The sequence below is a fragment of the Pelobates fuscus genome, chromosome 10, assembly GCF_036172605.1.
Source record: "Pelobates fuscus isolate aPelFus1 chromosome 10, aPelFus1.pri, whole genome shotgun sequence".
Classification (NCBI taxonomy): Eukaryota; Metazoa; Chordata; class Amphibia; order Anura; family Pelobatidae; genus Pelobates; species Pelobates fuscus.
In genome coordinates this window covers 132,461,841-133,615,273 of record NC_086326.1, presented here as the reverse complement: position 1 = coordinate 133,615,273, position 1,153,433 = coordinate 132,461,841, and positions in this window count along the sequence as shown.

The following is a 1,153,433-nucleotide window of genomic DNA, read 5'->3' as shown; positions in this document are numbered from 1 at the left end:
CTCAGGAATCCCACAGACCTGATGGACTTACGGGACATTAGCATGCCAGTGATACAACCCTGCTCTTACATACCCCTCAGGTGCCAGATTCATGACGCTCTCTACTTGCAGTTCAGAGACGTTCCTTGTTATGTTTATACCTCTCTTTAGGCTAGATTCCACGCAAGTACCATTTCAAATGACACTAAGCCTATCACGCGCACTGGTAGTTCCCAGCGCATTGATTTAACATATTGTTTTTTGGTTGCTTCTTTTTTGCAAACAGTGTTCCAGCTTTTAGCTTAATGTATCAGATAACTCCACACACTCTATTCCAACAACCAGCCTATTAGTAAGCCTGAATAACGTGGTCTTATAATGTGTTCACGATCAACTGACAACCTAGCACCCTTAGTACATTTCATGCTATCTTGTTAAATATTGCATACACAGGATCACCCAAGTCGATTATGAAGTCAATGTTAATCACTCATGTTTATTCCATTTAAGGATGTGGGCAAGTGAAAAAGTCTGAATTGTGATATAGTTGGTGATCTGATTTCTCTTTCTTTATGCTTAAAGTAATTAAAATGTCTGAGCTAGCATGTATGTCCGACGCTCTGCTGCCCCCTGGTGGTTAACCCTAATTAAGCTTATAGAAATCTGTTCTTGATGATGACCTTAGCTCCTGTTTTAACGGCAAAAATAAGCTCACTGTTTTGTTTGCTGTTGTGGCGTCTGTTGATTCCTTGTACCCACCTGCACAGCAAAAATAAAGAATAAAAAAAAAACAGATACTTCTTGTCCCCTTGTGTTATTTGCCATACTGGATACCCACTCTGAACAAACACCTCATACAGACCTCATTATTTAAAAAAAAAAAACTGGTTATATAATACATTCAACATTACGTTAAATAATCAATTAAATACTAATACAAGTAGGCATATGTGGTTGTAAGATATAGTATATGAATTTATTTTCTCTAAACCATAAGTGTTCTGTGATAAAATCCACTTCGCCACTGTTTTTTGGAGGGGCCTGTTTGCCTCCCTCCTACCCTGGGACTATGGACCCTGTGATAACCTATGTTTAAAAGTACTGTTTCTGCCCCTTGGACTTTTAACTGGAACAGATTCAAACATCTCAAATTGTCCAGCAGTGTTTTGTCGTCGAGTGTATGGAACTGTTTTGGGCATGGGACCATGTGCACGGTGGGGCAAAAATAAGACTTCCAGGAAATTCCTGAACCCCTGAACCGATCTGGGTGATTTTTGGATATGTCAGGGAATATGTTGGGGATATGTTGTATTTTGGGGTACTTTTGGGGGTTTGTAAAAATTTATGTTTTTTCTGTTTAGAGTTCATTGAGTTAGCCCATTGTCTTTAATTGTATCACAGGCAGAGGGTAGGGATTGTGGTGGTATGGTGTCTAGTGGAGTGCTTGGAGCCCTCGGGAAGCACTAGGAGCATCAGTCAAACTGAGGTACCCAGTCGGGGTGCCAGGTGATCCGTTACAGTGCTGGCAGCAGTGGGATTGTATCCTAGTGCGAGGAGAAGCAGCTCGGAGACACCGGCAGGGGTCAAGTCCTGGGGAATAAAGTGTGGGAACTCACTCGAGTTCCACCCTCACCCCACCACCAGAAAAAAACAAAACTTGCATGCATATATAAACACGTACACACACACACTCAGGTGCACACACACACACACACACACAGACTCACAGACACACAGGTACACACACACACACACACACACACATACACTCAGACACACACACACACACACACACACTCACAGACACACACACACACACTCACAGACACACACACACACACACACACACTCCCAGACACATACACACACACACTCCCAGACACACACACACACATACACTCACACACTCCCAGACACATACACTCCCAGACACACACCCACATACACAAACATATCCACTCACAGACACACACACACCCAGACACACACGCACACTCACAGACACACACACTCCCAGACACACACACACATACACTCACAGACACACACACACATACACTCACAGACACACACACACTCACAGACACACACACACTCCCAGACACACACACACTCACAGACACACACACACTCCCAGACACACACATACACACATACACTCACAGACACACACACACTCCCAGACACACACACACACTCCCAGACACACACATACACACATACACTCACAGACACACACACACATACACACAGACACACTCCCAGACATATACACACACATACACTCACAGACACATACACACACACACTCCCAGACACACACACACACATACACTCACACACTCCCAGACACATACACTCCCAGACACACACCCACATACACAAACATATCCACTCACAGACACACACACACCCAGACACACACGCACACTCACAGACACACACACATACACACATACACTCACAGACACATACACAGACACACATACACTCACAGAAACATACACACTCACAGACACATACACACACACACTCCCAGACACACACACACACATACACTCACAGACACACACACACACATACACACACGCACAGACACAAACACACTCACACTCCCAGACACACACACACATACACTCACACACTCACAGACACATACACTCCCAGACACACACACACATACACTCACAGACACATACACACACACACACTCCCAGACACACACACACATACACTCACAGACACACACACACACACTCACAGACACACACACACTCACACTCCCAGACACACACACACATACACTCACACACTCCCAGACACATACACTCCCAGACACACACACACATACACTCACAGACACACACACACACACACACATACACTCACAGACACATACACACATACACTCACAGACACACACACACACACACTCCCAGACACACACACACATACACTCACAGACACACACACACATACACTCACAGACACACACACACTCACAGACACACACACACTCCCAGACACACACACACTCACAGACACACACACACTCCCAGACACACACATACACACATACACTCACAGACACACACACACTCCCAGACACACACACACACACTCCCAGACACACACATACACACATACACTCACAGACACACACACACATACACACAGACACACTCCCAGACATATACACACACATACACTCACAGACACATACACACACACACTCCCAGACACACACACACATACACACACACACACACATACACACACACAAAAATTATTTGTATTTTTTTTTTTTTATTTAAAAATGTCCACCCAGCCTCCCTACCTGGAGAGCTGGCGTGGACCTGTCCCTGGGGTCCAGTGGGGCTTCAGTGCGGCCGGCTCTTGTCTCTCTCTGTCAGACGCGGCGAGGGAGCTGTGTCCTCTCTGCTCCCTCTCGCCGCGCGGGCTGTCTGCTGATGCCGGGAGCCGGAAATTACGTCATATTCCGGCTCCCAGCATCAGCAAACGGCGCGGCGAGAGGGAGCAGAGAGGACACAGCTCCCTCGCCGCGTCTGACAGAGAGAGACAAGAGCCGGCCGGGGAGGTCCATCAGGTGGCCATTAGGCCACCTCTTGGGCCCCCCATGACAGGGGAAACACAGGGGCCATTTTTTGCCGCCCCCTGAGTGCCTGCAGGACCATAAATGGGAACGGCGTTCCTGCACTAAAAAAAGTGCAGGAACGCCGTTCCCACACGTTCCTGCAGGACTCGAGCCCTGGAGACCGGTATTGTACGAACTCTAAGTGAGGGCAACGTTAGTATCCGTACAGCACCCCTAGCTACAGCAGTATGGAATCGGCTAGTTTTCGGACATCATTCCATGACGAGGATGAGAAGGCGGCCGCGGACTACAGGGATGCAGACAGGAAGGAAGTCTTGTATGACACCCTGGAAGATGCCCAGTGGTGGCGAGGTGAAAGTCTCCCCAGTGATGAGCAGCGGCTACAGAAGCGTGTGATGATGCAGATGTATCTATTGGGAGAGGAGCCCCTGGGTGGGGGACAAGACTAGAGACCCTGGTATGGTGAGAGATTTGGCTAGACAATGCATACTAGGCCCTATGGTGGCATACTGTTCAACATACCCCCTGGACAGCCGAGCACAACTTACCCGAAGGTGATGATTATGATGGCCCTGGTTTATTATGGGATGCCTTGGAGGAGGACATTGATCTCAGCAGCTCGGAGGAGTCTAGGTTTTGGGACATCTATGACTACCAGATGGGCATGTATGTTTGGTCTGAGGGTGCTGTTAGTGTGAGTGTGCTGTGTATGTGTCTAATGGTGCTGTGTGTGTGAGTGTGCTGTGTGTCTAATGGTGCTGTGTGGGTAAGTGTGCGTGTCTGAGGGTGCTTTGTGTGTGTGTGTGTGTGTGTGTAAGAATATGTCTGGAGGGATTGTGTGTTTGTGGTGGGGGGGCAATGTTTACTTTTTATATTATTAAAAAAAATAAAATTCATACCCGCACTCCCTTCTGACCTTTAGCCTGGGGGAGGGGAGGAGGGTGTGCTTCCATGGAGGAGTCCCTGGTGGTTCTGTCCCATGCTGCTGTCCCTGGTGGTCCAAGTGGTGAGTGAACTCTAACCTGCAGTTCCTGGGGTAGGGTTCACTCTCGCGAGATCTGAGCATTGCTGCGGTAGCCGCGGCAAAGCTCAGACCTCGCAAGAGGAACCCGACTAAGCTGCAGGGTAGAGCTTCACTGGGTCCTCCTCTCCCTCTCTTCCCAGCCAGCGGCAGTGTTACATTGCATGTGGGCTGGTGAGGAAGATCTTTGATCTCCCCACCAGCCCAGAAAGGCACACAGCAGGGCCGGCGCTCAGATAGCGCGGGCCCTCAATGGGCTGACCAGGGAGATCCTGTGTTCTCCCCTGCCGGCCTTGGCCCCTTGCCATCGCAGCCCACCGGGCATTTGCCCGGTATGCCCGATGGCCAGTCCGGGCCTGACTGGAACAGATTCAAACATGTGGTGGTGGCCATCTTAAATTGTCCAGCGGTGACAGGCTAAGTGACAGGCAATAGAGGGTTGTAGTCAATGGAGTATATTCGAAGCTTGGGCTTGTCACCAGTGGGGTACCTCAGGGATCTGTACTTGGACCCATTCTCTTTAATATTTTTATTAGTGATATTGCAGAAGGTCTTGATGGAAAGGTATGTCTTTTTGCTGATGATACTCAGATATATGTAACAGGGTTGATGTTCCAGGAAGGATAAGCCAAATGGCAAATGATTTAGGTAAACTAGAAAAATGGTCCGAGTTGTGGCAACTGACATTTAATGTGGATAAGTGCAAGATAATGCATCTTGGGCGTGAAAACCCAAGGGCAGAGTACAGAATATTTGATAGAGTCCTAACCTCAACATCTGTTTATGTTGCATTATAATTCTGAATATTAATGAATGATTCATAGTGTTTGTTTGTTATAGCAAATATGCCCAACATGCAAAACAAACTACAACTGTCAGGCTATTGTTCAATATAATTACTTTCCTGCCAATCTGATGTTTCCAATGGAGATTCATCTATCAACTCAGGGCTAACCCACTAGCCATTGGCAAGAACAAATTCAGCCCTGATGGGTAGATATTTACCCCTAGAGAGTGTGCCATGGACCCTCTGGGTGTACCGTGGCTAGTAACTTTTAGGCCTGTCTAGTAGAGTAGGACTTTTATGTACTTTCTAATATTTTATTTATTTACTTGTATTTATTTTATTCATCAAATTTGATCAAAATACATATTTTCTCTTTTGGAGAATGTGATACGTATAAAACAATGACATATTGACCATACTATTACATATACATGAGCATTCACTACTACATTCAAATACATACTCTTTCATACATAACTTAACATAACACAACTTTCTATATATATTTATTGCTTTTCTTTACTTAATTTGCCCCTTATATCTTCCCACTTTCATATTTATAGAGGCTTTATACTGAGACATGTATCGGTCACTTTCTTTTCCCCCTATTATACTTGTAGGGTATCTATAAGTGTTTTCCATTTATTTATTTTTGTCAAATTGTAGGAATTATTTCTATTTATACCCATTTCCATTTTACATTGATATAGCACCTGAGCCGTAACTACATTCCATTCTGGGATCTTATTACTTCAATTTCGTGCTGGTACCAATTTTGAGGCCATCAGAATATGTGTTATCATCATATTGCACTCTTTAGGCATTTTAGGCCAGGCTTAATGTACTTACTGATATTAGTGTACAAGAGAACCTCACAACCTAAAGAACTGCATTAGGCCAGCAAATGAGTAAGGGGTGACTTTGTGCACGTTATAGGGTTCAATAACAGCACACAATTGTGCACGTTGCAGGGTTCAATAACAGCACACAATGCCCTGTACAGTACATATTAGAAAGAAAAAAGAGATTAATGCTACTTTAATGACATTAGTTGTTTTTAACCCCTTAAGGACACAGCTTCAGAAGTAAAAGGCCAGTATAACGGAAAATGGCTATCATGTGTCCTTAAGGGGTTGAGAAAGGTTATTAAGGGATAATATTCAAGAATTCCTTGAGAAAAACATGGTTATCAGCAAAAATCTGCATGGTTTTATGAAGCACAGGTCATGTCAAACTAACTTGATTGCGTTTTACGAAGAAGTAAGTAGAAGTATTGATGAGGGTGTTGCAGTGGATGTGATCTATTTGGATTTTGCCAGGGCATTTGATACAGTTCCACAGAATAGATTAGCATTCAAACTCAAGGAAATCGGTCTAGATGAAAATGCTTGTTCTTGGGTAGAACATTGGCTTAAAAATAGAGTACAAAGAGTTGTCGTTAATGGTAAATTTTCAAGCTGGACAGAGGTGGCAAGTGGTGTCCCTCAGGGGTCTGTTCTGGGACCCCTTCTATTTAACATTTTTATAAATGATCTTGAAGAAAGCATTGAAAGTCATGTTTCAGTGTTTGCAGATGACACAAAACTCTGTAAAATAATACAATGTAAGCAAGATATTACTTTGCTGCAGAGGGATTTAGATAGACTGGGGGACTGGGCACTCAAATGGCAGATGAAATTTAATGTTGAAAAATGCACTTAGTTATGCACTTCGGTGTAAAGAATACACAAGCAACGTATACCCTTAATGAAAGCGAATTAGGGATAACAACACACGAAAAGGACTTGGGAATTGTTATAGACAACAAACTATGCAACAATGTGCAATGTCAATCAGCAGTGGCCAAGGCCAGTAAGGTATTGTCATGCATGAAAAAGGGCATTCATTCTCGAGACGAGAATATAATCGTGCCTCTTTATAAATCACTGGAAAGACCACATATTGAATATGCTGTGCAATTTTGGGCACCTGTTCTAAAGAAGGATATTATGGCACTAGAAAAAGTGCAGAGGCGGGCTACAAAATTAATAAAAGGAATGGAACATATCAGCTATGAAGAAAGGTTAACAAATTTAAACCTATTTAGTTTAGAAAAACGTTGCCTGAGAGGGGATATGATAACATTATACAAATATATTCAGGGCCAATACAAACCATTGTGTGGAAATCTATTCACAAACCGGACTTTACATAGGACACGAGCTCATGCATTTAGACTGGAAGAAAGAAGATTTTGTGTAAGGCAAAGGAAAGGTTTTTTTACTGTAAGAACATTAAGGATGTGGAATTCTCTGCCTGAAGAAGTGGTTTTATCAGAGTCCATACAGATGTTCAAACAGCTACTAGATGCATACTTGCAAAAACAGAATATTCAAGGATATAATCTTTCAATGTAGGGTAATAACTGCTTGATCCAAGGATAAGGATATACAAAGAACATATGGGATACGGCTGTACCAAATAAGATTGAGACGTGTAAAAACGCTCAAGGGTGCCTCCCCCGATGTTGTTGGGTGGCTAGAATCCTTCGCTTCACACTGGTATTTCAAGCGGACCGAATGTAAAATGAGACTCCCACAGGTATAGGTAGGAAAATATATCAGCAATTTATTTTAAAAAGAGCATATAACAATAGCTCAAAAATATAAAATTAGAGGAACATAGGTCTTGCGCGTTTCGTTCCTTTAGAATGGAACTTCCTCAGGGACCAAATCCCACTAATATAACAATAAAAACAACAGTCACAAGAAAAATTCTAGGATCTAAGGATCCAAGTATAAATCTGACTGCTATTTTGGGGTCAAGAAGGAATTTTTTCCTAGTTTGTTGCAAAATTGAAAGTGCTTCAAACTGGGTTTTTTGCCTTCTTTTGGATCAACAGCAAAAACATATGTGAGGAAGGCTGAACTTGATGGACGCAAGTCTCTTTTCAGCTATGTAACTATATATAACTGCTAAGTAAGGAAAGGGTTAACCACAGGAAAGTTAACACGGCCGATGGATATATAAATCCATCAGTCCACGATAGATGCATCTCCTCTGATGAAGTGACAGGACGTCACGAAACGCGTAAGGCTGCATCTATTCATTCAATCACGGTGGAACGCATACGAGAGTGAAGTGGAACGCACGCGGTGAATCTCCCGGACAAGCTGCAAACAACAAGGACTCGGAGGCTGCCTCTGAAGCCGGCTCTGACGAGGCGGCATTTCCAGAGCATTCAGGCTGGAAGGTTCCCCTCTTTATATGCCATCTGTGAACTACTGATTATATTTTTTAACCGTTTTTTAATACCAATATTTTTTGCACAATAAAATCTACCCATAAGAAGATCCTGCTGCTTTTGCACTTGATATTGCACAGCTCAATTATCAGCATTAAGAGTTCATTTTCAGGACTTATTGTTATTAGATGTGGAATTGTTTAACTCACATTTCTACAGACTCTCTTTCATGTTATTTTATTTCTTTTTTTTCTCTCAAAGTATCACACTTCTAACAAGGTTATTTAGTCTGATACTAGAGCATATTCAGCTCATATTGGCAAGTCCCCCTGCTGTTTGTGCAGAGGATCTGCTAGCCAGGATTTTATCTATATGAGCTTACAAAATAAGGACTCTTTTGGATTTAATGAGTTAACATTTAAATCAGGACTGTGACCTATTTTTATTTGCATTTCCCCGGTATTAATAGAGGCACTGTTATTTCAGAAGTAATTGAGGCACTGACATTTCAGCAACTGTTGCAAAGATTTCCTCTCATTTAAAGTGTTATTTCATACTGCTACAATCTGTTTTCCCTATGTTTGGCACATATCTAGTATCCTTTGGGTGTTGATATCCACTCCTGATCTGAGCAATTAGTTTTTTCTATTTGCTTCTTTTCTTTTATATATGAAAGGAAAACTGTAAAATTATCCAATCAAAAAAATGGCCAGTGTAAATGGATGATTTTTCCCAGTTGAGAACACTGGGTTAGACATAACAGCATGAGCACAGTAAGAATGCATGTGGCAGAATGTGCCTCTCTACCATTTGCGCTTTCCCCGCCAGGGGCTTTTTTAGTGTGAAAAAAAAAAAAAAAAAGATCATACATGTACACAACACTCCATTTTGTAGAGGGAGATAAATAATGCAGAATTACCTTCATTTTGTATGTGATCTAAGAATGGCTCCCCAGGTCCACAAGGAAGACAAGAAAATCAATATTTATTGATTTCTCAATTACATCCTTTAAGATTAAAAATGAACTTGTATTCCGCTCTGATGTACTGCACATGTTCACGGCAGTGGTACAATGCTGATACAGTAAACGGACTGAGTGTTGCAATGTTGCTCCTTATACATACTTTTAAGAGGGAATAACTTGAAAAGTTGTTTTAACCCCTTAAGGACCGGACTGTTTTTGCGATGTTGTACATTTGCGACCAGGCATCTTTTTACACTTTTGTGGTGTTTGTGTTTAGCTGTAATTTACCACTCTCTCATTTACTGTTCCCATACAAATTATATATTGTTTTTTTCAGGACAAAAGGGGCTTTCTTTACATACCATTATTTATATAATCTCATGTAATTTAATTTTAAAAAAATGAAAATATATGATGAAAAATTGAAAAAAATACATGTTTTTTGACTTTTATGTGAAAAATCTTTTACTCATCTACAAAAGCGAATGAAAAAAACTGCTAAATAGATTCAAAATTTTGTCCTGAGTTTAAAAATACCCAGTGTTTACATGCTTTTTGCTACTTTTTTGCATGTTATAGGGCTATAAGTACAAGTAGGATATTGCGGTTTTCAAAACATACATTTTTAAAATGTATCAATAGTGACGCTGTAACACTATTATCTGTCATAAATCGCTGAATTACACCCCACATGTACATATTTTTTTTAAAGTAGACAACCCAGGGTATTCAATATGGGGTATGTCCAGACTTTTTTAGTAGCCACTTAGTCGCAAACACTGGCCAAAGTTAGCGTTCATATTTGTTTGTGTGTGAAAAAAGTAAAAAACTAAATTGAACGCTAATTTTGGCCAGTGTTTGTGACTAAGTGGTTACTAAAAAAGACTGGACATACCCCATTTGCAATACCTTGGGTTGTCTTCTTTTGCAAATGGTATGCCATCATGGGGGTAATTCTCATTCCTGGGCTACCATACGCTCTCAAAGGCAACGTAACCAACCTGGCCATTTTCAATGTAAAAATATTTGACCCATATATTTGAACCGGTAACTTTCAAAAACGCTATAAAACCTGTACATGGGGGGTACTTTTATACTCAGGAGACTTTGCTGAACACAAATATTAGTGTTTCAAAACTGGAAAATGTATCACAACAATTATATCATCAGTAAAAGTGCTGTTTGTGTGCAAAAAAAGTCACTTTCACTGACAATATCATCGCTGTGATATGTTTTACTGTTTTGAATCACTAATATTTGTGTTCAGCGAAGTCTCCCGAGTAAAACAGTACCCCCCATGTACAGGTTTTAGGGTGTCGTAGAACGTTAAAGGGTAAAATACAGTGATAGCAAATTACATTCTCTGGACTTTCGGCCTGGGTTGGCAGGCAGGTCCCTTAAATTGCAATCAATAAAATAACTTAATTATGTAAAAATATTACATAAATACGCACGTAGAATTTAAATATATATGCATATTTATATATTTGAAGTCTACGTGTATATTTATATAATTATTTATGTAATTTTGTATATGGACATATGAATAGTTCGTATTCTTTTAATTTATTTATATATACATAGATATATATACAATTTCAAAGTGTATTTTGATATAAATATATATATATATTAATATCAAAATACAGTTAGAATAAAATTTCGTATAGATATATAATTTTTTTTTAAAATGTATTATTATTTTTACATGTTTAATTTAATTTAAATTACTTTTTATTTGTATTTTATAATAATATATATATATACAATATATATAGTTATTATATATATTATATATATACGTGTGTAATTTAATGATAAGTGTATTTTTATATTAATATATGTACATATTAATATAAAAATACACTTAGTATGACATTATATATATGATATATAGACATATATTATATAGGTATAATATATGTCTATATATCATATATATATACACATATATAATAATCATTTTTTTTATTAACTATAACTTTAATTTTTTTTTTATTTTACACTTGCAGGGAGACTGCCTGTCAGCACAGACAGTCCCCCTGCAGGCAGACACATGGACACCTGTTGGGCGATCACATGGCCACAGGGGTCCTAATCCGCCATGGGGAGACTGTCTGGGCTGCAGGCAGTCTCCCCACACCGGGAGCACCGCCGATCGCCGCCGATCGCCGCCGGGGGAACGACGGCGATCGGGTAAGCACCTCTTAAATTTAGGACGGTTCAGGACCGTCGTCGGTCAGCAAGGGAAAAATGCCGATGACGGTCCTGAACCGTCCTGCTTCGTTAATGGGTTAAAAGGGATAGAAAGTCCAACTACTCACTGACTGGTGACCAAATCCTATTATATTTATTTATTTTGCCAGGAAGGATACATTGAGATTTCTCTAGTTTTCAAGTTTTGTCCTGGGTCCACACACACACTGCGTTGCTAAGGTACAATATAATATATAAAAAAATAAAAATAAAAAAAATAAATAGAAATATATATATATATATATATATACCGTATATACTCGAGTATAAGCCGACCCGAATATAAGCCGAGGCCCCTAATTTTTCCCCAAAAAACTGGGAAAACTTATTGACTCGAGTATAAGACTAGGGTGGGAAATGCAGCAGCTACTGGTAAATTTCTAAATAAAATTAGATCCTAAAAAAAATATATTAATTGAATATTTATTTACAGTGTGTGTATAAAGAATGCAGTGTGTGCGTATGAGTGCAGCGTGTGTGCGTATGAGTGCAGCGTGTGTGTGTATGAGTGCAGCGTGTGTATGAGTGCAGCGTGTGTATGAGTGCAGCGTGTGTATGAGTGCAGTGTGTGTATGAGTGCAGTGTGTGTGTGTATGAATGCAGTGTGTGTGTGTATGAATGCAGTGTGTGTGAGTGCAGTGTGTGTGTATGAGTGCAGTGTGTGTGTGTATGAGTGCAGTGTGTGTATGAATGCAGTGTGTGTATGAATGCAGTGTATGAATGCAGTGTGTGCAGGGCCGGTGCAAGGATATTTGCCCCCCCCCATATGCCCTGACCTCCCCTCCCCCTCCCCTAGTGGTCCTTATCCCCCCCTCCCTCCCATAGTGGTCCTTATCCCCCCCTCCCTCCCATAGTGGTCCTTATCCCCCTCCCTCCAATAGTGGTCCTTATCCCCCTCCCTCCCTCCCTCCCTCCCTCCCATAGTGGTCCTTATCCCCCCCTCCCTCCCATAGTGTTCCTTTTCTCCCCCCCTTCCTCCCATAGTGGTCCTTATCCCACCCCCTCCCTCCGATAGTGGTCCTTATCCCCCCCTCCCTTCCATAGTGGTCCTTATCCCCCCCCTCCCTCCCATAGTGGTCCTTATCCCCCCCCTCCCATAGCGGTCCTTATCCCCCCCTCCCTCCCATAGCGGTCCTTATACCCCCCCTCCCTCCCATAGTGGTCCTTATCCCCCCCTCCCTCCCATAGTGGTCCTTATCCCCCCCCTCCCTCCCATAGCGGTCCTTATACCCCCCCTCCCTCCCATAGATGTCCTTATCCCCCCCTCCCTCCCATAGTGGTCCATATACCCCCCCTCCCTCCCATAGCGGTCCTTATACCCCCCCTCCCTCCCATAGTGGTCCTTATCCCACCCCCTCCCTCCCATAGTGGTCCTTATACCCCCCCCCCCCCACAGTGATCCTTATATCCCCTTTTTTTATTATTATTTTTTATTATTATTTATTTTATTTATATTTTTATTTATTTTTCGTCCCCCCTCCCTGCTTGATACATGGCAGGGAGGGGGGCTCTCCTTCCCTGGTGGTCCAGTGGCAGTTCAGTGGGGGGGAGAGGGGGGCTGGCAGAGAGCATTACTTACCTGTTCTGCAGCTCCTGTCAGCTCTCTCCTCCTCTGCGCCGTCCGTGCAGCTCCTTCTATCAGCTCACACTGTAAATTTACACTGGGAGCTGACCGAGGTGCTGAACGGACGGCGCGGAGGAGGAGAGAGCTGACAGGAGCTGCAGAACAGGTAAGTAATGCTCTCTGCCAGCCCCCCTCTCCCCCAGTCTGTATTATGGCAATGCAAATTGCCATAATACAGACCTTGACTCGAGTATAAGCCGAGTTGGGGTTTTTCAGCCCAAAAAATGGGCTGAAAAACTCGGCTTATACTCGAGTATATACGGTATATGTTAAAAGGCCTGAACTTGTGGAGGCCTGAATTTGTGGGAGGAGTAAGTCCCCTACTTAAACTCCCAGCCCCTACTCACCTCTGCCGTTCAGCTGATTGTTTGGTCCCCATAGCAACCAGCACTTCCGGTTCCCGCCAGAATTTTCTCGTGTTCCAGCAGACAGACGTTCAGAACAAGTCCTCCGTCCGTTCGAAGCCTCCAAGCCATTTCCGGTCGAGGTACCCGGCTTCCAGTCTCAACACCGGCACGTACTCGTGAGTTAGGCGAAGGAAATAGCGTTCCGCTATTTTCCCGCCGTTCGGGCCTAAACACGTGGGGGTAGGCTCCCTTTAAACTTAATCACACTATTACATGCTCGTTTAAACTAATCAACGCTCGCACCTGTACTTTTTCTCATCGTTTACATATCGTTTACATATCGTTTACATATTCATACGTTATTTACGACTTAGCTTCTGATTCCATATACACAATAATATTACCGGTATGCCCTTATTACGTGCGGTCACCCAGGACCACCTTATTTCGTTTGTTTTAAGTACAAACACGATGCTCCTACACATATTCGATTAGATCTTATTTAAATAGGCTACTGTATGCACTTAGGTCTATTTTAAAGAATTCTACAAACTTTATGTTATACCATGTTCAGGTTACTATTTAATACCTACTCGTCTGTTTGGTGTTATATTTAACTCGTTTAAATACCAGCCTTTTGATTTTCTATCAATGTTAGCCAGCAATATTCATTTTACTAACCTTAAATACGCCCACTACTATTATAAAACATACGGTTCGCTACATATCTCCTAATTTTCTGCAATACGTCACATATACTAATAAATGCTTTGTCTAAACATAAACACCCGGAACTTTAAACACATGTACTAAAGCATTTCTCATATAATCACGCCGCCACATATTTTTGACTTTACAGAGTACTTCGGTTTCTCACTTTCTGAGCTAAAGTTGATAGTTTCAAGGCCTTTTATTACAGGAACAGGTACGGTATTTCATCACTCTTTGTCTTCACGGTCTAAGTAAAAAATTCATTTAAAAATAAATAAATAAATAAATAAATATAAAATTCATTACATACCATCGCACCTGTTGTTAACTATGTATATTTTGTTCGGTTAATCCTTAAGCTCCTGAATTAACCTAGGCTTCCACCGGTCTACACTGGTAACCTTCTACGTCCAAACGAAATTTCTGTACGTCTAACCAAGGTATAGTCCTCTATTTTCTACTTACAACTCTTCATACAAGACCTCACGTGGTCTCATTATCTCTTTTCTGCTTTTTCAAAGGCTTACGCCCACGATACGTTAACTCGTTATTTTATTTTTCTATCCAGACATACGGTCATACGGCCTTCAGGCTCTGGAACATACACCAAATCCTGACCCGGTACTCAGCCATACCTTCAGGTACTTACGCCCTTCCCAAATACGTAAATTTTCCAACCCTAGGCCTCATTCAGCCTTCTCTAAAAAAATAGCTAAAATCATCCCAATCAAACACCATAAACATTCCAGATCCCTCAACGCAGGATCACACGTGCCGCCCCTATCAAAAAAAAAAAAAATACAAATCATACGCCACCACGATACGCATAAATACATCAACATCTTTCTTAAATTCCCAGGATTCTTCCTCGAGGACAACAAGACGACAAGACTCACTACATTTAATCTGCCTAAAAGGTTCCAGAGACCATTTGCGTCCAGTCAAGGTTGGTATCCACACACCACTCCAGGCCACGCATTATACCCTTAGTATACAATCAAACTGGCTACAGGGTCTAGGCCTTATGCCTTAAGCTCACCCTATTAGTCCTAATCCTATCCTGCGAGGCCATCCATCCCCGCCCCACCTCAACACGGAGGTACGGCCCCACGCCCAAATCATAGTTAGAAGCCTCGCATGCCCTACTATAGGGCTCTAGTCAGGGCCTCACCCGTCACGGCCACACGTTTTGATCTCTCTTTACTGTCACCGAGAGGCCAACACCCCGCCACCACGTCTGTGGCAATCACGTCATAAGCCAAATCATAGGTAGAGCCTCTCACCACCACTTGGCATTAGCAGGGCCAGGGGCGGACTGACCGGTCGGGCACTTCGGACGTGGTCCGAGGGCCCGGCCGGGAGGGGGGCCCGCCGCAGCCGTGCACATAATGTGCACGGCTGCAAAGTTATTCAGTGTGGAGATTGGGGCCCCGGCGCTGTAATATACTTACTGCTGTATCAGGAGGAGGAGGAGGAGGAGGAGGAGGGGCCCGGTCCTGTGCGCGGAGGCGCGTCGACGTCACTACGTGACGCGATGACGTCGACGGGCGCCGCCTGCACGGGACCGGAATCCACATGGGTCGGCCATCTTCACATCACAGGCCCAGCAACCAGCCAGGTCAGCCAAATACCCCCCGGCCAGCCACAGACCCCCAGGCCTCCGGCCAGCCACAGACCCACAGGGCCCCAGGCCCCCGGCCAGCCACAGACCCACAGGGCCCCAGGCCAGCCACAGGGCCCCAGGCCAGCCACAGGGCCCCCGGCCAGCCACAGTGCCCCCGGCCAGCCACAGGGCCCCCGGCCAGTCACAGGGCCCCCGGCCCCAGCCACAGGGCCCCAGCCACAGGGCCCCCGGCCCCAGCCACAGGGCCCCCGGCCCCAGCCACAGGGCCCCAGGCCCCAGCCACAGGGCCCCAGCCACAGGGCCCCAGCCACAGGCCCCAGGCCAGCCAGCCACAGGGCCCCAGCCACAGGCCCCAGGCCAGCCAGCAAGCCACAGGCCCCAGGCCAGCCAGCAAGCCACAGGCCCCAGGCCCCAGCCAGCAGGCCCCAGGCCCCAGCCACAGGGCCCCAGGCCCCAGCCAGCAAGCCACAGGGCCCCAGGGCCCAGCCAGCAAGCCACAGGGCCCCAGCCACCAAGCCACAGGGCCCCAGGCCCCAGCCAGCAAGCCACAGGGCCCCAGGCCCCAGCCAGCAAGCCACAGGGCCCCAGGCCCCAGCCAGCAAGCCACAGGGCCCCATGCCCCAGCCAGCAAGCCACAGGGCCCCAGGCCCCAGCCAGCAAGCCACAGGGCCCCAGGCCCCAGCCAGCAAGCCACAGGGCCCCAGGCCCCAGCCAGCAAGCCACAGGGCCCCAGGCCCCAGCCAGCAAGCCACAGGGCCCCAGGCCCCAGCCAGCAAGCCACAGGGCCCCAGGCCCCAGCCAGCAAGCCACAGGGCCCCAGGCCCCAGCCAGCAAGCCACAGGGCCCCAGCCAGCAAGCCACAGGGCCCCAGCCAGCAAGCCACAGGGCCCCAGCCAGCAAGCCACAGGGCCCCAGCCCCAGCCAGCAAGCCACAGGGCCCCAGCCAGCAAGCCACAGGCCCCAGCCAGCAAGCCACAGGCCCCAGCCAGCAAGCTACAGGCCCCAGCCAGCAGGCCCCAGGCCAGCCAGCCACAGGCCCCAGGCCAACTAGCCAGCCAGCCACAGGCCCCAGGCCAACTAGCCAGCCAGCCAGCCACAGGCCCCAGGCCAACTAGCCAGCCACAGGCCCCAGGCCAACTAGCCAGCCAGCCACAGGCCCCAGGCCAACTACCCAGCCGCCGACAGGCCAGCAGCCGGCAACAGGTCGGCCACAGCAGCCAGCCACAACCCAGCAGCCGGCCACAGGCACCCACAGCCCTGCAGCTGGCCACCACAGGCCGCCAGCCGGCCACCACAAGCCGCCAACCTGCCACCACAAGCCAGCCGGTCACCACAAGCCAGCCGGCCCAAAGGCCAGCAGCCGCCCATAGGTCAGCAGCCGAGCCGCCCACAGGCCAGCAGCCGCCCACAGGCCAGCAGCCGCCCACAGGCCAGCAGCCAGCCACAGGCACCCACAGCCCAGCAGCCGGCCACTACAGGCTGCCAGCCAGCCTGCCTATAGCAAGCCCACAGCCTGCCAGCAAGCCACAGGCCTACAGCCAGCAACAACACAGCCTGCCAGCCAAAGCGAGTAGGCACACAGCATGCCAGGTGCAGCCTGCCAGTCGGAGCCAGCAAGCCCACAGCCTGCCAGCCGGAGCCAGCAAGCCCACAGCCTGCCAGCCGGAGCCAGCAAGCCCACAGCCTGCCAGCCGGAGCCAGCAAGCCCACAGCCTGCCAGCCGCAGCCACTAAGCCCACACCCTGCCAACCAGCAACCGTAATTGAGGTAAGAGGAGCCAACTTGGCCTAGGTATCAGCGAGCTATGTTGTGTTGCTATATTGTGAATAGGAACCAGAGTGTTGGAGAGACCCCTCCAGGCTCCATTAGACTCCATTGTAGTCTCTAATGGGGCCTGGAGGGGATTCTTTCGAACACACTCTCTGAAGGACACTGAGATAGCATCTGCTAGAAAGACCCCCTTCCAAGCCTATTAGACTCCATTGTAGTCTCTAATGGGGCCTGGAGGAGATTCTTTCTAACACACTCTCTAAAGGACACTGAGAGGGTCTCTGTTAGATATACCCCTCTCCAGGTCCCTGTAGATCAGTCTACTTCACTTCCTGCTGTTTGTCCATTGTTGTGGGATCGAGGAATTTCAGGGATAAGAATCTCCTTAGGGGAGCTTCTCTGTGCTTCAGTGCATTTATACACTTAATGTATTTTTCTATTAGAGCAGGGCTCGACAAATCCCAGGTCACCATGTGTTTTTACTCACCTTTTTTCTTACGCTTTGCCTGTTTTGCCGCAGCTGGTCCTGACCCTATGGCTGGTCCTTCCTCCATGGCGGATATCATCAATCTTTAAGTCAATGCTTTCCCATAGGCTTTAGGAGGATATTGCGCATGTGCAGAAAAGGCTGTTCCGCGCCAATCAGCATCAATGCATCTCTATTGGGAACATTCAGCGCCTCCATGCAGAGGCTGAAACTAAGCGTGAGTGACTGCCACAAGAGGCGTCCCAAGACAGCAATGTAAACACGGTCTTTTCTCTGAAAAGGTAGTCTTTACATTAAAAATCCTGCAAGGACATGCTACAGATACCAGAACAACTACATTAAGTTGCAGTGGTTCTGATGACTATAGCGTCCCCTTAAGAATTGTGTTTTTCATGTTCAAAATGAAGCTTTCTTCGTTTAAAAAAGACTGGCTCCTAACTTTTAGTTGACTCCTAGATTCCAAACAAATTTATAAAGCCATGCATTACAGTAACTTTTGTTAGAAACATATAAAATAAAAAAAATATAAAATCACCTATAACATTCACGGAGCACATATATATGAAACCTGGAATCTGCAGTCTCTTAAATGAGCTTACATTATGGGACACATTGACTTTGTGACAAGCTGAGGCAGATGATCGTATACTGTAGCTAGAGTGCATCTATTTTTGCTTCATTCCTGTGTTTTTTAAAAAAACTATTATATTTTTAAAAACTTTTAAGCTTCTGGGTGAGTGTACATTCCTGTGTTTTTTTTTTTTTTTTTAAATTATATTTTTACAAACTTTTAAGCTTCTGGGTGAGTGTACTGGATTTTGTATAGTTTATAGCAGGGGTGCCCACAAGGTAGATACCCAGATGTTGTAGAACTACAACTCCCATGATGCTTTGCATGCCTTTAGAATGGCAAAGCATTGTAGAAGCTGTAGTTTAAAAACATCTTGGGATCTACCTTTTGGGCACCCTTTTTTAAATAAAATATATATATATATATGTGTGTGTGTGTGTGTTCTAAAAATATTTTAGATGACACTTGTTTAGAACATATTGCACTTTTGTTCCTTGTGTCTAAAGATTGTGTAGGGTGTGGCTAGAGGCGGGGCATGGAGGCGGGACAAGGGTGGGGCTTGCGGCAACGCGGGTGGGGCTTGCGGCAACGCGGGTGGGGCATGTAAGGGGGCCCTTGATTTATTTTGCCCGGGGGCCCTGAGGGTTCTCAGTCCGCCCCTGAGCAGGGCCTCACCTACCAAAACATTCAACAGTTAAACTCTTCGCTTCGGCATCTAGCATTACAGTCCAGTTCTTCCATTTACTCCACCCCCCACACACCCCAACTTCCGTACTCCCTCACTAATGTGCTTTTTAGAATGTCCCAAGAACCTATGCCAACTGAAGAACTGACTGAAGATATACCATTCACGCCAACCAGACCCGAGTCTCCAGGCGATTCTCTCACCCTTTCAACTCCCACGTCCTTGAGAGCATGGACTATTCCCAAAATTACGGCCGAACTTAGGCTCAGGGGAATCCCCTTTCCGGCCACAGCCAGAAAGGCTGAACTTTATAGGCTACTGACCCACCAAGCCCCCGAGCCTAGGCCAGGCACTAGCTCTCAAGGACTACCACCAAGCTACAGCACGGCCAACCAGGATACCCTGGCAGAGATCTTGGCCAATCTACAGGCCCTCAATAACAGACTATCCAAGGTGGAGAGCGCCATCTCCTCCCCAGGTACTACCCCGGTAGTCCCAGCCCCTATCACGATAGTCCCAGCCCCTATCACGATAGTCCCAGCCCCTATCACGGCTGTACCCGTCATACCTACATGCCCTCCCATACCCCCCCCCCCCAGCACCAGGCACAGCCATTACACCATTTGAGTCACCAGCACACTCCGTCCCTGACTCTATCAAGAAATATATCTTAGACGGGAAGGACGTGTGTCTGGTGTCTCTGCTCATAGCCTCTCAGGATGTTCTTGAGAACAAGGCCTTCAACTATGGCGACATTTCTGTGGTGCTCAAGACAAGGGATCCCAGGCTTAATAAGAAATTGTCAATCCCACAGTTTGTGATAGCCTTCGGGATATATAGAGATGTTATTTGCACAGTGTACCCCAACAGGAGAGAGGAGTTAGACCTTTATCTGCACAAGGTGGTGGATCTAGGCATCAAGTACGGGGGCTCCTCTTTCTATGACTACCACAAGTCAGTGTCAGCAAAGGCGGCGACCCATCTGAAACAGTTCAATATCAAAATTAACTGGGGTCAGATGGACACTGAATTGTTCTGTCGCCACTTCGCTGGACTCAGGCCCCCGGATTGTGCCATATGCAACTCGACATCCCACATGGCGTACTTATGTCCAGTCGAAGCAGATCCCACCACCTCCACACCCACCTCTCACTCTTTCACACCTCACTCCACTTTCACCCCCTACAGCAAGTCATCAGGTGGTCTTCGGGATAAGCTAGGTAGGCCCATCTCCTTTCTAGGGAAGGCGCAGGTGTGCAATAACTTTAACGCAGGCTCCTGCAGTTTCAGCGCCTGTAGATTATTGCACATCTGCTCCATATGTTTCAGGGCACATACAAAGACCATGTGTCCAGCCAGGTTGTCACCAAACAAATGACTAACCGACATAAACATCGACAACCTGTTTTTTTATCTAAGGTCTCACCCTAGCAGGCATCTGGTAGATTATCTCACCACAGGGTTCACTAAAGGGTTTCTCACGGGTATAGTTGCCATTCCCCCAGGTACATTAGAATGCCCTAATCTACAGTCTGCACGTTTAGACCCAGTCTCCACAGACTCCCTCATTGCCTCAGAAATCACCAACGGGTTCATGATAGGCCCCTTCACCTCTTCACCATTTTCCTCCTGGCGCACTAACCCCATTGGCATCGCTACTCACAAATATTCTAATAAAAAACGTTTAATTATTGATTTATCGGCACCGCACTCCTCTTTTGTTCCTAGCATAAACGCACTCATTCCAGCAGACGAATTTTCACTTCAATACGTAACCATCGACAACGCCATACATTCCATAATATCATCTGGTAACCGACCCTGGCTTAGCAAAACGGACATTACTAACGCTTTTAAATTACTACCCATGCACCCCTCATTCTGGCACTTACACGGTATTAAATGGCGTGATCAATACTACTTCTCTACACGACTCACTTTCGGTTCTCGTAGCAGCCCCAAACTGTTCGACATTTTCGCAGAGTCGTTATGCTGGCTGCTCCTGAACATCACCAGGTGTCACTCCGTTATCCACTACCTCGACGACTTTTTACTTATAGAGCCAGGGTCACCATCACCCACATCAATCAAAAGCACTACTGCACTATTTGCCACACTTGGAGTCCCTTTGTCCCCAGCCAAAACTATAGGCCCCACAACTAAATTGACCTTTCTGGGGATAGAACTGGACTCGGTTAACCTCAGAGCTAGCCTCCCTCACGACAAACTGGCACGTTTGAGAGGGGAAATAGACTTGTTCCTGCGGAATGATGTTTGCACTAGGAAGGAACTTCAGTCCCTTCTCGGATCCCTGAACTTTGCCATGCGCATCATTCCGCAGGGAAGATCTTTCATATCCAGACTTCTTTGCCTGATGCACGGAGTTCCGGACTCTGGCACAGTTTCTTTGGACCCCCACGCCAAGGCTGACTTAGCTATGTGGGGGAAGTTTTTGAAAGACTGGAATGGAATCTCCATGTTTATTCCCCCTCTCTCCACCTCTTCACCCATCATCCACACAGACGCAGCAGCCAATACCGGTTTTGCAGCCATTTTCAGGAACCACTGGTTCAGGGGCCATTGGCCCACTGATACGGATGCCTTGCCAGGATTCAGAGAGACCTCAGCTTTATTTGAAATCTATCCCATTGTGGCGGCCGCACACACCTGGGGTCATCTCTGGTCTGGCAAGGCAGTCAAATGCTACTCTGATAACTCGGCAGCTTGCAAAATCGTGAACAAAGGGCGATCATCTTCCCTGACCATCATGCGGCTGATTCGCAAGCTGACCTGGTTGGCAGCATCCGGCCAGTTTCACTTAGTTTGTTTTCACATCCCAGGTATTCACAACACGGCCGCTGACGCTCTTTCTCGTTCTCAATTTCAGGCATTTTCTCAGGCACTCCCAACGGCTCACCTACAACCATCCAGGACACCACGGTTCCACGATCTAATCCTGGATTAAACACACTCTTGAACCACGCTAGAGCACTCACTCACCAAGCATTATCACCAAACACGGCTATCACTTACAATAGGGCTCTTAATATATTTAATAAATTCACTGCAGAGTTCGGTCTACAAGGTGACTTCTCTATTCAAACCATGGTGGCTTTTGCCTCTTTTTGCCACCTACACCTAAAACTATCTCACAACACCATTAAACTCTCACGGGGGTCCAGCACCACAGCCTCACCCTTTTTCCTAACAACACGCCTTTCCTTTCTTCATATCCCGTCAAAAAGGTTTTGAAAGGTATAACAAAGGTTTCACCTCCACTCTCTACCATTAGATTACCTATAGATGGGCCTATCTTCAGGTCACTTAGCAATCTCCTTGACACAGCCCCATTCGACATCGGCACAAATACGGTGATTAAATCTGCTATATATCTCGCTTTCTACGGTTTTCTCAGACCTAGAGAGTTCACCGTAATTTGCCAAGGAGATATAAAGCTAAGTCTTAAAATATCACACCTCACTAAAATAGAGGATCACTACCAACTTTCGATCCCTACAACTAAAACCAACCGATCACTACACCCTACTATAATTCCTCTCTTCCCTACTGATAATGCCTGGTGTCCGGTAAAAGTACTAGATCACCTACGGTCATCTCTGCACGGTCACCCACAGGACTCTCCGCTCTTAACACTACAAGGGCACCCGTTAACCACAGCAAAATTGATGGTTCATATCCGAATTCTGTTAGCTAAGCTCGGACACAACCCGACGGCATTCTCTGGGCACTCCTTCCGTATAGGAGCCGCCTCTGCAGCCTCTAGCACTAACACACCGGTCCATATCATCAAGAGACTGGGACGGTGGAAATCCTCCATATATACTGCATATATTCCACAGCCAGAGAAAGAGCTTCGCCAAGCTTTCAGGAACTTGGTTTTGTAAAAAATGCAATAAAGTGTGTAATTTCTCGAATTTATCTTTTTGCCCTCTTTTATTTACAGGCCCACTCGTACGTTGGTTTCGGCACACCACAACCAACTTTGCTCACAGTTACTATCCATTACGTATTTAAATTCCCAGCCCCTACTCACCTCTGCCGTTCAGCTGATTGTTCCCACCCACCTACACCCTGTTATAATTACATTCTCCTTGGTGGGCCCTCTTTTATTTACAGGCCCACTCGTACGTTGGTTTCGGCACACCACAACCAACTTTGCTCACAGTTACTATCCATTACGTATTTAAATTCCGAGCACAAATATATATATATATATATATATATATATATATATATCTACACACATATATAAATTTCACACAGAACAGGTGTGAACAGAAATATAGTCATTCGTAATTGCAGGTGCATTCCTTGTTGAGGTATGTTGCCATAGATCTCATAAAGGATTTTAGATTGAATTAAGATTTGACTGTGTCTGTTAGCTTATTCCATAATTGTGGTGCTCTGTTGAAAAATGAGGATCAAGCTACTTTATTTTTGTATTGAGGTAGACTAAACAAAGTGTTGGTACTGGATCGGAGGTTATAGGAGGTGGGAACAGCTGGATAGAGCATTCTATTTAGATAGAGTTTGAACTTCCCAGAAAAAGCTCTTAAAGCTTGTTGCTAAATTATTGCCATAGCAATGAAAATGACTGTGCACCAGATATCTTGCCCAGTCTAGAGCAGGCATAGACAACCTTCGGCACTCCAGGTGTTTTAGACTACACCTCCCATGATGCTTTGTCAACATTATGGGTTTAAGAGCATTACGGGGGATGTAACCAGGAGGAGCGAAGGACAGTCTGGAGGTAGGTGTTACACAAAGAGTAACACCCCTGAAGTGGAGCTAAAACTGAGGAAAAGTTAGATTTTTTTTAATAATATTAATATAAATATTAATAATTTTAATTATTAGACTCATCTACTGGTTTATTTATTTTGCGTATTTTAATAACTGTACCTGAGAGGCTCCAAGTGCTGGTAACCCACAACAGTTCAATTAGATTACAAAATAGACAAATAGGCCCAAAAAGGGCACAATAGTCCAAAAATAGAGATCACACCAATAGATAAAATAATGGTACAACAACTTTATTAGAATATGCAACGATTAGAAAAATTAGAATAATAGAAAATACACGTGCACATTAAAAAGCCATGAGGCTGTGGTGCATGAAGGGGGTTAAGCACTGTGGGTTTAAATTGGAGAAGATACAAATAAACCAACCATTTGACAGAAGGAGCAATTCACCAGGGTCTTAGACAGGGATAGCCCCTGATGCCACAAAGAGCCAGACAAAAGGTCTCACAAAAATAGATTTTAAACTTATCTGAAAAAACTACCACTAGAGGTCGCTCTTCTGGTGATATACCAGGTGGAAATGGTGGAGTGAAAAAATATAAAATAACAACCCACTTGTGTGCAATGTATAACAACAATAATATTAGAATAGCAGATTCGCCATTAGAGAGATAGAAACCGGGTCCCAATTGACGTATTTAGATAACATGCCCCCAAAGTTGTTTGAAGTAAATCTCACCCAATATAAGACTAGATGTACTAAAAGATTATTAGGCGTAATATCGAAAGACCCCTTTAAAAAATCTGCCACAACAATATTTGACTAACTAATACTCCAAATGTACGCACAACTTAGAGGGACTAAAAAGTTGCTTAGTTGGTCTGCCCCAGCAAGTTCAATTCACTCTTTCTGATTATTAATAGGGGTGACCCTCCAACCTCTTAATTTTTTACAAAGGAATTATCCCCATCAGCAACCAATCTAGTGAATCAAAAAAGTACTTAAATCACAAGTAAAATACATGTTTCTAATTGCTCCATATTCTGATAAAGTTGTTCTACCATTATTTCATGCATTGGAGAGATATCCATTTTTGGACTAATATGCATTTTTTGGGACTCTTTTGGAATCTATTATCTGCAGAGGCAGTTAAAACGACTGTTTTTACCAGCCTTCCAAATAGTACAGGAAGTTCCAGTGGGTCATACCATCCATACTCACCAGTCGAGGTGAGTGAACAAGGTCTCTGATTTCACTGTTAGCATTACATCTGCATTCCAGAGAATTATACTGTTTTCTATATCACATTTTAAATACATTTATTTTCTAAATAAATGATTTAACTATATTTACTGTATGTGGGCATTATGCTCCGATGCCTACATTAGTTACCATCTTTAGTCAGGTGTATTGCTAGTAATGGCTTCAAGGTCCTTTCGAATACTGATAACTCGGCTACTTGACCATTTTTAATTAGCGATTTTTGTCACACCGACTTCATGTGGGGGAAAAAAATAACTTTCTTTTATGCTAATATGTTAGACACTGGGTGAAACATTGCAAGATAAGTGATACTGTATACCGTCTTAAGCTATTCATTATTCCAATATTTCCATACGGGATGAACAAAAAAAATGAAAAAATAAAAATGGTGTCAATTAACATCATTTCATTTTTCTAAGTTTTTCTGAAGAGCAGTGTATGCTGTGCATCTCACGTTTGAAATAAATGTTTTGCTTTTTTTTTTGTCTTCCAAAGAAAACGTGCTTGGTAATGAAGGGGTTAATGGCCTGCTGTAGAAAGACACTGTAAAAAAAACAAAAAAAAACGAATTGAGATTTACCAATAGTAAATATGCTACGAGTGGACACACAGCTTGTGTATATTAGAAAGCAAATCCATCTTTTCCTTCTTTAAAACTAATTTAACAATCACTTTCGAAGTTCTGTCACTGAGCGTGGCAAGAGAGGGTGGCACGGGGTCAATTGTCTACTCCAAGACAATGCTAATTTTATTGATTCGGGGAGACAGAGACGTTAATCTTTTTGAGAGTTTCTGTTAAGAGGTTTTTGAGAGGTGAAGCTGAAACTTCGACATTTTCTCTTGACATACTGATTGATTGGACTAGCCCTGTTGTCTTCTTCTGCAATTACACCAAACAGAGCATCAACAAAATTTTACTCCCTTTGAATCTTTGCTTTGTCTTGAGTTCTATTCTGTAAAAATGGATGTCAGACCCACCATTTTGTAGTGGACACATTCCTTCTATATGCTGATGGGCAGTACATGGGAACTGACCTGTGGTATGTAGAATTCATACGACGCAGGAAGGAAATCCATTAAATAATACAGGCAGGTCATTTCGGTATATTAGTTGTACATGCTGCAAGGCAAAGCTTTTCATGCACAACCCAACAGAACAAAATGTTGCTATTTGTCTCGGTACATGATGGATTGGGCAACTCTAACTGTGTCTCAGATTCAGAGTGACACCCCTTCAGGATTAGAATTAGTATCTAAATACCAAGCAGGTATTTGAAACAGCTTCCTTAATCCTTGCAGCTCACTCACATCAAGTCACAACCGTTTTAAAATCTAACATGGTGCTCAGTAAATACCTTGTGCCAGCTGTGAATAATTTAAGGGGATAACACATCATGTTCACGGTGTGTCCCCGGATTAGTCTGCCACATTTCCAGATTATTAAATAATGATTATATTACAGCTTCCATATGGTTATTTTCTCAAAAGTTAAACACGCATTAATAAAATACCAATTGACTGTCAACTCTGTCAGCTTTTTAAATCACGATTGCAACAATATCAACAACAACAAAATAATGTGTGGGTTGATTTTCTGGTATAGTGGCACAATGCTGGTCTATTTTCAGTATCAAAAAAAGTATTTGTTCAAAAACTAAACAAAACCAAAATGTCTGTTGTTCACAATCGTTCTTACTACAGTGAGAATTCAAAGTGAATTTCACATTTAAGGCCAGAGTAGTCGAACTTAAAGCATAGCTGCCTTAGAGAACTTTTCCAGGTCGGCTATTTTGACCTTAAATTTAAAATTCACTTAAACTTTTTCTCAGAATTCTCACTTTAGTGAATAACCGTGTATGAGGAAGAATATGGGAGTTAGTGAAAGAGAAGGTAGTGAGGCACCAATACGCCTAATTTCTAGTTACTCCATTCCAAAAAAGGGCATTCCATACCAAACACGAGAGGCCGAGAAGCCTAAATTGAGCTTTACTTCTCAACTTCTAGACCAGGGGTTCCCGACCCAGTCCTCAAGTACCCGTAACAGTCCAGTTTCTATAAACACCTTAGACACAGCTGAGTGTCAATCCTGGACTGGTAAAGGGGTACTTGAGGACTTGGTTGGGAACCACTGTTCTAGACAATAGCAGAGAAAATGTATATACCTTAGCAAGTTCTCCATATTTATGTGATTATATGTAATATTGCAAAAAACTGCCCAGTGACATAATGCCAATGGTAATATTAGTTTTGTTAAAGTGGAACTTTAAAGTGCAGAGTTATAAAAATCAGAACCGATTACTGTTTTTCTTTAAGAATGAGATATGAGTTAAATTGCCCGAGGGTCAGGCAGCAGGAGCTCTGACATGGTGTATATAGCTCTGTTCAGAGTTAGCCTTCTGCGTATGCAGACATTTAAAAAAAATTGTATTTACCTACATAATGAAATATTTTTAAAATAAAAGGCTATAGGAACAGGATATTAGCACCATAAGCACTTCAGTAAAATTAAGTGGTTATGGTGCTTAGATTATCCCTTGTTTTATGTCTGTGTATATATTGCCATTATTGCAGATTATATAGTTTATTTTATCCTGAGGAACAATCTGATAGTAGAACTGATACATCACCCTTTTATATATATTCTTATCCTAAATGATTTACAGGTTATCATTGTTTCCAATCAACAGTGAACATGATCTTAATTTAAAGGGACACTATAGTCACCCAAACAGCATTAGCTTAATGAAGCAGTTTTGGTAGGGGTGTTTCACTGCTCAATTATCTACCATTTAGGAGTTAAATCACTTTAGGCTCAAGGGAGAGTGCTCAGCTTAGCGGACAAGGGCACATGTATGAATGTGGGAATGGAAGAAACATGATTGGCTGTTTGATATGTGTGGGAGTGTTGGATGTGAGGAAGGGGGTGGTGACAAATTAAGCTGACCTCAGTGCCACTTAGGACCCGGGCCAGCAACAGTTTCCCGCCCACCCTCCCCTTTTAATTAAGGCCCGGGGTGTTGTCACAGCTAGGCATGTCCTTGCCAAATAGGGTGGGAGATGGTTGTAAAGTAGATAAATAAGGGGATAACGACCGGGACTCATCCTCCCCTGTCTCTTATGGTAAACAATAAGGGGAACCAGGTTGGACGTGTCCCCACCGAGCTAAAAGCTGGCTGTTGGGAAGCATTATAGATGGGCCCCCACCGAGCTAAAAGCCGGCTGGTGGTGAGTCAAAAAGGGAAGAGGAATGTATTATGCCGAGGGGGAAAGTGAGAGCCTTTGGGAAGGGGTGAGCTAGATTGGCAAGGATGTTTTGGTTACATTTACGGCATACTGTATGATGGATGCGTTATACAGTATTTGTATGTTTTAATAAATGATGTGGCCTATTATATCCAAAGATTTAGTGTCTGTCGTTATTTGGGGGGTTTATGGTTGGTTTAAGGAGAATATCTCATCCAATGCCTACTACGTACATACATGTTTTTGTCCATACAGCCCTAGCAATACCTCCCCTGGCTGTGACTGACACAGCATGCATTAAAAATGATTTAATTTTCAATCAGATGTAACTTACTTTAGAAGTTTTTATGTCCTCCACTGTAAATTGAACTTTAATCACACGTAGCAGGCTCCTGCAGGGTTTAGAAGGCTACTAACAGAGGAGGAAATAAGAAATTCAAACTTGAACAAAATTTGCAATAAATGTAGTGTAAACATTAGTTGACTCTTTACAGCAATTGTTTAGGAAGGCTGTGTAAGTCACATGCAGAGATGTGTGACTAGGTGCTGCATAAACAAAGTGATTTAAATTCTAAATGGGAGAAAATTGAGCAGTGAGACTGCAGGGGCATGATCTATACCCCAAAACTGCTTCATTAAGCTAAAGTTGTTTTGGTTACTATAGTGTCCCTTTAAGTTGTCATTGGACATACGTTACATTATTTCTCAATGAGTTTTCACCATTTTTGGAGTTGGCTTCAGATAGTTTCATCACCCTGCTTATACATTGCTTTCTCTCTCAGATAATTTGTTAAACTTATCCACCTCTATGGAGTGATACTGCTTGCTATCCTTCGCCACATTCTATCTCGTCCGTAGAATTGGCCTACTTCACGCAAGTTGGGATGTTACCACCCAACCACCAACACCCCCTACAATCCGTGTTCTGAGCTTCCTACCAGTTGTAAAGTTTACCACATTAAAGGACCACTATAGGCACCCAGACCACTTCAGCTCAATGAAGTGGTCTGGGTGCCAGGTCGCTCTAGGGTTAACCCTTTCTGCTGTAAACATAGCAGTTTCACAGAAACTGCTATGTTTACATTAGGGTTAATCCAGCCTCTAGTGGCTGTCTCCAGGGCCGGATTAACATAGGGGCTGATGGAGCTGCAGCTCCAGGCCCAGGCCCATGGAATAGGCCCATTTAAAAAAAAAAAAAATAATAATAATAATTACTTTTTTTTTTTTTTTTTACACACTACTCTTAGGTTTGCCACCAGACTGGTATTTTACTGGCACAGCCGGTATTTGAAGCTGCCTGGCCATGCCGGTATTGCAGTAATAACGGCAATACAAATGCAGGTATTTTTCTCAGAATAAATGGAGATTACTCTGCAATACCAGCACCAGCCAGTAGGGGTCACTGTGTGTGGAGAGAGGCAGGGATAGGAAGTTACAGCATATCCCTGCCTTTCTCTACTACTCACTGATCCGTGGGGGAGCAGCAACACAGCACAGAGTCCAGACAGCAGCTCTACAGCTCAGGTAAGTGAGAGAGGGGGGAAAGGCAGCAGGGACACATGGGGACACTGAGACACTAGGGGACACTGAAACACTAGGGGACATTGAGACACTAGCAGATGTATGGGGACACTGAGACCCTAGGGGACACAGACCCTAGGGGACACATGGGGACACAGACACTAGGGGACACTGAGACACTAGGACACATGGGGACACATACACTGGGAGACCTGGGAACACAGACACTTGGGGACACTGGAAAACATGGGGACACTGGAAAACATGGGGACACTGGAAAACATGGGGACACTGAGACACTAGGGGACATATGGGGACACTGAGACACTAGAGGACACAGACACTAGGGGACACAGACACTAGGACACATGGGGACACAGACACTGGGAGACCTGGGAACACTGAGACACTTGGGGACACTGGAAAACATGGGGACACTGAAACACATGGAGACGCTGGGACACATGGGGATGCTGAGACACATGGGGAGGCTGAGACACATGGGGAGGCTGAGACACATGGGGATGCTGAGACACATGGGGATGCTGTGAGACATAGGGACATTGGGAGACACTGAGACATTGGGACACGGAGACACTATGTCCTCATGTCTCCCAGTGTCCCCATGTCCCCCAGCCAGTGTCCCTAGTGTCCCCAAGTCTCCCAGTGCCTGTGTCCCATGTCTCTCAGTGTGCCTAGTGTCCCCATGTCTCCCAGTGTCCCTATATGTCCCAGTGTCCCCATGTCTATGTCCACAACTGTCCCCGTGTCTACCAGTGTCCCCAAGTGTATGTCTCCCAGCCAGTGTCCCCAGTGTCCCCTAGTCTCCCAGTGTCTGTGTTCCCATGTCTCTGTGTCCCTAGTGTCTTAGTGTCCTAAAATGTTTCAGTGTCCCCATGTCTCCTAGTTTCCCTAAATTTCTCAGTATCCCCATGTCTCAGTGTCCCCATGTCTCACTGTGTTCCCAGTATCCTAGTGACATGGGGACACACTGAGATATTAGGACACTGGGAGAAATGGGGACACTGAGACACTGGGAGACTAGGGGACTGGGCGACATGGGGACAATGACACTGTGATACATAGGGACACTGAGACACTGGGTGACTTGCGAGACTGAGACACTGGGAGCAATCCATCTATACAGCAGAATCAAACTGTGAGTAGTTTGTTGGTGATTTTACAGAATTTTCTCTGATGTCACTCCTTGTGATTTACATCATGTGATGTCACGCATAACTAATTAATTATACAAATGATTAAGGCTGGTATTTTTTTCCAAGAAAGGTCGTAACCTTAACTACTCTTCACATACTCTTGCTTAAATGAGCACTAAAGGGTCAGGAACACAATCATGTATTTCTGACCCTAATTTGTTAAAACCACCACCCTGGCCCCTTCTTGCCTCCCTAAATATAGCAAAATATTACTTGTATTCAAGTCTACAGCTGCTGGCTCTGCCTCTGAACTGACTGTCTGCTGACATAATCAGAAGTGGTGGTCTGAGCAAATTACAATACTTCCCCATAGGATTGTCTGAGACTCAACTAGGCAGATCAGGGGCAGAGCCAGCACAAGTCCAACATAGCCCTGGCCAATCAACATCTCCTCATAAAGATACATTGAATCAATGCATCTCTATGAGGAAAGTTCAGTGTCTGCATGCAGAGGGTGGAGACACTGAATGGCAGTGCTGCACACTAGGCAGTACTGCCCCAGGAAGCACCTCTAGCAGCCATCTAAGGAGCGGCCAGTGGAGTTATTTTCTCTGAAAAGCGACAGTGTTTACTGCAAAAAGCCTGAATGGAATGATTCTACTTACCAGAACAAATACAATAAGCTGTAGTTGTTCTGGTGACTATAGTGTCCCTTTACGTTTGGAAGCTTAAGAGGGATGTATGGGAACAAAACTTGTGCAGGGGCGGACTGACAGGTCGGGCAGATCGGTCACTGACCGAGGGCCCGAGTCAGTCAGGGGGCCCGGCAGCACAGCCATGCTTCTGCTGTGGAGATCAAAGATCTCCACAGCAGAAGGAAGTTAAAGAAAGTGCTGTAAGAAGGTTGCAGGGGCCCATAATGAGTCGAAGGGCCCCTTCAACCCATCAATCTGCTAATACCTCCCTCCCATCATTCAGTGAGAGACCTGGCAGCATACCTCTCACTGTCACTCTGCCAGGTCTCCTCTATCTCTGCCTGCTCAGTGCTCCGTGTGAGGATGGGAGGGGGGCAGGAAGTGACATCATCCGCTGCTTCCCTCTCACACGGAGCACTCACAGCATGGATGGAGGGTGAGAAGAGGAGCCTGGCCTGACAAGTGCTGCTTCAGGAGATGGAGGGAGAAAACCATCACATTGTACAGGTAAGCAGGCCCACACTGCCCCCCCCCCATACACACACTGCCCCCCCCCCCATACACACACTGCCCCCCACACACACTGCCCCCCACACACACACACACACTGCCCCCCCCCATACACACACACACACTGCCCCCCCCTACACACACTGCCCCCCCCTTACACACACACACTGCGCCCCCCCCATACACACACTGCGCCCCCCCCATACACACACTGCGCCCCCCCCATACACACACTGCCCCCCATACACACACTGCCCCCCCATACACACACTGCCCCCCCATACACACACTGCCCCCCTCATACACACACTGCCCCCCCCATATACACACACTGACCTCCCCCCCATACAAACACTGCCCTCCACCCATACAAACACTGCCCTCCCCCCCATACACACACTGCCCCCCCCCATACACACACTGCCCCCCCATACACACACACACTGCCCCCCCCATACACACACTGCCCCCCCCCATACACACACTACCCCCCCATACACACACTGCCCCCCCCATACACACACTGCCCCCCCATACACACACTGCCCCCCCCATACACACACTGCGCCCCCCCCCCCATACACACACTGCCCCCCCCATACACACACTGCGCCCCCCCCCATACACACACTGCCCCCCATACACACACTGCCCCCCATACACACACTGCCCCCATACACACACTGCGCCCCCCCATACACACACTGCCCCCCCATACACACACTGCCCCCCCATACACACACTGCCCCCCTCATACACACACTGCCCCCCCCATATACACACACTGCCCCCCCATACACACACACTGCCCCCCCATACACACACACTGCCCTCCCCCCCATACACACACTGCCCTCCCCCCCATACACACACTGCCCTCCCCCCCATACACACACTGCCCTCCCCCCCATACAAACACTGCCCCCCCATACACACACTGCCCCCCCATACACACACTGCCCCCCCATACACACACTTCCCCCCATACACACACCGCCCCCGCATACACACACTGCCCCCCATACACACACTGCCCCCCCCCATACACACACTGCCCCCCCATACACACACTGCCCACCCATATACATATACTGCCCACCCATATACACACACTGTCCACCCATACACACACTGCCCACCCATATACATATACTGCCCACCCATATACACACACTGCCCACCCATATATACATATATACTGCCCACCCATATACATACACTGCCCACCCATGTACATACACTGCCCACCCATATATACACACTGCCCACCCATATACATATACACTGCCCACCCATATACATATACACTGCCCACCCATATACACTGCCCAACCATATATACACACACTGCCCCCACATACACACACTGCCCCCCATACACACACTGCCCCCCATACACATACACTGCCCCCCATACACATACACTGCCCACCCATACACATACACTGCCCACCCATATACATATATACTGCCCACCCATATACATACACTGCCCACCCATATACATACACTGCCCACCCATATACATACACTGCCCACCCATGTACATACACTGCCCACCCATATATACACACTGCCCACCCATATACATATACACTGCCCACCCATATACATATACACTGCCCACCTATATAGATTTATATATATATATATATATATATATATATATATACACTGCCCACCCATATATATATATATATATATATATATATATATATATATATACACTACCCCCCATACACACACTGCCCCCCCATACACACACTGCCCCCCCATACACACACTGCCCCCCTCATACACACACTGCCCCCCCCATATACACACACTGACCTCCCCCCCATACAAACACTGCCCTCCCCCCCATACAAACACTGCCCTCCCCCCCATACACACACTGCCCCCCCCATACACACACTGCCCCCCCCCATACACACACACACTGCCCCCCCCCCATACACACACTACCCCCCCATACACACACTGCCCCCCCCATACACACACTGCCCCCCCATACACACACTGCCCCCCCCATACACACACTGCGCCCCCCCCCCATACACACACTGCCCCCCCCCCATACACACACTGCGCCCCCCCCCATACACACACTGCCCCCCATACACACACTGCCCCCCATACACACCCCCATACACACACTGCGCCCCCCCATACACACACTGCCCCCCCATACACACACTGCCCCCCCATACACACACTGCCCCCCTCATACACACACTGCCCCCCCCATATACACACACTGCCCCCCCATACACACACACTGCCCCCCCATACACACACACTGCCCTCCCCCCCATACACACACTGCGCCCCCCCCCCATACACACACTGCCCCCCCCCATACACACACTGCGCCCCCCCCCATACACACACTGCCCCCCATACACACACTGCCCCCCATACACACACTGCCCCCCATACACACACTGCGCCCCCCCATACACACACTGCCCCCCCATACACACACTGCCCCCCCATACACACACTGCCCCCCTCATACACACACTGCCCCCCCCATATACACACACTGCCCCCCCATACACACACACTGCCCCCCCATACACACACACTGCCCTCCCCCCCATACACACACTGCCCTCCCCCCCATACACACACTGCCCTCCCCCCCATACACACACTGCCCTCCCCCCCATACAAACACTGCCCCCCCATACACACACTGCCCCCCCATACACACACTGCCCCCCCATACACACACTTCCCCCCATACACACACCGCCCCCGCATACACACACTGCCCCCCCATACACACACTGCCCCCCCCCCCCATACACACACTGCCCCCCCATACACACACTGCCCACCCATATACATATACTGCCCACCCATATACACACACTGCCCACCCATACACACACTGCCCACCCATATACATATACTGCCCACCCATATACACACACTGCCCACCCATATATACATATATACTGCCCACCCATATACATACACTGCCCACCCATGTACATACACTGCCCACCCATATATACACACTGCCCACCCATATACATATACACTGCCCACCCATATACATATACACTGCCCACCCATATACACTGCCCAACCATATATACACACACTGCCCCCACATACACACACTGCCCCCCATACACACACTGCCCCCCATACACATACACTGCCCCCCATACACATACACTGCCCACCCATACACATACACTGCCCACCCATATACATATATACTGCCCACCCATATACATACACTGCCCACCCATATACATACACTGCCCACCCATATACATACACTGCCCACCCATGTACATACACTGCCCACCCATGTACATACACTGCCCACCCATATATACACACTGCCCACCCATATACATATACACTGCCCACCCATATACATATACACTGCCCACCCATATATATATATATATATATATATATATATATATATATATATATATACACTGCCCACCCATATATATATATATATATATATATATATATATATACACTGCCCACCCATATATATATATATATATATATATATATATATATATATACACTGCCCACCCATATATATATATATATATATATATATATATATATATATATATATATATATATACACTGCCCACCCATATATATATATATACACTGCCCACATATATATACACTGCCCACCCATATATATATATACACTGCCCACCTATATATACATTGCCCACCCATATATATATATACACTGCCCACCCATATATATATATATATACACTGCCCACCCATATATATATATATATATATATATATATATATACACTGCCCACCTATATATACACTGCCCATCCATATACATACACTGCCCACCCATTGATATACACACACTACATACACTGCCCACCAATATATACACACACACACACACACACACACACACACACTACATACACTGCCCACCGTTATATACACACCGACTGCATACGCTGCCCACACATATACACACACTGCATACACTACCCACCCATATATGCACACACACTGCATACACTGCCCACCCATATATACACACACATTGCCCACCCATATATACACACACATATCCCACCCATATATACACACACATTGCCCACCCATATATACACATACACTGCCCACCCATATATACACATACACTGCCCACCCATATATACACATACACTGCCCACCCATATACACACACACACACTGCCCAACCATATACACACACACACACTGCCCAACCATATATACACACACACACACACTGCCCACCCATATATATATATATATATGCACACACACACACTGCTAACACTGCCCACCTATATATACACCATACACACACACGGCCCCCACACACATACACTGCCCCCACACACACCATACACATACATACATTGCCCCCACACACTACCCTCCCCATACACACACTGCCCCCACACCATACACATTCACACACTGCCCCCCATACACACATACACTGCCAAAACACACACACACCCTACACATTCACTCACTACACCCCCCCCCCCCCCCACACACACTGAACCTTTCACACACACTGCACCACTCACACACACCACTGCTCCTATGCCCTACTACAGCCTCATGTCCCAGCAGACCCCAGGTAAGTTGTCAAACTGTTCTCAAACGGTTTGACTACTTACTTTAAAATTATTTTTAACATTTACTTAGTCCTTAAAGGACCACTATAGGCACCCAGACCACTTCCCTGAAGAAGTCCAGCATTTTATAACGGACGAAACGCGTTGGATTTTATTCCTTGTGGACTTTTATTTCATATATGGTTATATTTACTTAGGTGGCTGTGGAGTACACCTGGGATCACTTCCAGTAATACGTTTCCTCACCTTTAGTGTATATACTTCCTTTTGTTTTTAAATATACCAGGAACGTCTGCCTGCTAGTAAGAAGGTAAGGAGACAAGTGGACCAGCAAGTGCTAGGGTACAGTCCTTAGAAAGCATGGAGTGAGTGCATCATTAGACGCATTTATGTCAAGCTCAGGGTGCTGCCTGCATAGTATGCCCTTAGTTGGACAGCCTGCAGGATTGGCAGGCAGCCTGACATGCATTCATGCCAGGCTGACCTTCCAATTCTTTGGACAAACATGCCCCCTTTTTGGGCATGTTCACCCCCTTTTGGCGGGTCTGGTAACGTGATTCGCGCCAGTGGCACACCCTTTTACCCCACCCATTGACTTCCTGCTTCACTGGACACTGCTGTTAGGGGTTATGGATTTACTTGAAAGATGAAAGCATAAGTTAGAGAGAGATTAGCATAGAGTATGTCTTTTCTTATAGCTGCATCCTATGAGTTTCCCTCCAGCACCATCTCCATCAGATACATGACGCTTGGGAGGTATGACTGTTTTAGTGTTTTTGGTCGGTAAGGTTACGTAAATAGGCCCATCATAATTGTCAGCACCAGGTCCACTGTGCTCTTAATCCGGCCCTGGCTGTCTCATTGAAAGCCGCTAGAGGCGCTTCCGCGCTTCTCACTGTGATTTCCACAGTGAGAAGACGCCAGCATCCATAGGAAAGCATTGAGAATGCTTTCCTTTGGACTGGCAGAATGCGCGCGCGGCTCTTGCCGCGCATACACATTCAGCCGATGACGACCGAAGGAGGAGGAGAGTCCCCAGCGGCGAAGGAGCCCGGCGCTGGAGAAAGGTGAGTGTTTAACCCCCTTCCTCCCCCTTCAGCCTGGCGAGAGTGGGACCCACTGGCGAGTTTGTTTTCCTGACACTATAGTGGTCCTTTAAGGATGTTCTTGGTGTGTTCCTCCCTCTGTAATTTGCCTCTATGTTAGCACATATGATTAAAAGCAATAAAAAGTATAACTACAAAGCAGGAAATAAAATGGTCATTGTGGGGGATGTGGGGGAATATAATAAAAAGTGCAGGAAAAATTTTTAAGTGTAAAGTGTATTGGCTAATGGATGGGGAGACCAATCGAGCATTACATCATCTACATTGATTGTAAAGAATGGCGTACAAGGGCAATATTTCTTGGGTGTTAAAAAATGCTATTACGAATGCAAGGGGAAGGTGATATGGACATTAAACAAGAATGTAAAGCCATGGCAAAATAAACAACATATTCAAAACAAAAAAACAAAACATTTTATACATTTATGGTGAATTTACAAGACAATTTTGTGAGCACCAATCTCAGCCAATTTACTTTGTTATTACACAATATCAATTACTAAATGAATGCAAGCAAAATTAATTTTCAATAAAATGAAATCACAAAAACATGATTGATTATTTACCAGTTTGTATGTTGTTTTTTTTTTTTTTTAATAGATAAAACAAAATCTACCTGGAAATATTAGATTAGATTCAACAATACCAATAATTCATCAATCTAGCTCTCTCCGATTTCTTTGCTAAATGTATTGATTTATATATTTTCTTAGCCTGTGCATTTCCGCTGACTGGTCCATCCACTGGGAAAGTCATTGATCAGATACTTCATCTGTTAAAAGCCTTGCTGTGATTGAACTTGGATCGGTTCTCTCTATTTTTCATTGGGATATCATCGTGACGATGACATTGTATTAGTGAGAAGAATGAAAGGCTGAAGGTTGAGAGAGGAAGCAAGGGGAAGAAATGGGATTTAGCTTTAAATTGGAAAAATACAAATATATATATATATATATATATATATATATATAAGCCTTAAAAAGACACTTTATGTTTAACGACTCCCCCATTTTAATGCATTGTAGAGATAAAACATGCAATAATAAGGCAAAACGAGTTAATAAAACCTGCCTACGGGCTGAGCAACGCTTGGTAGAACAATGAAGTGGTTGACTGATATCAGCTCAGTATACATACCGGTCGGTATATACGGTAGTGCTGTGCATGCAAAAAATAAACATCATGAGCATGCAACATATGGACAAAATATTCAAACGGGGATCAGGTCCCATTTTATTCATAGTCTTTGATTTGTATGGAGCGAGCAGTGGGGTTTGTGAATTGTTTTGGCGTCTGTTTCCTATATTTTCAGGGCTCATGTTTGGCCAATACATTCTTTGCTATAGCTTGCCAGTTCCTGAGTCCCGTTATCGTCACAAGTCTGAGTGTTTTTGAATATGCGCAGTGAGACACATCCTGGTGACATTTCTTCACTTTTTTGATGTTTGATATCTGTTACCCTACACTATTTTATCTTATCATATCATATTTTAACTACTGTTTCATTTGTGTCACAATATTTTGTTATGTTGTTGGAATCTAGCCATTGGGTTCAATAAAAAAAACTCCCCAACTGAGGCATTTTGTCTGTGTAATTCACGAGGCACAGTGACAGAGTCTGTTGCCTTGAGAAAGGCTCTGACTGGGGTTGAAACGTTGCCTCTGTTTCAATAAAAAGCTTCTTTTGGATTTAACCCTCTGAGTGCCCTGACAGCTTTCAATTCTATACATTGATCTCTGAATAAAACCAACATTAAGGGACTGTCCCATAGCCAGAAATCATCTTTTTCCGCCCCGTCAACCATCTGTTTTTTTGAATTTAGACACAGATACAGACACGTCGGCCATTATGTTAATTTTTGAGCCGGATAGATTTTGACTCGGAGGTCGGGAATTTGACTGACCACCCAATCAGCCCAAATTAAGAAAAATCTGCAAGTCTTATAAACGTTTGCATAGAGTACACATGGGCTTCTTTGCACAGTAACATTTGGTGTTTGAATTGTCTTTTTAATATCTCCATTTGGAATTATTCAGACAGTGAGAGGTTAAACTAAGTCTTCTTTTCATTGTAACAATGGGAAAGTGCATAGATTAATAGTCGAAAGGGGTCTGGGATTTTCCTCCCTTGACAGAAACTTGATAAATGCACTCAGTGCAGATCTCAATGGAGCAATTGAATTATTATAAATATATTAAAGAGTAAAACGCCTCTACCTTCATTTATCATTAAACGTGCAGGAGACACATACACCTGTCGACCTTTCAAATGCCATAAAAAGAAAGAGGTTCTGTTTGTGGAATCGGGTATGCACATGTAACTGATAGTGCTATGTCATCATTCTGTCCTATCTATCCATCACCTTTTTTTAGAGGTAATCGTGCTGCAAGGGGATTTAGATGACAGGTGCCTCAAACAGGGCTGACTAGCCGATGGCTATTTAGCTTTACTACAACTCTCATCATTTTCATGTATTTTTTTTTTTCTCTTAAAGGTTCAACCTGTCATTTAAAGTAAAAACTTAATTTTGTAAAAAGTGCACATTACAATAGAAATTGACACTTTTATAAATCAATCTTGTTACACCCCCATGGTTGTCAATCGGACAACCCATCCTGTTACTTCCTGAATGTATAGAGAAACATAGAATATGATGGCAGATAAGAACCATTCGGCCCATCTAGTCTGCCCAATTTTCTAAATACTTTCATTAGTCCCTGGCCTTATCTTATAGTTAGGATAGCCTTATGCCTATCCCACGCATGCTTAAACTCCTTTACTGTGTTAACCTCTACCACTTCAGCTGCAAGGCTATTCCATGCATCCACTACCCTCTCGGTAAAGTAATACTTCCTGATATTTTTAAACCTTTGTCCCTCTAATTTAAGACTATGTCCTCTTGTTGTGGTAGTTTTTCTATATTTTTCTTTTAAATATAGTCTCCTCCTTTACTGTGTTGATTCCCTTTATGTATTTAAATGTTTCTATCATATCCCCCCTGTCTCATCTCTCCTCCAAGCTATACATGTTAAGATCCTTTAACCTTTCCTGGTAAGTTTTTTCCTGCAATCCATGAACCAGTTTAGTAGCCCTTCTCTGAACTCTCTCTAAGGTATTGTGACAAACTGCCATTTGCCACTGGGCATTGGAGCTAGCCTCCTGCCCTGCGACTATGGCCCTGGAAGGTATTGCCCTTTGAGACTTACATTTGGGCATAAAGGATTTTTGAGTGCTGTTACTGGCCCTTTAAATGCTTTGAGCAGGGTTACAACTTTTAAACTGGCACTTCGAATGCAGTCGAAGTGCCGAAGCCGTCGAAGTGCCGAAGTCGTTGAAGTGGCCACCATTCGACAAACTAACACGTGGCGGCGGCCGTTTTAACTTGTTCTAACGCGGTCAGCGGTGTGTGCAGCCAAATCTATGGAACTGTTTGTGGCTACCCAAATGCACGAACACCGTTGACCCGTACCTACTTCGACACTGCGGTTCGAAGATTCGAACGCTCGTTCTCTCGTTTTCTCGGTGTAAAGTAGACCGACCGCACAGCCCACATCCATGGAACTGTTTTGGGCATGAAAATGTGCTTGCGGTCGGTCATAAAAGACTTATACCTATCTCCCGAACGGCTGGACGGATTCAAATGATTTTTGGGTATGTTTGTATTTGGAATGTGCTGATTAATAATATGTAACTGTTATTAATATTGGATGTATGGTTTTAGAGTTCTGAAAGTTGGGTAAAATGTATGTTTAAATTGTACGTTATAATTGGGTTACCTCTCAGGCTAAGGGGAGGGAATCTGTGGGATGTAACCATTGTATAATTGGGTAATGTTTAATTGGATGTGGGCGTCTCCCTTGCAGGGGAGAATTGCATAAAAGAAGAGTGTGTGTAATTAAACCAGAGTTCTTCTTGACCCTCAACACGTAGTCTTGTCTCGTGCTTGGAGGGTACAGCTATATTCACACTGGGGACTGCTATGCGCTGCATATTCCCTTGAGCTTTAATCACTTAGTGTCACGATTCGGGGAACCCAACACGCTAACACACACACACACACACAGAAAGTGTGCAGTACCGGTCCTTAGAGTGGCTGGGCTAAGCACACACAGAATAGTCAGGAGACAAGCCGAGTAAGGGGAACCAGAAAACAGAATAACGAGAAACAAGCCGAGGTCAAAGGGTAGGAGAAAGTCACAAAGTCAGATTAACAAGCCAGAGAGTACGTAACCAGAAACACAAGTTCAGAATCAATACTATAAAGCAAAGACCACAACAGGGCAGGGAGGAACAGGAAAGGTAAGTATTTAAACCAGAAGGTTAATTCTGATTGGATAACTTCCAATCAGAATTAACAATCACACGTGGGAGATATCTAAACCTCCCACTGTGATTGAGGCACTGTGCCTTTAACGCCGGGTCAGGTGACTGAACCCGGCGTGTTACAAATTGGGCCGTCTCCCAGCGTGCAGCGTCATGCATGCTGCCGCTGGGGGACTTGGAGGAAGACGCGGGCGGCATCCGTGGCTGGGAGGATGCCGCCCGCCGAACACATGGCAGGAAGGGGACCGCGGACGGCTGGAGGGTGAGTGCCGCGAGCGGACTGCAGCCTCCCCTCGCAGCCGCCCGCGTGATCCTGACACTTAGCTCTTTTGAGAGCTTGATCCTGTTACGCTCTCCTTGGAGGAGAGGTCTTTCCCACATGGTCCTGAATGCTGGAGGTTCATTCAGGGTGGAAGGAAGACGGCGGGGCTCCAGTTAAGCTACGGCGGTTGTGGAGTCTGCGGTGGTTGTGGTGTCATCTGCAGTGCGTGGAGTCCTCAGGAAGTGCTAGGAGCATCCGTCAACGGAAGGCGTCCGTTACAGGTATCAATATCCTTCTGGAGATACGGTCTCCAGTACTGCGTACAATACTCCAAGTGAGGTCTCACCAGTGTTCTGTACAATGGCATGAGCACTTCCCTCTTTCTACTGCTAATACCTCTCCCTATACAAGCAAGCATTCTGCTAGCATTTCCTGCTGCTCTATTACATTGTCTGCCTACATTTAAGTCATCAGAAATTATCACCCCTAAATCCCTTTCCTCAGATGTTGAGGTTAAGACTATCAAATATTCTGTAAAACAAACAAGAAATGAGTGTCCTATCAATAAAATATAACTTTTAATAATTCTATTAAAATTAGTGAATTGACAAGGATAAAATATCCAATTATCAAATATATATAAACACGTATTCAATATGGTGATGTAACAATGTGCGAATGCCAACTATTTAGTAGCGGTAAAAATAGATCCCATTGTGAGATATTTGTAATAATTTTCAAATAACTCAAAAGCATGCATCCAAATTTCCTCTAAGGTCAGGTTTAGAATCCTGAACCTTCTGATGCAATGATTCAGACGCAAAAAAGATAGAGAATTCTTAAATAAGAAGGTTAAATAACCATAAATCCGATCTGAAAAGGTTAAATATTACAAAATTGGGAGGTTCTGTTCTAAAGTTTTCAGAAACCTATTCCCAAATACATGTACAAAACATAGTTTTGCAATCCACAGTGGTCGAATTAAATATCTATTGCTAAATGATTCGTGCAGGAATAGTCTCAATATTGCATTGTTACCCGTCGGCAAACCAATGCAATGTTACTGTTCTGTAACCTCTAAGTAGAAACTAACATCCCTTCATTATTGTATCAGATAGGGGTGTACAAAGATAAAATGTTTCAAAGCACAAAAATAAAGTTATCTACCTAAAGAGGTACAGTGATGCTGCCTCTGTGGATAGAAAAACCGTGATTGCTGTGGGGACAATAAAAGGGCTTTCTGTTTTAAATAAATATCGAGAATAGCAAGATGGCTAAAAGTATAACGAGAAAGCCCTAATCGTCTGGAGATAGCAATGACGGTTAAACAATGTGTACTCAGGGCACGAGCTTGGTATAAATAAGATTCAAATAATAAATGTCTAAATAGTTATAAGTCCCCGAGTGCCCCTTACGTGCGTTTCGCCCACAACTCATCAGAGGTGAACTGATGTGTGGGAAATGACCGGGATTTTAAAGGAGGGTAACCATTCAGATTGGTGAATTCAAAAATCGTCATCCTTCTGTTTTCCAATTCACATCAGGAAGATTAAAGTCACCCATGATGATAACTTCCCCCTTCATTGTCATTTTAGCTATTTCCTCAACTAGTAGATTATCTAACTCTATTTGTCCTGAGGGCCTATAAATCACACCTACACGAATTACTGTGTGATTACCAAATTCTAACGTAACCCAAATGTTCACCTCATTAACTTTTATTAGGCTAGATTTTATGCTATCCTTCACATACAGGGCCACCCCTCCCCCTTTCTTGCCTTCCCTGTCTTTTCTATATAAAGAGTAGCCTGGTATTGCTATGTTCCAGTCGTTTTTCTCATTATACCATGTCTCAGTAACAGCGACTAAATTTACACTATCAGTTGCCATTATTGCCACAAGTTCATGGATCTTATTCCCTAAACTGCGAGCATTTGTAGACAATACTCTAAGCTTATCATTTTTTAACACACTTGCTACAGGCACCTTCTGTCCTTGTTTTGGGGGACAATTGCCTCTCAAGCTAAACTCGAGAGGCAGAAAATGCCCAGAGTACCTGCCTTGCAAAAACTTCTCATTGAACTGCTTTGGGAAGTCTATGGTTGGACAGCCACAGAAGGTCTGGGTTAGAAGGGAGGGGAGGGGGGATTACAAAGGCTGCAGACAAGTTATCTGCAGCTGTTGCAAACAGTTTTTAGATATATCCTCAATTAAAAAATACATAATTAAATGCATGCAGGTTTTCATTGGGGGTGTATCTACTAAATAGTGATTTAAAAATAAACATTTGGTACAGTGGACAGTAGGGGCAGGGGTTTGGAAGCTACAAAGTTAGTTTTGAATGTAGGAATCCACTAGAAATAGTATTGCTACCTATACGTAGAATTGATCATTAGTCTTGTATTGATATGTAATTATAATCTCACAGATGACATGCGAGCCCACCTACCTCGTGAAATACTGGAAGCTGAAAGTGAAGGTTAATGATGACCAACCATTAGACTGACGTGTAGAGCATGCAAAGGTAAGGGTGCGGAACTGTTCAAACTACTGAGTTATACTATGTGTATAGGGACTGAGCTTTATTTTAATTCTATCTCGATTACTCTGTCATAGCCTCCTATGTCTAAGCACTTGATGTGTGTTTCATTGGGGTGCATAGCATAATTTTGCTTATCTGATTAGCTAATTGCTAATGGAGGACAGGAAGTGACCCAGTCATTCGCAATGCTCACCTAACTTTCCATAACACTGAGCTCATCGCCAAAGCAGTTTTTATTGAGCACAGGAAGTAAGCTTCAAATTTCATTTTAAGTGATAAACGAAACACCGCAAGTTTGAAGAGAAATGGATGGGCTTAAAGAGCACCCTCATCATTTCCTATATTCATATGGACCTACAACCAGTCTAACTGTGATTTATGTGCAATATGCTTGTTAGACTTTCGCACAGCAGAAACATTTTGTTTGTTCGAATCAATTCGTCAAAAACAACCAAATCTGTGTGCTGCATACATATATATATATATATATATATATATATATATATATATAATGCAGTACAATGATAGGTACAACAAATTATCCCTTTACACCACACCAGTGTATAACAAGGATAAAGATACTTAGCTTGAAATTGCAGCTTTCCAAGGTCCCTTCCCTGTTGGTGACCTCATACAAATATGATACAATATAGAAACTGGGATACAGCTGAGTATCTAAGAAAAAAAGATAACACACAATAGTGCAACACTGTTGGTAATCAAAGAGTGGTGCCCCCACTTAGTGTGGAACTCACAGACTCCAAATGTTTAAGGCGTCTTAAGGTGGCCTTCCCTCTGTGGGAGGTCAGGATCCTCTGTATGTTGATCGTACTCCGAGCAGCAATCAGGAACCAGGTAGTAGGTATAAAGAATTTATTAACTCCAAATGTGTTAAAAAGATATAAAAACAAATAAAAGGTCACTGGTCTTTGGCGTTTTGTTTAAAAGAAACTTCCTCAGGGATAGTGATGTCGCGAACGTCGAACGCGAAGTTCCGCAAATGTTCGAGAACGGGTGAACCGCCATAGACTTCAATAGGCAGGCGAATTTTAAAACCCACATGGACTCTTTCTGGCCACAATAGTGATGGAAAAGTTGTTTCAAGGGGACTAACACCTGGACTGTGGCATGCCGGAGGGGGACCCATGGCAAAACTCCCATGGAAAATTACATAGTTGATGCAGAATCTGGTTTTAATCCATAAAGGGCATAAATCACCTAACATTCCTAAATTGTTTGGAATAACATGCTTTAGGTATGATGTTGTATCGATCAGGTAGTGTAAGAGTTATGCCCGCTTCACAGTGACAGACCAAACTCCCCGTTTAACGCACCGCAAACAGTCCATTTGCACAACCGCAAACTCCCCATTTGCACCAGGTTGGATACCAAGCTAGCCATGTCCCGTTCCTTGTCCTCATTGATGTCATTGAAGGTCTCTTCCTCTACCCAGCCAAGTAACAACACCAAGGGTCCCCAAAAGGTGACAACAAGCCCCCTGTATTTTTTTTTAAATGTACACTACTGTTACACCAGATATGAGTTGCACTGGTGTGACACTGTGCCCTGGCAGGCCCTGAAACGCACACGTGTGAAGGAAACTGACTGCTATTATTTCACAGTCAAATTTCTAGTTTTTTTTTAATGTACACTACTGTTACACCAGATATGAGTTGCACTGGTGTGACGCTGTGCCCTGGCAGGCCCTGAAACGCACACGTGTGAAGGAAACTGACTGCTATTATATTACAGTCAAAAACGTTTTTTTTTTTAAATGCAAGCTATTGTGACACCAGATATGAGTGGTGGCTCTGGGCAAGTGGGCACAGTATACGCTGTGAGCCTGACACACACGCTGGCAGGCAGGCAACTGCAATTAGATTACACAGAAAAAAAGCAGACTGATGTTCTAGCCCTAAAAAGGGCTTTTTGGGGTGCTGTCCTTACAGCAGAGATCAGATGAGTCCTTCAGGACTGTAGTGGACACTGAATACAATAGCCTAGCTATCGATTTCCCTATTTAATCAGCAGCAGCTACACTGTCCCTCCTCTCACTAAGAATGCATCTTCTGGGGGGCGAGGCCTAGCTGTCATGGAGGAAAGATGCACTTCGTGTGAGCACCCTCAATATCTCACTTTAAGCAGCTATCAACAAGCGAATTTCACCCCAGAAGGGGATTACCCAGCAATATTGCTCCTACCTGACCGACCCGACATGCTTAATAGCGGTCAGCAACTCGACAGAGTCTTACTTACCTCTGTGTGGCAAGTGTGGCCTGGTGCTCACCGGGCGGGAGAGGCGGCCGATCTCCCGATCCTGGGATGCCCAGGAGCAGCTACTTCCCGGCAGGAGCTCCGTTACCCCCTGCCCTCGGACCGGTGGGGGTTATCCCGGTCCACCCCTGAGAGGCTGTCTGGAGCTAATGGGCGCACAGAGCACAGCCGCCCAGGCTGACATACTCATCTGCGACTCTCCCAATATGGCTGCAGCCGCGTGTCCTCCTGGTACCAGCAAAGCATGGCAGGATATTGAGTCTAAGCTGGACAGACTCTTTAATCAATTTTGGAAGCAAATAACAAGCAGGAAGCCCCAACAAGCTCCACCACAGCCAAGCGAAGCAGTCCCCATTAAAATCCACCAACGCAAAAGGCGTCGAGGACGGGACCGGTGGCACAAACAGAAATGCAGAGCCTGCCCCACGTCAAGCACTCGCCTCCACCTTAAGCCACCACAATCCCACACCGGACGTGAAGCACCACCAGGACAGATCCGACCACGTGACAAATCAAGCTTCCACCACCTCAAGCAGCGAACACGGCACTCAGCCAGAGACTTGCCTTTGTTGTTCCAGGTATCAGGGACTCCCAGGGTCTGCACCTGGCTCCCAGAAGGGATCGGATGAGCACAAGCATTAAACAGCAGCCTGCCAAGCATGTCCCACTATAGCCGATCCTTCACACACCATGCCTTTGATCACATGAACTGCTCTCTGCACATTAACTAATCGTAAAGTAGCAAGCGTTTAAACATGTCATTATTTCACCTCCTAAAGAGTTTATTGTCATAGTTCCTTATATGCCTTTACCTTAACTGTTCATGTATTATGTTATTCACTAGTCTCATCTCATGGGGCGACACACTTGATTTATAACTAGTGGTGGAGCTGCTGATATAAATACACAGTTGATAACGTGCAAGCTACACCCTAAACATGACAGCCATCTTTCACAACAATGTACTGCTATATACTTATACCCTCAGTGCAACTAGCCATGATATACGCACGTTCAGCCTAGCATGCTCAAATATAACACACTTCTGTCTAAAAAAAAAAAAAGAAAAGAAAAAAAATACAAAAAAAAATAAAGAATGCAGCTTCAGAATTAATCTAAATTGTATGCTGTCTAGGAGGTGGGAGGGTCTGGGAGGGAGGGTCTGCTGCTGATTGGCTGGAATGTGTCTCCTGACTGTGAGGTACAGGGTCAAAGTTTACTCAATGATGACGAATAGGGGGCGAAACAAACATCGTATATGTTCGCCATCCGTGGCGAACGCGAACATGCTATGTTCGCCAGGAACTATTCGCCAGCGAACCGTTCGGGACATCACTACTCAGGGACCATAGTAAAAACAATTACAAATAAAACACTCCTAGTAACAATCAAATGTACATTGATAGGTGCATTTTCCCATCATCTGGTGGACTTTAGTCTTTTTTTCAACTCTCCCTAAGAGTTAGAAAGCAGAGATAAAATATATATATTTGCAATGACAATGTACAGATGGATTCATAAGATCCAGTGAAATATCTATTTAGCTATGGCAATAACCTGCAATAGTTTAAAAGACACATTAATTATGCACTGACCAATACTCATGGTATGAAATATAGTTCTCATTACAATTAACCCTAATTGTAGATTATGCTAGCTTTAGTGTACCTATAATCTTAATTTTATTAATGACAGGAGGCGAGTATTTGCTTAAGTCTCTCTTTACTAGAACTCCACAGCAGCACAGAAAAACAACCAATCAGAAAAAAGTTAGATACTATAAAACTCCCCTCCCCATGCATCATTTCCTCTTTCAAGCTGCGACAAAAACAGAATAAAAGGCAGAGAACATCATGGGGAAGAAACGAAGTCCTAGACACGATGAATATAATGACGTCCACCATCCGAGAGTAACCGTCAAACTAGATAGTGTTGATGGACTGTAAGCTGAAACGAGAGAAAGACAGAATCGAACAGGTTGATTATCCAATGAAATGTACTCTGAATAAACATGTAGGTACCCAATGTAGCAACCAAAATTACCTTAAATTCTAAATATCCCAACCCTACTTATGAAAGAAAGGACATAAGAGCATGCAACAGGTAGCAGAGACAACAAGCAGAGTTGCATACGTACCTGATCAAACCAAACTATAAACATAGAACAAGGGAGGGATAAAAATGGGTGGGAAATACTCGCCTCCTGTCATTAATAAAATTAAGATTATAGGTACACTAAAGCTAGCATAATCTACAATTTTATAACATGACAGGAGGCTTCGTATTTGCTGTTTCAACGCTCAGATCACCAATCCAACGCTGGTTGTGTCGCTGGTACCTATTCCAGGAGATAGCGGAGTAATCCAAATTATACTTACCAACTGCGAAAAACGACAGTAGACGAATCAATGAAGATGGCAGCCGATGAAGCATCTCAAAACACAGAAAAAACACCATCTGCTGATAGATCCAACAAACTTGTTGTTGTCACCCGCTTCCTAGCGGTTGGGACCTGAGCTTGCAAACTGACCTATCAGCTATATTCCTGTAATTGTAAAATAACGAAGGCCTTTTTCGGATGCAAGGCCGCGAGAAGAAATTGCCACCTTGTCTCAACTCTTGATCTGTAGGGTGGTTCCTTCGATCGTGTCAGGGTCATCCGGCGACGCGATCTTGCAGGTAGATCCCCAATCACAAGGAATGTGTCTAAGTCCACCACCAAGACGCAATATAACCGAGTATGATCCTTCGTTCACTCCTGGTCTACCTGGTGAGATGTCTCATCCGAGAATAAAACTGTAGTGTTGTCAATTAGCCGTATCCTAAGTGATTCCGACATTCCAAATGGACTGTGTAATCCTCGGACTCTGTAGAGAAAAGATTCCAAAAGGACGTCCAGTCATGGTTCCGAACTGAACTCGTGTGGAGGAACAGTGGTCGACTAATTTCTGGAATAGAGAATCCCAGAAATATTCAAAGGGATGGAGAGTGCAAACCGGAGTGCAGATTTCCATCCAGGTATGTCCTCGCCTAAGAGAGAAAGGCGTCTGTGTAGGAGTCGGGGTACCCCAGGTACTCTCCCAAGGTCACGTAGGTCTCCTCGACGGTAGTTGAAGAGTAGGTTAGCGTGAATCAAAAAGCAGAATGGCTCCCGCGAGGGGTAAATAGCTAATAGACGGAGAACCCACCTGTAACGGAGCTCCGTGTACTCCGACCGAGTACCCTCCGTTGATGGATGCTCCTAGCGCTCTCAGAGGACTCCAAGCACTGCAGACGACACCACAACCACCGCAGGCTCCACAACCGCCGTAGCTTAACTGGAGCCGCGCCGTCTTCCTTCCACCCTGGATCGGCTTCTGTCCTCCAGGACCGTGTGGGGAAGACCTCTCCTCCAGGAGAGCGTATCCGGAACAAGCTCTTACAAGAGCTAAGTGATTAAGAGCTCAGGGGAATATGCAGCGCATAGCAATCCCCAGTGTGATATAGCAGTTCCCTCCAATAACGAGACACGGCTACGTATTGAGGGTCAGAAGAGGTCTGAGGACTGGAACACCCAGCCTGCTTTTTATTAGGATCAGGTACATACAGGACACTCCCAGGGGGAGGATGAAATTGACCAATCACATGCATGGTAACACCCCCACGTCTCCTCCCCTCAGATAAACACATAACCCAATTAAAACATACATTATTTTACCCAAGTTCTGGATGTACCCCAAAAACAGGGGGTACAGCTTTAAATCTGGTATCCTCAAATAGCCCTTGTTCAGGGGAACAGTCTGTCCAAAAATCAGCCCATTCGGATGGATGGTTCGGGAGATACAGAGCTCCAAAGTTTTGACCGACCGCACAGACCAACTAGCCGAAAATAGTTCCATGAGTTTTGGCCTTGCGGTCGGTCTCCGTTCGCACGGTAAAATAGACGAAATTCTTGCCATCCATTCGCATCTTTGTGGTCGCTAGAATCCCCATACTAAGTTAAGTATAACTACCGAACGGCCGGTCGTTCGGTAGTTTCCGTACGTAGTTCTGGATGTCTGGAGGTCTTAGCGGTATTCGCCTGTTTGCGCTTCCGATTTCAGTTCCATGCGTTCACAGGCAAACACCGCTGTTCGCACGCAAGATGGCCGCGAACACGTGGAAAAGTCCCGAAATGGCGGCCACCTATTCAGAGCACAAAGAATTTGCATGAAATCATACGAACGGCTGTATTCTCCAGTAATGGTATTCTCATGCAATATATTCGCCTAAATCCCCTGGCTGTTAGGTTATATTAGCAGTCCAAACCTACAGCATAGATAAAGGGAAAAAGACAGTCTAATACAAGTCCATATGCCTGAATACAGGGTTTACAGTGCAATATAGTCCAGGACCATAGTCGCAGGGGAGGAGGCAGGCAAGCAGGCCTCTCCAGGACAAAGTGGCGAAGGGCACTTCGTCACACATCTCCCCTTTGGGGGGAAGACTAACCAGGCACCTGACCTTCTGTCGGTCAGTGCCTCCGTTAGTCGATCCACCAACCCACAATAAACAGATGTCCGAGTGGCCCCCCCACAACATCAAAGTACAGGAACAGCCCACCCACAACACACAGTTACTGCACCTGGGTATTTGGCTGTGGTAATGAGGCCACATGCCGAGGGTACTTGAAGGGCAGAGACCAACTGCACTCTGCCCAGATGCCAGCTCTTCTGCTGGGGTAGCCTGCAGGACATCGGGCTCTGGACCAGGGACAAAGGTAGGGCAGAGGCCGACTGCGCTCTGTCCAGCTGCCAGCTCTTCCGCTGGGGTAGCCTGCAGGACATCAGGCTCTGGACCAGGGACAAAGGTAGGACAGAGGCCGACTGCGCTCTGTCCAGCTGCCAGCTCTTCCGCTGGGGTACTGAGACCATAGTCCGGCTCAGTAGTCAAGGGAACATGGATGTCAGGAGGGGTTAGCATCGCCTCCGTTAACCCTGGTGCCACGCTAGGAGTTAGCTGGGGAGGGGAATTTGTACTTACCCCCTCCTCTGGGTGTCCCGGTGAGGGTAGTTGGGGATCTGGAAAGGCTGTCCAGCATCCCTGTAGGTCAGGCACAGAGACCACGGTCCCATCTGCGCCGTCTGGAGGATTGGTGTCTCCCCTTGTTAGGGGAGGCTGCCGCTGGGGAGAGGGGGTGCTGTGCTCCTTTCCCGGAAACACAGGCTGCCGCTGGAGAGGGAGACCGCCTGTCTCCACTCCCTTACCAGTGTCCTGATGCTGTAGAGAGGGACCAACTGTCTCTGCTCTCTGTAGGACACACTGCTGCTGGGGGGGAAGGACGGCACCTTCGGCCCCCTGGGGTACACACTGCCGCTGGAGAGGGAGACCGCCTGTCTCCACTCCCTTACCATGGTCCTGTTGCTGTAGAGAGGGACCAACTGTCTCTGCTCTCTGTAGGACACACGGCTGCTGGGGGGGAAGGACGGCCCCTTCGGCCCCCTGTAACTCACGCTGTTGTTGGGGCGCAGGGACGGAATACTTTGCCCTCACTGCCCGATATTCTGCTTCCATCTGCAGATACTCCGCCAGTTCTCTCCTCACTCTTGGTACCATTTCCTCTGTTAGGAGGGGCCCGTAGACAGCCAACCGCCGCTTTAGCATAGCGTCAAACTGTACGTGACTATACCAATAGTCCAGTTTTGCTGGGTGTTCCCAGGATGCTGTTCCTCGCCCTAGGGAAGCCATCCTGTTGTAGCCAGGGGCGCTGCCCAATGGCTAGCGTTGCCCTCAATTGTAACTCCAAACGTTACCAGTGTCTCTGAGCTGCTTCTCCTCGCACTAGGACGCCATCCCACCGTTGCCACCAATGTAACGGAGCTCCGTGTACCCCGACCGAGTACCCTCCGTTGATGGATGCTCCTAGCGCTCTCAGAGGACTCCAAGCACTGCAGACGACACCACAACCACCGCAGGCTCCACAACCGCCGTAGCTTAACTGGAGCCGCGCCGTCTTCCTTCCACCCTGGATCGGCTTCTGTCCTCCAGGACCGTGTGGGGAAGACCTCTCCTCCAGGAGAGCGTATCCGGAACAAGCTCTTACAAGAGCTAAGTGATTAAGAGCTCAGGGGAATATGCAGCGCATAGCAATCCCCAGTGTGATATAGCAGTTCCCTCCAATAACGAGACACGGCTACGTATTGAGGGTCAGAAGAGGTCTGAGGACTGGAACACCCAGCCTGCTTTTTATTAGGATCAGGTACATACAGGACACTCCCAGGGGGAGGATGAAATTGACCAATCACATGCATGGTAACACCCCCACGTCTCCTCCCCTCAGATAAACACATAACCCAATTAAAACATACATTATTTTACCCAAGTTCTGGATGTACCCCAAAAACAGGGGGTACAGCTTTAAATCTGGTATCCTCAAATAGCCCTTGTTCAGGGGAACAGTCTGTCCAAAAATCAGCCCATTCGGATGGATGGTTCGGGAGATACAGAGCTCCAAAGTTTTGACCGACCGCACAGACCAACTAGCCGAAAATAGTTCCATGAGTTTTGGCCTTGCGGTCGGTCTCCGTTCGCACGGTAAAATAGACGAAATTCTTGCCATCCATTCGCATCTTTGTGGTCGCTAGAATCCCCATACTAAGTTAAGTATAACTACCGAACGGCCGGTCGTTCGGTAGTTTCCGTACGTAGTTCTGGATGTCTGGAGGTCTTAGCGGTATTCGCCTGTTTGCGCTTCCGATTTCAGTTCCATGCGTTCACAGGCAAACACCGCTGTTCGCACGCAAGATGGCCGCGAACACGTGGAAAAGTCCCGAAATGGCGGCCACCTATTCAGAGCACAAAGAATTCGCATGAAATCATACGAACGGCTGTATTCTCCAGTAATGGTATTCTCATGCAATATATTCGCCTAAATCCCCTGGCTGTTAGGTTATATTAGCAGTCCAAACCTACAGCATAGATAAAGGGAAAAAGACAGTCTAATACAAGTCCATATGCCTGAATACAGGGTTTACAGTGCAATATAGTCCAGGACCATAGTCGCAGGGGAGGAGGCAGGCAAGCAGGCCTCTCCAGGACAAAGTGGCGAAGGGCACTTCGTCACACCACCAACTCCGAATCCTGTTCGCCAGGTATGCGTTCCGAGGAGATGGGGCCGACCTGCCCCCTTCTCCCAAGATTGTATGAGCAGGGAACTCAAGCCAACCGGGATGTCCGGTCTTACCATGTGAACCATGTGTGCGGTTACCTAGGGACCGGATAACTGTCCTTCCTTAATCTTGGTACCCGAGCAAGGCAGTGTCCTTTCGCTCCATGAAGGTTTCCGTAGCTCCTGTCATCTTGACATGGGAGAACGGTCTGTGCGGATGGTCCGCAATAGCCTGGATATCCAAAAACAGAAAGCAGGTTTCCGATTTGTAAGGTGCAGAAAATACCAAAAACCCGCACTCTCGTAATACCTGAGGCCATCCGTTAGCCGTACTATCTCCAGTAGTGTGTGTACCTAAGTGATCCGGACCCAGTAGAGCCCTCACAGTAGATAGAATAGAGGGATCCAGACTAAATATATATCTTGTATGACTAGGCAGTCCTCTATAACGAAATCAGTAGTACGGGCGTCAGTGTCAGGGTACCTGAGGTCTCTACCTTTGAGAAGGGTAGAGACTTAGTTGTTTATCCGTCTAGACACGCCATATCTCCCGTTCCTCGCGGTCCATCCAGTCATTCTAACGCTGGCCGCAAGGGATCCGCTTCCTTTTCTAACATGACGCTCGATACGTGACGTCTTGACGCTATCCCGAGCGACCTGCCACTCTATTGGCTTTATCCAATCAGCACCCAGCTGAGGCGTGTCTACTCTCCGGACTCTGGGTATTTAAGCTTGCTTCTCTCATCAGCTCATTGCCCTGTCGTGGTTCTAGCTTGTCTAGTCACTCAGTGCTCTTGTATTCTAGTATTCTCTTTGGTTCTGACCCGGCTTGTTGTACTATTCTGCTTATCTCTGTTATCCCTCTGACCCGGCTTGTCTCTCGCTTACCTGTCTTCTCGTTCCCTCGACCTCGGCTTGTCTCTGACTATTCTCTGTTATTCTCTGTACGTTAGTCCGGCCATTCTAAGGCCCGGTATACGTACCTTTCTACTGTTTGTACTCTGCGTGTTGGATCCCTGTCCCGATCCTGACATTACGACAGGGCCAATGGATCCTGCAGGTACAAACAGTCAGCTTGGTTCTTCCGACCCCAGGTTTGATGCCATGGAACACAGGATGGATCAGATGGCCCTAGCACTACAGGCACTATTATCTCGTGCTAGTAACCCACCAGAGGAGACACGTACTCCTTCGATCTCTCCTGTAAGTTCAGGTCTAGAAGTAGCTACTGTTGGTGCTTCTTCTCGTATTACTCCACCAGTACGTTATGGCGGTTCTCCTGAGAAGTGTCGTGGCTTTTTGAACCAGATCAGCATCCATTTCGAATTACAACCCCGCTCCTATCCTACAGATAGAGCGAAGGTTGGATTTATTGTTACGTTACTCATTGAGAAGGCTCTGCGATGGGCTAATCCTTTATGGGAGAATGATAACCCGTTAGTCTATAACTATAATGCCTTTGTAGCTGCTTTTAAAAGAACTTTTGACCCCCCTGGTAGGAAGGTCAATGCAGCTAGATTACTGTTGCGCCTTAGACAGGATAATCGAACACTTGTGGATTATGCACTAGAGTTCAGATCCTTGGCGGCAGAGGTTAAGTGGAACGAACAGGCTTATATAGATGTATTTTTAAATGGGTTATCAGATGTAATCCTTGACGAAGTCGCTACTAGAGAGCTCCCTGAGAATTTGGAGGATTTAATTTCTTTTATCTCTCGCATTGATGAACGCTTAAGAGAGAGGCAGAACACTCGAGATAGGACTCGTAGACCCTCCTTTAAACTAGCTCCTGCATTTCGAGATTCTGAAATCGAAACCTCACGTTTCCCTGAGCCTATGCAGATAGGTAATACTCACCTCACAGAGGAGGAGAGACAGTACAGGAGAAGGGAGGGTTTATGTATGTACTGTGGAGACAGAGGTCATCTACGCCTAAATTGTCCCAATCGTTCGGGAAACGCTCGCACCTAAGTTTCTCCAGAGGACAGGCCTTGGGTGTATCTATTTTGTCCTCTGTTCACAATTATAAAGATCACAGGCTTCTGCTACCCGTTTCTTTGACTTGGGAGAAGGGAGTAGTAAAAACCATGGCTTTGATTGATTCTGGAGCTGCTGAGAGCTTTATCGATCAAGTTTTTGTTAACAAGCATACTATCCCATCCTAGTTAAGGGAGACACCTCTGGCCGTTGAGGCCATAGATGGTAGACCTTTACTTGAGCCTGTTATTTTCCGTGAGGCCATACCTATTAATTTAACTGTTGGTATCTTGCATGAGGAAGACCTATCCCTGTTGATCATTTCCTCTCCTTCTATTCCCATAGTCCTGGGGTACTCCTGGTTAAAGAGACATAACCCTATCATTAATTGGGAGTTAGGGGAAATAATTTCATGGGGTCAGAATTGTCAAGAGAAATGTTTGCGGAAGGTCTCGCCCCTTTGCCTGGCGAACACGTCGGCTAACTCCTCTAATCCTACAGAGACACAAATACCGCCTCAGTACCTGGATTTAAAGGCAGTATTTGATAAAAGGAGAGCCGATACCTTACCTCCACACAGATCCTTTGATTGCAAGATTAACCTACTCCCTGGTACCATGCCTCCCAGGGGTCATGTATACCCGTTATCTACTAAAGAGAATTCAGTTCTAGAGGAGTATATTCACGAGAATTTAGACAAGGGATTCATTAGGAGATCCTCCTCCCTTGCCGGGGCTGGATTTTTTTTTGTTAAAAAGAAGGATGGTTCGCTTAGGCCTTGTATTGATTATCGAGGTTTGAACAAGATAACCATTAGGAATGCTTATCCCATTCCTTTGATTACCGAACTCTTTGATCGTTTAAAGGGTTCTACCATTTTCACCAAGTTAGATCTCAGAGGGGCATATAACTTGGTGAGAGTCCAGCAGGGACACGAGTGGATGACGGCGTTCAATACTCGTTACGGCCACTATGAGTATACAGTTATGCCTTTTGGGTTATGTAATGCTCCGGCTGTATTCCAGGATCTGATTAATGAGGTTCTTAGGGAATTTCAGCAGGAGTGTGTTATTGTATACCTGGACGATATACTCATACATTCTAGAGAGATTGAGACTCACCACGAACAGGTCAGAAGGGTTTTGCACAAACTTCTTCAACATGGTCTGTACTGCAAATTGGAGAAATGTAGCTTCGATCAATCCCAAGTAAATTTCCTCGGTTATGTGATCTCTGGGGAGGGATTTAAGATGGACCCGGATAAACTCCAGTCCATTCTGGATTGGCCTCTACCCAAGGGTCTCAAGGCCGTTCAGAGATTTATTGGGTTCTCCAATTACTATAGGCGCTTTATTAAGGGTTATTCTTCTATTATTGCGCCCATCACCAATATGACCAAACAGGGGGTTGATACTAAGAATTGGTCTACGGAAGCTCTCCTTGCTTTCAAAACTCTCAAGGAGCTTTTTGCTTCCGCCCCAATTTTAGTTCACCCTAATACCACTCTTCCTTTCCTACTTGAGGTAGACGCCTCGGAGACTGGCGTAGGTGCTATCCTATCCCAAAGGCTAGGTGTGGATAAACCATTACATCCATGTGGATTTTTTTCTAAAAAATTGTCTGGTGCTGAGAGCAGATATGACATTGGTGACAGAGAACTACTAGCTGTTATCAAGGCTTTAAAAGAATGGAGACATTTATTGGAATGGACATTACATCCTGTTACTATTTTAACGGATCACAAGAACTTGTCCTATATTGGAGAGGCCAAGCGATTGTCTTCCAGGCAAGCTCGTTGGTCGTTATTCCTCACCCATTTCAATTACGTTCTTACTTATAGGCCTGGTTCAAAGAATTCTAAAGCCGATGCTCTATCTCGCCAATATGAACCTTTGGCTTCTTCTGAACCGGTTCTGTCCTCTATAGTACCCCAATGCAATATTATTGCTAACACAAGTCTCAAAATCCATTCTCCGTTACTTGACCAGATCTTGAACTTACAGCATCTGGCACCTGGACAGACTCCTGACGGAAGAAAATTTGTCCCCCCTGAACTCCAACTGGAGCTCTTACAGTGTTTCCACGAAAGCAAGGTGGCTGGTCATCCTGGCATTCGCAAGACTTATTCCCTGATCAACAAGGATTTCTGGTGGCCTTCCTGTCAGGGTACCTGTGGTCTCTACCTTCGAAAGAGGTAGAGACTTAGCTGTTCCTCCATCCAGACGGTCTGATGGCTCCCTTCCCCGCGGTCTATCCGGTCATGCTAGGCCGGCCGCGAGGGAGTGACTGCCTTTTACAGCATCTAGGCAGGAAGTAGTCATCAGGACACTCCCCCGGAACAACCTGTCAGTCAATGGCTGCAGGACCAATCAGGACGCCTTGGAGGCATGGTTACTGCTCTGAACAGGGTATTTAACAGAGCTTCTTTCATTAGCTCATTGCCCTGTCGTGGTTCTAGCTTGTTCTAGTCACTCAGTGCTTGTGTTTTCTATTATCCCTTTTGGTTTTGACCCGGCTTGTTTACCTTACTCTGCTTATCTCTGTTACCCTTGATTCGGCTTGTCTCTCGCTTACCTGTCTTCTGTTACCCTCGACCTCGGCTTGTCTTTGACCATTCTATACTGTACTACTTACGTTAGTCCGGCCATTCTAAGGTCCGGTATACGTATCTGGCTACTGTTTGTACTCTGCGTGTTGGATCCCTGTCCCGATCCTGACATTACGACAGGGCCAATGGATCCTGCAAGTACAAACAGTCAGCTGGCTGCTCCTGATCCTAGGTTTGAAGCCATGGATCACAGAATGGATCAGATGGCGCTTGCGCTACAGGCTCTATTAGCTTGTGCCAATAACCCACCAGAGGAGATACGTAATACCCCTGTTTCTCCTGTCGGTTCAGGTCTAGAGGTAGCCACAGTGGGTGCTTCTTCTCACATTACCCCCCCAGTACGCTATGGTGGGGCTCCTGAGAAGTGTCGTGGTTTTTTAAACCAAATTAGTATCCACTTTGAATTGCAACCTCGCTCTTATCCTACAGATAGGGCAAAAGTAGGATTTATTATCACCCTACTCATTGAGAAAGCTCTGAGATGGGCCAACCCACTATGGGAGAACGATAATCCATTAGTTTATAACTATAACGCATTTGTAGCTGCTTTTAGAAGAACATTTGACCCTCCAGGTAGAAAGGTTAATGCAGCCAGATTACTGTTGCGCCTGAGACAGGAGAACCAAACACTGGTGGATTATGCACTAGAGTTCAGGTCTCTGGCGGCAGAAATCAAGTGGAATGAGCAGGCGTATATGGATGTATTTTTGAATGGCCTATCTGATGTAATCCTTGATGAGGTTGCTACCAGAGAACTCCCTGAGAATTTAGAGGATTTAATTTCGTTCATCTCTCGTATAGATGAACGTCTAAGAGAGAGACAGAACACTCGAGAGAGGAACCAGAGACCTTCTTTTAGGTTAGCTCCCGCTGTTCCAAGTCCTGACTCCACGATATCTTTGCTTACTGAACCTATGCAGATAGGGTATACCCGCCTCTCTGAGGAGGAAAGACAGTACAGGAGAAGAGAGGGTTTGTGTATGTATTGTGGAGCCAAGGGTCATTTACTCTCGAACTGTTCTAACCGCCCGGGAAACGCTCGCACCTAAGTCTCTCTAGAGGACAGGCCTTGGGTGTTTCTATTTTGTCCTCTACTCCTGATTATAAAGATCACAGGCTTCTGCTACCAGTTTCCTTAACTTGGGGGAAGGAAGTAGTAAGGGCTATGGCATTGATAGATTCCGGTGCTGCTGAGAATTTTATCGACCAAGCCTTTGCTAGTAAGAACAATTTCCCATCCCAGCTAAGGGAGACACCTTTGGCCGTTGAGGCCATAGATGGTAGACCACTACTAGACCCTGTTATCTTTCGTGAGACCATACCCATTAATTTAAATGTGGGTATCCTACACGTGGAGAATTTATCTCTTCTGCTCATTTCGTCTCCTTCCGTTCCCATAGTTCTGGGGTACCCATGGTTGAAAAAACATAACCCTATTATCGATTGGGAGTTAGGAGAGATACTCTCGTGGGGCCAGGGCTGCCAGGATCGGTGTTTGTGCAAGGTTTCTCCATTAGCTAATATTAACATACCGGAGAATCCTACTCAGTCCACAGAAAGACAAATACCAGACCTTTACCTAGACTTAAGGGCAGTGTTTGACAAGAATAATGCAGATTCTTTGCCTCCACACAGGTCATTTGACTGTAAGATTAAGCTTCTACCCGGCACTATGCCTCCGAGGGGCCATGTATATCCTTTGTCTGTTCAGGAAAACTCGGTTCTAGAGGAGTATATTCGGGAGAATTTAGAAAAGGGATTCATCAGGAGGTCTTCTTCTCCGGCCGGGGCTGGGTTCTTTTTCATTAAGAAGAAGGATGGCACGCTGAGACCTTGTATCGATTACCGAGGCTTGAATAAAATAACTGTCAGAAATGCCTATCCTATCCCACTGATTACCGAGTTATTTGATCGTCTTAAGGGCTCCAAAATCTTCACCAAGTTAGATCTCAGAGGGGCTTACAATTTGGTGAGAATCCAGCAAGGTCACGAGTGGATGACGGCATTCAATACCCGGTATGGCCATTACGAATACACTGTTATGCCATTTGGACTATGCAATGCTCCTGCAGTATTTCAAGATTTGATTAATGAGGTACTTAGGGAGTTTCAGCATGATTGTGTTATTGTTTACCTGGACGACATACTAATACACTCTAAGGAGATTGAGACTCACCATAGACAGGTCAGAAAGGTATTACACAAGCTGCTGCAACATGGTCTATATTGCAAATTGGAGAAGTGCAGTTTTGATCAGTCTCAGGTAGACTTTCTTGGATACGTGATTTCTGGGGAGGGTTTTAAAATGGATCCTGTAAAACTTCAATCTATTTTAGACTGGCCCTTGCCCAAAGGACTCAAGGCTATCCAAAGGTTTATTGGTTTTTCCAACTACTATAGGCGCTTCATTAAAGGATACTCCTCTATCATTGCGCCTATTACCAATATGACCAAACAAGGGGCTGATACTAAGTTCTGGTCTAAGGAAGCTCTGGGTGCTTTCAAGACTCTCAAGGAACTTTTTGCCTCGGCTCCCATTCTAGTCCATCCTGATACGACTCTGCCTTTCTTGCTCGAGGTCGATGCCTCTGAGACAGCAGTTGGGGCTGTTCTGTCTCAAAGGTTAGGGGTGGATAAACCGTTACACCCTTGTGGTTTCTTCTCTAAGAAATTTTCTGGGCCTGAGAGCAGATATGACATCGGGGAAAGGGAACTGTTAGCAGTCATTAAAGCCTTAAAGGAGTGGAGACATTTGTTGGAGGGGACCCTACACCCTATTACGATTTTGACGGACCACAAAAACTTGTCCTATATTGGGGAGGCTAAGCGCTTATCCTCTAGACAAGCTCGTTGGTCCTTATTCCTGACTCACTTCAATTATGTACTGACTTATAGACCTGGTTCTAAAAACTCTAAAGCCGATGCATTATCTCGCCAATATGAACCTTCTACTGTACCTGAACCAGTTCTTTCTTCTATAGTTCCGAAATGCAATATCATTGCTAATACGAATCTCAGGATTCATTCTCCATTACTGGCCGAGATCATTAAGTTGCAACATCTAGCACCTAAACAGACTCCTGCGGGCCGTCATTTCGTTCCTCCTGCTCTTCAACTGGAACTTTTACAGTGTTTACATAATAGCAAGATGGCGGGACATCCTGGTATTCGCAAAACTTACGCGTTGATCTCTAAGGACTTCTGGTGGCCTGCTTTACGGAGGGATATTGAGGAGTTCATCGCTGCATGTGAAGTTTGTACTAAAACCAAACAACCCCATACGCTTCCATGTGGATTCCTGCAACCCTTGGAGGTCCCAGAAAAACCATGGTCCTGTTTGGCCATGGACTTTATTGTCGATCTACCCATCTCTAAAAGACAGACTGTTATCCTCACCGTGGTTGACAGGTTTACTAAGATGGCACACTTCATTCCCCTGCCTAAACTCCCGTCTTCTCCCGAATTGGCAGAGATATTCGCTAAGGAGATTTTTCGCCTACATGGGATACCCTCTCAAATTGTATCGGACAGAGGCTCCCAATTTGTTTCCCGCTTTTGGAGGTCCTTCTGCTCTCAACTTGGTATTAAATTAAACTTTTCTTCTGCCTATCATCCTCAGTCTAACGGAGCTGCTGAACGTACCAACCAGAAAATTGAACAATATTTACGATGCTTTGTTTCTGAACACCAGGATGATTGGGTCGGTTTGATTCCTTGGGCGGAGTTTGCACACAACAATCTCGTTTGCGATTCTACTCATTCAAGCCCCTTCTTCATGAATTATGGTTTTCATCCGTCTATTCTTCCTTCGGATTCCCCTTCCCAGGGGGTGCCGTCGGTTGATGTTCATGTTGCCAATTTGAGGAAGTTGTGGGATCAAACTCGACAAATCCTTGTGCACAACTCTATGTTGGTCAAGAAACACGCTGATAAACGTAGAAGGGCGGCTCCGGTCTTTGTTCCAGGTGATAGGGTATGGCTGAGCACGAGGAACATCCGTTTAAAAGTGCCCTCCATGAAGTTCGCTCCTCGTTATATTGGACCCTACAGGGTGCTGACCCGTATCAATCCAGTTGCGTATCGTTTAGCTCTTCCTAATACCTTACGCATCCCGAACTCGTTTCACGTTTCATTGCTGAAACCACTCATATGTAACAGATTTTCCTCCACAATAGCCCCTCCTCGCCCCGTTCAGGTGGAGGGTCAGGAGGAGTATGAGGTTAACTCTATTATTGATTCTCGAATCTCCCGGGGGAGAGTACAATATCTGGTTGATTGGAAGGGATATGGTCCTGAGGAGAGGAGTTGGGTACCTCAGGAGGATGTTCATGCTCCCCGTCTCCGCAGGGCGTATCACTCTCGCTTCCCATCTCGTCCCGGTTCATTCCGCCCGGTGGGCGTATCTGAGAGGGGGGGTACTGTCAGGGTACCTGTGGTCTCTACCTTCGAAAGAGGTAGAGACTTAGCTGTTCCTCCATCCAGACGGTCTGATGGCTCCCTTCCCCGCGGTCTATCCGGTCATGCTAGGCCGGCCGCGAGGGAGTGACTGCCTTTTACAGCATCTAGGCAGGAAGTAGTCATCAGGACACTCCCCCGGAACAACCTGTCAGTCAATGGCTGCAGGACCAATCAGGACGCCTTGGAGGCGTGGTTACTGCTCTGAACAGGGTATTTAACAGAGCTTCTTTCATTAGCTCATTGCCCTGTCGTGGTTCTAGCTTGTTCTAGTCACTCAGTGCTTGTGTTTTCTATTATCCCTTTTGGTTTTGACCCGGCTTGTTTACCTTACTCTGCTTATCTCTGTTACCCTTGATTCGGCTTGTCTCTCGCTTACCTGTCTTCTGTTACCCTCGACCTCGGCTTGTCTTTGACCATTCTATACTGTACTACTTACGTTAGTCCGGCCATTCTAAGGTCCGGTATACGTATCTGGCTACTGTTTGTACTCTGCGTGTTGGATCCCTGTCCCGATCCTGACACTTCCTTACGAAAGGATATTAAGGAGTTCGTCGGTGCTTGCGAGACTTGTACCAGGACTAAACAGCCTCACGCATCTCCTTGTGGTTTGTTGCTCCCCTTGGACATTCCTGAGAAACCATGGTCCTGTTTGGCCATGGACTTTATTGTGGATTTACCTGCTTCCAAGAGACAGACTGTTATTCTCACGGTGGTGGATAGATTCACTAAGATGGCTCATTTTGTGCCGTTGCCTAAACTCCCCACGTCTCCTGAATTGGCGGAGATTTTTGCGAGAGAAGTTTTTCGCTTACATGGGATACCTTCGGAAATCGTTTCTGATAGAGGCTCTCAATTTGTCTCACGATTCTGGAGATCCTTCTGTTCTCAATTAGGTATCAAATTGAACTTTTCCTCTGCATATCACCCTCAGTCTAACGGAGCCGCTGAGCGTACTAATCAAAAGATTGAACAATATCTGCGCTGCTTTGTTTCCGAACACCAGGATGATTGGGTCGGTTTGATTCCTTGGGCAGAGTTCGCACACAATAATCTCGTTTGTGATTCTACTCGTTCCAGCCCCTTCTTCATGAACTATGGCTTTCATCCCTCCATTTTTCCTTCGGTCTCTTCTTCCCAAGGAGTACCGTCGGTTGATGATCATGTCGCCAATCTGAAGAAGTTGTGGGATCAGACTCGTCAAATTCTCCTGCATAATTCTATGTTGTTCAAAAAACACGCTGATAAACACAGAAGGGCGGCTCCAGTTTTTGTTCCTGGGGATAGAGTATGGCTGAGTACTAAGAACATTCGTTTAAAAGTTCCCTCTATGAAATTTGCGCCTCGGTACATAGGTCCTTACAGGGTTGTGTCTCGTATCAACCCGGTTGCGTATCGCCTAGCTCTGCCGTCGGCCTTACGCATTCCCAACTCCTTTCATGTGTCTTTGCTGAAACCACTGATTTGCAACAGATTCTCCTCTACGGTTTCCTCACCTCGTTCGGTTCAGGTGGACGGTCAGGAGGAGTACGAGGTCAACTCCATCATCAATTCCCGATTCTCCCGGGGAAGACTACAGTATCTGGTCAACTGGAAGGGATATGGTCCCGAGGAGAGGAGTTGGGTACCTCAGGAGGACGTTCATGCTCCTCGTCTCCGCAGGGCGTTTCACTCCCGCTTCCCATCTCGTCCCGGTTCCTTCCGCCTGGTGGGCGTATCTGAGAGGGGGGGTACTGTCAGGGTACCTGAGGTCTCTACCTTTGAGAAGGGTAGAGACTTAGTTGTTTATCCGTCTAGACACGCCATATCTCCCGTTCCTCGCGGTCCATCCAGTCATTCTAACGCTGGCCGCAAGGGATCCGCTTCCTTTTCTAACATGACGCTCGATACGTGACGTCTTGACGCTATCCCGAGCGACCTGCCACTCTATTGGCTTTATCCAATCAGCACCCAGCTGAGGCGTGTCTACTCTCCGGACTCTGGGTATTTAAGCTTGCTTCTCTCATCAGCTCATTGCCCTGTCGTGGTTCTAGCTTGTCTAGTCACTCAGTGCTCTTGTATTCTAGTATTCTCTTTGGTTCTGACCCGGCTTGTTGTACTATTCTGCTTATCTCTGTTATCCCTCTGACCCGGCTTGTCTCTCGCTTACCTGTCTTCTCGTTCCCTCGACCTCGGCTTGTCTCTGACTATTCTCTGTTATTCTCTGTACGTTAGTCCGGCCATTCTAAGGCCCGGTATACGTACCTTTCTACTGTTTGTACTCTGCGTGTTGGATCCCTGTCCCGATCCTGACAGTCAGATCTAATCGAATGCAGGAGGGACGCCCCGCTATGCAGTCACCGATGTCTTGCACAGGTACAAGCCTGTGTAGAGTGTCGAGTGTACGAGAGAGCCGCGTTCTCATCTAATGAGATCGACTAACGTGATAGCGTCCGGCCGATAGCCTGAGCGGCCGCGCCTGTTAACAACCAAAACAGTAGGGTTTACATCCGTGACCGGTTCCTTCTATGAGAACGTGTCCTCCGAACATGTACTCTGTATCCAGCCCAGTATTCGGCCGAGGTTGAGGGAGGGCTGCGCCCTCCAATAACAAATCAGTGTCCGTCCTGTATCTGAGAGGGTACGCTCTCTGTTCCTGAAAATAAAGTATTCTTGAATCGGGATGATGGAGGGCCGCACCCTCCTGTGGTCCAAACTAGAGTCCCTAGAGAATCAGGGTGACCAATTGCAGGGTACACCCAATACCAATATCAGTATAAGGCTGATGGCAATCCACGGAAGAAAACAACAATGGAAAAGAAAAAACTGCCAACTGTCCGCCCGGATCCCGTGCGCGCGCGCGGGGTCCAGGACGACCGTTGGTAGCCGGAGGAAAGCTGGAGACGTTCTCCGCAATCCACAAGCACCCGGGAGGTCGGGGGAGGTCAAGTCAGGCCTCTCGACGACCCGAGCGAAAGGAAAAAGAAGTTACGAAAACGAAAAAATTAACGCAGATAAGAGAAAAATACATAAATTCTTGAGCACCGATCCTTGCCCGTGCGAAGTCTTCCTTGGAGATGTATGACCGGGTACCTTATAAAAAACCCTGCCCTTCAGGCATGAGGTTTAGGGCCTTCACCCTAACCACCGTATTCAGATGGCCGTATACTGGTTTCCTCTTGGATAGGTTGGCAAAGATGCCAGTCTGGACACCTGCCTATTTCCATGTCACTGGTGGGCACCGGCATTTCCCCAGTGATATTCCCCCAGATCTGTGGTCTAGCAGGGGTACGGCACCCAGACATAACAGGCCGTCTTAATAGGTACCGACATTCTTAATAGGCACAGACATAGCAGGTCGTACTTATGGGCACAGACATAGCAGTCCGATCTTATGGGCACAGACACAGCAGGCCGATCTTATGGGCACAGACACAGCAGGCCGATCTTATGGGCACAGACATAGCAGGCCGTTCTTATGGACACAGACATTGCAGGCCAATCTTATGGGCACAGACATAGCAGGCCAATCTTATGGGCACAGACATAGCAGGCCGATCTTATGGGCACAGACATAGCAGGCCAATCTTATGGGCACAGATAAAGCAGGCCAATCTTATGGGCACAGACATAGCAGGCCAATTTAATGGGCACAGACATAGCAGGCCAATCTTATGGGCACAGACATAGCAGGCCGTTCTTATGGGCACAGACACAGCAGGCCGATCTTATGGGCACAGACCTAGCAGGTCTATCCTATGGTCACCGACATAGCGGGCTGTTCTTATGGCACAGACATAGCAGGCCGTTCTTATAGGCGCAGACATAGCAGGCCGGTCTTATGGACACAGACATAGTAGGCCGGTCTTATGGGCACAGACATAGCAGGCCATTCTTATGGGCACAGACATAACAGGCCGTTCTTATGGGCACAGACATAGCAGGCCGTTCTTATGGGCACAGACATAGCAGGCCAGTCTTATGGGCACAGACATAGCAGGCCATTCTTATGGGCACCGACATAGCAGGCCGTTCTTATGGGCACAGACATAGCAGGCCAATCCTGAGTTGTGTATTATTGTTATATATGATAACCTGTTATTCAAATAGCGCTCTCCGATTCCGTAGCGCGTTACCATGGGTATGGAGTGAGCAATGGGGACCTCCGAGTTTCAGCAGAGGTCCCTAAAAAAAGCAGATCCTCAGAGCATCCTGTGACATAGGACCTCTAGACGCCAACCCATAGGCAGCGTAACGCCGTATGAATAACCTGAACCGGGACTCGCAGTCCCTCAATGCCCAGCGGGCAAATAGTGGTATTCCATCCGTATAGGGTATAAGCGGAAGTTGTTCCAGTGACTACCATGTCCATGAATGTAAGATGCACTGAGCAATACTCTCCGTAAACTGCGAATTGGTATGCCCATGTTCACACAGATCTGTGGAAATTTCTTATCATATTATAGATTACCCTCATCATACCACCGGAAGGGTATTGAAACCATGGGCACGTCCAGGAGTAGGGCTAACGATAGCCAACTCAACGAATTCCCCCGGGAAACTGGTAAAAAATTATGGTATCAGCATAGACTCTCTTACCAGTTTGAGTCAGAGCCAGGTCTGTAAGCGAGAAAAATATGCCAGGGACAGAGAAGTCATACCAGAGAAGTCTCACAGAGACTCCCAGCTGGGCAGAAAAAATATATACTGAGACGGAGATGAATCCTAGAGCTAACTGGCACTGTAAACACCCTGTACAGAGTCTGTGTAACTGAGTTCATATATATCTGCAACTCACAATAACCTGTGACGTATCCCATCAGGCACTCACAGAAACCTGTAGATATACAGTGACAGTAAACTCACAGCGATCCGTGACATACACCGTCAGCAAAACTCACATCAATCTGCGATGTACGCAATCAACAGAAACACTCAGCAATCCGCGCTATACACCGATAACAAACCCACAGTAAACCGTGATACACACTGTCGGTAAAACTCACAGAATCTGTGATATACACTGTCCGCAGAGCAAACTAACATGTGATATCCACTGTCAGTAAAACTAACGTGTGATCTACACTGTCAGTAAACCAATATGTGATATACACTGTCAGAAAACTAATATGTGATATACGCTGTCCGTAAACTAATATGTGATATACGACGTCGGTAAAACTAATATGTGATATACATAGACAGCAAAGCAAAGCTAAAATGTGAGCTCCACTGTCAGAAAAAACTAAATGTGATATACACTGTCAGTGAGACTAATGTGACATACACTGTCGGAAAGACAAATGTGATATACACCGTCAGAAAACTAAAATGTGATATACACTATCAGAAAACTAAAATGTGATATACCCTGTCGGTAAAACTAATGTGTGACGTACACTGTCAGTAAAAACTAATGTGACATACACTGACAGCAAAACTAATATGTGAAAAACACTGTCAGAAAATTATGTGATATATGCTGTCAGTAAAAACTAATATGTGGTTGTCAGAGAAAAACCAGAGCAAGACAGAATATCCAATAAAAACTCACAATAAACAATATATCTGAAGAAGTGAAAAAAGCCCTTAGACACACAGTAATCTGTGAGCTATATGCTGCAAATACATAGTACATGGGAGGAAGGCATGGGATGCAGCACAGAGCCCTCCGTTCCACACAAAACGGAAGGGAATCCGCCGGGGAAAAAGCAGGGCAGCGATAGCCGAGATCCGACCACCGTGGGCGGAGGAGAGGCCGCGGGTAGGTGCACACTCCTCCACCCGGTCGGCCGCCTGCGGCTCTGTGAAGAAGTTGAGCGCGGCGGTCGGCCATGTGGTGGACGGGGCGGCCACGTGTGTGAGTGGAACGGCCGGCGGGTACTCGCGTCCGACCGCGAGCACCTCGGTCGCCGGAATGGAACTAGGGGAACGGGGAAATCAGGAGGCAGCCAGAGGCTAGTCTCCTGAAACCCCTATACCGCGCAGGCAGCCCGCGGAAAATGGCGGGCAAAGAGAGAGGGCAGTGAGGGGAGGGAGGGAAGACATGCGAAACAGGGAAGACCCCCAAGAACTCCCCTAAAACTACCACATGGAAGGGAAGGAATCCCTAAGACGACAGGGGAAGCAAATGCAAGGGAAGAAGAAATATATGTAAGCAGACAATGATACAAAAAAATAACATAATATATAGAAGTACAGACACCTGGTACTAAATAAAGGTACAGATAACAAATAAGTAAATATACTAAGAAATCAAATATAAATCCTAATAAATCATAATACAACCCAAAGCCACCCACATAAGCAGGAGGCAGTGGTACTCTGACCTGTACTGATGCGGAGCAGCAAAGAAAGAGGAAATGATGCATGGGGAGGGGAGTTTTATAGTATCTAACTTTTTTCTGATTGGTTGTTTTTCTGTGCTGCTGTGGAGTTCTAGTAAAGAGAGACTTAAGCAAATACGAAGCCTCCTGTCATGTTATAAAATTCCACAGACCGGTATGCTGTTGGTTTTCCAGGCACATAGATGTAAAACTAAGATTCTATTTTGTGGAAATCCACTAGAGGGCGCCATTGATTTTTAAATTTTGTTAGTTTGCACATAAAAAACAGATCCTTATATATAAATGTTTTACAATTCTCACTGTAGCAAAACACACCTCTCAATTTTTCTGTGAAAATTAACAATCACTGGTGTTCTATTTAAAAATTACACTCTCGTAGTTTTTTTTGTAAAATTATTACTTTTTTCCCCTTGGCTTTCTGCAAAGTTGTAATTATTACTTTGTAAGATGATTACCAAACTCCGAATTTTTTTTATTCTTTTACTTTTTAAAGGGATATCAGTATAAACCATATCAACATAAAAACACATTTTAGTTTATTTAGATTGCTGCTTACACAACACAAAAAAACGATTACTGGTACAGGTATCTTAAATGGAGGTCAGAAGAAGCCCAGGAGGCGGGCGAAATGCGTCATGTGTGACATCAGAGAGAGCCGGTCTCAGCGGTCACGTGACCAGAACCAGGAAGTGTTTAAGCTGTATCATTTTCTGTGTGTAAATTCCTGCTTATCTAGTTATGGGTTTATTGCTGGCAAACCCACTACTTCAAGTAAGAGTTTTTAACCTTTTGTTTAAATAAATACTGTGTTTGATACTATTCAATTTGGGCTCCTGCCTCTCTATTTGTTTGTACTGCCTGGATATTACATCTTATTCAGAAGAGTATTCTGTTTTGCTATACTGTGGGTTTATCCCTCTCGATTGGAGCAATTCAAACCCAGAGCCAGGGGTGATAGGGCTCTGGTCCATGTGAGTTGATGCCCAGATATACTTTTAATCTTGCATACCCTGTATATACAGATAGTCTGCACTATATACTGTATATTTTTTCAGAGTACTCAGAGAAGATCCTGACTCCAGTGCAGTTGCTAGCGCACTCCAACTTTCTGATATTGATACCGGAGAAACTGACGGAAGCCAAGCACAGAGAGATGGACACAGGTTTCTTCAGGAAGGAAGAGATTCTTTATTCGATTCACCGACCGGGTGTCAGGGTACCTGTGGTCTCTACCTCCAAAAGAGGTAGAGACTTAGCTGTTCCACCATCCAGACGGTCTGATGACTCCCTTCCCCGCGGTCTATCCGGTCATGCAAGGCCGGCCGCGAGGGAGTGACTGCCTTTTACACCATCTAGGCAGGAAGTCATCATCAGGACACTCCCCCGGATCGACCTGTCAGTCAATTGCTGCAGGACCAATCAGGACGTCTCGGAGGTGTGGTTACTGCTCTGAACAGGGTATTTAACAGAGCTTCTTTCATTAGCTCATTGCCCTGTTGTGGTTCTAGCTTGTTCTAGTCACTCAGTGCTTGTGTATTCTATTATCCCTTTTGATTTTGACCCGGCTTGTTTACCTTACTCTGCTTATCTCTGTTACCCTTGATTTGGCTTGTCTCTCGCTTACCTGTCTTCTGTTACCCTCGACCTCGGCTTGTCTTTGACCATTCTATACTGTACTACTTACGTTAGTCCGGCCATTCTAAGGTCCGGTATACGTATCTGGCTACTGTTTGTACTCTGCGTGTTGGATCCCTGTCCCGATCCTGACATTACGACAGGGCCAATGGATCCTGCAAGTACAAACAGTCAGCTGGCTTCTCCTGATCCTAGGTTTGAAGCCATGGATCACAGAATGGATCAGATGGCGCTTGCACTACAGGCTCTATTATCTCATGCCAATAACCCACCAGAGGAGATACGTAATACCCCTGTTTCTCCTGTCAGTTTAGGTCTAGAGGTAGCCACAGTGGGTGCTTCTTCTCGCATTACCCCCCCAGTACGCTATGGTGGGGCTCCTGAGAAGTGTCGTGGTTTTTTAAACCAAATTAGTATCCACTTTGAATTGCAACCCCGCTCTTATCCTACAGATAGGGCAAAGGTAGGATTTATTATCACCCTACTTATTGAGAAAGCTCTGAGATGGGCCAACCCACTATGGGAGAACGATAACCCATTAGTGTATAACTATAACGCATTTGTAGCTGCTTTTAGAAGAACATTTGATCCTCCAGGTAGAAAGGTTAATGCAGCCAGATTACTGTTGCGCCTGAGACAGGAGAACCGAACACTGGTGGATTATGCACTAGAGTTCAGGTCTCTGGCGTCAGAAGTCAAGTGGAATGAGCAGGCGTATATGGATGTATTTTTGAATGGCCTATCTGAAGTAATCCTTGATGAGGTTGCTACCAGAGAACTCCCTGAGAATTTATAAGATTTAATTTCCTTCATCCCTTCATCTCTCGTATAGATGAACGTTTAAGAGAGAGACAGAACACTCGAGAGATGAACCGGAGACCTTCTTTTAGGTTAGCCCCCGCTTTTCCAAGTCCTGACTCCACGGTATCTTTGCTTCCTGAACCTATGCAGATAGGTTATACCCGCCTCTCTGAGGAGGAAAGACAGTACAGGAGAAGAGAGGGTTTGTGTATGTATTGTGGAGCCAAGGGTCATTTACTATCGAACTGTCCTAACCGTCCGGGAAACGCTCGCACCTAAGTCTCTCTAGAGGACAAGCCTTGGGTGTTTCTATTTTGTCCTCTACTCCTAATTATAAAGATCACAGGCTTCTGCTACCAGTTTCCTTAACTTGGGAGAAGGAAGTAGTAAGGGCTATGGCATTGATAGATTCCAGTGCTGCTGAGAATTTTATCGACCAAGCCTTTGCTATTAAGAACAATTTCCCATCCCAGCTAAGGGAGACACCCTTGGCCGTTGAGGCCATAGATGGTAGACCACTACTAGACCCTGTTATCTTTCGTGAAACCATACCCATTAGTTTAAATGTTGGTATCCTACACGTGGAGAATTTATCTCTTTTGCTCATTTCATCCCCTTCCGTTCCCATAGTTCTGGGGTACCCATGGTTGAAGAAACATAACCCTATTATCGATTGGGAGTTAGGGGAGATACTCTCGTGGGGCCAGGGTTGCCAGGATAGGTGTTTATGCAAGGTTTCTCCATTAGCTAATGTTAACATACCTGAGACTCCTATTCAGTCCACAGAAAGACAGATACCAGACCTTTACCTAGACTTAAAGGCAGTATTTGACAAGAAGAATGCCGATTCTTTGCCGCCACACAGGCCATTTGATTGTAAAATTAAGCTTCTACCTGGGACTATGCCTCCGAGGGGCCATGTATATCCTTTGTCTGTTCAGGAAAACTTGGTTCTAGAGGAGTATATTCGGGAGAATTTAGAAAAGGGATTCATTAGGAGGTCTTCTTCCCCGGCCGGGGCTGGGTTCTTTTTCGTTAAGAAAAAGGATGGCACGCTGAGACCTTGTATCGATTACCGAGGCTTGAATAAAATAACTGTCAGAAATGCCTATCCTATTCCACTCATTACCGAGTTATTTGATTGTCTTAAGGGCTCCAAAATCTTCACCAAGTTAGATCTCAGAGGGGCATATAATTTGGTGAGAGTCCAGCAGGGACACGAGTGGATGACGGCGTTCAATACTCGGTACGGTCACTATGAATACACAGTTATGCCGTTTGGACTTTGCAATGCTCCTGCAGTATTTCAGGATCTGATTAATGAGGTACTTAGGGAGTTTCAACATGATTGTGTCATTGTCTACCTAGACGACATACTGATACACTCTAGGGAGATTGAAACTCACCATAGACAGGTCAGAGCGGTATTACAGAAACTTCTGCAACATGGTCTATACTGTAAATTGGAAAAATGCAGCTTTGATCAGTCTCAGATAGATTTTCTTGGTTACGTGATTTCTGGGGAAGGTTTTAAGATGGACCCTGACAAACTCCAGTCTATTTTAGATTGGCCATTACCTAAGGGACTCAAGGCTATTCAGAGGTTTATTGGTTTCTCCAATTATTATAGGCGCTTCATTAAGGGTTACTCGTCTATTATTGCGCCCATTACCAATATGACCAAACAGGGGGCAGAAACTAAGACGTGGTCTCCTGAAGCTCTCGCTGCTTACAAGAGGCTCAAAGAACTTTTTGCTTCTGCTCCAATATTAGTCCATCCTGATACGACTTTGCCATTTCTACTCGAGGTCGATGCCTCTGAGACAGGAGTAGGTGCGGTTCTGTCACAAAGATTAGCGGTAGATAAACCATTACACCCGTGTGGTTTTTTTTCCAGGAAACTTTCTGGGGCTGAGAGCAGATATGACATCGGAGACAGGGAACTGTTAGCAGTCATTAAAGCCTTAAAGGAGTGGAGACATTTGTTGGAGGGGACCCTACACCCTATTACGATTTTGACAGACCACAAAAACTTGTCATATATTGGGGAGGCTAAGCGCTTATCCTCTAGACAAGCTCGTTTGTCCTTATTCCTGACTCACTTCAATTATGTACTGACTTACAGACCTGGTTCTAAAAACTCTAAAGCCGATGCATTATCTCGCCAATATGAACCTTCTACTGTACCTGAACCAGTTCTTTCTTCTATAGTTCCGAAGTGCAATATCATTGCTAATACGAATCTCAGGATTCATTCTCCATTACTGGCCGAGATCATTAAGTTGCAACATCTCGCACCTAAACAGACCCCTGCGGGTCGTCATGTCGTTCCTCCTGCTTTTCAACTGGAACTTTTACAGTGTTTACATAATAGCAAGATGGCGGGACATCCTGGTATTCGCAAAACTTACGCCTTGATCTCTAAGGACTTCTGGTGGTCTACTTTACGGAGGGATGTTGAGGAGTTCATCGCTGCATGTGAAGTTTGTACTAAAACCAAACAACCCCATACACTTCCATGTGGACTCCTGCAACCCTTGGAGGTTCCAGAGAAACCATGGTCCTGTTTGGCCATGGACTTTATTGTCGATCTACCTATCTCTAAAAGACAGACTGTTATCCTCACCGTGGTTGACAGGTTTACTAGGATGGCACACTTCATTCCCCTGCCTAAACTTCCGTCTTCTCCCGAATTGGCAGAGATATTCGCCAAGGAGATTTTTCGCCTACATGGGATACCCTCTCAAATTGTATCGGACAGAGGCTCCCAATTTGTTTCCCGCTTTTGGAGGTCCTTCTGCTCTCAACTTGGTATTAAATTAAACTTTTCTTCTGCCTATCATCCTCAGTCTAACGGAGCTGCTGAACGTACCAACCAGAAAATTGAACAATATTTACGATGCTTTGTTTCTGAACACCAGGATGATTGGGTCGGTTTGATTCCTTGGGTGGAGTTTGCACACAACAATCTCGTTTGCGATTCTACTCATTCAAGCCCCTTCTTCATGAATTATGGTTTTCATCCGTCTATTCTTCCTTCGGATTCTCCTTCCCAGGGGGTGCCGTCGGTTGATGTTCATGTTGCCAATTTGAGGAAGTTGTGGGATCAAACTCAACAAATCCTTGTGCACAACTCTATGTTGGTCAAGAAACACGCTGATAAACGTAGAAGGGCGGCTCCGGTCTTTGTTCCAGGTGATAGGGTATGGCTGAGCACGAGGAACATCCGTTTAAAAGTGCCCTCCATGAAGTTCGCTCCTCGTTATATTGGACCCTACAGGGTGCTGACCCGTATCAATCCGGTTGCGTATCGTTTAGCTCTTCCTAATACCTTACGCATTCCGAACTCGTTTCACGTTTCATTGCTGAAACCACTCATATGTAACAGATTTTCCTCCACAATAGCCCCTCCTCGCTCCGTTCAGGTGGAGGGTCAGGAGGAGTATGAGGTCAACTCTATTATTGATTCTCGAATCTCCCGGGGGAGAGTACAATATCTGGTTGATTGGAAGGGATATGGTCCTGAGGAGAGGAGTTGGGTACCTCAGGAGGATGTTCATGCTCCCCGTCTCCGCAGGGTGTATCACTCTCGCTTCCCATCTCGTCCTGGTTCATTCCGCCCGGTGGGCGTATCTGAGAGGGGGGGTACTGTCAGGGTACCTGTGGTCTCTACCTCCAAAAGAGGTAGAGACTTAGCTGTTCCACCATCCAGACGGTCTGATGACTCCCTTCCCCGCGGTCTATCCGGTCATGCAAGGCCGGCCGCGAGGGAGTGACTGCCTTTTACACCATCTAGGCAGGAAGTCATCATCAGGACACTCCCCCGGATCGACCTGTCAGTCAATTGCTGCAGGACCAATCAGGACGTCTCGGAGGTGTGGTTACTGCTCTGAACAGGGTATTTAACAGAGCTTCTTTCATTAGCTCATTGCCCTGTCGTGGTTCTAGCTTGTTCTAGTCACTCAGTGCTTGTGTATTCTATTATCCCTTTTGGTTTTGACCCGGCTTGTTTACCTTACTCTGCTTATCTCTGTTACCCTTGATTCGGCTTGTCTCTCGCTTACCTGTCTTCTGTTACCCTCGACCTCGGCTTGTCTTTGACCATTCTATACTGTACTACTTACGTTAGTCCGGCCATTCTAAGGTCCGGTATACGTATCTGGCTACTGTTTGTACTCTGCGTGTTGGATCCCTGTCCCGATCCTGACACCGGGACTCAGAGGGACTAATGTCACCAAAATACAACAAGATCTGAGCCCCGAACAATAGTGTAGGCTCCTTATATAGGCATGTAACTCCACCCATAATCAGCTCCACCCACACATACTCTTACCCAATCAATCGAACAAGAACTAACTTCCTGTTTGACCACATGGCTTGCCCAGCACAATGGAGGAGGGGAATACTACATCCTGTATTCTCGCACATGCTCCGTACACTACTGATTGTATCTTTGCCACGTGCAACCAACCGACCGATACACCAGTATATGCACGTACACATGCCACATGGTAATCTCTGCCTACTAAATTTATTTTTACCGAGATTCCACCACATTCCCCCCTTTGATGCTTCTGATATTTTCACAATTCCAGAGGCATCACTTAACCATAGTTTGCATATACCTCAGGTTGCCATGAACCAGACCAGACCTTGCGACTCCCTAAAGACATGAATCCCTCAACATTCCTCTTCCTGTACTGGTTCTCCCTGATTTAGAGCCTCATATCTATATATAGCCATTATCTGTGCAGCAGCCGTTCTCTCTGCTATATTATCTATAATGCTCTGCACAGACCTAACTACCAAAGGAATAAGACATGGCAGGAGAAGACACAGCATTAAGATTAGCATGACTCCACCTACCAATGCCTTAGGTCATCCAAACTGCTCATACCAGTTACCAAACCAACTACTTGGATTATACCCTTTCCATACCTGAGTAGGCACATGCGCTAGTTTAACCATATGGCTAGTAAGCTCAGCTATTGCTTGCCCTTCATCATCTATTTGAAGACAGCAATTGCTTAGGTTAAACTTCCCACATACACCTCCCTCTACTGCCAATAGGTAATCCAAAGCTAATCTATTTTGGTAAACGGCTGTCCTCATCCTAGTATTATGCTTCGCTAGGAGATTGAGCGCTTGCGATGTCTCATTGGTAATTATCTCAACCACTGCCTGTAACCTTATAATACGATTGAGCATATATATTGGGGTTCTATATCCAAAAGTACCATCCTCTGCCCATGTAGCTGGCCCATAATAATCTATAATACGCTGGGGAGGCCACTCATTATCTTCCCAGGTACCTATCTCTAGGGGTCCCCTTTTCTTCCTATGATTCACATCATATACCTTAACTCCCAAAGTCTCTCCTGTTTCAATAGGCAACAAGAAGAAGGATGGTTTGAGCATACCTAACACACATGCCCCTTCCCAGTCCTGTGGTAACTCCGAATAGGCTTTCTTACCACAGATCCAGTACAAATTTGCTGGGGCTTTCCAACTAGATGTAATAGATAGATCAAACCACACGTCCTTTAAATTGGTATAACTTGCAAACGGGTTAGGTGGTTCTGAGACATTTGAAGCCGACCACCAAGTTGTATTCTTTGTATTATCATCATAAGCTTTTTGCCCTAGACAAGTCAATTCTCCTACAGATGTATTAAACATTATTCCTTTCCTTTCTATGCAAACATAACCTATAATGGAGGCCTTTAATCGCCACTCAGATTTACCTCTAACACTCATTTGATAATCGGCTTGAGAAGATATTATTTGTTCAATTGTCTCAGAACCAGAATACATTACCTCCTTTGCTTCCCAAGGCCATTGGTCTCCCATATTAGTACCTCCACACACATAGCAGTTGGTCACATTAAGACTACCAGCAATACTCTCAGCTAGATCAATAAACAGGTTCTTAGCATTATGGGGGATTTTATTTTCTACACTCATCTCTTCATAAAAAGAATGGAAAACCTGATGAGTTTGGGATGCTACGGTATCGGTCTCTATCCCTATAAATAATATTGTCCCAGGATCCAAACCCGTCCCATATATCTGGAACCCAAATAAGTTTCCGAACCTATCTATAAATTGTTCAGGATTATTGATAAGTATATGGACTGGGTTGCCTTCCATAGACTTACAATATGGTTTGGTAGGAAACTTAGTTACAATCATATCCTTATCTACTGTCTGTCCCCAAGTTGCCCACCCTACACAAGACCAATTTGGACAATAATTATAATCCTTATTTGGGCATTTTGGATTTACATACTTGTTTTTACTACTGGGGCAAATATACTTATCATTAGACCCATACGCTCTTTCCCATACATTCCACGGTTTTCTACCACTTGATATCGCCTTACATGCATCAAATAGCAGAACACCCGAAGAATGTACGGTTTCTAATACTGTCTTATTTATTAGGGTCCCCTGTGAGTCTCCATTCCGGAGGGTCAACCAAATTGTACGGGGTTGATACTCTGGATTGAAGCACTTAGGTTCTCCTACTCCTAAATGGCATACACTATAATCTATACCTAAGTATCTACAACTAGATACATATCCTTTACACTCATATTGTGAATGCCAAATAAGGGTCTGGGAAATATGATTACCTGTTTTAGTAGTCTTAATGCAAACCTCACAGCCAGGTGTGTCGGTACCTCTACCTTCCTGAATAATTAAAAACACAAATATATACATTATCAAGTGCATTTCTCTTGACGTCTTCATCCTGACTTCATCCAGTCAGTTGTTGTAGGCACTGGTGAACAAAGGCTGGACCATTATCTGATCCTATAGAACATGGTAGTCCATATCGGGGTATTATTTCTCGCAACAGGAATCGCACAACTTCTCCTGCTTTCTCTGTACGAGTAGGACATGCTTCTACCCAACCTGAGTAGGTACACACAACTACTAGTAGGTAGCGATGTCCACCGGATTTAGGCATTACCGTATAGTCTATTTGAAGATCGGACATAGGGAGTCCCCCCATATACTGGACTCCCGGTGGTTTCACTGGTCCTTGCCTTGCGTTATTCTTGGCACATATCACACATCTTCGTACAATGGCTTGAGTCAAGTTGGACAATCTTGGTATGTAGAAATGTTTCCTGAGAGATTCTTCCATACTATCTCTTCCAGAATGTGTCCCGTTATGATAATTCTGGACAATTTCTACAGCTAGTGATGCTGGAATGACTATTCTTCCATCTTCTAACTGATACCAATTGTTCTCCAGGTACTTCCCAGCTTCAGTCTTTAACCACTCTTCTTCTTGAGCTGTATAAACTGGAGTCCATTGAGACAGTGGGGTCGGTATAAGAGCAGCTATATGTTCCAGATACTCCTGTTTTCCTGATTCAGCGGCACGCTTAGCTGCATTATCTGCCATCCGATTTCCTTTGGTTACATCACCTTTCAGATGCGCCCGACAATGTATGATACCAACTTCTTTCGGTTCCCATACGGCTTCCAGTAGTTGTAATATCTCAGCTGCGTACTTGATTTCTTTACTCTCTGAATTCAGTAGTCCTCTTTCTTTATACAAAGCTCCGTGGGCATGAGTGGTTAAAAACGCATACTTGGAGTCCGTGTAGATGTTCACTCTTAGACCTTCAGCCAATTGTAACGTTCGTGTGAGTGCAATTAGTTCTGCCTTCTGTGCCGATGTTCCTTTTGACAATGGCCGAGCTTCTATCACCTTGTCTATGGTTGTCACTGCATATCCTGCATAGCGAATCCCTTCTTTCACATAACTACTGCCATCCGTATAATACTGGACATCAGGGTTCTGGATGGGGAAATCACGAAGGTCCGGTCTACTTGAGAACACTTCATCCATCACCTCCATGCAATCATGTTGACTCTCAGTAGGTTGTGGCAAAAGGATAGCTGGATTCAAGGTATTAACAGTCTCTAGATGCACTCTTGGGTTTTCACACAACATAGCTTGATACTTAGTCATGCGGCTGTTACTAAACCAATGATTGCCTTTATAGTCTAGCAACGTTTGTACTGCGTGCGGGACTCGCACATAAAGTTCCTGACCCAGAGTGAGTTTATCAGCTTCAGCTACCAGCAGGGCGGCAGCAGCTACGGCTCTTAGACAAGGTGGAAGACCACTGGCCACTGCATCCAGTTGTTTGGACATATATGCAACAGGTCGTTGCCATGATCCCAAGTCCTGTGTCAATACTCCCACAGCCATTCTTCTTTGCTCGTGTACATATAAGTAGAATAGGCGTGTATGATCAGGTAGACCTAATGCTGGGGCACTCATCAAAGCCTTCTTCACATCTTCAAATGCCTTTTGCTGTTCAGGGGTCCACAGGAAGGGATCATGTTCTGTACCTTTTATAGCTGCATAAAGAGGTTTCGCCAATATCGCATAACTGGGAATCCATATCCTACAGAAGCCTGCTGCCCCCATGAATTCCCGCACTTGTCTTCTATTCTTGGGTATTGGTATTTGGCATACAGCTTCTTTTCTCTCTGGCCCCATTATCCTTTGACCTTCAGAGATATGGAATCCCAGATACTTGACAGTTGGCTGACACAACTGAACTTTCTTCCTGGACACCTTGTATCCTGCCTTCCAAAGAATGTGCAGTAAATCATGTGTTGCTTGCTGACATATTTCTCTTGTAACTGCCGCTATCAACAAATCATCTACGTATTGTAATAGTACACACTCTCCTGGGATGGACTTTAAATCCAGTAAGTCTTGACTTAAAGCTGATCCAAATAGGGTAGGTGAATTTTTAAACCCTTGGGGCAGTCTTGTCCAAGTCATCTGGCGTTTCGAGCCCGTTACAGCATTTTCCCATTGGAATGCAAAGATACACTGGCTTTCCACAGCAATTCGAAGGCAAAAGAAGGCATCTTTGAGATCTAGGACAGTAAAATAGGTAGCCCCGCCCGGAATTAAAGCAAGCAGGTTATATGGATTGGGCACAACTGGGTGTATACTTACGACCGCATCATTGACTGCTCTCAAGTCCTGCACAGGGCGATACTCATCTGTACCGGGCTTTTGAACAGGCAACAATGGGGTGTTCCAGGGGGAAGTACAGAATTTTAGGATACCATACCTTATGAACTTATTGTCAGGGTACCTGAGGTCTCTACCTTTGAGAAGGGTAGAGACTTGGCTGTTTATCCGTCTAGACACGCCATATCTCCCGTTCCTCGCGGTCCATTCAGTCATTCTAACGCTGGCCGCAAGGGATCCGCTTCCTTTTCTAACATGACGCTCGATACGTGACGTCTTGACGCTATCCCGAGCGACTTGTCACTCTATTGGCTTTATCCAATCAGCACCCAGCTGAGGCGTGTCTACTCTCCGGACTCAGGGTATTTAAGCTTGCTTCTCTCGTCAGCTCATTGCCCTGTCGTGGTTCTAGCTTGTCTAGTCACTCAGTGCTCTTGTATTCTAGTATTCTCTTTGGTTCGACCCGGCTTGTTGTACTATTCTGCTTATCTCTGTTATCCCTCTGACCCGGCTTGTCTCTCGCTTACCTGTCTTCTCGTTCCCTCGACCTCGGCTTGTCTCTGACCATTCTCTGTTATTCTCTGTACGTTAGTCCGGCCATTCTAAGGCCCGGTATACGTACCTTTCTACTGTTTGTACTCTGCGTGTTGGATCCCTGTCCCGATCCTGACATTACGACAGGGCCAATGGATCCTGCAGGTACAAACAGTCAGCTTGGTTCTTCCGACCCCAGGTTTGATGCCATGGAACACAGGATGGATCAGATGGCCCTAGCACTACAGGCGCTATTGTCTCGTGCTAGTAACCCACCAGAGGAGACACGTACTCCTTCGATCTCTCCTGTAAGTTCAGGTCTAGAAGTAGCTACTGTTGGTGCTTCTTCTCGTATTACTCCACCAGTACGTTATGGCGGTTCTCCTGAGAAGTGTCGTGGCTTTTTGAACCAGATCAGCATCCATTTCGAATTACAACCCCGCTCCTATCCTACAGATAGAGCGAAGGTTGGATTTATTGTTACGTTACTCATTGAGAAGGCTCTGAGATGGGCTAATCCTTTATGGGAGAATGATAACCCGTTAGTCTATAACTATAATGCCTTTGTAGCTGCTTTTAAAAGAACTTTTGACCCCCCTGGTAGGAAGGTCAATGCAGCTAGATTACTGTTGCGCCTTAGATAGGAAAATCGAACACTTGTGGATTATGCACTAGAGTTCAGATCCTTGGCGGCAGAAGTTAAGTGGAACGAACAGGCTTATATAGATGTATTTTTAGATGGGTTATCAGATGTAATCCTTGACGAGGTCGCTACTAGAGAGCTCCCTGAGAATTTGGAGGATTTAATTTCTTTTATCTCTCGCATTGATGAACGCTTAAGAGAGAGGCAGAACACTCGAGATAGGACTCGTAGACCCTCCTTTAAACTAGCTCCTGCATTTCGAAATTCTGAGATCGAAACCTCACGTTTCCCTGAGCCTATGCAGATAGGTAATACTCACCTCACAGAGGAGGAGAGACAGTACAGGAGAAGGGAGGGTTTATGTATGTACTGTGGAGACAGAGGTCATCTACGCCTAAATTGTCCCAATCGTTCGGGAAACGCTCGCACCTAAGTTTCTCTAGAGGACAGGCCTTGGGTGTATCTATTTTGTCCTCTGTTCACAATTATAAAGATCACAGGCTTCTGCTACCCGTTTCTTTGACTTGGGAGAAGGGAGTAGTAAAAACCATGGCTTTGATTGATTCTGGAGCCGCTGAGAGCTTTATCGATCAAGTTTTTGTTAACAAGCATACTATCCCATCCCAGTTAAGGGAGACACCTCTGGCCGTTGAGGCCATAGATGGTAGACCTTTACTTGAGCCTGTTATTTTCCGTGAGACCATACCTATTAATTTAACTGTGGGTATCTTGCATGAGGAAGACCTATCCCTGTTGATCATTTCCTCTCCTTCTATTCCCATAGTCCTGGGGTACTCCTGGTTAAAGAGACATAACCCTATCATTAATTGGGAGTTAGGGGAGATAGTTTCATGGGGTCAGAATTGTCAAGAGAAATGTTTGCGGAAGGTCTCGCCTCTTTGCCTGGCGAACACGTCGGCTAACTCTTCTAATCCTACAGAGACACAAATACCACCTCAGTACCTGGATTTAAAGGCAGTATTTGATAAAAAGAGAGCCGATACCTTACCTCCACACAGATCCTTTGATTGCAAGATTAACCTACTCCCTGGTCATCCAGTCAGTTGTTGTAGGCACTGGTGAACAAAGGCTGGACCATTATCTGATCCTATAGAACATGGTAGTCCATATCGGGGTATTATTTCTCGCAACAGGAATCGCACAACTTCTCCTGCTTTCTCTGTACGAGTAGGACATGCTTCTACCCAACCTGAGTAGGTACACACAACTACTAGTAGGTAGCGATGTCCACCGGATTTAGGCATTACCGTATAGTCTATTTGAAGATCGGACATAGGGAGTCCCCCCATATACTGGACTCCCGGTGGTTTCACTGGTCCTTGCCTTGCGTTATTCTTGGCACATATCACACATCTTCGTACAATGGCTTGAGTCAAGTTGGACAATCTTGGTATGTAGAAATGTTTCCTGAGAGATTCTTCCATACTATCTCTTCCAGAATGTGTCCCGTTATGATAATTCTGGACAATTTCTACAGCTAGTGATGCTGGAATGACTATTCTTCCATCTTCTAACTGATACCAATTGTTCTCCATTTACTTCCCAGCTTCAGTCTTTAACCACTCTTCTTCTTGAGCTGTATAAACTGGAGTCCATTGAGACAGTGGGGTCGGTATAAGAGCAGCTATATGTTCCAGATACTCCTGTTTTCCTGATTCAGCGGCACGCTTAGCTGCATTATCTGCCATCCGATTTCCTTTGGTTACATCACCTTTCAGATGCGCCCGACAATGTATGATACCAACTTCTTTCGGTTCCCATACGGCTTCCAGTAGTTGTAATATCTCAGCTGCGTACTTGATTTCTTTACTCTCTGAATTCAGTAGTCCTCTTTCTTTATACAAAGCTCCGTGGGCATGAGTGGTTAAAAACGCATACTTGGAGTCCGTGTAGATGTTCACTCTTAGACCTTCAGCCAATTGTAACGTTCGTGTGAGTGCAATTAGTTCTGCCTTCTGTGCCGATGTTCCTTTTGACAATGGCCGAGCTTCTATCACCTTGTCTATGGTTGTCACTGCATATCCTGCATAGCGAATCCCTTCTTTCACATAACTACTGCCATCCGTATAATACTGGACATCAGGGTTCTGGATGGGGAAATCACGAAGGTCCGGTCTACTTGAGAACACTTCATCCATCACCTCCATGCAATCATGTTGACTCTCAGTAGGTTGTGGCAAAAGGATAGCTGGATTCAAGGTATTAACAGTCTCTAGATGCACTCTTGGGTTTTCACACAACATAGCTTGATACTTAGTCATGCGGCTGTTACTAAACCAATGATTGCCTTTATAGTCTAGCAACGTTTGTACTGCGTGCGGGACTCGCACATAAAGTTCCTGACCCAGAGTGAGTTTATCAGCTTCAGCTACCAGCAGGGCGGCAGCAGCTACGGCTCTTAGACAAGGTGGAAGACCACTGGCCACTGCATCCAGTTGTTTGGACATATATGCAACAGGTCGTTGCCATGATCCCAAGTCCTGTGTCAATACTCCCACAGCCATTCTTCTTTGCTCGTGTACATATAAGTAGAATGGGCGTGTATGATCAGGTAGACCTAATGCTGGGGCACTCATCAAAGCCTTCTTCACATCTTCAAATGCCTTTTGCTGTTCAGGGGTCCACAGGAAGGGATCATGTTCTGTACCTTTTATAGCTGCATAAAGAGGTTTCGCCAATATCGCATAACTGGGAATCCATATCCTACAGAAGCCTGCTGCCCCCATGAATTCCCGCACTTGTCTTCTATTCTTGGGTATTGGTATTTGGCATACAGCTTCTTTTCTCTCTGGCCCCATTATCCTTTGACCTTCAGAGATATGGAATCCCAGATACTTGACAGTTGGCTGACACAACTGAACTTTCTTCCTGGACACCTTGTATCCTGCCTTCCAAAGAATGTGCAGTAAATCATGTGTTGCTTGCTGACATATTTCTCTTGTAACTGCCGCTATCAACAAATCATCTACGTATTGTAATAGTACACACTCTCCTGGGATGGACTTTAAATCCAGTAAGTCTTGACTTAAAGCTGATCCAAATAGGGTAGGTGAATTTTTAAACCCTTGGGGCAGTCTTGTCCAAGTCATCTGGCGTTTCGAGCCCGTTACAGCATTTTCCCATTGGAATGCAAAGATACACTGGCTTTCCACAGCAATTCGAAGGCAAAAGAAGGCATCTTTGAGATCTAGGACAGTAAAATAGGTAGCCCCGCCCGGAATTAAAGCAAGCAGGTTATATGGATTGGGCACAACTGGGTGTATACTTACGACCGCATCATTGACTGCTCTCAAGTCCTGCACAGGGCGATACTCATCTGTACCGGGCTTTTGAACAGGCAACAATGGGGTGTTCCAGGGGGAAGTACAGAATTTTAGGATACCATACCTTATGAACTTATTGTCAGGGTACCTGAGGTCTCTACCTTTGAGAAGGGTAGAGACTTGGCTGTTTATCCGTCTAGACACGCCATATCTCCCGTTCCTCGCGGTCCATCCAGTCATTCTAACGCTGGCCGCAAGGGATCCGCTTCCTTTTCTAACATGACGCTCGATACGTGACGTCTTGACGCTATCCCGAGCGACTTGTCACTCTATTGGCTTTATCCAATCAGCACCCAGCTGAGGCGTGTCTACTCTCCGGACTCAGGGTATTTAAGCTTGCTTCTCTCGTCAGCTCATTGCCCTGTCGTGGTTCTAGCTTGTCTAGTCACTCAGTGCTCTTGTATTCTAGTATTCTCTTTGGTTCGACCCGGCTTGTTGTACTATTCTGCTTATCTCTGTTATCCCTCTGACCCGGCTTGTCTCTCGCTTACCTGTCTTCTCGTTCCCTCGACCTCGGCTTGTCTCTGACCATTCTCTGTTATTCTCTGTACGTTAGTCCGGCCATTCTAAGGCCCGGTATACGTACCTTTCTACTGTTTGTACTCTGCGTGTTGGATCCCTGTCCCGATCCTGACATTACGACAGGGCCAATGGATCCTGCAGGTACAAACAGTCAGCTTGGTTCTTCCGACCCCAGGTTTGATGCCATGGAACACAGGATGGATCAGATGGCCCTAGCACTACAGGCGCTATTGTCTCGTGCTAGTAACCCACCAGAGGAGACACGTACTCCTTCGATCTCTCCTGTAAGTTCAGGTCTAGAAGTAGCTACTGTTGGTGCTTCTTCTCGTATTACTCCACCAGTACGTTATGGCGGTTCTCCTGAGAAGTGTCGTGGCTTTTTGAACCAGATCAGCATCCATTTCGAATTACAACCCCGCTCCTATCCTACAGATAGAGCGAAGGTTGGATTTATTGTTACGTTACTCATTGAGAAGGCTCTGAGATGGGCTAATCCTTTATGGGAGAATGATAACCCGTTAGTCTATAACTATAATGCCTTTGTAGCTGCTTTTAAAAGAACTTTTGACCCCCCTGGTAGGAAGGTCAATGCAGCTAGATTACTGTTGCGCCTTAGATAGGAAAATCGAACACTTGTGGATTATGCACTAGAGTTCAGATCCTTGGCGGCAGAAGTTAAGTGGAACGAACAGGCTTATATAGATGTATTTTTAGATGGGTTATCAGATGTAATCCTTGACGAGGTCGCTACTAGAGAGCTCCCTGAGAATTTGGAGGATTTAATTTCTTTTATCTCTCGCATTGATGAACGCTTAAGAGAGAGGCAGAACACTCGAGATAGGACTCGTAGACCCTCCTTTAAACTAGCTCCTGCATTTCGAAATTCTGAGATCGAAACCTCACGTTTCCCTGAGCCTATGCAGATAGGTAATACTCACCTCACAGAGGAGGAGAGACAGTACAGGAGAAGGGAGGGTTTATGTATGTACTGTGGAGACAGAGGTCATCTACGCCTAAATTGTCCCAATCGTTCGGGAAACGCTCGCACCTAAGTTTCTCTAGAGGACAGGCCTTGGGTGTATCTATTTTGTCCTCTGTTCACAATTATAAAGATCACAGGCTTCTGCTACCCGTTTCTTTGACTTGGGAGAAGGGAGTAGTAAAAACCATGGCTTTGATTGATTCTGGAGCCGCTGAGAGCTTTATCGATCAAGTTTTTGTTAACAAGCATACTATCCCATCCCAGTTAAGGGAGACACCTCTGGCCGTTGAGGCCATAGATGGTAGACCTTTACTTGAGCCTGTTATTTTCCGTGAGACCATACCTATTAATTTAACTGTGGGTATCTTGCATGAGGAAGACCTATCCCTGTTGATCATTTCCTCTCCTTCTATTCCCATAGTCCTGGGGTACTCCTGGTTAAAGAGACATAACCCTATCATTAATTGGGAGTTAGGGGAGATAGTTTCATGGGGTCAGAATTGTCAAGAGAAATGTTTGCGGAAGGTCTCGCCTCTTTGCCTGGCGAACACGTCGGCTAACTCTTCTAATCCTACAGAGACACAAATACCACCTCAGTACCTGGATTTAAAGGCAGTATTTGATAAAAAGAGAGCCGATACCTTACCTCCACACAGATCCTTTGATTGCAAGATTAACCTACTCCCTGGTACCATGCCTCCCAGGGGTCATGTATACCCGTTATCTACTAAAGAGAATTCAGTTCTTGAGGAGTATATTCACGAGAATTTAGACAAGGGATTCATTAGGAGATCCTCCTCCCCTGCCGGGGCTGGATTTTTTTTTTGTTAAAAAGAAGGATGGTTCACTTAGGCCTTGTATTGATTATCGAGGTTTGAACAAGATAACCATTAGGAATGCTTATCCCATTCCTTTGATTACCGAACTCTTTGATCGTTTAAAGGGTTCTAACATTTTCACCAAGTTAGATCTCAGAGGGGCATACAACTTGGTGAGAGTCCAGCAGGGACACGAGTGGATGACGGCGTTTAATACTCGTTACGGTCACTATGAATATACAGTTATGCCTTTTGGGTTATGTAATGCACCGGCTGTATTCCAGGATCTGATAAATGAGGTTCTTAGGGAATTTCAGCAGGAGTGTGTTATTGTATACCTGGACGATATACTCATACATTCTAGAGAAATTGAGACTCACCACGAACAGGTCAGAAGGGTTTTGCACAAACTTCTTCAACATGGTCTGTACTGCAAATTGGAGAAATGTAGTTTCGATCAATCCCAAGTAAATTTCCTCGGTTATGTGATCTCTGGGGAGGGATTTAAGATGGACCCGGATAAACTCCAGTCCATTCTAGATTGGCCTCTACCCAAGGGTCTCAAGGCCGTTCAGAGATTTATTGGGTTCTCCAATTATTATAGGCGCTTTATTAAGGGTTATTCTTCTATTATTGCGCCCATCACCAATATGACCAAACAGGGGGTTGATACTAAGAATTGGTCTACGGAAGCTCTCCTTGCTTTCAAAACTCTCAAGGAGCTTTTTGCTTCCGCCCCAATTTTAGTTCACCCTAATACCACTCTTCCTTTCCTACTTGAGGTAGACGCCTCGGAGACTGGCGTAGGTGCTATCCTATCCCAAAGGCTAGGTGTGGATAAACCATTACATCCATGTGGATTTTTTTCTAAAAAATTGTCTAGTGCTGAGAGCAGATATGACATTGGTGACAGAGAACTACTAGCTGTTATCAAGGCTTTAAAAGAATGGAGACATTTATTGGAAGGGACATTACATCCTGTTACTATTTTAACGGATCACAAGAACTTGTCCTATATTGGAGAGGCCAAGCGATTGTCTTCCAGGCAAGCTCGTTAGTCGTTATTCCTTACCCATTTCAATTACGTTCTTACTTATAGGCCTGGTTCAAAGAATTCTAAAGCCGATGCTCTATCTCGCCAATATGAACCTTTGGCTTCTTCTGAACCGGTTCTGTCCTCTATAGTACCCCAATGCAATATTATTGCTAACACGAGTCTCAAAATCCATTCTCCGTTGCTTGCCCAGATCTTGAACTTACAGCATCTGGCACCTGGACAGACTCCTGAGGGAAGAAAATTTGTCCCCCCTGAACTCCAACTGGAGCTCTTACAGTGTTTCCACGAAAGCAAGGTGGCTGGTCATCCTGGCATTCGCAAGACTTATTCCCTGATCTCCAAGGACTTCTGGTGGCCTTCCTTACGAAAGGATATTAAGGAGTTCGTCGGAGCTTGCGAGACTTGTACCAGGACTAAACAGCCTCACGCATCTCCTTGTGGTTTGTTGCTCCCCTTGGACATTCCTGAGAAACCATGGTCCTGTTTGGCCATGGACTTTATTGTGGATTTACCTGCTTCCAAGAGACAGACTGTTATTCTCACGGTGGTGGATAGATTCACTAAGATGGCTCATTTTGTGCTGTTGCCTAAACTCCCCACGTCTCCTGAATTGGCGGAGATTTTTGCGAGAGAAGTTTTCGCTTACATGGGATACCTTCTGAAATCGTTTCTGATAGAGGCTCTCAATTTGTCTCACGATTCTGGAGATCCTTCTGTTCTCAATTAGGTATCAAATTGAACTTTTCCTCTGCATATCACCCTCAGTCTAACGGAGCCGCTGAGCGTACTAATCAAAAGATTGAACAATATCTGCGCTGCTTTGTTTCCGAACACCAGGATGATTGGGTCGGTTTGATTCCTTGGGCAGAGTTCGCACACAATAATCTCGTTTGTGATTCTACTCGTTCCAGCCCCTTCTTCATGAACTATGGCTTTCATCCCTCCATTTTTCCTTCGGTCTCTTCTTCCCAAGGAGTACCGTCGGTTGATGATCATGTCGCCAATCTGAAGAGGTTGTGGGATCAGACTCGTCAAATTCTCCTGCATAATTCTATGTTGTTCAAAAAACACGCTGATAAACACAGAAGGGCGGCTCCAGTTTTTGTCCCTGGGGATAGAGTATGGCTGAGTACTAAGAACATTCGTTTAAAAGTTCCCTCTATGAAATTTGCGCCTCGGTACATAGGTCCTTACAGGGTTTTGTCTCGTATCAACCCGGTTGCGTATCGCCTAGCCCTGCCATCGGCCTTACGTATTCCCAACTCCTTTCATGTGTCTTTGCTGAAACCACTGATTTGCAACAGATTCTCCTCTACGGTTTCCTCACCCCGTTCGGTTCAGGTGGACGGTCAGGAGGAGTACGAGGTCAACTCCATTATCAATTCCCGATTCTCCCGGGGAGGATTACAGTATCTGGTCAACTGGAAGGGATATGGTCCTGAGGAGAGGAGTTGGGTACCTCAGGAGGACGTTCATGCTCCTCGTCTCCGCAGGGCGTTTCACTCCCGCTTCCCATCTCGTCCCGGTTCCTTCCGCCCGGTGGGCGTATCTGAGAGGGGGGGTACTGTCAGGGTACCTGAGGTCTCTACCTTTGAGAAGGGTAGAGACTTGGCTGTTTATCCGTCTAGACACGCCATATCTCCCGTTCCTCGCGGTCCATCCAGTCATTCTAACGCTGGCCGCAAGGGATCCGCTTCCTTTTCTAACATGACGCTCGATACGTGACGTCTTGACGCTATCCCGAGCGACTTGTCACTCTATTGGCTTTATCCAATCAGCACCCAGCTGAGGCGTGTCTACTCTCCGGACTCAGGGTATTTAAGCTTGCTTCTCTCGTCAGCTCATTGCCCTGTCGTGGTTCTAGCTTGTCTAGTCACTCAGTGCTCTTGTATTCTAGTATTCTCTTTGGTTCTGACCCGGCTTGTTGTACTATTCTGCTTATCTCTGTTATCCCTCTGACCCGGCTTGTCTCTCGCTTACCTGTCTTCTCGTTCCCTCGACCTCGGCTTGTCTCTGACCATTCTCTGTTATTCTCTGTACGTTAGTCCGGCCATTCTAAGGCCCGGTATACGTACCTTTCTACTGTTTGTACTCTGCGTGTTGGATCCCTGTCCCGATCCTGACACTTATCCAGATAGGATTGTATATTTTTCTTGGCCTTTTGTGGGATGTGATATTGTCTTAAGCTCACTGGATAGACCCCAAGTTTTTGTTCAATTCGAATCGGTGGAATATTGTGAGCAAGTCCTGGTGGGTTGTTCTCTGCCCACACTCCTTGTATATTGAACAAGGATTCATCACTCTTAGGGTTTTGGCTAGTCAACACTGTATAAAGTCACCACTCTTCTTCCTTTGGTACAGATATTGTCATTATACCTGAAGGTCCATTGAACTTTAAAGATGTTGTTCCATTAGGTAGAAACGTTATCTGTGCTTGTAATTTTGACAACAAATCACGTCCTAGCAGTTGGACTGGACATTCAGGCATATAAAGGAATTGATGTTTCACTACGTGGCCTCCCAATGTACAGAGTCGACTTTTAAGAACCGGTTTAGCAGCACTCCTTCCAGTTGCTCCTATTACGATGATAGTTCTTCCAGATGGAGGAGCAACTAGGTCAGTCACCACCGAATGTTCAGCACCAGTATCAATCATGAAAGCACTCCTTTTCCCCCCTATTGCTACATCGACCATACGCTAGGCCAAGGGGGATGGAGCCCGGTCGGTATCAATATTCCTCCATGACTGTGTCAGCCAACCCCACAAAGTCCCTATCCTCTCTATCGCGGGGTCTCTGCACTGCTGGATAGTACTTGTCTCCACTAACACTTCCTCTATTATTACCACTATTCCCTCTAGGACCTCCTCTACCTCTCGCTCTGCCTCTATAATTACTATATCCTGCCCTAGGTCTGTCTCTCTCATACTGTTCCCTTCGCGGACACTCACTTCTCCAATGCCCTTCTTCCCTACAATACGCGCATTGATTCCTACTCAAAGGTTCCCCATTCCATTTACTCTCGCCTTTATCCGTTCCCCTATACACTTCCTTTTCCCTTCTATCTATGCCTGCGATAGCTACCGCTAGCATATCTGCTTTCCTACGCATTTTACGCTCTTCCTCCTTCTTTGTCTCTGTCTCCCTATTCATGTATACTTTATTGGCTATTTCCATTAGTTTGGTTATAGACATCCCTACAAACCCTTCTAACTTTTGTAGCTTGCGCTTTATATCTCCGTAGGCTTGGCCGACAAAGGCAGAGTTAACCATTCGGGAATTCTCAGGAGCCTCTGGATTAAAGGGGGTATACAAACGGTATGCCTCCAATAATTGGTCATAAAAGACACTGGGCGATTCATCACATTTCTGTAATACCTCAGCCGTCTTAGACATATTAATCGCCTTCTTCCCTCCGGCTTTCATGCCAGCAATAATAGCGTCCCTGTAAGCTTTTAAATGGACCATGTCTGCGCCATTGACATTCTAATTCAGATCAGTGTTTGTGCTGCGGCCCATGCTGCCGGGTTGGCCTGATTTTGTGTACGGGCCACTTCTTCCAGCGCTTTAATTGCCGCTTGATTTATCCTTGTCTTCCTCGTTATTAAACAATGTAATCAATAGTTGCTGGCAATCAGCCCAAGTGGGATTATGTGTCTGGACTATGGAGGTAAACAAATCTGTCATGGCTTGAGGCTTTTCGGTGTAAGAGGAGTTATGGGTCTTCCAATTAAATAGATCAGTGGTTGTAAAAGGGACATAGACGAAGACTGGATCAGCATACTGTATCTGGCCATCACCTTTAATGTGTGTCGGGCCAGGAGTCAGTCGAAGAGGCATTTGATAATGTCGGGGTTGTAGGGTACCAGTCATTTGTCGGGTTAGTATGGGGCTTCGTTTAGATACGTCAGTTAGGGGTTCCGGTCGAGGGGTAGTAAGACAAGGGGATGGGGACGCTTTACTAAGGGGGAGGTCGGTGAGTAAAATATTCCGGGCCGGGCTAGGAGGAGCCTGACCGGAAACTAGATATGGCGCCAAATCTGGCTAGTTGGAGTTAACGGAGGTAGGTATCGGAAGGGGAGGGTTCAGAACAAGAGGACTGGGCTCTGAACTAGAGGAGGGGGTAGGTGGGGACAACGGGGAAAGGGGAGGAGCGTTTCCAACAGCACCTCCTCTTCCTCTTCTGGTGGAGGAGGAGTAAGGGGGCGGCATGGGGATCTCAGACTCAGGAGGCGTGTCCAAAATGGGCGTGATTAAGCCTTAGTGGACAGGCGAGTTCTGGCCACCATGAGGCGACATTGTTCCTCGTGGCATACTCGGATCCATTTTGGCGAGTCATTTACGGCCTGCTACCAAAAGTCAATATACGGAAACTGGCCGTAAAGTTTAGGCCTACCCGATACAGCCACGTGTACACGCTGTACCAGATTAGGATCCAAACTGCCACGTGGTGGCCATGCGGCAACCAAAGTAGACCATTACCTACTACACAAAGTAGTCAGGCGTGTTGGAGACATCTTTACCCCAAAATCATATACAGTATATCCCTTTTTAAAGTTTTTCAACATACATCCTAAGGGATCCAAAACCGTTGAATCTGACGCACCCATACTAACAATGAAGCGTCGTCTCCAACAGAAACTAAACAAACACTCTTCCAACGGTCACACCCGTTCCCTTGGCAACAGCACCACGTGGTACAGTTACTAAGCGAAACGCACACAACAAAACACTCAGGGAATTCCCGTACACACACAGCTGTTACACCAGTCACTAAATAACTAACACTGTGCCCTTTGGCGAAACTATATAGTCACCCACGCTATAATTCCCTATATCTGAACTACCCGTCTATAACATACCCCAGTAACATCGTCTTTACAAACAGTAGTTATAGTACGGTTAGCATTGGTTAGAGTACAACATAAAGTCACAGTTCAGTTAGTAGTGGTTATGGTGTTAAACATACAACATAGACGACAGTTATTAGTACTTATTTACAATATCAGTAATTATACATGGTTATGGTACTGTGCGCTATAATACAGTTACACACTATTCACACTCTCGCTAGACGGCAGAGCTCACGCTATCTAGCAAGATATACACGCTATCTACAACAATCTTTAACACATTTACAATTCCCAACTAATCTATTGGCCAGTACCTTGATGGGCTACCTAAAACTATCTACATACGTTTTGGTTAGCCACACTGCCCAAGCACCACATATAGCGAACTAGAGGGCGGAATTTACAACAGCACCCTTTTAGTCTATCTACTCTATCAAAAATCTAGTGGGTTCCAAATTTACACGCCTTCCCACTTAGCCAAGATAGGTTGAGATCTAGCGGACCGAATTTACACAGACGCCGCTTAGTCTCCCGGTCCCTCCGACCTAGCGAACAAAATATACACCCTAGAACGCTAGTCTAGACAAGACACCGGTGTCCGGCTTGGGCTATTTACACCAGAACCCCGCCTGACTCCAAACCAAAATTAAACGGGCTGGAGGTTGTGTGAATCACAGCCAGGGGAGGTGTGGCCATGGTTGCATAAACTGCAGAGGACTGAGCACTGAGACTGCAGGGGTAAGATCTATACACCAAAACTGCTTCATTAACCTAAGATGTTTTGGTGCTTAGATTATCTCTTTAAATATAAATTATATGTTGCAAGGGTCCTTTGGCCTGCTGAAACCCATGGGATTTATCATTTAATAACAGCTGGAGATACACCTTTTGGAACTCTCTGTTTCCTGGTTATAATAAACAAGCTGCCCCTTTAATTAGGGATGCTTATAAATCATGCATTCTGCGGGGCAGTTATTTTAATGTTCTCCTGCTGTATGACTCACTGGAATTATTCCCTAAATTCTGTTAACCCCTTACAATGGACAATGGATGTCCCTATACTCATACTAATATCTTTCTCCTATTAAATATCCATGCGCCTATTATCTTAATATGTTGTTAGATGAGCATGGACTGCAGGAGGGTGACAGAGCTGGGATAAGGGTTCGTGTGAGGATCTACAAGAAGTTGTTAAACAGCCGTATCTTGCAGCATGTGATTCCAGTAAATGTCCCCAGATAAAGGTAAAATAAGCTTGTCCTTGGTAACTCTGCACTTAATAACTGGACCCGTCAGTTGCACTCACAGCTGAGTCCTGTAGGCCTACAGGAACATGATCACATAGATTGTGGAGGACACCTTGAAGAACAGACACTCATATTCATTTAAAGTACAGCTAAAGTTTAATAACAGTCACTTTCATAGAAGTTAAAGTAATATTTACAATGCCCTTAGTGAAACAACCTCTGGCGTGTTATGTTACATAAATAACTTCTGGCCCCAGCAGATCTACATCGAATTCTGTATGTAATTCAACCACAGCAAAATGGGACAAAAATATGTGAGATAATTACAGGATTTTGCTATTTCATGACGAAAAGTCATGATTTTATGAAAGACACGGAGGCGAATATTGCTTAACCCTTTCTTTACTGTCCACCAATAGCAGCAAAGAATACAACAGTAAGAAATGGTAACCATAGTGATAGACCACACCCATACCAAGTCCCAGTATAATAGCCAGCACATCCCCACACATTTCCTCTTTCTTTGGAGATGCGACACAATAACAACAAAACCGGAACGATGAAACAGTCCAAACCAAATAGAACAGGCGACCCGAAATCCAACCGGACTCTGATCAGGAACCATAACAAAACTGGGACCGATCCATCAGTCAACAGGATTCCAACAGTGAGGGGCCCATCACAGCACTGTCCATAAACTTCCTGGCCACTTGGTGAAGCCGAGAGAGAAGTGATGAAGACCCTTGATCAACATCGAATCAACCTGTAAAAACACAAAAGACAGGAGTTAAATCGGTACTTGAACCAAAGTGCGCATGCCAAGACATAATTGTATAACTAGACAGAAGCAACACAGTGTGCATAATTCATCATAGGCATATCGGATAATCATGTAACATGAACAGGTTAATAAACGGCTGAAACTATACAAAACCCAGAGCGCATAATGAACACCTACCAACCCTGGAAAACCTGCAGGAGAAAATAAACAACCGGGTGGGGTAAATCAGTGAAATAACAATGAAGGGTGGGACAATACTCGCCTCCGTGTCTTTCATAAATCATGACTTTTCGTCATGAAATAGCAAAATCATGTAATTTTATGTCAAGACACGGAGGCTCATATTGCAAGTTTAAAGCTGATCAATAACCGGAGAAAAAACGTGAGGCAAAGGTTGAAACTAAAACTCATGAAAAGTGGATTCGCGGGACCAGTCGACCATTCTCATCAGGTCTTCCAGACGTGCACCTGAATTCACCATGGACGTGGCCAATGCCCCTCAGGCTGAGTGGGCACCAAAGATGGACGTATCCACGCCGGCCAGAGACATCACCCATTTTACCCAGCGAGTCAATGTAGTACTGGACACAGGGGAAAAAGGGTCGACGAAGCGAGAGAAAGAGCTGGGGAGACGACTTGGCACGTTGTGCGCTCATCTGAAGTTCATATTCCCGTAAGCAGGTCACCAGACATAGGGCAGGAGTACCAGGGAAGCTCGGATAAGAAACCGATCGAATAGCGGTCTTGGTGCGTCTGGAGATGTTAAACGTCACCTGTCCGGAGTGAAAGACCTAGCATCATAGTCCAGGGCACGAACATTCGATACCCATTTGCATGAAATGAGACAGAACAGGGAGACCAACTTGTCCGACAGCTGTCACAGGGAGAGCTCCGCATTAGGCGGCCAGGAGGAGAACAGCGACAAAACGCAGGAAACGTCCCATGTAGATGAGTAACGAGGTCTAGGGGGGTGTGACAGGCGTAAGCCCCTAAGTAAGCGGCACACTAACGGATGTTGGCCTGCTGGGCAGCTGTCAAATCCTTGGTGAGCCAAGGAGATGGACGATCTATACGAATTAATCGTGCGATATGCCCGACCAGCTTCAAACAACGAAGTCAGGAATAGGAGGATCGCAGTCACAGGTGCTGAAACGGGATCCCAGTTCCGAGCCAGGCACCAGCCAGTCCAAGCTCTCCAAGCGGTCTCATATGCTTGTCTAGTCCCAGGAGCCCATGCGTCAGCCAGGAGGCGTCGAGTTGCGTCCAAAACACCTTGGATTTCACAGGGACTCCCAAAATCCTCCATGCGAGCAGCAGTAACGACCCGTCTGCTAGGAGGGGATGCTGGAGGCCCGATGGGTCCAGGAGGAGTTTCGGTAGAGATGGCAACAGTCTGGGCAAGTCTACCGCCAGTTCCAGGAGTTGTGGGAACCAGGATTGGGTCCCCCAGAATGGGGTTAGTAGGATCAGGTCGGCCATTTGGCGGCAAACTTGGAGCAGGACCCGAGGGATCATGGCAAACGGGGGAAGGCGTAGAGGAGTGAGCTAGTCCAGTCCTGTCGGAAGGCGTCCACTGCCTCCGCGGTTGGATCCGGGCGCCAGCTGTAGAAACAGGGCAATTGGGTATTAAGCCTGGACGCGAAGAGGTCGATGGCAAAAGGACCCCATATGAACGATATAGTGGAGAATACTCCCACATCCAATTCACAATCGCTGTTGTCCGACAGATAGCGTGAACTCAGGTCCGTGTGAGTGTTGTGGAGCCCGGGAAGGTATTCTGCCTGGACCACCAGTGTCCTGTCCAAGCAATAGGCCCAGAAGTCCTTCGCCAAGTGGGACAGGATTACAGATTGAGTGCCATCCATGTGGTTGACATAGCGGACCGCTGAGATGTTGTCCATGTGCAGGCGGATGCATGAGCTGGCAGCCCGTTCGCAAAACTCTGGATCGCGAATGAACCCGCTAGGAGTTCTAGAGCATTGATGTGGAGGAGGGATTCGTCTGCTGACCAGCGACCCCCGGTAGTCACCCCGTTGGGAGCCGAAGATGGCCTTGCCATTCCAAGCCAAGAGGTTGTGGATCCACTAGGTCAATTCGTCTCGAGTCTCACAGTCCAGGGAGATCATGTCCGCATAGGACGCCCCGCCGCGAAGGTGTGCGATCTTCAGGCGCTGGAGGGCACGGTAATGGAGTGGGGCTGGGAACACCGCTTGAATTGATGCTGCCAGAAGGCCAATGATCCATGCCAGGTGGCGTAGAGATAGCTGGGTGCGCGTTAGAGCGCAGTGCAGCTCCTTGCGGATTGTCCGTATCTTGGACGTAGGGAGGCTCAGTGACTCCGCTTTGGAATCTACCGTAAATCCTAGGAACTCCATGCGATGCGAAGGAGAGACAGGATTTTTCCCAGTTGAGGAGAAAACCCAGGTGGGAGAGGAGGTCCAACATCCATTGAAGATGTTTCCGAAGGACTGAATGATCCTGTGCCATGATGAGTTTGTCGTCCAAGTAGACGATTAGTTGGACTCCCCGACTGTGCAACTAAGCCATGGTGGGGCGCATCAGTTTCGTGAAGCATCCAAGGGGCTGACGACAGTCCAAAGGGGAGGCACGTGAAGCGCCAGGTGTCTCCTTTCCAGAGGAAACGTAACAGGTCCCTGGATGACTCTGCCACTGGGACCGTCAGGTAGGCATCCTTCAAATCCAACTTTGCCATCCAGTCTCCCTGAAGGAGTAAGTCTCGCAGGAGGTGGATGCCCTCCATTTTGAAGTGACGATAGCGCACCAGGGTGTTCAGGGCACGGATGATAACTGGGCGCATTTGTCCGCCTTTCTTTTCCACTAGGAAAATATCGCTGATCACCCCTGTGGAGGACACCAGGGCTAGCTCTATCGCCCCTTTTGCGTGGAGGGCCGTTAGTTCTGCGTCTATCAAGGCGGGGTCGGTTGTTGAAAGCAAAATAGAGCGAGGCGGGGGAACGTGACATGGAGTGTCGACCAGTTCGATGTGAAACCCCTGAACTGTGGTCAGAACCCAGACATCTGAGGTGATGGCTGACCAGGTGTGGAAAAAATGACGGAGTCTGCCCCCTACACACATATTGGAAGAAACATGAGGTAGATGCAAGCTTACCGTAAGGGCGTCTGGAACCGGGGTTCCCTCCATGGTCTTCCGTGCCATGGTCTTCCGTGAGAGGGGAAGAAAGGAGACTGCTGTCTCATCTCCTGGTAGGGTGTTCTCTGAGTGTAGGAGCCTTGTCCCGATCCACGTGCATGGTAATTGGAATGGCCGGACAGACGACCCCTGAATCTGCCGGCCCTGGTAGAGACCCGCCCCTGAAACACCCTCTTCATGGACGATTGGACCTTATCTAGGGCTGTGAATGCACCCACAAAGATTGGGTTCAAGATTGAACCCAAACTGGCCAACCTTGCCCTCTGTGAGGGCAAGGTTGGCCAGTTTGGGTTCAATCTTGAACAGAATAGCTTTACGCCTTTCAATGGACCAGGGAGTGTTTAGGCTGCCCGCAATGCAGATAGCCCTCTGCACCCAGCCACGGAGTTCCTCCGGGTTAACTTGCCGGTTCTCGGCTCTGGCGATTACAGCTAGGTCAAACAGCTTGGCCAAAGGGCCAAATATGTTGAGATGTTTATCTTGGCACGATTTAAGTGCAGAATCTAGACCCTTGCGGGGATTCCAACCCATTTTGGAGAGGAATTGGGTCATCTTTGGGTCCACTACAGGGGTCTCACAGACTTTGTCAGGTACCAATGGTCTTGGGCATTCCGGCCTATGTTTATTACGTGCCACCTTACTGAGGGGGCATCGTACCCAGTTTTCAAGGTACCGTGCCACATGGTCTGCCGGGAGCCATTCCGCCGACCTCGGATGATGGAGAGCATCCAGGTCAAACATGGGTTCCCCAGATGGATCCATGAGGGTGGAGCCCGCAGTAGCGGGGGAGTCACTCCTAGGGCCACTCGCAACCACCGCGGAGTGAGCAGGGCCAAAAGAGTCAGATTTCTGCCCACAAAATTCGTCATCGGAGTCATCCAGAGACTCAGCGTCAGCCTGCTCACTAGACCCGATTTCTGAGTCGGAGTCGCTCTCTTTTTGTGCTCTAGCACATTTCCATTGCTGCGCCCATTCTACCTGGCGCGGAAAGGCTCTTTTGCGTGACATAGGCACGCTGTCATGGGTGGCTATAGTCACACCATTCGTGTTTGTTCTGGAGGCAGGGAAAATTGAGTGCCTGGATTTGGCAGTAGCCTTTTTTGGTGCCTCCCCTATAGGGTCAGTAGCCAGGCGCGCTAAGCGTGTTGGCGTGGCTGAGCCTTCTGTGGCCAAAGGGCATGCAAGTATGGCCTGTGAGAGGACAGAGGACATGGAGCCCATAGCAACCATTATGGCATCAGAGACTGAGCGCTGTAGCGCCAGGGACTGGGTCTCACCAGACAGGGGCATAGGGTCCCCAACAGAAGAAGGGGAAGCAGAATTGGAAGATGGGTTATTCAAAACCTGGGGCATGTCCATCTCCCTAGGGGAGGAGGGGCTGGCAGGCACTTTGAATCGGGGCATGGTAGTGCTGTGAGATTATTATTATTATTATTGCCATTTATATAGCGCCAACAGATTCCGTAGCGCTTTACAATATTATGAGAGGGGATTTAACTATAAATAGGACAATTACAAATAAACTTCCAGGAACAATAGGTTGAAGAGGACCCTGCTCAATCGAGCTTACATTCTATAGGAGGTGGGGTGTAAAACACATTAGGACAGGAATTTGCAATCAAATAAGGTGAGAGAGGGCAAGAGACAGGTATGTGAGGTAGGGGTTAGTCTTGGAGGCCATAAGCTAAAGCCATTTCCTAAAGAGATGGGTTTTAAGGCACTTCTTAAAAGATGCAAGACTAGGGGAGAGTCTGATGGCGGTAGGCAGGCTATTCCATAGGAAGGGAGCCGCCCGCGAGAAGTCCTGCAAGCGCGAGTTGGCCATACGGGTGCGGACAACGGACAGGAGGTGGTCACGGGCAGAGCGGAGAGACCGAGAAGGGACATATCTATGGATCTGTGAGGAGATATAAGAGGGGCTAGAGTTGTTCAGTGCTTTATAGGTGTGAGTTAGTACCTTGAATTGACTCCTATAGCATACAGGAAGCCAATGTAAGGACTGGCAGAGGGGTGAGGTGTGAGAGAAACGACTAGATAGGAAAATCAGTCTAGCAGCAGTGTTCATTACGGACTGTAGGGGTGCAGTACGGCTTTTGGGAAGACCAATCAGGAGAGGGTTACAATATTCCCCAACAAAAGAATAACAACTATATAATCAGTATAATTGCATGGGATAAAGCTAAAATCAGAGTAGAGGAGACTAGCAAGAGTTAATCAGCCCAAACTAGTATAACCTAGGAGGGTATAGTTAGGGAGCTCACCAGGGTCCAGATCGGCACATAGGAAGAGAACACGCACAAAGTCAGAGAGACAGGAAGTCAGGAAATGGCCCCGGCAATCTCGCGAGATTCGCGGACAAAATACAGTCAATTCGTCAAGTTAAAGAGCCGAACATTCGGCAAAAAAGAAACAAATTCAATTGGATAAATAGATGAAAATAATGAATAGGAAACAGGCGAATGCACTGACCATTCGAATAAAAAATAGCCGAATGCGGCAAAACAGTCGAATGAAGCGGTTAGAAAAAACAAACAAACGGCATGTGTTCGTGAAGAATTTGCCGAACTAGTTCGAATTCTTTCACGAAAACAGCCGAACAGAACGGAAAACAGGCGCAAAAGGGTGCAAAATAAACATTGAGAGGGAGAAAATGGAGCCAAACGGTAGTGAGGAACATATAAGGAGATAAGTTAGTAATCAGAAGAAGCAAGTGAGCATGGATAACACACAGAATAAAACATAAGGAAGGTCTGGAACCCTGGGCTCAAAGGTAACCAACATAATATATAGTATTAAACAAGCATGTAATAATACACAGACAAATTCCTTAACAACTGGATAAATTAAAGCAAAAAGGAATTATTAACAAAAGGAGCAATAGAAGCTCAAATAACAATAAATAAATAACGCATATAAATAACCAGAAATCAATAAGAGAATATTAGTATGTATGAGATAAATTTTGTCATGTACTTATCTTTGGTCGGAGCAGCAAAGAAAGAGGAAATGTGTGGGGATGTGCTGGCTATTATACTGTGACTTGGTATGGGTGTGGTCTATCACTATGGTTACCATTTTTTCTTACTGTTGTATTCTTTGCTGCTATTGGTGGACAGTAAAGAAAGGGTTAAGCAATATGAGCCTCCGTGTCTTGACATAAAATTATGCTTAACGACAGTGTTCAATGTAAAGACAATAAATACAATATATCAATAGGCAGTTTAAAAGTTTTCAGAAACAGCTTATCACCATTACATTTTAAGCCGCCTGATTGGACCAGTCCTTTAGTTGTGAACGAGGATCAACAAAGGGAACACCATCAAAAGATAATAAAATTCTCCATTTTTTTTTTATTCAACACATACACCTAGTTTAAGGAATACGAATAACATACCAATTGTACCACAATTATATATACAGGTGATACTTGAAAAAATTAGAATATCGTGCAAAAGTTAATTTATTTCAGTAATGCAACGTAAAAGGGGAAACTAATATATGAGATAGACGCATTACATGCAAAGCAAGATAGTTCAAGCCGTGATTTGTCAGAAGTGCGATGATTATGGCTTACAGCTCATGAAAACCCCAAATCCACAATCTCGGTAAATTAGAATATTGTGAAAAGGTGCAATATTCTTGGCTCACAGTGTCCCTCTCTAATCAGCTGAGTAAGCCATAATACCTGCAAAGGGTTTCTGAGCCTTTAAATGGTCTCTCAGTCTGGTTCACTAGGAATCACAATCATGGGGAAGACTGCTGACCTGACAGTTGTGCAGAAAACCATCATTGACACCCTCCAAAAGGAGGGGAAGCCTCAAAAGGTAATTGCGAAGGAAGTTGGATGTTCCCAAAGTGCTGTATCAAAGCACATTAATAGAAAGTTATGTGGAAGGGAAAAGTGTGGAAGAAAAAGGTGCACAAGCAGCAGGGATGACCGCAGCATGGAGAGGATTGTCAGGAAAAGGCCATTCAAAAGTATTGGGGACTTTCACAAGGAGTGGACTGAGGCTGGAGTCAGTGCATCAAGAGCCACCACACAGATGGATCCTGGAAATGGGCTTCAGATGTCGTATTCCTCTTGTCAAGCCGTTCCTGAACAACAAACAACGTCAGAAGCGTGTTACCTGGGCTAAAGAAAAACAGACCTGGTCTGTTGCTCAGTGGTCCAAAGTCCTCTTTTCTGATGAGAGCAACTTTTGCATCTCATTTGGAAACCAAGGACCCAGAGTCTGGAGGAAGAATGGAGAGGCACACACAGCAATATGCTTGAAGTCCAGTGTGAAGTTTCCGCAGTCTGTGTTGATTTGGGGAGCCATGTCATCTGCTTCATTAATGGACCACTATAGACACCCAGACCACTTCAGCTCAATGGGTTCCATCTAGGGTTCCATCTAGGGTTAACCCTGCCTGCTGTAAACATAGCAGTTTCAGAGAAACTGCTATGTTTACATTTGGGTTAATCCAGCCGCTAGAGGCGCTTCCGTGCTTCTCACTGTGATTTTCACAGTGAGAAGACGCCAGCATCCAAAGGAAAGCATTGAGAATGCTTTCCTATGGACTGACTGAATGTGCGCGCACGCGCGGCTCTTGCACGCATGCACATTCGGCGGAAGAGGGAGGAGATAGATAAAGAACTCACATTTCTTTATCTATCTCTATTTACTGCACACTGAACTCCATCTCAATTGAGAGCACTATTGTTGCTTTCTGTTTTCTTTCCCGAGTTTTAGACTACCAGACAGTGCTGTCAGAGACCCCCTCCCTACATATCCCATAAGCGGGGATTAAACCGCTGTACGCGATTCACACCAGAGCTGGCCATAGCTCTCCCGAATGTGAGTTCTCTACTTTTGTTATTTATTGCACCTTGAATTTTACATACTGCACCATTGGTCGCCTCTACCTCTCTTGTATTTTCATATACTGAACGGTCATCATCAGACGCACCTACCTCCACCAAGAAACCTAATCAAGTATTCCCGACTATCTACTGGTATCCTAGTGATATTTTACTGGACTACCTTCCTCCTTTTGGCGCAGCCCTTATATATCTCTTTTTTTTATCTCTGGGTTTATCCACTGAAGGACTTGAGGCACTGAATTCTTTCCCTTTCTATGTCTGTTCGTCCACCCATTGAAAAGCACTGCGGAATTTGACGGCGCTCTATAAATATCATAATAATAACGCATCCATCTACTAGGAGATTTTGGAGCACTTCATGCTTTCTTCCGCAGACGAGCTTTATGGGGATGCTGACTTCATTTTCCAGTAGGCCACACTGCCAAAAGCACCAAAGCCTGGTTCAATGACCGTTGGATTACTGTACTTGATTAGCCAGCAAACTCGCCTGACCTGAACCCCATAGAGAATCTACGGGGCATTGCCAAGAGAAAGATGAGAGACATGAGACCGAACAATGCAAAAGAGCTGAAGGCCGCAATTGAAGCATCCTGGTCTTCCATAACACCTCAGCAGTGCCACAGGCTCATAGCTTCCATGCCACGCCACATTGAGGCAGTAATTGCTGCAAAAGGGGCCCAAACCAAGTACTGAGTCCATATGCATGCTTATACTTTTCAGAGGTCCGGTATTGTTCTATGTACACTCCTTTTTTTTTGATTGCATGTAATATTCTAATTTACTGAGATTGTGGATTTGGGGTTTTCATGAGCTGTAAGCCATAATCATCGCACTTATGACAAATCACGGCGTGAACTATCTTGAGTCTATCTCATATATTAGTTACCCTTTTACGTTGCATTACTGAAATAAATGAAGTTTTGCACGATATTCTAATTTTTTGAGTATCACCTGTGCATATGTACAGCAAATGACTTACAACATAGCAGACCAATTTCTCTCCAGACTTAATCCAGTGTCATTTAACGTTAGCATCTTTGAGATCCAATGTATTCTCTATATAAAGATCTATTTAACCAATTTTGATCACAACCTGTAATAATTTTGATTCTAAAAAATCATAATGAAGGTGCAGAGCCATGATAGCTCCGTTCCTTGTTTTATAAACTGAACCCCTCACCGATGTCCTGTATGTTACTGACGACTCAGCAGCGACTCCAGTTGCACGTTTTTATTTTTTACATCGCTGCTCGCTGTATTGCAAACATGTCCCTACTCACAGGGGTCACATTGACTCCACAGGCTTGCCTGCTAGGACTGCCAGTGGACACATAGTCAAAACATAATTTTTTTTGTCATTTATTGGCTGTAATTATTATCAAGGTCATTTATCAAGGACTATGTCATTGATGGTATCGATTAACCACATTCGCTAATTGACATTGAAAGTATATGATCAATTTTCGATATTTTACAGAAATCATAGTCACTGTGATAAACCTTTTCTGGCAGTAATGTTATAGATTCAAACTGATAAAAGGATTACTGGGATGACCATTGGATGACAGGGGAAATCAGACACTCTCCGCTGCTGGCCAATGCAGAGTTAGTGCTATCTCAGCGTTGGCCTTGCTGTGTGCCTTCACGGGCTGGTAGGGAAACCCAAAGATACTTCATTGACACAGAGAAAAGGAGAAGGGATAGGAGGACCTGGGGATCCTCTTGTGAGCTTGGAGCATTGCTGTGGTTATCACAGCAAAGCTCAGACAGACCGGAACTTGAGAGAGTGAACTCTAGCTAGAAGAGCTGCAGGCTAGAGTTCATTTACCATCACTCAATCACCAGGTCTCGCAATGTGCCCCCTCCCATGCCAGAGGTAAGAAGAAGGGTGGGGAGCTATGAAGTTTATTAATCTTATTTAATTAAAAATAAATGAATATATATATATATGTATATATATATATACAATAAACAATACACAAGATCCAGCGCACTCTCCTATCCACTAAACAGCAACTTCAATGTTGACAGATTTTATTAGTTTGTAAAAGTTTTTTTTTTTTTTTAAAAACACCTAATCTAGGCAAAAAAATGGGGATTTAGTTACATTATATGATCATACATTGCATAAGCCTGCCACAACGTCAATGTACCCCATCTTTGGCAGGTCCTACTCTCACAGTCTAATGTCTGCTCTTATGAGATTAACCACTTACTTGGGAAAAAATTCCATCTGAGGCTCTATGCAATACATATATATATATATATATACACACACACACACACATCTGCCCCCCCCCCACCCACACACAATAAGGCCTTCTACCTCCAACACATTCACACACACACTGCACCCTCACACACATTGTACTACTTATACACATTGCATTCCTCACACACTGCACTGTTCACACACAAACAAACACACATTGCACCCCTCACACTTACACCACCCATCACATAAACACATTGCACCCTTCCTGGTATACATATAGCTATGATAGTTGAGCTTTGGTACCACTGAACCCCTCTCACACACTGTACCCCCACAAACACTGTACACCCACCTCACACACACTGTAACCTCCCCCACACAAAATCCCTCACACCCACACTGTACCCCTCACACGCACATTGCACCCCTCACATACACTACATTCCTACACACAAGATACCTATAGACATTACATCCCTCATACACACTCTAGCATACACTACATTCCCAACACACAATAAATGCCTTATACACTTTGGATCCCCTATTGACACACACTGCACAATCTACACACATGCTACATCCCTGACATACACACTCTGGATCCTCTATGCACACTAGATCATCTGTACGCAAACACACACACACACACACACACACACACTACATTCCCAAAACTGATGGGATGAACAATGTTCAGTCACTGTGGTTGGGGCACAGCGCACAAGAGCAGCATGGCCTGCAATGTAGACATTTTGAGAATCCATCATTTTTGTTCTTTTTTTCTATTTTTTCAATCCACTATCAAGAACCTGCATTAGAAATGCAAGGCTGGGCTGGAGAATTCTTTTAAGAAGTGGAGCATGGAATGATCACCTCTGCTACATGAAGCAACAAAGCAAGGGAGGTCATGTCACCTCTGTCCAGTGCGTACATACGTGTTCAAGAATACACAATAAATAAAATAAATCTTGACTAGAGCAAACAAGACCTAAAAAAAAAAAAATAGAAGAAAATGACACAAAAACTTGTACAGAAGACGTGATTTAAACACAGACAGATCTGGACCTGTATCTCTCTACCCGAAGTGATGCCATCATGAATTATTTCACACTGAACCGATACATGCCAACTGTGCACTCTTCATACAGACACAGTATAGGAGAACCTGAATACTAAACAAGACATGCTTAGAGTTGGTTATAAAGAAGATTAAGACGATGAAATATGTCCTGCAGTTTTTGTGCTGGAATGGAAAGAAACTAATTTCAAAATCAGCATGTGCCGGGTCCTGGATTTCGAGAAATGTGTACAAATTGTGAGGCTCCTGTGTACTGTAACTCTTTTGTGTCTGTACGATCATTCCAAAATAACATGATAAAAGGATAATATTGTAGAACTATAATATGGAATACAATGAAGTACACAGGTGCTAACTGTAGTGGGGCATCTTACTGGTATGCCATCAATATCAATGGACTAAATTAAACCGTGCGCCCAAACTCCCACTACACTTGGGCAGCAGCAATGGCTCATATATGTAAAATACCTGCAACACTATCCCAAACACTTGAGCACAAAACAAATGTTTAATATAATAACCCTTTCACTCAAGTCTTGAAAGGATATTTTTATTTTTATTTCAATGAAGTATATGCAAAACAAATGAGAAAAACCTGTCCGCACCTTTAGTATATGACTGGATCCTTCAGCCATATACATGATCCTTGGGCCAAATTAAAGGTACTAAAAGGTAGGTATCCATCATTTAAAAGAATCTATTTCCTTTCAAAACCTGATGAAAGAATAACTATATTGAAAAATCATTTTGAGGTGACAGTTGTGCTTTAAATCACTGGAGATTTTTAGTATAACTCCAGTGGCCATTAAAGTGGACTCACCTAAGTAGTTTTGCTTTGTTGTGGCAGTTGAGAGTACACTTTATTGTGCAATGGAGTGATATTAAAAACTTCCAATAATTGAAAAGTGCACAATGATTTGGGATGGAGCACAAGTAACTTTTTTGTGTGTGTTTGTGTTTGGGGGTCGTTATCAATTGCTTAGTTAATCCGAGTTGCTGTGCATGACCAGGCCCGTCGCTACCAGGCAAGCAAACCAAGCAATTGCTTGGGGCCTCGAGCTGGCCTGGGGCCCCAAGCAGGGCCGCCACTTACTATAAGGCTGCAGCCGCCTGAGCGCTCTATAGAGCACTGCCTCTCTCGTCACCTCCCCTTCCCTGTAGCGTGGCTGAGCTACTCTTCCTCCTGTCAGTCCGGCAGGGTACCGTGCGGTCCAGGAGATTCAGTTTCCTGTTCCCGGCCGGACTGACAGGAGGAAGAGGAGCTCGGCCTCGCTACAGGGAAGGGGAGGTGAGAAGAACATGGGGGGGAGGGGGGGTTCAATCTAAGCGCTATCCTAACAGAGCCGAGAAGCGAAGTTTAGTCACGGATGCCAGAAAACAGAGTAAATGAGACAAGCTGGGTCAGAACAATGGAGAGCGCTATTGGAATTACCAGAAACAGCGTGGTGGGACAGTACCCTATGCTAGAAATGTTGATGGAATGACAAGCTTTGCCAGTGGACCTCAAAGAGTGAACGACACTTGAACAACACTTGACATAGCTCAGGTCCATGGACAATGTTTGTGGCAATATAAGGACAGGCTCCCCCATGATATAATTGTATCACCACATGGACGCTACGAATGCTGAACATGTACGCAGAGTCCTGTCACTAAAACAGAAGAAAAGTAACCACAGTTATTATCTATTGATAATCAGGTGTAAACAGAAAAACTATAACCATTTCAATGAAGTAAAGCAGATACAGTACTTACACAATCACTTTAAATCTGTATGGGAAATGGGGACTCATTTAAAGGTGATTCAATGTATCAAATGGAACAACTTTTACATTGCCATGATCTATTCCTAGCCAGAAGGCCTATTCTGAAACCATTTTGTTTCCATGCAGGCTGTGTCAGTCACAGCCAGGGGAGGGGTGGCTAGGGCAGCATAAACAGAAACAAAAGTGATTTAACGCCTAAATGACAGAGAATTGATCAATACACAAAAACAGCTTCATTAAGCTAAAGTTGTTGTGTGCTGTTCACCTGCTGTAAAACTAATGCTACAAACATGTACACTGTCTTCTATATATCATACATCATTTAAAAAGTAGATTCTAATGCACTCATTTCTGCAATGACAAACAGTACAAGGACAATGTCACACAAATGACACACGTGTCTATGTGTCAAAACTGACAGAGGGAACTGCAGAACCATAACATGACGTGTGTTCCCAGCAACCAGTCTCCAAAAGAACGCCAAAATGATGCGAGTCGCAGGAATACGTGGCTAAATGACGGAAGGTTAGAGGAGTTGTAATAGGTTCCGTGACAATATGTGACTTCTAGAACATTCTGTGCATTTGTAACCCAGGCTGTCGGTGCACCACAAATAATGCACATACTTTATAGCTTTTCCAGTGGTATGTCCGACACATCTAACTTTTATATTTCCCAATGCTGGGAGCTATACTACTGGTATGAACATAAAAAAAAGTTTAAATAATTAATATATATATATATAATCATAGATATTAATATATAAATATAAAACCAATAACATCTAAATACAACTGCTAGAAATGTGGCAATCACATTATTAAATATGTAGATGACACAACACTTCTCTTTCTTTCCTGTCAGATATACATTAAATTCAGAAAGATTCATTTTTCGGCTTAATAATATACTGGAAGAAAAAAAATTACCCGCAACACTAAGACTTAATTTACTAAAGTTCTCAAATGCATATATGCAGCACCTGCTAGTTTTTTAAATACTGAAGTCTAAAATATGTATGTATTTGGATTTCACAGATTTGGTAGGTGACCTCCTTCCAGCAATTCCGTTCCATCTATGTCAGGGTTGAGGAATGAATGAATTTTAAAAAGTTGTCAATTAGAAGATAAGTTTGTAGGAATATCTGGATCCGCAGTCGCCAAGCTTCCCGTCACTACTGCGGGGATGTTTACTGCGCATTCCATTCATATTAGATCATTATTTTTAAACTCTGGTTCACGAGGGCAGCTGTCAAACGTCAATACACCCGTGCTAGTTACAGGTAAGTTACATCCACTAATCAGTAATTGGGGATTCACCAAAACCGTGCAGACTTGTGTATGATAATGCTCATTTACAGAATGCCAAACTGTGCATGGACAATTAGCAATCACATTTCGAAATTTTATAACTATAAACCACAGCTCACGGTGAGATTTCAATTTACTGTTAAGATAAGGGTAGCTTCCTTTTACATTAATATTGATAGCTGATGGTGAGACTGAGGAACGGTACATCTTCAGTCCACTTGTATCAGTATTATGTACATTATAAGGGTTAAAATTTTATTATGGCTAAAAAATACAACTACTTAAATATTGCCTATTACCCTTTAAATTGTTAGTAAATGCTTGGTTCAAGATTTAAGGGAAATTGGCAGCTGATTAATAATTGTTAATTGAACCCAACATAATGGCACTTGTTTAATTAACCTCGGAAGGATGAAAGGCTAAGTCGACCTTGTCAGTAATCAAACCAGTGACCCAGAAGATACATCTTATCTTGTCCTTAAAAACTTTTATGTTTATCTGAAAAATTCAATACAATTTAAACACTGAAAATATATATATATATATATTGCACTGCTGAATTGAGCACCTGTTTCTGGTTTAATTATATTGATGGAGCCTGAAGAGGTAGAATTCTGTAAGACTGGACAATTTGTGATGAGCCAAGAGCCAGTATATTGCTAACTTTCTGCCCATTGTTATGACCCCGATTCTAAGCATAATTTGGACTTTAAGCGCAGTTTCGAGACAGTCCCCTATCTCCAAGGTACATTCCAGTCTGATCCGTTCTCTTTTTTTAATGCATTATAGATCATGTTTTATATACATGCAAAAACAATAAATGAAATATAGCAAAGAATAAAATACACTTTTGAAATCTTTGCACTTGCGTTAAATTAACAGGCTGTGCAGCGTCTGCAGTAAGCCCTCATCAAACCAGGATGACTCAACGCAGTACAACATTCTATAGCAGTGCTAACCTTTCCATAAGCAGTAATTTATGGTTAAATAAAAAACAGAGATAAAGGATGGCGCTGACAGTTAGTTATAATGTATTAAAATATCATATATAAAACCAGTGCAGCACACATAAAAAACCACCCAAGTGTATAGTCACTGTATAACACTTACATACAAAGATAAAAGAAGAAAGGGCGGTGGTTGCGCACACAGTAAATGATATCCTTAGTCTTAAGTGTAGACCCCTAGGTTCTGTAAATATAAAAAAACAACATAGGGCAATACATCTTAGACACAATAAAAGTATAAAAAACTTGGAAAACTCACAATATTTAGAGCCTTTCTGAGTTGGCTCTAAACTTTTAAAGCAGTATGGTCAATCTGGTGCAGGTAATGCAGTATTGGTCCCTTGGAAAAAACGCCAACCGCCTTCTTTATATAGAAATCAGGAACCAGGATCACCAGGTGAGTAAAAGGTAAATACTTTAATTTAGAACATAAAAAGTATATATAAAGCACAACGCAATTATCTGAACTCGAACACTTGGGGAATAAAATTGACCAAAAATGTGAGCCCTAACACTATTGATTTTTTAGATTTGAACATTTTTATCTCTGATAAACAACTCAAAACACGCACTTTCTTCAAACAAGTGGATGTGAACAGTTTTATCGAAACAAGTAGTTGCCACTATGATCCATGGATTAAAAATATTCCAAAAGGCCAGTTCCTACGTATGAGAAGAAATTGTACAGATAAAAAGGATTTTAATTCCCAATCTTTATTTTAAAAAAAACAATTTGTACAAAAAGGATATTGTGAAAAAGATCTCCAACAGGATATTAACAATATTTGTGATTTAAATAGGCCACAGCTATTGAATAATAAGAACAATGATAAAAAAGAACCAAAAAAAAGAACCAAACAAACAAATCCCTCTTATCTTTAATTATTGCAGCAACGTGGGCACTTTAAAAAGGATTGTAAACAAAAACTGGCACATTCTACAACAGGATCATGAAATGCGAGATTTTTTACAGCAATTTACAGCAATTTACTGCAATTTACAGCAATCCATAAAATAGAAAATAATTGGAGAGGTGGCAATGGTGCTATGAATTTAAATAGAAAAGAATCAAACTGGATATTTGAGCTCCAAACATTATGCCCAAAGGGCTTAAACATTGACTTTGGAATAGGCTCAATTTTATAAATTTCCCCTTATGTGTGTGATATTATTAATTAATTTATTATAGTTAAATCTGATATGTAGGTTTTTATTATACCACTTTTACTTATCTAAATGCTTTTATTATATTTATTAAGATGTATGACACTTATTTCTTTTAATGACACTATTGTTGGATACCTCTACCTGATGTTACTCTCTCTCTCTTTTAATTTTTATGTAATATGGACTAATAATACGGACTTGGAGTGATAGGGTTTACTATCCTCCTTATTTACGATCTGTCCGTATGTGCAATCACCTATCCACGCCCCCCTCCGGCGTCACGTAATTGGAAGCTGTATCACGTGACCGGAGCAAAGCGAAACCGGAAATGAAATGGAAACGCATATTCTCTTGGTAATGACGCGCGGCCATCTTGGGAAGGTCGCACGCACTCCTATAGACACTAATAGACGGCAGCCATCTTGGAGGAGGCACAAGTATTACTATCTTCGCCGGAAACACTCCTTATATGGATGTAAGGACGGACTTCACACAGCTGCTAATGTTTTATCAATAATTGTATGTATTATGTATGGTATATAAGAAAGTTGTCAGTCCGTTTTTGTTATGCACCTGAGGAAGACCTATTGGACTAGGTCGAAACGCGTTGTGCTTTATATATACTTTTTATGTTCTAAATTAAAGTATTTACCTTTTACTCACCTGGTGATCCTGGTTCCTGATTTCTATATAAAGAAGGCGGTTGGCGTTTTTCCCAAGGGACCAATACTGCATTACCTGCACCAGATTGACCATACTGCTTTAAAAGTTTAGAGCCAACTCAGAAAGGCTCTAAATATTGTGAGTTTTCCAAGTTTTTTATACTTTTATTGTGTCTAAGATGTACTGCCCTATGTTGGTTTTTTATATTTACAGAACCTAGGGGTCTACACTTAAGACTAAGGATATCATTTACTGTGTGCGCAACCACCGCCCTTTCTTCTTTTATCTTAGTAATTTATGGTTAACAGCCAGTGTTCCTGGAATTGGTGGATTAGTTGTCAGGTTTATTTCCAGAAATCATGCAGACTGACATCATGTACAGTATTTCTGAAGCAGAAAGGAAATGATTAGGGTTGTGAAGGAGAATTAGAAAGGGCAGGTTATAGAGCAAAATGGATCATTATTAAAAACAAAATCCACCCAGCATAAAAAAATCTAACCATAAATTAAGGATTAATAAATAATCAAAGTGTTCTGTTCTAAAACTGCTTTATGTGTGAAGAGTGTGAACTGTTTTTTTTCCTTTCTCTTTCATTTTAGTGCAATAGAAATTGATACTTTTATAAATTAACCTTGTTACACCCCCCTGGCTGTCAGACAACTAGTCAGATTACTTCCTAGTTAGGTTAACGCAATGGAGCTAAACTAAAGATGCTAACGTTTAAAAAGTACACATATGTATATCTTCGATGTTCAGTTTAGGACCTCCCTTAACTTGGCAAAGATACAAGGCCATAACTGAAATGTAAGGGTGCACACGTCATGGGAAATTCCCTGACCTGGGGAATTTCCATTATCCAAGGACAAAATGGCGTAAGTCAGGATGACGCAGCATAGCCTTGAAGATATTAAGCATTACTTGTTTTTGGATTAAGCTAAGACAAATTGGCGGAAACATATTTCTAGGACAAAATGGCGTAAGTCAGGATGATGTAGCATAGCCTTGAAGATGTTATACATTTCTTGTTTTTGTATTAAGCTAAGACAAATTGGTGTAAACATATTATGCACTGAAAGTAGGTAAGAGGTTATTGCTTAAAGAAACATGTATGAAAAAGAATATGTTTTATTTCTAACACCTTGTCAGTTTACAATATCTTAAAGACAAAATACACAGTTTAAAAAAAAATACAAGTTTGCATTCTAAAACTTGTAATATTTGCATTTGCCCATAACAAATGCATACAAGTTTTCATTGGGGATTATATCTACGACATAGTAATTTTTTGGGGACTTGGGCAGTATCTCTTTTATCTCTATGGATATCTTATTTTATATAATAATGCCAAAGGAATGATTGAACACATATATGTTACTAATATTTAAGAAATATTTGTTGGGTAATTATATAAATTATTTTGAAATGTTTTTAATAGTTAATATCTATGAATATAATTCAACAACATTCATTGATAGGAAGCATTTTTCATAGACAAGAGATAATGTCAAAATTAATTTCTATAAACAAAAAAAATATAGATCAGAGTGTTGTAGTGGATTTTAACTTAGATTTATCAAAATCATTTTGCAACTTTCCATCCAGAAAGTCATTATTCATGCTGAAAGCAATTTAGGGATTCAAAAGTGACTCAAAGACAGAGTGCAGAGAGCTGATATTAAAGGAAAAATGTCACAGTGGGCAAAAGAGGTATGTGAACTGTCATATATATGAAGTATTAACTATCCTGAGTCCGTTTAACCCCTTAAGGACACATGCCATGTGTGACATGTCATGATTCCCTTTTATTCCAGAAGTTTGGTTCTTAAGGGGTTAAAGGAACACCCCAAGCATCAAAGCCACCACTAGTTCCCCCTCAACTCAATGTAAGTATTAAAACTATTAGCAAATGGTTTGATAAATTACCTGGGATTTCCTCCACTGTGACATATGGAGCTTTCATTAGCTCTTCTGAGCTAAACCCTGCTGTGCAGGGCCACCTCATTGACTAAAAGTATCAGCAACTCTGTTAACCCCTTAGTGACCAGACCGTTTTTCAATTTTCTTACCGTTAAGGACCAGGGCTGTTTTCACATTTCTGCGGTGTTTGTGTTTAGCTGTAATTTTCCTCTTTCTCATGTTCTGTACCCACACATATTATATACCGTTTTTCTCGCCATTGAATGGTCTTTCTAAAGATGCCATTATTTTCATCACATCATATAATTTATTATTAAAAAAAAAAAAAAAAAATATTATGAAAACATTTAAAAAAAAAAAACCTTACACTTTTTCTAACTTTGACCCCCAAAATCTGATACCATCTAAAACCGCCAAAAAACACCCATGCTAAATAGTTTCTAAATTTTTTTGTTCTGAGTTTATTAATTCCCAATGTTAACATGTTCTTTTCAGGTTATGGGACTTTAAATACAAGTAGGACATTGCTGTTTCAAAATATATATTTTTAACTCCTTAAGGACCGGACTGTTTTTGCGATGTTGTACATTTGCGACCAGGCATCTTTTTACACTTTTGTTGCTTTTGTGTTTAGCTGTAATTTTCCGCTCTCTCATTTACTGTTCCCATACAAATTATATATTGTTTTTTTCAGGACAAAAGGGGCTTTCTTTACATACCATTATTTATATAATCTCATGTTATTTAATTTTAAAAAAATGAAAACATATGATGAAAAATTGAAAAAAATACATGTTTTTTGACTTTTATGTGAAAAAGCTTTTACTCATCTACAAAAGCAAATGAAAAAAACTGCTAAATAGATTCAAAATTTTGTCCTGAGTTTAAAAATACCCAGTGTTTACATGCTTTTTGCTATTTTTTTGCATGTTATAGGGCTATAAGTACAAGTAGGATATTGCGGTTTCAAAACATACATTTTTAAAATGTATCAATAGTGACATTGTAACACTATTATCTGTCATAAATCGCTGAATAACACCCCACATGTACATATTTTTTTTAAAGTAGACAACCCAGGGTATTCAATATGGGGTATGTCCAGACTTTTTTAGTAGCCACTTAGTCGCAAACACTGGCCAAAGTTAGCGTTCATATTTGTTTGTGTGTGAAAAAAGTAAAAAACTAAATTGAACGCTAATTTTGGCCAGTGTTTTTGACTAAGTGGTTACTAAAAAAGACTGGACATACCCCATTTGCAATACCTTGGGTTGTCTTCTTTTGCAAATGGTATGCCATCATGGGGGTAATTCTCATTCCTGGGCTACCATACGCTCTCAAAGGCAACGTAACCAACCTGGCCATTTTCAATGTAAAAATATTTGACCCATATATTTGACCCTGTAACTTTCAAAAACGCTATAAAACCTGTACATGGGGGGTACTGTTATACTCAGGAGACTTTGCTGAACACAAATATTAGTGTTTCAAACTGGAAAATGTATCACAACAATTATATCATCAGTAAAAGTGCTGTTTGTGTGTGAAAAATGCAAAAAAAGTCACTTTCACTGACAATATCATCGCTGTGATATGTTTTACTGTTTTGAATCACTAATATTTGTGTTCAGCGAAGTCTTCCAAGTAAAACAGTACCCCCCATGTACAGGTTTTAGGGTGTCATAGAACATTACAGGGTAAAATACAGTGATAGCAAATTAAATTCTCTGGACTTTCGACCTGGGTTGGCAGGCAGGTCCCTTAAATTGCAATCAATAAAATAACTTAATTATGTCAAAATATTACATAAATACGCACGTAGAATTTAAATATATATGCATATTTATATATTTGAAGTCTACGTGTATATTTATATAATTATTTATGTAATTTTGTATATGGACATATGAATAGTTCGCATTCTTTTTATTTATTTATATATACATAGATATATATACAATTTAATTCTAAGTGTATTTTGATATAAATATATATATATATTAATATCAAAATACAGTTAGAATAAAATTTCGTATAGATATATAATTTTTATTAAAATTGTTATTATTATTTTTTTTAATTACTTATTATTTGTATTTTATAATAATATATATATACAATATATATAGTTATTATATATATCATATATATACGTGTGTAATTTAATTATAAGTGTATTTTTATATTAATATATGTACTATTTATTAATATAAAAATACACTTAGCATGACATTATATATATGATATATAGACATATATTATATACATATAATATATGTCTATATATCATATATATACACATATATAATTTTTTTTATTAACATTTATTTTATTTTATTTTTATGATTTTACAGTAGCAGGGAGACTGCCTGTCAGCACATACAGTCCCCCTGCAGGCAGACACATGGACACCTATTGTGACCATGTGGTCGCCCTGTTGAGCGATCACATGGCCACAGGGGTCCTAATCTGCCATGGGGAGACTGTCTGGGCTGCAGGCAGTCTCCCCACAACGGGAGCACTGCCGATCGCCGCCGGGGGAACGACGGCGATCGGGTAAGTACATCTTAAAGTTAGGACGGTTCAGGACCGTCAGCGGTCGGCAATGGAAAAATGCCGATGACGGTCCTGAACCGTCCTCCATCCTTAAGGGGTTAAAATGTATCAATAGTGACATTGTAACACTGTTATCTGTCATAAATCTCGGAACCACACCGTGTACATTTTTTTTTTAAAGTAGGCAACCCAGGGTATTCAATATGGGAAATGTCCAGTCTTTTTTAGTAGCCACTTAGTCACAAACACTGGGCAAAGTTAGCATTTATAGTTGTTTGTGTGTTAAAAATGCAAAAAACAATTATGAATGCTAACTTTGGTCAGTGTTTGTGACTAAGTGGCTACTAAAAAAGACTGGACATACCCCATTTGAAATATCTTGGGTTGTCTTCTTTTGCAAATGGTATGCCATCATGGGGGTAATTCTCATTCCTGGGCTACCATACGCTCTCAAAAACAACATAACCAATCTGGCAAATTTCAAAAAAAGCCGCCCTCAATCGCCCTAGCAAATGCCTTGCCAGCCTCTTGTCTGGGGGGGCCCAGGAGTTGTCCGGCTGGCTACCTCAGGGCCCCCCCAAGGCTGGCATGCACTGATGTTGCGGGCGGCGAGGGAGCACTCTACCCTGAGCTCTTCCCTGCTCAGCTCCCTTGTACGCACCGCAGTGATGCCAAAGCCAGAATATGACGTCACTTCAGCCCCCGCATCACTAAGAGGTGTGCAAGGGAGCTGAGCAGGAGCACTGCTCACCTGTCTACCAGACCTCCCAACCACCCGCCAAGCTGCAGTCAGCCACCTTGGACCACAGGGAAAAATCCTCTCCAGCACTCCCAAAGGTAGGAGGCTGGGTGGACTGAAACTTAAGTTCATAATTAAATTATGAGTGTGTGTGTCTGTTGGTGAGTGTGTGTCTGTTGGTGAGTTTGTGTCTGTTGGTGTTTGTTACTGTGTCTGATAGTGAAAGTGTGTGTATGTCTGAGTTTCAGTCTGTCTGTTAGTGAGTGTGTGTGTGTGTGTGTGTGTGTGTCTGTTAGTGAGTGTTAGTGTGTCAGTGAGTGTCTATTAGTGAGTGTTAGTGTGTGTCTGTTAGGAAGTGTTAGTGTGTCTGTTAGTGTGTCTGTTAGAGTGTGTATGTGTTAGTGAGTGTGTGTGTCACTGAGAGTGTATATGTGTTTGTCAGTGAGTGTGTATGTCTGTTTGTCAGTGAGAGTGTATACATGTTTGTCAGCGAGTGTGTATGTGTCTGTCGGTGAATACGTATCTGTCAGTTAGTGTATATGTGTGTCTGTCGGTGAATGTGAGTGTGTGTGTAACTGAGTGTAACTGTGAATGAGTCAGTGTGTATGTCTGGGCATGTGTATGTTTCAGTGAAAGTGTGTGTTGGTGTGACAATGACTGTGTGTCTGTGAGTGTATGTCAGTGCATACATCGGTGAGGGCGTGTGTCTGTCAGGAAGAGAAATTTGGAAGGGGGTGGGTGCCTGAGTTTTTGTCATGCCTAGGGCAGCACAAAACCAGAATACACCACTGCGCTGAACACAAATATTAGTGTTTCACAACAATGATCTCATCAGTGAAAGTGCAGTTTGTCTGTGAAAAATGCAAATAACGTCACTTTCACTGACAATATCATCGCTATGATATGTTTTACCCTAATTCTTGTGTTCAGCGAAGACTCCCGAGAAAAAACAGTACCACCCATGCCAAGTGACCCCATGTACAGGTTTTTGGGTGTCATGGAATGTTACAGGGTTAAAAACAGTGCTATCAAATTAAATTCTCTGGACTTTCGGCCTGGGTTGTCAGGCAGGTCCCTCAAATTGCAATCAATAAAATTACTTAATTATGTAAAAATATTACATAACTATGCACGTAGAATTTAAATATATATATTTGAAGTCTATGTATATATTTATGAAATTATTTATGTAATTATGTATATGGATATAGATATCCATATAGATATCCATAATTTAATTTTAAGTGTATTTTGATATAAATATATATATTATTATTTAAATTATGTAATATATATATATATATATATATTCAATATCTATAGTTATTATATATATGTGTGTAATTTAATTATAAGTGCATTTTTCTATTAATATATTTCAGAGCAATCACATGGCCCGCGGGCCTAATTTGCAGAGGGGGGACTGTCTGGGCTGTTATGCAGTCCCCCAGACCGGGAGCAACACCAGTCGCCGGTGGGGGAATGGCGGCGATCAGGTAAGTAATATATTACGTCCGCAGTCCTTAAGGAGTTAAACTAGTGAAATTCTGGTCGTTTTTACACTAAGTCATTAATACTGACCATTTACCTGCGTAAAACTCACCATTCGGTCATCAGTGGCAATTTGTTTGTGTATAAAAATTATAATGAAAATAAACCCACAAAAAACGTTTTAGACCAGAATCAATTACTTGCCACCTCCGAACCAGTGTATTTCATTTACAAGGCAATAATAAAGATGATATATTTGAAAATATGATATTTTTTTATTATTTTCATGAAATTCTCCTCTTTAATAACACGCTCAGCAAATTTCTCTTTCTTGTTTATGCAATACATCATTGCACATACACGGATCAGCCACAACATTAAAACCACCTGCCTAATATCGTGTATATCCCCCTTGGATTGTCAAAACAGCTCTGATGCATCAAGTCATGGACTCCACAAGACCTCTAAACATGGCATATGGTATCTGGCATCAAGACATTAGCAGCAGACCCCTAAGACCTTCAAGATGGACCACCATGGATAGGATTTGATGTTCCAACACATATCACAGGTGCTCAAACGGATTGATATCTGGGGTATTTGGAGGTCAAGGCAATGTATGTACGTAGTGGGGAATCGCGATGTAGCATAATACATAAACTAACCCCATTCAACCCTCCAAAATTATGACAGACAACTTAATATGGGTGAAACAGGCCACAGCATTTATTATAACATATGATAAAATACTGTATAACACATCCATAATTTATTTAATAATTTCTCTTCTTTTCTGTAACCGAAACGATAAACATAAATAACCATAACATAACATATATGTATAACTTAACACATAGTGTCATACAGTGAACCCAACCGTCCTTGCCAATAAATGGACTATGCACCTATATACCACTTCCTCTCACCTCCCCCCTCGGCATAAACTCATTTCCATCCAGTGCCTGCCACCAGCCGACCTTATCCACGCTCGGTGGGCACGACATCCCAGGTAACCTAAGGTTAACCCTTTTAAGCAGGGGAGGTTAAGACCTTAAAACTTGTTCATCTCATTCCATACACTTAAACGTAATCCCTCAAACTCAATTGGCAAGGACATACCCCCGGCTAGCTGTGACTAAATATACTAATATGGTGGCGGGAGGGAAGCTGTTTGCTGGTCCAAATCCCAAGTGGCACCGAGGTAAGACCTCCCCCACCCTAACTTACACAGAACATAATTTTCCAGAACTTAAGCCCACAGATTCTTTCCCAACCAATCCCATGCATCTATCCCCACACTCATACATGTGCCCTTGTCCGCTTAGCTGCGCTATCTCCCCAGGGCCTCATCTTTAACTCTTTGTTATGTTCCTTAATCCATGCCTGAGTGTGTTTTGCTGTGTGGCAGGGTGCCATTGCCAACAAGGAACATCATTACCATAGCCACAAAATAATATAAATATAAAGTATGTGTGAGTATTTTAATCTTTAGCGGTAATTACGGGTGCGCTTTGTCTGAAGGCATTCATTGTGAGATATACCTTTAGCTAAACAGCCCAGAAACATAACAGAGAAACACACAACCTATCTCAATGCTCAATTGAAGAAATTAGCTCTCATCAACAATCAAGACACTATTCAAGTTGGACTGCCACTACCGAGATTTAGGCACGGCTAAATACAAATTAGCTATAGGTTGTGCTTTTATTCGCGTAATATTCTTTCTGAAATAACAAGAGTTTATACAATATACACAATAGGAATCAGCACACAATGTTTTAAACAAAACCATTTCAAACTATTTATAGTCTATTAGGTCTCCACCCACTGTTGGACGAATAAAGGGTTAAAATACATATTTAACTAACTTTTTTCCAGCATTGTCGTCTCATCCTCTCACCGCGTCACGGCAATGGTGGGACCTAAGGTTCATGCGCGATGAGCACTGTACACTCATTTAAGTTTCCCCATAGCAAAGCTTTGAATCAATCCCTTTAAGACTTTAAAATGACTCATGTACGAAGGATTAAGTCATAGCATGTGGGGATGATTTACATCTTACACAATATTTTTCAACATGTTGACAATGTTAAAGTGATCACAACCCCTCTGTTGTGATTCTATATAACTTTGAAAAAGGGTCCTATAATATACATCTGTCATCAGTGCACACTGCATGCTGGTGACAGATGTAATGTGATTAGGTCCCTGTAGGTGGAGCCTGCAAGGAGAGTCTTGTGTGTCCCCTCCCACCTCTGCATACCATTGTTGCCATTTTTTTGTCTCTCTCCCTTCACATTCCCTCTCCCCTCCCTTTTCCCCTCTTCTTGCTGCTCAGGGCACGCACTTTGAGACAGCTAATAGTCCAATCAAAGCCTTCTCTACGAGAAGCCTTTGATTGGACGTGCGTCACCTGTCGTAACAGACAGAGTGTGTGGAGAGCAGCGACAGGAGTTTCACCAGGCGTTGGATTTCAGTTACGTAAAACTTGCTTGTAATCTATTTTTAAAGCAAATGGGACATAAAGTGTAATGCGCAATTTAAAAATATATTCATAAGGGTTGGCATAACCATTGAAGGGACAAACAAACATGTAGCAAATTCAACAGCTAAAAAGGCTTGAAATATTTTTCTAACAATTAACCAATACCACAAAATATTATAATCATTATTATTATTCTTATAATATAATTTAAGTGTTTGCGCATGAACAGAATAAAAGTAATGCAACCATTTACACTGATTTGAAGACATGCACATCCAGCATTAACGTTCCCTCGTAGATCAGTTAGACCAGGCATGTCCAACCTACGGCCCCCCAGATGTTGCTGAACTACAACTCCCATGATTCTTTCAATGAAACAGATAGCCAGGGAATCATGGGAGTTGTAGTTCAGCAACAACTGGGGGGCCACAGGTTGGACAGCCCTGAGTTAGACTAATTAAAGGTCAAATAAGTAACATAGCAAAATTGTTAACAGAACAAATACACATGCACAAAAAAAATCAGATATGAAAACCACTGGATTATAATTTACCCCACTGTGTCTAAGCCCACAACTGCAACAAATTACCCCAATATCAGTGGGTCTTGACCTATTTATTTAATTATAATATGATGGGATAACAAAAGGCAAATATGCAATTTAAATACATATTAGTATATTTTTACTGAGTAGCTATGAGCACCGAGGTCAGCACTGAACATCATCAGAGATTCAGATAAAATTATCTTGGTACCAAAGGTATTTGTCTTTTGCAATGAGCTGATGCAGAATTACAAAGATGATTTAAAGAGAGGAGCAAAGGCTCTGGTTTTCAATTTCGTTATCACGGAAATCTTCGTGCAAATGATTGGAAAGAAGAAAAATTCGGTACTGAACCTCATCACAGAAAACAATTGTCAATTGCCCCATAAATTAACCTAAATGATTTATTCACAAAAAACATCAAATTGTGGTGAAATGAAAACTAAATCTCAAAATGTAATCACAGCATGACTATTTTACTCTATCTAGCATCGTAACTCGATTTTCATTATACTTCTATAAACCGCTACCAAAGAAACAGTCTGCTCTGCGTCCTTTGGTGCTAACGTTCCTTTAATTTGAAACATGCTGCCTATCTTGTCTACTGGAAAAATCTAACTAGATTGTTCCTGGAATGGCAATTTTCCCTGAAAAGAAATATAAACAACTTATTTCGACTTTTTTTTTTTTTTTTAAAGGTGGTTTGACGTATCATGTAGTGGCTACAAAAGTAAAAGCTTTCATGTAACATTAGCTGAGTCATTAATACAGAATATTGAATAATTACTCACATTTATAATCTGATAACATCTAATTGTAGAAGCATAGAAAAGGTGATATTAGAAAATGTACATCTGAAATCAATTAATGGTGGTTTATGTTTAAGATGTGTTCGGGATAGATATAGGGTTGCCACCTTTATCGGAGAAAGGTGCGGAACATCCAATCACTGGCATATTCTCACTGAATATCTTGTACAATCTTAGAGTATAATATCGTCTCTATGGCGTAACCCTATATGTATATTCATTTGCAAAACCTTAGTCAAATGTCTCCTACCTGTGAGATGTCAATGAAACGTAAACATTTAAGGAGCACTGTGATCAAAGTGCTAGATTTTCATCAATTTCACATTATTTCCAGTATACAGCGTGGTGTTCTGCGAGAAATACTATATATAGTCATGGTTATTAACTCTTAATAACATTGATCGGTGGCGGCATTGTAACTTGCTATGCACTATCTGCAGAGGATGCTATAGAAGAACACGGACCTATGCGGGAGATATTGGGGAACATGTCTGGTCCTTAAAATTAGAATGTTCACATGATGTGTTTAAATAGTAATATATGTCTTAGAAATGTACGCTTTCGGGTTGGATTCAGTCAAAATGTTTAAAACTCGTTTTACCTAATGTAAGCTAGGTTGCTGCATCCTCTAGTTACTTCAATGGACAAATCGAATGTCTACATCTAGATGATCTATATACAGAAACTTGTTAAATGCCTAATTTTATAATTGTAAAGTCCTGCGTTATATAAATAAATAATAAATAATAAAATCTGTTCAATAAATTGGCCTCTAGTCGTATCAGTATCTGATGTAATTATCTATCTAAATATGGCTCTGGAGGTCCTAGCAAACCAGAGAACAAGCTTGCGGGTGAGCTAACAGAGCACATTCTTGCTCAAATGAAATGTCTCATGAGTGAGCTCAAGAGATGTTGCGGCAGTGTAGTTGAAATTAAAAGTACACTCCACTTTTCGGGCTCCGAAACTTACTTGCATTTGAGATTTTGTGATTGTATTCATATTTAATGGCTCTATATGCCATACCTCCCATATTTCAAATGGATAAAGTGGGACACATTCATTAGGGATTTGACGGGTGTGTGGGTGTGACCGTGGGCAGGACTGTATTTCTAATTGTATGGATATATACATATATTGCTCGTCACATTCTAAAGCTATTTAGTAAAAAAACAAAAAAACAAAAACAGTATCCTATGATTTAAACATATTCTGCCCAAAGTTCCAGAATCTTCCAAACAAGGCGCAGATGTTTTATCGCCTGACTCGGACACTCTCTGGGCGTCTAGCGCTCCGGGGTGGGCTAATGTCTTGTATATTTTTTTGAATATCTGCACTCTTGCATTTATGAAATGTGCATGTCACTTGCATGAACTATTTAGGCAAACCCCTTCTTGTATGATTATAATAGCTGGAATTTTTTGAAGTTCTATCAGAAGCCTCGGGTGTGGGTGGACGCACTGCGCAATGATTTTCACGATTAACCTGAGACTCCAGTGGCAAGGCTGAAACGAGGCTACCTTGCCATGGTAGTTGCCTAGAGATAGTTCTACAACAGATTAATTAGTGATGTATTCCTTTGTTCTTGTAAAATTCTTTTAATTATACTATATTATCCTTAATAACTTGTAATTATAAAAATTATACTAAAAAACAAAGTGCTCTGTGCTATAAAGGCACTCTAAGCGTGATATAATCAAATACAAATAAATGTTATAGCAGCTACCACACAGATGTCAACCCTTACAAAATAACACACTTGAATAAAATAGAAACTAAGTGATAAAGACACCACCACTAGTTCCAAACGTGGAGCGCTCAAGGAAATTATAATCACTACATTTACCCCTAAGGGTTGCATACAACATAAGCTGTAAAAGGTAAACACATCTAGTGTATTACAGATATAAGGGATAAATGTGGTATATCTACAATATGGGCACACTCATATAGACAAGAGCCAATTTGGATAGGCTCAAAGCACATCTTTTGTGTACTCCGGTAACACAGGGACCTTTTCTTTCTTTCAATGTGGATCACCTCATAAGGTATGAAAGAGAAATGAGGGAGGGAGACGGAAGCAGAGATACAGATAAAACAATTAAAATGTCTTCTCACTCAAGCCTGGCTCTAGGTGTAATGGCAAGTAAGCAGCACTATCATGCCAAACTTCCCTTCCCCCAATCGCTTCCTTCTCTCTCCCTCTCTCAGGATCTGTTCTTCTCTTTTCCTCTCTCATCTAGTTTTCTTTAAAACATAAGACAAAGTAGGGACTGTTTTTTATACGCTTGACCAGGTTTGACCCACTTCCTGTTTGTAAAAAAATATTTCCCACAATTCTCACCTTTCTTCCGTGATCTTGCGATGCCTGCTTTCACTATTCCCGAAAGTCCTGTCATTTAGACAGAACGCCGGTATTCCCACGGTATTAGGGAGCGATCTACCAAAAGGCTGGAAGACAACTTTTCTAATACAAAGAAAAGATTACTTAGTATTAGTAAATAAGGGAGACTGCCCCTACTCACTATGCCACAAGTAGGGTCATGTCTACTAAACAGTGAGCAGCCAGTGGCTGCTAACTGTTGTAAAAAAAAAAAAAAAAGCTTCCACCCCTTCTAATAAATGGCCCTATGGTGGGGCATCTATTAACTAATTAACTAGCACTAACACTATGTCTCCCCCCAGCACCCTGCAATTTTGGGCTATGTAATTAAATGGGAGGACATAGGGTCCCCCAAGGCCCCCACCCATGAGTGGCGGGTGTAAACCCTAAATGACAAAAGGGGGTAGGACCAATTGTTCCTTAAAAGACAAAGATGGGAAGTACCTATTGTCTTCCCCTCTGGCCCCCACTCATGAGAAGCGGGTGGGGGCCCTAAATTACAACAGGGGGGACCTATTGTTCCCCCTGGCCCACACCCATGAGCGGCGGTTTGGGGCCCTAAAAGACAATGGAGGGGACCTATTGACCCCTACCCATTGTCTTTTAGGGCCCCCACCCACCGCTAATGGATGGGGCCGGAGGAACAATAGGTCCCCCGGCCCCATCCTCACCTGCCGCTCATGGGTGTGGGCCAGAGGGGGGCACTAGGTCCCCCCCCCTTATTGTCACTTAGGGCCCCTACCTGCCGCTCATGGGTGGGGGCCAAGTGGGACCCTTTGTCCCCTGTTTTGTTGAATTGCCCCCAACAGGTGGGGGCTCTGGGGGGACACTATGTCCCACCCGCTAGTTAATAGATGCCCCCCCCATGGGGCCATTTATTAGAAGGGAGGGGCTTTTTAGAAGGGAGGCCACTGCTCACTTCTATTTTTACATATTACAATGAGGGAGCTGCGAGCTGGTAGCTTCCTCCTTGTAATAAACAGAACTAAATTTCTATTCATTAATTTGTCTTTCTGACGAATAAATGAATTGACAAAATTTCCGTCCGAATATTGGACAATAGCGAAGCCCAAGTGTTTAACTGGGCATGCGTGGAAATTTCCCAGTGCTATCTATTGTGGGCAGATGAAGTTATTCTGGGCAAAGGCAAATTTTACAAGTTTTAGAATTAAAAGTTGTATTTCCAAGACTGTGTACTTTGTCTTTAGGAGATTTTACAAACTGACACGTTGTTAGAAATGGAACATATTGTTTTTCATACAATGTTTCTTTAATAAATTACCTCTTACCCATATTCAGTGAATATGGTGTTCAGACTTTAGGACGCCATCTTGTCCTAGGTTAGTGTAATTCCCCAAGTCAGGGAATTTCCCATGTTGTGTGCACCCTTATGTTGTAGTCTAAACATAGATAAGATGTTCCCATGTGAAATTACCAAGTTATGTCCTTGTATCTTTGCCAAGTTAAGGTAGGTCCTAAAATGACCTAATTGAACATCTAAGGTATACATATGTGTACTTATTAAAATAAGGACACAGAGGAGAGATTTTGGAGACAGAGACGCTGCTCCATTTTATTATGACTCAGAGAGGTTGACATGTTCAGGAGGGTATGTTATTCTATTTTACTGATATTGCAAGCATATAAGGTAATTTAATTTTATAAACTCTGCTCTAAATTATTGTAATGGATTATTAAGGTTTTATATGTCTATACTTATATTTTTATTTAATAAAATATTTAAACAGACAAAACGTTATTGCTTCCAAGACAATCCCTATTTTAGATTGTATTCTCAATTATTTATATATATATATTTTTTTTTTTTGGAATTCTTTATTTTTGGTGTGCAGGTGATTACATCTGAATTACATACGCCACAACAGCGTGCATTTATATTGAAACGTATATGGGTAAAACAGTGGCATAGAGAAATTGCACATAATTTTTTTTTTTTTGACGAACATAGTGATACGTTAGGCATTAATGAATGAACTACGATAAACATATTGCTAAATAACTCGTCTGCTTCAGCGTACCTTAGAGGTACCGACAGGTAATTCCGTTACTTGGTCGAAAGGTATTTTCGCTGATATGTCTGGACAACTATATTTGGGTAACTTAGGGTGTCCCCAGCGTAGACTAACTAATCGTGTATTTAAACCGTTATTTTTCAAGAGAGGCTTGGATAAAAATAATAAACATACATGCTAAACTTTTTAAAACATTTTAACCTCGTTATATCGCTTGTTTTAGTATGGGCGTAAAGTAAGCTAGCGTGTCAAAATACATTCTAGTATAACTCCTGCCCTATTCTAGGCGTTAAACCCGGTATACTACATAGCTTGGGTTATATTTGTTAGAGTGTAGTTACATTTAATTCTCCGTTTACGTTGAGGCCGTTCTTAGTGAAAGGCATGCCTAAAAGAAGGAAAGAAAAGAAAAGAAAAACAGGGAAGGTCGGTCTCGGGTATCATATATGCTGCAGTTTTTCTGACTCTATATGATGCAGGCTATACTGAGAGGCTAAACATTCAAACATTTAAACATTGAGAATAGAAAAAGCAAGGGTAGATTTAGAGAGGGTTATGTGTCCGCGAATCAGTCTCATTCAGCCCATGCCCGTTCGGGGTAGGCAGACCTCAAGGGCACGCAGGCAGAGTGGGTCAAGGCATCGCCGTGGGATCAGTCTGTGTGGACAAGGGGGTGAGATGATAGCAGTTCAGAGGGTGGTACGTTACGGTTGGCCGGTAAGCAGGGAGCAGTGCTTGTGTCGAGTGGTAAGGTGGGAAAGTCCAGCTCTAACAACGTGTGCCTGACTGATCCAGAGCTATTGCCAATGCTTAACCAATCCCTTCTGGGTGCTGCCCGTTATCCTGGGGAGCCCTTGGCGGTATGTCGCAGTCCCGTTTAGGATCTTCTGCCTCATTTCCACTGCTTGGGTATAGGCTTGGTAGGTGAGCTCGGCCCTTGGGACCATTTGAAGCAGCAGTGTTGCTCCCCTCCCGTTGTGGCCCCGGCATTGTGCTGGCGTGACGGACCCCTGATCTTCTTATCTGGGACGGGTGCCGGTACTTGTAGGGGGTCATATGGCGTTGTGGTGATGGGTGGTCCCCTCTGCCCCGGGACTGTATTGGAGCTAGCGCCCTCTTGCCACTGACCTGGGATCCGTAGTGGCCCATAGTCGTCCCTGTCGGGAAATGGCGGAGAGTTGTGGTATCTTTCCGCCGGTTTGGTCGGCGCTTGCGGGGTATACCCCTGCTTGCTCCCAGCCCGGGAGGGTCTCTTTTGTGGAGTATCGCTTTTGTCCATTCCTTTGTGCCCTGAGGTGGAGGCCCCATTTTCCTCCCGCCATATACTTTCTCCTGTGGGGACGGTGTGGATTGAACCGACCCTGCTTGCAACCGTGGTAGCCATTTCGCCCAGAAGCGGTCGAATAGCACATCGATGGGGTCATCAGCAGTGTCATTGGTGCTTGGGGTTGGATCTGGTCATCGTTGGTCTCGAATATTTGGTGCTGGCAGTGCCGCCATCTTGGGGGCCCTCACCACCGCGTTGCTTGGAAGGCTGACAGGAACCACTGTTTGGTGCGGCGCGTGGGGTCTCCCTTCAGGCGGGGACCGGGATGACCCCCACCGGTCCATGGGGGGGGGGGGGAAGCGAATTTCGTACGCTTGGGGGCCTTTGAGTCAGGCGGGAAGGCGGCCGTCCTTCCCCCTCACCTCCTCCGGTAGGCCCAAGCCAGCTGTAGCGTTTCCCGGACATGCCGGGGTTCGATACGGGTATCATTGGATGCACCGGCACTGTGTGAGTCCAATAGTTTCGGTTGCCCGCCTCTCTCATCGCTGTGTCCCGATTTGGCAACGTTATTGAGCACAGAATGCCGGAGCCCATACGAAATGCGACCAGCCGGCCTGCTTGCTCGGCTCCGCCCCCATTTATATATTTTAAATACGGGAACTCTTACTAACTATATAATATTATGGCTAAGATATCTGTATGGTTAGCCTTGCAAAATTTTATGCTTTAAGACGTTATAGTGGTAAATAGGGGAACCAGCTGCGGTTACAACGTGTCACTTCATCTGCCGACACAAAAATGAGGCGCCCAGGACCTAGGTCCGAGCGCGAAATAAAGATTAAAAATAGGTAATATGAGGGAGAGGGGGGGCGGAGAATTACATGTAGTTGAGTCGCGGTGGGGGGGGGTTAAAAAACAACAAAAAAAAACGACAAATGCGGCCAAAATTTACACAATTAAAATGTACCTCAAAACAAAAACAATGTATCTCATTTACACAGACTGAGTTCTAAACACATTGATTGGAGTATTATTGCTGTGGAGCTCTGTTGTACACTCAGACACACTAACAATATGGAGCTAGGGACATTAGGGACAGAGGGATTTAGGCCCAAAATATGGACTGCTCCTTCTAAACAGGGACACTTTGCATGGCACTCTTTAATTTTACTATTAAAAAAAAAAGCTTTGCATCTCTCTGCAGTGTAACATTTTGAGTACAATTTCAGCTCTCGGCCAATGAGAGATCAGTGTGAATTGAGCTGCCGACATGACTCCACAGCCAGTCATTGTCCTCTTATTAACCGTCCCTGTCCTATTGGCATGAATTTGAAATACTGCACACATGATAAGAGGGCAGTGATTGGTTATGGGGTGGAGTCATGTCAGCAGCTCTGCTCACATTGCCCTCCACCCCTCTGTTCCTGTGCGTCAAACTTGTCTGGTTACAATTACATGTTTGTTAGTCCACCCATTGTACAGCGCTACGGAATTTGTTGGCGCTAAATAATAATAATATTTGAACGAGGTCTAGATCTTTCAAACACATTAAAACTGTCTTGGTGTCCAAAGTGTCCCTTCAATTACTTTATCATCTACAAAAAAAATAGGTTTTAATTCCTCTCTGCTTTTGTGATTAATGCAATTGTTTGTGGGTCTGTGTATCACAAAGGTCTTTGTAGACACAGATCTATAACTATCGCGTTATACCTGTCAGGTATGTGGAAAATGTACATCAAACATAATTATTTGTTCCATAGCGATACACACCATCCAAGGCCTAATCTATTGCTTAGAGATAATAATGCATTTCATATTTTGTGATAGCTTCATGGCTGAAGATGATGCTGGGTTAGGTGATATATCTGCATAAAATAAAAGGCATTCATTCTCACAGATGTGCCCTGTTCTGATCCTTGATAATGTATGCACAATTTAAAGAATACTCCTGATTGTCCCATTTGATTTCCCTTTCTGGAAGAATGTTGTACGTTTTTCTATATCCTTCTGCGAGAGAATTACAAGCTGACCCACCATTTAAGGGAAATGTCTTATTTGTTGGTAAAAGCTAAAGAGTGACCTTTATCTCGTCTCTTCGTGTTGAGTTGATTGCATTGCTATTCATATGTCTTATTATAGATGTAAAATACAACACTGCTGATTGGCAATGAATGAATATATTACAATAACATATAGAAGATCTGCAATAAAGCACTGCTTAGCATAGCCCGCAGTATAAATACCATTTTACTGGAGAAGGGATACGCCAGGGAACATTTCGTTTTCCACTTTCTTCCATCTCAAACAGACGAGAAAGCCATTAAACTTGTCAAATAACTCTTTGACCTATGATGATTACTGGCCAAAAATGGACAGCATTGTTCAAATGCAAATAAGACATATACAGGGCTATTTACTAAAGTAAGGATTTAAAGTAAATTTCAAATTTAAGGCCAGAGTAGCCAATCTGAAAGCATAGCTGACTTAGAGAATGTTTCTAATTTTGCGATTTTGACCTTAAATGTGAGTTCTGATTTTATTAAATAGGCCTGGTGATGTAACATGCAATCATGAAGCTAATTACAGAGAGTGCAGAATTATTAGGCAAATGAGTATTTTGACCACATCATCCTCTTTATGCATGTTGTCTTACTCCAAGCTGTATAGGCTTGAAAGCCTACTACCAATTAAGCATATGAGGTGATGTGCATCTCTGTAATGAGAAGGGGTGTGGTCTAATGACATAAACACCCTATATCAGGTGTGCATAATTATTAGGCAACTTCCTTTCCTTTGGCAAAATGGGTCAAAAGAAGGACTTGACAGGCTCAGAAAAGTCAAAAATAGTGAGATATCTTGCAGAGGGATGCAGCACTCTTAAAATTGCAAAGCTTCTGAAGCGTGATCATCGAACAATCAAGCGTTTCATTCAAAATAGTCAACAGGGTCGCAAGAAGCGTGTGGAGAAACCAAGGCGCAAAATAACTGCCCATGAACTGAGAAAAGTCAAGCGTGCAGCTGCCAAGATGCCACTTGCCACCAGTTTGGCCATATTTCAGAGCTGCAACATCACTGGAATGCCCAAAAGCACAAGGTGTGCAATACTCAGAGACATGGCCAAGGTAAGAAAGGCTGAAAGATGACCACCACTGAACAAGACACACAAGCTGAAACGTCAAGACTGGGCCAAGAAATATCTCAAGACTGATTTTTCTAAGGTTTTATGGACTGATGAAATGAGAGTGAGTCTTGATGGGCCAGATGGATGGGCCCGTGGCTGGATTGGTAAAGGGCAGAGAGCTCCAGTCCGACTCAGACGCCAGCAAGGTGGAGGTGGAGTACTGGTTTGGGCTGGTATCATCAAAGATGAGCTTGTGGGACCTTTTCGGGTTGAGGATGGAGTCAAGCTCAACTCCCAGTCCTACTGCCAGTTTCTGGAAGACACCTTTTTCAAGCAGTGGTACAGGAAGAAGTCTGCATCCTTCAAGAAAAACATGATTTTCATGCAGGACAATGCTCCATCACATGCGTCCAAGTACTCCACAGCGTGGCTGGCAAGAAAGGGTATAAAAGAAGAAAATCTAATGACATGGCCTCCTTGTTCACCTGATCTGAACCCCATTGAGAACCTGTGGTCCATCATCAAATGTGAGATTTACAAGGAGGGAAAACAGTACACCTCTCTGAACAGTGTCTGGGAGGCTGTGGTTGCTGCTGCACGCAATGTTGATGGTGAACAGATCAAAACACTGACAGAATCCATGGATGGCAGGCTTTTGAGTGTCCTTGCAAAGAAAGGTGGCTATATTGGTCACTGATTTGTTTTTGTTATGTTTTTGAATGTCAGAAATGTATATTTGTGAATGTTGAGATGTTATATTGGTTTCACTGGTAAAAATAAATAATTGAAATGGGTATATATTTGTTTTTTGTTAAGTTGCCTAATAATTATGCACAGTAATAGTCACCTGCACACACAGATATCCCCCTAAAATAGCTATAACTAAAAACAAACTAAAAACTACTTCCAAAAATATTCAGCTTTGATATTAATGAGTTTTTTGGGTTCATTGAGAACATGGTTGTTGTTCAATAATAAAATTAATCCTCAAAAATACAACTTGCCTAATAATTCTGCACTCCCTGTATGATAAACCTGCAATACAGGGTATTGGTGATCTTCAGACAACCATGGAACATGCACTGCTAGAATGTCTCCTGTATGGGGTCGTGCTGAATGGTTTATTTATGTATTAAACCTCTGTGGAAATTGAGGCTACAAACCATCCTCTTGATATCCTATTTACATAGAATGTGACTATCGCTGAATTGTCACATATGGATCAGACAGAGCTGGAAGAGGATGGAGGATGGAAGGATGGAACAGGCTAACGAGCAGAGGCAAAGTCTATCTTCTTTCCACAAAACCTGCTTTGATCCTTGTAAACTTTATTCATGATAGGATACTGTCACGAGAGTCACAAATGTTTTTTCCATAGAGAAGTCAGTGAGTATCTCGATTTATGTAGATGAAGTTTACTCCCTGCAATGGACATGATACAATAAACATTTCTGAGTAACCAATAGGTGTTGCAAGTCTCCATGAACAGAAATTAAAACCAAGGCTGATATGTTTGTGATGGCAGACCCATGTCATCACTGATCATCGATTGTCAAAGACTTATATACAATCAGGGCCAGTATTTATAGAGATTTGAGTCAGGGTGATTATAAATAATGCAGTCGTATTATGCTCAGTGAGATTCTTGCATTTTACTTCTAAAGCTTACTCCAGGACCTCTGTTATAAAAGCTTGATGTGGCTGTGGGTATCCGGCTGTGGGTATCAGGCGGTTTCTCACAGTTTTCAAGATGGACTTTGTGGAGGCTATTGGGCTTTCACAAGATCCTCCATAGATATCAATGTTGCACTCTCATGCATGCACAAGAGTACAGCACTGAAGTGGCTTCTGGTGGATGAAGTGCCAGGAGGTGAAGACAGAAGATGGAGGCGCCCTCATGGGACAGCTTCAGATAAGAATATCTAGCTTCCACTGCACCCCTGTGTCTCCTCACCCCAAACTGGTATGTCACCTTAGGGGGTCTGTGCAAAATAAACCATGAGCCCTGAAGGAGACAGCATAACCACTTTAAATTAATTTGTATCACCTCCTATATAATTTAGTTCAGTCAAACCTGACTTCGAACACCCCCCCCCAAAAAAATAGCAAATTTGTCGAAACCTACCTGTGAAAGTTTATCTGTGTTTGAATTGTATTTTGTGCAATTCTGACATAAACAATACTGAACTAAATACTGAAACCCAGGAGATGGAAGGAATACTTTAATTACATTTTTAAAAATAGAGATTATACCCATGCATACATCTACTTTAGTATCTTTAAACTAAAGCTTTTATAGATAAAACCATTAAAACAAAACAAAACAAAACAAAAAGTTCAGGGAATTTCAGAGACAAAAAGAACAATGCGTGCCTCCCAACAGAACAGTTATTGGTGGGAAAGTCCGATTTCAGGGTCCTGTCCCGCAGTCCTGCTTTACTTCCCTGGTGTCCTGCAACCAGGGATACCAGGAATCTTGGAAAGCTCTGCACAAGCGCATCATTATATGCAGTCACACTGTGCAGCGGGCACTTGGACCATGCAGGAGCGCTTCCACAGCTCTAACTGCATGTATATAAAGGCTGCGAGCCTGGCTAGGCAGCCATTCAGTGGGTGGACCCACCCAACCCATTATGGATGTAGAACATGACGTGGGTTGCATCACTGAAGATATCCACTCAGGGCCCCGCCCATTCTGTCCCAATTGTTTGAATATACGATATGAAAAACGAATACATTTCTCAACTCTAAATAAAACTTGCAGGGCTCACACACAGTGGGAAGGCATGGGAACTCTGTTCAGTTGAGCTCAAATTGATAGGATATGGGAGTATAAGGCCCCCCAGTGGACCTGAAACATAATTAATAGGATCTTCTACTTGGACTAGAGTTTAGGCATGACAATTGTATCCAATTGTACAGCGCTATGGAATTTGCTGGAGCTATATAAATAATAATAATAATAATAAAATGTTGCAGTATGATGGGAGGGGCCTCCCCATAACTTTTAAGAGACTCCTCTGTTTCCTGTCACTCCTTTTGGTTCCTGCTGTCACCTGAAGTTCTGGACTGGTGAATTCCTCTTCAACATGGAAAGGTCTCGTTGCTTGGAAGGCCCTCCAAAGAGGTTCAGAAACTCCATCCCTCCTTCTTCTCGACGCCCTGAAATAGAAGAACAAGAGATGAGTATTGAGGAGTGTTCTCCAACTTTTTTCCCTATCTGTCTTTTCCCTTCCTTCTGCTGCTCTTCAGCTTCTTTTACCCCATCCTGTCATTCCTTCCCTGTCCCCTGCTTCTTTCCCACCCCCTCCTGTATCCCCTACTTCCCTTCCCCCTTGCAGCACTTGGCTGCTCAGTTTTCCTCCCTGCCCTCCCATTCTCTCTCTGCCTTGGCTGCATTTACTCAGGCAGCCAAAGACATCCCTGCTCCCCCTCTCCACATGCTTTCCCCTGTGGCATCCAGTGACCCTGTCCACTACTTGCCCCCTATCTGTGTGGCTGTGGCAGACCCCAGGCAGATCGTGAACAGCGGCTCCTGGGGTCCTTCAAGGCACGCTTCCTGCTGTCTGTGGCCACCGTAGTGCTTCTCTCAAACCTAGTAGCTCCACTTGCCCCCTCCGCAGCTGCCATTATTGGCCCTGCTGCGCGCGTTGGAAGTAATGCGGCCGTTACTTCCGGTCAGGCAGTATTTACCGGCCGGCTGCAAGGAGGTCCCCAGCACTCTTCCAAACCCAAGAAAGTTAAATTAGCAGCTCCTGGGGGGGGGGGGGGGGGGTATAGGCCGGCGGCTGCTGCGAGCTAAGCCTAAACTCAGCTTTATCGGGTCCAGGCTTCCCCAGGCCTTTCCACCCTGGATTTTGCAGCCTACTTCTCAGGGTCACAGAGCTCTGGGGTCCATTAACTCTCCTTTGACTTTGTATCTGGGCCTAGTGGTGTCCAGTAATTGTGGGGGGGCAGGGGTCTATCAATGCCAGTTTCTCAAGCAGCGTCTTTGGGGTGTAAGCTCCATTCTCCCCTATGCACCAGACTGTTTGTGGGACCAATGCTGCGCCACGGTCTTCGGCTGCAGGCATGCGTGGCCCCCACCCAGCAAGGTATAACATCACTGCCATGCACGCTCCCCTTGGACTAGATGTACCAAACAGCGCTCCTGGCATGACTTCTGTCTCTACTTTCAACCCTGTTACCCTACATTCACTGCTCCTCCTTCTCATGCCTCTGCTTCTGCTGATCCAGCGGCTGCAGTGTCCTCTGCCCTCGGTGCTCCCATCTTATCTTCTGTTTTGCAGGAGGTACTGAGAAACATGGATCATCCCTCCACTCGCACCATATCCAGAGGGCCCACAGGTCAAGTTACATTACCACAGAGAGCTGATTCAGCTTCCCCTGTTCCTCCAGTGGCTGGATCGTCTCAAGCAGGTGTTGCTGTTCCTCCGGATATGGGATTGCAGGTGGCTGTGCCAGTCAGTACTGCAGGAGGTACTGAGGAGGTACTGAGGAGGTACTGAGGAGGTACTGAGGAGGTACTGAGAAACATGGATCATCCCTCCACTCGCACCATATCCAGAGGGCCCACAGGTCAAGTTACATTACCACAGAGAGCTGATTCAGCTTCCCCTGTTCCTCCAGTGGCTGGATCGTCTCAAGCAGGTGTTGCTGTTCCTCCGGATATGGGATTGCAGGTGGCTGTGCCAGTCAGTGAGTCTTTTCCTCATACACTTGCCAGTTTAGATATATCCTTTTCATCTGACAACTCCGGGTCGGAGGATGAAGGCACGATAGGCTTGTCCTCTAAGGGTCAGAAATTGATGTTTTGCATGCTCAGGAAATTGTTGCTAGCGCAAGGAAGGGGGGGCCACCCGGATGCTTTGGCGGATCTGTTCCGACCTCGGCATCGCTGACTTCCCCCTCCTCTTCCCTTGGCCAAGATTTGTTGCTGCGCAGGGCTGCCATTCAAGCGGACTCGTACCCCTGTTCTGTTTACTCCCTGCATGCGCACCTCAAGTCCAAGGTGAAGGCAAAAATGTGAGATATGAAATATGTCCACATTTTTTAGCTCTCTTCTGAGGTTTATGGGATGAAGGAGAGAGCTGACGGTGAGTTGGGTGCGAAATGTCCCAAACGCCTAGAATCGTTTGACGAGTGGCAGCGCTGCTTTTGGGTGCTGGCTTCCTGTCTCTTGGAAAAGCATCCAGCGCAGGCCATTCTTGTCATCAAGTACATGGAGATGATGGATTATATATATATCATCATTTTGGGGAAGGGGCATGGAAGGAGTACGATTCAGAGTTTAGGAGACGCATGGCGAGTAATCCCTCTCTGTCCTTTGGTGTGCAAGATATGCACCTGTGGTCGCACTTGGGGCTAGAGAGGGTCTTGGCTCCTGAGGGTAGCATTTGTTCCCAGTATTCCCGTGCTTTTTGCCATGGTGGGCGGAAAGGGCGTGAATGCAGGAAATTCCAGGATAAGCAATGTGACAAGAAAGCTGCTTGCTCCTTTCATCACGTCTGCAGATTCTGTGGGGGTGGCCATCCCGGTGCAGAATGCAAGCGACCTTCTCAGTCACAGGCCTCTTCTGGTCGCTCATTCTCCTCTCTCAAAGGCTCCAACCCCACTAAAGGTGAACGCAATTAAGGCGGCGGACTTTTTACCCTCCCCTGGCCGCAAGCTTAATGGCTTCTGTCTGGTCTTCAGGATGGTTTTGTGATCCCAGTTTTGGGTTACTCCCCTGGTTCCTCCAAGGAATATTCCATGGGCCTATTCTTTCCCCCAAGTAGTCAGAGGCAAACTAGCTAAGGAGGTCTTTCTGGGTAGGATAGCTGGCCCTTTTGCTCTCCCACCTATGGAAGACTTTGTTATTTCACCATTGGGTGTAGTGCCCAAAAAGGAGCCTGGCAAGTTTAGGCTCATTCAACACTTGTCATACCCTGATGGGGCGTCAGTTAATGACGCCATTGACCCATCCCTTCAGTCCACTACCAGCCGTTTGATGATGCTGTGGCATTGGTCGGGGAAACAGGCCAGGGACTTTGTTGCCGAAGCTTGACATTGAGTCTGCTTTTTGCCTTCTCCCTCTCCACCCATCTTCATTTCGGTGGATGGGTTTTAAGTTTGATGGGGCTTATTATGTGGCTAAGTGCTTACCGATGGGCTGCTCGGTGTCATGTGCTTTCTTTGAATCCTTCAGTTCCCTTTTGCACTGGGCTGTGGCCTCTGCTGCAGGTAGCACATCGGTAGTGCACTACTTGAACGATTTCCTCCTTGTGGGTCCTGCTGCCTCGCCTCATTGCTCCTATTTGATGTCCATCATGAGGGGTTTCATGGCTGAGTTTGGTGTTCCCCTGGTGGAGGACAAGTCGGAGGGGCCTACACAAGTGCTTTTCTTTTTGGGCATTGAAATAGGCACCTCCTTTAATGCAGTGCAGGCCACCACAGGACAAGGCTAATAGGACGCTGCTTTAGGTTTGTACGCATGTGGCAGCGTGGGTTTTGTCCCTGAGGGATTTGCAATCCCTAATGGGCCTCCTCAACTTTTCCTGCAGGGTTTTTTCCATGGGTCTGGTTTTCAATAGGCATCTGGAGATGGCCCTTTGTGGCAGTCCTAGGGTTAAAGCTAAGATCTCCTTGTCTAAGGACATGTTGGAGGATCTTCGTGTCTGGGGGGTGTTTTTTGCAGGACTTCAGCAAGGTCCGTTTTTGGCAGTCGGGTCCTTCCTCCAACCAGTCTCACTTTGGGTTCTTGTGGTTATGGGGCTTTTTTTCATGAGTATTGGAGTGCCGCCCCCTGGTTGCCTTCGTGGCATGCTAGGGGCCTTACGAGAAACCTTACTCTCCTGGAACTTTTCCCCATACTGGTGACAGTGGAGTTGTGGTGCTTGAATTTCCACGACTGGTCCATTGTTTTTTGGGCTGACAACCAGTCGGTGGTTCAAGCCATCAATCGGTTGTCGGCCTCTTCTCCCCCTGTGGTTAGATTGCTCCATTTGCTTGTTCTCCATTGCCTGCAAAAACACATTTGCTTTGCAGCTCGCCATGTTCCCAAGGTCAATAATATGCTGGTAGATGCTTTGTCCTGTTTTCAGTGGGATCTTTTTAGCTTAACGCACTGATTGTCCTCCTTTTCTCTTGCAGATGATGGACAATGGAAGCATCTTTTCCCCTATTTCCCCAGTTTCTCTATGGGTATTGGGGTTCATGACGTGGAGGACTCTCAGGTGGCGGTTTTGAGTTGACTGGCTACATTGCGTTCCTGTGGCCTTTCTAGAGCTATGGTGGGGAACAAACTTACTGCCCTTTTTTTTTTTTAGATTTGCAGGTAAGCCATATCCAAGGTTTTTCATGGTTAGGCAGGTTCTCAGGGATTGGAGTAGGTCAGATCCTTGTCCGCTAGACACTCGGAAACCCATAACCCCTGCTCTTCTGCTGTCACTTTTGCTTGCTTTATCGTTAGTTTGTTCTTCTGCGTTTGAGGCTTCTCTTTTTTGGGCAGCGTTTGTCCTGGCTTTTCATGGTGCGCTCTGGGTGGGGGAGCTGGTAGCTCCGTCATCCAGGGTGCTGGGCTGCGGGGTTCAAGCTGCTCATGTCCCATTTCCCCTCAAGCAGTTTTGCTGTTCATTCCCCGTTCCAAGTCTGACCAAAAGGTGCTGCAGAATTAAGTTGAGCCGAATCCTCTTGTGGGCTGAGGCTTTGCTAAATTTGGTTATTATTTATATTTTAAGACCATTCTGTTTGAATGTTTTTTCTGCCATGATGCCACCAGCAATGGCTTTACCTCCCAGCATGGTGTCTGTGTTTTTTATTTCAAGGGGAATGTTGGGTTAGGGAGGGTGTTATCGGGTTAGTTATTTGGCTAAAAAAAGGGATATAGGAGATTACCCATACTAACTTACCCTTACTGTAGAGAAGAATGAATATAAAGGAACTGGCATTTTTAAATTGCAGAGAAGCCAATGAAGAAATTATCTACCTTCAACTTTTTTTCCAGCTTTTAGAACCTGAGTGTTCGTTTATAAACAGGAGATGTGGTGGAAGTGCCCAGGTGGGGACTGAGGGGAGATGCAATGGGGAAGTGATGAGGGGCAATGCAATGGTTGGGAGCAATATAAATATAATGAGAGGAGAAACAAAAGAAAATATATTCTTATGTTGTAATTAGAGTGGAGCACCATTATGTGAGCATATCTTTATGGGGGGATTTCAGTAAGCGAGGATTTATTGGTGGGGTTTCAGTGAGCAAGGCTCTATGGGGGTATTTCAGTAAGTGAGGCTTTATGGGTGGGATATCAGTGAGCGAGGCTTTATGGGGGGATTTCAGTAAGCTAGGCTTTATTGGTGGGGTTTCAGTGAGCGAGGCTTTATGGGTGGGATTTCAGTAAGCGAGGCTTTATTGGTGGGGTTTCAGTGAGCGAGGCTTTATGGGGGGATTTCAGTAAGCGGGGCTTTATGGGGGATTTCAGTAAGCGGGGCTTTATTGGTGGGGTTTTAGTGAGCGAGGGTTTATTGGTGGGATTTCAGTGAGCAAGGCTTTATTGGTGGGGTTTCAGTGAGCAAGGGTTTATTGGTGGGGTTTCAGTGAGCAAGGCTTTAGGGGGGGATTTCAGTGAGCGAGGGTTTATTGGTGGGATTTCAGTGAGCTAGGCTTTATTGGTGGGGTTTCAGTGAGCGAGGGTTTATTGGGGGGATTTCAGTGAGCAAGGCTTTATTGGTGGGGTTTCAGTGAGCAAGGGTTTATTGGTGGAGTTTCAGTGAACGAGGGTTTATTGGTGGGGTTTCAGTGAGCAAGGCTTTATTGGGGATGTTTCAGTGAGCGAGGGTTTATTGGTGGGATTTCAGTAAGCAAGGCTTTATGGGGGGATTTCAGTGAGCGAGGCTTTATGGGGGGATTTCAGTAAGCAAGGCTTTATTGGTGGGGTTTCAGTGAGCAAGGGTTTATTGGTGGGGTTTCAGTGAGCGAGGCTTTATGGGGGGATTTCAGTGAGCGAGGCTTTATTGGTGGGGTTTCAGTGAGCGAGGCTTTATTGGTGGGGTTTCAGTAAGCGAGGGTTTATTGGTGGGGTTTCAGTAAGCGAGGCTTTATGGGTGGGATTTCAGTAAGCTTGGCTTTATGGGTGGGATTTCAGTAAGCGAGGCTTTATTGGTGGGGTTTCAGTAAGCGAGGGTTTATTGGTGGGGTTTCAGTAAGCGAGGCTTTATGGGTGGGATTTCAGTGAGCGAGGGTTTATTGGTGGGGTTTCAGTAAGCGAGGCTCTATGGGGGATTTCAGTAAGCGAGGCATTATGGGGGGATTTCAGTGAGCGAGGGTTTATTGGTGGGATTTCAGTGAGCAAGGCTTTATTGGGGATTTTTCAGTGAGCGAGGGTTTATTGGTGGGGTTTCAGTGAGCGAGGCTTTATGGGTGGGATTTCAGTGAGCGAGGCTTTATGGGTGGGATTTCAGTGAGCGAGGCTTTATGGGTGGGATTTCAGTGAGCGAGGGTTTATTGGTGGGGTTTCAGTGAGCGAGGCTTTATGGGTGGGGTTTCAGTGAGCGAGGCTTTATGGGGGGATTTCAGTAAGCGAGGCTTTATTGGTGGGGTTTCAGTAAGCAAGGGATTATTGGTGGGATTTCAGTGAGCAAGGGTTTATTGGTGGGGTTTCAGTAAGCGAGGCTTTATTGGTGGGGTTTCAGTGAGCGAGGCTTTATGGGGGGATTTCAGTAAGCGGGGCTTTATTGGTGGGGTTTTAGTGAGCGAGGGTTTATTGGTGGGATTTCAGTGAGCAAGGGTTTATTGGTGGGGTTTCAGTGAGCAAGGGTTTATTGGTGGTGTTTCAGTGAGCAAGGGTTTATTGGTGGGGTTTCAGTGAGCGAGGGTTTATTGGTGGGGTTTCAGTGAGCGAGGGTTTATTGGTGGAGTTTCAGTGAGCGAGGGTTTATTGGTGGGGTTTCAGTGAGCAAGGCTTTATTGGGGATGTTTCAGTGAGCGAGGGTTTATTGGTGGGATTTCAGTAAGCAAGGCTTTATGGAGGGAGTTCAGTGAGCAAGGCTTTATGGGGGGATTTCAGTAAGCAAGGCTTTATTGGTGGGGTTTCAGTGAGCAAGGGTTTATTGGTGGGGTTTCAGTGAGCGAGGCTTTATGGGGGGATTTCAGTGAGCGAGGCTTTATTGGTGGGGTTTCAGTGAGCGAGGCTTTATTGGTGTGGTTTCAGTAAGCGAGGCTTTATGGGTGGGATTTCAGTAAGCGAGGCTTTATGGGTGGGATTTCAGTAAGCAAGGCTTTATGGGTGGGATTTCAGTAAGCGAGGCTTTATTGGTGGGGTTTCAGTAAGCGATGGTTTATTGGTGGGGTTTCAGTAAGCGAGGCTTTATGGGTGGGATTTCAGTGAGCGAGGGTTTATTGGTGGGGTTTCAGTAAGCGAGGCATTATGGGGGGATTTCAGTGAGCGAGGCATTATGGGGGGATTTCAGTGAGCGAGGGTTTATTGGTGGGATTTCAGTGAGCAAGGCTTTATTGGGGATGTTTCAGTGAGCGAGGGTTTATTGGTGGGGTTTCAGTGAGCGAGGCTTTATGGGTGGGATTTCAGTAAGCGAGGCTTTATGGGTGGGATTTCAGTGAGCGAGGGTTTATTGGTGGGATTTCAGTGAGCAAGGCTTTATTGGGGATGTTTCAGTGAGCGAGGGTTTATTGGTGGGGTTTCAGTGAGCGAGGCTTTATTGGTGGGATTTCAGTGAGCGAGGCTTTATGGGTGGGATTTCATTGAGCGAGGGTTTATTGGTGGGGTTTCAGTGAGCGAGGCTTTATGGGTGGGGTTTCAGTGAGAGAGGCTTTATGGGGGGATTTCAGTAAGCGAGGCTTTATTGGTAGGGTTTCAGTAAGCAAGGGTTTATTGGTGGGATTTCAGTGAGCAAGGGTTTATTGGTGGGGTATCAGTGAGCAAGGCTTTATTGGTGGGGTTTCAGTGAGCGAGGGTTCATTGGTGGGATTTCAGTGAGCGAGGGTTTATTGGTGGGATTTCAGTGAGCAAGGCTTTATTGGTGGGGTTTCAGTGAGCGAGGGTTCATTGGTGGGATTTCAGTGAGCGAGGGTTTATTGGTGGGATTTCAGTGAGCAAGGCTTTATTGGTGGGGTTTCAGTGAGCGAGGGTTTATTGGTGGGATTTCAGTGAGCGAGGGTTCATTGGTGGGATTTCAGTGAGCGAGGGTTTATTGGTGGGGTTTCAGTAAGCGAGGCTCTATGGGGGGATTTCAGTAAGCGAGGCATTATGGGGGGATTTCAGTGAGCGAGGGTTTATTGGTGGGATTTCAGTGAGCAAGGCTTTATTGGAGATTTTTCAGTGAGCGAGGGTTTATTGGTGGGGTTTCAGTGAGCGAGGCTTTATGGGTGGGATTTCAGTGAGCGAGGCTTTATGGGTGGGATTTCAGTGAGCGAGGCTTTATGGGTGGGATTTCAGTGAGCGAGGGTTTATTGGTGGGGTTTCAGTGAGCGAGGCTTTATGGGTGGGGTTTCAGTGAGCGAGGCTTTATGGGGGGATTTCAGTAAGCGAGGCTTTATTGGTGGGGTTTCAGTAAGCAAGGGATTATTGGTGGGATTTCAGTGAGCAAGGGTTTATTGGTGGGGTTTCAGTAAGCGAGGCTTTATTGGTGGGGTTTCAGTGAGCGAGGCTTTATGGGGGGATTTCAGTAAGCGGGGCTTTATTGGTGGGGTTTTAGTGAGCAAGGGATTATTGGTGGGATTTCAGTGAGCAAGGGTTTATTGGTGGGGTTTCAGTAAGCGAGGCTTTATTGGTGGGGTTTCAGTGAGCGAGGCTTTATGGGGGGATTTCAGTAAGCGGGGCTTTATTGGTGGGGTTTTAGTGAGCGAGGGTTTATTGGTGGGATTTCAGTGAGCAAGGGTTTATTGGTGGGGTTTCAGTGAGCAAGGGTTTATTGGTGGGGTTTCAGTGAGCAAGGGTTTATTGGTGGGGTTTCAGTGAGCGAGGGTTTATTGGTGGGATTTCAGTGAGCTAGGCTTTATTGGTGGGGTTTCAGTGAGCGAGGGTTTATTGGTGGGGTTTCAGTGAGCGAGGGTTTATTGGTGGAGTTTCAGTGAGCGAGGGTTTATTGGTGGGGTTTCAGTGAGCAAGGCTTTATTGGGGATGTTTCAGTGAGCGAGGGTTTATCGGTGGGATTTCAGTAAGCAAGGCTTTATGGGGGGAGTTCAGTGAGCAAGGCTTTATGGGGGGATTTCAGTAAGCAAGGCTTTATTGGTGGGGTTTCAGTGAGCAAGGGTTTATTGGTGGGGTTTCAGTGAGCGAGGCTTTATGGGGGGATTTCAGTGAGCGAGGCTTTATTGGTGTGGTTTCAGTAAGCGAGGCTTTATGGGTGGGATTTCAGTAAGCGAGGCTTTATGGGTGGGATTTCAGTAAGCAAGGCTTTATGGGTGGGATTTCAGTAAGCGAGGCTTTATTGGTGGGGTTTCAGTAAGCGATGGTTTATTGGTGGGGTTTCAGTAAGCGAGGCTTTATGGGTGGGATTTCAGTGAGCGAGGGTTTATTGGTGGGGTTTCAGTAAGCGAGGCTCTATGGGGGGATTTCAGTAAGCGAGGCATTATGGGGGGATTTCAGTGAGCGAGGGTTTATTGGTGGGATTTCAGTGAGCAAGGCTTTATTGGGGATGTTTCAGTGAGCGAGGGTTTATTGGTGGGGTTTCAGTGAGCGAGGCTTTATGGGTGGGATTTCAGTGAGCGAGGCTTTATGGGTGGGATTTCAGTAAGCGAGGCTTTATGGGTGGGATTTCAGTGAGCGAGGGTTTATTGGTGGGATTTCAGTGAGCAAGGCTTTATTGGGGATGTTTCAGTGAGCGAGGGTTTATTGGTGGGGTTTCAGTGAGCGAGGCTTTATGGGTGGGATTTCAGTGAGCGAGGCTTTATGGGTGGGATTTCATTGAGCGAGGGTTTATTGGTGGGGTTTCAGTGAGCGAGGCTTTATGGGTGGGGTTTCAGTGAGCGAGGCTTTATGGGGGGATTTCAGTAAGCGAGGCTTTATTGGTGGGGTTTCAGTAAGCAAGGGTTTATTGGTGGGATTTCAGTGAGCAAGGGTTTATTGGTGGGGTTTCAGTGAGCGACGGTTTATTGGTGGGATTTCAGTGAGCAAGGCTTTATTGGTGGGGTTTCAGTGAGCGAGGGTTCATTGGTGGGATTTCAGTGAGCGAGGGTTTATTGGTGGGATTTCAGTGAGCAAGGCTTTATTGGTGGGGTTTCAGTGAGCGAGGGTTCATTGGTGGGATTTCAGTGAGTGAGGGTTCATTGGTGGGATTTCAGTGAGCGAGGGTTCATTGGTGGGATTTCAGTAAGCAAGGCTTTATTGGTGGGGTTTCAGTGAGCGAGGGTTTATTGGTGGGGTTTCAGTGAGCGAGGGTTTATTGGTGGGGTTTCAGTGAGCGAGGGTTTATTGGTGGGATTTCAGTGAGCAAGGCTTTATTGGTGGGGTTTCAGTGAGCGAGGGTTTATTAGTGGGGTTTCAGTGAGCGAGGCTTTATTGGTGGGGTTTCAGTGAGCGAGACTTTATTGGTGTGGTTTCAGTAAGCGAGGCTTTATGGGTGGGATTTCAGTAAGCGAGGCTTTATGGGTGGGATTTCAGTAAGCGAGGCTTTATTGGTGGGGTTTTAGTAAGCGAGGGTTTATTGGTGGGGTTTCAGTAAGCGAGGCTCTATGGGGGGATTTCAGTAAGCGAGGCATTATGGGGGGATTTCAGTGAGCGAGGGTTTATTGGTGGGATTTCAGTGAGCAAGGCTTTATTGGGGATGTATCAGTGAGCGAGGGTTTATTGGTGGGGTTTCAGTGAGCGAGGCTTTATGGGTGGTATTTCAGTGAGCGAGGCTTTATGGGTGGGATTTCAGTAAGTGAGGCTTTATGGGTGGGATTTCAGTGAGCGAGGGTTTATTGGTGGGATTTCAGTGAGCAAGGCTTTATTGGGGATGTTTCAGTGAGCGAGGGTTTATTGGTGGGGTTTCAGTGAGCGAGGCTTTATGGGTGGGATTTCAGTGAGCGAGGCTTTATGGGTGGGATTTCATTGAGCGAGGGTTTATTGGTGGGGTTTCAGTAAGCGAGGGTTTATTGGTGGGGTTTCAGTAAGCGAGGCTTTATGGGTGGGATTTCAGTATGGGGGGATTTCATGGGGGGGGATTCATGGACTTTATGGGGGGATTTCAGTAAGCAAGGCTTTATTGGTGGGGTTTCAGTAAGCAAGGGTTTATTGGTGGGATTTCAGTGAGCAAGGGTTTATTGGTGGGGTTTCAGTAAGCGAGGCTTTATTGGTGGGGTTTCAGTGAGCGAGGCTTTATGGGGGGATTTCAGTAAGCGGGGCTTTATTGGTGGGGTTTTAGTGAGCGAGGGTTTATTGGTGGGATTTCAGTGAGCAAGGGTTTATTGGTGGGGTTTCAGTGAGCAAGGGTTTATTGGTGGGGTTTCAGTGAGCGAGGGTTTATTGGTGGGATTTCAGTGAGCTAGGCTTTATTGGTGGGCTTTCAGTGAGCGAGGGTTTATTGGTGGGGTTTCAGTGAGCGAGGGTTTATTGGTGTAGTTTCAGTGAGCGAGGGTTTATTGGTGGGGTTTCAGTGAGCAAGGCTTTATTGGGGATGTTTCAGTGAGCGAGGGTTTATTGGTGGGATTTCAGTGAGCAAGGCTTTATGGGGGGAGTTCAGTGAGCAAGGCTTTATGGGGGGATTTCAGTAAGCAAGGCTTTATTGGTGGGGTTTCAGTGAGCAAGGGTTTATTGGTGGGGTTTCAGTGAGCGAGGCTTTATGGGGGGATTTCAGTGAGCGAGGCTTTATTGGTGGGGTTTCAGTGAGCGAGGCTTTATTGGTGTGGTTTCAGTAAGCGAGGCTTTATGGGTGGGATTTCAGTAAGCGAGGCTTTATGGGTGGGATTTCAGTAAGCGAGGCTTTATGGGTGGGATTTCAGTAAGCGAGGCTTTATTGGTGGGGTTTCAGTAAGCGAGGGTTTATTAGTGGGGTTTCAGTAAGCGAGGCTTTATGGGTGGGATTTCAGTGAGCGAGGGTTTATTGGTGGGGTTTCAGTAAGCGAGGCTCTATGGGGGGATTTCAGTAAGCGAGGCATTATGGGGGGATTTCAGTGAGCGAGGGTTTATTGGTGGGATTTCAGTGAGCAAGGCTTTATTGGGGATGTTTCAGTGAGCGAGGGTTTATTGGTGGGGTTTCAGTGAGCGAGGCTTTATGGGTGGGATTTCAGTGAGCGAGGCTTTATGGGTGGGATTTCAGTAAGCGAGGCTTTATGGGTGGGATTTCAGTGAGCGAGGGTTTATTGGTGGGATTTCAGTGAGCAAGGCTTTATTGGGGATGTTTCAGTGAGCGAGGGTTTATTGGTGGGGTTTCAGTGAGCGAGGCTTCATGGGTGGAATTTCAGTGAGCGAGGCTTTATGGGTGGGATTTCATTGAGCGAGGGTTTATTGGTGGGGTTTCAGTGAGCGAGGGTTTATTGGTGGGATTTCAGTGAGCAAGGCTTTATTGGTGGGGTTTCAGTGAGCGAGGGTTTATTGGTGGGGTTTCAGTGAGCGAGGGTTCATTGGTGGGATTTCAGTGAGCGAGGGTTTATTGGTGGGATTTCAGTGAGCAAGGCTTTATTGGTGGGGTTTCAGTGAGCGAGGGTTTATTGGTGGGATTTCAGTGAGCGAGGGTTCATTGGTGGGATTTCAGTGAGCGAGGGTTCATTGGTGGGATTTCAGTAAGCAACGCTTTATTGGTGGGGTTTCAGTGAGCGAGGGTTTATTGGTGGGGTTTCAGTGAGCGAGGGTTTATTGGTGGGGTTTCAGTGAGCGAGGGTTTATTGGTGGGATTTCAGTGAGCAAGGCTTTATTGGTGGGGTTTCAGTGAGCGAGGGTTTATTGGTGGGGTTTCAGTGAGCGAGGCTTTATTGGTGGGGTTTCAGTGAGCGAGGCTTTATTGGTGTGGTTTCAGTAAGCGAGGCTTTATGGGTGGGATTTCAGTAAGCGAGGCTTTATGGGTGGGATTTCAGTAAGCGAGGCTTTATTGGTGGGGTTTCAGTAAGCGAGGGTTTATTGGTGGGGTTTCAGTAAGCGAGGCTTTATGGGTGGGATTTCAGTGAGCGAGGGTTTATTGGTGGGGTTTCAGTAAGCGAGGCTCTATGGGGGGATTTCAGTAAGCGAGGCATTATGGGGGGATTTCAGTGAGCGAGGGTTTATTGGTGGGATTTCAGTGAGCAAGGCTTTATTGGGGATGTATCAGTGAGCGAGGGTTTATTGGTGGGGTTTCAGTGAGCGAGGCTTTATGGGTGGTATTTCAGTGAGCGAGGCTTTATGGGTGGGATTTCAGTAAGTGAGGCTTTATGGGTGGGATTTCAGTGAGCGAGGGTTTATTGGTGGGATTTCAGTGAGCAAGGCTTTATTGGGGATGTTTCAGTGAGCGAGGGTTTATTGGTGGGGTTTCAGTGAGCGAGGCTTTATGGGTGGGATTTCAGTGAGCGAGGCTTTATGGGTGGGATTTCATTGAGCGAGGGTTTATTGGTGGGGTTTCAGTAAGCGAGGGTTTATTGGTGGGGTTTCAGTAAGCGAGGCTTTATGGGTGGGATTTCAGTAAGCGAGGCTTTATGGGTGGGATTTCAGTAAGCGAGGCTTTATTGGTGGGGTTTCAGTAAGCGAGGGTTTATTGGTGGGGTTTCAGTAAGCGAGGCTTTATGGGTGGGATTTCAGTGAGCGAGGGTTTATTGGTGGGGTTTCAGTAAGCGAGGCTCTATAGGGGGATTTCAGTAAGGGAGGCATTATGGGGGGATTTCAGTGAGCGAGGGTTTATTGGTGGGATTTCAGTGAGCAAGGCTTTATTGGGGATTTTTCAGTGAGCGAGGGTTTATTGGTGGGGTTTCAGTGAGCGAGGCTTTATGGGTGGGATTTCAGTGAGCTAGGCTTTATGGGTGGGATTTCAGTGAGCGAGGCTTTATGGGTGGGATTTCAGTGAGCGAGGGTTTATTGGTGGGGTTTCAGTGAGCGAGGCTTTATGGGGGGATTTCAGTAAGCGAGGCTTTATTGGTGGGGTTTCAGTAAGCAAGGGTTTATTGGTGGGATTTCAGTGAGCAAGGGTTTATTGGTGGGGTTTCAGTAAGCGAGGCTTTATTGGTGGGGTTTCAGTGAGCGAGGCTTTATGGGGGGATTTCAGTAAGCGGGGCTTTATTGGTGGGGTTTTAGTGAGCGAGGGTTTATTGGTGGGATTTCAGTGAGCAAGGGTTTATTGGTGGGGTTTCAGTGAGCAAGGGTTTATTGGTGGGGTTTCAGTGAGCAAGGGTTTATTGGTGGGGTTTCAGTGAGCGAGGGTTTATTGGTGGGGTTTCAGTGAGCTAGGCTTTATTGGTGGGCTTTCAGTGAGCGAGGGTTTATTGGTGGGGTTTCAGTGAGCGAGGGTTTATTGGTGGAGTTTCAGTGAGCGAGGGTTTATTGGTGGGGTTTCAGTGAGCAAGGCTTTATTGGGGATGTTTCAGTGAGTGAGGGTTTATTGGTGGGATTTCAGTGAGCAAGGCTTTATGGGGGGAGTTCAGTGAGCAAGGCTTTATGGGGGAATTTCAGTAAGCAAGGCTTTATTGGTGAGGTTTCAGTGAGCAAGGGTTTATTGGTGGGGTTTCAGTGAGCGAGGCTTTATGGGGGGATTTTAGTGAGCGAGGGTTTATTGGTGGGGTTTCAGTGAGCGAGGCTTTATTGGTGTGGTTTCAGTAAGCGAGGCTTTATGGGTGGGATTTCAGTAAGCGAGGCTTTATGGGTGGGATTTCAGTAAGCGAGGCTTTATGGGTGGGGTTTCAGTAAGCGAGGCTTTATTGGTGGGGTTTCAGTAAGCGAGGCTTTATGGGTGGGATTTCAGTAAGCGAGGCTTTATGGGTGGGATTTCAGTGAGCAAGGGTTTATTGGTGGGGTTTCAGTAAGCGAGGCTCTATGGGGGGATTTCAGTAAGCGAGGCATTATGGGGGGATTTCAGTGAGCGAGGGTTTATTGGTGGGATTTCAGTGAGCAAGGCTTTATTGGGGATGTTTCAGTGAGCGAGGGTTTATTGGTGGGGTTTCAGTGAGCGAGGCTTTATGGGTGGGATTTCAGTGAGCGAGGCTTTATGGGTGGGATTTCAGTAAGCGAGGCTTTATGGGTGGGATTTCAGTGAGCAAGGGTTTATTGGTGGGATTTCAGTGAGCAAGGCTTTATTGGGGATGTTTCAGTGAGCGAGGGTTTATTGGTGGGGTTTCAGTGAGCGAGGCTTTATGGGTGGGATTTCAGTGAGCGAGGCTTTATGGGTGGGATTTCATTGAGCGAGGGTTTATTGGTGGGGTTTCAGTGAGCGAGGCTTTATGGGTGGGGTTTCAGTGAGCGAGGCTTTATGGGGGGATTTCAGTAAGCGAGGCTTTATTGGTGGGGTTTCAGTAAGCAAGGGTTTATTGGTGGGATTTCAGTGAGCAAGGGTTTATTGGTGGGGTTTCAGTGAGCGACGGTTTATTGGTGGGATTTCAGTGAGCAAGGCTTTATTGGTGGGGTTTCAGTGAGCGAGGGTTCATTGGTGGGATTTCAGTGAGCGAGGGTTTATTGGTGGGATTTCAGTGAGCAAGGCTTTATTGGTGGGGTTTCAGTGAGCGAGGGTTTATTAGTGGGGTTTCAGTGAGCGAGGGTTCATTGGTGGGATTTCAGTGAGCAAGGCTTTATTGGTGGGGTTTCAGTGAGCGAGGGTTTATTGGTGGGATTTCAGTGAGCGAGGGTTCATTGGTGGGATTTCAGTGAGCGAGGGTTCATTGGTGGGATTTCAGTAAGCAAGGCTTTATTGGTGGGGTTTCAGTGAGCGAGGGTTTATTGGTGGGGTTTCAGTGAGCGAGGGTTTATTGGTGGGGTTTCAGTGAGCGAGGGTTTATTGGTGGGATTTCAGTGAGCAAGGCTTTATTGGTGGGGTTTCAGTGAGCGAGGGTTTATTGGTGGGGTTTCAGTGAGCGAGGCTTTATTGGTGGGGTTTCAGTGAGCGAGGCTTTATTGGTGTGGTTTCAGTAAGCGAGGCTTTATGGGTGGGATTTCAGTAAGCGAGGCTTTATGGGTGGGATTTCAGTAAGCGAGGCTTTATTGGTGGGGTTTCAGTAAGCGAGGTTTATTGGTGGGGTTTCAGTAAGCGAGGCTTTATGGGTGGGATTTCAGTGAGCGAGGGTTTATTGGTGGGGTTTCAGTAAGCGAGGCTCTATGGGGGGATTTCAGTAAGCGAGGCCTTATGGGGGGATTTCAGTGAGCGAGGGTTTATTGGTGGGATTTCAGTGAGCAAGGCTTTATTGGGGATGTATCAGTGAGCGAGGGTTTATTGGTGGGGTTTCAGTGAGCGAGGCTTTATGGGTGGTATTTCAGTGAGCGAGGCTTTATGGGTGGGATTTCAGTAAGCGAGGCTTTATGGGTGGGATTTCAGTGAGCTAGAGTTTATTGGTGGGATTTCAGTGAGCAAGGCTTTATTGGGGATGTTTCAGTGAGTGAGGGTTTATTGGTGGGGTTTCAGTGAGCGAGGCTTTATGGGTGGGATTTCAGTGCGCGAGGCTTTATGGGTGGGATTTCATTGAGCGAGGGTTTATTGGTGGGGTTTCAGTGAGCGAGGCTTTATGGGTGGGGTTTCAGTGAGCGAGGCTTTATGGGGGGATTTCAGTGAGCGAGGCTTTATTGGTGGGGTTTCAGTAAGCAAGGGTTTATTGGTGGGATTTCAGTGAGCAAGGGTTTATTGGTGGGATTTCAGTGAGCAAGGCTTTATTGGTGGGGTTTCAGTGAGCGAGGGTTTATTGGTGGGATTTCAGTGAGCGAGGGTTCATTGGTGGGATTTCAGTGAGCGAGGGTTTATTGGTGGGGTTTCAGTAAGCGAGGCTCTATGGGGGGATTTCAGTAAGCGAGGCATTATGGGGGGATTTCAGTGAGCGAGGGTTTATTGGTGGGATTTCAGTGAGCAAGGCTTTATTGGAGATTTTTCAGTGAGCGAGGGTTTATTGGTGGGGTTTCAGTGAGCGAGGCTTTATGGGTGGGATTTCAGTGAGCGAGGCTTTATGGGTGGGATTTCAGTGAGCGAGGCTTTATGGGTGGGATTTCAGTGAGCGAGGGTTTATTGGTGGGGTTTCAGTGAGCGAGGCTTTATGGGTGGGGTTTCAGTGAGCGAGGCTTTATGGGGGGATTTCAGTAAGCGAGGCTTTATTGGTGGGGTTTCAGTAAGCAAGGGATTATTGGTGGGATTTCAGTGAGCAAGGGTTTATTGGTGGGGTTTCAGTAAGCGAGGCTTTATTGGTGGGGTTTCAGTGAGCGAGGCTTTATGGGGGGATTTCAGTAAGCGGGGCTTTATTGGTGGGGTTTTAGTGAGCGAGGGTTTATTGGTGGGATTTCAGTGAGCAAGGGTTTATTGGTGGGGTTTCAGTGAGCAAGGGTTTATTGGTGGGGTTTCAGTGAGCAAGGGTTTATTGGTGGGGTTTCAGTGAGCGAGGGTTTATTGGTGGGATTTCAGTGAGCTAGGCTTTATTGGTGGGGTTTCAGTGAGCGAGGGTTTATTGGTGGGGTTTCAGTGAGCGAGGGTTTATTGGTGGAGTTTCAGTGAGCGAGGGTTTATTGGTGGGGTTTCAGTGAGCAAGGCTTTATTGGGGATGTTTCAGTGAGTGAGGGTTTATCGGTGGGATTTCAGTAAGCAAGGCTTTATGGGGGGAGTTCAGTGAGCAAGGCTTTATGGGGGGATTTCAGTAAGCAAGGCTTTATTGGTGGGGTTTCAGTGAGCAAGGGTTTATTGGTGGGGTTTCAGTGAGCGAGGCTTTATGGGGGGATTTCAGTGAGCGAGGCTTTATTGGTGTGGTTTCAGTAAGCGAGGCTTTATGGGTGGGATTTCAGTAAGCGAGGCTTTATGGGTGGGATTTCAGTAAGCAAGGCTTTATGGGTGGGATTTCAGTAAGCGAGGCTTTATTGGTGGGGTTTCAGTAAGCGATGGTTTATTGGTGGGGTTTCAGTAAGCGAGGCTTTATGGGTGGGATTTCAGTGAGCGAGGGTTTATTGGTGGGGTTTCAGTAAGCGAGGCTCTATGGGGGGATTTCAGTAAGCGAGGCATTATGGGGGGATTTCAGTGAGCGAGGGTTTATTGGTGGGATTTCAGTGAGCAAGGCTTTATTGGGGATGTTTCAGTGAGCGAGGGTTTATTGGTGGGGTTTCAGTGAGCGAGGCTTTATGGGTGGGATTTCAGTGAGCGAGGCTTTATGGGTGGGATTTCAGTAAGCGAGGCTTTATGGGTGGGATTTCAGTGAGCGAGGGTTTATTGGTGGGATTTCAGTGAGCAAGGCTTTATTGGGGATGTTTCAGTGAGCGAGGGTTTATTGGTGGGGTTTCAGTGAGCGAGGCTTTATGGGTGGGATTTCAGTGAGCGAGGCTTTATGGGTGGGATTTCATTGAGCGAGGGTTTATTGGTGGGGTTTCAGTGAGCGAGGCTTTATGGGTGGGGTTTCAGTGAGCGAGGCTTTATGGGGGGATTTCAGTAAGCGAGGCTTTATTGGTGGGGTTTCAGTAAGCAAGGGTTTATTGGTGGGATTTCAGTGAGCAAGGGTTTATTGGTGGGGTTTCAGTGAGCGACGGTTTATTGGTGGGATTTCAGTGAGCAAGGCTTTATTGGTGGGGTTTCAGTGAGCGAGGGTTCATTGGTGGGATTTCAGTGAGCGAGGGTTTATTGGTGGGATTTCAGTGAGCAAGGCTTTATTGGTGGGGTTTCAGTGAGCGAGGGTTCATTGGTGGGATTTCAGTGAGCGAGGGTTTATTGGTGGGATTTCAGTGAGCAAGGCTTTATTGGTGGGGTTTCAGTGAGCGAGGGTTTATTGGTGGGATTTCAGTGAGCGAGGGTTCATTGGTGGGATTTCAGTGAGCGAGGGTTCATTGGTGGGATTTCAGTAAGCAAGGCTTTATTGGTGGGGTTTCAGTGAGCGAGGGTTTATTGGTGGGGTTTCAGTGAGCGAGGGTTTATTGGTGGGGTTTCAGTGAGCGAGGGTTTATTGGTGGGATTTCAGTGAGCAAGGCTTTATTGGTGGGGTTTCAGTGAGCGAGGGTTTATTAGTGGGGTTTCAGTGAGCGAGGCTTTATTGGTGGGGTTTCAGTGAGCGAGGCTTTATTGGTGTGGTTTCAGTAAGCGAGGCTTTATGGGTGGGATTTCAGTAAGCGAGGCTTTATGGGTGGGATTTCAGTAAGCGAGGCTTTATTGGTGGGGTTTTAGTAAGCGAGGGTTTATTGGTGGGGTTTCAGTAAGCGAGGCTCTATGGGGGGATTTCAGTAAGCGAGGCATTATGGGGGGATTTCAGTGAGCGAGGGTTTATTGGTGGGATTTCAGTGAGCAAGGCTTTATTGGGGATGTATCAGTGAGCGAGGGTTTATTGGTGGGGTTTCAGTGAGCGAGGCTTTATGGGTGGTATTTCAGTGAGCGAGGCTTTATGGGTGGGATTTCAGTAAGTGAGGCTTTATGGGTGGGATTTCAGTGAGCGAGGGTTTATTGGTGGGATTTCAGTGAGCAAGGCTTTATTGGGGATGTTTCAGTGAGCGAGGGTTTATTGGTGGGGTTTCAGTGAGCGAGGCTTTATGGGTGGGATTTCAGTGAGCGAGGCTTTATGGGTGGGATTTCATTGAGCGAGGGTTTATTGGTGGGGTTTCAGTAAGCGAGGGTTTATTGGTGGGGTTTCAGTAAGCGAGGCTTTATGGGTGGGATTTCAGTATGGGGGGATTTCATGGGGGGGGATTCATGGACTTTATGGGGGGATTTCAGTAAGCAAGGCTTTATTGGTGGGGTTTCAGTAAGCAAGGGTTTATTGGTGGGATTTCAGTGAGCAAGGGTTTATTGGTGGGGTTTCAGTAAGCGAGGCTTTATTGGTGGGGTTTCAGTGAGCGAGGCTTTATGGGGGGATTTCAGTAAGCGGGGCTTTATTGGTGGGGTTTTAGTGAGCGAGGGTTTATTGGTGGGATTTCAGTGAGCAAGGGTTTATTGGTGGGGTTTCAGTGAGCAAGGGTTTATTGGTGGGGTTTCAGTGAGCGAGGGTTTATTGGTGGGATTTCAGTGAGCTAGGCTTTATTGGTGGGCTTTCAGTGAGCGAGGGTTTATTGGTGGGGTTTCAGTGAGCGAGGGTTTATTGGTGTAGTTTCAGTGAGCGAGGGTTTATTGGTGGGGTTTCAGTGAGCAAGGCTTTATTGGGGATGTTTCAGTGAGCGAGGGTTTATTGGTGGGATTTCAGTGAGCAAGGCTTTATGGGGGGAGTTCAGTGAGCAAGGCTTTATGGGGGGATTTCAGTAAGCAAGGCTTTATTGGTGGGGTTTCAGTGAGCAAGGGTTTATTGGTGGGGTTTCAGTGAGCGAGGCTTTATGGGGGGATTTCAGTGAGCGAGGCTTTATTGGTGGGGTTTCAGTGAGCGAGGCTTTATTGGTGTGGTTTCAGTAAGCGAGGCTTTATGGGTGGGATTTCAGTAAGCGAGGCTTTATGGGTGGGATTTCAGTAAGCGAGGCTTTATGGGTGGGATTTCAGTAAGCGAGGCTTTATTGGTGGGGTTTCAGTAAGCGAGGGTTTATTAGTGGGGTTTCAGTAAGCGAGGCTTTATGGGTGGGATTTCAGTGAGCGAGGGTTTATTGGTGGGGTTTCAGTAAGCGAGGCTCTATGGGGGGATATCAGTAAGCGAGGCATTATGGGGGGATTTCAGTGAGCGAGGGTTTATTGGTGGGATTTCAGTGAGCAAGGCTTTATTGGGGATGTTTCAGTGAGCGAGGGTTTATTGGTGGGGTTTCAGTGAGCGAGGCTTTATGGGTGGGATTTCAGTGAGCGAGGCTTTATGGGTGGGATTTCAGTAAGCGAGGCTTTATGGGTGGGATTTCAGTGAGCGAGGGTTTATTGGTGGGATTTCAGTGAGCAAGGCTTTATTGGGGATGTTTCAGTGAGCGAGGGTTTATTGGTGGGGTTTCAGTGAGCGAGGCTTCATGGGTGGAATTTCAGTGAGCGAGGCTTTATGGGTGGGATTTCATTGAGCGAGGGTTTATTGGTGGGGTTTCAGTGAGCGAGGGTTTATTGGTGGGATTTCAGTGAGCAAGGCTTTATTGGTGGGGTTTCAGTGAGCGAGGGTTTATTGGTGGGGTTTCAGTGAGCGAGGGTTCATTGGTGGGATTTCAGTGAGCGAGGGTTTATTGGTGGGATTTCAGTGAGCAAGGCTTTATTGGTGGGGTTTCAGTGAGCGAGGGTTTATTGGTGGGATTTCAGTGAGCGAGGGTTCATTGGTGGGATTTCAGTGAGCGAGGGTTCATTGGTGGGATTTCAGTAAGCAACGCTTTATTGGTGGGGTTTCAGTGAGCGAGGGTTTATTGGTGGGGTTTCAGTGAGCGAGGGTTTATTGGTGGGGTTTCAGTGAGCGAGGGTTTATTGGTGGGATTTCAGTGAGCAAGGCTTTATTGGTGGGGTTTCAGTGAGCGAGGGTTTATTGGTGGGGTTTCAGTGAGCGAGGCTTTATTGGTGGGGTTTCAGTGAGCGAGGCTTTATTGGTGTGGTTTCAGTAAGCGAGGCTTTATGGGTGGGATTTCAGTAAGCGAGGCTTTATGGGTGGGATTTCAGTAAGCGAGGCTTTATTGGTGGGGTTTCAGTAAGCGAGGGTTTATTGGTGGGGTTTCAGTAAGCGAGGCTTTATGGGTGGGATTTCAGTGAGCGAGGGTTTATTGGTGGGGTTTCAGTAAGCGAGGCTCTATGGGGGGATTTCAGTAAGCGAGGCATTATGGGGGGATTTCAGTGAGCGAGGGTTTATTGGTGGGATTTCAGTGAGCAAGGCTTTATTGGGGATGTATCAGTGAGCGAGGGTTTATTGGTGGGGTTTCAGTGAGCGAGGCTTTATGGGTGGTATTTCAGTGAGCGAGGCTTTATGGGTGGGATTTCAGTAAGTGAGGCTTTATGGGTGGGATTTCAGTGAGCGAGGGTTTATTGGTGGGATTTCAGTGAGCAAGGCTTTATTGGGGATGTTTCAGTGAGCGAGGGTTTATTGGTGGGGTTTCAGTGAGCGAGGCTTTATGGGTGGGATTTCAGTGAGCGAGGCTTTATGGGTGGGATTTCATTGAGCGAGGGTTTATTGGTGGGGTTTCAGTAAGCGAGGGTTTATTGGTGGGGTTTCAGTAAGCGAGGCTTTATGGGTGGGATTTCAGTAAGCGAGGCTTTATGGGTGGGATTTCAGTAAGCGAGGCTTTATTGGTGGGGTTTCAGTAAGCGAGGGTTTATTGGTGGGGTTTCAGTAAGCGAGGCTTTATGGGTGGGATTTCAGTGAGCGAGGGTTTATTGGTGGGGTTTCAGTAAGCGAGGCTCTATAGGGGGATTTCAGTAAGGGAGGCATTATGGGGGGATTTCAGTGAGCGAGGGTTTATTGGTGGGATTTCAGTGAGCAAGGCTTTATTGGGGATTTTTCAGTGAGCGAGGGTTTATTGGTGGGGTTTCAGTGAGCGAGGCTTTATGGGTGGGATTTCAGTGAGCTAGGCTTTATGGGTGGGATTTCAGTGAGCGAGGCTTTATGGGTGGGATTTCAGTGAGCGAGGGTTTATTGGTGGGGTTTCAGTGAGCGAGGCTTTATGGGGGGATTTCAGTAAGCGAGGCTTTATTGGTGGGGTTTCAGTAAGCAAGGGTTTATTGGTGGGATTTCAGTGAGCAAGGGTTTATTGGTGGGGTTTCAGTAAGCGAGGCTTTATTGGTGGGGTTTCAGTGAGCGAGGCTTTATGGGGGGATTTCAGTAAGCGGGGCTTTATTGGTGGGGTTTTAGTGAGCGAGGGTTTATTGGTGGGATTTCAGTGAGCAAGGGTTTATTGGTGGGGTTTCAGTGAGCAAGGGTTTATTGGTGGGGTTTCAGTGAGCAAGGGTTTATTGGTGGGGTTTCAGTGAGCGAGGGTTTATTGGTGGGGTTTCAGTGAGCTAGGCTTTATTGGTGGGCTTTCAGTGAGCGAGGGTTTATTGGTGGGGTTTCAGTGAGCGAGGGTTTATTGGTGGAGTTTCAGTGAGCGAGGGTTTATTGGTGGGGTTTCAGTGAGCAAGGCTTTATTGGGGATGTTTCAGTGAGTGAGGGTTTATTGGTGGGATTTCAGTGAGCAAGGCTTTATGGGGGGAGTTCAGTGAGCAAGGCTTTATGGGGGAATTTCAGTAAGCAAGGCTTTATTGGTGAGGTTTCAGTGAGCAAGGGTTTATTGGTGGGGTTTCAGTGAGCGAGGCTTTATGGGGGGATTTTAGTGAGCGAGGGTTTATTGGTGGGGTTTCAGTGAGCGAGGCTTTATTGGTGGGGTTTCAGTGAGCGAGGCTTTATGGGGGGATTTTAGTGAGCGAGGGTTCATTGGTGGGATTTCAGTGAGCGAGGGTTTATTGGTGGGATTTCAGTGAGCAAGGCTTTATTGGTGGGGTTTCAGTGAGCGAGGGTTTATTGGTGGGATTTCAGTGAGCGAGGGTTCATTGGTGGGATTTCAGTGAGCGAGGGTTCATTGGTGGGATTTCAGTAAGCAAGGCTTTATTGGTGGGGTTTCAGTGAGCGAGGGTTTATTGGTGGGGTTTCAGTGAGCGAGGGTTTATTGGTGGGGTTTCAGTGAGCGAGGGTTTATTGGTGGGATTTCAGTGAGCAAGGCTTTATTGGTGGGGTTTCAGTGAGCGAGGGTTTATTAGTGGGGTTTCAGTGAGCGAGGCTTTATTGGTGGGGTTTCAGTGAGCGAGGCTTTATTGGTGTGGTTTCAGTAAGCGAGGCTTTATGGGTGGGATTTCAGTAAGCGAGGCTTTATGGGTGGGATTTCAGTAAGCGAGGCTTTATTGGTGGGGTTTTAGTAAGCGAGGGTTTATTGGTGGGGTTTCAGTAAGCGAGGCTCTATGGGGGGATTTCAGTAAGCGAGGCATTATGGGGGGATTTCAGTGAGCGAGGGTTTATTGGTGGGATTTCAGTGAGCAAGGCTTTATTGGGGATGTATCAGTGAGCGAGGGTTTATTGGTGGGGTTTCAGTGAGCGAGGCTTTATGGGTGGTATTTCAGTGAGCGAGGCTTTATGGGTGGGATTTCAGTAAGTGAGGCTTTATGGGTGGGATTTCAGTGAGCGAGGGTTTATTGGTGGGATTTCAGTGAGCAAGGCTTTATTGGGGATGTTTCAGTGAGCGAGGGTTTATTGGTGGGGTTTCAGTGAGCGAGGCTTTATGGGTGGGATTTCAGTGAGCGAGGCTTTATGGGTGGGATTTCATTGAGCGAGGGTTTATTGGTGGGGTTTCAGTAAGCGAGGGTTTATTGGTGGGGTTTCAGTAAGCGAGGCTTTATGGGTGGGATTTCAGTATGGGGGGATTTCATGGGGGGGGATTCATGGACTTTATGGGGGGATTTCAGTAAGCAAGGCTTTATTGGTGGGGTTTCAGTAAGCAAGGGTTTATTGGTGGGATTTCAGTGAGCAAGGGTTTATTGGTGGGGTTTCAGTAAGCGAGGCTTTATTGGTGGGGTTTCAGTGAGCGAGGCTTTATGGGGGGATTTCAGTAAGCGGGGCTTTATTGGTGGGGTTTTAGTGAGCGAGGGTTTATTGGTGGGATTTCAGTGAGCAAGGGTTTATTGGTGGGGTTTCAGTGAGCAAGGGTTTATTGGTGGGGTTTCAGTGAGCGAGGGTTTATTGGTGGGATTTCAGTGAGCTAGGCTTTATTGGTGGGCTTTCAGTGAGCGAGGGTTTATTGGTGGGGTTTCAGTGAGCGAGGGTTTATTGGTGTAGTTTCAGTGAGCGAGGGTTTATTGGTGGGGTTTCAGTGAGCAAGGCTTTATTGGGGATGTTTCAGTGAGCGAGGGTTTATTGGTGGGATTTCAGTGAGCAAGGCTTTATGGGGGGAGTTCAGTGAGCAAGGCTTTATGGGGGGATTTCAGTAAGCAAGGCTTTATTGGTGGGGTTTCAGTGAGCAAGGGTTTATTGGTGGGGTTTCAGTGAGCGAGGCTTTATGGGGGGATTTCAGTGAGCGAGGCTTTATTGGTGGGGTTTCAGTGAGCGAGGCTTTATTGGTGTGGTTTCAGTAAGCGAGGCTTTATGGGTGGGATTTCAGTAAGCGAGGCTTTATGGGTGGGATTTCAGTAAGCGAGGCTTTATGGGTGGGATTTCAGTAAGCGAGGCTTTATTGGTGGGGTTTCAGTAAGCGAGGGTTTATTAGTGGGGTTTCAGTAAGCGAGGCTTTATGGGTGGGATTTCAGTGAGCGAGGGTTTATTGGTGGGGTTTCAGTAAGCGAGGCTCTATGGGGGGATATCAGTAAGCGAGGCATTATGGGGGGATTTCAGTGAGCGAGGGTTTATTGGTGGGATTTCAGTGAGCAAGGCTTTATTGGGGATGTTTCAGTGAGCGAGGGTTTATTGGTGGGGTTTCAGTGAGCGAGGCTTTATGGGTGGGATTTCAGTGAGCGAGGCTTTATGGGTGGGATTTCAGTAAGCGAGGCTTTATGGGTGGGATTTCAGTGAGCGAGGGTTTATTGGTGGGATTTCAGTGAGCAAGGCTTTATTGGGGATGTTTCAGTGAGCGAGGGTTTATTGGTGGGGTTTCAGTGAGCGAGGCTTCATGGGTGGAATTTCAGTGAGCGAGGCTTTATGGGTGGGATTTCATTGAGCGAGGGTTTATTGGTGGGGTTTCAGTGAGCGAGGGTTTATTGGTGGGATTTCAGTGAGCAAGGCTTTATTGGTGGGGTTTCAGTGAGCGAGGGTTTATTGGTGGGGTTTCAGTGAGCGAGGGTTCATTGGTGGGATTTCAGTGAGCGAGGGTTTATTGGTGGGATTTCAGTGAGCAAGGCTTTATTGGTGGGGTTTCAGTGAGCGAGGGTTTATTGGTGGGATTTCAGTGAGCGAGGGTTCATTGGTGGGATTTCAGTGAGCGAGGGTTCATTGGTGGGATTTCAGTAAGCAACGCTTTATTGGTGGGGTTTCAGTGAGCGAGGGTTTATTGGTGGGGTTTCAGTGAGCGAGGGTTTATTGGTGGGGTTTCAGTGAGCGAGGGTTTATTGGTGGGATTTCAGTGAGCAAGGCTTTATTGGTGGGGTTTCAGTGAGCGAGGGTTTATTGGTGGGGTTTCAGTGAGCGAGGCTTTATTGGTGGGGTTTCAGTGAGCGAGGCTTTATTGGTGTGGTTTCAGTAAGCGAGGCTTTATGGGTGGGATTTCAGTAAGCGAGGCTTTATGGGTGGGATTTCAGTAAGCGAGGCTTTATTGGTGGGGTTTCAGTAAGCGAGGGTTTATTGGTGGGGTTTCAGTAAGCGAGGCTTTATGGGTGGGATTTCAGTGAGCGAGGGTTTATTGGTGGGGTTTCAGTAAGCGAGGCTCTATGGGGGGATTTCAGTAAGCGAGGCATTATGGGGGGATTTCAGTGAGCGAGGGTTTATTGGTGGGATTTCAGTGAGCAAGGCTTTATTGGGGATGTATCAGTGAGCGAGGGTTTATTGGTGGGGTTTCAGTGAGCGAGGCTTTATGGGTGGTATTTCAGTGAGCGAGGCTTTATGGGTGGGATTTCAGTAAGTGAGGCTTTATGGGTGGGATTTCAGTGAGCGAGGGTTTATTGGTGGGATTTCAGTGAGCAAGGCTTTATTGGGGATGTTTCAGTGAGCGAGGGTTTATTGGTGGGGTTTCAGTGAGCGAGGCTTTATGGGTGGGATTTCAGTGAGCGAGGCTTTATGGGTGGGATTTCATTGAGCGAGGGTTTATTGGTGGGGTTTCAGTAAGCGAGGGTTTATTGGTGGGGTTTCAGTAAGCGAGGCTTTATGGGTGGGATTTCAGTAAGCGAGGCTTTATGGGTGGGATTTCAGTAAGCGAGGCTTTATTGGTGGGGTTTCAGTAAGCGAGGGTTTATTGGTGGGGTTTCAGTAAGCGAGGCTTTATGGGTGGGATTTCAGTGAGCGAGGGTTTATTGGTGGGGTTTCAGTAAGCGAGGCTCTATAGGGGGATTTCAGTAAGGGAGGCATTATGGGGGGATTTCAGTGAGCGAGGGTTTATTGGTGGGATTTCAGTGAGCAAGGCTTTATTGGGGATTTTTCAGTGAGCGAGGGTTTATTGGTGGGGTTTCAGTGAGCGAGGCTTTATGGGTGGGATTTCAGTGAGCTAGGCTTTATGGGTGGGATTTCAGTGAGCGAGGCTTTATGGGTGGGATTTCAGTGAGCGAGGGTTTATTGGTGGGGTTTCAGTGAGCGAGGCTTTATGGGGGGATTTCAGTAAGCGAGGCTTTATTGGTGGGGTTTCAGTAAGCAAGGGTTTATTGGTGGGATTTCAGGGAGCAAGGGTTTATTGGTGGGGTTTCAGTAAGCGAGGCTTTATTGGTGGGGTTTCAGTGAGCGAGGCTTTATGGGGGGATTTCAGTAAGCGGGGCTTTATTGGTGGGGTTTTAGTGAGCGAGGGTTTATTGGTGGGATTTCAGTGAGCAAGGGTTTATTGGTGGGGTTTCAGTGAGCAAGGGTTTATTGGTGGGGTTTCAGTGAGCAAGGGTTTATTGGTGGGGTTTCAGTGAGCGAGGGTTTATTGGTGGGGTTTCAGTGAGCTAGGCTTTATTGGTGGGCTTTCAGTGAGCGAGGGTTTATTGGTGGGGTTTCAGTGAGCGAGGGTTTATTGGTGGAGTTTCAGTGAGCGAGGGTTTATTGGTGGGGTTTCAGTGAGCAAGGCTTTATTGGGGATGTTTCAGTGAGTGAGGGTTTATTGGTGGGATTTCAGTGAGCAAGGCTTTATGGGGGGAGTGCAGTGAGCAAGGCTTTATGGGGGAATTTCAGTAAGCAAGGCTTTATTGGTGAGGTTTCAGTGAGCAAGGGTTTATTGGTGGGGTTTCAGTGAGCGAGGCTTTATGGGGGGATTTTAGTGAGCGAGGGTTTATTGGTGGGGTTTCAGTGAGCGAGGCTTTATTGGTGTGGTTTCAGTAAGCGAGGCTTTATGGGTGGGATTTCAGTAAGCGAGGCTTTATGGGTGGGATTTCAGTAAGCGAGGCTTTATGGGTGGGATTTCAGTAAGCGAGGCTTTATTGGTGGGGTTTCAGTAAGCGAGGGTTTATTGGTGGGGTTTCAGTAAGCGAGGCTTTATGGGTGGGATTTCAGTGAGCAAGGGTTTATTGGTGGGGTTTCAGTAAGCGAGGCTCTATGGGGGGATTTCAGTAAGCGAGGCATTATGGGGGGATTTCAGTGAGCGAGGGTTTATTGGTGGGATTTCAGTGAGCAAGGCTTTATTGGGGATGTTTCAGTGAGCGAGGGTTTATTGGTGGGGTTTCAGTGAGCGAGGCTTTATGGGTGGGATTTCAGTGAGCGAGGCTTTATGGGTGGGATTTCAGTAAGCGAGGCTTTATGGGTGGGATTTCAGTGAGCAAGGGTTTATTGGTGGGATTTCAGTGAGCAAGGCTTTATTGGGGATGTTTCAGTGAGCGAGGGTTTATTGGTGGGGTTTCAGTGAGCGAGGCTTTATGGGTGGGATTTCAGTGAGCGAGGCTTTATGGGTGGGATTTCATTGAGCGAGGGTTTATTGGTGGGGTTTCAGTGAGCGAGGCTTTATGGGTGGGGTTTCAGTGAGCGAGGCTTTATGGGGGGATTTCAGTAAGCGAGGCTTTATTGGTGGGGTTTCAGTAAGCAAGGGTTTATTGGTGGGATTTCAGTGAGCAAGGGTTTATTGGTGGGGTTTCAGTGAGCGACGGTTTATTGGTGGGATTTCAGTGAGCAAGGCTTTATTGGTGGGGTTTCAGTGAGCGAGGGTTCATTGGTGGGATTTCAGTGAGCGAGGGTTTATTGGTGGGATTTCAGTGAGCAAGGCTTTATTGGTGGGGTTTCAGTGAGCGAGGGTTTATTAGTGGGGTTTCAGTGAGCGAGGGTTCATTGGTGGGATTTCAGTGAGCAAGGCTTTATTGGTGGGGTTTCAGTGAGCGAGGGTTTATTGGTGGGATTTCAGTGAGCGATGGTTCATTGGTGGGATTTCAGTGAGCGAGGGTTCATTGGTGGGATTTCAGTAAGCAAGGCTTTATTGGTGGGGTTTCAGTGAGCGAGGGTTTATTGGTGGGGTTTCAGTGAGCGAGGGTTTATTGGTGGGGTTTCAGTGAGCGAGGGTTTATTGGTGGGATTTCAGTGAGCAAGGCTTTATTGGTGGGGTTTCAGTGAGCGAGGGTTTATTGGTGGGGTTTCAGTGAGCGAGGCTTTATTGGTGGGGTTTCAGTGAGCGAGGCTTTATTGGTGTGGTTTCAGTAAGCGAGGCTTTATGGGTGGGATTTCAGTAAGCGAGGCTTTATGGGTGGGATTTCAGTAAGCGAGGCTTTATTGGTGGGGTTTCAGTAAGCGAGGTTTATTGGTGGGGTTTCAGTAAGCGAGGCTCTATGGGGGGATTTCAGTAAGCGAGGCCTTATGGGGGGATTTCAGTGAGCGAGGGTTTATTGGTGGGATTTCAGTGAGCAAGGCTTTATTGGGGATGTATCAGTGAGCGAGGGTTTATTGGTGGGGTTTCAGTGAGCGAGGCTTTATGGGTGGTATTTCAGTGAGCGAGGCTTTATGGGTGGGATTTCAGTAAGCGAGGCTTTATGGGTGGGATTTCAGTGAGCGAGAGTTTATTGGTGGGATTTCAGTGAGCAAGGCTTTATTGGGGATGTTTCAGTGAGTGAGGGTTTATTGGTGGGGTTTCAGTGAGCGAGGCTTTATGGGTGGGATTTCAGTGCGCAAGGCTTTATGGGTGGGATTTCATTGAGCGAGGGTTTATTGGTGGGGTTTCAGTGAGCGAGGCTTTATGGGTGGGGTTTCAGTGAGCGAGGCTTTATGGGGGGATTTCAGTGAGCGAGGCTTTATTGGTGGGGTTTCAGTAAGCAAGGGTTTATTGGTGGGATTTCAGTGAGCAAGGGTTTATTGGTGGGATTTCAGTGAGCAAGGCTTTATTGGTGGGGTTTCAGTGAGCGAGGGTTTATTGGTGGGATTTCAGTGAGCGAGGGTTTATTGGTGGGATTTCAGTGAGCGAGGGTTTATTGGTGGGATTTCAGTGAGCAAGGCTTTATTGGTGGGGTTTCAGTGAGCGAGGGTTTATTGGTGGGGTTTCAGTGAGCGAGGCTTTATTGGTGGGGTTTCAGTGATCGAGGCTTTATTGGTGTGGTTTCAGTAAGCGAGGCTTTATGGGTGGGATTTCAGTAAGCGAGGCTTTATGGGTGGGATTTCAGTAAGCGATGCTTTATTGGTGGGGTTTCAGTAAGCGAGGGTTTATTGGTGGGGTTTCAGTAAGCGAGGCTTTATGGGTCGGATTTCAGTGAGCGAGGGTTTATTGGTGGGGTTTCAGTAAGCGAGGCTCTATGGGGGGATTTCAGTAAGCGAGGCATTATGGGGGGATTTCAGTGAGCGAGGGTTTATTGGTGGGATTTCAGTGAGCAAGTCTTTATTGGGGATGTATCAGTGAGCGAGGGATTATTGGTGGGGTTTCAGTGAGCGAGGCTTTATGGGTGGGATTTCAGTAAGCGAGGCTTTATGGGTGGGATTTCAGTGAGCGAGGGTTTATTGGTGGGATTTCAGTGAGCAAGGCTTTATTGGGGATGTTTCAGTGAGCGAGGGTTTATTGGTGGGGTTTCAGTGAGCGAGGCTTTATGGGTGGGATTTCAGTGAGCGAGGCTTTATGGGTGGGATTTCATTGAGCGAGGGTTTATTGGTGGGGTTTCAGTGAGCGAGGCTTTATGGGTGGGGTTTCAGTGAGCGAGGCTTTATGGGGGGATTTCAGTAAGCGAGGCTTTATTGGTGGGGTTTCAGTAAGCAAGGGTTTATTGGTGGGATTTCAGTGAGCAAGGGTTTATTGGTGGGATTTCAGTGAGCAAGGCTTTATTGGTGGGGTTTCAGTGAGCGAGGGTTCATTGGTGGGATTTCAGTGAGCGAGGGTTTATTGGTGGGATTTCAGTGAGCGAGGGTTTATTGGTGGGATTTCAGTGAGCAAGGCTTTATTGGTGGGGTTTCAGTGAGCGAGGGTTTATTGGTGGGATTTCAGTGAGCGAGGGTTCATTGGTGGGATTTCAGTGAGCGAGGGTTTATTGGTGGGATTTCAGTAAGCAAGGCTTTATTGATGGGGTTTCAGTGAGCGAGGGTTTATTGGTGGGGTTTCAGTGAGCGAGGGTTTATTGGTGGGATTTCAGTGAGCAAGGCTTTATTGGTGGGGTTTCAGTGAGCGAGGGTTTATTGGTGGGGTTTCAGTGAGCGAGGCTTTATTGGTGGGGTTTCAGTGAGCGAGGCTTTATGGGTGGGATTTCAGTGAGCGAGGCTTTATGGGTGGGATTTCAGTGAGCGAGGGTTTATTGGTGGGGTTTCAGTGAGCAAGGCTTTATGGGTGGGGTTTCAGTGAGCGAGGCTTTATGGGGGGATTTCAGTAAGCGAGGCTTTATTGGTGGGGCTTCAGTAAGCAAGGGTTTATTGGTGGGATTTCAGTGAGCAAGGGTTTATTGGTGGGATTTCAGTGAGCAAGGCTTTATTGGTGGGGTTTCAGTAAGCAAGGGTTTATTGGTGGGGTTTCAGTGAGCGACGGTTTATTGGTGGGATTTCAGTGAGCAAGGCTTTATTGGTCGGGTTTCAGTGAGCGAGGGTTCATTGGTGGGATTTCAGTGAGCAAGGGTTTATTGGTGCGGTTTCAGTGAGCGAGGGTTTATTGGTGGGGTTTCAGTGAGCGAGGCTTTATTGGTGGGGTTTCAGTGAGCGAGGCTTTATTGGTGGGGTTTCAGTGAGCAAGGGTTTATTGGTGGGGTTTCAGTGAGCGAGGGTTTATTGGTGGGGTTTCAGTGAGCGAGGGTTTATTGGTGGGGTTTCAGTGAGCGAGGGTTTATTGGTGGGGTTTCAGTGAGCGAGGGTTTATTGGTGGGATTTCAGTGAGCGAGGGTTTATTGGGGATGTTTCAGTGAGCGAGGGTTTATTGGTGGGGTTTCAGTGAGCGAGGCTTTATTGGTGGGGTTTCAGTGAGCGAGGGTTTATTGGTGGGGTTTCAGTGAGCGAGAGTTTATTGGTGGGGTTTCATTGAGCGAGGGTTTATTGGTGGGATTTCAGTGAGCGAGGGTTTATTGGTGGGGTTTCAGTGAGCGAGGCTTTATTGGTGGGGTTTCAGTGAGCGAGGCTTTATTGGTGAGGTTTCAGTAAGCGAGGGTTTATTGGTGGGGTTTCAGTGAGCGAGGGTTTATTGGTGGGGTTTCAGTGAGCAAGGCTTTATTGGTGGGGTTTCAGTGAGCGAGGCTTTATTGGTGGGGTTTTAGTAAGCTAGGCTTTATTGGTGGGGTTTCAGTGAGCGAGGCTTTATGGGCGGATTTCAGTAAGCGAGGCTTTATTGGTGGGGTTTCAGTGAGCGAGGGTTTATTGGTGGGGTTTCAGTGAGCGAGGCTTTATTGGTGGGATTTCAGTGAGCGAGGCTTTATTTAAAATGAAACATGTTATTACAACTGGCTGAAACATTGTAAAAGATATTAAGAGTTTAATATATATTGATCACTGCGTAGTATATGTTACCACAATCACTGACTGATAATCTGTGACAGCATTTAAACTGCTCTTGCTATGGCTTGTTAGAAAATTGAAGATTTATTCATATATACTAATGGATTGCAGTGGTACGCATCAATACTTTTACTAGCAAGGGACAAAAACATTTTTATGAAAGGTAATTATGCGTAACGTATCTTTTGGGTATAATTTGAGTTTGATAACATCAACACAATGCCACAGCTTTTTTGTTTACTGCTTCGTTTTTTTTTATTCTATATTAAATTAGTTTAATTACAATTTCCACAAAAATAATTACCTGCTTTCTGAAACATCTGCTGCTTTAGTTAAGTCGATTTGCAGAAGGCCTTGCACAGCAGGAAGCCACATGATGTCATAGAATGTTGGCTATTGTGATGTCAAACATGCAAGGCAATATGTCTGGTAGACAATAATTCGCATAAATAACTTAGACCACACAATAAACACAGACACAGTTCATTATATTTCAATGGGCTTGGCCGTGGTGTTTATTAAAGCTTGAAAATGGGGCATACCACCAGTAACTTGATAACGGTAACATATTCAGGTAAACTTTTCAATTAACTTCAAAACGTTTCACTTAACTTCAACTTTTACTTTGACCATCACTTAGTGTCAACCATTTATCACCATCACTTAGTGCCAGTCAGTCATAACTATCATGACCACCTTATAAATACAACCATTTAACACATATCCTTCCTCAGAACTTGAACCTGAGGATGACTTTTGCCCCACCGCCTCAGCTAGGGTAGGACTATCCCAGCTGAGGACCCCACAGTCAAGGCTCTTTTTCAATCATGTTTTAGATCCAGATTAAAATATCCGGACCGATATAGCACAAATGAACCTGGCCTTCATTAAAAAGGCCCTGTTCATACTGATCTCATTTGCAATGTCTGTGTGAAAACCCTCCCAATCATGGCAAATCTTGACCTTGCCAAATTCAACTTACCACTCACTCTTCTCAGCGCTTTTAACTCTCGGTTCCCTTAACCATCACCAGCGCTGGACCACCTCCGACCAAACTAGAATAATTTTTTCAATACCAAAAAACAAACAAACACATTTTTCTTTATCTTTCGTGATAACTGCGCAGGTTTAACCACACCTATATCATGCCACCATATGAAATATTAAAACAGCTGGAGCAGGCCAAGACCAACACTTTAATATGAGTTCCATTAACTGGTGAAATTGTAGACCATTAACTGGTGAAATTGTAGACCTACACCTTTCCAATATATTGACCTACACCTTTCCAATATATTGTGATGTCATCTCGATTGAAGTCCAAATTCGCTCCATAAATTCCTGCTCCTGCCCTTACCTGGCCTGCTTTACCAAAGGAATGACCCATAACCCAAACATTTGTCACGGTACCTGAGGAAATAATAGTAATAACAGCGTGAAAGGATGAAAACAAACATTACATCATGTCATTCCGCACATAAAACTTAAAACAATTTGACTCTCGTCCCCAATTCCTTTTATAGCCTCTGCTCCAAAACCTACGTTTGTTGCTTCAGATGCTACCCCAATTCTGAAGTAATGAGTAGTAATTTGCCTTTGTACCCAACTCTTTCAAAACATCACTGCAAAACATTCTGCAAATTGAGTACGTGTTAGAGGAGAGCCTGAGACATGCCACCAGCAGGGGCGTTTTAGCCGCAAGGCAAACAAGGCATTTGCCTTGGGCGGCATTTTCCAGGGGGCGGCAAAAAACGCCGCCCCCAAATGCCTAGGGCAAATGCCTTGTTAGCCTTGCGGCTAACTGGGCTGCCGGTCGGGCTGATGGGCTAGGCGGGCGGCTGGCGAGGGAGCTCTTCCTCTGAGCGCTCTGCTCAGCTCCCTCGCGCGCCGCAGAGTGAGGCTGGGAGCCGGAATATGACGTCATCTTCCAGCTCCCAGCCTCACTCTGCGGCGCACGAGGGAGCTGAGCAGAGAGCTCAGAGGAAGAGCTCCCTCGCCACTGATCCTAAGGGAGCTGAGCAGAGAGCTCAGAGGAAGAGCTCCCTCGCCAGCCGCCTACCCGCCAGCGCACAGCAGCCTGCACGCCCGGCAGCCACTGGACCACCAGGGAGAAAGAGACCTCCCCCCAGCATTCCCAAAGGTAAGGAGGCTGGGGGGTAGGTTAAATTAATTATATATTATTATTATATTATATATTATTATATTATATATTATTATATATTAATATATTATTATATTATATTATATATATTATATATTATATTATATATATTATATATTATATATATGAGAGTGTGTGTGTGTCTGCTAGTGAGTGTGTGTGTCTGACTGTGTGTGTGTGTGTGTGTGTGTCTGTTAGCTAGTGTATGCGTATCTGTCAATGAATTTGTGTGTGTGTGTGTGTGTGTATTTAGAAGGCGGGACGGGGGAGGGGAAGGGTTGGGTGGGGGTGTTGCGGGGGGGGGGGGGGGAGAGGGGCGCCTGAGTTTTGTCCTGCCTAGGGCAGCACAAAACCAGGATACACCACTGGCCACCAGCAGCAGGCCCTTTTCCACAGGGCGGACAGCTTAAATATGCACGCAGTGTCTCCACTGTGCAAACTCTGCTTTTTTTGATACCTAACAAATGAAACCATCTGCCTTTTCAAATTGATCGGTTTTAAGATTGCAACCAACATCTACCTTTGCGTCCCTGCTCAACACATTCTTAAACCGAAACCTGATAGTCCAAATCTACCGAAAGAACCCAACTCACTGATCCTAAGTGCTACAAAAGGCTAAATAAAGTGCTGTTGAAAACAAATTTACTCGAATTGTGAATAGCAAACAGTGTTTCAAAACTTCCAGTAGCTCTTCCAACACTGAATATATTGTGGGCCGAATATATTATGGGCCGACTATCGTCAGCCATACGTAGCGTTTTTTTAAATAACCTTTTAACAACTGTTTACTCACAAATGTCTGCACTACTACTGGTCTACCCAAAACCTCAAATTATGTTACCAGCTAAACGCCTGGAAATCGCTTTATTTTTTTTTTATATATATTTTTTTTTTTGTGCTATGCCACTGCTAATACACTGAACCACAAAAGAGAAAGCAGCTTCTATATTTCAACCTACTGGATCAATTTGTATGTAATTTATACCCTTCATTCCATGCTGACACATAAGCACTCCACTTGCCCTGTGCAAGTGCTTTCATGAGGAATTTCGCGGCTCTTCCCAAATGACTTGTAGTAAGCTCCTGAAAGCATGGAGCTGGCAACGAAGATAGCATCAGCTATCTTATTCTCAATACCCAGAAAATGCACAGCCTTCAACCAAATATTATGTTTCAAAATAACAACACTAGATTTCACAACAAATTAATACCAAAGCAACTTTTATAATACATAGTATTAAAGACCTGTACAACTGCCTTATTGTCACAGTGGAATAATATGTGTTTATGCTGCAGTTCTTTTTCTCATACCAAACTTGCTGCTACAAATGGTAACAATTCCAAAAGGGGGTTACATTCCTGGTCAACCCTTGCTCTATCCATTTATCTGGCCACTGAGCAAATGCCCATTTCTAGTTCTAAATATGTTCGAGTCTTTCTTAATTTCTGTAGAAATCCTTACACAACAGTGAACAGATTTTTTTTATTTTTTTTTTACACAAGCCAACGCCAATCACCTACACATTTTTTTTATAAGCATAATATGACTTGCAAATGCTAATAGGCCTAATCATTGACTGAACTGCAATGAAACCATGGTTATCCCTAAATTTGAAGCCTTGTCACTGGCCGCAATGTCTTTTCCACTGTTAACGGAATATCCAACCATTCGCCTAAACTACAGAAAAACTCTAACAACCTAACATATTCAGAAACAGAACTAGGACCAATAAACAAAGTCATCCCGATATTGTACAATAGAATATAAACCGGTCTCCACATTAACAACTTATTCTAAGAATGCCGAACAGCTTCAAAGTAAAAAAAAAAAAAAAAAAAAAAAAAATGGAACACCCCATTGGTACACATTTATTAAAATAAAACTTGCCAAGGAATGAAAATCCCAACGAATTGAAACCCTCCGGATGCACCGTTAATAGCCCATAGGCTGACTCCATGTCCACCTTCAGCCAACAGTGCGCCTTGTCGAAATTCTCTTCTCCATCTGAGTGCATCATCACATTATGTGTAGGACCTGAGCATGTATCCTTTTCAAATTCGTCACCAGAGGGGCAATAAATGGAGAATTAGCCTGAATGACCCTGTCTCTCTTTTTTTATTTTAATTTTTATTTATTAAACCTAAAGTAGAAAGGTGAAATTAGTGCAAGGATGCCTGTAAATTTGCTTAACAGATTCAACATCCTGTAAAACTGATTTTAAATTATTAACAACTGAACAACCTGAACCATAAAACCTAGGAATCTTAAAACCTTCCACAAAACCTTGAAGCAATAACTTAGCTCTCTCCTTGTTTGGGTACACCTACCAATAAGGACGCAGCCTTTCAGCTGCCTGGAGTCCTAAATTACAATAGGAGTACTTTCAGTAGAAAGTACCACTGAAAATATATATATATATATATATATATTTCTATAATAATATTGTTCTTACTGTACTATAAGTACCGACATTAACTGACAAACTTTGTAACTTTATAACCAAACATCTCCTGTTTTTAAAACCCCAGATCATTAACCAAACATCTCTGGTCTTTAAACAGCCAGAGAATTAAAACATAACTCACCAGAGTTCCGCCCTGTGGCGAAACCAACCTCGCCACTGTCTACTGGAGGAGCCTGGTTGCTCGCCTGCTCCCTTTGGACTATGGCCCTGCAGGTTAAACCTTTTATTTTCCCTGCAGAAAGGCTTATTCGTGCCTTTCTGCCAGGGTGTTCGGTAGATTCCAGCTACCGACCAAACTACCAAACGATGGACCACCTGGGAGCTGGAGTGTGCCGCCAATTGACCGCCCCGAAGCTGCGGTTAACCGCAGCTTAATTGACGAATGCTGGGTGGCCTTTGTTCGTTTGCCAAACACGTGGCAGCGGCCATTTTACAAGTCCCGAATGGCCAGCGGTGTTCAGCGCTCAAACTATGTAACTGAAAACGGACACTTATTTGCGCAAACACAGCTGAGCCGTCCGCCCCTGGTTCCTATTCGTGCTCATGGGGTCGAACACCGGCTCATTCGGTACTTTGGACATGTGAATGTGTTACCCCAGATAGCTAAGCCATGGAGCCCATTCGTGTAATGAAAGACTATGTGAAAGACATAGGCTCCATGGCGATTGAACTGTATGTATGTGATCTGAGCGCCATTCGGTAATAATAATAAGCTATCTGGGGATATGTAGAATGTATATGTTTTATGTACTAAATGTATCAGTAGGTAATTGTATGTCTTTTACTGTCTTTTTGTCTGCCATGTGTGTAATGGAGTTTTGCCTCTGTCCTTGGAGATAATTGGATTACTTCCCAATTATCTCCAGACCAGAGAGGAGGGATTGTAATGCATTGTGGGATTGTTTAAAGGTGTATGTCTGTGATTGGTCAGTGTCCTATATGTTTCCCAGTTTCCCATCTGGTCCCCTAGGGGAGTGTCCACCAGGTGGGAGACCTGCATAAAAGCCGGGCAGGTAGCCCCAGTAAAGCAGTTCCTGCTTAACCCTCAAAGTTAAGTGTCGTCTCATTCTTGGGGGGAATTTGATTGTATGCCGATTGCCAGGAGTGTAAGCTGTTCATAGGGCTTTTCCTGTTCGGCTGCTTCCAGTGTTCGTGTGTCTCTTGTTCGGGAGTTGGAGGATTCCTGCAGTTTGCAGTTCGGGAAATTAGTGATTGCAGTAGCTGCTTGTCTATCTGGAAGGGGATTATCGCCTAAACGGTTTTGAAACCTCTGGTGAGCAAAACGCTCCGTTACACGCCCTATTAGCCAGAACTACAGCATCAGATTCAGTCAAAGGCCAACATCCTTCATTCCCCATTTAGGGAAGAGTGGACGGCCCTTTTTTTTTTTTTTTTAAAGTTTATCATAGGTAAACCAAGCCATACAACCAAAACTTTGTAACCATAACTTTGTATAACTTTGGTAACCATAACTTTGTAAGTAACCATAACCATATAACACATGGTTCACCAACTTTTAAAAACTTTAACTTTATTACCACCAAATAGCAAGCCAAATTCTTCAATGCCTCTAATATAACTTCCACATGCTGGAAAGGCCCGCTACATAACTTTGGCTTCTTCTCTCCCATTACGGATGAGAAAATACAAATGCTTGCAGCCAGTTATTACAATTATGCGGGATAAATCTATGCTTTTCTTCATCTTTGTCACTTTCTTCTTTCACAATATTCTTGAACTACTACTCCCACTACCCTCAAAGCCTGAGCTGTACTTTTGTAAAGACCTTTACCATTCAAGTGACCGCTACCAACGCCTCCCTAATCTTAGCCAGTTCAGCAGTGTTTCGTTCATACTCACCACCTGAAGTACCAGCTCTGCCTCGCGCCTCCATTTTTTCCAGGACTGGCATGTCGTCTCGATAACGTGCTCTCCCATCATCCGAACTTTCTTCGCTTCTTGTCAGGATGTCTTCAGCCCGGCCCTCAACTCTACCCTGCCCCACCATAGGCACAGGGGAGGAAGGCTTCTTTTACTTTTGGAGCCAATTCCTTAACCGGCATGCTTTCTCCTTTTCTGTCAGCAGGCTCTTCCCAGGCTGTACCGCGCATAAGCGTGCCTATTTCCGGCTGTGTACGACGTGCCTCTGGTCGAAACCTCAGTCAGACATCGGGAGCAGCTTGCTCAGTAGGATGCTGCTACCAGACACTCTTTATCAGCGCTGTAAGCCCAGCGCCGAGATTAGGTAGTCCCTTAACCAGGATTCCCTCCAGGCGAACGCAGGATCTCTCCTAGCCGGGACATCAAACCTGCTGCAGCTGGAGCAGGTGAGGTGCTGGGGGTCCGTCGGTGCTACTCCCATCCTGTAGAAAAGACAGCTGACTGGGATTGCCTTTTACTGTCACCTTTTATACTTACCTGGTTTCCAGCTCTTTTTCTGGCTCACTGATAGCAACCAATCAGCCAGTTCTTGTCCCCAGCAACGGCTGTGTCACCTAATCTGCCCAGCTACTTGTCCCACTCTGCCCAACAAGATGATCAGGGGTCATGAACTTACACTGACCTATTAACCCTCTATTGCCACCATACATATATAATCCACAGTGCTTAGTGCCTGTTGCCTCTTTTCGCAGTATTGGAAGTACTATTTAAAGGGATAGCTGGTTAAATTATGGATTTAAACAAAGTTATTTGGTTAAAAAAAAGGGGGATTGTTAGGAATGGAGGATTGACTTATATAGGCTAAATTATCCAGGTTTGCAAAAGTCAGCACATTTTTTTTTTTTTTTTTAATTCTTTATTTTTGCTTTTACATGAAATTACAATCTGGCCAGCTGCGCCACGATAGCTACAGCCAGCCGGTCATGAAACATAGGATGATCTGGTATAACAAATATAATATTCATCTTAAAGTATTCTATCAAAATTTTTAACAAGACTAACATCGCATACAAGTAGAGTGTACAAATTATGATTCGAAGAACTAGTTTTTCCATTCTCGTTATGGCAAGATTGAAGTTTGGGGAGGTACCGTTAAAAGGTCTATTAGGCCAGTGAGGACCCCTCATTCTACATGGCTAACTACGTTTTGATACATTTTCAGTATTGAAAGGGTTCTTGTTGTTCTAACTCAAGTCTATGGAATGTGGAATGTGTGACCTGTGGTCTAGCATTCTGTCTAGGTGTCCAACTAGCTGCCCTTTAAGTCAGTTAAGTAATTAATTAATTAATCAATCAATTAGTTTGTGAAGTGCACTCGGGCGTTCATTGAAGAACCTACTATCCTAAATGACGCGTACCTATAATTGTGTGCACTATGATATAGGTCTGTATTCTCCATTAATATATATAGAGGAAGCATGAAGCATCACATACCTCATGATATTAACTCCTTTGAGTCTGGCAAGTGCTTGTAATGTGGGCCTCCCATGGGGTCACCAGTGTCAAACTTCATGCTAGTAGGTATTGGCAGTTCAGCTATGAGAAAAGTAAATCTCTAATTTTTACAGTCATTTCAGACTAAAGTTGTAAGTCGCTTGTAAGCTCCCCATACCTTACTACTCTGCAAAAGAACTCCTGATCTACCGCTGCTTCTTGGTGTCCTCATCTAATGTCCCTCATGTGTAAGAGACTTCTACTATGGGAAAGCTGAGAAGGGCCATAATTTTGGAGTTTTATAGAGGGGCTGTCTCCCGCAAAACAAACAGATGTATTGGTATCTAAGACAGTTTGCTAGCATGCATTCAACGTAGGTAACTAAAGGTTAAACAAAACATTGATATACAAGGAATGTCGTTAATGTACAAGGTGCTCAAGCCATTCTTGGGAAAGCGTCCTAGCTGAGGAGTGTACGAATAGTTCTAGCCCCCTCCTTACGCTATCTTAGGCTTAAAGTTTACTCTGTGCTGTGGTAGTCTGACGGTTCATATGGGGTCATTCTGATGACATTCGTGTGGGGTGGCGGTGGCTCAAATGGGCACAAGGTGGGGGCTTAAGATTTATGACTTGGCGTGGCAAGTTTGGGTGGGTTAGTGAGCTTACACTGTATTCCGTGGTTATTGCGCTGACAGCAGGGGTAATGAGTTGGCTCAGCTGAACAGCCGCGTGAGCGGGTCTAGGACGGGCTGCATGTTGTGCCATACCAGAGGCTCCTTTGGGGTTATGGCCCGCTGGTCACCCCTATGCCCCTATGGGATTAGGCTAGACTGAGCGCCGGGGTTAGCGACTCTTGTGGAGTTGAGAAATATCCGCAAGTGGGGCCTGGTAGAGTCTCATGTAGTTTACATGTCTACTGTGGTGGAACACCCTTACATCTTTTGCGGGGTTAGCGCTTATACCCTGCTAGCTCTTGTAAGCCCCTCTAGTGGGGCGGACATGAACACCCTAGCAAAGCGTGTAAGCAGCCCTCTTGGGGTTAAGCTAAACCAGTCGATGGCGCAGATCTACGCATGTGGAAATAAAATAAGCAGTGTGTTAGTATGTGTTGGCCATTCAAATGAAGTAAAACAAACAAAGAAAAAAAAAAAAAAACCCCAAAAAAACAGCAATCTGGAATAACGTGCATCAATGTTCACATTGGGGTTTACGTGACGGCCCTTTATGGAGTTAGTGCGGGTAAGGGTCCGCCCAATGGAGGTCTCTCGAGTCAGTCCCAAATGTGCTATCATGGGTGAGAACTGTCCTTTCTGCCCTGCCATCATGGCTGGGTGGCCTCTGGGATTAAGAGTCCCATGGAGGGTTTTTCCGGCCTAGCGGTTGCACGTCCCTGGGTGGTCTGGGCCCTTGTTTCGTTTTCTCCGTGGGGTTCACGGTCGCCTGGGCTGCTGTCGTTTGTTGTTCCGTTGGGAGCGGTGCTGGCTGATCAAGGGCTCTCAGGAATTCCGTGTGATCCTCGGAAGCCGATAGCACATGTATAGTATCCCCGTGTGGCACCACCAGTGTCCCTGACAGTCCCCATCGGTATTTTATACCTTTTCCTCGAAGGATCCGGAGTAAAACTGCAAAGGGCAGGTCATCGTACACTGTGATTTTCGTGTTGGCTATTAGTAAGCTTGGTCGTTGCCTGGATCTCGCCATTATAGAGGCCTTCACGTTGGTGTCTCTTGTGATGGCTATGATGTCCCGAGGAGCGTCCGCAGGTGCTGTGGGGGCCTTCCGGACCCTGAAGGCTGTCATTATCGGTGGTCGGTCCCCATCCGTCTGCACTCCGAGTTCTCTCAGGACCTCGTGGGTGTAACTCATCAGGGCATCTTGGCCTATTGTCTCTGGGGCCCCACGGATCCTGATGTTTTTTCGGCGGTGCTGTGTCTCTAGGGTGGTAACCGTGCGGGAGAGGCGCTGCACTTGTTGGGTGAGTGCGGTTAGGCGGGAGCTGGTATCGTCCAGTATCTTACCCCTCTCTGCTTCCCTGGACTCCACTTCTCCCACACGGCGGTTCAGGCCTCCGACCTCCGCCTGTACTCCAGTGAGGTCGGCCTTCCACACCTCTCTCAGGTCCCGCAGGAGGTTTTTGATATCTCCCTTAGTGGAGGGGGATTTGTCGGAGTCTGAGTCAGACCTTTGGTAGATCCCGCTGCTGGGTTGGAGTGTTTGGGACGACTCGTCCTCCAGTGAGCGCTCCGAGTCGCTGGAGCTGTGCGTTTCCGCGGGCGCCATATTTAATCGGGCCTGTGGCTGCGGCCTGGTGAAGGACAATCTGATATCAGCGTGACTGTTGCTCTCAGTTTGGGCCAGTTTTCGGTGTCTGCGCCCCATCTCTTTGCTTGTGGGGGTCTCTCAGGTCTCAACAACCTTTTAATTTGCTTTTTTGGAGGCAAAATGTGTAATTTTTAGTCTTCTGGAGCGGGAGCTCAGTAAAACCTCGACCGCTCTGCAGCTCAGCTAGCCACGCCCCCAAAAGTCAGCACATTTGCAGCTCGGCTACTGTGGCCTTGAGTTGCCAATTCCTGTGTAAATTCTTGCCTTTTGATGTTTATTTAAAGGGGTACTCCACCGCTCAAATAATAAATAAATACGCACTGTATAGTAGATATAACCCAATGAAAAGCTACATGCATTTAATTATGTCTTTTTTGGATTTGGGTTATATTTATAAAAAAAAAAAAAAAAGACAGCAAATCCTGCATTTCTCTTGTCTGCAGACTTTATAAGCCCTCCTCTTCTAACCCCGCCCAGACTTTCTGTGGTTGTCCAATCACAGACTTCCCAATGCAGCTCAATGAAAAGTGCTCTGGGTAATTGCTGCCTCTTGAGTTTAGCTCCACTGAGCTAACCAAACCAGGTATTAACACAACCAGTTGTCTGACAGTCAGGAGGTTCAACAATGTTAATTTTTCAAAGTGTAAATTTCTATTGTATAATGAAAAAGAGAACACACTCTTCACACATTAAGCACTTCATCAAGTTAAAGTGCTTTCGGTTTTTGGAGTGTTTCTTTAATCTTTAATAATGCTGCATATTAATGCCTGATAAATCCCTGGTTAGGAAATAATAGGTCATAGCTCCCAAGTGTCCCAGATCTAGTGGGACTGGTTTAAATCCAGGATCCTATTCTGCCATCCTGGATTTGTTCCCTGGTGTAATGCTTCTGTCCCCAATGAGTGTATCCTGAATACATCATTAGACACACTCATGCAGTGCAGAGTATCCTCAGGACAATGAGGAGATTGCAGAGTGCTTCAGAAAAACTCTACGCACAGTGATCTGCCCCGAGCCAGAGCCGCTATCAATCAGCCTTGCAAGCTCACACCAGGCTAACACGGCCCCTTTTGGATGACCTTCACACCCTTCTATCCCTCTATTCCTTGGTGAAAGATTTATTTACTAAACTGGGAATTCACCAGGGCACTGCAAATTTTAGACAAAAAAGCTAAATGGAAAACATTTCAGAGGCTGAGAATTTTTCTGATTTATCCATTTTGGCTTAACACTTGTAGTGCTCTGGTGAATCCACAGAAATGTGTGGCTTAGACAATAAACCTCTCAGTATGCATTCAAATGGAGATATCTCTTGTTGGAAAGAAAAAAAGGTTCATATGGCGGCTGTTTAACTCTGCCGTGCTGGCAGATTCTTACTAATAAATTCCATCCGTCCTGGATCATATATACAATATGGCACTTGCCATGCCTCAATGCTTCTACTACAGCAGGCCATGAATGCATCAGTCCACTGTCCTGTTATCTGTAAATTGCATTCAGCGTTTAGGGGAGTCTCCCAACCCTGTTAGCCAAGTATACCACTAGAAGTCAAACTGAGCTATTAAGACAGTCAAGGGAAAACTCAGTAATCTTAAAACAATACAAAAATGATAAAAATAAATATGTATTTATGTTTTAGATTTAAAACCCCCTCTTTTTCATTAATATAATTACTAGAACAGTCGCAGGACTAGTCTCTTCAATGCAGCCCAATCAGTCGTCGCTGAGATCATCACGTCTTATTGATCTCATGTCCAATTAAATTATTCTCATAGAGAAGCATTGGGGACCTAAAGAGCAAATGTAGTAATTGCCGTATTTCACCAATTTAGTGTTCCTCGTAAAAAAAAAAGGACTGGAGTGTTCCTTTAAAATATCACTAAAGTTATTTAGATCACTGGGTCACATGATACTGTGGCTCACAGGAGAGCATTGGATTGGCTATTGGTGGAGGAAGCCATGCTTTCTCGATGACATTGCCGTAGAAGGAGAGGTGAGAAGCACAGAGTCTTAGGTGAGTTAATTGAGGGTGGCATACACTGCTCTATACAGAGACACTAGAGGGATAGGCAACCTTCGGCACTCCAGATGTTGTGGACTACATCCCCCATAATGCTGGCAAAGCATCATGGGAGGTGTAGTCCAAAACATCTGGAGAGCCGAAGGTTGCCTATTTCTGCGACTAGAGCATTAGAAAACCAGGTTGGGATTCCTAATGCTATAGTTTTCCTTTAAATAACCTTGTATATCTGTGTGCTGTGTGGTCTATGATAATTCAGCAGAAAACATTAATTGCCATGAAATACATAATCTATGTACAGCTGCAAACTGTTTGAGATTTCAAAAGACAGTCCCTAGATGTTTCCACCCATGGCTTATTCTGCCAGATGCACAAAAATAAAGACTTTGACAGAAGATAAAATACAAAACACCGGTCAAGTCCGCCTTTTATGCAAAATCTAAAAATTTAAAGGAACATCGTAGTGTTAGGAATACAAACCTGTATTCAGTGCTCTATTTGCCGCGCGGCAAATAGGGCATGTGCCTCAGGTGGCACTTTCAGGGTTTGGGAAAAAATGCCCAGGCAAATGCCTTGTTAACCTTTGGGGCAGGCAGCTAGCTGAGCTCCAGGCGGGTGGCAACGGAGCGCTGATTTCTGAGCTCTCCCTGCTCAGCATCCACGCGCGCTGCAGAGTGATGCCGGGAGCCGGAATATGACAGCAGAAATCAATGCTCCCTCACCGCCCACCTGGACCTCAAATGGCCTCCCACCTGCCTGCACGCCTGCTCAAACAGCCTGGCCAGCAGCCCCACTGGACCCCAGGTAATAAATCCACCCAGCTCTCCCAAAGGTAGAGAGGCTGGGTGGATTAAATCAAAATAAAAAAATTATGTGAGTGTTGGGGGGTGGGGGTGGGGAGGGAATGTGTGTGTATGTATGTCAGTGTGTGTGTATGTCTGTCAGTGAGTCTGTGTGTGTATGTCTGTCAGTGTGTGTCTGAGTGAATGAGTGAGTGTCTGTGAGTGAGTGTGTTTGTCAGTGTGTGTCTGTGAGGGAGCCTGTCTGTCTGAGTGACTGTGTGTGTCTGTGAATGTGTGTTTGTGTCTGAGTGATTGTGTGTGTCTGTGAGTGTGTGTGTGTGTGTCTGTGAGGGAGTCTGGGTGTGTCTGTGAGTGAGTGAGTGAGTGTGTGTCTCAGTGAATGTGTATGCCTGTCAGTGTGTGTGTCTGTGGGTGTCTGTCAGTGAGTGAGTGTGCGTGTTTGTGAGTGTATGTCTGTCAGTGTGTGTCTGAGTGATTGTGTCTGTGAGGGAGTGTGTCTTTGTGAGTGAGTGTGTGCATGTCTGTCAGTCTGTGTCTGTGAAGGAGCCTGTCTGTCTGAGTGACTGTGTGTTTGTCAGTCAGTGAATGTGTGTGTGTCTGAGTGATTGTGTGTGTGTGTCTGTGAGGGAGTCTGTGTGTCTGATTGTGTGTGTCTGTGAGTGAGTGAGTGAGTGTGTCTCAGTGATTGTGTATGCCTGTCACTGTGTGTGTCAGTAAGTGAGTGTGTGTGCCTGCGTCATTGTGTGTATGTCAGTGAGTTTGTGTGTGTCTGTCAGTGATTGTGTGTGTCTGTGAGTGAGTCAATGATTGTGTGTGTCTGTCAGATTGTGTCAAATCAGTAAGTGTGTGTATGTCAGTGTATCAGAGAGTGTGTTTGTCAGTCAAAGTGTGTGTTAGTCTTTAACAGGAAGAGGTATGGCCTTGACAGGAAGGGGTGGGGGAAATGTAAATTAGGGGGTGCCCAAGTTCCGTCTTGCCTAGGGCAGCACAGATCCAAAACACACCACTGCCTGTATTTCTAAGGCAATTGTGCCCCTGTTCCTAATTAGAGAAGTGGGGTCCCTACCTGTGTGCAATGAAAATAAAGGTTTTACTTTTTCAGTACTGCCTGCGTTCTCACCTCCCGTGACATCATCAAGGAGGCATGGCTTCATCTGGTGATGGTCCAAATCAAAGCTCCTCATACTGGCGCGTGTGCATACAATGCTCCTCATAGAATTCAATGCTTTCCCATGAGTTGCAACGTCACGTGAGCATGCAGCGGAATAGCCAAACTGGAATTTTAGGTGAGTTGTAGAATTTTCCCACAGAAGCTATTTTTAACTACATTTCCCTTTTGGATTTTAATCTGCTTCAATTTAGAGTTTGCGGAGTAAAACCTTGTATCTCACAGCAACATGCAAAAGTTATATATACTCTTTCAAAATTAGATTTTTAAAAAAAAAGATGGTATTCAAACACGGTGTCATTAAATTTTTGTTGCAAGTTTTAATTGCATTTTTTCTATCAGAAAGCTGCTTTAAAACATACGATTTCTTTTTAATAATAATAGACAAAATCTTAAAAAAAACAAATCAGCACAGATGTTTACAAAAGTGAAGAAATCGACGCATTCTTAAGTTTCACATTCTTCCAGTTTTATAAAATGCTTCTTCTAGTAGGAAGTATTGTACGTCTGTGCCTTATGAAAGGCAAGCAAGCAATCACGTTAAAGAGGGTGTATTGTCGTTGTGAAATTGAGCAGGTGCTGCTTAGGTAAACTGACGTTATGAATAGAAAAATGATCTTTAAAATCACAGCTGTGATTTACACACACTGCTTCCGTTATCGCTAAAAAGTTATCAAAGTGAATGTAGACTTAAAATGACATTAAACTTTTTCTTAACTCCTGATTCTTTGACAGAAGCAAAAGTTACAAATGTAATGCAGCAAACCGTATGTGAAAGCAGTGTTAATCTTTACAGATTTGATTGACCTTATTGGGGATGGTTACTTAGACTGCAGGTGTGCACACACTAATTCACACCGGCCTGGCCTTATTTAGGGAAATAACTGAATGCCTCACAATCTCTGTGCAAGGAAGGTAAAGAACGGGGCGGTCTTGCCCCAAGCTGCAGTCCTGCAGCGAGACAGTACAGGGCCTCCCGACTGACAGCTCATGACAGGTGCATTGTCGCCATATGGGCAGGAGGAGCTGTCTACTACCTTATACCAACCCACCCCTAAAAAACACTGACATTATTAGGTATGGGTCAATATGTCCACAGCTTTAACCTCTTAAGGACCAAACTTCTGGAATAAAAGGGAATCATGACATGTCACACATGTCATGTGTCCTTAAGGGGTTAAGTTTATTATAATCATAATAATAACAATAACATATAAATAACTTTTTAAAGCCATTGCCCACCCCCAAATCCTCAGCCATCCAACATTATTACTTCTCCACATATCAAATAACAAGTATAGAAGAAAGAAGGTGGGAAAAATCCCACCTAATGAGGGCGCTAGACGCTAAAGAAAACAGTGTCACTGTTTTCTTTAGCGTCTAGCGCCCTCATTTGGTGGGATTTTTCCCACCTTCTTTCTTCTATATTTGGTTTTATAGGTTATTGGAGTGTACCTATAGGGTGGCAGCTTTTCGTCTATAGATTTTCATATTTTTGGTTCTATTTTCATTTTGTTTGTTGTTTGGTGTTATCAAATAACAAGGCAATGACCCATCATATATAACATAACATAGTATAACAATACGTAAATATAACATAAACAAGATCCAACATTTTTCACATGATCCTGGCAGAGGTATACCTTGATACCCCTACACCACCTGGGTTCTGAGCTACCAACAAGCTCGAAACCCACCAACATCTTACCAACAGGTAACCAGTCCATATTAAACAGCCAACTCACTACTCTTGGTCGTCTCTTCCCTAAGCAGGCCCGTTACCCCCTTAACCTTCCTTATCCCAGCCTGCCGCTGTGACCAAACTTTACCCAGGCCTAAAGGGAGGGAGGGACAAACACAGCCTGGTAAGTGAAATTAGTAATGGGGATTTCTAAAATGGCCGACATTTATATCAGCCCAACCCATAAACCCTAACCCACCAATCACCGTCAGACTCCCCCTTATCCCGCCTCCAAACCCTGTCAAGGCTCCCTGTGCTAAGCTGCTCTTTTCTTCTTGGGGCTACAGTCTGGGGGGGGAATGCATGTTGAGGGTAGACCCTGCGGGGAGCATTGATTTAGTGTTCTGCAGCCTTCTCATGCCCTGAACAAGCAAGTTCATCTAATAATGAACAACAAAAAGCACCCAGTCACCAAAGTGAAAGGATGTAACCTGGAGGTATTAAAGATTTCAGTAATAACTTAGTAACGCTTTGTAAAAGAGCATTCAGACATCCAATGCAATGAATGTGAAACATCAGCCTTATAAGGCTTCTCTGAACCCAATACATAAGTATATTGTATTGGTATTAAAGCAAGTAACGCCGAGATAATGAATGAATGGGCCTGGCACACTGAGCAAAACAGACTTTAATATCCCGGCCAATATGCTCTAAGAGGTCAGTCTTCTGATTGTTTAATACACAGTAATCTTGCTTATATAAATACCAGTATTAAACCTTACTCCAACATGTTTTATTTTATTTTACAGGTAGCATTAAGTGCTTTTTGAGACCGTTTCCTGGTGTCCTCAAAAGCCGGACTAGGTAGGGAAGGCAGAACAGGATGCAAATATTGGGACTGTCCTGATGAAAATTGGGAAAGTTGGAAGGCCTGTGACTGTACAGATTAATCAGGTAGAAATGGCCATATTTGTTTGCGGAGATAAGTGATGTTTAGTAGCCTTGTAAAATGTAAAACTGTATTTTGTTTTTTGTGCATGCACTGTTACTTTACCTGTATTTTGTATATATTTTGCTCTTTAGGGCAGCACCACAGCTAAGAAGTGTATGTTTAGGGTGTGCCCCCCAAATTCTGCTTCTTTCTGTGTAGCTTTGGAATCCAGACCAGATTCCTATCGGGGTGAGCACCCCATCCATCCACTATAGGTGCCCCTTTGGAGAGGACCACAGGAAAGGATACATTGAGGAGAGTCTCTAGGAGCAGTTTAAACCGTAAGTATTGCAGTTAGCATGTTCATCTCCCATGTTAAAATTAGTGTAGGACCCACCGATATTGGGGTACTGTGACTTAGTGGTGGGCTTAACACAATATGGCCATATGTGGAAGTGAATCCCTATCTTTGTTTGCTAAAATAGGGGATTTTAAGTAGCCTTATAAGATTTAAAACTGTATTTTTGATTTTATATGTGCGCTGTGCCTTTATCTCTATTTTGTATATACCTACGTAGGGAAGGCAGGACAGTACTCCAACGAAATTGGGACAGTTGGAAGGCCTATGACTGTATAGATCAATCGAGCAGAAATGCACCCTCACATCTATTTAGTGACAGAACTTAGCTTTGCATAAAAATAGTACAGTGGATTAAGGATACTCCTTCCACTACATGAACAGCACCTGCCCACTAAGAACCTCTGCATCCAACTTGCTTATTGCTGGATCATCCCACCCATTTAGCAATACTTTCTCCTCTCAATTCCCAGTAGCCATGTCCAGCAGCAGTATCCAGTAGAACTGACGCTGTAAACAGAGAAAATTATTCAGTTGCTCTTTTTTATGGCAAATGTTTGTAGAATGTGTATGAAACATTCCCATGAAGAAAAAATAGGATTTTTTTCCCAATATCTTCTGATTGAATTTCTGTGCTGATCTCCTTGCAGATAACGTGTCAGGAGCTGGAGATGGACACCAGGAGCAAGATGATGGTACCCATGAAGGTGATCTTTGAGCTGAACATATCTCCCTTCAGCTTCTCCCCTCTGGTTTCTGCACACCAAACGAGCATGTCATCAACATGTCATCTTTACAAAACTTGTTCAGGTTTAATTCAAAATTTTAAGTGTCTTCGTGCTTTATGTAAATTCTGACATTTCATGATTATGATCTTATTAATATGAGGAGAAATAACAGTGGCAACAATATATTTATAGATGGAACATTTATAGCTTGTGAGACAGCTCACATGTTAGTGTTTGAGTGCCAAACCCCGTTAAAACTTCAGGAGTCATAGGTACAACTCTTGTCAATAAAAAAAAGGGTCATTGAGTTGTGTAATAATATTTACACTTAAAAAAAATCAGCACAAACTTAATGAACTCTTCTTGGTTAAATAATTTGATATTTTCATCATTATTTACTTAAGGCAGGGCCAGATTAAGAGCCCAGTGGACCTGGTGCTGACAATTATGATGGGCCTAATTACAGAATCTTATCGACCTAAAACAGTCACACCTCTCAAGCGTCATGTATCTGATGGAGTTGGTGTTGGAGGGAAACGCAAAGGATGCAGCTATAAGAAAACACATACTCTATGCTAATCTCTTTATTTAATTTGTGCTTTCATCATTCAAGTAAATCCATACCCCCTAACAGCAGTGTCCAGTGAAGCAGGAAGTCAATGGGCAGGGTAAAAGGGTGGGTCACTGACGTGAATCACATGACCAGAACTGCCAAAAGGGGCGAACATGCCCAAAAAGAGGGCATGTCTGTCCAAAGAATTGGAAGGCCAGCCTGGCATCAGTGTCCCTATGTATCACAGTGTCAGTGTTCCCATGTCACCCAGTGTCCCCATGTCTCAGTGTGTACCGTGTCACTAGGATACTAGGGGACACAGAGTCATGGGGACACAGTGAGACATGGTGACACTGAGAGGCCCAGGGACACTGAGACACTTTGGGACACTGGGAGACATGGGGGCACTGAGACACTTGGAGACACTGGGAGACATGGGGTCACTGGTGTATACAGACATGGGGAAACTGGGAGACATGGAGACACTGGGAGACATGGGGACACAGACATTTGGGGGCACTGGGAGAAATGGGGTCACAGACACTAGGGACACAGAGACATGGGGGCACAGACACTGGGAGACATGGAAACACAGACATTTGGGGAAACTAAGACACTAGGGATACTGAGAGACATGGGAACACAGACACTGGGAGACTAGTGGACACTGGGAGACTAGTGGACACTGGGAGACTAGTGGACACTGGGAGACATGGGGACATTGAGACAGTAGGGACACTGGCTGGGAGGCATGGGGACCTAGACACTTGTGGACATAGGCATAGGGACACAGACATTTGGGGACACTGGGAGACATGGGGATAGAGGGAGACATGGGGACACTGAGACATGGGGACACTGGGGCACTGTAAAACATGGTGACACAGACACTGGCTGGGAGACATGTGAACTCTGGGAGATATGGGGACACAGACATTTAGGGACACAGAGAGACATGGGGACACAGACACTGGGTGACTAGGGGACACTGAGAGACACTGTGTCCCTAGTGTCTCCGTGTCCTAATGTGTCTACCTATGTCTCACAGCTTCCCCATGTGTCTCAGCATCCCCATGTCTCACAGTGTCCCCTAGTGTCTGTGTCCCCATGTTTCCCAGTGTCCCCAAGTGTCTGTGTCCCAATGTCTCCCAGTGTCTCCTAGTGTCTCAGTGTCCCCTAGTGCCTCCCTGCTGCCTTTCCTCCCATCCTTCCCATACCTGAGCTGTAGTCTGTCTCTGCAGGCTGGGAGCTGCTGCCTGGACTCTCTTTGCTGTGTAGCTGCTCCCCCACGGATCAGTGAGTAGAGAGAGGGAGTGAGTTTTTGTAACTTCCTATGTCTGCCTTTCTCCATACACAGTGACCCCTACTGGCTGGTGCTGGTATTGCAGAGTTATCTCCGTTTATACTGAGAAAAATATTTGCATTTGTATTGCCGGTATTACTGCAATACCGTCACGGCTAGGCAGCCTCAAATACCGTCTGTGCCTTAAAATACCAGTCAAGTGGCAAACCTAAGAGTAGTGTGTAAAAAATTTAGTTTTTTTTAAAAGTTTAAAAATATATATATTTTTTAATTTTTTAAATTCTTTATTTTTATTGTGCGTAAGTGAACAAGTCGTCCCGCACCGTCACAATAACGAGTGCAAGAACAGGCATAAAACATAATGAAATGGATTACATCAGGTATTGATCATCATGAGTTATCGCTGGCTTCATTTCACTGCTTCAGCACATTTTTATATTTTATATACAGCTGCTTAGCTTGTATAAATTGACATTACTAGATATATTTATAAGAAGCAAAACAGAGAGCTTATTTCACCGTGTAGACAGACGCTAAGGTCCTATAGATGCTTAAATCATGTATTAAAACATATTTTAAACAAGGTGGTAGCGAGTAAGCTGCTATGTAGCATTTAGAAGGCATGCACACGTTTACATATAGTGAGAGTAACTAAATCAAGCTGGGTACATGCTGGTTCGTCATAAGGGATTCTTCTGTCGTTTGTCAACAGTAGCGTAGGGTTAGTAGGTGTATTGAATGTCGTCGCTTTAGCCTCGGGCCCTAGGTTTAGTCGCGCTTTATCATGCTCGAGTGTGGTATAAGTATTCCGAGCAATAGCAGGCTGTCCAACCAGTCAAATCCTACAGTGAGTAGACAGGTAGGTCACGTGTCAAGCATTGCGTCTGTCGCTAGTTAAGTCGCATTGATAAGAGAAATTAAGTGTGTTTGTTGAGTTAGTGAAACAGTAATCAACCATACTTTATGAGTCCAATAAATGACAGTCATCTAGAAAACGGCTGGTTAGGTTAACAAGCTGTGTGCTCATGTGTACAGTGTGGTCCATAGGCGAGCATATTGATGGAGGATATCCCCAGGCGGCGGATCTCATGTGGTGATGGTACAGAGTTCCAGTGGGAAAGATGGTTAGAGGCAAGATGGTGTCAGTCGTAAAAAGTCCCTCTTTAGATGAATGAGAGATGTCCCTTGCAGCTGCTGATGTTTGGTGTCAGGGTGCCCGGTCTGTTGCTGGTTGCTGAATGCTTGTCAAGTCCTCCGCTGTGCCCCATCCGCCTGTGAGGATCTCTCCGACAACAGGGGTGTGGATGATTAATTTTAGCTTCTCCACGTGTCAGGCAAGCCCCGTAGTGCAGCGGTGGTTGCGGGGCACAGAAGTCCCTGTGGGGCGTTTCGTTTCCCTGTCTGGAGGAATGAGGGTATACCGGGACCTTGTGGGGGGTGTCTGAGGGTCCTGTCTCAGTGAAGGTGCTTGGTTTTCTAGGGTTCAAGGGAGCTTGCAGGTGGATGGTTGCGTTATGGGACTGTACCTGCGATGTGTGCAGTCCACTCTGCTTACTGCTGCTATGGATAAGCAGCTTGTGAGGGTTCCGGTCTCCGCCATTTTGGTGACACTGCCTGGAGCGTGGGTCTTAGCGGTCCTGCTGCTTCGTCTGTTGCACTTGTCGATGATCGGGTCCAGAGGGGGGGGGCGGGGCCGGTATCCCCGCGGGTCCGACTCTAAGCCCCGAACGGTAAGCGGCAGGGCCGCCCCGCTCGCCTCCGGAGTAGGCCTTGAGAAAGTCAGGTACAATTCCTCCTCCAGGGGACTGTAGCCTGTTGGCCCAGCCTCACCCTGGATCCAGGGCTCTCTGCCCGGCGAGGACCACCGTTGCCGGCAGGTTTTGTGCCAAAATTTGTGTAAATATAGCTGTTTCTGGTTTTAAGGCTGCAGGAGCTGGTCTCGCATGCGACCAGCCAGCTCGGCGGTCCGGCCCCGCCCCTCAATATATATATATATATATATATTTTTAATGGGCCTATTCCATGTGCCTGGGCCTGGAGCTGTAGCTCCATCAGCCCCTATGTTAATCCGGCCCTGACTTAAGGGAAAGGTAGAATGAGCCCAAGGGTAATGTGTTTGGGTAGACTTTTGACCTGCTTATCTTTCAGGATAAAATAAATTCTGAAAAATCATTAAGTCACTAAGTGACTTGGAGTTGTTCGCAATCAGAATAAGCATGGTTAGTTTTCACACCTTCCCTGAAATTCGGGAGCCCCTCAGGCCTAATAACAGTTGTTAATGTAACACTCCCAAGTCCTGCAAAACACATGTCTGTAAAAACATGGCATCCAGCCAGTCTTGTGGTTTATTGATTTAATTAGCTGAAGTCTTGCAAATACGCTCTTGAGTTTTGATATTCCTGGATAGGCTGGGGAATTGGCATATAAATTTAGATTTTTCACAGTCTTTTTCCGTAAAAGGCATTGATTGCATTATTATCTTATTGACCCTTCCATCACTAAACGATAGCTGTCTGGTGATCGTCTCACGTTTGGCACGCTAATGATGTGATTAATTTTATTTTGTCTCTTAAAGATGCTGGGAAAAGGAGGTGCGAGGCGGAGATGATTTTAAAAATAATTTTCGAGAGAAATTAACAACACATACACGCAGACAATATCTCATAATGTGTCTGTTTTTATTTAAGGATGCATAGAAATATACTTTTGCGGAAGAATATATCTTATGTGTTTTACTGAGATGTTTATTTTTTAAGGGTGCAGTTGGTGCATGTATTTATTCTCCGTAGAAGATTTAGTGGAATCTGTAGGTTTCTTCTTTAGTGGAATCTGTAAGTCTCTTGCGCATAAAGCACATATACAGTATCTCACAAAGGTGAGTACACCCCTCACATTTTTGTAAATATTTTATTATATCTCTTCATGTGACAACACTGGAGAAATGACACTCTGCTACAATATAAAGTAGCAAGTGTACAGCCTGTATAACAGTGTAAATTTGCTGTCCCCCTCAAAATAACAACACACAGCCATTAATGTCTAAACCGTTGGCAACAAAAGTGAGTACAACCCTAAGTGGAAATGTCCAAATTGGGCCCAAAGTGTCAATCTTTTGTGTGGCCACCATTATTTTCCAGCACTGCCTTAACCCTCATGGGCATGGAGTTCACCAGAGCTTCACAGGTTGCCAGTGGAGTCTTCCACTCCTCCATGACGACATCACAGAACTGGTGGATGTTAGAGACCTTGCGCATCCCCAACTTCCGTTTGAAGATTTAGGTACGGAGACATGCTTGGTCAGTCCATCACCTTTACCTTCAGCTTCTTAAGCAAGGCAGTGGTCGTCTTGGAGGTATGTTTGGGGTCGTTATCATGTTGGAATACTGCCCTGCGACCCATTTTCCAAAGGGAGGGGATCATGCTCTGCTTTAGTATGTCACAGTACATGTTGGCATTCATGGTTCCCTCAATGGATTGTAGCTCCCTAGTGCAGGCAGCACTCATGGAGGCACAGACCATGACACTCCCACCACCATGCTTGACTGTAGGCAATACATACTTGTCTTTGTACTCCTCACCTGATTACCGCCACACACGCTTGACACAATCTGAACCAAATAAGTTGATCTTAGTCTCATCGGACATAGTTCCAATAATCCATGTCCTTAGTCTGCTTATCTTCAGCAAACTGTTTGCGGGCTTTCTTGTGCATCATCTTTAGAAGAGGATTCCTTCTAAAACGACACCCATGCAGACCAATTTGTGGCATATGGTTTGAGCATTGACAGGTTGACCCTCCCCTCCCCCCCCCCTTCAACCTCTGCAGCGATGCTGGCAACACTCATATCTCTATTTCCCAAATACAACATCTGGATATGACGCTGAGCACGTGCACTCAACTTCTTTGGTCGACCATGGTGAGGCCAATTCTGAGTGGAACCTGTACTGTGAAACCGCTGTATGGTCTCGCCCACCATGCTGCAGCTCAATTTCAGGGTCTTGGCAATCTTGTTATAGCCTATGCCATCTTTATGAAGAGCAACAATTCTTTTTTTCAGATCCTCAGAGAGTTCTTTGCAATATTGAACTTCCAGTGACCAGTATGAGAGAGTGTGAAAGAGATAACACAACTGCTCCCCATTCACACCTGAGATCTTGTAACACTAATGAGTCACATGACACTGCGAAGGGAAAATGGCTAATTGGGCCTTCAATTCTGTTGCCAATGGTTTAGACATTAATGACTGTGTGTTGAGTTATTTTGCGGGGACAGCAAATTTACACTGTTATACATGCTGTACACTTACTACTTTACATTGTAGCAGAGTTTCACTTCTTCAGTGTTGTCACATGAAAATATATAATAAAATATTTAAAAAAAAATGTGAGGGGTGTACTCACTTTTGTGAGATACTGTATATGTGCTTTATGCGCAAGAGACTTACAGATTCCACTAAAGAAAAAACCTACAGATTCCACTAAATCTTCTACGGAGAATAAATACATGCACCAACTGCACCCTTAAAAAATAAACATCTCAGTAAAACACATGAGAAATTCAATCTGTCGTCAATTTATAGCAAAGAATAAATAGCCCACATTTAAACAATGACAACATATAACCCCTCTGGGGGGGTTACTCTACATATGTTTCTGTCATGGTCTCGAGAAGGCCAGGTAGGAGACGATTGTCAAGGTTAACGTTTGGTTCTTTATTGAACATTTTAGACATGGTTATTCACAATTTAGAATAACTAGCGTACCAACGAAAAGGAGGAACTATATAAAGGAAGGTAATAGAACAAGGGATAACTGAAACGGAGATTCAGGCAACATGCTCCAGACAGGTATAAGCAGAGCCATCTATAATATTTATAGGGCCCTGGGCAAAGCATTTTCTTTGGCCCCCTGTACCCTGCCCCCACCAGTCCCCACTCTCTGGCATGCAATCACACATTTCACACTGATGCAGTGGGGGAACTAAAGTAGAGAGGTGCAAGACATACTTACACAAACATATACACTGACAGACATACTGACAGATATATTGACACATAAACACAGACATATACTGACAGACACACACGCACAGAAACAGCCACTGACTGACTTAGTGACAGACAGACACACACACACACACACACACTGACAGACATACTGACAGAGACACACACACATACTGACATAAATACTAACACAGACACAATTTACACATTTAATCTACCTTCCATTTCCAACTTTGAAGGGTGCCTTCCCTGGTGTCCAGAGTGGTGGCTAAGGCTGTTGTGAGTTAGGGGCTGGCTCTCCCGGCCCAGCCTCCTTGATCTCGTGGCTCTGTGTTTTCACTGGGTATAGGGCCGGTCGTACTGTTAAAGAGCTACAGTGCGTGACCAGGGTCCTGCTTACAAAGGTCCACCAAGTGGCTGTTAGTGCATGGGCCACGGGGAAAAAATAAATAGTAGAGGGCAGCAGGGCCCACGGTCAGCTTCCCAGTGTTAGAGACAGCCCTGGGTATAAAGTAACAGAGGAAGCTATAAGTGAGATTATAGTTAGAAGGAGAACCTATAAGCAGAATTATAGGTAAGGTTGAAGGAGAACCTCTAAGTGGAATTAAAGGTAAGTAGGAAGAAGGTGAAATAGAAATAGAGGTTTAGGCAATATGCCCTAGACAGTTTGTTACCAATATATATTTAAATAAGGAGAATCTATAAGTGGAATTATAGGCAAGGTTGAAGGAGAACCTATAAGCGGAATTATAGGCAAGGTTGAAGGAGAACCTATAAGCGGAATTATAGGTAAGGCTGAAGGAGAATATATAAGTGGAATTATAGGTAAGACTGAAGGAGAACCTATAAGCGGAATTATAGGTAAGGTTGAAAGAGAACCTATAAGCAGAATTATAGGTAAGGCTGAAGGAGAACCTATAAGCGGAATTATAGGTAAGGTTGAAGGAGAACCTATAAGCGGAATTATAGGTAAGGTTGAAGGAGAACCTATAAACGGAATTATAGGTAAGGTTGAAGGAGAACCTATAAGTGGAATTATAGGTAAAGCTGAAGGAGAACCTATTAGCGGAATTATAGGTAAGGCTGAAGGAGAACCTATAAGTGGAATTATAGGTAAGTAGGAAGAAGGTGAAATAATAGAAAGAGAGGTTTAGGCAATATGCCCTAGACAGGTTGTTACCAAAATATAATTAGATAGTATCAGATACCTCTGATGTAGAATTATTAAAAATCTTTATTGAACTTGTATTGAATTATTGTACTAACTCCATTTTAACCTCACACTGTGACAAACCCTCCATTTTGTCCTCATTACCTGACAGATCCTCCATTTTAATCCATTTTAAAACTACATTACATGACAGAATTAAAACAATGAACTGTATTCTCTATAAAGACATGACTAACCCAGGAATTGCTGAATTTCCTTTAACTTGCAACATAGTATAGTTTGAAGGCCATGAGAACACTGTACTAATGAAATGTTCTATTCATAAGAGAACCTTGCACCTGACCACAAGACCTGACATCACTAACTGTGTAAAATGACGCTCAAGCCCCCCTTTCCACCGAGTAAACCTCATGTTAGGGAAGATGGCGCTTGAGCCCTCTGTCCCCACCCGTGTCCAGAACAATACCACCTATTGGTGGGTGGACACTTAGCTAACCACTTAGTTTTTGAGCCAATTAATTATATTGATAGGTGGACACTAACACAGACACTTAACAATTAATCCAATTAATGATGTTTATTTACTGATATCTTGATAATCAATGATGACGCAAAATGCCTCTTAAAAGGGCCTGCGAGCCCGCTCTTGCTTCACTTGCCAATAAATTTCCTCGAAGTCATTTTAACCTGAACTCCGTGTGTCAGTCTGAATTACTTCAGCGTATATACGCAATTGAATTTTCTCTAATTTGGACAGGAACAGATAGACATTTAAACATCTTTGTTTATTTCTAAATTACACTATAACAATTTGGCGCCCAACGTGGGGCACCGGGCTATGTCTGGCCGGTGAGCCGTCCTAAGGAAGACGCTGTTGGACGGAGGAATCCGGGGGGAAGGAAAGGAGACTGATCACCTCCAGGTACACGGTAGAGACTTCTGCAGAGCCACCGGTATGTTCCGGCCCCTTTGATTGACCCGTCCACGTGTCTGTGACTGCTTCCCGGGAGGACATCAAAGACAGGTAATATCTTGCCCGGTGTCTCGTTACTCACTTGTTTACCTGCATTTAGTCTATCTGTTGCCTGGGTGTGTTTGAATTGGCCTGTTTTAGTTAAGTGCCCGGGTTGAGTGTTATTTGTTTCCCCTTTTTGGGATAAAAGGGGGGTGGACCTGTGGTAGTTTGCCTGGGGGTCCTGTGTTTGTCTGTTGCCCCTTTTGGGATAAGGGGGGGTGGACCCGGGGGATTTGCCTGGAGTCCTGATGCCTGTTTACTCCTTTTAGGAGCCACGTGGCTGTGGCTGTAGGGAAAAAGGGGGGTGGACCTGTGGAAGTTTTCCTGGGGGTCTTCTTTGCCTGTTTACCTCTTTTAGGAGCCTCGTGGCTGTGGCTGTATGGAAAAAGAGGTGTGTTGGAACTGTGGAGATTGTGTAGACTCATAATTTCCTGTGATCCTTCTTGTGTCACTTTGATAGCCTAGCTAGCCTAATTGTGCACGTAGCTCTGCTGCAGAGCGGTGGAACCCTCCAGCTTTGAGCGCTGAGTTGGGGGCATTCCTGATTTTTATTTGTGGAGAGGGGGATTCAAGCAGGCATTGCTTGTCTCCCGCACCACGTGGTAGTGAGACTTATGAGTGGGTTCATAGGGGCACTACGGGAGTGAGGATAGAGGTGGCCACTGTTAGTGGACTGCTGTAACGAGGGAGGCTATACAGGATTCGGGTCGGAGATGGTTGCTGTTTCCTGTGGCCGCTGGTAGTGAGACTTGAGGAAGTCGTTCTCCGAGCGGGGACACTACGAGGTTGAGGGAGGTGACTTCGGTCACACGAGTAAAGGAAAGGGATTACTGTTGATTTTATTTGAACTGTGATGCATGCACTGTATTTCAATTGTATTGTTGTGTTTTTGTTTAATTAGGAGTCATTCAAACTCCTGTGTCTGTCTCTAAAATTTCACCTTACTTTGTACCTTTTCTACACTTCCTGTATTATTACTCTATCCACTCTTATTTCTCTTACTAGAGAAGTGATTGGTCACACACTTCTCACCCCGCTCCAATCCGTGTCTACCACCTCGGGTAGGCGGATTCAGTGACTAGTCTACGTTTTGGGAAGACGCACTTGAGGGGGACCCACCCTTCTTGAGTGGCAGTCGAGCATTGTAGACGTTCTGGTTCATTTTTCTTTTCTTTCCCTGTATCTGGGACGCCTGTATAGGGGAAAAGAGGAATATGGGGCAGGAATTGAGTAAGCCCGGTAGGGGCTGGCTCGCATGTGATTTAGTTGAAGACAGAGAGGGAGAGGAGATGGTTAAAGGTGTTGAGAGAATTGCTAAAGTGTGTAAAATTGCTGTGCCTTCATGTGGTAGATTGCAGCCAGAAAGCTGGCGTAGATTACTGACAGAGAAGAAAGGCAAGCTTACAGATAACGATCTATTGAAAACTGCTGAAGCGTGGTACAGAGTAGCGAAGGCTATTCAGCAGGAAGGTTGGGTTGAGGAAGAAATAAATCACAAAGGTGTGAAATTGTTTGTGTATCATAATAACTGTGTTGCTGGGGTATTCCCTCAGCCTGCACCCCAAAATGGCGCCCAGGGGATGTCTATCCCCAAGGTTCAGTCAGCAATAGGTGATAGCCAGCTGACTATGTTCCCCACTCCCAATCCTCCCGATGCCCATCCCGTCACCTCCCCTGTCTGCCCGGTCCTGAATTCTGCTGGATCTTTCTTTTCCCCTTCCCCGTCCCTAACATTCCCATCATCCTCATCCATCCCCACACTACCTTCTGTACCTAATCTTAATATTTCATCTGCCATTTCTTCTCTACACTCTCTCTCCGTTGATAATCCTACCCTCCCATCTGCATCCGCCCAACTAATTAACCCCTCCTCCCTCGCTGCTGCTAATCCTACTACACCCGCTCCGGCTCCTCCTTCTACACCCACCTCTACTAATCCCTCTCCGTCCTCTCCCTTACCCGCCCCTACCACGGCCCAAGTTTCCACCTCCTTCCCTAATCCCCACCCAACTCTCCTGCCCTCCCCAGCCTGGCCATACCCTTTCCCATACCCCATGGCCCTGCCCTATCCAAATTATCCATACCCCCTTCCCCAAGCCACTCCCCAGGTTCCGGTCATGCCCAGTCCGGCACAGTCTGCCCCGGATGTGCCCACATCCAACATGGCCGCCACTTCTTCCCTTAACCCCAATGCGGCTTCCTTTCACGCCTCCAATATGGCGGCCCCCAGTCATTCAGCACCCCTGATGCCGGTGCTTCCCGGGGACTACTTATCCCAAGACTATGACCCACTAGCCACCCCCGCATCTGGGACTCCCTCCCATCCCCTGGTTCTGTCACCTCAGGCGGTCCCCTCACGCAGAAGGGCCCAGATCGTAGAAATAGAGGAGGAAGAGGATGACAGGGTATCCCAGGACTCATTGGAGGCTGCGGGGGTCTCGGCCCACCGTTCCATCGATGATCCCTTTGGACATAAAGGTCGGGGAGAACGGGCCCCTCCCAAATATGTTGCTTTTAATCCCACTCAAGCTAGTGCTTTAATGAAATCACTCCCCGACCCAGAAAAGCAGCCTATGCCTTTTTACCGAGGGATAGTTCAGATTCAAAAGACTTATTCCGCAGCATGGCGTGATTTACTAAGCATTTGTGCTATTAAAGCCGGGGATGCATATTGGCCTAGCATGGCCCGCCACCTCAGTACAGATCTGCTTGTAAGTGATGTTGATTACCCCTCCGGAGTAACTTTTTGCAACCAATTGAAAGACTGGGCTAAGGACAAACTTGCAGATCAGGCTGCTGGCCTCACTGATGTTATACAAGATAAAGGAGAATCAGTGGAAAGGTTTCATGCAAGACTGTATCAAATGTTTACAGATTTGGGGTTTGATCTTACTGACCAGATTCATTCACAAATGCTGTCAAGTGCGTTTGTCCAAGGTGTTAAAGACTCCATACGCAAGGGAATCATTGCTGCACGCCCTGAATATAAGGTTGTCCCCCTGGATACTTTACTCCTAGTTGCTAGAGGACTGGAATCTGCCCAGACCCCCAAAAGGCCCAGTTCAGCTCCTCTCATGGTGTCCCGCACCACCCCTGCCCTCAAGGGTGCAAAACCAGAGGATGTAACTTGTTTTAATTGCAAGGCTAGAGGACATTATAGAAGTGATTGCCCAGAACCTAAAAGAGAGCCAAGAGAGCCAAGAGAGACAAGAAAGCCGTCCAAGCCTGCCCCGGCCCCCAAGGCCGAGACAACGGTTCCAATAGTTGAGGAACCTGATGATTAGGAAATTGGCAAGCCTGTGTCTGTAACCCCTGTCATGGCAGTGTCTACAGGGGATAAGGGGGGGGCCACTTGCTACAGTGACTTTACCCATTGAGGGCCAACCAACCACATTTCTCGTTGACACAGGTGCAGCCCGAAGTGTTCTGCGAGAACAAGACCTGCCAGACCCATCTTTTCTGTCAAATATTGATGTCTCTTGTGTTGGAGTGGATGGCCAGCCAAGACACAGTCCTTTAACAACTCCACTACGAGTTGGCACTAGCCTGCTTGCTCGTTTTGTGGTATCCTCCACATGCCCAATTAACCTGTTAGGCGCTGATGTCCTCTCACGCCTGCAGGCATCTATCACTTTCACTCCAGATGGACAAGTAGAAATGTCTACACCTCTATCTGAATCAGACACCTCAGCCTTGTGCTCCCTACCTCTGATGCTGCATTTAGAAGAACCCCGTGGGGAAGCAGCAGAACAGAGGTCCAACTTTCCAGACGTGTTAAAAACAAAAGTGCCTGCTAAATTATGGTCCTCAGGCCCAGAGGACATAGGTCACCTCAATGTCCCACCTGTGGTGGTAAAGCTTATTCCAGGAGCTAAGTTACCAAGGAAACCACAATATCCTTTAAAACCAGCACAGGCTGCAGCCATTTCAATTCAAATCAAAGCACTCTTGGAGAAGGGTGCTCTAGTGAAATGTAAATCAGAATGTAATACTCCATTATTTCCTGTGAAGAAGAAAACTCCAAAAGGTGAGCCAGAAAAGTACAGGATGGTCCAGGATCTTCGTGCTGTTAATGAAGCAACTGTCCTGGACACCCCTCTTGTACCAAACCCTCTCTCTGGAGTCCCACCATCTGCAAAGTATTTCACAGTCATTGATCTGTGGATCCACTGGATCCAACCTGTCAATACCTGTTTGCTTTCACCCATGAAATGCAACAGTATACCTGGACTGTCATGCCCCAAGGGGCACAAAATTCTCCAAGTCAATTTGCAAGAGCCATGTGCTCCATCCTTGACCCATGGCAAGCTGAACACCCAGAAGTTGTCTTGCTCCAGTATGTGGATGATTTACTGCTCTGTGGAGATGATGTACCCACAACTGAGGACTGTTCAATTAGTCTCCTTTGCTATTTAACAGAACAAGGATGCAAAGCTTCACTCCTCAAGCTGCAGTTCTGTCAACCTTCAGTAATTTTCCTTGGTCATTGCCTATCTCAAGGTACCAGACATCTCACTCGTGACCGAGTAAGAGCAGTACTGGATATCCCACCTCCAAGGACTTCAAAATCTCTTCACGCTTTTTTTAGGCCTCATTTCCTACTGCAGAGCATGGATCCCAGAAGCCTCTCTGCTTATGCAACCTCTCTATGATGCACTCAAGTCAGACCCATTCTGCCTGACCAATGAAGCTCTGGATAATTTCAACTCTCTAAAACGTGCCATTGCTTCTGCTCCTGCTTTGGGCCTACCAGACTATACCAAACCCTTCAAATTATTTGTCTCTGAAAGACAAGGCCATGCTACGGGAGTTCTTACCCAAACAAATGACTTAAGAGGCCGCCAGAGGCCTATTGGATATTTCTCCTGCCAGCTGGATATTGTGGCCAGAGGGACCCCTTCCTGCCTTAGGGCTGTTTTTGCTGCAAGAGAACTTATTGAAAGAACTGCAGACCTGGTCCTCGGCCACCCTCTGGTTGTTTTGGCCCCTCATGACATCTCTGCCATTATCAACCAAGTCCAGCTCAAGCACGTGTCTCCTGCCAGACACCTGCGTCTACAATGTCATCTTCTTCTGCCTGACAACATTTCCATACAAAGATGTCAAGTTCTTAATCCATCCACTCTTCTTCCACTCCCTGAGGGGGGTATCTACTATGGGTTTATCATGGATGAAACCTACATCTACCTTCTCTGCGGGTGCATCAAGAGAATGCATCCAGATTTAACATTTTATGAAGAAAATACACCTCTTTGTGAAGGCCCGGATTACGCCTTCTGTACCATGTGGTACAAGCCAAACATTACTCCTGAACCTTGCTATGAAGATGAGCTTTACCACTGGATAGAGGTAAAGCTCACTGCTCAAGATTTATATTGTGACTCTGAAGGCAATAGCATGGTCCTGATCCAACTACCTCCAGAACTCAATTACCTGTACCGTCATTGGGATACTGCTATCCCACATGTCCCCGTTACCAAGTTAAAAACAAGGTCATGGAATGATCTTGGGCCCATGGCAAAATTATGGGCCACCATGGATGAATCACAGCTACAGGAAAATGGTATTGCCAAATACCCAACAACTGATCTTCTTGAAGCATGGCCACGCCATTTCCTGGAAAAAGAATTTCAAGATCTGGTCATAGTGAATGATTATGACCCAGAAACACCTCATGACTGTTTTGAACAGATGAAAATGGAGACAATACACTTACCAACTGTGCATGAGAATCCATTACCAAATCCTGATTTTACCCTGTTTGTGGACGGTTCAAGGTATGCTGATGAAGAAGGAAAATACCATACAGGATATGCCGTAACCACAACAGATGAAGTTATCAAGTCATCATCTTTACCACCTGCGATGTCTGTGCAGGAAGCGGAATTACAAGCCCTGACTTCAGCATGCAAAATTTCCGAAGGAAAACGTGCCAACATCTATACAGATTCAAGATATGCTCTGGGTGTGGCACATGACTTCGGCCTCATTTGGAAGACAAGAGGATTTCTTACCACTGCCGGTACACCAGTCAAACACAGCTCTGCAATAAAGGAGCTAATGGATGCCCTCCTACTCCCTGAAGAAGTGGCCGTTTTGAAAGTCAAGGCACATGGGAAGTTGGATACAGATGATGCAAAGGGCAACCATTTGGCTGACCAGGCTGCTAAGCAAGCGGCCAGAGATTTGCAGGAAGTGGATGAAGAAGTGTCCGGACAAGAAGAAGAAGTTCCTATTTTTACCTTGCAAACCCTTCCTACCGATCTAAGAATTTTGCGAGAACAGCAAGCTGCAATTACCCCTGAAGAGATCCAGAAATGGAAGAAGAAAGGAGCTGTCCTAAAGGACGGAATATATTACAACAACTTCAAATTCTGCCTTCCAAAAAATTTATATCCAGCAGTTGTCCACATGGACCTGCACATTTGTCAAAAGACCTAATGGCCGCCCTCATACAAAGGTATTATGAAGCACCTGGAATCACAACATTGATCAACAGCTTCTGTAGGGCCTGTGTCATTTGTGCGAAATGCAATCCAGGAAAACCAATCAAGGTGCCTTCAAAACACCTGGCAAAACCCATGTACCCATTCCAGAGAATTCAAATTGACCACATACAAATGCCCAAGAGTGGGCCTCATGAATATGCACTAGTAATAGTGGACATGTTCTCAGGCTGGCCAGAAGCCTACCCAGTGGCCAATATCACTGCAAAAACAACCGCAAGACGCCTACTTACAGACATTGTATGTAGATTTGGACTTCCAGAAGTCATTGAAAGTGATCAGGGCCCAGCTTTTACAGCAACAGTGACTAAAGAAATTTGTACTGCTCTGGGGGTGACCCTAGCCTTTCACACCCCTTACCACCCACAAAGTAGTGGTAAAGTAGAGCGCATGAACGGCACTTTAAAAGCCAGAATGTTAAAAATGTCACAAGAAACAAAGATGCCCTGGCCAGAAAGCCTGTCAATAGCTTTATTCAGCGTTAGGCACACACCTAGAGGGAAGCACTCATTATCCCCATATGAGATTCTATTTGGAACAGCACCCAGACTAGGTTGTTATTATCCGCAACAGTTACAGCTTCAATCAGATGTTTTAGTAGACTATGTAACTGAACTTGCAAGTGCCTTAAACAAAATACATGCCCAAGTTTTCTCTTCAATTCCAAATCCCGATTTGGATACAGGTACCCACAACCTGCTTCCCGGAGATTGGGTTCTGGTCAAGAAATTTGTGCGGAACAATACCCTGGAACCAAGATTTGACGGTCCATTCCAAGTTCTCCTGATCACCGCGACCTCCGTCAAATTGGCCGGCAGGCCACATTGGATCCACGCTTCCCACTGCAAGAAGTCTCCTGCCCCAGAGGAAGCAGATACCGCACAACCATGTACCTCTGGTACATCATCTCCTTAATTAGTCTAATTAAGGCCCAGCAGGTAGCCATCACCAAAGATGTTAGTGGGTACACCTTCTGGTATAATTCATCATGTACCCATGTGGCTACCTACACCTTTGATTATTGTGATATCGTAGAATGCCCATTCCCTACATCACAAATTCAGAATATCTATAGAGATATCCCTCATGCGAAAGACCCATATGTTTGTGTAGTTGACAAACAATGGGGGCACAATTGTGACCATTGGGGGGCGGCGGGATGGAATGCCGGGCCTGCCTGGGGTTACAAACCAAAAAGTGCCTTATCTAAAGTAGATGATCATGGTAGATCCCTTCTCCAAAGAATGACTTTGAGAAAGCCTGGGGGGGGTACACCAATGAAATTAATCCTCAATATTGAGCATCCAAGTCCAACAGATGCAGACCAATATGTAATGGGAATGTATTGGAAAAAGGGTTCCTATAACAAGTTAGGGCATTTCTACCTCAAAGATATGTGCAACTCTTCTGAGTGGCAAGGGGCCACCCATATGGTCCCTAACCCATTAAAACCACACATCCAGACCTTTCAAGACATGATGGCCATTGCTAACCCCACTTTTGAAGATACCATGGTCGCTGAAACAGGTTTTAATGATGTCAATTTATGGTTAGAATGGATGAAATATAATGCCAACAAGCATAACAAGACCGCATGCTATGTGTGTGGCGGCGCTCGGCCTCATCTGGGCACCGTGCCTTTAATCCTGCCAGTAGATATAGAAGAATGTGTTTTGAGTCTTTTTGCCTATCACTACGATTTCAACAGGTCCATATGTAAAGCATGGACAGTAGAGTATCCTCTTCTAACCAAGGATGTCAAACCCCCAGATGGTATTACAGTATATAAAGGTAATTACACTTGTTATGCTAATTATGATGGAATTGGTAGATTCTTGGGTAACTTCTCTAAAGGGTATTGCGCTACCTACAGAAATGTCTCCATGAACTTGTTGCAGTTCCATACTAGATCATTAGGGGATATTTACTGGTTGTGTGGGGATTTACAGCTAAGATCCAGGATGGACAAAGAATGGTGGGGGGAGTGTACTTTGGCTAAAGCCATTATGCCCATACACATTATCTCTGACACACACCTCAACACCCATGAGTCCAGTCACACTAAGGTTAAGCGCGAAGCCCCAGTAAAAGGAAGTTTTGATCCTCACATTTATATTGATGCCATTGGGGTGCCTAGGGGGGTGCCCAATGAATTTAAAGCAAGAGATGAAGTTGCCGCAGGATTTGAATCACTTTTTACCATAGTTACCGCAAACAAGAATTTAAATTGGATAAATTACATTTATTATAACCAGCAGCGCTTTGTTAATTATACCAGAGATGCCCTCCAGGGATTAGCCGAACAGTTGCAGGCCACATCCCAAATGGCCTTCCAGAATAGAATGGCCTTAGATATGATTTTAGCCGAAAAGGGAGGAGTATGTAAAATTTTGCCCGACACCATGACATGTTGTACCTACATCCCAGAAAACACAGGCCCTAATGGTAAGGTTACCTTAGCCATAGAAAAATTGAATGAGCTTTCTGAAGAGTTAAAAAGGAATTCTGGGATAAAAGATCCCTGGGAAAGATGGTTTGGTTGGATGACAGGATGGCAAAAGGCTTTAATGCATATTGGTATAGCAATACTAATTTTTCTTTTTATCTTTGCTCTTCTCTTTTGTTGTGTCCTCCCTTGTCTGAGAAAATCCCTCATGAAGACTGTTGACCAAGCGGCACCCACTTTCACACATGTCGAAGTTGATGACCAAGATTTCCAAGATCTCAACTCACCCTGTTTACCGCTGCAAACTATCCCTTTTGTTGATAAAGTGCGAGAATTCTAGGAAGGGACCAGCTCAGGGACAGCATCTATCAGTGAATGGTAAAGGCCCCATGTGGAGAAGTGGTGGGCAAGCCACCATGGGCCACCCATGGGAGTGAAGTGTTCGAGAGCCATACTGACGATGAGTTAGCCTATTAGGGTCAGAATTAGGGACAGAATTGCACTTTGCATTAACACCTAGCTAGCAGCCACGGGGTTTCTGTGCCTTTGGGCTAACACGTCTTCTGGTATTAACAAATAAAGTTTTATCTCTTAGAATCTAACATTTCATAGGGGGGACTGATGTAGAATTATTAAAAATCTTTATTGAACTTGTATTGAATTATTGTACTAACTCCATTTTAACCTCATACTGTGACAAACCCTCCATTTTGTCCTCATTACCTGACAGATCCTCCATTTTAATCCATTTTAAAACTACATTACATGACAGAATTAAAACAATGAACAGAGACTGTATTCTCTATAAAGACATGACTAACCCAGGAATTGCTGAATTTCCTTTAACTTGCAACATAGTATAGTTTGAAGGCCATGAGAACACTGTACTAATGAAATGTTCTATTCATAAGAGAACCTTGCACCTGACCACAAGACCTGACATCACTAACTGTGTAAAATGACGCTCAAGCCCCTCTTTCCACCGAGTAAACCTCATGTTAGGGAAGATGGCGCTTGAGCCCTCTGTCCCCACCCGTGTCCAGAACAATACCACCTATTGGTGGGTGGACACTTAGCTAACCACTTAGTTTTTGAGCCAATTAATTATATTGATAGGTGGACACTACACAGACACTTAACAATTAATCCAATTAATGATGTTTATTTACTGATATCTTGATAATCAATGATGACGCAAAATGCCTCTTAAAAGGGCCTGCGAGCCCGCTCTTGCTTCACTTGCCAATAAATTTCCTCGAAGTCATTTTAACCTGAACTCCGTGTGTCAGTCTGAATTACTTCAGCGTATATACGCAATTGAATTTTCTCTAATTTGGACAGGAACATATAGACATTTAAACATCTTTGTTTATTTCTAAATTACACTATAACACCTATAGTTGAAAATATAGGAAATATAGTAACACAAGAAAATCAGAATGGAACGGAAAGGTATCAAGATTGCAAGTAAAATTAGAAGTTTAGTGAATCAGCCCCCTGTTGGAAGGAGCACTGATAAAGCAGGTAAATTACTTTTTTCAATATGAGTTAGTATCATAGTTCAGGTTGGTAAAATGCAGGTTGGTGTCAAAGCAGGTTGGTTGCGTAGTTCAAGTAAGAATAAAGCAGGTTAGTACCATGAAGCAGGTTGGTAGCGTAGTTCAGGTTGGTAATAATGCAGGTTGGTAACAAAGGTTGGGTTGTAGAGTAGTTCCAAGTTGATATAAAGAAGCTTGGTAACAAATAAGGTTGTTGTGTAGATCAGCTTGGAGTAGGTAAGTTCATAGGATCCAGGGACAGACGTCATTTCAGTTGACTGTCAACTTCAATGTAAAGGCCCTGTATTGAGCAGGGTGTAGCCTTTTGGAGGATTAGTAATTCGTCATAGGCAGGTGAGGATGAGTGGAAGAAAGTTTAGACCTTGTGGTTATGGAGGCCACTAGTGGCAAAACATAGTTACTGCTGGTACAAAATTGAGTGAAATAATTCAAGTTCCGAAATTAGATTTTGGCTCCTGACAGTTTTGTTGCCAGAGGTGTAATCTTGCCCAGTCACATCTCTCTGCTGTATGTGGTCATTAGGCAGGGACAGAGGGACCAATTGGACAGTAGGGCATAGCTAAAGTGAGAATTCAAATTTAAATTTAATGCCAGAGTAGTCGAACTGAAAGCATACCCACCTGACCTAGAGAATTGTTGAAGTACAGTGGAACCTCGGTTCTGGAAAGCTCCCTTACTCAAACAAGTCGGTATTCAAACAAAACATTTGAGAAAAAGAAGTCTCTGTATCCGAACAAAACTCGGTATTAGAGCAAAATCACACAGCATTAACCTGGTAGGTACCGCTATGGAACCACGTTGGTATGACGCATCGGCCTCCTGGCACTAGACAAAGTGAACAGAGCTCCATTCTGCCAGCAAACAGAGCTCCATTCTGCCAGCAAACAGAGCTGACAGGTAAAATGAAGTTACATTTTCATTTCATTTACATTGTGTTTATTGGTTTTCTGTATGATTTTCTGTATGTAAGGTATTATTAAACTGTCAATGTTTTTTTGTTAAAAGGTTGTAATTTTGGGGGTCTGGAACTGATTAACCCAAATTTAAATTCATTATTATGGAATATTTTGATTCGGTTTTCAAACAAATCGATTTTCAAACAGCCTTCTGGAATGGATTAAGTTTGAGTTTCGAGGTTCCACTGTATGGCTATTGTGTGGATTAACCTGAGAAAGACATAGACTAGAATGTTTGCTCAAAATGTTTTATAAATGTAATATAAACTATAGTGCAAAAAATAAAAATAGAAGGATCTTGTTGTCTGGCTGAAACTCAAATACTCATTTTGCCTACAGATAACAGAAGGCTATTTTCAGATTGTGAGAGTTGGTGGCCCCAATACCATGTCTGATGGTGAGTTCACCAAACCAATCCAATTCAGAAGGAGTGTGGACAAGTGTTTTTTATTTTTTTTGAGAGATATACAGGCTTATCATTAGGTCATCATACTCTCGGTACTTTGGTTTCTTACTAAAGATCCGATAATACATGTCTTGTAGAGTAGTTATCAGAGTTACTCTCTCTGATTATCATGTGGAGTCACTCTCTCTAACTCTTGGCGTATTGCTCATTACGACCTTTTGTACCTCCTGCAACGACAGGCCGCTGTAAAATGATCCTAATGGACTATTATTCCATCATTTTGAAAAGGAATTCGCTTTAGCCTGCCCAGAACGTGTCAAAATTGACATAATTAGACTCGGTTTCATTTATTTTTCATGTTATGCAAAAATGTCATGATCATTTCATTATCTGGATTATAAAATGCAACTGAGAAGATAGATTGCTAATATTTTTCTACTGGTTTTTCATTTACCGTATTTTTCGCTCCATAAGACGCACCTCACCATAAGACGCACCTAGTTTTTAGAGGAAGAAACCCAGAAAAAAAATATTCTGAACAAACTGTCCCATAGTGTTTCTTACTATGGGACAGTTTGTACAGAATCTTTTTTTTCTCCCCTGTCCCATAGTGTCCCCCCCTCCCATAGTCTTCTCCTCTCTCCCATAGTCTTCACTCACCCCCTCCCCACCCTCCCCATAGACTTCATCTCCCCCCCCTCCCCATAGACTTCATCTCCCCCCCTCCCCATAGACTTCATCTCCCCCCCTCCCCATAGACTTCATCTCCCCCCCCTCCCCATAGACTTCATCTCCCCCCCTCCCCATAGACTTCATCTCCCCCCCTCCCCATAGACTTCATCTCCCCCCCTCCCCATAGACTTCATCTCCCCCCCCTCCCCATAGACTTCATCTCCCCCCCTCCCCATAGACTTCATCTCCCCCCCTCCCCATAGACTTCATCTCCCCCCCTCCCCATAGACTTCATCTCCCCCCCTCCCCATAGACTTCATCTCCCCCCCTCCCCATAGACTTCATCTCCCCCCCTCCCCATAGACTTCATCTCCCCCCCTCCCCATAGACGTCATCTCCCCCCTCCCCATATACTTCATCTCCCCCCCTCCCCATAGACTTCATCTCCCCCCTCCCCATATACTTCATCTCCCCCCCTCCCCATAGACTTCATCTCCCCCCCTCCCCATATACTTCATCTCCCCCCCTCCCCATATACTTCATCTCCCCCCCTCCCCATAGACTTCATCTCCCCCCCCTCCCCATAGACTTCATCTCCCCCCTCCCCATATACTTCATCTCCCCCCCTCCCCATATACTTCATCTCCCCCCCTCCCCATATACTTCATCTCCCCCCCTCCCCATATACTTCATCTCCCCCCCTCCCCATATACTTCATCTCCCCCCCTCCCCATATACTTCATCTCCCCCCCTCCCCATATACTTCATCTCCCCCCTCCCCATAGACTTCATCCCCCCCTCCCCATAGACTTCATCCCCCCCCCCATATTCTTCTCTCCCATACTGTCCCTCTCCCCTTGTCCCATAATTACTTACCTGTCTTGCAGCGTTGGCCGGCAGCACAGGGCGCACCGCGGTAGTGGAACTTGAATTTCATGTTCCGGTTTCCGGCGGGACTGAAAGGAAGTGCGCACTCAGCTTGTTACTTGATACAGCACATAGTATAAGAATTCGGTGACAATGCCAGTGCTCTGTGAGCAGCTAATTAAGTAAGAGCGTATACTCTGAGACGTTTAGAGCTTCTACTGGTTTTGAAAGGAGAAAGGATCAGGATCAGGCTGCTGGATAGCTGCCTTGCATAGGTAATGGATCTCCTCCTAAAATTATAAGAAAACGTGGACAGGTCCACCACATGTGCAAATATGCCTCCCAGGGCTGGTGCAAGGATTTTTAGCTACACAGGCGAAGATGCATTTTGCCACCCCCTTCCCCCCCCCCCCCTGACCTGTAAAAAAAGTGCATCTTCACCTGTTTGTCTTGTAACCCGCCCTTTTGAATTTTTTACTTTCTTACCATCTTTTGTGTTTCATATCCCCTCTTTTGAATGTATTACCCCTTTTGTGCTTTAGTGTATTTTATTCCCTCTTTAGTGTGTCTTACAACCTCCTTTGTATGTCTCTTACTTACACCCGTCCCCTTTTTGTGTCTCTTACCCCCAGCCCCTTTCTTTGTTTGTTTTTTCTCCACCACAGTCCCTCTATGTGGCTTTTTCTCCCCTTAGTCTGTTTTGTGTGTCCCTCCCCTCCAGATCCCTTTGTGTGTCTTTTCTTCCATGCCATGTAGACATAGATTTTCAGGCAAAAATACATACATACTTACACAATCATACAGGCACACATACATTGTTTTTCAGACACACAATTAAACAATGTCATACAGGTACACTGTCATACAAACACAGATATAATCATACAGAGACATACAGATACAGAGAGACACAGGCACAGACATATAGACACACAGGTAGAGACATAAAGACACAGTCACATGGAGATATACAGGCAGAGACATGCACACATACAGAGACATGCAGGCATACAGAGGAATACAGTCATACATACAAAGACGTAAAGGCATGCAGACACATACATACAGAGACATACAGGCATACATACACATACATAAAGAGACCTACATACATGCGTACAGAGACATACATGCACACAGAGACACACATACATACACACATGCACACAGAGACATACATACATACATACACACATGCACACAGAGACATACATACATACATACATACACACACAGAAAGTAACAATTACATACCTACTGTACATACAGGTCCTTGAGGTGCATGCCGACAGGTGACCGGCTCTGTGGAGTCCTTACTTGCAGCCCAACCTTCTCACAAGGTGCCAGCCGCGCTGTGTGGTACACAGGGAGCAGGCATATGATGTTATTCACATCCCCACCCCCTCCACACAGCTTGCGGCAGGCACCAGTGAAGGAGGTTCCTCAGGCGACAGTAAGCTGGGCGGGTGGTAAGAGGCCGCACTGAGGGGAGGCACTTGCACTTGGCCACGCTTCAAAAAGTAACCGGCTAGAGGGGAGCGCTCCCCTCCAGCCAGACAGCCTGACATTGCGCCCTCAGGGCCTCCCTAAGACGACACATATTCCAAGATAGATCAGCAGGGGTATTACCAATGAGGTGGCGTGTGGTGGAGTAACATACCATCTAAGCATTGTTTTAATCGCCAGTTACTGTAGAGCAGGCCTGCACAACCTACGGTCCCACAGATGTTTGCATGAAACACGTAGCCAGGGAATCATGGCTGATAGCATAGGTATCATGGGAGTTGTAGTTCAAAACATATGTGTAGGCCTGCTGCAGAGCAACACACACAGTTGCATTAGCGATATACTCCCACACGTCAGTCCAGTAATTTCCCCCCGCCCCCCCAACTCATCCTCCCACCTCTTAACATAAGGGAGGCCCTTCCAGTCAACTGTAGTGGTCACAGAGGAGTATTATATAGATATCAGATCTTTGACGTATGTCTCCTGCATACATAAAATCCCTGTTTGCTGTGGCACGAACATCAGTTTTCTGAGCGAAACTGCAAATTTGGATATATCTAAAAAGGTCAGCAGGGGTTTGGGGTTATGTTACTGGCAACATGCCCTTTTGAGACTGAAGCCCCAAATGTACTTTATCACCATCATTGCATTGATGACCACTCATGCTATTTATTATAGGGCATTTTGAGTCTTTTCACTCTGCAATTGCATTACCAATTTCAGTAACATTTAGTGGTATATTTTTTATTTATTTATTATATAAATATGGTAAATTACAGAGATATCTGGTGAGTACAGTAATACCACACTTGTACACCTATGCCAGGTTTTTCAGTAACTTATAGGGTCAAATTGAAGACCAGTTTTTGGTTATTTCCTAGAGAAGCAATTTCTTGAAGTGGTACTGTGTCGTTATACTGACCATCATCAACTATTTCCAACGTAATCTAACATTAATCTTATCTAACCATAATTAATTCTTACCCTAGCTAACTCAGAGTAGCCTTAACCCCAGCTAAACCTAAAAATGCACCATTTACTAGTTTGGTTCCCAGGCTGCATGATTGCTGTAAGAGCCAATCAAGTTGATCATCCTTAGCTACCATGCAAGACAAGTGATTAGTGGGAATGGTTCCATTGATATTTTGCTTCTACGCTTTGTCATATACCTTTCTTAAAAACACTTGAAAATGCTAATCACGTGGTATTATTCAAGAAATGAGAAGACTTTCAAATCAATGTTCAGGAATGTAATAAAGTGAGAATATAACAAATAAATTAAACCATTGGCCTGCACTGTCCAAACCTCAATCACTCTACAATTCTACAGGATGAAGCTAGTGACAACTTTCTGGTATGACTGAGATAGATTGTGGGTGATTATCGTTCCTCCATTGATACATAATACAAAGACCGTTCCAACTGCATCTCAGAATAACTACGGAATGAAACGAGTTACAAAAATCAGTACCATCTAATCTGTTGAATTATTGTAGAAAAATATACATGGACCGAGGTACACACATTATAAAATAGGAAAGCAATAAATAATCATGTGCCAAGGTCCTACAGTCAAATATACTGTTGAAATTGGGGAAGGGATGCTGACGTGGATCAAAACGCTTTACCATCAACTGAACGCCAGAGTCAGGGTGAACGGAGCACTCACGGATAGCTTCGCAATCAAGAATGGAACTAGACAAGGCTGCCCACTCTCGCCGCTCCTATTCGCGCTCACCTTGGAGCCATTCCTGGACAAAATTCGAAATAACCCCCGTATAATGGGCCTCACCCACAAGACTCAAGAACACAAAGTAGCCGCTTACGCGGATGACATGCTGTTCTTCCTCGATGAACCCCTCGAATCGATCCCACAGCTAATGAGAGAGTTCCAGACATACAGTGCCCTATCGGGACTTAAGCTTAATATTCCCAAGTGCGAGGTGCTGAATGTTACGGTACCATGAGAGGAGTGCGCCACGCTGAAACATAAATTCCCCTTTCGCTGGTGCTCAGAATACATGACATATCTTGGACTCCAGGTCACACCCGAGGTGAAGGACCTCTACATACACACAATTACGCACCCCTTCTGGCAGAAATCCTAGGCGACCTCACGAGGTGGACCCACAACCACATCTCCTGGCAGGGGAGGATAGCGGTCGTCAAAATGAACGTCCTACCAGAGTACTATACAAGTTCCACACCATACCCCGCACGGTCCCACCAACATTCTTCAAAACGCTCAGAACTGCGATCCTCAAATACGTATAGAAAGCCACGAAAAACTAGGCCTACCCAAAACGTGGGGAGGACTTGCCCTGCCGGACTTCCACAAGTATTACCAAGCGACGATATTACAACGCATCAGGGAACTACACGCGGACACACCTGATAAACGGTGGGTTTCCCTCTGCCGGGAACTTGCGGATGACCACCTCCACCTATTCATCTGGCATAAGGAGACCGCTGCCAGAGACGACTTGGGAGACGACTCCCCCATCACCCAGATGCTCAAAACATGGACCAGATTAAGACAGGCGCCCTATATCTCACCCACGCCAAGCCCGCTGATTCCAATCACCCACAACACCAACATAGGAGACGGGATACCGTCGTCCGCGTGGCCACTTAATAACCAGGGAAGATACATACCTCTACACATGGCGCTTACGGATACGGGACTGAAGACGTTCCAAGATATATCTGAGGTCGAAACACCCACGTTGATGCACCGCTTTCACTATGCCCAACTAAAACACTTCTACCTATAACTTGCCGCACAAAAACAAACTACATAGGGACCTAACGTGGTACGAACAGCTGTGCTTCTTGACACAAGACGCGGACGGCTCAGACTCAATCCTGTACCAATGCTTGGCAACAGGGGAGAGAAACAGGAAGGATATGTTTCAGAGGCAATGGGAGGACATAGCGGACAAAACATACATGGAAACTCAATGGGAACAAATACTCTTGTTACAACATAAGAGCTCATCCAGCTCACACTACCAGGAGACAAACTACAAGTTGATCTCCCACTGGTATCGCACCCCATCCCTACTGCACCGGATCAACCCGGAGATACCAGACACCTGTTGGATGTGCGGACAAGGACCTGGAACCCTCAAACACATCTGGTGGGACTGTGACGGACTCAAACCGTATTGGACGGACATCGAGAAAAAAATACGAGTTGTATTGGGGGAACCCACAGACCTGACAGTGGACCTGGCCTTGCTACATCACACCGACGGAACGCTCTCCACCTACAAAAGGTCAATCCTCAGGCACCTACTAAACGCAGCAAAGGTGCTGATACCGCTGCATTGGAAAACAACATATCCACCGACGATTGGGCAATGGAGACGCAGAGTGGAAGAGATACAAACAGCTGAATCCACGATAGCACACTTACTAGGGAGACAGGAAAAACACGCAGAGCAGTGGAGACCATTGTATATGTACCATTCGCAAAACGAGCCTGCCGACTAGTGGGGTGAGGGGATGGGGGACCAGGGCTCGCCGATAGTGGTACCGCTGCACCTACACCCGCTTTGCCCACCCTTGGCCTAGAGACGGGAGACTTGGCGGGTCGGAGCCTAGCCTAGCGGGCAGGAGCAATCCCAAGACGGTGTCGGGGGGAACGTGGGAGTAGAGACAGGCCGACAGGGGTTGGGGGACTGGACACACCCACACCCCCGAACAGCGCCTACAATGGTCCTATACGACAAGGAACTAGAACGGCAGACGACGACACACTACACAAACACATACCTACACTTTCTACCTTACTGGTAAAATTCAAAACAGAGAGTGTATACAATAAAACCAATGTGAACAAGTGTGGTAGCCAAAATGCTACAAGCCACCTGAGTGGGAAAACCCCTCACACCACTCAAAATAACATAATTAATACATACAATAGGTGGAAAATCACACTTCTGGAGAATCTGTAAGATATATAGCACACACAATAGTGTAATACAGTTAATATCACTGAACAGTATAAGATATGCAGATGTGGTACTCACAAACGTGGAGCCAAGTATATGTGGCTCTCACTCGAAGCGCCTTGGGACTTTTTATGGAAGGATGTCCCTCTCCTAGCTGGATCACTGGTCCCACTTGATCTCCAGGATAGTTAAAAGCTGGATAGGTATGCCCGGTTGTGTGGTAAAAACAAAAGGGTTCCACTCTCCAATACTTGGTATAAAAAGATGGCATAAACAGCCAAAAATATTTATTCAAACAATATCGGTAAAATCACAATAAAAATAAAGAAAACGTTTCTATTAAAATCACAATAATGCGAAATATATCCAGCTATTGGATGCAGGATAGAATAATAGCCCAATGGCTAAGAGTCAAGTCCGAAACGCGTTTCGCCCCTTTCAGGGGCTTTTTCAATCGGTATAAAAGTTCAAACTTCTTTTCGGCGGCTTTTTCTCCAATGCCGGCTTTTCACTTCCGGGTTTCGACGTGTTCTGCCGTGGAACGCACCTTTGCGTTCCAATTCACTTCCTGGTTCGACGTTCCTCTTACTTGGAACGCATCGTTGCGTTCCACTCCGTCCCCTCTGGCATTTCCGGATTTCTAATATCGATCTTCTCTCACATATTAATACGGTTTTTCGGAAAACCAGTCTGTTTTTTTTCCACAGCTTAAAGCCATATTATTTTCATGTGAAAAGTCAATAAATAAATATAATGGAAAAGTCCTGAAAGTGCTTAATGTGTGGAAAGAATATTATAAAATCACATACATATGCTGTATATATATACACCTAGATCAATAAATGGCTGACAACATCTCAACTTTTCAGAGACTTAATTCTAGATGGTAAATAGTACTTATACTGAAAATTAAAAAAGGCAGTGAGAATAATCAATAAAATCTGATGGTAAAAATAATGGTCAATGATTTCCTCTTGTTAAAACTAATGTGTGTCCGCATGCAATATAAAACCTTATTTTCCCATGCATCTAAAAGAAGTGGCACACCTCAAAATCTGAATTTAACCCGTGTGGTGCAAGGGTGTTAAAATTGTATATAAATTGCATTTCTTCTTTTCCTATTTTTTGGTTAAAATCGCCCCCTCTCCAATCCCTTTTGACTATTTTTAACGGACAAAAGAACAAATTCTCGGGATTTTTCTGGTGGTACTTCTTGAAATGGTTAGACACACTATGTGTTTCCACTCCATTCTTTATATTTCGTATATGTTCTGAGATTCTTGTATTTACACACCTTATAGTTCTTCCAATGTATAACAGATTACAGGGGCATTTTAATGCATAGATCACTCCTTTTGAAAAGCAGGTTAATTGATCTCTAATGTTGAAATCTTTATTTATATACTCTTTCAGATTAATTAAGTGTCTTTTTTTGCTTTTGGTGGTTCTGCATGCGAGGCATGTTCCGCATCCATAAAAGCCTTTATTTAGATTTAAAAAATGTGTGCTCTTACTTGGGCCATTGCTGCTATGGACAAGGGTTCTTTTAAGGTTAGTCGCACCTCTATATATTATATTCGGGCGAATGGGTAAGATGTCTTTTAAAATGGGATCTTCTTGTAAAACATGCCAATATCTCTTTATGGCTCTATTTATACTTCTATGATTACCATTAAAATTACAGATAAAAGGGATTTCTTTGGAGTACGCTTGTTGATTCAACTTTGGTTTATAAGTTAGAAGTTCTTTCCTCACTATTCTTTTGACATCCTCTATGTCTTTCTCTAATGCTTCTTTCTCATAGCCTTTTTCTTCAAACTGCGTTTTTATTCTATCTGCCTGTATTAGAAAGTCATCCTCATTGGTACAATTTCGCCTAATTCTGAGGAATTGCCCTTTTGGTGCGTTGTTCAACCAAGGTCTATGATGACAACTCGATTTTTCTATGTACCCATTGGCATCTACTTCTTTAAAATAATTTTTGGTTTTAATCTGGGCGTCTTCAATAAAAATTTGTAAATCTAAAAATTGTATCTCTGTCTGGCTGTGCGTTGTAGTTAGTAGAATTCCCCATTCGTTATCATTGAGATATAAAAGAAATTGTTCTAAGAGCTCTGTGGGGCCATCCCAGATGAACAAAATATCATCGATATATCGATGATGGGACACCAAATTCGACACCCAGGGGTGGCAGGAAAAGATGTAATGTTCCTCCCAATATGCCATAAAAAGATTCGCATAGCTGGGTGCGAATTTGGTGCCCATCGCTGTGCCCCGTACTTGAAGGTAAAAGGTGTCGTTGTGCCAAAAAAAATTATTAGTTAAAATAAGGTGGATTCCTTCAATAATAAAATCTATTTGTTCTCTTTTAAAATCCGCTTTTGTTAAAAAATATTCAACTGCTTCTATACCTTTCTCGTGTGGAATAACTGTATATAATGATGTCACGTCGCTTGTGACAAGACAATACCTGTCTTCCCATCGTGTTGATTCTAAAATCTGTAAAGTATGGATAGTATCCTTAAGATGGGCTTTTGTTCTAGTGACTATAGGTTGTAGTAATATGTCGATATATTCAGAAATTCTCGAAGATATTGAATCGATCCCAGAAATTATTGGGCGGCCTGGGGGGTTCACCGGATTCTTGTGCACCTTCGGTAAATAATAAAAAACAGGAATTTTTGGATGAGCCATTGTTAGGTACTTGCCTTCTTTTTCTGTGAGGATGTCCATATCTATTCCTTTTTTGATATATTTATCAAATAGTTATTTTACTTTTTCGGTAGGATTAGACTTGAGTTTTTTGTAAGTTGTAGCGTCTGATAGGATTCTCTCGGATTCCTTCATATATTCCGCTTTGGATAGTACCACTACCCCCCCCCCTTTATCCGCTGGTTTTATCACCAGCTCTTTATTTTTTTGTAGGTTATCCAAAATGTTCTTTTCTTTTATTGACATATTGTGTTGGAATTTATTTAGTTTTTTAATTTTGTTGATTTCTCCCATCACCATGGTTTCAAAGGTTTTCATCTTATCCGAGGTCATATGTTTCGGATAGAAAGTAGATTTATCCTTCAATTGTGTTTGTGTATACCCAGTGCTCCTATCTATTCCTTCTAAATTATTGGTGGTGTTTTCTTTTTCATTAAAAAACTTTTTTAGGCACAAACTTCTCATGAATTTATTCATGTCTATAAAGAAGTTGAATTTGTTAATTTCCGCGGTTGGGGCAAACTTAAGTCCTTTTTTCAGGACTTGCATTTCCCCTTCTGACAATGGGCTACCAGTGAGGTTAAAAACACCACTGGGGTCTAGATTCGTCCTCTCTTTTCTTTGTTGCCCCCTGTTCCTTCCTCTAAGTCTTTCTCCCTTGATCTCTTTTGTTTGCCTGGAGATTCCCACGCGTTTCGGACTTGACTCTTAGCCATTGGGCTATTATTCTATCCTGCATCCAATAGCTGGATATATTTCGCATTATTGTGATTTTAATAGAAACGTTTTCTTTATTTTTATTGTGATTTTACCGATATTGTTTGAATAAATATTTTTGGCTGTTTATGCCATCTTTTTATACCAAGTATTGGAGAGTGGAACCCTTTTGTTTTTACCACACAACCGGGCATACCTATCCAGCTTTTAACTATCCTGGAGATCAAGTGGGACCAGTGATCCAGCTAGGAGAGGGACATCCTTCCATAAAAAGTCCCAAGGCGCTTCGAGTGAGAGCCACATATACTTGGCTCCACGTTTGTGAGTACCACATCTGCATATCTTATACTGTTCAGTGATATTAACTGTATTACACTATTGTGTGTGCTATATATCTTACAGATTCTCCAGAAGTGTGATTTTCCACCTATTGTATGTATTAATTATGTTATTTTGAGTGGTGTGAGGGGTTTTCCCACTCAGGTGGCTTGTAGCATTTTGGCTACCACACTTGTTCACATTGGTTTTATTGTATACACTCTCTGTTTTGTATCGTACTATTTTAATTCCCCTCTGTATACAATTTTGGGACCAATAATGTCATTTTTAGAAGACAGAAACTATACAGTTAATAATATAGACCACATGTTTTCTGAAGGCGAAGGGGCTACCCCCAACACAGACTATATTGATTCTGACAGATGTAAAATCAATCTAGAAAAGTCCCTTATAAGGGAGATGAAAATTAAATGGGAAGTAGCAACCCTAAAAAAATATGTGAAGGAGCAAATCACCCCGAGGGGGTTGAGGTTTGAGAAAGACCCTACGTTTGATAAGGAAAATTAAAGTTTTATGCTAGGATGGAATAAACTACTTGAGGGCTTTTCCTTCAGCGTAATCGGTTACATAGTTTCTAGAAGAGAGGAAACTTTGTTACAAATAGACGAGGAAATTAATATGTGGAAACAAAAATTGAGCGATACCGCTAGCCCAGTGTCAGGGTACCTGAGGCCTCTACCTCTAAGGGAGGTAGAGACTTGGTGGTTTATCCGTCCAGGCGAGCTGTTTCCTCCGTTCCTCGCGGTTCATCCAGTCACTTAAACACCGGCCGCGAGGAATCCACGTCCTTTTCTAGCAGGACGCTCAATACGTGACGTCATGACGCTATCACGAGCGACCTGTCACTCAAGTCTCCGATATCCTATCGGTACTTGTCAGAGGCGTGATTACCATCCAGAGCCAGGGTATTTAAGCTTACTTCTCACTTCAGCTCATTGCCCTGTCGTGGTTCTAGCTTGTCTAGTCACTCAGCGCTCTGGTATTCTTGTTTGCTCTATTGGTTTTGACTCGGCTCGTTGTACTACCCTGCTTCTCTGTTATCCCTTGACCCGGCTTGTCTCTCGCTTATCTGTCTTCTCGTTCCCTCGACCTCGGCTTGTCTCTGACTATTCTCTATTACTCTCGGTACGTTAGTCCGGCCATTCTAAGGCCCGGTATACGTACCTTTCCTCTCTTTGTACTCTGCGTGTTGGATCCCTGTCCCGATCCTGACACCCAGAAATCTTCAATAAAACTGTAAAAGACATCAAAATAAAAGTAGAAAAAGTAGAGAAAGATACAGTTGCCATAAAAAGAAAAAAATATCTGAGAGATACTAATGATTATAGAACAGGCAATATCAGGTTTCCTAAGAGAAAAAAGAATGGAAGTAACTACAGTAGTAGGATGAATGAGAACTCCTACTCAAATCAGATTGCCCCCAGATATAATAGGGATCATAGAACCCAGCAGGGACCGAATAGGCAGAATAAACAATTCATAGATGAAAAATTCGTAAAGAAAGGGACTGAACAAGGAATAAATAGCCAATATAATAAAAAGAACAGTGAAGAACATCACCAGCCCCAAAAAGCATCAACCTCCACGTACTATCAGTCCCAAAAAGCATCAACCTCCACGCACTACCACCCTAGTAGAAGCTATAGAGATGTCGTAAAAGAGGGACGGCAGAGAATACAGGAGGAATCCCCTCAGAAATCGCAGAATTGTCAGAAATATAGAAGAGAGAGACAATTACCGACCGATTGGAGAAGGAAAGAAAGGAAGAGTAGGGGTAGAAGCAATAGTCCCCAACAAGTCAACAAAGGTAGGAAGTATCAACAGCAAGGACAAGAAGAGGAAGAAAGAAGAATGGACGCTCCTTATGAAAGATGCAGAGATACAAGAGAACCCCCTCTGGAACAACGGCAGAATAAGAGACGACAAGAATGCCCACTGGTTTTTCAGAAGGATCCGACAATAGAAAATCTCAAATGGCAGGAGAATCCCATATTATGGGAATCTCCAGGCAAACAAAAGAGATCAAGGGAGAAAGACTTAGAGGAAGGAACAGGGGGCAACAAAGAAAAGAGAGGACGAATCTAGACCCCAGTGGTGTTTTTAACCTCACTGGTAGCCCATTGTCAGAAGGGGAAATGCAAGTCCTGAAAAAAGGACTTAAGTTTGCCCCAACCGCGGAAATTAACAAATTCAACTTCTTTATAGACATGAATAAATTCATGAGAAGTTTGTGCCTAAAAAAGTTTTTTAATGAAAAAGAAAACACCACCAATAATTTAGAAGGAATAGATAGGAGCACTGGGTATACACAAACACAATTGAAGGATAAATCTACTTTCTATCCGAAACATATGACCTCGGATAAGATGAAAACCTTTGAAACCATGGTGATGGGAGAAATCAACAAAATTAAAAAACTAAATAAATTCCAACACAATATGTCAATAAAAGAAAAGAACATTTTGGATAACCTACAAAAAAATAAAGAGCTGGTGATAAAACCAGCGGATAAAGGGGGGGGGGTAGTGGTACTATCCAAAGCGGAATATATGAAGGAATCCGAGAGAATCCTATCAGACGCTACAACTTACAAAAAACTCAAGTCTAATCCTACCGAAAAAGTAAAAGAACTATTTGATAAATATATCAAAAAAGGAATAGATATGGACATCCTCACAGAAAAAGAAGGCAAGTACCTAACAATGGCTCATCCAAAAATTCCTGTTTTTTATTATTTACCGAAGGTGCACAAGAATCCGGTGAACCCCCCAGGCCGCCCAATAATTTCTGGGATCGATTCAATATCTTCGAGAATTTCTGAATATATCGACATATTACTACAACCTATAGTCACTAGAACAAAAGCCCATCTTAAGGATACTATCCATACTTTACAGATTTTAGAATCAACACGATGGGAAGACAGGTATTGTCTTGTCAAAAGCGACGTGACATCATTATATACAGTTATTCCACACGAGAAAGGTATAGAAGCAGTTGAATATTTTTTAACAAAAGCGGATTTTAAAAGAGAACAAATAGATTTTATTATTGAAGGAATCCACCTTATTTTAACTAATAATTTTTTTTGGCACAACGACACCTTTTACCTTCAAATACGGGGCACAGCGATGGGCACCAAATTCGCACCCAGCTATGCGAATCTTTTTATGGCATATTGGGAGGAACATTACATCTTTTCCTGCCACCCCTGGGTGTCGAATTTGGTGTCCCATCATCGATATATCGATGATATTTTGTTCATCTGGGATGGCCCCACAGAGCTCTTAGAACAATTTCTTTTATATCTCAATGATAACGAATGGGGAATTCTACTAACTACAACGCACAGCCAGACAGAGATACAATTTTTAGATTTACAAATTTTTATTGAAGACGCCCAGATTAAAACCAAAAATTATTTTAAAGAAGTAGATGCCAATGGGTACATAGAAAAATCGAGTTGTCATCATAGACCTTGGTTGAACAACGCACCAAAAGGGCAATTCCTCAGAATTAGGCGAAATTGTACCAATGAGGATGACTTTCTAATACAGGCAGATAGAATAAAAACGCAGTTTGAAGAAAAAGGCTATGAGAAAGAAGCATTAGAGAAAGACATAGAGGATGTCAAAAGAATAGTGAGGAAAGAACTTCTAACTTATAAACCAAAGTTGAATCAACAAGCGTACTCCAAAGAAATCCCTTTTATCTGTAATTTTAATGGTAATCATAGAAGTATAAATAGAGCCATAAAGAGATATTGGCATGTTTTACAAGAAGATCCCATTTTAAAAGACATCTTACCCATTCGCCCGAATATAATATATAGAGGTGCGACTAACCTTAAAAGAACCCTTGTCCATAGCAGCAATGGCCCAAGTAAGAGCACACATTTTTTAAATCTAAATAAAGGCTTTTATGGATGCGGAACATGCCTCGCATGCAGAACCACCAAAAGCAAAAAAAGACACTTAATTAATCTGTAAGAGTATATAAATAAAGATTTCAACATTAGAGATCAATTAACCTGCTTTTCAAAAGGAGTGATCTATGCATTAAAATGCCCCTGTAATCTGTTATACATTGGAAGAACTATAAGGTGTGTAAATACAAGAATCTCAGAACATATACGAAATATAAAGAATGGAGTGGAAACACATAGTGTGTCTAACCATTTCAAGAAGTACCACCAGAAAAATCCCGAGAATTTGTTCTTTTGTCCGTTAAAAATAGTCAAAAGGGATTGGAGAGGGGGCGATTTTAACCAAAAAATAGGAAAAGAAGAAATGCAATTTATATACAATTTTAACACCCTTGCACCACACGGGTTAAATTCAGATTTTGAGGTGTGCCACTTCTTTTAGATGCATGGGAAAATAAGGTTTTATATTGCATGCGGACACACATTAGTTTTAACAAGAGGAAATCATTGACCATTATTTTTACCATCAGATTTTATTGATTATTCTCACTGCCTTTTTTAATTTTCAGTATAAGTACTATTTACCATCTAGAATTAAGTCTCTGAAAAGTTGAGATGTTGTCAGCCATTTATTGATCTAGGTGTATATATATACAGCATATGTATGTGATTTTATAATATTCTTTCCACACATTAAGCACTTTCAGGACTTTTCCATTATATTTATTTATTGACTTTTCACATGAAAATAATATGGCTTTAAGCCGTGGAAAAAAAACAGACTGGTTTTCCGAAAAACCGTATTAATATGTGAGAGAAGATCGATATTAGAAATCCGGAAATGCCAGAGGGGACGGAGTGGAACGCAACGATGCGTTCCAAGTAAGAGGAACGTCGAACCAGGAAGTGAATTGGAACGCAAAGGTGCGTTCCACGGCAGAACACGTCGAAACCCGGAAGTGAAAAGCCGGCATTGGAGAAAAAGCCGCCGAAAAGAAGTTTGAACTTTTATACCGATTGAAAAAGCCCCTGAAAGGGGCGAAACGCGTTTCGGACTTGACTCTTAGCCATTGGGCTATTATTCTATCCTGCATCCAATAGCTGGATATATTTCGCATTATTGTGATTTTAATAGAAACGTTTTCTTTATTTTTATTGTGATTTTACCGATATTGTTTGAATAAATATTTTTGTCTGTTTATGCCATCTTTTTATACCAAGTATTGGAGAGTGGAACCCTTTTGTTTTTACCACACAACCGGGCATACCTATCCAGCTTTTAACTATCCTGGAGATCAAGTGGGACCAGTGATCCAGCTAGGAGAGGGACATCCTTCCATAAAAAGTCCCAAGGCGCTTCGAGTGAGAGCCACATATACTTGGCTCCACGTTTGTGAGTACCACATCTGCATATCTTATACTGTTCAGTGATATTAACTGTATTACACTATTGTGTGTGCTATATATCTTACAGATTCTCCAGAAGTGTGATTTTCCACCTATTGTATGTATTAATTACTGGTAAAATTGATTGCTTAGAGCATGACAAGCCTGCATATGGCATAGCCCGATACGTAACTGGATTCTACCCGATCTTGCATGACCGGAATCCACGAGACGCACCAATTTATAGCCATCCCCTAAGATAGCCTAAATACACTGCAAATGGGCACAGACCCAGGAACATCTAGCATTGGGGAAAGACCTGAAAGAGAGTTCAATCTGTTTATCTAACCTAAGTGCACTTAAGCGAAACTCTTACACCACAAACGCAATAGGCATTGCGGTGAACCCCTAGTTACGGCTTGCCACCGCTCTACCTACTGCAAAGTTACCACTCACATGAGTTACCAACCGGATCCCAGGATCCACAACTGTTATAAAGTACAAACGAAATTAGCCATCAGAGCTAGGGTTCGCTACACTGTGCACCCATCTTCTTATCTCATTTTTAATGTGTATTATTACGCTTTACTAGGGTACGACAATATGGCTGTTTTAAGTAGGAGTGTACTAGAATTCGACTTGTTAACTTTGATTTGTGTTACCCCCACAGTGCCTCCTTCTCTTTTATGTACCCCATAATATGATTGCCATAATAAAAACAAGATTTACAAAAAAAATAAAATATACTGTTGAATTATTGTAGAAAAATATACATGGACCGAGGTACACACATTATAAAATAGGAAAGCAATAAAGAATCATGTGCCAAGGTCCTACAGTCAAATATACTGGGGGGAGGGGGGACAGAAAAAGTAAAATAAAACTACATGTTGACTACATGGTGACTTTGGGTAAGCACTTCAGGGTAAGGTCAGTGGTGTATTTTGGATTTGTGCTGCCTTAGGCACGACTAAATTCGGCCACCCCTAATATCTAAATTCCCCCCCAATTTGAGTCAGGGCCATTTATTTGACTGACAGACACATGCCCTCATTGATACATGCACTAATATGCACTCAGTGACAGATACGCAGTCATTGGCACACACATACAGTCATTGGCACACACTGTTTAACCAACACACACTTTCACTGACAGACACACACTGACACACCCACTCGCTAACAGGCACACACTCTCAGATACACATAAAATTACATACACACACTGACACACACACACTCACAGGCACACCCATTATCACTCACAGACACACACTGACAGCTACACTCACTCACTCACTCACTCCCAATAAGGTGGGCAGCTCCAGAATACGAGTCAAACAAGGCATTTGTCTGGGAGCTTGGGGTGGCATTTTTTGGCGCCCCCCCTGAAAGTGCCGCCCTAGGCAATTGCCTTGTTTGCCTTGTGGTAAATACATCCCTGGGTAAGGTAACACTGTAAGCACTTCAATGACGATTTACTGGAAACAGGAACACAAAATATAAAATATACGGTTTAGGTCAAACGCCTTAATCATGTATAAAAATGTGCCTCACCTAAAATAAACATAATTTAAATCGATATTTGAAATTCCATATCAAATACATTCTCAATAACTCCTACAGGTTGAGGTTGGCATGGTTATGTTATATACTCATGGAAGCTTAGCTTCTTGGGTTTATGTTAACCATTAAAAGCACGGCTGTCTACGTCAAAAACCTTTCTTTATGTTTGGTTGATCTAAGATGTGGAAGTTGATCCTGCCAGTGCAACTGTACCAAAACATTCCAATTTAGAATTTCTTGTAAAAATATGGGAAACAGCCAAACCCTTAGAAAAAGTAGAATTCAAGAAGTTTGTGTTTTGTAACTTTAAAAAACTTCAATTTTAACCAACTCCCCATTTATTATTATGTTGCATATAGCTTGATTTAATACATGATTATATGCCAATATGAATTATTTACAAACCTTTGCTATTTTGTCTAAAGTGTAGTCTTATTTATGAATTCACGTATTTACTTTACCCTGACTGCTAGATAAATACATTTATGTATACACCGCACTTTTAAATGTTTGGTGTGAAACACGCCATCTGCCACTACTGAAACACCTTAGTTGTGACTTCTTAGATACTTCCAGTGCTATTCCGACAGTCACCTGCTGCTTGAAAAATCAATCCTTTAAAAGTTATAACTACGCATTTGATTTAATTATTTGTACAAATCAGGCTGACATGAACCAACAAAGTTAGTTTAATAATAATGATTCAATAAATTGCAGAGAAAGTGAAATAAAATTAAATATGACAATATAGCATAGATAATTATTGTAAAAAATGGGAATTGGGGGGCAGATCCAGAACATACATTTTTCAGCAGTGGTGCTATTGTTAATAATAATAATAATAATGATACTATATATAAAACAGATTACAGAACAGTGCACCAAACCACCACCCCACCCCCCAAAAAACAGGTTTTCATTTTACAACGCTACATAAAATCTATATTATCAAACAAATACCGTATATACTCTAGTATAAGCCGACCCGAATATAAGCCGAGGCCCCTAATTTTACCCCCAAAAACTGGGAAAACTTATTGACTCGAGTATAAGACTAGGGTGGGAAATGCAGCAGCTGCTGGTAAATTTCTAAATAAAATAAGATCCTAAAAAAATTATATTAATTGAATATTTATTTACAGTGTGTGTATATAATGAATGCAGTGTGTGTGTATGGGAATGAGAATGCAGTGTGTGTATGACTGCAGTGTGTGTATGAGTGCAGTGTGTGTATGAGTGCAGTGTGTATATGAGAATGCAGTGTGTATATGAGAATGCAGTGTGTATGAGTGCAGTGTGTGTATGAGTGCAGTGTGTGTATGAGTGCAGTGTGTGTGTATGAGTGCAGTGTGTGTGTGTATGAATGCAGTGTGTGTATGAATGCTGTGTGTGTATGAGAATGCTGTGTGTATGAGTGCTGTGTGTGTGTATGAGAATGCTGTGTGTATGAGTGCAATGTGTGTATGAATGCTGTATGTGTGTATGAATGCTGTGTGTATGAGTGCAGTGTGTGTGTATGAATGCAGTGTGTGTGTATGAATGCAGTGTGTGTGTATGAATGCAGTGTGTGTGTATGAATGCAGTGTGTGTATGTGTGTGTGTAATGCAGAGTGTGATGCAGAGCCTTGGTGGGGGGTGGGCATTTTTATTTTTTTAATTATTATTTTAATATTTTTTTTTTGTTTCATTACATTTTTTTATTATTATTTTTTTATTTTATTATTATTTTTTATTTTATTATTATTTTTATTTTATTATTATTATTTTTTTATTATTATTAATATATATATACATTTTTTTCGTCCCCCCTCCCTGCTTGCTAGCTGGCCAGGGAGGGGGGCTCTCCTTCCCTGGTGGTCCAGTGGATGGGCACTGTGTAGGAGGGGGCTGTGGGGGCTGCAGAGAGATGTTACTTACCTTTCCTGCAGCTCCTGTCAGCTCTCTCCTCCTCCGCCGGTCCGTTCAGCACCTCGGTCAGCTCCCAGTGTAAATCTCGCGAGAGCCGCGGCTCTCGCGAGATTTACACTGTGAGTTGACAGAAGAGCTGAACGGACCGGCGGAGGAGGAGAGAGCTGACAGGAGCTGCAGGAAAGGTAAGTAACATCTCTCTGCAGCCCCCACAGCCCCCATTGTCTGTATTATGGCAATGCAAATTGCCATAATACAGACAATTGACTCGAGTATAAGCCGAGTTGGGGTTTTTCAGCACAAAAAATGTGCTGAAAAACTCGGCTTATACTCGAGTATATACGGTATGTGGATTCAGTTACATCGTATGGCCATATTGTGTTAAGACCACCGCTCTGTCACAGTACCCAATATGAGTTCTACATTCATTGTAACTTGGGAGATACCTGTCTTACCCTATTTGCCAGGGATTCCCAGCCCAGTCCTCAAGTACCCCCTACCAGTCCAGGACTTAGGGATTGCCTTGTTGTGTCTAAAGTGCTTTTTTTTTTTTTTTTTTTAAACACCCTTGACACAACTGGGTAATCCCTAAATCCTGGACTCTTAGCGGGTACTTGAGGACTGGGTTGGGAACCACTGCTAAAGGCTTTTACAGCCAGAACCCGCTTTGTGAGGCTCTGTAAATTGTGAGTTTGCATTTGTATCCTGTACAAAATTAGGAATCATACAGCTGCACTATAAAGGTTTTTCATTGATATATTTACAGATAAACCAATGGCCGTTCATATTACCTCAAGTACAGGGAAGTACTATATAGTGTGTTTCTGATATCAATTACTGCGCTTCCCACATTGTTCTTTTTATCTATACTGTACGTAATTTTCACTGTGCCTGTTTTTTGAGTGATTTGTGGCACTTGGTTAAGCTGCATGTATCTGTGAAATAGTGCCAAATCTCACCCCATCATCACCTTTGGTGTTTGCTCTAAACTGTGGTATATTTTTGTATTCCTCATTCTCGGGTCCTCTACCAGAGGGTTTAGCGAAGTACCCTAGATGTTCCTAGAACTACACTTTTTTGGACAGTGATCTCAGATGACCTACCTGGAATCTGTTAGAGCCACTCCCACAACTTGGGGGTCACAGCCCCGAGTGCTCCTATTAGAACTGGGACTGCTATTGCCTTCACTGTTCCTATCCTTTCTAGCTCCTCTATCAGGCAGGTCCAGCCCGTGTTCTGTGCAGATATATCGATAAACCATCCCAGCAACATGGTTGTGCCTCTCAGTGTATGCTAGTTAGGTGGATTCTTGCCATACAACTTGATGTTGTCCATGTAGGAAAGGTGACTGATGGTAGCCTGTATTTGTATTCACTCTTTATGATGATCTAGATGAAGAGAGCTTTTGGCTTCTAGAGTTGTTTCTCCCTCACCCAACAAGTTCTTGATGAAGGTTCTTGTTGACCTTATAGAGAGCAAAGCATTCCAATATCCATGTGTGGGGCACTGTGTAGTAGGATTTTTGTAGTCAATTCAGCTTGTGCACAGCTTGGTTTGTCTGGTCTTGAAATCCTGTGTACTTATTGGTCTACCAGCAGCTGTTTTTTTGAATCTCTGGTGTTGTTTCCAAACCATTTCTGTATTTTGTTCTTGTATTGGCTCATATTCCCATCAATCTTAGTGTTTATTATACCTTCCTTGTTGGCAGGTGATTAATCAGTAATTACTATACACCAAAAAACATCCTAGGTGCTAGCTTAGATGGTCAGTTTAAAAGAGACAGCGTTTTTGTTCTTCCAGTAATAACAGAGTAATATTTGTAAATTACCATCAATGTGTAGAGGTTATTAGACCCGTCCCCGATAGTATCATGTTCATAACCTGTAGAAAGGCTGTCCAATCAGATTCCATGTCGACCTTGCAAAGAATCAATTTTTTAATGACCTAGAGGTACTGCATCATATGTTTTATATGTCTTTGTCCTGTAAGGCCAGATTACAGATTGCTGAGACTATTACCATATAATATTAGAGTGGGTCAGAATCTGTATGGAAGAAGAAAGAGGAGGTTTCAAATGTGTAGGACATTTCCTAATATGTTCTTTAAAAATACATTCTTACCAATTTCATATATGTGATAAAAAAAATATGCACTAGACAAGTAATGACTAACCATTGCCTCTTTGACTGTTGTTGAATTACATGTTCCATAAGTCTTTGCCAGCTACTGATTGGTTCATGCATCCTGCTTTAGACAATGTTACTAAAATCAATGGCTATAATTCTCTTGTTAAAGGATATATTTTCCCTAGTTACTATCTGTAGCGGAGGCCTAATATTCCACAGGTTAACTCCACTATAGATCCCAGTGAGGCTCAGGAACATGTAATAAAAACACCATGAAGCAGTAATTCAAGCAAATAAAGTAATCCACGAATATCCCCATACAGATGCCAATGACTGGACGACATACAGCATCAGGAGCAGAACTGACTTTTAATCCACACAGTCTCCTTATAAAGCATTCTCCCATGCAAGGGAGGGATTCACATTAATCAGTACAGTATTCAATAGTGTAACCGTTACCTCCCACACATCTCCTCCCCTCAGTATGACACTTAATCCCATTATACATACTGTAGTTTTCCCAGAGTTCTGAATGTACCCCAAAACCAGCAGTTACAATAATACTGGGGGTACCCCCTGGTAGCCCTGATCTGGGTGACTAACATATCCAAAAATCACCCAGATCGGACCAGGGGTTCGGGAGTTAGGTGGAGGGTGTAATTTGACCGACCGCACACGAGGTGATATCCGAAAAGAGTTCCATGGGTTTTGGCCCTGCGGTCGGTCTTCGTTCGGGAGGTAAAACACACATCAAATACTGCCATCCACGATTAATCTTGTATTCGTATGAATCCCCTTGTTCGGTACTTTAGCCTTCCCGTTCGGGAGTTACGGAGCCATTGAGGTCTCAGCGGTGTTCAGGTAATCGAGTGTCCGATTTGAGTTCCAGACACTCGATGACCAAACACCGCTGAGATTTTTGTGCGTAAGATGGCCGCCGCCACGTGTTCGTATACCGAACGGCAGCCACCCAGATACATCTCTAAAGTACCGATTAACCTGCGATTAGAGAAGTGTGAATGCTTAATAAGGTACACACTTCTCTCTGGGGTGGTCTATTGGTTCGATAGTTTACATTCGTATGGAGTACGGATGGAAACTACCGAACAATCATACGAATCCCACATACATTTTAAACAAAGAAACAGAAACAACACACGAATTGCAATAGTATTACAGTCTTTTAGGACAGCCCTGGTACCCTCTGCTACACTATTCCATTAGCATATACTTATTTAATTAAAGTTCTATCAAAATAAAAAATAAAAAAACATTCAAGTGAACAGATACCTTGTGACTCTTTCCAGTTAATAAAAAGCAGAGTGTATAGTAACATTGCTTGCAGTGTGATATATAAACTGTGAAAATATGAAATTGAGCTATATAATGCTCCATAAGTGATTTATTCACCGCTTTAAATATTATATTCTATCTAGGTCAGCTATAATCTTTTAACCTCTTAACCACCAATTTTGTCATCAACTCTCGCCTCTGTAGACCCGATGCCAATATATAATTTTTTATTTATTTATTTTTTGCACAAAGTTAAACATCCTTGGCACACCACAACAGCGGTATCAAGGTATAAAGAAGTACAGTATGTAGTACAGGTTGTGGTATTCGCTAGTCAGGCACATTTTTGTTGTAGTGGAAGCAAGATGTCAACTGTTAGATATCTCTTATTGATTAGGAAGCTAACAAAGCATATATGTTAAAGTACTTTTGTATAAGCGTAACACAATAGTTAATCATGACCTGCATGAGGGGGTCAGGACATTTACTCATATGCATGGATACTTATAGACACCCCTATCTACTAAGTATGACTACCATTTTATAATGTTATAGAAACAAGATGACCTCAAGCTACACAATCATGTCTAACTACGAGAGTATAACAAGGAGGGCCTAGTACAGTATATCAGACTCGTTATGCTCGTTAATTGTTGGGAACCTGGACATCTAGCTAGACATGTTAATAAATCCAAGTGTTACTTTAGGTAAACATGCTATCGAGAGTTAGTGCAACCCTGGGTGCAGTATTAGTAGTAAACCGCAATGCAGTGTCATTAGACAGCGTGAGGAGAGGTAATAGAAATGAAAAGCAAATTATAAAAAGAACACAATACTCAAGTGCATGGCATTTAAAGGCAAACATAGCTTCTCTGGTTGTTAAGGAGAAAATCCAGCCCGGTATCAGTCCCATAAGCTAGCTTGGCTGATTCCATCAGGTGGCAGGGTAACTGCATCACTGGAGTTGGTGGCACTGTGAAGTGTTGTGACTCCTCAACCCCAGGTTTGCAGGAGGGCCGGCATCTGTGAACCACAGACTTGGATTTGTCGAGGAACCAAGTCTATCCCCATCTCAGGGGTGGCAGAGATAGTGAGGATTTGTCTCAGCTGGTGTGCAGTTCTCCTCCCACGTGGGTGATGCTTGGAGGACTTGCCTCGTTTGGCTCTATGCCTGGGCAAGCGGTAGTGAGGTCGCGGGAGCGTTGTTTTATATTAAGTGCTCTGAGGAGGCTTTACCATGCCTGAGTGCCCCATGCTCCTGTTTCACGGAAGATTTTTCCTGTTTCCTGGAAGATTTGATCCATCCGCCTCAATGAGTAGGTATAGGTGTCGCTGAGTGTCCCCTCGGTTGCAGCTGTGCCACGTGCTGTTGTGGGGGCTGCGTCCACCATTATGGGGATATGGATGTCTGTCTGCTCAGTGGGCTACAGGGGTAACGTCGGTGTAGCTGACTGCTCTCCAGGGGGGGACCGGGATATTCCCCGCCGGTCCAGAGGGGTGGAGGGGGATGGAGTTGTGCTTAACGTAGCTTTATTCAGCGGGACAAGAAAGGCCATCTCCCCCGGTCTGAATCCAGTAGGCCTCGGTTCCTGTTGCCCCAGGGCATCGATTAAGGTATCCGCCGGTAGGTTTAGGTGCCCCCAGCATGGGAATCACCTTGAGTAGAGGTCACCAGGTTGCCTGCCCAGGATATCACCGGGTATTCAATATATTTAATTTCTTATGTATGAAGCATCTGCAGATCTATCAAGGCATGTCTTCATCAATATGAGTGGGACTTTTATTACAATATCAGATTATTAAAGAACACTCCAAGCCTGCTGTTAAGGTTATACTGCCAGGAGTGCCCTGGCATCATCCAAGAGTAAGTAGTCAAATCACTGAGAACACTTTGACCACTTATCTGGGTCACTATGGGTGCCCATGGCTTTTGTCCTTGCTACAGATTTCTCAATCAAGGAAAATCCAATTAGCTCTTTTGAGCTAAACAGGGCCATGCAGGGCTGCTCTCATTTGCTAAGAGTGCCAGATCACTGCTCTCAGTCAATGGCCATGGCCCTGTATCAGACTGTGCTTATCTCAGAGATAACATCCTGGGCAGGAGAAGCTGGATGTGGCAGAGGCCCCAATTGTACATGGCCATACGGTTTCGATATTTTCTTTATTCATATAGAATGAAAACTGCAAAAGGGAGGGGGGCAGGGCCTAAATGCCAACCTAGCAGGATTGTATCTCATGGAGCTCCATGTTTGACTTTAAATAATAGGGTCAAGAGTGACATTTATAGCTATCTTGTGCAAGTATACTCATCTTGGATGTTCAGAGTATACTCTACCCTCGATTGGGATGGCGTTTTCTCTCATATTAGTGCGTATACTGAACCAGTGTTTGGGGCCTGCTCGCTCACACAAAGTGAAGAATGCGGTGGATTTCCCACCTTCAAGTTGATTCTGCCACTGAACAAAGCCACAATCGGCACTCTTCCTCCAATTCTGAAAGCCCAATGGAAGGACCCCTACTCATGGGGTCTTCTCCTTAAAAATGTGGTGAAATCCATATTAATATAAACAAACATAACTTGAAGAACAAGCAAAATAATAATGCCTCAAATATATAACACAATCATTACTTTCCAAAAGATACATAGATGCAACTGGTCAATTTTTTTGTTTTTTATTGGGATTAAACAAATCAATGCATTTTCCAGCTTCACCAACAGTGTGTTATGGAGAGTCTGCAAAAGTCCCCTTTTAAAGGGAACTCTAACCTTACAACGGGTGGGGGGAGGGGGAGGAGGAAGCAGTTCAAACAGTCTTGTGCATCTGCATCCTCAAAACAGAACCCCCTTCCAGACCAGGTTCTGCAGCCAGTGAAAAGAAGGGTGACTTGCAGTCCTTATCAAGTGCCGCAGTAACGGAAACTCCCATTACAATCGCCCAGTGTTTTTAATAGTACTATATCTATGTTATGTTGTCTTATTGCATTTCTTACCCATTCCTAATCTGGTTTTACTACCCATGAATGTATCGCTGCCCATTTATTATATAGTGTTGATGTGCACTGCTTCCTTATTTTCTCTTCTAATACAAATGAGGTATTCCTATTCATTATAGAATCTGAAGTGAATTGCCATTTTGTGTTTTAGTCATATCTTCTGATGTATACCAGCTTTCATTTTGTAGCCTATGGATCAGCACAACCAGAGGAATGGGCTTTGACAAGGCCAGGGGGTAGGCATTGTGGAAGTTGTAGATTTGGCCAAAGTTTCAGGTGGTAGGGGTGGGGCCAGTTGAGCCTATATATAGTGGCGCCATCTTGTGAAGTGTCCATCTTGATTAATTTAACACCTGTGAGTTGTCCCTCCCACCCTCCCCTTTTGTAGTATGGCTGGGTTAGGATTCTTTCCTGTTCTGTCACAGCGTTGGGAAAGGACCATGTTAAATTGGGGCATGCAGGAAGGAGGAAGTGGCCATGGCTAGGTTAGGGTGGTTTAGACTGTAATGCCACACTTGGTTGGTAGGTTCGAACCTGTCAGTGGCTTAGAAACTGGGGGTGTAGGGATGTCTCGGTACACCACTACCGTTAAGCAGTTGTAATCTGGGCCATTGGGTCATTGCTGGGGGATATTACCTATACAGGGATTACAGTTTAATTGTTTTGTTGGTCAGCAATGACCCTATTTGATTAATTTATATATTTACTAATAAAGCTGTGGACTAATAATTTCCAACAGTTTAAACTTGTGTCTGTGTCTTATTGGGTTATGGGTATATAGGGGTTTTAGCCACTATGCTGGTTTACCAACTATGCACTTGTCATGATGTATGTATTGATTTTCAAAATAAAAATGCAAATTGTAAATGAGTATATCAAAATGGAATTATCACACATTTATATACGGTAATTATGGCCAGCATTTTTTTGGGAATGATGTCCCTTTAAGTTAGCCATTAAATACAGATGAGCATAGTGTAAAAGAGAGAGGTATAATCTTGCTGGGATATAAATAATTTTGTACACACTGCAGGGGACAGATTGACTGTCTTTGCCAAGAGGTCAGCCTGGCAAAGCATTTAAATAAAGAACTTTTTCAGCATGTTCAGTAAATTGCCTCAGGGATTTTTCAAGAGACTTTTGAATATTTAATACACAAATTCTGGTGAAGGCAGACTTGAGATTTCTGTTCTGTTCAGTTCAATTTTATTTATTTTTTTTGGCTTTTAAAATGATTAAAGAATTGTACGCGTTGATCATCTGGACAGACCTGCTGATCTGTGCATGTATGTTCAATTTCTTTCAGGCAATATAAAAAAGAGAAAAGTTGGGTAACTTATTAAAATAAAAACATCAAGTCTACTGTAATGAAAAAAATACAAGTTTTGCAAAATTGTATTTATTATATTGTTAAGGTTCTAAATTAAAAGTTCTGATTGCACCCTTTCCTAGCATACAAATATACCGACCGAGCCATGACCTGGCATGTTCTTGTGCATCTTATAATAGTTTGTCTTAAATTCCCTATCCGGAGCTGTAAAGACATAGGCACATGTAGCTTCATGTATGTCCAATGGACTATGTGCTCCAGACAAAATATAGATGACACGGCTGAAAAAATTTGAAAAGATCTTGTGGATTTAAAGGGGAATTGTAACTTCTGGAAAAGTTCTTCTACAAAAAAACATGGAAAGTCACCTATAACACATGCTAACCCTTTTTTTTTTTTTATTCGATGCATTATTTTTTTCAAAGAGTTACTCCAACTAAAAAACACTGTTTTAATGTTTAATGTTTTAAAAGTAAAAAACAAACCCCCAAAACCACCCCCCCAAAAAAAGTTTACACTGCATCCAGTGCCAAAGTCAAGTTCTCTGGCCACCAGGCCCAGACTGGCCATTGGGCACAACGGGCATTTGACACTGGGCCGAGACGTCCATGGTCCGAGGCCGATAGGGTAGGTTAAAGGATCTATCTATCCGAGCACCGGCCCCGCTGTGTTTCATTAACCTGCCTCCCCCCCAACACACAATCCCTCCAAACACACAGCATCCTCACACACACACACACAGCATCCTCACACACACACACACAGCATCCTCTCACACACACACACAGCATCCTCTCACACACACACAACATCCTCACACACACACACACAGCATCCTCACACACACACAGCATCCTCACACACACACAGCATCCTCACACACACACAGCATCCTCACACACACACACAGCATCCTCACACACTCTGCGCATGGTCTGCCCTGGAAGAGCATTGAGCCAAAACATAACCTCACTGACCCCACCCTCTTCTCAGGGGGCTGCTGTGATTAAAAAATGCCTGAGACAAAAAAAAGTCCCAGTCTGGCCCTGCCGGCCACTGATCCTCTCTGCTGATATCACTTCCCTTTGCTGTAGGGGGAGGAATGTCAGAGAGGTAGGATTGAGAGGAGGATTTGGGCGGCATGGAGAGGAGGACCTTGCTGCCATTAGATGCATATTGCCAGCATGTCATGCGTACTTATAACAGACTTCCAACATGCACAGAACTGACATTAGCCAGCCTGGAACTCTGGTTCCGAGCAATGACGCAATAATTGATTGAGTAACACCCTTTTAAAGTAAAGTGTTTAAACTCTGTATGTGCATATACAGACTTCAGACACCATGACCACTTTAAATCAGTGAAGTGGCCACGATGATTGCAGTAGCCCTTTAACATATATGTTAAAGATTTAGTAACTGGTATCACAAGCCAGTCCACACACAGCTAGGGCACACGTTTCTCTAGATTCACATACTATGTTCAATGACCGCTTGTAACAGTGAATTACGTGGTTTTATACTAAAGTGAGAATTCAAAGTGAATTTTAAATTTAAGGTCAAAACAGCAAAACTGTTCAGCTATGCTTTCAGCTCAGTGGCGTTAAATGTAAAATTCCCTTTAGTAAATAACCCTGTCACCGTCGCAGGTAGCAGGCACTCACTGCAAGTATAAGCAGGTAAAGCCTCTCTCTTAGCATTGGATAACCTGGGAAATCGCTATAATCCTCAGCGCTCCATTAACTATTTGGTGGATGACTAATAAACACAACCAAAACTTCATTGTCGAATTCTGAGGATTGGTTATGATGTCCTGAGTATCCCTATCAGCAACTTTAGATGGTATGTATTTTAAAAACTCAGGAGTCATTAGACTCAGGAGTCATTGGCACACTTGCAAGCAGGATGTAACACTAATCACTCTCAGCCAGATCCAACCAGTCGTTGGTTGCTACATAACACACTGTGATGATGCTTGCCATAATGACATTGTGCTCTAATGATTGCACAGCCACTGTATCATCACTAAAAGGATGCATGACATTTTTATCTACTTCTTTACTGGCAAGTCACAATATTTACTTACAAGTCTAATATCATGTCAAAGCCAATTTAGGTTTCACTGTGCCTTTAAAAAAATAAAAAACAATTTCTGAATACGTAGGGAATATCTGCAGTTATTCTTCTTCATTGTCAAGACTTTTATATAATCGATGTGCTGGAAAACGAACACCATGAATCAGTTGGTATCTCTCACATGGCGCCTGGGGGGATAAGGCATGGCACCATATGCCACTTCCTCCCATCATGCTCTTTAACCCTGTGATATTGAAAATGAATTGGACACCTGCTTTATTTATTACCCATTAACAGGTCTCATCAGAATATTTTCCAAACACAGCGTGTGCGTCTGACAGCTATAGCCACACATTTTTATAAACTCTCAGTGACTCCATAAACAGAATACTTTTTACATAAGACCCTCTCCGCTCCCACACATGGATTTTGCTAAAGCAGATGCTTGGTTTTGCTTTGATAAGCATCTTAACATTAATGAATCTTCTTAGCAGCTGGTTAACAACATCTGTCCATCTACAAATCGTATCGGTTTCTTTGTTTCCATCTTTGCTCCTTTCACGTTGGTAGTTTAATGGGTGTAAAGGTTCTGTATGACGAATGGTGCTGTCCCCGTGTGCAGGTGCTTAGTACATATGCTTGTTTCTAACCCTGAATCAGCACAGTGAAATTAAGCATGACATCTTTAACATGATTTGCATGTGGTTGATTCTGAAGAGATTATGTTTTTTTTTTTTTTTTTAAATCTCTTTCCTCTTGATTTACAGCATTACTTTAAACTTTCCTCCAATTTTTATTTTATTTTTTTATAAAGATATTTTTTTTGCAGTTTGTAGCGGGCCACGGGTAACCGGGCTGGTTACCTCCGCTAATTCCGTTCCTCGGCCACTCTGGAACCATTAAAGCATACAGACATCCATTCCCCCATAAACCAGACGAAACATAGTTCTGAGAGTCAATTGGTTTTCTTCTGGCCACACACGGCTTTTATGAACAGACCCCTACATGGGGTCTTCGATACAATAAAACAGGGGTTTCATTACCACGATCCTCTGTGCCTGAGAGATAATTGCGTGAGTAAAACCTATAATTAATTATCTCTCAGGTACAGAAAATCCATACAAAATATGTGCATGTATGTCTGACAGTGAGACTCTATGTATATACTGTATATAAGAAACATAGAATGTAACGGCAGATAAGAACCATTCGACCCATCGAGTCTGCACAATGTTCTAAACATTTTCATGAGTCCCTGGCCTTATCTTATAGTTAGGATAGCCTTATGCCTATCCCACGCATGCTTAAACTCCTTTACTGTGTTAACCTCTACCACTTCAGCTGGAGATGCGTTAGCCTTGCTAGTTGTCAAGGTAACTGTTGCAAACAAACTCTAAGTGGGCTATCAACAGAACAGTCTGGCTGTAACAAAGAGTAACCTGCGGAAATCAAATCCATTTATGACACAGAAGTCTGTATTAATTTTCCATTGTTATGTTCCTTCGAGCTCCTATTGTTCCTTTCAGACAGAGCACCAGGATAAGACAGGAGGAGTCCAAGGGAACATTTCATGTAGAGATAGATGCAAGAGGGACAATGGACCTTTACGGTCTTTTTTCTAGACCAGTGGTTCTCAAGTACACCCTAACAGTCCAGGGTTTAGGGATTACCCAGTTGTGTCTAAAATGTTTTTAGAAAAAACAAAACAAAAAAAAACTTTAGACACAACTGGGTAATTCCAAAATCCTGGACTGGTAGGGGATACGTGAGGACTTGGATCTTGTGATTCAAAAACTAGACCAGAGTTGCACGAATGATGCTAGTATGATATCTTTATAATGCCATGACACAATGGATAGGGAGTGCGTGATAACTAAAGATACTAAAATCAGGTTCAGGGATGTGAATTTTTTTAATGCACAAAATCCACTAGGAGCACAGGAAGCAAGTATTTTAGTCCACAGTTAAACACCAATAAAGCGGAGTGTAGCACTTTTATTTATCTGATTTTCCAGTAGGTAATAAACAAGCACTATAGAACGAGCTGCATGTTATATCTATGGACATATGTCAGATCCCATCACTTCGTACAATGAAAATATATTACATGCTGTGACACTACTCCGAAGGGATGCTCAGTCTTCCATCGGGCAGGCTGGCTGTGATCAGAATCACCCTCCAGGTAGCACCTGTGATATCATCTATTATATACCCCCTCCCCCTCACCTTTACTTGTGTCCTGGCTAAGGAGCTAGAGCAAAAGATGCCATCATGATTATTTACATAAGTGAAAATTTGTGTTAATTTGAAGTGAATTTTAAATTAATTTCAAATTTCAGACCTTAAATTTGAAATTTACTTTGAATTCCCAACAATTTTCACTTGGAGGAATTATGTCCACATATAACACACCCAATTATTGAATCCTCTGTGCATTTTATCGTACACCGGTGATGGGACGTCTAGATTAATAAGAGAAGCATTGTGTTCTAGCCCTTAAGCTAATTATTTGCATTGAGAATTTCTTTTCTCAAGCCTACACACCTGGGTAGGGGGTAATTGATGAACAATACGGGCAGCAAAACCTATGATGAAAATACCATATGGTATTCTGCTCAATATTCAGTGCAAAGGTAATGTTAACCATGAACAGTGGCTTACATGAAAAAAATCACCAAATATAGCAATTTATATGGTTAAACAATAAAATAAGCAAACTCACTATTTTACGTCCTCCGACAAGTATTTTCCAGTGAAAAAATTAAATGTTCTAAAAAAGCTTAAAAAATTACACCAGCTCTCTATAGGTGTAGAACTGGGGAAAAAGCTCTATAATGCACAACCTTATCTCTTATATAATACACCCTCATTATACCTAAGCTAATTAACTCAGCCACAACAGAAAAGCACTCTGTAACCCATGACACTAATCGGACAGAATATTAATAAAATTAATAATTATTATTTCGGAATTCAGGAGACATAAAATCTCAAATACGCTATTCAAGACTCAGTGAAACAAAGTCCATGTAAATGCACTGTGGGGGCACAGCACCATAATTAGAGCCTATGTATAAGTGTGTAGCATAAAACACGGAGAATAGGAGAATGGGGTAATGTGTATTTATATTTACGATTTTCCTATCGTAATAAAAATAAATTATAGAATGACTGAGAATCATGGTAAAGATGATATGAAAAAGCTGACGGAGGAAAAATTAACCCCTTTGTGACAGGTGCCCTACATGGTATGGCATTGGTACCTATGCATTTGGTGACAAGGGTCATATGTCGCCCATTAAAACGGATCATCAAAAAATGAGAATTGCCAGGAAATTCAAGTCAGGCCAAGATTTAGAAAAATTCACCAAGCCAATTCTGTTTTTAGTTTGTCTATTATTGCCTAAAATTTGAATTCCCTTTGAATTCCCAACAATTTAGTGAATAAAGTTAGTGAATAACATTGACAGGGCTCGTTATTAAAGTGAAAATTCAAAGTGGATTTCAAATTTATGGCCAGAGTAGCTGAGCTGAAAGCATAGTTGACTCCAGTTTGGCTATGTGTGCCTTACATTTAAGATTCACCTTGAATTCTCACTTTAGTGAATAACCTTTTTTTTTATAGTGAAACCATATTAGATAGCCCAAGTTGTCTTATTTTACAAATGCATGATGGGAGTAGAGTGCAGCTGGAGACTTTTACATGCCTCTCACCTGTCCGAATTCTCTCTCTTCTCCCTATTACCCACCCAGCTCAGTTTCAGACCAGTCCACTAATAACGGAAATAGGGCATCATTGTGCAGCCGCAGGAGAGAGATGTCGGACACTAGAGTCTGCTCTGCATGATCGCACTGATCAATCTCCCTCTCTTCTGTCCCTGTCAGGATGTGCAGGTGAAGAGATCTTCCAACCAGACATTTGTAAACTGTCAGGCATGCACAAAGCTTTTTCCAGCATTCCTAGGGATAGGACATTGATTGGTTAGATCACAGTCCCCCACAGAGTCGGTGTGGAAGGCATAGGAAAGATAAGGCAGGCAAACACGAAAACAATTTACATTTACCTGTCTGTGGAGTGACGCAACAGTCTCATTTAAAGCTAAAGCTGTTGAATTAGACAGTTATCTTAAAGTGATGCCTGTTCCTTTAATAGTCGCACATTCTATATAACTAAAACTGCAATATTATAATTCTTTATTTATATTGCAGAGCTGTGGCAGATAGGTCAGCTAAAAGCACCTGGATTTAACAATCTCTATGCCCCTTCAGTCTGTTTTCTTTTTATCAGCAGTTTCGGCTAGCCCACTCGTCTTCCTACTAATCACAGAAACAGGTGTTTAATTTTGGCACCTTTTACTTTCTTCTCGTCCAATTTCTGTTCTTTGAAAATAACGAGAAAGATAAAAACAATAGAGCACAAAAGGTTCCTTTACTTTTTTTTGATATCACCATCTGTCTGATCTAAATGGAAATCTGTATTAGTTCATTTCAAATAATCTATTAATCTTACCAGCGGGCTGTGAAATTTCGGGAAATTGAGCTGTAATTAATTTGGTGCGACTGTGTTAAGTTCCTTGCGTACATTATGTTAGTCCTGTGCGCTAGGGGTCTGTTCCCATTCATGATGAGAGCAGTCATTTTGGATAAACTATAGACTTGAAGAATGTCATTTAGCAGCTGGGGCAAAGTCAGCCCAGTGACTATTTATTTGAAATAGTTTCAGAATGTAAAAGTCTTTTTAGCTTTTTATGCACATGAATGTCATTAAAACCCAATGATAGCTCAAAAGCAAATTTAATCTTCTAATAAGCTCCTAAAGTGGAACGGTCTCCTTTTTATAATTAACAGTTTCTCAATCCGTCACTCTAAATTCTATTGATGTGGTTACTGGGGGGGGGTAAAAAAAGTACTCACCTCTGATGCTCTTCTGTGTTCAGGGCAACTTTCTTGACCCATGATGCTCTGGACAAGCTCACGTGTGCACATGTGCTCAGACATTCCTGCTATTTTATCATACATGTGCCTATACATATAGTGCTACTGGGGTTAGAGCGATTTAAACGGTATGATCTGACTGTGTCAGGACAGGCACACAATGTAAACCGCGTTTGTTTACGAAATCGTATTATTATTTGTAAAGCGCCAGCAAGTTCTGTAGCGCTGTACAATGGGTGGACTAACAGACGAGTTGGACACACAGGAACAGAGGGATTGAGGAACAGTATAAATTTAGGAATAGAGCGCCCTTTCCCCTAGTTCTTCATAGGTCCACGTCCCCGTCCCCGTCCCCCCCTCCTCGTGCCATAAGCATTAAAGAATGGATTTTCTAGCATCAAAGCATAATCAGCACAGCTCAAGTTATTGCCTCCAGCAACGTCATGGTCCAATCTATGCTTTGCGCATGCTTTCCTAAGGACTTCCGCGTCACATGACCAACAGAGGTAAAGGATATTTCTAAAGTTTCTAGACTACCATCCTCTCACGGTAACTAGACCTGAACATTGTCAGGATGTACTAAGGCCCAACACACATTACTTAAGTTAACAGCAAAATTAAACTACACGCTTTTATAATAAAGCATATTACCGGACTTAATGCTATATAGAATAGTATAGACAAACCGCGGTTAGCGACACAGAATAAGACAAGGTGATATAAGACAAGCCAAAGGTCAAAGGATACAGAAAGAACAGTCATAAACAAGCCAAGGTCAGAAAATCCAATGACACAAACAAGATAAACACGGTCTCTGATAACCACAAAATGGAAACCCTGACAGGCAACAGTGCAAAACCAAAAAATTGCTTTTATAGCTTTACGAGGACAGCCATTAGTCACTTTGCCCCTTGTGGAGCCACAACGTGCATGCATTCATCATTACCAAGTCAGAGGAGACTGAGCTTTAAAGGCTCAAGCCTGCAGTGGCCGCCGTATGTAAGGACTGCAGAAGAGGTGAGCTAGATCCCTGGTGGTCTGGTAAAGGGTGAGCTAGGACCCTGGTAATCTGGTAGAGGGTGAGCTAGATCCCTGGTGGTCTGGTAGAGGGTTACATGAATGCCTTGTGGTCTGGTAGAGGGTGAGTTGGATTCCTGGTGGTCTGGTAGAGGGTGAGGTGAATGCCTGGTGGTCTGGTAGAGGGTGAGCTGGATTCCTAGTGGTCTGGTAGAGGGTGAGATGAATGCCTGGTGGTCTGGTAGAGGGTGAGCAAGGATCCTGGTTATCTGGTAGAGGGTGAGCTAGATCCCTGGTGGTCTGGTAGAGGGTGAGCTAGATCCCTGGTGGTCTGGTAGAGGGTGAGCTAGGATCCTGGTTATCTGGTAGAAGGTGAGCTAGATCCCTGGTGGTCTGGTAGAGAGTGCCCCTATTTATAACACTTTGAAAGAAAGGGGTATCTTACATTCTCCCCTGCAGCCAGTGAGACCAATTTCAATGCTAATACTTTAGTCAGCTTTCCATAACATTGACCAATAAGGTGACAAACAAATAAAAGTGTTATAGAATATGGAAATCCAGTGCTGTGAGCCCAGCATGCTGTATAAAGCTGTGCAGGTGATTGTGTTTACCTGGTTTCCATGGGGACTAGTGATGTCACAAAGTAATAAGCTGTCACCTGTGAGGAGTCCCACCAGTGGGATAACATCAGGATATGTCTATGTGAGAGTCACACTGAGCACGTGGCTCCTTCTTCCTGTCTTATAATGAATGCTGTCTCCATTTTCAACTTCTTCAATTAACTTGTTAAGCTGCCTGCTGGTCAGGTATATGGTGGAAGAAGCCATGCTCAGGAAAAATCATAAGCAGTCACTCACTCCGAGGGACATTATGGGTTAACATCTCTCATTCTAATTAAAAGTGGGTCCTACATTTTGTCATCAATATATACATATTAAAAAACAGTTTGTAAAGCTGCAGTCCTCCTGTCTGCAGCCTTTGAATGCCCTGCCCTCTTTCCCCAGTCTGTGCTGGGGGTGCCTCTGAACGTTACATCTCACTGAGAATCGGGAAGGCAGGGTCACTAGACTAGCCCACGCACACCTCCAACCCCTGAAGTGGAAATTAAACTCCCTGGCAGTCTGAACGACAGCCGTGGATGTTTTCTGCACCCAGTTCTAAAACTACCAATTTCTATTGAAATCAGCACTTTTTTTTTTTTTTTTTTTAAATTTCTATTTATTGGTATTTTTTTTTTAACAATATAAAAGACAAACAAGTAAAACATTCATCAAACAGGTACAGTACATTGTGTATATAGATAAGATTATAGAAGCATATACTCAATAATACAGATCGTATTACCCTATAAGAATGTTTGAGCATTTCTCTATTCTCCACAAAATAGTTCTAACAAGTAAGCTTTGGTAGAGGAAGGAGTGCCAAAATTATAGTGCGCTCCGCCCCTATCTTCTTACTCTGCAGCCATACTGTGCCTGAACCCATGCATATACAAACATACAAACAGTAAGGTTGACATTTCTTTTCTATATCTGTCATTTAGTAAATTATACCTCTCCTAGTTAAGGAAACTATCATCGGTATGGTTTTCAAGCACCCTTATCCATTCATCCCATATCTCAAATAGGCGAGTATTAATATTTAAATGTGATGCTATACCCCTTTCCATTTTACATTGGGTTAAGATAATCGCCTTAATGTGTGGCCAAGATTCAATTCTTGTTTTTTTCCAATTTTTTGCTATGGCTAATTTAAATGCCATCAAAGCGTGTATCAATAAACACTTCTTCTCCTTTGTTAGATGCGGTAAATTTATATGAAGGAGCAAAGTATCAGGAGTCCAGCTATATGTAGTATCTAAAAGAATGTTAATGTGTCCCATAAATTGAACCCATGCTGCTTTAATTGGAGGGCAATCCCACCATATATGGAGTTCGTTAGCCCCCTCACCACCACATCGCCAGCAGCTAGAGGTCTCTCCCTTTGAAAACTTCTGGATCTTTTTTGGGGTCAGGTACCATCGATTTAAAAGCTTATAATGAGCTTCCCTAATATTTAAACAGTGTATCGTAGAATATACTGTTTGGAGAGCACTTTTACTGTCAAAAAATGACAAACTTCAGACACATAAAGCACTTTAGACTTTGCTGCAATGCTTTCCTATGGTGATTTAACGGACACTGGATGTGCAGAGCGTGAGGACATCCATCATCAGTTAGGCAAAAATATCTCCTAGAAAGCAGGATGTGCCTTCAGTGGCTGTATGATTGACAGCCAGTAGAGGCTGTCTTATCCCTTCAATGTAATTATTGCAGTTTATCAGAAACTGCAGCAATTAACATTGCAGGGTTTAGGGGACAGGGACACCGCTTCCAGAGTCACTCAGACTGCCAGGGAGTTTTACATTTCATCCAGAACATATTCTGTTCCTCCATAGGGATGGAAACAAGTTGATAAAATGTTTACTCTAATTCTTATAAATAACAGGATTGTTCTCTCTATATAAGCATTATCGGCATATAAACATACATAGCAGGAATATATATATAATTATTATTAACTGCGTTTCATTAGAATGAGAGGTGTTACCCCATAATCTCTCCCGGTGCGAGTGTCTTGCTCCATCCTCCACATACCTTAGTGGTGACTGACTAGCAGGGAATCCTCAGTAATAAACAGTGACCGCTTAATGATCTGTGACATCACTAGTTTCCATGGCAACCAGGTAAACACAATCACCTGCACAGCTTTATACAGTAGGCTAGGCTCACAGCACTGGATTTACATATTCTATAGCAGAGTTGTATCTGTCTGTCATCTTATTGGTCAATTTTATGAAAGCTGACTAAAATATTAGCATTTAAAATCATCCTGTACTATCTCTCTTTCCAAAATCCTATAAACTGGGCAGATGGGGGAGGAACCAGGGGCCAGGGCAAATGCACCCAGACCACTTCAATGAGCTGAAGTGGTCTGGGTGCCTGTAGGGTCCCTTTTAACCCCTTAAGGACCAAACTTCTGGAATAAAAGGGATTCATGACATGTCACACATGTCATGTGTCCTTAAGGGGTTAAAGTCACATTAGGTTATGGAGAGGACAGTAATCCCTTTGATGAGTACCAAAACGTACTTAGTTGAGTAATGGCTTAACTTTGACCAAACTACTCAGCTAGCAAAATGACTTGGGTGAGCATCATTCCTCTTCCCTCATCCTTCCTTCCCAATAGCCTGTGTCCAATTACTCACTCTTTGTCCTTTTTCCAACCACATGGGATTCACACAATCTGGGGACGCTGGACACCATAGTTACAATTAGTGAAAGGAATGGGTCTAATCAAGGAGACAAGGAATACAGGAAGGTTTAAGATGAGCAGATATTGACGACAATTATTTCATGTTTTCTTTTCCCTCTTTATTATAGTAAAAAAGTAAAAGCTTGGACGCCAGATAAAGCAAAAAACGCCACGGTCATCGTGATTTGGAGCAAGGCAAAGCTTTATTGGCACTTAAAGGACACATACAACTGTGTCACAGCAGTTCTTACTCACAGGAATACCGGTAGATGTTACAAAGGACTATATGTAGCCTGGAATTCCAATGAACCCATCAACCAATCACTGCAAGTTAACCCTTTACAGGGAACATCTTCAGAGCTCTTAAATGAGCCTGACCCCTAACAAAAGTGTGAAAAAAAGTGTAGATTTTTTTTGCAATGTAAAATCCTGGATGTTTTTATATTCAAATGTTCTAGAACATCTGTCTGCCTCATTCACCAAAACAACTGCTACTATCAGACTGCCCAATGGATGAGTGAGATCAAAGGAGAAATTTAACTGCTTCCTTTCCTGTCAGAAACCCATCCAGGTGTTCAGACATTTCTCTCCTCTCCAGTTGTAAAGAGAGCCAGAGCTGCACATGGTCCCATCCGGTCCCTTTAACTGTAAGCATGGCGGTATGGAAACTGAAATCAGGCTCAGTTTGGGTGCCATAAGTTTGTGGGATATATACATATCCCATAACGCAGATCAGACTGACAGGTTCCTGATATTTGGGGCCTCTCCCTGAATTCAGCCTGCTGGAGCAGTAACTTGTGCAACTCTCATAGTTACATTAAATTGTGTCAGTCATAAAACACACAATGTAAAACTAAATTATGTGTCATAAAAAAAACAAAAACTACCATATACTAGCAATAATACTAGCAAATATACAGATTGTATCTTTAAACTTGTTTAAAAAGATGCTCTCAACTTTCTTTTAAATGTCCATATTGAATACTCTATGGAACAACTGAGTGACGGGGAGAAAAGTTGAACCCTGCTACAGCTGGTTCTCCTGCTCTCCATCAGAACAGGTAGACTGTATGTATTGGAGTATTCCCAAGCAAGCTGGGTATAGGGACTGAGTGACAGATGCCACTCCATTTGGATGCCAGAGCACTGGTAATGAAACCGACATGTCAGCAACATTGGAGACAATTATCCTGCTTAGGTAAGTGTCCCCACCAGAGAGAGGTTGGACCAAGGCAGAACCTCTTATCACGTGTGTTACAGACCTCTAATCATGGTGGAGCTGGCACAATGAAGAAGGGGGTTATTAACAGTTCCTAGAAAAAATAAATATATAATTAATCTTTCTTTATTTTGAATTATTTATTTGTTGGAACTTTAGGAACTGTTATGCGTTGGCCCTATCATGGCAGTTTACTTTAACTGTATTTTTCATTGCTTCAATTATTTTATTTTGCCTATTTTAAATAATCATATATTTAATGCATTAACACGTTGAGTCTATGATCAACAGGGCAGCCATCGGAAATCATGGGCTACTGTGCCTTTTACTAACTGGCCCCATAATTGGGTCCAAGGAAAACCGAAACCCTTGAGAGGTATTGAAATGTCGAGAGAGAAGGGGTGTGTGGAGATATCAGCTGTATGTATGTGTAACATCAGCATGTGTGTTTGCGATTGTTTCTGTTTGTGTGTATTTGTATGAACAGCATGCTCAGGGCAATTACTTCAATAACCTACCCCTTCGTCATTTAAGTTCCCACATTCCCATGCCAAATGGACCAAGAATCAGGACATGCAAACTCTGTACTGTATAAATATTCAGAAGAGCACTGGAGAAATGAGAGTTGTGTGCAGATGGTCAATGCTGCATACAACATTTGCATCACACAAATCCCCTACAGCTGTGTAATGTGACTCGTAGTGACATAAATTTTTCGGGCGAATCGGGCAAACCGCCTTAGACTTCAATAGGCAAGCGAATTTTAAAACCCACAAGTTGTTTCAATGGGACTAACACCTGGACTGTGGCATGCAAACTCCGATCCGCTGCTGCATCTTGCAGCCGCTTAGTAGATAACTCCCTAATTCCCACGGTATTAGGGAGTTATCTACTAAAAGGCTGAAAGACCTGAATTGCGGTGTGGCAGACTCCCCCCCCCCCCCCCCTCCTCCTCCCTCCTCCCCTCAGTGTGTTCCCTGTTTGATTGCACAGGATGCATAAACCCTAAGGCTTGTCCCGACCTTGCGGTAAAGTTACAATATTTAGTGAATAGCATTTTTTGGCATTACTTTGCCGCAAAACCAAAACAATTAGAGGCTTTAGTCGTTAGGTGCTAATGATCAGATTTCTAGATTCGTATTTTAGAATATTTTTTTAAAAATTTTTGATAAACGGTGCTACATAATCTTTAACATATTTTATTACCACAACATTTAAAATAATTAAATTTAAAAAAAAAATGTGAATATTGTGAATTGAAATAATTTTTTTTATGTTTCCCTGAACAACATTTAGTCCACAAAACAGATGGTTTACATTACTTTTATGTGCTAACTGTGCGCTCTGTGTTTCAAATAAACATTATTTTGTTTTATTTATTTGTTTATTGCTAACATTTATAAAGCTCTAACATATTCCGCAGCACATGAAATAAAGGGGTTAAGCCATAGAAGTAACATGTACATAAAATGTATATTTCTTGCCGAACATGTATATATATTAAAAATGCATCTTTTATGAAGATATAATGTATGTAAGTGGTATGTGGGTATAAATGTGTTTCAGTATGTGTAGCTGGCTGGTCAGTGTGATTTGTGTAGGACATAAATCAGTAGGGAATATTCAGTAAAGATTTATCACCATGCACAACTTGAAATCTGTGTCTTACTCCCTAGCAGGAATCTGCAATCTGAACAACAGAACATAACTCCTTCTGTGATTAATGAGCTCTTTAACATTCACCCAACGCTATAAAAGGAGAAGAACGGCCATTATGTTTTTTTATTGGAGTAGAAAAGACTTGGTAAGAGGTCTAAGCCCCCCCATTCAGAACGATGTGATATGCCTTATTTAGCATTTCAAAAGACTGAATGGGGCATTGTGCAGGAATGAACGAACGCCAATCCAGTACTTCGTATATTGCATGTTAAGAGCCCCTATTGACGCGTAACTTGTGCTGCATGATCGTAGTTATGATAGGGCACAAAGAAGATAAAAAAACAACAAACACAATAGTGCGCACTGACAGTATTTTGGGTGAAAAGGGCAGTAATTCTAGTTTTGGTGATGAAGACTATGTAAGTGTAAAAGTGGCGTTTTTGAGCAATGTATGCACCATAAACTATCTGATTCCCATATATGAACTGATGGCAATATTACTCAGTCAAACCTCAGTGCCAAAGGTTGACTTCTCAGCAGGATTACACAGCTTTTTTTCTAAATTCCAGGCTGATATTGTGGCTATCATTAATTTGGGTTATACTATTATTTATTGCCCTCTAATTTAATTTAGTTGATGCGTGCTAAGGGCTTTGAGTTCCTTTAGGTAGAAGATAGTTTTATTTAGGTTGTTATCTGATAATCATGCAAATTCTGCTAGGAATCTAAGTCTTTGTATTTTCCTCCAATGTCCCCACTTGGATATCCCATGATATAGCTCCTATACTATAGGGCTCTAGGAACAATAGAAGGAAGCAGTTATTAACTCTTGCAATTAATTTATACAGGTGATATTGGAATACAGGTATTTGATTAAATCAGAAACTGGTATATAATGTGGCATGCATAGGTCTGTAGTGAGAATGCAATTATAGTACAGTATAGTAATCCTATTAAAGGGTTGCTCCTGCTGGGCAGGGATGTCCTAAAGGATGAGTTGAGGACAGCAGAGAAGGAGGCGTGGGTCATGCAGCTTTTGCTTTTATCTGTCACTACGCTGGTGCCCAATATACCCAGATCTAACATTGGCCAGCCTGGAATGTATGCTAATGATGCTGCACATACAGGACCCAAACACCGTAACCACTCCAAATTGCTGAAGTGGTCATGGTTTTTGTAATAAACTTTTTTACTATGGCAAGCAGCAATACTCCGTTATCTTACCTAGGAGCAGGGTGGATCAGAGTCCAGGAGCCAATGTCCAGCATGTTACAGACGTCAGGCCAGGGTGTTTTTTTTAGTTAAGATAACACTTCATTATTCATTTTCATCAGCACACAGCAGATCATGCTCTAGAAATCATGATGTCCTTTGACTATGTGTTCGGGCAAAATGTCCACTCTGTCCATTGGATAAAGCAGCACTAACTACAGGCTTTCACGGGTTGTATAAGAAGCTGGGATATACTATTCATCTTGGCTGACATGGCTTACTCGGCTTCTTATTCATTTAATAATGTCAGCACCAAAACTATTTTAACATTGGGATTTTGTTGCACAGATGCTGTCCCTTCGGACTGGAATGTTTACATATTGTCCAAAACACTCAAGGCCTTCGAGTTTCTGTTGGACTTTTCTAATGCTTCTCATAGCGAAGCATTGGTTTCTTTGAGTCCAGCGATTGCCACGCATGCGCCACAGGCCTACAATGCTTTGAGAAGCATCTGATTGGTCCAAACATTGTCAATCTCGATAATGTCATCGCAGGAGGATATGACTCCAGAGAAGAGGCTATCTTGATGGTTTTTGCATAATGGGTAATCTAAGTAAAAGAGTAACACTCTTATTTAATTTGAATTAATTATTTTGACTGTTCATTTAAATGTAGAACATAAATAAGATATTTAAATTAAGCGTCAGACATATTACACAGCATGACCAATTGTTTGAGCTAAAGTTATACTACATTTAAGCAGAGCTTAATAATCGTGGGTTCTTAAATGGCTCTATGGCCAGAGATGCAATTAAATACCCCTAAAGAGTTCTTTAATTCATTAAGAGGCCATTTAAATACTGCAGCTTATGCCATAAATAAATGACTTTTATTTGAAAGCAATAACGTAAGGCACACTGGGGTCATTTTGTAGTTAATGACAGGTTTAAACAAAGATTACGCTTTTCGTTTTCAAACATCACTCCCTCTAAAACTGCTTTGATCATGCTAGAAATTATATTACTCACTTATCATTTGTATCATTTGGAAATTTTACAAGTTATATGCATTTAAGACACAAATAAAAATCCAAGTTACACCATGTTACGATATTATGTCTTTAGCTTGTCTTCTCTAACTCCTTAAAATGTGCTATTTTTCTATGCCATGATAATGTTCATTGTTTGCTGCTCACACCTGCTGTCGTGGCGCTGCAAGCATTTTATTTAATTGAAAGCACAACATAAAAAAAAAAAAAAAATCAAAGTTACTGAACTATATGTCTTGTTTAAACTGGACATGTGCATTAGTTTTCGTACTAATGCGATTTCGTCCAAAAATTACATTTTAGTAAACGAATACGAAAAAAAACAGGAACGAAAGCCCTACAAACGAAATATAAACTAAATTAAAGGGCAAATGCCGAATGGATTACCTTTTTGTTGTGTTTCATTCGTTTAATAGACTCCGTGCTGCAGGGGAATTAACCTCCACAGCACGGAGAAATAACACTGTGCATGCGCAAAAAAATAAATAAAAAGGAGGGAGCCGGCAGCGCTACCAGCTCCCTCCTTGTAATAATATGATTTCTCAACCTCCCAATAAAACCTATGTGGGTCACATGTTGCCTAAACAGTGAGCAGCCAGTGGCTACTCACTGTTAGTTAAAACTAAATATAAATCAGTATGGGGTAAGCGGCGGGTGGGGACCTAATCTCCCCCCCTGGACCAAAATAAACAAATAATGGGAGGGACCTAATGTGCCCTCAGGTCCCCACCCATGAGCGGCGGATTGGTTGATTTCAATTTGAAAAGCAACCAATCACAGTGTTATGAGTAAAATTACACAGCATGGGAAAATTCCAAAGAACTTTTCCATGCTGTGTAAAATGACACAGAGCACTCTGATTGGTTGGATTTCAAGCCAACCAATCAGAGTGATGTGACAGGTAAATGCCAGTCTCTTTATTTACCTGTCAGAGTGCTCTGATTGGTTGGCTTGAACCAACCAATCAGATCGCTCTGATCCTAATTGCAGGGCGGGGCAAGGCTTCATAAGGAGCTCATTTGATGGGCTGAAGAAAGAAAAGAAGAAAGAAGATATTAAATGGTAATTATGAAATTTTATAGGGTTAGTTTTTTTCTTCCCCCTCACTGTTATTAGAGTGAGGGGGTAGGTAGGATATTTTTATTGGGGGAGGGTGACTAGGGACTTGGGGACCCCTAGTCACTTTTATTTTTTGTGGTCCCCACCTGCCGGTCATTGGTGGGGACATTAGGTCCCCCCCTTATTTAGGGTTCCCACCTGCCATGAGTAGGGGCATGCGGGAGGATTTATCCTCCCTTTTTTCAATATGGGGGTCCCCCATACTGAATTATACTTAGTTTTAAATGACAGCAAGCCGCCACTGGCTGATCGCTCTAATTTAAAACTGGATATAAAAGTATCTTGTATTGAAGTGTAAAGAGTACGGTAAGAGTACGTGTAAAAAGTAGCTATTTAGTTCAGTAGCACAGCCTTATTGTGTTACTGATCTAAATTGCTACTTTTTCATATTGCAACATTGTTATAGTTCTTGCTATAACTTTTGGTTACATGTACTCTTACCGTAGATCTCTATCACTTCTCTGTAAAATACAAATTTTTATATTCAGTTTTAAATAACAGTGAGCAGCCACTGTTTAGGTGACATGCCCTTACTACACGGGGGGGACCTGGCACAGGTAGGGGCAAGCGGCAGTATTTAACCTATGCTAGGTCACCCCTTTTGCACTGTAGCTGCCCAGTCACTAGTGGTTTTAAATTGGTTTTGGCGATATATGCCCCTACTCACGGATTTAACCTCCCTTTTATCAATATGGGGGTCATAGTGACCCCATACTAATTTATATTTAGTTTTAAATGACAGTGAGCATCGGTGACATGCCCCTACTCGCGGCATTCCGCTAGTAGGGGCATAAAGGAGGATTAAACCTCCCTTTTATTAATCATAGTGACCCCCATATGTTTTAATACAGTGGGGGTAGGACTCCCTCCTTGGTGTTTTTTTTTTTTTTTTTTGCACATGCCCAGTGCTGTTTTTGTCCTAATGGACGAAAACACATTATTTTTTAACGAATTTCATTTGAAAACGAATGGTTTGTTGATGAAATTCGAAATTGACTAATGAAAATGTTATTTAGTATGAAATCATTTGCACGAAACGGAAATTTCACTGGTGCACATGTCTAGTTTAAACACCTAGTGTCACTGTCCAAAACTTTACAGGGAATCATTTTAATTTAAATGAAACTGGAATTTCTACTCCTCTGGAAGTGACATTTCCTTATTCCCTTACTGCGTAAATACTATGAAAGCTAATCTGTCAATTTTGGGGTATTTTGTAAAGACCCCCAAAACTGACAGATCAGGTTGTGGAGCCAGAGGGGGTGAGATGCAATGGAGGTGAGTTTAACTTATCTCAAGCTGTCCCTTGTGGCCGCCACCATCTTCATGAGGCAGGTCCTCTTTGCAGGGCCGGTGCTAGGATTTTTGACTACACAGGCGAAGATGCATTTTGACGCCCCACCCCACGCCTCCCCCCAAAAAATAAACAATGCATCTTCACCTCTGTGTCTCGTAGCCCCCTTTTGAATTTCTTACCCCCATTAGTGTTGCATATGCAACCTCTTCAATGTCTTACCCCTTTGGCCCCTTTGTGCCCTTTAGTGTGTCTCTTACAACCCCTCTTATGTATTTCTTACTTTCCCGCCTTCCCCTTTCTGTCTCTTTCTTCCCCCCAGCCCCTATCTATCTCTCTTTTTCTCCCACATAGACATGGATACAGGCAAAAATACATACATGCACAAATACACAAACATACAGACACACAACCATACAAGCACACAGACATAATTATTCAGGCACACAGTCACAAAGATATACAGACACACAGTCATAAAAGGCACACAATCAAACAAACACAGTCATACAATCTACACATACCGGTACATTGTCGTGCAAACACAGACATACATTCATACAGACAAAGGCACACACAGAAATACAGACACAGGCATAAAGAAACAGAGAGGCATATAGAGACATACATACACAATGATACAGACAGACATACATACACAATGATACAGACAGACATACACACACACTGACAGACAGACATATACACACACACACACTGACAGACAGATATACACACACACTGACAGACAGATATACACACACACACTGACAGACAGACACACACACACACACACTGACAGACATATACACTCACACACACACACACACTGACAGACAGACAGACAGACACACACTGACTGACAGACAGACAGACACACACACACTGACAGACAGACACACACTGACAGACAGACACACACTGACAGACAGACAGACACACACTGACAGACAGACAGACACACACTGACAGACAGACATACACACACACTGACAGACAGACATACACACACACTGACAGACAGACATACACACACTGACAGACAGACATACACACACTGACAGACAGACATACCCACACTGACAGACAGACACATACACTGACAGACAGACATACACACACTGACAGACAGACATACACACACTGACAGACAGACAGACATACACACACTGACAGACAGACATACACACACTGACAGACAGGTTCAGGAGGGTGGCTTACCTGGGATCAAAAGTGCTGCCTGAGGTAGTTGGGAGTTGGAGGAGCTGGTCCTGCCCAGCCCCCCTCCTCTCTGCCTCCTCTCTGCTCTCTTCTTGGGAGGACATCCTCCCAGGCTGACGTAAGGGGGCCGGCGGTAGCTCCGCCCCTGCTGGGCGCCAGCCGCGCTGTGTGCTACAGAGGGAGCAGGGATATGACGTGTTCATATCCCCGCCCCCTTCACACAGTCCGCGGCACTGCCGGTTTGCGCTCGGCCACGCTACAAGAAGTGACCGGCAGGAGAGGGGAGCTGTGCGCTTCCCTCCTGCCGGTCACCCGGACTTTTGCGCCCCCGGGCCGGTGCGCCCTAAGGCGGCCGCCTGAGCCGCCTTATGGACGCGCCGGCCCTGCCTCTTTGGCTCCTGATGCTACAGTTGCCAGGAACCAAGTCAGACCCCAGAATCCTCCATAGATAAAGCCTGAATCCCACAACCGTCATTTGTAATGACTGCTTCGAATAGTCAACAGTTGACAGGGGAGCTCTGCCTTTTGTCATCTTTTGTCAAGCTCAGACATCATCATAAGACAAAGTTGTCACTTCTTTGTCTTATGAAATTTTTGGATTGCTTTGGGATTTGAATGACGTTCCAAGGCAGTCTTAATCAGTATTCCATAAAGATTACATCTATATGAAATATTGAATAGTGACAGATAAGCTTTAAAGTGCTTAGTGGGGTGAATAGTGAGCCGAGGTAAGTATACAATGCACTTACTTATGCACTTCCTAGTTTAGGGTGATGTTATTAGTCCATCGTTATGCTCCAGGCATTAGGACATCCCTCCCATAGTACTTAAAGTTAGCTAATGGCTTATACCTAAATCTCACATGTGACAGTTGTGCTTTGATGGGGTCTGTCACTTTCCTAAATGCTTGTTTTCAAGAAGGCATCCGTCTTAAAGCAGTACTGTTACTTTGGACGTAATGAAGCTTTGGACAGCCAACAACAAATCTAACTATTAGTTGTGCAATATTGTTTTGTTTAGCTTTTCTTTTTTTTTTTATCTGTCAAAATGGTATCTTTTATGCATTTTGAAACTGAAAACATTTGAATTTAACGATTAAATCTAATGTTGTATTATCTAATATTCACTATAAGTTACATATTGTGCTTAACCATGCACAATGATAACATGCTTTATAGCCATCTCTCTATTTACAGTATCTTCTATTTCAATAAATAGAATAAAATCGTAGACTTGAGAAGACAGCTGTTTTGGACATAAAATAATTGTAATTTTAATGAGAAAAATTACAGAGCTCTATTGATGTTAAAAATGATGGTACAAATTTTTTTTTTCAGATTACAGAAGGACATCATTGTTAAAATGGACCTTTACCAAGGCATGACCATGTATTCATTTATTAATTTCTTCTACAACCAGAATGTTGCATTTTATTTACTCATTGGATGTATTTGAAAGAACTTGGTGAGAATTGGAAGTAAACGCTTTAGAAAATATTGTAAAATGTTGTGGCGGACTCTTTAGAAACCTTGGTGAGACTTAGAGGCTGACACTTTCGAAACCTTGGTGAGATTTGCTGATGGACCACCTGGACACAATCTTCACATGACTAATGTTCATTTAATCTTTGACTTTTTATAAAAATAAAACTTAGCTATGGCATTGGCATGTACAGACACTGATTTAATTAGCAAACCATTTGGAATGAGCTAAATGTAAATTTTTTTGTAATTCAGTTTTATGGGAAAACCGTTGGGAGGAGGTCATAACCTATAATACCCAATATTTATCATCCCATTGGTACGGAACTCCCAGTAGGGACGTCTAAAGGAAGCAGCAATTTGAGAACCTATCATGCATTTAGAGTTTTGAATGTGATTTATAGATTCAGCTACTTATACCTTTCCTGTCTTATACATCTGCTGTTCAATATATGACATCTTTGTAGCACTAACCAGATGTGCCCATTGGGATGATATATTGGTATTGGTTTGTGTAACAATAATGATTTCAATGATATCAATAAGAATGTATCTTAATGTATTAAACTGCCATTTCCATCACGTCAAGCTTAATCTGAAAAAGGATACATCTAAAGTATTCGTATTGCAGGGCCGTGGGGATTAACCCTTTGGGTCCTATTATCGGTGTGTTGATTATTATGGTGTTTCTTAAGAGACTACTCTTTTATTAAATGACATAAAAATTCTTAAAATGTGTTTTATAGTAAGTCAGGTATGTACAGTATAGTTTGATTTGATGTTATGTATCTGGAATCCTGAATTTTGAAATCTTACGTAGGATTTTTATTATTAAAGAGACTAGGTCGTAGGCACTGCTTTTACAAAAGGATACAGTGAGAGCATAAGACATCATGTAAAAAAAATAAATATATATTTTGAAGTGTTGTTAGAGAGTTAATTTAAAGGGATTCTACTAATCTGTATTCCTAACACTATGTTGCCCTCTGGTCCCTCCTCCTTCGTGGCACCCCCTCCCCCCCATGGCGCCTAAAGGGTTAAAAATATTTTATTTACTCATCCGATTCAAGTGCCAAACTCCCTCGCCGCTGGGAGGTGCCAAATGCGCATGCGCCGCGAGTGAATTAATGCTTTTCTTTTGGGATTTCACTGACGCTGTACGTCCTCAAGCAGAGCGTGAGGAAGTTCAGCGTTGTTTAAAGGACTCAGTCCGCTAGAATCCAGCAAGTGTCATTAGTGGCTGTCTAGTAGACAGCTACTAGAGGCAGTCTTAGTACTGCAATTACATTACATTTTACATTGCAGGACTAAGGGAGACAGGGAAATAGCACCCAGACCTCTTAAATGAGCTGAAGTGTCTACGGTGTCCATTTAAAGAAATTCAAGTGTCATTTTTTAAAAAAATTTTTTAAGGGTTTCAGGTATCTTTTACTCAAAATTTCAAGCACTCATGAAGTATATATTCAGTAACTGTCATGGAATCAGAAAAATAGCACCGAGCAGTAAGATCATAAAATGATCATGCAAAAATAACCCCATGGTGACATAACGCCTTCAAGAAAAAAACAATTCTGTAGCAGAGTAGTTTATAACCCCAGGTGATCCAGTCTTGCGTCTGCATGGATCCAAGTGTTCCTTTAACAGTTGAAATGGGGGTTTAGCATTTACCATGTGCCAGGTAACTGCCCGCAAGAAATAGTTTACTGTATCTAATTGTTCTATAACAAAATGAGTCACCAAGCTAATGTCGTGTATATCATTTACAGTACCAACCATAAACGATTAAGCATCACTGCTTGGTGCCTTAGCAGAGTTTGTGGGTCACTTCCCCTCTTTTTTGTGTTTTTAATTATTATTTTTTTTTTGGCATTCCTACCCACTGCTCCCCTATGCTTCATTGCATCCAGAGTATTAACCAGTAACGCTGCCTCTCACTGTTCCACATGGCTCTCTTGCTGCTCAGCAATGTGGTATGTGGCCGGAACTTGCTGCACACAATTGTTATCTTCCCTATTTGCCTCAAGTGAACATGGGAAATGAAATATCCCTCTATGATTCGCTGACATCCTTTGTTATACTAGAAGGAGGAGCACGACTGAGTAAAATACAAAAAAGATTTATTACACAAAAAAACACATGTATAACAGGTATCAGCATAGATATTAAAGAATTGGAAATGTTAAAACATCTCTATCCAATGTGCAAACAATAATTGCAGATAAAGTCAAAATAGGAAAAAAAAAACAGTATTGATCAAAAAATTATCCAATTAAAGTGGTATAACCACTAATTCAGAGCAACAGTACATTAGATACCTGTATATACTGATAAACAAAAAGATACATACCATTACCAAGAACAACAGGAAATATGAGAGGAGGGTACAGACATCAAATACAAAAGATAGCCCCCAACGTTTCGGCGAATCCGCCTTTATCAAGAGAGCACTCTTTGCCTATCAGTAGTGCCCAGTCCTGGGCTTCCTCATTGAGCTCTCTAACCATCACCAGGAACCAGACGGCAGTGCTTATGAGCACCATCTTTGCAACCATTTAAGAAAGTTTTAAGGTCAGTTGGCGCCCATAGCCCCCTAGCACCATAAACAATTGAGATAAAGTTGCTATGGGCCTGGATTGTTCTTTGAAGCACCCCTCTGGGAGAAAACAGGTGAGTCAGGCATAATCTCATTTAATGGTATGTAGAAATATTATATTGACATAGGAAGATGTCTGTTTTGGTCCTGAAATGTTACCTTATTCTAAACAAATAATTAAAATTATCACCTCCAAATGAGTAGTTAAAAAAAAAAATTGTCAAAAAACTGTTACTTTAGATTTAAAGCAAGCTATATTTATGTTAGACAAAAATATTTTAAGTATCGTTGATTAAAATCCTGTAAGCCTTACAATAAAATAATAAAAAAATGAATTACATTTCTTTTATCTATAAAACCTCACGTCAATCATATAGCTTTTACGATGCCGGAGAAATTTGAAGAGCTGGTTCAATTATTTAAAAGTACATATTTATGATTATTAAATGAAGCTATCCATCTCTCTGCCGCTGAAACGTAACCAGACTGAGACTGCATCCTGCTCCCGGATAATTCTAAGAAATGTGATAGCTTCAGAAATATGATGGGATAGAGATAGTTACCCTCAGAGACGGGAAGGGGGGGGGGGGGGGGGCTCAGAACGCACAAGCCTAGTAGTGGATGTAGGAAGGAATTATTTTAAAATAAAAAAGTCCGAGCGGACTGCTCCATTATACTTTTATAATGTCAACATACTATTAAAACAGTGTCCCGTTAAACTTTTTCAAAATGTCTTCCTTTAATTTCCTAACATCTAGAGCGGTATACAAATGAGACATAAATGGCGCACATTCATGCTCTATTTAGAATAAACATCTACAGCTTTGTAGGAAGGAAGAGGTTAATGTTCTCTGAAATGTTAAAAAAACACTATAATAGTTTCCATGGTAATTAGCTGCCTAGTGACTCGCCTTACATTTGAGGGGGAAGATAAATTGACCAGACCCCTTATATTTGGACCAGCGTATCAGAATATGATTAATGGAAGTGTGGTAAATAGAAGTAAATAATTGATGTACAACATGGGAATCACGGGGATTCTCGGTTATAAATGGATGGTTTTATTATACTTCTATCTATATCCAATACGTTAAAAAATAGCTGGCTCTCTAAATGGCTAGGACGTTTTTACATTTCTAAGTTTTAGTTGGACCCGAAAACATTTTTATTAAAATAATAAATACATTTTTATAAAACGATTTAATTTGCATATTAATGATGGACTAGTTAATTTGACTACAGGGAAGGTTGAAACATTTAATTAACTTTAGTTGCTAGTCCAAGCAAGGTTTAGTCAATTTTTCATCATTGGGTAATCGGTAAAATAAATAGATACAGTACAGTTGGGTAATGATAACAGCTTTTAATCAGTTGCTGATTCAGCTAAATCTCAGACAGTCCAAATTGATTTGAGTCGCTCACAGAGAAAATGCTCTATATATAAAATTAAATTGATATTTTCTCCAGTTTGGTGGATTACTGCGAGTCTCTGAAACAAAATAACACCTGGGTAAAAACTGTGCTAGCCCTCACCATAGCAAGAGGACCTTTGTTCCCTTACTTCAACCCCAAGAAATGTGACTGGCCAAATTAACATACTTTTGTCAAATTCTCCAAATCTCACTCCATGTTTTGCGCTTTATCAATAATTGCACAGACGTTAGTTAATCTTGAATTAGCATCTTGATCTCAGTACAAAATCCTACAGATTATTTATTGTGTTTAAGTGAGCATTCGAAGTAAGTTAAAAAGTAATTCAAATTTAAAGGAAAACTGTATTGCTAGGAAAACAGTTTTATGCTCGAATTAGAACTGCCCCATAGGAAAGCATTGCAAGGTGCTTTCCTATGGGGAAAGATGACGCTGGATGTCCTCATGCATAGCAAGAGGAAATCCAGCCTCAGGTAGGCGAGCAATAGTCGCCTTACCATCCAGAAGTCCCTCTAGTTGCTGTCTGGTAGACAATCACTAGAGGGGGAGTTAACCCTGCAAGGTAAATAATCAATAACTGCAATAATTACAACTGAAGGGTTAAGGGCACTGGGACTCTGCACCCAGAACACTTCAATGAGCGGAAGTTGTCTGGGTGCCTATAGTGTCCCTTTTAGGCCAAAGAAGCCAAACTGAAAGCATGGCTGATTTACAGGGTTATTTACTATAATGAATATTCATAGTGAGTAGTTGAACTGAAAGCATCACTGGCTTAGGGAATTTTTCCAGTTTGGTTATTTCGACCCTAAATTCTCACTATAGTGAATATTCCTTCTAATCTTTACATGCTCTGGGGTGTACCAAACTCAACCTTATGTTTTCTGCGTTTAGGTCATATTAAAGATATGATCGTCAAGCCATAGACATGCTCTTCCTATGTAGGCCTTTTGATTTACGCTCGAAGGCTTTTACTCTTTAGTCATCTTATGATACTTCTATAAAACCAAGTTAGTACCAGTGTTAGTTTGTTCTGCGTTATGAAATGCCAGGGCTGGTGTGGGGCCCCCAGAATTTTTGCACATTTTTGCAAAAGTTAAATTTAAGATGTTGCATGAAATATGAACTGATCGATGGCTCATAAGTTGTTATTCTAACAGTAGATTGAAAGATGGCTCAGTCAGGCATTATTATTTTGGAGACAAGAACAAATGTCATGCTTGAACTTTGCCTTTTTTCCCCACTACCGCTGGCACATTGAGTCATTGACTTAGGGCCGGACACACCAGGGTGCTCTTAAAGTGGTCTGTACTGATATTAATGCAGACTATGAAGCTTCCCGACCACACATGCACACATTTTGCCCCCCTATACAGCTCTCAATCCATGCTTCACCAACTGTCCCAATTTTGCTGGGACAGTCCGGATTTTAGGGTCCTGTACAGCCTAGTTCACTGGTGTCCTGCTTTTGGAGACTTTCACTACAATCATAGCATGAGCCAGTGTAAAGAGACAGTGCTTCCTATGGAATAAATGTCCAGTGCTTCCTGTTGGGGTTTAGTCCACAATTGTCCCCTGAGAGGACAATGATCCTTAACAAAATGTCCCCGATAGCAACAATTCTCCGTGCAATTGCCAGTTTATATTCAAAGACAAGAACTGGAGGTGGATGAGAAAGGAAATTAAACATACGGTAATACAGTTAAAATTCAGTAAAATTAATTTATTAAAACAAAGATTGGACTCTCAATTTTTATCAAATGTTACCTGCGTATCACCAGTCTGGTAAGACTGCTCAGTTGTGAGTTATACTCATCCAAACACTCTCTCACACATAACACTCAGTCAAGACACACACCACTCACAGAAACAGAGCCCAGGGCTCAAAGAGGGTTCCCCAATCTGGCATCCTGCCTTGGGCACTGGGGGGCATCCTTAATACAGCTCAGTGCATGTCTGCATTTTATTCTCAGATGTGCTATTAAACTTTAGTTTTTTTGTGAGTGAAAACAATGGTACCATCTCTTAAATTCAAACTAAAACATAATAAAAAATATGGTATATATTCACCCCCGTCCCCTTTTTGTTTAGGACCAGTACTTGAATTCTATTCTGGAGTCTAGTCAAACTGGAGCCACACTAGAAAATTATGCAATGGGAACTTAATATGTCACCTTTATCCCATAAAAACTGTTATTAGTCCATTTGATTGACTTTCTTTTGTTGATCAATAAATCCATTCCAGGATCTAAATCAGGGCTTTCACCGAAGACATTTGTATACTGGGACAATGTACTGAGAAGATCAGAAGGCTTGACATTGTGTGGTTGGCTTTGTTGAAGATCGATCCCTTCCCTGGATACCTGGATACCTGTCACTCTAGGAGAGACATCAGACACTGTTTTAGTGCTTACATTTTTCATGAGAGGGAATGTTTTAAATTGTTTTCTGTTGTACCAGCCCCCTTTCAGATCTTTATTACTTGGGAACGTGCATCCTCTTGCAATTCTATTTCTCTCGTTTCAAATGATACCCCACAAGTCATCTCAGAATATTCTGACTGTAAGCGTGTTCATTAACTTACACACACAAACACACACACACACACACACACACACACATATATATTAAGCAGGGGCGGACTGACCGGCCGCCCCTTTAAATGCTGCAGCCGCCTGAGCGCTCTCTTAAGAGCCTCAGGCGGCTGCAGCTTCTCACCTCCCATCCCTTGTAGTGTGGCCGAGCTGCTCTCCGGTCCGTGGTGCCCGGCCGGAGTGATAGGAAGGTGCACACTGAGTGTGCACCTTCCTGTCAGTCCGGCCGGGTACAGGAAACAGAAACTCCTGTTCCGCTCAGTGTGCACCTTCCTATCACTCCGGCCGGGCACCACGGACCAGAGAGCAGCTAGGCCACGCTACAGGGGAGGGGGTAAAAAGAGAGTGAGAGGGGGGGGGGTAAAAAGAGAGTGGGAGGGGGGTAAAAAGAGAGTGGGAGGGGGGGTAAAAAGAGAGTGGGGGGTAAAAAGAGAGTGGGAGTGGGGGTAAAAAGAGAGTGGGAGGGGGGGTAAAAAGAGAGTGAGGGGGGGGGGGTAAAAAGAGAGTGAGAGGGGGTAAAAAGAAAATGGGGGGTAAAAAGAGAGAGGGAGGTGGGTAAGAAGAGAGAGGGAGGGGAGTAAGAAGAGAGGGGGGTAAGAAGAGAGGAAGGGGGTAAGAAGAGAGGGAGAGGGAGTAAGAAGAGAGGGGGGGTAAAAGAGAGGGAGGGGGGTAAAAGAGAGGAGGGAGTAAGAAGGGGGTAAGAAGAGGGGGAGGGGGGAGTAAAAAGGGGGTAAGAAGAGGGGGAGGGGGGGTAAGAAGAGGGGGAGGGGGGAGTAAAAAGATGAAGGGGGAGGAAGAAGATGAAGGGGAGGAAGAAGAGGAAGGGGGATTAAGAAGAGGAAGGGGGAGTAAGAAGAGGAAGGGGGAGTAAGAAGAGGAAGGGGGAGTAAGAAGAGGGGGAGGGGGGAGTAAGAAGAGGGGGGAGGGAAGAGTAAGAAGAGGGGGGAGGGAAGAGTAAGAAGAGGGGGGAGGGAAGAGTAAGAAGAAGGGGAGGGAAGAGTAAGAAGAGGGGGAGGGAAGAGTAAGAAGAGGGGGGAGGGGGGTAAGAAGAGGGGGGAGTAAGAAGAGAGGCAGGGAGGAGTAAGAAGAGGGGGGTAAGAAGAGGGGGAGGGGGAGTAAGAAGAGGGGGGAGTAAGAAGAGAGGCAGGGAGGAGTAAGAAGAGGGGGTAAGAAGAGGGGGGAGTAAGAAGAGGGAGGAGTAAGAAGAGAGGGGGAGTAAAAAGAGGAAGGGGGAGTAAGAAGAGTGGGGGAGGGAAGAGTAAGAAGGGGGGAGGGGGGTAAGAAGAGGGGGGAGTAAGAAGAGAGGAAGGGGGGAGTAAGAAGAGGGGGGAGGGGGGTAAGAAGAGGGGGTAGTAACAAGAGAGGGGGGAGTAAGAAGGGGTAAGAAGAGGGGGAGGGGGGTAAGATGAGGGGGGAGCGGGGTAAGAAGAGGGGGGTAAGAAGAGGGGGAGGGGGAGTAAGAAGAGGGGGGAGGGGGTAAGAAGAGGGGGAAGTAAGAAGAGGGGGAGTGGGGAATAAGAAGAGAGTGAGGGGGGAGTAAGAAGAGGGTGGGAGTAAGAAGGGGGGTAAGAAGAGGGAGAGGGGGGTAAGAAGAGGGGGAGGGAGGAGTAAAAGGAGGGCAATTGCCCCCTCCCCTGTCCGCAGGCACCTTGCGGGCAGCTGGCAGGGGAGGGAGGAAGAGAGGACCCGGGAGCTCAGCCTGCAGCTCCTCTGGGTCCTTCTTGCGCAAGCACAGATCGTTGCCGCGGTTACCACGGCAACATTACGGCTCTTGCGAGAGTAAACTCTAGCCCTGGAGCTACGGGCTAGAGTTCACTCTCAACACTGTGACCACCAGGGATTCCTGGTGGTCGCAGTGGTGAGAGTGAACTCTAGCCCCATAAACACACGGCCCCCACACACCATACACATTCACACACATACACTGCCCACTCATACACACACAGCCCTCCATACTAACATTGCCACACACATACACAGCCCCCTCATACACACATTGCCCCACACACCCTACACATTCACACTACACCTTTCACACACACACTGCACCCCTTACACATTGCACCCCTGCTCCTATACCCTACTACAGCCTCATATCCCAGAAGACCCCAGGTAAGTTGTCAAACTGTTCTTAAACGGTTTGACTACTTACTCTGGGAGGGGGGCCGGGCCCTCCTGGCACCATAACGACTACACAGAGCAGTAGTGGTTATTGTGCATGGATTATTTCTTTAAATAATATACAAGTGCCCAAGTAGCCAGCAAGCCAGCCAGCCCACAGGCCAGCCAGCCAGCCCACAGGCCGGCCAGCCAGCCAGCCCATAGGCTGGCCAGTAGCCAGCCAGCCAGCCCGCCCACCAGTTAGGCTTACAGCCAGCAAGCCCACAGCCTGCCAACCGCAGCCAGCAAGCCACAGCCTGCCAGCCAGCAAGCCACAGCCAGCAAGCCACAGCCAGCAAGCCCACAGCCAGCAAGCCCACAGCCAGCAAGCCCACAGCCAGCAAGCCCACAGCCAGCAAGCCCGCAGACAGCAAGCCCACAGCCTGCCAGCCACAGACAGCAAGCCCACAGCCTGCCGGCAGTAGCCAGCAAGCCCACAGCCTGCCGGCAGTAGCCAGCAAGCCCACAGCCTGCCAGCCGCAGCCAGTAAGCCCACAGCCTTCCAGCAAGCCCACAGACTGCCAGCCAGCAACAGTAATTAAGGTAAGAGGAGCCAACTTGGCCTAGGTATCCGCGAGCTATGTTGTGTTGCTATATTGTGAATAGGAACCAGAGTGTTGGAGAGACCCCCCTCCAGGCCCCATTAGACTCCAATGTAGTCTCTAATGGGACCTGGAGGAAATTCTTTCTAACACACTCTCTAAAGGACACTGAGATAGCCTCTGCTAGAATGCTCCCCCCCTCCATGGCCCATTAGCCCTCAATTGAAGTCTCTACTGGGGCCTGGAGGCGACTGTTTCCAGCAGGGACACTGAGATGGCCTCTGTTAGAAAGACCCCCTTCCAAGCCTATTAGACTCCATTGTAGTCTCTAATAGGGCCTGGAGGGGATTCTTTCTAACACACTCTCTAAAGGACACTGAGATAGCCTCTGCTAGAAAGACCACCCCCTCTATGGCCCATTAGCCCTCAATTGTAGTCTCTACTGGGGCCTTGAAGGGATTATTGCACTTTTGTTCCTTGTGTCTAAAGATTGTGGAGGGTGTGGCTGGAGGCGGTGCATGGAGGCGGGGCATGGGTGGCGCTTGCTGCGGAGTATGGGTGGGGCCTGTAAGGGGGCTCTTGATTTATTTTGCCCGGGGGCCTTGAGGGTTCTCAGTCCGCCCCTGATATTAAGGTATGTGTATATACACAAAGTTTAGAGTATGAGATGCATTTATAAGACTAGTTTGGGGTATGATTGAATGGTGAGTGTGACCGGGTGGGTGGTTGTTTTATAAGTGGGTAAGAGAGGAGAGGGTGGGTGCATTTCAGTGCCATCTTAACAACATTATGGGCACTTGGGCCATGCCTACACAACCTCTGACAGGAATACAAATTTTAATAATCTATAACATTATGCTTATATTTATTGGTACCTCCAATAAATGCAATACATTCATACAATACCGCTGAATATACACACAGACTGACTGCTGAATACACATATAGAATGCAGAATACACACAGGCTGCCGTAAACACACAGGTCGCTAAATACATACGCATAGACTGCTGAGTACACATACACACAGACAGACTGCTGAATGTATACACACAGGCAACTGAATGCATACACAAATGGACTGCTGAATATACGCATACAGAATACACACAGGCTGCTGAATACACACACACACAGACTGCTGCTGAATAAACACACACACACAGACTGATGAATGCATACACAGAGACTGCTGAATACAGATAGACTGCTGAGTACACACACATACTGCTAAATGCATACACAGACTGCTTAATACACAATACAGACTAATGAATACAAACACACCAACTTACATGCACACAGACTGCAGAACATATGCACAGACTGCTGAATACAAACACCTATTGCTGAACACACACACACACACACACACACACACAGGTAAATACACACACAGAGACTTCTGAACACACACACAGACTGCAGAACACACACACAGACTGCTGAATGCACACAGATAGACAGCAGTGAGGGGTGCAGTGTGTGTTTGTGTTAGGGGTGTAGTGTTTGTGTGTGGGAGGGGTGCAGTGTTTGTGCGCATTTGTGAGTGATGCAGTGTATGTTTTTGTGACAGGTGCATGTTTGTTTTTGTGACTCAGTTTCCATTTGTGCTAGACAGTTCTAGATATCTACCCATTATATATTACAAGACTCATGAAAATATGTTCATATATATACACATTTTCGAGAGTGGATAATCTCTATCCTAAAGCTTTGCTATGTGTACTGAATAATTTAGCGTGCCCTGGAAAATACTGGATATGTAATTGCCACAGTTTGCAGCTAGCATTTAACTTATATTTTAACCCATTGCATGCCTGCGGTGTACACAATGAATGCCTCTAGATAACTTCCTGACCTCGGTGGAAAAAGTAATGTCTGGTAAATAAAATGTCTTGGCAGCACATGTGCCATAGTATGGTACATGAACTGCCTTTAGCGTGGTACAGCCACCTGTCCCTTGCCCAACCAGCTGTCGTCTTCTCAAGTAGAGAAAATTTGTTTTGTGTTCAGAAAACTAGTCCAGATTCCGCATGTTTATAACCAGGAAGAGGCTACGTTGAAAATGCCCAGAATCATCTGTGTCACCGTATTGATGCACAGTGACAAAAAGCTTCCTCAATGTTTTCAGACATCTGAACAGATTTGCTTTCAACCTTGTGCTCTGCGAGGGGGATAAACAATTATGTCCTGTCTGCTTTGGCACTATACAAGATAAAGATGTTAAATCAATCATATAGTTCTATTTCGGAACCCATGAGCTCAATATAATTAAGGGTGAGTCATGAATTTTGTTGACCAAAAAGAGGGTTATAAAAATGAGAGAGCTGACTGCGCGCTTAGTGCAACATAAATGCTCTCAGATCCTGCTCAGGAAAAAGTGCTTCCAGAACTCACTATTAACAAAAAACGAACTCAAGTACAGATGGCGCTGAAAACAGACCAAAGAAGTTATAGTGAGAAGCTGCACCTTCCACAGTGTACAAGCTCAATAACACTAACAAAAATGTAAACAACAAATAAGACTATTATATATTTAACGTATGTCCTTAAAAATATTTTATAAAATATTTTTAAGGACATTAATTAAATATATATTAGTCTTAAAGGCACAGCGCACCTTATTTGTTGTTACAGAACTCACTATTAACTGAACGGCTTTATCCTTTCCCCGAGCGTGCCAGAATCAGGTCACCATTGACTTTAATGGTGGACCTACTCAGGATCATAACTCAAAGCAGCTGCCAATAGACCTTCATTTTAGAATGGTTCTGTTCCAGCTGCCAAACAACCCACGAAAGTTTAATGTTTATGATTCCCTGATTTGACCTTAAAGAATTTTGGTAACCCATTCACTATCAACTCATCATTTCAATTACAATTAGCATAAAGTTCACTTAAAATATGGGTTCCATATCTAGCTTATTACTGCCAGATAAAACAGCAATTTTATCTACTGATCATTGATGTTAAAAAAAATGTGAAAGTTAAAGAATTTTATTTTTTTCTATATTCATTTATTCTTTACAGACATATTGAGATAATGTAGTTTGTCAAGAAACCAATCTGAATTATGTATAGAGTCCGTACAAGTATCGATTAACAGGTAAAGCCTTGTGAATAACAATCACAATCAATTTCTGAAGAACGAAAGCACTTTTGCTCTATTTACGTTCGGATCTGAAAATCTATATACAAGGAAGAATAGCATTTTTGTCACATACTGAAAAATAAAAAACAAAGTGGTCATATACAATATTTGAAACAAGTGTCTGGAGTTGCTACATGTCTCGTGCCAAGGGAACTTGCTGGCATTTTGGATCTGGACTACCCTTTTAGACACGATCAGTCTGATATGTAAATGGTATATCTTCTCTCTGTAATGGCTCAAGTGAGCAAAAAATCTTTTGAGACCTGAGTGGGGACTTAATGAAGGGCAAGCTACTAAGATTTTGTCTGTTCTCTTATTCTCTGTATTTGCTTGAATGCATTTGCTTTTGCCAAGTTAAAAAAAAATATTGTAGATCTGGACCTTATGCTCTCACTGTGCTTTGAGGAGTATCAACTACACTTGGCTAACAAGGCCCTAAGAAAGCAGAAACGATCACCCAGGTTGCTGCATCTCTTGCAGAAGGAACTTCAGATCTGGACTGCTCTTGCGGACGAGATTAATCGTATATGCAAATGGTATGGGTTCTCTCTGTAATAGCAAGACACATTTTGGAGACCTGAGCAGCGACTAACTGAATAGAAAGCTACTAACAGGCTATCCACTAAAGTGAGAATTTCAACTGAACTCATAGTGAATTTCAAATTCAAGGTAAATATAGCCGAACCGGAAACATTCTCTAAGTCAAATATGCTTCCACTTCGGCTACTTTGCCCAAAAATTTTAAATTCACTTGGAGCCCTCACTTTAGTGGATAACCCTGTATGTTTTTTTCCCTTTACAATATTCTCATATTACCTGTTTTTACTTCAAACACAATATCTATTGGTGTTTAAGGAATCGGATGACATTTCTAAGAATATAGATTTCTAGAAATACCACCAGAAAGTCACCAGAAATAACAAAATAACAGTCTGCACAAGCTTCCAGTGTCATATCTCGTACATGTGACTTTGCTGAAATGGGCAACTATGTAAACCCTTCCGATGATCGGATCATTGCCCTGTTGTTATTGCCTGGCATTCAATGTAGTACATTCCTTGTTTATAAAGATGATACAATGATAATCATGTGCATTAGGGATTTTTTTAACAACTGATCTATGTATGAATGTATTTATATGATTCTGTATAATCAGTACTGTTTTTGGTTTTTGTCTTTTTTGGTTGTGATATTGGAGGAGGAAAGTATATGTGCTATCGCACAAACGCAGAGTAAAAAGAGGTTACTAAGCACTTGTACTAAATGGGAAAATTTGAATATTAAACACTTGTACATTTTTTACATCAGTTTTTGAGTGCGGTATCATCTTTATAAATGTTGTATATATTAAAGTTTTTTTTCTGAGGGCCACCTCGATACTAGCACCATTAGGTACGGGAGAGTGCCGACACGTATGTATATGTTCGATAGAACATTCCGTGCTCTGGTTATATGGCTGCGATGGAACCTCCACACACTTTTTAAACTGTATTTAAATACTGTATGTAGGAATTATTGCTGCAGTAGAATGATGTGTTCTACCTCTCTACACTTCATAGCTTAAAGAGTTAGGAGAGGGAGGGCAACGATTTACCCCCTCACCTGGGTCTCCATCAGGCTTCAATGAACCCTAGTAGTCCAATAATGTGAGCTGCATGAGCCACAAGTCACAGCGGTCGACATTCATTGGCTGAGAGCATCAGCTGACTGCTCCCAGCCAATGATTGATATTTTGTTCAATGGAAGCTGCACACATTTGACATTTGCCAGCCTGGTTCAGCACTGGATGTTGGCCTCCCCCCTATGACGCTGAAGGAGGTGGAGTTACACTGTATTTGCAGCAACGTGAAAAACTGAACATACAGACTCCAGGCACCATGACTACTTCAAACCACTGCTCTGATCATGGTGCTTGGACTGACCCTTTAATATTTTTATAGTTACACCAATAAAAGACATATTCCAGGAAAGTATTTCGTTGTTTCCACTTATGCAGAATAATGGCGTCTGTTCACCACTAATTGTTCTCTATAAAGAAATCTACGCGGAGAGTCATGTATATATAGAAATGAACAATGTAAAATGGCCCTGTCAAATAAATAAATGATGATAATCATATCTAAAACAGCTGCCATATTGTCTGACTCGCTTGGCTAGATACACAATAAAGTAACATTAATCCCTTTATACCCGAGAGCCACTGTGGTAAAGGAAATGTGATAATATTCATTCACAGGCTTTTATACTCTGTTGATGTGACTATTACAGAAATAAGGCTCTCCGAGCTTTTAGGCATTTAATTACCTTGATATGAGAGTCCAGGGGAAAGAGTTAAAACAGTATACAATTTATGTGGTTTTGTGCTATTGAGATAACTATCCAAATAAATGAAAGGAACTCTCTAGGTCAACCGAGGGCCAATTTCTCCCATGAGCTCTTGTGTTAAGAAACTACAAAAAGATCTGAACGCAAGGGAACAGCAAAACCCGCAATCAGAAATGATGAACTTTGGAAGGCCACATTCTTCATTCAAACTAAAATACCATTACGGAGGTAATGGTTTCTCAACTCATACAACTTCTGCTTCCACAGTTTCATTACTTTATTTCTTCATTTTTATTCTACAGTTACCTCACATACATACATATATATATATATATATATATATATATATATATATATATATAAATAAAACAAAAAAACCCTGTATATGTTTATTTAGGTAGAAATAAAATCTGCAATTAAACCAGTGATGCGGATGTCAAATAATAGATAATTGTAGTAGCTAGTAATACTGTTTTTTTGGTTCCAAAATTATTTTAGTCCAATATAAAGCATAAGATTTTGCCATTATCCATTATCTTACATGTATTTTAATACAGACTGCACGTTTGTCAAGCGTTCTTTTTTGAATGCATTATTGTGTATCTCTTGTTTTCTTATATCCCACTTTTAGATTGTAAGATTGTTTGACCAGAATGTTCCTAAACTCTGGAATATAAATGCATGATGGATGTAGTTCAGTAGTCATCTTTGTAGTTCAAAACGTAGGCGCGGATATCATGCATAGCTGTATTACTGGAGAAAAAAATGGAACTATTGCTGGTTAGAGGGGGTGGAAAGAAATGGTGGATGAAGCAGCTATATTTTTGGAAATAAAAAAACACAAATCATGTAACCTACATATTGAACAAATACGTTGGCACATTGATTGTCCCATTTTGTTGTTTGAATATGCTGCTCCCAATATAAAATGACACAACTGCACCTACTCTTTTGGGAGACTGAGAGTTAATGTAGAATTAAAGTGTAAATGATGGAAAAAACAGAATGCAGGGCTAAATCACTTAAAAACACACACTAGCAATCTTGTCAAGTAACTCTCCGAGCACCATAACCACTGCCATAACACCTACATCTGTGGAATCAGGATTCTCTAACAGGAAAAGCCAGATTGCTCTATAATAAAAGGGGAGTCGATTCAAGGCCATGCTCAGTGGCTGAGACTGCTCAGCTTATGCTCGGAGCCAATGATTGTGATGCAGCGTTGCTTTGTGTCGTGACATCCAACAGACGCTACACAGGTTCCTGGCTCAACCCAGATAACGGACAACTTACCTTGAGATGATGCCAAGGCATTGATGGCACCATAACCACTACCGCTATTTATAGTGGTTATGGTGTTTGGAGTGTTACTTTAGCTATACATACATTTTACATATCATTACCTACTTCGCGCTGCACAAATTAGCCAAGAATGTAGGGAAATACTCTGAATTAAATTCAGCTGTCAGCTAAGAATTTACGTGCACAAAAAAAAAAAAAAAAAGCCATAGTTTGATTTAGCACCTCTTAAAAGAAATTATTAGAAAATAAAGCCAATATGCATTTTCTGGCAAATGAAAGAAACACATGGTTTTAAACACCCACACAGATCATTTTCTAAACATAATTTGCTACTCAAGAATTTAGGAATGAGAATATTTGCAAGCAAAATTTAAGGACTGAATTAAAGGGAGAGTCCCATTTGCCTGAGGTTTTATTGCAGGAAGATTCATTATGAGGATGTGCTAGTTCAAGCGAATTTGCAGTGCTTTTATCAAATTGATGGCAACGATACATTTTGTTTCCTGGAGTATCTTAAAGACTTTTAATTAAATTGGGAGAATATTTTCCAGGCTGGAGTCCTGCTGCCGCAAGTCTTTTTTTTTTTTTTTTTTTCGCTCAGCTCTGATTCATTACTCTGCATTATTTTTTTCATTTTGAAATAATCTTTAAAGACCTTCTCCAAGGGAGATTAAACATCTAATACGTCATAAATAAACTTATACAGCACTTTGCCATCACGACCATGTACGCAAAAGGATTTGCTGTGATGCTTAATGTAGCAAATAAGCAGTTTGCTCAAATGAGTTCTGCTATCGTTTTATCATTTGACAGATTACATTATTTTCCCTAGAAATAGTTGTTTCATTATAGAGATTTTCCTGGTGAGGGCTTTCTTCCTAAACGCGTGCGACCTATTCTGCCCTGCCCCAAAATCCCCATTAAAAATTGTACTGCATAGTTACACTGACTTCAGGGGGGTAGGTGCGTGAAAACAGAAGAATAGGGGTTGTGAGTGGGTGCATGGCCAGGGGCAGACTGTTGTGAGAAATTTTAGGTAACTTACTAATAACAATTTATGTAACTAAAATAATATTTAGATCAGGAACAAGGTATCTCATTAACACAGACTGATTTCTAAACACATTTATTATATTATTTTATTATTAATACTGGTAGTATTATTACTGTGTCTCCGTTCTACACTCAGACAAACCAATAATATGGAGCTACAAGAAAAGAAGGACAGAGGGATCTGGGCCCATAACAAGGAGTGTCCCTCCTAAATAGGGACAGTTGCGTGGTATGGGTACTACATTGGTTTATTTATATATTTTAAATTCTAGGCCAACTAAACTTGGACATATAGAGTGAGGCACATGGCCACTCACTTTGTCTGCCCCAACTTTTCCCAAAGTTCCAACTTCACTTTGGAGCCAGATAGAAGACCAGGGAAAATGGCAGATCATTGGGTGGCCACATTGCAAAGTATTCACCACTCGGTATATCCTTCCTTCTTGCTATGATTACCTCCTCTGCATGGTCTGGTGTTTTAATGCAGCGCATGCTGTAATACATTAATCGCTTGTGTAGCTATAGCATCCAATGTAAAAAAAGACAGTTAGAGAAGCAGTGACAGTAAGAACTGGGTCAAATGTGCTTAGCTCCCAGTCACCAGCACAGAGCTCAGGAGACAGCTTTCATTGATCGATGCAATGGCTGCTCAGACTGAAAGCTGGGTGCATGATGGCTGCATCTCCCACAATGCATTGCTGCTATCTCCGCAATCTACCTGGGCATTGCTATGGTACCTTCATTAGGTGTGCTCCTTGTACAACAGGTCACACACCTCTAAAACCAGCCCTGATTGTGACCAAACACATACACCTACACTGCATATGTTAAAGGACCATTAGTTCCGGTCCCTAGGTAGGATGTGTCCTACCCCCCCACCCCACCGTTCAGCCTAAAAATAATAAATGAAGGAATGGATATTTACTTAGCTTTTTCCAGCGCTGAGGCTTCCTTGGCGCAGCTTACATTTCCGCCTCCCATGACATCAAAGTGAAGGCATGGCTTCCTCCGGAGTTGGTCCAATCTGATGCTCCTCATAGAGGAGTTAATGGTACTTGGCCCAAGGGTAATTAAAAACAAATAGCCCAATTTGAGACCAGAGCTGCACTTTGTCCCACCACACTCCCCTCCCAATGTACTGCAAGAACCAGAGAACACCAATAGTAAATTAATAATGCTACATGTATTTAGTATTGTTGTGTTCTAGTGTTCCAGCGGACAATCACCTCCTCCACCACCCCAGCCCTCCTTGGAGGATTTGTTCTCTTTATACAAGATATGGTGGTCAGATAGATCAGGAATAAGAAGTAGCCAGGTATAGGACTCCATAAACCAGAGTCATCAGTAGAATTCTCCAAGAGGCAAGGATGAAGCAAAATGCTTACTCTTTGCAACATACAATTTTTTTGGACATTTCACATTCACAAAAAAACTCTTTACTCCAAAATTGGCTAAACAGTATTGAAACATGTTAGACATGGTTAGGCGCCACAGCATAGATAGGCTTGGACTCGGAGACAGTGGGGTAGGTTTATTCCTAAAAAAGTGATGCAAAAATGTATGGATGTATGAAAATGAGGAGTCACCAATAAAATGTGCTAGGTGATTCCATTGGATTCCTGATGGTGATTGAGTCAGCTTTAGCTAATTAGTGATATTACAAATATGTTTGTATTCCTGTCACTACAGTGTTCATTTAAAGGGATTCTATAGTGTAAGGAATACGAAGATTCTCTGGAACTGCTATGGTTTACATTACAGGACTAAGGGGGACTGGGGCATTGCACTCAGACCACTTCAATGAGCTGAAGTGGTCTGGGTGTCTATAGTGTCTCTTTAAGTAAAGCTAGCTCTTGGTTACAGATTATATAATCATCTGTAATGTAAGAATAGTATTAGACTTAGATTGTGTCGGTTATGATCTCCTGACATATCTCTTTGGATCTAAATTTATCCAAGCTAATTTATTTAATTGAACGAGATATCCTTCATAAGATAGAAATTAATGGCGGTATAAAAAGTGAAAACACATCTAATTAATTATAATAATTATAATAAGGCAGTGGTTTAAAACATAAATCCAAAACCCCTCTTGTACCAAAAGCACTGTGTGAGCTGGCGATATATATTGCATTCTGTGTTTATAAGAGGTATTATTCTCATGCAGGTATCTGAATGTCTGCAATAGGATATCAGCATATCATTTATTTTTTTACTAATGACACCGGCGCTGTTTTTGCTTCCTGCTTTTTTTCATTCAGAGCCACTCAGAATGTTCTGTTCTGCATCTCTGCCGCTCTCCAAATTTGTTAGGCAGATTGCCAGTGGAAGATACACGTCTCATTGTATTTCGCTCGTCTGCTTAATTTGCTTTCTTTCTCTTCGCACCGGAGATAGTGCGTGTTCATAAACCTAAAGGTTTTTACTGATCAAGACAGGTTAGTGTCTTTTATATGACAAAGTCGATGCGGAAAATTGCTAAAACACTACATCCAAAGAAACTCTAAATGAAACACCCATTCCTTTTCTTTATTTTTTGTGCTTTCCTTTATACCCTAAATTGAATGCAAAGCCTATCTTCTCACTTTAGTGAAAATCATACTGTGGTTTTTTTTTTGGATTCTTTTCCATAACTATGAAAGTCCTTAAAGGGTCAGTCTTATGCTCACTGTAGGGTATGGTTATTGTATAGAGAATGTCCTGGTGTCATCACAGGCTCTTACCTGGATCTATCAGGCACCTATAGTCTGACCCTTTCTTGAAATACAACAGCAGACGTTCTCCTTATGCACTAGATATTAATTTTGTCCCGATTTAGAATTCAGCAGAGTAAACTCATTGTACATTGTGCCCATAATACATTGTCTTAGAAGGAAGTTTGTTGGAACTCCGTGGGGGAGGCGGTTTCTATAGTTCTCACACCGGTTAAGAATTATTATATATTTGGTGCAGGGATGTATCTCTATACTACTCTCTTGAGAAATTAGATTAGCTGAATGGGGATGCTAAGACAAAATGATTTCCTGGTTAGTGATGTACCGAACTGTTCACTGGCGAATAGTTCCTGGTGAACATAGCGTGTTTGCGTTCGCCACGGCGGGCGGACACATGCGCGGTTCGATCAGCCCCCTATTCGTCATCATTGACTAAACTTTGACCCTGTGCCTCACAGTCAGCAGAAACATTCCAGCTAATCAGCAGCAGACCCTCCCTTCCAGACCCTCCCAACCTGTACTCGATTGTGCAAAAGGAAGTAATGGCATGTCTGGCACACAGTGTTGGGGCAAGGGTCCATCTGACCACTGATACCTGGTCTGCAAAGCATGGTCAGGGCAGGTATATCACCTACACTGCGCATTGGGTAAACCTGCTGATGGCTGCCAAGCATGGAATGCGTGGCTCTGCAGAGGAGTTGGTGACACCGCCATGACTTGCAGGCAGGCCTGCTGCCACCTCCTCTACTCCTCCTACTCCATCCTCTTCCATAACCTCCTCGGCTGAGTCCTCTTCTGCGTCTCGCTCCACATCAACGGCACCCCCCCAGCTCCCCAGGTACTATTCCACATCCCGGATACGGCAGTGTCACGCCGTCTTGGGTTTGACTTGCTTGAAAGCAGAGAGTCACACCGGACAAGCACTCCTGTCCGCCCTGAACGCACAGGTGGAAAAGTGGCTGACTCCGCAGCAACTGGATATCGGCAAAGTGGTTTGTGACAACGGAACAAATTTGTTGGCGGCATTGAAGTTGGGCAAGTTGACACATGTGCCGTGCATGGCACATGTGTGTAATCTGATCGTACAACGCTTTGTGCATAAGTACACAGGCTTACAGGACGTGCTGAAGCAGACCAGGAAGGTGTGTGGTCATTTCAGGCGTTCCTACACGGCCATGGCGCACTTTTCAGATATCCAGCAGCGAAACAACATGCCAGTGAGGCGCTTGATTTGCGACAGCCCGACACGTTGGAATTCAACACTCCTAATGTTCGAACGCCTGCTCCAACAAGAAAAAGCCATTAAGGAATATTTGTATGACCGGGGTGCTAGGACAGCCTCTGCAGAGCTGGGAATTTTTTTGGCCAAGTTCCTGGACGCTCATGCGCAATGCCTGTAGGCTCATGCGTCCTTTTGAGGAGGTGACAAACCTAGTCAGTCGCACCGAAGGCACCATCAGCGACATCATACCATTTGTTTTCTTCCTGGAGCGTGCCCTGCGAAGAGTGCTGGATCAGGCCATAGATGAGCGTGAAGAGGAAGAGTTGTGGTCACCATCACCACCAGAAAAAGCCTTATCAGCATCGCTTGCTGGACCTGCGGCAACGCTGGAAGAGGATTGTGAGGAAGATGAGTCAGAGGAGAAATGTGGCTTTGAGGAGGAGGAGGAAGACCAACCACAACAGGCATCCGAGGGTGCTCGTTGTCATCTATCTGGTACCCGTGGTGTTGTACGTGGCTGGGGGGGAAGAACATACCTTCATTGAGATCACTGAGGAGGAGGAACGGGAAATCAGTAGCTCGGCATCCAACCTTGTGCAAATGGGGCCTTTCATGCTGTCGTGCCTGTTGAGGGACCCTCGTATAAAAAGGCTGAAGGAGAATGACCTGTACTGGGTGTCCATGCTACTAGACCCCCGGTATAAGCAGAAAGTGGCTGAAATGTTACCAAATTACAACAAGTCGGAAAGGATGCAGCATTTGCTAAATAAATTAAAAATTATGCTTTACACAGCGTATAAGGGTGATGTCACAGCACAACGGGAATATAACAGGGGAAGAGGTGAAAGTAATCCTCCTCCTCCCACGACCACGCCGGCAAGGACAGGTTGCTTTAAAGATGTGTTTTTGATGGAGGACATGCGGAGAACGACTTGACCGACAGGTAGCAGACTACCTCGCCTTAACTGCGGATATCGACACTCTGAGGAGCGATGAACCCCTTGACTACTGGGTGTGCAGGCTTGACCTGTGGCCTGAGCTATCCCAATTTGCAATCGAACTTCTGGCCTGCCCCGCTTCAAGTATCCTGTCAGAAAGGACCTTCAGTGCAGCAGGAGGTATTGTCACTGAGAAGAGAAGTCGCCTAGATCAAAAAGGTCTAGATTACCTCACCTTTATTAAGATGAATGAGGGATGGATCCCGAAGGGACTGAAAGTGGGCGATACATTCGACTAAAAAAGGCCTGATGAGATGAGCTGCCTTGGGCTAAAAATGGTGACCCTATGTAGGAGGAACAGTCCTTATTCTGCTCTGTGTCAGTGTTTATCAGGGTCCCTGAGGACAGGTGTCAATCCATATCTGCCAAGTGACCCTATGTAGGAGGAACAGTCCCTATTCTGCTCTGTGTCAGTGTGTATCAGGGTCCCTGAGGACAGGTGTCAATCCATATATGCCAAGTGACCCTATGTAGGGGGAACAGTCCCTATTCTGCTCTGTGTCATTGTGTATCAGGGTCTCTGAGGACAGGTGTCAATCCATATCTGCCAAGTGACCCTATGTAGGAGGAACAGTCCCTATTCTGCTCTGTGTCAGTGTGTATCAGGGTCCCTGAGGACAGGTGTCAATCCATATATGCCAAGTGACCCTATGTAGGGGGAACAGTCCCTATTCTGCTCTGTGTCAGTGTGTATCAGGGTCCCTGAGGACAGGTGTCAATCCATATATGCCAAGTGACCCTATGTAGGGGGAACAGTCCCTATTCTGCTCTGTGTCAGTGTGTATCAGGGTCCCTGAGGACAGGTGTCAATCCATATCTGCCAAGTGACCCTATGTAGGGGGAACAGTCCCTATTCTGCTCTGTGTCAGTGTGTATCAGGGTCTCTGAGGTCAGGTGTCAATCCATATGTCAAGGTGTCAATATGTCAGGTGTCAATCCATATCCATTGTGATTTAGGAATGTTAGGGGATTTCTTCCCTTTATGGATTAAAACCAGATTCTGCATCAACTGTGTAATTTTCCATGGGAGTTTTGCCATGGATCCCCCTCCGGCATGCCACAGTCCAGTTGTTAGTCCCCTTGAAAAAACTTTTCCTTCACTATTGTGGCCAGAAAGAGTCCCTGTGGGTTTTAAAATTGGCCTGCCCATTTAAGTCAATGGCGGTTCGCCCACGTTTGCGGAAGTTCGCGTTCGCGGACCGAAAATTTTATGTTCACGACATCACTATTCCTGTGGAAAAGGGCATTTGGTTTGAGCAAGGTTGTCCAAAGATAGACCCTTAGCTACTAGGGTACCCTTATTTTAGAATTTGATTCTGTATTTTCAATGTCCTAGATATTCTCACACCCTGTCCTAGATAAGCCTGAAATACCCTCCAGTTGCTCTGATGCCCACATGCAGGGCTAGATTAAGAGCCCATTGGGCCTGGTGCTGACAATTATGATGGGCCTAATTACAGAATCTTATCGACAGAAAACACTAAAACAGTCATACCTCCCAAGCATCATGTATCTGATGGAGACGGTGCTGGAGGGAAATTCACAGGATGTAGCTATCATAAAACACCTACCCTATGCTAATTTCTCACTTTCATCATTCAAGTAAATCCATACCCCCTAACAGCAGTGTCCGGTGAAGCAGGATTTCAGTGGGCGGGGTAATAGGATGGGCCATTGATGTGAATCACGTAACCAGATCCGCCCAAAGGGACAAACATGCCAAAAAAGGGGGCGTGTCTGCATGAACAATTAGATGGTCAGCCTGGTGAGAATGCATCAGGCTATCTGCAAATCATGCATACTGGCCAACTAAAGGCATACTCTGAAGACAGCACCCTGAGCTTGGCATAAATGCGTCTAATGATGCGCTTGCTCCACGCTTTCTAAGGACTGTCCCCAAGCACGCGCTAGTCCACTCCTCTCCTAACCTTCTTATTAGCAGGCAAAATCTCCCGCTATACAGTCTGGGACAGAGAAAAGGAGGTTGTTGTGAGTTTAGAAGGGGACATGCCACAGTGTTAGAGAGACTGAAGCACCAAGAGCATTTGCATAGTGCGCAAAGTCATCTTTACCTTAACTAATTTCATGGTCAGCCAGTCCACACCAGTTTTGTTCCCCCTAAATCCCCCTTAAGTTTCCATACTTAAGCAAGAGTATGTGAAGAGTAGTTTGTTAATCTTGCCCTGCCTACATGAGTCATTTTTTAGAAGTATTCTAAATGCCTTAGTTTCAGTAGAACCACAAACCCTAACGTGTCTTGTAAACCAATTCTTTATATTTCTACAGTGCCAACATTTTCAACAGTACTGAATTTATACATTGCTCAAAATATGTGAGCGTGTACATTTATTCAAAGTCTGAAAGTTTCGGAGCAGTCGTAGAACATTCATTGAAGTAGTCTGAACCTGTTCAGTAAATATAAAATAGAGAGAGAAACTTACATAATGGCACTCCACAAACAAAATAGTGCTTTTACTTTGTATTTGTATGGCAGTAAGGTGTTTTACCTTCTTTTTTATTTATGCATAGTTTTCCTGTTTTTATTTTTGAATTTTGCCTTTTCATAAAAACAGCCAGTTTAAAGAAAAAAAAATGAATTGTTCCAAACACTCCATCCAGCTTTTCAAAATGAATCATTTTGCTTGGCAAATATGTATTTTAATACATTTTGTCCTTCACATTCAACTGTCTCTTAGAAAGTTAAAATTATCTTAAAGTACTGCTTGCACTTGCTGAATGGAATCCATTGATAACAGGTTATCAATAAATATAAAAATATATCTTACCGCAAACAAGTTTGTTTATTTTATACTTTTCTCTATATTCTTGACAACAAAAGTTGTTTTTGATGCAGGTTCGGCTGACATCAATTGGGTTTTTAACATCAATGTTTGCAGAAGACTGCCTTATTCCAAAAAAAAAAAAAAAAATTAAAAAAAATGATCCCCATGAAAAATTCTAAAGCATAAAAAAAAATCTTTACATCTTCCTATCCTGCAAAATATGTTTTAGCTTTTTGAATAAAAAAGTACAGAAACAAATAAGCCTCGATTCGTTCCCCCCTCCCCTATTTTAACTTTTCAAATTCAGAGAATGAACAGCCAAAGCTGTAATTTGGAATTTCTGGACCATTACAGGTTTTAAGTGTCTGCCTCTTTGGAGGACTAAAAAAAAAAATAAGATATTTTTTGAACGTTTGGTATAGAATGCTAACATACATATAAAATAGGACACAAACAACACGGCAAGCATCCACAATAATCCCATTACCCCAATTCTGCAGTATATGTAGTGATGAGATTATTTTGGAGAGAAGCGGTGTAGAAACGCAGTAAGAATTTCTTGATAAAAGAATTTCTAAAAACTCATTTAGAGTCGGATATCAGAGAACACTGTTAAGATAATGGAATAGACTGTTTATTTTGCTGCTGGTCATAGCCAGAGGTTAAAGGGCACAATGCTTTTATGATGTTATAAGTACTTAGCTGTAGGTGGACAGGCAGGGATATGGAATGATAAAGTAATTTGACCATTATTACTTCCCAGTGAAGAGGTCAGACTGGAATTGGTCCAACAATTCTACAAGTTTACCATAATTTAATAACATGAACTCTACCACAATACGTGGTAATCACTAGCCTCTAAATTGCAAAATATAGGGCTAATTCCTACATTTCCAATTTGGATGGTCAATAAAAGCAGTTTGGGCACAAATTCAAAGATTAACCCTGAATGTACAAATGAGCTTTGGGCAATGCAGTGTTTGCTAACAGGAAGTCTAAAATGTCTTTAGTGTAAAATATACTAAAAAGAGAAGCAAGGGTTCTTCAAACTCCTTAACAAAAAATGTGGAGTAAGGGTTAACATCTTAACAGTGCCTCCATTTTCCAGTATGTCAGGTTTATTTGGTAGGTTACATGCCCATTATATTATTTGACATGCCCATTATATTACATGCCCATTTCAAAGTTGGAAATCTGACAAATACTTTTCTGAGCCTATTTTGAGAAAGTGTGGTAGACTGAGTGATAACATTTCCCTTATAATGGCATGACATTTTCAAAACTAGGGAACCATGCATATTCCAAATGGGGTATTTGGAGTTTTGTGTAGTCATGGGATCATAAACTTACAGTGTCTGGGCTTAACTTAAACAGGGACAGGCCAAGGCTAGGGCATCCAGTTGTCAGTGTATTCCATCTTTATAACAAGCCAATAACAAGCCAATAAATTGGTACTAGCAGCTGACAGAGTAATTTGAAGACGTTGAGGTCATAATCCAGAAATATACAGGAACTCAAGTGGCATACAGAGTCATTTGACTCTATAGTTTACCTCTGTAACCATCTGTAATACATATGCCAGGTGGAGCTGGGCAGGAAGGGCAATAGTAACTAGAGCCCACCTTAACTCAATTTTGTTAATGAATTCGACACTCTCTCTGGGGTAACTTTAGCAGGCTGTGGGGATGATCCTACAAGGAAAGTACTTGCTGAAGAAATCTCTGGACATCTTCTGCTTTATATGTGGTAGAATTAAATGGCTGGTTAAACAAAATGAAAGTATTAGTGTAAATTCTAGAGAAATGCATGGCTTCCTGTGCCTGCTTCATTGTACAGCAAATACAAATTCTAGACTGCCATCAGTGTTAAGTATAAGGCAATTTGTTTGAAGCAGGATTTTGTCTTGTGGTGAACCAGATAAGACTGTATAAACCCTTTATCCAAATCTACTTCCTCAATATACTTGCTGTACTCAACAATGCACTTTGCTTTGTGGATTTGTGCATCCCTGCTCCGGATATACACTGGCACCGTACTTTTATCATGTATTCTCGACAGCATGTACACATCTTTATTGTCAGTTTACAAGAGGGCCAGCACTTCATTGTCGCATTAAATGGGTGTTGTGCTTTTGGGGGGAACCTTTGTATTTTTTGCCACAGGCGGGACAGTACCTATTTTGGACCTAAATCTTTCAGTCCCTGTTTTCTAGGAGCTCCATATGGTTGGTGTGTCTGAGTGTATCACAGAGCTTCACGGCAATAATACTCCCAGTAATGTGTAAACTATTTTTAAACTATTAGAAATGTGTTTAGAAATCAGTCTGTGTAACGAAGATACATTTTCTTGTCCTAAATTACATTGTAGTTGCATACATTGTTATTAGTAAGTCACCTACAATTTATCAGCACTGCCCAGCCCCTGGCTAGACCCACAATTCCACACCTAACATTAAGAAGCCTCTCTTTGTCCATTTGAAATGTTGGGAGGTATGAGTTAGGGTCTCAACGATAAATACATTTTGAACAATATAAATTGTTGACCCATAGATGGTAGCCTGTGTTCATCAAGGGTAGGAGAAGATCCCACACAATCTTGAGATTTGTGCCAACAGAATCAGGGCATCCTGGTGGATCAAGATGGCTCTTTCCTCATCAATGTGAAATGTCCAGGTATAATCTGTAATGATTATTTTTTCCCATAGCATGAACACTTAGATATTCCATCTCCTAACTCCTAAAGTTCATCAGTGATTCAGCTATGCAGGTGTTCTGTCATAGGTGTCCTTTTATGAAAACTTTTCAGACAGGTGTTTTACTAGGAAAGTATGATGATTTTCACTATACCCATTAATAAGGCCAGTTCCTAAACCCGTTTCACTTCTCTCAGGTCAGTGGGGTGCGAGGTGTTTATCTTACGTTGTAGTATACCTGACAGATAATGACTGGCATATATAACTTGGATAGCCATATTTGCAAACATAGTATCTGTCTGAATCAGGTTTACATAGTTTATTGGCTCACAAAATGAAATTCTGATGCCAGGAAATGCTGTAAATGGGTGTATTTCATGGTTAGATATTCAGGGTTAAATTTAGGGGTACCCAATTCTCATCAGACATTGCTGGACATTCTGGGGACCTCCTTCTAGATGGTGGTAGGCTGGGAGCACCATCACAAGAATGCTCATTTAGGGGCTCTATATCACATCCCATTAGTCAGTGATAAGGTTGTCACTGTGTGACTCATGGGCGAGAATGATGTAAGCCTCTTCTGTGGAATTGTATGGTACTTGTGCCATGATGTCTAGTAGCAAACATCCCTCAACCCATCATCCAGATTTACCCAACAAAGTAAACCCTACACCTCACCCTAAAAATAACAGAGCAGACTGATGAAAATAAAAAGCTGCGATCAGATCTAAACAGCACTGAAAGGGTTAACACACAAACACACACACACACACACACACATAGTTAGAACACCGACATATACAGTAAGGAAAAGGTCAGATTGATCAGACAGAGTTCTCTGATCAGACTGATCATAGACAGCAGGGTGATCAGAAAGAGCAAGAAAAGATAAAAGAAAGCAAAAATGGTTAAAAATAACAAAAAGGATTCATTTTTATAAAAAAAATTTTTTTTTTTAAATCACACCTCAAAAATACTGAACAGTACCACTATACTGATCAGAGTGATCACAGCATTAACTGTCCACATGACTCCGCTGTGCCAATTGGATACTTGCCTTAATTGCCAAAACAACCCTTCACGGCTTATCCCAGGTGATTAGTATACACTGGAACGGAGTAAGGGGACAAGGCTGTTAGGACATGCCTGCATGCTTTTTCTATGCTGATTGCCAGGTGCAAAGCACAAAGCTTAGAACAATGATTGACAGGGAGCTAAGAAGCAGGAGCCCATTTGCCGGATCAAGAGATATTTATTTTCTACATTTAATTTAGTTTTTTACACCTCACATATAGATTTGTTATTTATAATTGATAAAGATGGTATTAAAAACTCTCCTAAGTGACAGTTCCCCTTTAACATAAAAATGTATTTGCAATTCTCCTTTACAATTGAGAGATTATCTCTCTCTCTCTCTCTCTCTCTCTCTCTCTCCACACACTATTTTATTGATATGTCCTCATGGAATAGAGACCAAAGTGTAAGTTTTCAATATTATAATGACCAACTTAAAATGTCAAACATGAAGCGACAACGCACTATATTTCTTTAGCCATGAAACATGGTGAACAGAAAACAAAGTTCAAGTTTTAGTCTGGATACGTCACATTTGGGGAAAGAAATATGCAACTTGGCTATCAGCACTACATTTTTCACTGCTTAGATCTTTAACCCCAAAATGACTCTTCAAGGTCATGATGAAGGTCAAGAACAAGCGAGTTACAAGAAATGTCTGTTTCTTTAGGAGAATGTCGTAGAAAAAAACAAACAAAAAAACATTCCTTTATCACTTAATAACCACCTGGCAATTATGACTGTCTTTACGTTAACATCATGGAAGCACTGATCAATTCACCTTCCACATAGCTGAAGAAAATAAAAGTAATTATAAAAAAAATCTTGTAGTATCCACATAAACTTTGAAAAAATCATGTGCCAAGATGAAATATGAGCACGGAAAACATCTACTAAGTGAGTGCCAGGTAACCAAACTTTGGCAGGCAAGAGCACACTCCGGGGAAGCTCTGAAGAGACATGCTGTCAAATTAAGGCAAGTGCCCACTTACTCACTATCAAAATGAGAAATGTGGTGTGTTTAGCCAAGGGAGCAAAGCAATGCAGCCTTTGACTCCCATCACACACATTGACCCCAGTTCGTTATTAATTTCCTGCTAGCCAGAAAGTGACGGACACAACGTGGGACATTGAAGAAAGTACAGTTTAAAAAAACACAAGTAGATTTATGACCAAATGGTGGCCTGGCTACTGGGCTTTATCACTCAGAGAACTAAGGAATAGTTAAAAACAAATAAAAAATACATCAAATGCACAAAGTGAGGAATAACCACAAGACCAATATGCCTTCTATATAATGATGTATGAATAGGAAATGCATTATCTCAAACCAGCATGTTCATTACTGCAAAATGAATGAATTAAGACAAGTACAAGAAGGATCACACACACACACACACACACACACACACACACACACACACACACACACACACACACACACACACACACACACACACACACACACACACACACACACACACACACACACACACACACAGAAGTGAAGCCCCTGAAAGACAGATTTATTGAAAGCAGACATGCAATGTCTCAGCCCAGTAAAGGGCTTTTATCAGGCCATACTATTGGCATATTATTCTACAAGTAACAATTTTTCATAATAGAAAGTCACTATCAGGTCAACAGGACAGTATTGAATTTGCAGGTATAGAGATGATTATAGAGTGGTGATTACCTTTAACCAATTCTCCCCCCTCTTAGCTCACTTTTGGGTAACACCGTTTTATTTGAAATCACTTTAAATGGATACTTGTCAGGGTACCTGAGGTCTCTACCTCCGAAAGAGGTAGAGACTTAGCCGTTCATCCATCCGGACGGTCTGATTTCCCCCTTCCTCGCGGTCTATCCGGTCATGCAAAGCCGGCCGCGAGGGAGTGACTCCCTTTTATAGCATGACGTCCGGAAGTCGACGTCAGGACGCCAACCCGGAACGACCTGTCACTCAATTGCTTCAGGACCAATCAGGACGCCTCGGAGGCGTGTTTACTTATCTGAACAGGGCATTTAACAGTGCTTCTTTCATTAGCTCATTGCCCTGTCGTGGTTCTAGCTTGTTCTAGTCACTCAGTGCTCGTGTATTCTAGTTATCCCTCTTGGTTTTGACCCGGCTTGTTTGCTCTACTCTGCTTATCTCTGTTACCCTTGATTCGGCTTGTCTCTCGCTTACCTGTCTTCTGTTACCCTCGACCTCGGCTTGTCTTTGACCATTCTCTACTGTACTACTTACGTTAGTCCGGCCATTCTAAGGTCCGGTATACGTATCTGGCTACTGTTTGTACTCTGCGTGTTGGATCCCTGTCCCGATCCTGACATTACGACAGGGCCAATGGATCCTGCAAGTACAAACAGTCAGCTTGCTTCTCCTGATCCTAGGTTTGAAGCCATGGATCACAGAATGGATCAGATGGCGCTAGCGCTACAGGCGTTATTATCTCGTGCCAATAACCCACCAGAGGAGATACGTACTACTCCTATCTCTCCTGTAAGTTCAGGCCTAGAGGTAGCCACAGTAGGTGCTTCTTCTCGCATTACCCCACCAGTACGTTATGGTGGGGCTCCTGAGAAATTTTTAAACCAAATTAGTATCCACTTTGAATTGCAACCTCGCTCCTATCCTACAGATAGGGCAAAGGTAGGATTTATTATCACCTTACTCATTGAGAAGGCTCTGAGATGGGCCAACCCACTATGGGAGAACGATAACCCGTTAGTATATAACTATAACGCATTTGTAGCTGCTTTTAGAAGAACGTTTGACCCTCCAGGTAGAAAGGTTAATGCAGCCAGATCACTGTTGCGCCTGAGACAGGAGAACCGAACACTTGTGGATTATGCACTAGAGTTCAGGTCTCTGGCGTCAGAAGTCAAGTGGAATGAGCAGGCGTATATAGATGTATTTTTGAATGGGCTATCAGATGTAATCCTTGACGAGGTTGCTACTAGAGAACTTCCTGAAAATTTAGAGGATTTAATTTCATTCATTTCTCGTATAGATGAACGTTTAAGAGAGAGACAGAACACTCGAGAGAGGAACCGGAGACCTTCCTTTAGGTTAGCCCCCGCATTTCCAAGCCCTGACTCCACGGTCTCTCTGCTTCCTGAACCTATGCAGATAGGCTATACCCGCCTCTCTGAGGAGGAGAGACAGCACAGGAGAAGGGAGGGGTTATGTATGTATTGTGGAGCCAGAGGTCATTTACTCTCGAACTGTTCTAACCGCCCGGGAAACGCTCGCACCTAAGTTTCTCTAGAGGACAGGCCTTGGGTGTTTCTATTTTGTCCTCTACTCCTAATTATAAAGATCACAGGCTTCTGCTACCAGTTTCCTTAACTTGGGAGAAGGAAGTAGTAAAGGCTATGGCGTTGATAGATTCCGGAGCTGCTGAGAATTTTATCGACCAAGCCTTTGCCACTAAACACAATTTCCCATCCCAGTTAAGGGAGACACCCTTGGCCGTTGAGGCCATAGATGGTAGACCACTACTGGACCCTGTTATCTTTCATGAGACCATACCCATTAACTTAAATGTTGGTATCCTACATGTGGAGAATTTATCTCTTATGCTCATTTCGTCCCCTTCTGTTCCCATAGTTCTGGGGTATCCATGGTTGAAGAGACATAACCCTATTATCGATTGGGAATTAGGGGAGATACTCTCGTGGGGTCAGAGCTGCCAGGAGAGGTGTTTACGCAAGGTTTCTCCATTGGCTAATATTAACACACCTGGTAGTCCTACTCAGTCCACAGAAAAACAGATACCGTTCCTGTACCAAGACTTAAAGGCAGTATTCGACAAGAAGAATGCCGATTCTTTACCTCCACACAGGTCATTTGATTGTAAAATTAAGCTTCTACCTGGGACTATGCCCCCGAGGGGTAATGTATATCCTTTATCTGTTCAGGAGAACTCTGTTCTAGTGGAATATATTCGTGAGAATTTAGAGAAAGGATTCATTAGGAGGTCTTCTTCTCCTGCCGGGGCTGGGTTCTTTTTCGTTAAGAAAAGTTAGATCTCAGAGGGGCATATAATTTGGTGAGAATCCAGCATGGACACGAGTGGATGACGGCGTTCAATACCCGGTATGGCCACTATGAATACACAGTTATGCCGTTTGGACTTTGCAATGCTCCTGCAGTATTTCAAGATTTAATTAATGAGGTACTTAGGGAGTTTCAACATGATTGTGTTATTGTCTACCTGGACGACATACTGATACACTCTAGGGAGATTGAGACTCACCATAGACAAGTCAGAAAGGTATTACACAAACTTCTGCAACATGGCCTATACTGTAAATTGGAGAAATGCAGCTTTGACCAGTCTCAGATAGACTTTCTTGGTTACGTGATTTCTGGGGAAGGTTTTAAAATGGATCCTGACAAACTCCAATCTATTTTAGATTGGCCTTTGCCCAAAGGACTCAAGGCTATTCAGAGGTTTATTGTTTTTTCCAACTACTATAGGCGCTTCATTAAGGGATACTCTTCTATCATTGCGCCTATTACCAATATGACCAAACAAGGGGCTGATACTAGGACCTGGTCTACGGAGGCTCTTGTTGCTTTCAAGACTGTCAAAGAACTTTTTGCTTCTGCCCCCATTCTAGTCCACCCTGATACGACTCTGCCGTTCTTACTCGAGGTCGATGCTTCTGAGACGGGAGTTGGGGCTGTTCTGTCTCAAAGGTTAGGGGTGGACAAACCGTTACACCCTTGTGGGTTCTTCTCTAAGAAATTATCTGGGCCTGAAAGCAGATATGACATCGGCGACAGGGAACTGTTAGCGGTCATTAAGGCTTTAAAGGAGTGGAGACATTTACTAGAAGGGACATTACACCCTGTTACTATTTTAACGGATCATAAGAACTTGTCTTATATTGGGGAGGCTAAGCGCTTATCCGCCAGGCAGGCTCGTTGGTCCTTGTTCCTCACTCACTTTAATTATGTACTTACTTATAGACCTGGTTCTAAGAACTCTAAAGCCGATGCTTTGTCTCGTCAATATGAACCGTTCACTATAACTGAGCCAGTCCTTTCCTCCATAGTTCCTAAGGGTAATATCATCGCTAACACGAATCTCAGGATTCACTCTCCGTTGCTTGCCGAGATCATGAAATTTCAGCATCTTGCGCCCAAACAGACTCCTGGGGATCGACACTTCGTTCCTGCCACTCTCCAACTAGAAGTGTTACGCTGTTTCCACAACAGCAAGGTGGCTGGACATCCTGGCATTCGCAAGACGTATGCTCTGATCTCTAAAGATTTCTGGTGGCCTGAGTTACGTAAAGATATTAAAGAATTCATCGGGGCATGTGAGGTTTGTACCAAGACCAAGCAACCCCATTCGCTTCCATGCGGATTTCTGCACCCTTTAGAGGTTCCTGAAAAGCCATGGTCCTGTTTGGCTATGGACTTCATTGTTGATTTGCCTATCTCTAAAAAGCAGACTGTTATCCTCACTGTGGTGGACAGATTTACTAAGATGGCTCACTTCATTCCCTTACCTAAACTCCCATCTTCGCCCGAATTAGCGGAGATATTCGCTAGGGAGATTTTCCGTTTACATGGGATACCTTCCCAAATTGTATCTGACAGGGGTTCCCAATTTGTTTCCCGTTTTTGGAAATCCTTCTGCTCTCAACTAGGCATCAAATTGAATTTCTCTTCTGCCTACCATCCTCAGTCCAATGGAGCTGCTGAACGCACCAACCAAAAGGTTGAACAATATTTATGTTGTTTCGTTTCTGAACACCAGGACGATTGGGTCGGTTTGATTCCTTGGGCGGAGTTTGCACACAACAATCTCGTCTGTGATTCTACGCATTCTAGCCCCTTCTTCATGAATTATGGCTTTCATCCTTCCATTCTTCCTTCGGAGTCCTGTTCCCAAGGGGTACCGTCGGTGGATGTCCATGTTGCCAATTTAAGGAAGTTATGGGACCAGACTCGACAAATTCTTCTGCACAATTCTATGCTGGTTAAAAAACACGCTGACAAACGTAGAAGGGCAGCACCGGTGTTTGTTCCAGGCGATAGAGTATGGTTAAGTACTAGAAACATTCGGTTAAAAGTGCCTTCCATGAAGTTCGCTCCTCGGTATATTGGACCTTACAGGGTACTGACTCAAATTAACCCAGTTGTGTATCGTCTAGCTTTGCCTAATGCCTTACGCATTCCTAACTCATTTCATGTTTCCTTGCTAAAACCACTAGTATGTAACAGATTCTCCTCCACGATCGCCCCTCCTCGCTCTGTTCAGGTGGAGGGTCAGGAGGAGTATGAAGTCAATTCCATCGTCGATTCTCGAATCTCCCGGGGGAGAGTACAATATCTGGTCGATTGGAAAGGATATGGTCCTGAGGAAAGAAGTTGGGTACCTCAGGAGGAGGTTCATGCTCCCCGTTTCCGCAGGGCATTTCACTCTCGCTTCCCTTCTCGTCCTGGTGCCTTCCGCCCGGTGGGCGTATCTGAGAGGGGGGGTACTGTCAGGGTACCTGAGGTCTCTACCTCCGAAAGAGGTAGAGACTTAGCCGTTCATCCATCCGGACGGTCTGATTTCCCCCTTCCTCGCGGTCTATCCGGTCATGCAAAGCCGGCCGCGAGGGAGTGACTCCCTTTTATAGCATGACGTCCGGAAGTCGACGTCAGGACGCCAACCCGGAACGACCTGTCACTCAATTGCTTCAGGACCAATCAGGACGTCTCGGAGGTGTGGTTACTGCCCTGAACAGGGTATTTAACAGAGCTTCCTTCATTAGCTCATTGCCCTGTCGTGGTTCTAGCTTGTTCTAGTCACTCAGTGCTTGTGTATTCTATTATCCCTTTTGGTTTTGACCCGGCTTGTTTACCTTACTCTGCTTATCTCTGTTACCCTTGATTCGGCTTGTCTCTCGCTTACCTGTCTTCTGTTACCCTCGACCTCGGCTTGTCTTTGACCATTCTCTACTGTACTACTTACGTTAGTCCGGCCATTCTAAGGTCCGGTATACGTATCTGGCTACTGTTTGTACTCTGCGTGTTGGATCCCTGTCCCGATCCTGACAATACTATAGCCATCAAAAACAACTTTAGTTTAATAAAGCAGTTTTGGTGCATAGATAATGTCCCTGCAGTCTCACTGCTCAATTTTCTGTCATTTAGGAGTTAAATCACTTTAGTTTCGGTTTATGCAGCCTTAGCCACACTTCCCCTGGCTGTAACTCATGCAGTCTATATGAAAAAACCCCACAAATTTTCATCAGATGTTAGAAATATCTAAAGTAAGCTATCTCCTGCGTAATTTGAACTTTAATCACACACACACGGGTCCTGTATAGACAATACAGGAAGTTTAAACATTAGATCACACTTTACAGGAAGTGTTTAGGAAGGCTGTGCCAGTCACATGCAGGGAGGTGTGACTAGAGCTGTATTAACAAAGTGATTTAACTCCTAAATGGCAGAGAATTGAGCAGTAAGACTACAGGGGCATGATTTATACACCAAAACTGATTCATTTAGCTAGAGTTTTTTAGTAACTATAGTGTCCCTCTAATTCTGCCATGAGGCATAGCTCTGCCCTCTGTCTCATCCTCTTCTTAGCACAGCCCTTTTCAGCTACACCATGGGTGTCCAACCTTTTGGCTTTCCTGGGCCACATTTAATGCAGAGCAACGGTCTTGGGCCACACATAAAATATATAATATACGGCCTTCTTCCAGATTAGATGGAAACACAGCACCTACCGAAGCCTTTGCTCTATTAGTTCTCACAGGGGAGGCATTCACAGCTTTCAATACTTCGAGATCCTGTTTGCATACAACTGTGCCATTTGAGGCATACGTGCAGTCAGGTGGCAGAACTTTCTGGGCAAGGCAGGAAGTGGTGATGGTGCTTACTTGAACAGAAGTGTGCTCAGGAAGAGGTACAGATGTTTCTGGAGCAGGAGGTGGAGATTCCTCAGGAGTACTGGTTGCAGGTCACAGAGGGACACTGGTAACGTTGAATGCTACCGTCCTCCCCCCAGCCCACACCCCTGAGCGGTGGGTGGGGGCCCTAAAAAAAAATAAGAGATAAAGATATGCAATTAGGCTAAGAACACTCTGATTGGTGGGTTTAAGCCAATCCGAGTGCTCTATGTCATTTTACACAGCGTGGGAAAATTCCAAAGAACTTTCCCACACTGTGTAAAATGACACAGAGCACTGTGATTGGATGGTTTTCAAGCCATCCAATCACAGTGCTCTGTGTCATTTTAAAAAAGCGTGGGAAAATTCCAAAGAACTTTCCCACGCTGTGTAAAATGTCAAAGAGCACTCTGATTGGCTTAAACCCACCAATCAGAGTGTTCTTAGCCTAATTGCAAGGTGGGGCAAGGCTTTATGAGCCTTTCCCCGCCCTGCGTAGCTCAGTCTGCGCGGAGCCCTCCATGGGTGAAGATGGATTTTATTTTTGCACTCAGGTTTTTTCTTTTTCGTCAGGTTTTTTTTTTTGCACTCGGGTTTTTTATTTTATTTTAAGTTCATCGGGTATGATTGCTTTTTATTTGGCCTTTTTTGGGGCTGAAAAATGAAGATTTTAGAAAAAAGAAGACGTCAAATAGTAAGTTTAATTTTTTTTACAGGTTAGTTATTTTATTCCCCCCTCACTATTTTTAGGGTGAGGGGGGTAGGTAGGGGATAGTTTGATTTGGGTGGGGGGGTGACTAGGGGCTTGGGACCTCTAGTCACCTTGATGGGAGGGGATTTTCATTAAGGGCCCCCACACGCCGCTCAGGGGTGGGGGCCGGGGGGACAGTAGGTCCACCCCCTTATTGTTTTTTTAGGGCCCCCACCCACCGCTCAGGGGTCGGGGCCGGGGGGGAGGACGGTAGGTCCCCCCCTATCTTTAGTTAGGGCCCCCACCCACCGCTCAGGGGTGGGGGCCGGGGGGGAGGACAGTAGGTCCCCCCCCATCTTTATCTTTATCTTTAACATTTAGGAATGTTAGGTGATTTATGCCCTTTATTGATTAAAACTCTGCATCAACTATGTAATTTTCCATGGGAGTTTTGCCATGGATCCCCCTCCGGCATGCCACAGTCCAGGTGTTAGTCCCCTTGAAACAACTTTTCCATCACTATTGTGACCAGAAAGAGTCTCTGTGGGTTTTAAAATTCGCCTGCCTATTGAAGTCTATGGCGGTTCGCCCGGTTCACCCATTCGCGAACATTTGCGGAAGTTCACGTTCGCCGTTCGCGAACGGAAAATTTTATGTTCGCGACATCACTACCAGTAAGGTTTTGTCATGTATAAATAGGGACATAAATTCTCGGGATGAAAATATAATTTTGCCTCTTTATAAATCGCAGGTAAGACCACACCTTGAATATGCTGTGCAATTTTGGGCACCTGTTCTAAAGAAGGATCTCATGGCACTAGAAAAAGTGCAGAGACGAGCTACAAAATTGATAAAAGGAATGGAGCGTTTTAGTTACGAAGAAAGGTAAAAAAAAATGTTAATCTCTTTAGTTTTGAAAAATGGTGCCTCAGAGGGGATATAATAACATTAAACAAATATATTCGGGGCCAGTACAAACCATTATCTGGAAATCTATTCATAAACAGGGCTATACATAGGACACAAGGTCACACATTTAGGATGGAAGAAAGGAGATTTCATCTAAGGCAAAGAAAAGGTATTTATTTTACAGTAAGAGCAATAAGGATATGGAATTCTTTGCCTGAAGAGGTGGCTTTATCAGAGTCCATACAGATGTTTAAACTGCAATTGGATACATACTTGCAAAAACATAACAGACAGGGATATAATATCTAATTAGCTGCTTGATCCAAGGAGACACCTGACTGCTATTTTGGGGTCAAGAATAATTTTTTTTTACTAGTTTGTTGCAAAATTGGAAGCACTTCAGATGAAATTTTTTGCCTTCTTTTGGTTCAACAGCAAAAACATATGTGAGTGAGATAGGCTGAACTTCAGCTATGTAACCAAATGTGTCTTGATCAATTCAAATCTGTCCGTTTAACTTTATCAGGTTTGCAATTTGATCATTTATATCTAGACATATTATTATTTATCATTTAAACTAGTGTCTTGCTAATGGTGCTAAACTATATAAACTATATAAATAGTATTATGCAGGTATTTATATAATATATTCAGATTATTTAATGTGATTATAAAATTGATAGAGTGATTTTGATTCTTATGCAGAATTTGTAGGAAGCATATAAAACCTTATATAATCATGGATATTTACTAATAAATCTCTGCTCATATAAAGGAATTGCTGAGTTACATGTTTTCATATTACTGGCCAGTTTGAATGCTGCTTCAAGAGATACATCCTTAAAAAAAAAAAAAAAAAAAAAATCAGGAATTTATCAAGTGGACAAGTAATGCTTATCCTTTGTTTATTCCACAATGCTAAAAAAAATATAGAATGTTTTGTTGTGTGCCTTTAACAACTAAGAAATTGATAAGAGGGAATCTTATTTGAATATCACAGAAACCATGGAGCTTGCATTGTGTTCATTGCATGTTTCCACACCTAGTAAATTGTAACGTTTCAGCAACAAATTCAGTTCTCTATGGCTGGCCCACAGTGGAGTCACATGGCTCTTCATCCAATAGATGAATGGTTAAAAAACCATTCAATACCAGCCCATTTCTGTATGCACAACAATGATCCAAAAAATCTTTCTTTTATTGGGATTGCAATAGTTAAGAATCATTGGAGAGGAGGAGATGTTGTTAAAAAGATCGGTCAAACAGAGATGCAGTGGGTATACCAGCTGGATACCCTACACCCTAATGGGTTAAACGCTGACTTTGATCTATACAACTTCCTATAAATCCTCCTACGTTGTTTTAATTCCTTTTAAACTTTTTCTTCCTAATATAATACTTTTTTAATACTTTCTTTATATATTTTTGTTTTGTTTTGTTTTTTTTATTAAATTTGTATTTTACTGGTGTTTTCACAATGGAAAATGCAAAATACATCTGTAACATAGTATAAGAAATGATAACGTTCACATAATATAGGAAGTTATAATGATCACATATTAATTCTGGAACAATAAACCATGAGTGGGCAATATGTGGGATCTTGGCAGTCCAAAGGTGCCCTTGTAGTTTAGTCGTACTGAGCTTTGTGTAAGGAAATAGGGGTATCTTTCAATCGTTGTTTATGTGGTCCCACTATTACCCACTGGCTAATGTGACTCTGTCGTAGGCCCATAAGGGGGTTAAGCCACTGTTTACCTGTCTCCAAATGTGTGCACAATTGGGGATGTCGTGCAGCTATTATGTGTCATGCTCTCTAGCAGGGTGCTGCGTTGGATGCCGCTGATGGTTGCTATCCACCGCTTACTAGGCGCCAGAGGGTTTATCGAAGGACAATGCTGGGCCACTATTGTGTGTCTCGTCGTTGGCTGCTGGAAATTACTAAGGGCCGCTATGTGTGTTTTCTCTCTACAGGTGGCGTGGTTTGACTAGGAGTCTAGTCTGTGGGTTTAAAGGGCGAACTCTGGTGGGACCCTGTGTGTCTGTTCCCGGCTTTTGGATTGTCTCTGGTATATTCTTGCTCGGAGTCAACTTCTGGAGGAAAGCCTCTTTATTCTCTGGAGAGGAGAGGGTGAGTACATCGTTGCCGTGCATTACCAGAAGGGAGCCATCTATCCCCCACCGATATCTGATCCGCGCCTCTCTTAGCTGCCGGGCCACTGGTGTTAGCTGTCTCTTGACTGCGAGGACGGCAAATGGGAGGTCTCCGTATATGGCAATATCACATCCTTCGAAGCGCATGGTGCCCATCTCCCTCGATTTGGCCATGATCCCTGACCGGGTTGTGATGTCTTTTGTCGTGGCTATTACGTCTCTTGGGGCTTCAGCTGGGGCGGCCGCTGATTTGCGGACCCGGAACGCTGACGTTAGTGTCTCTGGATTTGAGTGGCCCCCTATACCCAGTGAGGCTATGAAGCGTCTGAGGAAAGGCAGTACTGCGTCCCCATCAATGTGTTCCGGAATTCCGCGGAGGCGGATGTTCTTCCGTCTGTGTCTGGACTCCATCACTAGCTGCGATTTGGTAAGTTTGCTCACTTGTTCTGTTAATGCTTGCAGCTTATGGTGGGCGTCTTGCACACTATGGTCTCTGGCAGATTGTTTTGTCTCGATCTCCGTGACTCGTTGTTTGAGGGTCCCTATTTCCGTGCGTGTGTCTAGGAGGTCAGCCTTCCACACACGTGGCATATCCAGCAGGAGATTTTTAATATCTCTCTTCGTCGCTGGGGAGGAATCCTCCTCGGACTCTGACTCATTAGAGGGGGTCCCTTCCGACTGTGAGGCCGGGGTTTCCTCTTCCTCGTGATAAGTCTCCAAGGCCTCATCTTCGCTAGGCGGGTCGGATGCCATTTTGGCTCGGGCCTGTGGTGTAGGCCTCTCGAAGGATAATCTGATATCCTGCATTTTTGGAGCCTCTAGACGGTAATTTTTTTTGTGCTTTCGCCCCATGAAGCCTTCTGTGCGAGGGCAGTTGTCGCTTAGCTTGTTTTGGGATTTGGAATCCGTGTTTAGATCGTCTTTTCTGATTTCTGGGACAGAGCTCTGTGTAAACACGTCTTCTCTGCTGCACAGTCGGCCACGCCCCATATATTTTTGTCTTTTAATATATAGACTTATTATAGATTTTTAATATTTATATATTTACCTCTTTTATTATTGCAATCCTAAGTTTTGTTCACATATGACTCTTTTTTTACCACTGTTTTTTAACACTCTATATCCCCCTGTTACTAGTAAGCATATATAAGAAACTGGATATCTGTTTTACATTAATATCTTATTGTGTATATACATATTATTTTGGATCATGTTTGTATTTTGTATATTGTTTTTTTTAATACACTTGCAATATGATGGCTAAACAAGTGCCATCAATGACTAATACTGTTTTCCATATTTTTTATACCTTATGCCCTCAACCAAGATGGCCGCCGCACTATCACTATCAGTATGGAGAGATAAGATATGCCCACTCTCCATACTTTTTTCCTTGCGAAGCTGGCCCCAAATGAGCGCTTTTGGAACGCAACGCACGCCGAATTATGGGCGTTACGTGCGTTCCAGCGCAATAATATCAGCCAAATGCCGGTCTCCATTAAGACGCGAGCACCGCGTCATTTCCGGTACGACGCAAGTGCCGCGTCACTTCCGGTGCGCCATATGCGTTCCACCGGCACCCAGAACCAGGAAGAAGATACACACCAGACGAAAATCTACCAATTTACTACCATATAAAAACGGATCTGAGAGGAGGTTGCACCACACTTCTGAAGAAGCCCTGTGAGGCGAAACGCGTTAAGTGGGACATTTACTTTTTATACCTTTTAAGGTTTTTGTTTATATTGTGTTAATATTAAAGTATACTTTTAAAGTTACTTTTTATATTCATTTTTTTACCTCCTGGATCCGGTATATCCTTGGTGGGGATTATACCACCTAAGCTGACCACACTAGAGCAGGTTACATGCTCTAGCAATTGTAAGTACAATACTATCCATTATTTACACCATTACTGGTACTTACTTCACCATTGGCTGCTATTTTTCCTTTTTTCTGCATATACCACGCATATTGCACTTTGGAAATACCTGCATATACTACATCAACATATCCCAAGACGGGGATTGTACCGTCCAAGCGCTGCACAGCTGAGCTCTGTTATAGCTCATATAAATGTGAGTGGATTATATATAGCTGTACCCACCACCGTCAAAATATTTTTATTACTGTATTGCACTATTGTGTTTTATTCTCTGTTTTTATTCTGAGGTTCGGTTCCTTCTGGATATACTTGAGAACATATGTATGTATTCTTTGCACATATAATATACTAGGCGCGGGATACACCTTTCTTTTTTCTGTATATTATTCACAAGGTTTGGGAATCCTTGTTTGTATACTGCTGCCTGTCCATTATTTGCTATAGTGAGCGCCTATTATACAATCTTTTTTTTTCAATAGAAGAAATGCAAGATGAAAATTTGGAGTGAGAATTGGAACGTGCCTTAAAATGCGGAACCCATTATTGCCAACATCATAGGGTCCTTATCAGGGCCGGATTAACATAGGGACCGATGGAGCTGCAACATCCGGCCCATGCCCATGGAATAGGACCATTGTTTACTACTCTTCACATGCTCTTGCTTACATATGTAAACTAAAGAGGGATTTAGGGGAACAAAACTGTTGTGGGCTGGCTGCCCATGAAGTTAGTTAAGGTAAAGCTGACTTTGCGCACTATGCAAATGCTATTGCTGCTTCAGTCTCTCTAACACTGTGACATGTTCCCTTTCATCTACACTCACTACATATACCTTTTTTTCTGTTCCAAACTGTGTAAAGGGAGCTTCTGCCCGATGGTAGGAAGGGTAGGAGAGGAGTGGGCCAGCGAGTGCAAGGGGGCAGTCCTTAGAAAACATAGAGCTAGCACATCTTTGGAAGCATGTATACCAAGCTCAAGGTGCTATCTGCACAGTATACCCTTGGTTGGTCATCCTGCATGATTGGCAGGCAGCCTGACATGCATTTACACCAGGCTGACCTAATTCTTCATGCAGACACGCCCCTTTTGGGGCATGATTGCTCCTTTGGGAGGTTCTGATTACATAACTCGTGTCAGTGGCCCAACCTATTACCCCACCCACCGAAATCCTGCTTCACCAGCCACTACTGTTAGGGTGTATGTATTTACTCAAAATATGAAAGTGAGACATTAGCATAGGGTAGGTGTTTTCTGAAAGCTATATCCTGTGAATTTCCCTCCAGCACCATCTCCATCAGATACATGACGCTTGGGAGGTATGACTGTCTTAGTGTTTTCTGTCGATAAGATTCTGTAATTAGGCCCATCATAACTGTCAGCACCAGGCCCACTGGGCTTTTAATCTGGCCCTGGTCCTTATTTAAAGGAGATGATGGGGATATAAAAAAAAAACATAATACCTATATCATTATTACATTGCTACAGTAAAGCTGGTATTGGGCTTATTTTCTGATGCATTGGGAGAGATATTGAGCCAATTAAAATAATATAAAGTAATAGACCCAAAATAAATAAGGAAAAACCCAAACATATCATCATATCCTTTTAAGAGAAGAGTGACATTGTGTTATTATATAACTCACTTGATGTTATTGATTGTAGCACATTTAATCAGTGATACATGTAACCATATATCTAAGGTCTTCACACTCCAATAAAGCAGTCTATTTAATGATAACCCAAGAGCACAAAAGGTAGAAGAATTATAAAGAATAAAGCACATTTATAAAGACACTGCCTATAACACACACACACCTTCATATGTTACACACAGGTCAATCTATATCTGCATAGATGTATACACTCACCTCCCTACATACATTCCCATGCTCAACATGTATACCAATAGCCAATATTAAGTACTGATATCAGCTTATACACAGATCTGATAAGTCGGATGCAGCAATTAGTTTTTATCCAATTGAAGTCACACAGAAACTCAATCAATTATTTACAACGAAAATAATGGACACAATTACATTAAAGCAAAACTCTAAAAATGATAACCTCTAGTGCTCACTTTAGTGGTTATGGTGCAAGGAGCGAGCGGGTGCCATCCGGAGTAAGACGTCAAACTAGTTTTGTACATTTAAAAAACTTACCTGGTTCCAGCTGGGATGCCGACAAGACCCAGGTAAGTAGTCAATCTGCACTAAAATAGTTTGACAGCTTAACATGGAACTGTGCTAGGATACACCTGGCACTATAACCATTACAGCCAGCTTTACGTATTTATATTAATTTGGATTGTAGTCAAGGAAAATATATTTTAGTAATTTGTATTCCTCTGATTTTTTTATAGTGACCAGACAATGCACAGATGAGACTTAGCTAATAGCATTGTCTATGTCTTCTATAAAATCCAAAGGTTCTAGATCAATAACCATGCTAATACCCAATATATATTAAGTAATATATATATATATATATATTTATAAAAAAAAAAAGTGTTGCAGTGCTCTGTTACTGACTAACATTTTTGTGAATGGCTGACTTCCTTTATTCTAATGAAGAGCAAGACTGTGAAGATGTTAAAGTATTCCACTCAGGGGCATTGTGAGTAATTAATTTGAAACTGGCACCACGTGGATAACATTCTTCAATGCCCTTAGATCACATCAAATCATATTTCTCTGTAGTATCAAAATAGCTAGATGAAGCCAATCCCCCAGCAAGAAACATAAAATAGGCAGCAAAAAATTATTTGGCTAATTGCATGTTAATGGATAAAATAAAATCAATCAAATAACACTTAACCCTAGAGGACTTGCTTAAACAGTTTGAGTGAATTATGTTGGAAAAAAAGAGAGAGGTCTAAAAAAAAAAAAAAAAATCACAGCTTTACTATTTCAGACCAGTAAGCCGTTAACAGCTCAACTCAGTAATTACGCATTGTTGGCTAAAAACGAATTTTTTAATGTATCCCCCTTTGCTGAAGAACATTACGAGACTCGGGGGGGGTTAGTCAGAATACAAATACGCAACATCTTTTTAGACAAAGAAACGACCACTTGAGATAGACCGGTACATAATAATTTGTAGTAAATACTTATTCAACTCAAGCAATGCCTTAGAGAAACAGCTCTCTCCGTTGTAATCATGATGTTTTATCCGTGAGGAGTCATCTTATTCCCAGGGAAACACATTACAGATGCATCTCGATTCTTTAATAAAAGATGCTTTACTGTAACGGAATCTTTTTGCTCGGACAAAGAGTGCGAATTATAGGCAGAATGCAGTGTATTGCGTTTCACACCAATACAATGCAGACAGCTAATGTAGCAGCTATTTTTGTTTTCATGAAGGATCTTCAGAGAACTTTGACAGCTCTATATTTCTGTTTTTGTAATTAAAGGTAATCTATAATTTAAAGCATAATGCTATTTTACTTTAGCAGTGCATGTTGTTGTGCGCCAAGCTTATAATGGCGATCAGCTCAAAAGCCGACTATTTGAAGAGAAAATAAAAGAAAGTGTAATAATTATATCAAATATGTGATGTACATTAGGTTTATAGCTATGAACCACAGGGCCCCAGTGCAAGAATCGAAGAAGGGCCCCTCTCCATATTTCCCTCCTCAGCAATGAAACTCATAGAAATGCACAGCGTATGAAAATATCACAGAGTTCCACAGCAGCTCAACTCACAGTAATCACAGAATTGAAATGTATCACAGGGCTCCACGGCGGTAAAGCTTCCATTTGCATACAGAATGTGCACTGATCAGCCACAACATTAAAAATCCACTGACAGGTGAAGTAAATAACATTAATTATATTGTTATGGCATCTGTCAAGAGGTGGGATATATTAGGCAGCAGGTGAACAGTCGGTTCTTTAATTTCATGTGTTGGAAGCAGGAAAAATGGGCTAGCGAAAAGATCTGAGTGAGTTTGACAAGGACCAAATAGTGATGGCTAGATGACTGGGTCAGAGCATCTCCAAAACAACAAGTCTTGTGGGATGTCTAGTCCGATCAAACAGAAGTGCTACTGAAGCTGAAATTGCTGAAAACGTAATGCTGGCCAAGATAGAAATTGTAAGAACACACAGTGCATAGTAGTTTACTGCGTATGGGGCTGCATAACCACAAACAGGCCCAGACTGGCCATCGGGCACACCGGGCAAATGCCCGGTGGCCTGCGGTGGCCATGGGCCGAGGCCGGCAGGGAGATCACAGGATCTCTCATGCCGGTCTTTGCAGGGCCGGCAATATCTGAACGCCGGCCCTGCAGTAGTCCACGGCAGGCCGGTGGGGAGATCAAAGTGCCCAGTCCCAGAATAGTGCCCAGTCCCAAATGTATCTAAATATCTCTGCAGCAAAGTAATCTCTCACATTGTATTACTTTATAGAGTTTTGTGTCATCTGCAAACACTCAAACATGACTTTCGAAACCTAGTTCAAAATCATTTAAATAGGTTAAATAAAAGCAGTCCCGGAACAGAACCATGAGGGACAACACTTACCACTTTTGTACAGCTTGAAAATTTGCCATTAATAACAAGTCTTTGTACTCTGTCTTTAAGCCAGCGTTCTACCCAAGAGAGAGAATTTTCATCTAGACCAATTTCTATGAGTTTGAACACTAACCTATTGTGTGGAACCATATCAAGTGCCTTGGCAAAATTGAAATAGATCACATCCACTGCAACACCCTGATCTATACTTCTACTTACTTCTTCAGAAAATGCTATTAATTTAGTTTGAATTGACATATGTTTCATAAAACCATGCTGATTTTGTTCTCATAGCAATGTTCTTGCCAATGAATTCCTGAATATTATCCCTTAATAACCCTTCAAATACTTTCCCACCCACACAATTTTTTTAAAATTGGAACCCCACCTGCCTTTCTTCAATCCTCTAGTAAAATTCTTGAAAGAAAATCCTGTAAGATTAAAAATAGAGTTTAGTTTATTTCCACACTTATCTCCTTAAGTACTCGCGGGTGAATACCGTCAGGCCCAGGAGCTTTGTTTACATTAACCTTTTTTAGTTGCTGTAGCAGCTTGTGTTGAGCCAGCCAATCACACTTTTTCTGCAAGTTTTTTGCAGCAATAATTTCCATATCTCTTGCTTTACATTCCTCCTTAATATATACTAAGGAAAAATAGTTAATTAAAATGTCTGCCTTTTCCTGGTCGTCATTAACTAACACACATCTCTGTTTTAAGTGTACCTACACTTCAATTTGATGGCTTTTTAGACTTTATGTACTTTAAAAAAAATGGGGGTTGGTTTTGCTCTCTTTGGCTATCACTTTCTCATGTTCTAGTTTAGCCAATTTAATTGGCTTTTTGCATGCATTATTGGCTTCCTTATATCTTTTATAGGATACCTCTAATTTGTTTGATTTAAATGCTTTAAATGCCCTTTTCTTTTAAATTTCTTGGTTTACTTTCCTGCTAACCCATATTGGCTTCAATTTGTTTCTTTTATAGTTATCTAGTGGTACATACTGAGAAGTGTACCATTCTACCATTTGTTTTAGAAATATTTAGACATGTACCACCTACCTAGAGATTGTTGCAGACCACGTACACCGCTTCATGGTATTGGTGTTCCCTGATGGTGATCTATTTTAGCAGGATAGTGCACACACAGCAAAAATTGTTCAGGAATGATTTGAGAAACATGACAAAAAGTTCCCCAGATCTCAGTCCAATTGAGCATCTGTGGAATGTGCTAGAACAACAAATCCGATCCACAGAGACCCCCTTATATAATAAGTTAATATAATATTGAAAAAAGGCTAAAGTCCATCAGGTTCAACCCTGAAATCCATTCTTCTATGCTGTTGATCCAAAAGAAGGCAAAATGCCCAGTTATAGCCATTTCCAAATCAGATTTCAACATGGATCAGCAACCTGTTTACATACATATCAACTATATCATTGAATATTCTGCATCCAAGCCTTTTTAAAATAATATCCACAGAATCTGATAAGACAACCTCTTTGACAGAGAATTCCATATCTTTATTGTTCTTACAGTAACTAATCTGCTGTAAGAGATAACACCTTTCTTCGTCTCAATGGGTGATGACCTCTTGTTTGTTGTATATTCCTCCATATGAACAGCTTCATTGACACTTCAGTTTTGCTCAACTGAGCCAACCAAACCATGAAGTAATAGGACTAGTTATCTGATTGACAGCCAGTGGGGTGTAACAAGGTTGATTTATAAAAGTGCCAATTTCTATTGAAATCTGCACTTTTTAGCAAAATGAAAAAAAGAGGACACACTCTTCATACATAAAGCACTCCAGCAAGCTAAAGTGCTTTAGGGGTCTGGAGTGTCCCATTTAAAGAGGAACTCTAAGCACCTTAACCTCTTACGGCTCACTGTAATGATAATAACGCCAGGAGTCAATTATCTCCACACCATGGTAAGGAATTAAACGACTTTCTCTTGGACTGGCACTAAATGCAGTTTAAATGAGCTATGTAATTATGTCATCAGTGAAAATCGAACACCAACAAACATCTGTGTTGGCTTCCCCGTGGATCTGATCTCAACTCCCTCAAAGTTGTGTGGCACTTGCATAGCATCTTCTGCTGTATCACTTTGTGCATAACACCAGTTACTATAAACCAGGTCACCTTCACAAGGGAAGGTTGTACCAATGGGGGATGACCAGTAAAAAAAAATGATAGTTTGTCTCTATTTGTTGAATGCAAATCTTGGTACATTTATTCAATTTGAAATACCTTTGGTCCAGCTCTCAGACGATGCGTGATTAATGCATTGCATTATTATATGATTGAGAGGCATTCCCTTGTTAGAGTGTTCTGAATAAACTGACCTAGTATTTGTAGCCATTTGGGAACTTGATGTAGATGAATTATATTTATTCAGTCAGAACACAATCTATAATCTGCTTACTAGTGAATAGATTCATCATGCACGCTTATATTCCAAGATACGATTAGCAGTAATTATACTCAAAGAATAGATGACATTGCACAGTTTAGAGAAGTCAAGTTCTATCTGAGGTAGACTGTGCCAAATCTGAAAAGATGCCTCAGAAAACAGGACAAAATGTGCAACTACATGTTCTAAACAATACGATATATACTCTAAAATGATGTGCCAAGTTGACAGAATTGCAATGATATTTTTAAATCTACAAATGCATTTCAGCCATTAGAATACCTCTTCTCAAATAATAATGAATTACAGAAATTAAATATGTGGAATTGTATTGTTAATAAATAATTAAGGTAGGTTAAAATACCAGTTTATGAACTTGCAGCTTGCATTTCATGTTCTTTTTAACACAATCGCAATCCGAAAATGTCCTAAACCATTTTCTGTTGGTAATTAAATCATTAATAACCTAAAACCAGGCTTACCATTTGTGGTTGTGTCGATCACATGATGTCAATATTGATATGCTGAGATTACTAGGTTACTGACAAATAAAATGGAGTTTTCATGGACCTGACAATTCCATCGCAGGTTGAAGGTCACCGACAGCCAATTCGATACATGGCATCATGTGATTCATGGAATCCACACATTGCGCTTTAAAAACCCCACAAAGCCATTTTAAACGTAAAAGGCATTGACTTAATAAACTTTTGAAAAGATTTAATACTGTTGAGAAAAAAATCCAACTGATTTATCCAAAAAGATTCCATAGATGTTAACTTGACTGCTTAACTTTTATTCAATGTTTGCAAATATAAAAATATTGAAGTTTCAGATCACAAAACGAACCTTCATCTTAGAATGGTGAGAAAATTAGTTTTTTAAAAAATAATATTACACCTTGTGATTACTGGTAATCAGCTATATGTCAATTGCTAAGTCTATAATGTAACAATTCGCTTAATTTAAACTGTTTCTGACAAGACATTAACAATATTGACGAGATTACAATTATACCTTTACACTTGTTTTTGACAACACCTTTGCCCTTTGTAGTTTGGCAAAAAAGTATCTTTACTTTACATTGAAGGGGCACTATAGTCACCAGAACAACTACAGCTTATTGAATTTGTTCTGGTGTGTAGAATCATTACCTTCAGGCTTTTTGCTGTAAACACTGTCTATTCAGAGAAAATGCAGTGTTTACATTACAGCCTAGTGATAACTTCACTGGCCACTCCTCAGATGGCTGCTAGGGATCCTTCCTGGGTCATGGCTGCCTAAAATGCACCCAAACATTCAGTGTCTCCTCCCTCTGCATGCAGACACTGAACTTTCCTCATAGAGATTCATTGATTCAATTAATCTCTATGAGGAGATGCTGATTGGCCAGGGCTTTGTTTGAATCATGCTGGCTCTGCCCCTGATCTGCCTCCTTGTCAGTCTCAGCCAAGCATTGTGATTGGATCAGGCCACCACTTCTGATGATGTCAGCACACTGCTTGTTTTTTTTTTTTTTAGGCAAACAGCATGCAGATCCACAGCTTCTGGCTTGAATACAGTAAGATTTTGCTATATTTATGGAGGCATGTGGAGGTCCAGGGGGGCTAGATGGTGGTTTTAACACTATAGGGTCAGGAATACATGTTTGTGTTCCTGACCCTATAGTGATCCTTTAAAGGAAGAATATATGGTAAGAAACACAGACATGTATTCCTGACCCTATAGTATTAACCCCTTCCCGACCGCGGACGGAAATTTTCCGTCAACCTTGTCTTTCAGTTAAGGACCGTTGACGGAAAATTTCCGTCATTTACTAAAGTTAACCCCAGATCGCCGCAATTGCGGCGATCGCGAGGTTAACGGTGCTCCGGTCTGCCTCTGTATTAGAGGCAGACCGGGAGCACCCGATCGGGCTGCCCCAGCACCGGTGCTCGCTCTGACAGCATGTCAGAGTGAGCACATGTGCTCAATGTACTTACCTTCCGCCTCCCTGCACTTCCGGGTTCTGTGTGAAGTGCAGGAAGACGGATCAGTGCTGATCTGCTTCCCTGTGTAAAAAAAAAAAAATTAAGTTAAATCCCATCCCCCTTTCCCCTGTTTTAATAAAATTAACCCCTTCCCTGCCAATTGATCACTGACTACAGTGATCAATTGGCAGGGTATACATTTTAATGTCATCTGATTTTTTTTTAACCCCTGAGGGTTAATTATTATTTTTTTTAACCCTCATGGTTTAAATTTATTTTATTAATTAATTTAAATATTAAAAAATGATATATTTAGCTAGCTGGGATGTGTGAAAGTTAGTGGGGAATTGGGGAATTTGGTGTTAGGCTGACTAGGGGTTAACATTAAAAAAAAGTTTTAAAATAAGCTTTAAAAAAGTTAAAACATTTTTACCCCTCTTTACCCAGTCTAAATAAAAATTAACCCATTCCCTGCCAGTTGATCACTGCCTACAGTGATCAAAATACAGATCACAGTATTATACTGTGATCTAATTTTTTTTTTTATCCCCTGGGGATTAACTTTTATTTATTTTTTTAACCCTCAGGGGTTCAATTTATTTAATTAATTAATTTAAACATTTTATAATTATATATTTTGCTAGCTGTGGTGGGTGGGATTTATGGGAAAATGGGGAATTTACGGTTAGTGCTGCTTACTGCTAGTTAGGGGTTAACGGTAAAAGAAAAGTTTAAAAAAAAATTTAAAAGTGTGAAAAAAAGTCGTCAACATAACAACGTTCTAATGTCCTTGCTGAATATCCTAGTTAGGTGGATCAGTGAGTCAATGTCCCGCTCACTTTTGACATACAGCTTGACATGGTTCATGTAGAGTAGGTGGCTGATGGTAGCTCCACTCTTGAATCTGTATCCATATACACTCTTGATGATGATCTGACTATGGAGGTTGACCTTGTATAGAGGCAAGCATTCCAGTATCCATGGGTGTGGCATTGCATGATAGGCTTTCATGTGGTCATGTGTGACTGTTTGGTCTACTAGTAGTATTGCTGGTTAGGACCTTAAAGTTGGTGCTATAGAGAAATTATCTAATCAGTCAATGAGAAAAAATATGGTTTTACTGATTTAGTTTGTCCAAAATGAATATTTGATTCGGATCAACCAAATTTCATTATTAACCCTTTAAGTCCGGAGGACGTACTATTACGCCACGCAGAAACCGGCTCTAAACGCCGGCGGGCGTAATAGTACGTCCTCGCTTTTATTGCCGCCCACGTGGCCGGCGGTATTCTCCCGCTGCAGATCGCGGTCGGGGGGGATGCCTGGCCCCCCGGGCAACCCCCCCTGTGGCCGGTGACCGCGATCTGCAGTCTCTGATCGCAGTGACAGGCTTCAAATCGGCTGACACATGCGGCCGGCGGCTTTCCCCTTCTGCAGATCGCGGTCGGGGGACTTACCTGGCCCCCCAGGCAGTCCCCCTGGGGTCAGTGACCGCGATCTGCTAGGTCTGAGATCGCAGTGACAGGCTGTCACTGCGATCTCAGAGCGCTCTGATCGCAGTGACAGCCTGTCACTGCGATCAGTGTTACATGTGTCAGCCTATTGGCTGACACATGTAACTGGCACAGTGATCCCCCTGCAGATTGGAAGGGGGGAGTGCTTGTACCACCCAGGCACTCCCCCCTGTGGTCAATTACCCAATCTGCAGGAGGTGATCACAGTGACAGGCAGTCACTGTGATCACTGATCCTGTGTGTCAGCCAGTGATGTGACATCACTGGCTGACACTGTCTCTGCCCCCTGTCCTGTAATAAAAATAAAATATTAGTTCAAAAAATAAATTAAAAAAATTACAGTTACAAATAAAATATACTTAGATCATATATATTATATATATATATATGATCTAAGTATATATATATATATATACACATACACACATTTACACATACACGACGTGTATTTAAATATATATATATATATATATATATATATATATATATATATATATTAATATCAAATTACACGTAGACTGATACTGATTAAATATATATATAATTATTGTTATATATATATTTATATATAATATAAAAAAAATATATATGTAAATACGTAAAAAAATAAAATTAAAAAAATATTTAAAAATAAATAATTAAAAAATATATAGATGTGTGTTATTTCGTTCTAACTGTATTGTGATAATAATATATATATATTTATATCAAAATACACGTAGAACAAAATAATATATATCATAATATATATATCTATATACATAAATATATACGTATATATCACTATATATACCTATATATAAATAAAAATATTAAAAAAAAATTATATATATATATACGTATATATACACATATGTATATATATATATACATATATTAATTCTACACATATATTTATGTAATAATTTTACATAATTAGGTATCCTAATTAATTACAATTAGCGGGACCTGCCTGACAACCCATGCCGAAAGTATAGGGAATTTAATTTGCTAGCACTATATTTAACCCTATAACTTTCCAAGACACCATAAAACCTGTACATGGGGGGTACTGTTTTACTCGGGAGACTTTGCTGAACACAAATATTAGTGTTTCAAAACAGTAAAATGTATTACAACGATGATATCGCCAGTAAAAGTGAAGTTTTCTGCATTTTTCACGCACAAACAGCACTTACACGGACGATATTATTGCTGCAATACTTTTTACTGTTTTGAAATACAAATATTTGTGTTGAGCGAAGTCTCCCGAGTACAACAGTACCCCACATGTACAGGTTTTATGGTGTTTTCAAAAGTTACAGCGTCAAATATAAGGCTTGTGTTTCAGTTTTTTCACATTAAAATTCGCCAGATTGCTTACGTTGCCTTTGTGACCCTATGGTAGCCCAAGAATGAAAATTACCCCTATGATGGCATACCATTTGCAATAGTAGACAACCCAAGGTATTGCAAATGGGGTTTGTCCAGACTTTTTTAGTAGCCACTTAGTCACAAACACTGGCCAAAATTGGCGTTTTTTGCATTTTTCACACACAAACAAATACTAACGCTAACTTTGGCCAGTGTTTGTGACCAAATGGCTACTAAAAAAGACTGGACATACCCCATTTGCAATACCTTGGGTTGTCTACTATTGCAAATGGTATGCCATTATGGGTGTAAATTTAATTCCTGGGCTACTATACAGTCTCAAAGGCAACGTAACCAATCTGGCGAATTTCAATTTCAAATGTAACACGCTATATTTGACCCTGTAACTTCCCAAAACACCATAAAACCTGAATATAGGGGGTACTGTTTTACACGTGAGACATCGCTGAATACAAATATGTGTATTGCATTGCAGTAAAAGCAAACAGTATTTTGACATCCACAGTTAAAATGTCACATAGAACGAAAAAAATAAAAAAATATTTTTTTCTCCCATTTTTTTATATATTTTTTATATTAAATTATGTTCAATACCTAAATATTTGATGTTAAATGAAAGCCCTGTTTCCCCTGAATAAAATGATATATAATAAGGGGGGATGCATTTCATATGAAAGAGGTGAATTACGGTTGGACAGACATATAGCGCAAATGCCAGGTTTTGTTTACGTTTTGTTCTGTTCACAACTTGTACATTTGGCTGCGGTGTTAAGGGGTTAAATCAATTTGGTTTGATTGAATTGTTTTGTTAAAAAGTATCATATATTTACAAAATGTGATAAAACCAAATACATTTTAACCCCTCACCCAATGCTGGTTAATGAGGGGTTAAAAATTGAAGTGGCCGGGAGAAAACAACACTATATGCTGGTAATTGTAGCTACCATCTATATACTAAGGAAAATTAGTTGCCATTAAAAAGGTCTCTCTACCTATAAGAATCCACTCTGGACTACCATTATAAGATTATGTCTATTTGCTGTATTATTAGGCACATCCATCTAATCCTCACCATCAAATCCATTTTAGGTGGAGATATGCTGTTTTGATGCCTTCCTTTTGTAAGTGCATTACTTTAATAAATATCAGAATTTTATGCCATCTGCACTATCCTGCTTGCTTTTCTCTACTTATTATATATGGCAAAAGGAATACCATCTAAACATATAACTCCATCCTACATTGGTTACCCTTTTGAAGGGAGACAAACCTGAATAATATTTCATTCTGTGAGTGCTCTACCACCACCTTTTATTTTTACGTTGTGGTATATTACACTATGTTTGGTTTTTTTCTTTGCCGATTTGGACTTTTGATTTTATTCATTATTTATATTCATGCTTTGAGGTTGTGTTTCATTTATCAATATTTTAACTTTTTGGGGTGCTTTGTTAACTTCTGCTTATCTGTTACAGAAGAAACACAAGTATAAGAGACTTGTTGGTCAAAACAAACCCAGTAAAAAGTTATTTGCCTAAGTCATATATCAAAATATTTTTCATAATAATAAATCATGGTTTAGTAGGGTGGAGGAAATTCCCCAACTGGAGAAGCAGATGGCTGTCTTGAGCAGTGAGAGTGAAATACACCTTGAGGTTTGGAGGACTTGGTTGATCTATTCAGGGCTGCCATTAAGTGGGTACAGGTAGTACACCTGCATATATAGCCGCGGGGAGGGAGATCAAAGATCTCCTGCCCTGCGCAATTGCAGGCTTTAACACAGAAAGATGGATCCCAGAAAGCATCTGCTCTTTGCCAGGTCCTCTTGCGTGCCCCGGCTGTCAACACATTGCTGCGATTACCATGGCAATGCTCCAATGACGCACTCTGCCAGGCATTGCAAGAACAGTATGGGCGCTTGGCAGTAACAGCCAGAAACTGGAACACATATATAAGGCTTTTTATATATATATATATATAAATAAGAGATATAGGGAAAGGGACAGCACTGGCCACACCTGCCAGAAATTATATATTGGGAGGCAACTAACCCCAAAAGTGGGGATCCCTCTTCCCCGCTTATGGAGACAGTAAACAAAAGTAAAAACAACAGAAGGGGTAGCACCACAGAGTTGAAATACCTAAAGTACAGTGGGAAACAACTTAGATAGGAAAAAATATATACAAATAAATAAAAATAGATGGTTATATATATGGAAATGTCCAGATTATAGAGTCCAGAGGTAGAAAAAGTCCAAAACGAGTAATTCAAAATGGATGCAAATGTACATTAGCCAGTGGTGGTATCCGGGGGTTTGAGAACGATTCTTCTATGGGGATGTCAGAGATGATCAGCAGTGGATCCGTATATGGAAAAAGAAAGGAAATGATGGTGCAGTATATATTGGCAGGGAGAGTATATAATATAAAATGTATACAGTCCCACTCACGTTTTATGGAGCTAGACCTAGCTCCAGTATAGATAGCGTGCAGTGGTACAAACCCCACTTTAAAGAATACATGAATATAGCTTCTCAGTTGGGTGAGTACCATAAAATATAAAAAGAAATGACAAATAGTGCTCATAGTTTAAAATACCAGGAATATGGATAGCGAATATTTTACTCACTTGTTCCAGAGCAGGCAAACTGCTCTATGGATAGGGTGTGGGTGGAATAATCCTCACCGAGGAAATTGCTTGGAAGTGATGTTCACTGGGATAGTGATGTTCACAAGATAAAAATTATAAAATAGTAACCAAAATAAAATGTAGAATAAAAAAGAGTAAAATGGCACAGAAAGTAACCAAAATACCTTAAAAGGCTTTCTCTAGTGGAGGTAAGAAAAAACTGACCTGGCTTGTTAGGGTTTATATAGGGAGTGTGGGTGATTACCTAATATATGAATTTGGCGCCAAAATTATGTCATATAAGGGTGACAAAAACAGAAATAATGTTGTTATTTTTTTAAATTGCTAAAGATAAAAAAAATAAGACTATAGGTATGTGTATATGGATGATGAATATTGATAAATGCATTAAAAGCTAGGTTTATATTTAGCTTTATGACAGAAAATGTATTGGTCACGTGACCGGCGGCCATTTTACACGTGATGGGGTAGTGTATTGTGGGAAATGTAGTGCAGTATGGCGGCCGGGGAGGGACATGAGGGAGGTGAAATGGTTGAAGATTAGATAAAATGGATGGGGAGAGATAGTGGGAAGGGACGGAGAGGGGAACAGGGGTGGAGACTAAAGTGTTGGCGAAAACTGAGGATAGAAAGAAGTGGGTGGATTGTATGTGCAGGGAGGGCAAAGTGGATATTAGTAATCTAAGGGAAGTGGACGGACGGCTAAAGTGGGTATAAAAAAAGGGGAAGCTGAATAGCAAAAACAGTGGCAGGACTGAGTGTCTTTCATTTCACTTTGGTTTCAGAGCTCCACTTGTGTTTTGTACGTTTTTCACTTATAAACACTCATATTTATTTTATGAATTATTAGGTGATGGAATAAAGATACCCCTTCAAGTGTGTTTTTGAGCAGCTTATAGTTTTACTTATTTTTAATTGTATTTTGTGCAAGCACTATATCACACTTTGTCCTTGCAAGGAGATCTCCTGCTGCCAAGTCTACCCTTTGTTGAGTATCTGCAGTCTTGACGGCTACCCTACTTAGTTATACTCTGGATTTTAGTATCTCTCTGCTGACCTGATATAAGTGGGAATGGATTCTATATATCATATTAAAAGTTTATCCAAAAATATGAAACCATTTGATTATCCGCACGTATTAAATTGAGGCCTTCTCAATGCCTGGAGGTCTGTCTCCAAGAAGCCACCATAATGTTCGACCTAAGAAAGGTTATTCGTTTGTGAGAAGATATCGACGGGTACCATTTGATTTCGATCTGCTTATGCATAATGAAGCTACGGAAGTGAAATGTATTTCTTTATAGGGTGAAATTCAATACTGGAGCAAAAATAAATGTAGTTGATGGCTTGTCAGCTGAATTTCATTTTGCACTTTTTTGAAAAACAAGACATTATGAGGGAATGGGTTAAATAATTAATATCCCTGTTCTGTGAGAGTTATGTTTGTGCCTGATGACATCTGTATTATCCAAATATAATGATGGTGGGTGTTCATGCTTTGTTGTGTGAACATGCAATTACTGTTTGTTTAGTATTATTTATTTTTCATTTACCCATAAAGCACTGCAACTTGGCCCTAACAGTAGGCGAGGGACAACATCTCTTATTGAAAGCTTGTTTTCTCCCTCCCCGCTGCATTCTTTAATTCTGTGATAGAGGTAAAGAGATTCCTTTTTGAATAAACATATTCTCATTCAAATGACCCTCTGAAATGAAACCTGTAATTGATTTCTACAGAAGTGACAGCAGGCAAGCTTTTCCCATTAGTAGTCTTAGATTTGTTAAAGAAGCCAATTAGACGGTTAAATTATTTACAGAGGGCTATTTGACGGACAATGCTGTGGGATTGGGCTTTTAAAGGTCTATGACACATCATAATGTAGCATCTGATGAAATCATGCTGTGGATTAGTTTTTTTTTTGTCATTTCATTATTTATTATTTTTCGAAAATTTATCACAATAGACAATAAAAGACTTACATTTAAAAATATAAACAATAAATACATTCCGACAGTTCTAGCACTCTAAGATACCAAATTTTAAATGTATTACTCTTAATTATCACCTTATTTATAAATTAGACGACATACCAAATTTAGTATCTTCACTTCGACTTGAAAGAACCTTAAATAGCTTTTCACTGTCTATGACAAACCATGTAAACATAAAAACAAACAAACATAAAGTCATACTGTGCCGAGATCTATAAATCCTGACAAATAGTGCCTTACTATAGGGCTTAATATTTTCCCCTTTTCTTTTCCTTTTTCTGCTACTTTCTCTCTTTTCTTTTCCCTTTTTTTTTAAATAAAATGTACGCTATAAATAGCCAAAAGACGGCTTTATTTAGATAGATGCTATCAGGAAGTCCCACCTGACCCTATCAAAGACCTTCTCTGCGTCCAATGACAGGGCCAGAAATGGGACTCCTGAGTCGTTAGTGCTGTCTAGAATATCGATTATTTTTCTCACACTATTGCTGGAAAGTCTACCTTTTATGAAACCGACCTGATCTTTATGAATTAAGTAAGGTAAGACGGTTTGCATCCTGTTAGCTAGGATACTAGCATATATCTTTATATCCGAATTTAGCAGAGAAATAGGTCTATAACTTCTTACTTGATCTGGTGGTTTATCTGGCTTATGTATAGGGATAATATTTGCGTATAGAATTTCCTCCGGGATGACCTTTTCCTCCATGATTTTGTTAAATACATTTTTCAAATGGACCACCAATTCATGCCGTGGATTAGTTTTAGTATCAGTTTAGAGCTAAATAAAGCGTTACTATTTTTCAAGAAAATCGCACTTTCCCTTGAACATGACAATGTGTGACCTCACATTTTTTATTGTCGGAAGGTTATTTTGAAAGGTAATCGTCATTTCCATAGCCAGATCTTCCTAGCTGGTTAGTTAGCTCAGTGGTTAGTGCTCCAAGCTCTAGCATCTGTTTTCATCACAGATTTGATCAGCTGCAGTATTAGTTCATGCATTTAGACTCCAAAGATAACAGAACACCCAACCACCAAAACCACTTCAACTCACTGCGTAGGAGCTCAGGTCTCTATCAGCTGTGGTGGAGGATAGAAGTGTCACCAGGCAGACACTTCTTAAACAGGGTGACCAGGTACAATGAAAGAGCACCAGGGTACTCTTGCCATCATACCAGTGGTTATGGTGCTTTGAGTGTTTCTTTCTTTAAAATGATAAAACCAAAATATATTTGAAAGTTAGAAAAAGCAAAATGTATCCTTCCTGGATAAATAATCTGATATCTTTATTAATATACATTGGCATGGATATTATTTGTACTCTTTCAAGCTCAGCCTCCTTTGATCCTAGAGTTGCACCCAAAACATTTTTTAAAGCACTAACCACTTCAATGGTTTGAAATAATCATGGTGCTTCTAGTCTGTATCTCCAGTGTTTCACTATAAAACACTTCCCCAACTGAGTTTAACCCGTTTGCTGCCAGAGTTGTACCTTTACCTCCGTTAGCATCATTAGCCAGCCAATAACAAGAGTTCCGGGCTGGCTAATATCAATTCTGTGCATATTTCTATGCACAGAATGTCATTCATTGGTTGAGAGATGTCAGTTGATGTTCTCAACCAATGAATGACAAAGGGGTCGATATCCGTGTCCGTGTCCAGTGGGGATCCAGGTAAAACAGGCTTGAGGTTCTCCTCACATCATAACCACTAAAGCAGGTTATAGTGGTTATGGTGCTAGGAGTAACCCTTTAATTATGGCATTAAATATTACACAGATATATTCTGGAACACACTTCTGATTTTCAGGTTAAACAATCAGGGTTATTCACTAAAAAGAGAAATGTCATGTCAAAATAGCTAAAATAAATATTTTCTAAAGGTATGCTTTCCATTCGGGCTACTCTAGCCTTAAACCTGAAATTCTCTTGGAATTCACCTTGAATTCTCTCTTTAGTAAATAACCCTGAATGTGTACTCTAGATTGATAATGTTCAATTCCAAGCATTCTGTTTTATTTTCTCTTGCAAAATTGGTGAAAATATTTATAATACTTTCTGTATTTTTAGTACCCATCATTTCTACTTTAACTTATTGATAGTAACTTACAATTTAGTTCTTTTTTTTAAATCTACTGAACTGTGAGTAACCGAGTGTTGTGAGAAAAAAAACTGGTACCGTAGAAATTAAATTGCATGATTAAACCTACTGAACAGTGGGAAAACCTGTGTTCATTAAATAAAATTACCCCGTGTTAAAGTAGCATGTGAGAAACTGTTTAATAAATATAACAAACGGAAGATTATCTAAGTTTACTTATGTGAAGCAAAATTTACATAAAATATAAAAGAATTGAAGAACAGACAATAACCTGATAGAACCTGAAAACGAATGGAGAAAATGTCCAAAAAAGGGTTATACATTAACATTAATGAAACTAAAAGATGGTAAAATTGAACAAAGGAACAAAGCAATTTGATATTGTTTCATTCTGTATCCTAAAGGCATGAAGAGACATAAAATACAGTGGAAAGGCATACTGTTCCATTAGGCTTATTATACAATATTAATTGTGCATTAAGACTTCCATAAATCTTGTCTGGATATCAGCACTGTCATTTTTGTGTGGCCAGAGTAGCTGTGGCAGGAACATTCCAAACATATGTTGGCCATTGGAGGTAACTAAAAAAACTCCATTTGTTTAAAAATACATAGGGATTAAGGAGAGAGTGCAGGCAACTTGTTTTTCTTTGGTTTTTACTATATATTGGGGCTGATGTGTACTGTAGTCATTTGCAGCCGCCCAGAGATGGGAGTGAGCGCAGGACTTATCTTTCTGCATTTGTATCCATTTTTTGTATCACTCAGCCTTGTTACAATGCAGCCGCCCATCCCATGTGTTCCCTATTAAGGGTTAATCATGTATAGGGGTGTATATAAAAAATACCCCTTTCTGTCTCAGTAGAGATCTTTGCCAGAAGCTCAAGGAAGCAAGGTGAATGGTTAGAGTTAGGACACACCTAGGGGGGTCTGCCTTGACGTTGGCAGGTGGGCTCGTCCTCTCATGGCCATTGGAGGTAACTAAAAAACCTCCATTTGTTTAAAAATACAAAAAAAAAAAGGATTAAAGAGAGAGCCCAGGTAACATGTTTTTTTTTTGGTTTTTACTATATATTGGAGCTGATGTGTACTGTAGTCTTTGCTGCCGCCCAGTAGTGATGGGAGTGAGCGCAGGACTTTATCTTTCTGGATATGTTGGGATCCATCTAAAATGGGAAAAATGTGTACATTCAGTGTCCGTCATCATGATCAGTCGGCAGTGATGATTATTAATCATATTATTCTCTATTTCTTAAATTCTAATAAACAAAAATGATGCGTCAGATGGGTAAAGGAAAGATATCATTAACATTTTGTATAATTATGTTTATTGTAAATGCTGCCTGAGATCTGTTTACCAAACAGCAAGGCGAACCAAATCCACATTAAGGTCGTAACTCGTTTGGACTCCTAAGAGATTACCAAAACCCGACTTTTTTCCCCTAAAATCCAAGTCGAAATAAACATTGTGTGTTAGGAGACAGACTCAGTGAAAATTTTACCACCATACATATATCATTCTTATGTGCATCCGTAACTGAAATTCTGAAAGCTGGGAGCTAAGGCACCAAATCAATACAAATTAAAAGTAAATACAATTTATTAACTGTGATAGCCATAGAGGAAGAGATAATGTCTCCTGTATTCCACTGGGCCACACTTGTATTTGTTTTATTGTCTGCTTTATATTGCAACTTAATCTTAGCACTGATATAAATAATAGTTAACTTCTAGCATATGGGATATACCACACCCTGGCAGAACAGATGGTACATCACCACCTTGCATTCTCGAGAGAGTTAGACTTATTTACTGATAAATGCAGAAATAATTGCACAAATTTAACATCAATGCCCTCAGATAATTCCTCAGATATTTATTTTATTATATATAGAAACTATTTCTATGTATTTCTTTTATATTAATTGGTGAAAGTTGTCAGTGTTTGATCAATCTGTGATATATCCGCATCTTTGTAGCAAATTACAGCCAGTGATGGGCGCAAGCTGCAGACAGAGAATGGACAACCCGAATCATGAGTATAGTAAACAGGATAAACTAGTAAGCTTGTAGCCCATGTACCAGCGTAGCTAAGGGTAGTGGGCCTTGACATTGCTAGGAGACAGGCATGTAGTGACATGGGTGTATGTGATTGGTTACAAATAGCATTGTGGGTGGAGTTACCAGGCCATATATAAAGGGGACATTTTAGGTTAAGGGGACATTTTAATTAAGCTGCACTTACCTGTTGTTGTCCCACTCTCCCTCCCTTTAATTGCTCCCGTTTTGGTCACGGCGGCGGAGGATGGAGAGAAAAGTTGGGGGGTAGGTTGGATTGATATGGGGTAAAATGTTTAGTCCAGGGAAAAAAGGTAGGCCTTTGGACTGGTTTGGTAGGTTCTTGCTCATTGGTAGCTCAGAACCTGGGCGTGTAGGGGTATCTCGGTATTGTGGAACTGTGAAAATGGATGCCCCTGGTGGCAATGCTTATGTATTCAACGGTAATTATATAGTGTTATAATGTTGTTGGGATTTATTGTTTATGTAAGAGTGGGACATTGTCGGTGGGTTTAATTCTATAAAGGCAGGATGCTGGAGTTACATGTCAATGTTGGCATGGCGTTGACAATGACCTTAACTTTTACTTGTTAAAAACGTATTATCAATAAAATCTGTGATAAATTTTGCCAAAAATACGGTGTCAGTGTTTTTATGGGGATTGGTGTTGGTATTAAGCATATGCCGCAGAGGCGACTATGCACATGTCAAGGCAAATATAAATACAAAAAACTACTTGTATCAACATAAAAGGGAATATTACACAGTTGAAAGAAAGCCTTAAACTCAAAAGTTATCAGTTTGCTAACATGCACTTTATATAAAAATATTAAATAAATCAAGTTGTATTATAAAAAAAAAAAACATAAGTGACTATACAAACTACTCTATAAAGGTATTATGCATTTACCTTGAAAAACACAATATAGCTTGTAAGACAGATGAAATAATAAAACACTTAGGGATTCCAATTTAAAAGCTCATTTTAAATTAAACTTACAGATCTGTACAAATTTTAAAGTGTTACTGTGTAACTAGTTTTAATAGATGGACAAGTCCTGTTTTCAAAATCATGTGACCAAAAATAGTCCCACTGCATCTTTTAGCAGGTTGTGTCCTCTGCACCTCCTGATTACAACAGTTTAGTAGACAAAGCCTAAAAAGCACAAAGGGAGACTATATGGTGTAAACCTTTTATTTAAGATAATAAGAATTATAAAAAAAATACCTTCTACCCCCCCATCATGTAGTGTACTCACCTGATATTAAGGGGTTCAATAGTTGTATAAAAAAAACTTGATTAATGGCGGTTGCTCTATTTAAATGTCTGGAGGCAAGATGCTGTAAACTCCTTGGCTGCGCGCTTCACTATACGGGAGTCTGATGTGGCGTCTCACAAGGGTCAAACAAGTGCAGAATCAGTAAGGTGATCGTTCACTACCCGCTTCTTAGCGTTTTCATGAGATAGTTCTCATTTTCTCAGGAAGCTGAAAGGGAGCTGAACTATCTCACAAAATAGTACTACCCAATTTATAAATATGTCTGACTCCAAATTAATGCAAGTTGTGTGTGTTCTACTTAAAAGGACACTCAAATGCCCAAATACAAAATAAATGAAATTCACTGTTCAGTAGATATACACCAAATGAAAACTTTAGTTAGGCATTTTTACATTGGAGGTACATATAAAAACAGCTTGCAAAGCCTTCCCCTTCTAACCCTGCCCAGACTTTCTGTGGCTGTCCAATCACAGACTTTCCAATGCAACTCAATGAGAAGTCTTCGCAAGGCAGGTGCTCTGGGCAATTGTTGCCTCTTGAATTTAGCTCAACTAAGCTAACCAAACCAGGAAGTAACAGAACCTGTTGTCTGCTTGAATGTCAATGGAGGGGGGGGGGGTAACAATTTTAATTTATAAAAGTTTACTTTAAAAAAAAAAATGTACTTTATGTAAAATGAAAATGGAAATCTAAACATTTCCTTCTTTTGACTAGCAGTGTGCATTAAAATATGTCCTGTGATTTTCCTTGAAAGTTTAGAATCTCCATGCAAAGCGTGGAGACGCTGAACGAACGTGCAGCACCTACCCAGGAAGCATCTCTAGTGGCCATCTGGCTGAGCAATGTAAACAATGCCTTTTGTTTGAGGCAGGATTTACATGAAAATGCCTGCAGGGACTTACAATACTCACCAGAACAACTACATTAAGCTGAATTGTTCTAGTGACTATAGTGTCCCTTTACATATTTTGGACAATTAAATCTTCTGAGGCTTGAGGTCAGACCACCCAATTTAATGATGTGGCCAACATGTATAAAATGCTCAAAAGTTGGGTAAAGACAAGAAAGTTAAAGATTTCAAAATAAAAGTATGCCAGACTTAAAAATGTGGTCAGTTTTGTCTCATTATCACTATATGATGTCACAAAAACACATCCTGCCGAAGGTTTCTTGCATTTGGTGCTCTCTCCTAAACCTACTCATTTCCATCACTATAAATGGCTTGGTCCTTGGCCATGTGCTCCTCATTGCTTGGCACTTTATGCAACCAAATTTTTTACCTTGTTTATAGTTTTGAATTGGCTGGTATTCTAAGCATCTCATATGATGACTTTCTCACCAAGTGAGGTCAAGTGGACTTGGCTGGCTACGCGTTTCGTAGCAGTAACATTCACTGCCAAGTTCATTTTGCATTGCAACTTCTGTAATAGTGCTCTGTACGTTGGATTGTCCTTTGTCATTTTCTTTTACTCTTGAAGATGAAGGATGCCTCTGCTTTAAAAATCAGAGTCTAACGAACACAGGACACTAATCATGGTCAAGGTGAAAGAAATTCTTCACAAAACCACTAAGGGAATTGAAAATCCAGTGATTGAAGGCAGGATAACAAAACAAAATTTGTCAGATGACAAACATATTAAAATATAGGCTAATCTTTCAGTTGGTCGGGATATTTTTTTATTTATTAAATTATTGTGTTAATTTTTAGATAAGATAATATATATAAGCAAAGCTTGTGATGATAGGTAAGAACCCACAACCTGTTTTATCCATAGATACAACCTACCCAATCGTACATTACAGAGCTTACTAGGTATATAACAAAATGTACACAAAAATAAAATTAACCCATTAAGGATCAGTAATGTTCTGATTTACCGATTTAAACAGGCTGAAACTAGGACGTTGCTTGCTGGTAGAAAGTATACACAAACTAGATATCGTTGATACTATTTATTGCATATAATTCACTGGTCTTTGAAGAGGTTAAATATAATTTCTATACATTTTATTGAGCTATCAGACATAGAAACATAGAATGTGACGGCAGATTAGAACCATTCGGCCGATCTAGTCTGCCCAATTTTCTAAATACTTTCATTAGTCCCTGGCCTTATTTTATAGTTAGGATAGCCTTATGCCTATCCCACGCATACTTAAACTCCCTCACTGTGTTAACCTCTACCACCTCAGCTGTAAGGCTTTTCCATGCATCCACTACCCTCTCAGTAAGAAACACTTCCTGATATTTTTAAACCTTTGCCCCTCTAATTTAAGACTATGTCCTCCTGTTGTGGTAGTTTTTCTTCTTTTAAATATAGTCTCCTCCTTTACTGTGTTGATTCCCTTTAAATATTTAAATGTTTCTATCATATCCCCCTGTGACAAACTCCTCTTCCCTGTGAGTTTGCCACAAGCTCCTGGAGTAGCCTGCTTTCCAGCCTCCTGCCTCAAGACTATTGGCCATGCGAAAAGGTTCATAAAAAACCCTTTGTTCGTGCCCTTTGTCTATTCTATTCGGGAACCGAACTAAACCCTGGACCACCTGGGAGCTTATTAAGTCTAATTGACAGTTTGTAACTAGTTTCACCGCAGTGTTCTAGTTGTTCGTCTGGGTGGCCACTGTTCACATGAACGACCACGAGGTGGCAGCCATCTTGTTTGCATGAACGCAGGCAGCAGTGTTTGGTCATCGAGTTCATGGAACTGAAATTGGACACAGAAACTCCCAAACACCGCTGGACTTCCAGCATCGCCTGCGTTCGGTTCTACACCACTTAGAAGGGCACAGTTCGGTGAAAACGTTCCCACGAACAAGGTGAACAAGCTCCAAGGTAAGACTATTGACTATGTTCGGTAGTTTGTTCATTTTTAAACTACCAAACTAGACCGACCGCTAGCCATAATTTCATGGAACTGTTTTGGGCATAGGAACTTGTGCACGGTCGGTCAAATAATTTACTTCCATGAAAATCCCGAACCCCTGAACCGATCTAGGTGATTTTTGGATATGTTGGTCACCCAGATCGAGGCTATCAGGGGATGTAACTGTTGTGGTGTTTTCGTGTATTTTATGTGTATTTGGGGGGGGGGGGGTTCTGTACCTGGAGATAATTGAGTTTGTACAGTTCCTGACTCAATTATCTCCCAGGCACAGGGGAGGGATTACCCTGTTTTGTGTGGGAGTGTCATGGGCGTGTTTGACTGTGTCCATTAATGTATAAAAGCAGGCCATCTGTCCAGATTAAAGCATTCCAGCTTGTACTCCCAGAACTATGTGTCGTCTGGTTACTGGGAAGGGAAGGGCTAATCACTGTTCCAGCTTGTTCCAGTGCGGAGGATTCAGCGGGGAAAGTCCTTGTAAGGACTAGGGCTCCCAGGACTGAGTGTTGTCCAGTGCCTGGGAGTGGATAGAGCAAGTCCCCCCATTCGGCTCCAGGACGGAGTGGTTCCAGGACCCCAGTCAAGTCATGGTGACTGGGGGTAGGAGTGCTGAGGTTTGTCCCCTGTTCCAGCTTGGAAGTGGTCCTTAGCATAGGTACCCAGCCAGGGTACAGGGAGCTCTGTTACACCCCCTATCTCATCTTTCCTCCAAGCTATACATGTGCAATACTCCAAGTGAGGTCTCACTAGTGTTCTGTACAATGGCATGAGCACTTCCCTCTTTCTACTGCTAATGCCTCTCCCTATACAACCAATGATTCTGCTAGCATTTCCTGCTGCTCTGTTACATTGTCTGCCTACCTTTAAGTCATCTGAAATAAAATTACCCCCTAAATCCCTTTCCTCAGATGTTGAGGTTAGGACTCTATCAAATATTCTGTACTCTGCCCTTGGGTTTTTATGTCCAAGATGCATTATCTTGCACTTATCCACATTAAATGTCAGCTGCTACAGCTCTGACCATTTTTCTAGTTTACCTAAATCATTTGCCATTTGGCTTATCCCTCCTGGAACATCAACCCTGTTACATATCCTATTATCACCAGCAAAAAGACAAACCTTTCCATCAATACCTTCTGCAATATCACTGATAAAAAATATTAAAGAGAATGGGCCCAAGTACAGATCCCTGAGGTACTCCACTGGTAACAAGACCATGCTTCGAAGATACACCATTGACTAAAACCCTATGTTGCCTGTCACTCAGCCACTGCCTTACCCATTGCACAATATTGAAATCCAAACTTAAAGATTGCATTTTTTAATGATAAACCTTCTATGTGCAACAGTGTCAAAAGCCTTACTGAAATCTAGGTAAGCAATGTCTACTGCACCACCTTGATCTATTATTTTAGTTAACCAATCAGAAAAATCAATAAGATTAGTTTGGCATGATCTCCCTGAAGTAAACCCATGTTGTCTCTGATCTTGAAATCAATGTTATTTTAGATGTTTAACAATCCTATCATTTAACATGGTTTCCATTACTTTCCCCACTATGAAGTAAGGCTTACTGGCCTATAGTTGCCCAACTCCACCTTTCTTGTGAATGGCCACAACATTCGGTAACTCCAAATCTTCTGGGACTACTCCCGTTAACAATGATTGGTTAAATAAATCTGTTAATGGCTTTGCTAGTACACCACTAAGCTCTTTTAATAACTTTGGGTGTATTTCATCAGGCCCCATTGACTTATTTGTCTTTACTTCTGACAGTTAAAATAGAACCGTTTTCTCTGTAAACTCACATGTAACAAATTACTCATTTGTCCTTTTTCCTAACTGAGGTCCGTTACCTTCAGTTTCATCTGTAAATACTGAACAAATATATTCATTGAGGCAGTCAGCCAGACATTTATCCTCTTCTACATATCTTCCTCCTTTTGTTTTTAAGCTAACTAATCCTTGTTTTACTTTCCTTTTCTCATTTTTGTATCTAAAAAAAATTTTCTATCCCCCTTTTTTACTGACTGTGCTATCTTCTCTTCTGTGTGTGATTTGGAAGCTCTTATAACTTGCTTAGCCTCTTTCTGCCTAATCTTATAGATTTTCACTTCCCCAGGCCCCTTCAAACTGCTCTGTTTTATCCTTTGTGTATATTTCATATATATCTAGTAGCAGGTATATAGCTAACTATACAACAACCTTCCACGAAGCACTGAATCTTTTTTGAGAGATTCTCAAAGATTCTCAAGATTTACCATAGACTGGTAAAACCATAATAAGCTGGTTTATACTGTTTAATTATTTGCAGCATTGATTTTAACTTATTGATAAACCATAAAGGGATGGAAGAATAAAATGGATAGGATGGATGATCAGATTACATTACTCAGGATAAATCTGCAGGTTACAGCTAGGGACCTGTTGTAATCACCTGCATATCCCAGCCGATGACAACACACACATTAAAGTCAGATTATGACATCATAGCAATAAATTCTCTCTATAGGAAGCTTTCATAGGAGAGCACTGCCATTTGCAATTAGATTTGAAAGCCCACCAATGTAAAGTACGCTCACATTACTTGGAAGCAGACTCTATTTAGTAGACTCTTTCAAGTAGGAGTTAGAAAACCAGGAGTTCCTTGGAGTGGTTTGTATACTGTGGAGAGTGGTTTGTATTTTATTTTTGTTTAATTGGTTCAGTTGGTAAAGTTTAAAAAAAAAATTTTTTTTGTTTTTTACATTTTTTTTTGTGTGTTCTGGTTTTTCCCCCTCTTTTGTGCTGCTGCTTGATTGATTGGGGGAAGTGTTCATTAATTGCACCTGTGTGGGATTTGTATCCCCATAAAGGCACACCCCTAACTCACTGAGCTTGCTCACATTACTTGGAAGCAGACACTGTCAAGTAGTAGTTAGAAAACCAGGAGCTAAAACTAACTAGGGGTTTAAACTATCAAGGTAATTTTTTATTTTTTATTTTTTTATTTTTATTTATTTATATATTTTTATTTTATTTTTATTGTTCTGTATCTGGGGAAATGAGTGTTAGCAAGATTTCTGGTTTAACTCAATGCACATCTTGTTGCATGTATGGATGCCTAGATGTACCCATCCAAGGTCCATACCTCTGTGATGGTTGTGTGCAAGTGGCTTCTCTGGAAGCTCAGATTGTTGATCTCGAGAAGCAATTGCAACTTTGAGGGAGATCGACAATCTTGAGAGGAGTCTGCTGCTGACTGAGCAGAGTTTAGTAGGGACAGGTAGTGGAGAGGGAGGAGATAAGACAGATGGGGAACAGGCATGTAGCTGGGTGACAGTGGGGCGAGGAAGTAGGGGGGGAGGGAAGAGGAAAGGGCTAGCTAGTCCTGATTTGGTGCAACCTAGCAGATTTGCCCGTTTGAGGGAAGATGTTGGGAGCATCAGCTCAGGAGTAGCTGTATTAGAGGAAGCTGTTACTTCTAACAGCCGAGCTAACAGCCCCCCTAGTACGGATGGGAATCAAAATGTAAGGAAGGCAAGACAGGTTGTGATGGTAGGAGACTCTATCATTAGGAGAGCAGATAGGGCAATCTGCCGCTCTGATCGGCTCAACCGGACAGTTTGCTGTCTCCCGGGTGCTCAGGTCCGGCATGTTGTTGACAGAGTGGATGGATTATTGGGAGGGGCTGGGGATGACCCAGCGGTCATGGTCCATGTTGGTACCAATGACAAAGTAAGAGGAAGATGGAAGGTCCTAAAGAATGATTTCAGGGAATTAGGTAGCAAACTTAAGAAAAGGACCTCCAAGGTGGTATTCTCTGAGATATTACCTGTGCCACGCGCTACAGTGGAAAGGCAGCGGGAGATTAGAGAGATTAATGCGTGGCTGAAGTCTTGGTGCAGTAAGTAGGGTTTGGGGTTTTTAGAGCACTGGGCCAACTTTGTGATTGGGTACAACCTTCATAGTAGTGATGGATTGCACCTAAACGGGAGAGGGTCTGCAGTGCTGGGGGATAGGATGGCTAGAAGGTTGGAGGAGATTTTAAACTAGTAGTAGGGGGGGAGGGTCATAGCAATTTACAAAATGGAGATAGGACAGAAAGGAGATGGGCTTTAGCACAGTATAAGGAGGGTGGAGACGGGGGGGGGGGGAGGGGCAAGCTCAGAACAGAGAAGCTATGTAATGTTGATAATTCACAAAATATACAAGTGATGCATGATATTAAATGTATGCTTACTAATGCAAGGAGCCTAAATAACAAAATGGAGGAACTAGAGGCACTAGCATACACTAAACAATATGATATAATAGGCATAACTGAAACATGGTGGGATGAGACACATGACTGGGCAGTTAACCTAAATGGGTACATGTTATTTAGGAAGGATAGGAAAAACAAGAAGGGTGGTGGGGTATGTTTATATGTCAACCATGATTTAAAGCCAATTCGTAAGCAAATAGAATGCGACGAGGAAAATGTGGAAGCTTTATGGGTATATATCTGCTTGGGGGAAAAGAAGGGAAACCAACTATTGGTTGGGATATGTTATAAACCACCTAATGTTAATATTGACGAGGAACAACAGCTGTTTGAGCAAATTGAGAAAGCTGCAAATCTGGGTAACACTTTAATTATTGGAGATTTTAATTACCCGGACATAAATTGGGACAGAGGGACTAGTAGCTCAGCAAAGGGAATTAGGTTTTTAAACTTGTTAAATGACACCTTCATGTCACAACTAGTACAAGCACCAACTAGAATGGACGCTTGTCTAGACCTGGTTTTAACAAACAACGTTGATCTTTTGACCAACATTCAAGTAGGTGAGCACTTGGGAAATAGTGATCACAATATAGTGTCCTTTGAAATAAACTCAAAAAAAACAAAAGCACATGAGGTATACTAAAGCATATAGTTTTAAAAAGGCCAATTTCAATAAGTTAAGGGAAGCTTTACAATATATTGACTGGCATAAACTCTTTAGTGAAAAGAACACTGAGGATAAATGGATCATCTTCCAACAAATATTAGAAAGGTACACTGCTCAGTATGTACCATTGGGAAATAAATATAAAAGAAACAAATTAAAACCAATGTGGCTTAGTAGAAAAGTAAAACAAGAGATTAAAAATAAGAAAAGGGCATTTAAAGCATTTAAATCGGACAAATCAGATGCATCTTATAAAAGATATAAGGAATCAAATAATGCGTGCAAAAAGGCAATTAGACTTGCTAAACTTCAAAATGAAAAAATGATAGATAAAGAGAGTAAAAACCAACCCCAAAGCATTTTTTAAGTACATAAATTCTAAAAAACCCAAAAATGAAAGTGTAGGTACACTAAAAAACGGAAAGGGGGGTGTTAGTCAATGAAGACCAGGAAAAGGCAGGCATTTTAAATAACTATTTCTCCTCTGTATATATTAAGGAAGAACCCATGGCAATAGATGTGCAAATGATTGCTACTAAAAACTTGCAGAATAATTGTAATTGGTTAACTCAAGACAAGGTGCTGCAGCAACTAAAGAAAGTTAATATAAACAAAGCTCCAGGGCCTGACGGTATCCATCCACGTGTACTTAAGGAACTAAGTGTAGAAATAAGTGAACCTCTGTTTTTAATCTTTCAAGATTCTTTTCTTTCAGGAAGTGTTCCGGAGGATTGGAGGAAGGCAGATGTGGTTCCTATATTCAAAAATCCTTGCCTAGAAATTATAGACCTGTGAGCTTAACTTCTGTGGCTGATAAAATATTTGAAAGGTTATTAAGGGATAATATTCAAGAATTCATTGAGAAGAACATGGTTATCAGCAAAAATCAGCACGGTTTTATGAAGCACAGGTCGTGTCAACCTAACTTGATTGCATTCTATGAAGAAGTAGGTAGAAGTATAGATCAGGGTTTTGCAGTGGATGTGATCTATTTGGATTTTGCCAAGGCATTTGATACAGTTCCACACAGAAGATTAGTGTTCAAGCTCAAGGAAATCGGTCTAGATGAAAATGCTTGTTCTTGGGTAGAACATTGGCTTAAAAACAGAGTACAAAGAGTTGTCGTTAATGGTAAATTTTCAAGCTGGACAGAGGTGGCAAGTGGTGTCCCTCAGGGGTCTGTTCTGGGACCCCTTCTATTTAACATGTTTATAAATGATCTTGAAGACAGCATTGAAAGTCATGTTTCAGTTTTTGCAGATGACACAAAACTTTGTAAAATAATACAATGTGAGCAAGATATTACTTTGCTGCAGAGGGATTTAGATAGACTGCAGGACTGGGCACTCAAATTGCAGATGAAATTTAATGTTGAAAAATGCAAAGTTATGCACTTCGGCGTAAAGAATACACAAGCAACGTATACCCTTAATGGAAGTGAATTAGGGATAACAACACATGAAAAGGACTTGGGAATTGTTATAGACAACAAACTATGCAACAATGTGCAATGTCAATCAGCAGTGGCCAAGGCCAGTAGGGTATTGTCATGCATGAAAAAGGGCATTCATTCTCGGGACGAGAATATCATTTTGCCTCTTTATAAATCACTGGTAAGACCACACATTGAATATGCTGTTCAATTTTGGGCACCTGTTCTAAAGAAGGATATTATGGCACTAGAAAAAGTGCAGAGGCGGGCTACAAAATTAATAAAAGGAATGGAACATATCAGCTATGAAGGAAGGTTAACAAATTTAAACCTATTTAGTTTAGAAAAACATCGCCTGAGAGGGGATATGATAACATTATACAAATATATTCGGGGCCAATACAAATCTATTCACAAACCGGACTTTACATAGGACACGAGGTCATGCATTTAGACTAGAAGAAAGAAGATTTTGTCTAAGGCAAAGGAAAGGTTTTTTTACTGTAAGAACAATCAGGATGTGGAATTCTCTGCCTGAAGAAGTGGTTTTATCAGAGTCCATACAGATGTTCAAGCAGCTACTAGATGCATACTTGCAAAAACAGAATATTCAAGGATATAATCTTTCAATGTAGGGTAATAACTGCTTGATCCAAGGATAAATCTGACTGCCATTCTGGGGTCAAGAAGGAATTTTTTTCCCAGCTTGTTGCAAAATTGGAAGTGCTTCAAACTGGGTTTTTTTGCCTTCTTTTGGATCAACAGCAAAAAACATATGTGAGGAAGGCTGAACTTGATGGACGCAAGTCTCTTTTCAGCTATGTAACTATGTAACTATGTAACCACTTTAATAATACATGTTTGAGAAAATATATGAACTGGCTAATGACCAGTAAAAGAAATATAGTTTAAAGATAAAAGAGGAAACATGGTATAGAACTATTTAGCTGTGGATATATCTATGGGGAATATTGTTAGTATGAGATATTGTTGTAGTTGAAAACAGATCATGGAGTTATGAATGTATGATAATTTGTATGGAGAAATGGAAATATAACTTTTTAATTCAAACTTTTTTTATTGAATAATCAAAACATATAGGAAAAGGTCAAGGTAGGACACAATTACAATCTATTAATAGCACCAACATATTCTGCAGTGCGGTTCCTATATTCAAAAAGGGTTTGAAATTCTTGCCTGGAAGTTATAGACCAGACCCTGCGGAGTCAGGCAAGGCCTAGACAGAACAGGGACATGTAAGTGTGATGGCAAGTGAATAGATAGAATGGTAAGGAGGTCTTTGAATGGTGGCAGGAGTATTAAGGGGCAAAAGGGGTGGGTTAGTATAAATAGGTAGGCATCTTACAGGATAGCGGCCATCTTAATTATCAGTTGGGAAACAGCTTGGTAATTGCGTGGTAGTTGCTCCTTGTGTACCTGCTTGCCAAGTACTGTTTTTCAGCCAGAGTTTCAGTATGGACATGGAGGCTGTTCTTTCTGCCCTCTGGGCTGAGGCCTTACAAGTTGGGGGTCTGCACGCTGGCTCGTCTGTAGGCCTTCGCAGTGATTGCTGTCGCAGGTGTTCCCGGAGGTGAGCTCGACCACCTGAACATTTCACCCCTCCTGAGGAAGCTACGGGCTCTCCTGGGTTCAGGAGCGTAGGCCTGGCCTCGCGGATTTGTCAGTCTGTGGCCGCAAGGCTTGTTTCACCGCCCCTGCAGGCTCCTATTCCTACTTAGGCCGTGCGGGCCGGGCCGTTGCAACCTGTGCCTGTTTCCACTCTTCCTCTCCAGTGTCAGGCCGCCTGCACGCACGCTGCTTGCGGCGTCTTCACTTACCAGCTTACCGCGATTGGCGGCTTTTAGTGCCTGCTCGCCGCTCTCGGCTGCCTCAGTGACCTATAGACCCAGTTACCGTAATGTCAAAGCTGACGCCATCTCTAGGCAACCTATGGAAGTTACTTCTAGAGTTCCTGAAACCATTGTTCCTTCAGCTAATATCATAGTTGCTACTCGTCTTACGGTATCCTCCTTGTTACTTAATCAAATGAAGCAATATCAAACACAAACACCTCCTGAAAGCCCACCAGGTTTATTATAAGTAAAGAAAAGAGACAGGCCAAGGATAATGTCTTTATTTCAGACCTCAAAAACAGCAGATCACCCAGGTATAAAGAAAACATACAAGAACATTGCTAGACTGTTTTGGTGGCCTTCTTCTAAGAAAATGATTACAGAGTATGTTCAAGCCTGTGAAATATGTACCAAATCCAAGTCCCTTTCACATAAGCCAGCTGGTCGTCTTCTTCCCCTTTCTATACCCAAGACACCCTGGACACACCTCTCCATTAATTTCATAGTGGACCTTCCTCCCTCTGAAGATCATACAGTCATTTTAATGGTTACAGACAGGCTTATTCCCCTGGTTTACTTTATTCCCCTGAAATAAACTCCCCTCTGCTATTCAACTGGCCAATATCTTTGCCAAGGAAGTATTTAGACTACACGACATACCGGTTTACATGGGGTCCCCAGTTTATCTCCAGGTTCTGGAGGTTTTTTTGTAAGGTAATGTGTATTGCACTCTCTTTTTCTTTCTCCTATCACCCACAGTCTAACGGTGCTGCTGAAAGAGCGAACCAGTCTCTCGAATTATACCTGCGCTGCTTTGCTAATGAGCGTCAGGATAATTGGTCCAGTCTTCTCCCGTGGGCTGAATTTGCCAGGAATACGGTTTGTCATGCTTCTACTGGCCTTTCCAGGTGACTTATGGTATTCAACTCAACATCCTTCCTGGTGTGTTCTCTGAAAAGGGAATACCTGCTTTGGATGCTTACCTTGCTGCGGCACCTAGTTATGTTCCCGGTGATAGAGTTTGGCTCTCTACAAATCACTTGCACCTACGCGTCCCTTCTATGAAGTAGGCCCCAAAGTTCAGGGTTAATCCTGTCTCCTACTCCTTGGAATTGCCTCTGTCCCTGCGTGTTCCCAACACCTTTCATGTATCCCTTCGGAAGCCTTTGTTGTGTAATAGGTTTACCAGGCCAATAATTCGTCCTGATGATTATAAGTACATTTATTCTTAAATTGCTATGTGTGTTCAAAAAATCACCAATTATTTTAATTTTTTTTAAATTTGACATACATTGGTGGCAAAATGGTTGCATGAAAAGAGTCAAAATACCCCAAGTTTAATACCTTAGGTTGTCTTCTTTTAAAAAATATATACATGTGAAGGGTTATTTAGGAATTCCTGACAGATATCAGTGTTACAATGTAACTTGCGTTAATTTTGAAAAACAGTGGTTTGGAAATAGCAAAGTGCTACTTGTACTTTTTGCCCTATAACTTGCAAAAAAAAAAATCTAAGAACATGTTAACATTGGGTAATTCTAAACTCAGGACAAAATTTAGAAACTATTTAGCATAGTTTTTTTTGGTGGTTGAAGATGCGTAACAGATTTTGAGGGTCAAATTTCGAAAAAGTATTTTTTATTTGAATGTTTTCATTATATTTTATAATTATTTTTATAGTAAGTTATATGATATGATGACAATAATGGTATCTCTAGAAAGATAATTTAATGGCGCGAAAAACTGTATATAATATGTGTGGGTACAGTAAATGAGTAAGAGGAAAATTACAGCTAAACACAAAATAAAAAAAAAAAGGTCTTGTCACTAAGAGGTTAAATATAGTAATTGTGTGATACAAATTTAATAAAAACACTTCTATATACTAAACTAAACATATAAAACAGTATGATTTGATCTCAGCAGGAACCTTATACAGTGCAAAGACCCTGTTAGGCTGCAGAATTTACAGGGTCTGTAATCCTTACGCTGCCATGGACTTATGCCGTTAACACATCCTGCTTTCCTTAATATTTTTGTAAGTTCACTGCAGAGAACAATTAATGTACACCAGTCATTATAGTGTTTTTTAATGCGGGTACAGCGTATATATAAAACACAGTTTTCTTAGGGGTGTGTACAAAAAAAGACAAGATCAACCAATCAACAAAGTTTCAGTGCAGAGCATTACATATGCTGTTAGTTAATACAAAGGACAATTGCTTTACTTGAGGGTCTTATCTCAAGGTTAACGCAAAATAAACATTTCAAAAGCAGTTGCAGGAACTGCGGACATAAGCATGATTTGAAAATGTAGCTTTTTAACCCCTGCAGACATGGAAAGACCTAACTAGGGCAAAAAGGCTTTTTAACCCTTTATTTACCTGTATCTATGACAAGTCCCCTTTTCTCTATTACTGCAGGTGAGAGTTAGGCAAGGTATCTACAGATGCAGTGGCATACATACCGGGTTGCAAGGCGGCCAGGCCCCCTGGTGGGCCAGGCCCAGTCACAGCCGCGACCCCTGCGACCCGGTATGTATGCCACTGTGGCCCCCCGAGGCTGGCCCTGACATCATCTTCCGGCTCCGGCATCAGTACGCGGCGCGCGCGAGGGAGCTGAAGAGGAAGCACTCAGGGAGAGTGCTCCCTCGCGCGCCCGCCAGCCTGCCTGCCCGGTGACACCACTGGACCCCAGGGAATCACCTCAGCTCTCCCACAGGTAAAGTGGCGGGGGTATTAATTTAAAAAAAAAAAAAAAAAAGTGTCTTAGTGTGTGTGTGTGTTAGTGTGTGTGTGTTAGTGTGTATGTTAGTGTTAGTGTGTGTGTTAGAGTGTGTGTGTGTGTGTGTGTTAGAGTGTGTGTGTTAGAGTGTGTCAGTGAGTGTGTTACTGTGTGTGTCTGTTACTGAGTGTGTTAGTTTGTGTGCATCTGTTAGTGAGTGTGTGTTTTGTAAGTGAGTGAGTGTGTGTCTGTCTCAGTGAGTGTGTATGTATGTCTGTCATGGAGTGTGTGTCTGTCAGTAAATGTGTGTGTCTATTAGCTAGTGTGTATGCATCTGTTCGTGAGAGTGTGTGTGTGTGTGTCTTAAGCACTTACCTTTCTCCAGCGCCGGACTCCCTTGGCGCTGGGGATCTCTCCCCGATTCGTCTCTCAGCTCCGAATGCGCAGCTGCAGGGTTAAAACTAGAGGGACCTGGCACCCAGACCACTTCATTGAGCTGATGTGATCTGGGTGTCTGTAGTGGTCCTGTAAGTGTATGTGTATCTGCATGCACTGGAGTACATACCGCGGTCGCAGGGGTCGCAGCCCTGCGACCCCTGCGACCAGGTGCCTGCCGCCATGTGTTGCGGCCCCAGCCCGAGCAGAGTAAGCGCGCGTGGGGGGGGGAGGGGGGGGCACGGATCAGTTTTCGCACCGGGGCCCCATGGGTTGTGTGTACGCCAGTGTACAGATGTACTAATTACACCTGTGGGCCTTTAATTAGTGCTTCACCTCTATTTCCTCGCCCCTCGTCCCACCTACAAACCATCGAGGAAACCCTGTCCAGGTATTTGTAGATGCAGGATAACATATGTTAGTAAATCCAGGTCTCAGTATGCAATACATTTATAGGTTAATGCATATATGTATAGCTCTGTATGTCCAGGGGAATATTCACTAAGCATTGCATAGGTAATATAATTTATTCTCCATCACACCCCAAAATGTACTCTATTTAATTAATACATATGTGCACCATTATCACATAAAGCATCGCATTTGATGGCTGTGAAACATATGATGATCTGGGATTGTTGTATTTTACATAAAGGGGAGCTGATCAACTTTTCAGATCTGGACTGCCCTTACGGTGACATCAGTCTGAAATAACAATGGTTATATTTCTGGATGGCAAAACCTGAGCGAAAACTAGCTAACAACTAAGAACTTAGTTAAATGCGTTGGTTAAATGTTCCTAGAATTATTAAATATCTACCCTAGGGTCGGACATTTTATGATGTAGGCAGAAAGCAATATAACAAATCATGGGGTGTGTTTAGCCCTTTCATGTTTTATGGTAACATTTCTATAGAATAGTAAACAAGTGTCTACGCTAAAATGATTTGTAGGGTGGTAGATAATTCCAGCAAAGCAGTAAAGAATTGCAAAATGTTAATTGAGTAGTTCAGTACCCCACATGCTGTGCTACATGGGAATATTTCGAAAGACATAATTGCTAATAATTAAGTCTGATAACTCTCAGTTGGGAGGTTCATCAGAGAAGATTTGTTAGTTGGTATGTTTGTGGTGTAGAAGTTGCTTATAGTATAATGGTGGACAGTAGGGAACCAAAGCAAGTTGGGCTTGTCTGGTGGAGTAATCTCATGAAGTTGTCTATCATACAAAGCTGGTAGAGTAGAGTGAATGAAGTTGTTATAGAACAAGTATACATCTCATGGATGATATTGGATTGAAAATGGAGATCCTGCAGAGTTGTAAATGGTCTGTAGAGTTGGAGGGTAAATAAGGTGTGGATAAAGTGGGCTCTTAGCTTATTGAAAAATCCACAGGATCTCGTAGGAAACAACATGAGATTTAGGCTAGAAATGTAAAAGTAATAGCTAATATACTGTAATTAGTAAGTAAAATTATGTAAATAAGTAATGCAGCTGTAATGTGGTTAGGTAGGTAAATTTATATGGACATACTATAACTTCAAACACAAATAAATAAAGCAGTATCAATTTAATAAGTAACCATAAACATCATACAGAATGTTAGTCACCATGAGACAAATAGAAGTGGTGATGGATCGGTGTGTTTTTAATGAGGAGATGTGTCAGGAATATAATCGTGTTAAAGAACAGAAGAAAGTGCTTTTCCAGTAAGTCAGATTTTGTGAAATGTCTTTCTGAAGACAGCATCTGCATCTTGGATTAGTTAGAAGTATTATAGTGAAGGTTGACATAGCTACCATTATCATTAGATAATATGATGCTCTTAGAGTACTTGTGTGGGTTGAAGTGATTTCTGAAACACCATTGTAGCCAGTAAGAGACCTACAAAGATTTGAAGATCCTTATAAGAATTGGGTAGGGTATCTATCTGTTCGTCTGTAGGGTTTGAAGAAACGTTCTTTAGCTTGGTACAAATGTGTATGCAGTACCAGAGCAGTGGCTTAGAATTGTTTGAATGTACACTCTCAGGAAGTGAGGTCCTGGGCTAGCATATCAGGGTGGATATCTGGGACAAGAGTACAGAAGGAACCCAAGAAGCCACATTTCTGTATTTAATGTATTTAGAAATACCCTGTATGCATAGATTATGTCTACAAGAATGATTCTCAAAGTCAAACAGTTTATTTTGACATGTTTGTGGTTGCTCTTCCATCAGCTAGAATTTTATATGAATCTCTTCAGAGCCATTAAATGTTTCTTCCAGATTGTCAGTACATGAACCAATATCCTGACTTTTTTTTTTTAGATCTCTAATAATTTCCTGTAAAGCAGAGGTGTGACTATGTGCCAACATATTCTGGAAACATTTGGGTGTGTCAGGCCTATCTGTGTTAGGCTCAGATGGTGAAGAATTATTGATAGGTATTCTGGGGTAGTGCTAGGAGGCATATTGATGCACTCATCCAAGTGTTTAGGTGACTTTTTAAATTTAAATAAGGATGAGAAATAGGAAACTGATAATGAAGTAGGTACAAAATATAGTAAGGTGAGGGCAAATAAAATGATATGCACTTACACTTTATAGGCGCAGCTACAACATAGATGCTTGGGCGGAATAATCCCCGCCTGAGGATATGGTGGAATACAGACTCTATAGGAGGTCCTTGTGGATGCAGATCCTCTTGTATATATGTAGGAAAAATCAGAGATATATAGTGCAATATTCCAGACTCAATATTAAAATATATAGCTATAAAAGATGTGCACTCATGTGTACTGGAGTCTATAGAGTGGCTCTACAGGTATGGTGTGACGTGGTGTGATCCCCACTCTAAGATATAGGTGCTGGTGGTCTTTCTCTGATTATATCAGTAAAATAGAAAATAAAACCACAATAGTGTAGACTGTAAAAAGTGATAATAAAATGAAATGGATAAAAACTACTCACATTTAATAGAGCAAATTGGGATTGCTCTGTCCAACAGGCTTAGGTGGTGTTATCCCCACCAAGGACATGGAGTATAGGAATCCAACAGCAAACAGGTCCAATAAAAACATACTTTTATTGATAAAAAAATAAACAAATGATTTAAAAAAAAAAAACATACAATGGCTTTCTGAAAAGTGTTTAAAAAAAAAAAAAAAAGTAAATGTTTTTTTGAATTTCCCTCCCTTATTTAAAGCAGCTCTGGTCCTTCCTTCTGTAAACACTTTTGAGAAATTCATTGTATGGTGAAACGTGTTGACTGTAGTTAAATGTTGTTTTATATAGTTCGTAATATTCCAGACTCCACAATGAAAGTATATTTTTGGAGTTGTGGGAAAGAGAGTTAGAATGAAAAACTGTATTAAGCAGAAAGCTCTCTACCTCGAGTACAAGAGAGCTATGAAACTCAATAATAAACACTGTATGCATATTACAGGTCATTCTTTAGTGAAGGTTAACACAGATGGACTTTATTCATAGCATGTTGTTGAGGCTTCATTTGAAAATGTAATTTTGCACTTTTCAGATGGTAATATCAGGCTTTCCCTGTTACACTAGTACCTGCTCTCCTTCCCATTCTATTTCTACCTGTTCTTTTACTCCTCCTTACTTCACTTTACTTTACCTCCACTAACTCCAAGGCTTGGACTGTAGCCATTTCGATTACCTTAGTGAGGCAAACCTGTCTGTTAAATAAATAAAGCACCAGACGCATGCTCCATCGAGCACTGAGTGGCCTAGGACTCACCATTTATTTTTACTTTCTTATTTGTCTTCATTGTTAAAAGACATATTGTAGAAAACAATAAAAGCTATATACACAGCGGGACATGCGCGTCCATTCTTGCGAATTTTGCAAAAATAATCAAAAACAAATTTCAATAAAAATATATTTACAAACAAAGAAACAAACAGATGAATGACAATAGACAAGGAGTGAGATAGTGAGAGAGAAAAGGGAGACAGAGAGAACCATAGAATGAGAGATAGGTAGGTATGTAGGTAGGTAGGTTTATAGAGCTTAGAACAATTGACATAAAATAGAATCGGAACCTTGACATTAGTGAAAAAAGGAAAAGTCAGAGCACGATTGTTCACTTTTGTTTGAGTGCCACTGACCTTGTCCCTAACGAGTTACCTACCTGATAATCTATTTGTTACAAAGCAGCTCATGGTCCATAAAGATCAAGATGCTTCCATCATTCTTGTTTGTCCCTTTAAACTTTGTCAATGATTTTTAACATACCCGGCAGCTCTATAAATAAATGCAGTCTAATCACATAAAATATTTGAACAGTAATGGATCATTCTGTAAAACCGACAGGCACCCGTGTATTGTCTGTCTAAACGTTAAATAATGAAATTAATCTCTTTACATGTTGGGATTAAAATGTTCCGAAAAACAAAAACAAATCAGTGTTGAAGAAGAAGAAAAAAAAAAGAAAAGAAAAGAAAGGTTGAACCACCTGGCTTTCAAGATGATTTATCTGTAACATCCAGAACCTATTCAGTCATTATCAAACTGTGAAAGTGACACGTCGCCTGCATAAAATTAATTTATTTAATTAAATGAGGTGTTAATTAAGAGGTCTCATTTATATTGCCTTTACAGACAACTATTCTCCTTGTCCCCCGAGTCCAAAAGGATTGTCATTCTCGCTGACACCTGAAGTTAACGGCGTCATGATTTAATAATAAAATGAATCGTCTAAAGCCGTAAAGAAGAAAAATGGAGGGGAATGCTCTGTACAATAGCTGATAAATAAAATAAATGCACATTTTGCATCTCGAACAGAAAGTGTAATTTGCAATGTGCATTCAGATTCCCTCAAACACGTATATGTCTCTAATAAAACTGCTTTGTACAATAATGCAATCAAGCATAGCACATTTTACCGATCTGTTCCGTTTATTAATTTTATTGTATTTTAAGTTATTTGTTTTATGTGCCAGCATGTCACATTCTAATGTTACATTTATCACAGCTAACAGGTTGGTTTACTAGTTGCCAGATAAATTTGCCTACCTGAAGAAATGAGGGGAAGTGACAAAAATAATCCCCCATACTTGCAATCACTGTTCACGGGCTGACTTCTAAGTGTAACTCATCACTTGTAGAGGATGGTTTGCCCATAGTGTAGGCAACAGATTATAGCTGCACAATAACAGAATGTGTGCATTGTTTGCACATTGCCAAGACACTGCCAGCTATATAACAAATAAACACAACATACCTGAGGCCCTTGAAACCTCAGCATGTAATAAGTAAGGAATAATTGATGACAGGCCGTTGAAATATTAGAAAAATAATGCACACCCGAGGTGGTGAGGTGGTAATGCGGTCACGACACGAAGCGGACTGGCCTTACACCTCGGGTGTGAATTATTTTTTTCTAATAATTCAACGGCCTGGAGTCAATTATTCCGCTTATACTACAGTTACCACACCTCGAAAACTTTGTTCAGATGATGTATTTCAAGACGTTTGTCAAGTTTTTGTCATTAAAACGCTCTTGTATGTAGGACTAATTTCTTACGCAACTGTAATGCGGTCAAGACCTGTCTGGAACTACTTTAGCCGTGCATCTCCCTGAAAATAATGCACATCTTAGAACGTTCTTCAACCAATCAGATTGAAGCATTAAACGGCCCTGTAGTTTAATGTATTAGAAGAGAGATATTTGGCTCTCAGCTCTACAGTCTTCCAGACGCCACAATTAACCAGGAGAGGGCACATTCAATGGATTCTCTTCTTGCTTCATTCCACATGTGGGGAATGGAGAGGGGAGGTTTAATGAGTAGAGACTCAATAAAGTTAAAGGAACAACGCACACACAAATATAAAAAATACAGTTTTAAAATGTACAAGGCTACTTAAAATAACCTATCTTAGTAAACAAACATGGGGGATTCAGTTACACCATATAGCCATATTGTGTTAAGCCCACCACTACATCGTATTACCACAATATAGGTGGGTCCTACACTAATTTTAACATGGGAGATTTACACCCTAACTTGCAATACGTACAGCTTAAACTGCTTCCAGAGACTCCTCAATTTATGCTCTCCTGTAGTCACCCCTAAAGGGTGGATGGGTGGGGTGTTCAGCCCCTATTCTGGATTCCAAATCAACACAGAAAAAAATGGGAATTGGGGGCACAGCCAGAACAGTGGTGCTGACTTAAAGACCAAAAAAATACAGTTAAAGAAACACACACCAAAAACAAACAGAGTTTTAAAATGTCCACTTAAAATCACCTATCTTAGCAAACAAATATGGGAATTCTATTCCTAGTATTGCAGTTACCGTGTTAATCTTCCGTGCTAAAATTAGTGTGGGACCCACGATATTGGGGTACTGTGATGTAGTGGTGGACTTAACACAATATGTAACTGAATCCCCATGTTTGTTTGCTAAGATCAGTGATTTTAAGTAGCCTTGTACATTTTAAAACTGTATTATTGTTTTTGTGTGTGCACTGTTCCTTTAACTATATTTTGTATAGATTTTGGTCTTTACAGTAGCACCACTGCATGTTCTGGGTGTTCCCCCAATTCCCATTTTTTATGGATAGAGGGTCAAAGCATGTCAAGTTTAACAGAATGAGTCCCAAATGCAATAAAGATCTAAATGCTAGAATAACAAAGTACCGAAGGAATAAAGAGTGGGCATCGTCAGGAGTAGCAAAAGGTCATATCAGGCAGCACAGGTTCAAAGACAAAGCAGGCAAAATGGATACGATACCAGAGAGACAAATAGAAAGCAGCACAGAAGTGTATGGCACGGAGAGCACAGGTCATCTGAGCACAGTGGACACAGTGTCTTTCAGTTATATAGGGGAGAGGGGCACACCCCACCCACGTCACTATTGCCCATGGCCATACCCCATACCCAGTCATGCCCTCTGCCGTTTAAGATGCTGTCCACCAAGCACATGCACGCAACTAGGGAGCCCAGGGCAAGTGGGGAGAGAGCCACGGCATCGCTTCCACTTTCTAAAAATATGCTGGGCAGCAAACAGGAAGATTTTGCCGAGGACCTTTATGTAAACCGTTGTGGAGTCACAGCAAGGGAGTACCAATTAAGCGAGCAGGAGAGCAGTGACCTGACATTCAGGGTAATATACAACCAGATAAGGGCATGGTGTATGCCTGCTATTCCTCCCACCATCTATTGGGAGGTGGGGTTGAGGGTAATACAATTAAATGGGCTCAGAGGCCCTATTTTCCAATGACAAACTGACCAGGCGATAGTTAATCCCCTGGTTCTATTATTATACAAAATAAACATGAAATCTCCCCTCCATAAATTGGACCAGAGAATGCACAACTTGGAATTCACAAGATCAGAACGTCACAAGTGTACAGGAGAAAAGATTTACTATATTGCCAACAAAGGGGATAATTTCCTTGATAATAATCTTCCTTGAATTTGAAACTAGTTTATGCAATAAGCCGAATGGCTTGTTAAAGGGACACTATAGTCACCGGAACAACTACAGCTTAATGTATTTGTTCAGGTGAGATCTATGGCTCCCTGCAGGCAATCTAATATAAACACTGTATTTTCAGAGAAAATACAGTGCTTACATTGATTGATAGGAATACCTCCAGTGGCCGTCACTCAGGCGGCCACTAGAGGGACTTCCTATCATGCAGGGCCCTAAAAAGGCGCCTTCTCTCTCCAGCCTGTCAGAGAGGAGAGGGGGCGGGCAAAAAATGCGAGCTGAGCTGTCAGTCAGCTCAGCTCGCGGCCGCGTACACCGTGTGCATGCGCGGTAGTGCGCTCAGGACTTCAAAGGGCAGCATGAATGCCGCCCTCTGAAGTCTGTGCGCATGTGCGGCGAAGTCGCGCATGCGCACAAGGGAGCAATGACGCTTCTCTCAGAGAAGCGTCCTATTGTGCCCCGAGATTTGGCATGGCTGGGAGCTCGGCACTGGAACGGAGGTAAGTTTTTAATATAAAAAAGCATTGAAAATTATTTTTTATATTTGAAAGTACATATAAAAGCAAGAAGGAAGGCTCGTGGACCTGTCTTTCTTGCTTTTATATGTAGACTATAGAGTCCCTTTAATGTTAAAGTGATTGCATTTTTCTCCATTAGTAGTATTATTATTATGCACCTGCAAAGCCTGATAATTCCTCAGCATGTCAATTTTATATGAATTATAAGCTTAAGAGCATTAGGCCTTTATGGAAGAAGTACATTCAGAATTCAGCTCAACATACTCTCTATAATTCTTCAAGCAGCTGTTATCTTTATCCACTCAGACATATTATGGGATTATGTATCACTATTAAGAGGTCACATTTGTATTCAATGTCTGACCCAGGTCATTCCTTTACCATCAGTAGTCATTGTGATATTTGTTGTCCAAGGTTTATAATACCGTTCACTTCTTAGCCATAACTGCTTTCACTGCTTTAGCCTTTATCACACAATCCAATGCTGATTCATGCTTTTGAAGAATATCATTTTTTTGAGCGATAAGCGGTATTATTTCATGAATCACTTTTCTCAGGATATCCATCTATGATAAAACAAAAGGCATGCTTATTTTTCCTGTGTATTTGCATCATTTATTCTTATTTTAAAATATAAAAGAATGTTTTAGGAGGGGATCTATTCACAAAATTATTTTGCTCAGTTATTGTTTGAGTTTTGACCCAAAAAGTTATTACAAAATAGTTTACACCCATCAATTTTCCTTGGTGACCTCTAGCCATCCTGATGAATTTGGGTATCATGTCCCGCCATTACTACACTTATACCCCCCACCGACTGTCCATAGGTGTGGGATGGGGGCATTATTCTTTTTTCAGTATCCACTAGCATTGGAAATGGTGGAGAGAAAGTGGGAAATGACGGGGAGAAATATTATTGGAAAGAGATTTAAAGTTGAAGATTAAAGGCACAAACAGCATGAGACCAATAGACACTGAAATGAGAGGCTAGGAGAGAGAAGGAAGAACAACTGATAGGGGATAACTAGTTTTTAATCTTTTTCAGTTAATACTGATATATATATATATATATATATACACAAATGCACAATTCTACTTGATTTCAAGGTGGTAGATGTCCATCTTCCCATGATACCATAACATGGACCCAAATACAGTGATTATGCAACCCTTAGCATAAGAAAAAAAACTGCCAGCATTTTTAGGTAAAGGGATAATTATAAAATGATATCTTACACATCCCCTGATTTTAAATTGGCATAGGGGTTGTCACCTATATGTATTGGATTTTTAAAATGCTAATCAAAGTTGCCAAGCCCATTTAAAGCATTATAGAACCTTTGAATTAATAATCATGAGTCAAAGCAAAACTGATTAAGAAACAGTTATGAAACACCAAAGTCAAGACAAACGGAAGCTTATTATGTAAAAAAAAAGATGCAGTGTTGATTAGCCAGTCACAGACAAGACTGAAAACATGTTTCAATATGGACGAAGTGTTCTGTATCAATTACGGTTAATTTATGACAAACCATTGTCTATAGTGTGAGATTTGTCAATCTCAGGCATTTCCAAACAATCTGGCAATGTCATAATTCAGCAGAAAGCAAACGTGCTCAAGAGTGAGGACTGTAAATAAACACTAGAAACTACATTTATACCTCGGGATAAACAGAAAATAGATATATCAAAACACGATAGCATCGATTCAGTTACATTCTTCATATCTAGCTAAATAAATAAAAATAAATAAAATCTAGCTAAAATTTCTGCTACTGTAAAAAAATAATTTTAAACGTATTTTTGTCCAATTTAAATGTTTTTCAAGGGCACAAAACAACCTTAAAAGGGACAAGTGCATTTTTCTTTGAAGCAGAAACAAACTAGAATTGTGAGTGCCTGGTTATATGATGTGGTCATGAAATACTTTAAAAACACTTTTACACCAAGCTCAAACAATGTTTTAATAAAGAAAAAAGCAATCACTAACCTTGGACATTGATCCGAGGCAGGCAAGATCTAGAGGGAGGGATGTCAGGGTGACAGGGTTGAGGGAAGACTCAGGGCAGCGTGAAGGGGCTTGCAGCCAGTGGACATCCATTGCCAGCATACTATCAGTTCCTGTTGACATATGTGGTTATATCATGATATAAACTTCTGGCTTTATGAAAATGCCTTATAGTGAGTTCTTGGTATTACACTTGTTTCATATTTATTCTGATCTCTGTAAGCCAATAAGTAGTCACTGCTCAGCTGAGAAGCCAATAATTAAACTGCACCCCCCCCCCCGTATGAATCTTTGATAAAGTTTGAGTCATTCACTGAAATTCCAACCCAGTCAAAAGATATACCGAGACAAAATAATATAACCTAATTTGTCTCAGTAATTTTACTACACTTCGACTGTCCTCTAGAAGTGTCAATCTCCCTGGGTTATTAGCTGTATCTATAGAGGATCACGCGGTCTCACAGGATCCTCTATAGCAGGGGTAGGCAACCTTTTAGCAACGCTGTGCCGATACAGGATTGTGATGTCCCGTAGCGTGCCGTTCCTTTTTTTTTAAATTGAGGTGTGTATGCTGCCGTATTCTGCTTGTGTTATTTTTACTGTAATTGCTTTGTATTGTTGTATTTGTGTGTATATGAGCTATTATATTGTATATGTTCATTAGTAGTTTATGGTATCGTGTATGATACATATGAATGTGGGCTGTGTATGAGGGCTGCTTGTGGACTTGTGTGTGGATGGATTTGTCACATTGTGTATATGGTAGTGTGTGCATGTGTGGGGCTGTTTGGGGTATTGCATGGGAGAGGATGCATGTGGGGTTGTGTGCATGTATGTGGATTGTTAGTGGTGTTACGTTTGTGGGGATTGTGTGTTGTGTGTGTGTGTGGGCTGTTCATATTATTTGTATGAGGGGAGGGTTATTCTGCAGCTCCATGTATATCTAGCAGTGTGGGTGGGTTCCTTGGGTTCCAGTGGAGACCAGGCTGGCCAGGTACAGGTCAAGGACAGGAGCTGCTATAGCTGTCGAGGGCTGCTCTACTACAGTGTGGATTCCCATTCACAAGTGCTGGGAGAAAGTGATCTCAGATGTGCTGCAATGCATAAATTGAGGATTGTCCTTCACCACCTCTTCGTATTAGCAGATATCTGAAGTTTTACTGGGACTCCTGATAGGCCAGAGTGCGTTTGGCTCTAGCAGCCTTGAGTGCCGTGCAAAGACACCTCGAGTGCCGTGCATGGCACTAGTGCCGTAGGTTGCCTACCCCTGCTCTATAGGATCCATAAACAAGAGTACAGCAGGGACATTAGCTCCTGGTGATAAAAGGGCCGGGAACAGAAGTGGAGTGGCTGGAAAAAAAATGGTGGTGTCCCTGAGTGACAGGTTGAGGTAAGTAAAATTCACCTTTCCCTACTCTTTCCTTTCCAGCCACCAGAGTTTCATGCAAAGTCACCAGACAGTGTCAGTTCTGCTTTAATATGGAATTTTCTTACTATGACTACATCTATTTACTATGGCTGCAGTTACTTACTATGACTGCAGTTACTATGGCTATATCTGTTTACTATGACTGCAGTTACTATGGCTACATCTACTTACTATGGCTGCCATTACTTACTATTACTGCCGTTACTTACTATTGCCACAGTTATTAACTATTGCTACATCTGTTTACTATGGCTGTAATTACTTACTATGGTTACAGTTACCATGGCTACATCTGTTTACTATGACTGCAGTTACTTACTATGGCTGCAGTTACTTACTATGACTGCAGTTACTTACTATGGCTGCAGTTACTTACTATGACTGCAGTTACCATGGCTACATCTGTTTACTATGGCTGCAGTTACTTACTATGACTGCAGTTACTTACTATGGCGGCAGTTACTTACTATGATGGCAGTTACTTACTATGATGGCAGTTACTTACTATGACGGCAGTTACTATGGCTACATATGTTTACTATGGCTGCAGTTACTATGGCTACATATGTTTACTATGGCTGCAGTTACTATGGCTACATCTGTTTACTATGGCTGCAGTTACTTACTATGGCGGCAGTTACTTACTATTACGGCAGTTTCTTACTATGACGGCAGTTACTATGGCTACATATGTTTACTATGGCTGCAGTTACTATGGCTACATATGTTTACTATGGCTGCAGTTACTATGGCTACATCTGTTTACTATGGCTGCAGTTACTTACTATGGCTGCAGTTACTTACTATGGCGGCAGTTACTTACTATGACTGCAGTTACTTACTATGACGGCAGTTTCTTACTATGACTGCCGTTACCATGGCTACATCTGTTTACTATGGCTGCAGTTACTTACTATGACTACATCTGTTTACTATGGCTACATATATTTAGTATGGCTACATATATTTACTATGGCTACATATATTTACTATGGTGGCAGTTACTTACTATGGCTGCAGTTACCATGGCTACATCTGTTTACTTTTCTTTTTTCTTTTTTATGTTTAATTATTTTTTATTAAATTTTATAGTAATAAAAACAGACACGACAAAGAAGATACAATACAACAACCGAGAGGGGTATTACAAAAGAACAACCTTTCTCGGAAAAGACTACAACACATAGGGTATATCAGATTAAGTCATATATATCTAAGATATAACTCTTCCAATGCATATAGGTTTGAAATACAATATGAATAAGTCGAGTCATCACATTTCTGAGAAACCCACTACCCAAAGAGATAAGACATATAAGACAAATATAACTGGTCAGAGATATTGACATAAAATAACAGGTCGAGAGTTCCGTATAAAAAAAAAAAAAGAAAAAGGGATATAAGCAAAAAGTAGCACTATTATCAGTATATGGTCAGTATATGGTCAGGGAGCCCATAAGATAATATCCAGTACTGGGTTTCGGAAAAGTCTATGGATAATCTATTACATTTGTCCAGATGTTTCAAACCAGCCCTTTAGTCATATCAACAAGATTAGAGTATAATGTCAGAATATCAACATTAGGGTGATCATTCATAAGGATGATCCCTTTTTCCATCTCTAGTTGATATAATAATTGGGCTTTAACTTGGTCTCTATTGGGGATCAAGGTACTTTTCCAGAATCTTGCGATAAGAATTTTAGTGGCTAATAAACAATGTATAGTCACAATTTCGCGAGCATCCTTTATTTCTTCACCCATAATATGGAGAAGGGCAATTTCTGCTTTATGCTCCAATCTAGGGCCTCCGACAGTGGCGTACATACCAGGGTCGCAGGGGTCGCGGCTGCGACCGGGCCCGGCCCACCAGGGGGCCCGGCCGCCCTGCGACCCAGGTATGTACCCACAGGGCCAGCCTCTTCTGCTGGGGGGCCCAGGAGCCGGCCACCTCCGGGCCCCCCGAGGCTGGCCCTGCTGTCACCCGGCTGGCTGTCGGGCGCGCGAGGGAGCACTGTCCCCTGGGTGCTTCCTCTTCAGCTCCCTCGCGCACCGCACTGAAACCGGAGCCGGAATATGACGTCATCTTCCGGCTCCGGCATCAGTACGCGGCGCGCGAGGGAGCTGAAGAGGGAGCCCCCAGGGGACAGTGCTCCCTCGCGCGCCCGACAGCCAGCCGGGTGACAGCAGGGCCAGCAACACCACTGGACCCCAGGGAATCCCCCAGCTCTCCCACAGGTAAGGAGGCTGGGGGGATTAAATAAAAAAAAATGTTTCAGTGTGTTAGTGTGAGTGTGTGTGTTAGTGAGTGTGTTAGTGTGAGTGTGTGTGTTAGTGAGTGTGTTAGTGTTAGTGCGTGTGTGTTAGTGAGTGTGTTAGTGAGTGTGTTAGTGTTAGTGAGTGTGTGTGTTAGTGTTAGAGTGTGTGTGTGTTAGTGAGTGTGTTAGTGTTAGTGAGTGTGTTAGCGTTAGTGAGTGTGTGTGTTAGTGTTAGAGTGTGTGTGTTAGTGAGTGTGTTAGTGTTAGTGAGTGTGTTAGTGTGAGTGTGTGTGTTAGTGTTAGTGAGTGTGTGTGTTAGTGAGTGTGTTAGTGTTAGTGAGTGTGTTAGTGTTAGTTTGTGTGTGCGTTAGTGTTAGTGAGTGTGTGTGTTAGTGTTAGTGAGTGTGTGTGCTAGTGAGTGTGTTAGTGTTAGTGAGTGTGTTAGTGTTAGTGAGTGTGTGTTAGTGAGTGTGTTAGTGTTAGTGAGTGTGTGTGCTAGTGTTAGTGAGTGTGTGTGTGTTAGTGAGTGTGTGTGTTAGTGAGTGTGTTAGTGTTAGTGAGTGTGCGTGTTAGTGTTAGTGAGTGTGTGTGTTAGTGTTAGTGAGTGTTAGTGAGTGTGTGTGTTAGTGAGTGTGTGTGTTAGTGAGTGTGTTAGTGAGCGTGTGTGTTAGTGTTAGAGTGTGTGTGTTAGAGTGTGTGTGTTAGTGTTAGAGTGTGTTAGTGTTAGTGAGTGTGTGTGTTAGTGTTAGTGAGTGTTAGTGAGTGTGTGTGTTAGTGAGTGTGTGTGTTAGTGAGTGTGTGTGTTAGTGTTAGAGTGTGTGTGTTAGAGTGTGTGTGTTAGTGTTAAAGTGTGTTAGTGTTAGTGAGTGTGTGTGTTAGTGAGTGTGTGTGTTAGTGAGTGTGTTAGTGTTAGTGAGTGTGTGTGTGTTAGTGAGAGTGTGTGTTAGTGTGTGTTAGTGTGTGTGTGTGTGTGTGTGTGTTAGTGTGTGTCTGTTACTGAGTATGTTTGTGTGCGTCTGTCACTGAGTGTGTGTCTGTCAGTAAATGTGTGCGTCTGTTCATGAGAGTGTGTGTGTGTGTGTCTTAAGCACTTACCTTTCTCCAGCGCCGGACTCCCTTAACGCTGGGGATCTCTCCGTCCCCATCCGCCTCTCAGCTCCGAATGCACATGCGTGGCAAGAGCCATGCGCGCATTCAAACCGCCCATAGGAAAGCATTACTCAATGTTTTCCTATGGACGTTCAGCGTCTTCTCACTGTGATTTTCACAGTGAGAATCGCAGAAAATCCTCTAGCGGCTGTCAATGAGACAGCCACTAGAGGCTGGATTAACCCTCAGTGAAACATAGCAGTTTCTCTGAAACTGCTATGTTTTCAGCTGCAGGGTTAAAACTAGAGAGACCTGGCACCCAGACCACTTCATTGAGCTGATGTGATCTGGGTGTCTGTAGTGGCCCTTTAAGTGCATGTGTTTATGCATGCACTGGCATACATACCGCGGTCGCACGGGTCGCAGCCCTGCGACCAGGTGCCCGCCGCCAAGTGTTGCGGCCCCAGCCTACGCAGAGTAAGCGCTCGCGCGGGGGGAGGAGGGGACCCCGGATCAGTTTTCGCACCGGGGCCCCATGGGTTGTGTGTACGCCACTGGCCTCCGATACTATATATTAGATTGAATTAAATATTCCACAGAGGCTTAATTCTGGGACAAGCCCACCAGATATGGAGCATAGAGACGTCTTGCAATTTGATGGATTAGAGTTGGATATTTTTGCTAGTCTAATCGGTACCAAATACCATCTGTACATAATTTTGGTAAAGGTCTCTAAAATATTCAAATAGTGTATGGTTTTTTTAGTCATCATAAAGGATTTACACCAAATGTTGAATGGAATAGAAATTGCCAAATCATTTTCCCATTTAGTTAAAGCGTTGGGGATATCTGGAGTTCCCTTAAGTTTTATTAATTCTATCGCAAGAGAGAGCACCTTTTTTGCCCTCGAGCTGGAAATTTTTTTCCCAAACAGTTTTCCCAATTGGCCGCCTAGGACTAATAAATTATCTTTAAGATAGCTCTTTATACGAAGATAGTTAAATATTTCTCTAGGGGTAAATCCAGCATATCTTTAAGAGCTTCAAAGCTTTTTAATTGTTGTTCATTATAAAGATATTTTATCTTATAATTAGGATCTTTATACCAGTTTACCAGATTAATCTCCAGCATATAGTGTTCTAAAGATCTTAAACCCAAGTTCTTATAACGTTTTTTGTTGATTTTTAGTTTTTTCTTTATAATATTCCATTCTTTTAGTGTTTGTAATAAACATAGAGGATATTGAGATGGAATCTCAGCCATTTGATTATTCTGACTTGCTTCTCTCCAAAGGAGAAGTTCAAGGTTATCTAGTCCGATTCTAGCTGCTTCGATCTTGTACCAAGCTTGATTTTTAGAATCACTTAATTGGAGATTGCTGGCATGTACCAGCATATTAGCCTGATATATTTGGGAAATTAAGGGGTATCCTAATCCCCCCTGTTGGGCTTTCCTAGATAGGGTGTACGTATTAATTCTTGGTCTCTTCCCTCTCCAAATATAAGATGTAATACTACTTTGTAGAATACTTAACCAATGTGTAGATATCGAGAGAGGGAGCATCCCAAAGAGATAAGCCCATTTTGGGATTATATATGCTTTAATGGTGTTGATCCTTCCCCACCAGGAGATTTCATGCACTCTCCATTCTTTTAATAGGGCGTTAGTTTCTTTTAACAATTTAAAAAAAATAATTTCCATAGTCCTTTTTGTATCTGCAGATATAGTCACCCCTAGATATGGAAACTCTTTTTCCGTCCATTTAAAATCAAAATCTTTCTTTAATAATGTTAATTTATCTCTTTGAATATTGATAGATATAGCTATTGTTTTATTCATATTCAAGCTATAGTTTGAGACACTACTATAGTTATCAAATTCTTGCATTAAATATGGGAGGGAAACATGAGGCTCTGTAATAGAAATTAAAATATCATCTGCATACAAACATATCTTCCATTCATCATCTTGTGTACCCATTCCTCTAATCCTATAATTTTGTCTGACATTATTAGCCAAAGGTTCTATTGATAACACATACAGTAGGGGAGAAAGAGGGCACCCCTGCCTTGTCCCATTATTAATACTGAACCAGTCTGAGCATATATCACGAGTTACTATACGAGCTGAAGGGTTCAAATAAATAGCCCCAACTGCATCCATAAACCACCCCTCAAAACCGAATTGTGAGAGAGTTCTCCTCAAAACCCCCCACCCGACCCTGTCGAAGGCTTTTTTCAGCATCCACCGACAGGGTCAGGAGGGGGGTTCCCTCAGCCCGAGCCCACTCCAGCAGATTCAGGACATTACGAGTATTATTAAATGAGTGCCTACCCAACATAAAACCTATCTGGTCTTGATGGATGAGTGACGGCAATACTATTTTTAATCGTTCCACTAAAATTGCGGCATAAAGTTTAACGTCAACATTAACCAAAGATATGGGGCGATAGTTACTCACTTCATAGGGGATTTTACCTTGTTTCAAAATCGGAGTGATATGTGCCCTTAATAGGTCTAAAGAGGCAGACCCTTTAGTCACCATTTCATTAAAGGTGTTCGTTAACAACGGGAGGAGTTGTTTTTTAAAAACCTTGTAAAACAAGTTTGTATACCCGTCCGGACCAGGGGCTTTTCTATTAACAAGCTTATCAATTGCTGATTCAACTTCATTCTGAGATATAATTCTATTAAGTCTTTCCTTTTGGTCATACGATATTTTTAACAACTTTTAACAATTTTTCTAAGTATTTCTCCAACAAACCTATATCAGGAGACTTATTCAAATTATACAATTTTTCATAAAAAGACCTAAATTTACTGGCAATTTCATCTGGTTTATAGATAAAGTTTGTTCCATCTCCTAATTTGGAGATCTTTTGCTCAGTCCTTTTTTTCTTTAATTTATTTGTTAACATTAAGTCAACACGGTTATTCTTATAATAATATTTAATATTACGTTTATTTAGATTACGTTCTATCCTGTTTTTGATCTGTGCATTTATCTTTTCTTGGCAGATTTTAATAGCTGTTGCTCTCATCTCAGAAAAAAAAATTGCTTATTGGCTTTAGCAAGATTGTAAAATTCTATATAAAGATCGGACAGACTCTTGTCTACATTCTTTTTTTGATGGCTTGCTAATTTTATCCAGTGTCCCCTAATAACTACTTTACAAGAACACCATAGACATTCCTTAGATAACTCCTCTGAAGTGTTCTCCTTAATAAAAAAATCAATTAACTTCTCTATATGTTCTACATTTGTTTTATCTTTTAACAGATAATCTGCCAATCTCCAAATCATGGTGGGTCTTCTAGTTCCCACCAGATCTGCAATTACCATATCGTGGTCTGACCAAGTGTTTTCAACAATAGAAATTGTAGACATCGCCTGTACTAAATTTAGATTACCCATGATCATATCTATCCTAGCTGCTGAGTTATGAGGGATTGATCTATGCGTAAATATTTTTTTCATTAGGATGGAATAATCTCCAGCAGTCAAACAAATCCGCTTTCTTTATCACTCTATTTAATGATGCTGCCTGTCTTTTCAGGGATTTGTCTATTTTTTTTATTTTTAGCCAGTTGTTTGTCCAATAAAGTATCAAGAATACAGTTAAAATCACCCGCAATCATAACTGTGCCTTTTTTTACTTGCTCCACCATGTCCAAAATTTTAACCAATGTTTTAATTTGGTCTTTGTTAGGTAGATACACATTGACCAAAGTGTAATCCACCCCATTCAATTGACCAACCAAGATGATAAACCTCCCGTCTGGGTCTAAATAATTAAAACAACAATCAAAGGTAACTTCACTAGAGAAAATTATTGAGACACCACATTTATTTTTTCCTTGTAAGGAAGCAGAATAGATCAAAGGATATTTTTTATAGAACCAAAATTTCTTAGAGTCCGCCATCCAGTGGGTTTCCTGAACAAACCCTACTTGTATATGTTGATTAACAAGGGTATTATATAAATAGCCTCGTTTAACAGGAGAATTAAGACCTTGGGCATTAATAGTTAAAACCCTAACCATATCTCAATCTAATTTTCTTCTTTGGGCTCCCTGACCATATGTACAATATATCCGACCAGTTAAACATGTTACAAGACTGACAAAACAACATAAAAACATTCATATTTACATATAAACCTGGAATACAAAAAAGTATTCCACGTACTGGGAATCCCATAGAGTCCCACAGGGAGGGGTATATCGATTCAGAGAATCTTATTGGGAGGGAGAGAGAAAGAGAGAGAGAAGAGATGAAAATAAAATAAAATAAAATAAAATAAATAAAAAAGATCAAAAAAATAAAAAAGATCAAAAATGCATCAATTTAGTTTATAAAGTGACAAAGTGAAACTAAACTAATAAAACTAAAAATATTTAATAATATCTCACGCAAGCCCATATAGCCTTAACTTCTCAAAAAACAAGGCACCCATCTGAATCGTTTTCTATTGAAATTCTAATTCCCTTACTTATTACAAAAAAAAAAGATCATAATAACCCAGGCAAACCCGTATGTCGTTACATTTTCAAAAGCACTATAACACTCCAAATCATTTACTATTTTACTTATTAATTTTCCCATTATCCTATTTAGAGCTTTGTGAGTAAACTTTCAACGTATCCACTATATAAGTGTAGGGTTAATTATATCATAATTACTAAGGATATTAAGTGTGCGATTGATTGTCGTGTCATAATTAATAGGAATAAGAAGGGATTTGACTGAAACTAACTTACTATGTTACTATGTTACTATGGCTGCAGTTACTTACTATGTCGGCAGTTTCTTACTATGACTGCAGTTACTATGGCTACATCTGTTTACTATGGCTGTAGTTACTATGGCTACATATGTTTACTATGACTGCAGTTACTATGGCTACATATGTTTACTATGACTGCAGTTACTTTCTATGGCTGCAGTTACTATGGCTACATCTGTTTACTATGGTGGCAGTTACTTGCTATGACTGCAGTTACTTACTATGGCAGCAGTTACTTACTATGGCTACATCTATTTACTATGGCTGCAGTTACTTAGTATAACGGCAGTTACTTACTTACTATGGCTGCAGTTACTTACAATGACGGCAGTTACCATGGATACATCTGTTTACTATGACGGCAGTTAGAAGAGGAAGCTGAGTGGAATGCACTAACACAGTGCATCCATCATCGGCTTCTAAACCCTGAATGGAGGTGCTCCGTCAATGTGTAGCAAAACAATGCTGTGACAGGGAGCTTAGGAACGAACTTAATTAAATAACATTTATTTACAAAAAATATATAGTAGAAAAATAATAAATCTTTAATAACCCTCTTAAGGGGGAGTAGAATTGGAGTAAAAAGTAGATAGACTACTATATGAGCAATGCCGAGATAGATAGATGTAAGGGAGTGGAGTAATAAAACCCTACTGAGACATACTCGCCATATACATACTGTGTAACAATGTAGCTGTTCAGATACTGTTTAGGCAGCTACTAAATAGATACAGTCTGTATGGGTCATGCCCAGTATAACGTAGATAACTCCCTGAGTGCCATGTACCGTATAGGGGATAAGTGGCAGCGTTAGTGATAGTAAATTGAAAGACTCGTTATGAAGTCTAGGAAGAGCACTGTCATTTAAACTCGCACTTATATCAAGTGCTGACAGTGTCCCTAGTGTAAGTACAACTGGTGGTTAATAACATCCCAGGTAGGTATTCCAGTATAAGGGGAGGATCGAGAGTGGATAGCACATAATGCGTGCCTATCCACCTCTTGTCACCCTTATAGATACCAGCCCAAAGTCCAGGTTGGAGCGATACTCCGTGGTTCACACTGGACCTGTTAGACCGAGTTGACAATCACTCTAAACAATCCACTAAGTGCACCCGCAAGTAAAAGTAAAAAGACCACAGCGGGAATGCACTTACGTTAACATACCCATGTGGTAACGTATCTATCAGTGGGTTTCCCGAGAGAACGGGGTCTATCTATAGCCCGAGGTAGTAAGTGAGGTAACACCTCAGGTTCCAGTACCCAGTAGACTCGGCGTGCTTTCGGTATGTTTAACGGGAGTAGGAGGCCTGTCAGTTAACCCGAGATAATCCGGATCAGAGCAAAATAACCCCTTCAGTCCCAGTGCCCAGAAGCCAGGCGTGCAAGCCTTAGAGGATTACCCGCATAGCACAATCCCCAGATTTACTAATAACAGCTAAACACAGCAACGCTCAGATAGATAGAAATATCATAGAGGTCCTGTGTAGAACAATCTGATTAACCTTCGCTCGATAGCATAACGAGACCTAGAGGTAATCCTCAATAGGACAGTGTCATTACACTTGAAATCGCTACCGTTCAATATTTAAATAAACTAGCATAAGGGTCCTTAGTAGGACAGTTAACTAATCCTACTAACTCCTAAACAAAAAGCCTGCATAGCAACTATTACCCCACTTGGGAGCTATACCCATATATTCTCCTTGCAACATCTTTGTTTAGACAGTTTCGTTTTAATGAACGACATATTATTCATACGCTTAGTAAGGGTTAAATTCCCTCAAGCGTTTAAGTTGGCTGCCACTCATGATCCCGGCCCCTCCTCTTCGGGCGGTCTTACTTTGGATCTTCACGCCCCCCTTCGGGGTGGGCTGGCCCTAACAGGGTTTAAAATAAGGCGCCAACCCCAGTACCGGTTAGCTCTTGACAAAGGCGCATGTTAGCGCCGGAACGCGCGTTGAGCGATTACCGACTCTCATGTTTTGTTAAACTGTCCTACTGAGGACCACCACTATACTTCTGAGCACTATTGACTTTAATTTAATTTAATTTAACTTTAACTGTCCTATTGAGGACCAACATTGTACCTGTGAGCGATCTTGATTTAAATCTAAGTTAACTGTCCTACTAAGGACCCTTATGCTAGTTTATTTAAATATTGAACGGTAGCGATTTCAAGTGTAATGACACTGTCCTATTGAGGATTACCTCTAGGTCTCGTTATGCTATCGAGCGAAGGTTAATCAGATTGTTCTACACAGGACCTCTATGATATTTCTATCTATCTGAGCGTTGCTGTGTTTAGCTGTTATTAGTAAATCTGGGGATTGTGCTATGCGGGTAATCCTCTAAGGCTTGCACGCCTGGCTTCTGGGCACTGGGACTGAAGGGGTTATTTTGCTCTGATCCGGATTATCTCGGGTTAACTGACAGGCCTCCTACTCCCGTTAAACATACCGAAAGCACGCCGAGTCTACTGGGTACTGGAACCTGAGGTGTTACCTCACTTACTACCTCGGGCTATAGATAGACCCCGTTCTCTCGGGAAACCCACTGATAGATACGTTACCACATGGGTATGTTAACGTAAGTGCATTCCCGCTGTGGTCTTTTTACTTTTACTTGCGGGTGCACTTAGTGGATTGTTTAGAGTGATTGTCAACTCGGTCTAACAGGTCCAGTGTGAACCACGGAGTATCGCTCCAACCTGGACTTTGGGCTGGTATCTATAAGGGTGACAAGAGGTGGATAGGCACGCATTATGTGCTATCCACTCTCGATCCTCCCCTTATACTGGAATACCTACCTGGGATGTTATTAACCACCAGTTGTACTTACACTAGGGACACTGTCAGCACTTGATATAAGTGCGAGTTTAAATGACAGTGCTCTTCCTAGACTTCATAACGAGTCTTTCAATTTACTATCACTAACGCTGCCACTTATCCCCTATACGGTACATGGCACTCAGGGAGTTATCTACGTTATACTGGGCATGACCCATACAGACTGTATCTATTTAGTAGCTGCCTAAACAGTATCTGAACAGCTACATTGTTACACAGTATGTATATGGCGAGTATGTCTCAGTAGGGTTTTATTACTCCACTCCCTTACATCTATCTATCTCGGCATTGCTCATATAGTAGTCTATCTACTTTTTACTCCAATTCTACTCCCCCTTAAGAGGGTTATTAAAGATTTATTATTTTTCTACTATATATTTTTTGTAAATAAATGTTATTTAATTAAGTTCGTTCCTAAGCTCCCTGTCACAGCATTGTTTTGCTACACATTGACGGAGCACCTCCATTCAGGGTTTAGAAGCCGATGATGGATGCACTGTGTTAGTGCATTCCACTCAGCTTCCTCTTCTCGCATTTTTTTGGGTTATGCCCTCTATTCCCTTCAACCATCTACAACTCCAGTGGAGTGATCACTTGTGGGTCCTCCACCGCTGTTGTACTAATTATTACGTATAATAGGTTTCAATACCTGGGTTGTCCTACAACCTAACTGTGCTATTCAAGAATAAATACAACTTAAACTATATCATTATGACAGGCTTTCTGGCAAATAAACCAGACAGCTCCACATGGTGCAAAGATGCAGCAAATGTATTCTCTAATGAACAACTTAACACCTCAGATATACCATCAGATATCCACCAAACGTTTAATACTTTGAACAAACTATACAGGCAGCAGATAAGAGCTAGTTGGGAGATTTCATCATTGGATAATTATCTCAAAAAAGACATGATCCCGAGGGGATTGAGAGTAAACAATATCCCATCGTCTCATGCCAACAATCCGGAACTGGTTAAAGAATGGGAAGTGGCGGCAGGCACTTGCTCAAACACCTTCATGAAAATAATATGCAAGCATGAGAAAATCAAACTTGTAGAAATTGATAAACAACTAGGAGAGGAAATTGATAAAACTAGTAACTTTCAAACTGACCCTTCATTTAGCCAACTAGAGATCAAGCTCAAGCAGAACTTGGATAAATTTCAACAATCAATAAAATTTAGGAAACATCATAAATTTATTCGAGACTTGAAAGATTACGATACAGGCAATGTTTACGGTACTTTTTCTCGCAGAACCAGAACCAACTCAGATAACACTATGACGTCTGACTATGATTCCTCTGATACAGACAATGAGAACAGACAAACGAGCCAAACAGCCACCTCCTCAGCTCCCATCCCAAGCAACACGAGAGGGATCCTGAAGAAAGGGGTTAATTTTTTAGAACTAGATCGCTTGGACGACCCTCCCCGACAAGCGTATCAGACCCGCAACAGGGGCAGGGGTGGCACAAGGTTCACAAGGAGAAGACGATACTAAGTAACCAGACCCAGATTATCAACCTCTCAGACTACAACCTAAATCCTCACGAAACCAATGTCCTAAAAAAAGGGTTATCCTTTATACCAGTGCCAGCCTATAACAAATTCACATGGATCAAAGATCTACACCTGTTTGTCAGAAAGTTAGCCCTCTGTAAGTACCATCAACTACAAACTGACAAGAAAGCCAAAGAACTGGGCCTTTCCGCTACCGATTTCGAGGGGGTAATGACTCTGGTTTCACTACTAGATGAGAATGACACTACTGTCTACCCGAACCAGACCAACTTAAAACCAAAAAGTAGATTTACACCCCATATTGGTAACTACAGGAATATTGAACTCTTCCTGGAAGCCGTCAAGTTTGAAATTGAAAATATCAGGAATGTAGAGCTTGATTTCTACCCGAGCATGAACCTGACAAAACTTGAACGTAGGGCACTAAAGCTTCTGAAGGACAACAGGGAAATTGTCATCAAACCGGCTGATAAGGGTGGAAACATTATTATTATGCAACCGTCTAATTATGTCAAAATGGCCCTTAAAGTACTAGATGACAAAGAAACCTACCGTGTGCTCCAAGAAGACCCAACAGACGCTTTTTTGGAAGAATATAAACGGATCCTGGATACGGGTCGCAGTGGAGGGTTGCTATCTAGGGATGAATATGATTTCATCCTGAATAGACACCCTAGGATAGCAACCTTCTACTGCCTACCCAAGATCCATAAAAATAAACTGGACCCCCCGGGACGCCCGATTGTATCCGGTGTCAATAATCTCACACAAAACGGGAGCATTTATCTGGACCGAATTCTGCGCCCGTTTGTAGAGTCACTTCCATCCTTTATCCAGGATACAAAACAGACCCTGGCACGACTCTCCAATCTTAAACTTCCTGAACCAGTTAACCTTTGTAGTTTGGACGTGGAAGCCCTGTATTCTTCTATACCCCATGAGGGGGGCATACGACACGTCCAACACTACCTGGAAAAAAGAGGACCTAGCCACTCAGCTCACTCTGAGTTCGCCCTGAACCTACTTAGATTTATTCTTACTCATAACTACTTCCTCTTTAACAACAAATTCTACCACCAGGTGCGGGGCACTGCTATGGGGACAGCTTGTGCTCCCTCATATGCAAACCTGCACCTGGGGTGGTGGGAGGAGGTAGTTGTAGGTTCATCCAGATTTCTGCCTTTTATCCCAATGATACACCTATGGGCTAGATATATAGATGACGTCATCATAGTATGGAAAGGCTCATCTATAGACTTCGATTGCTTTGTAGCACTCCTCAATGAGAATGATCTCAACCTGAGATTCACATCGGAGTTCGGTGGGAATACTCTCAATTTTCTAGATCTGACCGTCTCTCTAGATAACCAGCAATCCATACAAACAACTCTTTTCAAGAAACCTACCGCCTCGAATAGCCTACTAGATTGGGAGAGCTTTCACCCAAGTTCCCTTAAACAAGGCATCCCAATCGGACAATACCTTAGGGCTCGTAGAAATTGCAGCACAATACATGAATTTAAAATTCAAGCAGACATACTACGTAAGCAGTTTAGGGACAAAGGCTACCCCAACCGCTGCCTTAAAAAAGCTTACAAAAGAGCGTTGGATTCAGAGAGGGAAACACTTTTGACTGAGAAGCTATCGATTACACCCACTAAGGCGCCACCACGTATGATCGCTACGTATGATGCTGGTTGGAATAAAGTTAAATCAGGGATCGAGAAATTCTGGCCCCTACTACTAGGCGATATACACCTAAAAAAGATCCTTGGCCCAAGGATTGAGATGACAGCAAGGAGAGGTAAAAACCTAAGAGATCTCCTAGTACCAAGTCATTATCAACCCCAGCGGCCCCAGATCCGAACTTGGTTGAACACACCGGTTGTTGGGACCTTTCAGTGTGGGCGATGTGTCGCCTGTAAGTATATCAGACGCAACTCCAAAACAATATCTGATAGTGAAAACAAACAAACATTCAATATCACTTCATTCTTCAACTGTAACACTGCAGGCTTGGTATACCTCCTCACCTGTGAGTGTGACTACAAATACGTAGGCAAAACTTTCCGCCCATTTAAAGAGAGAATAAAAGAACATGTTCGATCTCCTAAACTGAGTATCGAAACCCCCATTGCCCGCCACCTCAGAGAACATCACTCTGGAAAATCGCATGGCTTACGCTTTTGTGGACTGGAGCTAGTGAAACGGGAAAAGAGAAGGGGGGACTATGATAAATTCCTAAGACAACGAGAGAGCTTCTGGATATATAGGCTGAAGACCCTACAACCCAGAGGACTCAATGAAGGTTTTTCATTTGCACCATTTATTTGAATTATCGTCACTACAACTTTACATTTCTTATTTTTTGTTGTAATAAAAATAATAAAAACTATTTTTTTACACAGCCATATGACAGTGAGATATATATAATATTAATAATAATAAGTCTATGCCTAATTGCTTTTTCGAGTTTAATAATCCTACTAACTCCTAAACAAAAAGCCTGCATAGCAACTATTACCCCACTTGGGAGCTATACCCATATATTCTCCTTGCAACATCTTTGTTTAGACAGTTTCGTTTTAATGAACGACATATTATTCATACGCTTAGTAAGGGTTAAATTCCCTCAAGCGTTTAAGTTGGCTGCCACTCATGATCCCGGCCCCTCCTCTTCGGGCGGTCTTACTTTGGATCTTCACGCCCCCCTTCGGGGTGGGCTGGCCCTAACAGGGTTTAAAATAAGGCGCCAACCCCAGTACCGGTTAGCTCTTGACAAAGGCGCATGTTAGCGCCGAAACGCGCGTTGAGCGATTACCGACTCTCATGTTTTGTTAAACTGTCCTACTGAGGACCACCACTATACTTCTGAGCACTATTGACTTTAATTTAATTTAATTTAACTTTAACTGTCCTATTGAGGACCAACATTGTACCTGTGAGCGATCTTGATTTAAATCTAAGTTAACTGTCCTACTAAGGACCCTTATGCTATTTTATTTAAATATTGAACGGTAGCGATTTCAAGTGTAATGACACTGTCCTATTGAGGATTACCTCTAGGTCTCGTTATGCTATCGAGCGAAGGTTAATCAGATTGTTCTACACAGGACCTCTATGATATTTCTATCTATCTGAGCGTTGCTGTGTTTAGCTGTTATTAGTAAATCTGGGGATTGTGCTATGCGGGTAATCCTCTAAGGCTTGCACGCCTGGCTTCTGGGCACTGGGACTGAAGGGGTTATTTTGCTCTGATCCGGATTATCTCGGGTTAACTGACAGGCCTCCTACTCCCGTTAAACATACCGAAAGCACGCCGAGTCTACTGGGTACTGGAACCTGAGGTGTTACCTCACTTACTACCTCGGGCTATAGATAGACCCCGTTCTCTCGGGAAACCCACTGATAGATACGTTACCACATGGGTATGTTAACGTAAGTGCATTCCCGCTGTGGTCTTTTTACTTTTACTTGCGGGTGCACTTAGTGGATTGTTTAGAGTGATTGTCAACTCGGTCTAACAGGTCCAGTGTGAACCACGGAGTATCGCTCCAACCTGGACTTTGGGCTGGTATCTATAAGGGTGACAAGAGGTGGATAGGCACGCATTATGTGCTATCCACTCTCGATCCTCCCCTTATACTGGAATACCTACCTGGGATGTTATTAACCACCAGTTGTACTTACACTAGGGACACTGTCAGCACTTGATATAAGTGCGAGTTTAAATGACAGTGCTCTTCCTAGACTTCATAACGAGTCTTTCAATTTACTATCACTAACGCTGCCACTTATCCCCTATACGGTACATGGCACTCAGGGAGTTATCTACGTTATACTGGGCATGACCCATACAGACTGTATCTATTTAGTAGCTGCCTAAACAGTATCTGAACAGCTACATTGTTACACAGTATGTATATGGCGAGTATGTCTCAGTAGGGTTTTATTACTCCACTCCCTTACATCTATCTATCTCGGCATTGCTCATATAGTAGTCTATCTACTTTTTACTCCAATTCTACTCCCCCTTAAGAGGGTTATTAAAGATTTATTATTTTTCTACTATATATTTTTTGTAAATAAATGTTATTTAATTAAGTTCGTTCCTAAGCTCCCTGTCACAGCATTGTTTTGCTACACATTGACGGAGCACCTCCATTCAGGGTTTAGAAGCCGATGATGGATGCACTGTGTTAGTGCATTCCACTCAGCTTCCTCTTCTCGCATTTTTTTGGGTTATGCCCTCTATTCCCTTCAACCATCTACAACTCCAGTGGAGTGATCACTTGTGGGTCCTCCACCGCTGTTGTACTAATTATGACGGCAGTTACTTACTATGACTGCGGTTACCATGGCTACATCTGTTTACTATGACGGCAGTTACTTACTATGACTGCGGTTACCATGGCTACATCTGTTTACTATGACGGCAGTTACATACTATGGCGGCAGTTACTTACTATGGCTACACCTGTTTACTATGGTTGCAGTTACTTACTATGATGGCAGTCACTATGGCTGCAGTTACTATAGCTACATATGTTTACTATGACTGCAGTTACTATAGCTACATCTGTTTACTATGGCTGTAGTTACTATGGCTACATCTGTTTACTATGGCTGCAATTACTATGGCTACATCTGTTTACTATGGTTGCAGTTACTTACTATGACTGCCATTACTTACTATGGCGGCAGTTACTATGGCTACATCTGTTTACTATGGCAGCAGTTAATTACTATGATGGCAGTTACTTACTATGGCTGCAGTTACTATTGCTACATATGTTTACTATGACTGCAGTTACTATGGCTACATCTGTTTACTATGGCTGTAGTTACTATGGCTACATATGTTTACTATGACTGCAGTTACTATGGCTACATATGTTTACTATGACTGCAGTTACTTTCTATGGCTGCAGTTACTATGGCTACATCTGTTTACTATGGTGGCAGTTACTTACTATGACTGCAGTTACTTACTATGGCAGCAGTTACTTACTATGGCTACATCTATTTACTATGGCTGCAGTTACTTACAATGACGGCAGTTACCATGGATACATCTGTTTACTATGACGGCAGTTACTTACTATGTCTGCGGTTACCATGGCTACATCTGTTTACTATGGCGGCAGTTACTTACTATGGCTACACCTGTTTACTATGGTTGCAGTTACTTACTATGATGGCAGTTACTATGGCTGCAGTTACTATAGCTACATATGTTTACTATGACTGCAGTTACTATGGCTACATCTGTTTATTATGGCTGCAGTTACTATGGCTATATATGTTTACTATGGCGGCAGTTACTTACTATGGCTACACCTGTTTACTATGGTTGCAGTTACTTACTATGACTGCAATTACTTACTATGGCTACACCTGTTTACTATGGTTGCAGTTACTTACTATGATGGCAGTTACTATGGCTGCAGTTACTATAGCTACATATGTTTACTATGACTGCAGTTACTATGGCTACATCTGTTTACTATGGCGGTAGTTACTATGGCTACATCTGTTTACTATGGCTGCAGTTACTAAGATTCCCCCTGGAATAATAAGGAAGGGGGAACATGACTGCTGCCCAAGATTGTGGGATGGATTAATAAAAGATACAATGTTGCTAAAACTGGGTGTTTCTTAAGGAAGGGGAGAGGGAGGGGACTTACCAGTCGGCAGGATCAGTTGAGGGCTCCTGACTGTTTTCCCACCCCCCTCCCTGTTTCTGGTGGTGTGGTTTGTGTCTCGTGCTGTTGTTTTGTGTTGTCACAGCTTGGCGATTTCCCTGGACAGCGCAGAGGAAGAAAGGACATTGGGGAGACAACAGCCGGCACGGAGCTGATGGCGAGGAGCTGGCTGTCGAGGCTCATGGTATCGAAGGTGTGAGAACTGCCTGTTGGGCAAACACCCAACAGCTGGCAGGTTTTGGACTGAGCAAATTGTTAAGTAAAATAAAGCTGTGGCCGTTGCCCTTATCCACAAGAATCAGGTGTCACGTGTCTTATTGGGGGGCAATGGGTTAATGGTTTGGTATAGTTGGGTCAGCAGTCATGGCTACATCTGTTTACTATGGTTGCAGTTACTTACTATGACTGCCATTACTTACTATGGCGGCAGTTACTATGGCTACATCTGTTTACTATGGCTGCAGTTATTTACTATGATGGCAGTTACTTACTATGGCTGCAGTTACTATAGCTACATATGTTTACTATGACTGCAGTTACTATGGCTACATCTGTTTACTATGGCTGTAGTTACTATGGCTACATATGTTTACTATGACTGAAGTTACTATGGCTGTAGTTACTATGGCTACATCTGTTTACTATACTGTAGTTACTATGGCTACATCTGTTTACTATGACTGCAGTTACTTACTATGGCTGTAGTTACTATGGCTACATCTGTTTACTATGGCTGCAGTTACCATGGCTACATCTGTTTACTATGGCTGCAGTTACTTACTATGACGTCAGTTACTATAGCTACATCTGATTACTATGGCTGCAGTTACTTACTATGACGGCAGTTACTTACTATGGCGGCAGTTACTTACTATGGCTGTAGTTACCATGGCTACATTTGTTTACTATGGCTGCAGTTACCATGGCTACATCTGTTTACTATGGCTGCAGTTACTTACTATGATGGCAGTTAATTACTATGACGGCAGTTACTTACTATGGATGTAGTTACTATGGCTACATATGTTTACTATGACTGCAGTTACTATGGCTACATATGTTTACTATGGCTGCAGTTACTTACTATGACGGCAGTTACTTACTATGGCGGCAGTTACTTACTATGGATGTAGTTACTATGGCTACATATGTTTACTATGACTGCAGTTACTATGGCTACATATGTTTACTATGACTGCAGTTACTATGGCTACATCTGTTTACTATGGCTGCAGTTACTATGGCTACATCTGTTTACTATGGCTGCAGTTACTATGGCTACATCTGTTTACTATGGCTGCAGTTACTATGGCTACATCTGTTTACTATGACTGCAGTTACTTACTATGGCGGCAGTTACTTACTATGGCTGTAGTTACCATGGCTACATTTGTTTACTATGGTGGCAGTTACTTACTATGACTACATCTATTTACTATGGTTGCAGTTACTAACTATGACCTGCAGTTACTTACTATGACTACAATTACTTACTATGTCTGCAATTACTTACCATGGCTGCAGTTACTACGACTACACCTGTTTACTATGGCAGCAGTTAATTACTATGATGGCAGTTAATTACTATGGCTGTAGTTACTATGGCTACATATGTTTACTTTGACTGCAGTTACTATGGCTACATCTGTTTACTATGGCTGCAGTTACTATGGCTACATCTGTTTACTATGGCTGCAGTTACTATGGCTACATCTGTTTACTATGACTGCAGTTACTATGGCTACATATGTCTACTATGGCTGCAGTTACTATGGCTACATCTGTTTACTATGGTTGCAGTTACTTACTATGATGGCAGTTAATTACTATGGCTGCAGTTACTATAGCTACATATGTTTACTATGACTGCAGTTACTATGGCTACATCTGTTTACTATGGCTGTAGTTACTATGGCTACATATGTTTACTATGACTGCAGTTACTATGGCTACATCTGTTTACTATGGCTGCAGTTACTATGGCTACATCTGTTTACTATGGCTGCAGTTACTTACTATGACGGCAGTTACTTACTATGGCGGCAGTTACTTACTATGGCTGTAGTTACTATGGCTACATATGTTTACTATGACTGCAGTTACTATGGCTACATATGTTTACTATGACTGCAGTTACTATGGCTACATCTGTTTACTATGGCTGCAGTTACTATGGCTACATCTGTTTACTATGGCTGCAGTTACTATGGCTACATCTGTTTACTATGGCTGCAGTTACTATGGCTACATCTGTTTACTATGGCTGCAGTTACTTACTATGACGGCAGTTACTTACTATGGCGGCAGTTACTTACTATGGCTGTAGTTACTATGGCTACATATGTTTACTATGACTGCAGTTACTATGGCTACATATGTTTACTATGACTGCAGTTACTATGGCTACATCTGTTTACTATGGCTGCAGTTACTATGGCTACATCTGTTTACTATGGCTGCAGTTACTATGGCTACATCTGTTTACTATGGCTGCAGTTACTATGGCTACATCTGTTTACTATGACTGCAGTTACTTACTATGGCGGCAGTTACTTACTATGGCTGTAGTTACCATGGCTACATTTGTTTACTATGGTGGCAGTTACTTACTATGACTACATCTATTTACTATGGTTGCAGTTACTAACTATGACCTGCAGTTACTTACTATGACTACAATTACTTACTATGTCTGCAATTACTTACTATGGCTGCAGTTACTACGACTACACCTGTTTACTATGGCAGCAGTTAATTACTATGATGGCAGTTACTTACTATGGCTGTAGTTACCATGGCTACATTTGTTTACTATGGTGGCAGTTACTTACTATGACTACATCTATTTACTATGGTTGCAGTTACTAACTATGACCTGCAGTTACTTACTATGACTACAATTACTTACTATGTCTGCAATTACTTACTATGGCTGCAGTTACTACGACTACACCTGTTTACTATGGCAGCAGTTAATTACTATGATGGCAGTTAATTACTATGGCTGTAGTTACTATGGCTACATATGTTTACTTTGACTGCAGTTACTATGGCTACATCTGTTTACTATGGCTGCAGTTACTATGGCTACATCTGTTTACTATGGCTGCAGTTACTATGGCTACATCTGTTTACTATGACTGCAGTTACTATGGCTACATATGTCTACTATGGCTGCAGTTACTATGGCTACATCTGTTTACTATGGTTGCAGTTACTTACTATGTCTGCAATTACTTACTATGGCTGCAGTTACTATGACTACACCTGTTTACTATGGCAGCAGTTAATTACTATGATGGCAGTTAATTACTATGGCTGTAGTTACCATGGCTACATTTGTTTACTATGGTGGCAGTTACTTACTATGACTACATCTATTTACTATGGTTGCAGTTACTAACTATGACCTGCAGTTACTTACTATGACTACAATTACTTACTATGTCTGCAATTACTTACTATGGCTGCAGTTACTACGACTACACCTGTTTACTATGGCAGCAGTTAATTACTATGATGGCAGTTACTTACTATGGCTGTAGTTACCATGGCTACATTTGTTTACTATGGTGGCAGTTACTTACTATGACTACATCTATTTACTATGGTTGCAGTTACTAACTATGACCTGCAGTTACTTACTATGACTACAATTACTTACTATGTCTGCAATTACTTACTATGGCTGCAGTTACTACGACTACACCTGTTTACTATGGCAGCAGTTAATTACTATGATGGCAGTTAATTACTATGGCTGTAGTTACTATGGCTACATATGTTTACTTTGACTGCAGTTACTATGGCTACATCTGTTTACTATGGCTGCAGTTACTATGGCTACATCTGTTTACTATGGCTGCAGTTACTATGGCTACATCTGTTTACTATGACTGCAGTTACTATGGCTACATATGTCTACTATGGCTGCAGTTACTATGGCTACATCTGTTTACTATGGTTGCAGTTACTTACTATGTCTGCAATTACTTACTATGGCTGCAGTTACTATGACTACACCTGTTTACTATGGCAGCAGTTAATTACTATGATGGCAGTTAATTACTATGGCTGCAGTTACTATAGCTACATATGTTTACTATGACTGCAGTTACTATGGCTACATCTGTTTACTATGGCTGTAGTTACTATGGCTACATATGTTTACTATGACTGCAGTTACTATGGCTACATATGTTTACTATGACTGCAGTTACTTACTATGGCTGCAGTTACTATGGTTACATCTGTTTACTATGGCTGTAGTTACTATGGCTACATATGTTTACTATGCCTGCAGTTACTATGGCTACATATGTTTACTATGGCTGCAGTTACTATGGCTACATCTGTTTACTATGGCTGCAGTTACTATGGCTACATCTGTTTACTATGGCTGTAGTTACTATGGCTACATATGTTTACTATGACTGCAGTTACTATGGCTACATATGTTGTTTACTATGGCTGCAGTTACTATGGCTACATATGTTTACTATGGCTGCAGTTACTATGGCTACATATGTTTACTATGGCTGCAGTTACTATGGCAACATATGTTTACTATGGCTGCAGTTACTTACTATGGCTCCTCTAGACTTAACAATTCTTCATTGTTGTCACATTGCTTGAACCCATTTCTTGTCCTTGTACAACACATTGTAATGTGTCATTTCACAGAGATACATCCTAATGTGTCATCCATGCAACATTACACTTCCAGATTTTAGCATCACAATTTATGGAGCTAGTCAATATGCTCTTATCTATATCTATTCAAACACATTGCCCAGTCAGTACTGTGCCCTCTTGTGGTTTCATTTTACATGAACATGCCTTATATGCAGTGGTTATAGTGCCTGTGACTGCTGCATCCCAGTCTGCATCCTTCGTACCTCAAATCACAAACAGGAAACTCAGAGTAATTGCTCCAGCATTCCAAGATTGCAGTCGCTGTATGAGGAGACTGGTCTGCAGGTCAGATGTTGGAGGTGTGGCTGAGGGGCAGAGCCAGGACAACGATGCATCCAAGATGGGGCTGAGTCCCACACTCAGGTAACCCCTCCTACAGGTGAGACCAGGTTATGTGATGCCCCGGCTGCAAAGGAAGTTATGCAAAACAACGTATTCATGCATTTAAAGCAATGTAAGAACCAGCATTGGCTGACATACAGTTAGCAGAACCAATGAAAACTATGATCATGTACGCGGCACCTTTTGGAAATACTGGCTGTTACAAAACAAACCTTTTAAAGATAAACACACTCGGACAGCAGCACTAGTAAGGGAGGCTCAAAATTATCTAAACGACAAATAAATGATCTTTTTTGAATGTTCTTTTAAAACCTTTTTAAAAAATGTATCTTTTTTAAACTTTAAAGAACTTTTATTAGAAATCTAAATTACACAAATTACAAAATTCCCATCTCCGCATCACAACTAAATCAAATAGCACACTGACCGCAGTCCGCTCCTTCAAATATCTAGGCATGTTGTTAGACCCCAATCCATCTTTTGGCCTCCACAAAGAAAAACTCTCATCAAAACTTTATCCAAAACTATGTGCCCTTTACAGAAACATATCCTGCCTAAGCCCCACAGTAAGGAAACATATTGTACAGCAAATACTAATGCAGGCCATTGATTATAGGGATGTAGTGTATTCACTGGCACCGCAAACCCACCTTAATAAACGTAATACACTGTATAACTCATTATGTCACTATGTGCTACAATGTAATTACACGACCCACCATTGTGGCATGTTAAAAGAGCTAAATTGGTTTTCACTGGAATCCAGACGCACCCTTCATCTTTCCAGCCTTGTGTTTAAGAGCTTTTCTGGGAAGCTCCCACCCTACCCGAGTGGATTGCTCTCCCCGGCTGTTCCCACCTCCGATCCAGTACCAGCACTTTATTTAGTCTACCGCAATACAAAAAGAATGCGTCTCGGTCCTCCTTTTCCTACAGAGCACCGCAATTATGGAACGACGTCCCACACACTTTCAAATCTTCCCCAGGCCTAAAGTCCTTTAAGATATCCCTATCTACATATCAAAACAGAATGCACCTGTCATGGTTGGCTATATATGTCCTACCTGTTCTATGTTAAATTCTGTATATGTTGTGTATTAATATTGTTTTTGTATTTTATTGTACCCTATTGTAACGATGCAATGTTTTGTGGACATACTCGAAAAAGAGAGAAATCCCAATGGATCCTTCCTGGTAAAATACTTTATAAATAAATAAATACATTGTACTTTTTCTAAATTGAGGTACTAATGTATCCATTTACACAAAATTAAAGATTTTATTTTTAATTCAATATTATAAAATGTTAATATCACATAAATGTTCACATTATGATCATCTTATAAGTAGCCTTATTTTTCAATTACTTCTTATATTCCAATTTTTATTCATATGACAATCTGTCACATTTTGTAAATAAAGCAAAAAAAATACTAAAGTTTAGGGAAAGAAAATTGCGAAAAAATGTGATAAAACCCCAAGATTAATTGGTCATTAATTATACATTTTTCTTTTCCACACTTGAAACACGTTAGCCTCCTGGGTGCTCATTTATTAGATGTCAAGATGCTCAATGCTAATAGCTATTTATTATCAATTGTACAGAGCAAACAGGCAGAACGAAACATTATCCCGCTAACAGGTTGAAGCCAGTGGTGGGGTCTTAATTCACTTGCCACAATGGTCTCCTGCTGGATAATGGTAGAAGGAGATTAAACACTAGCAGAAGTTGCTTAAAGCATGAAGTATAAGTGAAAAAAAATGAAACAATTAACATGTCAGTCAATTGTCTTTATTCATAAAATGTGTAAATTAGATTAAAATTGAAAACCAGCCATGATGCTTTGTTATACACGGGAATTTTCTAAATATACTTATTCTGAGATGCTTTCAAAGAAGTCACTACAGGATTTTATTTTAGCCACCAAATATTTCTAATCCCCAAACTAATCATTGCAATCTTAATATAGCATTGAGTAATTCGTATTGCATTCAAGAAGACTATTTAAATAGGCTGCCATTTGTAAATAGCTGGAGTTTCTTATTGACTCAACGTTAGATCTTGGCCAGTGATGTCCAACATTTTACTGAGTTAAACTTTATTTATTTTGTTGAGTAATATTACATCTAAATAATAATGAAATTTAACAGAATCCAAGAAGTTCTCTGGCAGGCCATAGCCTAAAAAGCAAGTTTTTTGAGCGTCGTATCTGTCCGTTGCCAGTTGGTTCATTATGCCCATAATGTATGTCTTTTTTTATTTTTTTTATTTTGTGTTTTGTTAGCAGTAATACATGAAAAATACAGCTTTTCTCACATCTAGAAATTATTTAACCAGTATGAGAATATACGCTGGTTGTGGTGGGTATAGAAATGCAAGCGGCTCTGCATCCTGTGAAAAACTTATATCAAAGGAAAGATTACACATGGTAGATTATGTAATGTGGTAAACACAGTGGACATATTAATTTCATAAATATAGCTTTTCTAAGGTATAAGGGTAGAAAAGGCAAGAGTGGGACTATAAAAAGAGCATCGGTCTCTCAGGTGTGGCAGCCTGCTAAGACCTGGTGGATAACCTGCGGATTGTACTCCCATGCAGTGCCATATGTTGTTTTGAACTGTCCTCTCCAGATCTGTTAGCCTCTGGAGGTATTGCCACATTGCTGCTGCCTCCTCCTGCAAACTTTATGTCAAGCTTAGAGTACGGAGAAATGGCTCAATGTCATCAGCTGAGGTGAGGCTTAAGGACTCTTCTCCGCATGGGACCACCAGTGCAATTTGATGAATTGCTCTCTTAGTCTTCTGGCGATGGGAACCAGTCTTCTCTTCTCCGTGAGGACGAAGAATGGCAGATCACTGTATAAAGTGATTGAGAGTCACTTGCCCAGCTCTCTAAAGTGTTTTAGTATGGTGGTTCTTGCCACCATCTCTCCGGTGACAGCTATTATGTCTCTTAGTGCTGCCACAGGGGCAGTGGCAGACTTGCGCATGTGGAATACAGATGTTATGTATGGGGTTTCAGAGCCCCCTTTGAGGCACATGGAGGCTATGAACCTCTGAAAAATGGGAGCAGATCTTCTCCTCCCACCTTCAGGCACCCCTCTGAGATGTACATTGCAGCACCGGTGTCGGGTCTCCAAGGAGAGCACTGTTTGTTAAGCAGGTGGACCTGGTTAGTGAACCCCTTTAGCTGGTTCTTGGTGTCTCTGAGAAGGTGGTCTCTTGAGGCCTCCCTCTCCATTACCCATCGTACCTTCTTTCTAACATCGCAGATCTCAGCTTTGGTCTCTTGAAGGTCTGCTTTCCAGACTTGCTGCAGATCAATGAGCAGTCATTTTATGTTGCCTTTCGTGAAAGGGGAAGAGTCAACATGAGATTTGGATGGCTGGTATACTCCTCCTGGGCGAGAAGAGGTAAGAATTCTCTGTCCTCATTGGAGTCCTCTAAGCTCTCTGGGACGTAGTGAACCTCAGGCGCATCTTGGATGGTGGTGGCAGTGCAGGCCTCATTTTTAGCAACTAATCTTTAATTAGTGGTTCAGCTGGTGTGGACATCCTCTACTTTGCTTCTGCAGTACCATTGTAGAAATTTTGAGCCTTTTATACAAGATAATCATGTTGAATCCAGCCAAAGCAATGTGCACTACCTAAGTAATAAGGACTAGTGTGGGTATTCTTAATGCCTTGAGTAACTAAGCAACTGAGCGCTACTCTCTGCTGTTAATCAATGCTTAACCTAAGGAAAGATGGCACTGACAGTATTGTCATTTTATAATTGATATTGACTGTCCTAACAGCCTTAAATATCCAGTATCAGGAATTTAAAGAATCTACCTCCATTTTTTTCTTTACAAATTTGCACAGTTACACTCTGAAAGCGTTACAAACCTAACGACGAAAAAAGGGCAAAACGTAGAGTAGAAGGGCACCAACCAAGGAAAGGTGACCAAATCACACCCTTTCAAACACCCTTTCAAATAATTTGACTTTGCTTGTTCTGATTCATTACCTGAGGTGGGTTTTGTCATACCTAGAGGGTTTAAATTGCATGATTTTGCTATTACATGACGAAAAGTCATGATTTTATTAAAGACACGGAGGCGAGTATTGCATATCCCTTTCTTTACTGTTCACAAATAGCAGCAAAGGAAACAAACAGAATGAAAAAAGAATGAACATGTGATAACATAGGCCCCTCCCCACTCAGGTCCCAGTATAACAGGCAGCACTTCCCTTCCATTTCCCTCTTTCTGCAGATGCGACCAAAGAACAATGTCCATAACTAGAGTAGTGTGAGAATAAAGTCCCAAGGTAATAGCATAAAACCGAAGAAGGTAGAACATCAAAAACTGGGAAGTGTGACCGTAGAATCCATAGGACCGATGGAGAACAGCGGGAGGAGACCAAGAAACCGGACCATTGCTAGATGTCTTGCCGGATTAAGCTGTGAAGATATAAAGGACAGGAGCCAACAGGTTAAAGTCGATACTTGCAACTAGTTTCAAGGTTACACCAGTGAGAACAAAGACCCCCGTATGTACAGTCCCACAAACAATTAATATTAATATATCCAGTATATTGAAAACAACAAAGTCTAAGGACGGCCCCACTTACCGTATCAAACCATACTATGCGGCGTGTCGTGATATGAGTAATTTGGGTGGGGAGATATATACTTACCAGCGTGTAAGAACAACAAAAAAAGGGTGGGACAATACTCGCCTCCGTGTCTTTAATAAAATCATGACTTTTCGTCATGTAATAGCAAAATCATGCAATTTTATAACAAGACACGGAGGCTCATATTGCAAGTTTAAAGCTGATCCATTACCACAGCGAATGTGTGTGGGGCCGGCCGAAAGTAGAATTCTCGGAAGGTAGACTCCCTAGACCAATCAGCTGTTCTCATAATGTCTTCAAGGCGGGCGCCCGCCGACATCATAGAAGAGGCTGATGCCCCCCGTACTGAATGGGCGCCAAATACTGTAGTATTAATGCCCGCTTGGGCCAGCAGCCATTTCACCCAGCGTGACAAGGTAGTGCTGGAAACTGGATGAAAAGGAGGACGGAAAGATAAGAACAGCTGAGGAGAGACAGTAGAGCGGTGTGGTTCGGTGCGAGATTCATATTCGCGAAGGCCGGTCACTGGGCATAGTGAAGGAGAGGCAGGGAAACTAGGGTATGATACCGTTTTGATGGAAGTCTTAGTGCGCCTGCTGATGTTAAAAGTTACCCCGTCCGGGGTGTATGACTTGGCATCGACGTCCAGTGCACTGACATCCGAGACTCTCTTGCATGAGATGAGACAGAGCAGGCAAACCAATTTGGCGGACAGCTGTTTGAGGGAGAGTCCTGCGTTAGCGGGCCAGGATGAGAGGAGAGCCAATACAACGGAAACATCCCAGGTCGTGGAGTAGCGGGGCCTGGGTGGCCTTGAAAGTCTAGAACCCTTGATGAGTTGGCACACTAGTGGGTGTTGTCCCGCGGGGCGGCCCTCGAAACCTTGGTGGATCGCTGAGATAGCAGAACGGTAAAGGTTAATAGTCCTGTAAGCCTTACCGGTTTCGAAGAGAGACGTCAGGAACTGCAGGATCGTTGTTACAGGGGCCGAAACGGGATCCTCGTTCCGAGCCATGCACCAGCCAGCCCAAGCTCGCCAAGCTGACCCATATGCCCGTCTAGTGCCGGGAGCCCATGCTGCTGCCAATAAGTGTCTAGTTGCGTCCGAAACTCCTTGGATTTCCCAGGGTCCCCGGAGATTCGCCATGCCAGAAGTGGGAGAGAGCCCTCTAGCCGGAGGGGATGACAGCGTCCCGTCGGGTCTTGCAGCAGGTCGTGGTGTCCCGGCAGGAGTCGAGGGTAGTCCAACGCCATCTCGAGCACTTGGGGAAACCAAGACTGCGTTTCCCAGAATGGGGTGACCATGACTAGTTCCGCCCGGTGTTTGCGGGCCTGCAGGAGTGAGCGAGGGATCATGGAAAACGGGGGGAAGGCATAGAGGAGGCCTCCCTTCCAATCTTGTAGGAAGGCATCCACTGCCTCTGCCATTGGGTCCGGCCTCCAGCTGAAGAAGCGTGGGAGTTGGGCATTGAGCCGGGAGGCGAAAAGGTCTATGGTAAATGGTCCCCAGAGATATGATATATTGGAGAACACCGTCCTGGCTAATCTCCAGTCGCTGGTGTCTGAGAGATAACGTGAACCCCAGTCCGCCTGGATGTTGTGTAGGCCAGGTAGGTACTCCGCGTAGACCATCAGGTTCCATTCCAGGCAGAATTCCCAAAAGTCTTTCGCCAATCTGGCCAGGACCGCCGACTGTGTACCACCCAGGTGGTTGACATATCTCACCGCCGAAACATTGTCCATGCGGAGCCGAATACATGATAGGGCACGGTCCTTGGCGAAGCTGCGGATGGCGAAGGAACCTGCCAGAAGTTCCAGGGCATTGATGTGTAGTCGGGATTCGGACTCCGACCACCGGCCCCCAGTTGAGATTCCCTCGCAGTGGGCTCCCCAACCGTGTAGACTCGCATCCGAGTCGATCGTGAATTCTGGCATTGAGCCGAAGATGGCTTTGCCATTCCATGCAGACAGGTTGAGAATCCACCATCGCAACTCGTCTTTCGTCTCGTTGTCCAGAGATACCAGATCCGCGTAGGATGCCCCGGCTCTTAGGTGAGCGATCTTTAGGCGCTGTAGCGCTCGGTAATGGAGTGGGCCTGGGAACACGGCCTGGATTGAGGAGGCCAGCAGGCCTATGAGGCGTGCCAGTTGGCGTAAGGTGAGCTGGGGCCGGATAAGGGCCCTGCGTAGCTCTTTGCGGATGGATCGAATTTTGGATACCGGGAGGCTCAGCGTTGCTGCCCCCGAATCCACTTGGAATCCTAGGAATTCCAAGCGGGTGGCGGGGGTCAGGCATGACTTCTCCCAGTTGATTATGAAACCTAAGCGTGACAGGAGGTTTATGGCTAGCCGTAGATGTGTGAGGAGGGTGGAACGCTCCTGGGCCATGAGGAGAATATCGTCTAGGTAGACGATTAGCCGAACTCCTCGACTGCGTAGCCAGGCCATAACAGGCCGTAGAAGCTTCGTGAAACACCACGGGGCTGAGGATAGGCCAAAGGGCAGGCAGGTGAACCGCCATGTTTCGTGCCGCCAGTAAAAGCGTAGGAGGTCCCAAGAGGCCTCCGCTATTGGCACTGTCAGGTACGCGTCTTTTAGGTCTAGTTTTGCTAGCCAGTCTCCGTGGAGGAGGAGATCCCTTAGCAGGTGAATACCCTCCATCTTGAAATGGCGGTACCTGACTACGGCATTGAGGGGGCGCAAATTTATGACTGGCCTCAATTGGCCGCCTTTCTTTTCCACTAGGAAGATATTGCTTATTACGCCCGCAGGGTTGGGGGGTGCTAGTTCTATAGACCCTTTGAACCGGAGGGTTGAAAGTTCTTCGTCGATCCGACCGCGATCCTGGAGGGAAAAGCGGATCGGTCGAGGAGGGGGAATGTGTATGGGGTGGCAGGTGAGTTCTACATTGAAACCCCGAATAGTGGTCAGTACCCAGGGATCTGAAGTGATTTGTGACCAGGCTGGGAAAAAATGTTGGAGTCTGCCCCCTATGTAACCCGGAGAAGAAATGTGTGGTATGAGGCAACTCACTGTATGGTCGTCTTGAGCTTGGGTTACCCCGAAGGCCTCTGGATCGCCATTGACGTCCGCGGGACGGAAAAAACATGGGGCGGGAGGTCTCTTGGTATTGGTTATGGTGTTGAAAGGAGCCTCTTCCCGTGCCACGGGATTGGGGGTAGCTGCAGCCGGACAGACGGCTCCTGAGTCTGCCGGCCCTGGTAGAGACCCGGTCCTGGAATACTCGCCTCATGGAGGCTTGGGCCTTGTCTAGAGCCGTGAATGCTCCCACAAAGCGCCCTAAATCTTTAATGAAGGAATCTCCGAAGAGGAGTCCTTGGGCGTCTTTGCCCGCTTCCGTAAGGGCGAGGTTGGCCAGTTTGGGCTCAATTTTGAATAATATGGCTTTACGCCTTTCTATAGATAGGGAGGTATTTACGCTCCCAGCAATACAAATTGCTCTCTGGACCCAACCTCTAAGGTCTTCAGGGTCGACCATGCGGTTCTCCGCTCTGGCGTCTTCCGCCAAGTCAAATAATTTGGCCAAAGGCCCGAATTTGTCCAGGTGCTTGTCCTGGCAGGACTTCAAAGCGGACTCCAGTCCTTTACGGGGATTCCAGCCCATTTTAGTGAGGAACTGAGTCATTTTGGGGTCAACCTCTGGGGTGTCACACACCTTGTTGGGCACCAGAGGCCTAGGACACTCCGCCCTCAATTTGTTGCGGGCCGCCTTGCTTAAGGGTTTTCTGACCCAATTTTCTAGGTATGTGGCAACGTGGTCGGCCGGGAGCCACTCCGCCGACCTCGGATGGTGAAGGTCATCCGGGTCGAAGAGTGTGACCCCCGAAGGATCCACGAGGGAGGGCCCCGCAGCCGCAGGGTTCCTGGTCCCTGTCTCGCCTCCGGGCATCTCTGCCTGAGCAGAGGAAAGGAGGTCAAGAGCGTCATCGGCGGAATCCGCATCAGAGTCGGCATCCGACTCGTTCATAGCCTCCTCATTTGACCCGATTTCTGAGTCGGTGTCGCTCTCAATCTGTGCTCTGGCACATTTCCATAGCCGCGCCCGTTCTGCCTGGCGTGGAAAGGCTCTTTTGCGTGGATGGGACACGCATTCTGGGGCGACCGAAGGTACGCCAGTCATGGTGTTTCTGGAGGCAGAGGAATGTTTGGACTTACGGGCAGCCTTTTTGAAACCCTCTTTAGACACCTCTCCCTGGGGTGTCAAGGGGCCCGAGAGTTGCTCGTCTGAAGGACGGGGCAAGAGGGCCTGTGAAATGGTGTGGGAGAGGGTGGAGGACATAGACCCCATAGCTGCCATAATGGCGTCTGTTACTGAGCGCTGTAGCGCTAGAAACTGTGGCCCACCGGGGTGGGTATTTCCATCTGCCATAGAAGGCGAGATATCTGAGGTGACAGGGGCCTCAGTTCTGATTAGTGGGGTATCCGACTCCCCAGAGTGAGCGGACCCAGCAGATAGTCTGGGTTTAGGCATGATGGGAAAACTAGCAGGAGTAATAGGAAAAATAAAGGACGTATGGGTTAGTCACCCAAACAGCTAAGCAAGTAGCAAGGAAAAAACGCTCTCACCAGGGCCCAGACCAGTGACACACTAAGAGGTAGGGACAGGATGTCAGAAAATGGCCGCCGGGAATCTCGCGGGATTCGCGGCACCCGCGAGATACGCGGTAAAACTACCAAACAAGAAGGAGCAGAAGAAACAGACAGGAGACAAGACTACATAAGCAGGGGAGGTCGGGCCCTGAGGCTAGTGTACAAAGAGACAAATACTAATTTTAGAAATAAAAGACTAAATAAATAACCGAATAAATAAAAGAAAAATATCAATGAACAAATCAGTATATTAAGAGAATATGAGGAGAAAATATGGCATGTACTTATCTTTGTGTCAGAGCAGCAAAGAAAGAGGGAAATGGAAGGGAAGTGCTGCCTGTTATACTGGGACCTGAGTGGGGAGGGGCCTATGTTATCACATGTTCATTCTTTTTTCATTCTGTTTGTTTCCTTTGCTGCTATTTGTGAACAGTAAAGAAAGGGATATGCAATATGAGCCTCCGTGTCTTGTTATAAAATCTTGGATAACAAATAGATAGGATGACCTGGCCATTGAGAACAAATATATGTTATTGTTTGTCTTGTTATATCCTTCATTTTTGTTTTATGTGCTTATCCCTTCCATGATTATACTTACCTAATCATTTTGGATTATCAGAACATCTTTACATTTGTATGTTATTTATTCGATGGTCCATCTAAATGAAGACAAACCAACCTTTCTCTGTGCTTATTCACAACGCCTAGAGAAAGAAAGCATAGCTAATAAATGATTATGTGCCTGTGCATGTATAAGTAGATATTTACCAAAATCATGCTCATATCATGGTAAATATGTTTATTTCAGACTAATAACCTGCGTCATATGAATAATACTGAATAATAAGAAAAAAAATATACCGTATATACTCGAGTATAAGACAAGTTTTTCAGCACATTTTTTGTGCTGAAAACCCCCAACTCGTCTTATACTCGAGTGAGTGTCTGTATTATGGCAATTTACATTGCCATAATACAGACCAGGACCGCCGGGCTCCTGTTGGGGGCTGGCAGAGAGCTGTTACTTACCTTCACAGCAGCTCCTGTCAGCTCCCTTCTCTCTCCTCCGGTCGGCTCCCTCTGCAAGTCTCGCGAGAGCAGCGGGGTCAGAGCGTTGCCACGGGTTACTGTGGCAACGCTCTGCGCGGCCGCGAGACTTGCTGACAGGGGAGCCGACCGGAGGAGAGAGAAGGGAGCTGACAGGAGCTGCTGTGAAGGTAAGTAACAGCTCTCTGCCAGACCCCCTCCTACAGCCCATCCACTGGACCACCATGGAATGAGAGCCCCCCTCCCTGGCCAGCTAACAAGCAGGGAGGGGGGACAAAAATAAATATAAATAAATACAAATTTAAATAATAATACAGAAATAAAATAATAATATTAAAAATAATAATAATAATAGAAAAATCAAATATAATATATAAAAAATAATAATTTAATATTAAAATAATAATTGAAAAAAAAATAATAAAAATTCCCACCCCCCACCAGGGCTCTGCATCAGACACACAAACACACACTGCATTCATACACACACTACACACACTGCATTATACACACTACGCACACTGCATTCATACACACACACTGCATTAATACACACACCGCATTCATACAAACACACACACTGCATTCATTATATACACAAACTGTAAATAAATATTCAATTAAATTATAGATAAACAGATACCTTGTTAAACAGATACCTTGTCTTTGCCAGATGCCTTCAGGGATGGAATCAAGAAGGCATGAAGGGAAAAGACAAAGGAGTGTGGTCAGATGGTGGTGCCAGTCGCACCAAAGGGCTTGTACCCAGATAGATTAATGAACAAAAAAAGAAGAGAAAGGAAAATCCCCTAAGGGTGTTCCTAAGCTGGCAATGAGAAAAAATGACAATTAAAATAAAAATAACAATTGCCTACAAGTCCTAGGAAGTATGGAATAAATATTAGAGGGAAAAGAAAAAAATAATAATAATAAAGGAGCAAGAATATGCTACCTAAATAATCGTTGCTAGTGCCCTTTGTAACACTAATAATAGGAATAAATCTTTATTAAATCTTCAAAAAGTAACAAAGAGACACTATATCATAAGGTACCCCCAGCCCAAAATAGGGTTAACACATCCCTATAAATATGTAGCTGCAGGCAGGAGATACAGAAGTCACAATGATTGATACTGAATGTATCAATAAAATGAGATGGACTGCTATCTATCCCAAAGCAACAGACAATCCTATTTGTGTCTATAGTTTAGTTGTAACCAGTGGTACTGGGCTAGTAGAAGGATTAAACAGTAATGGGGAGAAAAACCCTGCTAAAGAAACCTCTGAGCTAGTCCCTAGTCTCCTGGAAACACCTTCAAGGGTGTTCTAAACTAGGTCTGAACTAGAGATATATATATATATATATATATATATATATATATATATATATATAAGAAAAAGAATACAAAAAAAGAAAGAACCAACAAATGAATATATAATTATGGTTATAAATAAAACAAGTTTAACTTTATTGATACAAATTTATATAAATATCTATTTACACTATAACAAATTAAATGTCTGAAATATATGAAATATATGAAAGATACTTTTTTAAATAATAAGATAATTGTTCTTTATAGTTCTGTGTATGGTTTCTTGTATGAACTTTATATTGCATATTTTTGTGTTTATAGAATTATATAAATGTACAGAGTTACACAATTAATAGAAAGGGAAAATGTGCAAAAAATGTATATATATATATATATATATATATATATTTTATATGTTTTCATTCCCCTCTCCATGCTTATATTATGCACAACACATCAACTTTGAACGTTCCCACTTTGATGGACCGATTGTGAAACACAAGAAATAAAGATCCACTGAGAAAAAATCTATGGAATGCAAATGGAACGCAAGTGGAACGCACAGCGGACGCCCGCAACGGAACGTGATGATGTCACATACCCGAAACCAGGAAGTGATCGCATTTCAACTGCAAGCAGCTGAATTTCATCGGTGGAACCTATGAATGGACGTTATCTATTGATTGTGGGGTGTATTTAAGAGGGAGGGAGAGGGAATGTTTTTTATTCATTGTTATACCTGCCACACTGCTGCAAGGTCCCTGGGGAAGTCCCTGAAGTGGGAAGAAACGCGTTGGACACATTGTGGGCAGTTTTATCTTTGATTTGATGCTGATTGATCCTTACCTATGTGTGAGTAATAAATGCTTTTTGTACTTTGCACAAGCCTTTCTACTTTTCATTCTGGATGCTTTTTTCTTATTTTTCCACATAAATGAGATTGAATAATGCCACAGACACAGGCATGCCACAGACTGCTCACTGTTTAACCTCTTCAGGACGGAGTCAATAGTGCACGTTCTGATCAAAACAAAACGTAAACAAAAACTGGTATTTGCGCTATGTGTCTGTTCAACCGTAATTCACCTCTGTCACATTAAGTGCACCCACACTTATTATATATCATTTTTTTCAGGAGAAACAGGGCTTTAATTCATCATTAACTATTCATATATGGAACATAATTTATTATGAATAAAATTTAAAAAAATGTGAGAAAATACGATTTTTTTTGTAAATTTGTATTTCCGTCTGTCATTTTAGCTGTGAATGTCATAATACTGTTTTACTGCAAAAAAATGCACATATGCACATATTTGTAATCAGCGATGTCTCACAAGTACAACAGTACCCCCAGGTTTTATGGTGTTTTGGAAAGCTACAGGGTCAAATATAGAACGTTCCATTTTCAAATTGAAATTTGCCAGATTAGTAATGTTACCTTTGAGACGGTGTGGTAGCCCAGGAATGAGAATTACCCCCATAATGGCATACCATGTGAAAAAGTAGACAAGCCAAGGTATTGAAAGTGGGGTATGTTTAGTCTTTTTTAGTAGCCACTTAGTCACAAACACTGGCCGAAGTTAGCGTTCATATTTGTTTTTGCGTGAAAAAAGCAAAAAACTAATATTTGGCCAGTGTTTGTGACTAAGTGGCTACTAAGAAAGACTGGACATACCCCACTTGCAATACCTCGGGCTGTCTACTTTTGCAAATGGTATGCCATCATAGGGGTAATTATCATTCCTGGGCTACCATACGCTCTCAAAGGCAACATAACTAATCTGTCAAATTTAAATGTGAAAAAAATGAAATGCAAGCCTTATATGTGACTCTCTAACTTGACTGCTGTCTAGATGACTGTACCACCCACCCGGTGCCCCCCTTTCCCAATGACACACAGAGACCGTATAAAGTTGGGTAAGGGCATCGGCCACAGCTTTATTTAATTTTTCCATGCCAGCAACATAAATACTGTCAGCTGTTGGGGTGATTGCCCAACAGACAGGTCTATCCCCACAAACCATGAGTCCATGAGCAGCCTGCCTCCGCCATCAGCTCCCAACAGGCTGCGACTCCCCAAGCCTCCTCGGCAACTCCATCACTTCTGCCTGCGCTGGCCAGGACTCCCGCGTGCTGTGACAAAACAAGAAAAGACAACCAACAACAAACACCAGAAACAAAACCCACATTCCTTCAATAACCAAATGTCCTAAGGGCGGGAGGGCAGGAAAGTCAGGATCCCTGCACTTCCAAGAGCTGACTGGTAAGTCCCCTCCCCTCACTGTCCTTATAACTGTCTTCCATCTTAGCAACTATGTATCCATATATCCCCCTCCCATCTCCTCTTCCTTTAAGACTCCTTATCCTAGCCGCAGTCATGTCCCCCCTTCCTTGTCAGTCCAGGGAGGTGTCTTTCCAAAACACCATAAAACCTGTACACGGGGGGTACTGTTATTCTCGGGAGACTTCACTAAACACAAATATTAGTGTTTTAAAACAGTAAAACATATTACAACAATAATATACACCATAAAAATGCTGTTCGTTTGTAAAAAATGCAAAAAGTGTCACTTTTACTTAAAATATAATCGTTGTAATACAATTTACCAGTTTGAAACACTAATATTTGAGTTCAGCAAAGTCTCTTGAGTAAAAGAGTACCCCCTATGTACAGGTTCTATTGTGTCTTGGAGAGTTACAGGGTCAAATATAGTGCTTGCGAATTAAATTCTCTGCACTTTCTCCCTGTGTTGTCAGGCATGTCAATCAAATTTTAATTAATCAAATCACATAATTATGTTAAAAGATTACTTAAATATACATGTAGAATTTTAATATATATACATATATATGTATTTAAATTCTACGTGTATACTAATGTAATCTTTTATGTAATTATATGTATTTATCTATATATATATATATATTTGCGTTTTTTTGTATTTTATATATAGATAGATATATATAGAATGTCATTCTAAGTGTATTTTGTTACCAATATATATATATATATTAATACGAAAATACAGTTAGAATGAAATTACATATGGATATATAATTTATATTACATTTTGTTTCAATATTTTATTTATTTATTTTATTATTTTATTCATTTATTATTTTAATTATACGTATATATATATATAATATATATATATGTAGATCTACTATATATATAATATATATACATATTATATATATGTAACGTCATTCTAAGTGTATTTTAATACTAATATATATACTTATATTAGTATTAAAATACACTTTGTATGACGTTACATAATTAAAATATGTATATTTATTCATACAATTTATTCATTGTATTTTTATGTGAGCACGTCCTAACTTAATCAGAACAACATATTCAGAAATCACCCAGATCAGAGCAGAGGTTCAGGAATTTCCTCGAAGTTTATTTTTAACAGACCGCACGCATGGTTTCATGCCCAAAACAGTTCCAGAAAATCAGGCTGTGCGGCCAGTCTATTTAAAATAGTCGAAGTACCGTTCGAATTACCAAACGTAGTTAGTGTGTGTCTCTTGTTCTCTGGCATCTTCTTACCGAACGCCATTCGACTCCCATTCAAATAGCTGATCTTCCATGGAAGGTAAAGTTTTAGCGATGTCCGTGCCATCGAGTGTCCTATATGAGTTTCATGCACTCAACGACCAAACAAGATGGCCGCCGCCACGAATGGCGGCCACTTAGACTGTTCGGGAGTTCGAAAGTTCGAATGGTTACTGTCTAAGCCCAAACAGGCAAACACAGAGACTTTAACATTATATCTCACCAGGTCCATAGTATGTGGGCAGGAGGCTGGCAAGCAGGCCCCTCCAAGAACTCGTGGCAAACTCACTTGAAAAGGTGAGTTTGTCACATCAACCATGTAGGCAGAACGTGGGCAAAGCCAGCACCAGCCGACTGAAGGTGAGATTTGACTATATTTGATAGGGCAAGATAGTGGTTTTTAAACACTATAGGGTCGGGAATACATGTTTGTGTTCCTGATCCTACAGTGTTCCTTTAATATCATTAGTATACTACAAACAGGCTGTCAAATGCTTTTAGTGGCAAAAGTCTCAGTAAGGAATGTAGTGTGCAGAAAGCCCATTTTGTCTAGTTCTTTGATAGATTTGGGATTTTGTAGTCCCTGAATAGACATTTCTGTGTCTGTTATTTGAATTGTTATCCGTCTGCTTTCTATTTATGAGATGCTGTTTCTGCATATCTTCTTCCGAGGCAGCAAACTATTTCATTTTCATTCCTAATGCTTTTTATAGTTTGGTAACGTGGTACATAGAAAGATCTTGTTTTTGAAAGAGTTAAAATATGAAGAAGAAGACTCCTTGGCCTCAAATCTGATCTAACTTGATTTGTACAAGTAATATGATACTGACTGGCTTAGAAAATGTCTTAATTCATACACTGAGGTCTCTTAACGCACATTAGTGCCCCCATTGTAGCCCTTCACAAACCATTATTTCTCTAGCCACATGCCGTTAATTCAGTCTCTATTGATTACGAGCTTTGCAATCCTGTCTGCAGCGCTCAACAGATACCTCAGGTGTTAAAGGAAAAGTTCCACTCTTGAAACCATTATGTTGCCTTTTTAAATATTTCTGAAGAAAAATGGCAGAGTCAAAAGGATATTATTTATTTCCCCTTTAAGATGCCAAGTTTGCAGTCTAATTAGCAGAAAACGCATTTAAAGGTACTCTATGACAACCACAACGTCATCAAAATAAATGTGTTATGCTGCCAAGAGGTCCCTGGCGCACCCTTAACTTTAAGACACTATAGTCACCAGAACAGCTTATTGTATTTGTTCTGGTGAGTATGATCATTCCCTTAGACTTTTTGCAGTAAACACTGTCAGAGATAATGCAGTGTTTGCATTACAGCCTAGGGATACCTCCACTGGCCACTCCTCAGATGGCTGCTAGAGGTGCTTCCTGGGGCAGTGCTGCACAGTGTGACTGACATTCTGTGTCTCCACCCTCTGAATGCTGATACTGAACTTTCCTCATAGAGCTGTATTGATTCAATGCATCTCTATGAGGCAGGGTTGTATCCAGAACTGGTAGATTAATTAAAGAAACAATCCAGACACAATAACCACTACATCTCTCTGTAGTGGTTTTGGTGCCAGGAGTGCAATAGTGCCCTCCAAGGGAATAGGGACAGTGGTAGGGAATAGGGGCAGTAGTGTGTGTGTGAGGGGTGCAGTGTGTGTGGAATGCAGTGTGTGTGTGAGGGGTGCAGTATGTGAAGGGGACAGGAGGGGTGTAGTGTGTGTGTATGGGGGTGCATAGTGTGTATTGGGGCAGTGTATGTGTGAGGGGTGCAGTGTGTGTGTGTGTATTAGAAGGCAGTGTGTGTGTATTCTGGTGCAGAGTGCGTGTATTCAGGTGTAGGGTGTGTGTGTGTATTGGGGGCAGTGTGTACTGGGGCAGTGCATTTGTGTATGTGTACACTAACCCCTATACTACACTAACACCATACACCAACCTCTACACTACACTAACACCTTACACTGACCCCTACACTACACTAACACAATACCCTAACCCCTGCACTACACTAGCACCATACCCTAACCCCTGCAAAACACTAACACCACACCCTATCCCTAACACTACACTAACACCATTCCCTAACCCTTACACTACACTAACATCATACCTTATCCCCTACATAACACTAACACCATACCCTAACCCTACACTACACTAGCGCCATACCCTAACCCCTGCAAAACACTAACACCATACCCTATCCCTAACACTACACTAACACCATACCCTAACCCTTACACTACACTAACACCATACTTTCTCCCCTACACAACACTAACACCATACCCTAACCCTACATTACACTAACACCCAGGGCCGGATTAACATAGGGGCTGATGGAGCTGCAGCTCCAGGCCCAGGCCCATGGAATAGGCCCATTGGTTTAAAAAAAAATAAAAAAAAAAAATTACATTTTTTTTTTTTACACACTACTCTTAGGGTTGCCAGGTATTTACCATGTATTTCTTAGGGTTGCCAGGTATGTCTCAGAAGTATTTCTCAGGTATTTGAGGCTGCCTAGCCGGTGCCGGTATTGTAGTAATACCGGCAATACAAATGTCTGTCTCAGTATAAACATAGATTATTCTGCAATACCAGCGCCGGCCAGTAGGGGTCGCTGTTTGTGTGGAGAGAGGCAGTGATAAGAAGTTACGGCATCTACCTCCCTGCCTCTCTCTACTCACTGATCCGCGGGGGAGCAGCTCTGCACAGAGAGTCCAGACAGCAGCTCCGAGACATGGGGACGCTGAGACATTGGGACACTGGGGAACATGGGGACCCTGAGCATGGACGTCCGCAGGAATTTTTCCAGGGGTGAGGGGGGGGGGGGGGGGAGGGGGGCATAATTGTAATGACATCCATGCTTGGCCCCTTTTTGACAGTGTCATGAAAGGGAAGGAGCATAGTCATTTTCACATAAAGCAAGGATGAATAGCGTTTTCACAACTATGGTGTCAGGAATATATGTTTGTATTCCTGACACTATAGTGTTCCTTTCATCAAATTACAGGAACATTCTGGTACCATAACAACTTTATCTAAATGAAAATGCTGTGATGCAAGGAGGCCCCTGGGTGCTCTTTCTTTGAAGGGGTGAAACCGCTCTCAAATGGTTTACCCCCAAAGGCTTCCTTCAGCTCCAGATCTCCAGGTCGCTCAGTGGTATTCGACTTCTGAAACAGAGTGTCAGGAAGTACAGATTGACGTTGGGCATGGGTGCCGCTGATTGGCTAGAGTGGTCAGCTGACACTCTAAGCCAATCGCTAGTTCCCGATTCATAAAACTGTTTTACGTTTTTATGAGTGCTAGCTGACCCATCTAGCCAATCAGCGGCACCCCTACCCAGTGGCCCTCTGTGTTTCCTGACACTCAGTAAATAAAAGTGAACACATTAAAGGACCACTCTAGGCACCCAGACCACTTCAGCTTAATGAGGTGGTCTGGGTGCCAGGTCCAGCTAGGATTAACCCTTTTTTTTAATAAACATAGCAGTTTCAGAGAAACTGCTATGTTTATACTGAGGGTTAATCCAGCCTCCTAAACCTCTAGTGGCTGTCTCATTGACAGCCGCTAGAGGCGCTTGCGTGCTTCTCACTGTGAAAATCACAGTGAGAGCACGCAAGCGTCCATAGGAAAGCATTGTAAATGCTTTCCTATGCGACCGGCTGAATGCGAGCGCGGCTCCTGCCGCGCATGCGCATTCAGCCGATGACGTCGCAAGGAAGAAGGAGAGGAGGAGGAAAGCTCCCCGCCCGGCGCTGGAGAAAGAGGTAGGTTTAACCCCTTCCTCCCCCCAGAGCCCAGCGGGAGTGTGTCCCTGAGGGTGGGGGCACCCTCAGGGCACTCTAGTGCCAGGAAAACCCTTACTACTCCTTGCTGACCACTCCTGCCCCTTGCAGACCTTTTCTACTCCTTGCTGACCCCTCCTGCTCCTTGCTGACCCCTCCTGATCCTTGCTGCTCCTTCTACTTTACCCTCCTGCTCCTTGAAAACCTTTCGACCCCTTCCTGCTTCTTGCTGCCCCTTTCTATTACTTGCTGACCCCTCCTGCCCCTTGCAGAACCTTTCTGCTCCTTCTACTTTACCTTCCTCTATGCGGTCTTTCCCACCCCCCATCCCTCACTTACCTGCTCTGTAGGCTGCCTCTGTGCTGCTCCCCTGCAGTTTCAGTCATGAGAGAGAGGCAGGGATAAGCTGTAGCTTCCTGCCTTTCTCCATTCACAGCGCCACCTACTGGCCAGCGCTGGTATTGCACTGTATTCTCACACTAAAACGAAAAATAGCAGCACAAGCTGAAAAATCAGGGGGGAGGCAAGTACCCCCCTTTACCCCCCATTCGAACGCCCATGACCCTGAGACACTAGGGACACAGTGGCCCCATGTCTCCCAGTGGCCCCTAGTCTGTGTCCCCATGTCTCCCAGCCACTGTCCCTAGTGGCTCAGTGTCCCCATGTCTCCCAGTGTCCCCATGTCTATAAGTGTCCCCTAGTGTCCTAGTGACATCAGGACACTGGGAGACATGAGGACACAGACTCTAAGGGACACTGGGAGACATGGGGATACAAACACTAGGGGACACTGGGCAACATGGGGACACTGAGAGGCATGGAGACACAGGGAGACATGGGGACACTGGGCGACTTTGAGACATAGGCGACATGGCAGTGTCCCCATGTCTCCCAGCCAGTGTTCCTAGTATCTCAGTATCCCCATGTGTCCCTGGTGTCTCTCAGTGTCTGTAGTGTGCCATTGTCCCTAGTGTCTCAGTGTTCCCTAGACTCCCAATGTCTCTGTGTCCCCATGTCTCCTAGTGTCTCAGTGTCCCCTAGTATAAAAGAAAAAATCTCAGGCACTCACTGTGATAGATTTAGGCAGGTTTATTGGACACCGCAACGTTTCGACCTGTACCCAGGTCTTTATCAAGTCTCCAATGTCCCCTATGTATCAGTGTCCCCTATGTATCAGTGTCTCAGTGCCCCATGTCTCTCAGTGCCCCATGTCTCTCTGTGCCATAGTGTCTCTGTGCCCATAGTGTCTCTGTGCCCGTAGTGTCTCTGTGCCCGTAGTGTCTCTGTGCCCCCTAGTATAAAAGAAAAAAATCTCAGGCACTCACTGTGATAGCTTTAAGCAGGTTTATTGGACACCGCAACATTTTGACCTGTACCCAGGTTTTTATCAAGTCTCCAGTGTCCCCTATATATCACAGTGTCTCAGTGCCCCATGTCTCCCCTCGTGTCTGTCACCCAGTGTCCCCAAGAGTCTCAGATTTCCCATGTCTCCCAGTGTTCCCTAGTATCTGTGTCCCCATGTCTCCCAGTGTCCCAATGTCTCTCAATGTCCCCTAGTGACATGGGGACACTGGGAGACATGAGGACACAAACACTAAGGGACTGGGAGACATAGGGACACAGACAATCCCCCTTTTTGTGTATGTTCGCCCTTTCGGACGTTCTGGTTATGTGATTTGTGTCAGTAGCCCACCCTTTTACCGCATCCATAGACTTCCTGCTTTACTGGACACTGCTGTTAGGAGGTATGGGTTTACTTGAAAGATGAAAGCATGAGATTAGCAAAGGGTATGTGTTTTCTCATAGTTGCATCCTATGAGTTTCCCTACAGCATCATCTCCATCAGATACATGACGCTTAGGAGGTAGGACTGTTTTAGTGTTTTTGGTCAATAAGATTTTGTAATTAGGCCCATCATAATTATCAGCACCAGGCCCACAGGGCTCTTAATCCGGCCCTGCTAACACCATACCCTAACCACTACACTACACTAACACCATCACTTAAATATCAACCCTTTTACTACACTAACACCAACCTAAAATATCATGTAATATGAAAGATACATCATATAAAAATAATTTATTATGGCAAAATAATTCTATTGTTGGGTTTACATATGAGCAAAATTTAAGTCAATTCAACATAATAATTTGGAATATCATTCTGTAATTATAGCAATATTGTCACAGTTATACAGACCTAATGCAGGGTACAATTGGGGCTTCACATAACATTACATCATATAGGATTTCCAGTCATTACCGTTCGAACTCTGACGACCACTACTAGTGAAGCCCAAGTGACAAGCCCCATGCGCAGACATGTTTTTTATACTGGATTCAAGGAGACAAGAGGATGGATAAAGTAAATCCCCCCTCCCCCCCCCCCCCCGGTGGATTTTACCTGTGATGCCGATACTTTACAGCAAACTAATGCTTGAACACAAACCAAACCAGACGTACACGCACACTGAATAGCTTGCAACACATGCGCTAGTCACGTCTGCACAAAACTAATGTGATTACCCTCCACCCACCCCTCATTCATCCCCAAGCTCAATTAAATATGGGGATATCTTGAAGTAATTAAGTAATACAAGAACACTGTTCTCTTAATGCAGTTTTAAAATGCCTCATACAATCTCCCACTGCTCTGAATCTCTGAAGCCACATGATGTACTTCAGTGAAAATGAAGGGTAATTATACTTCTTGGGGAAATCGTCATTAGCTACATTTGTTCTTAAATTTAACCAAATGAAGAAATATGATGGGAATAAAAGGAAAAAACATATCGCGCGGCACACTCTGATTAACAGTTCTTTTGGATAGATTTTATTTTTCAATGTATTTAAGTCCTATTCTCTTTTTCTTACTACATGGTAAACCTCTTTCCGCCTGCCTGCCTGTCTGTATAAAAACCCCATGTACAATCTATGTAGTTGCTTTTATCCATGAAGCGTCGGTCAACATGATATATCTAAGGCAGGGCTTCCCAAACTTTTATGGGCCGAGACCCACTTTTCAAAACGGTAATTTTTCGAGACCCACTTGCTTTTAATGCATATTTTAAAAAGTGAACACCATGGCAAACCACTTTAGATGCATACAATTGGCACACTATAGCAATCCGCTCTAGATGCATACAACTGGCATACCATGGCAATCAGCTTTAGATGTATAAACTTGGCACATCATGGCAACTTTAGGTGCATACAATTGGCACACCATGGCAATCAGTTTTAGAGGCTTACAATTGGCACACCATGGCAACCAGCTTTAGAGGCATAAATTCAGAACATTGTGGCAATCCGCTTTAGAGGCATAAAATTGGAACATCATGGCAGCTTTAAATACATAAACTTGGCACACCATGGCAATCAGCTTTAGATGCATAAACTTGGCATATCACGGTAATCATGGAGTGAAGGGGTTACATTGGGAGGGGGGCAGGGAGTGAAGGGGTTACATTGGGGGGAGGGCAGGGAGTGAAGGGGTTACATTGGGGGAGGGCAGGGAGTGAAGGGGTTACATGGGGGAGGGCAGGGAGTGAAGGGGTTACATGGGGGAGGGCAGGGAGTGAAGGGGTTACATTGGGGGAGGGGGCAGGGAGTGAAGGGGTTACATGGGGGAGGGCAGAGGGTGAAGGGGTTACAGTTTGTGGGGAGGGGGGCAGGGAGTGAAGGGGTGACATGGAGAGGGCAGGGAGTGAGGGGTTACATTGGGGGAGGGGGCAGGGAGTGAAGGGGTTACATTGGGGGGAGGGGGCAGGGAGTGAAGGGGTTACATTGGGGGGGCAGGGAGTGAAGGCGTTACATGGGGAGGGCAGGGGGTGAAGGGGTTACATGGGGAGGGCAGGGGGTGAAGGGGTTACATTGGGAGGAGGGCAGGGAGTGAAGGAGTTACATGGGGAGGGCAGGGGGTGAAGGGGTTACATTAGGAGGAGGGCAGGGAGTGAAGGAGTTACATTGGGGAGGGGGCAGGGAGTGAAGGGGTTACATTGGGGGAGGGGGCAGGGAGTGAAGGGGTTACATTGGGGGGAGGGGGTAGGGAGTGAAGGGGTTACATTGGGGGGGCAGGGAGTGAAGGGGTTACATGGGGAGGGCAGGGGGTGAAGGGGTTACATGGGGAGGGCAGGGAGTGAAGGGGTTACATTGGGGGCTGGGGGCAGGGAGTGAAGGGGTTACATTGGGGGGGCAGGGGGTTACATGCAGGGGGCAGGGGGTTACATGGGGAGGGCAGGGGGTGAAGGGGTTACATTGGGAGGAGGGCAGGGAGTGAAGGAGTTACATGGGGAGGGCAGGGGGTGAAGGGGTTACATGGGGAGGGCAGGGAGTGAAGGAGTTACATTGGGGAGGGGGCAGGGAGTGAAGGGGTTACATTGGGGGGAGGGCAGGGGGTGAAGGGGTTACATTGGGGGGAGGGCAGGGAGTGAAGCGGTTACTTTGGGGGAGGGGGCAGGGAGTGATGGGGTTACATTGGGGGAGGGCAGGGAGTGAAGGGGTGACATGGGGGAGGGCAGGGAGTGAAGGGGTTACATTGGGGGGAAGGGAGTGAAGGGGTTACATTGGGGGGAGGACAGGGAATGAAGTTGTTACATGGGGAGGGCAGGGAGTGAAGGTGTGACATGGGGGAGGGCAGGGAGTGAGGGCGTTACATTGGGGTTGGGGGCAGGGAGTGAAGGGGTTACATGGGGGGGCAGGGAGTGGAGTCTTGCGAGCTCCCAGAGTGTTGCCATGGTAACGCTCTGGGTGCTCACAAGACTTCTATCACACGGTCTGCAGCTCTGCACCCGGCGGAGCTGCAGACCGGAGGTGCTGGGCAGACTGATTGGAGGGAGCCCGGTGGCATACAGGGCAAGCTGCCGGGCTCCCTCCTGGCGTCAGTCTGCCGGACTAGCCGGCGGCCCTGGATGTGTGGGTCAGCGCGACCCACTGGGAATCGCCCTGCGACCCACCAGTGGGTCGTGACCCACACTTTGGGAATCGCTGCTCTAAGGTCCTTTCCTAACCTCTGCCATCTTAGATCCTTATTACCAACTTACATGCTCGCTCAGTAGTTCCAAACCAGTCCACAAAGCAACAGTCCAGGGTTTGTGTATTTGCCTCTTTAATTCCAATAGAGATACTGACAAAACCTGGACTGTTGCTGGTTTGTGAAAACTGGTTTGAGAACCACCGTGTAGATCATGTTGCACAATATTTCATCCTTTCCCTCTTTTAAGGTCTTTTGTGTGTTTTGACCTTCTCTTTGACCCTTTAGCCATCTTGTGTCTTTAACTACGTTTTATGTTTTTACCCCCCCCCCCTCCTTTTGTGTACACCTCTTGTGTCTTTTATGCCAGATTGCATCTCTTATGTCCCCTTTTGTCTCTTACCACTTTTTTGGGTTCTTATCCCCCATTATGTGTTTTTTGTCTCCTTTTGTGTCTTTGACCATCTCTTGAGTTTTACACCTTTTGTGCCTTTTATCCCCCCTTGCATTATTTACACCCCTCATACTTCTCTTACATCCCATGTTCAATCTCCTACTCACTTTCCTCGTTCTCTTACTCCTTGCATTTCAAACCACCTTTTATTGTGTTATCTGTCCCCCCGTCCCCCGTAAATTTAAGGCTGAAACAGCCAAGGCATGGCTATAGTGGCATTGGAAAATTTTTCCAAAGCCACTGTTTTTCCTACATTTCCAAATGTATTTTTCAGTTCAGTTTATTTTGGATTTCGTTAATGATCCACTCTATGTTTAAAGAAAGGTTGTTTGTTTTCGTTACAAATGAACGATAGATAAGATCTCACATTTCCCTTTCTTTGCATTTGAAAAGGCTAGATCAGAAAATATTTTTGCCTGGATTTCTAAATACACATAATTATGAGATGATAGAGGATATAATTTACATAATTTCATCACATTATTCCATAAGGCTTTGAAGATTTGATAGATACTTAAAATGTTCCTTGTGGTCTGTTATTTCTCCCGTGGGACGTTCTAAAACAAACTTTGTGAGGAAAAATATAGCTTTATTTATGGATTTATTTAAATACATCCTCTGAGATTCTACTTCTTGTTTTGATCTGGCATGCTTCACAAGTCACTTAGAGTGGAACTGTCGCTTGCAAGGACTTAGCATTTTTTTGCCAAGACCTCCCAAGGTGACATACTGCTTGTATGGTGATAACTGGGAGGATATAGTTTGGGATGTAAGTTTACCTGACTGCTACTCCCCTTGGCACCCCCAACATGTTCTCTACCTCCATACATCTTTACCACTTGGCAGCTTCATCAACCCTGCGATGTGTCCATTGTGTATTCTCCCCATTCCCAAGAGAACCAAAATAGGGTTTATGGAAGATGCTGTGACATTGCATTCGTTGTGGTCTTGTGCATGTGGAAAAATATGTAGGGCATCTGCAACTTACAAGAAAATATCTGTACCCATCAGCTGTTGACACATCTTAACAAAAATTAGGTCCTACATGAGGCAAAGTCGTCCGTCCTTGTATATATTTCTAGTTTCAATGACATGCCAATGCAGTCACCATCTTTATGAAAAACTTGAAAGTGACAGTTCCACTTTAATACAGTGTTTGCTACATACAGTAATTGCTAAGTGGTACAATGACCATCCACACATCTGGAGAGCCAACTAGTGATGAAAACCATAGATTGGTGTATAGTATCCTTCTGCCAATGCTTTGCAAGATGCAGGACACAAAATCATGAAAATGGACAGCTGGATAGATAGGAAATGTATGCCCTTCCTAAAAATTCAGACTATTTACCAACTTTCGCAACTTTGATTTTTATTACAACGTGACATAGGCTGGTGTCATGCAATCAAAGTAATCACAATCTGAAACTCACAAACCTTTTTTCTCCCAATAATAGCGATAAATTGAGAAAACACAATCGTCTTAAAACCAGGCCTAAACCGTGATATTCTCATTAATCTCACTATGTCAAGTACATTTATTATGTTATATAATTACTATGTGATATAATTTTTGTTAAATTGTAGTTACAGGACTTATTTGTCCGTTCATTGCTATAATTGATTAACGAGGAATAGTTAACGTTGATTGTACATGTCATCAATTCAGGGGAGAGGTGATTCTGACGTTCATTCTTCTCCTGTTTTTTCCTTTGTCTATCTATTTCATATTAAATGTCGTTGATTGCAGAAACAGTAATTAATATAAACAACCTTCCCGCTAACATTTCTCCATTCCAAGATGCTGGAGAAAGACAATACGAGCTTTCACCATGACGTCACAACAAGAATAGAAGTTCTTTCTGGAGGCAAAAGCCGAAGCGTTCTCCGATGGAATGTACCGGGGCTTGCTCCCTCCACCATGTGATCGCCCTCTCCCTGGCAAGGTAAGAAGCAGGGAGGGGGGAATAAACTATAAATCGTTTGGCATTATGCATGCTGGCTGGGGCTAGCATTGCTTTGCACAGCACTGTGCTGTCGGTGTGCATGTCTTGCTGTAGGTGTGCGTAGCTGGAGGTTTGTTTATAAATGTGTGCAGGACCTGCCTTTCACTGTAGTCTAATGGAATTGTGCTGTTTTTCATGGAATGCTAGAAGTTGATAGTTTTACTCTAACCATGGTGGGTATCCTTTAACATTACAGCTGTTGTGAACTGTGCCCATCATAACCAGAGAACTCTAGGCTGTCCTCATCATGCTCAGACAGCTGTCCTTGATTATGGCTATCACGGTGCATAAGGCTTATTAATATATTACAAGTAATTCTTATGCAGGGAGTTGAAAATCTGAGTTGTACATCCATGTTCTAATTACGTGGGACCTTCACTCCAAAATAATACATACATTTATTACAAAGACCTAAAATGGATCACTTGGTTAAGGGTTAAACCCTGGGTATATTTATCTAAAAAAAAGACACGTCAATGGTGCTGTAAGGGTTAATAAAGTGCTAAAGCGTACTGTTTAGATGTAGCTCTAAAACTTTTTTAACCCCCAAAATCCCATAGTGTTTACTCGAGAATTAGCTGTGCACACAGCAAACAGCCATGGCAAATGGTTCAGTTCCATCCCACCAGGGAAAAAAGCTCTGCAAGTAGAAATGTTCAGCATATCCCCAGTCCCCCATTGCAGGAGCCGTGCGCGTTCTACCACCCGGAAGTACCTTGGCAGGAATGTTTACAAACATTCTGAAACCTTGTATAGAATGCACTTTTCTATACAGCTGGCTGACGTGTCATGCTAACTCTAACAGTGATGAGCTTGGGACCCTCACTTAGAGACTCGTGTTATATTCAGTAACAGACCATAAGCCATCTCTCTCCATCGCGAGTACCTAATGCACATTAAAACACAGCAATGAGAAATATGAGATGCTGATTTATTGGCAGCAATTTTCCCCATTTCCCTAAAGACCACAAATTAGAAGGCAGATATGGTATAATCTGATAACTGCTCGTGTTTGAATTAACAGTTATACATCTTAGTAATATTCTGGAATAGGGATAGCTGGGTTTCAGTACTCATATTGCCGTTGACTATAACTTCTATGATGCTTTGCTGACCCTCCCTTGTCGTGGTGAGATTTGACAGCCGCTGGGAGGGCAGATTGCTCAACCTTGTACAGAACCTTCAAAAAGGCCCTGACTGGAAACTCTAAAACTGTTGTTCCAATTAACCAAGGTGATCTAACTAAGAGGGGGGTGTTCACCTAAAGTGACAGGTGGTAGAGGGGCACACATGGAGCCACCCAATAGGTTCATTGTTGTCAAGGGAGTTGCACGTACCTACTTTACCAAAGCACCTGTGTGCACAGTGTACTGATGCTGGGAGACACACACACACAAACACAATTCAACAGTCCGGAGGTGAGGGGGCGGGGGGGGGGGGGGGGATGAGGGGGCATTGGCATACATTTCTGCTCTAGATGTAAAATAACCTGGTGTACTACTGCTAATTAAATATTTGCTGCCCATATCTGTTAATACCTGATACCTTGATATGGCAAAGGTAAGAAATTTGGAAGAATTATGACCAGTAGTTGTGCATATCCTCTTTATTTATAGCATTAAAAGTGTTAGTATGTTCTTCTGCTCTGTATAAAACAAGTTAAAAGGCATGAAGCAGTCCATGTTCTATAACACATTCATACACATACTGGGACAGGACCCAGGGAGAGTGCACAGTTTAGCGGACAGGGTCACATGTATGAGTGTGGGATGGATGATGCATGATTGGCTATATGCTACATGTGGGAGTGTGAGATGTGAGGAAGTGGGTGGTGACAGATTAGACTGACCTCAGTGCCACTTAGGAGCCAGGCCAGCAGCAAGTTTCTCTGCCTCCTCCTGTTGCTGGGCTTGCTGGATTCTGGTTGTTACAGCCATCCTGTCTGCCCTCAGGGCTGGTACTGCTGCTGCAGACGGTGGCCTCCTCCTTCCCCAGCAGCCTGGCGGTGAGGTTCCCCTCCCCAGCGGTCTGGCTCCCCCTGTGGCAACCTCCATGGGCTCCCTCCATGGGCATCCTCCCTGTGTCTCCCTGCCTGGCTCTCTCCATGGGCACCCACCCTGGGCACCCTCCCTGGGCACCCTGCCTGTGTCTCCCCTCCATGGGTCTCCCTCCCAGTGGCTCCCCATGGGCGCGCTGGTCACCCTTCATGGGCACCCTCCCTGTGGCTCCCTCCCTGGGCACCCTCCATGGGCTCTGTGCACCCCAACTCTCCTCCTTGGGCAGGATCTGCAGCCCGAGTCTTCCACTGGGCCGCGCGCCTGGACCACGTGGCCTGCGACCTGCTCCGCGCCCGGTCCTTCCGCCACCCCTGCTGTGATTGCCGCCCCAGCAATGATCTATAGTTCCGTTATGGGAAATTCCTAATACATTGGGAATTGGGTTTGGGGTTCACTATTTTGGAGAGCGTGGTTGGGGAGCGGGCTGCGCGGCGTGGCGCTGTTTTGTTACCAGGACACCACTTGGGCTGCATGTCATACTTATGGTGGCCTGGGTTGGTGGTGCTATGAAAAACATTTCGTCAGCGCCTTGCGGTTTTGCCCTCTGTAACGTGGGATCAGATGGACTTATGACCCTGGCTCTCCATCGTTAGCCGCCCGGCGGCGCATAAAGGGGGTTTGTCCTCCTTTCCTGGGGGGCGTCTCCGCCCCAGCGGCCTTGCAGCAACGGCCAGGTTGTTGCAGGGAGTTGAACGTCAGCCAATGTAAGTGGGGTGGGTCATGCTGTTTTAAGCTCAAATGCTCCCATCGTGGTGGGGGCTCACTCTGCCTCCTGCTGTTTCAAGGGGGTAAGTACGGGGAAAAAGGGGACGTGGGGGCGCAGGGCAGCGACGCCAGTGCTCGTAAGCATGATGTGCCCATGGTTCAACCACTACTGGAATTGGCAGGCCATGGGGCTCCCGCAGGAGGGGGTCACCCGAGGCTTCGGGATCCCTTTCTCGGAGCGCCCGGCTTCGGGGCGGTGTGGACCTTGAAGGAAAGGTTAAAAGAACGTCTTATGTATAGATTGGTGAAAGTCGAGACAGGGGATATGATACACAATTTAAATACTTAAGGGGAATCAATACAGTAGGGAGGAGACTATGTTTAAAAGAAGTAAAACTTCTGCAATAAGAATACATAGTCTTAAATTAGAGGGCCAAAGTTTTCACAATCATACCCGGATGTATTACGTTGACGGAAGGGTAGTGGATGCGTGGACTAGCCTTCCAGCTGAAGTAGTAGAGGAGTCTAAGTGGGTGTGGGATATGCGTAAGGCTGTCCTACCTATAAGATAAGGCCAGGGACTAATGTCAGTGGTTAGGAAATTGGGCTGACTGGATGGGCCGAATGGTCCTTATCGGCCGTCACATTCTATGTTATGTTTCTAAGTCTGTGCTCGACTTCCCGCAGATGGTGCTGGATAAGCTCCTGCGGGAGGTAGCTTTGGGGTGGTTCGCGGGGTCAGTTGAGGCCCTGTCGCTCCCCAAGTTGCAGGTCCCCCTTGGGCCTGGTGCCCAACTGGGAGGCACGGGATTTTCATCTGTTCATCATTTGCCCTGCCCTCAAGGGGTATTGGTGAACGATGTCGGGCGTCCTAGGCATCCTTCGATGCTGCGGTACGCATGGTCGGGACAGTGGGCCCTGGGGCTTTGCTAACGAAGGCCGACGTCGGAGCCGCGTTTTTCTTGTTGCAAGTTCATATGGATTGTCATCAACTCCTGGGTGGTGGGTTTGTGGTCGGTATTATGTGGATACGTGCGTCCCGATGGGTTGTTATTACCTGCTTTTACGATGAGTGCGTCGGCGCTTTCCTGGAGTGGGTGGTGCGGCAGGAGGCAAGGATTGGCTCGTTGCTGAGTTACCTTGATGGCTTTTGTGTGTGGGCCTTCGCTGACTTGTCGACTCTTGCTCGACTCGGTGGAGCTTTGGGGTCCTCTTGGAGCACGATAAGACAGTGGGTCCCAGTGACGTGCCTTAGCTCCTTGGGTATCGAAATTGACTCTGTGGCAATGGAGTGCTGGCTGCCGCGCGATGAGGTTGAGAGGGTGTGGCGATGGCCAGGGGTCTGGGGAGGATGCAGCTGTGCAAGCTGCAGTTCCTGTTAGGGAGGTTGATCTTCCGCTGCCGGATCAGGCCCATGGGACAATTGTCCCTCGGCGCCTGGTGGCCGCTACTACCGGGACCGCAGTATTTTATCCGGCTCTGGAGGTATGGGTTTTCTTCCTGACCGAGTATATTGGAAGGTCACCTTGGCAGGTACCGGAGGTGTCCAGTTCGGACTTGCCCCTCTAAACGGACGTGGCTGGCTCTGTCTGGTTGGGGTGATTCTGGGATCACGCTGGTGTGCTGACATGGTCGGCGGCGTGGTCTGCCTTCGACTTGACCAGGAATCTGGCCTTCCTGGAGCTTTTCCATTGTGGTGGCATTGGATTTGTGGGGTCGGGAGCTAAAGTACCGTCGGGTCGTTATTCACTGTACCAACCTCGGGGTTGTCCAGGTGATTAGCCAGCTCTCAGACCCCCTTTTCTCTTTTGGCACTTCCCCTGCTCCAGCGTCTGGTGCTCCGGTGCCCATGTCTTCATGTGTCGTGTAGGTCCAGTTCCTCTTGGGCCAAAGTACTCCAGGGTATGGGTGAAATGGCAGGCGCGGGAGTCAGAGGTGGGTGTATTTGTGGGTTCACCTGTTCGTTACAAGGTCCGTGGTGACTGCTGGAGTATTTGTGTTTCGCGGATATGTCGTCCTCGGGGTGTCCTTGCGCGTGTCCAGTTTAGTTTTCTGGTTTAGTCCCAGGGTTGGGTGGCTGTCGCCACAGGGTTTCTGGCATGGCATGCGGTGTAGGGCCCGTGCAGGGGTCGGTTTCTGTGGATCCAAAGAGGCCGGTTTTGGGGGCCCTATGGGCACAATTGTGCCCGGTGCTCCCAGAGGGTTGCCTTGTCGTTTCTTTATTTCTTTGGGGCCATGAGGATTGGGGTATTGGTGGGTCCGAAACTGGTCAGCAGATAGGGGATTATTCTGTTTGCGGATGTCCGGGATGGTCAGGACCTGGCGTCCTTCAAGACTCGTCCATACAAGACCGACATCCTTTGCAAGGGCAGGTGGGTCCCGCTGGCAGCGGTCCCATGATTGGACGCCTGTCTGGTCTGGGCGCTCAGGGAGTCTGTGGTACAGCCGTACCTGGCTGGCCCAATCGTGGTATACGAGGAGGGGTACTTCCTCTCCCATTTCAATTTGTTTGGCGGTCATTCTTTCCACATTGGCGCTACAACGGAGGCCTCTCGGCTGGGTATGCTGAATCGGGATGTGCAGAGGATGGAAGGAGGGACTCTAGGAGATTTGTTCCGGTGTGCGGGATGCTGGTTTGCTCCGTTGATTGTTTTTTCCTTCTCAGGGCGGATGATTGAGCACTCAACGGTGGAGGTTCGGTGGTTCAGCGCCAGGGGGACATGGGTCTGGCTCCTCCTGGAAGTGGTCAGGTTCTCTCACTTGCGGGGGGGTGTCATTGGTTCTGATCATTCCCCCTGGGGGGTACTGACCTGGGGACGGTGCCGCTCGGAGACTTGGTGGGCATAGGGAAGCGGGACTTATGTCATTTCCGTTTTTTTTTTTGCATGGTTTGGTCGGAGGTTGTGGCGAGGAACTATTGGCGGCAAGCACACATCTGGAGTGCGTTGGAGCGCTGCCGCGAAGGGTTCAACCGTTGAGTTTCGTGGTTCGTTATAGGGGTTTTGGGGGATGCCCTATTCATCAGGTTTTGAGAAGGAGGCGGCAGATTTGTTGCGGCCGGATGGAGTTCATTTGTCAGAGGTCGGGCTCGACCGTTTTAATCTGGCCATTCGAGAGACGGTGGAACAGGCCATGGTTGGTTTGTTTGGGGTCCACCGCTGATTTTAGGCTTAAAACAGCGGGGTTGTGGTGGGGGTGTGTCCTTGCCAAATAAGGGATGGTTTGGTAGATTAGATGAAAAAGGGGGATAATGGCCGGGTCTCATCCTCCCCCTGTCTCTTATGGGGAACCTGGAGGAAGTACCAGGTTGGACGTGTCCCCACTGGGTTGTAAGTCGACCAGTGGGGAGCATTATGGTTGGGCCCCACCGAGTGGGTGGGAAGCCCTGAAAAGGAAAAATTTTTTTATTATGCCGAGGAGGGGAGGTGAGAGCCTTGGGGAAGTTAGATTGGCAAGGACGGTTTCTTTGGTTACTGTATGACTATATGCAAATTGTTTATGTTAGTTTATGATAATTATTATTTCGTTATATGTTAAAAGGAGTTATACAGTATTTGGTTGTGTTAATAAATGCTGTGGCCTGTTTTCTCCAAGTAGTTGTCTGTCGTTATTTGAAGGGGTAAGTTATGGTTTTATGGGGGATGAAGAGAATGCTATCCAATGCCCACTACGTACATACAAGAGTGATTGTGACAGCTATCCTGCAATGGTGGGCCTCACAATGGCCCATTTTAAGTGTCAGTTTTAAAATGGCACTGCGTTACTCCCACATAGAGTCATTTCAGTAAATACATGGATGACATTCTATTACAGGCTATAGATATGGGGAACACAAACAGCCATGCTCGCAGTTGAAAGTGACAAAGCAAAAAAACCTGCAAAGCCCGGCATGTGATAGCACATGGTGTGGTGCCATTTCCAACAGTTACTGGTGGGTGAATGGACTCCTCTTCTTAGCCCCGTGGACATCTTGGATGGCGACATAATAGTCTTTATGTGCATTTACTAGTGACTTGACCATAACCACGACTTCTGGATTATAAATTCACTTTAAAAACTAGATTTAAGGATTATGTTTAAATAATTTTGTTTTTGTTTTTTAGGTATTATGATTAGCCTATATAATTAACATACAGACACAAGTTCCACTTTTACCATCCTGACTCCATTTTAACTCCTCTTAAGTTCCATTTTGGAATCCCCATTGAATCTGTAAATAGCAGAGAGGACACACTATTAAAACCTCTTGCCCAGCGGCCAAACGTCTGGAATAAAAGGGAATAATGGCATGTCACACATGTCATGTGTCCTTAAGGGGCTAAAGTGGCATTGACAGGAGGCACTATACTATGGAGTTCAGCTGGTTCATAATTATATAAGTAAATGTTTCAGCACTTACCTACCCTAAGAAACAATATATTCTAGTATCCTGTCCTCTTCATTTTTTCACATGTTAAATCAAACAGAAGTATTCAGTAAATCAATGTTTTTTGAATTTGTTTCTCAAATCTGGCCTAAAATTTTAAATCGTCAGGTAAATTCCTGACAATTCATAGCGATTAATAACATTTAAATCATATATAATTCCTGAGATCAAACTCCCTGTGCACTTGTGCAGCAGTAATGACTCTGTTTAAACTATAGTTTGAGGTGTAGTCACTAGAGACTGAATTGCAGCAATTTGAAACCCAAATTGTGAACCGTATACACGAATTTCTAATTAGGAAAACATTGCAGCTGAGGACTAACCACTGCTATGGTTAAGTTATTTTTGTGTACATTTTGCAATTCCTTTTAATGCAATTCAGAATTTAGCCATTAAACCATTGTACTTTTTTAAATCCTTTTTTAGTATTGTTTTCCTAACTCAGCTATTCTGAGAATTTATAAAAACATCGACTAAAAACCATATTGTTGTGTATACTTTGGATGACAATAAACTGGTGTTATTACCGCAATGCTACATTATGTTCTTTAAAGATTGGGGATAAGAAGAAATTAGAAGGAGTTATTAATTCAGATGTCTCACTATCTATCTCTCAGCGGCTGTCCCTCCTCTTCGTGCCCCACGAGGACAGAAGCTCTCAATCTCAGGTGAGGAAGGTTCCTGCTCAGTGATTGAGGTAAAGAGTCTCCATTAAGCCCCCCCAGGGTAGACAAGGAACAATTCGATGGAGGCAAGCTGTTACAGTGAAAAAGAGGGCATCTCGTTTAACCCAAATTCCACTGAAGCTTGTCCTCATCTGTCTCCTGTCACTTTCTGTTCCACGTTCATCTCTTCATATGTCACAGTCGGCATAGCTCATCGTGGCCTGTTTTATAATCTCTTGGATTTCTCTGCTCAATATATAGAGCAAAGACAGTTACATTTAATATCACTCCTTAAAATATATAAAGAGTTATAAAATGGATATCAACATTTATTCTACAGCAAAGAGTTTGAAAACGTGTTTAAAGGGATCCTTGTGACTCGAGTTGATACTAAATGTAAAGCTTTTGATAATGCTTTAAAAAAAAAAAAAAAAAAAAAAAAGATATTAATGTTCAGTGCAATGACCAGATATGTAATAGGCTTCATATTATCACAACCAGCCTTTAGGGAGATTTGTTCCACTTCCATGGAAGTACTCCATTCCTTAGAACGCATACTAAAGCTATGGGGATATTAGTTATAAAACCATTTATTCAATTGCTAAGTGTAGCAAGCGCATAAAAATGGTCAAAAATTGTCTTTCTGTATACATTCAGGGACATAGGAAAATTAAAGAAACACTATAGTCACATAAATGACTTTAGCTAAATAAAGCAGTTTTAGTGTATAGATCATTCCCCTGCAATTTCACTGCTCAATTCACTGTCATTTAGGAGTTAAATCACTTTGTTTCTGTTTATGCAGCCCTAGCCACACCTCCCCTGGCTATGATTGACAGAGCCTGCATGAAAAAAAAAATGGTTTCACTTTCAAACAGATGTAATTTACCTTAAATAATTGTATCTCAATCTCTAAATTGAACTTGAATCACATACAGGAGGCTCTTGCAGGGTCTAGCAAGGTATTAACATATCAGGGGATAAGAAAATCTTAATTAAACAGAACTTGCAATAAAGAAAGCCTAAATAGGGCTCTCTTTACAGGAAGTGTTTATGGAAGGCTGTGCAAGTCACATGCAGGGAGGTGTGACTAGGGTTCATAAACAAAGGGATTTAACTCCTAAATGGCAGAGGATTGAGCAGTGAGGCTGCAGGGGCATGTTCTGTACACCAACACTGCTTCATTAAGCTAAAGTTGTTCAGGTGACTATAGTGTCCCTTTAAATGTGCAGAATTTTTTTTGTTTTATAACATTATGCAGGTCAAAAGTTGAATGTATGTAACAGAAGCCCCCCACTTTTGGAACACCATGACCATGTTACATCACACCAAATAAATTGACACTATATGGTTTGTGGAGAATCTTGGAGGTCAGCCTCCTTCCTTGGGACAATGAGCCTCTTTTGTTACTGAAACTGGACTCTATGGTCCTGTCCCCAGATACTATGACCATCATATTTAAAATGGTTGGGACATTCCACTTTGTGTGGCTTTTTGTTCGTTAAAATGCCTTCAATGTCTTTTTTGTGGCTTCCTTTCTCATGCCCCATTGCTCTATTGCTCCAGGAAATACTTCCATGTCCATGCAAACCGACTTACCTGTCTCTCCATTTGTCCCATTGTGCTGGAAGAAAAGCATTTGCCAGTTGTTCTTAAAAAAAGGCTTCTGGGCCAGTATTCTTCCTTGTGGTCCACTGTCCTCGTTATTGTCTGTCCCCACCCTTCCATGTTATGTATGTTGTGCTCTATTTATAACCTGTGTTTTCCTAAATAAACCAGTTGCTGTCTTGTCCCATCTCCAAGACTTGTCTAGTGTTTGAAATAGCTATTAGTCAATTTGACAAACATTCAGTACTTGGTCAATGGCTGTGAGGTTCTGTTGAAGAAATCCAGGCTGTGAGGTGAGCAGGACTGAGGTACTAGGTAGCAGCAATACATTCTGGGTGTATATATCCAGTTAATAAAAGTATTAAGCTCACTTTACCTGCTTCTTCATTTTTGGGTGGGAAGAGGGGAGCAGGGGGCACCTCAGTATTCTTTGCCTATGGGCACCTGACATGTAATTCCAGTCCTGCATGCAGATAGTTACAAAATGTAATTTCCCACAACAGAACGAGCCTTCCAACAACAGAACGAGCCTTCCAACAACAGAACGAGCCTTCCCACAACAGAACGAGCCTTCCAACAACAGAACGAGCCTTCCCACAACAGAACGAGCCTTCCAACAACAGAACTAGCCTTCCCACAACAGAACGAGCCTTCCAACAACAGAACGAGCCTTCCAACAACAGAACGAGATTTCCCACAACAGAACGAGCCTTCCCACAACAGAACGAGCCTTCCCACAACAGAACGAGCCTTCCAACAACAGAACGAGCCTTCCAACAACAGAACGAGCCTTCCCACAACAGAACGAGCCTTCCCACAACAGAACGAGTCGGAGGAAATGATTGTGCAAGAATTTTCATGCAAACTCTGTTTCGCACTTAGTAAAAATTGAAAGTGAGCAAATCATTATTTGCTTGACTTGTTCTTGCAAAAACAAATGCAGTGGAAGCTTCTATTAATATCCCACCTATGCCAGTGAATACAGATTTATTTAATACAAATAAATTGAATTACAATAGCAGAAGAATTGAAATGGTGTATTTAAGTATCAATTGTCAGGATCCAAACCTTCATTTCGGCACTTTATTCTTTTCATTCAATGTTGTACCTGCAGTACCTATGTTCTGCCACTAGTGGCCTCCATAACCACTAGGTCTGAACTTTACTCAACCTCACCTGCCTGGGACTAAGTACAGATCCTACAAAAGGCTACACACTGCTCAATACAGGGCCTGAAAAGACTTCTGTCCCTGGCTCCTGTGAACTTACCATCCTGTTGAATACTAACCTTATCTACTCAACCAAACTTCTTTATTCAAAGGTGAACTATACAACCAACCTTCTTTGCTACCAACCTGCTTCATATCAACCTGAACTATGTTATCAACCTGCTTTATGATACCAACCTGCTTTATTCTAACCTGAACTACGCAACCAACCTGCTTTGATACCAACCTGCATTTTACCAACCAAACTACGATACTAACTCATATTGCAAAGAGTTATTTACCTGCTTTATCAGTGCTCCTTCCAACAGGGGGCTGATTCACTAAACTTCTATTTTATTTGCAATTCTGATATCTTTGCTTTCTGTTCTGATTTTCTTGTCTTTCTATATATCTTATACTTTCTAGTATAGGTATTTGCTACCTTATATAATTCTGCTTGGTAACAACCTGTCTAGGGCATATTGCCTAAACCTATATTTCTATTATTTCACCTTCTTCCTACTTACCTATAATTCCACTTATAGTTTCACCTTCAACCTTACCTATAATTCGGCATATAAGTTCTCCTTCAACTTTACCTATAATTCCACTTATAGGTTCTCCTTCAACCTTACCTATAATTCCGCTTATAGGTTCTCCTTCAACCTTACCTATAATTCCGCTTATAGGTTCTCCTTCAACCTTACCTATAATTCCGCTTATAGGTTCTCCTTCAACATTACCTATAATTCCGCTTATAGGTTCTGTAGTGGATGTAGTGTGTGTTTATAGTGAATGCAGAGTGTGTATGTGTGTTTGTGTAGTGGATGTAGTGTTTGTGTGTATTAAATGCCATGTGTATAGTGAATGCAGAGTGTGTGTTTGTGTAGCGGATGTAGTGTGTGTGTGTAGTGAATGCAGAGTGTGTTTAGAGGATGTAGTGTTTAGTGAAAACAGTGTGTGGATGCAGAGTGTGTCTTTGTGTAGTCAATGTAGTGTGTGTATAGTGACTTCATAGTGTGTGTTTGTGTAAGTATTTAATGTGTGTATAGTTACTGCAGACTGTGTGTTTGTGTAATGGATGTAGTGTGTGTGTGTGTTTGTGTAGGTACTGTAGAGTGTATAGAAAAACAACACTCTAAAGGATAGTGCGTGGGTACCAGGAGCTGACTTGTGAAAATGGCTTAAATCACGAGCCATTATCATGAGTCAGCTCCTGGTACCCACGCACTATCCTTTAGAGCAAGGGTAGGCAACCTTCGGCTCTACAGATGTTGTGGACTACATCTCCCTTGATGCTTTGCCAGCAATATGGCTGTAAAAGCATTATGGGAGATGTAGTCCAAAACATCTGTAGAGCCGAAGGTTGCCTACCCCTGCTTTAGAGTGTTGTTTTTCTGCTATTGTTTATAGGTTTTTGTGAATCCCTATTTTTCCAGTGTGAGCGACTCAGTGTCAGTTAGACTCCCTCTCCTCTGTGTACACAATATGTCTACCAAAACCCTCTACCTCACTGTAGAGTGTGTGTTTGTGTTAGGAAGTAGTGTGTGTAGTGACTGCAGAGTGTGTGTTTGTGTAAGGATGTAGTGTGTGTAGTGACTGCAGAGTGTGTGTGTGTGTTCGTGTAGTGACTCCAGAGTGTGTGTTTGTGTAAGGATGTAGTGTGTGTAGTGACTGCAGAGTGTATGTTTGTGTAAGGATGTAGTGTGTGTAAATTTTAGTGAATAGTGTGTGTATATGTTAGTGTATAGTTTGTATAAATGTTAGTGAATAGTGTGTGTACATTTTAGTGAATAGTGTGTGTATATGTTATTGTATAGTTTTTATACATGTTAGTGAATAGTGTGTATACATGTTAGTGTATAGTGTTGTGTGTAAATGTTAGTGAATAGTGTGTGTAAATGTTAGTGTATAGTGTGTGTAAATGTTAGTTAATAGTGTGTGTAAATGTTAGTGTATAGCATGTGTAAATGTTAGTGAATAGTGTGTGTAAATGTTAGTGTATAGCATGTGTAAATATGAGTGAATAGTGTGTGTAAATGTTAGTGTATAGTGTGTGTAAATGTTAGTGTATAGAGTGTGTAAATGTTAGTGAATAGTGTGTGTAAATGTTAGTGTATAGTGTGTGTAAATGTTAGTGTATAGAGTGTGTAAATGTTAGTGTATAGTGTGTGTAAATGTTAGTGTATAATGTGTGCACATGGTAGTGAATAGTGTGTGTAAATGTTAGTGTATAGTGTGTGTAAATGTTAGTAAATAGTGTGTGTAAATGTTAGTGTATAGTGTGTTGTAAATGTTAGTGAATTGTGTGTAAATGTTAGTGTATAGTGTGTGTAAATGTTAGTGAATAGTGTGTGTAAATGTTAGTGTATAGTGTGTGTAAATGTATGGGGCTGCAAAAATGTGGGGGGAAAAGCCTGCAGTTTTTTTTCCCATCCATTAATTGTCTTGTTTTATTCCCCCCTCCCTGTATCTCACCTGTGGCCCTGGAGGGGGGAGATCACATTGTCTGGAGCATTGGAGCCATAGGTCCTGTGGCATGGTACAGCCCTCCTGCTACCTGTATTCTGCAGGGGGCCCAGCACACTTGAAATATACTGCCCAGATGCTCTGCTCTGTCGAAGTCTCGCGAGCCGTGAGGAGCGTTGCCATGGCAATGCTCTGACGATCGCGTCGCTCGCGAGACTTCGACAGAGCAGAGCATCTGGGCAGTATATTTCAAGTGTGCTGGGCCCCCTGCAGAATACAGGTAGCGGGGGGCCCGTTGTGCACACATATATAGCGTTAATCGCTATATATGTGTGCACATAGCTAATGTGGGGCCCGGGACGCCCTGAGCAGTCCAGGCCCCCCAGGACCCCCGTGCCCATGACAACCGTTATGGTTGTCATGCCCTGATGTCATGCCCTGCCCCCCCTCATTGTTCTGTAAGGCCCCCACCCGCAGTGCAGGGTTGGGGCCTGGGGGGGGTCACTTGTCCTACTCTTACCCCCGTTTTACTTCCTTTTGCAGCCCTCTAGCCCTTTCCAGGACTTTTTTAGAGCAATTTTGTGCCCAAAAGTTCGGGTCCCCATTGACTTCAATGGGGTTCGGGGTCAAGTTCGGGTCAAGTTCGAGTCCCGAACTCAAACTTTTTGTCGAAGTTCGGCTGAACCTGGCGAACCCGAACATCAAGGTGTTCGCTCAACTCTAGTCAGTACATATTGCACCATTGGCTTTTTCCGTTTTTGTTTTACATACGAGCAAGGACGCTGAACAACTTGAGCAATTGAGGACACTACACCCAAAAACCAGCACTCCATAAAGACATTTACCTCTGTTGAGACTTTGTTTTTGGCTTTTATTTTATTTTTTGGTTATCTCATCTTTTGGTGATTTTATTAGAACTTTAGTCCCACTGAGTTAGTGAGACTATACTAATTATATTGTCTAAGGACTATTGTATATACTATTATCACTTTTATTATTAATACCTACCTCTTGGCGCAGCCCTTCTTCTGTTTTTTGTTCCAATACTTCCTCACATTTATGATTCCGGACCAATTGTCCTTGAACAATGACCTCCCATTATGTATTTGTTCAGTTTATACCTTTGCTACAAAATAATTATAATGGGGAATACAATGCTGAAGTTATTGAATCCTTTCTGCTTGTCAACATTTAGTATTTTACTCCCAGCATTCCCTAGCTAAACCATGTGATTAGTCATGTAAAATGCGCACGATGTATAGCCCCTAGAGAATATAGATTGAGTCAGTGCCAGAAAACACACAGTAATTCTGCTCATTTAATCTGATTAATAATGACACATGCAAATGATAACATAAATTTACTTCTTGACTTTCATCATTAGTGTGAATTAATTTCTTTTGTCTGAATACGTACAATATAAGAAAACCCGATGCGGTACATATTCAATATATAATATGGTAAAATGGTTGTCAGTTCGATAAATATTTATTGCCGAAATGATTTTCTTTTTGTTTTACCCTTGAAGAGTAATTTATTAACGGTGATTACCATTTGAATTTATTGCAATTTTCCTTTAGCAAGATGTAGATTTCGAGGTTAAAGCTATGTAACCTTACATATGGATTATAATGTATACATTTATTATTTATAATATACATTTATTATAACAGGATTATGCTATTCTACATCATTGAGAAATGGCAGGAAAAACAAGCTACAACAGGATATTGAATGTAATTAAAATAAATCAAATGTATAGGTTCAAATGTATAAAATAACATATATATTATGGTGCGTTAAAAAAAAATGAGAAACGTTTTTTAACATACCTCACTCATCGCTATGTTTCTGTATATTAAAAAAAAAAAAAGATAATACATTATATCCTCTTTTGTGTTGAATTTGACACATAGGATTTCAAGTACAGTTCACAGTTTGGGTTTAATTTTAGTTTACACGTGTTCAATTATAGATCTGTAGTAAATATATCCTAATCGGTGTAAAAGTGATATACCACATACAATAGTGAATGTCACACTTTTAGAACTAAATATAACATTAGGTATGTCATCCCTGCTGCTTGTCATGCCAAAAACAATAATCTCATGCACACAAGGTTTATCATGATAGATCCTAGCCCATAATCATTTGCCAAGCGATGAGGACACTGATAGGTTGAATAGTTGTAAAAGAGAACTTAAATATCATATAATTCAGTGATTTAAAAAAAAAAAATACAGATAATATATATTTGTATCAAAATATATATTTAAAACAGGCTCACACAATATTTGAAGACTACTTCCCTCAGGATATAATAGCTCAAGAACATTAAAAAAAAAAAAATCAAACGAGCAAACAAACACAGTAAGAAAAATAATATTATAGCCAGTTAACATGGCTTGAGAACATGTTTAAAGAAACACTGTAGCATTAGGAATACAAATTCGTATTCGTGTCACTGTTTAGGAGACCAGCTTCCACTGCCAGGGTTAAAAAAAAAAGTGAGTCATTTACCTTTTCTGCATCATAGCGCATGTGGCTCCACCTCTTTGGCTGAGATCATTGATAGGAAATCGTTGGAAGGCTAATGCGTGTCAAAATGCTACTCTGTACCAATCAGATGGTTTCTCTGAGACCAATTGGTAAACATAGTGGGGTTATAGCACCAAAACCACTTCACTGAAAATAGAAACTCCCGTTACACAAAGTTGATAGTCTGCTTCTGGTATGTTTTCTTTATGTATTTAAATTATTTGCTGTATTAATTAGTAGGTTAATGTCAGAAAATGAACTTATCTGATGAAATTGCTCAGATGTCAGGAAGATCATCATGGCTCACAGGCTGATTTCAATGTGAGCTTTCCTGGGTTGCTGGATTCACTGGATTACGTTTGGTAAGAAAATCCAAAACGTGGCCTTTGGAGAAGTCCTATTCACTTCATTTTGACTGTAGTGTTTTCTAACTGACAACAAACCCCATACTGTCCCGAGGAGACAGAGCCCAGTAGGTTGGTCATTCAGTAGGTGATCTTTATTGATATTTGTAAACTTGAGCAGAAATTATACTATCTAAGCTACCTGAACTGCTTTTGCAGCTGGGATATGGAACTTTGTAGGACCATTTGATTGGGCACTCCTAGGTCCTATTTGACGTAAGGGATGGGAAATGATTTATTTTATTTTAGCCAGTGGACAGTTGTGCCTATTTCTACTGTTACTGGGCTAGGTGATTGAGGACCTCTAAGCCCCGTTATTTTGTTATTTTCCAGTGTACCAGCCTCGGGGGAAAGAGAGAGGTAGTTCATAAGACTCCCACCCATCCCCATTGATTGGGGTGAAAATGCCACTTAACTTACGGTATCTCTTTTGAGTAAAAGCTACGTTGTGCTTGCAGGTTTTCACAGCACTGGCAAATTCCCAACTGGAGCCCATATAAAAGTGTCTTTCCCAACCAAGTGAACGCACCATAAAGCAGCAAATCCTGTCAACTCTACGCAGCAAAATGTTCACAGCAAAAATAGAAAGAAGCAAATCTTGAAAGGGAATAAACCTCCTTCCTGCATTCAGGACTAGGACAATGTGCATGAGTTACTGAGTTACCCAGCTTGCCCACACTAAAATAGTGTAATACCTGGTCCAAGGACAGCAGCTGTTAGAGTCCTAACTAAGGGTTCCATTTCCACTTATATGACCTAGTCTGGTCTACCACCACCAGACCAGGCTTCCTGGCATGATGGTAAGATTAAGGGTACTTGTGTACAGGCCACAGATATGGTTAACCATTCTTTCTATTTCTACATAAAAGTATCATACTAGTGTTTAAACCATGAGTTGCTTTAGAATTTTAATAAGGCTTTAAAGGAACACTATAGTGTTAGAAACACAAAGCTATCCCTCCCCACCGTGGCAATAAAAGAGTTAAAAACTGTTTAAGCACTTGTGTGATTCCAACCTTGACACTGACTCCGTCACCACCTCCTCCAACGTCAGTGCAAGGGGGTTCTTAATGCGCATGCGCAGCGAGTGACGCACATCCATTAGGACTTTTCCAAAGGAAAGCATTGAATCAATGCTGGTCGTCCTGATGCAAAGCGTGAGGATGTCCAGCATCATTTCACAGAGTTAAACTCCATGAAACAACAGGAAGAGTCTCTAGTGGCTGTCTGGTAGGCAGCCACGAGAGGCACACTTTACTCAGCAAAGAGAATTGGGGACTTATCCCTTCCTTGTATAATTTTTCGAGTTTACATGTTATGTGTCTTTATGATAAATGAATCCTAAGAAAGCATGTACGTTTTTAAAATATATATAAATATTATCCACTCAGCTCATTTTGAAAGATCCTTGCTTTTAAAGCCTGGAGGTGAATTAACCTAGACGTAGGGATGATCAAATGAACAGGTCACATTTCAGGGGCCTTCTGATTAAAATCGTACCATTTAACTCAATTCCACTGGGAGTAGAATGGGCATATTACAAAATAGAACTACATTATGAGGATATTAATATTACATTAACCTCCTCACGTGTCTTTACTCTTAAAATTACACGTTTTGCTAGAAGAAAGTGCTCACATTGTGCTGACTGATGTACATGACGAACACAATAAAAAAAACGAATGAAGAGAATTTTTAGACGTGTTATTAATAATGTTATATGTGCTGCTTTGTTTATTCATTTTTTTTTTAAAATGGTAGTCCTTTTAAATGCCACATTATTTATTCAAAATGCTCAATGGTTTAGATCCATGTTTTATCAGAAATGTATTCTCTGGGCGTTTGTGCTTATTATGTTTCTTAAAAATATGTAAATATCTAGAGTTTATATATATATATATATATATATATATATATATAGAAAATCCAACAAGGTAGCAGCACTCACGGATTCCGTGAGTGTTGCTACCTTGTTGGATTTTCTGGATATTCAAGCCCTGGCAAAGCACCCGGTTCTCGAGGCATATTACAGCGTGAGTGCAAGAACTTTCTCCTTTTTTCTATATATATATATATATATATATATATATATATATATAAATAATTTTAATACATTTTTAGTTTTTTTTGTATTTATATATATATATATATATATAGATCTATTTTTAAAATTATTTAAATATTTTTTTCATTTACCTTCAAATTAGTTGTGTAACAAAAGTTACATTAAAATTTTGACTTCCTCAGTGGTTATTCACTAAATTATGAACTGTCAGGAATTTTGAATGAATTCACAGTACATTTTTAACCCGAATAGATACACTGAAAATGTAACAGAATTTTTCCAATAATTTATTTTGAATTAAAATGAATTTCCAGCTCACATTGGCTTCGTATCGCTTCAAACTTTAGTGGAAAACCTGTGCAGTATGTTCAGGTAAAATGATAAAAATAAAATCACTAGCAGCTTTGCCATGTTCTGATATTTTAAGATGATATAAATTATAATAATTAATGATAATGATGTACTCATTTGGTGAACACAGTGAAAGTCTGAGCTTTGGATTTCAATTCTCCATAAAATGCTGTCATGGACCCCCCAAAAAATAAACTTAAATGAAGGTGTCTAGAAAAGCCAGGTTAGGAATAATGACCAATATCGCTACTGAAGATGTGTACCAAATTAGCTTTTTTTGCGTGTCATCCTAGCTAATTTAAGCATAATTTAGCAAACTTTTTTTATTCTCCTTATTTCAACAAAATTCACCATTTAAAAAAAAGGAAAACAGTGCAAAAAAGTTTGAGATGAAGTGATCATTCCTGAAATATTTTTTTTTTTATATATTCCTAGGCCAATAAAAATGTTAGAAGCAAACAAAAACAGAGTATAGGTGCTCACTATGTACTCAAGAGATAGAAAGGGGCGGCAGATTATGACACAAGATTTCCCCAACAAGAATAAAATAAAAAATAAATGAGATAATCCGCGCCTATAATCAATGCATCTACTAGTGGGATCACATAGATATGAAGATGTATACATATGTTTAACGAGATCTTGTTAGTAGATGAATCTCTCAAAAAGACAAACAGAGAGAGAACAAACAAGTGCAATATGTTTTTAAATTGTGAGGTAGCAATTTATGACGAAAACACACTCACATTCTCCAGAGCTATATAGAGGTCTGCTGTTAAAGGCGTGGAAGGTATAATCCCCATCTAAGGATGTATATGTAGCAATAGTGAAGACACAAATAGGAGCATCCAATAGCGTAATATGTTTAGTGAAGTACTTTCTTCTAGAATAATAATAGATGTTCTACTCACATTTTTAAGAGCATGAAGATGCTCTAGTGTAGTGGAGCGTTGGTGGTACAATCCCCACCTGGATGTGCAGGATCGGAAGTATAGTAAAATTCAGGAAAGGGGGAAAGTAAATGCCAAATAATTTCAAAATGATTACATTTACAGGGATATACTATATTGACAATCACAAAGATATATATCAAAATATATAAAATCTAAAATGGGTTCAAAACACACTTAACGTGTTTCACCACGGGGTTTCATCAGAAGTGTTACTTAACTATGGAATAGGTTTGTTTATATACATAAAACCTTAATAGTCTTAATGTTTTACAGGTGATAACGTCAGTCTGAGGTGGTAACATTTTGTGCAAGGTCTGTGGTTGGTTCTTCTAGCAGACCATATGTTGATCAAATGCAGGTATCTGCTCATCTTATTTAAGAGAGAAAGGCAAAATTAGTCTCCTAAAAGGAGAAAAATTATAGGTGGATTGGCGCTAAACAATAAAAGCAACAACTACCCCCAGTGTCAAAAATCACACTACACAATAGTGAAGTAACAATATACAAAGTGGGGGGTGCAGGTGAAAAGAGAACAAAATTAATACTTATATTCGATATTCGTTAATCTTGTAGATAATCTGAAAGATATAACAATATACACATAGCATAATACTGTATATATGTAAAAGTGATGTGCAATAGAGGTAATGGGTCACTCACAATATATAGAGCCTAGAATAGCAGGCTCTAACTGTGATCACTTGTGAAAAATCAGCTTTTTCAGGCTATACACACAGTCTTCTTGTAGTATTAGATGTCCTCTCCCCAGTGTATAAAGGATAAATGCCAAACCAGGATGAATGAGGTACAAAGAATTTTACTCCACTAAAAACAAATATACAATAAAAGATCCGCAGCAAAAACAGATAAAACACTAACGCGTTTCGACTCTCAGTCAGACTTTGATAAAGTCCCACTGATTATAGGCGCAATTTATCTAATTTCTTTTTTGTTCAATAAAAATATTAGCTACTGCAATATCCCCCTCACCCCCTCCCCACCCCCTCCCCACCCCCTCCCCCCCCCAAAAAAACCCCCAAAAACCCTTTGAGCAATCGCAAAGATGACGTTATTCATAATGTAATTTTTAGATGGCATTGCATAGGCTATTTTTTTTTTGTCATGTCCCAATAGCAATTGTCAAGAGAGTCAGGATACATAGTTTACATGCAATAAGGCAGTAAGTTTAAGATGCACCATTTTTTTTTTTTTAAAGTAGGTATAACAGGATTATAAACATGCTTTTTAAATCTCTCCAGATCAAGATTATGGCAACAACAGTCAATGTATGGATGGTCATCTAGATATCGGATTAAGTAGTAGAATACAAGAGATTATCTCCTAGCTATGTCTGCTTAACGTTTTTATATAATTCTTTATTTTTCGTGCTTGTAGTGGGCATGAGAATCTGCACCACCATAACAGCTGGTGTGAGAAGATTGAATTCACATAGTAACATAACTATGGCATCGAAAACTTTGCGCTTTTGTTTTTATAGATGGAGAATTGCAAGCTTAGTTCAAGCGCTTTAAGTTAACTCCAGTAGGTAGTAAAGTTTGACATATTCTGTTGGGTTAGTTCTACCGTGAAGGATAAACAGTAAGTGGTTAAGTGAATAGGGCATATTGGTGGTGCTGAGGAACAATGGCATTTAAAAAGGTGTCAGTACAGGCTAATGTATTTAGCAACTTGTGTGGTTCTCTCTTAGTGTATACCTGATTGTGTGTTGTGGCTTGTGAGGGAGGCAAGTGGGTGCTTAGGTCTCTTGTGACCGCGTAGTTGGCATGATGTTAGGTGCTCCTGGGGGGTGCGATCGTTGATGCCCGTAAGTTGCGGGCTAGGGTGGGCTGATTTATGGCCGCCGTATACATGGGGTCCTATATGTGTTACTCCTGTGGGTAGGGTCGCCTGGTTGGCCCTGCATAAACTGGTGGTCTGTTACTGCGCGGTCCAGACTGCTTTAAGCTTAATTAAGAGAGGACATATCTATACTGGGGCCAGGGATGGCATGATTTGGGGTCCGTAGCTCTCCGTGTGTATGTACTGTGTGCCCCCAAGCCTCTATCTCCGGGTTATGGCAGCGGAAATTAGTGTCGTTAGGTGAGGGCGGTGTGAACGAGTCTGCTGCCCTGGTGTCATGCGAGTTCGTGGATGCAGGGGGACTGTGTGTAGCTAATTGCTGTTTAGTGGCAGGGGTGTCTCATATGGTGTGTGAGTACCTCTGTGAAGTAGGTGTAACCAGAAAATGTAACCGTAAGACATTTGCAACCGTAAAACATTTTCAACCGTAAAACATTTTCAGTTCTCTGACAGCACCGAGGCCGCAGTAAGAGTGGTTGGCGTGGCCCTGCAGGCTCTCAAGGGTTGTTCAGGCAGGGGCCGTCTTCTGTGCAGCGTGGTTGGACCCGCTTGGGACAAATGTCTAAAAAGTAGCTGGGTTCCACTCATGGGGCTTAGAAGGTGAGCGGGGTTGCTGCATAGAGTCTTGTGGTAGGCCTAAGGTTGATAGGTGCGTCCTTGCTTCCTGCAGGTCTGCTATTAAGTATGTAGTTTCTCCGTGGAGTACTTGGAGCTTGTGGGACGAGCGCCATTGGTACTTAATACTGTGTGTTCGGAGCAGGGAGGTAAAGGGCCTGAGGGCTGTGCGCCAGGCCATAGTTTCCCTAGATAAGTCCGTATAAAATGTTAGGTCCATGCCCTCAAAAGCGTACGATGCGTTTCCCCTGGTGGCGGTCATGACTGCTTCTTTGTCCTGTCGCTTCTGAAATCTTACGATCAGGTCCCGCGGTGCTGCCGCTGGGGCCGTCGTTGGTTTGGGGATTCTGAACACACCATCTAGGCACACTCCCTTAGCCTGCTTCGGTGGGAGTATGTTGCTCATCAGGCGCCTCAGGAAGTGTGGTATTTCAGTGTCCGGGACCGAGTCTGTTATGCCTCTTGATGTTTTGGGCGCGGCGCAAGTCCTCCATTGCTGCCATCTTTTGTTCCATAGTTAGGTGCTGTTGTTGCAGCGACTTTAGCTCCTGTTGTATCATGGTTATTTGCCATGTGTGGTTGCGGGAGTCTTGCTCCAGGCTTCCCATGCGGCCTGTAAGGCCCTGGGTATCCTTTCATATGTCTGCCACACAGGGCCGCCATCAGGGGGTGACAACCATGACAGTTGTCACGGGCCCAGCGGCCCTGGGGGGCCCGGACTGCTCTGGCAGTCCCGGGCCCCACATTCCCTCCCTGCACACATAGATAGCGAATATCGCTATCTATGTGTGCAGCCGCGGCCCCCCCGGCTTCCTGTTACCGCAGAGGGGGCCCAGGCAGCAAACAGCCTCTTCTCTTCTCCTCCCTGCTAATAACTCTCGCGAGACCCGGTTGCCATGGCAACGCTCCGCGGGTCTCGCGAGAGTTATTGGAGGAGAGAAGAGGAGAAGCAGTGTGCTGCCTGGGCCCCCTCTGCGGTAACAGGGAACCCGGGGGGCCCCACCATGCCGCCGGACCACCGGGGATGTAATCTCCCCCCTCCCTAGACACAGGTAAGCAGGGAGGGTGGAGAAACAATTTAATTAATTAAAAAAAATTTTTTTAAAATAATGTTAAAATGCCCCCCCTCCCCCTCCTTATTGGACATTTACACACACACACTACATACACTGACACAACACACACACACACACACACACACTACATACACTGACACAACACACACACACACACACACACTACATACACTGACACAACACACACACTATATACACTAACACAACACACACACACTACATACACTGACAAAACACACACACTGCATACACTGACACAACACACACACACACTACATACACTGACACAACACACACACACTACATACACTGACACAACACACACACACACACTACATACACTGACACAACTCACACACACTACATACACTGACACAACACACACTACATGCACTGCCACAACACACACACACACTGCATACACTGACACAACACACACACACACTACATACACTGACACTACATACACTGACAAAACACACACACACACTACATACACTGACACAACACACACTACATACACTAACACAACACACACACACTGCATACACTGACACAACACACACACACACACTAAATACACTGATACAACACACACACTACATACACTGACACAACACACTACATACACTGACACAACACACACACACACACTGCATACACTGACACAACACACACACACTACATACACTGACACTACATACACAGACACAACACACACCCACAACACACACACTACATACACTGACACAACACACACATTACATACACTGACACAACACACACTATATACACTGACACAACACACACACACACACTGCATACACTGACACAACACACACACACTGCATACACTGACACTACATACACTGACACAACACACACACACACTACATACACTGACACAACACACACTACATACACTAACACAACACACACACACTGCATACACTGACACAACACACACAAACTACATACACTGACAAAACACACACACTGCATACACTGACACAACACACACACACACACTACATACACTGACACAACACATACACTGACACAACACACACACACACACACACACACTACATACACTGACACAACACACACACACACACACTGCATACACTGACACAACACACACACTACATACACTGACACAACACACACACACTGCATATACCAACACAACACACACACTGCATATACCAACACAACACACACTGCATACACTAACACAACACGCACTGCATACACTAACACAACACACACTCTGCATACACTAACACAACACACTCTGCATACACACAGCATCCACTACACAAACATCCTGTATTCACAGTACACACACTACATCCACCACAAATTGAAACACTCTGCATTCACTATACACAGACACTGCGTCTAATACACACACTACATCAACTACAGACACTCTGCATACACTGACACAACACACACTGCATACACTAATACAACACACACTGCATACACTAACACACACAGTGCATACACTAATACAATACACACACTGCATTCACTAATACAACATGCACTCTGCATACACTACACACTAACACACTCACTGCATCCACTATACTGACACACACTCTGCATTCACTACACCCTAACACACACTCTGCATTTATTACACACTAACACACACTCTGCATTCACTAAACTATGCACACACTCTGGATTCACTATACTGACACACTCTGCATTCACTACACTAACATACACTCTGCATCAACTGTACACACAGCATCCACTACACAAACATCCTGTATTCACAGTACACACACTACATCCACCACAAATTGAAACACTCTGCATTCACTATACACAGACACTGCGTCTAATACACACACTACATCAACTACAGACACTCTGCATACACTGACACAACACACACTGCATACACTAATACAACACACACTGCATACACTAACACACACAGTGCATACACTAATACAATACACACACTGCATTCACTAATACAACATGCACTCTGCATACACTACACACTAACACACTCACTGCATCCACTATACTGACACACACTCTGCATTCGCTACACATTACCACACTCTGCATTCACTACACTAACACACACTCTGCATCCGCTACACACTAACACACTCTGCATTCACTACACTAACACACACTCTGCATCCGCTACACACTAACACACTCTCTGCATTCACTACACATTAACACTCTGCATTCACTACACTAACACAGACTCTGCATCCGCTACACACTAACACACTCTCTGCATTCACTACACATTAACACACTCTCTGCATTCGCTACACTAACACACTCTCTGCATTCACTACACTAACACACTATCTGCATTCACTACACTAACACACTCTCTGCATTCACTACACATTAACACACTCTCTGCATTCACTACACATTAACACACACTCTGCATTCACTACAAATTTACACACACACTACATTCATTACACTGACACACTCTGCATTCACTACACCCTAACACACACTCTGCATTTATTACACACTAACACACACTCTGCATTCACTAAACTATGCACACACTCTGGATTCACTATACTGCCACACACTCTGCATTCACTACACTAACATACACTCTGCATCAACTGTACACACAGCATCCACTACACAAACATCCTGTATTCACAGTACACACACTACATCCACCACAAATTGAAACATTCTGCATTCACTATACACAGACAGTGTCTAATACACACACTTCATCCACTACAGACACTGCATCCACTAAACACATTTCATCTAGTACATACAAACACTACATCCACTACACAAACACACACTACATCACTGTACACACACTACATCCACTACTCAAACACTCTCTGCATTCACTACACTAACACACACTCTGCATCCGCTACACACTAAAACACCCTCTGCATTCACTACACATTAACACACAATCTGCATTCACTACACATTTACAAACACTCTGCATTCACTGCACTAACACACACACTACATTCATTACACTGACAAACTCTGCATTCACTACACACTAACACACACTCTGCATTCATTACACACTAACACACACTCTGCATTCATTACACACTAACACACACTCTGCATTCACTAAACTATGCACACACTCTGGATTCACTATACTGACACACACTCTGCATTAACTGTACACACAGCATCCACTACACAAACATCCTGTATTCACAGTACACACACTACATCCACCACAAATTGAAACACTCTGCATTCACTATACACAGACACTGCGTCTAATACACACACTACATCAACTACAGACACTGCATCCACTAAACACATTTCATCTAGTACATACAAACACTACATCCACTATACAAACACACACTACATCACTGTACACACACTACATCCACTACTCAAACACACTCTGCGTTCACTATACACACTGCATCCGCTACACTAACACACTCTGCATTCACTGCACAAACAGTATCTAATGCACACAAACACTACATCCATTACACACATTCTAATTCACTTCCACTATACACACCACATTCAGTCCCGCATCATTGTCAGCGGACTAGGTAGGGCGTGGGCGGGCCCAGGAGGGAGGGGGAGGGGGAGGGGGAGGGGGAGGGGGAGGAGGGGGGGGGGGCAGACCTTGTGCTTTGTCAGGGGTCCCAAAATTTCTGATGGCAGCCCTGCTGCCACATCAGTCTGGATGTGCCGACAGAGGTCCGCCAGCAGTTCTTGCATGACCGCCTTCGTGACTGGGGCTGAGTCTGGCTGCGGTGGTACCAGCGTTGTCGGTAGGCAGGTTTCTTCGGGGTCCGAGAGTTGTTCATCGGAGTCCTCGTCATCGATATAGGCGGCCATGGACGCTTAAGGATGCCATATGCTCGCCGCCACAGATCCCCAATGCTTGTGCCAGGTCGGGGCTGTTTTTTGTTTTTCCTACCCATTGCTGCCGAACTTGCCAGGTGAGTTCAGCTTTGTTTTGCAAGTTGGGGGTAAATTTTGTCGCTTTTGTCTGTATTTTTTGCTGAAAATGCATGGAGCTCTTATTGAATGCGACCTGTCGGCTCCGCCTCGCATAGGCTATTTTTTATTTGAGAATAGAAAGAAAATTGATTTCATTAGTAAACGTTATCTTTATATGAGGATATATAAGAAGGATAGAATATGCAATCATGCAGTTTCTGCTATAAAGGCTTTTCAAAGCAGAAAAACGTTTGTTCTCTTGTTCCCTAAGAGAATATCATTGCATATTTTGCAGGGAGCTAGTATCCAGAGGTCTAGTTTTATGGCTATTGCCTATATAAAGAGTCCAGACATAAGTTGATGAGAAGGTCCAACGTCTACTTCCCATAGGTCCAGAACTGTCGTGAATAATGAAGTTCATGTTAACAGCATGTGCTAAAACCATAGACAGAAGTGCTAACTCTGTGTAGCAAGGCAGTCGTTTTCTTCTCTCTCGTGGTCTCGGAAGGATTAGAAAGATTACCACTATATTGTATTTTTATTATTGGTGTCCTTCAAACAAAATGAAACGCAAACAAATATACAGATGCTCTTTATTTGATATGTTGGCTTTTAGTTCCATTGTAATATAATTTTTCTTCAGCACAGTTTAGAACGCAGAAAGCAAAAAGCATAAAATGAACCCAGAATCTACTGCAGTTACAAATCAAGGCATGTATCTTAAAAAATAAATAAAAAGAAAGAGATACTCTTAGTCATATAACCTGTAAACAGGAGGCAGAAATGCTGAATCCCCAACTTTTGAGTTAAACGTGACCAAATGGTTAACCCCTGAAGGTAACAAAGTGCCTGACCATTCCTGCAATCATAACTTAAATAAGCTTAAATTAGAGCTTGTTTTAAATTGCCCAGGGTCATAGGCAGGATGACAGATTGGGGCCCACTCCCACAACCCTCTTTTCTGTTAGTGTTGTGCGTGTGGGTGGTGACTGAGTGCTGTATGTGTGTGAGGGAGACTGAGTGTTGTATGTGAAGGAGGATTAGAGCTGTAAGTGGGAGAGGCTGAGTGTGCCTATGTGTGCTGATTGAGTGTTGTTTGTCTGTGTCAGTAGTGGCTGAAAGCTGTATGTGGGAGGCTGTGCTGTGTAGTGTCTGAGTGTTAGAGGAGGTTTTTTTCATTTGCCCCAGTCCTGCCTACCTGCTTTTCCAGTTTGGGAGCATATAGTCTGCACTCGATGCAGACCACAATGCTCCGTCAATGAAGTGAGGGGGTACAGGGATGAGCAGAGATATCTATTCATCTTGTGGAAGTGTTACTTTTAATCTCTCCATAAAAAGGAACCTTGGTTTTCAGTATTTCCTTTGTTCAGTGATTGAGTAACCTCAGATACTGAGTGACCTTGACAGCTGCATAGTCGCCATATGGGAAGGCGGAATCAGGACAACCCCCCCCCCCCCCCCCCCCACATACCTATCCCAATAAAACATGGACACTAGGGTATATGGATCAAAATTGTCCACAGCTTTTATTAAATAGTAATAAATTAACAGGTCCCCACACCCATTGCCCCACACCCAGCCATCACATTCGTATCCTTCAATTAGATATAAAAGGCAATGACCCCTATATATAAATAACATATAACAGTATTCCAACATGACCATAACTTAAAGTGCCAACATTTTAATTAATCATGGTAGGGATATACCCAGATACGCCTACCCCCCAGGTTCTGAGCCACCGACAGAGCTCGAAACATACCAAACTTACCAAGAACCATATTCAACCATATCCATAAACATCCTAACGGGGAGTCTATTTCCTATCCTTCAGCTCCCTATCCTGCCAGTGTGACAAAGTGAGACAAACTCAGCCAGGTAGGCAAGTTAAAAGTGACTTTTCTAAGATGGCTGCCAATTTATATAGCCCAACCCCTAACCCTCAAAGCACCAATCCCTACATGCTTCCTCCTATGCCTGCCTCCAAGCCCTGTCAAGGCCCCTTTCCACTAAGCTGCACTTTTGCTACATGGGGATACATTCCAATTTTAAGTGACAACCTTGGCTTTTGTCATCATGTAATGTAATATTTATATTAGAACTGTTATTGTTAGCTGGTTCTTCGGAGCTTCAGTGAATCAGATGTCTTCTTTATCGCGTGCACATTCTATACAGGAACTTAAAAGGATAATGAGGAAGTTAAGATTTACTCATTATGAAATTGCAAATTAAAGGAGTGGGCTTTGGGCGCCGGCAATTCTTTACATTTCCTTTGGTCAAACTGATTGAAAACATCTTGACAATTTTATTTTAACTCATGGCTTTCCGGCACCATAACCAACCGTTGTAATATGATGTATTGACAATAGTTTGTGCAGTGTCCCTTTAATAAACGTAATGTCATTGCTATAAATATAAAAATACTAAGAAATACAACTTCTATATTTGTCAGGTTTGTTTCCTATCAAACTAGTCTGCTTTTTGTAAGTGACTTTCGTACTAACATGATGCTCTAACATTAATGAACCATAAAGAAATGAGGCACAACACAAGATCTGCAAGGTGAAACATCGCTTTAATGTCTTTATCAAACAGTGATATGAGAAATGATTATGTAAGAAATAAAATTCATCTAGAGGTGATATAATTGGCCATAAAGAAAAGGAAGTAGCTGGCTTCCAATAAAACTCACATTCGTTCTCATTGACCGAGGTTTGATTTCTATACAGTTCATTCGCATTACATTCGTCAACTAATATTTAAGATTTAGCAATGTCATATCTATCATCATTCACTGGCAATCACACACAATAATGTCCAATTCCTTTAGATGTCATTTTTAAATTTAAGAAAATAAAAATTCCAGCGTTACAGAATTTTCTGGTGCTATATAAATAATAAAATAATAATAATAATAATAATAATGTTAAGCCAAGCTACTTGCCCCATCAGTCAACTTTATGTCTGTAACCTCCTTAAAAATGGGAATCAACAATAAATATTAATTCAAAGGATCTGTCACTTCCTGGGATTTATTTTACATTTTGTTTAATTATTCAATTGTTTAACCCCTTAAGGACACATGACATGTCTGACACGTCATGATTCCCTTTTATTCCAGTAGTTTGGTCCTTAAGGGGTTAAACAAGACGTTTTTGTGAAGTATGTACATTCAATTTAGAAATCGCTACCTCTTTCTAATGGAAATGGGCGCCTCCTTTTTAACTTTGCCCTTTGCACCTGGCAGTTACAATAGAGAAAGCGTACAGAGAAGAGGAGAAAGAAACATTGTTTATATTTCTACTCCATATTTGCATTGTGTGCCTTGGCTGTGCCTGGACTGAACTGGATTGTGATGTAATTTGAAAAATGTTTACTGTAAACATAAAAAAAATGGAGCATCGCATGATAAAAATTCAAGTCCCTAAACCTTCACTTTTTGTAACATAAATAAAATTATTCAGGAAGCTAAAAGAATACGGTAACAGAAGGCAGAGCACTTCATCTTGCAAATCTTATTTTTGTCATTGTACGTATCTGGTATATAAAGCTGTATTAACAGGCTTCGTTCCTTTGAAGAAATATGATCACACTTGTGTCATTTTTTTTGTTCATGCTCTGACCTTTTGTTCACAGTACAGATTACGCCACACAATTCTAGTAAAATGCATAACAGTCAGATCGGTTATTTCAGTCTCCTATCTATGTTATTGTCATGGCCCCCCCAATGTACCCCTATTGACATGACATGTCATTCTGGCATCCTTTTCGTTGTGTAGCGCTCCACCTTACATCCTTTTCATACGCTTTGGTGCTTGTGTAATTGTTTTAATGGCAGGCCAGTCCTTGTCTTTTCTGCGACATTGGAATTATTTTGGCATCATAATTAACACAGTCACTATTAATGGTTTTGGGATCACTTAAGGGCACACCATCTACTCCTTTTTGCCATGTTCTGGTCTCTATTACCCAAAAGTGTTCTATATTGTGGTATGTGCTTTGGTTTTGATCACTTTCCCATTACACTGTATTATTTGACCATCTGCCCTTGATTACTTTGCTTGCCTTACAGACTGTATTCAATGATTTATTATAAGACCAGCTTAATGTAGTGGTTCTGGTGTATATAGCCTGCAATGTAAACACTGCCTTCAGTGAAAAGGCAGTGTTTACATTGCTGCCTAGGAACACTTCGAGGTGTGGCCACTAGAGGTGCTACTTAGTCCAGTGCTGCACAGTATGCAGTACTGGCGTTCAGTGTCTCCACTTTCTAGCGTTCAGCTTCTCCATCCAATGCATTTCCATGAGGAGATGCTGTGGTGCAGTGTGTTTTTTTGCTGCACATGTGTAATTAATTATTTTAACACTATAGTATCAGGGATATATGTTTGTGTTCCTACACTATATGAGTAATATGTCATCCTTCAAAATCAATGCCAAAGTCAAATAACCAGAATAACCAGAATAAGGACCGCGCTCTTGGACGACCACTAGGGAAACCACGACAGGGAAATGAAGGAAGGCATTTTTAGGTTTAAATACCTGCTTTACTATTCTGATTGGCTGAAATCGCGGGTGTGACGTCACGTGCATGCTGACTTCGTCAATCACGTGAGCGGACGTGGGGGTATATTTTGCTGTGGATCCACAGAGGCCGGCGTCCATTAACATGCCGCAGGTGTCAGTAATGCAGACACACGGTCGCTGGGTGCAGAGACTGCAAGGTGAGGAAGAATATGTTACACTTCCCTCTCCCCAGTGCACTCTGCGGTGATGCCAGGATATGACATCACTCTGGCCCCAGCAACAATAAATGGCAGTGAAGAGGAGAAGAAAGATTACAGCAGCCACACCAGCTCTCCCAAAGGTAGGGGAGACTGGGTGGTCCAAACATAGAGACATAGAATGTGATGGCATATAAGAACCATTCGGCCCTTCTAGTCTGCCCAATTTTCTAAATACTTTCATTAGTCCCTAGCCTTATCTTATAGTTAGGATAGCCTTATGCCTATCCAACGCATGCTTAAACTGCTTTACTGTGTTAACCTCTACCACTTCAGCTGGAAGACTATTCCATGCATCCACTACCCTCTCAGTAAAGTAAAACTTCCTGAAATTATTTTTAAACCTTTGCCCCTTTAATTTAAGACTGTGTCCTCTGGTTGTGGTAGTTGTTCTTTCTTTTAAATATAGTCTCCTCCCTTACTGTGTTGATTCCCTTTATGTATTTAAATGTTTCTATCATACCCCCTGTCTCGTCTTTCCTCCAAACTATACATGTTAAAATCCTTTAACCTTTCCTGGTAAGTTTTATCCTGCAATCCATGAACCAGTTTAGTAGCCCTTCTCTGAACTCTCTCTAAGGTATCAATATCCTTCTGAAGATACGGTCTCCAGTACTGCGTACAACACTCCAAGTGAGGTCTCACCAGTGTTCTGTACAATGGCATCAGCACTTCTCTCTTTCTACTGCCAATAACTCTCCCTACTCAACCAAGCATTCTGCTAGCATTTCCTGCTGCTCTGTTACATTGTCTGCCTACCTTTAAGTCACCTGAAATAATGACTGCTAAATACCTTTCCTCAGATGTTGAGGTTAGGACTCTATCAAATATTCTGTACTCTGCCCTTGGGTTTTTACGTCCAAGATGCATTATCTTGCACTTATCCACATTAAATGTCAGTTGCCACAGATCTGATCATTTTTCCAGTTTACCTAAACCATTTGCCATTTGGCTTATCCCTCCTGGAACATCAACCCTGTTACATATCTTAGTATCATCAGCAAAAAGACATACCTTACCATCAAGACCTTCTGCAATATCACTAATAAAAATATTAAAGAGAATGGGTCCAAGTACAGATCCCTGAGGTACCCCACTGGTGACAAGCCCAAGCTTTGAATATACTCCATTGGCTACAACCCTCTGTTGCCTGTCACTCAGCCACTGCCTTACCCATTCAACAATATTGGAATCCAAACTTAAAGATTGCAGTTTATTGATAAGCCTTCCATGTGCAACAGTGTCAAAAGCCTTACTGAAATCTACGTAAGTAATGTCTACTGCACCACCCTGATCTATAATTTTAGTTACCCAATCAAAAAAATCAATAAGATTAGTTTGGCATGATCTCCCTGAAGTAAACTCATGTTGTCTCTGACAAACCAGGACTGTCTTACCCCATCTGTGATAAATAATAAGGCTTACTCACTAAAGTGAGAATTCAATGTAAGTCAAAATATCCAAAACTGAAACATTCTCTAAGAATTCACTTTAAAATTGTCACTTTAGTGAATTCCCCTCTATGAGTTATACTGTATTAATATGTCAATGTATTGTGCTTTCACTACAAAGACCAGCTAACCACGTTTATTTTCTCTTTTGTATTCATCCTCTGTAGACAGGCCCACAGTCTTTATACAAACAAAAAAAAATTGACGATCGTGAAATTGCTCCATTTAATTCTCTCATTGATTTGGCTGCTTTATTTATGAACCAAGATGCACTCATGCATTCGTCCCATGCAGAGTGGGTTAATATCATGTGATTTTATTTTTTCAGTGTTTCCTACAATGTTCTTCAGTGGGATGAAAAATGACCTCGATGTTTTTTAGTCCAAACACTGTAAGTATGTAAAACTAACGGAGCTCAGATGATTGATTAATTTTCTTCTCAAATGTTGTTTATCACATGCCCTGCAGCAACCCCAGCCAATTGAAAACATCTCGGCAACGGCAACACTTGCTGGTCTTTTGTGTGATGTTTCAAGTGATTCTTTTATATCTTTCTATAGATAATGGCACATCAACAATTTCTGCTTTCGACACGAGATTTAAAGCGAGTGACTAACACATGTCCAAATTATCAGAAATGGGAAAGTTCTTTGGGGTGAACATTCTAATGCAGATGACGCTCTAATATCGGCAATTTTCACAGTCTTTTTTTCAAATAGGCTGCTGAAGAGCTTTCTTACCAGGTCATCACTTAAATTGAACCATTATTTTGTCTATTACAATCATTAAACTACACAAGGCTAGATTCAAGCATGAAAGATAAATTTTGAGGCCTTAAAACTCTAAACTCCTTTCTATGCACTTGACAATTTTTTATTTTTTTCCGGATGGTATAATATATATTTTTATCAAACAATGTTATTTAATAAAACCAAAACAAACAAAAGAAACAAATAATCAATAAAATATCTGAGATCGCCATGGTAAGTTACAATTAAAGATCAATAAAATTGAGATCAGGCTATACATTTATTATAAAGCTGAATTGCCATATTTGATTTATTGTATTTAATTTATTTTATTTATAGTTGGACTTTGCTTTACTCAGATTATGAAAGTAAACTTGTGTAAATCAGCTAACAGATTATCGTAAAAAATGAGAATGTTTTCTAAAATAATTATTCATTTGGTCATGGCATACATCTGCAATTTTTAGATTTAGAGCAAACAATTTAAACAATGTATATTAGTAGCCTCAGAATCTCATAATTTTTTTATGGCATTTGTGTGAAGGATTATGTCGGTGTCTGTCTGTGTCGATGGTTAGTGTGTGAATGTTATTATGTGTTTGTGTACTTTTTCCATGTTTCTGAATGCAGATGCATATGTTTACTAGCAGGAACATATATAGAAACAAAAGTGCAAAAACTGATGAAGAACTCCCGTCCACCCCCTCAAGTGTATATGTTTGCGGGAGTTGGCAAAGTTTGATGTGCGTGTCTGGCTGAGTATAATATGTGCATTGAACTGGCTGAATGGGATGGAGTTGCATGTTTGTGAGACTGAATGAGTGTGAAACTGATGTGTGGGGTTTGGATGACTGAGGTGTGTGAATGTAATGTGTGTGGATCTGACTGCGGAAGTATGAGTGTGGAGGCTGCTGGGGGATGAAAGGGAAGCCCCCCGAGCTCCCACTCCCCCCCTATTTTTTCCTACCTATTAAATACAGTTACATCACAACTGGCAATTCGATTACTGCTGGAAATGACTTTTCTCTAATATACAAATTCATGCTTTCACTGGCTTCTATCATTATCCACTAACTACCTGCGGGATTGCAGTTCCTTAGGATATTGATATCGGCAGTAATTATTTAGTGGATAATGATTGTATCAGATAGAGGGAAGGTGTGAATCAGGAGAAGTAGAGGTGTGTAGTAGCATTGAGGTCATTTATTTAATGAATAATGGTAGGACATAACTAGCAGCTACTTCCATTATCCTAATGTCCGTTACTTCCCCATCTGACATCTTCTATGTCTCTGCCCTGAGATTTTTCCGATGGTTTTATCTACATTGTTTTCTCCTTTCCCCTGCTCTACCTCCTTTGCCCCATGTTGTCCCCCTTCTGGCCTTTTCCTCCACTGACCATTCTCCACCCTCACATCTGTCCCATTGTCCCTCTTCTATCTTTTCCTGCATCTTCCCCATTATTTATTGTTAGCCTCTTCCCACTCTTAGTTCTGTCTGTCCATCCTTCCCAATCTAGTTCCCACTCGTTTGTCCCTTTTTTCCCTTTTACACCTTAATAGGTAATCTTCTATGTCCCTTTGTTTTAGTCAAATAACTAACCCTATAACACCCTCCCTAACCCAACATTCCCCTTGAAATAAATAACACAGAAACCATGCTGGGATGTAAAGCCATTGCTGGTCACATTTATTGAATACATCACCATGGCATCATGGCAGAAAAAACATTCAAACAGAACGGCCGTAACATATAAATAGTAACCAAATTTAGCTAGGTGGTGGCACTGAGGGCTAAACTCCTCAGCCCACAAGAGGTTGTGGCTCAACCTAATCCTGCAGTGGAGCACCTGTTGCAACCACCCAAGCAGAGGCATAAGGACAGCAAGTGAGAATCTTCGGCACAGCCACCTTGAACGCAGACTGCAAGCTGGCACCCCAGCTGGGCCACTGCCCAAGAGGTGGAAAAGCCCAGCCTTCTTGCTGCTGTCACTCCCACCCTCTCTCTCTGCACCACGCCCTAAAGCCACACCCTCTCGCGGTAGAGGGAACAGGAACCTTCAACCCAGGAGGGCCAAGGAACCTTCTGGCCGTCAGAACTGAAGGTATCCGAGGGGAGAGACTAAATTTAACAGCCAGGGACTCAAAAGGCGAGCTCGACTAAACAGGCCCCGCCGCTGACTCATCGCCAAGTTAATCTGCCCAGAGGGGGAACTAATTCAGAGCCACGCCCAGGATAACAAGTACACACATAACAAAGGGAAGGGAGAGAGAACTTCATGAGACAGCAGGAACCAAAAGGGGTGACAGGAAACAGAAGAGCCTCTTAAAAGGTAAGGGGAGGCCCTTCCCATCATACTGCAACATTTTACTGACTAAATTCGAGTCCCAGTAGAAGATCCCATTAATTACGTTTCAGGCCCACTAGAGGGCCCTACACTCCCATTTTCTTCTTCACCGTTTTCTAATATAATTTTTTCTGTCTTGCCCTAATCTCTCTCATTCTATAAGTGGCTTAATTCCCCTATTGTTCCTGAGAGGTGTCACAATTTCTAGTGATCTGCTGCTTGAAAGCACACCTTGCAGCAAGGAGTGGGGTTGTTCTGACATTTACTCTTCAACACATTTTTTATTGAGATTTGTGAGATATGTATGTAAGAAAATTGTAGTATGAGTACATAACCCACCAACAAAACATGCTAAGAGCCTGAAAGCCCACCTCTAATCCGATACGAGAATAATAAACTTGTCCAACAACCATATCCACCAGGCTGTTTTCATGTCAGGTGCCAAATGAGTATAGTGTACAAAAAATAAAACATTCAGAATGTAGATATAAAACGAAGTAACAAATAATAAAAAAAAATAAAAGAAACAAAAGAAAAACAACTAGGTTCACCTAGGTGTTTACATGTACAAGAACTTGTTATTGGGCAAGATGGTATGTTGAATATCTGGTTGGATTCCATCTATAGGTAAGATAAGAATCAGAGTTTAATGAGTCGGTGCGGATATTAGAGGATGCCAGATTCATTATACAGAGTTGGAGGCTAAATATCTATTTTTTCTAATAAGTGCATCAGGACATCTGAGAGTACTGCATATAGCCCTTTAAATAGATTTAAATCACGATAGCTGACCAATTACATAGAAACATACATAGAAACATAGAATGTGATAAGAACCATTCGGCCCATCTAGTCTGCCCAATGTTCTAAATACTTTCATTAGTCTCTGGCCTTACCTTATATCTAGGATAGCCTTATGCCTATCCTATGCATGCCTAAACTCCTTTACTGTGTTAACCTCTACCACTTCAGCTGGAAGGCTATTGCATGCATCCATTACCCTCTCAGTAAAGTAATACTTCCTGATATTATTTTTAAACCTTTGCCCCTCTAATTTAAGAATATGTCCTCTTGCTGTGGTAGTTTTTCTTCTTTTAAATATAGTCTCCTCCTTTACTGTGTTGATTCCCTTTGTGTATTTAAATGTTTCTATCATATCCCCCTGTCTTGTCTTTTTTCCAGGCTATACATGTTAAGATCATTTAACCTTTCCTTGTAAGTTTTATCCCGTAATCCACAAACACGTTTAGTAGCCCTTCTCTAAACTCTCTCCAAAGTATCAATATCCATCTAGAGATACGGTCTCCAGTACTGCGTACAATACTCGAAGTGAGGTCTCACAAGTGTTGGGCCTACTCTTCAAAGTAGGCCATTTCAGTAAGGAAAACCGGATTTGATTTTGGGGGCCTACTCTTCAAAGTCTTTTGCATGCAGCTAGCCTGGAACCATGACTACTCACCCTGAAGGATCCTTTACAATATGGAATGCAAAACTCTACTGGGCTATAGCAGTCAGACATTTGGGATAAGCTGCTGTGGGTTCTCCCTTAAAGCCCCCTCCCTTGAGGCCTACCCCTCATCCTTGGAGGACAGTGATGCAGACATAGCCGAAATGCTGGGGAAGGCAACAAGGAGACAGCTCTTCTATGGAGTTTGACATTCTCTCTTTGAAGAAAGACATAAAAAATCCTGCTGCAAGATATTAAAAAAGAGTTTCTACAGAGTTGGCCACTATTAAAGAAGAGCTAAACTCTAATACAAGCAGAGTAAATGCAACCGAGGGGGACATATGAGACATATGCCAGACCTTGACTAACACTGCAGAGATTGTTAAGTAGTTGCTAGAGGCCCAGAAGGCTTTATCACCTAGAGTAAGTACACTGGATGAACTGAGAAGAAAGAGGAATATTCAAATCCATGCTATAGTGGACACAAGAATGCAGGTTAAGAACTGCCATATTTTTTGAGACTCCATCCATCCTTCCTCCTAAACAAGTACAGGCCATTACCCTTTACCAAATCACCTTATACTCCAGCCTCCTTGCTCAGCGATGTCATTGTGCACTGACCAACCTTTTGCGAAAAATCCTGCATTTTGGTGGCATTAACGCTAAAACACCTTCAGGAACATCAACTCTCCTTCTACCAGGAGGTGCACAGCATGACTCCTTAGTGTCAACATGCAATTAGTCTTATGCCATATATTGAGAGACACTGGAGGAGTCTAGCGTTGGGGATTGCCTCAAAGTCTTATCACTCAGAGGGATGGTGTCCTTCATATACTCTCATCCCCAAAGGACTCCCCTTGTTTCTTTGAGGCACTGGGGTTGTCACAAATGCTTTTTAGATCTAATGGGACTCACTCACTTCATATCTGGGAAAGCCACCCTAATTGTACTAAGCCTGCTAGGAAACTGGTGTGATAATATTCTCCACAATTAGTCTATTACACTCAACCTTAAGCCTAACAATGTGTTGTCCCCTTTCTCCTCTGTGATTCCCCTGGTTAGGGGTTTTAAATTTGTCATGCTTTTTGGGATTTCAATTCTGTTACATATTGTACCATAGTTTAACGTGTTTATTAACTTAAGGCTTCCCTGATCATATGCAGCCATAGCTCCTAGTTCTTGAGTTTTACTTGTACAAAAGTTTTTTTGCTGAGGAAGTGGGCTAGCAACATAAAGTCCAATTTAATATATTAAAAATGGGTTGGTTTGCAATATATAGGTATATATGTAAAACAGTATATCTCCCACTTATAAATAAATTACATTTATTAATTAAAAAAAAAAAAATTTAAAACAGCGACAAATGTAACATGTATAGTGGCACTTAAAAATAAACAATTAAACAGACCTCATCTAGGTTTTGTTTTGGTTCAGAACTTAGACAATTGCCTCCATCCTTAAGGAGTTAAAATCATGAATAAAATGGCAGAAAAATAAAATAAATAAATAATTTATTAAAAATAAAATAAATAATAAAGAAAAGTAACAAGCAAGTTCTGGTGAAGATTTTTTTTTTCGTATCCCAAAAGCTGTTAGCATCCTATAGCTGTCTTTTTTTTCTTGTAAATATTCCCAGGAGAAAATTCACACAGACATTGCATTACATATGGTGTTACTCAAATCACAAGCTGTTCCACAGGAAATGTAACTTTGTAAGAAACATGCCATCCACAGATAAACGCTATGAAACCGTAAATACTGTGATCAAAGATTCAGACTGAACCATCATTTTGGCTATTACAATCATTACATTACACGAGGCCGGACTCCAGCATGCAATGTGAATATCAAGGCTTTAAAATTGGGTCAACTTACCTCCATTCACTTAAACATTTGTTGGGTTGGAATGAAATGTATTTTCCTCAAATATTCTTATTTAACTACAAATAAAGCTTCAGGTGTAATAATTATACATAATATTAAAGTTCAATAAAACTGAGGTTAGGCTGAGAATATATATTGAATGTTGGCTGATATATGACCTGAAATCAAGATTTGATGATACTCAGAAAGTAATGCTCTTCTAGTCTTATGGTTCAACCAGTTCCTCTTTAAAAGGTTACTCCAAGCTCAGAATGAGTTGCAGCATGGGTAATGTAAATTCTCTGCATATCCTGTGTAGAGATGCCCATTCATTGGCTGAGAGTGGTAAGCTGACTCTCTCAGCCAATGAATGGATGGCAAGATAGGCATCCGGCTTCTGATGCTGTGCAGAAGCCAGAAATGGTTCAGCCATCTTGGAAGAAGGCTCAGCTTTCGCTGGACCCAGGTAAGAGGCAAACCATTACAAAACGGTTTGCCCTAAACACCAGCGAATGGTCCCAGAGTACAGTGGCTTGTGGTTATGATGCTTGGAGTAATCCTTTAACATCTTAAGGATGGCGGGCGTACTATGCCGTCCTTGCGTCCAGCGAGCGGCATAGTACTTACCTGGTCGCCGGCGATCACAATGTGGGGACTTGCCCGGCATCCCAGGCAGGCCCCTGCTGCCGATCCGGCCCTCCTGGGCCATGTGATCGCGAGGTTTGTAACAGAGCTCACAACAATTAACGATCAGGAAGCAGCTCCATTTTTGGGGACCATTACACAGCTCAAGGTCTGACTGTGAGTATGCCTACAAGGTCCACCTGCATGGCCCACCATTGAGTTTGCTCACAGAGAGTGGAGTGTATGTGTGTAAGGGATGTGTTATGTGTTATTGTAGATGATGTAATGTGTGTGTGTTCTTATGGAATGTAGTGTATAGGGATACCAATTTGTGTAAGAGATGTAGTGTGTGTATAGGGGATGCAGTGTGTTTCTGTGTGTGTGTGTGTGTAAGAAATGTAAGGCATGTTTCTGTTTATGTAGTTTAATGCAGTGTGTGTGTCTGTAAGGGGTGCATTGAGTGTGTGTAAGAGATGCATTTTGTTTCTGTGTGCGTAAGAGAAGAGAAGTGTGTGGGATGCATTGTGTGTTTCGGTGTGTCTGTGTGTGAGTAGGGATGCATTGTATGTTTTTGTGTGTGTGTGTAGGGATGCATTGTGTGTTTCTGTGCATGTGTAAGGATGCATTGTGTATGTGTGCATGGGCGTCCGCAGGGGGGTAAGGGGGAGCACTTGCCCCACCCCTGGATTTTCTTGCTTGTGCCAATATATTTTTCTTTACAGATTGAGAATACACTGCAATACTGGTGCTGGGCAGTAGGTGTCACTGTGTGTGGAGAGAGGCAGGGATAAGAAGCTACATCTTATCCCTGCTTCTCTCTCCTGACTGAATCCGTGTGGGAGCAGCACAGAGTGCAGCCGGCAACTCCCAGACTGCAGAGACAGCCTACAGATCAGGTAAGTGAAGGATAGGGGGTTGGGGGAAGGGCAGCCCACAGGAAGGGTCAGCAAGGAGCAGGAAGGTAAAGTAGGAGTAAAGGAACACTACAGTTTCAGGAATACAAACATGTATTTCTGACACCATTGTTGTGAAAACGCTATTCACCCTGGCTTTATGTGATAATGACTACTCCCCTCCCCTTTATAACATTGTCAAAAAGGTTCCAAGCATGGATGGTATTACAATTGTACCCCCCTCCCTCCCCCCCCCCCCCCCGGGAAAATTCCTGCGGATGCACATGTATGTGCGTAGTGTAAAAGAGAGGGTTTGTGGGGTAGGATGGGGGTTGAGAGGGGAGCATCTCTTTTTTTGTAGTGCTCTCCCCTCCTATCAATTAGTGACTTCCCCACCCCTCCTGTCCCTCAGTGCTCTCTCCTCCCCTCCTGACCCTTAGTGCTCTGCCTTGGGCCCATTTCCCTTAGTGATATTCCCTCCCCTCCAGTCCATTAGTGCTCTCCCCACCCACCCTGTCCCTTAGTGAGCTCCCCTGTTCCTTAGTGATCTTCCCTACCCCTCCATCCTTAGAGCTCTCCCCTGCCCCTGTCCCTTAGTGGTCTCTCCCCTCTCTTCCCTGTCACTCAGTGTTCCTCTCCCCTCCCTGCCCCTTGGTGGTCTTCCCCCCTCTTAGTGGTCCTCTCCAGTCCCTCCTTGGTGGTCCTCTCACTCCCCCCAACCTTAAGACCCTTAGTGGTCCTCCCTCTCTCCCCATCCCCTTAGTGGTCCCCCCTCTTAGTGGTCCTGCCTCTCCCTAACCCCTTAGTGGTCTTCCCTCTCCCCCCTCCAGTTGTCCTCTCCAGTGCCCTCTCCACCCTTAGTGGTCCTCTCCACCAACCTTAGTGGTCCTCCCTCTCCCCCCTCAAGGTGGTCCTCCCTCTCCCCCAAGCCCTTAGTGGTTCTCCCTCTCCCCCCACCCCCTTAGTGGTCCTCCCTCTCCCCCCACCCCCTTAGTGGTCCTCCCTCTCCCCCCCCTCTCCCAAACCCCTCAGTGGTCTTCTCCAGTCCTCCCTCTCCCCTCTTGGTGGTCCTCTCACCCCCCTCACCCCCCTTAGTGGTCCTCCCCTCCTCAGTGAGCACTTCCTGTCAGTCTGCCGGCAGCCGGGGACAGGTAAAAAAAAGCTCCTGTACCGCGGTCCGCGCTGCCCAGGCACACTGTATTAAGTGACTGGCAGAAGGGATCGATGTGTGCTTCCCTCCTGCCGGTCACTTAAATCTGGGCCCCCCCCCCGGGCTGGTGCTCCCTAGGCGACTACCTTTGCAACTCACTTCACTGAGAAGATCTCTACTATCAGGGAAGAGATCTCTAATCTCTCTACCTCCCCTTCAAATACATCACCCAATCCCACTTCCTCCATTGTTCTATGCTTATTCGCACCTACAACGGAAGAGGTTTCTGCTCTGCTCCAGTCCTCCCGCCCCACCACCTGTTCAATCGCTCATATTCCCTCATATCTCATCCGTACTCTGTCTCCCTCTCTTGCTCTTCCTCTCACTAAAATTTTCAATCTCTCCCTTTCCTCCGGCACATTTCCGTCACCCATCAAGCATGCAACCATAACGCAGATACTGAAAAAGCCCAACCTTGACCCCAACTCCCCATCCAACTACAGCCTTATATCACTACTGCTATTTGCCTCCAAGATCCTTGAGAAAATTGTGTATGAGAGATTGACAGACTTCTTTGAATCCAACTCCCTGGGTGACCCACTTCAGTCTGGATTCCTTTCGTTCACGCTCACATCCGCACTTATTTAACACCAGACACAGCTAAGGTGCTGGTCCATGCCGTTGTTCTTTCTTGCCTTGACTACTGCAATCCCCTTCTCAGTGGTCTTACGTGTTCCCAAATTGCACCGCTGCAATCTATAATGAATGCGGTGGCGAGGCTCATTTTCCTGTCGGCCCACACCTCCTATGCCTCCCCCCTCTGTCAGACCCTATATTGGCTTACAGTTAGATATAGGGCTCAATTTAAGATTCTGGTGCTTGCTTACAAGTCCCTACATAATGCTGCTCCAACTTACATATCCTCCCTAATACACAAATATGTCCTGACGAGGCCCCTGCGCTCTGCCGAAGACTTATGTCTATCCTCAGTCCATACTCCCACATCTGATGCTCGCCTCTAAGACTTCTCCAGGGCTGCACCTTTTCTGTTGAACTCCCTTCCCTTCCCCTCCCTAGACTTTCACCCAGTCTCCACTCCTTCAAAAAATCTTTGAAAACTCACTTCTTTAGGAAAGCATATTATTTAAACTGTTTTCATCCCCCACCTGACTCCTCTCCTGCAACTGTAAAAAATAACCTACTAACTTCTCAGTGATAATTTTTCTAGCAACCTATTTCATTACCCCTACTTATACCTTTTGTGTCTCTATACCCTATTCCCTCTATCAAGTAAGCTCATTGAGCAGGGCCTTCAACCCCTCTGTTCCTGTGTGTCCATTTGTCTGGTTACAATTACTTGTCTGTTAGTTCACCCATTATACAGCGAAATGGAATTTGCTGGTGCTATATAAATAATAAAATAATAATAATCTATGCTGCAAGAAAACCCTATACCTCTGCTAACACACTGAGGGATGCCTTGATAAGAACTCTCCATTAAAATACTTTTCTATAAAATACATTTTACTTGCCGTGGGTGGAAGATGTCTTAAATCGCTCCTAGTCACGAAATTCAGCTTGCTCAACTATTTCTTTCTTCTTAGACCAGTGGCATCTGGTAGCGTTGGCAGGATGCTCGCTCATAAACGATTGGCTGCTGGCCCAACCAATGAAAAATAGTCTTAACATAGATATCCGAAAAGACAGGATTAAACTGCTGAAAGATATTTCTGGAATGCCCAAACTTTGCAATTTATGAGGTGTTGCACAGATCTAAGGCCACAATGGAATGCGCCCTTATGATTAAGACTTAGAAACAAGCTTTTATAGCATAATTTATAGCACTATTTTTAGGCCATTTAATACCATAAAGTAAACTTATTTTTTTATAAGAATAACTCAAGACTAAAGCCCAAAACATACTTACTGGTGATTTCAGGCTCCAAACTTAATCAGCACTGGAAGTAAATTTATATAATATTTAAAAGAGATATTGCTACAGTAAGCATTTTTCATCATATTTATTTGGAAATGAATACTGTGAAGGAATAGTAAACTCTAAGTATTTCTGAACATAATGGGAGAGGCAGGTTCAGCGGTATATTAAGGTATAGTACGACTAGTGAATAGCAAATGGTAAGATACCCGACAAGCAGGATCTAAATGTGTCCACAGAATCTTTGGTAGGGGATAACCCTTCAGTATAAGATAACTAAGTAGATAGGTGGTGGTCAAAGGGCCCAGGCAGGCACATGAACACCGGTAAAGATTCTGTGATTCTACCCTTGGCGAACAGAAAATAAAAAACACCTTTATGGTAGGGTATAAATTCCTTTGAGAAAGGCGCTTGCACAGCGCCGAAACGTGCGTTAGGTTATGCTTTTATTATTTTTTCACTAGCACTTTTGTGTGTTCACTAGGTGGGGGGAGATTCTTGAGATAAATAGGAGATTTACAGAGAAGTTTAAGTTTCTACTAGGTTGGAGTTTTTTGGAGTTCTAATAGTCAGTTATTTACTACTCTCAGTTCTAGCAGTCAGTTCAGCATGATACTTTGTATTTAGCGTACTTTGCAACAGTGTGAGCAGCAGTAACCCTTAGGGTTCAGCGGTGTAGACATAGGCTGTAAAGACTATATTACAGATTCCTCAATATGTTGTACACCTGATGTATAGTACGACAAATAGACTTTATATCTGTCCTGCAGCGTCTATCTGTTTACTACAGTGTACCGCAGCTCACCGACACTGCTCTGCTTAGAGGCTACTGAATAGGAGTACGGTCTGCTCCACGCTTATTCCAAAGAGGATCCAGAGGGTCTGCCGGTATTAAATGGACAGTCTAGCAACGCTCTAGGTGTCCATACAGCAGTAACCTCTTATCCCACTAAATTAAGCGACTCACGATCAGTCTCACTGCTAGGTGAATTGGGATAGACTTTCTTCTAGGCGTTATCTGTCATAAACGGTCATATATTGTCCGACAGTAAGCTCTAGATAAGTCTATTATTAACAAGTCTACAGAGTGTGTGGTCTAGATACTCCCCTGTCGGGTAATCCATTACGTACGGATAGGACTTTGGGAGTCATCAAGTACAATTGACACTTTGTTGTCAACACTGAGGCATTCCAAATGCAATAATCCCCTCACCTATCATAGACTAAGCAAGGGTTCTCTATACAGGGGACAACGCCCACCATTCTATACAAGATCCTTAGACCATGATCAATATGCATCAGTCACCCCGCATGCAGATCATAACTATATCCTAAGGGTCTGATGACATTATCACGAACTACCATACTATCCACTCCTATCTCATATTGATATAGCACTATCTCCCCCTTTTTTCGTTAGATGTGGTTATTAGTTATAAGTTTCCTTTATTTTCTCAGGGAATTTATACCCTACAATAAAGGTGTTTTTTATTTTCTGTTCGCCAAGGGTAGAATCACAGAATCTTTACCGGTGTTCATGTGCCTGCCTGGGCCCTTTGACCACCACCTATCTACTTAGTTATAGTATGACTAGGCCTAGATCACTTTAGTATTTTTTTTATTACAGTGGAAAGAGGATTTTTCAAGGAGCTGCTGTCGAAAAACCTGGCACTACTGTAGGTGAAATTGTTGGTTTTCACAATTTCCCAGCAGTTAAACCAGGTGCCGTGCAAAAGTGGATTCTGTTCTACCCAGCACCATGTGGCTTTAATGCGTCATGTAGTATTAAAATAGGACAGTGTTTGTTATAGCTAATGGACTGTCCTTAAGGAATGCTATAGTGTCAGGAATGCAAACGTGTATTGCAAGCATGACAGACTCAAAGGCTAACACGGGCCAAATGAACAAGGTTTAAGTTTATGTCGGCCGCCAAAAAAAACCAACTTCAGTTTTCATAGAAACGTAGATAATACACTGCCCCCAAATATAACACATTGCCCCCCTCCTCCCTCCACTCTTATACACTGCCCCGTCCCCTCACTCTAATACACTGCCCCATAACCTTTACATTACCCACGTTCCAAAAATGTTTTTGTCATGTCCAACAACTGTCCAATAACTCTTCATCAGAGTTATTTCTCATGACCCTTAGATATTGGGCTTTTGGGAGTGATCTTTTTAATGCTTGAGGATGAGCACTCTGAGCATGAAATAGTGTGTTGCGATCGGTGGTTTTCGTCTATAAGCTGTAATCAATTCTATTTATGCCAATGGACAGTTCTACATCCAGATACTGTACTCTTTCAGAGCTGATGTTCAGAGGGAACAAATTGATTTAGATATGCACGGGCTTTTTCTTTCAGATTACTATAATGCCAAAAGGATCCCTAGAGGATTCCAAGTACTTAATGTACCTACCATAGGTAGGGGTAAGGCTAAGGTCTGTAAAGACTGGACTATGGTCCTGAACAAAGCATCACTGGACATGATGCTCATCATTATTAAAGATGTCAGAGAGGATTTAGTTGATGTGGATAAGAAAATTCTGGAAATTGAAGCTGAGCATGCCGTATTATTAGTTTCTGTGGAGGGGCAGAAATTACAACACAAGCTCCAAGAGGACCTGTTAAAGTACAAGAACAAATTAATCAGGTTCAAGAAGCAGAAATTCGAGAAAGTTCAACAAGACTACCAGGACCACAGGGTCTATAAGTGGTTATCTGGAAATAGTACACAAAGACCGAGAAGACGGCGTAAAAGAATTGTCACCATTGACACCACGTCAGGCGAATCCGCCTCCGATAATGATACTAATGAACCTACATCCCAACTTTTTTCCAATAATCTCCTGCCTAGTAAAGACCCACGTGGCTCCCAGCATATGTACTTTGTACATAAAATTTAAAACGAATGTGGATGGCAAAAAAAGGTATATAAAAAAAAAAACATATTTTCTTATTTAACTTATTTGGAAGAATGGACAGTCTAAGCACAATGCTTTTTATAAAGCACTGCAGGTATTACCCACAGCATGCAGGAACAGAGGACCCCCTTGGACCATAGCCTGTACAGTGAATATGATAGTTGGGAGGTTTCAGAAAATGTCCTCCATGTCAGTATTTGTTTAGAATCCACTTTGTCAGCTGATGAATCGCTCCAGATTAGCTGATTAAATATAAGCTATGTTGCATCTAATATAAATTGTATATCTGATTTATTAGATTTGGCCAAGCACAAATCAATGCTCGCTTCATTAGGCATTCCATCAAAGGGATGGCAAACTATCCAAAGACGTCTCCCTACACATTTACCACCGCATTAAATGATGGCGCATGTCAAGACGTGTTTCCCTCTTACAACATATACAGTACATGGCACTCACAGTAGGAATGTCTTATCCATGTCTTTTGTGAACTATACATATGAATGGCTAAAGAAAAAAAGCAATAAAAAATATATGGAGGAAAAAAAATGTGGGTCTTCTTTTACAATCCACAAAAAAACAAAACTGATCTAATATGTGAACTTCAAACATTAATTAAAACATAGAGGTGTATTATTAATAGCTCTTTTTATAAATTGTATTGTCCCTGCTTTAAGGTACAAAGTAAAAAGGAAAGTTTTGATTGAACATAATAAACAAAGAAAAAAACAGACAAAATTGCTCTGGCTTTACGTGTGTAAGACAGTCCAAAAAAGATAATTAAAGGATTAAAATATTCAAAGTGAGTGAAAGCATTTCTTCTCAATCCAGTGACTAATTTCATTCTTTTATGTATTACTCTTTTGCAATGTACAGAAGCTAGCTTATCTTGTCTTAAAAAATGTGGAGACCCACTTTAATGTCATTTACAGATGGAAAGGCTTTTGAAGCTTTCAAACAAAAAGAAAAGATTGAAGCAGCTGTGAATAGAGTTTCCTTGACAATCAATCTTTGCTAACACCAGAGAGTATCTTGTAATGAGTTTGAAGTACCTTTAGTATTTTAGAAGGGTTTCTTGAAGAGCCTTCAATGACCTGGAGGTCAAGAAGTTAACATCGAACATATTAAGTATTTTATTTTCACTCAATATGAGTGAAAACAGACACATGCTCTCATTTGTTTTCAAGACAGACTTCCCATCTTGATACAAAGATCCAAAAGATTTAAGTCAAAATATATAGGTTAAGAATAAACACTGGATTTTGAGGGACACATCTCTAAACATTGGGAGGGGGGGGGGGATCATTAAGGCCAAGTAAGTGGTGGACGTCCATTTAGACAGATCAACTGTTTTATGTTAATTGGGTGTATATCAGGGTTATTTACTAAAGTGACAATTCACAGTGTCTTTCAGACTTAAAGGAACACTATAGTATCAGGAATACAAACAAGTATTCCTGACACTATAGTGCTGGAATGCAGCATTAGGTTCCTGGCCCCCCTCTCTCCGAAGATTAAAGGTGGTTTTACTCAGCTTTTTACCCACACCGGTCTTGTCATGGTTGGCCCTGCCTGACTCTGCCTCAATCCAATCCAATGCTTTCCCAGTCAACATCTCCTCATAGAGATACATTTAATCAATGCATTTATGGAGATGTTGAATGTCAGTGCTGCACATTATGCAACACTGAACTAGGAAGCATCTCTAGTAGTCGAAGTGACAACAAAATCGATTTAGATAATCTTTCAGTTTAGCTTAAATTTGACATCCAACTCACATTGAACTCTCACTTTAGTGAAACACCCTCACATTATGGGTTTTTCCTTAGCTCAGGACAGACACTACATTGCACATTGAACAAAGTGGCACTTTTTGAAATACAACAAACAAGTCACAGGCATTAACACAACTCTGTTTGTTAGCAGGTCATTAAACAAGAATCTCATTGCTCTTAATTTTACCTTTCCTTATTTTCTTGCAATTACATACTGACTTTAACGTAGAGAAATGCAAAGTTATGCACTTTGGGGTTAAGAATGCACAAGCAACTTACACACTAAATGGTAGTGAATTAGGGATAACCACACACGAGAAGGATTTGGGAATTGTTATAGAAAACAAATTAGGCAGCAATATGCAATGTCAATCTGCAGTTGCTAAGGCCAGTAAGGTTTTGTCATGTATAAATAGGGGCATAAATTCTTGGGATGAAAATACAATTTTGCCTCTTTATAAATCGCTGGTAAGACCACACCTTGAATATACTGTGCAATTTTGGGCACCTGTTCTAAAGAAAGATATCATGGCACTAGAAAAAGACCAGAGACGAGCTACAAAATTGATAAAAGGAATGGAGCATTTTACTTATGAAGAAAGGTTAAAAAAAACTAAATCTGTTTAGTTTGGAAAAATGGCGCCTGAGAGGGGATATGATAACTTTATACGAATATATTCGGATCCAGTGCAAACCTTTATCTGGAAATCTATCCATAAACAGGGCTAGACATAGGACACGAGGTCACACATTTAGCCTGGAAGAAAGGAGATTTCATCTAAGGCAAAGAAAAGGTTTTTTTTACAGTAAGAGCAATAAGGATATGGAATTCTCTGCCTGAAGAGGTGGTTTTATCAGAGTCCATAAAGATGTTTAAACTGCAATTGGATAAATACTTACAAAAACACATCATACAGGGATATAATTTCTAATTAGTGGGGTAATAGCTGCTTGATCCAAGGAGACATCTGACTGCTATTTTGGGGTCAAGAAGGAATATTTTCCTAGTTTGTGTCAAAATTGGAAGCGCTTCAGACTAGGTTTTTTGCTTTCTTTTGGATCAACAGCAACAACATATGTGAGGAAGGCTGAACTTGATGGACACAAGTCTCTTTTCAGCTATGTAACTATGTAACTATGTAACTTTGAGACTCAAATAGACTATATCAAGTCCTGTATAAAGAATCAAATCCAGCCTGAATTTTGTCTTTAACCTTTTCATAAATCTTCTAGAGTATGTGACCTTGAATTGGGTATTTTTCCATGAACCAGTTTCTGCTGAAATGTATTTTTGGTATTTTTGGCTTTGTGTTTTAACTATTATTACCACATATATTTATATACTGTATGTTCCCTTTAAAACACAATATGCATGCAAAACAAAAAATACAATATTTAGTATATAGAATAGAGCATGACTAACATCTCAAATAAATATAATAAATACTTGGTATTTAGCACATGGCATAAAACCTCAAACAAACACACTTATTATAGTGAATAGAGAATGGCTAAAACCTCAAATAAATATGATATATACTTGGTATTTAGCACATGGCATGGCTAAAACCTTTAAAGAAATATAATAAATACTTAGTACATAGCACAGTGCATTAAAACCTCAAATAAACACACTTATGATAGTGAATACAGAATGGCTAAAACCTCAAATAAATATAAAAATGCAATACGTGTCATATGGCATGGATACAACTTTAAATAAATATAAAATATGCAATACTTGTCATTGAAAATATAGCACGGCTGACACTTCAAATAAATAGAATATATACAGTAAATATAATATATACAATAGTTATTGTAAAGAATCTATAGCATGGCTAAAATATCAAATAAGTATAATACATCAATTTGTATAATAATAAACTATGACTAGTAGGCTACAATATCAAATAAAGATAATAAATACAATATATAGCTTATACAATAGATTGAAGGCCTAAATTATTCAATAAATCTCGAATTAAATAAAAACAAAACCTTGGGTATAGTTAACAGAACAGTTTATTTCTTAATTTATCAAATCAAAGTCTAAATGTTGCATTGTGTGTCAGCAAACATTCTGTCATCCCCCAGGGCCTGTTCTCCAATGTCCACAGTCATATCTCACACATTATTAATCCCACAGTTAACATCATTATGTCTAACGTATTAATAAGTAACCAGCTCAGACATTATCTGCATGAAAATTGCAACAGTCAATTAGTAGCATTAATTCCTCTTTTGCAACTGACATAGAAAAATTAGTACAAAAAGTTTTACGTCTTGCAAAGTGTTTTAAATTATATTAACTCTTATTTAACATGATCATAATGAAAAAGAAAAATACGCAATGTAAAAGGTAACTTTTTTTATTAAGCGCACACAAGCGTTTCGTATAAAAGTAAGCCTTGGGTTTTAGCAATCTTCGGTTCTTTAAGGTGCGGAGAACAAAAATTGTAACTAACCTGAACCGTTAGCACAATTTACTAAAAAATATATTTTTATATCTTTTAAGTATATATATTTTTTTCTTTTGCAAAGGGTAATACTTTTCCATGGCAAAATGTTATGTGAAAAAGTATATTGTTGTAAATTATTACTCAGAAAGGTACAGTGGTATCCACTTTTAGCCAAGTATATCTGTAATGGATTATTATATTATGGTGAAAATACTAAATCTTATCATTATGGGTATTTACAAAAAATGTTCTAGCTATTTTAAAGGGTCACTATAGGCACCCAGACCACTTCATCTCATTGAAGTTGACTGGGTGCAGTGTCCCTGGTCCCTATTGTGCAATTATTATTATTATTATTATTATTATTATTATTATTATTATTATTATTGTATTATTTATATAGCGCCAGCAAATTCTGTAGCGCTGTACAATAGGATGTAAATCAAGTTTTGAGAACCTGCAGTTACTTAGCCAATCATAGTTCCTTCAAGTATCTCCTTCATCTCCCTGAGTGTAATTACCTGTTTCCACAAACATTTCATTGGATGGAGACATTATTGCCTTTTCCTATGTGTTTTCACTGGTGATTAGTGGTGGTTTGCCCGAGCCGCTCGTGGTTGCCGCACACATCACTAACCCCAGCCTTCTGGATAACTGCACACCTCACTCAGATCACTCCACTCCAAGGCTGAATGACACAACATTGTGCAAACTCGTCACACAGCCAAAATCAACCACCTCCTACCCTGAATAGGCAGCCCGTTATGATTTCACCTCAGGGCAAGGTCACCATGTTTGCTGAAGGAAAAGGAAAGGGAAAGAATATAAAGATACAAGTGTGCCATATCAATTAGGCAAACATATTATTGATTAGCAAATCTTAGTTTACATAGACAGTTATCCTTTTATTATTAAAAACAATTATACATAAACATTTCTTATTTAACAAATAGAAATAATATTCCACTATGAATAAAAGCAGAGGTGTAACTAGAAACCATGGGGCCCCTGTGTTAAAATTGTCCCATGGCCCCCCCATACGTCTACCCCCACCCACCCATACATCTACCCCCCGCCGCCCCCCCCATACATTTACCTCCCGCCATCTCCCATACTTCTATCTTCCCCCTCCCATACGTTCCACCCCCCAACACATGCAGACAAACAGATACACATGCAGACAAACATAGACGCAAACACACACACACATATACAGAGACACACACATACAGGCACACATACATACAGGCACACATACATACAGACACACACATACACACACACACACACACACACACACACACACACAAACATACATACAGACACATACATACAAACATACACACACATACATACATACATACAGACACATACACACACACACACAAACATACATACAGACACATACATACAAACACACACATACATACATACATACATACAAACACACACTTACAGACAGACACACACACACACAGATATCCACACACAGAGACACATACATACAGACAGACAGACATACACACACATACATACAAACACACATACATACAGACACATGCATACACACAGACAGACATACATACACAAACATACATACAAACACACACAAACAGACACACATACAAAAGGTTTTAGTCACCCTCATGTTTCCTACCTTTTAGGTGCAGGAGGGTGACTTTCCCTGGGGTGCAGTGGTGGCTCAGCCTGATGGGAGTCAAGAGCTCCCACTCTAACTCACTCCTCTCCTCTTCCTCCCGCGTGGCTCCTGGTGGTTGCTGGGAAGAAGTGACCGGGCAGTCACTTCCTCCCAGCCTCTGACCTCATCATAGGGGGCCGGGTCGCGCTGTTAAAGTGCCGCAGCGCTGACCGAGCCCCCTGGATATTCGTTGCCATCAGGTGGCACTAACAGCATGGGCCACCCGATGGGACCCTAAACGTGCGGCCCCGGCAGTTCTACCGCGCTGTGACCCCTGTGACCATGGTAGTTCCGCCACTGATTAAAAGTAAAGCAGGGGGAGGACAAAAGGTCCCCCCCTTATTTTACTTTAGGGCCCCCACCCGACGCTCAGGCAATAGGTCCCCCGTTCAGGTTAGAAGCCTCCACTTGCGCGGCACGGGTGGGGGCTCGAGAGGGGGGACACGTTTTTGTTTTTTTTTAACAGTGAGCAGCCATTGGCTGCTCACTGTTTACTAGACATGCCCCTACTCGCGGTATAGTGAGTAGGGCCAGAATTTACTAATACTAAGTAATCGTTACTTAGTATTAGTAAATTTTGCCTAAAGACCAATTTAGGTCTTTCAGCCTTTTAGTAGATAGCTCCCTAATGTCGTGGGAATAAGGGAGTTATCTACTTATTCATTCCTGTCATTGACTGGCTAAGTAACTTCATTTTTATATGAATGTGTTACTTGATTGTTGTAAGTGTTGCAAATGCTTACAGCTGAATCCTGGCAATGTTTGTATACTTTTTATTTAAACTGGTATAAAGTGTAACATTAAAAGTATCCGAATGCCAGAATTGCCCGAAAAAACTAATTGCACATGTCTAATCTTAATGCTGATTTCACTTCCAAATGGTTTGTCAGTTTTAGAACATGCAGTTTCACACATGTAGCCCATGGTAGTTTTCCCTTCCACCCTCTCTAAATTTGGGTAGGTTAGATAATTTCCCATTTTTTCACAGCGGCGGGGAATGGACAGATTAAATCGGGGGTAGATGGAGGAGGAAGTGGGTATCCTGACATTTAGTGTGGATTAGGCAGTGTTACACGTGGTTGGTAGGTTTGAGCCTGTCGGTGGCTCCGAACCTGGGTGTGTAGCGGTGTCTACCCCTACATTGGAACGGCCAGTTTCTATGTAAATATGTTAATTAGATTGCTATCTATTATTATTGTGGGGTCATTGCCAGGGGTATGTTATGTATATGGGGAGATGTAGACTTTAATAAAATTTGTTGGCAATGACCCTATTGGTTTTTCCTAAATTAATTAATAATTAATAAAGCTGTGGACTAATATTTCCAACAGTATAACCTGTGTCCGTGTCTTAATGGGATTTGGGTATGGTTAGCGCATATGCCGGCAAATCCGACTGTGCGCCTGTTATGTACATTGAGTGGAAAGGAACGAGTACTTTAAGTGCTTTTTCACTCAATGCTGGATATTCTTCACAACTTTTAATCCAAAAACAAAACATATTATTGCAGTTAGGTTTCTTTGCTTTTAGATGTGGATAGTTCCAATCGTTGTTCTTGTTGTGAAAGGCTGTAATTTTCCCAAGGTAAAAATGGATCAATTACCATCCATTTGATTCTCTGAACTTGATGAGAAATGTAATAACAGCACCTGGATTGGCATTGGTTAGCCACCAACGCTGCATAACTACCAATTTTCCTATTTTGGATCCAAGCCTTTATGTCCATTTTGACTACTTTCTAACTCCCCTCTGTTTTGCAATACCTCGGAATGCTTGCTGTGCATCACAGAGCTATACTAAATACATTACTTGTTCAGTGCAAATCCCATGATGTTGAACAAGCAACATTGATGGTTTGCAACCAACCTTCTTTACCAACCATTCTCCCCCCAATAAAACCTGAGACATATTTGTGGTATAAAACATGCCACAGCTTTATTTATAAATTAACAAATATATATTCAACCAATAAATAACATTTAGTAACAATATCAGCATGATATATAGTTAAACCACAGACTCGTCCTTGCCAAACCATTACATCACCAAACACGAATACTCATGGGCACCTGCCCTCACCCCTCGTCCAAACACCACCTGGCTTCCAACTTGACCTTAACTTACCACCATGCCAACCACTGGCCAACCATTTGGCTCAGAGGACACGTCCAAATGTCCAAACATTTACCAGAGGTTAGGGGAGGGATCAGCCCCAACCTTCCTTCTTCCCCTTGTACTTTTCTCCAACCCGGATTGGCAAGGACCATACCCGCCACTAGCCCCGCTGCTTTACCCCTAAATCAGCGGGTGCAACCCCCCACCAATGCCATAACCTGTTCTAACACATCCTGCAGTGCTAAATTAAACAAATCGAGACCCACATCGGTCAGATGGACCACGTCAGAGCAGAAATAAAGCGCCGCATTCTGCTAAAAAATGCAGTGTCGAACCGTCAGACCCCCGATACCCAGCACAAATTTGGAAACCCGTTTGTTAACTTTTATCCTGCAACGCTCTATAGCCCTTTGATTGTGCACGCACCTCCAATAGTTACGGGCCACCATCTCAGACCAGACCACACAGAACCGTGGGAAAAGTACCAGCAAGCGTGCCAGATCCCGTTTAACCATCCCCCAGTCCCCACGCTGGCAGTGCTCCCAGATCGTTGCCCCCGAGATGTACAATCAAAATGTCCGGGGCCCCCAGGAGATTAGAAAGCTGAACTATTTCGGGAAGTAGCTGACTCCATAGCATGCCCCGAATCCCAAACCATCCAACATTCGCCGACTCCTTGGAAAGGCCCGAGACGAGTCCCTCCAGGTCGTACCCCGACCCTTAGATGGGCCCAATATATGTAGGAATGGGCGTTTAACCATATCCTTCGGCCGGACACTATGGAGAAAGCACAGGGGAAAAGGCAATCAGCCTGGTAGGGCGCACATAGGACCGAAACCTCCCCAACTCCCATCTACCAATCCTCTGGATAGCTCGTTCGGAGAAACCCAGACAAGAAGCTTCAGTCGCCGCCCCGATCCTGAAGGAGTGACCCCCAAAGTTCCAGCAGTTCCAGCCCCATCCGAAAGACCTTGATAAATTGAAATCTAGACAGATAACTCCCGTCCTCGTGAATCAACAGAGGGCCCGGAACTTGTGGGCGAACAGAACAATAAGCTTGGAAGCATGAGACAGGGCACACCCCTTACCCCGAAATTGCCCGAATGGTGATCCAAACCCCACGACCACGAACATCGGTTTTCGAGTGCTGTATGAGGAATCAAATCACCCCGTCCGCACTCGATACGACCGTAAAGAGAATCCCGCCGGCACCCGTTTACTGGAACTCACCAGCTAACCGACCCTCAAAACCCCCGAAAAAGGCAAACGTGAATGCCACCCGTAACAACTGTACTTCGAGATCAGAGAAACAAATCTGAGGAAGGACTGACTGACACAATCCCCAACAGTAACGCCCCCAAAACCAGCCTCCGAGAGTCACGAATGCAAGGGCTTTTTCGCCAACCCCTCAAAGCCAGGGTAACTAGGCAGTCTTTGGTGACGTCCGGCACTCTGGTCAACTTGAACCAAAAGCTGAGACCCGATAGTTTGCCAGAGACTGATGCCGGCGAACACCCCCTAGCCTTCCAAAACCAGAGCAGGCGCAATAGGCCCTGAACCCGGTCCTCGACCGAGCCAAAGCCCCCAATTTCCCGTTCCTTGGCCAACCAGTCCACCCACGCCTTACCATACCGGGTCCACGTTGCTTCCAACACCAAAGACCAAATCCATGCTCTTATTTGCTCAGGCCGAGGGACCACAGTTTCACTGGGCAAGGGGAACCGTCCGTGTCTTCTCCACTGCCCGAAACTCCTGTCACTGCGAACGAGAAAGAGGATCCGCTATAATATTCTTCATGCCCGGAATGTGCACAGCTTGACAAGATACATTTAAGGACAAGCAGCACAATACCATATACCTCAACAGCCGTACCACCGGAGGGGAAGAGGCCGTCAAGCTGTTAATGGCCAAGACCACCCCCAGATTGTTGCAATGGAATACGACCAGCCATTCCTGCAAGACGGACCCCCACAGACGGACCGCCATGACAATAGGGAACAGCTCCAGAAATGCAAGGTTCCTAGTCAGGCCTGATGAGTGCCATGCCTCCGGCCAGGACGCCGCACACCAATGCATACATAGTATGGCACCAAACCCCACCGACTCCGCTGCATCCATAAACAGATGGAGCACAGAATTCGGAACGTCTGGCTGTAAGACCTGCCATTGTACCCGTCAAGAAAAGCACTCCACAATGCCAGATCCTCCCTAAGTGCCCGGGTAATTCGCACAAAGTGGTGTGGCTTCCCAATCCCCGACGTAGCTGCAGCCAAACAGTGATTGAATACCCTGCCCTTAGGCATAATTGCATATGCGAAGTTCAACTTGCCTAAGAGCGACTGTAGCTGTTGTAACATTAATTTGCGAAGACCCCGTGCCTCCTCAACTGCCCCCCCCCCCCGCGCATAACCCACACCTTATCCATGGGCAGGCAGCATACTCCTGTAACGGAGTTAATCTTGATCCTGAGAAAGCTCAAACACGTCGTTGGGCCCACCGTATTATGGGGGGCCAATGGGAACTGAAGGAACAGACCACGTCCACATCCGACTGCATGAGCTAGGCACATACCGGTGATTGGGCGGGACCCACGCGCAGGTAATCATCAAGGTAATGAAGAAAGGAGTCATGACCCGACTCCACTCTCACCAGCCACTACAAAAAGGAACTGAAGCATTCAAAATAAAAATACGAAATCGCACACCCCATCGGCAGGCATATATCCACATAAAATTGCCCCTCGAAGGCACAACCCAGGAGGTGATGACATTCCGGGTGAACTGGGGGGAGCTGAAACGCCGATTCCACATCAGTGTTTGGCAATAATGCCCCCGAACCTGCAGCCCTCACCATTCGCACCGCCGCATCAAACGAAGCATACGACACCCTACGCAGATCCACTGAAATATCATAATTTACCGAACCCCCATGAGGGTCAATCAAAATTTCCTTAGTTCCTTCTTCGGCATGACACCCAGTGGCGAGATCCTGAGGTGTGGAAAAGGCGACTCCCTAAAGGGGCTCGCCATGCATCCTAGCGCCACTTCCTTCGCCAATTTCTCCCGTACCACCGACGGGTGGTCCCTCACCGACCGAAGGTTACGACAAGATTCAAGCGCCACCCGTTCCCGGTGAGCGATCCAGAAACCTTCCCCAAAACCTTCGAGCAGCAAGGATGCCACCTTCTTCTTCTTACAAAGGGGCGCATTGTGTCAACGTCCACCGGGGTCTCCGCCCTTGGCACTCAAGGCTTCCCCCTTTTCACCAGCCCTACCCCACTTAAAGCAGCAGGAAACAGGGTGGGAACCCCTGCATACTGAGCACTAGTGTTTAAATCTACAGCCAGCACCGTACTTGCACTGGCTGTCATTGTACTGCCAACAACATCCCGCTCTGCGTTGACCAGCCGACGCGGCGGGCGAAGGTCCTGCGCCGGCTCCCCCGAGAAACAACGAGATGCCCCCTTGATGCGAGGCTCGGTGAGACATGATCGCCAGCCACAGACCAAAATCCATTTGGTCCCATCCCGTGGAAGGTTGGACTGCCAAGCGCTGGCGGAACTGCTCATCGTATCTCCACCATCCCATCCCCCCTGTAGACCCGACACACATTCCAAATAAGATCCTGGCAGCAAAGAGGGAAGAGCATTTCTCGGGTGCTTTTCCCCGATCACGCTGGCCAGGCCCAAATCCAATTACCGTAGGTTTTCAGGATTTTCCTGTACTGGAAACGCTCCTTCTCCTTGTCTGACTCCTTAGCATCCCTGTCCGCCTGGGGCAAGTATTCCAAGGGGAGGAGCCTGGCACACAAAGGATGTAGCGGGATGTAGTGACCCCAGGAGGAACACCCACTCAGCCTGTCCGAATCTGGCCATCCAAGGAAGATGGCGACGGAGACTCAGCGCGAGTGCTACGCTCCCAGGAATCCAGAAAACCCCTCAAACTAATTCCCCCCAATCTTGAGACCCCCCCAGCACCTTGCACCCCCATGGCCCACCCCCATCCTGCTGGAATACTCACCTATGGGCGCAGGAGACTTAGGCAATAGTGAAACAAAATAGTGGACAACCGGTTGGAAAGCTGCTCAGGAGGGACCTGTGAAGACAGCAAAGGTAAGTGAGATCCCAGCCCACCCACCCCATCAGTCAGAGGCCCAGCCATAATGGAGATGGAGGGAAGCCCACTAGGTACAGGCCCAGGGGAAACAGAGGGGGGTGCAGGAAGGGAAGGGGCTTTCCCTTCCTGCACCCCCCTCTGGGATCCATGCCCTGCCCCCCCAAATCCCCAGAGAGAGTGGAAACCCTCCTGTCAACCTGCGGCCTACTCACCCTCCCAGAGGACTGCCGGGCTGAGGATGCTGGGGCTGGAGATCACACCCCTGATGTCTCCTGTGCAGGCCACAAAAGCCCCTGGAAAGCTGGGGACCCAGTGGATGCAGAGCGGGCTGCCGCGATCCGCCGCGATCCACTGCGCAGCCTGCAACGTCCTGAAGGTGAGAGACTTTGCGGCCGCAAGGCGCCCGGCCCGCAAGATAGTTGGAGCTGGGGCAGCTAAAGCAGGCAGGGACACACTATCCTGGCTCACGGCTGCATGTAGCCTGGCCTGCGAGCCCGGCCTCTGGAGTACTCACGGCCACCAGACGCCTGGCCCTAGTGAGAGTGGGGGCCAAGGAGGCCAGGCTACTACGCGGCTGGCAGCAAGCCGAATACAGGGCTCCTGCTCCTCCCCCGAACCCGGCCCTCACGCGCGGGAGACCGTGACCGCTGTTGGGAGAAGCGGCAACCATGGTGGCACCCTGCAGACGCACCAGCACCATGCCCGGGCCGTATAGCAAGCACTGGCAACACACTCCTGCAACAAGGTACCTGGAAGCTGTTACCAAGCCGTTATTTTAAGATGGCTGAAGTTAGGAGGCAAAATGCGTGCCTATTTATATAGTCCAGCCCCTCATTCTATTCTTTACCACTCCCCCATATTACAACTACACTTCACCACACCCACACATGCCTCTTATCTGGCCTTCAGCCTGCCTCCTCAGGATCTGGAACTGTAGCTTGTTGTTAATCGGGCTGTGTGAGTGATGGGGCACTACACTATGTCTACAGTAAAACATTTTTACATACTGCTAGCCTAACTTTATGGTTAAGTTTTTGTGATTGACTGCAGCTCCCTTGATAAACAATCAGCTATTACTGGCTGAACACAGTGGGAATTGTAGATTGAGATAGTTGTCAATCTTTACCATCCCAGCTATTGTAACTAAAGCTCCAGTGCGGGGGCTGGATCCTACCAGACAGGCCATGCAGAGGAACTGGCAGTGTGGGAGAGACTCTCTTGATCACTGCTGCAGCTGGCTGCCACCTCTGTCTGTGTAGCAGCCACTTCGGTAATTATCTGCCCCAGCCTCACACAAAACCTCACAGGAGGGAAAAATAAATGTGTAAAATGCTTCACTGCCGGCCCCAAGTCCACCAGCCCACCAGCCCACCGGGAAATTCCCCGGTATCCCGGTGGGCCATGCAGACACACACACACACACTGCAGACACACACACACTGATCTCACACACTGATCTATGTGGACACAAATACACATACTGACCCATGCTGACAAACACACACACTGACCCATGCTGACACAAACACACACACTGATCCATGCATACTGACACACACACTGACCCATGCAGACACAAACACACACACTGATCCAGAGGTAATTCAGCATCTTGTGACTAATGGTTGAGCCGGGGTCACTGGCGCTTGGCTGCCATTCCGATCTTATCCTTATTTGTAAGGTTTCTGGACAGTTTTACAATACGTTACTGGGTCTGTCTGGGCGGTCTCAAACACTCAAGGCAGCTGGCTGTCACGTCCTGCTCTGTTCTGTGGAGATGTCTGGCAATGGCTTCTGGTATCCAGTACTCTTGTTACAATTCTTGTTTAGTTTTTCTTGTTTTTTTGGTTTTCTATTCTATGTCTGGTTTTCTTTGTGCTGGGATTTCTGGGTTCATTCCTATAGTCCATCCCTGGATTTCCCAGTCTCTTGGATTCATTTAAATGTTTGTTTTATGTTGCCACACCCGTTTGTTTTCATCATTCCCTTTGTTTCAGAGTTCCTGCAGGCAGCTCCTCAAGGCTTCTGCCCCTTCTTGCAGGTAAGTGCTATATACAGGGAGTGCAGAATTATTAGGCAAATGAGTATTTTGACCACATCATCCTCTTTATGCATGTTGTCTTACTCCAAGCTGTATAGGCTTGAAAGCCTACTACCAATTAAGCATATTAGGTGATGTGCATCTCTGTAATGAGAAGGGGTGTGGTCTAATGACATCAACACCCTATATCAGGTGTGCATAATTATTAGGCAACTTCCTTTTCTTTGGCAAAATGGGTCAAAAGAAGGACTTGACAGGCTCAGAAAAGTCAAAAATAGTGAGATATCTTGCAGAGGGATGCAGCACTCTTAAAATTGCAAAGCTTCTGAAGCGTGATCATCGAACAATCAAGCGTTTCATTCAAAATAGTCAACAGGGTCGCAAGAAGCGTGTGGAAAAACCAAGGCGCAAAATAACTGCCCATGAACTGAGAAAAGTCAAGCGTGCAGCTGCCAAGATGCCACTTGCCACCAGTTTGGCCATATTTCAGAGCTGCAACATCACTGGAGTGCCCAAAAGCACAAGGTGTGCAATACTCAGAGACATGGCCAAGGTAAGAAAGGCTGAAAGACGACCACCACTGAACAAGACACACAAGCTGAAACGTCAAGACTGGGCCAAGAAATATCTCAAGACTGATTTTTCTAAGGTTTTATGGACTGATGAAATGAGAGTGAGTCCTGATGGGCCAGATGGATGGGCCCGTGGCTGGATTGGTAAAGGGCAGAGAGCTCCAGTCCGACTCAGACGCCAGCAAGGTGGAGGTGGAGTACTGGTTTGGGCTGGTATCATCAACGATGAGCTTGTGGGGCCTTTTCGGGTTGAGGATGGAGTCAAGCTCAACTCCCAGTCCTACTGCCAATTTCTGGAAGACACCTTCTTCAAGCAGTGGTACAGGAAGAAGTCTGCATCCTTCAAGAAAAAACATGATTTTCATGCAGGACAATGCTCCATCACATTGTTCACCTGATCTGAACCCCATTGAGAACCTGTAGTCCATCATCAAATGTGAGATTTACAAGGAGGGAACACAGTACACCTCTCTGAACAGTGTCTGGGAGGCTGTGGTTGCTGCTGCACGCAATGTTGATGGTGAACAGATCAAAACACTGACAGAATCCATGGATGGCAGGCTTTTGAGTGTCCTTGCAAAGAAAGGTGGCTATATTGGTCACTGATTTGCTTTTGTTTTGTTTTTGAATGTCAGAAATTTATATTTGTGAATGTTGAGATGTTATATTGGTTTCACTGGTAAAAATAAATAATTGAAATGGGTATATATTTGTTTTTTGTTAAGTTGCCTAATAATTATGCACAGTAATAGTCACCTGCACACACAGATATCCCCCTAAAATAGCTATAACTAAAAACAAACTAAAAACTACTTCCAAAACTATTCAGCTTTGATATTAATGAGTTTTTTGGGTTCATTGAGAACATGGTTGTTGTTCAATAATAAAATTAATCCTCAAAAATACAACTTGCCTAATAATTCTGCACTCCCTGTATGTCTTCTTTGGCTGTTTTGGCATACATTAGGCAGTGTAGGACCTGCCAGATATGGGGTACATTGGCCTTGTTGGCAGGCTTATGCAATGTATGATCATATAGTGTGACTAAATCCCCATGATTTCCATATGTAGTACTTAGTTATTTCTCCTCTTGTTTTGCCTATGTTATCTTGTCTTGTTTTAGTTTGTATACCCAGTCCATGTACAGTCCTGTCCAGTCATGCCCATGTTTTCCTCATGTCTTGTGTATATGTTCTGGGTTTAGCTTACTATCTTTCTCTGGTTCCGGGTTCTATTAGTTCTGTCTTGTTTTCATGTTTGGTGCCTATCTCTAGTCTTGCCTTGTTTCTAGTATTGGATACAATCTTGCTGCAGAGCCTCCCTATTCAGCTCCTGGGAGGTCTGCTTTATTTTTTTTATTTATTATTGCCATTTATATAGCGCCAACAGATTCCGTACTTAATTTCTAAGCTCCTTGTTCCTGGAATCCACTGAAGCTCATTCAGGGTCTTGGTATGTGGCTGCACAAACGCTGGTGCTCAACACCAGGGGGCGTGCGGTTACCCTGCACCAGACCCTGCTAATCCACCTCCACACTGTGACTCCTACTCTGAACATCAGGCATATTGGTTCCTGGTCCTGCACCGCCGCCCGGATAGTGTCTGCGTCCCGGGCACCGGACGCCACCTCTGACACTGGTGCAGTTAAGCACCGGGCTATAAGACAGGGAAGCTGGAGTGCGAAACCTACAAAACTGTGTATAATATATATATATATATATATATATATATATATATTTATATATATATATATATATATATTATTTTTATTTTTTTACTTAATTGATAATAACATTTTAATAAGCCGTCAGTGTTTTTTACATATACTCCATTTCTGAACATATGAAACATTTGTAACAGCTCTGATCTGCATATTTTATTTTTAATCTACTAGCTCCTGCTTGAAACACATCTACACTACCGTCATTTTCTGTGTTATGTGCTTAGTTTTGAGATGGTCTGTGTAGTATTTGTGTGCTGCTATTTTTGTTGTCCTTTCTGGGGATATTTTGGTTCTTGGTTTTCTCTTTCTATTCATAAATAGGTTTCTGCTGATAGAGACAGATTATTATAGGATCTGGGTAAGCCCCAGCTCTGGGCCTGTGCCCAAAACAACCCGTTGTTATTCTATACAGTATTACAGCCTCAACCTCCGCGTATGGCACTGAACCTCAGTACAGATCTTTGCTCAGCTCGTTGTGATCGTTGTTGGACTAACTAATTTCCCATCTCTCCTCCTCTTCCACAACAGTACTGGCAGAATGCAACATCACATCATATCCCTTTCTCCCAGGGCTCTACGAAAGCCGCACAGGATGCTGCTTTATAGCTCTATCATCTCTGGACCAAAATAAAGCCACTATCCTGCAATGATATGGTAAACCAAGAGGAGGTCGGTGTCAGGGTACCTGTGGTCTCTACCTCCGAAAGAGGTAGAGACTTAGCTGTTCCTCCATCCAGACGGCCTGATGGCTCCCTTCCCCACGGTCTATCCGGTCATGCAAGGCCGGCCGCGAGGGAATGACTGCCTTTTACAGCATCTAGGCAGGAAGTTGTCATCAGGACACTCCTCCGGAACGACCTGTCACTCAATTGCTGCAGGACCAATCAGGACGCCTCGGAGGCGTGGTTACTGCTCTGAACAGGGTATTTAACAGAGCTTCTTTCATTAGCTCATTGCCCTGTTGTGGTTCTAGCTTGTTCTAGTCACTCAGTGCTTGTGTATTCTATTTTCCCTTTTGGTTTTGACCTTACTCTGCTTATCTCTGTTACCCTTGATTCGGCTTGTCTCTCGCTTACCTGTCTTCTGTTACCCTCGACCTCGGCTTGTCTTTGACCATTCTATACTGTACTACTTACGTTAGTCCGGCCATTCTAAGGTCCGGTATACGTATCTGGCTACTGTTTGTACTCTGCGTGTTGGATCCCTGTCCCGATCCTGACATTACGACAGGGCCAATGGATCCTGCAAGTACAAACAGTCAGCTTGCTTCTCCTGATCCTAGGTTTGAAGCCATGGATCACAGAATGGATCAGATGGCGCTTGCGCTACAGGCTCTATTATCTCGTGCCAATAACCCACCAGAGGAGATACTTAATACCCCTGTTTCTCCTGTCGGTTCAGGTCTAGAGGTAGCCACAGTGGGTGCTTCTTCTCGCATTACCCCCCCAGTACGCTTTGGTGGGGCTCCTGAGAAGTGTCGTGGTTTCTTAAACCAAATTAGTATCCACTTTGAATTGCAACCTCGCTCTTATCCTACAGATAGGGCAAAGGTAGGATTTATTATCACCCTACTTATTGAGAAAGCTCTGAGATGGGCCAACCCATTATGGGAGAACGATAACCCATTAGTTTATAACTATAACGTCTTTGTAGCTGCTTTTAGAAGAACATTTGACCCTCCAGGTAGAAAGGTTAATGCAGCCAGATTACTGTTGCGTCTGAAACAGGAGAACCGAACACTGGTGGATTATGCACTAGAGTTCAGGTCTCTGGCGTCAGAAGTCAAGTGGAATGAGCAGGCGTATATGGATGTATTTTTGAATGGCTTATCTGAAGTAATCCTTGATGAGGTTGCTACTAGAGAACTCCCTGAGAATTTAGAGGATTTAATTTCGTTCATCTCTCGTATAGATGAACGTTTAAGAGAGAGACAGAACACTCGAGAGAGGAACCGGAGACCTTCTTTTAGGTTAGCCCCCGCTTTTCCAAGTCCTGACTCCACGGTATCTTTGCTTCCTGAACCTATGCAGATAGGGTATACCCGCCTCTCTGAGGAGGAAAGACAGTACAGGAGAAGAGAGGGTTTGTGTATGTATTGTGGAGCTAAGGGTCATTTGCTCTCGAACTGTTCTAACCGCCCGGGAAACGCTCGCACCTAAGTCTCTCTAGAGGACAGGCCTTGGGTGTTTCTATTTTGTCCTCTACTCCTAATTATAAAGATCACAGGCTTCTGCTACCAGTTTCCTTAACTTGCGGGAGGGAAGTAGTAAGGGCTATGGCTTTGATAGATTCCGGTGCTGCTGAGAATTTTATCGACCAAGCCTTTGCTAGTAAAAACAATTTCCCATCCCAGCTAAGGGAGACACCCTTGGCCGTTGAGGCCATATATGGTAGACCACTACTAGACCCTGTTATCTTTCGTGAGACCATACCCATTGATTTAAATGTGGGTATCCTACACGTGGAGAAGTCATCTCTTCTGCTCATTTCGTCTCCTTCCGTTCCCATAGTTCTGGGGTACCCATGGTTGAAAGAACATAATCCTATTATTGATTGGGAGTTAGGGGAGATACTCTCGTGGGGCCAGGGCTGCCAGGATCGGTGTTTGTGCAAGGTTTCTCCATTAGCTAATATTAACATACAGGAGAATCCTACTCAGTCCACAGAAAGACAAATACCAGACCTTTACCTAGACTTAAGGGCAGTGTTTGAAGAATGCCGATTCTTTGCCGCCACACAGGTCATTTGACTGTAAAATTAAGCTTCTACCCAGGACTATGCCTCCGAGGGGTCATGTATATCCTTTGTCTGTTCAGGAAAACTCGGTTCTAGAGGAGTATATTCAGGAGAATTTAGAAAAGGGATTCATCAGGAGGTCTTCTTCTCCGGCCGGGGCGGGGTTCTTTTTCATTAAGAAGAAGGATGGCACACTGAGACCTTGTATCGATTACCGAGGCTTGAATAAAATAACTGTCAGAAATGCCTATCCTATCCCACTTATTACCGAGTTATTTGATCGTCTTAAGGGCTCCAAAATCTTCACCAAGTTAGATCTCAGAGGGGCTTACAATTTGGTGAGAATCCAGCAAGGTCACGAGTGGATGACGGCATTCAATACCCGGTATGGCCATTACGAATACACTGTTATGCCATTTGGACTATGCAATGCTCCTGCAGTATTTCAAGATTTGATTAATGAGGTACTTAGGGAGTTTCAGCATGATTGTGTTATTGTTTACCTGGACGACATACTAATACACTCTAAGGAGATTGAGACTCACCATAGAAAGGTCAGAAAGGTGTTACACAAACTTCTGCAACATGGTCTATACTGCAAATTGGAGAAGTGCAGTTTTGATCAGTCTCAGGTAGACTTTCTTGGGTACGTGATTTCTGGGGAAGGTTTTAAAATGGACCCTGGTAAACTCCAATCTATTTTAGACTGGCCTTTGCCCAAAGGACTCAAGGCTATCCAAAGGTTTATTGGTTTTTCCAACTACTATAGGCGCTTCATTAAGGGTTACTCCTCTATCATTGCGCCTATTACCAATATGACCAAACAAGGGGCTGATACTAAGTTCTGGTCTGAGGAAGCTCTTGGTGCTTTTAAGACTCTCAAGGAACTTTTTGCCTCAGCTCCCATTCTAGTTCATCCTGATACGACTCTGCCTTTCTTGCTCGAGGTCGATGCTTCTGAGACAGGAGTTGGGGCTGTTCTGTCTCAAAGGTTAGGGGTGGATAAACCGTTACACCCTTGTGGTTTCTTCTCTAAAAAATTTTCTGGGCCTGAGAGCAGATATGACATCGGGGAGAGGGAACTGTTAGCGGTCATTAAGGCTTTAAAGGAGTGTAGACATTTACTGGAAGGGACACTACACCCTGTTACTATCCTAACGGATCATAATAACTTGTCTTATATTGGGGAGGCTAAGCGCTTGTCCGCCAGGCAGGCTCGCTGGGCTTTGTTCCTCACTCACTTTAATTATGTACTTACGTATAGACCTGGTTCTAAGAACTCTAAAGCCGATGCTTTGTCTCGTCAATATGAACCATCCACTATAACTGAACCACTTCTGTCCTCCATAGTTCCTAAGGGGAATATCATCGCGAACACGAATCTCAGGATTCACTCTCCATTACTTTCTGAGATCATGAAGTTTCAGCATTTGGCACCCAAACAGACTCCTGGGGATCGACACTTCGTTCCTGCCGCTCTCCAACTGGAGGTGCTACGCTGTCTCCATAACAGCAAGGTGGCTGGGCATCCTGGCATCCGCAAGACTTATGCGCTGGTCTCTAAAGATTTTTGGTGGCCTGACTTACGCAAGGATATTAAAGAATTCATCGGGGCATGTGAAGTTTGTACCAAGACCAAGCTACCCCATTCGCTTCCATGCGGATTTCTGCACCCTTTAGAGGTTCCTGAAAAGCCTTGGTCCTGCCTGGCAATGGACTTCATTGTTGATTTGCCTATCTCTAAAAAGCAGACTGTCATCCTCACTGTGGTAGACAGATTTACTAAAATGGCTCACTTCATTCCCTTACCTAAACTCCCATCTTCGCCCGAATTAGCGGAGATATTCGCCAGGGAGATTTTCCGTTTGCATGGGATACCTTCCCAAATTGTCTCTGACAGAGGCTCCCAATTTGTTTCCCGTTTTTGGAGATCATTCTGCTCCCAACTAGGCATCAAATTGAATTTCTCCTCTGCCTATCATCCTCAGTCCAATGGAGCTGCTGAACGCACTAACCAAAAAGTTGAACAATATTTACGTTGTTTCGTTTCAGAACACCAGGACGATTGGGTCGGTTTGATTCCTTGGGCGGAGTTTGCACATAACAATCTCATTTGTGATTCTACGCATTCTAGCCCTTTTTTCTTGAATTATGGCTTTCATCCTTCCATCCTTCCTTCGGAGTCTTCTTCTCAAGGGATACCGTCGGTGGATGTTCATGTTGCCAATTTAAGAGAGTTGTGGGATCAAACTCGACAAATCCTTCTGCACAATTCTACGCTGGTTAAAAAACACGCTGACAAACGTAGAAGGGCAGCACCGGTGTTTGTTCCAGGCGATAGAGTATGGTTAAGTACTAGAAACATTCGGTTAAAAGTGCCGTCCATGAAGTTTGCTCCTCTTTATATTGGACCTTACAGGGTACTGTCTCAAATTAACCCAGTTGCGTATCGTTTAGCGTTGCCTAATGCCTTACGCATTCCTAATTCATTTCATGTTTCCTTGCTAAAACCATTAATATGTAACAGGTTCTCCTCCACGATCGCCCCTCCCCGCTCAGTTCAGGTGGAGGGTCAGGAGGAGTATGAGGTCAATTCCATCGTTGATTCTCGAATCTCCCGGGGGAAACTGCAATATCTGGTCGATTGGAAGGGTTATGGTCCTGAGGAGAGAAGTTGGGTACCTCAGGAGGAGGTGCATGCTCCCCGTCTCCGCAGGGCGTTTCACTCTCGATTCCCTTCTCGCCCTGGTGTATTCCGCCCGGTGGGCGTATCTGAGAGGGGGGGGTACTGTCAGGGTACCTGTGGTCTCTACCTCCGAAAGAGGTAGAGACTTAGCTGTTCCTCCATCCAGACGGCCTGATGGCTCCCTTCCCCACGGTCTATCCGGTCATGCAAGGCCGGCCGCGAGGGAATGACTGCCTTTTACAGCATCTAGGCAGGAAGTTGTCATCAGGACACTCCTCCGGAACGACCTGTCACTCAATTGCTGCAGGACCAATCAGGACGCCTCGGAGGCGTGGTTACTGCTCTGAACAGGGTATTTAACAGAGCTTCTTTCATTAGCTCATTGCCCTGTCGTGGTTCTAGCTTGTTCTAGTCACTCAGTGCTTGTGTATTCTATTTTCCCTTTTGGTTTTGACCCGGCTTGTTTACCTTACTCTGCTTATCTCTGTTACCCTTGATTCGGCTTGTCTCTCGCTTACCTGTCTTCTGTTACCCTCGACCTCGGCTTGTCTTTGACCATTCTATACTGTACTACTTACGTTAGTCCGGCCATTCTAAGGTCCGGTATACGTATCTGGCTACTGTTTGTACTCTGCGTGTTGGATCCCTGTCCCGATCCTGACAGTCGGCTGAAAATAGCATACACTTCAATATTTCTGTGGGAGTGTAGGGGTCTGCATGAACCTCTAAGTATATTTGTATCGAGTCTCTGAGTGTGTGTTAATCTGTGAGTGTGTTAATCTGTGTGTTAATCTGTGAGTGTGTTAATCTGTGTGGGAATCTGTGAGTGTGTGTTAATCTGTGTGGGAATCTGTGAGTGTGTGTTAATCTGTGTGAGAATCTGTGAGTGTGTGTTAATCTGTGTAGGAATCTGTGAGTGTGTGTTAATCTGTGTGGGAATCTGTGAGTGTGTGTTAATTTGTGAGTGTGTGGGAGTCTGTGTGTGTGTTAATCTGTGTCTATCAATCTGTGAATGTGTGTTTATGTATGGAACTGCGTGTCTTTGAATCTGTGAGTCAGAATCTGTGCCTGATGTTGTGAGTATGAGTGTGTGAATCTTTCAGTTTTAATCTGTATCTATGAATCTGTGAGTGTGAATCAGTGTATGTTTGAATCTGTGAATCCGTGTGTGCTAATATGTGTATGTGAGTATGTGTGATTCTATCTGTGTGTTAGTGTTTGTGTATCTGTGTGAGCTTAAGGATAATTCACTAAAGTGAGAATTGAAAGTGAATTTCAAATTTAGGAAAAAAAAGAAAAAGAAAAAAAAGAAAACCAAATAAACTGTTGGCTATTTTGGCTACTTTGCCATTAAACATACAAACTACTCACTGTTTAACTGAAAATGAGTGCGTGTGAATGCAGAGGCGTGTTTATTCTGTACAAATACATCCTGTGTTTACACACAGATCTCAAATATACAGCTGCAGTCACACACCAAGAATCCCCTGCATTTACACAAACTAGTTCTGCATACACTGACACTCACATGTTCGTTCATGCGCAAGAATACAGCGTTGAGTTCTACGGAGAATGAGCCTAATTTCCCTACAGTGATGGCTGGGGGAAATGCCAAACTTAACAAAAGGTAACTCCACCTTGTCTCAAATTTTGTCAAGCAGAGCAAAAACAATGAGAATGAGATAAAGTAGGAACTACTTTGTCACAGTATACCTTTTGACTGGGCTGGACATGTATTTCATTTCCAACACAGTCAATATGAGTATTCCATAAAGATTTTATCATTATCAAATGCTCGTTTTGGAGGGGGGTGACAAAGCCACTTTAATCTGGCCCTGGCTACCGAAAAAAAACAACAACAAAAACTAGACATTCTTGCCAGACACATTTTACAGCACGAACATGTAACTAAACAACATTTGTAACCTTGGATGAGTGTTTTTAGTCAGCCACGACAGATGCGTTACTTGCCACACGTGTCTCAGTATGGGATGTTTCTCATTATGAGGGATTAGCTTTTACTCATAACTGAATAACAATTTCCCCATAAATGTCATAGCGAGAACTGCTATTCAGTTAGCAGAGTTAGGTTCATAGCTTGTATTGGAGTCCGGCTCAAGTATTGTTAGCGTTGCTCTTAAGAGGATGTTGTATTTACAATACAATGAGTGCTGGGCATTAGTGAGCCTTATCTATTTACTATTGAAACACTGTTGTGATAGAACCAGAGTTCTGTGTGCTCTAGGGCAACAAACATTTAAGTTGGGTGTTCTTTTTGTATACAGTATATTTCAATATTGTCTTAGGACCTGCTATAAGTGGGATCCTTTAACAGAGATGGCAAGCAAAGTATTGTCACTAAATGACATTTTTTTTATCGTCGAAAGGTGTTTTAATTTATTCTTTAGCATAACTTGTGTATATATAGACACATCATTATTTTCATATATATATAATGTATGGCATACACTAACAAAGAATAAACCACAAAGCATAGACCACTTGAATCCTCAGCGGTGAAATGGTATCAGCTACACACATTAAATCCTAGCCTTTGTTGAGCGCACCAATTACAATAAATACAAAGCTATAATAGACTCATTGAATCAAGGAATTCTAAGAGGATCAATAATAGGGAAAATAATGGTGTGGCACACGTTACTAAATGCCTGTTGGGATCAGCTAAAACCTTAATTGATTCCTAAAAATGAATGTGAATGTATGATCCTGATTAGTTCAGTGCTAGACTATTGATTACTATACTCAGCCCTCCTGTAAAACGCAATAAGAGGATTACAATATCCCCAAACCGTAACTGCTGGTGGCTTCTCAATGACAAAAGAGAATGAAGTATTGCTTAACACAACTGAAAGGTCGGGTAAAGAAACGAATGGTGCGCGACCAGCTATTAATTATTAAAAATATGCGGCACGAAAAAAACTGTATACTTTACCAAGTATTTCGCCAGAATTTTAGGAAATCTTCTGAAGTGCTTGTTTACATACAGTATATAAAGAAAACTATGGGCTACTTTTCCTTATGACAAAACGGGACAATAGGTGGAGATTAAAGCAAGATTCTGTTTCAGTAGCCAATCAAATTTACCCACACTCCATCGGTAAAATTAATCACACAGAAGGAGAACAGCAGACATCATGGACAGAAGGAAACAAAATGTCAGCACCCAGATGTTGAAATGCAGCACAAGGAAGAAAAGATAAATATAAATGAAGGCACAAGATAAAGGGGAGAGTATAATCATATAGTGGGCATAAGGAAAGGAAAACCAGTTTTAAAAAAACATGGACGGAATCCCTTTAATCTCCTATAGGAATGGACCTCTTTACTAAACCCAACACTGCTCTGAATTCACTTATCACTCAGGGTACTCATCTAAAACATGTCATTACAGATCCAACCCAGTTTGTCCAGATCTGTCTGAAACATGGACATTGTCGATATTCAGATTAAGTCAATATAGAGCTGAAGGGCTCAGATGAACTGGACAGCAAAATGTCTCTATAATATTTTCTGTAACGTTTCTGAAGAGCTGAAGTCAAAAAAACATAAAACTGAGATTATTTCAGTAATTTACTGGATTGTAAATGTAAGAATTATAAGGCGTTTTTTATATTGGAGATCAAACCCCAAAAGACCAGCACACCATTCCACATGATTTGCCATGTCGAAGTGCCAACAAAGACATATATCTTATTCTGTGCTCTAGTGAGAATGATATGATGTCATACCTTAGCACCGTTAGTCAATAATGTAGCAGGGCCTTCCAAAGGAGAGGAACAAAACAATCTCTTGTTCCCTTGAACCAGATCACCAGGGACTGATATCAAGACTTCTCTTAGTTCAAAGGGTATGGAAATGACAACACACAAACAAATGGCATGTCATCACAAAGACCTTCAGATGCCTTTGTAAATATAGTCATGAAGGTTTGAAATTTATGAAACAACAACAACAAAAAATATTCCTCACGAAAATTACAGGGTAGAGCATTGGTGTAAATTGATCATATTGTTTACGTTAGACTACAATTTAACTATCTTTGCACACAGACCACTAAAAGTATTCTCTGTAAGTATTACTAGATTTAATTAAAATTGTTTTTCATTTAATGAAACATCATTCAATATCTAGTAGTATTCTGATTTCAATGGCAAAATAAACCTTTAAAAACAGAAGAAAAAGAGTTACAGAGAGGCACATTAGTGAATATTCCCCTAGACATACAGAGCTTTATATTTTATGTTGATATATTTAATGTTACCGGGTGTTCGGTGTCATGTTTCTTCTAGAACTAAATTAATCCTAAAAAGACCACTCTCATAGAAAGTGACCAATAGGATTAAATCCCATTCCAATCTAAAAAAGGTCTTGAAAAAATAATAACGAAAACTTTATTAATAACTCTTAAAAATATGAGGTAAGACGTGTGTATATATAGCCTAATGAAAGGAGGCAAAATAGGAGAGGTACTATATGCCTAAAGTATAGTGGTACATAGTGTATCCAATACCACAACTAATCAAAAGGATTGAGATATACATGTAGTAAAATAGGACTAAATGGCAAAACACAGTAGCAACCTGAACCTACCTAGATAATCTAACTGTCTATTGGAGATAAACATAAATCTGGCTAAACAGAGCCTAGTATAGAGACTGTAGTCCAATAGCAGATTGAAAAATAATCAAGAGGTTCACTAAACAGTGAAATAGGGTACAGGTGCAACTGAAAAATAAAGAATAAGGGTAGGCTAAAAATAGCAGAAAAAATATATGCAGAACTACTTCCTTGGCAGGAAAGTGGGAAAAAGAAATAACCACTCATAGCAGTAAGGTAGAGAAACAATACCTCAGACTAAACCCTTACAGTAACCAAAGTAAAGTAAAACCTCTCTAGACTCTGGAGGTAAAAAAGTCTAATGAGTTGGAATTCCCTAGCCTCTAAACACTATGTCTCTTGCAAACACCTTTGTGGGAGTTCTATGCTAATGCTGGATCTAAAGTGAAGACCCTATAGTCCTAAGAGACTACCTCAGTAACAAAATGAAATTAATAAATAAACAGAAGTGAATTAGGGCATAGTGCTTAAGTGCTCCGTGAAGGAGATTAAAGTGAAAACCCGACGCGCGTTTCGGCGTGAAACCACGCCGTCCTCAGGGGCTAAGGTGAGTGCATCTCTCAGTCATGTAGCTTAAATACCATTCGCCTTAATTAGTCATCTGTGAAACAGGTTATCACCACACACATTAGAACGTAAGTGGACCAATGGGAATGTAGGGGGCCTGGACATTTACTCGCTTCTATGTCCTGCTTTCTACTTCCGTATTTATTATTACGTAGCTAAAGTATTACTGTATACATAGCTTGAAAGACTGAATGGTCAGTAGGCCAGATTATAATACACAATACTCATGCTTTGAAAGCGTTATACTCGCATTTTTTAAACATACAATATTTTTCTGTTCTTGTGCCTGACACCAGCCTTCCCTATCTTTTATAAACATCCTGCATTTGAAAAAAATAGCATTGTTTAATTGGGTTCTTGTATCAGTGGACTGTGAACAGGAGACTAACTAACAGCATTACAAAATTTTACATGAAAAGTTATACATTCAGTTCTGAGACTCCCATGATTGGTTAATTTTTTAAATGATGTACAGGGAGTGCAGAATTATTAGGCAAGTTGTATTTTTGAGGATTAATTTTATTATTGAACAACAACCATGTTCTCAATGAACCCAAAAAGCTGAATATTTTTGGAAGTAGTTTTTAGTTTGTTTTTAGTTATAGCTATTTTAGGGGGATATCTGTGTGTGCAGGTGACTATTACTGTGCATAATTATTAGGCAACTTAACAAAAAACAAATATATACCCATTTCAATTATTTATTTTTACCAGTGAAACCAATATAACATCTCAACATTCACAAATATAAATTTCTGACATTCAAAAACATAACAAAAACAAATCAGTGACCAATATAGCCACCTTTCTTTGCAAGGACACTCAAAAGCCTGCCATCCATGGATTCTGTCTGTGTTTTGATCTGTTCACCATCAACATTGCGTGCAGCAGCAACCACAGCCTCCCAGACACTGTTCAGAGAGGTGTACTGTTTTCCCTCCTTGTAAATCTCACATTTGATGATGGACCACAGGTTCTCAATGGGGTTAAGATCAGGTGAACAAGGAGGCCATGTCATTAGATTTTCTTCTTTTATACCCTTTCTTGCCAGCCACGCTGTGGAGTACTTGGACGCGTGTGATGGAGCATTGTCCTGCATGAAAATCATGTTTTTCTTGAAGGATGCAGACTTCTTCCTGTACCACTGCTTGAAGAAGGTGTCTTCCAGAAACTGGCAGTAGGACTGGGAGTTGAGCTTGACTCCATCCTCAACCCGAAAAGGCCCCACAAGCTCATCTTTGATGATACCAGCCCAAACCAGTACTCCACCTCTACCTTGCTGGCGTCTGAGTCGGACTGGAGCTCTCTGCCCTTTACCAATCCATCCATCTGGCCCATCAAGACTCACTCTCATTTCATCAGTCCATAAAACCTTAGAAAAATCAGTCTTGAGATATTTCTTGGCCCAGTCTTGACGTTTCAGCTTGTGTGTCTTGTTCAGTGGTGGTCGTCTTTCAGCCTTTCTTACCTTGGCCATGTCTCTGAGTATTGCACACCTACTACTTTTGGGCACTCCAGTGATGTTGCAGCTCTGAAATATGGCCAAACTGGAGGCAAGTGGCATCTTGGCAGCTGCACGCTTGACTTTTCTCAGTTCATGGGCAGTTATTTTGCGCCTTGGTTTCTCCACATGCGTCTTGTGACCCTGTTGACTATTTTGAATGAAACACTTGATTGTTCGATGATCACGCTTCAGGAGCTTTGCAATTTTAAGAGTGCTGCATCCCTCTGCAAGATATCTCACTATTTTTGACTTTTCTGAGCCTGTCAAGTCCTTCTTTTGACCCATTTTGCCAAAGGAAAGGAAGTTGCCTAATAATGATGCACACCTGATATAGGGTGTTGATGTCATTAGACCACACCCCTTCTCATTACAGAGATGCACATCACCTAATATGCTTAATTGGTAGTAGGCTTTCGAGCCTATACAGCTTGGAGTAAGACAACATGCATAAAGAGGATGATGTGGTCAAAATACTCATTTGCCTAATAATTCTGCACTCCCTGTATACACCCCTAGACAAACTGTGTTTTATATATACAACGTACTACACATTAAATGTTTGAATGCTTATTGATAATCCATCTTAGTGGTGTGACCTCATTGAGTATTCTAACACAGCTGATTACAGAGAGATAAAGGAAAGCAGAAACGTCTTTGTTAGTGCATAAGACCATGGCAGCGTAAGGGTCTCCAGACCCTGTTGTGATTTCCAGCCTAACAATCGCACAACATATATCAAAGCAACTAAATTACAAATATCTCTAATCATTTTTCTGCCTGTAATCCCACCTACGTAAGAAAATATTGTCTTAAAACTAGGTGTCGACTTTGATTTCTTAAAATATATATTTTTTTTAAATCCCTGTTTAATAGATATAGACCAAATAAAAACATGCATGCATTTTAATTGTGCATTTTTTTCATTGTGAAAACTGGAAGCCCTCTCCTTCTAACCCCGCCCAGACTTTCTGTGGCTGTCCAATCACAGACTTCCCAAATGCAGTTCAATGAGAAGCCTTGGCAAGGCAGATGCTCTGGGCAGTTGCTGCCTCCAAACGCATCAGGAAGTAAGAAGACCAGTTGTCTGATTGATAGCCAGGGGGTGTAACAACGTTCATTTATAAAAGTACCAATTTCTAGAGAAATATGCACTTTTTTAAAATGAAAAAAAGAGGACATACTCTTCACACATAAAACTTCAACAAGCTTAAGTGCTTTAGGGGTTTGGAGTGTCCCTTTAATTGATTTGGTAATGCTAACTCCGGGTAACAGGAAGATGTTCATCATGTTAACAGGTAACAGGTGGGCCATTAAGCTATTATGTTCCATATAGATATTGCAGTATGTGTGCTGCTTAAAGGTACAGTGTTTAAGATTAATGAGGCATCATTAGTTAACATTGTTGGACATGTCATTAAGTCAGGAAGGTGTTTTGGTGTTTGGCTTTTTACGAACATTTAAAAGTATTTTGGGATATTGGCGATTTGTTACAAACACACCTTCAACTATTTTGAGATTTTGAATTTGCAATGTTTCCAGTGGTTTAAGTGGAGATTGGCTGTGAGATTGCTGAAACTTGAGTTTAACCCCTTAAAGACCACACTTCTGGAGTAAAAGGGATTCATGACATGCCACACATGTCATATGTCCTTAAGGGGTTAATATGATGTACAGGGACCATTTTCACTGATCTGACAATGGTAAAATGATCATCATCAGCTATTAACGAGCCAATAAATATCAGAGATGAGATTGTAATGTCCCTGTTTGTTAGAGATGATTAAAAACAAGGAAAAGTACGAAATAAAGCAAACTACGGCAAAATACTTCTTTATGATAATTCTCAACATTTAATTTAAACTAACAGCCAAGCAACCACTTTCTTTAATTAGTTTTTGATTGAGAGACAAATTATCCAATAAATGAGACAAATTTAAACAAATATAAAGATCATTGTGTCTTTTGATGTGCCCAATCTGTTTGCTGTTCCCGTTAAACATTGACTTTTACACAGAGCCAGGTCATTGAAGAACAATACAAATAAATTATTCTTTCTCTCCCAGAGCCTGTTCAAGTGAATTCTGAATCAACAATTACATTGATTAACTAAATGAGTAATTAAAGTGAATTTGCATGCTTCAGGAAGGCTGCTTGATAAACACAAATCAAGGATGCCTGGAGAAGGTCCCACATCATTTAGAGTGATTAATATTTTCTTACGGTACTCTTACCATGAGATACTTTGTGGCCTATTTTAAGTCCCCAAAGTGCAAATCAATGCTGTTTTACATCAAACAAAAGTTAAGAGTTCTGAATAATAAACAGTTTTAAGCATAATTCACGTTATTATAATGCACAATAATTAAGGAACTGGTTATGTTCAAATGATAACTTAAAAAAAAAATAAAACTGAACATTACCAGTTCATTTATTATATATCATATTAAGGCAACTCTGTCATAACAACGAGTATTTTATAAAAATTAGAATTTTTATGAAATACTTACTTTGTTGGAACTTTGTTGGATTTTCACTGAAAATCGAACAGTCAAAATATATACTAGAGGGGGGACTGCTTTATATCAGTATATTTTTTACATTTAACAAAACTAGACAAAAGAAGGTTCTACTGCTAAGTTTTGTCACTTCACACAGAGGAAAAAAAACACTGTTCATGGAATTTAACACTGAGGACCTCCATAGACCTCAGTTTTGTAATCTCGCACATGCTTGAGAGTACAGCACTTATGTGAGCTCCTGCCAGATGAAGCCCCAGGAACTGAAGAATCCCAACAGTTAGACCATAGCGCCAGACAGGAGTACAGGTTCAGTTAAGTTAAACTTACGTTCCCCTGCAACCCCCACGGCCACCAAGTGGAGCGGTCTACGTCAAGGTTCTTACAAAATATGCAAAGACCCAAGATGGTGACAGAGCCACTTTAAAAAGTAATACGAAAACAGTTACAAAAAAAATAAGAAGCAGATGTATCATTTATTGCTACTAAACAAGTTTCAGGAAAACAATTTCTATTACCATAGAAAAAAAACTTCTGGCACAATGAGCTGCTCCTGGGATTCAAGCTGAATATTGGCTACAAATGTGATAATAAAGTGTGGTTTTTATATGAACAAATAGACAGTCCGATTGAGAAGCAATCACACTTTTGCACAAAAATTACATTTAGTTTTCCATTAATTTTAATTTAATAAGCTAATGATAATTTTCCATGCTGTGCGATAGCTGTGAAAAGTGTAATTTCTTCCTTGTACTTTCCTTATATTTCCCATGTAGAATCCATTGATTACTAATAAAATAATTTATGCTCTACATGCAATAGGAAAACAACTCACAAAAGTATTCAAATGTACTCCCCTATGTCTTAGAGCTATTGCAGAACCTTACCAGAGAGAGTCACACAAGCAGTGAAGATGCGGTTCACTGATCGAACACATCTTTCAGCCAACAGAGACCAGTTTTCGCCACTGCTGAGCTATGCAAATGCTACAAGAGGATCAGGTACCTGTGTCCAATTTTTGTACATGTCCTCCTCCCGCACCTCTTGCAGACATACAGGAGAATTGGAAAAAGGATAATATGACACAGAGGATGATAGCCCTTGTTCCAAAATCCACACTACCATGCCATCCATGATGGATCTTCTCTCTGTCCACTTCTGCCTGTAGATTTTACAGAGGAATATAAAAAAAAACAACAACAATATTCTTCATGAAAAATATGCTAAATATAATCATACACCAGATCCATTTCCTCAAAGCTGTATCGCCGTTAAACTGAATCACAACAAGCACCTACTATCAACCTCTACATTGCTGATATCAAAAGTCCCTGGGCAATATTTATATATTCTGCCTATCTCAAATTCTCATAGCAGTACTTTCTTCATATCTCCTTTCTAAATTTGTACAGGGCTGAAGAATATATCAGTGCTATATATGTGCTAATAAAAATAATATAGTACATTGAAACTAGAAAAGCATTCATGCAGATAAATCACAACAGTATTCTACATGAAAAGTATGCTAAACACCCAAAGTAACCTGCACTGTATAGATAACTCAAAGCTATAGGTAAAATGAAATAAAACTAACCTTAGAAAGATTTGCATCTTTGTAGTGAGCTCTGTTCAGACCAGGAAGTAGCTCAGCAAATCAGAAGTCTCCGATTCTATTAAATAATACCCATGAGTGTGAGCAAAACAAATAAATAAATAATGCTGGTGGTGGGAAATCCAAGCTCTGTGTGGACACTCTCACTCTTAATCCCTTCTTAAACCAAAGGAAAGTCCATTTCCATGAGGAGACGCATATACCCAACTTGCTTGATGGTCCATACAGCTGAGGCCATACAGTGAGCTTATAACTGTTATGGTACTCAATGTTTTTTCAATATCACAGGGTTGAAGGCCCTGTATGCTTCATTTCATGATTTTGATAATGATGATGATGATGATGAAGCAAAAAACGCTCTAGTTTTTATGATCTCATATTCTGAGTTAAAGCACTAGAACTGTGGAATCATCTGTCTTCTCCAAGTTTTAGAAACATTGGTAAATGATTTCAATACTTGGCCAAGCTTCCTGCGACTGCCATCGACCTGTCAAACTCTTTGGAATAACTTTAAATATGCCCATAGCCAAAGCACTAGAACTGTGGAATCATCTGTCTTTGCTTCTCCAAGTTTTAGAAACATTGGTAAATGATTTCAATACTTGGCCAAGCTTCCTGCGACTGCCATCGACCTGTCAAACTCTTTGGAATAACTTTAAATATGCCCATAGCCAAAGCACTAGAACTGTGGAATCATCTGTCTTTGCTTCTCCAAGTTTTAGAAACATTGGTAAATGATTTCAATACTTGGCCAAGCTTCCTGCGACTGCCATCGACCTGTCAAACTCTTTGGAATAACTTTAAATATGCCCATAGCTTTCAGCAGGGCTCGAGTCCTGCAGGAACGCATGGGAACGGCGTTCCTGCACTTTTTTCACAGCAGGAACGCCGTTCCCCCTGCAGGCACTCAGGGGGCGGCAAAAAATGCCGCCCCCAATGCCCTGTATTCCCCCTGTCATGGGGGGGGGGGCACCTGATTGCTCCTCTCTCCCCCCCGGCGGGCGGCTCTCTCCCAGTCACACACGGCGAGGGAGCTGTGTCCTCTCTGCTCCCACTCGCCGCGTGCCGTTTTCTGATGCAGGGAGCCGGAATATGACGTCATATTCCGGCTCCCTGTATCAGCAGACAACCCACGCGGCGAGAGGGAGCAGAGAGGACACAGCTCCCTCGCCGTGTGTGACCGGGAGAGAGCCGCCCGCCGGGGGGGAGAGAGGAGCAATCAGGTGGCCCCCTTGACAGGTTTCCTAAAAGGTAGGGAGGGTGGGTGGGCGGGCAATATTAATAATATTAATTATTTGTATATATGTGTGTCTGTTAGTGTATGTCTGTGTGTGTCTGTTAGTGTATGTGTTTATGTCTGTTAGTGTGTGTCTGTTAGTGTATGTGTTTATGTCTGTTAGTGTGTGTCTGTTAGTGTATGTGTTTATGTCTGTTAGTGTGTGTCTGTTAGTGTATGTGTGTGTCTGTTAGTGTATGTGTTTATGTCTGTGTGTGTATGTGTTTATGTCTGTGTGTGTCTGTTAGTGTATGTGTTTATGTCTGTGTGTGTATGTGTTTATGTCTGTGTGTGTCTGTGTTTATGTCTGTTAGTGTGTGTCTGTTAGTGTATGTGTTTATGTCTGTGTGTGTGTGTATGTCTGTTAGTGTATGTGTGTGTCTGTTAGTGTATGTGTTTATGTCTGTGTGTGTATGTCTGTGTGTGTCTGATAGTGTATGTGTTTATGTCTGTTAGTGTATGTGCGTGTATGTCTGTTAGTATGTATGTATGTGTGTATGTCTGTTAGTATGTATGTGTGTGTGTCTGTTAGTGTGTATGTGTGTCTGTTAGTGTATGTGTGTGTGTATGTCTGTTAGTGTATGTTTGTGTCAGTGTGTGTGTGTATGAGTGTACTTACGTCTGTTAGCGTATGTACGTGTGTGTATGAGTGTATGTGCTTCTGTTAGTGTATGCATGTGTATGTTTGCATGTATGTGCTTCTGTTAGTGTATGCGTGTGTGTGCGTATGAGTGTATGTGCTTCTGTTAGTGTATGCACGTGTGTGCTTCTGTTAGTGTATGTTTGCGTGTATGTGCTTCTCTTAGTGTATGTTTGCGTGTATGTGCTTCTCTTAGTGTATGTTTGTAAGTGTCTGTCAAATCAGTGAGAGTCTGTCATTTAGTGTGTGTGTGACTATTAGTGTGTGTCTGTCAGTGTGTTTGTGTGTGTCTGTCAATGAATTAGTGTGTGTCAGTGAATGTGTGCGTGTCAAATCAGTGACGTCTGTGTGTTTGTCATTGAGTGTGTGTGTTACTGTCAGTGTGTATCTGCCAGTGTGGGTGTCTGTCAGAGAGTGTGCTTAAAGGGACACTATAGGCACCCAGACAACTTCAGCTCATTGAAGTGGTCTGGGTGCAGTGTCCCAGTCCCCTTAAACCTGCAAGTGTAATTATTGCGGTTTCTCAGAAACTGCAATAATTACCTTGAGGGGTAACTCCACCTCTACTGGCTGTCTACCAGACAGCCACTAGAGGGACTTTCGGGTGGTTAGGTGACCAAAAGTCGCCTAACTGATGCTGGACGTCCCCACCCTGTGCATGAGGACATCCAGCATCTGCTAATTACCCATAGGATTTTAACCCCTTCAGTGTTGAGTGGGGGACGGGGGCACTATAGGGAATTATAGTGCCAGGAAAACAGCTTTGTTTTCCTGGCACTATAGTATTTCTTTAAAAGGAGCAGGAAAAGGTGGAGTCTTAAGAGGAAGGGGTGGGTTCTTAATCAGGAAGCGGTGCGCCCTTGCCAGGAAGGGGTGGTAAATTTAGGTTAGGGGGGTGCTCAGGTATAGTCATGCCTATGGCAGCACAAAATTGAAATACACCACTGTGTGAGTGTCTGAGTATGTGTGCGTCTGTGAGTGTATGTGTGTGCACGCGTTTATATATGCATACAAGTGTTTTGGTTTTTTTTTTGGGGGGGGGGTGGGGCGGGAGTTCCCACACTTTTTTCCCCAGGACTTGACCCCTGGCTTTCAGGAGGTAATACGAGAGTATTGTGTGCGTCTGTGAGTGTATGTGTGTGCACGCGTTTATATATGCATACAAGTGTTTTGGGTTTTTTTTTTGGGGGGGGGGAGGGGCGGGAGTTCCCACACTTTTTTCCCCAGGACTTGACCCCTGGCTTTCAGGAGGTAATACAAGATTTACAAATCAATTAGCCAAACGTCCATCCTCTTTGCTTTCATATTGTACATTTTCAATTTAATGGCTCCTCAAATGCAATAACCCATAGTTAGAGCAAACTTGATATGTTGACATGTTATGTGACATGACAAACACTTTACAGTTATTTAGCAGTGATGTATACATTAAATATAAGGCCTTTAAACAGGTCCTTATGGATATGCCATCTGGTCTACTTGCTTTGTTCACACATGCTACATTTTGAATGTCTACCTCAATCAGACAAGCATATGTTGTAAGTTACAATACGGCTGTTTTGTTTTTAATCAGAGTTTTCTTTAGTGAGGGACTCTGGTTTCACATTTATGAGACAAGTAAATTTGGGATTATCTAGGGACAAATTAACGCAAGGCTATTTGAACTGAAGCTAAAGGGCTCATATATTGCAATAGACCCAAGCTCTTGCTCTCCCAGCAGATTTGTGTTGTTTGTCTTTGTCTTGTCTTGTGTTTGTCTTTGTACCTCAGCCTGCTTGTGAGAATGGATATGACATAGTTCAAATGTATACTTTATAAATGCTAGTGTGGACAGGGGTGGATCCAGAGCAGAAGATCAGGAAGGGCACTGGAAAATGTTGCATTACTGCAGTGCATAGAGAAAATGTATTATATAGCACTCTCATACATATTAATGTCCATTTTATCCCTGTGGAGCACTTAATATAATACTTTGCAATGTGTATGACTATCACAGTAACATGATTTTATTTTACAAACAAGACTTAGGCCTGCCGTCTGGAATGCTGCGTCACAGTTTATAAAAAATGAATATAAATCAGGCTCAAGGTTGGGTGCAGCAATGTGGAATGTTGTGGTGTGTTATAAATCAACTTGTAATCCAGAGGAGAGAGGGATAAATTTGCCTAAAGGCCCTGTAGCAAAGGGGTTAAAACTTGCCTGGTGGGAGAGCTCATAGGTAGGTTGATAGGATATGTATTATATGGGGGTGATAGTGGCTGTAGTATGAAGGAGCAATAGGGGTTTCAAAACAGTAAAACATATCACAGCGATGATATTGTCAGTGAAAGTGACGTTTTTTGCATTTTTCACACACAAACGGCACTTTTACTGGTGATATTATTGTTGTGATACGTTTTACTGTTTTGAAACACTAATATTTGTGTTCAGAAAAGTCTCCTGAGTATAAAAGTACACCCCATGTAGAGGTTTTATAGTGTTTCTGAAAGTTACAGGGTCAAATATAAGGCTTGATTTTCCTTTTTTTTAATGTTGAAATTTGCAAGATTGGTTATGTTGCCTTTGAGAGCGTATGGTAGCCGAGGAATGAGAATTACCCCCATGATGGTCCTTTGCAAAAGAAGACAACCCAAGGTATTGCAAATGGGGTATGTCCAGTCTTTCTTAGTAGCCACTTAGTCACAAACACTGGCCAAAGTTAGCATTCATAATTGTTTTTTGCATTTTTATTCAGGAACATATATAAACCGTAAAGAGATTTTTAAATAAAAAGACAGAAATACTTCACTTAAATTAGTTAACATATAAACAAGAAACTAACAACTTTAAATTCAACTTTAATATACAATATTAGGGCAGATCTGTCACTTTTCAGTAGTTCATAGAGATATAAACTTCATGAAAAACTGATCAAGACTGCATTGGAATTTCATTGAAATGAAGCCTGATGTGCCTCCCCCTGGGTTTTGGCAACCTATAAGGGATATTATTCTGCAGATACAGGCATCAAATTGTTGCCTTTTCCATCTGATGGCAACTAAATTCCATCTGATGGCAACCATGGTCAGGCAACAATTTATTGCTTTTTCCATATGTCTGGGCCTGGACCTGCTCTTGCTAGCCTCCTCTCTGCCTTGCCTGCCTAACTCCTGCACAGATTACACCCCCCACCCCTTTTCTTATATATCCCTGCCAGCCAACCCATCCCCCCTCTCTGGGCATCCTTGGCATCACGTCAGTGGAAAACTGGGGATACGAGTTCCCTCTTATCGCCAGCCAGAACACATCGACCTCACATAGTGACAACAGCGCCAGCGTTACAAAGAGCCTGCGCAAAAAGCCAGACAAAGTTCGAAATTCCCCTAGGCACGAGCATTGCCCCCAAAAAGAGGACATGTATAGCAGAATCTGGACGTATAGAAACACTAACTAAATGGGCTACCCAAAATCTCCATCCATGTTAACAAACCAAAACATCTATTTCAAATTTAAAACTAAGTGCAAAGGTTCACAACTACCCAAGTTCAAGATCATTGTTAGTGAATTAAATCTGTATAGCAAAAATCAGGCAAACATAGCTTATATTAACTATCCAGCTCTGCTGCAGTGACAGTTTGGCTACTTTTTCATGAATTTCGCAATTCAGATTAAACCGGAGTTCGGTGAATATTCTTGTTAAAGAGCATTCGGGGGATAAATGTACATAAGGATAATTTCAAAATTCGTGCAGCTGTACTCAGATATTACGATCGCTAAAAGTCTACTTTTGAAAATTTGTAGATGCCTTTGTGTCTGTTTTGCTAGCAAAATGGAGTCATTTCAAAGAACTGAAAGATATATCACAGCTGAATCTGACTGAAATTATAGGACTTGTTAATGTTGGAAACACACCACAGCCCCCCCCCCCCAGTTTAGTAGATATACCCCCAATGAATACATGCATGCATATTTTCATGTATGTATTCATTGGGAGTATTGTCTTAAAGAGATTATAAAGGTTCTTATGAACTGCAGCCTTTGTAAGCCCTAAATACATAAAATAAACACTGATATAATGTCATTCATTCTCTTTCTTTTGAGACAAAATATTTTAGGGATAAGAGATTCACCATTTGCAAGACTTCTGAAAGAAATGTCTGAGAAAATGGTCCGTAGAAGATGAATAATAAATGCAATAAAGTAGGTGTACAGATTTTTCCAAAGTGTTACAAAATCGTCAATTTTGTTTGCTGTACAAGGTTGAGTTCACAAACATAGCAATGAACAAAAATAGCATCTGGGTGAGATTTCTGAAATGTTCTTTGCACTACACCAAATAACAGCTGCACCACTGTATGTCTGAGCAATACACAGAGGGTTGTCCATCCCATATCTGTATGGATTTTGGTAGCATTGGGTCTATCCTAAATGAGTAGCTTTATATGAAGTTACATTCCAGTTCTGGGACTCTTTTTATATAACATCTGGAGCAGAAGTTGATATGGTATTACTTGATGAGCCTTCATCAGCATCTAGGATGTCCTCAATGTCCTCATCATCACTACAGAAGTGGCTCTGTGCTTGTTACTTGCTCTTGCTGAGGCTGGTTTGATACCGCTGCAGTTTTTCTGCTGAAGAACATCCTAATATTCATCATTCCTAATAAAATAAAAAAAAAGTATAACTAGTTTCTATTAAAAAAAAAAAAAGAGTTATAAGTGTTTCAGATTATCATTATATTTACATTTTTTAAAGATGGGTGCTGAAGAAAACATGCCTAAAAAGCAATTTTTATGATTCTGCATTTTGATTAAAACACTTAAAACAGGGCTTGACAAGTTTGCTTTGAATCTAGGAGCCAACTAAAAAAGTTAGAAGCCAGGTTTTTCTTTTAAACTAAGTCAGAGAATACAATGGTATATCACAGTATCCCAGTGAGTAGTACCAATAGTGATACATACTCTAACACATTAGTGAATTTTCCCTTAAAACCTCACAGCAAACAACAATATACATACAATTTAAGGTGGAGTATTTTTCTTGTTTGTAATAAAGAATTGGAATGGTTCCTGGATAATATGTTCTAAAAATACAATATAAACAAACAGATAATAGTGCAATATAGCCAATATAAATAGTAAAGTGCACAGAAATAGATGAAAATGCACTCACAAATGCAGAGCCATAAAAATCGGCTCAGATATCCAGCTTTGTGGGATATAGAGGTACCCACTCTCTTCTTGGTGCTGATTGATGATCTCAAGCAGAATAGATGTATTCAAAAATCAGTTTAGATGTAAAGTGCTTTATTAATAAAGTGCACAATATGGTTAAAATATATAAAGAATAAAAAATGAAAACCTTACAACGCATACATCACATGGTTCTGTTTTCGGCCGTCATTTTACATAGAAACATAGAAACATAGAATGTGACGGCAGATAAGAACCATTCGGCCCATCTAGTCTGCCCAGTTTTCTAAATACTTTCATTAGTCCCTGGCCTTATCTTATAGTTAGGATAGCCTTATGCCTATCCCACGCATGCTTAAACTCCTTCACTGTGTTAACATAGCAACATAGAATGAGACGGAAGATAAGAACCATTCGGCCTATCTATTCTGCCCAATTTTCTAAATACTTTCATTAGTCCCTGGCCTTATCTTATAGTTAGGATAGCCTTATGCCTATCCCACGCATGCTTAAACTCCTTTACTGTGTTAACCTCTACCACTTCAGCTGGAAGGCTATTCCATGCATCCACTACCCTCTCAGTAAAGTAATACTTCCTGATATTATTTTTAAACCTTTGTCCCTCTAATTTAAGACTATGTCCTCTTGTTGTGGTAGTTTTTCTTCTTTTAAATATAGTCTCCTCCTTTACTGTGTTGATTCCCTTTATGTATTTAAATGTTTCTATCATATCCCCCCTGTCTCGTCTTTCCTCCATTTTCACTTTCACTTCCGCTTCCGGGTTTTTGCGTTCCAACCGTGGAACGCATACAATTACATAGTACATGTTGGAACGCATCCTTGCATTCCAAAGCCGTTACTACGATCTTTTAGGACACGTTACATGAAAGAAGTTTATAGTTTAACATGTTGGAAAGTATGAAGAATAAACAATATTATAATAACATATATAAAAATATAGATGGTGCATAAAGATTCTAAAAAAGAGCATTGAGTGCACATAAGATGTAAGAAAAAATAAATATGTTTATTCTGCTTGCTATTAAAGGGCCAAGCAGATATAAAATAATAGCCGAAGAATAAATCAGTTTTATAAACCTATAATTGATTAATTAAGAACTAAATAAAAAATATAGCTCCAGTGAAAAAAAAATATATAATAATATAAAAATTGAGAGTGGTTACTGGGAATAATCTATATTTAAGCAATTATTTAATACATTAAATAAAAAAATATATAGTGTACTATATAAAAATAACAGACTTTAAAAATAGGATTCTCTAGGTTGGAATCTTATACTATTGGGTACCTTTATATCCCACAAAGCTGGATATCTGAGACGGTTTTTATGGCTCTGCGTTTGTGAGTGCCTTTTCATCTATTTCTGTGCACTTTACTATTTATATTGGCTATATTGCAATATTATCTGTTTGTTTATATTTTATTTCTAGAACATATGGTCCAGGAACCATTCCAACTCTTTATTCCAAACAAGAAAAATACTCCACCTTAAATTGTATGTATATAAGTCAGAGAATAGGCTGCGGTTGACATTGGCAATCATTCAGACGGCCATTAGAGGTGATTGCTGGGTCAGTGCTGCATAGTGTACAGCACCTACATTCAGCATCTCTACACTCTGCATTGAACATCCCCCATAGAGATGCACTGATTCAATGCATTTCTATGCAGGGATGTTGATTGGTTCCTATAGGGAGGCATTGGATTGGCTGGGATCATCAAGATTATCTCAGTCATGGAGGTGGGCCAGCCACAGTGAGACAAAAGGTGGGAAGAAAAGAGAGTAAAAACCTCTTTTCCAGTCGATCAGACACTCACTCACTGACAGACAGACACATACTCAAAGACAGTCACACATTCTCTAACAAATTATTGTTTTATTTTAATCCAGCATCGGGCGCAGCGCTGATCTTCGGGATGTCACTCAGCACTTGCACAGTCTGATTGCAGGCTTTACAAAGAAAAGCCTGGGATTGGACTCATGTGCCAGATTAGGACATACACGTGCACTCTAAGCCAGAGCCAGAGCAGGAGTCCCAGTTTTGAATATAGGGAGGTGGGAGACAGGGGAAAGCCGACAACTGATGTAAAATATGCACAGAATTGACATTTGGCAACTGGGAACAGAGTCACGTGTGCTTTAGGTGCCAATTGACATCATTCAGTATGTACAGTATTTCAAGCTGAATCACAGCACATACATACACCCACCACCATGACCACTACAAATCACTGAAGTGGTCATGGTGTTTTGAGTAATTTTCTAGTTTTCGCACTCCTATCCACTAATTTGATATGGGAAAGCAGTACTTGCACAAGTCAAGTTTCCTTCAGTTGCTGTGAGTAGAGTGGACTAAGCCAGATGGGAAGTATTGCTGTGTTTGTGGGTGCATGCAGCCTAACTGCTGCAAATGCAGGAAGCTGACATACACATCATGAGCCATGACTAAGTACTCACACCATAACAATAGTTGGATCGGTATTACATTGCTTCACAATATAAAGACATACATAGGGGAGATTAATGCAATTAAAGGGACACTTCATACCTCCCAACTTTGCTGCTGAGGGAATTGGGATGGACGGGGTGGTCTTCCTGGGTTGCGCCAGTGACACAACTCGTTCGGGCCTACCAAAGGGGGAGTGTGATCCTACCATTAAGCAAACCAGGCAAGCAGACAGCCTCCTGACCGGCCTCCTAATACATACATGTCCAACTAGATTATCTGTATTTACTGACAGTCAAATTTAACATCATATAGTGGGTACCTCCTGAAAGGTGGCTGAAATGCTCAGGGAAATGTCATTATTTAACATTATATATATATATATATATATAGATGAAAAGGCACTCACCAACCCAGAGCCATAAAAATCAGGTACAAAAATCAGGTACCTCCTGAAAGGTGGCTGAAATGCTCAGGGAGATGTCATTATTTAACATTATATATATATATATATATATATATATATATATATATATATATATATATATATATATATATATATATATATATATATATATATATATATAATGTTAAATAATGACATCTCCCTGAGCATTTCAGCCACCTTTCAGGAGGTACCTGATTTTTGTACCTGATTTTTATGGCTCTGGGTTCCATAAAAATCAGGTACAAAAATCAGGTACCTCCTGAAAGGTGGCTGAAATGCTCAGGGAGATGTCATTATTTAACATTATATATATATATATATATATATATATATATATATATATATATATATATATATATATATATATATATATATATATATATATATATATATAATGTTAAATAATGACATCTCCCTGAGCATTTCAGCCACCTTTCAGGAGGTACCTGATTTTTGTACCTGATTTTTATGGAACCCAGAGCCATAAAAATCAGGTACAAAAATCAGGTACCTCCTGAAAAGGTGGCTGAAATGCTCAGGGAGATGTCATTATTTAACATTATATATATATATATATATATATATATATATATATATATATATATATATATATAATGTTAAATAATGACATCTCCCTGAGCATTTCAGCCACCTTTCAGGAGGTACCTGATTTTTGTACCTGATTTTTATGGCTCTGGGTTGGTGAATAATGACATCTCCCTGAGCATTTCAGCCACCTTTCAGGAGGTACCCACTATATGATGTTAAATTTGACTGTCAGTAAATACAGATAATCTAGTTGGACATGTTGTTCTGACATTTGTTGCATTTATAAAATGGCAACAGAAAACAAGTCTTCCACAAAAAAAAAAAAAAACAACGACAAAAAACATAGAAACAGCAATGTCATACACAAGTTGGTAGGTGATGCTGTGCTTTCTCTAAAAAATGGTCTATTTGACTGTTGGCTTTAGTTCTTCAGTTACTCAGACCAGGTCAGTGACGGAACTACCGCCGGTTGAGCTGCACCGGGGCCCGCTGGCTCAGGGGGCCCTCTGACTCAGGAGGCCCATCGGGTGGCCTATTTGGTGGCCCAGTGACTTAGGACCACCCGATGCCAGCTGAAAAAAAAAAGGGACAGCCAATCACTTCCTCCCAGCTACATAGAGCGCATAGCAAAGGAGGAAGAGAGAAGGCGTCGAAAGAGGAGACACACCCCTGTATTAAAACTCTAAATTATATAAAAGCACATCTACACACCCCTGCATTCAAATGCAAACACTAAACACAAGTAAACCACTGCATTCTAATGATCACAGTACATATAAATACACCACTATATGCTTGCATATACTTTATACAAAACATGCTTACGTTCATACGCACAAGCACTGCTCACAAATAAAACATTGCAAGGATGGACAAATGGTAGATCCCCAGCTAGTATAGCATCTTTGGAGTTGTACAACAGTTGGGGATCTACCTTTTGGCCACTCTTGCGCTAGAGGGTGGCCCAAAAAACTTTCTTGCACCAGGTCCCTCTCTACATTAGTTCCACCACTGGACCAGGTGTTTGGTCCCCACTCAGGCTACAAAGTGTAAATAAAAAAAATAAAAAATAAAAGATGTATGGGGTCCATGATACCCCAGCATTAATGCAGAGCTTGATGCTGATTTTTCCTCCAACTGGTAAAGGACACACATTTTTTACCATGCAAATTTCAGCTTCAATTTTGGAAATTTACTAACCTTTTAAATAAATCATTGGCTGACATGAAAGAGCTATAGGAAGAATATATATTTAAAGGAACACTCAAAGCACCAACAGTGGGTTGTAGTGGTGATGATGTCCAAAGTGCCCCCCATTGTAAGTAGGGTCCACGTCTTGCTCTTAGGGTCCACCATGTGTCACTGCCTGCCACCACTATAACCTACAGTAGAGCCGGAAGCTCTCTGTCTGAGCTTCTCTGGAAGCACTCTGTCTGAGCTAAGTACAGGAGTGCAGGGCTTAGCTCATTGGCTGAGAGCTCTCAGCCAGTGAGCTAGCCATACAATGCAGAGCATAGCTTAGGATAACTAATGGTAGCTCCTAATCAGGAGCTTCTGGGTCTGTGGCCGAGATACTGGATGTAGAATGCGGAGCCCGAAAGACTCCAGGCAAGAACTCAAATTGTTTTAAAATGGTTTTACAACTCACTGTCAACTTACACTGGGTGTGCCTGGAGTGTCTTCCTTTTTTAAGATAAATACACAGAGATTTACATTTCCCTTGTGTGTTGAATATATCATTTGCAAGGTGAATGTATTTATTGTGTAAAACCTGATATGATTTTCTTAAATGCTAAAAGCCTAAACAATACATGTCTGCTTAAAAAATAGTAAAAGTACATTTATATCATTAGTTACAAAATGCAGTAAAGCAGAGAGACATTTAGTAGAAAAATCAAAGGATGTTACAGTGGTTTAAAGTCAATAAAACCTGAGAGGTCGTCTCTATAAGCACTATTTGGACGTACCTTATAACTCAGCTGTCTACGATCCAAGGTTAGGCAATAATAAAGCTAGTTTTTCTCAATGCAAGGTCAACCTATTTCACTGTTTGAGTTTAGAACTAAAATGCATGCTGGTTTGCAGTTGGTTTTATCTATTTAAAGTTATGAGTGAAAATGTTTGATTTTATTGATCGACTTTATATACACGGACTGTTAAGGTAAAAAAAGTATTTCACATTTCACAAATATATATTTATTGTTAAAACAAGGTTTCGGTGAGCAGCCAATAAATTCTCTTAACAAGACTGTTATCTTAACAAGACTGGTAATTTCAATACATTTATAACTGAGAATCTTTTTTAGCAAACAACAACCAGTGAAGAGTGGAGAATACATTTCAATAATATCAGCTTCTTTGTGAAATATTATCCATAACATCATTTGTTCAGTTTGTAAAACAAGTACCCCCACACCCCAATAAATCCAGGATCCAGTTAGACAGTCCTGGACTTGGGTCACCATCCTTAGTTTGATCTGTGGTCCCTCACTGGGACACCAGCTATGAAAGGGTTAAATTATGTTACGATGAATCATCAGCTAACAGCCTTGTACACTGCATGGACATGGCGTAGCCTAGTTTGGCACACCTTTCCACTATTAGGAAGACCCCACCAAGCACGTGGCCCCTAGATACGTTTTATCGATGATTTGCTGCATATCATGCATTTTGCACGAGCCTGTTCATACTGTTAGTTAATAGTTGCCAATAAATAATTGGTAATTAATGAAACTCCACCTAGACTTCCCCTTTATTGCGTTTTGCCTTATAAGTTTTGTTCTGTTCAATACATTTTGAACATTCTCTGAACTGTCTTCAGTGTGCTCTACGACATTGAGAGGTCCAGAGCCAGTGATGCAATAATGTCACTGGCCTGCATCCTTTATCCCTTTCCCAGCAATGTCCTGCTTCTCTGAACACTGGATTTAAAAGGTATGATACTGTGCAAGTACTTGTGCTGTGCAAACTGAATTTTGGAACATGCAGCCCATGCAAAACACTTGTCCAGAGTACAAGGTTGGCCTCCATGTCTTCTTCCCTACTATTCATTTATGGTGGACTAGACCCCTGCAGTATTACCGGTGATGAGCACAGTATCACTTGTCCCAATATTTTAAATCCCAAAGGTGGAAGGTAAAAAAAATAAGATCAGGATGACCAGATCCACCACGTTTTCTGCAACACATATCATATATACATATTGATGGGCAGCACATGAAAAGGGTTGCCCTGTAGTATGTAGAATTCAGAAGAAGGTGTACAAGAGTAAGACATTAGCCAATGAAGAATCCTGCAGAATATGCATTATACATACCGCAGGGCAACCGTTTTCATGCGTTTTCCTAAATATGACAAAATGATATGTGTCCTTGAAAACTGGCAACTTAATTTACTAGTTTTATGCAAAATCAATGTCTGGTCTTCCTACGAACCTAGACATACCTAGAACCAATTCTGTCACCCTCTGCTGGTTCCTTTTGCAATAACATTCATAACTGCGCATATCCATCACAAACTACAGACTTTAATTTTATTTTATTTACACCAAAAGAGGTTTCCTCCATGATGAGTACAATGTTTATGCATATAGCAATCAAGATCTTTAATGTGAGATGAATTAAAGGAAAAAAAAGTGTCCGAATGTCTGGTTTGCTGCCTTTAAGTCACATTGTAATCCACATTCTTTCAGTAAATACCATCACCCAAGTGATTTAAGCTAGAAGAATGACAAGGAGTGCATATTAATTCATATTAGAGATAAAGGTTAACATTTATTCTCCATTGATTGCCCAAGTGTATTTGCAAACTGAACATTTGCTGAGTTCTCCTGGGAATTTCAACTTTCGACAGTACTACATGTAATTAGGCTCATTTCCGTGTTCTGCAAATCAAGGACTTGACTATGTGGACTTTGCAAAGGCGTGCATAAAAGTGCATGTTATTTACTCAACATTAACATTTCATCATTGCTTTATTAATTATGGTCCTTTGAAATACAAATAATAGTTTAACATTACTAAATGCTAGAAGTAGGAATATGCAGCTTTCATATAAATACTATATTGTGCCTAGGCTATGGCCTTCCCTATTTACCCCCCGCATGAAATCTGTTTGCCATGAACAGTGGGATTTGCAAACATTAGCAATATATTTGCAAAGCAAGACGACACAAACGTAAAGCTCCACTTACCTCTCTTATTTCACCTTGGATAGAAATGTCGCCCCACGTAACAAAAGCGCAGCTTAGTGGAAATTGTCCTTGACAGGGCTAGGAGGCGGGCTTAGGTAGAAGGTACTCTGTGATTGAAAGATTATTAGTTAAGGGGTTGAACTATATAAAAAAGCATCCATTTACAAATGACCTGATTATGCAACGGCCACTCATGAGAATAAACCTCAAGGCGAAACCAGATCACCGAGGGATGACCTACCCTAAAGACACACCTTAATCAACAGACCACATTACGCTCTAAGACCAATCACCACGCAAACACACACGACCCTGGGAGGTACCCATGCCCTCATGAAAACAACAAACCATAGGGGGTGACCCCGACAGACACCAAGTGCATAAAGGGTTTGACCTAACACCACAAAGGCACACTATAGCTAAATATCATCTGACAACGACAACAACCACCCCCCCCCCCCAACCCTGCTAATGCACCCCAACAACCTGAATGCATTGAAGGATCGAAATGTATGAAAATCATAACAAACCTATGCATGCTACGTAACACTCGTATCACAACCTTTCCTTCATGCATCCCCCCCCAACAAAAACAAAAAAACTTTTTCAAAAATAAAGAATTTACAAATAAAAAAGGCATCCATTTTAGATATAGTCACTTTTAATCTGCCTACATGGCTGAATTTGTCCCTCCCACTCTCCCTAGGTTTGGTGTTGGTAGGTAGTTCCCGTTATGTCACAGCGACGGGATAGTGAGCTGAAGGTTAGGAAATTAGGCTATTTTTCTATTAGTTACCAAAGTTCAGGTTAGTTATTTAGCTATTAAGAAGCAGTTAAAATGGTTCATGGTAAGTTTGGTAGGTTTTCGAGCTTGTCGGTGGCTCAGAACGAGGTGAGTGTAGGGGTATCTGGGTATTCCACTACACTGGCACTGTACTTATCTACGTTTCATGTTGTTAACCCCTTCAGGACCGCTGATGGTTCAGGACCGTTAGCGGTAAAACGTGCGTTTGGACCGCTGACGGTCCTGAACCGTCATAACGGTCTGGGGCTACTTACCTGATCGCCGTCGGTCCCACGGCGGCGATCAGTGCTCCACCCGGTCCAGGGGGGTTGCCTGTCTGTCCGGGCAGTCCCCCCTCGGCAGATCAGGACCCCACGGCCATGTGATCACTCGATCACATGACCGCAATAGGTGTCTGTGTATCTGCCTGCAGGGGGACTGTCTGTGCTGACAGGCAGTCTCCCTGCAAGTGAAAAATCAAAAAAATAAAGTAAAAAACAAAACAGTGTAAAATCAGTGTAAAAAAAATAATAATATGTGTATATATATATATGATATATATGCATGTATTATATCTATATATAATATATGTATATGTATCATATATATAATGCCATATTAAGTGTATTTTTATATTTATATATACGTATATTAATATAAAAATACACTTATATTTAAATTACACACGAATATATACAATATATATAATTGCTATATATATGGTATAAGTATATTATTATAAAATACAAATAATATGTTAATAAAAATAAATAACAAAAAATAAAAATAATTTGTAATAATTAAAAAAAAATTATACATATATATGCAATTTTATTCTAACAGTATTTTGATATTGATATATATATATATATATTTACATGAAAATACACTTAGAATGTAATGATATATATATATCTATGTATAAATAAATAAATAAAAACAATACGAAATATACATATGTCCATATACATAATTACATAAATAATTTAATAAATATGCACGTAGACGTCAAATATATAAATATGTATATATATTAAAATTCTACATGTGTATTTATGTAATATTTTTACCTACCGTATATACTCGAGTATAAGCCGACCCGAATATAAGCCGAGGCCCCTAATTTTTCCCCCAAAAACTGGGAAAACTTATTGACTCGAGTATAAGACTAGGGTGGGAAATGCAGCAGCTACTGGTAAATTTCTAAATAAAATTAGATCCTAAAAAAAATATATTAATTGAATATTTATTTACAGTGTGTGTATAATGAATGCAGTGTGTGCGTATGAGTGCAGCGTGTGTGTGTATGAGTGCAGCGTGTGTGTGTATGAGTGCAGCGTGTGTATGAGTGCAGTGTGTGTGTGTATGAGTGCAGTGTGTGTGTGTATGAGTGCAGTGTGTGTGTGTATGAATGCAGTGTGTGTGAGTGCAGTGTGTGTGTATGAGTGCAGTGTGTGTATGAATGCAGTGTATGAATGCAGTGTGTGCAGGGCCGGTGCAAGGATATTTGCCCCCCCCATATGTCCTGACCTCCCCTCCTCCTCCCTCAGTGGTCCTTACCTCCCCACCCCCGTGTTCCTTCACCCCCCTCCCCCAGTGGTCCTGACTCACCCCTCCCCTAGTGGTCCTTACTTCCCCCTCCCCTCCCCTAGTGGTCCTTATCCCCCCCTCCCTCCCCTAGTGGTCCTTATCCCCCCCTCCCTCCCCTAGTGGTCCTTATCCCCCCCTCCCTCCCATAGTGGTCCTTATCCCCCTCCCTCCCATAGTGGTCCTTATCCCCCCCTCCCTTCCTCCCATAGTGGTCCTTATCCCCCCCTCCCTCCCATAGTGTTCCTTTTCTCCCCCCCTCCCTCCCATAGTGGTCCTTATCCCACCCCCCTCCCTCCGATAGTGGTCCTTATCCCCCCCTCCCTTCCATAGTGGTATAGTGGTCCTTATCCCCCCCCCTCCCTCCCATAGTGGTCCTTATCCCCCCCTCCCTCCCATAGTGGTCCTTATCCCCCCCTTCCCTCCCATAGTGGTCCTTATCCCCCCCCTCCCTCCCATAGTGGTCCTTATCCCCCCCCCTCCCTCCCATAGTGGTCCTTATCCCCCCCCCTCCCTCCCATAGCGGTCCTTATACCCCCCTCCCTCCAATAGTGGTCCTTATCCCACCCTCCCTCCCATAGTGGTCCTTATCCCCCCTCCCTCCCATAGTGGTCCTTATCCCCCCCTCCCTCCCATAGTGGTCCTTATCCCCCCCCTCCCTCCCATAGTGGTCCTTATCCCCCCCCCCCTCCCTCCCATAGCGGTCTTTATACCCCCCCTCCCTCCCATAGTGGTCCTTATCCCCCCCTCCCTCCCCTAGTGGTCCTTATCCCCCCCTCCCTCCCCTAGTGGTCCTTATCCCCCCTCCCTCCCATAGTGGTCCTTATCCCCCTCCCTCCCATAGTGGTCCTTATCCCCCCCTCCCTTCCTCCCATAGTGGTCCTTATCCCCCCCTCCCTCCCATAGTGTTCCTTTTCTCCCCCCCTCCCTCCCATAGTGGTCCTTATCCCACCCCCCTCCCTCCGATAGTGGTCCTTATCCCCCCTCCCTTCCATAGTGGTATAGTGGTCCTTACCCCCCCCCTCCCTCCCATAGTGGTCCTTATCCCCCCCTCCCTCCCATAGTGGTCCTTATCCCCCCCTTCCCTCCCATAGTGGTCCTTATCCCCCCCCTCCCTCCCATAGTGGTCCTTATCCCCCCCCCTCCCTCCCATAGTGGTCCTTATCCCCCCCCTCCCTCCCATAGCGGTCCTTATACCCCCCTCCCTCCAATAGTGGTCCTTATCCCACCCCCTCCCTCCAATAGTGGTCCTTATCCCCCCCCTCCCTCCCATAGCGGTCTTTATACCCCCCCTCCCTCCCATAGTGGTCCTTATCCCCCCCTCCCTCCCATAGTGGTCCTTATCCCCCCCTCCCTCCCATAGTGGTCCTTATCCCCCCTCCCTCCCATAGTGGTCCTTATCCCCCCCCTCCCTCCCATAGTGGTCCTTATCCCCCCCCTCCCTCCCATAGCGGTCTTTATACCCCCCCTCCCTCCCATAGTGGTCCTTATCCCCCCCTCCCTCCCATAGTGGTCCTTATCCCCCCCTCCCTCCCATAGTGGTCCTTATCCCTCCCCTCCCTCCCATAGTGGTCCTTATCCCCCCCCCTCCCTCCCATAGCGGTCTTTATACCCCCCCTCCCTCCCATAGTGGTCCTTATCCCACCCCCTCCCTCCCATAGTGGTCCTTATACCCCCCCCCCTCCCACAGTGGTCCTTATACCCCCTTTTTTTTTATTATTATTTTTTATTTTTCGTCCCCCCTCCCTGCTTGATACATGGCAGGGAGGGGGGCTCTCCTTCCCTGGTGGTCCAGTGGCAGTTCAGTGGGGGGGAGAGGGGGGCTGGCAGAGCTGTACTTACCTGTTCTGCAGCTCCTGTCAGCTCTCTCCTCCTCTGCGCCGTCCGTGCAGCTCCCTCTGTCAGCTCACACTGTAAGTCTCGCGAGAGCCGCGGCTCTCGCGAGACTTACACTGGGAGCTGACCGAGGTGCTGAAAGGACGGCGCGGAGGAGGAGAGAGCTGACAGGAGCTGCAGAACAGGTAAGTTACAGCTCTGCCAGCCCCCCTCTCCCCCCAGTCTGTATTATGGCAATGCAAATTGCCATAATACAGACTATTGACTCGAGTATAAGCCGAGTTGGGGTTTTTCAGCCCAAAAAATGGGCTGAAAAACTCGGCTTATACTCGAGTATATACGGTAATTAAGTAATTTTAATGATTGCAATTTGAGGGACCTGCCTGCCAACCCAGTGTCATGCCTTAATTATGGTATCCTCTTACTTCCGGGTTCCACTGAGCTTAGCCACACCCCCTTATGACACGGTCTCCTTACTTAATGCGACCGCACCAGCTGATAGACGCTGGATTATTGAACTACGTACCGCACTCACGAACCGGCTACAAACTTCTCTGTGAAAGCCATCTGTTACTGGACCGGACTGGAAGACTACTCACGTCCCCTTCACCTCTCCTCATCCTCGACTAAAGCCTGAACTCTCTACACACATATCATTGGATATAACCGCCTCTGAGGAGAACTTGGGAACCTGTTTTCTATTTACCGGAAGCTAAGTAACATTAAACCTCAGTGATAAGAGTTACATATCTAAAGCCTTTATTGCCTGTTACCAAAGTCTTATTATCAAACAACCCAGCTACAGCTATCTTCAACCTTTCCACTATTCGAGTTTAGCTGCACCTGTCTTCCTTCAGATAATTGCTAATGGAACAAACTATTGTAATTGCTTATCACCTAACTTGTTAACTCAACTAACAGACTCTAAATGATTCAGAACCTGCTAATTGCAACCGTTTATTATTTAAAGCTACAGTGCCTATAATTCTGGACTTAAGCAACCGTTTATTATTTAAAGCTACAGTGCCTGTAATTCTGGACTGAAGCAACCGTTTATTATTTAAAGCTACAGTGCCTGTAATTCTGGACTTAAAGTCACAATATCTTCTAATTGTTCTAATAAATATTCAAGCTCTAAGAAATCTGCAGTTGTGTTCCTTCATAACAAATGTTAAACGTGACAGAATAATCCAGCCCTTGTAATGGATCCAGCAGATTTCGATTCTACGATAACTACGCTGAATCAACGAGTCGATACACTAGCCCAAGGTGTGCAAGACCTGCAAGTTACTAATGAAAGAATTCTCACCTATGTCAGAGACTTACAAACTCATACACCTCATACTGTTCTGCACTCAGCTAGCGATCCTGCTGTATGTAACCCAGAAAAGTTCTCTGGAGATCGTTCTAAATATAGGGAGTTCCTTAATTCTTGCAAATTATTAATTGCTTTAAAACCTAGATCTTATCCTACAGAAAGAACTAAGGTTTGTTCGGTTATCTCCTTTCTAAGAGGTGAACCTATGTCATGGGCCCATTCCTTTTTGGAAAACGATGACCCCATCTTAGACTCACTGGATGAATTTTTTGAAGCCATGTCTCTTCTCTATGAAGATCCTAACAAACAAGCTACAGCTGATTTAACAATCAGAACCCTACAGCAAAGACATAGACCCGTTGAAGATTACATTGCTGAATTTAAAAGATGGGCAATTGAAACGCAATGGAATGACATTACATTGCGCAACCAGTTTCGAATTGGCTTATCTGAAGCTGTAAAAGATGAACTATCTAGAACAGAACTCCCTACTACTTTGAACGCTCTGATTCACCTATCAATCAGCATTGACAGAAGACTTAGAGAAAGAAAGGCCGAAAAAGCCCTCTCAAGTTCAAAAGAAAGAAAACCTTTCACTCCTTCAAAGACTCCTGAAAAAACATCCTTACCAAGCGAACCTATGGAAATAGGGGTAATTAGAAGTCCTCTCACTCCTGAAGAGAAGAACCGAAGACGTCTATTAAACCTCTGCATGTATTGTGCCTCTCAAGATCACTTAGTCCCTGATTGTCCTTTGTTGAAACGGACAAAGGGCGGTAGGCAAGCCTATGCCTCTGCTATCCTAAGTGCACTCCCATCTACACCAACCTCTCAATTCACTCCTATAATTCTCATACTACAGTGGGATAAGGAAAGAATTATGACTGAGGCCATCATCGATTCTGGTGCAAATGGTGTGTTCATAGATTCAACCTTTGTGACAAAGAATAAAATTCCTTGTGTTCGTAAAAACACTTCTGTTCCTGTTAGAGTGATTGACGGCTCCCTTATCTCCTCGGGACCGATTCTTCATGAAACCATCCCTCTAAAAGTAACCACCAATCATATTCATACTGAATATCTAATATTTGATGTTATTCCATCACCTCTCTATCCTGTTATAATAGGGATCAACTGGTTACGGAACCACAACCCTCAAATTTCTTGGTCTCCATTCTCTCTCACCTTTAACTCCAATTATTGTAAGGAAACATGCTTACAACAAATTCCAATCTTTCAGATCTCAAAAGAACCAACTATACCTTCTTGTTATTCAGACTTTTCAGACGTATTCAGTAAAAAGGAAGCTGAAACGCTCCCACCTCATCGTTCCTACGATTGTCCTATAGACCTCATACCTGGTGCCCCCGTACCTTTCGGGCACATCTACCCTCTCTCTGAGTCTGAATTACAAATTCTCAAAGAATACCTGGATGAAAACCTACGGAAAGGGTTTATTAGACCCTCCAGTTCACCTGCTGCCTCAAGTATGTTTTTTGTGAGAAATAAGGACCAGACGATACGTCCCATCATTGATTACAGAGCTTTAAACAAAATAACAGTTAAAAATCGTTATCCTCTTCCCCTGATCAATGAACTGGTTGAACGATTAAAAACTGCTACCATCTACACTAAGCTTGACCTTCGCGGGGCATATAACCTCATCAGGATAAAGGCTAACGATGAATGGAAAACTGCTTTCCGAACAAGATATGGCCTCTACGAATATCTGGTGATGCCTTTTGGCCTCTGCAATGCCCCTGCAACTTTTCAACATTTTATAAATTACATCTTTAGAGATCTATTGGACGTCTGTGTTATCATTTATTTAGATGACATTCTCATATACTCCAACACTCCTGACGAACACAAAAAACATGTCAGATGGGTGTTATCCAGACTCAGAACTCATAAACTATTCGCTAAACCCGAAAAATGTATTTTTCACGTCAAAGAAATAACCTTTTTAGGTTACGTTATTTCCCCTCATTCAATAAGCATGGATAATTCAAAAATCGATTGTATAATCAATTGGCCTGTTCCCTCTACAGTAAAAGAATTGCAGCGGTTTCTAGGGTTCGCCAAGTTCTACAGAAAATTTATTAAAAACTACTCGGAGGTAGCTCATCCACTCAATCAACTTAACAGTAAAAAACATCCCTTCAATTGGAACGAGAAGGCTCAAACTGCCTTCGATGAATTAAAGAGAAAGTTTACAACAGCTCCTGTTCTTCAACTTCCAAACTCTTCATATCTTTATGTCCTTGAAACGGATGCTTCGGAAACTGCAATTGGAGCTGTCCTCTCTCAACATAAAACTCCTCAAGAACCTCTTCATCCAGTCGCCTTCTTCTCACGCTCATTATCTCCTGCCGAAAAGAATTATCCTATAGGGGAAAAAGAATTATTAAGTATCAAAGTGGCTTTAGAAACTTGGAGACACCTTCTTGAGGGTGCTCAAACCCCTTTAATTGTGTATACTGACCATAAAAACCTCGAATATCTTCACTCCAACAAGACTCTTTCTGCTCGACAAGTAAGATGGAATCTCTTTTTTTCCCGGTTCAATTTCCAAATCGTCTTTAGACCTGGGTCTAGGAACAAAAAGGCAGATGCCCTTTCCAGGATCCATAAAGACACTGAATTGGAACCTCTTCCTCATACAGTCGTTGGAATCTTATCTTCCCTTATTGACGACATTAAAGACCTCAGTGAAGATGCTCTTGAACTTCCTAAATCAGTTAAATTATCCAAGAAAGACGGTCTCTACTATTTCAATGACCGGATTTACGTACCTCCCTCTTTCAGAACAAAAATACTCGAATTTATTCATGATTCTCCTCTGGCAGGTCATCCAGGTATAAAAAAGACCCTTGAATTGTCTAAGAGATACTATTGGTGGCCTCGCCAAGACAAAACCATTGAATCTTATGTCAAATCTTGTTCTACCTGCCAAAGATCCAAACATGTACATCATCACCCATTCGGTCAATTATTGAATCTACCGATTCCTGAAAGGCCTTGGCAATCCATTTCTATGGACTTCTTGGTGGAACTACCCCCTTCTCAATATCATACCACCATTTTAGTGGTAGTGGACCGCTTCACGAAAATGTCTCATTATATTCCTTTAAAGAAGTTACCTTCATCCTCTGAACTCTCAAAAATATTCCTCGACAATATAGTAAAACTTCATGGACTGCCAGACGAAATCATTTCAGACCGAGGAACTCAGTTTACCTCTAAATTTTGGAACGCATTATGTGCTTCTCTTCATATCCAACGTAAACTGTCATCTGCATATCATCCTCAAACTGATGGACAAACTGAAAGAGTCAACCAATGCTTAGAGCAATATCTACGATGTTATTGTTCTCACTTACAAGATGATTGGATAACATGGTTACCCATGGCAGAATTTGCATACAACAACTCTTTTCATACCAGTAGCAAAATGACTCCATTTCTTTCCAATTATGGATTTCATCCCTCCTCATTTCCTGCTCAGACAGTTTCTTCATCTAACCCCTCCGTTTCGAATCAAATCTCTCACATGTCCTCTTTATTCAAGAAATTACATGAAAATCTGGAATTGGCGTCATCCAATCAAAAGAAGTTTTTTGATACAAAAAGACAACCTCCTCCCTCTTATGTAATTGGTGATCTTGTCTGGCTTTCCTCAAAAAACATCTCCACAACCCGTCCATCAAAGAAGTTAAGTTCCCTTTTTCTTGGTCCTTTTCCAATAATATCGATTATCAACCGTAATGTTGTTAAATTGAAGCTTCCACCTACTTTGAAACTCCATCCTGTTTTCCATGTGTCCTTGTTTAAACCTCATCATCCTGACCCTTTCCATAGAGATGTCACTACTTCTCCTGATCCTGTATTGGTCCAGGGTGAAGAAGAATACGAAATTCAAAGAATTCTGGATTCAAGGATTCATCGTGGCTCTTTACAATACCTCATTAGATGGAAAGGATATGGAATTGATGAAGATACTTGGGAAAACTCCTCTGTCATTCATGCTGACAAGTTAATTTCCACTTTCCACAAACGCTACCCTTCTAAACCATGTCAATAGCACCCAGAGGTTGCTCATTAAGGAGAGGGTACTGTCATGCCTTAATTCTGGTATCCTCTTACTTCCGGGTTCCACGGAGCTTAGCCACACCCCCTTATGACACGGTCTCCTTACTTAATGCGACCGCACCAGCTGATAGACGCTGGATTATTGAACTACGTACCGCACTCACGAACCGGCTACTAACTTCTCTGTGAAAGCCATCTGTTACCGGACCGGACTGGAAGACTACTCACGTCCCCTTCACCTCTCCTCATCCTCGACTAAAGCCTGAACTCTCTACACACATATCATTGGATAACCGCCTCTGAGGAGAACTTGGGAACCTGTTTTCTATTTACCGGAAGCTAAGTAACATTAAACCTCTGTGATAAGAGTTACATATCTAAAGCCTTTTTTGCCTGTTACCAAAGTCTTATTATCAAACAACCCAGCTACAGCTATCTTCAACCTTTCCACTATTCGAGTAGCTGCACCTGTCTTCCTTCAGATAATTGCCAATGGAACAAACTATTGTAATTGCTTATCACCTAACTTGTTAACTCAACTAACAGACTCTAAATGATTCAGAACCTGCTAATTGCAACCGTTTATTATTTAAAGCTACAGTGCCTATAATTCTGGACTTAAGCAACCGTTTATTATTTAAAGCTACAGTGCCTGTAATTCTGGACTTAAGCAACCGTTTATTATTTAAAGCTACAGTGCCTGTAATTCTGGACTTAAGCAACCGTTTATTATTTAAAGCTACAGTGCCTGTAATTCTGGACTTAAAGTCACAATATCTTCTAATTGTTCTAATAAATATTCAAGCTCTAAGAAATCTGCAGTTGTGTTCCTTCATAACAAATGTTAAACGTGACACCCAGGCCGAAAGTCCAGATAATTTAATTTGCTAGCACTGTGTTTAACCCTGTAACTTTCTATGACACCCTAAAACCTGTACATGGGGGTACTGTTTTACTCGGGAGACTTCGCTGAACACAAATATTAGTGTTTCAAAACAGTAAAACATATCACAGCGATGATATTGTCAGTGAAAGTGAAGTTTTTTGCATTTTTCACACACAAACAGCACTTTCACTGAGGATATTATTGCTGTGATACATTTTACTGTTCTGATACACTAATATTTGTGTTCAGCGAAGTCTCCTGAGTATAACAGTACCCCACATGTAGAGGTTTTATAGTGTTTGTGAAAGTTACAGGGTCAAATATAAGGCTTGATTTTACTTTTTTTTTTTTTATTGAAATTTGTCGGATTGGTTAGGTTGCCTTTGAGAGCGTATGGTAGCCAAGGAATGAGAATTAGCCCCATGATGGCATACCATTTGCAAAAGAAGACAACCCAAGGTATTGCAAATGGGGTATGTTCAGCCTTTTTTAGTAGCCACTTAGTCACAAACACCGGCCAAAGTTAGCGTTTCTTGCATTTTTAACACACAAACAAATATAAATGCTAACTTTGGCCAGTGTTTGTGACTAGGTGGCTACTAAAAAAAACTGGACATACCCAATTTTGAATACCCTGGGTTGTCTACTTTAAAAAAATATGTACATGTTAGGTGTGTTTCGGGGATTTATGACAGATAACGGTGTTACAAGGTCACTATTGATACATTTAAAATATATATATATTGAAACAGCAATTTCCTACTTGTATTTATAGGCCTATAACTTGCAAAAAAAAGCAATAAAGCATGTAAACACAGGGTGTTTTTTGAATCTATTTAGCAGTTTTTTTCATTAGCTTTTGTAGATAAGTAAAAGATTTTTCAAGTAAAAGTCGAAAAACATGTTTTTTTTTTGTTTTTTTTTCACCATATTTTATTATTTTTTTAAAATACAATATATGACATAATACAAATAATGGTATGTAAAGAAAGCCCCTTTTGTCCTGAAAAAAACAATATATAACTTGTATGGGAACCGTAAATGAGAGAGCGGAAAATTACAGCTAAACACAAACACCACAAAAGTGTTAAAACTGCTCTGGTCCTTAACGTACAAACATCGCAAAAACAGGCCGGTCCTTAAGGGGTTAAATATTGTTATATGTTTATATTTACAGATATGAGTCATTGCCTTTTATAAGTTTGGGGATACATATGAGGTATGGCGGGATTGGGGGCATGGATTTATTCAATGTTATGTTATCATTTATTATGATTATTAATAAAAGCTGTGGACAATTTTTTTTTAATTGGGTTTTATTGGGTTAGGTATGTAGGGTTAATTCCGCATGCCAATATGGCGACTGTGCACCTGTCCTTAATTTATCTACTAGGGCTCAATTCTTTCCCTTTGATTAAAAATGGCAGCACCCCCCTCCTGACTTTCTTTTACACATTGAACAAAAAGAATTAAACAAAAACGATACCTCTTCACAAATCTCTATATTTTACAAGTTGAACTGTACTTGGTGTACGAGGACATGCAGCTCAGTTACAGAAACTATTTTTAAATTCTAACAAAAAAATAAATATGAGAAAACTGAGGCAACGGGCAAAAGTTCAGGGAAAACTCAATCGTTTGCCTTTCAGTTAGCTCCTGCACAGGTTCCTCGCTCACTTGTGCCATTTTTAGTTATATATACCATGTGCATATCAGATTGACCCCGTTCATTAGAGCAGTCAGATGTAAAATGCCAGCACCTTGCATGAGAGATAATGTACCCCGGAACGATATGCTTACTGTTTTAAAATGTTATATAGCTACTAATGAAGTTAGGGTCCTTACGTCTGCCTAAAAATGTCGGTGTCCAGTGGGGGTGGGGGGAGTGCAGGTGGGGAGGGAGCTATGGAGCTATGTACATACTGTGCTCTCCTTGCACAGCTCTCGCTAGCACCAAGCAGTGAGTCTGCAGTTGGGATATAACATCATCCATGCATCGGCAGCACTAGAGGGCGTTCAGAAAAAAGCAGAGATTCAAACGGCCCCACTGTTCATCTACTCATCTACTCCATCCTTCCCAAATAAAGGATGGGAGGCTGGATGGACTTTTAAATAAATAAAAATAAACATCTGTGGATATGATGTGTGTGTGTCTGTGATTATGTGTGTATTTGATTGTATGTGTGCATTGCTGATTGTATGTGTATATGTAAGTCTGTGATTATGTGGCTGTGATTATGTGTGTGTAGGTCTGATTGTATGTGTATATGTAGGTTTGTGATTATGTGTGTGTGTGTGTGAGAGTGTGAGTGCGTGTTTGATTGTATGTGTATATGTAGGTTTGTGATTATGTGTGTGTGTGAGTGTGTGTGCATGTTTGATTGTATGTGTATATGTAAGTTTGGGATTATGTGGGTCTGTGATTATGTGTGTGCGTGTGTGTGTCTTATTGTATGTGTATATGTGGGCTGTGATTATGTGCGTAATAGCAAATACGGGAGTTTTCTACTAAACAAATTAAAAATCAAAATTAAGAAAATCGCTTTTGATCACTATTAGATGGGTAATACCACATTCTACTCTGTACATTTTCACAGAAAAGTGAAAGCCACAGTTCCTTTGAGTAGCCATGCTAGACAGAGAGGCATTGGAGAGCTGAAAATGGTCAGGAAGGAAGCAGAGGTCTAGGACATAAGAAATGCTCACTATAGGATAAGTGAACCAAGTCAAAGACGGCAGATGTACAGATGGCTAGAAATAAGGTCTGGTATACCAAATATAAAGTGAACAGACAATGATCTTTCCGAACACAAAGAAAGCCAAGTCAGAACTGGGACCAACAAAGGTGACAAGAAGCAGGACTAGAGGACAACAGTGAGCTGATAAACTGATCTGGGGATTCTGGGCAGGGAGCTCAGCATGTACACATCATTAGACGTGTGCTGTGCAGCAGGCATTAGGACCATGCAGAGTGTGCATCCGCAGCACTGCCTTCATGTCCTTCTGTGGACAATGGCTGGACAGAGAAAGGTTATCATTCAGCCTGGCTTGAGTGATGCCAGCACGATAAGCCCCTTCAGAGTGCAAACATGACACCTTTCTTAGCAGAACAGTACCTCATTCATTGCCGCGCATGCGCATTGGGACTCCTCGGCCGGTGGGCGGGATCAGTCTCACCCACCGGCTGACGGAGGAAGAAGGAGGAGCGGCGGGGGAGGAGCAGGCAGCGACGTGGGACATGTCGCTGCCTGAGGTAAGTGACTGAAGGGGTTTTCACCCCTTCAGTAACCGGGGATTGGGGGGTGGGAGGGAGAGGGACCCTCCAGTGCCAGGAAAACGGATCGTTTCCTGGCACTGGAGTTCCCTTTAACTTTCTTGCCTGAGCCTTTTCAAAAATGACCTGGCCATCATAACATCATCCCGTAACTGCCAATGCCCACTCATGTTTTGGAAGCATGGCTATAAGGTAAATGGTCCATTCCAATACATGAGTTTTTCATGTGTTCAGTGGTTTGTTTTGGTTTCCATTCCGGTAAGAGTATTTGATGCATTTCTGGTTCCTTGTTTATTCATCTTGGTTTGTTTTGTTTACTAGTTTATCAATTCTGTGTACCTCTATAGTCCTTGGCCTCGGCTTGTTTCTTAACATTCCAATTGCTTGTATTTTGAAAATTAAAGGGACACTCCAGACCACTAATGCACTTTAGCGTCCTGAAAAGCATTATGAGTGAAGAGTTTGTACTTTTTTTTTAAGTTTGCAAAAAGTGCAGATTTTAATAGAAATGGACACTTTTTTGTATATACTTGGTTACACCCATTGGCTTTCAAGCAGACAACAGGTCCTGTTATTTTCTGGTTTGGTTAGCTCACTAGAGCTAAACTCAAGAGGCAGCAATTGTTTAGAATACCTGCCTTGCAAAGACTTCTCATTGAGCTGCATTGGGAAGTTTGTGATTGGACAGCCCTGAAAGTCTGGATGGGATTAGAAGGGGTGGGTTTGCAAAGGCTGCAGACAAGAGAAATCTATGTTTTGCAAGCTGTTTTTAAATATACCACTAATGAACAAAATGCATAATTAAATGCATGCATGTTTTTATTTGGGTATATCTACTAACCATTGATTTATTTTATTTGGCAGTGTAGTATTCCTTTAAGACTGGCCACACTAAGGTCGGGTAATACATATCTCTTATCTAATGTTCTCCTTGTCCTGTGTGGCTCTATTCTGTGTGTTGGGTTATATGTATGCTGACAACAAGGTCATTAGAGACAGGTCAAACTATTTTATAAATACACATAAAGTAATATGTAAGCCAAAAACATGTTCCTAAAACACAAGGTTGATTCCAGACAAGATAATAATATGAAAATAACTCAACCAGGGTGAACTTAGCTTTTATTAGCTTCCATTATGTCTTGGGGTATTATGATGCAGTTTGTACCAGCCTCAGGCCAATTTAATCATTATAATTGATCTTGCATATGCAAAAAAATTTGCCGCAAGAGTTAATTGCACACAGTCTTCAATAGTCACCAAAGATCAAGTTGTAAGCTGTCTAAATCGCACAAAAAAGCTGCCTGTCATACTTAGCTTTGTTGCAAAAAATGCCTTTTGATCTCCTTAATTAAGATTTTATTTTTGCTATCTCAAGTTAATTCATTATTTTCCCATGCTTTATTAATGCAGTCCAAATAATGCACACTTACCCCACGGCATAGCTATCAGTAGGGAACTTTTAAAAAGAAATGATTATTAGACTTTAATGTTTTGGTACTAAGTAATTCCCTTGACTTGACTAAGGTTTGTGCCATCTGTTTTCTCTTCAATAAAAATAAAAATGAAAATAATTATATAAGAAAATAAGGTACTGGTCAGTTACAGATGTGTTGAGTATTAGTTCTCAGTGGAAATGAACAATGTCTTTTTTTATGTTAGCTAAATAGGTGAAATATGAAATTAAGTGTAGAAAAATGCACCATTTTATCGATCAATCGGAGCCTCCATCTTAGCTGCCTGTCAATCAGTGGCGTCGCTAGGGGGGTGCCAGAGGGGGCAATGCCCCCCCCCCTACATCATGCTGCCCCCCCCCCCTTGGAGCTCCCCAAATGCCAGCAACCTGCTGGCCATGTGTTTAAATTCTATTCAATGCAGGACAATGCAGGAAATGCAGGACAGAGCAGCTGGAGAGATGCTGGGGCCGGAGGGAGCACTGACAGGCTACCCGGCACAGGCCCCACCCCCAAACCAAGCCCCGCCTCTGGCACATAAGCCCCACCTCCGCCGTAAAGCAGCAGACTGTGTGTGTATGGACTCAGTAGTCTGTGTGTGTATGGACTCAGTAGTCTGTGTGTGTATGGACTCAGCAGTCTGTGTGTGTGTATGGACTCAACAGTCTGTGTATGTGTGTGAGTGTGTATGGACTCAGCAGTCTGTGAGTGTGTATGGACTCAGCAGTCTGTGAGCGTGTATGGACTCAGCAGTCTGTGAGCGTGTATGGACTCAGCAGTCTGTGAGCGTGTATGGACTCAGTAGTGTGTGTGTGTGTGTATGGACTCAGCAGTCTGTGTGTGTGTGTATGGACTCAGCAGTCTGTGTGTGTATGGACTCAGCAGTCTGTGTGTGTATGGACATAGCAGTCTGTGTGTGTATGGACTCAGCAGTGTGTGTGTGTATGGACTCAGCAGTCTGTGTCTGTGTGTGGACTCAGCAGTCTGTGTGTGTATGGACTCATAGTTGTGCTTTTTTCCGATTTTTTAACAAACACGCATATAACAAGGTTTATTTTTATATTTGAGATTTTTGTTTTAAATGCAGAATGGAATAATGGGGAGGGGAACACAATCAACATGCAATATATCACAATCAAGACCCAGGCACAGGACCCATATGAGATAATTACATAATTCTATGACCGTACACTGTAAATTACTATAGCTAATAAATAGGAGCTTTGGAAAGAGATACTTGGCGAAAACAGGTCGACCTCAGTAAATATATTGACGTCAAGGTAAGTATACAGTACACTCAGCTAAATAAGATCTACTGGATATTAGAACACAATTTTTGTTTAATGTGTATTTAGTAAACCTGATGTATGGTACTCCTATATGAAACCCTGTATTGTGTTTAGATACATCTTCAGAGTACAATGATACCCCTAATTTATGCCATTTCCACTATCCTGTGAAGCAACAGTGTCATATAAGAGACCGGGCCATTTTTAACCTTTATAAATAAAGGTTAAAAACTCCATAGACTTTGTTAGATTGTTTTGAAAAATGTTTGGATTTTATTATTGACCAATATTTTAAAATAAGTAAAAAGCTATTGATGACCTGTTTCAGCATCTTGGTTGTTTGTGAATTAAAACAAAACCAGTCAATAAGTGACTTAATAACAGTACACTACAATAATGATTAAAAAAGACATCACATGTGTAACGGCACCCCCAGGCATAAAAGGGGTTAACAGCCGTTTAGTAGATCTTCCTCTTCCAGAGACACAGGCACAGCTACTGTAGACACCAATCCACCGAACCGGAGAAGCATTGAATGCTCTCAAACATACGAATGCTGTAAACATCCGACTAGGAAAAACCATACGAATAGGTTTACACTCCTAGCAGTCGAACTGGAACAGCATACAATAAATCCCTGCAAGAACGAGACAAGGCTCTGTTTTGAGGGTCAAGCAGGAACAGCCAGAGCTGTGGGTTTATTGTTCTTATATACCCATTTTACAGACAAAGTCCCACCCACAGGGTTTTGTGGTACATCCAATCAAAACATACAACACAGATAAACACTCCCACAATGACATCACAATCCCCCCTCTCTATCCTGGAGATAATTGGGAAGTAATCCAATTATCTCCAAGGACAGGGGCAAAACTCCATTAAGCACATGGCAGTAAAAAGACAGTAAAATACAATAAAATACACAAGGTTACATTTATTACATAAAATACAGACATGCAACATATCCCCATATAGCTTAGGTCTGAGCGCACATTATTACTGAATGGCGCTCAGACAACACACACACACAGTTCAATTGCCATGGAGCCAAAGTCTTTTATTACATGAATAGGCTCCATGGCATAGCTATCTGGGTTAAATGAGTTTATTCAGTAAATCCGTGAATGAACCGGCCGAGTGTGAACTGCAGACTGCTGCCATCCAGTGTTCATTATGCATAGCCGCGGCCATCAGGTATAGTCAATTATGCTGCGATTAACTGCAGCTACTGGGTGGTCAATTGGCGGCGCTCGCCGGCCTCTGGGCGGCCAGTTAACAGTGCCTGTTAGCTAACCGCGGCTCCTGGGAGGCCAATAGACAGCTGTTTGTTCAGTAGGTAGAATCTACCGAATGCCCGGGCAGACATACATGAATAGACCTTTCTGCATAGGAAAAAAAAGTATTTAAATGCCGGTCCTGTAACGAAAATATACCCCAACACGCAGGATTCAACTAAACAGAAGACAACACAGAGGGGAGATACGTCTACCGGACCTTAGAGTGGCCGGACTCAACGTATATAGGAGAAGTACAGAGTCAAGAGCGATCCGAGGTCAAGGGAACAAAGAGACAGCGTAAACTAGGACTAGCCGGGGTCTGGTACACAGTAAACAGCAAGCCGGCAAACAGAACAGATAAGGATAAAGAGATAACGTAGTGAGAATACAAAGCCAAGGTCAAGTACAAAGGAACACAACTGAATACAACAAGCACTAAAGGGAACTGAAACAGAAACCACGATAGGGCAAGGAACTAAGGGAAAAAGGTGAGTATATATATATATCTTAACATCTATTTTGATTGGTCCCTGTCACATCCACGCCCCCCAAAGGTAAGTGTATGGGGAGTATGGCATGACAGGGACCAATGGGAGGCCTTTGCTAATTTAGGCTCCCACTGTCCCTTTAAGAGCGCGCCCGAGACCCGCGGTGCGCTCTTAGAGTCAGGCGGGACACGTGACCGCTTCTCGCGGTCACTGCCCGCCTTCCTGTTGCAGCCGTCGGATGAGCCGTGCAGCAGCAGGGCCGCACGCGGCTTGAACAGAGGACCCCGGCCGGCCCCTGGAAAGGGTAAGTACCGCTACAGGTCCATAGTCAAAAGGCAGCAGGCAGGCAACCAGGCTCCTACAATGCACAACGGCGAGATTGGTCTCGTCACAACCTGATACAAGTCCATTGAGTTCAACCTTTGACATATAAGATAAAAGCACAATTTGAAGCAATATCCAATTGAGCAACAAAAAAGGGAATAAACTAATTTGTGATGTTAAAGTGGCAATGAGATTTCTCTTGGCTTGACACATTTTCATATTAGTTATTTTAGGCTTAAAAAAATCTGTCTTGGCAAAAAAAAATGACATAAAAAAGGTAAAGTAGTGAGAGCACTCAATACATGCAGTTAAGAACTATATTACCAGTATCGTCCTGGATAAATAGCTAAAACAATAAAAGAGAGAAAAAAGACATAGAGTAATATTGTCATAAATTAATAAAATGACCATATGTAACTGGTTGCACTCACATGCTTCTGGGTCACTTATGTAAGCTGACTCAGACTAAGGACTTGTGTTAGAGATGGAAACTTTTATGCTGGACACCTTGTATTGATGTGGAGAATGTAGATGAGTTGTCTCTGGATGTAAAATTTCAAATATTCCAAAATGCAGGATCAGAAATGAAATTATTTATTTGATATAAACTCCAAAACATATAAAATCAAATACAGGTTAAAATTAGTCCATCTGAAATACCACGACGCGTTTCGGCAGGAAAGCCTTTCTCAAGTGGTGTGACATGTTCATCTCCAAAGTGTCCTTTTATATTGTATAAAGTTGGCGCTCTTTTTCGCGCTGTCCGTATCTTCTTACTTTCGCTTTCGTCATCAGACGTCGACGGACGTGTACCACACGTCATTACGTCATTCTGGCGCTGTATACCGGAAATGTTATCGGCGCCATTTTTAAAAGTCCTCAAATTGCTTATATTTGCCAGTCCGTTATAGCCACGACCATTTAAACATAAGGGAATATAAACCCTTTGCATAAGATCTTCTAAAAAAGAAAATAATAAATACATAGATCGAAGGAGAGGTATATTAATATATTAAATATTAGCGCACAACTAAAGACAAATATATGGCAACAAATTGATTTTTTGTAAATGTTTTGATTTTGTTCATATTTGGCCATTTATGACATAATCATAGAATGGGAACTATTTCTTAGTGGATCCAAGATCAATGTTCTAAAATGTTACTAAGATTAGATGTTCAGAAGAAGAGGTATCAGCTAGCAGAGTGTCAACTTCCTACCTCCTTGTGCTGGTTCAATTGGTTGGGATGCGCTCGCTGGGTGGTGTGTACGGGTAGAGTTGTTGGAACATGTTGGAGATGGCAACATTTTTCTTTTATGTTTCCTTCAAATAGTTCATTTTCCCCAAATATACACATTTGATACTTCACACAATATGGACAGCAGCTGGGGCCTGCTGGATTACCAAAGGTATGTACCAGGGATTGGCAACCTTTCACATTCCTGATGTTGTGGTCTACATCACCTCTTGTGCTTTGCCAGAATTATAGCTGCAAGAGCATTATGGGAGATGCAGTGCACAACATCTGGAGTAACGAAGGTTGCCCACCCTGGCATACTATGATGATATATGTTTACCTGTTAAGTCTAAAATCTCTTTGGGGTTGTGATGATGCACCCCATTACAATGTTTCATTTCTGTTAATAAAGCTGAATAACAATCAAATAAAGATTGTAAAAAAAAAAAAAAAAAAAGAATTGGTATCTGGAGACATTTTTATCGAGTGAGCTTTATCATGTTGAGTCAAGGTAATAAAAATCCTGGCTTATTGTTGACAGGATTTCATCAACCTAATCTACATTTTTTGTTTTATTGGCATATGAAGGACATGACACTAGTTTTTAAAAATATATTTTTAGTAGAGGTGTTTTATAAAATTTAGAGGACTTATCATGTTAAAACCTAATGCAATAACTTTTACGAACATTTTTATTCATAATTTGTCTTGTAGGGTCTTTTATATAGTTCCTTACTTAGACCTTGATTTAATAAGCTTTCCAAAGGATTCAATACTGTTAGAAAAACCTTTCAAATGCTTTATCTACATAAGTCACCATTGAAGTCTATAGAAATTTTGGTAGATAAATCATCTGGAAATCTTTTCGAACAGTATTGAATCATTTTGAAATCTTATGAAATTGAATCTTTTGGAAACATCACTGCAGCTTTAGAACTTCTAAGTGATGATGATGTTGGGACCGAGTTGTACTACTGTTTAGATAGAATATAAATATGAGGGGGTATTTATCAAGGTATTTAACAGGTGTTATTCTCGGGCAAAAACTAAAGATCTAAAAAAGGAAAAGAACAGAAACCAATAGAATGTATTATAGCATTTAGCACCTTACACCAAAAATAGCACCTATTGTCCCTTGATAAATGTCCCCTATGAGCTCAACTAATGAAAATAAAGTGTCCAGCTGCTCAGCTGAGATTTAATATCTGCATGAGCCTCTGGACATAGCTTTTAGTTTTAAGGACTTGTCTTCAACTACTGAAACATTGCCTGTTATCTTGAACTCCAAATGAATACATTGTAAACAAGGCTTGTGATGGTCAGTTGGTCACATCTGGTGTTCTTACATTTCAGAGATATTTGTTGCCTTTATTCCTAGCAACCATATGGGGATATGAGCTACGAGGGCCAGTCAGCCATTAAGTAATAAGCCCTGTCTGGTAGTTCTGAGGAGGGAAAGAGAAAGTTCACATTGTGACAAATGCTTACATTGTAAGCTGGAGGCTAGGACTCTTCAAAACCTAAAGTAACAGTTGACTTGTGTCTATCAAGCTAAGTTGTGTCATACATTTAACTGATGGTTTCATGTACTGCAAGATGATAACATTTATAAGAGTTAAAAAATAACCTGGATTCTCTTCTTTTCAGTTTAATATACTGAAGATGTGGTCTTGCATCCTGAGCACAGTCATATAACTGTAGTGAGAACAACATGGCTGAGGGATCTCGCTCAGCCACGGTGATTTTGGGAGGGTAGCTATTCTGTGGGAGAAACAGAGGGTCTGAACATGCCCCCAACGCCTTCGCTATCAGTGCCAGTGTCCCAGCCTTGATCAGTGTGTAATAGCAATAGACAACAGCCAGTAGATGGTGGCAAAATACTACACTTTTATCTTAGAATTCCCTTTGTTAATTGAAATTTGTACTAATATTAGCAGAGATCACCCCTTGGGATTAGGCTTACATTTAGGATCAGGTTTGTATTTAGAATAAGGTTAAATATTAGGATTCAGATTAGGATTAGGACCAGCGAGGGAGTCCCTCTGCTAAACTCAGCAAAGAAATTACTTGACTGACCTCAGCAAAGGGAAACCTTCTAACACTATTGCTAGTGGTAAGATTAGGATTAAGCATAGGATTAGGGTTTGTGTTAGGATTATGGCGATGACTAGAATTAGGATGTGGGATGAATTAGTATTTGGTTTAGGATTAGGGATAAGATTAAGACTGATACATTAGAAAGGTATACATATGGGGTATTGTTGTACTCAGGAAATGTTTCTGAGTACAATTAAGATAATGCTATTACAATGGCACATACAAGAAACTGTGAAAAAATAGAACCTCCAAAGTTCAAAATATATAATTAGATAGTCCCCATGGTGTCCACATTTGCAAATGGTATGCATTTATCGAGTAATATAAATATGTGCACTATTAAAATACCCCAAATAGCACCATAGGCTTATTTTCAATTTGCCTTTACCACAAAAACTTATCTGGCTTGTAACTTCACAAGATAGTTCCGAAGGCATACTTTGGTGCTATTATTTCATTCAGAACAGTTTGCTGAGCATAATTTTGAGGGTTTGATTATAGTGGCACATATTAGATTTTTAAAATGTGTATGTAAAAAATGTGTATTTAAAAAAGCAAAAAAAAAGAACCCCATTTCTTTACCATAAACTTTTACATAAACGGGTGAAAAAATGTCAGCACATTAAAGCACAATATACCATCTGAGACATCCTGGAGTGTCTACGTTCACAAATGGTAGGCCTTTGTGGGTAATTTGAACAGTCAAGCTGCTTTAATGCTCCAAAATGAGACATAGACCAATCAAATCGTCTATTAAGATTCTAACTGTAAAACTTTGCTTCACAAAGGCATACATTAGGGGTATTATTGTACTCAAAAGATGTAGCTGAACACAGTATGGGGGTTTGTACAGGAGTAGCACACAGCAGGTTTACAACAAACACATAATGAACCTTGTTATATGTGCGTATGTAAAATAAATCAGAAAAAAACACAATGTTACTACAATATTTGTGTTGAAATACCCTTAGGTAAATAGGCTGCTATGTCTACTTGATATAAATATGTACTTTAGTATGGCAATTCCGTTTTCTGTGATGGTGATTAAACTTACAAGACAAACATACCAAATTCTAAAATCATCTCATATTGAAATTGTATTTTATTCTTATTTTCTGACTAGTAATTACCAAAACTAAACTGAAATTCTAGGCATAGGAAAAATCAGGGCAAATAAATGAACTGATTTTGAATTACTTTTCTTAAGCTGTACTATGCATTATTTTTTACAAAACTGATATACATGTGTTTTTTTCATATTTTTATAATAAATAAGAAAATACACTGACCAGCCACAACATTAATATCATCTGCCTAAAATCGTGTAAGTCCCCCTTGTGTTGCAAAACAGCCCTCATGCATCACGGCCTGGACTCCACAAGACCTCTAAATGTGTCCTATGGTATCTGACGACCCAAATATATTAGCAGCAAATCCTGTAAGTCCTGCAAGTTGCAAGGTGGGAACTCGACAGATTGGATTTGTTGTTCCAGCATATCCCATAGATGCTCAATTGGATTTTGGTAAATTTGGAGGTCAAGGCAACAACTCCTGAATCATTTTTGCAGTGTGGTTGGGTGCATTATCCTGCTGAAAAACATGGCCACTGCCATCAGAGAACACAATTCCCATGAATGGGTGTACATGGTCTGCAACAATCTCAAGGTAGGTGGTACATGTCAAAGTAACATCAATATGAATGCCAGGACCCAAGGCTTCCCAGCACAACCTTGTCCAGAGCATAACACTACCTCCACCGCCCGACTTTCTTCCCATAGTGCATTCTGCTGCCATCTCTTCCTCAGGTAAGCAATACACACGTGCCCATCAAGCCATCTGATCTAAAAGAAATTGGATTCATCAGATGAGACTACCTTCTTCTGTTGCACCATGGTACAATTATAATGCTTTTAGCCCCATTGAAGGTGCTTTCGGCAGTGGACAGGGGTCATCATTTGCACTCTGCATCTACGGAGCCCAACAACAAACTGTAATGCACTGTGTGTTCTGCTATCTTTATGCTTTTCATCAAGATAGAAATTACCAGATTTTACTAATTTTATGACGTAAAGTCATGATTTTATAAAGGACACAGAGGCGAAAATTATGCTAATCTCTTTCTTTATTCCTCAGAATCAAAAGAAAGGATATTGTAGATATTCAATGAAAAATGCAATAACAAAAACAAAACACAATAACCACATATAACATATTAACCAATGAGAGTGTTCCTAGCACAATAATGTCCCATGTGACCCTAAGCCACTCCTCTTTCTTGATGTTGCCGATGAACACTCCCACAGACAGAACAATGTAATCCAATAGATGTGCAGAAACCGTGATTCCAGGGAGATTACCGTAACGGAACTCCGGAGAAACTGGCAATCTTCTGCTTGAACTTGTATGGACAGACATGGACCTGTATGACAAACCCAATTAGGAGTCTGTAAGACAGAGAAACTAAATGGTAAAATACGTTCTTGGATAGAATTTCCACATCTATATTACAACATTAACCAAAACAATATGTCAGTCCAGTAATAGTCAAGCAGGTGAAAGAAAAAATCACATTACCACAGGGCTTGTGCCCCATTACATGACAGTATATTAACAGGGAGGGCATAACTTACCTGGATTGGGTGGGATAATACTCACCTCCGTGTCCTTTATAAAATCATGACTTTACGTCATGAAATTAGTAAAATATGGTAATTTTATTAAAGGACACGGAGGCTCCTATTATGCTAGTTCAAAGCTGCGTCATCACTGAAGTGGAAAAATGAGAAACTGGACGAAAATAAAATTCTGTAGATTCGCTGGACCAATCAGCTGCACGGAGGAGATCTTCCTGTCTACAACCTAAAGAAAACGCTTTTGATGCCATAGCACTCCGCACTGAATGTTCTCCATACGTGGAGGTATCAATGCCAGCCGACTCCATGATCCCTTTAACCCAACGAGATATGGTAACTGTAGAAACCGGATGGTGCGGTTGTCGAATTGACAGAAACAGATCTGGATACCGGGGATCACGAACCGAAGCTGTCCTTGCTTCATATTCCGTGAGGCAGACTACTAGACACAGGTTAACGTTATGTGGAAAAACTGTATAGAAAACTGATGTAATGGATGTCTTCGTACATCTCGATATATAGAAGGAAACGTCTTCTGGTGTAAATGAGCGTGCCGCGAGGTCCAGTGCTCGGACATCTGAGACATGTTTACAGGCGATTAGACAAAACAGCATAACCAGTTTAGCGATGAGCTGCTTGATCGAAAGGTCCTCATTCTTTGGCCAATTTTCAAAAAGAAAGAAGGAGAATGAGGCTAACATCCCACAAGGCTGAATATTTAGGTTTTGGTGGACGTGCAAACTTGATGCCACGTAGAAGTCGACATACCAATGGGTGTTTCCCTGTTTGAAGTCCATTCCAGCCTTGGTGGCCTGCCGAAATAGCTGATCTATATAAGTTGATTGTACGATATGCCAGGCCATGGTCGAAAAGTGAAGTAAGGAAACTTAATACCTGACTCACATTTGCAGATATGGGATCCACGTGTTGTTCCATGCACCAACTATGCTCCCTGCTCACATTACTTGGAAGCAAATTCTATTAAGTACACTCTTTCAAGTAGGAGTTAGAAAACCAGGAGTTGTTTGGAGTGGTTTGTATACTGTGGAGAGTGGTTTGTATTTTATTTTTGTTTAATTGGTTCAGTTGGTAAAGTTAAAATATATATATATATATATATATATATATATATATATTTGTTTTTTACATTATATATTTTTTTTCTGTGTTCTGGTTTTTCCCCCTCTTTTGTGCTAACTAACTAGGGGTTTAAACTATCAAGGTATTTTTTTATTTTTTTATTTGTATTTTTTTATATATTTTTATTTTATTTTTATTGTTCTGTATCTGGGTAAATGAGTGTTAGCAAGATTGCTGGTTTAACTCAATGCACATCTTGTTGCATGTATGGGTGCCTGGATGTACCCGTCCAGGGTCCATACCTCTGTGTGGGTTGTGTGCGAGTGGCTTCTCTGGAAGCTCAGATTGGAGATCTCGAGAAGCAAATCGCAACTTTGAGGGGGATCAACAATCTTGAGAGGAGTCTGCTGCTGACTGAGTAGAGTTTAGTGGGGACAGATAGTGAAGAGGGAGGAGATAAGACAGATGGGGAACAGGCATGTAGCTGGGTGACAGTGGGGCGAGGAAGCGGGGGGGAGGGAAGAGGAAAGGGCTAGCTAGTCCTGATTTGGTGCAACCTAGCAGATTTGCCTGTTTGAGGGAAGATGTTGGGAGCATCAGCTCAGGAGTAGCTGTATTAGAGGAAGCTGTTACTTCTAACTGTAAGGATATGAAATGGTTAACTCTTTTTGCTTTATATGCCTTAAAATAATGTTTGAAATAATTATGCTAACTTTGGCAGATGTATTTTGTACCAAGGTCTTCCTTCTAGAGGATGTGAGACCTTGCTCGACCACAGGATGTTCCTGTCCTGTCTTTATTCAAATGCTTATCTTTTAATGTCCGACAAGTATGTACTGTTAACTATAAGGAAGTGATAAATCTCGCTGCTTGCATGATAAACGGTGTATAAATGCTAGCTCTGAAAATATATTCAATGAGAACTTGTTAAGCACTCTTTCGTGTCTGTGTGTTAATTTGCTAAACAAGAACTCCCATCAATCGATGTGGTGACCGGAGAATCGAGAACCGAGGGGAGTTGAATCCAGAACAGCATTAACCCTTTCACTAACAGCCAAGCTAACAGCCCCCCTAGTACGGGTGCAAATCAAAATGTAAGGAAGGCAAGACAGGTTGTGGTGGTTGGGGACTCTATCATTAGGAGAGCAGATAGGGCAATCTGCTGCTCTGATCGGCTCAACCGGACAGTTTGCTGTCTCCCGGTTGCTCGGGTCCGGCATGTTGCTGACAGAGTGGGTGGATTATTGGGAGGGGCTGGGCATGAGCCAGCGGTCATGGTCCATGTTGGTACCAATGACAAAGTAAGAGGAAGATGGAAGGTCCTAAAGAATGATTTCAGGGAATTAGGTAGCAAACTTAAGAAAAGGACCTCCAAGGTGGTATTCTCTGAGATATTACCAGTGCCACACGCTACAGTGGAAAGGCAGCGAGAGATAAGAGAGGTTAATGCGTGGCTGAAGTCTTGGTGCAGGAAGGAGGGATTTGGGTTTTTAGAGCACTGGGCCGACTTTGCGATTGGGTACAACCTTTATAGCAGTGATGGATTGCGCCTAAATGGGAGAGGGTCTGCAGTGCTGGGGGATATACAAGTGACGCATGATATTAAATGTATGCTTACTAATTTAAAGAGCCTAAATAACAAAATTGGGGAACTAGAGGCATTAGCATACACTAAACAATATGATATAATAGGCATAACTGAAACATGGTGGGATGAGACACATGACTGGGCAGTTAACTTAAATGGGTACATGTTATTTAGGAAGGATGGGAAAAACAAGAATGGTGGTGGGGTATGTTTGTATGTCAACCATGATTTAAAGCCAAATCTTAACCCAATGGAATGCGACGAGGAAAATGTGGAAGCTTTATGGGTAAATATCTGCTTGGGGGAAAAGAAGGGAAACCAACTATTGGTTGGGATATGTTATAAACCACCTAATGTTAATATTGACGACGAACAACAGCTGTTTGAGCAAATTGAGAAAGCTGCAAATCTGGGTAACACTTTAATTATTGGAGATTTTAATTACCCGGACATAAATTGGGACAGAGGGACTAGTAGCTCAGCAAAGGGAATTAGGTTTTTAAACTTGTTAAATGACACCTTCATGTCACAACTAGTACAAGCACCAACTAGAATGGACGCTTGTCTGGACCTGGTTTTAACAAACAACGTTGATCTTTTGAGAAACATTCAAGTAGGTGAGCACTTGGGAAATAGTGATCACAATATAGTGTCCTTTGAAATAAACTCAAAAAAACAAAAGCACATGGGGTATACTAAAACATATAATTTTAAAAAGGCCAATTTCAATAAGTTAAGGGAAGCTTTACCATATATTGACTGGCATAAACTCTTTAGTGAAAAGAACACTGAGGATAAATGGATCATCTTCCAACAAATATTAGAAAGGTACATTTCTCAGTATGTACCATTGGGAAATAAATATAAAAGAAACAAATTAAAACCAATGTGGCTTAGCAGAAAAGTAAAACAAGAGATTAAAAATAAGAAAAGGGCATTTAAAGCATTTAAATCGGACAAATCAGATGCATCTTATAAAAGATATAAGGAAGCAAATAATGCGTGCAAAAAGGCAATTAGACTTGCTAAACTTCAAAATGAAAAAAATGATAGCTAAAGAGAGCAAAACAAACCCAAAGCATTTTTTAAGTACATAAATTCTAAAAAAAACAAAAATGAAAGTGTAGGTACACTAAAAACTGAAACGGGGGTGTTAGTCAATGAAGACCAGGAAAAGGCAGGAATTTTAAATAACTATTTCTCCTCTGTATATATTAAGGAAGAACCCATGGCAAAAGATGTGCAAATGATTGCTACTAAAAACTTGCATAATAATTGTAATTGGTTAACTCAAGACAAGGTGCTGCAGCAACTAAAGAAAGTTAATATAAACAAAGCTCCAGGGCCTGACGGTATCCATCCACGTGTACTTAAGGAACTAAGTGTAGAAATAAGTGAACCTCTGTTTTTAATCTTTCAAGATTCTTTTCTTTCAGGAAGTGTTCCGGAGGATTGGAGGAAGGCATATGTGGTTCCTATATTCAAAAAGGGTTCAAAATCCTTGCCTGGAAATTATAGACCTGTGAGCTTAACTTTTGTGGCTGGTAAAATATTTGAAAGGTTATTAAGGGATAATATTCAAGAATTCCTTGAGAAGAACATGGTTATCAGCAAAAATCAGCACGGTTTTATGAAGCACAGGTCGTGTCAAACTAACTTGATTGTATTCTACGAAGAAGTAAGTAGAAGTATAGATCATGGTGTTGCAGTGGATGTGATCTATTTGGATTTTGCCAAGGCATTTGATACAGTTCCACAGAGAAGATTAGTGCTCAAACTCAAGGAAATCGGTCTAGATGAAAATGCTTGTTCTTGGGTAGAACATTGGCTTAAAAACAGAGTACAAAGAGTTGTTGTTAATGGTAAATTTTCAAGCTGGACAGAGGTGGCAAGTGGTGTCCCTCAAGGGTCTGTTCTGGGACCCCTTCTATTTAACATGTTTATAAATTAACTTGAAGACAGCATTGAAAGTCATGTTTCAGTGTTTGCAGATGACACAAAACTTTGTAAAATAATACAATGTGAGCAAGATATTACTTTGCTGCAGAGGGATTTAGATAGACTGGAGGACTGGGCACTCAAATGGCAGATGACATTTAATGTTGAAAAATGCAAAGTTATGCACTTCGGAGTAAAGAATACACAAGCAACGTATAACCTTAATGGAAGCGAATTAGGGATAACAACACACGAAAAGGACTTGGGAATTGTTATAGACAACAAACTATGCAACAATGTGCAATGTCAATCAGCAGTGACCAAGGCCAGTAGGGTATTGTCATGCATGAAAAAGGGCATTCGTTCTCGGGACGAGAATATCATTTTGCCTCGTTATAAATAACTGGTAAGACCACATATTGAATATGCTGTGCAATTTTGGGCACCTGTTCTAAAGAAGGATATTATGGCACTAGAAAAAGTGCAGAGGTGGGCTACAAAATTAATAAAAGGAATGGAATATATCAGCTATGAAGAAAGGTTAACAAATTCAAACCTATTTAGTTTATAAAAACGTCGCCTGAGAGGGGATATGATAACATTATACAAATATATTCGGGGCCAATACAAACCATTGTGTGGAAATCTATTCACAAACCGGACTTTAGACGTTTAGACTGGAAGAAAGAAGATTTCGTCTAAGGCAAAGGAAAGGTTTTTTTTACTGTAAGAACAATCGGGATGTGGTATTCTCTGCCTGAAGAAGTGTTTTTTTCAGAGTCCATACAGATGTTCAAACAGCTACTAGATGCATACTTGCAAAAACAGAATATTCAAGGATATAATCTTTCAATGTAGAGTAATAACTGCTTGATCCAAGGATAAATCTGACTGCCATTGTGGGGTTAAGAAGGAATTTTTTTCCTAGCTTGTTGCAAAATTGTGCTTCAAACTGGCTTTTTTTGCCTTCTTTTGGATCAACAGCAAAAAACAAATGTGAGGAAGGCTGAACTTGATAGACGCAAGTCTCTTTTCAGCTATGTAACTATGTAATTATGTAACTATATGTAACTATTCCATGCATTCCAGGCATGTAGGTATGACCTCCTTGTTCCTGGGGCCCAAGCCCCTGCCAAGAGGTCCAGAGTTGTTTGTGGAACATTTGGGATGTAGCAGGGTCCCCTGAGAGGAGCCATGCCAAGAGCTTGAGATGTCCCAGACTCAACTGTAAAGGAGGCGGCGTAGGCATCCTTCTCTCCCCTCAATGTACCTTTCAACTAATCATAACTCCCCCTGCCCTATCCTTTTCTTCTTTTGCAGTTCACACTGTCCGCCTATGTAAACCCACTCCTTTAAGAATTGCTATCATCTACCGCCCCCCCGGTTATCCTAGACTATTCATTGGGCACTTTTCTTTCCGGCTTCCCCACTTCCTCTCATCTAGCACTCCTTCCCTTATACTTGGGGATTTCAATATCCCAATCAATAACCCTAATTGCACTGATGCCTCTCGTCTGCTCTCTGTAACCTCCTCCTTTGGCCTTACGCAATGGTCCAATTTAGCAACCCATACAGCAGGAAACACTCTTGATCTTGCCTTCACCAACTTCTGTACTGCCTCTAATCTCTCCAATATTCCTTTTCCTCTATCTGACCACCATCTGCTGACTTTTGACATTGGCATACCTAAGACCCAATTGACACCACCATCTGAACATCACTCTCACAGAAACCTCCAATGTCTTGACCGAGAACATTTTTCCATTAATCTCCAAACTCTCCTTTTACCAATCTCAAACCTCACCTGTCCTAGTTCTGCAACCTCCTTCTACAATTCCACCCTCTCCTCTCAACTAGACATCATGGCACCTTGTACATTTAAATGCCGCAGGCCCCCCCAACAACAACCCTGGCACACCAAGCTCACTCGATACCTCCAAAAACGCTCCAGAACTGCTGAACGCTGTTAGAGAAAGTCTCACTGTGCATCTGACTTTCTCCACTATAAATTTATGCTGAGCTCATACAGCTTGGCTCTTTCCTCTGCAAAAGTTAATTACTTCAATACCCTCATAACCACACACTCCCGCGAACCCAAACGACTATTTCACACATTTAACTCTCTTCTTCGCCCTGCTGTACCTCCTCCACCTACTAACTTGACTGCCTCAGACTTTGCAACTCACTTCACTGACAAGATCTCTACAATCAGAGAAAAGATCTCTCATCTTTCTCCTCCCCCTTGCAATACTTCCCCTAACTTCACTCCCTCTGCTGTTCTATGTTCATTCGCACCCGCTACATTGGAAGAGGTTTCTGCTCTGCTCCAGTCCTCCCGCCCCACCACCTGCTCCCAGAGTCCTCCTCATTGGACTCGCTCTATGCCTCCTCTTGCTCCGATTCAGAGCATTCAATCAGGTCTTTTGCCCTCTTCCAGTTCCTCACCGATTTTGCCCGGTCAGGAGCTCTTAGTTGTGGTGCAACCACATGATCTGTGACAGGACGTACCCTGTCAGTCTGTAATGTTTTGGAGGCATCCTCGTCCAAATGGCGAGACTTTTTTGTGGCTTTACGCCCACTAAGGGCCACTGGTTTACTCTCTGGGGGGTTAGTAGTGGGAACTGGTGGTAGCTGAGTGTTACAGGGAAAAAGCAGAACAGTTTCCCATAAAGCAAATAAAAACTGAGAAATAGGTCAAATTAAAGGCACACACTGGTAGTTTAAAGGTAATTAACCCAAATAACACAGAAAAATACATATACAATTTCCCGATGACAGAGGTGAAAATTGTACTTAGCTGAGGAGGCAGCAGCAAAAGAAAGAGGAGTGGCTTAGGGTCACATGGGACATTATTGTGCTAGGAACACTCTCATTGGTTAATATGTTATATGTGGTTAACCCTTTGGAGTAAATTATGTTTTATTATTGACTTTTTTTGTTGAATATCTACAATATCCTTTCTTTTGCTGCTGAGGAATAAAGAAAGAGATTAGCATAATAGGAGCCTACGTGTCCTTTAATAAAATTGTGGTTAAACATACACAAAGGAAAATAATTAAAATATGCTTGTGCCCTTAAAAACAAAGCAAACAAACAAACTAAAGCTCTGTCTGTAGGTTGTTAATTTAACTGTCAACAAAAAAACAACAAGCAGTAGAAATGATATGTTTCTAATATTTATATAGAATGCCACACATTGTTTAATGAAAGCTAATTCAACTCCGACTGTGTGTCCATTTTCTATAATGCTGGCTGCTTTGTGAATTTATTTTATGTAGTGTACTACGTAATAGTGCTCAAGTTAATTAAAATCTCATCCTTAATGTATGACATCCTCATAAATAGCCAACCCAATCCTTAAATATGTAGTGATGATTGGCCGTTGTGCGTTATTGTTGGCACTGTCAATGCCAGATGTCTTCTTCCAGGTTCTTTAATTATCCTGAGAACATCCATATTAAAACATGCCAGGCCAGATATGGCAAGATAACTATGGCATCTAGTGGATCTAAGGTTGTTGTTGTATTTATTAGTTTATTAATTTATTAATTTGCTTGTGGCAATAAAGCCCAATGCCTGTACAAAGTACATCTCTACACAAATGATGTGATACCACCGGCCTTTGAACAGCACGTTTATATATGTAATGTAGTATCGTAAGCTACTACATTACAAGGCAAAAAAATTGAAAGTATACAATGAACTGCAATGTCTTTGTTGGCATTTATAATAATGACCAATACACATTATTCTGTGTGCTCATTTGTGTAGGAAAACCATTTTATCCTGTGTTGGAATGTAGGGCTGATATGTAAATCCAATTAGTGAAACAGAAGGTCCCGGGCCTTCTTTTGTCCTCGTCTGTTCATTTTACCAGCCATCTGGTCGTTGTGACCTCCCCATTGATTAAACATTATCAATAAGTGGGTTCTTAAGAATACAGTTTCTTGTCCTTTTTTCATTTAATTATATCTGATAGATAAGCAGCTGTAAGTCAATTAGAAAACAATTACTAGCGTAGATCAATGATGTGTACGTATACGTCCAAGACACATGAGATGTTTAGTTAATAGTTCCTATTTCTATTGCCCCTTCTTTATTTATATTTATATATATATATGCTTTGAGCTAAAAATCTTTACCTACAATACTTAGACAGACTTTATATCATATGGTTATTTTAAACACAGAGCTAATTGACCAAATGAGTCCCAGCGGACTACATAGCAGGTAGAATTATAATATCCAGTTAATTGTTATTGATTTTTTTTAAATATATCACATTCTGTCTAGATCTTACTATGATTAATGATAATGATTTATGACATGTAAGTGCTTTATGACAGTAAACAAGCTCTATATTAATGATCATTTTGGTATAATATGCATGTTAAATCACCATCTTTAACAATAAATTTAATAGAGAAATTATTGACTTACAAACGTAAAATGTGCCATCTTCAGGATCTATTCAGGATAAAAATTCAAAAACTTCACCAGAGACTGGTAAATCAGAATGAGGGATTACCGTATATACTCGAGTATAAGCCGACCCGAATATAAGCCGAGGCCCCTAATTTTACCCCCCAAAATTGGGAAAACGTATTGACTCGAGTATAAGACTAGGGTGGGAAATGAAGCAGCTACTGGTAAATTTCTAAATAAAATTAGATCCTAAAAAAATTATGTTAACTGAATATTTATTTACAGCGTGTGTATATAATGAATGCAGTGTGTATATGAATGCAGTGTGTGTGTATGCAGTGTGTATATAATGAATGGAGTGCAGTGTGTGTATATGAGTGCAGTGTGTGTATAATGAATGCAGTGTGTGTATGAATGCAGTGTGTATGTATGAGTGCAGTGTGTATGTATGAGTGCAGTGTGTATGTATGAGTGCAGTGTGTATGTATGAGTGCAGTGTGTGTATATGAGTGCAGTGTGTGTATATGAGTGCAGTGTGTGTATATGAGTGCAGTGTGTGTATATGAGTGCAGTGTGTGTGTATGAGTGCAGTGTGTGTATGAATGCAGTGTGTATATAATGAATGCAGTGCAGTGTGTGTATGAATGCAGTGTGTGTGTGTGTGTGTGTGTGTGTGTGTGTGCAGAGCATTGGTGGGGGTTGGGCATTTTATTAATTATTATTTAATTATTATCTTAATATTTTTTTTATTTTTTTGGGGGTAATTATTTTTTTTGTTATTATTATTTTAATATTTTTTTTTCTTATTATTTGTTTTATTAATATTTTTATGTTTTCGTCCCCCCTCCCTGCCTGTTAGCTGGCCAGGGAGGGGGGCTCCATGTAAACGATGTAAACGAACTGTACGAAAAGAGATTAGGAAGTCCCTGCAGGGTCAATGCGAAACCTTCACCTTAGATGAAAAAGAGAAAGAACCATGAAAGTATGGTATCTTGGGTAAGAGAAATGCAATACTCACAAGTAATTTAAAGATAACTTGAATTAAAATCTGAGTTTAAGTTATATTAAACAATCTAACAACTGAACTATAGTCCACGCGGTAAGCCAATAGCATATGATATAACAACAACTGGTATACGACTAACCTCTTAATCCGGAGTAAACAAATAAATATTAGCGTCTGAGACTTACCTTGAAGGGTGGGTGAAAACTATTGTTAAAGGAGGGAAAATATTCGCATCCTGTCTTTAATAAAATTTTGATTATTCAGTCACTTAAGCTAGAATATTCCCTAATTGTATGGAAAGACAGAGTAGGTTTGAAATAAAAGGTCTGAAAGGTGGATTCTCTGGACCCATCTGCTGAAGATAAAATATCCAACAGAGACCTGCCCACATGAAATGCACCACCTCTAACCGAATGAGCACCAAAAGATTGGTCAATTCCTGCATTAGTGAGAAACCATCTGGCCCAGCGTGCAATCGTGGGAGAGGAGACCAGTCTGTGCGGTCTAATAGAAGAAATGAGCCACGGGCACCCACAGCCACAATTAGTGGGGTTAGCCCACACAGTGAATGGCAGAAAACGGTGGTGGTCACCCACAGTAGTAAGACAAGAGGTGGAGTTTACCACATTAAGTTTGTAAAATTAATGATTGTGATTATCCACAAATTTGTGAAATTAGGTGATAGAACACCAAGTATAGTATGGAATGGGGTTATAGCCACAAAGTCAGTATGACAATATAAATAGTGGGGGTCACCCACAAAAGCCCTTTAGAATGAAGCAGCAGGTTCAAGTAATTAAAAAATGTGTTGGAAGAAAGAGAATGAAGGAAATCAGAAAACTTTAGAGGCTAGTCATAATGAAAAACATACGTCTTAGGAGGAAAGAAGGTGGGAAAAATAGAAGATGGACAAGATGGCTGCCGCAAAGCAGGTAGGGGGAGAGATCGCGTCAGAGGAAAAAAAAACTGAAAAGGGCGCAAATTTGCGTTGCGGCTCTCAGGGGAGTGGAGTCCGCGGCCACGGTGTGAGATGCTACCATGGCAGTAAACTACCTCAACAATGTTTTTCTTGTATTCAGGAAAGTCCCTAAAAGATGGTGTTTAAAGGGACACTTCAAACCCCTAAAACACCTCAGCTTGTTTAAGTGCTTTATGTATAAAAAGGTGTGTCCTCTTTTTTTTTCATTTTATAAAAAAGCGACTTTGGCTTTTTTCTAAATTAACCTGTTTACAACCCCTGGCTGTCAATCAAGCAGCATGTCCTGTTACTTCCTGAATCCTTAGCTAAACACCAAAAGCATCAATTGCCCAGAGCTTCAGAGCTCTTTCCTCCCAAATATTTCTCATTGTGCTGCATTAGGAAGTCTGTGATTGGACAGCCACAAAAGGTCTGCTTACAAAAGCAGCAGACAAGACATCGGCAGCATTTGCAAACTGTTTTTAGATATAACAAAACAAAACAACACCGTTGTAAAGTGTTAAATATCGTATAAATTACTTAACTTCCAATCAATCTGTAGCCTCCCAAGATCGTTATCCACCCAAAAACGATCGTTATATATGTATAGAACCACAAGCAGAAATGGGATACGGCTGTACAGTCTATGGAGGGAACATACAAAGAAAAAAACAATAGTGTGATACAGTATATACAGTGAATAGTGCGCTTAAATGGATGCACTCACGAGATAGTGAAGATAAAAGAGCATTCAAGATGCCACCCCAGAGGATATGTGGGGATACTGGTATCCTTTGCAAATGTCGAGCAGCCAATGGGACACAGGACTCCAGGTGAGTAGTAGTAGAAAATATTCGTAATTGTATTCTCTTTAAAAGGTGGAACAACACCATAAAGATAAAATATATAAAAGTGCAGCAATAGGTCCAACGCGTTTCGTTCAACACAGGAACTTCATCAGGGACCGCACAATAAAAGAAATCACCAGCAATATTGCAGATTGTAAAAAAATACACATCCTACTCACCCTAACAATAATCACTATAAATAGGGCTAATCCCAATGTCCCATTGGTCCAAAGTGTGGGGGTGTCCTTTGGGCAACTCTTCATTGGTCCAGCAATGGTGTCATCCAGCTGATTCTATTTTCGGCATTTCAATGCCTAAAAACGAGCGCTTTTTTTCAAACGCCGGAACCGGAAGTGGACGTTCTCTTTCACTTCCGCGTTCCACTTGCGTTCCACGTGCGTTCCACATGCGTTCCAAAGGCAGTCCGCACATGCTCAGTTATCATTACACAGCTAACTCAATCAAAGACATCCTCATACATTTACAATAATCAATAAAGACTCAAAACATGAATGAAAATGCAATTAATCTCTAAAAAAAGAGAAAGATGAATTAGTATATCATATATAGACACCATTAATTACTTTAATAAAAAATTATAATGTGACAAAATTTCGTGATTAGACACCCTTATATGGTATCTGCATATCTGTTAAAATAACAAATACCTTGTCTGCAGATCTATTTAAAGTGACAGACTCCTCCATAAATCCGTTAAGAGGACAAACCCCTTCTCTGCAGAACTATTAAAGTGATAGACTCCTCTATAAATCTATTAAAGTGACAAACCTCTTGTCTACAAATCTATTTCCAGTGATAGACTCCTCTGTGAAACTATTAAAGTGGCAGATATCTTTGAAAAACTATTAAGGTGACTAACACCTATATGGATAAAAAATAAAAAACATAACCAATTCACTTTAAGAATGTTCCCTCAATATTGAAAAATATTGAAAAACTATTAAGGTGACTAACACCTATATGGATAAAAAATAAAAAACATAACCAATTCACTTTAAGAATGTTCCCTCAATATTGAGGGAACATTCTTAAAGTGAATTGGTTATGTTTTTTATTTTTTATCCATATAGGTGTTAGTCACCTTAATAGTTTTTCAAAGATATCTGCCACTTTAATAGTTTCACAGAGGAGTCTATCACTGGAAATAGATTTGTAGACAAGAGGTTTGTCACTTTAATAGATTTATAGAGGAGTCTATCACTTTAATAGTTCTGCAGAGAAGGGGTTTGTCCTCTTAACGGATTTATGGAGGAGTCTGTCACTTTAAATAGATCTGCAGACAAGGTATTTGTTTTTTTGACAGATATGCAGATACCATATAAGGGTGTCTAATCACGAAATTTTGTCACATTATAATTTTTTATTAAAGTAATTAATGGTGTCTATATATGATATACTAATTCATCTTTCTCTTTTTTTAGAGATTAATTTCATTTTCATTCATGTTTTGAGTCTTTATTGATTATTGTAAATGTATGAGGATGTCTTTGATTGAGTTAGCTGTGTAATGATAACTGAGCATGTGCGGACTGCCTTTGGAACGCATGTGGAACGCACGTGGAACGCAAGTGGAACGCGGAAGTGAAAGAGAACGTCCACTTCCGGTTCCGGCGTTTGAAAAAAAAGCGCTCGTTTTTAGGCATTGAAATGCCGAAAATAGAATCAGCTGGATGACACCATTGCTGGACCAATGAAGAGTTGCCCAGAGGACACCCCCACACTTTGGACCAATGGGACATTGGGATTAGCCCTATTTATAGTGATTATTGTTAGGGTGAGTAGGATGTGTATTTTTTTACAATCTGCAATTTTGCTGGTGATTTCTTTTATTGTGCGGTCCCTGATGAAGTTCCTTTGTTTTTAGATATAGCCTCAATGAAAAAATGCAGAATTAAATTTTTCAAGTGTTGACTGATTTTTTTTTTTTGCTCTTTCAATGCTTTAACTTTTAGATATATCATAAGTATGCTTACACTCTATGCTTATATTTTTCTAGCAAAATGACCAATATATTTTATTTTTATTTCTAACCAATGTAAGCATATTTAACAGTATGTAATGCTCCCAAGACATTGCTGATTGATATATAAAGTACACCCCTGAGACATTCTTAATAACCTTTCATTTGTCTTAAAAAAAATTCTGATTTCCAAATCATCTATTTCAATCTCAGTTTTGCCATCTGGATTTCAGATTGCTACAATTCAGAGTTATTATTATTAACAGCCAAATAGCGGCCGTTAACATGTCGATAACTATCAAGCGTGTGATTGGAACTTACCCCTGAATTATACACACAATCTCCCCCTTAGTGTCAGACACTGTACAAGCTTTCAAGGCTGCACCCCAATCTGCTATTTGGATACCATTAAAATAGTAACCCTTTCAGGAAGGTTTTTAATAATTTGTTGACGATAAAGACCCAATATTTTAATGCGCACCTGGCTCCACCAACCGCAGATCTAAATGATTTTGCTATGTCTACAAAATACATTAAAAGAAAGTTAATATAATCATCTGGTTATCTATTTAAGTAGATGGATAGTTAACACCTTTGCCCTAACCTGCTGGAGTGTCTTAGGCCCAGTAATGTATCTATAGGTCTTGAAATGGCTACAATCGGGTCTGCATTCTGCTAGAATCTTTTAATTAAGATGGTATTTTATTAGGCAGAAGCACATTCTGTAATAATGAATGCAGGCAACAGTATTAATGTAAACACATCACCTTTATTTATAGTACTGTCCTATAAAGCAGGAAATAATAAATCTTCCTGCTTCTTCACACCCTATAAACAAGTATGGGGTACATGATGCCCATTTTTCCTGTCTGATGCCTAAGTGTGATCCAATCATGCCTAAGTGTGATCTAAATGTACTGACACACATAACTTGCAGGTTGTTAATGAGTATAACTGTCCTTGGTTAACCTTGACACTTGCAAGATAGTTTTAATTTGAAGGCCTTGGTAGTGGTGGAAGGGTTAAAAATAAATAAGAAAAAAAAGATTTTCTGTTTTTTATTAGTTAAAGCCACATGAAAATACAGTGATGGAACTAACTCCATCCATCTTATGGTATGTCCGTTACTCCAAGAATAACGGGGCCATTGACCTTCACAAAGATCATCACTGCATTACTGCACATGAGTTGCTGAGAATAAAGTACTACCTTCTAACCTCTATATTTAAAAAAATGATTTATTAAAGTATTAAGTCAGCAAAAATGCTGCTTCAAACTTATAAAAGAGGGGAAAAGAAGGTGATTTCAGTGTGAAAGGCTTAATACTATTTGTATCTCTCAAGGAATATGGTTAGATCTATTTGCAGATGGAGAACTTTGTGGTTATATTTGTATTGCTAATTTATCTCACAATAATCAAGGGGATCAGCAGATCTCTGAGTTATAGGAACTATAATATATATTTACATAAAGCCATCTTTTCCAGGGGAAAAGTATGGGAACACTTGAACAATCCCACCACATGACCAACTTTGATTGACTCTAATCTAATTTAATGCATGGAGTAGTAATCTAAATTTGATTACTCATGTTGTATTGTAGATATGTGTTAAAGGAACACTAATGCATAATGTATTATATTTTCCTAAGGCTATAGCGCCCAATTCACCATTTCAGTGACCAGGCCAGTGCTCTGTTATAAAAGGTAGATAGCTTGCCTTTTTTCTCTTGTAGCATCAGTCTCTCCGTTCAAGCTTTTCCTCTTTGGCTGAGATGATCAGTGTTGATAATCTCAGACAATACAATGCTTTCTCATGGGAAAGCATCTGGAGACTAGTGTGCATGCATGACAAAACACTGAGCTAACCAGATGGTTTCCTGAGACCATTTAATTAAAATAGCTTTGACTCTGCTATTTTATAGAAGCACCTCTGGTACAGGCACTAGAATGGCAATGTTTTCAACTGCAGGGTTAAAAGAAGTGGCACATGGCATCCAGACCACTTCATTGAGATAAAGTAATCTGGGTGCCAACAGTGTTCCTTTAAGTGTTCCAGGTGTGCTGGACGTTATTTTTTTTAATCTGTAGGCACTTATAACATTTTATCTCAGCTGATTATGGTGTCCAGCTATGGTGTCCCCATTCAGTGTTAAACTATTTTCAAGCAGTATAACTAGTAATTCACAACCCAGTCCCCATTATAGGTATGGCGAAGGTTCTTCCTTCTAGCCATGCCAATCAATGCCAGCAATTTGGTGCTATGATAGGCTGACACTCTCAGTTAATCATGGCCTCCTGATGCTGTTCAGTCTAATGCTTCCTCATTAGTCCAAGCACACAAGAGGATGTGGCCAGGCAGACAATGGAGTCAGATGTGTGAGCCTGTGATCCTACAGATCTCGCCAAAAGTCTGAAAGTGCAGAAGAAGCCAGAGGGCACCTCTCATCAATCTCAGAGCAGAGTGGCTCATGAGTGTCAGAACGTTACTTGACTACTGATAATCTGGCTGCTTCTCCCTACAGGCAATATGGTTGACGCTATCTTATTCCTATCTTTTTTTAAGACTCTGGTCACCATAATTTTTTTCTTTATTAGTATATTTCTTTGTTTATTCTTCTGGAGTTATGCCCAACTCTCCTTGTGCTGAGGTAGAGTGTTTAGTGATGTCCTTTGCCACTACTCCTGCTACAATTGGTTGAGGTATGAGCGAGCTGACTTTGAGGTCTGATCTAACATGCTCAGTTAACGTATTTTCTTTCTGACCCCTTCATGTAAGATATCATGACAATATGATACTCATAAACATTTCTAAATTGTCTATTCCAATGAATAATTGTACATAGTTCTTGTGCATTTATTGCTGGGCATGCTTCTAAATTTTCTTTTATAATGTCATGTCCCACTGTGTCTGAACTTGTGTTCCAGACTCTGCAAATTACTGTGAGTGTAACCGAGAAAAGGTGCAAATGCCACTCTACTGTCTGCGATGGACACCTGTTTTTCCACTTTGAAAGCCCTAGCCATACATCTCCCCAGTGGTGTATCTTGGTTTTGTGCTGCCCTAGGCAGGACAAAACTCAGACACCCCCCCCTGCGCGCGCCACCCCCACCCAACCCTTCCCCCCGTCCCGCCTTCTAAATACACACACATTCACTGACAGATACGCATACACCAGCTAACAGAAACACACACTTGCTAACAGACACACACACACACACTAACAGACACACACACTAACAGACACACAGTCAGACACACACACACTAACAGACACACAGTCGGACACACAGTCAGACAGACACACACAGTCGGACACACAGTCGGACACACACACTAACAGACACACACACACACACTAACAGACACACACTAACAGACACACACAGTCAGACACACACACACACACTAACAGACACACACAGTCAGACACACACACAGTCAGACACACACACTAACAGACACACAGTCACAAACACACTCACTCACATTAATACTCACTTCTCTTTTTTTTATTTAATCCCCCCCAGCCTCCTTACCTTTGGGAATGCTGGGGGGGGGAGTTCTCCCTTTCCCTGGTGGTCCAGTGGTTGCTGGGCAGCACTGGCGGGCGGGCGACTGGCGAGGGAGCACTTCCCCTGAGCTGTCTGCTCAGCTCCCTCGCACGCTGCCCGCAGAGTGAGGCTGGGAGGCGGAGCGGAATATGACGTCATATTCCGGCTCCCAGCCTCACTTTGCGGGCGGCGCGTGAGGGAGCTGAGCAGAAAGCTCAGGGGAAGTGCTCCCTGGCCAGCCGCCCGCCCGCCAGTGCCGCCCGCCCATCAGCCCGACCAGCATGTCGGTTACCCGCAAGGCTAACAAGGCATTTGCCCTGGGCATTTGGGGGTGGCTTTTTTTGCCGCCCCCTGGAAAATGCCTTGTTTGCCTCGCGGCTAATACGTCCCTGCCTCTCCCGGCTGTGACTGACATAGTCTGCAAAAAAAATGGTTTAATTTTTAAATCAGATGGTAACTTACTTTTGAAGTTTTTATCTCAAGCTCTATAAAATGAACTTAAATAACACACATGAGACTCCTGCAAGGTTTAGCAAGGGGGAGGTATGAAATTCTAAATTAAATAGACTGTGCAATAACGAAAGTGTAAACATTACTTCTCACTTACAGGCAATATTTAGGAAGGCTGTGCAAGTCACACGCATGGAGATGTGATTAGACTGCATAAACAAAGCAATTTAACTCCTAAATGACAGAGAATTGAGCAATGAGACTGCAGGGGCCCGATCTGTACACCAAAACTATTTAATAAAGCTAAAGTTGTTTTGTTGACTATAGTGTCCCTTTAATGTTTAACTGTAGTGTAGTGTAGGGCTTATTATTTAGTGATAGTGTATTGAGGAGTCGGGTTAATGTATAGTATGGAGTTTAAGAGGAAATCTTTAGTGTTAAGGCACTGCCCAAGATTAGTGGGAGATACTGCCCAGGGAATTGCAACTCCCAATTCGTAACTCCCATTAATCTCATAACTGTTTCTTTGTCTTAGTCCCATATGCTAGCTATCCATTCTATGTATTAAAATATGTATATATTTTTAATAAACTAAGCAGTGAAGTTGTTGATTATTATTTTAATTTATTTATATAGCACCAGCAAATTCCGTAGCGCTGCACAATAGATGGTATGGGTTTTAATATACATTACATTACATGGTATGGGTATGGTATGGGTTTTAATATACATTATTTCCATTCAGAAATATATCAAATGAGAACATTTTGTAGCAGGCTATAAATATCTACAATTTATTAAGGAGACCTTTTTCTAGTGAGTTAACTGAAGAATTATTGGTATTCCAGATGGTAATAAGCTAAATTATGCTCAGTGTAATAATGTATATATTCACATATTGAACACTTGCGCATCTTGTGCTCGTCAGTTACTTGTATCATTCTTTCTTCCTTTCAATGTACATGTGGTCATCAACAGACACTTGCAGCTACCACATATTCCACTCGCTTCATCAAAGGTTTTCCCTGACTGTTGCCCAAAAGTCAGAAGATGCCGTCCTTTGACTGCTATGTGTTAGGCTGTGAAAATGCTGACCCAGACTCGGATCAAGGTTGACCTTAAACTGTTAAAGAAAAATGCAGCCAGGCTTCAAGGCCTCCAAAGAGTCCAATCTCTGAATCTTCTTGGAACTGACACCTCTGATCTTCTGCTATATTAAACCTTAGAACTTTTCTTTGAAGTACAACATTTATTATTAAAAGTAGGAATAATCCTGCCATGCAAAACTGGCGAAAAGCAGCGTGTACTTTTTAATATACCCTGTAACTCCATCAAGAACAAAAAAAAGTCTTATAATTATATATTGATCTTCATTTTGGAACATCTGCTTAACTGGTTTATTGGGGTTGGTAGTGTCAGCTGATTTAAAAAAAAATGAGGAATACCTTTTTTTTTTAAATACACATTTGCATAGTTTGTTTTTTCATCTTATATTAGTGTACAATTGTAATTTTTTATTTTGAAATGATTCATTTCAATTTTCTCTTCAATCAACTTAGTCAGTGGATGGCAGCAAAGTAGAACAGAACACTGTCTTAAGAGATTGGCAAAGCTAACTGTCAGAGTGCCTTTTGCTAGTTTATATGTCAACAAACTTTCTGCCCACATTAAGGCGCCAGAGAGCCTCGATTCTGCCGCTTCCTCTCCTGCACTGTCTCCCAACCAGCCTGTCTGCTCTAAAGGAACCAGGGATAACCAGAATAATACCTGCCTGGGGGCCTGTGTTCTGTCAACCGGCTGTGTCCATTCCCTATATCAGTGGTCATGTTTTTATTTCAAAGGTGGGAGAGGGTTGGGGGGGGGGGGGGGGGGGGGAGGGGAGGTTTGTTGTGTCAGGTCTGCTTTAGCAGTCAAAGTAGCCCAAGGCACCGTTTAGATGGCATTGACCATGACTGCATTACATGCCTGTCCAAGGACAGTTTTACAAGGCAGTGATGAATTGATGAATTGAAGTTTAGGGTAGAAATCTTATTCATCTTACCCACACACCCACCCTTCTTTCTAGGCTCAGTTCATCTCATCTTGCGATGAGGCACCCTATTTAGCCTTGTACTGCAGAGAACTCGAGATGGAAGGATTTCCCCAAGTGAGTAGCTCATTTAGCAGACAGTTGGCTATTAGAGTAGGACCTGCCAAAGATGGGGTACATTGACGATGTGTGCAATGTATGATCATATAGTGTAACAAAACTCCCATTATTTTTTGCCAGATTAGGTGTTTTTAATAAAACTAATAAAACTAACAAAATCGGTCAGCACCAAAGTAGCTGTTCAGTAGATAAGGGAGTGCGCTGCATATTTATTTTTACTGCCAGTGAGTGTCTGTGTATGTATCTGTCAGTGAGTGAGTGTGTGTGTGTATGTCTGTCAGCAAGTGTATGTCTGTCAGTAAGTGTGTGTGTGTGTGTGTGTGTGTGTGTGTGCATGTGTGTGAATGTGTGTATGTCTGTCAGTAAGTGTGAGTGAATGTCTGTCAGTGAGTGTGTTTATATGTCTGTCAGTGAGTGTGTATGTCTGTCAGTGAGTGTCTGTGTGAGTGTGTGTGTCAGTGAGTGAGTGTATGTCTGTCAGTGAGTTTCTGTGTGTGTGTGTGTGTGTGTGTGTCGGTGTGTGTGTCACTCAGTGAGTGTGTGACATGAAGGGGCGCCAAAATGGATCTTTGCCTAGGGCGGCATAAATCCTTTCACCGGCCCAGGCTATAGACTTATTGGATATGTCTCAGAAAGCTTTGGATATCTGGATCCTGCAATATTTTGCCAAAATTATTCAAACTTTGTCAGATTAGATGGGAACACAACCACCATGTTTCACTGTTCGGATGGTGTTCTCAATGTGATATATATGATATATAAGTTAATTGCAGAGCACTGTGATTGGCTTATTGGTTGATTCTACAACCAGCTTCTCTCAACAAATAATTTAGTTGAATCTCCAAAATGTTTTCTAAGGAATTACTGCCAACAAGCTTGTGCAGTCATGATTGGTTCTAAGATCCAAGATTGGTTCTAAGATTCCTATGCCTGCCCGTAGGAGGGGGTTCACAATCCTGCGTTCCATCAGCCCGGTATGCGTTCCATCTATCCGGAAATGAGGTGCATTTGGACGCTATGATAGGCATTTCATGTTTATTATTTTCTTTTTTTGTTTCCTTCTTTTTTTTTTTCTTTTTTTTCTCTTATTTTATGCTGTCTCCTCTACATGGCACAAATGGGTAAGCTGATGATTTAATTATTACACTTGTTATAAAATTGTGTATCTTTGCCTCAATTTTTTCTCTTGTTAATGAATTTAATGTATTATTGATTGATTTCTTTTCTGACATTTACTTTGTGTATTTTAGAGTATTTGTGAATTTATTGCCCTAATGAATGTTTCTTGTTAATGAATTAAGTGAATTGTTGATTGATTTCCTCTCTGGCATTGTTTGCTACATATGCACTTTATTTACTGTGTGGTGTTAGCTTGACAAAGACCTCTTGTTAGGTCGAAACGTTGCTGTCCATTTTGTTGCAATAAATCTGCTTGCGGCTTTCACATTTGGAGTGCCTGTGAATTTTTCTTATTGCCTGGTTCTAAGATCCAGTCACAAATTCAGATTCAATCTTTATAAAGTCCCATTACCTTGTTACACAGGTCTCTTGGCAGTTCTTTTCTGCTCCCCATGGCTCAGTATCTAGCCTGCTCAGTGCATCCATGTGAGAGCTAACAAACCTATTGACTATTTATACACAGACACTTATTGGAATTTAAAAAGCCACAGGTGCGGGAAAATAACCTGTGTGTGTCACCTTGAGAGTCTGTAACAAGGCCAAATATTCAAGCATATGTAAACTTTTGATCAGGGGCATTTGGGTGATTTTTGTTATTATTATGATTTAAACAGGAATCAAACAACTATGTGATCATCAATGGATTCATGTGATCACTATCCTTCAATAAAATATATTTTTTTGTATGCTCAGGCATATTTTCAAAATCAATGCTAACATTTCACAATTTGTGCCAGGGTATGCAAACCTGAGCACAATTGTATCTTGATCTGCTCTGCTTTCCCCCTGCTAGTGAAAAATGAAAAATACAATGTTATTAAAGCAATCAGAGGGAATATATATATATATATAATTATTATAGTTATTTTATTATTTATATAGCCCCAGCTAATTCCGCAGCGCTGTACAATGGGTGGACTAACAGACACGTAATTGTAACCAGACAAATGGACGCACAGGAAGAGAGGGGTTGAGGCTCTGCTCAATGAGCTTACATGCTAGAGGGAGTGGGGTATAGTGACACAAAGGGTATAAGTAGGGGTAATAAAAAATAGGTTGCTAGAAAAGTAATCACTGAGAACTTAGTAGTTTTTTTTGGTAGTTGCAGGAAAGGAGTCATAGGGGGGATGAAAAGCCGCTAACAGTTTAGATGATATGCTTTCCTAAAGTGTGTTTTTAAAGATTTTTTGAAGGAGTGGAGACTGGGTGAAAGTCTAACGGAGAAGGGAAGGGAGTTCAACAGAAAAGGTGCAGCCCTGGAGAAGTCTAGGAGGCAAGCATCAGATGTGAGAGTGCGGACAGAGGATAGGCGTAGGTCTTCGGCAGAGAGAAGGAACCTCGGAGGGACATATTTGTGTATTAGGATAGGTAGGTTGGAGCAACATTATGTAGGGACTTGTAAGCAAGCTCCAGAATCTTAAATTGAGCCCTATATCTAACTGGAAGCCAATGTAGGGACTGACAGAGCGGGGTGGGGGGCGTGGAAGGTGCGGACAGGAAAATGAGCATTGCTGCTGCATTCATTATAGATTGCAGTGGTGCAATCTGGGACCACTGAGTAGGAGATTGCAGTAGGGAAGGTGAGAAAGAACAATGGCATGGACCAGCACCTTAGCCCCGTCTGGTGTTAAATAAGGGCGGATGCAAGATATATTTTTGAGATGGTAGCGGCAGGATTTAGCGATCGACTGGACATGAGGGGTGAAAGAGAGGTCGGAGTCAAAGAGAACACCTAGGCAGCGAGCCTGCAAGGTAGAGGTGATAGTGGTGCCGTTGGCTTGGAGGGAGACAGACACGGGAGTAGCAACACTTGAGGGAGGAAAGACCAGAAGTTCTATTTTGGACAGGTTGAGTTTAAGGAAGTGAGCAGCCATCCAGTTGGAAATCACGGAGAGGCAGTCAGAGACACGAGTCAAGATGGGCGAAGAGAGATCAGGAGAGGACAGGTAGATTTGTGTGTCATCTGCATATAAATGATAATGGAAGCCAAAGAAGCTAATGAGTTTAGCAATATACATAAAACCCATAATAAGTGTATTTTTATATTGATAGTCATATAGATTAATATCAAAATACACTTATTATGGAGTTATATATATATATATATATATATATATATATATATATATATTATATACATACAGTAATTGTATATATTATATATATATATTTTAATAACATTTAAATAATACATACATTAAATAAATTAAATAATAAACTTTTTAAACAAAAGTATATATATAGATATAAAAAAATAATATATATATTTGTGCTCGGAATCTCGGAATGTAGAGAAAGAGCAAAGTTGGTTGAGGTGTGCCGAAACCAACGTACGAGTAGGCCTGTAAAAAAGAGGGCCCACAAAGAGAAATATGTAAAGGAGGGTGTAGGTGGGTGGGGTCAACACAGCTTGAACCGCAAAAGTAAGCAGCGGGGTAGGGTTTATATTGGGTCATAACTCCTCCCACAAATTCAGGCCAATTGGCCTTCCAACTTGTGTTTGCAATCTCTATTATGTTAATGGAATGTAGAGAAAGAGCAAAGTTGGTTGAGGTGTGCCGAAACCAACGTACGAGTAGGCCTGTAAAAAAGAGGGCAAGTAAACACACTTTATTGCAAGTTTAAATTGTAAGATTTCTGAAAGCCTGCCTGAGCTCCCTTTCTGGTCGAGGGATGTAGGAGTTGTATATCGAGGATTTCCAGCATCCCAGCCTCTTAATGATGTGTACCGGGGTGTTAATGCTAGAGGCTGATGATGCTGCGCCGATGCGAAATGAGTGACCAGAGAAGGAGGCTGGGTTGTAGCCTAACCTAGACAATAGAATTCTGATGTGTGACATAAATTTAGCTGTGGTGAGTGGGTGTCCTTGGAGTAGAAGTAGTGGAGTATCTGGTGAGTGCGTGAGGTGAGAAACCAGGAGCATATCCAGAACATGTACAGGGCACCACAAATTCTTGGTAGCAAAGAGGGGAATGATAGTGGGATAGGCTGAGTGATTAGTCTTGGTAGAAGGCACAGAGTGTACAAAATGGTCGTCTACTCTCTTTAAGTAGGAAAGTTTGAGGCATCGTACTGTGTCTCCTTGACGTACCACTGTGAACTCTCTAGGTCTGAGGAACCCATAAAAGGCCAATAAAATGGCAGATTTCATGACTAAATTGGTATTGAAGTCAAACGTGGATTGGTCCAATAAGTTGCTTAGGAGCTGGAATATTGGACCGTCTATTGGTAGCCTAGTCGTACTAGGAGAGACTGAGACCTTAAAAATACCTTTGAGGATTTTCTTAATGGGGTAGGAAGACAGAAAAGGAACGTGGTTAGGGAAATTAGTGAGGATGTGGTGTTGTACTCCTGTGAGGTAGAGTTTGATGGTATTATAAGAGAGTTTAAGGTGTAAATGGCAAAGGGAGGCAAAAGCCACCATGGTTTTGATGGAAAGGTCACCTTGTAAGCAAAACTCGGCTGTGAATTTGTTAAAGATAGTCAGTGCCCTAGCGTAAGAGATAGTGGTGTTGGGAGACAGTGCTTGGTGCGTGAGTGTTTGTGCGTGGAGTAATAGTTTGTTTAAACCAGGGTTAGCCGTAGGAACGGTGGCGTCCTGGCTGATTGAAGGTGTGCCGGAGGGGGAGCCCGACCGGAGACCTGTAATTAAAGAGCATAAAAGAGTGTTAGCAGCTGAGTAGAGGAGGTGTAGAGAATGAGGTCTAAGATATATCTATATTGCTTAAGCATGTATCCCTACATGCTGGAATAGAAGAATGTAGGCAAATTACATCTAAATTAAACATTGGTATGACTGAAACATATGGAGCAGATGTGCAACAACCTGCATGCACTGTAGCTGCATATGCCAGTGTTAAAGTTATTACACACCTGCGCCTTTCCCAAGAAGGTGATGGGTCTGCCCAGCTTGTCTCTCTGGACACCTTCCTGTCTAGGGAGTGGGGTGAGGGAGTGGTGGGGTGAAAAAGTGGACGTGGAAGGGTCTGCATCCCCAGGGCATAGATCGGTGGAGTGTGAAGTGGAACCACAAGAGGAACAAGATGGGGGCCTCAGACCAGCAAAATGATGGCAGAATAACTCAGTATCTATCTGACACCAATCAATTTTAATATTGAATTGTGTCAGATGAGTAGCTGCCTTGGCCGAAACGGATTTGTGGTAATCGTAAAATGAGGACCCTCCATACTTGATGCCCAAATCAACCACCTTGTGCATATATAAATCAAGCTCTTCTCTCCTATGAGGGTACACCGTGCAGATAACATCGCGATAAGTGCCGAACATGATAACAAACTGTGGGATGGTGAGTTTTTTTATTCAAACGTGGGTCTCTGGCTCTTAAGACTACGGAAATATCCCCGTAGTTGTAAGCTCTGTTCTCTAAGACGTCTTGGGAGGCTATGAAGAGGGACATTAAATTGACGTCTTTTCCATCAAGAATATCTTTCTTGATGGAAACCGGAAGAGAGTGGGCTGGTGAGGTGTGGGTAGTGGGAGTGGTAGTGGTAGGTGGGGGAGGGGAAATGAGGGGTATGGCAGTCAGAGCGGTCGAAGTTACCGGTGTAGGGACTGCTGAGGCTGTTAAGTCACCTGGAGTGGCTATGGCTGATTCCACCTTTAGCAACCTGCTGTTAATGGATTGCAGATTGGCCAGTATAGCCGCCAGAGTTTCCTGGGTGGAATCAGAAAAGCCAACTGAAGGCCCTTGTGAACTGGTGCCGGGCCTTGGTTTGTTGGCTTGAGTCGTCAGCAGTTTATAAAGTTCTGCTGGCCCTGGCAGTGGCTGGAAAGGGGATTCCCCTGAGTTCAGCCGAAATTTTAGGAATGGTCCAATATCTTAGGGATCTGGGAGTAGAAGAAGTGAGGGATTCCACCGGAGACCCAGGCTTGGCTGGCGTGCTGGGTGTATCGTCGGGATCGATTATTGGTTCTTGCGACATCCTGAAAGGAATAATGATATGGATAAGTAGAGTATAGTGGAGGTGGGATGAAACCTCCGGAGAACTGGCCTGCTAGCTAATGCCGAAGCGAAAAATTAAAATTTTAGAACCAAGTGACAGATGAGGCCCTGCTATTGCCAAGCAGGGCAATTTGGGCCGAGGGGATTTTGTGGCCATCAGAAGGAGGTGGCAGGATGTCGGCCTCTCGGTGACTGTAAGAGATTCAAAACGTGTGGCCGTGACATGGGAAGCCCTGACTGTAGCCCTAAAGAAGAGCGAGCGAGGTGGCTAGCTATGATTTGGTCGTGGGGCTGAACCTCCGTGTATGAGGTAGGGGTGTAGACCTCACGGACCGTAGTATTATTGGGGGAAGCTAGGGCCAGCACCTGACCCTGAAAGCCAGTTCTCTACCCTGACGGGGGCTTGTCTCTTGCAGGAAGTATGTAACGTATGTAGATACTGACCTTGAGTGTTAGTTCTGTATATAGGAAATTGCTCAGGCGACTTCAATATATAGGTCTATATATACTTAGTATAATCAGGTCCAGTCCTGGAACCTAGGGGTAAGAAAGAAGCTAGTAGGCCAGAGCCGTGCAATTGGTAATCCAAGTGTAAAAATGTAGAACGTATGGAATGGTGTGTAACAGAAACACTGTATCATAAATGCTCGTGTAATGAGATTTTTTTTTTTTTTTGAGACAAGCCCCTGGGATCCCAGCAGAACTGAGCAATATTATTTGACAGATATACAGGCAAAGTGAGGCCTTAGAAGGACGTAATAGTAGTGAGTAGGATTAGGGATACATACTACTGGAACGTCGGGAACCAGGTAGACTGATGGACGTAGGAGGCGTAGTGAATCTGCACAAAGGTGCAGGTCTACGTAAAGATATGTAGAAATTAAAACAGAATTTAACATTTAACATAATAGTACCATGGAGAGAGGCATCTTTTAACCTGATGTGTTTAAAGTTTTGAGCCCACTTTGGGAGGTGGGAGGGTATTGTAAAAAGGCCGTGGAGGCTGAAATGTGGCCTCAGGAGAAACGTAAATGTTTTAACCTTATTTACCTGATACCATGGTACTGGATACTGGAGCCACCTCCTGGAGTCTTCTTGACAGAATAAATAGTACAACCTAAAACAGTTTTTTTTAAATTAAGGAACCTGAGTATAGTATTACAATTAACAGGGATTTGCAAATAAAACTACTGGAAAAGTGAGCGTGGAGTTTGATAATTTTATCGAGGTTTTTGTGGGCTAGGCCCTGCAACCGTAAAGGGGAAACTGTTTCTATAAGAGAAAAAAGCCTGGGATATATACATAATTTAAATGTGACAGAGTGGTGAAATAATGACATTTAGAATAAGGAAAAAATTGTAGGTAGTGTTGTGAACATAAATAAAATCATACATAGAGGAACATACTTCAATATAAATTTTATAAAATGCATAGAACCTCATGCATTCGTCTACCGAACGTGTGAGAGAGAGATATACTATGACCGGATGTAGATTAATGAAAAAATAAATGTTTTGTGACCCAGCCATTCGTTTGCGTTTCGTCTAACGAAAGTGAGAAACAGGTGAACGTAAGGTGAGTATAAGCGTACGTAAGAATGAACAAAATTCGTGTGTACTATGTGGTCGGCTAAAAATTGCCCGAACGCAGAAGTACATGAACGGCGGATTAAACGAACGGGTAAGTAATATATCTAGGGAGCCTACCCCCGCGTTTTTAGGCCCGAACGTGGGAAATAGCCAAACGCTATTCCCCAAGTTGAAGCTTACGTTTGCGTGCCGGTCTCATGACCGGAAGCTCGGCAGTCGGGTAGCGAGTCGGGAAAGCCGCGGGGCAGCCGGTGGACGAGCCCTGAAGTCCTCGGTAGGTGCTGCTGGAGGAAGACTGCTTGCTTGCTGCAGAATTTTGGCGGAAACGGCTGACAGGAAATGCAGGTAACTATGGTGACAGTCAACACAGCTTGAACGACAAAGGTAAGTAGGGGGGTAGGGTTTATATAGGGTCATAACTCATCCCACAAATTCAGGCCAATTGGCCTTCCAACATATAGATATATATATATATATATATATATATATACACGCATTATATATATATATATATATATATATATATATATATATATATATATATATATATATACATATACAAAAGATAAATCGGAGCACTCCAAAAGGACTTTTCCAAAGTGGGTTTAATAGTACAAAAAAGTTACATCAAAGTGTAAATCCTCTATTTCGACGTTTCAACCCCTCAGGGTCTTTTTCAAGAACAATTTACACGTGAAAAATATACAGTTATATATGAGTGAAGGAAATAGACTCACCAATCTCGTGTGTGCAGCCGCCCGTTCAAACCCGGAAGTGTCACGGAGACCCACGTGGTTTCCCTAGCGTGCGTCAGTGCGTACGGCATGGTTGCTAGGTGATACCCAGTAAACAGTGCAACTCGCAACCAGCCTGGAAAATATCGTACTAGATTGTGATTTCAAAATTGGTGCTGTTTATTAAAGAGATCTCGCAGAATAAGTACGCAAATAGTAAGAAGACCTCAAGTTAATGCAAGTGTATATAAATAAAGCCTATGAACCAAATGTGAAAGTGTTGTGTACTAAAAGTGCTCAACAACAGTGCATAGATCCAGTGCAACAAAAAAAAAGTGATTTTAAAACTGAAATACCATAGGTCTCATAAGTTACATTAAAAACAAACGAAAACGAAAGATTATGTATTTGAGAGCATAAATGAATATACTTGCATTCATGAACGTGGTATACATTCATGAAAAAAATTAATTTAAGTAACTATTTTACATTATTTAAAAGTTACTATATAGCATATACGTTATCTGTGGATCAAGAGCCTGTTGTTTAAATAATCATAGGATGTATACAAAATATAAAGTCAAGAGAACATGGAGAATGTGATATATTCGTTCAGTCCTTTCGGGGTAACCGTGTCAAGGCGGTGTATCCAGTATGTTTCACGTTGAAGTAATGCTTTAGATCTGTCCCCTCCTCTGGGACTCCGAGGGACATGATCTATAGCTATGAAACGTAAAGTGGGAAGTTGGTGATTGGCTTGAAGAAAGTGTTTTGCGACCGGTTTATCTGATTTTAAGTCTCTGAAGGCTGTATTAATGGTGGATCTATGGCCTCTTATTCGATCCCGCAGGATTCGATCCGTTTTCCCCACGTATGAAAGACCGCAAGGACAGGTGATTAAATATATCACGTGATCGGTGGTACACGTGATGTATTGTGTAATAGGGATCCGAATGCCACTGTGTGGATGGGCAAATGAGCTGCTGAAGAAAGGTTGCTATAGATGCAGTGGCTGTGTGACGTGCAGTCACATGAACACCAGCACCTCATTTGCCCATCCACACAGTGGCATTCGGATCCCTATTACACAATACATCACGTGTACCACCGATCACGTGATATATTTAATCACCTGTCCTTGCGGTCTTTCATACGTGGGGAAAACGGATCGAATCCTGCGGGATCGAATAAGAGGCCATAGATCCACCATTAATACAGCCTTCAGAGACTTAAAATCAGATAAACCGGTCGCAAAACACTTTCTTCAAGCCAATCACCAACTTCCCACTTTACGTTTCATAGCTATAGATCATGTCCCTCGGAGTCCCAGAGGAGGGGACAGATCTAAAGCATTACTTCAACGTGAAACATACTGGATACACCGCCTTGACACGGTTACCCCGAAAGGACTGAACGAATATATCACATTCTCCATGTTCTCTTGACTTTATATTTTGTATACATCCTATGATTATTTAAACAACAGGCTCTTGATCCACAGATAACGTATATGCTATATAGTAACTTTTAAATAATGTAAAATAGTTACTTAAATTAATTTTTTTCATGAATGTATACCACGTTCATGAATGCAAGTATATTCATTTATGCTCTCAAATACATAATCTTTCGTTTTCGTTTGTTTTTAATGTAACTTATGAGACCTATGGTATTTCAGTTTTAAAATCACTTTTTTTTTGTTGCACTGGATCTATGCACTGTTGTTGAGCACTTTTAGTACACAACACTTTCACATTTGGTTCATAGGCTTTATTTATATACACTTGCATTAACTTGAGGTCTTCTTACTATTTGCGTACTTATTCTGCGAGATCTCTTTAATAAACAGCACCAACTTTGAAATCACAATCTAGTACGATATTTTCCAGGCTGGTTGCGAGTTGCACTGTTTACTGGGTATCACCTAGCAACCATGCCGTACGCACTGACGCACGCTAGGGAAACCACGTGGGTCTCCGTGACACTTCCGGGTTTGAACGGGCGGCTGCACACACGAGATTGGTGAGTCTATTTCCTTCACTCATATATAACTATATTTTTCACGTGTAAATTGTTCTTGAAAAAGACCCTGAGGGGTCGAAACGTCGAAATAGAGGATTTACACTTTGATGTAACTTTTTTGTACTATTAAACCCACTTTGGAAAAGTCCTTTTGGAGTGCTCCGATTTATCTTTTGTATATGTTTGGACGACGGATGCACCAAAGGCAGGATACACCTATATTTGATTCAGGGGTGAGTGCCTAAATTTCAATTTGTTTTTATATATATATACATATATACACGATACCAGTAGAGAGCACTCAGGAGTCTTTCAAGGTACATTTCATCTGTTGCTTTATTGAGCAATTACAAATTCACACAACGTTCCAGTCGACGTTTCAGTCTGTAAAATACTTTTTTCAAAAGTTGACTGGTGCGTTGTTTGAATTTGTTATTGCTCAATAAAGCAACAGATGAAATTTACCTTGAAGACTCCTGCTCTCTACTGGTATCGTATACAATTTGGTTGGAGACAGCACCGGAGCATTAAAAAACCGGGAGCATTGAGTGCTGGTACCTGGGACATATATATATATATATATATATATATATTAAAATAAATAAAAAAATATATAAATATAAATAGATATAATTAGATAATTACATAAATACGCACGTAGGCTTTAAATACACACACACACACATATATATATATATATATATATATATATATATATATATATATATATTTAAATTCTATTTGTATATTTCTGTAATCTTTTAACATGATTACGTCATTTTATTAATTATAATTTGAGGGGCCAGCCTGACAACCCAGACAGCAAGTCAGCAAGTCCAGATAATTTAATGTTTATCCCTGTAACTTTCCAAAACACCACAAAACCTGGACATCGGGTGTACTATTGTACTTGGGAGACTTTGCTGAACACAAATATGAGTGTTATGAAACAGTAAATCTTATCACAACGATGATATCACCAGTAAAAGTGCAGTTTTTGTGTAAAAACTAAAAAAAAATTTATATACGCTAACTTTGGCCAGCTTTTGTGACTAAGTGGCTACTAAAAAACACTGGACATACCCCATTTTGAATACCTTGGGTTGTCTACTTTTTCAAATGGTATGCCATGATGGGGTTAATTTTCATTTCTGGGCTGCCATACTGTCTCAAAGGCAACATAGGCCCAGCAAACCAATCTTGCAAATTTCAATGGAAAAGGGGAAAGCCCTATATTTGATCCCTCTAAGTTTCCAAAAACTCATAAAACCTGTACTGTGGTACTCATGAGACATTGCCGAATAAAAATATGTGTATTTTATTGCAGTAAAAGCAAACAGTATTATGACATTCACAGTTAAAATGTCATGCAGAACTGGAAAAATAACACATTTTCTTAATTTCTAATATTTTTTTTTGATTGTATTCACATTCAATTATCTTTAATATATAAATATGTGATATGAAATGAAAGCCCTGTTTCTCCAGAACAAAATTATATATAAAGTGTGGGTGCATTTTATATGAAAGAGGAGCAACTAAGGTTGAGCAACATATAGCGCAAATTCTAGCATTTGTTTACGTTTTGTTTTGGTCACAACTTGTACAATTGGCTCTGTCCTCAAGGGGTTAAGCATTTTAATTATTTGCTCTATTGTGTACCTGGATTGAGTCCCAGCTGGAAATCTTCAGACATTATCATTATTATTACTGCAGTGAAGCACAAACCTAATTTCATTAGTGCTCTCTTGAGCAGGATCACAAAATGTATAACATATAAACATTTATTTATTGTGGGTTTGCAGTATATTTCCTATTCCTTCCTATGTTTCATTGTTTATAGACGTATCTGATACCGAGTAATGATTTTGCCTCTAATGTACTTGGACTCGATTAGCGATGATAATAGCTACATAAACTGCGCTCCTAAAGAAACTTAGTCTGCTGTATGCTCAACGCAGTTAATTACCTCTTTAAGGATCAATGATATTTCTTTTCCAGACAGACCCTATACTTTATTTAGCATCAGCAACCATCACTAAATGAGCACAAGGCTATATGGCAAATACATTTCTTGATTTTACAACCTCGTCCTATTGAATTGAGCCTTTTGTTTTCATTCTTGTTTTTGGTTTGTTTATGAATTTCCTTAATTGCTTCCTTTCTGTTCAATCTTCAATTTGGTCTTCTTTTTTTTCCGTCTCCATCCCAGATCTACCAAAGGTATAAAGGCTAGGCCTCTAAAAAAAAACAAAAATAAAAACCTATAAATAAAATTACTTTATTTTGTGTGTGTGTGTCTGTGTGTGTGTTATGTGTGTCATTGAGTTCATTAAATGTGAGTATCAATGTGTGTCTGCCAGTGAGTGTGTGTTTAGTGTGTGTCAGTATCATTGAGAGCATATATCTGTCAGTGAGTGTGTGTGTCAGTGAGTATAACTGTCAGTGTGTGTTTCAGTGAGGGTGAGTATCTGTCAGTAAGTGTGCGTGTTTAAAACGTAATTGGATAAATACTTGCAAAAACATAATACAGGGATACATTTTTTAATTAGTAGTGGAGTAATAGCTTCTTGATGCAAGGATAAATCTGACTGCCATTCTGGGGTTAAGAAGGAATTTTTTCTTAGTTTGTTGCAAAATTAGAAGTGCTTCAAACTGGGTTATTTGCCTTCTTTTGATCAACGGTAAAAACTGATTTGGGAAAGGCTGAACTTGATGGTCGCAGGTCTCTTTTCGTTGACTAAACATTATATGTGCTAATGAGTGTGTGTATCTGTCAGTGAGAGGTCAATGGGTCAATAGACCTACACAATATTAGACAGATGGTTTTAATGTTGTGGCTGAACAGTGTGTATGTATATATATATATATATATATATATATATATATATATATACACATACACATACTTACACACAGTATATATACACTGAAGAGTTTAAATTCCATCTACACATTGTGCTAGCAGAAATACTAGCAAATGTATAGAAATAACAATTAAATAAATAAAACTGTTTATGAATATAGTCCGTACCCCACTTGTCAATGAAATCCTCAATATTAGACGCTGGCCCATGGGCGTCCACAGGAATTTTTCCGGGGGGGGGGGCATATTTGTAATGACATCGATGCTTGGTCCCTTTTTGACAGTGTCATGAAGGGGAGGAGCATAGTCATTTTTACATAAAGCCAGGGTGAATAGCATTTTCACAACTATGGTGTCAGGAATACATGTTTGTATTCCTGACACTATAGTGTTCCTTTAAGCAAATTAAAGGAACATTCTGGTCACCATAACAACTTCATCTAAATGAAAATGCTATGATGCCAGGAAGCCCCTGGGTGCTCTCTTTCCTTTAAGGGGTAACCCCCTCTCAAATGGTTTAACCCCAAAGGCTTCCTCCAGCTCCAGATTTCCAGGTCACTCAGTGGTATTTGGCTTCTGAAACGGAGTGTCAGGAAGTGCAGATTGACGTCAGGCATGGGTGCTACAGATTGGTTAGAGTGGTCAGTTGACGCTCTAAGCCAATCGCTAGTTCCCGGTTCATAAAAATGTTTTGCTTTTTTATTAATGGGGAGCTACTGATTGGCTTAGAGTGCCAGCTTACCGCTCTAGCTAATCAGCGACACCCCTCCCTAGCGGCCCTCTGTGCTTCCTGACACTCAGTAAATAAAAGTGAACACATTAACACTGATATTTTTTTACCTGGGGAGATGAGAAGGTCCAAAGTTTCCCTGCCAGGCCCAGGTACCAAAGCCTTATGATGTGGTGTGCAGAATAAAGTGAAGGGTTCCTGCTCCAATCTCCTTTTCTTCTCCTTCATTTGACACATTCTTCTTTTTCTTCTGACACTGTCTTCTCTCCTCCTTGGCTCCTTCTGCTCATTTACCTTTCTGCTACTTTCTGCGTATTGTGCTCCCCCTTCTGCTCCTGTCTCTTTCTGATCCCTTTCTGTTCCTTGCAGACCCTTTGTGCTCCTTCTCCTACTTTACCTTTGTGCTCCTTGCTGTCCCTTTCTGCTCCTTGCTACCCTTTTTTGCTCCTTCTCCTACTTTACGTTTGTGCTCCTTCTGTCCCTTTCTGCTCTTTACAGACCCTTCCTTCTCCTTGCAGACCCTTCCTACTCCTTGCTGCCCTTTGCAGACCCTTCCTGCTCATTTCTGTTCCTTCTCCTACTTCACCTTTGTGCTCCTTATGTCCCTTCCTGCTCCTTGCTGCCATTGTCAGCTTCTTGCTGACCCTTTCTGCTCCTTCTACTTTACCTTTGTGCTGCTTTACCTTTCAGTTCCTTGTTGACCCTTTCTGCTCCTTTCAGACTCTTCCTTCTCCTTGTTGACCCTTCGTGCTCCTTGCAAAACCTTCCTTCTCCTTGTCGACCTTTCCTGCTCATTTGTGTTCCTTTGTGCTCCTTCTCCTACTTTACCTGTTGCGCTCCTTGCTGTCCCTTCCAGATCCTTGCTGCCCCTTTCTGCTCATTTCTATTCCTTCTCCTTTCTGCTCCTTCCTTCTCCTTTTCTTACTTTACCTTCCTGGCCCTTGCTGGCCCTTCCTGTAGGCTGCCTCCCCCATCCCTTACTTACCTAATCTATAGGCTCTCTCTGCCCCCCCATGCCTCACTTCACTGATCTGTAGGCTCTCTCTGCCCCCCATATGCCTCACTTCCCTGATCTGTAGGCTCTCTCTGCCCCCCATATGCCTAACTTCCCTGATCTGTAGGCTGTCTCTGCTGGCTGCATGTGTTGCTCCCCTGTGGATTCAGTCAGAGAGAAGCAGGGATAAGATGCAGCTTCCTATCCCTGTCTCTCTCCATACACAGTGCCGGTATTGCACTGTATTTTCAATCTCACACGAAAATTAGCAGAACAAGCTGAAAAATGCAGGGGGGGGGGGGAGGCAAGTGCCCCCCCTCACCCCCCCGTGGATGCCCATGCTCTGGCCCAATATATTCAGAAAGTGCTCGCACAGCATTCTTAGATAATGGGAAATAATTGTGAAAACCCAAAACTGTCAACCAATACAAAGAAAAAGAGGACACTTTTCGAACTAATTTTCAAAACACTTAAATAAATTAGAAAATATTTTTGAACCCTCCAAAAGACAATTTTCTGAAAACTTTGACAAATCTGGACTACACAGGGATTTTGATAAGTTAGCCGGTAGTGCCAGGTACCAACAGTGTGCAATATGGACAGAAATATAATGGATTGCATGACTCAACAAGGACATGGCAAAGAACTTGGCAGAGCTGTAATGAGTGCACAGATGGGACCTGGCATCTCTACACCAGGAATAAGCCTTGGACTTGACAGCACTGAAATATGATTGGCACTTGGCAGAGTCAAATAATGAGGTCTGGGATGGCAAAGAATTGTGGGGGTCTGTAGTGGTTTTAAGAAGTAAGAGTCTGTGGAGTCAGTTTTAAGCATGGCACCAATACGTCTTTAAATTAAAATTTTCAATAATTTTACTAGTGTACATATACCATCATTGCAAAGACCAGGGAGGAGCTGGGGGGGCTACTGCTCTCACATACTCCAGAAGAAAATCCTTGTTAAATAGCCTGCAAGCTTCAATGGGGACTTAGCATTGAGGGATTGACCCAAGATGCCAAGGTATGTTGGTGTCTAATGTGGTATTGTCGTTGCCATTCAAAGTTACTATTTGTATTACACATTTTAAGTGGTGAATTACCCCATTATTTTGCTGAAATAGAATGAATGAACAGCTATGATTCTTTACTGAGAACTATTGTAAATGGTAAAGGAGCACTATAGATCCAGGAAAACAAACTCGTTTTCCTGGCACTATAGAGTCATTAGGTCCCCCCCCACCCTCAGGATATATCTAAAAACAGCCTGCAAAAGCTGCATATCTCTTGTCTGCAGCCTTTACAAGCCCTTCCCTTGTTCCCCAGCCCAGACGTCCTGTGGCGGTCCAATCACAGACTTCCCAATGCAGCTCAATGTGAAGCTTTTGCAAGGCAGGTGCTCTGGGCAATTGTTGCCTTTTGATGAAACCAGGAAGTAACAGGACAAGATGTCTGATTGACAGTCAGGGGAATGTAAAAAGGTTCATTTACAAAGTGCACATTTTTTTATTGAAATCTGCAGTTTTTTGTAAAATGGAAAAAAGCACATAAAGCACTTCCGCAAACTCAAGATCCTAACGAGTATAGCTATATTATCTACATTAGATCTAAGAGAGGCCTGTTTAGTAGTTGATCATAGAAGCACATGAGGAACACATGCATGTATGTACATAGTGGGCATTGGATAGCTTTCCCTTCATCCTCCATAAAACCATAACTTACCCCTTCAAATAACGACAGACAACTTCTTGGAGAAAACAGGCCACAGCATTTATTAACACAACCAAATACCGTATAACTGCTTTAACATATAACGAAATAATAAATATCATAAATTAACAAACAATTTGCATATAGTCATACCGTAACCAAAGAAACCGTCCTTGCCAATCTAACTTCCCCAAGGCTCTCACCTCCCCCCTCGGCATAATAAAAACATCTTCCTTTTCAGGGCTCCCCACCAACTCGGTGGGGCCCAACCATAATGCTCCCCACTGGTCGACTTACAACCCAGTGGGGACGCGTCCAACCTGGTACCTCCTCCAGGTTCACCATAAGAGACAGGGGGAGGATGAGTCCCGGCCATGATCCCCCTTTTTCATCTAATCTACCAAACCACCCCTTATTTGGCAAGTACACACCCCACCACAACTCAGCTGTTTTAAGCCTAAAATCAGTGGGGGACCCCAAACAAACCAAGCATGGTGTCAGGATCATCATTGTGTTTTACACAATATTGTGTATTTGGCTCTGGCTGGGATCGAACCTGAGTTGCCTGCATCCCAGTCAGGATCCTTACATTGGTCTCCACGCATCTTTGACTGTTTCTAGATGTTCTTGGTATCCTGTAGCCTGAGCCTGTTTGCCTGGGATTTGCACACCTGTTCCTGGTTCCATGATCATTGCTTGAGACTCCCTATTTAAACCTCGCAAGTCTGGTCCTCGTTGTCAGATCGTGTTTCCTGTTCCGTTTGGTTTCACTGCTGTTTATTTGACTCCTGGTTTTGATCTCCTGCTTGTCTACTGTTTTCGCCTGATTGCCGCCAGCCCTGACTTCTGATTCTGTTACCAACTACTCTTCTGGATTTCCCTTGTCTGTACTGCGTTCCAGGAAGCACTGGTTATTTCAGCCCCAGTGCACTGTGTCACACCCTTGGGGATTTCTGTCCTGAGTCCCCTCGGTCTGTGCCGAATTGCAAAGGGTGCCTTAACTCTGCCTGCTGGACTCCCACTCCAGGTAAGATCCCTGACACATGGCCTGTCCCACCGTCTCTCGAATGGCCAGATTAAAATGGTCGAGCCCGACCTCAGTCAAATGAACCCCATCCGGCCGCAACAAATCAGTCGCCTCCCTCTCAACACCTGATGAAATGGGCTTCCCTCAAAACCCCTATAACGAACCGCGAAACCCAACGGTTGAACCCTTTGTGGCAGCGCTCCAACGCACTCCAGATGTGTGCTTGCCGCACCATGCAAAAAAAACCCAGAAATGACATAAGGATCTGGGACAAGTCCCGCTTCCCTATTTCCACCAAGTCTCCGAGCGGCACCGTCCCCAGGTCAGTACCCCCCCCAGGAGCAATGACCAGAACCAATGACACCCCCTCGCAAGCGAGAGAACCTGACCACTTCCGGGAGGAGCCAGACCCACTTCATGACCCCCTGGTGCTGAACCACCGAACCTTCACCGTCGAGTGCTCAATCATCCGCCCCGAGAAGGAAAAAAGAAACAGAGCAAACCAGCGTCCCGCACACCAGAACAAATCTCCTAGAGTCCTATCTTCCTATCCTCCACACAGCCTTCGTCGCAGCGCCAATGAGGAAAGAATGATGCCAAACTAATTGAAAAAAAGGGATAGGAAGTTCCCCTCTTCGTATACCATGATCGGGCCAGCCAGGTACGGCTGTACTCCCTGATCGCCCAGACCAGACTGGCGTCCAATCATGGGACCGCTGCCAGCGGGACCCACCTGCCCTTGCAAAGGATGTTGGTCTTTGTATGGACGAGTCTTGAAGGACACCAGGTCCTGACCATGCCGGACATCCGCAAACAGAATCCTCCCCTACCGGCTGACCAGTTCGGACCCACCAATAGCCCAATCCTCATGGCCCCAAAGAAATGAATAGACAACGAGGCATACCTCTGGGAGCACCTGGCACAATTGTGCCCATAAGCCCCCCAAACCGGCCTCTTTTGATCCACAGAAACCGACCCCTGCACGTGCCCTACACCGCATGCCATACCAAACACTCTGTGGTGACAGCCACCCAAACCTGGGACTTAACCAGAAAACTAAACTGGACACGCGCAAGGACACCCCGGAGGGCGACATATCCGCCGAAACCCAATGCTCCAACAGTCACAACAGACCTTGTAACGAGCAGGCGAACCAGCAAATACACCCACCTCTGACTCCCGCGCCTGCCATTCCACCCATACCCTGGAGTACTTTGGCCCAAGAGGAACCGGACCTACACGACACATGAAGACACGGGCACCGGAGCACCAGCTGCTGGAGCAGGGGAAGTACCAAAAGAGAAAAGGGGGGCCGAGAGCTGGCTAATCACCCGGACAACCCCAAGGTTGGCACAGTGAATAATGACCCGATGGTCCTGTAGCTCCCGACCTCACAAATCCAATGCCACCACAATGGGAAAGCTCCAGGAAGGCAAGGTTCCTGGTCAAGCTGGAGGCGGAGCACGCCGCCGACCATGTCAGCACACCAGTGCGATCCCAGAATAGTCCCAATCAGACAGAGCCAGCCGCGTCCGTATAGAGGGGAAATACGAACTGGACACCTCCGGCTCCTGCCAAGATGACCTTCCAATATACTCGGTCAGGAAGGAAACCCAGACCCCCAGAGCCGGATAAAATGCCCCGCGGCTACCAGGCATCTGCGGGACAATTGCCCCATGGGCTTGATCCGGCAGTGGAAGGTCAACCTCCCTAACACGGACTGCAGCTTGCACAGCTGCATCCTCCTCAGGCCCTGCCCATCGCCACACCCTCTCAACTTTATCCCGCGGCAGCCAGCACTCCATGGCCACAGAGTCAATTTTGATACCCAAGGAGCTAAGGCACATCACTGAGCCCCACTGTCTTATCGTGCTCTAAGAGGACCCTAAAACTCAGCCGAGTCGAGCAAGAGTCGACAAGTCAGCGAAGGCCCACACACAAAAGCCATCAAGGTAACGCAGTAACGAGACAATTCTTGCCTCCTGCCGCACCACCCACTCCAGGAAAGTGCTGACGCACTCAACGTAAAAGCAGGGGCGGAGCCGCCCCCCCAGGAAATGAGAACAAACCCCCTTTACGTGCCGCAGGGTGGGCTAAGATGGAGAGCCAGGGGCCGAAGTCCATCTGATCCCACGCTACAGAGGGCAAAACCGCGAGGCGCTGACGAAATGTTTTTCATAGTGCCACCACCCAGGCCACCATAAGTATGACATGCATTCCAAGTGGTGTCTGGGTAACAAAACAGCGCCACACCGCATCCCTCTCCCCAAGCACGCTCTCCAAAATAGCGAACCCCAAACCCAATTCCTAACGTCTTAGGAATTTCCCATAACGGAACTGCACATCATCGCCACCCGAGTCCTACCCCCCCTTGTGCCCCAAGGGAAGAGCATACCCCCAAGGGCCAAAGGGGAATATCTTGCGCGAGTGCGCAAGGGAGCACAGCCCCCAATGAGGAAGAGGCACAACTCCCCTACAATCTCCGCGCTGAGGACCAAGTGCACTGCCCTCCACCCAGTGGGCGCACCGTCGCGGCTGACCATTACTCTTTGATTGTTTTTTTGTAATTTTTTTGTGTTTAGGTTTTAGAATTTTTTTTTTTTAAATAAACCCAACACGAACCCGCCTAGCACAGGTGCCCCAGCCAGCGCAGGAAAACATTACTCACCTGACGGCACCCCAGGAACCGCTGGCGGCACCATAGAAGAGACAGCAGCATGAAAAAAGTCCATCACAGGCAGCGCAGTTCCCATGGCAACTGGAGCCAGTGGCGGATCCAGAACCTGATCTCGGGAGGGGCACTTGTAGATTATTTAAAGAAATAATCCAGGCACAATAACCACTACAGCTCAGTGTAGTAGTTATGGCGCCAGTAGTGCCAGGATCCCATCCCAGAGTAAGTAGTCAAACCGTTTAAGAACAGTTTGATAACTTCCCTGGGGTCTGCTGGGATATTGGGCATAGGAGCAGTGGTATGTGTTAGGGGTGAAGTGTGTGTGAAAGGTGCAGTGTGTGTGTGTGTGTGTAAGCGGTGAAGTGTGTGTGCAAGTGCGTGAGGGCGGCAGTGTATGTCAGGGTTGCAGTGTGTGTGTTAGGGGGCATTGTATGTGTGGGGCAGTGGGTGTGTGAGAGAGAGCGGCAGTGTGTGTGTGTGTGAGGGTGGCAGTGTGTGTGAGAGTTGCAGTGTGTGTGTGTTTGGGGCGGTGTGTGTATGGGGGGCAGTGTTTGTGGGACAGTGTGTGTAGTGTGTGTATGGGGGCAGTGTTTGTGGGGCAGTGTGTGTAGTGTGTGTATGGGGGGCATTGTTGTGGGGCAGTGTGTGTAGTGTGTGTATGGGGGCAGTGTTTGTGGGGCAGTGTTTGTGGGGCTGTGTGTGTAGTGTGTGTATGGGGGCAGTGTTTGTGGGACAGTGTGTGTATGAGGGCAGTGTGTGTAGTATGTGTTTGTGGGGCAGTGGGTGTAGTGTGTGCATGGGGGCAGTGTTTGTGGGGCAGTGTGTGTAGTGTGTGCATGGGGCAGTGTTTGTGGGGAAATGTGTGTAGTGTGTGTATGGGGGCAGTGTCTGTGGGGCAGTGTGTGTAGTGTGTGTATGGGGGGCAGTGTTTGTGGGGCAGTGTGTGGTGTGTGTATGGGGGCAGTGTTTGTGGGGCAGTGTGTGGTGTGTGTATGGGGGCAGTGTTTGTGGGGCAGTGTGTGTAGTGTGTGTATGGGGGCCAGTGTTTCTGGGGCAGTGTGTGTAGTGTGTGTATGGGGGCAGTGTGTGTAGTGTGCATGGGGGAGTGTGTGTATGGGGGGCAGTGTTTGTAGTGTGTGTATGGGGGGCAGTGTGTGTAGTGTGTGTGTATGGGGGGCAGTGTGTGTAATGTGTGTATGGGGGGCAGTGTGTGTAGTGTGTGTATGGGGGGCAGTGTGTGTAGTGTGTGTATGGGGGGCAATGTTTGTAGTGTGTGTATGGGGGGCAGTGTGTGTAGTGTGTATGGGGGGCAGTGTGTGTAGTGTGTGTATGGGGGGCAGTGTTTGTAGTGTGTGTATGGGGGGCAGTGTGTGTAGTGTGTGTATGGGGGGCAGTGTGTGTAGTGTGTGTATGGGGGGCAGTGTGTGTAGTGTGTATGGGGGGCAGTGTGTGTAGTGTGTATGGGGGGCAGTGTGTGTAGTGTGTGTATGGGGGGCAGTGTTTGTAGTGTGTGTATGGGGGGCAGTGTGTGTATGGGGGGCAGTGTTTGTAGTGTGTGTATGGGGGGCAGTGTGTGTAGTGTGTATGGGGGGCAGTGTGTGTAGTGTGTGTATGGGGGGCAGTGTTTGTAGTGTGTGTATGGGGGGCAGTGTGTGTATGGGGGGCAGTGTGTGTAGTGTGTGTATGGGGGGCAGTGTGTGTAGTGTGTGTATGGGGGGCAGTGTTTGTAGTGTGTGTATGGGGGGCAGTGTGTGTAGTGTGTATGGGGGGCAGTGTGTGTAGTGTGTGTATGGGGGGCAGTGTGTGTAGTGTGTGTATGGGGGGCAGTGTGTGTAGTGTGTATGGGGGCAGTGTGTGTAGTGTGTATGGGGGGCAGTGTGTGTAGTGTGTGTATGGGGGGCAGTGTGTGTAGTGTGTGTATGGGGGGCAGTGTTTGTAGTGTGTGTATGGGGGCAGTGTGTGTATGGGGGGCAGTGTTTGTAGTGTGTGTATGGGGGGCAGTGTGTGTAGTGTGTATGGGGGGCAGTGTGTGTAGTGTGTGTATGGGGGGCAGTGTTTGTAGTGTGTGTATGGGGGGCAGTGTGTGTATGGGGGGCAGTGTTTGTAGTGTGTATATGGGGGGCAGTGTGTGTAGTGTGTATAGGGGCAGTGTGTGTAGTGTGTGTATGGGGGGCAGTGTGTGTAGTGTGTGTATAGGGGCAGTGTGTGTAGTGTGTGTATAGGGGCAGTGTGTGTAGTGTGTGTATGGGGGGCAGTGTTTGTAGTGTGTATGGGGGGCAGTGTGTGTATGGGGGGGCAGTGTTTGTAGTGTGTGTATGGGGGGCAGTGTGTGTAGTGTGTATAGGGGCAGTGTGTGTAGTGTGTGTATGGGGGGCAGTGTGTGTAGTGTGTATAGGGGCAGTGTGTGTAGTGTGTGTATGGGGGGCAGTGTTTGTAGTGTGTGTATGGGGGGCAGTGTGTGTAGTGTGTATAGGGGCAGTGTGTGTAGTGTGTGTATGGGGGGCAGTGTGTGTAGTGTGTGTATGGGGGGCAGTGTTTGTAGTGTGTGTATGGGGGGCAGTGTGTGTATGGGGGGCAGTGTGTGTATGGGGGCAGTGTTTGTAGTGTGTGTATGGGGGGCAGTGTGTGTATGGGGGGCAGTGTGTGTATGGGGGGCAGTGTTTGTAGTGTGTGTAGGGGCAGTGTGTGTAGTGTGTATAGGGGGCAGTGTGTGTAGTGTGTGTAGTGTGTATGGGGGGCAGTGTGTGTAGTGTGTGTATGGGGGGCAGTGTTTGTAGTGTGTATGGGGGGCAGTGTGTGTAGTGTGTGTATGGGGGGCAGTGTGTGTAGTGTGTGTATGGGGGGCAGTGTGTGTAGTGTGTGTATGGGGGGCAGTGTTTGTAGTGTGTGTATGGGGGGCAGTGTGTGTATGGGGGGCAGTGTTTGTAGTGTGTGTATGGGGGGCAGTGTGTGTAGTGTGTATAGGGGCAGTGTGTGTAGTGTGTGTATGGGGGCAGTGTGTGTAGTGTGTATAGGGGCAGTGTGTGTAGTGTGTGTATGGGGGGCAGTGTTTGTAGTGTGTATAGGGGCAGTGTGTGTAGTGTGTGTATGGGGGGCAGTGTGTGTAGTGTGTGTATGGGGGGCAGTGTGTGTAGTGTGTGTATGGGGGGCAGTGTGTGTAGTGTGTGTATGGGGGGCAGTGTGTGTAGTGTGTGTATGGGGGGCAGTGTGTGTAGTGTGTGTATGGGGGGCAGTGTTTGTAGTGTGTGTATGGGGGGCAGTGTTTGTAGTGTGTGTATGGGGGGCAGTGTGTGTATGGGGGGCAGTGTTTGTAGTGTGTGTATAGGGGGCAGTGTGTGTAGTGTGTATAGGGGGCAGTGTGTGTAGTGTGTGTATGGGGGCAGTGTTTCTGTGGTAGTGTGTGTATGGGGCAGTGTGTAAGGAGGCTTTTTTTTTTTATTTAATTAAATTAAACTTAATATATTTATGTCCCCCCTCCCTTCTTACCTTTATTGATGAGGAGGGGGGACATATTTCGTTCCCTGGTGGTCCGGTGGGGATTCCCTGGTGGTCCGGTGGTGGTGAGGTGAACTCTAGCCCAGCTACAGGGCTAGAGTTCACTCTCGCGAGATTTGGAGCGTTGCCGTGGTTACCGCGGCAACGCTCCAAATCTCGCGAGAGGAGGACCCGGAGGAGCTGCAGGTAAGAGCTCCCGGGTCCTCTCTCACTCTCTCCCCTGCCGGCTGTCAGCACAGTGCCTGCGGACCGGGGAGGGAGATCAGAGATCTCTCTCCCCGGTCCGCAGGCACATTGCAGGGCTGGCACTTGGGCAATGCCAGCCCTGCATTAGCCGGCAGGGGAGAATCTCGGGGGGGGGGGCAATTGCCCCGTTGCCCCCCCCCCCTGGATCCGCCACTGACTGGAGCCTCAGACGCCACCTGCCTGAAGCAGCAGTGGAGAGAGGAAGAGCCAACGCTCCAGGACAAGAGGCTGCGAGACAGGTAAGGAGAGGGGGGTGGTGGGAGGGAGAGTGGGGGGTGGGGGGCAAAGAAGGTCAGCAAGGAGGAGGGGGGGACAATAAAGAGAGGGGGGAACAAAAGAAAAGAGGGGGAGGACACAACAAAGAAATGGGGGGGACAATAAAAAAATGAAGAGGGACACAGTAATAGAGGGGGACACAGTAATAGAGGGGAGGGGGATGGAGGGGCAGGGAGCACACACCACCCGGGCAAAAGAGGGAGGGGAGGGCCGGTACAATTAGAGCCCCTGAGGGGGATCCAGAACCCCTCCCCACCCGGCGGCAGTGGCTGAGAGCCACCCCGCGTGCCCCGCAGGGGGCCCTACTCACCACTGCCGGCCGAGAGGGGAGGACCCTCTCGATTGCCGAGCTTCCGCTCCCCATAACCACCAGGGGGGGCGTGGTCCACATCAGATGCCGCCGCGCGCCACGTGGTCCAGGAGCGGCCCAGTTGAAGACTCTGGCCCGGGCTGCAGATCCTGCCCGAGGAGGAGAGTTGGGGCACACAGAGCCCAGGGAGGGAGCCACTGGGAGGGGAGACACAGGCAGGGAGCCCATGGAGCCCAGGGAGGGAGACACAGGGAGGGAGCCTAGGGTGGGTGCCCATGGAGGGCGCCCAGGGAGGGAGACACAGGGAGGATGCCCATAGAGGATGCCCATAGAGGGTGCCCAGGAAGGGTGTCCATGGGGAACCACTGGGAGGGGTGACACAGGGAGGATGCCCATAGAGGGTGCCCATGGGGAGCCAGACCACTGGGGAGGGGAACCTCACCACCAGGCTGCTGAGGAAGGAGGAGGCCACCGTCTGCAGCAGCACCATTACCAGCCCTGATGGCACAGAGGATGACTGTAACAACCAGAATACAGCATCCAGGGCCCAAGGCAGAAAATCCAGCAAGCCCAGCAACAGGAGGAGGCAGGAAACTTGTTGCTGGCCCGGCTCCTAAGTGGCACTGAGGTCAGTCTGATCTGTCACCACCCACTTCCTCACATCTCACACTCCCACATGTAGCATATAGCCAATCATGCATCATCCATCCCACACTCATACATGTGCCCCTGTCCGCTAAGTTGCGCACTCTCCCTGGGGCCTCTCTTTAGGTTTGAAAATTAATGCTCAAGGAGATTAAGTGCTTTATTAAAATAAAATACAGGTTTTGAGTTTAAGGCAGAGAATGAATATGAAGCATTGGGCCACAAAGGGTTGGAGTCATGAAGGGTTTATTTTGTGATCTATTAAGTCCTTGAAATCTACTCAATTATTTTTTAAATTAAGTCAATCATTTTTTCAGGGATCAATGAAACATGTCTCTTTCCTCCCATCCCACTCTTGATGGTGAGTGTGAATGTGTACACAAGCACATTGCCAATATATGACCTATAATACCTGAAGTCTGTATTGTAACCAGGTAGTATCCTACTCAAGCCATTTAATGACCTTTATCTTCACATTCCTCAATGAGAAAACAGGAACTGCACTCGTTCAAAAAAGCCAGAGAATGGATGAATAAACTGACCCTGTGGCCTTCACTATCCAAACACATGGATCAACAGAAAGAAGAGGTTTGGACACACCAAGGCTCAAATTTATTAGGACAAAAGTGAGCCGAGCAATGTTTTGCCATACAAGCTGTATTGCTTTCCATGTTTTTGTACCTTGTCCTGTTCCTTTGGTGTTGTGCTAAGTGCCACAAATTGATTTTGGTTGAAAAGTAACTTAATGTTAATTGTCAATTATTCATGAATAATACTACATTTCCGTTAGGCAAAGTTGGTCTGTGCTTCAGGGGTGCTTTAAGGTTTAGGTCAAGGAAATTAATGAATTGTGGTTTAAAATTAAAATCATATCACATTTTAGATACAAAATATTATAGTCTATGGTAAAAAAGCCAGATAGAGAACAAAATAAGAATGTGTGCATTTGTAAGTCTGGGACTAAAAAGGCAGAACCTAAAAGCATCATGGGATAGAAGATTATGCAGCGTGACAGAAAATGGATTAACGACACCTCTGGAAGGTGAGATACTCAGATGTCATAATGGTTACAAAGGCTTGTTATGAAAATGATTTAAACTCAAGGCTCTTCTGTATATTGAAATAGAATAATTTGCATTTGAATTCATTGGGTGTGTATAATGAATTGGAATACCCATATATGATTGCCATCTGTTAATACATGAGCTGTAGAGGCTCAAGATGAATGTACACAAGTCTGTGTGGTTGAGATGTGGTTGGGATTTCTTTAGACTTTACAATTTCAAGAAGTTAATGGAATGCAAGTCAGGACTAGTGATGTCGCGAACATAACATTTTAGGAACGCGAACTTCCGCAAACGTTCGCGAACCGGCGAACCGGGCGAACCGCCATAGACTTCAATGGGCAGGTGAATTTTAAAACCCACAGGGACTCTTTCTGGCCACAATAGTGATGCAAAAGTTGTTTCAAGGGGACTAACACCTGGACTGTGGCATGCCGGAGGGGGATCCATGGCAAAACTCCCATGGAAAATTACACAGTTGATGCAGAGTCTGGTTTTAATCCATAAAGGGCATAAATCACCTAACATTCCTAAATCACAATGGATATGGATTGACACCTGACTAGTGATGTCCCGAACAGTTCGCTGGCGAATAGTTCCTGGCGAACATAGCATGTTCGCGTTCGCCACCGCGGGCGAACACATGCGATGTTCGGTCCGCCCCCTATTCTTTATCATTGTGTAAACTTTGACCCTGTACCTCACAGTCAGCAGACACATTCCAGCCAATCAGCAGCACACCCTCCCTAGCAGACCCTCCCACCTACTGGACTGCATACATTTTAGATTAATTCGGAAGCTGCAACCATTTTATTTTATTTTTTCAATGTATTATTTTTTTTTAGTACATATAAATGTTACAAGCAGATAATCCCCCCAGACACTCTGTATTACTGCAGATACTCCCCCCAGACACTCTGTGTTACTGCAGATACTCCCTCCAGACACCCTATGTTACTGCAGATACTCCCCCCAGACACCCTGTGTTACTGCAGATACTCCCTCCAGAAACCCTCTGTTACTGCAGATACTCCCTCCAGACGCCCTGTGTTACTGCAGATACTCCCTCCAGACACCCTGTGTTACTGCAGATACTCCCTCCAGACACTCTGTGTTACTGCAGATACTCCCTCCAGACACTCTGGGTTACTGCAGATACTCCCTCCAGACACTCTGTGTTGCTGCAGATACTCCCTCCAGACACCCTGTGTTACTGCAGATACTCCCTCCAGACACTCTGTGTTACTGCAGATACTCCCTCCAGACACTCTGTGTTGCTGCAGATACTCCCTCTAGACACCCTGTGTTACTGCAGATACCCCCTCCAGACACCCTGTGTTACTGCAGATACTCCCTCCAGACACCCTGTGTTACTGCAGATACTCCCTCCAGACACCCTGTGTTACTGCAGATATTCCCTCCAGACACCCTGTGTTACTACAGATACTCCCTCCAGACACTCTGTGTTACTGCAGATACTCCTTCCAGACACTCTGTGTTACTGCAGATACTCCTTCCAGACACTCTGTGTTACTGCAGATACTCCCTCCAGACACCCTGTGTTACTGCAGATACTCCCTCCAGACACTCTGTATTACTGCAGGTACTCCCCCCAGACACTGACACAGAGCAGAATAGGGACTGTTCCCCCTACATAAGGTCACTTGGCAGATATGGATTGACACCTATCCTACGGATCCCTGATACACACTGACACAGAGCAGAATAGGGACTGTTCCCCCTACATCGGGTCACTTGGCAGATATGGATTGACACCTATCCTAAGGATCCCTGATACACACTGACACAGAGCAGAATAGGGACTGTTCCTCCTCCATAGGGTCCCTTGGCAGATATGGATTGACACCTATCCTAAGGATCCCTGATACACACTGACAGAGCAGAATAGGGACTGTTCCCCCTACATAGGGTCATTTGGCAGATATGGATTGACACCTATCCAAAGGATCCCTGATACACACTGACACAGAGCAGAATAGGGACTGTTCCCCCTACATAGGGTCACTTGGCAGATATGGATTGACACCTATCCTAAGGATCCCTGATACACACTGACACAGAGCATAATAGGGACTGTTCCCCCTACATAGGGTCACTTGGCAGATATGGATTGACACCTATCCTAAGGATCCCTGATACACACTGACACAGAGCATAATAGGGACTGTTCCTCCTCCATAGGGTCACTTGGCAGATATGGATTGACACCTATCCTAAGGATCCCTGATACACACTGACACAGAGCAGAATAGGGACTGTTCCCCCTACATAGGGTCACTTGGCACCATTGGCTGATTTATGGATATCCCCACTCGGTGTGGTCCCCAAGAAGGAGGCGGGTAAATTCAGGTTGATACATCATTTATCGTACCCAAAGGGGGCATCGGTAAATGATGACATTGACGTGGCCCTCTGCTCTTTCTCCTATACGTCATTCGACAAGGCAGTCGAGTTGGTTCAGAGAATGGGGCGTGGGGCGCTGATGGCGAAGGTAGATGTAGAAGCAGCTTTCAGGCTGCTTCCCATACACCCGAAATGTCATCACTTGCTCGGGTGCTGTTTTGAAGGGGGAATTTTCATGGATCTGTGTTTACCAATGGGTTGTTCCATATGGTGCGCCTATTTTGAAAAGTTTAGTACATTCTTGGAATGGGTGGTACAGAAGGAATCGACAGGGGGCGCGGTAGTGCACTACCTTGACGACTTTCTATGCGTTGGCCTGTGGAAATCGGATCGGTGTAGGCAGGTATTGGAAGTGTTCCAATGGGTAGCACACTCTTTCGGGGTTCCTTTGGCCGAAGACAAGACCGTGGGGCCCACGACGTGCCTTAGTTTTTTGGGTTTAGAAATCGATTCCGAAAAGGGGGAATGTTGATTACCATTGGACAAATTAGTGTGTCTGAAGGAGCTGGTAGTCACGGTAGGGAGGGCTAAAAACGTGACACTGCGTGGGCTCCAATCCTTGGTTGGGAGCCTCAACTTTGCGTGCCGGGTTATACCCATGGGGAGGTTTTCTGTAGGCGGCTGGTGTGAGCAACGAGCAGGGTGCGACTGCCGTCTCATTACATCAGGGTTTCGGCGGACATGAAGGCGGACTTAATGGTGTGGGAACGGTTCTTAAAGGACTTTAATGGGAGGGTGTTTTTCCGGGAACCGGCGGCGGTGGCAGAAGCGGTGGGGCTGTATACCGACGCTTCAGGCAGGGTCGGGTTTGGGGCGTATCTGTCGGGAAATTGGTGTGCCGAGGCGTGGCCTGAGGCGTGGAAAGAAAGCCCACTAATAAGAAATCTGGCATTTTTGGAATTGTTCCTGGTTGTAGTGGCGGTGGGATTATGGGGGCCGGTGTTAGCGAACAAACAAATCGTGTTCCACTCGGACAACATGGCAGTGGTGCAGGCGATCAATAGTTTGTCTGCATCATCCCCCCCGGTTTTATGCTTGTTGCGGCGGTTTGTACTTCTCTGCATGTCTTTCAACCTAGTATTTAGGGCTAAGCACATCACGGGTTTGTTGAACATTGTGGCTGATGCGCTTTCTCGTTTTCAGTGGGAACGATTCCGGGAAGCGGTGCCGGACGCCCAGGAGCAGGGGCAGGCTTGCCCAGACGAGATGTGGCAGCTCGGGACGTCGTGCTTGGGGAGTATATAAGGAATTCTTTAGCGCCGAGCACTTGGTCGTCTTATGTGAAGGTTTGGAAGGAATGGGAGGAGACGGTACAACAGGTAGGAGACGATCTTTCGGCAGGTCATCGGGTGGATGTGCTTTTGTGGCTACTGTGTCGCTTGTTCGCGAGACAGGCATCACCGGCCATGGTGGACAGGCATATGTCTGCCTTGGCCTTTTTGTTCAAGTTCAACGGGTGGGAAGACATCACAAAGAATTTTGTAATACGTCAGGCGATACGGGGTTTTCGGAGGGGAAAGAAGTCCGTGGACACGAGAAGACCGGTGTCGTTCTCGGTATTATGAGGGCTGGTGGGGACGTTGATTGGGATATGTCATTCTCCTTTCGAGGTAGCGCTGTTTTTGGGAGCGTTTGTATGGGCGTTTTTGGGTGCTTTCCGGATAGGGGAGCTGGTTAGTGCCAACAAGATGGGGATCGGCGGATTACAGCTCGAGGACATGGACATATGTAACGACAGGGTGCAGATCAGGCTGCGCCGTTCTAAAACAGACGTGTTCGGCAAAGGATGTTCGGTGGTATTGTATGAGTTGCCGGGTTCGGGGACATGCCCGGTAACTTGCGGCGCACGGTACTTGGACGTCCGTCCTGGGATCGCAGGTTGCTTTTTCTTGCACGCCGATGGCACGGCATTGTCCCGTTTTCAGTTTATACGGGTTTTTCATTTAGGTTTACAGAGGCTGGGCTTGGAGCCCAAACAATTTGGGACGCACTCGTTCCGCATAGGGGCGGCGACGGAGGCAGCACGTTTAGGTTTGGGGGACGAGCGGATCAAGCGGATCGGGAGGTGGGAATCCATGCGATTCTGCTCGTACGTGAGGCCTGCCAGGTTGGTGTGATTAAGTGATATGTAGGAGGTTGGGAAAGGGGGAAGTTGTCTCGACTATGCAACTAATTTTGTTTCTTTTCAGGTTTGGTTGATGGGCCACTCGTATGTGTACTGGGCACAGAAGAGAGCCGCAGTTAGAAGAAGCGGATCGCAGCTGGGCTTTCCTCTGGAGCGGGTAGCGTTATCGTGGTTTGGTTTCGGGGATTTAGTTGGTCTCTGCGGTGTATAATTTAGAAAGGTGGCTGGGGGGTCTGTCCCAGATGTGGTATTGGATCACGGTGGGGGAAACGACTTAGGTTTGATCCCCCAAAGAGAACTGGTTCGGAGGATGAAGAGGGATATGGATCGGCTGCGGGAGCTGGTTCCTGGCGTGGTTGTGGTGTGGTCCGAGATGGTGCCTCGCTTTACATGGAGGCACGCCAGGGACCCAGCTGCAGTAGCCCAATGTCGGGGAAAAGTCAACAAGATTATGGCAGTTTTTATCAGACGATCAGGGGGCGTAGTGGTACGACACAGGGAGTTGGAGGGTATGTTGCCGGGGTATTTCAGGAGGGACGGAATACACCTGTCGGACGTAGGGAATGACTTACTGAACCTGGGTTTTCAAGAGGGCATAGCACAGGCCCTGTTTAGGTGTTCTTAAGGAGGTCAAGCCATGTGCTGTGACGGAACAGGGCGTAGTTAAAATTGGAATTTTGCGTGGAATTTGAACTGGACAGGCCAAGGTGTAGGCCGGACGGAATTAAGGATTGGTAGGTTCTAGCTCTTCGGTGGCTACGAATCTGGGGGTGTAGGGATGTCTGAGGTACACCCCTACAGTTAACCGTATGATATGGGGCCTCTTTGGTAGGCCGTGTGTTTCAAGTTAAATGTTATTTGGTTGTTATTTATTGTTCAATTGGTAGGGTCATTGTTAGGGGTACTGTGTGGGGGTATAGTAACATAATGTCTAGTAGGACAATGACCCTAAATTATGTTAATTTATTATAATTAATTTAATAAAGCTGTGGACTTTATACTCCAACAGAATAATCGGTGTCTGTGTCTTATTTAAGTGTAAGGTGATAGCACATGCCGAATAACGACAAATGTGCAAATGTCATGGCTAAACAACACATGACAGCACGTTTTCAGAGTCAAAGGAGGACCAGTGAGGGACACTTATGTCAGTAGTTAATGGCCTCTGATGTAGCACAAAAAGCGTAATTGGTCTTTATGCTTCCCCTCTGTATGTCCCAGCCACATGTCTACTTTATTTGAATACAGACAATTCATCATTAGATTTGGACTGAGTCACTTTTACTTCCGTAAGTAAAAGATCCAGCAATCCAGCTATTTTCAGTGTTTTCTGCCAAGACTGTACCTGCGTGCCTCTCCTAAGATACATGTACATTTTGCTGTGAATTATACATTATTGCAAGCACTTTTGCTGTCACCGGTGATTTTTTTTTCTCAGCAGTTAATATAAAGCCTGGCACACAGAAACATCTGTGCCCTCACATGTTACAAGGATTGAGTGGCACAGGGTGGGAAAAGCAGTCACTAATTGTGCTTTGTGTATGGAAACTGGTGATTACCTTGCAAAACCTGTATTACATACAAATAAATATGTTACTGGCTAGGGAGCCATTTTGCTGCTCCCTCCCCACTGGGGCCTGCTTTGTACGTCTTTCTCAGCAAGTTGCCCGCCCCTCAACTCCAGTCCATACGTTTCAGTCATAACCTGCTGTTTAATTACTTTAATATGTCATACATCATTATTGTATTATTACACTTTCTTTTACAGTGGGTTTAAAAAGTCCACACAATGTTCTGAAATTGCAAGTTTTTGAAATGTAAAGTCAGATATAAGAACAATGTAAATGTCAGACATTTTACATCTGTAATGTGATCTACCAACAAACAAAACCCAGAGAAAAAAAACGCAAAGAAAGGACACAACTTCTGGAATAAAAGGGAATCATGACGGAATATATCCGTCATGTGTCCTTAAGGGGTTAATTATTAGGGACATCTCAAAATAAAAACAAAACTATAACTCCTTGAATGCATAACTAATACTTTGTGAAATCCCCATTTTCATTTATTACAACAGCCTATCTTTGCAAATAAGTCTCTTTAACTTTGCACATCAAGACTGTGGAATTTGATCCAATTTGTCTTTGCAAAAATGCTGAGTTTAAATTGTGAGAGGATTTGCTTTGACTCTTTAGATGGGAAGAGTTCTGGGCTCTGACTGTGTCCATCTAAGACTTTGATTTCCCTTTCTGAAGCCATGATTTGGTCAACTGGACTGTGTGCTCTTGTTAATTATCATAAGGGTGAATAGACTTTTGATATCCTTTGTATAACTAATTCTGCATTGCATGATCCATCTGTAGAGCTCAGTGCATCACAAACCTCTGCTCTCTTACAAGACCAGGGCAAAATCAGCAGTCCGATGGTTCACAAACCTGAAGTTTAAAGATGATTGTTGTGTCTGCCCACTTACACTATGAGATGACATGCTGCATTCAAACACGCTGCATCTCAAGTCACACAAAAAAGGGGGGTGGGGGTGGAACCTGCAGATATAATCATGACAGAGATATGTTATACAGCTATCAGTAGAAATGCTTATAAATTAGACATTTATTTGTGTCAAAAACTGTGGGGGTGGGAGGAAAGGGGGCAGAGGGGTGGGGTACTGCCCCACTTTTTAAAAAAAATACAGAAAACCTGAATGGAGGAATCCCAAACAATGAATATAAATCACCCAGAATATATAAAAACAATATATAAATAATATTTATACAATATATAAATATACAGGGTGATTGGTAGAATAAGACTGAAAAGACACACGAAAATGTGGTACTATATGAAGGGTCTCTACCAGACAAGCCTGTGTATCTACTGGATGAATGTTTGTTCGTGGTTCGAGATCCATTTCGAGATATGCTTGTTTTATTGGTATTCCTAAAAGTGCATTCATTTTTAAATAAATCTTGTTTATCTACAATATTGCACTATCCTACTGTTTTTTCTTCGGTTTAAAGCGGCACTGTCATGCCGAATCCCGTTTTTTTTTTTAACCCCCCTCCCGCCTCCACTACATCCAATTGACCCCCTAGTCACCCCCAAATGCCCCTAAGCCCCCCAGATTACCTATTTTTTAAATCTGTATCTTCTGCCCCGATCTTTATTCAGGGCGCCGCCATCTTTGTGTGGGTAGGTGAAGTCCCTGTGGGACACGTCATCTACCCACACTAGACAGACTGTGAGATTCCCGCACATGCCCAGTGAAACACCTGGACATGCGAACGGGAATTTCATCTATTCATTCATTCATCAGACAGACGAATGAATGAATAGAAAAAATCAGACGAACAAACTAACACTGAGTATCAGTGTTCGTTTGTTCGATCAGTTTATTACAAGGAGGGAGCTACCGACGTGCAGCTCCCTCCTTGTAATATGTAAAGACAGAAGCGGTGGGGAGCTGTGCTCCCCACCACTTCATAAGCCCCCCAGGTCCCCCCCTCACTCTATGGGGGTCAATATGACCCCCATAATAGCACAAGGGAGATTAAAATCTCCCCAATGCCCCTACTCGCTATACCGCGAGTAGGGGCATGTCCACTAAACAGTGAGCAGCCTGTGGCTGCTCACTGTAAAATCATAAATGGTAATAAGGGGGGGGGGGCCTACTGTCCTCCCCCCTGGCCCCCACCCCTGCGCGGTGGGTGGGGGCCCTAAGAAAACAATAAGGGGGGGGACCTACTGTCCTCCCCCCGGCCCCCACTCCTGCGTGGTGGGTGGGGGCACTAATAAAATAATAAGGGGGGGGACCTACTGTCCTCCCCCCCGGCCCCCACCCCTGCGCGGTGGGTGGGGCACTAATAAAATAATAAGGGGGGGGACCTACTGTCCTCCCCCCCGGCCCCCACCCCTGCGCGGTGGGTGGGGGCCCTAATAAAACAATAAGGGGGGGGACCTACTGTCCTCCCCCCGGCCCCCACTCCTGCGTGGTGGGTGGGGGCCCTAATAAAACAATAAGGGGGGGGGACCTACTGTCCTCCCCCCCCGGCCCCCACCCCTGCGCGGTGGGTGGGGGCCCTAATAAAATAATAAGGGGGGGGCCTACTGTGCTCCCCCCCGGCCCCCACCCCTGCGCGGTGGGTGGGGGCCCTAATAAAATAATAAGGGGGGGGACCTACTGTCCTCCCCCCCCCTGGCCCCCACCCCTGCGCGGTGGGTGGGGGCCCTAATAAAATAATAAAAGGGGGGGGGACCTACTGTCCTCCCCCCTGGCCCCCACCCCTGAGCGCTGGGTGGGGGCCCTAAATAAAGATAGGGGGGGACCTACTGTCCTCCCCCCTGGCCCCCACCCCTGCGCGGTGGGTGGGGGCCCTAAATAAAGATAGGGGGGGGGACCTACTGTCCTCCCCCCTGGCCCCCACCCCTGCGCGGTGGGTGGGGGTCCTAAATAAAGATAGGGGGGGGGGGACCTACTGTCCTCCCCCCTGACCCCCACCCCTGCGCGGTGGGTGGGGGCCCTAATAAAATAATAAGGGGGGGGACCTACTGTCCTCCCCCCTGGCCCCCACCCCTGAGTGGTGGGTGGGGGCCCTAAATAAAGATAGGGGGGGGACCTACTGTCCTCCCTCCTGGCCGCCACCCCTGAGCGCTGGGTGGGGGCCCTAAATAAAGATGGAGGAATCCCAAACAATGAATATAAATCACCCAGAATATATAAAAACAATATATAAATAATATTTATACAATATATAAATATACAGGGTGATTGGTAGAATAAGACTGAAAAGACACACGAAAATGTGGTACTATATGAAGGGTCTCTACCAGACAAGCCTGTGTATCTACTGGATGAATGTTTGTTCGTGGTTCGAGATCCATTTCGAGATATGCTTGTTTTATTGGTATTCCTAAAAGTGCATTCATTTTTAAATAAATCTTGTTTATCTACAATATTGCACTATCCTACTGTTTTTTCTTCGGTTTAAAGCGGCACTGTCATGCCGAATCCCGTTTTTTTTTTAACCCCCCTCCCGCCTCCACTACATCCAATTGACCCCCTAGTCACCCCCAAATGCCCCTAAGCCCCCCAGATTACCTATTTTTTAAATCTGTATCTTCTGCCCCGATCTTTATTCAGGGCGCCGCCATCTTTGTGTGGGTAGGTGAAGTCCCTGTGGGACACGTCATCTACCCACACTAGACAGACTGTGAGATTCCCGCACATGCCCAGTGAAACACCTGGACATGCGAACGGGAATTTCATCTATTCATTCATTCATCAGACAGACGAATGAATGAATAGAAAAAATCAGACGAACAAACTAACACTGAGTATCAGTGTTCGTTTGTTCGATCAGTTTATTACAAGGAGGGAGCTACCGACGTGCAGCTCCCTCCTTGTAATATGTAAAGACAGAAGCGGTGGGGAGCTGTGCTCCCCACCACTTCATAAGCCCCCCAGGTCCCCCCCTCACTCTATGGGGGTCAATATGACCCCCATAATAGCACAAGGGAGATTAAAATCTCCCCAATGCCCCTACTCGCTATACCGCGAGTAGGGGCATGTCCACTAAACAGTGAGCAGCCTGTGGCTGCTCACTGTAAAATCATAAATGGTAATAAGGGGGGGGGGGACCTACTGTCCTCCCCCCTGGCCCCCACCCCTGCGCGGTGGGTGGGGGCCCTAATAAAACAATAAGGGGGGGGACCTACTGTCCTCCCCCCGGCCCCCACTCCTGCGTGGTGGGTGGGGGCCCTAATAAAACAATAAGGGGGGGGACCTACTGTCCTCCCCCCGGCCCCCACTCCTGCGTGGTGGGTGGGGGCACTAATAAAATAATAAGGGGGGGGACCTACTGTCCTCCCCCCCGGCCCCCACCCCTGCGCGGTGGGTGGGGCACTAATAAAATAATAAGGGGGGGGACCCACTGTCCTCCCCCCCGGCCCCCACCCCTGCGCGGTGGGTGGGGGCCCTAATAAAACAATAAGGGGGGGACCTACTGTCCTCCCCCCGGCCCCCACTCCTGCGTGGTGGGTGGGGGCCCTAATAAAACAATAAGGGGGGGGACCTACTGTCCTCCCCCCCCGGCCCCCACCCCTGCGCGGTGGGTGGGGGCCCTAATAAAACAATAAGGGGGGGGACCTACTGTCCTCCCCCCGGCCCCCACTCCTGCGTGGTGGGTGGGGGCCCTAATAAAACAATAAGGGGGGGGACCTACTGTCCTCCCCCCCCGGCCCCCACCCCTGCGCGGTGGGTGGGGGCCCTAATAAAATAATAAGGGGGGGGGGCTACTGTCCTCCCCCCCGGCCCCCACCCCTGCGCGGTGGGTGGGGGCCCTAATAAAATAATAAGGGGGGGGACCTACTGTCCTCCCCCCCCTGGCCCCCACCCCTGCGCGGTGGGTGGGGGCCCTAATAAAATAATAAAAGGGGGGGGGACCTACTGTCCTCCCCCCTGGCCCCCACCCCTGAGCGCTGGGTGGGGGCCCTAAATAAAGATAGGGGGGGACCTACTGTCCTCCCCCCTGGCCCCCACCCCTGCGCGGTGGGTGGGGGCCCTAAATAAAGATAGGGGGGGGACCTACTGTCCTCCCCCCTGGCCCCCACCCCTGCGCGGTGGGTGGGGGCCCTAAATAAAGATAGGGGGGGGGACACCTACTGTCCTCCCCCCTGGCCCCCACCCCTGCGCGGTGGGTGGGGGCCCTAATAAAATAATAAGGGGGGGGACCTACTGTCCTCCCCCCTGGCCCCCACCCCTGAGCGGTGGGTGGGGGCCCTAAATAAAGATAGGGGGGGGACCTACTGTCCTCCCCCCTGGCCCCCACCCCTGAGCGCTGGGTGGGGGCCCTAAATAAAGATGGGGGGGGACCTACTGTCCTCCCCCCTGGCCCCCACCCCTGCGCGGTGGGTGGGGGCCCTAAATAAAGATAGGGGGGGACCTACTGTCCTCCCCCTGGCCCCCACCCCTGCGCGGTGGGTGGGGGCCCTAATAAAATAATAAGGGGGGGGACCTACTGTCCTCCCCCCTGGCCCCCACCCCTGAGCGGTGGGTGGGGGCCCTAAATAAAAATAGGGGGGGACCTACTGTCCTCCCCCCTGGCCCCCACCCCTGCGCGGTGGGTGGGGGCCCTAATAAAACAATAAGGGGGGGACCTACTGTCCTCCCCCCTGGCCCCCACCCCTGAGCGGTGGGTGGGGGCCCTAAATGAACCCCCCCAATCAAGGTGACTAGGGGTCCCAAGCCCCTAGTCACCCCCCCCCACCCCAAAACATTCTAACCCCTACCTACCCCCCTCACCCTAAAAATAGTGAGGGGGGAATACAATAACTAACCTGTAAAAAAAATAATTAAACTTACCATTTGACGTCTTCTTTTTTCTAAATTCTTCTTTCTTCAGCCCCCAAAAAGGCCAAATAAAAATCCATCATACCCGTCGCACTTTAAAAAAAAAAAAAAAAAAACGAGCGCAAAAAAAAAATTAATCCATGTTCACCCATGGAGGGCACGCCGCGTACTGAGCTCCGCAGGGCGGGTCAAGGCTTATATAGCCTTGCCCCGCCCTGCAATTAGGCTTAGAACACACTGATTGGTTGGTTTAAGCCAATCAGAGTGCTCTGTGTCATTTTACAAGCGTGGGAAAATTCCAAAGAACTTTCCCACGCTTGTAAAATGACACAGAGCACTGTGATAGGATGGTTTTCAAGCCATCCAATCACAGTGCTGTGTGTAATTTTACAAGCTTGGGAAAGTTCTTTGGAATTTTCCCACGCTTGTAAAATGACACAGAGCACTGTGATTGGATGGCTTGAAATCCATCCTATCACAGTGCTCTGTGTCATTTTACAAGCGTGGGAAAGTTCTTTGGAATTTTCCCACGCTTGTAAAATGACACAGAGCACTGTGATTGGATGGCTTGAAAACCATCCAATCACAGTGATCTGTCATTTTACACAGCTTAAACCAACCGCTTAACCAACCAATCAGTGTGTTCTAAGCCTAATTGCAGGGCGGGGCAAGGCTATATAAGCCTTGATCCGCCCTGCGGAGCTCAGTACGCGGCGTGCCCTCCATGGGTGAACATGGATTAATTTTTTTTTGTGCTCGTTTTTTTTTTGTTTTTTTTTTAAAGTGCGACGGGTATGATGGAATTTATTTGGCTTTTTTGGGGGCTGAAGAAAGAAGAATTTAGAAAAAAGAAGACGTCAAATGGTAAGTTTAATTTTTTTTTTTTACAGGTTAGTTATTTTATTCCCCCCTCACTATTTTTAGGGTGAGGGGGGTAGGTAGGGGATAGAATGTTTTGGGTGGGGGGGGGGTGACTAGGGGCTTGGGACCCCTAGTCACCTTAATGGGGGGGGGGTTCATTTAGGGCCCCCACCCACCGCTCAGGGGTGGGGGCCAGGGGGGGGAGGACAGTAGGTCCCCCCCCTTATTATTTTATTAGGGCCCCCACCCACAGCGCAGGGGTGGGGGCCAGGGGGGGAGGACAGTAGGTCCCCCCTTATTATTTTACTAGGGCCCCCACCCACCGCGCAGGGGTGGGGGCCAGGGGGGGAGGACAGTAGGTCCCCCCCCTTATTATTTTATTAGGGCCCCCACCCACAGCGCAGGGGTGGGGGCCAGGGGGGAGGACAGTAGGTCCCCCCCCTTATTATTTTATTAGGGCCCCCACCCACAGCGCAGGGGTGGGGGCCAGGGGGGGAGGACAGTAGGTCCCCCCCTTATTATTTTATTAGGGCCCCCACCCACAGCGCAGGGGTGGGGGCCAGGGGGGGAGGACAGTAGGTCCCCCCCCTTATTATTTTACTAGGGCCCCCACCCACCGCGCAGGGGTGGGGGCCAGGGGGGGAGGACAGTAGGTCCCCCCCCTTATTATTTTATTAGGGCCCCCACCCACAGCGCAGGGGTGGGGGCCAGGGGGGAGGACAGTAGGTCCCCCCCCTTATTATTTTATTAGGGCCCCCACCCACAGCGCAGGGGTGGGGGCCAGGGGGGGAGGACAGTAGGTCCCCCCCCTTATTATTTTATTAGGGCCCCCACCCACCGTGCAGGGGTGGGGGCCAGGGGGGAGGACAGTAGGTCCCCCCCATCTTTAACCCCCGCGCAGGGGGGGGGGGGGTTATTAGGTGTTTTGTTTTGTTTTTTACAGTGAGCAGCCACAGGCTGCTCACTGCTTACTAGACATGCCCCTACTCGCGGTATAGCGAGTAGGGGCATATTATTTACTAATACTAAGTAATCTTTACTTAGTATTAGTACATTTGGCTGAAAGACCAATTCAGGTCTTTCAGCCTTTTAGTAGATAGCTCCCTGATACCGTGGGAATTAGGGAGTTATCTACTAAGCGGCTGCAAGATGCAGCCACAGCAATGAATAGGATCGGAGTTTCATTCATTAGAATGAAATTCCGATACGATCAAAGTACCGAATTGCATCCTAACACCAATGGAGAAACTCTTATCATTCTGTTAGGATGCAATTCGGCAGTTTTGCCGGCGTTCTGTCTAAGTGACAGGACTTTCGGCAATACTGACAGGAAGTATTGTGGGAACTGGGAGGAAAGCTAGGGATCATGGGAAAATTGCTCTGACCAGCGGAAATGAAGCACACTTTGCTCCTCCACTGGTCAGAGCTGGTCAAGCGGAGGAATCCTCCATAAGGCAAAGAGTCCCTACTTTGTCTTATAATTTTAAAGAAAACTAAAGAAGAATGGAAGAAAAGAATAACAGATCCTGAGAGAGGGGGAGAAGAGGAAGAGATTGAGGAAAGGTAAGTTCGGCATGACAGTGCCGCTTTAACATACACCAAGATGGATAATGTTTGAAGACACACTTCAGCTAATACACCGCAGTAGTGGAGAAAAGCCAGGATAACTGTATTTCTGTATATTTTCACTTATGTTTTGGTGTTTTGAGGGAACTTTTTGCATTTTTTTACATTTTTATGTATAGTGTTTTTTTTTTCGTTTACTTCACTCACTGCCCCGCCTTCCCCTATGAACCCGCCTCCACTGCCCCAATCCCCCGGTTATCTATTTACTTGTCAATGGCCATATCTAGCTCTTACAGTCAATTATCAAGCTCCTCTTCTAAACCTGTTAAAGTTGTAAATTGAAATCACTTTTTATCATTAATATATTCAAACACATTTATAGCTCATGTACAGTAGGACCTGTGTGATATCAGCCAATTAAGTAAACATTAAACTAATTCTCATTATCCATCTTAACAGGCATATCTTCTTTTTAATATTTGCATGTGCCTTAAGAATATAGTGTAGACTAAAATGGGACTGTCGACTTATCTTATCCACCGCCTCCTGATTTCCTGTCTGTGTGACATTCCTACCATAAAACGTCATTCATAAACAGTCACTGCCCGATTCAGTTACCTCCAAAACATCACTCGTTCTCCAATACACTTTTTAGTATAAGAATTAAATAGATTCACACACACACTAAGAAATACAGTGTATAAATAAATATACCACCTATTGTAGATATACGTATTGTAGTTACATCTGCAAAACAAATGGAACATACATAGTGCTTTCCATATAGGTAAAGACAAACAATCTATAATGTATGAGGATTGAACTCACAAGGATGGAGCCTCATAGGCTCTATGTACATCACCCTTGGGTGCCTGTCCAGGCTCTCGGTAAACTTCTGTTGAAGAACTTGAGGTCCACGAATTCAAATGTAAATACAAATTTATTAGATAATAATAAAATATTAATATATAGGGACAAAGGTAAGGCAGGTATAGAAATGGAATATAGCACAGTATTGCACCGCAATTATGGCCAGAAAGTAAAAGCAGTAGAATACCACAGCATATAAACAATAAAAAAATAAAAAAATACCGCCATACAGGAAAAGTCCCAATAAAAGTCCAGTAAAGTGCAAATGCGTTTCAGCCCTTGATAGGGCCTTCCTCAGTGCTGAATTACTGGAGAAACTTCAGGGTTTAAATAACCCCCTTGATATGTCCAACTAGGTCCAGCTGTAATTCCGAAATGCCGCCGATCATATCACTTCCGGCTTCGGAAAAAAAAAAAGCACGTGACTAAGTTAAGTGCGGTCACGTGATGCTTTTGCGGTCCACCATGCGTTCCATACTCGAGCATGGTGGAAATTGTCCAAAAAGTGTCCATATTGAAAGAGGGCATTTGCCCATACATGCTTAACAAAACGCAATTAAAAATAAAAGAAATAGCAAGCTGTAAATCAATAAATAAAAAGCTGTGAATCAATAAAAATATATATTAATATGGTATGCATAAAACACAGACCATGATGGGTGAAACCAAGTAGGTATTTAGAGGGGAGGAAATGTCCAAAATAAAAAAATAAATATAATAAAAATTCAATATATTGAAATATTAAAAATATGAAATATATAAAAATCTTATAAAAAATTGACTAATTCAAAGTCTATATTGAGACCTTTAGGGCACATGGTGTCTAGAGTGAAAATCCATTTGCCCTCTAATTTGCTAAGTTCTCGGACATTATCCTCTCCTCTCCAATTCATCCGCCTTTTCCCAATCATTATAAAACTTAGAAGGGAAGTGTCACCATTATGATGTTCAAGAAAATGTGCTGATACACTATGTTTGGTGTATCCCCTCCGTATGTTCCCCATGTGCTCCATAATGCGGGTTTTTAAGCTTCTAGTAGTCATACCCACATACTGGAGTCCACAGGGACACCAGAGGAGTGGTGTAATCTCCTGAGGCAGACTGTTACTAAAGCAAGTCCGGCTCTCATCAATTCAGCCATGTCAACTTGCTACCACTATTGCTGCACTTTGATTTTGTGGTGCAGTCAAATTGAAATAGCACTTCACTTTTTACCTTTCCCATAAGAAGAACCAAAGTAGGTTTCACAAAATTGTCACTGACAGAAGAGGTATTGACTTGAGCCAGTCTCTTATTTGAAACAGATAAGTCCATAATTTATAATTATCCCTCTGTGGTCACAATATTTCAAAATGTTTTGACACCCCAGGAATATTTTCTTCAGCTAATTCTTTCCTAAACATCAAACAGGCTTGTTCTGAGTTTAATTGATGCAATCAATCTCTAGTGGCAACTTTTAATGGTTTGTTTGATCAGATTTTGCATGAGGTTGCTGCTTGGCATCTCCATAGAGATCTTGAGGACCTTGTAACATACCTGAATGATAAAGAAAATTGTCTACGTGAATGATGGGTTATGAAGGAGAGGGTCAGGAGGGCCTTGGTTAGGATAGCTTTCCGGTTGCATGGATTCTCATGCTTTATTAGATTCTGGAGCCACTGGTCAGAGATGACCTTTAAACCTAGAATTAAAATACCATTGTTTCTACCTCTACAGCATGCCTCAGTTGCCCACACAACCCCTTTACAATTACTCGTGGAAATTTTACACAAGGAACTGTCTCATTTTAAATACTTAAATCTATGTATCATAATGTTAGGGTTTCCATAGTTGCAGAAACCCAATCCAAATATCTAGCTGAAATCTTAGTGTTCAACTATAGGGCGTGGGTTACAAAGTTCTGTCTCTGTTACAGAACCTTTGTCTGGATATGATGGAAGTATTGATATGATTGACAGTAGATAGATTACCATCCCACTGACCCAATAACCAGCAAAGCAAAAACTTTGCGTGGAAAACCAATATACAAACCTATGTAATGTTCCAGCAGGCTGTTGTAACATTAGCCAGGGCCAGATAGAACACACATTATTAGCAGTTGCTCCCTTGGCCCACTCAGGCATTCCTCACGATGTAAAGAACAGAAAACTTTTTGGCAGGTAAGAATAGATCAGCTCATTTTTTCGGGCAATTTTCAACCTGCTCTGAAAATTAACAGTGCATGCTCTTGTAAGTGAGTCTGTGATTATCATGTTTGATTTCTTTCCATAAAGACCAATCTGGAGCATTAAATCATTCCATATCACTTAATGTCTTCCCTTATCTACACTAAGAGACAGCTGGTGAATAAGTAGCTATGATTATCACTTGTAGTTTACAATCCCTATGACAAAATACTGCTCAAATGTATTGTCTTTTTTATTCTGAAGTCAAAAGGTAAATAATCTGGTTCTGCTCATTCCATCCCTTTTACATTCTATTGTCCATTTCCCACACTTTTTTATTCTTTAATTAAAGTCTGGACAATAAATTGAGTGTTATTAGTCCATCTTAACATTTTCTAACATAGGGTTTTAAAATCTTGAGATGGGAAGGAGGGGTCCTCACCATGAGTAGGGTGAACAGTGTGCAGAAGATCACAACCAGTTAATTATTTCATTCTTCCTATGTGGCAGATGTTTAATGGTAAGAGAACATAGTATCTCAAATAGTGGCTGCAAGCCTGTCCATTCATTCATTATCAAGAATTATGGTGACACATTTTCCTAAAGGGAACCAGATAACTAATTACATACAACAGTATTTTGAGCACACAAGGTAACGTTGTTAAACATATTCTGGGATTGGGTGGGGGACTTCTTCATGGAACAAGATAGGAAGAAGGTCCAAGGAATCTGCTCTATCGGTCTTTGAATAACTGACCTCATCATAGGCCAAACTGATGCCATAAGGGGAAAGGACCACCACATGGGGTATCAGAGCCTTTAAAATCACTGTTTCTCTGGCACAAGCCTGTAGTCAGAGATTTTTAAAGCAATAACTTAATTTTATTAGGGTCGGAAATTATAATGTAATGCAATGAGTCTTCTGTTGAAGCCTGCAAATATGTCCCGATCTGTGAAACATACCTTAGTAACTTCTTACTCATGGCGGCTATTTGAAAGCATTGTACAGACTATAGCATGCAGAGTCCCCATGAGTCAAATGATTGCCGAGTTCACTTTGTTGAAAGGTTGAATAAAACATATTTGCATTTACAGTGATGTTGCAAAGTTTATTTTCCTGTTTATCTGTGCCATGGACAGTACTGCAGAACAACAAATGTCACACCACCACACCCTTCTTCCTTTTCTGCACCCAGACTTGTATTATAAGTGATTATCTGTACAGTATTTTTGTATATAGCTTGTGTGCATTTTAGACCCAACAAATTCTTAGATAATTCTCAGTGAGATCTTGAGTTGACTGGACACCATTAGAGATATCTACAAACACATGCATTTCCCAGTGCTTAGCACACGATATTGTTTCCGAGTTGGAGAAGTAACAACATTTCTGTATCTATACGCATTTGAGAGGCATTTGTAAATCTTCCCTTTCCTCCTGATTCACCATAATCTAAAGACCGACTATAGCCTCGATTGAATTTGTTTAGATCAGCATTTTAATTGATTACAATCTATTAGAAAAACTTTTCTAATTATTTATTTGCAAAAACTACCAGTCTTTAATGGTGACTTATGTAAATAAATATTTTGAAGCAGATTGTGATCATTTTTATTCAAAACTAAGAAATCTAGGCAGTCGGTTAATTGATTACGAAAGGCACAAACAACTATGACAGTGGTTCCCAAACCAGTCCTCGTGCCCAACCAACAATTCAGGATTTATGTATTTTTCTGTTTTATTTCTATGGAGAAACCAACAAAACCTGCACTGTTGGTGGATCTTGTTTGGTGGACTGGTTTGGGACACACTGACTAGGCATGTGCATGGGGAAAATTTTCGGTTCGGTTCGGCATTCCGCAATTCGGGACTTCCGCAATTCGGGACTTCCGCAATTTGGGACTTCGGCAACTTCGGCAACTTTAGAATTTCGTGACTTCGGCACTTCGGGACTTCTCTTGCAGCCGCTTAGTAGATAACTCCCTAATTCCCATGGTATTAGCGAGTTATCTACCAAAAGGCTGAAAGACCTTAATTGGTCTTTCAGCCAAATTTACTAATACTAAGTAAAAATTACTTAGTATTAGTAAATGTTGTCCCTACTCACTATACCACGAGTAGGGGCATGTCTATTAAACAGTGAGCAGCCTGTGGATGCTCACTGTAAAAAAAAAAAAAGCAGCGGGTGGGGACCCTAAAGTAAAATGATGGGGGGACCTATTGTCCTCCCCCCCAGCCCCCACTCCTGAGCGGCGGGTGGGGGCCCTAAATCAGAATAAGGGGGGGACCTATTGTCCTCCGCCCTGGCCCCCACCCCTAAACGGTGGTTGGGGGCCCTAAATTAGAATAAGGGGGGACCTAATGTCCTTCCCCTGGCCCCCACCCCTGAGCTGTGGGTGGGGGCCCTAAATTAGAATAACGGGGGACCTAATGTCATCCCCCTGGTCCCCACTCCTGAGCGGTAGGTGGGGGCCCTAAATACTAATGACGGGGGGACCTAATGTCCTCCCCCCTGGCCCCCACCCCTGAGTGGTGGGTGGGGGCCCTAAATTAGAATAAGGGGGGAATCTAATATCCTCCCTCTGACCCCCACCCCTGAGCAGTGGGTGGGGGCCCTAAATAATAAAATAACCTCCCCCAGGTGACTAGGGGTCCCCAAACCTCTAGTCACCCCCCTCCCAAAAAAAAAACTAACCACTACCTACCCCCCTCACCTTAAAAATAACGAGAGCGGGACCTTTAACTAAGTACCTGCAAAAAAATAAAATAAATAAAACTTACCATTTGATGTTTTCTTTTTTTCTAAAATCTTCTTTTTTCAGCCCCAAAAAGGCTAAATAAAAAGCTATAATAACCGACACACTTAAAAAAAAAAGAAAAAGAACAGTGCAAAAAATAATAATCCATCTTCACCTATGGATGGCTCCGTGCAGACTGAGCTCTGTAGGGCGGGGGAAGGCTTATAAAGCCTTGCCCTGCCCTGCAATTAGGCTCAGAGGCACTCTGATTGGTGGGTTTAAGCCAACCAATCAGAGGGCTCTGACAGGTAAATGAAGAGACCTCCATTTTTGTAAGTCTCTACATTTACCTGTCACAGCACTCTGATTGGTTGGCTTGAAATCCACCAATCAGAATGCTCTGTGTCATTTTACACAGCGTGGGAAAGTTCTTTGGAATTTTCTCACGCTGTGTAATGTGACTCATAACACTCTGATTGGTGGATTAAGTAACCAATCAGAGTGTTATGAGTCAAATTACACAGCGTGGGAAAATTCCAAAGAACTTTCCCACGCTGTGTAAAATGACACAGAGCATTCTGATTGGTGGATTTCAAGCCAACCAATCAGAGTGCTGTGACAGGTAAATGTAGAGACTTACAAAAATGGAGACACAGAGCACTCTGATTGGTGGATTTCAAGCCAACCAATCAGAGTGCTGTGACAGGTAAATGTAGAGACTTACCTGTCAGTCTCTTCATTTACCTGTCAGAGCACTCTGATTGGTTGGCTTAACCCCACCAATCAGAGTGCTCTGAGCCTAATTGCAGGGTGGGGCAATGCTTTATAAGCCTCCCCCCACCCTGCAGAGCTCAGTCTGCGCGGAGCCCTCCATGGGTGAAGATGGCTGCTCACTGTTTAATAGACATGCCCCTACTCGCGGTATAGCAAGTAGGAGCATAAATTACTAATACTAAGTAATGTTTACTTAGTATTAGTAAATTTGTCTGAAAGACCAATTTAGGTCTTTCAGCCTTTTAGTAGATAGCTCCCTAATACCGTGGGAATTAGGGAGTTATCTACTTATTTATTCCTGTCATTGCATTGTGTTGCAAATGCTTACAGCTGAATCCTGGCTATGTTTGTATACTTTTTATTTAAAATTGTATACAGTGTAACATTCTTCCACTGGGTAAGTTTATTAGTTCTTAGGCGATACTGTGCTTCGGAACTTCAGCACTTCAGCAATTCGGAAATTCGGTAATTTCGGAACTTCGGGACTTCGGCATTTCGGCAATTCATCTATTCTGACATTCGGAAGTACCCGAATGTCCGAATGTCCGAATTGCCCGAAATTCACATTCGGACCGAAACAAATTGCACATGTCTAACACTGACCTATGAGATTAACATTCTATTAATTTTCATGTCTACAGATCACCTTGGTAGAAACCTGGCTGAAATATTTGTATCTTCCTCATTTGATCCACTGAACTCTGCATATACTCATTGATGCCATAGTGATGTAAGTGGGTTTCAGATCAAGTGAGATCCAGAGGTACACACATAATAGAATGAGTACCTGAGTAGCTAATTTGACCATAAGCCAACAGAAGACTGGCTATTTTAAAGACTGGCCATTTTAAAGGGACACTATAACCACCAAGGCAACTTTAGATAATAGAAATGTTTTAAAGTATATATCCTTTTTATATGGGATGGATTTACAATGCATATAGCCCTATTAGGCTTAGCCCCCCTTAACCATAAGATAAAGGTACAAAAGTAATCTAAAACTTATCTGAAATCCAGTGCCAAGAGAAGGTCCTAGCATGACTTTCCACTACTTATTTCTCATAGAGTGGCATTTTATTGGACTGATTTACTGGTTCAGAGCACATGCGCGCACTTTGAGCTGGTAAGGGAAGGGAATAGTAAAAAAAAAACTAACCTTACATAAAAGGTATAGGTAGGAGGAAGGGTTTAACTGAAAGTGGGAGGGAGCAAAATAGGAATGGAAGATAAACACTTCCCCTTCCAGGTGCTGTCTGCAAGGGTAGAAGTTTTGTTTGTCTGTCGCCAGAATACTGTGTGCGCTGACGACAGATCTTTTCTGCATAAGTCACTTGTGCTGGGGATGTAACTAGCACACCGTTGCTAATAACTCTGCATGTGCAACATTTCAAGCTAAAATGCAGCACATACAAGCTTCTACCACCATGACCACTGCTAAAAGTAGAAGTGATCATTGTGGTTGGGGTTACGCTCAATTAACTGAGCAGGAAATAAACATTCTAAAGTAAACACACTTTGCTGTCGCATCTAATTGAAAATTATTTTTTTTTCATGCAGACTGTGTTAGTGATTATCTATACACCAAACCTGCTTCATTTAGCTAAAGTTGTTTTGGTTCTTAAAGTAAAACTTTAATGAGCAGATCTATTATAATGCGGAAAACATATTTCTTTTATAAAGGTATTTTTTGGAAATTTATATAGAGTTGCTGCTGGCATCCAGAGAATTTAACATACATGTCAGGTCTACTTTCAACCCATTGGGACAATGTCCAGGTTTTTAATTCCCACGTGTTCTATGACAGTCCTTGGTAATGAAATCCAGTCCTTAATGGAATTGTTATGGTGTTCGTTGGTTATTTCAACCTATTGATTTTGTCAATATGCCATAAAAATTATAAAGATAAATCATTATTTTCAAGTCATGCTACAGAAATCGATGTTCACATGTCTGCTACTTGGCATTGAGAATTGATAAGCACCAATTAATCTACATTAAATTCAAATTAGCCCAGTGTAAAAACAATGGAAGAAAGACAAGGGAGCAATGTAGTCTGTAATGTTCTAATTAGCTATCACGGGTGTCCTATCAGGTGGAGCTAACTATCTTGCTATACTTCATTAGCTTCAGGGTTAATTCAAATAGAGGGAGACATGTGACTGCTACCTATTGGACATACTTCATAGAGGGACATAGATTCTGCTGACAAATGTGACTACAGACCTCTGTGGTTTACCAAGTACAATAGTGGTATTTCAGGAGGACAGAGAATTATATATAAAGTCACCAAATCTTTTAGACACATTGAGATACCTCGCCGGCAATGTTATATACATACAAATTGTATTTATTTAACACACACGTGTATGTGAACATCCTATGTTTTAAAAAAATATATAAAAACATCTATAACAAATGTCCTACCATAGAACTCCATCATTCTTCAAAGTTCTTGTGGTTAAAACACAGACACATGAGCTCTGCTCCCAGATTTGTTCTTCTTGTACATCAGTTTACAAAGGATGGCATTTGTGAAGCGAGATATTGATAGGTTTTTATAGATTATGATTGGCTGAGTGTTCTCATCCTATCACGGCTGTTTACTGATAAGACTTCAGTGGGGGCATAGTTATGGAACCCCCATTCTACATTACACCATTCGATAATGGCTTAACACTGAACTGTGGAACAGCGCCAGTGGGTTCCAGGCACCATAACCACTCGAATAAAATTAAGTTTACTGTTTACAGTGTTCCTTTTCATTTTGTTAATTTATGATCAACAATGACAGTGATCTTTAATATTACTGCAGGGAAGTCTAACTGGGACAATAACAATATACCGTATATACTCGAGTATAAGCCGACCCGAATATAAGCCGAGGCCCCTAATTTTACCCCAAAAAACTGGGAAAACTTATTGACTCGAGTATAAGACTAGGGTGGGAAATGCAGCAGCTACTGGTAAATTTCTAAAAAAAATTAGATCCTAAAAAAAATATATTAATTGAATATTTATTTACAGTGTGTGTATAATAAATGCAGTGTGTGTGTATGAATGCAGTGTGTGTATGAATGCAGTGTGTGTATGAGTGCAGCGTGTGTATATGAATGCAGTGTGTGTATGAGTGCAGTGTGTGTGTATGAATGCAGTGTGTGTATGAGTGCAGTGTGTGTATGAGTGCAGTGTGTGTATGAGTGCAGTGTGTGTAAGAGTGCAGTGTGTGTGTATGAGTGCAGTGTGTATGAATGCAGTGTGTGTGTGTATGAGTGCTGTGTGTGTATGAGTGCAGTGTGTGTGTGTATGAGTGCAGTGTGTGTATGAGTGCAGTGTGTTTGTATGAGTGCAGTGTGTGTATGAGTGCAGTGTGTATGAATGCAGTGTGTGTGTGTATGAATGCAGTGTGTGTATGAATGCAGTGTGTGTATGAATGCAGTGTGTGTGTGTATGAATGCAGTGTGTGTATGAGTGCAGTGTGTGTGTTAGAGTGCAGTGTGTGTGTATGAGTGCAGTGTTTATGAATGCAGTGTGCGTGTGTATGAGTGCAGTGTGTGTATGAGTGTAGTGTGTGTGTATGAGTGCAGTGTGTGTATGAGTGTAGTGTGTGTGTATGAGTGCAGTGTGTGTATGAGTGTAGTGTGTGTGTATGAGTGCAGTGTTTGTGTATGAGTGTAGTGTGTGTGTATGAGTGCAGTGTGTGTGTATGAGTGCAGTGTGTGTAGGGGTGCAGTGTGTGTATGAGTGCAGTGTGTGTGTGTGTGTGTGATGCCGTGTGTGTATGAATGCAGTGTGTGTGTATGAGTGCAGTGTGTGTATGAGTGCAGTGTGTGTGTATGAGTGCAGTGTGTGTAGGGGTGCAGTGTGTGTGTATGAGTGCAGTGTGTATGAGTGCAGTGTGTGTGTGTGTGTGTGATGCAGTGTGTATGAATGCAGTGTGTGTGTATGAGTGCAGTGTGTATGAGTGCAGTGTGTGTGTGTGATGCAGTGTGTATGAATGCAGTGTGTGTGTATGAGTGCAGTGTGTGTGTATGAGTGCAGTGTGTGTGTAAGAGTGCAGTGTGTGTGTATGAGTGCAGTGTGTGTATGAGTGCAGTGTGTGTATGAGTGCAGTGTGTATGAATGCAGTGTGTGTGCATGAGTGCAGTGTGTGTATGAGTGCAGTGTGTGTGTGTGTGATGCAGTGTGCATGAATACAGTGTGTGTGTATGAGTGCAGTGTGTGTGTGTGTGTGTGTGTGTGTGTGTGTGTGTGTGTGTGATGCAGTGTGTGTATGAATGCAGTGTGTGTGTATGAGTGCAGTGTGTATGAATGCAGTGTTTGAGTGTGTGATGCAGAGCCTTGGTGGGGTGGGCATTTTTATTATTTTTGTATTATTTTATTTTAATAGTTTTTTTTGTTATATACATTTTTTTAATGACTAAAATTTTATTATTTATTTTTATTATTATTATTATTATTAATAAAAATATTTGTATTATTTTTTTCGTCCCCCCTCCCTGCTTGATACATGGCAGGGAGGGGGGCTCTCACTCCCTGGTGGTCCAGTGGCATTGGCAGTTCAGTGGAGGGGGGCTGGCAGGAAGCACTTATCTCTCCTGCAGCTCCTGTCAGCTCCCTTCTCCTCTGCGCTGGTCCGTGCAGCTCCTCTGTCAGCTCCCAGTGTAAGTCTCGCGAGAGCCGCACTATGACCCCACGGCTCTCGCGAGACTTACACTGGGAGCTGACAGAGGTGCTGAAAGGACCGGCGCGGAGGAGAAGGGAGCTGACAGGAGCTGCAGGAGAGGTAAGCGCTCGCTGCCAGCCCCCAGTCTGTATTATCAGGGCCGGACTGGGCATTAAAAGCAGCCCTGGAAAAAAAATTTTTACCAGCCCCATAATGCGTCGCGCCAGCATAGTGTGCAGATACAGAGTTAGAAAAGAGAACTTAAAATTAAAAATTATTACTCCAACGTAAAAAAAAGCACTCATATGGTTCAAAATAAACAAAAGTGCTGATTTATTTTAAGCAGATGTGCCTTTGCATGTAATCAATGTTTCAGTCCAACTACCATGACATATTAAGGAAAGCTTGGTAATGGGACTGAAATGGTGAATGTATGTTGGGCACAACTGTAAAAAATTGACGTTATCTTGTTTACTTTGAAGTCCTGTGGGTGCGCTCTTCACTTTTAAATATGTTATTGTGTAGAGTGTGCACCTACCTAGCAACAAGACTGGGCCAATATCTGCTCATTACATATGGTACATATTAATGACATTTCTCTGTGTATTATGCATATATAAATGTACATTAATATATGTGTAAATATAATATATATATATAATACACACATTAATATACATGTCATATACCAGTGGAGGATCCAGAGCCTGATCCCGGGAGGGGCACTTGTAGATTATTTAAAGAAAAAATCCATGCACAATAACCACTACTGCTCTGTGTAGTGGTTATGGTGCAAGGAGTGCCGGTGTTCTATCATTCTGCTATACCTCGTCAGATTTCTATACCCTCGTCACTTCCGGGGAGGGGAAGCAGCTGGATCCTGTGCTGCACATGCGTGCTAGCACTCCTGCTACTCCTCCACAGCCAGGTCCTGGAAGGTAAGTAAAACTAGTGTTACACTTTCATTATAGTTAGTGCATTCACTAAGCTTAGGCACACGGGACATTTAGGGTTAAGTGAGGGTTCAAATTAGGGTTAGGTAAGTGCTTCTAACCTCTCTCACTCTCTATTCTTACCCTAACCCTTGGGGTAAGGGTTAAAATAGAGTGTGAGAAATCCCTATTTAGTGATATTCCCCTATTGTGAAATATCACTAAATGTGAACAAGTCCCTAATCCTAACTCTAATTTGAACCCTAACATTAACCCTAAATGTACCATGTCCTAAGCTTAGTGAATGCACTAACTATAATGAAAGTGTAAAACTAGTTTTACTTACCTTCCAGGACCTGGCTGTGGAGGAGTAGCAGGAGTGCTAGCACGCATGTGCAGCACAGGATCCAGCTGCTTCCCCTCCCCGGAAGTGACGAGGGTATAGAAATCTGACAGGTATAGCAGAATGATAGAACACCGGGACCCCCTCACAGAGTAAGTAGTCAAACCGTTTAAGAATAGTTTGACAACTTACCTGGGGTTTGCTGGGATATGGGGCTGTAGTAGGGTATAGGAGCAGTGGTACAATGTGTGAGGGGTGCAGTGTGTGTGAAAGGTTCAGTGTATGTGTGTGTGTGGGGGGGGTGTAGTGTGTGAATGCGTAGCGTGTGTGGGGAAATGTGTGTATGGGGGGGCTGTGAATGTGTGTGTGTGCATGGGGGCAGTGTGTATGGAGGCACTGTGTGTATGAGGCAATGTGTGAATGTGTATGGTGTGTGTGTGTGGGGGCAGTGTGTGTATGGGGGGCAGTGTGTGAATGTGTATGGTGTGTGTGTGTGGGGGCAGTGTGTATATGGGGGGCAGTGTGTGAATGTGTATGGTGTGTGTGTGGGGGCAGTGTGTCTATGGGGCTAGAGTTCACTCTCAACACTGCGACCACCAGGAACTCGTGGTGAGAGTGAACTCTAGCCCATAGCTCCAGGGCTAGAGTTCACTCTCGTGAGAGCCGGAGCAGTGCCGTGGTAACCGCGGCAACGCTTTGTGCTCGTGCGAGAAGGACGCAGAGGAGCTGCAGGCTGACCTCCCGGGTCCTTTCTCCCTCCCCTGCCGGCTCCCCCCTTTCCCTTTGTCTCTCTCTCCCCCACATCTCTCTTCCTCTCTGTCTCTCTCTCCCCCTGTCTCTTTTTCCTCCCTCCACCATCTCTCTATCCCCCTCTGTCTCTTTCCCCCATCCTTTCACTGTGCCCCTCTGTTGTATTTGCCCCCTCCCCTTGTGTCTCTTTATTTCTCCCCTCCCCTTGTGTCTCTTTATTTCCCCCCCTCCCCTTGTGTCTCTTTATTTCCACCCTCCCCTTGTGTCTCTTTATTTCCCCCCCTTGTGTCTCTTTATTTCCCCCCTCCCCGTGTGTCTCTTTATTCCCCCCTTGTTTCTTTATTCCCCCCTTGTCTCTTTATTCCCCTCCTCCCCTTGTGTCTCTTTATTTCCCCCCTCCCCTTGTGTCTCTTTATTTCCCCCCTCCCCTTGTCTCTTTATTTCCCCCCTCCCCTTGTGTCTCTTTATTTCCCCCCTCCCCTTGTGTCTCTTTATCCCCCCTTGTGTCTCTTTATTCCCCCCCTTGTGTCTCTTTATCCCCCCCTTGTGTCTCTTTAGCCCCCCTTGTGTCTCTTTAGCCCCCCCCTTGTGTCTCTTTATCCCCCCCTTGTGTCTCTTTATTTCCCCCCTCCCCTCCCCTCCCTTCCCTTCCCCTCCCCTCCCATTTACCTGATTGAGTGGGGCTGGGGCCGGCCGCATTCCGCGCTGGAGCCGCCGGACCGGGCGGCAGCCTCGCCGGTTCGGCGGCACTCCTTTCACTAATGCAGACACGCTGGGGGCTGATGGAGGAGGGAGGAGCATGTCTCTGTACCATGCTCCCTCGCGGTTCCCACAATTCCCAGCACAGGAACCGCGAGGGAGCATGGTACAGAGACATGCTCCTCCCGGGTCCTTTCTCCCTCCCCTGCCGGCTCCACCCTTTCCCTTTGTCTCTCTCTCCCCCACATCTCTCTTCCTCTCTGTCTCTCTCTCCCCCTGTCTCTTTGTCCTCCCTCCACCATCTCTCTATCCCACCTCTGTCTCTTTCCCCCATCCTTTCACTGTGCCCCTCTGTTTTATTTGCCCCCTCCCCTTGTGTCTCTTTATTTCTCCCCTCCCCTTGTGTCTCTTTATTCCCCCCCCTCCCCTTGTGTCTCTTTATTTCCCCCCTCCCCTTGTGTCTCTTTATTTCCTCCCCTTGTGTCTCTTTATTTCCCCCCTCCCCTTGTGTCTCTTTATTCCCCCCTTGTCTCTTTATTCCCCTCCTCCCCTTGTGTCTCTTTATTTCCCCCCTCCCCTTGTGTCTCTTTATTTCCCCCCTCCCCTTGTGTCTCTTTATTTCCCCCCTCCCCTTGTCTCTTTATTTCCCCCCTCCCCTTGTGTCTCTTTATTTCCCCCTCCCCTTGTGTCTCTTTATCCCCCCCTTGTGTCTCTTTATTCCCCCCCTTGTGTCTCTTTATCCCCCCCTTGTGTCTCTTTAGCCCCCCCCTTGTGTCTCTTTAGCCCCCCCTTGTGTCTCTTTATCCCCCCCTTGTGTCTCTTTATTTCCCCCCACCCCTCCCCTCCCTTCCCTTCCCCTCCCCTCCCATTTACCTGATTGAGTGGGGCTGGGGCCGGCCGCATTCCGCGCTGGAGCCGCCGGACCGGGTGGCAGCCTCGCCGGTTCGGCGGCACTCCTTTCACTAATGCAGACACGCTGGGGGCTGATGGAGGAGGGAGGAGCATGTCTCTGTACCATGCTCCCTCGCGGTTCCCACAATTCCCAGCACAGGAACCGCGAGGGAGCATGGTACAGAGACATGCTCCTCCCTCCTCCATCAGCCCCCAGCGTGTCTGCATTAGTGAAAGGAGTGCCGCCGGACCGGTGAGGCTGCCACCCGGTCCGGCGGCTCCAGCGCGGAATGCGGCCGCCGACCGGCCCCTTCAGAGTGTGTGCCACCGGACCGGCCACCCGGTGGCACATACTTGCTCAGAGCAGCCCCCAGGTGCCGCGGCCCACCGGGAAAATTCCCGGTATCCCGGTGGGCCAGTCCGGCCCTGTGTATTATGGCAATGTAAACTGCCATAATACAGACATTGACTCGAGTATAAGCCGAGTTGGGGTTTTTCAGCACAAAAAATGTGCTGAAAAACTCGGCTTATACTCGACTATATATGGTATGAGAAATCAGAAAAGAAAACCAGTGTATAAATGAAAAAAAAAATCACAATTGCGGTCAAAGAGAGCAGAGCAATAATCAAGACATGGCATCCGCTCAACACATCTACATTATTGCCTTTTCTAAATAACCTGTGTTGGTTTTAAGTGAAAACGTTAAATATTTTCAACAGATAATTAACAGGATTTTACCACATGACAGGAGGCTTCATATTTGCATATCTTTCTTTACTGAAAACTCCAGCAGCATAGAAACAGTAACAACCAATGAGAAAAAAGATATGCTGCCCATAAAAGGGTCTGTCTATGACATCACTTTCTCTTTCTTTGCTGCTCCAGCCTACAGGTCAGAGTACTTTTTACCTCTCTGTGACAATTTATATTTTACACTATTTTACATGTTTATACTTAATTCCTCTTAAAACCCTAATACTCCTGGCTCTTTATTCCTGTCTCCCTGCTTCCCCTCTTTGTGTCTGCTCTGCTGGCTACCCCCTGTATTTTATATATTTTATTCCCATATTGTCTGACGGTCCGCGGGCGTCACGGCTGTCCGTGCCGCGCTCGCCACGCAGACCAATCCTGCTTATACTCGGGGGTTGTGTGGGGACGGGTAGGGGAGACCAGGTAGTTTTCGGTTTGTTTTCTCTCTCGCCGCGCCTTCCTCCCGCGACCGCGAGCTAGTTTACACGCGGTCGACGGCACACGCGGCCGGCGGCCATCTTGGATCTCGCGACCCGCGAGATCCTCGGCGGCCGTCTCTCTCTTCAGTACAGCGGATCGGGAATCACTAAATCACCGCTCAACACCTCCATTAACCCTTAAAGTGACTACACCAAACTATAATTTTGGATTTTGTGGGGTATAAAACGGATGTACAGAAATATAATCATACCTCACACTGGATATATGTGTGTATTGCATGCAACAATCTGCAGGAATCTGTATCCCTACAACCACACAGTGGTACTGCTACCATATAAGCAAGAGGCATATTAATACCATACCCTTTACAGGGCCATACTGTACTTCTATACCCTCCAAGGGCATATTACTTTACAGCACCCGTCACGGGTCGCATTATACCACTGCACCTGACAGTACAAATTTATGTGGGTGTCCTCTGGGCTTTTTTCCATGGCACACCACCTGGGGTTACCCCCCAGATATGCATGCAAGGTCACTGACCATTATCTGATGTGGGTGTCCTCTGGTTATCACGGCACACCACCCTGGGTTAACCCCGAGTATATGCACGAGAGATTAACCACTACTGGCGTCCTACCCTAATTGCTAACATAACGTGCATACAGCTCTGGTGTACAACTGTGGCGAACCCAACTATACACCTCCACTGAGCTCATAACTAAGGCGGCCTCTAGATTAGGCGACAGCCGTATATATACGCCTCTCTAAACACAATTTCACTAACTGGGTGGCCCCCCAGTTGTACCAAGAGTCTGTCACTACATGTACTGACTCTTCTCCAATACCCCCACTGATTTTCATTATTGCCCAACAGGACGAGAAACACACTAAAGATCATGGAAGACACACAAACCAGTCAAGACTTTCAGGCTATGATTAATGCTGCAGTAGCGGCATCTGTGGAAAAAGCCCTCTTGAAAGCGTTACCCCAAAGTCAGGGCGACATGAGCCCCCCAGAACGGATGGAGGCTTCGGGCTCTGAGATGTCCAAGACGAAACGACATTGTAAGGCTTCGAGCCCCCTGTCCACTAAGGCTAAGGGCAAAATACCCGCCAAACGGAGTAAGAACACGGGCCGACAACTGCCCGCACCCCAACCACTTCAATCCTCCGACGAAGAGGACTCATATGTACCACGCACCCTGGACGTGATCGACGAGTGGCAAGGGGATGACTCAATTTCCGAAGAGGAGGAGTGGCAGGACCTACCTCCCACCTCCTCAAGATATGTTAAAGAGACTTTTCTCGACACCACCGACAGAGACAGAGATAACAATACCCTCACCGATATGACCGGGGATGGAGTGTTTATGGATGACCAAGGGAATCCACTCTTCGACCCACGTACCATCCGACACCCGCGGTCTTCCGAATGGAACCTACCAGAACACCTGACAAAGTTCATTCACTTCTGGCTGCTCAAACCGCTGGAAAGAGAGGTTCGAGCACGCCTCCGGGCCGAGTGCCCCAGACCTCTGTTACCCGATAAGGTGGCACTTACGCCCGAATTCGACAATACGGTGGTGGTCTTCATGCAGGATCCTTCGCCATCCGCAGCCTGGCCAAGGACAAATCGAATTGCTGTATTCTGCTCCGCATGGACAACATCTCGGCGGTGCAATACATCAACCGCCTAGGAGGAGTGAGGTCTCGAGCATTGACGGAAGCCACGAAGGACATCTACAGCTTTTGTCTGCGACGGAACATCACGCTACAGGCGGAATACCTACCAGGAATCTCCAACCCGACGGCGGATTGGTTCTCACGCCACTGGCGAGACACCAGCGATTGGAAACTCAACAGGGATATTTTCCTGGAGTTACGAGGGGGGACATGCCCACTAACAATAGACTTGTTCGCCTCCAGGACCAATCACCAACTACCGAGATACTACAGTTGGCTTCCAGACCCGAAAGGCGAAGCTGCAGACGCATTCTTACAAGACTGGCCCACTCTAGGGGCCTACACCTTCCCACCATTCTCCATGATACCACGAGTAATACGATACACACGCACCCACAAGATATCGCTCATACTGGTAACCCCCCTTTGGCAGAGTCAACCGTGGTTCCCAGATCTCCTGGAGATGTCCCACAGACACTCCCTACTACTCCCTGCCTTCCCACTACTTCTGACAGGGCCTCGGGGAGAACCACACCCCCTCATCCTGGAAGGACAACTAGAACTTGTGGCCTGGACGATTTCAGGGGTTCCTGGTCAGTCCACGGCCTATCACAATCGACTAAAGACCTCCTATGGGACTCATGGGCTCCAGGCACCAGGAAATGCTATATATCCGCCTGGGCAGCCTGGAGTGATTGGTGTATGGAAAGGGATTCCGATCCCTTTAATGCCCCTATTCCGCTGATCCTTAACTACCTAGCTCCTCTATTCTCGCTGGGGCGATCCTACCGATCCCTCAACGTGATCAGATCAGCCATATCGGCGGCACACGTCCCAGTACAAGGCAGACCAGTGGGTCAGGATCCACTAGTATGCCGACTACTGCGGGGCGCTAAACTAACAAGACCACCAGCGCCCAAATACCCTTACCTCCGGCAGGTAGACGTGGTGCTGGATTTTCTTAGGGCATGGCCAGATAAACCTTATCTGTCGCTGAAACAACTTTCAGCCAAGCTGACCCTGTTACTATGCCTTGTCTCGTTCCGATGAGTGTCAGACGTTCGAGCATTCGACGTGGACGGTTTCTCCCTCACTCCAGAAGGAGTTACCTTTTCCATTACAAGACGGACCAAATCGGACTCCACCTCAGTATCATATCCGTACTTTGGCTCAGACCCCAAACTATGTGTTGTCAGGACACTGATGAGATATACAGAAAACACAGCCCCCCTTCGAACCAGTTCGAAGGGTCAACTTTTGATTTCCTACGTAAGACCTCACGGACCGGTGTCTACGACTACACTGGCTAGATGGGTCCGCTGGCTACTATCGCTAGCAGGCGTTGATCCTCACTTCAGTGCACACTCGGTCAGAGGGGCAGTAGCCTCCCAAGCCTTAACGGCGGGTGCCTCGCTAACCGACATCATGCGCTGCGCAGACTGGACACGAGTACTTTCAGGACGTTCTACTTCCGTCAAACATCTCATGCTTCCTTCACACTAATCAATTCAAAGCTTTAAAAATGCAAATATGAAGCCTCCTGTCATGTGGTAAAATTGAAGATTATACTAGCTTTAGTGTACTAATAATCTTAATTTTAGTAATGACAGGAGGCGAATATTTCCCACCCTATAGAATCCCACCCAGGTTATCTCGGGTCTTACAAGATTAGGTCTTAGTGCTCAGGTAAGCATGCAGGCTATTGTTTGTATAAGTTTTCTGATTAATACGTTGTTTGTTACCATGTATGAATTGTATAACTTATCAGACTTCATCAAACTAGATTGTGTTTTTTTATATTGTCACACGTTGTGGTTATGCAGTCTTATGTCTAGCTATAGATTATGCAACCTAATAGACATTAGTGCTCAGGTCCTTAATGTTTATGATATGCGGACATATTGCCACGCCAGAAACCTTTCACCTTTTCTTTTCCTTTCAGCGTGAACATCTCTTCTGCGGGATGAAGAATCGCCTTCAACACTGCCATACCATGGACCTGCCAAAGTTTATTCTATTAACATGTTATTGAATTGTTAAATTGATTTGTTTATATGTTGACTGTTATTTATTTTCGCCTCAAAGAAAGAGGAAGTGATGTCATAGACAGACCCTTTTATGGGCAGCATATCTTTTTTCTCATTGGTTGTTACTGTTTCTATGCTGCTGGAGTTTTCAGTAAAGAAAGATATGCAAATATTTGCCTCCTGTCATTACTAAAATTAAGATTATTAGTACACTAAAGCTAGTATAATCTTCAATTATTCACAAAAGTGAGGATTCAAAGTAAAATCAGAGAGAATTTTCAATGTACGTCAAAATAGCCAAACGGTCAAAATTCTCTAAGTCACTATACTTTCAGTTTGGCTGCTCTGGTCTTGTATTTAAAATTCACTTTGAATTCCCACTCTAGTAAATAACCATGTAGAACTCATCGTTAGTTTGATTAAGTAACATTTGAACAATTGATGGACGGTAAATATGTGTTGCTTCAGTTATTGTCACAACTCCCATCATGCTTAAATGACTTGAAGTGATATAAATTGCCCAACAAAACAGCAGTATTGGCAAAAGGTATTTGTATAAATGAGCAATAGAATGCATTTCCTTGAAATGATAGCATTTCCCTTCTATTCAGCATCCTGTTCCAAATACATTATACACTATTACTGTAAAGTTCTCTTATTGTCACGACACATTTATGTCTGAGGCTAATAGTTGTCAGATACATTCGTAAAATGTTTCAATGAAATCACCAAGGACAGACCCACAGATTGTTATTTGCTTCCAAAGAAAGACCAGTCTTTTTTCATATCTGTCAAAACCTAGAACCCAATGGAATCTACTAAAAAGCTTCCAACTATGTCATTTTATGAAACATGGAACTAATGATCAATTTTACACATGTAGGTTAATTTTTAGCACTAACTCCTTCACTACTACCTATACGTGAAAGTGGATTGCTATGAGGTAAGGTAAAACAGTTTAGACGTCTTTTTTTCCTATAGCCAAACGGTAAAATCAATCGGTCAGTACTATACCAGGTCTCCAATAATATGTCCACATTTAACCGCCTTCCTGCAAAGGACCTTTAATTATACGCAATTCATCCCATTCAACCATGTGACAGGATCTATGCTGTTTGGCAATGCTATGTTAGCTAACATCCCAAACTCCAATTCTGTGCACAGATATTTCTATAAAGATAAGTAAACACAAATTCAGGTACATTTATACAATTTTGCTTTTCATTTACTTATTTATCTTTTGCAGCAATATCATGAGTGGTGATAAACTATTAGCTTAATGTACACATCAGCCCCAATATATAGTAAAAACCAAAGAAAAACATGTTACCTGCGCTCTCTCCTTAATCCCTATGTATTTTTAAGGAAATGGAGGTTTTTTAGTTACCTCCAATGGCCATGAGAGGGTATGCCCACCTGCCAACGTCAAGGCAGACACCCCCAGGTGGGTCCTAACTCTAACCATTCACCTTGCTTCCTTGAGCCTCTGGCAAAGATCTCTAATGAGACAGAAAGGGGTATTTTTTATATATACCCCTATATATTATTAACCCTTAATAGGGAACACATGGGATGGGCGGCTGCATTGTAACAAGGCTGAGTGATACAAAAAATGGATACAAATGTACAAAGATAAATCCTGCACTCACTCCCATCACTGGGCGGCAGCAATGACTACAGTACACATCAGCCCCAATATATAGTAAAAACCAAAGAAAAACATGTTACCTGCGCTCTCTCCTTAATCCCTATGTATTTTTAAACAAATGGAGTTTTTTTTAGTTACCGTATATACTCGAGTATAAGCCGACCCGAATATAAGCCGAGGCCCCTAATTTTATCCCAAAAAACTGGGAAAACTTATTGACTCGAGTATAAGACTAGGGTGGGAAATGCAGCAGCTACTGGTAAATTTCTAAATAAAATTAGATCCTAAAAAAAATATATTAATTGAATATTTATTTACAGTGTGTGTATAATGAATGCAGTGTGTGCGTGTGTGTGTGTATGAGTGCAGTGTGTGTGTGCATGAATGCAGTGTGTGTGTGTATGAATGCAGTGTGTGAATGCAGTGTGTGCAGGGCCGGTGCAAGGATATTTGCCGCCGTAGGCAAAACATTTTTTGCCGCCCCCTCCCCCCCATATGTCCTGACTTCCCCTCCTCCTCCCTCAGTGGTCCTTACCTCCCCACCCCCGTGTTCCTTCACCCCCCCCCCCAGTGGTCCTGACTCACCCCTCCCCTAGTGGTCCTTACCCTCCCCTCCCCTAGTGGTCCTTACTTCCCCCTCCCCTCCCATAGTGGTCCTTATCCCACCCTCTCCCTCCCATAGTGGTCCTTATCCCCCTTCTCCCTCCCATAGTGTTCCTTATCCCCCCCATGCCTTCCATAGTGGTCCATATACCCCCCTCCCTCCCATAGTGGTCCTTATCCCACCCCCTCCCACCCATAGTGGTCCTTATCCCCCCCCCTCCCTCCCATAGTGGTCCTTATCCCCCCCTCCCTCCCATAGTGGTCCTTATCCCCCCCCTCCCTCCCATAGTGGTCCTTATCCCCCCCCTCCCTCCCATAGTGGTCCTTATCCCTCCCTCCCATAGTGGTCCTTATCCCCCCTCCCTCCCATAGTGGTCCTTATCCCCCCCCCCTCCCTCCCATAGTGGTCCTTATCCCCCCCTCCCTCCCATAGTGGTCCTTATCCCCCCCCCTCCCTCCCATAGTGGTCCTTATACCCCCCTCCCTCCCATAGTGGTCCTTAACCCACCCCCACCCTCCCATAGTGGTCCTTATACCCCCCCCCTCCCATAATGGTCCTTATATCCCCCCCCCTCCCATAGTGGTCCTTATACCCCCCCCCTCCCATTATGGTCCTTATACCCCTTTTTTTTTTTATTACTATTTTTTTATTATTATTTATTTCTTCTTATTTTATTTATATTTATTTTTTTCGTCCCCCCTCCCTGCTTGATACATGGCAGGGAGGGGGGCTCTCCTTCCCTGGTGGTCCAGTGGCAGTTCAGTGGGGGGGAGAGGGGGGCTGGCAGAGCTGTAACTTACCTGTTCTGCAGCTCCTGTCAGCTCTCTCCTCCTCTGCGCCGTCCGTTCTGCTCTTCTATCAGCTCACATTGTAAGTCTCGCGAGAGCCGCGGCTCTCGCGAGACTTACACTGGGAGCTGACCGAGGTGCTGACCGGACGGCGCAGAGGAGGAGAGAGCTGACAGGAGCTGCAGGAGAGGTAAGTTACAGCTCTGCCAGCCCCCCTCTCCCCCCAGTCTGTATTATGGCAATGTAAATTGCCATAATACAGACTCTGACTCGAGTATAAGCCGAGTTGGGGTTTTTCAGCCCAAAAAATGGGCTGAAAAACTCGGCTTATACTCGAGTATATACGGTACCTCCAATGGCCATGAGAGGATAAGCCCACCTGCCAACGTCAAAGAAATAATTTTTTTTTTAAAATAAAACAGGTAAAAACAAACAAACTAGTAAATCATATACTTCCACTCTCTTTACTACTTCTCATTGAGAATCTTTGCTAAGGCTGCACTTATTTTGAGTATTATCCTTACAACTCTTCTATTCGAGTCATTGCTTATCTCAGTACCTTTGTAAGGGTAGGGGACTTACTCTCCTGGAAATATGTTAATAAAAGAAAAGTCATGTGTGAGTTAGGGGCCAGAGCAGTATTCGGAGTATATAGCATTGTGTATTATTCACACACAGAGCCAGACTGAGAGGAACCACTGACATACAATACAATAGACATGTTTCGCTTTGGTAGTATTATGGAATAAATGTACATTACAACTAGGTCCTCTCCATGCTAAGACGGCACCACCTATGCTACTTCCTGCAACCCTGCAGTCATTTTACCTAATCCAAAGGGAACTTCTGGAGTTATATATTTTCGCCTACACACCTAGCTTTGCTAGACCCACAGGTATTCCTAATACATATATTTTGCACATGATGCTGACATTGATTGATAACAGAGTTAGACCATATTTTCTTACCAAAATAAGATGGCATCCTAATCAATGCTTGGTCTTTTCTGTTAATTCCATCACATCGACCAAGTCTATTGCCTAAGACCAATATACCAAAAAGTTTCTCATACTTGATAGTCCACTTGAATCGTGGATTATCTGGTTGCAGTCAAGCAGCTAAACTTTTCTTCCAGCAATGAGGAACCCGCAAAGACCAAGTGACTATCTGCTGTTTATAGCAGTAGTAATGTCACTATCTTAGAACTGGGAAACACATATTCAGATTATATAACCAGTGAGTAGCTTTGGGCAAGACATCTAACAACATATATCCTCACAGATTGCCAACTTGTAAATATAACCCGTCAATAATTGCAAAATGCTAATAAGAATATTTTGGTCATTAATAGTACTTATAAATATTATTTATAATGGAATAAAGAGACACTATAGCCACCCAGACCACTTTGTCTCATTGAGTGGTCTGGATGCACTGTCCCTGTCCCCTTAACCACGCAGCGGAAAACATTGCAGTTTTAGAGAAACTGCAATGTTTTCATTACAAGGTTCATATGCCTCTAGTGGTTGTCTACCAGGCAGCAAGTACATAGTTACAGTTACATAGCTGAAAAGAGACTTGCGTCCATCAAGTTCAGCCTTCCTCACATATGTTTTTGCTGTTGATCCAAAAGAAGGCAAAAAACCCAGTCTGAAGCGCTTCCTATTTTGCAACAAAGTAGGAACAAATTCCTTCTTGACCCCAAAATAGCAGTCAGTTGTCTCCTTGGATCAAGCAGCTATTACCCCATTAATTAGAAATGATATCCCTGTATGCTATGTTTTTGCAAGTATTTATCCAATTTCAGTTTAAACATCTCTATAGACTCTGATAAAACCACCTCTTCAGGCAGAGAAATCCATATCCGTATTGCTCTTACTGTAAAAAAAACTTTTCTTTGCCTTAGATGAAATCTCCTTTCTTCCAGGCTAAAAGTGTGACCTCGTAGCCCTGTTTATGAATAGATTTCCAGATAATGGTTTGTACTGGCCCCGAATAAATTTGTATAATGTTATCATATCCCCTCTGAGGTGATGTTTTTCCAAACTAAAGAGATTTACATTTTTTAACCTTTCTTCGTTACTAAAATGCTCCATTCCTTTTTATCAATTTTGTAGCTCCTCTCTGCACTTTTTCTGCACTTTAGAACAGGTGCCCAAAATTGCACAGTATATTCAAGGTTTGGTCTTACCAGTGATTTATAAAGAGGCAAAATTATATTTTCATCCCGAGAATTTATGCCCCTATTTATACCTGACAAAGCTTTACTGGCCTTAGCAACTGCAGATTGACATTGCATATTGCTGCCTAATTTGTTGTCTATAACAATTCCCAAATCCTTCTCGTGTGTGGTTATCCCCAATTCACTACCATTTAGGGTGTAAGTTGCTTGTGCATTATTGACCCCGAAGTGCATAACTTTGCATTTCTCTACGTTAAATTTAATCTGCCATTTTAGTGCCCAATCCCCCAATCTATCCAAATCCCTCTGCAGCAAAGCAATATCCTGTTCACATTTATTACTTTACATAGTTTTGTGTCATCTGCAAACACCGAAACATGGCTTTCAATGCCCATTTTAAGATAATTTATAAATATGTTAAAAAGAAGCGGTCCCAAAACAGAACCCTGAGGGACACCACTTACCACTTTTGTCTAGCCTTAAAATTTACCATTAATGAGAACTTGTTGTACTCTATCCTTAAGTCAATGTTCTACCCAAGAACAAGAATAATCATCTAGACCAATTTCTTTTAGTTTGAAGACTAACTTATTGTAAGGATTCGTATCAAATGCCTTGGCAAAATCCAAGTAGATCACATCCACTGCAACACCCTGATCTATACATCTACTTACTTCTTCGTAGAATGCAATTAGGTTACTTTGACATGACCTATGTTTTATAAAACCATGCTGATTATTGCTAATAACAAAATTCTTCCCAATTAATTCCTGAATATTTTCCCTTAATAGCCCTTCAAATATTTTCCCAGTCACAGAAGTTAAGCTCACAGGTCTATAATTTCCAGGCAAGGATTTTGAACCCTTTTTAAATATAGGAACGACATCTGCCTTCCTCCAATCCTCCGGTACAATACCTGAAACAAAAGTATCCCTACTTAGCTCCTTAAGTACTCGTGGGTGAATACCATCAGGCCCCGGAGCTTTATTTACATTTTAATTTTCTCTAACAGCTGTAGCACCTTGTCTCGAGTTATCCAATCACAAGTTATCTGCATTTTTTTTGCAGCAATCATTTGCATATCTCATGCCATAGGATCCTCATTAATATATACTGAAGAAAAATAGTTATTTAAAATGTCTGCCTTTTCCTGGTCTTCATTAAATAACAGATCTCTGTTTCCAGTGTACCTACACTTTCATTTTTTGTTTTTTTAGAACTGATGTACTTGATGTACTTGAACTTCTTGCTGTTTCACTGAGTTTAACTCCATGAAACAAGCCGTGAAATCCTAATTTCCATGAGTACACCCAGTGTCTTGCAAAACCCCATAAGAAAAAGTGTTGATTCAAGGCTTTCGTGTGGGGAAGGCTTAATGTGAACGTGGTGCTCGCTAGGCATTCACATTAGGATCCCACTTGCAAAAAGCTGGAGGAGCCAGAGCCAGATTGAGCATTAAAGGACCTCGGCAATGCAATCTGGAACGTGTTAAAATATTTCTTAACCCTTTAATAGCCATGAGGGGGGGAGGGGGGGGGGGAGGTGCTTGGGCAGAGGGACACTATAGTGTTGGGATTACAGCTTTGCATTCCTAACACTGTAGTGTTCCTTTAACAAACAGGACAAATAAATATATTTAACCTGTACTTAGTATTTCATTTTTTTAATTGAGACTTTATTTTATATCCCATTTTAGATAGATAGATAGACAGACAGACAGGGAGACAGACATAGCAAGCATTTTATGCAGGCTACTATATTAAAGGACATTACATCCTATTAAAGTATGTTGGACTGGGTTCACTGGGTTTAGTATGCACTGACTAATCATGTTTGGTAAGACCTGCAAGATTGCACCATCTGTCTTTTGCCGGCACAATAGAAAATGCATTAGTGAAATTCTAAAGATTTAGTTTTCTGATAAATTGTAAAGAACATTACTATTGAGTCTGTGTTTCTCCCCGTATGCTAATTTTTAGAAAAATACGAGCAATCTCAAAATGGACTTTCAGAATGCACAACCAAAAATTCTGCTTGCGAAATTGTAACATCTGCTAGTTGATGTAAACATAAAATGTGTTGTTATGATGACTCAGAAATCCCTTGATATATTTTAGACGGTTTAAAGCAGATCTGCCATAATTATATTTATTTATCTTTTCTTATACGTCCTGTATCTTGATGATAATACTCCCACCTTGGCACTTGCCTTTATTTATATTTATTATTGTCTTCCTTGTGCCACATATCAATATCTTGGCACAGCCATTTTGTTTGTTTTCTTTTGTCCCATGATGTCTGGTGTTTTCCTTCTGTGAGATTGATTTTTCTCATGGATTGTGGGTAAATTTGATTGGCAACTGAACCTAGCTCTGCCTATTGTCAAGTTTTGTCAACCAGACTACTAAACAAAACTAGATTCAGATACAGTGAGCTATATTGAAGCAGATTAGATAAAGTTTATTGACACTGTACTCAGCATCTTCCTTTGATATGTATGCGCAGTTAGATACTATCGATCAGAGGTGGCTCTCTAATTAGGCGGTTTAGGCGGCCGCCTAAGGCCTCGCACTGGCTGGGGCCTCGCGGTCGCCTAAACCGCCTGTGGGCAGACTGTGTAAGGTCCTCGGTCAGTGACCGAGGACCTGACACCAGGAGGGGGCCCGGCGGCTTGCCCGGTATGCCAGGAGGGTGCGAGGCCCCTCCTTGCTGCCCGGCCAGCCACCGCAGACACCGGTCTGCAGCTCCGCAGTAAGCAGAGCTGCAGACCATGTGTCTCGCGAAAACCGGCCAATCAGAGCATTGCCGCGGGTTACCATGGCAACGCTCTGAAATCTCGCGAGATTGCACGGTCTCTGTGGAGCTGCAGACCGGAAGTAATGGCCACCGGACCACCAGGGAGCCCACTGGACCACCAGGGAAATTAAGGTAGGCTCTCCCTCAGCCTCACCCCCCACCACCCTCAGCCTCATCACCCCCATCACCCCCACCACCCTCAGCCTCACCCCCCACCAACCTCAGCCTCACCACCCCCATCACCCCCCACCACCCTCAGCCTCACCCCCCACCACCATCACCACCCTCAGCCTCACTTCCCACCACCATCAGCCTCACCCCCACCACCCTCAAACTCACCACCCCCACCACCCTCAGCCTCACCACCCCCCTTCACCCTCAGCCTCACCACCCCCCACCACCCTCAGCCTCACCACCCCCCTTCACCCTCAGCCTCACCCCCCACCACCCTCACCATCACCCCATCACCTCCCACCACCCTCAGCCTCACCCCCACCACCCTCAGCCTCACCACCCCCACCACCCTCAACCCCCACCACCATCAGCCTCACCCCACCACCCTCAGCATCACCCCCTCAGCCTCACCCCCAATCCCCCTCAGCCTCACCCCCACCACCTTCAGCCTCACCCCCCACCACCTTCAGCCTCACGACCCCCTCACCACCCTCAGCATCACCACCCTCAGCATCACCCCAACACCACCCTCAGCATCACCACCCCCACCACCCTCAGCCTCACTACCCCCAACCAGCCTCACCACCCCCCAACCACCCTCAGCCTCACCACCCCCCAACCACCCTCAGCATCACCCCTCACCACCTTCAGCCTCACCACCCCCTTACCACCCTCAGCCTCACCCCCACCCCCCTCAGCCTCATCACCCCCCATCACCCCCCACCACCCTCAGCCTCACCCCCACCACCCTCAGCCTCACCACCCCCATCACCCCCCACCACCCTCAGCCTCACCCCCACCACCATCACCACCCTCAGCCTCACTTCCCACCACCATCAGCCTCACCCCCACCACCCTCAACCTCACCACCCCCACCACCCTCAGCCTCACCACCCCCCTTCACCCTCAGCCTCACCACCCCCCACCACCTTCAGCCTCACCACCCCCTTCACCCTCAGCCTCACCCCCACCACCCTCACCATCACCCCATCACCTCCCACCACCCTCAGCCTCACCCCCCACCACCCTCAGCCTCACCACCCCCACCACCCTCAGCCTCACCACCCCCACCATCCTCAGCATCACCACCCCCACCACCCTCAGCTTCAACCCCCCACCACCCTCAGCCTCACCACCCCCCACCACCCTCAACATCACCCCCACCACCCTCAGCTTCACCCCCCCACCACCCTCAGCATCAGCCCCTCACCACCCTCAGCATCACCCCTCACCACCCTCAGCATCAACACCCCCACCACCCTCAGCTTCACACCCCACCACCCTCAGCCTCACCCCCCACCACCCTCAGCATCAGTCCCCCACCACCCTCAGCATCACCCCCCTCACCACCCTCAGCCTCACCCCCACACCACCCTCAGCCTCACCACCCCCACCACCCTCACCATCACCACCCCCACCACCCTCACCATCACCCCCACAACCCTCAGCTACACCCCCCACCACCCTCAGCATCACCCCCCTCACCCCCCTCAGCCTCACCCCCCACCACCCTCACCACCCCCCACCACCCTCACCATCACCACCACCCTCACCATCACCCCCTCCTTCTCACATCACCCACCTCTCACTCTCACATTAACCCCCTCTCACTCTCACATTACCCTCCCTCACTCACATTACCCCCCCGCTCCCTCTCACCATCACCCCCCCGCTTCCTCTCACCATCACCCCCCGCTCCCCATCACCATCACCCCCCTCTCACCATCACCCTCCCCTCTCACCATCACCCTCCCCTCTCACCATCACTCTCCCCTCTCACCATCACCCCCCTCTCACCATCACCCTCCCTTCTCACCATCACCCCTCTCACCATCACCCTCCCCTCTCACCATCACCCTCCCCTCTCACCATCACTCTCCCCTCTCACCATCACCCCCTCTAACCATCACCCGCCTCTCACCATCACCCGCCTCTCGCTCTTACCATCATCCCCCTCTCACCATCACCCTCCCCTCTCACCATCACCCCCCTCTCACCATCACCCCTCTCTCACCATCACATCACTCCCCCCCATACACACAACACACTTCAAGCAGCTACCCCATACACATAGGGTCTCAGACAAAAAACGCAAACATGCTCACAGAGACATACATTCACACACACAAGGATACTCTCTGTCAGACACACTCTCAGGCACATACACAGGTAGACAGTGCATCAATGTGTAAAGTGACACGTTTTTGTTAGTGGGGCCTCATGTTTGCGTTTCGCCTAAGGCCTCATAAAGTCTAGAGCCGCCTCTGTAAATATCGATTTCTCAGAGAGATCATTTTAATACATTTGTACCATTAGTAATGTGAAACAGTACATCCTTTAAGACTTCAGAACCAATTAATCACCAAGTGTAATTCTTTCTATAAAAACTGTGTTTTCGAGATGAGATTGAGACAGAAGGCAAACATAATGTTCCATGAAGGAAGAAATCCTATAGGCAACTATATCACACGTCTTATTTTTGTTTATGGCACAAATGGGAATTGTCTTTTTTTCACATTTGTACTTAACACCGCTGAGCAGATGGTAAGATTATGCTTTAATGTGATGTGTCTACACATGAAAAAAGCATGTACTTAGGGGGATGAAAAAGTATGGGAAGTTTGGTATTAGAATTTTAAATTACTTGGTTTTAGTCTATCAACCCCCGACTTTCTCTATGATACTAATGGTGGGAGGGTTTAACATGCACATGCGTATTATAAGTGGAGTATTGCTGGCTTTACCAAAACATATTGAATAATGAATTGTAAGCCAATCACTATTTACCATTCCTAAAAAGATATATATACCTTTTATATGAATGGGCCGCTACTGATTTGCTTAGAGTGTTCAATGGCGCCCCTGCCCAGCGTCACTGCCTGATTCCTTTTAATTTCAGAAACCGGGTGCCACTGGGGGAATTGGAGACCTGCCGTTGGAGGCAACGTTTGGAGTTAAACCATTCAAGAACGATTTAACCCCTTCAGGGACCTCCTGGCACCATACCAACTTCCTTTAGCACTGAATAAAGCGTTGATCACTTCCAGTTCCTGTCCAGCCTCACACAAAGACGCTAGAGGAGCTGGGACAACATTGAGTGCTACACTTTCTATAACTGTTACTGCAGCTCTGTTATTAAAGATGACTGGACTACAGAGGACAGTGTACTTCTATCCCTCCCAGTCCACTTAAGCTGAAACAAATACACATTATAAGTGCAGAAAAGAGGCGCCCCCTCTAGGACATATGTCTGTGGGCAGGTGCCTGCTCTGTCTGATGGGAAATGAGAAATAGCCCTGACAAAAATATGTTTACGCATTTCTTTTACACCAACATTTTCCCAAGGTTGAAATGATAATTACGTGCTAACATCAGTCATTGGTATGACTTAAATATATCTAACAGGGAAAGATTCCATGTGACAGAAAGAAGCAAAAAGTAACATGAATATACAATGATCTATTGTTGAACGCCAGCCTCCAGCATAGGGACAGATTTATCTCCGGAGAATGCTTAATACACCATATCAAAGCTTACTAAAAACACATTAATGTATAACGAGCTGATACTTTCTCATATTCAAATTTGAGAAAATAGGGAGTAATTTGAAGAATTACTAACCATTTAAGTTTACTTTGCATATATGTATAGGTGGTGTTTGTTGTTGTTTTTTTAAGAAAGATTATATTATGTTTAAAACCAAGCCACATCTTGACATCATGTTAATCAAACCATACAAATAAACTTCCCTAGGTCTATAAATAACGTATTTTAGACAGGCTTGTGGATGGCATCAGACAAATTTTTTTGGTATTTTATTTTTAAAGGGTTCTTACTGACATGTATTTAGGACAAGGCATTGATAGTGATGTCCCAAACGGTTCGCTGGCGAATAGTGATGTCGCGAACATAAAATTTTCGGTTCGCGAATGGCGAACACGAACTTCCGCAAATGTTCGCAAACCGGCGAACCGGGTGAACCGCCATAGACTTCAATGGGCAGGCAAATTTTAAAACCCACAGGGACTCTTTCTGGCCACAATAGTGAAGGAAAAGTTGTTTCAAGGGGACTAACACCTGGACTGTGGCATGCCGGAGGGGGATCCATGGCAAAACACCCATGGAAAATTACACAGTTGATTTAGAGTCTGGTTTAAATCCATAAAGGGCATAAATCACCTAACATTCATAAATCACAATGGATATGGATTGACACCTGACATATGACATATTGACACCTTGACATATGGATTGACACCTGTCCTCAGAGACCCTGATACAAACTGACACAGAGCAGAATAGGGACTGTTCCCCCTACATAGGGTCACTTGGCAGATATGGATTGACACCTATCCTAAGGATCCCTGATACACACTGACACAGAGCAGAATAGGGACTGTTCCCCCTACATAGGGTCACTTGGCAGATATGGCTTGACACCTATCCTAAGGATCCCTGATACACACGGACACAGAGCAGAATAGAGACTGTTACCCCTACATAGGGTCACTTGGCAGATATGGATTGACACCTGTCCTCAGAGACCCTGATACACACTGACACAGAGCAGAATAGGGACTGTTCCCCCTACATAGGGTCACTTGGCAGATAGGGATTGACACCTGTCCTAAGGATCCCTGATACACACTGACACAGAGCAGAATAGGGACTGTTCCCCCTACATAGGGTCACTTGGCAGATATGGATTGACACCTATCCTAAGGATCCCTGATACACACTGACACAGAGCAGAATAGGGACTGTTCCCACTACATAGGGTCCCTTGGCAGATATGGCTTGACACCTATCCTAAGGATCCCTGATACACACGGACACAGAGCAGAATAGAGACTGTTACCCCTACATAGGGTCACTTGGCAGATATGGATTGACACCTGTCCTCAGAGACCCTGATACACACTGACACAGAGCAGAATAGGGACTGTTCCCCCTACATAGGGTCACTTGGCAGATAGGGATTGACACCTGTCCTCAGGGACCCTGATACACACTGGGTGGGGGGACCTACTGTCCTCTCCCCGCCCCCACCCCTGCGTGGTGGGTGGGGGCCATAAAAATAATGAGGGGGGACCTGCTGTCCTCTCCCCGCCCCCACCCCTGCGTGGTGGGTGGGGGCCATAAAAATAATGAGGGGGGGACCTGCTGTCCTCCCCCCAGCCCCCAATCCTGCGCAGTGGGTGGGGGCCATAAATCACAATGGGGGGAGGAACTACTGTCATCCACCAGCCCCCACCCCTGCGCGGTTAGTGGGGGCCATAAAAATAATGAGGGGGGACCTACTGTCCTCCCCCCGGCCCCCACCCCTGCACGGTGGGTGGGGGCCATAAATCACAATGGGGGGAAAACCTACTGTCCTCCCCCCGCCCCCACCCCTGCGCGGTGGGAGGAGGCCATAAAAATAATGAGGGGGGATCTACTGTCCTCCCCCCTGGCCTCCACCCCTGCACGGTGGGTGGGGGCCAAAAATCACAATAGGGGGAGAACCTACTGTCCTCCCCCCACCCCCACCCCTGCGTTGTGGGTGGGGGCCATAAAAATAATGAGGGGGGGACCTACTGTCCTCCCCCCGGCCCCCACACCTGTGCGGTGGGTGGGGGCCATAAGTCACAATGGGGGGAGGACCTACTGTCCTCCCCCTGCCCCAACCCCTGCGCGGTGGGTGGGGGCCATAAAAATAATGAGGGGGGGACCTACTGTCCTCCCCCTGGCCCCCACCCCTGCGCGGTGGGTGGGGGCCATAAAAATAATGAGGGGGGACCTACTGTCCTCTCCACCTGGCCCCCACCCCTGAGCAGTGGGTGGGGGCCCTAAAAAAAACAATAAGGGGGGGACCTACTGTCCCCCCCAGCCCCCACCCCTGAGTGGTGGGTGGGGGCCCTAAATAACCCCCCCCCAATCAAAGGTGACTAGGGGTCCCCAAGCCCCTAGTCACCCACCCCCCACCCCCAAAAAAGTTACCCCCTACCTACCCCTCTCACCCTAAAAAATAGTGAAGGGGGAATAAAATAACTAACCTGTAAAGAAAAATTCAACTTACCATTTGATGTCTTCTTTTTTCTAAAATCTTCTTTTTTCAGACCCAAAAAAGGCCAAATAAAAAGCCATTAGAACCGACACAATTAAAAAAAAAAAAAATCCATCTTCAACAATGCAGGGCAGGGGAAGGCTTATAAAGCTTTGCCACACCCTGCAATTAGGCTAAGAACACTCTGATTTGCTGGTTTAAGCCAATCAGAGTGCTCTTTGTCATTTAACACAGCGTGGGAAAGTTCCAAAGAACTTTCCCACGCTGTGTAAAATGACACAGAGCACTCTTATTGGTTAGATTCCAAGCCCACCACATCACATTGCTCTGTGTCATTTTACACAGCGTGGGAAAGTTCTTTGGAATTTTCCCACGCTGTGTAAAATGACAAAGAGAACTCTGATTGGTGGGCTTGGAATCTAACCAGAGTGTTCTGTGTCATTTTACACAGCGTGGGAAAGTTCTTTGGAATTTCCCCACGCTGTGTAAAATGACAAAGAGAACGCTGATTGGTGGGTTTGGAATCTAACCAGAGTGTTCTGTGTCATTTTACACAGCGTGGGAAAGTTCTTTGGAATTTTCCCACGCTGTGTAAAATGACACCTTTGATTGGGGCGGGGGGGGATTTTTTATTTAGGGCCCCCACTCACCACTCAGGGGTGGGGGCTGGGGGGGACAGTAGGTCCCCCCCTTATTGTTTTTTTTAGGGCCCCCACCACGCGGGGGCGAACGCGAACATGCTATGTTTGCCAGGAACTATTCGCCAGCGAACCGTTCGGGACATCACTACTGGCGAATAGTTCCCGTCGAATATGCGATGTTCGGTCCGCCCCCTATTCGTCATCATTGAGTAAACTTTGACCCTGTACCTCACAGTCAGCAGACACATTCCAGCCAATCAGCAGCAGACCCTCCCTCCCAGACCCTCCCACCTCCTAGACAGCATACAATTTAGATTAATTCTGAAGCTGCATTCTTTTTTTCTTCGTATTTTTTTTGTGTGTTTATTATACATTATCCTCCATAGCCAGTAACCTGTGTTTATTATACATTATCCCCCATAGCCAGTAACCTGTGTTTATTATACATTCCCCCCCCCATAGCCAGTAACCTGTGCTTATTATACATTATCCTCCCATAGCCAGTAACCTGTGTTTATTATACATTATCCCTCCAATAGCCAGTAACCTGTGTTTATTATACATTACCCCCCCATAGCCAGTAACCTGTGCTTATTATACATTATCCTCCCATAGCCAGTAACCTGTGTATATTATACATTATCCCCCCCATAGCCTGTAACCTGTGTTTATTATACATTATCCCCCATAGTCATTTATCGTTGGACCTAGGCAGCATGATGTCTTAGGCCGGCCCAGAGAGTGAGTGAGTGAGTGAATAATATAATATATATGTTCAGAAACATCATAGTAATATATGTAAATCGGGTTTATGCAAAGAGGGTGAAAAGTTATTAAAGAAAAACACACTTATTGCATCAAATTTACAAAGCCAAACTTTTAAAAGCTTTTAAAAGCTTTCCTCATTTCTTTCTCGGGATGAGGAATATATCGGTTGTAGACTGAGGATTTCCATCTGCCCAATCTTTTAATAATATGCACTGGCGTATCAGTGTTGAAGGAGACCGAAGCTGCCCCTATTCTAAATGAAAGACCCGAGACATGGAGACAACCCAATCTTTGGAGTAGTGTTCTGATGAAGAAAATGAATTTAGTCATAGTCAGAGGGATTCAGTGAGAGTAGTGGTGAAATGTGTGTGGCATGACTGAGTGTGGGTAAGTAAGAGTCAAGTATTTTAACTGGGCACTAGTTCTAGGTGGGATAAATTGCTATAGCGGATGGATGAGTAGTTTGGTTCGTTTTAGAGGTTTGAAGAGAAAGTATATAGTGATCATGATTTTTAGCGATATCCAATATTTTTAACCCCTTAAGGACACATGACATGTGTGACATGTCATGATTCCCTTTTATTCCAGACGTTTGGTCCTTAAGGGGTTAAGGTGGTCTCAAACAAACATAAAGTGCTATATAAAATTTGTGGGAATATCGAATAGTCGTTTACAGTAAATCAGAGAGGGCTCAGAATATCGAACCATCGATCGGTATCCAACCTTGTGCAAATGGGGAGTTTGCAGTTGTGCAAATGGACTGTTTGCGGTTGTTTGCGGTGTGTTAAATGGGGAGTTTGGTCTGTCACTGTGAAGCGGACATAACCCTTACACTACCTGATCGATACAACATCATACCTGATGTTTTAAAGCATGTTATTCCAAACAATTTAGGAATGTTAGGTGATTTATGCCCTTTATGGATTAAAACCAGACTCTGCAACTATGTAATTTTCCATGGGAGTTTTGCCATGGATTCCCCTCCGGCATGCCACAGTCCCGGTGTTAGTCCCCTTGAAACATCTTTTCCATCACTATTGTGGCCAGAAAGAGTCCCTGTGGGTTTTAAAATTCGCCTGCCTATTGAAGTCTATGGCGGTTCGCCCGGTTCGCCCGTTCGCGAACATTTGTGGAAGTTCGAGTTCGCCGTTCGCAGACGGAAAATTTTATGTTCGCGAAATCACTAGGCATTGATAATCCCGTAGTTCATTCTTTAGGAGAAACTTTCCAGTTCAGAGAAATGATAGTACCTTGTTCCGTAACCCCAGAAGATGCTATCTCAGTGTTTAGTGGGGTAACTAATGCAGCAGAGGTAAGTAAAAAAAGAGCATTTAAATATGTTGTGTTTCAGTGATCCCCCCCACCCCCCTCTTATGATGCATCAGGCTCTGACATCTAACGGAGAAATGCTATGTGCGTATGCGCGATCAGCATTTTCCCTGGCAGTGTTACACATGCGTATGCACTATGCATATGACACTTCAAGCGTTAGCTAATTTACATTTACACAATTTTTACAAGGTTTAAAAATAATATCAGAAAGTATTGCTTTACAGATAGGGTAGTAGACACATGGCATAGCCTTCCAGCTGAAGTGGTAGAGGTTAACACAATGAGGGAGTTTAAGCATGCGTGGGATAGACCTAATGCTATCCTAGATTTAAGATAAGGCCATGGACTAATGAAAGCAGTTAGAAAATTGGGCAGACTAGATGGGCCAAACATTTATTTTTCTTCAGCCTTCATTTTCTGTTTCTAAGTTTCTACATACTGCTTGGAAAAAGCAAGTAAATTAAAAGAAAATAAAGATATTATAAAACATTTTAGAATAACCAATAGTTAATTATCTGTTAGCTGTGTTCAAATTGCAAATATTGACTTGGATCAAATAATGGATCAAACTATACTAACTTTTTTTTAGAAACAGAGTTACGCCAATCAATCTAGATCCTCTTCACGTGTTTATCCTTTTGATTTTAATACCGTATCTCACCAATAAAGACTATAATTGCTATACTATAAATATAAAATTGAGCCCTTCAATTAAATATAAATACATCAGATTTAATTATTAACAGCTTAAGATTACAGTTAACACTTGAAAATGGTTTCCATGCCACTAATGAATAACACGGGAAAATAAAATGAAATAAACATGTAACATATCAAATCCTCTGATAGTGCAGTAACAGTCCAAAATCATTTCTTTACATCTTCTTCCTTTAACAAATCATGCTCAAAGAAAGTTGAGAAGAAACTAGTATAATTTACCTTTTTTTTTTTTTGGTTAAAAATAAATTTGCTATAACTCTTTTCCCAAATATCTGGAATTTATGATTTTTATAATGGAATTTCCCTGAAACAGAGGCATATCACAGCTCTACAAGATGGACTATTGACCCAAAAAAACAGAATAGGGCACTTGGGAAATACATACACTGCTCTGTCACACCGCATGCCCACACTTAAAATTGGTAGACATTGTGGCAATTTAGTTATGCCGAGAGCTGGTATGATGGATGGTGTTCTTGCCACCTCTGCACGACATTCACCTTTTCCTATTATCTCTGTAAAATTAACTTGTCGTAAGCATCCTTCACCTAATTCTGTGTGCAAATGATTAACCACTGTGCTCTTGGTTCCTTTTGTGCTGTGAGTGTTTGATCTAACTTGTGTTTGTAATACAGCTTGCATATGTCTTCTTTTATACAGAAACGTCTTTATTGAAACACTATTCTGTCTCCGCAATCTGAGTGATCTTACAAATTATAGATTGTCAATATACACAATATTGGTGTACATGTGCGCAGACTAAGTAAAGGAACACTATAATGTTAAGAATATAAATTTGTATTCCTAACATTATAGTGTCCCTGTCCTTAGTGGTATTAGATCCCACCCCCACCTTCTCCTTAGAATAGGTTAAAACCCTTTTTTACTTCGGGGCTGCTCAGCTGTCCTCCACCGGTGATACCACGAAGATCCAATCCAATCATAAAGGTCATATGGGTCCTAATGCGCAAGCATGCACATTCAAACTTCCCATAGGAAAGCATTGAATCATTGTGTTCCTATGGGGCTTCCGTGTCATGTGATCGAGTTTTACTTAGTGCAGTGGAAGCACCTCTAGTGGCTCTGATACTGACAGCCACTAGAGGTGGACTTAACCCTGCAATGTAAAAATTACTGTTTCTCTAAATCACGGTTAAGAAGGTAGGGACACTGCACCCAGATTACTTAATTGAACTGAAATGGTCGGGGTGACTATAGTGCTCCTTTATGCAAAAAAAGAGCAATAAATAACTTTTGCAGTCAGTCAGAAATGCAAAAGATTGTTGGCACAGAATACATTGCCAGGCTATGTCGGGGTTTCCAAAGTGTTTATGGTACAGAATGCCACTGTCATATTTACAAGATCAAGGCATATGGGACTGCACACATACAGAGTGGGTCTATATTTCCCCCAATGCCACCAGACAGGAGGGGCAAGAATTCTTGGAAATCCAATAGCAAATAAAAGTCAGGCCACATAAGATTACATTTTTTCCAAGAAAAAAGGCTGGCTGCGCCAAGGAAGCCTACTCATTCTTTTTCCAGACATAATTAGGATAAGGATTCAGCAATGCTAAGGCTCCACGTGGGGCTTTTTAACACTTGATCCCTAATAAAGCCATCTTAGGACCTCATGTGTCCGGACTCTTCTTTGTCACTGTCGCATTCGCAAACACAATGGAGAGGTATCACCAAAGTGCTGAATAAGTATTTATGGTACAGGATGCCTCTATCTTATATGCAATCAGGAATGCAGGAAAAGTCTTGAACCTGGGCGTAAATAATGTTCTACAGAAAACCTGCTTAATCTTCGGCAGCTTGAATCCAGCTTCAATAGATGGCGGTCTAGGTGGTATCCACAATGAATTAAACATTTCTTCATAGCATGAAGAGGTACAGTGCACTCAGAGTATAACTGCTGCTCTAGATATACATACTCTTCTCACTATAGAGAAGTGCTTGAATACTACCTCACCGTTAGTCAATAAGAGAAAGCATAAAGTACTTTTAAAAAAGTACATGAGTTTTAAAGGAACATGTCAAGCACTATTACCACTACAGTCCACTATGATGGTTATGGTTTCAGAAGTGCCCGAGCAGGCCCCAGTGTAAGTAGTCAGAAATGGTTTGACATCTTACCAGTGGTGCATTGTGTGTTCATCTCTGCCTCCTCTTGCCTTAGAAGCTCTCTTCACTGAGTTAAGCTTGATGGTGCATGGAGGTGCTCACTGGCTGAGAACACTTATCTGACACACTCAGCCAATGAGCCGAGCCGTGTATCTAGAAGCTAAGTTTGCTTTTTTATTATTTTTTGCACTGATCTCTATAAACACAGGTGTTTTGGGCTGATCTTCTCGAATTTGTGAGTGTAATATAACACTATACCATATAATTATTCCAGACAATATTGCGCTATGTTTTATCCTTTATTTATTTATTTAGAATCCCTAAATATTCCTATCTTCTAGACATTTATGTTGTATGGTTATCAACTGGGAGATAACCTTCGGAAGCCGTGTATCTAGAAGCTAAGTTTGCTTTTTTATTACTTTTTGCACTAATCACTATAAACACAGGTGTTTTGGGTATATTGAATGAGCCGAGCCTGCCTCAGCAGAGCTACCAGAAATTCCTTCCAGAGGAGACAGTGGAGGACACTCAGTAGCCAAAGGTAAGTTGTCAAACTGTTAAAGAGTTGGACTAGTTACACTGGATGGACCCCAAAGCACTCCAGGCAGCATAATAACTACAATGGGCTGTAGTGGTTATGGTGCCTGGAATGTTTCTTTATATGTAGATATGGGCCATCCCTAAACAAATTAATAGTTTTAATAACCTCTGCTGATGCAATAGTCTTGACTGGCTGAGATCATTACAGATAATCTCAGCCACTCCAATGCTTCCCAATAGAGAAGCTTTAGATGCAGGGGTTCTCAACCCAGTCCTCAAGGACCCCCTACCAGTCCAGGATTTAGGGATTACCTGGGTGTTTCTAAGGTGTTTTTTTCTTATTTTTCTAAACACATTAGACACACCCAGGTGATCCCTAAATCCTGGACTGGTAGGGGGTCCTTAAGGGCTGTGTTGAGAACCCATACAGTTTGGAGGAATAGTACACCATGCACAACTATGCCAATCAGCATCTTTTCATAGAGGTCAATGCATCTTAATGCATCTCTATGGGGAGTGTTCTGAATCTTCGTACAGAGCTTGAACTCAGTTCCTGCAAAGATGGAAGAATCACACAAAAACATACCTCTAGTAACTGTCTTAGTGACTGATTGATTTTCTGAGTGACAGCCACTAGAGCTGTCTTTTTTGGGTCAGATGTAAACATAGCTCTTTTTCAGGAACAACACTATATTAAGCTGTTGTTTAAGTTGTTATGGCGATGGGAGTGTTCCTTTAATTTTAGTTTTTCACATCTCAAAAATATATATTTGCTAAATATAGGGATAGGTAGACATACTATTAAAAAACCCAGGGATGTGACATGTCCCATTTAAGATTGTCATTTGCAGGTCCATCACTGCCGGTGGCCCCTAGACCATGAACACAATTTGCCTCTGCAATGCGTACTGTATGCCGAATCATTTATATTCCACCAATATTTCTCAACGTGTTGAATAAAGACATGAATTAATAGTTTTGCTAATGCTCATTTTTAAGTATTTACTTAGCACGAAACAAAATTCTGTATCAAATATTGCTAGTTTGCCCTAATTTAATGTCATGGCTATGCATATTGTGTTCAAAATGAATGTTATGCTTCATTTATTTTATTTGGAGAAGAACGCAATAGTAAATGGATTGATTTAGTGAAATCAATTTTCAGTTCATCACAGTTTAAATTATAAAAAAATGCTAGTTTAATTGTATTTTTTTAAGCTGATTTCACTTTTATTGTATTTTAAGCAAAGCCTTACATTTCTGCTTTATAAGAAATAACATGCCGTTGTATGTGCCATGAATAGAGTGACAAATTACAGAGATCTAATGCTAACTGAATATTGTAATTAACATGACCCATTTCCTAATAAACTGATGTATGTAAATCAGCTAATTAATCAAACCCTGCCACTTAATGATCAGGAACTTATTAGAGTCATGGTCAAGATTTTTGCTTCTGGCAAACTTTACAAACCTGTTCCAAATTTATCATTTTCATTTTATTTTTTTTCTAAATATGCTCTCCTGTATATATGAATCTTTATGTATGATGACCTTCGGGGCTGCCTTTAGATTTCCTTACGGACAGCTCCCCCCCAGACACACTGGTACACACACTCCTAAACACAAAAATTATATTCACAGACACAAAGCTTTATTGCAAAATATACAATCATCAGCCCCTAATTTCTTAGCAGAAAGACTAGGCAGCTCCATACAGGTGACTGTTCATCTACCCTAACAACATAAATGCAATGTCTTATTGTTTCAATGTATTTTAATATACTTTTTATTTTGTTGTGTAGTAATTGCATTTTTCTTTATTTGTAGAGGGAGTGAGAGAGATGTATGTTCTTATCCTTTAGTGCATATTCCAAATCAAAGACCACGCAACACCATATAAATAGTGATGTCCCGAACGGTTCGCTGGCGAATAGTTCCTGGCGAACATCGCATGTTCGTGTTCGCCACGGATGCCCAATATATGCCATGTTTGGTCCGCCCCCTATTCGTCATCATTGAGTAAACTTTGACCCTGTACCTCACAGTCAGCAGACACATTCCAGCCAATCAGCAGCAGACCCTCCCTCTCAGACCCTCCCACCTCCTAGACAGCATACAATTTAGATTAATTCTGAAGCTGCATTCTTTTTTTTTTTATTCTTTTTTTTGTGTGTTTATTATAACTTATCCTCCATAGCCAGTAACCTGTGTTTATTATACATTATCCCCCATAGCCAGTAACCTGTGTTTATTATACATTATCCCCCATAGCCAGTAACCTGTGTTTATAATACATTATCCCCCCATAGCCAGTAACCTGTGTTTATTATACATTATCCCCCATAGCCAGTAACCTGTGTTTATTATACATTATCCTCCCATAGCCAGTAACCTGTGTTTATTATACATTATCCTCCCCATAGCAGTAACCTGTGTTTATTATACATTATCCTCCCATAGCCAGTAACCTGTGTTTTTTATACATTATCCCTCCCATAGCCAGTAACCTGTGTTTATTAAACATTATCCCCCATAGTCATTTATCGTTGGACCTTGGCAGCATGATGTCTTAGGCCGGCCCAGAGAGTGAGTGAATAATATAATATATATGTTCAGAAACATATGCAAAGAGGGTGAAAAGGTATTAAAGAAAAACACACTTATTGCATCAAATTTACAAAGCCAAACTTTTAAAAGCTTTTAAAAGCTTTCCTCATTTCTTTCTCGGGATGAGGAATATATCGGTTGTAGACTGAAGATTTCCATCTGCCCAATCTTTTAATAATATGCACTGGAGTGTCAGTGTTGAAGGAGACCGAAGCTGCCCCTATTCTAAATGAAAGACCCGAGACATGGATACAACCGGAGTAGTGTTCTGTTGTAGAAGATGAATTTAGCCGTAGTCAGAGGGATTCATTGAGAGTAGTGGTGAAATGTGTGTGGCATGACTGAGTGTGGGTAAGTAAGAGTCAAGTATTTTAACTGGGCACTAGTTCTAGGTAGGATAAAGTGGTATAGCGGATGGATGAGTAGTTTGGTTTGTTTTAGAGGCTGGTAGAGAAAGTATATAGTGATCATGATTTTTAGCGATATCCAATATTTTTAAGGTGGTCTCAAACAAACATAAAATGCTATATAAAATTTGTGGGAATATCGAATAGTTGTGTACAGTAAATCAGAGAGGGCTCAGAATATCGAACCATCGATCGGTATCCAAACTTGTGCAAATGGGGAGTTTGCGGTTGTGCAAATGGACTGTTTGTGGTTGTTTGCGGTGCGTTAAACAGGGAGTTTGGTCTGTCACTGTGAAGCGGGCGTAACCCTTACACTACCTGATCAATACAATATCATACCTGATGTTTTTAAGCACGTTATTCCAAACAATTTAGGAATGTTAGGTGATTTATGCCCTTTATGGATTAAAACCAGACTCTGCATCAACTATGTAATTTTCCATGGGAGTTTTGCCATGGATCCCCCTCCGGCATGCCACAGTCCAGGTGTTAGTCCCCTTAAAACAACTTTTCCATCACTATTGTGGCCAGAAAGAGTCCCTGTGGGTTTTAAAATTCGACTGCCTATTGAAGTCTATGGCGGTGCGCCCGGTTAGCCCGTTCGCGAACATTTGCGGAAGTTCCCGTTCGCCATTTGCGAACGGAAAATGTTATGTTCGCGACATCACTACATATAAAATATATATGCATATGATATGTTTATAAAATTGTGTACCTTTTCAATGAAATTAGAAGCTTTTTTTATTTTTTATTTGAAGGTATGTAGTGGTTATTGTGCCAGGAGTTAGTTGGCATTCCCTATGGCAGGCTTCCCCAAACTCCGGCCCTCCAGATGTTGCTGAGCTACAACTCCCATGATTCTCAGCCTATCTATTTCATTCATAGAATCATGGGAGTTGTAGTTCAGCAACATCTGGAGGGCAGCAGTTTGAGGAAGCCTGCCCTATGGTGACTGTTTTAGAACAATTTGACATCTTAGCTAAGGTCAACCAGGGAACATTTGATGCCTTTATACTTCCTATGGAAAGCCATAAGCTCTTAACCAGGAGATTCTGTGAGCTCCCTTCAGCTTAGCCTGTAATCCAGGGCTAGCTCATTATCTAAGAGCATCAGCTGGTTCCTCTCAGCCCATAAGATCAGACCGAGAGCTTCTGGTTCTCTCTAGGAAGTAGTGGGTGTGTGGAGTGGCACCCGACAAACCCCAAGTAATAAGTCAAACCATTCTAAAGCTGTTTGACACTTTATACAGGGGTCACAGGGCACATCTGGCCCCATGACCACTACAGTGTACTGTAGTGATTATGGTGCTGGAGTGTTCCTTTTATTTTTATTGTCCTACTGTTGTGTTCAGATTGGTTTATTTTGGGTGTTCCTACTTTCAAAGGTTATTTCACGAAACTGGATGAAGGTGTCTAAGTGGAAGATACTCAGATGTGTTAAAACTTTATCTCCCACTGGACTTCTACAAACTAATAGCGAACATAATATTTCGGTGGCAGTTTTTTCCACATTATTAGTTTTCTTTTGAAAGGAACCTGTAACCACCGTAGCCTACATTCCCCTGGCGCTATCTCATTGGGTAAGTGTGTACAACAGTTCTGAAACACCCATCTCCAGTCAGTGGCGGATCCAGGGGGGGGCAACGGGGCAATTGCCCCCCCCCGAGATTCTCCCCTGCCGGCTAATGCAGGGCTGACATTGCCCAAGTGCCAGCCCTGCATTGTGCCTGCAGACCGGGGAGGGAGATCAGTGATCTCCCTCCCCGGTCTGCAGGCACATTACTGACAGCCGACCGGCAGGGGAGGGAGAGAGGACCCGGGAGCTGTTACCAGCAGCTCCTCCGGGTCCTCCTCTCGCGAGATTTGGAGCGTTGCCGCGGTTACCACGGCAACGCTCCAAATCTCGCGAGAGTGAACTCTAGCCCTGGAGCGCGGGCTAGAGTTCACTCCTACCACTGGGACCACCAGGGAATCCCCACTGGGACCACCAAGGAAAGAAAGATGTCCCCCCTCCTCCCAGTAAAGGTAAGAAGGGAGGGGGGACATAAATTATATATTAATTTTAATTAAATGTTTAAAAAAAAAACCACACACACATAAAAAAAAAAAGCCCCCCCCTATCCTTCTTCTACACACACATTGCCCCTGCCCCCCTTACACACACACACACATACACACACATTGCCCCTGCCCCCCATACACACACACACACACACACATTGCCCCTGCCCCCCATACACACACACGCACATTGCCCCTGCCCCCCATACACACACACACACATTGCCCCTGCCCCCCATACACACACACACACATTGCCCCTGCCCCCCATACACACACACACACACACACACTGCCCCTGCCCCCATACACACACACATTGCCCCTGCCCCCCACACACACATTACCCCTGCCCCCCATACACACACACACATTGCCCCTGCCCCCCATACACACACACATTGTCCCTGCCCCCCATACACACACACATTGCCCCTGCCCCCCATACACACACACATTGCCCCTGCCCCCGATATACACACACATTGCCCCTGCCCCCCATACACACACATTGCCCCTGCCCCCATACACACACAGTGCCCCTGCCCCCCATACACACACACACACACACATTGCCCCTGCCCCCCATATACACACACATTGCCCCTGCCCCCCATATACACACACATTGCCCCTGCCCCCATATACACACACATTGCCCCTGCCCCCCAGACACACACACATTGCCCCTGCCCCCCATACACACACATACACACACATTGCCCCTGCCCCCCATACACACACACACATTGCCCCTGCCCCCATACACACACACATTGCCCCTGCCCCCCACACACACATTACCCCTGCCCCCCATACACACACACACATTGCCCCTGCCCCCCATACACACACACATTGTCCCTGCCCCCATACACACACACATTGCCCCTGCCCCCCATACACACACACATTGTCCCTGCCCCCCATACACACACACATTGCCCCTGCCCCCCATACACACATACATTGCCCCTGCCCCCGATATACACACACATTGCCCCTGCCCCCATACACACACAGTGCCCCTGCCCCCCATACACACACACACACACACACACACACACACACATTGCCCCTGCCCCCCCTATACACACACATTGCCCCTGCCCCCCATATACACACACATTGCCCCTGCCCCCATATACACACACATTGCCCCTGCCCCCCATACACACACACATTGCCCCTGCCCCCCATACACACACACATTGCCCCTGCCCCCCATACACACACACACACACACACATTGCCCCTGCCCCCCATACACACACACACACACACATTGCCCCTGCCCCCATACACACACACACATTGCCCCTGCCCCCATACACACACACACATTGCCCCTGCCCCCATACACACACACATTGCCCCAGCCCCCATACACACACATTGCCCCTGCCCCCATACACACACACATTGCCCCTGCCCCCCATACACACACACATTACCCCTGCCCCCCATACACACACACATAGCCCCTGCCCCCCATACACACACACACATTGCCCCTGCCTCCCATACACACACACATTGCCCCTGCCCCCCATACACACACACATTGCCCCTGCCCCCCATATACACACATTGTCCCTGCCCCCCATACACACACACACATTGCCCCTGCCCCCCATATACACACACATTGCCCCTGCCCCCCATACACACACACATTGCCCCTGCCCCATACACACACACACATTGCCCCTGCCCCATACACACACACACACACACACACATTGCCCCTGCCCCCATACACACACACACATTGCCCCTGCCCCCCATACACACACACACATTGCCCCTGCCCCCCATATACACACACATTGCCCCTGCCCCCCATATACACACATTGCCCCTGCCCCCCATACACACACATTGCCCCTGCCCCCCATACACACATACATTGCCCCTGCCCCCGATATACACACACATTGCCCCTGCCCCCATACACACACAGTGCCCCTGCCCCCCATACACACACACACACACACACACATTGCCCCTGCCCCCCCTATACACACATTGCCCCTGCCCCCCATATACACACACATTGCCCCTGCCCCCATATACACACACATTGCCCCTGCCCCCCATACACACACACATTGCCCCTGCCCCCCATACACACACATACACACACATTGCCCCTGCCCCCCATACACACACACACACACACACATTGCCCCTGCCCCCCATACACACACACACACACACATTGCCCCTGCCCCCATACACACACACACATTGCCCCTGCCCCCATACACACACACACATTGCCCCTGCCCCCATACACACACACATTGCCCCAGCCCCCATACACACACATTGCCCCTGCCCCCATACACACACACATTGCCCCTGCCCCCCATACACACACACATTACCCCTGCCCCCCATACACACACACATAGCCCCTGCCCCCCATACACACACACACATTGCCCCTGCCCCCCATACACACACACATTGCCCCTGCCCCCCATACACACACACATTGCCCCTGCCCCCCATACACACACACATTGCCCCTGCCCCCCATATACACACATTGTCCCTGCCCCCCATACACACACACACATTGCCCCTGCCCCCCATATACACACACATTGCCCCTGCCCCCCATACACACACACATTGCCCCTGCCCCATACACACACACACATTGCCCCTGCCCCATACACACACACACACACACACACATTGCCCCTGCCCCCATACACACACACACATTGCCCCTGCCCCCCATACACACACACACATTGCCCCTGCCCCCCATATACACACACATTGCCCCTGCCCCCCATATACACACATTGCCCCTGCCCCCCATACACACACATTGCCCCTGCCCCCCATACACACACATTGCCCCTGCCCCCCATAAACACATTGCCCCCACATACACACACTGCCCCACATACACACACTGCCCCCCATAAACACACTGCCCCCACACACATACATTGCCCCACACACACACTGTAACTGTCACACACACATACTGACCCACACACACACTGCACCCCTGACATATACTGCCGCCCTCACGTACACACTGCAACCTTCACACACACACACACTGCTAATACACTGTCCCCCTCACACACACACACACACTGCACCCCTCACACATTGCACCACTCACACATACCACTGCTCCTCTGCCCTACTACAGCCCCATTCCCCAGAGGACCTCAGGTAAGTTGTCAAACAGTTCTTAAACAGTTTGACTACTTACTCTGGGAGGGGGTCTTGGCATTATTGGCACTATAACCACTACACTGAGCTGTAGTGGTTATTGTGTCTGGATTATTTATTTAAATAATCTACAAGTGCCCCTCCCGAGATCAGGCTCTGGATCCGCCACTGTCTCCAGTCCACCCGCACTCCTCATCTGCTATTCACAGATTTGCTTTGCTTGCGGACACTTCTATAAGCATGGCAAACCTCCTCAGTGGCGTTGCTAGCTAGGGAGTTTCCATAGCAACCATGGTGCATCTCTATGTGTGGAGAGATGGTGGACCTGCTATGGGAGGGTTCTTCTTCCATTTTTTTTATTAATCAATTGTTCTGTAAAGCAGTGCTTCAAAACCCTCTACTCAAAGTACACCTAACAGTCCAGGATTTAGGGATTACCCGGGTGTATCTAAGGTGTTCCAAAAACACTTTATTTTTATTTTTCTATACACCTGTGACACCCCTGGGTAATACCTAAATCCTGAACTGTTAGGTGTGCCTTGAAGAGAGGGATGAGGAGCACTGCTGCATAGAGTCTACACCATGGGTTCTAAAACTCCGGCCCCCCAAATGTTGCTGAACTACAACTCCCACGAGTCTTTGAAATACATAGATAGCCAGAGAATCATGGGAGTTGTTGTTCAGCAACATCTGGGGGGCCGGAGTTTGAGGACCCTGGTCTACACGGAAGAATTGATTGACAGTTTGTGGATTTTCTCCCAATCTATATAGTTGATAGCATAACTGCTAGCATAATAAATAGATGGAATTGAATGCTCTTTTTAAATAACTATAGTTGTTTTGTGCACAAGTACCCTTTAAAGAAATCAAAAGCCTTGATTTATTAGACTTATTTTGATTTGCTCAATATCCCACTAAACATTTGTTTTATTGACAAGAGCTCCCTTTATTACTGAACAGTTGCATTAGATTTGTGGTATATTTCTAAAAAAATAAGTAACTAAATCCTTTGGCTCCAAAGTACACACATTTTTTTTTCCTAGTTAACGAGCTTACAGTAATTCTCCTTTTAAAAAAAATAGCTTGGCTTTGCACGTATTGCTGATTCGAACCTCGTGTGAATATATTTTATATTCTCATTTAATGTTCAGGGGTTGCAATTCATAGCGATAATGTTAGAACTAATAAGAATTGAAACTTTACCCCAGCAAACTCCAATCACAGGTTACAGCTATCAAATCAGCAAACTTATAATCAGGGACAATATCGCAGAATGTGGTCGCGAGGGGCACATAAAGCTTTTGTAATTGCTACGAATTCTGGCACATGTACAGCAAATGTGAATTATAAATATCTGAAGTGTGGTACCTATTTTAAATGGCCTCAAGTCATTCTGACAAACTAACACCTTTTTCACTTTATAGTTAAAAAAAATATGCAAAGAAAGTTCTGTGGAATATTCCTGTTTTACAGTTACCTATGTGATGTACCTTTTTAACACAGCTTAAAGAGAAGATATATTTTTACTATACTGCTGTGGTTTATGGGGAGGGCTTGGAACATGCAAGTCTGATCATATAGGTGGTTTAATGCATATCCAGATGCAGGACCAACTAACTGCAAATGATTTTTGGCGAGAAAATCGTGTTTTGAAAATTGGGACGGGGAATTTTAAAGGCACAATACAAACACCCAGAACAATTCATCTCTTTGAAGTGGTCAGGGTACAGTATCCTCGTCACTCTTAGTGGCAGCCACTAGAGGTGCTCCCGAAATTCTAACGAAGTCTGACTCTGTTAAACAATGGACATCCAGTGTCAGTGAAAACCCCCATAGCATAGAATTCAGGAAATGTTTTCCTATGGAGAGGACGTAATGTGCTTGCGGCACTTGCTGTACATGCACATTAGGTCCCCTATTTGGATGATGGGGGAGGAGGCGGAGTGTGACCCAGCGCCGAGGGACATCGGCACTAGAATCTGATGAGTAAATAAGAGGTGTTTTATCCCTATAAGTGCAACTGTGCTCTGGGAAAATGGGGAGGGGGGGCATGAGGAAGGGGGGACCAGAGGGCACTATAGTGTTAGAAAAACAGAACTTACACATGGTTGTGGTGTCATTGTGACTCTTTGACCATTTTTAGCCCAGACATTATGGTGATAATAGAAATGTGCACATGGAAAAATGTGTTTGGTCATTTTCAAGTTTAATTTAATCAAAAATCAAACTGCATCTAACAAATGTTGTTAAATTTCAAAATTCAGATGTCTATTATTCTCTATGAAGGTGGTAGTCAAAAAGTTATCTGCTAAACTGCTAAAAACTCAAAATTAATTAAACAACTACTTAATTGGAATGAAGTAGTTATGGTGCCCAGAGGTCCATAATGTGATTAAAACATTATCCTATAGCTTAACCCCAAACGTTGCTCTCCAGTGCCGGATCTCCCTCCCTAGTGTCATCTGATTTCTCCGAAGCAGTTTGAGGAAGTGCCACAGGATAGGCGCTCCACTAATTGGCTTACAATGGTCAGCTGACGCCATAAGCCAATCCGTAGCTCCCCATTCATAAAAAAAAAAGAAGGATTTAACCACCTTCAGATAAGGAACTGCCAGGGACCTCTGGGCACCATATCAACTTGATTTTGATGTATGGTGCCCATACAGTTCTTTTAAGAAAAGCCAATTTCTTAATTTTGATCTTTTAGCTGTTTAGTAGATAACTACCCACTTTGCCATAAGTATACCAAATACCAAATGAGGAGCTATCTTCCATACCGTGCCCTAATTTGAGATCCTTAAATATGGCAATCTCACGTAATTGAACTAAACTAAGGTGCCACATAAAGGAGCTATCTACTAAACAGCTTAAAGATCAGAATTAAGAGAAGCCCTTTTATTACTTTTGCTCTTTCAGTTGTTTAGTAGATAACTCCATAAAGGATCACTCTAGGGTCAGGAACACAGACATGTATTCCTGACCCTATAGTGTTATCACCACCATCTAGCCCCCCCCCCCCCCCGGCCCCTCATGCCTCCATAAATATAGCAAAATCTTACTGTATTCAAGCCAGAAGCTGTAACTCTGCATGCTGTTAGACTCAGAAAAACAAACAGTCTGCTGACATCATCAGAAGTGGTAGCCTGATCCAATCACAGTGCTTCCCCATAGGATTGGCTGAGACTGACAAAGAGGCAGATCAGGGGCAGAGCCAGCATGATTCAAACACAGCCCTGGCCAATCAGCATCTCCTCATAGAGATGAATGGAATCAATGAATCTCTATGAGGTAAGTTCAGTGTCTGCATGCAGAGGGAGGAGACACTGAATGTTTGGATGCATTTTAGGCAGCCATGACCCAGGAAGGATCTCTAACAGCCATCTGAGGAGTGGCCAGTGAAGTTATCACTAGGCTGTAATGTAAACACTGCATTTTCTCTGAAAAGACAGTGTTTACAGCAAAAAGCCTGAAGGTAATGATTCTACTCACCAGAACAAATTCAATAAGCTGTAGTTGTTCTGGTGACTATATAGTGTCCCTTTAATTTTCTATCCTTATCTAAACAAATGGATCTGAAGTTAATATTTTCAATTCATTATAGATTCTTTTCATTTTCTGTCGATTTGGTAAGACCCTTCCAAATTGCCAAATTGGGCCAAAATTTGATTCGTACTAAACAAATTGCACAAGTCTAATGGATTAAGAAATAATAAAGTACATAAAAAAACAGATATCGACAAATAATTTATATTTCATTTTCATTTAGCACTAGTACTTAATGTATTCCTTAAATTTGGATTTTTTTTTTACCATATTTCATAACTGAGTAAATAAAATCACAACGCAGAACTATTTTAGATTCGTCTGAGTTCGCAAACAAACAAGGTAATGTATTTTCTTTAACACTGTGGTAAAATGTGAAATTTTCTATGTACATTTGTCTTCACAAGTTTGTCACGGCAGTATAAATATATTTGCTACATTTATTTTTGCCAGTTAAGCTCAAACAAGAATAACACAACGGCGCGATCACTGTCATTTGTTTTTTTTAGACACTTCATTTTTACCTTTTTTTTTTCTCATCTGCGAATGATTAGCACATGCCTACAGTCATGCCATGTACATTGTAGCTCTTTAAAAATCATTTACAAAAAGCTTGCTCGAATTGGATATCCTTTTTTTATAACATCAGGTAAATAATGACCTCTCTAGACACATTTGAATGTAGGAAGAACGGGCTTTCCACGTACTGTATAGACTATTTGTCAGGGATAACTAAAATTCAAAATTAAATAAAGCTACATCGGTTTAATGTCTTTATTAATTGTTGAATCTTTAGAGAAATATTTTGGGAGGAGTTTTTTTTTTTTTAAGATGTGACGATATTATTCATCTTTTCAATATTTTTAGTGTCTGAATTATTTACAGTAAAGCAGAAATATCACATTTGTCATATATAAAAATAAAAAAAGTTAATAATATATATATATATAGATATGCAAAACGAGGAAGAGAGCACTCCAGAGGATTTTTTCAGTGAAAAAATTTTTTTGTCAAGACCTCTTGGGTCGAAACGTTGATCTTTTGAACCACGTATAAAACTCATTTAAAAAATCCTCTGGAGGACTCTCTTCATTGTTTTGCATATCTATCCACACTGTGCAGCACATTTAAAGGTAGAGTGCCAGATTTTCTTATATTCTTATATATATATATATATATATGCGCATGCTCGTCACCCTAAGGAGTCCCAGTAAGGTGACGAGCATGCGCAGATCCCTCCCTCCTCCCGAAATGCTAGAATGCAGCTACATAGCTTATGACTGGGTATTCGGTAAATGCTTTACTTGTATTTATATATAAAAGTTGCTATCCATTCTGTTCAATTGTGTAAATCAGGTGATTTCTTGTTCCTACCACAAAAAGTGTACATTGAAAACATACAGTATTACTTGTATTTACCCTGAAAATAGAACATACAAAATATACAAAATACAAAATAATTTAAAAAAAATCTGAAAATGAGTGCTCTGTGAGAATACCAATACAAAACATATAAATCTCAAACTCAAGACAACTCATTATTCTAAGTAGATTGGAATTTACCAATGGGTGTACCCATTCTCACTCCCTGCATTTCCCCACAGCTGAGCTTGCCAAAAAAGACTGCTGCTAAACTGTTAATTTCCCTGGTTTCCCTGTTGTGTGTGTACTGTCTTGGCAGGGGTTCTCCCTCCCTTTCGTGTATTTTCCCTATCGTGCTCCTGTAGTTTACTCTGTGTCTGTTCGTCTAAACTACCTGCTCTCCGTTTGGGAGGGCCATCGCGAAGGGATTCCATTCACCTCCCGAACAGGGACCACCTCGAAACCCCATTTAGAATGTTGTTTTAGAACATTCGCACCTCGTAACGAGGTGTCAAAACCGCAAACCGCAAGGGAAGCCTCGGCGCATGCCTCCCCTGGGTGGCAGCCCGTTCGTCAGGGTGAGCATTCGTGGATTGCTTCCCACCTCGTTCAGTTCCCGAACGAGGACCTCCCCAGTGCCTATGGAGTGTTTGTGCCAATCAATTAGAACGTTGGCAACTCGCAACATAAGTGTGAAACTGCAAGGGAAGTAATTAATGAGTGCTTTTCTGGGTGGCCAGGGGGAGCATTCGTTTCCCGAATGAAGATGCTTCCCTTGCCTGGTTTCACCCAGGAACCCTGCGAACGAAGGCTGTTCGTGGTGGTTACAATTCTGGGGGGGTCCCTGAGATTGGTGGGGACACTCTTTGGGAAAAATGGCAGTTTGGCGGTAGCTGGGAGCCAAAGAGGCAGGCAGCTGCTGGGGCTCCAAGGTGCAGAGGCTCATGGGATGAAGACCCCTTGGCACCAGAGGTGGGAAGCCCTGAGGATGGGTGGCAGGAACAGGGGGCAAAGGGACTGAAGTTCCCTTTCCATCAGGAAACCCCTGAAGGGGGTGGGCCTGGGAGGGGACACTGAGTGGTTGGAACAGGGGAAAGGGACTGGGGTTCCGGATCCGTTATACAACCCGTAGAAGGGGGAGGACCCTGGGAGGGGACATTGTCTTTATGTGTGTAACACAACAATTGTTCTTCTTTGTGATCCGCACACCTAAAACTTAGATTTGTCTGTTTCTTAATCATCTTAATGTTTTCTTTTTATTGCCCATTCTGAGATATAGCTTTTCCTTTGAAACTCTGCCTAGAATAAAAGCATCCCAGAGTTACCTCTTCACTGCTGAAGTTGAGACTTGTGTTTTGCAAGTACTATTTAATGAAGCTGCCAGTTGAGGACCCATGAGGTGTCTGTTTCTCAAATACATTACACTCTAATGTATTTGTTCTCTTGTTCAACCAAAGATTTGCACAAGCAATAGCTAACTTTAACTTTGCTTCATAAAAATTATGGAAGTGATAGTTCCTCTATAAAAGGTGGAAATTAATAGGTTTTAATTTTCTTGAAAATAAATTTATCACTATATGCCAGTGATAAAGCTCACTTTTTTATTAATATGCAGTCAAATTTACATCTTCCATATATAGTTAAACGGAAAAATAAAGGCCAAAAGGGTTATTTACTATAGTGAGAATTTCCAGGAATTCAAAGAGAATTTATTAATTTAGAGAAATTCTCCAAGGCAATTTTCTTTACAATTTGTTTATTTTGGTCTTAAATTTAGAATTCTCTTTGCATTTCCAGGCAATTCTCCTTTTTATTGTCACATTACTCTGCAAGTCACTCTTTTTCAGGATGCCTCTAAGGTCCAAACATCTTCAGATTTATTTCATACAATGCTCACTAAAATATGTGTAGCTTATTTACAAAAGTAATCAGACATTTCAACTTCAAAGGCCAGCCTTGACAGCCTCTATAATCAGTCATTTAAGAAATTTGTCATTTTTAAGGAAGGGGAAAATCGCTAAACTTATTATGTCATGGTCTCTGCTTAACTCTGGCATAATATGCTTAATTTTTCCACTGTAAATGAGTGACCTGAGGATTCTGTTAACTTCCCCTTATTGTTGTGCCCATCTGACTCAGCTGTCTTCCACAGTCTTCACATCAATAACTAATACATGTTCATTAATGCAGTAGTTACAAAGTCATTACAGTGTAATTATTGTTTAATTAGATGATAACTTACGGGATTTTCTGCAAAGTACCTAATGCTTATGTAATAAGGTAAATTAGGATATTTACTATCAGATTGATTGACGCATTCTTGAGTCATTTAAGTCTTTAAACATTTTCCCTACAAAAATAAGAAAAAAAAAATGTTTTTACTTCCTTAAACAATTTTCAAAATTCCCATGAATTCACCTATTGGTTGGCCAGATGCCCCATTTTAATCAATGCTTCATATTGATTTTATGACCATTTCAGATATTATAGTGGACAGATAAATAATTCAAAGACACAGGGGCAGATGAAAATGGTTTACTGAATGTATCAAATTAAGCCAAATTCTACGAAAGTCAATTGGCCTCAGGTTAAAAAAATTCAATTTTTGAAATAGCCAACTTGTTTGCTCATTCACAGCAAATGTGTTAGTGTTCATTTTGTGGCTCGCAACTTAAAGCATTTGTTTGTTTTTGCAAGAAGATGACACAAATTCTGAAAAAGGATCAGCAATTAATAAGCATATTTTTATGAGAGTGCCATGCTGACATAGCTATGAAACACTTCTAAATGTATAATCGCACAAAAAACACACATGCACGTATTCTACACAGAACGCAAGGTGCTGGTAACCCAGCATACATAATATATAGCATACTGTGTGACAATGTAGAAGATGATGCGGAATACACAAGGTACTTGATAAGTAACTGATAAGTACAATGTACAAATTAATTGTTAACTGAGGACAATGTGTTTTTGGTGATAGGTATGAATTGCTGTGAGCATCACAGTTAGAAAATAACCTAATTTATGTAGCCACATTTTAAGCCATATCATATGCTTAGAATTATCACCACCTCTTTAAAGGAACACTATAGAGCAGTGATGGCTAACCTAAACACTATAAATTGTTTCTGGACTACATTTCCCATGATGTTCAGCTAGCTTTTAGACTGTAAAAGCTAGCTGAGCATCATGGAAAATGTAGTCCAGAAACAAATTATGGTGTCAAGGTTGGCCATCACCCTATAGTGTTAAAACCACCATCTAGCCCTCTCCTCCCTCCCTCCTCCCCTAAATATAGTACAATCTTACTCGTAGTCAAGTCTGCAGCTGATGGCGCTTCCACTGACCAGCCTGCTTTGCTGACATGATCAGGAGTGATGCTATGAGCCAATCACAATGCTTTCCCATAGGATTGGCTGAGACTGTCAAGGAGGCAGATCAGGGGCAGAGCCAGCACAAGTCAAACACAACCCTAGCCAATCAACATCTCCTCAATGTATCTCTATGAGGAAAGTTCAGTATCTGCATGCAGATGGTGGAGACACAGTGTGCAGCACTGCCCCAGGAAGCACCTCTAGCAGCCTTCTGAGGAGTGGTCACTGGCGTTATCACTAGGCTGTAATGTAAACACTGCATTTTCTCTGAAAAGATCGTGTTTACTGCAATAAGCCTGAACAAAGCCTCAAAACAAAAGCCTCACTAGAACAAATTTAATAAGCTGTAGTTGTTCTGGTGACTATAGTGTCCCTTTAAGTACTGTGTGGGATTATTGTGTGTCCACAGTGTTAAATGAAAGCAGTGGCACTTGTGTGTATAGAGAGAGAGAGAGAGAGCACTGCAGCAGATAAAACAGACAAACAGGGAGATATGACACAGAACTTAAAAAAGAGACAATTACCTTTGTCTATTTATTTATTTATTTATTTATTTATTTATTTATTTATGGGGAAAGGGGCAATGTATGTATGTATAATAAAAGTACCGACATATATAGGTATATGTAAAAAATAAATCATCTTGTTCAGGACATCCCCCGGAAATGTTATGTTTACCAGCAGCATCATGTAACAACACAGGATGTCTCCAAAGCAAGGAGATCAGTTTGGCCAACTGTACTCAGCTGCCCTTTCACGTTAAATAAATCATCCCCCATATTGCTGTCTTGTGTCATCCAGCTGAATAAAACAGGCGCATTAAGGATGGAAAGGGCAGCCGCGGTATAGGATATTTACCTTGGGCTACAGCTGACTTTACTGTAAAAAGGAGAGGATTGCAGTAAGGGATTCATTTCTCTATATAAATTCAAGAGAATTCGAGAAGACAGCTATCTTCTGCAGTGGGAGATAGGAGAAAAGGATTGTTTAAAATATCAAGGGTAAGATGGACAGTGCTTGAAATGATATGTGGGATCATGCCACCATATGTAGGAATCAGTGCCAAGGACATAGCCCAAAGACAGAGAACCATTAGTATAAATGGACCGGGTGGAATAATTATAACCTTTTAAACAATGACACTATTTCAAAGCCAGAGTAAAAAGGTTTAGTAACTGTAGCAGAAAACATTACAGATTCTGTAGAGATGATCTGTTTGTCTGATTGGTGGAAATATTATAGGAGGCTAATATATTCTCGCAGAGCACTCAAATAGCTAATCCAAGTCTACAATTCCTATAATCATACACGAATTATCCTTTAATCTGTAAATTAACAATATTAGCTCTAAAAAATGTCAGTTCTTTCCAATTGATGGCTTATGGAATACACCCCATATGAAATGATCAAATCATACAATCAAATAAAAGACAGATAGGACAGGATCACATTTTTCAAAATATAAAAATCTGTTTAGGTAACTACTAGTAGCAAATGTTTAAAATCCCCTGCTGTTTACCAGGGACAGATTTATATTTTATTTATTTATTTATTTATTTATTTATTTATTTATAAAATATTTTACCAGGATGGATATATTGGAGGGGGTCTAGGTATAAATCAAGCGTGCACCCAATAAAATCTACCTCCTTTATGGAATTCATATCCCAACCCAGACGTGGGTTGGGGTGATACATTACCGAAATGATTGCCAGATGTGCTAACCATACATTAATCTTGGCGAAACACTAATCGCTTCTTCGCCACTCAATGGTTAAAATGCATTGTGGAATTATATCTCATACATGTCACCATTAAGACAATGGAAAATTTAAATGGCATCTAGTCTAGCAATAGAAAGTACCAGTCTGTAGATAATTTAAGGAGCTCACAGTTAGTCACATAATACATACAGAGCTTTAGTGTTTGAATTTTCAGTAGAACATCTGGGTATATATAACTCGCGATAATGATGCTGTTTAATTCTGTCCTGTTATTCCCAAGACTTCTAAATACTTTTTTTCTCTCTATTCTGATTTCTGAATATAATAATTTTTATTTCCTTGTATATTCTTTCTTGTCTATTATTTTACATTATGATTTTGTTTGTTATTTTTTTTTTTTTTTACATAATTATTGGTATGGTGCATATATTTGTGGGTTAAAATCCCAATAGTTTATTCCATAGAAATGTAACTCTGCAGTGGTTTCAGCTTTGGTTTATAAAAATAAATAAAATATAATAAGAATCTCTGTCTTTCTTTGTTTTTCAGATACACACTCGATAAAATATATATGACCACACATTACAGTCAAAGTTATGAAACTACACGTTGTTCCAAGTTCAATTATTAACTGTTTCTTTCTTTAGTTAATGATCCATCTCATCACTGTAAAACTTGTGGCTCCCTGTTTTTTGTTGTGGCTCCTTGTGTTTTAGATTAGAGCTCTAATACTGCTCATGACTGATAAATAATAGTGATGTCCCGAACAGTTCGCCGGGAACCGTTCGCTGGCGAACATAGCGCGAACACGAGCAATGTTCGGTCCGCCCCCTATTCGTCATGGAGGTGGGAGGGTCTGGGAGGGAGGGTCTGTTGCTGATTGGCTGGAATGTGTCTGCTGACTGTGAGGTACAGGGTCAAAGTTTACTCAATGATGACGAATAGGGGGCGAACCAAACATCGTGCGTGTTCGCGACTGTGAACACGCTATGTTTTCCGGGCGAACGGTTCCTGGCGAACGGTTCGGGACATCACTAATAAAGAATGATAAAAGTTGCACTCCAGCACTGCAAGGGTATCCACAGTTCAAAAGCCTTGATCCACGTGTTTCTGTTAATTACCATTTTAATAACCTTTCACAAACACTAATTCATGTTAATTTTACTCACCCTAATACAAATTGTAACCAGACGCCAAATTTGGCAGATGACAAATTGCTCTCATGATTAAGCCTCATCCCTTCTAGAATGCAAGCTCATTTGAGCAATACTTACTGCTATGTATCTCCCCTGTATTGCAGTAAAGCACTGCAGAATATGATGACGCCATTAAAAAGGCTATTATTATTATTACTGATATTTATATGGCGCCAATTCATTCTGCGGCACTTTACAATGTTGGAATAATAGATCTTGGTTAAGAGAGCTTCTGGCAATTCAATATCTGATTGTCCTCAACAGGTTTTATTAATTAAACTTGTTGACCATGAGAGAGTTAAACCCGCAATAATAAAGACAATAAAGGGACATAGTATTCTATATATTTCAAAGTTGTATCTCCAGAGGATATACAATGTATACACTAATCAGCCACAAAATTACAACCTAGTATCATGTAGGTCCACCTCGTGTTACCAAAACAGCTCTGATATGTCAAGGCATTGACTCCACAAGATCTCTTGTGGTATCTGGCACCAAGACATTAGCAGCAGATCCTTTAAGTCCTGTACGCTGCGAGGTGGGGCCTCCATTGATTGGATTTGTTGTTCCAGCATATTTAACAGATGGTTAATCTCATTGAGATCTGGAAATGTGGAGGCCTAGGCTATACCTTGAACTCTTTGTCATGTTCCTCAAACCATTCTTAACAAATTATGCAGTGTATTAGAGTGCATTCTCCTGCTGAAAAAAGCCACTGCCATCAGGGAATAATATGCCACGAAGGGCTGTGTGTGGTCTGGAACAATTTCTAGGTAAGTGGTATGTGTCAAAGTAACAGCCACATGAAGGCCAGGACTCAAGGTTTCCCAGCAGAACATTGTCCAGAGCACTGCATCCACTAGCCTGCTTTCTTCCTATTGTGCATTTTGCAGTTATCTCTTCCCCAGGTAAACAACGCACATGTGTCTGGCCATCCCCCTGATCTAAAACAAAACATGAGTTATCAGCCCAGGCAACCTCATTCCATTGCTCCATGGTCCATTTCTAACACTAGCATCCCCATTGAAGGTGCTTTCGGCATTGGACAGGGATCATCATGGGCATTCTGACCTGTCTGTGGCTATGCAGCATCATATTTAGCATTCTGTACTATTTGTTGACACCTTTCTATCAAGGCCTGTATTAAGCTCTTCTGTGTGGTTGGAACTCATGGGCTAGCCTTTGCTCCCCAAATGCAGCAGTGAGCCTTGGGTACCCATGACTAAGAGTTGGCCTGGACTCCCAAATATATTAACATATGAACCCAAGAAGGCTGCACTCAACTGAACATGAATACGTAATAAGGGTACTGCTGGTGCTAATTCATGCAACATTCAAGATCCAGATTCACTAAACATCATCTTAAAAGCTCACAGAATTGCGGGGGCGGGGCCGGACCGCCGAGCTGGACGGTCGCACTTGACACCAGCTCCTGCAAAATATGCCCAAATAGGCATTGAATATGCAATTTTGGGCAGAAAACCGTCCAGCACTGGTGGCCCTCAGTGGGCAGAGAGCCCTGGATCCAGGGAGAGGCTGGCCAGTCAGGCTTCAGTTCCCGGGAGGAGGGTTCCTCATCGACGCCTCAAGGCCTACTCAGGCGACGAGCGGGGTGGACGGCCGCTGCCCCGCCGCCTGCCGATCAGCGTGCAGTCAGGAGTCGGACCTGCGGGGAACTGCCCCTAACCTCCCCCCCCCCCCCCACTGGACCGGGGGGGTGATCCCGGTCCTCACCCTCAGGACCCGAACACCACGAAGCACCTGAGGCGCTGCAGCTTGGCCGCCGAGACCCGCAACCCAAGCACTGCAGCCAAGATGGCGGAGGCCATGTGCGAAGGCACCGAGACATAAGCAGAAAGAGACCACCTGCACACACCCTCGAACCCAAATAAGCTACTCACCTCCGCTATGACTGGAGTCTCGGAGACCCTCTCCGTCCTCTGGGCAAGGACCAAGACGACACACGGATTCGCCTTCTGCCCGCAACCACTACGCAATGGCGGGGCGCACCGACATGTGGTAAAGCAGCTAAGCAATCACCCCTGCTGTCGAGGAGGCTATCACATGCCGCAAGAACTCAGCAGAGCACCAGCCTAAAGAACAGCCAGGGCCGTCTTTAATAGTGATTGGACCCTGGGCAAGCATTTGCTTGGGCCCCCTGAGCCTTGCTGCCCTCCCACTCCCTGGCATGCAATCATGCCTTACACTCCAACCCAGTGGCGGAACTAATGCAGAGAAGCCCTGGTACAAGAAAGTTGTTTGGGCCTCCCCCTCTAGCACAAGAGTGGCGAAAAGATACATCCCCATCTTTAATACAACTCCCACGATGCTATGCCAGCTGGGGATCTATACTTTGCACATCCTTGTAGGGTTGTATTTGTGTGCAGTGTTTGTGCATTTGAATGTAAGCCTGTTTTTGTATAGAGTATATGTGTGCATGTAGAGGTGTATTTGTATGTACTATTACAATTGGAATGCAGAGGTGTACTTGTGTGTAGTGTTTGTGTTTGAATGCAATGGTGTGTATTTGTATGTATGGTTGACTTTTAAATGCAGGTGTGCAACTGTGAGTTGGTGTATGCATATCATTTTGGCATTTTAATACTGGGTTTTGTTTGTATGTAATATTTGCCTTCAGGGTTGTTATAGGATGTAGTGTTGTCTTCTAAACATTTGTGTATAGTATTGGTGTTTGAGTAAAGGGTGTGTTTTATATATAATTTTGGAGTTTGAAATCAGGGGTGTGTTTGTCTGTAATGTTTGTGTTATCAGGGATGTGTTTGCATGTTGTTTTTGATTGCTGGGATGTATACACATGCACAGTTACATACACATCAACACACATATAAACATACTGACACATGCACATACCTTGACACACAGATATACACACTGGCACATGCACACAAATTCTGATATGCACACCGGCACATAAACACTCAGATACACACCGACACAGTTACACACTGGCACACACATACACACAGATACACACACTCTGACATACATGTGATAACATTTATGTTTGCAGCAGGGCAGAAGCAGAGAGTTGGAGGAGGCACAATGCTTGTAAATGCTGATGCTGCTGTGGCAAGGCAAGCTGGTACTGTTATATGTAATGCACAACAAAAAAAATAATTAAAACATAAAATAAACACTGTGCTTAAATGCAACTGTGCAATAATTAAACTCATTTAAACAGAAAAAAAGCAGTGAGTGGGGGCACATAGTAGAAAGGCAGTGAGGGGGGAAGGCAGGAGCAGTGAGTGGGGGCACCGAGAAGCAGTAAGTGGGGGAAAGCAGGGCAGGGGCAGAGAGTGGGGGCATAGAGAAGAGAAGAAGTGAGTGGGGGAAGGCAGGGCAGGGGCAGAGAGTGGGGGCACAGAGAAGAGAAGAAGTGAGTGGGGGAAGGCAGGGCAGGGGCAGAGAGTGGGGGCATAGAGAAGAGAAGAAGTGAGTGGGAGAAGGCAGGGCAGGGGCAGAGAGTGGGGGCATAGAGAAGAGAAGAAGTGAGTGGGAGAAGGCAGGGCAGGGGCAGAGAGTGGGGGCATAGAGAAGAGAAGAAGTGAGTGGAGGAAGGCAGGGCAGGGCAGGGAGTGGGGGCACAGAGAAGAGAAGTAGTAAGTGGGGAAGGCAGGGCAGGGCCAGAGAGTGGGGGCATAGAGAAGAGAAGAAGTGAGTGGGGGAAGGCAGGGCAGGGGCAGAGAGAAGAGAAAAAGTGAGTGGGGAAGGCAGGGCACGGCCAGAGAGTGGGGGCACAGAGAAGAGAAGAAGTGAGTGGGGAAGGCAGGGCAGGGGCATTGAGTGGGGGCACAGAGAAGATAAGCAGTAAGTGGGGGCACAGAGAAGATAAGCAGTAAGTGGGGGAAAGCAGGGCAGATGCATTGAGATTGTTTTTTCTAAAAAAAACTATCTTAGCTGCAGCCATTCACCCAGAAGGAGAGGATCAGGGACTGGATAAACTTACCTTCAACTCAGCTTAGTGCTGGCTGAGGCTGATGGGAGTGGGAATGAGCAGCAGCTCATTCCTGCCTCTCCTCCCCATGCTGCTACCTGATGCTGCCTCCTTCCTCCCGCGGTGCTCTCTTCTGAAGCTGGGAGGAAGTGATCGGCTGTCACTTCCTCCCAGCCAGCTAATACGACAGGGGCCCGGTCGGCTCTTAAAGGGCCATGGCACCCCACCGGGTCCCTGTTCAGAGATACCCATCGGGTGGCCCTAAATGCATGGGCCACCTGATAGGCCCCTCCAAATTGTTGTGGGCAATGTGGGCCCAGAGGGCAGCTGCTTTGGGCCCCCCAGGAGTAACTGGGCCCGGGGCAGCTGCCCCGTTTACCCTGTGTTAAAGACGGCCCTGAGAACAGCACCCAGCAACTGGCAGCAGACTGGGAAACCTGTTACGCCAATTTTGTAGCTGCAAGGGATCTGCATACCAACGGCTCCAAACAGTACCGGCTACACTTGGCACCTCTGGAGCAGAGACTTTCCATCAGCAGAGGACTGTAAAGTAACACTCACAGCCTAACCATTGTAACTGTCTGCCCTAGCATTCTGCACTCCGGTACGCTTAGGCCATGCTCCTATATAGCCTGTCACTTATCAGTATAACTGTGGTATACCTACCTGCCTAGCAACCTACATGTCTTAATTATAAGTCTGTTGTTTCTTTTTCTTCTATATGCATAACCTGAGATGCCAGCAGATTAGTTTAAGCAATGTCCTAGCCTATGTAACGTGTAACACTAATCTCGCAAACTGTAAGTTTAAGCTAACAATAATATAAAATTGTGCCGTGTAATCAATTGTCCCGCATGTTTTGCGTGGTAAAACTTGAGGACTGCTCTCGGGGCACCTCATGCCTGCTTGTAACGTTTTATGCGCACTGCAAAAAAAAAAAAAAAAAAAAAGCTCACAGAATTGAATGTGTATTTCTTTTTAAACACCTGCCTCAATACTCACATTCATACACCCACCAACACAACATAAGTTGCATTGGTTTTGATCTCATATTTATGTTATAAGCTTCTCTACTTTCAAATCTCGATAGTTTTGCGAAAAAAAGAAATTGTTTTGCAACTCCCTGAAGTGTAACCACACTTCTTACCCAAGCCCTCTCCTTTTTGACAAAGTGGCTTCCTTATTAGATGTATTCTCAGTATGTACTTAGCTTAAAATACAGATTAGGGCTCTGAGGACGTCCAGTGTCATTTACGCGACCTAGAGTCCGGTAAACTCCCACTAGAGGATGTATTAGTTCTATAAAATTGCAATGCTTTACATTGCAGGATGAAATTGGAGAGGGACATTACACCCAGACCACCACAATGTCATGAAGTGGTTTGGGTGCCTATAGTGTCCCTTTAAGCCCTAGATCTCCACAGTTGGTGGAGAGAGCAATTTTTATTAGATTTTAATTTTTTTTTAAAAACATTTTTCAAAATTTTCAATGAGCAAGCTGCTTCTTAATGTAGCTGCCTACTTTAAAAAGAAATGTAAGGAGTACAATACTCTGCCAGGCCACTTAGGAGGGGTAGGTGATGTCCCCAGGTGACTGTCAGGAAGAGGTGCTAGGGAACAGAACTTTACTGCACACCTCTTTACTAATTAGGTAGCATTGCAGAATTACATTGAATACCTGGCATACAGCATGTGCTTGTTTTTGGCTATGTACTGTTCATGGGTAGAGAGTAGAGGACATAACATAGAGAGGCGGGAATATGTCGTGACATTCCTCTATATCTGTGTTAGTGTAGGAGTCATTGAGTTTTCCTCTAGACTCAATCACCAGGTGTTTCTGGAACCTAGCAATTCCCTTGTCTTGATTGTGTGTCTATGTACGCACACCTCCCAACATTTCATTGGGGTGAATCAGGAAGGGTGGATGGGGCCATGTGGGGTGTTACCAGTGATGAAGCAACAAAACCGTATGGAGAGACCACTAGGTGCTCTCAGGCACTCTCTCAAGTGCCTAAACAATACTGAATATCACAAAACGAGATTGTACACTACTAAGAGTTATATAAATGCTTTAATTAAACCAAAAAAGGTATAACAAACATAAAGCAAAAGACAAAACTTAGGCAAACAAGTAAACAATAATAATGACCACGATTTACACAAGTCTAGTATGGCAGAAACATGAGCCCCTATTACCCCCAAAGTTTCGGCACCTCCTGACTGCCTTTCTCAAGGGTGTTTGTATCTTAGTTTACCGGTATCTACTTGTATTTCCCCCATACAGCTGATGGCCATCAGTAATCAAACAGATCCGAACCCGAACGTGACATCATCACTTCCAGTATCGGTCTGCAATCACATAACATAACCATAAAGATATATTTGCAGTGATTAATTCCACTTAGACAGAAATTAGAAAATTGCAATAATACTTTATAGGCATACCGCAAAAATTAAAACAAAATATCTAAGTCTAAATACCCGAGTGAAAGAATACAAAAATAAAAGTAACATACTCCTAATAATGCACTGTAAGTGCAGATTTACAAAATTCTTATTCTTAAATGCCACCACCAAAGTATATCCACTAAGTGAACAAAAGAAAAATAATACCAAATTAAAGTGAAAAAACTATTTAATAATACAATTCCCACGTGTGGTTATAGTAGTTGGAGTGTAAGTATCCACATATACATTGAATATATTCGTACATAACATCCTAAAGCTATATACATTATATTTTTAGAAAATATGTAATCCACTTAATGTAACAAAGATGACAAATAACCCCATACAGTCAAAGAACTGATACATAAAATATCCAATATAATTTCCACTGTAGTTAATTATTAAGTATACAAGATGCCCCAATGCATCCTAGAAAAACCAACTACATAAGCCAGAATATTAATTAATATAATACAAAATATCATACAAGTAATGTATTAACACCATTACATAACGTACAGTACTAATAAACAATTGAAGAAATAATAATATATTCAGCACATAACAGTTGCTGTATAGTGATGTACCGAACTGTCCGCCGGCGAACAGTTCCCGGCGAACTTAGCGTGTTCGCGTTCGCCACGGTGGGCGGACACATGCGCAGTTCGATCCGCCCCCAATTCGTCATCATTGGGCAAACTTTGACCCTGTGCCTCTCGGTCAGCAGACACATTCCAGCCAATCAGCAGCACTCCCTCCCTTCCACACCCTCCAACCTCCCTCCCAGCATCCATTTTCGATTCATTCGGAAGATGCATGCTTAGTGAGAGGAGGGAAAGTTTAGCTGCTGCTGATTAGATAGGGAAATTGATAGCTAGGCTAGGGTATTCAGTGTCCACTACAATCCTGAAGGACTCATCTGATCTCTGCTGTAAGGACAGCACCCCAAAAAGCCCTTTTTAGGGCTATAACATCAGGCTGCTTTTTTTTTTTTTCCTGTGTAATGTAATTGCAGGTGCCTGCCTGCCAGCTTCTGTGTGAGGTTCACATTGGATACTGTGCCTACTTGCCCAGTGCCACCACTCATATCTGTTTTAACAATAGGTTAAGCTTTACATTTAAAATAAATATTTTTTTTCACTGTAATAGAAGAGCAGTTGCCTGCCTGCCAGCTTCTGTGTGAGGTTCACATTGGATACTGTGCCCACTTGCCCAGTGCCACCACTCATATCTGTTTTAACAATTGGTTAAGCTTTAGATTTAAAATAAATAATTTGTTTTCATTGTAATAGAAGAGCAGTTGCCTGCCTGCCAGCTTCTGTGTGAGGTTCACATTGGATACTGTGCCTACTTGCCCAGTGCCACCACTCATATCTGTTTTAACAATAGGTTAAGCTTTACATTTAAAATACATATTTTTTTTCACTGTAATAGAAGAGCAGTTGCCTGCCTGCCAGCTTCTGTGTGAGGTTCACATTGGATACTGTGCCCACTTGCCCAGTGCCACCACTCATATCTGTTTTAACAATTGGTTAAGCTTTAGATTTAAAATAAATAATTTGTTTTCACTGTAATAGAAGAGCAGTTGCCTGCCTGCCAGCTTCTGTGTCAGGTTGGATGCCTTGCCCATTTGCACAGTCAGTGCCACCACTCATATCTGTTTTAACAATAGCTTAAGCTTTAGATTTTAAAGAAATCATTTTTTTTCACTGTAATAGAAGATCAGTTAGTTGTCTGCAAGCGTCTGGGTGTCAGGCCTACTTCAGCGTGTGCTCTGCAGACCTGTGCCAGCGTGCTTTGACAGTTGCCAATCATATCTGGTGTCTCTTTAGCGTGCTTTTACAAAGAAAAAAGGTTTCCAGTGTAAGCTAATAGCAGCCAGTCAGTGTCCTTCAAGCGGCTCTGTCAGGCCTTCCTTCAGCGTGTGCCCTGCACAACCCTGCCAGCGTACTTTGACAGTTGCCACTCATATCTGGTGTCTCTATAGCGTGCTTTTACAACCAAAATTTTGTTTCCACTGTAATAGAAGAGCAGTTGCCTGCCTGCCAGCTTCTGTGTGAGGTTCACATTGGATACTGTGCCTACTTGCCCAGTGCCACCACTCATATCTGTTTTAACAATTGGTTAAGCTTTACATTTAAAATAAATATTTTTTTTCACTGTAATAGAAGAGCAGTTGCCTGCCTGCCAGCTTCTGTGTGAGGTTCACATTGGATACTGTGCCCACTTGCCCAGTGCCACCACTCATATCTGTTTTAACAATTGGTTAAGCTTTAGATTTAAAATAAATAATTTGTTTTCACTGTAATAGAAGAGCAGTTGCCTGCCTGCCAGCTTCTGTGTCAGGTTGGATGCCTTGCCCATTTGCACAGTCAGTGCCACCACTCATATATGTTTTAACAATTGGTTAAACTTTAGATTTTAAATAAATATTTTTTTTCACTGTAATAGAAGAGCAGTTGCCTGCCTACCAGCTTCTGTGTGAGGTTCACATTGGATACTGTGCCTACTTGCCCAGTGCCACCACTCATATCTGTTTTAACAATAGCTTAAGCTTTAGATTTTAAAGAAATCATTTTTTTTCACTGTAATAGAAGAGCAGTTGCCTGCCTGCCAGCTTCTGTGTCAGGTTGGATGCCTTGCCCATTTGCACAGTCAGTGCCACCACTCATATCTGTTTTAACAATAGCTTAAGCTTTAGATTTTAAAGAAATCATTTTTTTTCACTGTAATAGAAGATCAGTTAGTTGTCTGCAAGCGTCTGGGTGTCAGGCCTACTTCAGCGTGTGCTCTGCAGACCTGTGCCAGCGTGCTTTGACAGTTGCCAATCATATCTGGTGTCTCTTTAGCGTGCTTTTACAAAGAAAAAAGGTTTCCAGTGTAAGCTAATAGCAGCCAGTCAGTGTCCTTCAAGCGGCTCTGTCAGGCCTTCCTTCAGCGTGTGCCCTGCACAACCCTGCCAGCGTACTTTGACAGTTGCCACTCATATCTGGTGTCTCTATAGCGTGCTTTTACAACCAAAATTTTTTTTCCACTGTAATTGAAGAGCAGTTGCCTGCCTGCCAGCTTCTGTGTGAGGTTCACATTGGATTCTGTGCCTACTTGCCCAGTGCCACCACTCATATCTGTTTTAACAATTGGTTAAGCTTTAGATTTAAAATAAATAATTTGTTTTCACTGTAATAGAAGAGCAGTTGCCTGCCTGCCAGCTTCTGTGTCAGGTTGGATGCCTTGCCCATTTGCACAGTCAGTGCCACCACTCATATCTGTTTTAACAATTGGTTAAGCTTTAGATTTTAAATAAATAATTTTTTTCACTGTAATAGAAGAGAAGTTGCCTGCCTGCCAGCTTCTGTGTGAGGTTCACATTGGATACTGTGCCTACTTGCCCAGTGCCACCACTCATATCTGTTTTAACAATAGCTTAAGCTTTAGATTTTAAAGAAATATTTTTTTTTCACTGTAATAGAAGAGCAGTTAGTTGTCTGCAAGCGTCTGGGTGTCAGGCCTACTTCAGCGTGTGCTCTGTAGACCTGTTCCAGCGTGCTTTGACAGTTGCCAATCATATTTGGTGTCTCTTTAGCATGCTTTTACAAAGAAAAAAGGTTTCTAGTGTAAGCTAATAGCAGCCAGTCAGTGTCCTTCAAGCGGCTCTGTCAGTCCTTCCTTCAGCGTGTGCTCTGCAGAACTGTTCCAGTGCACATTGCCAATCATATCTGGTGTCTCTATAGCGTGCTTTTAAAACCAAAATTTGTTTTTCACTGTTATAGATTGAATAGCAGTTACTTGTCTTCAAGCGGGTGTCTCAGGCCTACAGTGTGTGCTCTGCAGAACTGTTCCAGTGCACATTGCCAATCATATCTGGTGTCTCTATAGCGTGCTTTTAAAACCAAAATTTGTTTTTCACTGTTATAGATTGAATAGCAGTTACTTGTCTTCAAGCGGGTGTGTCAGGCCTACAGTGTGTGCTCTGCAGAACTGTTCCAGTGCACATTGCCAATCATATCTGGTGTCTCTATAGCGTGCTTTTAAAACCAAAATTTGTTTTTCACTGTTATAGATTGAATAGCAGTTACTTGTCTTCAAGCGGGTGTGTCAGGCCTACAGTGTGTGCTCTGCAGAACTGTTCCAGTGCACATTGCCAATCATATCTGGTGTCTCTATAGCGTGCTTTTAAAACCAAAATTTGTTTTTCACTGTTATAGATTGAATAGCAGTTACTTGTCTTCAAGCGGGTGTGTCAGGCCTACAGTGTGTGCTCTGCAGAACTGTTCCAGTGCACATTGCCAATCATATCTGGTGTCTCTATAGCGTGCTTTTAAAACCAAAATTTGTTTTTCACTGTTATAGATTGAATAGCAGTTACTTGTCTTCAAGCGGGTGTGTCAGGCCTACAGTGTGTGCTCTGCAGAACTGTTACAGTTCACATTGCCAATCAAATCTGGTCTCACAGTAGCTTGCACGCATAGTACCACTAATCCCCCAAAAAATGACAGGCAGAGGCAGGCCACCCCGCAGGGGCCGTCGTGGTCGTGGTGCTGTGATTCCCTTTTGCCCTAGAATAATGCCCAGTTTTCAGAAGCCACGTACCCTGAACTTGAAAAGTTCTGAGGACATAGTTGACTGGCTAACACAGGACACCCAATCTTGTACAGCCTCCGCTCGGAACCTTGACGCACCATCCTCCTCCAGCTTAGCTTCAGGCACCTCTCAAGATACCACTCACCCGCCTGCCGCCACCACCAAAACTAGCACCACAGCCGCTTTACTTGGAGTTATTCACACACCCGTTTGAAGAAATGAGTGATGCGCAACCATTATTGCTAGAGGATGTAGATAACAGGGATATGTCTCAGGCAGGCAGCATTAAACACATGGAGGTACGGTGTGATGATGATGATGTTGTACCCGCTGCTGCTTCCTTTTCTGAGTTGTCAGATACAAGCGAAGCGGTTGATGATGACGATGCGTCCATGGATGTCACGTGGGTGCCCGCTCGGCAAGAAGAAGAACAGGGCGAAAGTTCAGATGGGGAGACAGAGAGGAGGAGGAGACGAGTTGGAAGCAGGGGGGGGTCGTCGCAAGGAGCTAGTGGCACAGTCAGACAGCATGCATCGGCACCCGGGGTCAGCCCGACAGCACGCCAATCAATGCATGCTGTGTCCACCACCAGAATGCCGTCATTGCAGAGCTCAGCAGTGTGGCATTTTTTTGTGTGTCTGCCTCTGACAACAGCGATGCCATTTGCAACCTGTGCCAAAGGAAACTGAGTCGTGGGAGGTCCAACACCCACCTAGGTACAACTGCTTTGCGTAGGCACATGATCTCACATCACAAACGCCTATGGGATCAACACATGAGTACAAGCAGCACGCCTACTCTAAGCCGCCATCCTCCTCCTGGTCCAGCATCTTCAGCCACGTCAACCACTGCTGTCCTTCTTGCTCCCTCTCAACCATCCGCCACTCCGTCTCCCGCCTTGAGCAGTTCCCGCTCATCTGCCCACAGTCCTGTGTTTCTGTCAAGGACATGTTTGAGCGTAAGAAGCCAATGTCACCAAGTCACCCCCTTGCCCAGCGTCTGACAGCTGGCTTGTCCGAACTATTAGCCCGCCAGCTTTTACCATACAATCTGGTTGAGTCTGAGGCGTTCAAAAAATTTGTAGCTATTGGGACACCGCAGTGGAAGGTACCCGGACGGAATTTCTTTTCACAAAAGGCAATCCCCAACTTGTACTCGATTGTGCAAAAGGAAGTCATGGCATGTCTGGCACACAGTGTTGGGGCAAGGGTCCATCTGACCACTGATACCTGGTCTGCAAAGCATGGTCAGGGCAGGTATATCACCTACACTGCGCATTGGGTAAACCTGCTGACGGCTGACAATCAAGGAATGCGTGGCATTGCAGAGGAGTTGGTGACACCGCCACGAATTGCAGGCAGTCCTGCTGCCACCTCCTCTACTCCTCCTACTCCATCCTCTTCCATAACCTCCTCGGCTGAGTCCTCTTGTGCTGCTGCGTCTTGCTCCACATCAACGGCACCCCCCCAGCTCCCCAGGTACTATTCCACATCCCGGATACGGCAGTGTCACGCCGTCTTGGGTTTGACTTGCTTGAAAGCAGAGAGTCACACCGGACAAGCACTCCTGTCCGCCCTGAACGCACAGGTGGAAAAGTGGCTGACTCCGCAGCAACTGGATATCGGCAAAGTGGTGTGTGACAACGGAAAAAATTTGATAGCGGCATTGAAGTTGGGCAAGTTGACACATGTGCCGTGCATGGCACATGTGTGTAATCTGATCGTACAACGCTTTGTGCATAAGTACACAGGCTTACAGGACATCCTGAAGCAGGCCAGGAAGGTGTGTGGCCATTTCAGGCGTTCCTACACGGCCATGGCTCACTTTGCCGATATCCAGCGGCGAAACAACATGCCAGTGAGGCGCTTGATTTGCGACAGCCCTACACGTTGGAATTCAACACTCCTAATGTTCGACCGCCTGCTCCAACAAGAAAAAGCTGTTAATGAATATTTGTATGACCGGGGTGCTAGGACAGCCTCTGGGGAGCTGGGAATTTTTTTGCCACGTTACTGGACGCTCATGCGCAATGCCTGTAGGCTCATGCGTCCTTTTGAGGAGGTGACAAACCTAGTCAGTCGCAACGAAGGCACCATCAGCGACATCATACCATTTGTTTTCTTCATGGAGCGTGCCCTGCGAAGAGTGCTGGATCAGGCTGTAGATGAGCGTGAAGAGGAAGAGGAAGAGTTGTGGTCACCATCACCACCAGAAACAGCCTTATCAGCATCGCTTGCTGGACCTGCGGCAACGCTGGAAGAGGATTGTGAGGAAGAGGAGTCAGAGGAGGATTGTAGCTTTGAGGAGGAGGAGCAAGACCAAACACAACAGGCATCCCAGGGTGCTCGTTGTCACCTATCTGGTACCTGTGGTGTTGTACGTGGCTGGGGGGAAGAACATACCTTCAATGACATCAGTGAGGAGGAGGAACGGGAAATGAGTAGCTCGGCATCCAACCTTGTGCAAATGGGGTCTTTCATGCTGTCCTGCCTGTTGAGGGACCCTCGTATAAAAAGGCTGAAGGAGAACGACCTGTACTGGGTGTCCACGCTACTAGACCCCCGGTATAAGCAGAAAGTGGCGGAAATGTTACCGAATTACAACAAGTCGGAAAGGATGCAGCATTTGCAAAATAAATTAAAAGGTATGCTTTACACAGCGTATAAGGGTGATATCACAGCACAACGGGAATCTAACAGGGGGAGAGGTGGAAGTCATCCTCCTCCTCCCACGACCACGCCGGCAAGGACAGGACGCTTTAAAGACGTGTTGTTGATGGAGGACATGCGGATCTTTTTAAGTTCTATGCATCGCCACAGCCCTTCGGGATCCACCCTCAGAGAGCGACTCGACCGACAGGTAGACTACCTCGCCTTAACTGCAGATATCGACACTCTGAGGAGCAATGAACCCCTTGACTACTGGGTGTGCAGGCTTGACCTGTGGCCTGAGCTATCCCAATTTGCGATAGAACTTCTGGCCTGCCCCGCTTCAAGTGTCCTGTCAGAAAGGACCTTCAGTGCAGCAGGAGGTATTGTCACTGAGAAGAGAAGTCGCCTAGATCAAAAAAGTCTAGATTACCTCACCTTTATTAAGATGAATGAGGGATGGATCCTGAAGGGACTGACACTGGGCGATACATTCGCTTAAAAAAGGCCTGATGAGATGAGCTGCCTTGGGCTAAAAATGGTCCACACGCTGCTGTATTTTAGCTCTGAATGACGTTTGACTTGCGTGACTTATCCGCCACCAACTAGGGTTCAAGCCGCCATGTTTTAGGGCACTTTCTGCCTGTGAAACAAACATCAATTTTTCTGGCCGCTGCTACAGCAGCGGCTGCAACAATACCAAATTTTTCAGGCATGTGTACATGCCTAATTTTTAGGCCCACTGGTGCAGCACTGTGGCTTCAAAAACCAAACCAAAAAAAAATCCTCCAAGATGGCACCAATATACCAGTGGTCTAAGCATCTTCCCACCTTGGCCTAAAAAGGGGAGGTGATTCAACAATTAAAAATCTCTGCCATTTACACGTCCACTGATAGGAGACGCGGAAGGTATTAAACTGATATGAACAATACTCCACTCCTATCAGTAGGTCCGTCCCATTGTGATTTATGCCCCCCACCCACCGCGCAGGGATGGGGGCCGGGGGGGAGGAAAGTAGGCACCCCCATTGTGATTTATGGCCCCCACCCACCGCGCAGGGGTGGGGGCCGAGGGGGGGAGGACAGTAGGTCCCCCCATTGTGATTTATGGCCCCCACCCACCGCGCAGGGGTTGGGGAGGACAGTAGCTCCCCCCAGTGTGTATCATGGGCTTTGAGGACAGGTGTCAATCCATACCTGCCAAGTGACCCTATGTAGGGGTAACAGTCCCTATTCTGCTCTGTGTCAGTGTGTGTCATGGTCTCTGTGGACGGGGAACAGTCTCTATTCTGCTCTGTGTCAGTGTATATCATGGACTCTGTGGACAGGGAACAGTCCCTATTCTGCTCTGTGTCAGTGTGTATCAGGGGTTTTGAGGACAGGTGTCAATCCATATCTGCCAAGTGACCCTATGTAGGGGGAACAGTCCCTATTCTGCTCTGTGTCAGTGTGTATCATGGTCTCTGTGGACGGTGAACAGTCTCTATTCTGCTCTGTGTCAGTGTGTATCATGGTCTCTGTGGACAGGGAACAGTCTCTCTTCTGCTCTGTGTCAGTGTGTATCAGGGGTTTTGAGGACAGGTGTCAATCCATATCTGCCAAGTGACCCTATGTAGGGGGAACAGTCCCTATTCTGCTCTGTGTCAGTGTGTATCAGGGGCTTTGAGGACAGGTGTCAATCCATACCTGCCAAGTGACCCTATGTAGGGGGGACAGTCTCTATTCTGCTCTGTGTCAGTGTGTATCATGGTCTCTGTGGACAGGGAACAGTCTCTATTCTGCTCTGTGTCAGTGTGTATCAGGGGTTTTGAGGACAGGTGTCAATCCATATCTGCCAAGTGACCCTATGTAGGGGGAACAGTCCCTATTCTGCTCTGTGTCAGTGTGTATCATGGTCTCTGTGGACGGTGAACAGTCTCTGTTCTGCTCTGTGTCAGTGTGTATCATGGTCTCTGTGGACAGGGAACAGTCTCTATTCTGCTCTGTGTCAGTGTGTATCAGGGGTTTTGAGGACAGGTGTCAATCCATATCTGCCAAGTGACCCTATGTAGGGGGAACAGTCCTTATTCTGCTCTGTGTCAGTGTGTATCATGGTCTCTGTGGACGGTGAACAGTCTCTATTCTGCTCTGTGTCAGTGTGTATCATGGTCTCTGTGGACAGGGAACAGTCTCTATTCTGCTCTGTGTCAGTGTGTATCAGGGGTTTTGAGGACAGGTGTCAATCCATATCTGCCAAGTGACCCTATGTAGGGGGAACAGTCCCTATTCTGCTCTGTGTCAGTGTGTATCATGGTCTCTGTGGACGGTGAACAGTCTCTATTCTGCTCTGTGTCAGTGTGTATCATGGTCTCTGTGGACAGGGAACAGTCTCTATTCTGCTCTGTGTCAGTGTGTATCAGGGGTTTTGAGGACAGGTGTCAATCCATATCTGCCAAGTGACCCTATGTAGGGCGAACAGTCCCTATTCTGCTCTGTGTCAGTGTGTATCAGGGGTTTTGAGGACAGGTGTCAATCCATATCTGCCAAGTGACCCTATGTAGGAGGAACAGACCCTATTCTGCTCTGTGTCAGTGTGTATCAGGGGCTTTGAGGACAGGTGTCAATCCATACCTGCCAAGTGACCCTATGTAGGGGGGACAGTCTCTATTCTGCTCTGTGTCAGTGTGTATCATGTTCTCTGTGGACGGTGAACAGTCTCTATTCTGCTCTGTGTCAGTGTGTATCATGGTCTCTGTGGACAGGGAACAGTCTCTATTCTGCTCTGTGTCAGTGTGTATCAGGGGTTTTGAGGACAGGTGTCAATCCATATCTGCCAAGTGACCCTATGTAGGGGGAACAGTCCCTATTCTGCTCTGTGTCAGTGTGTATCATGGTCTCTGTGGACGGTGAACAGTCTCTATTCTGCTCTGTGTCAGTGTGTATCATGGTCTCTGTGGACAGGGAACAGTCTCTATTTTGCTCTGTGTCAGTGTGTATCAGGGGTTTTGAGGACAGGTGTCAATCCATATCTGCCAAGTGACCCTATGTAGGGGGAACAGTCCCTATTCTGCTCTGTGTCAGTGTGTATCAGGGGTTTTGAGGACAGGTGTCAAACCATATCTGCCAAGTGACCCTATGTAGGAGGAACAGTCCCTATTCTGCTCTGTGTCAGTGTGTATCAGGGGCTTTGAGGACAGGTGTCAATCCATACCTGCCAAGTGACCCTATGCAGGGGGGACAGTCTCTATTCTGCTCTGTGTCAGTGTGTATCATGGTCTCTGTGGACAGGGAACAGTCTCTATTCTGCTCTGTGTCAGTGTGTATCAGGGGTTTTGAGGACAGGTGTCAATCCATATCTGCCAAGTGACCCTATGTAGGGGGAACAGTCTCTATTCTGCTCTGTGTCAGTGTGTATCAGGGGTTTTGAGGACAGGTGTCAATCCATATCTGCCAAGTGACCCTATGTAGGGGGAACAGTCCTTATTCTGCTCTGTGTCAGTGTGTATCATGGTCTCTGTGGACGGTGAACAGTCTCTATTCTGCTCTGTGTCAGTGTGTATCATGGTCTCTGTGGACAGGGAACAGTCTCTATTCTGCTCTGTGTCAGTGTGTATCAGGGGTTTTGAGGACAGGTGTCAATCCATATCTGCCAAGTGACCCTATGTAGGGGGAACAGTCTCTATTCTGCTCTGTGTCAGTGTGTATCATGGTCTCTGAGGACGGGGAACAGTCTCTATTCTGCTCTGTGTCAGTGTGTATCAGGGGCTTTGAGGACAGGTGTCAATGTTAGGTGATTTCTGCCCTTTATGGATTAAAAGCAGACTCTGCATCAACTATGCAATTTTCCATGGGAGTTTTGCCATGGATCCCCCTCCGGCATGCCACAGTCCAGGTGTTAGTCCCCTTGAAACAACTTTTCCATCACTTTTGTGGCCAGAAAGAGTCCCTGTTGGTTTTAAAATTCGCCTGCCCATTGAAGTCAATGGCGGTTCGCGCGGTTCGCCAACATTTGCGGAAGTTCGCGTTCGCCATTCGCGAACTGAAAATTTCGGGTTCGCGACAACACTATTGCTGTATAAAGCACACATATCCTGATGCTCCACAGAATACTGGTTCCAAAAACTTTATCCAATGGGTCGTGGGTTAGTCCGAAAAACCTCCAACAGTTTTATCCAACACATCGCGAGTCACTCAGATACAAATTCTTTTTACTCAATAAGTATCCATACGTCCAGACACATATCCAACCGTACTACACCACACCGAAGTCTACAAACAAAATTGTTAAGTAAAAAAAGTAAAATCAATAAAAATACAAACTATATACAGGCGAAGAGAATACCATAATTAGCAAAGTTAATCACAAAAAAGGAGATAAATCTCTCTCTTCATTAAGGCCTTTCAGGTACAGTGTCTGTAGTTCATGTATCCAATGTAACTCACGCTGTTTCAACATGACCTCTCTCGACCCACCTCTCACCGGAGCTTTAACTGATTGCAGGACCGTGTATCTTAATTGAGACACAGTGTGTTTTTTTCTGAAAAGTGTCTGGCCACTGGGTATTGGATTTTATTAGTTCTACTATACTACTCTTGTGCTCCATGATCCTGGTTGTAAATTTCCTTGTGGTTTTACCCACATACGCCAGGCCACGAGGGCACTTACTCATTAAATGACCCCGAAAATTCCTATGTCTCTTAATTGGAAACAAAGGTTTCTCGTTAAAATAACTTAAGATCAGATCGTAAAACCTTCCAATGCTTATATACAATGTACTTAATTTCCTGCGTATGTGTCGAATATGTGGTTATACATGGAATACCAATATTCTTATTCCTTGTCGTCTACTGTAGCAGTTGTTCTCTGGACAATAACTTGGCCCTGTTCTTACATTCTGCCAATATTTCAGTCTCATATCCCCTAGAGGAAAAAGTCTGTACCAACTCATTTACTCTAACATTATATCCGACATCATCGGATACTATCCGTCATGCCCTAACAAACTGTCCATCAGGCAAGTGCCTAAAAAAATGTTACGGATGAAAGGAGCTAGCATGTAAGTACGATGTATGGTCAGTGGGTTTTTGGTATAAATCAAATGATAGATGTCCTAGGCTTACTTCAATCAAAACATCCAGAAAATGCATCTTAAATGGATCAAACTCGAGTGTAAAGGAAATGGTATGCAAACACAAATCCAACCTCTCTTTGAAAAGCAACAGATCTTCAACACTCCCTGTCCAAAAAAAGAAAACATAATTTATGTATCATACCCAAATGCCAATATATTGTTTAAATGCTTTGTCAGGATATACAAACGCTTCCTCAAATGCTGCCATAAATAGGTTGGCATGTGTGAGAGCCACATAAGACCCCATTGCTGTACCCTGTACCTGTAGGTAATATTTGTCCCCAAATAAAAAGTGGTTCTTATGCAACACCATTGATAGTAGTTCCACCAGCAAATTCCTATATACTTCATTATGTCAAGTTGCTGCATGGCCCCAAATATAGCCTCAATGCCATACTCCTGAGGTATGGACGTATACAGATGTTAATGTCCATCATGCACAACAAGGTGCCTCTAGGGACATAGCCAGTCAATTCCAAATTACGAATGAAATCCGTGGTATCTTGTACAAAGGAACGCATACCACAAACTAGAGGTTGAGACACACATCGCTAGCAACGCCCATAAAGAATAACCCCATTACAAGGTGGGGGAGGAGCACCCAGTGACAGGAAGCATGCCCCCCCGAGAGCTAAACAGTCTATGCTGAACAGTGCGACCACATGTAATATAGCCCTCATGCTGTGCTGACCCAGGGGCAGTTCCCTGGTGTCACCAGAAATGGGATATCAAGAAACAAATACGGGACAGGACCACAGAAATCAGGACTGTCTGTCAGGGTACCTGAGGCCTCTACCTCTAAGGGAGGTAGAGACTTGGTGGTGTATCCGTCCAGGCGAGCTGTTTCCTCCGTTCCTCGCGGTTCATCCAGTCACTTAAACACCGGCCGCGAGGAATCCACGTCCTTTTCTAGCAGGACGCTCAATACGTGACGTCATGACGCTATCACGAGCAATCTGTCACTCAAGTGTCCGATATCCAATCGGTACTTGTCAGAGGCGTGATTTCCATCCAGAGCCAGGGTATTTAAGCTTACTCCTTACTTCAGCTCATTGCCCTGTCGTGGTTCTAGCTTGTCTAGTCACTCAGTGCTCTGGTATTCTAGTTTGCTCTTTTGGTTTTGACTCGGCTCGTTGTACTACCCTGTCTCTCTGTTATCCCTTGACCCGGCTTGTCTCTCGCTTATCTGTCTTCTCGTTCCCTCGACCTCGGCTTGTCTCTGACTATTCTTTACTCTCGGTACGTTAGTCCGGCCATTCTAAGGCCCGGTATACGTACCTTTCCACTCTTTGTACTCTGCGTGTTGGATCCCTGTCCCGATCCTGACATTACGACAGGGCCAATGGATCCTGCAGGTACAAACAGTCAGCTTGGTTCTTCGGATCCCAGGTTTGACGCCATGGAACATAGGATGGATCAGATGGCTTTGGCACTACAGGCACTTTTGTCCCGTGCTAGTAATCCACCTGAGGAGACACGTACTCCTTCTATCTCTCCTGCAGTCTCAGGTCTAGAGGTAGCCACTGTAGGGGCTTCTTCCCGTATTACCCCACCAGTACGTTATGGCGGGTCACCGGAGAAGTGTCGTGGCTTTCTAAACCAGATTAGCATCCATTTCGAATTACAACCCCGCTCTTATCCTACAGATAGAGCAAAGGTTGGATTTATTATTACTCTGCTCATTGAAAAAGCTTTGAGATGGGCCAATCCTTTATGGGAGAATGATAATCCACTAGTCTATAATTATAATGCCTTTGTAGCTGCGTTTAGAAGAACTTTTGACCCTCCTGGCAGAAAGGTCAATGCAGCTAGATTAATGTTGCGCCTTAAACAGGACAATCGAACACTTGTGGATTATGCACTAGAGTTCAGATCCTTGGCGGCAGAAGTTAAGTGGAACGAACAGGCTTATATAGATGTGTTTCTGAATGGGTTATCAGATGTAATTCTTGACGAGGTCGCTACTAGAGAACTCCCTGAAAATTTGGAGGATTTAATTTCTTTTATATCTCGTATTGATGAACGCTTAAGAGAGAGGCAGAACACTCGAGATAGGACCCGTAGACCCTCCTTTAAACTAGCACCTACCTTTCAAATCTCTGAGTTCGAAGACTTACGTATTCCTGAACCTATGCAGATAGGCAGTACTCATCTCACTGAAAGGGAGAGACAGTACAGGAGAAGGGAGGGTTTATGTATGTATTGTGGAGTCAGGGGTCATTTACGCCTAAATTGTCCCAATCGTTCGGGAAACGCTCGCACCTAAGTTCCTCTAGAGGACAGGCCTTGGGTGTTTCTACTTTGTCCTCTATTCACAACTACAAGGAGCTCAGGCTTGTGTTACCCGTTTCTTTAAAGTGGGAGAAGGGAGTAGTTAAGACTATGGCACTAATCGATTCTGGAGCTGCTGAGAGCTTTATAGATCAGGGTTTTGCTGCCAAGCATGCTATTCCATCCCAGTTAAAAGAGACACCTTTGGCTGTCGAGGCCATCGATGGTAGACCGTTACTTGAACCTGTTATTTTCCATGAGACCATACCGATTAACTTGACTGTTGGCATCCTGCATAAAGAGGATATATCCTTAATGCTCATTTCTTCTCCGTCTATTCCCATAGTCCTGGGGTACTCCTGGCTGAGGAGACACAACCCTATTATTAATTGGGAATCAGGGGAGATAGTTTCGTGGGGAGAGAATTGTCAAGAAAAATGCTTGCGGAAGGTCTTACCTCTTGGATTAACTAATACATCGAATACCTCTGACAATCCTACAGAGACACAAATTCCGCCTCAGTATCTAGATTTAAAGGCAGTATTTGACAAAAAGAAAGCCGATACCTTACCCCCACACAGGTCCTTTGATTGCAAAATTAACCTACTCCCTGGTACCATGCCTCCCAGAGGTCATGTATACCCATTATCTATAAAGGAGAACTCAGTCCTAGAGGAATATATTCACGAGAATTTAGACAAGGGATTCATCAGGAGGTCCTCCTCCCCTGCCGGGGCTGGATTTTTTTTTGTTAAAAAGAAAGATGGTTCTTTGAGACCTTGTATTGATTATCGAGGCTTGAATAAGATAACCATTAAAAATGCCTACCCGATTCCCTTGATCACCGAACTCTTCGATCGTTTGAAGGGCTCTACAATTTTCACCAAGTTAGACCTCAGAGGGGCATATAACTTGGTGAGAATCCAGCAGGGACATGAGTGGATGACGGCATTCAATACTCGATATGGCCACTATGAATATACTGTCATGCCTTTTGGGTTATGCAATGCGCCAGCGGTATTCCAAGATCTGATAAACGAGGTTCTTAGGGAATTTCAGCAAGAGTGCGTCATTGTATACCTGGATGATATACTCATTCATTCTAGTGAGATTGAGATTCATCACAAGCAAGTCAGGAGGGTTTTGCACAAGCTTCTCCAGCATGGCTTGTACTGCAAGTTGGAGAAATGTAGCTTTGATCAAACTCAGGTAACCTTTCTCGGCTATGTGATCTCTGGGGAGGGATTTAAGATGGATCCGGATAAACTCCAATCCATTCTAGAGTGGCCTTTACCCACAGGTCTTAAAGCCATACAGAGATTTATTGGTTTTTCCAATTATTATAGGCACTTTATTAAGGGCTATTCTTCCATTATTGCACCTATCACTAACATGACCAAACAGGGGGCTGATACTAAGAATTGGACTACTGAAGCTCTCCTTGCGTTCAAGACTCTCAAGGAGCTTTTCGCTTCCGCTCCAATTTTAGTTCACCCTGACACTTCTCTGCCTTTTTTGCTCGAGGTAGACGCATCAGAGACTGGTTTAGGTGCTGTTCTATCTCAAAGGTTGGGTGTTGATAAACCATTACATCCATGTGGATTTTTCTCTAAAAAATTGACCGGTACTGAAAGCAGGTATGACATTGGTGACAGAGAATTACTAGCAGTTATCAAGGCTTTGAAAGAATGGAGACATTTATTGGAAGGTACATTACATCCTGTTACCATTCTGACAGACCACAAAAACTTGTCCTATATCGGAGAGGCCAAGCGTCTGTCCTCCAGGCAGGCTCGTTGGTCGTTGTTTCTTACCCATTTCAATTACGTTCTGACTTACAGACCTGGGTCAAAGAATTCTAAAGCCGATGCGCTATCTCGCCAATATGAACCCTCTGCTTCAGTTGAACCACTCTTGTCTTCCATTGTACCCAAATGCAATATTATTGCTAATACCAGTCTCAAAATTCATTCTCCGCTACTTGACCAGATCTTGAAGTCACAACATCTAGCTCCCGGAAACACTCCTGAGGGAAGAAACTTTGTTCCTCCTGAACTTCATCTGGAGCTCTTACAATGTTTTCATGAAAGTAAAATAGCTGGTCATCCTGGTATTCGCAAGACATACTCTCTGATATCCAAGGATTTCTGGTGGCCTTCACTTCGAAAAGATATTGAGGAGTTCGTCGCAGCTTGTGAGACTTGTGCCAAGACTAAACTACCTCATGCATCCCCATGTGGCCTGTTACACCCCTTGGACATTCCTGAGAAACCTTGGTCCTGTTTGTCCATAGACTTTATCGTTGATTTGCCTGCTTCCAAAAGACAGACTGTTATTCTCACGGTGGTGGATAGATTTACTAAGATGGCCCATTTCGTGCCATTACCTAAACTTCCGACTTCTCCTGAATTGGCGGAGATTTTTGCGAGAGAAGTTTTTCGCCTACATGGGATTCCGTCAGAGATTGTTTCTGATAGAGGTTCTCAATTTGTCTCACGTTTCTGGAGATCCTTTTGTTCTCAAATGGGCATCAAATTGAACTTCTCCTCTGCCTATCACCCTCAGTCTAACGGAGCTGCTGAACGTACTAATCAAAAGATCGAACAGTATCTGCGTTGCTTTGTTTCCGAACACCAGGACGATTGGGTCGGTCTGATTCCTTGGGCGGAGTTCGCACACAATAACCTTGTTTGCGATTCAACTCGCTCTAGCCCTTTCTTCATGAACTATGGCTTTCATCCTTCAATTTTTCCTTCGGTTTCCTCTTCTCAGGGGATACCGTCGGTTGATGATCATGTCGCCAACCTGAAGAAATTATGGGATCAGACTCGGCAAATTCTATTACATAGTTCCTCGCTGTTCAAGAAACACGCTGACAAACATAGAAGAGCGGCTCCTGTTTTTGTTCCTGGGGATAGGGTATGGTTGAGTACTAAGAATATTCGCCTAAAAGTTCCATCCATGAAATTTGCTCCTCGCTACATAGGCCCTTACAGGGTTCTCACTCGTATCAATCCGGTTGCGTATCGCCTTGCTCTGCCACCTGCCTTACGCATTCCTAACTCTTTTCATGTCTCCTTGTTGAAACCCCTCATTTGCAACAAATTCTCCTCTAAGGTCTCCTCACCTCGTCCTGTTCAGGTGGAGGGTCGGGAGGAGTACGAGGTCAGCTCCATCATTGACTCCAGAATTTCAAGGGGAAAACTGCAATATCTGGTCAACTGGAGGGGATATGGTCCTGAGGAGAGGAGTTGGGTACCTCAGGAGGACGTCCATGCTTCTCGCCTTCGCAGAGCATTTCACGTCCGCTTCCCATCTCGCCCCGGTTCATTCCGCCCGGTGGGCGTATCTGAGAGGGGGGGTACTGTCAGGGTACCTGAGGCCTCTACCTCTAAGGGAGGTAGAGACTTGGTGGTGTATCCGTCCAGGCGAGCTGTTTCCTCCGTTCCTCGCGGTTCATCCAGTCACTTAAACACCGGCCGCGAGGAATCCACGTCCTTTTCTAGCAGGACGCTCAATACGTGACGTCATGACGCTATCACGAGCAATCTGTCACTCAAGTGTCCGATATCCAATCGGTACTTGTCAGAGGCGTGATTTCCATCCAGAGCCAGGGTATTTAAGCTTACTCCTTACTTCAGCTCATTGCCCTGTCGTGGTTCTAGCTTGTCTAGTCACTCAGTGCTCTGGTATTCTAGTTTGCTCTTTTGGTTTTGACTCGGCTCGTTGTACTACCCTGTCTCTCTGTTATCCCTTGACCCGGCTTGTCTCTCGCTTATCTGTCTTCTCGTTCCCTCGACCTCGGCTTGTCTCTGACTATTCTTTACTCTCGGTACGTTAGTCCGGCCATTCTAAGGCCCGGTATACGTACCTTTCCACTCTTTGTACTCTGCGTGTTGGATCCCTGTCCCGATCCTGACACTGTCCCATCGAATGCTGTTGGATGGTTGTGTATGTGGCTGAATGTGTCTGTGTGGGCCTATTTCTATTTGAATGTTCATGTTGCTTAGTAAATGGCTAGTTGTATATGTATTTATGTACACATGATAGCAATAAAATATATTGAGCATAGTCATTGCTGGACTAGGTCAGTTAAAACCCTGAATACATCGGTGCAGATATTTTATTGTTATATAATTAAATTTTATCTTCAATCTGAAACCTCCATGCTCCGTGTAAATATTCTGAGAATCAGTTAGATATTTGGTTACATATAGACAGCATTATGATTGTAAATGTAATATTTACCCACTTATATCATTTCAAAACTATAATGACATTATTTCTGTGCACACACAGGGATTTGTTCCTCAATTTAAAAAAAAAAAAAGAGAACACTTTTTTTCTGGCTAAGAATCTGCCTGGCAGATATTAATATCACATTATAGGGCATCGAGGCAATGGGTCACAAGTTAAGGGAAAAAAGTGTATATCAACGCAATTTGCTGTTTCAGTTCAGTTTTTGTTTGCAGACAATGTTTGCATTAGAAAAACAGTTTTTCTTATCCTGCATAACTATAGCCCAATTGGAAACTGTTCAAATATTCAATCCTTTTGTAGCATGACAAACTGTATAAGAAAGCAATTATAGATTGTGACTCGGAGACTTTCCAATGTCCTGGGGATTGCAGTGTTATATGCATCTTTTTGGAGCCTGTGAATCTTACTATCTGGTACTCAGCTTGAGGTAGTATTGCTATAGCGATCTGAAGATGTACACTGCGGCAAAACCTGTAATAAGGTACCGGAATTTAGCTTGCATTAATATGTACATTGATCTAAAAATATCTTCTAAACATTAGAAGAAGATTGCTGTAGGCTGATGTCTTTGCAATTTATGATATAATACATAATGGTATAATATGGCGTTAAGGTGACTATAATTTACTATGTTGATTATAATTGGGGATAATTAAAATAACTTTTTTCACCTTAAAAATGGTGACCATTATTCAATAATATTCATGTGTATGAGCATTTAAAATGAAGCGAAAATTCACAAAAGCTGACAATTGAGTGAGTTTTTTGAGCACATACACAGTTGCAATTTTGCAAAAAAAAAAAAAAAGGAAAAAAAAAACCATTACTTTACTACTGTTCCTGCAAGCTCTCCCCTTCTTTCCCCACCCAGATGTTCTGTGGCTGTCCAATCACAGACTTCCCAATGCAGCTCAATGAGAAGTCTTTGCAAGGTAGATGATTTGGTCAAGTGCTGCCTCTTGAGTTTAGCTCTACTGAGCTAACCAAACCATGAAGTAACAGGACTGGTTGTCTTCTTGAAAGCTAAGGGGGTGTAGTTTAATTTATAAAAGTGCAAGTTTCTATTGAAATCTGCTTTTTTAGCACAATGGCACATTAAGCTTTTCAGCAAGCTAAAGTGATTTAGGGGTCTGGAGTGTCCCTTGAAGGACGCATGCAATTTTGTAATTTTGCTCTGTGTGTGTTCCACCACAATTTTTATCATTCTCATTTATTGCACCAACACATATGATATTACCGTGTTTTTAAAGGGCAAAATGTTTCTTGAAATTGATGTGACATATATACAGTAAGCAAAATTCTAAACTAAACACTTTTTCTTTTTCCCCCATTTTTCATGAGCTGAACTCAAAGATCTAAGACTTTTTCTATGTACACAAAAGGCCCATTTCTCTCAAATATTGTTCACAAATCTGTCTAAATCTGTGTTAGCGAGCGCTTCTCCTTTGCCGAGATAATCCATGCACCTCACAGGTGTGGCATATCAAGATGCTGATTAGACAGCATGATTATTGCACAGGTGTGGCATATCAAGATGCTGATTAGACAGCATGATTATTGCACAGGTGTGCCTTAGGCTAGCCACAATAAAAGGCCACTCTGAAATGTGCAGTTTTACTGTATTGGAGGGGCCCTGGGGGGGTTAAAATACTAGTCAGTATCTGGTGTGACCACCATTTGCCTCACGCAGTGCAACACATCTCCTGTCTGTGTTTGTAGATATAGCACATGGTATAATCAAGAATACAATTGTGCATTTTTAGTCATCTCCTGCCTGCTCACGTTGTTAAGACGGCTCATCACACGTTGCTGCAAACAGCCTTGGGGCCACATCTAATACAATATGATCTGACTTGATACAAGCTAATTAGAGTGTTTCCTGCAGTCTGTCACCATTAGTAACCCTGTATCCACCTCTCGCCACCACTCGGACCCTGCAGGCCTGCTACAGCTCCCTGTTTGGAGTGATAAAGAATTAAACTGTCAAACAATCAGTGAGCGGAGTCTGTAAGGTCAGGCTTGCAAATATCCTGTCCCAGACTGTGAACTGTTTTACAAATAAAACATTTTACAAATTGGCTTAAATCTATTTGGCCCTCAGATCTGGCAGGTTGAGATAACAGATAAATCTCTTGCTGGAAATATACTTAAATCACCACTGTGGTTCAAGAGAATCATGCATTTATAAGTAGTTACTCTATGACCAGTTCAGCTCTGGTATTTGGCTTTATATTTTATTAAAGTAACACTTGGGAAAACAAATGTGGATCACATACCAAATTTTTCCGAATATAAAATGCACTGGTTTATAATAATCACCCTTTTACTTTCATTAGACATTTTGGGAAATAATAATAAAATAACCTTTACCATAATTACAGCTTACGTGTAGTGTATACTGAATGCAGTGTTCAGGGCTGCCATCAGAAATTTTGGGGAGCTGCTGAAAAGGGAAGTGAGAGTGTGCTGCCGGCCCCTCTGCATCAAACAGGTGGCTGGGGCCCGCAAGTACCCATATATATATAGTGAAAATCGCTATATACCATATCTAACAAAAGTGAGTACACCCCTCACATTTTTGTAAATATTTTATCATATCTTTTCATGTGACAACACTGAAGAAATTACACTCTGCTACAATGTAAAGTAGTAAGTGTACAGCCTGTATAACAGTGTAACGTTGCTGTCCCCTCAAAATAACTCAGCACACAGCCATTAACGTCTAAACCATATTGATTTATATTTAGTTTTATGACAGCGAGCAGACACTGGCTGCTCGCTGTCATTTAAACTTACATAGAAGTGAGAGAGCTGGTAAGAGTACCGTGGGAAAAGTAGCTATTTAGACCTAAATAGCTACTTTTTCCTATTGCAACATTGTTATAGTTTTACTATAACATTTTGTTACATGTACTCTCTCTTACCATACCTCTCACTCACTTCTATGTAAAATACTGATTTAAATGACAGCGAGCAGCCCCTGGTTGCTCGCTGTTTAGGTGACATGCCCTACTGCAGGGAGGGGGGGGGCGGCTGGCACAGGTAGGGGCAGCAGGAATTTACCTGTGCCAGCCCCCCCCCCCATTTATTGCACTAGTGACTGGGCAGCAATAGCTGTTCAGTCACTTGTAATTTTACATTTGTTTAGGCGGTATGCCCCTACTCGCGGCAATGCCGCGAGTAGGGGCAATAGGGAGGATTTAATCTCCCTGTTATCAATATGGGGGTCAGAGTGACCCCCATATTGATTTATAATTAGTGTGTAATGACAGTGAGCAGCCACTGGCTACTCGCTGTTAATTTGACATGCCCCTACTCGCGGCATTGAGTAGGGGCATTCAGGAGGATTTAACCTCCCATTTATTAATATGGGGGTCATAGTGACCCCCATGGATTTTAATGTGGGGGGGGGGTAGTTATAATTTTTTTACAAGAAGGTAGCTGGTAGAGATGCCGGCACCCTCTTTGCTTTTTTTTTTTTGTGCACGCTAATGGAAACGAAAAGGTAATCATTCGGCATTTCCACTTTCCTCTAGTTTCCATTATCGTATGTTGCTCTTTCGTTTACGTTTCTGCTGACGAATACGAAAACCACAGGAATTTCGGCCGAAAATGCTTTCGTTCGAAAACGATTGCACATGTCTAGTACTGAGCTGATTTTGCCTTTTTGTACAATTTACAAACAAACCATTTAACTCAGAGTCAGCAAAGTGAATGCAAAATTTCACCTTTCAGACACAAAAATGATTGAATTCTTTTTCTGCAGCTTATCGGAATAATCGTATGAAATGTATTCCCAGCATATGACAGGCTGGCATTATTTAACCCATTGGAAGAGTTAATAGTCCAGTAGCATGGCAGCTGAAAACATATTAGACATGAATTGGCTTTAAAACAATAATAACACCGTAGCACAGTAGTAAACATAGATATCATTCCAAGGAGGGATACAGTATTGGAAGAACATTGCTTAAAGGTACACACATGTGTATTCCTAACAATTTAGTGTGTGACATGTCATGATTCCCTTTTATTCCAGAAGTTTGGTCCTTAAGGGGTTACATTTCTGGTCACTAATAATGGGGGGTGGGGACAAAACAAAGTTATATCATAGATTGGTTTCAAGGACATGCTATTGTCTGATGAGCAGTTGATGATGATCACAATCACACCTTTCTGATGTTTTTGCTCACACGTTTGCTGTTATTGCTATGGCGAAAAGGGCCTAATACCTTACATTAAACAGCGAAGAATAAGCTATCACAACCAGAAGATTTATCAGTGTGGCAGATCACCAGAGTATCACCAGCAGAGGTTCCCTTTCCCTCTGTGTGGATATCTCTCCAGAGTAGCTTCAGTGATTATAGCTGTAGTAGTATAGCCCCCCCCCCCAGGTAAGAAGCAGGGAGGGGGGAGAAACATTTAATTAAATTTATAAAAAAAAACATTAACACACACACACTACATACACTGACACAACACACACACTACATACACTAACACAACACACACACTACATACACTGACACAACACACACTACATACACTAACACAACACACACTGACACAACACACTGCATACACTAACACAACACACACACACACACTACATACACTGACACAACACACACACACTACATACACTGACACAACACACACACACTACACACACTAACACAACACACACACACACACACTACATACACTGACACAACACACACACACACTACATACACTGACACAACACACACACTACACACACTACATACACTGACACAACACACACACACACTACATACACTGACACAACACACACACTACACACACTAACACAACACACTACACACACTAACACAACACACACACACACTACATACACTGACACAACACACACACACTACATACACTAACACAACACACACTGCATACACTAACACAACACACACTCTGCATCCGCTACACACTAACACACTCCCTGCATTCACTACACATTAACACTCTCTGCATTCACTACACATTAACACACACTCTGCATTCACTACAAATTTACACACACACACTACATTCATTACACTGACACACTCTGCATTCACTACACCCTAACACACACTCTGCATGTATTACACACCAACACACACTCTGGATTCACTATACTGACACACACTCTGCATTCACTACACTAACATACACTCTGCATGAACTGTACACACAGCATCCACTACACAAACATCCTGTATTCACAGTACACACACTACATCCACCAGAAATTGAAACGCTCTGCATTCACTATACACAGACACTGCTTCTAATACACACACTATATCCACTACAGACACTGCATCCACTAAACACATTTCATATAGTACATACAAACACTACATCCACTACACAAACACACACTACATCACTGTACATACACTACATCCACTATACACACTGCATCCGCTACACAAACACACACTCTGCATTCACTGCACAAACAGTATCTAATACACACAAACACTACATCCATTACACACATTATAATTCACTTCCACTATACACACCACATTCAGTCCTGCATCATTGTCAGCGGACTAGGTAGGGCGTGGGTGGGCCTGGGAGGGGGGAGGGAGGGGGGGGGGGAAGGGGCAGACCTTGTGCTTTGTCAGGGCCCCCAAAATTTCTGATGGCAGCCCTGTGGTCATCAAACAAAACAATACCAGTTACTCCCAGCTTTTTATTTTCTTTATTTTGTATTTTTTCAGTGCATAAGGTGAGTACAAACAGGCTTGCGGTACCCCAACCGCAATCCTCAGGCATGGCATCATGTATTACATTTGAAGTTATAGATAGAACATGAACAATTGTATTGTATAATGAGACACAACAAGCTTAACTATAAGTCTAGATCGGAGATTGATAGGTTACGTTAGGTAAAGTAAAACAACAAGCGTAATTCTAGATCTAGATCGGAGATTGACACATTATTACTCCCAGCTTTTTGGTGTCTAGGACATCATTAGATTAAGACTCCATAATTGTCTGACACCAAAACACCTAATTACCTTTCCTTCAGTTTATATTTAAACAATAACTCAATAATAACATAGTAAAATAACTTAATAAATAATAACTTAATAATTAAGTTCAACAGACAACAGGTGTTTTAGGGACCAGGCAGAAAGTCACAGTGATTATGCTCTTTTGGGGTAAGGTGAAAGGCTACAACGCTGGTACAATTCCAGTGTGACCACGTGGCATGTCACAATTAGCTAATTAACGGAACCATTTTTTCTCTTATTGAATTCAATATCAAAACTCCCCCTGACATTTAGAAGCAGTTGCCAGACTTATACAAACTATTCCTTGTTAATTAATGACAGCAAATAAAAGCACATATACGCCCTTTTACAAACATGTAACAAAATAATGTAATGTAGAAAAGTTGATATCACAACAATTAAATGTCAACTATGCCCCAAATGTTTGTTTTGCTTAAAAGAACACCCACACATCGATGTTCACTTGAAACACTACAGGTTAATGCTGCACATTACATGTTATCATTACGACTGCTGTTGATAAATGGCAACCTGTGACTTAAACAAAAATCCTGGGATTACATCAGAGCCAGTATAAGGCCAGTATAAGGCTGCCCAGATTGTGGCCTCCTTGTAGGGCCCTGGGCTCTATTCTGTGAGTGTTGTGTGTGTGGTGGCTAAGGGTTGTATGTGTGTGGGACAGACTGAGTGTTAAATGTGTGAGAATGTGTGCAGTGGCTGAATGTTGTCTGTGTGGAGGAGGCTTTGTATGCTGTTATATTGCATTGTGGTTATGTGGTGGCTGAATTTTGTGTGTGGTGGAGTCTGAGTGTTTTGTGTGTGTGCATGTGTGTGTGTGTGTGTGTGTGGAGGAGTCTGAGTGTGGCTATGTGATGTGTGTGTGATATCTGAGTGTGTTTGTAAGTGGTTATTTTGCCTTCCTACTGCTTATCTTTTGGCAGAAATAAGAATTATCCCTGGTGATCCAGTAGAGGCATGCTGGTGGGGGAGCAGTGTGGTCTGCACCAGTGTCAGGTGCAGATCACTTTAAGAGTTAACTCAAGTTCCAGCCACAGTTAGTGACTAAGAGCACTGGCTGCAGCTCGCTGAGAAGACATAAAGAGTCAGGGACCACTGGGTCCTGCATCAAATAGAAGCGCAAACCACAGAGCTCACTCAAACAGGTGAGGGGACATGGAGATATTTTAGAGCACCATGTTAGCTCAAGGAGGACTTCCTCTCAGTCAGAGTTTGAGTTACAGGCCCCTGTTTGAACCTGGGCCTTAGACTTCCACTTATGTCGCCTTATGGGTAATTTGGCTCTTGATTAGAATTTATTTGGTTTCATTTTGTTGGTTGTTAATTTTGCCACCTCAGTGTATTGTTCTCCGGATCATGTGACTAACGATGATAATTGAAGAGAAAAAAACAACACTCCAAGCACTATTACCACTCTAAAACGGTTTGACTACTTACAAATGGGGAGGAGCTTACACTATAAACACTTTAGCATGTTGTTATTGTTCTTTTTTTTTTTTTTAATTCTTAAATTTTTTTACATTTTTAAATTAGGTTACAGACAAGCGTGCAGGGCCACGACAGCTACTGCAAGCATATTCATGGCATTTCAATGAGTGGCATTTTGATACAGCACATATTTTTTTATAGTTTTGCTACAGTTTAGACATGCTTATGACAGTCCTAGGTATTTCTAGATTTAGTAATATACTTAGTCGCTATGAAGCAATGTTAGGTTAGCTTAATCATGCTGGTGAACAATAAGATTAGTATTATGTGAAAAACAGACAGATGTTCAGACATTTATAACTGATAAAGAGCTTAGCTAGGTCGTTTATACTAAGAGAATAAAATGAAGAGTCGCAATATTACGATAACGTTTGAACCGCTAGTTTGGTACCGGCAGGCTGGGTTTTAAATGCAAGTCCTTTGGGGGACATGGGTACCTTACTCGAGGGTATGTAGCACGACGCCTTGGTAGAGCCATGCCGTCCCTGGGATTTTTCCTGATCGCCTGGTTACATCCTTGTGGCAGTGCTTGGTGCGTGCTGCGCCTGTCGTCTCGCTTGTCCGCGGCCTCTCTGGAAGGTAGCAGTAATGCGCCCCGGGTTTGTAGTGTCCGGATCCGTTTCCTCCCGCGTGGGGCTGTGCCCAGTTGGCTTAAGGTTGTCGGGGACGCTGTGCGTGGAGCAAGCTGTGCAGGGTGGTAGATCCCTCTCTGGGTTGTGGGAGCGCGGGTGCTTGCGCCCGAGGTTTCCCGCCCTTGCAGTCGACTTTGTGCGTTTGGTCGTGCGGCCGCCCTGAGGGTTTGTTGTGGGAGTCCGTAATGGCGGCAGCGGGTCTACGGACGGAGCCAAGAGGCCACCATTCGAGCCGCTTGACGGTAGGACAGCCCCTTGTCGTGTGTATAGTTGCTAGTGTTCCCGCTCTTTGTCCCGTGCTGGGCGGCCATCTTGGGTATACCCTGGCAGGTTGGGGCCTCTGCCGGCTTGCAGTCATTTATTGCCGTGTCGGTCCGCTTGATTTGTGGATACCGGGTCCAAAGAGGGGGGGGGAGGAGATCAGGAGCGCCTTTGAGGGGAGCTGGTGTCGAAGAGAGCGGCCGCCTCTCCCCGGTCCCAACTCCTGTAGGCCGCAGGTCGCTTGTCAGGTTCTGGGCTCCGACGGGCTCCAGAGAGGTATCCGTCGAGTCTGCGGTGCACCCCCAGTGTGGGTAGCGCACCTCCGTGTGTCTTTGGGCTGAGTAGCCTCCGATATGTTCAATTATTCTGCCCGCCTGGCAGGAGCTCCTTCCCTGCACGTCTGTTCAGCTTGGCGGTCAGACTCCGCCCCCGCTGTTATTGTTCTTTGATAAGAGAACTTGATAATAATTTCACACTTCTTGGTCATTAGCAGTAGCATATGTGGATTGTTTTCTTGCACACACGACTCCAACTAAAGTTCAGAAAACGTTACCAGTCAGCATCCTGCACAGGATTACGATTCAGGCCTAAATCAAAGCAGACCAAGAGATAATGTAGCCCATGGATCAGCGCAGCTAGGAGGAATAAGCCTTGACAGAGCCAGGAGGTAGGCATAGCAGCTACAGGAAGTTAGTGACAGCTGGCATGCTGGGTAAGGCGGAACCATGAGGGGAGTATTTATACTGGCCATTATATGAAGTGGCCATTTTAACTGAACCTAAGCTTACCTGTCAGTTGTCCCTCCCACCCTCCCTGTATTTGGTTAAGTTAGTTGATTTCTTGTTTTTTTACAGCGGTGGGGAATGGTCTAGTTAAATTGGAAGGTAGATGAGAAAAGTGGGCATCCTGAGGTTTAGTGTGGATTGGGCAGTGTTGCACGTGGTTGGTAGGTTCGAGCCCGTCGGTGGCTCCGAACCTGGGGGTGTGGTGGTGTCTTGGTACACCCTACCCTGGAACTGGTGGGTAGCGGTATCTTGGTACACCCTTACAATGGATATGGTGGGTAGAAGTGTCTTGGTACACCCCTACAATGGATATGGTGGGTAGCGGTGTCTTGGTACACCCCTACAATGGATATGGTGGGTAGCGGTGTCTTGGTACACCCTTACAATCGATATGGTGGGTAGCGGTGTCTCGGTACACCCCTACAATTTAACCTGGTGGAAATGTGGTCATATTGTGGTCATATGTGGCCAGTTTCCGTATTAACATGTTTTTTAGATTGCTATCTATTGTTATTATTGTGGGGTCATTGCTAGGGGTATGTTATGTATATGGGGAGATGTTAACTTTAATAAGATTTGTTGGAAATGACCCTATTGGTTATTCCTAAATTAATTAATAATTAATAAAGCTGTGGACTAATTATTTCCAACAGTATAACCTGTGTCCGTGTTTTAATGGGGGTTTGGGTAAGGTTAGCGCATATGCCGGCAAATCCGACTGTGCGCCTGTCATGTCACTTATAATGACAATTAACGATTGGTGACCTTGTGGATTACAATCATAGACCAATGTCTTGACTGACCCTAGCTGCAGTAGTTCACAATGTTATAACACCGTTATACCAAAAAAACAGTATTAACACCAAACAATAAAGTGTACATTTGTTTTACACATACCAGATATTTAGTATGCCTAAAATAACATTGAAAATGCTGCCATCATTTACTATAGCATTCTGTTGCAGAAGTGGAAATGATCTCACTCTCAAGCATTTATTTGCCCTATGACTTCACCGTGACATCATACTGTCTGTCAAAGGTGTCCTATATTGGAAATATCTCTTCATCAAATGATAATAACATCTCAACTCAACATACAGACAACCAGTTAATCTATGGAATGTTTTTATGTTTCTCAATACACGTGAAAGAGAATAAAAGCACATTTTAAATACTTTATGATTTGATCATTCTAGGTGATTATGATTCAGAATAGAAAGTGGATAACATACAGATAGCATATAAGAATGAATACTGTAGATTTATCCCCACCTAATTTTTTTTGCTGATAACCGTTATTGCAGTGTGATTTTATTCTTTTACCAACTTGCTGGTGACACTTCAACTTCCTGACAGCAATGTGCACCCTGAAAGAGTTTGTCAAACGCTTTCGGTGTCTTTCAAAGAACTGCCTAAAACCCCAGAGAAAGAACTGTTTTATAGGCTGAGAAAGCTTACTCCTTGACTGTTCTTTTGTATCTTTGGGAAGGAGGGAGATCTTTTTCACATTGTGACATACCCAGGAGACGGAACAGAAAATCAAAGGGAATTGGATAAACTCTCTCTTGTCTGTTTGGATTGGTAATGTCTAGTTTTAGTTAAAAACTTTCAAAAGAATTGAAAAATACATACAGTACGCTATGGAAAACTGACAGTATCCAGAAATGTTGTCAGTCTCTTCATTGTGTCTGCCTTGCATATTTTATTTATATGAATTCATGTCTTGTCCATGGTTGGCGTTTGTCTATGTGAATACCAAGTAATGTGTACAGTGAATGCAATGTCATATACGATTATTATCAGTGACACTACATTAAGCCTTTATCTTTATATAAACATCCTAGTATTCAGAGCAAGGCACTCCAGATGTTGTGGACCACAATACTGGCAAAGCATCAGGAGATATGTAGTCCACAACATCTGTGTTGAAGGTTGCCACCACCTATACCCTATTGTGTAAACAGAAATGAACAGCACTCATCTGCTGCCAAACTGTACAAAGTACCACCTCTGAACGTGGTCAGGTCCTGACATAATAAAGACTCTGCTGAGCTGATACACTAGCTGTTAGAGGTTTTGATTAAGGGCATGCCCACCCATTGAAGCGTCTGGGCCTTCAATAAATGTCTGAATATCCTAGAACCCTCTGTTCTCTTTTATCATGCAGCATTGTTGTTTAGGTTCTTAGTTCTATTATTAGCACTTGTTATGAGAGCATACATGTTTTAGGTGTGTCATTTAGAATGAACCATTATTAATTAATTAATGTATATTTTAGTTCGCTATCATGCACGTAGCCCCTTTTTACAATTTGAAAAAGGCGTTTGGATAGTGCCGAAACGCGTTAGGCTTGATGGCTATTGATTTATTTTAACAGCACAGCACTAGTTTTTCCACAGTTTGGGGGTGTTTGGGAGAGAATGACGGACCGCGCTGATTTATAGCTACCTAGAGATATGGGGGCTCGCTAAGAGACAGCAGTCTATTATCTATATTATAGGGACAATATAGCACTTATAATAATCGTACTATTAATCTGACAACTGCATGCATGCAGCACTAAGGATTATATAGAATCAGGCAGATTATGCTTAGTGCTGAGAGATATGTTTTGTAGCTAGCTGTTTTTTGTTTCATTATTGCCTAGATACAATTGATACAACTCTAGTGACAATATATACAGTTTGGATCCGATGTGGCTATCTGAATTCAAGTGAGGGTTTGTTAGAGGCAAGCTTTGAACATGGCTTATCTTTTGGGAGAAGTCATTTGTAAGCCTAATAGAACTTTATTTGACTTATACTACTTTAGATTGGTCTATACATTCCAGACTATCTCTACTATTTAAGCTACTCATTTGGATAGATTGATTCTTATTTCTGTATACAGCTATATATATATATATATAGTATTACCTGCCATATATCCCCCACGGCTTATTTCATTTTTCACCAGTTAATGAAAAAAACCAACATCTCCAAATAATAAATTCTTAATCTTTATATATGCTATATCTTACTATTAAAGTATCACTATAGTGTCAGGAAAACAAAGTTGTTTTCCTGACACTATAGTGCCCTGATGGTGCCCCCACCCTCAGGGTCCCCCTCCCGTGGCGCTGAAGGGGTTAAAATCCCGTCAGCTACTTACCTTAATCCAGCGCCGGGCTCCCTCGGCGCTGGTGACCTCTCCTTCCCATCCAACGTCAGCTTCCCCGTCTGATGTCAGTGGAGCCTTCCTATGGACGCTCTGTGCGATGGATGCGAAATTCGCTTCCAGCATCACAGATGTGCCTTTAGTGGCTGAAGGATTAAAACCTGAGGGACCTGGCACCCAGACCACTTCATTGAGATGAAGTGGTTTGGGTGACTATAGTGTCCCTTTACGTATACGACTGCACATATGTGCAGGAAGTCCCGAAGGACATTGTTGATGAAATCTTGGAATACAGCAGGGAAGTTACATAGGCCGAATTACTAGGTACTCATAGTGGCCACAACGGGTATTAAAAGTGTTTTTCTACTCATCCTGCTCCCTTATTCGCACCAGATTATAAGCTTCCCTGAGATCTAGTTTGGTGAACCATTTGGAACCCTTTAAACGGTCAAAGAGTTCCATAAAAAGTGGATGGGGTACACATCGTGATCTTATTAAAACCCCTATAGTCAATGCAGGCTCTAAAATCCCCCTCCTTCTTTGCTACAAAGAAGAAGCCTGCACCTGCTGAAGATGAGGATCTCCTGATAAACCCTTTCTTCAGGGACTCCTCAATATATTCCTCCATGATCTTATTTTCATGTTCAGAGAGGGGATATACCGGCCTTTAGGTGGCATAGTCCCTGGCAATAGATCAATCGCACAATCATAAGGGCAATGGGGAGGAAGTTTCTCGGCTTCTCTTTTCTCAAAGACCTGGGCTAGGTCTGCATATTGTGGAGGCACCGAGGTGGAGAGAGGAGGATCCAAGGGCAGGTTTAGAGTGCAAACAGGGTGTATCGGCATAAGACAATGGGTAAGACAGTAATGGCCCCAGGACATTGACTGGGACATAGCAATACCAGGGTACTCTTTATATAGAAAAGACAGGGAAGTTCCATAAAAAGTGGAGGCACCGAGGTGGAGAGAGGAGGATCCAAGGGCAGGTTTAGAGTGCAAACAGGGTGTATCGGCATAAGACAATGGGTAAGACAGTAATGGCCCCAGGAAAATTGACTGGGACATAGCAATACCAGGGTACTCTTTATATAGAAAAGACAGGGAAGGCAGGAAAGGGGGAGGGGTGGCCCTGTATGTGAAGGATAGCATAAAATCTAGCCTAATAAAAGTTAGTGAGGTGAACATAGAGTCCGTTTGGGTTACGTTAGAATTTGGTAATCACACAGTAATTTGTGTAGGTGTGATTTATAGGCCCCCAGGACAAATTGAAGAGTTAGATAATCTAGTAGTTGAGGAAATAGCTAAATTGACAATGAAGGGGGAAGTTATCATCATGGGTGACTTTAATCTTCCTGATGTGAATTGGAAAACAAAAATAGCTGCTTGTGCCAGGAGCACACATATTCTAAACTCCCTACTGGGATTGTCTCTAAAACAAGTCATTGAGGAGCCAACTCGTAAAGAGGCCATACTAGATTTAGTGTTAACAAATGGAGATTTGGTATCCGATATTACTGTAGGTGAAAGTTTAGGATCCAGTGATCATCAATCAGTGTGGTTTAATATAAGAACAGTGACTGAGTCACACCATACAAAAACAAGTTTTAGACTTTAGAAAAACAGACTTTTCTAAAATTAGAATATGTGTAAAGGAGTCATTATCATACTGGAGCATTTTAAATGGCGTCCAAGAGAAATGGGATTATTTAAAAGTTGCACTACTGAAGGCAACAGAAAATTGCATTACTCTTGTCAGTAAAAGCAAAAAATTCAAGAAACCACTGTGGCAAGAAACCAGATGTGGCCAAAATAGTAAAAAACTAAAAGTTAGCATTTAGTAATTATAAAAAAACCCAGAGTGAGGAAGACAGAATGATCTATAAGATTAGGAAGAAAGAGGCTAAGCAAGTTATAAGAGCTTCCAAATCACACACAGAAGAGAAAATAGCACAGTCAGTAAAAAAGGGGGACAAAACTTTTTTTAGATACATAAATGAGAAAAAAAAGTAAAACAGGGATTAGTTAGATTAAAAACAAAAGAAGGAAGGTATTTAGAAGAGGATAAAGGTCTAGTTGGATAAAGGTCTAGTCGGGGTGGCAAGCTTTGTTTATTTATATTATATTTTTTTAATTGTGGATCTCTTCATCTCTCGTGTCTCTACAATTTTGGATGATGAAATCGTTCCTTTGGTGGAAGACATCGATTTTGATTTGAAGGGCCCTTTTACTACTATTATTTTGTAAGTGTGTCCAATAAAGCTTTATCTTTAATATTATACAGCTATACACTATGATCTGTCTTTGTGCTTCATTTTAAGCATCTGTTTCCACACTGAGAAGGGAAGAAGCATTTGAAGAAGACTGATTATACCCTGCCTACTTTACACATTTGTTTGTGAGTGTATTTTAGTTTTTTTTTTATTATGTGTTTTTAATTTTCAGTCTGCACTATTGGTCTCCCTTTGTACTTTTTAGGTTGTGCTTTTTAGTGTTTTATATTTACGATATCAAAGACATTGAGGAGTCTTTTGCACCTCCTGAATTGGGGTATTTATATTTTATATTATTTTCCCCGTTTGATAGCCACAAGGGTTGTTTTGCACTTTTTTGCAAATCACTTCATTTTTGTATACTCTTTAAATATTGTGTCCACCTGTACGTACCACAAATTATAAACATGCCATAGTATGCAAAGTCATGCAAAAGATACAAAAGTTGTCATGTTCTATTACCTTGTTATTTAAGGGGAAAGGAAAACCTGTGACATGTATGAAGTATTTTTAGTCCTACTCACAGCACCTGCCTACAGGAAGGAAAAAGCTGGACACCTGTCACGTATGTCTTATCTAAGCTGAAGAGACATTTTCAGGTTGTTCCCTGACAAGTGAGGATACTAATAAACAGTGATAGTGTGCAATTTGTGTATTACCTATTTTACCATTCTGGAATGTTGCACCATATTTGATATTTATTAACATGTTTAAGCGCTTGCAATCCCACTTACTGTTACCATTTATTTTTACCATATTTGGATTGGTGAAGAAGGTGTCCTATAACTTACGTTAAACACCCACGTTTCGGTGACCACAATCTTGCTGTAGATGAGCATGGAAATGTTCATGGAACTATCTGACTTAGCAAATTGATCACTTTAAACAACTTAAAAAGAGAACTTTGTAACAAATAATCAATACCCCCGAAAGTCCTGAGGTCCCTTAACACCTTAAGGACTGAGGCAGTTGTACAAGTAGTGATCAAAACAAAACGTAAACAAAACTTTGAACTTAAACAAAACGCCGACGGGGACTGCCCCAAAAAGGACAGCATAGAACGCCCGCCATCCTTACCGGGTTCAAGAAATCCACATAATGCAATGTCAATATTGAATATATTGACACATCTCTTATCTATTAGTGTAGTTGCACTTGTTGGTCTGTAATCTTAAAGAGACAGTATAGTCACCAGAACCACTACTGCTTAATATAGTGTTTCTTGTGTCTATAACCTGTCCCTGAAAGCTTTTTAGTATAAATTCTGTCTTTCAGAAAAAATTCAGTGTTTACATTGGTGCCTGGTAATACCTCTAGTGGCAGTCACGGACTAAGACGGCAATGAGAGGTGTTTATTAGTCCATTGATGCACAATATGTAGCACTGGCATTCAGCTCTGCATGAAGACACTGAACACTGAGCGTTTCCCATAGAGATACATTAATTCTATGCATCTCTATGGGGAGATGCTGATTGGCGCACCGCTACATTTTGCTGTGCGTGTTCAAAAGCCTCGTAAAGCTTTCCTATAAAAAGCATTTGATTGGCTGAGATCCTCAAGATTGATGATATCATCCATGGAGGTGGAACCAGGTGGGGTCAACAGTGGAGAGACTAGTGGGGGGGGTGGGAGAAAAAGGTGTGCAAAATCTCATTTTTAATGAGATTATAGGAGGCAGATCACCTACACAGCCACTCCAGGACTATAGTGTCAAGGAATACATGTTTGTATTTCTTTTTTTTTTAAATTCTTTATTTTTGCACTTGACAGGTAAGGCAAGCATAATACAACATAAGGCTTGCGCAGAAGCCGGGCTATTAAAGATCAATACAAGCATTCTTATGCATACAATAATTGACTTTGGAAAAAGGTTTCAATTCACGTAACAACTTCATTCAACCTGCCGCCTATCGAGGGTTACGTGTTTTCCAATCTCTGATTATATTCGCCTGGTAGAGCAGATGTACAATATCTGTGGTATCCACGAATAAGCCAATTTGGTGCATACAGTCATGGGAGAATCAAACTGATTCAGAGTCAAACATAACTGTACTCCCCTTTCCAGCCCGGTCCCTGGCCTCTCATGGGTTGCCCCCTATCAAGGAAATTTTAATTTTTTAAAACTTTATAAGCCTAATATTAGGTTTGCCTTAACGAACTGAGAACCTTAACGGGGTAGCCAAGAGGCTCCCCTGCTCCTTCAAAACCTTTAATCAGGCTAGAGAGAGGAGAAGAAATAAAAAGAAAAGGGTAAAGGAGAAGAGAGGGAGGACAGAGAGAGAGGGGGGAGGGAACTCCCCCGGAGGAATAAAAGAAGAGAAGAAAAGGGAGAGACAAGGGTGGTGCTAACTTTAGCAAAGAAGAAGATATAAGTGGTGGAGGGGGGGAGGAGGAGGGAGGAGGGGGCCCACCGATAATGATCAAGGCTCGCCCGCCATCTCGGACACACCTGTTCATAGGCCATTGGGCCTATCTTCTTCCGTCTCTATCCGGTCCTAGGGTACAGTTTTCCCAAGGTTCCCATAGCTTCAGGAACCTCTCCTCGGAGCCTTTCACCCTTGCTGTCAAATCATCCATTATTCTGCAATCCCTGATTTTGGGTATGACTACTTGTACATCAGGGCCTTCCGGTGATAGCCATGCGGTAGCAATTGTTCTGCGAGCACACAGGGTCACCTTGTGTATTAACGCCTGTTCTCTTTTAGTCCATCCCTCTACCGATCGATTAAGTAAGTATATCCAAGAGTCCAGAGGTAAGGGTCTGCCGAAGATCCGTGTCAGTATGTCTTTGACCGACGTCCAAAAGACCTGAACTTTCGGGCACTCCCACCACATATGCAGGTAGGTGCCGCGCTCCCCACATCCCCTCCAGCATGTATCCGTATCTATTTTGTGCATGTGGTATAGTTGTATGGGCGTAGTATACCAACGTAGCATGGTTTTTCATGACTGTTCTTGAAATGTGGTGCAAATGGAGGCTTTAGTGTTCGCTTCCCAGATTTCCTGCCATACGATTCCCTCTAGCACTTCTCCCAGGTCCGATTCCCATTTAGCCGTGTATGGTAAATTTCCCCAGTCCTTGGTCTTCTCGCTTAGGTGGGCATATAAGAGCGTTATGGATCCCTTTGGAGTCATTCCACGCAAACACATAGACTCATAAAAGGTCAACGGTTTTAGGGCTGCGTCCTTGATGAGTGGTCGTCTGGCGAAATCTCGGATTTGAAGGTATCGAAAGAAATCCGCCGGGGTCAAGTGGGCGCTTTGTTGGAGATCTGCGAATTGGATGAGACTTCCATTTGGGTATAACTGGTGGATCCGTTGTAAACCGGTTCTTTCGATTCGCTGAAATTCTCTGGGTGCCATTCCAGGGGGGAAGTCACGGTTTCGCAGAATTGGGGAGAGCGGGGACGGTGAAGAAGCGAGTCCGTATTTGGTTCGGTTGCGGTCCCAAATGTGGATGGAGTTAAGTACGGCTGGGCACGTTACCCTTATTATAGGTCTGCTTTCTTTTGAAGCCCACATGGTGAATTGAGGGACGTCTGAGCCTACCATCATGGACTCTATGTCTACCCACCTCCTCTCAGTGGGTGGGGAGTGCCACATCGCCACCTGTGTCAGTTGGGCAGACAGGTAGTAGAAGTACAAGTTTAACAGTCCCAGACCGCCTCTATCTTTGCGCCGGTAAAGCACCTGTCTGGATATTCTGTGCCTCTTGTTGTGCCAAATGAAGTCTCCTATTGATGTTTGCAACGGGACCAGTTGAGATCTAGCTATATGGATTGGTAGGGCTTGGAACAAGAACAGTATACGAGGGAGGATGTTCATTTTCACCGCGTTTATCCTACCTATCCAGGATATAGGCTTGTCCGTCCAATTTTCCAGGTCGCTGATCAAAGATCGTATCATGGGGGTGTAATTGTCAGATGGATCCCCAAGTAGGTCAGGGTATCTGTTTCTATCCGGATCTTGTGGGCCTCCCGTATCCTGTTCGTCTCCTCAACTGTTATACCTATCGGTAAAGCGCTTGATTTCTGCATATTGGCTTTGTAGCCTGAGAAAGTCCCATACTCCGTGATTACGTTCCGTAAGGCAGTTATGGATTCTTCCGGGTTCGTTAGTGTCAGGAGGATATCATCAGCATAAGCCGAAACGGTAAATTCTTCATTGCCCACTTTAACACCACAGATCCCCGGGTGGCGGCGTATAGCCTGCAGGAGAGGCTCCAATGCTATGGTAAAAAGTAGGGGTGATAATGGGCATCCCTGTCTAGTCCCATTGAAAAGCCTGAAAGGAGACAGTGGGGCTCCCGCTATCTGTATTTGGGCCCTCACATTGTGATACATCGCTCTCGTCATTGCAATGTATTCGCCAGGGAATCCCAGGTGTTTCATGACCGTAAACAGGAATTGCCATCGGACCCTGTCGAAGGCCTTTTCGGCGTCAATAGACACCACTAATGTTGGGGCAGTGAGAGCATTTTGTTTCCAAATTAAGTCTATGTTCCTCCTGGTGTTCTCAAACAACTGCCTGCCCTGTATGAAGCCGACCTGGTCTGCATGAATAAGTGAGTTCATGAGCGGATTCAACCTGTCTGCTTGCACCCTCGCCAGGATTTTCAGGTCGTGGTTGATCAGTGATATGGGTCGAAAATTTTCCGGATATAGGGGGTCTTTGTTCGGTTTGGGCAACAAGACTATGGTGGCCAAGGTCATGTCCGGAGTTAGGTGCCCACCCTTCCGTAAGTCTGCGAAGAGGCGTACTAAGTGCGGGGTCAGCTCTTCTCGAAAGGATTTGTAGTAGGAGCCATCAAAGCCATCAGGACCCGGCGCCTTGTTGCCTTTCAAGTTGGAGATGGCCCTGTCTACCTCTTCCTCAGTGATGTCTGCGGCCAGGCTAGATGCAGCCTCCCCGTTTAGACCTGTCATCCCAAGTCCATTAAGATAAGCGAGGATGTTCTGTTCGTCAGTGAACTCGGTCGCCTCATCTTCTGGTGTGTGATTGTAAAGTCGCTTGTAAAAGTCTTCGAAGACCCTGGCGATCTCACAGGGTTTAGACTTGGTCGTGCCATCCGGGTGTTTGATTGCCGTGATATGCGGCCTGTTGTTCCTGGGTCGTAGTGTTCTGGCAAGGAATGTGTCCATTTTATTCGCGCTTTCAAAGTATGTGCGTCTGGTCCAGGTCATGGATTTAGCTGTGTCGTCTAGCAACAGTGTTCTAATAGACCTTCTCACTGAACTGAGCTGTTCGAAAGTGTCTCCCCCAGGTGTAGATTGGTGTTTTTGTTCCAGCGTTCGCAGATGGCTCAATAGGGATTCCAATTGTTGGTGTTTCAGCTTTTTGTTCCTTGTGGCCAGTTGAATTAGGGTTCCTCTTATTACCGCCTTGTGCGCCGCCCATACCGTGCCGGGGCTCACCTCTGGGGTAACGTTCGTTACAAAATATTCCGTTATCTCCCTTCGTACCTGTTCCGCGATTTGAGGGTCCCGCAGGAGGGATGCGTTCAACTTCCAGGTCCAGGGCGAGGCTATGCATAGGTTTCCAAGGACTATGGAGACATCTGCGTGGTCAGACCACGAGATATCCCCTATCATCGATTTTACGATGCGTGCCATGCCAGCACCGTTGGTCAGGAAGAAATCTATCCGGGAGTAAGTCCCATGAGGAGCGGAGTAGAAGGAGTAATCCTTAACATCCGGGTGGTGGGCTCTCCATACATCGATCAAGCCAGTATCATCCATGAATTGTTTGAGAAGGCGGTCCTGGCTGCCCCGGCCCTGCGAACGTGGTCCTCCGTCTTTTGAGCTCCTGTCTGCGGCCGGGCATGGGGTGGCGTTGAAGTCTCCCCCCATGTACATCATACCATGCGGGAATCCCGACATCTTCTCTCGTAGTATTGTCCAGAACTCGACTTCAGGTCTGTTCGGAGCATATATGTTCAAGAGGTGTACGGTATGGGAGTGAAGGGTGCCAGATACCGTTACATAGCGTCCATCTGGGTCTACATCGTGAGACGTCACCTGAAAGGGGCAACTGCGCCTGATCAGAATGGCCACCCCATTACATTTGCGGTGAGCCCTAGCCTCATACGTCCCAACGTACGTTTGGTCTCTCAATTTAAACCGTGCCTGTTTGGGTAAGTGGGTCTCCTGTATGAAAGCTATGTCCACCTTCAGTCTTTTCAATTCTTTAAACATGAGACGGCGCTTCTTAGGGGCATTGAGCCCTTTAGCATTCAGAGATACTATCTTAATCTCCATAGCGATAGGGAGTAGTTACTCGCGTCAATGGTAGTTGCGTCCGGCATCTCATCCTCCGCACGTCCGTAGTCTCGGTGGGACCCCCATCCCATCCCCCCGACCCCTCAGAGTGAGAAGGAAGAATAGGCGTAAGAGGGGAGGGAAGAGTAGGAAGAGAAAAGTGGGAAAGAAAAAAGAGAAAGCTAGAATAACAGTGGCATCCGGGCATCCGGACAGGGTCTGTCGCCATAAGATCCTGGACTTACCACCTGCCAGAATAGTGTGGGGAGCATGAGCCCACCTCCCAGCCACGATCAACGTCGGAAGGAACAGTGGTGCACTGGCTCCGCCTCCTATGCGCCCTATCGATTGCAATAAGGACCATATGTTATATGTGTTTAATGAGATTTGAGAGAGGATACCCGGCAGTAGTTAAGCCCATCGGCTCTCTCGGCCATATCGAGACCTAAGGGCATTTTACGTAATAATCCGTTACAGAATGAGAATTATCAAGGTTCAATCCCGGATACAGGGGCAAGGCCCTTCTGCACCGCAGCCGCTCCCCTCCCATCCGTGGCCGACTGTACCTCCCCCCGCCCCTCGTCCCCAGGTAAGGATAAGCATGTAAAACAATCTATCACAACAGACTAAGGAATATGTACAATACAGTATAATCTCCCGTGTTGTTAACATGTCTCATGTGTACCACGCCCAATATACCGCGGATCTGTCCAAAGCTTATTAGGGGATCCGTGCATACTGGGCATGGGGCAGTGAGGAAGTCCCTTCATCCCGCCCTGTCGGGTTGCTAATCGAAAAGGTTCGGGCCCCATCCCACGTCGAACTATCCCCTCAACACGGTCATGGGTATCCCGGGGAAAATGAGTAGAGGGCGTCCCCCATACACAGTAGGTAATTATCGGGCTTCCCAGATCCCTGATGTTACGTCTTATACAGGCTTGGCCGTGTGACGAGGTATATGGCACCTTAGCCCGCACTCCACAGTGGGCCCAGCAGGCCACTTATGGAATCGCATGGGCCGAAGAAGGTGTGAGCACCATATCTAACTTTTACTTGCGTCTCATCTGGGCTCCCCCTTGTACCTCCCTGTTTTTAAAACTCCGGCTACAGGGGACTAAACGCGTGTTTCGGGGGCCCTCCCCTCTAATCCCACAGCCTTGGCACTCATCGCCTCCGTAAGGGGGCAGTGGGGGGGGTATAAGGGATATTACATATCTCCATGTCTCAAACCCCTGGTTCTCCCCCTAGCTAATTATCCCCCTCCCTTAATGTAGATTGTATATCCCGTGTATGACATTTGACAACGATTCACAGTTACACTTGACAGTCACTTGTATAAAGAGGGAGTATCCAAGAATAGACATTTCAAATGAAGATCGCAATATGCATACATTTGCCACTTATCCCCCAGCCCGCCAGTTTGTAAAAGTGTTGCAGAGAATAACGTCCACGATAGCCATGGTGCCCCTGAATGGGACGTTGACCTCCTCGGTGCACCCGTCCCGCCCGCTCCCCCACCCAAAATGGTATGGGCATACCCCTCTCGGTGGTGTAAGGGAACTGGTGCTCGGGGGGGGGGGGGGGGGCAAATACACAGCAAAAAACAATAGAAAAAAAAAAACGGCATTTTATATATTGAAGAGGAGTCATCCGGGCCCTCGAAAAGTCCCGTGCGGTGACCTGGCAATGCCGGCAAATATTCAGCATATATTGACGGCAAACAGGGCATTTGGAAAAATTTAAGATAATTGTCCGGGCCCTTTATATGTCCCGTGCGGTGATCAGATTATGGGGATAAGGGTGATGGCCCAAGCCGGAGGAAGCTGAAGGCGCCATAACATGGAGCACAGTACCGGGTTGCCCAGATCCCCAAGTGACTCCCCCACCCCCGACCCCCCCACCCAAAGGTTAAAAAAAAAAAAAGGGAAGAAGGAAAAAAACAAACAAAAAAAAAAAACACAGAATCTTCTCTTACCCAGGCCCCTGTTGGATTCTCTGCCGTGTGAGGGGTGGTGACGACTTACGGCACCCGGGGGTGTGATCGGTGGTCAGGAGTGCCCACTACCTGCCAGTCGAGGTTCAGCTGCGATAGTTCCTCCGGGTAAGGGGTCAGGGCCGGGAGTTCAGGTGGTGGTTGAACGTCTAGGCCCCGGAAGAAGCGAAGGGGATCACCTCCAGGTATGAGGGTGTGCACCCGGTCCCCGTGGAAGACATTTAATTTGAAGGGGTAACCCCAGGCATACCTGAGGCCAGCTCCGCGCAGGGCCGCAGTAATGGGTCGCCAGTCTCTCCTTCTTTGCAGTGTGGAGGGCGACAGGTCATGATAAATGGACAATACTGTGGTCCGAAATCGAATTGGGCCGTCTCGGCTCCTCTTGATGACTGCCTCTTTTGTAGTGAAGTAGAGGAATCGTACGACTATGTCCCTCGGGGTGCTGGATTCAGGTCTCTGCCTCCCAATTGCCCTGTGCACCCGTTCAATGACCCATTGGTCCTCCGGGACCGTAGGCAGAAGTGGCTTGAAAATTTCTAGCAGGCGCCCCTGTAGATCCTCGCCTCTCTCCTCCGGTAAGCCTCTTATTCGGAGGTTGTTTCTCCTGGAGCGGTTCTCCATGTCCTCCAGGGCCAGTTCAGAGTCTACCATATGCCTGGTTACGTGGTTGACTCTATCAAGCAGGACATTATGGGCCCGAGAGGTATCCTCCATGCGTTCCTCTAGGCGCGCCGTGCGTTCACCCAGAGCTCCGATGTCGGCCTGGAGGACAGCGGTCGCTCTCGCAATCTCCCCCGCCAGATATGTTCGGACTTCAGCGAGTTTTGCCAGCACAATGTTCTGGTCCGTGGGGGAAGCCCCGGATGCTGCACGAGGTGATCCCTGTGGGGAGGCTCCGTCGCCATCTTGGGTCCCGGCCTTGCACGGCTTGTGGGACGTTAGGAGGTCTAGAACGGAGCCCCCGGGCTCCGTGGCCCGTCTCAGTTGTTTCTTGGAGGCTTTCTTATCCATTCTGGTTACCCCAGGAGGGGACTTTTTTGTGAAATGGTCGCTTTTTGTAGCTTTTGGGCGCTAGGCTAGCGGAGCTCTAGTAAGACGCGTCTATCTCCATCGACGGTCAGACCACGCCCCCCCCGTTTGTATTTCTGACACATAGTGTTCCTATAATCGTATCTATAATGTAAATGAATTAATTCTTCTTTCGACATAGCATATTAAGCGCAACATCACAAAAATAATGTAAAAAATATGGTTTAGGCCTGGTTTTATGACAATATTTTTTTTTACTTCTGCATCACTACTGGCAGAAAATGTTTGTCTGAAGTTTGAATTGTGAGCGCTTTGACGATAACTGTACCAGGATACAGGACAAAAGTAAGAGAACAAAACTAGCACACACTGTGAATTGTCAATCTACCTAATATGACCCAGCTTTTGAAGCCACATGTGTGATTATGATTTAGATATATCAAAGGAAAGCAACATTTTGATACGGTATGTATGGATGGATGGAGGGAGGGACAGACAGCCACTAGCATACAATTGTGTGAGTTACTGCAAGACGTTTCTACAATGATCAATGGGACACTAAGCAAACACCAAAACTACTTCATCTCAGTGTGTAGTTTTGGGGCATAGACTCTGTCCTTTTACTTGGACAATGCACATCGCTCTTCATTACCATGCTTTTATTTTTAGATGTTTGTTTTTGTCTCAAATAATTATACAATAAGTAGAATCCAAGGGTCCAGAAAGCACAATTTGTTTAAGAAGCAAAACACATAATTAAACAGTTCTCCATCTTGTTTTCTCATCTAATTTCTAGTTTTTAGATCATCTCAATTTATAGTCCTCAAGAGCTAAATTACAGTATCTGTATTATAGATGATTACTCCAATTTAAACTGCTGGCTTTTAATGGACAGGGTAGAAATATCACCTGGGTGGAGAGGTAAATGGAACATTATGTATCATTAGAACAAGGCAACCGAGTCATTAGATGTCAAAGATGCTTATTTTTGTGAGCTATTCACATTCTGGAAAATGATAGAATAAAATCCGCAGTAGGACTTGCTAAGATCAGATCATTGGATTCAGGCAACGTCATAAATAGATACAGATCTATAGCCTAGGGTATGCTGAACAAAAACAACTAAAACACTAAAGGTACTGCAAACTTTAACCCATTTTTGCAAAATATGTAAAAAATAAATGATGTGATATAGTGGTAAGCATCATGAATGAGAAATGCAGGGCTCAGTTATCCACAATTTCTTCTACCTTGAAAAATACTCTTGGTGTTGTTAAAAGGTAACAGTGGAAACGCTGGTTTTGGATACACTGGACCCATTGGTCAAACTTAAAAAAAAAAAAAAAACCTCTTCTTCAGTGTCGAGGCCAAGTTCTCCCCTCAGCCCTATCCTCCCCCGCTGACATTACTCCCCCTGGCTTCTGAGATGCAGGGGGTACAGGCCGAGTGGAGGAAGCATGCTGTGTGTGTTTGCCTCAGATGCCAAATTTGCACAGAATTCACATAAGCTACCCTGAACTTAAGTTCCAAGCTTATTAATGAAGTCCCAAACATGAGGCAGAAGGTGGAGTACATCTCTGGCAGCAGAGAAAGTAAACTCTGTATGTGATGCATTTCATGCCAGGACACTGCACATACAGACTTCAGGCACCATAACCACTATTGTGAAATGCCCATAATGCTTGACAATATCCTTTAAGTTTATTTCCCCTCACCATTCCCCCTGCCTTTCCTATAAAATAATGTTGTTTCTTACCTCTAATCCAGTGGCGAGAGGTTCTTCTCACCCTAGATCAGCGCCGCAAGATTATTGGTGCTTTCATGGCGAGTCCAATGCTTCAAATAGGCAGGAATCATTCACCATACTGCCAGTTCTACCCACAGAGAAGCATTAACTGCAATACTTCTCTACGAGAAACACATTTTAAAATTTTCACATGTATTTAATATTTTTAGATACACTTTTAAAATTATTTTAATAATTTTTTTTTAGATTTTTATATATGTTTTTTTATATTGATATGTTTTGATATTTTGAAATTTTGAAAAGAAAATTGAAAACTTACCCAAAAATATTATTATTATCATTTAAAAAAAGCTCATCTAAAATTATTAGCTCAAGGTCAATATTCTCTTATATTCTCTGATAAAACAAAAAACATCCATAGCATAAAAAAAGATACAAATCAGGTGGAGTTTATTTTACATTTACACTTAATCAATGCATAGTCGCCAAAAGTGGTATTTTGGTCACATGCTATCTTAAAGAACCTAAACCACAATTATAATGCCAATGTCCTATGCCTACTTTAGGGTTTTGCTATTTTCCTTTTTTAATTCTGTATAATTTTTTTTAAAACTGCTCTGTGACTTAGTAATCTTATTACATAGAAAGCTTTGTTGAAAAAAACCTCAAGTCCATCTCAAGTCCATCCAATTCACATTTTAAATACATCTTTTTATGCCTCAAAAAATTAAAATCATTAAAGCAATTACTCCTTAATGGCGATCAGATTTCTCCTTGAATCAAAAAGCTGTTTATTTGTTAAATAATAATGGCCTCAATTTAATATTTTTTGACACGTTTTTCAAATAATTTAATATTTTTGGATAAACTTTTGAAATATTTTTTGTAAATATTAAAATATTAAAAAATTTCATATGTAACAATATATATCCATATATTACAATAGTGTTTACAGAAAAATATTAAATAGTTTGAATATCTTATCCAAAAATAAATGAATATTGCCTATATCTTTGAATATTCTATTTTTCTAAATAAACATCCAGACATTTTTAAAATGAGCTATAGAATATGATCTAATTGGGCAGGGCTCTTCATTTTCATCATATTTTTTATTTTTATTTTTTTTATAAAAGTAAAATCTTGATGAAATAATCATGTTGTCTGCATTGGAATTTCATTGATATTCTAATGTAATTAAAATATATTATAAGATAAAGTAGGGACTACTATGGTAAAGCTCGAGGTACACAAAATATGACTAAAGACTCAACTTTTGCGTAATACTTCTTAATTTGTTAGCGATGGCTATAGTAATCTTCTTGCGCATTGCACATGTTGGTTTATGGAGGATCATGCAGTTTTTGTGCGTGTGCCATTGTATAGCAATGATGATTATCCCTGAAGAAGATGGTGGTTTTGGAAGGGACTGAAATGGCTTTAAATGAGCTAAAAAACCTGGTCTATTTTTTTTTTGCCAATCATTCTTTTATTGAGGCATTAGATAAGACAAGCAATAAGTATGGCAGAGCCATATGCCATTATAAGAATAGCATTTATAAAAACAAAACATCACTTTGTAGTTGCAATATGGTATCTCATGCTCAGTTATACATAGAGTAATTAGAACTCATGTTAAATAAAAGAACAATAAGGAATCTTTAAAGCAGATTTCCTGGCTAATCATGGCAGCATCACTTATGGGTAGCTCCTCCCTTAGCAGTCACAGGACAGGAATTAATTAGATTAATTAATTAGACTGATAGGTATAAAGAGTCCCTCCTCCCCTTACACCACAGTCTTTTTTCCTGTCCTTAGCAAGTTCTACAGGACTTTTAACTTTTTCTTTTATGGCCACCTTCCTGCGTTTGTCGTGGGTTCGTTCCAAATGAAGTTCAGCCTCTCTTCATTTGAAGGCCCCAGTAAACAGCCTGCATGAGCAGGACTAACTTGGTCAGGTTCTGTGTAAGTACTGAACTGCTGCGTGGGATTTAGGTGTTCTGAGGGAGACACTGGATTTCTATTTGTCTGATGGGGTTGGTCTTCCTTAAAAATTCCCCTTGTTATCAGCTTGCCCCTCTTAATTGGGGTCCAAAATCCCCTCCCCGCACCTATTTCTGGCAGTTCTTTGAATCCATACTATGGGGCCCTGGAGTGGTCCTACCTGTGGTTTGGTGTGTTGTCCGGTTCCCTGTGGGGTCTCCTGGATTGGTGGCTATGCCTTCTGGCCCATGGGGCTATTCCCCGACTGCCTGGGGCTTCCTGGGGGTTCGGGCGTCGCAGGCTGGGACACAGTTTGCGTTCCAGCAGACAGGCTGGTGCTCGCGGCCGGATCCGGCGAACCCGGAAGTGATTTTCCTTGGCCGCGAGCGTTTGGAACGCACGGCGTGCGTTCCAGCGGTCTGCGCATGCGCGGACCGGATGGTTTCCCCGGCTCTATTTAAACAGGCAGATTCTGACCATCTGATTGTGCGCTGCATCAGCTGTTTGAGCGATCTCGTTCCTGGCTCCCCTGCAGTTCGCCCTTTGCTGTTTCTTGGCTGCCTGGAGGACTTTTGTGTCATTATAAGGTAGGATTCCTGATATTTCTTGTTTAAGGTTGTTATATTTTCTCTTGCTGGTCAGTCTGCTCTGACCTTTTGGTTAGGTATTGTGTGTTGAATTTCCCTTTGGTTCTCCCTTGTAGTATGGATTCCCCCTCTGCCTCTGCAAGATCCCTCTCTAGAAAACATAGGTGAGCCATTCAATTTTTCTATTGGGGGGGGTTGTTAAAAAGAGTGCCAAACTAAGCCTGTAATATATGTCATATATGGCTTTATTTCAGCCCCAGCAAGCATCTGGATTCCCCAGCGAGGAAATCAAGGAAAAGTCCAATAAATGCATTAATTGCTCATCACCTGCTCCACCTGGAAGGAACCTCTGCAGGGAATGCTTGTCGGAAGCGGCTAATGTCCCCAGTAAGACTTCACCGCAGGATGATCTTAAGCTCTGGATTTCCCGTGCAATTGCTGAGGGCTTTAAGTCTACCACGGTGGTATGTGGTGGCCCTCCTAAGAGACGCAGAGCGGAACCTCAGTCTTCCAGCTCTGAGGAGGATCCGGACCTGTGGAGGAGGAGGCTGACTATGCCTCCAGGTCTCTGGACTCTAAATCTGTAGATCGGCTTATTAACCTCCTCAGAGACACTCTTAGCCTCACGGAAGAAAAGTCTGAATTGAGAGAGGCTGACAGGTTTTTTGAGGATCTGAAACCTAATAGACCAACGTTCCCTGTGCATTCCTCTATAAAGGACATGATCCTTCAGGAGTGGAATAAGCCGGAGAGGAAGTCCACCTTGAAAAACAAATTCACAAGGACTTATCCTTATTCTACCGTGGACTGCTGCCTTTGGAATTCGGTTCCCAAGGTTGATGCCGCAGTGATCCATATGGCTAAAAAGACCACGCTTCCTATAGACTCCATGGCATACTTAAGAGAACCTATGGAAAAGCGTATGGATGGTGACCTAATTAAAGCCTATCTGGCGCTAGGCTCCGCCCTTCATCCGGCAGTGGCGCTGACCACTCTCTCCAGGGCCTTACGAGTTTGGCTCGCTAATTTGGAGGAAGATATTGATCAAGGTGTCCGTAGAGAACATCTCCTGGGAAGTCTCAAGGATTTGAGCCTTGCTACTGAATTTTGCTCTGAAGCCTCCCTGGACATCACTCGCATGATTGCCAAAGGTATGGCCCTATCGGTGGCCTCCAGAAGGGCTTTATGGCTTCATTCCTGGGGGGCGGACTATGCCTCCAAAGCATCCTTGTGTGGTCTACCGTTCCAAGGGGACCTCCTGTTTGGTAAGATCCTGGAGGATGCCATTCAGAAAGCGGCTGATGGGAAAAAAGCGTTTCTTCCACAAATCAGCAGAAAGGGTTTTTCCTCCGACTGGAAAACCAGGCGATTTAAGGATCGGTCCTTTCGGGACAGTAGAAGCTACAAGCCCGGAAGGGAGTATTCCAGGAACTCTTCGTGGAAGTCCTTCTCTCACTCCTCTTCCAATAAGGCTTCCAGAGGTAGAGGTGCCAGGACCTCCGGGAAGACCTTCTGAAGGTCCTCGGGCCCATCCGGGTACGGTGGGTGGAAGACTGCAGTTCTTTTACCCGGTGTGGGCCGCAAATGTCGCAGACGAGTGGGTCACCTCAATCATAAAAGAAGGCTACAGGATAGAATTTTCCTCTCGTCCACGTGCTGCCCATTTCAGAAAATCAAAAGTGTCAGAAGGTGTCAAACGAAGGGCCATGAGGACTTGCATTTCCACTCTGTTGGGACAGAAGGTGTTGGAGGAAGTCCCTTCTCACGAAAGATTCCAGGGGATGTATTCCACTGTGTTTTTGGCCCCAAAGCCCCAGGGAAAGTGGCGTCTCATCCTGAACCTAAAAGGAGTGAACGCCTTTCTAGACGTAAGGACATTCAAAATGGAATCCTTACAGACTATCCTAAAGTGCGTAAAACCAGGAGATTGGATGTCCTCCATAGACTTAAAAGACGCCTACTACCAAATCCCTGTAAACAGCAATCACATGCAGTTCCTTCGATTCTGGGCTTTAGGAAGACATTTCCAGTTCCGAGGGCTTCCGTTTGGTCTCAGCTTAGCGCCAAGGACTTTCTCGAAGGTCCTTGTCTCTCTGATTGCCGTCATAAGGATGAGAGGTATCGAGATATTCCATTACCTGGACGACATACTCATCGTAGGGCCTTCGCAAGGAATAGTGGAGCATCATACATTAATGGCAATGAACATCCTGCAAGATCACGGGTGGCTTCCTGATTCCGTCTCAGACCATCGTGTTCCTCGGAGCGGTGATAAATACCATTTCTGCTCATGTGTTTTTGTCTCCAGAGAGGGTCCTGAAGTTACAAGACAAAGTCAAGAAGCTCCAGGTTCTCGAGAAGGCCTCGGCAAGGGAAGTCATGAGTCTCCTGGGTTCTTTGACGTCTACGATAGGTTTGGTGAAGTGGGCCCAATGGAAGTTTCGACCTGTACAGAGTTGTTTTCTTCTCCAGTTCGACAGAGAAAAAACGGATTGGGATCAGGAAATTTCTCTGCCCCTGCCAATAAGAAGAGAGTTGGACTGGTGGAGGAACGGGAAGAACCTAGCAAAGGGTTTTCCCTTGGAAGAACCTCCGTGGACCATCATTACGACGGATGCCAGTTCTTCTGGTTGGGGTGCCCACCTCGATTCCTCATGGACTCAGGGGTGGTGGACTCGAGAAGAAAGTCGGCTCCACTCGAACCTAAGAGAACTGCGAGCTGTTTCCAAGGCCATTCAGGTGTTCCTTCCAAAGATCAGGAGTTCCTGGGTGTTGATCAAGACGGACAACCGAGCGGTGGCCTCTTATATAAACAACCAGGGAGGCACAAGGAGCAAGCGGCTCTTAAAAGAGCTAGCTCCTCTAATGGTGATGGCCATGACCTATCTCCAGGGACTGAAGGCTATCTATCTCCCAGGCTCGGAGAACGTAGCGGCGGATTTTCTCAGCAGATCGGAAATTCTCCCGGGAGAATGGAAACTTCACCAGTCAGTTTTTGCTTGGATCACCCGTCGGTGGGGCATGCCCCAGATCGACCTGATGGCCTCGTTCAGGAATCGCCAGGTGGAGAATTACTACTCCCTCCACCCAGAGAGTCAGGCACTGGGCCAGGATGCTCTATCTCTTCCTTGGTCGTTCGATCTGGGGTATGCGTTCCCTCCCCTACCCATGATACCCAGGTTCCTGAGGAAAGTTTGGGCAGAAGGGAAAACCGTTATTGCCGTAATCCCGATTTGGCCTCGAAGGCCGTGGTTTCCCCTACTGTCAACGCTGAGCCAGGAACAGCCTCGGCCCCTGCCTATATTGAAGGATCTGCTAACGCAGGGTCCAATATCCCATCCTCATCCGGAACGCCTCAAATTGGGGGTGTGGGTCTTGAAAAAGAAAGACTTCAACAATTAGGCCTTTCAGAAGCAGTGGTCAATACTCTCTTACACTCAAGGAAGGCTTCTACGTCTTCATGCTACCATAGAATCTGGGATGTGTTTCAGGAATGGGCTTCGGCCAAGCGAGTTGACTTCATACGCCCTCGCAACACTGACATCTTGGAGTTCCTGCAAGAAGGTCTGGATAAGGGTCTTAGCATCAGCACTCTTAAAGTTCAGTCTTCGGCCCTGTCAGCTTTGTGCAACACCTCTTGGTCATCAGACCCATTGATCTCCAGGTTCTTCAAGGCAGCTTTCAAGTTGAGACCACCTTCAAGATCCACTACCCCTCCTTGGGACCTTCCGCTTGTTCTCGACTACCTGACTGAGGATCTATTCGTTCCTCTTGAGAATTTGGATGCTGTCCTCCTAACTTACAAAACATTGTTCTTAGTAGCAATTACTTCCGCTAGGAGAATTTCAGAGATCAAGGCCTTCTCCACCCTGCCTTCTTGTCTCCAATTCTACCACAATAGGGTGTGCCTGAAACCTAATCCAGCATTTCTGCCTAAAGTGGTCTCTCGTTTCCATCTATCTCAAGAGGTGGTCCTGCCATCCTTCTACCCCAATCCTTCTTCACCAGAGGAGATCAAGTGGCAACGTTTGGATGTCATGAACTGCCTGTCTATGTACCTTGAACGTTCTGCTCCTTACAGGAAAACTCACCAGCTTTTCGTTTTGCCTTCAGGGGCCAGGAGAGGTGAGGCAGCTTCTCTATCTACATTGAAGCGTTGGATTGCTCTTGTAATCAGAAAGGCTTATCTCAATAAAGATCGCTCTCCTCCACTGAAGATAAAGGCTCATTCAACCAGAGCATTGTCAACTTCCTGGGCTAATTGGGCAGAGGTTCCATATGATGACATTTGCAAGGCAGCCACCTGGTCTTCCCCGATGACGTTCATGAAACACTACAAACTTGATGTGGATGCTCCTTCCACCTCATTTGGGAAGAGTGTCTTGTCTACGGTTTCTTTGTCCCGTTGATATTAAATTCAGTCACAGCATAATAATTTGTCCTGTGTGTTTTATCATAATTTTATTCCCACCCTAATTTTGTGAGCTTGGGTATTACCCATAAGTGATGCTGCCATGATTAGCCAGGAATAGAGAAAATTTATGCCAAACTTACCGTAATTTTCTTTTCCTGGCTATTTCTCATGGCAGCATCAGGGTTCCCGCCCATTTTTATTTTCAGCTTTATAATTGGACTGTGGTGTAAGGGGAGGAGGGACTCTTTATACCTATCAGTCTAATTAATTAATCTAATTAATTCCTGTCCTGTGACTGCTAAGGGAGGAGCTACCCATAAGTGATGCTGCCATGAGAAATAGCCAGGAAAAGAAAATTACGGTAAGTTTGGCATAAATTTTCTCTAATAGATAATGCAGAAAATAAAGATCAGATAACCAGAAAATGAAAATGAGAGAAACTCATATAAAAAAACAGGTTGTGAGGCTCAAAAAATATAAAGAAAGTCAGCCTACATCCAGGCTATAGAACCCATTGTACCCATACAAAATCACAATTTAACCCAGTCAAGCAGTCCATGCCATCTATCAGCCCCAGACCCTAGATTGCACGTCCTACTGTCAGGCTCCCTCCCCGCGCGCCTGCCTCCTCCTCCCGATCGGCGGCTTCTCCTGACCACACACCACTCATCTGATTCCTCTCTGCGAGCAGCGGCTTCTGGTAACCGCGTGCCGCTGGCGGCTACTTCACTTTGCCGTTCACCACGAGCGTCAGTTTCTGATACTTGCCCGCCTCTCGCAGCTGTCCTCTGTTCCTCTGGCAATGTTTTTGACGCTGAACGCTTGCGTGCAGTGTGCTTAAATAGGCTCCAGAGTCAGTTACATGACTCGGCGCACAAATATGATGTCACAGGTCAAAGTGGAAGGCCCAATACCTTCCACGTGTCATAATTAATTCCAATCAAAAGTTAACTAATCAGAAGCCTCCTAAGCATATTTAAAACTACATCTCCCATGTCTTGTTGCGCTGTTGTATACTCTGTTGTGTACTCTGTCCGTTTGTCAGATTGTCTGGTTACCGGATTTTTTACTTGTCTCACCGTTGATCCTGCTTTCTCTGACCCTTGACATTGGCTTGTCTTATCAATTATTTTGTCTCTCTGATTCCCTCTGACTTTGGCTTGTATTCTGACTTCTCTCTGTGTGCATAGCCCGGCCACTCTAAGGACCGGTACTGCACTTCCTGTGTCTGTGTTCTGTCAGCGATGTCTGGTTCCAGAGTTCCTGACACCTACCCACTGATCTTTTAAGCTTGCCATGCCCAAATCGAGATCCCAGAAGCCATTGCTTCTACTGGTGACTCTTCAAGGCTGTGAGCCATGTGATAGGGAACAGTCCCTTAAGGCTCTAGGCCCAGGTAAATGGCAGTAAGCCTTTGACGTCTCAGGTAACCTGAGCACTGGATCCTTTTCAGTTTGTCTGTGTTTGAGTTTGAGAGCTCTCTTTCCAAGCTTTGCTCAAATGCGGGTACACAACTGTTCAAAAGCTTGGGCACTGGTGTCCTCTAGAGATAATCTGTCACCTCCCCTGCCTTGAGCAGGCCATCAGGACACAAACAAAAATCAGTAATGGAAACCCCCGACCATAGTAGGAAAGCTCAGTACAAAATAGTACTGGGATATTCCCAAGAGAAATAAAGGTCAAGTAGTTTCGAGATTAATGAAATAACTGGTAATTTAGACTAATTTCTCATTAAATCAGAGGAACTCCTCTAATGAACAGTTTGCTTGATTGGCAGCCAGGCTCTGCCCCTCTATTTATTTTTTTTCTTAAAGGGACACTATAGTCACCTGAACAACTTTAGCTTAATGAAGCAGTTTTGGTGTATAGAACATGCCCCTGCAGCTTCACTGATCAATCCTCTGCCATTTATGAGTTAAATCCCTTTGTTTATGAACCCTAGTCACACCTCCCTGCATGTGACTTGCACAGCCTTCCATAAACACTTCCTGTAAAGAAAGCCCTATTTAGGCTTTCTTTATTGCAAGTTCTGTTTAATTAAGATTTTCTTATTCCCTGCTATGTTAATAGCTTGCTAGAACCTGCAAGAGCCTCCTGTATGTGATTAAAGTTCAATTTAGAGATTGAGATACAATTATTTAAGGTAAATTACATCTGTTTGAAAGTGAAACCATTTTTTTTTCATGCAGGCTCTGTCAATCATAGCCAGGGGAGGTGTGGCTAGGGCTGCATAAACAGAAACAAAGTGATTTAACTCCTAAATGACAGTGAATTGAGCAGTGAAATTGCAGGGGAATGATCTATACACTAAAACTGCTTTATTTAGCTAAAGTAATGTAGGTGACTATAGTGTTCCTTTAACTAGGTTAATCACTTAGTAAAATCTGGCTAATTACTTGGTAAAATCTCTACATAATGGAAATGTGCAAAAGGTTAACAGTAAGTTTTCAAGAAGAGTGCACAGATCTGTTCCCCAAACAATCAAGCTGATAGATGTTCAGTACAAGCTGAGTATATCCTCAAGCACTGAAAGGCAACTATCAATACTACAGTAAATAGAAATCCAGCAATCGAGAGAAAAAACATTCCTCTAATAAGGAAACCATTTGGCTCAGAGCACAATAATGACATCAGAAGTTGAAGACATCTATTGAAGGTCAAGGCTCATGGTGCGATTAGGTCTCCCGATCGAAAGGGCCATGATAAGAGGAGTACATTCAACAAACTCGTTCCGCTGTACTGCAGCATAAATGTTATGTGAACTAATTATACCCCACTTACTCAAACACATTGAATCAATTTCTGCTGATGACTCTTATCTAGTGCTGTTTGGACACAAAATAACTACAGCTTCCATTCAAAGAGTCACCCTGACCTGTTTGCACTTAGCATGGGCAATTGTGCTATCTTTAGTTTCACTGAAAAACTGGATCAGCTAATTCACTTGATTGTCTGCTTCTTCTATCTAAGATACGATAGCACTATTTACGCCACTCTAAATATTTAATGCTATGGATTAATGGCAATGTTAAGTGGAGCTGGAGGGACAAAGTTTAAAAGGTAGGGTAGATATAATGTTGTCTATCACTACCTGACATTATTGAGCATGATATATATACTTGTGTGTATCCCTCTCCGAATATATAAGTAAGTAATAAATAGTATCTTTAATCTCAGATAATGTGCAGTATGAAGGGTCAATGGACTCTTTTTTTGAATATACTATCTTAAATCAATATAGTTCTTAATTGTAAATTGTACTGTAAAGTAAGAAACAAATTCTTCAATAATGGCTGGGTGGATACTTCCACCCCCACTCCCCCCCCTCCCCCCCTCCCCCACACACTCACACAAAAATTGCACTCTTTTGCCTTTCATAGAAATTACCCCCCTGTTGATTATCTGAGTGTGGTGGGGGAGTGCCTAGTGTTTTGTTTATGTCGGTGGCTGACTGAGTGTTGCATGTGTATGGGAAGTGCTGTGTGGGGGGGTGAGTGGCTGACTGGTTGTTGTGTATGTGTGGAAAGAGGTAAAAAGTTATGTTGAGGGGTTGGTTGAGAGCTGGGTGAGGGGCTTGCTGTGTATGTGGATGGTTGGTGGCATGCTTTTTGCCCCACTCCTGCTTATCTTGGGCAATAAGGGTTTAAAAGTCCTGGTGGTCTTGTGTGGATGTGTCAGGATCACAGATGGTCAGTAGTAGACCACCCATGTGGCCTGCACCCTAAATACATACAGGTTACAGTGAGTTTTTTCTTCCAGTCCAGCACTCAGTAATTGACTTGGGGCACTGTCTAAAGCAATTCCAGACAGTTCCCCATCATTTCCAATACTGTGTTAATGGTTTGAAACAGATTGTACATGTTTGTATACCCTGTTTGAGGCTGTACAGTTGCTAGTATTCAAACACGGAGGTACTCATGAATCAAGTTAAAAAACAAACAAAACAAACAAACAAACAAACAAAACCTCTTAAATTTTAAAGAAAGTATAATAGTGAAACACGTCTTGTAGAGGAGAACTTGCTTGTGGCTAGTCCAAAGTTCATTGAAGGGCATCAGTGTTGACAGTGATTAGTGTGTCATGTACATACACATAGTGTGATACCGAAACCCAACGGAATCTCTTACCAATGGTCAGGGAAAGAGACTGGAGGTACTGTAGAATAGAGTGTCAGTGGGAAGAAGCAGATATCTGAGAAGGAGAAATAAAATCAAGGACCTGGAAGGTATGAATTTAACAAAACAAAATGTGTTATGGATCCTAAAAGTGATCATAAATTATCTGTCTCGTGCCTGAAGCAGGATATCCACATAAAATAATGTATTGCCACACTGGAAATCTGTGCAGATCTTAAAATGGCCTGGCTGTATCTTACTCTGAATATACCCAAGCCAACAACTATATATGCAAAAACACTTTATTGTTAAGTTATACTAACTGAGAAGAAAAATAAATTGCTCTAGCTGAGAGGTGTGCCCAATGATGCAAACTGACTAAATTTATAAATGTTTATTACATACTTTTCAATATTTTTCTTACTTTATTTTGGTTTGGATATTTGTTTACAAGTGTTTGCTGGTTTTAATAAAATAATTGTCAAGTGATACATGCCCCTTTAAACTACCCTCTGAGACTGCCAAATTTGCCTTGGAGTCAAACAGATAAATAATAACAGAGTTCTCTACCTGCCAACCAGACACTAAGAATATATATCTCAACCTCTACAAACACACAGTGTTCACCCAGCTCCAATGTTGGTGTTATTATGGCACCTTCATCAAGGGCCACAAACAGACAGAAGGGCATGTAAAAGTTCAAAAAATTAGAAGCGAATATGGCTTGGGGAACGTATTTTGGTTTTTAATGGAAATATTACTATGGTGAAACCATATGTAAATTCATGGACGTGAATATGAGAGAGATTTGGCTATGGTAGGAAGACTAATCAAGAAATACCAAGAATAATCCAAAGTATAAGATTAAGAACAAGAAACTAAAAAAACAAGACAAAAACAATGGACCAATAGTGATGTACCGAACTGTCCGCCGGCGAACAGTTCCTGGCGAACTTAGCGTGTTCGCGTTCACCACCGCGGGCGAACACATGGGCGGTTCGATCCACCCCCTATTCGTCATCATTGGGCAAACTTTGACCCTGTGCCTCTCGGTCAGCAGACACATTCCAGCCAATCAGCAGCACTCCCTCCCTTCCACACCCTCAAACCTTCCTACCAGCATCCATTTTCGATTCATTCTGAAGCTGCATGCTTAGTGAGAGGAGGGAAAGTTTAGCTGCTGCTGATTAGATAGGGAAATTGATAGCTAGGCTAGGGTATTCAGTGTCCACTACAATCCTGAAGGACTCATCTGATCTCTGCTGTAAGGACAGCACCCCAAAAAGCCCTTTTAGGGCTAGAACATCAGGCTGCTTTTTTTTTTCTGTGTAATGTAATTGCAGGTGCCTGCCTGCCAGCTTCTGTGTGAGGTTCACAGTGGATACTGTGCCCACTTGCCCAGTGCCACCACTCATATCTGTTTTTACAATAGCTTAAGCTTTAGATTTAAAAAAATAATTTGTTTTCACTGTAATAGAAGAGCAGTTGCCTGCCTGCCAGCTTCTGTGTGAGGTTCACAGTGGATACTGTGCCCACTTGCCCAGTGCCACCACTCATATCTGTTTTTACAATAGCTTAAGCTTTAGATTTAAAAAAATATATATTTTTTCACTGTAATAGAAGAGCAGTTGCCTGCCTGCCAGCTTCTGTGTGAGGTTCACAGGGGATACTGTGCCCTCTTGCCCAGTGCCACCACTCATATCTGTTTTTACAATAGCTTAAGCTTTAGATTTAAAAAAAAAAAAATTTCACTGTAATAGAAGAGCAGTTGCCTGCCTGCCAGCTTCTGTGTGAGGTTCCCAGTGGATACTGTGCCCACTTGCCCAGTGCCACCACTCATATCTGTTTTTACAATAGCTTAAGCTTAAGATTTAAAAAAAAAAATTCACTGTAATAGAAGAGCAGTTGCCTGCCTGCCAGCTTCTGTGTCAGGCTGGATGCCTTGCCCATTTGCACAGTCAGTGCTACCACTCATATCTGTTTTTACAATAGCTTAAGCTTTAGATTTAAAAAAATATATTTTTTTCCACTGTAATAGAAGAGCAGTTGCCTGCCTGCCAGCTTCTGTGTGAGGTTCACAGTGGATACTGTGCCCTCTTGCCCAGTGCCACCACTCATATCTGTTTTTACAATAGCTTAAGCTTTAGATTTCGAAAAACATATTTTTTTTTCACTGTAATAGAAGAGCAGTTGTCTGCCTGCCAGCTTCTGTGTGAGGTTCACAGTGGATACTGTGCCCACTTGCCCAGTGCCACTACTCATATCTGTTTTTACAATAGCTTAAGCTTTAGATTTAAAAAAACAATCTTTTTTTCCCACTGTAATAGAAGAGCAGTTGCCTGCCTGTCAGCTTCTGTGTGAGGTTCACAGTGGATACTGTGCCCACTTGCCCAGTGCCACCACTCATATCTGTTTTTACAATAGCTTAAGCTTTAGATTTAAAAAAAATATTTTTTTTTCACTGTAATAGAAGAGCAGTTAGTTGTCTGCAAGCGTCTGGGTGTCAGGCCTCCTTCAGCGTGTGCTCTGCAGACCTTTGCCAGCATACTTTGACAGTTGGCATTCATATCTGGTGTCTCTGTAGCGTGCTTTTACAAAGAAAAAAGGTTTCCAGTGAAAGCTAATAGCAGCCAGTCAGTGTCCTTCAAGCGGCTCTGTCAGGCCTACAGTGTGTGCTCTCCAGAACTGTTCCAGTGCACATTGCCAATCATATCTGGTGTCTCTATAGCGTGCATTTAAAACCAAATTTTTTTTTTCACAGTAATAGAAGAGCAGTTGCCTGCCTGCCAGCTTCTGTGTGAGGTTTACAGTGGATACTGTGCCCACTTGCCCAGTGCCACCACTCATATCTGTTTTTACAATAGCTTAAGCTTTAGATTTCAAAAAAAATATTTTTTTTTCACTGTAATAGAAGAGCAGTTGCCTGCCTGCCAGCTTTTGTGTGAGGTTCACAGTGGATACTGTGCCCACTTGCCCAGTGCCACCACTCATATCTGTTTTTACAATAGCTTAAGCTTTAGATTTCGAAAAACATATTTTTTTTTCACTGTAATAGAAGAGCAGTTGCCTGCCTGCCAGCTTCTGTGTGAAGTTCACAGTGGATACTGTGCCCACTTGCCCAGTGCCACCACTCATATCTGTTTTTTGCAATAGCTTAAGCTTTAGATTTAAAAAAATAATTTGTTTTCACTGTAATAGAAGAGCAGTTGCCTGCCTGCCAGCTTCTGTGTGAGGTTCACAGTGGATACTGTGCCCACTTGCCCAGTGCCACAACTCATATCTGTTTTTACAATAGCTTAAGCTTTAGATTTCAAAAAATATATTTTTTTCACTGTAATAGAAGAGCAGTTGCCTGCCTGCCAGCTTCTGTGTGAGGTTCACAGTGGATACTGTGCCATCTTGCCCAGTGCCACCACTCATATCTGTTTTTACAATAGCTTAAGCTTTAGATTTAAAAAAAAAAAAATTTCACTGTAATAGAAGAGCAGTTGCCTGCCTGCCAGCTTCTGTGTCAGGCTGGATGGCTTGCCCATTTGCACAGTCAGTGCCACCACTCATATCTGTTTTTACAATAGCTTAAGCTTTAGATTTAAAAAAAAATAATTTTTTTCCACTGTAATAGAAGAGCAGTTGCCTGCCTGCCAGCTTCTGTGTGAGGTTCACAGTGGATACTGTGCCCTCTTGCCCAGTGCCACCACTCATATCTGTTTCTACAATAGCTTAAGCTTTAGATTTAAAAAAAATATTTTTTTTTCACTGTAATAGAAGAGCAGTTAGTTGTCTGCAAGCGTCTGGGTGAGGTTCCTTCAGCGTGTGCTTCAGCGTGTGCTTTGCAGACCTGTGCCAGCGTACTTTGACAGTTGCCCCTCATATCTGGTGTCTTTGAAAGAAAGAAAAAAGGTTTCCAGTGTAAGCTAATAGCAGTCAGTCAGTGTCCTTCAAGCGGCTCTGTCAGGCCTACAGTGTGTGCTCTCCAGAACTGTTCCAGTGCACATTGCCAATCATATCTGGTGTCTCTATAGCGTGCTTTTACAAAGAAAAAAGTTTTCCATTGTAAGCTAATAGCAGCCAGTCAGTGTCCTTCAAGCGGCTCTGTCAGGCCTAAAGTGTGTGCTCTCCAGAACTGTTCCAGTGCACATTGCCAATCATATCTGGTGTCTCTATAGCGTGCTTTTACAAAGAAAAAAGGATTCCATTGTAAGCTAATAGCAGCCAGTCAGTGTCCTTCAAGCGGCTCTGTCAGTCCTTCCTTCAGCGTGTGCTCTCCAGAACTGTTCCAGTGCACATTGCCACTCATATCTGGTCTCCCAGTAGCTTGCACGCATAGTAACACTAATCCCCCAAAAAATTATAGGCAGAGGCAGGCCACCCCGCAGGGGCCGTCGTGGTCGTGGTGCTGTGATTCCCTTTTGCCCTAGAATAATGCCCAGTTTTCAGAAGCCACGTACCCTGAACTTGAAAAGTTCTGAGGACATAGTTGACTGGCTAACACAGGACACCCAATCTTCTACAGCCTCCGCTCGGAACCTTGACGCACCATCCTCCTCCAGCTTAGCTTCAGGCACCTCTCAAGATACCACTCACCCGCCTGCCGCCACCACCAAAACTAGCACCACAGCCGCTTCACTTGGTATGTCAGAGGAGTTATTCACACATCCGTTTGAAGAAATGAGTGATGCGCAACCATTATTGCCAGAGGATGTAGATAACAGGGATATGTCTCAGGCAGGCAGCATTAAACACATGGAGGTACGGTGTGATGATGATGATGTTGTACCCGCTGCTGCTTCCTTTTCTGAGTTGTCAGATACAAGCGAAGCGGTTGATGATGACGATGCGTCCATGGATGTCACGTGGGTGCCCGCTCGGCAAGAAGAAGAACAGGGCGAAAGTTCAGATGGGGAGACAGAGAGGAGGAGGAGACGAGTTGGAAGCAGGGGGGGGGTCGTCGCAAGCAGCTAGTGGCACAGTCAGACAGCATACATCAGCACCCGGGGTCAGCCCGACAGCACGCCAATCAACGCATGCTGTGTAAACCACCAGAATGCCGTCATTGCAGAGCTCAGCAGTGTGGATTTTTTTTTGTGTGTCTGCCTCTGACAACAGCGATGCCATTTGCAACCTGTGCCAAAGGAAACTGAGTCGTGGGAGGTCCAACACCCACCTAGGTACAACTGCTTTGCGTAGGCACATGATCTCACATCACAAACGCCTATGGGATCAACACATGAGTACAAGCAGCACGCCTACTCTAAGCCGCCATCCTCCTACTGGTCCAGCATCTTCAGCCACATCAACCACTGCTGTCCTCGGTGCCCCCTCTCAACCATCCGCCACTCCGTCTCCCGCCTTGAGCAGTTCCCGCTCATCTGCCCACAGTCATGTGTCTGTCAAGGACATGTTTGAGCGTAAGAAGCCAATGTCACCAAGTCACCCCCTTGCCCAGCGTCTGACAGCTGGCTTGTCCGAACTATTAGCCCGCCAGCTTTTACCATACAATCTGGTTGAGTCTGAGGCGTTCAAAAAATTTGTAGCTATTGGGACACCGCAGTGGAAGGTACCCGGACGGAATTTCTTTTCACAAAAGGCAATCCCCAACCTGTACTCGATTGTGCAAAAGGAAGTCATGGCATGTCTGGCACACAGTGTTGGGGCAAGGGTCCATCTGACCACTGATACCTGGTCTGCAAAGCATGGTCAGGGCAGGTATATCACCTACACTGCGCATTGGGTAAACCTGCTGACGGCTGACAAGCATGGAATGCGTGGCATTGCAGAGGAGTTGGTGACACCGCCACGACTTGCAGGCAGTCCTGCTGCCAACTCCTCTACTCCTCCTACTCCATCCTCTTCCATAACCTCCTCGGCTGAGTCCTCTTGTGCTGCTGCGTCTTGCTCCACATCAACGGCACCCCCCCAGCTCCCCAGGTACTATTCCACATCCCGGATACTGCAGTGTCACGCCGTCTTGGGTTTGACTTGCTTGAAAGCAGAGAATCACACCGGACAAGCACTCCTGTCCGCCCTGAACGCACAGGTGGAAAAGTGGCTGACTCCGCAGCAACTGGATATCGGCAAAGTGGTGTGTGACAACGGAAAAAATTTGATAGCGGCATTGAAGTTGGGCAAGTTGACACATGTGCCGTGCATGGCACATGTGTGTTATCTGATCGTACAACGCTTTGTGCATAAGTACACAGGCTTACAGGACATCCTGAAGCAGGCCAGGAAGGTGTGTGGCCATTTCAGGCGTTCCTACACGGCCATGGCTCACTTTGCCGATATCCAGCGGCGAAACAACATGCCAGTGAGGCGCTTGATTTGCGACAGCCCTACACGTTGGAATTCAACACTCCTAATGTTCGGCCGCCTGCTCCAACAAGAAAAAGCTGTTAATGAATATTTGTATGACCGGGGTGCTAGGACAGCCTCTGGGGAGCTGGGAATTTTTTTGCCACGTTACTGGATGCTCATGCGCAATGCCTGTAGGCTCATGCGTCCTTTTGAGGAGGTGACAAACCTAGTCAGTCGCACCGAAGGCACCATCAGCGACATCATACCATTTGCTTTCTTCCTGGAGCGTGCCCTGCGAAGAGTGCTGGATCAGGCCGTAGATGAGCGTGAAGAGGAAGAGGAAGAGTTGTGGTCACCATCACCACCAGAAACAGCCTTATCAGCATCGCTTGCTGGACCTGCGGCAACGCTGGAAGAGGATTGTGAGGAAGAGGAGTCATAGGAGGAATGTGGCTTTGAGGAGGAGGAGGAGCAAGACCAAACAGAACAGGCATCCCAGGGTGCTCGTTGTCACCTATCTGGTACCCGTGGTGTTGTACGTGGCTGGGGGGAAGAACATACCTTCAATGACATCAGTGAGGAGGAGGAACGGGAAATGAGTAGCTCGGCATCCAACCTTGTGCAAATGGGGTCTTTCATGCTGTCCTGCCTGTTGAGGGACCCTCGTATAAAAAGGCTGAAGGAGAACGACCTGTACTGGGTATCCACGCTACTAGACCCACGGTATAAGCAGAAAGTGGCGGAAATGTTACCGAATTACAACAAGTCGGAAAGGATGCAGCATTTGCAAAATAAATTAAAAAGTATGCTTTACACAGCGTATAAGGGTGATGTCACAGCACAATGGGAATCTAACAGGGGGACCACGCCGGCAAGGACAGGACGCTTTAAAGACGTGTTGTTGATGGAGAACATGCGGACCTTTTTAAGTCCTACGCATCGCCACAGCCCTTCGGGATCCACCCTCAGAGAGCGACTCGACCGACAGGTAGCAGACTACCTCGCCTTAACTGCAGATATCGACACTCTGAGGAGCGATGAACCATTTGACTACTGGGTGTGCAGGCTTGACCTGTGGCCTGAGCTATCCCAATTTGTGATAGAACTTCTGACCTGCCCCGCTTCAAGTGTCCTGTCAGAAAGGACCTTCAGTGCAGCAGGAGGTATTGTCACTGAGAAGAGAAGTCGCCTAGGTCAAAAAAGTCTAGATTACCTCACCTTTATTAAGATGAATGAGGGATGGATCCCGAAGGGACTGACACTGGGCGATACATTCGATTAAAAAAGGCCTGATGAGGGGGGGCGTGGCCTGACTGCACATGTGAGCGGACGTGCAGAAACGGAGCTCTCCCGATCAGCGGCAATAAACCGACAATAACAGCGAGTTAAACCCGTGAAAACGAGCAAACAAATACACCCAGCCACAGGTGAACACCCAGCAGCAATGACATCCAAAAAATTTAAGCAGAAAACCTTAAATTTACACCTGGAACGGCCCCAAACCGCGGAGCCGAAAATCCAAGATGGCGCCGACGGTCGGCACTCTCCTACCCAGGGCTCTGACACAAGGGAATATCCACCTGCACCTGACAGCCCAGCGACCAATGCCTCAATCAGGCTAATCATGCAGGAGCTGCAATCTTCCTTCAAAGCTGACATTCAAAAAATGACTGCAGACATCAAGGCTGACATCCACAGCATTGGAGAACGCACTGCCTCCCTGGAGGACAGGACGGAAGAATTGGTAGATGCACACAATGTGATGGCTGAGGCCTACACAGAACTCGAACGCAAGCTTAAGTTTCTGGAAGACAAAATGGCCGACCAAGAAGACAGAAGCAGGCGGAATAACATCCGTATAAGGGGTATACCTGAGACGGTAACTCAACAAGACCTATCCAGGTATGTTAAAGACCTGTTTAAAATCCTGATCCCATCGCTGTCGGAGTTTGACCTCATACTCGACAGAACCCACAGGCTCCCCAAACCTAAGCATCTTCCACCTGACACTGCTAGAGACACAATCACCAGAGTGCACCACTTCACTGTCAAAGACAGGATTATGCAGACCTCTAGGATCACGAACAAGTGGCCAGAACAATACAGAGACATTAAACTATTTACGGACCTCTCCGCAGCGACTATGACCAAAAGGCGCACGTTTGCACCAATAACAGAAGCGCTGAGGAGCGCGAATATTCCCTACAAATGGGGCTTCCCCACAAAACTACTTGTTAAGAGGAATGGCATCGACAGGCCCATCATGACTCCTGAAGACGGTAAAAAAGCACTGCAAGATTGGGACGTGCCCTTCCTATCCACCAGCCCTAAGAAAAACCGAGCCTCAGTCCAACCACCTAAGGCACTACAGAAGGACTGGTCACGAGTGTCTAGAGCCTCCCAAGCTCGCACTGACCCCGGAGAGGCACCGACCTGAGACTACCAGCCTACTGCCAGGTCGCCCTTTGTTAAGGACTTTGAATACAGGTTATACCGTTTATGTGTTATGTTTATGTGATACTATTGTTCACCTATGTCACCCTACCAGGGTTTAACTGTAGGCCATAAGCCTAGCCGCTACGGGTGAGTAACACCCGGATGCACCATGCTCTACGTTCTTGTAGATCTCAAGCGCATTGAGACCTTAGTGTTACACCTCGTGTGGTACACCCCCAAGGCCTTAGTAGCCTTTCCTCTCCGTTGCCTTTGGCAACCACATGTCACCTGAATGTGACTTTCGGAATGATGTATATAGTTCAATCCCCTGTTCTGCTTTCCACTCCTATCCCACCCCCCCATTGAGAGTATCGTGCAGACATAATCTAACTCCTGCACATTATTGCACACCGCCCGGACCTATCACGGTTACAAAATACTCGAGTACCCCTCAGTTTGGCCTGAAAGAGCGGTCGACAGACTCGGTTACACCTTACGAACCACCGGCGCAGCGCGCCAAACACCGATTAAATGGTGATTAAAATAATGTCCCTCAATGCTAAAGGGCTTAACTCCCCGAACAAACGACGCCTGGCCATTCAAGAGGCGAGGAGAAGTGGAGCCCAAGTGGCATTTTTCCAAGAGACCCATTTTAAATGGGGCTCCAGACCCAAATTCACTTCCAGGTGGTACCCACACGATTTCCACTCATGCTACTCGGCCAAAAAAAGGGGAGTTTCCATAGTGATTGGCAAAGATGTGGTGTTCTCCTTGGTTAGGAAGATTAGTGACAAGAAAGGTCGTTATCTAATTATACAGTGTATGTTGAACAATGCTCCCTATACTCTCGTTAATGTGTATAGCCCTAACGGTAACCAAAATGAATTTTTGCTAAGAATGTTAGCGTTAATTGATATGTATAAACACGGGGAGGTGATCATTGGAGGCGACACAAACTTTTTATTAGATAGTACCCTGGATTCCTCATCAACAAGCCAGGTCAAGAGTTGCACACTCAAACACAGGCACGCACTTACAACAAAGATATGTTCCACACTAGCCGCAGCACGCATGGTAGACCCGTGGCGTATCCTACACCCAACGGACATAGACCACACTTGCTACACGGCAGCCCACAACAGCTATTCCCAGATAGACAGATTCCTTATTCCCTCTATGTCAATGGCCCGGATAGAGGGAGCCACAATCGGAGTAATGACATGGTCGGACCATGCCCCCATCACACTCAGCATTAACGAGATGTTCCCCAGCAGAGGCTCAGGCTCCTGGAGACTCAATGAGTCCCTCTTAGCAGACCCATCAGTGGTGTCCCAAATAACTCAAGATCTACAACACTATATCACAGAAAACAAAACCGATGAATCCTCAATTGAAAATATCTGGTTAGCACATAAAGCGGTCATAAGAGGCAGTTTTATAAAACATGCTAGCCACGCTAAAAAACGGAGAATGGCTGAATACACCAACCTCTTAGAAAATATCCGCACCCTAACTCACCATAACAAAAGAGACCCAAATCCCACCACTAAGTCAGAACTTCTGGCCCTCCATAATAAGCTACACACTATCGAACTAGCCAAAACAACATACACACTTAGGAAGCTTAAACACAATTTTTTTATGAGTGGCAACAAAGCTGGGGCTATTTTAGCGTCGCAGCTAAGGAAAAGAACTGTCGCCTCCAGGATCGCCTTCCTCCATGATTCTAAGGGTTCGAAAGTAACAAACCCCCAGACTATTGTAGATCAGTTCGCCAAATACTATAGTGAGTTATATAACTTGAAACAAGACCCTACGGTCGCTAAGCCGACACCAGACGCAATAGATGGTTTCTTATCCTCACTCCACCTGCCTAAACTGACAGAAGAAGACCTTATACCCCTGACACGACCCTTCTCCTTGGACGAAATCACAAAAGCGATTTCTCGACTCCCAGCTCACAAATCACCAGGCCCTGATGGCCTCACAAATGAATATTATAAAACATTTTCTCCCACCATAGCACCACTACTCCTCCAATTAGTCAATGAATGCGCCACTAAAGGGGCGCTCCCTGACGAAATGCTCTTGGCACATATCTCCACTCTCCCCAAACCCGGCAAACCTCCCACACATTGCAAAAACTATCGACCCATCTCCCTCCTCAATGGGGATGCCAAATTGTATGCAAAACTGATCAGCAATCGACTAGCCCCCCTCCTCCATAAAATAATTCATAATGACCAATCAGGGTTCGTCCAGGGCAGACAGGGTTCGGACAATACCAGAAAAATTCTGAATATGATCTCGACGTTAGAGTCCAGAAAGTCGCCTGGCCTCCTTCTCGCATTAGACGCGGAGAAGGCCTTTGATCGCCTCAACTGGACCTACATGGCCAAAGTCCTAACACACTTTAACTTCCCAGCGCCTATTGTCACTAGCATTATGGCCCTGTACCACCGCCCAGCAGCGAAAGTCTCGCACGGGGGTTTCCTATCCACCGCTTTCCCCATCACAAATGGTACCCGACAAGGTTGTCCTTTGTCTCCCCTTCTATACATACTCGCACTAGAGCCCCTAGCCCAGAAGATCCGGTCTCACCCCGACATAATAGGAGTCGATATCCACAATACACCGTACAGCTTAGCCCTGTTCGCCGACGACATATTCATAGCACTGTCGGACCCGAGCCGCTCCCTCACCCCACTGTTAGACCTCCTCCATCACTTCGGAGATATATCCTACTACCGCCTCAACCAAGACAAGACCCAAGCATTACCAATAAATCTACCCAAACCTCTGCTGACCTCGCTACAAACTTCCCACCAGTTTGATTGGAAGTCAACTTCAATCACGTACTTAGGAGTCAAAATAGCCGCCACAATCTCTGCTACCTCACATTTGAATTATAAACCCCTACTGACATTATGCAAAGTAGAAATGGGCAGATGGAAAAACACTAATATCTCATGGTTAGGGAGAATTAACACGTACAAGATGATGATCCTCCCACGCATCCTGTACATCTTTCGTATGATACCACTAGGGATTACCCCCCAATTCTGTAAAGCCCTACAAAAACTGTGTGGCACCTACATATGGAACGGGAAAAAACCGAGGGTATCATTGGGGCTCCTCCAAACAGCACCACGACTTGGAGGAGTGGGACTCCCAAACCTCCAATTATACCATAAAGCCGCGATGCTTTCTGCAGGCGTGCTCCTACATGCGCGCCCAGGTACGCTCCAATGGGTAGACATGGAGAGGGCACAATTCACAGATACATCCCTAATAGAACACCTATGGACACCGAGGAAATTTAGGGCAAAACGCACTGACCTGTTCCCGACCACGCAAATTACAATATCCACATGGGATGCATTCATGGACAAGGTAGGCTACAAGGACGTACTACATCCCAAATCCCCACTCTCCGTCTTACGAGCTATAGTACCCAGCATCCCCCTAAAAATGTGGAACACAGCAGGACACACAACACTGTCACAGCTTTTAGACACTAAGGGCATTATCGCGTTTCCAACCCTCCAGCAACAGTGGCAACTCCCGAACAAAGCAATATTCTCCTATTTACAAATCAAAAGTGCACTACAAGCACACATGTCCCCACTGCATACCTCACCAAACATAACCAAGATTGTCCCCTCCATACTTCTGAGTAGATGCTGGACAGCACCCACGAAACCCAAAACACTCACACTGAGCTACAAAGCGTGGCAAGAACTATACCCCACCACCTCACATCCCCAAAAAAACCACTGGGAGATGGACTGTGGGATAACATTGACAGACCCAGAGTGGCTCCGAGCCCTCAATGGCCTCTCCAAATGGACAAAGTGCTATACGCACATTGAAGCCCACAGAAAACTTCTATACCGCTGTTACATGACCCCCCAGAGGCTCCACCGCATATACCCCGCCACATCACACACTTGCTGGAGGTGCAATGACAAGGTGGGTACTCTGGAGCACCTGTGGTGGTCATGTAGTGATATCCGGCCTCTTTGGACCGCAGTGTCAACAACACTAGACCAACTGCAGATCCCCAAATTCCGCCTAACAAAAATCTCCTGTCTCCTGCTAATACTCCCTGACAACCTCTCCATCACACAAAAACAAATCACAGCCCTCACTATATTGGCTGCAAGAAATCTACTGACGCAAAACTGGAAATCCCAGACCTGCCCATCTCTGACCCAACTCCAGAGTAGACTCTCCCAATACAAGACATACGAGAGAATGGCAATTATGTCTCCACAAAAGAGATTGGCATTTGACACGGGATGGGGTCAATGGGAAGGGGAGCCACACGACACGAGTGGGCACTCTGAACCCGATGCCCAAGATGACACTTAGCAGAGACACAACCAAACATCTCCCCAAGTCCCCCGGCTTGCCCCAGGTAAATTAAAACCATGCTAACCGACGAACGGTAATCGCGCAACGAACGGAAAACTAAGCGCAGAGTATTCTTCACGTACTCTCACCCCCCCCCCCGAGGACCTACTGTCTCTACCATCCCCCCCACCCTCCCCACCCCTTCTACACCCTCTACCCTGACTCATAATACAGCTCTAACTCGATCAATCCACAAAGTGATGGCACGCAACGCAGAACTATGATTTAGTCACACGAACGATGGAACTGCTAAACCATGTTGTATCAATGTAGTAGCTACCTCTAAGTGTCCGCCTTTGTTCAAATGACAATGCTAATATGTTCACAAAAGAGCTGTAATTTTATGTAACCCCCCGTTTAACTTCCCTTTCTCCGTTTTGTATCCCATGCTATGCTTGCTGAAGAAAACAATAAAATATAAATTTGAAAAAAAAAGGCCTGATGAGATGAGCTGCCTTGGGCTAAAAATGGTCCACACGCTGCTGTATTTTAGCTCTGAATGACGTTTGACTTGCGTGACTTATCCGCCACCAACTAGGGTTCAAGCCGCCATGTTTTAGGGCACTTTCTGCCTTTGAAACAAACATCAATTTTTCTGGCCGCTGCTACAGCAGCGGCTGCAACAATACCACATTTTTCAGGCATGTGTACATGCCTAATTTTTAGGCCCACTGGTGCAGCACAATGGCTTCAAAAACCAAACCAAAAAAAAAGCATCTTCCCACCTTGGCCTAAAAAGGGGAGATGATTCCACAATTAAAAATCGCTGCCATATACACGTCCACTGATAGGAGACGCGGAAGGTATTAAACTGATATGAACAATACTCCACTCCTATCAGTAGGTCCCCCCATTGTGATTTATGCCCCCCACCCACCGCGCAAGGGTGGGGGCCGGGGGGGAGGAAAGTAGGCTTCCCCAATTGTGATTTATGGCCCCTACCCACCGCGCAGGGGTGGGGTTGGGGGGGGAGGACAGTAGGTCCCCCCCATTGTGATTTATGGCCCCCACCCACCGCGCAGGGGTGAGGGCCGAGATGGGAGGACAGATGTTCCACCATTGTGATTTATGGCCCCCACCCACCGCGCAGGGGTGGGGGAGGACAGTAGCTCCCCCCAGTGTGTATCAGGGTCCCTGAGGACAGGTGTTAATCCATACCTGCCAAGTGACCCTATGTAGGGGTAACAGTCTCTATTCTGCTCTGTGTCAGTGTGTATCATGGTCTCTGTGGATGGGGAACAGTCTCTATTCTGCTCTGTGTCAGTGTGTATCAGGGGTTTTGAGGACAGGTGTCAATCCATATCTGCCAAGTGACCCTATGTAGGGGGAACAGTCTCTATTCTGCTCTCTGTCAGTGTGTATCATGGTCTCTGTGGACGGGGAACAGTCTCTATTCTGCTCTGTGTCAGTGTGTATCAGGGGTTTTGAGGACAGGTGTCAATCCATATCTGCCAAGTGACCCTATGTAGGGGGAACAGTCTCTATTCTGCTCTGTGTCAGTGTGTATCATGGGCTTTGAGGACAGGTGTCGATCCATACCTGCCAAATGACCCTATGTAGGGGTAACAGTCTCTATTCTGCTCTGTGTCAGTGTGTATCATGGTCTCTGTGGACGGGGAACAGTCTCTATTCTGCTCTGTGTCAGTGTGTACCAGGGGCTTTGAGGACATGTGTCAATCCATACCTGCCAAGTGACCCTATGTAGGGGTAACAGTCTCTATTCTGCTCTGTGTCAGTGTGTATCATGGTCTCTGTGGATGGGGAACAGTCTCTATTCTGCTCTGTGTCAGTGTGTATCAGGGGCTTTGAGGACAGGTGTCAATCCATACCTGCCCAGTGACCCTATGTAGGGGGAACAGTCTCTGTTCTGTTCTGTGTGAGGAGGAGGAACGGGAAATGAGTAGCTCGGCATCCAACCTTGTGCAAATGGGGTCTTTCATGCTGTCGTGCCTGTTGAGGGACCCTCGGATAAAAAGGCTGAAGGAGAACAACCTGTCCTGGGTGTCCACGCTACTAGACCCCCGGTCTCTATTCTGCTCTGTGTCAGTGTGTATCATGGTCTCTGAGGACGGGGAACAGTCTCTATTCTGCTCTGTGTCAGTGTGTATCAGGGGTTTTGAGGACAGGTGTCAATCCATATCTGCCAAGTGACCCTATGTAGGGGGAACAGTCCCTATTCTGCTCTGTGTCAATGTGTATCAGGGGCTTTGAGGACAGGTGTCAATCCATACTTGCCAAGTGACCCTATGTAGGGGGGGCAGTCTCTATTCTGCTCTGTGTCAGTGTGTATCATGGTCTCTGTGGACGGTGAACAGTCTATTCTGCTCTGTGTCAGTGTGTATCATGGTCTCTGTGGACAGGGAACAGTCTCTATTCTGCTCTGTGTCAGTGTGTATCAGGGGTTTTGAGGACAGGTGTCAATCCATATCTGCCAAGTGACCCTATGTAGGGGGAACAGTCCCTATTCTGCTCTGTGTCAGTGTGTATCATGGTCTCTGTGGACGGTGAACAGTCTCTATTCTGCTCTGTGTCAGTGTGTATCATGGTCTCTGTGGACGGTGAACAGTCTATTCTGCTCTGTGTCAGTGTGTATCATGGTCTCTGTGGACAGGGAACAGTCTCTATTCTGCTCTGTGTCAGTGTGTATCAGGGGCTTTGAGGACAGGTGTCAATCCATACCTGCCCAGTGACCCTATGTAGGGGGAACAGTCTCTGTTCTGTTCTGTGTGAGGAGGAGGAACGGGAAATGAGTAGCTCGGCATCCAACCTTGTGCAAATGGGGTCTTTCATGCTGTCGTGCCTGTTGAGGGACCCTCGGATAAAAAGGCTGAAGGAGAACAACCTGTCCTGGGTGTCCACGCTACTAGACCCCCGGTCTCTATTCTGCTCTGTGTCAGTGTGTATCATGGTCTCTGAGGACGGGGAACAGTCTCTATTCTGCTCTGTGTCAGTGTGTATCAGGGGTTTTGAGGACAGGTGTCAATCCATATCTGCCAAGTGACCCTATGTAGGGGGAACAGTCCCTATTCTGCTCTGTGTCAGTGTGTATCAGGGGTTTTGAGGACAGGTGTCAATCCATATCTGCCAAGTGACCCTATGTAGGAGGAACAGTCTCTATTCTGCTCTGTGTCAGTGTGTATCAGGAGCTTTGAGGACAGGTGTCAATCCATACCTGCCAAGTGACCCTATGTAGGGGGAACAGTCTCTATTCTGCTCTGTGTGAGGAGGAGGAACGGGAAATGAGTAGCTCCGCATCCAACCTTGTGCAAATGGGGTCTTTCATGCTGTCGTGCCTGCTGAGGGACCCTCGTATTAACAACCTGTGCTGGGTGTCCACGCTACTAGACCCCCGGTCTCTATTCTGCTCTGTGTCAGTGTGTATCATGGTCTCTGAGGACGGGGAACAGTCTCTATTCTGCTCTGTGTCAGTGTGTATCAGGGGTTTTGAGGACAGGTGTCAATCCATATCTGCCAAGTGACCCTATGTAGGGGGAACAGTCTCTATTCTGCTCTGTGTCAGTGTGTATCATGGGCTTTGAGGACAGGTGTCAATCCATACCTGCCAAGTGACCCTATGTAGGGGTAACAGTCTCTATTCTGCTCTGTGTCAGTGTGTATCATGGTCTCTGTGGACGGGGAACAGTCTCTATTCTGCTCTGTGTCAGTGTGTATCATGGGCTTTGAGGACAGGTGTCAATCCATACCTGCCAAGTGACCCTATGTAGGGGTAACAGTCTCTATTCTGCTCTGTGTCAGTGTGTATCATGGTCTCTGTGGATGGGGAACAGTCTCTATTTTGCTCTGTGTCAGTGTGTATCAGGGATCATTAGGATAGGTGACCCTATGTAGGGGGAACAGTCCCTATTCTGCTCTGTGTCAGTGTGTATCAGGGGTTTTGAGGACAGGTGTCAATCCATATCTGCCAAGTGACCCTATGTAGGAGGAACAGTCCCTATTCTGCTCTGTGTCAGTGTGTATCAGGGGTTTTGAGGACAGGTGTCAATCCATATCTGCCAAGTAACCCTATGTAGGGGGAACAGTCTCTATTCTGCTCTGTGTGAGGAGGAGGAACGGGAAATGAGTAGCTCGGCATCCAACCTTGTGCAAATGGGGTCTTTCATGCTGTCGTGCCTGTTGAGGGACCCTCGTATAAAAAGGCTGAAGGAGAATGACCTGTTCTGGGTGTCCACGCTACTAGACCCCCGGTATAAGCAGACAGTGGCGGAAATGTTACCGAATTACAAGTCGGAAAGGATGCAGCATTTGCAAAATAAATTAAAAAGTATGGTTTACACAGCTTATAAGGGTGATGTCACAGCACAACGGGAATCTAACAGGGGAAGAGGTGAAAGTGATCCTCCTCCTCCTCCCACGACCACGCCATATCTGCCAAGTCCCTATTCTGCTCTGTGTCCGTGTGCATCAGGGTCTCTGAGGACAGGTGTCAATCCATATGTCAAGGTGTCAATATGTCATATGTCAGGTGTCAATTCATATCCATTGTGATTTAGGAATGTTAGGTGATTTATGCCCTTTATGGATTAAAACCAGACTCTGCATCTACTGTGTAATTTTCCATGGGAGTTTTGCCATGGATCCCCCTCCGGCATGCCACAGTCCAGGCGTTAGTCCCCTTGAAACAACTTTTCCATCACTTTTGTGGCCAGAAAGAGTCCCTGTTGGTTTTAAAATTCGCCTGCCCATTGAAGTCAATGGCGGTTCGTGCGGTTCGCCGGTTCGCGAACATTTGAGGAAGTTCGCGTTCGCCGTTCGCGAAGCGAAAATTTCGGGTTCGCGACAACACTATGGACCAACCCAGGCAGGAGCTGGAGTGATGTCCAGATGGAAGGTGGGATCTTCTCATATCAAATAGATGACAGTCAATGAGATAATTATCAGTATTATTGTTTTTGACATTTATACAGCGACAACTTATTCCGAACTTTACAATATTATAAGAGGGGCAAATTTAACCAAAAAATTAGACGATTACAAGATGTTACAGGAACAATAGGTTGATACCATCTTACAGTCTATTGATAAGGAGGTGTTTCTAAATTATGTTTCTTCATTAACACTGATATGAAAATCGTTTCATCATTAAAGGGTCAACTATACAGTACTTTTGGGATAAACTGGTTAAAAATTAGAGTCATGTGGACTTTAGTTTATTTTGTAACTAAAACTTGACATTGCAAATACAAATAAGGGCAGCTGTGAAAATTTGCTCTCACTTCCCCGTTAGGGTTTGTGACCTAAAGCTCATAAACATAAGCAAAATCATAAAACAACTGTTAAAAATAAGGGTGGAGGTGTTATGTTCCTCAGGGCTGGTTTCTTATTGCAACACCAGTGTATGTTGCTAATTAGGGTGCCACAAATTAACTTCTTGTAACACGCATTTCATGTGATACATAAACAATTTATGAACGATCACTGCACAATATGACTATATGTGTAACTGTCCACCGCTCGCATACATGTTATTGTGTTCTATTAGAATTATGATCATCTTAAGAGTGGGGGGAAAATTGACTAATACCAAATTATATGCTCATTGCTTTTGTTGGGAGTTGGAGAAAAAAAATAAAAATTAATCATGTAATAAAGCTTTTAAAAAATATAATTTGCAAAGACCCCAGGTGGTGACTGCTCCAGCTGCAGTGTGGTGGCCTGTAGTGCATTGCATCTCCATGTTCTTCCATGAGGTCTTCTTCAGGTCCTGGCACTTCATCTGCCAGGAACATCAGTGCTGTCTCATGAATGCACAAGGGTACAATACTGATAACTATGGAGGATCTCGTGAGACGGCGAGGTTCTCCATGGACAGAGCATTTTTCCCCTCAGGCGTCACTAGTAACAGCTGAGGGCTTGACAAAAGGTAGCTCCATTTATTGGCAAGCGTAGGAAAAATACATCACACAAAGTAGTCGCTGCATTGACATATGATGTCTTTTAACTGGCTTGAAATTTCTGTGAAATTCCAACGTAGACTTTATGAGCATTTGTGATAGGAGGGAAGGGTAACAGAGCTACTTTCAGACAGTCATTTGAGCAGGGTCCTCATCAATCAGTAACCTTTGTAATTGTCTCATTTATTGTTAAATTCCCCCTTTATAATACAGTAAAGAACTGCAGAATAAGTTGGTGCTATATAAATGTTGGTGCTATATAAATGCTACTACTAATAATATTAGCACAGCATGTCTAAATCACCAGGAACCCATCTCGATTAAGTGGCCTGGGTGTCATGTTCCTGTCCTTCAGCAGGAGTGGCGATGTTTACATTGCCTAGTTAAAAAACCTCTAGTGGCTGTGATACCGATCAGAATATATTAACCCATGAAATAGTGAAAAATGGCATAACGTATATTTTTTTTTTGTAAATATATTTTTTATTATTTCTCTCGTAAAAGTATGCATACCACATCAAATTAACTGTAAATTGTGAGACTCGCAGGTCTCCATTGGCATGCTTAACGTGTTACAAGTATACAACATCAATTTAACTGTGGTCTGTGAGACGCGCAGGTCTCCATTGGTAAATACAGTGTGTAGACATGCGTACTACATCGGGTTGGCTTTGAACTGTGAGATACGTAGATCTCCATTGGCATATTCAATGTGTAGACATGCACATAACATCAGGTTAACTTTTGAACTGTGAGACGCGCAGGTCTCCGTAGGCCTATTCGGTGTGTACCCCTGGGTGCAACATGAGATCATACAGAGGTGGGGTGTGTGTCATGTGTAAGCAAGCGCCATCAGGGTTCCGAAGCCCCCTGTGCGGTAGGTTCCGTTAGATGTTTGGGCCGTAATAGAGGGTGTCAGTAGCAGGTGTCGTGGCCAGTAACTTTGCGTAGTCGTTAGTGAGTGTGGGCTCTCAGGCCCCATGTGCTACGTGGACCCGCCGGTCCCTCCTTGTCCTTGTGTGGTACTTCAAAGGGTCGTCGCCCCCCTGGTCGTGTGTGGTCAGTGCTATACCAGTCTCGACCGTCCATGTGGTCCGTCTAGTCTGTGTCCTGGTAGGTAGTCTACCTTCGGTTCTGGTCCCTTGTGTGTGTGCAACAGCACGGCGGGGAGGCGTTATATGGGCTACCCCAGTCATCAGCGGTCTCGTAGGCCTAGCTAGGTTACACCCCTACTTGGGTGTCGTGAGTTGCGGGTGGCTAGTGGGTTAGCTAAGGGCTATGGGTTATGGCGAAGGGGTGTCAGGTGGGTCTAGGTCAGTCTGCGTCTGGGTCCTCAGATCGTCTTGGTACCGGTCCTGTCCCCGGGTTCGTGTTCCGCCCAGAAATTTGGTGTTGTCGCTCTCAGCAGCCAGTGCGTCCATGTGTTAAGGTAGGTCTGGTGTGTGTTGTTTGCGGTGGCGTGGAGTTCTTCCAGTGACCTTAGTTCCTCCATTTGGGTGAACCACGCCCCCAACGGGGGGGTGATCTGTTTTTTCCAGTGTTGTGGGATGATTGTTTTAGCTATATTGAGGATACGAATTGTCATTGACCTTTTATATGCGGACCGGGTGGTTTTAGTGTGGTGTAGTAGCATTTCGGCTGGGCCGAAAGGTGGTGGGTCATCTGTGAATTGCCCTATAATTTTGTGTATGGTCTTCCAATACGGGGTTATCTTGCTACATTCCCACCAGTCATGCAGGAGTGTGCCCCTTTCCGTGCCGCATCTCCAGCACTCTGGGGGGCAGTCAGGGATACGCACGCTCATTGCGGCGGGTGTGCAGTACCAGTGAGTTAGTAGTTTATACGCTGTTTCTTGGGTCTTACTAAAAGTGGAGCAGTGGTGCGTCAAGTAGCATATTTTTTCCCATTCCGCATTATTGAATGTGCGTCCCAGTGCTGCCTCCCATTTTCCCATAAAGCTGGGTTGTGCGGTCTGTGTTCGTGTCAGGAGTGAGGTGTACATGAGGGAGACTCCGTGGGTCAGCGGGTCTGGGGTCAGACAATGGTCTTCGAAGTATGTGGTGGCTCTTGTCAGGGTGGGCCCCTGTGGGAGCGTTGCGATGTACGTCTGGATCTGTTTATACTTGAGGCACGTCAAGAGGTTGTGTTCCCCTTCCTCTCCTAGGTCCCTTAGTGTTTTAAGCCCGCTCGTCTTGTAGACGTGTTTGAGTCTAGGTAGTGGGTCCGGTATAAGGGATTTGAACGCTCTAGGGTCCAGCCCAGGGGGGAAGCTCGGGTTGTGTGTCAGGGGGAGTAGGGGCGATGGGTATGGTGCTAGGTCGTGTTTCCCCTTTGAGTTGTGCCACTCCTGCAGAGTAGCTTTTATGTACGGGGAGCATTTCTTGTTCTCGTGCCTTATCCCTGGGGGCAGCCAAGGCAGTATTGAGACTGGGGCACCTGCTTCATGTTCCTCTGCCTGTTTCCATTGTTTCTGGACCCCTGGTTTGGTCCATTCTATTATCCTAAGAAGGTGGCATGCTCTGTAATAGAGGGTGAAGTCTGGCAAGGCCAGGCCACCTCTATCTTTCGGCTGTGTCAGTAGTGTGTGTCTAAGTCTCGGTCGTTTCCCATTCCAGACGTATCTACCCAGGGCTGTGCGGAGTGTGGTGAAGAACGTGCGAGGGATCGTGATGGGGATGGTTTGGAAGAGGTACAGGAGGCGGGGGAGGAAATTAATTTTAACTACCTGTATCCTGCCTAGCCACGAAATGTGAGGGTGTGCCCATTCCTGCAGCTCAGTGCGGAACCGTGCGTGTATCGCGTCGAAATTTTCCCTGAGTATGTCCCCTGCTTTTCGTGTGAGCCAGATGCCTAGGTATTTAATTTTATGCGTGGCCCACTTGAATGTGTATTGTTGGCGTAACGGTGTCGCCCTGTGCTCCGGGATGTCGATGTTCAGTATGTATGATTTCGAGAGATTTATTTTGAAGTTGGATATCTTCCCGAAGTCCCGAAAGGCTTTCAGGATATTGGGGAGAGATACTTCCGGGTTCGTTACATAGAAAAGCAGATCATCTGCATACGCCGCTACTTTATGGTGTGTCATCCCTGCCTGGACTCCCATTATGTCGGGGTTATTCCTAATTGCTACCATGAGTGGTTCGAGAGCCAGGACGAAAAGTAGCGGGGAGAGAGGGCATCCCTGTCGGGTGCCATTTAGAATGTCAAACGGTGCTGATAGTGCCCCGTTAATTATCACTTGGGCCGAGGGTTGTGAGTATAGGGCCGTTATCCACCCCATGATTCCCGGGCCCAGGCCAGCGTGTGTCAGTGTCCGGAACAGATAGTTCCAGCTGACTCTGTCGAAGGCCTTCTCCGCGTCTGTCGACAGCAGGAGAAGGTTGCTTCTTCTGTGTTTGTCGCCGTGCATCAGCGTGAGGGTGCGTATAGTGTTATCTCGGGCCTCTCTCCCCGTCACGAATCCTACCTGGTCCGGGTGCACCAGTGTGGGTATGTGTGTCTGCAGTCTCGTGGCCAGTATTTTGGCTAGTAATTTAAGGTCGCAGTTTATGAGGGATATGGGTCGGTAACTCCCGCAATGTTCTACGTCTTTGCCCTCCTTAGGGAGGATGGTGATATGGGCCGCCAGTGTTTGCTTGGGGAAGCGGTGTCCCTCCCTTATGGCATTGAATGCCGCAACCAGAGGGGCGTACAATATGTCGGCATATGACTTATAGTAGCACAGCGGGAGGCCGTCTGGGCCCGGGCTTTTACCTGGTGCCGTTCGTTTGATAGCCGCTGCTAGCTCCTCTTGTGTAATTGCTTCGTCTAATAAGGTCGCCGTGTCCCTATCTAGTGTGGGTATAGTGTGGTTGGCAAGGTATTCATTGATAGATTCCGACAGTCGCGTGGTTGCCTGTGTCGATGTCGGGCTCGGGAGTGCGTACAGGTCAGCATAGTACGACCTAATTACGTCCTGTATCTTGGCGGGGAGTCTGTGTAGTGTGTTCTTGTTGTAGCGGATGCAGTCAATATATGTCTGTTGTCTGCGTTTAGCAAGCATTCGTGCCAGGAGTCTGCCACTCTTGTTGCCATGTAGTGAGAAGAATGCCTTATGCCGCAGCGCATCTCTGTGGTATCGGGTTTGTAGTAGCTTGGTCAGGTCCCTTCGTAGTGAGAGCAGTTGTTCCTGTTGTGCTTGTGTCTGTTGTGTTTTGTTGAGGGTGTCTATGGTCTGTATGTCTGTTAGGAGTGTGGTCATTCTCTTCTCCCTCAATGTTTTCAGCGTGGCGCCCTGTCTAATGAAGTGACCCCTGACTACACTTTTGTGTGCCTCCCATACTATCGTCAGGGTCGTTTGGTCGGGTGTGTTGATGGAGAAGTACTCCCTGAGGGTCGATGCTATGTCCGCCTTGGTAGTGGGATCGGATAGCAGGTATTCATTAAGTCTCCACTTGGCTACTCTGGGACGGAATAGAGGTGAGGCCAGTGTGAGTGTCACTGGGGCGTGGTCTGACCACGTCGCCGTGCCATGTTCTGTCTGTAGGACCAGTGGTAGGTGATAGTGTTGGAGGAAGAAGTAATCTATCCTGGTGTATGAGTTGTGTGGGTGTGAAAAAAATGTGTAATCCCGTTCGTCCGGGTGGAGGGCCCTCCAGCCATCTACTAGTTTGTATTTAATGAGGAGAGTTTTGATTGTGGATAGGTATTGGGTCGGGACCTGTGAAGTGCCAGTGGATGAGTCCCATTTCGGGTCTAGCGTCAGATTAAAGTCTCCACCTAAAACTAGTATGCCCTCAGTGAATGCTGCCAGTTTGCGGAGAGTCTGCGAGAAAAACCTATGGTGTCTCTGGTTGAGGGCGTACACATTGGCGAACGTGTATGTCTGGCCCGCTATTGTCCCCTTCAGGAACACATATCTACCTTCCCTATCCGTTTGGACTCCTGTCTCCTGGAGGGGTATCCTTTTGTGTATAAGTATTGCTGCTCCTCTCGCCTTGCCGCCGTGGTAATCACTAAAATACCCTGTAGTGTATCAGTGGTCCCGTAGCTTGGGTCTGGACCCTTCTCTAAAATGTGTCTCCTGTAGGTACACTATGGACGCACTGGCCGCGTGAAAGTCCCGCAGAGCAGCTGCCCTGCGTTCAGGCTTGTTCAGGCCTCTCGCATTTAGGGATATGATCGTAAGGTTGGCCGGTGTGAGTGACATCTCTAGAACCCGTCAGTCCGTCAGTCGTCTGTTAATAAGGGGGTCTGTATAGCGTCCGGGTTAAGGGGTTAGGGATTGGGTTTTGGGGGTCCGCCGCGTCAGAGGCGTTAGAGTTAAGGCGTCTGGGCGGTCCCTAAGACCTGAGCCTAGTAGAGGGCCCAGTGTCTCGGCCACCTATGTGTGGCGCCTGTCTCTTGGGGGAGCGGGAGGAAGGCCTAGGCCTCCGAGTAAGTCGTGGTCCCGCTGTGTGCGGACTGTCGTGGGCGAGTCACCTTGTGATCTCTTGTCAGCCCTAACCATCCTACTCAGTCGGTTTCCCTCGTGTCTCCTTCGTGGCTCTATTAGTTGCGGTATCATGAGTATACGTGTCCTCGCCTGAGGTGTGTGGGGCAAATGCATTTCGGTAACAGCAAACAACAATATATAAAAGTAGTTAAAACACGATAACAGTAAACATGAATTAAGATTTACATTTGAATATGAATACGAGCGTTAGGATATGGTGGCACCCGTCCCATAGCGTAAAGGCCCAGCCCCCGGGCAGCCCAGTGTTGCGTTCTCGAGGTCCGTGTCGTGAGGCCTAAGTAGACCTCCCTGTATTGTCCCCCCCCTCTGTGTGCCCTCTCAGAGTTACTATGAGTGCAGTCCAGTTACCCTCCGGGGGCCCGAGCGGGCCGAGACCCCGCGCCCCCACCTGCTCCTGGGTAGGTCGTCACAGGTCGATAGGAGGGTGCGGTTGCCCGGCCCGGTCTGCGACCCCCGTTCCTAAGGCTCTGCGTCCCCTCCTTAAACAGTGTTCCCTCCCCAGGCTTCCCACCTCCCCCACCCCCCTCTCGGCGGCCCGGGCGCGCTAGGTCCCCGTCCCTCTAGCCCGCTCCTGGGAAGGTCATCACGGGTCTATTGAGGAGGATACGGTAACCCAGCCCGCCCCGCAGCCCCCGACCCCTGGATACAATTGCATAACATACGTAGGGACTCCCCCCCACCCCGCTCCCGTTTAGATGCATCCCCAGCCTAGCCCTCCCCCGGTCCCGCTTCGGGTGTGGGTATGCCCCTGGGCCGCGAGGCCCGTGTCAGAGTTGTACTTGCGGTTCTCGGGCAGTGAGATAGAGTCCCCTGGAGCCCCTGCTCCCTTCAGTCCTGGCCGGCCCTGCGGCCTGGGGTGACCTAGATCAATTCTGTAATTGCTCTGCAGAGTCAGTGGCGGTTGAACCGCAAACCGTGGTAGTCTCTAGGGCCTTCTTGAGCTCGTTGTTACGTGGATCGGCGCCCCGGGGTCACGGTTCCCTGCTGGGCGAGGGGGCCTGTGTTTAGGAACGGGTGGTGGTGTCTACAGTTCCAGGTGTGGGTTGGAAGGTCTGTGATAGAGCGCCTGAGCTGCAGTCATCTCGGTAGAGGTTGCGTGGAGCTCGAGGAGGTGGGCGCCCCGTTGCTGGGCCCGAAGGCCACGGGACAGGCGTCGCTCGGATATTACGTCCGTTTATAGGCCGCGTGGGCCTGTTGCCTGTTGGCGTGTGGTCCTTGGTATCTGGGATCCGGTGGCCAGTCTCCCGGTTCTCTGGGTGGGCGTATACAGCATCAAGGGGTCAGGCCAGGTTAGTGAGGCAGGTGTTATTTGTAGCTCTCTCGCAAGAGCCTCCATGTCATTCTTTTCCCTGATTTCAAAAGGGCCTTTCGGAGTATGCATTTGGAGTCCGTGTGGGAAACACCAGCGGTATTTAATTTTGTTGGATTGTAGCTGCCTGGTGAAGGGGCGCAAAGCCCTGCGGTACTCCAGCGTAGTGGGTGACAGATCCGGATAAAGCTGGATCTCTGTGCCCTCCAGTAGCACCCTGCCCAGTTCTCTTGCTTTGCGGAGGATCTCTTCTTTTTGTTGGAAATTGGCTAAGCAGCATATTATATCTCGGGGGATGCCCCCAGGTGGTCCCTTCGGTCTGAGAGCTCTGTGGGCTCTCACTATCTCGAGTGGGGCCTGTGGTGGTCTGTCCAGTAGGCTATTGAATAGGCCCGTAAGGGTGTGTTGTACTGGGGCCGTGTCGTCCACTTCTTCCGGCACGCCACGGACCCTTAGGTTTTGCCGCCTGCCCCGGTTATCGAGGTCCTCTAGGTGGTAAGCCATTTGCCGGATTTGAAGGGTGCTTAGTTGCAGGGAGTCTGCGGTTGCGGACCTCGCCGATGACATGTGGTCGCAGTCCGCTTCGAGTTGAGAGACCCTCTGGCGCAGGCCGCAAAATTCTTCTCTCATGGCCTGCAGCTCCGACGTGATGGAGGAGCGGAGCTCATGGTTCGCTGCTCTCAGGTCTTCCTTGGTGGGCAGGTTACGCAATATATCCATCCAGTCAGGGTGGGTAGCTGGGGTATCCCCTAAGGGGGTCCCGGTCAGGGTCTCCCCCCCGTGCGGTGATGGCGGGAAAGGCCCTTCGGAGGCCGCAGAGTCGTTGGATGCCTGCGTGTCCGGGTCCGCCGGGGTGACTAGATATTGCCGCAGGGAATGGTGGCTGCTCCCTCTGGGAGTGTCGGCAGACTTAGTGGCCTGTGTTGCCCTGTGAGTTTTGCCCATTGTCGGGGCAGTAAGGTGCTTTTGGCGAGGATAAACGCTGAAAAAAGCCGAGCCTGGAAGGGAGCTCAGGAATCACGCTGCCATCTTCCTCGGCTTCCAGGCCACGCCCCCCCGGCATAACGTATATTGACAAAATAGAAAATTAAAAAAAAACACCAGATAAAACAAAAATATAAAACATGGCTATAATGTAACAGCAATATAATGAGGTTTCTATAGATAAACATCAACATTAATAAATTGATTAACCCAACGTGAGGAAGGAGAAGTCATCATCAGATCACATTTTGAGATTTTACTCTTTTCTAAAGACTGAAGACTCCACTTGGTTTTAGAATTGTATTAGTCTGTTTTATCAGTACCTACTTATAATGTGAGGAAGTCTGCTACTTGTCTTTGACTTCAGCCTTCGGTACACTAACATTATTAGTGAGTCTTTAACAGTGTGGATGTGGTCTTTGTGACCCATTTTGGCAGTCCGCATATGCTCATATTGCTTTCTACACATTATATTCATATATTGTCCTTGCACTCTTTGCCCACAGGCAATCTCCCTTTGGTAATTGTAGAAGATTACTCTCCACTTTGGAGGAAAACATAAAAAAGTATGTTATAGATGAACAATATGGTTTACAGATACCTTACAGCATAAAAATGGCTTCATTAAAGAGAATTTATACTTAAAAAGAAGTTCACCTTTATACAATGGATAGTGTATCCTTTTTGATGTATGTGAAATTTTGATTTTCTCATTTATTTGAAACAAGTCAGCAGTTTAACTTACTGTGACTAATTATCCCATCTTTTCAAAGCTATTTTCCAAGTAGCTTAAGAGGCGTTATGGAAAGATTGGAATAAGTCGCGAATGCCTTTCTCGGCAAAAAGAGAAAAACAAATAATATCCCACTGGGTTTACTTGTGAAACTCTGAATAGTAGCAAATGTTAGTCCGTATGGCAAAATATAGTCAAAAATACCCGATCTGAAAAAATACTCCAACTCACAGCTAGGATCTTTCTGTCTCATTTTTGTTTTTTGGATTTCAATCTGGAGTTTAATGAATAACCATGATGTCTTTGTCAGTCTCATTTCCATGTGCTATTGATTATGTCCTTCCTCCTTCTTATTTAGCCCTTCTCTTTCTTTTTATGGGGTCTCTCTAATTTTTAATACAATTAGAAATAGTTTGCTTAAACGATACAAAGAACATATAATCTCATTGCCTCCGAATAGTGAGCTTGTGTTTTTATGTCAATGAGATTATGTATATTAGTGAAATTGTTTGTCTTTGAGGCTGTGTATCAATGAGCTTGTGTGTGTCAGTGAGATTGTCTGTGTCTGCATGTGAGTATGCTTACTGTATAATTAAACGTTTTACTCTGAAAGGACCAATATTTTATATTAGAAAAAGCAATATATATATATATATATATATATATATATATATATATATAAACTCAATCATCTGGGGTGGCAAGACATAGCCTTACATATTACATGCGACAATATATGGTGCAATGACTTATGGGGCTGGCATAGATTTTTTTTCCAGTGCTGCTTTGTATCCCCAGTCCGGCCCTGTGTGTGTGTGTGTGTGTGTGTGTGTATGGACTCAGCAGTCTGTGTGTGTGTGTGTGTGTGTCTGGACTCAGCAGTCTGTGTGTGTGTGTGTCTGGACTCAGCAGTCTGTGTGTGTGTGTGTGTATGGACTCAGCAGTCTGTATGTGTGTGTATGTATGGACTCTGTGTGTGTGTGTGTGTGTCTGGACTCAGCAGTCTGTGTGTGTGTGTGTGTGTGTGTGTGTGTGTACGGACTCGGCAGTCTGTGTGTGTGTGTGTGTGTGTGTGTATGGACTCAGCAGTCTGTGTGTGTGTGTGTGTGTGTGTGTATGGACTCAGCAGTCTGTGTGTGTGTGTGTGTGTGTGTGTCTGGACTCAGATGTGTGTGTGTGTGTCTGAACTCAGCAGTCTGTATGTGTGTGTGTGTGTGTGTGTGTATGGACTCAGCAGTCTGTGTGTGCGTATGGACTCAGCAGTCTGTATGTGTGTGTGTGTTTATGGACTCAGCAGTATGTGTGTGTGTGTGTGTCTGGACTCAGCGGTCTGTATGTGTGTGTGTGTGTGTATGGACTCAGCAGTATGTGTGTGTGTGTGGACTCAGCAGCAGGGCCGCCATCAGGGCATGACAACCATAATGGTTGTCATGGGCCTGGCGGTCCTGGGAGGCCCCGAGCCCCACATTCATTATGTGCACACACATATATATATATATATATATATATATATATATATAGCGATTTTAGCTAAATATATGTGCACAGAGGGCCCCCTGCTACCTGTACAATGAAGAGGGGGCCCAGCAGCACACTCCTTTCCAGCTGCTCTCTGTCTAACTTTCCTGCACCCTGCGGCCGCCAGAGCGTTGCCACGGGTTACTATGGCAACGCTCCGCACAGCACGCAGACCTGTCTCGTTAAAGTTAGTCAGAGAGGAGCTGGTAAGGAAGACAATGTGTGCTGCTGGGCCCCCTCTTCAATGTACCGCGGCTGGCTCCCTCCACCATGCCACTGGATCAACAGGAAATGCGATCTCCCACCTCCCTGGCATGGTAAGAACCAGGGAGGGGGGAATAAAATTGAAATATACACACACACAAAAAAATAATAATACTCCCCTCCCCCCTATTTTACACACACACTGAATACTTACAAGCACACTCTGCACTACACACACACACACTACATTCACTAAACACACTCTGCACTACACACACACACTACATTCACTAAACACACTCTGCACTACATTCACTAAACACACTCTGCACTACACATACACTACATTCACTAAACACACTCTGCACTCACTACAAACACTACATTTACTAAACACACTCTGCACTACACACACTACATTCACTAAACACAATTTGCTCTATACACACACACTACATTCACTATACACATTTTGCTCTAAACAAGCACACACTACATTCACTATACACATTTTGCACTACACACACACACACTGCATTCACTAAACACACTCTGCACTACACACACTTCATTCACTAAACACACTTTGCACTCCACACACACTACATTCACTAAACACACTTTGCACTACACACACACTTCATTCACTAAACACACTTTGCACTACACACACACTACATTCACTAAACACACTACATCCACTACAAAAACACACACTCTGCATTCACTATACACAGACCTACATTCACTACACACACACTCTGCATCTAATGCATGCATACAAACATTGCATACATTACACAAAACGTACAATCTGCATCCACTATACACACTGCATCCACATACCACATCCACTATACACATTCTACATCCACTATACACACTTTATCCATGACACACATTCTACATCCACTATACACACACACACACTTCATCCTTGTGGGCGGACTCGGGCTGGCCCCGGGGGACCCAGATCTTGTGCTGTGTCAGGGGCCCTAAAATTTCTGATGGCAGCCCTGCTCAGCAGTCTGTGTGTGTGTAAGGACTCAGCAGTCTGTGTGTGTGTGTGTGTCTGTGTGTGTATGGACTCAGCAGTCTGTGCGTGTGTATGGACTCAGCAGTCTGTGGGTGTATGGACTCAGCAGTCTGTGTATGTGTGTATGGACTCAGCAGTGTGTATGTGTGTGTGTGGACTCAGCAGTCTATGTGTGTGTGTATGGACTCAGCAGTCTGTGTGTGTGTATGGAATCAGCAGTATGTGTGTGTGTCTATGGATTCAGCAGTCTGCATGTGTGTATGGACTCAGCAGTCTGTATGTGTATGGACTCAGCAGTCTGTGTGTGTGTGTGTGTGGATTCAGCAGTATGCGTGTGTGTATGGACTCAGCAGTCTGTGTGTGTGTGTGTATGGACTCAGCAGTCTGTGTGTGTGTATGGACTCAGCAGTCTGTGTGTTTGTATGGAATCAGCAGTATGTGTGTTTGTATGGAATCAGCAGTATATGTGTGTGTATGGATTCAGCAGTCTGTGTGTGTATGGACTCAGCAGTCTGTGTGTGTATGGACTCAGCAGTCTGTGTGTGTGTATGGACTCAGCAGTCTCTATGTCTGTGTGTGTGTGTGTGTGTGTATTGATTCAGTAGTCTACGTGTGTGTATGGACTCAGCAGTCTGTGTGTGTGTGTGTGTGTGTGTATGGACTCAGCAGTCTGTGTGTGTGTATGTGTGTGTGTGGACTCAGCAGTCTCTGTGTGTGTGTATGGACTCAGCAGTCTGTGTGTGCCTGTGTGTGTGTATGGACTCAGCAGTCTGTGTGTCTGTGTGTGTGTGTGTATGGACTCAGCAGTCTGTGTGTGTGTGTGTGTGTGTATGGACTCAGCAGTCTGTGTGTACATGTATAAATCAGCCTGTGTGCATTCAGCAACACCTGTGTGCATATAGTAGTCTGTGTGCATTCAGAAATCTGTGTGTGTGTGTGTGTGTATGTATTCAGTGTACTGTGTGTATGTACTCAGCAGTCTATCAATAATTAAAAATGTTATTCCTGTGAGTTGTTGTGTAGGAAGGGCCCCAGTGCACTGCTTTGCCCGGGGGCCCTTAACGCTGTTAAGATGGTACTGCTTGTGTGTGTCAGTGAGCTTCTATTTAGTGAGCATGTGTGTGTCAGTGAGCTTGTCTTTAGTGAGCTTGTGTGTGTCCCTGAACTTCTTTGTAGTGAGCCTTGTGTTTATACAAGTGAGTTTGTCTGTAGTAAGCTTGTGTGTGAGTCAGAGAGTTTTGTCTGTTAGTAAGCCTATTTGCGCATGTCAGTGAGCTTGTGTGCTTACTGTACAATATATACATATTGACTTGTAGAAATGGCATACATTTTTTTTCCAGGGCTGCTTTGGATTCTCAGTTTGGCTCTGCCAGCGAGTGCGCTTACCGCTGAATCATCTGTGTGAGCTGCCGCACACTTTAGCCCTGTTACACGCGTCTGGGAGCTGCTGTTGACAAGTACTAGTAGTCTAGAGATTGGGACATGGGGTATATGCTGAGCTATCTGTATAATACTATAGTGCTGTTCTCTGTATAATACAGATCTGTGTGTGTGTATAATATCCCTGGATAGTCAGTGTTCCCGTATAGTGCTGTTCTCTGTATAATACAGATGTGTGTGTGTATAAAAACAGAGAGCAGCACTATACGGGGAGCACTGACTGTCCCAATTTATTATACACACAACCCTGTATTATACAGAGAGCACTGACTGTCCAGGGATATTATACACAGACAGTAATTGATAGCTGTGCTGCAAAATGTCCTTGGAATTTTTTTTTCAAATGTTGCCAACTATGGCACTGTATCAAAGGAAATGTGTTTGGTTTTTTAATAGTCCCTGGTGGAAAATAATGAATCCTCCACAGGGATTCTAAAAAAAAGAAAACAAAACAACACATGTTGTCGGGGGCGGGGCTTAACATGCTGCAGGGGCAGGGTCAAACTGCGGCGAGGGCGGGGTTGAATGTGCCTCCCTACTTTTGTCCCTGGCCCTCCCTCTGCCCCCCCTAAAAATGAATCCTAGAGACGCCACTAGTTCGTCGCAAAGGCGACTTGTGGGATCAGTTCTCTGCATCACTTTATCAGATTTATGGCACCGATGACGACGGACTTAGACATTTGGGATGTTTTCCTTCAGGACTTTAACGGCCGGGTGTTTTTACGCTGTGGGGGAGGTTTTGCATGGTGTCTCCTGGGGCACAGCTGGAGGTGCTGGTCTGTCCGGACGACGTATGGTGGCTCGGAACCCCAGCCTGGACGAATGATACGTGATTCCTTGGCGCCTAGTACTTGGACGGTTTATGTCAAGGTTTGAAGGGTGTGGGTCAAGGTGTGGCTTAGAAGTTTGGTACCAACATTCACTTTGTTGGATTTGGTATTTGGTAGGTTGGATCCTGATGGTGGCTTTCAACCTGGGGGTGGAGGGCTATCTCGGTATACCACTACAATGTTAAATCTGTTATGTTATGTTGCCTGTTGTGGCTGTGTGTTTTGTATTATGTCATTATAAGGCTGTCATTTGATTATGTCTGTTTAGTTATGTCATGGGTCATTGTCAGTGGGTATAGTGGTTTTGGAGGTTTGGATGTATTTATTTGGATATGTACAGAATAGGTCTGACAATGACCTATTGTGCTAAATATATTTATAATTTATTAAAGCAGTGACATTTACCCACTTTAATTTAGTGTCCGTGACTTTCGGGGAAGGGGGTAAGTTCAGGTATAATTTATTGCATATGCCAAGAGACAAGCGCATGTCATGTGGCTGGAAAGTTTGTAAATCAGGCTTTGCTTATTGCTGATGATTAGCTGATGGAGCACTGACTTTCTTGCAGCAGTGAAACACATCAAATTGATGTTTAGTAAATAGATCTCATAGAGAAATAGAATCATGAGATGCATGGTTGGTCTTATAATGACACTTAAGGTATGGCATTTCAGAGAGTTATCTTGGATCTATTCCTTGAGAAACAAAAATGATAAAAACATCTGGCGGAGGGTTTGTAGAGAGTTTTTGTTAAAAGTCTTACTTTCTCTTGTATTATTTGGAAAACTATAAAATGACCTTTTATTTGTTAATTATGTTTAGATACTGTACATCCTGAAATACAACTTGCTACAACGGGAGAGATTTGTCAAAGTTTTCTGTCAAATAAAAATTGTGGAAAAGTGTAATAGGGGAAAAATCACCAATAGAGTGTGCCTTTTAGTTCCAATGCTATATCTTTCATGCAGAGAGAGCCGGCCTGCATTTTGGATCTATTCCACTCTCTTGAGTGTGATCAGTCTGATATGGTAATGGCCTAGGTTCTCTTTATAATAGCACAATATGAGTAAAAACTAGCTTGAGATTTGAGCGGGTTCTACCGAAGGGCAAGCTACTTGAGTTGTTGTCTGTTCTCAGTATTCTCTTGCACCCAGTTTTTTTTGCGCTCCCTAAAACTAAAGGGTAATCCAGAAGTGGACCCCTTGCTTCCAGTGCCTCTCTGACAAGGCCTAATAAGGCTAAAGTGATTGTACCGAGTTGCTGTATCTCTCAGGCAGAGGGAGCCGGCCTGCATTTTGGAGCTTGACCGCCCACTTGGGAGTGATCAGTCTGGTGTGCAAATGGCCTAGGTTCTCTTTGTCATGCCACAAGATGAGTTAAAATTAGCTTGAGATCTGAGCGGGTCAATGAAGGGGAAGCTACTTGAGTTGTTGTCTGTTCTCAGTATTCTCTTGCACCTTGAGTTTTTGCTCTGTGTTAGTTCTGCTAGTTTCCATGGTGATTGCCCCACTTTGAGTAATTGAGACTTTTTTTTTATAACAGGACACTTAAGTAAATCTCCCCTTTCAATTTGTTTACTAGCTGTACCTCAATGTAATACATCTATGCTTGTCAATACAATTTTATTTTAATTAAAAAAAGGTCAATTGTGTTACAGCTTTCTCAATAAACCTGTAGTAGCATAAATCTATCACCTCTAAAAATGCTTTAAACTGTCGCTTCTAAATATTGTGTTTGGCCCCTAATATCTTCGAGAAAACAAACAAAAAAAAAAAAACCCCATCAAAACATTATCAGCATTTAAGAATATTTTAATGTATTTTTCCTTTGAATCAATATGTCAGTTAACAACAATACATGCCACTTTGAGTTGCCAGTCTTAAAATGCCAGACCCTCTGGGTTTATTTTTGGAGCCTCATCAGAGAACTTAAATAACCTTCCTAAGCCATCAAATGTGATCTTAACCTTTCAAGACGAGGTGCAGGCTGAATGTAAACTGCTTCCTGAGAGGAACCTTTGCCTTTGCTGGTGAATTCCTATCCATTTGTAAAACTATAATTTCTCTGGATCCCCCAAGCACCAGCGCTTGAAAACCAGATATAAAATATGCTGTTAAGGGGAAGAATACTAAATCACTGAGTTCACTCTTCTAGCTCCCCTTCCATAAAGATACTATAAAAAAGGCCACTACTACTATATTGTTTAGGAAATGCTGCTGATATAATGATAAGGTTCTTATTTCTTACCATCACCTAAGAAGAATAGACAAAAAATGTTCTATATCTGCATAGACAAAAAAAGTTCTATATCTGCAATAAAATATGAATACTGGTGTAAAAAATAAGAGAGTCTTTATATATATATATATATTCTTTTTTTTTTCAATAAGGCAGATTATGCAAAAAAAAAAGAATACAGGACATTGCAATGTCTAAGACTGGATAAAACGCGTTGGGTTTTATATTGTTGGATTTTGAATTTAATTACAGAATTGTTAGTTATTAAAGGCAGGGCTGCCATCAGCGAGTGACAGCCGTGCTAGTTTTCATGGGCCCGCCAATCCTGGGGGGGCTCAGCCACCTGGGCCCACAATTCCAATGTCGACAGATAATCGAATAGGCTTAAATGTTGTCGATCAGACTCTTATGTCATTTTTTTTAAATGATTTATTAAACACTTTCTTCTTTTTTGGAAGACCACCAGAGTTCAACCCTTCAGCCTATATATATATATATATATATATATAGTTTTTGAGAGCCCTGTATAGTGAAGAGAGGACCCAGCAAATGTGATCTTCGGCTTCCAGAAGCTCTCACCAGCTCTCACTATTCCCTGGCCATCAGAACATTTCTGTGGGTTACCATGGTAATGCTCTATGCAACACGCACACTGAGGTTGCGAGAGTTGGGGAGAAGAGCTGTTGGATGCTGAAGATCACATTTGCAGAGTCCCCTATTCACTATACAGGCACCTGGGAGCCTGCACAATGCTACTGGACCACGAGGGAGTGTGATGCCCCCCCTTCCTTGCTACAGATAAAAGGAGGGAAATGGTAATAAAATGGAATAATATAATATTCTATATTTTTTTAATATAAAAAAAAAAACTTTTCCCACAGAATGCAACTCCTATACTTCCCCACAAATATACACACACTGCATTCACTACACAAAACACACACTGCATCCAATACGCACATCAACCAATGCACAAACATACACAACATCCATTGCACACACTGCATCCACTACACAACGCATCCATTACACAGCATCCACTACACATACACTGCATCCACTACACAATGCATCCATTACACAGCATCCACTACACATACACTGCATCCACTGCACAACGCATCCATTACACAGCATCCACTACACATACACTGCATCCACTACACAATGCATCCATTACACAGCATCCACTACACATACACTGCATCCACTACACAACGCATCCATTACACAGCATCCACTACACATACACTGCATCCACTACACAATGCATCCATTACACAGCATCCACTACACATACACTGCATCCACTACACAATGCATCCATTACACAGCATCCACTACACATACACTGCATCCACTACACAACGCATCCATTACACAGCATCCACTACACATACACTGCATCCACTCTACACATGCACGCTGCATCCTTTGGGCGGACTTTGGGACTGGTCTTGAGAACCCAGACCTTGAGCTGTGTATTTTTCTGACGGAAGCTCTGATAAAAGGCTTCAGTTTCCTGGAGGCCAGACATCTCCCTGCATAATTTTTTTGATGTAACCTGATTGTTGTCATCCTAACCGGTTTAGTGACACATTCTCTAAGTCTTAAGAAGATGGAAGATTGAACAGCAGTGCTCACAGCCATATCAGAGTTTTTAGATAATTGAACAAGTAATAATTGAAAGTAATAAAACCTGACCCTGCAGACTCCTTTACTCGCATATGGAATATGCCCCAGCATTGCTGTCTGTCTGTTGTCTGTCTGGTGTATCTGTCTCCACTGTGCGATTTACCAGGCCAGGTCTGATCTGAGTCCTTTACAGGTTTCCAAGTCTGGCAAAACACACTGAACAAGGCAAATGGATATCCATGGGAAGGAAATGGTAGCTGACTATAGCAGGATATGCTGCCTATCGCATGGAACGTGGTGAAGTCCTATGTGTAGGATAAAACAAAGGTCAAAATAAGATCCATGCTAAACCCCAAGAAGGACAACACAGATTGAAAGACACCCTTTCGTGGTATGCAACTAAACCATACTTTCAATACGATTGATGGCATATCCACTGCATCTTCTTTTCTCACAAACTGTGTATTATCCAATCCTGTAGATGCCTTAGATAGCTCAAATTAAACTCAACAATGTTAACATGGAAAGAGACAGAAAAAGGGATAAAGAGGTAAATATACACAGAATGAAAGGAATCCTGCGGAGAGAATCTGCAATCCCGGATCATAATGCTGGCAGAGTACACGTTACAAGACTACTTGGAGCCAACTGGACAATGTGGTCCTTGTGGTTTTAGTGTCGATACAGAAACCTTCCTAGTTACATAACACAGAGGTGCTCCATCTTTTGCTACCTTCTCAAAAAAATTCACCAGACATCTATTGTGTTACTACTGCACACCAAATCCACATGAAATCTGTCTTCATAAGAAAAGAACCAAGGCTCTAAGTCAAGCATGTTAAACATGCGGCCCGTGAGCAGCATGAGGCCCACAATTAATATTTCAGCGGTGGCTGCGTCCAGCCGCAAGACAGGAAAAATATTTCCTGATTCTTGCTCTCCCGGCCACAAGCAGACCAGAGCAGACCAGAGCAGTCACTGCCCCTTCCCTCCTGCTCGCAGTGGCAGAGGAGCATCTGGCCTTCAGCAGGGCTGGAGCTGGAACTGGAGTACAAACAGCAAATTGTAAGATAGTAGAAGAAGGGCTTGGGGGAGGTGGGCAGTATATTTGAAGGAAGGAGGGGACAGTGTATTGGAGTGGTGGGAGGGAGGGCACTGTATTAATTTAAGAGAGGAAAGGGACAGTGTATTAACTTGGGGGAGGGAGAGGCCAGTGTATTAAATTGGGGAGGGGTGACAGTGTATTAATGGGAGGGAGACAGCAGTGTATTAATGGAAGGGAGATGGGCAGTATATTAATGGGAGGCAATGGGCACTGTATTAATTTGGGGAAGTTAGAGTGCCAGTGTATTAAATTGGACAGGAGGCAGTTTATTTGAAGGAAGGGGGGGGGCAGTGTATTTATTTGAGGAAGGGAGAGGGCCAGTGTACTTATTTGAGGGAGGGAGGTGGCCAGTGTATTAGAGTGGTGGGAGGGGCAGTGTGTTTAATTAGGGGTAGGGAGGGCAGTGTATTAAAGTGGAGTGGGGGCAATTTACTCAATTAGAGCGGAGGGAGGAGGGGCAGTATATTAGATTAAGGGGCAATGTATTAGATTGGGTGAATGGGGCAGTGTATGGTGAAGTGGATGAGTTGAGGGGCAATGTATTGGATTTGTGGGCAGTGTATTAGAATGAGAAGAGGGGCAGTATGTTAGATTGGGTCTGCATGGAAGCGCTAAACCATCCCCATGGAGATGCTGTTTGGCCTCGCAGCTTTTTGCCACACATGCACAATAGCCTACCAATGCTTTTCTATGGGAAAGCATTGGATTGGCTGAGATCATCAAGTTTGATGATCTCAGCCAAAGTGAAGAACTCACTCATAGAACTTCGAAATAAACAAGATAACATAATTAGTTTTTTTTTCACAATTTCAGTCCCATTAAGAAACATTTCTTAATATGTCAAGGCAGTTGGACTGAAACGTTGGTTATATGCAAATGCACGTCTCTTTAAAATACATTTGATCTTTTGTTTACTTTGAAGCCCTACAAGCATACGTCCAGTGTCAGTTAGGCAACTTTTTTTATACTGTACTTTTCGAAATAAACCTACGTTTCTATGAAAACTGACGTTTTTTTTTTTTTGCGGCCCACATAAACGTAAACCCGTCTTAGCCTTTGAGTTTGACATGCTTGCTCTAAGTCAACACTACTATTCCCCACCCATATCTTCTTCAGATAGCTACCATGCTGTAGATAAGCATAGATTATATGCAAGCTTTCTAGCAGGGCTCTAACTTTATATTGGCCTCTCAAATTAAATCTTTGCAACAAATCTATGTTTTGTATCTGCTGTTGAGTAACTTGTTGGCCATGATAATAATAATTTAAGGAGCATGTCCATAAATAAATGCATTATTGGGTATATGGGTAATAACTACTTGATCCAAGGATAAATCTGACTGCTCTTTTGGGGTCAAGAAGGATTTTTTTTCCTAGCTTGTTGCAAAATTGGAAGCGCTTCAAACTGGGTTTTTTTTTTTTTGCCTTCTTTTGGATCAACAGCAAAAAACAAATGTGAGGAAGGCTGAACTTGATGGACGCAAGTCTCTTTTCAGCTATGTAACGATGTAACTATGTAATAATTTGAATAGCATAACATAAGAATTTTGGAAGCTCATTTTTGTTCCATGAAGGGCTGAATGATCTGAATCCAGGACTGAAGCTATTTCTTGGCTGTCACATGCCTGGTTGTGTGCCTTTTTTTTAATTTTATTTTTTACCAATTCCCTGTATCCCCTGTATGCATTTTCTTATGGTAGCTAAACACAGATGATTTAGAACAGAGCTGTCCAAATGGATACACATTCCCCATGTGCAGACCATCAAGACAAGATCAATTCAAAATATTTGGCACAAATATCACGTTTTACTTTTGGAGTTTAATGATAATTTCAGATCGTGAACCTGCAAACAGAATCATATTGAGACTCTGCAAATCCTATCCTACTTCTGAACTGTTTTACATATATTGTGATCCAAGTTGCTATATCCAACGTGATTTCTCCAAAGCCGTAGACTGATCCCATAAACTGATTTTAACCCTAGACCAATCTGTACAGAGTTGCTAAATTTAGACAAATAAAGTTTAAAAAAAGAAAAAAATAGCAGAGCTGTTTTCTACATTTCAAAGTGATCTATATTGACCCAAATCTTCTAGCTCAATTATTTATTCGCTATGATTTGGTGTTTACTGAATAAATTCATGATTATACACTGATTAATTCAGTATTAATAAAAAGTAATCATGTACACTGCATTCGTGCGTTGGACAGTTATTTTTATACCCCTTCCTGAATCTCTCTAATCTCCCAAATCTTCTGGCAGTCTTACTATTTACTAATCTTCTTTTTTCTTGTAAACTTCCTTCCAGTTTTGCATTATTTAAATGGAACAAACGGGAAGTGAGACTTTAAAGGGTACATGTCATGACAATACAACTTAATCTTAAATGGTGGAGAATCACATTTCATCTGTACATTGTGATGCCAGAATTGCTAGCAAATGTCTAGATTTTTCACCCGCCTCTCAGCCAGTTTAGTCTGAGTCGAAAGGCACAGAAATTATAAGGCTGTGCTCTGCATGTCTGTCACAAGGGAAACCCTCCTCTGGGTGTGCCTCCTGCTTGAATTCAGCCTAAGGGAAAGCAATGCCTACAATGGAAAGTGAGAAGGAGGGGCAGGTTCTGTGTGAGAGCAGCACCAGCACAGATATAGGAGAGAAACAGCAAGAATGATTAATTGCAGCAACTTTGTAGAGAATTGAGATATATATATATATATATATTTATTTTATACAAACCCAACAAAAAGGGATGGGAACTTTTAACTTGTTATGGGCAGCAAGTCTGTACTTCCAAAAACAGGGGTATGCAAGAGTTGGATGTCCTACAGCAAGTGTAACACACACTGAAAACATGATTGATGCTCTCAGAAGGAGACAGAGTATATTGAAATGCCCAGTCAACCTTTTAAAGGTTTAGGACACCTGCATGCTCCCACCTACTACATGGCAGATGGGGGTTATGGAGTAACAATACCTTCATTATAGTAATATGGGAGTCCTATTGATCCCCATAGAATATTTATTTCACGATTTTACTTTTTTATTTTTTTACTTTAATCCCGCTAATCACCTCATCTCAGTACTTTAATCTCCTCCCGCAGGCTGCATCATCACCTCCCCAAGCCTGTGCCCTAACCCCTGTCACCTCACATACCTGGTGTTCTAGTAATACAAATACCCTGACGGAGTTGGTCTCAAAGCACAGAGACCATCTCCCAGAATACCTCTGGGCTGTGTGGGAGATGGAGCCAGAGAGGGAGTATCAGGGCTGTGATTTCATATCACTGTGCATTTCCTCTCCAAGTCTCCTCTAACAAATCTCAGCAAGGAAGTAGAGACTGAAACATGTATATATATATATATATATATATATATATATATATATATCTTGTCAGTCACTGCTTCCTCATGGTATTACAGACATGGGAGGGGCAGAGGGAATGCTGAATCTAGAGTGCAGTACAGGATTTTGAGGTGCAACTGACCGTGGCTTAGGGAAGTGAGATGAAGTCACAGTGTGAGCAAGACTTTACATTGTTGCCTACTCGATCTTAACTTGGGCTTCCTCTGGCTATGGTGGCTAGTGTCACTTCATTTGACTTCCTTTTAAAGCATACACATACCCTACACCCAGCCCTTAACATAGACCTAACCCATTTAAACAAATCATGTATAAATATAAAAGATGGAATAGTGATTGTGTTATACAGGAAAATAATGCCATCTTGGAGTTCTGGAGACGCGCCTGAACCCTAGATTTCATTATTACATGCAATCAGGATTATTCACTAAAGTTAAAATTCCAAATTAATTTCAAATTGAAGGTAACAATAGTCAAAATGGAAACATTCTCTAAGTCAGCTATGCTTCCAGTTGGGCTACTTTGGCCTTAACTTTGACATTCACTTGGAATTCTCATTTTAGTGAATGAACCTAAATGTCTCCAGAACCCCGAGATGGCTTATTTTAAAATAATGCACAATTAACAGGTATGTATCCTATGAATATTGAAAAATAAGAAATTCAATCTTAAACACAAACGACAAAAACAAAATAAGTAGTTCACTCTAGTTCATAAAACGGAAAAAAAAACTGAGAACCCTGCAAATACTAGTTCATATAGAGGGCAATGGCAAAATACCATTACCCACTCCCCCCAAAAAAAACTTGTTGTGAGCTGCCAACACCTTTTTAACAATCAATGAATCACAATGCATATTTGGACGTATCCTGCGGCATGGGGCATAAAAGAGATCGACGAGGGGGCGGGGGGTTACTGGAGGCTAAGGGCAAAGGCTGTCCATTGATACAATTGGGTTGTCTCCTAATTAAAATTCCTGCTGTTTGGGGAAGCTGCTAATTGGTTGAGGCCTCTCGTTGTTGGACGTGAGCTTGACAGCTTTGTCCAACATTTTTCGAGAAGGTGGAAGGGGCATGATTAGAGTGAAGGGTGCTAAAGGTGAGTGGTTGAGTGGAATGGAAAATAAGTATTCAGAGGATAGACAGGCCCCCACATGGGGTACAAGCTGAGGGCTGTGATGTTTGTAAAATAACAAGATCTCAAATCATTTTTGACAAGTGAAAGGGATTGGAAATAATGTGGCCTTTTGAAAAGAACTGAGCGCAAATGAGGAAAAACTATGAGATAATGAGGCAGAGGGAAAAAAAAAAGCTTTGCCCTATGTCAAATTTTGTGTCTGTGCTCGTACGGTTCCTCATAAACAGGTTTTTTTAATGCTGCAAATCATTTAGAATGTAGTCGTTTAACAACTCATAATGGGAGATATCTAAATTACGGAGAGGGACAGAAGGGGACAGGAGCAGAATGCTTTCAGCGATTAGATAAGAAAATCGACTGATCTCATTGCTTCCATCATTCACAATCTTCTGTTCTTCAAAGAAAAGCTCAGCTATGACACAATCATTTTCTGGTTTTAGATGTTTTTATCTTGGATAAACACAATAATCCATTTCCTGCTTTTAGATAAAGTGTGTAGGAGATATTTAAGGCTTATAAATAAACAATTATGTCTCCAGGTTTTTTTTTTTGTGCAAAAATAAGAGAAAACATGAATTAAAATTAATTCAATTGAATTTCAAAATATTGTAGAGGCAAGTTTAGGATTTATTTGCGTAAGATTCTGGACGATATAATTAGAATTTTTAGAAAACGGTATTATTAAGGTTTGAACATAAAATATAGACACAGATTAGACTGTTGTGATATAATATCATTATCAAATAATACCATAAATAACAACAGCTTAATAGACATTTACTCCTCCAGGTGGATATCATGAGTTTAGAGATTCTAGAGAAATGCTTAAATAATGCATCACACTTTAGCTAATCCGATAGATTTTAATAAACTAAATCTACCTTAAATTTAGTTCACTAAAACCTTATGACATTTAGTCAACTAAAATTAAAACAATTCAGATGACTAAAATGTGACTAAAACTAAATGGCATTTTGGTCAAAAGGCTATGACAAAAACTTAAATTGCTTTCAAATGTACACACTGCTGGCCAGAACATTAAACCAGTAAGTGGTCTTGGGCAATATATCTGCCCACCTCAAATACTTATAGATTGTAAGCACACTTTCTATAACTGTAAAGCACTGTGGAATATCTTGGTGCTATATACTCTCTACTCACTAGTCCATGGTAAGGTATGTCTTTTTGCTGATGATACCAAGATATGTAACAGGGTTGATGTTCCAGGAGGGATAAGCCAAATGGCAAATGATTTAGGTAAACTAGAAAAATGGTCAGAGTTGTGGCAACTGACATTTAATGTGGATAAGTGCAAGATAATGCATCTTGGACGTAAAAACCCATGGGCAGAGTACAGAATATTTGATAGAGTCCTAACCTCAACATCTGAGGAAAGGGATTTAGGGGTGATTATTTCTGATGACTTAAAGGTAGGCAGACAATGTAACAGAGCAGCAGGAAATGCTAGCAGAATGCTTGGTTGAGTAGGGAGAGGTATTGGCAGTAGAAAGAGGGAAGTGCTCATGCCATTGTACAGAACACTGGTGAGACCTCACTTGGAGTATTGTACGCAGTACTGGAGGCCTTATCTCCAGAAGGATATTGATACCTTAGAGAGAGTTCAAATAAGGGCTACTAAACTGGTTCATGGATTGCAGGATAAAACTTACCAGGAAAGGTTAAAGGATCTTAACATGTATAGCTTGGAGGAAAGACGAGACAGGGGAGATATGATAGAAACATTTAAATACATAAAGGGAATCAACACAGTAAAGGAGGAGACTATATTTAAAAGAAGAGAAACTACCACAACAAGAGGACATATTCTTAAATTAGAGGGACAAAGGTTTAAAAATAATATCAGGAAGTATTACTTTACTGAGAGGGTAGTGGATGCGTGGAATAGCCTTCCAGCTGAAGTGTTAGAGGTTAACACAGTAAAGGAGTTTAAGCATGCGTGGGATAGGCATAAGGCTATCCTAACTATAAGATAAGGCCAGGGACTAATGAAAGTATTTAGAAAATTGTGCAGACTAGATGGGCCGAATGGTTCTTATCTGCCGTCACATTCTATGTTTCTATGTCTATGTTTCTATGTTCATGGGGGAGCAGCTCTGCCCAGAGAGTCCAGCCAGTAGCTCAGGTAAGTGAGGGGTGGGTGGGGAGATAAATAGAAGGGCAGTCTGTAACAGGTAACATAGGGGGCACAGAGAGTCATGGGGACACAGGGGGGTCTTGGGAGACACATAGACATGGGGACACTAGGGGAGACATGTGGACAATGGGAGATCCTGGGGACAGAAACATGGGGACACTGGGGGACACAGACATGGGTACACTGGGGGATCCTGGGAGACAGAGACATGGGGACACTGGGGTACACAGAGACATAGGGACACGGGGGATCCTGGGAGACAGAGACATGGGGACACTGTGGGTTCCTGGGAGACAGACACGGGGATACAGATACTGGGAGACATGGGGACACTGAGACACTAGGGGGGACATGGGGAAATATTGGGACACTGAGACACTAGGGGACACTGAAACACTGTGAGACATGTGGAAATTGGGAGACATGGGGACACTAGTGGACACTGGAAGACATGGGGACACTGAGACACTTGGGGACACTGGGAGACATGGGGACACAGACACTAAGGGAGACATGAGGACACTGAGATACATGGGGACACTAGGAGACATGGAGACACTGGGAGACATGAAGACACTGCGCTGTGAGACAGGGAGACAGTGGCTGTAATCACTCTATACATCAGAATCAAACTGTAAGTAGTTTTTCTGTGATTTTCTGTTATATCACTCCTTGTGATTTACATCTTGTGATGTCATGAATGCATAATTAATTATGCAAATTAGTATGTCTGGTATTTTTTTCCCCAAGAAAAGTGGTAACCCTAGTGTAGCTGCTGGGATCAGCCTATAGAGCTCCTACGCAGTTATGTACTCATGACAAGAGCTGGGATGTAATATGCCAGACCACCCCGGCACTTCACTTAGAACGTTTACTTAGAATGTTCACACCTTGCTAGCGGGGTGTGAAAAACCACAGACCGCAAGGGAACAGGTGGCACGTGCTTCCCCTGGGTGTCGCCAGTTCGTATTACCGAACGCCCACCAGGGGGAGCATTCGTTTCCTGAACTGTGCCATACCACCCCGATATTCCAATTAGAACATTTACTTAGAATGTTCACACCTCACTAAAGAGGTTTGAAAAACCACAGACCGCAATGGAACGAGTGGCGCTTGCTTCCCCTGGATGGCCGCCGGTTGGTATCACCGAACGCCCACCAGGGCGAGCATTCGACTCCCAAACCAGCTTGCGTACACTGTCTTCTATCCCAGTGTCAGGGATCATCCTACCTGCTCCTCAATGGAGCTATAGTCACTCACCCCTTTCCCTTGCCTGGGAGCTACGAGGGCTCGTGGCTGCCCAGGAGAGTGCTCTCCCCAGTGGATACCTGCCTGGGGATATCCACCGGAGAGAGGGATGCACGCCAGCAGTCTCACGGCCGCAGAGTTCCTGCTGGCCACATGCAAGTCCGTGCCGACCAATGGGAGAAGGAGCTCCCATTCAAACTGGGTTCGCGCAATTCTCCTGGTTGATCGGCGGCATGAGTAAAGTGCTGATTGGTCGCTGCAGGGAGCGGGTGACCAATCAGAGAAGGAGCACGGTTCAGTCAGGAGTTTTGCTCCCTTTCTTCTGATTGGGCGGCGAAACCCCTCTCAACTGCGGGCGCTGATTGGCATGAACTGGTTTCGCTCCTTTCAGCGGATTGGTGCAATCGGGTTTCGGGCCCTTTCCCCTGATTGGGTGGCGAAACCCCTCCCCTCCCTTAGCACTGATTGGTGCAGCTGAGTTTTGCACCCTTGCTTCGGATTGGGCAGCGAAACTCCTTCCTCCCCCCACACCACGGAACTAATTTGGGGGATGTACAGAGCCTCGAGCCCCAGACTTTCTACGCTGATATCTCGGGCTCTGTACATCAGATCGCCCCGCTTTTTGCAGGGATCCTAGGTGGGAACCAGGGCTGTATAAGTTTAACCCTGTACCCCCTTCCTGTCCCGGGGCACTGAGCATTAAAATTCACCCCCCTGTATGTAATGTGTATTCGTGTGTCCCTGTGTCCTGTTAGTTTCTCCCAGAGCGGAAGATGGTTATCTGTCACCCTGCCCCCTCCTGTTTTGTTTTCGTGCTGTGTGGATGGAGACCCCCTGTGCATAAAAAGCTGTGTGCCCTAATAAAGATTGTCAAAGTTGTATCCTGGAACTGTGTCCCGTCCAGTTACTGGGGAAATGAGTCTGACCTATCCTTACCAAAGAAGATAACCAGCCAGGTTATCCAGGTCCCGCTACACCGTTTAAGTTAGAGATTCTGAATTACGGCACCCAAAAAAGAGACAACTGATGATCAATGGTGATGTTGAAAGATAATTAATATATTAATAAACATATAATATATAAGTATATACCGATTTATTTTTACTGTGCCTACTATTTTTCCCTCTATTGGTTACCTTTTCTCACTTAATCTATGAAACAAATGACAGGAAAATGCTCCTATTAGTGCACTGCACAATATGCATATAATATTAGATTATGTATATATTTTGCAGCGCACTCTATGGCCTATTTTCACCTTCTTTTAGTTGATCTGATTTGGTTCCCGAATCAGTTTTTTGGTACAGAAAATCTACCGAGCCGAACCAACGTCAGCTGAAATTTGGGCACCCAGAAACGTTTCAGTTTTTGGAAAAAATGCTATGACTGAGCTAAGTTTTCTCACCATATACAATGAAGTTATTACAAATATATATATATATATATATAACCCCCCCATTATCAAGGTAATTTTCCATGTTATTTGTGCCATGTGCAATCAGCAAGGGGGAAACTCTCCTCCTGAAACCCACTAATACTTTACTAAGACCAAAAATGTGCTTGCCTACCGCGGATAAAGGTGGGGTTGCGTCAGGAGGTAAGCAACTTTACTCAATTCCAACTGATCACGTGGTGCACGGATTCAGTGCCGTTAATCCCTTCTTCTCTCCACCTCCTTTTCCAGCTTTCTAAATGCCAAATTCTGCTCTTCTGCCTCTTCCTGTGATGGACGCTAGTGCAGTGACGCCATGACGCAACTGATGCACATCCACATCATTGCTGACACCCTTTATGTTTCTGGCGATCATTTTGACCATTCTGACCTCTGTTTAAATTGACCTGGCATTAAGATATATGTATCTTAAAGGACCACTCTAGGCACCCAGACCACTTCAGCTTAATGAAGTGGTCTGGGTGCCTGGTCCCTCTAGGATTAACCCTTTTTTTTTTTTAAACATAGCAGTTTCAGAGAAACTGCTATGTTTATACTGAGGGTTAATCCAGCCTCCAGAGCCTCTAGTGGCTGTCTCATTGACAGCCGCTAGAGGCGCTTGCGTGCTTCTTACTGTGAAAATCACAGTGAGAAGACGCCAGCGTCCATAGGAAAGCATTGTAAATGCTTTCCTATGCGACCGGCTGAATGCACGCGCGGCTCCTGCAGCACATGCGCATTCAGCCGATGACGTCGCGAGGAAGGAGGAGAGGAGGAGGAAAGCTCCACGCTCGGCGCTGGAGAAAGGTAAGTGTTTAACCCCTTCCTCCAACTTCAGCCCAGCGGGAGGGGGACCCTGAGGGTGGGGGCACCCTCAGGGCACTATAGTGCCAGGAAAACGAGTATGTTTTCCTGGCACTATAGTGGTACTTTAACAATCTTCCTACAGAAAATAAACTTTAAATTGATGACAGACTTTTTTCAAAAATATATATTTTATTACCATATTTTGATCTGAACTACAGTAACATTACTTAAAAAAAATACATCTCATGCTGATAAATGCACAGCTTAATGTATAACAATTATATTAAAACTGTACTGATTGACTAAACAAATAGAGTTACAGAATATCTAATGTCTAGTTGCTTTGTAATGCACAAGGAGAGATACACTGAATTAGGGCCTTGGAAACCCATTAGCAAATTCTTTATAGTTTTATCTTGTTCTCACTTATTATGGGTATATGTACAGCACAGCATGTACATCTTAATTAACAACTTTTCATTGGTTATTTCAATTGAATTTATATAGAAGTGCTTTCATTAAATATAAGCAATAACACAAAGAATTATTTTAAAAAATAATAGCTTTTTACAGCTATTGCTACAATGTCCCAACCTTTCCTTTAAAAATGTATGGCTGCCAAATTTAACCCCTTAAGGACCGGACTGTTTTTGCGATGTTGTACATTTGTGACCAGGCCTCTTTTTACACTTTTGTGGTGTTTGTGTTTAGCTGTAATTTTCCGCTCTCTCATTTACTGCTCCCATTCAAATTATATATTGGGTTTTTTTTTCAGGAGAACAGGGGCTTTCTTTACATACCATTATTTATATAATCTCATGTAATTTAATTTAAAAAAAAATGAAAAAATATGATGAAAAATTTTAAAAAAATACATGTTTTTTGACTTTTATGTTAAAAATCTTTTACTCATCTACAAAAGCGAATAAAAAAAACTGCTAAATAGATTCAAAATGTTGTCCTGAGTTTAAAAATACCCAGTGTTTACATGCTTTTTGCTATTTTTTTGCATTTTATAGGGCTATAAGTACAAGTAGGATATTGCCGTTTCAAAAGATACATTTTTAAAATGTATCAATAGTGACGCTGTAACACTATTATCTGTCATAAATCTCTGAATAACACCCCACATGTACATATTTTTTTTAAAGTAGACAACCCAGGGTATTCAATATGGGGTATGTCCAGACTTTTTTAGTAGCCACTTAGTCGCAAACACTGGCCAAAGATAGCGTTCATATTTGTTTGTGTGTGAAAAAAGTAAAAAACTAAATTGAACGCTAATTTTGGCCAGTGTTGGTGAATAAGTGGTTACTAAAAAAGACTGGACATACCCCATTTTCAATACCTTGGTTTGTCTTCTTTTGCAAATGGTATGCCATCATGGGGGTAATTCTCATTCCTGGGCTACCATACGCTCTCAAAGGCAACGTAACCAACCAGGCCATTTTCAATGTAAAAATATTTGACCCATATATTTGACCCTGTAACTTTCAAAAACGCTATAAAACCTGTACATGGGGGGTACTGTTATACTCAGGAGACTTTGCTGAACACAAATATTAGTGTTTCAAAACTGGAAAATGTATCACAACAATTATATCATCAGTAAAAGTGCTGTTTGTGTGTGAAAAAATGCAAAAAATAGTCACTTTCACTGACAATATCATCGCTGTTAAATCTGTTTTACTGTTTTGAATCACTAATATTTGTGTTCAGCGAAGTCTCCTGAGTAAAACAGTACCCCCCATGAACAGGTTTTAGGGTGTCGTAGAAAGTTACAGGGTAAAATACAGTGCTAGCAAATTAAATTCTCTGGACTTTCGACCTGGGTTGGCAGGCAGGTCCCTCAAATTGCAATCAATAAAATTACTTAATAGTTTTTATATATATTATATATATACGTGTGTAATTTAATTATAACTGTATTTTTATATTAATATTTGTACATATTAATATAAAAATACACTTAGCATGACATTATATATATGATATATAGACATATATTATATAAATATAATATATGTCTATATATCATATATAAATATATATATATATATATATATATATATATATATATATATATATATATACACACATATATAATTATTATTTTTTTATTAACATCACCTTTATTTTATTTTTTTATGATTTTACACTAGCAGGGAGACTGCCTGTCAGCACAGACAGTCCCCCTGCAGGCAGACACATGGACACCTATTGTGACCATGTGATCGCTCAGTTGAGCGATCACATGGCCACAGGGGTCCTAATCCGCCATGGGGAGACTGTCTGGGCTGCAGACAGTCTCCCCACACCGAGAGCACCGCCGATCGCCGCCGGGGGAACGACGGCGATCGGATAAGTAACTAAGACTGTAAGGACGGTTCAGGACCGTCAACGATCGGCAAGGCAAAAATGCCAATGACGGTCCTGAACCGTCCTCGGTCCTTAAGCGGTTAAAGGGACACTGTAAGCATCATAACTACTATACTTAATTGAAGTGGTTATGGTGTCTGGAGTCCCCGGGTGCCATCCATCCATTCAGCCTGAAACTATTTTGAAGTTTTAATGCTAAACGAGAGTCCCCAGCAGCTCATCCCCTCAGTACTGCTAGGCTAATGAGGAAGTATTAGCCTAAACAGCAGTGGGAAGCTGTGATTGGCTGAGAGTGTCAGCTGACGGCATTTAACATATCACAGTGCCATTGCAGGTATGAAGCAGTATGACTACAAGAAAGTGTGCAAGCTCTGCATCAGCCACACCTCCAGTGGGAGCTGGGCTATGGGAAACCAGTGCCCTTCATTCAGTGTTACAGTGCTCTGAAATGGAATAACACTGAATGGACACTCAGTACCAGTGGACTCCAAGCACTATAATCTAGAAAAGGAATGTCGGGCATCATACCAGACAGACAGAAAGATACTGCAATACAGCCAATAGGGTTAAAATCACAATAAATATGGAACATGCTATCTGGACAACCAGATCCAGAAAAATATATACATTTTGTATAGCAGGGTTCCAACAGGGAAATTGGCATCATCACCCTGCGTCAATACAGCTTCTCCAGATACCGAAGTTCCATCCCTGGAGGTTCCGCAGACTAAAATTTCACAATACATAATCACTAAAAAGAGACATAGAACTGCAGCTGACAAGAACAGTATTAATGTGAGGTGGCACTTTGTCATCGTTATGGAAAGAAAGAGACCAAGATAACAGGTTGGTCTAAACCACCAGTAACCAATTATTTGACACGTGCAGTGACTGCCTGTTCAGAGTGAAAGTTAATAGACAATAGATTTATGGCTGAGTTACACTATAGCATTAGAAAAACTCTTTTGTTAAAAGGACAGTGACACTGCAACCACACCACTTCAATGAGATTAAGTTACCCAGGTGCCCATAGCGTCCAGGGGCGGACTGACCGGTCGGGCACTTCGGACATGGTCCGAGGGCCCGGCCGGGAGGGGGGCCCGGCCGCCCCTTTAAATGCTGCAGCCGCCTGAGCGCTCTCTTAAGAGCGCTTAGGCGGCTGCAGCTTCTCACCTCCCCTCCCCGTAGCGTGGCCGAGCTGCTCTGCGTCCGCGGTGCCGGCCGGAGTGATAGGAAGGTGCACACACACTGAGTGTGCACCTTCCTGTCAGTCCGGCCGGGTACAGGAAACAGAAACTCCTGTTCCGCGCGGAACAGGAGTTTCTGTTTCCTGTACCCGGCCGGACTGACAGGAAGGTGCACACTCAGTGTGTGCACCTTCCTGTCAATCGGGCCGGCACCGCGGACGCAGAGCAGCTCGGCCACGCTACGGGGAGGGGGTAAAAAGAGAGGGGGGGAGGGGGGGAGTTAAAAGAGAGAGAGAGGGGGGGGTTAAAAGAGAGAGGGAGGGGGGAGGGGGGTTAAAAGAGAGAGGGGGGGTTAAAAAAGGGAGGGGGAGTTAAAAGAGAGGGGGGGTTGTTAAAAGAGAGAGGGAGGGGGGTTAAAAGAGAGAGGGAGGGGGGTTAAAAGAGGGAGGGGGGTTAAAAGAGAGGGGGGGTAAAAGAGAGAGGGGGGTTGTTAAAAGAGAGAGGGAGGGGGGGTTAAAAGAGAGGGGGGTTGTTAAAAGAGAGAGGGAGGGGGGTTAAAAGAGAGAGGGAGGGGGGTTAAAAGAGGGAGGGGGGTTAAAAGAGAGGGGGTAAAAGAGAGAGGGGGGTTGTTAAAAGAGAGAGGGAGGGGAGGTTAAAAGAGAGGGGGGGTAAAAAGAGAGAGGGAGGGGGGTAAAAAGAGAGAGGGAGGGGGGTAAAAAGAGAGAGGGGAGTAGGGGGGTAAAAGAGAGAGGGAGGGGGTAAGAGGAGGGAGGGGGGTAAGAAGAGAGGGGGGTAAGAAGAGAGGGGGTAAGAAGAGAGGGGGGTAAGAAGAGGGAGGGGGTAAGAAGGGAGGGGGAGTAAGAAGGGGGTAAGAAGAGGGGGAGGGGGGAGTAAAAGAGGAAGGGGGGAGTAAGAAGAGGGAGGAGGGGGGTAAGAAGAGGGGAGAGTAAGAAGAGAGGGGGGGAGTAAAGGGGGTAAGAAGAGGGGAGGGGGGAGTAAAAAGAGGAAGAGGGAGTAAGAAGAGCGGGGAGGGCGGTAAGAAGAGCGGGGAGGGGGTAAGAAGAGGGGGGAGGGGGTAAGAAGAGGGAGGAGTAAGAAGAGGGGGGAGTAAGAAGAGGGGGAGGGGGGAGTAAGAAGAGGGGGAGAGTAAGAAGGGGGAGTAAGGAGAGGGGGAGGGGAAAGTAAGAAGAGGGGGAGAGTAAGAAGGGGGGTAAGAAGAGAGTGGGAGTAAAGGGGGTAAGAAGAGGGGAGGGGGGAGTAAAAAGAGGAAGAGGGGGTAAGAAGAGGGGGGAGGGGGGTAAGAAGAGGGGGCAGGGGTTAAGAAGAGGGGGGAGTAAGAAGAGGTGGGAGTAAGAAGAGGGGGAGGGGGGAGTAAGAAGAGGGGGAGAGTAAGAAGGGGGGTAAGAAGAGAGTGGGAGTAAGAAGGGGGTAAGAAGAGGGGGAGGGGGGAGTAAGAGGAGGGCAATTGCCCCCTCCCCTGTCCGCAGGCACCGTGCGGGCAGCCAGCAGGGGAGGGAGGAAGAGAGGACCCGGGAGCTCAGCCTGCAGCTCCTCTGGGTCCTTCTTGCGCAAGCACAGATCGTTGCCGCGGTTACCACGGCAACGTTACGGCTCTTGCGAGAATAAACTCTAGCCCTGGAGCTACGGGCTAGAGTTCACTCTTAACACTGTGACCACCAGGTATTCCTGGTGGTCGCAGTGGTGAGAGTGAACTTTAGCCCCATAAACACACTGCCCCCACACACCATACACATTCACACACTGCCCCCCATACACACACACTGCCCCCACACACACCATACACATTTACACACATTGCCTCACACACACACACACATACACTGCCCACCCATACACACACAGCCCCCCATACTAACATTGCCACACACATACACAGCCCCCTCGTACACACATTGCCCCACACACCCTACACATTCACACACTACACCCCCTCACACACACTGAACCTTTCACACACACTGCACCCCTTACACATTGCACCACTGCTCCTATACCCTACTACAGCCTCATATCCCAGCAGACCCCAGGTAAATTGTCAAACTGTTCTTAAACGGTTTGACTACTTACTCTGGGAGGGGGGCCCGGCCCTCCTGGCACCATAACGACTACACAGAGTAGTAGTGGTTATTGTGCATGAATTATATCTTTAAATAATCTACGAGTGCCCCAGTAGCCAGCAAGCCAGCCAACCCACAGGCCAGCCAGCCCACAGGCTGGCCAGTAGACAGCCAGCCAGCCTACAGGCCACCAGTTAGGCTTAAAGCCAGCAAACCCACAGCCTGCCAACCGCAGCCAGCAAGCCACAGCCTGCCAGCCAGCAAGCCACAGCCAGCAAGCCACAGCCTGCCAGCCGCAGCCAGCAAGCCCACAGCCTGCCAGCCGCAGCCAGCAAGCCCACAGCCTGCCGGCAGTAGCCAGCAAGCCCACAGCCTGCCAGCAAGCCCACAGCCTGCCAGCCGCAGCCAGTAAGCCCACAGCCTTCCAGCAAGCCCACAGCCTGCCAGCCGCAGCCAGCAAGCCCACAGCCTGCCGGCAGTAGCCAGCAAGCCCACAGCCTGCCAGCAAGCCCACAGCCTGCCAGCCGCAGCCAGTAAGCCCACAGCCTTCCAGCAAGCCCACAGACTGACAGCCAGCAACAGTAATTAAGGTAAGAGGAGCCAACTTGGCCTAGGTATCAGCTATGTTGTGTTGCTATATTGTGAATAGGAACCAGAGTGTTGGAGAGACCCCCCTCCAGGCCCCATTAGACTCCATTGTAGTCTCTAATGGGACCTGGAGGAAATTCTTTCTAACACACTCTCTAAAGGACACTGAGATAGCCTCTGCTAGAATGCTCCCCCCCTCCATGGCCCATTAGCCCTCAATTGTAGTCTCTACTGGGGCCTGGAGGCGACTGTTTCCAGCAGGGACACTGAGATGGCCTCTGTTAGAAAGACCCCCTTCCAAGCCTATTAGACTCCATTGTAGTCTCTAATAGGGCCTGGAGGGGATTCTTTCTAACACACTCTCTAAAGGACACTGAGATAGCCTCTGCTAGAAAGAACCCCCTCCATGGCCCATTAGCCCTCAATTGTAGTCTCTACTGGGGCCTTGAAGGGATTATTGCACTTTTGTTCCTTGTGTCTAAAGATTGTGTAGGGTGTGGCTGAAGACGGTGCATGGAGGCGGGACATGGGTGGCGCTTGCTGCGGAGTATGGGTGGGGCCTGTAAGGGGGCCCTTGATTTATTTTGCCCGGGGGCCCTGAGGGTTCTCAGTCCGCCCCTGATAGCGTCCATTTAAATGGAACGTATTTGTGTTATTTACTGTGTGTCCTGAGTTCAGACTGTTTCACTAGATCTCAGTTTGGGATTCTAGCACCCTGATCACATCCACAGTTCCTCAGTCTGCTTAAAATCACTCATGAATGATCCAGTCGTTATTCTCTTCCTGGTATCTGCCTCGCCCTTTCTCTCCCTTGTCTGTTTCATGGGCTTAGTGCCCCATGCCAACTGACAGTGAACGTTAACCATTATTTAATTTCTCTGTTGTAACACCAGGATCTGGCTATGACCATCCAAATGCTGACTATTTAGACATGGGGAGGATCCTGGGATACTAGTCATTTCTTTCCCTGTTGACCACCAAATACACTTGCTTCTCCCAAAGAACAACTTACTGGTGCTTTACAACCGACCAGAAATAATAATAATTTAACATTTAAATCAATCATTGACACTTTAGTTGAAATTGGGAATTTAAGAGCAAATCTTTAGAGTATAATCACTGAATGGAATATTCACTTCATATATTCCTCTATGTCTAATACTGTATTTCTCAGAACTTTGCATGCATTGAATACTACGTTGGAACTTAAAAAAAAATTAAAAATAAATGTTAATTTTGGTATTGTTAGCTGACCCTGATTGAATGGTATTTTATTTTTTTAAGTGTTTCAGTCAGCAATACAAAAAAGCAAGATGGCCGCAGACAGTAATTTGTTGCTAGAGGAATACATTCCCTGTAATATTCTCTAGATTATAAGCTTGTTTGAGCAGGGACCTCATCAAACGATTGTTCCTGTAAAACTTTGTAATTGTCTCATTTATTGTAGCCTATGGAGTAGCGCAGCTAAGTGGAATGGGCCTTGACAGGGCTATGAGACTTTGTAATTGTGGAGGTGTTAATGTGGGGGTTTGGCTATAGAAAGTCTGGGTGGGGTTTTGGATCATGCGAGTACATATAGCAGCCATTTTAGATCAAGGGCCATCTTAATTAATCCTCACTTACCTGTTTTGTGCCACCTTCCCTCCCTTTAAGTAGTTTTTGGATCCCTTTTGGTCACGGTGGCGCGGGATGGATAAACAAGTTGGGGTGAAGGTTGTTTGTCCAGATGTAACATAGTTTAGTTCACTAAGAACTGTTTAGAAAGATTTTGGTTGGTTCGAGCTTGTCGGTAGCTCCGAACCTGGTGTGTGTAGGATGTATCTTGGTATACCCCTATATGGTGGAACATGGTAAATCATGCCCTCGATGGCAATGGATTAACGCCTTAAGGACAGCGGGCGTTCTATACCGACTCTAAGTGCCGGAGGGCAGCATAGAACGCCCAAACCATCCTTTGTACTTACCCGGTCGCCGGCGATCCCACGCCGGCGATCCCACGCCGGCGATCGCGTTATGGGGACTCACCTGGGAACCCAGGGAGTCCCCTCCATCATCTTCGGCCCCCCTGGGCCATGTGATCGCGAAGTCCTTGCAAGGACCTCGTGATCACATGGACGGCATTGCCGTCCAAGGCATTGCCAGCAGAAAGAGTGCCTGTAATGACAGGTACTCCCCCTGCTGCCTGGAAATAAAATTCAAACATGTTAAAACAGTGTAAAATTCAATTATATATACTTAGATCATATATATTTATTATATATATGATCTAAGTATATATATACACATATACACACATATACATATATACACATACAATGTCTACGTGTATTTTAATATTAATATATATATATAATTATATATATATATTAATATCAAAATACACGTATAATGATATTGATTAAATATATATATATAAAAAATGTAATTTAAAAAATAATAAAAAATAAATAAATAAAAAATATATATACATGTGTAAATTTGTTCTAACTGTATTTTAAAATTTATATATATATATATCTTGAAAAAGGCCCTATAGGGGTCGAAACGTCGATTTACGATATTTTCTTCACATGTAATTCACTTCTCAGAATAAAAGTAAGCTATTGAAAAAAAGTCCTGTAAGTGCACCTTATTACAATATTGGAATATTCATACCTACGCTGAGGTCTGCACCCAGGCAAGAATATTGGAATTTTTTTTGAAAAGGGTGAGTGCCAAGTTTATCTCTTTATATATATATATATATATATATATATATATATATATATTGATATCAAAATACATGTAGAACAAAATAATATATATATCTAAATACATAAGTATATACGTATATATCACTATATATATACCTATATATAAATAAAAATAATTTAAAAAAATTAAATACACAAACATATATATATACATATATTTGTATATACACATATATATAATAATTCTACATATATAGGTAATTTTTATTAATTACAATTAGCAGGGCCAGCCTGACAACCCAGGCCAAAAGTCCAGGAAATGTCATTTGCTAGCACTGTATTTAACCCTGAAACTTTCCAAGACACCATAAAACCTGTACATGGGGGGTACTGTTTTACTCATAAGACTTTGCTGAACACAAATATTAGTGTTTCAAAACATTAACATGTATTACAACGACGATATTGTCAGTGAAAGTGAAATTTTTTGCATTTTTTACACCCAAATGGCACTTACTAAGACAATATAATTGTTGTGGTATGATTTACGGTTTTGAAACACTAAACTTTATGTTCAGCGAAGTCTCCCGAGTATAACAGTACCCCTCATGTACAAGATTTATGGTGTTTTCAAAAGAGAGTCAAATATAAGGCATGCGTTTCAGTTTTTTCACATTGAAATTCGCCAGATTGGTTACATTGCCTTTAAGACCGTACGGTAGCCCAGGAATGAGAATTACCCCCATAATGGCATACCATTTGCAAAAGTAGACAACCCAAGGTATTGCAAATGGGGTATGTCCAGTCTTCTTTAGTAGCCACTTAGTCACAAACACTGGCCAAAATTGGCGTTCAAATTAGCTTTTTGCATTTTCAAATATTAACACTAACTTTGGCCAGTGTTTGTGACCAAGTGGCTACTAAGAAGACTGGGCATATCCCATTTGCAATACCTTGGGTTGCCTACTTTTGCAAATGGTATGCCATCATGGGGGTAATTCTCATTCCTGGGCTACCATAGGGTCATAAAGGCAACGTAACCAATCTGACAAATTTCAATGTGAAAAAACTGAAAAATGTAACATGCTATATTTTACCCTGTAACTTCCCAAAACACCATAAAACCTATACATAGGGGATACTGTTTACATGTGAGACATCGCTGAATACAAATATGTGTATTTTATTGCAGTAAAAGCAAACAGTATTATGACATTCAAAGTTAGAATGTCATGTAGAACTAAAAAAAATTTTCAAATTCTTATTTTCTCCCTTTTTTTAAATATTTTATTCATATTAAATTATGTTTTATACCTAAATATTTGATGTTAAATGAAAGCCCTCTTTCCCCTGAATAAAATGATATATAAGTGTGGGTGCACATAATATGAAAGAGGTGAATTACGCCTGAACAGACATATAGCGCAAATTCAAGTTTTTGTTTACGTTTTGTTTTGATCACAACGTGTACATTTGGCTCAGTCCTTAAGGGGTTAAGTGGTTAGATGCTATTTATTTTAATATATGTTAATATTGTTTGTTTACAGGGGTCATTGTCAGGGTTGAATTGTTAAAAGAGTTGGGGCTGAGATGTTATGTTAAATTTGTTTTATTTAGTAATAAAGCTGTGATAATTTTACCAAACGTAAGGTGTCTGAGTATCCTTGGCTTTTGGTGGTGGTGGTGGTGGGGGGGGGGGGGGGGGGGGGTTATACCGCATATGCCGAAAAGGCGACTATACATATGTCATTTTAAATTTCCCCCTTTTTATTATATTGTAAAGCACTGCAGAATACGTCGGCGCTATATAAATGCCAATAATAATTATATCTTTAAAAGCTCTGATTATTTTTATGGGAATAAAAACTAGGAAACAAAACATAACCTTGAGCATTTGTCATATTTCTCATTACCGGAACACTTTATAGTATTCCCTGAAAAGATAAGTATCCATTTACACCTGCAGAATTCTGTCTCTTTATTCAGTCAGGTTTCACACATTTTTTTCTTTTCTTTTTTTACGTGACGACAGATGCTGAACTTGTGTATAAAAGGTTAAGATGCTAATTAGTTAGCAATTTATCCTTAACCTTTTTGATTTGGTCCTTTTCTTATCTCCTTTTATAATAAAATAAAAACACCCGTGGGATGGCAAAGTGGCTTAAGGCCCAAGGTACTTGTGCAAATGGGGACAGAAAGGTTAATTTGTGGCTGCGAAATGTACAAGCTTTCTCCTTTAAACAAATATTGATTTAAGTCTGGTTGTGTATCTTTCCTGTCAGAGTAATATTTGCATGATATTGTGGGAAAATGGCAAGGGCAATAGCGGGGAATGAAGAATGATAGAGGAAATACATGTAACAAGATAAAACAGCAGAACTATATTGTTCTTCACAATTTAATGTCTGATAAAGAAGACAGTATTTATGGAATGCTGAGGAATTCCAGTTAATTGCAGTTTAATTTACATGGTACCAGTGTAAAAAAAAAATAATACAAAAAATGGCTGGCATTGTAGTGTACAAAAAGAAAACAAAAAAACAAACACATTGGCTGGCATTGTAGTGTACAAAAAAATAAAAAACAAAACAAAATGGCTGTCATTTTAGTGTGCAACAAAACAAAATGGCTGGCATTTTAGTGTACAACAAAACAAAATGGGGGGGGGGGCATTTTAGTGTACAATAAAACAAAATGGGGGCATTTTAGACTGCAGGCTATCGTGTCGGTATCAGTTTCAATTGCCACACCCGCTGTTTGACTCTGGATGGAATAAAGTTTTTGAATATTGAATCAAATAGAATTAATTTGCCCAATTGCTGTTTGATTGCAGAACCTGAAGATTTTTTTTCGCTAAGCACTAGATTTGTTTTGACTTAAAAGCAAATTGAGTCATTTAGGTCAAAATAACTAATTTATTCTGGGTTTTAGCTATATCCTAATGCAAGTATCAAATGTACAACTATTTAGTTGATTCTTTGTCAAGCATAGCTCCAGATTATCCCTCTTTTATTAAAAAAAAAAAAACCTCATAAAAACAGCACAGAATGTATTTAAAACATTGGATGCATATCTAGCACATAAACATTGGTAAAACTGCTATTTCAGGTTTAGATATTTGTTCAGGGATACACAAATTAAAATTCTGTACATTTACACAAATTGAATTTTTCTGTTAATTCTTCATTCTTTATAGACATGTTGGAATAATACAGTGTTACCAGAGACTATGCTGTATAACGTATCTTGCAATATTACAGACGAAGTCTGAAATATTTGCATAAAAACAGAAATAAAATTTTTGTTGAATATAGTAGGTGTGAGAACGCATAAAATGTATAAAGAATAATGGTGAGGGTAATCCGTATATCCCATAGAGCACTGAGCCAAGGCCTATGATTGCGGGATACACAAGAGAAAAGTGAGACTTTTAAATTTAAAGCGTTGAAGTGAGAATCTGTGTATTCCCCTTTTCTTACCAACCTTGGGAATTAAGCGCCACTTGTTATGTTATTTATGGCCGTGAATGATCTGATAAAGAATCTGTGCATTTCAAGAGTAGTGTGTGGACACATATCCTTTATATGAGTATCGGGAGGGTCACCCATATTTTGAAATATCACCTGATTAATTTGGGCAGCATTTAAATAAGTGAGTGTATTTCTTGCTAATAGGTGCAATACTTGTGAAAAGTTTAACTGCACTAGATTTTGCCATTTTTATGCTTCATTTTATATATATATATCCCTCCAAAAAGGTGAAAACTGACTTCAAGGAACATCTTGAGGGACCTTAAAGAGATATTACCCCTTTTTTTTGGATAAAGCACAAAAGACTAAGAGCTCTCGGATGTGTGAGTAGGACTCCAACTATCACCCTGTATACGTTGTAATGACAGTCTAACATTATATGTTTTTTGTTTTTCTTTTTGTTACATGTGTAAAATCTGAGGAACCATTTTGTAAGATGAGTGATATGTATTTACATATATTCCCAGCATTAAGGTTTATTACAAAGAGCTACACCTATTTTATATATCAATCAGTATATGTTTTTGCATTTCCTCACTCTCCCTTTACCCCGATTTTCAGCTGTCTGTTTACTATCTTACTATTTCAGTTCTCACATTTCATCAACCACGGCTTCCTACCTCTCATGTATCTATCCCAGTATCTGCACCCTAAAAGGCTTCCTTCACTGCTGTACCCCATCTCAGTATCTCTAAACAAAAAAGACACTCTGACTTTTGCTTCATTAAAGCACAATCCTTTACTAGGTTTGAACCCCATGAGCAGGTCCCTTTACTGCTTTTGTGGTTTTATTCTTTACCCCCCTTTATTGTACGATGTTGCAGAATTTGTTGTCACCTTCTCAATAATATTAACCAGCTGGTGTCATGTTCCTCCCCTGACATTATTGATCAATGGTACAATAGGGGGGTCACAGCAACCCCTTGTTATGAGCTAACCAGCCCCTGTTAGCCCCTTTCTGTTTCACAGTTTTGTTTTCCAAACCCTTATTCCTCACTATTGTATGAATGTAAGACTGATGTTGTCTAGTCCTAGAGGTTGTCCTCTGTTGTCCTACCTGGTGTATTTCTCAGCCCATAGGGTTATGTTTTTATATAGTTGTGAAGTGATAAGCCCCACATCTCACAGCCACTGATATCACAGCTGCCCAGTAAAATCTAAAATGTGTAGCTCCAGTGACCGGAATGTGCCAAAGGTACACTGAGGGGGCAGCAGAAAAGCTATCCAATGACACCTAGGACTTCAACGGGGAGTCCAGTTATTAAAGAAAATACCTGGGCAGCCAAGAGAAATAATGACCTCATGGTGCAATCTGAACATAATAAACTACCAAACTGTGCGATTTGGGAGCAAATGAGGACAACTAATGGCTATATGTGATTGACTATTACGTGTTTACGACTTAAACAAAAATGTGCATAAATACCCTGAAATTTGCTAAAAATGCTGCATTCCTGCCCCGTCCAATGTCTGTCTGATGATTGTGGATACCTGAGGAGTTGTGGGTGGTTGTAGATATTTGAGAGAAGAGTGATGCTACGCGTGAATAGCTCTACAGACACTCTACCTGCTATCTAGGTAGCATTATGGCAACTTCGGTTCCGTAGGGTTTTTCAGATGAAGAAGGGACGGACAATGCAACAGGTTGGATCTGGAACCCAAACCAGGGACAAATCACTCCTGTTCTCATTACTGTGTTTATGGCTAAGTTGGGGTTTGTCAGACTGGTGTGTATGCACATTGCCCTATCAGGGCTGACCATGTGCAGAGCACCAGTGACGTGTGCTTTGCATAGGCTCAGTTGCATAGGCCTAGATCTGCGTGATGATGAAAGTGTGCTCACACTACAAATATATGCACTCTCATCCAAACTTTATCCAAAACGAGGTGCCATAAACAGAAACAAATCCTGCCTAAGCCCCAACAGGAAACAGACTGTACAACAAATGCTAATACTGGTCATTGAATACGGGGATGTAGTGTACGCACCTGCGCCGCAAATCCACCTTCATAAACTTACTACATTGTATAACTCATACTGGCGCTGAGTACTACAATGTAATTACATAACCCACCATTGTTACATTTTAAAAGAACTAAACTGGCTATCGTTGCAATCCCGACGCACTCTTCATCTCTCCCCAGCCATTCCCATCTTCTATAATCTCCGATCCAGTACCAGCACTTTATTTAGTATAAAAAGTACAAAAATAAAGTTTCTCATTCCTCATTTTCCTACAGAGCACTTATAGAATGATCTTCCGGACACAATCTAATATTCCTTCATTCTAAAATACTTAAGAGATGTCAATATATATATCAATGCAGAGTGCACCTGTAATCATGGATGATTATATTTCTTACCTATTCTGTGTTAAATTTCTATATGTGCATTTTAATATTATTTTTAATTTTACTATTATGTTGTACCCTATTGTAACAATGCCATGTTTGTAGGGCCAGCACATACTTGAAAACAAGAGAAATCTCATTGTATCCTTCCTAGTAAAATTTTTAACAAATTAATTAGAGAGATTTATCTGGTGTCTGTAGTAGTGGAGCACCATATTGCATACCAGGGACACAACAGAAGCAAACAATTGGAACTAATTTAAAAAAGGACCAGAAATTAATTTATACTGTGAAGTTGTCAAAAAGATGAAAAAAATGAAAACTGTAATCTATTCTTCTATATTCATTGTAGAAATGATTAACGCATCGAGCCTTGAAGCAAAGTGTTATGTAAGAATTCTACAACAAATACGTTGTAACAATTCTCCAAGTCACCTTGTACAAACCAAGACGTATCTCAAAAAGCTGAATTTATGAATAAAACTCTTCACATATTATGAGTAAGGTTTCTTTTGTAATTTCGCTATATGTAATGCATTATGTGTAATGTGTTAAGATAAAGTGTTGCATGCTTTCTTTATACAACATTAAGACTTCATTGTACAGATAGTAACGTAGGAATAAGCAATGAATGTAACGCAGAATAATGGTGAACGGCTTTTTATAGTTTCAGTGTATATTATTGTAAATTATATTAACCCCTTCAGGACGGAGTCAATAGTGCACGTTCTGATCAAAACAAAATGTAAACAAAAACTGGAATTTGCGCTATATGTCTGTTCACCCGTAGTTCCCCTCTTTCATATTATATGCACCCACACTTATTATATATCATTTTGTTCAGGAGAAACAGGGCTTTAATTTATCATTAACTATTCATATATGGAACATAATTCATTATGAATAAAATTAAAAAAAAATGTGAGAAAATAAGATTTTTTTTTAAATTTGTATTTCCGCTGTGAATGTCATAATACTGTTAGGTTTTACTGCACAAAAATGCACATATATGTAATCAGCGATGTCTCACGAGTACAACAGTATCCCCCATTAACAGGTTTTATGGTGTTTTGGAAAGTTACAGGGTCATATATAGAACATTCCATTTTCAAATAGAAATTTGCCAGATTGGTAATGTTACCTTTGAGAGCGTATGGTAGCCCAGCAATGAGAATTACCCCCATAATGGCATACCATTTGAAAAAGTAGACAACACAGGTATTGAAAGTGGGGTATGTTTAGTCTTTTTTAGTAGCCACTTAGTCACAAACACTGGCCAAAGTTAGCGTTCATATTTGTTTTTGTGTTAAAAAAGCAAAAAACTAATATTTGGCCAGTGTTTGTGACTAAGTGGCTACTAAGAAAGACTGGACATACCCCACTTGCAATACCTTGGGTTGTCTACTTTTGCAAATGGTATGCCATCATGGGGGTAATTCTCTTTCCTGGGCTACCATACGCTCTCAAAGGCAACATAACCAATCTGGCAAATTTCAATGTCAAAAAAATGAAATGCAAGCCTTATATGTGACTCTCTAACTTTCCAAAACACCATGAAACCTGTACATGGGGGGTACTGTTATTCTCGGGAGACTTCACTAAACACAAATATTAGTGTTTTAAAACAGTAAAACATATTACAACAATAATATAGTCCATAAAAGTGCTGTTCGTTTGTAAAAAATGCAAAAAACGTAAATTTTACTTAAAATATCATCGTTGTAATACAATTTACCAATTTGAAACACTAATATTTGAGTTCAGCGAAGTCTCCCGAGTAAAACAGTACCCCCCATGTACAGGTTTTCTGTTGTCTTGGAGAGTTACAGGGTCAAATATAGTGCTTGCAAATTAAATTTTTTGCACTTTCTCCCTGTGTTGTCAGGTATGTCAATCACATTTTAATTAATCAAATCACATAATTATGTTAAAAGATTACTTAAATATACACGTAGAATTTTAATATATATGCATTTATAGGTATTTAAATTCTACGTGTATACTAATGTAATCTTGTATGTAATTATATGTATTTATCTATCTATATATATATATATATATATTTGCGGTTATTTGCATTTTATATATAGATAGATATATATAGAATGTCATTCTAAGTGTATTTTGTTACCAATATATATATATTAATAACAAAATACAGTTAGAATGAAATTACATATGTATATATAATTTATATTACATTTTGTTTCAATATTTTATTTATTAATTTTATTATTTTATTTATTTATTATTGTAATTATACGTATTTATATATATAATATATGTGTATATATCTATTATATATATAATATATGTATATTATGTATATGTAACGTCATTCTAAGTGTATTTTAATACTAATATATGTACTTATATTAGTATTAAAATAAACTATGTATGACTTTAAATATATATAATATACATATTTATTATATATATAATATATATACATATATTATATATATATAAATATATTTATTTTATTTTTAAACATGTTTAATATTTTTTTTTTTACAGATCCCACCAGCAGGGGGACTGTCTGATATTTTAGACAGTCCGCCTGCTGGCAGATCCACAGCCAGCTATAGGGGGCCATGTGATCGCTGTTTGAGAGCGATCACATGGCCCCGGGGGCCTGATTTGCCGTGGGGGGGCTGCCTGGGCTGTGAGGCAGTCCTCCCGAAGCGGAGCGCCGGTAAGGTAAGTATACCGGGCGCTCCAGGGCTCAAAGCCGTTACGGCGTTCTATGCCGTCGCAACGGCTTTAAAGCCCACTTAAAGCGCGACGGCATAGAACGTCGTAACGGCGTTAAGGGGTTAATATTGTTCATACTTTTTGCTTTTAACTAACAAATTAAACACACCATTACAAGACAGCAAGGTCACTATTACATGAACTACAACCATCCATTTTACTGATTAAACTCCAAGCACTATAAACACTGCAATTCTCTGTACAATGCCCCTGCGCCCCCCTGCCCACCATTGTAAGTAATCAAATCAAATCGTTTTTGAATAATTTGACTTGCTCTTACCTGGGGTCTGCCGGGTGCTGCTCCCTGCCGTCACTTCTAATGTGGGAAAGCCAATAATTTGTAAGCAGGAAGTTTATGAATAAAGTTTATGAATAATTTTTCAGATAATCTGAGATAAACATCAGCTGACCGCTCTCAGCCAATGACCTATGTCCAGCACTACGTCTTGTTCTCCATCAGAAGTAGTTGAGGTGGGGAAGCAGCGCCTGGTGGACCCTAGGTAAGAATGCAAACTGTTGTAAAATGGTTTGACACCTTGCAATGGGGGAGGAGGCAGGGAACTCCTAGCACCATAACCACTGCAGCACTGTGGTGTTTGGAAAATTCATTTAATGGTTACCAGTAAATCTAGGCACTTTTGGTCTACTTTATCTAAAGTGTTTGTCAATAGATGTTTTAAAGTAAATATAATTTAAATGCTAAATACAAATGACAGTGCTTATAGAAGTTCACATATACAGTTGTAAACAAAATTATTCAACCCCAGTTGTAAACACAAGTATTCAAATCGGAGTTATTGTTAACATTTACAGATTTTTAGCTGTCTGCAATGAACAATTTAAACAAAAACAATTGAAATAGCTCAACACAACAAATGCGTTAAGCGGTTTTCTCAAATTCAACCGAAAACGCAACTTATAACGAGTTCTCTCAATAGGGGTTGTATTATTTTGATTACACCTCTATTGTACAAGTTATCAAACGTACATAATTTTACTTTTATGTTTAACAGCGACTGACTGCATTTCATTAAAAAGAGAAAAAAAAGGTCCAGCACTATTATTGGCAATTCTTTATCTACTACATTCACCCACACAATGTCCTTCTATGGTGTATTCCTATAAAGAGTACTCACCCATACACTGACAGGGTTATTTATCAAAGTAAGCATTCATGGTGGATTCAAAGTGAATTTCAAATTAAGGTCAAAATAGCAAAAATGGAAATATTCTTTGTCAGGTATGATGTAGTTAATTGTAAAATAAATAGCAAAATGTAGGCACGTAAAGATGATTTGAAACCATTCTCCAGTTCCCCTATAGTCCCAACTGTAGGAAAATGTTTTGCAGTTTATTTTTTTAATCTACTACAATTCTTTGATAAGTAAATAAAGCCCTTCATATTCCCAAATCTATGCTCCTGAGCCATAAACGGAAATCTGGCTTTAATTTGAAAACCACATAGCAGTCAATTACATTGCAACTCTGATTTTGGTCAGTTTTCATTCCTGTCTGTGTTATTTTATATAGAAATTACTTTATAACTCTCTTAAAGTATTACTGGCATTTCGTAAATTATTTTTTTCACTTGGTTTAGAAGATAACAGCACTAACCGGATATTGTTGGTTTCTGTAGATAACTAGTTAATCTTGATGATACATCCTTGGAACTACAGCTTTATTCTACTGGAGGAGACTGACATTTTTCCACCTTTCGTGGGTAGTGTAGGAAGGAAATGAGCTTGCAGTAGCGAGATGGTCTCTAAAGTATCAATAGTTTACAGTTGTGCAGTCATTGTATGGGCATCTGTTTGGTTGCCATGGAAACGGATTATGATATCACAGAGCTTGATGATGTCATAGAGCAGGGTGGTTCACACTGAGGATTCTCCAGTTGGAAGGTAATATCAGAAACAACAGAAAAGGATTTAGAGCAGCCAAAGATTAAATGTTACCTCCCCTGCATATCCAACATTATGCACATGTGACTCCCTGCTGCATGTCTTTCATAGCTCAATGCCATACCACCTCCTTCTTGGTAAAGAAGATATTATACTGTCACCTGACTGGTACGTTAAAGTTAAAGTTTACCAGTTACATTTCTAAATCTAACATTTTAAAGATCATTTATATACTGTACTTCCCAATATTTTGGATAGACAAAGAGGGACACAATTATTTTAGAATTGCCAGTGGGGGTGTTGCAGGGGACGGGGCTGTTCGGATACATTTTATGTGACTTACTAATAACAATTTATACCACTAAAAGATTATTTAGAATAAGACTAATGTATCTTATTTACACAGACTGATTTTTAAACAAATATATTGTAGTTTAAAGACATATTACTGGAAGTATTATTATTGTAGAGCTCTGTTAAACACTCAGATACACCAACAATATGGATCTCCTAGAAAAGAGAGATATTGAGATAGAAATGAGGGACAGAGGGATTTTACGGACTGACCTTTCTAAATGTGGACACTTGGGAGGCAGGGAAAAATTTAGGGGGCTAAATTTAAAAAAAAAAAGGATTTTTTAATTTTTTGACTGCTGTTTTTACTGCTTACACATTTGTGCAGAAGGAATTAAATGTGGGAACTTACGAGGGATGTGAGGTAACGAAACTTGTGTGGACGGTCTATAAATTCTACAAATCAAATAGACTGAGGGGTCACAGAATCCACACAAATGTGTATGATTGAGCACTGATGTTCTAAAGATTTCAATATAGGAAGACACACAAGTTTTATATATATAAAATTGATGATATGTGAAGGTGGGATGTGATTGAAGCCACTGACATTGTACAGAGCCCGATAAGGACAGAGTCACATCTGGCTTGTAGGTGTTTACGTAGGTGACACTGTCCCTTTTCTGTATTCAAACTGCTGGCCATAAAGGGGAAATATAAACCAGAATGCCACAATGGAGGAAATCTCCTAGTACAGATTGTATATATGCAGATAAATGGTTTTCAACATAAACTCCCAAATTGTTCACTTTTTGCAGAGCCTATGCAACCTGGCTTTGGGTATATACCTACTTGTGCCTATAGCGGGAGTCACAAACCCTTCTTGTAGTGCTGGATCAAATGGCTGATTGGATACCACAGGACTACATATACGATATATATATTCTTTAAGGCAGGTATATATATCCTTTACGTCAGGTATGTTGTAGTTAATTGTAAAATAAATTGCAAAATTTAGGCAGGTAAAGATGATTGGAAAACATTCTCCAGTTCACCTATAGTCACAGCTGTAGGAAAATGTGGGAACATATATATGTAAGGCCTTGGCCTGTAGTTGTGGGAGGGGCTTGAATTCCCTTTTAAAGGACGGCCAATCATCTCCCACCTTACTGTGGACAGTCTGGCGAATCACTTCTGACTGGACTTCCGTTTCCCTGAATGCTGACAGCTGGCGTTCCTCCTTTCACGGCTGTTTTTCGGCAGGAGGTGAGTAGGCAGGCCGGTATCATTGTACCGGCCTGCGGACCACACACAGCCTGACCCGCCGAGGTCCACGGCTGCTGTACAGGGGCTTCGGCTCGGGGGTTCATGGAGTTTCCCCGCCGGGGGGCCTTGCTCCCATGACAACTTACCCGAGTGCCAAACTAACCCGAGTGCCCCTCAGCCTGCACTCACCGCAGTGCTCTCTGCTGACTACCCGAGCACATGTTCGAAGGCTCCTCCGGATCTCCACCGGTCGGAACCCGGGGGTCCTTAATGGGTTAAATATCATGTGTATGTACTGCTATTCAATTCTGTTAGCCAACAAGTCGTATATTGAAAGTAATCTGGCTATTTATTTAGTTCTGCTATATTTAGGGTTTTGATATGTGTTTCAGATATTTTAAATGTTATGTTGAATTTAAGTTCTGTGTCAGGTACCTCTATAAAGATCCAATATTTGTATGTTACTCCATGCTCAGAGTACGGAAGCCCATGTATCTATCTTAGTCGGGTATAGTGAGTAAACTCCCCCCGGGTATAGTGAGTGGACTCACCGGGGGTACAGAGGGTAACCACATATCTGCTTTGCCGGCACCTCACCAGGGGCTGGCATGACCGGCATGGTAGGGCTACTCATTGGTTCTTAGTTCGGCCAGCAGCACTCGGTACAGTGTTGGCTCCCTCCACAGACGGCGTCGCTCTATCTCGGGCTGTCAAGCGCTGTCTCAGCACACTCTCTGCCTGCCTCATTAGTCAGGACGGCAGAGGGTCTACAAGCGCGAAAGACATGCAAATCTCATCACTCCCGGCCAAGCGTGGCCACATAGAGGGATTCACGCTGACCCTGACAGGGATGGACACGACGGTCCTGCATATGGACTAATATAGATATGGTACCGTCAGGACACTCCTTACGCATAGGGGCAGCGTTCTCAGCTTCCTCCTAACACATTCCAGCTCATATCATCGGGGCTATGGGACGCTGGAAGTTCTCCGCCTATACTCTTACATTTCGTACCCAGTTAAAAAGGTAATACAAGCTTTTCATGACTTATCCGAATAAACAATGGTTGTTATATGATTAATTTTGTATGGTATTCTTCTTTTTGCCCACTTTTATTACAGGCCTACTGCTCTGTCGGTTCCGGCACACCCCAACCGACTGGTGTCATTTGAATATGTCTATTGGTTATAATATGCTATGTTACACTATTATCACGGCTAGATTGCCCCGACTACAAATGTAAGGCCTTGGCCTGTAGTTGTGGGAGGGGCTTGAATTCCCTTTAAAAGGGCGGCCAATCATCTCCCACCTTACCGTGGAAAGTCTGGCGAATCCCCTCTCCCACCGCTCCCTCTATTCATATCACCCTCTAAGGTAGGCCCACTTTTATTACAGGCCTACTGCTCTGTCGGTTCCGGCACACCCCAACCGACTGGTGTCATTTGAATATGTCTATTGGTTATAATATGCTATGTTACACTATTATCACGGCTAGATTGCCCCGACTACAAATGTAAGGCCTTGGCCTGTAGTTGTGGGAGGGGCTTGAATTCCCTTTAAAAGGGCGGCCAATCATCTCCCACCTTACCGTGGAAAGTCTGGCGAATCCCCTCTCCCACCGCTCCCTCTATTCATATCACCCTCTAAGGTAGGCCCACTTTTATTACAGGCCTACTGCTCTGTCGGTTCCGGCACACCACAACCGACTGGTGTCATTTGAATATGTCTATTGGTTATAATATGCTATGTTACATTATTATCACGGCTAGATTGCCCCGACTACTAATATATATTAGTTTAACAAAGAATCAAATGTTTGCCTCATTCCTTTATAAACATGGATTCCTTTGAGTCTGTGTTTGCTGTATACAAAAACTTTGAAACACAACTTAGGAAAAAATGTAAATCATCTACTTTATGTTGGTTACTGGTTAGCTATTGAGGCTTGGTAGTCTTATGGTTTGACTGGTGTGCAGATTTTTGTTTAACATTGTATTAACTATCCACAGACTTCAGGTGGAAGGGGTTTTCAATCACAATGTTGTTCCCCACCATAACATTTTTGGTTTTTGCTTCCCTTATTTTCTTAATTTCCTCATTTCTCCTAATAATTGCAGATTCCTATTGTGCTTAATTTGTAGTTATAGTGTAGTGATATGCTATGTTTTTCTAATCCATTTATTATGTTCCTGGCTATAAACTAGCGAAGGTAAAGTTGACTCTGCACACTGTGCAAATGATCTTGCTGTTTCAGGTCTCTCTGACAGTGTGGCAAGCCCCCTTAATTCTACACTCACTACATCAACATGTTCTCTCTCTCCCAGATGGCATATCAGGAGCTCCTGCCTGCTAGTAACAAGGGGAAAAGAGGAGTGAACAACTGAATGCTGGGAAACATCAGGGAATTTTCCCAATAAAGTGTAGAATAAGCCCATTATCAGACATCTTTGTGCCAAGGTCAGGGTGCTGAAACAAGGCTGTCTGCATAGCCCATCCTTAGTTGGCCAACCAGCATGCTTTCCCAAAATCAAAGTGTCCCTCAATCCTTCAAGAAAGTGCTTTTTTGCACAAATTCTCCAACTCTACTATAGTCACCGTTTGATTATTTTAGCATTAATTTCAGTTTAACTGTTTATTAATTACACCCATCTGTATTCATTCCTGTGTTATATGTTACTTTATTTTAAGCATACACATCCTAGATTATCATGCATTATGAGGTAACGGACGTACATGTACATAATATGATATAAACTTCATGAGTTATCACGCTGTTTGCATTCCAGAATGCGTTATCGCGTTTGTAGTGTTGGTGAATGTTGGTGTTTACATTAATTTGAAAGTACTCCGAAATTAGAACAAATTGTCTAATTTGTCCCTTATTTGTAGATTCATAATGGTGTGCCAGCCTGTATTTGAAAAATAATATTTTTTATGAGCTAGCTCAGTTGGAAAATAAACTATTTGTAACATGTCAAAAACAAGGCAGCCTACAATTTCAATCTCCTAGAGACCTTAAAAGTAACTTTTCTATTGCCTATTCACTGGAGTACCAATCAGTAGACCAATTTGTTGCACCAGCATACTATAGGATCTCTGTACAAAAGCACTTGAGGGACAGAGACTACAAGTGGAGCTATTAATGGATCTTACCACCTTGTGACAATTTGCTCCTTAAAGGGACACTCTGGGCACCAATACTATGTTAATGTATTTGGCCTCATTAATATGCTGTGTGTTTTTCATGCTCATAGCCTTATTGTTTTTGCATAAAATAAAAAAAAATGTATTGTTTAATGCTGCACTATTAAGCCTGCATCTTTAGCCACACCTCACTATAGAAAAATACCTAACTATCAAAAAGGTATGTACTTAGCTCAGCCACTGACAGCCCTGAGTGACTTGAAAACAAAACAACCTGCATTCGAAGGAGAGGACACCCAGGGAGGCATATAGTAAGGATATCATACCCTGTTTGCAGTTTCTCTGACTGTCTGCTGCCAGGTTGTGAAATAAAAATAAAAAATTGTATAATATTTGTATGTGCGCTATTCCTTAATTTGTAGGTTGTGAATGAAAAGCCGCTCACTCAGTACTGTTGGTGCTTGGACTGTGTGCATACATAGAAACATAGAAACATAGAATGTGACGGCAGATAAGAACCTTTGGGCCAATCTAGTCTACCCAATATTTCGAAATTATTTTATTAGTCCCTGTCCTTATCTTATAGTTAGGATACATTGATAAGGAAGTCTTTCTGGCATGAGGGGGTATGGCTAAGGAGGCAGGCTTATAGTAGAACATCTGCAAAATATGTCTTTTTTGTGTGGAAAAACTATAAATATTTCACAAGTGAGTCGGACTCCTGCCTAACGATGCCGCAGCCACACACACTACCAATGGGACGCCGATCGCACAAACCTGACAGGGACATATGGGTTATGCTCCAACGACTGGCAGCACCTAAAACACTGCCGATAGAGACCGAGGAGACACCAGCACCCGCGCTCTGGAGTGCTAATGGGGACACCTCACCTCCTCCATCATCTGAGCACACTACGAGCCTCCAACTAACCAACAGCTCAGCCCTGACCACCAAAGGTTAAAATGCTCCTCTCAGACTTACACAAGATGATGGAGGCGGACCAGGTGCTACTCAGAACTGAGACTCAAACCAACACTGTCTGCATAAAAGCGACAGAGGACGGACTCAAGTCCACCAAAACTACTGTGTCCTCCCTGAGCAGCTCAGTAGAACAACTCCACCCCCAGCAGCTCAACCGCTCTCAGAGAGTGACTACCCTAGAGGACCAACAATGCCAAAACAGCATAAAGATACAGGGCGTACCGGCCGACACAACAGCATTGGAACTACCTCATTACACCCGGAGGCTGCTGGCATTCATCCTGCCACCTGTGGTGACTAAGGAAATCACCTTAGCAGGCACATATCGCCTCATCAATGCAGCTAACTCCTCTTCCACAACACCAAGGGATGTCGTCATATGCTGCACCTCCACCTCAGACAAGGCTCACATCATGGCGGCTCTATGAGAAAAAACACCCCTGCAGTTCGAAGGCACACACCTGAACTTTTTTCAAGACCTCTCCAAATCGACCCTACAGTGGTGCAGATCTCTGGGGTCACTAACAGCACACCTCCGGTCCTCAGGGATGCCTTACAGATGGGGATGACAGGCTCCCTAGTGGTGACCCACAACGGAGCCACACATACACTCCACTCGATGGCCAATACGCAGACATTCCTAGCAGCTCTGGGACTTGCACAACCAGGTACAGGAGCACCGGCCAAAACCTCCAGCAGCATCTGGGACCCATCTAACATTGAACCCTTTGTGCCCAGAGGCTCAAACACACAAGGGACTTGACTACCCAGAAATCAACCAGGACTCATGCCGACACACCGGCCTCGAGAACTGGGAACCGTGCCAAAATAGGCGACCAAAATGTTGATTTGCCTTTCATTTATGTTTAGTTACTCGTTTGTCGTTATGGTTTTGCACTCACACTGAGAGAACACTACCAGACACAGAACAACACACGCTGCAGATTAAGTCTGACAGATCGATGAAACACACCTATACCAACCCAAGTGAGATTTACAATCCCCCCCCCCCCCCGACACTCCCTAGGTAAGGGGTACACTACTTAGCAGAGAGAAGGGCCATAAGATAGCTTACACATTACCACAACACTGGGAAACTATATACCAGACGCCTGACAAAATACCCACAATATGGCCCCCCGATCTCACAGTAAAAGTCTGACCAAACCTGTTCTTTTGCTACTGTGCAGAAAAATATAGTGACACAAAAAGTATAAGTAGGGGTAACGAAATAGGTTGCTAGAAAAGTATTCACTGAGAACATACGTTATTTTTTACAGTTGCACGAGAGGAATCATGGTGCATTTGGTTTGTTTTTATTTACCGTATATACTCGAGTATAAGACGAGTTTTTCAGCACATTTTTTGTGCTGAAAAACCCCCACTCCTCTTATACTCGAGTGAGTGTCTGTATTGTAGCAATTTACATTGCCATAATACAGACCAGGACCGCCGGGCTCGTTACAAGCCCGGCGGTCCTGTTGGGGGCTGGCAGAGAGCTGTTACTTACCTTCACAGCAGCTCCTGTCAGCTCCCTTCTCTCTCCTCCGGTCGGCTCCCTCTGCAAGTCTGGCGAGAGCTGCGGGGTCAGAGCGTTGCCACGGGTTACCGTGGCAACGCTCCGCGCGGCCGCGAGACTTGCTGACAGGGTAGCCGACCGGAGGAGAGAGAAGGGAGCTGACAGGAGCTGCTGTGAAGGTAAGTAACAGCTCTCTGCCAGCCCCCCTCCTACAGTCCATTCACTGGACCACCAGGGAATGAGAGCCCCCCTCCCTGGCCAGCTAACAAGCAGGGAGGGGGGACGAAAATAAATATAAATACAAATACAAATAAATACAAATTTAAATAATAATATAGAAATAAAATAATAATATTAAAAATAATAATAATAATAATAATAATAATAATAGAAAAATAAAATATAATATATAAAAAATAATAATTCACTATTAAAATAATAATTTAAAAAATAAATGCCCACCCCCACCAAGGCTCTGCATCAGACACACAAACACACACTACATTCATACACACACACACACTGCATTCATGCACAACCACACTGCATTCATACACACACTACATTCATACACACAAACTGCATTATATACACACACACACTGCATTCATACACACACACACTACATTCATACACACACACTGCATTCATACACACAAACTGCATTATATACACACACACACTGCATTCATACACACACACACACACTACATTCATACACACACACTGCATTCATACACACACACACTGCATTATATGCACACACACTACGCACACTGCATTCATACACACACACTGCACTAATACACACACACACACACACCGCATTCATACAAACACACACACACTGCATTCATTATATACACAAACTGTAAATAAATATTCAATTAATATAATTTTGGGAGGATATCATTTTATTTAGAAATTTACCAGTAGCTGCTGCATTTCCCACCCTAGTCTTATACTCGAGTCAATAAGTTTTCCCAGTTTTTTGGGGTAAAATTAGGGGTCTCGACTTATATTCGGGTTGACTTATACTCGAGTATATACGGTAGTTGTGGCTTCTATTTACATTTATGTTATCTCTTGCTTTATTTTGGCTATTCAATTACCAGACACTACTTTAAGAGCAGAGTGTCAGCGCTATGTATGAACGATGCATTTAAGCAATCTCTAAAAGTGTGCAAAAACTCTTATTTCAGGTAAATGGTGTAAATATAAATATAAACCACCTATGTACCCTCAATCCGTGATATTTCTTATAGACAACATAAAATATATTATTCAACTTGCAAAAAGAGTCCAAAAAGTTCTGGGTTGGAGTCTTTGGAGGGTTAATCTTTTGTTGCAGTAGTGGAAATGTCATCCATAGAATACACTGAAGTTGTTTTGTAGATTTTACCTCAGAAAGACACAAAAAATCTTTGCATAGTGTAAAACCGCTTTAATCATAAATAGATTCCCTTTCCCCCAGATATGGACTCTTACACTGTTTAGTGGTCGAATCTCCCGCCCGATCTCAGAGCCTCTGTGTCCTGGATGCTGCTCACACTTCAACGCGTGAAGTGTGAGCAGCATCCAGGACACAGAGGCTCTGATCGTGACAGCCTGCTTTTGAACCGACCACACACAGACGAGCTCAGCTTACAGGCTATACTCCACCCCATCAGCGCTGAGATCGGGCGGGAGATTCGAACCAGCAGTCAGTGGACGGTAAAACGGCTATTCAGCCCTCTGATCCTGTAAATGCTTTATTGTGATATCTTGGAGACGAGTATCACCACTAAACAGTGTAAGAGTCCATATCTGGGGGAAAGGGAATCTATTTATGATTAAAGCGGTTTTACACTATGCAAAGTTTTTTTGTACACACTTTTAGAGATTTTTTTTTGCACACTTTTAGAGATTGCTTAAATGCATATCGTTCATACATAGCGCTGACACTCTGCTCTTAAAGTTATTTTGGTAAGATTTTTTAAGGAATTTTATTTTGTGTTTAGCTGCTGGAATATCTGTTTGATTTATTTTATTGCATATCATCTATTTATTTACGATTGAGCTCTCCTATTTCATTTTTTGTATACCAGACACTACTTGCCTTCTCCAGTATCTTTCCTATTCCAGCATTTTCGTTGTAACACTTATATCATTTATCATGCTCTGACGAAGCTTATGTTTTTTTTTTCTATTATACTTATTCTACAAAAACCTCTTACATCACAAAACTGTCTTATCAATATTGTCTCTGCTTAACTGTTTTGATATAGCGTGTAAACTATGTGTAGAGCAATATGACGTACGAATATAAAAATAAAATGAATAAAAAAGGAATACATCATTGTAGGTTTCTTAGACACTATTAAGTGATAGCAATTGAAATACAAATAATGAATGTTTCTCCACTTGTAAAAGAACATACACAATATGGTTTTGTAAATCTACCTATTTTATTTTTGTTAAAATATTTCTTAGCATAGTGATTATGTATGCGTCCTATGTGTGGATTAGAGTGGAGAGCCCTTTGACATATCTCGCATCCCACCTTCTATGATTCATGCCACCCTATTAATTCTAACATGTACAATAAATTAAGCCTTCATGAAGCCCTTTAGGCTTCTCAGACACTTGACACTGAGCTTTCACTAACCACATTAGCAGCGTGATACCTATTATTATTCATTGAATCTATCTGGGGCATTGTGTGTAGTCCTCTGTTAATTGTCTCTGTTCCTGTCCCTCTCTATCTCCTTTTATCACAAATGAAAATGAATTGGAATCAGGGCGCCTTGTGGAAATTTTGACAGGAGAAGTTAATATTGTACAAAATAACGCCAAGGTGACCCAAGGGGACATCGTTAGATCTCCTCAGCACTACTGTGTGTGTGTATTCTTTGCACTAAAAGGAGTGTATCTATGGGCTGCGGTTTGAGTCCACATTGATACAAATGAGATTTAAGGACAAAAATTGGTTATTAAATTTATTTTTATATGTATAAATGCTAATTATAGGGACACTCCAGACTCTTAAAGCACTTTAGTGTGTCCTCTTTTTTTCTTTTTACACAAAGCGCAGATTTCAATAGAAATTGGCACATGTATAAATTGTTATGGCTGTCAATCAAACGAATGGTCCTGTTACTTTCTGATTTTTTAGCTCAGTGAAGCTAAACTCAAAAGGCAGCAGTTGCCCAGAGCATCTGCCTTGCAAAGACTTCTCAATGAACTGCATTGGAATGTCTGTGATTGGACAGCCACAGAAAGTCTGTGTGGGGCTTTGGTGGGGCTAACTAGAGTTCTCTTTGAGGTGTACCTGCTAAACTATGATTTTTTGTTGTTGTTGCTTTTTTAGATAGTGGAGTGTCCCTTAAGGGTGATTAAAGAAATATAATGATTATGGGTATCCGTATGAATACGTTTATGTAAAAATGCATATAACTGATTGTTTCAGTGGGCAGATCATCATGCTACCTATTAAAACCAGGGTTCTCCAACCCAGTTCTCATGGACCACCAACAGTCCAGGTTTTGTCAGTATCTTCATTGGAATAAAACAGGGAAATACATAAATCCTGGACTGTTGGTGGTCCATTAGGACTGGGTTGGAGAACATGGACACTACATGGATGGTAACATCATCTGTGAAACTGTTACCCATAATCAATAGGTAATATTGCATGGATGACTTCTGTGCAATCTGGGTGCCAAAATCTTCTGCAAAACTGGGATACATATGTCCCAATCTGGCGATTAATATTATAATATTACCTCTTCCCTCTTCTAACCATTAATCCCACCTCATTTAATATAAAAGATATAGAGTAGCAAAGCATTTATTAGGGGAAACCAATATATATATATATATATATATATTTTCCCAGTTTCACTATTTAGATATTAAAGGAACACTATAGCGTTCACCTCTCCACCTCCTCATAGAGGAGCACTAGGAACCTAATGCACATGTGACGCAAGTGCATCCAAACTTCCCCACAGGAAAAATGTAATGTGTTCCTATCGGGCTTCCACATCAGGTGGCTGACTTTCAAGAAGCATCTCTAATGTTGTCTGGGAGACAGCCACTAGAGGTGGACTTAACCCTGCATTGTAAACATTGCATTTTCTCAAAGTTTTACACTGCATGATAAAGAGGATAGGGACACTGCACCCAGACCACTTCATTGAGATGACGTGTTCTGGGTGACTATAGTTTTTCTTAAAATGTGAGATTCACTTAGGATAGATAAAGTTGGGGGACTCAGAAGACACTTGTGAACACAGAAAGGTGTGGAACATAGAAAGGTGAGGGGTATATGCACAGTTGGTGGACACAGAAAGATGGAGGAGACAAAAGATGAACAACAGAAAAGGGCAGGGGACAAGGAAGGCAGGGGGACATTCACTCACAAACTTGGGGAAACAGAAATCTGAGAAACACAGGTGCACAAAGCTAGGGATGGGTGGCACATGTGCAAAAGGCTGGGAGATGCACACCATACCAAATCAAGTGGACACAGACACACACAGCTGGGAAAGACACAGACATGTTGTGGGAACAGACACAAAGATGGGGAATGCAAAAGAATAGGGGACATAGACATTGAAATGTGGGGTCCTAGACATCCAAAGTAGGAGAGAAATAACACAGAAACATAAACCCTTAGATATAGTTTAAACCTGCACTCACATACACTCCAGCACTGCAGAAACCTATCCCACATTCAAAAAGCTGACACAGGCAAAAACCTTGCACCCTTGCAGTGATACATAATGAGAATACACACAAATACACCATAAATACACAATATATCAAATTACAAAAGAGCATTCACACCATTTCTGCACACACTCACGTGAGAATTCAAACACATGCATTCACACTAAATTCACACATACAAATACATGCAGGGGTTTATTCATTAAACTGTGAATTGTGGAAGATTGAGAATGGCAAATTATAGCAAAAAATAGCCGAGCAAGAAAAGCATCTGAGTCTGCGAATATTTCCAATTTGTTTATTCGGCCTAAGAGACCGAGCACTCCACTGCATACATGTTACTGACCGTGGTGCTGCCCCCAGCCAATAAAATAGCATCCAAGAAAAGGGGGGCTGTTAGAATTGTTATGAAATTGCTGTAGTCCGATTTTACATTTCCAACCGCAGGATTATCATCTAGCAGATACTATAAAGCTCAGAGAAAGATATCTTTTTTGTTTTATGTAGAGTGTAGACCAAACTTCAGGTGCCATATTCACTCTAATGTAAAGAGCCCAACGTTGAAATTAGTAAGGAAGATCTTGATTTAACATTACACCTTTGCAGATTGCATTGGGCTGACTAGTACAGGCCTGCACAATACACCAGATGTTCTTTGCAGTCTGAACTCATCTTTAAGGGACACTCCCCCAGCACTATAAAACATTCTACCTCTCCTCGGTTTAGTTCCACTCTTAGATAAGCACTTTGTAACCTGAGGCTGCGGATATGATGAGTGCTGCAGACTTGCTTGGGTACAAGCAGAAATACCCGCCAATTATCACAAACCCAGTGCTGGTATGTTTAATTTTTTTTTAAATGATATACCACTAAATAAATAAATTGTACAATGTGTCTGTCTACATCAGGCTTAATTTAACAAGAATGTGCAATCCAATTGCTTTGTATAAAACCAAAACTTGTTAAAAAGCAAAATAGATGCGTATCCATTTATGAGCATAATTAGTGGGGTTTTTCGACATATATATAATTTCACAACCCGCTAAACTACATCATGTCATGAACCCTCCACTTTCCAGGACCCTGGGTCATGTAAGGTCCATATTCCGCTAAGGATTTAACAGATCTTTCACAATTAATTTGTGCAAACAGAGCTAACATAAATTAAATACAGCTTTCTTTTATACATTAATATGTTAGGCAATACTAATAATTCACCTGTAAATTATTATGCTAACCTTGATCTATCTATTGAATTTAAAAGAAAATGGTATAGTACATTCATTAGAGGTATTTAATATACGGTAATGAAGTTAATAATTGTAGGCAGTATTTTATTCACGTATAAAGCAGGAGTATGAAATAATATAAGAGAAAACATTCCGATCACAGCTCTTTTCCTATGTAAGCGTCGTAAAATTTACGCAATTTAATTAAAATGAAGCATAATAAAGCAACAAGAAACCCACGCCGCGGCTAATAAAAAACAGAACATGGCGACTTGCGGCATACACTCTAATAATTTCATCCTCAGGCAATCGCTTAATGTCAGATAGAGCCATGATTTTATTAAGCAAGAGAGATAAATACAATGTGACATGTAGCTTGTATTATCTGCAAGGAGAAGAGGGAGGGTCAGGAAAAGTTTAACAAAGTATACGAAGAACGATTGCATTATTATCAAGCGTACTGTTAGAATTTATTTCCACGTCAGTGGTGCAACAGGTAAAATGCTTAAAGGCCTGGTTTACATTTGCTTATTCAGAAAGGTTAAAGTGAATCTACATTTATAGTAGAACACATGGCCATAACTGAAGATGCATCAAATGACATTTGTTTTCTGTCTCCTTTCATTATTGGTTGTGTTTGACCTTCAAATGCCCTTGACATCTCTGGCAAGTACATTAATGAGTTCCCCAATGATGCACAATAATGACACTGAGAGTTTTGGAGTAATGTATCACGGCTTGTGTTTTCAGTATCATAGCAAAGATGAATGTATATATCATATTTAGATAAATTTACTTGGCAATAAATTATATGCATAAATCTTGCCTTATCCTTAGGACCACTGAAAAAAAATAATAGGCCAATTTGTCAGGATCAGGAAAGGTTTAGAACCTAGAATACAAAATGTAAGTAATGTAACCTTAAGAGAGTAATGGGCGTAAATCCAGAACGACCAGTCCTTGAGATAGCCAGACACAAAACAAGATAGCCGAGGGTCAGAGAACCAGATGACAGTTTAAAATAACTAAACAAGGGTCAGGGAGACAGAAGATAGTGTAAACAGCTAGACGTGGGTCAGTGCCAACAGCAAACAGAAGAAGGCTGAGGTCAGAGAGCTAGAAGTCAGAACAAACAAACTAGCCAATCTAGGAAAACACCAAAATCTCCAAGCAAGGGAAATTGAAGGATATCCATGGGCTCTCTTCGGTTTGTAAAATAATCTGTTCATAATGATGCGTATGCACAGATAACGCCGAGGTCCTTATGTGTTAGTAGAACATCATAATGAATAAGGCAACAACAAAATTAACAATAAAACTTTGGGACACGTTAGAACGTGGTACAATATACGGCAACTCTTATAAATGGAAAAATGTATTTTTACAATAAAAAAAAGCCTAGTAAAATGAAATTGTTCACACTAGAGAACAAGGGATCTGTTATAAAATATTATATTATATTATACAGATATAAAGAGGATAAAAGAAAACTGCTCTTTGTTCATTAAAAGAACTATAAATAGGACATTTCACCCATAGCAGCAGAAACCTTTCTTTTATTTCTTCTTTAAATCCAGGTAAGATGTATTCATAGTCTAGGATTGTGCCGTCAAATAAACAGAAGCATTAATAAATGGGGTTAAATGTATTTTACCAACGCATGGTGCTTACATAGTACACTCGACATTAGCCCTGGCCTAGTGAGTAGAAATTCACCCCTTGTGAGTGGTGCATGGACTCTCCAGGGACATATGTCTTCAGGGGCCTTTCCTGTTTTAATAGCACGACTGGACCCCTTCTAATTCACAGGAAGAGCTGGGAGGTAGTGACAGCTGGTAACTTCCTCCCAGCTCACTCACACTTAAACCCAGCCTCGCAGAAGTGGTGAGTCACGAGGTGGGGACAGACCGGATAAGGAGTAAGCCCCTAACTCACACCAGTCACAGCTAGCAGAAACCACCCTCCTGCTCCTAAAAGGTAGAAAACTGGAATTATGACCTGTATGTATGTGTATGTAGTGTTTGTATCTGTGTGTGTGTGTCATTGTTTGTGTCTGAGCATGTGTCAGTGTTTGTATCTGACTGTGTGGATCAGTGTTTGTATCTGCATTTGTATCAATGTGTGTATCAGTGTGTCTGTGCAACTGCATTTATGTCAGTGTTTGTATTCGTGTGCCTGTGTGTCTGAATGTGTGTCAGTATGTGTATATCTGTGTGTATGTGCATGTGTGTCAGTGTTTGTAACTGTATATCTGTGTATCTGCATGTGTGTCAGTATGTCTATCAGAGTGTTTGTACCACTGTGTGTGTGTCACTGTTTGTATCTGTGTGTCTGGGTGTCTGTGTATCTGCATGTGTGGCAGTAAGGCCTTCAACTACTTCTGTATTTGCTTGTCAAAGTAGTTCTGTGTGTTTTTATTCAATACTTTGTGTGCAATGTTTCATAACCATAATTCAAAGGATCACTAAAGTCGCTCAGACCACTTAATCTCAATGAAGTGTTGTGGGTGCAGTGGTAGTATTGTAGTTTTGTAAAAACTCATTGCAGGATTTAACATACCTTTAGTGGTTGTCTAACTAATCTAACTAGTTTTTTAAATAATAAAAGATAATACTTGATTTTATTTTTAATTTCAAAATAAAAAATCTCATACTTGGTATGTTTCATTATCCAGAAGATGCCTCAATTCGTTTAAATGATATAAATTTTTTTTAAATTAAATGTATTTTCAAATTAAAATGCTACACTGAGTTCTTCTATTTCACCTGTCGTAGTTGGTTTGTACAAGCATAATAATGCCTGGAATATTGCCATGTATTATGGGTAGGATCGTTTATAATGTACTATATCAGCTGTAAGATGGATTTTGTGTTGCATAAGTAATGTAATTAATGTTGAATCTTGCAGGTAATAAGTGACGTTTAGTGTGAGAATAACACAGAGTTTTGTGGTACATGACGAACGTAATTGATCATGTAGTGCTATGATTAATGCTGTGGGATATGAGTAACTCAATGGGTTTACTAGTTTATAATTCAGACAATGGGAATGTGATATATATGCCAAGAGAGAATGTAACTGTTGGCAGTTAAACACACAGTAATTTATGTTTCTTTTTTTATAAATTCTTTATTTTGATTTTTCAAAAGAAGAGTTTTCATATTATTTTTTTTACCGTATATTATTTTTTTTTTTTTGTATCCTCTTCTTGCAACGTTATGGGGTACAGAAAGGAAAGAAATAGGGGGGTTGCGACAAGTTTCAAGCATATTGGTTACATTTGTAAACATTTGTAAACATTTGCATTATACTATGTACATTCAATGTTGCAGTGGTCTCGCTTATAACTCTCGTCGCCCGGGGTCTGGGAGGGTCGGGTGGGTAAAGTGGGTAAGGGTGTCCCGGGTCTTTGGCATAGCCACTTTTTACCCTGTGTTTAGGCAGTAGGCCGTGGGTTTTGGTGTTCCCTTGTTGGGCGCGTTTCTGGCCATCGCCTAGTGTGGTCGTTGTGAGGTGTCGATGTCGTACCTCGGTCGGTTCGCTGTGCTATCTCTGTCCTCTAGGGGTGGGGTGGTGCCTCCGGGGTTGGGGTGTAGAACTTGGAGAGTAACTTTTTTGCCTTATTGTCTGTATTTTATATTTGGTTGAGCTCTTGGAGTTCACCTGGGTTGATTCAGGTGGTTGTCTGTAGTTGCAGTGTTTGCGAGTTTATGTAGTTATTATCTGTTGGTTGTGGAGTGTTGGTATATGGTATGAGTGGGTGTGGGACAGGGATAGAATTTGGTAGGGAGGGGGGCGGGGGGGGGGGGGGCAAAGCCCGTCTCCCCCCTTCCCCCGCGCGCATTTTTTTTTTTTTTTTTTTTTTTTACGTTGCCAACCAGGGGTCCCAGATCTTATGAAAAGATCTAGTGTTTTCGTGGATTAGTGCGGACAGTTCGTCCATCTCCATGGCCTCCTTTATCTTTCTCTGGGCCTCTGAGGCCACTGGGATTTCTGGGCTACCCCAGTGGGTCGCAATGGTTCTGCGTGTTGCTAAGGCCACTTTCGCTACCAGTTTATTTTGTGCTCGGGTCAGGTTTTCTAGGGGCCTGGACAGCAGCCAAGTCCATGGGTCTAGGGGGATGTCGGTTTGTAGTGCTCTCGAGGTGGCAGCGGCCATCTCTTTCCATAGTTGAGTTAATTGTGGGCATTGCCACCACACATGGATGTATGTACCCTGTTCGCCACACCCTTTCCAGCATCTGTCCGAGTCTGTGCGCTTCATTTGTTTGAGTCTCAGTGGGGTGAGGTACCACCGAAGCAGGGTCTTGTACGCCTGCTCTCTGTGGTTAACACAGATAGTCACTGTCGCTGTTGCCTCCCAAATGTCTGCCCAGTCCGAGGGGTCCCCTGGGGGGCCTAGATCCCTTTCCCAGGCCTTTATGTAGGAGAAGGCGTCAGGTGGGGCTTTAAGTGTCATAAGGGTGTATAGATTAGAGATTTGGCCCTTGTGTATTGGGTTATTTAGGCAGCCCCTTTCAAATGCAGTGGGTTTCTGCACCGCCGCTGCGGCTATGTTAGGGGTTGACAAGAAGCTTCGGAGCTGGAGGTATCGGAAGTGATCGAACGTGTTATACGGTGTGTCGTTTGGCAGCTCTGGGAAGGGAATGAGGCGGTCATTCTTGTAGAATTGGTATATTCTCATGAGATCATTGTCCTCATATCTGGTGAAGTGTTGGGGTGTCATTCCCGGTACAAATTGAGGGTTTCTCAGAACAGGCATAAGGGGTGAGGGTGTGTGTATGAGGTTGTATTTGTCGGTCACCCGGTTCCAAATGTGGATGGCTGTCGTGAGGGCTGGAGTTGTGTTTGGCTGGCGTGGTCTGTGCGTTTTCGGTATCCAAAGGTAGAGTGTTGGCAGGTCCCTCCCGAATAAGTCGTGTTCCAAGTCCACCCAGCGCTTGACCCCAGGGGGTCATGATTTGCGCGAGCTGGGCTGCTTGGTGGTAGTCCCAGAAGTTTGGCAGGCCTAGTCCCCCTTGTTTGTGTGGGATATACAGGGTGATCCGTTTTATTCTTGCTCTCTTCCCTGCCCAAATAAATTTGTCTATGTGCATTTGTAGATTTTTGAAGTCTGTACGGGAGAGTGGGATGGGGAGGGTCTGGAAGAGGTATAGAAAACGCGGCAGTAGGTTCATTTTAATCGCTGCCAGCCTCCCAAGCCATGAAATGGATAATTTTTGCCAGGTCTGTAGGTCTTTTAGGGCCTGGTCGATTAACGGGGGATAGTTTAAACTGTATGTGTGATGTAGGTCTGCCGGTATATTTATTCCTAGATAATTAATACTTTGCGTCTGAAAGCGGAATGGGTAGTTTTGTTGCAATAGTGTTCGTGTGTGGGAAGGGGTCTGGATTGCAAGGGCTTCGGTTTTTTCTATGTTGAGTTTGTACCCTGAGATTTTTGCGTATGCGTCCAATAGGTCTAACAGTGGGGGTAGGGACGTCTCTGGGTCGGTAAGGGTTAGGAGCAGGTCGTCCGCATACGCCGCCACTTTGTATTCCTCCCTTCTAATTTTTATGCCTTGTATGACCGGTGTATTGCGGATCTGTTGTAAGAGGGGTTCGAGGGAGAGGGCAAAGAGGAGAGGGGACAGGGGGCATCCCTGCCGGGTGCCGTTTTGTATGTGGAACGGGGTTTGGCGAGCATTTGGTATGAGTAGTCGTGCTGTCGGGTTGGTGTAGAGGGTGCGAATTGCTTGTAGGAGGGCCCTGGGGAAGCCGAACTTTGTCAGGACCGCGAACAAGTATGGCCAGAGGATCCGGTCGAATGCCTTTTCAGCGTCTAGGGATAGTAGTAGCAACGGGATCCGTCTGTGAGTGGCTGTCCAAATTAGGTCATATGTGCGTCTCGTGTTGTCATAGGCTTGTCTGTTGGGTATGAAGCCCACTTGGTCTGGGTGGATCAGTTTCGGGAGGAATTGTTTAAGTCTGTTTGCGATGAGTTTAGTAAATATTTTGACGTCTACATTGAGGAGTGAGATGGGGCGGTAATGTCCCGGTTCTTGTAGGGATTTATTCGGTTTTGGTATTAGGCTAATATTAGCTTGGAGCATTTCCGCTGGAAGCGGTTCCCCTTTGAGGATCGATGTATATAGCTCGCTAAGATGTGGGAGTAAAGTTGCAGAGTATGTTTTGTAGTATAGCCCCGAGAAGCCGTCGGGGCCTGGGCATTTGTTAGGTTGTAGGGTCTTAATCGTCTCTGCCACCTCCTCTATTGTAACTTCTGCTGCTAGTGACCCTCGTGCTTCATCAGTGAGCTGTGGTAGGGGTATGCTGTGCAAATAGCGTGTTATGGCTTCCTCCGTGTCTGTTGCGTTTTGTCGAGAGTGGGGATCGTGGTCATAGAGGGAGGTGTAAAATTGAGTGAAGGTTTCCGCTATTTGTTCGGGGAGGGTTTGTGTGTGGCCGTCAGGTGTGGTAATCGAGGTTAGTCGGTTATGCAGCCTTTTCTTTTTAAGCCTGTTGGCTAGGAGGGAGTCTGCCTTGTTAGACTTCTCGTAAAACATCTGCCTCGTCCAGAGCAGTGCTTTTTTCGAGTCTTGGGCCATGAATTCATGAATCGCTTGTTTATGCACCTGTATCTGTTGTTGTAAGTCGGGGGTGGGGTTTTGTTTGTGTTCGTGTTCCGCCTTGCGGAGTTCAGTGAGGTGATGGTTTAGTCGGGATAATTTTTCTTTCTTGTGTGCCGAGGCCGCCGAAATGAGGCTGCCTCTAATGACTGTTTTATGTGCAGCCCAAAGTGTGCCTGCTGAGGGTACCGAGCCTTTATTATTCATGAAGAAGTCTTTTATGGCTTCATTGATTGTGTCCTTGATGTGTGGGGTGTGAAGTAGTGTTGGGTTTAGTCGCCAAGCCCATTGTCTGGTCGCGTTCGGGAGCTGTATAGTTATGGTGATGTCGGCGTGGTCTGACCACGTGATTTGTCCAATCTCTGTCCTGTCTGTGTGTTGCATTAGAGATGGGGAGGTCAGGAACATGTCTATACGTGAGTAGGACTTGTGTGGGTGGGAAAAGAACGTGTAGTCCAGTGTCTGTGGGTGTTGCGTTCTCCACATGTCCACTAGATTTGTGTTTGTTAAGAAAGAATGGAGTAGTTTGTCTGTTTTTCCCTCGGGTGGGGGCAGCAGTCCCCGGCTTTGTGTCCTGCGTCTGTCGTTGGACGGGGATGGCACCGCATTAAAGTCACCCCCCACCACCTTGTGATGAGCGGGGAATAGAGCCAGGTGGGCCTGTAGGGCCGTCCAGAAGTGTGCGTTAGGTACCGTAGGGGCATATACCGATGTGATTGCATATTTATTTGGGCCTAAATGACCCGTTACTGTGAGGAACCTCCCTTGGGGGTCTGAGGCTGCGTTGGTGAATTGTATGGGACAGGTTTTGCGGATGAGAATGGCTACCCCGTTATGTTTTCCTTGGGGTGAGTTTGCCTGGTGGCTTTCTGTGTAATATCTGTTACGTAGTGGGAAGGGCTTGCTTTGCTCAAAGTGCGTCTCCTGTAGGAGGAGGACGTCTGCGTTAGTTCTAGTGGCCCATCTGAGGACACGGTGCCTTTTGTTCGGGCTGTTCAGGCCCTTGCAATTTACCGAGACACAGGTTAGCGTGGCGGTTGGCATTGTGTCGCTGGAGCTTGTGCTCACGGCGCGCGGGGTCAGGGGGGGGGGGCGGGGAAGGGGTGTAGGGGGAACGGGTCGTGGGGGTGTTACTGAGAGGGCTTGGTCTTACGTTGTGCGTGCCAAGCCTGGTGGGCGGGTGGGTAGTGTAGTGGTTGAGGATGTGGTTCGGTTCACCCTTGTGGGGGTGAGTCTCGTGTGGTATGTGTGAGGGGTGAGAAGAGAAGAGGAGGGATGGTCACGTCCACTTCTCTCCCCTCCCGTGATGTGTTACCTTGTGTACCTGGAGTTGTGTCCGATGTACCTTGGCTCTCTGTCGAGGGCATATGGAGTTTTCATCCGGGCATGCCAATAACTATATACAAGAGAGAAAAAAAAAAAGGAGAAAATGTAATACCCAACAAGTATAAACTAGTTGTAGTCATGCGCAGAGTGTCTCCCAAAAGGGGGTAAAGAGCTCCCCTGTCTCCTTAGGTGTTGGTTAGTGGTCATTTTTTTTTTTTTTGTGTCCGTGCGGGGGGGGGGGGGGGGTGTTCCTCTGGGGGGTGTTCAGTCATCTTTCATGGGTCAAGGTGGGGCCTGTCGCTGTCTATTCTGTTGGGTGGGGGGGGGGGTGCGGGGTCACTTTGCCAGGTCCCAGGGGGTCTTGTCTTTCGGTTCGCTATAGGGCCCTTTCGTGACCTTGTTGCTGAGAAGCTCTGTTCCCGGCCCTGGGAGGTTGCTAGGGTCTTAGCTTATCTCTGTCCCTCTCCTCCCGCCCCCCTCCCTCGAGACCCTTTTTCCCTCCCCTATTAATTAAAGGCAACCCTGCCTCCTAGGTATATATACGGATATAACATTGTTTTTGTATTTTTATGTTTTTTGGTTTTTTTGTATTATTATTATAATTTTTTTTTTTTTTTTTTTTTTTAGTCAGGAGGATTCAGTTGCGTCTCTTCAAGTCTGGGGGGAGCCCACCCGCCCCTTTCCTAACTTCCCCCCTCCGCTCCTTGTCCTATGTCCCAGTTCGTTCAAACAGCATATGACAAGGGGTTCAAAATACCAGTAACAGAAAGCAATATAAAGCATAATAGAGGTGCGCAATATTAAAAAAGGATATAACGGTTATTGACAAGGGCCATATAGCATAATGGCTGTAAAAATGTCCTGGGAGTGAGAGTCTCTGCGCATATCTTGGCGGAATCTTAGGGCCGTTGTGGGCTGCCGTCTTGAGGTCTTGGAGGCGCTCTTTTTCTTGGTGTGCGTCGAGGTGAATGGCTGATGGATTCTTGATGTCTCCGGGAGCTCCCTCTGGGGCCAGGTGGTCGATTTGGTTGCAGAGGTAGAAGCGTGAGGCCTAGGGATTCTGTGAAGGGGATCATCTCTGCTGCGTTTGATAGTATATGTGTCTGATTTTCCCTGCGGACCAGCAGCTTGAAGGGGTGCCCCCACATGTACCGAATGCCGTGGTGGTTGAGGGTGTTTGTCAGTTGCCGCAGGTCCCTCCTTTTCTTAAGAGTCGAGGGTGCCAGATCCTGATAGAGGGCTACAGTCTGCTGTTGGAAAGTTGGGGGGTGTTGTCGTGCTTGTTGGACCAGCTGCTCCTTAACGGGGAAACGGTGCATCCGCACTATTACGTCCCTGGGGGTGTCTGGGTTTAGCGCCAGAGGTCTGAGTGCCCTGTGTGCTCTGTCCATGGCGAGGTCTTGCAGTGTGGCCTCTGGCAGCAGTGTTTTAAATAGGTCAGTGAGGGAGGACTGAAGCTGGTCATTGGTGACTGTTTCTGGTAAACCTCTCACCCTGATATTGTTTCTCCTGGACCTATTATTGAGGTCTTCTATCTCTTCTTCAAGTGCTGCCATTTTGCCATGCAGGTAAGTGATATCTTGGGAGTGGGAGGAGGTGGTGTCAGCCAGTTTAGTGAGTTTGGCCTCTGCATGGTCTGTGCGGTGTGACAGGGCCTCTAGGTCCGTTTTAAGTGACTGAATTTGGCGGTTCAATTCTGCCTTTGTGTGTGCCTTAATTTCTGCAGTGGCTTCCTGCAGTAAGTTTTGTAGGTCTCTTTTTGTTAAGGGGGAGTCTGTTGTGGTCAGGTACCTGTGCTGTGCATGATCCTTATCGGCACCCTCCATTTCTGAGCGGCAAGATGGCGGTTTTGGCGCGCTTTGCGGGCGGAATAGTGATGCCACTGAAGGGGTTTTCTCCTTTCTCTTCTTCCCTCCACGCATGGGGGAGAGTGTGCCCGGGTCTGTGGAGGCTGGATCGCCTATTTTGCCGGGTTTATCGTGTCCGTGGTAGCCGATGTGAGCGGATTGTGATCACGGAGGAGAGAGAGCCGCCGGACTAAGCGTCCATCTTCGATCGCGGTCAGGCTCCGCCCCCCAGTAATTTATGTTTCTTGCTTTCTAATGTTTCATTTTACAGTGGGATTTAACTCCCGTACTAAAGGTAAGTATCTGCTGATTAAGCAATTTTAATCCACATTTAGACTTTTTTTAAAACCAAACAATCAGAGTAAATTTCAAAGCAAGTCCCATGAAATCCATTCTTGTTTAGTGTTTTACGTATTGTAGATTCGCTAACAGGGATGTTAGCATTTGCCAGTGACTTTTGTAAGTCTTTAGCTGACACTCTAGGATTCTTCTTCACATCATTGCGCTGTGCTCTTGCAGTCATCTTTACAGGGCTGCCACTCCTAGGGAGAGTAGCAGCAGTGCTGAACGTTCTCCATTTACAGACAATTTGTCTTACCGTGGACTGATGAACAGCGATACTTTTATAACCCTTTCCAGCTTTATGCAAGTCAACAATTCTTAATCGTAGGTCTTCTGAGAGCACTTTTGTGCGAGGCATCATTCACATCAGGCAATGCTTCTTGTGAAAAGCAAACCCAGAACTGGTGTGTGTTTTTTATAGGGCAGGGCAGCTGTAACCAACATCTCCAATCTCATCTCATTGATTGGACTCCAGTTGGCTGACATCTCACTCCAATTAGCTCTTGGAGATGTCATTAGTCTAGAGGTTCACATACTTTTTCCACCTGCACTGTGAATGTTTACATGGTGTGTTCAATAAAAACATGGCAAGATTTCATTCTTTGTGTGTTATTAGTTTAAGCAGACTGTGATTGTATATTGTCATGACTTAGATGATGATCAGATCACATTTTATGACCAATTTGTGCAGAAATCCATATCATTCCAAAGGGTTCACATACTTTTTCTTGCAACTGTATTAAAGGGATACTCTGAGCACCGAAACAACTTTAGCTTTATAAAGCAGTTTTGGTGTATAGATTATGCTCCTGCAGTCTCACTGCTCAATTCTGCCATTTAGGAGTTGAATGACTTTATACACTTTGTCTATAACACCACCCTGGCTGTGACTCACACAAACTATATGAAAATATGGTTAAATATGGTTTCATTTTCAATCAGTTGTAACAGCATACTGTGTTTACTTTAGACATTTGCAGCTCCTGCTCTGTTAATTGAACTTTAATCACACACAGAATGCTCCTGTAGGCTCTAAAAGGCTATTAACAGAGAAGATGATAACATTTGTTTAATTAAACAGAATGTGTAATAAAACAAGTTTAAATATTAGATCTCTCTTCACATGAAATGTGCAGGGAGACTGTGTAGGTCACATTAATGGGGTGTAAAATAAATCTCAATAATACTAAATCCTAAACGTACCAGGAGACCTGGAGTGGGAAACAACCAAAAGGATAAATAAATAGACAAAACGAAAAATGGAAAGGTAGTGGAAATAAATTGGAGGAATAGACAGGAAAAGAGATGCCCCGAATTGGGAGGGGGGCCGCTGTTAACTAAACAGTGAATGTCCAACCAGTAGTGAAATACACAGCTGGTAAGACAAAACACAGCGACAAAAAATGTGTCTACAAATAGCAGCTAGTTAAAATAATTGGAGTCCATGTGGCTAAAGTCTATGTAACTCAGAATAGAGATCAATAGTAACACACATGTATCAGCTACCAGGATGACAGACTTCTGTTACCAAATAGCAGGGGCTTAAATCATCTGTGGCTGGGGTAAAACCATCTATATAATCAAACAGTAAGACATGGGTATAAAATATTCTTAGAAATGCATAATACCTGACCATGTAACGGTCTCTTGTGTTGTACGATGTCTTGAAATCTAGAAAGGGCATAAAAAATAGAGACATAGAGTTCTCTGTAAACCCTTTATTTCTAGTGACATACGGTTAAAAACACTTACAAGCTCTCTGGAATAAAAGGCATATCAGTGGAACTATCAGAGTCCTGGCTCCAGATGTTACAAGAACTTCGTCCCCTTGGTTCTCTCACTTTCATTGACTTGAAAGCGTAATTTGGGCAAATGAGTTGAAGATGCAGGCTGTGGACTGCCGCATGCCTTCCACCAGGATACAGCTCCTGCCTTCCACTGTAGTCCTTCTCCGAGAGAGTGTATGTACGGTGTAATCGCCTTACGCGTTTCGTGACAGGCAACATCACTTCTTCAGAGGCTTGTAACATAGCAGGTCTCAGTGGATTTTATAGCCAGAAATCCTGCGGCTATTGTTTCCATCTTTTTATTAGTTAGGACGCTAAAGACATCGATATTATGCATGAAAATAACAGTTAAGTGTAAAATATGTGAAAGAAGCAATGTAATAGTGGGGAGTGCTTTACACCACAGATATATTATAGTGGATATACTTCCCTGAATACAATACGGAGGTAATCACAGATCTATATAAAAATAGAATAGAAAATCCACGTAGTGTATTACTCGGTCAGTTTGTAATTGTCTCAGCAATGCAGGACTTCTTAACACAAGTTGGGTAAAATATGTTTTATTTAAATTATATTAAAAAGCCACAGATTGGGCATTACATGGATAACAGCATACCGCGTTTAGACCTGTAATAGGTCTTCCTCAGATGCAAGTATATCAGTGGAAAACCTATTACAGGTCGAAATGAGTTATGCTGTTATCTATGTGTGACAAACTCCCATTCCCACGTGAGTTTGCCATGGGAGTTTGCCAGCCTACTGCCCACCGACTATAGGACCTGCAGGGAAACTTGTAAAAGACTACCGAACTTGACCGGTCAAAATTATGACTTCCATGAAAATTCCAAACCCCTGAACTGATCTGGGTGACTTTTGGATATGTTGGTCACCCAGATCGGGGGTATCAGGGGATGTAACTTTTGTGGGTTTTTCATGCGTTTTAAAGGTATTTTGGGGGTTTTGTAATATTGTATGTTTTCTGTGCCTGGAGATAATTGAGTTAGTTCAGTTCCTGACTCAATTATCTCTCAGGCACAGAGGAGGAGTTTGTAACTTGTAACTAGTCCTCTCTCAGGTCCAGTAGAGAGATTATCTTGTTTGAGTGGAAGTGTCAGGGGCGTGCTTGACTGTGTCTGAAATTGTATAAAAGCAGGCCATCTGGCCAGATTAAACATATTCCAGCTTGTACTCCCTATGTGTCATCTGGTTACTGGGAGGGAAAGGGATAATCATTGATCACTGTTCCAGTGTGGAGGATTCAACAGGGAAAGTCCTTGTAAGGATTAGCGCTCCCAGGACCGAGTGTCGTCCTGCCTGGAGGTGTCTAGAGCGAGTTCCCCATTCAGCTCCAGGAGAGTGCGGTTCCAGGGATCCAGTCAAGCCACGGCGACTGTGGGCAGAAGTGCTGCAGTTTGCCTCCTGCTAGGAAGCAGTCCTTGGCGAAGGTACCCAGCCAGGGGTACAGGGAGCTCTGTTACACCATGTAATGCCCAAACTGTGACTTTTGAATACAATTTAAATAAAACATATTTTACCCATCTTGTGCCAAGAAGTCCTGCATTGCTGAGACAAATACAAGTTGACCGAGTGTGGTAAGACTATCTGGTGATTTATATCACACTAAGGAGACCAGTCAGAGCCTGTCACATGAGGCTCTGGTAAATGTGAGTTGTTCTATGTAGATTATTCTACATTTTAAATTGTTACACAGTAATACACTATGTGGATTTTCTATTCTATTTTTATATAGATCTGTGATTCCCTCCATATTGTATTCAGGGAAGTATATCCACTATAGTATATCTGTGGTGTAAAGCACTCCCCACTATTACATTGCTTTTTTCACTTGTTTGTGTAACCAATTGATAATGGTATATTCCATTAGCGCCAATTGCACCTTATTGATCTTTTTTTGTGTACTTAAGTGTAAACTTTGCTTAAAACATATGAAAGTAAGAAGTAAAGAATATAAATGAAATACAGAAGTGTTTTCTTTCAGGAAGTGTTCCAGAGGATTGGAGGAAGGCAGATGTGGTTCCTATTTTCAAAAAGGGTTCAAAATCTTTGCCTGGAAATTATAGACCTGTGAGCTTAACTTCTGTGGCTGGGAAAATATTTTAAAGGTTATTAAGGGATCATTTTCAAGAATTCCTTGAGAAGGTTATCAGCAAAAATCAGCACGGTTTTATGAAGCACAGATCATGTCAAACTAACTTGATTGCGTTCTACAAAGAAGTAAGTAGAAGTATAGATCAGGGTGTTGCAGTGGATGTGATCTATTTGGATTTTGCCAAGGCATTTGATACAGTTCCACTCAATAGATTAGTGTTCAAACTCAAGGAAATCAGTCTAGCTGAAAATGCTTGTTCTTGGGTAGAACATTGGCTTAAAAATAGAGTACAAAGAGTTGTCATTAATGGTAAATTTTCAAGCTGGACAGAGGTGGCAAGTGGTGTCCCTCAGGGGTCTGTTCTGTGACCCCTTCTATTTAACATGTTTATAAATGATCTTGAAGACAGCATTGAAAGTCATGTTTCAGTGTTTGCAGATGACACAAAACTTTGTAAAATAATACGATGTGAGCCAGATATTACTTTGCTGCAGAGGGACTTAGATAGACTGGAGGACTGGGCACTCAAATGGCAGATGAAATTTAAGTTATCCACTTCGGCGTAAAGAATACACAAGCAACGTATACCCTTAATGGAAGCGAATTAGGGATAACAACACACAAAAAGGACTTGGGAATTTTTATAGACAACAAACTATGCAACAATGTGCAATGTCAATCAGCAGTGGCCAAGGCCAGTAAGGTATTGTCATGCATGAAAAAGGGCATTCATTCTCGGGACGAGAATATCATTTTGCCTCTTTATAAATCACTGGTAAGACCACATATTGAATATGCTGTGCAATTTTGGGCACCTGTTCTAAAGAAGGATATTATGGCACTAGAAAAAGTGCAGAGGCGGGCTACAAAATTAATAAAAGGAATGGAACATTTCAGCTATGAAGAAAGGTTAAGAAATGTAAACCTATTTAGTTTACAAAAACATCGCCTGAGAGGGGATATGATAACATTATACAAATATATTCGGGGCCAATACAAACCATTGTGTGGAAATCTATTCACAAACCGGACTTTACATAGGACACGAGGCCATGCGTTTAGACTGGAAGAAAGAAGATTTCGTCTAAGGCAAAGGACAGGTTTTTTTTTTTACTGTAAGAACAATAAGGATGTGGAATTCTCTGCCTGAAGAAGTGGTTTTATCAGAGTCCATAGAGATATTCAAACAGCTACTAGATGCATACTTGCAAAAACAAAATATTCAAGGATATAATCTTTCAATGTAGGGTAATAACTGCTTGATCCAAGGATAAATCTGACTGCCATTCTGGGGTCAATAAGGAATTTATTTCCTAGCTTGTTGCAAAATTGTCCTTCAAACTTTTTTTTTGCCTTTTTTTGGATCAACAGACAAAAAACAAATGTGAGGAAGGCTGAACTTGATGGACGCAAGTCTCTTTTCAGCTATGTAACTATGTATAAAATGGTCCCTGAAGGTTTCTGGGAAGCCAAATGGAGCAAATAAATAAATGGGATTAACAATATATATCCTAATACAAAATAAAACAAAGTAGAACAGGAAAATACATGAATGGACGATTCAAATATAGTAGGAACTAGTAAATATATATCTAAAATAGGGAGACTAAATGCCAATATTTGCATAAAACGTTTTAAAGTGGCACTGTCATGCCGAACTTAACTTTCTTTAAGCGCTTTCTTTTCTCTCCCTCTTTCAGGATTTGTTCTCCATCTGATCTAGTTTTTGTTCAAACATAAGACAAGTAGGGACTACTTTGTCTTATGTACTTTTCCTACACCTGACCAGCTATGACCAGCGGAGGAGCATAGTGTGCTCCATTTCCTGTGGGAAGAGCAATTTCCCACAATTCTCATCTTGATCCGTGATCTTGTGATGCTTCCTTTCACTATTCCCAAACGTTCTGTCATTTAGAATTTCGTCCTAACAAAATGAGAACAGTTTGTTCATTCATGTTAGGATGACATTGGGTACCTTTAGGTCAGTTCGAAATTTCATTTGAATGAATTAATTTTCCAAGCCGATCCGTGTTGCGGCTGCATCTTGCAGCCACTTAGTAGATAGCTCCCTAATTCCCACAGTACTAGGGAGCTATCTACCAAAAGGCTGAAAGACCTAAATAGGTATTTCATCCAACTTCACTGATACTAAGTAAAGATTACTTATATTTAGTGATTAATCTGCCCCTACTCGCGAGTAGGGGCATGTCTAGTAAACAGTAAGCAGCCTGTGGCAAAAAAAAAAATAATCCCCACACCCCATGCAGTGGGGGCTGTTCAACTAAACGGGGTCATAGGGTGCCCCCGGCCCCCACCTATGAGCGGAGGGTGGGGCCCCTCTTAGTGAAAATGTGGGGGGACCTATTGTCCTCTCCTCGGCCCCCACCTATGAGCGGCCGCTGAGGGCCCTTAATGACAATGAGGGGACCTATGGTCTTCCCCCCTGGCACCCACCCATAAGACCGGTCGAACTTATCAAATAAAATAACAAAATAAAAAACTTGAGCGCAAAAAAAAAAATCTGAAGAAAAAAAAAATCCTGATGCTAAAAAAAGGAATGCATCTTCACCCAGCGAGGGCACGTTGCAGACTGAGCTCCACAGGGCGGGGAAAGGCTTATAAAGCCTTCCCACGCCTTTAAATTTGACTTAGATTGCTCTGATTGGTTTGTTTAAGTCAACCAATTAGAGTGCTCTTACAGGCAAATGAAGAGACTGACAGGTAAGTATCTACATTTACCTGTCACAGCACTCTGATTGGTTGGCTTGGAATCCAACCAATCATAGTGCTCTGAGTCATTTTACACAGCGTGGGCAAGTTCTTTGGAATTTTCCCATGCTGTGTTATTTGACTCATAACACTCTGATCTGGTTGCTTTGGCCGGGGGGGGGGGACACAATAGTCTGCCCTTTCTTTGGGTGGGGGGGTACTTGGGTCTTGGGGACCCTTAGTCACCTAGGGAAGGGAAGTATTTTTACACTTAGCCCCCACCTGCCACCCATATGTAGGGACAGGGGGGAGGACAATAGGTTCCCCCCTTATTATAATTTAGGGCCCCCACCCACCACTCATGGGTGGGGGCCGGGGGAGGACAGCCCCCCCTTTCATTTAAGGCCCCCACCTGCCGCTCATGGGTGGGGGGCCGGTGGAGGACAATAGTTCTGTCCCCTCCTTTTTTCATTTAGCGCCCCCACCCACCACTCATGGGAGCCTGGGGGGGAGGACATTAGGTTGTCACCCCCTTTTTCATGTAGGGCCCCCACCTCCCACACATCATCTTTTAGGCCACTTTTAAGGCCACTCATTGTCTTTTAGGGCCCCAACACTCCGCTCAATGGTGGGGGCCAGGGGGGTAGCCTATGTCCCCTGTTTTTATTGCATAGCCCCCATTTGCAGGACACGGGTGGGAGCTGGGGGGGACACTATGTCCCCCCGGCTAGTTAATAGCAAAGTGTGCCCACCATGGGGCCACTTGTTGGAAGGGACTTTTTAAATTGTTTTACAACAGCGAGCAGCCTCAGGCTGCTCACTGTTTAGTAGACATGCCCATACTCGCCGTAATGCGAGTAGGGACATTCAGGAGATTTCAGTCTCCCTTATGCTAATATGGGGGTCATAGGAAGTGTCGGAGAGCACTGCTCCCTGCCGCTTCTATTTTTACATATTACAAGGAGGGAGATGCGCGTCGGTAGCTCCCTCTTTGTAATAAACTGAACGAACAAACAAACGAACACTGAAATTCAGTGTTTGTTTGTTTGTCTGAAATTTCTATTCATTCCTTCGTCTTTCTGATGAAGGAATGAATAGACGAAATTCCCTTAGCGAATGCCCAGGTGTTTAATAGCATTATCTAGTGTGGGCAGATGACGTCTATGGTGTCAGGAGCACCTTGGAGGCACTCAAACCTCAAATGGTTAAACTTTTTTCAAAAGCTGCCTCCAGCGGCGATGTCCACTCCACCCAGGTGGCATCCAGCTTCTGAATTGTCAGATACAGGGAGCACGGAATGCCGCAGGGCAGGGGCTCCACTGATTGACAGCGGTCAGCTGACGCTCTCAGCCAATCAGTGACTCCCTATGCACAAAACTGGCTTGGAAAGAAACCTGACCTTTCCCAGGCCAGTTTTGTGAATGGGGAGTCACTGATTGGCTGAGAGCGCTTCCTGAATCTGAAATTTCAGAAGCTAGATGCTGCCTGAAGGGAGTGGACATCGCTGCTGGTGGCAACGTTGTAAACAGTTTAACAACTTGAGATAAGAGTGGTTCCTGTGCCCTCTTAGCACCATAACAACTTAATTTATAAGTGTCCCTTTAATTCTTTTCTGAATTTACTCCAAGCTCCCCACCCTCTAAATGGGCTATTACCACTTCAACAGTATTAAATATTGTATTTGCATATAATGGGCAAAACGTGTACTTTTTCTATCATCCTTGCCTTTAAAGGGTTACACCAAGCACCATAACTACTCCAGCAGGTTGTAGTAGCTATGGTTCCACGAGTGCCCAGGTGGCTTCTCATGGTAAGATAAACTGTTTTAACATGCTTTGACAGCTGATTGAGTTCCCACCTGGTGCCCGCACCACATGGGCTGCATATGGTCTTCTCCAGAAAGAGAAAGTGGATATCAAAGCAGCATGTCCTTTAGAGGCATCCTTTTTTATAATCGTTCGTACCTTATTCGTCCTTCTCTGAACTCACAGCAATCACATGACTACCCAATACTCTCAAATCAACGATCTCATGCGCATACATTTTCTGCAACTACCTTCTCAAATATTACTATAATATCACCTTTTATAGCACTGCAGAAAAAAAAATCTCATCTAAATCATATTCTCTAGACAAATGCAGTTTGAGAATATTGTCCTGGATTCTTCAATTACCGAGTCTTGGGATTGAAAATGGTAGATATCTTAATTCCCAGTGTTATTTGATGCATTCTATTTTATTTTCTCAGCTGACAATTACAATTTACAAGTGTGCAGCGGTCTGTAGAGAATCCAAGCAGTCTGGGTTATGCAAATACCGCATGTGTAAATTGACGATCAGTTCCACTTTCTGAGCAACTCTGCACAGCTTTGATATGAATAGGTACATCGTATTTATAGCTTCTTTCTCTCGTTTTCATAACCAGTACAACCGTGTGAATTAACTACATTTCACGCACACCTGAAACGAGCTTGTTTTATACTAATGAAAACGCATATTTTCTTTGCATTTTCAAAACCTATTACTTGTGAGAAGTACAGTTTGGTGCATTGAGTCGGTAAAATGGATCACATAAGCGGCATTTGCATTTGGATTTTGAATATGCAGTACAGCGGAATGGTGTTAATGTAGACAACAAGCTCATCAGTCACATATTTCCTTAAAAAAACTACATAATCAGAGAACACTTTTGTTTACTATGATCAATGACCCTTATTTATTATTGCCCTTTATAATTATTATTATTATTATTATTATTATTATTATGATGATGATGTTATTTATATAGCACCATCAAATTCCGCAGCGCTTTACAATGGGTGGACGAACAGACATGTAGTTGTAACCAGACAAGTTGGACACACGGGAACAGAGGGGTTGAGGGCCCTGCTCAATGAGCTTACATGCTAGAGGGAGTGGGGTAAAATGACACAAAAAGGTAAGGATAGTATTAGACTAGTGACAGTAAGCCAGCAGAACTAAGGACATATTGTGTTTAACCCCTTAAGGACCAAACTTCTGGAATAAAAGGGAATCATGACATGTCAGGCACGTCATGTGTCCTTAAGGGGTTAAAGATAATATTCAGTAGGTGTACTATATAAACAAAAATGAAAAATGTTATAGGCAATCTGTCACCTGAAAAAGAAAAAATAATCAGACAAAACTATACACAATAATTTTTAAAGTTCATCAATGGGGCAAGAATTTATTTGAAATAAAAAAAAATCTATTTGCTGGCAAAAGGTTTTACATAAATTAAAATGTGGTTTTCTTGAATACCTCTCCTATTTCTTCACTCTATGGGTGTTGACGGGAGAGTTAATAAATGGAGTTAGTAGGCTGCATGGAGTTAAACATTGAAACTGGCCTAGGTTACTTACTCAGTGGTCCCCTAACCATTCTCTAATCACTGTGGCCCAGTGTACAATAGCCTGGGCTGGTCGATCCACTAGGCAGTGCGATGTGGATTTAATAGCTAGAGCAGGACCAACTTAAAATTTGTGAATAATAAAAGTGAGGGCCAACTTAGTTTTGCAGTTCTCCCATCCAATAGACAAACTCCTCCCACTACCTAGACATCATTCAGTCTCTCTTGTTGCATGCTGTAGGTGCTACAAAAATATAAAAAAAATCAGAATACCCTGATTACATGTATATAATTAAATATTTGTCAGTTGCATTTTTGGGGAAATTTCAGCATCCTACAAAATGTAAAAAGAAAAAAATCTGTTGGCATAATGCGGTGTATAGTGTGCTCATAGGGCGTAAAGGAAAAATTATACAGTGGAATTTACTAACTTGTGTCACACAGTTCGAAGTTTTACAAACAGAATTTATATTATAGATCAGTAGATTAATACAATTCTATGTACAGATTTGGGTTTCATCAGCGTCTGGTATTGTAGAGTAATCAAGGCAAGGTAAGTACTTCTAAAGGACTAGCAGCTATTACAGTTATATGTTTGTTGAAAGGTTTGTTGAAAGGTTTGTTGAAAGAGTTGTGGCAGTCAAAATACGTAGCTCCCTGTTTAGAAGAAAATCTGTCCATTTATATTCCAAAGGAGTCCCTTGTGATCCAAGGTCAATGCCCCAATTAAAGTCTTCTAATAAGTTTCCAGATGGATTTTGAAAAGAAAAAAAAAAAAGTGTGCTGAGGTTTGAAAACCAGTAAATCAAGTAACAAGAGTTGCTATCAAGGAAAATTGACATTCCTACAGGCTGGTTGTTAGAATGCAGCTCTGAAATTTTACGTACAAAGGAAACTGTACAGTTGAAAAGGGGGCAAATGGATGATATACAAATTAAAATACAGTGTAACTGTCAGACCTTCCGGCATTCGCTAACCGTGGACTTCCGGGTTCTCGGAGCGGGGCCACTCCCCCTCCTATGACGTGGTCGTTCCCAGGGTTCATAGAGAGTCCGCGTCAACACCACAGTGCTTGATCAATTCGAAAGCTCCCGCGAACTTCAAACTGAATAATTACTTCTACTGTGTATCGGACCCGGACTGTTTAATCATTTACCCTCCTTCTCCTCTCCTACGACCTCGGACTGTTTTTGGATATTCTCTTGCCTGCTGCAACCTCGATTCTCTCTGGAATCTCCATCACCAATTTGGATCATCACTCCTTCATAAGTTAAGTAAACCAGATTGGCTCAACCTTAATATATAACCATCCTAAATCTAAGTGGTTCGCTATCTGCTCCACATCAACTCATAATCTTATTTCCAACACCTACTTATCTGCATCCTACTTTGGAACTTCTCGCTGGTTGTGTTAAAATTACCTTATCCTAAAACAACTTCAAACACCGCTGCTGGTTGTAACCTGCCAGGAATTAAAGAGACAGTTCATTTTGATTATCTTTTTTATTTAAAGTAATAAACGTTATCAAACTCAGAAATCTGCAGTTGTTTCCATCTTATCAACAATTGAGCGTTACAGATTGATCAAGCCTAATTAATGGATACAGCAGATCTCACTTCTGAAATCACCAGATTAAACCAAAGGGTGGATACTCTCACTCAAGGCATGCAAGATCTACAGATCACCAATGAAAGAATCCTTACTTATGTAAGGGACTTGCAAACCCATACTCCTCACACAGTTACACACTCGGCTAGTGACCCTGCTGTCTCCAACCCCGAAAAATTCTCTGGAGACAGGTCCCAATACCGAGAGTTCATCAATTCCTGCAAGTTGTTGATTGCATTAAAACCCCGATCATATCCCACAGAAAGATCTAAAGTTTGTTCTGTTATTTCATTTTTGAGAGGTGAACCCATGGCCTGGGCTCATTCCTTTCTTGAGAATGATGATCCCATATTGGATTCTCTGGATGAATTCTTTGAAGCCATGTCTCTCCTTTACGAAGACCCAAACAAACAAGCGACTGCAGATTTAACCATTAGAACACTGCAGCAAAGAAACCGGCCTGTGGAAGATTACATTGCTGAATTCAAACGATGGGCACCTGAAACTCAGTGGAATGACATAACTCTACGTAACCAGTTCCGTATTGGGTTATCTGAAGCTGTCAAAGATGAGCTCTCCAGAACTGAACTACCTACTACACTAAATACACTTATTCAACTGTCAATCAGTATCGACAGAAGACTTAGGGAAAGAAAAGCTGAGAAAGCACTCACTAGCTCTCTATGGAAAAAACCCTTCACCTCTTCAAAGGCACCGGAGAAACCTATAACTCCCGCTGAACCTATGGAAATAGGGGTTGTGAGAAGTTCTCTTACTCCAGAAGAGAGAACCAGAAGAAGACAACTGAACCTCTGCATGTACTGTGCTTCGCAAGAACATGTGGTCCCAGACTGTCCCCTATTGAAACGTCCAAGAGGCGGTAAGCATGGTTCTACCACGACTATAATGAGTGTACTTCCTTCTAAACCAACCTCTCATTTCTCCTCTGTCTCTCTCATATTACAGTGGGACAAAGAAAGAATTACGACTAAGGCCATTATTGATTCCGGTGCTAATGGGGTGTTCCTGGACTCATCCTTTGTTACAAAAAATAAAATCCCTTGTGTTCAAAAACGTAATTCCGTCTCTGTCAGAGTTATTGATGGCTCCTTAATCTCCTCGGGGCCCATTCGCCTTGAAACTGTCCCTTTAAGGACTACTACTAATTATGTCCATTCTGAATTTCTTATTTTTGATGTCATAAATTCTCCTCTTTATCCTATAATATTAGGGATAGACTGGTTACGGACTCACAACCCACTTATTACCTGGGCTCCTTTCTCTCTCACGTTTAACTCTGCATATTGCCAGAAAACATGTCTACAACACATCCCCATTTTGCATGTTACTATGGAATCCACTATACCTTCCAGCTATTCGGAGTTCGCTGATGTGTTCAGTAAAAAGGAAGCAGAGACACTTCCTCCTCATCGACCCTATGATTGTCCGATTGACCTTGTTCCTGGTGCTCCTATCCCTTTTGGACATATTTATCCCCTCTCTGAATCAGAGCTAAAAACCCTCAAGGAATACCTAGATGAAAACCTCCGGAAGGGGTTCATTAGACCTTCCTGTTCACCAGCCGCTTCCAGCATGTTTTTTGTAAGAAACAAGGACCAGACTATTCGGCCAATCATCGATTACAGGTCTTTAAATAAAATAACTATCAAGAATCGTTACCCTCTTCCCCTGATCAATGAACTGATCGAAAGATTAAGAACAGCTACCATCTACACTAAACTTGACCTTCGTGGGGCATATAACCTTGTTAGAATCAAAGCCAATGATGAATGGAAAACGGCGTTCAGAACCCGATATGGTCTTTACGAATATCTTGTCATGCCCTTCGGGCTATGTAACGCCCCTGCAACCTTTCAGCATTTCATTAACGATATCTTCCGAGATCTCCTAGACGTTTGTGTCATCATTTACTTAGATGATATTCTCATCTACTCCAACAACCTTGAAGAACACAGAAAACACGTGAGATGGGTATTATCCAGATTAAGAACACACAAATTATACGCAAAACCAGAAAAATGTATATTTGAAGTCAATGAAATCACTTTTTTGGGATATGTTATCTCCCCTCATTCAATAAGTATGGATACCTCCAAAATAGATTGCATTGTCAACTGGTCTACTCCTACTAATACTAAAGACTTACAACGTTTTCTGGGATTTGCCAACTTCTATAGGAAGTTCATTAAAAACTACTCCAAGGTTGCTCATCCCCTCAACCTGCTCAATAGCAGTAAACGGTCCTTTGCTTGGAACGAAGAGGCTCAAGCAGCCTTTGATGAATTAAAACGGAGATTCACAAGTGCACCCATTCTTCAACTACCTAATCCTGATTTTCTCTACGTCATGGAAACGGATGCTTCTGATACAGCTATCGGGGCTGTCCTCTCTCAACACCAAACGCCTCAAGATCCTCTCCATCCAGTAGCTTTTTTTTCACGATCCTTGTCTCCTGCTGAACGAAATTATCCTGTAGGAGAAAAAGAATTATTAAGTATTAAAGCTGCATTCGAAAACTGGCGTCACATTCTTGAAGACACACGCACTCCTGTAATTGTTTATACCGACCATAGGAACCTTGAATATCTTCATTCCAACAAAACACTCTCTGCCAGACAAGTACGCTGGAATCTTTTCTTTTCCCGTTTCAATTTTCAAATCATCTACAGACCTGGATCCAGAAATAAAAAGGCAGATGCCCTGTCCAGAATTCACCAAGATCTTCCTGCAAACGAAACTCAACCTCCTAAAATCATAGGTATTATTTCGTCATTAACTGATGATATTAAACATCTCAAGGAAGAAGATCTTGAACTTCCCAAACAAGGCAATCTATCAAAAAAGGACGGTTTGTACTACTTCAAAGACAGGTTATACATTCCTCCCTTGTTTAGGAATAAAATACTCTCCCTGATTCATGATTCCCCTCTGGCTGGTCATCCTGGTACAAGAAAAACACTTGAGCTGTCTAAAAGATATTACTGGTGGCCTCGCCAGGACAGAACCATAGAATCTTATGTCAAAAACTGTCCAACCTGTCTGAGATCAAAATCTGACCATCATCCACCATTCGGTCAATTACTGAGCCTACCTGTTCCAGAAAGACCTTGGCAGTCCATCTCAATGGATTTCTTGGTAGAACTCCCTCCTTCGCAACATCATACCACCATTCTGGTAGTGGTAGACCGTTTCACCAAGATGTCCCATTTTATTCCTTTAAAGAAATTACCCTCTTCATCTGAACTTGCAAAAGTATTCATCAACAACATCGTGAAACTTCATGGTCTTCCTGAAGAAATCATATCAGACAGAGGAACACAGTTCACCTCCAAATTCTGGAATGAGATGTGTTCCTCCCTCAACATTCAACGTAAATTATCTTCAGCCTATCATCCTCAAACCAACGGACAAACAGAGAGAGTTAACCAATGTCTTGAACAATACTTGCGATGTTATTGCTCTCATTTACAAGATGATTGGATCACGTGGTTACCAATGGCAGAGTTCTCATACAACAACTCGGTACACTCTAGTAGCAAAATGACTCCATTCTTCTCAAATTTTGGATTCCATCCTTCTTCATTCCCCGATCAAGGACTTCCTTCTTCTAATCCATACGTCTCCAACCATAACTCGTTCATGTCTGCCCTCTTCCTCAGGTTACGTGATAACCTTAAAAATGCATCATCTGCTCAGAAAAAGTTTTTCGATACTGGTAGACGACCTTCCCCTACTTACAAGGTTGGTGATCTAGTATGGCTCTCTTCAAAAAACATTGTTACCAACCGTCCCTCAAAGAAACTAAGTTCACTCTTCCTTGGGCCTTTTCGTATATTGTCACTCATCAACGAAAACGTGGTTAGATTGAAACTTCCACCTACCATGAAGCTGCATCCAGTCTTCCATGTGTCGTTGCTTAAACCACACCACTCCGACCCTTTCATGAGGGATGTTCATACCACTCCTGATCCCATTCTGGTACAAGGTGAAGAGGAATACGAGGTTCAGAGGATTCTAGATTCACGAATCCATCGTGGTTCCTTACAATATCTTGTCCGGTGGAAGGGCTACGGAGTTGACGAAGACTCATGGGTGTCGTCCTCCGCGGTGCACGCTCGTCGGCTTTTCAACGCGTACCATGCTCGCTACCCATCCAGACCTCGTTGACAGCATCCGGTGGCTGCTTCTTATGAGGGGGGTTCTGTCAGACCTTCCGGCATTCGCTAACCGTGGACTTCCGGGTTCTCGGAGCGCGGCCACTCCCCCTCCTATGACGTGGTCGTTCCCAGGGTTCATAGAGAGTCCGCGTCAACACCACAGTGCTTGATCAATTCGAAAGCTCCCGCGAACTTCAAACTGAATAATTACTTCTACTGTGTATCGGACCCGGACTGTTTAATCATTTACCCTCCTTCTCCTCTCCTACGACCTCGGACTGTTTTTGGATATTCTCTTGCCTGCTGCAACCTCGATTCTCTCTGGAATCTCCATCACCAATTTGGATCATCACTCCTTCATAAGTTAAGTAAACCAGATTGGCTCAACCTTAATATATAACCATCCTAAATCTAAGTGGTTCGCTATCTGCTCCACATCAACTCATAATCTTATTTCCAACACCTACTTATCTGCATCCTACTTTGGAACTTCTCGCTGGTTGTGTTAAAATTACCTTATCCTAAAACAACTTCAAACACCGCTGCTGGTTGTAACCTGCCAGGAATTAAAGAGACAGTTCATTTTGATTATCTTTTTTATTTAAAGTAATAAACGTTATCAAACTCAGAAATCTGCAGTTGTTTCCATCTTATCAACAATTGAGCGTTACAGTAACAGGATGAAACCCTAACAGATAATTTTGTTTGGCTGTTATAATTAATGTATATTTGTGCAGATAGTCTTATGAAAACATATTTTTAAATATTGTACCTTCCCCAAACATCAAAACAAAAATAATACAGAGAAACCCCCCAGAAGATAATATATTTTCTAGAGTTTGAGTTACTGATGTTTTATTAACAATTTTCATAATATCCTCAGACCCCTTGCGGGAACAGAGTGTGTATGTGTGGCCAGCTGCGGTTGTCTCAGCTATTTTTCTCTTTGACATTCAGTGCCACAAAGAATCATTGTGCTTATTTCTAGCCTTTTCTCCCATTGTCTTACAAATGTAATTGCTAAAAACATGCTCTGCTATTGTCCGTTCCTTGGCCTTGACCAGAGGAGGTGGTACAAACTATAAAGTACGACTGATAAGGCATTTCTCTTTGCATATTATCAGACACCAGTGCACAGTTCTTTTCAAATGATATCATATTCTATTCCTGCTATCTATATGAAACCTTTGTCTTTAAACAAGGCATCATTGGTTTAATTTATTGTGTGCGATCATAGTTGCTTATGCTTTGGGTTTTGTCTGCACATTGCTCATCCGTATTCTTGGTGTGATGTGCGTGTTTGTCGTTTAGCTTATTCAACTAAATTCCTTAGTAACTCAGCACACTGCACTTCTCCATGCTGTGCCAAATGGACCTTTTTTATATATATATATATATATATATATAACAGCAGGATTTACTTGAACTTAATCATGTGTAAGAGAACTTTGTGAATGGCAAAAGCTCAAATAGCTTGCTGATCAATTAGTTCCTGCACATGTGTCAAGGTTTAGCTCAGTTGTGCTGTTACAGAGGAAACCTGTATTATTTGCACATCAGACTTGTCCCACCCTCAAAAAATATTCAGACAGGATAAGCACTAGAGTGTCAACTGAATATAGATATGATAGCAGGCAGCAAACACTAATAGTAAGGGTCCTCAACCCTTTACTGAAAGATACAGAGAAAACAATATATACAAAATATAGGTTGCACCAATACAAAGTCCAATCGGTTCACAATTGCTAGAGTTTGCTCTTAACTGGTTACCGTCCAGACTTCAAATGGTGGGAGTTAATGAAATGAAAGCAGAAAATAACCAGTGACGGTGCAGAGCGTATGAAACTAGGCGCAGGACATACAACAATAATGTACATGGTATATCACTCACATTTGAGAGAGCTATAAGACCAGTTCTGAGTTTAGCAGCATGCAGCGGTACAATCCCCACTGATGGATTTGTAGATCTGGGGGTTAGTCCTTTAATGTGTAGTTTGATATATACAAGATAAAAATGGCAAACAATAGTGCTCACTGTAATCAATATATTGATGGTTGTAAGAGTAAGATTATTCCACTCATATTTAGTGGAGCAGTAGATCCTGCTCAGATGGTAGCGCTTGGGTGATATTATCCCCACCAGGGATATGATGTTAAGTAGATTCTACAAGGGGTAGTATCCAAAGTTGTCTTATTCGGTATCTTTTTAAGTGCGAGGAACAGAAGAAGATAAAAAATAGTAAAATCAACTAAAAGTATAAATATCATAATAAATGGACAAACACAATTAGTAGTGAATGCCAAATATACTTTAATGCTTTAAAAACAAACGTTAAAACAACACAATGCATTTTTCCAACTGGGTTTGAGGGGGGGGTTGGCTTCCTCAAGTGTAGATCATATTAAAATAAAATAAAATAGTGTATACAAAAACAAAACATATGCACAAATACTTAAATAGCTTGGAATCCATTGCTCACTTTGCCTGTAAACCACCCATCACTGATGAGGCCCACCGGTGTCAAAACTGTTGTCTGGATTTCCTGTTTCTCTTCAGAGGGGACCTCCATGACATTTCAGTTCTGGACTTCCCATGTTAGTGGTCAAAGTATAATATGCCAATACATGTGTTTCTGGACACTGTTATTCACAAGTTTGCTTTCTAGTAAATGTCTGACAATAGATAGCTGGCAAATTAACTACAAATCTCCAAAATCATTGCTGTGCCATTAAAGCACTGCCCATAGGTCAATCTCTACTGTGACCTAAATCACGATTGGCATAGTCACTTCCTGGTTTGTGCGAGCGAACTTGTTGCGGTTGCCGGCTCGCCGCGTGGCAAAGCTGTGCCCAACCGGCACAGTCTAGCTGACGGCACGAGCTTACCTGCTCACCGACGAGCCGACAGCCGCTTCTCTGCATCCTCAGACCGTCGCGCCCGGATCCAAAATGGCGCTGACCGCGTGGTCGCGCCTAAACTTAGCTACGCCCCCGAAGTTTATACTGACGTGCGCGTGATGTCACAACGTCAACGCGCACGCACATTTTGGGGTCAGAGGTCACCCTCTAACCAATCAGACCTTTGAGAAGGATATTTAAATCCCTAGCTCACTCCAGTACCTTGCCCTGTCATGGTTTCCTGTTCCTGGTTTCCTGAGAGTGCTTTATATTTGTGAATCTGATTTCCTGGTATCCTGATCTTGACTTTTCCATGGTTATTCTGAATTCTGGTTTCCCTGACTTGGCTTGTGTAAACGGTTTTGTGTATTTTCTGGCTTCCTTGACCTCGGCTTTCCCTTTGACCATTCTCTGGCTCTAGCGTATTAGTCTGGCCATTCTAAGGTCCGGTTTACGCTCTGTCCTTTTTTTTTCCTTTTCTTGTCTATGTATATGTTTACATAGTTTCTGCATGCTGGACCACACTAATAGTTGTGACAGAACTGAAGATTGTGCATTAAAAACAATGGATCAACTGCAGGACAGAGTGCCATTTAAGAACCAGCCTGAACAAGGCAACAAAATATACAGAGCAATAATCTATGGAAGAGTATAGGGGCAACTATGTTAATTTAAAAATATATATGTTAGAGTGTTTAGAATATGACATAGTACAAATGCAGAATGAACTGTCTGTGGGGGATTAGGTGTTAAAAAAATAAAACCTAGCAAAGTCAGCATGTACATGCTCTCCAAGGGAACCCCAGCATAGTATAAAACAGAATCAACAGAGAATAGAAAACTGGAGCTTAACCAAAAAAGACAAAATACGACAAATTATAGAAATGGCACACATGACAAGAATTTATACATTTTAATTGGTTATACAATCTTCCTTTCTAAACACAGAATCAATCTGCTACTTTGTATTCTCTCTGTCCATGTGTCCATCCATCACGTAAACAGGACATCAGCAGGACACAATTTGACACTACATTGTCCGTACAGTTTTGTTTTTGGTCCTTCCTGATTGCTTCCATCTAACCTGCCTAGCCGAATGTCATGATGCATTTTTAAGAAGAAGAATGGTACATCTTATTATTACTTATCAGTAGCACTCATTAAAGGGTTTAATAAGATGTGTCAAATGGATGGCCCACTAGCCATCAACTCATCTAACGACTGGACTGCATTTAACATTGCACTGTTTATTTTGCATACAAGGAGGTTGAAATGAAGGTAGGCGATGTGCAGTATGTTAATTATTGTCACTTAGATTTGACAACGTTTGCCCCATGGCACTGTAAGATTAATCACATCAATTACTTGTTCTTTTTTTTACTTGAGCTACAAAGGAAAGGATGATTTATGTATGATACCTTTCTGGTCATACATGGACACATTGGAGCTTATCAAACATGAGGTTTGTTGTGACACGACTGTGACAAAGAATCCTTGAGATATCTTCTACATTGTTCCACCATATTTTAACATCACTCAAGCACATTCAGCTAATCTCGTATTGCCTAAAGGCAACTGTGAGCATCGTCAAGGAAGCAACCGCAGCAGTTTTACGCTCACTTCTAGTTAAATGTAGGTAAAAAAGAATCCTTTTGAAGGAGTCCTTGGGGTTTATTCACGTAACTGCGAGTGATCACGAGTTGACAAATTAGGATTTTTGTTTTTCAACCAAAGAAGTTTTAAGGATATCTTTTTTGTCAAACAACCTAATTTGACTTGTATTTTGCAGCAATATTGTATTTATCTATATTTGGCACCACCGTATTCTTCACCTACAGTTGCAAGAAAAAGTATGTGAACCCTTTGGAATGATATGGATTTCTGCACAAATTGGTCATAAAATGTGATCTGATCTTCATCTAAGTCACAACAATAGACAATCACAGTCTGTTTAAACTAATAACACACAAAGAATGAAATGTTGCCATGTTTTTATTGAACACACCATGTAAACATTCACAGTGCAGGTGGAAAAAGTATGTGAACCCTTGGATTTAATAACTGGATGAACCTCCTTTGGCAGCAATAACTTGAACCAAACGTTTCCTGTAGTTCAAGATCAGACGTGCACAACGGTCAGGAGTAATTCTTGACCATTCCTCTTTACAGAACTGTTTCAGTTCAGCAATATTCTTGGGATGTCTGGTGTGAATCGCTTTCTTGAGGTCATGCCACAGCATCTCAATCGGGTTGAGGTCAGGATTCTGACTGGGCCACTTCAGAAGGTGTATTTTCTTCTGTTTAAGCCATTCTGTTGTTGATTTACTTCTATGCTTTGGGTCATTGTCCTCTTGCAACACCCATCTTCTGTCGAGCTTCAGCTGGTAGACAGATGGCCTTAAATTCTCCTGCAAAATGTCTTGATAAACTTGGGAATTAATTTTTTCTTCGATGATAGCAATCCGTCCAGGCCCTGACGCAGCAAACCAGCCCCAAACCATAATGCCCCCACCACCATACTTCACAGTTGGGATGAGGTTTTGATGTTTTGGTGTGCTGTGCCTCTTTTTCACCACACATAGTGTTGTGTGATTCTTCCAAACAACTCAACTTTGGTTTCATCTGTCCACAGAATATTTTGCCAGTACTGCTGTGGAACATCCAGGTGCTCTTGTGCAAACTGTAAACGTGCAACAATGTTTTGTTTTCTACAGCAGTGGCTTCCTCTGTGGTATCCTCCCATGAAATCCATTCTTGTTTAGTGTGTTATGTATTGTAGATTCGCTAACAGGGATGTTAGCATTTGCCAGTGACTTTTGTAAGTCTTTAGCTGACACTCTAGGATTCTTCTTCACCTCATTGAGCAGTCTGCGCTGTGCTCTTGCAGTCATCTTTACCGGATGGCCACTCCCAGGGCCGGATTAAGAGCACAGTGGGCCTGGTGCTGACAATTATGATGGGCCTAATTACGGAATCTTATCGACCAAAAACACTAAAACAGTCATACCTCCCAAGCGTCATGTATCTGATGGAGATGGTGCTGGAGGGAAACTCATAGGATGCAGCTATAAGAAAACACATACTCTATGCTAATCTCTCTAAAATGTATGCTTTCATCTTTCAAGTAAATCCATAACCCCTAACAGCAGTGTCCAGTGAAGCAGGAAGTCAATGGGCGGGGTAAAAGGGTGTGCCACTGACGCGAATCACTTGGCCAGACCTGCCAAAAGGGGAGAACATGCCCAAAAATGGTGCATGTCTGTCCAAAGAATTTGAAGGACAGCCTGGCATGAATGCATGTCAGGCTTCCCGACAATCATGCAGGCTGTCCAACTAAGGGCATACTATGCAGGCAGCACCCTGAGCTTGACATAAATGTGTCTAATGATACGCTCCTTCCATGCTTTCTAAGGACTGTCCCCTAGCACTCGCTGGTCCACTTGTCTCCTTACCTTCTTACTAGCAGGCAGAAGTTCCTGGTATATAGTCTGAGACAGAGAAAAGGTGTATGTAGTGTAAAAGAAAGCGGGCATGCCACAGTGTTAGAGAGACCATCGTCTGCATTACCTAAACTGTCAGCCAGTCCACACAAGTTTTGTTCCCATACATCCCTCTTAAGCTTCCAAACTTAAAGGGACACTATAGTCACCATAACAACTACAGCTTATTGCATTTGTTTTGGTAAGTAGAATCATTCCATTAAGGCTTTTTGCAGTAAACACTGTCTTTTCAGAGAAAACAACTCCACTGGCCACTCTTTAGATGGCTGTTAGAGGTGCTTCCTGGGGCAGTACTTCCTAGTGTGCAGCACTGTCATTCAGTGTCTCCAACCTCTGCATGCAGACACTGAACTTTCCTCATAGAGATACATTGATTCAATTTATCTTTATGAGGAGATGTTGATTGGCCAGGGCTATGTTGGACTTGTGCTGGCTCTGCCCCTGATCTGCCTAGTTGACAGTCTTAGCCAATCCTATGGGGAAGTATTGTAATTTTCTCAGACCACCACTTCTGATGATGTCAGCAGACAGTCAGTTCAGAGGCAGAGCCATCAGCTGCAGACTTGAATACAAGTAATATTTTACTATATTTAGGGAGGCAAGAAGGGGCCAGGGTGGTGGTTTTAACATAATAGGGTCAAAAATACATGATTGTGTTCCTGACCCTATAGTGCTCTTAAGGACACATGACATGTGTGACATGTCATGATTCCCTTTTATTCCAGACGTTCGGTCCTTAAGGGGTTAAGCAAGAGTATGTGAAGAGTAGTAAGGGTTGCCACCTTTCTTGGAAAAAAATACCAGCCTTAATCATTTGTATAATTAGTTAGTTATGCGTGACATCACATGATGTAAATCACAAGGAGTGACATCAGAAAAAATTCTGTAAAATCACCAACAAACTACTCACAGTTTGATTCTGCTGTATAGATGGATTGCTCCCAGTGTCTCAGTCTCGCAAGTCACCCAGTGTCTGTGTCCCTATGTATCACAGTGTCAGTGTCCCCATGTCACCCAGTTCCCTAGTCTCCCAGTGTCTCAGTGTCCCCATTTCTCCCAGTGTCCCAATGTCTCAGTGTGTCCCCATGTCACTAGGATACTGGGGACACAGTGAGGCATGGGGACACAGAGACATGGGGACACTGGGAGACATGGGGACACTGAAACATTTAGGGAAACTGGGAGAAATTGGGACACAGACACTAGGGACACATACATTGGGAGACATGGGGACACTGAAACATTTGGGGACACCAAGACACTAGGGACACAGAGACATGGGAACACAGACACTGGGAGACTAGGGAACACTGGGAGACTAGGGCACACTGGCTGGGGGACAGACACTTGGGGACACTGGGAGACATGGGAACAGTTGTGGACATAGACATGGGGACACTGGGACACATGGGGACACTAGGCACACTGAGAGACATGGGACACAGACACTGGGAGACTTGGGGACACAGACACTAGGGACACTGGCTGGGGGACATGGGGACATAGTGTCTCCGTGTCCCAATGTCTCCCAGTGTCCCCTAGTGTCTCAGTGTCCCCATGTTTTCCAGTGTCCCCAAGTGTCTCAGTGTTCCCAGGTCTCCCAGTCTCTGTGTCCCCATGTGTCCCCTAGTGTCTGTGCCCCCTAGTGTCTCAGTGTCCCCATGTGTCCCCTAGTGTCTCAGTGTCTGCTAGTGTCTCAGCTGCCTTTCCCCCATCCCTCACTTACCTGAGCTGTGTTGCTGCTCCCCCACGGATTAGTAAGTAGTAGAGAGAGGCAGTGATATGCTGTAACTTCCTATCCTTGCCTCTCTCCACACACAGTGACCCCTACTGGCCGGTGCTGGTATTGCAGATTAATCTCCATTTATTCTGAGAAAAATACCTGCATTTGTATTGCCGGTATTACTGCAATACCGGCACGGCCAGGCAGCCTCTAATACCGGCTGTGCCAGTAAAATACCAGTCAGGTGGCAAACCTAAGAGTAGTGTGTAAAAATTTTTTTTTAAAAATAAATAAAATGTGTTGTTTTTTTTTTTATTTTTTTTTCAATGGGCCTATTTCATGGGCCTGGGCCTGGAGCTGCAGCTCCATCAGCCCCTATGTTAATCCGGCCCTGGCCACTCCTAGGGAGAGTAGCAGCAGTGCTGAACTTTCTCCATTTATAGACAATTTGTCTTACCGTGGACTGATGAAGAGCAAGGCTTTTGGAGATACTTTTCGTAGGTCTTTCTTAACCGTAGGTCTTCTGAGAGCTCTTTTGTGTGAGGCATCATTCACATCAGGCAATGCTTCTTGTGAAAAGCAAACCCAGAACTGGTGTGTGTTTTTATAGGGCAGGGCAGCTGTAACCAACACCTCCAATCTCATCTCATTGATTGGACTCCAGTTGGCTGACATCTCACTCCAATTAGCTCTTGGAGATGTCATTAGTCTAGGGGTTCACATACTTTTTCCACCTGCACTGTGAATGTTTACATGGTGTGTTCAATAAAAACATGGCAACATTTCATTCTTTGTGTGTTATTAGTTTAAGCAGACTGTGATTGTCTATTGTTGTGACTTAGATGATGATCAGATCACATTTTATGACCAATTTGTGCAGAAATCCATATCATTCCAAAGGGTTCACATACCTTTTCTTGCAACTGTATGGAATATTTTCAGAGTGTTCTAAATGACCCTGATCAGTATTATGTTACATGCTTACAAACAGTTCCAGATTGATGGGACTGTCCCGTGCCCAGGCTCCTCTCCTACTGTGCCAGGTTGGCTCCCTCTGCTATACCACCTAAGGGGGCAGTTTATGCCTTATCTCCCCAGGAGAGTAAAATAATGGAGGAATACATCAAAGAATCCTTGCACAAAGGGCACATAAGAAAGTCATCCTCACCAGCTGGTGCAGGATTCTTTTTTGTTGAGAAAAAGGGTGATGAGTTACGCCCTTGCATAGACTACAGGGCACTTAATAAAATCACTGTAAAAAATGCATACCCTATCCCACTCATTTCCGATTGTTCGATAGACTTCAGGGAGCTAACGTATTTACTAAGCTTGACCTTAGGAGCACTTACAATTTGGTTAGAATTAAAGAGAATCATGAGTGGAAGACGGCATTTAATACCCGTAGTGGACACTATGAATATCTGGTAATGCCATTTGGGTTATGCAACGCCCTGGCCCTAATAGAAATGTGGTTAATGACATTTACTGTCCACACAGGAAAAGTTGTGCCAAGCAGCAACCTGATCCACAGAAGGGTTAATACTGAGCAGCAATTATGCAAATGAAATCTGGTGTCACATATTCATCCGCTTATAGAAATGTGGTTAATGACATTTACTGCCCACACAGGAAAAGTTGTGCCGAGCAGCAACCTGATCCACAGAAACCTGGTAACTGACTTTGGGGTCAAAGGCTGGTTACAGCCTATCAGAACTAAAGGAGGGGTATTTAGACCCAGTTCTCATCCTGCTCAGTGCCCTGTCGTGGTTTATCTTGTGGTTGTCCGAGAGCGTGTTCCTGTTATTAGTTTTCTACCTGGTTTTTGACTTTGGCTTTGTTTATTGACTTCACTATATTCTGGTATCCTGACTCCTGGCTTTCCTCATCGCTGCGTCCCTTTCTGTGTTCCCTGACCTCGGCTAGTATTTTTGACTATTCTATGTACGCTAAATCCGGCCATTCTAAGGACCGGTAATAAGTTACTTATTGTTCATCCGTGCTATACAGTTCTACGTGCTGGATCAAACAGTAATCCTGACAACGTGTATGGTCCACACCCAATTAGATGCTCAATTCAAGAGAAACATGCTAAATATCAGTTTTCGGTGAGTATCCACAAGTGGAGTAACTTTGATATAGTTTTCAAACTTATAATTGACAATTGCCATGTGTTTTTTCCCCAACAATGGCTTTGTTGACCATAGAACACCTTTTCTGAATGTTGTAAGACTTTTTGTTTTACCTCCGAGTAATTTGGGGCGAGATATGCCCTTATCATCTGAACCTTTAAATATCCATCATAATTGGTTCTTTTGGAACTGGTTGTCCATTGATATATTAACAGAAATCCAGGCTTGTTCTTGCTTTAAATGTTTCATAACAATGTACACTTTAAGCAGAAGCTGGGAATCAAATTGTTTGTGACTATGATATGAATCGCGCGCCTCTAGCAAAAGTCTTTGAACAATCTGCTCTCATAAATGCAAAATATTAAACCTCAATGACCTTCCTTGACCAGGGCGCTACATATGAAATGTCAAAAGCAATTAATGGCATTTAGATAATACCATCACATATAAACAATAAAATCAAAAATGAGATGATGGCCTGAATTTCTATGAGAAGGTTTTTCGCCTACTTGTCTTTTAACTGAAGTTATTTATTTGTTTGTAATCTATAACGATACATGCAATATTTATTCATTTTAGAAATTGAGCTAAAACTCATCGAATGTAATGTGACATTGCAACAAACAATGGCCAATTCATGTGTTCCTTCCTGCAATGGATTATAATGCAAGTACCATATTGAACCAAAGAGGGTTATTTTAATAGGTTTTTCAACTTGCGCTTTATAAACGTTTTATGTGTCATTTCATCTATGGGCAACGTGTATGTTTGAAATGTCAAATAAGGTTACACTGCGTAAACCTGTCGTTTTAACGGAAAAATAGAATTGTTAAAATTGAAAGCTGATAATAGCCATCTGGTCTCTGCCTTTTGGTACAAGTCTTTAAATTGAAAATATATTTTGACCTCCACGTATATACAGTAATTTCTTATTCACACATTCCTCCATTATCACATACATGCATGCTTTTAAAACAAGCAAAATTGTGATACTACCGATGGAGTGTGGATGTAAAATGGCTATGTTGCAGACATATTGCCGTGGCTCTGTTACTGACTTTAGAGTCGTATTGCAGAACCTCTGTGCCTGAGGCAGAAATATAATATATTTTGAAATGGTTTAGAAGAGGAATATTTTCCTGTCAGATGCAGAAAAAACACGTGATTATTTTGCTTTCATTTTCATGCCTCCACTTTAGTTTCCTGATATTCCACATCCGGGGACACCAGGGAATGTCCCCCAGGTAGCACCATTAGATGTGCTCACACTCTGCATTGGACACTAGGACCATGCAGAGAAAGCTTCAGCCCCCCATGGTCCTGTCAGTAAGGGACCAGTCAAACAGATTGTCACGCACTTTTAGGACCCACCCCTTTTCCAGATGGACACGCCCATTATAGGCATCACCGGTGACACTTCCCACAGGACTCGCCCCAATGTTGGAAGGTATGCTTTCTTTTTATAACATATAAATTACTGAAATGTACCCAGCAGTACTCAGCATGATAATCTGTATAGTGGCTTGTTATTGTACGACTGCAATCTAAAGAATGACTGGCAGGTAAACAAGAGACAAAAAATAAATACAGATCAATAAATAGAGAGACAGATACATAATGCTATATCAATAATTTGAAATTATTTAACTGATGGTTATTAATATTCTCTACTCTGCAAGAAATTATTACCAGCACAACCAGATTATTTGTAATAAGCATACCTCACTACATTTCAAACAAATAAATAGATACTTTCATTTTAGGGATGTGAGTGAGGGTGTGATCAGGAGTGGGGCTGCTCTGAGAAATGTTAGGTGACTTACTAATAACAATGTATGCAAGATGTAATTAAGAACAAGAACAATGTATTTTATTTACACAGACTGTTTCTTAGACACTGTTTATGTAGTTTAATGACATATTACTGGGAGTATTATTGCTGTGGAGCTCTGTTATAATCAGACATACCAACAATATGGAGCTCATTAGGGTAGAAAAGAAAGACAGAGGGATTTTGTGCCAAAACAGTGTTTACATTACTTCCTAGTAAAACCTCTAGTGGCAGTCAATCAGACATCCACTAGAGGTGCTTCTTGGGTCACTGTTGCACAGTGTGTAGCACTGATGTTCAGTTTCCCCCTGGAACAATAAGGAAGGGAGAGCATGACTGCTGCCCAAGATTGGGGGCTGGGTTAAGATGGATACTTGTGCCTAAAGTTGTGGTTCTTAAGGAAAGGGAGAGGGAGGGGACTTACCAGTCAGCAGGATAAGTGAGGGCTCCTGGCTGTTTTGTCCCTGTAAGACAAACATCACAATTAGCATTTTTCACTTTCTTCATTCCCTTCCCTGTTTCCTGCAGACTTTTGCTGGTCTCCATACCTGTTTCTGATGATTCGTAATTGTCATGGCGGCCTCTGGAGCTGATTTGCAGAGGCTTCTGCAGGTGTACCTTGAGGTGCACGGCCAGGGAGTCCTGGGAGAGCTGATGTCGGGTGTCCACGGTGTAACCCATGCTGAGACGTCCGGTCAGCCGTCTGCACAAGACGGACGGAGGGCCAGGAGATCAAGGCCTCCGTCGCGTCTTTCTCCAAGTCCTGTTCGGTGCCAGAGGAGGGGGAGAAGTGGCGGCTCGGCCGCGCAACTGGATCGGTGTGCGGTACCTGGGAGGAGGAGGATCTGTGCGGAGGATGGCGGCAGTGTCCAGGCCCAAGATGGCGGCGTAATCCAGGGAGAAGAAAGGGCGGGAAGATCGCGCTCTCCACGCTCTTCTCTTCCGGCCCACACGGAAGTCGCGTCGGCACGCTTGGTGTGTGACGTGGGCACGGCCGGAAGCAGCGTCTGTACGCAAGGCGTGTACGTGACGGCATCGTGCAGGAGAGCGCGACCGTCACAGGCCTTGCGTTCCAGCAGGAAGTGAGCCGGGAACCACGCGAACAGCGCTCAGGAGGGCACCCGGATGGAGGAGAGTCCACAGGAGTGCAAGCTTCAGCACCCTGGAAAGCAGATTGCGGCCGGGCCAGGAGGCCGGCAGTGGATCACCCCTGTCATCTGGATCCAGTTCCTGTTCGGAGGAAGGTGATGCCCAGCATCCTCAGCCGGCCAGCGGTAAGTGTTGCGCCAGCGCTTGGAATGCGCTAGCTGGGGATAGTGTAGGTAGTGGGTTAATGAGTCAGGAAGTACTGGGGTTACTTAAGGCTGTGTTAGATAGGCTCCCAGGGGGGGCACCTTGGTGTCTCCAGTTCCAGTTAATCTCCCTGCACAGGCCCATGACAGGATAGGGGTCAGTTGAATGCCCGCTCAGGTAGGGCGCAGGGGTGCTTGCCAGGTTGTGAGCTGTCCCCATTAGGGATGCACATGGCACTGGATGTTAAGGAAAAAATTATCAAGGGTGAATACGTGGATTTATTGTCCCTGGTCCCCCCGGACCGGGAGTCAGTGGATAGACCACGGCGGGGGGACTCGGCAGACGGCGACAGAGGTAAGCAGCTGCCACGTACATTTGGGAACTGGCTTCAAGGGTTCTCCATATTCGCAAGTGTGCTGACGCGGGCCTTTCCTGAGACGGCACCTGCGTTATTTGGGTATTTAGACCTTATATGGGGGGCGTACAAGGTTTATGGGGGACAATGTTGGTTTCGTTATGACCAACAATTTCGCCAGAAGATGCCGGTGTGTTCAGGTATGGACTTTGGAGTACAGGACGGGAGCCTTTGGCTCTTGCTGATGACCCCCAGTCGTCTGTCCCCCTTTCAGGGAGCAGCCGGCCCGCCGGCCGGGCAGCGCAGGGGAGTCTGCTGGCTCTACAATGAGAGTCATTGCAAGTGGTTTGGATCATGCCAATTCAGGCACGAGTGCTCTCATTGTGGAGGGGCCCACCCTGCGCTACGATGCTTCAAGAAGGGCAAGCACGGCAGGAGATCCAATAGAGAGGATCTCCCTAGAGCTGAGGACGCCGGTGAGTGCGCTAAGGATGCGCCCTTGGCTCGACCGGTATCCCAAGCGTAAGGATGCAAGGGTTCTGCTGGAGGGGTTTTCAACAGGGTTTTGGATTCCGTTTGTTTATTCGGATTCCCCTTCGCTGGCGGACTGTAGCGTTACTCACCTTTCCCAGGGGCCGGCCGCGGTCCTCTCTTCAAGCCGCGCGCGGTCCTGCGGCTGCACGAGCCGCGCGCGGCTCATCCGACGCTTCAGACAGGAAGGCGGGCAGTGACCGCGAGATGCGGTCACATGTCCCGCCTGAATCTAAGAGCGCGCCGCGAGTCTCGGGCGCGCTCTTAAAGAGACAGTGGGAGCCTAAATTGCCAAAAGGCTCCCATTGGCCCCTGTCATCCCACACACCCCATACACTTACCTTTTGGGGGTGTGGAAGTGACAGGAGCCAATCACATTAGTTTTGAACCTATTTATACTTACCTTTTTCCCTTAGTTCCTTGCCCTATCGTGGTTTCTGCTACAGTTCCCTTTAGTGCTTGTTGTGTTCAGTTGTGTTCCTCCGTACTTGACCTTGGCTTTGTATTCTGACTTCGTTTTCGCTTTATCCTTGTCTGTTCTGTTTGCCGGCTTGCTGTTTCCTGTGTACCAGACCCCGGCTTGTCCTCGTTTACGCTGTCTCTTTGTGCCCTTGACCTCGGATTGTTCCTGACTCTGTACTTCTCCTATATACGTCGAGTCCGGCCATTCTAAGGTCCGGTAGACGTATCTTTCCTCTGTTCTGCCTTCTGTTTAGCTGGATCCTGCGTGTAGGGGTATATTCTCGTTACATTACGATAGGGCCATGGACCCCGCAGATTTAGCTCAACAGATGGCGTCTCATGAGGCTAGATTTGTAGAGCAGGATCACCGAATGGATCAGATAGCCCAGGCTCTTCAGACGCTCTTAGCTAGAACCATTCCAGCAACCACACCTAACCCTCCTACACCCCTTCTTCCTGAAGTATCGACTGTGCCTAATGCTATGGCCCATTTAACACCTCCTCCTAGGTATGGAGGGGATTCTAAGACATGCAGAGGGTTCATTAACCAAATAGAGTTTCACTTCGAGATGTATCCACGTTCATTTCCCACAGAGAGGTCTAAGGTTGGGTTCTTTATGCACCAACTTACCGACAAAGCACTTGAGTGGGCAAATCCTATTTGGGAAGCTAATGGACCTATGGTGCATGACTTTCACAGTTTTCTTACAGCATTTCGCAGAACTTTTGACACTATGAAAAGGTCTAAAAATGCCGCAAGAGCATTAATGAGAGTTAAACAGGGTTCTAGGTCTGTGGCTGATTACGCTATACAGTTTCGTACTCTTGCCTCACAGGTAGATTGGACCAACAATGGGTTAACTACTGCCTTCATGGAAGGCTTATCAGACTCTATATTGGATGAGGTAGCAGCTAAGGAGCTTCCTGTTGCTTTAGAGGACCTTATTGACTACCTCATTGATATAGATAATAGGATTCATGACAGGCTCTATACCAAGAACAGAAATAGACGTTTTGTTACACCTATTTACCCCAGAGTTAATACACCGGAGAGTGTTAAAGTATCTGAAGAGGAACCTATGCAATTAGGGGTTGCCAAACTCTCTGATAATGAAAAATTACATAGGAGAAGGGAGGGACTCTGCCTATATTGTGGTAGGAGAGACCATATGGTAAAGGAATGTCCTTTGCTCCCGGAAAACTCTCGCACTTAAGACCTTATAGGGGACTGGCCTTGGGTGTGATTTCTAAGTCTCCTACATTGCCTCCTAACCGACTGTGTCTCCCTGTTTCTTTACATATGGGAGAGAGTTGTATAGTTGAAAATATATACGCCTTGGTTGACTCTGGGGCAGCCGAGAATTTGGTTTTGTAAAGAAAAACAACATCCCCATCAGGGAGAAGGAGATACCCTTGGCCGTTGGGGCCATAGATGGTAGACCATTGATATCTCCAGTTGTTACTCATGAGACTGCACCGTTACACATGTACACAGGGGTTTTACACTATGAAACCATTCGGTTCCAGGTCATCACCTCTCCCTCTTCACAGTTAGTGTTAGGGTATCCATGGTTACGTGCCCACAATCCCATTTTTGACTGGGAGACAGGGCAGATAAAATCAGGGAGTGAGGCCTGCCATGGGTCATGTACTATTGAAGTCACGCCTCTGAATTCTATTAATGTTCCTACCACTCCTCCTTTGTCTATGGCTATACCCTCTCAGTATTTATCTTTAAAGACTGTCTTTGATAAAAGAGAGGCTGACAAATTACCGCCTCACAGACCCTATGATTGTGCTATTGACTTGTTGCCTGGCACTATACCTCCAAAGGGCAGGGTGTACCCCTTATCGGTTCAAGAAAACCGTGTCATGGAGGAATATATTAAAGAATCATTAGACAAGGGATTTATTAGGAGATCCTCTTCTCCGGCTGGAGCGGGGTTCTTCTTTGTATCGAAGAAAGAAGGTGATTTAAGACCCTGCATTGATTATAGAGGTCTTAATAAAATCACCATCAAAAATGCTTACCCTATACCAGTAATAACAGAATTGTTTGACAGGCTCAAACATGCTACGGTATTCACCAAATTAGATCTTAGAGGAGCATACAATTTGATACGTATAAAAAAAGACCACGAATGGAAGACAGCCTTCAACACTAGGTCAGGTCATTATGAGTATACTGTCATGCCATTTGGGCTTTGCAATGCCCCAGCAGTATTCCAAGAATGTATTAATGATGTCTTAAGAGACTTTATTCACTCATTTGTTATTGTGTACTTGGACGACATTTTAATATATTCTACAGACTTACACACTCATCACAGACATGTTACGACCGTTCTGAAGACCCTTCTTGCTAATGGTCTTTATTGTAAATTAGAAAAATGTCTATTCGACCAATCCGAAGTCCAGTTTTTGGGGTATTTGATTTCCGCTAAGGGTTTTCGTATGGATCCCCGGAAGCTCGCTGCTGTCATAGAATGGCCTCTGCTGCAACGTCTAAAAGCCATCCAGCGTTTTCTGGGTTTCTCTAATTATTATAGACGTTTTATCAAAGGTTTTTCGTCTATTGTAGCACCTATTACTCGTATGACAAAAAAGGATGGCAATACTCGTGTCTGGTCTACCGAGGCACTTCAAGCTTTTGACTTCCTTAAGACTACGTTCGCCTCTGCACCTATTTTACAGCATCCTGTCCCCTCATTGCCCTATATACTTGAAGTTGATGCTTCAGATATCAGGGTAGGTGCTGTTTTATCTCAAAGAGAGTCTCCTGAAAAGCCATTGCATCCTTGTGGCTTCTTTTCTAAACAAATGTCCAAAGCAGAGAAGAATTATGATGTGGGTAATCGCGAACTCCTTGCTATCATTTTAGCACTCAAAGAATGGAGACATTTGTTAGAAGGCACTAAGGATCCCATCCTCATATTTACGGATCATAAGAACCTGTCCTACCTTAGCGAAGCTAAAAGATTGTCTTCCAGGCAGGCTAGGTGGTCACTGTTCTTGTCCCATTTCAATTATATAATCACATATAGGCCAGGTGATCGGAACACTAAAGCGGACGCTCTGTCCAGACAGTTTGAAACTATTGACAAACAGGAGATTGATGTTACTCCTGTCATTCCCCCAGACAGGATAATAGCAACTACTGTATTATCTATTTCCTCGTCCCTCTTGCAGGCCAAACAAGCGAAACAAAGCATGGCACCTAGCGAGAGGCCTAATGATAAATTGTTCATTGACGTTCCCGAGAGACAGGATATTCTCTCACTATATCATGATACTAAGACTGCTGGACATCCTGGTATTTCCAAAACAGTGTCAGCTGTTTCTCGGTATTTTTGGTGGGATTCCTTACGAAAGGATGTGTAACGGATCACCTGGCACCCCGACTTGGTACCTCCGTTAAAGGATGCTCCTAGTGCTTCCTGAGGACTCCAAGCACTCTGGCAGACACCATAATCACCGAATCCAAGAAACCTTTAAATTCTCCCAAGCGTATGAATGCTGTAGACCATTGAATAGGAACCATACGAATAGGCTTGTACCCCTAGCAGTCAACTGGAACAGCATACAATAAATCCTTCCCCCAATAATGAGACGACACATCACTTTGAGGTTAAAACAGGAACTCTGGACTGGCTCATCCAGCCTGGCTTTTATTACACTAATCCACATACAGGCCACACCCAGGGGGAGGCATAAAATAACCAATCACATACATGGTTAAGCCCACACATCCCCTCCCCTCAGATAACATTAAACTCAATTATCCGGTACACTTTTTCAGCCAAGTTCTGGATGTACCCCAAAACCCGGGGGTACACCTTTAAATCCAGCATCGCTGGATAGCCCTTATTCAGGGGGACAACATATCCAAAATTCAAGTAATTCGGATGAATGGTTCGTGAGATATGGGGTTCCAAAGATTTGACCGACCGCATGGGTAAAGTATCCGAAAACAGTTCCATGCATTTTGGCCCTGCGGTCGGTCACAAACAAGGGAATGAAAACAGGCGAATTGCCTGTGTTATAGAGCCTGGAGAGGGTTTGAATGAATTCCCTTGTTTATGGGGTTCTTTCTACCGAACGGCGGGTCATTCGGTAGTTTCCATACGAATTTCTGGAAGTATGGAGGTCTCAGCGGTGTTTGCCTAGTCAAGTGTCCGATTTTAGTTCCAGACACTCGACGGCAAAACACCGCTGTTCGGTAGTTTAAGATGGCCGCCGCCACGTGTTTGTTTCCCGAATGGCGGCCACCCAGAGGACAAAGACCACACTGCACTGATTGCCAATTACCTGTCTGCAACAGTGTTGCAAACTGTAATTGGAGGCACACTTATTCCTGGGTGGTCTGGTTGTTCGGTAGTTTCACTCAATATAATGAATGGAGTGATTCTACCGAACAATCAGATGAATGCTGCATACATATCACCCAGGCTAAACTTAACACATGAATACATATACAATATTACAGGCAGCACACTAGAACATGCTTCACAGTCTTAAAGGGACAGTAGTCCCAAAAGTCCCAATGTGTCCATAGATGCTGTTAAAAGGGCCAGTAGCAGCAATATACAGTACAATATGCCCAAATATAAATCTTTAAGTGTACCAATTTTCCAGGGGCCATAGTCAGCAGGTAAGAGGCAGGCAGCCAGGCCCCTCCAATGTCCAGTGGCGAGGTGGGTTCCGCCACATTTCTCCCCTTTCCCATTTAGACTATCCAGACTCCAGACCTCCAGTCGGTCTGGGGCTCTGATAGTCGGCTGGCTGTCCTTACAGGGGGTAGTTGTCCAGATGGCCCCCTGCCACTCGTGTCCAGTTGTAAGTCCAAGGCTTGGGGAAAAAGTAACCAGGGTGTCCTCTCCCCTGGTTGAACACAGCTGTTGTTGGGGAAAAACGACTGTCTCCCCTTCCGATATTTTGTCTGGCTGTTGTGGACTAGGACCGACTGTCCCTATCCCCAGTGGTGTAGGTGCAGAGACTACGGTCCCATCTGCACGGTTGTGGGGTTTACTGTCTCCCCTTGGTGTGCTAAGCTGCCGCTGGGGAGAGGGGATGACAAACTCCTCTCCCTGAACCGTAGACTGCCGCTGGGGAGCAAGGACGGCTCCTTCAGCTCCCTGTAACTTGGGCACAGAGACCACGGTCCCATCTGTGCTGTTGTGAGGCTTACTGTCTCCCCTTGGTGAGCTGTGCTGCCGCTGGGGAGAGGGAATAACAACCTCCTCTCCCTGAACCGTAGACTGCCGCTGGGGAGCAAGGACATCTCCTTCAGCTCCCTGTAGCTTGGGCACAGAGACCACGGTCCCATCTGTGCTGGTGTGGGGCTTACTGTCTCCCCTTGGTGTGTTAGGCTGCCGCTGGGGAGGGAGGACGCTGCTCTCCTCTCCCTGCACTTTACTGATCCGCCGCTGGGGAGAGGTGGTAGCAAGCTCCTCTCCCCTACATACTTCTATACTCTGTGGAGGGAGACCGACTGTCTCTACTCCCAATACAGTGTCCTGCTGCTGGGGAAAGGAGACTGGGCTCTCTCTTCCCTGCTGGACACTCTGCTGCCGGGGAATGGAGACTGGGCTCCCAATTCCCAACAAATCACACTGCCGCTGGGGAGGGTGGACGGCCCCTTCAGCTCCCTGTAACTTGGGCGCAGAGACCACGGTCCCATCTGCGCTGGTGTGGGGCTTACTGTCTCCCCTTGGTGTGCTAAGCTGCCGCTGGGGAGAGGGGGTAACAAACTCCTCTCCCTTACACACTTTCAGCCGCTGGGGAGCAGGGCTGACCCTCTGTACTCCCTGTAGGCAGGGCGCAGAGACCACGGTCCCATCTGCGCTGGTGAGGGGCTTACTGTCTCCCCTTGGTGAGCTGCGCTGTCGCTGGGGAGAGGGAATAACAAACTCCTCTCCCTTACACACCTTCAGCCGCTGGGGAGAGGGGATAACAGGCTCCTCTCCCTGCACCGTAGACTGCCGCTGGGGAGCAAGAACGGCACCTTCAGCTCCCTGTAACGCACACTGCCGCTGGGGATCTGGGCCGACTGCCCAGCATCCCTGTAGGGCCGGTAGAGAGACCGCAGTCCCATCTCCACCTGCCATCTGTGGGTCTTCCCAGGACCAATCCGTGAGGCCCCGCAACATTTGTGAGTAAGGGCCCGGTGGAGAGACCTTGGTCCCATCTCTACCTGCCTGTTGTGGTTCCTCACAGGACCAGTCTATGAGGACCCCCACTTCGGGTTCCTCCCGCCGCCTCAGGGAAAGACGGCTAACCTCCTCGGATGCAGCCTCTACTCGGCTGCTGTACCGTTCCTGCTGCTGAGCATACTTCCTCTCTTTTGCCAACCGGAATTCTCGGTCCAGCCTTGTGTTTCGCTCAGCCATGACCTGGTTCCAGATCACCCGGCGTGTCTCCATGGGTATATCATCCCCATACTCGGCCACTCGCTGCCTCACCTCGGCCAGCCAATCATCTCCAGAGCCAGAACCTTCCATACTTGTCTGCTCCCAGGGGCGCTGCACGACTGCTAGCGTTGCCCTCAATTTGTAAATCCAAACAGTGTCTCTGAGCTGCTTTACCTCGCACTAGGACGCCATCCCACCGCTTGCCACCAATGTAACGGATCACCTGGCACCCCGACTTGGTACCTCCGTTAAAGGATGCTCCTAGTGCTTCCTGAGGACTCCAAGCACTCTGGCAGACACCATAATCACCGAATCCAAGAAACCTTTAAATTCTCCCAAGCGTATGAATGCTGTAGACCATTGAATAGGAACCATACGGATAGGCTTGTACCCCTAGCAGTCAACTGGAACAGCATACAATAAATCCTTCCCCCAATAATGAGACGACACATCACTTTGAGGTTAAAACAGGAACTCTGGACTGGCTCATCCAGCCTGGCTTTTATTACACTAATCCACATACAGGCCACACCCAGGGGGAGGCATAAAATAACCAATCACATACATGGTTAAGCCCACACATCCCCTCCCCTCAGATAACATTAAACTCAATTATCCGGTACACTTTTTCAGCCAAGTTCTGGATGTACCCCAAAACCCGGGGGTACACCTTTAAATCCAGCATCGCTGGATAGCCCTTATTCAGGGGGACAACATATCCAAAATTCAAGTAATTCGGATGAATGGTTCGTGAGATATGGGGTTCCAAAGATTTGACCGACCGCATGGGTAAAGTATCCGAAAACAGTTCCATGCATTTTGGCCCTGCGGTCGGTCACAAACAAGGGAATGAAAACAGGCGAATTGCCTGTGTTATAGAGCCTGGAGAGGGTTTGAATGAATTCCCTTGTTTATGGGGTTCTTTCTACCGAACGGCGGGTCATTCGGTAGTTTCCATACGAATTTCTGGAAGTATGGAGGTCTCAGCGGTGTTTGCCTAGTCAAGTGTCCGATTTTAGTTCCAGACACTCGACGGCAAAACACCGCTGTTCGGTAGTTTAAGATGGCCGCCGCCACGTGTTTGTTTCCCGAATGGCGGCCACCCAGAGGACAAAGACCACACTGCACTGATTGCCAATTACCTGTCTGCAACAGTGTTGCAAACTGTAATTGGAGGCACACTTATTCCTGGGTGGTCTGGTTGTTCGGTAGTTTCACTCAATATAATGAATGGAGTGATTCTACCGAACAATCAGATGAATGCTGCATACATATCACCCAGGCTAAACTTAACACATGAATACATATACAATATTACAGGCAGCACACTAGAACATGCTTCACAGTCTTAAAGGGACAGTAGTCCCAAAAGTCCCAATGTGTCCATAGATGCTGTTAAAAGGGCCAGTAGCAGCAATATACAGTACAATATGCCCAAATATAAATCTTTAAGTGTACCAATTTTCCAGGGGCCATAGTCAGCAGGTAAGAGGCAGGCAGCCAGGCCCCTCCAATGTCCAGTGGCGAGGTGGGTTCCGCCACAGGATGTCACTTACTATATAAGTGCTTGTACTACTTGTGCCTGTATGAAATCCTCTCGTAGAGTTCCTTGTGGGCTGTTGCATCCGTTACCCGTTCCCGAGAGACCTTGGTCCAACCTATCTATGGATTTTATTGCTGAATTACCCCCTTCGAATGGTAACACAGTCGTCCTGATGATAGTTGACCGGTTTTCCAAAATGGCTCACTTTGTGTCTTTTCGCAAGTTGCCCACATCTAAGGAACTGGCCCTTATCTTCGCTAGAGAAGTATTTCGGTTACATGGCATTCCCTTATCTATTGTGTCCGATAGGGGTAGCCAATTTATTTCCAGGTTCTGGAAAGCCTTTTGTACAGAAATGGGTATTTCTCTCTCGTTTTCTTCCGCTTACCATCCCCAGTCTAATGGAGCTGCTGAACGTGCCAACCAGTCTCTGGAGCAGTACCTCCGTTGTTTTGTGTCTCACCATCAGGACAATTGGTCTGACCTGCTTCCTTGGGCTGAATTTGCTTGGAATAACGCCCCTCATGATTCTTCCGGCAAAAGCCCTTTTTACGTCGTCTATGGCCAGCATCCCGTTGTTCTCCCGGCTGCATTCTCCTCACAGGGCATGCCAGTTCTGGATGAGCATTTGGCTGGTTTGCGTAATACTTGGGAGCAGGTTCAGCGTTCTTTGGTTGACTCTGCTGCTCGCCAGAAGGCTCAGGCTGACAAGCATCGCAGAGCGGCTCCTTCCTATGTTGTGGGGGACAGAGTTTTGCTTTCCACACGGAATATTCGCCTCCGGGTGCCTTCTATGAAATTGGCTCCCCGCTTCATTGGTCCTTATCGTATTATACATAAGGTTAATCCCGTTTCTTATGCCTTGGGTCTGCCTAAGAATCTGCGCATACCGGCATGCTCCTCTGCTCCTCCTCCTCCTCCTGTCTCTGTGGAGGGTCATGAGGAATTCGAAGTGTCTGCTGTTCTTGACTCTCGTTTCCTTAGGGGTCGGCTTCAGTACTTGGTACATTGGAAGGGTTATGGGCCTGAGGAGCGCAGTTGGATTTCTGCTGATGCTGTTCATGCTCCCCGCCTTGTGCGTTCTTTCCATTCACGTTTTCCTGCCCGACCTAGTCCTGCCCGCCCGGAGGGCGTGTCCTCAGGGGGGGGTACTGTAGTGTTACTCACCTTTCCCAGGGGCCGGCCGCGGTCCTCTCTTCAAGCCGCGCGTGGTCCTGCGGCTGCACGAGCCGCGCGCGGCTCATCCGACGCTTCAGACAGGAAGGCGGGCAGTGACCGCGAGATGCGGTCACATGTCCCGCCTGAATCTAAGAGCGCGCCGCGAGTCTCGGGCGCGCTCTTAAAGAGACAGTGGGAGCCTAAATTGCCAAAAGGCTCCCATTGGCCCCTGTCATCCCACACACCCCATACACTTACCTTTTGGGTGTGTGGAAGTGACAGGAGCCAATCACATTAGTTTTGAACCTATTTATACTTACCCTTTTCCCTTAGTTCCTTGCCCTATCGTGGTTTCTGCTACAGTTCCCTTTAGCGCTTGTTGTGTTCAGTTGTGTTCCTCCGTACTTGACCTTGGCTTTGTATTCTGACTTCGTTTTCGCTTTATCCTTGTCTGTTCTGTTTGCCGGCTTGCTGTTTCCTGTGTACCAGACCCCGGCTTGTCCTCGTTTACCCTGTCTCTTTGTGCCCTTGACCTCAGATTGTTCCTGACTCTGTACTTCTCCTATATACGTCGAGTCCGGCCATTCTAAGGTCCGGTAGACGTATCTTTCCTCTGTTCTGCCTTCTGTTTAGCTGGATCCTGCGTGTAGGGGTATATTCTCGTTACACGGACAACCTGCGTTCGGTTGTGGGAAAAGAGGCTATACTAGAGGATAAGTTGAGGAAGGAAGTTTGTTTGGGCAGGATGGCCGCTCCGTTTGACACGCCGCCATATCCCTGCTGGGGTTGGTTCCTAAGAAGGAGCCGGGATCCTTTTGTCTCATTCACCACCTGTCCTACCCATCGGGCGGGTCGGTGAATGATGACATTACATAGTTACATAGTTACATAGTTACATAGTTAGATAGCTGAAAAGAGACTTGCGTCCATCAAGTTCAGCCTTCCTCACACCTGTTTTTTGCTGTTGATCCAAAAGGCAAAAAAAAACAAAAAAAAAAAAAAAAAAACCCAGTTTGAAGCACAATTTTGCAACAAGCTAGGACAAAAAATTCCTTCTTGACCCCACATTGACAAGGAAGAGTCACACGTTCGCTACGCCTCGTTTGATCGGGCTCTAGAGTTGGTCCGGGAGGCAGAGAAGGGAGCTCTGTTGGCTAAGTCGGACATCGAGTCTGCTTTTCGACTGCTCCCGGTCCACCCGGACTGTTTTCACCTGTTGGGTTGTCGGTTTCAAGGTTCCTTTTTCTTTGATATGTGTTTGCCATTGGGCTGCGCTATCTTTTGTTCTTATTTTGAAATGTTTGCGTCGTTTTTGGAATGGGTGGTCGCTCAGGTTGCAGGGATAGAGTCGATAACACATTACCTAGACAATTTTCTGTTTGTGGGCCCACGGGAGTTGGATGACTGCGTAGTGCTCTTAGATTCCTTTCGAGCCATTGCGGCGGATTTTGGCATGCCAATAGCGGAAGAGAAGACGGTAGGGCCAGTGGGGGTCTAGTCCAACTTGGGTATTGAGGTGGACACTCGGAGCATGGTTTTCCGTTTGCCGGACGAGAAACTAACTCACCTGATACGACTGGTGGATTCGGTGAAAGGGGCCAAGAAGGTACAGCTCCGGCAGTTACAGGCCTTGTTAGGGCATCTGAACTTTGCCTGTCGGGTATTGCCGATGGGCAGGGTTTTTTGCCGTCGCTTGTCCTTGTCGACGGTCGGAGTCAAGCAGCCGTTTCACTTCATTTGGATCACTCACCGGCATCGGGAGGATCTTCAAGTTTGGAGTTCATTTCTGGGTAGGTACAACGGGGAATCCTGCTGGCTGCACCTGGCGGTGTCCAACACGGATTTGGAATTGTACACTGACGCGTCCGGGTCTGTCGGTTTCGGTGCCTACTTTCAAGGGCATTGGTGCACAGAGGCCTGGCCCCACCAATGACTAGAGACTGAATTGGTGAGTAACTTAACGTTTCTGGAGCTCTTTCCAATTGTGGTGGCTGTGGAGCTCTGGGGTGTAGAGCTGTCGAATCGGAATGTGGTGGTGCACACGGACAACATGAGTGTGGTCCATGTGGTCAACCGATCTACGTCTGCGTCTCCTCCGGTGTTGTGCATGGTACTGCTTAGCTTAGCACATAATTTGTGATTGGTTGCGCGCCATGTGCCTGGGGAGCAGAACGTTATAGCCTACTCTCTCTCTCGGTTTCAGTGCGACAGGTTTCGAGTGGCGGCTCCAGAGGCGGCGCGGACTGGAACCTCATGCCCGGTGGGCATATGGGACTTGGTGTCCACCATTTGAGCCGGTTGGTGAGGGAGTCGCTATCGGAGTCGACGTGGAGGTCGTATTCTGCGGTATGGCAGAAATGGAAGGTTGTCTGCAATGACAGAGAGGCGTCTTCGGACGAAGGTAGGTTGGGAGCAACTTTGGCCTTCTTGGAGTTACTCTGCGAGGAGGGTAAGTCGGCAGCAGCGGCCGAGAGGTCGTTAGCGGCCCTGTCTTTTCTGTTCCAGTGGTGTGGGTGGCAGGATGCTACCAAGTCATTCTGTGTCTCGCAGGTTATGTAGGGCTGGAAGAAGGGCCGTAAGCCGGACGCTCGGCGTCCAATCTCCTATGAGATCTTGTGCAGACTCCTGGAGCGTCTGCCCCAGATTTGTGTCTAGGTCTACGAGGTTCTCCTGTTCCGGGCCGCGTTTGCTCTCTGCTTCTTTGTGGCCCTTCGGATAGGCGAGCTGGTGGCTCCAAGTACACGGGCACCTGCTGCCATGCAAATCGCTGATATCAGGGTCTCGACGGGCGACGTGACGTTGTTCATTCGAAGGTCTAAGACCGATCAGGCAGGAGAGGGCGCATTGGTGCGGATTCAGGCTACCGGTGAGCGGTTTTGCCCGGTTAGGTTGCTGGGAGACTTCTTGGAGGTGCGAGGTTCGGAGGTGGGGTCCCTGTTGCGGCACCGGGATGGGTCATCACTCAGCCGGTTTCAATTCACCAGGGTACTTCGGGCAGGGGTTGTCAGTATTGGGCTGTCTCCAGGTTTGTACACCACGCACTCATTTCAAATCGGGGCTGCTACGCAAGCTAGTCAGCTGGGTCTCCCCACAGAGGCGGTCAAGCGTTTGGGGCGCTGGCAGTCGGGTCAGTTCCAGCTATATGTGTGCCCCCATTTACTGTAGGCTAGCGGCACAGCAGTTATGGTTGTATGTTATTTTCGTTGTAGGTCCTTCTCCTTGATTTGTCTGGATCGTGGGACACTCCTTTGTTTATTGGGCTGCTAGGCGTGCTGAGACTAGATCCTCTGGCCGTAATCTTGGCTTATCGTATGAGGTAGCAAGGGTACGTTGGAGGGGTATCCGGGGATTGTCATGGGACGGATTATACGCCGAGCTGGTGCAGCTCCGGCGCTGCGTGTCAGGGCTGGTGACCTTGGTGGTTCACGCAGGCGGGAACGATGTCGGACAGCGACGGTCGGTGGACCTGGTTCGTGCGATGCGGCATGACGTGGCCCGCTGTTTTGCGTTGTTCCGGGACCTGACCCTCGCCTGGTCCGAGATCGTTTCGCGCCCGGTCTGGCCGACCGGGGGTCATGGTAAGGCGTTAGAGCGCTATAGGCGTAATTTTAATATGACCATGTCCCGGTTTGTGCGCCAACTGGGGGGTATAGTTGTTAGGCACTTCGAGCTGGAAGGGGTTAATGATGTAATGAGAGTGTTCATTTGTCCCCCATTGGGTTAGATATTTTCAATATGAGGCTACAAGCTGGAATTGAGGCGGCGCTGTCGGCAGGGGGGGGGGGTGCGATGCCCACGCAGCGTAGTGCGCGAGATGGGCATCGCGGTGGCAGGTTTCCCTGGACAGCACGAAGAAATAAGGAACTTTGGGGAGACGACAGCCTGCACGGAGCTGATGTCGAGGAGCCGGCTGTCGAGGCTCGTGGTACAGAATTTGAGAGAACTGCCTGTTGGGAAACACCCAACAGCTGACAGAGTTGGACAAAGTTAAAATTGTTAAATTAAATAAAGCTGTGGCCGTTGCCCTCATCCACAAGAATGAGCTGTCACGTGTGTTATTGGGGGGCAACGAGTTTTGGTCGGGGACTGGTTGGGTCAGCAGTCAAGTTTCCCCCTGGAACAATAAGGTGGGCCCAGTTGGAGAAAGTTTTTCAGACCAGCAATTTATTTAATTTTGACATTCAGATTTCAATTTGATACAATTCATCAATACTATATGACAGCGATTCCCAAAGTGTGGGTCGCGACCCACTGGTGGGTCGCAGGGCGATTCCCAGTGGGTCGCGCTGACCCACACATCCAGGGCCGCCGGCTAGTCCGGCAGACTGACGCCAGGAGGGAGCCCGGCAGCTTGCCCTATATGCCGCCGGGCTCCCTCCAATCAGTCTGCCCAGCACCTCCGGTCTGCAGCTCCGCCGGGTGCAGAGCTGCAGACCGTGTGATAGAAGTCTTGCGAGCACCGAGAGCGTTACCGTGGCAACACTCTGGGAGCTCGCAAGACTTTTATTACACTGTCTGCAGCTCTGCACCCTGCGGAGCTGCAGACCAGAGAGGTAACCCACCAGACCACCAGGGAGACATTGGACAACCAGGGAATTCAATGAAGGTAGGACACAGCCACAAGACATCCCCCCATGTAACCCCTTCACTCCCTGCCCATCCCCCCATGTAACCCCTTCACTCCCTGCCCTCACCCCCTGTAACCCCTTCACCCCTGGAATCCCCATGTAACCCCTTCACTCCCTGCCCTCCCCATGTAACCCCTTCACTCCCTGCCCCCCCAATGTAACCCCTTCACTCCCTGCCCCCTCCCCCCAATGTAATACCTTCACCCCCGGCCCTCCCCCATTTAACCCCTTCACTCCCTGCCCTCCCCCCAATGTAACCCCTTCACTCCCTGCCCCCTCCCCCCAATGTAACTCCTCACTCCCTGCCCTCTCCATGTCACCCCTTCACTCCCTGCCCTCCCCCATGTCACCCCTTCACTCCCTGCCCCCCTCCCCACAAACTGTAACCCCTTCACTCCCTGCCCCCCTCCCCACAAACTGTAACCCCTTCACTCCCTGCCCTCCCCATATGCAACCCCTTCACTCCCTGCCCTCCCCCATGTAACCCCTTCACTCCCTGCCCTCCCCCATGTAACCCCTTCACTCCCTGCCCTCCCCCAAGCAATGTAACCCCTTCACTCCCTGCCCCCTCCCCCCAATGTAACCCCTTCACTCCCTGCCCTCCCCCATGTCACCCCTTCACTCCCTGCCCCCCTCCCCACAAACTGTAACCCCTTCACTCCCTGCCCCCCTCCCCACAAACTGTAACCCCTTCACTCCCTGCCCTCCCCCATGTAACCCCTTCACTCCCTGCCCATCCCCCCATGTAACCCCTTCACCCCTGGAATCCCCATGTAACCCCTTCACTCCCTGCCCTCCCCATGTAACCCCTTCACTCCCTGCCCCCCCAATGTAACCCCTTCACTCCCTGCCCCCTCCCCCCAATGTAATACCTTCACCCCCGGCCCTCCCCCATTTAACCCCTTCACTCCCTGCCCTCCCCCCATGTAACCCCTTCACTCCCTGCCCTCACCCCCATGTAACCCCTTCACCCCTGGAATCCCCATGTAACCCCTTCACTCCCTGCCCTCCCCATGTAACCCCTTCACTCCCTGCCCCCCCAATGTAACCCCTTCACTCCCTGCCCCCTCCCCCCAATGTAATACCTTCACCCCCGGCCCTCCCCCATTTAACCCCTTCACTCCATGCCCTCCCCCCAATGTAACCCCTTCACTCCCTGCCCCCTCTACCAATGTAACTCCTCACTCCCTGCCCTCTCCATGTCACCCCTTCACTCCCTGCCCTCCCCCATGTCACCCCTTCACTCCCTGCCCCCCTCCCCACAAACTGTAACCCCTTCACTCCCTGCCCCCCTCCCCACAAACTGTAACCCCTTCTCTCCCTGCCCTCCCCATATGCAACCCCTTCACTCCCTGCCCTCCCCCATGTAACCCCTTCACTCCCTGCCCTCCCCCAAGCAATGTAACCCCTTCACTCCCTGCCCCCTCCCCCCAATGTAACCCCTTCACTCCCTGCCGCCTCCCCCCAATGTAACACCTTCACTCCCTGCCCTCCCCCATGTCACCCCTTCACTCCCTGCCCTCCCCATGTAACCACTTCATTCCCTGCCCTCCCCCAATGTAACCCCTTCACTCCCTGCCCTCCCCATGTCACCCCTTCACTCCCTGCCCCCTCCCCCAATGTAACCCCATCACTCCCTGCCCCCTCCCCCAATGTAACCCCTTCACTCCCTGCCCTCCCCCCAATGTAACCCCTTCACTCCCTGCTCTCCCCATGTAACCTCTTCACTCCCTGCCCCCTCCCCCCAATGTAACCCCTTCACTCCCTGCCCCCTCCCCCCAATGTAACCCCTTCACTCCCTGCCCCTCCCCCCAATATAACCTCCCTGCCCTCTCCATGTCACCCCTTCACTCCCTGCCCACCTCCCCACAAACTGTAACCCCTTCACTCCCTGCCCTCCTCCCCACACACTGTAACCCCTTCACTCCCTGCCCTCCCCATATGCAACCCCTTCACTCCCTGCCCTCCCCCCATGTAACCCCTTCACTCCCTGCCCTCCCCCAATGTAACCCCTTCACTCCCTGACCCCCAAGTAACCCCTTCACTCCCTGCCCTCCCCCATGTCACCCATTCACTCCCTGCCCTCCCCCCAATGTAACCCCACCACTCCCTGCCCCCTCACCAATGTAACCCCTTCACTCCCTGCCCTCCCCCAATGTAACCCCTCCAACCCCTGCCCTCCCCCATGTAACCCCTTCACCCCCTGCCCTCCCCATGTAACCCCTTCACTCCATGCCCTCCCCCATGTAACCCCTTCACTCCATGCCCTCCCCCCAATGTAACCCCTTCACTCCCTGCCACCTCCCCCCAATGTAACCCCTCACTCCCTGCCCTCTCCATGTCACCCCTTCACTCCCTGCCCTCCCCCATGTCACCCCTTCACTCCCTGCCCCCTCCCCACAAACTGTAACCCTTTCACTCCCTGCCCTCACCATATGCAACCCCTTCACTCCCTGCCCTCCCCCAATGCAACCCCTTCACTCCCTGCCCCCCATGTAACCCCTTCACTCCCTGCCCCCTCCCCCCAATGTAACCCCTTCACTCCCTGCCCCCTCCCCCAATGTAACACCTTCCCTCCCTGCCCTCCCCCATGTCACCCCTTTACTCCCTGCCCTCCCCCATATAACCACTTCATTCCCTGCCCTCCCCCCAATGTAACCCCTTCACTCCCTGCCCCCCCAATGTAACCCCTTCACTCCCTGCCCTCCCCATGTCACCCCTTCACTCCTCCCCCCTCCCCAATGTAACCCCTTCACTCCCTGCCCTCCCCCCAATGTAACCCCTTCACCCCCTGCCCTCACCCATGTAACCCCTTCACTCCCTGCCCCCTCCCCTAATGTAACCCCTTCACTCACTGCCCCCCAATGTAATCCCTTCACTCCCTGCCCTCCCCATATGCAACCCCTTCACTCCCTGCCCTCCCCCATGTAACCCCTTCACTCCCTAACCCTCCCCCAAGCAATGTAACCCCTTCACTCCCTGCCCCCTCCCCCCAATGTAACCCCTTCACTCCCTGCCCTCCCCCATGTCACCCCTTCACTCCCTGCCCCCCTTCCCACAAACTGTAACCCCTTCACTCCCTGCCCCCCTCCCCACAAACTGTAACCCCTTCACTCCCTGCCCTCCCCCCATGTAACCCCTTCACTCCCTGCCCATCCCCCCATGTAACCCCTTCACCCCTGGAATCCCCATGTAACCCCTTCACTCCCTGCCCTCCCCATGTAACCCCTTCACTCCCCCCTCCCCAATGTAACCCCTTCACTCCCTGCCCTCCCCCCAATGTAACCCCTTCACCCCCTGCCCTCACCCATGTAACCCCTTCACTCCCTGCCCCCTCCCCCAATGTATCCCCTTCACTCCTTACCCCCTTCCCCCAATGAAACCCCTTCACTCCCTGCCCTCCCCCATGTTACCCCTTCACTCCCTACCCCCTTCCCCCATGTAACCCCTTCACTCCATGCCCTCCCCCATGTAACCCCTTCACTCCATGCCCTCCCCCAATGTAACCCCTTCACTCCCTGCCACCTCCCCCCAATCTAACCCCTCACTCCCTGCCCTCTCCATGTCACCCTTTCACTCCCTGCCCTCCCCCATGTCACCCATTCACTCCCTGCCCCCTCCCCACAAACTGTAACCCCTTCACTCCCTGCCCTCCCCATATGCAACCCCTTCACTCCCTGCCCTCCCCCATGTAACCCCTTCACTCCCTGCCCTCCCCCAAGCAATGTAACCCCTTCACTCCCTGCCCCCTCCCCCCAATGTAACCCCTTCACTCCCTGCCCTCCCCCATGTCACCCCTTCACTCCCTGCCCCCCTCCCCACAAACTGTAACCCCTTCACTCCCTGCCCCCCTCCCCACAAACTGTAACCCCTTCACTCCCTGCCCTCCCCCATGTAACCCCTTCACTCCCTGCCCATCCCCCATGTAACCCCTTCACCCCTGGAATCCCATGTAACCCCTTCACTCCCTGCCCTCCCCATGTAACCCCTTCACTCCCTGCCCCCCCAATGTAACCCCTTCACTCCCTGCCCCCTCCCCCCAATGTAATACCTTCACCCCCGGCCCTCCCCCATTTAACCCCTTCACTCCCTGCCCTCCCCCCATGTAACCCCTTCACTCCCTGCCCTCACCCCCATGTAACCCCTTCACCCCTGGAATCCCCATGTAACCCCTTCACTCCCTGCCCTCCCCATGTAACCCCTTCACTCCCTGCCCCCCCAATGTAACCCCTTCACTCCCTGCCCCCTCCCCCCAATGTAATACCTTCACCCCGGCCCTCCCCCATTTAACCCCTTCACTCCCTGCCCTCCCCCCAATGTAACCCCTTCACTCCCTGCCCCCTCCCCCAATGTAACTCCTCACTCCCTGCCCTCTCCATGTCACCCCTTCACTCCCTGCCCTCCCCCATGTCACCCCTTCACTCCCTGCCCCCCTCCCCACAAACTGTAACCCCTTCACTCCCTGCCCCCCTCCCCACAAACTGTAACCCCTTCTCTCCCTGCCCTCCCCATATGCAACCCCTTCACTCCCTGCCCTCCCCATGTAACCCCTTCACTCCCTGCCCTCCCCCAAGCAATGTAACCCCTTCACTCCCTGCCCCCTCCCCCCAATGTAACCCCTTCACTCCCTGCCGCCTCCCCCAATGTAACACCTTCACTCCCTGCCCTCCCCCATGTCACCCCTTCACTCCCTGCCCTCCCCATGTAACCACTTCATTCCCTGCCCTCCCCCAATGTAACCCCTTCACTCCCTGCCCTCCCCCATGTCACCCCTTCACTCCCTGCCCCCTCCCCCAATGTAACCCCATCACTCCCTGCCCCCTCCCCCAATGTAACCCCTTCACTCCCTGCCCTCCCCCAATGTAACCCCTTCACTCCCTGCTCTCCCCATGTAACCTCTTCACTCCCTGCCCCCTCCCCCCAATGTAACCCCTTCACTCCCTGCCCCCTCCCCCCAATGTAACCCCTTCACTCCCTGCCCCTCCCCCCAATATAACCTCCCTGCCCTCTCCATGTCACCCCTTCACTCCCTGCCCACCTCCCACAAACTGTAACCCCTTCACTCCCTGCCCTCCTCCCCACACACTGTAACCCCTTCACTCCCTGCCCTCCCCATATGCAACCCCTTCACTCCCTGCCCTCCCCCCATGTAACCCCTTCACTCCCTGCCCTCCCCCAATGTAACCCCTTCACTCCCTGACCCCCAAGTAACCCCTTCACTCCCTGCCCTCCCCCATGTCACCCATTCACTCCCTGCCCTCCCCCAATGTAACCCCACCACTCCCTGCCCCCTCACCAATGTAACCCCTTCACTCCCTGCCCTCCCCCAATGTAACCCCTCCAACCCCTGCCCTCCCCCATGTAACCCCTTCACCCCCTGCCCTCCCCATGTAACCCCTTCACTCCATGCCCTCCCCCATGTAACCCCTTCACTCCATGCCCTCCCCCCAATGTAACCCCTTCACTCCCTGCCACCTCCCCCCAATGTAACCCCTCACTCCCTGCCCTCTCCATGTCACCCCTTCACTCCCTGCCCTCCCCCATGTCACCCCTTCACTCCCTGCCCCCTCCTCACAAACTGTAACCCTTTCACTCCCTGCCCTCACCATATGCAACCCCTTCACACCCTGCCCTCCCCCAATGCCACCCCTTCACTCCCTGCCCCCCATGTAACCCCTTCACTCCCTGCCCCCTCCCCCCAATGTAACCCCTTCACTCCCTGCCCCCTCCCCCAATGTAACACCTTCCCTCCCTGCCCTCCCCCATGTCACCCCTTTACTCCCTGCCCTCCCCCATATAACCACTTCATTCCCTGCCCTCCCCCCAATGTAACCCCTTCACTCCCTGCCCCCCCAATGTAACCCCTTCACTCCCTGCCCTCCCCATGTCACCCCTTCACTCCTCCCCCCTCCCCAATGTAACCCCTTCACTCCCTGCCCTCCCCCCAATGTAACCCCTTCACCCCCTGCCCTCACCCATGTAACCCTTCACTCCCTGCCCCCTCCCCTAATGTAACCCCTTCACTCACTGCCCCCCAATGTAATCCCTTCACTCCCTGCCCCCTCCCCCAATGTATCCCCTTCACTCCCTACCCCCTTCCCCCAATGTAACCCCTTCACTCCCTGCCCTCCCCCATGTCACCCCTTCACTCCCTACCCCCTTCCCCCCATGTAACCCCTTCACTCCATGCCCTCCCCCATGTAACCCCTTCACTCCATGCCCTCCCCCCAATGTAACCCCTTCACTCCCTGCCACCTCCCCCCAATGTAACCCCTCACTCCCTGCCCTCTCCATGTCACCCCTTCACTCCCTGCCCTCCCCCATGTCACCCCTTCACTCCCTGCCCCCTCCCCACAAACTGGAACCCCTTCACTCCCTGCCCCACTCCCCATAAACTGTAACCCCTTCACTCCCTGCCCCCCCACAAACTGTAACCCTTTCACCCCCTGCCCTCACCATATGCAACCCCTTCACTCCCTGCCCTCCCCCAATGCAACCCCTTCACTCCCTGCCCCCCCATGTAACCCCTTCACTCCCTGCCCCCTCCCCCCAATGTAACCCCTTCACTCCCTGCCCCCTCCCCAGTGTAACACCTTCCCTCCCTGCCCTCCCCATGTCACCCCTTTACTCCCTGCCCTCCCCCATATAACCACTTCATTCCCTGCCCTCCCCCCAATGTAACCCCTTCACTCCCTGCCCCCCCAATGTAACCCCTTCACTCCCTGCCCTCCCCATGTCACCCCTTCACTCCTCCCCCCTCCCCAATGTAACCCCTTCACTCCCTGCCCTCCCCCAATGTAACCCCTTCACCCCCTGCCCTCACCCATGTAACCCCTTCACTCCCTGCCCCCTCCCCCAATGTAACCCCTTCACTCACTGCCCCCCCAATGTAATCCCTTCACTCCCTGCCCCCTCCCCCAATGTATCCCCTTCACTCCCTACCCCCTTCCCCCAATGTAACCCCTTCACTCCCTGCCCTCCCCCATGTTACCCCTTCACTCCCTACCCCCTTCCCCCCATGTAACCCCTTCCCTCCATGCCCTCCCCCATGTAACCCCTTCACTCCATGCCCTCCCCCCAATGTAACCCCTTCACTCCCTGCCACCTCCCCCCAATGTAACCCCTCACTCCCTGCCCTCTCCCTGTCACCCCTTCACTCCCTGCCCTCCCCCATGTCACCCCTTCACTCCCTGCCCCCTCCCCACAAACTGGAACCCCTTCACTCCCTGCCCCACTCCCCATAAACTGTAACCCCTTCACTCCCTGCCCCCCCACAAACTGTAACCCTTTCACTCCCTGCCCTCACCATATGCAACCCCTTCACTCCCTGCCCTCCCCCAATGCAACCCCTTCACTCCCTGCCCCCCCATGTAACCCCTTCACTCCCTGCCCCCTCCCCCCAATGTAACCCCTTCACTCCCTGCCCCCTCCCCCAATGTAACACCTTCCCTCCCTGCCCTCCCCCATGTCACCCCTTTACTCCCTGCCCTCCCCCATATAACCACTTCATTCCCTGCCCTCCCCCCAATGTAACCCCTTCACTCCCTGCCCCCCCCCAATGTAACCCCTTCACTCCCTGCCCTCCCCATGTCACCCCTTCACTCCTCCCCCCTCCCCAATGTAACCCCTTCACTCCCTGCCCTCCCCCCAATGTAATCCCTTCACCCCCTGCCCTCACCCATGTAACCCCTTCACTCCCTGCCCCCACCCCCAATGTAACCCCTTCACTCACTGCCCCCCAATGTAATCCCTTCACTCCCTGCCCCCTCCCCCAATGTATCCCCTTCACTCCCTACCCCCTTCCCCCAATGTAACCCCTTCACTCCCTGCCCTCCCCCATGTCACCCCTTCACTCCCTGCCCCCTCCCCACAAACTGTAACCCCTTCACTCCCTGCCCTCCCCATATGCAACCCCTTCACTCCCTGCCCTCCCCCAATGTAACCCCTTCACTCCCTGCCCTCCCCCCAATGTAACCCCTTCACTCCCTGCCCTCCCCCCAATGTAACCCCTTCACTCCATGATTACCACGATGTGCCAAGTTTATGCACCTAAAGCTTATTGCCATGCTGTGCCAAGTTTATGTTTTTAAAGCTGCCATGATGTTCCAATTTTATGCCTCTAAAACTGATTGCCACGATGTTCTGAATTGATGCCTCTAAAGCTGGTTCCCATGGTGTGCCAATTGTATGCCTCTAAAACTGATTGCCATGGTGTGCCAATTGTATGCACCTAAAGTTGCCATGATGTGCCAAGTTTATACATCTAAAACTGATTGCCATGATGTACCAATTTTATGCATCTAAAGCTGATTGCCATGGTGTGCCAATTGTATGCATCTAAAGCGGATTGCTATAGTGTGCCAATTGTATGCATCTAAAGCTGACATAATGTTCCAATTGTATGCCTGTAAAGCTGATTGCTATGGTGTGCCAATTGTATGACTCTAAAGCTGATTGCCATGGTGTGCCAATTGTATGCATCTAAAGCGGATTGCTATAGTGTGCCAATTGTATGCATCTAAAGCTGATTGCCATAGTATGCCAATTGTATGCATCTAAAGCGGATTGCTATAGTGTGCCAATTGTATGCATCTAAAGCGGATTGCTATAGTGTGCCAATTGTATGTATCTAAAGCGGATTGCTATAGTGTGCCAATTGTATGCATCTAAAGCGGATTGCTATAGTGTGCCAATTGTATGCATCTAAATCTGATTGCCATAGTATGCCAATTGTATGCATCTAAAGCTGATTGCCATAGTATGCCAATTGTATGCATCTAAATCTGATTGCCATGGTATGCCAATTGTATGCATCTAAAGCGGATTGCTATAGTGTGCCAATTGTATGCATCTAAAGCTGACATAATGTTCCAATTGTATGCCTGTAACGCTGATTGCTATGGTGTGCCAATTGTATGACTCTAAAGCTGATTGCCATGGTGTGCCAATTGTATGCATCTAAAGCGGATTGCTATAGTGTGCCAATTGTATGCATCTAAAGCGGATTGCTATAGTGTGCCAATTGTATGCATCTAAAGCGGATTGCTATAGTGTGCCAATTGTATGCATCTAAAGCGGATTGCTATAGTGTGCCAATTGTATGCATCTAAATCTGATTGCCATAGTATGCCAATTGTATGCATCTAAAGCTGATTGCCATAGTATGCCAATTGTATGCATCTAAAGCGGATTGCTATGGTGTGCCAATTGTATGCATCTAAAGCGGATTGCTATGGTGTGCCAATTGTATGCATCTAAAGCTGATTGCCATGGTGTGCCAATTGTATGCATCTAAAGCGGATTGCTATGGTGTGCCAATTGTATGCATCTAAAGCGGATTGCTATAGTGTGCCAATTGTATGCATCTAAAGCTGATTGCCATAGTATGCCAATTGTATGCATCTAAAGCTGATTGCCATGGTATGCCAATTGTATGCATCTAAAGCGGATTGCTATGGTGTGCCAATTGTATGCATCTAAAGCGGATTGCTATGGTGTGCCAATTGTATGCATCTAAAGCTGATTGCCATGGTGTGCCAATTGTATGCATCTAAAGCGGATTGCTATGGTGTGCCAATTGTATGCATCTAAAGCGGATTGCTATAGTGTGCCAATTGTATGCATCTAAAGCTGATTGCCATAGTATGCCAATTGTATACATCTAAAGCTGATTGCCATGGTATGCCAATTGTATGCATCTAAAGCGGATTGCTATAGTGTGCCAATTGTATGCATCTAAATCTGATTGCCATAGTATGCCAATTTTATGCATCTAAAGCGGATTGCTATAGTGTGCCAATTGTATGCATCTAAAGCGGATTGCTATAGTGTGCCAATTTTATGCATCTAAAGCGGATTGCTATGGTGTGCCAATTGTATGTATCTAAAGCGGATTGCTATGGTGTGCCAATTGTATGCATCTAAAGCTGATTGCCATGGTATGCCAATTGTATGCATCTAAAGCGGATTGCCATGGTATGCCAATTGTATGCATCTAAAGCGGATTGCTATGGTGTGCCAATTGTATGCATCTAAAGCTGATTGCCATGGTATGTTAATTGTATGCATCTAAAGCGGATTGCCATGGTATGCCAATTGTATGCATCTAAAGCGGATTGCTATGGTGTGCCAATTGTATGCATCTAAAGCTGATTGCCATGGTATGCCAATTGTATGCATCTAAAGCTGATTGCCATGGTATGCCAATTGTATGCATCTAAAGCGGATTGCTATGGTGTGCCAATTGTATGCATCTAAAGCGGATTGCCATAGTATGCCAATTGTATGCATCTAAAGCGGATTGCTATGGTGTGCCAATTGTATGTATCTAAAGCGGATTGCTATGGTGTGCCAATTGTATGCATCTAAAGCTGATTGCCAATGGTATGCCAATTGTATGCATCTAAAGCGGATTGCCATGGTATGCCAATTGTATGCATCTAAAGCGGATTGCTATGGTGTGCCAATTGTATGCATCTAAAGCGGATTGCTATGGTGTGCCAATTGTATGCATCTAAAGCGGATTGCTATGGTGTGCCAATTGTATGCATCTAAAGCGGATTGCTATGGTATGCCAATTGTATGCATCTAAAGCGGATTGCTATGGTGTGCCAATTGTATGCATCTAAAGCGGATTGCCATGGTATGCCAATTGTATGCATCTAAAGCGGATTGCTATAGTGTGCCAATTTTATGCATCTAAAGCGGATTGCTATGGTGTGCCAATTGTATGTATCTAAAGCGGATTGCTATGGTGTGCCAATTGTATGCATCTAAAGCTGATTGCCATGGTATGCCAATTGTATGCATCTAAAGCGGATTGCCATGGTATGCCAATTGTATGCATCTAAAGCGGATTGCTATGGTGTGCCAATTGTATGCATCTAAAGCTGATTGCCATGGTATGCCAATTGTATGCAACTAAAGCGGATTGCCATGGTATGCCAATTGTATGCATCTAAAGCGGATTGCTATGGTGTGCCAATTGTATGCATCTAAAGCTGATTGCCATGGTATGCCAATTGTATGCATCTAAAGCTGATTGCCATGGTATGCCAATTGTATGCATCTAAAGCGGATTGCTATGGTGTGCCAATTGTATGCATCTAAAACGGATTGCTATGGTATGCCTATTGTATGCATCTAAAGCTGATTGCCATGGTGTGCCAATTGTATGCATCTAAAGCGGATTGCTATGGTATGCCAATTGTATGCATCTAAAGCTGATTGCCATGGTGTGCCAATTGTATGCATCTAAAGCGGATTGCCATAGTATGCCAATTGTATGCATCTAAAGCGGATTGCTATGGTGTGCCAATTTTATGCATCTAAAGCGGATTGCTATGGTGTGCCAATTGTATGTATCTAAAGCGGATTGCTATGGTGTGCCAATTGTATGCATCTAAAGCTGATTGCCATGGTATGCCAATTGTATGCATCTAAAGCGGATTGCCATGGTATGCCAATTGTATGCATCTAAAGCGGATTGCTATGGTGTGCCAATTGTATGCATCTAAAGCTGATTGCCATGGTATGCCAATTGTATGCATCTAAAGCGGATTGCCATGGTATGCCAATTGTATGCATCTAAAGCGGATTGCTATGGTGTGCCAATTGTATGCATCTAAAGCTGATTGCCATGGTATGCCAATTGTATGCATCTAAAGCTGATTGCCATGGTATGCCAATTGTATGCATCTAAAGCGGATTGCTATGGTGTGCCAATTGTATGCATCTAAAGCGGATTGCTATGGTATGCCAATTGTATGCATCTAAAGCTGATTGCCATGGTGTGCCAATTGTATGCATCTAAAGCGGATTGCTATGGTATGCCAATTGTATGCATCTAAAGCTGATTGCCATGGTGTGCCAATTGTATGCATCTAAAGCGGATTGCCATAGTATGCCAATTGTATGCATCTAAAGCGGATTGCTATGGTGTGCCAATTGTATGTATCTAAAGCGGATTGCTATGGTGTGCCAATTGTATGCATCTAAAGCTGATTGCCATGGTATGCCAATTGTATGCATCTAAAGCGGATTGCTATGGTGTGCCAATTGTATGCATCTAAAGTGGATTGCCATAGTATGCCAATTGTATGCATCTAAAGCGGATTGCTATGGTGTGCCAATTGTATGTATCTAAAGCGGATTGCTATGGTGTGCCAATTGTATGCATCTAAAGCGGATTGCTATGGTATGCCAATTGTATGCATCTAAAGCTGATTGCCATGGTGTGCCAATTGTATGCATCTAAAGCGGATTGCTATGGTATGCCAATTGTATGCATCTAAAGCTGATTGCCATGGTGTGCCAATTGTATGCATCTAAAGCGGATTGCCATAGTATGCCAATTGTATGCATCTAAAGCTGATTGCCATGGTGTTCACTTTTTAAAATACGCATTAAAAGCAAGTGGGTCTCGAAAAAATAACCGTTTTGAAAAGTGGGTCTCGGCCCATAAAAGTTTGGGAAGCCCTGCTATATGAGAATGAACTCATATCTTTTTTACCTTTTTTATTTTCTGAATATGACAATGGGATTTACGATTTGTCGGCACATTGAAAGCTAGTTTAAGGTATCTCTAAATTCACAGGATATCGTAAATTGCTGATATACACGAAAAAACAAATGGTATTAATCACTCGAGAAACAACAGCGAGAATATACGTTCTCCAGAGGTGATGAGTGGGAAAGCTGTTTAAGAGTTCTGCACGGATCCCAAATGGAGCTTAAATACAGAGGTGTGAAAAATAATCTCAGTTGTATAATATTGTGTGAAAAAATGTGAGGGCACCAATACACACAGCTACGAAAGAACAAAGCAATATTCTTAATCCACACTACATATCACAAAAACTGTTTGAATAAACACGCACAGAAAGAAATAATAATATAGTGCAGTAAAGTAACAAAAAGAACTATAAATGCATTGTGTTTCACTGAAAAATCTGAAATCCATTTAGAGCTGTGCCTTGGCACACCATGCTAATAAGGTTAATTCTACCTCAAGGTTCCCTTTTTTTTTTTTTTGCTAAATAGGCTTTTTTTCCCTTCTTACTATCATAAGAGTAGTGAATGTTAATTTCACAGGGGATTTATGAGGTAGAACCTTGCCCCTTTGAGAAGTATATTTAGCTTCTGGTCTAAGGCTCTGCTTGTAATCCTACTTCAGTGACGAATCAGTGTTAATTTTGGCGGCAAACTTCAATTTAGTTTTAGTCATAGTCATTTGAGTAAAAAGCCATTTTAGTTTTATTCGTATTTTAGTCATCTAATTTGTTTTAGTTTTAGCCTAGTTTTAGTAGGCTAAATCTCCAGTAGATTTTAGTCGACAAAACTAAAATCTTAAGGGTTCAGTTAAAGCCTCTATTTGTCTCTTTTGCCCCTTCCCCAGCCCCTCTGTGTCTCTTTGTGTCCTCCCAGCCCCAAGCCTTGGTTGGTCTCTTTATATCTTTTTTTCCCAACATCCCCCTTTTTTGTCCTAATGTCCCTCTTTTCTAGGAGCTCCATATTGTTGGTGTGTCTGAGTGTATAACAGAGGCCCACAGCAATAATACTCCCAGTAATGTGTCTGAGTGTATAACAGAGCTCCACAGCAATAATACTCCCAGTAATGTGTCTGAGTGTATAACAGAGCTCCACAGCAATAATACTCCCAGTAATGTGACCGAGTGTATAACAGAGCTCCACAGCAATAATACTCCCAGTAATGTGTCTGAGTGTATAACAGAGCTCCACAGCAATAATACTCCCAGTAATGTGTCTGAGTGTATAACAGAGCTCCACAGCAATAATACTCCCAGTAATGTGACCGAGTGTATAACAGAGCTCCACAGCAATAATACTCCCAGTAATGTGTCTGACTGTATAACAGAGCTCCACAGCAATAATACTCCCAGTAATGTGACCGAGTGTATAACAGAGCTCCACAGCAATAATACTCCCAGTAATGTGTCTGAGAGTATAACAGAGCTCCACAGCAATAATACTCCCAGTAATGTGTCTGACTGTATAACAGAGCTCCACAGCAATAATACTCCCAGTAATGTGTCTGAGAGTATAACAGAGCTCCACAGCAATAATACTCCCAGTAATGTGACCGAGTGTATAACAGAGCTCCACAGCAATAATACTCCCAGTAATGTGTCTGACTGTATAACAGAGCTCCACAGCAATAATACTCCCAGTAATGTGTCTGAGAGTATAACAGAGCTCCACAGCAATAATACTCCCAGTAATGTGTCTGAGTGTATAACAGAGCTCCACAGCAATAATACTCCCAGTAATGTGTCGGAGTGTATAACAGAGCTCCACGGTTATAATACTCCCAGTAATGTGTCTGACTGTATAACAGAGCTCCACAGCAATAATACTCCCAGTAATGTGTCTGAGTGTATAACAGAGCTCCACAGCAATAATACTCCCAGTAATGTGTCTGAGTGTATAACAGAGCTCCACAGCAATAATACTCCCAGTAATGTGTCGGAGTGTATAACAGAGCTCCACGGTTATAATACTCCCAGTAATGTGTCTGACTGTATAACAGAGCTCCACAGCAATATTACTCCCAGTAATGTGTCTGAGAGTATAACAGAGCTCCACAGCAATAATACTCCCAGTATTGTGTTTAGAAATCTGTGTCAATATGATACACATATATATAAAATTACATTTTAGTTGCATAAATTCCTATTAGTAAGTCACCTAAAATGTAATTATTAGCCCCACATCTCCCCGGCACTGCTTGGGAGGTCAGGGACAGGGCCGCCATCAGGGGGTGACAACCGTGACAGTTGTCACGGGCCCGGCGGCCCTGGGGGGCCCGGACTGCTTTGGCAGTCCTGGGCCCCACTTTCTTTCTCTGCACACATAGATAGCGAATAGCGCAATCTATGTGTGCAGCCCCGGGCCCCCGGCTCCCTGTTACCGCAGAGCGGGCCCAGCACACAGCTTCTCCTCTCTTCTCTCTTCTAATAACTCTCGCGAGACCCGGTTGCCATGGCAACGCTCCGCGGGTCTCGCGAGAGTTATTGGAGGAGAGAAGAGGAGAAGCTGTGTGCTGCCTGGGCCCCCTCTGCGGTAACAGGACGCCGGGGGGCCCCACCATGCCACCGGACCACCGGGGATGGAATCTCCCCCCTCCCTAGACACAGGTAAGCAGGGAGGGGGGAGAAACAATTTAATTAATTAAATTATTATTATTTTTTTTTAATAATGTTAAAATGCCCCCCCTCCCCCTCCTCATTGGACATTTACACACACACACTACATACACTGACACAACACACACACACACTACATACACTGACACACACACACACTGCATACACTGACACAACACACACACTACATACACTGACACAATACACACTACATACACTGACACAACACACACACACTGCATACACTGACACAACACACACTACATACACTAACACAACACACACTGCATACACTAACACAACACACACTCTGCATACACTGACACAACACACTCTGCATACACTAACACAACACACACTCTGCATACACTGACACAACACACACTCTGCATACACTAACACAACACACACTCTGCATACACTGACACAACACACACTGCATACACTAACACAACACACACACACTGCTTACACTAACACAACACACACTGCATACACTGACACAACACACACTCTGCATACACTGACACAACACACACACTGCATACACTAACACAGCACACACTCTGCATACACTGACACAACACACACACTGCATACACTAACACAACACACACTCTGCATACACTGACACAACACACACCGCATACACTAACACAACACACACACTCTGCATACACTGACACAACACACACACTGCATACACTGACACAACACACACTCTGCATACACTGACACAACACACACCGCATACACTAACACAACACACACACACACTGCATACACTAACACAACACACACAAACTGCATACACTGACACAACACACACACTCTGCATACACTGACACAACACACACACTGCATACACTAACACAGCACACACTGCATACACTAACACAACACACACTGCATACACTAACACAACACACACTGCATACACTAACACAACACACTCTGTATACACAAACACACACACTGCATACACTAATACAACACACACTGCATACACTAATACAATACACACACTGCATTCACTAATACAACATGCACTCTGCATACACTACACACTAACACACTCACTGCATCCACTATACTGACACACACTCTGCATTCGCTACACATTACCACACTCTGCATTCACTACACTAACACAAACTCTGCATCCGCTACACACTAACACACTCTGCATTCACTACACTAACACAAACTCTGCATCCACTACACACTAACACACTCTCTGCATTCACTACACATTAACACTCTGCATTCACTACACTAACACAGACTCTGCATCCGCTACACACTAACACACTCTCTGCATTCACTACACATTAACACATTCTCTGCATTCACTACACATTAACACACTCTCTGCATTCACTACACTAACACACTCTCTGCATTCACTACACTAACACACTCTCTGCATTCACTACACTAAGACACTCTCTGCATTCGCTACACATTAACACACTCTCTGCATTCACTACACATTAACACACACTCTGCATTCACTACAAATTTACACACACACTACATTCATTACACTGACACACTCTGCATTCACTACACCCTAACACACACTCTGCATTTATTACACACTAACACACACTCTGCATTCACTAAACTATGCACACACTCTGGATTCACTATACTGACACACACTCTGCATTCACTACACTAACATACACTCTGCATCAACTGTACACACAGCATCCACTACACAAACATCCTGTATTCACAGTACACACACTACATCCACCACAAATTGAAACATTCTGAATTCACTATACACAGACACTGTGTCTAATACACACACTACATCCACTACAGACACTGCATCCACTAAACACATTTCATCTAGTACATACAAACACTACATCCACTACACAAACACACACTACATCACTGTACACACACTACATCCACTACTCAAACACTCTCTGCATTCACTATACATTAACACTCTGCATTCACTACACTAACACACACTCTGCACCTGCTACACACTAACACACACTCTGCATCCGCTACACACTAACACACCCTCTGCATTCACTACACATTAACACACCCTCTGCATTCACTACACATTAACACACACTCTGCATTCACTACACATTTACAAACACTCTGCATTCACTGCACTAACACACACACTACATTCATTACACTGACACACTGCATTCACTACACACTAACACACACTCTGCATTCATTACACACTAACACACACTCTGCATTCACTAAACTATGCACGCACTCTGGATTCACTATACTGACTCTGCATTAACTGTACACACAGCATCCACTACACAAACATCCTGTATTCACAATACACACACTACATCCACCACAAATTGAAACACTCTGCATTCACTATACACAGACACTGCGTCTAATACACACACTACATCAACTACAGACACTGCATCCACTAAACACATTTCATCTAGTACATACAAACAATACATCCACTACACAAACACACACTACATCCACTACTCAAACACACTCTGCGTTCACTATACACACTGCATCCGCTACACAAACACACACTCTGCATTCACTGCACAAACAGTATCTAATACACACAAACACTACATCCATTACACACATTCTAATTCACTTCCACTATACACACCACATTCAGTCCCGCATCATTGTCAGCGGACTAGGTAGGGCGTGGGCGGGCCCGGGAGGGAGGGGTCGGGGGGGGGGCGGGGTCGGGGGGGCCCAGACCTTGTGCTTTGTCAGGGGCCCCAAAATTTCTGATGGCAGCCCTGGTCAGGGGTTAATAACTAGAGTCCCTCAAGTAAGAGATACAGAGATTTACTGCCTGAGAGCTACCCCTCCTACCCCCCCCAGTAACGTAAAGCCACCAGAAACATTTTGTAAATGCATATATGTGTTTATAATGTTTGAATGTTCCTTTAATAAAGACTAGCTGTGCATCATGGGAAATGTAGTACACATATGCCTGTCATGTCAATTTTAACATTTAGTGGCTTTACATTCTAATTACTTGTAGTTCCAGGTAAAAAAAGAACTAGTGAGTACATGTTCAGTACAATCAATACCGCTTTTTCCAGTTATAATTATTATTACTGTTATTGTATTTTATGGCAGATGTTTGTTCTTATTTTATTTTATTTTATTTTTATTTTAAGCCGAGTTTGTGCTTATTTTTTTCGTAGATATGCAAGCATCTGGCTTTTGTGAGTTAAGAACATTTGTCCTAAATTGTGCAATTACATAAATTATATCCACTTTCATCTGCAGGGTATGTGTACACGTAATTGTCTGTAACCAGGAAAAGGTGGAAAAGCAGAGAAATAAGCAATTATTCTCTATATCTCCACTCACAGACAGGACCCTCTTTACCTTTTCTATTGGTCTCTTTATATTGTACTGTCTTTTTCCCAATTGTACAACGCTGTGGAATATGTCGGCGCTTTATAAACGTCAGTAATAGTAATATGGTATATTGGTGCCTGTTTGGTTGACAGACTCAAACAGACTCATTGTGCATTGGAGCTGTTGGGGAAACCTTTCTCAAATAATAGCAACAACTCTTATTCACATCTTTCAAGTGAGCATTGAGGAGATTATATGTTTTTATCATATGGCTTTTTGTCTATGATATGTTTTCCTGTGGCTTAATATCCTAGACTTCCATCTCTTCAGTAAGTGTACCCTCTCCATCACTACGTGGATTCACTCTAATGGATTGATAGATGGATGCCATTCAGTAAGTGTATCGTCATTATTACAATGTTCCTTTAAAGGGACAATGTAAGCACTATAACCATTTCATCTTATCGAATTGAATTGGAGTCCTCTGGCACTGTCCCTCCATTCCATGGTAAACATTTTCGAGCAGTTTAGCACTGGAAGTAATGCTAAGGCAAATATTACAAACGCCCATCTTGCCATACCAATTAATACCAGCAATAGGTGCTGTGATAGACTGAAAGTGGTCAGCTGACACTCTCAGCCAATCACAGCTAGCTACTGCTGCACATGTTTTTCTAATTACATGAGTATATTAATGGAACACTGCAAGCACCATAACCACTACAAGGCACCATCGTGGTCGTGGTGCTATGAATGCCCTGGTGCCCTCATATAATTAGTATTACCATTTTTGGAAACTGTTCCCTGACTTCACTACCTCAGTCAGAGAGCTCTTCCTTAGTGGCTTACGATAGCTCTCCTGAACTAAGCCCTGCAGTGACTCTTTGCATATTTGGGATAAATACATGGTCTAATGTAATCATTTAAGAATGTCTGTTTCATTTTCCTTTTTGAATCTTCCTTTGATGCCATTCTATCTTTCATCGCTCATTTCAATGGTCTCTATTTCCAGTTTATTTTACTCTTGCCTTTCCCTTACACCAGTCTCTCTCAAATTATCTTTTACATAAGTTGTAAAAATACTTCAAATGGATGGCCCAGGATTTTCCAGGCATCATAGCCACTACAGCATGTTGTGGTGGTTATAGTGCTCGGAATGTTCCTTTAACCCCTTAAGGACACATGACATGTGTGACATGTCATGATTCCCTTTCATTCCAGAAGTTTGGTCCTTAAGGGGTTAAAGGAACACTATAGTCCCCTAAATTACTTTAGCTAAATAAAGCAGTTTTAGTGTACAGATCATTCCCCTGCAATTTCACTGCTCAATTCACTGTCATTTAGGAGTTAAATCACTTTGTTTCTGTTTATGCAGCCCTAGCCACACCTCCCCTGGCTATGATTGGCAGAGCCTGCATGAAAACAAAAACTGGTTTCACTTTCAAACAGATGTAATTTACCTTAACGGTCTCATAACGGTCTGGGGCTACTTACCTGATCGCCGTCGGAACCAAGGGCGGCGATCAGCTCTCCTCCCGGTCCAGGGGGACTGCCTGTCTGCCCGGGCAGTCCCCCCTCGGCAGATCAGGACCCCACGGCCATGTGATCACTCGATCACATGACCGCAATAGGGGTCCATGTGTCTGCCTGCAGGGGGACTGTCTGTGCTGACAGGCAGTCTCCCTGTAAGTGAAAAATCACAAATAAAGTTTTAAAATAAAGTAATAAGTGTGAAAAAAATAATAATATGTGTATATATATATGATATATATATACATGTATTATATCTATATATACCTATATATAATATAGGTATATATATCATATATATAATGTCATACTAAGTGTATTTTTATATTTATATATACGTATATTAATATAAAAATACACTTATATTTAAATTACACACGAATATATACAATATATATAATAACTATATATATGGTATATATATATTATTATAAAATACAAATAATATGTTAATAAAAATAAATAACAAAAAATAAAAATAATTTTTAATAATTAAAAAAATTATATATATATATGCAATTTTATTCTAACAGTATTTTGATATTGATATATATATATTTATATCAAAATACACTTAGAATGTAATGATATATATATCTATGTATAAATAAATAAATAAATAAAAATAATACGAAATATACATATGTCCACATACATAATTACAGAAATAATTTCATAAATATACACGTAGACGTCAAATATCTAAATATGTATATATATATTAAAATTATACTTGCGTATTTATGTAATATTTTTACCTAATTAAGTAATTTTAATGATTGCAATTTGAGGGACCTGCCTGCCAACCCAGGCCGAAAGTCCAGATAATTTAATTTGCTAGCACTGTGTTTAACCCTGTAACTTTCTATGACACCCTAAAACCTGTACATGGGGGTACTGTTTTACTCGGGAGACTTCGCTGAACACAAATATTAGTGTTTCAAAACAGTAAAACATATCACAGCGATGATATTGTCAGTGAAAGTGAAGTTTTTGCATTTTTCACACACAAACAGCTCTTTCACTGAGGATATTATTGCTGTGATATATTTTACTGTTCTGATACACTAATATTTGTGTTCAGCGAAGTCTCCTGAGTGTAAAAGTACCCCACATGTAGAGGTTTTATAGTGTTTGTGAAAGTCACAGGGTCAAATATAAGGCTTGATTTTACTTTTTTTTTTTTTTTATTGAAATTTGTCAGATTGGTTAGGTTGCCTTTGAGAGCGTATGGTAGCCAAGCAATGAGAATTAGCCCCATGATGGCATACCATTTGCAAAAGAAGACAACCCAAGGTATTGCAAATGGGGTATGTTCAGCCTTTTTTAGTAGCCACTTAGTCACAAACACCGGCCAAAGTTAGCGTTTTTTGCATTTTTAACACACAAACAAATATAAATGCTAACTTTGGCCAGTGTTTGTGACTAGGTGGCTACTATAAAAGACTGGACATACCCCATTTTGAATACCCTGGGTTGTCTACTTTAAAAAAATATGTACATGTTAGGTGTGTTTCGGGGATTTATGACAGATAACGGTGTTACAATGTCACTATTGATACATTTAAAATATATATAGCAATTTCCTACTTGTATTTATAGGCCTATAACTTGCAAAAAAAAGCAATAAAGCATGTAAACACAGGGTTTTTTTAAACTCGGGACAAAATTTTGAATCTATTTAGCAGTTTTTTTCATTAGCTTTTGTAGATAAGTAAAAGATTTTTCAGGTAAAAGTCCAAAAACATGTTTTTTTTTTTAATTTTTCACCATATTTTATTATTTTTTTTAAAATACAATATATGACATAATACAAATAATGGTATGTAAAGAAAGCCCTTCTTGTCGTGAAAAAAACAATATATAACTTGTATGGGAACCGTAAATGAGAGAGTGGAAAATTACAGCTAAACACAAACACCACAAAAGTGTTAAAACTGCTCTGGTCCTTAACGTACAAACATCGCAAAAACAGACCGGTCCTTAACCCCTTAAGGACACATGACATGTGTGACACGTCATGATTCCCTTTTATTCCAGAAGTTTGGTCCTTAAGGGGTTAAGGGGTTAAATAATTGTAACTCAATCGCTAAATTAAACTTTAATCACATACAGGAGGCTCTTGCAGGGTCTAGCAAGCTATTAACATAGCAGGGGATAAGAAAATCATAATTAAACAGAACTCGCAATAAAGAAAGCCTTAATAGGGCTCTCTTTACAGGAAGTGTTTATGGAAGGCTGTGCAAGTCACATGCAGGGAGGTGTGACTAGGGTTCATAAACAACGGGATTTAACTCCTAAATGGCAGAGGATTGAGCAGTGAGGCTGCAGGGGAATGTTCTATACACCAAAACTGCTTCATTAAGCTAAAGTTGTTCAGGTGACTATAGTGTCCCTTTAATGGCTCTTTGGCACCTGTTAATGTGTTGATAAATATGGGTATTACATTGTAATTAACCCCTTTGGTGGTAGTTACAAGTAAACATTCTTGCTAAGTATACCATTATATGAAATATTGCATAAATATATATGCATGAAAAGATCCATTACATTACACTTTTACATATTTTTGTAGATAATGGTCCTTGTGGGTTTTCGCAGTTTTATTGTACAAAATCATTGAGCCAAGTAATAAATTATGTAGGTATGGATGTTAGCGTAACCTATAACCCAATATCTATTACTTAACGGTAGAAACAGTCCTTGAGTTTGACTTTGTGACAATAGAGCCTTAAAGGGAAATTTATTCACACTGATAATACAGATAACTGCAATTTTACTCACCGTAAATTAATTTTCCCTTAATATGGTGGCAGTACAATAGGGATGTACTCTTCCCATGGGACAAGCATCTGAAAGTAAAAATTAACATAAAAGTTCCTGCCCCAACAGGTATAAGACACCAACCTGCCATGGAACCTCAGTACGTCCCAATAAAACCTCAGAGACTTATTACTGCAAAAATATCAAATTTATTAACAATGGGAGGGAATGATGTACTGCCACCATATTAAGGAAAAATAAATTTACGGTGAGTAAAATTGCAGTTTTTCCTGACATATGGTGGCAGTACAATAGGGATATATCACAGAAATGGGTGGGAACTGTTTGATACATGTGTAATTAATGATGTTTTAATGTTGTATCCTTTATAAACTGTTTTTGTGCTCACTTTTATATTGATCTTCACCTGAGGAAGACCACATTTTGGTGGTTGAAACGCGTTGTTCCTGCTTTTATTTCATTTATATAAAGAAATAAATACATTTTTAACCCCTTAAGGACCGGACTGTTTTTGCGATGTTGTACATTTGCGACCAGGCATCTTTTTACACTTTTGTGGGGTTTGTGTTTAGCTGTAATTTTCCGCTCTCTCATTTACTGTTCCCATACAAATTATATATTGTTTTTTTCAGGACAAAAGGGGCTTTCTTTACATACCATTATTTATATAATCTCATGTAATTAAATTTTTTAAAAATGAAAAAATATGTGAAAAATCTTTTACTCATCTACAAAAGCGAATGAAAAAAACTGCTAAATAGATTCAAAATTTTGTCCTGAGTTTAAAAATACCCAGTGTTTACATGCTTTTTTCTATTTTTTTGCATGTTATAGGGCTATAAGTACAAGTAGGATATTGCGGTTTCAAAACATACATTTTTAAAATGTATCAATAGTGACATTGTAACACTATTATCTGTCATAAATCTCTGAATAACATCCCACATGTACATATTTTTTTTAAAGTAGACAACCCAGGGTATTCAATATGGGGTATGTCCAGACTTTTTTAGTAGCCACTTAGTCGCAAACACTGGCCAAAGTTAGCGTTCATATTTGTTTGTGTGTGAAAAAAGTAAAAAACTAAATTGAACGCTAATTTTGGCCAGTGTTTGTGACTAAGTGGTTACTAAAAAAGACTGGACATACCCCATTTGCAATACCTTGGGTTGTCATCTTTTGCAAATGGTATGCCATCATGGGGGTAATTCTCATTCCTGGGCTACCATACGCTCTCAAAGGCACTTAACCAACCTGGCCATTTTCAATGTAAAAATATTTGACCCATATATTTGACCCTGTAACTTTCAAAAACGCTATAAAACCTGTACATGGGGGGTACTGTTATACTCAGGAGACTTTGCTGAACACAAATATTAGTGTTTCAAAACTGGAAAATGTATCACAACAATTATATCATCAGTAAAAGTGCTGTTTGTGTGTGAAAAATGCAAAAAAGTCACTTTCACTGACAATATCATCGCTGTGATATGTTTTACTGTTTTGAATCACTAATATTTGTGTTCAGCGAAGTCTCCCGAGTAAAACAGTACCCCCCATGTACAGGTTTTAGGGTGTCGTAGAACGTTACAGGGTAAAATACAGTGATAGCAAATTAAATTCTCTGGACTTTTGGTCCAGGTCCAGGTCCCTTAAATTGCAATCAATAAAATAACTTCATTATGTAAAAATATTACATAAATACGCACGTAGAATTTAAATATATATGCATATTTATATATTTGAAGTCTACGTGTATATTTATATAATTATTTATGTAATTTTTTATATGGACATAGTTCGTATACTTTTTATTTATTTATATATACATAGATATATATACAATTTCATTCTAAGTGTATTTTGATATAAATATATATATATTAATATCAAAATACAGTTAGAATAAAATTTCGTATAGATATATATTTTTTTTTTTATTTTTTATTATTATTTTTAATTTTTTTTATTTAATTTAATTTACTTATTATTTGTATTTTATAATAATATATATACAATATATATAGTTATTATATATATTATATATATACGTGTGTAATTTAATTATAAGTGTATTTTTATATTAATATATGTACATATTAATATAAAAATACACTTAGCATGACATTATATATATGATATATAGACATATATTATATAGGTATAATATATGTCTATATATCATATATATATACACATATATAATAATATTTTTTTTAATTAACTTTAAATTTTTTTAATGATTTTACACATGCAGGGGACTGCCTGTCAGCACAGACAGTCCCCCTGCAGGCAGAGACTAGGACACCTATTGTGACCATGTGGTCGCCCTGTTGGGCGATCACATGGCCACAGGGGTCCTAATTCGCCATGGGGAGACTGTCTGGGCTGCAGGCAGTCTCCCCACAACGGGAGCACCGCCGATCGCCGCCGGGGGAACGACGGCGATCGGGTAAGTACATTTTAAATTAAGGACGGTTCAGGACCGTCGTCGGTCGGCAATGGGAAAATGCCGATGACGGTCCTGAACCGTCCCGCGTCCTTAAGGGGTTAAATATACTCTTTACTTTTGGTTCCTGACTCTATATCTCACCATATGAGATTGAGTAATTATCAGAAGATCTATCCAAGGGAAGAAGTTATTTTTCTACTCCAAACCCCTGGTTCCTGAAAGTCCAGAGAGTCTATCCAAAAGAAAATGTCACCTATGTCCATGAATGAGACATGCATGCTGTATAAGTTCTGAGCTAACTTTTAAGCGGCTCAAAAAATTGTGAGTGGTTTCAGCTCTTCAACATTCACTTTTATTATATTTTATACAGATCGCACAATGTTTTGCTGTTTCATTATATGTTTATAGCATATACCAGGAACAATTACTTTTGGTTACCACAATTGTATATATTACAGGTAACATTTTTCTGTTTTTTGTGTGTGCGCTCTTACCTTTTATCTTTTTACTGTACCTTGTTTTTTAAGTATATGAGGTGACAATATACTTTGGTATTATAGCAGCACCTGTTTCCTTTAGCGCCACCTATAACATTTATACCACTTAATCCCTCCCCTCTCTCTGTGATATAATTACTGAACACAATGGGTTAATGTAATTTATCACAGGCAGGAAAAATAAACTTTTTATGCATACACTGTAACGTTAAAAATATGCATCATATTCACATAAAACACACACATTCAGAATCAGCATACTTTAAATATAAACATAACCGAAAATCAGACAATTCCCTCCAGTAGATAAAAAGTTAGCTGGGAGTCCTTTATGACCTACCGCAAGCACATTTTCCAGCCCAAAACAGTTCCATAGATTTGGGCTGTGCGGCCGGTCAATTTTATGCAGAAAAATGACCTAGTCCCATTTGAACGTGTGTTCGAATTGCCGAACGGGACTTAGTCTCTGCTACTGAAAGTTCAGTGTAGGAGAAAGTAAGGGTCAGCGGTGTTCGGTGAAATGTGTAGCCGATTTCAGTTCCATGAATTTGGCTACACATACCGCTGACCTCGTTCGAATGAACAAAGATGGCCGCCGCCACGTGTTCGTTTGCACGAACTGCGGCCACCCACCGGTCGGCAATTTACCTACAGCAGGCTCCCAGCCTGGGTGGTAAATTGCCTGCACACTTCCACTTCTGGGTAGTCCGCCTGTGTGGTACTTGGTTCAGTAAGCCCCATTTACTGAACCAAGTGGAAAATAGCAATGAACAAAATATTTTAACTAAGTCTGGGGACACTGGGGACACTGTCTTAAAGGGGCATTGTCACACAAAGTCTCAATATGTCCCCAGACGGTTCTTAAAGGGCCAGCATGGTCCAATACAAGTCCATAAGCCACAATGCAGTTCTTAAAGGGCCAGCAGCAGCACAATATAAATCCATTAGCCCAAACAATGTTTGTAAAGGTCCATACAACCCAGGGCCATAGTCATGAGCCAGGAGGCTGGCAATCAGGCTCCTCCAACAGCCAGGGGAAAAGGGCAGCTTGTCACCTAACCATCCAGTGACAAAAGGCGTTTTGTCACAGATGAAATGGCCTGAATTTCACCTATCCTCTTAGCGGAAGTTATGGCCACCAAAAATGCGGTTTTCAGAGACAGGAGCTTCAAGGAAGTTTCCTCCAAAGGTTTGAAAGGCTAGGTACAAAGAGACTTCAAAATCATAGATAGGTCCCAAGAGGGAAATAAACTCCTTTCTTGGAGGCTTAATAAGTCTGACAGCCCTAAAAAATCTCCTAACGAGAGGATTTGAAGCTAAGTTCTTTAAAAAAAAAAAATGGCTGAGAGCAGAAACTTGAACTTTGAGAGTAGATAAACTAAAACCTTTTTTAAGGCCGTCTGAAGAAAATGCAAGATTGTATCAGTAGAAGGAGAAGATCTTATGCAATGATGAGAGATACACCAATGAAGAAATGTCGTCAACCTCCCAATGGAGATGCTAGAGGCCCACGTAGTTACATTGCCCAAACCGGGTAAACCGCCCACACAATGCGAAAATCTCAGACCCATCTCTCTACTTAACGCAGATATAAAACTCTATGCTAAGCTCTGGGCAAAAAGACTGAAGGCACATCTGACGGAACTGGTTTCAGAAGAACAGGCGGGGTTTGTCTCGGGGAGACACGCTGGGGATAACACCAGACACTTCATAAATCTGATCAATTGGGCCAAAACCAGCCGTCAAACAGGCACAGTTCTAGCGCTCAACGCCGAAAAGGCGTTCGACCGCCTAGGATGGGAATATATAGGAACTACATTGCTTAAAATGGGCCTCACACGACAAACCTTAAGGGGAATAATGGCCCTATACAAGTCCCCATAAGCGAGAGTATTCAACTCAGGCTTTCTCTCAGACAAATTCCTCATCAGCAATGGCACCCGCCAAGGCTGCCCACTGTCCCCACTTTTATGTATACTGTGTTTAGAGCCACTCATCTTACACATTAAAAACCACCAAGTAATAGAGGGTATCACAACCCCAGCGGGAGTCCAAAAAATAGCGCTCTTCGCTGATGATGTGCTCCTGTTCCTCACAAACCACATACAATCTATCCCGAATCTGATGAAACTACTTACACTATACGGACACAATTCATATTATAAAAACAACCTTAGAAAAACACAGGCATTACCGGTAGGCATACCTGCGCATACACTCCAACTACTCAAATCACAACACCCCTTTGACTGGAGGAAAACCTCCTTAAAATACGTAGGAATCAACCTGACCAAATCAACCTCCCATTTAGTACATGAAAACCACTTGCATATAAACTACAAGCACAATTGGATGGATGGCAAAAACTGGAGATCTCATGGCTGGGAAGGATAAATACCATCAAGATGATGGCACTGCCCCACGTATTATACTTGTTCCGCATCATACCCATAGCTTTAGGAGACAAATTATTAAAATAAATTTCAAAATCTTTTCAACGCACACATTTGGAAGAAAAAAAAAACCAAGAATTGCTAGACGGCTAACGTAGTTATCACCAAATAAAGGGGGACTGGGAGTTCCAAACATCAGAGCATATTATAGAGCAGCTGCCCTATCTCAAGGCCTGGAAATACTCTCCCGCACCACACCACCACTATGGGCCCATTTAGAAAATGCATGTATACGACCATACACGCTAGACTCCTTGCTGAGATCTTTCACAATATGGGACAAAAACAAAACTAAACCTATGGAGAGCAGCACTAGATTTATAATAAACAACTGGAGGAAATGTCCAAAAGTAGATAAATGTCAGCGCTGTGCAATAGCCCCAAATCAGTGTTTGTGGGGAAGCTGGGTATTGAGGTAAATGTGTATGATTTCCACCTCCACAGCGGTGGTTTAGGAAATTAGAAGTATTCTGTGTGAACTTTGTATCCAACAGCAGTGGTCACAGTAACGTATCTTCAAAGATACAAACCAAGCAGAGAAAGTGCAACACAGTTTATTAATATCATATAAAAATAAAACTCCAAATCCTTTAAAAAACTCATACACAGTAAAAAAAAAGACGGTGTTTAAATCCTACTTTCCATCTAAGGACCCAAACATAGTCCAGGACATGTAGCAGATAGGCAGTGTGCTGAAAGTATTACCACTCCGTTGGTGCAGTAGAAATCCAGAACATGTCCAAGGATCTCGCCGAAATGCTGCAAGTTCAAGTGGAGGCATGACAAAGCACTTAGCTGCCAAAGGTGTCTGCCTGGAAAGATAACATATAAGGCTTCTAACTCATCCACTCGTGTTCCACCCGTACTCAGCGGGCTTTTTTAAGATAATGAGTCTGCCTTATCTTGTGATTTATATACCCTGTCAGATGTAGCAGAGAGCATTTTCTCTTAAAGACACAGGATTCCCTTCTGTGGCAGAGCTTTTCATGTCTAAAACATCTTTTTTGCAAACATTGCATTATAGTCAATACAGGGTACATAGTTCTCTTTGACTCCAACCTCTCCTTCAAGCCTCATTTCCATCTCAAAAACATTGCGCGCATCCGCCCCTACTTAACGCCAGATGCGACTAAGGTGTTGGTCCATTCCACTGTACTTTCTCGCCTTGACTACTGTAATCCGCTTCTCAGTGGTCTTACATGCTCCCAACTTGCGCCGTTATAGTCCAGAATGAATGCGGCGGCGAGGCTCATCTTCCAGTCCGCCCGCACCTCCCATGCCTCACCCTTCTGTCAGTCCCTACATTGGCTTCCTATAAAATATAGAGCTCAATTTAAAATTCTGGTTCTTGCTTTCAAATGTCTACATAATGCTGCTCCCACCTATCTATCCTCCCTTATACACAAGTATGTCCCATCTAGGCCCTTACGATCTGCTGAAGACTTACGTCTATCTTCTGTCCGTACTCCCACCTCGCCTTCAAGACTTCTCGAGGGCTGCACCATTCCTGTGGAACTCACTTCCCTCCTCCGTTAGATGCTCACCCAGTCTCCACTCCTTCAAAAAATCATTAAAAACCCACTTCTTCATAAAAGGGTATCAATTAAATTAAATAAATAGCTCCCAAATGATTCCTCTTCTGCAACTGTCACTAGTCTAATACTATCCTTACCTTTTGTGTCATTTTACCCCACTCCCTCTAGCATGTAAGCTCATTGAGCAGGGCCCTCAACCCCTCTGTTCCTGTGTGTCCAACTTGTCTGGTTACAACTACATGTCTGTTCGTCCACCCATTGTAAAGCGCTGCGGAATTTGACGGCGCTCTATAAATAATATAATAATAATAATAATTAATATTTTTTTTTTTTTTTATCGTTGGACTTTTAATATTTGGTGTCATACAGACGATTTAATTTTATATTGCGCTTTTTTGTTCTATTTTTTGTGTATTCAACTGGAGGAAATGGGCAAGAACTCTCACAGGAACAAACAACACCCTGTACTTTGCTCCAATTCACACAATCTCAGAGCTTTCAGAAAATATCAATATGAATTTGTGGATCTAAAAAGATATCACACTGATATCACAGCTCTATACAGAAAGGGGCTTAAAACCCTTCCCAGGCCTTCAGCGGGAGTTTACACTACCCTCCAGAGAAATGTATACATACCTTAGACTCAAACATATCCTTCACTCGTTGCAAGTCAAACAATGTGAAGTTTCCCAACTCACACACTTTGGTCTATGTTGCATAAACAAACGACTACACACAAAACACCTATCCCTCTGTTACAGAGAACTGAACGATATGGACCCACTAAGAAAACACAAATATATTCAACAATGGGAAGCTGATCTCCACATTAACAATCTCACTCCACTTTGGCTACAAGCCATGCAGACGACAAAAAAGGCATCCCATGGCTTATCTCATTGGGAAGCATACAATAAGAGACTAATGAGATGGTACTTAGTGCCGACCAGGCTTGCAATCATGTATCCATCAATACCACAAACCTGCTGGAGATGCGAACTCCACAAAGGCAACATACAACATATATTCTGGGAATGCCCGTTACTGGAGAGGTTCTGGCAAACAATAAGCAAAGCGATAGAACTAGTATCAACCCACAAAATACCATTCACACCAGAATGCTATTTGCTCCACTTGTCCCCTGAGTTACTATCAGACAGGAATACCCATGTCATAATAAACATACTGACGGTAGCAAAAACTAGCATAGCCACACATTGGAGAAGCAAACACATCCCATCCCCCATGGAGGTCTGGAATACACTCGAGACCATAGCAGACTTTGTACAGATGGCATACAGACTGAATGGACAAACTGACACATATAACAAAAGGTGGGCAAAATGGAAAACCCACAACACAGAGGTGAAAAACCTTACGTGACAATATAGGGACCGACAGGCCACAGCTCACAAGACGACCACACAGAAAGATTATAAATAATTGGAATACAACACTTAAGTCAAACGTGCCCATCTCCCTTTGCTCACCCTCTCAACTCTCGACTAGCGAGTGTTACCAACAACCTAACGGAGCGTAAACCTGTTCCCCCTATCTACCCAGTTTTACTCCCCATACTCCGCAAAAATGGAATATACCGCACAAATTAACAACCGGCACATACATTAGGCCACACCATACACCTGCCATAGGATAGAAATAGGTGAGAGGAAATATATTGGATAAACATGACCTATATATGCTGCCAAACCTATCGATATCTGTGCAATACTAACTGCATGTAACACCGGTATGTGATGCCTATCCACTGTAATTTCATCTTTTTTTTTGGAATATGTATGTACTTGTCCCCCTCCCTCTTCCCTTCTGTATCCCCTAAGTATTTATTTCCTACGTAAAACATTAAAATCTAAACATGGGGGAAAAAAAAAACTCCTGCTGCCCAGCTCTCATAGCAATTTAACGCTCTAACTCCCTGATGAAGAAAAAAAAACATAAGTCTGTTTTGATTTATGATCTCTTCCCTTCCTATATACAGAGGTCAGAGGAGAAAATAGTCTCTCTGTTGGGAATTTATGTTGCATCAAATTTAGTTTAGTGATTTGCCCGACCTTGCTGGACTACAATTCCTATCATCCACATTGAGTGTCTGGCTGAGGCTGGTGGGAGTTAAAATACACATCTAACACAGATGGATAGTGAGGCAACCACTTTCTAAATCGCTAAAGTGGAATATAGCTCCAAACCACTTGATCCAGTAGTCAGCCGGATCTGACTGATAATTCTAGCCTACAGTAGCCATAAGTCATCTTTTTGATGGACACATAAACAGTACTTAAAAATAGCCCTGAACTTTTGCCTTATGAATGCCGCCATTTTCTTTCTCGAGGTCCTCTTCAGCTCCTGGAGCTTCATTTACCAGGAGTTGACGTCAGCGCTGTACTCTCGCACATACATGAGAGAACAACACAGATGTCTATTTAAGATACTGCGACCATGGGATCCTCCATGGAAGGAGTCTTTTTCCCCTTTCACTGAAATTTCAATCTACAATATTATTATTATTGCCATTTATATAGTGCCAACAGATTCCGTAGCGCTTTACAATATTATGAGAGGGGGGATTTAACTATAAATAGGACAATTACAAGAAAACTTACAGGAACGATAGGTTGAAGAGGGCCCTGCTCAAACGAGCTTACAGTCTATAACAATATAACATAACAAATATACATGTACACATTATAACATAACACATATACATGTGCACAAATGGGAAATATCTGTTTTGAACGACCTTATAGAAACACACAGAATACAGTGCTTATAGTACACAGTAGGTTAGTAACACACCTGTCACCAATTAGAAACATCAAAGCATGTGGCTGTCTGTAATCTCTGAAGTATTATGTAATCAAAAAGCCAGGAAAAGTACCATATTTTTTTTATCATCACAATTTAGGCTTAAGTTTAAGTAGATTATGTTTTTCGGACTTTGTTGATTACCAGCTGAAAAATGATCCATGAATTTTGAGATTTAAAAAACAAAAATATTTTGTGATTGTTTTTAAAACTGTCCTGCAATTGTAAAAGTCAGAAAATGTTATTGAGCTGAATTGTTATTTAACCCTTAATTAGAAAACTTTTCCCTTGTGAATGGGCAGGGCCGGTGCAAGAATTTCTGCCGAAATCCATTTTGCCGCCCCCTCATGTCACTCTCTCACTAACAGACACACACTGGCAGACACACTCACTCACTGACAGACACACACAGAAACTCGCTGACAGACAGACACTCACTGACAGACATACACTAACTCGCTGACAGACACACACACACTGACAGTGAAACACTCACTCACACATTCACTCACTGACAGACACAAACACAGGCAGACACTCACTGACATACATACACTCACTCACTGACATACACACACACACACACTCACTGACAGTCAAACACTCACACACTCACTGACACAGACTCAGACATCCAGCCTTCTTACCTCCCTGGAGTCCAGTGTGGGGAAGCTCCTCACTCCTCCAGCGTGCTGTTTAGTAGACCGGGGCCAGAATGACGTCATAGACAGACACACACACACACACAGGCAGACATACACACATTGACAGTCAAACACTCACACACTCACTGACAGACACACACACACACACACAGGCAGACACTCACTGACATACATACACTCACTTACTGACTGACACACACACACACACACACACACAGGGAGACACTCAATGACATACATACACTCACTTACTGACAGACACACACACACACACACACACAGGGAGACACTCAATGACATACATACACTCACTTACTGACAGACACACAGACAGACAAACACTCACTGACAGACACACACACACTGACAGTCAAACACTCACTCAAACATTCACTCACTGACAGACACACACACAGGCAGACACTCACTGACAAACATACACTCACTCACTGACACACACACACACACACTCACTTACAGTCAAACACTCACACACTCACTGACACAGACTCAGACATCCAGCCTCCTTACCTCCCTGGGGTCCAGTGTGGGGCAGCTCCTCACTCCTCCAGCGTGCTGTTTAGTATGCCGGGGCCGGAATGACATCATATTCTGGCTCCCGGCACAGAGGGTGCACAAGGGAGGAGGGCGAAGCTGCAAGAAGAGCCTCCCTGGCTGCCCACACTGCCGCCTGCCTCCTCTCCTCCATTGATTCATTGGCAGAGCAGGCACCTGCCAGCAGGGTAAGCAGGTGCCTGCTCTGCCATACCAATAAACGGACAGCTTCATTGTGCCCTGAGGTGGCGATATGGACACCTCCTGGGCTGTGACAAGGCTCCTCCTGGCTCCCCCATTTTCGGGCGCCTGGAGGATCGGCCCTGCGCTGAGGGGGGCGGATCAAGAGCCGCTCGCCCAGCGCTGCGGCCCAAGACAGGGGGAGCCCACCAGGAAATATCCCGGTGGGAGCCCCCAGCAGGTCGGCACCCTAGGCGAATGCCTAGTTCACCTAATGGTGGCGCCGGCCCTGTGAATGGGAAAGAAACACTTCCAATTTGACGTGTAATTGTGTCCTTGCCTCTGGATCCTCTTTAATTAATAATAAAAATAATAAAAATAATAATTGCTATTTATTGATTATTATTATTTTTTTACACAGGGTATTTTTGAGCATTGAGTTTATATTTGCCTCTTTTACAACCCCAATAACTGTACACAATTTCAACAGAAAGTATTGAATTATTATCGCTATCTACTCACTATCTACTTTCTAATTTTGAATATTCTGTAAAATGCAGGTAAAATATTTCTTTGAAAAGAAAAAATATAGGCAGTAAAACTAATTTGCTAAGAAAAGTGTAAAAAATAATTTTTTTGTTTCATGTCATTCCTCATTCAACCAATTTTCTCACTGTGTTTTAGAAGAAGAATGAATCATTTTATTGCGCTATAAATTGGTTATAATAAAAGCACATAGATGTGGTTGTTCTGTAAAACAAGGTGACAGACGGGTCATGTGCATTTTTCACAACAGCTTCATACCAGTTCTTATTATGGCGCATCAGGCAAAATCATCAGAAAAGCCAAGTATATGTAACTAAACATAGTAAATCATCTTACAGCAGCATCTTACCTAATACATGCTTTCATAAAGGGTGAGCTAAATATACAACGTTATCTTCAAACAGCATTAAACATTAATACATTTTTAAATTCTTTCATGTTCGACTCAGTGGGTCATTTAAAAAAAAAAAATAAGCAAAGCAAAAAGAACAAGCCAATCACAAGGACGCTATATGTTAATTTTGCTCAGCAGTAATTTTCAAAGATTTAAAAAAAAAAATGTTTTTTACATTTTTAAATATATATATTTTTTTTAATTAGAACTTGTAACATTGGAAAGGGAATTATTCCCCTAAAATGCATGATACTGGGATCTAGAGATCTTTCACATAAAAAGTAAAAGAGACAAACCGAGACCCAGATATATGAAAGGGTCTACCTTGTGCTACAATGTGCAATGTCAGTCGGCCGTGGCTAAGGCCAGTACGTTTTTGTCATGTATGAAATGGGGAATTAATTATCTTTACAAGTCACTGGTAAGATCACATCTTGAATATGCTGTGCAATTTTGGGCACCTGTTTTATAGAAGAATATTATGGCACTAGAAAAAGTTCAGAGAAGGGCTACAAAATTAATAAAAGGAATATAAGATTTTAGTTATGAGGAAAGGTTAACAAACATAAATCTCTTTAGTTTGTAAAAACGGCAGGGATATTATAGCATTATACAAATATATTTGGTGCAAATACAAACCATTATCTTGATAACCAAAAGAGGGGCTGGGGGAAAAGATACAATGTGCCTGAAAGAGACACACAAAGCGGCAGGGGGAGAAGATACAAAGAGGGGCTAGGGAAAGAAAGAGACACATAGAATGGATGGGGGAGAAAGAGACACACAGAGCGGCTGGAGGAAAGGAGACAATGTACTTGAGTTGGAGAAGAGACACACAAAGGGGCTGGGAAAGAGGAAAAAGACACACAGGAAGTGCACATTTGTGTGCCAACATTTGTGACTCTGTATGTTGTTTTACGTGTTCTTCTGGTCATCTGATACATCTGTCTTTGGTATCTTTGTTTTTAATTGATTGCATTTTTGGTCCTGAGTCTAACCCGTATTAAGAACACAAGTAGCAGCTGCTACTGTCGACATCTCCCTCTAAATCAAAACTGCTTATTTGTTTTCTAAGCTAGGGAATATTGTTTAAATATTGCAGGATCCATGGAATTAAATTTCTTTCCAACCACTGTTTGCGTTCCTCCTAACACATGAAGGTGTGAAATCAGGATTGGTGGGCAGGATTTCAAGGAAACGTCACCAGAGACGACACTTATGACACTGAACTGGCGTCAGGTACATCAGGGTACAGGCAGCCCCCTCGGATGGAACAAACCTAGATGACCACACAGGGAGTGCTGATAAAGCACTCTGTTCATGGTCCTTTTTGCAGGTTGCACACCGTAAGCATGTATATTAATGTTCTTGTGCTGTGAAGTGCTCATCCCCAAAATTGGGACTATCCCACCAGTCAGGAGCCCTGATTTTCTTATATGTTACATTTCAATCTGATCTGTATGGTTAAACGGTAGAAGTATCAGATAACCATGAACTGTGATTTTGCCGGCAGAATGCCGAATAGTTTGACTTGTTATACGTTTTGTTAGAAACAAATCAGTTCCTACCTCCCGCTGTTCATCTTGGACTTCTTTGAAGTGTTCATGTAGTAGTTCAATCCTGTTGTTATGCTGCTATAGGGCTCCATCTACAATCTAATGAGAACATGTATTTGGCAACACTGTTCAATGACCTAGTTACCTAACATTAGTGACCGGTGAACTGTCCCACGCAACCCCCCCCCCCCCCCCACTCCTTTCCCCCCCCCCCAACTGGCTGATCTGCATCTTCGCATTGTGACAATTTCCATGAGCAGCCATAATATGGTTTACCTGGAGGATTCATAAAAAAACAAAACAAAAAAAAACAGTTCATTGGTGATCATTTATTTATTTTGTAAATTCTTTATTTTCACTGTTGTCTTGTTATAGTTAGGGGTACAGACAGGGCAGGTGCAAGGAGTTTTGCCGCCCTAAGCAAAAGTAAAATTTGCCGCCCCCACCCCCCATATGACATCACAATGCCCCACCCATATTATCTGCCATGTTAAATAACGCTAGTGCTGCAGTGCCTCCGTGTTTACATTAAAAGGCCTGCAGGGACAGGCTATTGACACCAGAACCACTACATTAAGCTGCAGTGGTTCTGGGGACTATAGTGTTTCTTTAATGTGAGGGAAATTAGAGATTAGTGCCACGAATAATATGCTAGATTGCCTACTTACAACCAGATGAAGATGATGATGGGCTCTAGCTGCAGTCTGGCTCCACTGGTCTGGTGTAGAACAGGCTCTCTGGAGGCTGTTTGTAACTGTGGTCACAAAAATCAATGTTCTGGGAGAACGGGAAGCAGCACCATTTACACAGCTCAAGGTCTGAGTCCCAGGGTCCACCTTCATGTTCCACCAATGAGTTTGTTCACAGGAGGTGGAGTAGGGGATGTCCTGATATGTGTGTAAGGAATGCATTGTGTGAATCTGTGTTTGTATGTGTAAGGGCTGCAAGGTGTGTTTCTGTGTATGTACGAGATGCAGTGTGTGCGTCTGTAAGGGGTGCATTGAGTGTGTGTAAGGAATGCATTGTGTGTAAGGGTTGCATTGCTTGTCTGTGTGTGTAATGCATTGTGTGTTTTTCTGTGTGCAAGGGGTGCATTGTGTGTGTGTGATGGATGTCAATCTCTCCCCCCTCACTTGTCACTCTCTTCTCCCCCTCTCCCTCCCTTGTCACTCTCTTCTCCCCCCTTGTCACTCTCTTCTCCCCTGCTTGCCCCTCTCTTCTCCCCCCTCCCTTGTCACTCTCGTCTCCCCCATTGTCACTCTCTTCTCCCCTCCCCACTCTCATTCCCCCTCCCAACCCCGTCAATTCCCCTCCCTGTCAATTTCTTCCACCCACCCTGTCAATTTCTTTCCCCTCCCTTTAAATTGATTTCCCCCACCCTCTCTTTCAATGTATTCCCACCCCCCCTGTCCATTTATTCCCACCCCCTCCCTGTCCATTTATCCCCCCCTGTCCATTTAATCCCCCTCCCTGTCCATTTATTCCCACCCCCTCCCTGTCCATTTATCCCCCCTGTCCATTTATCCCCCCTCCCTGTCCATTTATTCCCCCTCCCTGTCCATTTATCCCCCCTGTCCATTTATCCCCCCTGTCCATTTATCCCCCCTCCCTGTCCATTTATCCCCCCCTGTCCATTTATCCCCCCTCCCTGTCCATTTATCCCCCCCTGTCCATTTATCCCCCTCCCTGTCCATTTATTCCCCCCCCTGCCTGTCCATTTATTCCCACCCCCCTCCCTGTCCATTTATTCCCCCCCTCCCTGTCCATTTATTCCCACCCCCCTCCCTTTCAATTTATCTCCCCCCCCCACCTATGTTGTAGCGTGGCCAAGCTCTGTGTGGTCCGCGGGTACAGAGAGCTTTTGTTTCCTGTACCCGGCCGGACTAAAAGGAAGTGAACACTCAGTGTTCACTTCCTGTTAGTCCGGTCGGCTACAGGAGACAGATGCTCCCTGTACCCGCGGACCATACAGGGCTCGGCCACGCTACAGTGAGGGAGTGACAGGAGGGAGCGCTGAGCGCTTCCCTCCTGTTAGTCCCTCTCCTCATGCTGCGCCCGGGCGGTGCGCCCTCATGGACGCACCAGCCCGGGCAGAGCTGTAGCCGCCTGAGGCTCTCTGCAGAGCGCTCGGGCGGCTGCAGCATGAGGGGGGCTGGTGCTCCTGGCGGTGCCCCTTCCCAAGGGGCACCCTAGGCGGATGCCTAGTCCGCCTTAGAGGTAGCGCCGGCCCTTGGTACAGAATAAAGAAAGGGGAAGGGGTACATTTTAAATAGGGCACAGTGATGAAGTTCAGTGTCGAAGGCATAACATCTGTCTGTACTGTAGTAAGCCCATGTTCTGATAAATTCTTCTATTAGAATGCCTTTTTTATATATGGAGTCAAGTACAATATATTTGGTTGAATACACCTTTATACATAGTGATCAATGGAGATCATTTTTATTCCTTTGAGACCAAAATAAGTCACCTACTAAAGAAACAATGGCTCTTGTTAAATGCAATCACTCCAGCAGTGAGGGCGCTTTATTTAGAGTTCTAAAGATTAAAGGTATTTTCTGCACTGTGTGTAAGAAGTAGATGTTTTTCTCTAAATGATGGCAGGATAACAACCCACATTTGAGAACTAAATAAAACTAAATTAGATGTCACACAGTGGCAGTATAGTAGTCTGGATTGGAGAAGCAGACACTGACTCTTCCGATCCGGAATGCTCTTGTAGGTGGCATCGGTATTATATGTGACTGGCCTAAGTTCTCTATGTAATGACATATTTAAGCAAAAACTTGCTTGAGATATAAGAAGGGATAAATCAAAAGGCAAGCTATTATTTTTTTCAAACCCATGGTGTATCTTCGCATTAGCTTAGCATCTTTCCAAGTTCAGAAGTGGGCCAAGAAGGGAAATTCAGGTACCAAAATAAGCCTGGCCATCATCTTAGATTATCCACAGTAGGCTGCAGAAAATATGGAAGAAAGGGATTATAACACTTGCACTAATAACAGAAATCCCACATTGGACAAGAAGGTTCTGGAGTAGGTGCCAACAGTGCCGTATTTGCCAGAACCTGCTCTTTTCTGTCCCTGAAGTTGTGCATGGAAAGAGGGCAGGTCTGGACTGCTTCTCTTTCTGAAGAGGTTAACACAGGATTATACATGGAAAATTCAAAAAATTTATATGCTTCTTTCCCAAGGGCCAATGATGCAAAACAATCTAGGAAGATTTCATCAGAAGGCTTCTACATCTGCAGTATAGGTCAGTAAAGGAGGCCAAGGTCAGTAAAGGATTGTGTATGGAAATGGTAGGCATGCCAAAGGTCATGGAATCTAGATATCAGAATAGTCAAATAACAAGCGCCTCTAGTGGCGCTTCTGCAAAACTCTGTAAGCCTTTGCAATTTCTAACAGATGGTCTCATATTTGTATTCCTAACAATAAAGTGTTCCTTTAAAGGCATACATTAGGAAAGGAAAATCAACCCTTGTGCATTATGCAAGTATTGTGTAATATTTTTTTTTCTTTACTTTTAAAGACACAATGAACATTTGTGGACAATTTGCAAAATAATGTTAAAATCTTGAAACCTGCTGAAAAAGTAAAGTTATTTTAAAGGGACACTATAGTCACCTGAACAACTACAGCTTAATGTATTTGTTCAGGTGTGATCTATAGCTCCCTGCAGGCAATATAATGTAAACACTGTATTTTCAGAGAAAATACAGTGTTTACATTGATTGATAGGAATACCTCCAGTGGCCGTCACTCAGACGGCCACCAGAGGGACTTCCTATCATGCAGGGCCCTAAAAAGGCCATGTACACGTCAGACGTATTAAGATACGTCTGACGTGTGCAGGAGAGAGAAGGCACTGTGTGCGCGCGCCTTCTCTCTCCCGCATGTCAGCAGAGGAGAGGGGGCGGGCAAAGACCGCGAGCTGAGCTGTCAGTCATGAATGCCGCCCTATTAAGTATGTGCGCATGTGCGGCGAATCCGCGCATGCGCACAAGGGAGCAATGACGCTTCCAAATGGAAGCGTCTGATTGCTCCCTGCTCGCACCCGCCTATTTCGTAATTTTGACGAAATAGGGGGCGCGGCTTCACGAGGCTCCCGGCGCTGGATCAGGTGAGTAAAATACTCTGCCTGGAGAGTCCCTTTAATATAAATTTTCCAAACTGGTTGTCTGCATACTATAATTAATGAACAACCTCAATAGTATAGATGCTTTTATCTTACTTATATATTTAACATACCCCCTGCACTGCTGCTGAGGCCAGGTTTGAAATCAGAAAGTAATGTCAGCATTTACTGTTGTGAAAGGTTGGATTTATCCCAGAAGGCTCAAGTTTTTATCTCGAGGTTTCAGACATGGACTTAACAACTCAAACCCACACATTCACCATCAGAAAAAGGTCTCCAGTCTTAATAGCAAGATCGACCTCTGATAACACCCATATGTTGTCATGAAAGATTGGATATTGAATAAAAATGAAAGTGTCCGTTTTGTCCTGTGCTACACACAGGAACTTAAAGGATCTAAGCTGACATACTTGGGACCAGGGATGAGACATTTTCACTTATAGATTAAAGAAGAATGTTAACAGTGTGTTTTAAAGCAAAAAAGAAGGTCCTTAAAATACCAGCCAGCTTAGTTGACCTACTTAAGGAAGCCCTTACGGAGCAGTTGTCTTCTAAACAAAGATACCCTTTATCCCCCCCTTCCCTGCCAGCTGTAGAAGTGATCAGTGTATTGGAAGGTCTGTCTCCGAAGTACATAACACAGGTATTCACAAAGATTAAATTACAGGTTAAATGGAGGGTAATGGCACATTAACACAAGCTTTTCTAATAGCTTGTAGTGTCACTTAACTCTGTTTAAAAGGTAAAATAGGAGCAGGAATTTATAGCGCCTTGGTGGAGCCAGGAAAAGGCTAAAGAGTGTGTCGGTATCGCAGATTAACACTTGACATTCTAAAGTGGTTCTCTGGATGTAATCTTTACAGAACGACAAGTTCTTGTAAGAATAGAAAAAAAAGTGTTCAACACTGCCCTTTGAAAAATGGGATATATGAAAACTTTCACTTTTAGACATATTTTTAGACATGTATTTATCTCTACAAAAATGTGAACCATGAATATTTTTTTTTTTTTTTAAACTGCCGTAATTTCATAATTTTTTACATTAGTTACACGGTTATCTGAATAGTAGGTAATGTATAATCAAAGAATACATTTTGCCTTGGTAAGTATACCAATCACCACACCAGTCAGTTTAAAAAAAAAATAAAAAACATTTTTTTTAGACATACGTAGTAATGTTCACTACCAAGATTGTGCGAATGCAAGTGATCAACAATCTGCTCATATTTTGCATTATTTAAATAACAATTCATATGTGCATCTTGAAGGTATTATTATTATGTTATGTATATAGCGCCATCAAATTCCGAAGCGCTTTACAATGGGTGGACAAACAGACATGTAGTTGTAACCAGACAAGTTGGACACACAGGAACAGAGAGGTTGAGGGCCTTGCTTAATGAGCTTACATGCTAGAGGGAGTGGGCTAAAATGACACAAAAAGGTAAGGATAGTATTAGCATAGGCGTGCGCACGGGGTGTGCCGGGTGTGCCTGGGCACACCCTAATCCCCGCGGCCCGCCTATGTATTGAGACCGGCAGGGGAGATCTCAGGATCTCCCCTGTCGGCTCATGCAGAGCCGGCGCTATCCGAGCGCCGGCTCTGCTCTCAGCCTCCCTCCTCACCGACCCACAGGCAGGGAGGGAGGCAGGAGAGGACCCGGGGAGCTCAACCAGCAGCTCCGCCGGGTTCCTCTCGCGAGATCTGAGCGTTGCCGCAGCAACGCTCAAATCTCGCGAGAGTGAACTCTAGCCCTGCAGGGTAGAGTTCACTCTCCACTGGACCACCAGGGATGGCGGTAGCATGGTCCCCCCTCCCTACATAAGGTAACAAGGGAGGGGGGATATTAACTAAACGGCACCTCACCTACACTGGAACAACAGGGAAGGCAGCAGGAACAAGAATCCCCCCTCCCTACATAAGGTAACAAGGGAGGGGGGATATTAACTAAACAGCACCTCACCTCCACTGGACCACCAGGGAAGGCAGCAGGAACAAGAATCCCCCCTCCCTACATAAGGTAAGAAGGGAGGGGGGATATTGAGTCATGTACCCCCACCTCCACCCCCCACAATCAACCACACACATACAGCACACACACCCACACACAGCACCTACACACATACAGCACCTTCACACATACAGCACCCTCACACAGCGCACACACACACACATACAGCACCCACACACACAGCAACTACACACATACATCACCCTCACACAGCGCACACACACACATACAGCACCCACACACAAAGCACCTACACACATACAGCACACACATACCACACACAGCACCCATACAGCACCCACACAGCACCTACACACACATATAGCACCCCCACACACACAGCACACATACAGCACACACAGCACCCACACCCACATACAGCACCCACACACATACAGCACACACACACATACAGCACACACACACAGCACCCACACACATACAGCGCCCTTACACACACACACACACACACACACACAAACAGCGCCCTTACACACACACACACAGCGCCCTTACACGCACACACACACACAGCAGTGTGTGTGTGTGTATAAAATATATATATATATATATACATACATATACACGCGGCGTGTGTTTGTGCTTTAGGGTGCACACCCTAATGCAATAGGCTGCGCACGCCTATGAGTATTAGACTAGTGACAGTTGCAGAAGAGGAATCAGTTGGGAGCTATTAAGAGTTTAATTGATATGCTTTTATGAAGAAGTGGGTTTTTAACGATTTTTTGAAGGAGTGGAGACTGGGTGAGCATCTAATGGAGGAGGGAAGCGAGTTCCACAGGAACTGTGCAGCCCTCGAGAAATCTTGAAGGCGAGCATCAGAGGTGGGAGCACGGACAGAAGATAAACGTAAGTCTTCAGCAGATCGTAAGGGCCTAGACGGGACATACTTGTGTATAAGGGAAGAAAGAAAGGTGGGAGCAGCATTATGTAGAGATTTGAAAGCAAGAACCAGAATTTTAAATTGAGCTCTATATATTATAGGAAGTCAATGTAGGGACTGACAAAAGGGTGAGGCATGGGAGGTGCGGGCAGACAGGAAGATGAGTCTCGCCCCTGCATTCATTATGGACTGTAACGGCGCAAGTTGGGAGCACGTAAGACCACTGAGAAGCGGATTACAGTAGTCAAGGCGAGAAAGGACAGTGGAATGGACCAACACCTTAGTCACATCTGGCGTTAAGTAGGGGCGGATGCGTGCAATGTTTTTGAGATGGAAATGACAGGATTTGGCGATAGACTGAACATGAGGCTTGAAGGAGAGATCGGAGTCAAAGAGAACACCCAGGCAGCGAGCCTGCGTGGTGGAGCTGATGGTAGCACCGTTGACTTGGAGGGAGACAGACACAGGAGTAACAACACTTGAGGGAGGAAAGACCAGAATTTCAGTTTTGGTCAAGTTTAGTTTAAGGAAGTGGGCAGCCATCCAGTTAGAAATAGCAGAGAGGCAGTCAGAGACACTAGTCAAGAGGGACGGGGAGAGATCAGGAGAGGACAGGTAGATTTGCATGTCATCTGCATTGAAATTATATTGGAAACCAAAGGAGCTAATGAGTTTACCAAGGGAGGCAGTATAGATGGAGAACAGTAGAGGTATGGGATGTTGGATGTTGGGATGTATGGGATGTTGATGTTCTGATTTTGGAACCTGATTTAACCCCTACTCCTAAACCCATAAACATAGCTCCTGATCAGTCAGACAGAATGTATGCTTCAATCACATTATATCTGGCTGTGCAACAATCACTTCACTAAAACAGTCCTAACCATAACCTACCATCCCTAATCTGCCAACCTCCAACAAAAACAAGGGCTGTGACGGTACCAACCCCGCCACTGGGCATTGGAGGAGCCTGGTTGCTCGCCTGCTCCCTCTGGACTATGGCCCCATGTTGAAATGCTTGATTTTCCCCTGCAAAGACACGAAAGCCGGGTCATTCGGTACTTTCCCTATTTGAACAGTGATACCCCAGATAGCTATGCCATGGAGCCCATTCGTATAACGAAAGACTATGTGAAAGACTTTGGCTCCATGGCAATGGAACTGTATGCATGTTATCTGAGCGCCATTCAGTAATAATGTGCGCTCAGATCTAAGCTATCCGGGGATATGTTGAATGTACCTGTTTTATGCAATAGCTGCACAGTTATATATATTTATGTATTTTATTGTCTTTTGCTACCATGTGGCTAATGGAGTTTTGCCTCTGTCCTTGGAGATAATTGGATTACTTCCCAATTATCTCCAGGATAGAAGACTCTGTGGAACCGGTTTTGGGCAGAAAAGCCATGCTTCATTTGGTCACAACGGACTTTGAACTAACTTTTGACCCACTGGACTAATTTGTATGATTTTGACGTATGTTTGTATTTGGAGTATGCTGATTCTGAAAATGTATGTGAATGTGATGTATACTTTTAAAGTTATGAATAATGTGGAAAAACTGTATTTCTCTGCCTGTGATAATTACATTAACCCATTGTGTAAGGTATTTGTAAGGCAGAAGGGAGGATTTTGTGTGGGAGTGTCTGAGTTTATTGTACGTGTTTATTGGTTGTTTTACAAAACCCTGTGTGTGGTACTAATGTGTAAGAATGTGTATATAAGAACAATAAACCCACAGCTCTGGCTGATTCTGCTTGAACCTCAAAATGAAGTGTTGTCTCGTTATTGGGGGAATTGGATTGTATGCTGTTTCAGACCAATTGCTAGGAGTGTAAACTGTTCGTATGTTTTTTCCTATTCTGCTGTTTACAGCATTCATATGTTTGAGAGCATTTGTATGCTTCTCCGGTTCGGTGGATTGGTGTCTACAGTAGCTGCCTGCATATCTGGAAGGGGAATCTCTCCTAAATGTCTGTTAACACCTTTTATGCCTGGGGTGCCGTTATAGATACTATGAAAAAAAACATGTAAAGCTGTAACAACATCACGTTGACTTGTCCATTTACTCCTTGTATGTTCTCAGTCTGAATGCACATAATCTGCTTTGCACTGTAGCCTACCCACTAGAGAGAGTACATCGAAAATAATATCACTACTCTTACAATTATAATATTACTCAGGAGTTAACACCCAATGCATAAAACAGAATATACATGCGAAAGTCATTATTGTGTAAGGTTGAGTTGACTTGGGTATTGGAATTCCACCAAACTGAGACTACATAGCCTCAAACTCAGGTTAGAGTACTTGGTGAAATGTCTTAGTAAATAGACCTTTAAAATGAGGAGATTGACTGTCCCAGTTCTTTGCTAAACCATGATGTGATGTCCAGTAACATTGCATGTTCGAAGATTCCAGTTTGAATTATAGGCTCTTTATGCTTCCTTTCATTTTACTATTCTCTATCCTGAATGAGATTTTTATATTTATTCTAGAAAAAAAAGCCGATTAGAATTGTAGAGGCTTGCAGTAGGGATGGGATGAAAACATTATTATAAAGAATAATGACCTGCATATGTAATGAGTATCTCACCACGCAGACACTTGCAAAATTCTCTGAACCTCACATATTCATAGTCTTGAAGTCTGGCTGTCTCCAGATAAACCATCTGAAAATATCATATTGGGACAGTCTAGGACTAAATAGAATTGAGATTAAATATGAAAGAGAATAGGGGGATACATAGAAAAGAGGGAGAAAAAAAACGGAAGTAAAGGTGGGGAGACAGAGAGAGAGTTTTTTTTTCATTAATGGCAAATTGAATTGGCCTAAATAACCCCCATATTTTGGATAGGATTGCTCAGTGAATTGTATTTGGTATAAAAAAAAAAACAGCACCCCACATAAATAAATGCATAGCACAATAAAACCCTCATTACCAAATTGGAAAAAACAAGGTCTGGTTTTCAATTGAAATTTGGAGTTAGTTTGGTTGCACCTGATGATACAAGTGTACATGTCCAGCTGGCATTATCTGTGGCTGACATTGGATTAATATAAATGTAGCCAGCCCTGGAATGAACAGAGTTGGATGCACTGTAGTTCAGAACTTTAAGAACAAGTTAAGTAGGCACTGGGATCGGAGATTTATTTCGGGTCAAATTATAATGGTGTCAAATTTTGGACAATTGTGTTTGGCCAAATTTCCACTCTATCCAAAATGTACCCCAAATTATGGAACATTTGAAACACACAATGCCGAATACATTTGGATCGTGTCGCAATTCTGAATTGCTTCTGTGGCACCAAAAATAAAGATAATTGATGGGAACAAAAAGATGATTAGTGGCTAGGGGACAGTCACTGTTTATTTTAACTGAGAAGTGAGCAGCAGAGGGAAAAATGAGGAGCGGTAAAAAAAAAAAAAAAAAAAATATTCAGGATTTATATAGTTGTTAAATATACAATACATATAAATATTTTTTTTTCGATTATTGATTACTTTTTCTCACTTCATCTGTGGACCAAAAAAAGTTCCTATCAGTGTACTGCAAAATATATACATAATTTTATATTAAAATAAAAATAATGTGTAAATTGATCCCTATAGAGCAGTAGTTCTCACTTCGAAAAACTTCGATATTTTTTCCAAGGTGCCCCAAATCAAATGTTTCCTTGTCGGGACAGATCCAGAACTTACTCTCGGGAGGCATAAGTGCGAGCAGTCATGGGGATTCCTTGCTCTGGTGCGCATGTCTATGTTTGGGAAAACTTCCCTGAACATAGACGAACGCACGAGAGCAGGGAATGCCTCTAATCTATGTTCGGGGAAATTTTTCCAAGAATAGATTAGAGGGATTCCCTGCTCTCGTGCGTTTGTCTATGTTCGGGGAAGTTTCACCAAACATAGATGAACGCACCAGAGCAGGGAATCTCTTAACTCCTCACTTATCGACCAATTCGTTCTACGACCGGGTCGTAGGAATGGAACATGGTCGGTAAGTGAGAAGTGTCTGTAGTATTTAAGGACTCAAAGAATCAGTAAAAAATAATAAAAACCTATCACCTAACAAAATAAAATATATACATATGGACTCTCCCAATTAGATTAGTTTATTGAGTGAATATAGGGAGGACATATGTTTATCATCCACAAAGGTAAATGACCCGGCAATATAACCCACAATTGATCCTTAGAAAAATAACAAAGAAGACTGTTACAAAAAATGCTACTTAATTAGTATAAATACTCACTGGGAGTCAAAATATTTGTCTGTCTTGATATAATGATACTTGAGGTAAGTATGTCTCTATCTATCTATCTATCTATCTATCTATCTATCGAGTCTCTGTAACAGTAGTAGTGATTAGGTATAATACATATGACTACATAAACCCAGGAGATTTGGGGGAAAGGGTAAAACAAACCATAAAACCCCACAACTATCGAAAAAAGAAGAACATTTATTTGTAAATAGTGATGTCCCGAACAGTTCGCCGGGAACCGTTCGCCTGCGAACATAGCGTGTTCGCGGTCGCTAACACGTGTGATGTTCGGTCCGCCCCCTATTCGTCATGGAGGTGGGAGGGTCTGGGAGGGAGGGTCTGCTGCTGATTGGCTGGAATGTGTCTGCTGACTGTGAGGTGCAGGGTCAAAGTTTACTCAATGATGACGAATAGGGGGCGGACCGAACATTGCGCGTGTTCGCGACCGCGAACACGCTATGTTCGCCAGCGAACGGTTCCTGGCGAACTGTTCGGGACATCACTATTTGTAAAGGATAACTTATTCCTAATGCTAAAAGGATATATTGCAAAGCATATGTAATCCTAATAACACAGGCTGGATCTCCGATATAAGGACGTATCTGAGAGTGCTAACATGCCCCAGACGAAGGCGCACACAGGCACTAAAACGGGTAACTTAGTTGTTTTTAATTTTTCACGGTATGTCAGTGGTGATTTGCCTGTAGGAGTCTCTAGCTGTAATCCACTTTTTTGGGGATGTGTAATTGCAAAGCTACCTTCGACTCTTTTTGACCATTGTTAATAGAAGCTTTAGTAATGGAAGGTAAATAAGTTAGCACTTCCAAGTGCATCCTTATATATTGGAGATCCAGCCTGTGGTATTAGGATGCTGTATGCAATCTTCTGCCATTTAAGAAATTCATGTTCATTTAATAACCAAAATAGGATATTAACTGAAATGTATGAAACTGACTCAAATTTAATGTGCACAATGGCAATGTGAATGCAAATAACTTTTAGCTCCAAACTGCACCAAAAATAATTTGCAAATGTAGTCCAATATCTGAATTAGTCTTAAACAGGATTCTACGGCTATTTTGTCCAAATTTTTTAACCGTCTATGTCATCTGCAATACTGAAAAAGAGTCATCGATGGTCTGCTTGACCATTTACTGATTGAGTATTTTCATTACCCCTAAGGCTATTTTTGGAAAATCACCAATTCATCTAGCCATTGATAGATGGTACTGCAGTTTGCTTCTAATGAAAAGCTTTTAATGTCCTCCTAAGTTATCAGACATCCTCAAACGTGACAATCTCTATTTTCAATATTATATTAGGGTCATTGCAAATCTAAGAACCACATCATCTCCGAGGAATCATGACAAATATTAATCAATCTCTTGCTAAGTCACATTTGTTTGTGATGGATTGAACTTAATGACCAATGTGTGTTTCATTGTCTGGTACAGACGATGGTTCCTGCGGACTGGAATTTATTTTTTTTCTTTTGAATTATTTTAAGTGTTTTTTTTCCGTTGTATGTGATTCTAAATATTCTTTGCAGCCCTAAGTAATTTCACTTACAATGCTGCCAAACACAGCAACAAATATTTCAATTCAAATTGCTTTAAAGTGGGAGAAAAAACGTCTTGAAGGCTGTTGATTGACTTAATCAGTGCACTTGTAATGTCTGCCAGGAATTTAAAAGGACGCAGAAGGCGTGTATCTTAACCCAAATGCATACACATACTATAAATTGCAAAAAAAACATTTTATTTTATTTATTTTTTTGGGCCATTTATAGTTTATTTTTTCTATTAACATTCCATTATTTTTTTTCTTTCTCCTTGGTATTCATTCATTTAATTTTTTTTTTTGTGTTCAAGATTTATAATGCCAGATGAGTTCTAGGCTGGAATGTACACTAATTAAACGACTCAGCTGTACTGTACAGTTCTTTTAAAAATAAAAGCACTTGTAATGTTCTTGTTAGCTATGACAACCTTTGTTAAAATCACTTGTCAAGCTGCCATAGGGGCATAGAAAACTGAATACCAAAAATAATATTGCTTTATTAATATATGGGGCTTTTTTTTTTTTTTTTTTTAAGCAATAAGACTTAACTGACCAAATTATTTCAATGTTGTAGAAATGACTTCTTAATTCTTCTTGGATTGTTAACGCATGTATTTTTTTTTATTTTCCTGGAGATACATGAAAAAGACTCATACATACCCCTCATACCACTCATCTGAACACGGTTTCTTAGTTTTACTCCTTAACCCCTTAAGGACCAAACTTCTGGAATAAAAGGGAATCATGACATGTCACACATGTCATGTGTCCTTAAGGGGTTAAAGGGTTATTCCAAGCATCATAACCCTATAGCCGCAGTAGTGGTTGTGATACTAGGCATCACATACTAAATAAAATGTTAAAGGATAACTAAAGATAACAAGATCTTAATGAAGTGGTCTGGGTGCAAGATTCCTTTAGTTTAACTCTGCCAAGTAAAACAATGCAGGTTTGTAGAAACTGCAATGTTTTTATTGCAAAGTTAAGCACACTTCTAGTAGCTGTCAGGAAGATGCTTCTCCTGCTCTGTTCTCCATCAAATGCTGCTCTTAGAGAGAATTTGATTGGTGCAGCAATTTGCTGCGTATGCACAGTAGCCTCCCAGTGCTTCACTGTAGGGAAGCACTGGATTGGGTGAGGTCATCAGTCTTAATAATCTAAGCAATGGAGGCAGATCAGCTGCGGCAAGAACGGTATCTAATACCCTTTAGAGCATCACAGGAGGTGGTCTACACCAAAATAGGTAGGTAGCTTACCTTCCAAAGCCTTTAGTGTCTTGCTTCGAATTGTCATTCAGACCTAATGGCAACTTATAACGTTCATTAAAATATGATGTCATTATCACTAAACCTGTTTCATTCTACATCTGCGGAGACTGTCCCGTGACACTTGCACAAAAAAAGGCCCTTGTTTGTTCCTTCCAGCCTCGAGTTCATTCCACTATAATGACATTGCTGTCATACCTACTTTTTCAAGCTGTATATTATTGTCAAAGACATTGTCATCACTCAATATTCGTTTATCTTCAGTAATTAAAACCACTTAAAAGGACACTCCAGGTACCCGAAAAATGTTATCTAAATGAAGTTATTATGGTGCCAGGAGACCACTGGAGGCACTTTCACCTTAAGGGGTTAATTTGTTCTTGAACGGTTTAACCACAAAGTTGTCTCCAGCTGTGATGTCCACTCCCGCTCTGGTGGTTTCCAGCTTCTACATTTTCACATTCAGGACAAGGGGACTTCCACCGGGCAAAGGTGCCACTGATTGATTGAGAGTGGTCAGCTGACACTCAGACAATCAGTGACTCCCCATTTACTAAATTGGCATTGAAAAAAACTGAACGCTCCTGTCAAAACTTAGCGAAACTCTATTCCCTCAGGGTTTCTTTCACGTTCTGAAGTAAACTCCTCCCACCTGAATGACGCAAGACTCACCTGCCTTTTAGGGGAGACGCGCCAAATTCAAACCACTGAGTGATTTTGTCTCAACCTCGAGAACGCCAAACTGAGCGGTCATATTACTTCTCTTGTGTACCAACCCGGACCTGTTTAACGTTGATGCTGCCTTCTCCTCTCTTTGAATCTCTGCTCGGACATACACCACGCTGCCATCTCCTCTCCAAGACCAACTAATCTGAACCTTTGTTCATAATTCAGCTGGACGTCTCATAACAATAAAATCGTCTTCCACTGAGTCTGATTACCAGGAAAACCATAAGTACCAACCATTCCCTACTTAATCAAGCTACTTGTTACTAACAAAAGATTCAACTACTTTAGCTACCTTGTAAATACTTTGTTTTCTCTCTTGATAAAACTGTTGCAAGTTTTCAAGCAATTCAATTCATTTTTGTTTAATGCTGCATGCTACCTTCTATTATAAGGTGATATAAAGACTTTGTTACTTCGATTTGCTACAACTGTTGCAACTATTCAATCAAGACAATTCATGTTTGTTTTATGCCTCATGCAATTCTGCTATTGGAAGCAATTCCAATTGTCTATGTCCTATTTCATTATCAGAGAGATAGAAGATAAATAAAACTTCTCAAGAAATCCCAATTGATCTCTTCGATTTTCTTAAAGGTAGGGTACCAAAAAATGAATTCTGCAGTTGTGTTCCTCTAATTTGTCTATTATCAACCCGAAGCCTTACAGCGGATCCAGAACCAAATCTATCGAGGGGCACTGGTGGTGGGCTATAGGGTGGTGAAAAGGGCTGCAGCAGAGGACTCTAGTGTAGGGGATAGGAGGCTGAAACTTTACATTTTTGCACTTTTATGGGGTGTTCTACCCTCCAATAAATACACGTTCAGTACCCGGAGTGTTGTCTGTATATTCTATTACGTTGTATTGTTGGATGGATTAGCAGTGTTTGTCTAATGCAGAGCCCCTCTGAGGCTGTGGGTCGAAATGAAAAGCGGATCCTGAGTGCAGTGGACTACGTTGTCTGTGGTACACACAGATGCACACACATACATACTCACCTATACACACTAACACTCACAGATGCACACATTGACACACAAACATACTCACAGATACACACTGACACTCACAGATCCCTACACATACATACACACACACACACTCACAGATACACACACACACATACTCACAGATGCACACACATACTCACAGATGCACACACATACTTGCAGATGCACACACATACCTAAACATACACACTGGCACACACACAAATTGCAGCTTCCATAATGTTAACCACCCCCTGATTCCATACCTTTTGGTTGCAGGGAGGTGACTTCCTGGGGCTGGCTGATCCTGATGGGAGTCTGAAGCTGCAAAGCTCTCTCTCCTCCCTCCTCCTCTCCCAGCTGCATCCTGTGTCTTCTCAGCCCATGAGGTCTGTAAGCTGGGAGGAAGTAACAGTCACTTCCGCCAAGGACTCCCTGCAACTTCAAAAGGGCTCAGTTTGCCAAAGGGCTGCAGCACCCGACCGGGCCCCTAATGAGGTAGCTCAACCGATAGCAGCTACACTATTTTCTCAGGGGAGGGGGGTAAATTGCCCCCCTGACCCCGAATACGCCACTGGACACGCCTGCCCAGCAGCACCCCAACCTTCATGTAAGTGAAAATTCAGAAGCCGGATGGGGGGAGCGAACATCTCCACTGATGGCAACTTCGAGAACGGTTTAACCTATTAAGGTAAGAGTGCCTGCAGTGGCCTTCTGGCAACACAACAACTTAATTTCAATGAAGTTGTTTTGGTGCCTGGAGTGTCCCTTTAATTGTGCACAGACACTAACATTTCAAAACTTAGTGACCAATATTTTGAACTTGAGCATAGTACTAAGAACAAATACAGTGCTAAAAGCAGATTTATATCACAGCTGCCATCGCAAAATGTTTAGATTACGCCAACATTGATGATGATCAAAATAATGAGTATAGTTCCAAAACTGACATTTCAGATACAAGTGGCAGATAACACTGTTCTTTTTCATAATCATTATCTTCTTTCTGTTCGTGGACAAACTAAACATGTTGATGAGAGCATCTATTCTTAGCGTTCTGCTGCTAAATCAGATATTGTCATAGTGGGTAAAGAGCAAGGAGTAGTCTCTAAGTCATATCATGTTGATTTTAATGATTAAAATGACTGTGGAGAAGCAAGTGGTTCACTGTAAACTGACTGCGAAGAACTGGAGCATATAAAGGGGCATATTTAGCAAAGTTACCAGAATAATGATGGCTTGAATGATCCAAAATATATACAGGATTATTCATTAATGTGAGCATTTCTGGGAGTTTAAACTGAATTTCAAATTTAAGGCCAATATTGCTAAACTCGAAATATTCTCAAAGTCATCTTGGTGAGTAACTCTTATATTGTCAATCGAATGAAAAAAAAAAAGTGTTATAGCTATATATAAAAACCAGGGGACTGCACTCACCTGAACATGCATAAATGGGGTAATGGGGTGCTGCTGGGGGCCAATTTATACAATACACAAGATCCAGCACACTCACTTATCCACTAAACAGCAACTTCAATGCTGACAGATTTTATTAGTTTAAAAAAAAAAAAAAACACCTAATCTAGGCAAAAATAAGTGGGTTAATCTCATAAGAGCAGACATTAGACTGTGAGAGTAGGACCTGCCAAATATGGGGTACATTGGCGTTGTGGCAGGCTTATGCAATGTATGATCATATAATGTAAATAAACCCCCATTATTTTTTTGCTTAGATTAGGTGTTTTTTTTTTTAAAATAATAAAAAAATAAAATCTGTCATATATACACCACTTATAAATAAAACATCTAGAGAAAACTGTGACTGTCTCAACATTTCATCACCCTTCTCATAAAATATAATTAATTTTTGTTCATAAGGTTTTCAGTCTGTTTTGAATAGTAATTCGGTTAACCAGCCAGAAAATTGACCACTCACTTTTTTATTATCATCAAATTCAACGTGAAATTCTCTACCATAAGAGCCTCATACCCTCAGAAATTCGCACCCTCTTCCTTATTAATAGCTTTGGTACTTGGTACAATCTGTAATGCTTACTGATTTAACTGGTGAACAATTATTATTATAATAGAAAATAATAGGTAGCATTACCAATCACTGACCCCCTATTCCCAGGTTTGATTCTATCATAGATTGAACTTGGGTAACGCTGAACCAGGACAAAATGTTTTCTTTTTCTTTATTAAAGGTGGACATTTCATACTTTCCAAGTGTTCCTATTTAGAAGGGATAGCCCTTATTTGTGGCCCATTTTGGCCGAAATCACTATGTGCCTCCTTTCTATACTAACGTACCTCTTTTCTCAAACCTACACATTGTGTCTGAGTGTATGACACAGCTCACAACAATAATAATCCCAGTAATGTATCTTTAAACTACAATAAATGTGTTTAGGAATCAGTAAATGGGGGGGGAGGGGGGTCAGAGTTACAGGCCGTCTGAGAAGACGTGTTCAGCACAAGCTTCGTGCAAATTCGCACACAAACCAGCTCTTAAGCATCCAATCTTAGTTAATACCGACTACAAAAGCTTCTCACAATGGGGAAATGCTCACAAACACCTCGGGACACTGCTCCAAAGATATTGGAGACTTACAGCTCCGGGGAGCCTCATAGTCCTATTCGTGTCCTCTCTGGACAAAATGGCAGTACTCGTGACTCTTTAGCATGCAAATTTGAATCTCCCAGGCTCACTTTCTACTCCACCCTGTCTCGGGCCACTCTGCTGTGGAGACGTTCCCTGCGCCCTGTTACCAGCATCCCACAGAGGAATGGAATCCTCTACAGATGGGCTCACTTCAAGTTAACAAAAATGGATGACTGCACCGTATCACAGACGCTGCTGACTCCCAAACCTTCCTGCAAGCGCTAGGCCTCATCCCGACTGATCAAACGAAACGGTCTGAAACAAAGGTACAACGAGTATAGTACACTCCGATGACAGATGTATAGGAAAGGTTATCAAAGGTTTAATTTCACTATATTTTATTTTATTGTCAATTTATATATTTAGCGTGTTACCATTACTATTGTTGAGGTTACCCACCTAATAGAGATAAGGCATGATATAACCACCGAGGTTGACACCTCCATGATTGCATAACCAAGGCATATTCAGACCATAATACCCAGGCTCCCACCGTAATCTCCTCCCCCCACCTAAATGGAAGCTTACCCCTAACGCTGCTGCGAGAGCCGAACCACTAAAGTGGACTACAAAGCTCTGAGCAGTTATCTACAGTTAGCTACAATACTCAACCAGGCCCCAGTGAGCAGCATTATATTACACTCAATGCTTTAGCTAGGACCAGCACATGTTTATTCCTCCATACTACCTACTATTTGCTCGTGCCTGTGCAAGATACTCTTACTTATCTTTGTATTGTTACAACTAACAATGTGGAAACTGAATGCCAAAGTATTTGCTTACAAATGTATACTGAGCATTACAACAAAAATATAGAATTAAAATATATATATATATATATATTTTTTTTTTTTTAAAGAATCAGTAAATAAGATACATTGTTCTTTTTCTAAATAACATTTTAGTTGCATAAATTGTTATAAATAAGTCCCATCCCTGGCCACACCTGCACTCTCACCCCTAATATGAAAGTGTCCTTCTTGGTTCCTTAAATGTTATAGGTATTAAATGTTTTAGCTAAAAAATAGAACGACTCGAGTTTATTTACTCAAAGTGAATTTCAATCTTTAGACAAAAGCAACTGAACTGATACAGTAAATGAGTGGATGAATATTTCCAGTTCGGCTATTTTAGCCTGACGTGAATTCTCAATAGTTTACAATTCAGTCTTATTTTTATTTTGTTGTTTAACCTAAATGATGTGTACTTGGAAGTTAAAACAGGATGTCACATATTTAGAAGTCACTCAAGTTTTTTGGGCTTTTTAGATTTTTAGAAGTTGATAACTGCCCTTTCTGGATTTTTAAAGTAAATATTTTTTTAATATATGTGCTAATTGCATTTTTGTTAATTGTAAAGTGAGTGAGAGATGTATTTCATGGCTTTTTTTTGTGCATTGACAAATTCAGGCACAACAATGAACTAATCATAAATATTACACATGTATGTGGGCACTACATCATTAAATTTTAAAGGAACACAAATATGTATTCCTGACCGCATAGGGTTAAAAGCATAATCTTGCCCCGCCCCAACCCTCATTTGCCCCTCTAAATATTGCAAAATCTTACTTTTATTCCAGTCTGATTTGGCTGACTCTGTCCCTGGTCTACCTGCCTGGCTGACATCATCAGAAGTTGTGTTCTGGACCAATCACAATGTTTTCACATAGCAAACCATTGGATTGGACTGTCATGGGCTGTCATGGACTGTCATGGAATCAGATTAGGGCCAGAGCAGAGCCAGCACAAGCCAAACACAGCCCTGGCAATCAGCTTCTCCTCATAGAGATACATTGAATCAATGCATCTTTATGAGGAACGTTCAGTATCTCCATGCAGAGGGAGGAGACACTGAATGTCAGTGATGCACTAGAACAAATACAATAAGCTAGATTTGTTCTGTTGGCTATAGTTTCCCTTTAATGCGTTCTATTAAACAACATGTCCGCACAACAGTATTTATCCTCCTTTTGGCAATTTTGTCCTGTTGGGAGTGAAAAAACATAAATGTCCTCATCACAATTTGTGTCTACATTGAATGTTCTACTTCTACATCATCAGTACCCTACACAGCGCCTGCTTTCACTAGATGATTGGGCCTTGAGTTTAGTTATGTGATCTTCACAGATTAGAATGTTATGATGAAGTAATTCTGTAATTGATATGGTAATAATTAATGGGTTTACTCTCCTTTGGAGTTATAGGAACCATACCTTAGAACTGATAGTTGTCATTCCATCAACAAAAATAATTGTGGCAACACTGAATTAAGAATATTTATTTATGAAGTTGCTCACTGATTCAACAGCAACATATATCCAGAAGTCATAAATAACCTTCCTTTTCCCTTCCTTTTTTAATTACTGTGCTATATTGATTAGGACTCATTTGCAATAAATCTGTATTGGCAATGTCCTCATTATATTCCCCGAAATGTCCTATACTTACATTGCCATCTCCATGAACAAATTCTACCTCTCTGCAATCTGAAAGTCGATACTACATGCATTTTAGAGCTAAGATCACTTTTTATGCACACAACTTTAAATAAGGTCATTTAATCTAAGGTAATATGTCACCATTACCAAGGAGAAAGGCTCTAGGCTTTGTGTAAAACTGCCAATATTGGGTCCTTGACTAAATAGAAGAATATTCCCTCTTGTCACTTTTAACCATAGTTGTGTGTAGTAAAAATGCTAATTATAGCCTCTTTGCAAGCCGTAGTCTTTAAGCAAATTAAGATCTGAAGATGTAAGCAATTGTGAACATAATCTGTAGAACTCATCAACAAACATCAATTCATATAAAAAAAAACTTCACAGCCTTAATCTGACTGACATAAAAGTCCTCTGCTGTATATCTGCTCTCAACATTACAATCAAGTGGGAAGATGATAGATTACACACACGAAGGGGATGTCTGAGGGAAACCACAAAATGAAGTGAACGGGACACAACATGTGGTGAGTGAGAAAAGAGATCCACACCAATTTCTATCTAACTGTTTAGTATTTCCTTAACCCCTAGCTTCAAGAACTGATGAACAAGATGCAAGAGATGACTCACATTGACAAAGGTGGCCAAATATACAACATTTTATATCAATAGTTTAAAGTTTCAAAAAACTAATTCTAACCCCTGGATGTTGGGCTAAGGTAACATCCCCAGGACATACTTGGAAACCAGAGTATTCTGAATGTACCTTTCCTGGTTAAATACTTTGTTATTATTATTATTTCTTTGTAGGTGAACCAGGTAAACAAAGCTATGGTAGAGTAGGACAAGTTGGAGAGAGAGGACCGTGTGGCTCTGCTTGTGTTCTTGTGCCTCCACGTCCTCCTAGCCATGCCTGTAGACTGCTGTGATCTATCTTTCTCCAAGGTTCATGCCACAGCTGCTCCACAGTCTGGCACAACTAGTGCAGGGTCAGAGTCCATTGAAGGCTGGTGTAAATGATCAGCTCAACAGACAGCAGATATACCGTATATACTCGAGTATAAGCCGAGTTTTTCAGCACATTTTTTGTGCTGAAAAACCCCAACTCGGCTTATACTCGAGTCAATAGTCTGTATTATGGCAATTTGCATTGCCATAATACAGACTGGGGGCTGTGGGGGCTGGCAGCTCCTGTCAGCTCTCTCCTCCTCCGCGCCGTCCGTTCAGCACCTCGGTCAGCTCCCAGTGTAAGTCTCGCGAGAGCCGCGGCTCTCGCGAGACTTACACTGTGAGCTGACAGAGGGAGCTGCACAGACCGCGCGGAGGAGGAGGGAGCTGACAGGAGCTGCAGGAAAGGTAAGTACAGCTCTGCCAGCACCCCTCTCCCCCCCACTGAACTACCAATGACACTGGACCACCAGGGAAGGAGCCCCCCTCCCTGCCATATATCAAGCAGGGAGGGGGGACGAAAAAAAAATATAATAAAAAAAAATAATAATAATTAAATAATGAATAATAATACAAAAAAAATTAATATAAAAAAATAAAAAATAATAATAATTAATAATATATTAAATGCCCACCCCCACCAACACATACACACACTGCATCACACACACTGCATCACACACACTCACACTTCATTCATATACACACACTGCACTCATACACACACTGCACTCATACACACACTGCACTCATACACACACTGCACTCACACACACTGCATTCATACACACACTGCATTCATACACACACTGCATTCATACACACACTGCACTCATACACACACTGCACTCATACACACTGCACTCATACACACTGCACTCACACACACTGCATCACACACACTCACACTTCATTCATATACACACACTGCACTCACACACACTGCATTCATACACACACTGCACTCATACACACTGCACTCATACACACACACACTGCATTCATTATATACACACTGGAAATAAATATTACATTAATATATACGCACACACACTGCACTCATACACACACACACACACTGCACTCACACTGCACTCATACACACACACACACTGCACTCATACACGCACTGCACTCACACACTGCATTCATACACGCACTGCACTCATACGCACACACTGCACTCATACGCACACACTGCACTCATACGCACACACTGCATTCATACGCACACACTGCATTCATACGCACACACTGCATTCATTATATACACACACTGTAAATAAATATTCAATTAATATAATTTTTTTAGGATCTAATTTTATTTAGAAATTTACCAGTAGCTGCTGCATTTCCCACCCTAGTCTTATACTCGAGTCAATAAGTTTTCCCAGTGTTTGGGGGTAAAATTAGGGGCCTCGGCTTATATTCGGGTCGGCTTATACTCGAGTATATACGGTAAGTCATAATCAGGTATGGGATGTACGCAAAAAGAAATGCTGCTGAAACCACATAAAACCCTGCAGAAATAATGCACCAGGGTGAACCATCATTGTTGTTCAGCATTTTCACGAAATTCTAAGAGAGATCAATCACTGATTCACTGTGTATCTGCATTAGATGAGTCAAGGAAATATTGTCCTCTGCATCTTGTATTAGATTACATTTGTTTAATTGAATCACATTGGATTGAGCCAGGATTCATATCTGTTTGTTGAATGGTGCTGGAACCACTGTGTAGATCATTTGGCAGAAGAAAGAGTATCCATTAACTAGCTTCATGACAACACTAGTCAATTAAAAATATATCAATGGATAAGTCTGTTTCTTTTGCATGTCGTCTTCTTCTTGTGATCTAGCCTTATTTTTGGTTTGCTATGGACCTACCAGGTTGCTCACCAACTCAATATATATGTTAGATGAGGAGAAGAAGATAAATAATGGATACTATCCTATGTTGAGTGCATCGTGATACTGAAGCTATATGTATGCAGTCAGTATCTTATAGACTTCCAGGAATCACCTCAATGGTTGGCAATAGTATAATTAACATATAACATGAAGTCAAGACCGTAATGAACTGATATGATTAATAAGGATAATAATAAGATAATAAATCTAAAACACAGCTTTCATGTTATATTCTGTGGGAAGACATAAAGTTAATATTTAACATACCCTGCAGGACATTGAAATATAGGATAATTTACATGTAGCCCATGGAGCAATGCAGTTAGGGGAATGGGCCTTGACAGGGACAGAAAGTAGACGTTGTCTCAATTTCAGTTAAACCAGGTTTTCCGTATGGGTCTACGGAAACTGGGCTTGGACCTGAGGCAGTTCGGGATGCATTCATTAAAAATTGGGGCGGCGACTGAGGCGGCGTGCCTTGGTTTGGGGGAGAAGCAGATAAAACGGATAGGGAGGTGGGAATCTATTCGGTTCCGCTCGTGTTTAAGGCCGGACTGGTTGGTGTAACTGGGTGTAGGAAACAGGATGGTTTTATGTTGTTCTGCTGTTTCTATGTTTCGTTTCTTCCTAGGTTGGGTAGCCTGACTGGTGGGACACTCATATGTCTATTGGGCACAGAAGAGGGCCTTAGTTCGGAGACAAGGAGCACAGCTGGGCTTTCCTCAGGAGATGGTGTCATTGGTTTGGCTTGGCTTTTGGGATTATAGTTGGCAAAGCATTATTGGGGAAATGTTCAGGAGGGAATTGTTCAACATGGGGGGCACCCTGGATGTGGTGTTGATTCATGGAGGGGGGAATGAATTAGGTCTAGTTCCCCAGAGGGAGTTAGCCATGTGGATGAAGAGGATTGTGGACCGGCTGCGGGGGCTGGTTCCTGGCGTGGTGGTGGTATGGTCGGAGATGGTGTCTCGGTTTAATTGGAGACACGCCAGGGACCCGGCTGCGGTAGCCCGATGCTGGGGAAATGTCAGTGTTTATTCGTAGATTGGGTGGTGTGGCAGTGCACCAAAGGGAATTGGAGGGCATGCTCCCCGGGTATTTTAGGAGAGACAAAGTGCATCTGTCAGATGTGGGGTGTGATTTACTGAACTTGGCATTTCAGGAGGGTATCACAAGGGCCCTATTTTTCTGTGGTGGGGGGTGCCCATGATCTTTAGGAGTCAAGTCATGTGCTGTGGCGCGGAAGGGCTAGGATAAATGGGAAGTAGGTGGAGTGTGAAGTGGTCATGGTTTAGGCTGGATTAGGCATGAGTGGTTCAATTGGTTGGTAGGTTGGAGCTCATCGGTGGCTCCGAATCTGGGGGTGTCTCGGTACACCCCTACAATTTAAGCAGTTGGATATGGGTCTCTTTGGTAGGCCGGGTTATGTTATATGTTAATTATAATGTTTTATTCTGTTATACTGGTATGGGGTCATTGCCAGGGGTATTTAATTACGGATGGAGATTGGATTCAAATATCTTTATTGTTTGGCAATGACTCTAAAATTCTGTAAAGTTATTATGATCATTAATAAAGCTGTGAACCATATATTTCCAACAGTAAAACTGGTGTCTGTGTTTATTAAGGGATGTTGGGGAAGGGTTATGGCACATGCCAAATAACGACTGTGCACATGTCATGTAGAATTTCAAAAGGGTTGTAGATTACTGAAATGTTTTGTTCTATGTTCTAATATTGAGTGCAGAATGTCTGAAAGACTCCGAACTGCGCAGAACATTTCATGTTGTCGTGTATCTCTACAATGAAGACTACGGTAGATGTAGGTTAGACACTTTAGATGTAATTATTTCAGCCAAATCTATTAATTACAATATATACATATACTGCAAACCTTTAAGATAGGAAAAGTAATTTAAAAATACAGTGTCTGCCTATGCTAGTACATATTTGTTATGCAGTTATTATAGTTTAACTTCAGCTAATTAAACTTGTTCATTTTTTTTTATTAACCCAAGTAAATAAGTTTGCCAAGTTCGCAAATGGCCGAACGATCTCCTCATAAGTCACATCATAGCTTATTGCTGCGATAGTAGCGCTTTTTGATAAATGTATATTCGTGCGCTAGCTCTCTGTCTGGTTTTAGACACATTAAACGGAAGAGTTAATTGATTTTTCAGAGTGCCTTTTAAAACAGTGGTTTGGATACGAGCAGACATATATAATTAAAAGGCAAATCAAGTTCAACTGCTTCTTAAACTTTCTATTGTCTTGGTACTTATGCTTGGTTTTGTTAAGTCTTCCAATGTTCCTTTAGCTGTCTCCCAGAAGAAAATAAAAAAAGCTCAAGTTGGGTCTGAGGCAGATAAAATTGAGACACTTAAGAGGTCATTGCTCGTTTATCCTTTGTATTCCATCCACCACAAAGTACAACATAAAGCAACAAACACATTTTCTACATTGTACTGTGCTGAAGAAATATACCTTGTTAAGATTTCATCTATTTACGTATATTTTTGTACACTGAACACAAGACAGAAAATTAAAAAAAAAATGCTTTTACATTTTAAAAAGTACAGACCAAGCAACATTCATATTTGGAGTCCCCCAGATGGCATTCCTAAACTCCACAACTTCCGCCAGAGCAATCAGCTAACACTCTAAACTAACAAACTTGCCAAGCACTGCAGAACTTAGCTCTAACTAATGGAAGCTCTTATTCAAGAGTTCCAGGATCTCTGGATTAAGTAGTGAAAGAAAGATACAGTGGTTATGGTGTTTGGGGTGTTTTAGGATTTGAACCTGCGACCCAAGGATTGAACAGATTTTACTCATGATGCATTAGCCCAGTGAGCTATCTCAAGGGTAATCCTGTGAAAACATGATTGCCCCTAAATAATTCAATCAACCCCTTAACAAAAGATTATCAGATTCAAAGAAAATAAACACACCAAGGCTAGACCGAAAACTTTGTCTGTGCGCATGTCTACTGTCTACCATCATCTTCAATGCTTGTTCTCAACAAATGCATCTCATATAGTGAGTACATATATGATTTTATAGGAACAAAAAAAAATACATAATTAATATTTTGAAGTTATTTGTAGACATATGCACTAGTTACATTTTTGTTTCTTATGAATAAATTCGTACAAAATAAAAATGTCATTCGTCCATTCCGAATTTTGTCCGTAAACCATTCGTTTTTTGGACGTAATCCGTTAAAAAAAATTTGTACAAGCCTTATATAAATAAATGGGGGGGCCTAATGTTCCCCTCAGGTCCCCACCCATGACTGGCGGGTGAAGACCTTAAATATTTAAATAAAGGTGAGGGACACCTAATGTCCCCCCAGGTCCCCACTCATGAGCGGCAGGTGGGGACCCTGATTAAATAAAGGGGGAGACCAAATGTCCCCCCCCTGTCCCCACTCATAAGCGAACAGACAATGGGGGCGACCTGTTGTCCTCCTCCCAAGGCCCCCACCCATGAGCGGCGGGTGGTGCTATGAGTCATTTTACACAGGGCCCTGGCTGCTAAGACATCTAATGGTAAGTATATATTTTTTTTATTTACAGGTATTTAGTTTTTTGTTCCCCCCTCACTATTTATAGGGTGAGAGGGTAGGTAGGTTTTAATTTTATTGGTGAGTTTATTGGTGAGGGGGGTGACGAGGGGTTTGGGGACCCCATATAACTTGTGGGGGGGTTATTTTTTATGTTTAGCCCCCACCCGCTGCTCTCATGGGTGGAGGTCGGTGGGGGACAATAGGTCCCCCTCTTATTGGGTGAGGGCCTGGGGGGGGACAATAGGACCCCCCATTGATACTTAGGGCCGCACCCGCCGCTTCTGGGTGGGGGCAATGGGGGGGAGGACAATAGGTCCCCCTCCATTGTCTTTTAGGGTCCTCACCCATCGCTCAAGGGTGGGGACCTGGGGTTGAGAATAGGTCCCCCCCATTATTTAATTAAGGTCCCCACCCTCCGGTCATGGGTGGGTACCTGGCGGGGACATTAGGTCCCCCCCTTTATTTAATTAGGGTCCTCACCCGCCGCTCACGGGTGGGGACATAGGGGGGACATTAGGTGCCCCTCCCACTTTAATTATTTAAGGTTCCCACCCGCCGGTCATGGTTGGGACATTAGGTCCCCCCCCCCCATTATTTATGTAATCAAGGTCCCCACCCGACGGTCATGGGTGGGGGTCTGGGAGGGACACTAGGTCCCCCCGTTTACATTAATACCCCCAATCACAGTATATGGGGGTCCAAGGGGCACTATACCCACCATTTTAGTTATTTAGGTTCCCCACAATGGGGGAACGGGGGGACCTGTGCCAGGTCCCCCTTGTTGCACTAGTGACTGGGCAGCAATAGCTGCCCAGTCACTGTTAGTTTTTAATGACAGCGAGCAGACATTGGCTGCTCGCTGTTTAGGCAACATGCCAGACACTTTTTATCCCCCTTTCTAGGCTGTCCGTATCACCTGTAACAGAACTTCCACCTTTCATGTGTTTTTCGGCTGTTGTTTCATGTGGTTCCTCTTTGTTGGATTTTCTGTATCTGGGAGATAATTAAATTAGAGGCAATTATCTCTCAGGCACAGAGGATCTTGGGATTGAACACCCTGCATTATTGTATGTGAAACCCCTTGCATGGGACTGGGCATAAAAGCCGTGTATGTGACAATAAAGTTCAGTTGTACTCCCAGAGCTGGAGGAGATGGGATATTCCTTGGCTGTTTTATTGTTCCTTGTTATACTTTGGAGTCCCTGCTAGGACTAGGGCTCCACTACAGGCATGCTGTAGGATTTAACCTCCCATTTATTAATATGGGGGTCATATGGGGGGGGGGAGGTGGTAGGAAATAATAGTATGTATTACAAGGAGGAAGCTGGTAGCAGCGCCGTCTCCCTCCTTGCTTTATTTTTGCTCATGCACAGTGGTATTCTCGTCAAGCACAGGTTATGTTACTTAACCCATGCTTGTAAGTCTCCTTTCAGCCCTGCACGGGTTAAGTGTCAGGCTGCAGGGAGAACCTGCTGTTTTTGTTTCTCCTCTGTGCTGTGGGGTTTAATTCCATTGCAACGCGAAAAGGTAATGAATTCAGCATTTTCCATTCCGTTTTGTTTATATTTTGCATGTACGACTTTCGTTTACTTTTTAGTAAACAAATACAAAAAAGTCAGAAATTTCAGACAAAATCGTATTCGTCCGAAAACGTATGCACATATCTAGTTATTTGTGTACTGCTGGAAACGTATATGTGTTAAAGGAGACCATAGTACTAACCAGTGACAGCTTCCTCCTCTGTGACATCACAAACAGTTCCCATGGCAACCAAACAGCTTTACATACACTGACTGCACAGCTATAAAATGCTCAAAGCCCAGAGATCATTTGTTTCTTGCAAAGTCATTACTGCCCCCAGACTAACCAAGAAAGCTGGGTTTGGCAGTGTCCAAACATAGCTATTCAGCAAAATCAGCTTATTAAATATGTGTAACACCTGTAGCAGGTTAGTAGCTCTTATTATAAAAACTAGGTAGCTCTTAAAACCTATTAATTAGCTAAGTTTTTTTGCAGGTATTTTATTGGGTATGTAATACTTTAAGATAAGTGACTTTAATTTAAATCAGCCATTCAGCTAGTAGCAGACAGTCTTTTTTTTTTTCTTGATAGGATCCCTTTAAAGTGAACTTGTTATCCAAAAAATGTTTTGATAGTAAGGCCACCTTATGGATAATATACATGAATTATTATTAATAATATTACTGGCATTTATAAAGCATTAACATATTCCGCAGCACAGTAATTTGGGAGAAAAAGACAGTATATTCTAAATATACATTCAGGCCCAGACAGGCAATTGGGGAAACAGGCGACGACCGAGGCAGACAAAAGAGATCAAAGGATTTCCTCTGTTATCTAAGTGCTGGCCTTTTTTCCTTCCTAGCCCTCAACCGTCCCAGGGCACTTTACTGCAGTAGAGGAGGTTTAACCTGCACCTTCGCCGAGTGCAGATTATTCTACAACTGCAATGCTCCAAAATAGCGTTTTTGGATAGGAGTGTACTCAGCCAGCACCTGAGGATCTGTAGGCTTGTAGCCCCTTGGAACGAGTGCAGTTTAGTACAAAGGGGCCTGACAGGGCTAGGAGGCAGGAATAGGTGGAGCAGTACCAGGATTGGTAGTTTGGGACTAGAAGGTAGGTGCATATATATAGGGGCAGCCATCTTAGGAATAGGCAATTTAATGTACTCATCAGCGTGGGTTTGTCCGTCCCTCCCGCCCTTAGTGAGTTGGTTTGTTTTGTTTCTGTCCTGCTTGGTCACAGCAGCGGGGCTGGTAAGGTGAAGGAAAAGGGTGGGATAGGGACTTTGGAGTTAGAAAAGGAGCAAGAGGTAGGTAAAAAGGAGTGGTGAAATAGAATTGGGGTTATACAGTTGGTTATGGTGTTGGGAAGTTTCGAGTACGTCGGTGGCTGAGAACCTCACGGGTGTGGGGGTATCCGGGTATACCCTCAGCAAATTTCTGTTTAGTCAAATATTGGTTATCACTTTATTGGTTATTATTATTATTATTATTATTATTATTATTATTATTATTATTATTGTATTATTTATCTAGTGCCATCAGATTCCGTAGCTCTGTACAATGGGGTTATGTGTTATATATATATATATATATATATATATATATATGTATATATTAATATTAATCCAAGGCTCTCCAACTTAAAATATATAGTGCCTGGTGCTCTGGTCACATCATAGGTAATATTATACAAAAATACCAGCACTCCAGGATTTGGTAGGTACATTTTTGTATAATATTATATATATATTATGGTTGTAGTCATTGCCCTATTTATTATAGGGTCTGCTAAAATATAAGATGGCAATAGGTGGGGGGCAATGACTTTTTGCTATTATGGATTATATATTATGTTCATTAAAAGCTGTGGACAAAGATTTCCCATACATAGTAGTGTTGTGTGTTATTCAGGGGGGTTGGGTGACTGGTTCGCTAGGTACAGATTCACCTGCCCATATGGCGACACTGCACCTGTCAAGAGTCACTGAATACCCCAGGACCACCAGGGCTTTGAATGTCCTCCTCATTAAAAAAAAAGCACAAATTATGTTTCTCAGTCTGGCCCTGTGCACAGACCAATACAAAAGGATATCTACCCACTGAAGTTTTTTTATACAAAGTACTTAGCTAGATAGTCTGGGAGCTTACAATCTAAAGATTAAATGAGTGTATACATTTACTTTGTCATCCTCTGACATGCCAAAATAAGTGGACATAGTGGCTGATTGGGCAGCCGCACTGTATACCATATTTATATCACTTACCTATAACAGTAAAGACTGAGAAGGTCAAACTATTTCAGCAACATTTGCATTTGATATGTGCTACTAATAGACTAAAGCAGTATACACAGGTTAAGGTATTATCTAAATCAGGGGTAGTCAACCTGGTCCCCACCACCCACTAGAGGGCAGTTTGGGATTTCTGGTGGGCGGTGGTGGGTTCTGCGTAAAACCGTGGGCCTCAATGGATGGGTCCAAGCCCGGCAGGGAAGATGAAAGGATCTCCCCTGCCGGCCCATGCAGAGCCAGCCATGCTGTAAGCCCTCTCGAGCTGTTGAGTAGATCAAAGATCTCCCTCTCGGCCAGTTGACACTTAGTTCCATCAGAGGGAGGGACGGGTCTGGGAGGTTCTGTGTTCCTCTCGCAAGCAGGCTGGTCAGAGTGTGGCAACGCTCTGATATAGTGCTGTGTCCCCTCACACACGCTGCCACCTCACACACCCTGCACCCCTCACACACATCACCTCCAACACACACAGTTCACCCCTCACACACTGTACCCCTCACAATTAAGGGAGTGCAGAATTATTAGGCAAGTTGTATTTTTGAGGATTAATTTTATTATTGAACAACAACCATGTTCTCAATGAACCCAAAAAACTCATTAATATCAAAGCTGAATATTTTTGGAAGTAGTTTTTAGTTTGTTTTTAGTTATAGCTATTTTAGGGGGATATCTGTGTGTGCAGGTGACTATTACTGTGCATAATTTTACCACATGACAGGAGGCTTCATATTTGCATATCTTTCTTTACTGAAAACTCCAGCAGCATAGAAACAGTAACAACCAATCAGAGAAAAGATATGCTCCCCATAAAAGGGTCTGTCTATGACATCATTTCCTCTTTCTTTGCTGCTCCAGCCATCAACAGGTCAGAGTAATTTTACCTCTCTGGTTTATGTATATTATTGTCTATATTATTATATATTGGCTTTATTATTATACATTGTCTATTATTGTCTATATTATATTGTCTTTTATTGTATTATTGCTGTTTTTTCTTATTTTGTTATTGTAGTATTACTGTCTTTTTTCTTATTTTTCTTATTGTATTATTTCTGGTTTTTTCTTCTTCACCCCTATCTACCTATACCTGTCCCCCTCCTGTTTTTCTCTTACCCAGTCGCCCTGTTACTTTGCTTTTTCGGGCTGTCAGTCCGCGGGCGTCACGGCTGTTCGTGCCGCGTTCGCCGCGCGGACCTGCCCTTATTGACCGAGGGGGCTGGGTGGGGACGGGTGGAAGGTAGCCGGGGTTAGAATTTCGTTCGCCGCCTTTTTTCCCTCCCCGCTCGCAGCCGCGAGCGGGTAGCTTTCACTCACGCGGCCGGCGGCCATCTTGGTTCTCGCGGCTCGCGAGACCCGCGACGGCCGCATCTCCTTACACTCGGCGGTTCGGGAATCACCCGATCGCCGCAACGTAATTGGGGGACCCCCCCTCAGGGACCCCCCCTCTTCTTAGTCTCAACAGGGATGGTTTAGGTGACATGCTGTTTGCCTGCAAGCAAACAGAGCTATTTTAGCTATATGCAACTTCGAACCCCATTAGGGGCACACAACAAATACTCAATGGTTTTAATTAGAAGGCTTAAATGGGATTAAGTGAAACTATTTTTTTTTAGATGTATCACATGTTTCCCATACCAACAAGGTATTTTACTGGCAATAAAGCAGGATACATATATAAGGACCTTTTATCAAATATTTGTATATAACATTCATTATCTATGTTAAATTTAATCAATTAGTTTAATAAGGTGTCCTATTTTACCTATATTCCAGTTTATAAGGTACAAATTTAAGTTTGGGGCAGGCACAATTGAGTTTCTTTGGTATGAAGGCTGTACTATATATATATACATACCTTAACTGACATACTGCCTCGCTGGTCCCTGCAGGGACAGATGCAACGTTATTTCCCCTCAGGGGATCACATCCTGCTATACCCTTCAAAGGGAATATTATACTGATTACCCGGCACAGGGTTATATTACATTACTGTACCCAAGGGTGCAAACTTTATGTGGGTGTCCTCTGGGTACTTTTTCATGGCACACCACCTGGGGTGACCCCCCAGATATGCATGCAAGGGCGCTGACGGCCCATTTCAATTGATGTGGTTGTCCTCTGATTGCCACGGCACACCACCCGGGGTGAACCCCGATGATGTGCACAAGGGCCTGTATTTTTCAAGAGATAAACACATACAGCCCTGATTTCACTGACTACGTGCATATACAGCCCTCTCACTGCCTCTCAGTTATTTTAAAGCAACAGTACCATGCTGGATACGGTTTGACGGCAGGACCACTAAGGAAACGGAATGTACTGCGTAGCACCCTTCACAGGGAGACATATATGTATATTTACGGTGCCTAGTGTACATATTGAACGTGGGTGTCCTCTGGGTTATTTTTTACATGGCACACCACCTGGGGTGACCCCCAGATATGCATGCAATACTTGCAAGGTACCAATAATTATGATGTGGGTGTCCTCTGGGTACTTTTTCATGGCACACCACCTGGGGTGACCCCCCAGATATGCATGCGAGGTCACTGACAGACCATTACCTTGATGTGGGTGTCCTCTGGGTTACCATGGCACACCACCTGGGATGAACCCAACCGAACAGACGTGGGTCCTGCGGTTGCAGACCTTATGGAAACGGGCCCCACGCGCCTCTATAATCAGCCTGTATAATTTAATACCGTACATACAGCTCTGGCGTACATTTGTGGTGGACCCGGCTAACCTGACCAAACACCACTACCAGTCAGTCGCGCCTGCCCCGCGGCTCTCAGGAGCCAGATTGAACTAATAGAGGTGAACCCTCTACCCGTGGCACAGGTATTCATACTCACAAACCATTTTACCCGGGTGATGCCCAGTTCTACCAGGAGTCTAGCACCCCTACGTGCTTATCCTCAAACACTACTCCCACTGACTACCACTGTCTCCAAACAGGACGGGAATGAGCCATGGTGGACACTCGACCTTCCCAAGATTTCTAGACAATGACAAACGCCGCTGTAGCGGCCTCAGTGGAGAAGGTTCTGTTATGGGCTCTGCCCCACACCGCTTGATGGAGGACACTTCCTCGAAGTACGTTAAGGAAATCTGACTCTGTGACAGCGGCCGAGGCAGAGATAGCAATAGCGGCACTACACCAGAGTGGCCAAAGACGGACCGTTCCTGGATGTACACTATTGGCTGCGCAACCTTCTGGGGATGGAGGTATGCGCACGCTTCAAGGCCAAATACCCCAGACCACTGCTACCAGACAAAGTGGTAGTTGCGCCCGAGCTCAATAGATGACGTACTATGCGGCGACAGACACAATTCTGTTCTGGTGCGCGTCAACAACACAGTATGGGACTTAGGAACGACAAGAATTCGGCCCAAAAGCACAAGGCCTACTATTTGGCGTATTGTTCATGGCAGAACTCAAGGAGCACATAAATCTATTCAAGTCTTCCCTACGGGGAAAGATGTTTTTGGGAGGACTGGTCGGTAGCGGAACCGAACCGCCAGCCGCTTCTGGGCGACAGGTTCCAGATCGTATACACAGTCCTCATATATTTTCTTACTCGCTTCTCTCTAGTGAGTCGACCTACGTAGCTAACTGTTTCCAATTTTTACGACCGACAGCCTCTCTCTGTTTTACGGAATTGGGAGACGATTACCAAATCACCGGGGTTCTCCAGACACTACAAGGCTATGTCATTGAATTTGTTTATCACAGCCGTTCAGGTCGCCTTTTCGCCCCCATTACACATGCTGGCGGAACTGGAACGCCTCGTGGACCAAGAAATCCACGACCTTTTTCAAGGAGGACGCACTCCAAGATGCACCGGAGGGGAAGGCTCCCTCAGCTAATGTTTTCCTGGTCAAGCAGAAGCCAGGAGGCTACATCAATGGAACTCCTACGTGGTATACAAACACTTCAAGATGGGGGATATTCATCTTCTACAAGACCTCCTAAGCGATAACTACTGGTTTACACATTGGATAGTACACAAACAAAGATCGCTTCTCCATCTGAGTTGGGCCAATTCCTCGGTTTCGACATCGGCTTGGAGAACCACGTTCCGCGTCAGTCTAGGGCAAAGATCGCCTCTATAATGATAGAGGTCAGACTCACTCTAAGGTTGGATACGATTCCTCTCGGGATACTCGCCGGATTGAGGGATTCCTCTCCTCCTTCATACAAGCGATATTCCCTGGCCCACTACACTACAGGCCATGCAACAGCTGATGGCGAGATACGTACGCACCGGCCACTCTTACGACCACTGGATCTCACTGTCAGCAGAAATGAGGATGGAATTTCGATGGTGATTATTTCATATACAAACTTGAATTGGCTGAACGGTCCTTGACTCTTCCTCCGGATGCGAAGCGGTGGATGTACCCTACAAACGTGTCCCAGCCGTTCTCCACAATAGCAAGGGTGCTTCGATACACACGTACCCACAAGATGTCGCTCCTGCTCATGACGTCCCTCGGGCAGATCAACCGCGGTTCCCGGATCGCCTGGGGATATCTCGCGAAGACCATCTACTACTCCCTGACTTTCCTCTTCTTCCGACGGGACCGCGAGGGGAAGCTCACTCCCTTGTCAGGGAAGGACAACTGGCACTAGTGGCCTGGACGGTTTCAGGGGCTCCTGGTCAGTCCACGACCTATTGCATCAACTGAATCCTATGGGGCTCGTAGGCCCCCGACTCCAGGAAATGCTATATTTCTGCCTGGTCGGCCTGGAGTGATTGGTGGGTGGAAAGGGATTCCGACCCCTTTACCGCACCTGTCACGCTGATCCTTACTATCTGTCACTCCTGGTCTCGTGGGGCGGTCATATCGATCCCTCAACGTGATCGGATCCGCCATATCGGTGGCGCACGTTCCGGTACAGGACGGACCAGTAGGTCATGATCCACGGGGTTGTCGACTACTACGGGGTGCCGAATTATCGAGACCCGGCACCCAAGTATTCACACCTCTGGCAGGTGGACGTGGTGCTGTGATTCCTTGAGGGAATAACAGGACGATCCTTACTTGTCACGGAAACAACTTTCAGCCAAACTAGCCCTCTTGTTATGCCTCGTCTTATTTAGACGGGTGACGGACGTTAGGGCTTTCGATATGAATGGTTTTCTCTATGACACCTGAGGGGATTACCTTTACCATATCGAGACGAAGTCCAGTTCATCTTCGGTGTCATACCCATACTTTGTGTCAGACACCAAACTAGGTGTGGTCGGAACGCTAATGGAGTATACCGAAATCACTCCCCCTTCGTATTCATGCAACGGGTCTACTCCTGACTTCTTACGTGGAACCTCATGGAGAGGTGCCTACCGCTACACTGGCCAGATGGAGCCGCTGGCTATTGCACCTGGCGGGCGTCGAACCTTTTTCGGAGCCCACTCGGTCAAGGGAGCGGTGGCCCCACAAGTCCTTTTTCGGCCGACGCTTCCCTAACCGACACTACACGATGCGCAGTTTGAGCGCGAGAGGGTACGTTTAGAACGCTCTGTTTCAGCAAACATCTCATACTTCCTTCACACTGGTCAATTCTAAGCTTTAAAAATGCAAATATGAAGCCTCCTGTCATGTGGTAAAATTGAAGATTATACTAGCTTTAGTGTACTAATAATCTTAATTTTAGTAATGACAGGAGGCGAATATTTCCCGCCCTAGGGTTTTTTCTTTCCCCCCCAGATTACTTTGTTTTTCTTCAGGTTTAAGTCCTAGTGTTCAGGTAAGCATGCAGGTTATTACCGTATATGTTAGCATATGTTTTGTTTGCTTTGTTCATTGCTATGCATGGATTATATATATTATCAGTTTTTACTTTGATTTAATGGTTATGCTTCTCACGTTCCGTTTGATGACCTAGATTTAAGTATAATACTTTGATGTCTTAGGTTTAAGTTTTCACATCTTAATTTACATTATGGCTCAGTTATACATTTGGTTATGATATGCGGACACGTTGCCACGTCAGAAACCTTTCACCTTTTTCTTTTTCTTTCAGCGTGAATATCCAATTTATGGGACGAAGAATCGTCTTCCACTCCGTCACTTCATGGATCTACCAAAGTTCTTTATCGTTATATATTGTTGAATTGTTATCCGTATTGATATTTTATGTATTGACTGTTACCCTTTTTCGCCTCAAAGAAAGAGGAAATTATGTCATAGACAGACCCTTTTATGGGGAGCATATCTTTTCTCTGATTGGTTGTTACTGTTTCTATGCTGCTGGAGTTTTCAGTAAAGAAAGATATGCAAATATTCGCCTCCTGTCATTACTAAAATTAAGATTATTAGTACACTAAAGCTAGTATAATCTTCAATTATTAGGCAACTTAACAAAAAACAAATATATACCCATTTCGATTATTTCTTTTTACCAGTGAAACCAAAATAACATCTCAACATTCACAAATATACATTTCTGACATTCAAAAACATAACAAAAACAAATCAGTGACCAATATAGTCACCTTTCTTTGCAAGGACAATCAAAAGCCTGCCATCCATGGATTATGTCAGTGTTTTGATCTGTTCACCATCAACATTGCGTGCAGCAGCAACCACAGCCTCCCAGACACTGTTCAGAGAGGTGTACTGTTTTCCCTCCTTGTAAATCTCACATTTGATGATGGACCACAGGTTCTCAATGGGGTTCAGATCAGGTGAACAAGGAGGCCATGTCATTAGATTTTCTTCTTTTATACCCTTTCTTGCCAGCCACGCTGTGGAGTACTTGGACGCGTGTGATGGAGCATTGTCCTGCATGAAAATCATGTTTTTCTTGAAGGATGCAGACTTCTTCCTGTACCACTGCTTCAAGAAGGTGTCTTCCAGAAACTGGCAGTAGGACTGGGAGTTAAGCTTGACTCCATCCTCAACCCGAAAAGGCCCCACAAGCTCATCTTTGATGATACCAGCCCAAACCAGTACTCCACCTCCACCTTGCTGGCGTCTGAGTCGGACTGGAGCTCTCTGCCCTTTACCAATCCAGCCACGGGCCCATCCATCTGGCCCATCAAGACTCACTCTCATTTCATCAGTCCATAAAACCTTAGAAAAATCAGTCTTGAGATATTTCTTGGCCCAGTCTTGATGTTTCAGCTTGTGTGTCTTGTTCAGTGGTGGTCGTCTTTCAGCCTTTCTTACCTTGGCCATGTCTCTGAGTATTGCACACCTTGTGCTTTTGGGCACTCCAGTGATGTTGCAGCTCTGAAATATGGCCAAACTGGTGGCAAGTGGCATCTTGGCAGCTGCACGCTTGACTTTTCTCAGTTCATGGGCAGTTATTTTGCGCCTTGGTTTCTCCACACGCTTCTTGCGACCCTGTTGACTATTTTGAATGAAACGCTTGATTGTTCGATGATCACGCTTCAGAAGCTTTGCAATTTTAAGAGTGCTGCATCCCTCTGCAAGATATCTCACTATTTTTGACTTTTCTGAGCCTGTCAAGTCCTTCTTTTGACCCATTTTGCCAAAGGAAAGGAAGTTGCCTAATAATGATGCACACCTGATATAGGGTGTTGATGTCATTAGACCACACCCCTTCTCATTACAGAGATGCACATCACCTAATATGCTTAATTGGTAGTAGGCTTTCGAGCCTATACAGCTTGGAGTAAGACAACATGCATAAAGAGGATGATGTGGTCAAAATACTCATTTGCCTAATAATTCTGCACTCCCTGTACACACACACACACACAGTGCACCCCTCAAACAGAAACGGTGGGCCTCGATGGATGTGGTCCAATCCCGGCAGGGGAGATCCTTTCATCTCCCCTCCCAGCCCATGCAGAGCCAGCCTTGCTGTAAGCCCTCTCAGGCCGTTGAGGAGATCAAAGATCTCCGTTACTGGCCAGCTGGCACTTAGTTCCAGCAGAGGGAGAGAAGGGTCTGGGAGGTTCTGTGTTCCTCCCGCGAGCAGACTGGTCAGAGCTGTGCTCACCCTGCACCCCTCACACACATCAACTCCAACACACACAGTTAACCCTTCACACACTGCACCCCCCCACACACACACAAACACACATACACTGCACTCATCACACTTACTGCCTCCCTCACATACATTGCCCCCCCACACACACTGCACCACTCACACACTGCACCCCTCACCCACTGCCCCCTCACACACCCTCCCCCCATACACATTGCCCCTTCACACACCACCCCTCACACACATACAGCACCTCTCACACATACACTCATTAGAGATATCTTTGCCAGAAGCTCAAGGAAGCAGGCTGAAGGGTCAGTGTTAGGACCCGCTTAGGGGGGTCTGCCTTGATGTTGGCAGGCGGGCATTCCCTCCAATGGCCATTGGAGCAACTAAATGACCTCCATTTGTCTAAATATACATAGGGATTAAGGAGAAAGCACAAGTAACCTTTTCTTTTCTTTGGTTTTTACTATATATTGGGGCTGATGTGTATTGTAGTCCTTGCTGCTGGCCCAGCAGTAATGGGACTAAGCGCAGGACTTCTCTTTTTTGTATTTGTATTTACTTTGTATCACACAGCCTGGTCACAATGCTGCTGCCCATCCCATGTGTTCCCTATTAAGGGTTAATAAGTATAGGGGTGTATATAAAAAATACCCCTTTCTGTCTCATTAGAGATATCTTTGCCAGAAGCTCAAGGAAGCAGGCTGAAAGGTCAGTGTTAGGACCCGCTTAGGGGGGTCTGCCTTGACGTTGGCAGGCGGGCATTCCCTCCAATGGCCATTGGAGCAACTAAATGACCTCCATTTGTCTAAATATACATAGGGATTAAGGAGAAAGCGCAAGTAACATTTTCTTTCCTTTGGTTTTTACTATATATTGGGGCTGATGTGTATTGTAGTCCTTGCTGCTGGCCCAGCAGTAATGGGACTAAGCGCAGGACTTCTCTTTTTGTATTTGTATTATCTCAGCTCCAACCCATACCTTTTATAAGGGATTGGACCCTTGACCCGGAATTTCACACTTGCCTCCACTTTCGGATGACATCCCAGACGGGGCCCCGAGTCTGGGGTGGCAGACGACCCTATCCTAAACGCAATTTGGACCGCTGGAGGTGCTTGGGATAAAGGGATCTGAGCCCCTCGGAGTCCCGGCACGAGTCTACGATTGAACGTATATTCATTAGTAGCTTTGAATTAGACGCGGCCCTCAAGAAACTTCTAGGGACCGCAGGGCCCAGTTCTGGTAAGGTGGCCTCTTTTTTCTCCCTGGTGAGATAGGTATCTTGTGCATCAGTCATTTGGGTGACAATACAACCTGGTTGGCAGGTTGGGAGGAATTGAGGACATTCAGGAATACCAGAACTATCTGAAGAGATCTTTCTCGTTTTCCACGCGTTGGGACGCATTGGGTCTTGCCGGAACCCCTGCGAGGTACCTCCCAGACCGAAAGGTCAGACGCTCCCTGCGTTTTCCCTGTTTTTTTTCAACCAGGGAAATATCGACCTCCTCTACATCTCAAGGAATGGAGTCCTGGAGGGCGGATTGGACGCAAGGGGGTGCCTCCTATGCTCTCCACTGCCCGAGTTTCTCCTACGTATGGAATAGTTTTCTCTGGGAGGACCCGGCGTCAAGACTTTAGTCCACGGAGGAGGACCCATTTGCTCAGCGATGGACGCTTCCCTCAAGGAGTGTTTGACAGGGAGACGCAGACGAGTCTCCTCCATTTGTTTGGTGTCAAGACCTTTCTACACGTGCCTCGGTCTGCAGTTCCTGGATTCCCTGGACCCTTGCTCATTTGATCTCAGGGATTGTGAGACTTTGGTCTGCATGGCGACCCTGATGTAGTTGGGTCTGGTATGGATCTCCTAATTTTGCTACCGCTTTTACAGGGTTCGGGTATTGTTTGCTCACTTTATTACCGGGGACTGCCATATCAATTAGATTAGGTAGCGCGTACAACTGTTGTCAGCGGGCCTCGCTCTGCTTAGAATTCCCTTTACAGTTCCTGAGGATGGGTATTCATCTCCCCAGGGGTACACACATTTTTGTCATGCTCCTATGGTGGTTTCTGTCCGGTTTTGTCCATTCACTGATTCTGGATTTATTTCAGTTATTATACCTTGTTTTTTCTTTCAGATGGGTTCGGTGGTTCGGACCTTAGTTGTCCATCAGCCTTAGTCGGACCCGAGGGTCATATTATTACTTTGGTAGTGCTCCAACCTTTAGGCGGTGTTCGACGTCACCGTTTGTTTAACTGGTTCTTCCCTTTTTCTCGCCCTTCATGTACCGCTTGGTTGTGGTTGGCATTGGCGGGGCGTATAGGTTTTTTCGGTTCACTTCAGTCCGTAACACTGCTACTTCAGGTACCGACATGGCGGGCGTTTTTCTCCAAGACATTGTACGCTTTCCTGCCGGTTACGAGGAGCTATCTTCGCAGAGTTTAGGTTGGTACGGCAGATCGTGTTTCTTTGGTCTTTGCTGTCCGAGCGTTAAAACAGAAAATATGAAGCCTCCTGTCATGCTATACAATTGTAGATTATACTAGCTTTAGTGTAACTATAATCTTAATTTTATTAATGACAGGAGGCGAATATTTCCCTTCCAGTTTCTCCCTCCCTTTGTTGTTTGTTGGTTTGACTGACTTGTTGTTTATTCACCTGGTCTCCTGGGCTAGGTTGGTTATCTGGGGGACTTGGGGTTTATCTGGGATATGGTACCGTCAGTATTTTATGTTGGGGATTCAGGTTTTTTCACTTTCTGGGATATTATACTATCAGTATTTACGATGGGGATTCATGTTTTTCATTCGCTAATCAGTGTTTTCGACTCTGTTTCTCTCGTTTCAGTTGAATGGTTTGGCTACAGTTCTTAGATCCGACTACTCTACAGGCTAAAGGTCAAGGCTTCACCCACTGGTTCCATGGTTTCTCGTTCGCATGGCATTCATCGTTATGTTATGTTTGTTTCTCCTGTTATTGTATTTGTGGTGTATTGTTCATGTACTTTATTTGTCGCAGTGTGAAAGAGGAAATAGTTAGTTGGGAGAAGCCTTTTATAGATTCATGATTTTTTTTGTCTCTGGTGTTTTTATCTCTATGTTAATGTGCTGCTGTGGAGTTCTAGTAAAGAGAGACTTAAGCAAATATTCGCCTCCTGTCATTAATAAAATTAAGATTATAGTTACACTAAAGCTAGTATAATCTACAATTGTTATAGCATTATATTAAAATATAAATAGTTTGTTATATTCTGTAAGATATAGTGCTAACATCCCCCTGTCTTGGATCCTGTGGATTCATTGTAATGACTACTAGATAGTGCTGCTCATTTTATGAGACAAGAGAGAGATGACAAAGCTTTTTCATAAAAACTTTGCTCTAAGAAAGAAGCTGTTTTCAGCAGTAATCCCGTTGAATATGTTTAGGAATGCTCTCAGCGCAAGCACCCTTTGGGACTGACCTCCTGCTCCCAATAAACTTATAATGGAGCGCCGTCTAGCCATTGGAGTTGGGCTTATGGTTAGTCAGCGGTATGAAGCCTTTATTGAAAAAGCTGGTAAAAACTTTTACTACATCCATTTAATCGTAAAAACATTTCCGAGAATCCACCCGTCCAGCTACCATTACTATTTCTGTTTTCCAATATAGCCTTTTAAATGTATGTTACAAATTGCTTGTTAGAACCAATACCTATAGACATTTGATTAATTATCTATTGTGATTTGGGATCTATAGTTCAACACGTTTCTGTCAGAACAGCTACATTAAATACACTGTAAGAGCCACCTTTTGTGGGACATTTAATATGTTACAGCATACTCGCTATTGAAATAGTGCTCACGCTATAACAGCATAGTGTTCAAAAGAGCAACGCCCATTATACTAACACACATCATTACATGAGTGATGGGGGTTACAGTCCACAGCTTCTAGAATGAATGCACCTTTACGCCTATGCACTCAAACTGTAATCTAAACCCCCTAACCCATAGACCAAGCTTCCCCAAATTGTGACCCTCCAGATGTTGCTGAACTACAACTGCCATGATTCTCAGCCTATCTATGTCATTCATAGAATCATGGGAGTTGTAGTTCAGCAACTAGTGATGTACCGAACTGTTCGCTGGCGAATAGTTCCTGGCGAACATAGCGTGTTCGCGTTCGCCACGGAGGGCGAACACATGCGCGGTTTGATCCACCCCCTATTCGTCATCATTGACTAAACTTTGACCCTGTGCCTCACAGTCAGCAGACACATTCCAGCCAATCAGCAGCAGACCCTCCCTTCCAGACCCTCCCACCTCCTGTACAACATCCATTTTAGATTCATTCTGAAGCTGCATTCTTAGATAGAGGAGGGAAAGTGTAGCTGCTGCTCATTTGATAGGGAAATGTATAGCTAGGCTAGTGTATTCAGTGTCCACTACAGTCCTGAAGGACTCATCTGAAGGACAGCACCCCAAAAAGCCATTTTTAGGGCTAGAACATCAGTCTGTTTTTTTTTTGTGTGTGTAATCTAATTGCAGTTGCCTGCCTGCCTGCCAGCTTCTGTGTCAGGCTCACAGTGGATACTGTGCCACTTGCCCAGTGCCACCACGCATATCTGGTGTCACAATAGCTTGCATTTAAAAACAAAAAAACGTTTTTCACTGTAATAGATTGAATAGCAGTTAGTTGTCTGCAAGCATCTGTGTGTCAGGCCTACAGCGTGTACTCTGCCAACCTCTTCAAGTGCACATTGCCACTCATATCTGGAGTCACAATAGCGTGCATTTAAAACCCAAAAACTTTTTTCACTGTTATAAATTGAATAGCAGTTACTTGTCTGCAAGCGGGTATCAGGCCTACAGCGTGTACTCTGCCAACCTCTGCAAGTGCACATTGCCACTCATAACTGGTGTCACAATAGCGTGCATTTAAAACCCAAAAACTTTTTTCACTGTTATAGATTGAATAGCAGTTACTTGTCTTCAAGCGGGTGTGTCAGGCCTACAGCGTGTACTCTGCCAACCTCTGCAAGTGCACATTGCCACTCATATCTGGTGTCACAATAGCGTGCATTTAAAACCAAAAAACTTTTTTCACTGTTATAGATTGAACAGGTGTCAATCCATATCTGCCAAGTGACCCTATGTAGGAGGAACAGTCCATATTCTGCTCTGTGTCAGTGTGTATCATGGTCCCTGAGGACAGATGTCAATCCATATCTGCCATGTGACCCTATGTAGGGGGAACAGTCCCTATTCTGCTCTGTGTCAGTGTGTATCAGGGTCCCTGAGGACAGGTGTTAATCCATATCTGCCAAGTGACCCTATGTAGGGGGAACAGTCCCTATTCGGCTCTGTGTCAGTGTGTATCAGGGTCCCTGAGGACAGGTGTCAATCCATATCTGCCAAGTGACCCTATGTAGGGGGAACAGTCCCTATTCTGCTCTGTGTCAGTGTGTATCAGGGATCCTTAGGATAGGTGTCAATCCATATCTGCCAAGTGACCCTATGTAGGAGGAACAGTCCCTATTCTGCTCTGTGTCAGTGTGTATCAGGGTCCCTGAGGACAGGTGTCAATCCATATCTGCCAAGTGATCCTATGTAGGGGGAACAGTCCCTATTCTGCTCTGTGTCATTGTGTATCAGGGATCCTTAGGTTAGGTGTCAATCCATATCTGCCAAGTGACCCTATGTAGGGGGAACAGTCCCTATTCTGCTCTGTGTCAGTGTGTATCAGGGTCCCTGAGGACAGGTGTCAATCCATATCTGCCAAATGACCCTATGTAGGGGGGGCAGTCCCTATTCTGCTCTGTGTCAGTGTGTATCAGGGATCCTTAGGTTAGGTGTCAATCCATATCTTCCAAGTGACCCTATGTAGGGGGAACAGTCCCTATTCTGCTCTGTGTCAGTGTGTATCAGGGTCTCTGAGGACAGGTGTCAATCCATATGTCAAGGTGTCAATATGTCATATGTCAGGTGTCAATCCATATCCATTGTGATTTAGGAATGTTAGGTGATTTATGCCCTTCATGGATTAAAACCAGACTCTGCATCAACTGTGTAATTTTCCATGGGAGTTTTGCCATGGATCCCCCTCCGGCATGCCACAGTCCAGGTGTTAGTACCCTTGAAACAACTTTTCCATCACTATTGTGGCCAGAAAGAGTCCCTGTGGGTTTTAAAATTCGCCTGCCCATTGAAGTCCCGGTTCACCGGTTCGCGAACGTTTGCGGAAGTTCGCGTTCGCCATTCGCGAACCGAAAATTTTATGTTCGCGACATCACTATCAGCAACATCTGGAGGGCTGGAGTTTGGGGAAGCATGCCATAGACCATTAAATTCAATCAACATAAAACCGAAGCCTTTGCAAAGTAAAGCCTTAAAGCCTTAAGCAGCTTGCATGTAAAAAAAAGTTTCATTTTATAGCACAGTGTGTTTACTTTAGAAATTATTTTCTCCTGCTTTGTTAATTGAACTGTAATCACACACAGGAGGATGCTGTTGACTCTGCACGGTAACTACAAGAGCAGGACATAAAAACTTCTAAATTAAACACACATGTAATGGGGTGTGCAGAAAGTCTGTGTTGGTCACATGCAGGAAGGTGTTACTAGGGCTGTATAAAGAAAGTGATTAAACCCATATGTTGCAGAGAATTGAGCAGTGAGACTGCATGGGCATGTTTTATACTTTAAAACAGCTTCATTAAGCTAAACTTGTTGTGGTGCTCAGGGTATCATGTTAACATTTAAAATGGTACCATTATGGGAAGTACTGTAATGTCCTTAAAGGCTGTGCTATTTCTGTGTCATTCAAACGGCATCCAAGAGTTTAAATGCACCAATGCGACATTTTAAATCCATACCTTGTTTAACACTCAAAACCAGTAACAAGGAAAACTGAACACACGTTTTAAACTCTACTTTCTAATTGGCCAGGATCTGCATGTTCCATTGTAGTTGTTTCTTTCATTGCACATGAAATGTCAGCTGTAGTAAATCATGTCTGTAAAACACCGTTTAATAAATGTATAGAACATGTCAAGCAAAACAAATCATTTGTAGGATATACCGTCTGATCTTTTTAGTGATCAGTTAATGGTTTTTTGTTTTGTTTTGTTTTTAAATAGAAAATACACTTTTCAAATGCAACCCCATTAGAGACAAGTTAAGTGAACACTCTGCGATTAATGACACCAGAGTAACACTAAAGCATCACCAAAGTAATGCTGTGTATATCATTTTACTCCATGTGCAACTGATAATGTAGGCTTGCTGACAGTAAATGTTTCCATATAAGTTCTAGTTAAGGTTTTGTGTAATATTTACAGTGTAATAGACTGGAAAATATGTACCAAGAGTTCCAGTGATAGAAAGTGGACAATGGCTATTCAATAACCTTTGAGTTGTCCCATGTGTTTAAAGGGAACTAAGGTGATAAATGTTGGTTCCACTCTGGTCCTTTAACAGAGCTCACAATGTATACTAGCAAAATAATACATTATTGATTGGGTAAAGATAAAAACTTGTTAAGTAGAACAGTAACATTTCTTCTTCTTAGGAAAATACATTTAGAATATAAAGATGAGTGTTGCATTTGATTGATGATGATGACATATAAGATATAAAATGACATGTGAAGTGAATCATGACATGTCGTGAATTGTGAGGTATAACACATGGGAAGAAATATGATGTGGTGCAATAGTATAACGTGATGACATGAACATTTGATGGAGATGCTGAACGCACCCCATATAGATTCATTGATTCAATGGTACAGGGTGGCGTTTTGCTGTGCACGTGATAAAGTTTCCCAATGCTGCCCTATGGTGAAGCATTGAGATCATCAAGATCATCAAGGCAGGACCAGACATGTAAAGAGTAGAGCAGTGATGGAGTAAAGGTAACTAAAAGTACATTTTTAACTCCTTTCTGGGGGTTGTCTAAATTTGGTCCAGCACTCTAGCATTAGGTATACATGTTTGTATTCCTAACGCTATCGTGTCCTATTGTGTATTAAAGGAATGTTTCAGTTAGATATGTTCTCTTTGAGATGATTTGAAGGCTTGACATTCTAACTGACATTTTGTTACAAACAAAGTGATGGGGAAAATGTTAAGCCTAGACATAATTAATGACATTTCAGGGGAGATGAGATATCTGTTTTGGACACAGCAAAGAGGACATGCAAGTACATAACTCATTAATATGGATGACATATAGGATGATGGTATTTACAGATCCTTAAAGTTAGTAGGAATGCTGTAAATTGTACCTTCTCTGGAGAACTACCTTCAAGTCATTGGCAGAACCGGATATGTGGATAGGAAGGAGCAGAATCATGGATGACTTGGTTTAATATGGGAAGTGGGGATATCTGTTAAAATGATTTGTCAGTGGCCTTTGGACCAAAAATTGGACCAACAATTTGAATTCCAACCATGGAAATCACTGTAGTTTCCTACCAAAGCCAGAACAAATTATGGTCAAATCTGGAGAGCATCTATGATGATTATTCTTTTGTTGTCATGTACTGACAAACCAGGTGACCTTGGAAGGGAATTGAAGTAAGCACATTTTAACTTTTCTTGATGCCCATTAAGTCCCCGAGCACCTCTCAACATGGATAGAATTAAAGACAGATACAGTTAAAGAAGGGTGCTATTAGGAGAGACAAGGAAGAGCCAGTGACACAAATATACTTATTACTGGGATCATCTAGTGCAGTTCATCCTTCAATCCTGTACTAATATGATGTTGCCTCCTCACTGACATTTTACAGCTAGTGCCCTTGCTTGAGAGGGATGTGTACCAGTCACATCACATAATGCGTAAGTCAAGATTCAAGCATTGTGACAAGTAAAGATTCAAACAGACATAGCACTTCATAAGCTCAGATGTTCCAAATAAATATCACATAATTGAGCAATGACCACAGTCTGATTGTGACGGACAGGACGTCTTGCTTATATGTTACCATGACACACTGGTTTCCACAAAATGTCCTTAAAGAGATTATAAGAGTCATTTCCAAGATGATCCATGTTGTTGATGTTACCAAAAGACAAGTAATTAAACTTAAATAATGTATTTTATTGAGCTTGATGTTTGGCAGCTCATAATATATCCAGAATACATTTGTTAAGACTGTTGTCGTGTTTGCTGCTTTGATCTGTAGCTTTGACATTGAACAAGTATTATATTGATTTTCTGAACGTTGTGTCGCTTTCACTAAATATCCACATTTACCACGAATAGGATAATGCCTGTTTAACCGTGAAATGAAAAGTACAAAGAAAATAAATACACAATTAAAAGAATTAAGAGTTTGAATTTCTGAAGAGTATAGCCACACAAATACATTTGTACATCATCAGGAAACATACATTTATTTTGAGCTTATGTTAGTCATTACAATTCAAAGTGTCATTCGCATAGGACAGGAGAGAGTTTGATAAAATAAATTATGTCAGATGGATAACGCACAGGTTTGTCTTCGAGTGACAACGTACAGAGACAAAACAATGGTAAAAGAAAGCATATGGACACAGAACATATTTCTGTTAGAATTTCGGGTTTACATTTAAATGAGAACATTTGTTGGTTTGTTAGAGAACAGTTTAACATTTGAGCTTGAAGTTAAAATCGGGAAGATATACCAGAGCATGCAAAATTTAACTTTTTTAGCTTCAGTAACAGGAGCCCAGTCAGTATTGCAGTGGTACCTTTGGACCAGGAACAGAGATCACAAACCTGGAAAAGCATCTGGACATCCGGGCACAGTGATTGCCAACAGATGTGTTAATGAGTGACCTTCCTTCTTCACTCACCTGCAGCTTGCTACTAGGAAATCATGGTTGGTAGGGACAAAATAATAATAATATGATGTGGTATCTTTGGGGACCTTTGGGAAAGGAGTTAAGCCAAGGTCTCTGGAGAGGATATGTGCCTAGGTATGAATTTTATTGAGGGTATGAATATGAATTGTATAGAGTAGTAAGATATTGTATATAGATATCATAATGTGGGCACCCTACATGGATAGAAAGGCATCTGTTTTCTGAGTGTGGTGGAATCTGGCTGGTAGATGTTATGTGAATTGCACCAGGGAAAGGAAAAGAGCCCATTTATTTTTTGCTCTAGTGCAAGATGACTGAACACATAGACCTTTCCATTTTCCACACTTGAACAGGCTGTTCACCATGTGTTCTTCTGGCATCTAGTTCCCCATGGTCATATATTATCTGTATCTCTGTAGTTACACAACACCATGGGAAAGTAAGGTTTGCATGGGTGTGTATGGCAAGAGGAGGTAGCAGGTTAAATACCTTTTTTTCCTGCAGTTATACACCACCTTTTTCATGCACTGGAAAGAAAAATGTTTTTGTCTCCAACAGTGCGAAAATGTCATGGGTTCATGCTCTGGCTAATATAGTCTTTCTAAAGGTCAGTTGTTCATCATGAAAAAAAATGAATGCTAGGAATGATTGGTATTTAACAAGGATGTTTCTAAACATATGATTTACAGAAATCCCAAATAATAGTTACCATAAAACCTAGATGTGGATTTTTCCATGTGCCCTACCTATGGATGATAATAGTATGGTCTCTGGTTCAGTCCAGATAACTTTTCTGTTTTCTTCTGATCTGAAAGCTTAACAAGGGCCAGGAGGGCACATGGAGATTACTTATCAGTGTTACAGAGAGATGTGAGCTGTGTTGGGGAGCTTCAGGCAATAATACCAACAAAACGAAGAGTAGAGAGAAAAAGCTCCAGCTGTCTAATTTGTGCAAGGATTGATGCCTAAAAGCCAACAAAGTCCAAGGTTGTGATAACATGATGTCACAATGGTAACCATGTTCTATGTATTATATCACACATCTAACCATCTTCAATCTGCAGGTAACTAGCCATCTTCCTTACTGTTCTTCCTATTGGAGCGCTCCCCATCTTGCTTGGTGACCTCCTGCTGACTTAAGGAGTCCTCTTCATCTTTCCTAGATTGTTGTGCGTTAATAGTAAACACTAGGAAACTGCCTGCCTTATTCGGTTATTGTAGGTAGGAAATGAATGCAATGCAAATCAATGATATTGAATGTTATCTTGTTTAGGGGACCTCTTGTATGTATTGCTCAGCACTTACTCACGTATATGTAGCAGTTTTATGATGCCTATGACACATACCGTACATTAAATCAGATGTAACACCAATATTTAATGAGGAATATATACATAACATTAAATGAAAATTGTGGTTAGGTGTTGTGATGTCAAACTGTTTTAGCACTACTTAACTGTTGCCCACCAGGTATCTACACTAAATCTGCCACTTCAGCTCTTTTCCAGCAGTAGATATGGCAGGTTGAGAAGGTGTAAATAAAGATTAAGCAGTACACCTAGAAACTCACTAATTTCCCTTCCATACTTGTAATAATCAAGGCCAGCTGCAGTTCTGCATCTCGTAGCATATGTGAAGCTATTTGGAACAGACCATTAATGAGGTAAGCAGTAGGATATTCCAGTCAAAATGACAGCTAATCACAAGAGGATGCATGGCAGAAGGACCAACATCCTATAGTATTTGGGCAGTTGCTTCTGAAGGTCCTGGGTTAAAAATGCATAATTCCTTGTCTTTCCCTTCTGTCATACTGATGAACAATGATAATTGATAATTTAAAAAAATAATAATATATAAATATATATATATATATATATATATATATATATATATATATATATACATATATATATATATATATATATATATTTTTTTTTTTTTTTTTTTAAATATATATAGTCCCCATGATAGACTATTTTGCACCCTAGGCAAAATTAGCTATATGCACCCCTCCAAAAAACGAAAATTGCCAAATGCTGTGCAGTGAGCTCCCCCCCAGAGATTACGCTCCCCAGGCCAGTGCAAACTAGGCAGACCGGGAAGCGCAATCTCTGGCCTAATGAAAGTCCATCAGCAAAAACACATTTGATTGTGGATCTTAATTGTTAATTAGTTGTCACTGTCAAGCAGTACTCTTGATCCAGCTGACAACACAGTGTGTATTATGTTAAGTCTTTCTTCACAGCACAGTTAAAATAAATATTGCCACACATCATATTTGGAAACTTAAGTAAAACATTTATCTGTACACTATCCCAGACCCCTGCACATCTAAATAAGAGGAGTTGTTTTAGCATCACTCCAATGGCCATTAAAGCGTAAGCTCACCTGCCACAGCAAGGCAAACCCTCTTAGGTGAGTCCCATAATAAATATTCACCTTGCTGCTTTCAGCTAAAAGGCCAAATCTCGAATGGGTCAGAATTTTTTTTTTTCTAAACCCCTACATACTTATTAACCCTTAATAGGGAACACACAGGGTGGGTGGTAGCATTGTAACATGGCTGTAATACAGACTGAAATACAAACACACACAAAATTAACCCTGCACTTAAACTCCCACTACTCCTGGGCATCACCAGTGACTACAGTATTCATCAGCCCAAATACACAGGAAAACAAGCAAAATACTACCACCAATAGTAGAATACATATAAAAATGTTTTACTCTTTCCCAAGATTTGTGCAAGTTTACGAGTCCCCAAATCATTTGTTTTGATTTTATGCCCAAGTATAATATTTTATACTGCATGCAGTCTATCTGTAATGAAACATTATGAAAAATTAGTCTTAATTCAATCATTTCAGGTTCAATCCTCAGAAACTGTATCCTAAACGCATAGTTTTTATTACCTCCTCAGCAAGGGATTTATCATTTACAATCCGACTATAATTAATGTAATTCTCATTAATTCTCAATTACATTCTTTCTTTTTTTTGCGATCATTAATTTGTAATTCCGCAGTTGTGTGGGCTGTAATCAAAAATCAAGCATCCAGAGTTTGTTTCAACCTACTCCCAACTCCCAAATTGATGAAATTGGATCCGGCAAATGTAAAAATGTTACCCTTTAGGCAAATTAGTACCTCAAAATGTCAATATTATTTAGGGTTATTCAAGCGTAATTAAAATTGCTTGATTTGTAACCCTTCACCAAACCAAACAAACATGTATACTTTCAACTTTCGTCTTGTGAAAAAAAGTTCAATACATAAAGCTATCTATGTCAAAAAGTAAGTTAAAGTGGTTCTGTCACTAAATTCACTGTCCTTACCCCCAGTCTTTCTATGGTTCCCCCAAATCACAAATGATAATTAGTGGCCTTGGGACCACTACTACTGACCTCTATCCATGCTGTTGACGGTAATGCAAGGTTTTCATTTACAGCACCACCATTTTAGTGTTTACAAAATGGCAGCCACTGGAAATATCCTCTTCTGCCCTTCCTAGGGCATGTGCGAGGAATAATGTGCATTGCCATTGAGGCTCTCTGGTGGGTTACAGCACTGTATTGATTCTAGGGATCCAGGTAGAGTCATTACAGCTAAAGGGTCTGAGTTACCCTTCAAGTGGTTGGCCAATTGTTCATCCCTATTAGTTATTTAGATCAGCAATAGTTGTTAAATCTCCACCCCACTTGAAGCACATCAGTCAGGGGTTTTGGGAGGTCTCAGTCACCACGGTAGTAATATGGGGTTCATAAACATACATGTTTTATAAGTAAGAGTCTCATGAAGAGCAGGCATTATATATTTTTTCTCGTTCTTCCACAGACACACCCAAAAACAAAATAATCTGTGCTCACCAGAAATTCAGTAACACAATTTGTCACACTTTCTATAGATTTCTATCAGTAAAATAAATAAATATCAATAGTTTTGGTTTAACTTATGTAATAAACCGTCTTTATGACAGCAATAGAATACTAAAATAGTTATTTTATCTGTTGTTTAATAAAAATAAAAAAACAACAACATTGTTCAAGAGTACATTATAGAACAAACTACTCACTAAGAGTGGACTAATAGCTTCTTAATCCAAGGAGAGATCTGACTGTTGTGGCGTCCATTTTTTTCCTAGTTTAATGCACAACTGGAAATCCTTCAAACAGTATTTTTTTTTTGCCTTCTTTTGGATCAACAGGTAAAATAGATGTGAGAAAGGCTAAACTTAATGGGTGCGTGTCTCTTTTCAGCTGTGTATTTAACAATGTAACAGGTGATACATGGCAAAAATCTGTCACTCCTACTCTACTCTAATGCCTGCTCCAAACTTATGCCTGCTCTTTTGAGGCTAACTCACATAGGACATCCTTCATCCTGGGTCTCTGTACAATGAATAAGTCAGTGACTATGTCTATGTAAAGTTTACATAGAGCCTGTAATAATTGAAGCAACTGTGACAGGATGGGGAGCAAAATTCTAAATATTTTGGTCATTACTCCATCATGATGGATAAAGCACGAGGTTGGCTGTACTTACCTGAACATGTAATATGTAGATAAATTATATTTGTGGTCGGAATTTAATAGACTATGGAATGTGGTAGGTGGTGTAAGTTGGTGGTCTTGTGCCAAAACCAACAAACGTGTAGGCTTGTAATAAAAGAGGGCCCACCAAAGGTAGTGTAATATTAAGATGTATGAGGGTGTGGTGGGTGGGATCAAACAGCAGGAACGGCATAGGTGAGTAAGAGCCTTGGGGTTAAGTAGGCAAATAACTCCTCCCACAAATTCAGGCCAAATGGCCTTCCTACTTGTGGTCGGAATTTAATAGACTATGGAATGTGGTAGGTGGTGTAACTTGGTGGTGTTGTGCCAAAACCAACAAACGAGTAGGCCTGTAATAAAAGTGGGCAAAAATAATGATAAACAAAACACACTTTATTTCATTCTTATAAGGCTAAACACTTAAATGCTTGCCTTAGCTCTTGCTCAGGTTGCGGGATGTAAATATTATACACAGATGACTTCCATCTACCCAATTTTTTGATGATGTAAACTGGTGTGTCTGAACTGGACGCCGGAGAGGCTGCTCCTATTCTGAAGGAGTGTCCGGAAAAGGAAGAGGGGTTGTAGCCCAGCCTGAACAACAGTGTCCTGACGTAGAAAATGAACTTGGATGTGGTGAGAGGTTGTCCGTGAAGTTGTAGTAGTGGAGAGTTAGGTGGGTGGCTGTTGTGTGTGGTTAGAAAAGAGTCTAATATTTTAACAGGGCTCCAGTCATTTCCTGTTGGAAAAAGGGGGATTGTGGAAGGATGGTTAGTCTGATTAGTTTTTGAGGTTTTAAGTGATAGAATGTAGTGGTTGTTGTGTTTAACCAGGTCAGGTTTTTTCAGGCTTGTGTTGGTATCTTATTGGCATATGACAGTAAACTCTCTGGGTCTAAGGAAGCCATAGAAGGTGATGTAGATAGCAACCTTGACTGAATTAATCTGTAAATCGAAGGGGCTGGAGTCTAATATGTTACTTGGTTTACGGAATATGGGCCCATCTATGGGTAGTCTTCTGGCTATAGGAGGGCGAACTGTTTTATTAATACCTTTAAGGATAGTTTTGATGCGATATGAGGACAGAAAAGGCGGGTGATTGGGAAAAGTGGAAAGAACGTGATGTTGTACACCTGTAAGGTATAGTTTAATGGTGTTGTGTGATAATTTGAGATGGAGGTGACAGAAGGAAGCAAAAGCCACCATGGTCTATATGGAAAAAAAATTCTTGTATGTTGAATTCTGACATGGACTTCTGGAAAATGCTTAGTGCAAAACAATAGTAGATATACATGACTCTTAGCCCTCCTCCACTATTTAGATGTGATGGGATTTATTCAGGTTTAATTTATTTATCTTTTTTTGGAACTTATGTTCTATAATAAAATGTGTTTTTAATCAGGTATATATATATATTTGCATACCCAGGGAACTTTTGCTGTGCTCCTCTGATTTCATATCCTTGGATCACTTTAATCTACTATTGTTTTGTGTCAAGTTCTAGGGTTACCCCCTGTTTAAAGGTTCTCTGGAAGACTGGAGATCTTTTCCTGTGCAGGTATCAATCCGAAGGAAAAGATCTAGTTCTTCCCTGGTGCTGACCAATTTCTCGTGTGGGATACTTGCTTGAAAGGACACCGTGTCTAGTGATATACCCAGGAAAACCAGTTTAGTCGTGGGGCCTAGCGTTTTGTCGGGGGACAGAGGATCACCTAGGGTTGTGGAGAGAGCTGTGGTACTAAGGATGCTTCTTGGTGTGTGAGAGCCTGTTTCAATCAACAAGAAATTGTCCAAGTAGTATCTTTTCCTGTGCAGGTATCAATCCGAAGGAAAAGATCTAGTTCTTCCCTGGTGCTGACCAATTTCTCGTGTGGGATACTTGCTTGAAAGGACACCGTGTCTAGTGATATACCCAGGAAAACCAGTTTAGTCGTGGGGCCTAGCGTTTTGTCGGGGGACAGAGGATCACCTAGGGTTGTGGAGAGAGCTGTGGTACTAAGGATGCTTCTTGGTGTGTGAGAGCCTGTTTCAATCAACAAGAAATTGTCCAAGTAGTGTATAACTGATGGACACCTAACAATGTTCAGGAGCAGCCAGCAGAGGGTTTCAGAGGGTTTCTGTCGAACAGTTTTGGGCTGCTCTTCAAACCGAACATAAGCCGAGTTGCAAAGTAATATTTGTCCCTCCACTTAATGCCATGCATATGCCATAATGACGGATGTATAGGTAGAAGTTTGAACGCATTTGAAATGTCAGTTTTACTCAGCCATGCACAACTGCCTGCTAGTAGAATGGCTTGCAAAGCGTTATCTAGTGTGGCATAGTGGAGGGAAAACTCTTCGGCGGGTATGAGTGAATTTATGCTGGGGTTGAGGGAGCAATGAGGAGCGGAGAGATCTATGACTAATCATTTTTTATTGGAAGATTTGTTAGTAGCCACCCCAATGGGATTTGTACGCCAGGTGGGTGGAGAACGGGTATTTTGTGAATGGACCTATCATGGAACCTGCCTGAGTTATTTAACTAACAATTCATCCACCGTGGTAGGATCATTGGAGGCACACAAAAGGTTTGGGCATTCTAAAGTGCCTGTAGGGAGTGCAATCAGTCCCGTGTGAAAGCCCTGAGAAAACCCTGACACCAGAAATTCCACCAAGTGAGGAGAGCGGTAAATGCGTAGGTGGTATGCCAGTGCGTCAATATTAACCTCTGTTAGTCATTTCTTTGAAAAAGGCTTGGCGGGGCACATAGACTTTGTGTGTGCTCTAAAACAGATAGAGCAATGTCCAACAGTCTGCATGCACTGTAATTGCAGGCGCCAGCATTAAAATTGTTGCACACTTGTGCCTTGCCAAGGAATACTATGGGCCTGCCAAGCTTATCCCTTTGACCACTGTCTTACCTGGTGGTTAGGCTAAAAGTGGGATGGGAAGAGGAGGGATCTGCGTCACAGGGGCACAAGTCGGTGGAGTGCGAGGTGGAATTGCATACTGTGCAAGACGGGGGCTTCAGGCCAGCGAAATGTCGGCAGAACAGCTCTGTGTCCATCTGACTCCAGTCTATCCGGATGTTGAACTGGGCTAGACGAGCTTCTGCCTTGGCCGAGATTGACCTATGGTAGTTGTAAAACGCGAAGCCCCTATTTGAGCTCTAAGTCCACCACCTTGTGCATATATAGATTTAATTCTTCCCACCTTTGGGGGTACACAGAGCAGATGACGTCTCTGTATATCCCAAACGTGATGACGAATTGAAGGATGGAAAGTTTTTTGTTAAGACGTGGGTCTCTGGTTTTAAGCACAACTGAAATATCGCCGTAGGTGTAAGCTCTGTTTTCAAGGATGTCCTGCGAGGCGATAAGGAGGGAAACCAAGTTGAGGTCTTTACCATCAAGTATATCTTTTTTAATGGAGGCTGGGACTGAGTGGGTGAGGAAAAGGTGGGGGGGGGGTTTACTACCCTGTGTGTTTGGGGGTGCTTGAATAGGAACTGATGGGCCAGGTAGTTCACCTGGAGTAGCGATGGCTGTTTCTAGTTTGGACAGTCTTTGGTTTAGTGCCTGTAGGGTTGACAAAATTGATGATAACGTTTCTTGCATTGCGTCTGGAGTGCCGGCGTGTGCCCCTTGAGAACTTGTGCCGGGCCTGGAATCACTGGTCTGAGCTGTTAGCAGTTTGTAGAGTTCTTCCCTGAAGCAGGGAAAAGGATACCTCTATGCCGTAGTTCTGCCGCTATTTTTGGTATGGTCCATGATCTCAGGGACCTGGGGGTAGATGGATCTAGGGATACTGTACTGGGCATATCTTGGAGGCGCTGGACGTCACCTGGTATTAGTTCTTGTAACATCCTGTAAAAAGAATATCAATTAGTAAAATACAGGAAACGGACAAAATAAACCTTCAAAGAACTGACTTGCTGACTAATGCAGAATGGCGAAGAAATTAGCTAATGTGACAGGTGAGGCCCTGCAAGTTGCCAAGTGGTGGCGAGAGGCTCTATCTATGATTTGGACAGTGGGGGCTCGTGGCCACTAGACGTTGTGGCGGGGTGTTGGCCTCTCGTGGCAGTAAAAGAGCAAATACGTGTGGCCGTGACTTGTGAGGCCCTGATTAAATCCCTGTAGAAGGGTGTGCGAGGTGACTAACTATGATTTGGGCCATTGGGTGAACCTCTGTGGTGAGGTGGGGGGTTGGCCTCATGGGACCAATTGTTATTTAGTACTAGGGGCAGTACCTGTTCTTAAAAGCCAGTTCTCTAGCCCTAGTGGGGCTGGTCTCTGACTAAGTAATTGTAAGCATGCGCATACATACCTGAGACAAGTGAACGTCAGAGGGAGAGATAGACAATACGCCCTTAAGTGAAAGGTAGAGACTAAGGTATAGGACTGACCCGAGACTGGAGTATTCTACAAGTAAGATAGAGTGGGTATGAGAGTGATATAAAAAGAGAAAAAAAGGGGGGACGGTGAATTTTACTGAAAACTTTGAGGTGGAAAAGACAGACAGTGCTTCAGAGAGACATCATCTTTCTAGAGATATATTTGAGTATTTATGCGTAATAGAGGACCTTATGTTGGTCAAATACTAGAGAAAAGCCACTATCAAAATGGGTAATGAACGTAACGAAAAGGCCTTAAGAGGTTGGTGTAAGCGTAACAAGTGTAATGTCAAATACCTGGAACCAAATTTTCGGGAACAAAGGACGACAATCCATATTTTTTAAAGTGGCAAATTCGATGTACCTAAAACCGTGACATAGTAGGAGAACAAAGTAAAACGTTTTTGAATTTTTTTTTTTTTTATATTTTTGACAAGTGTGATAGAGAGAAGCTTTAACGAAGAGGTTGAAGGAACTAAGATTTCTATTTATAAAGTTTAATAGAGTGTGAAAATCATGCTGAGTTATTGTTATACCAAAATTGATGCTAAAGAACAAGAGGAAATGTGAATCCTCCAAATAGGGAGTACGATTGGTTAGCCAAGTTTAACAGTAACTAACACATGATCTAGTTAAGTGACCTATGAAATCAGGTAGAGTATCGTGATCCTAAACCGAGATATTGAGCTTGTGAATGAAGAGCATGTACACCAAATATTTTTGTTTCGATGCGTGGGTTTGACAGCAGTAACTGTGTTAGTCAGTGCGTGAAAGAAATCAAGAGCGCTATAGATTTGTACAAAACTCATGACATTTAACAGATGAGAAGTGTGTAAGTAACATGAGTGAAATAGTTATAGCAGAATATACAAAATTACAAGGAAAAGTGAGTTTGGCTATGCGAATGGAGCAGGCAATGAAGTGTAGGTTACAAAAAATTTGTACGAAATTCATGCGAATTAAATTAAGGATACGAATTACATGTACAAATAGATTTTAACAAAGTTGTTGTTCCACATAATCGAATAGACAAACGAACCAGTAGTTAAATGAAAATATGCGGAAGACTTACGAATGGAATGATAAGTGAATGATACTAGCGAGTAAACGAAATACATGCAAAATGAACTGACCAATGCGTACGGTTATTCTCGACGTGTACATACCAATTCGTGCCGGGTCTAGTGTCCGGAAGACGGGAAGTGCCAGCAGGGGAGCCGGAGGTCAGAGTAGAGGGACGCTGAAGCTGAAAGTTTGGCAGGATGGGTCGAGGCAGAAGTGCTGGTTGCTACGGTAACCGGATCAAACAGCAATCAAGCAGCGGGAATGGCATAGGTGAGTAGGAGCCTTAAGTTAAAGTAGGAAAATAACTCCTCCCACAAATTCAGGCCTAATGGCCTTCCTACATATATATATATATATATATATATATATATATATATATATAGTGGCAGAATACGTGTTTATGTATCGTTGATTGTGTGTATATATCTGTGTCTAGATGTGCGTATGTAACTATGTAATTTTTTTTAACTATGTATGTATCAATGTGTGTATCTGAGTGTCAGTGTGCATGTGCATCTGAGTGTCAGGGTGTGTATCTGTGTGTGCATATGTCAGTATGTGTATATGTGTGTCAGGGAGTGTGTGTGTCAGGGTAAATATGAATTAGTGTGTATATGTCAGTCTGTTTATTTGTGTGTATCTTTGTGTTAATGTGTCTATATATCTGTGTAAGTATGTATGTGGCAGTGTATGTGTGTTTGTGCATACATCTAAGCAATCAGTCCCCAATATAACATGCAAATACACTCCAGCAATCTTTTTTTTTTTTTATTGGGTTTTTTTAAGCTGAGAAAAGTAGCAGTTGTATAGTAGTTATACAGAAGTACAAGTAATTTAAAAAAGTACGCAGGACATGACTATTTTATTGCCACCTCGTGTCAGTAACTTGCTTCAGATCAATGCAGGGCTAGGTATACAATCACTCCTGCAATCTAACACAAATATTACATCCAAATACATCCCTGCAATTAAATACAAACATTACATACAAACACACTGCTGTTTTAAAATACTAAAATTGTATACAAGCACCACTTCAGTCAAACACCAGCACTACACAAAAGAGCACACCTTCATTTAAAAGCCAACACAGCATACAAACACACCCCTACATTCAAACACAAACACTACGCACAAGTAAACCACTACATTCTAATGGCCACAGTACATACAAATACACCTCTTCATGCACACATATACACAAAACATGATTACTTGAAAACCCCCAAACAATGCGCACAAATACAACCCTGCAAGGATGGACACATGGTAGATCCCAGCTGGCATAGCATCGTGGTAGTTGTACGACAGATGGGGATCTGCCTTTTGGCCACTCTTGCTCTAGAGGGGGGGCCCAACATCTTTCTTACATCAGGGCCTTATCTACATTAGTTTTGCCACTGTATATTTATATAAATATCACAAAATATGTATTTTGCTTTTTTTGGTTATAACTCATGAAAAATGCTTATCATATCACAGGAAATGGTAAAATAAATGCCATTTGCCAGATCCTCAGAAATCTGACAGCCATGACATTAGAAGGAAATATCAAGTCGACTTAATGAAGTCAATGACCCTGGGTTCAACAGCATGCAGAAAATGAATTTGCCTGTAAACTCTTTCACAGCTGATTCAAAAACACCATCCATGACAACTGGCATTTGTAAATGAGCAACACTGGTCAGAGATAATTATTACTGTGTTTTATAGATTGTTGAATTAAGGCAACCACTTTTCGGTACGCAATAGATATTCTGAAAAGGTTTCCACTATTCTCCAAATAATACATCAAACTAACTAGAGATGAAATATTTTATATTATAATCCCTAAACAAGGAACCAATGTATATTTGAGATTGTGCAGAGTGTTATCTAGAACATGAATGAATAAAGTATAATATTTGCAAAGTTATTGTCTATCTGATTCTAGAATTAAGGGAAATCCTCAAATCTTACCCACATTTCTAATTCTACATTCATTAAAAGAATTTTGGAGGCAAATTCAGAAACTAGCCCCATTTTGCATGTCGGTAAACATTATGAAATATGAAATTGGGACACGGGGTGGGTCAATAACGCAAATAACAGGTGTATCAGTTCCGGTGTGAAAGCATGCTTGCTGATTGTCAGCTTACTGTACCAGTCTCACTGAGGGCAGACCATGCAGAGAGCAATGCTGAATTGGTAAAATTGGCACAATTATACAGTAAAATAGCAGAAATATGAATAATACAAACAGCAAAATAAGATACAATTGTGGGTTCTCCAGAATATTCATTAACCAGGAGGACCCTGGAAATGTGGCACTCTCCTTTTTTTATTTTAATCACATCATGAGCACTGTTATTGTCTGGTCATGACTCTGAGAGACTCCCTTGCTGAATAGCTAAAATTTATTGAACATACAGCAATATTAGCGAGTTTCAGAGGAACTCTTCTGTTACATTCTAAGACATAGAATGTATGATTGTGGCAACGTACAAGGAGTGTGTCCTCACATCTAATCTCCTATCTTAGGAAACAAATATTGGGATTTACTTCAACCCTATGGCCATGTTGTGTTAAGCCCACCTCTACTTTACAGTACCCCAATATCGGTGGGTCCTACACTAATTTTAACATGGTAGATGAACATGCTAACTGCAATACTTACTAATTAAACTGCTTCCAGAGACTCTTCATGAAAGCATAAATTGAAGATAGTGAACTTGGCAAATTTTTTGAAGGAGGTTCAAGCACTCACTTATGAGCTGTGTGATTATAATGTGCCATGTGTTCAGAATTTTGTATGTTAAATCCTCATGTTCAATAGAACTACCTTGGTTTCTTACCTAATATCTTATAAGACACATGCCTTAGCTAGTCCTGGAACTGATTATTCAAGGCAAGTTCTACCTTTGGTCTATTTCCTCAACCCATTAAAGCCACACTGGCATGAGGTTATATTTTACATGTTGACGGTTAGCAATACATGTCCTTAGGGCACTTAATAGCCTCTTCTGTCCCTAGGTCTTTTTGTTAAAGAACTCACGCACAGTGAACCTTATGGATATATCAAGCTGAAATGGTCCTCTTATAAACAGCTCCCCTTTGCTTCAAAGAGCTGTTCTAGCCATATAAAAAGTGTGTTACTGAATGAAAGCAGATTATGAGGCTGTTTGAAATTTGTAAATATTCCCATAATTGTTCCAATTGTCTGAAACTATACAAACTAAAAAGCTCTGCATGCCAAGCCTTGGAGAACATCAATGACAACAATCGATGATGAGTTTTTATGTTCTTTTGTGTTACCTCTGACACTGTTAGCTGTCATTTTCTAAATTATAAGTTAGCGGCTACCGCTAACTTAATGTTACATCATTTTAATAAGAACTATATTATTGTTGTTCAGAAATTAAATTTTTTCTCCATTGTTAAACTATAATTGCATGTGTCGCTGCTGCAATAAAGGTATGTAGGTCAACGTAGTTTATTCAAAATAAATGTGAACATACATGAAAAATATTCTTTTATTCAAAGAATATAAAACGCGGCAGTATGAAATAACAAACAGGGTGACTGTATAACCTTATTGTATAAATACAGCCAAGGATGTGGGTTGACTTATTGTATGTGAGTAGTTGTGGACATATATAGACTAACAGGCTTTACATTCATATTTTTGTGTTGTGAAAAAGAAACAACCTTTAATTTACGGTTTATCATTTCCTCACCCCGGTTAAACACTGGATTGTGGGTAATTATTTTGTTTGTTTTTGTTTTGTTTTCAGATTGTGAAAATATATTAGATATGACAGGCTTATTTTAAAGTTTCTCTTCATGCATTCATACATACATGGCAGAGATGGAGCTAAAACAAAAAAAAAAAAAGATTTTCTATAACAAAAAAATACTTTATATTTGCCAGTTAGGAACTCTTCATTTTTACATGTCATTTTTTAATATATATGACATATATATAAATATAATTATTATTTTTTTTGAGCATTCTAGACATATTCTATATGTATATAGAAAAAAAACATGCATAAATCAATTGAACAAAAATAATGTAAAATTAATTCATTCATTTTTTTAATTAATAATAAGATAACACTGGGTTTTCATCTGTTATCTTCTGAGACAATCAGGCATGCATAGTTGCCCATATTCATAAAAATATAACTGGAGATATTTAATAGTAATGGCGAATCATGAATTAATAGTTTGTTTTTTTCCCCCAAACTATCATTTTAAGCATGTTTTTGAAACTTATTTGAATTATTAATACTACTGCAATTAATTATAAATATACTTCACAAAGCCTGGATGATAATCAATGGGAAGCACTGAAGACTGATCCATAGGGGCAGGTGAGGTGGCATCAATCTTGTTTTTGTTAACGTAAAACAAAATCTAATCATGTCAAATATTTGGATGATTTTGAAAAAAAAATGGCCCAGTTCTCTTGGTATGGTTCACCCAGACATGCTTAGTTTACTCTAAAAGATTTTCCAAGGTCAGATGTTAGCTGCTCGCTGTCAGATCTTGCATATGGTCTTGTCCTTAGGGCTCTTATTTGTAACCGAAGAGTGAAGATGGAACATGCAGTCCACATGGAGAACTCAGTTTTTCCATAACAATCTGCTTAGATTGACACTGCAACACCAGCTCTCTTTTATGAACCACCAGCTCTCACTCATGACATCAACGAAGAAGGGAAAGAGAAAACTGTCAGAAGAAAAAGCCTTAACTAAATTGGATATAATCAAGTTCAAGCAATTTGGAGCTACCGTAATTTACTGCCCTTGCTTCCGTGTCTGCGTGAAATAACATGCTGTTCGATAAATCTGCCCTTTTAAATTCCACAGCTTTCATTTTCCTCATATGAGACCATCAGCTATCACGTCCTTATCCTGCTGCACGGATACTTTCAGTATGCCCTGTAGAATATTGTGGCACTTTATAATAAATGCACCAATTATGAGGCTGCAGATAAGTGGATTCATAGTCAGATCCTTCGCCAAGTTCCATTCAAGTCCAGATTTGAATTTAACTGTATTGTAAAAATGCAAGAAAAAATAGTTATAATAAAATGCCCTATTCATATACCCGTTTGAAATTAGAATCGCTCTAGATATGTCAAATATTGTGTACGGACATGTTTCTGCAATTGGTATTTCTATCCTTGAGGCATGAAATTGGTTTTGTGTTCCCATGCCAGATCAGTTCATCAGTGATATAAACAGTGGTGCTAGCTTCAATTTGACTAATTATTATAAGACCCGGTCAGTTAGATATGTTCTATTTCAAACATGTAGTATAGAAAACGATGTGTCGTTGGAATAAACTACTCATGGTAGATCAATGGGTGGAGGAGGGAACATCATTGCACAGATTAAATAAGGAATAATGGGTATTTTTAAACATCAATAAAAATGTATTGCACAATAACCAAAACAAAAAGCTATAGTGGTTTAGTGATTGCAGTTAAATCAATCTGTTTTATATAACAAGGAATAGAGCGGCGCTAAACAAGCTAAGAACATTAGGATGGGAGGCAGCACACCTGATAATAAGGGAATAAAAAATACCAAATGGTACGGCACAGTCTTAAAGGTGGTAATAGATCTTCTAGTCCTGGTATGGGACTTTCTTGGTAGCTTTGCTTGATAGCAGTATATGAAAAGGAAGCAAAAAAAGAGGCAAACCAATAGTGCAACATGGTAGTACGTGGTAGGACAAACGACACTTAGATCAGATGTCAACTCACATATGGTAGAACTATAACCAGCTCTAGGTAAAACAGCATGCAGTGGTATACAAGCCCCACTTGCAGGATATCCATCTGGTTTTGGTACACAGTAGAAGGATGGTAAATCACAACTGGGTAACGATGAGGTGGATCATATGGAACGACAAAAAACAGCCAATAGTGCTCTCTATATAGATAGTTAATTATCAATAAGGTAAATAAAAATAAAAGAGTCAGCAGACTAACCGCTCTATGCATCATGCCTGGGTGGTATAATCCCCACCAACGATTTCATTGGTTGGTTATGCACAGTAGGTAATGGGTCCAGATGTCAGGTAAAAGTATAAAAATAAATAATAATAAGTACAAAAAATATATGGCTAAAAGGCAGGTAGTGAGGTAGCCAAAATATATTTTTTTAACAACACCATAAAAACCACAACACGTTTCTACCCTTAGGGTTTTCTCAGGTGGTAAAAACAGATACCTGACATAACTGGGTCTATATAGGCTTTAAAACACTTAATTTTGGTGACAAAATGATGTCATTAATCACATGACCACAATTGCATGTCAATGGTAAGAAAAAAATAAAAATTCTAAATAGTAACTTTATTAGGTCTAAGCAATATAGTGTGTGGGGCTGTAGTTGTTCTGTTGATTATAGTGTCACTTTAAAGGAAAATTCAATACCCATAAAGCACGTCAGCTTTCTGAGGTGCTGTATGTGTCAGCAGTCTGTCGTATTTTTATTGGAATAGGCAAATTTTATAATTGGCAGCAGAATCATCTCTCTGGTTGTCAATCAGAAAGTCAGGGAGGTTTTGTTTCTCTTCTGTTAGCTCTATGAAGCTAAAGTAAATGACTGGCCCACTGTGCTAGCATGGCATAGCTTCTCCCTTCTTTGCGAATTGTGCTACAGCTCATTGAGAAGCACAGGAAATCCGCGATTGCATCTTCGTGCACTTATGCGCTAATGAGAAGGCTTGAAAAGGAATCTGCAGCCAGATTTGGACCAGGTGGGGACAGATTCAGGTCCGTTAGCAAGCATGTTACACTCTTCGCAAAACAAGAACATTTTAATTTCCAATTCCCTTTGACATGTACAAGTAATTTATGCTATACAGATAATTGCATGTTATGCTATAAAAATTGCTGAGCTGTAGATATTTAATAACACAATGAATGCAAGAATTACAACAATAATTATAGTTACTCAGATAAAATATGGATTACAGGAATATTATTATTATTTCAAGGACCCTTCATAATATGCCTAATAACCTCTAAGGCTCTAAGTACGTTGCAGTGTTGCTGATATTAAAACGATGCTATTTAAATGTAACTACATTTACACATTCTACATTACAATGCTGGGTCCATTGTGGTGAGGTTTACGGTGCAGGTTTTTGCAGGTTTAAATAATGCTATATACTTTTACTGTTCAGTGTCTTGCAATACTTGGATATAAGCCTAGAAATGGGATCTGAGCAGTAAAAATAAAGGTTTTTCCATGTCCCATAACTTGCTGCCAGGGCACAATAATTGCTCTCCTAAGGGTCCACCTTTAAGGTTCAAAGGTTCGTTCAGCCCCTGTGTCCTTTCAATCCGCACAATTGAGCTATGCTGCCATCTACTCAATTAACAATTATGACAAACCATTGTGAAAGTGTTATTAAAGACCTAGGTATCTGCCCAGTGGGATCTATGGCGAGGGCTGTGAATTCATTTAATCCAGGATGCCAAATAGAAACTTGATGGTAATGACTTTCATTAAATATGCACTGTAGTGGTTGGATAGAACGCAAGATTTGCAGATATAAAGTTATGGTCTCACTCATAACCGTGTGTTTGCTAGTCTGCCTTAATGCTTCACTAAAATATATTATTTAACCTATTCGCAAATGTTTATAACGGGAATAATGTGCTTTTGTGCTTTCAAAACCTGCTATGTCCAAGTTTGGTTAGGTGGGCCAATCCCACACGACATGTAAGGTCACCGAGGACACACAATGGATCAAATGGAATCTCACAGTATGTGCGGTGCTGACGTCGAGGGAGGCATGGAAGCCAATGCAGATAGCATCATCCAGCGTTGGATTCCGGGTAAGTTTATACTTTATTTGAAGTTTTATAACGGGGAGAGTAGGTAGTTAATAATGATAAGAAGGGCATTGTAAACTGAAAAATATATATTTTTAATACAATCCGTTATAGTAACCCTTTAACATTTATTGAACGCTTGTTCATAATTATATTTTTATCTCATACAAAGTTTTTTGTAACTGGTTACATTTTTACCATGATGTAAACAAATGGTTTTGATTTATGCAGTAATTAAATATTCACTTTTTAATTCATTATTAGTATAGCTCTTGGATTAATTACAAAATATTTCTTGGAAGCAAGGTACAATATTTATGTCTGCTGCATTTGCCTTAAGGGAGATGTTACATTTAGTTCTTAGTCTCTCGATATTACAGATGATTTGGGCAACAGACACATTTTGCCAGAGGCTCAAAGTTATTACCAGATTTGGGCACTGTTTTGTGATCAAAGAATCTAATTTACTCATAAAAAAAATAAATTAACAATTTCTTTAATGCTTTAAGATTTGCTTGTGGTTTTACTAGGATAAAACGCGCCTATTTTTCCATTTTTTTTATTAGAATCCTTGGAATAGATTGCATGATTATTTATTTAAATGTTTATGATGCCAGATCTTATAACTGCATGTAGCCCTATTTTCCAAATACTAAGTGTTTATTCCTTATTTAGAAAAAGGATGTAGGGTTAATTTTATTTTTCAGGACAATAGATCATGGAAAACTGCAACATGAACTTACAAACCTCAAACAGTATGTTGACTTCGGAGAGCAATTAAAGAGGAACAGAAAATCCCACCATGGTATGAAGTACAGACTTTACTGCAGTCCATGGGTTCAGGATTCACAGGTTTGGCGAGATAGCTAATTGGTTATGACTCCTATTATAATTTCTTAGAGTTACATGAGTGATTCCCACAAGGTCTTTAATTATTCTGAGGTTGATGAAATGAGTGCTATTGAGTTGGGTAATATAAAAATCTAGGACAAACTTGAAAACTAGCAAAAACCTCAAACATAAATCGTTGATGGAACCTTACTCAATACCCAACCTTTCCTCCCCATCTAGCAAGGTAGGAGCAGAAGAATGAGTAGTAAAATAGTTACAGGTTAAAGACATGTGGAAAACATTATGTTACAGAGACTGCAAGGTACCACCAGTATGTAAGAAAGAAAATTGATCCTACAAAGAATCCATAATTCCATAAATCGAGTGTCCACTCAAGAGAAAGATAATGGACACATTCAAAATAGTCAACCATAATTTATGAGTCTTTTGGAGCTGGCTGGACTTTTCAAAGATGGTCTGGACCAGCATCCACGGTGTCTGAGGCACATCCAGGTGCTGATACAAGGCCAGAATTCCCTATTTGGAAAATGCAGGTAGAATGACTAACAAGTAAAAGCCATGGTTTGTATGGAATGGGTTATGATTTGTCTATTCTGCAGCAGTTCACTTTTAAAGAACAACTGTGACCTCAAAACTATTTCTTAATATAAAAATGATTTCATCAAATATTGTTTACATGAAGTATTTGTCAAAAACAAAATAAAAAAATCTAATCTGTACCTTTAGTATATGACATGATCCTTTAGCCAACACTGCTTGTATATCACTGAAGGATGCTGTCATATACTAAAGGGTAAGTTTTAAAAAAATTGTTTACATATAATTCATTTACAAAAAAAGTATATTTCTTAGCAATATTTAAAACAATTATTATTATATATAAAAAAAATTTGAGGTAACAGTTGTCCTTTGATACATGTGATAATGTCAGGTCTTCTAGTTCAGCAGGTATGTACCGAGCACCAGAGTCTTTAAAGAAGTGCCTTGGCATGAAACACATTAGTGTCTCTCTCCTTTTTTCCTTTTTTTTTAAAATACACCCTTCCCACTGGCCAAGTGTCGGGGAAGTGAAGGGCAGTGATCTGTCCACCCCCCCATTATGTCATTTAAAGCCCCCACCCAATGCCCATGGGTAGAAGCACTAGGTCCCCCATTATTTTTACTTTCTATCGACTGAGCGTCAATAGCTACCCAATCAAATTTTTTAACTATTGTGCTCACTATTGGCTCCCAGGTATTATTATTATTATTATTATTATTATTATGTTATTTATATAGCGCCAACAAATTCCACAGCGCTTTACAATGGGTGGACGAACACACATGTAGTTGTAACCAGACAAGTTGGACACACAGGAACAGAGGGGTTGAGGGCCCTGCTCAATGATCTTACATGCTAGAGGGAGTGGGGTAGAATGACACAAAAAGGTAAGGATAGAATTAGACTAGTGACAGTTGCAGAAGAGGAATCAGTCAGGAGCTATTAACAGTTTAATTGATACGCTTTTATGAAGAAGTGGGTTTTTAACGATTTTTTGAAGGAGTGGAGCATCTAACGGAGGAGGGAAGCGAGTTCCACAAGAACGGTGCAGCCCTCGAGAAATCATGAAGGTGAGCATCAGTGGTGGGAGTACGGACAGAAGATAGACGTAAGTCTTCAGCAGATCGTAAGGGCTTAGATGGGACATACTTGTGTATAAGGGAGGATAGATAGGTGGGAGCAGCATTATGTAGCGATTTGAAAGCAAATAACTGAATTTTAAATTGAGCTCTATATTTTATAGGAAGCCAATGTAGGGACTGACAAAAGGGTGAGGCATGGAAGGTGCAGGCGGACAGGAAGATGAGCTTGGATACAACCCCTGTCTATGTGTGTTGGAGACCCCCTGCATGGGGATATGCATAAAAGTCGAGTGTGGCATAATAAAAGTCTATTGTAAATCCAGAACTGTGTGTCGTCCAGTTACTGGGAGGAAATGGGTCTTGTTTTACTTTAAGTGGTTCCTGAGCAGCTGACGGAAGAAGGAAATTAGCTGAGGTAACCGGTCAGGTTACCTGGGGTCCGCTACAACTGGTGGCAGAAGTGGGATGGGTACTTCCCTGCGTTCGTTAGCCGAACCAGTCCATGGACTACGCAAAACTAAATAGGAAAACACTACAGGAGACATTGGCGGCCTGAAGACTATCAGCTGGTACCCGACCTAAGGCTGGTTTGATTGCCACTTCATGGAGGATGATCTACAGAGGTTGAGAAGGATGAGGAGGTGACCCACCACCTTGCATATTACGGAGAAAGCCCATCCCAGGAGATCATGGCCAGGACCATCTCGGAGGTATAGACCTACATCTTGGCACAGCCGGGCAGTGGAGGTGGCCCCAGCGAGTGCTGCACCTGCCAAACCGAAGCCCAATGTGCCATACATTGCATTCAAAACATTCACCAAAGCAGAGGAGGACACTGACGAGTTCCTCCAGGATTTCAAAAGACTCTGCCTCCTGCACGAAATTGCTCCCTCGGCTTGGGTCCCCATGTTAGCCGGGAAGTTAACTGATAAGGCTGCTGACACCTATAGAGCTGTGCCAGCAGGCGGGCTGAGGGATTATGACCTGGTAAAAAAGGTCCTACTGGCCAGACATGCGGTGACCCTGGAGGCTTATCGCAGGAAGTTTCGGGAGTCCAAAAGGGGGAGCCAAGACTCCCATGCCGAGTGGCAATCCTCTAGCTGTTCCTACTGGAACAATTTTACAACAAAGGTGCAAGAATGGGTGAGAGAACAGCAGCCCAAGACCCTCACTGAGGCAGCCCAGTGGGACAATGAGTACCTAGTTGCCTGCCGACCTCAACGTCCCACTTCTCTGCCCAGCTCCAGACCCTCCCTGGATCCTACAGCACCAACACACATACAGCACCCACACACAGCACCCATAGACATACACAGCACCCACAGACATACACAGCACCCACAGACATACACAGCACCCACAGACATACACAGCACCCACAGACATACACAGCACCCACACACATACACAGCACCCACAGACATACACAGCACCCACAGACATACACAGCACCCACACACATACAGCACCCACACACATACAGCACCCACACACACAGCACCAACACACATACAGCACCAACACACATACAGCACCCACACACATACACAGCACCAACACACATACACAGCACCAACACACATACAGCCCCCACACACACATACAGCACCCACACATACATACAGCACCCACACACACAGCACCCTCACAAACACACAGCACTCTCACACACATTACACAAACAGCACTCTCACACTCACACAGCACACTAACAGTACCCTCACAAACACAAACAGGACCCTAACAAACACACACAGCACACTACCAGTACCCTCACACACAAACATCACCCTCACACACAGTACATTTACAGCACCCTCACTAGTGCACACACACACACAAACAGCACCCTGACACACAGTACATTCACAGCACCCTCACAAGCACGCACACACAAACACCCTCACCCACATAGTACACTACCAGCACCCTCACACACACATCACACTAACAGCACCCTCACACAGCACACACACAGCTTTGTGTCTGTGTGTGTATATATGTGTATATATATATACATATATACATACATACATATACACACATATATATATATATATATATATATATATACTCCACGTGTGCTTGTGCTTTAGGGTGCACACCCTAATGCAATAGGCTGCGCACGCCTATGCCTGAGAGATGATTGAGTCAGGAACCGTACAAACTCAATTATTTCCAGATACAGAAAAACATAATTTTCGAACACCCCAAAAGTATCCCCAAAATCCAATGAAACACTGCAAAGGTCACATCCCTGGGTAGCCCTAATCTGAGTGACTATCATATCCAAAAATCACTCCGATCAGTTTGGTAGTTTTGAATTGCCATTGCGGGGAAGTTTTGACCGGCCTGCCACGAGGTCGAAGCCCAAAATAGTTCCAGGGAAATTGTGGCAAGGTCCATTCGCGGGATTTTGTACACTAACCACATCGTTTATATGAAATATTTCAAGTGTAGAATACTCCCTTCATTCAGTAGTTTATATCTCCCAAACACCGTTCGTATAGGTGGTCGGGAACTTGAACGGGCAGCAAGTCTATTATCACCGGCATTCACAGAAGTGCCTAGGCGAAATCAGTTCCAGACACTCGACGACTAAGTCCCGCTGCCTGTGTTTGGGAGACAAAATGGCCGCCATCCATTCTGTCGACCACGTGCGTTCGGTTTCACGAAATGGTGACCACCCAGTGGAGCATTTTATTAATTGTTTCCTTTGCGGTTTATGTACTGGATACTTAGTGTTCCACGTTCGGGAACCGAACAAGGTGGGTACGAACAAATAAACGATTATCCATAAAACGATATGTGCCGAACCACGTGATGGGGTATTCCTTCACAAACACCATACATTAACATAATGTAACCATAAACATTACCAATCTTAGCATCCTTGCCAATCATTGCAGCTGATCCTGGGCACCTGCCCGCCCCCCTCATCCTATACACAAACCGGCCTCACAACTGGTCTAACATTAACTCCAATAACCACTAGCCTGCCTCTGGCTCAGGTTACTACATTACCCATAATCATAACCGAGGTTAGGGGAGGGGTCAGCCCTGATCATTCGTTTTCCACTGGGTTTTCCACTGGCCCGCTGGTCCAACCACGATTGACAAGGGACCTTTTCTGCCGAATGCTGTGAGACAACTTAGAAACATAAACCTTAAACCATATCTCAAAGGGAGGGAGTGATGGAGGAAGAGATGGAGGGAGGGAAGCTGTTTCAAGTTGAGATTATTAAGATGGCTAAACCCCTCACAGAAAATGGCCACTTATATATATGATACATACCCCTTACCCAGGGCTCCACCCTTGTTGTTCACTCAAGACCTCCCCTGCCCTGAATCTACACTCCCCTCGCGCACACGTGTCCCTTTTCCTGGCCCAAATTGATTTAAAGGCACAGCCACCTGTTTTTGTTTTTTTTTTATAAGTAAACATAATGCTAAAATTTCTAAGCAGTAGCTGTTCCCTTTTAACTTTATTTAATTTGATGTCGCATTTTATCCTGTGTCAGCCAATCACATTTGCTGTATGTAGTTAAATTTGAGCATAAGGCTGAAATGATGTTAAGGCAGTATGCACAATATGTAATCAAATGTATAATCAGACCTTTCATCTGTACCTCTAGCCCCCACAAACCTCCGATTTGAGAAACCTTCACTACAATCTTTGCTTTTTAGATGAAGCAATTATGTGATTGTAAAGTAAGAATGATACTTAACCCACTGGAATTAAGACTCCATATCTTGTCACCTTAAATTAATTACTATGCTTGTACAGATAACAAAGTGTGAGGTTCCTTTTGTTTCAATTTGTATAGATTTAGTGCATATTTTATCGACGAGATTAATTCACAGATTTCAGCTCAATTAAGCAACTTGGGATAAGTGGAGAAAATTACATGACGATGCCCTTAAGTTTATAGGTTACCTTAATATTTAACCCTACTAAGTCTTGTCTTGTCTCCTCTTATCTCCGAACACAAATACTCTAATTATGGATAATTGATCATAGTAGGAATGCACTGTTGATATGTAAAACAATAATCACATGCTTGCGGGAAAATAGGTCTTTGTTTCCGAAGCCTGGTTAACCTTGCTGGTTCTTTCATTTAAATTCCTCCTCTCTCTATTATTTGGTTATTTGTGCAGCTTTTCTGTGATCCTTAAAAAACTGTGTGGGTAATATTATATAAAGGAGATGTTGCTAGAGTGTGCTCTAAATGAGCAAGATAATATGTGCTAAATTGTGCACTGTCTAGAATTTGGGCAAATACTGCTCCTTTGAATTATAATTATATCAACGGTTTAAACCTGGAAAGGTACATGTAGCTCAAATCTATTTTCTACAAATGTCCTGAGGGCTAATGTTAATATTACCCAACTCAATAGTATTCAATTTATTGATCTTGAAAAATAAGATGAGTTGACCTAAGTTGACCTTGATAGACTGAGCCCCCCTCCTCCCCCTCCCATCACCTTCCAACGGTTAATTTTACTTTGACCCAAAGTAAAGCTCTGTCCTGTCAAGTAAGCTTTTAAAGGATCTGGTTCTGATATATCCTGTATCTTATGGAAATTCACAATGTTCTCAAACTGATACATACTCAAGTATGTCTTGTGGGTTATCTTGACTTAGCTTAGGCTAATATTCAATATTAATATTTATTTGTTTAATATTATAGAATAAACATTTTCAGCAGCTAATGGTTTGTGAATGTAAAGAAAAGACGATGGACAGCCGCCAAATACAAGTGAATACAAACAAGAAACAAGAAAAGTCCTTCCAACGTGAATTTACAATCTAGAGAAAGTATGTTTAGGAAGATAAACTATTTAGCTATCTGATATGCGTACTCTCCTAAAAATGTATAAAGACTATATACTATTCTATATAAATGGTGCTACTCTAGTAATGTCCTTTAATTGAGATTTGTGTTTGTGGGTACACAGAAAGGACATGTGAAGATCTTTGTGTTTGCAAATTAGAGAGTAGAGTTGTTAAGAACATTGCAGGTTAGTGTCAGGATTTTACAATTAATCCAAAAGAGCAGTCCAAGTGGAAAGACTGGAATAGGGGTAGGGTGTATAAATGTAGAGTAAGGAAGATAAGCCAAGACCAACATATATTACAGATTGGGGAAATTAGTTTTATGAAATCCAATAAGCAAGAACTGTTTCTTAATTTTCTCTCTGTCGTATTATTTACTGACCTTAAAGGGACACTATAGTCAGCAAAACAACTTGCTTAATGAAGGTGTTTTTGGTAAAGATCATGCCCCTACAGTCTCACTGATTATTTATTTCCATTTAGGAGTTATATCACTTTGTTTATGCAGCCCTAGATACTCCTTCCTGCATGTGACTTACACGGCCTTCCTGAACACTTCCTGTAATGAGTCGTCTAATATTTACACTTTCTTTATTGGAATTTCTGTTTAATTTAGAATTCCGCTTTTCTGCTCTGTTAATAGCCTGCTATACCCTGCAGGAGCTTCCTATGATTGATTACATTTAAGGAGCAGGCGATAAAAACTTTAAGTAGATTACATCTGATTGAAAATGAAACCATTTTGTTTTCATGCAGGCCTTGGGAGGTGTGGCTAGGGTTTGCATAAACAGAAAGAAAAGTGATCTAACTTCCAAATTGCAGAGAATTGAGCAGTGAAACTTCAGATGCATCATTTATACAACAAAACTGCTTCATTAAGCTAAAGTTGTATTTGGGACTATAGTGTCCCTTAAACAATACTCAATTTGCTCTTTTTTTCTCCATGTCTGCTTTTAACCCAATGTTGTGATTGAATTGGTTAACCAAATGACGCTGATATCTGCCATCCTAGCTTAACATAAATAGAATTAATCTCAATTAACTTGGAAGATATGTCTTGACTGCTTCAGCATGTGTATGGAGATATCATAGAATAAAGAAGTGAATATTTATGAATGAATATATAATATAGTGCACTATTTTTTTCTAAGGTAAGGATAAATAATTAAAATGTATAAATCCCCCAAATTATAATTTTTGAAGACAAGGTTAATGAGACTATAATCTCAAAGGTGACAGTCTCCCGGTATGACCACTGTCCTGATGGTCAACAATAATCTTTTTTTTTTCTACTGTCAAATGAGACTTTATAAATCTGTGATGGCCTTTTAGCCACTAAAGTCTGCTGCTATCCTCTTGAAGGAAAAGAAACGATAAATTAAATGCACTTTCCTGAGCTGTGTAACAGTTCTACACATGGAGCGAAAGAAAATTTAGTTCCTTCAATTCACGGGTTGGCTGCGGCAGCAGTACTTAGTATCTTGCATTTGGTGACTTTATGACTTGGAGATTGTCAAGAGAACGATAAATTTGGTCACCTTCCCCATGTTGTTTGAAGGAGCCATTGATTCATTTACTGTAATAACTGTCATGCCTAATTTTGGATGTTAATAATAGTCTAAGTGTACGAGTGGCCAGGCTAACACGGGATCATAGCTCAGCTATACCCACCATGGATTTATTGATATTGTACCGAAGAGCAGTATTTATAAGACAGGAATATATGTCCTTGTGTCACGGTTTGAAATATAAGCCCCGCTGCAGAATAAAGAATAGACGCTCTTGGAAAACTGTCTTAAAAGGGAAAGGGAAATACAATGAATATTTATGTATGATTTAAGTCTACGTTTATTGCTTGGGAATTTTAGTAGCGATAAAAGAAAAAGGACACCTGTAGAACAGCATTAAAATGCCTGCAGACCGTTTAAAGGACAAGTGCCATTTTTCTATTTTAGTTTATTGGGGCTAGTTTACCAATAGACTTGAACAGTGGTTGCATAATCTGTAGAGAAAAAAAACACACTTTTTTTTATGAAATATTATGAAACGTAGTGCGGCATTTGTGCATGATTAAATGTGTTATATTGTTAAATAAATTCACTGAAATTATATTCAGTAACAGACAGGTTGTAGTGCATTAACATCTCATTACGATCTCTTACTAAGACGAGCTAAATATATTTTAGAACCTGACTATTTTAGACCTTCAGAAGTCTGCTATATTGTAGATTGTTTATAACTAAAGTGTTTTTTTTTTGCCTATTTATAGAGTTGCGCGTGTTTTAGAACTCTGTTCTGACAGTAGTAGTCTAAAAACAACAGCTTTACATCAGACAACATTTAGCGACAACATATTCCGCAGCGTTGTACAATGCTCAAACATAATAAACTCACAAGTAAATTCCGGTCAGATGGATACGTTCACTAGTCACTGCTTGCTTGTCCTTACTCTATTTTTAACCCTTCTACTTTTGTTGCTGTTATTATATATATATTTTTTATTTTCTGACAGATTTGCTGAGTTTAGTTTGTTTTAGTCAAGAAAAAAATCTAAATTATCATGTTTTAATGCCTCCATTTACTCTGAATTCTGCTACAATTCATATTCCACAATTTCTATTCCATTCTATTTGTATATTGATCTACTAAATTAGAGAGGTTGTTTTTTTTTTTTGTTGTTGTTTTTTTTAAAAGCAAGAGATCACACTATCTACTTGTGGGACTGGGTAGATGTGAATGGCAGTTATACAAAAAAAGGTCAGAAATAGGAAAATGAGAAACAACTAGTTGCTGAGTGTCACCCGGTACTGTCATAAAAGGAGATCATTTGTTTGCCAAAAGAAGAAGCGTAAAATGAATATTGATTGCTCCCAAGGAAGTTCATGCAGGAATGCGCAAACACCATTGCAAACACCATCTCCCTAGACAGCTCGCTCATGGACACAACACTGCTCCACAGCGCTCCCTGCAGGAGAATTCATTTAGCTCCACTGAGCTAAGTAGGGACAAGCTTATTGGACTCATCAGAGTGCTAGAAAAACAGTATACAGATTTCTCATTATACACTATATACTTTCCAATTTCTTTCCCAATCCTAGTCAAATACAGTTTTTATTAACAAGTATCAAATATTATATATATCAATAAACAATTAGATGAAATACATTCAAATGTCTCAAGTATCATGAATAAAATGATTTACAAAAAGAAAAAAAGTAAAGACCTATCGTGTTTTCATTACCATGGCGTAGAATTTTAAAGGTTAATCATAATGTACATGAATATATCTTACCAAGTGGGGGTCACTGTCAGGGTACCTGAGGCCTCTACCTCTAAGGGAGGTAGAGACTTGGTGGTTTGCCCGTCCAGGCGAGCTGTTTCCTTCGTTCCTCGCGGTTCATCCAGTCACTTAAACACCGGCCGCGAGGAATCCACGTCCTTTTCTAGCAGGACGCTCAATACGTGACGTCATGACGCTATCGCGAGCGACCTGTCACTCAAGTGTCCGATATCCAATCGGTACTTGTCAGAGGCGTGATTACCATCCAGAGCCAGGGTATTTAAGCTTACTTCTCACTTCAGCTCATTGCCCTGTCGTGGTTCTAGCTTGTCTAGTCACTCAGTGCTCTGGTATTCTGTTTGCTCTATTTGGTTTTGACTCGGCTTGTTGTACTACTCTGCTTCTCTGTTATCCCTTGACCCGGCTTGTCTCTCGCTTATCTGTCTTCTCGTTCCCTCGACCTCGGCTTGTCTCTGACTATTCTCTATTACTCTCGGTACGTTAGTCCGGCCATTCTAAGGCCCGGTATACGTACCTTTCCACTCTTTGTACTCTGCGTGTTGGATCCCTGTCCCGATCCTGACATTACGACAGGGCCAATGGATCCTGCAGGTACAAACAGTCAGCTTGGTTCTTCGGATCCCAGGTTTGACGCCATGGAGCATAGGATGGATCAGATGGCTTTGGCACTACAGGCACTTTTGTCTCGTGCTAGTAATCCACCTGAGGAGACACGTACTCCTTCTATTTCTCCTGCAGTCTCAGGTCTAGAGGTAGCCACGGTAGGTGCTTCTTCCCGTATTACCCCACCAGTACGTTATGGCGGGTCACCGGAGAAGTGTCGTGGCTTTCTGAACCAGATTAGCATCCATTTTGAATTACAACCCCGCTCTTATCCTACAGATAGAGCGAAGGTTGGATTTGTTATTACTTTACTCATTGAGAAAGCTCTGAGATGGGCCAATCCTTTATGGGAGAATGATAATCCACTAGTCTATAATTATAATGCCTTTGTAGCTGCGTTTAGAAGAACTTTTGACCCTCCTGGTAGAAAGGTCAATGCAGCTAGATTACTGTTGCGCCTTAGACAGGACAATCGAACACTTGTGGATTATGCACTAGAGTTCAGGTCCTTGGCGGCAGAAGTTAAGTGGAACGAACAGGCTTATATAGATGTGTTTCTGAATGGGTTATCAGATGTAATTCTTGACGAGGTCGCTACTAGAGAACTCCCTGAGAATTTGGAGGATTTAATTTCTTTTATATCTCGTATTGATGAACGCTTAAGAGAGAGGCAGAACACTCGAGATAGGACCCGTAGACCCTCCTTTAAACTAGCGCCTACCTTTCAAGATTCTGAGTTCGAGGATTTACGTATTCCTGAACCTATGCAGATAGGCAGTACTCATCTCACAGAGAGGGAGAGACAGTACAGGAGAAGGGAGGGTTTATGTATGTATTGTGGAGTCAGAGGTCATTTACGCCTAAATTGTCCCAATCGTTCGGGAAACGCTCGCACCTAAGTTTCTCTAGAGGACAGGCCTTGGGTGTTTCTACTTTGTCCTCTATTCACAACTACAAAGAGCTCAGGCTTCTGTTACCCGTTTCTTTAAGGTGGGAAAAGGGAGTAGTTAAGACTATGGCACTAATCGATTCTGGAGCTGCTGAGAGCTTTATAGATCAGGGTTTTGCTGCCAAGCATGCTATTCCATCCCAGTTAAAAGAGACACCACTGGCTGTTGAGGCCATCGATGGTAGACCGTTACTTGAGCCTGTTATTTTCCATGAGACCATACCGATTAACTTAACTGTTGGCATCCTACATAGAGAGGACATATCCTTACTGCTCATTTCTTCTCCGTCTATTCCCATAGTCCTGGGGTACTCCTGGTTGAGGAGACATAACCCTATTATTAATTGGGAATCAGGGGAGATAGTTTCGTGGGGACAGAATTGTCAAGAGAAATGCTTGCGGAAGGTCTCGCCTCTCGGATTAACCAACACATCGGCTAACTCTGACAATCCTACAGAGACACAAATTCCGCCTCAGTATCTAGATTTAAAGGCAGTATTTGACAAAAAGAAAGCCGATACCTTACCTCCACACAGGTCCTTTGATTGCAAAATTAACCTACTCCCTGGTACCATGCCCCCCAGAGGTCATGTATACCCATTATCTACGAAAGAGAACTCAGTTCTAGAGGAGTATATTCACGAGAATTTAGACAAGGGATTCATTAGGAGGTCCTCCTCCCCTGCCGGGGCTGGATTTTTTTTTGTTAAAAAGAAGGATGGTTCTTTGAGACCTTGTATTGATTATCGAGGCCTAAATAAGATAACCATTAAAAATGCCTACCCGATTCCCTTGATCACCGAACTCTTCGATCGTTTGAAGGGCTCTACAATTTTCACCAAGTTAGACCTCAGAGGGGCATATAACTTGGTGAGAATCCAGCAGGGACATGAGTGGATGACGGCATTCAATACTCGCTATGGCCACTATGAATATACGGTTATGCCTTTTGGGTTATGCAATGCACCAGCTGTATTCCAAGATCTGATAAATGAGGTTCTTAGGGAATTTCAGCAAGAGTGCGTCATTGTGTACCTAGATGATATACTTATACATTCTAGTGAGATTGAGACTCATCACAAGCAAGTCAGGAGGGTTTTGCACAAGCTTCTTCAGCATGGCTTGTACTGCAAGTTGGAGAAATGTAGCTTTGATCAAACCCAGGTAACCTTTCTTGGCTATGTGATCTCTGGGGAGGGATTCAAGATGGATCCGGATAAACTCCAGTCCATTCTAGAGTGGCCTTTACCCAAAGGACTTAAAGCCGTACAGAGATTTATTGGTTTTTCTAATTATTATAGGCGCTTTATTAAGGGCTATTCTTCTATTATCGCACCTATCACTAATATGACCAAACAGGGGGCTGATACTAAGAATTGGACTACTGAAGCTCTTCTTGCGTTCAAAACTCTCAAGGAACTTTTCGCTTCCGCTCCAATTTTAGTTCACCCCGACACTTCCCTGCCTTTTCTACTTGAGGTAGACGCATCAGAGACTGGTTTAGGTGCTGTCCTATCTCAAAGGTTGGGTGTTGACAAACCATTACATCCATGTGGATTTTTCTCTAAAAAATTGTCCGGTACTGAGAGCAGATATGACATTGGTGACAGAGAATTACTGGCGGTTATCAAGGCTTTGAAAGAGTGGAGACATTTATTGGAAGGTACTTTACATCCTGTTACCATTCTAACAGACCACAAAAATTTGTCTTATATCGGAGAGGCCAAGCGTTTGTCCTCCAGGCAGGCTCGTTGGTCGTTGTTTCTTACCCATTTCAATTACGTTCTGACTTACAGACCTGGCTCAAAGAATTCTAAAGCCGATGCGCTATCTCGCCAATTTGAGCCTTCTGCTTCAGTTGAACCACTTGTGTCCTCCATTGTACCCAAATGCAATATTATTGCTAATACCAGTCTTAAAATTCATTCCCCGCTACTTGACCAGATCTTGAAGTCACAACATCTAGCTCCCGGAGACACTCCTGAGGGAAGAAACTTTGTTCCTCCTGAACTTCAACTGGAACTCTTACAATGTTTTCACGAAAGTAAAATAGCTGGGCATCCTGGTATTCGCAAGACATACTCTCTGATATCCAAGGATTTCTGGTGGCCTTCACTTCGAAAAGATATTGAGGAGTTCGTCGCAGCTTGTGAGACTTGTGCCAAGACTAAACTACCTCATGCTTCTCCATGTGGCCTGTTACACCCCTTGGACATTCCTGAGAAACCTTGGTCCTGTTTGTCCATAGACTTTATCGTTGATTTACCTGCTTCCAAGAGACAGACTGTTATTCTCACGGTGGTGGATAGATTTACTAAGATGGCCCATTTCGTGCCATTACCTAAACTTCCGACTTCTCCTGAATTGGCGGAAATTTTTGCAAGAGAGGTTTTTCGCCTACATGGGATTCCTTCGGAGATTGTTTCTGATAGAGGTTCTCAATTTGTCTCACGTTTCTGGAGATCCTTTTGTTCTCAAATGGGTATCAAATTGAACTTCTCCTCTGCCTATCACCCTCAGTCTAACGGAGCTGCTGAACGTACCAATCAAAAGATCGAACAGTATCTGCGATGCTTTGTTTCCGAACACCAGGACGATTGGGTCGGTCTGATTCCTTGGGCGGAGTTCGCACACAATAACCTTGTTTGTGATTCAACTCGCTCTAGCCCTTTCTTCATGAACTATGGCTTTCATCCTTCGATTTTTCCTTCGGTTTCCTCTTCTCAGGGGATGCCGTCGGTTGATGATCATGTCGCCAACCTGAAGAAATTATGGGATCAGACTCGGCAAATTCTGTTACATAGTTCTTCATTGTTCAAGAAACACGCTGACAAGCATAGAAGAGCGGCTCCTGTTTTTGTTCCTGGGGATAGGGTATGGTTGAGTACTAAGAATATTCGCCTAAAAGTTCCATCTATGAAATTTGCTCCTCGCTACATAGGTCCTTACAGGGTTCTCACTCGTATCAACCCGGTTGCGTATCGCCTTGCTCTGCCACCTGCCTTACGCATTCCTGACTCTTTTCATGTCTCCTTGTTGAAACCCCTTATTTGCAACAAATTCTCCTCTAAGGTCTCCTCGCCTCGTCCTGTTCAGGTGGAGGGTCGGGAGGAGTACGAGGTCAGCTCCATCATTGATTCCAGAATTTCAAGGGGAAAATTGCAATATCTGGTCAACTGGAGGGGATATGGTCCTGAGGAGAGGAGTTGGGTACCTCAGGAGGACGTTCATGCTTCTCGCCTTCGCAGAGCATTTCACCTCCGCTTCCCATCTCGCCCCGGTTCCTTCCGCCCGGTGGGCGTATCTGAGAGGGGGGGTACTGTCAGGGTACCTGAGGCCTCTACCTCTAAGGGAGGTAGAGACTTGGTGGTTTGCCCGTCCAGGCGAGCTGTTTCCTTCGTTCCTCGCGGTTCATCCAGTCACTTAAACACCGGCCGCGAGGAATCCACGTCCTTTTCTAGCAGGACGCTCAATACGTGACGTCATGACGCTATCGCGAGCGACCTGTCACTCAAGTGTCCGATATCCAATCGGTACTTGTCAGAGGCGTGATTACCATCCAGAGCCAGGGTATTTAAGCTTACTTCTCACTTCAGCTCATTGCCCTGTCGTGGTTCTAGCTTGTCTAGTCACTCAGTGCTCTGGTATTCTGTTTGCTCTATTTGGTTTTGACTCGGCTTGTTGTACTACTCTGCTTCTCTGTTATCCCTTGACCCGGCTTGTCTCTCGCTTATCTGTCTTCTCGTTCCCTCGACCTCGGCTTGTCTCTGACTATTCTCTATTACTCTCGGTACGTTAGTCCGGCCATTCTAAGGCCCGGTATACGTACCTTTCCACTCTTTGTACTCTGCGTGTTGGATCCCTGTCCCGATCCTGACAGTCACAAATGCAAACAGTATCTGACATTCTCTGCCCATTCATGCCTCATTATATGGAGGTTGAAATGCTAATTCACAACGTTTAACCCCTTAAGGACACATGACATGTGTGACATGTCACGATTCCCTTTTATTCCAGAAGTTTGGTCCTTAAGGGGTTAAACCAGTGTTCTTTTTGGCAGCAAATTTACAAAATGTTAAAGCCTCTGTCTCTTTTGCCCCTTCCCAGTCACTCTGTGTCTCTTTGTGTCCTCCCAGACCCTCTAGGTGTCTCTCTCTCAAGCCCTGGTCTGTCTCTTTTGCCCCTTCCCAGTCACTCTGTGTCTCTTTGTGTCCTCCCAGCCCCTCTAGGTGTCTCTCTCTCAAGCCCTGGTCTGTCTCTTTTGCCCCTTCCCAGTCACTCTGTGTCTCTTTCTGTCCTCCCAGCCCCTCTAGGTGTCTCTATCTCAAGCCCTGGTCTGTCTCTTTTGCCCCTTCCCAGTCACTCTGTGTCTCTTTGTGTCCTCCCAGACCCTCTAGGTGTCTCTCTCTCAAGCCCTGGTCTGTCTCTTTTGCCCCTTCCCAGTCACTCTGTGTCTCTTTGTGTCCTCCCAGCCCCTCTAGGTGTCTCTCTCTCAAGCCCTGGTCTGTCTCTTTTGCCCCTTCCCAGTCACTCTGTGTCTCTTTCTGTCCTCCCAGCCCCTCTAGGTGTCTCTATCTCAAGCCCTGGTCTGTCTCTTTTGCCCCTTCCCAGTCACTCTGTGTCTCTTTGTGTCCTCCCAGCCCATCTAGGTGTCTCTCTCTCAAGCCCTGGTCTGTCTCTTTTGCCCCTTCCCAGTCACTCTGTGTCTCTTTGTGCCCTCCCAGCCCATCTAGGTGTCTCTCTCTCAAGCCCTGGTCTGTCTCTTTTGCCCCTTCCCAGTCACTCTGTGTCTCTTTCTGTCCTCCCAGCCCCTCTAGGTGTCTCTATCTCAAGCCCTGGTCTGTCTCTTTTGCCCCTTCCCAGTCACTCTGTGTCTCTTTGTGTCCTCCCAGACCCTCTAGGTGTCTCTCTCTCAAGCCCTGGTCTGTCTCTTTTGCCCCTTCCCAGTCACTCTGTGTCTCTTTGTGTCCTCCCAGCCCCTCTAGGTGTCTCTCTCTCAAGCCCTGGTCTGTCTCTTTTGCCCCTTCCCAGTCACTCTGTGTCTCTTTCTGTCCTCCCAGCCCCTCTAGGTGTCTCTATCTCAAGCCCTGGTCTGTCTCTTTTGCCCCTTCCCAGTCACTCTGTGTCTCTTTGTGCCCTCCCAGCCCATCTAGGTGTCTCTCTCTCAAGCCCTGGTCTGTCTCTTTTGCCCCTTCCCAGTCACTCTGTGTCTCTTTGTGTCCTCCCAGCCCCTCTAGGTGTCTCTCTCTCAAGCCCTGGTCTGTCTCTTTTGCCCCTTCCCAGTCACTATGTGTCTCTTTGTGTCCTCCCAGCCCCTTTGGGTGTCTATCTCTCATCCCTGGTCTGTCTCTTTTGCCCCTTCCCAGTTACTCTGTGTCTCTTTGTGTCCTCCAAGCCCCTCTAGGTGTCTCTCTCTCAAGCCCTGGTCTGTCTCTTTTGCCCCTTCCCAGTCACTCTGTGTCTCTTTGTGTCCTCCCAGCCCATTTAGGTGTCTATCTCTCATCCCTGGTCTGTCTCTTTTGCCCCTTCCCAGTCACTCTGTGTCTCTTTGTGTCCTCCCAGCCCCTCTAGGTGTCTCTCTCTCAAGCCCTGGTCTGTCTCTTTTGCCCCTTTCCAGTCACTCTGTGTCTCTTTGTGTTCTCCCAGCCCCTCTAGGTGTCTCTCTCTCAAGCCCTGGTCTGTCTCTTTTGCCCCTTCCCAGTCACTCTGTGTCTCTTTGTGTCCTCCCAGCCCCTTTAGGTGTCTATCTCTCATCCCTGGTCTGTCTCTTTTTCCCCTTCCCAGTCACTCTGTGTCTCTTTGTGTCCTCCAAGCCCTTTTAGGTGTCTCTCTCCCAAGTCCTGGTCTGTCTCTTTTGCCCCTTCCACAGCCCCTTTGTGCAGTGTTATCATTGACGGCAAATTTCAATTCAGTTTTAGTCATAGTATTTTGACAAAAAAGCCATTTTAGTTTTAGTCATATTTTAGTCATTTGGATTGTTTTAGTTTTAGTCTGGTTTTAGTTTACTTAATCTCCAGTAGATTTTAGTCGACACGACTAAAATCCAATGGGTTTAATTAAAGCCTCTATCTGTCTCTTTTGCCCCTTCCACTGCCCCTCTGTGCAGTGTTATTTTTGGCGGCAAATTTCAAACCAGTTTTAGTCATAGTATTCTGACTAAAAAGCCATTTTAGTGTTAGTCGAATTGTTTTAGTCTAAGTCTTTTTAAATTTTAAATTAACGCTGGTTTCAACCTCCCTTATATTTGGTGAATTTGTGGTTTTCCAATAATGAGCGTTTATTGATGCACCCAAAATTAAAATGTGACCCAATTCCCTTCAGGATGCAGTCCTTTTTTATTAAATTCATATTTTAAGCTTCAGAAAGAATAGCCATATACTAACCTTAAGACTGATATTGTGGGGGCGTGTCCGACTTCCGGCGAGTACGGACGCATGGCTTAAGAGCTCCGCTAAACAACCAGCCTGAAAGCGACAAAAATAGCCTTATACTGCATTTTTTCTGCACACACTAGCGACCCATAAGTGGCTCCCTGTGACTATGTCACCCCCTAAACAGCAGAAGCTTACCGAGATGGCGAAAACCCGAAAAAAAGATCGTAAAAAGGAATTCCAAGATGGCGACGATGTGCATGGCGGGTCGGACGACCACTCAGACAACGAGTCAGTTTCCTCTAGACTATCTGATGCGGTGGTTACGGAGCGAAGTCTACACAGAATGCTGCAAGACCTTAGAACCACCATCAGACAGGACTTCTTACATATTGACAGTGAGCTGAGAAAGGAAATCTCATCGTTAGGTGACAGAACCAGCCATCTGGAAAACAGATCCGATGAACTGTGTGCAGCTCATAACGAGGTAGTGGATAAACTCCAGAAACTCTCTGACGACCATGCTACACTCAAACTGAAAATGGCAGATCTGGAGGATAGGTCAAGGAGGCAGAACATTAGATTTAGAGGTATTCCGGACGATATATCTCATGATGCCTTACCTGCTTTTATACTATCTATCTGCAAGTCATTAGCGCCAGAGCTACCTGATTCTGCATGGTCGTTTGATCGCATGCACAGACTTCCACGCCCAGCTCGTTTAGCGGCCGAAGTTCCCAAAGATGTAATTGTGAAGTTCCACTACTACACCCACAAGGACACTTTACTCAACGCAGCTCGGAAGGCCGGTACTTTATTGGAACCCTTTCAACAAATTTCTTTATTTGCAGATCTATCAGCTGCCACAATGGCTCGCCGAAAAGAGTTTGTAACCATTACAAAAACCCTACGCAACAACAATGTTTCTTATAAATGGGGCTACCCGACGAAACTACTGATCTGGAGACAAGGCAGAACCCAAGTGGTTAACGAGCCAGCTGAAGGTATGAAACTCCTCACCTCCTGGGGTCTTTGGAACACCAAGGAAACGACTACAAAAGACGTGCCAGCAGTAGATCTCTCCCCGAGAAGACTTCAGCCGGAGTGGAGTATGACGGGATCGTCAGTTAAACACTCATGAACTGTTCCTCTATACTACACGTTTGTGAAACGATGAGTATAATTTAAGTTTTGGTATTGCTCTTCGGGGCGTTGCGTAAACAGTTCTTTATTTTTACCAGATAAGTTTAATTCTCCGTACCTTCGTGTGTGTGACTTATAACACAGCAGGCCCTAAGCCCCTGTGTCACTGTTATTCGCTTAAATTTTCTTCCTATGTCTGAACGCAATCCTCGCCAGTATAATTTGACATGGCTGTTAATTTTGTCAGCATACAAGACAGTATGAGAATGCTGGTATGTTAGAGTGATTACGTAGTATAGTTGAAATGTGATAAAGCATAGAGTACCTTTAGTAAACTCCGTAGCCATCACCATACTGTGATTAGCCACGATCATAACTGTTAAGTGGTAGCAATATAAATTCGGTACTCCTCTTACCTGTAAATGAAGTTACCTGTTTAATATGCTCTTATGCTTCATGGGCATGTAGGCATTTCTGTCATCTATGCACACTACATGCTTCGGAAGATGCGATTCCAATTACCCCATATGCTAATTACTAGTAGGGGGCCGTAATTAGCAAATTGGCTTATGCTTGAATATTTCTGCCCATACGTAACTTACCCAGTAGTATTGGCTATATGCCCATCGCTAAGTCATTGAAGAACGATAGCTCCATGCAGGGAGTTGCTGGGGCGTTCTACTATTAGAATACATTCGGACTCGTTGAAACTGACTGTTCGCACACCATTTGCATGATTGTATATATGTTAACTGTGTTAATTTGTTTTTCTTCAATAATTGCATCTTATATGGTCTCTCTTACATAATCCCACTGCGAGACCAAGGCATATGTTTACATCTACACATATCAATAGTTCTATTTATACTTGCACTCGTCCGCTCATGATTCCTCGGTGATATGTATTGGGAGACGGCTCAACGGCTTACCTCTGTCTCATATCTATAGCTGTAGTTAAAGCCATCTGCTATACCCTATTCGTTTCCCTAGAGACAGCGCACATTTCATCTCATCCTAGCCTTTATTATGATTAACAACCACATATCAACTCATTCATTAGTTTTAACGCATAGGTTACTCAGCAGGAGAATATCTCCTTACCCCCCCAATAGTGACTACAGTAGTACTCGATCATTCGGTTGCAAACATCTCCCATATCTCACAACGTGCACGAACACCATATCACCGAGTGCCGATCACCTTGGGAGACTCTTCTTCTTCACACATTGTCGGCTTGATGCTTACCTGATAATTAATAATGTTAAAGACATAATGGCTTCTGCACCTTTCACTCACCACGAGAGTTCAAGTAGCTCATATCTCTTGGGGACACTGGTTAATTCAATTGCAGTTATCCATCTGGACAATACTTCTAACAGGCTGCAGGAGCTCTTCTTGTCCCCCAGGTCATGACTTGGGACACCTATAGTGCTCTCAACATGACTGAGTTGTATCTTCCTTTTAGTGAAGATAAATATGTATATAGTTATTCTTATCTTGTTACTTTCTCCTACCCTTCTTTTCTTTCCTCCTCTTCCTCGCATCCGAAGTCCTTACATGGCGGCATGACCTCATACTTTAGGGCATATAAGAAGACACAGCATATTGATATTCTCATCTCTGTACTAACAATTAATAAGTTGGCCTCTCCTCCCACGAACTCAGGAGTCTCGTATCCACGCACTAGCGCAATAACCACTTACTATGATGATTAACACGATGAAAGTTTTTTCTCTTAATGTCAAAGGCCTTAACAGCCCATACAAAAGAAGACAAGTTTTGAAAGACATGCATGACTCAAATGCAGCTATAGTATGCCTCCAAGAAACCCATCTATGCAATAAAAACCCACCTCAATTACGCTCCACCAAATACCCCATAGCTTATCATGCTTACGCACCTAATAAATCAAAAGGAGTAGCTATTCTTATACATGTAGACTGGGTGTTTACCCCAACCACACAATACGCAGATCCGACTGGAAGGTTGCTAATACTTGTGGGTGAACTTAATGGAATCCAGGTGACAATTTCGTCTTTATATGCTCCAAATGATGCCCAATTCTCATTCCTTAACAAGGCCATAAAAAAGATTTCGTCCCTCAAAAAAGGTCATGTTATCATTTGTGGCGACTGTAACTGCACATTAGACCCCTCACTAGATATCCAACGTATTAACAACCAAAAGCCTAACAAAATGACCTTTCATAATAGTAAACTATTCTCCAACCTAATCTTCACACACGATCTCTATGATACCTGGCGAAATCTATTCCCGGATGCCAAGGATTTCACCTACTTTTCCCCGGTTCATATGACATACACGCGAATTGATTTATGCCTGCTAGACAAATCTACGCTGCCCCACTTACTTGATCAGACGATAGGGAATAGAACATGGTCTGACCATGCCCCAATAGTTATTACAATTGAGGTACCCTACCCTTCGAAAGGCCGAGGTAGATGGAGATTGAATGAATCCATTCTAGACTCACCCCCTGCTCTAGACAAAATTGCTCATGATCTACAGAACTACTTCGATATTAATGCCACAGATGATACTTCACTGGAAACCCAATGGCTAGCACATAAGGCGGTAATAAGAGGGGAGTTAATAAAACTAGGTGCAGTCAACAAAAAGAAATTTCAAAATTTGCAGAATACATTATTACATAAACTCACGACCTTGGAAAACACCAACAAATCATCCCCGTCTCGAATTACAACAAAGCAATTAATAGACACTAGAGAGGAACTCCTAAAACTTAAAGTTCAAGAATTCACTAAAAATTCAGCAAAACTTCAACAAAAGTATTATGGCTTAGGCAATAAAGCCGGCAGATTACTGGCTAACCAACTGAAATCCAAATACTTACAAACGAAAATTCCATATCTTCTCTCGAAGTCACAAACGAAAATCTATAATCCCACTGACATAGTGAATGAACTGGCATCCTTTTATGACAATCTGTATAACCTAGATAAAGATGTGCATACGCACACTCCAGACAATGAAGAAGTGTTATCTTATTTGAAGCATATTTCGCTGCCACAGATCACACAATCACAAAGTAATTCGCTATCAGCGCCATTTACGGAACACGAAGTGGCTACGGCCATTCGATCCCTCCCTAAGCACAAAGCCCCAGGCCCTGATGGTCTCTCAAACTATTACTATCTTAAATTGGAACAACTCCTGACTCCGCACATCACCAAACTTTTTAATAAAATAAGAGAGACTGGCTGCTTTCCCAAAATAATGTTGGAAGCTTATATCATCACCCTTCCCAAACCGAATAAATCGCCCACGACGTGCGGTAATCTGCGCCCGATTTCATTATTGAATGCGGATGTGAAACTTTATGCGAAATTAATAGCCCAAAGACTGAAACCCTTGATACCCACTTTAGTCTCAGTAGAGCAAGCAGGTTTTGTGCCTGGAAAGCAAGTTGGTGACAACACCAGGTTCTGTATGGATCTAATTGATTGGGCAATAATGGCCTTAATGGTCTTAATGGCCTTGGATGCAGAAAAGGCCTTTGATCGTTTAAATTGGTCATACATGAAAGCCACTCTGCAGGCCTACGGATTCTCGGATCCCTTCATCACTAGTATCATGGCCCTATATTCCTCGCCTTCAGCGACTGTTTTCAATTCAGGATTTTCATCTAATAGCTTCAACATCTCTAATGGTACGAGGCAGGGGTGCCCCCTGTCTCCTCTCATATTTATCTTATGTTTAGAACCCCTTATTCATACTATCAAACATGACACCTTACTTCCAGGCTTTGTCACACCAGCAGGGGAAAAGAAGCTTGCTCTTTTTGCAGACGATGTTATCCTTTTTCTAGCAAACCCAAGCTCTACCATACCACGTCTCATGGACATACTAGTCGCATATGGCAGACTGTCGTTTTACAAAAATAACATTAGCAAAACCCAAATACTTCCCTTGAATCTCGAGCCTCACGTTGTCACCACCCTAAAGTCTCAATCCCCCTTTGATTGGCGCAAATCTTCCATTTCGTACCTGGGTATCAAGCTTGCCCTTTCACGTTCTCAAGTCATCAAGGAGAATCATCTTGCAGTGTTATCGAAAATCTCTAAGCAAATGGAACCATGGGATAAACTGCACACCTCCTGGATAGGCAGAGTGAATTCTATTAAAATGATGATATTACCCCATATACTTTATTTGTTTAGAACATTGCCCATCAATATCCCCAAATCAATTCTTGCTAAATTCCAATCTTCAATCAACGCACATATTTGGAAGAGGAAACCTCCGAGGGTCGCCTCCCGCTCTCTATGGCGTCCCATATCTCAAGGTGGCTTAAGCGTTCCCAATATCAACAATTATTATAGAGCCTCTATATTAGCACAAAGCCTGGACATAATGACAGGGCGTACAAATCCAATTTGGCTCAATCTTGAATTAGCATGCTGCCAACTTCAATCCATATCTGATACTATGTGGTCTAAGATAAGCTGTACCTCACAGTCATTACTACCCTGCACGAAATTTCTCTTGCACTCCTGGAAATCGTGGAGCTCGGATCTTTGTCCCAACCAAGAATTGCTTTACTTAGCTCCAATGCAAGCCCTCTCCACGCTATCTCCTAACCTGCCTTTACGACATTGGCCTGAACAAGGATTGACCCATGTCTACTCCCTGTTCAACTCCAACGGCCTCCGTACCTTCCCAGATCTGCAAGCCTCTTACAACTTACCACAGAGAGATGTCTTTCTCTACCTGAGAGTAAAACATATTTTACACAATGCAGAGATTAAGTATATAGATTTGCCGTCACTTAGTAAAATAGGCCATATCTGTTACAGAATAGGCAAATCTCGCATTTCGCCGAAACTTCTTACATTATGCTACCAAGCCCAACTGGACAAGTCTAAAGAAGATAAACTAATTTACATGTTGAAATGGGAAGAAGATTTAGGCGAAGAATTCCATATTAAAGAATGGCTATCTGCATTGGCGACTACCAAAAAATCCTCCAAATGCGTCAATTTATGGGAAGCATATCTCAAGGTTTTGATGAGATGGTATCTCGTGCCCAGTAGGTTGTGTAAAATATACCCGACAACTACTTCCACATGTTGGAGGTGCAACAGAGGAAGGGGCACCATGTTACATATTTTTTGGGAATGCCCGAAACTAGGAGAATTCTGGGACTATGTTAAAAATCTTATATTCACTATTTCAGGTATACAACTCGCTCTTCATCCTGCAACTTTCCTATTTCACCTACTACCAGACGGGACTACCTTTCCCTCGTCAGCAGCAGTTATTAATACTCTTACAGCAGCAAAATTGTGCATAGCGGCTCATTGGAAAAGCAACTTTAGGCCCTCTGAAAAAGAACTGCTCAACAGAATAAACACTATATACTGCTATGAAAAAGAATGGGCGAAGAAAGGGAACATGTCAAAATTCGAAGACCACTGGAACGGATGGGTTACAGCATTCGAACAGCTCACCAACCTCATGGACATCACTCCCTAACGGCAAACTACTCCTCCTATGCTGTTGAGATAATTAGGATGCGAGGATTTTCCTTTTCCTCTTCCTTTTCCTCTTCCTTTTCCTTTTCCTTACCCTTCTCCTTTTCTCTATCTCTTTCCTTTCTCCTTATCCCTACTTCTTATCCCCTTTTTACTCCATTATTACCTTCTCTATTGCTCAGCAACTAACGTACTATTTAATCATAGGTAGCAAGTACTTCGTAATAATCAAGTTCGTACATCTGATTAGCAATAAGGCACGGCATTCGCCTTGTCACTGAACACTATTATAACAATGCTTTCAAGCAACTAAATATAAGCCACTCATTAAATTCCACTTACATGGTTTGTACAGACCTATACGTAGCCCAGCCGAATGTGACTGTAGGGCACATCTCTACGAGGTTCCACCGCAAATTTTCTGGCATTACTAGGCCATAGTCCAGACAACTAACCGGTATTGTGACGTATAGGCAGACAATTAGTTCTGGTTGACTCTCTGAGAAACACCGTTAATTAGAGATTAATAACATACATCTATGGTTGTTGAAGTATCACATAGTTCAATTAGACCAGTAGAATTTAGCGATATCCTTAACCCTTGATACCAACTATCACTTATAGGACACTGGGTATGTTCTGCAGCATGTTAGTTATCTCACTTTTACTCTTGTCAATGTTCGGGTCCGTACTGCTATATTTATTATTCATTATAGTTAACATTGTAATATTATTCCTATACAGAGTATTGGACATGTTTTCACTTGGGCACAGATTCTTATATCACATCATATTCAGAACACTGTATAAAGACCTTCATCAGCATGTAATTGTATGGTGTAAAACATGTAAAATATGCAGATCTGTAATAATGTACGTACTTTACTTTATTCATACCCCCCCCTTTTTTCTTTTCTGTACCCCCTCTTCTATATTCCTATTTTATGTAAAACTTCAATAAAAAGTAAACATTGAAAAAAAAAAAAAAAAAAAGACTGATATTGTAAGATTGTGAGTTGGGTTATCGAATGCCGTGCTTTATAAGGTATTTATCACAGTGACAATAAATAAGCTTATGAGCTACCTAGCTTAGTACTTTATATAAAAGGGCTGTAAATGCTAGATATTTACTCTCGAGCGGGGTCCCTTATTCCTTTTGTATTGATGTGCTAATACTGTACTGACTATTTTCCTCACCCCTTAAACCACACACAGTATTCAGCATGTGTTTGGAACCGTCTTGTGTCCTAGATACATTTCAAAAAACAAAAAATGTAAATGTGCAGCACAGATTACCATATCACGCTTAAATAATTTGATATTACTGAAATATAATGATGTTTCAAACTTTGATTTTTTTTGCTGACCCTTTTTACGCAGATGTGTGTTTCTAAAGTTTCTGTAATAAAACAGTTGTCCCATGAAATAAAATATGAGCACATCTGAAACTCTACTAAAGATTTTTTTTAACGTATCAAATAAACCACGTTTAATTAGATATGCTTGTACAGTCATTTGCTTGCAATGTTACATCGCTGAATGATATAAAATTGTGTCTTGATTTAATGTGACTCTATTTAGGGAAGGTTTTAATGAACTGATTTTTGGCCGAGAGCTACAAATTAGCTCTTTTCATGATCTATAGTAGGGGTGCCAAACTTGTATCCTCAGGGGGAGCTGATGGGCCAAGTTTTAAGGACAATTCACACCTAATCATTTTTGTTTTGTGATTGAGATGGAAAAAAATAGTTGGCCAAACAGATGTTAATTAAAAACACAGTAAAGCTGTGGTTCTTCAATACGTATCAGTAGAACATTGTATATTTGTCCTTAGGACAAGGTAAAATCGGTTACGGTAACCTGTTAAGTTAACCAGGCAGTTTATGGGTTGTTTCCAAAAAGTCAACATGTTCATCATAGAATAATATGATCTCTGCCACCAGTTATAAAAAGGTAGATGCACGGTGATAGCTAATCATGGGCCTCATTGCATGGGTGCATTAAAGAAAAAATGTTAATGTTGGAAAAAAAAATATATATACTTTCATGGTCAGTAGACATTTGGGATGGAGCTCTTGTACTCTGACCGAGTACCTCCGCCTAATCCGCTTCCTAGCCGCTTGCTGGCACCCTGGAACTATTACGCCCCAGTCGCCGAAGCTTGACTGGCATCTCAAAGGAGCTCTTCCATCCTATCAGGCTGCTGCTCTCCTTCCAGGCAGATATCATCCCATGTGCCTATTCCGCTGTAGCCCTTCTTCCAGGCAGGTATCGTCCCTTCTGCCTTTTCCGCTGCAGCTTTCCTTCCAGGCAGGTATCGTCCCTTCTGCCTATTCCACTGCAGTTCTGCTTACAATGATTATAGTTATGGCCTTTACAAAGGCAATTGCGGCTCTCAGGCCTAGCTATTTTGATTTATTCCGAGGGATCGTGCAGGCAGCAAACAGGTCTGAAGATTCTGTCACTGGGATACCTAAAAATCCACACAAGGACACCCAGTTACAAATGGAACCAACATACAAAACTTAAATTGTTCTTGGGACTAGGCCATATGTTCATTACATAGGGATTACTGGGACAACTCAAAAAAATACAAACAGTCAAATCACATTAGACAACATACAGGAACTTATAATAACACAATGACATATTTATAAAGGGGTGGGAGAGACAATAATTAACAGAACATATCTCTCCTGCCTGCAGAATTAGCAATATGCAAATCTACCGAATATGCAAATTAGCAAGCCTTGCTATTCAGGTAGTGCATATAGCTTTTGATAGATCCTTGCAACCAACAGGTGGCATTGTACAGGCTCCACAGGCAAATCCACCAAGTTGATTGCAAGCATTAGCAAGACAGGAGAGCACATTAACATTTGGACACAAGGTGACTTCAACACATCCAGATACCTAATTGAATTGTCCATCTTAAGCTCTTGGTGATGGTGACTATCGTCACAACATTGATTTAAAGGACCACTGTGGGCAGCCAGACCTCTTCATCTCAATAAAGTAGTCTGGTGCAGTGGCTCTATCATTTTTTGTCATGCAATGTAAAACACTGTTTTGTAGATACAGCAATGTTTATATTGCAGGGCTAAACACACCTCTAGTGGCTGTCTTAGTAGGTGGTTCTGCTACTACAGCAGAGTTAGACACCAATTTCCCTTTCCAATAAACCTTCTTCCACCAACTTACACTCCTTACATATACCTCCCTCATCATAATAGCTCCTCACGTCATCTGATTAATCCTTAAATTCCTTTTTAAAATAACCTCCCATTCTTCTACTAATTCACACCCTGTCAGAAAGCCCAACTCTAGATGGTGTCAAACAATTCTATGCATCATTCCTGTGTCAATATTGGAGTTGTGTCCCCTATCCAGTGATACTCTTACCACGCCACTTACCATTCACACGTCAATATTGATACAGGATCCCTTGTTTAGTGGCAAATTAGTAAACCTATACTACCCTAAGGAATCCATATAGACGTACATAAGGTGTTATTTTCAGAATCCAAATCTCTGTATTAATGTTATACATCATAATGTTTGTCAAAATTGTATAGAAAAAAAATTAGACAAGTATGGCGTCAAGTCAGTGTTGCCATTCTATAGCCTTCTGGTGTCATGGTGATGAAGTAAGACACTTGCCCTATATAAGCTTGTTCATCCAACAGCTCCATGTCCTGCCAGTGGTCAGCCATGGTCTATGGTTACCCGAGAGTGCATTCCTATGTATTGCTGATTTATCTGGTGTTCACCTTAGTTTGTATTTTGACTTTGCTGATCTCTCCTGTCCTGACGTTGGCTTGTGCTCTCGTCTCGTTGCTATTCTGTACTCCTTAGACCTCAACTTGTTCATTGACAATTCTATATCTGTCCTATACATTAAGCCCAGTCAGTCTAAGTTCCAGTAACATGTATTCCTACTTCAGCTGTCATAGGTTTTCATGTTGAGACTCTGTACAATCCTGACACCGCCCCTCTCAACAAGCTCATTATTGCTGTTTAGTTTCTATTCTAGAACACTATTCCACAACCCTGCGTCTAGTACAATCACCTATCACAGCACGTATAAGAAGAAGTAACGTAATGCATTGCCAGCTTGCAACAAATATATGGAGCTCACCTGCACGGGTTCGGGTTTGGCTAGTTTCCACCACAGGCCCTGAGCTGGGACATTACCAATACATGGATTGCCATGAGGGAGAAAGGCTGGGCAGATGGGGTACAGCAATAGGAAACGGGGGGTGCCACCCATTTACTGTCGTGCACAGTTATAGATATTAGATATAGCTGCGTAGAGAAGCATCTGCAAGGTTTAAATTACATAATTAAAAAATAAGAAACCAGAATCCTGCTTGACCTACGTTTAAATGTTTCTTTCAGTTTTCCTTTCGTTATGCCTCCATGTTTTAATATATATTATACTCCTCGCCTTGAAACTTAAGGATAAAGTACAACGAGTTGTCATTAGTGGTAAATTTTCAGGCTGGACAAACGTGGTAAGTGGTGTCCCTCAGGGTTCTGTTTTGGGACCGCTTCTATTTAACATATTTATAAATGATCTTGAAATAGGCATAGGAAGCCATGTATCAGTGTTTGCAGATGACACAAGACTTTGTAAAGTAATAAAATGTGAGCAGGATATTGCTTTGCTGCAGAGGGATTTGGATAGATTGGGGGACTGGGCACTAAAATGGCAGATGAAATTTAACGTAGAAAAATGCAAAGTTATGCACTTCGGGGTTAAGAATACACAAGCAACTTACACCCTAAATGGTAGTGAACTAGGAATAACCACACACGAGAAGGATTTGGGAATTGTTATAGACAACAAATTAGGCAGCAATATGCAATGTCAATCTGCAGTTGCTATGGCTAGTAAGGTTTTGTCATGTATAAATAGGGGCATAAATTCTCGGGATGAAAATATAATTTTGCCTCTTTATAAATCGCTGGTAAGACCACACCTTGAATATGCTGTGCAATTTTGGGCACCTGTTCTAGAGAAGGATATCATGGCACTAGAAAAAGTGCAGAGACAAGCTACAAAATTGATAAAAGGAATGGAGCATTTTAGTTATGAAAAAAGGTTAAAAAATTAAAAAAAAATTTGTTTGGAAAAACGGCGCCTGAGAGGGGATATGATAACATTATACAAATATATTCGGGGCCAGTACAAACCATTATCTGGAAATCTAGTCATAAACAGGGCTATACATAGGACACAAGGTCATACATTTAGGCTGGAAGAAAGGAGATTTTATCTAAGGCAAAGACAATATTTTTTTGCAGAGCAATAAGGATATGTAATGCTCTGCCTGAAGAGGTGGTTTTGTCAGAGTCCATACAGATGTTTAAACTGCAATTGGATAAATACTTGCAAAAACATAACATACAGGGATATAATTTCTAATTAGTGGGGTAATAGCTGCTTGATCCAAGGAGACATCTGACTGCTATTTGGGGGTCAAGAAGGAATTTTTTCCTAGTTAGTTGCAAAATTGGAAGCGCTTCAGACTAGGTTTTTTGCCTTCTTTTGGATCAACATCAAAAATATATGTGAGGAAGGCTGAACTTGATGGACGCAAGTCTCTTTTCAGCTATGTAACTATGTAACCCTGTCACTTGCCCTTATTTATATTTATTTTGCTTTTGCCGGATCTCTATACCTGGTTGCAGCCATTTTGTTCTCCTCTGTGCATGATATGTGCTGTTTGCCTCTTAGTGGAAATCCTTTAACTGATGAATTGTGGGTAAATCGAAAATAGAGAGTTTCAGATACAGGTAGCAATATAGAAGAAGATTAGATAAAGTTTATTTTTGGTGACAGAGATGTGAAATGTGAAATGAGGTATATAGATAAAAATATGGCCAGTATGACATTATTCCCCCATAACGTCAGGTCTAAAATGTCATCTTATTCACATATACCATTTAAAAATAAGCTTATAACTGCATATTTATGGACCTAAAATGGTAAATCCATGCATTCTATTAATTTCAAGTAAAAATATATTTATCCCTATTTCAAACATTAAACCTATTGCTTGCGAATAACAATATATTATTGGCAACACATTAGTGATGTCTCACAGCAATCTGGAAGTCTCCCAAGCATGGTTAATTAGCTTTTCAAAATATAAATTTGTACTTTATTATGAACCTGATCTATGATCTCTTTTAAGGCGGTTGCTTGAAACTTGTATGTTAATGAATTTGTTAGTGTGGAAGGATAATGGGATGCTCCTAATAAATACAGTTGTTGTTTTTTTTGTTTTTTTTTTAATTATATGTTGTTATTGTACAAATAGTTCCTTCTTGTTCATTTGACAAGTTGACAACACAGGTGTTGGGAAACGTAGACCATTATTGTAGGAAGAAAACAAGAGGCTCTATTACATTTTCTGGATAATGCGTTCATAATGATACATGGGTCTGAATTTAGAATTTACTTTTTATTGTTTTTCTTTGGTGTTTTGTAGAGACTAACTGTGTGTGTTCCTTAGTTACACTTTAATATGCACTTTGTTGAGAGAATTATAAAGCTGAAATAAAAAAAAAAAATATATTGCCTCAAAATTGTTACCCTGCAGGTTAAATCATTTTCCATTATATGGAAAATGTGCAAAAGAAAAATGATCCTATTATTACTGAAAATAAAAGATTGCGTATGATATCGCCTATAAATTCATAACTTTTAAGAGGACACTCTAAGCACTTAAACAACTTTAGTTTATAGGGACACCATAGGTCAGAGGTAGTCTGACCACTTGGGTACATCAATGATGGACCGAATGCAGCCAGGGTCTGGGCCACTTCAAAGATATTATTCCAGCAACAGATTGTGGCCCCCCAGTGTGCTATTCACTCATAGAACACTGTATCTACACACTTACATAACATCTGCATGTTATACTCTCCGGCACTACACAAATTATACTTATAGAAACATAGAATGTGACGGCAGATAATAACCATTAAGTCCATCTAGTCTGCCCAATTTTGTAAATACCTTCATTAGTTCCTAGCCTTATCTTAAGCCCAGGATACCCTTATACCTATCCCACGCATGCTTAAACTCCTTTACTGTGTTAACTTCTACCACTTCAGCTAGAAGGCTATTCCATGCGTCCACTACCCTCTCAGTAAAGTAATACTTCCTGATATTATTTTTAAACCTTTGCCCCTCTAATTTAAGACTATGTCCTCTTGTTGTGGTACTTTTCCTTCTTTTAAATATAGTCTTTTCCTTTTATGTGTCAAGTCCCTTTATGTATTTCAATATTTCTATCATATCCCCCCCCCATCGCATCTTTCTTCCAAGCTTTGATTGACACACTTCAACATTACACACAAATGCTTACCTAGTTTGACACATATAATTATAATTTTTCTAGTGCCATGATATCCTTCTTTAGAACAGGTGCCCAAAATTGCACAGCATATTCAAGGTGTGGTCTTACCAGCAATTTATAAAGAGGCAAAATTATATTCTCATCCCGAGAATTTATGCCCCTATTTATACGTGACAAAACTTTACTGGCCTTAGCAACTGCAGATTGACATTGCATATTGCTACCTAATTTGTTGTCTATAACAATTCCCAAATCATTCTCATGTGTGGTTATCCCTAATTCACTACTATTTAGGGTGTAAATTTCTTGTGCATTCTTGACCCTGAAGTGCATAACTTTGCATTTCTCTACGTTAAATTTCATCTGCCATTTTAGTGCCCAGTCCCCCAATCTATCCAAATCCCTCTGCAGCAAAGCAATATCCTGCTCACATTTTATTACTTTACAAAGTCTTGTGTCATCTGCAAACACTTATACATGGCTTTCAATGCCCATTTCAAGATCATTTATAAATATGTTAAATAGGAGCGGTCCCCTGAGGGACACCACTTACCACTTTTGTCCAGACTGAAAATTGACCATTAATGACAACTCGTTGTACTCTATCCCTAAACCAATGTTCTACCCAAGAACAAGAATAATCATCTAGACCAATTTCTTTTAGTTTGAAGACTAACCTATTGTGAGGAAACGTATCAAATGCCTTGGCAAAATCCAAGTAGATCACATCCACTGCAACACCCTGATCTATATTTCTACCTACTTCTTCGTAGAATGCAATTTGGTTAGTGTGACATGACCTATGTTTCATAAAACCCTGCTGATTAGTGCTAATAACAAAGTTCTTCCCAATGAATTCCTGAATATTATCCCTTAATAGCCGTTCAAATATTTTCCCAGTCACAGAAGTTAAGCTCAGTTAAGTTCAGTTCTGAAGTTAAGATGGAGATCTCTCTCTTTTGCTCCCCAATATGTAATTTCCTTGCAACTCAATTTTAGCAGAAACATAGTCCAACCACGGTACCATTGCTGTCTTGAAGGAGGAGCTAGCTATTCTGTAGGTCAGTGGGTGCACTTCACCACATATTTATGGAGTGTGTCTACAATCCAGCATGCCATATGACATGGGAGTGGATCTGTAGGGCAGCCGGGCATCAATCTCTCCCACTAAATGCTGAAGTGATTGACAAAAAGAACACTACAGGAAACATCTTTTTTTTTTTGAATTATTTATTTTTGTCGTGCAGTTGAATACAACAGAGCTTGGAGTGCCACAACAGCAGTCTCAAGCGCGAATACAAAAACATAATATAACATGAGCATGGCGTGAGAAGGACTTGCACAATTTTTTAGGTAAATAGTTATTCAGCGTTCATACAGTGTTGTATAAGTGAGTGATGAGTGTATAGTACAACATTTTTGGCTATAAATGTATGAGGATTAGACAATGGAAAAAACAAAACATAGTGTGTGGAACAAGCTTTGTGTGCAACGTGGATAGTACGATTATAGTGCAGTCAAGTGTTGGTTGGCCTTTCCTTTAAGAGGAAGCTGCACTAGTATGACATAAGTGCCAAGAGATTAGCGGGATGGCGTGCCTATTTATTAGAGCGCTGTAAGGGTCACATCAAATGGCCAGTTCCTATGTACTGCTCTAGCGGTCTGTATAATAGAGGGACACAGTTGGGGTCCATGCCCTTGTGGGCCTGCCGAACTGACATGTCAAAAAACGTCTGGTGAGGCTAACTGAGGGAGTATATTGAGCCAGTTGGTTTCGTGGACGCGTATCAGAATGTGATGCCTTATGTGCGGGTCTCAGGTGAGAACTTAGTGATTGCTTATTTGATTGAGTGGTACCTTGTTGTTGGCATACAGGTGTACGTGCCAGGGGGACCCTTGTGGCCACAGGGAGGCAGCGGCCTCCAGTTGGTCGTGCGTGCAAGTGAGTGATTGGCGGCATGGGGTATGGAAGTGTGGTCGCTTAGTGTTGGCGTTGCATTATCATGGCTAACAGTTTGCTGGGACTTGGAATCACTGTAGCAATTACAGAGTGGTCGTGAACGTAGTGCTAATTTGCATAGCCGAGGCAGTGGTAGAACTAATAACTTAAGACAGGGAGAAGAAAAAAAAAAGGGGGGGGGGGAGGGGTGAAATAACAACTGTGCGCTGCTGTAGTAACAGTAACGAGACCCCGGTAAACAGAGATTATATATGACATTTGCATTGACGATCGAAAACAGGCGTCTCAGTACAATTTAGGGTAGTCGTCCGGCCCAGGTTGCCAGGTTATACGGGTACACAAAAAATAATAAATAAAAAAAAAAAAAAAAAAAAAAATACAAATAAAAAAAAGGGAACCACATAAGCAAAGATAGTCCATCAGTCCTTGAGTCTTACGTATGGTTATCAGATTATCCATAGTTTCTAGCACTGTAGGCCAGAACGTTGTCTTGTCTCTAATGACAGAGGCTTTAGGATTATACCTCTGTGTTCTTCGGTTTGTGGGTTCTCTATCAGTCCGTGCCCAGCAGAAGGGATGGAGTCCAGGGGTGCTTGGGGCCAGGTGTTGTTAGGGGACATCCCGGTTTCGCCGGCTTGGCCTTCTGCGTGATCAGGTTGTGGCCTCGGCTCGAGAGGTATGGGCCTTGACCCTGGGTACAAAGTCCCGTGTGGCCTCGGGATTCCAGCCGTGAGGGTTTGTTGGGCGTAGCAAGTCCAGTGGCAACCCCAGCGTCTGCAGGTGATTTGTTGCGTCCGACAGGTCTCGGATGGTGATGACTGTTTCTCCGTGAGGTATTAGAAGTGACCGGGCTTGGCTCCAGCGGTAGCTGATGTTCTTCTCGCGTAGTTGAGAGGTAAGGGGTCGAAGAGACCGTCTCCAAGCGAGGATTCCTCCGGATAAATCAGCGAAGAAGGTCAGGGCCATCCCCTCGAAGTGGTATGGGGTTTGACCCCTGATGGCCGCCAGCACGGCCGCCTTTTCCTTCAGGCTTTGGAACTGTAGCACTAGGTCTCCCGGAGCTGCGGGTGGTGCCCTGGCAGGTATCGGGAGTCGGAATATTCCCTCCAGTTGCATTGTTTTGGATTGCTTTGGTGTAAGAATGGCTGTCAGGAGGCGCCTAGCAAAATGCGGGAGTTCCTCCGGTGGTACCGACATCCCTACCCCCCTGAGTTTTAGGTTTTTCTGCCTTCGCTTGTCTTCCAGTGCATCAAATTTATTTTCATACTTGCGGCTCTGTTGTGTGAGCTCTTCTACTTTTTGCTGTAGTTCGGTGATCTGTTTTGTGTGGGTCTGAGTTGTATGTTCCATCTCACCAAGACGGCCTGTCAGTCCCCGCAGGTCTTTTCGAAGCAAGGCCACATCCGCCGAGATTGTCGCTTGGAAGTCCGCCATGATCTCCCTGATGGCTGCCAGTGTCACTGGGGCGGCGTCGGGTGCCTTGAGCGGGGGCTCCGTTCTCGCTGCTGGCTGCCTTACTGTTGCCATCATGTGGTCTCCGTCCTCCTCATCCGACACTCCGTCGGAGAAGTCGGAGCAGCCTCCATGAAGGGACGCCATTGCGGCCTCCTGGGCGCCGCGTGCCTGCTGCCAGAGGTCCCCGATGCTTCGCCCCTGTTGAGGCCGGTCAGGTTTTAGCCTTTTCGTTTTCTTGCCCATTAAATCTGTAGTAGGGGCTTTTTGGGTGCCCTTTGCCTCGATTTTTAAGGGTTTTTGCTTGTCGTTTGGCCGGAGCTCTGAGGCCATGCGACTATCCGCTCCTGTGGTTAGGCCACACCCCCTACAGGAAACATCTTACAGGCAATCAGATGAATGGTGGAAATCTTGTCAGGAGAGCAGGCAAGTTACAAAGTGCACACTAGGTTTCTGGTCAATGACGGAGCTGCTTAGATGGTCAAATAAAGATGGATCCTTTGGAGGTGTGCTTTGTTAAATGAAGCATCATATGTAGAAAACTATGTTCGTCCAAACCAAAAAAAAGTTTTGACTAATCATATTTTTTGTCTATTCAAAAGCTCACATTAAACTAATTTGCTTGTAAATTATAGGCATATGTCTAGCGTTGTAAATAAAAAAAAAAAAGAGCAAAAAAATTTAATAAAAATAAATAAATGAATAAAAAATCTACAGTAATCTGACGAAAGCTGGAATCGAATGTACTTTTCTTTTAAATAGCATCATTAACTGTATGCCACATATCTTCTGACTTTATCGAATAGGATACAGTCGGAAATGTATGCTGGACTTCACCCAAAACTTGCCAGCCAATGGCACATGATTTTAATTAAACTCAACGAGAAAGTTAGTTCAAGAAATGTGACTTTGTTCTGTACAAAGTAAGAACAAACATAACCCTGCAAAATCTAAACTCGGTAGGTCCCATCTGGGAGCAGAAATGTCATGATTTAGTAAACTCGTGCAGCCAGTCTATAAAGCAGGCAGTTTCCCCTTAGCACACAGTACTTCTAGGTTTTATGTCAAAATTAAAGCCAAAAATATAAAAAAAGGGAAATGTCAGCAAAATAAAAATCGGTGACACTGTTAAAAAGGTGAACTCTGATAGCTGCAATTGGAATAAAAGTTAATGGTGATCTTTGCTGAAATTAGTGTTGATGAAAGTGGCTTTTTATTAGACCTGAACATTTTTTCCCATTAATAAACAGAAAATTAAACACTGTCCTCTTTTATTTTTAATCATATCTGACAGCTTTTTCAGATGTTTAGACATGTCTTTTTGACAATGTTTCAGAATTCCCCATGCATTATTGTAATAAAACATGTTTTTTAACCTGTGCAATAGGCTACCAAGACAAAGCATTATTTGTGCTTCTTTGGACTGACCATCGATGGAGAGAGACAGTCATTTGGTTTGGTAGAAACCTATTTACGTTTTGTAAATTTCAAGAGAAGAGACCCCCAGCTATAAAGTCTACCACCTAGTAGATACATTGAAGTAATTTAAAATGAATGAAGACGAAATACAGCATATTAATGACCAAAATGAAAACTATTAAGAAGGACTGGATCACAAGGAAGGTGACGTGATCTGCACCCACTAGTGGTGCAGACTGCATTCTCACTCACTATACATTGAGCTCACTTAACCCCTTAAGGACCAAACTTCTGGAATAAAAGGGAATCATGACATGTCACACATGTCATGTGTCCTTAAGGGGTTAAAGACATTGAGCTATTTTGGTCCTTTTACCAGTCATGGGAGTGCAGGGTGATTTTGACAGTCTTATCAGTACTTTTTGTAAAAATGAATATTTATTATTTTATTGAGTTCTTCTCTAGAAATGTTCAATAGAAAACAAAGTATAAGGTCCTAGGGAAAAAAACAGCAGAACAAATAGATTGTTCTTTCCTTGATTCATGTGGAACCACAAATTGGACAGAGCCAAATACTGTTCCCTTTGTTCAAAGATGTCGGACTTGACCTTGGGACCAGGCAGTGAGCCGTCAGCCCCGAACCTCGGAATTGGCAGTTAGGTATGTCTATAAATTGTTAATGATTTTCTTAGTACAATACCAGTGAATTGTACCTTGCAGCTTTAAAGAAAATCCATATCATTTATATATCCCATGATGTTCTGTTATATTTGAAGAGTAAATCATTCGTGATTTAAGCTTTTTCAACTTCCTGCCACCATTGAGCTACCAGTATAGCCCATCTTCCTAATCACCCTCTCAGGGTTTCATTTGACTTCTCCGTAGCCCCCGTCTCCTGCAAAGTCACTCTAAATTGTGACGGTTCACCTGCCTTGAAGAGCTGTTGTTAAGTATTCAACAAAGGTGTCAACCATCCGCTAGCTTCAAGGTTTAAATGTAATTTGTCTGGAAAGAGAAGTATTGCCATCATTCATTTGTTTTTCTTGATATAAATGAACCCTCATGGGATAGTTTATATGATCAAGATCATTACTCCATTATTGTTTCAAAGTCATTGCAAACCACCCCCCAGTGACTGCTGTCAGGCCGGCATAATTAATTAACCATTACTATGAGCATGCCAGTGTCTGATGTAGGTTTGTAGCTAGCAAGGCAATGCGAGATTCCTCATTCATCTGCATATTGCCAAGTGGCCCTGCAGCCTTCTCTGTACCTGCTATTTAAATGAGTTAAGGGTGTGATCGAATTTTGAAACCATTCCATACAGAAGTGTTTTTTTTTTGTGTGTGTATGAGTGTTTTTTTAATAAGCCTGTATTTTAAATGCTGTCGTGAGCAATCTGACCTTATCGTTTGTTTGTACAAGCAAACGTTACAGTGTGAAACCTGCAACTTGCAAATGGTGATGTTCTCATCCTTATCACGGTGGACATATGACACCAAATGGAAAAAAATACATTCGAAGGAAGACTCACTGTGGGGAAAAAAGAGCTCATTAGCCAACTGTTAAACACTTTAGTAGCTGAATTTCATTTCTCTGGAATTTTATTTATTATCAGATTTAAGTCCATTGATTAATTCTACTTTGTATTGCTGTGATACATAATGATAACACTAATAAGGTGAAAATCTATTAAACATTTCTGTATTTTGAAGGAACACTCCAAGCACCATAACCACTACAGTCTGCTGTTATTGTGCCAGGAGTTCCCTGACGCTTTCCTAGGTCACAAGTTACCTGGAGTCTGCCAGAAGCTGGTTGCCTCTCCCCGTGGTGCAGGAAGCTCCTTCAAGGATTTTTTTTGGCTCCACTGTGCTAAGCCGTGCAATGAAGGACCAGTTCATTGGCTGAAAGTCTCAGCAGAATGCACCCTGCACCATTAAACTTAGCTCAATAGAGGAAACATTCAGGGCTACTGGAGGAGTCGACCAGTACCCGTTTGACTAGAACTAAATTGTCACATGATTTCAAACTGTTTGATTACTTACCTGGGGACACTGCGAGGGCTTACCCTGGGAGTGTTTCCTGAAAGGAACACTAAAGGGTCAGGAACACAAACATGTATTCCTGACCCTATAGTGTTAAAACCACCATCTAGGGCCCATCATGCCTCCCTAAAAATAGTAAAATCTTATTTGTATTCAAGCCTGAAGCTGTAACTCTGCATGCTGTTTGCCTCAGAAAAACAAGCTGTCTGCTGACATCATCAAAAGTGGTAGCCTGATCCAATCACAGTGCTTCTCCATAGGATTGGCTGAGACTGACAAAGAGGCAGATCAGGGGCAGAGACAGCATGATTCAAACACAGCCCTGGCCAATCAGCATCTCCTCATAGAGATGAATTTAATCATTGACTCTCTATGAGGAAAGTTCAGTGTCTGCATGCAGAGGGAGGAGACACTGAATGATTGGATGCATTTTAGGCAGCCATGACCCAGGAAGGATCTCTAACAGCCATCGGAGGAGTGGCTAGTGAAGTTATCACTAGGCTGTAATGTAAACACTGCATTTTCTCTGAATAGACTGTGTTTACAGCAAAAAGCCTGAAGGGAATGATTCTACTCACCAGAACAAATTCAATAAGCTGTAGTTGTTCTGGTGACTATAGTGCCCCTTTAAAATCTTGAGTTTTCCATATTTATTATAGCACACTGCAACAGCACCTTTCAGTGTGTAAAAACATATAATTTATCATTTGACAGATCTTGCAGCCAATAATAAAAATTGTATAGTTTAATAAAAATCAATAAACATTGAAATGCATTTAAACATAATTTGCTTTGTTTAATTTCTATGCCAAAAACACTCATAAAAATACGATATGTTGTCCATTGCTTAGTTGTTTTATTAATAATGTTTCCTGGCATTCTCTTTGCAACAGTCTCCCTTTGGCTTGTTTATATTACACTATGACCCCTACACCTATAACCTGTGAGGCTTTTTTTCTGATGCTGATTTCCACCTTATACAATGATGACTTTGATCTGGACATGAGTAGCAAACTGATCATACTCTGACTTTCTGAAACTTTTAGACTTAGAAAGTCTCTTTTGTTTCACCTTCTCGTGAACAGATATTCTAGAGAATGACACCAAGAGTTATCCTGTTATTGTGTGGCTTTCAGCTTTCTGTTCCTGTACTGGATTCTGCTGCTGCACAGGTGTCCACAAAAATCTGGAGGTGCAACTCTCCAAAGTTTGAGGTTGCTCTGTTCTAGGTCTTCACCATGCTATTATGGCATGGTGAACTCTCAGTCTAAAAATAAGCCCCTTGCGAGGACCAAGTAATCAGGATTGTTAGAAGTCCCTTGGATGAATATAGATGGCAAATCAGCATCCTGTTCCTAACTACAGGAAACCTTTGATGGTTGAGTCCCAATATAGTCCACATTTAATTGATGCATGTTTTAAAGGCACAAATAAATTTACAGACATTAAAAAAGCACTTTTAGTATCAAAAAAGTTTGTAATATCTTTGTGACTTTCAGGGCCTTATAATTAAAAATCATTTTAATTAAAAGTAATCCTGCAATGCTGAGCATTCTAAGGGTTTGCACTATTTCTATCACTGATGTATTGGCTGGCACTCTTGTGAATTGTGAGATTTATTGAAATACCACTGTCACGACAACTCTATGACCCAACACGTAGAACTATGTAACATCTACATAGAATAGGAAAACAGACAGAATGAAAACCGGTCGTTAGAATGACTGGGTTAATACGTTGGAGAATAGAGAATAGTCCAGGGAAAGCCGAGGTCAAGGCAGCCAGAAATAAGAATAGTCAGGAATAGCTGAAGTCAAAAACCAGGAATATCAATTACAAGATCAGGAAAACGCACTCTCGGATACCAGGAATGAAAACCACGACAGGGCAATGAGCTAAGACCACGACAGGGCAATGAGCTTGGCCTCTGACTGCAGAACGTGTGTGTGCATTGACGTCGTGACGTCACACGCACGTTCGCGTAATTTTTTGAGGCGGGACTACAAATGGACGCGACGTCACGGTCGCCGCCATTTTGCCTCCCGCGTGTGAAGGGGATAGACACCCCAACAGTCCAGCTCCAGGCTCACTGCTGCACAGGTAATTTCTTACTGTGGTCACATCGATCGGGTGCGGCTGCGAGCCGGGGGCCGTGGCAGTACCCCCCATTCGAAGAAGAGGAACAGGACATGAAATTCTAAGATGACCCTTTTTGCCACAGTATAGACACAAGCCCTCGTTTCTCCTATACTGTCTCTCAGCTTCCGTAAGTTTGGTTACCCCCAACTGCATGGGTCCGCTTCCGAAGGTGGAACAGAAACAGATACGACAGGATTAGAAAAACAAGGAGCTAGTGACATGGTAGAGCTAGCTCGTTATTTATTTCTTTCTCTTTTTCTCAACATATTATCTGTGTCAATCATAAAAATGATACATTTGTTAAGTTTGACAGGAAGGTCTCTGGCTGTGGTCTCATCAAGTATATTCTCATATAGACCTGAAAAAGCAGTAACCAGGCCGTTGTTGGTCCAGTCTGCTTCAGAGGCTAATGTTCTAAATTCAATGGTTTAATTAGCCACAAATCGGTTGCCTTGCTTAATTCTCATCAAGGCCTTGGCTGCGTTCTTATTTTTTCCCATAGGTTCAAAGGTCGCTTTGAACTCAGTTAAAAATTCACTGTAATTATGGGCGATGGATTTGACTCTCTCCCATAAAGGGTTGACCAAGGTTAATGCCTTGCCTGTTAGCTGGTTCATAAGGTAGCCAATTTTTGACCTATCTGATGAAAATGACCCAGGAGAAGCCTCAAAATGATACTCAATTTGATTGAGAAACCCTCTACATTGTTTAAGATCAACTCCAAAACAAGGAGGAGGTGAAAGGGTTATGGACAGAGCTTTAAACACCATAGGTACCGCCAAAACCGGCGGCGGAGGAGCCGGCAGTTCCTGAGGTGACTCAAGATGAGCCGTGCATTTTAGCAATGTCTGAAATGCTTGGGCAAATCAGTCTAGCCTGTGATCCATATCCTCCACCCTACTCTCACAGGCTATCATATGTCGTATGTTACATAGTTCTGCAGGATCCATGCCCCGTTGTACTGTCACGACAACTCTATGATATAATATGTAGAACCATGTGACATCTACATAGATTAGGAAAACAGACAGAATGTAAACCAGTCTTTAGAATGGCCAAGTTAATAAGTTGAAGAATAGAGAATTGTCAAGGCCGAGGTCAAGGTAGCCAGAAATAAGAATAGTCAGGAATAGCCGAAGTAAAAAAACAGGAATATCAATAACAAGATCAGTAAAACGCACTCTCGGATACCAGGAACGGAAACCACGACAGGGCAATGAACTAAGATTTTCTGGGGTTTAAATACCCCTTCCTGGGCTGTGATTGGTCAGAGTTTGACCCCAGAACATGCGTGTGTGTTGACGTTGTGATGTCACACAATCACGTCCGCATAATTTTTGGAGGCGGAGCTACAAATAGACACGAACTCGTGGTCCGCGCCATTTTGGCTCCCGTGTGTGAAGGGGATAAACGAGTCAACGGTCCGGCTCCCGGCTCGCTGCTGCACAGGTAATTTCTTAGTGTGATCGGGTGCGACCACGTGCGGCTGCGAGCCGGGGGCCGTGACAACCACATGGATAGTGAAATTGCAGCTTTTACTGTACATAAGAATAATACTGCACAGGTCTATGTCATGCTGTATTGTCCTCAGGTAATTACTGATCCTAATGGTATGCTAATTCCCAGAGCTCTTTTGGAAAATTTCTTCAAGAGGAGGTGATCTTTCTTTCTCTTTTGAATGCAAGTGGTCCTTAAATGAAGTATTACTTCAACTACAGTCAGTAGTCTTATTTAGATGTTCATTTCTATTCGGACAAACCACGATTTGCATGAAATTTGGCAGATTCAGCAGTTGATCCAAATAACAAACAAACTGAACAGCCAAACGACAAATTATTACATGCAATCCGGTCATTCGTTGATTCGCAGCAGACGATATACAATTGCAAATGTGAATGACATGATTTTAAATTGCAACTGAATGAATGTCTTTCAAAGTCCAATGTAAGTCAATTACCAATCTGGTCTACCAAACAGCTACCTAATTTTGTATCCTGAATTATGACAATCCAATACAAGGGTACCAAACAACTGAAAGATCAAAATGAAGAAAAAATATTTTTTACATTTTAATCTTTTGGCTGTTTAGTAGCTTCTTCCGCAGCGTAAACTAATAATACAGATGATCACAAAGAAATTGAAACAAAGGAGCCAAGAAAGAGCCTATGACTCAAAGGAATGCAGTCTTAAACATGTAAGGAATTCTATCTGCTGCATTGGATTACATTATTACTATTTTTTAATGCTATGTATCTAAGTTACCCAAGTGTAGTGATTATCAATTTGTGTCTGAATTAAGCGGAGTAAGAGAAGTCGGCACTTCAGACAAACATTAAAGGGCTCTCTTGTGAAACTAACTAAAGAAGATGTAGAGGGTCTGCTGATGTCTTCCTATTTTCTGATGCTATGTCAAGCTTGTTGATCATTTTGGACTCATGGTACAGTCACAGTCATATCCTCTGCAACTTCCAATATGCCATAATTAACCCTTGAAAAATAAACTAACCCCGTAGAAGGTACTAGCCCCCTGTCTATAATAGTTAAGTAGTATGTCCAAAAAGTATTTACTGCCATTTGACTGAGATTCCCTTAAAATGACACTCCACTGCCCAAATATGAAGTAAATAAAAATCACCGTTTAACAGATATACCCCAATGAAAACTTGCATGCATGAGTTATATCTAAAAACAGCCTGTAAAAACTGCAGATCTCATGTCTGCAGCCTTTGCAAACCCTCCCCTTCTAACCCTGCCCAGACTTTCTGTGGTTGCCAATTACAGACTTACCAATGCAGCTCAATTATAAGTCTTTGCAAGGCAGGTGCTCTGGGCAATTTCTGCCTTTTAGAAACATAGAATGTGACGGCAGATAAGAACCATTTTGCCCATCAAGTCTGCCCAATTTTCTAAATACTTTCATTAGTCCCTGGTCTTATCTTATAGTTAGGATAGCCTTATGCCTATCCCAAACATGTTTAACCCCTTAAGGACACATGACATGTGTGACACGTCATGATTCCCTTTTATTCCAGAAGTTTGGTCCTTAAGGGGTTAAACTCCTTTACTGAGTTAATCTCTACCACTTCAGCTGGAAGGCTATTCCATGCATCCACTACCCTCTCAGTAAAGTAATACTTACTGATATTATTTTTAAACCTTTGTCCCTCTAATTTAAGACTATGTCCTCTTATGTGGTAGTTTTTCTTTTAAATATAGTTTCCTCCTTTACTGTGTTGATTCCCTTTATGTTTTTAAATGCTTGTAGAATATTGCATATTCTATGTTTCTATTGATTATGTATGGACGTCCGGATTGACATAAGTAACAGATGGTATCAATAAGTCACAAGGCTTTCTTTGTCTGAGAAGTCTGGAATGTGGATTGGGGGTCTTGTCCTTATATGGCTAGGGTTACATTCTGACATCATTATGGTCATATCTATATAGATTAGTGAATAAAGGACCACTTGGTCTTGGTCTTGGTCTTGCTGTTGCTGCTTACTGCACGAGATTGTTCTTCTCGTCCGGCTGTCTAACTATGTAGAGACTAACTCTCCCTTCAGGAGTCCAGCAATTACCATCTGCTGTTGAACATCCATGATCATGTAACATCCTTTGTGGTTTTATTATGTTTCAGTACCTAAGAATAAACCTAAAGAAACCGTAAGTCAGATTGCGTATTAGTACTTTTCATTAATATAGACGTGTATTAACGTTGCGAGCCTTTGACCCAAGACTATATACAAAAGATGTATATATCAATCAACTGGAAAAAGACCCAGAAGAAGAAGAAAAGAAGATTTTACAATGCTTCTATCATATCCCCCTGTCTCATCTTTCCTCCAAGCTATACATGTTAAGATCCTTTAACCTTTCCTGGTAAGTTTTATCCTGCAATCCATGAACCAGTTTAGTAACCCTTCTCTGAACTCTCTCTAAAGTATCAGTATCCTTCGGGAGATACGGTCTCCAGTACTGCGTACAATATTTCAAGTGAGGTCTCACCAGTGTTCTGTACAATGGCATGAGCACTTCCCTCTTTCTACTGCTAATACCTCTCCCAATACAACCAAGCATTCTGCCAGCATTTCCTGCTGCTCTGTTACATCGTCTGCCTACCTTTAAGTCATCTGAAATAATTACCCCTAAATCCCTTTCCTCAGATGATGAGGTTAGGACTCTATCAAATATTCTGTACTCTGCCCTTGGGTTTTAAGTCCAAGATGCATTATCTTGCACTTATCCACATTAAATGTCAGCTGCCACAACTCTGACCATTTTTCTAGTTTACCTAAATCATTTGCCATTTTGCTTATCCTTCCTGGAACATCAACCCTGTTACATATCTTAGTATCATTAGCAAAAAGACGTACATCACCATTAAGACCTTCTGCAATATCACTAATAAAAATATTAAAGAGAATGGGTCCAAGTACAGATCCCTGAGGTACCCCACTGGTGACAAGACCATGCGTCGAATATATATTTCATTGACTACAACCCTCTGTTGCCTTCACTCAGCAACTGCCTTATCCATTCAACAATATTGAAATCCAAACTTAAAGATTGCAGTTTATTGATAAGTCTTCTATGTGCGACAGTGTCAAAAGCCTTATTAAAATCTAGGTAAGCAACGTCTACTGCACCACCCTGATCTATTATTTTAATTACCCAATAAAAAAAATCAATAAGATTAGTTTGGCATGATCTCCCTGAAGTAAACCCATGTTGTCTCTGATCTTGAAATCCATGTGTTTTTAGGTGTTCAACAATCCTATCCTTTAACATGGTTTCCATTACTGAAGTAAGACTTACTGGCCTATAGTTGCCCGACTCCTCTCTACTACCTTTCTAGTGAATGGGCACAACAATGTTAACAATGATTGGTTAAATAAATCTGTTAATTTTTTTGCTAGTACACCACTAAACTCTTTTAATAACTTTGGGTGTATTCCATCAGGTCCCATTGACTTATTTGTCTTTCTAAACTCACATGTAACAAATGACTCATTTGTCCCTTTTCCTAACTGAGGCCCCTTTCCTTCATTTTCATCTGTAAATACTAAAGAAAAATATTTTAATCTAACTAATCCTTGTTTTTACTTTCCTTTTCTCATTTATGTATCTAAAAAATGTGTTGTCCCCTTTTTTTACTGACTGTGCTATTTTCTCTTCTGTGTGTGATTTGAAAGCTCTTATAACTTGTTAGCCTCTTTCTGCCTAATCTTATAGATCATTCTGTCTTCCTCACTCTGTTTTTTTTTTATAATTACTAAATGCTTACATTTTGTTTTTTTACTATTTTGGCCACATCTGCGGAGTACCACAGTGGTTTCTTTTTTTTTTGCTTTTACTGACAAGCCTAATGAAATTTTATGTTGCCTTCAGCAGTGCAACTTTTAAATAATCCCATTTCTCTTGGACTCTATTTAAATTGATCCAGTCTGATAATGACTCCTTTACACATATTCTAGTTTTAGAAAAGTCTGTTTTTGTCTAAAAAAAAGTCTAAAACTTTTGTTTTTGTGTGGTGTGACTCAGTCACTGTTCTTATATTAAACAACACTGACTGATGATCACTGGATCCTAAACTTTCACCTATAGTAATATCTGATACCAAATCTCTATTTGTTAACACTACATCTAGTATGGCCTCTTTTCGAGTTGGCTCCTCAACGACTTGTTTTATAGACAATCCCAGTAAGGAGTTTAGAAAATGTGTGCTCCTGACATAAGCAGCTATTTTGGTTTTCCAGTTCACATCAGAAAGATTAAAGTCACCCATGATGATAACTTCCCCCTTCATTGTTATTTTACATATTTCCTCAACTAATAGATTATCTAACTCTTCTATTTGTCCCGGGGACCTATAAATCAAACCTACACAAGTTACTGTGTGATTAGCAAATTCTAACATAACCCAAACGGACTTTATGTTCACCTCACTAACTTTTATTAGGCTAGATTTTATGCTATCCTTCACATACAGAGCCACCCCTCCCCCTTTCATGCCATCCTTTTCTTTTCTATATAAAGAGTACCCTGGTATTGCTATGTCCCAGTCATTTTTCTTATTATACCATGTCTCAGTAACAGCAACCAAACTCTTTTGAGTTCAGTGCAAATAAACTAACCAAACCCGGAAGTAACAGAACCTGTTGTCTGCTTGAAAAGCCAGGAAGGAGAGGGGGGGAGGTTGGTTGTAACCAGTATAATTTTTAAAAGTGTAAATTTCTATTGAAATCTGCACTTTTTTCAAATGAAAATACTAGGGCACACTCTTCACACATAAAGCTTTTCAGCAAGCTAAAGTGATCTAGGGGTCTGGAGAGTCCCTTTAAAAGGCCTTTTTACGGAACATGTTCGTCATAAAATCAGCTTAGTGAAGGTGAAAGTCAAACGGGTTCAGGTTAGTTGAAAGTAAGTATAATCTGAACATGTATATTTATAAACATTTAAAATCCATTCTCAAATTCTTTTGTTCTTCAAAGAACATTTATGAGAATTTTAAGACCTGCAATGTGCTCTCGTGTAATAGGGCTCTACAACATTGACATTGATTAAAATAACATAGAGCTTAGTATCTTATCAATTACAAACAAATCAATAATGCCTTTCCTACTTTTTCCAATTAAAAGGGCAAGGGAAAAGAGAAGAAGCTAAACAATGATAGCTAATCAATGACTATCTCTTCTGCACCAGTAATCAAAAGGGTCAAGACGATGGGTCTTTTGTCAATAACACAAAACCTTTCATGTAGCTTCTGGTATCTGGAATAAATCTTATTGCTCTGTATGGATTTGACGATTTCATGAAGGAGCAGTGTTTTAAGTTTTAATGCTTTAAAATGATTCATCATAGACGTATTTCAATGGCTATGTGACACAAGTAAAACAAATATCGTACGAGGTCATCAGAGGTCTGTAAGCCACAAGTTTTAGTTACTAAATGTACACTTTGTGTAGTTGTTTTCATCTTTGCAAACTACAGTCAACAATCTTTACTGACCTTAATGAGGACTTGACTTGACTCTGACATTATGCATGTAAGGGACTATAGAGGATCTATTCCACCTATATTCTCATGGTCTGCCTATTCAAAACCATGATATCCAAGATATTTCCAGTAACTTCATTATTATTATTCTCTACACTTCCCTGAGTTGAGTTGCGTTGAGCCTCCATAGAGTAAACTCGTCTTCTCTGTTCCCCCGAATTTACAGCAGTAGACTCCCCATGAACTAAACCCAGGTGCTATCTCAGGAGTGAAGTTTGTCCCAGACATGACTTTGTTAAGAGTTCATTCCTGTGAATAAACACCCACACAGATACTGGATCCAACATATTTTCAAAAGCATGTGAAACCAAGGAAATCTGGTTGGAAAAAGACGTATGTGTGTGTATAATATGAACCAAGTGTGACTGGTGATTATATGATGAGGGGAAGTACTGAGGAAGCCATTTTGTGAGACATTACTGCCATTTTGTTGAACAGGTTCAGTAACTACTACAAGCCCTCGCTGTCTATTTTTACATGTGGTTGTGAGAGGGAGTTGTGAGATGGTCCTTGCCTTGTAAAATATGATTCTTGTAAAAGAGAGTGAGCATTTAACAATGATGGATATTGAGTTGTGGAGAGTAAGTATTTAACCATATTATATTGTTATTTTCTGAACTGAAACTGTGTTAATGTAGAAATTGACAGGATTGCAGTGGTTTATCAAATAAGAGAAAAGAACAAAAACACTTCATCCATTACATTTAACAAAGTTACTGAATTTTGTATTTTTGAGGGTTGTTTTAGCATGCCTCTGTATATTATACTTAGAATGCCTTGAAAAGACCAAAAATGTTATTCAAATATGTAGAGAACTATTTTACTTCTAATGGTTTGTTTTGCGGCTAGGTGTGACAATTCTTATGTATGTCACCATCGGCAAACTTAATACGGATGCCAAGAGAGGATATTGTACCTCAGTATCCTAAACTGTTGTATGTTAAGACAGATCTCCCTTGTCTTAACATACAACAGAGATTTCCCCCAACTTCCCAACCCTCTCATGGTGGCAATTCTTCATGAGACGGACTAATCCGGACCAACATTAGAGATGGTGGGAATCGGTTTCTTTTTAAAAGAATATGATTCTTTAAATAGGACATTTTGGGGGAAAGAATGAACATTATTAATATTCACACATTTGAGCGTACAAACAGTTATTGCAATGCAATAATTAAATATAAACTGCTTTTTTGGATGTCTTAGTCGAGAAAAAAAAATAACAGAAATAATAAACCAGGGTATTTTATTAAATGTGTCAGTATGTGCTAATTTGCCGTGACAGATATCAAATGTGAGATTTTTTTCCACCATGCTTTAGACTTGTTAGCGGAATGTGTTGGCATAAGTTAATTAACTAGTACAATACAAGTGTGAAATTATAGCAAAAAAAAATAATATTTTAAGCTATCAAAAGCAAATATACTAAGCACTTTTCACAGTTGCCCAAATTAAATTACCCTATCAGTGTTGATGATTGGACTATAGTAATACATCTATCTGTTTAACAGAGCAATTTGTGGTATCAAAAAGTTTAAGGAACCTTACATAATGACAGTCTTAAATTTAATTTCCAGGTAGCCCTCTTGAGGTTGCTAATAATGTAGAGGGGGCTTACTAATGGAATAGGAGAACATATTCCTCTTAATGCTGTTGCCTAGAGATAAAACTGCACCTGCGGTCCATGATATCTGTCTTCATCAATTTCTTCAACATAATTGGTCTCTATATATTTAGGCAAAATGAGTCATGGCAGCTTATCATGTGTCCACTCTCCAATCTGGCAATCACACTGTGAAGGCTAACACGTTCATTTATTTATGCATGAAGCGCTTTAAATGTTCTCCAAACATCGCAAACTGAGAAGACATGGTATGGAAAATAGACTTACTAAAACCAATGCTCTTATTGATATCGAAAAAAGTTAATCAAATTGTTCATCAATTATTATTGATGTACAGCAACACTTACTACAATGTAGAGATTTAATTTCCTAATGAAATGTATGAGTCCTAAATCACAATTATTTGTAAGAGCTTCTCTGAGTCGGGCGATAAATGTATGGTTCGGGTTTTATGTATTGGTGTACCGGGCGTATCATTGAATAGACAATGAGATTTCAACAGTATTTATTAAATGTTATTCCTAGGATCAGCACAGATGACCAGATGGACATACATGTATAGCTTAGTGGGCAGGATTTTAGAATTATAAATGAGAATGGCTGTGTAGTGGAGGGACCCACAATGTTATGTTATCTGATCCAACAACCAAATCTTTGTGTTATACTCAGGGCTGCCATCAGAAATTTTGGGGCCACTGACAAAGCACAAAGTCTGGGCCCCCCCCCCCCCCGCCCGCTCCCTCCCGGGCCCGCCAACGCCCTACCTAGTCCGCTGACACTGATGCAGGACTGAATGTGGTGTGTATAGTGGAAGTGAATTAGAATGTGTGTAATGGATGTAGTGTTTGTGTGTATTAGATACTGTTTGTGCAGTGAATGCAGAGTGTGTGTTTGTGTAGCGGATGCAGTGTGTATAGTGAACACAGAGTGTGTTTGAGTAGTGGATGTAGTGTGTACACAGTGATGTAGTGGATGTAGTGTTTGTATGTACTAGATGAAATGTGTTTAGTGGATGCAGTGTCTGTAGTGTGTGTATTAGACGCAGTGTCTGTGTATAGTGAATGCAGAGTGTTTCAATTTGTGGTGGATGTAGTGTGTGTACTGTGAATACAGGATGTTTGTGTAGTGGATGCTGTGTGTACAGTTAATGCAGAGTGTGTGTCAGTATAGTGAATCCAGAGTGTGTGCATAGTTTAGTGAATGCAGAGTGTGTGTTAATGTGTAATGAATGCAGAGTGTGTGTTAGTGTGTAGTGAATGCAGAGTGTGTCAGTGTAATTAATGTAGTGTGTGTGTTAGTGCAGTGAATGCAGAGTGTGTGTAAATGTGTAGTGAATGCAGAGTGTGTGTTAATGTGTAGTGAATGCAGAGAGTGTGTTAGTGTGTAGCGGATGCAGAGTGTGTGTTAGTGTAGTGAATGCAGAGTGTTAATGTGTAGTGAATGCAGAGAGTGTTTGAGTAGTGGATGTAGTGTGTGTACAGTGATGTAATGTGTGTTTGTGTAGTGTATGTAGTGTTTGTATGTACTAGATGAAATGTGTTTAGCGGATGCAGTGTCTGTAGTGGATGTAGTGTGTGTATTAGACGCAGTGTCTATGTATAGTGAATGCAGAGTGTTTCAATTTGTGGTGGATGTAGTGTGTGTACTGTGAATACAGGATGTTTGTGTAGTGGATGCTGTGTGTACAGTTAATGCAGAGTGTATGTTAGTGTAGTGAATGCAGAGTGTGTGTGTCAGTATAGTGAATCCAGAGTGTGTGCATAGTTTAGTGAATGCAGAGTGTGTGTTAGTGTGTAATAAATGCAGACTGTGTGTTAGGGTGTAGTGAATGCAGAGTGTGTCAGTGTAATGAATGTAGTGTGTGTGTAAATTTGTAGTGAATGCAGGGTGTGTGTTAATGTGTAGTGAATGCAGAGAGTGTGTTAGTGTAGTGAATGCAGAGTGTGTTAATGTGTAGTGAATGCAGAAAGTGTGTTAGTGTGTAGCAGATGCAGAGTGTGTGTTAGTGTAGTGAATGCAGAGTGTTAATGTGTAGTGAATGCAGAGCGTGTGTTAGTGTGTAGCGGATGCAGAGTGTGTGTTAGTGTAGTGAATGCAGAGTGTGTTAATGTGTAGCGAATGTCAGTATAGTGGATGCAGGGAGTGTGTTAGTGTGTAGTGTATGCAGAGTGCATGTTGTATTAGTGAATGCAGTGTGTGTATTGTATTAGTGTATTTGTGTATGCAGTGTGTGTGTTAGTGTATGCAGTGTGTGTTGTGTTGGTGTATGCAGAGTGTGTTGTGTTAGTATATGCAGTGTGTGTTGTGTTAGTGTATGCAGAGTGTGTTGTGTAAGTATATGGAGAGTGTGTGTTGTGTTAATGTATTGTGTGTGTGTTGTGTTGGTGTATGCAGAGTGTGCTGTGTTAGTATATGGATAGTGTGTGTTGTGTTAGTGTGTGTTGTGTTAGTGTATGCAGTGTGTGTTGTGTTGGTGTATGCAGAGTGTGTTGTGTTAGTGTATGCAGAGTGTGTGTTGTGTTAGTGTATGCAGTGTGTGTTGTGTCAGTGTATGCAGTGTATGCAGTGTGTGTGTTGTGTTAGTGTATGCAGTGTGTGTGTTGTGGGGAGTAGGTTAGTGCTAATAATATATAAAAAAGGCAGCAACCTAACAGAGGGTCACCCTCTAACCCTCTGGGATAAGGATGTACAGGTAAAAGGAGGAAAAAGGCTGCGCCAAAAATGACCTAAAAATACAGTAAAATAAGTCCCATAAAAAGTGAAGAAATAATAAAATAAAAAGTAAAAAGTGCTTTTAAAAAAAAAAATTTTTTTTTTTAAATTTTTTTTTCAATGTTTGTTGCACTGGTTGTACTGGTAGAGTGTTCTACTGGTAGAGTGTTCTCTCTTCTTATGATGCTTTGGATCCTCCCGTGATATGTAAAATATAAAAGGGAAAAGGACCAATTGTGCAGGTTGTGGGGTACGTAGTAGATAAAAAATAAAATGTAAAGAACTCACATTTGCATGAGCTATAACCAGCTCAAGGGGAATAGACGTTCTGCAGTATAATCCCTGCTAGTAGGATATCACGGAATTCTGGTCCACTTTGGGTCTGGTGCTGTCCAATTTTCAGGAGAAGGGAGAGAAATATATAGACAAACGATAGTGCTCTCCGAAGATAAAATGTGGTATAGATGCAAAACAAAGTAAATATACTCACAGTATAAAGTGCAGATGACACTGCACTTGAGATATGGCGTGGGTGGTATAATCCCCACCTTAGGATATATAGAATAGCCAGGAAAGGAAAAAATATAAAATAGAAGTGATAAAAATATATAATAAAAAATATGAATGGCACAAATATAAAGCCAAACGTAATTTATTATTAAAAGTACAGGGAGTGCAGAATTATTAGGCAAGTTGTATTTTTGAGGATTAATTTTATTATTGAACAACAACCATGTTCTCAATGAACCCAAAAAACTCATTAATATCAAAGCTGAATATTTTTGGAAGTAGTTTTTAGTTTGTTTTTAGTTTTAGCTATTTTAGGGGGATATCTGTGTGTGCAGGTGACTATTACGGTGCATAATTATTAGGCAACTTAACAAAAAACAAATATATACCCATTTCAATTATTTATTTTTACCAGTGAAACCAATATAACATCTCAACATTCACAAATATACATTTCTGACATTCAAAAACATAACAAAAACAAATCAGTGACCAATATAGCCACCTTTCTTTGCAAGGACACGCAAAAGCCTGCCATCCATGGATTCTGTCAGTGTTTTGATCTGTTCACCATCAACATTGCGTGCAGCAGCAACCACAGCCTCACAGACACTGTTCAGAGAGGTGTACTGTTTTCCCTCCTTGTAAATCTCACATTTGATGATGGACCACAGGTTCTCAATGGGGTTCAGATCAGGTGAACAAGGAGGCCATGTCATTAGATTTTCTTTTATACCCTTTCTTGCCAGCCACGCTGTGGAGTACTTGGACGCGTGTGATGGAGCATTGTCCTGCATGAAAATCATGTTTTTCTTGAAGGATGCAGACTTCTTCCTGTACCACTGCTTGAAGAAGGTGCCTTCCAGAAACTGGCAGTAGGACTGGGAGTTGAGCTGTCTCCATCCTCAACCCGAAAAGGCCCCACAAGCTCATCTTTGATGATACCAGCCCAAACCAGTACTCCACCTCCACCTTGCTGACGTCTGAGTCGGACTGGAGCTCTCTGCCCTTTACCAATCCATCCATCTGGCCCATCAAGACTCACTCTCATTTCATCAGTCCATAAAACCTTAGAAAAATCAGTCTTGAGATATTTCTTGGCCCAGTCTTGACGTTTCAGCTTGTGTGTCTTGTTCAGTGGTGGTCATCTTTCAGCCTTTCTTACCTTGGCCATGTCTCTGAGTATTGCACACCTTGTGCTTTTGGGCACTCCAGTGATGTTACAGCTCTGAAATATGGCCAAAACTGGTGGCAAGTGGCATCTTGGCAGCTGCACGCTTGACTTTTCTCAGTTCATGGGCAGTTATTTTGCGCCTTGGTTTCTCCACACGCTTCTTGCGACCCTGTTGACTATTTTGAATGAAACGCTTGATTGTTCGATGATCACGCTTCAGAAGCTTTGCAATTTTAAGAGTGCTGCATCCCTCTGCAAGATATCTCACTATTTTTGACTTTTCTGAGCCTGTCAAGTCCTTTTGACCCATTTTGCCAAAGGAAAGGAAGTTGCCTAATAATTATGCACACCTGATATAGGGTGTTGATGTCATTAGACCACACCCCTTCTCATTACAAAGATGCACATCACCTAATATGCTTAATTGGTAGTAGGCTTTCGAGCCTATACAGCTTGGAGTAAGACAACATGCATAAAGAGGATGATGTGGTCAAAATACTAATTTGCCTAATAATTCTGCACTCCCTGTATATAATAAAATCCATTAACGCGTTTCACCACTTGGATTTTATCAAAATGGAATAACATTAAAACCTGGCAAGAATAAAATATATATAGGTGCACTGTTACTTTAAAAACGGCGCCAAACATAACATCAATTAACATAAGCCAATCACAGTTAGGCATAAGACATATGAAAGATAAAACTTATAATACTGTTAAGAATAGGTATATTTTTCAGTGGAGTGAGGTCTAGCATGTGCCAGACATAATAGGTGAAAGGAAAATTAAAAACGAAGCTATATAGCTTGAGGAATCTTATATTGTTTATATATATTGGCGTGTCACGTGACCCGCGTGGGATTATGGGGAATGTAGTGCGCGGGCCACGTGATCGCACTCGTCCCCATCCAATGAGCGTCCTGGGAGGGCGGTGCTCGTGCGCGTCACATGGTCCGCGTCACATAAGAGCAGTGTGACAACGGACTCCTGTGATCGGCGCTCAGGAGTTTGGGAAATGTAGTTTAAAGACCCGAAATGGGTTTTAAATAGAAATAGATCGCACCAACATATAAAATATCAGGGAAAGAATTAGTGTGCATATTAGAAATGCTTAATAGCAATAGGTAGCCATATATATAGTAAAATAACATATAAAAAATAACTTATAAAACTTAGCTTGTTATTGGCAGGCACAAGCATTATATATAGTGGTAGTCATATTTATGTGGAATATGTACCAACATGGATAATATTCATCACATTTAGTGCAGGATAAATTATTCATCCTGCACTAAATGTGATGAATATTATCCATGTTGGTACATATTCCACATAAATATGACTACCACTATATATAATGCTTGTGCCTGCCAATAACAAGCTAAGTTTTATAAGTTATTTTTTATATGTTATTTTACTATATATATGGCTACCTATTGCTATTAAGCATTTCTAATATGCACACTAATTCTTTCCCTGATATTTTATATGTTGGTGCGATCTATTTCTATTTAAAACCCATTTCGGGTCTTTAAACTACATTTCCCAAACTCCTGAGCGCCGATCACAGGAGTCCGTTGTCACACTGCTCTTATGTGACGCGGACCATGTGACGCGCACGAGCACCGCCCTCCCAGGACGCTCATTGGATGGGGACGAGTGCGATCACGTGGCCCGCGCACTACATTCCCCATAATCCCACGCGGGTCACGTGACACGCCAATATATATAAACAATATAAGATTCCTCAAGCTATATAGCTTCGTTTTTAATTTTCCTTTCACCTATTATGTCTGGCACATGCTAGACCTCACTCCACTGAAAAATATACCTATTCTTAACAGTATTATAAGTTTTATCTTTCATATGTCTTATGCCTAACTGTGATTGGCTTATGTTAATTGATGTTATGTTTGGCGCCGTTTTTAAAGTAACAGTGCACCTATATATATTTTATTCTTGCCAGGTTTTAATGTTATTCCATTTTGATAAAACCCAAGTGGTGAAACGCGTTAATGGATTTTATTATATACTTTTAATAATAAATTACGTTTGGCTTTATATTTGTGCCATTCATATTTTTTATTATATATTTTTATCACTTCTATTTTATATTTTTTCCTTTCCTGGCTATTCTATATATCCTAAGGTGGGGATTATACCACCCACGCCATATCTCAAGTGCAGTGTCATCTGCACTTTATACTGTGAGTATATTTACTTTGTTTTGCATCTATACCACATTTTATCTTCGGAGAGCACTATCGTTTGTCTATATATTTCTCTCCCTTCTCCTGAGAATTGGACAGCACCAGACCCAAAGTGGACCAGAATTCCGTGATATCCTACTAGCAGGGATTATACTGCAGAACGTCTATTCCCCTTGAGCTGGTTATAGCTCATGCAAATGTGAGTTCTTTACATTTTATTTTTTATCTACTACGTACCCCACAACCTGCACAATTGGTCCTTTTCCCTTTTATATTTTACATATCACGGGAGGATCCAAAGCATCATAAGAAGAGAGAACACTCTACCAGTAGAACACTCTACCAGTACAACCAGTGCAACAAACATTGACAAAAAAATTTTCAAAAAAAAATTATTTTTTTTAAAAGCACTTTTTACTTTTTATTTTATTATTTCTTCACTTTTTATGGGACTTATTTTACTGTATTTTTAGGTCATTTTTGGCGCAGCCTTTTTCCTCCTTTTAGTGTGTGTGTTGTGTCAGTGTATGCAGTGTGTGTGTTGTGTCAGTGTATGCAGTGTGTGTTGTGTTGGTGTATGCAGTGTGTGTTGTGTTAGTGTATGCAGTGTGTGTGTGTTTTGTCAGTGTATGCAGTGTTTGTTGTGTTAGTGTATGAAGTGAGTGTTGTGTCAGTGTATGCAGCGTGTGTGTTGTGTTGGTGTATGTAGTGTATGTGTTGTTAGTGTATGCAGTGTGTGTTGTGTTAGTGTATGCAGAGTGTGTGTTGTGTTGGTGCATGTAGTGTGTGTGTGTTGTGTCAGTGTATGTAGTGTGTGTTGTGTCAGTGTATGCAGTGTGTGTTGTGTTAGTGTATGCAGTGTGTGTTGTGTCAGTGTATGCAGAGTGTGTGTTGTGTTGGTGTATGTAGTGTGTGTGTTGTTAGTGTATGCAGTGTGTGTTGTGTTAGTGTATGCAGAGTGTGTGTTGTGTTGGTGCATGTAGTGTGTGTGTGTTGTTTCAGTGTATGTAGCGTGTGTGTTGTGTCAGTGTATGCAGTGTGTGTTGTGTCAGTGTATGCAGTGTGTGTTGTGTTGGTGCATGTAGTGTGTGTGTTGTGTCAGCTTATGTAGTGTGTGTGTGTAAATGTGAAATCTGGGGGGGGTGGAGGAGGGGGAGGAAGGGGCATTTTCACATAAATAAATAAAACAATATTTTTTAGTTAAATGTTATTCCCCCCTCCCTGCTTACCTGGTCCAGGGAGGGGGAGATTCCATCCCTGGTGGTCCGGTGGGGGCCCTCCCCCGGCTCCCTGTTACCGCAGAGGGGGCCCAGGCAGCACACGGCCTGTTCTCCTCTCTTCTCTCTTCCAGTAACTCTCGCAAGACCAGAGGAGCGTTGCCATGGCAACCGGGTCTCGCGAGAGTTATTTGAAGAGAGAAGAGAGGAGAAGAGGCAGTGTGCTGGGCCCCCTCTGCGGTAACAGGGAGCCGGGGGCCCGCGGCTGCGCACATAGATAGCGATATTCGCTATTTATGTGTGCAGAAAGGGAAAGTGGGGCCCAGGACTGCCAGAGCAGTCCGGGCCCCCCAGGGCCGCCGGGCCCGTGACAACCGTCATGGTTGTCACCCCCTGATGGCGGCCCTGGTTATACTCATAACTTCGAACACATTATGCAAACATTAAATACATACACACATACATTCACATCCACAGTTTTGGCACATCATGTAGAGAAATATTTACTAACACCATAATCTGCCCTATGTTATAATTAAATGTTTTCCTTTCTAACTTTAGATATATTACATGCATGCTTTATGTTATACCGTGGCATCACAATAATGTTATACACAAACGCTTATGGGGTAATTCACTAAAGTCTGAATGGGGCAAGATCATCCAGGCATTTGGACTGCAAAATCCGGACATTGTCCATGCAATTTAACAATGTCCGGATTTTGTAATTCTGCCCCTGAAAGGACTTTTTCTCTGCAGTCAGTATTAGCAGCCAGCAGGGAAATAGTTAAAAGCCCTATGGCCAGACACCACATTAACAAAAAGACCCACATATTACTATAACAGAGGTTTTAAACCTCCCTATCCCACCTGTCATGTGGCACTTGTCTACTAAACATTTCAAACAAGCAACTGGCCTAGAAAAGGCTCTATCCCCATAGAATGGAGCCTGGGTGGGGGAAATTTAAATAAGTAATAAAGGGTGGATATTACTCCATTAGTAATCGAAGGAGGATATTACTGTGCCCCCCACCCATGGCCAGCAGGGTGGAGATATTTAATAAAATAAAGGAGTGGTTGGGGTCTATTAAAATATTTACAAGGGAGAACCTAATGTCCCTCCTTGGCCCCATCCATTGGTGGTGGGTGGGGTTCTTAATAATAATAATCAGGGGTAGGCACTAGTGTCCCACCCATGGGCGTTGTGTAGACGGTCTAATTAATCGGTCTAATTAGTTATATAAGGAGACTGTGGACACACAGAACTATAGATTTTTATTTCCCCTTTTTTGGAATTAGCAGAGAGAAGACTTCTGATTGTAAGTATATGTATTTTAACAGTTATTGTTAGGGTGAAGGGTTTTAAAAACCCTTTTTTATGGGGGAGTGAGGGGATAGGAGATCCCTTGCCTTATGGGGGTGGAAGGGAAGGTGAATGGACAATAATATGCCCACCCCCTTATTTTATTAATTAGAGTCATCCCTCCAGTGGTGGCCAGTGGTGGAAATTAGCTCCTCCTCTTTTAAAAGTACTATTTGGGTACCTAACCCTGATTATTATTATTAGAAGACCTACACACTGCCAATGCGTGGGGGCTTATGGGGGAAACTAGATTCTCCCCCTGAATATTAAATAGCTCCCACCTGCTCACCATGGGTAGGGGTGAAGGGACATAATGATGACACCCTTTTATTTTACTAAAAAAATCCCACATGCTTGGCAGTAATATGATGTTCCCCTGTTTTTTTTGTTATTTAACTATCTGCCCGCTGATAATTTGCAAAGATGCATTCAGTCATGAATTTTATTAAAACCAGTGCTTTGCGAATCCTCCGACTCCCACACAAAGTTATCTGAATTCGATACCATGTGAAAGCATCGATTTTAATCCAGGCACTAAAAGCAACTGGGCGATTGCTGCAGATTCACACAGGCCGACTGAATTCTGACTGCAATATGCTTTAGTAAATATTGGGCAGACTAGATGGGCCACTGGGCAGACTAGATGGTCCAAACGGTTATTATCCGCCGTCACATTCTATGTTTCTTTGTTTCTATGAGAATTGCCAATGCAGTCAGAATTCAATCACTTTTACCAGATTTTTTTTTAACCCAGACACAATCCTGTGTTTAGTGAAAACCCCGTTAATCATAAGCGCTAAGTCGGTTTGAACATGCCATTAAATTCTGCCTGATTTAGTATTACTGCCAACCAGCCACCTTAATCAATTTGTGTATAGTCAGCTGATTAAGACGAGCATTAATCGTTTTGTCTTTGCATTATGGAAATGTGACATCAATCATCCCATACAAATTAGGCAGTTACTTGGACATGACTTATTAATATCGCAATACCTGGTCATTAATTACTAATCAGGCTTCTATGGTACATCTGAACTTTTTATCACCATAACATGTAGAGCTCGTTCATCATACCGAATCCAAATACAATAACCTATAAAAAGCATGATAATTTCTTTTTATGGTTTTATAACCTATGTATTGCTTTTGGAGAGTAAAACATGCTTCCCAGCCTATTAATTGCATTATTTGTTTTGTACCCGCATGTAAAGTTAATAGAAAACTAAGGATTTATTTACATAAAAATAGTAATAATATATATATATATAATTGATAAAATCAATCTTTTATTATTTCTTACTAAAACTGCGCCTTTTAGTTTGCCAAAATAAATATATGTAGGTATAATTAAAGAAAGGGATGTTACCAAGTTAATGATACTAGTTCAAGCAGCCGGGGAACCAAAAATCAATTGTTTAGTGTCTTCTTAGTTCCATGTACTTGCTCATAAAAATTGACAACACCAAGAAACCCTTCATATTGGTTCTTCCTTTCCGTGTAAGGCATTACATTACATCTTTTCATAGCCCTCCTACGAAGAAGCGAAATCAACCATACCAGCAGTCTTCAGGTTTTTTTTCGACTGGCACCATGCCAGAGTCATGCAGATGGCACAGGTCAGATAAGAGTCCAAAAAGAAAAGCATAGTCAGTGTTCACACCAAGGTTATAGTTCCAAGGATTGGATCAAGCCAGGAAGAAAGAGGATGGATACGGTATAACTTGTATATGTTACATAAAATGATTTTCAAATTATTCTTTTCGTGTTCATTTACTAGATATCCACATGAAAAAAGAGAGAACGCAGAAGCAAATGCATTATTTACAATCATCCATCAGTAGGTTTTGGGTTAACGATCAGAATAACCTAGGGAAAGAAAGTGAATTTTTGTTGAAATTCAAAAAGGTTAAAATTCACCTCCATTTAGCAGACCGGGAATTCTTATCGAATGTCTGTGTTCTGTCTCTGGTGTAAAATATTGGATAGCTCCCTCACATAGTGGTTGTGATCTGCAAAACTAATATTCTGTGCATTGACAAAACCCATATAATGCTGTAGTATACATAGTCAATGAGTTAACATAAAGGGGACCTGTCATGGTCTGCACAAATTAAAGAGCCATAGATTCCATCATCCAGAAATGCTAGCAAATGTACAGATTTTAATTTTAAGCTCTTTAAAAATGCAGACCCTCTTCCACCTGTCAATCACATCCTCGGCATTAGTCCTGTGTGGCACACAGGGTCTAATACCATGGTTTGAGTGACGGTGAGAAAGAGGAACCTCCCCTAGGCAGTTCTTTTGCTCCAGTCATTGTGTTCTCAAGTAGGGACGATTAAGTCTAAGAGGGGGCAGCAAGAGATGATGGGTGTTACAGCACTGTAACACACATGGATTCACCAAGTTGGTAGCACCGTCGCAAAGGGCTGCAGATAAGTAATGCTGTAAGAGACTATACATCACATATTTAGTGCATTGGAAGATATGTTAGATGTTTTCTATTAAAGTAAACCTGTCATGACAGGTTCAGTTCAATACTTCTGGTTAAATAGAAACATAGAAACATAGAAACATAGAATGTGACGGCAGATAAGAACCATTCGGCCCATCTAGTCTGCCCAGTTTTCTAAATACTTTCATTAGTCCCTGGCCTTATCTTATAGTTAGGATAGCCTTATGCCTATCCCACGCATGCTTAAACTCCTTTACTGTGTTAACCTCTACCACTTCAGCTGGAAGGCTATTCCATGCATCCACTACCCTCTCAGTAAAGTAATACTTCCTGATATTATTTTTAAACCTTTGTCCCTCTAATTTAAGACTATGTCCTCTTGTTGTGGTAGTTTTTCTTCTTTTAAATATAGTCTCCTCCTTTACTGTGTTGATTCCCTTTATGTATTTAAATGTTTCTATCATATCCCCCCTGTCTCGTCTTTCCTCCAAGCTATACATGTTAAGATCCTTTAACCTTTCCTGGTAAGTTTTATCCTGCAATCCATGAACCAGTTTAGTAGCCCTTCTTTGAACTCTCTCTAAGGTATCAATATCCTTCTGAAGATAGGGTCTCCAGTACTGTGTACAGTACTCCAAGTGAGGTCTCACCAGTGTTCTGTACAATGGCATGAGCACTTCCCTCTTTCTACTGCTAATACCTCTCCCTATACAACCAAGCATTCTGCTAGCATTTCCTGCTGCTCTATTACATTGTCTGCCTACCTTTAAGTCATCAGAAATAATCACCCCTAAATCCCTTTCCTCAGATGTTGAGGTTAGGACTCTATCAAATATTCTGTACTCTGCCCTTGGGTTTTTACGTCCAAGATGCATTATCTTGCACTTATCCACATTAAATGTCAGTTGCCACAACTCTGACCATTTTTCTAGTTTACCTAAATCATTTTCCATTTGGCTTATCCCTCCTGGAACATCAACCCTGTTACATATCTTAGTATCATCCGCAAAAAGACACACCTTACCATCAAGACCTTCTGCAATATCACTAATAAAAATATTAAAGAGAATGGGTCCAAGTACAGATCCCTGAGGTACCCCACTGGTGACAAGCCCAAGCTTTGAATATACTCCATTGACTACAACCCTCTGTTGCCTGTCACTCAGCCACTGCCTTACCCATTCAACAATATTGGAATCCAAACTCAAAGATTGTAGTTTATTGATAAGCCTTCTATGTGCAACAGTGTCAAAAGCCTTACTGAAATCTAGGTAAGCAATGTCTACTGCACCACCCTGATCTATAGTTTTAGTTACCCAATCAAAAAAATCAATAAGATTAGTTTGGCATGATCTCCCTGAAGTAAACCCATGTTGTCTCTGGTCTTGAAATCCATGTGTTTTTAGATGTTCAACAATCCTATCCTTTAACATGGTTTCCATCACTTTCCCCACTACTGAAGTAAGGCTTACTGGCCTATAGTTGCCCGACTCCTCCCTATTACCTTTCTTGTTAGAGATGTTAGAAAGTTAGAGATTTATGTTGGGATGACGGTACCTGGGCTGGCGTGCCTTCATTATTTAATATTGTTGTATGCATTATTATTAAACGACAAAGATACTAGCATGCTTCAGTATTCTATGATAGCAGTGACTAGTACTTCATTCTGAAGAAGGGGATTATGCAACATGAAACCAGAACTGTGTGACCAACTTAGCAATTGTAGGCTCCGGAGTTTCTGTCTGCCATTGCAATTGCAGGTTGTATCTTATAATTTTTTTTTTTTTATAAATATTGGTACTGGACCACAGAGACATGCAAATGTGTGCATGCTAATGAATAGTCAATGCATAGTCAAACATCCGCATCATGTCTCATGCCAAAACTATTACCAAAGTAAATAGGATCCAACTAAAAGAGAATATTTTTTATCTCAACAAAATTAATAACACAAGATTTGAAATATTAACACACGATACCAATAGGATATAGAAAAGCCATACCACCCAGTACCTTGGCCCCATAATCACATAATAAACTAATACCACCAATATAGAGATATTGTCCTCACATAACCTCTCACTCATCCACCTGTTGTGCATGGACCACCAGGGATCATCGACCACATAACCAGCCCATTGAACCACCATAGATCAGCAACCACATAACCAGCCCACTGGACCACCAGGCAAACAGAATAGACAAGTTCTGACTTTATTTTAGTTGGAGAATTTTTCACATCAGCTATTTTGCCTTCATTTTGACATTCAAATTTAAGTAACGTATTGTACTAGCAAATGCCGTTGCCTCTGCCAGTTGTTGCTCCATTAAAGACACTAACTTGATTTGGGTGGGCAGACCTCAAGTGGCTCTAAGTCCAGTCCTGCTGCTAGAGGGAAAGCCCACCACCTTCTCTTTAATTTAAACCTTCACTTTGTAACTCTTTTACGACAGTCCTCCAATCCCAAAGACAAACTTTACCCATTCTGTTAGGGCGAGATTTGGTAGTTCCGCTCGCGAACGGCCGTTCAAAAGGCAAATGAAGCAACATGAGAACACGGAGAAGAGTATAGTGGGAAAATTTCTTTGACCACAGGAAATGGAGCTGACTTATGCTCCTTCTTGGATCAAAGCTGGTCAAGTGTAGGAAAAATACATAAAACAAAGTAGTCCCTACTTTATCTTATGTTTTAAAGAAAACATGATCAGATATGAATAAAAGAAGAACTAATCCTGAGAGAATAAGAGAAGAGGAAGCGATTGGGGAAAGGTAATTTCAGCATGACGGTGCCGCTTTAGGAGACAGGAAGAGGATGGCCTGGAAAGGGAGATTATAAGGGCTGTAGCGGTTCCCAGAGGAACCTGACCAGTGACATCCGCTAAAGCCTTCCTTCAGCCGTTCAGGAACCCTTACAACAAGCAGGCATCAATTTTCCCTCCAGTAACTGGATGACACACAGTCCTGGAGGTACAGCTCTGACAAGGCTTTATTGGTGCACACAGCTTTTATGCACATACCCTTGCAGTGGGTCTCCACTCTTTCAATACACTTTCCTTTGTCCCAGGCAGTAGGGGGGGATGGGTTTCAGATAAGCATCTCTCGCTCTGGGAGATACCAACAGGACACAGTCACATACATTAAAACATATTACACACAAGGGGGGAAACTTAGGGTCTCTGCACCCCAGGAAGGGGTCACACATATAATACATATATCACTGGATAGCTCCGGATCCCAACTAGGATCTCTGCAAATAGCGGGCTATCGGATGTACAGAGCCTGAGAAATCATCGTATAAAGTCTAGGGCTCGAGGCTCTGTAAATCCCCGTAATTAGTTCCACAGCGTTGCTTGGTTTAGTCCGGTTAATTTAAACTTCGCGCCTAAACCAAGCAACAGCCAATCCAGAAAAACGGCGCAAACCAAATCGTGCCAATCAGCGCTCAGGGAGGAGAGGGGATTCATTGCCCAATCAAGAGAAATGGCGCGAAACCCATGTGCACCAACCGGCACTCGGGGAGGAAAGGGGTTTCGCCACCCAATCAGGAGAGAGGGTGCGACCCCCATTTGAATGGGCACTGCTGCACCGTGCAGCGACTAACCACCACTCACTCGTGCCGACCCATCAGGAGAATGGCGCAAACCCCATTTGAATGGGAGCTCCTTCTCCTGACTGGTTGGCATGGACTTGCAGGTGGCCAGCTGGACTCTGCGGCTGTGAAGCCGACTCACAGCTCCAGGGTCTCCACTGGGGATTGCGCTTCTCTCCGGTGGCTGCCTCCACTTAGGCAGCCCCAGGGAGAGCACTCCTTGGGCAGCTATGAGCCTGGCCTTGCAGCTTACGGGAGGGAAAGGCAGTAATTATAGCTCTGTTAGGAGCCGTTAGGGCGATCCAAATCGCCAGTATCCCAACAGTGTCCCCACCAACCTCAGGGAGTCAGGGAGTCCCGATGTGAAGACCCCGCAAGGGAAGCGTCTCCTTTCGGGACACGAATGCTTTCCCTGGGTGGCCACCATTCGTATAGGGGAGCACTCATTAATTACTTCCCTTGCGGTTTTACACTTATGATGCAGGTGCGAATGTTCTGATTGATTGGTGTGAACATTCTAATGGGTTACCGGGGTGGTCTGCATTCGGAAGATGAATGGGTTTCATTCACATGAGCGCTCCCGAACGGTCAACAGGGCATATTACGTGATATACATAGGAATACATGGGAAAACGTACAGTACACATGGGAAAACACCCAAACGAACAGTGGGCATAGTACTCAGTGACGGCGGTGTGCCACAAGGACTTTTTTGTAAAGGGTTTGGGTGTCTTGGGGCTGTGTGTCATAGTAGTGAGCTGTTTGTGATAGACCTCAGCCTGTCTGTAATAGAAGTTGGTTGTTTGTGATGGGCCTGTCTGTGTTTAGTAGGATTAGACTGACACAAATATTTTTTTTGTCTTTGAGCTCATCTGTGCATTAACAAGCACCCTCTTTCTTTCTTTGTTAAGAACCTTTACTGATCCTTTAACAATGTTCAGCTAAGGGGCTGATAAAGATGACACGGAGAACAGCAATCTACCACAGATCTTAAAGTTAAAATAAAAATCCAATCACCATAAGAGTAAGGGAAGTGTTTAATTGCTAAAATTCTGCTCCAGTCTGATAAGCCACCATTGATTTCTTGTACAGAGAGGTCCCCAGAGTGTTAAGAGTGTTTCTCTCGATGTCCCTATATCTAATCTTACACTGGATGTGCTCTGCTTGACATTTCATCTCCAAAATGGACAGTTTAAGAGATTTTTTCGTTCTCCATTCCCAAGCTGCACTTGTGGACACTGACAGATTTCCTCTTGTCTAAGATCAATTCAAGAGACAACACAATTAATGTCTCAATCCATACAATGTTTCTTCCTGGCCTGTACTGTAAAACTCGTTTTTAATAAGCTTGGTAATTCCACTGATCTCTCTACCTTGTCAAGTTTACTGTGATAACACCTTGTCTCACGTAAAATACATACCCTTTACGAAAGATCTCATCTGCCAAAGTGACATGTTAAAGCAAAATGAAATTGCAATAGAAATGTAATAGTTTTAACATTAAAAATAGACTTGTTTAAAAAAATAAATGGCAAAACCTAAAAAAAAAAAAAAAAGAGTTTGGATTATTTTCCTAGACCTATTGTAGAAGAATGCATCCAAATAAAGGATGGAGCAGAACTTGAGAAAGGTAGTGGCCCCTGTTTAGAAATATTTGATCCAGCTTAATGTTAAAGGGATACTCCATTGTCCAAGTATAACAATAAATAATGATAAATATAAAATTCACTGTTTAGTAGATATACTCCCATTTAAAACATACATGCATTTAATTATATATATTTTTTATTGAGATTATATCTAAAAACAGCTTGCAAAAACTGCAGATCTTTTGTCTGCAGCCTTTGCAAGTCCTCCCCTTCTAACCCCGCCCAGACTTTCTGTGACTGTCCAATAACAGAATTCCTAATGCAGCTCAGTGAGAAGTCTTTACAAGGCAGAAGCTCTGGGTAATTGCTGCTTCTTGAGTTTAGCTCCACTCAACTAAATAAACCAGGAAGTAACAGGACCGATTGTCTGATTGACGCTTGCCAGAAATGAGTCAACGTATCACAATAAAAGAAAAGTACAGCATACCAGCGCTATATATAAAAAAACAGGGAAATCTAGTCTTATGCCAGGTGTTATTTAAAAACCAGCTGCTATCACACTATGATGGGTTATCTTTCTTTAGACACTCCAAGTGTTTGGAGTGTGACAAGAAAGTAAAAGTAAAAACAATATATCAATATCACATAGGGAAGTTTTGTAGTTTTTTTTCCAGCTAGCCAGTCACTTAACTTCTATGAAAATGGTTACCTAGTCCAATTACTTTTCTACATGATCAAGATCAAGGCTTCCCAAACCAGTCCTCCAGTACTCCAGGATTTAGGGGTTACCCTGTTGTGTCTAAAGTTGTTTTTTTTGTTTTTTTCTTTCTTAAAACACTTTAGACACAACTGGGTAATCCCTAAATCCTGGACTGTTAGGGGGTACTTGAGGACTGGGTTGGGAACCACTGATCTAGATGAACTCTTTTGCTTAGCATAGCAGGATTAAGATCCTATGGGGCCCTAAGCATGTAACAAGTTTGCACCTCCCTTCGTTCTTCACATTGAGATGGTTAATAGGACCCAGCAAGTTCATGGGTCCTGTGCACCTTGTACAACTCCAGGCCCTGAGTCACCTTATGATTAATTCTGCATTGCATCTTAGAATGAGCAGGACATATATATGCCTCCATACATTTTACATAGAATGCATAATCACACTGGCTGTTTGCTGGAACTCCTTATCAACACGTGTTGCATCTCACGCGAGAGATCATAATTAAAAATTAGAAAATATTCAAATATTATAAGTATTTTGTAAAATGAAGCAAATCAAAGTCCTTGTTTTTTTTTTACTGTGCTATTAAGAAGTCTTCTACATATGCTTGAGTACATAGGCAACAGGGCAATGTGAACAAAAACTAAAGAGGACTTTATTTTTAGTTTTTCTTTTTCAATTGTATATTGTCTGTAGAAGGTATTTCAATTTCAGCTTACTGTGGTCATAGCAGTTTTATTAGCTATTTCACCCCTAGGCCACTCCTTATCAATCACTGTCTTTTATGGTTCTGGTAGCCTTATGGACAGATTGGAAATATTCTGTGTCATCGTTAAAAATGTTCAAAATAAAAATGATGACACATTCTAGTAGTATATGACGCTTGTCTCATGATTAATATATAATATATTATCACCATATTGAAAGAGAATGTATTCTATTTTCCATTCCCGGTTCTTGATTAGATGTGCTACTGATGTCATTAACTGTCTTTAAGTTAACTGACAAGAAAGTAAAAGTAAAAACAATATATCAATATCACATAGGGAAGTTTTGTAGTTTTTTTTTCCAGCTAGCCAGTCACTTAACTTCTATGAAAATGGTTACCTAGTCCAATTACTTTTCTACATGATCTAGATCAAGGCTTCTCAGACCAGTCCTCCAGTACTCCAGGATTTAGGGGTTACCCTGTTGTGTCTAAAGTTGTTTTTTTTTTTTTCTTTCTAAAAACACTTTAGACACAACTGGGTAATCCCTAAATCCTGGACTGTTAGGGGGTACTTGAGGACTGGGTTGGGAACCACTGATCTAGATGAACTCTTTCGCTTAGCATAGCAGGATTAAGATCCTGTGGGGCCCTAAGCATGTAACAAGTTTGCACCTCCCTTCGTTCTTCACATTGAGATTGTTAATAGGACCCAGCAAGTTCATGGGTCCTGTGCACCTTGTATAACTCCAGGCCCTGAGTCACCTTATTATTAATTCTGCATTGCATCTTAGAATGAGCAGGACATATATATATGCCTCCATACATTTTACATAGAATGCATAATCACACTGGCTGTTTGCTGGAACTCCTTATCAACACGTGTTGCATCTCACGCGAGAGATCATAATTAAAAATTAGAAAATATTCAAATGTTATAAGTATTTTGTAAAATGAAGCAAATCAAAGTCCTTGTTTTTTTTTACTGTGCTATTAAGAAATCTTCTACATATGCTTGAGTACATAGGCAACAGGGCAATGTGAACAAAAACTAAAGAGGACTTTATTTTTAGTTTTTCTTTTTCAATTGTATATTGTCTGTAGAAGGTATTTCAATTTCAGCTTACTGTGGTCATAGCGGTTTTATTAGCTATTTCACCCCTAGGCCACTCCTTATCAATCACTGTCTTTTATGGTTCTGGTAGCCTTATGGACAGATTGGAAATATTCTGTGTCATCGTTAAAAATGTTCAAAATAAAAATGATGACACATTCTAGTTCTTTATGACGCTTGTCTCATGATTAATATATAATATATTATCACCATATTGAAAGAGAATGTATTCTATTTTCCATTCCCGGTTCTTGATTAGATGTGCTACTGATGTCATTAACTGTCTTTAAGTATAGAGTTGAGGGGTCATTAACATTTTCAGAATCAAGACACTAAATTTCTTAAGAGGTTGGGAGCTTTAATTGAGATTTGGGAACATGAAACCAGACAGTATGATGGACACTAATGAATTAAGGGATTCTGAGGAGGCCACAATGAATACAAATATTCTTAAACAAAAGGATCTTCTACAATCAAGGTGGACAATAATCCCAGTTTGAGTCATTATTTAGGATCCTTTAACAGTTTGATTTAATTAATTTTTTTAATAATATTTTTTTTTTATATATTTATGACGTATACTTATTAGAGACAAAGTTTGGTAAAGCAAATCCTGTCTGACATAAAGCTTATGAGATGTCTTGAGGTAACATTGAGCCTATGCATATATAACATTCTAATGTATCGGAAACTAAAACATGGTGGAATGACTATTTCTAGTAAGAACTTTCTGTTGTTCATAGGAACATACCATATGTACACATGGGCTGGAATACTGGGTACGTAATTGGGGAGGAATACTCCATGTGGTATTTGGGTCTAAGATAGTTAAAGGGAAACTATAGTGCCAGGTAAACAAAAGCGACTAGAGCTAGCGTTAACCCTGGCAGGTAATTATTATCAATAAGCTGAAGTGGTCTGGGTACCTATAGTGTCCCTTTAAGGGAGCACTATAGTGTTAGGAATATAATGCTGTGTTCCTAATACTATAGTGTCCCTCTCTCCCTCCACCCCATTGTCAAAGGGTTAAAAACCCTTGAAACACTTACCTGATTCCTCTGCGATGGCACCCTCTCCTCCGACGTCATCGTCAGGGGGAACCTAATGCACATGCGTGGTGAGCGCTGCTCGTGCATTAGGCATTCTCCATAGGAAAGCATTAACTCAGTGCTTTCCTACTGGAATCTACAAGACACTGAGTGCCCTTGTGCAAGGCATGAGGACATCCAGCTTTGTTTCACAGAGTTAAACTCTGAAATAGTAAGAAGCACCTCTAGTAGACAGCCACTAGAGGCAGTCTTAACCTTCAGTTTCTCTGAAACTGCAGTGTTTGAGATTGCAGGGTTAAGGGGACAGGGTTGCTGCACACAAACCACTTCAGTGAGATGAAGTGGTCTGGGTGCCTATAATGTCCCTTTAAGCAAATAGATTGATTCTGGGAAGATACTTAGTTTATATGTATACTATCGATGTGTGGAGCAGTAAGGGGTACATCATGGGGCGAAAGGGAAAACATGGGATGTGGGTTAACGGGGGGAATTATACACAAGGAAGAGAATGTGGAAAGGAAGAAGGAGAAGGAAATTGTAGGTAAATAAACCTCATTGAATAGAAAATAGAAGGAGGTAAGAAGAAAATAAAGAGCCAAGATGAAAAGAAGAAAGTATGAGAAAAGGGATATCTGTCTCTTCCCAAGGGATAGGATAAATAGGGTGGGGAATAAGCAATAAGATAAGAAAGATAATCAAGAGCAACTCAGAAGACCGTTTTTTTTTTTTCAGAAGAAGTATCGTTTTTGGTATTCTTCTCGGTTAAAGGTAGTGTTTTAGGTTAGTCTTCATTTAGCCAGGGGTGCCAAATCTTATGAAACGAATTGTGGGAGTCATGAACGTGGGATGTTAGTTTTTCCAAATATAGTGCTTCGATGGTCCTACGTTTTACTGTAGTGAGAGTTGATATATAACCAGAGAACCATAGCTTTTTTTTTTTTTTTTTTTTTATAAATTCTTTATTGATATTATTTTTTTCAGAGTTTGAGAAACAGGAAAGGGGGTTACAGAAGAAAGAATGAAGGTTAGGGGTTTCAGTCACATTTTGCACAAATGGGTTGACATACAGTACAGCATTAATCATTGTTACACTTCCACATCACATTATTTTCTTGTTAGGATGCTGAATAGTGTGATCCATGTGATTGAGAGGTTATGTGCCCGTATTCTGTGTAGCGTGGAAGAGATCTCTGGTTTTGCTTAATGCAAGGGAGAACCATAGCTTTCTGATAGCTCTGCATGTCAATAATGTTGCCCAAGCTGCCAATTTGTTTTCAGGCCTTGTGAAAGGCTCCAATGGCTTAGACAGAAGTAGACCCATTGAGTCCATTGGATAAGGCCTCCCAAGTAGTTTAGATAGCAAATATTTAACTTGGAACCACAAGGATTTTAATTTCAAATTGTTCTCCAACAATGTAAAAAGGAACCCACTTTGCAACAGCCCTTCCAGCAAATGTTGCTGAGGAGGAGGAGCATTTTTGTCATATACAAACAAAATAACATTTTGTAGGCCTGTTGTTTGTGACTAGCACAACTAGTGAGAGATAGATTCCATATTTCTGACCAATCAGAGGCTTCTTCCAGGTGCCCTAAGTCTTTTCCCCAAACTGTAATATACAAGAGGGAAATTAATGAGGAGATGTATTAATCTGAAATGTGTTCCTTAGGGTTTTGCATCAAGCCATCTTCATTTAAAAGCCGTGAGGGGCCTATCTGTTTCACAATTTGGGTGGAGGCTAAACTCTGAAGTTGCATATACCAAAAATAATCAAATGTATTGAGGGTAGAATAATTGGGTATATCTGCATATTCTATTATGACACTGCTGCCACCATAGCCACTACAAAATATTGTAGGGGTTATGGTGCTTGTAATGTTCCTTCAAAATCTAGTCCTAAAACTGACAACAAAGGCCTTGTGATAAGTAAACTATCTATTACTAGTGTAACAGTAAGGTTAGAATTTATCCTCTCTGCTGTAAAAAGGCCAGTTTCCTCAATGCGTTCCAAAAAATAGATTAATGTGAGTAGTTTGGGGTAATATGAACAGTATTATGAATGTGGGATGGTAGTCTGTCAATATATAGTGGTTTGATTATCTTACACCTAACTGTAGTAAGAGTTGATACATGACCAAGGACCATAGCTTTCCGATAGCTCTGCATGTCGATAATGCTACCCTAGCTGCCAATTTGTTTTCAGACCTTGTGAAAGGCCTTGTGTATGGTGAATATTACTAGGTGGGTGCATGGATGGCAATAAGTGCAAGTGGGCCAGGGTATGAATGTGACAGGATGAGTAGGTATGGCTGGGAGGTGAGATGGGACTATCTGACTGGGTGGATAGAGGAATATTTTCGATTTGGAGTATGTGGCTGGTTGGGAAGTTAAATGGCAACGTATATATATACGCACATGCATGTTTGGAGTGTTAGTGAGTGCATGTGCATGACAGGTGAATTTCTGTAGAGTGCTAGTGTGTGAATTTAATGTTATATTTCTATAAAGTGCCACTGTGTGCCTGGAGAAGCATGTTTTAGTGTGCATGTGTGGGTGTTTAGTGTGCATGTGTAGGTATTTAGTGTGCATGTGTAGGTATTTAGTGTGCATGTGTAGGTATTTAGTGTGCATGTGTGGGTATTAAGTGTGCATGTGTAGGTATTTAGTGTGCATGTGTGGGTATTTAGTGTGCATGTGTAGGTATTTAGTGTGCATGTGTGGGTATTTAGTGTGCATGTGTGGGTATTTAGTGTAAGGATAATCAAAATTTATACAAATATAAATGTATTTATTATTCAATGATAAATAAAAAGATAGCTAAATAGATCTATAATTGATAAAGTTAATATAGTATTAGACATATGACATAATAAAGCTATCTAGATATATAAAAAACACACAATTATATAAAAATGAAGCGAAAATATAAATGAGAAAACTCAATAAAAGTACCTAACCTCGGTGGGGGCCCCCACCGAGGTATAAACCAGAGGAATGCTCGGGAGCAGGACGAAGTCCGACGTGTGACGGAGGAAGCATTTCCCAAATTCATTGTAAAAGCTGTTACAAAGGCAATCACAGAACTTCTGAAATCATGGCCCGCATGCTGAGCAAGGACCCAATGGACATAGAGGTTCGAACTGTGGCTGTTTCTGCATCTTGAGAAAGTCCCGTGGGCGGGACGAAACGCGTTGATGAGCCACAGCTGCTAGCTTGATACCTCGATCAGCTGTTGCAGGAAGAGGTCGGGTGCAGGAATCCCCGTGAGTATCTACTTGAGGCGTGTTCTGCTGCCGGCCGGTCTCCACACACCGCGGTCTTTTTTGAAGGCACCGACCGTGGTGCAACGCGTCCCCTGTTGGAGTGCCTTCTCTATTCACCGCGGTCTTTTTAGAAGACACCGACCGCGGTCCAGCACTACACTCCTCACACGTCGGACTTCGTCCTGCTCCCGAGCATTCCTCTGGTTTATACCTCGGTGGGGGCCCCCACCGAGGTTAGGTACTTTTATTGAGTTTTCTCATTTATATTTTCGCTTCATTTTTATATAATTGTGTGTTTTTTATATATCTAGATAGCTTTATTATGTCATATGTCTAATACTATATTAACTTTATCAATTATAGATCTATTTAGCTATCTTTTTATTTATCATTGAATAATAAATACATTTATATTTGTATAAATTTTGATTATCCTTATAGTTTATTTAGGAGCGCACATGCATTCTATATCGTGAGCTTACACTCATATTTAGTCGCTTGTATATGTATGTTGCTGCCCATTTTTATTTTTATTTTTTGATATTAACTACACCGTGTTCTTTGATCTGTTACTTTCCTGGGTATTTAGTGTGCATGTGTGGGTGTTTAGTGTGCATGTGTAGGTATTTAGTGTGCATGTGTGGGTATTTAGTGTGCATGTGTGGGTGTTTAGTGTGCATGTGTAGGTGTTTAGTGTGCATGTGTAGGTGCGTTTGTGCATTGTGTTTCCAATTCCCATCTGACCCTCTTTTTCTTTCTCCATGTCCCACTATTAATTAATGTATTGTTTAACCTTTTGATTGTTTGTTCAAAAAATACACTAACATACTTTGCTCTTATGGATATCAAACAATTGCAAAGACAACACATGTTTATTCCCCCAAAAAACTTTGTGTGGCACAATTATTTGCACTCCTATGAATTCATAAGAGAAAAATATATTTAAAGTATATTCCCATTGATATTTTAAAATGTTAGTACACCTGGACTAAGAATATGAAATTGTTCAACCACGCAATGGGTGTAAATATGAGGTAAAACATAGGCCAATTTCTCTTTCATCACAATGGATAAGATCAAGGAATATAGCTGTGATGTGCGTCAAAAGGTTGATGAGCTTCACAAAAAGGAAAGTGGATAAAAGAAGAAAGAAAAAGAAGTTTAAGTCAACTGGAAATTTAATGAATCAACCTGGATGAGAATGTGTGCCCTTATTGTCTCAAATCACTGTGAAGAGGATGGTTCAAGTCACCAAAAAATCTTCAAGGGTTACAGCTGGAGAATTGCAGAAGTTAGTTGCATATTGGGTTTAGAAAGTCTCCAAAGCTATAATCCAACGTCACCTACATCACCACAAGTTGCTTGGAAGGGTTTCAAGAAAAAAAGCCTCTACTCTAATCCAAAAACAAATTTAAGCATCTCCAGTTTGCCGGACACTCCTAGAACTTCCAATGGGATTGTATTCCATGGTCAGATGAAACCAATATTGAGCTTTTTGGCAAAAAAAAAAAAAAGATTTGGATTTGGCACACACGAAGAGTTAGCCATATGGAAAAAGTACCTAATGCCCCTGGTTAAATATGGTGGTGGTGTTTTAGGGATGCTATTCTGCCAGATGACCTGGGCATTTTGTTAGAATACATGGCATCATGGACTCCATGAAATATCAATATATATTAAATGAACACCTGACTTCCTCTGCCAGAAGGCTTAAAATGGGCCATAGTTGGGTCTTCAGGGCAATCAGCAGGACCATGATTCAAAACATACATCAAAATTGACACAAAACTGGTTTACTGACCACAAAATCAAGGTCAATTGCCATGGTCACCCTTGACTTGAACATCATAGAAAACATGTGGGATAAACTTAAGAGAAGTGTCTACCAGCGTCAACCTCAAAATTTTAAATTCTGAATAGAAAAATGGCCTCAGATCCCTTGCCATGTATTCTCCAACCTCATCACGCTTTATACGAGAAGACTCAGAGCTTCTATCTTGGCAAAGGCACTTGACACAAAGTATTGACTAAAAGGGTGCCAAAAAAGCTGACATAACGACATTGTCTAGGAGCTGCCACATGAAGTGTCTGTTCAGTTTAGAAGTCAGGCCCCACCCCCGGAAATATATTATAAACTTTACTTTTATTACATTTTATTTTGAAAGGTAGGGCTCTAGCGGTGAGCATTTATACATTGGATTATACCACACACTACATCATTTCTGTGTCCTTAAACCTTTTGTTTTACATTTGTATTTTTAATCTTCAGAAGTCACCATGAAAGTTTTTTCTAACAGATTTGAATAGTTTGAAAAGCTTATCCAAAAATATCAATGGGGGCCTAAGCATGAATGTCCACCAGCACCTTCCAATATGGGCATGGACAATGTGGGGTAATAGTACAAAGGAACTTATGAGGAAGATGTCCCATCACCTTAATTATGCAATGGAGTTATACATTATGAATGGTCCAGATTAATCTCAGTCTATGAGTATTGTCCTATGCCAAACCCTTCCATGTACAGAGCAGTGCTTAAAAAACAGTCAGCTAATTACCGTATGTACTCGAGTATAAGCCGACCCGAATATAACCCTAATTTTACTCCAAAAAACTGGGAAAACTTATTGACTCGAGTATAAGACTAGGGTGGGAAATGCAGCAGCTACTGGTAAATTTCTAAATAAAATTAGATCCTAAAAAAATTATATTAATTGAATATTTATTTACAGTGTGTGTATATAATGAATGCAGTGTGTGCGTATGAATGCAGTGTGTGCGTATGAGTGCAGTGTGTGCAGTGTGTGTGTATGAGTGCAGTGTGTGTGTATGAGTGCAGTGTGTGTATGAGTGCAGTGTGTGTGTATGAGTGCAGTGTGTGTGTATGAGTGCAGTGTGTGTGTATGAGTGCAGTGTGTGTATGAGTGCAGTGTGTGTGTGTGTGTGTGTGTGTGTGTGTAAGTGCAGTGTGTGTATGAATGCAGTGTGTGTATGAGTGCAGTGTGAGTGTGTGTGATGCAGTGTGTGTTGCAGAGCCTTGGTGGGGGGTGGGCATTTTTATTATTTAAAAAATATATATTTTTTAATTTTTTTTGTTCTAATATTATTATTTTAATAATGTTTGTTATGTTATTTTTTATTTTATTATTATTTGTAAAATATTATTATTTAATTTTGTATTCATATTTTTTTCGTCCCCCCTCCCTGCTTGTTACATGGCAGGGAGGGGGGCTCTCACTCCCTGGTGGTCCAGTGGCATTGGCAGTTCAGTGGAGGGGGGCTGGCAGAGAGCGCTTACCTCTCCTGCAGCTCCTGTCAGCTCCCTTCTCCTCCGCGCCGGTCTGGTCAGCTCCTCTGTCAGCTCCCAGTGTAAGTCTCGCGAGAGCCGCACTATGACCCCACGGCTCTTGCGAGACTTACACTGGGACTTGCAGAGGGAGCTGACTGGCGCGGAGGAGGAGGGAGCTGACAGGAGCTGCAGGAGAGGTAAGTAAACGCACACAGCCCCTTGTCTGTATTATGGCAATGTAAAAAATTGCCATAATACAGACAGTGACTCGAGTATAAGTCGAGTTGGGGTTTTTCAGCACAAAAATGTGCCGAAAAACTCGTCTTATACTCGAGTATATACGGTATATTGGTTCCAACAATGACACCGGAGGATATAGAAAAACTCTGCAATCTCACTATATTCTGTTATGTTTTACAGTTACTGTACTATATTTCATGTTGGTGTCAGATGTTTTTACTTTGTTTTGTAACATTATTTTTAAAAGCTGGAGATTTGGAAATCAAATTACTTTAAATGGATTTTTTACTTCTGCTTGACACTATACTTATAGGTAGAAATGGTCAATGTTCAATTCTGTGTGGACTAACATGTTCCCAGCTCAGCAATAATCAAACTTGTCTTTAGCTAATAGGATAATATATTTTGCAATATATTTGCATATGATTAGATAGGTGATCTAAAATGCAGGTTGCTAATTTTTGTTAAATTTGTGTTTTTTTTAGGCTTTATATAGACAATATACATCCTGCTTATTGCATGAAAAAAAGGTGAAATGAAATAATAATCATACATTTACAGTGGGTATGATATATCAAGCAAAGCTATAGTGCGAAGAGATTCCATAAGGATTGAACCGAAGCTGGAATCAGTTTTTTAAAATCTTTGTACAGAGTACTCTGGTTTAAAACTCATCTCAGCAATGATATACAAAAGCAGAAACACCATAACATGTTAAAACAAGATAATGTAAGAGAAAACTAATACTGGTATTAGTGAAACGTCCAGCATTGCTACAGCGAGGTTAAGTTGGGATTGTGTACCACTTACTCTGACTGTGCTCCTGGCAGGTCCAGCTCCCAGTAGAAAGCCTCTAGGTCTCCAGTAAAGGTCAGGTTCAGGGTCGTATCTTCATGCGGCACAATCAGCAAGCCATCTCCTCCCCATGGATAATTGATGGAATGGCCACATAGTCACCCGGCAACCAGATCCATGAGGCATTTCTCTATCAGGATAGTAAATGGCAGGTCACTGTATTTTGCAATCCGGCATCCTTCGAATTGTATAGTACCTAAGTCCCCGGAGCAGGCTCTGATGGCAGAACAAACCCTAGTCACCACTATCGTGTCTCTGGGAGAGCCGCCAGTGCAGGCAGCCTTGCAGACCCTGAATGCGGATTATATCAGTGTGGGCTTTGAGCCCCCTTTAAGGCCCATCAAGGTAAGCAGCCTCTGAACATACAGCAATAGGGTATCCCTGCTAATATTTTCTGACACTCCTAGTAGGCAGATATTCGGACGTCTGTGTCGGGACTCCAGCGAAGAGACAGCTTGATTAAGTCTCTGGACTTGCTGGGCCAGTCCATTCACCTGGCTCCTGGTAGTTTGCGTTTGTTCATCTTGAGCACCCTCCCTGGACTCAAATGCCTTTATTTTCTGGTGGAGGACTCCCATCTCCGTCTGTGTCTCCGTCTGGGTCAGCCTTCCAGACCTTTCTTAGGTTGATCAGTAGCCTTTTTATGTCTCTATTTGTGTAAGGAAATGAGTTGTTGTCAGAATCAGCTTCCTAATTTTTTTCACTTGGTGAGGAGAGTACTTCCCTCTCTCTGGAGGACCCCTCTGAGACCTCCTCTTGGTCTCTAGACTCAGATGCCATCTTGGGAGGAACTGGTGGAGTAGGCCTCTCAAATGAAAGTCTGATATCGGGCATATGAGTGGTCTCTGGGCATCAAAACTTGTTTTGCTTGCACCCCATTATGTCTTCTGGCTGGGGAGGGGGGTAAAAAATGAGGTAAAATGAGGTAAAAAGCTTATTTTGTGCCAGTCTGATGCGGAGCTCCTTAAAGATGCGTCTTTGCTACAACTCAGTCAGCCAGTCCCCTTCCCAGGACATTCTGGGATACCAGAAAAACCTGATTTTATCATAATTGCAAGTATAATTTAGAACACATTTCCACCATCTCAATTTTTCTCAAGTGTTGTCATATGTTCACAGGCTACTGTAAATGTGATTTTAATCTGCAGGTTTTGATCAGTCAACCTTATTACAAGCAGAAGGTCCAAAAAATTGTTATTTTGAAATAAGTCATAAAGGGAGGTCATCTCCAGCAGCATAGTGCACACATGAGCATGACAGAACCCTCTGATAAATGTATCTTTTATCATACATCATTTCAACTATAAACTAAAACTACAAATGTATGTCTTAGTCTGTGCCTAGGCTAGCATTTTTTATATTTATTCGAGAATTTTCCAAGTACAAATAGTGAGGACAATACAATGCGCGTGTTACAGAAGAGACATACTCTATAAAATGAGCATTAGTACAGAGTATATGCGACCTGGAAATGCCACAGTATAGCAAAGATATTGACCATGACTCTAGTAAAACAGAAAAAAAAAAAAAAAAAAAACACAAATAAACATCATTCACATGCCCAGTGATATATGGCCCATAGGATCAAAAATAGGCTATTTCCACATAGTACTTGTCATGACAAAGTCTAGGCTGGTACTGAGGTATTAATGGTCTTTTAAGCATAAGAGATTAGCAAATGAGAAAATACAAAGCTTAAAGGAACACTATAGGGTCAGGAACACAAACATGTATTCCTGATTGTATCATGTTAAAAACTCAATGCATCTCTTTGGGGAAAGTTCAGTGTCTCCATGCAGAGCGTGGAGGCACTGGCCATCATTGCTGTACATTGTGCAGCACTGCCCCAGGAAGCACCTCCAGTGGGAATCAGAGGAGTGGCTACTGGAGGTGGAGCAATGTAAACACTGCCTTTTCTCTGAAAAGGCAGTGCTTGCAGCAAAACGTCTGCAGGGGCTGACTATACTCACCAGAACAACAACATTAAGCTGTAGTCATTCTGGTGACTATAGTGTCACTTTAACAGTTTATAACTGAGAGGAACTATACTTGAGAAGCGTTCAAATGACCACTGTACTCTATGATCAACAAGAAACAAGTTATTTCCATATATTAAGGTCCTGAAAAGGCCATTTTGTAAAATAATTAAGTTGTGTTGCCACTAATAGCCCTTCTCAAAGATTATTGGAATAAGTTAGCATCTAGAAATAATGATTTAAATTTATAATACCAAGAGAAACTCAACAAACTGGTTCCCTCAGTTCTTTACAGAATCTCCAGCTTGTTAATCATAATAAACGTAATATACGGCATGATAACAGAATTAAAACTTTTAATATCCTTTATGTAAAGATAACTGCTTTTTCTGTGACCCAACATTTTTTGTGTCTCAGATTATGAGAAATAATAATCTCTGTGGTTTGCAATGGTCCTGTGCTATGATTTCGATGTCAAATATTCATGAACTAGATTTTTTTCCCTCTTTCAGCCTGGGGTTCTCGTTTAATATTGGCCCATCTTATGATTAATTGCTAAATTATAAATAATATTGTTAAATTGGAAGAAAAAAAATGGATTTTATGAGACTATCCATGAGCCACAGTCTACACAGATGAGTTTAAAATTAAACATGCGTTTTGCGAGAGGAGACAAAATAATCTAGTGGAGCAAGTAAGGGGTTTAAAATAACACACTGAGCTGCATGTTGGCCCATTTAAGTAAGGTGACAACATTCCCATTGGAAGTCAAGGGGCTTAGCTAGATGCACTGACAAAGGTCTGATAAAAAATAAATAACTAAATGAACACCAATATTTATAAGAAGATTAAGTCTGTCCTCGGGGACATTTCTCCAAGGATTGTCTCTAGGAAGCCTGAAAATACATCCTTGTCCCTTATCGTAATAATGGATTTCTGCCACTTTATCTCTGATCATGTCCAGGGTCAATCTGCTTTTCTCATTATGATATGCAGTACTGGGGGACAGGAGGATAAACAGCATGCATAATTACCAAACGCTGAATCCTGGATGTGTCCCGGCTTTTTGGTGACTGAGAAATCTGCAACATTAACATTAAGTAAGTCTCTGAACATAATACGATCTGACAAACTCATTCGGGACTGTGATCCCCAAGGAAAGTGGACTCTTCAGAGGCCCCAGATTATGCTCCTGCCTTATCACTTCGATGTTCAGAGGCTGTTGATGACTATAATATTCTTCAGTATTGACCAGATGCCAAAAATATATGATTGTGATTGGAACTTTGTATTTATTTGCGCTACAATAGACGAAGACTTATTCATCGGACGGCAGGTGTGGAAAAACAGTTGAGTAAGATGTCAACGGAAGAAACATGTAAAATTTGTTAATTCTTTTCACTCTTTCACATGTTTCACCACAATAGCTCATTACTATTTTTATATTGATCTTTGCACTTATAACAAAGACAGATATGGTACAGAATTAATGCCATTTATAAAAGAAAGCAGCAATAATGGGCATTTGAAAAAAAATTGCAACAATGATTTTTCCCCAACTAACAATATACTTTTATTTCTCACATTTACAGATGTGCGTACAAGGATTTCGTTACTTATTCGTTCATGTTTGGTTAGGCTCTCCAATAATTCTCACTTTAGTGAATAACCCAGTCATTGTCTTTTGCCATTCTTCTTTTCTTTCCCAGTCTATTCATTAAACAGTGAGTTTAAAAAATATAACGTGTAACATTTAGGCCAAAACAGAAGAGTTGTATAATGTCACCATCTCTACTCGTTTTCAAATTACTGTTTAGTGAATAAACTCTTTATAGTCTATTTGCCTGCTCTCCTTTGAGAAAATGTTCTCCTTTAGTGGAAAATGTCTGGGACACTGAGAAGACATTTAGTAATCAGAGACAGTTTGGAGAGAAATTAATAGAGCAGAGATGGATTGGAGAGACTGGGAAGACATTTGGGTAAAGGAGAAGAACCAGAGAGACATTTAGAGAATGTAGAGACACAGGTAAGAAATTTAGGGAAAGGGAACAGACCTGGAAGACAATTAGGATAGAGAGATTATTGGTTATTTAGGAAACAGAGACAGACTAGGAGACATTTTATGAGACATTTAGGGAAAGGAAGAGAATGCTCAATATAAACACACATTCAGCATATACATCCATACACACACACACACACTGCCAATACATAAAATACATACATCTATACACGCATAATGTCAATAAATATATCCATACACACACACTGCTCAATTCATGAATCTATACACGCATACACTGCCAATACATAAAATACATACATGTATACATGCATACTGCCAATAAATACATCCATACACACACACTGCTCGATACATGAATCTATACACACACACTGTCTAATACATACAACTATAAACTCACACTGCTCAATACATGAATCTATACACGCACACACTGCCAATACATAAAATACATACATGTATACATGCATACTGCCAATAAATACATCCATACACACACACTGCTCGATACATGAATCTATACACGCACACTGTCTAATACATACAACTATACACTCACACTGCTAAATACATCAATTCATACAAGCAGGCTACCTAATACATACATTTATACACACATACTGGCTAACACATACACTCATGCTGCTTAATACATGCACCCATACACAGTGGTGTATTTTAGTTTTGTGCTTCCCTAGGCATGACAAAACTCTGGCCTCCCCCCACCCCTATCTACATTTATCTTAAAACCAACACACTCTTTTCCTGACAAACACACACCCTCACTGATGCATACACTGACAGATACACAGTCATTGGCACACACACACCATTAAACAATCACACACTTTCACTGATGGACACACACATTCACCAACAGACACACATACACTCTCACTAACAAACACACATACACTCTTTGATAGACACACACACAAACTCACTAACAGACACACACACTTTGTTTATTTTTTTTTACTCAGCCTCCCAAGCTTTGGGAGTGCTGGCATGGAGTCTCTATTTCCCAGTGGTCCAGTGGGGCTGCTGGGTTGAGCGGCTGGGTGTGTGGTCCCTGTGGTCCAGTTGGGCTGCTGAGTGGCTGGGCGTGCGGTGTGGTCCAGTGGGGCTGCTGAGCGGCTGGTCATGCGGTCATTGTAGGCACGCGAGTGAGCTCTGATCTCCGTGCTCAGCTCCCTTGCGCGCCTCTTAGTGATGCAGGGCCGGATTGACGTCATATTCTTATCTGCCGTCACATTCTATGTTTCTATGTTTCTAATGGTAGCGCCGGCCCAGTGCCCTACTTCTTTCAATCTTTTTTTAATGCTTCTCGTCCCAGCAGCACTGGATTTGTGGATTGCGATGGTTGCACAGCAGGTCTGCAGTGCGTCTCTTCCAGAAGTATCTGATTGGACCAGAGATCATTTTTTGGAGGTTAACACAGTGAAAGAGTTGATATCACGGTCAGCAGATAATTCTGCAGAGAATAAACTGTTCTGGTGCTAGAGTACTCGTTATTTTAATTAATCTAAAATTTAAACTGAACAATAAACACATTTAACTTAAAAAGATATTTATTTTTAATGTCACAGTGTTTCTTCAAGACAAAACATTTGTTAGAAAATAGACACAAGATTGTGCTTTAGTTGGTCCGCATTCAGAAACAAATACATTCTAGTTCACACATGTAATAACAGAGATAACCTATAACTGTTTTAGCCTTCATAGAGTCTTAAAGATTAGGTGTAACTGATAATACTCTAGGCGCAGTGAGAAAGGAGTTCACAGGATTTCATTTTTTATCCCAGTCATATGCAAATAAGCCGAAACAAGGTGCAAAAGGAGACTGACAATTACAGGTTTATTTACTGTGAGAATTCAGAGTGAATTTCAAATTTAAAACCTCTACTAATGTTGAATTTCACTTGGAATTCACCTTGGATTTTCAATTTAGTAAATAACTCTGTTAGGGTCTCAGTGAAAAAATATTCCATAGCAGATAAAACAAGTTGACATAAAAATGACACTTAAAGAGAAGTGGCGCAGACAACAAAAATGTCAGCAGATTATATTGGTGTTCAAGATAATTTCTCCAGTGTTCAAATTTTGCTCTATTTTTATATAAGCAATACTATTATAAAACTCCCCAAGTAAGTTATTGAGTTATATAACAACCAGGGCACATATAAATACTGCTACAAAGGGGCTGTGAATGTTTTGCTATGTAATGGTATCAAGGGAGAGGATAACCGTAATGTGAACAGCCTGTGCACATAGACTATTTCAACACGGTTTGACCAGTATAATAAATATAATAATTTTCTATCAGCGTGGATGAAGTATTCTATTGAAATGACTATTATATATCACACACACTCGGCATAAAGAAGTATTAATATAAATAAGAAAACCTTCACATTTTTCATATGCAACAAATAGGTTTAAGCAGTGAAAGCCGCAGAATTGTTTTTAAAATTTAGAATAAGTCGGTCAAGTTAAATGTAACTCATTTGCATACTATGCCCTGGTTGTGCCAGCATAACTTGACATACAATATAAATAATAACATAACAATAAAAGACACAAATCATAGAACTTATTATAAATATAAAATCAAACCCACAGCTACTTTTTAGTTGGCTATTAGCTTGTGCAAAACAGAAAAGTGACAGGCAAAACGACATTGTTGTTGGAATGTCCCCAGTGGCCATATGTAAAAATGTAGGATAAAAGGTTATCCAAACCCCTTGCCATTTATTCCAGATTAAATGTAGACGGATAATTCCTGTTCAATATTTCCAATAATATATCTCCAAAACACGTACTGCGGGCGGCATATTACTCTCGGATAAATTTTAATTTTGTTGTTGTCCCTATGCTCTATATCGATATGTTTTTGCTTAGTTATATTATTTTTGTCAATACTGATGGTTCAATTTAATGACTAACTCTAAACCCCTCTGAAAACGTGTAATGTACAGTATGACGAACATAAAAATGATTACTTGCATAGACAACCTTTCATAGAAAAGTATGTTTGTTAATTTCTCAGAATCAAATGAATGTATTCACTTTTACTATCAATGACATCGAGATAAAAAAATAATTATTAATAACTAATTACAATTCTTAATAAAGCTCGGTAATAAAATATGTTTCATAGCAACTACAAGCTTGCACGCACCTTTTCATTCTGACTCTGACATTGACCTAAAACATTAGACATGTGCATTCGTTTTCGAATGAATACGATTTCGTACGAAAATTCTGTTTTTTTTTTGTATTTGTTTACTAAACGAAAGTACTACAAATAAAATATAAATGAAACGAAAGGGCAAACGCTGAATGCATTACCTTTTTGTTTCGTTCGTTTAATAGACTCCGTGCTGCAGGGGAATTAACCCCCACAACACGGAGAAATAACAATGCACATGTGCGAAAATAAAAAAACAGCTACCAGCTTCCTCCTTGTAATAAGTATTAATTCCCCCCCCCCCCCCCACACACACACACACCTGCATTAAAACCTATGGGGGTTGACCCCCATATTAATAAAAGGGAGGATAAATCCCCCCGCATGCCCCTACTCGCGGTATGCTGCGAGTACGGTCATGTCGCCTAAACAGCAAGCAGCCAGCGGCTGCCTAAATAGCTACTTTTTACACATACTCTTTCTACTTCTATACAAGATACATTTATATCCAGTTTTATATTTAGTCATAAAACTAAATATATATATATATATATATCTGTATGGGGGTCACCCCCCCGTTCCCCCATGGTCGGGAACACAAATACCTAAAATGGGGGGGACATAGTGCCCCCTGGTCCCCCACCCGTGAGGCATTAGGTCCCCCCATTATTTATTTAATTAGGGTCCCCACCCACCAGGGGGGACATTAGGTCCCCCCTTTAATTTATTAGGGTCCCCACCCGCCCTTCATGGGTGGGGACCTGGGAAAGACATTAGGTCCCCCCTATTATTTATTTAATTAGGGTCCCCACCCATGGTTCATGGGTGGGGACCTGAGATGGACATTAGGTCCCACCTTTAATTTATTAGGGTCCCTACCCGCCCCTCATGGATGGGGACCTGGGGAGGACATTAGGTCCGAAAATTCTATAGGTCTGTAAGTTTAATGGTAGGTGTATTTTAACAGTGAGAGAATAACAAAAATGTTTTCCAGAAAAACGCATGTCAAAAAAGTTATAAACTGATTTGCAGGGCAATCAGTGAAATAAGTATTTGACCCCTTCGACTTGGTGGCAAAACCCTTGTTGGCAATCACAGAGGTCAGATGTTTCTTGTTGTTGGCCACCAGGTTTGCACACATCTCAGGAGGGATTTTGTCCCACTTCTCTTTGCAGATCCTCTCCAAGTCATTAAGGATTAGAAGGCTGATGTTTGGCAACTCGAACCTTCAGCTCCCTCCACAGATTTTCTATGGGATTAAGGTCTGGCGATTGGCTAGGCCACTCCAGGACCTTAATGGGCTTATTCTTGAGACACTCATTTGTTGCCTTGCCTGTGTGCTTTGGGACATTGTCATGCTGGAATACCCATCCAAGACCCATTTGCAATGCCAAGGCTGAGGGAAGGGGGTTCTCACTCAAGATTTGATGGTACATGGCCCTGTCCATTGTCCCTTTGTTGCGGTGAAGGTGTCCTGTCCCCTAAGCAGAAAAACACCCCCAAAGCATAATGTTTTCACCTCCATGTTTGATGGTGGGTGGTGTTTTTGGGGTCATAGGCAGCACTCCTCCTTCTCCTCCAAACAAGCGAGTTGAGTTGATGCCAAAGAGCTTGATTTTGGTCTCATCTGACAACAACACTTTCACACAGTTCTCTTCTGAACCATTTAGATGTTCATTGGCAAACTCTAGACGGGCCTGTACATGGGCTTTCTTGAGCAGGGGGACCTTGCAGGCGCTGCAGGATTTCAGTCCTTCACAGCGTAGTGTGTTCACAATTGTTTTCTTGGTGACTATGGTCCCAGCTGCTTGAGATCATTAACAAGATCCTCCCGTGTAGTTCTGGGCTGATTCCTCACCGTTTGATCATTGAAACTCCACGAGGTGAGATCTTGCATGGAGAACCAGACCGAGGGAGACTGGGAGTTATTTTGTGTTCCCTTTGCGAATAATCACACCAATTGTTGTAACCTTCTCACTAAGCTGCTTGGCAATGGTCTTGTAGCCCATCCAGCCTTGTGTATGTCTACAATCTTGTCCCTGACATCTTCGGACAGCTCTTTGGTCTTGGCCATGGTGGAGAGTTTGGAATCTGATTGATTGCTTCTGTGGACAGGTGTCTTTAATGCAGGTAACGAGCTGAGATTAGGAGCACTCCCTTTAAGAAAGTGCTCCTAATCTCATCTCGTTACCTGTATAAAAGACACCTGGGAGCCATAAATCTTGCTGATTGATAGGGGATCAAATAATTATTTCACTCATTGACATGGAAATCAATTTATACCTTTTTTGTTTTTGTTATTCTGTCTCTCACTGTTAAAATACACCTATCATTAAAATTATAGACTGATCATTTCTTTGTCAGTGGGCAAACGTTCAAAATCAGCATGGGATCAAATATTTTTTTCCCTCACTTTATGTTCTTGCTATTGAGCTGGGGAATCAGGACCTGTATGACTCTACTTGGATGTTGCTGTTCTCTTTGTCTTTTCCTCATGGCTCCCATGTGTTTGTGGTATACCCAGGTAATTGTAGCTGTTCTCTACATCTCCTATTTGGCCTTCTGGCATGTCAACTATTTTACTCCTGATAAACGTCCCTCTATTTGCTATCATCCACTAACACTTATCTAGCTTGAATGAAATTCCATTGTCCTTGTTGTAGATGGTTCAGTGAGTCGATGTCTCGCTCACTCTTGGCATGCCACTTGATGTCATCCATGTAACTTCATTCTAAAATCTGTATCCATATCCACGCTTCATGATGATCTGGCTAAGAGGGGACAGGGCTTTGTAGAGCTGCATCAGGGATATCACATTATCTTGGTATCTGACACATTTGATGTTTACTGCTGTAATTGTCCTGTAATTAACTTCTAGAGTTGTTCTCTGCTTACCCATTGAGTTCTCGATGAAGGCTCTTGTTGACCTTGTATAGAGCCAAGCATTCCAATTTCTATGTATGTGGTATTGTGTCATAGGCTTTCTTGTAGTCAATCCAGGTTGTGCACAGATTGGTCTGTCAGGCCTTGGAATCCTGTGTGACTTCCTGGTCTATCCGCAGCTTTTTTTTCAGGCTCTGGTGTTGTCGCCAATACCCTTAGCCAGATCATCATGAAGAGTGGATATGGATACAGATTTTATAGTGAAGTTACATGGATGACATAAAGTTGCATGCCAATAGTGAGTATTGCTCATTTATTGACTCATATGTCCAACCATCTTGGAGGCTATGATACCTGACATAACTTTTTCTTGTGAGGAGGCAGGTGATTGGTCAGTATTTAGATGTTGTGGTTTCCTTGTGCGTAGGTGCATGCACGCATATGCAATGCATGTAATGATTCTCTATAGCAGACTGTGATGGCAGGGTATGAGAGCCAGGAAGTAACAGTCCTGGATCTCCTATCCAGATGACTTGCAGTCATGGCTTGAAGTCCTGCTTCCAAGACTTCTAATGAGTCAAATACTGTCATTTGGGGCCTCTATGAAATGAAGAACTGTATGCTTTATAACAACTTAATTTAGATAATAGCCAAGTAGTAAAAAGGAGGGGAAATGAGTAACGTGATGAGGAAATTAAGCACAGGGAGAACAGTACAAAACCACAAGGGTTACCTGTATAATGAACTGTGAAGTAGCCTACAAGTTTACGTGTATACAATTTGAAAGTACCATATGCTGTATGTGGTCATGTTTCTGTGTACTATTAATTACTAATTATTCCCTGTCGGTGTATATCTAATACCACTTTACAATTCTGAATGGAGGGGGGTTACTTTTTATATGGATGACAAATATTTTCAAATGTGATTATTCCTCTGACGTGCTCCTTAGTCAATTCGTCTGTGTTTCATTTCTCACTACTACTAACATTCTATGAATATATTTCTGGAAGGGCTATTTTAACATTACGACCAAGATTCAGAGTGGCAGAAGGCCGAACCCTCTGACTCTTATTTTCTAAACAATATTGTAGTCTGACCAGTGTTTCTTCATGTCGATTGTGTTAGAGATGGATTTGAGTGATAAATACCATGCCCTTTCAGTGACCTACTTTATTATTTAACAGTCTTGTTGAAATCTGCTAGGACTGTATTTAATATCAAGCCTTTAACGGACTGACCGCAAGCATAAGATTCTACATCTTCACGTTGCAGATGTAATTGGCAAAGCTAAGAAACAGGAAAAGTAAAAGTCCCTGGACCATCAATAATAAACAGACAATAGCAAAGTCCTTAATAGGAATTTTATCTCACAAGTGTAAAGGTCAAGTGCCTTCCTGAGCCACCAAGAATGAGATTCTAGTGTAGAAGCCATTGTGTAGTCATTAAGGAGACTGCATTATTAGTAGTGTATGAGCTTTTGTTTAGAGTACTTATGTCTCACAGTTAATGAGTTGCTATCTGTAATGTCTAAATTAGAATAATGCTTTCTTTAGAAAGCATGCTTGATGTTTAATTTGCCTTTTGTGCACATGTGCATGTTTCCAAGAGATAATGATAAATTGGAAACGCTAGAAGCCCGAGTTCATACCGAGAAGGGATTTGAACAGGGTTTCTTTCAGGTGTGTATGCAGTTATTAAAAAAATGCATTTCGAAAAGGCATTAGGGAGGTTGACGGAAGAACCTCTATGGGTAAGGGGGTGGAGTAAAAAATTTATAAAAAATAAAGTAGATGGGCCATAAAAAAACTGCATGGGCAATAATATAAGTCAACATAATCACTACTGCTCCTGTAGTGGTTGTGGTGCCAGAAGGTCCTAGCACTCCCACAGTAAGTAGTAAACCATTGTCTAGTGGTTTGACACTAACCTGAGTTCCTGGGTACCTCCTGTCTGGTGTCCATCTGTGAGATGAATAAAGAGAATGTTCCTCTTCCACAAAAATTATATGAATTGTATGTATATTTGGATGAAATTCATTACCTGATACTCTTAGCCAATGAATTTCATCAAAGTGGGGTGGGATTTAAATTAATGGAGAAGTAGGAACGTCTTCTGCATTAGTGTTATCAGAATAGGAGGCTTTGGACCCAAGGAATCAAGTTAACTGTGAAATCTTTTGAAAATGGTTTAATTTACCATGGGATAGATTCTTGAAACTATTGACACCATAACCACTACACTATTGACACCATAACCACTACAGGGAGATTGATGTATTACTTTACTGAGAGTGTAGTGGATGCATGGAGTAGCCTTCCAGCTGAAGTGGTAGAGGTTAACACAGTGAGGAAGTTTAAGCATGCATGGGATAGGCATAAGGCTATCCTAGCTATAAGATAAGGCCAGGGACTAATGAAAGTATTTAGAAAATTGGGCAGACTAGATGGGCCGAATGGTTCTTATCTGCCGTCACATTCTATGTTTCTATGTTTCTGGTAGTGGTTGTGGTGCCTAGACTGTCCCTTTGAGATGTTTAGTGTGAACTGCTAGAGTTCTCACAAATTGAAAACTGATAAACTCTGACTACTTCCAATTAAGGAAGCATTGAACATGTTAATGCCTGATCAGTAGTTTCCTATATAATTTGCACATTACACTGTTGATGTAGGTTATAGGCAGTCCAGTGTTTAAAATAAATCAAGGTTTATAAATCTTCTTAGAAGCACAACCTGGCTCTCAAGTAAGCAACCAGGAGCGTTTCCAGCATTACTTACTTTGAACTGTAATTCAAAGCAGAAGTTTGTGTTTCTCATACAGAATCATTAATTCAGTGCTTCTCTATGAGGGTCATTCTCGGCGATCACGACGATTGTCGGACATGTACTGTGTGTTCAAAAGCTTCGTTTGGAAGTGGAGAATCTGAAAGTGGAGATTTCCCCAGTACTGGAATAAAGGTGACTTTAATAGTGATTTTAACCCTTTCAATCCCGAAATTGGGAGCGATCTAAATATCTAATCACAATAAGAACATTTCGAACATTTTGAAATAATATATATGTAATTTTAGTTAAGAATCTTATATATCCTGGTTCATGGACAAGCTGAAACATTCGTAAAAAAAGTCAGGAATTCATAATGACCAAGTGATCATTACAAAAGTATCTACTTTATGCACATGGTATCATCACTCAGTTCTGGGAGAAGAGTAGGACAGACAGGTGCATTATTGTATTATCTGCTCTGGTAGCAATGCAGTACATTAATAGAGAGTCTGTGGTACCAAAAGAGCTCCTAGCATCCCATGGAGTAATGCTCTAATGACAGTTTGCTTCGAAATAGCAAAATATGTGACTTTTGAGAAAGTTCACAAAACCATAACATTCTAATTATTTGCTAATCCCTATTTCATATAAGAAAAATAAAGATATAGAATTATCTGCCCAGAAAAGTTGTGTTGCCAAAATCAAAAATACAATTTTAGAATGTTCTTGATTTTCTTTTATTTTAGCAAAGCAGGACGCACATGGGTATAAAAGATAATTAAAGGGACACTATAGTCACTGTGACAAACTGCCCTTTGCCACTGGCTTTTGGAGGAGCCTGATTGCCAGCTTCCTACCCTATGACCATGGCCCATGGCTAACACTGTGTTCCCAGACTGTAAAAAGGCTTGTTCGTGCCTTTTTACCTATGTGGTTCGGTGAATTAAATTTACCGAACAAACCGCCGAACAGCCGACCACCCTGCCTGTGGAGTGTGCTGCTCGTTAACCACCCAGAAGCTATGGTTAACCGCAGCTTAATTGACGAACGGCTGGGTGGCCGGCGTTCATATGAACGAACATGTGGCGGCAGTCATTTTGGTTTAGTCGAACGCGCTCAGCGGTGTTTTGTCGTCGAACAAACCTTCCGTGCGTTTGACTAAATTCATACGAACGGAGCGCTATTTTAAGGGAATAAACTACCAAACGAGACAATTATAGATCCGTTCGTGTAATTTGTACTTTACCTGCAGGAGAAGATAGACCGACCACACAGCCTTAATCTATGGAACTCTTTTGGGCATGAAAGCCATGCTTGCGGTCGGTCAAATGTGACTTCCATGGAATTCGGGAACCCCTGCTCTGATCTGGGTGATTTTTGGATATGTTGTTCGCCCAGATCTATGCAGAGATGAATGGCGTATGGTGATATGTTGTTGTTTTGGGGTAAAACTGTATATTTTCTGCCTGTGGTAATTAAGTTAGCCCATTGTGTTTAGTAATTATATCACGGGCAGAGGGTAGGGTTTGTGTGCCTTGGCTAGGAGTGTCTGACTGTACTGCACTGTATTTATTGGGTGTTGTAACTTTGTGTCCTGTGTACCACAAGGTCCACATGGGTGGTAACCTTGTGGGAAAATGTGTATATAAGAAAGTCCTCTGTGCACATTAAACCAGTTCTATTTGACTCTCAACTCGCATCCTTGACTCGTGTTTGGAGGGGACAGCTATAATCACTACAGGGATTGCTATGCTCTGCATACTCCCTCAGCTTCACTAAGCTCTTATAAGAGCTCCTTCCTGATCCTGCTTTGCTCTCTGGAAGGAAAAGAGGTTCCCCCACTGGAACCTGGAGCCTTGTCATAGGTCCAGGGTGGGTAGAAGACAGCGAGACCCCAACCCAGCAGCGGCGGTTCGTGGGGTCTGCAGTACATATGGTGTCTACGGTGCTGATGGTCCTTGGTGAGCGCCAGGAGCATCCTTTCTACGGTCCAACCCTCAGTTAGCCTGAGGCAACCGTAACAGTCACCATAACAACTTTAGCTTAATGAAGCAGTGTTAGTGTATAGATCATGCCTCTGAAGTCTCACTGCTCAAGTCTCTGTCATTTATGAGTTAAATCACTTTTGTTTCTGTTTATGCCGCGCTAGCCAGCCAGCCCTCCCCTGGCTGTGACCAACACAGCCTGCATGAAAAAAATGGTTTCACTTTCAGTCAGGTGTAACTCACATTATTTTTTTTTATCTCTTGCTCTGTAAATTGAACTTAATTAAATACAGGGGTCTCCAGGATCTAGCAAGCTATTAACAGAACATGTGATTAGAAAATCAAAATTAAACAGAATTTGCACTAAAGGTAGTATAAACATTAGATTACTCTTTACAGGAAGTGTTTAGGAATGCTGTGAAGTCACATGCATGGAGGTGTGGCTAGGCCTGTAGAGAACTGAGCAGGGAGACTACAGGGGCATGATCTAATCACCAAAACTGCTTCTAATATGCTAAAGTTGTGACTATATTGTCCCTTTTTGACCTAGAAATAAACCTTGTTGACATATTTATTTTCAATATTTTGATGAACAATTGGAAATAATTTAGTTTGGATTAATTTTGTTTTGGAGTATATAGCAGAAATTGGATGTGTGATAGTTTAAGCTTGGTAATTTAAATTTCAATAGACATTATTTATACAATGTGAGTGTTAGGTTTGCCACTGTCCCAAGTTATTTTGTTTACCCATTTTGGGTGCTTAATAATTCGATTTCACTTGGTTATCAAAATGTAATATCTCTTAGAAAGTACTGAGACAAGCAAATCACCATTGTCTTAGACCCTATGCTGTGACTTGTCTATTCTTTTTTTAATAGACAGAGGTATTTACTTCTTATAATCCTCAAAACTTCACAGGGATAATTCTAACATGTTCACATTTCTTCTTCCTGACTGATCTCTTTTGACTTGTCATAATTTTATTTCTCCATGACAATTGCTTCCTAGGTCTGTGTCTTGGGATTTCAAGAACTTAATTGTTGGGGAATTGAAAGGTAGAAGATAATGACTACAAAGTTGAAAGAGTTCTAGAGATCAGGATTTATTAGAAAGACAGTAAAGAGTGATAAAGGTCAGCAAAAGAATAAAACATGACACAAAATTGTGCAGCTATGAAGCCTAGCAAAATCAAGATTCAGTATATCAATATTCACATTTAGAAATGAAATCTACCAGAACATGCATAGAGAAAAATCTATATAAAATATTATTAAACGATTCAGGACCACAAAGCTAGGAGACTGGTGAATGTGGCCAAACACCGTCTAATTTAGGTGACACTATACGTGGTTGTTATGTGGCATTCATTTACATATACGCAATGTTTTTGGTTATTCCACCAACAAAGTTTTTAAATGATGTGTGACATGGCCTCTTTTGTGCACTTGACCGGTGTATAGTCGCCATATGGGCATTCGGAACCTTGGACAAACCCCCCACATACCTTTCCCAATAAAACACGGACACTAGGGTATATTGGTAAAATTGTCCACAGCTTTATTAAATAGTAATAACTTAACATAGAAGATTTAGGTCATTGCCCTATACATATATAAAAGATATAAAAGATATAAAAGATATATTATACCAACATGAACATCACTTAAAGTGCCAACAATTTATTACAAATTAACCATGGTAGGGGTATACCCAGATACCCATACCCCACCAGGTTCTGAGCCATCGACAGGACTCAAAACCTACCAAACTTACCAATAACCATTTCTGTAACCTTCCTAATGGGGAGCCTATTTGCTCTCCTTGAGCTCCCTATCCCACCGATGTGACAAAACGGGACAACCCAATTATAACAAAAACCCAGGGATGGAGGGTGGGAAAAACTCAGCCAGGTAGGCAAGTTAAAAGTGACTCTTCCAAGATGTCTGCCTATTAATCTAGCCCAACCCCTTACCCACAAGCCACCAATTCCAACTTGCTTCCTCCTATGCCCGCCTCCTAACCCCTGTCAAGGCCCCTTTCCACTAAGCTACACTTTTGCTACATGGGGCTACAAGATCACTGATGTATCAGACTTACATAGGATGGTGGTACCATGTTCACAATTACTTGAGTTCTTTCTTGTTCGTCACCAAGCAATCATTCCAGAATGTTTAATAAAACAAGAATGAAAAAAATCCCTACAACTACCATTTCAATATTGTTATAAAATAAAGCTTTTTTTGTTGCAGACGCTATACTTACCGAGGGTTCAAACAATGTTGGGGTTGAAAGGTCAGGAAAAATATATAGATTAATGGGTGTTTCTTTTTCTTATTTATATTAAACCATGTCTGTGAGACTACAAATCCGAACCCATCACTGCACGGCTTGTTGATTCCATGCACGCACAAGTTAGAATGGGAAAAAAGTGGAAATAATTGAACAAGATTTTTATAAGATGCGACATACAAGTGTGACCTGAGAAAATGGCCACCAGGCTAAAATGTGATATATACATAAATAGTGTACATAGCTAATGATTCACTTTGAACAGTTTATGACAGGCTTTTTATGAATTGTGACACAATCACATTAAAATGGCGCAGGTCACATCTGCATATTGTTAATACCCAGAGGGACCAATTACAAAAATTTGGTTGATTTCTTCACTGTCTAACAATTAAAAGAAGAAAAAACTAAGTTACAAAAACACCCGTAAGCTCTACGTTGGTGAAAATGATAATTGACTAAAATGTTAAATTACATATAAAAGTTTTACTTTAAGATTTGTATTTTCATTTATCTTGACAAATTGTTAATTTCCATAAGAACACAAACTGTATCTTCCCCTCCCCAAAGAGAAATGACCCTTTTCAATAGCAACCATGCAGAAAATTGTCAGTTACCAATGTCAATTCATCCATGAGATTCAGAGTACTGGAACACAAAATGCCGCTGCACTATTGGGCTGGGTGTCCTATTTCTTAACAACATGTCAGATACCACAAGAAAACATTCTTGAGTTTATCTAGTGAATAATACATTCCTCAGTGCAGATATGCTCATTATGATATTTTGAAAGATGTGCAAAAATAGAATCTTTGGAATCTTCTGTTGCATTCCAATCTCCCTCATCGGCTTCCGGAATGTTCTGTCTAACTTGCCTGATTGCTGCCTAACTGGTTGCTTTGGATAATGGAAACCCTCTGACCCCACTTGGATATCTTTGTAAGTGCTCTTTCAATGTATTGAAGTTAATAAATTGCCTGTGCCTTACTTATCCAATTGACGTGCAACACTTGACCGGGGTTGCGGGGATGTTTAGTTATATATGTTGCATGTCCTCAAACTTTAACAATTTTTAAAGAAAAAAATTATTAAGTAGCTTCACACAGAGTCGCACAAGGTTATTGAAACTAAACATATGCCATGTAGGAGATTTCTTGCTGACAATATAATGAGTTGGTAGAAGACAGAAGTTTTAAATATTTTTTCGTCTTCAGTATATAACGAGGAAGAACTACTGCTACAAGAGCTAGAGAACACATATGTAACTGAACGACACAGGAGAAAGTGCTCCGGCAATTTAATACAGTTAAAGTGACACTCTAGGTATCAAACTAGTTATAGTACCAGGTTACCATCCCAGCAATCTTATGTGAGATTAATATGTTAAACTGACAAAATAGAGAGTAAAAGCAAAACTTGTAGCCCTGCCTACAAGTCATGTCAGTCTGAGAGGTGGGTTGCATACCCGCTCATACCAATGAGGTGGTAAGTCACTCGAGATTCTCTCCAAGAGCAAATACCTGCATGTCCAAAAATATCCAGCTCCCTCTCTGCTGATTGGTGGTGTTCGTGGGCATGAAAAGGCACCAAAAGTTTTCTCAATGATAGTTATTCTTTGTAGTTGTAAGCGTTACCTTCTAGTAAGCATCACCTGCAAGGCCCTCTAATCTCAACACGCTAAGCATGTTGAGAGCTGACAAGAGCTCGTAACTGACAGGCCTTGACACTCTGAAGCCCCGTTTTGGTCAGTTTGACAGATTAGTTAAATGTAAAGTGCCAGATAACACCATGACATAACAACTTCATTAAGCTGAAGAGGTTTTGGTGCTTAGAGTGTCCCTTTAAAGAGCTCTGAATAGTGGTTATGTTGCAGCAAGTCTCCGGGTAACATTTCTAGGTTCTTTGTCAAACTGTTTTGGAGCTATTTAAGTTAGTTGAAGCTTTACTGTCAAGTTGACGTTTTACTGTATCTTTAAAGTGTTGATTTATAGGATTCAAATTAAACCACAATGACATTCCTGAACCGGTTACTTTGATGTAATGTTTAAAACTGCAGACATACCATCATTCCTTTGAATTTATTCCAGATAAAAGGCTGAATCACAGAAGTAGGAGACTCTGGGGGTAGGCTTCAGGATCACAAGCCTCTCTTTAAGGAAAATAATGATGATAAAAAGGGGCTCTCAATTAATAAAACAATTCACTTTAAATTGAGCTTACATCAAGCACAAACCCAACAACAATCACGTTTCCAGGTTTAATACAATGAAATAAACGTGTCTCCTAATGTATGATACATAATGTATGCATTTGGACAATACAGATTGCAGGTTATTTTTCCAAAATATCTGATAAACTAGTGTTTCAAATTTCTTTATGGATAACCTTTCACAACAGTTACTACACTAGATAGGTCTAAGTTTCTTTATGGATAACCTTTCACAACAGTTACTACACTAGTTAGGTCCATTTCTTTTGCTTGTTCGTCATTATAACTAGTTTTCTAGACCGATTGACTTGGTACATTTTCCTGACTTCTGATGCCGTAACTATGACAATATAAGTTTAATGAACATTTACACCATTACCCCTCCAATTATTCAAAATGAAAGTAGGTATTAGCGGACAGGACAATGACTACAGCTTTTAAATTAAGCAAACATACCAGCGTAAAAACCTGAATTTGGCCCTGACTTATCGAATTGGCTAGATTTGGACCTACAAATAGGTTGTGACACAATTGAGAGAAGAAGATGTACAGAAAGAGACCATTTGAAAAAAAGACTAAATTAAAGCTGGGTTATTGGGTGCAGGAACCAAATGAGGCCACAAAACCTTCATATTTATACCGCCTTAGATAGAAACCTTGTTGCACTGCATGGCACGTGCTGGGCCATACCAACTGCAGATGCCAGCAGTCATAAGCCCCCTTAATAGTGCAAGTGGATCCTTTATTGTATTAATTAATTGTAGGAGCCTCGTATTACTATGTCAGATGTCCCAATCTCACCTTCATTCCAACTTCCGCAATTTTACCCTCATCCTTCATGGCGAGAGAGATTAACTTATTTTCTCATAATTCCACCTCCCTCATGAAAAAGTATTAACCTAACTCTTGTTTACTTTTTATTACTTGCTATCCTTTACACCCATATATGCATTTATTATAATTGATCTACAGCAACCTTCATTTTCTTGCACTAATAGTTCACGAGGATCGAGCCAGAGCTAGGACTGCATAGATCCTGCTATACAGCAAGCTGCATTTAATTTTAGATAAGTTTTGTCTAAAGCCATGGGGCTTACTAATTATGAACGTTTCTATACTATGTTTAGATTGTGGTTTAGGAATATTTCTTGCCACAGCTACTCCCATGTTATAAATACACGCATTGAATATTGTCTGCTCAAGAGGAGCCTGTACTCCATACTCTGTTATATCAAGTGAATAGTGTGACAGAGACTCTTGAAATGTATAAGAATATACATTTTTCCTCAAAGTCTCCATATTTTATTAAATATATAGCTATCAATCAGGGTTAGCCACTAAAGAGTTGTTGGTAATTCAGCATAAATTCAATGTGAATTTCAAAATTGAGGTAAAAATAGATAAAAGAAGAAACATTCTCCAAATCAGTTCTCTTGTCAGTTTAACAGTTTTGGCCTTAAATTGAATATTCAATAAGTCCTATCAGACCTACCTGTTGCACCCATGGAAATTCCTACATATGTTGGCCTCACAATCCGCACCCAGGGGTTCTACCGGTTTAAACGTATATGTAAATGTATATGTGAGGCAGTCAAGGTGCATCTTCTCCGAGGTGTGGAAGCAAAAAGGTTGGGATAAAACATGATGCAGCCTATTAGTATATGATGACAGTGGGCTGACTGTAGGTAAGTGGGTTGTGTAGACTTAATGACAGCAGGAAATCAACTGCTTTAAAACATTTGTGTTAAGGTCTCCGTCCAATGTATTGGTGATGTTATGTGTGAACATAGATACGTACTTTGTGGATTTATTTTTTCTTAACCATGTACATTTAACATCTCTATATTTACCTCTCAGCCATATACGTTTATACAATGTTAAAGATGAACTTTGCAGTCAGCTTCATTATGCTAGAAGCTACGTAGGATTAGACTGGTTAGCCGGCATATCACATAGTATTTAAACGGATTTGTCAGCAGATGATTTAATATTACTGTTACCAAACTTAGTGATACCCTTTTGCATGTGGACCTCAAAAGGAAGAATTGTCCTTGGTGACTATGACAAGAACTAAACCTTGGCTTATTCACTGACCAATATATCTATCTCGCCAGGCATTACATGAGTTGTCACTTCTGCCACTTACCAGAGTCCAGCGCTGATGTCCCATGGTGCTGACTCAGGGTCCGCCTATGGGGTTTTAGGTGCACTGGGTGAACTTATGCATAGCGTTAGGACGTCCAGCGTCAGTTATGCAACCAAAAGTCGCCTAACGACCCAGAAGTCCCTCTAGTCTAGACAGCCACTAGAGATGAAGTTAACCCATAACGGCAATTATTGCAGTTAATTACTGCAACTATTACCTTTATAGGGTTAAGGGACCTGGATATTTGCACCCAGACCACTTCAATGAGCTGAAGTGGCCTGGGTGCCGATAGTGTCTCTTTAAGTGACACCGCCAAAACACTAAAGTGCAAGTACAGCGCTTAAAGATTAGGTATTTGGTGTGAGAATTACTGATACAGACTTGGTGATCTTTTAATTTGTTTCGCAATATTTACTTCCCTCTTTTATCACTCATGGCCCTGTACCTTTTATTATTTTACATCCCATTTGATTGTGTTACTGGGAAACATTATGTGCTGATTTAGGCAAGTATAGCAATCTTAGCGACTCTTTTTCATTTAAAGTAACACGTAGCATACACATTTCTCTGGATACATTGTGCTAAACTTGCCAACAGTATCTAGTGTATGCAGGGAGGATTTTAAAACAAATCTTTAGACAACCTTCCACTAATACAAATGGGTGTTACGTTGGTGAGTTGTTCATGTACCCTGTATAAATGCAGAACAGAATATATTGAGGTAGACTGCAGGTTTTATGAAAAATAGTTGGTATTAGAAATAGGATTGTTTAAAGATTAAAGTAAATAAATGAATTAAATAAAGAACAGTTTAGTGGTCTATGGAAAATATGTATTCTTAAAGGGACACTATAGTAACTAAAACAACTTTAGCTTAATGAAGTAGTTTTTGTGTACAGAATATGCCTCTGAAGTTTCACTGCTCAATTCACTGCCATTTTGGAGTTAAATCACTTTTGTTTCTGTTTATACAGCCCTGGCCACACCTCCCTTGGCTGTGACTGACACAATTGTTTAATTTTTAATCAGATGTAACTTACTTTAAATGTTTTTATCTCCTGCTTTTACTGAGCAGGTGATGAGAAATTCTAAATTAAATCAAATTTGCAATAAAGGAAGTGTAAACATTAAATAAACTCTTTACAGGAAGTGTTTAGGAAGGCTGTGTAAGTCACATGCAGGGAGGTGTGACTAGGCTGCATAAACAAAGGGATTTAACTCCGAAATGGCAGAGGATTGAGCAGTAAGGCTGCAGTGGCATGTTCTATACACCAAAACTGTTTAATTAAGCTAAAGTTGTTTTGGTGTATATAGTTTCTCTTTAAGGCATTATAGAATATTGTGGAAATGTTGTGTTGTCTTTCAACTCTGAGAGCATATTCCATGAGGCTTTGGTAGTAATAAATATCACTAAACCTCAGAGACTAGTCATAAAATTCATTGTTGGTCATTTCGGGTATTTTTCAGACACCAACAAGTTTTAATTCATTGCTTCCCTGACATAGATCACCTCATAAGTCTTAGTTAAAGGCATCCAAATAAACCCTTACCATGCTGCAACCAATCATACCACATCAACTGGATAACCATTCCATGTATCCACTCCACACATCAGAGTAGTTAACCATATTTTGATAATGACACAATGAATACACACCACATTACCCCTTAAGGACACAACTTCTGAAATAAAAGGGAATCATGACGGAATATTCCCGTCATGTGTCCCTATGGTCATGATACCAATATTCAGCATCTCCACAGCTGATTGGTGTATCACGAGGATTTGCCTTTCCCTATGGGGAAGCATTGGATTGGTTCAGATCATCAAGATTGATGATCTCAGACATTAATCAGGATTGATGATCTCAGCCTTCAATCAAGATTAATGATCTCACGTACGGTGAGTCCACTGCACCAGGATAGTAAAGGTTTTTGTTAGTACAGGGGGAGGGGCAGGTTGCAATACTAATACTAGGTAGGTTTAAACTATATCATTAGGAATATATGTTTGGATACCTTATGCTATTCCTTTAATGCTATTTCTCCAGTTTTGCCTTTAAAGACACAATGCAACATCTCAGATAATTGCTATTCTGTTGATGGCTGCTTCTCTGGTCTGACAAGACACACAATGGATGCATGATAAGCTAATCACTCGTCAAAACATTGCCACTTTCTCTGTATGCAATGACAAAAGTGCTGGAAGTGGCTCTTTTTCACGTTAGATCTGTTTGGTTTAATGTGGCAATAAACGTCCGCCTAAAGAAGTGAGGATTGCATCTACATATCCAACAGATTCCTCACGCAGGGACAGATTTTCTGCAAGTACTTCTGTCTACAGGACCACTGTTAAAGGGTTACTCCTCTGACAGTTCTCTATTGTCAAAGACTCTAATACTATAATTTGAATTAATAACACAAATTCATATATTCTCTAATTGTCATGCAGTTGTGCAATATATTCAAATACGCTTTGATTGCTGCATACTTTCGTATAGAATTTACTCCTATGTTCATTTATTTAGACATTTATCTATATGTATACTTGTTTGGTCACCTGACTACATTGTGGATATGTGACGCATTAATAACCCACTTCGTACACTTCTTTTCACATTGTCAGAATGTAATTTATACATGATTAAGGCCCAAACAGCTGAAACGTTTTATTTCGGGACTGTGTAACTCATTAAAAAAAAAATCACCTACCCTGTCATCGTAGCCTGCTATAATGTTTTTATTTTTATTTTTTTGGACCTTGATGCAGTGAGTTTAGTGGAACCCTGGCAGACATAAAAACAAGAACTTGAGTGCAGTTTGAGGCTCGTGTGTGTAAGCTTTCAAACCCATTTTGCTATTTCTGGGATATGGTGGCAGATATGCAGGGAAGAAGAGTTTGATACCCCTTCCTCAAAACTGCCTAATAATTAAAAAATACAATCTGGCAACAGTGCTATTATTTTAAAATGAATGATGACCCAGAACAGAAACCTACTTTCGAAAAAAAGAAAAGAAAATGTTGAGTATTGCTGTACGGTACATTTATTATAATATGCTGTGAGTTCCTTGCTTCCAAAACAATCATGTTAATTCAGAACAGTTTAATAGCCATAGACTAAAAGGACATGAAATGGAAATTAATATTTTTTCTTTCAGACCTTGAATTCGTTATGCTCCCACGCGTTTTACCCCCATTTCTTTTTTTTGACACGTGTTTTACAGCATGTTTCAACCCTTATATCAATAAAAGAAAGTGTATAATTACATCTAAATTATACCTATGTGTGCAGGAATTGATATTTAACTTTCCCTGAAATTAGAAAAGGATGGACAGAAAGTCTGTTGGTTGAAACCATATACCTGAAAAACGCGTAGTCCTCGCTGTAATTAACAAGAAACCTGAACCGTTGAAGCCAATAGTTTTGTTTTATTTACAATTTGTTTATTTAGGTTTCAGTGCAAAATGACCAAAAAAACACTCCCTAACAGCCCGTTCTAATATTTGTTAAGCTTTGTCACAAAATCAATTTGAAATAGAAACTGATTTTTTTTGGGTTTTTGTTTCAACGAGATCCGGGAAAGCTGTTATTGAATATTTACTATGAGGCTACAATTAAGTGACAGTTACTTACTTAATGAGGATTTTATTTTATGTGCCAGTAGAGGAACAACACAACAGAATTAAGGTATTAGGTTGAGTAATTATCATTGTATAATTTGCTGGCACTTTCTCAGTTCGAGAAAAGGCTGCATTGACTAGGAAAATATCTCCCAGCCCTTATTTCGCATTTCCATTCCTGAACATGTCAATAGAAAAGCCACTTGCTAGAACAATTTATTTTCTATGAACAATGCGGCAGCCTATTTTAATATATTATGCTCTAGTCTCCCTCCATAAACTTGGACTTTTACTGTTTTGTATTGTTGTTCTGAATATGTTAAGTCCATCTAAATTCATCCTGCCCTAAGACTTTTTAATGAGCCTTCAAGAAAATATATTCAGAGATGGAGAAATATATACTAAACTTTTAGGAAAACCAGAGTGCTTTTAAAACTGTTCACTCTGTAAACATCAATCTTCTTATTGATATTGCATAATTTGTTGGTCTGTGGAATACGTAGACAAAAATTATAAGTCACAAATGCCCTAGCGCATCTGCAACTGGGGGAGGTCCTTCTCAGTAGAACTGTACAAAAAAACAAAAAATACTTTATTGCTATACAATAAGAAAAATAGATACAATGAACCTACAAAAGAACCTACAAAAAGTATGGAATATCTTTGCAGGTGTTTTGATGTTCGTGGGATTGAATGGGCATGTGAGATTTGTTTTTTACTGTCAAGGACTTTGTGTCCTTTATCCCTGTTGATGTATGAGATTATTGCCATGCATGTGATGTATGTCCCAAAAAGACTGGATTGGACAAAATGCATAATTTTGGCAATAAGTTTAATAGCAATTTCTTATAATTTTAAAAAAAAAACTAAAATTAGTAGGTAGGTGAAAGCATCAATCTAAAAATGGACAGGAACACCAGCACACCATTTCAGTTCTAGACTGCCAGAAAGGGACACTAAGCACCCAAATCGGTTTATCTTAATGTAGTGTCTTTGGTGAATAGATGCTGCCTTTTTTAATCTGAGACTCTCTAGTGCCAGTCAGACCGATAGCAACTGGTAGCTTTCTCTCATTGAAGACCCCTGATAATTGAAGGTCTTTAAGTTCATTGTCGTCACCGCACAGCATGATGATGATGATCAACGCATTACAGATGACTTTACCGGAGGCAGAGCAGCTGCACTGAGGAGATTTTCATGGCACTAGCTTACAGGTATGTTTTATAGAAATTTCTTATGTTTTGCTTTTTTTTTTTGTTTAGTTTTTTTTTTAACTAAAATTGGGAGGTAGGTGAAGGATTCAATCTGAAAATAGAAAGGAACACAGGACACCATTTTGGTTCTGGACTTCCCTTATGGGTGGGTTCAGTCTGATATGCAAACGGTTCACTTTATAATGGAATAAATGAGTAAAAAAAATGTTGAGACCTGAGCAGGGACTAACTGAAGGGCAAGCTGCTGAGCTTCTCTAAGCTTTTGTCCATTCTCACAGTTCTCCTCTGTTTTTTATAGCCTTTGGCCTGAATAATTAGCTGTATTTTTATTCATTCTTTTGAAAAATATTGAATAAGTTGTAGCATTGTGTATTTCACCCTGCCTCTTCTTCGATCTTCTGCATTCTAAAATACTACCTTTACCTATATACAACTCACTTTCCATTCCTATTTTATAACCTGCAACGTCCCATAATAGCAAATCTCTCTGGGAGGTGTAGTTTAATAGTTTTTATAAAGTAAAACATAATAACTGAAATACAAATTATCTAAAACACCTTCTCAGATCAAAACTTAGGCTGTGCATTAAGAGCTAGTCAGTTCCACCCCCTACACTATAAACCTTCCTCAGGGGCCTATCTATAGAACATAATAGTAGGCTCCTGATTGGCTAAATTACCTCCAAAAACAGGCTATGCTCTAGGCCAGGGGTGGTCAATCTTTGGCCCTCCAGATGTTTTGGACTACATCTCCCATAATGCTCTTAAGGCAAAGCATCATGGGAGGTGTAGTCCATAACATCTGGAGGGCTGAAGATTGCCCACCCCTGCTCTAGGCTGATGTGAGAAGACTTACATAAAATTTTTAAAAGTGAGAATCTTCTTTTTAGCTTTTATTATAGGATTATTTGTATTCGTTGTTTTCAGGATGCTCTAAACACCAAAACAACTGCTTAATGAAGCAGTTTAGCCTTTCCATACAGCCCCACTGCCCCCTTTGCTTTATACCTTCTGTCTCCCTCTCCATTTTGAAAATGTAACATAATTTTTTAAAGTAAAAAAAAAAAAGAGAGAGAGAGGAAAAAAAGAAACAATGAAGAAAGTAATGGCAGGACAGAGAGAGAATCAGGTTTACAATACTACATCAGTTTGAGGAGATGCTCTTTTCAAACTGACAAATCTGAAAATCTCTCAGATGTTTGGATTCTGCTTTGACTCTCATTTGTGTTGGGAAACATAAAAGATTTACATCATTCCTTCCTTTTCTTGTTATTGCCACCTTTAACCTAACGCACTAACAGATATGTGAGTCACGCTGTATAATTCTCTTTTCCAATGCAGATTCCTTTCTTTCAGTAAAAGCAGACTATATTTTCATTGACACATATTGAACATTTCTTCACAACTTCCTGCAGCTATTGTGTAGTGATAGGATATTATCTCCCCTCTAAATAAACCCTTTATAACTCTATTTCTCTTCGCGAGGCCATTGTGTCCTCAGGACAGGGACAAATTATGTCATACGGACGATTATTTTACTGGCATGGCTCATGCCCACTTTAGTTTCTAAATATATAAACTCACTTAAATGTTTTTCACAATGTAAAAATGTAGAGCACTGACAAAGTCATTACATACGAAAATACACCATTACAGTCTCATTACAGAGTGGGATAATCTGGTGTATCCCCCAATGTTCTTAAAGTGTCGGGGTACCATGCTCTAGTTTGTAATCCTCATGGATAATATAGAATCTATCGGGTAACATTACACCGATCACAATTAATCAGGTAAATCTGAGAGTTGTGCACAGCATTTTGTGTGTGAGCACCACCTATACTTATATAGATAATCCCATAATGTTACTTAAAGGGACACTAAGCACCCTTCATCTTAATTGAGAGGTTTTGATGCATAGCTGCCACCTTCTTAAATCGGAAATTGTGGCTGAACCAAGAAGGCCACCTCGTCAACGCTTCTGCATCACACAGCTGAAACAGCATCACCTTTTCATGTGTAATTTGAAGCCTTATGCCAGAGCTTTTGCCAACCCATCTATCAACGCACTCAGATGCTAACCTTGCAAGCTACCAAGTAGGCTGCAGGTATTGGTTCAGCCAAACGCGCTCTGACTGGGTTCGGAACCCATGTGGAATTAACTCCATGCTGCTGTCCAGATGCCCGGGGGGGGGGGGGGGGGGGTCTTCTATCCACTTCAGTATGGGGCAGAGAAGGCAAGGTTTGAAAGAAATTCTTGTTTTACTTGACAAGAATATTTTTGTAACTTATTAGGTGATGTTATGTTTTGGGGGGGATGGGGGGGGGGAGGGAGGGGATAAGCCTGGTTTTACTTCCAATGAGCTGCATGTTTATTGCGCCTTCTACAGGCCTTCTATTATACGCCTATGTCTTAGACATATATGACATATTTATTGTCTCATGTGTTACTTTATTATGCCACATTACGACAAGTCTCTAGTTTTACTCCTTATTACATAATCAGGTATTGATACTATGTCTAAATTAGGCATAGCTATGTCAGTGTACTCTTTTTTTGATGGATACTTATTTAACCTCTTCGCTACCAAAATCTTGAGCATGACCGTTATTTGAAACACAAGACGAATAGCAAACACTTGCTATTCAGGCTTATGAAACGTATATATATATATATAAATATTATTTACAGTAATATTTTAGGCACAGTCTGGACTGTCCCAGAACTACATTGCAATCCCTCTGCAGAGCAGCAGAGTAGAGCCCTGGCAGAGAAACTGTCCTTCCACAGGGTGAAAAATCAATCGAGCAAAAAAGGGGGGAAGGGTTAACTGTGGCTTTCTGGGACGTGTTATTTCATGGCTTTGCAATAGTACATACTTAAGATGGAAAATGCTAAGGAAAGGCGCAGGATGCTGGAATATTGAAAGAATGACAAACATTAATTTAAAAAATATAAAAGTAAGTGGGACTCTGGGTTACGTTGGTACTACTTTCACGGTTTCAGACTGGGACGCAGAGAATTCATTTTTGGAAACAGTTAATTCTTCTGTAATTCCGATGCATTTACATATTACTATAGATTAGACTTCAAGGCCAGGCAGGGTTTTTCATATGGTGAGCAGTTAATTAACAATAATTCTTCAGTAATGTAGTACCATGTTGTGACTTGCTTCATTACACAGCAAGAAGCAGGCACGTGGGAGAAAATGGCGTTACACCAATTTAGTTTTTTTTCATTGTAGGCCATGATCTAGAATAATTTTCTCCCCAAGAATTAATTGGTAACAAACGCATTTCTGGATGATAACACACTGCAATAATGTTTGATTATACCATGACCAATAGTGGATTAGATTTTATTGATCATCTATTGCTATCAATAAATATTACTGAATTAAAAGAAATATTACCCAACTATCAAAACCATTATATTTAGCGTTGTTTGACTGCCCACCAAATAACAACACAATACTATTGAAACTTAGATATGCCATTGACAGTTTTTGTTTTCTATACCTACAGACACAGTCAACCTTAAACATTCTGATCTGTGACACAGAGATAGGTATACTTTACCATAACCCCTTAATTCTCAAAACCATGCAGGATGTAAAAGAAGCCTGTAAAACCCTGTATTTATAAATCCAAATGTCATCCCTTGTCAATTCTCCACAATTCATAGCTTAGTAAACACTAACATCAGTGTTGTAAATAAATGGAAAAAATAATAATTTGTGCAATACGAACATGGATATTCTAAGCAAAGGTTTATTTTATCCATGAAAAGTATCTTCATAACAGTAGCTTAACATTCATCATACAAGGAAACTTTAGGGCAAATTAAAATATTTTTTAAAATTGAAACATAAATATATATATATATATATATATATATATATATATATATAGATATATAGATATATACATATATACATACATATTCCCTTCATTATCAAATCATTACTATTAGAAAATATGCCATTTAAGACATAGGATGCATATCTAAAACATAAAACTATAGTTCTGCACTACAATTGTAAGTGTAGGCACCATACCCACTTTAACTGATTGATATGACATTACTCCATCCTTGCCACTTGTTATTAGTGGCCAGGTTACTGGGAACCTGAGCATCTCTGCTATATATGAAACAAGGGGGGTTGGCTGCACTCACCTGAACATGCATAAATGGGGGTGCTGCTGGGGGCCAAATTATACAATACACAAGATCCAGAGCACTCATCTATCCACTAAACAGCAACTTCAATGTTGAAAGATTGTATTTGTTTTTTATAAAAACACCTAATCTAGACAAAAATAATGGGGGTTTAGTTACATTATATGATCATAAATTGCATAAGCCCCAGATGGAATTTTTCCCCAAGTAAGTGGGTTAATCTCATAAGAGCAGACATTAGGCTGTTAGAGTAGGACCTGCCAAAGATGGGGTACATTGACGTTGTGGCAGGCTTATGCAATGTATGATCATATAATGTAACTAAACCCCCATTATTTTTGCCTAGATTAGGTGTTTTTATAAAAAAAACTAATAAAATCTGTCAACATTGAAGTTGCTGTTTAGTGGATAGGTGAGTGTGCTGGATCTTGTGTATTGTGTGTGTGTGTGTATATATATATGTATATTCCCTTCATTATCAAATCATTACTATTAGAACATATACCATTTAACCCTTTAAGGACACAACTTCTGTAATAAAAGGGAATAATGACGGAATATTTCCGTCATGTGTCCTTAAGGGGTTAAGACATAGGATGCATATTTAAAACATAAAACTAGGATAAAACTATAGTTCTGCACTACAATTGTAAGTGTAGGCTGCATATCCACTTTAACTGATTGAAATGACATTACACCATCTTTGACACTTGTTATTAGTGGACGGGCTACTGGGAACCTGAGCATCTCTGCTAAACGGTGAGTATACCATTTATCACTGAAGAGGGTCCTGGCACATGTGAACTCTAACATGCCTCCGAATCATGCTGATTTCAGTGGGAGAGCCCTGATTTTCTGGTCCTCTCCAGTTGCCCAGACTTAGTTCTCTTCCTTTGGGGACACCAGGGAACTGTCCCTAACAATCAAAGTGCGAGAGCATCAATAGACATGCAATCGCTATTTTTATGGCACTACGATCCTGCTGGGCCAGTCCTCAGTAGGCCATCCTGCATGGTGGACAGGGAGCCTGGTAAATATTTACACCAGGCTGGCCTTCCAGACACCCCCCCCTTTCTGGTGGTCCTACCCTTTTGGGCAAGCCAGTTAAACAATTGCATCACTGGATCACCCTCTCTACTCCCCTCTGGGATGGTCAACGTTGCAAGGTAAGAGTCACTATTGTCCCTTCAATTAGCTGAAGTAGTTATGGTGACAGATTATAGCTGGTCTTAAGGAGGTTAAAGCAGACTTTAGGAAATAAAAATTCTCTATCCTGCAGACTGATTTAAAGAACCTGTAATGGTTTTATTAATATGGTGACATTTAAATGCTATATATATATATATATAGGACCACTATCAACAGATTGGCAACTTCATAAATATATTTACGTCTAACAGAGACATATAGGAGACTGACCTTTTTAAGGAGTTCACAATAATTCTATAACTGTTGAAATGAGGCAATATGGTTTGAACAACCTTTTATATTCAGTTTATGTTAAATACATCATAAAAGAATGTGTACTTGGTGTTTATGTGTTATTTTTAATATGTCATGAATGGTAGGCAGATATGTAAACCTCTTTAGTTCCAGTGAAGGTTGTGACGCATTGAAAATGTTGAAAAAAAATGCTCATTGTCCTTTATAGAATAATGGGAAGAAAATGCATTTTTTTTTTTCTAATGGAAAAATTATGTTTGCAACTGCGAGGCGTTCCTGTGATTTATAAATTACAATGATAATTTTATTGAAAAAGGTTATGAAAGAGCAGAATGTTAGAATAATTAGATTTCTATTAAGGAGGAGATAAGGATATATTGTAGTAGTGGTAGAAATTGTTACTCAAGCAACAGCATTTGAACGTATTCATCTTTACGCTTGACATATACACATGCAGATAAATTTGACGTAGACACGAAAAGAGTCCCTGATGTGGAAAAAAGCTATGATTTATTTGTAACTGCAGGCTGAAGTCATTGATTGTAGCATTAAAGTACTCCACTTAACCCCTTAAGGGCCAAACTTCTGGAATAAAAGGGAATCATGACATGTCACACATGTCATGTGTCCTTAAGGGGTTAAAGAGACACTAAACACCAAAACAACTTTAGCTTAACAAAGTGGTTTTGGTGCATGAATCATGCTAATATAATTATGCTTCTCTGCCATTTAGAAGTCAAATTACTTTTTGTCTGTATATGCAACGTACAAAATCCAGCAAACTCACTTGTTCACAAAACAGCAACTTCAAGTCTCACAGAATGTAATCGTTTTATTTAACCTCTTAAGGACACATGACATGTGTGACATGTCATGATTCCATTTTATTCCAGAAGTGTGGTCCTTAAGGGGTTAAAAACACCTCACCTAGGCAAAAATACTGTGGGTTTAGTTAAAGTGTATGATCATATATTGCATAAACCGCCATAACGTCAATGTATCCCATTCTTGGCAGGTTCTACTCTAGCAGCCTAATGCCTGGTCTTATGAGATTAATCCACTTACTTGGGAAATATTTTCTCCTGGGACTCTGCAGGGCAAGATTAAATAGAGCCCTTGAATGAGGCACCTGTGACAGGGAGGGGTGCAAAACTGGGGAGCTGGCCTGGACCACACATATATATATATATATAAATATATATAAATCAGCAAAAGTCATCTTTCTCTAATTCTTGTTTCCTTCAGCCCAAAAAATGCCAAATTAAAATCTATAATAACCAATGCAATTAAAAAAAAAAGTGTCCAGATTTAAAGCATTTGTTCTGGATTCCAGCTCTCTGGATTTTCAGTTGTGATAAACCAATGAGGGAGATCATTAGAGATCCTGTGTTCAGGGCTTGAGTCCCACTCCCGATACTTCTGTTTACAGCAGTATAACTAGCAAGCACTAACCCAGTTTGTAACACAAATACCTATTTTTGCTGAATAAAGTTATGTTACTTTTCACAATCATTCATATACCTTATCTAATTTATTGTAAAAGGAAAAACAAATCCAACATCATTAATGTCACGTACTACTGCCAAGCTGAAATTAAGGGAGGGTGGAGGAAGGTGTCCTGTTCCCCAATCCACATCTATTCCTCAGCCATAAGGTTTGCTGACACATCCGCCGCTACTGCCTCCACCACCGCCATCACCAACACTATTAGTAGTTCCTATACCAACATTGCCCGTTCGATTGGCGAAATAACTACTGAACATCCGACCACCCAGAGTGTGGCGCTTGTTAACCTTATTGACCCTTCTTAACACCTCCAAAACCACAAACACCTTGATGTTCTAAGCGGTCGGCTGGGTGGTCAGCGTTCGTATGTACGAACACGTGGTGGCGGCCATCTTGGAATACGAATGCGGCCAGCGGTGTTTGGTCGTCGAGTGTACAAACTAGAATCAGACAGTCGACAGCGCGAACACTGCTAAGACTTCCATGTCCACAAATGTTCGGTATTATCCACACAAAAGAAACGGCGTTTGGTAGGAGCATCTCCTGAACCACCAGGGCTATGGGAACGGAGTCACAAACAATTATTTCACTTAGTAGATATTGGTGCAGTGTAAGTGACAAGGACCTACACCTATAAGTGGAGCGCTCAAACACAGATAAATCTTACCAAAACGTAGTCTCATTCAATGGTAAAATATGGGGTACATGTCAAAGTAAAATACAGAAAATACAATATAGTGTAGATGGTACTGAAAAATGGCTTCACAGTGATTATAATGGTATCGTGCTGAATATTACACTCACTTTTAAGGAGCCTGTGTATAGAAAACACTGGCTCCGTATAAAGGCTTGTGTGCTGTTATGGTAGCACCACTCTCCTACTTCGGCTTGAAGAATTTCTCGGGAACACGAAAAAGAAGGGAAGAAAGCAGACCAATGTGTAGACTTATGGTGATAAATGACACAGATATGAGCCTCCAAGGAATCTTCACAGGGGAAGTGCCATCACCATTCAAATTGGCACAAAACCTACACACCTAGAGCCGGGATTCGTAGGCTCAGGACCAGGTGACCACCCCATTTATTGAACACATATCTGTGTCATTTATCACCATAAGTCTACACATTGGTCTGCTTTCTTCCCTTCTTTTTCGTGTTCCCGAGAAATTCTTCAAGCTTCCACTTCCCCTTCAAGAATCCACATGATTGGTGGGAACGCATTTTATCTGATAATTGGCTCAGGATAATTAGGTTGGGCCTGAATGACTAGATGCGGCTCCTGCTTCCTTTGTTGCAGCATGGTTCAGTGTGTGGCACAAGGAGTGATGGAGATAACTGTCGGGCCAGGCAAGGGCATGACACTTGTTCAATGTTTTTGAAGGGCGATGATCTCTTCTCTTAACTTTATGTCCATAGGACTTCCATTCTTTTGACTTAGCCATATTTCTAACATACCGTCAAACAGGACAGTCAAACGTGACACTCAACAATCCCCTAGCCAGTTCAGGTATTTCGAGAGTTGCATCAGTTGCACCATTGTTGAAACAAAACCTGTTTTGCATATTTGTGCTTTTTTTTTTTTTAATTCTTTATTTTAGCTGTGCATGAAATAACATTCGTATGTCAACAATGCCACAACAGCATTTGCAAACAGATAAAATAGAAAGGTGAACAGCGCTAAAGATCAGAAATTGTACATACATTTAGTAGAAATACTGGCCAGCGGAGTAACTTAAAAAAAAGGAAAAACAAAGATACAAATAATGGTACAGTATGTATGAACGATATAATTCCACAAGAACAAAGGTGTTATATTCACACTCACACTTTGAGGAGCTATATCAGCTCGGTGTTAAGAGCTTGGACGGAATAATCCCCGTCTATGGATTTCTTGAGGTTCCAGATCGTTGGTGAGTTTATAGGTGTAAGTATTCGTTATATGAAAAACAAGAGTAAAATACGCCACATGGTATAGTACGTAAATATAAAATATTGTAGTAAGAGTAGTGAAAAACTTTTGAGAAAGCTTCGGCGAAACGCGTCAAGTGAGGAAGAATTTTGGACTTTTATACAGGACTGGTTTTATAGTGTATTATTCACTTTTTACTTATTGTATTAAAGTATATATAATTTTTAAACCATCCAGTCATTTTTTTTTGTCCTCCTTCCTATTTAATACTGCTTTGCTGCTATACCTGGGTCCACTATATCCCGAGGTGGGGATTATTCCACCTGAAATTCTCCAAACTACAGCAGGTCGTTGCTCTAGTATATGTAAGTAGGATCATCTACTCTTACTACAATATTTTATATTTACGTACTATACCATGTGGCGTATTTTACTCTTGTTTTTCATATAACGAATACTTACACCTATAAACTCACCAACGATCTGGAACCTCAAGAAATCCATAGACGGGGATTATTCCGTCCAAGCTCTTAACACCGAGCTGATATAGCTCCTCAAAGTGTGAGTGTGAATATAACACCTTTGTTCTTGTGGAATTATATAGTTCATACATACTGTACCATTATTTGTATCTTTGTTTTTCCTTTTTTTTAAGTTACTCCGCTGGCCAGTATTTCTACTAAACGTATGTACAATTTCTGATCTTTAGCGCTGTTCACCTTTCTATTTTATCTGTCCATTTATCACAAGGTAGAGGGAACACCTTGTTGGTGAACTGCTGCTCACCCTTGAGAAGAGAGCGCTTATTACCCTTTTGCATTTGAGCATTTGCAAACAGTTGAAAAAACACATATTGGTTAACTGTTGTACAGCATTCAGATTAAACGCACATTTTTTTTGGTTTATAAGACAAGCTAAGTACAGGCTGGGTATCTATATTTGTCTAAATGAATTACTTCGTTGATTGGTAACCATAGCATAACAGTAGTATTTATGTTGGGTGTCATAGCTTTATTATCTAAATATTTCCTGTGTCGCTGTGAAGTCGCTGTGTTAAACTAAAGCATGTGTGCAGTCGCTTGTATGAGATTAGTAGCTTGATGCATGTTATTATATATAATCATATGGTCTTCCTCCACATCTATGTTAATGGTGCACTACTGTGTTGTATATCTTTTTCAGCATAACTCTTATAAAAAATGTACACAATGTGGAAAAATAAACCTCCCTGACCATAGTTCTACTTGCAGTTAAGCAGATCTGTAGCCTTCTTGAGTAGCACAAACAGCATTGCGAGACTGCAGGAGTAGAATCTGTGTACCAAACCACTTAATTAAGATGCAGTTGTTTTGGTGTGTAGACTGATCATTTAAACATTAAAAAGAAAATCAAACAAAAACAAGTAACTATTAAAACTATTGAGTAATTTTGAACAGAATATAATCTTGTTACTTTGTAATTACAGAGTTAGCAGGAAAACGGGGAGCTTAGTTAGGGTGCTTGTACTATACAAGGTGGGACTTTTTAGTGCCATCGCATCATTAGCGTCAAATCAGGCTTTGTCAGAAGACGGCTATAGCGACAGTAGTGTGTAGCAGAGGCATGGTGGTCATGGCCTAACGTATAACACATATTTAAAAAAGAGAAAAAAACAATTCAGTAGTTGACTGCTCTGGTTGTTAGGCAGGGAATGTGTCCAGGTATCAGTCCCAGAGTAAAGGTGGTGGCATGTAAGGGTCACATAGGAAAGCAGGGTCATATCGGTAGTTCGCCTGGATAAACCGGGTCTGCAATGCCGTCTGAGCCTGTACCGAAAGACAGTCCGGGGCCTCTCTTCCAATGCCCAGTCTGTGGGAAGGTCGTGGTCGCTCTACCGTGGGTCTCTCTTGACTGCCAGCATTCCAGGGGTTAAAACCCTCACAGTGTCACCTTTCGCCGTCTGTTGTGTCTGCTGCCGACGTTGAGTCTCCTCCGTCTCCATCTGCTGACAGCGTGGATCAGCGATGTCGCACATGGTCTCCGCCATCGTAGGTTTGGGCCCTGAGCCTGTGTAATGGCCGAGCGTCCTTGCCGGATCTCCACTGCCACGCTGTGAGTGCGGCTGTGGGGCGAGGACCGGGATCACCCCCCCGGTCCAAAGGGGGGAGGTAACAGGGCCGGGTCCGCCGTGAGATGAATTGCCGTTCCAGCTCCGTTAGGCAGGATAGTGGGGTGGCGGCCGTCCACCCCACTCACCGCCGGCTAAGTTCCCGCTGCTAGTCACGGGCATTTCACCTCCGAGGGACTGAAACTACCGGAGCCAGCCTCTCCTCGGATCCGGTAGCCTTTGTGCGTCGTGGGTCGCAGTGGTAGGTATCTGTGGTCGTTGTAGAGGTTGTATTTCCAGCTTAATTGTGTGTAGTTTGCAGGAGCCGAGCTTCCCTGCGACCAGCCATCTTGGCGGCCTGGCCCCGCCCCCCCCTATCGTATTTGTGATTTTTTGAGGCATTCTATTCAGGTTGTTAAATAATTTTGAGAGTCAAAGTCATTATAAGTTGCATTTCCAGTTGAATTTGGGGAAGCATTTGTTGTATTGAGCTATTTAATTTGCTTTTGTTTGATGTGTTCGTTGCAAACAGCTGAAAGTTTGTACATTTTGACAACAATGGGGGTTGAATAATTTTGATGACAATTGTAGCTCTGATGTGCGTCAAAAGGTTGTTGAGCTTCACAAAATGGGAAGTGGCTATAAGAAAATAGCAAAAACATTGAAAAATTCATATTTCCACGATCAGGGTACTTATTAAGAAGTTCCAGTCAACTGGAAATGTTATGAATCAACCTGGAAGAGGACTTGTGTCTACATTGTCTCAATTAACTATGAAGAGGATAGTTTGAGTGGCCAAAGAAATTACCAAAGAACACAGCTGGAGAATTACAGAAGTCAGTTGCATCTCTGCAAAACTACAATCCAATGTCACCTACATCACCACGTTATTTGGAAGGGTTTTAAGAAAAAAGACTGTAATCTCTTCCAAAAGCAAATTAAGCATCTTCATTTTGGAACTTCAAATGTGGTTGGGTGGTTTGGAGCACACAGAGAGCTAAACACATGGAAAAGTGCCTCATGCCCATGGTTAAATTTGGTGGTCCTGGAGAACCTGGATATCTGACTCAGCCTAGATATATTTTTAGATTTGCCACAAACAAAATGTAAATATCGTTTACCAAGCACCACCACCCCCAGACGACTACATAGGGCGCAAAAATATAAAATCTTGCTGACCAGAGGGTGCTGGAATGCCTCATATCAGACTCCCATTCAAGAGGCCTGCAGAGCACTTACCTCCAAAGATGGCGCCTGAGGCAAAGTGGTAGGAGGAGGCCTCAGAGAAGTACCATGAGGACAAAAAGTCTATCACCCTCAGAAAATCTGGAGAGGTATACAGGGAGTCCGACATTGAGGAAAGCGAGATATAAATGGAAATACAAAGGGATATAGCAAGAGGTTGTTGCTAGATTTAAGGAAACCATGGAAGGCCGACCTTTAGGAAGTCCAGGCTGAAATGGGAACTATCCAGAAGAAACTAGCAGCGGTGGAGGCACAAGAATCTGCTAGAGACAGCCAACTGCAGGAGACTAAAAGCCAAGTGGAAGAATTTAACCAGCAGCTACAGAGGCTTACCTGAACTGTCACTGCACTGAAGACTAGACACAGGTGACATTACGTACGCCTGAGAGGTATCCAAGAGAGGGTTGGAAATGAGGAGTTTCACACAAAGGCTAATCACATCACACAAAGGCTAAACACATCAATGTGAGTCAAATGGAGTGCTGATCCCTCACCGGTACTATCGGCATTCTATGTGCACAAAGCGTCCGCAGTCTCAGCCGGGACCCGCAGAGACACGATAATTGTGACGAAAGATATTGCGGCACAATCCACTATTACGGCCCACTCCAGAGCCCTAGACACTGTGCAATTCAAAGGGAGCTCGATGGCACTAAATGGGGACCTCCCGATTGAAAAGAAGGAAAATAGCTCTGGTTGCCAAACAGCTATGGTACTACTCCATAAGATACCGTTCGGGGTTGAAGGGCTTCATCATGGTACATAGAAAGGATGAGCTACTGACCCTGTCCTCTGCTGACACCGCAGAGACTTTCCTACAGAAATCAAAACTACTAGCTATAACACAGAAGATTGAGGCAACTCATAGAGATGGAATGCAGGCACCCAGGGATCCTCAGGGGGGCACTCTGCGTCCCCCGGTTAAACAGCTGGCAACGGCAGTCAGACGGCTGGAGTTTAAGATGTAGACTCCTGGACTTTAACGATCAAATGGACATGATGCTACCGCCACAGCCACATGGAGCACCTGCTTCTGATACTTACCTGTTCTAGGCTATACTACACTACATAGAAATAGATTTAACCCCAAAAGTCAGGCCATTGTGTGACTCACACAACAGCCTTAACAGTATTGATAGCACAACACTTTACTTATGCCTATATGCTCCCATTCCTACATCCCCAATACCACTATAGGTTCTCCTATATGATTTCCTTTTTATATATTTATTTTCTCTTATCTTAATTCCATATAATGATTTGGATGTACACCAAGTATATAAATCAAATAAAATACAAATTAAAAAAAAATGTTTACTGACCACAAAAGCAAGGTCCTGCCACAACCATCATAGTCCCCTGACTGGAACCCCAGGGAAAACCTGTGGGGTAAACTAAAGAGGAGAGTTCACCAGGGTCAACCTTAAAATGTAAAGGATCGGGAGAGATTCTGTATGGAGGAATGGTCTCAGCCCCTTGTATTCTCCAACCTCATCAAGCATTATAGGAGGACTATAAGTGTTATCTTGGCAAAGGGAGATAGCACAAAATATCATCTAAAAGGGTGCCAATAATTGTGCCACTGTATATTTCACAAAGATTTTTTTTTGTTTTTGTGAGGGATACATCTGTGTAGTGATTGCAATCACTTGATATCCCTTATTTTTTTCAACAAAAGATAAAGAAGTTAAACAATAAAGACAATTTTTCACAGCCTTATGTGCTTTACCAAGGGTGCCTATATTAGCGGAGGGCATGGTATAATAATATAATTTTGGCAACTCAGAATTGGCATTGCAGAAATGAATGATATTGTGGGCCAGCCAATATTGTAGCTGTTTTGCATTTCAGCACAGTCATAGGCAGAATTTTACCTGCTGTCCTGGCTCTACATTTGGCCGTTCCATATTTTTTCTGTATTACATCTTGTGAAAAAATGTCTGTCAAACCTAAAACAAAACCCAAAAATGTTTGCCAAAATCAGAATAACTGTTTTTTTTTTGCGCGGTGCAAGTCTAGAATCCAGTCAATATTCAGATTGTGCTCGAGAGACTACATTTAGAATTGTACCATATTGTTTAAAATAATGGCATAAGGCTTTGCTAAGCTTATAAATATTTTATCATGGGGCATGACTATTTTAATTAAAATGGTCCTCATTTTTTGAGGGCAAACAGTGAATCCACCAAAATGATTTCTAATAAGTACAAATTATACTAAAACCAATGTTGACTTTGTCAGCTCTAAGATAACATTTAATTGGTACTCGATTTGAAAAAAAAGTTATAATAAACCCATTAATCCTATTTTACTTTACATGCATTGTGGAGATTTATACTGAGTGAAATCTTATAATGCAACGAGTGATTGGCAGTTTAGGTCATGCAATATATAAATACACGTTTCATGAGGATGTACACGTTTTTCTGTCCAAAGGGACGTTTTTATACATCCTCTCTTCTTTGAAATCTTAACATCTTAACATCAGTTTTGGATTGAAAAAATACTACCATAGCATTTATTTGAAGCAAGGAATGCCTAGTTAGCATATACACACATGACAGCAATTTTATATACAGATTGCTTTGCAGACAAACTTAAAAATTCCAATTATGTAAATTTACACAATTTTTAATTTGCACTTTTTTCTTCATCCATTATGAAAATATTTGGGAAATTAGACGATGTAGATAGTATCCAATGGCCTTCGTCTTGCTATTTTTCACACAGGGTCTAAATTGTTAGTATAAAAGCAAAAATGCAAATGTTCTCACATACCGTAGGTGTAACAAAAACAGGTAGATAAAATAAGAATGGCAAGAGAATTTCCGCATTTGAGCAAATTATATTACATACTGCTAGATCATTTATTACTAAAATAAAGGTATTTAAAACTGCTGTAGTAGGGCTCCCATTTGTCCCACTGCTAATGTAATGCTAACAGTGGTTTGGTAGCGTCCATTCACTCCTTCTCCCCTTCCCTGACTGCAGGAATGGTATCACCTAGTGAAACTAGGCACCCATATGTCCAACTTTCGAGAGGATAGACCCTATTTTAAGGACCTGTCCTAATTTAGGCCTTGGCCTAATATTTTTTAAATCAGCTTTTCTAATGATTTAATAATTTTGGACAACCTTTCAAGTGGTATTTTTAGATTTTAATACATTTTTATTTATTTTTTTACATGCAATATATTTTATATAATTTGAAAAATGATTGAAAAATATATTAAATATATTTAATCAAGGACTCAGTTCTCTGATGCCCCACATCCATGTACACCAGGGAACTGCCCCTGGAGAGCACAACATGATATAATTAAAAATGCTTGCGCTGTGCAGAGGGCACTTGAACCAGCAGCATTCTCTGCTTGATCTGGTATGTTTGTACAGGCTTGATTCCAGATTGGCACAGCCCTTCACTGAATGCACTAACCTACTCATTATGAGAATTGCCAGCAAAGCAAGTTACGTTACTGGTCACTCCCTAGGACCACCCATCTGTCCCATGTCAATACCTCCCAATTTTGGGAGGCATGTTATATCAATCTTTATCAATCCCAAAATGCTAATGTAATACTAACAGTGGTGTGGTAGCGTCTATTCACTCCTTCCCCCTCACTGACTGTAGGAATGGTATCACCTAGTGAAACTTCCTTCACTCAAAAAAATAATTAGGTATCTTGTTATCCATAAAAAGAGAGCACTTGCGCATGCAAAAATTATACTGCGGCGTGCAGGAGGGCACTATTTGCAAAGGAAAATGTTGAATTACTTGGCCTTGAAGAGAAGGCATAACATATTGACAGGTTCAGTTTTCGTTAGTTTAGTGATTAAAAGGATGGAGAACAGGTTTGGCAAAGTAATCCGTTCTGACAAAGTAATTGATAAAACTAATATCAATAGGTTATTAAACAATAAATAAATTGTACAATTTAAAAAAATTCTTGTTCTCTTTAAATATTAAATATTCTTAAATATTAGCGATTTACTTATAGAACATTTGAATTTGAATCACTTTACTTCTCTCACTGTCTTCCATAAATTGCACTTTCTCTCCTACAGCAGTTTTTTGTGTAATCGATAAGATTCTGGCTGATATCATACCTGCAAAGACCAGATTTGTAAAGATGGAGAAAAATACACAAAGAAAATCAAGGTTTATCTGATGTATATTCCATTGAAAGAGTTACACGGTCCCTGCCTTTTCTAAATAGACTTCATAGAGCAAGAAATGCACAAAATGCAAGTTTACATAGACATCAAAACTCTGAATATTTTTTTTTATATAAGATCAACTTATTTTATTTAAGTAAAACTGTGCTGGCTTGCCTAAATAAGCCATTAGCTTCATGTTCCAAACGGTTTCAGACATTAATTTAATAACAACAATTATATAAGGAAACATTTTCATGCCTTTAATCTTAATGTCTTCAACATAGCCATTAAGCTATTTAACTACATAAAAAGGTCAGGGAGTGACCAAAAACATGATAGATGTTACATGATGCGACTTGTAAGTCACATAAAAACTCAATAAGTGGTTTGAATCTTAAAACTATTATGTTGAGGCTCATAATTTTCCATTTTCCCCTCTCTGAATCTAATTATAGAGCTAGAGGCTGTGTTTTCCATACCCACCCTACAATACAATGTTGTTTGTAGTCTCAGGTCCTTTTACATATTGTGCATATATGTACACACACACACACAGCGGCTGTGATTTAAAGGGTCAGCTAGACAAAATTTTTAAAATCACTTTTTGTCCCCATTTTTTATTTCATTACTCAATAAATAGAACTCATGACAATCCAATAGCAAGTGAGCGCTAAGAAAATATGCAATTCAACCGTACAGCTGCATATAACCCAGTGACACGAACCAGTATACACAGAAATAGACAATATTACCAAATAATTGCGCTAATACTGGAGATGGTAGATCTGAAAATAAGCAAGGAAAAATATAGTGCAGATGTTATGTATAAAACCATATATAGGTAGGGGTGGGGGGGAAGGACTCACATGAACCAGAGCCCTATCACCCCTGGCTCTGGGGTTTACAGCTCTATTGGAGAGGGAAAATCCCACAATCTGTAGATGAAGACTGTATGCTGGATACTTTAAAGCCAAAAACCATTCTGTGTGGTATAGAAAGGCAAAAGACCCCCAATTGAATAGTATCTTCAAAGATTAATAGTAAAAATTGGTTAAAAACTCTTACTTTAGAAGTGGTGGGTATCAGCTGTGTAAGCTACCCACATAAAAGCATGCATACAAATGGTTGAATTCCATAGTCCCGAACAACACTGGGCTCCGTGGGTCCCGCTCACGTGACCACTTCCGGGTCCGCCTTCTGATGAAGTTTCCGTGACGCGTTTCGCCCGCCTGCCTGGGCTTCCTATGACGACGTCCTTAATCTCTAGCGCCTCCTCTTATACACCTCGGTCCTCACCTATACTGTCGTCACTAGTCTGGGGGCGGGAGGCAGTTCGTATTTCAGCTGTACTTTTGATTACTTAGTCCTCTTGCCGAGAGCATATGAACGGAGCTAAAGTTCATTACAAACAGATTTTATTAGCCATAACGGCTTAAAAACACAGATATATATAAATCAGTATCACACAGTAAATAAGTAGAGTTGAGCGAACCAGAACTGTAAAGTTCGGGTTCGTACCGAACATTACGATTTTTTGACCCCGAACCCGGACGTTTCAGTAACAGTTCGGGTTTGAGTTCGGTGATTTAATGGTGCATTTTGAAAGGGCAGCCAATCAACAAGCTTTTGACTTGTGTGCCCTTAGAAGCCATCACATCCATGCCTACTAATGGCATGGCTGTGATTGGCCAGTGCAGCATGTGACCCAGCCTCTATAAGCTGGAGTCACATAGCGCCGCACGTCACATGAGCTCTTATTAGTGTAGGGAGAGGATGCTGCAGCTGTGAGGGACAGATTAGGAAAGTTTTAAAACTGATATGTTTGGGGGAAAAAACCCACACCGCGCAGGAGCTGTGGACAGGCATGGAACAATGAGGGGTTGTTGCCATTGAGCCTCAAGCCCGGCCTGGTAGTGTGCGATAATGGGCGAAATCTCGTAGCAGCTCTGGGCCTAGCCGGTTTGCCGCACATCCCTTGCCTAGCGCATGTGCTGAATTTGGTGGTGCAGAAATTAAAAACTACTCAGATATATCAGAGCTGCTACAGAAAGTGCAGGCCGTCTGTGTGCGCTTTCAGCGTTCTCACCCTGCTGCTGCTCGCCTGTCTGCGCTGCAACGTAACTTCGGCCTTTCCGCTCACCGCCTCATATGCGATGTGCCCACAAGGTGGAACTCCACCTTGCACATGCTGGAGAAACTGTGCCAGCAGCAGCAGGTGATAGTGGAGTTTCAGCTGCAGCACGCACGGGTCAGTCGCTCTGCAGAACAGCACCACTTCACCACCAATAAGTGGGCCTCCATGCGAGACCTGTGTGTCATGTTGCACTGTTTCGAGTAATCCACCAACATGGACAGTGCCGATGACGCCGTTCGCAGCCTTACTATTCCGCTTCTATGTCTCCTTGAAAAAACGCTTCAGGCGATGATGGAAGAGGATGTGGCACAGGAGGAAGAAGAGGGGTCATTTCCACGGTTATCAGGCCAGTCATTCACAAGTGGCTCGGAGGGTGAGTTCCTGCACCAGCATAGGCCAGGTACACAATTGTCCAGCGAGGGCACAGTTCTGGAGGATAAGGAGGAGGATGAGGAGGAGGAGGAGGAGGAACCGTGTTCACAGGGTGGCACCCAACACAGCTCGTGGGCATCACTGGAGCGTGGCTGGGGGGTTACGGAGGACACAGACGATACACCTCCCACAGAGGACAGCTTGTCCTTGCCTCTGGGAAGCCTGGCACACATGAGCGACTACATGCTGCAGTGCCTGTACAACGACTGTGGAGTTGCCCACATTCTAACTTGTGCTGATTACTGGGCGGCCACCCTGCTGGATCCCTGTTACAAGGACAACGTGCCATCCTTAATTCCCTCACTGGAGCGTGATCGGAAGATGCGCGACTACAAGCGCACACTAGTAGACGCGCTGCTGAGGGCATTCCCAACTGACACCGGGGGCTCATTGGAAGCACAAGGCGAAGGCAGAGGAGAAGGAAGAGGTCGCCAATGCAGCTGGGGCACCGCCAGCACCTCAGAAAGCAGGGAAAAGCTTTGTCAGCACGCCACAACAACCAGCACCACCATCTGACATGGAACGTCATAGCAGGAGGCAGCATTTCAGCAACATGGTGGAACAGTACGTGTGCACATGCCTACACGTACTGACTGATGGGTCTGCCCCATTCAACTTCTGGGTCTCCAAATTGGGCACATGGCCTGAGCTTACCCTTCATGCCTTGGAGGTGCTGACCTGCCCTGCAGCCAGTGTTTTGTCTGAACGTGTGTTTAGCACGGCAGGGGCATTATCACGGACAAGCACACGTTTATTAAAATTAACCAATTATCCCACCAGACTTGTCTGTACCTTGTGCAGAATAGACATTTATACCGGCCTCACCCAGCCATTGTTATACTCAAGTGCACTTATTCTTCATTTTCTTTTTTTATATGCCCCAATATTTTGGGGGCTACCCCAATTAAAAAACAAACAAACAAATAAACAAATAAAAAACAGTGTTGGCTACCTCCTCCTCCTCCTTCACCGCCGCTTCCACCAACACCACCACGGTCACTGCCTCCTCAACCTCCTACTCCACATCCACCTCCTCCTTCTAGTTAAAGATTATTATTCAAAATGTTTATGTATTTTATGTTATTTTAAGTGATTTCCCTATCCAAATTTGTTTGCAGGGCACTTTTCCTACTCTTACCCCCATTTTACTTCCTTTTGCAGCCCTCTAGCCCTTTCCAGGACTTTTTTAGAGCCATTTTAGTGCCCAAAAGTTTGGGTCCCCATTGGCTTCAATGGGGTTCAGGTTCAGGGTCAAGTTCGGGTTAAGTTCGAATCCCGAACTCAAACCTTTTGCCGAAGTTCGGCCGAATCCGAACATCCAGGTGTTCGCTCAACTCTATAAATAAGTAATCCTTCTAAGGACAACCTATCTCCTGCTTCATATATTTGTATCATCATTTTTAAAAATGTAAGTATACAGTATAATGCAGCCATAAGGAAAATGTATCTTTAGATATATGCATTTACATAAATGTATTGATTTAATCCAATCACAAGGGAGAATCAAAAAAATTATTTTATTAATAATTTGCTTTCCTTAGAATTTCCTTCTAAAAAAATCTCATCTCTGTATAATCCATTTAAGGATTCCAAAGGGGCAAAAAATTAAATAAAATAAAATAAAAATGACTCACATAATATAAAGAGATATTTATAGAAAGTATATAAAATATAAAATCGGGGGAAAGGATATCTCTATATGCCCTAATCTTCTAAGATGTACATTTTATTCTTTTACTACTGACATAGAGTTCATTGTAGATAGCATATATTTAAAGAGACATCTATCTTTTTAATTATATCAATTCCTTTTAACATCAGTTTTATTCTAGACAACATATATTAAGAAAAACAGTCAAATTTGCTTATTATATTAATTACTATAAAGAGTTGCTAAATAAAAACATAAAATATAAAAACACAATAAATCTTGAGAAATTACACATCTTCCAAAAATTACAGGATAGTGCTCATTTATGTATTTAGAAGAATCGCGGAATTAAAAAACATCATACAGATTTAAGATACCTCAGAGTTAGTGAGTCTAACATACAATACGAATAATATCAATGTATCAAAGGAAGTGACAGATCTCAAAATCCCCGTTTAAACATCTAGGGAATAATGATTTAAGTTTAAACACCCATCTCATTTCTTTTATCCAAATCATTCCCTCTCCAGTTCCTATTCACTTTTTCAATTCCACAAAACTGGAGTTTAGTAGGGTCTCCTTGGTGCTTATGTATAAAATGTAAGGAAAGGGGGTGTTCCGTAAACCATTTCTTTATGTTTCTTAGATTTTCTTCAATACGAACATGTACTTTCCTTGTAGTTTTAACCGCATATTGTTTCTACATGGACAGGTGAGGACATAAATACAGTTGGTCGTATGACACGTTATTAGTTGTTTCACTTTGTATTTTTTGCCTGTATTTCCTCCTATTAATTCCTTTTTAACACATTTAGATGCCCTCGTAGTTCTACAAGCTAAACAATAGCCACATTGGAAAAATCCTACCTCACTATTCAGAAAAGTTTTCACCTTGCTATCTTGTTTAAAGCTGCTCTTAATGAGATAATTTTTTTTTTCAATTTGACAATTTTTATTGTTATTGGGTACAGAAGGAAAGAAGGGGAGGGGGTCAAAGGAGATTCATGTCAGTATACAATGCTTGTTAGTGCATAACGTCTTTGGTCTGCATCACAACGACTTATATATCAATAAGTGCTACTTTACGGTGGGTTAGTGGGATGGGGACAGGGTACAGAAAAAGAAAACAGAAGGGGAGGGTTTAGGAATATTGTCGGGTGGGTAAGCTTGTTTGCTTCCTTCATAAAGCTCCTGGTTGCTAAGGGTCTGTCTCGTGCCCCACAGGTTTTTTTTTTTTGTTCTTCGACTGTGTAGAGACGGACTGAGGGGGGTGGGGGTAAAAGGAGTATAACTGGAGTAATCGGTATGTTCTTACGTTGTCTTGGGTATCTTGATATGCCTAGTTGTTTCTCTATGTGCCTCCTCCTAACCTGGCAGGGTCATTGGTTCCCCTGGTTTTTATATATGTCGTCCACATTGCCTGTGCTGTATTGCAGCTTTTCCCCATTTTTGTTTGGTTCCACATGGCCACTTCATATTCCAGCGTAGTAGAGACGAGTGTGGCTACCTCTGATGCTGTAGGGATATTTGGGGTCTTCCATTGTTTGGCTAGTAATGTAGTGGCCGAAGAGAGTGTGATGAATATGAGTTTAGCTATGCAGTGAGGTATTCCTTTTGACATGTGTTTGAGTAGTATGGTTTCAATGGTGTGTTCTAATATACACCCTGTGGCCCCCTGTATGAGTTTCGCAATTTGTTCCCAGTAGGGCCGCACCAGGCTGCATGTCCACCACATATGGAGTTGAGTACCCTCCTGTGACAGACATCTCCAGCATCTGTCCCTTGTGTTCGGGTATATTGCTTTTAGTCGGGTGGGTACCATGTACCACCTATACAGTAGTTTCCTTGCGGCCTCTAAGTGAAACGCACAGGTGGTCAGATCCTTATGATTTCTATATATGCTGTCCCATTCTTCCTGCGTGAGGGTTCTATCTATATCTTTATTCCAGTCATCTATAAAGCAGCAGACAGGCTCCGTTTTTTGGGAGTTAAGGCGTTTGTAAGCAAGTGACAGGGTTTGGCGGATCGGTGTTAGGTGGAGACACATCTTTTCGAGAGTGGTATTGAACGTTGGTGTGGGGCCTTTCTCCTCCTTGTTGCTAATTATTGTTTTTAGTTGCCAGTACGAGAATGTGAGATGTGGTGGAATGTTGTATATTGTCTGTAAATTTTGTAGCGTTTGTGGTCCTTGTGAGGTGCATACCCAGTGGCGTACATACCAGGGTCGCAGGGGTCGCGGCTGCGACCGGGCCCGGCCCACCAGGGGGCCCGGCCGCCCCTGCGACTCGGTATGTACGCTCTGGGCCAGCCTCTTCTCCTGGGGGGGCCAGGAGCCGGCCACCTCCGGGCCCCCCCGAGGCTGGCCCTGCTTACACCGGCGGCCGGATGGTGCGCGAGGGAGCACTCTCCCCTGAGTGCTTCCTCTTCAGCTCCCTCGCGCACCGCACTGATACCGGAGCCGGAAGATGACGTCATCTTCCGGCGCCGGTATCAGTACGCGGCGCGCGAGGGAGCTGAAGAGGAAGCACTCAGGGGAGAGAGCTCCCTCGCGCGCCCGCAGGACCAGCCAGCCCGCCGGGTGACCGGCCCCCCCAGGAGCCCAGCAGCACCACTGGACCCCTGTCAGGATCGGGTCAGAGATCCAACACGCAGAGTACAAAGAGTAGCAGATACGTATACCGGTCCTTAGAATGGCCGGACTTAACGTATAACTACGATAGAATGGTCAGAGACAAGCCGAGGTCGAGGGAACGAGAAGACAGGTAAGCGAGAGACAAGCCGGGTCAAGGACAACAGAAAGACAGGAGAGTAAATACCAAAGCCGGGTCAGAACCAAAAGGCAAGAGAATAACAAAGCACTGTGTGACTAGGCGGACTAGAACCACGACAGGGCAATGAGTAAATGAGAGAGCCACTGTTAAGTATCCTGGCTAGAGGGAGAAGACACGCCTCCGGCGAGTCCTGATTCGTCTCCCGAGATTTGAGTGACAGGATGTTCCGGGTTGGCGTCATGACGTCGACCTCCGGTCCTCCTGCTATAAAAGGAAGTGACTCCCTCGCGGCCGGCGTTAGCAAGACCGAGTGAACCGCGAGAGGCCGAGGAGACATGCCGTCCGGACGGATAAACTTCTAAGTCTCTACCTCTCTCAGAGGTAGAGGCTTCAGGTACCCTGACAGTACCCCCCCTCTCAGATACGCCCACCGGGCGGAAGGAGCCGGGGCGAGATGGAAAGCGGGAGTGAAATGCCCTGCGAAGGCGAGGAGCGTGAACATCCTCTTGTGGTACCCAACTCCTCTCCTCAGGACCATAACCCTTCCAGTCAACCAAATATTGTACTCTCCCCCGGGAGACACGAGAGTCAATAATGGAGTTAACCTCATACTCCTCCTGACCCTCCACCTGAACAGGGCGCGGAGGGGCGATTGTGGAGGAGAATCTGTTACAGATTAGAGGTTTCAGCAGTGACACGTGAAAGGAGTTCGGGATGCGTAAAGTAGCTGGGAGAGCTAGACGATACGCCACTGGGTTAATTCGAGTCAAGATCCTGTAGGGACCAATATAACGAGGAGCGAATTTCATGGAAGGAACTTTAAGGCGAATATTCCTAGTACTCAACCAAACTCTATCGCCTGGAACAAAATTCGGAGCCGCCCTTCTACGTTTGTCAGCATGTTTCTTAACCAGTATAGAATTGTGTAGAAGAATCTGTCGAGTCTGATCCCACAACTTCCTCAAATTGGCCACATGGACATCAACCGACGGCACTCCTTGGGAAGGAGAAACCGAGGGAAGAATAGATGGATGAAAGCCATAGTTCATGAAGAAGGGGCTTGAATGCGTAGAGTCACAAACGAGATTGTTGTGCGCAAACTCCGCCCAAGGAATCAAACCGACCCAATCGTCCTGGTGTTCGGAAACAAAACAACGTAAGTATTGCTCAATCTTCTGGTTGGTTCGTTCGGCAGCTCCGTTAGACTGAGGATGATAGGAGGACGAAAAATTCAATTTGATGCCTAATTGAGAACAGAAGGATCTCCAAAAACGTGAAACAAATTGGGAGCCTCTATCAGAAGTGATCTCCGAAGGAATCCCATGCAAGCGAAAAATCTCTTTAGCAAAGATCTCCGCCAATTCAGGAGAAGTCGGAAGTTTAGGCAAAGGTACGAAATGTGCCATCTTGGTAAACCTATCGACTACGGTGAGGATAACAGTGTGCTTTTTAGAAACAGGCAATTCCACAATAAAGTCCATTGCCACACAGGACCAAGGTTTGTCAGGAATTTCCAGAGGTTGTAGAAGGCCACAAGGAAGCGAATGCGGAAGTTTAGTTTTAGTACAGACTTCACAAACTCCGATAAAATCCTTAATATCCTTCCGTAACGAAGGCCACCAGAAATCCTTGGAGATCAGAGAATACGTCTTGCGAACACCCGGATGACCAGCCACCTTACTCTCGTGAAGACACTGTAAGAGCTCCAATTGGAGTTCAGGAGGAACGAAATGTCTGGAAGTCGGAGTCAGTCTAGGTGCCAGATGCTGCAAGCTCCTTATCTGATCAAGTAGCGGAGAATGAACTTTGAGAGTAGTGTTAGCGATAATGTTACACTTGGGTACTATAGAGGACAAAACCGGCTCAGATACGGCAGCAGGTTCATATTGGCGAGATAAGGCATCGGCTTTAGAATTCTTAGAACCTGGCCTATATGTGAGTACGTAGTTGAAGTGAGTGAGAAATATGGACCAACGAGCCTGTCTAGATGATAGTCGTTTAGCCTCTCCAATATAGGATAAGTTTTTATGATCTGTCAAAATAGTAACAGGATGCAAAGTACCCTCCAATAAATGTCTCCACTCCTTCAAGGCCATTATAACCGCTAGTAGTTCCCTGTCACCAATGTCATATCTGCTTTCAGTACCTGACAATTTTTTGGAAAAGTATCCACAAGGATGTAATGGTTTATCTACACCCAACCTTTGGGACAGAACAGCACCTATACCTGTCTCAGAAGCGTCAACTTCGAGTAGGAAAGGTAGTGTAGTATCAGGGTGAACTAAAATTGGTGCGGAAGCAAACAGCTCCTTGAGTGTCTTAAAAGCCAGAAGTGCTTCAGTAGACCAATTCTTAGTATCAGCCCCTTGTTTGGTCATATTGGTGATGGGAGCAATGATAGAGGAGTATCCTTTAATGAAACGTCTGTAGTAATTGGAGAAACCAATAAATCTCTGGATAGCCTTGAGACCCTTAGGTAAAGGCCAATCTAATATGGATTGGAGCTTCTCCGGATCCATTTCAAACCCCTCCCCAGAAATCACATAACCAAGAAAGGTAGTTTGGGATTGGTCAAAGCTGCATTTCTCTAGTTTGCAGTATAAGCCATGCTGAAGAAGTTTGTGTAAAACCCTTCTGACTTGTCCGTGGTGAGTTTCAATATCCCTGGAATGTATAAGTATATCATCAAGGTATACAATCACACAGTCATCTTGAAACTCCCTAAGAACCTCATTAATAAGGTCCTGAAATACCGCCGGGGCATTGCAGAGACCAAAAGGCATTACAGTATACTCATAGTGCCCATATCGAGTATTGAACGCAGTTTTCCACTCGTCTCCGTCTTGAATTCTCACCAAATTATAAGCACCTCTAAGGTCTAACTTAGTGAAAATCTTAGAACTTTTTAATCGATCAAAAAGCTCGGTGATCAAGGGAATCGGATACACATTTCTAATGGTTATCTTGTTAAGACCTCGGTAGTCAATGCAGGGTCTTAAAGAACCATCCTTCTTTTTAACAAAAAAAAATCCAGCCCCAGCAGGAGAGGAGGATCTTCTAATGAACCCCTTGTCTAGGTTTTCACGAATATACTCCTCTAGAACTAAGTTTTCATTCGTAGACAAAGGGTATACATGACCCCTAGGGGGCATAGTACCAGAAAGTAAATTAATTTTGCAATCAAAAGGCCTATGTGGTGGTAAGGTATCAGCCTTTCCTTTGTCAAATACTGCCTTTAAATCTTGATACAAAGACGGTATCTGTACTTTGGTAGAGTCGGTAGCGTTATTAAGTGAGTTGACACTACAAAGAGGTGACACTTTCTTTAAACAATTCTCTTGACAATCCTGACCCCATGAAACTATTTCCCCTGATCTCCAATCTATAACGGGGTTATGTCTCTTAAGCCAGGAGTATCCCAGGACTATGGGAACAGAAGGGGATGAAATGAGTAGTAGGGATATTTCCTCCTTGTGTAGAATACCAGTAGTTAAGTAAAGAGGTGTGGTCTCCCGGAAAATCACAGGCTCAACTAAAGGTCTACCATCAATGGCCTCAACAGCCAAGGGTGTCTTCCTTAACTGGGATGGGATAGTGTGTTTGGTGAGAAACTTTTGGTCGATAAAACTCTCAGCAGCGCCGGAGTCTATCAATGCCATAGTCTCTAAAGTTCCCTTTTCCCAAGTTAAAGAGACCGGTAATAGGAGTCTATGTTCTTTGTAGTTATGAGTAGAGGACAAAATCGAAACACCCAAGGTCTGTCCTCTAGAGAAACTTAGGTGCGAGCGTTTCCCGGACGACTGGGACAGCTCAAACGTACATGACCTCTGGACCCACAATACATACACAGTCCCTCCCTTCTCCTGTACTGTCTCTCCTCCTCTGAGAGACGAGTAAGGCCTAACTGCATAGGTTCTGAAACCTGTGGAGTTTTGGTTTCAGAAATTTGAAATGATGGTGCTAGTCTAAAGGAAGATTTACCGGTTCTATCTCGAGTATTCTGCCTCTCCCTTAGACGTTCGTCAATACGAGAGATAAAGGAAATTAAGTCTTCCAGGTTCTCGGGAAGCTCTCTTGTCGCTACCTCATCAAGTATTACATCGGATAATCCATTTAAAAATACGTCTATATAGGCCTGTTCATTCCATTTTACCTCTGCCGCCAAAGACCTGAACTCTAGTGCGTAATCCACAAGTGTTTGGTTGTCTTGTCTAAGGCGCAACAGTAACCTGGCTGCATTGACCCTCCTGCCAGGGGGATCAAAAGTTCTTTTAAAAGCAGCTACAAAGGCATTATAGTTATAGACTAATGGATTATCATTCTCCCACAACGGATTAGCCCATCTCAGAGCTTTCTCAATGAGTAAGGTAACAATAAATCCCACTTTTGCCCTATCAGTAGGGTATGAACGGGGCTGTAGCTCGAAATGGATACTGATCTGGTTCAAAAAGCCACGACACCTCTCCGGAGAACCAGCATAACGTACAGGTGGGGTAACTCGGGAAGAAGCACCTACAGTAGCTACCTCTAGCCCTGAACCCATAGAAGAAGCAGATATATTACGCATCTCCTCAGGTGGATTAATAGGACGAGATAGCAGCGCCTGTAGTGCTAGAGCCATCTGATCCATCCTATGATCCATGGCGTCAAACCTAGGATCAGGAGAACCAAGCTGACAATTTGTACCTGCAGGATCCATGGCCCTGTCGTAATGTCAGGATCGGGTCAGAGATCCAACACGCAGAGTACAAAGAGTAGCAGATACGTATACCGGTCCTTAGAATGGCCGGACTTAACGTATAACTACGATAGAATGGTCAGAGACAAGCCGAGGTCGAGGGAACGAGAAGACAGGTAAGCGAGAGACAAGCCGGGTCAAGGACAACAGAAAGACAGGAGAGTAAATACCAAAGCCGGGTCAGAACCAAAAGGCAAGAGAATAACAAAGCACTGTGTGACTAGGCGGACTAGAACCACGACAGGGCAATGAGTAAATGAGAGAGCCACTGTTAAGTATCCTGGCTAGAGGGAGAAGACACGCCTCCGGCGAGTCCTGATTCGTCTCCCGAGATTTGAGTGACAGGATGTTCCGGGTTGGCGTCATGACGTCGACCTCCGGTCCACCTGCTATAAAAGGAAGTGACTCCCTCGCGGCCGGCGTTAGCAAGACCGAGTGAACCGCGAGAGGCCGAGGAGACATGCCGTCCGGACGGATAAACTTCTAAGTCTCTACCTCTCTCAGAGGTAGAGGCTTCAGGTACCCTGACAACCCCAGGGAATCCCCTCAGCACTCCAAAAGGTAAGGAGGCTGGGGGGATTAAATTAAAAAAAAAAACATATGTAAGTGTAAGTGTGTGTGAGTGTTAGTGTGTGAGTGTGTGTTAGTGTTAGTGTGTGTGAGTGTTAGTGTGAGTGTTAGTGTGTGTGTTAGTGTGTGTGTGTGTGTGTGAGTGAGTGTGTGTGTGAGTGAGTGTGTGTGTGAGTGAGTGAGTGTGTGTGTGAGTGAGTGTGTTAGTGTGTGTGTGAGCGTTAGTGTGTGTGTGTGTGTTAGTGTGAGTGTTTGTGTTAGAGTGTGTGCTAGTGAGTGTCAGTGAGTGTGTTACTGTGTGTGTCTGTTACTGAGTGTGTTTGTGTGTGTGTTAGTGAGTCTGTTTGATGTCTGTTAGTGAGTGTGTGTTTGTCAGTGAGAGTGTATGTTTTGTAAGTGAGTGTGTATGTATGTCTGCCGCTGAGTGTGTCTTTGTCAGTAAATGTGTGTGTCTGTTAGCTAGTGTGTATGCATTTGTTCGTGAGAGTGTGTGTGTGTCTTCAGCACTTACCTTTCTCCAGCGCCGGACTCCCATGGCGCTGGGGATCCCTCCGCCTCTCAGCTCCGAATGCGCATGCACGGCAAGAGCCGCGCACGCATTCAAACCGCCCATAGGAAAGCATTACTCAATGCTTTCCTATGGACGTTCAGTGTCTTAAAATGGCGGAAGCGCCTCTAGCGGCTGTCAGTGAGACAGCCACTAGAGGCTGGATTAACCCTCAGTGAAACATAACAGTTTCTCTGAAACTGCTATGCTTTCCGCTGCAGGGTTAAAACTAGAGGGACCTGACACCCAGTCCACTTCATTGAGCTGATGTGATCTGGGTGTCTGTAGTGGTCCTTTAAGTGTGTGTGCATCTGCATGCAGTGGCGTACATACCGCGGTCGCAACCCCTGCGACCAGGTGCCCGCCGCCATGTGTTGCTGCCCCGGCCCGCGCAGAGTAAGCGCGAGGGGGGGCCCACGGATCAATTTTCGCACCGGGGCCCCATGGGTCATGTGTACGCCACTGTGCATACCTGGTGTAGGTGTGTGATTTTGCATCTTTGCTATGCTCTGTATAGGAACGTGTTGTTGCACAGCCCGATGGTGCGCAGTGGAGTTGCCATGGACCAAGGCCTGGCGGAGCATAGGGCAGTTCTGTGAGTGTCCCAGCAGGTGTACATTAATTTAGTCGTGGGTAGTGTACCCTGGACCGTGCGCATTAGTTCCTTCGGCGCCCATACCGATGCTGGGAGGTTCGCGACCTCCCCGCAACTGGCTTCGATGTCTATCCATTGGGGAGTGTGTGTGGGGGTGTGCATGGTGAGGATATTAGTTATCTGGGTTGCTTGGTAATAGGCCTTGATATTGGGGAAACCCAACCCCCCCTTGTCTGTCGGTTTCATTAGGAGTGTTCTTGGTACCCTGGGATGCTTCCCACCCCAGCTAAATTTAATTAGGGTAGACTGCAGTTTTTGTAGTTAAGTCTGGGGGAGGTTTATCTGCAAGGAGCGGAACTGGTATAGGATTTTTGGGAGTATTGTCATTTTAATGGCCGCTATTCGGCCCAGCCATGAGAGATATTTGTTCTGCCACGTCTGTAGGATGTGTTCCACTTCTTTGAGGAGTCTAGTGTAGTTGGTGGCAAATAGGTCTGTGAGTCTCTTGGTCAGTTTTATGCCGAGAAATGTGAGGTGGTCGTCCCTCCAGTCGTAATTAAAGTTTCGTCTGTATCTGTCTTCGTCTGGTTTAGCTACATTGATGCACATGGCCTGGGTTTTGGACAGGTTTAGTTGGTAGTATGAGTTGTTGCTGTAATACTGAATTTCTTTCTGTAAGTTTGGTAGGGATATTGTCGGGTTGGAGAGTGTGAGGAGGATGTCATCCGCGAAGAGGTTCAGCTTGTATTCCTTGCCCCCTATGGTGATCCCTTGTATGTCTCGGTTGTTGCGAATGGCTATGGCCAGTGGTTCAAGGGCTAGTACGTAGCGGGGAGTAGTGGGGAGAGGGGGCAGCCCTGACGTGTGCCATTCGATATGTGAAATGTATTTGAGCTAAAACCTGAGTTCAGAACAGTGGCCGACGGTGAGCTATAAAGCGTTTGGACCATATTCAAGAAGGAGGGTGGAAAACCGTATCTATGCAGCGCCTCGTGTAGGAATTTCCAGTTGAGCCGGTCAAACGCTTTTTCAGCGTCTAGAGAGAGCATTGTGCACTGCTGTTTGGACCGGTTAAGATAGTGGAGGATATCCAGCACTTTGCGGGAGTTATCTGGGCCTTGTCTGCCCATCACGAATCCCACTTGGTCCGTCGCGATCAGATTGGGCAATAGGTTTTTTAAGCGTTCCGCGTATATTTTCGCATATAGTTTGGCGTCTGCATTTAGCAGCGAGATAGGTCTGAAGTTTGGATATTGTGTCGGTGGCTTGCCTGGTTTCGGGAGGGTGATGATATGGGCCGCTAAGAATTCGGGTGGCACAGAGCTCTGCTCTGTAGCGAAGTTAAGGGCTCGTGCGTAGAAGGGGCTTAACGTGGTTTTAAAGGTGTTATAGTACAGATTAGTGAGGCCATCTGGGCCCGGGGCTTTCGCTTTCAGCATGGATTCAATTAGCCGTGACCTCATGAGTGGAGATCGGTTCTGTGAGGTGGGCAATTAGGTGGGTTGTGAGCTTGGGCAGGTCGATCCCGTCTAAGTAGTTTTGGATTGTGGTGTGTGTCGGCTGTACGACTGATTTGTTGTCTTTTAGGTTGTAGAGGGAGCTGTAGTAGCTCGCGAATGCGTTACATATTTGCGTAGGTTGTAATAGTTTCTGGCCAGAGAACGCCTGAAGGTAGGAGATTTTGGTTTGGGCTTGCCTGTCCTTTAGTCTCTGGGCCAGTGCTTTACTAGCTCTGTTTCCCATTACAAAGGTTGTGGCTTTTAGTTTGTTGATTGCGTAACTCGCTTTTTGAAAATGTGCCATGTTGATGTGCCGTTGGAGTTTGGATATCTCGTCTTGTGTTCTTTTGGAGGGAGTGATTTGATTGGTTGTGTGGAGGTCGTGTAATGTCTTCATATTCTGAATATGTGTTGTGTGATATGTTTTCTTAAGGTAGGAGGCTCTACGTATCAATAAGCCCCTGATCACCGGTTTGTGGGCCAGCCAAAGGGTCATGGTGGATATGTCTTGGGTGTCGTTGTTATCGAGGTATGCCTGCATGTCCTGCTGTAGCGACTGGACAAACTCGGGGTCGTTTAGGAGTTATTCATTCAATCTCCAGGGGCTCCAAGGTTTTAGTAGTTATATTGGTCCGTAATAGTGAGTGTCACTGGGTTGTGGTCTGACCAGGTGGAAGTCCCTATCTCACATGTTCTCACCCTGTTTAGGTGTGCACCCTGTAGAAGAAAGTCGTCTATACTCGAATATGTGTTGTGTACCTGTGAGAAATGAGTGTATTCCCTGTCTTGTGGGTGCAGTATTCGCCAGGCGTCATAGAGACCGAATGTGTGTAAAAGTTTGGTCAAAGACCTGCAGTGTTTATGGAGTGTTTGAGCTCTACGTGACGAGTGCTTCACTGTCGAGTCCAGTAGGGAGTCTTGGTACTGGTTAAAGTCCCCACAGAGGATAGTCGTGCCCATCTGCAGTTGTGCTACGAGCTTCAGTAGTGTTCTGAGGAAGCTACCCTGGTTTACATTAGGGAGATATGCATTTACAATAGTGTAGGTGGAGTTGTTTATGGTGCATATCAGGATGAGGTACCTTCCCTGTGGGTCTTGCCTCACTGATATTTCTTCATATGCCAAGTGGCAGCTGCAGAGGATAGAGACCCCTTTACTCTTTGTGGGGGCTGTTGCATGATATTGGTGGGGGTAGGTCGTTTTCCCCAGGACCGGGTTGGAGGGAGCATCTCTGCCGTCGAGTCCAGTCCTCTATCTAGTGGGCGACTCTGGGTTCAGTGCGGTGGTCCCTCGGACCGGGGTCCCAGGCCCCAAAGTACGCCTGGGTTGTCATGCTGGCATCCCCTCTCCCCTCCTCCCCCCGCCACATTCCCGGTGCCATCAACCCCCGTATAAGGATACATCTGAATGGGTGATGCTGGGTACACATTGGCAGGCTCGACCAGAGCCACTATACGTTAGTCCACATTTGTGTGTACTCTGCATTGTTTATTTTGTCCCTTTTTTTTTTTTTTTACTCACTGTCCAGAGAGTGGAGACTGCGGTCTCCTCTTCATGTTGCTTGTGTGGGGGGGGGGGGGGTACCCCAGGTTGTTTATTGATCGGGTCGCGAGGTGTTCCGTCTTTGTTTGGCTGGTTTCCATTCCCTCTGCAACTTGCCGCCTTGGGCATGTCCCGCCGGGGCAGGGGCAGGAGGCTCCGCTATGCCCCACGAATGGAGAAGTTCCGCGCTCTCCTGGATAGAGGTTGTAGAGTATAGTTTGCCTCCTTTGGTGATCAGTAGTTTAACTGGATAACCCCATATATAAGGAATTGAGTGTTGTCGTAATGTCTCCGTGATGCTCCGATATGATCTCCTTCGCTTCAGGGTTTCCGCTGAGAGGTCGGCGAAAATCATGATGTCTTTGAATTTAGCAGGTAGGTCTCTTTTGTTGCGGTGGGTTTTCATGATCAGTTCTTTTATATGGAAGAAGTGTACTCGCATGAGCACATCCCTAGGGGTGGTCGGTGAGAGATGACTCGGTCTGGCCACTCTATGAATCCTGTCTAGGACCAACATGTCCCCTGGTATGTCTGGCATTATGGAGCGGAAGAACTCAGTTACATATGCGGTGAGTTCTGGTTGTGGGATGTCCTCAGGGATCCCTCTCAAAAGGAGGTTATTCCGGCGCGAGCGGTCCTCGAGGTCCATCAGTTTGTGCTCATACCGCTCCATCCTGCTTTCTAGGTCCTCGATTTTGTCTGCCATAGTGTTGTGGGCTATGGATACCTCCTCCATTTTGCCCTCCAGGTGTGAGGTCCAGTTACCCAGGTCCACAATGTCTTTTCTTAAATCATCTATTGCTTCCTTCACTGTTGCCTGCATTTTGCCGGCTACCTCGTCTAACATGCGTTGCAGGATCGCCGTTGTCACCATGGTGCCGTCTGTGTGATCGCTATCATAGTCGGCGCCATCTTGGGCCTGCAGGTCTGAGGTTTTGTGAGACGGCGAGCGGGCGGTGAAGAAGGCCTCCGTTGCCTTTTTGGATCGGTTCTGAGACATCTTGGGGGTAGGGTTTGTGCTAATAAATGCTGGGATATGCTTGTTTTTTAAGCCGCCACGACGGAGCTCGGTCAGTCCGCGTCCATCCGGCTCGAGCTGCGGCCACGCCCCCAATGAGATGAGTTTTGATATTGGGCGTACCTCTATAAATAATAATGGATTTATTAGAGATAATTTGATCTAAGAGGGGATATTCCTGCAAAATAAACCAATACTTTTGAATAATTTTATATTTAGTTCTTTATTTCTTCCCGAGTAATTGAAGATTAAAGGGACTTCATTAGTTTTAATTTCATCCTTCTTATCCTTCCCTTTACTATTCTTTAATAAATCCTCTCTACTGAGTGATTTAACTTCTTTATAGGCCTTATCTAAAGCTTGTGGGTAATTTCTAGCCGAAAATTCTCCCTGTAACCAGGTTGTCCCATTCTTTCCACTCTTCATCTCTTAAAAGGCATAACATTTGACTCGTGTCTCGGAGATATGCCTTGGTGTTCTTGACTATAGGCTGTAAAAATTGATCAGTGTATTCCGACAAGGGGGCTGACACTGAGCCTATACCCAAAATGATGGGTCTCCCTGGTGGTCTAGTTAGATGCTTATGAATTTTGGGTAGGAAATAATACGCTGGTATTTTTGGATGGATGACTGTTAGATATTCATACTCAGTGTTATAATCTCAGTCATCATGTAGTCTCAGGTCCTTTTACATATTCTGCATAGGTATATACACACAGCGGCTGTGATTTAAAGGGTCAGTTAGACAAAAGTTTTAAAATAACTTTTTGTCCCCATTTTTTGCTTCATAACTCAATAAATAAAACTCATGACAAGGCCATACTGAGAGGTGTGAAGGCAATTTATTAGCCAATAATTTCAAAGCACATGAACAAGATATTGTGTGAAGCAACATATAACACAATTGGAGGTCTATTCACTTCGGAGTTTGGTAGGTCATGCAGTTAAGAGACCCCATGCGCCAGAGGAGATGGTTCTTGACAGGATTGTTGAAAAGGTGTCAGTTCACTCCTGAGCAGGTGTTGTTGAGGAATGTTTGCTTATTTTGGAATAATGTAAAAGGGGATAGGTTCCTCCAGTATCAGAGTCCCCAACGGCTCGAAACAAGTCAGATAGCACATGACGGATCTTTGGGATTGATTGCGGGATCATTTTGGAGAAATCATCCAAATACACACTGGATGGGAACTCTGTGTGGTCCCATTAAACTATGCATACTAAGTGACAGGCATTGTAGTAAGTTTGGAAGTCTGGTAGAGCTAACCCTTTACTACGTTTTGGTAAGACCAATTGATCACATTTTTTGCCTGGTCTCTGTTCCACCAGACAAACCCCACCACAAGGGACTGCACAGCGACATAAAGACCTCAGGATTCCCATGGGGATGGCCTGGATGAGATACAGGAGGCAAGGATGTTCATTTTGAGCACCTGGATCCTTCCGAACCAGGTTACATGTGGTATGGACCGCTATCTTAGGTCTATTTGGAAAGAGGCTAAATATCAGGAAAAAGTTATCGGGAAATAAGATTAAAAATTTCAATGAGACCCATATTCCGAATCTGTAAAATGGCTTTTTCACATCCAGGTGTCGTATCAACAGTCCATGCTTGCACTGCATTGGCCCAATTTGATGACATCATACTAAGTTTTAGCTTAGACAGCCTAGCAATATATTTATGTTGCGTTCTAAAGTTTTTAAGACATTTAACACAAGACAAGTATATAAAAATAAAAATAAAATATATATGTTATATAATATTGCAGTATGCTTAAATCTCATGGTAAATCCTTTTTTAGGTTGTTTGGCTCTGTCAAAAAATAGTTTGATCACATCTGCTTTATAATTGCAAGAAAATAGGTTCAGTTATATATTTTTTGATTTCCCTGTTTTTGTTCTCATTATTTTTCCTATTAAGTTCTTTAATGGAGACATGACGCAAGTGTAAAGCCTGCTTCCGATGATCTTATAGGACGTCTAAAATAAGACCGGCTGAGTATATGCGGTCAAAAAGCTGTGAAGAGGAATCACTATTGAATTAAATGTTGCAACTATTTAATTATTTTAAAGCCTTCAGTTCTTATTTTAATATCCAATTTGAGATAAGAAAAAAAAAAGCTTTAAAGTAAAATGGATTATGACTTTGTATTTCAGTATGAAATTTAATCTATTTGCAAATGTGGCTGAGTTGATGCGGCAGTCAGTGTCACATTGAAGGCTGAGGGGTTAATCTTAGGTCGGGGAGAGATCATGTGATTCTGACCTATAGTAATGTTGGCCAAACATCGGGAAAAATATGGCTTGATATTTGTCCTTCTGTTTGGCCAAAGTATGATATATATTTTTTTAAATATTAATGTAAAGCCATCTTGTCACGTGTGAGTGCATTTTAAAATAATCTCCTGAATACGTGAGTTTTGTTTGCATTGCCTTTATAGTCCTAATCCTTATTGTGATCATAGAAATTAGTTTTTGTGTTTGTGCCCCACTAATCCTTCAAACCATGGCCTGGGATAAGGAGTGGAAACAGCTATGCACATCGCTGTGCAAAGATCTTTTTTTGTGTCTTTTGATCTTTAATCTGCACAGTTTCTACACGTAAAGTAACCAAGCTAATGTGTCATATGTGCACGTTTCTACATGTAATTTTCTACATTTCTACGTTTCTACATTCTTTTTGTACACCTCCTAACAAAGGGGAGTGATCAAAGAGAAACAGAAGTTGACATATGTTCCAACAATCCCGAATTTGCTGGGCCACTCCTGCATTTTGGTGGTACTGTCCAAGCAAATTAAGTCCAGAGGACATGTCCTGCATTTTGAAATATTCCAGTAGATATCAAAATGCATGAGGGAACTGGTCACTAGGACCATGCATGGATCACTTCAGTAGACCCTCTATATTGGTGAGCCACTCCTTTGGTGATGGAGCCACCACCTTTGTCAAGCTGGACTATTGCTCTCTCACCTGTCTACCTCTGTCCCGGGAGTGTGTCTTTCCAAATGTTTGTGTGTAGCCTGTGCCTATATGTAGCACTAAATGTAAATAGCAGAATGCATGTTTTTGTGTGTATGTGTTTGTGTAGAGTGTGTTCAGTATTGTGTGTTTGTTACAGTGTGGGGAGCATGTGCAGTAGTTCGTGTATCAATGTGTGTGTAAGTAACAGCATGTGTAGTCATTTGTGTAGAGTATGTGTGTAGTAGCAGAATGTGCAACTGTGCATGTGTGTGCAGTGTGAGAAGTATGAATAGCAGTGTATGTGTAGAGAGGGGTAGCTGAGCTGTGTATGTACAGTGTGGGTAGCTGAGCTGGTTTGTGTGTGTGTGTGTGTGTGTGTGTGTACAGTGTGGGTAGATGAGCTGTGTATGTGTACAGAGTAGTAGCTGAGCTCTGAGTGTACAGTGTGCGTAGCTGAGCTGTGTGTGAGTTCAGAGTGGGGGGGAGCAGTATGATAAGCAGTGTAAGTGTACAGAGTGGTAGCTGTGCTGTGTGTGAGTTCAGTGTGGAGGGGCAGTTTGAGTAGCAGTATATGTGTACAGAGTGGTAGCTGAGCTCTGTGCGTACAGTGTGGTAGCTGAGCTGTGTTTGTTCTTGTCAATCCATACCTCCTGCAGATCGCTGTATTCAGTCTGAGAGGCGGGCTCAGGCACAGATCAGGCTTCTCAGATTGAATACAGCGATCCTAGTGCATTTGCCTCTTCTGAACTATACAAATCCTAGAATTTGAGCTATAAATCTGTTCAACCATAATTTACTTTAATTTTAAGTGCAGCAACACTTTTATATTTTGTTCATGAAAAATAGGGCTTTAATTTCACATTTTATATATTAAAAATTATTTAAATAAAAAAAAATAGAAATAATGCTGGCGGGACCTGTGGTCACTGAAACGGGCGCAAGCAGCGAGCGGGCCCTAGAAACAGCCGCTTGCGGTGAGTGGGTAAGTGAAGCCGACGCGCGCGGCGCGCGGGCAGGGGTCCTGACACTCTTGGTTTTCATCCAAGAAAAACTTCTTTATTTACATCAAAAAAACAAGATCCAGGGAGATCAATGTTTCAGTCCCCAGCTGGGACTTTCATCAGGATCAGGATAACATGCATAATCTACTTGTCATAGTTATATAGGGGAGACAATGTCAGGATCCCGCGGGCGGCTGCGAGGGGAGGCTGCAGTCCGCTCGCGGCACTCACCCTCCAGCCGTCCGCAGTCCCCCTCTCCTCGTGCGCTCGGCGAGCGCCATCTTCCCAGCCTCGGATGCCGCCCGCGTCTTCCTCTTCGTCCCCCAGCGGCAGCATGCATGACGCTGCATGCTGGGAGACCACCCAGTTTTGTAAACGCCGGGGTCAGCCACCTGACCCGGCGTTAAAGGCACAGTGCCTCAATCACAGTGGGAGGTATAGATATCTCCCACATGTGATTGTTAACTCTGATTGGAAATTATCCAATCAGAGTTAAGCAATTGGGTTTAAATACTTACCTTTCCTGTCTCTCTCTGCCCTGTTGTGGTCTTTGCTTTCTAGTATTGCTGTTCTACTTGTGGTTCTCTCTGGTTTACGTACTCTCTGGCTTGTTTATCCGACCTTGCGACTTTCTCCTACCCTTTGACCTCGGCTTGTCTCTCGTTATTCTGTCTTCTGGTTCCCCTTACTCGGCTTGTCTCCTGACTATTCTTTGTGTGCTTAGCCCGGCCACTCTAAGGTCCGGTACTGCACCTTTTCTGTGTGTATGTTAGCGTGTTTTGGTTCCCAGAATCATGACAGACAATAACAGTAAATGAGGTGTGTTCAGTGTGGTACCTGGCGCCCATGAGTGGGCTTTGCGCATGCTAGTGCATAGTTCCGCCCACCACCATTAAGACATGCACGTGCTTCGGCCCCCGACAGAGATGTGACGCTTACATCATGATAATGTGCCTACTGTCGCCATGACAGCGCTATCTGGTGCCATGACAACGGATGCCAAGCATCGGCTAAAACACACACCGAGTGAAAGTAAAATTATGGGGAAAGGAAGGTGGCTGGAGGAACCACTGTGTAAAAACCCGATAGGGGTTCATTTAAAAAACCATAAGAGTGTTTTGCATAGTGGAACGTGTACATAGTGCATATTTAAAGTGCATATTATGAAGAAAGTGAGTGTAATAGATTAAGTGCATCATTATTGAAAGTGCCACTATGAATTAAAGTGCACATCATTTAAAAGTGCATTTCTACCTAGTAAAGTGCATTACCAAAATGGAGTGCAATACTAGTTAAAGTGCATATAGCATGAGGGTAAGTTACTATTCCACTTAAAATATACAAAACATGGTTTAAACAAAGCAGACACTTAAAACACCATAGGTCGATCAGAGTAATAAGGTACTGTACTTGACATGTGCACAGTCGTTATTCGGCATGTGCTGACCCGTAATTAAATGACACTCAGACACCAGATTTTCTGTTGGATTATAAAGTCCACAGCTTTATTAATTATAAATATAAATATATAAATTAACAATTTAGGGCCATTGTCACAAGTACTAATTACTTCCGACCTTCTTGCCCAATACCCCTGACAATGACCCTACCAAATAACAATAATGAACATTCCAATAGTGCATAACTTTTTTACACGTGGCCTACCAAAGAGGCCCCAAAACCAATATGATAACCGTAGGTGTGTACCCCAGACACACCTACACCCCCAGGTTCGTCGCCACCAATGAGCTAGAACCTACCAACCACTTTTTCCTTCCGGCCTATTCCAGCCTAGACCTTGGCCTATCCCCATTCTATTCCACCTAAATCCAATTTAACCCACGCCCTATTCCCGCCGCTGTGACCAAACGGGAACAATCCTAACCACAAAGGGAGGGTGGGAGGGACAAGTAACAAGTAAGTGATTTTGATTAAGATGGCCACTTTTCTAAAATGGCTGCTATTTAAACCCCTACTCCCCACCCCCTAGCTGCCTATCACTTTAACCACACCTCTTGACCTTAATTTCACCTGCCCACTCTCTGGCCCTGTCAAGGCCCACTCCCCACTGCGTTGTTCCATGGGCTTCATGACATGTGCACAGTCGTTATTTGGCATGTGCTGACCCGTAATTAAATGACACTCAGACACCAGATTTTCTGTTGGATTATAAAGTCCACAGCTTTATTAATTATAAATATAAATATATAAATTAACAATTTAGGGTCATTGTCACAAGTACTAATTACTTCCGACCTTCTTGCCCAATACCCCTGACAATGACCCTACCAAATAACAATAATGAACATTCCAATAGTGCATAACTTTTTTACACGTGGCCTACCAAAGAGGCCCCAAAACCAATATGATAACCGTAGGTGTGTACCCCAGATACACCTACACCCCCAGGTTCGTCGCCACCAACGAGCTAGAACCTACCAACCACTTTTTCCTTCCGGCCTATTCCAGCCTAGACCTTGGCCTATCCCCATTCTATTCCACCTAAATCCAATTTAACCCACGCCCTATTCCGCCACAGCACGTGACTTGACCACCTTAAGCTCATGTGCGACCCCCACCACACCTAAATAGGGCCTGGGCAATCCCATCCTGAAAACCTAGGTTAAGAAAGTCAGAGCCCACGTCCGACAAATGCACCCCGTCTTTCCTGAAGTACCCTGGCAGCATGACCTCCAGCTCCCGGTGCCTCACTACCACCCCGCCAATCCGGCGAATGAAAATCGCCATGGTCTTATTGACCTTACCCCTACACCTCGCTACAGCGGCCAGGTCCCTGGCGTGTCTCCAATTAAAACGGGGCACCATCTCTGACCAGACAACAATCACTCCAGGGACCAATTCACGCAGCCGATCCACATCCTTTTTCATCCTCCTCACTAGTTCGCGCTGAGGGATCAGACCTAGGTCATTCCCCCCACCGTGAACCAGAACCACGTCCGGTATAACCCCTGTACCAATCCTACGGAACAATTCCAAACTAATACTCTGCCAACTGAAACCCCTGAACCCAAACCATGATAGAACCGCCATATCCTTAGGAAAGCCCAATTGCGCTCCATCTCTTCTCACCGCGGCCCTCTTCTGTGCCCAGTACACATAGGAATGTCCGATCAACCATACCAAACGACCTGAAACAAGAAAACAGGAACAGCAGAGTAACTTGAACTGCTAAACGCCCCATCCCACCATTACACCAACCTATCAGGCCTCACATATGAGCGGAACCGAATAGATTCCCACCTCCCAATCCGCTTAATCCTTTCGTCGCCCAGCCCCAGGCGTGCTGCCTCCATTGCCGCTGCAATTCGGAAAGAATGCGTCCCGAACTGCGCTGGGTCCAAGCCTAGCTTAAGTAGGCCCGACCGGAATACCCTCACAAACTGAAAACGGGATAACGCCGTCCCATCCGCATGTATGAAGAAACAACCTTCCAGTTTTGGGCGGAATTCCAAGTACCTGGCCCCGCAGGCCACTGGGCAGACCTTGGATGCTGGCAGAGCAAACAATGTCACCGAGCATCCCTTGCCAAAAACGCCAGTTTTTGAAGCCTCAATTCAATAAGCACCCTGTCTGCGCTGATAGCCACATCCCCCCTCTGAAGCCCACCAACTCCCATTTTGTTCACGCTAATCAGTTCCCCAATCCGAAAAGCCCCAAAAAAGGCCCATGCAAACGCCCCAGAAAATAAGATCACTTCGTAGTTTGAAGAACATAAAGAAGGTAGTGCTTCCACTAGCCCCTGAAGTACTGCAAACGACACCGGTCTCCTCGTATCCACAGATTTTTTCCCTCTTCGAAAACCTCGCACAGCCTGCCTCACCATAAAGTGTTTGGTTATGTCCACCCATCCGTTAAACTTGAACAGGAAAGCCAGTGCCGACAAGTGCCTGTCTAGAATAGACGGCGACACCTTCTTAGCGAATAGTCGACACAGTACCCATAATAGTACGTCTAGACGCCTTCTTGCACGACAGTCTCATCCCATTCCTGCCAAACCTTTTTGTATGCCGCCCACGTACCCGGTGCCAAGGAATTCCTCACGAGCTCCCCAAGCATAATGTCCCGAGCTGCCACACTTCCTCCGGACATGCCAGACCCACCTCCTGTGCTTCTGGTGCCGCTTTCCGAAAACGTTCCCACTGTGAACGAGACAGTGCGTCAGCTACTATGTTCAAGAACCCCGCACATGCCGTGACCTAAACACTACATTATTTGACATGCATAGCAGTACCAAATGCCTTAACAACCGTATTACCGCCGGCGACGATGCCGACAAACCGTTGATAGCCTGGACCACTGCCATATTGTCTGAGTAAAAGACCACTTTCTTGTTCGCGAGTCACCCCCCCCCCATAATGCCATCGCCACTACCACCGGGAACAGCTCCAGGAATGCTAGATTCCTGATCAGCGAGCTCGCTTTCCATTCCGCCGGCCACTCCTCGGCGCACCACTGCCCTGACAGATAAGCCCCAAAACCTACACTTCCTGAGGCATCCGTGAACAATCCTATGGCCGTAGACGATACGCCCGGCTCCCGGAAGATAACCGTACCGTTAAAATCCTTTAGAAACCTCCCCCATACTACCAGATCCTCTCTCATATCCACCGAGATCTTAACGTAATGCGTCGGCCTCCGAACGCCACTTGTTGCCCGAGCTAGCTGCCTGCAAAAAACTCTTCCCATCGGGATCACTCTGCAGGCAAAGTTTAGGCTCCCAAGCAGGGACTGTAGCCCCCTTAAAGTCACCTTCCTTGCCCCTTCATTGTGTCCACTAACTGACAAAGCGTACGTAACTTGTCCTCGGGCAACCTACACTCACCCGCCACTGAGTCAATCTCCAAACCGAGGAAACTGAGGCATGAAGTGGGGCCGACAGTTTTTTCCCTCGCTAGCGGAACCCCGAAGGAGTGTGCCACCCATTGAAATACCTTCAATATCTGCCCACACCGTTCGGCTCCCGCCGGCCCTACGCACAGGAAGTCGTCGAGGTAATGCACTATCGCCCCCCCAGCCGACTCCCGTCGTACCACCCATTCCAAGAAGGTGCTAAACTTCTCGAAATAGGAACACGATATTGAACAGCCCATGGGTAGGCACAGGTCCACGAAGTAACCCCCTTTGAAGAAACACCCCAGTAGGTGGTGGCAATCCGGATGAATGGGTAACAGCCGAAAAGCTGCTTCCACATCCACCTTCGCCATCAAAGCCCAATGTCCCGCTCTCCGAACCAACTCGACCGCCTGGTCGAATGATGTATAAGATACAGAACACAGTGCTGCGTCGATATCATCATTCACCGAAGCCCTCTGAGGGTGCGATAAGTGATGAATCAAGCGAAATTTTCCCACCTCCTTTTTTGGGACCACCCCTAGCGAGGACACTCGCAAATCGTGTATTGGTGGGGACAGGAATGGCCCCGCCATCCTCCCCGAATGGACTTCCTTCATTAATTTTTCCCTCACTACCCCAGGGTGCTCCCGAACAGACTTCAGGTTTGCACCCATAATTCCCGGCCCCTTACTCTTGAATGGGATAACAAAGCCCTCCGTAAACCCCTTCCACAAAAATTGCGCGTCTTCCTGATTAGCGTATAACCTTAGCCAAGGCAGCATCACGTCGACCTTCACCGGCGACGTTCCCCGTTGCAACCGCTGTAGCTGTTGACCCTGTTGTACCCCCAAAACATCTGTTGACCCCGTGACTGCCCCCACATCCGGAGCATTCATGTTTAAATCTGCATGACCCCCCCCACTTACACTGCCCCTCATTGAAGAGCCAGCAGAAACCCTTCTTCTGTCCAGCCGACACGGTGCCTCCGGCGACCGCACCGGCCGTCCCTTGAAAGGGCGCGTTTTTTTGCGCCATCATCAATTTCATCCACAATGGCAGGTCCATCTGGTCCCCCCTCATGCTAGGGTTCGCTGCTAACCGCTGACGGAACTGCTCATCGTACCGCCACCACGCCAGGCCCCCGTAGGTCCTGTACGCGTCACCTATCCCACCCAAATAGCAAAACAGCTGCGAGCATCTGTCAGGGGACTTTTCACCGATCACGCTCGCTAAAATACAATAGGCCCTGAGCCAATTCCCGAAAGTCTTAGGTATCTTTCTTTTCCTCTTCTTCCTTCTTAGCGTCTTTCTTGTCCTCCTCCTTTAAATCGAGGAATTCCTCGAGTGGGAGCAAGGAGAAGATTTCTACAAACTCACCTTTCCAAATCTTCTCTTTTGTTTCCACTTTCAAGTGACATCCCAGGGGCCCGGCAAAAGATACGTGTACATTCTGTCGTGCCACGTCTGCAATCTCGCCATGTCCCACTACCTGATCTGCCGCCCCCTCCCCCTTGTCGGCCACCGCTGTCCCTTCCGCAGCGCCACCGCCGTTCAACCTGCGCACTATCGACACCTCCGCCCCTACGTCCTTGTCACTTCCTCCTACCGGCGACCATACCCTACCAAACTGCGGAGCTGACCCCTCCCCCCCCCGACCATGACTCTAAAAAAGTTTTTAAGCAACCCAATAAATCCCCCTTGTGTGGTGCATGTTGTAACTCACCATTGCCCCCGACCGTGGTCGACAGCGGGGTTGCGGTCCCTCCATCCACCTTTCCAGGCTCCGGAGCATCCTGTTGACGCCGACTCCTGTCTGCCTGGCCCCTCCTCGAAGCCGAAGGTGAGACTTCCCGAGACCTGCTGGGAGAAGATAACCTGGGTAGTCTGCACACCTGTTGCCTTACCCGCCCTTCCTCCCTGCGCTCCCTCCTGCGGTCACCGTCCCTGCGCTTCCCCGCTGCCTGACCATCCCGGCCGTATGCGCTCCTCTGTTCTCCCCGCTGACTGGCTGAGGACACTGATGGACTGCGCCAATATCTCTCCCTCGGTTCCCTGGTGCTGGACCTCTGTCTCCTCCACTGGCTCCTGGACCGGCTCCTGCTCCTGCGCCTCCTTTCCTCCCCTGAACTCCGTCGTATGCTGCGCCTGTCGCTGTCCTGCGCACTACCCTCCCTGCGACTCCTGCTCTCCAACTGCTGTCCCTGGGAGCAACCCCTAGGGGGCTCCCGCTCTTCTCTCCTGCCCCTGCCGAACCCCCTCCTCTGTGGACTCAGCCTCTCCTCCCTGTCCACTGAAACTGCTCTCCTGGCCTCAGATGTGTCCCCACAGGATCCCCTTGTGACTTCCTGAGGGCCGGGATTTCCCCCCCCGCTGATCCACTGAATGCTTGATCTCCTGATCCCTGGACCCCCTGTCCGTCTGTTCCCCTGCGCCTTGGCCCTGCAGGGGTTAATTCCGTCCCTGCCCTGACAGCTGCTGCGCCTCCTGCCCCCTGTAGGGGCGCTAATGCTCCGCTTAGTGCCTCCATCCCCTCCCCCTGCCCTCCAGCATTGCCACCAGGGGCAGACTCACCGGGGCGTAGATCCGACGTCCCCGCACCGCCTTGCTGACCGGCCGCCGCCTCCGCCGGGCTGGATCCAGCGTTCCGTCTCGTCCTCCCGCCTGCAGACTTGCGGCGAGGCACCGTCCGTGAAGCAGGCCTCCGCACCTGCTGTGCGCCCGACTGGCGAGTCCTTGCTCCCGCGGCCCGCCCAGCCGCCTGGGCCGCTCCTCCTGTTCTTCCCGACGACGGACTTCTTTCCCTCAGCTCCGCCGAATTTGCTCCTGGGCTGAGCCGTTGGGGCGGTCGTGCCCTTCTCCTCGGCCTCTTCTCCAGCACCGCGGAGGGGGGAGCAGACGTGCTCGGGACCCCCAGTTGATCCTGCAGCCAGGACATCCCCTTCTCCTCCACCATTCTACGAACGCCAGCCAGGATCTCTTCAGCCGAAGCCATACGTGCAATAGAAAACACACACCACAGACCTGCTACAAGTAACAAGTAAGTGATTTTGATTAAGATGGCCACTTTTCTAAAATGGCTGCTATTTAAACCCCTACTCCCCACCCCCTAGCTGCCTATCACTTTAACCACACCTCTTGACCTTAATTTCACCTGCCCACTCTCTGGCCCTGTCAAGGCCCACTCCCCACTGCGTTGTTCCATGGGCTTCAAAATAAATAACATTGATTAACCTAACCTTTAAATGCACAACTAGGGATTTCTTAGGGAGCGGGGGTTTTCATGTTATAAACTATTATTACCCTGATTAAAACATTGGACCTATAGTACAATTAAAAACAAAAACAATATACAAGCAGTGCTTAAAGAAATTAATAATAGGGTAAACTTTTGTTTAGTCCCTTTGGGGGCACTAGTCCAGCTTGAAAATCCAGCATGCCGCTCTGTTGAGAAGAATAGTGCCATGGTCTCCACCTCTACGGGATTCTTGGACATGGTCAATTGTGATTCCCTTGTCAAGGAAGTGTCTTGCAACAGGTTTGTCAGTAGCTCCATCCTGATAAGCTGTGTGTATGCTGGATCTGTGTCCCCTTATGTGTTCGCACAAGGGAGTCTCTGTCTTTCCAACAAATGCGAGACCGCATGGGCACATTAACTTATAAATTACGTAAGGGGCTTTGCCAGAAATAGTATGCTTCATTTGGAATGTCTTGACGGTGTGTGGATTATATATATATATATATATATATATATATATATATATATATATAAATTATTTTCTCACCCCTCCTGGGTGCTATGTGTATTCCTCATTCTTGGGTCCTGTACCAGAGGCCTGGAAGTTTGAGGGCTCTGCATAGTATGTTAGCTGTTTTTAGAACTGCACTCTTCTGGACGGCAATCTCAGATGTCCCTCCTGGACACGGAGTGAGAACCAAGACCTGCTTGAATATATATATATAAATAAATTGGTTCTGAATGTATTTTGTTCCATAACTATGTTTTTTTTATTATTTATATATTGGGGGATCTGCCTGACAATCCAGGCAGTCCCCCTGCAGGCAATCTGTCAATCTAGCTGATTTGAGTCATGTGAGCTTGGTATTATCACATTCACATGACTCCAATTGGCGGGATTGGCTGGTCATATCCAGTGAGGAGAATAAATATCCTGGCTGCTAGGAGGGCCCAGTTGTTAGGACGTGCTATGCTGCCCTAATGGCATTAAAGCCCTCCATTTGTGGGATAGCATAGCACGCCGTAACAGTGAAAAAGGATTTACAGGTGCCCCCCTGCAAGAGAGGAGCCTTAATATAGAACAAGTGTTAAAGTCTACAGAAAAAATGAAAAATATGTCGGACAATATTGCATGTACACCAAGCTGTATTGTCAAATATTAAACTCACAAGGGAAAATTGAATTGAAGGTGCATGCACAGCCTCCCCCAGATCATAAATATATATGGAAGCAAGAGAGAAATAAAAACACACTATAGTTCTGCCAGATAAAAATAAACTTTTACTAAAAGTTGCACTTACAAAGTATAATAAATAGTCAAAGCATATCACCATCACCAGTCAGGATCACAGTCTCCGAACTTTCAAATCCCAGAATATCTGGAGAATCTTGCCACAGACAGGTAAGTGAAATCATAACAATAAATAAAAAAAAAAGAATAATAAGCATTAATTAAGGAAAGTATCCCTAAGTGTTTCGTCCAATCGCATGGACGTCTTCAGGGGCATATGTTCTAAAACCGTTAAGGAAAGAAGCCTATTCTGTCTATTGTGAAATCCATGACCTTGTGGTGGCATATCTGATGCCATACATCCATTTCATCATTTAAACTCTGTTGTCTAGAGCAATGGTGGTTTGTCACAATCTCTGACAGCTTGTCGTGTAATTTGCTTTGAAGTTGGCTAGGTTTCCCATGGTTCCTATTTTCTGGCATATCTGACTCTTCTTGGCTAATTGTCTCTACTATTTCTGTACAACTGGACCTTGTCCTGTCTGACCATTCTCACCTTTCTCTCTGTGTATGTCTCCCATCTAAGAACACATATAAGACCTGACTACGGCAAGGGTTGATAATACTTAACGATCAGGTACTAAGTAGCCTGTCTTGTTCTGAACTATTCTCTGCGAGTTATGGTAACAAATGTTCTAACATTACATCAGTGTCTTGGACCCTGCTGGTTTTGGTCAGTAAATATTGAGCTGTGCAACTTGTATTGAGGAATTGGATCAAAGAACAGACCTGTTTACTCAGTTTCAGATTCAGTACCAATTCAGTGTGACAATACAAGTGCCACACCACAATACAATGCACAATAAGGCCTATCTATGTCATGAATTCTAAAAACGTTTTAATACCTCCACACTTTTCAGCTCCCCAACAAGCATGTCCATCTGGCTATGAAATAATATAAAAGAAAGTAAAATTAAGGGCTTAGGTTCACAGCATGCAATATGTGCCATTTATAATCATGTAACTTGGTAGCAATGCAATGGTATCAGCATCTTTGTCTGTTTGGTGATGGATTGAAATCTCTGTAATATAACTCGCTGTGAGCAGCACAAGAGAGCATCTCATGTTTATTATAGGACAGATGTACACATGGTATGAATATTAAATCACATTCCGTAATGATAAATGTCTATGCTAGATACATCTCTCAGATTCTGTTTATCTTCCATAAATATTTTTAATGAGCTTTGTTGTTTGATTAATAAAGAAAATCCATCTCGCCAAAACGTACAAAAGAAGTCTTAGTGACAAAAGTTATAGAATGCTCGTTAAATGCAAATTGAGAACATCATATTTATCGAGGTTTAGCAAATTTACCAGAGACGTGCATCCCTTATAGGCTTGTAAAAGCGAAATTAATATGATATCATAATAAACTAATCTTAGGCAAACGTTGTCTCATTAAAAATGTGTTCGTTTGCATGGTAGATGCTAATACGAAAAAAAAAAAAAAATGTCACGTAACTTACACCAGTATCATTGTAGAGGAAACAGTGCATAACTTCTATGTAAAAGATTCATATTGTATAAAGTAATTAGAATAATTAAAGTAGGTTTTATTTTTTTGGTATACTGATCTTCAATATTTTACATGCATGACAAATCATTTGACAGTTTTAATTCTGTATTACAGTGTTTCTCAACCTTTTTATGGAGCAGAGGTACCCTGCTGGTCTAAAAAAATCCTACATACCCTTGTCTTAAAAAAGTAATTTCTATTGATTTAAATTTCAAATGAAACATGTAACACTGATATTTAAGTTAATCTCATATTGGAGAACAAGCCTGATTAAAGGTAGTAAAGAATATGTTTATATAATAAATATGACATAATGTGAATATTGTTTATGTAAGGAGGAGTGTATGAACTTTTAATCTGAAGCATACGAATCACAAACTGGAAATATGATACAAACTTAATAGTTACAGAGGACACTGACACACACACACACACACACATTTACACACGGATGAGACTGACACACACATTTACAAGTGAGGAAACAGACACACATTTACATACAGAGGAAAGTGACACACACATTTACACACAGAGGAAATTGACACACACACACACACTAACAGACACATATTGACTGATTTGATACACACTGACACATACATTCACTGGCAAATGCACACACACTCAATCAGGGCCGTCTTTAACAAGGGGCAAACAGGGCAGCTGCCCCGGGCCCAGTTGCTCCTGGGGGGCCCAAAGCAGCTGCCCTGTGGGCCCCCTGTCCGCAGCCAGGTCTGAACAGCCCACCGGAATACTGAGAAATATCCCAGTGGGCTGCAGCAGGTGAAGTAATCAGGGGCCCCCGGCCCTTTAAGAGAGCTCCTGACCGAGCCCCTGTCTTCCGGCCTGCTGGGAGGAAGTGTTGTGAGGTCACTTCCTCCCATTTAACAGAGTGCCGCTGGGGAGGATTAGACATACATGGAGAGAAGGAGGAGGTACAGACCAAGAAGAAGACTCCCATCAATCTCAGCCATCCAGCTCCCACTGGACTACAGGGAAGCCACACAAGGTAGGAGGGTGGCTAAACTATGTGAATTCATATGACTGTGTGTGTGTGTGTGTGTGTGTGTATCTGGCTGTGTATGTGTATCTGGCTGCGTGTGTGTATCTGGCTGCGTGTGTGTGTATCTGGCTGCGTGTGTGTGTATCTGGCTGCGTGTGTGTGTATCTGGCTGTGTGTGTGTGTATCTGGCTGTGTTTGTGTCAGTGTTTGTATCTGACTGTGTGTGTATCTGACGCTGTGTGTGTGTGTATCTGACGCTGTGTGTGTGTGTATCTGACGCTGTGTGTGTGTGTGTGTGTGTATCTGACGCTCTGTGTGTGTGTGTTTATTTGGCTGTGTTTGTGTCAGTGTACATGTACCTGTGTGTGTATGAGTGTCAGTATGTGTAAGTGTGTATCTGTGCGTGTGGCAATGCATACATCCCATCTAACATTGCACACAAATACAACCCTGCATTCCAACATTAACAATGCATACAAATACACCACTGCATGTGTATCCTGTGTGTATCACTGTTTGTGTGAGAGTGCATCTGTGTGACAATGCAGCATCTCGGCATTCCTACGCCAACACTGCACACAAATACATAAGTATTTGTGTATATATCTGTGTCAGTGTGTGTAAGTGTGTATCTGTGTGTGGATGTGCCAGTGTCTTTATCTATGTGTGTGTGTGCACGTGTATTTTATGTATGTGGCTGTGTAAGTGTGTGTATACGCCAGTCTTTGTCAGTGTGTGCATGTGTCCAGATGTTTGCATGTATCAGTGTGCTAATGTGTATGTATATCTGTGAATGTATATCATTCATCAAGGCAATCAAACACAACATGCAACCACACCCCTGCAAACATTACATACAAACACACCCCTGAATTCAAACTCAAAAAGTATATAGAAACACATCCCTACACTTAAACACCAATACTACACCCTACATGCACACACATACTGTATACAACAAAATGCTCACATTCAAATGCACAAACACTGCTCACAAATACAGCCCTGCAAGAATGGTCAAATGGTAGATCCCCAGCTGGCATAGCATCGTGGGAATTGTACAACAGATGAGGATCTATCTTTTCTCTGCTCTTGCGCTAGAGGGAAGGCTCAAAACAATGTCTTGCACCAGGGCCCTGTCTACATTAGTTCTGCCACTGTGTTGGGGTGGAGGGCGTGATTGCATGCCAGAGAGTGAAAGTTTCGGGGGAGGGGGAGGGATGGCAGGATCCAGGGGCCCAAACAAATGCTTGCCCAGGGTCCAATCAATGTTAAAGACGGCCCTGCACTCAATGATTTGACACAAACTGACAGACACACTCACTGACACTCTCACTGATCTGACACACACTGACAGATACATACACGTTGTCTCACGCACACACTGACAAATTATTATTTTTTGTCATTTTTATTTCAGTTCACCCAAACTCTCTACCTTTGGAAAAGTTTGAGTGGATCCTTTCCCCTGGGTGCAGTGGAGATGCTTTCCCTGGGTTAAGTGTGGGACTTGTAGATTTTTTTTTGTGCTCTTACAGCAGAGTATCCACCTGTCATCCGAGTAAGCAGATGCCTACGCTGCCTTAGCGCATAGCCGGACAGTTCCTGGGGTACCCCCTGCTTGTGGTGCTCTACCTCAAGGTAGTACCCAGGGTTGAGAACCTATGCATTACACAGGCCTTAGATTGCAGGTATAAGTGGGATAGAAGAGGTTGTTCTATACAGGGTTTAATATGACATTTAAGGTAATTAAATTAAAATCACAATGAATTCCCAGTGATTCGAAATTTAGTTAATAACCTGATTGTGATATATGGTAACGTAATGCCATGCACTGGCATGAGGGCAGAGATGAAAAATGTCATTAAAATCCTCAAGATATACAGCTAGGCCCATTTCTTCCAACAAGGCTACGTTTCCCCTTGGATTCAGTGATGTGTCTGTAAAAGTTGGTGAAACCTGCTACAAACAGTTTTATAAACTAGAATTTTTTGAACAGATTTTTCCAGTTAACAAGGTTATTAACTAAAGTGTGCATTAAGAGGATTTCATAAGAAGTGCTCACGCTGTGTGCAGGTTGCTCTCTACGCCCTCTACTTAGTCTGTCCCAAGAGGGCTGCCTGGTGTGCTTTTCAGGTGGGATTCATGTCACTTGCCCACCTCCTCTTACTCTGCCCAGCATCATACCACTTCAGGCGACATTAATGTTGGGGGCATTTTACACAGTGTGCATCACTCAGTGTTGTCCCTGCTCCACATGCAAGGCATTCTTGTGTGAGAGGCTGCTGGGGGGCAGATGGCAATTGATCACTTCCACTTCCTCTCCAGCAACACACAGACACTTGAGGAGCTGGGACAGCACTGCATTTTACACTCTTTATAACTGCTCTTGCAGCTCTGTTATTAACGGGGAACTATAGTGCCAGGAAAACTACTCAAGGCCCACCACTGTGGTTCAGAAGGGGTTAATAACTCAGCTCCGCACACGCTCCTCCCCCACCGTCTGCCGGCAGGGGAGACCTAATGCGCATACGCAGCAATGGCCGCACTAGCATTATGATTTCCCCATAGGAAAGCATTATTCAGTGCTTTCCTATGGGGATTTCGGTGTCACTGTTTAGGCAGCCAAAATACGCCTTCAAGCCCAGAAGTCCTTCTAGTGGCTGTCTGGAAGAGGGGGAGATAAAATCCCTGGATAGTCCTGATCTGGGTGAACAACATATCCAAAAATCACCCAGATCAGAGCAGGGGTTCAAACGTTTTATAGAAGTCATATTTGACCGACCGCAAGCATGGCTTTCATGCCCAAAACAGTTCCACAGATTTAGGCTGTGCGGCCGGTCTATCTTCTCCTCTATCCTGGAGATAATTGGCTTGCTGTGGTAACTTAATTATCTCTAATAACAGGAAATATCTCTAAGTCATAAACTGTTACAAAAACCACATACAAATACATAACTCTTATAATACAATGTTTAACCTATATGTCCAACATATCCCCAGATAGCTTGGATCTGAGCGCTCAATATGTCCGAAAAGCACTTAGATGTCACGAATACAGTTGGATCACCATGGAGTTAAACAATAGCAAGGGCTGATGGGAGATTGAGGAGGGACAAAACAGCCAGTTTAAACTGGCCTGGCAGTGTCCCTGGGACAACGCCCTGCTGGAGAACAATAGGACAGGAAAAAGGGGGAGGGGAAGAGGCACATTTTCCAGTGGATTTAGAGTGGCTGAAAAAGTGTTTTAAAATCCAATAAGCCCAAATAAGGGTTTTAAAGTGCAATACATCCCAGGGGCCATAGACACAGGGCAAGAGGCTGTCAAGCAGGCCTCTCCAAATCCCAGTGACGAAGGTGCTTTCGTCACACCCACCCTTTTTCACCGCCCATTGACTTCCTGCTTCACTGGACACTGCTGTTAGGGGGTATGGATTTACTTGAAAGATGAAAGCATTAATTAGAGAGAAATTTGCATTTTTTAAGAGAATCTGAGTTTTCTTATAGCTGCATCCTATGCATTTCCCTCCGGCAACATCTCCACCAGGTACATAACAATTGAGAGGTATGACTGTTTTAGTGTTTTTGATCGATAAGATTCTGTACTTAGGACCCTCATAATTGTCAGCACCAGGCCCACTGGGCTCTTAATCTGGCCCTGCACCTACACACACACTACATTCCTGACATACATACTCTGGATCCCCCATACACACACTAGATTCCTTGAAAGCAAACACATACTATATTCCCTAAACACACACTCTGTACAATCCCTACAAACACTACATCACCTATACACACATACACACACACACTATAGCCCATATGCACACACCTCATACATCCTCTCTACAGCCCCTAGCCACAAATGCATTACATTTCACCAAAAACACAACACATCTAAACCCGACCTTATTACACAATACCCCACCACAATCAGCTCACTCTACACACACGCAATCCCACAAGCAGGCTCCAAACACATGCACAATACTCTTTCCTTGCCATTTTGTCTCTTGGTATCCCATTTATAGAGACACCAGAGACAAGTTGCAAGCAAACACAGCGCAGGCATGTTATTAAATTTGCTTGCGCTGTGCAGAACAAATACAGGGCCTTTTTCTCATGCTGTCAGAGCTCTTTGATATGGGCGTTCTTGTCATTAGTGATGACAAAACACACCATATCTGCCCCGCGCCCTTCTTAGTGGACCGCTGTGATTAATAAAATGCCCGGGACTAATTTTTTTCCCATTCTGGCCCTTAATGAATATATATCAGAAAGAATATAAAAAAATAAACGAACATCAAGTTTTCTAAAATAAGACAACTGAGTCTCCTTACTGATCAATATGCTTGTAAATCTATGGCTACAGTGTGTGTTTTAGAACAGAGAACTACATCCACTGACAGTGCCCTAAATTAGCAGATATCCAAATGACTCTTTAATTAATTCCAGTCTCTGACTCACTAGACTGATTATACCTTAAAATACACGGCAATACTTTGCATTGCATCAGACTAAGAAAACCGGCCAAACCTTGAATAATGCTTCATTGCGGCTTCAAAAATCCCATAAAAAAAGATTGAGACTAGGAATTGTCCAAACAGTGGCTTCTATCAAAATAAATAAACTTTCGGCAGACATATTAATGTAAAGTGCTAAACTCCCAATGGTAAAAGTAATGGTGGCTCGGTGACTGAACAGAACACTGACTTGGCAGAACACATCTGTATTAAATCAGCATGAAAAGCTGCGTATTTAACAAAACAAGTAGGGATACGAGCTGAACAGAGGAAAGACAGGCAGATAAGGATTTAGTGTTACCTGATGGAGGCCTTGCAGGAGCCTTTCATTCGGTGCAGAAGATCTCTGGAGGCTTTTGATCTGGGAGAAAAATGTACTTAATGGAGTATTGCAGCTACAGAAGGGGCATTGATAAAGTTGTTTTGCCTGTAAGCAATTCACTCTGAAAACATAAAAGCTCTAAAAGGAGATAAGAATCTCTGTGTCGGCATGTGCTGGTAGCACATCGCTTTTTATTTAATATTTTTATTTATGTAAATAACTGCATTTAACCCCGTAATGCCATTACAGCGTTCTATCCCGTCCCGCATTTAATGGGCTTTAGACAGCTTTGAGCCCTGGAGTGCCCCGAATACTTACCTTCCCGACGCGCCCGACAACCCATGCAAAATGTCCAGAGAATTTAATTTGCTAGCACTATATTTAACCCTGTTACTTTCCAAGACACCATAAAACCTGTACATCGGGGGTACCGTTTTACTTGGGAGACTTTGCTGAACACAAATATTATTGTTTCAACATGGTAAATTGTATTACTACAGGGGCGGACTGACCGGTCGGGCACTTCGGACATGGTCCGAGGGCCCGGCCGGGAGGGGGGCCCGCCATCAGGGGGCCCGGCCGCCCCTTTAAATGCTGCAGCCGCCTGAGCGCTCTCTTAGCGCTCAGGCGGCTGCAGCTTCTCACCTCCCCTCCCCGTAGCGTGGCCGAGCTGCTCTGCGTCCGCGGTGCCGGCCGGAGTTATAGGAAGGTGCACACACACTGAGTGTGCACCTTCCTGTCAGTCCGGCCGGGTACAGGAAACAGAAACTCCTGTTCCGCGCGGAACAGGAGTTTCTGTTTCCTGTACCCGGCCGGACTGACAGGAAGGTGCACACTCAGTGTGTGTGCACCTTCCTATCAATCCGGTCGGCACCGCGGACGCAGAGCCTCTCGGCCACGCTACGGGGAGGGGGTAAAAAGAGAGGGGGAGGGAGGGGGGGTAGTTAAAAGAGAGAGGGGGGGGAGTTAAAAGAGAGAGGGAGGGGGGGTTAAAAGAGAGAGGGAGGGGGGGTTAAAAGAGAGAGGGAGGGGGGGGGTTAAAAGAGAGAGGGAGGGGGGGTTAAAAGAGAGAGGGGGGGGGGGTAAAAGAGAGAGGGGGGGGGGGTTAAAAGAGAGAGGGAGGGGGGGGGTTAAAAGAGAGAGGGGGGGGTTAAAAGAGAGAGGGAGGGGGGGTTAAAAGAGAGAGGGAGGGGGGGTTAAAAGAGAGAGGGAGGGGGGGTTAAAAGAGAGAGGGGGGTTAAAAGAGAGAGGGAGAGGGGGTTAAAAGAGAGAGGGAGGGGGGGTAAAAAGAGAGAGGGAGGGGTTAAAAGAGAGAGGGAGAGGGGTTAAAAGAGAGAGGGAGGGGGGGTTAAAAGAGAGAGGGGGGTTAAAAGAGAGAGGGAGGGGGGTTTAAAAGAGAGAGGGAGGGGGGGTTAAAAGAGAGAGGGAGGGGGGTTAAAAGAGAGAGGGAGGGGGGGTTAAAAGAGAGAGGGAGGGGGGGTAAAAAGAGAGAGGGAGGGGGGGTAAAAAGAGAGAGGGAGGGGGGGTAAAAAGAGAGAGGGAGGGGGGGTAAAAAGAGAGAGGGAGGGGGGTTAAAAGAGAGAGGGAGGGGGGTTAAAAGAGAGAGGGAGGGGGGTTAAAAGAGAGAGGGAGGGGGGGTAGAAAGAGAGAGGGAGGGGGTAAAAAGAGAGAGGGAGGGGGGGTTAAGAGAGGGGGGTTGTTAAAAGAGAGGGAGGGGGGGTTAAAAGAGGGAGGGGGGGTTAAAAGAGAGAGGAGGGGTTAAAAGAGAGAGGGAGGGGAGGTTAAAAGAGAGAGGGGAGGTTAAAAGAGAGAGGGGGGGTTAAGAGAGAGAGGGGGTAAGAAGGGAGGGGGGAGTAAGAAGAGGGGGAGGGGGAGTAAAAGAGGAAGGGGGGAGTAAGAAGAGGGGGAGGGGAGAGTAAGAAGAGGGGGGAGGGAGTAAGAAGAGGGGAGATTAAGAAGAGAGGGGGGGAGTAAAGGGGGTAAGAAGAGGGGAGGGGGGAGTAAAAAGAGGAAGGGGGAGTAAGAAGAGGGGGGAGGGGGGTAAGAAGAGGGGGGAGTAAGAAGAGGGAGGAGTAAGAAGAGGTGGGAGTAAGAAGAGGGGGAGGGGGAGTAAGAAGATGGGGAGAGTAAGAAGGGGGAGTAAGGAGAGGGGGAGGGGGGAGTAAGAAGAGGGGAGAGTAAGAAGGGGGTAAGAAGAGGGGGAGGGGGGGTAAGAAGAGGGGGAGGGGGGATTAAGAGGAGGGCAATTGCCCCCTCCCCTGTCCGCAGGCACCGTGCGGGCAGGGGAGGGAGGAAGAGAGGACCCGGGAGCTCAGCCTGCAGCTCCTCTGGGTCCTTCTTGCGCGAGCACAGATCGTTGCCGCGGTTACCACGGCAACGTTACGGCTCTTGCAAGAGTAAACTCTAGCCCTGGAGCTACGGGCTAGAGTTCACTCTCAACACTGTGACCACCAGGTATTCCTGGTGGTCGCAGTGGTGAGAGTGAACTTTAGCCCCATAAACACACTGCCCCCACACCATACACATTCACACACTGCCCCCCATACACACACACTGCCCCCACACACACCATACACACACACTGCCCCCACACACACCATACACACACACTGCCCCCACACACACCATACAAATTTACACACATTGCCTCACACACACACACATACACTGCCCACCCATACACACACAGCCCCCCATACTAACATTGCCACACACATACACAGCCCCCTCGTACACACATTGCCCCACACACCCTACACATTCACACACTACACCCCCTCACACACTGAACCTTTCACACAGACTGCACCCCTTACACATTGCACCACTGCTCCTATACCCTACTACAGCCTCATATCCCAGCAGACCCCAGGTAAGTTGTCAAACTGTTCTTAAACGGTTTGACTACTTACTCTGGGAGGGGGGCCCGGCCCTCCTGGCACCATAACGACTACACAGAGTAGTAGTGGTTATTGTGCATGGATTATTTCTTTAAATAATCTACGAGTGCCCCAGTAGCCAGCAAGCCAGCCAACCCACAGGCCAGCCAGCCCACAGGCTGGCCAGTAGACAGCCAGCCAGCCTACAGGCCACCAGTTAGGCTTAAAGCCAGCAACCCCACAGCCTGCCAACCGCAGCCAGCAAGCCACAGCCTGCCAGCCAGCAAGCCACAGCCTGCCAGCCGCAGCCAGCAAGCCCACAGCCTGCCAGCCGCAGCCAGCAAGCCCACAGCCTGCCGGCAGTAGCCAGTAAGCCCACAGCCTGCCAGCAAGCCCACAGCCTGCCAGCCGCAGCCAGTAAGCCCACAGCCTTCCATCAAGCCCACAGCCTGCCAGCCGCAGCCAGCAAGCCCACAGCCTGCCGGCAGTAGCCAGCAAGCCCACAGCCTGCCAGCAAGCCCACAGCCTGCCAGCCGCAGCCAGTAAGCCCACAGCCTTCCAGCAAGCCCACAGACTGCCAGCCAGCAACAGTAATTAAGGTAAGAGGAGCCAACTTGGCCTAGGTATCAGCTATGTTGTGTTGCTATATTGTGAATAGGAACCAGAGTGTTGGAGAGACCCCCCTCCAGGCCCCATTAGACTCCATTGTAGTCTCTAATGGGACCTGGAGGAAATTCTTTCTAACACACTCTCTAAAGGACACTGAGATAGCCTCTGCTAGAATGCTCCCCCCCTCCATGGCCCATTAGCCCTCAATTGTAGTCTCTACTGGGGCCTGGAGGCGACTGTTTCCAGCAGGGACACTGAGATGGCCTCTGTTAGAAAGACCCCCTTCCAAGCCTGTTAGACTCCATTGTAGTCTCTAATAGGGCCTGGAGGGGATTCTTTCTAACACACTCTCTAAAGGACACTGAGATAGCCTCTGCTAGAAAGACCCCCCTCCATGGCCCATTAGCCCTCAATTGTAGTCTCTACTGGGGCCTTGAAGGGATTATTGCACTTTTGTTCCTTGTGTCTAAAGATTGTGTAGGGTGTGGCTGGAGGCGGTGCATGGAGGCGGGACATGGGTGGCGCTTGCTGCGGAGTATGGGTGGGGCCTGTAAGGGGGCCCTTGATTTATTTTGCCCGGGGGCCCTGAGGGTTCTCAGTCCGCCCCTGTATTACTACGATGATATTGTGAGTGAAAGTGATTTTTTTTACATTTTACACACACAAACAGCATTTTCCCTAATGATATTATTGTTGTAATACATTGTATTGTTTGGAAACACTAATATTTGTGTTCAGCAAAGTCTCCTGAGTTTAATAGTACCCCCAATGTACAGGTTTTATGGTGTTTTGGAAAGTTAGAGAGTCAAATATAAGACTTGCATTTCAGTTTTTTCACATTGAAATTGGCAGGTTGGTCATCTTTGAGACCATATGGTAGCCCAGAAATAAGAATTACTCCCATGGTGGCATACCATTTGCAAAATAAAAAACCCACCAATATCCTTCCTCCTCCACCAACTCTACAAAACCAACGCTACGGAGCTCCACATCAGGGGCTTCAACTTCCAGAGCTCCCTCTAATATCCCAGATTTCAGACTCATGTCTTGCAGTATGGTGTGAAAAATGATGCTCCAAAAAAGGGCGCAGCAATGGGTTCTTCCAGAAAAAGGGTAATTTTTCTGTAATGTAAGCCAAGTAAAGGGTCTCATATACAACATTTTAAACAGAATAAAGAAGCATCTTGCAATAACTAGGAACGTCAAAGCACAACTATTGAGGAAGGATAGGAAAAACAAGAAGGGTGGTGGGGTATGTTTGTATGTCAACCATGATTTAAAGCCAAATCTTAAGCAAATTGAATGCGATGAGGAAAATGTGGAAGCTTTATGGGTAAATATCTGCTTGGGGAAAAGAAGGGAAACCAACTATTGGTTGGGATATGTTATAAACCACCTAATGTTAATATTGACGAGGAACAACAGCTGTTTGAGCAAATTGAGAAAGCTGCAAATCTTGGTAACACTTTAATTATTGGAGATTTTAATTACCCAGACATAAATTGGGACTAGTAGCTCAGCAAAGGGAATTAGGTTTTTAAACTTGTTAAATGACACCTTCATGTCACAACTTGTACAAGCACCAACTAGAATGGACGCTTGTCTGGACCTGGTTTTAACAAACAACGTTGATCTTTTGACCAACATTCAAGTAGGTGAGCACTTGGGAAATAGTGATCACAATATAGTGTCCTTTGAAATAAACTAAAAAAAAAACAAAAGCACATGGGGTATACTAAAACATATAATTTTAAAAAGGCCAATTTCAATAAGTTAAGGGAAGCTTTACAATATATTGACTGGCATAAACTCTTTAGTGAAAAGAACACTGAGGATAAATGGATCATCTTCCAACAAATATTAGAAAGGTACATTTCTCAGTATGTACCATTGGGAAATAAATATAAAAGAAACAAATTAAAACCAATGTGGCTTAGTAGAGAAGTAAAACAAGAGATTAAAAATAAGAAAAGGGCATTTAAAGCAGACAAATCAGATGCATCTTATAAAAGATATAAGAAAGCAAATAATGCGTGCAAAAAGGCAATTAAACTTGCTAAACTTCAAAATGAAAAAATGATAGCTAAAGAGAGCAAAACCAACCCCAAAGCATTTTTTAAGTACATAAATTCTAAAAAACCCAAAAATCAAAGTATAGGTGCACTTAAAACTGAAACGGGGGTGTTAGTTAATGAAGGCCAAGAAAAGGCAGGAATTCTAAATAACTATTTCTCCTCCGTATATATTAAAGAAGAACCCATGGCAATAGATGTGCAAATGATTGCTACTAAAAACTTGCAGAATAATTGTAATTGGTTAACTCAAGACAATGTGCTACAGCAACTAAAGAAAGTTAATATAAACAAAGCTCCAGGGCCTGACGGTATCCATCCACGTGTACTTAAGGAACTAAGTGTAGAAATAAGTGAACCTCTGTTTTTAATCTTTCAAGATTCTTTTCTTTCAGGAAGTGTTCCGGAGGATTGGAGGAAGGCAGATGTGGTTCCTATATTCAAAAAGGGTTCAAAATCCTTGCCTGGAAATTATAGACCTGTGAGCTTAACTTCTGTGGCTGGTAAAATATTTGAAAGGTTATTAAGGGATAATATTCAAGAATTCTGGGGGCGGGGCCTGACCGCAGAGCCGAGCAGACGTGTCTCCGTGCGGCTCCCGCTTCAAACGACTAACTACGCCAGTAATCTGCTCGGAGAAGCGGAGGAGAGACAAATCCTGACCCTAACGAGGCAAACAGAGCCGGAACCTACCGGGGGATACCCCTCCGGTGGCTCAACCCGACGGATTCTCTACACCAGCATATGCGGCCTACACATGTGGCTGGCGCTGGGGAGACGGCCGCTCCCCGGCGTCCACTTGCTACGACACGCTCAAGCCTGAATCCCCGTTCCCCCCCCTATAGACCGGTGGGGGTTATCCCGGTCCCCGCCAGCCCGAGGCACACAGCAAAGCCACCCATGGTAGCACTTCACCGACCAAGCGCTACTGGCGGCGGCCAGTACAAAATGGCGGACGGGCCCACGAGGACAGAGCTCACATTACCACAGCCTACTGGTAAGCAGCTCACCCCGGTAGAGCACTATTCAATGCAGCTAGACATAATTTTCCAGCGCTTCTGGGACAGACTGGAACTACGCTGTAAGCCGATGGAACCAGCTTCAGAGAAAAGGGCAGAGAGGCGGGAGGCGCAGAGCAGGAGGGGGCCACATCCAGGCACACCATGCAGAGGAGCAACCGACACTCGCCCTGGCAACCATCCTGGGCCGAAGGCCAAGCGGAGAGTCACTCCACGGCACCGACCACACCGCCGGAGGCCCGACCGCCACAGGTGGCGGCAGCAGAACATCCGGGCTCTCCGAGACGTCCATATAGGAATCGACCCGGCCTCAAAGAGCCCCCGGGTCAGTGGCCTACAGGTGCTGGCCTTCCCACCGGCCTGGGGCTGGAGGGCGGCCTCCCAACACTCACTCCTCGTCATGCCCTTGGGGACTCTGCAGACGCGTGTTACCTCCCCTCCACGCAGAGGTATCGGCTGAAAACGGGTCTATCGGCACGCTGACACCTCCAACAGTGAGCAGCAAAGAACATCTCCAGGACTATCTGTGACACCCTCCCGAAATTTAACCACATCTAGCCTGTTCTCACCTTGGGCTGCCAAAACGGACTGACGGCCTTTATAGCCTGCTTCACAGGCTTCTGCAGCCTGGTTTAATTTTACCCGGTTCTTACTTATGTATGCTCAGCCTGAGACACACCAATCTACGAGATCCAAGACATACTCTTCTTGTGATTATTATTAAGTTACTGTTAATCGTTGTTTTACTCTTACCGTGACTTTACCTAGTTAACCTAAGCTAGAACCTTAGACGTAAGTTTAACTATTAATGCTCATAAGCCGTAGATATGTCTATTCTGCATAGCTACGTTTGCGCATATTTTGCTAGTTACCTATATCTTGCAATCGCATGTTAACTACCTACATAGTGTACCAGCAAGTTACTTCGCACTGAATAGCTCTCTAACAAGTTTGCACTCAGATGATTCCAACGTATTAGCTATTGGCTAGGTGAATAGCATGATTGTATATACACTGTATCTGCATTGAATACAGAGCTCCAAGCATAGCTCCAGTATTCAGGTAGTAACTTAACATTGGCGGTGTTTGCTTGCCTTTAAAATGCTTTATATATGTTTTCGTTAATCAACTTAAAAAAACAAAAAGTGGCATTACTAAACAAGGAAATGTATCTACCTAATCTTGCGCTAACTATGTATTAACCCCATCCTGTGAACAAACCGTACATTTCCCCATCTCTCTCTTCTGTATCCCATCTCATATGCCGCAATAAAATAAAGATTGACAAAAAAAAAAAAATATTCAAGAATTCCTTGAGAAGAATATGGTTATCAGCAAAAATCAGCACGGTTTTATGAAGCACAGGTCATGTCAAACTAACTTGATTGCGTTCTACGAAGAAGTAAGTAGAAGTATAGATCAGGGTGTTGCAGTGGATGTGATCTATTTAGATTTTGCCAAGGCATTTGATACAGTTCCACACAAAAGATTAGTGTTCAAACTCAAGGAAATCGGTCTCGATGAAAATGCTTGTTCTTGGGTAGAACATTGGCTTAAAAACAGAATACAAAGAGTTGTCGTTAATGGTAAATTTTCAAGCTGGACAGAGGTGGCAAGTGGTGTCCCTCAGGGGTCTGTTCTGGGACCCCTTCTATTTAACATTTTTATAAATGACCTTGAAGACAGCATTGAAAGTCATGTTTCAGTGTTTGCAGATGACACAAAACTTTGTAAAATAATACAATGTGAGCAAGATATTACTTTGCTACAGAAGGATTTAGATAGACTGGAGGACTGGGCACTCAAATGGCAGATGAAATTTAATGTTGAAATGTTAATGTTCGGCTTAAAGAATACACAAGCAACGTATACCCTTAATGGAAGTGAATTAGGGATAACAACACACGAAAAGGACTTGGGAATTGTTATAGACAACAAACTATGCAACAATGTGCAATGTCAATCAGCAGTGGCCAAGGCCAGTAAGGTATTGTCATGCATGAAAAAGGGCATTCATTCTCGGGACGAGAATATCATTTTGCCTCTCTATAAATCACTGGTAAGACCACATATTGAATATGCTGTGCAATTTTGGGCACCTGTTCTAAAGAAGGATATCATGGCACTGGAAAGAGTGCAGAGGCGGGCTACAAAATTAATAAAAGGAATGGAACATATCAGCTATGAAGAAAGGTTAACAAATTTAAACCTATTTAGTTTAGAAAAACGTCGCCTGAGAGGGGATATGATAACATTATACAAATATATTCAGGGCCAATACAAACCATTGTGTGGAAATCTATTCACAAACCGGACTTTACATAGGACACGAGGCCATGCGTTTAGACTAGAAGAAAGAAGATTTCGTCTAAGGCAAAGGAAAGGTTTTTTTACTGTAAGAACAATCAGAATGTGGAATTCTCTGCCTGAAGAAGTGGTTTTATCAGAGTCCATACAGATGTTCAAACAGCTACTAGATGCATACTTGCAAAGACATAATATTCAAGGATATAATCTTTCAATGTAGGGTAATAACTGCTTGATCCAAGGATAAATCTGACTGTCATTCTGGGGTCAATAAGGAATTTTTTGTCCTAGCTTGTTGCAAAATTGTGCTTCAAACTGGGTTTTTTTTTTTTTTTTGGCCTTCTTGGATTAACAGCAAAAAAACAAATGTGGGGAAGGCTGAACTTGATGGCCGCAAGTCTCTTTTCAGCTATCTAACTATGTAACTATGTAACTAGGGAAAAATCAGGCGGTAAAAAGGACTAGAGGACTAGAGGACTAACTCTAACTAAAAAACACACTGCTAAGATCTGTATTATATGGGGTTTAAACAGCCAACTGCAAGAGAACAGACTGTCTGCGGAGAGGGGCTTGTCTGGACATGGAAAGGGCTGAGCCGCCCCTAAAGTTTATGGCCAGACTGATTGACAGCCTCCTCACTCAGGACAGACCATGCGTGGAGCACAGCGGAAGAGCCCTGTGTGTTGCCCAAGTGTCCAGTCCCTTATTGCAACTTTAAACTGTTGGGAAGATTTCAAAACGTGGACAAATCATTAAGACCTAATTTTGTAGGGAAAGTACCCCAAATGTGGAACTATGCCAGCAAATTCAGGTTTGTTGATGTGAAAATAGCTAACCTGGGACAGTAAAGAATAGTTGGAGAATTTTTCAGATCAGCTTTTTTAATCCAATGTTCTTTTCCATTTAGATATATCATTGAGATTTCTTTAAATTAACCTATTAAGTGTGAACTGTCAGCCAATGTGAATTTTAAATAGACAATCCAGTTACCTAAAGTGCTTTAGGAGTTAACTGCATGTTCCTTTGTCATATTTTATGATAGTACTAATTTCAAGATAATTGGCTTTTTTTCTAAATCCCCTTACTATCACAACAACTGTAGACAAGACAGAGAGCAGGTTTTTGAGCAAGAAATTGTGCTGCCTGGGTCAAGGATGAAATGCTGCCCAACCGACCCAAACACTCACCAAAACAGCGTGCACATCCATTAGGTTGTAGTGATTAGTGTTTGTAGTGAATCCAGTGTCTGTGTAGGGGATGCAGTGTGTGTATTTGTATAGTGGATGCAAAGTGTGTTTGTTGTAATGGCTGCAGTGTGTGTGTAGTGGATGCTAAGTGTGTTTGTTGTAGTGGCTGCAGTGTGTGTGTAGTGGATGCCCAGTGTGTGTGTAGTGGATGCCCAGTGTGTGTGTACTGGATGCAGATTGTGTGTGTAGTGCATGTAGTGTGTGCAGTGTGTTGGATAGGGACTGTGAGCCCTTCATTTTTTTAATTAGGCCTGCGAGAGGTGAGGATGTGAAGCTGCAGGAAAAGAAGATTAGACTTCAGGACCACCAGGACAAGGTAGTTGAGCCCGTAACTGTATATATATATATATCTGCATGTATAAATAGATAGATAGATAGATAGATAGTGGTAATCACTATTTATTATGCAAATATACGGCCTGGACCCCTACTTAACAACTTAAACTGTCAAAGTGCTGCCTGGAGCCATGGCCCCACCGGGACCACTGGGCCCTGCTTTAAACTGTAGTTCAAAGAGGAATGAAGTGATTTTAATGTTTTATGAAAAGAACTGTTGGTGGATTGTAGCCATGCTTCTCTATGAAAAGCATTTATTTGAACACAAGTCATTATTAATACTTTATTATTTAATTATTGTCGAATTGGGGGTAGGGGGCACTAATTTAAAAGAATTGAGGAACACTCTAACTGAATATATATATTTTTGTTAAATAAATCATGACATGGTCTAATATGCCATGTGTTGTTGTTGTTTATCTAAGTTTGTATTTATCTATATTTAAGACCTGCTATGGAATAGATTATTGTTATTATGTCCTGATATGTAAACTATGGAATTCAGAGATGGTGTACTTTTTTTCCCCCATGACTATTATATACAAATAATTACTGTTATGTATCACCTGATTTAAGTGGTCCTTCTTGAACATCATGCTAACCCAACTATCCCAGAGATCACAACTTGACATGAAAATGAGTACACGTTTACAGGCTTGACAAAGACCTTTTGGGGTCGAAACGTTGCTGTTGTGGTTCCTAATAAAGTACCTGTCTTGAACCAAGGAGTGCCTGAACCTCTATTATTTTATTAATTTTTGGAAATCTGGTGTTTGATTCCGGTTCAGCAAGCACCCTTGCTCAGATTTATGGGAGTGAGTGCAGTTCCACACACACTACTAAATCAAAATGAGTACAGACAGGCAGAATGCTTCAGACTTCTTTCTCACCCTTAGCAATGCACAAATAAAATTTTGGCTGGTTTGGATTACAATTAGAAATCTTGAAATTCAAAAGAAATCCCAACACAGTCAGTACACAGTATTAAATAAAGATTTTATCTGTGGTTTATATTAAAGGAACACATTAACTAACATTAAAACATATACATTTATTTATTTTATGTTTATGTGTTCCGTACCTTTTTGATTATGAGCATCCACTTGTAAACTAAAAGAAATATACCAGTTTTCCTCATCATTAAGCCAGCAAGGCAGTGGAGGTTGGTCAATAGAAACCAGTAAGGCAGGGTCCAAACACAGTTTGCAAAAAAAATAATGAATTTGTTGGGAGAAAAACACGTCTATCACAATTATATTCCACTCTTAACCCACCTTAATTGATGACTTGAAATACTACTGAGAGTCTGTAGAGGCAACTGATGAACTTTATTTCTTCAAAATATTATTTTCTTGGTATAGACAACTCATACATGCATGGTCTGATGTAACAGGATTGCTGATGTCGGCTATTGGCTTTGCATGAGGCTGCCAGATCTTAGAGACCCAAAAAGACAAACCTGATTATTGTCCTATTTTCTGGGAATATCATTGGGTAACAGCAGAAGGTGGAGTGGTGTTAATTCCCAAAGATAAATAAATATATTTATAGCAGGGGTGCCCAAAAGGTAGATACCCAGATGTTAAAACTACAGCATCTGAGGATCTACCTTTTGGACACTATACTGGGCAGTCTGTTCCTGGCAGCGTTCTTTCTCTTCTGACATCACCCATCCAGAAGATGATCTCTGGTCCCAATCCAATGCTTGCCTACACAACTATTGTGAACTTCTGCAAATGCATGGTTTCAGCCAATAAGTTGGCTGCACTTGGTCAATCAGATGCGTCTCATAGAGCCTGAATCTAATGCTTCTCTATGAGAGGCATTCACAACATTGTGCAGCACCAAATGTGAAGACTTTCAATAACTCATGCATGAAGGTAGTTGTGATGGTGTAGGAAGAAACCCCTTTTACTTATAACAACTTACCCAGAATAACTTGATATAAATGGTGATAAACAGGCAACAGCTTTATTTAAAACAAAACCATTATTAACATAACACATTAACATGACATTCATTAACCATAACTTCCATTACCAGATTGTAACCGCTGGCGGTTCCCTTATTTACCACTATAATGTCTTAAAGCATAGAACTTAGTAGGGCTAACCATACAGATATCTTAGCCATAATTTTATATAGTTAGTAAGAGATCCTCTATTTAACATGTATAAATAATTGAGAATACAATATAAAATAAGGATTGTCTTGGAAGCAATAGATTTTGTCTTTTAGATATTTATTATATAAAAATATAAATATAAAATCCATTATAGCAGAGTTTATAAGATGAAATTAAATGCTTGCAAATATCATTAATAGGTTAACATACCCTTCTGAACATGTCATCATGTCAGCCTCTCTGTCATTTTAAGATGGAGCAGCGTCTGTCTCCAAGTCTCTCCTCTGTGTCTTAACATTTTAAAAGTACACCTATTTATACCTTAGGTGTCGTCATTTTACGGTCACTGTAGTTCATATATGAAAAAGTTACTTTTTTACTTTATTCATTTTAGGACCTCCCTTAACTTGGCAAAAATACAAGTCCATAACTAAAGGGTGTATACGTCATGGAAATTTTGTGTACTGAAAAGAGTCGTAGAATAGCCTTGAAGCTTGTTTATGCATTATTGTTATTGTAATTCGTCTGGGACAAAATGGCGCAAACATATTATGCACTGAGGTTATTGCTTAAAGAAACAGTTATGAAAAACAATATGTTCCATTTCTAACACCTTGTCAGTTTGCAATATCTCTTGAAGACAAAGTACACAGTTTAAGAAATACAACATTTCATTCTAAAACCTGTAATATTCGCACTTGCCCATAACAAGATCCTGGCCAACCATCTAACATTTAACATTTAACATTTAACCTCTGTGCTTGTCTCCCCCCGTGTCCATACACCACAATTGGCCTTCCAACTGGCCTTCCAATACCAGCCATGCTAACCACTGGCTTTTACTCAGTGGGCACATCCTTCACCATGACTTAACCATACCATCCATGCTAACCACTGGCTTTGGCTCAGTGGGCATGTCCTTCAACATAACTTAATCCGCAGGCTAGGGAAGGGATCAGCCCTGAACCATTTCCACTGGACCACTGGTCCAATCCTGACTGGCAAGGACCTTCATCTGCCTGCTGTGACAAGAAAACACAGTTAGCACAACACAGAACTCCATCACAGAATATAACAAAGGGAGGGTGGGAAGTGGGAAGTTGTTCCCAAGCCGGATATGTAAGATGGCTGATGGTAAAAAAAAATGGCTCCCTCTATATATAGCCACTCCCCTTAACTTAAGCCTCCCCCTTACCTACAGAACCTCCTTTCTTTGAACTTATTACACTCACCCCCCCCCCCCCCCCCCACTCGCACATGTCCCTGCTCTCAGCTGGCCCTTTGGTCTGCCTCCTCAGGGTCTAAGTCTTCAATGAGGAATTCTCTAGTGGTTGTAGTGGGTAGAGGCATGTTTATGACCAAATGTAAACATTGACATTTTACTGAAACCCCAATGTTTCACACAGTGCAGGGACAGTGTCTGAAACACTTAATAGCTCTTAATAATCTCTTAATAGCAATTTTAGATACATAATTAACCTGTATAGATACTATATCAATTCACTTCATATCAATCACTAATATAGTATACTGAAGACCAAACTAGTCTTTTCCTATCTCCTTTTTTATGTCTTTCTACTTTATTTTAGATTAAAAAAAAATTCAAATTGTGCTTTTCTTTACCAAGAACACTCTTAAAGGGACACTATAGGCACATAGACCATTTCATCTAATTTAAGTTCTCTGGTTGCAATTTACCTGTGATCTATTAAAAAAAAATACCTGTACTACTCATTGTTTCACTTTATTTCTTAATTTAAATTAAATTAATGCATTTACAGTCTTGTTATTTTATCTTCATTCTTTATGACTTTTTTGTTAAAGGACCACTATAGTGCCAGGAAAACACTCGTTTTTCTGGCACTATAGTGCCCTGAGGGTGCCCCCACCCTCAGGGACCCCCTACCGCCAGGCTCTGGGATGAGGAAAGGGTCAAAACTTACCTTTATTCCAGCGCCAGGCGGGGAGCTCTCCTCCTCCTCTCCGCCTCCGAACCTCCCTTTCGGCTGAATGCGCATGCGCGGCAAGAGCTGCGCGCGCATTCAGCCGGTCTCATAGGAAAGCAATAGTTTGTTTTGCTAGTGTTACTTCTTTCACCGATAGTCTTGTAAATTTATGTTCAGTGTTTATGACGTTCACCTATCTGATCCTTCATATCTTTTTATTCCTAATGTTTTCTCCTCTGGTTTTTCATCTCTAATTACTTCAACATCTCAATGTCTCCCCACCCATAATGGTGTTGTTTTTTTTATTTTTATTTTCTAACTCCTGACTTTATTTTTCAGACGGGGCCCCAAATAACAGCATTGATTAGTAACTCCCAAAACTCAAAAGCAACCAGGCCCTGCAGAAAAGCCTAAGCAGAGGTATCATCTCTGGAAGGCTGCCCACCCCATGGTCATTACCATAACTATAGATAGTACAGATCAGCTGGTTTTCAAAACACACCAATCAAGTCACTAAACCTCTCCTCACCTGAAACCCCTCTGTTAACAAACTGCATCCTTAACCATGATTTAAACACTCATAGGTGTGTGTATCTTTGATTATATATGTTTATATATGTATAATCTTCATATCTATACAATAAAACTTATTTTCTTTAAATAATGTTCTCCCTTCTATTTTTCACTTTCACTCTAACTTCTCTCATTACTAAAATAACCCTATCCTTCTGCTCACCTGTCCCTGGTGACACCATCTTCATTATTATTATTATTATTACAATTATTGCCAATTATATAGTTCCAACAGATTCCGTAGCACTTTACAATATTACAAGAGGGGGGATTTAACTATAAATAGGACAATTACAAGAAAACATACAGGGACGATGGGTTGAAGAGGGCCCTGCTCAAACAAGCTTACAGTCTATAGGAGGTGGGGTGTAAAACACATTAGGACAGGAAAAAGCAATCAAATAAGGTGGGAGTGAAGCAGAGCTGGAGGAGAGAGTAAAGTGCTGCCCTTTAGGAGAGAGCAAGAGACAGGTGTGTAAGGTAGAGGTTACTCTGGGAGGCCATAAGCTTTCCTAAAGAGATGGGTTTTAAGGACTTCTTAAACGATGGAAGACTAGGGGAGAGTCTGATTGAGTCTGATTTGGGTAGGCAGGCTATTCCATAGTAAGGAAGCCACCCACGAGAACTCCTGCAAGCATGAGTGGGCCATACAGGTGCGAGCAGCGGAGAAGAGAAGGTCATGGGCAGAGCAGTGAGACCGAAAGAGGCATACCTATGGATCTGTGAAGAGATATAAGAGGGGATAAAATTTTTCACTGCTTTATAGTTATGGGTTAGCACTTTGAATTGACTCCTATAGGGTACAGGAAGCCAATGTAAGGACTGACAGAGGGGTGAGGTGTAAGAGGACCGACTAGAGAGGGAAGTCAGTCTGGTGGCAGCATTCATTACAGACTGTAACGGGGCAATACAGCTTTTGGGAAGACCAATTAGGAGAGGGTTACAATACATTGCTGCCACTTTACTCCCCTCCCCTCTCTATTCATCCCATGCACTCTACAAATACCTTTCCAGACCATCTCCACCAACTCCTCCCACATCCTCTATATACATACCATCTTACAAAACTTACAAATCCTACTCCCACCTTCACTTAATTTCCATCCTCCGCAAGTAGCTGGGGATGTCTCTTCAAACCCCGGTCCCACCTCTGCAAACCCACTGCAGAGAAACCCACTCATGTTACTATTCCTCTAAATTCTCCTTCAATACTGCCCTCTGAAATGAACGCTTTGTTTGCAATATTACAAAATCCACTGCTGTCCACGACCTCTTCATCTCTCATTCCATAGACTTGCTAGCCTGATCAGAAACATGGCTTTCCCCCTCTGACACTGCTACCCCTGCATTTTTATCTTTTGGTAGCCTTCAACTTACACACTTCTCAAGACACTCTGAATGTAAAGGTGGTGGTGTAGGGATTCTACTCTTGTCTCACTGCTCCTTCAAACCTCTACCCACCCCCCTTTCCCTCTCTTTCTCATCATTTGAAATCCATTCAATTTGCCTTTTCAAACCCTTCTCTGCTAACATGTATTTATTATTTATTTATTATGGCATTTATAAAGCGCCAACAAATTCCACAGCACTGTACAATTGGAAAAAAAACAAACACAATAAGAACAGACCGATACAACAGGTAGAGGACCCTGCCCGTGAGCTTACAATCTACAGGTTAAACTGGGGAGATGAGACAAGAGGTAGCAGAGAGATTTGTATGTGATAGCAGATAGAGTTAAGAGTACAACTGCAGCAGCTGATAGCATGTGAATGGAATGAGGAGGTGAATGGCTATGGTTCCAAACAGCTGGAAGAGCATGCTAAATAGTTAGAAGGAAACAGGGTGGGCAGCAGGCCCGGACTGGCCATCGGGCATACCGGGCAAATGCCCGGTGGGCCGCGATGGCCGTGGGGCCGAGGCCGGCAGGGGAGATCACAGGATCTCCCCTGCCGGCCCCTGCAGGGCCAGCGCTATCCGAGCACCGGCCCTGCAGTGTGCCTCCATGGGCCGGTGGGGAGATCAAAGATCTCCCTCACCGGCCCACAGGCAGTGTTACAAGCGGCCGGTGCTGGGGAGTGAGGCAGGCAGGAAGAGAGAACACCGGCGGAGCTCTAGCCAGCAGCTCCGCCGGGTCCTCTCGCGAGGTGTGAGCGTTGCCGCGGTTACCGCGGCAACGCTTAGATCTCGCGAGATCACCACTGGACCACAAGGGATCAGGCAGAACGGCACCCTCCATGACACCAGGCACCCCCCTATGGAAACCCGGCTTCCCACCCCCTCCCAGGCTAAAGGTAAGAAGGGAGGGGGTGGGATACATCATTTTAGTTTTTATAAATAATAATAATAATAAAAAAAAACATATTTATTCAATAATTGTGCTATATACACACACACCAAGAGCACTCACACACAGCACACTCATACTAACATCACCATCAGACACAGACATCACACACAGCACACACAGCACCCTCAGACAGCACACACAGCACACACAACACCCTCAGACAGCACAGACAGCACCCTCAGACAGCACAGACAGCACCCTCAGACAGCACACACAGCACCCTCAGACAGCACACACAGCACCCTCAGACAGCACCCTCAGACACACACAGCACCCTCAGACGCACCCTCAGACGCACACACAGCACCCTCAGACACACACACAGCACCCTCAGACACACACACAGCACCCTCAGACACACACATCACCTTCAGTCACACACATCACCTTCAGTCACACAACACACTCACACACAGCACACTCTCACACATATACACACGTATGTATAATATATAAAATAACACTCAGTAAGTTAACAGACAAAAAAATAGAAACATAGAAAGTGACAGTAGATAAGAACACCCTCACACACACACACAGCACCCCTCTTACACACACACTACAATCCTCACACACACACACAGCACACCCAACACACTGCGCCCTTCACACATGCAATACGTCCAAATATATATATATATGTGTTTGGACGTATTGTTTGTGTGAAGGGTGCTGTGCGTATGTGTGAAGGGTGCAGCATGCATAATATTATTATTATTGCCATTTATATAGCACCAACAGATTCTGTAGCGCTTTACAATATTATATACTACAGCACCACTACACACATTACGCTCCAGATGCATGCTAGATCCCTTACCCTATTTACACTCTGAATCATCTATACAAACACACATACAATCTCCTATACACACAAGATCCCCTACACACACACTACATTCCTGACATACAAACTCTGGATCCCCTATGCACACACTACATTCCTTGTAAGCAAACACATACTACATTCTCTAAACACACACTCTTTACAACCCCTACACACACTACAGCCCATATGCACACACTCGCTACATCCCCTATACACACTATGCCCCCTATAAACACTCGCTACAGCCCCTAGCCCCACATATTACACCACAAACACGAATTAAATTGACCTATTTACACAATACCACACCACAATCAACTTACTCAACACAAACGCAATCCCACAAGCAGGCTCCAAACACATGCACCATACGCTTTTCTGGCCCTTTTGTCCTCTTATGGAGACACCAGAGACGAGTTAAAAGCAAACACAGCGCAAGCTTGTTATTAAATTTGCTTGCACTGTGCAGAACAAATACAGGGCCTTTTTCTAATGCTAGAGCTCCTCAGCGGGGCTCTGCGCATTGCACTAATATGCTCACTTTGAGAGGGGGTGTGCTTGTCATTAGTGATGACAAAACATACCCTCTCTGGCCCCGCCCCTTTCTCAGGGGGCCGCTGTGATTGAAAAATGCACGGGCCAAATTTTTTTCCCAGTCCGGCCCTGTAGAGCCGAGTAAAATTAAAAGGCCTTCATGCAGGGATGTATGATGACTTGTGGCTAAGGAAGATAGATAAAACAGTTACTTAAAAGGCATTTACATTGCCGTTATGTATCGCCCCCCTGGTTCCGCTCTCCTCTTCCTTGACCACTTTGCTCCCTGGCTACCCTACTTCCTCTCCTCTAACATACCATCCCTAATTCATCCCAGCCCTGACCTCGAAAGCCTCTAAACTACTTTCAATTACTTCCTCCCTTGGGCTATTAGTTCATACTCCCGCAATCCCAGGCATCTCTTTGGCACCTTTAACTCTCTTCTTAGCCCTGCTGTGGCCACCCTTCAAACTAACCTTACATCCGATAGCTTTGCATGCTACTTTACTGACAAGATTGATCAGTTAAAGAAAGAATTCTCCCCACCCTGCCTTTCTCTTTGTCAACCACATATAGATCATGCCTTTCCTACCCTTCAGACTTTCTCCCCGGCTACTGAACAAGAGGTGGCTGTGCTTCTCCTTTCCTCTCGCCCCACCACTTGCCCACTCGATCCTGTCCCATCTCACCTTATCAGATCTTTCTCCCCTTGTCTTGTGCCTTCCTTAACACACATCTTCAACTGCTCTCTTCTGGCATTGTCCCTGCTGACCTTAAACATGCCACTGTAGTACCTATCCTGAAAAAAACATCTCTCAACCCATCCTCCCCCAGTGGCGGATCTAGGGGGGGGGGCAACGGGGCAATTGCCCCCCCCCCCCCGAGAATAGCGATGGTCTCCCTCCCCCTCCCCTGCCAGCCCTGCAATGTGCGTGCGGACCGGAGGGGAGATCACAGATCTCCCTCCCCGGTCCGCAGGCACTGTGCTGGCAGCCGGCGGGGGAGGGAGGGAGTGAGAGGGAGGACCCGGAGGTCAGGCTGCAGCTCCTCCGGGTCCTCCTCTCGCGAGATTTGGAGCGTTGCCGCGGTTACCACGGCAACGCTCCAAATCTCGCGAGAGTGAACTCTAGCCCGGGAGCATGGGCTAGAGTTCACTCTCCCCACTGGGACCACCAATGAATCGCCCACCGGACCACCAGGGAAATGTCCCCCCTCCCCCCAGTAAAGGTAAGAAGGGAGGGGGGACATAGAATATTTATTTAAATAAAAAATATATATATATAAAAAAAAAAGCCCCCATACCCTTATATCACACACACACTGCCCCCATACACACACACTGCCCGCCATTCACACGCACTGCCCCCCATACTGCCCCCATACACCCACACTTCCCCCCATACACCCACACTGCCCCCGTACACCCATACTGCCCCCCATACACACACACTGCCCCCATACACACACACTGCCCCCCATACACCCATACTGCCCCCATACACACACACTGACGCCCATACACGCACACTGCCCCCATACACGCACACTGCCCCCATACATGCACACTGCCCCCCATACAAACACACTGACCCCCATAGAAGCATACTGCCCCCCATACTGCCCCCTCATACACACACACTGCCCCCATACTGCCCCATACACACATACTGCCCCCCATACACCCCCACACACACACTGCCACCCACACACACACACTGCCCCCCATACACACACACTGCCCCCCATACACACACACTGCCCCCATACACACACACTGCCCCCCATACACACACACTGCCCCCATACACCCACACTGCCCCCATACACCCACACTGCCCCCATACACCCATACTGCCCCCCATACACCCATACTGCCCCCCATACACACACACTGCCCCCCATACACACACACTGCCCCCCATACACACACTGCCCCCCATACACACACACACTGCCCCCCATACACCCATACTGCCCCAATACACACACACTGCCCCCATACACCCATGCTGCCCCCCATACACACACACTGCCCCATACACACACACTGACCCCCATACTGCCCCCATACACACACACTGACCCCCATAGACCTGTACTGCCCCCTCATACACACACACTGCCCCCCATACACACACACTGCCCCATACACTGCTGCCCCATATACACACATTGCCCACACTCACACATACACTGCAATACTCACACACACACACACACTGCAACTGTTACACACACATACTGTCCCACACATACACTGCATCCCTGACATACACTGCCGCTCTCACACTTGCTCACACACTGTCCCTCTCACACACACTGCACCCCTTACACATTGCACCACTCACACACACTACTGCTCCTATGCACTACTACAGCCCCTTTTTCCAGCAGACTTCAGGTAAGTTGTCAAACTGTTCTTAAACGGTTTGACTACTTACTCTGGGAGAGGGTCCCGGCACTATAGACACCATAACCACTACACTGAGTTGTAGTGGTTATTGTATCTGGATTATTTCTTTAAATAATCTACAAGTGCCCCTCCCGAGATCAGGCTCTGGATCCGCCACTGTCCTCCCCCTCTAACTACCGTCCCATATCCCTGCTCCCTTTTTCCTCAAAGCTTCTGGGAAGACGTGTCTTTACCCAGTATGTCTCACTTCCTCTATTCCAACTCTCTCCTTGACCCTCTTCAATCTGGCTTCCGCCCTCTCCACTCTACTGAGACTGCTCTTATCAAAGTTACTAATGACCTAATTACAGCTAAATCCAAAGGCCATTACTTTTTTCTAATAATACCTCTTCCCTTCGTCCTGTCTTGATTGGAGTCCCCAGAGGCTCTGTCCTTGGTCCCCTTCTATTTTCTCTTTATACTGCCTCTCTTGGCAAACATATTACCTCATTTGGATTCCACTACCACCTGTACACTGATGGCACCCAGTTATATCACTCCTCCCCATATCTCTCCCCTGCTGTCCTGCAACATGTCACTGCTTGCCTTTCTTCCATCTCTGACTGGATGTCCTCCCGCTTTCTGAAACTAAATCTCTCTAAAACTGATCTCCTTGTCTTTCCTCCTCCTAATACTGATCCTCCTCTTTCGCTCTCCATTGAAGTTAGTGGTATCCACATCAGTCCATCCTTGCAAGTGTGCTGTCTTGTTGTCATACTTGATTCTGGCCTTAGCTTTGAGCCTCACATCCAGCATGTTACCAAGTCTGGTAGATTCTATCTTAAAAGCATAATCCGCATCCACCCCTTTCATACACAAGATGCTACTAATGAGCTTGTCCATTCTCTAGTAATTTCCCACTTGGATTATTGTAACCCTTCCCTAATTAGTCTTCCAAAAATATGTATTGCCCCGCTACAGTCTGTAATAAATGCTGCCGCCAGACTGATTTTGCTCTCTAGTCAGTCTTCTCACACATCACCCCTCTGTCAGTCCTTACATTAGCTTCCTCTATCCTATAGTAGTCAATTCAAAGTGCTAACCCATACATACAAAGCATTGACCAATTCTAGCCCCTCTTATATCTCTTCACAGATTCATAGGTCTGCCCCCTTCTCTGTCTCTCCGCTTTGCCCTTGACCTTCTCCTGTCCGCTACTTGCACACGTATGGCCAAATCATGCTTGCAGGACTTCTTGCAGGCAGCTCCCTTCCTATGGAATAGCATGCCTACCACCATCAGACTCTCCCCTAGTATTCAATCGTTTAAGAAGTGCCTTAAAACCCATCTCTTTAGGAAAGCTTATGACCTCCCAGAGTAACCTCTACCTCACATACCTGTATCTTGCTCTCTCCTAAAGGACAGCACTTTACTCTCTCCTCCAGCTCTGCCTCACTCCCACCTTATTTGATTTGCTATTTCCGGTTCTATTGTGTTTTACACCCCGCCTCCTATAGACTGTAAGCTCGTTTGAGCAGGGTCCTCTTCAACCTATCATACATGTAAGTTTTCTTGTATTTGTCCTATTTATAGTTAAATCCCCCCCTCTCATAATATTGTAAAGTGCTACGGAATCTGTTGCAGCTATATAAACGGCAATAATAATAATGATAAAATAATAATTTTAGCCCAGTAACTGCAAACATAGCAGTTTCAGAGAAACAGCCACTAGAAGCACTTCCTGGCTTTTACCTCCATGAAATTACGCTTTACGTCCTCATGCTTTGCTTGAGGACGTCCAGCATCTTATAAATCTCCATAGTAAAGCACATGTCTTTAGGTTTCCCCCATCGGCTGACATTGGAGGAGAAGGCACCCGACCCAGTGCCGAGGGACTTCGGAGCTGGAATCAGGTAAGTGTAAAACAGACTTTTAACCCTTTATTTGCCGCTGTTGGGAGGGACACAAGGGATGTGGCAGTGGTATAGTTCTGTATTCCTTACACTGTAGTGTTCCTTTAGTGCACAGCTCACACTCATGGCTTTAACCAAAATGGCAGCTGAAAAACAGTTACTACTATTTAACTCAATAGTAATTATCTTATCATGACATAGGCACTGTCGTTATTCGGCAGGTGTTAGTTTAAATTACCTTTAATAAGACTCGGACACCAGTTATTCTGTTGGAGTATAACGTCCACAGCTTTTATTAAATCTTAAACAAATTAACAAATTTAGGGTCATTGTCATTTCTGACATTTCGTTACTACCCCCCCCGTACAATACCCCTGACAATGACCCTATCACTTAAACAATAAATAACATTTCAATAACATTTAACTTATAACACACGGCCTACCAAAGAGGCCCCAACCAAACGTTACTGTAGGGGTGTACCCAGACACCCCTACCCCCTAGGTTCGTAGCCACCGAAGAGCTTGAACCTACCAACACTCTTATCCATCTGGCCTACTCCGGCCTAGGCCTTGGCCTATCCACTTCCAATTCCAGCCAACTTCCGACTTTACCATGCCCTGTTCCCGCCGCTGTGACCAAACGGGAACACAACCAAAACCTAAAGGGAGGGTGGGTGGGACAAAGAACAGGTGAAAAATGGCTCCTCTCTAAGATGGCCGCTATTAAACTTGCTCTTAGACCACCCCCACGCTGCATTACCCTAAGCCCACCCCCAAATCTTTTTTCCCTGCCCACTCTCTGGCCCTGTCAAGGCCCACTCCCCCTCTGCGTTGTTCCGTGGGCTTCAATCTGAGAAGGATGCAGTGTTGACTTGCCCTACCGGAGCAGATAACTGTTACTCTGAAGTTTATATAGCATTGCAATACGCATGGTCACGGAATGCTCCCCAGCTAACTTAGCATTATGGGAATAGTAGTTTATCCAACTTCGGAGTGCCAAGGTTTGCCCTTTCTGTTCTATATATAAGCAATACATGTATCGAACATGTTCCTCTATGCATTTTACTGTTAATCACACATGTCACAGAAAGACCCTCTGCCCACCCTTAGCATTGATTCGGATGACTTATTTCAAGGTTGAATCCTAGTGTTCTTGGCTATATTTCTACAGTAGTTATTCATATTGATTGGATGGATCTATTCTGAAAGGTAAATCTGATTACAATTGAGAAATCTATTGTTTGGATGACAGTCCATACAGCAAAGAAGAAGATACAATCAATTCATTGATTGAAAGTAGACATCTCCTGGCAGAATCAAACGAAGATATATATATATATATATATATATATATATATATATATATATATATATATATATATATATTTGTAAGATGCCAAAATACCAGAGTATTGCGGTATGCAATGATACCCTTTTTCTTGGACTAACATAATATTTCAAAGACAAACTTTTGAGAGTTTTCCTCTCTTCCTCAGGTATGGAGCAATACTGATCAATCTGATAGAGTTTAACACTTAACACAACTGATATTAGAGAAGGGGGATTTGGGGGTGGCATAGATAGCAGAAGATGTGCCTGAAAGTAAAAGGTGCAGGTTGGCTGAGAATAGCCAGAAAATGTAAATAAACAAAATATAATATAACATAAGCATGTTCCTGTATGCATTTCACTATTAATCACACGTCTCATAAGACCCTTGCATTCGGGTGACTTGTTTCAAGGTTGAATCATGTTTATATTATATTAATATTATGTTAGTACAATAAAAAAGGTATCTTTGCATACTGCAATACTCTCGTATTTTGACATCTTGTCTACTGAACTAATACGGCTAATCCAATCTACACTATATATTTATATATATATATAATACACAAGATCCAGCGCACTCCCCTATCTGCTAAACAGCAACTTCAATGTTGACAGATTTTAGTTTTTAAAAGTTTTTTTAAACACACCTAATCTAGGCAAAAAAATACAAAAATTAATGGGGATTTAGTTACATTATATGATCATACATTGCATAAGCCTGCCACAACGTCAATGTACCCCATCTTTGGCAGGTCCTACTCTCACAGTCTAATGTCTGCTCTTATGAGATTAACCCACTTACTTTGGAAAAAATTCCATCTGAGGCTCTCTGCAGTACAAGGCTAAATAGGGACCTGAGATGAGGCACCTGTAACAGGGAGGGGTGCAAAATCAAGGAGTTGACCTATATATATATATATATATATATATATATATATATATATATATATATATATATATATATACACACGACATACAAAATACACAATCCAGCGCACTCGCTTATTCACTAAACAATGATTTCAAATCTTACAGATTGTAATAGTTTTACTCAAAAACACCTCACCTAGGTAAAAAATAATGGGGGTTAATGGAGGTTTAGTTATATTATATGATAACATATTGCATAAGCCTGCCACAACGTCAATGTACCCCATATATTGGCCCCAGCAGCACCCTATAATGTATGCATGTTGAGGTTTCATATATATATATATATATATATATGTATGGAAGGCTGGGCCTGTAGTTGTGGGAGGGGCTTGGTTTTCCTTCTTAAGGAGCGCCAGACCCTTCCTCACTACCGTCTCAGGTCTGGTGATTTGCCCCACTTACCACTTCCCTTTTTCTATTATATTTATATAAGGTAGGCCCTCTTTTATTTCAGGCCTACCGCATCGGCGGTTCTGTCACACCACAACCGACTTTGCCTCATCCCTGTATGTTTTTATACCTCTAGCTCTACGGCTTTGATACCCTGAGCATAAATATATATATAAAATATATTGAGTATGTTTTATTTTTTGTATGTTCCAAGAAATGTAAAATACGTCAGCTGATGATTTTCTTTTAATTATGATCCATTACAACCTAGAAAATCATCTTAACTAATTGACAGCAAAAAAAAAAACTAGTATATTAATACTACGCACCTATAGTGGAAATAACTGTATTCTGAATTAGGCACTCTTTATTAATGCTGCATCATATGTTTCAAGGCACATCGGTTGTGATTCTAAAGCTAGTTTCAGTTGGATGTATAAGTCATTATGACATCATTGCTCTATGACATCACAATATGTATAAACAGCAATGTTGGATACCAAAAATAATTTACCATAGTGATGTAAAAATAACTTTATATTTGCAAAAAATTAAAAATATGTTGCCACGATATAAATGTTGCATTCAGGTTCAAACTAATTCCAATTTGCCTGATTGGTTGACTGATGGTTTGTCCGAATTCCATACCCCTGAAGCTCCATTTGGATGTATCACAAAACAAATGACACAGACAATGTTTAAAAAAAAGTTGTTTTGATTCGTCATTCGAAATACTGCTTGTAAAAAAAAAAATGATTGATGATCGGGTGACAGCACTAAATCAAATAAAAATAAGCTAAGAATCAGCTGGGCTGAATGCTTAAAATATGCACCCAAATTCCCAAAAGTAAATGAACACTTAAATGTGACCGAATTTGAATAGTGATATACCATTTCATTCAGGGGCGGACTGACAGGTCGGGCAGATCGGTCATGGACCGAGGGCCCGAGGCAGTCAGGGGCCCGGCAGCACAGCCATGCTCTGGCTGAGGAGATCAGAGATCTCTTCAGCCAGAACAACATGATTTCTCTGTTATGCCAGTGATATTGTGGTGGAATCTCGGTAAAAATAAATTTAGTAGGCCGAGATTACCACGTGGCATGTGTACGTGCATATGCTGACGTATCGATCAGTTGGTTGCACGAGGCAAGATACGATCAGTAGTGTACGGAGCATGTGCAAGAATACAGGATATAGTATTCCCCCTCCTCCATTGTGCTGGACAAGCCATGCGGTCAAACAGGAAGTTAATTCTTATTTGTGTTGATTGGTTAAGAGAATGTGCGGGTGGAGCTTAATATGGGAGGAGTTATATGCCTATATAAGGAGCCTGCACTATTGTCCGGGGCTCAGAACTTGCTGTATTTTGGTGACATTAGTCCCTCTGAGTCCCGATCGGTGATCCAATAAAGAATCTCTTCCTTCCTGAAGAAACCTGTGTCCATCTCTCTGTGCTTGGCTTCCGTCAGTTTCTCCGGTATCATTTGGTGCATTGGCCGGGAAGCTCATCGTTCAACGGTAGCTGAGAGGCAGAGGCGTGAGACGGTCTATCTTTGCCCACGTTCTCTACGGCTGCACCCCTGAACTTCTGCGTGGACCTCCCTTCGTCTCGGCGCCACTGGGCCGTTGTCCAGGAGATCATCGGCCTCTACGTGAGAAGTGCTGGGGTGTCCCCGTCGATGAGTGTGAACTCAGGTTCAGGAACGAGGAGGTAAGATAACTGCTGTTTTAGACGGCAGGACCCACTAGGGGTATACCGATTGTGCGGTAGGCCCAAAGGGGTTTTGAATCTGTGTATCTGCCCCCTCTGTCGGAGGGAAGGAGCGAAGGCGCACCGCTCGATCGAACGCTCTTTAGTCAGACCGTTTGATTTGGTTAGTCAGGCGGGGTTCTGGTGTAAATAGCCCTAGCCGGACACCGGTGTCTTGTCTAGACTAGCGTTCTAGGGTGTATATTACGTTCGCTAGGTCGGAGGGACCGGGAGACTAAGCGGCGCCTGTGTAAATTCGGTTCGCTAGTTCTCATCCTATCTGGGCTAAGTGGGAAGGCGTGTAAATTTGGAACCCACTAGACTTTTGATAGTGCGACTAAGAGGCGCCTGTGTAAATTCGGTTCTCTAGCTCGCTATATATGTGGTGATTGGGCAGTGTGGCTAACCAAAACGGGTGTATATAGTTTTAGGTAGTCCATTCAAGGTACTGGCCAATAGTTTAGTTGGGAATTGTAAATGTGTTAACGATTGTTTTAGTAAAGTGTATATCTTGTTAGATAGCGCGAGCTCAGCCGTCTAGCGAGAGTGTTAATAGTGTGTTGCTGTATTATAGTGCACGGTACCATAACCCTGTATATTTACTGACACTGTATATAAGTACTAATCATTGTCGTCCATTGCATGTTTAACACCATAACCACTAATAATTGTATTGTGACCTTAACTTGTGCTTTGACCTATGCTAACCGTACTGTAACCGCTATTTGTAAAAGACGATGTTACTGGGGTGTGTTATAGACGGGTAATTCGTATATAGAGAATTATAGCGTGGGTGACTGTATAGTTACGCCAAAGGGCATAATATTGATTATATAGTGACTGGTGTAACAGCTGTGTGTGTACGGGAATTCCCTGAGTGTTTATTGTTATTGTGTACGTTTCACTTGGTAACCGTACCACGTGGTGCTGTTGCCAGAGGAAACGGGTGTGACTGTTGAATAGTACGCGTGTATAGTATTCGTTGTCGACGACGTTCCATTGTTAAGTATGGGTGCGTCGCAGTCAACGATTCCGGATCCCTTAGGTTGTATGGTGAAGAATTTTAAAAAGGGATTCAAAACTTGTGATTTTGGGGTTAAGATGTCTCCTGTACGTTTAGTTACTTTGTGCACTAGGGAGTGGCCTACTTTGGTTGCGGCATGGCCGCCACGTGGCAGTTTGGATCTAACTCTGGTACAGCGCTTACACGTGGCTGTATCAGGTAGGCCTGAACTTTACGGCCAGTTTCCTTATATTGACTGTTGGAGACAGGCCGTAAATGACTCGCCAAAATGGCTCCAGACATGCCACGAGGAGCAGTGTCGCCTCATGGTAGCTAGGACTTGTTCGTCCACTAGGACTGGTGTTAGGCCCATTTTGGACACGCCCCCTGAGTCCGAGATCCCTTTGCCGCCCCCTTACTTTCCGTTAAGAAGAAGTGACGCAAACGCAGGAAGCCCTGCACCCCTCCCCTCATTACCCTCATCCACTTCCGCTTCCTCCTCCAGTACAGGATCCACCCCCCCTCGTACTAAATCTCCCCTTCCGGAACCAGAACCCACCCCCATTAAAAACGAATATCCTGATTTGGCGCCACTTCAGACTTCCGGTCAAGCTTCATCTAGCTCGGCTCGAAGTGTTTTATTTACGACCTTTTCCCAAAACCAACCTCCCACATCCCCATACCCTACCTCTCCCCGACCGGAACCCATGACTGACGCCTCTCTACGTAGCCCCATCCAAACCCGACAGTTGACTGGTGCCCAACAATTAAAGCACTATCAGATGCCTCTTCGCCTAAATCCCGGGTCAGCTTATATCGATGCCGCAGGTCAAATGGCACACGCTGACCCAGTCTTCGTATATGTCCCATTTACCACTACCGACCTTTTAAACTGGAAGACCCATAATTCCTCGTATACTGAGAAACCACAAGCCATGACTGATCTGTTCACCTCAATAGTACAGACGCATAATCCGACATGGGCTGATTGCCAGCAGTTATTAATGACTTTATTTAACAATGAGGAAAGGACAAGAATAAATCAAGCAGCCATTAAAGCATTAGAAGATAGAGCCCGTGCTTTGAACCAAGCTAATCCAGCAGCATGGGCCGCAACACATTATCCCAACACTGATCCCGATTGGAACGTAAATGGTGCTGATATGGTTCAACTCAGAGCCTATAGAGACGCTATAATTGCTGGCATGAAAGCAGGAGGAAAGAAAGCCATTAACATGTCGAAGACAGTTGAGGTGATCCAGAAAAGCGATGAAGCGCCCAGTGTCTTTTATGACCGATTATTGGAGGCATACCGCTTGTATACCCCCTTTAATCCGGAAGACGCAGACAATTCCCGAATGGTTAACTCCGCCTTTGTCAGCCAAGCATACGGAGATATTAAGCGCAAGCTACAAAAGTTAGAAGGGTTTGCAGGTATGTCCATCACCCAACTAATGGAGGTAGCTAATAAGGTTTATATGAACAGGGATACAGAAAGTAAGAAAGAGGAAGAGCGCAAGATGCGTAAAAAGGCTGATATGCTAGCGGTAGCGATCGCAGGCGTAGATAAACGGGGCCCAGATAGAGGCAATAATAGATGGAGTAGGGAGCCTTTGAGTAGGGATCAGTGCGCGTATTGCAGGGAAGAAGGGCATTGGAGGAACGAATGTCCGCAAAGAGAGCAGTACGAGAGAGACCAACCCAGGGCAGGCTACGGAAACTTTAGAGGCAGAGCGAGAGGTAGAGGAGGCCCCGGAGGGAGTAATGGTTATAGAGGGAGTAATGGGAACAGAGGAAGTGTTAGGGAAGACAGGTATATTCCAGCAGCGCAAAGGTCCCGCGATAGAGAAGGTAGGGACTTCGTAGGATTGGCTGACACGGTCATGGAGGACTATTGATACCGACCGGGCTCCATCCCCCTTGGTCGAGCGGAGCCTATGGTCGATGTATCAATAGGGGGAAAAAGGAGTGCGTTCATGATCGACACTGGTGCTGAACATTCAGTGGTGACTAATCTAGTTGCTCCTCCATCTGGAAGGACTATTACTGTGATAGGAGCAACTGGAAGAAGTGCTGAAAGACCGGTTCTTAAAAGTCGACTCTGTACATTGGGAGGCCACGTAGTAAAACACCAATTCCTTTATATGCCTGAATGTCCAGTCCAATTGCTGGGACGTGATATGCTATCAAAATTACAAGCGCAGATTACGTTCCTACCAAATGGAACAACATCCTTAAAGTTTAATGGACCTTCAGGTATTATGACTTTATCCGTACCAAAGGAAGAAGAGTGGCGACTTTATACAGTGTTGACTAGCAAAAACCCTAGGAGTGATGAGACATTATTTAACATACCAGGAGTTTGGGCAGAGAACAACCCACCAGGACTGGCCCGCAATATTCCACCTATAAAAATTGAACTAAAACTTGGGGTTTATCCAGTGAGCCTAAGACAATACCACATCCCACAGAAGGCTAAGAAGAACATCCAATCCTATCTGGATAAGTTCATACGGTATGGTATCCTAAAATTCTGTACTTCCCCCTGGAACACCCCATTGCTGCCTGTTCAAAAGCCCGGTACAGATGAGTATCGACCTGTGCAGGACTTGAGAGCAGTCAATGATGCGGTTGTTAGTATACATCCAGTTGTACCCAATCCATATAACCTGCTTGCTTTAATTCCGGGCGGGGCTACTTACTTCACAGTCTTAGATCTCAAAGATGCCTTCTTTTGCCTCCGAATTGCCGCAGAAAGTCAATGTATTTTCGCTTTCCAATGGGAGAACGCTGTAACGGGCTCAAAACGCCAAATGACTTGGACAAGACTGCCCCAAGGGTTTAAAAATTCACCTACCCTATTTGGTTCAGCCCTAAGTCAAGATCTACTGGATTTCGAGTCTATCCCAGGAGAATGTGTATTGTTACAATATGTAGATGACTTGTTGATAGCAGCAGTTACAAAAGAAATCTGTCAGCAAGCAACGCACGATCTACTGCACATTCTCTGGAAGGCAGGATACAAGGTGTCCAGGAAGAAGGCTCAGTTGTGTTTGCCAACTGTCAAGTATCTGGGATTCCATATCTCTGAAGGTCAAAGGATTATGGGGCCAGAGAGAAAAGAAGCTGTCTGCCAAATACCAATACCCAAGAATAGAAGACAAGTGCGAGAATTCTTGGGGGCAGCAGGCTTCTGTAGGATATGGATTCCCAGCTATGCGATACTAGCAAAACCTCTGTACGCAGCTATCAAAGGTACAGAGCACGACCCCTTCTTATGGACCCAAGAACAGCAAACGGCATTTGAAGATGTGAAGAAGGCTTTGATGAGTGCCCCAGCATTAGGTCTACCTGATCACACACGACCATTCTACTTATATGTACACGAGCAAAGAAGAATGGCTGTGGGAGTATTGACACAGTACTTGGGATCATGGCAAAGACCTGTTGCCTACATGTCTAAGCAACTGGATGCAGTGGCCAGCGGACTTCCACCTTGTCTAAGAGCCGTAGCTGCAGCCGCCCTGCTAGTAGCTGAAGCCGATAAACTCACTCTGGGTCAAGAACTTTATGTACGAGTCCCACATGCAGTACAGACGTTGTTGGATTACAAAGGAAATCATTGGTTTAGTAACAGCCGTATGACCAAGTATCAAGCAATGTTGTGTGAAAACCCAAGAGTGCATTTAGAGACTGTAAACACCTTAAATCCAGCTACCCTTTTGCCACAACCTACTGAAAGTCAACATGATTGTTTGGAAGTAATGGATGAAGTATTCTCAAGTAGACCAGATCTTCGTGATTTTCCCATCCAGAACCCCGATGTTCAATATTATACCGACGGCAGTAGTTATGTGAAAGAAGGGATCCGCTATGCAGGATATGCAGTAACAACAATAGACAAGGTGATAGAAGCTCGGCCACTGGCGAAAGGAACATCAGCACAAAAGGCAGAATTAATAGCACTAACACGAGCGTTACAATTGGCTGAAGGTTTAAGAGTGAATATCTATACGGACTCTAAGTATGCGTTTTTAACCACTCATGCCCACGGAGCTTTGTATAAAGAAAGAGGACTACTGAATTCAGAAGGCAAAGAAATCAAGTACGCAGCTGAAATCCTACAACTATTGGAAGCAGTGTGGGAGCCGAAAGAAGTCGGTATCATACATTGTCGAGCGCATCTGAGAGGAGATGGTGATGTAACCAAAGGAAATCGGATGGCAGATAGTGCAGCTAAGCGTGCTGCTGAATCAGGAAGACAGGAGTATGTGGGGCATATAGCTGCTCTAATACCAACCCCACTGTCTCAATGGACTCCAGTTTATACAACTCAAGAAGAGGAGTGGTTAAAGACTGAACCGGGAAAGTATTTGGAGATCAAGTGGTATCAGCTAGAAGATGGAAGAATAGTCATACCAGCATCACTAGCGGTAGAAATTGTCCAAAATTATCACAACGGGACACATTCTGGGAGAGACAGTACTGAAGAATCTCTCAGGAAACATTTCTACATACCAAGATTGTCCAACTTGACTCAGGCCATTGTACGCAGATGTGTAACGTGTGCTAAGAATAATGCAAGACAAGGACCAGTAAAGCCACCAGGAGTCCAGTTTATGGGGGGACTCCCCATGTCCGATCTACAAATAGACTTTACAGTGATGCCTAAATCGGGTGGACATCGTTACCTGCTGGTAATTGTGTGCACCTATTCAGGCTGGGTAGAAGCATGTCCTACTCGTACAGAGAAAGCAGGAGAAGTTGTGAGATTCCTGCTACGAGAAATAATACCCCGTTATGGACTACCCTGTTCTATAGGATCGGACAATGGTCCAGCTTTTGTTCACCAGTGCCTACAACAACTGACTCATATGCTTGGTATAAAGTGGAGGCTTCATACTGCATATAGACCCCAGAGTTCTGGTAAGGTAGAGAGAATGAATAGAACTATTAAGAACCAGTTGGCTAAAATGTGTCAGGAAACCCAACTTAAGTGGAACGTTCTCTTACCTATAGCTCTATTGCGAATCCGCAGTACCCCTACCAGAAGGATGGGCCTCTCTCCTTTTGAAATTATGTATGGACGACCACCTCCCGTACTTGGTAACTTAAGGGGGGATTTGAGTCAGTTGGGAGAAGGAATTACTCGGCAGCAGGTTGTAGAGTTGGGTAAGACTATGGAGGAGGTACAGAAATGGGTACAAGATAGATTACCTGTGAATATTTATCCCCCTGTTCATAGTTATCATCCAGGAGACCAAGTGTGGATTAAAGAGTGGAATAATGTACCGTTAGGGCCCAAGTGGAGAGGTCCTTATGTTGTTCTTTTGTCTACCCCTACAGCGATAAAAGTAGCAGAAGTGACTCCGTGGATACATCACTCCAGGGTTAAACCAGCAGCAGTCGATTCTTGGCAAGTTACAGCAGATCCAGAGAATCCCTGCAAGATCCGGTTGAAACGCACTACTCAGTCGGAGTAACGAGGAATTATTGTGGATTACAAATTTTATTGTTACAGGTGTGAGTGAGAAGGCCATAATAAAGCCTGTCCGCTTACCAACACATAGTGTATAAGCCAGGAAAGTCTCGAAGGGACACCTGTGAAGACGAGCAGAACTCCATTCCCTGCAGCCCTCACATCCTGGAAGCTGAGGTTCCATCGCACGGACGAAGACTGAGGATGACGGCGAAAGATGTGCTTTTGATTGTGTTTATTTATATGTGTTTTTATATTCAGGAAGGTAGAGGTACCGACACTCCTAGCTGTGAGGTATGCATTAAGACTACGAGAACAGGTAACCATATTTCCCAAACCCTAATTTGGCATTCACAATACGAGTGTAAAGGAGATGTATCGAGATGTAGATACTTAAATATAGACTATAGTGTGTGCCATTTAGGAGTAGGAGAACCTAAGTGCTTCAGTCCGGAGTATCAACCTCGTACAATTTGGTTGACTCTCAGGAATGGAGATCCTCAGGGGACCCTAATTAATAAGACGGTGTTAGAATCCGTACATTCTTCGGGTGTTCTGCTATTTGATGCGTGTAAAGCGATATCGAGTGGTAGAAAGCCGTGGAATGTATGTGGGGATCTTAGATGGGAGAGGACGTATGGGTCTAATGATAAATATATTTGTCCCAGTAGTAAAAATAAATATGTAAGTCCTAGATGCCCAAATAAAGACTATAACTTTTGCCCATATTGGTCTTGTGTGGGGTGGGCGACTTGGGGACAGACAGTAGATAAAGACATGATAGTGACTAAGTTGCCGACTAGCCCTTATTGTAAGTCTATGGAATGCAACCCAGTCCATATACTTATTAATAACCCCGACAAGTTCCTAGATAAGTATGGCAATTTATTTGGGTTTCAGATATACGGGACGGGTTTAGATCCTGGGACATTATTGTTTATAGGAATAGAGACTGATACGGTATCCTCCCAGACTCATCAAGTATACCATTCCTTTTATGAAGAGATGAGTATAGATAATAAGATCCCCCATAACGCTAAAAACCTGTTCATTGACCTAGCTGAAAGTATTGCCGGTAGTCTTAATGTTACCAACTGCTATGTGTGTGGAGGTACTAACATGGGAGACCAATGGCCTTGGGAAGCAAAGGAGGTAATGTCCGGTTCTGAGGCAGTTGACCAACTAAAATCTACACAAGCCGATTATCATTTGAGTGTTAGAGGTAAATCTGAGTGGAGATTAAAGACCTCCATCATAGGTTATGTTTGCATAGCAAGGAAAGGAATAATGTATAATACTTCTGTAGGAGAATTAACTTGTCTAGGGCAAAAAGCTTATGATGAGAATACAACTTGGTGGTCGGCTTCAAATGTCTCAGAACCATCTAACCCGTTTGCTAGATACGCCAATTTAAAGGATGTGTGGTTTGATCTATCCATCACATCTACCTGGAGAGCCCCAGCAAATTTGTACTGGATCTGTGGTAAGGAAGCCTATTCGGAGCTGCCACAGGACTGGGAAGGGGCATGTGTGTTGGGTATGCTCAAACCATCCTTCTTCTTGTTACCGATTGAAACAGGTGAGACTTTAGGTGTTAAAGTGTATGATGTGAATCATAGGAAGAAAAGGGGACCCATAGAGATAGGCACCTGGGAAGATAATGAATGGCCTCCCCAGCGTATCATAGATTATTATGGGCCAGCCACGTGGGCTGAGGATGGTACCTTTGGTTATAGAACCCCTATTTATATGCTCAACCGCATTATAAGATTACAGGCGGTGGTTGAGATTATCACTAACGAAACATCACAAGCGCTCAATCTTCTAGCGAAGCATAACACCAGGATGAGGACAGCAGTCTACCAAAATAGATTAGCCTTGGATTACCTTTTGGCAGTAGAGGGAGGTGTATGTGGGAAGTTTAACCTAAGCAATTGCTGTCTTCAAATAGACGACGAAGGGCAAGCAATAGCTGAGCTTACTAGCCATATGGTTAAACTAGCGCATGTGCCTACTCAGGTATGGAAAGGGTACAATCCAAGTAGTTGGTTTGGTAGCTGGTATGAGTGGTTTGGAGGGCTTAAGGCAGTGGTAGGTGGAGTCCTACTGATTTTACTGTTGTGTCTACTCCTACCGTGTCTTATACCCTTAGTAGTTAGGTCTGTGCAAAGCCTGATAGGAAGTATAGCAGAGAGGAAGGCTGCTGCACAGATAATGGCGATATATAAGTATAAGGCTCTAGATCAAGGAGAACCAATGCAGGAAGATGAATGTTAAAAGATTCACATCATAAGATAAGTCTGGTCTGGTTCAAGGTAACTTGCGGTGTAAGCAAAACTAAGGTTATGTGATGCCTCAAGTAATTGTAAAATATCAAGAGGCATCAAAGGGGGGAATGTGGTGGAATCTCGGTAAAAATAAATTTAGTAGGCCGAGATTACCACGTGGCATGTGTACGTGCATATGCTGACGTATCGATCAGTTGGTTGCACGAGGCAAGATACGATCAGTAGTGTACGGAGCATGTGCAAGAATACAGGATATAGTATTCCCCCTCCTCCATTGTGCTGGACAAGCCATGCGGTCAAACAGGAAGTTAATTCTTATTTGTGTTGATTGGTTAAGAGAATGTGCGGGTGGAGCTTAATATGGGAGGAGTTATATGCCTATATAAGGAGCCTGCACTATTGTCCGGGGCTCAGAACTTGCTGTATTTTGGTGACATTAGTCCCTCTGAGTCCCGATCGGTGATCCAATAAAGAATCTCTTCCTTCCTGAAGAAACCTGTGTCCATCTCTCTGTGCTTGGCTTCCGTCAGTTTCTCCGGTATCAATATGCTGCAGGACCCCTGCAGCATATCACTCTGTAGTTTACTCCCTTCTTCCCTCACCCGTTTCCCCTCTCTCAGGGAGTCCTGGCAGTGAGTATTCAGTTCTTGCTGCCAGGTCTCCAGCCATGCGGTGCTTTGTGAGGAGGAAGAGGCGGGGCCAGGAAGTGACATCACGTCCTGCCCTGCCTGAAGAGCAGCCGGAAGATATGGAGCTGCAGCAGCCTGGCAGACAGCACAGGTAAGCTTCTTATAATTTTAATTCACCTCAGCCCCCTGTACCCACCTCAGCCCCAGTACCCACCTCTGCTCCCACTTGAGCCCCCCTGTACCCACCCTAGCCCCACTGTACTCACCTCAGTGCCCAGTACCCACCTGTGCTCCCACCTCAGCCCCCTTGCAACCACCTCAGCCCCCCTGTACCCACCTCAGCCCCCCTGAACCCACCTCAGCCCTCCTGAACCCACCTCAGCCCCCTGTAACCACCTTAGCCCCAAGTACCCACCTCTGCTTCCACCTACGCCCCCCTGTAACCACCTCAGCCCCCCTGTACCCACCTTAGCCCCAAGTACCCACCTCTGCTTCCACCTAAGCCCCCCTGTAACCACCTCAGCCCCCCTGTACCCACCTCTGCTCCCACCTCAGCCCCCAGTACCCACCTCTGCTCCCACCTCAGCCCCCAGTACCCACCTCTGCTCCCACCTCAGCCCCCCTGTGCCCACCTCAGCCCCCTGTACCCACCTCAGTGCCCACATCAGTCCCCCTGTACCCACCTCAGCCCCAGTATCCACCTCTGCTCCCACTTGAGCCCCCCTGTACCCACCCTAGCCCCACTATACCCACCTCAGTGCCCAGTACCCACCTGTGCTCCCACCTCAGCCCCCCTGTACCCACCTAAGCCCCCCTGTAACCACCTCAGCCCCCCTGTACCCACCTCAGCCCCCCTGTACCCACCTCAGCCCCCCTGAACCCACCTCAGACCCCTGTAACCACCTTAGCCCCAAGTACCCACCTCTGCTTCCACCTAAGCCCCCCTGTAACCACCTCAGCCCCCTGTACCCACCTTAGCCCCAAGTACCCACCTCTGCTTCCACCTAAGCCCCCCTGTAACCACTTCAGCCCCCCTGTACCCACCTCTGCTCCCACCTCAGCCCCCAGTACCCACCTCTGCTCCCACCTCAGCTGGGCTGAATGCTTAAAATATGCACCCAAATTCCCAAAAGTAAATGAACACTTAAATGTGACCGAATTTGAATAGTAATATACCATTTCATTCAGGGGCGGACTGACAGGTCGGGCAGATCGGTCATGGACCGAGGGCCCGAGGCAGTCAGGGGCCCGGCAGCACAGCCATGCTCTGGCTGAGGAGATCAGAGATCTCTTCAGCCAGAACAACATGATTTCTCTGTTATGCCAGTGATATGCTGCAGGACCCCTGCAGCATATCACTCTGTAGTTTACTCCCTTCTTCCCTCACCCGTTTCTCCTCTCTCAGGGAGACCTGGCAGTGAGTATTCAGTTCTTGCTGCCAGGTCTCCAGCCATGCGGTGCTTTGTGAGGAGGAAGAGGCGGGGCCAGGAAGTGACATCACGTCCTGCCCTGCCTGAAGAGCAGCCGGAAGATATGGAGCTGCAGCAGCCTGGCAGACAGCACAGGTAAGCTTCTTATAATTTTAATTCACCTCAGCCCCCTGTACCCACCTCAGCCCCAGTACCCACCTCTGCTCCCACTTGAGCCCCCCTGTACCCACCCTAGCCCCACTGTACTCACCTCAGTGCCCAGTACCCACCTGTGCTCCCACCTCAGCCCCCTTGCAACCACCTCAGCCCCCCTGTACCCACCTCAGCCCCCCTGTACCCACCTCAGCCCTCCTGAACCCACCTCAGCCCCCTGTAACCACCTTAGCCCCAAGTACCCACCTCTGCTTCCACCTACGCCCCCCTGTAACCACCTCAGCCCCCCTGTACCCACCTTAGCCCCAAGTACCCACCTCTGCTTCCACCTAAGCCCCCCTGTAACCACCTCAGCCCCCCTGTACCCACCTCTGCTCCCACCTCAGCCCCCAGTACCCACCTCTGCTCCCACCTCAGCCCCCTGTACCCACCTCAGCCCCCCTGTGCCCACCTCAGCCCCCTGTACCCACCTCAGTGCCCACATCAGCCCCCCTGTACCCACCTCAGCCCCAGTATCCACCTCTGCTCCCACTTGAGCCCCCCTGTACCCACCCTAGCCCCACTATACCCACCTCAGTGCCCAGTACCCACCTGTGCTCCCACCTAAGCCCCCCTGTACCCACCTAAGCCCCCCTGTAACCACCTCAGCCCCCCTGTACCCACCTCAGCCCCCCTGTACCCACCTCAGCCCCCCTGAACCCACCTCAGACCCAAGTACCCACCTCTGCTTCCACCTAAGCCCCCCTGTAACCACCTCAGCCCCCTGTACCCACCTTAGCCCCAAGTACCCACCTCTGCTTCCACCTAAGCCCCCCTGTAACCACTTCAGCCCCCCTGTACCCACCTCTGCTCCCACCTCAGCCCCCAGTACCCACCTCTGCTCCCACCTCAGCCCCCAGTACCCACCTCTGCTCCCACCTCAGCCCCCTGTATCCACCTCAGAGCCCCCCTGTGCCCACCTCAGCCCCCCTGTGCCCACCTCAGCCCCCCTGTCCCCACCTCAGCCCCCTGTACCCACCTCAGTGCCCACATCAGCCCCCCTGTACCCACCTCAGCCCCAGTACCCACCTCTGCTCCCACCTCAGCCTCACTGTACCCACCTCAGTGCCCAGTACCCATCTGTGCTCCCGCCTTAGCCCCCTGTACCCACCTCAGCCCCCCTGTACCCACCTCAGCCCCCCAGTACCCACCTTAGCCCCCAGTACCCACCTTAGCCCCCAGTACCCACCTCTGCTCCCACCTAAGCCCCCTTGTACCCACCTCAGCCACCTGTACCCACCTCAGCCCCCAGTACCTACCTCTGCTCCCACCTCAGCCCCCCTGTACCCACTTCAGCCCCCAGTACCCACCTGTGCTCCCACCTCAGCCCCCAGTACCCGCCTCTGCGCCCACCTCAGCCCCCCTTTACCCACCTCAGCCCCCAGTACCCACCTCTGCTCCCACCTCAGCCCCCCTGTACCCACCTCAGCCCCCAGTATCCACCTCTGCTCCCACCTCAGCCCCCCTGTACCCATCTCAGCCCCCAGTACCCACCTCTGCTCCCACCTCAGCCCCCCTGTACCCACCTGTGCTACCACCTCAGCCCCCAGTACCCACATCAGCCCCCCTGTGCCCACCTCATCCCCCAGTACCCACCTCTTCTCCCACCTCAGCCCCCCTGTGCTCCCACCTCAGCCCCCAGTACCCACATCAGCCCCCCTGTACCCACCTCAGCCCCCTCTGCTCCCACCTCAGCCCCCATGTACCCACCTCAACCCCCAGTACCCACCACTGTACCCACCTCAGTGCCCAGTACCCACCTGTGCTTCCACCGCAGCCCCCCTGTAACCACCTCAGCCCCCCTGTACCCACCTCTGCTCCCACCTCAGCCCCCCTGTACCCACCTCTGCTCCCACCTCAGCCCCCTGTACCCAGCTCAGCCCCCAGTACCCACCTCTGCTCCCACCTCAGCCCCCCAGTACCCACATCCGCCCCCCTGTGCCCATCTCTGCCCCCAGTACCCACCTCTGCTCCCACCTCAGGTATGTGTGGCTCTCACGCAGCCATTCTGTGTGCTGGGCAGCCTACACATAATATATGTGTAAAAGCGGCAGAAAGAAGGGGGAGAAGAGTAGCAGGGGGCCAGAAAACCAGGAGGGCGGGCCCTTGATCACCCACTGCCCGAGGGCCCTGTGAGGTGTCAGTCCGCCCCTGATTTCATTTAATCGGAATTCAGAATTAGTTTCATTAAGAGGGTGCAAACATAACCCTATTTCTGTACTGCGATATATATACATATTAACCCCTTAAGGACACATGACATGTGACATGTCATGATTCCCTTTTATTCCAGAAGTTTGGCCCTTAAGGGGTTAATATTATGTTTATTTTATGCAGAACATTAGTAAACTAATTTTTTACATCCTTTTGTTTTGTCCGAATTATTTTCCGCAAGTCGCTTGCATGGCCGAATTTCAGACAAGCTGAATCACTCAGTCAATAAAATTCACTCCACCAAATTAACCAAATTTCAGCCATGCACAAGTCTTTCAAACGGCGTGCCTATTAAGTTTTAGTTTACTTGTTAACCCTGCATGCTTACAACTTTACAAAATTACTTTTAAGCTGTCAACTAAATCTACCTATGCCTGGTTTGTCATTAAGACTTGTGTTGGAAACCAAACACCTTTTGATAAACTAGCACCTATGAAAACACGTTTTACATTTTAATCATTACACTTTTTATAGAGCTCACATGTATATAAGATAATCATGCTATTAATTTGCTATCAATGTATTCATTTTATAATAAACCTTATACTTTTTCTTTCTACCAAAAGATATACCTGTTCATTAATGTGTCCAAAACGAAGAGTTATTTTTTTTACTGACTGTCAGAACCATTGCTGGATATTGACCAGCGAGTCTGCAGAGGTATAGGCATGTTTAGGCACCTAATTTGAAACCCCCATTTGCTCATCCTTGCAGGCTTGTTCATAGCACTGATCAGTGTTTGTATGTTTGAATATAAGCATGTTTTTGTGTGTAGTATGTGTGTGAAAGTAGGGGTGTATGTGTTTGTAATATTTTGTGTGTTTTCATGTACTGTAGCCATTTGAAAACAGTTGTTTACTTGTGTGTAGTGTTTACCTTTGAATGTAGCGGTGTCAGGGCAGGATTAACATAGGGGCTGATGGAGATGCAGCTCCAAGCCCAGGCCCATGGAATAGGCCCATTGATTTACCACACTACTGCCAGGTATTTACACATACTATTGCCAGGTATTTCTCATGTATTTCTTATAGTTGCCAGGTATTTCTCAGAAGTATTTCCCAGGTATCTGAGGCTGCCTAGCTGGTGCCGGTAATGCAGTAATACCAGCAATACAAATGTCTGTCTCAGTATTGTAACGGATCACCTGGCACCCCGACTTGGTACCTCCGTTAATGGATGCTCCTAGCGCTTCCTGAGGACTCCAAGCACTCTGGCAGACACCACAATCACCGAATCCGAGAAACCTTTTAAATTCTCCCAAGCATATGAATGCTGTAGACCATTGAATAGGAACCATACGAATAGGCTTGTACTCCTAGCAGTCAACTGGAACAGCATGCAATAAATCCTTCCCCCCAATAATGAGACGACACATCACTTTGAGGGTAAAACAGGAACTCTGGACTGGCTCATCCAGCCCGGCTTTTATTACACTTGTACACTTACAGGCCACACCCAGGGGGAGGCATAAAATCACCAATCACACATCTGGTGCAACCCACACATTCCCTCCCCTCAGATAAACAGTTAAACCAATTATTACATACAATAAAAATACAGTTTTTACACACACACTGTAACTTTAAAACCATACATCCAATTTCAATAAAAGTTGCATATTCAGACTCAGCATACATCAAACATAAACACTTCCAAAAATCAGCCAAATCCCTCCAGTGGACCAAAAGTTAGCTGGAAGTCCTTTATGACCGACCGCAAGCACAATTTCCTGCCCAAAACAGTTCCATAGATTTGGGCTGTGCGGTCGGTCAATTTCATGCGAAAAAACGACTAAGTCCCATTTCGAACGGGACTTAGTCTCTGGAGCTGCAAGTTCCGTATGGGAGAAGGTAAGGGTCAGCGGTGTTCGGCAGAATGTGTAGCCGATTTTAGTTCCACAGAATCTTTAACATACACCGCTGACCGCATTCGAATGACCAAAATGGCCGCCGCCACGTGTTCGGCTGCCGAATGGCGGCCACCCAGCGCTCGGCAATTAACCTGCAGTAACCTCACAGCCTGGGAGGTAAATTGCCTGCACACTTTAACTTCTGGGTGGTCCGCCTGTGTGGTACTTGGTTCAGTAAGCCCTATTTACTGAACCAAGTGGGAGAAAGCCAGGGGCAAGTTATTTTACAGGTCTGGGGACATAGTCTTAAAGGGACATTGTTCACCAAAGTTACAAGATGTCCCCAGCCGGTTCTTAAAGGGCCATACACACCAAATAAAAGTCCATACGTTTTCAGGGGCCATAGTCTTAAAGGGTATTGTTACCCAAAGTCTCAATATGTCCCCAGACAGTTCTTAAAGGGCCAGCAGCAGTACAATAAAATACCATTCACTGTGCTTAAAGGGCCAGTAGCCGCCATATAAAGTACAATATGCCCCAAATAACCCAGGGGCCATAATCAGTAGGTAGGAGGCTAGCAAACAGGCTTCTCCAGGGCCCAGTGGCGAGGTTGGTTTCGCCACAAGTATAAACAGAGATTATTCTGCAATACCAGCGCTGGCCAGTAGGGGTCACTGTTTGTGTGGAGAGAGGCAGGGATAAGAAGTTACAGCATCTCCCTCCCTGCCTCTCTCTACTCATTGATCCGCAGGTGAGCAGCTCTGCACAGAGAGTCCAGACAGCAGTTTCGAGCCTGCAAGACATGGGGATAGTCTCTCAGTGTCCCCATGTCTCCCAGCCAGTGTCCCTAGTGTCTCAGTGTCCCCGTGACTCCCAGTATCCCTGGTGTCTCTCAGTGTCCCCATGTCTCCCAGTGTGCCTGGTGTCTCTCTGTGTCCCTAGTGTCTGTGTCCCAAGTCTCCCAGAGTGCCCTAGTCTCTTAGTGTCTCCAAGTCTCACAGTAGATAGTGGGAACGCACTCATTCCCAGGAAATTAGGAAAAACGTCAACCGCCTTCTTTATATAGAAATCAGGAACCAGGATCACCAGGTAAGTAAAAGATAAATACTTTAATTTAGAACATAAAATATATATATATATTGTGCTTTATATATATTTTATGTTCTAAATTAAAGTATTTATCTTTTACTTACCTGGTGATCCTGGTTCCTGATTTCTATATAAAGAAGGCGGTTGACGTTTTTCCTAAGGGACCAATACTGCATTACCTGCACCAGATTGATCATACTGCTTTAAAAGTTTAGAGCCAACTCAGAAAGGTTCTAAATATTGTGAGTTTTCCAAGTTTTTTATACTTTTATTGTGTCTAAGATGTATTGCCCTATGTTGGTTTTTTATATTTACAGAACCTAGGGGTTTGCACTTAAGACTAAGGATATCATTTACTGTGTGCGCAACCACCGCCCTTTCTCCTTTTATCTTTGTATGTAAGTGTTATACAGTGACTATACACTTGGGTGGTTTTTTATGTGTGCTGCACTGGTTTTATATATGATATTTTAATACATTAATTAATTGTTAGCGCCATCCTTTATCTCTGTTTTTTAAAAGAAGAAAGAATCACAGGCACTCCGAATTCAAGCCGCAGGCAGTTTTATTGTAACAGAATGCAACGCAACGTTTCGACCATTTGAAAAAGACCTTTACGGTCGAAACGTTGCGTTGCATTCTGTTACAATAAAACTGCCTGCGGCTTGAATTCGGAGTGCCTGTGATTCTTTCTTCTTTTAAAAAACAGAGATAAAGGATGGCGCTAACAATTAATTAATGTATTAAAATATCATATATAAAACCAGTGCAGCACACATAAAAAACCACCCAAGTGTATAGTCACTGTATAACACTTACATACAAAGATAAAAGGAGAAAGGGCGGTGGTTGCGCACACAGTAAATGATATCCTTAGTCTTAAGTGCAAACCCCTAGGTTCTGTAAATATAAAAAACCAACATAGGGCAATATATCTTAGACACAATAAAAGTATAAAAAACTTGGAAAACTCACAATATTTAGAACCTTTCTGAGTTGGCTCTAAACTTTTAAAGCAGTATGATCAATCTGGTGCAGGTAATGCAGTATTGGTCCCTTAGGAAAAACGTCAACCGCCTTCTTTATATAGAAATCAGGAACCAGGATCACCAGGTAAGTAAAAGATAAATACTTATGTGTGCTGCACTGGTTTTATATATGATATTTTAATACATTAATTAATTGTTAGCGCCATCCTTTATCTCTGTTTTTTAAAAGAAGAAAGAATCACAGGCACTCCGAATTCAAGCCGCAGGCAGTTTTATTGTAACAGAATGCAACGCAACGTTTCGACCATTTGAAAAAGACCTTTACGGTCGAAACGTTGCGTTGCATTCTGTTACAATAAAACTGCCTGCGGCTTGAATTCGGAGTGCCTGTTATTCTTTCTTCCTTGTCCAAGTCTCACAGTGTCCCAATGTCTCTAAGTGTCCCCTAGTGTCCTAGTGACATCGGGACACTGGGAGACATGGGGATACAAACACTAGGGGACACTGGGTGACATGGGGACACTGAGAGACATGGAGACACTGGGGGACACAGGGAGACATGGGGACACTGGACGACTTTGAGACTTGGGAGATATGGGCACTCCCAGTGTCCCCATGTCTCCCAGCCAGTGTCCCTAGTATCTCAGTATATCCATGTCTCCCTGTGTCCCCCAGTATCTGGGAGTGCCCCATATCTCCCAAGTCTCAAAGTCGTCCAGTGTCCCAATGTCTCCCAGTGTCCCCATGTCTCCTAGTGTCTCAGTGTCCCCTAGTATAAAAGAAAAAATCTGAGGCACTCACTGTGACAGATTTAAGCAGGTTTATTGAACTTTGCAACGTTTCAACCTGTACCCAGGTCTTCATCAAGTCTCCAGTGTCCCCTATGTATCACAGGGTCCCCTATGTATCAGAGTGTCTCAGTGCCCCATGTCTCCCAGTGTCCATGGTGTCTCCCTGTGTCCATAGTGTCTCAGTGCCCCCTAGTCTCTCAGAATCCCCTAGTATCTCAGTGTCCCCATGTCTCACAGTGCCCCCAAGGGTCTCAGTGTCCCCTAGTATAAAAGAAAAAAATATCAGGAACTCACTGTGATAGATTTAAGCAGGTTTATTGGACACTGCAATGTTTTGACCTGTACCCAGGTCTTTATCGAGTCTCCAGTGTCCCCTATATATCACAGTGTCCCCTATGTATCACAGTGTCTCAGTGCCCCATGTCTCCCAGTGTCCCCTCATGTCTCAAAGTCACCCAGTGTCCCCATGTCTCCGTGTCCCCAAGAGTCTCAGTGTCCCTAGGTCTCCCAGTGTTCCCTAGTATCTCAGTGTCCCCATGTCTCCCAGTGTCCCAATGTCTCTCAATGTCCCCTAGTGTCCTAGTGACATGGGGACACTGGTAGACATAGGGACACCGACACTAAGGGACTGGGAGACATGGGGACACAAACATGTCCCCTTTTTGTGTATGTTCACCCCTTTCGGCAGTTCTGGTTATGTGATTTGTGTCAGTGGCCCACCCTTTTACCCCATCCATAGACTTCCTGCATTACTGGACACTGCTCCTCGGGGGTATGGTATGGGACGGGTTTACTTGAAAGATGAAAGCATGAGATTAGCATAGGGTATGTGTTTTCCCATAGCTGCATCCTATGAGGTTTCCCTCCAGCACCATCTCCATCAGATACATGACGCTTAGGAGGTAGGACTGTTTTAGTGTTGTTGGTCAATAAGATTTTGTAATTAGGCCCATCATAATTGTCAGCACCAGGCCCACTGGGCTCTTAATCTGGCCCTGAGCGGTGTATGTAGTGTTGACATTTGAATGCAAGTGTGTATTTGTGTGTAGTGTTGGAGTTTGGATGCTGAAATGTATACACATATACATGGGCACACACACACACTGATACAGGTACACACACACACTCGGACACATTGCATACACAGACAAACATATAGACACACTTGCATATACACAGAAACACATACGCACAAGCACTAACACACATACAAATGCACAGACACTCCCTAAAACACATACAGATACAAAGACGCACACAATGACACACATGCAGATGCACAGACACACGGATACATACAATGACACTCATACAGATACAAACTCTGACACACAGATTCACAGACACACATACACAGGGGCACACACTGGCACACAGATACACATACAGAAACACAGATACACAGGCACACATAACATTCACACAGATATACACATATAATACATGCAAACAGTTTGGACACACACACACATAACATATACACGCAGATAACATATTCACAGAAAACACACACACACACAGTAATATACACTTCAAGATCACATTACATATTTTTAGCCACCCTGCTGCTTCCATACCTTCTTGGTGCAGGAGTGTGGCTTCCCTGGGGCCCGGTGGCGTCTGGTTGAGTGTGAAGGGAGTTTGGGCCAGGCTTTCCCGCCTCTGGTCCTGGCTCTCACACTCCCTACTCTCCGGTCCTCCTCTGTTTCTCTCTATTGTACCTGTTGGTAAGCTGGGAGGAAGTGACTTGTATTCACTTCCTCCCAGCACCGGGACTTCTCACAGATCAGTGGGCCTGGTTGCGCTGCTAAAGTACCACTGCGCCTGGTCAAAGATGTCCATTGTCCTTTTTATCTATCTGTAGTTGCAGTCTCTTTCTTCTTATTATTATTATTTTACCTTATTTTTTCACATCTTTATATTAAGTATTAGGAAGCTGACCCATACCTGATTATCTCATTTCCATTTTGTTTAAACATGTGTTATGTGTACAGTTCTTGGTGAGTGCTTACCTTATAATCTCATGTCAGCTACACTCACTGCAAATTATTTCTCTCGTATTTGTTATTCCCCTGTTCATAATATCTGTGCAAATTACGAAAATAAAGTTTTTCACAAAAAAAAAACATTAAGAGAAAAGGCTTGCACACCCAATTCACATTAGGGTGTTATGGTTCACACCGTGATTTTTTTGTTATATATATTTATTCAATTTAAAATAAAAAAAATGTAATTTTGTTTGAGTAAGCAAATTAAAGAGAATCATAGTTATACATAATTGTTTGTGCACATTTTTACTTTTTATTTTGTGCACTGAACTTTGTTAGAATATAGAGGGCTGGTCTGTGTCTGTCCATTGACTCTAAAACCATCTCGCCCATGTCATATGCAGAGCAATTATTTATATCCTTAATCTTTACGCTATATCCTATATATTCTTTGCTTAATAGATATTACCACTTTATACTGCATGTATACATATTTTCCATAAACTAACGATCTTCCATTTATCAGTTTTTGTATGCTGATGGCTTGTTTTTCATGGTTCATTACTATACTATTACTATATAATTTAGCTGACCTGACTACAATGACTTTGTTTACTATAACAAGTCAATCAACACGTAAATGTATTCCGAGCATCTGACAGTTCAATATAAATGACTTCATTCTAAGGATTAATTTGTAGTCAATTTGGTCTTTATCAATTCTACATTCCTTCCACCTTTCTCGTATACTGAGCAATGTTGTTTTGATACCATTATCAATGTTAAATAAATTGACAGCACAAATGACTTGGCGTTCGATTCACTGTTAATGTACCAGTAAAACGCACTTCTAAAATCTATGCCCAATCTATGCATGCATTTAATTAACAACACATGTATAGCTAGAGGTGATGTTTTTTATTGACTGCTAAAATATGTTAAGTAATGTTCATCTTTTCATCCTAAGCCTAAAAGACATAAAGAAATTGTTAACATTTTTGCTAAATCGATGGTCTACCCAATAACTTTTAAAACACAGGAACTTATCATTAAATGTTACTTATAATTACAGGACACATGACTTTAGGTACCCTTGTAAAGCTGACTTTGACATCATAATATATATCCTATGGTATTTAATAGGGCTGTAAATTCTTTAAAACTGGCTAATTAGAGTGGAAATGTTGTAAAACTATATACATTATTTCTAATTTTTAAGTTTTGGAATTGTTGATGAAAATGCTGTAATAAAGAGGCTTTCTCACAAACAAATCAGTTTCTTCACAGTCTTTAAATAAATAAAAAAAATAGAAAAGAAAAGACTGTTATGTTAATTGGGTCTGCTTTTTGTTTTTGTCTCATTATATCTACTGTAATAAACTAACTGTATTCTACATCTTTATGAATATGTCCACTGTGGTCTATTTCAGATGGGACAGTACAGATTGCCAGCAAAGGATTTTATTCTGACATCAAATTTTCACTTCTCGTTTTTTTTAAAGTTTATTACATTTAATGAAAATGAATGATTAATTTTAGCTAATATATATTGATTTTTTTTTGAGGTTGAACAGCACTGGTTTGGATAACAGTAGATCTGACCAAACAGGGACGATCAGCAACATAAAGAAATAAAATAAAAAAATAAAATACAAATAAAGATCATCTAAAATAATCATTACATTTCATTAAATGTAATAAATGTAATACATTGTGAGGAATCTGATACTTACCTTCAGCTGTTTATCTGATCGGGCGGACAGCCACCTCCAGTCCTCTTTCCTGTTCGGATAATCTCCCAGACGCTGTGTGCACGCCCCTTTTTATGACGCGGTGCCGACATCAGAACAGGGGCAGTACAATGGGCGGGGTTTACAGGTGCCCTCTTATGTTTTGGGGGCGTGGCTACACCAATCGCCAAACATATAGAAGTACATTTAGCCAGTGTTTCAGTGCCCTGTTGTGGTTCATAGTTTATCAGTGTCCCAAGAGTGTAGCCCCATGTAGCTAGAGCGCAGCTAAGCGGAAAAAGGCCTTGACAGGGGTTAGGAGGCGGGCTTAGGAGGAAGTAAGCAAGGGTTGGATTATGGGTAAGTAGGATTGGCTATTTAAATGAGCAGCCATTTTAGGTGAGTCATTCTAACTTTCTACCCGGTTGAGTTTGTGTTCACCTCGGTGTGCGCGGACTTTGCTCGGTTGGATTTTTCTTTGTCTCCTCTGCAGGACCAATGGACGACGTGGAGCGATTGCTGGAGGGGATCAGGTCGGCTGCACGGCATCAGGGTGTGGACTGGCTACGGGCACAGCTCGGCCCTGCCCTGGCGGAGGCGGCGGATCGGGACGGCGATGGCGGGAGACCGGTCAGGGCCCGGAGGCCCCCGAGGAGGCTGAGCCCGGGCACGGGGCCCGGTGAAGTTATCCCCGGTAGCAGTGGGGTTCCGGTTGCGACCGGCAGCAGGCCCGGGAGCCGCGTGGTCGAGGCCTTGCCTCCCCGCGTGCGGACGGAGCCTCGGACGAGCACTCGGAGGCAGAAGGATGTCGTGGACGGGGGCGCTGCTACTGTCGGGTCGGACGTGGCCGGGCGGCCCCCTGGCGTTGCAAGACCCACGGAGGGGAGGTCGGGGCGGGCTTCCCCCCCATCGGAGTGTACCGAGGATGACGAGGCCAGATCCGGGAGACCGCATGGCCGGCCTGGGAGGCAGCAGGCAAGTGCAGGGGGCTCCGGCCGGGGCCCTCTTGGCGGGAAGGTTGTTAAGGGGAGCTCTGCCACGGAGAGAGGCGGGAGTAGGCCAGTGGGGGGTGCCCAGGCCTTAGTCCTAAGGGGGGAGGGTCCCGGGGCCCCTAAGCGTAAGCGCAGATCGACAGGGGTGAGTTCCAGGGGCAAGGGGGGGTCTCGAGAGGTGGCCAGGTCGGACAGCGGGTCCCCCGTAGGGGTGGTGGGTAGGTCCGGGCTGTCGGGGTCTAGTCAGAAGGGGGGTAAGGGTAAAGGGGCGGGGGGGATAGGCGCAGGAAAAGGGGTTACGGAAGCGGTCAGTCGGAAGAATGCAGGAGGTCGGGGATCGGGATCCTCGGTAGTGGTCGGGCGGCGGGGGGGCCCGGATTCTGAGAGTGGTAGCGATAGTCCATCACCCGTTAGGTCGCAGGGGTCCCGGGAGGCGCGGGGGAGGTCGGGTCGGCACTGCTCCCCCTCGGACAGCTCGGCAGGGGAATGTGCGGCAGCCCCTAGGTATGGTCGGCAGGGGCGGCCTTCTAGTAGAGACGGGAGGAGTCGTAGCCCCAGAGGTCCCAGGGTGCCACGTGGTGGTAGAGGTCAGCGGGAGGCTTCGGTACAGAGCAGGCGCTCCCGGGGTCGTGACGGGAGGGGTATTGATGTCCGTTACACCCTACCCAGGACTTCTTCTCCTTGTCCTAGGTCTCGGAGCCGTTCCGCCTCCTCGCAGGCTGATCACCGGGTGGGCTCCCCGGTCGGCGAGACAGCAGCGGAAGTTCCTCTTCCTGGATGTCGGGCGATCCGCACTGCAGCCCCCGCCGTCCCGGTTTCGGGGGGCTTGGCCGGTGAGTCCAGTGGGTCATTACACTCTAACGCATTAATTACCACACTTCAGGCACTACTCCACTCATTGGGGGCGGGGGGTGACAATAGCGGCATTGGTCAGGTGTGGGCCCCGGGCGTTGGGGCTACGGGCTCGCGGGTTGGGAACTCCACTGGGCCTAGTTCGGGCGGGGATACGGTGTTGCCGCAGGACGTGGGGGAGATTGGGAGCGAGAGGGCTGAGTTGACAGGGGGCATTCCCGACGCGGCTAGACAGCACGCGTATGTGTCGTTTGCGGGCCCGTTGGGGGTCCATCTGAAGCAGGAAGTGAAGGATAAGATATGGAAGGGAGAGTTTTGTGAGATCTTCTCCCTCCTCCCCTTGGAGGACTTTATAGACCTCAAGGAGGAGGATAAGAAGGACGAGAAGAAGGAGGAGGAGGAGAAGAGGAAGCGGTATCGCAAGATTCCGAAATCCTTCGGGAATTGGCTGAGGGCCTTTTGCGTGCTGGCTAGCGTGCTCGGCGAGAAATCGCCGGGGTTATGCTCCTCGCTGTTTTGTTATTTGGATGGTATTTGGGAAGCGTATCGGACTTACGGAGGGTTGGCGTGGTGGCGGTACGATGAGCAGTTTAGGCAGCGGCTGGCGGCTAACCCGGGTATGCGGTGGGACCAAATGGACCTGCCGCTCTGGATGAAGTTAATGATGGCGCAAAAGGCGCAGCCCTTTCAGAACTCGGCCGGCGCTAGGGGGCAGTCCGCCTCGTCGGCCGCCTTACCAAAGGGCTTATGTTGGCTCTATAATGAGGGCCAATGCAAGTGGGGGACCACCTGTCGCTTCAAGCACGAGTGCTCCGGCTGCGGTGGCGCTCATGGGCTCAACCGCTGCTTCAAGAAAGGGAAGTCCGGTGGCGCCGGTGCTGCGGCCGCAGCCGGTGGAGGGGGAGCATCCGCTTCCCCTGGGCTTAACCCCAGTGAGGCTAAGCGCGATGGAGCCATGGCTAAGCCGCTACGTTAACAGGGCGGATGCCGCTGTGCTCCGGGCGGGTTTTGAGAGGGGGTTTTTCATTCCGTTTCAGGAGCGGGAGGGGGGATCGGGAAGGCTGCGCAACCTGAAGTCTGTGGCTGACTTCCCGGACGTGGTTAGGGAGAAGCTGGGCAAGGAAGTCGGGCTAGGCCGCATGGCGGGCCCATTCACAGTGCCTCCGCTGGAAGGCCTGCGGATTTCCCCACTCGGGGTGGTTCCCAAAAAGGAGCCGGGTAAATTTAGGCTCATTCATCATCTCTCGTACCCGAAGGGTGAGTCGGTGAATGACGGTATTCATAAGGACTTGTGCTCAGTGTCTTATGCGTCTTTCGACCGGGCGGTCGATTTGGTCCGGCGGGCCGGGCGTGGGGCTCTGATGGCGAAGGTGGATATTGAGGCCGCGTTTCGGCTGCTGCCGGTCCACCGGGACTGTCATCACCTGCTGGGGTGTTTCTTCGAGGGGGACTACTTCGTGGACTTGTGCCTGCCCATGGGTTGTTCCATCTCGTGCTCCTATTTTGAGAAATTTAGCACTTTTCTCGAATGGGTGGTACGGGTGGAAGCAGGGAATCGTTTTATTGTACATTATTTAGATGATTTTCTGTGCGTGGGGCCGGCTGATTCCTTGGAATGCCTGCGCCTGCTGCGGACGGTTGAGTGGGTGGCGGGCCACTTCGGGGTTCCGCTGGCGGCGGACAAAACTGAAGGCCCGACCACGTGTCTGAGTTTCCTGGGTCTGGAGATTGACTCTGGGTTGGGTGAATGCAGGCTGCCTCGGGATAAGCTGGACAGGCTTCGAGGGGCGGTGGCCGCTGTGGCGGGGGCGCGCAAGGTTACTCTGCGGCAGCTCCAGTCTTTGATTGGGCTGCTCAATTTTGCGTGTCGGGTGATCCCGATGGGAAGGGTTTTCAGTCGCAGCCTGTCGGCTGCTACTGCGGGGGTTCGGTCTCCGCACCATTTCATCCGGGTGTCGGCGGCCATGAAGGAGGATTTGGGCATTTGGGATGCCTTCTTGCGGGATTTTAATGGGACAGTGTTGTTCAGGCAGGAGGGCCAGTCATCGGCCGAGCTTGAGCTTTTCACGGATGCTTCGGGTAGTGTGGGTTTTGGGGCATACTTTGGTGGCTGTTGGTGTGCGGAGAGGTGGCCGGACTCTTGGGGTTCGAGCCCTCTTATGCGCAACTTGGCTTTCCTTGAGTTATTCCCGTTAGTGGTTGCGATGGCACTATGGGGCGACAGGCTGCGTAATCGGAAAGTGGTCTTTTTCTCGGATAACATGGCGGTGGTTCACGCGGTGAATCGTCAGTCTGCGGCCTCCAGGCCGGTGGTTAGGCTGCTTAGGCGATTGGTATTGCTGTGTATGTCTCGGAATGTTGTTTTTCGCGCGCGGCATGTTCCCGGTTATTTGAATGAGGTGGCTGATGCTCTGTCTCGTTTTCAGTGGTCCCGATTCTGGCTGGTGGCGCCGGGGGCTTCGAAGGACGGGCAGGCTTGCCCGGACGAGATTTGGCAGCTGGGAACATCCTGCTTGGAGGACTTGTGAAGGCTTCTCTGGCACCGGCCACTTGGGCCTCGTACAGTAAGGTTTGGGGCCTGTGGGAGCGGTCGCTGGACGGGCTGGCCGTGGACAGCGGGGAGGCCCTGCGGGATGCTTTCCTGTGGTACACTTGTCAGTTGCTGGCAAAAAGGGCGTCACCTGCCATGGTGGACAGGTCCATGGCGGCGATGGCGTTTTGGTTCAGATGGCATGGGAAGGAGGACTTTACTAAGACCTTCATTATCAGGCAGGCCCTGAAGGGCTATCGCAAGGGACGCAGGTCGCCGGATACCAGGCGCCCGGTGTCGGTTCGACTACTGGGGGATTTGGTGGGTTTGTTGCCTGAAATCTGTTTCGATGGGTTCGAGGCTTCTCTGTTCAAGGTGGCGTTTATTTTGGCGTTTTTTGGGGCATTCCGAATTGGGGAATTGGTGAGCGCTAATAAGATGGTGCAAGGGGGCTTGCAATTTTCGGGGGTTCGTGTCTTGGATGGGAAGGTGGTGGTGCACCTGGGCAGCTCCAAAACGGATGTCCGCGGCGTGGGCCGGGACGTGGCACTGGGGGCCTTGCCGGGCTCGGCTTTGTGCCCGTTGGCTGCTACGGCAGAGTACCTGGCACGGAGGCCAGTGATGGGGGGTTCCTTGTTGGTGCATGCCGACGGATCCTCCCTCTCTCGGTTTCAGTTCACGAAAGTTTTTCGGTTGGGCTTGGGCAAGTTAGGGCTTCATGCTGAACGATTTGGAACACACTCGTTCCGTATTGGGGCTGCCACGGAGGCGGCTCGGTTGGGATTGGGGGACGAGGTGGTGAAACGGATCGGGAGGTGGGAATCAGTAAGATTCCGTTCCTATGTCCGATTGGGTCTGTTGGAATAATGAGTTTGGGGACCGTTTTATGCAAAAAAAAAAAAAATGTATATATGCTGGGGATGAGTGACTTGTAACTGGCTGTACTGTAACGGTTCTCTGTGTTATTTGGGCTGGGGTGGGGGTCTCTGTCGGACTTCCCTCATCATTTGTTTTTCCCCCCAGGGCGTGAAGCATGGATCATGGGCCATTCGTTTGTCTTCTGGGCCGAGAGGAGGGCCGCAGCTCGAGCGCAAGGCCAGCAGCTGGGTTTTCCAAGGGGCCAGTGGGCGGTTCGCTGGTTTGGGTATCGGGGTTTCTGCTGGGGGGATGTTTGTGGTAAACTGTTTGGGATGCTGGCGGCGGGATACACGCCGGACTTACTGGTCCTGCATATTGGGGGTAATGACCTGGGCCTTACGCCGCAACGGCGGCTGGTGAAGTGGATGAAGCAGGACATCAATAAGTTGAGGGGCCTGCTTCCGGGGGTCATGTTGGTGTGGTCGGAGATTGTCCCGAGGCGCCGGTGGCGGCACGCTCGGGATCCGGTAGCTATGGATAGGTGCAGGAAGAAGGTAAATAGCTTGATGGCAAGCTTTGTGCGAAAGGTTGGGGGTGTGGTAGTAAGGCACCTTGAGCTGGAGGAAGGGTTGCCGGGATACTACCGCTCGGATGGTGTTCACCTCTCGGAGGTGGGTTTGGACCTGCTCAACTTGGGTTGGCAGGATGGTATCCGGATGGCTCTGTTTCTTCGGGGTGGCGGAGCTCAGACAGCTTAAGGGGTCAAGGTCTGAGCTTGTGGCGGGACGGGGAGCCGAAGGAGAGGAAATAGGCTCCCCTGGATGAACGTGAGGTGGAATAACAGATTGTGGTCATCGGTGGTTGAGAGGTTTCGAGTCCTGGAGGTGACTCAGAACCTGGTGTGGCAGGGGTATCCGGGTATACCCCTGCCGTGGTTAATGGATGGTTGGCACTTTGGAATGTTGGTGTATGTTATAAATATGTTATAAATATGTATATGTGTTATTATATGGGGGTCATTGCCTTTTGTATGGTAGCCGAAGGAACAGGATGCGAGGGGGCGGAGTATGGGGGGCAATGACCCATGTTTAATATGTTAATTTATTATTGTTATTATTATTATTATTATAATTATTATTATTATTATAATTATTGGTTAATAAAGCTGTGGACAAATTTCCCCATAATACTTAGTGTCCGTGTGTTATTGGGTTAGGTTATGGGGGTGGTTTGTCCTGGATTCCGACTGCCCAAATGGCGACTATACACCTGTCATGTAGCCCCATGTAGCTAGAGCGCAGCTAAGCGGAAAAAGGCCTTGACAGGGGTTAGGAGGCGGGCTTAGGAGGAAGTAAGCAAGGGTTGGATTATGGGTAAGTAGGATTGGCTATTTAAATGAGCAGCCATTTTAGGTGAGTCATTCTAACTTTCTACCCGGTTGAGTTTGTCCCACCCACCCTCCCTTTGTTTGTTATGTGTTTATTTAACCCGTTTCTTTCACAGCGGCGGGACGGGGAGTCGAAGGAGAGGAAATAGGCTCCCCTGGATGAACGTGAGGTGGAATAACAGATTGTGGTCATCGGTGGTTGAGAGGTTTCGAGTCCTGGAGGTGACTCAGAACCTGGTGTGGCAGGGGTATCCGGGTATACCCCTGCCGTGGTTAATGGATGGTTGGCACTTTGGAATGTTGGTGTATGTTATAAATATGTTATAAATATGTATATGTGTTATTATATGGGGGTCATTGCCTTTTGTATGGTAGCCGAAGGAACAGGATGCGAGGGGGCGGAGTATGGGGGGCAATGACCCATGTTTAATATGTTAATTTATTATTGTTATTATTATTATTATTATAATTATTATTATTATTATAATTATTGGTTAATAAAGCTGTGGACAAATTTCCCCATAATACTTAGTGTCCGTGTGTTATTGGGTTAGGTTATGGGGGTGGTTTGTCCTGGATTCCGACTGCCCAAATGGCGACTATACACCTGTCATGCATTTGTATCATTTTTTTTTTTGCTATTTTGGTATTAACTCGGCTTTTACCTGACTTCTCTGATTTCTGGTTCCCTTGACTCGGCTCTGGTATTTCGTTTGGTTGTTCTCTGTCTCCCTTTGACTTAGGCTTAGTTTTGACTATTCTCTTTTTTTTACCTTCAGTCCGGCCATTCTCAGGTCCGGTTTAGGTATTTACTTTGTACCTTAAGGATGGTTATTATTTTGCATGTTGGGTCACCCATTCGTGACAAACAAGAAGTGATAATGCTATGACAGTTGTCCATTGAAGTGCATCAAGAGCATATTGTTTCTACTCAGAAGATAGTGTTCTGCATGTGGGTCTGGAGGACAATGTGTCAACAGGGTGTGCATGCGTGTTAGGATGGCATGTCCTCTTTTATGCCAAATGCATCACCAGAGGCATGAGTTCATTTACGGGCATTTCTGTGTTTGACATTGATCCCACCTAGCTCAATTTTCGCTCTCTAAATGTTATACTTAAGTAGCAGGGTTTATTCTCTAGGGAATTAGACACAAGAACTGGCATCACAGATAACTGTGGATAAATTATTATAGCCCAAAATCCATGCAGGTCGAAATTTTGCTGCGCGTTACCATGGCAGTGCTCCGACAGCGCTGTGCTCGGGGGAAGAAAATAGTCAGTCTGCAGCCAGATGAGCTGCAGGCTAAAGTGCACGCGAAACCACTGGACCACCAGAGATTGCAGTAATATGTCCTCTCCTTTGAGGCCAGAGGTAAGAAGGATGGGGGAGCGAGGGACTGGAGGGTTGTGCATAAAGTTTTCTTCTTCTCTTTTTAAGTAAAACAAATATAGGTTTTTTTCCTAATCCCCCCCACCACAATATAGACCCCTGACACACACTACACCACCTCATACAAACACACTGCACCCACCCACACTCAAACAGAACCCTTCACACAAACACACTACATCCCCTTACACAGACACACTGCACCCCCAAGACACAACACACCTGAAATAAACACACTACACCCCCTCAGACACACACTGCATCCCCTCACACACTCAGAACCCCCCATACTCACACAAAACCCCTCACATAAGCACACTACCTTAATTTCTATTAAATCTTTGTGAAAATCGGGTAAGCATAATATCCTTGATGGAATGACATTACCTATATCTTTAGGGCAGGGCTTGACAAATTTGCTTTAAATATAGGAGCCAGCTAAAAAAGTTAGGAGCCAGTTTTTTTCCAACGACAAAAATACAATTCGTAAAGGAACACTATAGTCACCGGAACCACTGTATCTTAATTGAATGGCTCTGGTGTCTATAGCATGTTCCTTTAAGAATTGTATATTTGTTGTTGGAAAAAAAACTAACTCCTAACTAAAGTTTCTGCTATCAGGACACTGAAGAGTCTCCTATCTTCATTCAGCATCTCCACGCTCTGCATGGAGGAGCTGAACGTTTCCCATAGAGATGCATTGATTTAAAGAATCTCTATGAGGAAATGCTGATTTGTGCATTTTTCCTATGGAAAAGTATTGTATTGGCTGAGATCATCAAGATTGTTAATCTCAGCTATGGAGACGTGCCAGCCGCAACGAGACAGGCACGTTGTTGAAAAAAAGGGAAGTAAAAACACCATTCCCATGTAACCGAAGGGGAGCTAGTGACCTAAACATATATACATGCACTGACAGACGGATTCATACACAAACATACAGAATGACACACACACAGACACACTCACAGATATATGTACACACACTCAGACACGAAGAAACACGTAAATACATTCACTGATAGACACATTCTCTCACACACTCTTAAAGTATTTTATTTGATATACACACGCAGATTCATAGATACACACAGACATATACACATACATACAGACATACACACATGACAAATATACACACACACAGAAAAAACCCCATATATTAGCACCCTCCTCTTATCTACCTTGTAGACGCAGGAGGGGCTTTCCTTGGGTCCAGTGGGACTGGGAGCAGGTTACAGTGGTGCCGGATGCAGCTGATAGGAGTGGGCGGCCGCTGATCCAGACTCCCACCCTCCTGTTTCTGTATCTCAGTGCACCTGGAGGAAGAGAAAG